This window comes from Schistocerca nitens, chromosome 6 (genome assembly GCF_023898315.1).
Source record: "Schistocerca nitens isolate TAMUIC-IGC-003100 chromosome 6, iqSchNite1.1, whole genome shotgun sequence".
NCBI lineage: Eukaryota > Metazoa > Arthropoda > Insecta > Orthoptera > Acrididae > Schistocerca > Schistocerca nitens.
This window is the reverse complement of record NC_064619.1, coordinates 340,753,882-341,882,337: the sequence shown is the minus strand read 5'-3', so window position 1 is coordinate 341,882,337 and position 1,128,456 is coordinate 340,753,882. Positions and strand designations below refer to the sequence as shown.

Here is a 1,128,456-nt window from a genome sequence, read left to right as displayed (position 1 = left end):
GGGGAGAAGAGGGGTTTGTGGCTCAACTTGACTAGAAGAATGGATCGGTTGATAGGGCATATAGTGAGGCATCAAGGGATCACCAATTTGGTATTGGAGGGCAGCGTGGAGGGTAAAAATCGTAGAGGGAGACCAAGAGATGAATACACTAAGCAAATTCAGAAGGATGTACCGGTAGGTTGCAGTAGGTACTGGGAGATGAAGAAGCTTGCACAGGATAGAGTAGCATGGAGAACTGCATCAAACCAGTCTTCGGACTGAAGACAACAACAACAACAACAACAACAAATATTCATGTAAAAATCACCACATGCACATATTATTTTTCATCTTTCAACACCTAGTACCATTAATAAGTTCTGATTTTTGATACTTGGAAAATATTAACTTTTTAATTGTTAACAAAATTGTGTAAACCAGGGACATCATTAAATCTTTGTTTTAAATCTAGTTCTGAAAATGAAGCAAATACAAATATACGTAAAACTACCTACTTCCTTTTGAACCACAAGTTGTGCAACATTCAGATGTGATTATTTTAAATCACTTCTTATGCATGGTGAACTTCTTAACATCATTGAAGTTTCTTTGTGATAGTATTTTTTTTTTTTTCATTTACTTATTGAAATGTCCACACATTTCATTTGTGGACTGAGTATGGGACAAAGAAATTATTATACTTTTTGTTATGTCATAATTATTCTAGTACTGTTTACATAAAGTCATCCTTATGCTTTTTTTAAAGAGTTTCTACACATTCACAGACTATTGGTTTACATAAGTTATTTGTAGGGTTTGTACACTACAAAGTTTTCATGCACCACAGGAGAGATTTACAGAATTAATAGTGTAATGCATGCCATACAAAATTGAGACTTCTTGATCCCAATCATGTGTAAAAATTATGCTAACATCTTAAACAATTTAATTGGAAACAAAAGTTTATGAAACGTTATAAAAGTGAATTACATCAGTTGCCAATGGACAGTGAAAAACTTCTAGAGATCAATGTAAGTCAACGTGCCCGGACTATGTCCTTGACAATGGTAATGGTGTTAAATTAGAGACAGGTCCAAGAGAAGATACAATTGTGAAAAACAGGAAAAGTTTACAAAATATAGACATTTTGTCTAAGAACACTAGTTTAAATGAAGCATAGGAAAATGGAGGAAATCAGCTAGGTCAACACAAAGGAGTCCATTTCAGGAATAAAAGGATTTTAATCTACCTGGTCATCCTGGCTTATTGTTTACCCTACCTCATTCCAGACAAATGTTGCAATGGCTCATTCAGCTGGGTTGTTACTGATATCATATTACACTTCTGTCCAACTGGGCAACAGTGTTTTTCCCGAAAGAAACAAGACTTTTACAGCATGAAGGTAGTTAAATGTATGCACAAGAGAGAATAGTCATTGTAATTTGTAAATAGTACTGCCAATTTAACTGTTTGGAGGTACTTCTGGATATTTACTTATATAGGTTGTCATTGGTGGGAGTGCCTGTGCCCAATAGAAATATAGGGCTTTCAAAGAGATTCTTAAGATTTCACAAGGCTCGAGCTTCTATGTGAATGAAAATAAAAATTCTGTGTAAGTTTGACCAATGAAACTAAATATAATCTGGGCACCAACTGTGGCAGGGATATCCCAGGTACATGTGGCTCGCTCATCATTCATTACCCAGTGTGCATTGAGCTGAGATGGCAAAAACATAGCAACAAACAGCATTTTGTGTTCACTGTCACAATGGGTGCAGTTTAGTTGCAAGTGCACACCATGTCCATAGTTAAGAGTACAGCACTGCACCTATGACTAGCTCAAAGCATTTGATAATACTAGTAGTTTCACACTTACGTAATGGGAAATTTACAGCTTCTATTTTAGTGCTCATTCAAGATGGAGAGTATATTGATCAAAGTTTTGCACATAGTTCACTGAAGTCTACTTACCATGCCAGCTAAGAGTTAGCCATTCCTTCTCTCTCTCTCTCTCTCTCTCTCTCTCTCTCTCTGTGTGTGTGTGTGTGTGTGTGTGTGTGTGTGTGTGTGTGTGTGTGTGTGTGTGTGTGTGTGTGTGTGGGGCATGTTTAATGGAGCTGTTTGTTTCAAATCATACATTCATTTGGTACAATAAACTGATGATAAACAATGTGAATTCATTTTGGGCATGGATATAGTATTTCTTCTGAATGGTTGGTATTCAGTAACGAGGCTTCATTCCATTTAAGTGGAAAATTGAGCCACCCTAACATAACAATGAGAAAAACAGCTACATACCACAGAAGAGTATGATAGAGATTTTCCAAAGCTTGTTATTTGCACCGTTTCCCTAGTGAAGATTTACAGCAACTTAGTTCTTGCAGAAAAAGCTCTTAAAGGACTCACATGCCTGGATGTGTTGAAGACCTGGTATACCTGCCATTGTAGGAACAAGCTGAAAATTTCATATTTTCAACAGGATGAAGCACCACTGCACTGGCACCTCCATGTAGTGGTTCCAAACATTTGGCAGTAGTCTCAAATGCATTGTTTGCTGCAGAGCTGCTGATCTTTTCATCTTCATCCTTCTCTTGCTCAATGCTATACTGTTACAAAACAAGATCACTAATATGATCATCATCAAGGTCTTCATCGGTTACAGCAGTTTCACCACCACCTTCTTCTAGTCAGTAGTTGTACAACATCAGAAGGCCAGATATAATTCTGAAGAGTTTGCTACTGTAAAGCTTTTTCTTTGATTGTAAAGCTTGAAAGTGCCGATCCCTTTGCTTCTCCTAACAAAACCAAATCCACAGTGTGTCATCCAAGAGCTCTCTCTCTCTCTCTCTCTCTCTCTCTCTCTCTCTCTCTCTCTCTCTCTCTCTCTCTCTCTCTCTCTTTTTTTTTTTTTTTTTTTTTTTTTTTTTTTTTTTTTTTTTTTTTTTTTTCACCAACTACAGTTACCAATAAAGTTAAAGATCCTTTGGTTCTTTTTCCGGTCTTAAATGGTTCTCAGTCCAACCCCCATTTCAGAGGCTAGTTTAGTAACTGACTCACCTTTGTTAGAACACTTAGTTTCTATTCAGCTGTGCACACAACACGTTTCCTTTTCCGATTAGTAGCAATTTTTAGTCTTTCATAATCCCTTGCACTATATAGTCACAACTTAATACCAAGTAAACTCTCTAAAACTAAATTGAAACTTTAAAATTAAAAGAAATACAGTAATAGACTTAAAAAGCACACAGGTAAACAGTAGACTGTAGAGTACAGTACAGTAACGTGAACAGCCTCGCAGTACAGTAGTCTGTTGTGTGACACAACCGGACACTTGTGACAGGAGTAAGACTGATCAACAATTCTGGCATGCTGTTTGGTTTTAAGTACAGAAAGATGGTTGAACATGTGGTCAGATAATCCGAGGACTCAGTTAATCGAAGGTGGGGTAATCAATCTTCTACTGTATGTGCATTTTACCCTAACAACTTTGGGTCAAGTGTGATGCTGCATAGCAACATCAGTGAATGGAGTAACACTAGTCATGCTTGCAACAATACATACTAAAGAGCCAAAGAAACTGGTACATGTGCCTAATATTATGTAGGGCCTCTGCAAGGATGCAGAAGTGCTGCAACATGATGTGGCATGGACTCGACTAATGTCTGAACTGGCACCATGAATCTTGCAGGGCTCTCCATAAATCCCTAAGAGTATGAGGGGCTGGAGATCTCTTCTGAACAGCATGTTGCAAGGCATCCAGATGTGCTGAGTTTTCATGTCTGGGGAGTTTGGTGGCTAGCGGAAGTATTTAAACTCGGAAGAGTGTTCCTGGAGTCACTCTGTAGCAGTTCTGGACATGTGGGGTGTCACATTGTCCTGTTGGAATTACCCAAGTCCATCGGAATGCACAATGGACATGAATAGATGTAGATGATGAGACAGGATGCTTATGTACGTGTCACCTGTCAGTTGTATCTGGACGCATCAGGGGTCCCGTATCACTCCAAATGCACACACCCCACACCATTGCAGAGCCTCCACCAGCTGGAGCAGTACCGTGCTGACATGCAGGATCCATGGATTCATGAGTTTGTCTCCATACTAGTACACATCCATCTGCCCTATACAATTTGAAACACGACTCATCCGACCAGGCACATGGTTTGTCATCAACAGTCCAGCGTTGGTGTTGATGGGCCCAGACGAGGCGTAAAACTTTGTGTCGTGCAGTCATCAAGACTACATGAGTGGGCCTTTGGCTCCAAAAGTCCATATTGATGATGTTTCATCGAATGGTTCACATACTGACACATGTTGATGGCCCAGCATTGAAATCTGCAGCAATTTGCAGAAGGGTTGCACTTCTACACGGTAAATGATTCTCTTCAATTGTGTTCGTCCCATTCTAGCAGGATCTTTTTCTGGTCGCAGCAGTGTTGGAGATTCGATGTTTTACTGGATTCCTGATATAGTACACTTATGACATGGCCATCTGGGAAAATCCCCACTTCATTGCTGCCTCAGAGATGCTATGTCCTGTCACTCGTTTGCTGACTATAACACAACGTTCAAACTCACTTCAATCTTGATAACCTGGCTTTGTAGCAGCATTAACCAATCTAACAACTGCGCCAGACACTTGTCTTATATAGGCACTGCCGACCACAGTGCCATATTCTGCATGTTTACATATCTCTGTATTTGAATATGCGTGCCTATACCAGTTTCTTTGGCACTTCAGTGTAGTATGGGTTTGACTATCGTCTAGATGTTTGTTGGGCATCTGATGGAGGGTACATTGAACATTTGTGAAAGGAACATCAAAATACTGATACTAAATGTAACTAAAAAGTACCCCAAGGTTGTATTTGCACTCGTGTAATTCCCCCGTTCCCAGTCAGTGGTATGACTGGTTTTGATGTAGCCCACCATCAGTTTCTCTGTTGTACCAACAGCTTCATCTGGTAGCAGCATTTGCACCCTATTGCCTCAGTTTTTTTAATAGATTCCAATTTCTGACTTTACCTACAGTTTTTACCCTCTACAGCTCCCTCTAATACCATGGAACTTATTCCCTGATGTCTTAACTCATATCCTATCATTGTGTCCCTTCTTCTTGTCAGTGTTTTTCACATGCTCCTCCTCATTGATTCTATGGGGAACCAGCTCATTTCTTATCACATCAGGCCACCTGATTTTCAGCATCCTTCTATAGCATCAAATGCTTGGAATGAGTGTGAGGTGGTGCAGTGGTTAGCATACGGGATTCGCATTTGAGATGACGATGATTCAAATCCACATCTGGCCATCCAGATTTAGGGTTTCCATGATTTCCCTAAAGCTCTCCATGGAAAGGATGGTTTCTTTTGTTTCTTTTAAAGGGCATGGCTGATTTTTTCCAGTGCTTCCCTAATCTGAGCTTGTGCTCCATTTCTAAAGGCCTTGCTATTGATGGAATGTTAAGCTCTAAATTCCTTTCAAATGCTTAGATTCTCTTTTCCAGTCTTCCCACAGTCTGTGACATTTCCATACAATGCTGTGCTCCAAATGAACATTAATGTAAATTTCTTCCAAAAATTAAGGCATATGTTTTGGTAGTGGTAGACTTCTTTTGACAAGTGACACCCTCTTTGCCTGTCTTAGTCTTTTTTTATGATCTCCTTGCTTCATCTCTCATGCATTGTTTTATTTCTAAGTTAACAGAATTCCTTTGTCTACACCTTGTGAAAGATGTGTTCTTGTAAAATCTGTTGGAAACAAAAGACTTTTAGCCCAACATATAACTTAAAATTCACCTCAAGTTTCTTATGATTGACACAGAAAGAAAGCACAGTCTAATTTAAAAAAATGAAACACAATGGCTTAAGAGCAAAGTAGAGGAAGAGTGTGAATTTTTAAGTCCAGCTGTAAGCAAGTACAGTCCATTGCATGCAGACATTGTTTATGCACAATTGGCCTAATGTGTTCTATGCTCTGCATTTCATTAGGCTGAAGTGTTTTACACAGTCACGTATTCAGGGACTGAGTGCAGGGGGGCAGATGTAGGAATCCTACATTGCTGTCCTGGACAGGGTCTTAGTGGATGCAGTTAGCCATTACCTGCCTCTGACCTGTTAAAAAGTGTCAACTGTGTGCCTGTGTCATATGGATGACTGTAATGAGTGCTTCCACATTGTAGTGTTAAGTTTATGTTGTTGTAGATGAAGGGAAAGGTGAGTGTGAAACTGGTACCAGCACAAGGCCTAATCCTTTTGAACAGCACCAAAAGGGCCGCCATCTGACTGGTCACTGTAAACAGTGTCACATGCCCTCACGTCATGAGGCACTGTGGAGAGGTTTAGAATCTATTCCAAGACATTGGCGTAAAGACTGATGATCAGGAACTTCACACCACCACCTCTCCATGTGCTGGCCAAATATTGACAGTAAAAATATTCCACAACGAGGATTCAGATATGCTTACCTCAGAATCAAGCGAAAGTGTGTCAAACACAAGTGTATGTTAATGACAACATAAAATATATGGAGGTAGGTTGAAGTGTTTGTTTGTTGTATTTGTGAATTTTGTACTCCATTTTGCCTGCTGTTGTGTATGGCATTTAACTTTGCAGCAAGAATTGCGTTACCCAGCAGGTGCAATTTTAAGGCCTGCGTCATTACCCTTGGCATCTAGAGTCATACCTACCTGCTACCCCTTGTGCCTGCTTTTGTGAACTATGTAGATGGGAGATTTTTTTACCTACGTATGTTATTTATATAGTCAGTAATCTTACTATTTACATAACTGAAATGTTGCAGTTGTTTTTCAGGTTCTTAAGAATCAATTTCTGTTTCATTTTCTTCAAATAACATTTTTATTGTAAGGGATCAGTCACCTGTCTGTGTCCAGAAAAATAAACCTACCTACCTACCTACCACCCTCCCTCCCTCCCTCCCTCCCTCCCTCCCTCCCTCCCTCCCTCCCTCCCTCCCTCCCTCCCTCCCTCCCTCTCTCTCTCTCTCTCTCTCTCCCTCTCTCTCTCTCTCTCTCTCTCTCTCTCTCTCTCTCTCTCCCCCCCCTGTTTGCGAACATGTTTTTCTTCATGTAAGAAATTCAGCATATCATCAATAATTGGTCTGCTGCAGTAGAAATAAGTTTTCTACATGTTGAGTGTTTTTTTCACTTAGTGAAGTGATCCTACATCGTGTGACAGTCACGTCTGCGTAAAGACAGATAAGCAGATCTGTCAGCTAGGAAAAAAGAGGTAGCACAATAACACGTGGAAAAATTCCTGTAGTCACTGGTACATGATTGGCTCCATTTTTAGGTTAACTTCTTCATCCAGGCTGGCAATACTTGAAGATGTTAGAATAAATAAAGATCTGAATACTGCAAGAATGCAGGAATTGTGGAATAAATTTAATTCCATGCACCAAAGTATTAGAATCTTGAAACACAAAAGCAGTCATGTTGTGTACCAGCTCTGCTGCAATTTCTGCACAACATTTTATATGAGCACAACCAGATCCTAACTGTGGCAAGGAGCAGAGTTGACCATGCTGCTCAGCATAACATATTTGATTTTAAGGGTTGCGTCAATACCCTTGGCATCTAGAGTCGTACCTACCTCCTACCCCTTGTGCCTGCTTTTGCGATCTACATAGATGGAAGATTTTTTTACCTATGTATGTTATTTATATAGTCAGTAATCTTACTATTTACATAAATGAAATGTTGCAGTTGTCTTCAGTCAGAAATTTAGTCTGGTGGAGCTCTCCATGCTATACAATCCTGTGCCTTCATTTTTCTACATAACTACTGCCACTTACTTATCAAATTGATGATTGCTTTATGGTTCAGGGTGTGTCCACTTGAGCAATCCCTTGTGCCATAAATTTCCTTTTCCCTATTTTGATACAGTGCCTCCTCGTCATTTATTCACCCTCCCCAACTCATCTCTAGCATTTCTCTATAGCACCATGTTTCAATCCCGCGTCCGGCCATCCTGATTTAGGTTTTCCGTGATTTCCCTAAATCGCTCCAGGCAAATGCCGGGATGGTTCCTTTGAAAGGGTACGGCCGACTTCCTTCCCCATCCTTCCCTAATCCTATGAGACCGATAACCTCGCTGTTTGGTCTCTTCCCCCAACCAACCATGTTCCAAAAGCTTTTATTCTCATCTAGTTTGGACAGTTTATTGTCTATCTTTCACCTCTGTGCAAGGCTACATTCCAGATAAATACCTTCAGAACTTGCACTTCAATTTATATAAAATGTTAACAAAATAATCTTTTTCAGAAATGGTTTTCTTGTCAAGTCCAGTCCACAATTTGTACAATCTCTACTGTAGCCATCATCAGTTATTTTGCTGTTCAGATAACAAAACTCGTCTACTACTTTCAGAGTCTATTTCCTAATCTATCTTTCTCATAATGTGCTTGGTTTAATTTGTCTGCATTCCATTACCCTTGTTTTACATTTGTTATTGATTATCCTATAACTTTTTTGCAGGACAATTCATGCCATTCAATTGCTCTTCATAGTCCTTTGCCATCTGACAAAATTGTTAGCTCATCAGCAAAGATTGTATTTCTTCCCCTGAACTTTAATTCCCTTTCCAAATTTCTTGTTGGATTCCTTCACAGCTTGCTTAGCGTACAAGTCGCTTTTACCTTCAGTATTTCAAAGCCTGTATTTCAGTCAACATTATTAAAAGCTTTCTCAAAATCTATGAGTGCTACCATTCATCTTCTGTTGTATTCATTTCCCCTGTTCAATCCAATGTAACCTAATGCTCCCTCTGTAACATCCAGCTCTTTCAATTTATCCAGGTCTCATCTCCTTGATTTCCTACCATTTTTGCGATGTTTTCAGTTTTAGTCTCCCTCTATCCTGTGGAAATGTCTTACAGTTTAATTGACATCCTCCTCGGTAGTCCCCACCCAGAGCTCTAAATGGGGACTCTTGTACCTCTGGAATACTTCACCCCATCTGGAAGCATGCACTGTCTGGCACACTCAATGGTGAAAGGGTTAAACGTGTTATCAGACTACGGTGGCAACTTAACCATAATAGACAAAACAACACTACATCATGATGTAACTAGGGAAACCATTAGAATTATTAATGAACTCAGTACACCTTTAGAAGGGAACTGCAGAATGTCTGTTGGAAAGATGTATATGAGGCAGAGGATGTAAATTATAAATTTCTTTTTTCCCAGTTAAATGTGTGAAATATAGCACCATTGGTAAATGATAACAAAAGACATTAACATGACTGCCACAAAGTCACAACAGAGCCTCACACTTGATGGTCTGGCTTTGAAACATCCATCACTATGCATGTGGCAGTCTATGTGTTGAATTTGGTAGGGGAAGTAGAGAACTATACCTAATGAGCAGGATAAGCATGAAAGTGCAACTATCACATTATGGAAGGTATTGCTTTTTATTGAAAATGTTGTATAAAAATCCAAAAGCTTGTATGTCATGTCGGAAGTTAATACATCTTAAAATAAAATCAAAACAGTGTGTACCAGTTAGTAAGGAAACAAGATGATCTAGTAGTAAAAGACAGAAACAAAAGTGGTTCACAATATCAAATATGTAACAAGATTTTTTTACCAATCACCTTATAAACATTCCAAGAAATTTGGTTCAATCAGCTCAAAAGAAAAAAATATTGCAGTATTTACATCTATACCTGCACTCCACAAGCCTTCTTACAGTGTGTGGTGGAGGGTACTTTGTGTACCACTGTCACTTCCCCCTTTTCCAGCTCCAGTTGCATACAGGTCATGGTGCAATGCAATCAAGCTAATGATTCAATAAGGATACTATGATACCAGAGGCTATCAATATCATCAGTTATGTAATGATAACCTTGTATAAATACATCTCATAAAAACTAGTTATTTTGTACTTGAATATTTGTATTCTACATATTTGAATTTATGTGGAAACATTTTATTTAAAATTTTGTAAATTTATTTAATTGATTTTTAAAGATGTAGTGACAGTTATAGTCTAAAATGTGAAATCTTTGGTTTGTGTTATATCTCTGATCTTCAGTCTTGGCAGGAGTACCATTGAAAATGTATTGAGTTCTTGGAAAGTAGTTGAAAATGTAGGTCAAGTGCTTCTGTAGGCAGAAATGTGTGTTAATTTTTTTAAGTGTGTGAAATGTTTCTGAATGTAAATGTTTTAAAGTTCAGAAACTTTACCTTGTTCAATAATTTTTTATAACTCACCTGAATTCCTCAATGATTTCGTTAGTTTATTTTACTTCATATCTGAAGAGGATTCATGAACAGCATGCTCCTACAGAAGACGAGGCCATCAAGAAGAAACTCAGCTAAGTAGTATTGCCTAACTTTTTATGTGGATGTGTCCTCTGATGCAACTTACTCCAAGATAATGACTAGTGTCTGGTTTGGAGACAAGTCATGGAATATGCAGCATTAATATTTTGCATTAATGCAGAATGAATGATTGCTGGTAAGCCTCCATGTTGGCTCAAATCTCTCTAATTCATAGTGTTTTCACAATTTATACACATAGGAGAAAGCAATATATTGGTTGACTCTTCTAGGAATGTACACTCTTGGAATTTTAACTGCAGAATGCCTCTCTTGAAGTGTCCACCACTGCCGAGGACACCTATACAATAGTTTTTTGGAAGGGGGGGAAGGGGTGGGGGGGGCGGAATTCTGCTATGGGAGTGTGGGCCCACCAGCCACCATTGCCCATAGATATGTGCGCACTTCACCACTGGAGGTGACCAAATATTCTTTGTGATGCTTTTGTGCTTATTAAATGAACCTCTAACAAAACATGCTGTTCTTGTCGTATTTCATCTCTCAATCTTATGTGGTGCAGATCCCATACTGGAAAGCAATATAAACAAGTGTTTTGTAAGCTATTTTCTTTATTGTTGGACTAAATTTTATGATGATTCTTTCAGTGAATCAGTCTGGCATTTGCCTTACCCGTGATTAATTTTATGCAGTTGTTCCACTTCAAATCACTCCATATGCATACTCCTAGATATTCTATGGAAGTACTGCTTCCAGTGATTGTTCTGCAGTTGCATAATCACACAGTAAGGGGTATTTGACAATCATGGCCCTAAGCACTCAGTCAGTTTGAGAGCACTCCAATTTCTTCCACAGTAGACAGGAAAATAACCAAACAAAACATTTTTCGGGTTGATAAGATTTCAAGCAAAATATTAAAATCATGTTACTGTGGTAAAACTACTGTGCTCAGCCTTTTCTTACTCAATTATTTCCACACCGTGTCTTTCCAGGCAGACTAATGTATGCCATTGTTAATTCTCACTGGGGAACACCCATTGTACCATGGGATGGACCTGATCAGTGATAATTGTCACAATTCGTGGCAGTAATGCAACCTTGCAGAGTAACCATGGGGCCCATGGAATACCACAATATAGCTGCCCAAATCATCACTGAACCTTTGCCATATTTCATTTGTGGGATGTAACTCTGCAAGAACTTGGAAACGTGTGAAACAAGATACGTCTGACCAAATGGTTTCCTTCCGTATTTCAAGTTTTGTGGCTTCAGCACCACATTTTTCTGTTATGGGCACTTGCATCACTGCAGTTGCCTGCGTGTAGAGCTCCCTTCATGTTCTTTTGGTGCTGACAGAGCTCACAAATGCAATATTCAGTGACTTTTGCAGCTGTCGTCATCTTACTTTTCGTGCCAGGCTTCTTCAGTGACAGTCCACAATCAGTCAACTCTCACTTTCATCTGCATTATGACTTAGCGGTTCATTATTTTCTCCTTCCCTTGTATGTAGCACAAATTGATATGGTGTCTCTTGAGACACTAAGCATTTCAGATCTCTTGATTGATTTTTTGAATGGGGACAAATGATTACTGAAATTAAATTGTGGAAGCACTCATAAACAAACTTCCATCTCACACTCGTGAAGCAGAAATATTACATTTTGCTGACCACACAATCAATCAATAAGCTAATTAAACAATGGAAAATGCAGGGTGAAATAAAATATATAGCAGTGATGCTGAGTCTCAGATAGGCACAACAAAAAAGACTATCACAAATAAAGCTTTCGACCAGTAAGGCCTTCATCAAAAAACATGTACGTGCGCGCGCGACTTCAGTCTCAGGCAACTGAGGCCACACTGCGAGCAGTAACACCACTGAATAATGGGAGTGGTGACTGGGCGATGATAGGGAAGAGGCTAGGGTGGGAAGGGGGAGGGATAGTAGGTTAGAGGTGGTGGCAGTGAATTGCTGCAGGTTAGATGGAGGGCAGGCAAGAGGTGGGGAGGGGCGGGGGTAGTGGAAGAGGAGAGAATTAAGAAGACTGGGTGTGATGGTGGAATTAGGGCTGTGTAGTGCTGGAATAGGAACAGGGAAAGGGCTGGATGGGTGAGGACAATGACTAATGAAGGTTGAGGCCAGGAGGGTTATGGGAATGTAGGATATATTGCAGGGGAAGTTCCCACCTGCAAAATTCAGAAAAGTTGTTGGTGGTGGGAAGGATCCATATGGCACAGGCTGTGAAGCAGTCATTGAAATGAAGGATGTCATGTTGGGCACAGTGCTCAGCAAGGGCACCGTGCTAAGCAACAAGATGGTCCACTTGTTTCTTAGCCACAGTTTGTCAGTGGCCATTCATGCAGACAGCCTGCTTGTTGGTTGTCATGCCCACATAGAATGCAGCACAGTGGTTGCACCTTAGCTTGTAGATCACATTACTTATTTCAAAGGTAGTCCTGCCATTGATAGGATGGGTGATGTTTATGACTGGACTGGAGTAAGTGGTGGTGGTGGTGGTGGTGGTGGTGGTGGTGGTAGGATGAATGGACAGGTCTTGCATCTAGGTCTATTACAGGAGTACAAGCCATGAGGTAAGAGGTTGCAAGCAGAGGTTGTGGTTGTGTAGGTTCTGTGGACGGTAGAATACTAATGTGGAAGGGGTGGGAAGGATAGTGGGCAGGGCATTTCTCATTTGAGGGCATGAAAAGAGGTAGTCGAAACCCTGGCGGAGAATGTAATTCAGTTGCTCCAGTCCCGGGCGGTGCTGAGTTATGAGAGGAATGCTCCTCTGTGGCTGGACAGTGGGACTTTCAGGAGATGGTGGGAGACTGGAAAGATAAGGCATGGGACATTTGTTTTTGTACAAGATTGGGAGGATAATTGCATTTTGTGAAGGCTTCAGTGAGACCCTCAGTATTTTTCGAGAGGGGCCACTCATCACTGCAGATGTGATGACCATGGGTGGCTAGGCTGTATGGAAGGGACTTCTTGGTATGGAACAGGTGGCAGCTGTCAAAGTGGAGCTATTGCTGGTGGTTAGTAGGTTTGATATGGACTGGGATACTGATGTAGCCATCTTTGAGGTGGAGGTAAGCATCTTAGGAAGGTGGCTTGTTAGGGTGAGTAGGATCAGATGAAGCAAATAGGGGAGAAGTAGTTGAGGTTCTGGAGGAATGTGGATAGGGTGTCCTCACCCTCGATCCAGATTGCAAAGGTGTCATCAGTGACTCTCAACCAGGTCAGGAGTTTAGGATTCTGGGTCTTTAGGAAAGGGTTCCTCTACATGGCTCATGAATAGGTTGGTGTAGGATGGTGCCATGCGGGTGCCCATAGCTGTACCCCGGATTTCTTTGTAAGTAATGCCTTCAAAGGAGAAGTAACTGCGGGTGAGGATATAGTTGGTCATAGTGTGTAGGAAGGAGGTTGTTGGTTTGTAAGGTAATGTTCAATAGCAGTAATGCCATGAGCATTGGGGATATCAGTGTACAGGGAGATGGCATCAATAGTGACGAGCAGGGCACCATACGGTAAAGGGACAGGAGCTGTGGAGAGTCGGTGAAGGAAATGGTTGGTATCTTTTATACAGGAGGGTAGGTTCCATGGTAGGCTGAAGATGTTGGTCTACAAGAGCAGAGATTCTCTCAGTGGGGGCACAGTAACCGGACACAATGGGGCATTCTGAGTGGTTGGGTTTATAGACTTTAGGAAGCATGTAGAAGGTAGCAATGTGGGAAGGAGTAGGGGTGAGCTGAGAGATGGACTCTGGGGAGAGGTTCTGTGATGGCTCAGAGGATTTGAGGAGTGACTGGAGATCCTGCTGGATTTCTGAAATGGAATCATTGTGGCAAGGTTTGTAAGTGGAAGAACCTGACAGCTGACGGAGTTCTTCCGCCAGGTAATCATTGCGGTTCACAACAACAGTGGTGAAGCCTTTGTTCACAGGTAGTATTATAAGATCGGGATCAGTTTTTAGATGGTGGACTGCTGTTCTTTCTGTGAATGTAAGGGTAGTTTGCATGTTGAAGGATTTGGGGAATGATTGTGAGGCAAGGTTCGAGGTTATGAAATTCTGGAAAGTTAACGGGGATATTTGGGGGGCAGTGGGTGTGGATCACGGTTGGATGGAGGAATGAACTGAGTCAGGCAGGGTTCGACATTGGCCTTTGGTTGAGTCTGATTGGTAGATTTGGTGGCAAAAAAGTGTTTCCACTGTAGAGACCGGGAGAAGGAGAGAAGGTCTTTAACAAGTCCTGCAGGACTGAATTTGGGAGTGGGGCAAAATATGAGGCCTTTGGAAATGACTGATATTTCTGTGGGGGCTAAGGCTTCTGAAGGAAAAGTTTATTACTGTATTATGGGTCTGTTTATATTCTGGATTCTGTGTGGTGGTGGGAGGGAGTTGTGGAGGGTGGGGTAAGTGTAGTAGGTCTGTGAGACAGGGTTTGTCATCTATGAGGGGATGTGGGGGAGGTTTGAAGGTTGTTGTAGAGGTGGAGAGTTTTTTGAGGTGGTGTTGTGCATGTTGCTCTAGTTCTTTGATGGCAAAAGTTTCAATGTGTGTTGTGGGTTCCAGGGGTTTGGGATTGCATAGCAGAAGAACTTTGTGGATGGAGAGAAGGTACTGCAAGGAGGTTTGGGCTTGGTTAATATGGCTTTGAAGGACTGTGTTGGTGAGGGCTAAGGATTGGCGGAATCTGAATAGGTGGAGCTCATTGTGGAAGGATGGGTGGCAGACAGCGATGGATAATTTGATGGCAAAGCCATTTGGAGGGGATTTCATGAGCCGGGCAACAACACAGGAACAGTATGTGGGACTGGGATCTAGCTAGGGATAAGGAAACTTTTCTGTATTGATGCAGATGGAAGGAGCAAGGATCCATGGTGGTGGAGAAAATGCAAAAAATTAAATAAATAATTAATAACTACATCAGAAAAATTCGCAAAAATACACTCAAATACCCATGAAAAATCACAAGAAGGATGAAACAGATGCAAAAGGGGGAAACAAGATGAAATCAGAGGGAATCAATGATAGTGAAAGGCGAAAAACTTTAAAATTGGCATGAAGTCACAATGAGATTAAAGAAAAGATATAAATTATAAAAGAAGGGGGACAGCAGATGTGACTGGATGAGGTGGAATTAAAGGGTGTGAACTGTTATAGAATGGAGAAAGAGCAGGGGGTGGGGGTTGGGGAGGGGTTCGTAGGATGAGATGCGAGGTTATGTGGCACCGGAAAGGTGCAGGAAATACAGGAGAGTGATCAATTTGAAGGTATAGGATTAATGATATCGGCGGGTGTAACGTGGGACATAGGCTGCTGCACTAACAGTCAGCGTGGTCTTGTAGCTGTCTGAAGTGCACAGCCAAGACGCTTAGCTTCCATCCTGGATTTTACATTGCAGGATGAAATAAAACAATGTTACGAAAAGAAAGGATAGTTTGCTATTCACCTTATAGAGGAGATGTTGAGCCACAGACAGATACAACAAAAAGACTGCTAAACCTGAGATTTTGGCCACAGGGTCTTCTTCTGAAGTTGATAGGACACGCACACTCACTTGAGCACAACTCGCAATACTTGACTACTGTCTCTGGCCACTGAAGCCTTACTGCGTGCAACTGTGGATGACAGGAGAACCAGTCTGGGTGGTGAGAGTAAGGAGGTGGCTAGAGTGGGGAGGGAAAGGGATAGCATGATGGGATGGTGAACAGTAAAGTGCTGCTTTGGGGAGCATGCAGGGACCTGGTGGGTACAGGGTGGGAAGCTAGATGCAGTTGGTGGGTTAGATAGGGGGAGGTGGGAGCAGAAGAGGAGAGAAGTAGAGAAGGGGGCGAAAAACAGGTGCATTAATGGAAGGGTGGCTGAAGGACAAGGACTAACGAAGACTGAGGCCAGGGGAGTAGTGGGAAGATAGGATATATTGCAGGGAGAGTTCCCACCTGCACAATTCAGAAAAGCTGGTGTTGGTAGGCTATGAAACAATCATTGAAGTGAAGAAACGTAGTGTTGGGCAGCATAATTACCATTTAGGTGATCCAGCTGTCTCTTGGTTACAGTTTTTCAGTGGCCATTCATGTGGACAGACATCTTGTTGGCATGCCAAGAGGTAGTAGACACCCTGGAAGAGAATGGGAGTCAGTAGCTCCTGTCCTGGGTGGTACTGAGTCATGAGGGGAATGCTCCACAATGGCCAGATGATCGGACTCAGGGAGGTAGTGGGTGGACTGGAGAGATAAGGGAGGGTAATTTTGGTCTGTGAAGGGCACAGTGAGCCTTGGTATATTTGGAGAGAGAATGCTCGTCACTACAGAAATGACGGCCACGGGTGGCCGAGTAGTTCTAGGCGCTTCAGTCCGGAACCATGTTGCTGCTACGGTCGCAGGTTCAAATCCTGCCTCGGGCATGGATGTGTGTGATGTCCTTAGGTGTTAAGTCCCATAGTGCTTAGAGCCATTTGAACCACTTTTTTGCCAACAACTCTGCAAATCAGACTCAACCCAAAGTCAATGTTGTACCCAGCCTGACTCAGTTCACTTCTCCATCAAATGGTGACACACCCCCCACTGCCCCTCCAAATCCTTCTCTGTTAACATTCCAATTTTTTTAACCAGGAGCCTTGTCTCACCATACTTCCCTATATCCCTCAACATGGAACCTAACCAAACACCTGTAGGAAGAACTGCAATCCACCACCTAAAAACTGATCCCGACCTTATAATTCTACCTGTTGACAAAGGCTCCACCAGCTGTCAGATTCTGCCACAGTGATCCCATTCCAGAAATCCTACAAGATTTTCTGTCTCTCTTCAAATCCTTAGAACAACCCCCGAGTCTCTCTCTTCCCTCACCTCTACTTCCCACACTCCTACCTTCTACATGCTTCCTAAAGTTCTAAACCAAACCACCATAGACATCCCATTGTGACTGGTTACTGTGCTCCCACTGAGAGAATCTCTGCTCTTGTAGACTAGCACCTTCAGCCTCCAACCCCCACGTATGAAAGACCCCAACCATTCCTCCCACTGACTCTCCACAGTTCCTATTCCTTCACCATACGGCACCCTGCTGACACACTTAATGCCCATGGCCTTGCCACAGCTGAAAGCAATCTGACAGATTCCAAACCTACAACTTCCTTCTTGGTCACCATGACCAAGTATATCCTCATTTCATGGCTCTTATCCCTGTAACGGACTTATTGGAAGATGTGTCCCATTCAACATACCACCACCATCATCTGTCCTGTCAAAGGCAGGGGTATGTGGGAAAGCATTCATGTGACCTACAAACTAAGCTGCAATGACTGTGCTGCATTCTGTGTGGGCATGACAATCAATAAGTTGTCTGCATGAACAGCCACCAGCAAACTGTGCCCAAGAGACAACTGGGCTACCTAGTTGCTGAGTGTGTAGCTCAATACAATGGTTTGTGCTTCAGTGACTGCTTCACAGCCTGCACCATGTAAATCCTTCCTACCAACACCGCCTTTTCTGAACAGCACAGATGGGAGCTCTTCCTGCAATACGTCCTACATTCCTGTAACTTCCCTGGCCTCAACATTTGTTAGTCCCCATCCTTCACGCAACTATCCTCTTCCTGCTCCCACTCCAGCATTACAGATCCTTTATCCCACGGACATATACCTACAGTCTCCTTTTCCCCCTCCTCTCCTGCCCCAGCCCCTCCCTGACCTAACCTCCTGACAGTGCCTAGCTGCCCTGTCCTGTCCTCACCATGTCCTTGCATACCCCCACATGCAGTACTACACCCCCTCCCCTGCCACCACCACAACCACAACCACGATTGCTGCTCATCCCATTGAGCTTGCAGTATGGCATCAGTGGCCATTTGTGTGTGAATTGTACTTGCATGACTGTGTGTGTGGTCTGCTTTAGAAGGAGGCCTTTTGGCTGAAAGCTAACATTCAGCAGTATTTTTGTTTTACAAAGAAGAGTTATTATGGGAAAGCTACAATTACAGAAGTTCATTTTGTTAAATAAAGAAACCGCACAACTATTAGATTCCCAGTATTATTTTACATATAGACATCTGCACCAGATCCATTTTACAAGACGGAATACATGTTTTATTTGCAGTAGTTCACACTAAAATTAACAGAAATTTTAAAAGTATATTAGCAGCTTATAAGACCAGTTTAGGGTGCTTCAAAAATTTGACAGCAGTAAGTATTCAAAAAATGCTGCTTGAATCATGTGTCATTTGAAACCCTTTGTATAAAGGCTGCATCCAGACTTCACCATTCATTAGTCTTCAGGTATGTACCATAATCTTGCTCCGATATATTTTCTAAGGTCATCCACACTCCTCCACTAGTTTGTCTTGTCTCTTCATATCTTGTAGTTCAGCAAAGAACTTCCTTAGTGCATAAAGTATCCATTTATGTGATTATTGATCATATGCACCATAATTTCATTTGCACAACACTAATAATAGAACAACAAATGTGTGGTTCCTGAAGATGGGTAGCAGTCTTTTTAATAGCTGCAGGGGCAACAGTCTGGATGGTTGACTGAACTGGCCTTATAATATCAACCAAATCAGCATTGCTGTGTTAGTGCTGTGCACGGCTGAAAGCAAGGGGAACTACAGCTGTAATTTTTCACTGACGGCATGCAGCTTTAATGCATTGTTAAATGATGATAGCATCCTCTTGCGTAAAATATTTCAAACATATAATAGTCCCCCATTCATATCTCCTGGTGGGGACTACCCAGGATGATGTAATTATCAGGAGAAACAAAACTGGCATTATACGGATGGGAGTGTGGAATGTCAGATTCCTTAATCAGGCAGGTCGGTTAGACAATTTCAAAAGGGAATGAATAGTTTAAAGTTAGATGTATTGGAAATTAGTGAAGTTCGGTGGCAGGAAGAACAAGACTTCTGTTCAGGTGAATACATGGTTATAAATATAAAATCAAATATGAGTAATTTGGGAGTAGGTTTAATTAGAAATAAAACAATAGGAAACTGGATAAGCTACTACGAACTGCATAGTGAATGCATTATTGTAGCCAAGATAGACACAAAACCCATGCCTACCACAGTAGTAAAAGTTCATATGCCAACTAGCTCTGCAGATTATGAAGAAATGTATGATGAGATAAAAGAAATTATTCAGACAGTTAACGGAGACAAAAATTTAATAGTCGTGGTGGAATGGAATAGGACAGTAGGAAAAGGAAGAGAAGGAAAAGTAGCAGGTGAACGTGGAATGGGGAAAGGAATGAAAGAGAAAGCTGCCTGGTAGAATTTTGCACAGAGCATAACTTCTGACACTTGGTATAGAATCATGAAAGAAGGTTGTATACATTGAAGAGATCTGGAGACTCTGGAAAGTTTCAGATTGATTATATAATGGTAAGAGACTTTAGAACCAAGTTTTAAATTGTAAGACATTTCCAGGGACAGATAACTGATCACAATTTATTGGTTAGGAACTGTAGATTAAAACTTAAGAAATTGTAAGAAAGTTAGGAATTTAAGGAGACGGAACATGGATCAACTAAAATAACCAGAGGTTGTAGAGAGTTTCAGAGGGAGCATTAGAGAACGATGGACAAGAACAGGGGAAAGGAACACAGTAGAAGAATTGAGAGATTACATAGTGAAGGGAGCAGCGGATCAAGCAGGTAAAAAGAAGAGGGCTAGTAGAAATCATTGGGTAACAAGAGATATTGAAAGTAATATATGAAAGGAGAACATTTAAAAATCTAGTAAATGAAGCAGTCAAAAAGGAAATCAAACATCTCAATAATGAGATCAACAGGAAGTGCAAAATGGCTAAGCAGGAATAGCTAGAGGACAAATGTAAGGCTGTACAAACACACATCCCTAGTGGTAAGGTAGATGCAGCCTACAGGAAAATTAAAGAGATCTTTGCAGAAAAGACAACCACCTGTATGGGTATCAATAGCTCAGATGGAAAACCAGTCCTAAGCAAAGAAGAGAAAAAGCACAGAAGTGGAAGAAGTACATAGAGGGTCTACCCAACAACGATGTACTTTGTGACTAAGCACGGGATATTTTTACTTCCCCTCTTGTTTTGCCATCTGCCTCCTTAAAATTCGTTTTTTTTTTTTTTTTTTTTTTTTTTTTCAATTTTAACTAATTTCCGTTAACATATGTAAATATTATCTGCATTTCCATAAAAGAGAAAGGTTGGCCCTCAGTTTTAAAGAATATATCACCAGATCTAATTTCATGCTTAGTTTTGTGTGTGTAATTGATTTTTTTAATTTATTTTGACTATTCCTAGTTAGTATCTTTCATTGTAGGGAGAAATCAGTAATTGTTTTGTAACTTAAATTCTATTGTTGACATATAAACATTTGAAGGAACATCTAATTGTATTCCTAAATGATCTACGAAGCGTGTTTTTCAAGTAAGTACCATTTTGAAATTAAAAAAAGACGTGGTAAGATATCTCAATAATTTTATTTTTACATGAAAGCCTGTACCTTAATCTACTTTTCTACATAATTTCCGCCAGTATTGAGGCACCTGTCAAAATGTTGTACCAGTTTCTGAATACTCTCCTCATAGAAGTCTACCGCCTGACTTATTAACCACTGCATCACCACTGTTTTGACTTCATCGTCGTCTTGAAGATGCTGACTGCCCAAGTGTTTCTTCAAGTGCAGGAACAGACGGTAGTCACTGAGCGCAAGATCGGGGCTGTACAGAGGATGATCTAGTTTCCCATTGAAAAGATGTGATGAGATCTTTGGTCTGATTTGCCACATGCGGGTGGGCATTGTCTTGCAGCAAAACGATGCCCTTGCTCAACTTCCATGGACTGTTGCTTTCATTCTGGTGTGACATAGGCCACCCATGTTTCATCGCCCATAACAATTTGGCTTAAGAAATCATCACTGTCGTGGCACCGCTCAAGGAGAGTCAATGCACTGTCTAAATGTTTAGTTTTGTGCACATCCGTCAACATTTACGGTACCCAACGTGCCCACAATTTTCGGTAATTCAAGTGCTCTGTCACAATGCCATACAAAACACTACAAGAAACATTAGGAAAGTCATCCCGCAAGGAAGAAATCGTAAAGCGTCTGTTTCCTCTCACCTTATTGTCCACTTCCTACACCAAACTTTCATTAACTACCGAAGGACGCCCACTACGTAGCTCATCATGCACTTTTGTGCAGCAATCTTTAAATGCTCTCACCCACTTTCTTACCATTTCATCACACATAATGTTTTCTCTATAAACCTCACAGATCTCATAATGAATATCGATCGCTTTTAGGCCTTTAGCACTAAGAAATCTTATAACAGCCCATATTTCACAGTCGGCGGGACTCACGATTATCGGAGGCATCTTAAACACTCAGTATGCAACGTAAACAGGGAAGAATCAGGCTGCAATGGCGTCAGTGTGTAGATTAAGGTACAGGCTTCCATGTAAAAACAAAATTATTGAGATATCTTAGCACATCTTGTTTTAATTTTATAACGATACTTACTTAAAAAACGTGCCTCATATTTGGCTCTATTTGAAGACATGTTAGCAAAACCAGCCCTTAATTAATTCCAAAGTAATTAACCATTTTGTCAAAAGTATTGTTTACATAACTATATTGGTTAATTTCACAATTTAAACAAATAATTCAGCCTAACTCTCACAGTAAAAGAAACTGTCAAAAAGAACCAATTTTTTGATGTGTTCAGTTAATTTAATGACTTAAGTTTTAAATGTAATTGCTGTAAATTCAACATCAAACAATGTGAAGTTTTAGTAGGGGAGAGTGGGGCACTCTGAACCACAGGGCACTCACGACAGTGAAATAATTTTTGGAGATGTAGATAGATTAAATTTTGTTCAAATTTTTTGTCACCAAATTTTAGAGAAAGTAAGTCACTGTAGCAGTATCCCTACTGTATTTTAATGATATAGATCTTCAAATATTAACAATGTTCATACATAACCTCACATGAGCTTTGTTTGAAAAATGTACTGTTGGGGCACATTGAACCAAGCTCTTGTGGGGCACAATGAGCCATGGTTCATTGTGCCCCAGGAATCTTTTTAATTGTCCAATACAAGCACTCTGTTCTTTGTTTCCTTAGCATGGGTAAAAACATATGTGTAGGTATTTAAGGCTTTTAAATTACAGATGTTCAGCAGTCCTGTTTTATATTATCAGGTTTGAAGATGGTTCATTCATACCATGGGAAGATGGACAGAGGTAAAACTGACCACGATGTTATGCAAGAAGCTGTACAGGATGTTCTTAATAAGGGCATGGCAGTTCACCAAGCAGCTAAATCTCATTCAATACCTTACCCTACTCTTCGACGATATGTTCAAAACATTAAATGTGGTTCCAGTGACAGATTGACACCAAACTATGACAATCGTAAGGTATTTTCTGTGGAGTATTTGTTGCATTCTTCTAAGATATGCTTTGGTGTTGACATTAGAACATGCAGGCGCTTAGCAAGTGAGTGGTCTGAAATGTCCTGAGAAATGGATGGAGGGAATGGCTGGTGTAGACTGGTTCTATGGGTTCATGAAACGAAACCCCAGTTTAAGTATCCGAACCCCAGAGGGCTGCAGCTTATCCAGAGCAATGTCCTTTTGTTGGTATGCTGTTTCGAATTTCTTCTTTACCGGAGATACCCTACTTTCACTGATGGTACAAGCGTTTTCAGTCTGATGAAACTAGTACCTCAACTGTACCAGATAGGCTTCCAAAGGTAGTGGCACAGAAGGGAAGTAAACAGATTTCTCATGCTACTAGTGGAGAACGTGGTGTCTTAGTGACCACCTGATGCATAATCAGTGCAGGTGGCACTTTCCTACCTCCAGCAGTGATATTTCCTCAAGTACATTTTAAACAACATATGATAAGTAATGCACCAACAGGAACCCTGGGGTTAGCAACAAAGACTGGCTGGATGACTAGCGAACTTTTTGTGGATGTCATGAAACATTTCATCCACAAATCCAGTAGCAGCAAAGACAATCCTGCACTTCTAATTTTAGACAAGCATGCAAGCCATCTGTCAATTGAGGTAATAGATGTAGCAAAAGCCAATGGGGTGGTTATGCTAACTATACCCTCACATACCTCAAATAAACTGCAGCCTCTACATGTGGGAGTGTTCTCTTCATTCAGGGGGACTTATTATTCAGAATTAAATTCAAAACCCCTACACAGGAAAGGCACTCCTCTCACTATTTATGATGCAGCTGATGTGTCAAACTTCCTCAGAGCAATGACACCCACTAACATATGTTTGGCTTTCAAGAAATGTGGAATATTTCCATTTGATGAAGCCATCTTCACTGACGAAGACTTTATGGTCAGCAAAGTAACAGACAGGGTCGTGGAGGCAAAGAGAACAACTTCAGATGTTAATTCTCTCCATCATATCAAGGATGCACAATCTGCAGGACAAGCCTCAGTCGATGTTAGCCAGTCACAAGATCTGCAGTGCTTAACACTCAAACAGCTTTTCCTAATGGAGTTTCTCCTGAAATAATTTGAGAATATCCAAAAGCAGAGAACAGAAAGAAGAGCAATAAACATAAGAGGACAATGTTTAATTGCAACTGATACACTGGAGAAAGATTTGTTGTAAGCCACAAATCATACCAATAAGAAGGTCAACCAGAAGCTTTATGAGAGGGAATCAGATGATGACATTAGTGAGGTGCATTATGAAGAGAGCGATGCCAACGTGGATGTGTCTGGTGAATCTGAGTACAACTTTGAAGACTTGGACAAATTACCAGAAACAGATGATTTTGTTTCAACCAAATTTGAACTGAAAAACAAAACACTGGTTTACTGTGTGGGGAAGATTCTGAAACCGAAGGATGAGCAGGAGACTATCAAGTATCATTTTCAAGAAAAAGTGAAAAAATGGGAGGGAAGTTTTATTTTCCTCAGGTAAAGGATGAAGCTTTTGTTCCAGCTATTAACATACTTTACGTACTCCCACAACCTGCTACTGATGGTGTGACAAAGAGAGAAAAATCATATTTCAATGTATTAATGAGGCTTATCGAAAGTTAAACAATAGTGCACTGGCCATACAACTGTGTGATATTGGGGGGGTTGTGAACAGTGAGAGTAAAAGACTGTGAAATGCAACTGTGCATCTTTTGGTGACATTATTTTAAGCAGTCAGTGTTGTAGTTCCACAACCCATTTTGCAGCCAGTGTAGAAACGCAGTACGTCAAAACCGAGGACAACAACTGAAGAGTTAAAGCAGCCCAACATTGTTAAAACTTGAGGGCAGTATTATGGAAATGGAAGAGGATATACATGAAGATGAGATGGGAGATACGATACTGTGTGGAGAATTTGACAGAGCACTGGAACAAAGCTCTGGGAGTATACGACGTTCTGTCAGAACTCCTGATAGCCTGGAGAGAGCCAGGCATGACAAAACTTTTCAGTCTGGCGTACAAGGTGTATATGACATGCAAAATCTCCTCAGATTTCAAGAATAATGTAATAATTCCAATTACAGATAAAGCAGGTGCTGACAGGTATGTAATAAGTCATGTTTGCAAAACACTAACATGAATTCTTTACAGAAGAATGGAAAAACTGGTAGAAGCCGACCTGGGGAAGATCAGTTTAGATTCTGGAGAAATGTAGGAACATATGAGGCAATGCTGACTATGACTTCTCATAGAAGGTAGGTTATGGAAAGGCAAACCTACGTTTCTAGCATCTGTAAACATAAAGAAATCTTTTGACAATGTTCAGTGGAAGACTCATTTTCAAATTCTGAGGGTAGCAGGGGTAAAATATGGGGGGGGGGGGGCAGCGCAAAAGGTTATTTACAACTTATACAGAAACCAGATGGCAGTTATAAGAGTTGAGGGGCATGAAAGGGAAGCAATTGTTGAGAAGGGAGTGAGACAGGATTGTAACCATCCCCAGTGTCATTTAATCTGTACATTGTGCAAACAAAAGAAGAATTTTGAGTGAGAATTAAAGTCCAGGGAGAAGAAATAAAAACTTTGAGGACTTAGCCAATGAAATTGTAATTCTGTCAGAGACAGCAAAGAACTTAGAAGAGCAATTGAACGGAATGGATAGGGTCTTGAAAGGAGGATACAAGATGAACATTCAACAAAACCAGAATGAGGATAAATGAATGTAGTGGAAATAAATCAGATGATGCTGAGGAAACTAGATTAGGGAATGAGACACTGAAAGAAGTAGATGAGTTTTGCTATCTGGGCAGCAAAATAAGTGATTATGGTAGAAGTAGAGAGGATATTAAATATAGACCAGCAATGGCAAGAAAAGCGTTTCTGAAGAGGAGAAATTTGTTAACATGAAATATATACTTAAGTGATAGGGAGTCTTTTCTGAAAGTAATGGTATAGAGTGTAGCCATGCATGGAAGTGAAACATGGACAATAAACAGTTTAGACCAAAAGAAAATAGAAGTTTTGGAAATGGGATGCTACAGAAGAATGCTGACGATTAGATGGGTAGACCACATAACTGATTAGTAGGTATTCAATAGAACTGGGCAGAAAAGAAATTTATGGCACAACCTGAGACATTAAGGGATGACCAGTTTGGTATGGAGAGAAGTGTGACGTGTAAAAACCAGAGGGAGACCAAGAGATATAAGCAGATTCGGAAATGATGAGGCTTGCATGGAATATAGCATCATGGATAGCTGCATCGTATCAATCTTCATTCCGAAGACACCACCAACAACAACAACAACAGTAATTATTAGGGACAGAAATGTATCACCTCAAAACCTTGTAAAGCATTTGATAAGTGAACTGTGCTGCCCTGCTTTGATTGGGTTTGCAAATCACTCTGCGGCCATCAAGACACGGATGTTACGCACACAGAACAAAGTCACCTGTAACAGCCCCGCATATAGGTATGCAGCTTATAGTGACTGCATTTCAAGAGATCTGCTCTGTTATTATGGAAACAAGTTTTGTTAACAAAAGAAGTAACAGTGATCCAGTTTGGATTACACTTGGAAACAAAACTTTTATTGTATTCTGTTGTATATATATATAAACATTCCACGTGGGAAAAATATATCTAAAAAGAAAGATATGTGACTTACCAAACGAAAGCGCTGGCAGGTTGATAGACACACAAAATTCTAGCTTTCGCAACAAACGGTTGCTTCGTCAGGAAAGAGGGAAGGAGAGGAAAAGACGAAAGGATGTGGGTTTCCGGGAGAGACTTGGTCTTTGAATATGTCTGCTCGTGTGTGTGTGTGTGTGTGTGTGTGTGTGTGTGTGTGTGTGTGTGTACCCGTCCTTTTTTCCCCCTAAGGTAAGTCTTTCCGCTCCCGGGATTGGAATGACTCCTTACCCTCTCCCTTAAAACCCACATCCTTTCGTCTTTCCCTCTCCTTCCCTCTTTCCTGACGAAGCAACCGTTGGTTGCGAAAGCTAGACTTTTGTGTGTATGTTTGTGTGTCTATCGACCTGCCAGCGCTTTCGTTTGGTAAGTCACATCATCTTTGTTTTTATATATATAATCTCCATTAAATTATTGTATTTTCTTTATTCTAAATTTTTTGCTCATAATCGTAAATGCTTAATTGAAAAGGATCAGTTTTTCCCAAACGTCTGCAAGACCAATAAAATAAACACTACTTACTGGGCTCTTCATGAAAAAATTTTTTTTTTTTTGCCCCCCCCCCCCCCCCCCCCTGCATCCAAGTTATGTAGTTCGCTAATTTCCCCTGTATTGTTGTTGCCTCCACACCTAACATTTATCAAGATGTGTCAATTCTGGCTTGGAGAGGTGTACTAAATAAGTAGAGGCTGAATTCTGAAATTTCATTTTCTTGAAAGGAATAATGGGCACCACAGTGTACTGACAAATTGAAGGCAAATGTGCTAGAGTGCAAAAAATATAGCTATGAATTTGAAACAGTGGTACATTACATACAATGTACCATACTATTTTGTAGCTTATTCAGTAATAATCTAGAAGTAAACAATTTTATCTTCCAATGAGACAGTTGTACTAATGTAAGCCTACTGTCAATTATTCACTGATGGAAAATGTTACATCGTGAACACCTAGGCCAAAGGCCCCAAACTGACAGTTTCCATGCCTGTGGGATTTGTTTGTTATAGTTTCAACCCCATGTGTGCATATTTTCATAAGAGGGAAAATAAAAAACCATTGCCACAGATGAAGTGTGATGCTGGTACATGGTGGCTGTATGGCACATCTGTTATCCAAACTTTTTGGGTGGAGATTGCAACACAGGGTGCCTAGAGAACAAACGTATAGATCTTCCAGACACTGAATAAGGTCATCACTGGCTTGAGGGACATGGGAGCATCACGCTGACAGACCGCACAGGCAGTGGCTACAATGCAATAACTACTCCACTAGATGAATGACTGACTGTCTCTGAGAAATATATGAATTCTGCATAGCATGTCACAATGAGTCGCTGGGAACAGATTACTGATAGGTAGGTAGACATCTGGAGTTGCCTTTACTGTTCATTGCTGATATATCATACACTTGCATGGTATAGAACCAGACAACTGTAACATAATGGCATTCTCCAGTGTCTGTTGCAAGTCTTGTATCTGTTTGATGGGCAGATCGAGCCCGACCTCTCCGTCAACAACCTGATGGAAAATAACAGGAAGCAACAATCGCCGATATCCAAACCACTCAGTCTCCTGGAATCATGTTGTATGGATCCATTTGATATCACAAAGACTGATTTGGTATTTGCAGAAGTGATGTTGAACGCATTCCAGTATGTAAATATTACTTTCATGACAAGGGTACCAAATAATGTATTCTTGCAGGGCAAAGCTGGGCACCATACTGCCGTCTCAAGGAATGTACAGATACCTGACTGGCCTGCTTGATAGCCTAATTTGTCACCCACTATACAAGTCAGAGATGTGATGGAAAGATGTGTACTTTCATAGCAGCTTCCAGGCAACCTTTCATGAGCTGTCACAGTGTTTCAGGCTGCGCAATAAATTATTCAAGATGACAGAGTGCATCTGCTTCCATTCCCCAACAAATAAGTGTGTATTTATGCCCATGATATCATACAGATGGACATCAGTTCCAAATGGAATGAAAGTTACACCAACTGTCAGGCCTGTATTCAGTGCACGATGACCCTGGACAAAAAATATCTGCTGACACCCTGCCTGCCCTGACTTGAAATACATATATCTATTGAAGTTTGCCTAACATGTGGGCATGTTTTTTGTCAAGTTATAAGACTACAGCCATGCTTTTTATAAAAATTACAAATAGAAAAACAAATGTAAATGGAAACACACTAATTGTGAAATAAAAACAGTACAAACAATTTGAATTTCGTTCAGAAAGGTACCAGAGGGCAAAACAGATTTAAATAACAGGGAGGTTTTTCCTTGCTCTGTCATTTGCAAACGAGTTTGGTTTCTTCATAGTCCAGTTTCAGGACTCAAAAGATAAACGAAATTGTTTTTGATGTCTCTGAATAATTATTATTGCATTTTATGCAGAAAATTACCTTTGTTGAGTAATTGGAAGCAGGAGTAAAAGTATTTTTGTAGAGCTATGTTCAAATTTGGATAAAAATTCTCTAAGTTGCTACGTTTTAGCACCTTGTTCAGTTCTGGAAGTGACTCGCTTTTATTCTTTACACGAGAGATGTAGCTTTTGAAGTATGAACATTCAAGTATAAATTCCGAATCTTCAAGATCTGAACTGTAGACTTGCTGAAGCCTGGCTGATGCTTCCTGGATTGCTAGTGGACTTAGCTTCTTCACGTCTGAAAAAAAGCAGATGGTTCACTGAAGTCCTTAAAAGAACTTTTTCAGTCCTCATATCAAAACAATGGACAGTTGCAGCTCATCTGATTCATTCATATTTTCAGAGAGTGAATCACATTCATTAATTTTTTTATCCTTAACTTCACATTGTTGAATTTTAGCAATATTACAAAGGTACTATTTTCTTCTGATCTGGGTTCTTGAAATTTTGTATCCGATCTTCATTTCTTCCAAAAACCAACTAAGAAACTGTACAACTTTAACAGTGGCTATGCCCATGTCTACTGCTTGCTATTACTGACTACAATGAATCTTTTTAAAGTTGAATCCCAAATTTGTCTCAAACTCTTTCCCAAAACCACACATTTCTTCTTTATGCCTCTAGCTCCAGATTTAAACAAAGACTTCTCACTTTCATTCCCAATGATTGACAACAGTGCTCTGATGATTGCCTGGCAATCTCTGTTCAAGCATCTGCAAGCTACATCTTTAGCAAACAATCACATTATAGAGAGATTTACCAGTCAAGTTGTCTCCATTGAATATGCTTAAATGAACCCATCCCTGACTAGAACCATTGAAAAAGTAAATGTTTCTTGCAAAATGCCAAAAGAATTTGCACAGTTACAACATTTTGCTTCACATGAATCCACCAAATTCAGTCTGTGCTCTCAACAAAGAATACGGTAAGCATAAGGGGAGAGAGCTTTAATTCTAGCTTGCAAGCCTGAGTAAGTAACTGACACATTTGGTGCATTGTCTTAATTCTGTCTTCTACATTTCCATTATGCCCAATTCAAATCTCCAAAGTAAGTGGAGTACTGCAACTGTCAGGTCCTAGTCACCATGTTCTGGATTGAATTAAATTCAAGAAATCAGTCTTCTGATAATCCCAGTTTGACATAACTCAAGAGACAGCTTAACTGATAACTGTGTGCAATATCAGAACTTCAGTCAACAATGACAGTATTTAGCTGCAATAATTTCTGCCACATTTCTAACTACTCTCTTCCTTGTGCTTTTGATAATTCCCCATATGTAGCAAAACACAGCTTTCCCCATGATTTTGGTTACTTTGTTGTGTGCAGCAAAAGACCAGTATGATGGTTTTCCCTTTCCAGGACCTTATATTGGGACATGTGGGTACCAAACAAAGCGTAAGTCAGCAATAAGTTCCATGCCCATTAAAAAGTTACCGTAATGAACACTTACAAGTGCTTTGTCATCACCATGGAAATGTACCTGTGAAGAAAGTTTCTCCATAACAGCAACAACTCTGAAACATTATGCTTCTAGTCGTGTGAACAATTTGCCATCTATCTTGGTCAGAGCCAATCTTCTGTTTTTAAAACTAAGAACACCATCTCAGTGCCTTGAACTGTTTTCATGAGCTGCAATTAACTCTGGACGCTTCCAGTCTGAGATACCACAATATCCTGCCAAGTCTGATGTTCTCTCAGAATACATGGTGCACAAAATAATTTTCCCTATATTTCTGAATACACTAAATGATCTCAATTTCATTGTGTGCCAGCTGTCTCCAGACAAAAAGTGCTAGTACAGCATTTTGTAGTACCATCTTTGAACTAATGCTCTGAGTTTGAAAAATCAGTTTCTACATTTTGTTTTATTCCCTTTGTGGTGGCAATAGCAATAGCCCATGTGACAGACAATCTAACAGCATCTATGTTTTACTCCTGATTCTGAGAGAGCTCTGGTTTTCTCATGAGTATTTTCTTCCTTGATATTCACATTTGATTAAAGTAATAAAAGTGTGTAAAACACCATCTGCATTCGATTTTGGATAACACTGTGCAACAATGAAAATTTAAGTTGAATGAAAATAGCCAGTTCCTAACAATTCTAATATTCCTGGTCTTTCTTGTGTGCAATATTTTGGATATAAACATTTTGATTCCAATTTTAGTGATCTTTTTGTCTCCCTTCACTTCAACTTCAGTGACTTTATTAATGCATGTGATAATTTTTGCACATTTGTTTCCAGATTAACCACCAGTTTTTCAAGTTGACTGCTACTAAAGTGAACAAAAATGCCACGAGTTTGTGTTGTCGTGCTGACATTTTGCTGTGTGTGTTTGTGTGTGTGTGTGTGTGTGTGTGTGTGTAGAAGTGACATTTGCTTCACAAAAACAGCAAATAACTCCATTAATTAAAAAGCTTACAGTTGTTATTTTGGGTGCAAAATAGGTGATCAGGATGAACCCTGGGCTCCACATGTGATCTGCAACACTTGTGCCAGCAACCTCAGGAATTGGGTGCATGGGAAAGGATGTTCAATACCCTTTGCAGTGCCCATGATCTGGCGTGAGCCAACTAACCTAGTCAGTGACTGCTACTTTTGTATGGTTCCTCCTATCAAGAAGGGAATATTGACCCATCCTAACATTTCATTTGCCGTATATCCAGTTCTACATGGGGAAGGATTGCCAATACCTGAACCACCGACAGAGTACTAGATTACTTCTGGTGGAGATTCTGAATGTCCTGAACCATGTACATCACAAGATTCACAGTTTCTTCCAAATATATCATCAACTGATGATCCACAAAAATCCTCTCATTAGAGATTTGGAGCTCTCTAAAGCTAAGGCTGAGGTTTTAGCATCACAATTGCAGCAGTGCAATTTTCTGGAAAGCAATATAAATGTTTCATTCTACTGCAGAAGAGTGCAACAATTCACTCCTTTTTTAAACATGAAAGATAGTTGTGTGGCATGTGTAGACATAAATGGTCTTATGAAGACTCAGAATTAATTACAACCCTGATACGTGGAGACACTATTTATTTGTCAAAGTTGAGCTTAAAAGCAGTGCTTTTATATATTGGTAATGAGCTACCTTCTATTCCATTGGGCATTGTGTGCATATGAAACAGTCATACCAAAACATGAAAATTTTACTAGAAGCCATTAGGTATGACTCAATGGCAGATTTGTGGTGACTTGAAAGTGGTTGCACTGCTATTAGGTATGCATTTAGGGTATACTAAATATTGCTGCTTTCTCTGTGAATGGGATAGCAGAGCTCATGCATCTCATTACAGTACACATGAATGGCCCACCAGAAAATCTCTTCAACCAGGTATAAAGAACATTAAGAGCAAACCTCTAGTAGACCCTAAAAAGATTCTGCTCCCACCCTTGCACATCAAGTTCGGTCTCATGAAAAACTTTGTTAGCGGAATGAACAAAGATGGTGACACGTTTAAGTACTTACGGGAATGTTTGCCTTAAGTGATGCCAAAGTAAAGGACAGAGTCTTTATAAGCCCAAGAGACTCGAGGCTTTTTAGATACCATACTTTTGATAGAATCATACAATGCATGCATGGGAATGTTTTAATACAGTCCGTTTACAGTTCTTAGGGAACAAACGAGCAAGGAGATTGTAGATAACATGCTGTCATCTTATGAAAAACTTGGTTGCAACATGTCATTGAAAATGCATTTCTTGACTTCTTCCCCAAGATTGTGGTGCAGTAAGTGATGAACATGGGGAGTGATTTCAAGATATTGCCACATTTGAGAAGAGGTATGCCAGAAAGTGGAGCCCTACTATTTTAGCAGATTACTGCTGGACTGTCATAAGGGATGCTCCCGAGTATGTGTATAAACGTCAAGCCAAGCGAAAACTGCTATCATCTGAATTTATCTCTGAACAAAATATATAATTGTATATACTGTACATATGGACATTTAACATTTGTAATCCTTTATATACATTTGTGACCAGTTAATTTATATATTTTCTTTTGTGCTTAACATAGTTATGGTACAAAGTATTTTCATTCGTGTAATATTATCTTCATTTTTTACTTTTGTACTTACAGAATGGCACTGAAATTTATCAATGCATAACTCTCAACGTAATTCAAGCAATTATTCACTTAAAATTTGTTATGCTGAATCTTGGAACATGGATGGATATTTAGTGAGTCATTTATACAAAAATATAGATTACTTTTTTAAAAAACTAGAGCTACATATTTATGAAGATGATGATGATTATGATTTTGTATCATTTTACACTGAAATAAACACAACTAACTCAAAAACACACTTTCACTTCAAATTTGTTGTTCAGTGTTATAGTTCCCACATGCGGTGACCCTGATAAGCTCATCAAGACAGATCACATACTAACAAGGACACTACAGCTCCAAGATACTTGCTTGTCAGGTGTTTCAGAAGACTAAGAGTATTTCACAACTGGTGTTACCTTCCAGCTAAGTGTTGAGGCACTTCACACCTTATGCAGCTCACAACCAAGCTGCATCGTACCACCCGCACTGTTTATTAAATTATTGCAGCGTTGTACATGGCGCAACAGCCTGATTTTTGGTTGCAGTTTCTTGAGCTTTGCTTTGAAGCATATCGGTATGGCATTTCAGAGTTAATATCCAATTCGTCCTCCCTATTGGAGCATTTGACTTATGAACTTTATGGTTACTGACAGATGTAACACATAGCATACCTCCTTGAGGGTAAACACACACACACACACACACACACACACACACACACACACACACACACACACACACACACACACAGTACGCTACACCAAGCCCGCAAACTGACAAACATCCACATTCAACAACGTCCCTTCTGCATTATCGCATCACCTACAGTCACTGGTTTCCCCAGTCAAGTTTTCTGGTTCCACACTGATCTGTATGGGGCAGTTACTTTTCAGGTTGAAAAGCACAGTGATTTCCAGTACACCCTGACCTTTCAACTGACAGTTACTGATTGTGGATCAACTTTATCAGGTTCTATCATTTAATGACACAAATTTGCCACCACAAACTGGACAACATGGTGTCATGGGCACAGTTATGGATGCCGCTGCTAAAGAACGGCAGCTTCCACTTGTAGAACAAGTGTGCGCACTACGCTGTAGCATCAACACTAGGGAGCTCCAGCAACTTCCAGCAGCCCTCAGCCTACCAGATACTGCACTCAAAACTGTCGGTATCATTCACATTTCTGACAGCTGGCCCACAAATGGATCCAGCCATGCGATTATCCAAATGGGAGCTGCGACTGAAGTTAGGCACAACTACTTGCACCAGTGTACAGCGCCTACCTACCACTGCGAACAGTTCTACCCCTATTAGATGAAGATATGCCACCCATACTCCACCATACGATAGGTGTATTCCCCCATATTGGTTACGTATCTACCTGAAAAAGCTAACAGGCACACTGTTCTTCAGTGTTCCAATGTCACATCAGCTGTACATCAGACACATGGAATGTGCTAGTTTATTTAACTGACAGATGCTCAGACTTCAGTAAGTATCCTCCCTGCAACATTAAGAAACTATTCATACATAAAATCGTGGCTCACAGCAAAATGCCTACGTTCAGTCACTGAGATGCAGTCATGAATTTATCATTCTCAAAGAATTTCTGAAGGGCTTTTCTGATCTATAACATCACTGAGCCCACACTTGGTGTGGATTTTCTCCACTGTTCGAACAGAACTGTGTCCATATGGGAGGTTGATCTTCACATAAGCAATGAAATTTTACATGGTCATTTGATAATGGCCACAATACTGTAAGTAAAATTATTCCTGTGTATTCTTTGCATCCCTGTTTGGGTTTCAGAATGTTGTTTTATATACTGATGCCTCAGTATGTAACATATCAGTAGATATCAGGAAAATTAAAGTACCACATACTCAGAAACAAAGTAAAGCAGTACCTCATACCACTGCTCCTACAATTTACCAAAATATTTAGACGTACATACGTGTGTGTGTGTGTGTGTGTGTGTGTGTGTGTGTGTGTGTGTTTTTATAAACTGGCATACTTATCAAACAAGCAATTTTCAGAAAGGAAGTGATTTTGTATGCGAAAAATTCAAATAGCGCTTACACAGAACAGATATGCATATCCATTTTAAATGTATTCCTAAATAGGCACACTATTTAGAGAAATTTTTAATTACTTTGTAAAAAATTTGAAATGCTTTGTTAGAAATATTGCTTTCAACTTAGATTTCCTCCATTATTACTGAACAACAGCACCCAAAGAATTATTTTTATTTATGTGGATAAAGAAGTTCATCTGTATATACATAGTTGGTCCACGATGCTCAACATGTCGTAATAGAAAACAGAAAGTAGTAAGGTGACTGAATTATTAACAAAAATAGCTAAATTAATTATAACATACATGTAGCAAACATTTGAGCCATTTTTCTGAATGTTAAGGGAACTGGTGGTGAAAGCACGTTTCCTTTTTTTTCTGAAGTCATAGCAACATCAGTGTCAAACATTCAGTTCAGTAATGTCACGCCAACATTCATTTTATATATGTATAAAGGGAGAATCTTTGTGCTGTAGCTCGACTTACAATGAAATGGATAGAGAACCACTCACTGTAGAGTTGAGGTACCTATCTGCAGTAATGGCACCATATACCTTAGCCATGTGCATGCACACACTCTGTGGGTGTTTTCTTGTTTCACTAATTCTACCCCAGATTTAGTACTGAATACAGGCAGTGGTGTAGAATATCTACATAATGTCTTATGCACAGAACTTATCTTGACAACCATCATGCACAGACACTGGCAGAAGCAACTGGGATGTTGTTCATTTCTGAAACAAGGTATTCTGATCACAAACATCTTATGTTCTTTTGCCATCTAAAATCCTTAAAAATCTTTCAATACAATGTTTTGGTGCTAAGTACAAGTTGATGATAATGAATTCTTTTGCCTTGATAGTAGTTGAATTTTCGGGTTGACTATATCTCTGTCTAGCCAAACACATCAGGTTAGACATTGTCTAATGTCCAGTTGTTAACATTACAGTACAATGATTTGTTTTAAGAATCTCAGTTACACAGCAGCAGTATTGAAACAAGAAGTGATGACTGTGAAATGTAACAATGAGAGTAGTGACAGCAACAAATCATGATATAGGCAGTTAAGACTGGAAATATTGCGAAGCTTTTTGATGATCTCCTCCAGAACAGTACAGAACACACACATGCATGGCTACATTATTCTGGACATTTACTTAATCATTATCTTAAGGAGATAATGATTTACAACTTTCAAATATTTTTGAAAAATCATGATTTGGCACAATAGCTGTACGTCTTTTTTAATAAAATGACATCTATTATAACAAATCATAATTTTTTGTTAATTGTTTAAGTTAGGGATGAATTTTCAAATGACAATTCTGAAGACACCACTTTTTAACTTGACGACTATTCAATAAGTGAGAAAAATGGCACACACTCTACCAGAAACTTTTATATTTAGAACACAATGGAGTTCATGGAAATAAAAACTAAAATAGACTTTTTATCTGTTCTGGAAATACCTGAATCAATCACTTCTACCCAGTTTAATTTTCAAGTACATGAATTTACTGGACTTACACTCTATCAAATGTAAAATTTACAAATTCTCCCTGCAAGCTCAAACATTGTTTTAAAAAGTTAGTTTGATTAATCTCAGTGATATTGATCTGTATCCTATTAGTTTCTCTCTCTCCAGAATAAAGACATAACAGATCATGAGTTATATCCACACCAGTATACTGCAGCACCCTTCGGTGTACATGGTTGTTTTGAAAGAGAGGATGAATTCTATTCATGTTGCTTTTGAAAGGCATAAAATTTATTCAATACTATTGGTGCTCCTGTGGTCAGGAATGTCAGTCTATAAACAGTGTGTGATGACTTGTGTTTTCTGATTTTACATAAATATATACATTACAGACATAAATAATACACCAGATAAGACAATGTCTAAAACAGTACAAAAAATAAATAAAAGGATATAAAAGAAAAATATATTGCAATTAGATGTTTTAAATACAATATAAATTGCAACAAAAGTTTCTGGAATGAAATTGCATTTGTTCAGACTTTAATCTCAATTTATTTACATAATTTAAGTAATTCAGTTTTTGAACAGTGACTGTATTCTCCAGCTTCCTATTTTCTTTAAGCCACCAGTCTGCTTCTTGCTACCTTCTTTACGTATTGGATCTACTGTGCTGCTCACATTACTTGTCCTTTCTAATGAATCTGGAGTTGCATGACTACTGCCATCACCATTCTGCACTGTTTGTGTTGATGTCACTGTATGACTAGAACCATTGCCCTTTCTACTACTGTACCACTCCCAGTTGTCAGACTTCAATTTAGCCTGCAATGTCGGACTCTGCTCTGAGCTACGACGACCACTTCTTGCAGCCATTGCAGTCTTCATAAACAAAGGAGCTGACAGATTGCGAATCTTTGGACTCAGACCCTGATGTTTCACTGAACCATTATTGTGTCCTAATACTGGTACAGACTCACTTAGGTTAGCCTTATCATTCACTTGTTTGTTGGAATACAGAACTTCGAGCTGTAATAACCCTCGCCCCCTATTGTGTAAAGATGAATCTGAGGAGTCAGAGTATTGGACTGCAGAACCTGTAGTTTTCAATAGTGATTCTGCACTTGAGTACTGTATATTGTCTGATGATGTGCACTGAACCACATTTGATAACTGCTCTGCTTCAGATTTAAGTTCTTGATGGTCAGATGAATGAAAACCATTTATAATTGATGGATTATTAGCTTCATGAGATTTCTCCTGAAACAGAGGATCACTCTGTGTATCTGTTGGCTTCTGTAGTTCAGTGGTGTAGTCTGATCTTGGCAATGAATCTTTTTTCTTCCGTCTTCTTCGTTTATTCTCCAACCTCAATACACTGCGGACACCTCCATCAACTTCTGATGCCTGATTATCTGGGATGAGTAACTCATAATAGCTACCTGAAATATGAAAATTTATTTAGACAGTTTCTGGAGTATCGGATATTTTCTTTATAATAAAATAATAAACTTTCAACACTTACCTGAAACTAAAGTATCTTCACTTGGACGCCGCTTCTTTAATCTATGTATTTCATGCCCAGTAACTCCTTCAACAGATCTCCTCCTCTTTTCAAATCTATTTAACTTTCTGCTTCTATATCCAATGCTAAATCTTCGTTGATTATCTTCATTCAGCTGTAGATTTGTGTGATTTGCATGATGCTTCAAGTACTGAAGCATTACTGCAAACACCACTATGAAGAAAAGAGGCTGCATCAGGGCCTATAACAAACAAACTCCTTCAAATTACTTTATTCTAGCCAGCATATCTTTGCAATTATACAGTGCACTTTAGGAACTAAGGAACTCTTTTTATTTGTGTTAGTGAGCAGTAATATAAATACAAACTGAGAAAATTTGTGTTTGTAACTTCACTGCCTGCAAGAATAACAACACACTTGCCAATTACTTCAGTAGTGATAAGATGAAATTAGATTTGAATCATGCAGTATTAACTGTAATCACTAATTCACCAACACATTCAATTCAATGTACTTCAACGTTCATTCATAAAGCTAAGTTTAAGGCGCAGGTCACCATTAACAGTGTCCATGACTACATTGCACAACTCTGCAGCATTGACACAAAGTCTGGAGATAAGCTATTTCACAGCACCTGCACCTCTCCCTCTCCTCCACCCCCCCCCCCAACCCCCATTAGGCAAATACTGGTGATTAAAACTTTTTCTGCGACCTGGGACCTACAGTGTCTCGTGCCTCGTTACAGAGAATAACGTTATTACAATTCATTCACAATTTGTTCACACAGTCACCCACATTTCTGTGAAAATTACTTCACAACATGAAGAAGCCTGTAATATGAAACAAACAAAATGTACAACACACAATAATGCACATACCATATAATGAAACACACACATTTTTATAAAAGTGTGTTCAGTCTATTCTGTCAGTGTACAGTACAGCAGCATGTAGCAAATGCAGAACTGTTCCATTACCAGTTTGTTCAAAATTCTGATAACCTTGATCGCAGTAGTGTGTACAATAATGCACCCTCAACTGTCTTACAGGCTCAAGAATTCCAAGAGATTAGAGTACTATTTCCGTAAGTGCAAAATCCTAGCAACCAGGCCCACATCATTATCGACCAGTCTCTTCACATGCCCCAGGAAAAGAAATCCTTTCATGCCACGTCTGGTGACCAAGCTGGCCATGGAACATGACCACTTTGACCAATTCACTATCGTCCAGGCTAAAGGCAATAACTTCATATTGAGTTGCCAGAGACTGTGTGCCTTATATCAAAATACACAGTAGCTGTCCGCAGTATTCCTCACCTACCTCTGAAGGTTCATATCTCTAGTCCTGCTTCATCCTGTAATACAAAAGTACATGGATACTTTGTAACCACTAAAGAAAGAACCAGCTGCAGACTTCAGACTGTGCATGGATGAATGAAGTGACCAACTATTTGCAATGCTTTGTTCTATATACCAGTATATTTGTGCACTGAATGACTTACAATAATTCAAAATTGTACAGAATTATTTACTTACATAACCTGTGGCAGCCCAACTAGTTCTTTCATTAACTATAGTTTCAACTGTTGCTGAAAGGATCGCAAGTTGTTGTTTTAGCTCAACAATCTCTTCTAGTCTTCTTTTCTCTCGTTCTTCTGCTTTACGATTTTGATCCAGAACGACTGACAATGTACGATTGAAAGACTTTTGCATATCCTCCACTTGTTTCTTGTACCTCTTACTAAGTTCTTCGAGGTACTGGCCACTCAGGGACATATTGCGCTCCAGAGCCTGAAATGAATTTTTTTTTTAAATTGTAAGTTGCCTTTCAATTTATACAGCTTGAAACAGTTACGCACAAGCAATATCTTTACACTGAATCCGTGACTCAGGGGATATTTCCAGCCCGTTTTTAACATGGTATACCAACACTCACGTATAAAGTTGGAGATAAAGCAGACAACCTAATTACAGACCTATTTCACTCCTTCCAGTCTTTCCAAAAGTCTTCAAAAAAACTTTTTTATGTAAAAATACTGACTCATTAACCAAGCAGAACTTGTTAACTGCCTCTCAGTTTGGCTTCCCTACAGAATTCTCGACAGAGAAAGCAACACCTGTTGAGGACAAAATTCGTGTTGGCAAACTGAAATGTTATGGAATCTTTGGTGATTGTATAGAGTCTTACAACATAAGGTGTAGGGTATCAGTAACAGACTGTATCACAAGGCTGAAATTAACCTCAGAATGGGGAAACAATTTCTGGAATCCTGCAAGGATTGGCACTGGTTCCACTCTTGTTCCTAACCCAACGACTTTAAAGAGCAGTTCAGAAACTCTAATGTTTTGATGATAAGATGGTGTCCAAACTCAATTTTACTACACACAGTTCAGATCCAAACCAAACAGGCCTCCAATGGGTTCACAGCGAACTGCTTAAAAGCTGAATCTTATGAAGACACATTATGCAATTTGGAACAAGCGAAAGTGACCTGCTAGCACCAAAAGTTGACAATGGCCTTGCATGAAATGAAACACTATGTAAAATTCCTAGGAGTGGATAATAATTTAATATTCAGTCAACACACACAAACTAATCAAGAAGCTCAGCTAAGCACGATTACCTTAGACGCCCCACTCATCGTGTCAAACTATTTTAATTCTTCACTGCCTTACTGTATTATCTTCTAAAAGTAAATAAACTGTGTGTTCAGTAAAAGCAAGCACTAAGAATATTGCAAAAATTATGTAAATGTACATTTTACAGATGCTTTTTTAAGGATCTTTGAATTCTTACACTCCTCCAAATACACCTACACCTTAATCATTTTTGTTGCTGAAAATAAAAATCAGTTTCAGATTGACTATGATTTCACAAGAGAAGACTCATAAATAATATTAATGTAGATTTTTGCCTCTTTGTCTAGGGTTCGAAGTAGTGTTACATACTCTGGTATAAAGGTATTCAAACAAGCTCCTATCAAATAAAGTGAGGAATTTGAAATCCCAATAAGTTCAAAACAAAATCCAGCTCATGAGTCACTCTTTTCATGAAGTATTTTAATATCTATGGTGAACATCTGGTTAGCAACATGGCAAGTAGTAGTGTTCACTGTAAAGCTGCATGAAAAGTAGCAATGTACCATATATGTGACTGTGTTTAAAGATGATTTTATCTAAAGAAAAATTCGCTCAAAAAAGTAAAACTAGGAGACTGCTGCCCAATATTCACATTCATGAAGCAAATACTGCCAAATGAGTCGATAAAATGTGTAGCACTAAATTACTGTTCAGAACTATTAGTATCTTACTCATGGAGAAGAGAGGGTAAATGGATCCTGGGACCTGAGTAACTTTAATTTTCTTTTCATCCCCCCCCCCCCCCCTCTTCCTCCTCTCCCCTCCCCCCAAAGGAAGAAGTAATAGTTTCAAAATCTAACATAGTGCAATGTACTTGCATGTGTCTCCACAGCAAGTATTAATCAATATTTAATGATGTTTGTAATTATTTTCTTTGAAAAATCCCAATGTAATTAAATGAATATTAATATGACTACAGAGGCATCAGCATTTTTCAAAGCAGCAGCTTCTAATTTTCTCAATTGACTATAGCTGACTTAAGTATGAATAGCATTAAACAGCATAGGATTAGTTTATTGTTAATACAGTGTACAGCTTAAGATTTTATAATCAGTTTGTCTTCTGTTAAAGTGTGCCTCGAGTGCTTTCACACCCCTCACAGTTTCTCCTCCATGGAATCCATAACTGATAAATTAATTAACGAACAGGGTGCAGGGCAATGCATTTAAAACCAAGAGTCTCGTTCATAATGGTTTAGTGTTTCCATGTGAAGAACAGTTTAAAAGCAGTGACATTTAAAAATTAAATGATAAATGTGAACTCATCTGAATTAGCTACACAAAATGTCAATTACAAGACATGCAACACACTCATTACAATAATGAGTTTGTAATGTAATAGTCATTGCACCTAAACACAAGTAATCTCAATTCAGAAACAAATCAGTTTCATCTTGGTTCAAGTGGCATTATCTCTACACATAATACTTTAACAATAATAGGATGTTGCCCCTCATCTCCGTTCAACTTCTCTAGTTTGTAACAGTGGAAATAACTACATAAACATTTTAAATACGTGTGGTGTTGGGAGACGCTGGTGCTCTATTTATTCATAATGCTGTTAATGGCAATTGTGAAACCCGTGAAAAGCAGATTTTCAAATGTAATGACCTTTGAACTTTTTAACGTTTAAGTATAAATAGCAGAAGATAGGAAGTCAACAGCCATGAAGCTCAGTTATTATAATGCACGAATTATTCAGCGAGAGAGCGAGCGAGCGAGCGAGCGAGCGAGCGAAAGCGCAAGCATTCTGTCAATAACAGAATCCTGAAATCATTTGAAGACATTTACCTTGATCTTGTTTGCAAGCCTGACAAAAACTGATTCTTTCTGGACTTGCTGTGTCGGTAAACTCGGTGGTGCCATAGTTGTAGCTACAGCTGGAGCAGTGCTGGTGTCAACAACTCGCTCCAGGTCCTTCAATTCATTAAGCAAGCTGTCCAGTGAAAGATTATCTTGCACTGGTTCCTCTGCTGTAACTGGCATGGTGACACTCTCTTCCAACACCAGGCCAAAATCTTCTACTTGTGATGTACTCGAGTCTACTAACTGTTCCTTAGTTTCAACAGCCTTTGTCTGAGCACTTCCATTTGCACTGTCTATTGCTTGTATCACTGAAGATGCTTGTAACACTGTATCTGGTGCAGGTGGCAGCTCTGTAACTACAGTTTCTGAACTGGGCAGTACTTTACTAGCTGTGAGAAGAGAAGGTGCTACATCTTCCTCATCAACCCTCTCCAGTGTTTTAGTTGGCTTAATTTGTGCAGCAACTGATGAGTCAATATGAGATACTGTTACAGGCACAACATGAGAGTCTATGTTCTCTGCAGTGCTACTAATATTACAGGGATCGGTACTTAAACTAGTAGTCATTGTACATGTTGGAACAGGTTTCAGGACGTTTTCCAAATTATCTTCCACGATGTGAGATTCTGTGTCTTCTTTTTCTGTACTTTCCAAAACAGGACTAGCATTCAGTTCTTCACTAACATTTAAGGCCACTCGTTTTTCAAATACTGCTAACATATTACACAGAGCTGCTATATATTTTGGGGGGAACAGTGCCATAATGTAGCCTCCTGGATCCACTTGCCTAATGCCAAACATTTTTCCAGGTTTAAGAGGGAATGGAGCCCCCAACTTGCGACTTGGGAAATCTAATCCATATGGAGCACACAACTTTGAGTCCCTGATGGTGTCCGAAACGAAAGGCGATTCTATTAGTGCATGCAGATTCTCTTCTTCACAACTAAGTAACTTAAATACATCACCATACAGTGAATCACTACAGTTGTCACACACAACAATATGCCTAGGACTCCTACAAGGTTCTGCACTGGGGACTTGCGAATGAAAACTTTCTGTTGTGTTGCTCTGAATGTCTGTATTATTTCGAGAGTCTCCACTTTTCCCTAATGCTTCTGCTGCTTTTGTGACAATACTTAATATTGCATAACGAGCATTATCAAATATGGTTGATGGTTCTCCTTTACCAATATCAAGTGGTTCATCATCATCTTCAACATCATCATCATCATCTATATTTTCATCTGGTTCTAAAACTTGATCCACTGTTTTCAAAACTTCGAACTCGCTAGTTCCGTATGCACGAAACAGTGACACTGGGCAGAAATGTTCTGAGCCATAATGGGAGTGAAATTCTACTTTTATAAATTTTCCAAACAAGTGGGGATGTAAGTTAAAGCTCTGGATTGTTCTTTCATCTTCTGCAACAAAATTGCCTACATTTTGCCAGTCTCTAGTTGGAAACCTGTCACTAACATACACAGAGAACTCTCGTGGTGGTGATGAAAATAATTCGAAGTTGGCAATCTCAATCTGAAACAAAGGTGAAGTAGTAGTTAATAATTTTGAGGACCCATAATCAATTTACAAATACTATTTTTTAAAGTTAAAACAGATACTGGGTGGTTATAATTTAAGTACAGCTACTCATGGAGGTCCAGTGTGGTCTGCATCATCATATGGCAGCATAAATTCGAAGCTATACAAATGCATTAATGCAAAATCTATTAATGTTGCAATTTTTTTTCAAATTGTGGTCACCAGGTGCAAATCTGGCACTGTACAGGATCTTCACAATGTCCCTGGTGCACATTTTGAACAAATTGTGTAAGTAGTAGTTAATAGTAAAATCAACATTATGCCTTTCTTACTTGTGTAATCTTTTCTGCCCACATCCCTTTCCTAACCATTAAAATGGAAACATTTCTATACATTTTTTCCTTGCATTCATAGTGCCAGATTTGCACTTGGTGGTCAAAATTGGAAGCAATATTTTTCCAGCATAAATTGGTTCTGCATTAATACATTAGAATATCTATCTAGTTTTGTTCGCGTAAGATAATTACAGCACACACTACACCTCAGAGTGACACTTTGATCATAACAATCTTTTATTAGTTATCATAACTTTATAAATCTACAACCATAATTAATTACTTCAACACTAACAGATAAATGAGGCTATAAAGAAATATACTATCAGAGAGGTGTCACAACCATATTTGATGTCTGTGTGTCAAAAATTTCAGATATTTTGCTGTAGCTACCTATAAACTTGACAAAAGAATGGTAGTTTTCTATTTTTACATTAATTTTGAAGTTGTTTTGATTAAAATTTAAAGTAATTTAGTTCAATATAAAGTAATTGGAGAGAGAAAGAAATCTACCTACTAAGTGGTAGCAGGAGAACAAACACAGAAAAGGTATTACAGTTAACAAGATTTCAGAGTCAAGGGCTCCCTCTCTTGACAGAAAGATTGAAGCGGAAGGAAAAGGACTTGTGAGATTTAGGAAAATGGGTAGAGTTTGGGGAAGTTGGACAGAAACCCGGGTCAAGGAAGATTTGGCAGAAGGGATGAGAAAGAACTACCTCTCCAGTCCTTTTCCTTCACCTCTCTTTCTTCGCCTTCAACCTTTCTGCCAGAGGAGAGAGAGACACTGGATCCAAAAGTTTGCAAACTGTATTATGTGTATTCTCCTACCACTGCCTGGATAATAGATTTCTTTATCTATTCAATTACCCTATATTTTAAAACACTGATTTTTTCATTGATATTAGTTCAATATCAGAGTGATAACAACAGCAGTTTTACAGGGAAATTCTTGGTAGCAACACACAAAAAAACTCTCTCTCTCTCTCTCTCTCTCTCTCTCTCTCTCCCCCCCCCCCCCCCCCAAATCAATAGCACACGTACAGAGTGTGTGTGTGTGTGTGTGTGTGTGTGTGTGTGTGTGTGTGTGTGTGTGTGTGTGTGTGTGTGAGAGAGAGAGAGAGAGAGAGAGAGAGAGAGAGAGAGAGAGAGAGAGACATCAAGCTAGTGGGTAAGCCTGTTTTGCATTATTTTGTGTTTCTATGCTCCACACATTGACCCACTGTAGGTGAGTTGTTGCCTTTCCCTTATTTCACGCAATGCAACCTAAGATTTAATACTTTCAAGCTCACCTTTTTTGCCTGTATAGCTTCACACAATTCAACCACAAACCAAATTCGACTGGTGCAAGTGTTCAGAAGGTACTCATCTCGAGATGGAGATAATACTGAACTGGCACTTGTAGCTTCAGGATTAGCTGCAACTATTTTTGCACCACAGTCTGGAGATGCGTAATTTTTTGAATGCAGTTTAGAACTTCCAGCTGGCCGACTCTGGGTGACAGGAGGAGATGTTGCATTATTCTGATCTACAATGAAGAGAAATTTATGTAATAAATCATTATCTATTACACCAATTGTCATTATTTTGCTAAAGTTTGATGACATTCATAATGGGTAGGACAAACAGATGAGTTCAAAAAGAAACATTTTTAAATAATTTTATTTTGTTGCATATAATAAGCTTTATAGCAGGGGAGTTCTCTATCATTATGCAACACAACTCTGGATAAAAGAGGTGGTTAAAGTCCTTTGTATCAGCACACTTGCCATGTTCTTAGCTTGGTCTGATTAGAATAATTAATACAGAACAAAAAAATTGTAGCCTACACCTATGATATCACTTGGCAGCAGCCAAGGGCTTCCCGTCACATTCAGTATTACAACACGCTTATCACCATTCAACTTACCATAGACGAAACTGTCTGCGCTCACTACAGTGCACATTTTACTTTGGTGTCATTCTCGTTTCAGAAACACACTAATTAAAAATGTAGCCATAGTATTTTTTTTTCACTTTTCTTCTTTCTCATCAATAGTGAGTGTGATTGTATAGTTGCTTCATCTAGCACTCCCTTGTAATGCATCGGGACCTAGACGATTGGACACAGTAGTAAGGCTACACCAGCACACAGTACTGAACACGGTAATAAGCGTATGTAATTGCTTTTCTGGTGACAAGGCAACTAACTGGTTTTAGCAATCAATTGGTCAGTCAATTCTTTTTGTCAGTTTTTCCAATAAAATGACATAATCAAATGAAACTAGTCTCCGTGGGTATGTCAGATATACGCAGGTTTCATTCTGCAGGTTTGAGTGGTTTCACTCGTGTGAGACAACTAACTGACAAGTCTCTGACTATTATGTCATTTATATGAACCTTTTCACTCAGTCTCCATGTTTGAGTTAGTTTACATACTTTGTCATTTATACACATACCATAACTTGAGTTCACATGTTATTTGTCTGTAAGTAAGTTATTTTATTTCACAGAGAAGTAAATAAAAAGTACTTCTAAAATGAAATATTTTCAAAATTTCTGTGTTTATTTCTTAATTGCATTCTTCTCATACTTCTGGTGCTAAATGTACAGTTTTGGTTAGTATTAAACAGTTAATAACTGGTGGTACATTATGAATTTACTTTGTTTAACTTTATAAGAGCTCTTCCTGTTGTTTTGTGTCCATCACCGATGTATTCTCTCTCTCTCTCTCTCTCTCTCTCTCTCTCTCTCTCTCTCTCTCTCTCTCTCTCTCTCAATTATTTGTAATTTGTTAATTTTCTTTGCATTTCTTTAATACAGTTTCAGCATGTGACTCAGCCTTGCGTATACTGTATAATGCATTGAATTAACGCTGAGGATCACTATTTATCAAGCCATATGGGTTCTTTCATTCCCACACCATTGCGTGCTTCAGTATTTTGATCCAGGCACAAAGTCCACCATCAAATAGAGTGCTATTCATAAATATGGATGAAAAACTGAACTAAAAGTTACTTATTAGCACTTAACAAAAAGCAAATATTGGAACAACAACAGTGACAACAGATGTTAAAAGTGCAGTCAATACTAATGATTTATCTGTGTCAAAACAGTCAAATGTTTCCATTCAGAAATGAATCTGCTGGGTATCAGGCGACTGTGTCTACTGTTTTCATTCGATTGCTCCCAGAGACTGGTTTCACTCAGAATTACAACTGACACAATCAGTTCATTCAATTTCTCCCTTATACTGCACTCAAAACAATGAACGAATAATTCAACCCACAACCAAATGAACCTATTGTTTTTCAACAACCAACTGATTGAATTCTTTTCATTCTGTATTTCCCTTCACTACCTTTATCTGGTAATTTTCAATATTTTATTCCAGAACCGCCCTTAATCTCATGTAGTCCACATGGAGTCAAATTCAGTAAATTTTACCTAGAATCATTCAGTTGAATACCAGAACAAATATTCAGTAATGGATTATATAAGCTTACTGAGACACTGAACTTGGGCCACAAAAATTAAACCACATAAAAAATATTTTCTTTGATAATGGTTACGCTTCTGATGGATATTGAAAAGCCATTATATAGAGCACTCTTAAGCAGAATACTGATTAACAGAATAAAAAGTTTGTATTCTTAACAATGTCACAGCCACAAAATTGCAACTCTACCTGTGAGTGGCAAAATTCATGTAGGTAGTGCAAACTATGGAGCAAAAGTGGATAGAATATGAGATGTTTGTGCCTGTGCTACCACAGGAAATCTAATTTAGCAAAACATGCACTGGAAATGGGACTCAACTGTTTACACACACTAGATAACACTAGGAAACAGTGTCTTAACTTTTTTAAATTAGATATTTCAAGCCTCAGGTCATAGCATCTATAAAGATGGAGGGTGGTGAGTACAGTTTGGGATCCAGCCATCATAAGAATTCAAGCAGACACGTGGCCTTACGTGGGATGGACAACCACTGATGACACACCCAGTTGCATGGCTTTATAACTACGAGACCGTCACCAACATAGAAGTCTGTTAACGGTAATGCTTGATTCAAAACCTTATAGAAAATTAACTGGAAGCTCAGACAAATTTGATTAAATTATGTTGTACGTATCAAAAGGCAAATTCACTTGAGAAAAATATAAAATTAGAGAGAGGCAGAATGCCAGGCCAACAACTGATACCTTCAGGTGGTGAAATTCCAGTACCACCATATACACATTTTAAAGTGAACAGAACTACTCCTATATTTTGGAGCTATCAGGTCCTTCCTCTGGAAGAAAGAGTGTTTAGATTGTGAAAATTTAGAAACAGGGCGGGAGGCAGCTGATGAGGAGAACCCACCGATTATTACAATTTTTTCTCTTTTTTTTTACTTTTTTTAATTATTACACGATGTGCAGGAAGGAATCAAACTTTCTATTCAGATTATTAATGTGAACTGCATTCACAGTACACACAGATATATTAACTACAAAACTAGGAAACAAAACTAATCACATGTAAAAAATGAAAGCTAGACCTTTCACTGCTTATCTATACTTATCTCTATCTCAATGCTGATAAGCAGACAGAAATACCTGCCAACAAAATTGTTCACAGTACTGGGACAATTGTTGCGAAATGAACACTCGATAACATTGCTGCATTCAAAAACAGACGTGCATTAATAGAAAAATATCAACATACATGTCGATTTGCTGTTGCTGCTACTGGACACAAAAATTAAAGTATTATCCCTAATAACATGAACTACTTACAGCAGCTTTGCATGAACCCTAAACAGTGGTAATTTGTCCCTTGAACAATAAAAACAAAAAAGAAAAAATTAAACCAGATATTTCTCAAGTTCCCACAATATTAATGTAGGAGTAGATTCAAGTATTGGTCAGATTTACCAAAACCCATGTGACATCACATCAATATTAATGTCATAGCAATTATAATCACTTTGTAAATTGTGTGGCTGAATAGGCATGAACAGTTTGCTACCACCTCTAAAGCAACGAAGGTAGTGTGGTCAGTATAGCATCATGTTACGATGGAGTGGACAATTAGCAAGATGAAGCTTCTCCTACGTTTGACATTAAACAGTACCAAAATATCACTTTCAAGAATACCTGTGGATCATGTTTTTACTTCTGCAACAGTAGATCTACAGTGCCATTTTAGTAAGGCTACAACAAAATCACTCAGAAACAATCACAAAAAGATTCCTAAAAGGGTAATGAGGGTATCTGAAGAGAAAGTCTGAAGAATGAAACAAGAAAACCCCTGTTTATTCTGACTAATCTTAATACCTAAATGATCATGATGGCAGATAGCTCTATTACAACATACAGCCTGTCATATCCGAGAATGACAGAATATTATATTAAATGGATTTATAATGTAACTGGATAGAGAGAAGATCTATTCACAAAGCAGCAGCAGAAAATATACATGTAAAAGTTAAGGAACTTTGCAAGCTTTCAGAGCCAGCAACTTTCTTCTGGCAGAAGGGTTGACAAGGTTTAGGAAATGGGGCGTGTTTGGAAAAGTAGTCCAGAACCCTGGGGCAGAGATTGAGAAGAGAACAGAAGGAAACACTGATTGTTGGAGACTGCATTGTTTGAGATTTGAAAACAGGGTTACTTAGAGGTGGATGACTTAATACTGACAAAACACCATGGGGGTAGTTATTAACTCCTGTTATTAAGAGCATAAATCTATGAGCAATGTATGTGATAAACGTACAGTGGAGAAAAATAGACAGGTCAGAAAATAAAACATACTGGAAACTAAAAGAGACTAAAGAAAGGAACAGCTACTGAGAAGAAATGCTGAGACAAAAGAAATTAGCATGAATTAAGGCCAGTTGGATAGCAAGACCAAGGACATTGTGTAATGACAGTTCCCACCTTAAGTGAGAGGCTATTGTATGGGAGAAGAATCCAGATAGCAGATGTGGTGAAACAGGCACCAAGGTCATGACTGTCATGCTGTAGAGCATGCTCTCCAACAGGATATTGTCTGTTGCCAATGTACGCCCTTTGTCTATGTCCATTCATCTTGACTGATAATTCGGTGGTAGTCAAGCCAAGTAAAGGCCAAAAATTGTTTGCATAACAACCGGGTCATGCCAAGTGTCATTTCATTTCACAGGTGTGTCTCCCCTTGATAGTGTACGATTTGCCACTTACAGGGTGATATAGATGGTGGAAATAGAGTGCACAGTGCAAGTCTTACAGTTGGGATGGTCACAGGGATGGGAACCATATGGGTGGAGGAGGAGTATAGGATCTGATCAGGATATTGCGGACATTTGGGGGTGACGAAAAGCTATTTGTGGTGCAGTGGGCAAAAAGTTGGGCAGAATGGACGTCATTTCAGGGCATTATTTTAAGAAATCATACCCTTGTCAAAGTAGCTGACTGATAAATTCAACACCAGGATAAAACTTGGTACAGGTGAACTCCTGAGATGTTTTTGTGGAGGGCTCAGGAGTACCAGGATTGGATGTGACAGCCCAGCAAATCTGCTTTTGAACTAGGCTGCTGTGGTAAATATGTCTAGTGAAGGCTGAGGTGAAAGCGGCATACTCCTGTAAAGAGTCCACATCTGAGTTAATACATTCACCTCTAATGCCAAGGTTGAAGGGAGGAAACATTCGACATGTAAAGGATGCCAACTGTCAAAATGTAAGTGCTGTTGTTTGTTAGTAGTTTTAATGTGAACTGAAGTGTTGTTGACCCTTGGTGAGAGAATAGGACATATGAAATCTAATTGGGTGAATGTATTTAGAGGTTTCAAAATTTTGAACAGGTTAGCCTTACTATGGGACCATATGTGAAAAATGTCTTAAGTGTATCAGAAGGCTTATGGACTCCAAGAACCACCCCTCCAAGTGACCCATGAAAAGGTTGGCTTAAGAAGGAGGCTTCCTTTCCTACAGCCTTACTTTTGATCTGTTTGTTTGTCTATCCCTCAAAGGTAAAGTATGGCTGGGAAGTGTAAAGTTCATGGAGGTGAGCATGAAGGATGTCTTAGCTTTGGGAATTAGGTGGGCACTTTTTGAGAAATGGTCAGCAGCAGAAACCCCATGTACACTATGGGCATGAGGGATGTTGGTATAGTGAGAGGTGGCAAAATGGGAACAAGCAAGGTGGAGTGGGACAGGCGCACATTTCAGACTACTCTGCCAATCTTCTGCCAGGAGGAGGAGGAGCCATTGAGGGGGGAGGGGGGATGCCTTGTTAGGGGAAGGAGACCAGACAGCGAGGTCATCGGTCTCATCTGATTAGGGAAAGACGGGGGAAGGAAGTAGGCCGTACCCTTTCAAAGGAACCATTCTGACATTTGCCTGGGGCGATTTAGAGAAATCACAGAACACCTAAATCAGGATGGCCAGACGCTGGATTGAACCGTCGTCATCCTGAAAGCGAGTCTAGTGTGCTAGCCAATGTGCCACCTTGCTCGGTAGGAGTCACTGGCTCTGAAAGCTTGCAAATATTCCAAATCTTTAAGTGTATCTACTTAGTGGCATTGTATTTTCACAAATTTAAAACTGATTATTTTTGTTGGTATACAAAATGGATGGTAAGACAAGATGTTTTAATAGTGTAAACTTCAGCTCTGTAAACAATTATTTAAGATGGTCAGAACAGATTAGACTTACTTTCATTCCAAATGATCTGTGATGAGCTGGTCCTCCAGGGTGTAGGACATGTCAGATAAACAATAATACATGACAAATATTTACAACTAAAACAAATAAGCCAATGTACCTTCCACATGTCCCAAGTGGAATGATAGTCTTTTTTGTTGCAAACACTGCACTGACTTGATTATAGCACAGGTGTGCAGCCAATGGCCCCTGGGCCAGATCCAGACTGGTGATTGGTTTCGTTCTGGCCCACAGAAGAATTTCATGGGAGAGTGAACAAGGCACTGCAGAATTTTGCAACAATTTTTTTTAAAATAGCTATTGTAAAATGTCATTAAGTAAAGAAATAATGTTCACTATGCAGAAGTAAATATTTTAAGATGGGGTGAACATAAAATGAATGTACTCTTAAAAATGTGTATTTTGAGGCATGGAGTTTCTGGAAAGGGGTGCCATTCATATTGGTGCACTACATCATAAACATTAACATCACGCACGCTACTGTATCAATTCTCTGCACTAAGTGCACTGCCGTTGCGTCCCGTGACGAGGTGGCCTGCAAGCTTAAACAATTATGTGGATCAGGCCCAAGAGTCACCAGTGGTTGCCTATACATTAATTGGAGAGTGTGAAGGTACATGTTACATGTGCTACATGTGTAACACTGAAGCAAGGAGTTAGTGGAGGCAGTATGAAAGAAAGCTACAGCATTTGAAATGCAAATGACATAATTTTACTAACAAATCTGTAAATGTATTAATCTAGTTGAACATTGGCAAAAATTCAAAATAGCTCTTCGCATAACTTAAGTTCAAAAAATAAGATGATTTCTGCATTTTTTATTTACTTTATCAGAGCAGTTTCCTTCAGCCTTTGATATTTTTAGGTTGCTGACATTGAGATAAGAAACAGGCATCAACACATTTTACCTAAAATACCTTCATCTGGGAGCAACACTGCTTTCATTGTTTTCATCTGCAAATGAGCTAATGCGAAGAATAAGCAAATAAGTGGATATGGCGGAACGTTAATCACATCAAGACCAAAATGATTTGCAATTAGAATGCCAAAGAGAAAGACTAAAGATTACAGTAGAGTTTGTATTGAAAACTGATTACTATATTCAAAATTAAACTTCCCACGAGTCTGAAGTACAAAATTTGTAATCAATGTGTACAAACATTTCTAACCTACAACAATGACATGTCTTTCTTGGAACAACAACCACCCATGAATTAAAACTGCTCGGTAAAAAATTTTAATCAGGAAGAAAGAAGGTGAGTGTTTCAGAGACTTATGGAAGAAATAATCTCATGATTAATCAGAAAAACTGGCAGAAGATAGGCTAAAAACTTAGTCTGTCAGATTTATTGTTGTAAATAAAGCAAGCAATGATCTTAAGGGAAAACTGGTAGCCATCAGGAGCTGTGGATGTATTTAGCTGAAAACATAAGGTTGGACAGGAGTCTGGGAAAGGGCATTGCCTAGCCACTCAACTGCAGCCACTCGACAAGAAGCCAATCAGGAGCAATGTAACTGGTATGCTAGAACAGGATAAAACAAGAACAGCAGCTACTTCATGTCTGACGTGTGCCATGTCATCTACAGGCTCACATCCAAAACCAAATAATTCATTATAAACCAATGTACAGTTTGTGCCATTAACATGTATTTAATTCATCTCTATGCTATCCATTATACATTTTGCTGCACACAATCTATCACATTCCTTGCTTGCATACCATAAGATACTGAAGACCAAACCAATGCAGCATTGAAAGATTACAAAATTTGATGTCTTTACCTCTCTTTTTCTGCTCATCTTCTGCAAGATGTTTTAGCCTCCACTCGCTAAAGGATGGTATGTCCTCTGGTAGTGAGTGTTCAGTCTCTGCCTTGCTGGGGTCAGGTGGACCTTGATCCTCTGTAGTCCTGGATGCTTGCACTTCTTCAAGACTGTCATTGACAAAAGGTCCAGAGTCTTCCTTTGCAGCAGCCTGTGGTGGTGGCTGAGAAGCTTGCCCCTGCGGCCTCTGCTCCACCACTTTTGGTTCTGCCCGCACTACATACTTCTGGTGCTGTTTATCTTCCTCAGTTTCTGTAAGATTGGTGACATCTGCCGACAGAGTGGGTGTTGTCACCTCAGAGGCAGCAGGGCTGTCAGCTGCAGACTTGCCGACGGTGAGGTTGTCAGTACGAGACGGCTCATCAGGTGCATCCACAGAGCCCGCCCGCTGCTGGAGCTCAGCTGCCGCCGAGTCGACGAGCGTAAACACTACAGCTTGACTAGTCTCCGACAATCTGTGAAGCAAAGCACTAAGTCAAGTCGGGTCATCACTGTGTATTGAAGGAGCTCGCCACATGCGTATCTGGGAGTAAGAATTACGTGACAATTCTGACATGTCACTGTCAGTTCTGCCTTTTGACATAGATAGTCACAATATCTAACCCTCTTACCTGTACCTACAAATGGATGGGAACACCTTAATAATGTGAAGTTAATGTGAGTTACCTGTAACTTTGAAAAGGTGTACAAAATGTTCATTCGGCACCACCTGCTGGCAGTGATGAGACTGATCTCTCTGCATTTTAAGTCTGACTGACAACCAAAGTGATCCCTTTACCAACACACTAACTAGTGCCGAGGAAGAAATTTTAGGAACACTCCACAACAAGTTCGCTTGTTATTCCTGACAGTGTTAATTGAGCACTGATAAAAACCCCACATTACATCCGTCTAAGGTAGGCTACATCAAAACACTCAGCAACCAGTTGCATAAAAGAAATTTCACTTCCTCAACCGCTTCCAAGCTTTAGTTCCCTTCTCCTGAAGGTTGTAACTATCGCATTATGAAACTAATTAAGGGAAGAAAATTTCTCTTGTGCAACTGGTTGCTGATTATTTCGATACATACAACTACAGTTGCTGAAGATGGACAAAATACTAGTCCGTCCAAGATACTAACTCCAATTCTCTGGCTAGAAACTACCACGTTAAAATTGTTCTGTTTCACTATAAAGCGACAACCAATTACATCCTCTTCACTGGCGTAATGTATTAGAAATGAGTATAAAGATAATGTAGCTTTATGCCTCCAATACCTGGTATTCTTGCCTGAAATCATACCAGTTATCTCACAAAGCCAATCAAAGCTTTCGTAAAAGCATTACAACAGTGCAAGGGGAAACTCAATCTCGTCATTCTCTGATATAACATTACATGCTCCCAGTCATGCAGGTGGCGAGGACCATTTAGAAGAACAGCAACAACGGAGAACGAAACAAAAATAAATATGAATGTATGCTGAAAAAGGAAAGTTAGATCCCTTTACACCGGTCAAATGCATGCTACTCAACACCGCAGAGATGTGCACCATCGTGGCAAGACTGGGGGCTTACCGGTGGTACACCGGAGGGAAGGCCCAGATGATGCAGATGACGGCGACGTAGAGGAGGGCCATCTGCAGCAGGCGGAAGGACGCGCGGCACCCCCAGTAGCAGGGCCCGTGGCCATCGCACGCGGCCGAGGACACAATGACGCACGCCGAGGCGGTCGCAGACGGGGAGCCGGCCAGCCGCCTGAAGCCGCACACCGGCGCCTCCATCAGCAGCAGCAGCTCTGTTCAACCAACACGCGCCGCCGCCTCAGCACTCGCGCACGTCCGCGCCCGCCACTTAAAGCTCTACTGCACATGCGCGTGCACTGACAGGACAAACGCCACAGCACGGTCTACAGGTGGCCTCCTAACACGTGTACGCTGACCAACTCATTTGTCCCAACCAATACTACACATTCTTTGACAACTTTATGATATTGAAATTCGTAACTAGACTTACGTGTGTGCTCTAGAATTTCAGTTCCCGAATTTGCCGGGGTGTTACACATTTCTCAGTTATCTCGACGCAAGACGTCATGTACCGTTCGTCAAACTTCTCTCGATCGCTCTGCTCCCGATATGTGAAACGGCGGACGTGTGAAAAGTTTGGGCCGCTGTGTGTTGTGTAAGGACACTGCAGGGCTGGATTTACGGACGGTGGCGCTCTTATTGCCCAAAAAATTACTATTTCATATTATAAAAAACGTACGTAGCGATGAAATTGAAAGAAACCTACGATTGACTCCCCATGAAACGGGTAATCAAAAAGTCAGTACAAATTTGAAAACTGAATAAATCACGGAATAATGTAGATAGAGAGGTACAAATTGACACACATGCTTGGAATGATATGGTGTTTTATTATAACCAAACAAATACCAAAGTTCAAACAATGTCCGACGGATGGCGCTTCTCATCTGATCAGAATAGCAATAATTAGCATAACAAAGTAAGACAAAGCAAAGATGATCTTTACAGGAAATGCTCAATATGTCCACCATCATTCCTCAACAATAGCTGTAGTCGAGGAATAATGTTGTGAACAGCACTGTAAAGCATGTCCGAAGTTATGGTGAGGCACTGGCGTCAGATGTTGTCTTTCAGCATCCCTAGAGATATCGGTCCATCACGATACACTTGCGACTTGAGGTAACCCCCAAACCCAATAATCGCACGGACTGAGGTCTGGGGACGTGGGAGGCCAAGCATGACGAAAGTGGCGAGTGAGCACACGATCACCAAACGACGCGCGCAAGAGATCTTTCACGCGTCTAGCAATATAGGTTTTTTTGTTCTAATAAAACCCCATGTCATTCCAAGCATGTGTGTCAATTTTTACCTCTCTATCTTCACTATTCCGTGGTTTATTAAGTTTTCAAATTTATACTGGAATGTAGTCAAATTAAATCGGGTGATGCTGAGGGAATTAGATTAGGAAATGAGACACTTAAAGTAGTAAAGGAGTTTTGCTATTTAGGGAGTAAAATTACCGATGATGGTCGAAGTAGAGAGGATATAAAATGTAGACTGGCAATGGCAAGGAAAGCGTTTCTCAAGAAGAGAAACTTGTTAACATCGAGTATAGATTTAGGTGTCAGGAAGTCGTTTCTGAAAGTATTTGTATGGAGTGTAGCCATGTATGGAAGTGAGACATGGACGATAACTAGTTTGGACAAGAAGAGAATAGAAGCTTTCGAAATGTGGTGCTACAGAAGAATGCTGAAGATAAGGTGGGTGGATCACGTAACTAATGAGGAGGTATTGAATAGGATTGGGGAGAAGAGAAGTTTGTGGCACAATTTGACTAGAAGAAGGGATCGGTTGGTAGGACATGTTTTGAGGTATCAAGGGATCACAAATTTAGCATTGGAGGGCAGCGTGGAGGGTAAAAATCGTAGAGGGAGACCAAGAGATCAATACACTAAGCAGATTCAGAAGGATGTAGGTTGCAGTAGGTACTGGGAGATGAAGAAGCTTGCACAGGATAGAGTAGCATGGAGAGCTGCATCAAACCAGTCTCAGGACTGAAGACCACAACAACAACAACAACAACTGACTTTTTGATCACCCGGTATATTCGTCAAAGTTTTAGCTTGAATCCCATCTTCCTTTTTGTTTACTAGTTCGTTACCTATTCGTGAAACACATGGCTTTCTCATACCGCTAATCGTGTAGGACAGACTACTTTTTGAAAGGCAGTAATAGGTAAGATGCACGGTGATGACAGCTGACAAGTAAATCGGTCCCAAGTTTACACGAATCGATGCGCCTATGTATAAAGTGCGTCACTAACAAATGTCTTGTACAATTTCATTGTCAGTTTATAACTGCGAGCCCATACTGCTTCAGCTAACACGGTGATACGTTGGGTTGTCACTTGTCCAAGTGAGCAGCAGTAATATAATAAAATGAACAGCAAGCTAGGGGAGGAAATTTTACGATTTGTGCAAAAAGAAAGAATGAGACCCAGATTTCGAGCTACCGGTACAGTTCCACCGTCAGGCAGTTATCTAAGAGCTAATTAGCAATCGAATAAGCGGATGCCTGGGATCTGATGCAACTGCACTGTTTAATGCTTTGAGTGCGTCATTACTGTACACTTGTACGCGGCAACAGAGTGATATAATGAAAGTTTATTTCATTATTGGTTAATTAAACAGTGATTTAGCTAATATAATGTAACTTTATTTTATCGCTGTTTAACTGAACTAAGACTAAACTGTGATGTTGCCCATGCATGTTTACCTTGGTACGTAACAAAGACAGCTATTCTTTACATGTGTATAAAGTACGCCATGCGCTCTGCTCGTGTCTTAAAAAATGGCGCACCCACTCTTAAGATTAACAACCGCCCTCAAATTGATGTCAACAACTACCCAACGACAGTGTTACTTACTTGTCTTCCATGCATTCAAATTAAATGCATTCTTTCAATGCCCAAGGACTATTGAAACGCGCACATGGATGTCTCCGGCGTTCTATGCCGGAGACTGTCTTGCCTATGCGCATATATCGGCCTTTAACTACTGCCTACTTCAGTAGGTGCACGGTATCACATTACATTCAGTAATTCTCTCTGCTCCCCCGTCTTCTCAGTACCCCATTTTCCACTCTATCTACCCACCTTGAAGTCTCTATGCATTTTACTTCCCACCGCTGATGTGGACAGTGAGATTCCTTTCTCATACAGTCTCAGGAAGCACACGCGATAAGCCAGCAGCTACTTCCTCATTTATTCTACTAGCAACACAGCACACTGAAATGGAACGTTTCGACAACGGTTACAACACGATTACACATTTTTTCATGTGAGGTTGGCAGGAGTGGTCCGAAGGCGCCCTACTCTTAACTATTACGAACGAGGGAGCCTAGCGCTCAACGAGAATTTACACTGCGAAGGGACTATTTCAATGACGGTATTGTCATCTTCAACACGGTAACTGGCTAGTCGATGGTGGTCGCTGCAAATGCTGCGTTGGGACCACGAATCAGGAATTTATACACACTCGAAAAACGTGATATTGAAGTCGAAGCAGAAAGAAGTACCCCCGACATTAATGATAATACAAAATATTGGTGTGGCCACTATGTTCTCTCAACTTGAACTCAACGTGCAAGCTAGTTATAAGACCTGTTGTGAGAGGGAGTGTACCGGAAGGGATCTTGGGTAATACCGTCGTGCGTCATGCTGTGACGTTTATCCTGTCAGTGCACAATGAAAAGGATGGCAAACACTGTAATTTTCAAGAGCTGTAGTTTCTGTTCCAGTGTCACTGATCATTGATTTTTTTTATTATGGAGGGGGGGGGATGGGGGGTTACTGTACGCTTTCTAAATATATTTTCATCCTGCAAAACCTGATGGTAATAAGCTACTGTTACTGTTTGGCCTTAACTGTTACTTCAGAATAACCGAAACAGGACCCTGATAATACACAGACGATGCAGTCTTTCCCGCAAACTAATGTACACCTTGATCCACTTCGACCACAAAAACTATCCTTACTGTTGATTGCAGCCTTAATTCTCATAGTTTAAATTGTCAACACAGATAGTATTTGTAGTGTAAGCTGGATCTAAGTAGCCACTAACCACAGAACATTATGATGCTGGTACACGCCGTTTTTTCCCCACAATCTGCGGATGTTTTAATTTTTTCGTGTTTGTGTTTTAAATTGCGGATTCCCGTCTCCACTCCGCTATCTGTACCTTCACGTATCTCTGTCAGCGTGGGAAGTGCAACTCGAGCGCCTACGTCCATGTTTATGTCCACATTTGCAGTACGCACAAACTTGTGTGACATAGGGTACTACACAGTCTCACGTGAGTTCCTCTCCGCTCACAGATCGATTGCCGAGATGGCTCCCGACACGCCTCTTCACTTCTTCCGTCATTTCTGGTGTATTTAGGAAGATGAACAAGAAAGGCTCACGAAATTGACAGGTTTTCGCTCACGAACGATGCCACCATTGCAGACCCGTCATTAGCAGTAAAACTTGGAAGTTAAAGAGTTTGGTATTTCATGTGTGTGTAACTGTGATCCCAAGAGGCCACTGTCGCCCAAGATCAGGTCGCAAATGTTTTTCTAATATTTCTTTCGGCCGAATTTGAATTGAACGTTGCCAATTGCCTTTACATTTATTTATTTAAAAATATTACTACTATAATTTTAATTGTTTATACACTTTTAAGCAGAAAACAAGAATTGTATATGCACCCTAACTCTAGTGCGTATTTTGAGTTGTAACATAATGACGCAGTCAGAACAAAAGTATCACCTCCACTGCAAGCTGCGGGCATTTAAAAAAATGTCTATCGCATAAAGCTCCACACACACGCATCCTAACGGTTCACGCTAATGAAATGGATTTAGTGTTTCTAAACTTTCAGAAGTTTTCCGATTCAGCACCACACTAACGGTTACTAATCAAGTATTTTCGCGCAAGATAATCTGGACTTAGAATCTCTTCACAGGCATAGTTGATCCAGCATCCAAAATAACGTGCAGACACCCAAGCAATACTGTTCGTGTTGCGAGAACGTGTGACAGAGCCCTTGTTCATGTTACACATTAATGATTTAGAGAGAAGTATAAATTCCAATTTCAGTTTCCGCACTATTCACCAAAGTTGCGCTAATACCCAATCAGATCATGGTCAAATATCAGCTTGGTCCAAAGAGTGATAACTCGTATTAAAAGTAGAAATACGTAAGCGTTTTGAGCCTAACAAACGCAGAACTGAAATAATCCTTGAACTATGTGAAACAGTCACACTCAACAACCTTCATGTCACGTTGTCATATGTCGTAAATATATCCGAGACTAATAATACTCGGGAATATTAAGTGCAACAATTACAGCCTCTGTTGTACATGAAGCAGACGCCAGGAATCGTTCCACTGATAGGGTATCAGAAATCTTACGTTGCTCTTATCTAGGAAACTTAAGTCATCCAGTAAAAAAGGGTGGTCAGTAAAAAAAGGCGCACAGCGCACAACTAGTTGTTGCCGTAGACTTGCAAGCAGCATGTTGAAGAAATACAAATTACTTACGTACTGTGTATCGTACAGCGAAATACGTAGCTGCACAAAGCAATGTACAAGAGTGAAGTATTACTGGTCATCAGCAGCAAGCATCCACGTAAACGCAAGCAGTTGGCTGTGTAAGTGGACAGCCCAGCGGCTCAAGGTCAGCATGCGCCCCGCCTGACATGCAAGCACCAGACCACTGCACTCTGCGCCACAGAGTTGAGCTGTTTCATATACGAAATGCATGTGTAAATTATATATATAAAAAAGGGGACTGCAACACATCCTCCTCAAGAAGTGCTCGCAACAGTTGCGAACGCCTGTGTGAGCAACGGGTATCAGACATGATCCAGCTCCACAGCGTGGCAGCTTTCTGAATGATTGTTTCTTGTTTATAATTATACCTAGCGTAAATTTCGGGTTCTGTTGTGCGGAGGGGAGGAGGTAACTTTGGCCAGCCAATGTTCTGGGCCTGCAGCGAATTCCAAAACATCTGTGGACATGCACCTTTTCCGTTACATGCAGAACGAATACGCTTTATTGAAACAAGAATACCAATGATATACTCCATTTCTGGGCTAAGATTTTATGCCATCTAATAGTTCGTTATAAAATCAGTTTAATTTCCTTAACTGGAGTATCGTATTTCAGTTTCTTTTCTGTAAGATTATCTTATTTCAGATTTGTTCTCTTTATGCAATTAAATACCCCCTAATAAGAGAGTTTGTTCTCCTTTGATATCTGTTCGCGTTTTAGCTGGCATATCTTAACGCGAAACAGTCTCTAGCTCTTAACTGTATTTGGTGTAGCATCTCACGAATGTCCAGCCAAGCCGATAGAATCCGTGTTACGAATTGTATGCTCAAGTTTCTTCAAACTAAGTTTTCGAATAAAACGCACACTTACGAGTCGCCTCGTGTCAAGAGAGACGCATTTGTCGTGCGGATGATTCCGAGATGTTGCAGTCCGACGTATATTCACATGAATCCTCTTTTACCCTGAGAACACACTGCTGACAGCGTTTACGTTCCATTATTAAGAGCTGAACCTGACTGTCGGCATCCCTGCGAGAGAGGTTCCACAGTCGCGATCTACCGCCTTTAATGAAGCAAGCACAAGTTTATGAAATGCCGAATTCCTTCAGCTGTTTGCCGTTACCGATACTTGCTAACCTGCTAATACGCTGGAGGAGTACGAATAGCTTAAGAAATGCTAAGAATGTAAAGGCATTAATATCCGTTCTACAAACGGCAATGGAGGTGTGAAGCCTGAACTACTGTTCAGTACATGCGAGCGGACGAGCCCGCTGCTAGCTCGTCGCTATGTTGATAAGACTGTGCTGTCTGTGGTAACATCGCCCTTGCAACATGCCCCAGTCAGCATTTTTCAATAGGGCAATGCCCTGTTAATACAAATCTCGCACAAATCTGAAAACTTCTCGAGTTGCGCAGATATTTGTTTCTTAGGTCCGAGTGAGCCCTCCTATTGCCGTCCATGTATAACAGGCGATCATCTGCCCACACGTAAAGAAAGTGCGATGAACCGTGTACCAAGCGAGATGGAGTATATGCACTTATTTTCAGGAGCTGGACCCATTCTCTCCAGGTATTGGGTTCAAATACCAGTCCGGTCATCCTGATAAAGGTTTAGCAAGGCTTCCCTGAATTCCTTCGTGCAACGCCTGGATGGTGTCTCTCAACACGCCATGGCCGATTTCCGTCGCAGCCTTCTCTAATTGAGCCAATGTGATCCATAAAGTGAACAGTGTGTGTCAAGGGTACAAAGCACTGGGATGACTTCCTCCATGGCGATGACCGAATACCAGTAGCTAAAGCCATTATCTCAGTGCACCAACTGCACGTCAGATTCACCCATCTATTGCCATTCTGAGTCGGGTGTGCTCGATAACACGAGTCTATACTGCTTGCATAAATTTAATTGCAACTGAGACGTTTCTGGGCTTATGTATGGTGCGCTTATGGAATTTTATGCGTGTGCGTCTAGCAGCACATGTTTTGTATCCCAGTGTCTTATCGTAAGCCTTATGCCAGTTGTGTTCTCGTTTGCCGCAGGAATTAACAAAACCTGATGACATAAGCTTGCAAAACAGCCAAAGTCTCCGAGGGGAGTTTTAGGGAAGCCTGATTCTTCCGAAAGTACAGCGAGAACTTATTGCCTGTACGTCATCGACGACGGAAGACTACTACTCTGCATCCATTTAGCGCATTCTCATGCACGTGAGCGTATCTCGACGCCCGGCAGGGCTTCGCGGGTCACGCCAGCCCGCACGCGAAACCAAAGCCTCTTACTGCATTCCGGCAGCTTCTAGCACCTCCTAACAAGTGGAAACTGCCTTGTGCAAGGTCAGCCAAGCTGTCGCCTTCGTAAAAATAAAGCAACTAATACATCAGTACCCGGGCTGTGCTAGGTTCTGATCCATCCTACATCTAAGCTGCATCGTGTACTGACATTTGTAGTCGTATATTGGCCAACACCGGAGCTAATGACGAAATGACATTATCAAACGGAAGTATGCGATCTTATAAATGTTTATACAATAATTTATTACGTCTAGATCATCTAATAACTAAAATTTTCACATTACCGGTTTCGGCAATTTATTGCCGTCTTCAGATATTAATTTATTAGAAGGTTCGTTATGATATATAACAATACAAGTTATGCACTCTGAACATCACGAAGTCGCATAAAAAGTCACTGAATTACACGTCGTGTCGTGACATCGTGGAAGTGCATAAACCGACCGGCAGCTACTCATCAGCTAATCCAAAAAACACTTCGTGAATGCAGCAAACGTTATGAAACATTTATCGTCTCCATGCCAGACTGCACGCAGCAGTCAAATGAAAACGAGACAGATTGAAAACATTAAATATATTTTTTATTATTTCAAAAATAATCGTAACCATTAACACAGTCATCGCACTGTGAGACAAGACGCTAAATGCCTTCGTGGAAAAATGTTTGGACTGCCTATGGAACGGTAGTTGCACCCTGGCGTACACCTCTTCGTCCGAAACAAATCGATAGCCAAGAACGCCTTTCTCCAGGACTACAAGAATACGAAAATCGTCTGGGGAGATATCGGCACTGTATGGAGGACATATACGGACTTCCCAGAGAAGCTTCTGCAGAATACTCTAAACAATCTGGCAACATTTTGGTGGGCCCACATGTTGCCAAAGTTGTTCAGAGTACGCTGCAGAGGTTACACTGGAAAGCCCTTACACATTATCGATTCTGTTCCGATCTCTCCCCACGAGATTTCCGTATTTTTTGGAGCCCTGAAGAAAAGCATTCGTAGCCAGCTATTTGCTTCGGATGAAGAGGTGCACGTGTGGGTACAATCCTAGTTCGTAGGCAAGCGCAGAAATTTTTCCATTAAAGCATTGACCGTCTTGTCTCATAGGGGGATGAATGTTAACAATTCTGGCGACTACTTTCGAAAAACGTTTACTTGCTTTTTCCATATGTCTCTTATTTGACTACCCCTTATACGTTTGCTAGTGAATACTAATATGTAATGTACATACACAGTAACCAACTGCCACTATAGTTAGCGTTAACTCTATGAAGTTAACACGTAATGACCATTTGGCTAATACACAAACGTCTTGATTTTGTGGAAAACAACTTGTAAGGGGGGCAACAATCAAGCTCCGTTTGTCTGCTTTGAAGTTATTGGAATCATCAAAAGTCCTTGCCAGTAACTTCGACGCTTAACCCAATTGATATTTGTACTGAATCTACCTAGGAAAGTCTTTCTGAAATATGAGAAGTGTTGTTAAGAGTTAGCTTGTACGTCACCAAGGGGGACCCCGCTGGATGGTTAACTGTACGTGAAAACTTAATGCTACATGTTTATTACTACTACTGCGCCAAAATGCGAAACATACTACGTTTTGATGTGAAGACCGCAATAATAGATAGAATGCCATGTGATGCACGCAGAATACATGTGGTGTAAGTCTATAAAAATAATTGTTTTTAGAAAAGAGGCGTATCGGATCTTTTCAGAGGAATAGCGAACGATGTCCCTAGCTGAGCTGTTTGTTGCCAAATGGCAGCACTTCACCTGGCAACTGAAACAGTTGATAATTATTTCAGAATACAACTGAAGCAAGATCACACTCCGTGCTGTGTTTCGCTGTTTTGCTGTATTACAGCGGATAATCATGACTATCGTCAGAAGTGTGTTTAAAAAAAGCTAAAATAGCATTTTAAAAGAACTGTGAAACAAAATTAATTTTCTGCCATTTATATAATTTGTATGTGCTGTTTTAAAACAACCTGTTTTGAAACCTACAGTAAAACGTAACTTATTTATTTTTCACTAATTTAACTTCGTGTTTTAATATTTTTTTGTATTATGTATTTTCGTTATAGGGCTGCGAGAGGAAATCGGAGAAACCAGTGAGTCGTCATTAAATCACAGAGGAAGAAACGAACACGAAATACGCAGCTCGGGGAAGACCAATAACAAGAAATGTCTCCGAAATAATGGTCAAGATTACACAACCAGAAAAGGAAAACTGACTATAAGTAAAGTTTTTATTCTGAGAATCTGCTCACGCCGATTAAAATGCTCCTCAAGATTAACTGAACGGAAGTCCATGAAGTGTTTTAGTCTCTGGAAGCTACGTGACTATTCACAAAATGTTTATCTTCTAGGACCATTGCAATCTTTCAATCAAAGAAATGGCCGTAAATGGTTCTGTAAAAGAAAAATCAACGTCATTTAGGTGTTTCCTAGAGACGGCAAACCAAAGCATACAGGTTTACAAATAATTTTTATCTTAGCGCTTTCATATATCTGATGGATGACAGTACCACTGCATAACAAAGCCACAAGCTTTTGCAATAGTTAAACCGCGTGGCAAGACCAGCCTAGACAAAAGTTAATGATATTGATCATATAAAATAATTTCCTGCCTATTAGTCATTACACAAGAAATAAAAATCACACAAGGAAATATTTAAACGCAGATTTATATACTTCCAAAACGTACAGTATGCACAGATAGAAACATAATGAAGGGCATAAAATAAGAGTAAAGGAGAAAAGCTATTACAATGGCTTTTCAACTAAATTGAATCTCTTTTTAAAGCTACCATCAAAAGACATGCAGCTTCTGTCATGAGATTAACAAGAAGATTTCAGTTAAACACAATGAAGCTAAACTGTTGTACATGAAAGATGAAGAGAAGTGAACTTAAAAGCTGCTCCGGCTACGGAGGATCTGAAATTTCATGCAACAAGTATTTCAGATGACATTAGATCTATGCAGGCACTCCTGTTTCCGAAACTGTCCACATAATTAACATACAAGTGCAACCTGTATGTGAACGACTTTGGGACACATTCATTTAACAGAACAATGGAAGATGTGGGGTGAAACGGAAGCAGGAAGAGGATCAGAAGACCTTTCATCTTTCCTTAGTGGAGTATATGAAGAAACATGTAAAACATTTCAAGCAAGTGATTTTATATCCAGCCGGCTGCAATCGACAGAATCTGAGCACAAAAATAACAGATCAAATTTCTTGTGTCAGGGCATTCTTACCTACCAAATGACATCGACTAACTTGATAGAAGTAAAGAATTGGAAATCAGCCGCAATGACTCGCCACCTGACTGGGTAATCAGTGTGAAATAAAGAAAACTCGTTTTAAAGTAGTTCAACTGAAGCTTACTGACATAACTAGCAATAAATTGGAAAAAGCATTGTAAATCGAAAGAAATGTTGTTGATAAAGTTCATTAGCTGGAAATCCAATGGCAGAAATAGTAAAAAGGATGTGGATTTGCACTAAAACCTGAATCCTGACAAAAATTTGATGAATTCTTTTTTTAAAAAAAAGAAAGATCAGCACGACAGCCACCAGAAGAACATATTCCTTGCATTTCAAACACCAGTCAAATTGCTCAGAATGACGCTGATGCGGAAAACAATGATAAATGTGTGTGAATATGTAAATAAAAGTTATCAGTAAAAGAATAGAGATGGCAACATTAGAAATGAAAATGTTACGTTGTGCATTAATTATTTTGTAATAATTTTTAGCAGACTACTGAAGCAAGTCCATAATTTTCGTGTAAAAAATATTGTCTTAAATGTTTATTCTATGTATTCCATTCCGTATGGAGCAAGTGCAGCAGTTTCCTGTTTGCCAACAAGTTACTCTTAGGTTTGTTAAGTTTATGCTTTTTTATTCTCATACATCTTTCACTTCCAAGATCTGAAACCGTTTCTTTGGACTTGCACCACTTGTATTCTGAATGCCTCGTATCTTTCTAACATTCATCGATAATGACGGTAAGAATTCAAGTCATTGAGTATTACGTTCCAAAATACGTTTCGATCATCAGGCTCCGACTAACCTTAGCATTTTAAAGGGGAAACCAAAGCACCACACTAAACTGTTAAACTGTCCAGCGTTAGTTACTAGAACCTTCGCCAGAAAATCTTATTAAATAGTTTTCTTCTCATTGTGGTAGACGCAGGAGTACAAGTGATGGCACTGGATAACTTTCCAGTAATTGCAAGCACAGCCGGACATTTCAGTTCCCAAATGAGCAGAAAAACTTATTTTACTCGAAATGGGTCTAACATGGGTAACAAGCTGCTGGAGAAAAACTGACAGAAGAAAATTGTCGAAAACACCACTCATATGAACAATGCAACATCCTGGGAGATACGTTTTTGATTTACTCTCCTTTTCATCAATTTTCTTTGCGTAACTTTTCAGTAAGTGGATTCCTCAAATGCAGCGTAATTCCGGAGGGTCTGCTGAACATCCTTCTACGGCAACCACACCCTCTTCATTGCACTCAAATAGTTCTGTAGATGTATGAAATTAAGTGGAAGGTAGAGTACCACATTAGGCGAGTAGGATGGATGTTTAAACAATTTGTGCATCAAATCCTTGTTTCCACACTGCTACACCATCTTTGTGAGAAACTCCACTGACACGAAGACATCCTTTGTAGTTAAGGCCTTTTACTTTTTCATCCAGTGGGTACAGAAGGCATGGGTATTTCTCAGCTTTGGTAGTAATCTTTAAAAGGGCACTATTATTTAGTGGCGTCTGGAGGCTAAATCGTTCAAATGGCTCTGAGCACTATGGGACTTAACTTCTGAGGTCATCAGTCGCCTAGAACTTAGAACTACTTAAACCTAACTAACGTAAGGACATCACACACATCCACGCCCGAGGCAGGATTCGAACCTGCGACCGTAGCGGTCGTGCGGTTCCAGACTGTAGCGCCTAGAACCGCTCGGCCACCCCGGCCGGCGTCTGGAGGCTACATTCGGATCGGAAACTTAATACGAGTAACCACTTGACTATAATCAATCTGGAAGAACAAAATATCTTCTGGTGCATGTCTACTTGCATCAATCCCCATTATTGATTGCTTAGCAGCCTTGAGTAAATGGATTTCTTCATATCTCTCTCTCTCTCTCTCTCTCTCTCTCTCTCTCTCTCTGTCTGTCTGTCTGTCTGTCTGTGTGTGTGTGTGTGTGTGTGTGTGTGTGTGTGTCGGTTCACTGGAATTAATGGGGGCGGCGAGATTTTTACAGACGCTTCCTTCCGCGATTCTGCATGACAATATTATGTCAAACAGCTGCTGTGCGTCATAAAAGCGCAGACGGCAAAGCGCACTCTTACTTGGTATCATATCTCAAACTGAAGTGCAATTGCACGTGCGATCTGCTAGAGACAAAAGCATGGCTGCGAACTGTGCGCCGAACAACATCCAGGTGCTACTTACTGAGAAAGCACTCCAGTTGTGGCGGCAGATTGCGCGAGAAGAAAATATCCGATTCCAGTACGACGCCAGCTGATCTTTTGTACGAGAACTCATTTCTCTGTGGTAAGGATTCGTTACAACGGCGCCGGAGTTCACACATGGTGGTCGAAGCAGACGGAACAGCTGAGAGCGCGAGCGGCGTGAGTTCGCCGCCGCACCTGCATCGGAGGTTACGTGTCGCGACACCATGGGCCGGCGGCGGCCTGCCCCAAGGTTACGAGTGCTAACAGGATTGGAGGCCCCGCGCCGATACGGCACAGCTGATGGGGGCCGGGCTGGGGACGCGTGCGAAATCTGACGCAAGTCATGCGCCGCGCGCTGCAACTTTGTGACGACGGTACTTGGGACGGAATAAACCGACCGGTTAAAATCGATCAGTGCTTTATTTCTGAATAATCGGTATTTATTTGGTCTCTGTTATAATACGTATTTCTTTTTTACTGCTAACCAGGTATAAAACCGATGTATCGGTTTGCCATAGCAAATATAATAAATTTTTTGTTTTCGAAAATAGCTTTTTAAAAAAGAATTTTGTGGGGAGATTCTGCGGCTTCTGAATGATTAATATCGTCTTTGCATGATTTTTTTTCTGATGAAAGTAGTCAACTTACAGAACAATACAGCACAGGTGTATTTATGAACAGACTGGTCACCAAGTATTCTCCATTGGATAAAATCATTACTGAAATTTTAAGAGTTAAAAAAAATGGCTCTGAGCACTATGGGACTTAACATCTGAGGTCATCAGTCCCCTAGAACTTATAACTATTTAAACCTAACTAACCTAAGGACATCACACACACATCCATGCCCGAGGCAGGATTCGAACCTGCGACCGTATCAGTCGCGCGGTTCCGGACCGAAGCGCCCGGAACCGCTTGGCCACAACGACCGGCCTTTTAAGTGTTGTCATGTAATTGTTCCTGGCAGATCTTATGTTTTGCCCATTATCCGAACAGTTCATCTGAATTTTTTAAAAGGGCGTTTTTGGTTTTGGTTTTGCCAGCAAAAGTCAATTGTATTCAAATTCCCATTTAAAAAGTAATGATATACACTCCTGGAAATGGAAAAAAGAACACATTGACACCGGTGTGTCAGACCCACCATACTTGCTCCGGACACTGCGAGAGGGCTGTACAAGCAATGATCACACGCACGGCACAGCGGACACACCAGGAACCGCGGTGTTGGCCGTCGAATGGCGCTAGCTGCGCAGCATTTGTGCACCGCCGCCGTCAGTGTCAGCCAGTTTGCCGTGGCATACGGAGCTCCATCGCAGTCTTTAACACTGGTAGCATGCCGCGACAGCGTGGACGTGAACCGTATGTGCAGTTGACGGACTTTGAGCGAGGGCGTATAGTGGGCATGCGGGAGGCCGGGTGGACGTACCGCCGAATTGCTCAACACGTGGGGCGTGAGGTCTCCACCGTACATCGATGTTGTCGCCAGTGGTCGGCGGAAGGTGCACGTGCCCGTCGACCTGGGACCGGACCGCAGCGACGCACGGATGCACGCCAAGACCGTAGGATCCTACACAGTGCCGTAGGGGACCGCACCGCCACTTCCCAGCAAATTAGGGACACTGTTGCTCCTGGGGTATCGGCGAGGACCATTCGCAACCGTCTCCATGAAGCTGGGCTACGGTCCCGCACACCGTTAGGCCGTCTTCCGCTCACGCCCCAACATCGTGCAGCCCGCCTCCAGTGGTGTCGCGACAGGCGTGAATGGAGGGACGAATGGAGACGTGTCGTCTTCAGCGATGAGAGTCGCTTCTGCCTTGGTGCCAATGATGGTCGTATGCGTGTTTGGCGCCGTGCAGGTGAGCGCCACAATCAGGACTGCATACGACCGAGGCACACAGGGCCAACACCCGGCATCATGGTGTGGGGAGCGATCTCCTACACTGGCCGTACACCACTGGTGATCGTCGAGGGGACACTGAATAGTGCACGGTACATCCAAACCGTCATCGAACCCATCGTTCTACCATTCCTAGACCGGCAAGGGAACTTGCTGTTCCAACAGGACAATGCACGTCCGCATGTATCCCGTGCCACCCAACGTGCTCTAGAAGGTGTAAGTCAACTACCCTGGCCAGCAAGATCTCCGGATCTGTCCCCCATTGAGCATGTTTGGGACTGGATGAAGCGTCGTCTCACGCGGTCTGCACGTCCAGCACGAACGCTGGTCCAACTGAGGCGCCAGGTGGAAATGGCATGGCAAGCCGTTCCACAGGACTACATCCAGCATCTCTACGATCGTCTCCATGGGAGAATAGCAGCCTGCATTGCTGCGAAAGGTGGATATACACTGTACTAGTGCCGACATTGTGCATGTTCTGTTGCCTGTGTCTATGTGCCTGTGGTTCTGTCAGTGTGATCATGTGATGTATCTGACCCCAGGAATGTGTCAATAAAGTTTCCCCTTCCTGGGACAATGAATTCACGGTGTTCTTATTTCAATTTCCAGGAGTGTATTTTACTAAAAACGTATTTTTCATTCTAAATAGTTGCAGAAAAAGACGCTAAAAATTTTACACAAAAGTTAACTATGCCGTTTCTATAAAATAAAAAAGAAAATTAAGGCCTGAATAAACTTTACAATTCATTCATAGAACAGAAGTAAGTTCATCTGTTGCTGTGCGTCTACATAATATGCCTTTATCTGCTTGCAGCCCTTACAAATGGATAACTTAACACGAAAAATACAGCTCTCCGACCTTAGTTTTCACCCTTTAGCATTGACTACTCAAAATGGCCAAACAGTGGTATGAGCAACATTTACAACATGATTTTTAACATTTAAAAAAAATCAGGAATAGGAGACTAATTCTTTGTAGTATTCAAACTTATTACTTTTCGAGAACAGCACCGAACGGTGGACAGACCATGTTTTCTTTTATGTACCTATTTTGATTCTATGCAACTTGAAACGTAAGGACCAGAAGGAGTCTTCGTCTTTTTTTTCTCAATCTTTGTGCCATGTCTACGTTTATTGTTTGAAATAATAGCAATAAAAACAGAAAATCTTATTTCACAAACCGGTTGTTTTGAGCGATTTGAACAGACACGTTAAACTGAAGATGACAACCGGTTTTACTGAAAACCGGTTGTTTCAGCAATAACCGCCATCACTAGCCGGCACCTACAGTGGGAGCTGGGACTGTAGCGGAAATCAAAGTCTGAGACTGAGCGATTGGTTTGTTGCATGGGAGATTTATTTACCCTTTAAGGCAAACTGAAAATCTTGCCAAGGTGGGCAGCGTGCAATCTCAAGTGGAGCACTGTCACACGCTACACGGAATTAATTACCAACTGGAACACAACAGAAACAGGGCGTACAGAGAATTTCTTACCCTTGTTGCCTATGTCGCTTCGCTAGTTATATCCGTACAACTAAAGGATCCTTCAAAGACTGCGCCGGTTTTGAATCGCGTTGCTTATATTTGTTCTACATGAAATTTATTCGTAGTTGCTAGTATAGACAACAATCAGCTGTATAACGGAATGACAATGAAAATTTGTGCCGTAACGCAAGCGCTTATCATTAGGCTATACGAGCACGCCCCACAGCCGGACCCAAACTTACATATACACAGTCAACCATGTGTAGACACTCTGTACTCGAACATTCATTATGTCTATTACCGTATAGATGAGACGTTTTAATTGAAAGTAGATTGCCCATTGTCGGCTGGTAAATACAATATTGCAGTGCCTATGTTGTTCGGAAGTACGATACAATTCCCTCGGGCATGCAGTACTGCGGCGACCACAGCCAGTATGAAATACATGATGTGTTCGCAGTTGCGAATACAAAGAACCATCATTTGTATAAGAGAATGACGACAGTGAAAATTTGTGCTGGACTGGGATTCGAACCCAGCTCTTTACGGTAGCAGTTGCCGTAATCGCTTTGGCTACTCGTGCACGAGTCATGGCCAGATCCAAACTTCCACATGTCGTCCTTCCTGCGTCTCAATCAGCTGACGGTTGTTCGTTTACCAACTGCGAACACATTTCATATGTTTCACAACAGTCGCTGTAGTGCCTTTTCCTTTGGACATGCATCGTGAATGCATGTCCGTACAAACACTGCATCGCACTTCTGAACAAAGGTAGTGTAACACAGTATATTTTATTTGTCGGTTGAGCACATTGTTGTGTACCATTTCAGTGTCCATAAAAATTCTCATGTCGCTTCGGTCTTAATTTCTCGCATTTCTTCGTTGTGTACCGAACCAAAGAGGAGAAGCTGACTACAGCACTGCAACTGCTAATAGCGGAAACATTTTATCAAAACTGACAGTTATGCAGCAACTGCCGGATGTCTTCGCGCACTGGTAGTCTGCAATTAAGCACCTAATGAACTAACAGTTCGCAGACTTACTGCCAAGTTCAATGAACGGGGTTCAACACTGAACACTAAGAGTTCTGGGCCCCTTCGCTCTGGACGATCTGCGCAAAACATTTTGTTTGTGGCAGCCGTTTGCAAGGGCGCCCACAGGATAGTAGTTGCTGGTGGTGGGCCAGACCTGGGAATATGGAATATTTTTAATATTTTGGAAGAGGAATAAACTTTTAAGTTACAGGTCCGACGCTCTTAAAAGCCTGCGTAATATCAGACTTCCATATATTTTCTGGAAGTCCGCCTCCGTAGCGCAGCGGTAGCGATACCGCCGAAGTGGCGTCAACTAAATAGACTTGCAATACGGCGGCCGGAAGCCCGAAGGGGATATCCCGGCCAATAAATGCCATACGATCATTTCATTTCCGATTTTCTTGAAAGAAAACGATCTGCCTACACTATTTTTTTTTTCCTTTACCTGAGAGCCCCATCCCTTGACCTTGCCCGCGCGTATGGGTGCCCTTGGCTGTTAGAACAGTGAAGTCGGTTCTTCGCCATTCACAAGAATTGGGAATGACTAGGGTTGCCATGTCCAAGACTAGGAAAGCCAAACTATGCCGCACATTTTGCCCTACAAGCCAGAAAACCTATTTATAGAGTGTCAGTTGGGTTTTCAATAATCAAACATGATGAAAGACCTCAAGTTTTGACAAAATTTCAAGTTCACAAAACAGAAGAAAATGCTACTAAAGTCAAAAACATCAGAAAAATCCCTCAAATTATCAGAAATACAAAGCGGCAATATCAAAAGGATCTATTGAGTTCCACTGAAGAGAACTTCTACAAAACTAATACCAGATAGCATTTCAAAGCCTCTGATAAACATTATGTAATTACAACCCTCCCACACTATTGCTGATAAAGATGGAAGAATAGCCCTTAATAACAAGTAAAACGCAGAAATCATGGCAGAAGCATTCAACAAGTTCTTGAACCGTGATTAACATGAAAAGCTTTTAACAATAGACACATGCACCTCTGTAAAAACCAAATCAGAAAATATAAACCCACCTACAGTACAGGAAATAGAAACTGCACTTAAAGGAATGGGAAACTAGACAGCATGTGGGGGAAATCAAGTGTTTGCGGAAATGTGGAAGCGTGATGGTAAAACAACTCAGACATCTTTACATATTATTTTACAAAAAATTGAGCAACAAAAAATTCCAGATGAATGGATCCACTTTGTAAGATAAGAGACAAAATAGATCCAGACAACTGTAGAGGACCCTCGCTCTTGGACTGTACATACAAGATTTTCTCCAAGATTTTACACAATTGGATCAAATAACAGCCGGATAAGGAACTGGGGGAATACCAAGGAGGCTTCAGACCTCTGAAGCTATGCCGAACAAATAATTACTCTGAAATCAATCATGGCTTATTCGCAAACGAAGCAAGCCTCTCTCAATTACATTTACGGCTTTTAAGAAAGCATATGATTTGTTCAGAGACCCGCACTGTTAAAAAATTTTGAGACGTTTCGGACTCCAACGAAAATTAAACTGATACAGCTTCCTAAATAAATAATTCGAAAATTAAGTTCTGAAGGGAACTTACTAAATCATTCTCGGTAAAATCTGGTGCAAGGCAGGCAAATGGCCTGTCACACCTTCTTCTGAATTGTGCCCTTGAATACATAACGAGGGAATGGTACAAGCACAATACAAAGAACATTAAGATAGGAACACAGAAGGACGACATAAAGTTTAACTGCTTAGGATTTGCTGATGACCTCGCTCTTCTCGCCGACAACATTCAAGAAACCAAACAACAAATACAATCATTACAGGAAATAGTCCACAGTATTGGCCTTGAAGTATCTTTTGAAAAAACAGAAATAATGCTAACCGAACCGCCAATGGCAAACAAAATTAGAACTGGAGAAAAACAAAAACTGTTGAAAAGTTTAAATACTCGGGAGAAATAACATACAACCTCAATGTGAAACCATCATGACAGTAGAATAAATCAACTGATTAAAACATCGTATTACCAAGAACACACACAACAAAAAATGCATCTCAATAGTCACAGAACAAATACTACACAAGTCACACAACCGCAAATAACATCTAATAGCGAAACTATATCCAAAACAACTAACACTGTAGTAAAATACCTTACTTAAAACAGAAAACATGCATAAATAATATAAAAAAGACTGAGTTTAGAGTATAGCTTCAAATGAAACAGTTTATAAAGAAATAGAACCAGTGACAGATTACAATGAAAAAGAAATGGATCTCTTTCCTAGGACATTTGATGGGGGCAATAGAAAACAGGACAAGCATGAGAATAATTGCGAAGTCATGGTATAGTAAGAGCGGCATCAGATGGATCGCAGAGAGAAAGAAGGACATGATCAAATTACAGATCACAATGGAGGATTTGAAAGCCAAGACAGACCCATTAATGATACTTCAAGACACACATATCACATTACCAATAAAAATTAACAGAGAATCGGAAGGGTGATTTAGGGGGAGAAGAGCAGAACAACCTAATTCATAATATTAACTACAGTGATCCAATGTAGGACAAAAAAATTAAAAATAATCAAATTTAGTCATTTGTTGTGAGATCAACCTTAAACATGTTTAAACTAGATAAACTGCCAGTAAACAGCCTCTACATTTCCCAATTATAATAGCAACTGGAAGTGCTCAGTCTTCTTCCTGAGGTAATCTTGTAACAAACTAAATAGATAAAATGCCTTCGCATTTGTAAATATTAACAACAATCAACCGTACAATGGAATAACAACAACGAAAAGTTGTGCTGAACCAGGATTCAAAGCCGCTTTACGCGAGCGGTCGCCTTCCAATGGCTATATGAGCACGACTTAATGGCCACAGACGAACTTCGACATGTCATCAACCATGTCTAGAACCTGCACTCATACAATCATTATGTATTAGAGGATGAAATCCGGGATTTGAGTTCCGGTCCGGCACAAATTTTCATTGTTATCCCATCACACAGCTTATGTCCATATTCGCGACTGCGAATACTTTTCATATATTCCATAACGGTTGCACTCGCCGCAGTGCCTGTTTCTTCGGACACGTGCGCATATCCGAAGGAACATTGCATTGTACTTCTGAACAACACATGCACTGGACTATCCTGGGACGGAAAAAGAGATTCAATAACTTTGGCCATTTCAACTAGAGTTATAAAGAAAGAATACTTCTCGTATGAAATCATTTTATCAAGAACGTTACTTTTCTTGGAAATCAATTCGCGGAACTACTGATATGATAGTGTCCCTACAAGGCTACGAGCTACGCGCGAGCGTGATGCAGTGGGACGTGTTAGCATCGGCTAATCGGCACATTCTACCATACTTCGCCTCGCTCGCTCTGGGAGTACATGATTTTGACAGAGTTTGGATCGCTCGATCTACGCGAAAAATGTGGGACACAGTCGTAACTGCAGTGAATGGCATATTTATATATCCTTATGGGGTATCTCCTTATTCCGCCTTATGGTTATTCCTCGCACTAACGTAATTAGCTTGGAACCGACCTTAGTCGTGCGTTCTCTACTACATCGCTAAAAACCCAGACAAGTCGGACTTTCGCATATTTGGCCAGACACGACCGCAAAAAGCTGGACACCTGTCAAGTACGGCGATTTCTCCAGCATAACCTTCAGTACCACTTTTACAGAATTCTGTTAACGCAGCAGCTGAAACAAGCCGCCCGTGAGAAAATGCGACAGTTTGTTGTCTAGTTCCTGAGAAGTCGCTTTTGAGAGGAACATCTTTAGTGACGAGACTTACTTCTATTTGATTTGTGACTAAGTAATACTGGCGTATCTGAAGGTCAGAAAATCCTTGCAATGTCCAAGAGAGGGTAGAAATGCATCCACAGCGAGTGATGGTTTATTGCGGCTTTTGAGTAGGCGGCATAATCGGCCTTTATTTTTTTTCTACAAAATGAGACTGAACAAACTGTGACGTTTCATGGAAGCCTATACCGTATCTAAAGAGATTTTTGTCATCCTCGCTTCAATAAAATGCACGTTCAAGAGTTGCGGTTTCAGCAGGACGGTCTCGCCTGTCACACTTCCGCGAAACAGCCTACTTGCTTCCTGATCGTTTTACCGATCGCCTCATCTCGCATAGTGGTGACCAACAATGGCCAAAGAGGCCATATGCAGTATTTTTCTTTGGGGGTTATTTCCAATCATTGATGGGTCAGTCCCCGAAACATCCGCGAGTTAAAGGAGATTCGACGTGTTGCGGAATTCAAATAGTCTTATCAGGCAGTTATTGAGAATTTCACGGAAGAGGTCTTGCATGCCAACGCAACAGGTGTGGTCATATGCTAGACATTTTCCATTCCTGGAATGGAAAGGTGTGGTGATGAAATTTATGTATTTTGTTAATGCGTTTTGAAAGATGTTCATAATTTGATATTTCAAAACCGGTACACTTTTTGAAGGACCCTATACCTTGCACGGCGATCCTGAAATCTTCAGTCATGTATGTTGATTCATGATCTGTCGTCTCAGACGCGAGCAACAATACCGATGAGACTTATCACGGCTTGCTTGAGCAACAATTAAACGTTGATCGGCACTTTCGTTTGACAAAACTCTGCACACTCTCATGTAAGAAATGTTTATTCCAGTGTAATGTGTGTGCCTACACTTAGTCCAAGCAGTCCACTGGGCGCTTAATCCGGATGCATTATTTTTTCCTAAAAATCGAATGTCTTGTTTGCACTTCCAGGCACCATTTAATAAACTAAAACCTCTTAGACGGAAGAACTTTTCTTAGAGTTTCCTTGCTAGCGTTTAAGTCCATTTCAATGCGAAAAATACTGGGAAGCTTTTTGCAGTGTTGGTATTTCATAGTATTGTTCTAAATATCGCAGAAATTGAGTGATACATTCACCCATATCCAAGAACCGGCTGTCCGCGAAGACATTTAACCGCTATCACTTTTCATGCTCATACGGCGAGGTATCGACGCACACTACTTTGAACTGAAATGTGGCTATACTTAATTACTTGAACAAGCTGGTACTCGCTATGGCCCGATCTACGGTCTGCTATATGGAGTAATAAGTAATTATTTTTTTTAAATAACAGTTACACTTTGCCACTTTATGTACTTTTACAACAATTAGTTTCATAGTCAATTACTGAAATCATTGTTACAAGATGTAATGGTAATACGTGTACTGAAAACAAAAATAAATGACGTCTCAACAGATAGTTAGGCATAACAAACTAACTGCTCTGAACAAAGCGAATCATTTCACCAATCAACTTGGCAATTTCTTTTGTTTTGATAAGAGAATTTTGGATTTATCCTAGTCAGCCTAAGTTACACAATTCTTAGTTTCCTATAGCACTGGTGGAGTTTCATACACTCTTCATAAAAATTTTAAATATCGTTTTACAGAAGTAGTAATAGAATAGCAAAACCTTTTGAATGGCTTTTTTTGCAAATTTTACAATTCGCAATATTTACGTTAACCTCACTGAATTCCAAAGCACATCGCACGCTTCGTTATGATCAGTTTTCTGGCTCAGAAGCGTTGATAAATGCAAAATGGCTCACATCCGGAGTAAATGAAATGCTTATAAAAGAAAGCACTCACAGAATAACATTAAAGACTCGGACTTTTGACTGCCATCTGAAAGTGTGCGTTCCCAGTTTCCATATCCAGCGTATTTTACGCTTGCCTCGTCTACCTCGGACCTCATCGGGTCACACAGATTTATTGAGAACACAATTGGACTACTGGAAAATCAAAACATTTTAGGTGGCCTGGCTTGTCTTCGGCGTCAAAAAACAACTACCTAGTATTTGAGTGAGGTAGAAGAGTCTGACGATTGACATAAACGTATAAGCAGATCTCTTTCAGCATCTCTGTCATTGTGTGTATTGGAAAATTATTTTTATGACGATTATTTCAATGTCTACAGTTAAGTTTCCAGCAGCGCTTGATATAGTACTGTGGAGAATATGGACAGGGCATCCAGTTCCCTCCACATTTTTTCCTAGTAGTTCTTTGATTTGGTAAAACATATTCCGATGACCGCGTCGATGAAGCCCTCCGAAGTTGGCATTGGTACTGTCTCCACAAGTGATTAATTTATCTAATGAAATCTGCGCTTGTCTTAAAGTGTCTAGACAAAACTTCAATTTTGTTTGATGTTTCGTTATTCAGGGAATCAAACTTCAACAGCTTCTGTTGGACTCCGTCAGTTTCAGTGAAGTATTGAACAACTTAAGAAACCTCTTTTCATTCTTGTGGTTCGATGCGTCGGTGCCCATGCCATGAAATGAAACTTCTTGCAATTGTTTTATGCATTAGGACATCCTTAAAAGTAAGCTGTGATAAGTTTATTACACGATAAACAGTCAACAATAACACTTTAGTCATCGGAGTGCTCATTACTATACACTTCAAGTCCTATATACCGGCAGTAAACACTTCAGACATTACTAACTTGCTCTAGTCGTTCGTATTACGTCCAGAAAGAATCGTCTTATCAGACCGCTATTCAAATGGTAACTGCCCGATTCTTCCGCGTGGTGCTGCTTAGATAGTTCCAGCCCTGTACTGCTTGACAAGTCTGATATTTTCTTGAATGATAGCCGCTAGATTTAGAAAATGCTTGCATCGTCGATACAGGATACAAAACATGCAACGCCATCTGCGAGACGACCTAGCCAGCATAAACTTGTTGACAAACGTTAACAGACTACATTTACATGTTGCGCTAACAGATGGCGTTACTTCAGTATTTGTGTTTAGCAAAATCGTGACAAAATTAGGTCCTGCCGGGATGTCGGGACGAGAAGGTATACAACGGTTGGCAACCCTAGCATACTTTTTCGTTGTTTCTGGAGGTCTTGGGAAATTCCACTAATCCGGTCCGCAGCTCGTAGTCTTGCGGTAGCGTTCTCGCTTCCCGCGCACGGGGTCCTGGGTTCGATTCCCGGTGGGGTCAGAGAGAAACTATCTCGTGATGACTGGGTGTTGTGTATTTTCATCATCATTTCATCCTCATCGACGCGCAAGTCGCCGAAGTGGCGTCAAATCGAAAGACTTGCACCAGGCGAGCGGTCTACCCGACGGGAGGCCCTCGTCACACGCCATTTACATTTATTTTTTCCACTAATCCTCCCCACTGTGGACAAAGCTAAAGCTATTTGTAAATACAAGCGGCATTCCTTTGTGGTGGGTGGAGGCAGCTTAGGAGACAGCGTACCTCGGCCGTCCTGAGTATGTGCACAACGATGTTGCTCATTCACGTTTTGAGTTTTGCACTTTTTAACTCAAACTTAGAACCTTTACCTTCAGTATACTCTGTCTCAAAATTATCCGAGGCGGAGTCAGAGGTACAATTTCGACCCGAATTCGCGACCTTTCCGAGCCAAATGCGAAGCTCAGTTAAACCCCTCTTCTGAAGGAAGTCGGAATTGCGACGCAACATTATACGCTACTACTTTTTTTTTAACACCTTAATTCGTCTGCTAGTTGTGTTGCTGTCGGTGCTATGGAAACGACGTACATGAAAGCCATATCCAGTTATAAAACTTTCTCGTACCAATATTAACAGAATCTCAATAATGGGGACTAGGACCAATGTAGTCTTATTGGTGAAGATGTGACTAACATTATGAATGTCCAAAAAAACAATCTTGTTTATTAGTGGCTAGTAAATTTCATTGAGATGCGAGCGTCAAACATGCTCAATAGATTCCTATACATAGTACTATCCGAAGCACTAAAAACCTGTCTCCACAAAACGAAAGATATTGGAGGTATGTATTGAAGTAAACAGGAGCAAAGCTCCTTCCTAGGCAGCATCCCTGGTCGAATTGGAAGCACTATCCGACTAATACCATTTAGTACCTTTTGCATGGTTAGAAAAACAAAGATGAGGAACAGAACTCACTGTTCCTGTGTTTTAAGGCTTCTAATAAGTTAGTTACAAAGCTAACGATAGATCTACGTTACACAGGCTTCTGTTTGTGCGCATTCCAACGAAACTGAACAATACAAATAGCATATAAAAGAAGGTTCTTACACCGAATATTCCCACCTCCGGGAAGTCACATTCTATAAAAATTGTAAGCGTTGTATGTGTAAGCGTTTTAGCTTTAGCAGAAAAGTGTCAAATCATTTAGATCTGCTAATAAAGTTATTGCCATAAAGAAAATAACTTCTTGGTCAGCGCACTTGAATTTTAGCGATTCGGTGAGCTGTCCAATTTTGGCAGTTGGCTTATATCAGTCACTGCTTCCAATTCTCATAATTAAATTAAGATTTCTTCCGAAAAAATCATGTAAACTTGGTCGAACACACATGCTGCTGAACGGATACTTTTCCTAGTTTTCCACTCGTTCAGTGAAACTACCACCTGAACAGTTCATTTCAAGGACGGCATAAAATTAAGATATCAGATAGATAAGACACCTGAAGTGAAAACTAATACAGAATAATGTAACACCTCTAACGAACATGACAATGGGCTTTCACCTATTCTTGCGCCATCTTTCCGCCGTGGAACTTGCCGCATAAACAGGCTAGTGAGACTGCAGTTTCTGTGTGGTCACGTTCGCTGGAGGGCTAATTGCACTAATGCAACACAGTCGCCAGATGCAAACAACAACGTTTACGCTGCTGACCTGTACTCACAATGATAACGCAATAAATATGCCGTGGGGGGATCTAACCGTCCATGATCTGGCATTCAGGACGCTCCACGTACAGAGTCGTTCCGAGGAGCTTTCCCAATCCGGTTTGCCGGGTTCCACGAAAGGAATAGTTCGTGAACCACGCTAATAAGGTAAAATGAGGGAAGAGGATCTGAGAACTACTACGGTCCGATCGGAAACTACAGGAAATTTCAGAGTATTTCACGTGCGACGCATGCGCAATATTGGATGCTGAGGGGAAGCCAATATCGGGGAGGCAAGATCCGTTCGCCGCATATGCTTCCGCCCGCTCCCCGGACTTGGCAGGAGCATATTGGGTTTAGCCGACGCAACTATGCACAACAAGAGGGCGATGTAAAGTATTGTTACTAAAAGTCAGCACAATAATTGGCTGTTGCTGCCATTTTTGAGACTGATAGCTACATTTATCGGGAGTACATGAACAAGCAGAAGAATCAACGTTGGAGTTCTGTAAATCCTCCAATGCTAGAGCAGGCGCTGGGCTTTTCACGTGCCACCATGTCAATAATATACCGTGGGTGACTGTTCGGGGAAACGGCCATCACCGCAATCTCAGATTCTAGCAGCAAGCAGTCTGTTCACATTGCAACAAATGAATCACCGATTCTATGTTTGACAACAATCAATAAGAAAACGAAACATCGAGAATCACCATCCCGAATGACATGAAGGCACAACTGTACTTCTTAAAAGTTTCTGTCAGTGCAAAAGGCTGCCACTGGTCACTAGAAGAATTAAAAAAAAATCATTTGGACTGAAGAGTGATGCTACATGATCATACAAGTGACGTACGAGTGCGGCGAAAACGACATGAGGCGCTGCATCCCACTTATCACATGGTAGAGGGATTCTCATTTGGAAGACATTTAGAAGGGATGAAAGGGATCCCCTCCCCTAATAGTGTATCATGTTATCACTCGCGGGCGACACTCGAAATCTCGTGTCTGATCACGCGCATCCGCTAAGAAAGTTGAAGGTGTTGCCATTTTCCGTAGCGAATATGTAAATACAGGTTTTAGTTTTATAAATTTAAACACTTTTTTCTCGCGGAAGTATAACATTTATAATTACTTTCCAGACGAGTTTCGCCCTTTTAAAGGCAATGTCAGTGGATATTTACGCAGAATATAGATTTTGTTTTTAAAAATGAGTCTCATAGATCCGAAACAGTTCACACCATAACTCATACTCTGTCCTGCCAAAATCTACATTTCTTCTCCTCTCATCTATGGTTAGCGGAGGCACTTCTACAAAAGGATCTACGTATGTGCTGACTTTTTATAACTGAAGTGGGAGTGCGTTATCTAACCTAAGATCAGACGAGAGGAAATACAGATTATGGCAGGGCAAACAAGTAACTAAGTAAAATTTTATTTATATACAAATATGAAAATGTTTCGGATCTATAAATATCATTAAAGCAAAACTGCATTATTCGAGGAAAAATCCACTAAAGATGGCTTCCATGTTTCCTCGAAATAGGTTACCAGTATTCCAGCCCACTTCATACTGCTCTGTGGTAAATTTTGCACACTAAGTCTCTGACTGCGTCAAACTCCGAAATACTAGAAGGGTAAATAAAACAATATCCGCAGAGGCAAAATGCCCCCTCCCCCCCCCCAAAAAAAATATCTTGCAAATTACATATTGTAATGTTGAAATGCTATATAGGGGGTCCAAAAGTCACGACAGGAAATATTTCATTATGTTTTATTGAAACAAGAATCAACTCTAAAGGCAGACAGCAACATGAAACGGCTCCCCTGCTTTAGCAAAAATTTTATTTAAAGGACAGAGATACGTACAAGAATGGAACAACATAGAAACGAATGTTCTTTCTTACTTCTTACACACTTCTTAAATATTTCAAACTCAGAAATTAATCGCATAACGTGTTTTCTTGTGATCAATTCAGTGGGACTGACGGGTAGAAAAGTCGGTAACCTTTCTTCAGCCAACAATGCATGCAGGTTCTGAGAATGAGAATGTTCGTCTCCGCCGACAGCGTTCTTTTCGATTTTGCTCGTGAGCGAAGCAGTGATGTATGCGAGCGTTCAGTGACTTCATTATCGTTGTCCTATTTCTTGCGTTTTCCACCGAGTGGTGCATCTGTCGCAGACCCAGCTGCAAAGGCCTTCTTTCCCGTTTCCGAAGATTAGCCTACGTCGTGGTTTCTTTCTAGAGGCGACTAAAAAAAGTTTTCTCTAATTGCATCATATGTCTCACCGTTCGTTCCTTTTGTTCATCCATACGCTAAGGAGGAGACGTTCTATAATTTATTGTGAATCTGCTTGTATTCGCCTTTGTAAGACAAATATTTACAGGATAATCACTTTGGTAACCGTAGGACACGATCACACGTCGTCGTATTTGCCAGAACCGCAAGCATGACATCACCAGATGCCGTATATTCATAGAGTGATGCCTGCGTTGTTATAATTTGACGTATAGCAATTATCGCCTGCCTGCTTCGGTTACTACAAGGTGTATGCACGCTTTTTTATATAGGGTGGCCCATGGTAAATGATACAGTTTCGTTTGGTTATAATGAGACTTTGCGCCTATTTGCACCAACGTAGCAGATTACCTGAAGGTATTTTCGTTCAGTCGTTACAACTACGAGAAAATGCGTGTTTTTCGCACCATATGCGCTTTGCTTTATCGAGATGAAGCCTCATCAGTGGTCTGTACTCACTCTTACACACTATATAAATACAGAGGAACAAAACTGAACAGAATTACACAGGTAATGACCGACAAAAATATGTCTAACAACACGTGGCAATCGTATGTTGGCAACACTACGACACACAATACACACTTACAAGGGAACCTCCCCATCGCCCCCCCCCCCCCCCCCTCAGATTTAGTTATAATTTGGCACGGTGGATAGGCCTTGAAAAACTGAACACAGATCAATCGAGAAAACAGGAAGAAGTTGTGTGGAACTATGAAAAAATAAGCAACATATACAAACTGAGTAGTCCATGGGCAACATACGCAACATCAAGGATGATGTGTGCACAAGAGCGCCGTGGTCCCGTGGTTAGCGTGAGCAGCTGCGGAGCTATAGGTCCTTGGTTCAAGTCTTCCCTCGAGCGAAAGTTTACTTACTTTATTTTTGCAAAGTTAAGATCTGTCTGTTCGTTCATTGACGTCTCTGTTCACTGTAATAAGTTTAGTGTCTGTGTTTTGCGGCCGCACCGCAAAAACCGTGCGATTAGTAGACGAAAGGACGTGCCTCTCCAATGGGAACCGAAAACATTTGATCGCAAGGTCATAGGTCAACCGATTCCTCCACAGGAAAACACGTCTGATATTTTATATACGACACTGGTGAGGGCATGTGCGTCTCATGACAGGAATATGTTGTCGACCCACCTAACTTGCACACTTGGCGAATGAGTAAGAAGATTCTTCTACCTTGCCCGATTTAGGTTTACTTGTGGATGTGATAATCACTCTCAAGAAAGTGATGAAAACATAATGTGTCACATAAACTGCAACAAATGAATGCAACAGTTTCACAGTCGCACAGTTTTTTCTGTGCTCTGTCAAAACCTATGTTTTTAACGTTTTCAAATTTGTCCGTGTGTAGACCGTCAAATCCTGTATATGTCCAAGCAAATCTGAACATGTCCTGGAATTTTGGAGAGCGAAGTTGATTATGTGTGGGTGCCTGAACTCTGGTAATTGTCTGAAAATAAAAAAAATAAACTTTTCACTCGAGGGAAGACTTGAACCACGGACCTCTCGTTCCGCAGCTGCTCCCGCTAACCACGGGACCACGGTGCTCCTGAGCTCCTGAGCCTATCCACTGTGCCAACTTATAATTAAATCTGAGGGTGGTGCGATGGGGAGGTTCCCTTGTTAGAAGTATAAAAATAAACAGTAAACAGAGGTGTAAAAGCAAGTGTGCTGCGTAAAACGTAACAAACGCACAGTTCTACAGAGCAGAGCAAAATTGGACTAGAAGTATCAGTGTCTAATGAAAAAGACACCAAAGACGTGCTGGCAGACGGCATTTTCTAATGTAGGCGAGAAATAGCAGAAATCACCGAAAGTAAAATCCAACAAACTTAACGAACTGTCTTGCGATCTTAAAAACAAATCAAATTGTAAATATCTTTAACTACAGAGCACTGATGACACTACTTCAATAAAGCGAAACGTGTCTGGTGAGAAAAACGCGCATATTCTTGCAGTTGTAAAGACGGAACGAAAATCCTATCAGGAATTTTACAGCACCTACGGACAATATGGCCACACAAATGAAGAATGTAACATTAGTATTCTACGTACATTTCCATTACTGAATGGAAGTTTATGGCTTCAATCATTGGCGATGCATTGTTAAAACGTTCGCGGTGGCTACTCTTTACGTTCAGTCATTTATTAAGGAATGGTAGGTAGGTCGGTCGGTCTGTCTCCCTCTCCCCCTCCCTGGACAGCGGGTTTCAATTCATCATCAGTATTGTGGAGTTGCCGAGAAGAGACCTTTGTTCTTGAGATGACATGCATGAAAAAAATTAGGGATTGAAATGTCAGGTGATCTCACTGGCCGCGTGTTATCACCAAATAATGAGAGCAATCTGTGTGGAAAGTGGCGCCTCAATGTAGTAATTTCATTATCAGCCTTATGGGCTGCTGAAACCACAGCAATGTCCCTGCAGCTGCAGAATGAAGAAATTGTTAACTAAGGCCGCCTGCCGCTCGAAAGTGACACTGACTGGCCGGTCGTTGTCTTCAAATATAGTTCACTGATTCTATTCCATTAGACTATCAATAGCACATCAGACGACCTTTGAGTTGCCGTGGTCCTTTTCCATGCATTACCTGAAGGATGTGTGTTCGCGTAGTATCGGATATTTTATTGACAAACCAATTTAGATGAAAGTCTGCCCCATCAGATATCACAGGATCTGTAGAAAGTGCGTCATCGTCATCAACTGCGTCTAGGAATGTTGAGCTAAATTCTTACTGTATTCTCGCTGTAACTTCTGAGACGCATGCAGCTTATAAGGTTGAAACTTTTAAATCTTGTTACGCAACCCTCTGCAAAGACGGACGAGGGATTTGCTCTGGAACAGCAACGATCAGATCCTTGTGGGCTTCGCTGCAGATCTGCACGAACTCGACAGATCTTTCCCATCATTCGAATGTCATTTCAGGCTTCACCGTGGCTACAAAACCCGTCTCATGCCATTGCTTTATCCAATTGGAAATTATCCTTCTGTCTGGAACATGGACATCGCAGTGCCTTCCACGGTGCACTTCGCGCTGAACACGACAGAACACTGCCTGAAATTTACTGATTCCAGTGGCCCACTCTGCATTTTCCTTCACACAGTAGCTGACATTTTAACAAATGTTCTGTATATTCACAATATAGTCAGTGGTATGCAGAAGAAACTTTTTCAGATTGACGAAGAATATTCAAGCTGATAAAACAGCTTCAGAATAGCAGTTGCATGTCTAAAAGATAGGAAAGAAACTCGCACCCGCAACAAGAATGTAAGAAACTAACGAATCGCAACGGAATGAAATCGGTGGCGTAACTTTTTTGCTGATGAGCAGTAAGCATTTGTTCGTAAACAAGGTGCACAGAGAATAACTTGCAAGCCTTATTATTGGTGTCGACTGAGATGACATCGAGATCACTGTTGTCTCAACATATAGCACACCGTTTTTAACGAACTATCGAACAGACGCCGATGCAATTATCCATGCAGGGTTCAAGCCAACAATTTCGGAGCTCCGACACTCGTGTATGGTGTTTTGCGGGACAAAGAATAAATTAACATGCTTTGCGTGATCTGATGCTTGTGAGCTGTATTTTGGTTACGGCCGATGAAATTGAACAGGAAGCGGAAATAAATACCGCATTCCAGAGAGCGTTAACGCTGAGTAGGCAAAGGAAACAGCCATCACCATTCTTACTCCAGAATCTCACGATACGAGCGAGTAAACGGATGTCAACAATGGTAGATATCGGATAAGTTATTGTCTGTTGGACCAACAAATTAAGAGCATAAACAAACGCGGATGAGAAACTTATCGGCAATAATTGAAATGTATATAGCAAGGGAGTTCAGAAACTCATTAATGAATATCAACAGACCACTACGACAGAAAAACGGGTGAGCTAGCCTTCCAATACAAGCAACCTATTTGTACTCGCTTCACCTGTAGCAATTTGGGTACAAAATTTCCGTTAAGGTACGTAATGTAGATACCTATTTGTCTCTTAAATATGTACAGCCTGTTTGCTAAGACTAACTGTTGTTCCTCAACAGCTTTAAAAACTTTCCTTTCATACTGTGAATCGGTTAAATACGTCTTGCAACATTGTGCGTGTGCGTGCAAATTTCAGGAAAATTCTCCCGCGCGTCAACGTTTCAGCGAATGTACATGGTTGTAAGAAGGCAGGAAGGTCAGTGTCTGGTGAACGACCACATCATTAGAGATGGAGTATTATGTCTGAATGAAGCAGAATGGAAGACATCGAGAGAGTTTTGTGGAAGTATCTTTCCCGGCGTTCATTTAATGAGTTAGGGAAACCATGGAAACGAAGATCCAATACGCTCGGTACTAGGATCAAAGCGTTGTTCTTCCAGAATATGAGTCCAGTGTCAAAATTATTGCAACACCACACTCAATATGGGCCAGAGAAGCTTTGGACTGACTTCTGATAAGTGTTCAACAAAATTTATTTTTGTTGGTTTCTGGAAATGAGATCGTATAGACTGCAGTTTGAAGTACGTGTTACAAAATGTACTCTAGAGCGTTGTAAATACAGTAAAGTCTTTATCAGGGATATTATGTTAGTGTACTGTAGTGTAAAAGTTTGGCACTTTGCTAGTAGTTTTCTCTCAAAAACTAAACGAGAATAATAAAATACTTTGCCTTCTAATTATTTCCGAGCGCGTGGTCCAGTGGATTCAAATGTTTTTCACTGACTGGCACATACATCAGAGTGTGAAATTTTTGCTGCTGTAAACAAAACGGTATCCAAGGTATATTTATTCAAGACCGCTTAGTGCCAAAAATAATAAATTCACAATCTGAACAGCTTGTACAGAAAACCACAATAATTCCTTGTCCAGTGCTCTCAGATAGTGCCCTTACTGTAATATTCTTTAGAGTGGAGTAGTAGTCTCCCGGAAATTAGAAGTGTAAAACGTTAATGTAAAAACATGTGTGCCATGAACTGTACGATTTTACGTTTATTATCTATCGGTTTCGATTATTGCAATCATCTTCAAGGAGGAAAATATTGTACTTCAATGGATCAACCATACATTTCATTCATGTATGGGCTATACAAATTAAGATACAGAATTGTCGTAATAGCCCGTCTTATCACAATCTATATAAACAAGCTGTGTTGGCGCAATTACGGTAGTGCCGGTACAGAACCAACATAAAATTGTGCAGGTGATGGGACAAATATTCGTCTTTCAGATTAACAACTGTACACAATCACCCTACGAAAAGCTCCATCGAAGTTAAAGGTTTTGCGGGATGTAATGAATACCAGTGAACCAACACGTACGTAATTCGTGAATGAAAAATAGTTCTCACTAACACGAGTACGAATGTCCTCGATCATAGCGTACAGAATTCTTACTTCGAAGTATTCATGTCGGTCAGATGTTATCGTGAAACAGTGAAGTGAAATGGAAGGTGATAAATACCGCTGCTGACGTCGACACCGTTCAAAATGGCTTAGTCGTCATACAGAAACATAAAGTTCTGAATGTAAATAGCAACCAAACTGCTTCAGGTTTAAATCATTTGCGACAGACCGCAGACCAATCCTACCAAATCTACATAGATACTCCGCAAACCACAGTATGGTGCGTGGTGGAGGTGCCCTGTGCCACTATCTGTCACTTTCCTGTACCACTCGCAAATACAGTGAGAGAAAGACGACTATCTATATACCTCTGTACGAGACCAAATCTCTCTCATCTTCGTGGTCCTTACGCGAAATGTACGGTGGCGGCAGTAGAATAGCTCTGCAGTCAGCTTCAAATGCAGGTTCTCTAAATTTTCTCGATAGTGTTCCTCGAATAGAATGTCGCCTTCTCTCCAGTGATTCCCATTTGAATTACATAAGCATCTCCATGATACTTCTGTGTTGCTCGAGTCTACCGGTAGCAACCCCCCCCCCCCCCGGATTGCTTCGATGTCTTCATTTAAAGCGACCTGGTGCGGATGCCGAACACACTAACAGCCGTCAACTATGGGTCGCACTAGTGTCCTGTATGCGGTCTCCTTTACAGATTAACCACACTTTCTTAAAATTCCCCCAATACACCGTAGTCGGACCATTCGCCTTCCTCACTACAGTCCTTACATGTTGTTTCCATTTCAAGTTGGTCTGCAACGTTAAATCTAGGTATTTAATCGACGCGACTGTGTCCGGCAGTACGCTACTAATGCTTTATTCGAACGTTATAGGCTTTTCCCCCTACTCATCCGTATTAACTTACATTTTTCTACTTTTAGAGCTAGCTGTCATACGTAACACCAACTAGAAACTTTTTTCTAAGTCATCTTGTATCCTTCTACAGTCACTCAGCGACGACACCTTACGATATGCCACGCCATCGTCTGCAAACAGAAGCAGATTGCTGGTCACCCTGTCTGCCGGTTCATTTATGTATATAGAAAGTAACAGCGGTCTATCACACTTCCCTGGGTCACTCCTGACGATACCCTTGTCTTTGACGAACACACACTGTTGAGGACAACATACTGGGTTCTGTTACTTAAGAAGTCTGTTTATGCTTGAACCTTCGTTACCAGTGGGCACCGTGGCACTGTACCAAATATGCGGCACGGAAACCTAAGAATATGGAATCCGCCTATAGCCCTTCACCCATGGTTCGCAGGATATCATGCGAGAAAAGAGCAAACAGTTTCACACGAGCGATGTTTTGTAAAACCTTGCCGATTTGCAGACAGAAGCTTTTCCCTCTCCAGGGAATTTATTACATTCGAACTTAGAATATGCTCAGGATTTTGTAGCAAACGGATGTTAAAGATATTGGTTCGTAATTTTGCCCTACGTAAATCTCACGTAAGGTCTGCGGGGGTAAAATAAGATAAATTGGATTCGTAAGTTTTCCTAGCTCCATTTGGGAGACGAACAGGAAAGGGGATGTCCAGTAGTAGTACACTGTACCCTCCGCCGTGTACCGTATTGTGGCGCGCGGAGTATGTATGCAGTTGGCGTGACTACTGGACAAGGATTCCGAACACAAATAGATATGATCCTGGTGAAGACTGGTGCGTAAACACGGCACTTTACTCCAGACACACTTGCTGTCGAGGGACAGATCAGGAGGCACATGTGGGTGGTGGAGACTTACGAACTAGTGGGCCGCTCGAGTCGAAGAGGCGCGAGGTGTCGCGTGGTGGGCGGTGGCGGCAGGTGCACGTGAACGCGGCCGCCGGCTCGTGCACAGCACCGGCAGACGACGACGATGCCGCCGCCTCCGCTGTCACTGCCACCGCGTTGGCGGTCGCGGCCCAACTGGGCTAACCTTGGCGCTCGCCTCGGCGCCGGGCACGCCTGTATGCGGAGCGCGCGCCGGCTCGCCGCTGCTTATAAGAGGCAACTCGCTAGGCGGCGAAGGAGAGAGAGAGAGAGAGAGAGAGAGAAGGCGGCACTGCGAGAGCGGCGCCGGCCTTCACCTTGCACGGCGCTGGGAATCGCTGCAGCCTCCTGGCGGCGAGGTGAAAACCAACCCACCGCTGCTTACTTTTTTACTCCAGTTTTGAATGCACGCCGTTGCGGGTGTTCTAGCTGTACTGGCAGCACCAACACCGACATTAACTGCCTGGATTTAGTGTCACCTTGCACGGCGCTGGGAATCGCTGCAGCCTCCTGGCGGCGAGGTGAAAACCAACCCACCGCTGCTTACTTTTTTACTCCAATTTTGAATGCACGCCGTTGCGGGTGTTCTAGCTGTACTGGCAGCACCAACACCGACATTAACTGCCTGGATTTAGTGAGCGTGTTGTTCAATGTATCAGTCATCCGGGCCATATTTTCACTCACGTGCAACACATTTGTATATTTATACATCTACACATCGGAAATCACCTTACGGTGTATGGTGGTTCCTGTTGTGGTGGTGTGAGGGAAGACGGATTGTTGGTAAGCTCCAGTGTGAGCTCTAATCTCCCTAACAAGTTTTTTGGTCTCTTCTGTCCCTGGTACGAACTTTGCAACTGCGTCCAAACTAACTTCCCGATGAGCTAGATACTTGAAATTTTAAAAATTGCGCAGAACTGGGTGACAACGCAATATTAAGCGCTTTACTATCTGTCTGATCAGTGGGGATGGGGACGAAAAGTCTGGTAACATCTGACATCTCGTCTGCCCTGCAGGACCAGCGTGTTGTGCGGATAGAATGGTACCGCAATGCGTATCAGGAGGTATGTGAGCTGATGGGCATGGCTGAGCAGAGACACACACACACACACACACACACACACACACACACACACACACAGACAGAGACTGACTTAAGATTTATAACGAAACAGGTGGGGCACATGCAGCAGACAATAGTCATGAACTAGTCATGCAACGATATGTATCGCATGTAACCTAAGTTTTTCGTTATAAATCTTACAAGTAGTCTCACAGCTATTAAAAATTCACAAGCACACGTTTTTATTATTATTTGTATGGGGTACGGATTCTGAATGGCGCTAGGAGAAATTATTTTATACTTTAGTCCGATTTAAAAACATATATTAAAATTTTATTTTTATTTAAATAATTATTTTACCTTCATAGTCTTTTTGCAAGATATACATAGGCGGAAGCAATATGTAGGCTCACTCTTCTAGGAATGTGCGCCCTCGGAATTTTAGCAGAGGTATCACACTGCGACATTCGGCACTTCTTGTACAGTCTGCCACTGGAGTTGGATGACCATCTCCATGGCCCTTTGGCTATTACTAAATGAACCTGGGCGGGATGCGGTGGTATTGGATCTTCCCTATCTGACTCTAGCAATCCTGTACGGTGCTTGTCCTAGATTATTCAAAGAGGGTTTGGAAGCTACCCATTTCATAGGTGGACTACACTTCCTGAAGCTCTTCCCAACTGATCTCAGACTGGTATCTGCCCAACCTGAGATTAGTTTAAGGCGATCGTTCCACTTTTAATTGCTCTGTACGCCTTCTCCCAGGTACTTCAGGAGCATGGCTGTTTGGCAACATGTGCAGTAGGATATGTTCGCTGACGGCAACTTCCAACCCCCGCAACAAGCGTCGACCCTTCTGGCATTCTGTAAAAAAATTTCTAGTGCTGTGAACACTAGGTCATTTAGAAATATAGTGAACAGTTATTTTCTCGTAACACTCCATCGTGGCAAGACCGAAGTTGCTGTAACGTCTTTAGGTTTCTCTCCGTTAATAAAGGCATACTGTATTCCCTTTTCTTTGGAGCCCTTGACTCCAATCAGAGAGCTTGTCATATTCCGCACGCTCGTTACCTGTTCGTTAGGCGACAGTGCGGAGCTGTATCACCTCTTGAAGTCAAGGAACACAGCATCAATCTTCATACATGTATATTTGCTGTCTTTTCTTGGGGAGTACAGTATTTGATGACAGTTCGCTAGCAGCCTACGAAATGTGCGTGTAGGCGGTTTGGAAAGATTGCGAGGGATCGTTTATACATGCGTGTAGGCGGTTTGGAAAGATTGCGAGGGATCGTTTATACATTCACAAGACGACCAAAGGTGGGAAGCCACCAAGAGACACGCCTGAATCCATGTACTTTAGGACAGACTGACATTTTGTGCCGACAGTAATTAGTTTTTAATTACTTTCGAACATCAGATGGCTATAATATACGATACATCGCTCACTATATATGTCTACATACTTATTGCCCCCACCCTCTCCCCTGCCCAATGTCTAACGCTTACAATTAACATTTCATGTACTGCAATGTAATATCACGACAGAAAATTCCAATATTCCTTCGCGTATTACAGGAAGTCATTTTTCTTCGTAGTCTGTACTTTCAGTTTGGAATAAGCACTATTTCATTACTGAGCTAATTTTGCCTCCTTGGGTATTCTCAACCTACATAACATTAAAAACTGTGATTCCTGTAGTACATTATAAGCAGAACATCAATATCCCGAAAAAGTGTATGATAACGTCATTAAGGAGTGCTTTGCGTAAACATAGGTTAAGTGAAGTTCATATGCGAAACGGAGAAAGCGCCGCACATATGTGCGTTTTGACGGACTACGAACTTAAATAACGCACAAAAACACGTTAGCGTAACTACTGAAGTGGAAACATACAGGCCTTGGTCAACGTCTCAAAATGAAATCACTGAAGAGTGACCGCACATTTGTCCATAGGTTACACGAAATTTTAAAACTTGTTGGCTTGTTAGATAAAATTAACGGCACATTTCCGGTAAACTGAAAGCTGCCTTCTCTTGCAGGAAATTCAGCTAAATTTCGACATAGCGGGGCATCTATGATTCAGACACTACACACACTGATGTGTCCTTGGACTCGTTACGGTAACGAGTTGCTCATTCCCGAATCAAGAAGACTTCGCTCCTGGAGTTCTGCGGGATGGGTGCCACTAATGGGTGCTTTCACTTTCAGTCAGTCGTGACTCACTGTCCCATGGACATCGGCGAACCAGCACCCAAGTGGTGGTTAAATGTGCAGCGGCACCAAGTCTCGACGGCTGCTATACTTAGTCTGCCCTTCCCTCAGTTCTAAACGCTGTCTGCCCTAATGGCAGGAAAGTATTCCAATCGTCTGGACAGTTATGTTTTGAAGACGTGTACTGGAACAATTTGCACCGTACGTAAGAATCTGCGTAACTTGGGGAATTCGTGTCTGCTTCTGTGTCTTGTTGACTGTACATACTTCATAAAATACCATATCTGATATGCTATTGACCAGAAAAAGAAGTCCCCTTATTAACCACCACCATTACATAAAATAACGTCTCACCTCTTAAGGAGCCATTGCTACGGCTTCCTCCATTCCAAACGAAAAGCTTCAATTCCTTACATACTTGAGAGTCCACACGTAGTGCTTCACGGTATACTCTAATGACAATTATGCTGTCGGAGCAACTCATGGGTGAATGAAATCTGCCAACAGGGAATGACACTTGGAAACGCCACTTCATAATCTACTACGCTTTGATAAAGCTGATATGATCAACATGGATCATTTGTAGCCACTTTAGTTCTGAAGAATCACAAACCCTGCACTAATGCACGCCTTGTGCAAATGCACTGATAGTTTCGATCGCAACTTCTGAGCGCGTGTAAGGTGAGAAAGTGAGAAAGAATTCTCAAAGGACTCCATCGACCTCTTAATCCCTCGAGAGAAGCACTGAAGAAAAGTGACACCCCCGTATAAAAAGGGCAACAGAACGGACCTGAAAAATTACAGACCAATATCCCTAACATCGGTTTGCTGCAGAATTCTTGAACATATTCTTAGTCCGAATATAATAAATTTTCTTGAGACCGAGAAGCTTGTGTCCACAAATCCGTTTGGTTTCAGAAAGCATCCCTCGTGCGAAACTAAGCTTGCCCTTTTCTCGCATGATATACTGAGAACTACGTGCAACAAGCAGATTCCATATTTCTAGATTTCCGGGAAGCGTTTGACAGTGTGCACCATTGCAGTTAATTACAGAAGTTACGACCATACGGAATAGGTTCACAGACATGAGAGGCTCGAAGGCTTAAGTTATACAACCCAATATGTCGTCATCGACGGAGAGTGCTCAGAGAGACACTATGGTCAGGACTGCCCCAGGAAAGTGTGATAGGACCGATGTTATTCTCTACATGTATAAATGATCTGGCGGACAGGATGAGCAGCCGTCTGCGGCTGTTTGATTACGCTGTGGTGTATGGTAAGGTGGCGAAGTTGAGTGACTGTAGGAGGATACAAGACAATTTAAAAATTTCTAGTTGGTGTGATAAATGGCAGCTAGCTCTAAATGTAGAAAAACCTAAGTTGATGCGGATGAGTAGGGAAAATAAACCCGTCCTGTTCTGATACAGCATTAATAGTGTGCTGCAGGACACGTCCTTTAAATATATGGGCGTAACGTTACACAGCAATATGCAATGGAACGAGCATGAGGACCGTGGCAGCAATTGGGAGAATTCTAGGAAACTATGGTTCATCTGTAAAGAAGGTCGCATATAGGACGTTAGTGTGACCTATCTTGAGTACTACTCGAGTGTTTGGGATCCACACCAAGTAGGATTAAAGCAAGACATCGAAACAGTCCAGAAACTGACTGCTAGACTTGTTAGCGGTAGGTTCGAACAACACGCAAATGTTACGGAGATGCCCTGGGAACTCAAATGGGTATCCCTGGAGGGTAGATGAGCTGCTTTTCGAGGAATGCTGCTGAGAAAATTTGGAGAACCGGCATCTGAAGCTGACTCCAGAATGATTCTGTTGCCTTCAACATATATTGCGCGTAAGGACCAAGAAGATAAGATATGAGCAATTAGGGCTCATACTGAGGCATAGCCAGTCGTGGTACGAGCACACTCCGCCAAGCGCCGTAACGTAGATTGCGAAGTATCGATGTAGATGTAAACGAAGAAGAGTATCACAAAAAATCAAACTTTGTGGCAGATTAATGGACAGTGACTTGAAACCGAAAAGTGCCTTCCAGACACGATTCACGTCTCAGTCAGTCGTTAAGTGCAACGCCCTCAAAAGACGAGGTTTCGGATCGAGTACCGCAGTTTTAATCTCACACGAAGTTCCATAATAGCGCATAACACATTGCAGAGTGAAAGATTCATTCCAAAAGCAACGAAATGTTAGTCAAATGCGCAAAACCGGTTAGTACTGTACTACTTAACACCACCATACATTCTGCTATGAGTCCTAGTCAAAAACAAAATCTTGTTCGAAGTATCAAAATTGTCAGCCTTAATCCAGAAACGTATAGTGATCCCTCCTATGCCTGACGTATTATATTTAGAGAGGGTTTTACCCTTAGGTCATCGTTCCATATAATCAGAGGAAGTACTGAAAACCACCTCAAAGCTCCCGCAGTCCCGCGCGAGATCTCACTCGCTCCTGCGGCCAGAATCCACGTACCAGGGCGACGTCCGGCGCGCGCAACAGTTTACGCGGCGTACTGCTCCGCGAGTTTAATCTAAAACTTTTATTGGCGGACCCGGATTAATTTCCTACACTACTGCACGTCTGTAATATGTGTAAGTAAGGGTTGTCAGCATCGCTTTGATCCACGAGACAGGGTTAAGCTCCTCACCGTTCTAAAGTCAATAATTACAAGCCCAGTAGCAATCCAACTACTATCGTAACGAGTCAGATATCCGACCACAGGACTGTGATATATATTCACCCGCTATCAACTATATACTGCCACAAACTGGCTCCTAACAACTCCCATCGATAATCTTCCCACAACACAGCTATACAGTTCAAAGCAGTACGAAACGAAGCACATAAAACGTCACCCTCAGATTTGCGTGGAAACAAATGAACGTCATTAGTACCAGTTCGCGCCACCCAAACCTGTCACTTATCTAACATCATTTCCAGGCAGGTAATGGAACCAGGACCAGTTCTAAGCCCCCCCCCCCCCCCTACCGAAAAGTTCCCGCTCACTAATTCACATATCTCGTTCAGAAGAGCAGGACAGTGCCGAAGTGCAATTCGACGACCGTGCACGGGAACTCACATTCGAATGCTTTTTAGGCTTCCGTACCAGGAAAGCAATCGTGTTTTTATAATGTAGAAACACTCCACAACTCCGAAATAGTACAACATTAACTGCGCCGGTAGGTGGTCCACGACTTGCCACGATAGCTGAGCTGGCCGCTCCCCAAATTGTTTAAACACGTTAAATGCTGTGTGGCCGCCGGTGACCACAGCAGAGCCTCATGCCTATCGCTGTGTGCCTGGCCTGGCGTTGAAATATCCATCACTAATGGGTGATGCAGTCAACGTGTTAACATAGGTTTTTCAGCCAATCAGAATCACGAGCAGACAGTTGCCATGCCCCTGTTTACAGCACTTCAGCTAGCTGCTGCCTCGTGGCAGAGCATCAATAAATCTTTTTGCAGCGTCCGTAATTGGTAAATTTCTTACCGTGTAAGCCGTCATAGTTGCCTCGAACCCGCACTCATTTGGAAGGCTTACGGAAAATCATCTGGAAGGATTACGGAAAATCCAGCCAGTGTGCTTCAGGCCGAACAAATACGCCATTCACCGGCCGCCGGAAATTAGCTGAGGCGACTGGCAGTACAGAATCAGTGCTAGAATAACTGGGTAGCTGGGACACGATGTATTAAAATACTGTCACCTGTCGCTGTCGTTGTCTTCAGTCCGAACAATGGTTTGATGCATCTCTCCACGCTAGTATATCATGTGCAAACCTCAGTTCACTCTCTACAATCTCTCCCCCCCCCCTCCGTCCCTCCCCACACGCACGCACGCACGCACCCACACACCTACCTTCGTTGCCGAACTTTCGATTCCTTGATGATTAACGGACCAGTTCTTTTAACGAGTTTATGCCATAATATTCTTTTTCCGCTAACCTCATTAGTAACTTATTCTATCCATCTAATCTTCAGCATTCTTCTGCAGCACCACATTTCTGAGGCTTCTGTTCTCTTCTTTACTCCAATGGTTACCTTCCACCTTTTACCTCCGTGTAAGTCTACTCTTCAGCCAGATGTCTATACAAAAGGCTTCCTAACACATTTGTCAGATATTAACAAATTCCTATTTTTCAGAAATGCTTTCTTGCTATCGCCAGTCTACATTTTATATCCTCTCTGCCCTGGTTGTCATTAGTCACTTTGGTGCCTAAATAGCGATACCTTTATTACTTTTGATGTCTTCCCTAACTTAATTCCCTCAACAACGACTGATTTAATTCGACAACTTCCCATTGTTATTGTTTCACTTTCTTTAATGTTCATATTATAATCACCCCTTCTATTCAACTAACCTTATGCTAAGACTATTCATGAAGACACGAGGGTATTTCAGAATCGACACACAGCACTGCAGACTAGATTACAGGAGTCTCACACTGCCAGTGATACGGAGTCGGCACTAAGTCGAACGTGGAGAAAGCAGCGGAGACGCATTGGTTGACGAGCGAGACTGTGCGGACAACAGCCGCGCCCGATCTCTCCGCACACTGTTGCTGGCAATTAAAACGGGTGGAAAGCCGCGGAATGCCGATGGAGCAGGAGCCGCCATGCCTCCACTGCGGAACGCATCGTTAACTTGCCGTCTGTTCCCTGGAAGACCTTTCCCCTACATCGGCGCCTGAGTGTCGCCATAAAGCGCAGAGATCGGACCTTTATGGAGGAAGGGGGCGGGAAAAATGATTCCGCTAATGAGGAAACTCAATAGTGCGGTAAGGTGAAAGCTAGCCTTGCTTTCGTTGTAGCTACTAACAAGCAATGACGTCGGACATGGAGCAGAGTGAAGTGTACTAGGTTGTATTACGTTCCAGTCACGTAATAACACTTCGGGAGAAATTTCCACAACGTCGTGACAGCATCGTCGTCACGTATTCGTGTCTGGTTCCTAGCCGGTGAGCTAGTTAACGCCGCAGCACTAGACCCGATACGTGTGATTTCCGATACAAGCCTTTAACGTCTTCCGCATACCTGCCAATTATATGAGTTGGTTAGACGGCTTCTACCAGAATTCGGAAAAAACAAAGCCCAGTTGCTTCCAGTATCACTGTTGCTGATAGCAGGTAAAGCCTAGAAAACGTCTGACGTATTTGTTTACACGGGATTCCGTTTTAAACTACTAAAATCCAGGACGTATAAACGCAATGGCGATAACGTCAACAGCCAATCTAGGGTACAACAAATCGTTTTGAGAGTAACTTCCAACACAGCGCTAGACACGTAATTTCTTATTGTACGTATAGGATGAAAATACCACTGTAAGAGGTCCATGACGAAGGAATTTATTGCTAGCGCACTCGAGCAGATGTAATTTTGATGGATTGCTCACGCGCTGCCTGCGATATGTAAGCTAAGCCTCTCCCCGATGTTATTCAATCTGTATATTGAGCAAGCAGTAAAGGGAACAAAAGAAAAATTCGGAGTAGGTATTAAAATTCATGGAGAAGTAGTAAAAACTGAGGTTCGCCGATGACATTGTAATTCTGTCAGAGACAGCAAAGGACCTGGAAGAGCAGCTGAACGGAATGGACAGTGTCTTGAAAGGAGAATATAAGATGAACATCAACAAAAGCAAAACGAGGATAATGGAATGTAGTCAAATTAAATCAGGTGATGCTGAGGGGATTAGATTAGTAAATGAGATACTTAAAGTAGTAAACCAGTTTTGCTATTTAGGGAGTAAAATAACTGATGATGGTCGAAGTAGAGAGGATATAAAATGTAGACTGGCAATGGCAAGGAAATCGTTTCTGAAGAAGAGAAATTTGTTAACATCGGGTATAGATTTAAGTGTCAGGAAGTCGTTTCTGAAAGTATTTGTATGGAGTGTAGCCATGTATGGAAGTGAAACATGGACGATAACCAGTTTGGACAAGAAGAGAATAGAAGCTTTCGAAATGTGGTGCTACAGAAGAATGCTGAAGATAAGGTGGGTAGATCACGTAACTAATGAGGAGGTATTGAATAGGATTGGGGAGAAGAGAAGTTTGTGGCACAACTTGACTAGAAGAAGGGATCGGTTGGTAGGACATGTTTTGAGGCATCAAGGGATCACAAATTTAGCATTGGAGGGCAGCGTGGAGGGTAAAAATCGTAGGGGGAGACCAAGAGATGAATACACTAAGCAGATTCAGAAGGATGTAGGTTGCAGTAGGTACTGGGAGATGATGAATCTTGCACAGGATGGAGAGCTGCATCAAACCAGTCTCAGGACTGAAGACCACAACAACAAGAGATTCTCAGAACAGAGAGCAGTGTTGTCTGCAGTAGGAACTGTGTGGCAGTAGGAGTAAGTAGTGGCGAACAGTCTGGTGTATAGAGTTGGCTGGGCCGGTCGTGGGGAGCGATGGCGGTGCCTGAGGTAAAAGCAGCCTCGCGCATATGTACTATTGTTATATCAAGTCCCATGTAAATGTTTTTAAAAATCTCTTAATAATAATCTTTCTTAAAAAATTAACGCTTGACGATCATTCATCTCAATTTAAAGAATTTACTAATTTCTCCAATCCATGGTCATCCCGATCATTGTAAAGAAAAATCAGTTGTTTCCTTTTATACATGACAAATCTAGCGGCCAGCATTGCACTGGGCTGTGGCAGAAAATTTTTTTTATAGGAGCAGATATATACGCGTTATCCGGCGACTTCATTCAGGTAAGAATTTTCAATTTATTCAGAATGATCTTTCAGGGCCATGACGCAGCACTGCTGACGTTCAAATTTACCAGTTGATTCACAGTCTTAATTATTGAAAGGTTATAAGTGAACCATATTTTTATTGAGAGATTAGTCACATTTTATTATTGTGAGGTTACCGAATAATAAACTGTTGGGTAGTTACACTGAATGTGAATGTTATACTTACTTTTACTGTTGGAAGGTTACACCACAATTGCGACATGAATAGGTTTGATATAAACAATGCCAAGACAATCTGTTCAATAAATGGTAATGCTCTAGGGAGACAGCAAATTTCATTACTGAACGATGTGAGAAGCAGTCAATTGCAGCTTTACGACTAATCAGTAAGACATTTTCTAAAATGTTCCAATTTGCTGATACTTTTCTTTGCTGCGAAGTATGTGAAGTGACGACAATTCATCTCAAGAGGCACTTTACCGTTCCGATAAAGGCAAGAGCCTCGGCGGCAAAAGGGATAGACTACAATATTACAACTTTGGGGTTCGAACAACCATAGGATTGTTTTGTTTTTCTTCTTGAATTACTACTTTCACTTCTGACAATTATTTGTATACGTATACGTGAAATCGTTAAGCTCCACCGTGGTCGGAAGTCCACGGTAAAATGTAGATCCCTCAAAATCAGACAATGTCAGTATGAAATGCAACCAGGTGTCTGAACAATGCCTGGACCCCTCTTACAGCACGAAAGGTGCCACACGTCTTATCATCGCTCCCTATCAACTTGGTCCTATGCGTATCGGGCACCGCACGCCGTTACCTTGCCTTTAGCGAGTTACGCCGTGGAGACGGATGCGGAGAGATATACGCTTTCCTGAATCTGGATATGAAGAAAATCTAAACAATACTGTTAGATAATCAGTATGAATCATGCGTTCCATAGTATACAGTCTTTCCTACGAGAATAATCACAAACAATGTGAAAGTACTTAGTCATAACTGGCTACACTTCTAGACTGCTCCCATTTGACAGCAGAATCTGAAGGACCAGTAACAACGTGTAGAAAAAAGTTTATCATGCGCAGTATCAGAGTGCAAAGTAATGCGTGTACTTGAGAGCGTCTATACATTGTTCTGACCACCGACAGACGCTACATCAACGAAAGCTGTATGCTCCATTGCCACTTATGCTTGATGTCTAAGGAGCAAGTACTGAGGGCACATTTCAGTAACTGTTTGTGAGTGGCGCCAGACGAGGGCGAGACAACAAATGTCAGTTCGCCTCCTGTCTGCACCTACTTATACGCACACTGGCGCCTCGCCAAGCCGGCATTAGCGCGTAGCCAAAAGAACTCGTGCTGCGAATGCTTCAGACGCACACTACCTAAGTTCTTTCTACGGAACCACACGCCGATCTTAACCAGGAGCGGACTATAAACTGGATACCAAAGTGCCGTAGTTTCGATAGCTTTGCAACACTACGGTTTTGTAGAATTTTGCGAAATAATTGTGTCATTTTTCTATGTTAGCCACAAAAGCCTTTCTAGTCGTCTCTAAGGCGGTGACACGAATGAAATACTAAATGGCAGATCTCAAACTGTCACACGAAGTCTCTCTTTCTATGAATCATACCGCACGTTTCTTCGTACATATTCATTTTAAAATGTTCAACTCGCTTAAGAATTACTTTCAGATGTCAACGCGACGAAGCACGATGAGGTTTGAAATGTAAACAGAGTTGTTGAAAAACGTTATTTTGAAATACTTTATGCTTGAGCCCACAGCTCTTGTAACGAAGAAATTTTCCTGCTCGGGACTGTTTTTATATTAAATTTGAATCCCTTTACTTGTAGCTAATTTCCCCCCCCCCCCCAACCCGCCCTCCTAGGGCACTATCTAGGGACATTACACAAAAATTATGTTGTATGCTTGCAGCTCGTCATTTTCCACACAGGAGTGAGATAAAGCTACAGGCAACGACGTGCGTAATACGAATGCAGTGCAGGTTTGGGCACAACGACCACAGGTGTTGAGTTCTACATACAGAACAAGCATAGTGCAACTTGCATACAGCTTTTGACGCAGTCGACGGACGCTTCATTTTTATGATCAGATGTTTTTAAATTCGTTCAGCGGGCGGGTGGATCACTCTAAAGAAAAGCATTCCATAGTAAAGAAACAAACACAGCTACCTACGAAGTAGATTGATTGGCACAGAAGCGAAGTACGCTGAAGCTAGTGGGCAGCTTAGAGCGTACGGACCTTGTAACTGCAACCTTGCCTCTGCGTCGAGGCAGAAACCTTGAACCGCTATAAAACGCCTTTGCATACTGCCGCTTACTGATCACAAAACCAGAGCTTACGGTTTCAGACAACCCACAACACCAATTCTATCTTGGGTAAATACGAAATCCCACTATTCTGTGGAAACACTGTAAGGGAGATCGATAAAACTATTCGAAAAATTTGAGGATTAAGCGTGATGACACTCCATGTTAAAATATGCCAAAGATTGTTGTGAAGCTATAAACTGACATCAAGGAGACCGTCAATCAAACTACGAGGTGATTTCTCATTGAAGTTAATAAAAATCAACCGGCAAAATTACATACCCTGCTTTAACAAAAACAGCCCTTATCCGCACTGCCCATCAGCAACTGTAAGCATAATGAGTTATACTTTTTTGTAGCTTCGTACTGACCAACTAGATTCACTTGAATTCTTCTTTCTTCTTGTTTCCCTTTTTTATCAGTACTCCGTTTTTTCGCATGTTGTTCCGAAGTTCTTATTTCTTCTGCTTGGAAGCCTGCTGAGTTTAGTATATTATTACTGTTATTTCAGGTTCTTGCTTTTTTAAATGTCATTGCGGTAATCCATGCTACTGTTAACTTTTTCCAGGAATACAGAAATATTTATTTGGTTAGCCTGTACGCATTCAGGTGTTAGAGGGTCCAAAGAGGAGTAGCTTCCAACTTTGCTATTATTTGTGGTATCTTCTTTTTTTGGTACATCTTAGTACTCATTTTCCAACAACCTGCAGTTTGAATTGCACCTATTATTGTTTCCATAATTCGTCTTCCAAGTATTTTTATTCTGTCCAGATTATAGTTCATCTTTAAGCATCCACACGCATATAAACATTCTGGCCTTACCCCTGTGACACAGTGTTTTAATTTTCTGTTCTAGACATGCTTTTATCGCTGGAGATGATAGTCAAACCGTACGATCTTTCCATGGTATGCTTTGTTAATTTTGTTTATTTATTATAAGCACCTTGCGTAGAGTTGTGTGAGCCACAGCTACTTGGTAATGGAACGACTCATTACATAGCCTACAAAATGCGGATTACAATATTTGTAAAGCAAAAGAAACAAAAATGTGGGAGTATACGAATGCATACCACATGATAGAGAAGCTTTAGCAGCTACTGCGAGGAAATCCTTACAAGACAGAGTGTGCCACAAGTAATTCTTTCAACTGAATTTGAATACTTGGGGTTAATCACTTTTTTTCCAATTTTGCTGGAAGCCTATTGACAATTAAACCTGCTGAACAGGGGACACCGTGTACAACGATTCAGGAAGTGTTACCAAAGAGCAAATATTTTTTCAGTCTAGCATTCACTGAATGAATGTTGCAGCTTCTTAAGTCGGCACTGCAAACAACAAATCCCGTGATGGATTATAGATACAGGGCTGGCAGAGTGAATTCCTAGACACATCAACAAGCCCTACACGAAGTTCGAGAAATGACATCACAGATCCGCCTGATTGAACTAGGAATGTTGTTTATGAGTGCACATATTTGCACAAAAATAAGATGCCACAGGAGATAGAATAATGTAAACAAAGTATTAGGTCTGATAAAAAAAATTACATTTTCTTGCTGCGTAACACTTCCGCAATATCAGAATTTTTCAGCAGAGGACAAAAAACTACCGACTTTAATCTTATCTCAGTATCAACAATGAAAAGACATGTAACGAGTAGTGGTGTCTCTCAATGAACTGTTCATATTCGAAAGCCTTGACATCTAACACGTTAAAATAAACGTCATTTATTACATTGGTGCATAAGTTTGTAGCGTTTTTGTTTTGCGTGTTGGTGCTCCAGTTGCTATTGGTTTACTTATCGATTGTTATTTTTCCATTTGTTGTTCACTGTTACTATTTGAGTTTAAATATTGTCTTTTTGTTATTTGGAGATAGTGAATGGAGCTGTGGACGATAGAAAATGGAGTGCCAAGTGGAGACATCTGAACATTTCCGACATATTCTTCCGTTTGAGTTCAATAAAGGGGTGGCATCAATCGGTAGCATCCATGAACATCTGCGCAGTTGTGTAGATAGGGAATAATGTCGTTGGACAGAACACGGTAAGAAAATGGTTTTCTCGTTGCAAGAATGATCTGACACTGGTGACTTCACATACAGTAAGACCTTCGGGTTTGATGAAGATCGCTGAAATGCATTAATCCACTGTGATCCACACCTGTCTACTCGAGAACTAGCAAATGTGATGAACCTGATCATTCCATCATCGTGAGGCATTTGCACACAATGGGGAAGGTCCAAAAATCGTGTGTATGGGCACCGCAAGCTCTATAAGCCAAAATTACAAAAATCTGCAGGTGGCCTTATGTACATATCTCCTTGCTCGTCATCAATTGGCTTGTGAACAATATCGATCATTTCTATCCTGTATCGTTACTACTGACAAGAAATGGTGTATCTACGCTTTCAAAAGGAAAAGAAAGGAACCGCTGAGACTAAACAAAGCAGTAACTCTCCGTACAAAGACAAGCGCACACCCACAAAAGATAATTTTATATATCTGGTGGAACTGTGACTGTGTGGTGTACTGTGAATTGCTTCCCCGAGATGTAACCTTCACAGCTAACAGTCACTGTCAATAACAGACGTCTTGCAATCCCTGTTATTCAAGAGATCAGCTTCTAACTGAACCACTCGCTAGGTCTCCATCGGCCAAATGTGACGCGCACTCCCTCTTGTGGACTTCGGCCACGTCCACGGTTCACGCCCACAAGAGCCGCTCAGCTCCTACTTCACTGCCTACTACGAGCTATCGTCAATCATTTCAGTGTGTGCTGAAGGCGCCATCCGTCCTATTCCGTCAATGTTGCATTCGATCGGTATGAAACGAGATTTCTAATTATTACCTACCCAACATAATTCGTAGTTATACAGTCTCATATAATTATGTAGTTAACAACGTAAGAAGTTTTATTGTACACAATTTTATTGCACAACGAAGGACGATTATAAATTTGACCAGATCGAGGTATACACATAACCGGCCAATAACTGACAATACTCGTCCTTTTAATGGCTAACGTTAGGCAGAATGCATATAAAATGAGCTACTGAGATACCAATTGTATGAGGAATGGTAGACCGGCGTCCGAGATAAACAGACCTCAACAACAGCACATAGAAAATCGGATTTTTTGTTTGCAGACGTATTTATTAGTTTGCAGCGCATCGATAAACCACGTCTCCGATCATTCCCCATTTCAAGAACCAAGTTTTCCTGTAGAGTACCAGATGAACAAGGCGTGAAAGGTGTCATCTATATCACAAAAATTAAGGAAAATTGACAACTTTTTGCGCATATATATTAACTACTTTATACTATCTAGGCAGAAAAGCGCGGAAATAGTGCAATACATTTATGCATCACTAACTTAAAATTTGTGATGCACTAGTCCAGCTTTTTGTTTTATGTTACATCCGCATGGAAACGTGCATATGGAGAACTGCTGCGGGTTTCTATATTGCATCTCGGAAATGTGACATAATCCGCTGAGACGCAGATTTAGGCACTACAACAATTTTCACGAATTAGTCCTACATAATCTGAAGTTTCGGCACACACAACACGGAAAGGAACTTCATTCGCAACGCTTCCAACAAAGACAATAGTTACGTCAGTACATTACCACCAGTATCACAAACAGTTACCTGCGGCAGAATAATTATTTTTACACAGATATTAAGATATATATTTTTTTCTCAGTTTCGTTCTTTACACATGACAGCTGAAACATCACGAAGTGTCCTACGTTTTTCGTAACTTAGTAAATTATTGCAATTTAATAATGCCCGATTGCGTATAATCCAGCCTCCAAAGACCCTCCGAAACTTACCACGTATGTGAAGTCTCCTTCCGAAAAGCTGCTCTTACATTCTCATCCCAGCTCCGTCTGGACCCTGGCAGAGACCTATCTGTTCGTCGGAGGGCGCACTGCGTACGCAGATGACGTCAACGAGATGTTTACGTCGTCTTCCATGTAAGACCTTGCCTAACATAATCCAGCGGGAGCCAGCGACCGTTAACGAAACGAGCAAATAGTTCGCAACAGAGCGCTGAATTGCACAATCGCCAATTCTGCTCGATTTATGCTCATCCAAGTTTAATAGTCCTACTGCAAAGAACACAGCGATCATTAAGTGACATGTCGAGAGCAGAACCATTTGAAAACGCTGTCCTCTACGTACATCAAACTGAAGGAGCAGACTAGTTTTCCACAGATTCAAATGTTACAGATTTGCTATCTTATATTTTTAAAGCTGCTGGCTTCTACTGAGAGACTGAATAACAATGTTAAATATAATGCTGACTTTTCATTAAAAACATTTCTGCGTAGTAAACAAAACAGTTTTATATTAATGATTTTTAGGTCAGGATCCTCTGTAAATTGAATAATGGCAATATACGTTTTGTTAGACGCGTTTGCCTTTATTCGGATGCATAAGACGAATCTAACCAAAAACCCTTAATATCAGTAGGAACTGAGGACTTACTTACTGCTCAATAACATTAAAGATGGAAGAATCTAAAGTAAGGGGACAAAACTTCGGCCTATATATACTCGCAACTGTATCTTTTATTGTAACATCATTTGATGTAGGTGCACTGTATTTGAAGGACACACGTGTCCGAATATTTGATGAGGAAGATAACTAAAAAAAATCATTAACTGAATTGTTGAATTATTAAACAATTACGCTGTTAATAATTTGATAGTGTCGTGTAAATCGATGTAAAATGCAAACAAGTAATGGGGAATAACATTTCGCGGATTATCAACAAAACAGCTAATTCATCAACTTTTGCATGGACGTGTTTTCCCTCAGTTAATGTTTTTCAACTATTCATTTGGGCACGTTAATGATCAGTCTTCTCCAATTTATACATTGTTGTTCTTATTTTATCACATATTCAATGGAAAGGAGTCCTGCAGTTCCACATGCTCTGTCAACTACAGACAGCTGCTAAATAAATAGAGCCTCCCAGTAAAGTCGCGTTAATGATAAAGCGTATCAGACATCAAGAACTATTGTCTAGCTAGTGCGCTGACAGGACTGTTACATGACAAAAATAATGTCGAACTTACGCATGAATTAGTGTCGTTACGTCTGTAAAGAAACAGCGAGCTTATGTTTGACAAAACTAAAAGACAAATTTCATAAAATAACCGATACAAAAGCGATAATCGCTATGGCAGAAAACTCCGTAATTAATGAATATGGAGCAACCTTCTTTAAGATGAGTATGTGGAGGCGCTGTTTAGTTGTTCTGCAACCATAGTGAAAATGTATTTGAACATAGCTACGATTTCTGTTGGAGCGCTTATCGATTCTGTCCCCAGTTGTCAGCTGGGTTAGTTACTATTCACCTCATGATAAAATGTTACCGCATCAGATGGCCTAAACGGCCGGACCGGTGATGGAGATTATCGTCTTGCGATGTGGAATGAATAAAGACAGTACCTATCAATAAGTGTAAATATTGTGCATACTATCAAAATCAACGTTTCTGCACTCTCATCGTACAAGACACAGAAGCGCTCAGTTTATGGCAGGTTAAACAGTAACGAAATAAAAAGCGCCACTTTTCGGTTGAAAAACCTATTTGTTATGAATATAAGGGAATTCAAAACATTCAAAAAAAATTTTGCGGCCGATCTGCCGATGACATTTTCAGTGCGGCCCTTATACTGAGAAAATAAAATATCGGTAACTATTCGTGACAGGAAGATTCAAATACCAGACCTTGTATCACAAACGCTTAACAGAGAAGAGAAGAAAATCAATCCCATTACTTTACGAAAGAGAATAGAAGATTGCAAGATGAGTTACACACGAATGTAGAAACTGTACGAAATTTTTCAGTTTTTTGAACCGACAAAGAAATATAACATATCAACTTAAGTGGGACATTGGTGGTTTTATGGATTGATGTACGAAAACTCTTGAGTGGTGCTGCGTATCAGGATTTCTACGAAATAGGACGCACAGTCAGAAGATAGTATGATTTTAAGTACGTCGTATGTGACCTCTCAGTTTCATCCGTTATCAGCTAAACAATGTATCGCAACAGGTCTACTGTTTCTCTCTTATCACTGGTCCCGTCTTACAAGTCGCTGAAGCATTCGACTCTCTTTTCACTGGAAAATCTAAACTAGCACTGAACAAAGCCCGTCCTTTAGGTCAAACAATTACAAAAATGCAGCAATTTTCAAATACGAAGCCAAATTAATGCCTGATTAATTACCTTCTTAACAAGAAAAAATAGCACGATTCCCGTTTAAATTCTACAAACTTAACTGTCGTTACCCGATGTAAGTATGTAGTTGCGATCTTTATTAATGAATTATTTCTACAAATATCATTTGAAAGTAATTGCTACAGAAAAATGGCCAGCGGTGGATTCAGTCAGGCGGCAACACTCCTATTAAATAGTGAAATACAAAAGATAGTCTAAGAGTCTGTTCACAACGATTACATTACTGACAGCGCTCATGTTTAAATGTAATTCAGTGCGGAACAACATTACAAATGCAACACCTAACTACAATGCATTTTTTCGCTTAAGTGTTCAGATAGTGTGTTTGAAAAAGTACTACAGTAACTGTATTTTCATTCTGTGCCTCTTTGAGTGGCCCTCCCCTTGCTGACAATTTCATCGGCCTTATATTGGTAATATATGCTCTCACAGTCTCCCTTTTCAATCACTCAGGTTCATTCATCATCATGATGCCCTTTTGATTTCTGTTCCTATTGCTATTTATTTATGTAAATTCGTCATATGTGATCTCTACAGTAAACAAGTTTCAAAGCATGTGGCAGTTATTAAGAATGATGGAATTCCACTTCATTAGCTCCTTATATGTAAAAAGACAAATTCACGCAGTATGTGTGTCATTCAATAAAAATATTAAATCTGGAACTCTCGTCTTTCCTTCAGATTCGAGTCAGGAGGCGTTGCGTACTGCAATTTTCCTCTTTCTTTATTACCTGTCGTAGACAAAAATCTCAGTGGAAGACGTATCCAATACTAAAAAGACTATATTCAGCCAACATAATTGGATCGGCGAGGATGAAAGGATGGCGTAGAGCTACAATATGTGCTTCAAGTACTGTCGAATATCTTAGATCACACAGTGAGGATATGATAAGCCTAACTTTACATTCTGTAACTAAGACTACCTCCCGTTAGTATTGGCTGTGATGGTGGTAGCGGATTAGAAATTTAATAAGTACTGCAATTAGAATAGCTGAAATTCACATAGGCCCTAGTCACACTGCTGAACTCCTATATCGCGAGACATAGTAAGGAAAATTTTGGGTAAACGTAGTGTAGAATATTTGGCACTGAGCAAAGGAAACGTCTGCAATGAGAGCTTGACCCAATAAAGGGATCTGGCAGATGAGATTTTCGGTCTGTGCATATCGTCCCTATGCTAATGACTGACACCAGAGTTATCTCAGAACGGACTGAAGAGCCTGCAAGACTTAAAACGGAAACTTTCCGTCGGTTTGTAACTACAGAAGGCAGTTGTGATGAACGGTTGCATAATAGTCCGTAGGGTTCTGGGACAGTGCAGTTAACGGAGACAGGTAAGTATGGAGGTTTCCACGCCCAGTGTCAATTTAAATCTTTTACGGCGATTGGCGGCGTCATTATGAAACACTTGAATAGCTATAAAGTCAAGTCTTAGAAGTACACACCCCACAAATTCACAGCATCCAGATATTGATTGCCCCAGTTATTCATCTATCGATATATTGTCTACACATGGGGTGCATAGGGGGACTCAAGATGGCATTAATCACATGCCGAAACTGGTCGTCTACATAACTTCTCAAAACATACGGGTGATTGGCGATTTTCCTTTGGTAAAAGCTTCAGTTTAGTCGACCTGAAGAGGACCGCTGCAAAGATGATCGAAATGGAATTTTTATAGCCGTTTTACTGTGATGTAATGAGGCGGCCTGACATCCAGAAGCTTTTAATTCAAATTAGTGATAACTTGTTTTAACTGTTAGTATATCAATATCTCAGAAGATGAAACAGTAGCAAATAAACTAGAGCCACTTGAAACTGCGCATCGCACAACGCTTACTGGAAACGAGGTAACCCTCTTGGGTACAACTGCACATTTGTGACGTCTTGCATTTAGATTCCATACGCACTTTAGTTTCTTTCCTGTAACCATGACGCCTTCTTCATTAAGTCCTTTATGCAACATCCTTGATGATACAAATGCTTCCGCTAAGTACCTACGCAAGACTAAAGTGTGCGAAATCCAGCGAACCATTGCATCATGCGATTCCCCAACAGACACATGTTGAATCATCTTCAGCGTCCGGAACAGCGGGTAGAAAACAGTGCACGCTGGACCGCCGCGCTCGGGAGCCAGTAGCCGTATTTCTCAAGTGGGAATCTCGGCCCGGCGAGGCGAGCAGCGTAGCTCAGCGCCGGAGGCGGCGTCCTGGTTTTAATCAGCGACGGCCGAGGCGCAGCGCAGACAGTGCGTCTGCTTCCGGCGGACACCGCCCACGGCTGCAAGCAGTGGCGGTGGCGGCTGGCCGTATAAACACAATGGGCTCGGCCGACGGGAGACCGGTCGCAGGCTGCACCAGCCAACCAGCCAGCCAGCCAGCCGGCCTCTCGCCGCTGCACCCAGGAAGCGGCGAAAGTGCCCGCCAGACGGTATCAGCGCGGCGCGGCGCGGAGATAGCCGCTCCGCCCCGGCCAGGGTGAACGGCCTACTGGTATTGGCAGCGGCATCGGCGGCGGACAGGACACGCCTACCCTCGCCTTTGCCATCCGTCCGGTCACGAAGCGGCTAACCGGCACTAATTGCGAGCCGATGGAAAGTTCTCCCTCTTAGATCGGCGCACCCTCTTATCTGGCGATCAGCGCCTGCTCGCTCTGGCGGAACCGCACCGGAACCGTTAAATTTCGTCTGCAACTTCCCATTACATTTCTTCTGAATAAGGTTCGGCTTGTACCTCCCGATACGGTTTTCAGTAGTGTAAGCTCCTGTTATCAGCGATCTGTTGTTCGGTTACTCATTTCTCAAATTTAAATCGGTCCCTGAAACACACAAACTTTGTACTTCAATGTAAGCAGTAGACTTCTCACTGTGTGATACATTAGGGAATTAAAATAACCCTGCCGCCCAGTTTGTTAATCCTCCTCGAAACGACACTGATCCGGGATTTAATTAACGTTATACCCCCTGGGCATGAATAATTTTGGGCCCGATTAATTTTAAGGCAACGCCAAGCAAACTATAATTATTGGTAGTCACCAGGCGGTTACAGAAGGCCCTTCGTTTCACTGTTTTTTTTTTTTGTTTTTTTTTTTTTGGGGGGGGGGGGGGGGACGGGGACAGGGCGCTCAACGGCGAGGTTACCAGCGCCATTGCAAACATTAAAGGAAACGAATATTGGTAAAATCGCTAAAGAGACATTGTCACACTCATACCTCAGTCGCGTTGACCCACACATTCCCCTTCGTTTGAAGTACGCCAGGAACGCAGTGGGTACATAATTGGCAGCTAGGTGGCGGTTAGGACCAGCTTGGTAATAAACTAACGAATCTATAGTGTTCCTTAGAACTCGCTGGCAAGACAGTCTTTTGTAGGAACGACCTTTTAGAACGGCAATAGCATATACTACCAACCCTGAGAGGCTGCTCTTTTCTTGGTGGGACAGAGCTTTTAAGTAGGACCCAGCAGGCTCACCCGGCCTCACTTTTGTCGGTGTCGTGGAGCAGTGAACACGTAGCGTTCGGTTCCGTCACTCAGGGTCTCAGGGAAATCGCTAGCCGTCGTCCAAACAACTTGGCGAGATGTTACAGCCTACCTAACACGCCATCACACTCCATCATTGCTGCTCATTGTTAGCATTTCTCACAAGCTTGTCTCAATTTACAGGGGATTCGCTGATCACATTTTCATAACTTTACTTTTATTTTAAGTGATGCTTGATAATGCGTGAAGTTTATAATAAGCACTAGTGCCCTCTTTCCTGCCGTATTCGATGGTTGATATTGTCTTCTGATGCCTTCATAATTTTGAATGCTGAATATATTGCGATTATGGGGTCGAATTTGGCCTCTTATTGTTGTGACTTTTTTTTTTGGTGGGGTTTAAGGGCGCTCAACTACTGAGGTCATTTGCGCCCAGTCACAGTTGTTAGAGCACATGGAATCTAGTAAAACTCAAGGGGAGGGGGGGGGGGACACCAGTAAGTCCTGACAAAGATGCAGATAAAATAAGTAAAAAAGTTAGATGTCTTTGGGCAAGCCAGTCAAGGTTATAAAACGCAGAACACGAGCAGCTGCTCGAGCGTCATCAGCTAAAATATCCGGTAAGGTAGATGGCAGGGACAGGACAACACGAGATTGACTAAAGCGGGGACACGACAATAAAACATGGCGCACTGTTAATGCTTGACCACAAGGGCACTGCGGGGTTGGGTCACCGGAGAGCAGGTAGCGGTGGCTAAACCGGCAATGCCCAATCCGCAACCTGGTCAGAAGGACCTCTTCTCGCCGAGATGGTCGGGAGGAGGTTGTCCAAGCAGTTGGGAGCGGTTTTACTGCCCGGAGCTTGTTACCTTGGAGGGATGACCAAACATCCCACCACAACGACACAAGCCTCTTACAAACAACCCCACGAACGTCAGATGACGGGACACAATGGGAGGCTGGCCGAGGCAGGAGGACTGCAGCCTTGGCTGCAGCATCAGCAGCCTCATTCCCAGGCACTCCTACATGTCCGGGAACCCACAGAAAGCTGACAGGGGAACCATTATCAGCGAAAGAATGGAGGGACTGCTGGATCCGTTGCACCAAGGGATGGACCGGATAGGGAGCTCCAAGGCTCTGAAGAGCACTGAGTGAGTCAGAGCAGAGTACATACGATGAATGGCGGTGGCGGCGGGCATACTGAACGGCCTGATGGAGAGCAAAAAGCTCGGCCGTAAAGCTGGAACATTGGTCGAGGAGCCAGTATTTAAAGGTGGCGGCCCCGAAGACAAAGGCACAGCAGACACCGTCAGTTTTGGAGCCATCCGTGTAAATAAAGGTGTGACCGGCAAGTCGAGCACGAAGTTCGACAAACCGTGAGCAATGCACTGCAGCCGGAGTACCCTCCTTCGGGAGTGAGCTGAGGTCGAGATAAATATGAACCGGAGCCTGGAGCCAAGGTGGTGTCGGGCTCTCACCCTCTCTGAAGGTGGTAGGGAGGGCAAAATCCAATTGTCGAAGCAGGCGACGGAAGCGGACTCCAGGGGGCAGCAGGGCAGACACATACAACCCGTACTGACGGTCGAGAGAATCGGCGAAGAAGGACTCTTAAGAGAGGTGGTCGGGCATTGACAACAGCCGGCAGGCATACCGACACAGCAGTACGTCGCGCCTGTAGGTCAATGGTAATTCGGCAGCTTCAGCATAAAGACTCTCGACGGGACTAGTGTAGAAGGCTCCGGTCGCAAGACGTAACCCCCCGATGGTGGATGGAGTTGAGACGGCGTAAGAGGGATGCCCGAGCAGACGAGTAGACGAAGCTCCCATAATCCAGCTTCGACCGGACTATGGACCGATACAAGCGAAGCAGGACACTGCGATCCGTTCCCCAAGATGAACCACTAAGAACTCTGAGGACATTAAGGGAACGTGTACAACGGGCCGCCAAATAAGAGACGTGCGGAGACCAACATAGTTTCCTGTCCAATGTGAGCCCTAGAAACTTAATTGTTTCCACGAATGGGAGAACAGCGGGACCGAGATGTAATGATGGCGGAAGGAACGCTCTATATCGCCAAAAGTTGATACAAACCGTCTTCTCTTCAGAGAACCGGAAGCCATTTGCCACGCTCCATGAGTATAGGCTGTCTAGACAACGCTGAAGGCAGCGCTCCAGGAGGCATGTTCTCTGGGCACTGCAGTAGATCGCGAAGTAATCGACAAAGAGAGAGCCTGAGACATTAGGTGGAATGCAATCCATAATTGGATTGATCGCGATGGCAAAAAGAGCTACGCTCAAGACGGAGCCCTGAGGCACTCCGTTCTCCTGGAGGAAGACGTCGGACAATACGGAACCCACACGTACCCTAAACTTTCGATCCGTTAAAAAGGAATCAATAAAAATGGACAGGCGACCGCGTAGGCCCCACCTGTACATAGTGCGGAGGATACCTCCTCTCCAACAGGTATCATAAGCCTTCTCCAAATCGAGGAACACGGCTACCGTTTGGCGCCTTCGCAAAAAGTTGTTCATGATGAATGTCGACAAGGTCACAAGGTGGTCTACAGCGGAGCGGCGGCGACGAAAGCCACATTGGACACTGGTAAGTAGCCGTCGAGATTCAAGAATCCAGACTAACCGAGCATTAAACATGCGCTCCATCACCTTACAGACACAGCTTGTAAGAGAAATGGGGCGGTAACTAGAAGGAAGGTGTCTATCCTTCCCAGGTTTGGGTAGAGGAACAACGACGGCGTCACGCCAACGCATGGGGACCTGACCTTCGGTCCAGACGCGATTGTAGGTACGAAGAAGGAAGCTTTTGCCCGCCGGAGAAAGGTGTGCCAGCATCTGAACGTGAACGGCATCTGGCCCCGAAGCAGAGGACCGGGACAGTGCAAGCGCACGTTCGAGTTCCCGCATAGTAAAGGGGGCATTATAAGTTTCCAGATTCAGCGAGTGGAAGGAAGGTCGCCGAGCCTCTTCTGCCTCTTTCCTCGGAAGGAAGGCAGGGTGGTAATGGGCGGAGCTTGAAACCTCCGCGAAAAACCGGCCGAAGGCGTTGGAGACAGCCACAGGATCAACGAGGACCTCATTACCTGAGGTCAGGCCAGGTACCGAGGAGTGGGCCTTAATGCCAGACAGCCGGTGCAGGCCACCCCAAACGACAGAAGAGGGAGTAGAACTGTTAAAGGAACTGGTGAAAGAGGCCCAACAAGCTCTTTGCTGTCTTTGATGACTCTACGGCATTGCGCTCGGAGTCGTTTGTATCCAATACAATTCGCCAACGTAGGATGGCGGCGAAAGGTGCGTAAAGCACGTCGTCGAGCACGGATAGCGTCTCTACAAGCCTCATTCCACCAGGGGACGGAAACGCGACGTGAAGAAGAGGTAGAATAAGGCATGGAACGTTCGGCAGCATTGACGATAACAGCCGTGAGGTATTCGACCTGACTGTCACAACTGAGAAAATCGTGGTCCGGAAAGGTCGCCAGGGAGGAGTAAAGTCCCCAGTCAGCTTTCGGTATGTTCCAGCTCGAAGGACGTGGGGATGGGGTGTGGTGCAGGAGACGAACGACACAGGGGAAGTGGTCGCTCGAATAGGTGTCAAAGGACATACCACTCGAACCGACGGGCAAGAGTGTTAGAACAGATCGAAAGGTCCAAGTGCGAGTAGGTATGAGTAGAGTCCGAGAGGAAAGTCGGGGCGCCAGTATTTAGGCAGACAAGATTGAGATGGTTGAAGACATCCGTCAAGAGTGAGCCTCTTTGACAGGATGCAGGAGAGCCCCAAAGGGGATGATGGGCATTGAAGTCGCCAAACAATAAAAACGGCGGAGGAAGCTGAACAATCAGGTGCATCATGTCAGCCCGACTAACTGCGGATGACGATGGAGTGTAGATGGTACAAACTGAAAAAGTAAAAGCAGAAAGAGTAATACGGACAGCTATTGCTTGGAGTGGGGTGGTCAATGGGATGGGATGGTAATAGACATCGTCCCGAACGAGCAACATGACCCCACCATGAGCTGGGATACCGTCCACAGGGGTGAGGTCATACCGCTCCGAGGTATAGTGGGTAAAGGCAATATGGTCAGTTGGGCGCAACTTGGTTTCCTGGAGACCAAGGACGAGCGGACAGTGCAGGCGGAGGAGCAGTTGTAATTCCTCCCGATTAGATCGAATACCTCTTATGTTCCAATGTAACAAGGCCATCGTTAGTCAAAAAAGAGGGGGAACGAGACGGGGGAAGAGCTGGTCACCTCGACGGCCGCGGAGGGCCAGGTTTCGAGGGAACAACGCTACAACCGGCGGGAGGCGGATCCTGTTCCATCGAGTCGTCGCCAGCTGCGGCCGCTGTCCCAGGTTGTGTAGGAGGGGCAGCATCATTTGCCGACGAGAGGCCAGCTGAGCGCCTGGCAGCAGAGCGTCCCGGCGAAACTGAGGACGGCCGGGAGCAGCGACTCACGGATGGACCGTCAGACGAAACGCGCCGGGGTGGAGAGGGGGGTAGAGACTTCTTCTTGGAGGCCTTCTTGGAAGTCCAAGGAGGCACAGGGATGCTGGGCTGGACCCAAAGAAGGTCCTCACGCGCGGGGTCCGTTTTGGAACGCCGGACCTCGGAAGCTGGGGTCCGGAACGTTTCCCAGATGGACGCCTGAGAAGAGGATCGCTTCTCAGGCGGCGGGGGGAGAGAAGGAGGAAGGGTGGCCCCTGGGGCAGAGGGGGCGGGGGCCTCGGGGGAGGAGGATTTGGAAGGGAGGGATTTGAGAGGCGGAGGCAGAGACCCCGGATGGGGGGAGGAGGTGGAGGGGGGACAGGATAGGGGTGAGGAGACCGTGGAAGGAGTGGACACGACTGAGGCAAACGAAGTGGTCAACGTCACGGGATGGAGGCGGTCATACTTCTTCCTGGCCTCAGGATGAGAGAGACGATCCAAAGTTTTGAGTTCTTGAATCTTCTTCTCCTTCTGATAACGCGGGGCAGTCTAAGGATCTAGGCAAGTGGATGCCAGGACAATTAACGCACCGAGGTGGTGGGGTGCATGTATGTTCCTCACGAAGAGGGCGTCCACAATCGCCACAAAGGGGCTCAGCCTCACACCGTGACGACATGTGCCCGAAGTGCAAACACCGAAAACAGCGCATAGGAGGCGGGACGTAAGGTCGCACGTCGCACCGGTAGCACATCACCTTTACCTTCTCCAGGAGAACGTCCCCCTCGAAGGCGAGGATAAAGGCCCCGGTGTCGATGCGACGGTCTTTGGGGCCGCGCTGGACTCGCCGGACGAAATGCACGCCTCGGCGCTCCAGGTTGGCCCTGAGCTCCTCATCAGATTGCAGCAGGAGGTCCCGATGAAAAATAACCCCCTGCGTCCTATTCAGTGCCAGATGTGGGACAATGGGCACTGGGATGTCCCCTAGTCGGTCGCACGCCTGGAGCGCCGCCGACTGTGTGGCGGAGGTGGTCTTTATAAGAACGGATCCCGAACGCATCTTACTGAGAGCCTCGATTGCCCCGAAGATATCCTCGATGTGCTGAACAAAGAACATGGGCATGGAGGTGGCGAACGTCCCCCCATCGGTTCGAGAACAGACCAAATAGCGGGGGAAGTACTTCGCCCCAAGCCGGCGGGCCTGTCCTCCCTCCCAGGGAGTGGCCAAGCGGGAAAGGGCAGGAGAACCAGAACCAGAGACAGTACCTTTCTTTTTAAAAGACTCGGCCGCAGAGCGACCTGATACATGTTGACGTTTCATCTGCGAAACGTCCGCCCCGATACCACCCACTCCGACCAGGGGCTCTCCCCACGGGCGCCACCCAGCCTCAGCAAGGGCCACCTGGCAGGATGACCGTTGCCGGGAGTCCTGATGCCCCAAGGAGACGGGCATCTACTCCTTGGCCAACGTGGGGAGGGTGCAGCTCAGGTATCGGCAGTACGATCCCTGTGTTGTCAGGGGGCTACAACCTAGAGGGTACATGACGACCCCACCACAACGGGCTGGCTACCGTGCTGGATTTCGGGTGCCATGGAAAGTCCATCATGATCGTGGGTGCAGATGGGGACGCACTATGGGCGTAACTTGTACAACCCATCAGGCGTTTAGGCCCAATTTGAGGAATAGTGGGTATGGTTACAACGCCGTTACAATGCTGAGTGCCAACGTCTTAGTGCACTGAGGACTAATGGTACACCACGTAAGGCGTCCTTCCCCAAAAGGCTCGTACTTCCGTAGAATTTTGAAAAATGGAGGTCAGACCCCAAGGGGGACCATCACATGGAAGGCCGAAACGGTTGAAACTCCTTTTAGTCGCCTCTTACGACAGGCAGGAATACCTCGGGCCTATTCTTACCCCGGACCCGCAGGGGGATTGTTGTGACTGTGGTACCGGTACCGCCAATCCTCTTTTCTTACATCCTCGCAATTACTTCAGTTAATCAATGTTCAAAGTGACAGCTCGAGACATTCCTGCAATTAGGATAGACTCAGATGCTTCCAAGAGCATACGGTATGGCATCACCTCCTTTGGGTGCCATTTGTTTGCGGAAGCCGTAGGCAGGTGAGGTAACGCCACAACTGCAGTAACAAGAAAGGGTCCAGGTTCGATCCCAGCGATTGAAGATCAAATATCTTGAGCGATCCCGATGAAGTACTCATCTTACAAACAGCGATCAAAAAAACCTGCCATAGTGGCTGAAGAATTAGCTATCAATAATATGAGGACGCAGAAAACAACTCGAGCCACTGTACAGTACAGAAAAGTACAGCCTCAAGGGATTGTTTTGTTTTAGGGCGCAGAAACCACTGTCATACGCGCCCATGTCAGAACAGTAGAAAACGAAGACGAAAATGTAGTTAAAAACGACTACACGTTAAACCCAGTCGACGGAAGGCAAGACAGCTAAAAACAGGAACGTTCTCTTGGGGAATGGGCCATAAAATACCACAGACTCAACGGAGGTCCTGAAATAAAGATTAAATGTCTTTCGCCACAGTACTACGAAGAATAAAAAGTAAAATGCGGTCGACCTCCCGTGCGTCAATCTGAACAAAAGTGATTAAAAAGGCATTCCGTCAGCAAATGGCGAATCATCAAAGGTTGATGACACTGAGAAAGTGGTGGGGAATCACCACTTCACAAATGGCGATGATTAAAAAGACACTGCCCAATACGCAACCTAGCTAAACCGATCTCCTCGCGGTGAGAGGCCAGCCAAGTCGCTGCGAGAGACTTAATCCCCCGGAGCTTGTTCCCATAAAGTGAAGACCAGCGATGATGCCAATGTACCACCACCTGCTGACAGACGGCAACACAGATATCGGAATGGAAGAACTAGCGGGCTGAGGTACGAGAACTGCAGCCTTGGCAGCAGCGTCAGCGACCTCGTTTCCCGTCAGGCCCCCCACATAAACATCACAGTGGCTCCATAAAGAGTGAGCAAGTGAAAGCTCTCCTGGACCCGATACACTAAGGGATGGACGGTGTACAGCACATAGAGGCTGTGAAGGGCACACAGTGTCAGAACAAATGACAATTGAAAAACGTGTGTCGCCGGATTTACTGCGTGACCTGATACAGGCGAAGAGCTTCGCTGTAAATACTGAACAGTGTTCCGGAAGCCGATACCGGACGTCGTTGGTGCCAATGACGAAGGCAACCCGACACCACTGTCACTCAGAGCGATCAGTGTACACAAGTGTACTATCGCGGAGTTTCGTGTGAAGGTCGAGAAACTTATGGCGATAGGGCAAGTCTGGAGTAGTGTCGTCCTTAGGAAACGAATGAAGTCCAAGGTGAAAAAGGGCCGCCGCATGTAGCCAAGGTGGTCAAGGGTTCACATCCATCGGGAATGTGGCAAGGATCGTGAAGTTAAGCTGTCGGATCAATAGCCGAAAGCGAGCTTCATGAGGTAACAGAAGAGGGACGCGCTCCACACTGGCGGTCAAAGAAGTCATCGAAGGAGGATGCATAGGATGAGTGGCCAGGCATGACAGACAAACGGCACGCGTATTCGCTGTGACCACGTCGGCGTGACAGCGGTAGTTCGGCAGCTTCTGCATACAGACTCAACTGGGCTAGTGTGAAAGGCGCCAGTGGCCAAACGGATGCCACAATGTTGGATTGCATTAAGGCGGCATAAAATGGACAGACATGCAGACGCATAAACGAAACACTCATAGTCTAGCTTCGAACGTAAAACGGATCGGTACAAATTGTGGAGGGTGGTCCGATCTCCTTCCAAGAAAGTACCGTTGAGGACTTGCAGGTCATTAAGGGAGCGTGTACAGCGGGCGGCCGAGTATCCTCAAGGTATATAAACAGATAAAATTGCTATGTTCTTCCTCCAATAAAATAAATGAAAACACACGTTAGTGTCCTAGTTGCCTGTTACGATTTCCCAATTTTTCAGTTCTGCTAACGCAAATGTTATCGAAACACACCCACACACCCCACCCCCACCCCCACAAGAGGCAGGCTTTAAAAAATCCGTTTTTCGATGTCTAAGCACTATGAATTACTTTAAGCATGATGACCACTTTTGAAAAGATGAAGCAACGAAGATCGCGATGGAGTCTCATAACACAGGTCTGCGACATAAAAATTCTTTCAAATTCTTTAAGCGATTTTATAGTGTTTTAAAGCTGATTTCGGGAAAAATGGTGAAAAAAATTCCATCACCTGCAGTTATTTCACAAACTTCTTGTCTAGTTTTAGCTTTTTTCGATGTTTCAGCACTCTAGTGAGATTGAATTTCGATTTTTAGGATCTCCAAAAACTTATTTAGCCGTTTTTGTACTAGATATAAGTAAAATAAAGATTAATTAGGAGAAACCAGCAGTATTTTCATGTCAGTGCGTCTGTCTCGCCGCCCCTTGCCCCTTCCCCCGCCATCACCAAGCAGTGAGTTTCTGCTATTGTCGTTCAGTTCACAGTACCTCTTCACTGTGCTGTTCACGTGTTGTTACTAGTGCTTTAAAGTAGTGACTGTTTTCTTGTGTTGTGAAGTTGTTTTATGGACAATTGAGAATGGCTACCAGAGGATGTATAAATCCGCCAGATTGCTTCTGCTACATTTAACTACACCATTAAAAAGCAACAAAGAAACATTTCCGATTTTGTTGAAAATGTATATTTCGCTTATTCTGGTATAAAGTTAGGCTATCAAGATAAGCCTTGGGCCCCACACAAAATTTGTTCAGTGAGTGCTGAAGAACTGAGGCAATGGTTTCAACGTAAAAAGCAGTCCTTACGCTTTGGAATACCAATGGTTTGGAGGGAGCCCAAAAATCATAGTGATGACTGCTATTTTTGTTCTTGATATGTACGCGGTTTCAATTTGAAAAACAAAAAGGATATTTCTTACCCTAACATTCATTCAGTCATTCGCCCTGTTCCTCATGGACCTGAAGTACCAATAACCTCTCCCCCAGGTTCTTTGGATGATATAGATGCTCACGAGGTGATAGTGAAGAAGACAGATGGCTCTGAGCACTATGGGACTTAACAGCTGTGGTCATCAGTCCCCTAGAACTTAGAACTACTTAAACCTAACTAACCTAAGGACATCACACACATCCATGCCCGAGGCAGGATTCGAACCTGCGACCGTAGCAGTCGCGCGGTTCCGGACTGCGCGCCTAGAACCGCGAGACTACCGCGGCCGGCGAAGAAGACAGATTGTTACGATCCTGGCACAACCGATCCCATTCCATTCTCACAATCTGAACTGAACGATTTAGTTCGGGACCTAGGCCTTTCTAAAGAATTTGCAGAGGTTTTAGGATCTAGAATGATGTTGGCTCCGGGTACATCCTTTCTTGGTATCGATCGATGGAAAAGGAGTTTGTATCTTTCTTCTCTCAAGAAGGTGACCTGGTGATTTGCAGTGTTGCTCCTGATGAGTGGAGAGTTTTTATTGATTCTTCATAAAGAAGCCTTAAAGCAGTACTTCTACACAATGGCAATAAGTATGCTTGCATACCAGTTGGACACTCGGTTCACTTAAAAGAATGTTACAAAAACCTTGAACTGGTTTTAAGCAAACTCTGCTATTCAGACCACAAATGGACACTATGTGGTGATTTAAAAGTGATTTCAATGCTGCTTGGTCAACAACGTGGCTATACAAAGTTCCCTTACTTTCTCTGTGAATGGGACAGTAGAGACAGAAAGCAACACGACACAAAAAAAAAGCTTGGCCCTTAAGGAAACCTTACAGGTAGCGGTTAAAAATGTTGAGAGGAAAAGCCTTGTGGATCCCAAAAAGGTGTTACTTCCACCACTTAACATTATATTGGGGCTGAAGAAACAATTTGTTAATGCATAGCCAAAAGAAGGGTAGTGTTTAAGATCTCTTCGTGGACAGTTTCTTGCTTTATCCGAGGCAAAGCTAAAGGAAGGAATCTTTGTCGCACCGGACATTAGTTTTCTAATGACAGATCCCAACTTTGTGGACAAAATGGAAACAAAAGAAAAGGCAGCATGGACATCTTACAAATTAGTTGTTACCGGTTACCTAGGAAACAAGAGAGATCCAAACTACAAGACAACCGTCGCAGACATGCTCGACAACTTGAAGTTGGGCTGTAACATGAGCATTAAAGTCCATTTTCTCCACTCTCATCTGGACTACTTCCCTGCAAACCTTGGTGATTTAAGTAAAGAGCGCCGCGAAAGATTCCACCAAGACATCAAAGAAATGGAAAGAAGATATCAAGGAAGATGGAACGTCAATATGATAGCGGACTACTGCTGGATGATAAAGAGATATGGCCTTCAACGAGTCCACAGCCGGAAAAGCAATAAAAGAAGCTTCGACAGAAGGTGAAAGCGTTGTTATAAGGACTTATGAACTGAAAGAGAAATGGAAGTGTACTGAAAATGTAGTTTAGAACATGATTTATAAATAAAATTTTATAACGTTGGAAAAAATGTGATACATTGATTAAGTTTTGTTATAACCAAAAATAGTCCCTTTTTGTAAGAAAACCTGACGTGATAGAAAAAATGGATTGCATTTTTGAAATACAAAGTACATACAAACAACTTTCAAAAAATATTTTTTGCATACCTGTGTAACCATTGGTAACACGACTCATCACTATCAGCTACGCAATACAACTTTATTCACGAAAATGGTATCCATCCTCAGTCTAGTATCACTTGAAAATGAACAATGTAAGAATGTTCTCATCCAAAAGCACAAGAAGGCAAAAAGTAACCGCCAGCTTTTAGTGTATTTCGATAGCGAAGTTCAGCAGATAAGCAAAGTCTATGTCCTATTTATTGGTTCAGAATACTGCTAAAAATAACAATCGCATGTCTTCTACCGTCCGTTCACAATCGCTTCACCGAAACGGTTCGGACCTGGAAATAATAGCCACTCTATTTCTTCCTGGAAGCTATACATTCTACGTTAAACAAGACATTCGTATTTTCTATATTTAAGCGGTTTCCCTATCAACCTGGTTATTGTGAACGTATACCGGTCCAAATATAGCTGCTGAAGAATGGATCGCACGTAAAAAAATAATTCTGCGTAATTTAAATCATCTCTTCGCCGTAAACTGGTCCCAACGAGACTGATAACCGGTCAACGTCCTTCAAACTACTGAAAGGACTCTGGAGAAAGTTGCAACTGTATAATACAAAACTAAATAATATGGTTTCCTGTGAGTTATTGAATGACTTAGCTCACGGCCTCCTTGTACTAGCCCAAGTTGTACTGGGAACCAACCATGCCGACATCCATCTACCGCCCATTGGTAAACAGAATCCTAGAAGGGAAAGCTGAAGCTGCAGCACGTTGTGTATAAAAATAAATTGCCCACTATCGAGGACACAACAAAACCGCTGCGTCAAGAGAGAAAGAGTCTTAAAAATAGAAAGGCAGTGAAACAGGTTCAGGTTCCTGGAGAAGCTAGCTGCGATAGGAGGGAGTAATCGGCCGAAAAACACATTCCATAGAAGTTATGGCAGTCTCCAGAACGGGTCTCTGCAACAAAGACGAATATTCAAGATAAATGGTTCAACGCTACGTTCATATGCCATTGAATCTGGGAGTAAAATGCAGTTCACTGAGATCTGGACGTGAATTTCGCTGTTTAGCACGAAATAGCGGAAACTGAAATAAGTCATCCTGTGTAGCGGCAGTCAGGACACGCAAGTTGTCAATTTGCATATGCAACGTGTGCCAGTTGGAGCAGGAAATCACATGTCACAACTCGTGACATACGTGGCATCCAGCTACAGTGCAGCATTCATTTTTTACATCTGCGTCTCATCCTGTTAACAAGTTCGGCGTTCACGTTAAACACACACACACACACACACACACACACACACACACGGAGGAACGGCACTACTCAAATCTATAAGGAGCTGAGAACGACGGCAGCGAAGGAAAATAACTTACGAAAATCCTACACAGTCATAAGATGCATGACGATTCCGGGTTTCTTGCCAACTCTGTCGTGGCCGCTAATTTATTACTGGAGTTGAGCGTTCTCAAAAACAATATACTATCATAAAGGCTCTATAGCAAGCATGTATGAACGTGATACGCCTGCAGTACTCTCTACACTAATTCATCTTACAGTGTTTTACCTGGACTACTTATTTGTTATTTAATCTCAATCTCTCACATTTTGAAGTTCATACCATGAACTATCATAGTCATTATTTATGACTCTACTCATGGAAATTAACTGTAGTACTGCAGGTTTTCCCTTCACACGTTATCTCAACTTTTTTAGCGTAATAATTGCAAATGACAATACATAAGGCGTATCATATATCATCACTCCATTTGACACCCACTTCACGATGATAGCCGCCTGTAGGCGTTTCCATGCATTTTGGTACTAAGCTGTGCTTATCTTACTTTCCAGTCTGTCCCTGATACATTTGTTGTTCTGTCTCTGCTAGTAGCAACAAAAATGTTCACTCAGCAACATCCAGTTTCAAGTTCCCAAGACATAAATTATATTACCAAAACCAACGGGCCATTTTTACTCTTTCGTAAAACACATGAACACACTACAGCGCCACTGTCAATTTGTACCCTTTTATTTTCTGTCTCGATTAAATGTTATTTAACCGTCATGACTGATTTTTAGCATTACTTTCAAGTTTGCTCTATTAAACTCTTCTTTTCGGTTTTAACTACACTATAGACAAACTGTACCACGTCATCCGCCAAACTCAGGTGATTCAGATACGTACCAATGGATCGTATTATTTCTTCTTTTTGCCCTGATTAACGAACCGAAAACTTCCTTAAGGGCTGCTGAGAGTAATTTTGCTATTGGATCTCTCTGCTCCACTTCTCTCAATTCTGAAATTACCACTGACCTCTAAGTCTAATGGACGTGTATATTCTTCTGTAAACCAACATCTGTTGCTTTAATGACTTATTTCTCAGAGGTTACGAGTACAGATTTTGTTGAAACGGAGTCAAAATTTGAAATATCAGTGTCTTATGTATGAAAATAGTGATGACTTATCTTGTGTATTACCGATAATAGACTAATGGGTCCATGGTTTTTCCTTTTCTTTATTTCTCCTTTCTTAAGAAAGGAAATCCATCTTTAAGCAAGTGTCTTCCATCGCAGACATTACGTAAATATGTTGAAGTTATTTTGTGCCAGTTTTCTTCAAACTCTTATTTCTACTACACAAACGTCATCTCCCTGCACATTCGCTTTCTCCATACCTCAAATGGCTTTGTACTCTTCCTCTGTTGACAGCATATTACCAATTCATTCCTTTAACTACACAGAACGTTCCACGAAGTCTACGACGCTTTTACAGTTTTCTTATGTTGTGGCGCCATTAACATACTTAACTGATGAATTACGCCTGACCACCCTCAATATGGTTTACTTTGTTCGTGCCCTTATTGCTCTGTGTTGCACTGACCATGAAAATGAAGTCTGTACCTACCGCATCATCCAAGTCATCTCTCCAAGACCACCGCGGCTGCGACCCTCGAGAATGTTTTGTACACACATCCTCCCTCTCGACCTCATCTGCTGTCCAGAACTGCTGCTTACAAAGTTTATTTTGAAAACTATTAGCTTTGATCTCAATGAAGATGTACAATGCTCTGTGTTCTCCATAAAAGAGAATACAATTTTCATTGACAACAACTTCATGACTATCTCTTCTCTCCGGACTACTCGTCCCCCTGTATGACATGCGAGCCTCTTTGAAGATCGGAAAATCTCGAGAGGAGCAAGCGATAAGTTCAAAAGTTGAGACGGTCGGTGAGAGACTACTTTACAGCCAGTTTGAGATCGAGGTAATTAAAAACAGTAGTTCTCTCTCAATTGCACACGGATGCATCAGGATAGTTACCTGAAGGGGCAGTCACGGATCTGAAAAAAAAAAAAAATAAGATTTAGGGCAACTACCGAAAACCAAAATCGGGATGGCCCAACTGTGGTTCAACCAGAATGCGGTCAGTCCATGAAATGTGTCGGCATGGTTCAGACACAGTGTTGCGTTAAGCATGGTTGGGAGCCTAAATCCGGACAAATTAAACTTTTTCAAAGCAAATTTATTAAAACAAAACAAATTAAAATCCTCTTACATTAAGTAGTAGTATCTTTCAAGAGTAACATTACTCGATATAATCCGCTTCAGTCGCGATGACCACCTACAATCTTGTACGGAAGCGATCGCACGTACTCTTGAAGAGTGGTATCCATATTCGCCAACGCTGTTTCGATAGAGGTGCGTAGAGATGCGACATTAGGGTGCCTCGTCTCATTGGTAACACTTTCGACTACGCTCCAACCATAGTACTCGAGGAGGTTCAAATCCGGGCTATTCGGGATCCGGAACTCCTTTGACCAGAACATGTCAATGTTATGCGAGAGCCAGTTTTGGACTAAATGGCTCGTATGAGGTCCTCTGCCATCCGACGCATTGTTCACTCGCTGACATTCTATACCGACGCCAGTTTCCTCGGCGATTGCGGTCCTCTGAAATCAGCGCCTGAACCTTTTTGACGACTGCGACAGTTCACGACACGCGTTTCCTCGAATGAGATTTCCTCGTCATGTTAGTGGAACCTTCCCCAGACTTCTCCGAAGTATTATACTTGGCCACAATATCGTGAACAGTTGATCTCGGGTACCCGAAGAATCACGCCCAGCGTGAATACTTTCGATGATCGCGGTTTTTCGATCGTACTCTGCGTTTGTCCGTAACATCTCTGCCATTTTGAGGTTCTGACTGTTTACTAGATGCCCGTGGCTTTCATGAACGCCAATCGCGACCTCCGGTGGAACTACGATATGGCGGGAAATTCAAACTGAAATTTGTCTGCATTTAAGCGCCGCACCCTGTAGTTCATGTCCGGCGCACTGCTCCGACGATTGTGTGTGTGAATTCCTTAGGGACCAAACTGTTGAGGTCATCGGTCGACGATTGTGAATGTTTTCAGAGTTCGGTTTCAATGTACTAATGAACGTATTAAAGTTGTGTAATGCAGCGTGACAAAGCCAGAGATATGAGCCCTGAGTTAAGTCGTAGCTCTTCCATACGTGAAAGTAGTTCCCGATTGCGGTGGAAAGTACATCCGAGATACGGGGTGTAAAATGCCCGGCGCTGTAAAGTTAACAGCCATGGCTCCGCGAGGAATAACAATACGTGTGAAAGGCGCCGCGGTACAATTTCCGATGAACGCCGGCTGTCGGAGAAATGCTAGAACGGGTGTCCCGTTCCTACCTTACGTAACGCTCTTACTGCACTAACGGTGACCTGAAGGACGTTGCGCAAACAAACTGTGGCGTCCTCTGTCTCGCCTTTTAGACTATGTCAAACACGCGATTACTGGTTAAAGGGCGAATAATAATGAAGTACTACAGTAATTTAATGTCGTACAGGATTTGACACATTGGAAAGTCACCTCTCAAACAAGAAGTCTAAAACAAGAAGTGGAATTAAACTTTGCTCAAAAATACTAGGAAAATTTGTCTGAAAAACAATTTCTGCTAAAATTCTTCGCCAGGACGTAATTTACTCAGCATTACGCGCAAACAAAAACGTAATTTTGACCATTTCGGTGTGATTGTAATGTGTCAGCCTGAGTCCGCAGAATTCCCACACACCACCAAATTCTTGATATCACCCTCAAATGGAACTTTCACTCTACAGCGATGTCTGTACCGAAACAAACTTCCAGGTCAGGTCAGAGTTCAGAAAGTTGCCCGCTTTAGCCACAATCTCGGTTTCGCGTTACAAGGTGGCCAACAGTTTTCAACTGTCAACAAGGTTATTTTTGTTCTGGAAATTTACAGTTGTCGGGAGCAACTGTAAGGTAGATTTCGGTCTGCGTTGAGACCTCCTGTTTGTTAATTCTGTGTAACTTCGGAAACTAATTTCAGCACGGAGGGAAGGAACGTACCTCAGACACGTAACCAGTAACAGAATGGCAGTCTTACGCCTGCATATAACAATATCATACGTCATTCCCAAAAATTAGAGCCGGGATCATCTTACACGCTGAAGACACTATACTGTGTATCTGCGAATGAGGGTTACTAATTGCGCTTTGAATTAACTCCAACATGAGGGAAATATTTCACATTTCAATTACTCTAAAACGGAAATGTTCCGTAGGAATTACAATAATGTAAACTGCTAATAAGGACAGCCAATGAAGAAACATAATTAATGACTTTTCCCTTAGCGTGAATCAGTAAACCACGTGATTACAAAACTGATGACAGGCTCACATTAGAAGACATCAAAGCTACTGTCACTGACGAAATTTACACGTCTCATGGAAACAAGTTTTCTTCGAATTTAGTCAATTTGACTAACGAGGAACTAATCTTAATGCCTTGTGCAGTGTGGTATCTGCAAGTTATCTTAACAGGAATAATATTGTACACACTATTTTTCCAGTTTTTAGACTACCATAAAGGAAAAAAAAATATCCACTCTGCCCTCAGGTAGAGAACAGCTGCGCAGCATCTCTAAGAGAACCTGTCCTTTCTTCATATACCAACAGTACACTGGTTTATAGTTAATACTGTGTGGCGTGTGCTGCACGAAGTGACAGGAGAAAAATGCTCCGCATGCATACTGCCGTCATATTTGTAACCCAGGACGGAAGCGCTAGTGACATTGCAGATACATTTTGTCGGAATATTTCAGGTCCGAATTATGCACGCTTCTGATTACAGAAACTGCCATTGGTAACGCTCCTGTATGTATTGACAGCGACTTCACGATTTCAAAATGGCTGTTTTCGCTTACCACCGCTAACTGCGTTTTTGTTGATTCTTGCTTAGGTAAGCTGGTTATTTACTATTTAGACGTAACTGTACTACTCATACGTTGTCTAACTGCACTGACACTGCTTGCGATTCTACAATGGAGCACCTTCGCTGTAATACATCAGGTTTCATATTAATATGTCCTGAGTTGTGCTTATTTTGAAGACCGAAGTGAAGTTCCTCCTCGACCTTTAACCTTAGAGCCGCTTGCTTCGTGCTTCTGCAAACCCACACCGGAAGCCCCACAGAGCGTCCAGATTGGATGTGTGACAGCAGAAGATGTCTTTTTACTCAGTTTCATTTTTATCTTAAGGAAACACGTATTCCTCCTGACGTGTCACTGAGCTATCCGCATCCGTATCCGAGGTTGCTAAAGCACACTTATGCATGGCGCTCGACTCAGCTTGTTCGATTTCTGACAGGAAAATGTTATCACCAACAGTTGGTTTGGTTGCAAGGCGAACCGAGGAATGATGAGTGCCCAATTGCTGATAACCTGAATCCGCCAATGTGCTGGGTTACATTTCAAACACCTGTCTCCGTAAATGTGGACAAGTGTCCATCACATGGGGAAGTTAAGCTCTGCAGTCCCCTGGTTGCTACTGGAGTGAGCTGTACGTCGGCGCCATGTTTCACCCTCTCCCTTCTCTGTCCGTCGCCGACGCATTCCCCATACACGCTGATCAGTTACCTACATACAACATATATTTGAAGCTGCCACTGTGACAAAAAATGAAAACCTTTGCAATTAGGAAGCTGAACCTGACAGTCTCCTAACAGTTTTCTATTTCACTTACATCTTGCAAAAGCATATCTCACTATCGCAGTCATACAACAAATTACCTGACAACTATTTCCTAATAACAGAAAAAGGAACCAACCGAATGACTGCTCGTTGTGCTGCATGATACTTATTATTCGAGACACTGTGTGCAGCCAGATTTTCTCCCTTGGCATCCGAAGGTACGCGAGGTTTCTGTGGGAGATAATGCTGCAACGTCTTCAACGACTGGCAGTAAAGGAGCGATAATATTTTTACTGCACGGGCAACCTTTTACCGTGAAGTTCACATTTTACAACTTTATTCCCGGCAACTTTGTGGCAATCTGCCTGGCACCGGTTTGCGGAGGAGGCAACAGAAGATGTGTATCGGCACAGCGGTGAGTACACGAATTATTCACATCGTAGCGTTAACTTCAGAGTTCAACAAAAACAGGGCAGGGATATGGCGCTCCTTAGAACTAATGTCTCCAATAGCTGATAGCACTGCAGACTTGGGGTAAACTTAACATCAGCTGCTTCTTGATGGCTGTTAGATAATCAGAACACTATTGTTGGATACGAGAATTTTCGGTTTTTCATGATGTACCGGTTGGAAATCGGTGTTACTGAAGATAGAACGTTTTAAATAAGTAATATACTGCGTAATTCGCTGATTTTCCGGTTTCACTACTAACTAACCGTGTAGTTCCACTTCACCACAAAGCTTATGAGAGTAAGGAACTAGTTAACGCAGAGTGATGTATGCTTAATCTTGTTCGACAGCACTGTCCAACTAATCTTGTCAAACATTTCTCCCCGATGTTTGTTGATGTAATCGTCTTGAAATATCTATAGTAAACTGCCCGTCCACTGTCACTGAGCTTTACTTAATGGAATTTGTCGCAGTGAAAGAAAACAGTTCAAGGTCTAAGAATGGTAGCGCAATAATACAATACGACATAGTTCGTTAGTAATGCGAGTTTTTTTGTTTTTTGTTGTCACAATGCGCCATCGTCCGTCTTACATCTGTTTTCTGACAACGGAGAACTGTTTTCAAGGGGCAGACTGCAGAGTAGCAAACGCGAGGACATTCCGGGAGAGATCACAACCGCTAGAGGAACACAGCTCTACCGCTGAGTTTCTCGAAGGAAACGTCAGGTGGGCGCAACTCATCCCTTGACAGGTCTACGAAATTATGATAGGATCCGTTGAAATATAGCCTATACTGTCCGAACAAAGTGGTAGACAATTGTCTAATACTGTGTACAACTTCTGACGCCCGGTCAGTGAGAATGATCCGTCAGGAGAAAATTGAGCTGTTTTAAGCGTCGCGCGGGTGTCTTTCAGATAAATAGCAGCGACGACAGGGTGGTGGAAACAATGCCGCCACTGCTTTCTGGACCAGTAAATGACTGTCCGCAAAAGCCAGAACCATTTCGCTGTCGCTGCAGTTGCTATAGCGCCCTAATCAAATCCCAGAAGTTACCCCATTAAACATTCAAGAAGTCAACTAGGGCGTCGATTGCGTGCCGCATCAATTCGTTCATAATACCGGAGACTATTCATCACGCATCTGGATGTATCAGAACTTAACGTAAAGCTTTCCCGGAGATCAAATGGTGGTAGGGTCCTCCACAGGATGTGTTAAAATTTGGTTTCTTCGAAACGAAATACATTTCTAGAGTCTTTGGGCCCCACACCATATGTCAGCGATACACACCACTAACTACCGCACGTGCTATTAAATGCGCACGTCAAATATTAGTGAAGCTCAGCTGGAGATAAAATTTTCTTCAAAACAACTTTACCTATCAGAACCGAAGAAATGAAACCTTCACCAATCTGACCAGACAAGAGGCAAATTTTTTTCATGTTTAATCGAAGTCCTTATAGAATGAACAAGAAATAATTGCTATTTACAAAGGAAACTACGCCTCTTCTCTACTGTAGACTGTCCCACACATACCAACAATTAAAAAAAGATAACTATTTCAAGGGAAGAAATTCGAACTAGTGAGAGTTAGGGAGCAAAGGGGAAACACTATCATGATGGACGGAGGCGGTTTTCAATTAACTCTTTCCAAACTACAGTCCGGGCTCTAACACAATGCTACCTCTCGCTTGACTTAAATGCTTCTAGATGCAGATTATCCAGGGTAAGTGCACATACACTTCTCAAATCTACTGAGATAGGAATTTAGCTGATTCCATGCTCCGCCAAGACATACTAAATTATAGATGAATTTTTGCCCTGAAGTGTCCAGAACGTTCGTGCTTCTATCGTAACAGTACCTCCTACACTTCGCAAATCCACTACGAAAAATACATTGAGCATTAGGAACAGATTTTTCCAGTATGTTATTTGCTTTTATAGTCGCGCTTAAATGAAGTGACACTGTGCTCTTGCGTCAGAAGCTGCTGATATTTTCAACATATATCCAACGTCTACAACCACACATCAGTCAATGTTTCTGTACATGATACAGTTTCTAGGTCACTGTATCCTGTAAGAAGTAACGATTGTATTTCTGCCTCTTGTGTTATTGTAATGCTGAACATGGACTCTCGCCGATATGTTGGTGCCTTGCTGCCTCAACTGACGAACCAAATTACTGTATATAAACGCTACGTCCACACAGTGATTTGGGGCAAATGATAGAAAGTCCGAGTGCCAGTATGGTTTTTGCTAAAATCACGTTACAGTATGTGCCTATCATCAAAAAATGTTCTGAGCATAATTCATGATTTCTCAGTGGCAATGACAACCAAGTAATCACGTAGACTGCAGATGTTTAATACTGCTTGTAGATCGAATGAGTGGTAGTTGTCAACAGAGAAAGCGTTTACCAGTCTTGGTAATACTGTAACAGTTTGCTGTCACAGACAAACAGCGAATAGCGAGATTCATCACTGGACCACGAGCGTACAACAACGACCAATAAAGGTAAGAAAGATATTACTCTAAACTCAAATTGTGATACCTTTCTTTCTCCATGTCTTCAACCCCGTATGTACTCTGTTAGAGTGAACAGCGTGACGGGGACTTGTGGTCGACTAGGCACACCAGGGAGACCACAGGTTTAAAATATGTAGCTTAATATGCTACTACTGATAATATTGATAATATTGTTTGTCCCCCGGAGAAAGAGGTGCATTACATAAGTATACTGTAGGAAAGGCATGGTAGCAAAACAAAATGGCATAACCTTATGCAGTAGAAGTACAAAAAAACATATGTACTATATACTGGTTCCTTTAATAGCTGCCTCGCCATTGTTTACACCCATGACAAAAGACTGAAGTACTTGCCTTTAACACAAGTGAAGGACGTTCTTTGTTAACCTGTACCTATGTGCAAACTCAAAGAAGGCATTGGGTCTGTAAGAACCCGTGATCACTCCGGATGTTGTGGTGGAGGAATGTTTGGAAGATCTTTTGTACCAAGCGAAACCAGCAATCACGAAACAATTGTACCGTTATTCTCACTCCGTATAAATATTGTTAATATCTGCAGTACTAAATATGTCCCCCGCCCCCGCTCCACTCTCTCTCTCTCTCTCTCTCTCTCTCTCTCTCTCTCTCTCTCTCTCTCTCTCTCTAACGCTTCTATATAGTTCCCACTACCATAAGGCGTTAACTATAAGGTCTGCATCGCCTAAGGCGCACTCAACCATGCACCATGCATTTACCCTACATGTTAATGGGCCAATGTTTACGACACTACATGCTGTGTACGTGCTGATAATATAGCCAGGTGCAATAAAGCATTGAATCCCTCATATTATGCAAGCAGTCCACATTTGGAAAGGTGAAAGCCCATTGGAAGCAGATACATAAACGTGAATGACAAGGCATCTCACTGACGATCCAAGACAATCATGACGAATTTGACATAGTCCCACTTCGAAAAATGTTTAGAGTATCAACATTAATTCCACTGTGTCCACTATCATTTAAAGTCTCTTCACTCGTCAGTAACAGCATGCACACGAATCCGCCCAAAACTCAGTTTATGGCAACTTACAAGACCGCTCGTGCCACTCTTCCACTTGGCTTTAGCTCAACTATGCAGAACACTGGAGCAGGCCAGAAATACCGAACTGACCGGTTGTGCTCACCATTTACCTCCACACGCCGCTTGCCGTGGATACGACGCCGGTGACGCTCCTTTCTCGAAGTCTGTGATGCGCTCTCAAAGTCCAAAGCGGACAGTGGTTCGTCGATAAGGGTGTCAATATAGCAAGTGGCGCTAGTAGGAGGCGTGCCTAGAGATGCAGCAAGGTGAAGCGGGGTAGCGTGGGCCGTGGCGGCGAGTACCTGCGCTAGCGCTGCGGCGCGCCGACGTGCCATCGGCAACGGACTGGAAGGGCGAGGGCGGCGCGCGCTCCTGCTCCGCCGGCCGCAGTCGCCCGCCTGGCGCAGAGTGGCGTGGCCCGCCGACGCGCGCGCGCTCTCGCGGCCGGCCCGCCAAGCGCCGCCTGTCATCGATCTCGCACGCGGGCTTGGCCTTCCGCGGATGCGGGCAATGCCGACGCCGACGTCGGCAGAGCGTCGCGACTCGACGGCGCCGCCGCCGCCGCCGCCGCCACAACCTGCCAGGTCCTCTCGCCTTCCTCCCTCGCCCAACCTGTCACATCTGCCCACCAGTACAGGTCTACCACGCGCTGAGTCAATAAATAGAAGCGGGAAGTCGAATTTCCGAAACGATGATCAAACTCTGAACTAAGGTCGCTGCCACGCCTGCAGGAACAATAGTGTGCGGATCTACACACTCTTGGCATCCCACCACAACGCAATACAGTCTAGCCGCCATCCCAGTTTGTGAACATCTACATCTACATCCATACTCCGCAAGACACCTGACGGTATGTGGCGGAGGGTACCTTGAGTACCTCTATCGGTTATCCCTTCTATTCCAGTCTCGAATTGTTCGCGGAAAGGAGGATTGTCGGTATGCCTCTGTGTGGGCTCTAATCTCTCTGATTTTATCCTCATGGTCTCTTCGCGAGATATACGTAGGAGGGACCAATATACTGCTTGACTCCTCGCTGAAGGTATGTTCTCGAAACTTCAACAAAAGCTCGTACCGAGCTACTGAGCGTCTCTCCTGCAGAGTCTTCCACTGGAGTTTATCTATCAATTCCGTAACGCTTTCGCGATTACTAAATGATCCTGTAACGAAGCGCGCTGCTCTCCGTTGGATCTTCTCTATCTCTTCTATCAACCCTATCTGGTACAGATCCCACACTGCTGAGCAGTATTCAAGCAGTGGGCGAACAAGCGTACTGTAACCTACTTTCTTTTTTTTTCGGATTGCATTTCCTTAGGATTCTTCCAATGAATCTCAGTCTGGCATCTGCTTTACCGACGATCAACTTTATATGATCATTCCATTTTAAATCACTCCTAATGCGTACTCCCAGATAATTTATGGAATTAACTGCTTCCAGTTGCTGACCTGCTATATTGTAGCTAAATGATAAGGGATCTTTCTGTCTATGTATTCGCAGCACATTACACTTGTCTACATTTAGATTCAATTGCCATTCCCTGCACCATGTGTCAATTCGCTGCAGATCCTCCTGCATTTCAGTACAATTTTCCATTTTTACAACCTCTCGATATACCACAGCATCATCCGCAAAAAGCCTCAGTGAACTTTCGATGTCATCCACAAGGTCATTTATGTATATTGTGAACAGCAACGGTCCTACGACACTCCCCTGCGTCACACCTGAAATCACTCTTACTTCGGAAGACTTCTCTCCATTGAGAATGACATGCTGCGTTCTGTTATCTAGGAACTCTTCAATCCAATCACACAATTGGTCTGATAGTCCACATGCTTTTACTTTGTTCATTAAACGACTGTGGGGAACTGTATCGAACACCTTACGGAAGTCAAGAAACACAGTCTCGTGGACGAATAACGCGAGCTGGGTTTCACACGATCGTCTTTTTCGAAACCCATGCTGATTCCTACAGAGTAGATTTCTAGTCTCCAGAAAAGTCTTTATACTCGAACATAATACGTGTTCCAAAATTCTACAACTGATCGACGTTAGAGATATAGGTCCATAGTTCTGCACATCTGTTCGACGTTTCCGACCTTAGCAAATCAAATTTAGCCCTTTCCTTCCTCTTCCCTCTTTCTCCTCTGCATCTAGAGCTGCATAAACACTTTGCAAATCTCACAAGGGACGTCTCTCGGTTCGAACAAGGACTCGGTGTTCCAGCTGAATTTAAGAGCTTTCCGTACCACTGTCGTTACGACGGTGAAAGCATTCGATTATGTTACTCTTAGTTTGGCCACTATTGGATTATAAAAATGAAAATGAGGTTCCTCAACAAAATGCATGAAACAAGAATGCAGAATGACAAGAGCCACCCCTGGCGAAAGCAATATCTGGACGATCCTGAGAATCACATTTCTGAACTGCAAAATCAAATGCCACTTGAATTGCGTTCTTGAATTCAGCAACATGTGTGGGGATATTGTACCCAGCCGCTTGCCAGGAATATTGAAGCATAGGCTGAAACACTGGAACAGGCAACCGGTTATGAATAACAAAATGAAGTTTCATAATGAAAATTCCATTTCTTTATTGAGAGTCGAAGTCACTGCAGAGTGTCCATACAGAATTTGTTTACTTCCTGCATACATTTTATATTACCGAAAGAAATATACATCCATAGGCTGTACGTATTTTGTTGTTTTTGGCGGAATGATCAATGCGTTTACCCGCAAATGAATCATTTACTATCGTTGTCTCCTTGTGAGCACTCTGAGAATGACAAAGTAGTATACACACTTCAGTTATTTGTGACACTGTCGTTAACAACATTCATGAAAAAGGATTCTCAATGGTCTTCCGCTTGTGCTGACCTCCAAATGTACAAGATAACAATTTGAACGTCCTAACGGACACCGTTCAGAAGTTATGACGATTTTATTTCATATAGTTCAATAATTTTCACCCTGTGTGTTTGGTGGAAGATTCTCTTTAGTACTGAAAGTACTTCCTGAAGAAACAAATGTACAGTTTTTTTTTTTTTTAATTAGGTATCAACTCAAAGAGTCGCACCAGAAATTAGTTCATGACTAAATCCACTTTGTCCAATGTTCCAAATGCAGTGTGACCGTACCTGGAAACTCGCAGGTTTCCGGTTTACGTCTTCGGCAAAACGGGTCCCACACTGGCGAATATCTTGGTCTTCCCGTACATCTATTGCTGTTATGATAGCAGTGATGTTTCTACGGTACATTCTATATTCTTTCTTGAGACGTGCTAAGAAAGATGCAGAACATTTAAACCTTGTGTGCCCAAGTTCTCTTGCTTTTTGCATTACCCGAAATTTCAGGTACCAATAATGAGCACATTTTCCTTCATTCCTTGCTATGTCAAATTTGGATACAATGAGCCATTTTATCTCGTTCTGTGATTGCCTTGTTTCCTCGGAATGGTTGTTCATTACGCCTTTTTTCTCCACATTATCAAATGTTACTTTGATGTTACATGTGTTTTTTGTAGATGGATGTCTCTTCAATAACGAATTGTAGGTTGTAATGATGTATGATAATCATCATAAATGCATTCAAGATGTTATTCCGAAAATTTTGGATTTCTTTTCTGGTGAACGTTCATAGTCACCAGAACTGCCAATTTCTCTTTGAAGAGTACTGCTTCCGCCACTGCCACCACCACTACGATGTTGAACACTTTTAACCGCGTTATCGTCTGTAAAGTCGTTTTCTTCATCCACTATCCTCTTCAGTGCAACATCAGTTGAGTGGTCAAATCAATATTCATGTTCCCGAATAAAAAGATCCACCAAAAACATCATGAAAGTGTCACCATCCTGTCTTACACCGTCTTCCGTTGGATTACACCTTCTTATCTTGGATGCCACAATACATAAAGCATTCCAAACATTAACGGTTTCGTTCATTTTTTCTGTATATATGTGACAATACTGACACACGCATACTGAACATGTCAACTACTTATTGAGGTAACTCACTGACTGGCGTGTTAAACCACCTTCCTCTGAGATTGTAAGTGCTGTTGTACACACACCAAGAGCAACACAATCACACGTCGTTGCAAGCGTCATTAGAAGTGTGAAATGGGTCTGTGTACAAATGTTTAAATGCAAATTCCTGTTCGAGTCGAGAGACGTTCTTTGTCAATACAGTGCTTGGTGGAGGGTACTTTGTACTGTTACTTGTCGTTTCCTTTCCTACTCTCCTCCTCTCTCCTTCCATTCGTGGACACTGCGCGTGGGAAGTGTCCGCCTGGTTTATCTTCATATGCGCCTCTGCTCTATGTTGAAATGACTCTTGTGTGAAATAAAATCGACGTATTTCACACAACAGATGCAGGTGAAAAAGTCGACTCCGTCTTCTTAGGTTTCCGAAAGGCGTACCACACTGTACCATATCGTCGATTACTAACCAAGTTACGTTCACTTGATGTCCACAAATACACGATTGGCTCGACGATCACTTGAGTGATAGAAACCAGAAGGTTCTTTCGGCCGGTGAATGTTTCACAGAAACAGAAGTAGCTTCGGGTGTGTCCCAAAGAAGCGCAACAGGACCTCTAATGTTATCAGTCTACGTAAAGGATTTATCAGATGGGACCAGCAACACAATAAGACTGTTCACAGACAATGATGCTGCGTATAGAAAAGTATCGTTGTTGGACGATTGTAAGGGAACTGAGAAAGACTTCTGATAAATTTTGCACTTGGTATAATGAATGGCAGCTCTGTTTAAACGTACATCTACATCCATACCCTGCAAACCACTGTGAAGTGCGTAGTAGAGGACACGTCCCATTGCACCAGTTACTAGGGTTTTTCCCGTTCCATTCACGTATGGAGCGTGGGAAGAATCTGTTTAAATGCATCTGTGCGTGCTGCAATAAACCTAATCTTGTACTCACGGTCCATACGGGAGGATACGTAGGGGGTTGTAATTTATTCCCAGAGTCATCCTTTAAAGCTGATTCTAGAAACATTGTTAAGTAGGCTTTCTTGCGATAGTTTCCGTCTATCTTCAAGAGTGAATGATTGCAGTTCCCCAGTCTTCTATCATTAAACCACAGTCTGCTACCTGCTTTATCCACGACTGAGACTGTGTGGTCATTCCATTTCATGTCTCGAAAATATCTGATAACCAGTGAACATACTGACCACACAACAAAGCATTTATATTTATTAGTAATATTAAGAAGCGATATGAAATGGAACGATGACGTAAAATCAATATTATGAAAGGCGAATGGACGATTTAGATTTGTTGCAAAGGTTCTGGGAAAATGTATCTATAAAACAAATCACGTACAACGCGCTAGTGCATCCATTTCTATACCATTATTCCCTTCAAGTCCATATCAGGTAGGCATGACAACAGAGATCGAGCGAATTCTGAGACGTGCAATGCATACGAAATTAAGATAAATGCTTGGGCAACGTCAATGGCAATGCCAACGCGAAGGACGACGTAGTTCTCGCGAAACACTGGCGCGCAAAATTTAGATAACCTGTAATCGAAGAGGGCTGTGCGACCATTCTGCTGCCACCAACGTTTATTTCGCGTAGGGATCATGAGAAAGATGACACAAGTCAGGAAATATACATAGTCATACAGTTATACATTTTTTCTTCACTCAGTACGCGAATGGAAGAGGAAAAAAAAGATAGATAATATTGATATGGTGTTCCATCCTCCAGGCACCGTATAGTAACTTACAGAATACAGAATCTATGTAGATGTAGACCAACGTTGGAGACAGCAGAATCATTCAACAGTTTTAAACGAATATTGGTTCTTTAAAGATTCTGAATACCGTGTGACGAATAGAACGTCGTTCTTCTTTAAATCGCTGGGCATATGAGCAACGCTCTCATTGTGATGGTACGCGTTGGTTCCACAAAACTTAGCACCACACGTCGCCCACGGTCGTCTTTAATCTGACTTGGGAGGATTATACACTCGCGCAGCACTCAAAAGGCACATTCCACAAGCATCGAACAGCCGGCTTCCTTTGTAGCTACACTGTACTTTTCTGGCGTTATCCCCATAAATCTATATTAATTCCCCCTGTTGAATTTACGTTTTCTTTTGACTTCATATAGATTTTTACTGTTTCCGATACATATTTAATCGCTGTTATGGAATGCACCACCAGAAGAATAATGATGAATTTAGAAACTACACATCAAGACTCCCCATCCTCCCTCTTCTCCTACTGCACACCAACGGTTCCCTCTCCTTTCTCTTCTTCTTGAACGACAAGTTCCACCAAAACCATAATCTTGATTGTTCATTCCATGCCCTCTTTCATCTCTAGGAACTCATCTGCATAGTACTCGTACGTTAAACTCTCTTAGCCCACAATTTCCCCACCTGAATCCACCATCAGCACAAACTTCCATAATCCCTAACCTACAGCTTTACATCCCTAATGCAATTTAATCACTAGCGTTTTACCTTCCAGCACCATTGACATTTATCTCATAAGAAGAACCTGCATCAAGAACAAGAATCACCAATATCGTTGTCGCGCACTGTGCTGTATCTGCATCTATACTCCGCAAACCACTGTGAATAGTGTGGCAAAAGGGTACACGTACCACTTGTTAAGACATCATTCCGTTCCCACTGCGTATAGGGCGCGGGAAGAATTACAGGTTAAACAGCTCTTTACGCAATTAGGCTACTCTTGTCTTCCAGGTCACTACAGGAGCGATACGTATCAGGCTGAAAAATCTCGATTTGTCTCTTAAAACTGGTTTTTCTAACTTTGTAAGTAGGCTATAGCGAAATAAAATAAAATGTCGAGTGACTAGGGCCTCCCGTCGGGTAGACCGTTCGCCGGGTGCAAGTCTTTCGATTTGACGCCACTTCGGCGACTTGCGCGTCGATGGGGATGAAAAGATGATGATTAGGAAAACACAACACCCAGTCCCTGAGCGGAGAAAATATCCGACTCAGCCAGGAATCGAACCCGGGCCCTTAGGATTAACATTCTGTCGCGCTGACCACAATTTTTTTTTTCCGATGTAGTTCGTTGCGTTTGGTCTGGGCGGACGTCACAAGACATCCGTTCAAGTTGATCGTTGATTCTTTGACTCAGTTTTTTTTATTACAGAGAGCACGTAGCCCTCTGACCGAACACGCTGAGCTACCGTGCCGGCATCACTCAGCTACCGGAGGCGGACTATAGCGAAATAATTGGTGCTTATCTTCAAGACTCATCCCGCTCTCAGGTTTTTCAGCACTTCCGTGAAGCTCTCCTGTAATTCAAACAAAGCTGTTACAATTCGTGTCGCCCCTCTTTGTATAGGCTGAGTATCCCTGTTAGTCCAATTTCGTGTGGGTTCCACAAGTGAATTGTACACTTACTGCATTTTCTCAGTATTCTGCCAATGAATCGAAGTCTCCAATCTACCTAACCTCCCTCTGAGCCTATGTGATAATTCCATTTCATATCCCTAAAAATTGTTGTATTCAGGTATTTATATAAACTGACTCATGGGATACCGTTTGTCTAAGTTTTGCAAAGTGCACAATTTTACATTTCTCGACCTTTACAAGAAGTTGCCAATTTTAGCACCACTTTCGGATCCGATCAAGATCGGCCTGGATATTTCATACAGTATTTCATTACGTGCAACTGCATCATCCGCAAACAGTATGAGGTTGCTGTTATCATTGTTTGCCTGGTCGTTAACATACTGCATGGACAACAAGGGTCCCAAACGCTTCCCTGGGGCACCCCTTAAATTGCTTCTACTTCTGTCGATGACTCTCCGTCCAAGATAACATGCTCTGTCGTCCCTACTAAGAAATCCTCGATCCAGTTACGAAATTTGCTAATAAACGTTCGTGTGGTACCTAGTGAAATACTTTACGGAAGTCTATATATATTGCATCCTCCTGATTCCCTTGCTCCTAGGCTTTCCTTACGTCATGTGTGTAAAGCGCAAATTGAATTTCGCATGATCGATATTTTCGGAATCCATGCTGGATGCCACGCAGGAGGTCATTCTGTTCCAGATGCCTCATTATGGCTAAGCTCGGAAAATCGTTTATTCGGTATCAACACAAAAGTGTTTGTTCTTTTTTTAGAAAATTTAATAGCCATTTAACTCCACTGCATAGCGATAAAAACGTAGCGGCTGAGAGTCCACTCTCCTCCCTGGTTATTCTTTTCGATGACCTGCCGTTCTTAGCTTCCCAGTAAGTTATTAATAGCACCACGCATTCTCAAGAGAAAGAGAAAATGTCTCCCAGATTATTCGCTCTACTGCGTTTTCTCCCCGATCCCTCCTCCCTGCCAAGCTGCATTTGTGCCCGTCTCCACCTACCTTCGCTTCTCACATCAATTACCACCACTCGAACAGGAAGAGCGCCTTACCTCGTGCTGTTGATGCTGGCTCGCTAATGCAGCCTCCAGCAGAGAGAGACAGTGGCGTGAGTGGCGCTGCCCTGCTCTGACTCGCGATATGCTTACTTACCTGTTCCTTACGCAACATGTTTTTACCATCTGTTACTGCCATGTTAGAAATTTTACAAGTTGCGCCCATTACTGTACTAGCGACAGCAACTCTTGTATGTATGAGATCAGTGATTCGTTTACTCGTAAATCGTGTGGTAAACACTTCATTAAAACGGCTACACACACGTAATCATTGTCGATTCGACATGGTGAAGAATACTGTCCCTCAAATCGGCGAGATGTTTTCCTGTGCCGGCCGCGGTGGCCGTGCGGTTCTGGCGCTGCAGTCCGGAACCGCGGGGCTGCTACGGTCGCAGGTTCGAATCCTGCCTGGGGCATGGGTGTGTGTGATGTCCTTAGGTTAGTTAGGTTTAAGTAGTTCTAAGTTCTAGGGGACTTATGACCTAAGATGTTGAGTCCCATAGTGCTCAGAGCCATTTTTGTTTTCCTGTTTTGGAAATCATACGGGCGACTGTGAATGTGGTTCGGCAACGTATGTAGAGGTACGCTCGCTTTCGGCTAAGGTCAGTTGTTAACTGATGAAATTGCAAGCTAAATTCCGGCGTGAATAGTCAAATCATCGCGGCAGAACTGTTACACTGTGCATATTTTATCCTCCCATATGAAATGGTTCTATTAAAAGTAGACGGATGGCAAGAGCATTTAGATGGCCTTTGCTTGTGAGTTAACGCGTACACAATAACTTTTTCGTAATCTGTGATGCTACTGATCAAAGAGAATTCTCATCGCTCGCCTCTACAATGATTTTTAAGTTGATTTTAAAAAATTCTACATTTCAGTGCTTAGTGTGGTGTCACCGCCAGACACCACACTTGCTAGGTGGTAGCCTTTAAATCGGTCGCGGTCCGTTAGTATACGTCGGACCCGCGTGTCGCCACTATCAGTGATTGCAGACCGAGCGCCGCCACACGGCAGGTCTAGAGAGACTTCCTAGCACTCGCCCCAGTTGTACAGCCGACTTTGCTAGCGATGGTTCACTGACAAATTACGCTCTCATTTGCCGAGACGATAGTTAGCATAGCCTTCAGCTACGTCATTTGCTACGACCTAGCAAGGCGCCATTACCAGTCACTATTGATGCTGTAAAACATGTAGCGTCAAGAGCTATGTTCACCAATTATGGATTAAAGTTAAGTATTCCAGCAGCTACGTACGTTTTTGGCTATTCTAATTTCCGTGTCCTGTTCCAGACCTCACGCCAGCCTGCGTGAGCTTAAACGCGTGCCTTTCGGCTTCCTCCTAGTGGATTGGCTGTCTTGCCAATCCACAACACTTAGTTTTTCTCCTTAGAAGCGCTTCGCTTTATTTTTATCAAAGAGTCTATTTTCTCGTTACTGTTTGGATTTCCTTGTCTATGCCGACAGTTTTCTGGTCGTTGTCTTCGTCTTATTTCTCGCGCACGACATTTAGCGCACCTGTTGTTTGTGTATAAGGCCTTAAATGGCAAAACGTACAAATAAAGGTGTGTAGCGAACGTCGTATGTTACAGGAATAATAAGAGACAACAAAGTTGAAAACAGGCTTGTCATTGCTCACGTGAAGACAACGGCAAAAATGGTAATCTGGTAGGGCGATCAACAAAACTACGACTGTATTATGATACAAATAAAGCAAAAAGTATATAGTGGCAGCAAAGTAAAAATTAAGTAGTTTAACATTGTGTAGATGGTCTTCTTAATCGCAAAATTGTAAGGGGTAACTGCGGACGGGGGTAAGGAGATATGTTCCAGTCTTCATTCGCCTAGAAAGTAGAAGATATTTATACACTCTAGCGAACAAGATAATTATTCTTGAATAACATCCTGTCAGCATTTGATTCATATGAACTACACACTGTAAATGTCTTTCTTATGGTTATTATGAGGTACGACGAACACTGCTGACGCGTATAGTTTCTTTCCTAGAGTGCATCCATCAAAGCCTTGTTCAAGATTCTTCAGCAACTGCGTTTTTACGTCGAAACAGACGATTTTCTTTGTCTTCGAAGCACGTAACGCTACAGGGCAATACTCATGTGACACAGATGCAGACAGTAGGAAACTACCTCCTCACAAGCGGTTGATACTGGGTGCTTTTTCAGCTGGCCCCTGCGCTAGCTCCGTTACCACAGTGTATAACTCGCATCTCTGAACCAATAAACAGAGAGAGTGCGCAAGTAAAATCACTGCAACATTGCCGTTGTACTCCTAACTACCAGGGTTCGCAACCGAAACGAAAATGTTCTTTAGTAACAGTAAAACCGCGACACTGACAAATATGCAACAAAACACAAGACTAATCTGACTGAGTTGGCGGCAACAGAAAACAGGCCTTACGATATGTCCGCCACGTGCCTTTCGTCGCGCCTACCCCAAGCGATTCTTCATCGTAGCTCCCCGTGATCGATTGGAAAACAAAGCGCTGTCACAGCAGCGGCTGTGACGTCCGTCGCATTCCCGCAGCGATCAGCAGAAATCTAGCGCCGCTCCCTGCACAGTAAATTTACGACCACATGCGAACACAGCGTTATCACGATAAAATAACACTGCTATATCGCAGACGCTGCTTCCAAGGAAACGAGTTTCAACAAGATTAACTGTAAATTGAGAGTATGACAAGAACGACGGATTTGTCTTGTGAAGCTAACAGAAAGCTGACGATAATCCGGTGTGGATAGCCGCTTGCCACTTCGTACACATCCATGTGCGAGTATTCAGGAGTAGATCGTACTCTTCACCTTTAAAGCTCCCACTAAGGACGAGAAGGTTAAAGTGTGGGCCCGGAATAACACTATCCGAAAGCTTACTGGTAGCGTTTGGGCTGCGCCTATCGATAACCGCTGAAAGTCAGTCTTTGTTCTTTGTTTCTTCATGGTAAAAAATCTACCTGTTAGGTGGATATGCTACTGCCAAATATTCTGATATTGCTCTGAACGAGAAAGAGTAAGTAATTAACAGAATGCCTATGACTACCTTCAGTTAGACAGATATATGATCTTATGGGAAGAGTACTCCCGGCGTCATAGAACGAACAACAACCGGAGAAGTCGTAAACAAGCAAGAAGAACGCACAGATCACTGATACTATTGGCATAATCACTGCGTCTTCTCCCTCGGCGATACGTGTCGGATACATGGGGAAAACTCAATCTTGAAAGACATCGGGTCCAGCGTTGTTATCTTTTGAAATGTGCCAGTGCCGTTCTGAAGTGCCATCAACTACAAAAACAATATGAGACATTATTTTATGACACACAGTCTCGAAATCTTGGTTGTATTCTCGATGACTACCGCTCCTGGATGTCAGCGGTTTATCAAACTATGTGACTGGAGACTTGTTGGTGGCGGACAATTATCTACAATTACTACTCAACCATCACTTACTGCACTTCGCCGTTATCGGAAACATGCGGTGACTTTGCAGTAAACAATTACAGCCATAACTAAGGAAAAAGCATGGCACTATCAACTCTTTAAGGTTAGTCGTGCATATCCTACCAATCCTGATGATGCCTAACTCAAGGTAAGCCGACAGAATCGCCCTCACTCTCAAGTGCAATAGTATTGCGGTCGACTAGCACTTACTTCGTAAGTCACTGTATAATATGCTATGTTTACCGTACTAATATTAGTGACTTCCAATTCTGTTTCATTCACGAATGAAGCTGTAGAAAAGTGACTAATTCATCTTATTGTATACCCATAACTACTGTGTGAGACCCACGACGGAAACTACATAACTTTTGCGCTGTCTCACTCTAGTACCGGCATTGTAAATGTATTACGAAGGGTTTCGTGACAGCAACATCGCATTTCTTTCAAATATTTCCGTTTAAGTTCCGTGATCATCACAGTTATAATTTCGTGTAGGTTAAACTCACGTGTTCGTTTCATTTCATATCGCTCCGTAAGGTATCTACAAATGTTTGCAAGTGATATAGTAATCGGATACCATCGGGTCCTTTCACTGCTCATTACCCTGCATTTATTCACATTTAAACAGAGTTGCAATTGCATTGATTGAGTGTTTCGTTGCTTCTTGGTAGAATATTTTATACATCATGAATGAAAAAACACACGACACTGCTCTAATATTCTAACACACTGTAGAATGTTACAATAGTGTCCTGTGTTTTTTTCATTCATAATGGTTGCGATTCATTACACCGAGTGGGAATACAGTCTTAAGTCGTACCGCATTTCCCCATACCCATGCGATATCGAGAACGATAGTGGTATTACGATTCCATGTGGCACACACCACGTTGCTTTCATCGTCCCGTAGAATTTAATGAATTCCATCGGCAAACATTTTTCTCAAGACAGTCACATAACTGTGAAGCTACTTCGTGTGATCTTGGTTATCGGTCTACAAAGGGGTATAGGAACCAAGGAAGAAGGAATTCACCGGTTCATACAACTTCCAAGACAGTGGCTACGAGCGCAATGCAAAATGTTCAACGCAATTATTACGTTCTGTATTCTTTCTTTCTGTCCGTCATAAACTGATGGCGTGATGAACAGCAAATAGAGATCAGAAATGAGCTCCGTATACTCGCTTTAAACTCGCCAGAAAGTCCTGTGACGTCATCTCCGAACTCACCGCCTCCGTGCGCCCGCAGACTGGACTCTTAGAAGGGAACCTCCCCATCGCACCCCCCTCAGATTTAGTTATAAGTTGGCACAGTGGATAGGCCTTGAAAAACTGAACACAGATCAATCGAGAAAAAAAGTTGTGTGGAACCATGAAAAAAGTAAGCAAAATATACAAACTGAGTAGTCCATATGCAAGATAGGCAACATCAAGGGTAGTGTGAGATTAGGAGTGCCGTGGTTAGCGTGAGCCGCTGTGGAACCTTAGGTCCTTGGTTCAAGTCTTCCCTCGAATGAAAATTTTACTTTCTTAATTTTCGCAAAGTTATGATCTGTCCGTTCGTTCACTGACGTCTCTGCTCACTGTAATAAGTTTAGTGCTTGTGTTTTGCGACCGCACCGCAAAACCGTGCGATTGTTATTGAAGTCGCAAGCTATATTTGCTGGATTCATATTGCCCACAGAATACATCTCCCGTATTTAATGCACTCTCGTCCAAAGTAGTGAACAGTCAACTGCCAGCCAGGGAGCCTCGTTAGCAGGAATACTCTCTCTTCCGTGCGCTGTGGTCGACTGACGTGTGTTTCGATGTTTGTTTAGGTGTGGCGTCACCATACTACGGCGCAGTTACCTCGCATCGGACGGACAGATAATAATAGTCTGAAAATAAAAAATTAAACTTTTCAGTCGATGGACGACTTGAACCAAGGACCTCTCGTTCCGCAGCCGCTCACGCTAACGACGGGACCACGGCGCTCTTGAGCTCCGATTCTCCTTGATGTTGCCTATGTTACACATTGACTACTCAGTTTGTATATTTTGTTTATTTTTTCATAGTTCCACACAACTTCTTCCTGTTTTCTCGATTGATCTGTATTCAGTTTTTCAATGCCTATCCACTGTGCCAACCTATAGCTAAATCTGAAGGGGGTGCGATGGGGAGGTTCCCTTGTTAGAGTCTCCGTCGCAGTCCACTCGTCACCTGAGTCTGTAGTGTGGTACAAAAAGACTCGACTCGCTCGGAAAGGAGAGCGGGTACACGAGTTCGCAAGTATAACCGCGGACTCGCGGCCTACCGCCACATACGCAACTGCTTTGAAAGAAATTTCCGCCATTAAAATGTAAATTACTACTCATTTATTTTGTACAATCGTGATTAGGGCTTTATATCCTTTCTCAAGTGCAAGTTGAAATATCACAAAATGTCTGACCTGTCTAAATCACAGAAGCAAGTTATACACCTGATCTATAAACAGCGAATTTTGTTATGTTTATACATACGTTTACATAGATATTTTTTTAAATATTTATAATGTATTAACAGAATTCTAACAATTACGTACACACATTTTCGATGAGTTACCGAATATGTAACGACAGTACGAGGAAACGTGACATCAGGATGAAGTGCAATCTCTAAATGGTGATTAATTATTAAAATAAATTACAGGAATGAATGGTAACAGGATGGGTACTCAAATTTGGAAAAAAAACTGAAAATTCCACGCGTGAGGAGGAAGATGGTGCAAAGAACCTCCTGACAAATTAATGGAAATTAATGATGATCGGGGAAGGGAGGGGGCAGCACACGACAATAATGACTTTTCTTTCCTCTCAGCAGAGCTCTGTACCGGCCATAAGCAGTGGTTTAACCGCAGCTTTTAAACATCGATAATTTATATGAAACAACATGAAAATAACGAACACAGTATGAAGTATTTTAAAATTTGTGATTTGTAAAACTCAATAAAATTAAATTTCAATGGTAGGATAAAAACGTAGGATTCTCTGAGATTTTATGGAATTCCTTAAATTCGCTGAGACTTCCCTGATTTTTCGAGGTAAAATGTGATTCCCTGAGAATTCCAGACTTTCCAGGAGGAGGATAAGCTATATAACCCGTTGTTAGTCTATAATCACAAGTTGGCATGAACAAATAAATACAAAAATAGCGTGCTTTTTGTTGTAGGGATATAACAGTGATATTGCTCTATGCCCAGTTTTTGTTTCACACACCACACACTTTTTCTCATGGCGGAGTTGGAATAAACAAGAATACAACAATTTTGTTTGGTTGGGACGAAACTTGTATGTTTTTCGTCTGAAACGTGAACTATAGCGTAAAACTTATTACATATATCACTCCTCCTCTAATTGAATACGTTTGCAGTTGTGTAATTTGCATCAATCAATTTATTTTCGTCTTTTACACAGTCGCACAGAACGCAGGTTCGTTAAAGGCTATCTGATCCCGACAGTCCGTCATTTCGCCTTGTCGGTGCTACTTTACAGCAGCAAGATCGCGTACTCATCTTCCGTACTAACAGTAAGTCACAACTAGTCTTAAACTCCTGCATGCTTCAGTAAGAGGGAACGAGTCGACTAGTATGAAAGGACTGCAGCGCTACAGTTCTCAGACTCCGCATACTCACCAACTACAACGGGAACGAAGGAAGCCCGTGGCCACTGATGTAACAGCGGCGTCTTGATTTGTAAAGTATGCAACCGAACATCAGACTCGTACTAGCCCCGTTTCTGATCTCTAATAGCCAAAAAACTATGTAGCTGTGTATAATTAACAGTAGTGTACATAAAGAGTGTCCTCGATTTAGAAGAGTTACGATGTACACATTAGGTACAGTGTTATTGTTTCAGGAACTATATTGCTACACGGCTAACACGGTTCATGGTGCACGATCCCAGTTGCAGGTTGCCTATCTAACGGTTTCCAGGGGCAACAAAAATTTGCTTTTCATTTTTTCATGAATTTAAGACTATAAATTGTTTTTCATGATCTATGCGTCAGGAGGTATAATTTTGTAGTTAAAGTACACAGTACGACGATTGTTACAGACAGAACCTGCATATACACTCCTGGAAATTGAAATAAGAACACCGTGAATTCATTGTCCCAGGAAGGGGAAACTTTATTGACACATTCCTGGGGTCAGATACATCACATGATCACACTGACAGAACCACAGGCACATAGACACAGGCAACAGAGCATGCACAATGTCGGCACTAGTACAGTGTATATCCACCTTTCGCAGCAATGCAGGCTGCTATTCTCCCATGGAGACGATCGTAGAGATGCTGGATGTAGTCCTGTGGAACGGCTTGCCATGCCATTTCCACCTGGCGCCTCAGTTGGACCAGCGTTCGTGCTGGACGTGCAGACCGCGTGAGACGACGCTTCATCCAGTCCCAAACATGCTCAATGGGGGACAGATCCGGAGATCTTGCTGGCCAGGGTAGTTGACTTACACCTTCTAGAGCACGTTGGGTGGCACGGGATACATGCGGACGTGCATTGTCCTGTTGGAACAGCAAGTTCCCTTGCCGGTCTAGGAATGGTAGAACGATGGGTTCGATGACGGTTTGGATGTACCGTGCACTATTTAGTGTCCCCTCGACGATCACCAGTGGTGTACGGCCAGTGTAGGAGATCGCTCCCCACACCATGATGCCAGGTGTTGGCCCTGTGTGCCTCGGTCGTATGCAGTCCTGATTGTGGCGCTCACCTGCACGGCGCCAAACACGCATACGACCATCATTGGCACCAAGGCAGAAGCGACTCTCATCGCTGAAGACGACACGTCTCCATTCGTCCCTCCATTCACGCCTGTCGCGACACCACTGGAGGCGGGCTGCACGATGTTGGGGCGTGAGCGGAAGACGGCCTAACGGTGTGCGGGACCGTAGCCCAGCTTCATGGAGACGGTTGCGAATGGTCCTCGCCGATACCCCAGGAGCAACAGTGTCCCTAATTTGCTGGGAAGTGGCGGTGCGGTCCCCTACGGCACTGCGTAGGATCCTACGGTCTTGGCGTGCATCCGTGGGTCGCTGCGGTCCGGTCCTAGGTCGACGGGCACGTGCACCTTCCGCCGACCACTGGCGACAACATCGATGTACTGTGGAGACCTCACGCCCCACGTGTTGAGCAATTCGGCGGTACGTCCACCCGGCCTCCCGCATGCCCACTATACGCCCTCGCTCAAAGTCCGTCAACTGCACATACGGTTCACGTCCACGCTGTCGCGTCATGCTACCAGTGTTAAAGACTGCGATGGAGCTCCGTATGCCACGGCAAACTGGCTGACACTGTCGGCGGCGGTGCACAAATGCTGCGCAGCTAGCGCCATTCGACGGCCAACACCGCGGTTCTTGGTGTGTCCGCTGTGCCGTGCGTGTGATCATTGCTTGTACAGCCCTCTCGCAGTGTCCGGAGCAAGTATGGTGGGTCTGACACACCGGTGTCAATGTGTTCTTTTTTCCATTTCCAGGAGTGTACGTCTTGAGGCAGCGTATCTCATGGCGCGGAAATTACCCAGACTATACACTCAGGTGACAGAAGTCATGGGATACCGCCTAATATCGTGTCCAATCTGCTTTTCCCGTGAAGTGCAATAGCTCGACGTGGCATGGACTCAACAAGTCGTCGGAAGTCCCCTACAGAAATGTAGAGCCATTCTGCCTCTATAGCCGTCTATGATTGCGAAGATGTTGCCGGTGCAGTATATTGTGTACTAACTGACCTCTCGAGTCTGTCTCATAAATATTGCACGGGATTCGTCTTGGGCGATGTGGGTGGTCAAGTCATTCGCTCGACCTGTCGCGCATTGCCATCCATAAGCACATGTTGTTTGGGGACATGAAAACCATGAACGGCTGCAAATGGTCCCCAAGTAACCAAACAATCATTTCCAGTCAATGAACTGTTCACTTGGACCAGAAGACCCAATTCATTCCATATAAGCATCGCCCACAACATTACGGAGCCACCACCAGCTTGCGTAGTGCCTTGTTGACAACTTGGGTTCATGACTTCGTAGGCCTGCACCACACTCTAACGCTACCATCATCAGTTCTTGCCAACGGTCTAAGCGCTGCAGTCATGGACTGTGCGGCTGGTCCCGGCGGAGGTTCGAGTCCTCCCTCGGGCATGGGTGTGTGTGTTTGCCCTTAGGATAATTTAGGTTAAGTAGTGTGTAAGCTTAGGGACTGATGACCTGAGCAGTTAAGTTACATAAGATTTCACACACATTTTTTTCTTACCAACTGATATCGGTACTCATCTGGTCAGGTCATGGTTTTCCAGTCTTCTAGGGTCCAACCGATATCGCCACGAGCTCAGGAGGGACGGTGTGGCCTTAACAATAGCCCTCACGTCGGTCGTCGGCTGCCACAGCCAATTCACGCCACATTTGGCCGCAATATCCTAACGGATACGCTCGTCGTTAGTTCCACATTGATTTCTACGATTTTTTTCTTCTTTTTTTCCCGAGCAGCGTTGCTAATCTGTTAGCACTGACTACTCTATGCAAATTGCGTTGCTCTCGGTCGTCAAGTGAAGGTCGTCGGCCACTGCGTTGTCCGTGGTATGAGGTAATGCCTGAAATTTGGTATTCTTGGCTCACTCTTGACATTGCGGATGTTGGAGAATTGAATTTCCTAACGATTTCCGACACTGAATGTGCCATGCTACTAGCACCAACTACCATTACGCGTTGTCTGTTAATTCCCGTCTTGCGGCAGTAATCACGTCGCAGACCATTTCACGTAAACCACCTGAGTACAAATGACAGCTCCGCCAATGCACTGTCCCTTTATACCTTCTGTACGCGATACTACCGACGTCTATACAAGTGCAAATCGCTATCCCATGACTTCGTCACTTCAGTGTATTCATCCAGTGAATGAGAGCACTTACAGCGACTCCAACAAACTGAACACATGATTTCCAACCTTTTCTCGTTTACATGCTTAACGTCAAATATTCAACGCATTAGCTCATTTGTAAAGCTATCAGACTTTAAAGGTGTTTTATACATGGCAGATAGACTCTTTAAAGTAGGGGCGGGGGGGGGGGGGTGTTACTGGTGGGCTAGAAAATGGGAACACTGAGAAGACCGCCGGAGTTCGGAACACCACACGTGGTACAGGCAGAATCCCTGCCTGGGAGTCAGTGGCGAGATTATCTGTTGGTGCTGGCGGCGTGGCATTCCTAGCGACGCACCGGCCGCGCTGGAGTGGAGCGGACCTCCGAAGCACGTGGCGCAGTGCCCATCGCGCGTGCCACGGCTGCCTGCAGGCGTTCCGTCCCCTTCTTTCAGCAGCGGCCGTCTTCAGGCGCGCCTGCTACTTTGTATAACTTACCACAAATCTTGCACGAGCCACCGTAGCTCAGTCGGCCAAGCTTCAGATGAGTACTCCACATGCACACACATTCGATCAAACAAGCCATCTTGCAGTGATTTGCAAAGGTGCACCTGGAGTCGCTATCATTTCCCCCACTTCCTGTTCCATTGGCGAATGACGCTTGGAGGGCCAGTCGTCAATAAGCCCCAAAATTATCTAAAATTTCTCTCATTTTACCGTTCTGCTCTATAGTGAGAAGAACATGGCAAGAAATGCCTAATTCTCATTGCAACGAAAGCTCAGAGAAATCCAGTAGTAAACTTCTCCGTGATGCATAACGGCTCTGTTGTAGCGTCTGCTTCTGGAGTTTGATAAGCCTCTTCCTGATGCTTTCGCGCTTAATAAATGCCGAAATGCGTAGCTCTTCTTTGGATCTCCCGTGTACCCTCTATTAGTGCTGCTTGATAAAGAACACAGAGTGACGAACAATATTCAAGAATCGGTCTAACGAGTGTTTCCTAAACTGTTTCTTTCGTAAGTAAAATACATTTCCTTATTATTCTTCCAATAAATCTTAGTCTGGTATCTGCTTCTGCTACAACTAGTTTTATGTTAATATTCCACATTCAGCTGCTCCGTGGATAAACCTAGAAATGCTTGTTTCTGTATCCAAACAGCAATGGCTCTTTCCACCTATTTATGTGCAATGCATAACACTCATTTGAATTAAAGACATTAGCTACCAGTGGGTACTGATTTATATCACCGAGGAAACTTGAAAATTTGTGCCGGACCGGGATGAACCCGGGTCTTCTGCTTATTAAGGAGATGCGCTGACCACTACGCCATCCAGACACAGTGGTCACCAGAACTGCACGGACTACCCTAGCACGCCTCCGATAAGACCCCAATTTTCAACTTATACCACACACTACTGATGTAATATATATAGCAGACACCACATATACAGAGTGTTCGGAAATTCCCGTAACAAAATTTCCCGAAGAAATTTCAATATCAATCATGGATGTTTTTCGTCTACAAAACGTAAGCAAATCCACATTTGCCTCACCCGTGTAGCTGAAGATGAATACCGAAAGACCGACATAGTTCACAACTTAGAAATACTCCACCTGGCCAACAAAGGAAAAAGTATAAACTTACCTGAAGAAACTGAAATTTATTTTCATAAATGTGCATTCCCGAACGTGCATCCCAAATGACCAACCAAAGCTACCCAAAAAAAATTTCTAAGAAATTTCCAGAATTTACTTTTTACAATAATACACTAATTACACTCGAGAAAAATATAATACTAATAATAAATAAAAGACCACAAATTTCTGTTGTCATATCCTATGTGAGCGCATCCAGTCAATATAGTTGTTCTAAATCATGTAAGTCAGTTGTGCGTTTATTGCTTAAAAATGTCACTCCAACTGTGAATAAAATATTTAATATAAATTCTTTTGTATAAATTGAACTATATTGTTTTCGTAATGTTCGGTGTAGTTTAATTAACCAGTCGCTGCTGCACTTATAAATAACCATACACAGCACTCAGCAAATTCATGCTAGGCAATTTTAATTTTTTTAGTCAGACAGAAGCTTGAACTATAAATAGTATTTTCAGAACCAGTAAATAATATGTAACTTGGACCACAGATATACGAGGGAGTGCTGAAAACTAATGCCTACGAATTTTCATGTAAAAACTCTGAAAGCTTTCTAAATAAAACGTTACTGTATATGTGCAGCCCTCTGGCACTTGAGGGCTCCGAATTGTAGCGTGTAAACGGCGGTGTGTAACGTGAGTGTGTCGGTGCGTGAGAAACAGCTTGTTGTAATCGGAGTTCGAAGAGTTCGTCACTTCTCCTTCAGAACGGCAATGCCGGACCACACACGAGCGCTGCGACATCTGCAACAATCCGACGTCTTGGGTTCGCTGTCATCTATCGTCCTCCATACTGTCCGGACTTGACCCCTTCCTATTTTCATCTGCTTCCAAAACTTAAAGAACACCTTCCAGCACTTCACTTTCATAGAGATGAAGCGGTGCAAGCAGAGGTGAGACTGTGTCTCCATCAACAAAGTCAAACATTCCGCAGTGACGGTATCAAAAAGTCAAACATTCGATAGCGACGGTATCAACAAACTGGTCTCCCGTTAGGAGAAATGCTTTCGTCGGAGAATAAAAATGAAGAATGGTAATAACCTTTGCTTTATTTTAAAAGTTTAAGAGTGTTCACATAAAAACTCGGAGGCATTATGTTTCAGCAAGTCGTCGTAATTTACCGGTGTAAACAAAGATGTCAGTTGGCACCATGGGCGATACTGCGCCGTTTATGTGCAACATACAAGTGTAAAAAGTGTTTGTGCTACGATTATAGATACGCAGAGTAAGAAGTACGTACGTCTAACAAGAAATATATCATGAATATACAACTCGGGATGCACAGTAAGTAAACGAAACTGTTATTTGGCAGAGGTCAATGGAGTGTCCAAATAGCTGTTGATGTTTTAACTATGTACTTAGTGAATACTGATATAAGAAACACGGCAACTGAAGATCGGTGAAAGCCTGAAACGCATCCCAGCATAAATAAAGTATATAAAGTGGTTGGTTGCTGTATTTCTTAAAATAATATAATCCACAGCCAGCTCAAAAACCAATAAAATGGATGTATTATAGCTTGTTGGGAGATAGGGATACTGTTTTCACTTTCGGTTATATTTAGTGGGTTAGTGTGACCGTTCTTCCCCCTACGAATATATGTCCTAAGTGTTCTCTCTGAAACAGATACACTCAAAAACTTTCGAATTTATAAGAGTGTCTAAGTCTCTCTTTAGGATGAAAACTGCAAAAAGTACTTTCTTGCATAACAGAAACTCAGCAGGAGTGAGAAATGCTACGTAACACAAATTTCGTAGCACCTGTATACAGTAATATTATCTCGTGTCAGACGTAATCTCCGAACAAATGAAATCAACATGGACAGTATTTTCACTTCTGGACAGCATCAGTCTTTTAGATGAATCAAATGGATTTTTGCTGTACAAAACAAACATTTACAAAAGAGAGATACATTTCTCATTCTAAACCGGTAAACAAGTAAGTATAATCTTGACATCCTGTGGCACTGTTTTACAGAGTAGAACTGTCACTGTTTTAAAAGAAGAGCTAACAATAAGCCAGTAGACCCATTCCAACGGAATATTCTCGAAAGACCTATATTACTAGAGCATATACTGAAGAGGAATTGAACGGATGTAGAACTACGGTTTTGTTTCAAACGCATCGGTAGCTTAATGCGATGCCAAAGAATGCTAGCATATTTAAAGCAATCTTCACTGGCAGAACTGTAGTTCTACAAACACTGAATCAGATATTACAACATTTCGTTCGCTTTTGTATTTCTTCCTTTTTTAAAGACCGTTACGTTGGCACATTCCGACCAGTAACTACTAATTTAATGGAATGAGCATGTCACCCAGCTGATGAGCCACAGGAACAGATCCACAATGCGCTGGGAGTCCTACACCATCCATTACCGTTACTATCCCGCCGCCAGCAATCGTAGTAATTTTTTTCCTAGTGCCGATTCGGTCGCCAGCAGACACGTGCTGTAGCGTAACATATCAGCCGTATATCCAGGAAATACGCTATCGGAAACTCGCTCAGTTGGGCTTTGCGAACGTTGACACATGCGGCTGTTCACTATCTACGCTTTACGTCCTGGGAACAACAATTTTCTGTTCTGCTGCCCCTGGACATTTCATTTTTTTTCCCTTGAACGATAGAGTAGTCTACTGGAACAACGATTAGATTTCAACGTCCCGTCGGCGACGAGGCCGCAAGCGACAAAGTGGATCGAGACGCGAACAAGGAGGTGGCAATAATCCCATATTCTTCCTGGACAAAATAATAGGAAAAACCCGGTATAAATACTTATTGTCCAGAACAGGTTTTATGATCCATCACCAACCAAGAGCATCAGCAGAAATTTATACTCAGAAGTGGAGGGTAAAGGGGGGGGGGGCGGCCAGAGTTTGCAGGAGACGTCTTGGAAACGATCACTCGCCCCGCTGGAACCGTTCTTTCCCTTTGTATAGACTCCTTCTCCCCTTCCAGCCGGTGCTACGGTGGATCAAAGGCACTACAACAGTTATTCAGGATTATCAAAGGGCCCTCGCAATATTTCAAGCGACGTCCTTCACAGACCACCCTCCTCGCGACTAAGCTTGTGCAGCAACCTTGCCAGCCTGTGGGCGGGCCCACATGTTGTCAAGGTTGTTTCGAGTACGGCGCAGAAGTTTCCCTGGGAACCCGTTACACATCCTCCACTTAGTACCGATCTCTCCTCATGAGATTTCCATATTTTTGGAGCCCTGAAAAAAGACATTTGTGGCGCACGCTTGGTACAGTCATGGTTTCGTAGTCAACTGCAAACATTTTGCCATGAAGCACCAACCGTCTTGTCTCAAATTGGGCTAACTGTATTAACAGTTATGGCGATCAATTTTGAAATAATAAGTAGTTTACTTACTTTTTTCCCATCTGTATCATTTTCATTAAGGAAAGGCAAACCTACGTTTCTAGCATTTGTAGACTTAGAGAAAGCTGATGGTCGAAATAGAGAGGATATAAAATGTAGACTGGCAATGGCAAGGAAAGCGTTTCTGAAGAAGAGAAATTTGTTAACATTGAGTATTGATTTAAGTGTCAGGAAGTCGTTTATGAAAGTATTTGTATGGAGTGTAGCCATGTATGGAAGTGAAACATGGACGATTAATAGTTTAGACAAGAAGAGAATAGAAGCTTTCGAAATGTGATGCTACAGAAGAATGCTGCAGATTAGATGGATAGATCACATAACTAATGAGGAGATATTGCAGAGAATTGGGGAGAAGAGGAATTTGTGGCACAACTTGACTAGAAGAAGGGATCGGTTGGTAGGACTTGTTCTGAGGCATCAAGGGCTCACCAATATAGTATTGGAGGGCAGCGTGGAGAGTAAAAATCGTAGAGGGGGACCAAGAGATGAATACACTAAGCAGATTCAGAAGGATGTAGGTTGCAGTAGGTACTGTGAGATGAAGAAGCTTGCACGGGATGGAGTAGCATGGAGAGGTGCACCAAATCAGTCTCAGGACTGAAGACCACCACAACAACAACAACATTTTCATTTGACTACCCCTTATAATACGGAGTTAGACGAAGGTAACACCGAAGAGGTACACAACGATTGTCAAGGTTGTTCAATTGCGTACAGATGAAAAATGTTGCCTCAAGACAGGAACAGATGAAGGACTGTATTTTGCAAATAGAAAAACCGATGAATATAAATAGGAATTTTTGATTGCAAGATGCATAATAATAGCACCCACATAATCCTTTCCGACGTTTATTACTGTGTCTTGACAGAATGCGCTTCTCTTTGTCTTCACCCTTATGTTCTTGTGTACCGTCTTCAGACATTGTCAATATTTCTGTTCAACTAGCATTCAAGGCGCCGTCGTCTCCACTGCGGTTACACTCCAGGTTTGTACGTAGAGTTTTGAAGAACGTGTTACTCGCGTAAAATTTCGAAGCTCTTCTCATGAAGATTTCTGATCTCTTTTTATTTCCTTTCGCGCTCTGCGACCTAAATCTAGACTTCATAAATAGTACATCTACATCTACACGGTCAATTTATTTCTCATAAGCAACAGTATGATCACACAACCACTAGTCTCGCGTATCCTCTTAGCTGTGAAGTTTGTAACAGACACAATTCGAATAACTAGCGTTTCTTTTAAAACAGATTCATGTACTTTGCGACGTCATAGTGTCAAAACTTGATTCCTTTTGGGAACGGAGTGTCCTTTTACATTTACGTGAACACGAGAAATAAGAGAGTCCTGCACGGCGATAAGCGCAAGAACTGCATTCGTGTTCACGTGTTTCGTAGTTTATCTCTGTCAGGATGACAATATAATGTGTCTAGGAGATAATTAACTATAATTTTACTGGGATGGAAGAAAAAAAGGAGCGATAACGGGCACGAGGCTCGTTGCCGATGTTCTAAATAAATTATTGTAGGTAAGTACTCGGTGGTGGGGCAATTTCGCTGCGCTGACGCCGAGAAGCCATTTGGGCTATCTTTATGGCTGTGCTGAGGCTAACTCTTCTTCACAGCCCGTCTGCCCTGATAACCTGCACAGCATACTGCACCGTCACTAGCGTCGCGACCATCGCCTGATTTCCCGTCACCACCACCACCCACGCCCCCTGCAGCTCCTTCACTTACCGACTGCCACGTTACGTATCTTATACGAGTATGAGATCGCTTGTTCAGCAGGTTGAAAATATTCTGCTATTTGTCGTTCATAAATAAGTAGGGTCGTGGCGAGACAGACAAGGCAGCTGGTGCAGCACTTCCGTCCGAACAACGAACATACAATGAACAGCCAAAACTTATGACCACTGCCAACCGCGACCTTCGATGCCGCCTGGTGGCTTTTCGGGCACGCGGAGCGGTAACAAAAGTTTGTAAGTGGACCAGACACGTAACGGGGGATCACTCTAGTGATGATACGGGCTGCAAATGTGGAAATCCACTGAGATAAGCGACTTTTGACAAAGGGCGGATTATTATTAGGCAGAAACTGTGAACGAGTATTTCGAAAACGGCGAAGCTGGTCGAATGTTCATGTGCTACTGTCGTTAAGCATCTGCGGAAAGAGATAGCATGACAGTGAAACTACCATTACGCGCTAAATGGTTGGAGATCCACCACTCTTCACAGAACGTACGGTTCGGGGCTTGCTTGCTCTGTAAAGTAGGATAGATGGTGATCTGCGGCATCTCTCCCGAAAGAGCACAATACTGTGTACGAATAAGTATTTCGGAGCCCACCGTTCATCGTACATTGTTCAGGGGGTATAAGCGGACAAGGAAAAAAAAAAATCCCGGATTTTCCCGATTAAAAATACACTTTTTACCGGGTGAAAATAAATTTTTTTCCGTATTAAGTGACAATTCCCTCGACTCTGTAAAACTTATCAATCCTTTGAATAGTGAAGGTTTTATATACCGGCATAGAAATTCCCGGCACATTAGGAAATGAAACCCACCAAGAAACAATGCGGCAACAATTACAGTGCATATTTTCGTATTATGAAAGTATAAACACAAATTCACGAAATACAACACGATACCTTCCGAAGCACTGGAATCTAGATTGCGACGCGCTTTTGTCAGCCAATTACAGCTCATGTCACGCGATCTCGGCAGCCAATAACAGCACATATTCAGAGCGATAGGATATGTGATGTAGTCAGCCAATAGTAATATCAATGGTAAGTAGCGCGAACACACAAATGAGAAAAGTTAATGCTTTAAATTAATATTCATACACATAGCTACAAGAAAAGTAAGCTTTCACATATAATATTTGTCAATATGAAAGAATTAAAAGAAATATGACAAACTGACCTTCAAAACTTGGTCTTTTTTAGTGTGTTACCCTGTAAGATAGAAAACACAAATGTGCCAGCAAAATTTTAAGTAATGCCATAAATGGCTGGTCTTTCGGGCCCGAAGTTTTACTCATGCATGGTCCTCAGTGTTAAATTTTGAATGACAGTCTAACACTCCGTGATGTAAGAAATTCACCGCACATTCTCGCATGTAACATAACTCATCTTGCTTAAAAGGAAATTTACTTCGAAAGTAACGCTTCTCAAACCACCATTCGCAATGTTTTCCCGCTACCTGTTTGAAATGTAAACAGCTGTCACGTCACGCTCATCGAAACGAGGCTCACGTGAAAGACGCATCGAAAGCAGTTTGTTGTTACGAAGTATTGCAAAGTCTGTGGAACATTTTGCTGTCGGCAGATGCTTGTGTGTGCACTGTGTTTTGTAGTTGTAAATGGTGCATTTTATTTGCAACTGAAATTTTATTTAGGTGTTACTCTCGTTTTCGTTTTATTGCAGCAGTATTATTTTGCAGGAGCGGGCTTAAGTAAAATTCTTTGTTAGAGTACCAGTTCTTACAAGTCAAAACTACAAAAATTTAACTGAAAACTGAAACAATGAAAAATTCCTGGAAGTCTAAAAAAATCCCGAGTTTTTCCCAGATTTCTCCCGTGCGAAAAAATTCCTGGGTTTTTCCCAGATTTCCCGGTTGTCCTGGGGCGTATAAACCCTGATTGTTGAATATGGAGCTCCGCTGCAGACCCACCCCACGTCTCACCATGATGACCCAAGAACTTCGTCAATTATGATTACAGTGGACACGGGACCATCGGGATTCTACCGTCGATCAATGGTGTCGTGTCGGCTCTTCAGGTGAATCACATTTTTGCTACACCAGGTCGCTGGTCCTCTCCACAAACGCCGTCATCGTGGTGAAGGGCGGCTCAAAACGTGCAGCGCGCCACGAACGCAGGCTGGTGGAAGTAGTATTATGCAATGGGAGACATTCTCCTGCGCTTGCATGGGACCTGTGGTAGTAATCGAAGACATGCTGACAGCTGCGAACCAAGTGCACGTCTTCATGGTTGATGTCTTACCCGACGGCGATGTCATCTTTCAGCAGTAAAATCTTCCAAGTCTCGGAGCCAGAACCGAGCATTACAGTAAACTCACGCTGATGTCACGGCGACCAAATTCGCCCGACGTAAATCCTATGGAGCCCATACGGTCGTTATCGGGTGCAATCACCGCATCACTGCGTACGCCAGTCAGGGGCTCGTTATTTACGCGAATTACATGACCTATGCGTAGACATCTAATGCCACATTCCTCCTCGAACCTACCAACAAACCGTCAGATCCATGATACGCAAATCAGTGATGTATTTCGTTCAAAAGATGGACAAACAAGCTATTAAGCAGGTGGACTTAATGTTTTGGCTCATCAGTGTATTATTGTGTGATAATGTTTTTCTTCGAGGCGATATTTTTGGATAAATGAATCTCTTCAGCTGCAGTCCAGTTGAGCCGCCATTTTTCAAAACAAGACGAAAGCTGGCAATCCCTGAACGTTTTAAAAACGGTTGAGCTGATACACTGGAGTGAAAATCGCTTTTGCAAGAGGAAATCCGGCAGTTAAAATCGGTTTTCCGAAATCAGTATGGAGTGTTTACTTGAAGAAACAAAAGCGGTTCTAGGATATTCGTTTACGAAAACAGGATTTGAGAACCCCGTGTAAATGTAGTACGTGAGTAATTAAATGCAACATGACACAGTCATCATAAAGACAAACATTTGAAAAAACGTTCTCAAAGAAATTTGCTAATTCCGATCAAAATAATGAAGATCAATCCGACATCTATTGCCATATTCAAACTCACTACACAGCAGAGACGAGTCCACTGCCTGTCGGTTTACAAAGTTGTTCACTTGATTTTCAATATTTGGTTACCTATAAAAGTACATCAACGTTAGGAAAACAACTGTTAGAGCTTCGCGTTATAGTTGATCATAATTGACTAGGTTCGCGTTAAAATGTGGCAGCTGAAACATGGACAGGGTTACGGTTTTCTGGGACCGGTTGCGCTAGGTACTGGATTCATCACGGGATCTCCGCGTTCACCGAGTCATTACTGGATGGGACGCAAATGGGGGATCAAGGAGTTGTAATTGCAGCCAGAAGTGTATGTAATTTTAAATTGAGATAATGTCTACTAACGCAGAGTATTGATTCCGTACAGTTAGCATGAGAAACATCTCTCTCTCTCGGAAATGCAGACAGTCTCGATGCTCAAGTTTAATAAATACACAACCTCAATACATGACACATATGCATTTACAGCTATGATGCGATGCGGTAACGCTATCTTATCAACCTGAGATGTGGCAGTTTTTGACAGCGAAATTGAGATATTTTATCTTCGGGGAAGATAGGGTTAACGAATTATCTTCTTTACATTACACAAGGTCGTGACTTTTTACATTCCTCACCGTATCTCATGCTACAGAAGTGAAGAAGGTTTGCACTGGCTGGGAGTCCCGCGAAGTTTATCTCAAGCTGTTAGTCCATTGACAAACTAAACGCTTCAGTTATGATATGCCATGTTCTGAAACGTACCCAACAGAAGTAGCTGTCATTCCTGTGGTGTCGGCTACTTCCTATCATTGATTTCGTTTCAAAAACATCCGTCAGAGTCGAAGTCTAATAATCCTAAGGCACAAGGATCATCTTCGACATGGTCAACTGGACAGCCGACGTGTATCATTTATTACAACGCTGTTTTCTGTTTCTTGTCAACGTGGAATCACAAGTATCTATGAAGCTTAAATGCTGCAAAAAGTTTCGATTTAATATATCTTTTCTTAACCAAGACAGTGGATGGTTCAAATGGTTCAAATGGCTCTGAGCACTATGGGACTTAACTACTGAGGTCATCAGTCCCCTAGAACTTAGAACTACTTAAACCTAACTAACCTAATGACATCACACACATCCATGCCCGAGGCAGGATTCGAACCTGCGACCGTAGCGGTCACGCGGTTCCAAACTGACGCGCTTAGAACCGCACGGCCACACCGGCCGGCAAGACAGTGGAGAATGGATTGTTGGATACGAACGCCTCGTATAGTGTAAACTGTGTTCCGTGCGTTCTTTTACGTTCAGGTTGTTTCCATAATTTGTATTGTGATGAAACTGGAGCGCAAGATCTGGAATCACCTAAACATGACTGCAAAACTCCATCTTCTCACATACAGGTCAACTGTTTTCCATCCAAATAATGTTCCTCGCGTACGTGAAGTTGAGCCACCATCACTGGGTCGCCGCCTGCATTCCTTGAATACACTGCATCATCCGCGATCTCCTTGTTATTCTAAATACAGAACGAAAGCTGTCATCAGTTATTCGCGTAGAACTATGATGAAACTTTGGGCACTTGAAAATCCGAAGAATCTGCAGACTCAGAAGTCATGAGTGAGTATACAGCAGGCGAATGTCTGTCGGTCATTGGGATATCACGCTTACGTTGAAATGGTTAGAATGTTAGACCGTCAGCAGCCGAACAAATGATTTTCTTAGTATTGCTACTCTGTTACTGAACCTAACAAACTCGGTACGTTTCATACAAAATCTTGGGTATAGCGCCTCCCCCCCCCCTCCCCACCACCCCCGTCGTCACATCCCATTGTTTTATTATTATCATTATTATTATTCTCAACGGTGTGGCGCTTAACATCTCCCTGAGAGTTATTATAAATGTAACTTTACTGCAATTAGTTGTGGCCCAGACTGAGGCCATAATGACGCCACACCTAAATTAATTAGGGAAAATAGGAAAACTCTAAATCACAAGCATTCGGCCTACGCTTTTCTTGAGCTGATTTCAGCGTATCAGCCACTGCAGCCCCATACTCAGAAGGAACCTTGGTGTTCCAAGGCGCGCGCGCGCCAAATGGTGTTTACGGAATCTGAGTCGAAGTCTATCTCGCATGTGAGGTATTTGTTGCTAATGGCAACGTTGGACGAACATAAGAGAGGCGATGTGTATCCTGAGGCGACGCAACGTTGTAGAATGGTAATAATGTTATTAATGATGTCCGTTTAACACTCTTAGTTAAGCTGCCCATAATTTTCCTACATCATTTGAGGATAATGCCTTTACTGTTCATACGACATCGCCGCGACAGAGCCCTTCCCTTGTCCTTATCAAAACTGTGCTACTAGTACACCGTCTTTAAAGCCCACAATATTGACGGGATGCTACACTCTCGCCTGCATATCTAGTTTGCGCCGGGTGAAAGACTGCTACAGAACAAACATTGAACGCCAAACCAAAGAAATTTCGATGCTAAACAGAGGTAAAGTTGGAAGGTATTTTTCAGTGCACTTACAAAATTACGAATTCGTGAGGAAGCTCTGGGCGGACCTTCAGAAGAGAGGGATTTATGAAGCTGAGGCAGTGGAGTATCATATAGATACAGTCTGTTTCATCAAAACAACCTACGTTTGGAATACAACGTAGTTCATTAAAAAAAAAGGAGGAACAAGTACCATCGCTAATGAACCAAGTAGATGTAGCGAGTTCTCCCCTGAAAACAGGATAGCAGTAATTTATTACGTGGAGGAACATTTGACGAACATAAAAAGGGAGTTTCATAGTAGCCTATCACTAAGTTCACGGGAAAGGAACGCAGAGCAGACGTGCAGACTTAACGAACTGCAGACAAACGGTAGCTGATTTACAAACTTCTAAGAGATGAGAAGGATAGATCAACTTGAAATTTCTTTAGAAACAACACACGCGTATTAATATCAATAAATGTAACAAATACTGTGCTTTCAATTAATAGCGAAAATTCTTAAATGGAGAGCTATGACCTTGCAATGGAGACGCACAGTCAAGACATGATACCCGCGAGCAGGAGTGAGACAGTTGTGGCATCGGTGGTATGATACATTTGTTCGGATCACAAAAATCAAATGGCCCTAAGCACTATGGGACTTAATATCTGAGGTCATCAGTCCCCTAGACTTACAACTACTTAAACCTAGCTAACCTAAGGACATCACACACATCCAAAAAAATGGTTCAAATGGCTCTGAGCACTATGGGACTCAACTGCCGAGGTCATAAGTCCCCTAGAACTTAGAACTACTTAAACCTAACTAACCTAAGGACAACACACACATCCATGCCCGAGGCAGGATTTGAACATACGACTGTTGCAGCTGCGTGGTTCCGGACTGAAGCGGCTACAACCGCTCGGTCACAGCGGCTGGCCGTTCGGATCACAAAATGGTTTACGGATTATTCACTGTTTTGCGGAAAGTCCGCGGTTTCTTGCCTTGTCTCCCACGTACAGAATATAGAACATACACTAGAGATTGCGTAGTTTTAAATTATAATAAACAAGTAGGAGACAGTGGGATGGTAGGTATCATGTACGTACATTATTTTTGGCCCCTAGCGAGGAAAAATAGCTAACCATATTCTGATTCATGATTCGCACACAAAAACCCTACGGTAGAGGTCATATTACCATGACACAAATTGCCACAACCATCCTCGGTAAGTGTGCTAGTATTTCTTATGTGCAAAGGAACAAAAGTACTCTTCTACCTATAGCTATGTGTTGAGAGTTTGTCACTTTCAAGATAAACAACAGAGACTAGGAAACTTCCTGGAAGATTAAAAAAGTGTGCCGGACCGAGACTCTAACTCGGGACCTTTGCCTTTCGCGGAAAATGCTCTTCCATCTGAGCTACCCAACTCGACTCACGACCCGTCCTCACAGCTTCAGTTCCGCCAGTACCTCGTCTCCAACCTTCCAAGCTTCACAGAAGCTCTCCTTTCTCACAGGAGTGCTAGTTCTGCAAGTTTCGCAGGACAGCTTCTGTGAAGTTTGGAAGATAGGAGACGAGGTACTGGCGGAACTGAAGCTGTGAGGACTCGTCGTGAGTCGTGATTGGGTAACTCAGATAGTAGATCAGTTGCCCGCGAAAAGCAAAGGTCCCGAATTCGAGTCTCGGTGCGGCGCACAGTTTTAATCTGCCAGGAAGTTTCATATCAGCGCACACTCCGCTGCAGTGTGAAAATTTCATTCCAGAAACATAAAAGCAGGAGCTGCACACATCACTTTGCACTGATCTGCTTCATAGAATTATGTGAAACTGACTGTGCGTTATATACGAGTTGATACTTAAGATTGTGATCGCTGTCATAGCGCCAAGGAGTCAGCCTTTGATCTCCCTTATGCAAATTCTGCGAATATTTTGCAGAGTACTTTCTGATTACATGCTGCTTGTGCTAGTTAAAGCATTGTCTGATTGCCGTTGATATCCACTCCGTATAGTGTAATTCACAAAACGTTCCGTTCTGAACATCTTGTGCAGTCATTATGAGCTAAAAGTATCCTGTTCCCATTGCGAGTGATGATTTATTCAAACAATCTTCATTATACTTTACAGCACCCATCTTGAAGTCAGATGGTGACTTGCAAGAGGTTGTTAAGAAAGATGTCTCAGCACTACGACAGCATAATGAGAAACTGCAGGAGAGCTGTTTGTATGTCTGCGCACTCAGATTTAAGAGGAAATTTCATCACCTTCGTAGCGCAGACACGTTTCTAGTCGTCACATCACAGTTACCGCCCTTAAGGACAAAAACTACTGTGGCAAGTTCCTTGATCACTTTATATCAGTCGACACAGGTCGGTACAAGCTTACACCACGCGTTAACGTTCTTTATTTCAATTAAATATTTGTTTTTCACAGCATAAACATCTAAATATCTCTCCCAGAGATTACTAGACAGGTACGCGAGAATCATCGTCTGCATTGGTGGGAGACACACGAATTAACGATTTTTGTAAAACATGGGAATATTGATTAACCTTGCAAAGCGACAAGCACTGGAATTATTGACGCGCTTAAAGTGACCTTTCCACTATCGAACGGTTATGCGAGAGTACAACGCATGTCGACACTAGCACGTAAACTGACCGCCATCTTTCGCTACCTTCTGACTAACACTTGTGTGTATTCTTTTTTCTTTAAAGAAGATGTAATAAACAAAGAACATCTTTAGGGCAGCACCCATTATTTTGGTGACTAATTAATTATTCAATGAAAGCGGATCACGCATTTCGACATGAAGTTTTTGCTTACCTGTATTTCGTTTGTTTTCCCGGAGGTGCCATTTTCCCATATGTAAAGTTTCATATTAAGCGTAAACAAGTATGCAGCAAATTGGCTTTTCAAATCACGAATCTTTGGATTACTAGCCTCACACTCACCAGAGTATCAGGCGGGGTGGCGCAGAGGTTAGCACAATGGAGTCGAATTCAGGAAGAGTGTGGTTCGAACTATGGCGAATTTCGGAAAGGTTCCTTTGAAAATGACACAGCCTATTTTCTTCCCCATCCTTGCCCTACTCGAGCTAATGTTCCGTCTATTGATCACGTCGTCATAGATGTGAGTTTCAGGCGCAATCTTCTTTCTCACTCTAGACACCAAGCAAGGTCATACGACGGTTATTACAATTATATTCCTCTACATATGTAAAGAATTTTAAGTGAGTTTCCACACCGGTTAGAGGTTGTGAGAGGGGATTATTTTTTTCTGCCTAGTATATATAACGCCCTACCTGGATACAAATAACGTTTTTTGCGAGTGTCACACGACCCCTTCCACTACCATCTACCAAACCAGTCTGTATGCAGTGATAAGAGTCAGTCAGATATAGCACCACAAGCTCCAGGAGTTGCAGTCGTAGCCAAATTCGTTAAGAATGAGCTAAATGAACTTGGTTTGCAGTATCGAGAGAAGTACACGTAGTGACGTACGTCCAGCATATGACTCTTTGTTTTTCCAAGACAGCACAAGCCAAATTAATTTAATACCCAGATAGAAAGAGGTGTGAAAGCGCTAAAACCAACACCCAGTCTATGCAGGAAGTTGATAGGTGTGATCTCTCTGTACCAGAAATCTACAGTCTCATTAGACACGGGTCTCCTACAGAAGGTGAAATTAGGCAAGTGTTCGCGAAGTGTGAAATACTGTCGAAATTTAAGATGTATTATATATATTATGGGATATAGAATTAATACTTCACATTTCGCCACTTTAAACTTGATCACACCATCGTAAGAAGACGTGTAATCTTCAAAACGAGGAATGATGAAACTTTCTAATGTCAAGAGAAACTTCTTAGAGATAATGATATACGATATACATCCTCGTATTGCATCTATGAAAAAAGCAAGCCGATGCTGGAACTAGATGATGAAGATTCCAAAATTCTGAGGCACGTTCCAGCCAACTTCGTACTGCTGGATATGCAATTATTTTTTACTGTTTATGCAAACAGTTGGCTGTGCGAAGTTCAAACATCCCCTAAAATCTCTAATATGTCCAAAGTTGTGCTCGGCAAATTGTCTTAACCCGCATCTAGTAGTGGAAAATGGATGTGTGCCGCCTTCACCTAGCTGCAGAATGTCATACACGCTTACAGAACCTCGATATCCGTCTGCGCGGTGCCCCAGAAGTCCACAAACACCTTATAGCTTAATACGTACGTAGACGTACCTTACAACCACTGTGTTCGTTGTTCGCGATCAGATTTCGCCTGTAACGCCTATGTATCAGGTGTATATCTGAAGATCAAATAAGCAGAAGACGACCCCTGGAGGACACAATGTGTCTTCGTTCTTGCACAATGCCAAAAAGACGGAGAAAACCGACAGAGACGATGCGCACTGTAGCCCTGGCTCATTAAGAAGCTAACGGGAGGCTCTTGTCAGATGCAAATGCTGTGAAAGCCTAGAATGTAGACAGTGTCACAGCAAGTACACTTGACTGGACTGACGACATTCGCTATCCGCATTGCATCGTTTATTTATCATGTGAGTTGTACCTATCCGTCTAGTAGTAGTAAAAGGACTTCAGAAGTAATATGACTGGTTGTATGAGCACCCGTATGACGTTTACTCACATCTGACACTGTTAGCCAAGAGGTAATTATGACTTTATTGGAAATGACGACGATACTGGTTTACTGTACAGGCCAGTGAGGGATGAGCCCTTTTTTGAAACCAGCACGCAACGGCAAAATACTTTTGGCATCAGTAATCTAGGTCAAAGCTCAATCACAGCTGTGTGTAATATCTCGATACCTCAGTCGCTAAAAAGAAGTTAATGTGCCCATATTGTCGAGAAATTTCCATTCTGTTACTGAAAGCACACACTTGACTTTGTGCCACACGCATTTAGCTTTTACATTTCTTTCGGAGGATTTTCAGTGATTGCTTTGGCTCTATCTTTTTCTCGTGCTGGCTTGTTGCTGGACGAAACTGCAGGACAAGAAAAGTGCAGCGACACCAATTTCGGTATGAGTTAATCAGCGTAAAAGGATAACTACTAGCATAGCTAGAGCCAATCATTCTTCATTCTATACTCTGGATACGCAGTTACTTCTCCACTGTCCTCTCATGCATACGTACGAAAGCTTCCATTACTCGACATCATTCTCCGGTGAGGTAATCGCGTAATCCACTCTACTCATCGCAGTCTGGTGTAACAGATAAGTTAATCGAATGCCTTATCATATCTAATCTCTGAAAAATTTGTTAAAATAATGGTTTATCTGCTCTTTTAATAACTGTGACATAAACTGTAGCCATCGCGTAATCCACTCTACTCATCGCAGTCTGGTGTAACAGATAAGTTAATCGAATGCCTTATCATATCTAATCTCTGAAAAATTTGTTAAAATAATGGTTTATCTGCTCTTTTAATAACTGTGACATAAACTGTAGCCATCGAATACCTACTTCAGCCAGTTTATCTGGTTTTAATAAAACTCGCTAAAGTAACATTCGTTTGAGTACAACAATAACATTGTTGTTATTGAGATGTGAAGGTTGCGAGCTTTCCCAGTCCATTAGAACCATCAAAAACGTGTGAGCGGTGCCTGTCCATTAGAACCATAATCGGATGCTACACTGGGTTCTGCTCACAAAGGAATGGCATTCGCATTGGCCATTGTAGGTACGAATGACAACTGTTGTCGGTATTCTCAGTCAGTGACTCCCTGGACTTGTTTATCGAGCATCCTTAGCAACATTGGCTGGAATACAAATGAAAGACAAAGCGTGGAGGGACTGAAATTTATAATTACTGATGGTAAATAATAACCATTACAGATTAGTTTTACTTTGGTTGTTTATAATGCTTGGAGCACACACTCCTCTGGTGTGGCATGCCTACTGTCCCTAAGCTGTAGAGGAAAACATGTAAACTCGACCGAGTCACAGTGATTCCGAAGAACGTAACCATGAACCATAAAGTGTCACAACTTTCCAAAGCTCTTTGAAAAGATGATTCCCTCTTTAAGCTTTGAGCAGCTCCGTATAACTTCGCTAGGCAACCATTAATCACTTATTTTTTCAAACGCTATACACTACTAATTTGGATATCGAGAAACAGCGTGTATCCACACAGTCGAAAACCAATACATTCGATGCTGACTATTACGAGTATACGTGTTCTATGGTGTTTTGGCGGGTGCACTGCTCACTTGTCTGCCACAATGCAAGTCAATCCCACTCGGACAACGAGGCTGCCATACAAAGAGGTTCGGGAGGAGCAGTAAATATTTTAGAAGATGGTACGTCTAAAAAAAAAAAAAAAAAACCTCACAGAAGATACTCTGAAGCGCCAAAGTAACTGGTGTATGAATGCGTATTCAAATACAGATATATGTAAACAGGCAAAATACGGTGCTGCTGTCGGCAACGCTTGTATAAAACAACGAGTGTCTGGCGCAGTTGTTAGATCGGTTACTGCTGCTAAAATGGCAGGTTATCAAGATTCAAGTGAGTTTGAACGTGGTGTTATAGTCGGCGCACGAGCTATGGGACACAGCATCTCCGAGGTAATAATGAAGTAGGGATTTTCCCGTACGATCATTTCACGAGTGTACTGTGACTATCAGGAATCCGGTAAAACATCAAATCTCTGACATCGCTGCGGACGGAGAAAGACTCTGCAAGAACTGGACCATCGACGACTGAAGAGAATCGTTCAATGTGACAGAAGTGGAACCCTTCCGCAAATTGCTCCAGATTTAAATGCTGGTCAATCAACAAGTGTCAGAGTGCGAAACATTCAACGAAACATCGACGATATGGGTTTTCGGAGCCGAAGGGCCACTCGTGTAGCCTTAATAACTGCACGACACAAAGCTTTACACCTCGCCTGGGCCCATCAACACCGACATTGGACTGTTCACGACTGGAAACACGCTGTCTGGTCGGAAGAGTCTCGTTTCAAATTGTATCGAGCGGATGGACGTGTGCGGGAATGGAGACAACCTCATGAACCCATGGATCCTGCATGTCAGCAGGGGACTTTTCAAGCTGGAGGAGGATACATATAGGTGTGGGGCGTGTGTAATTGGAGTGATATGGAACCCCTGATACATCTAGACCGATTATGACAAGGTGACACGTACGTAAGAAATCTGTCTAATCACATGCATCCATTCTTGTTCATTGTGCATTCCGACGGACTTGGGCAATTCCAGCAGGGCAATGCGACACCCCACACGTCCAGAATTGCTACAGAGTGGCTCCAGGAACACTCTTCTAAGAATTTCCGCTGGCCACCAAACTCCACAGACATGAACATTATTGAGTATATCTGGGATGCCTTGCAACGTGCTGTGCAGAAGAGATCCCCACCCCCTCGTACTCTTTCGGATTTATGGACAGCCCTGCAGAGGTCATTGTGTCAATTCCCTCCAGCACTATTTCAGACATTAGTCGAGTTGCAGCACTTTTGCGTGCTCGTGGGGGCGTTACACGATATTAGGCAGATGTACGAGTTTCTTTGTCTCTTCGATGTATTAAACAAAGGCAAATGATTAAGTTCAAAGCTGATTTTCATAAATACCACCTCTGACTTCAATGGACTTTCTAGTTCTATTGATACCACCAACTACAGCTCTTCTAGGATAACGTTGAAGTTATTTTATGAGGGCAGCACGATCCATAATCCGTACGATCAATTTGTCTCTTGTGTCCAGGGACCTCGAAAACTAATAATCTTGACTACTTCTGCCGATTAACCTTTCGGGGAGTGTCATGTGTAGAAGGTGTGTCATCTGATGGCTAGAATGTGTGGAACATTTTATCCGTTTTTGCAACCAAAGGATCCTCTTCCAAGACTGCTGGAAGCTTGTTTACACAAAAGTCTAGACAACAGGACCCTGATAGTCGACGTGGTAAGATAATAGACCCCATCAACTGATTATCTCATATACTACACCACACATTTAAGAAGCGTTCCTGAAAATCTGTCTTCACTAAGGTATGTTGGTTTTCGCCGGATTACCTGAGAGAGTTACGAGTGGAAGTGGCTTCATCAATAAACAGTACAGTCCGCAGCTCGTGGTCGTGCGGTAGCGTTCTCGCTCCCCGCGCCTGGGTTCCCGGGTTCGATTCCCGGCGGGGTCAGGGATTTTCTCTGCCTCGTGATGACTGGGTGTTGTGTGCTGTCCTTAGGTTAGTTAGGTTTAAGTAGTTCTAAGGGGACTGATGACCATAGATGTTAAGTCCCATAGTGCTCAGAGCCATTTGAACCATTTTTTTTAAATAAGCAGTACCAGTGGAATTATTCGGCAATTTGCAATTGGTTAACGGCCAAATTCGGATCGTCTACCTTTGTGTCCTACTCAAAAGTGTTGATTCCACTGAAACTGATAAGGACAGAGGCTGTGAATAGGTAATGTCGACCATATTCTTGTATATGAACTACCAAACTTGCAGAAATTCTGCGTGTGTTTGTTGAAGGATTGCGATCTATCAACAAAATAATGTCTTCTATTTGACCAACACACTGTTTATCTGGATCTTCAGATGAGACGTGAGTATTGAGGCCTGCGCCAGTCTCGCGCATTACGGTGAGAACACGAGTGAATACTCTTGAATCCCTTAAATCTCGCACTCTGCTGTTATCAAATCGTCTACGGTACCTCTAAGAGCAGTAGCATAATTTTTATTAAAAAACTTGTACACAAATGTGAGGGGTGTTCACTAAGTAATTCAACGCAGTTTTCTTCTCGGCTAATTTTGCTTGAAAAAATGGAGGATTTGTTGTGGGATATCGTGGACTGTTCCTGCTTCAGCTCCTATAGTTTCATTAAGTTCCGACTGCTGGCGGCGCCAAACGTAGCCTTCAAACTGGAATTTGGAACGGAGGTGCGTTCCAAGCACAGAGCTGTCATTCAGTTTCTTTTACCGGAAAACCAGAGCATCGCAGGTACTCATAGGCGCCTGCAGAATGTCCCGGTAGTGGAAAAACGCACGGTGAGTCGCTGGGCGAGGCGTCTGTCATTATTCCAACAACGTGGCACAAACGTGTCCCATCTCTCGCGTGCCGGCCGGCCGCACACAGCTGTGATTCCTGCAATGCTGGAACGTGCGGACACTCTCATTCGAAGTGATCGACGGATCACAATCAAACACCCCGCTGCGCAACTGGACGTCTCTGTTTGTCGTGCTGACACACTCAAAAATTTTTGTCGAACATCGTGACAGGCAACGAAACATAAATTCATCACTTTGAACCGCAAACAAAACGGCAATCCATGAAGTGGCGACACACTAATTCCCTCCGAAGAAAAAGTTCAAAGCCTCACCGTCTGCCGGTAAAGTAATGGCGACAGTCTTCTGGGACTCTGAAGAGGTTTTACTGTTAGATGTCCTTCCTCATGGTGCAACGATCAACTGTGACGTATATTGTGCTACCCTTAGGAAATTGTTGCCGGCCGAAGTGGCCGTGCGGTTAAAGGCGCTGCAGTCTGGAACCGCAAGACCGCTACGGTCGCAGGTTCGAACCCTGCCTCGGGCATGGATGTTTGTGATGTCCTTAGGTTAGTTAGGTTTAACTAGTTCTAAGTTCTAGGGGACTAATGACCTCAGCAGTTGAGTCCCATAGTGCTCAGAGCCATTTTTGAACGTTAGGAAATTGAAGTAACAAACGAACTTCTCCTTCTCCATGATGAAGTAAGGCCTCACACAAGTCTGTGCATCCGAGAGGAGCTCACAAGACTTCACTGGACTGTTCTTCCTCATCCACCGTACAGCCCGGATCTCGCACCTTCCACCTGTTTGGCCCAAAGAGCGATGCTCTCTGCGGGAAGAAGTACGTGGATTATGGGGAGGTTATTGCAGCAAGACGTTGGCGCCGACGTCGACCAGTGGAGTGGTGCCACCAGATGTACAGACTCTTCCAGTAAAGTGGCAGTCGCACTGAACGGAGAGTATTCTGAAAAATAGGGTTTTGTAGCCAGAAGAGTGGGGAATTATATGGTGTAGTGGAATTCTGATGAAACCAAGCTGCTTTCAGTAAAAAAGTGTTTAATTACTTATAGAATGTCCCTCCTACTACACGGCATACTCAAGCATTTGTTAATAACGTTGAGAACGCTTAAACGGTGCAGTAGAATTGATCCACAAATCACAATCAGAACTCAAATATTCAGTTACGTAAAGTCAAGCACAGCTTCACAACTGGAACTTCAAAACAAAAATGACAGTCGATAAATAAACTCGTAACTGGAATACCTACACGTGAAATGAAAACTCATCTCTGTAGTCTCTAACCATCTGTTTCTCTGTAACTTATAAAAACTAGACACACATTACAAGCAATGTTTTATTCAAATTACGTGTACACAAGCAGCTTCCTAAAATATTCGCTATTCCTTCTATAGCATCCCATACTGCTCACAGCCTGGCCTCTGAGGAAAGATATCTAGATCAGGGGTTCCCCAACTTTTCCTCTGTCGGAACACTTTGAGAATCGTGGTACATTGATGGGGCACCTTATTTATTTTGAAGGTTGATATAATTTAAGAAACGAGAAAAACTTGTTTTATTCGGTGGTTATTTCAGTTTTAAATCGTAACTAATAACACAGAAGTCATAATAAAATTAAAAAAATTATAAACTATATCGTCAAAACCTCGAAACAAGCCGGCCGGTGTGGCCAAGCGGTACTAGGCGCTTAAGTCTGGAACCGCGCGACCGCTACGGTCGCAGGTTCGAATCCTGCCTCGGGCATGGATGTGTGTGATGTCCTTGGGTTAGTTAGGTTTAAGTAGTTCTAAGTTCTAGGGGACTGATGACCTCAGATGTTAAGTCCCATAGTGCTCAGAGCCCTCGAAACAAACGCGCTGTTAGATAGTTTTTTACGGGGCACTTATTCAGTTTCCGCGGAACACCTGTGTTCCTCGGAACACAGTTTGGGAAATCCTGATGTAGACGGTCTCGCAAGGTGATGTATCCGCTAAGTCTGCGAAGATTACGCCCCGCGGGGCGGCTAAAAATTAATCATCGAAAATTAAGAGCGACGTAAACAACAGGAAATAATAATCCCAGCCACGGAGGCCCATAACAAAGTGTTGTAGCGGAGTGCCTGGAGTGATTTATTTAGTAAAATCGTGTTAAATACAATGTGATGCTGATCGAAATGTATCTTTTACACTGGGTATGGGCTGAAATTTTTCTCGTGTTCTAAGGAGCGTCATCCATAACGCACTTGTTGCCGAGGCACGTCAAATCCAAACAGATGAAACAACACGAACACAAAACAATAACAAAACGGCTTTTACACGTAAATGGTGTAAGGGTGCTTTTTTTCCTTTCTTTTGTGCTGACTGTTAGGTTGTCTTACGTAATATTTCCGTTGTCACTAGTGCTTGTTTTCCACAATACAAGTTTTATCAGCTAGTCGCTTCATACATAATTAATGATGATAAGTTTGAGTACATTGGCCTCAGCACCATATACACCAACGTTTTTCTTCAGTTCGCTGTACTAAGAAGCCAAACTTGCCGTCTTGTCCGTGAGAGAAATCTAGATTCAGAATGGTAGTGAGTATTAACGCATTAATACTGAACAGCCTTTCATCAATTTACGTTCATGGCGTAAAAAATGCAGTCGCTTGTCGGTAGAACATACAATATTTATGAGACGTAGTTCATTCTACTGTATACTGCCTTCCGAGGCCATCTCACTTCGCGATTGGCATTCTGTAATCTGACTGCCACCAGCGGAGGGACATGGTATACTGAGGTGCCAACCCGTGCCGGTTTTCCGGCATATTTTACACGCGTTATCAAGTGTGTCACGTGTCACAATGCTGGTAGGGCATCGTCTAGTTCATACACTGACGCCGTGTCTCGTGATTTCTCGGAGGCCTCGAGGATCGCTAAACTTATTGACACTATTGTACAGATGTAGGTAGAAGTCAAGACCATGGGAAACACGAAGAAAACGAGAGTGACAACTACCTCCACCAGCTTTAGAATGAACAACAGGACTTGCATCCCCGTCAGTTGTACTACATCTACGCACACTTCAGCACTCAGAGCTGGACATTCTGACGTGCCACTAAATATCTTTAGAAACAATAACATCGAAAATTGCAGAAAACGGATTTAAATAAAATTTTGTATCGATGTCCGATACGGATCTCTGGGACAATGATATTGTTTAACTTAAAGGACAGTAAGGATAGAAAGTCGTATCTATATTTTTCCCAGCACGTAACAGCAACAATACCTAACACAATCTTGACAAATGAAAAGCACTACATTGCTTATGTTCTATACGATTAATTTACTGAGTTAATCGGTTTTCGGATTATAAGGCCCTCATTAGGCTTTAACTAAATATCGTCGGCAAAGAAGTTACCATGTTTATAAATAACACTGGAAAAGATGTTAATCATCTAGACTGATGAACAAAAACACAGTAAATGTCCTCTTTGATAGTGTGGTGGTAATGCAGTTTAAAAGGTAAAAAGTTGTGCAATAAATAAATACAGTGGAAAAGGAGTAAACAGGAGAAACATTAATACTATACCCGAAAATCGTACCTAGACAACAGTTGACATTAAATAAACAAACGAAATAAAATAATGGAAAATTAGTAATGAACGAGACTATTTCTACTTGTTAAAATTTTCCATTCAGTGCTGGAGGAGAACGGCAGGAGCAATCGCTAGTGGTCTTAATAAAGGAACCGTCCTTGCATTCGCCTTAAAATTTTTGAGAGAGACGTCCACGGGCAGGGAATGTCACTCGGATGGGTAAACTCCCATGGACTTTGAAATCCATGGATTTTACTCCCCACGGAAGAAGACCTCTAGGCAGACCAAAGTAAATGTGGAGAGACGGAATGGATGAGCACTTGATGCGAATCGGCATAGAAGGCGATTGGCGACAGAATGCAGGAAAAAAATCCCGTGGAAGAGAAGCCTTCTAGCTGCGTCCGGTCCTCTGGGTGTGATCGTGTGAAGTAAGTAAGTGTACGCTATTTCTATGTCAACGAATGATACGAAAGTATCCTGCTTTTCTTTTGCTTCCATCATCAAGCGCAACCTAAGGCTTTCCTAAAGCCAAAATAATCGCTATCTAGCAGATCCTCAGTTTTTCTTTTTATTCCTCTACAGATGATCCTTGTTAGCAATTAACATGCACGAGCTATCAAGCTGATTGTAGGATAGTTCCCGCAAAAAAAAAAAAAAAAAAAAAAAAAAAAAAAAAAAAAAAAAAAAAAAAAAAGGGTTCAAATGGCTCTGAGCACTATGGGACTTAACATCTGAGGTCATCAGTCCCCTAGGACTTAGAACTACTTAAACCTAACTAACCTAAGGACATCACACACATCCATGCCCGAGGCAGGATTCGAACCTGCGACCGTAGCGGTCGCGCGGTTCCAGACTGAAGCGCTTAGAACCGCTCGGTCACACTGGCCGGCATAGTTCCCGCATTTATCTCTTCTGGATTGAGTAGATGATATTCCTCCGAATGTCCGATGGCATGTCTCTTGACCATAGATTCTACACAACTTGAATCATCGTTTTGGAGACACTGCTCTCAATGATTTTAGGTTTGCCGAAGGAATGTTACCTGCCCCTTCTGTCTCGTTGTCTTACTGTAATAATGCATCCCGTATGTCTTGAAAATTGATACACATTTATTGTTGTATTGCTTCAGCAGACAGTTCCTCGCCCTCCCAGATATCTTCAATGTACTCTTTCCACCTATCCGTTCTCTCTTCTGTGTATACCAATGCAATGAAACCCTTGCCTTCAATTTCGTCGGATGCTATTTGGACTTTTCTATATGATGAATGTATCTTTTCGAAAACCATTTCGTTTTCGATTTCTTGACAATTTTTCAGCAGCCAATTCGCTTTACCCTCCCTACATTTTTTGCTGATTCTATTTCTACGTGACTTATTTTACTATGTTCCTTTTTTAACTCAACGTTTTGTCTTTCCTTCTATCGTCGATCAGTTGAAGTATTCCTTCTGTTACCCGAGGTTTTTCCTTTCTTGTAACTATGTGTGTCTGTCCGACTTCCGTGATTTAGCATTTTTAGAGAAAACCATTCCTCTCCAACTGAATTACCTGACGTGGCACTCATTACCGTAACATCTAGAGTCAGATACCTGGATACACGTCATCATTCCTCAGTACTTCAGTATCCCGCTTCCTTACACAATGACTCTTCTTGATGACTCTAAAACTTGAGCCTGGTCTTCATCATTAGTCAATTGTGATATGAGTTTACGCCAACTGCTTATTTCACCTTACAGTCCAACATCTGATTTCGGATTCTCTCTCTGACCATAATCTGTTATCTTCCTGTGTCTCCTGGTCTTTACATCTCCTACTCTTATGAGTCTTGAACACTGAATACACTACAATAGATGAAATTTATTGCAGAGTTCAGAGAGATTTTATCGTCTCTACTATCGAACCCATAGTCGCCTGTAGCTCTGTCTATTATGCTTACCCTCCTATACCGTTCCCCAAGATGTTACGATTTTCTTTCCCCTGTACACACTGTTCCCTCGTATACTCATTCTATCTCGTCATCGTTTGCCCGTGTTGTCAGCCTCTATATCTGAACAACAGTCGAAGATGTTTATTTGGTTTCGTTGATATGATGATGACTATTGTGAAGCGGAAGGGAATTAATTACACAGTCTGACGAAAAATGTCAAGTATCCAGGAGGGAAACGAAATGAAACACGACGGATTCAGAGGGTATGTGATGCTATTGCAGTGATAACAAAATCGAGTCAAATTTAGAAAGAATTTGACAGTATGAACCCACTTATCAGTAAAACGCTGTACTCCCCTCTGGCTTTGACACACGCATTTATTCGTTCGGAAAGGGAGTCTCTCCTGAGTTAAGATGGTCCTCGATACCCCTGGGTACTGACACTGGCACGGAGTCGTCCACCCACATTTTAGAATGTGACGCCCTTCAACGCGGCAGTCCATGCTTACCGGTTACATCACTCCATACTCAGCCGTTTGTGTTGTGGTCTTAACAGCAGCCTACGTATGTGACAGTAATTGCCCAATCCGGATGCTGATAGTCTCTGACCAATGTGCAGGATGCCGCAGAGTGTTACAAGGAGTCCATTACTTGTTCTCGGGTGGCAGACACAGGCGTACAGACGTTACGATGTTCTTGGTGAATAATACGGCACGATCCTCCCTTGTGGTGGTCAGACGTGGTCCATTGTATCTTGTTGACGAGTCCGCCTGCCCCCACGTTCCCATTCAGTCCAAAATCAGCCTACTGTCAAGCCGGAATGCCCACACATCTGGATATTGCACGATTCAACCATCGGTCAAATGGTGACTCACCATGAGGCCCCTTTCAAACGCTCTCAGGTGCTGATAATGCTGTCTCATATGAGTACGCGGCGTCTCCTTGTTTCCACAGTAACCACAACATATGACGCTGTTCACGCCCCTTATATATACTACCAGGTGTGGTAATTACACTAAGCACGTGCAACACTAACGCAGTCTGGTGGTAGCTTTATTTGTCACAGAGAACAGCAACTCTAATTATTTACATACCCGCCGATGTCGTATACATGAACGAAATTACATTGACATCGTACAATGCCTTTTGCGTTTTTTTTTTTTCCATGCAGTGTTCACCGTCATTAGTACCCCAGTACCCTGATGACGTTCCATGAGGCAGATCCAAGAATTTTTTTCAATGGCAATGACGATATCGTATGTAACTGATAAAGTAATGGTTAACTAAACTGATAAAATTTAGCTGTCACAGAGGTAAAATTATGATCATTGTGTCAGAAAAGTTAAAATTTGGAGCTAGTAGAGGTAAGTTGCCGTCGATACTGATGCGAGTAACGCTATGGCTGAATTGTTTACGGTAGATCACCCTCTGTGCTACCTTCATATTAATAACCAATCCTAACCTGTTATATCATTTTCTGGTGCTGTTGCTATTTCCCTATATTATGCCGACCAGAACGTGCTGTAGCAGAGCAGTGGGCGTCTCGCTTGATCCACGCTGGAAGTATCCCCCCACAGCGGCTGGGGCGACGTTTCAATTAGCCCAGATTCGCCACAGGACAAGCCTGAGAGCACGTTGGCCGAGCACCCGGCAACTAGCGTGCGCTGCATCACGTACGCAACGCTCGCACCCGTTGGCGCAACTCAGCCGACGTGCGTGGCGTTGGCGACACACCCTCGCAGAGAGGGGGAGCATACTACTATCTAATGTGATAAATTAATTATCTAACAAAGACACGGAACCTCCTTCCTTAAAATTAGAGCTCTTGCGGCAAAAGAATACAAGCATCGCAGAATCCATATCACTCCGGAAATTGCAGACTAAACTACGGATATAAGGAAACGTCTTAGTGGTAAAAACTATGTTCTTTCAACATTTCTCGACGAAACTGAGAACCAAGATTCGTTATAACTTGCCACAAATGTTACTTGTAGCGTGTACTGCGCAAAGGAATAAACATGTGTCATCTCAGAAACATACCTTAGACGGTGGTTAAGTAGAACAATTCCGCCGTATTCTCCCTCCCGTGTGATGTGTCCCACTTCAACGCGAGAAAGGGTCTGTCGAATATGAAATATATCGAAAATGATTTACGTCAAGTTGAACCCTTGAGTAGTTTCGCGAGGCGGGTTGCTAGCGCACTACCCAGAAAATAAAGGTGAAACCCGGGATGGACTCTAGACGCTGCAGACAGTTTTAACTTTTCACAAATGTTCATTACACAATACATTCAGTTCAAACTTAAATAAACTGAGTGGCCAGAAGTCGCGGGAAGTGCTATACCGTTTGAAAATGTGCCGTGTGTGGCACAAGAATGATACGGGTAGATGAGGTGTACGGTGTGATACACTATGTGATCAAAAGTATTCGGACACCACCAAAAACATACGTTTTTCATATTAGGTGCATTGTGCTGTCACTTGCTGCCAGGTACTCCATATTAGCGATCTCAGTAGTCGTTAGACATCGTGAGACAGCAGATTGGGGCGCTCCGCGGAACTCACGGACTTCGAATGTGGTCAGGTGATTGGGTGTCACTTGTGTCATATGTCTGTACGCAAGATTTCCACACTCCTAAACATCCCTAGGATCACTGTTTCCGATGTGATAGTGAAGTAGACACGTTCAAAAATGGTTCAAATGGCTCTAAGCACTATGGGACTTAACATCTGTGGTCATCAGTCCCCTAGAACTTAGAACTACTTAAACCTAACTAACCTAAGGACATCACACACATCCATGCCCGAAGCAGGATTCGAACCTGCGACCGTAGAAGTCGCGCGGTTCCGCACTGAGCGCCTAGAACCGCTAGACCACCGCGGCCGGCAGTAGACACGTGGAGCGACAAGTACAGCACAGAACCGTACAGGCCGACCTCGACTGTCGACTGACATTGACCACAGACAGTTGAGGAGGGTCGTAATATGTAATAGGCAGACATCCAGACCATGCCCACAAGTGTTTGGCGAACGGACGTCACGTCGCCTCCGTAGTCATGCAAGTTGATCGACGGTGTACTCTGAGTCAGATCGCTGGCAGTTTGGATGTGGGGAGTCACGAATCCGTATTTACCTGGGCTGTACGGGGAAAAATTCACCACATAGGCTTCGGCTGTCGAGGAATGATTTGTATATCTCCGTGCCTTCCCCCGACCTTTGGCGACTTGACGTATACCAGTAAACCCCCGATTCTTTGAAGAATCGACTGCCACATATACAACAGCTTCACTTTGCAAGTCAGTTAATGCGTTAAATACAGTGGTGTCCAAAATTAAAGCAACGAACCGCTATTTCCCCTTCCTCTGTCTAATTCACGATATAATCATACAAACTGTCAACAGATTTCCGTACGATCGTGTTCTCCACGGAAAAAGGCATTTCAATTAACGGAAAAGCACGCCAATCATGACGTCAGGGTACCCATCAAACGGAGTAGTGTTTGCTTTGTAGTCCCCCATACACAATTTCTGTGTACACAGTGACTGACAGTGCAGAATGGCACAGAGAAGAAGCCTACCGGACTCTGCGGTGAAGGGCCATAGGAACAATGGAAGCAGAACAGTTGCAAACTTCGCTTTGCAACAAAGCTGATAGACAAGGGGGAATGGCTCATGCCTCCATGAATGCTCTGAGACAGTTGAACTCAAAGCCGTAGCAATACTTGAATGAGGATAGGCTGATCTCATCAGTCTTTACTAGCTTTCTGTGATTTTCTGATTTCGATATTATATGAAAGTCACCCCATGTAGCCTTAGCTATTGGACACAAATCCATGAATAATATGCGTAATATATTCCTAATTGTCATGTACTCAAATTAGCTAATCAAAAATTCCTCGCACAGCATTATCTCACCAAGAATGTCGCCTCGAATCATACGGGTGCATTTAATAACTGTGAACCGGACACAGTTCCAAGTACTTTCATGCTAATAAATGAAAAGCACCAGTTTGCTTTTGTTCTACTTTCATGCTGTTTATTCTTGTAATGTGTCATTTCCTCTCGTTGCATTACACAACCATTTTCATAAATGTTAATCTTCACTTCAATTCATTGAAAGCAGAAAGCCTTTTCGCCCACAAATATCTGTTCTCTATTTTTAATATGATTTTTGTTTTCCTTGTGTTATACATTCTTCATCATTGCTTTTTCCGGCGGCACTTCTCCAAAAATTCAGTTCCATCAACAGTAAAATTCTAGGAGACCGTTAGCTTTTGTACTGCAACTCGTACGTTACCTGTCTATTGACCTGGAAATAAACTTTTCAGAAAACAGCAGTTTCACTTGGCAATTCGCCTTTGACGCTTTCCATTCACCCAACTCGAGCTATAAATAACGTACTACAAGAATCTATTGTTTTATACTCACGAACTGTCACACTTTGGAGGAACTCTTTCATTGCTTCTGCAAAACACAAAGTTGTGATGATGAAAGCATTAATTTCTTATATCGTCCACATCTACGTATTTATACTCTGCCAACCAATGTACAGTGTGTAGCGGAGCAAACTTCGCACCAATTTGTACGTTTGTACGATACGAAATTGTACTCTGAAGCACCAAACAGACGCACAAAATTCTTAAGCTCTATTATCGTCTTCTAGTGTCGCTCTAACCTGTAATATTACGTTGCGTAACTACGTCGAGTGCAGGCTAATACTCATGTGATACAGACTTGTGGACTTACATCACCCGCATCCATGTGACTTCAACATAACACGCCACAAACTGCTTACACAACTGGACTGGCCAATGTCGCGAATCACGTGTTACCAAATTTGCATACTTATCTCTGGGAAACACTGCTGGAACCGCGACTACTAATTGCTTTGGTACTACTGTACCCAGCAGAACTGAGTTATCCCATTTAGCGCCGATTCAGCTGCTGCATTTGCTTCGAGCTCACAACTGTTGTAACGAGAAATTGGATAAAACTACTCTTTTTCTCTTCACCTAATATACCACAAATCCTAATGCAGACACGACTGTTAAAGATGCAGAATAAGTGTCAATTCCTAATAATTATTACAATAAGAATTGCTTAATCAAGTCAGTTTTGTTAGGAGAAATATTAGCAGTTAAGGACAGTCATTGCTGAGCCTCTTTTCAACTGGTGAAGAATCTTATTGTAAAAGAATGTGTTCAACGGCGTTATACGTAATTTACTGCTCACTCCAGGATAGTGCTATCGGAAAAAACAGTAGCGTACTTCAAATAGCATTTTACCGTTCACCTTCATTTCATTATGAGAGTCTGCATTATTCCATGAAGCAGAGAAAAGAATTAGAGATATCAGAAAATCGATGAACCAAAACATCCGTTAAAAGAACTGCTCTCACTCACGATCTGGGACTTTGTGGCAACTGTTTGATGACGTAGGTTTCAATCAAATCATGTGCGGACGCGGGCAGAAAACTTACCAATTTACGTCAACACAATCGATGTAGAATGCAATTACCTGTGGTCTCGTCGACTGTCACAAAACAGGTGGTATTATCAGCTTTGCAGTTTAAGAGCACTCCATGTTCAAAATGGTTCAAATGGCTCTGAGCACTATGGGACTCAACTGCTGAGGTCATTAGTCCCCTAGAACTTAGAACTAGTTAAACCTAACTAACCTAAGGACATCACAAACATCCATGCCCGAGGCAGGATTCGAACCTGCGACCGTAGCGGTCTTGCGGTTCCAGACTGCAGCGCCTTTAACCGCACGGCCACTTCGGCCGGCCTAGCACTCCATGTCAAAATAACGAAAATGACCAAGACTGCCGGATTAAAAGCACCATGAGGCTCAATGGAGGAAATTGAAAACTGATGCCAAAGACAGCGTTGTTCAACAGTGCAACACTTTAAGGAAGAAAATTTCGAAATGGACAATTCTACTATCTTTTGGAGCTATAAAAGACTTACAACAGCATGCAGGTAAAAAGAAGCGAAAAGAGGAAAAATGGGATTACAATAATATGCACTATTGACAACGGGTTGTACTGAAATGTCACAGTAAAAACAACCATACGTAACTACTACATAAGGAACTGATCAGCTATCGGTTAGCTATTAAGAACTCCAGTGGCCAGTAAGAAAATACAGCATGTCCGAAACGTGCAGTATACACGGAGAAAACGATGTAGAAAAAATTCCTCGAAGTGTACGATACAAATAATGTGACGCCTGACAGTTGACAAAGGAAAAAAAAATTAGCTTGATTATGGTATCATTCTTCTTATTTGGAAACAGAGTACGCAAATAACGTAACTTTTACGGACAAATAACTCCAAGCATTTCGGAAACATGGTCTACAATACACTCTCATTTTACTTGGTGTTTAATATATTCAGTTGGAGCTAAAAGCGTGTATTACGGTAACCTACGTTAAAGGATGGAAAATAAATGTTGTGATGCACCAAAGCGAAGCACAAACTGCACTGAGCCAACAATAGCATTATGAGCGACCTATAGAGCTTTGAAATCGACTTCGGAATCTATTACATAACTGAGAAGATATTTCCATAGCCCTTTCAGTATGGGAAGCACACTGCTTTCAATGATGGCCGATCGCCAGACAAGTTCACGTTCTGTTTACCGGCTTCGGAATGTACACAGTACCAGAGAAACGGCGATGCAATGATATACACTCCTGGAAATGGAAAAAAGAACACATTGACACCGGTGTGTCAGACCCACCATACTTGCTCCGGACACTGCGAAAGGGCTGTACAAGCAATGATCACACGCACGGCACAGCGGACACACCAGGAACCGCGGTGTTGGCCGTCGAATGGCGCTAGCTGCGCAGCATTTGTGCACCGCCGCCGTCAGTGTCAGCCAGTTTGCCGTGGCATACGGAGCTCCATCGCAGTCTTTAACACTGGTAGCATGCCGCGACAGCGTGGACGTGAACCGTATGTGCAGTTGACGGACTTTGAGCGAGGGCGTATAGTGGGCATGCGGGAGGCCGGGTGGACGTACCGCCGAATTGCTCAACACGTGGGGTGTGAGGTCTCCACAGTACATCGATGTTGTCGCCAGTGGTCGGCGGAAGGTGCACGTGCCCGTCGACCTGGGACCGGACCGCAGCGACGCACGGATGCACGCCAAGACCGTAGGATCCTACGCAGTGCCGTAGGGGACCGCACCGCCACTTCCCAGCAAATTAGGGACACTGTTGCTCCTGGGGTATCGGCGAGGACCATTCGCAACCGTCTCCATGAAGCTGGGCTTCGGTCCCGCACACCGTTAGGCCGTCTTCCGCTCACGCCCCAACATCGTGCAGACTGCCTCCAGTGGTGTCGCGACAGGCGTGAATGGAGGGACGAATGGAGACGTGTCGTCTTCAGCGATGAGAGTCGCTTCTGCCTTGGTGCCAATGATGGTCGTATGCGTGTTTGGCGCCGTGCAGGTGAGCGCCACAATCAGGACTGCATACGACCGAGGCACACAGGGCCAACACCCGGCATCATGGTGTGGGGAGCGATCTCCTACACTGGCCGTACACCACTGGTGATCGTCGAGGGGACACTGAATAGTGCACGGTACATCCAAACCGTCATCGAACCCATCGTTCTACCATTCCTAGACCGGCAAGGGAACTTGCTGTTCCAACAGGACAATGCACGTCCGCATGTATCCCGTGCCACCCAACGTGCTCTAGAAGGTGTAAGTCAACTACCCTGGCCAGCAAGATCTCCGGATCTGTCCCCCATTGAGCATGTTTGGGACTGGATGAAGCGTCGTCTCACGCGGTCTGCACGTCCAGCACGAACGCTGGTCCAACTGAGGCGCCAGGTGGAAATGGCATGGCAAGCCGTTCCACAGGACTACATCCAGCATCTCTACGATCGTCTCCATGGGAGAATAGCAGCCTGCATTGCTGCGAAAGGTGGATATACACTGTACTAGTGCCGACATTGTGCATGCTCTGTTGCGTGTGTCTATGTCCCTGTGGTTCTGTCAGTGTGATCATGTGATGTATCTGACCCCAGGAATGTGTCAATAAAGTTTCCCCTTCCTGGGACAATGAATTCACGGTGTTCTTATTTCAATTTCCAGGAGTGTATATGAAAACGTCTCTCTCCGGAGCTGTCTTGCACAACTTTCTTTGCTATAATTTACGTGCATTAGACGATGAGAACATAATAACCGCAATATTTACTTGCGAACAACAGATGCGCGGAAGGTACTGTTCCTGCCCCTAATCTTCAGTTGTTATAAGAAGCTCGAAATACAACTGCACAAACTGTAGCAGGAAAACAGCAATTCGATAAGATCGCTTTGAAATAGAAAGAGAGTAAACTTTTTCTGTGTTATATTAAAAAATGGAAAGGCATCTGCACGATATGAGATACCAGTGAGATCTCCCCTTCTAGTATTTCGCTAGAATAACGAAGGTTGGAAAAAATGTGTAGGTGATTCCCGATTTGAAGAAGCGCTCATCGGACAGACGTACATAATTATAGGCCCATATCGCTGACGATCTTCTTTTGTATAATTATGGCCGGACGAAGTGGCCGTGCGGTTAAAGGCGCTGCAGTCTGGAACCGCAAGACCGCTACGGTCGCAGGTTCGAATCCTGCCTCGGGCATGGATGTTTGTGATGTCCTTAGGTTAGTTAGGTTTAACTAGTTCTAAGTTCTAGGGGACTAATGACCTCAGCAGTTGAGTCCCATAGTGCTCAGAGCCATTTGAACCATTTTTTGTATAATTATGGTACATTTTCTGTGTTCACCAATTATAACGGTTCCTCTATGACTGTCAGCATGGATTCCGCAAACATATCTTATGCAACTAAACTCACTCTATTCTTCGATAAGATCCAGAGCGCCGTAGACAACGGAGTCAAAGTTGATGCCGTGTACCTTGACTTCCGGAAGGTATTCAATACAGTTCTGGACTGACGTTCAGTAAACAAAATACGACTTATCCAATATCGGACCCAGATTTGTAATTAGGTGCAGGGCTTCCTTGCAGAATGAACTCAACACGTTGTTTTTAATGGAAAAAAATCGACAGATGAGAAGGTAATTTCGGGAGAAACTCAAAGAAGCATTGTAGCAACGAACTGTTCACAGTGCATACACTGCTGGAAAATACAGATGCAACACACTCACTCAACGACAATGTGATTTTATTGACAAGTAGTTCATCGTTGTAGGAGTGTACGATACGAAAGTCAGATAAAATCAAACACACACGCCACAGGAAAGTGTGCCCAAACAGTCGCATGAATACACAGTGTATCAACCGATGGCGGCCACGCAGGCGTGTATTCTCGCATGAAAACGATCATAAAGCTGCCGAATGGCGTTCTGCGGTAGACTGTCCCAAGCATCTTGCACCTTTTGTTGCAATTCGACATTGGTTCCTGCAGGTTCTGGAGAACGACTGAGTTCCTGACTGAACATGTCCCACACTTATCCTATTAGTTCAATTAGTGAGAGATATGGTGATCTTGCTGGTTATGACACTTATTGTCAGCCAAAAAGAACATGTTGCATCGCAACAGCCTTATGTGAACGTGCACTGTCCTGCTACAAAAAGCACTTCACCCTCCTGCCGAAGAAATGACCGCTAGTTGTAACTGATGGCCCTCCCACATTATGAAGCCTGGGTGGGACCTGTGTGTCGTGGGAGCATGCACTCCGTAATACGCCGTACAAGTGGACGTCCATCACCCACATACAGAAAGAAGCTGCTCTCATCACTGAAGACAACATACTGTCATACCACTCTCCAGTCGGCTCTTTCACGACACCAAAGTAGCCGTGTTCGGCGGTGTCAGCAGTACCGAGCGCGGAGGCACTTTTGATCTTAACCCTGTTACAGGCAGACGGTTCTCAACGGAAATTGCATTGATTTCTTCCCTGGGCGATGTTCGGTCGACCACCTACGCTCGCACAACACGTCGATCTCGACGTGGGTCTGTACTGCGCGAACGTCCATAACGTGTTCTACGGGAGTGGGAATGTCCCACAGACCACTACATCTACATCTACATCTACATCTATACTCCGCGAGCCACCTTACGGTGTGTGGCGGAGGGTACTTATTGTACCACTATCTGATCCCCCCTTCCCTGTTCCATTCACGAATTGTGCGTGGGAAGAACGACTGCTTGTAAGTCTCCGTATTTGCTCTAATTTCTCGGATCTTTTCGTTGTGATCATTACGCGAGATATATGTGGGCGGTAGTAATATGTTGCCCATCTCTTCCCGGAATGTGCTCTCTCGTAATTTCGATAATAAACCTCTCCGTATTGCGTAACGCCTTTCTTGAAGTGTCCGCCATTGGAGCTTGTTCAGCATCTCCGTAACGCTCTCGCGCTGACTAAATGTCCCCATGACGAATCGCGCTGCTTTTCGCTGGATCATGTCTATCTCTTCTATTAATCCAACCTGGTAAGGGTCCCATACTGATGAGCAATACTCAAGAATCGGACGAACAAGCGTTTTGTAAGCTACTTCTTTCGTCGATGAGTCACATTTTCTTAGAATTCTTCCTATGAATCTCAACCTGGCGCCTGCTTTTCCCACTATTTGTTTTATGTGATCATTCCACTTCAGATCGCTCCGGATAGTAACTCCTAAGTATTTTACGGTCGTTACCGCTTCCAATGATTTACCACCTATGGCATAATCGTACTGGAATGAATTTCTGCCCCTATGTATGCGCATTATATTACATTTATCTACGTTTAGGGAAAGCTGCCAGCTGTCGCACCATTCATTAATCCTCTGCAGGTCTTCCTGGAGTACGTACGAGTCTTCTGATGTTGCTACTTTCTTGTAGACAACCGTGTCATCTGCAAATAGCCTCACGGAGCTACCGATGTTGTCAACTAAGTCATTTATGTATATTGTAAACAATAAAGGTCCTATCACGCTTCCTTGCGGTACTCCCGAAATTACCTCTACATCTGCAGATTTTGAACCGTTAAGAATGACATGTTGTGTTCTTTCTTCTAGGAAATCCTGAATCCAATCACAAACCTGGTCCGATATTCCGTAAGCTCGTATTTTTTTCACTAAACGTAAGTGCGGAACCGTATCAAATGCCTTCCTGAAGTCCAGGAATACGGCATCAATCTGCTCGCCAGTGTCTACGGCACTGTGAATTTCTTGGACAAATAGGGCGAGCTGAGTTTCACATGATCTCTGTTTGCGGAATCCATGTTGGTTATGATGAAGGAGATTTGTATTATCTAAGAACGTCATAATACGAGAACATAAAACATGTTCCATTATTCTACAACAGATTGACGTAAGCGAAATAGGCCTATAATTATTCGCATCTGATTTATGCCCCTTCTTGAAAATGGGAACGACCTGCGCTTTCTTCCAGTCGCTAGGTACTTTACGTTCTTTCAGAGATCTACGATAAATTGCTGATAGAAAGGGGGCAAGTTCTTTAGCATAATCACTGTAGAATCTTACGGGTATCTCGTCTGGTCCGGATGCTTTTCCGCTACTAAGTGATAGCAGTTGTTTTTCAATTCCGATATCGTTTATTTCAATATTTTCCATTTTGGCGTCCGTGCGACGGCTGAAGTCAGGGACCGTGTTACGATTTTCCGCAGTGAAACAGTTTCGGAACACTGAATTCAGTATTTCTGCCTTTCTTCGGTCGTCCTCTGTTTCGGTGCCATCGTGGTCAACGAGTGACTGAATAGGGGATTTAGATCCGCTGAAGAAAGAAGCGATACACCACTGATATGCTGTGTCCAACATCAGCGAGTTTGAAGGGTTCAAACAGTGGTCTTCCGAGTGGCGTGGTGGTCCTTTCGGAGAATTGCTACCCAAGATGGACGTTCTGCATCAGTTGTGAGACAACGCTGGTATCAGTGGTGACATGAACATTGTCACATCCGCAGCCGAGGTTCTGGATATCTAGGCAGCACATACGCCCGCCAGGATCGTCGTACTGTAAGGACAGTTGTGGCAGATCGTACAGATACCACAGCGCAGAAAAGAGGGTTTGTGAATTCAGACGTGTCAACACGAACTTCTTTCTGCGAACCTGTTATTAGCAGTGGGACTACGGGGACACACACCTCTAACCCGTCTGCCACTCACACCACAGCATCGATGTGCACGACTCAGAGACTTGTGCCGTCAGAGGATCACTTGCAAGATGGAATGATGCGCCATGAACTTCAGTGATGAAAGCCGATTCTGCAGGCATGCAAGTGATGGTCATTTGCGCGTACCACGTAGACCTGGCGAGTGCTGTAACGTATAGTGCACTCGTACAAGATACACTGGCCCCATCACACTGTAGTTCCAACAGGATAATGCTCGCCACCACATTGCCCGTGAAACTCAACGTGTTCTAAAAAATGTGCAACAACTTCCCTAACCAGCAAGATCTCCGGACTTGTCTCCAATCGAGCAAGGGTGGGATATGATGGGTCGAGAAGTGACTGGTGCGAACTTATCAACCAACAACAACTCTTACAGAACTACGTGAACACGTCAACCAGGTGTGGCATAACGTATCCCAGGACAGTAATCGCCATCTGTACGATCGACTGGATGCCAGAGTCAACGCTTGAACTGCCGCCAGTGGAGGTTACACCAGGTACTAATATGGGTGTTTCTGCATGGGTCGATACCTGGTAGCTCAGAACCGCTTGTGCCGTTGATCTGAAAATGTAATCATATCGTGTACTCCATATGAAGTGTTGCAACAATAAATGTTGAGTGAATTCGAAACCTCTACAAGGGTGTCCTAATACTTTTTACCGGCAGCCGAATCTTATCCAATCTCACGCGGGAGAGAGAGGGCTCTTGGCAAATATCACGTCATTTTCTCCGATAAGAAACGTGTAAAATTGCAAAAAAGCTGGGTTAAATCAAGTAAAACATGTTTCTCCGTGGCCGGTAGATGCACAGAAGGCAGGGTCCAAGTGGGGAGAGTGGTAGGTGGTAGTGGTGGAGGTTACGGAAAGACACTGTAGAGAAAGTGCCGAGCGCTGGAGGGGAAGTGTCGTTCTAAATTGACGCCTATGCTCACTTTTTCTGTAAATATTATGTGGGGGCCCTCCACGCTCACACTTGCGTGGTGGCCATTCAAGAAGATCTACTGTCACATCTGCTTTGGTTAATATCTAAAACGAATTTCGCCGAAAACGCAGCGATTTATTTTCGCCTAGCTTGTTAACGATTTGTAGCTTTTAGAGAAGCGTCATGAGTGGCGAATTTTGAGTAAAAGCTACACATTTCCCTGGGCCCAGAAAAATTTCATTCTTTCATCGAGAAAGTCTGTAGTTAGTGGAATAACACGGTAAATAATGAAGTTTTGCATAATAAATGTATGGCAAAATACTTTGCTCTTTGGGTGCTATCATTTGCCAAAATCTCATTTCGATATCTCAAACGGTTTATGAAATACGAGGAATGTTGTGGATATTTCGCTCTGGCCTTATCGCTGGTGCGGAGCGATCGCAGGTGAGTGTGCTAAATAAGATCAATTTTCTTGAGATTGGTGACTGACACAGGTCTCCACCCAAGTCTAAAGAAAAATTCAATATATTAGCTAAATTTCATACGCTGCAACATATTAGGTAATACGCACCAAACGCAAAATCGTAGCGACATATATTTTTCATTGCAAACTTTTTTGCAATTTCGCGTGGTGTCTTTCTTCCACGTAAATATCACGATAACTATGACCATTAACGAAATTATGGGCACGTCATCATGATCCTGATGCGCATGCCATTATTAACATGACATATAAACCCATAAAAGTGAAGCAAAGTTTTTTATTTATTTTTTGCCAAATAGTTTCTGTGAAATCGTTTGAGAAAGACTGCAGGGCGTGCGCCTCCAATCTGTTATCGCCGACCGGCCGAAAGGTTTCAGACACTGTGGGCCCCCCCTTCTGAACAAACGAATGAACTCGCCCAGCGCTTTGGACGAAATACTAAGCACCTTTCTTTCTATTTATACACAAGACATCTCGAAATCGCAATAGATTAGATTATATTCAGTTTTCGATCCATAGACCCAAAAATGAGATGATTCTCATGGGTGTGGAACATGCCAGAAAGTATAACATAAAAATCATAAAACACTTTAATATAATACTTCTACCTTGCAAAATACCTAATCTTGACTGTTGTGACCAACTGCTGTCAAAACTAAAATGCATCAGACATTTTTACTTAAGCTGGTCTAACAGTCCCTGTTGAGATATTCATCTGTAGAGTAAGAGTTGTCTGTCAATAAGTCTTTCAAACTCTGTTTAAACCGTGCTTTATCTCAAACGAACTTTTTAATGGTCGCTGGCAATTTATTGAAAATGTGTATTCTTGAATATTCGCCCCCTTTCTGGACCAAGGTAAGTAACTTTAGGTTTTCATGTAGATTTTTCATGTTCTTAGTATTGATACTATGTACTGAGCTATTGGTTCGAAATAGAGATGTATTACTTGCAAACATATTTCATTAAGGAATAAATATACTGAGAAGCAGTGGTTAGAAACCAAATTTCCTTGAACAGATGTCAACATAATGTTCTTGAATTTACACCACAAATAGTTCTTATTACATGCTTTTGCAAGCTGAAATTTTTTGCTTGGCTTGATGAGTTACCCCAGAATATGACCCAGTATGACGTAATAGAATGAAAGTAAGCAAAGCATGCAAGTTTTTCATATTTATATCTCCTACATCTGACATCATTCTCACTGCAAATACAGACTTGTTTAGGCGCTTCTGCAATTCTGTGGTATGAACTTCCCAAATGATTTTATTATTGAGTTGTAATCCATAAATTTAATACTGTCCACCTCTTCGATCTGCATGTCTTCATATATTGTACACGTGTTGGAAGGAAATCTCTTGCAGGTTCTGAACTGCATGTAGTGGGCCTTTTCAAAGTTTAATGACAGTGAATCAGCCCTAAACCATTTATTAAAGTCAGTGAAAATTTGATTAGCAGCTATTTCTAAATGTATACTTGACTTGCGACTTATTGCAATGTTTGTACCATCTGCAAACAAAACAAACTTAGTATCTGCCAATGTAACAGGCGATAGGTCATTAATGTACACCAGAAAAAGCAATGGACCCAAGATGGAATCTTGAGGAACACCACATGCGATTAATTCCGAATTACAAACTGCCTATTGGCTTCTGTCTCGGGCTCTGCGCCGACGTTCATCTAATGATTTTACTGACGTTTCGCCAGCACGAGTGGCTGGCATTGTCAAAGCTTCAACCTCCATCGCCGGTGGTGAACTGGATCCGAGCTCGCGGCCGCAGACTGTATGTACCTGGCGCGCCACGTTCAGAGCTTCTCCTCGGTCGTTTCCGGTGCGGTTCTCCTCTTGTTACCTGCGACGGTCGTTTGCTGCAGTACGGGAAGCCAGGATCCGTTTGCCTTGCGGCTTTCCTCTTTCTTGTTGAAACTGTTCGCGTGTTTTGGTATTTCTACAGCTTCTCTGAACAAGCGCGTGTGATAGTGCTTCTCTACAGCCAGAACTTCCGTGTCGGCGAATTTTATTACGTGGTCGGTCTCATTCAGTGCGTGCTCTGCCACGGCCGATTTTTCCACCTACTCAACCTGCAATGTCGCTTATGTTCTTTGATCCTGGTGTTGATTGATCTTCCAGTCATTCCGACATAAACTTTTCCGCATGTGCATGGTATACGGCATATTCCCGAAATTGCAAGTGGGTCCCTTTACTCCTTTGCCGATCTAAGGCACTCTCCGATCTTCCTTCTCGGTTTGAAAATCGTCTTTACGCCGTGTTTGCTAAAGCCTTAACAACTTTGTAATTCCGAATTAGATGAAGACTGACTGCTTACTGCATAGGTATTTCGCAACGACACCTCTTGTTTCCTGTTAGTTAGGTAAGACTCAAACCATTTCATAGCATTGCTGGTGACACCATAATATTCTGACTTACTTAAGACAATGCTTTGGTTCACACAGTCAAAGGCTTTTGACAGGTCACAGAAAATGCCAGTAGCCCCTAATTTAATATCTAATGAATTAAGTACATTTTCACTGTAAGTGTAAATAGCTTTCTCTATATCAGAATCCTTAAGAAACCCAAACTGTGATTTGGAGAATATATTATTTGCAGTCAGATACTTAAGGAGACACTTGAACACAACCTTTTCAAATATTTTTGAAAAAGCCAGCAAAAGTGAAATTGCCTGATAGTTTGATGGTGTCTCTTCATCCTTCTTCTTGTAAAGAGACTTAACTTCAGCCTATTTTAGCCAGTCTGGAAATGTTCCACTGATAAGAGATTGATTACACAAATAACTCGAGACGGAACTCAACTCGCGTGAGCACTCTATGATTAACTGCGTTGATATGTTATCATACCCACTAGAATACGCTGATTTTAAGGATTTTATGATCGATGCTACTTCTATGGGAGACGTGTCATTTCCATATTACTGAAGTTATTTTTAAAGACTGGCCTCAGATACTCCATTGCACTGCTCACCAAACCTGATAACCCTAAGTTGTCAGTAACAGAAATAAAATACTTGTTTAAGAGGTTTGCAACACTACAAGCACTTGTTACCAAAGTCTCACTCATTTTTAGAGCTATCTGTTCCTCTTCCTTTTTGGCCCCACCTGTCTCTGTCTTCACTATATCCCATACGGTTTTTATTTTGCTGTCTGATGTAATTATCTTTTTCAATGCTACGATCTGTGAATTATTTGCTTCAATATTCTGCAGTATTCTTTGTAACGCATTATAATTCTAATATCAGAGCTGTTCCTAGATAATAGCCACAGTCTCCTTTTGGTCCCACATTATATCTTTATTCCTTGTGTAATCCATGGTTTATTTTTTGACTTCTGTTTGATTTGAGTTACCTTTAGGTGGAAGTAATTTTCAAAAGCGGAAGTAACTTTATTAATGAATGCTTTGTATTTTCCATTTGAGTCAGAAGTCTTGTAAACTTCTCTCCAGTTCATGTCTTTGGGCAATCTCCTGAAGTTCTCAATTTTTGACTGATTTATTACCTTTCTGTACGCAGATTTAATAGATCTTTTGTCATGACAAGTTTCAATATTTAACACAAGATGCTGCATGTCATGATCGGACATACCATTTACTATTGGTTTTGTGATATGCTGCCCAGTTCACAGTAGGAACTAAATTGAATGACAGTGTTACTGATTGCAATAATTGTTCACTGACAGAGCTTTTCAATAAATCAACATTAAAATCACCAGTAACCTTTTTTTTCTTTTAACTGTGAGTTCGGGCAGAGCTTCCAGATTTTTTATGAAGAGGTTAAAATTTCCTGAAGGTGCTCTGTATATACTTACTATTAGAAAGGACTTATTATGAAACACTACTTCCGTTGCACAATCTTCTAAGTGCTGCTCTGAGCAAAATTTATTATCATTATTCTCGAAATCAAAACAGTTCCTGACAAATGTGGCAACTCCTCCTTTCTCCATGTTTTCTTTACAGAAGTAAGAAGCTAACTTGAATCCTGTAACATTTAAAATATCTATACCAGTGGTCACATGATGTTCAGAGAGGCAGATCATATCAACTGGTTTGCGCAACTCTAATTCTTCAACACAAATAAGCAACTCATTAAGTTTACCCCTTAGTTCTCAGATATTGTGATGCATTAAGGATAACTGGTTTTGTGCACTGGTTCAATTACAACTGGATGAACCTAATTTTTGTGTCAATTTTTGAGTACCTCTAGTTACAATAAGAGACTATCTGCATGAATTCTGTACATTAAAATTTGCTTTCTGGCTGCCTGTTTTATCAATGTGAATGTCATTTTCAGTCTGCCTCTGAACATATTTTGCTTCTGCCTTGTGATAGTGCCCCCCCCCCCCCCCCTACTTAACGTATTAGCCCAGACAGTTTCCCCTTTCCTTTTCTGTTGAGGTAAAGGTGTCTAGTATAGCCCCACCTGCTGATAGAGTCAACAGGAACCACACTGATACGTGACCCCACACCTGAGCCAAGGAGCCGTTCCATCTCTAAATTAACTTTGCTAACAGAAGAGTTTAAATGAGGTTAGTCATGATGCCTCAGAACAGATACAAGCCCAACACTAGTATGTACAGTCGCTGAGGCGATCTTTACCAAGTCATTCTTAATTGAATAATTAGGGTTCCTGTCTATGCCTTTTCCCGCCCCAACCACTATTACCATGGTGTCTTCCTTTGTGAAATTTTTGCAAAGTGAACCTACATCCTTTATCACCTAACGCAGACTTGCACTAGGTTTAAAAAAGACCTTGTGACCTGGTGATCGGACCATAGTTCATCCTGCAACAGTTGGCCAACTCCTCTAACATGTGAACTACCTAACAACAAAACTTTCTGCTACTTCTTCCAACTTCTTACTTTTCAAACACTTTCTGAAAGTTTGTTGTGTCCTGTCTACTCCTACATATATTTGTGGCTCGTCGGTTTCCAACTGTACAACACATCAAACCTGTTTTGCACATTCACAACAACGCTGTCTTGAGGAAGTTCTATTTCTTCTATAACCTGTTGTCACTTCCCAACTCTCTTTACCCTTCTCCCCCCTTAAACTTTCCAGATCTTGTTATGCTTGATCTAGTTCCGCCTGAAGGGCAGCAATCTTCTCCTCCTGTTCCACAACCTTCCTATCTCTACACCAAATCAACGCAACCAATGAGACTTATTTATTTTCCCAATTCCCACGCCGCTACAGTCACCCACGTGAAAGAATTGCAACAACCCCACACCACACCCTGGAACTAACAACCCTACGGCAAGTCATACACTTCTCACTCATGGCAAACAAATTTTAGCTTTAGTCTAACTTAAACAAGAATAACGTCGTAGACTACTCAACTAATATATTAAGTTTCTTAGAAAGTTTAGGCCTAAAGTTCGGATACTACTTCAAAACTTCTGGAGAAACAAAAACGATTTAACTTGTATTGTTTACGTGATAAAATAAAACGTAGACAAAGAACTGAGCCTACACTAAACAAACTTTTCACTTATTTCAGAACTTTTCATTTCGGCTGCTTACTAGAGAATCAAATGGCTGTCGTGTAAGAATACTCTAACAACACAAACTTTACTTTGTATGTATGTATTGTATGTTGTATTATACGTTAACCAGGGGCCTAGAAACGACTGAGGCTCCGTCCCCGCCGCAGCCGCAGTGGTCCACAACCCCATGACGACTACCGCAGTCCGCTTCACCCCTCCGCCGCCCCACACCGAACCACTCTTTCAGGGTTATTGTGCGGTTCAACCCCCGGTGGACCCCCATACGTTTGCGTGGTAGAGTAATGGTGGTGTACACGTACGTGGAGAACTTGTTTGCGCAACAATCGCTGACATAGTGTAGCTGAGGCGGAATAAAGTGAACCAGCCCGCATTCGCCGAGGCAGATGGAAAACCGCCTAAAAACCATCCACATACTGGCTGGCTCAATGGACCTCGACACAAGCCCGCCGGGCGGATTCGTGCCGCGGACCAGGCGCTCCTTCCCACTGCGGAAAGCCGAGCGTTAGACCGCACGGCTAACCGGGTGGGCAACTATACTCACAGTATACGATAACACAAACAAATCCTGGTCCAAAATTTGCGCCTATGAAATGTTTTCTTTTTCCGGCAAATACGCAACAAATGTGAAACCTTTAATTGATTGCTTACAATAGGTATTAATTTCCTTATTTATGACGTAAGAGTGCCTTATTTATTTGTTATTTTTCAATTAAATACTTATCTTTACGAGAGTTCTTTATGTACGCCATTCGTCCTAGATGTTGCTGTATTTGTCTCGAAGGGGAATACTAAAGTAGCTTTTGTCGATTTTCTCGCTGAAATTCTGTGTTCTGTCTTAAATAATTAAACAAATTATGCTTTTTACTTTTTACATAAATCCAACGCAGTCAAGCACAGATTAATGTATTTACATTAAAAATACGTATTTTGAAAAATCTCACGTGAGATTGGGGGGGGGGGGAGTCGAGCCAAATCTCACATCTCACCAAAAGGAGAGGGGAGGGGTCGAAAAAACGCCAAAATTGCCTCACGTAATTAATGAACGCCCCCTAAGAGTGGCGTCGCTATGAGGATTCAAATCAGATTTCCTTTACATGCTCCCTGTAACGGTCATGAGCGTTAGTTACCTCAGAGAGCGGACTTGGTGAGTTGATGTTAGTCAAGAATGCCTTTAAGGCGACAAAGACGCCATTATCAAGTCTCCACTGAGTTTGAACGAGGTCGCGCAATAGGGCTACGAGAAGCTGGATGTTCCTTCTGCGATACTGCAGGAAGACTTGGCAGAAACGTAGTCACTGTAGGCGGCTGCTAGCGGCAGTGGTCACGAGAATGTACGTTCGCAAGAACACCGGGCTCCGGACGGCCACTTGACACAGCCGAGAAGGAAGACCACTGTGCACGGCGTATGGCGCCGGTTAACCGTACTTCATGTGCAGCAGGAATCTGAGCAGCAGTTGGCACCACTGTGACACGAAGAACTATTAAAAATCGGTTACTTCAAGAACATCTCCGAGCCAGACGCTCTGTAGCGTGAAATCCATTGACCCCAAACCACCGCCATTTCTGACTTCTGTAGTGTCAAGCGAGAGCTCATTTGAGAGCAGGGTGGAGGTCTGTTGTGTTCTCTGATGAAAGCTGGTTCTGCCATGGTGCTAGCGATGGTCGCTTTTTGGTTAGGAGGACGCCAAATGTTTCGACCTGTTGTGCTGCCATTCATGAACCGCATTCCAGGGGGTGTTTCCCAATTGCATAACGCTGCCAACATACCGCTGTTGCAACGCAATAAGCTCTACAGAGTGTCGACGTGTTGTCTTGGACTGCTCGATCATCAGATCTGTCTCCAATCGAATACATACCGGACATCATCGGGCAACCCTAGCGTCATTGACCGACCAAGTGGAACAGACATGGAATTCCATCCCACAAACTATCGTCCGGCATCTGTACAACACAACGCATACACATTTGCATGCTTGCATTCGACATTCTGGCGCTTTAAACCAGTTATTAATGTAATAGCATTTCAGATTTGTAACAGTTTATCTCGCGCTTACATTAACCTGTGATCTTGCAATGTTTATCACTTTAATACGTTACCTAGACAGATATATTCCCGAAATTTCGTTTCTCCACATCAATTTTTTTTGTTTGCGATTTGCGATTTTTTTTCTGTCACTGTAGTTTACGAGACTGTGGTCTGTATTCGCACGGACCTGGTTTCTACTATTATCGGTACCACGGAAGTAGGACGCCAAACTCCTGGAATTCTTGAGAGTGTAAGGCCGTCAACAGTGTGTCGTTATAGACTCTGCCGTCACGTTGGTGGTCGAAATTTGGAATAATACCTTTAACGGAACAGTTCTGCATTTTGCACTGATAGAGCAGACTGAACACACTGTGATAAAAGTGTACGTGTTTCGTTTGAGGGTTGTTGCATTACTCTGTATTGTGTGATGTACGTTTTTGGTTGTTGCATATTACAGATTCTTCCACTGTGTGAAAGTATTTTCACAGAAACAAGAGTGACTGCGGTAACAAAACGAATAAATCATAATTACATTATTGCTCTGTAACGAGCCGCTTGGGACCGTGGGTCACTTGTGCGAAAATATTTAGAAGCAACGCCGGCCGCGGTGGTCTAGCGGTTCTAGGCGCTCAGTCTGGAACCGCGCGACTGCTACGGTCGCAGGTTCGAATCCTGCCTCGGGCATGGATGTGTGTGATGTCCTTAGGTTAGTTAGGTTTAAGTAGTTCTAAGTTCTAGGGGACTGATGACCACAGATGTTAAGTCCCATAGTGCTCAGAGCCATTTAGAAGCAACGCCTGAAAAACCTCTGGAAGTCTGTCGGTGGATATTTGATTCACCCCGTAGATTTATTAATACGATTTTGCGATCGACAGTAAGTTCTGAGGGTTCGCTTTCTTGTACAAGGATCCTATATCGCGGTGACACTGTGTCAAATGTCCCCCCTTCTACTTTCCTCCATAGTAGCGGTGTCACCGCCAAAAACATATGTTTTTATTATCAGCTGCATTGTGCTGCCACCTACTGCCAGGTACTCTGTATCAACGACCTCAGACATCGTGAGAGAGCAGAATGAGGCGCTCCGCGGGACTCACGGACTTCTAACGTGGTCAGGTGATTGGGTGTCACTTGTGTCATACGTCTGTATGCGAGATTTCCACATTCCTAAAAATCCCTAAGTCCACTGTTTCCGATGTGATAGTGAAGAGGAAACGTAAATGGACACGTACAGTACAAAATCGTACAGGCCGACCTCGTCTGTTGACTGACAGAGATCGCCGACCGTTGAAGAGGGTCGTAATGTGTAATAGGCAGACATCTACATCTACATCTACATGATTACTCTGCAATTCACATTTAAGTGCTTGGCAGAGGATTCATCGAACCACAATCATACTATCTCTCCACACATCACACAGGAATTCCAAACTGCATCAGGATCCACTGCAAGTATTATGATATTTAGGCGGGAGGTGAGAGAACTTGGATTTCATGGTGGAGCGGCTGCTCATAAGCCACACATCACGCCGGTAAACACTAAAAGACGCCTCGCTTGGTGCAAGGAGCGTAAACATTGGACGACTGAACAGTGGAAAAACGTTCTGGGCAGTGACGAATCACGGCACACAATGTGGCGATTCGATGGCAAGGTGTGGATATGGCGAATGCCCGGTGAACGTCATCTGCAAACGTGTGTAGTGCCAACAGTAAAATTCCTAGGCCGTGGTGTTATGGTGTGGTCGTGTTTTTCATGGAGGGGGCTTGCACCCCTTGTTGTTTTGCGTGGCACTATCACAGCACAAGCCTACACTGATGTTTGAAGCACCTTCATGCTTCCCACTGTCGAAGAGCAATTCGGGGATGGCGACTGCATTTTTCAACACGATCGAACACCTGTTCATAATGCACGGCCTGCACAGAGACCTGACCTGAAACCTATAGACAACCTTTGGGATGTTTTGGAACACCAACATCGTACCAGGCCTCACCGACCGACATCGATACCTCACCTCAGTGCAGTACTCCGCGAACAATGGGCTGCCATTCCCCGAGAAACCTTCCAGCACCTGACTGAACGGAAGCCTGCGAGAGTGGAAGCTGTCATCAAGATTGGGTTGGGGTTGGGTTGTTTGGGGAAGAAGACCAGACAGCGAGGTCATCGGTATCATCGGATTAGGGAAGGATGGGGAAGGAAGTCGGCCGTGCCCTTTCAAAGGAACCATCCCGGCATTTGCCTGGAGCGATTTAGGGAAATCACGGAAAACCTAAATCAGGATGGCCGGACGCGGGGTTGAAGCGTCGTCCTCCCGAATGCGAGTCCAGCGACTAACCACTGCGCCACCTCGCTCGGTGTCATCAAGGCTAAGGGTAGGCCAATACCATATTAAATTCCAGCTTTACCGATAGAGGGCGCCACGAACTTGTAAGTCATTTTCAGCCACATGGCCGGATACTTTTGATCACACTGTGGACGTTCCTTTCATTATTTATGCAATCAACAACACACAGCATTTCACATGCAAAGACACTTAACTTGGACTATTAGAAATGTAACACTACTTATACAGGTGAGAAAAGGTGACATACTGATGTTTTGCTAACAAACGGGATGCCCGGGTTCGATTCGCGCCACCGGACTTAAAATTTTTGGTGCTCCTCTTTAGCAACTTGTCATTATCCATAGGGTAAACTTTTCAAGAACAGTAGTACATAACAGCTACATTTTTTTGTAGATATTTTAGAGAAATTAAACCATGCGGCCAAAAGTTACCGGAAGGTTTGTTCCATTCGAAGATTGGTCATGTACGACGCCCGACTGTAGTGAATATGGCAACACGGCGCGAGTTAACCGCCTTGGAACGTCGAATTATCATCGAGGGAAGAAGCGTTATTCCTATCATATCACATCAGATGTCAGACAAAAAATGCTATTCCGAAGTCGAAAGTGTCTAGAATGAATGTTTAACATCATGGAGACAACGTTTCCACCAAGCGTATATCGCCGCATAGGACGGCCCCAGTGTTTCACGAACGGACGTCACGTCGCCTCCATAGAGTCATTAGAGTCATACGAGGGCGATCAACGATTTAGTGTCAGATAGCTACCGATTTCAATGTGGGGCGTCAGGAATCCATTGTTACCAGAACTGTACGGAGAAAAACGCCCCGCACCGGCTTCAGTAGCCGACGATCGACGCCACATCCAGCGCCTTTCCATTGCATTTTCTCTCTCTCTCTCTCTCTCTCTCTCTCTCTCTCTCTCTCTCTATGTTTGTCTGCGTGTATAAGGGGGATTAGGGGAACTGTCAATACACACTGCATTTCCTTATAGATTTCACGAGAAAAGAGCTTTCAGTATACAAAATGGTTCAAATGGCTCTGAGCACTATGGGACTTAACTTCTGTGGTCATCAGTCCCCTAGAACTTAGAACTACTTAAACCTAGCTAACCTAAGGACATCACAAACATCCATGCCCGAGGCAGGATTTGAACCTGCGATCGTAGCGGTCGCGCGATTCCACTGTAGCGCCTAGAACCGCTCGGCCACTCCGGCCGGCTTCAGTATGCAGAAGATGAAGTTGGCTCTGAGCACTATGGGAGTTAACATCTGTGGTCATCAGTCCCCTATAACTTAGAACTACTTAAACCTAACTAACCTAAGGACATCACACAACACCCAGTCATCACGAGGCAGAGAAAATCACTGACCCCGCCGGGAATCGAACCCGGGAACCCGGACGCGGGAAGCGAGAACGCTACCGCACGACCACGAGTTGCGGACGAAGATGGAGTTAATCAGTTTTGAATCGTATCAGAGAATGTCTAAATAGCATTGGTACGAGATGATCTCAAAATAAGGCGCACGTTACATTCCTTTTATACATTCTGTACTCAACCAAAAATGTTGTTTGAACATCGCAGTATATTACTAAGCTTGGTTGCTTATACGGGGTTGTACAGTTTAATGTGAACTTCGGAACCAATTATAATTTAGCAGTTTTCAAATACACGAATCACTGTCAAATGTGAAACAACCGATAAGTGACACAAAAAAACTCTAGGAACGACTGAGGACTGAACTAACAATTAGCCAGTTAGTCACCGAGCGGCACTTTCTCAGATTGTTAGTAAGTACGTATTTGACTAGAAGGGGTATAGAACAAGCTGTTTCTTCCCTCTTACCATTGCGGGGCAAATTTAAGGTAGCAACAGTGCTGCAGAGTTAAAGAGAATGCAAGAGTATCGTGTGACTAAGCAAGGCCGTTGAGGTATCTGCTTACAGACAAGGAACAGCCGCATAACACAACACGATCCCCCAAGGTTAGTTCAGCGAAGCGCGAAGTTCAAACCCGGTGCAGTCGCCTTCCGGACCCGAGAAGTACGATTATTTGCAAATTCTTGAAGGCTGACTCACCACTACTCCCCTCGGAGGTTGAGCACACTTTACCAAAAGGAGGCCACAGCACTCCGAAGAACAGCCGTCAAATCTCGCCATAGGTGATAAATCGGCCAGAAATAGCATATCATGTTACATATGTCTCGGTCTATAAAGATGTATACGCAATAAACATCCCTGCGCAGAGATTACATTGAGTAATCCATATATATTTAGTAGCGCAAGCACAAACGTGCATCCAAGCGAAGCTTCTTGTTGCTCAAATTAGCGCATGTACTTCACGTTTTCAACACACCAGGGTGGAATGCATTTCCCGCATGCGTGTTTCGTCGATTATTGAAGACGCGTGTCACAGTCTATAGGTTTCTGACGATGGTACGAAACATCTGTAGTGTTTGACCAACAACAGCATCTGTTTACGAAGTGAACTGCTATATCGTAGCATTGAGTTACGTGTATTTGTCAGCAATTCCTATGAGTTACAGAGAACTAAAAATTCATTCAGGAAGGCCGTTTCATAAGATTATCTTCGCATAAATATTAATGTGGAGAACTGAACAGCCCACAAACTGAGAAATTTAAGTTCCCATAAGGTGAGGATGTTTGCGTTAACTGCAATTTATATGTCAATCTTATGGTACGACAGTGCGTGATTCGTCGTCCGTTTGCCCACTTGTCTACGAAACGTCTTAAGTTTTAATGCTTCATATCAATATAGGTTAATATGTAACGCCGTTCTTTTATTTTTATACATAAGAAAATACTATAGTGAAACAATTTCATCACATATGAACGTAAAAAAATTTAAAAATAATGTATTTTTCAGTTTCAAAAAATACCTCATGAATTACTATGCATAACCGTATCTTGCCTACAGATACGTACGAGGGCCGTTCAGAAAGTAACCTCCGGTTGATTTAAAAAAATACACCAAGTTAAATAAAAATATTTTAATATATACATCTTACAACTACATCTTTGCACTATTTTTCTACATAGTCTCCATAGCGATTGAGGCACTTATCGTATCTCTTCACAAGCTTTGAAATTCCTTCTGCATAAAAATCACCCGCTTGTGCCTGGAGCCAGCCTGTGACCGCATCTTTGAGCTCTTCGTCGTCATCAAACCGCTGTGACCCGAGCCATTTCTTCAAATGCATGAAGAGGTGATAATCACTTGGCGCCAGGTCTGGGCTGTAAGGTGGATGGTTGATAACGTCCCACTTGAAGGACTCAAGAAGGGCCGTTGTTCTGCGAGCAGAGTGAGGACGGGCGTTATCGTGCAAAAAAACGATACCGGAAGTCAGCATACCACGGCGTTTGTTCTGTATAGCCCGTCGTAACTTTTTTATTGTTTCACAGTACACGTCTTGATTAATGGTCGTACCACGTTCCATGAATTCAACCAACAACACCCCTTTGGCATCCCAATACACCGTTGCCATCAGTTTTCTGGCAGAAAAATCTTGCGAGGCTTTTCTTGGTTTGGTAGGCGAATTTGAATGTGCCCACATCTTTGATTGTTCTTTTGTCTCAGGGTTCACGTACTTAATCCAGGTTTCGTCACCGGTCACGATTCTGTTTAACAATGGTTCTCCATCGTCCTCATAACGTGACAGAAAGTCTAATGCAGAGGCCATTCTTTGAGTTTTGTGGTGGTCGGTAAGAATTTTGGGCACCCATCGTGCACAGAACTTACGGTAACCCAATCTTGCTGTCACTATCTCGTACAAGAGAGTCTTAGAAATCTGTGGAAAACCAGTAGACAACTCCGACATTGAGAAACGTCGATTTTCACGAACTTTTGCATCAACTGTCTGAACGAGTTCGTCAGTCACCAATGATGGTCTACCACTCCTCTCTTCATCATGAACGTTTTCTCGTCCACTTTTAAATAAACGTACCCATTCACGGACAACTCCTTCACTCATAACTCTTGGTCCGTACACGGCACAAAGCTCACGATGAATAGCTGCTGCAGAATATCCTTTGGCTGTAAAAAACCTTATGACAGCACGCACTTCACATTTGGCGGGGTTTTCTATTGCAGCAAACATTTCATACTGCCACAAAAACTAAACTAGCGCAGGTACGACGTTCACTCGACCACGGCTTGATGCCGACTGACCTGTTGAGTGCGTGAACGCACAGATGGCGTCGCTACTCCCCCCACAACCCGCACTGTGACCAATCGGAGGTTACTTTCTGAACCGCCCTCGTATTATCAGCTTCACGAGCAGAACTCTAGTCTTACATCACAAGAACGTTGGGCAACATTGTGCTTATGCGTCCACAACATGGCAGTTTTTGCACATGCCATTTTGTTACCACGTGCTGTTTAAAAGAAGCACGACGGCGATTTACACAGGAGCTTTACCTGTACATTACAGGAGCATAATTAAAAATATTGGACTAAATAGCCCGTGAAACTATATAAAAACTCAAAACTCAGATAAGAATATCCAGAAGTAAGAAGCAATTATTCCTCTTGGCATGCCCTGCAGAAAGGTCGAGTGATCCAACAGCTGGGAATGTCTAAAGAACACAGAACTCGCCTGACATGAACTGAACTGGCCTGAGTAACACACCAGTATTCTAGAGTTCACGAAGGGTGTTAACCACAGATGTCTCCTCCTCTTTTTTTTTTTTTTTACTTTGGTTGACTGGTTTATCGATAACGCAAATCAAGTGAGATAGCACCATGGTTAAGACACACTATACAGACTGAACTTTTCTAGTGAGATTACGATATTTGGCTCTTATTCAGGGTTCATATCCCCATCCGACCAATAGAAGTGAGCTTTTAGTGGTTTCACTTTTCGTGGTTTCACTGATTTTTTTAGACTAAACTCACGATAGTGTTTTAAAACAGGGCTACAGCTGATTCTTTCCTCCACCTTTGCCCAGTTCAAGCTTGTGCTCAGTCTCTAAAGTCTCAAATCACGCGAGGCGGCGCAATAATTAGACATCAGTCTCGCATTCGGGAGGACGGAGGTTAAAACCACCATTTGAACATTCTGATTAGAATGTTTTCCTTAATCGCTTAACGCAACGGCAGTAAAGGTTCTTTTAAAAGGACATGGTCGAGATTTGCCTCCCATCCTTGTCTTATCCGAGCTTATGCTCTCTTTCTAATGACCTAATTGTTGGCGGGATGTTCAACACTAACCTTCCTTCTTTCTGCAGACACCGAAGCCGTCAGAACTTTAAACCTTCATTCTCTGTATTCTAACTTTCGGAAGAAACATGATGCAGATTCTCATTGGGTTGTTATTATTTGTGCTTTCTGGAGTTTATTTTTTCCTAATAACTCCACGGGAATTTATTTTTTCCTCAAAACTCAACGGGAGTTTATATCTTCCTAATAACTCCACGGGAATTCACTTTTTCCTAATAACTCCATGGGAATGCGGGCGTAACATCTCGAATAAGACCCCACCGATTCTTTCATCAATCTTGCTCAATCCGAGTCAACACGAGGCAAGCTCTTAACGTAATTACCCCCGTTCTTTGTGTTTCTTTTGAGTCCTTGTGCAGCGTGCGTACCTAGTTAGTAGCCTGAAAGTGTACAAAATGGGCATGAAGGAACGCAAGAATTCTATAGACGAACCTACTACGTACAATTTGTACCACCTGTCAGCCAAATAATCAAGTTATGCGTCTTGATCGACAATGTGTCCTGTTTCATTATGGAATTAGAGACTGTTCGTCTGAACAAGCTTCTGACACCGCGAGCGTTTTTTCCATTAGCGTAAACTAGGACCTTAATGTGTTTATTACTGTATTACGGTCGGCAAGGAACATGCAAGAGCTGCAATCAATACACTTTCGGTTAATGAAATTCCGGCTTCCGGCAGGAATTAACACGCTATCTACTAAATTTATCACGTGTGTGTGTGTGTGTGTGTGTGTGTGTGTGCGAGGAGAAAGGGAGGGGCAGGATCAATAGGAAGACGAGAGGGATAGAGACAGCTCGATAGGTACTGAATTTATGTTTTACATTAATCATATTATCAAGAACTTAACTGTCCGCGGTTATTACAGCATATGACCTCAACGTCCGTTTATAAATTATCTGTTATCTCCTTACGTTTCAAGGTATATATCTAGTCGCATTAATATAGCTTTTACCATCACCTTGGTTCACAGTGGATCAAAACTATCAGTAAACATCTGCGGTAATTATGAATTGGCATTTATACATAACGAACCACGAAATCTTACAAAAACAGGTACAATATTCACTCACACACACACACACACACACACACACACACACACACACACACACACAACAAACGTGCATGTGAAACGGATTTTAGACTGTCTTCCGGAAAATGACTTCTGAACTCTAAACAGAAGCGGCACGGGGACAAAAAAAATTCGATCGAAAATATATCTTCCTTCCTAGTTCGTAGAGATACTAATTTCCATATGGGCGAAATAGCACTATGTAACGCAGATATCACTTTACAAACATTGTTTTACATCAAGTTTGGCTTCATTGCGAACTATATCGTCATTAATGTTTTAATGCAGCTGTTTCCTTTAGTGACTGGTCATCCTACCTGAAAATTGGCATTTCGAATGTAGCAATAGTTTCTTTTAAGCCGGTGATTACAAAATTACTGCAAGGTAAAGTGTTTTTCTCAACCAGAACCGAAATACGGCTGGCTGGACATGGATTTGAACTAATTCTCTTGAATACGAGTCCAGTGTCTTACCAATTCGGCATCTTGGTTGAACTGTACAGAGTTTGGACTGGATGGAGAGAGAAAGTGAAAGGTTGAAGTGTTCGGTCATTGCTCGCGAAAGGCAGGCGTGCGACTCGACGACTGGCACAGAGTTTACTCTTATCGAGTATATAGAACTGAAATGAATTCCTTGCTAAAAGAAAAAGATATTGTTTAAAAATTAAACAAACTGAATATATTTATTCCGTCATAGTAAGTCGGCGTCGCGGACCAGCGTTCGAACCACGAACCTGTCTTTGCGGCCAGTGATTTTTCAATTGAGCCATTCGGACACGCATCACGAACAGGTTAACGAGCGTCATTCCTATCTTCAGTTTAAATCTTTCAGGAAGTTACACACTAGTGGACATTCCGCTGCAATGGGAAATATTCGTACTGATTTCTATCTTCGCGGGCAAAGTGAAATTGCTTTGCCCTGTCAGTGATAGACTGCAGTCATTAGGTAATTAATGTTCTCCACTTTCGACGCAATTCCGAAACTGTGACCTGTGCTTCCCTAGTGAGAAGAAGTCTGATTACAAATGGTCTCCAACATACCTTAATACAGAAACTATGATCTCTTCATTGGACTTTTTTCCAGTCACATACTGCTATAGTTTCGGGAGTGGATAAAAGTCAGAGGGGCGTAAAAACTCTGATAGGGCGGATGTGCACTTATAAAGCAATATAGTGGCACGTACACTTCTTTTTCTCTTTAACCCAGTCCCTTCTTATACCCTTTTGTTCAAGGAAGTTGTGTAATTCGCCACCTAATTATTTATCTCTTGCAAGTAATCAATAAAAATCTATCCTGTGTCTCAGAAAACATTAGCCTATGCTGATCATCCAGCACTATACTGAATAATTCCTAGACCTGCTTAATCTTTGGTTACAGATTGTAATGTCCTTCAAGTAAACTATTTTTGAGAGAATAATAGTCGCACTTGAACCGAGTCATTAATTTATTACGGATTAAAAATAAACGTAAATGAACCACGACTGAATTTATATTGCTGATAACTTGTCAAAAAGGGTGTTTTCTGACGTCATTTGAACGAAAACACACAACTGTTTTAGACAATCGTAATAATATTCCGCAGATCAAGTTGACACTTCAGCTCCATTACTCAGGTAATACCAACATAACAAAAACCAAATTAATTTACTATCAATGCCACCTGTGTGTTAAGCCTATGATGTTTTTCATCTTGCTCTTTTACTGTTCGTATAACAAAATAGCTTCACAAGGCTGCGCCACAGAACACAAGGAAGATAAAGAAACAGGAAAATTATTTTCTCTGAAAACAGGATTACTCAAGGACGCAAATCCAGCTACAAAGGTTTAGTTTTGAAATGAGCAAATAACCAAAATAGATGGTCTCAGAGCTACCGGTACTGGCATCCCCGCTTACGCGAAAATCCTCATAAAGAGTAACTCGCAACTGGGGAATAGCATTTCAAGCATTGTACGCAAACTACAAACTGCAGTAAGCGGGTTTCCTGATTGTTAAGTTTCCTCACAAGAATGATTCTGTGCGGTAATTCTTCAAGAGGTGTCCAGTAAATATTATTTCAAAACTGAGAACATTACAACAAACTTGTAGTGACATTACTGTGTTAAACAAAGATTAATAGTATCACTCAAAACAGAATTTAAGATCTTCGACAAAATTATTAAAGTTTTGCATGTTACAGCTCCAAGAAAGACAAGATTTTTATATTGTATCTGTAAGGAGATATTGCAAGAAATGATCCTGTAGTTCCGTTGACTGACAGTTCTATGAACAATCCGGCGACTGTGGCTAAGAGATATTCATTTATATAAGAGGACACTCAAAAAACTAATTGTTGACTAAAATATAACGTCCGTTATTTTTACATATTGCTGTTGGCAGCATTGTTTTTGCATATTTTGTTATCAGTAATCATTGAGGCCATGGTTTGATACTGTGTTTTCGTTTTCCAGGTATTTATGGAGTATCGGCAAGGAAAGATACAGTATGGAACAGCGCGTGCTGATTGTGAAAACTCACTACAAGAGTGGTAAAAGTATCGAGGAAACTATTTGGAAATTCCTTAGTATTCTTGGATACAAACCAAATGAATCCACTGTTCGTGGATTGCAGAAGAAATTTGAAAAAAATCCGGTTCAACACTAGACATCAAAAGACCTGGGCACCCTCGAAGTGGCCGGAGTGAGGCAAATGTTGTGCGTGATCCCGTCACTGTGTCTCCGGGAAAGTAATGCCGCCGTCGTGCTCAAGGCACTGCCGATCATGGGGATCAGAGATGGCTTTGTATAGGATTTGGAGTGGGAGCTTAATCGATCCTCACTTTTTTCAAGATGGACATGGAAGGGCTGTCACGGTGAAAGTAGTTCGTTATTGTGCGATGCTTTCCTCCGGTCTCATGTGGTTCAAATGAACATCGTCTATTTATGGTTCCAACAAGACGTACAACTTGCCACACTTCAGGAGACACAATCGCTGTTGCGTGAAAAGTTCCCGGACAGACTAATTTCGTTTCGAGGAGATCAATCCCAACCACTTCGATCTTGTGACGTGACACCCTGTGACTTCCTGTGGGGGTACGCTGTCACGAATTTATCAGAACGAACCCCGTACTTCTTAAGTGCTTGTATCAAATAAATACATTCTTTTTATAGTAGCTTCAAATCCGGCGTTCTTTTTGAGACACTCTTTACGACTCGAGTTTGCTGCACCAGTGTCTAGAATGTGTATATATAACCTAGCAGCCACACGCCGCCATGAAGAAAATTAAAAATCCTGTAGTTTCGTAAAGTTTGCTTCACTTATTTTACTAAGTAATTTTCAATGAGGCAGTCCTGAAATAATCTTACTCTAAACCGATATGCAAACGTGTGGAAAAAAAACCTTTGGCTTAAGCCTGGGAGTCTTTTTCAAATATCATGTAATATTTAGAAAGCGATGATGATAACTTTCTTCGATTGTAATTGTTCCCTGAGAGCACCTGGAGTGTCATTCGCCGCACCTTAACGGGGAAAATTATTTATATCTTCAGAGCGAATCTGTATTTCTATCATAAATTATTATTACGCTATCGAATGGAGTAGGCATGACTGGATTTAAAGTCAGACAGACAACGATTCAGATCTATACATTTATATATCATGGCTATTATTCAACGTATTCAGCGGTTTAATCATGTACTGCTTCCGGGTTTAAAGCAGACCTGCCCCGACATCACAGCGCAACTCAGCACTGGCGTGAATACGCGAGTCAAGAGCGGGTTGTTTTAGAAATATCACTGGACCTTAATCATTATTCGATGTTGAGTTGTTAAGTGCCACGAAAAACTGTTAACGACCGCGCTATTGGTTTTACAGCAATAGATTTCTTTGTACTTGTTATCCAGAAAGCGGCTTGTTACTTTGCCGCAATTACCTGCTAAATTAAGGGAGAAATTACTCTCGGATCTGCTGTGCCAGTACCGACAGTATGACTGTACCCAGAAGTAACAACAAACTTTTAGTGACATTGCCTGAGACGCCAGTCTGAGAAGAAATATAAGAATGAAAAGCGGTTCTTTTAGTGATTTCCGGTTAATAGAGCAGGGAATAACGATTTACTCTCCTTACTTTAATTATCCATGTGGCTCAGGTTAATTCTGAACTGGGGGGAGGAGTGGTCTATGAGATATAGACGCTTAAACAAATACGGTTCAGCAGCTGCACAAATAAAGCCAACTAGTGAAAACTGGATATAGTATCAGAATGCGTACATATTATAATTTACACACGAAACTCTTAAAGTGGCTCTGCGATGCGAAACATTATTCATTAATTTAAGTAGTTTAGCGAAGGTGATGAATTAGCATCCTTACTCTTCCGATAACACTTCTTACAGATACCAAAAATTGCAAATGGATCGACAATGGTATAATTTGTCTACATCTAAGTGACAACCATATTAATGGCGCGAATACTTAGTATACAAAACTTGAATTGATTGTTATTGAATGCAATTTATTCGTGTTACTCTTACGCACAGATACAACACTTGTTAGGCATGTTGGCTGCTTCCCACTGAGGCTCACATAATCTTTCGATCTGCCTGATTGTTTTAATTGTTTTCAGCTCTTTATTTTCAGCTCAGAATATCCAAAAGAAAGGAAGCCAGGAAATAAATCAAATACTACCGAGGAACGTAAGGGATACTGAGTTAAGTTTATGAAAATAAATCTGATAGCTGAAATTATTATACGTTTAATGCTCAGCTGGCCTATTTTGCACTACTCCTTGCTCTTTTACCATACTCGTAATCTCCACTTCACTGATGTTGGGTTTGGAGAATTTACTGAGCAGCGTTGCATGACAAATGAGACCACTAACACGCAAATCGCGGATAATTCACGAGTACAGTGTATTCATTAGTGACACTGAACGAATTAGGTTTTTTCTTTTCATCTTTGCGCTGCCGTTACATGAACTGCGTAAAAGGCGGTCACATGAAAACGACACAGATGGAAAAAAGTAAGTAAACTCTCCAGTACTTCAAAAGTAATCGCTGTGACTGTTAAAAAATCATTCCACTGTGAGACTAGATGATCAATGCTTTCAAGGAAAAATGTTTGCGGTTGCTAATGGAACCATGTTTATACCGAGGAGCGCACCTCTTCGTCCGAAGTAAATCGACGGCCACGAATGTCTTCCTTCAGCGACCCAAAAATATGGAAATCGCATCGGGACAGACTGAGACTGTATAGAGGTTGTGTAAGGGCTTCCTGGAGAAATTTCTGCAGTGTAGTCGAAACAGCCGCTCACGTGTTGCCAAGGTTGTTTCGAGTACGCTGCATAAGTTTCTTTGCGAAACCCTTAACACATCCTCCATACAGTCCCGATCTCTCCCCATGTGATTTCCATACTTCTGATACCCTGAAGAAAGAAACATTCGTAGCCATCGATTTGTTCGACAATTCTTATTCCCTACAGGGATAACTAGGATCACTTAATTGCACCATGGGCATGTTAAAGAACGAAATGAAATGAATAGCAGATAATAATGTTCATATTATATACCTACTTTAGACTTGATGGGCTGACTTGTTGCAAATAACACACTAAAATACACTGAGAAATACGAAAGATGTTCATATAAAAAGATTACCGGCTTGTTTATATCATCCACTCATTCTCATCTAGCTTTGCTTTGGTTTTGACTGCTGACAGTCAGCACTGTTCCTACTATTAAATCACGGGCGACTCTTCCCTCTTGCATCATATACTATTCTGTAAAATGCAGTTAATTCTTATGGCGTAGTATTATCATTTTACTCTCATTTTCGAACTGCCTTTTCTTACGTAGCTACGCTCGGTGTGTGTGATGAGGTACTGTACGACATAATTCGTTTCTTTAATTTCAGTCGATAATCATAAAAAATTGCTCAATCGATTTCGGTCTATGATGACCGTCTTTTGTGGTACACGTCCCCCGAATAACTATATCGTCAATTTCAATTCCGAAAGGTGCATTTAGCTACGTGCTATAGCCAGGTGGACTCACATTTGGATGAAGCCTATCCATAGCACCTGCATAAATATACAGGGTGTATCAAAAAGAATCATCCGATTTTGCACGTCTATATTTCTGAAACTAATAAACATATACAATGAATGTTGTTTTTTGATTAACGGGAAACTCAAAGTTTTCTTCATATCTTTTCATAGGAATCCAACGTGCCCCCTTGAGATGCACGGCATATGACATTGCGGTATTCAAATTGTTCCCACATTGCAGCGAGCATGTCTTGAGTTACAGCTTCCACAGCTGCTGTTACGCGATGCCGCAGTACAACTTCATGTGGTTGTTCCGTACCCCATATTCCCACATTGTGACAGTTCACCTTTCCATTTAATTGGAATGTTTCCTCGTCACTAAACACTAAGCGTAGAAGAAGACTGTCATCCTCCATCTTGCCAAAAACGAAATTACCGAACTCCACATGTTGTTGTTTGTCACCCTCACAAACAGCTTCCAGCAACTGAATTTTGTATGGTTTCATGTGTAAACGTCGACACAATACACGCTAGACGGACAGGGGGCATGTTGAGTTGTCGAGCTGCACGGCGAACGGATTTCTGCGGACTCGTGAAACTATGGATGATGAGTTGGACGTCTGTGTCAGACACTCGGGGACTGCCCGTCGATTTGCCTTTACACAGACAACCTGTTTTTCGTAATTGTTCATGCCATCGCCTAATACTCTGTGCTGTACGAGCACCCACGCCATACCTAGTACGAAAGTCGCGCTGAACAGTTATTACTGAGCCGCACTGCGCAAAACGTAGAACACAAAACGCTTTCTGTTGTCCTGGCACCATTTTTATTAGAACTGAAGCGGGTGCAAACTGCAGCTACCTCCCTACATACCTAGCGGGAACCATGTAAAACTCTATTAGTCTGCTCTATCAACAGTACCTTGTTCACGCACATATCTCAAACAACATAATAGTTACGATTTTTTAGACCGGATGATTCTTTTTGATACTCCCTGTAGTTTTTCGGAAATGAAATTAGCCAGTCAGCAATTAGGAAGATACAGATCTGAAGATGTCCATTAGGGACCGAAATTGATAGCCTGACAACAATTTTTATGGTCATCAACTAAAATAAAAGAAACAGTTTCTGTGCTTCTGGATAACTTTCTTTATTCGTGACTACGTCTCAGCTTGTAAATACTGTAGGGCATTCTGAAACAACAACAACAGCCGATTGAATAAAAAACAAATACCTAGAAACAAATAAAATTATTACAGTTAATGTTATTCGATAAACCTATTTCCCAGAAGATGTTGGATAAACTTAAATTACCCATGACATTTTACATGTGATAATGCGAAATACTGTTAGCGAATATTTTCATGTGCGATGCGTCTGAAAGGTGAAAAAGCGAAAACAGCCGTTGTTATATGAACTAGCCTACAACGAAAGATAATGTTGTTAGTTCATGTTTATCATCCTGAGGAGATCTCCATACTTCAGATGTCTTGTTTTCGGCGTTTTCTCGCCTACATTTATACTGGTATGGTGTTTATTACAATACTCGGCAAAGTGAATTTAAGACCTGACCAGCTGTGTACGCCCAAGAAACAAGGAGGGGAAGCAGTAACAGCTTGCACTTCAGTATTTTAACAAGAGGAGGGCTGTTATACGCCAATGCCCTGCAGAGCAGAATATTTAAACATGTGACTGGCAGTTTTATCAGACAATACTTATTGAATATTATTTATTTAAGGTGTAATATGTAGGAATCTACGTTTCGTCAAAGTCAGGCGAGTACAGACTTGCTAGTACCGCGGGCCGCAAACACTGTCCTGTGACTATGTAAGAGCTGCAAGAAGGAAAAAAAAAGTTATGTAATTAGCTATATAAGGAATCGCCGTCTCCTTTCAGGAAAGGAATGAAAGATCAGTAAAAAAATAAAAAATAACAAGACCAAACGGCCCATCAGATCAATGGATGGTCGCATGCGGTACGGAGTGCAGCAGTTTGTGCATCCCTGGTCTAAATAAACAACTGGCCACTTTAATTCAGACGTTTCATTTCTTTCGTAAAAACCTAATGTAATCCTTCTTTCCTGAAACTATGTCGTCTCGCTCGCACACACGGTGAACCTGTACTTTCAAAATTCTACGGAATTTTTTTATGTATATTGTTTCCTTGTTAGCCTTTAAGTCCAGTTTTGTGCAACAAAATTGATGCTGCCTAATAACACTTTTATCCACAACATCAGTGGGATATGGTACCGACGAATATATGACGAGGGAAACATCTGAAATTACTCTCTTAACGATTTAAAGTCACGGACGTCTTTAAAATATCTCAAATCACCGTTATCGTTCTTAAGGACTGCAACGTTTCAAACGACTGGGGAACGAAGACGGAAAAACACCTTTTCGCTTCAGCGAAGACGGTGGACGCTATTTATAACCGGAAGGGTGCAGCGCAGGTAATTTCATCTCCGTGGATGTTTGCCAGGAGCGCACGCGTCGTAGAGTAATACACAGTAACAAGGTGGAAGCTGAAAGCTAGTACATAACGCTGAAATGCATCTAGCAGCGCAACAGACGCCAGAGAACAGCTCAGTGGATCAATATTCTCATTAAAAAAGCCTGCAATTTACGTCATCATTCTTAACAGAATACTAACAATACAGGCATGCTAAAAGACGTACCTGCCGCATAGCATATGTTTCCTTAAGTGTTCTTCGGGGTTTTCTGCGGAGTTGTATCTATTTCGTGCAAAATATTTCGAAGAATCGGCAGAACACCCGGAAGCACACCATCAGTCAACAGCGCCGAGAAAAATCTAAGAGACCATAAATATCGCTTGATTAGCTCGAACCCTCTTTTAGAAACGAACTGCGAATTTACACGTTTCGTGTGATTGTTTTTACAGGATACCTTGCGACACCATCTCTTCCGACGCTATAACAAGCGAAGTAACATTGCATACGAACGATAACGTCTTCGTTTATGTTCAGTGCGGTACCTACGGTAAATTTCCAAACATTATCAGGTTGATTAATGGATCACTTCAGTGGCAACGCGTGCTTCCGAAACGACAAGGGAAAACCAATGCAAAGGCGAGTTATATCACACAGAATACACCGGGTATTGACTTCGAGACATGACGCAACATAGCCCAAGCGGAAATGCGATACTGAAAGCGAGTACACAACTGCGAAACCCTCCCTCAAGGTGCTGTCTATGTTATGGTTTATGGGGCTACGCCGCCTGTTTTCATTACCGACATGTTCCTTTGGGAACTGCACTCGCATGGCGTAATAGGTTACGCTTCGCAGGCTTAATCGACAGTAGGCGACTCGGCTGCATACAATATAAATTAACTGCAAGCAGCAGTACTGCAGACCGAGGACGAAAAAGTGAAACATTGGAGTGGCATTTCCATGTCGACTTTGCCCTTACAAAATCCATCACCTATTCACAACGAATTTAACTCACCAGATACAAAAATATAATCGCGAGCTCTCTTCACGGTCTACTGAAGTGGGATTAACTGAAAATAAGACATCCAAAAGGACCTTGCGAACCTATATAAAAAAATAATTATCCACTAGAATATGTCGACGTGTGAATGATTACCCGCAACGATCCACTGCTCAGATGCTTCACGTGACGACACTCCATCTTGCCGACCGCACAAGGTTATCGACAAACCTACGTCGCTGGCATTTGTTGACATATCAAACACAGTAGCCAAGTGGACTTCGAGAACAAACCTTCTGGCCAAGAGAAGTAGTAACTGGAAGCTAGCTGAAGAAGACTGGTTGCCACCACCGTCGTCAGAGCAGGCACTGGATACACGTACTGTGCAGGAGTTTAGGCAGCTGCTTCAACCCTCTCCCTCATGCAAGCATGTTCGTACCTGCTGAGCTATAAACCCAAGGGTCTGCGTAACCTACCACGCCAAGCACATAAAAGACGCCAGCACCGCTGCTCCACTTAAATTTACCCCGGGCACTGTACATCTACGCCTGTACTGTGCTATTTACTCTGTAGTGCGTGGCAGAGGGCACTTCCAATTTTACCACGTATTAGTGTTTCATCCATCCGATTTGCGTATGCAGCGGGGGGATAATGACTGATTATACGCCTCAATTAGAGTAATCTTGCTTTTCCGGACCTTAAGGGAGCGACACACAGGTGTTTCTCAACCCAGAGACTAGTATGATGCAATTCTCCACGGTAGTCTTTGTTGTGCAACGGGTTGTAACAAAACTCCTAGTTTCCTCACCTAATACTCCGAAGTATGCTTTTGTGGGATAGCGACGTCTATCTTTGTGAACATTCGTTGTGATATCCCCGAAAGGTCCTATTTTGAATGGGTTTCACACTCCTGAGCAATGTTCAAGGCTGCGTCACACAAGTATTTTGCAAGCAGTCTTCTTTGAAGACTGACTGCAAGTTCACACACAAGCACTAAATTACAACTGACTCTTCTTTTGCAGGTGGACAGCTCTAACGCCAATTAAAAATGGCTGTCCTATTCGAAATACAAAGGTATTCAAAGTGATACGTGCACCGCATTTAGTTACGCGTTTGTAGTGTATGGAGGAAAGTGTAAAGATTTCGCATCAAAGCAGGAACGCAGTCCACTTTTCCAATCAGACCAGCGACATTGTTAAAGTACGTTCTACCGTTATCAAACAGCCCTCCCAAAAGAGTAATGCTACGAAACATACAACAAAGAACGTATTTTCTATCAAGGATGATGTGTGAATATTGTTAGTTTTTTAAAAAGGAGACGTTATTAACTTCTTTATATTCTATACTTTTATAAAAAGAACAAACCAACCATATCCGAGCGGCGTGCGAAATGTATTCATTGTCTTGAAATAAGCTTTATATAGCCTGCCTGAAAAGAGAACGCAGATGCGAGATTTTGGATTTGGTTATAAAATAAAGGCAAGTGCAAGAGAAATATTGGCCCATATAATTGAGGCTCATAATGTCTATATTACAAGAGAAGGTTCAGCTCTTCAGAGTACTAACACTAGTTGAAAAGCTCACACATACGATGAACCATTTCCGAATTGTTTTTACACTGAGAAAAAAGGAAAATCACAGGGACAACTCTTACGAATTACAGATCGTGGCAATGTTTACAGCCGTTTCTGGGAGTCGTACCACAGGGTCGATCGAGCAGTCATGCTATATCCTGTCTCTTCTTCTACTTACGAGTGTTGCATTACACTTATTTGTGTACTCACCAGCGTCTCTTGTGAACAGCCTCAGAGAGCTAAAAACATCGTCAGCCAGGATGTTACATGTGTATCGTAAATATTAACGTCCTTCTTACATTTTCCTGATGTACTGCGGACGCTGTTTATGGCATACTGGTGTCATTCCCTATTAAGAACGACATTCTGGATCTTTTTCCTAGTAAGTCGTCAATACAGTCGGATACCAAATTTCTTTATTAGGAGGCAGTGCGGAAATTTTAATAAGTCTTTCGGAAGTCAAGAAACTTGGCAAAAAACCCGGTTTCACCACCTACAGTCGTCGAGATGTGATCGTACAGAGAAAAATCAAGTTTCACACGGTCGGAGCCTGAGGAAACCACGCTCAATCCTGCAGATGAATAAGTTGTTCTGCCCCTAGAATAGTCTTCTTTTCACAATTCTCCTAAATTCCCTGTCCGCCGAGTATTATAACCCACGTGTGGCATGTAGGACTAATGAGATGATACTTCGAAGCTCCAGATACAGTTCTTGCACACCCATAAAGGAGATACAGACGAACAAGGCTAAAATAAAGGGCTACAGTCGAGAAGGAGCAAATAGTTCAAAACATAATTTTTTACAACAAGGTTCGATCTTCAGTTGAGAATAATTAATTTGTTACATATTGATAATTGATTTATACAATACGAAAAACGCACCACGTCGAAAATGTACAGCGAAGCAACGACTCGGTGGAGCGATGATATGAGAAAACATGTCGGGCACCTGGAGCAGGGAGAGTTATCCATTATAAGAGGATGAAACGTTCCCCTTGCGTATGAAGATACTTCAAGGGAAGGAGGGTCCGTCTGCAGATATCAACGGCATCTGACGTGATTCGGATGAATTGGATATTCACACTTAAAAAAAGGAATCCCTAAAAATGCAAACCTATCGGTCCAGGAGGTAAATGAACGCTTTTTCACTTCGGCGGTAAATAGATCTAACAAAATACAATACAGAGTAAGTGTGCAAGCGAACCATCAACTTAGCTTTCTTGGAATTTTGTGAACTTGTACAAATACTTAAATCTAGACCAAATATGTTCTGTAGGACAATCTTTACTGTTATCATATTTTGTGCAGGTGGTGCCTCACAGTTCGTAAGAATCTGAAAAAAAAAAATCGTATTTCGGAACCGCCAAAGAGCTGTTGTGTTGATAACTGATTATTTACTAGAGGTTTTGATCACCTAACAATCTTATCATAAAATTACTTGCGACAGCCTGCATGGCAACGCTCTTACTCTGTCATAAAATAAAATGAAACTCATCCTTCGTCATTGCCGACAACAGTTAAGTGCATGGTGATTATGCAGAATGCACTCCACACAGAAGGGTGAAACCTGATGATGAAAGTCTACTAAGAAAAGTTAACTGTGTCGAAGTATTTTACCCTTAAACTAAATAAAGCAATTTACTACTGACGGCAGTGACACACGATGGTTTTTATTTTATTTGCGTCACAGTAACAATGATGTCGTGATTAATTTTATGAGACCTGAAGAAAGTCTGATGATCGAAGTCGTAAGCCGAAAATATGTATTTATCACTAACACTTGACGTTTTTGAAATACGACATTTTATAAAAAGATTCGTAAAGTCTGTATGAAATCTTATGTCCACATGTGTACGTATCTCAGTAGTGCAGATTAGTGCATGTTGAATGCAATGTAGTGACTGTAAAGGCAGATTTTGACATTACAGTAACGCAAACACCAATCTAAACACCGGGTTTCCACCAATAAAAGGGAATAATAAAAACACCAATAAAGAACTTTTAACATCCCTCTTCTTCATCCTTAACAGCTTATCAGAATTAGACAATAGCCACGTCTGCAGGTATATAAGAAAAAAAGTTTTCTCTTTCAGCAGTAAACAAAAACTCCATGAAGGAGGTCACTTGCAACAGTGACCGAAACGTCGGTAGTTTTACATACTGACAATGCGGTCACAAACCCAGACAAATTTTATTGGTTGTGACAATGGCCGCGAAGACCTACTTTTATATATAACCATTTCCAGTCAGTGATCGGTTCAATTGGACCAGAGGACTCAGTGCATTCCATGTAAACATAGCTCACACCATTATGGAGCCACCACCAACTTGCATAGTGCCTTGTTGACAGCTTCGGTCCATGGCTTCTTGGGGTCTGCGCCACACTCGAGCTCTGCCATCAGCTCATACCAACTGAAATCGGGACTCATCTGACCAACTCAATGTTTTCCAATCGTCTAGGGTCCAATCGATATTATCACGGGCCCAGGAGAGGCGCTGCAGGGGACGTCGTACCTGTTAGCCAAGGCACTCGCGTCAGTCGTCTGTTAGCATAGCCCATTAACGCCGAATTTCACCGCACTGTCCTAAAAGACACGTTCGTCGTACGTCCTTCATTGATTTCTGTGTTTATATCACGTAGTGTTGCTTGTCTGTTAGCACTGACTACGCAAGTGCAGCTGCTCTCGGATGTTTAGTGAAGGTCGTCGGATACTGATTGTCCGCGGTACGAGGTAATGCTTGGAAGCTGGTATTCTCGGCACACTCTTGACACTGTGGATATCAGAATATTCAATTCCCTAACGATTTCCGAAATGGTACGTCTCATGCGTCTGGCTCCAACTACCATTCCGCGTTCAAATTCTGTTAATTCCAGTAAACACGGAGGAAACCTTTTCACATGAATCATCTGAGTACAAATGACAGCTCCGCCATTGCATTGCCCTTTCATATCTTGTGTACGCGTTACTTCCGCCATCTGTGTATGTGCATATCACCTATCCCATGACTTTTGTCACCTCATTGTATATTTTCAAAAGGACAATTACCCCGCCTCCTTGGCTTCCGCAACGCACGTGACGCCCAGTGTTGTCGGCGGCCACCGCCTGCCTGTCTCCAGCAGTGGCCGTCCCCCTCCCTGTTGACACGTCCCGGCGCTGCAGGCTGCTGCATTTTTAGAAAAGCCCATTAACGCCCACTGCGGCACCGACCAAGCGCCGCGACGCGGGGCGCCCGCGCGTAGGCGGCTGCCTGGATGACGACAAAACTGCGCCGCCAAGGCACGTGATCCGGCGCCTCGAAGCCACGCCTGGCCACGTCACGTCGCGAGCCCCGCGGGCGACGACGAATATCGTCCAAAGTGACGCCACATCTTCTGTTTCGCACACTTTAAGGCGGTCCTTTTCTGATCGGTGACAGTCCGCTGAGTTCGTGACGCTACGCAATGTTTACACTGTTTGCCAACCTCAGCTACGTAACAATATTGTGCACCATAGCAATAACTAGCTACTGTGCAAACAGTGTTGATTACTCTGTGGTGCTATGCGTGGTGCCGTAGTGGTTACTACTACTACTACTATTTCTTGCGGCTTGCCATCAACTTTGCTGTCATTTCTGCGACACATTAACTCATTACACGGTCTTTTCTTTTATAAGCTACTAACTTTTCCCGACTACTCGTTGTTGTGGCTCAGTTATATGGGAAAGAAAGAAAACACAAAGGAAACATTTCTAACGTGTATGGGAACTGGATATACGTCCTAATCCCCTTCCTCTCCCTTGTCTCTGTTCATCTCCTCCTCGTTCCCCCTCTCTGTGTCTATCACTTCCTCCCCTCTTTCGCTGTCTCTCTTCTGCTGCTCCCCACCTCTCTCTCTCCATCTACTGCTGCACCCACCCCCCCTCACGCCGCCCCACAATCTCTCAACCTGTCTGTCCACCTCCTCCACTCTTCTTCCTATGTACATTTCCTTCCACCACTCTGTCCATCTCCTGTTCCCCCTCTCTCTCCTCTATCTGAGTTGTGCATTCTTTACTGTTAATTGTTATTCAGACTCTGTAGTACTATTCTAATTATCAACCCATAGGCCATAAGTACAACTTTCCCTTTTGGTAATAATGTTTCATATAATAGCCAATATCCGTCCGAATGTTCGTCCGTAGCGTGTAAAAATCTGTAGTAAATCGGTCAGAACTTTTCGACATTTTTGGTAATAAAATTTAACCTTTATGTACTAAAAATTTACTTTTATATTACATATACCAAAAACGGGTATATAAGGCCACGCACGTATTCGAATGTAACGTTGTGTCATAATTTAAAAGCACTCGGTGAAAAACTTTCGAAAATTCAAGATTTTGCATACACAAACATATATTTTTATTTATATAGATGTAAATGTTCGTTTGTACAAAATCGTAAATATCCGAAAGTTCTCCACCAATTGCTTTGAAATTTTGACCAGACATTGCATTCGAACGTACGTGCGTTTTTATATACGTACTGGAGGGAAGTTGGAAATTTGTGGTAAGGTCTTATAGGACCAAACTGCTGAGGTCATAGGTCCCTAAGCCTACACACTACGTAATCTATTTTAAACTAACTTACACTACGGACAACACACACACACACCAATGCCCGAGGGAGGACTCGAACCTCAGACGTGGGGAGCCCGTACTGGTGGGCCGTAGGTGTATATATATATATATATATATATATATATATATATATATATATATATATATAGAGAGAGAGAGAGAGAGAGAGAGAGAGAGAAAATCTACATTTACTTTATTATTTATATAAAAATAACCTGGCTACCCTGAGAGAAAGAGGCGAGGCTTGTACCAACAGCCAGTGCCCTACGAGCCTATTGCAAGCTTTATCTCGCAGCTTCCTGCGCGAAAAGGGCTACTTTCAAATGTGCGATTATTACTGCCCTTTATCGGAGAGCAACCTTCTTGAAGGAGGTCTCTTGCTACTATTGCTACAACGACACTCAACCCGAGGAAGCTGATCTTAATTGTGGAGGGAAAAATAATTGTCATCCCTGCAGTTTCATCAGTGAAGGGAAAGAAGCGACATATCACAGTAACATAGGCCCTATGCTGTAATCACAGGTTATATCCCTACGCCTCCACACTGGTTTCTGGCGAAGCCCATTATACCATATACAATTATGTAACATACTGATACAAACAGGAAATTTGTCTGACTTGAGGAGTAGGTTATATGTCTAAATTTCATCGTCGAAAAAAGTCAACGTAAAGCGCCTTTACCTACGAAGCAAAATAATCAAAATTAATCTGACTCATATTAAAACTCTAGAATTCTTACAAAGTTTCGCCTTTTTTGTCGATCTGCTATGATATTTACATGAAGACTTATGATTCCATCATTACGACACGCGCTTATCCTCAAAAATTCCAATAACGGAAAAACTTGTAAAAATTGACCTAATGTCTTTGAAGGTAAAATCGCAATCACTGCATTTAAAGCAGATTTATTATCCACCTTGATTGCATTAATTTTTAAAAATGACCGCTTTCGGGTCAACATGAGCCATCCTCAGATCTGATTCCTTCGGTTACATGAAATGATTATTACGTGACGTAGCATGTAAAGTTTTCTGACAGTTGGGCGGGTTATTCTTGTAACCGATACAATCAGATCCGAGGATGGTTCGAGCTGAACCGAAACCGGTCATTTTGAAAAATTAACGCAATCAAAAGGGATAATAAATCTGTTTTACAGAAACTTTTGTATCGTGCGATGTAAACGCTTAGATGATTAGTTCACCTTACCACAGCACATTTCCTCGCCAGCTTCCATAGCTTTGCGCGCAGTGCGCTAGCCTAGCCGGACCCGGACCAAATCCGAGCAACGGTTGGTTGGTTGGTTGGTTGGTTGATTGATTCGGCGGAGGGGACCACACGAGATCATATAGGTCCCATCGTATTAGGGAAGGATGGGGAAGGAAGTCGGCCGTACCATTTCAAAGGAACCATCCCGACATTCGCTGTAGAGATTTAGGGAAATCATGGAAAACCTAAATCAAGATGGCCGGACGCGGGTTTGAACCGCCGTCCTCCCGAATGCGAGTGCAATGTGCTTGCTAACCACTGCGCCACCTCGCTAGGTCCGAGCAGCGGTTTAATGCCTGTTGCTCCAGTAAACAGGTCAGTCTGCGTGTGGTTTCTACGCGGTTTTCTACGCTCGTTTAGGTAAACGGAGGGCTGGTTCCCAGTCTCCGACTCAGGAGACGGGGAACACAGACAGTTAAAATACGATAAAACAGAGAGCAAAGTTCACATGATTCACAAAAGACAGCGCACACGACTTCCCTCCCTTGGGTTTTGACGAATGTGACAACAGAAAGGACATTTTGTCAAGAAATTAAAATAAAATAAATCTGCGAAATACTGAAAAACAGTGGACTCCATACGACGGGATAAATACTAAGAAAGGACAGAGAAGAGATTTTTCTTATTCTCAATTGAGTCTTTAGTTGGTTGCATCATCTTCATGATCAGATATCTGACATAGACAGCCGGATAAAGGTCGCCTCTAGATTATTCCATGCATTACAGTCTTCAGTGGAGCGCATCAATGCCGCTCACGTATGTTTTATGGAATCCATCCACCTTCCACTAAGTTGTTTTCCCATTTTTTCTCATATTTTCGCATGCAGGAAAGACATTTACTCGATTAGTCTGGCTGTATGTCCCGCTTCCCTCCATTTCAGCGTTCATGATTCCGTCTTCAATTACAGTCCGTTCCCTGATATGCACATATTTTGTCTTTTGCCTCTTCTAGTACCTCCCATCACTCGTACTGTCACACCTGCCTGACAAGAAGCCACATTTTTTAATGTTAATTATAGATAAGCCCCAGCAAACAGGAGTGTAATGACTGATCAAGTGTGTGTCTTCATTCCAAGACGGCTGCTCAAGTCTAGCGAACCACAGTATGGGACGAAATGTAAATTTTACATTTAACTGCGCAGATCTGAGGAGTTCTAGGAAATCTACAACACATAAGGAACCTAAATTGTTATTTAATGGATAAAAGATTAGCTTATCACAAAACTACCGAAAGTCATGAGATAATAGCAGACAACAAATAAATTCGCTCTAGTATCTCAGGGAAGCTGTCAGAAGTGTAGCCCTGTAAGGAATTGAAAAGTGGGTCATTAACAGTTGATACAAGAAGAAAAAAGAAGCTTTTAAAATCTGGTGCTACTCGAGAATTCTGAAGATTAGACGGGTAAAGCAGATAACTAACGAGGAGGTACTGAACAGAAGTGGACAAAAAAGAAATCTATGGTACAATTTGACTGAAAATGGACATGGTTCATATCCCATATCCTGGAGTATCAAGGAATAGTCAGTTTGAAAACTAGAGGGAAAATTGTGTGGTGGTGGAGTTACGCAGAGATGAAGAGGTATGGACAGGACAGACTAGAGTGTTGCATCAAAGTAGTCTACGCATTGAAGATCATAACAACACCACATCTAATGTAAAATCATACCAACGGTAAAGCGTTACCACTTATTTAAATCAGACACTGCAACTTGTTTTCTAACAAAATTAAAGTTACTGTTGGGTTAAGGAACAGAAGTTCTATCGCAATTTCACTGTGTCCAGCGAGAAAAATTAGCACCTCGAATGTCATGCCTTTCACCAAATCCAAAGCTGTGAGCGACAACGCCTGTTAACGACAGATATCAGAGGCGACATTTCGTCTTCGATGTCAACATTCAATAAGTGATGCGCGAGTAACGTACCAGTATATCAGCAATATTTAGGGGCGGTGGGATGTGTAAGAGAAGATGCGATGGGTTATTTTCACTGACACCACGCCTCTCTTGAGTATGGAAACACATTAATTGAGCCACAGAACACCGACTAAATTAACTTGGTAAGGTGGTTCAAGACTACAGTCCTCAAAAGCTCGGCTACAGTATAGCGCTTATTTTCATGGGAGTACTTGGGGCGTCCAGATGTTAGGTGAACGCTCTTGCTTCATGCGCCATTTACACTGGAAAAGATAGCTGTTTCTAGGAAGTGACGAGTTGACGTTGGTGAACCAAATTCATTCGCCATTTTGATGAGTTTCTGGTGTATTTCGACATATGGATTGGTTACCCATATAGCTAAGACATAAAACCAATCTAACACATCTGGCAGACAGTTAAACTATCTGTGAATGTACAATACTACCTGTCGATATCGACAAGGCCATGGCGACTATCGAGACGACATGGCTAAATGTATCTGGTCGCGTTTTCCGCCTAAAAGTAGAATACATGTTGCATAGTATCGACGCACATTAACGAGCTACAGGAACGGAGAACACGAGGAAAGTTGGAGTAAATCGTCCCCTAACTCAACTTTGCAACGACTGAAAAAGACATCAGGCATGGTCTACTTAAAGACACCATTTCTGGCCCTTCCCGAAGCAGCGGGCTGAAGGCGACAGTACACAATGTTAGGTGGGTGTCTCCTGACATTTGGTACATCAGTGTATATGTGCCTCTAGAAAGCTAATTATATATTCCACAAACGTAAGCTCTGCAAACATAAACTCTAAAGATAAGGGGAGATATTACTACAGTAACTAATCAAGACCTATTCGGAGACAGGTACGCCAGACGTGCGTCATATAAGATCTCACTGGAATATCTGGCGGCATTGGCGGTGTCCTTACACAATTGACCATTTCGTGGGTCACGCTACCTAACTGTAAATCAAGTTGGCAGTTGGAAATTGGAGAAGTATTCTTTTTAAGTATTAATTATTTTCACTCCTTTTCTTGTAAGTGTAAACATAATCCAGAACTACATAAGCGAGGGATAAAGATAGAGTGGCTGTTTCTCCGGGAATAGTGAAATAAATTACCTAATAGCATATTTCAGTTCTGCTTGCTCACATTGCCTGTGTAAGTTGCGGGTAGGGGTATTCTTCCGCACATCATTTTCCGCGTGCCAGCTAGTAACGATTTTCATTTTTCCCAGCTTCTTTTAGAGATTTAAATTAGAACTTGCGGATGTATTTCTCCCTGATGTAGTACATAAATACTATATTTAATCACCTTGAATTAACTTTTGAAAGGGGATGAAACCAATCTCGGCATCGCTTGGAAAGCAGTCGAAGTTGTAAACAAAGACTTCGCCAATTCGCTCTGTCGTGTACAGAGCCCCCATCGCTGCGGAAGATCAGAATGTCTAGACGTTATTTCTCTCTCCCGGTAGGGCGCAGAATTCTTGGCAAACCATCTGGAGCTGTGCGAAAAGAGGCAGGGAACGGCGATCGGCCTCGTTTGCAGAGACTTGAATCTCTGCCAACGAGGACACGGATCGAGCGCAATATACTTCTAGCTCCACAACGATAACAGGTAGAAAGAAGAAAAAGAACTGCACAATGAAGTTCTCAGACTGAAGGCGATGCAGAAGCTCCTCATTTATTTGTGAATCACTTCAGTTTTGCAGCAGAAGTTATATATGGCTAGTAGTCAAGTACCGATTTTTTCCTATATGAAAGTCGTACATGCGAGAGGGGCTGGGGTTCATGACTTCACATATATGCCAAAAGAGAATTATTGAAGTTGATGTGCATAAGTTACTGATAGCCTTGAGAGATCCAACCATGACAAAACTCTTTTATCTGGTGTGTAAATGCATGAGACAGGCAAAATACCCTCAGACTTCAAGAAGAATGTAATAATTCAAATTCCAAAGAAAGCTGTTGCTGCCAGGTGTGAATATTACCGAACTATCAGTTTAATAAGTCGTGTTTGCAAAATACTACCACGAATTCTATACAGAAGCAAAATACTACCACGAATTCTATACAGAAGAAGAGAAAAGCTGGTAGAAGCTGACCTTGGGGAAGATCAGTTTGGATTTCCGAGAAATGCTGGAACACGCGAGGCAGTACTGACCCTATCACTTATCTTAGAACATAGGTTAAACCTACGTTTATAGTATTTTTAGTATTTGTAGACTTAGACCAAGGTTTTGACAAAGTTGACTAGGATACTCTCTTCGAAACTGTGAAGGTAGCAATGGAAAAATACAGGGCGTGAAAGGTTATTCACAACTTGTATAGAAACCGTACGACAGTTATAAGAGTCCAAGGGCATGAAAAGAAAGCAGCGGTTGAAAAGGGATTGAGACAGGGTTGTAGCCTAACCCCTATGTCATCCAGTCCGTGCAATGAGCAAGCAATAAAGGAAACCAAAGAAATATTTAAAGTTGAAATTACAGCTCAGGGAGAAGAAATAAAAATCTTGAGGTTTGCCCGTGACACTGTCTGTCAGAGACAGCAGAGGGCTTGGAAGAGCAGTTGAACGCAATGGGCAGGGTCTTGAAAGGAGGATATATCATAAATACAAACAAAAGCAAAACAAAGAATAAGAATACAGTCGATTTAAATCAGGTTATGGTGAGGGAATTAGTTTAGTAAACGAGACATTTAAAGAAGTAGATGAATTTTGCTATCTTGGCAGCAAAACAATAGATGATGGGTAAAATAGAGAGTATATAAAATTTAAACTGGCAATAGTTAGTAAAGCATTTCTTAGGAGGATATATTTGTTAACATTGAATACAGACTAAAGAATTAGGAACACTTTGCTGAAGGTATGTGTTTGGAATGTAGCTATGTGTGAAAGGTGAAACATGGACAGTAAACAGTTTAGACAAGAAGAGAATAGAAGCTTTTGAAATGTGGTGCTACAGAAGAATGCTGAATATTAGATGGGTAGATCACGTAACTAATGAGAGGTGCTGAACAGAATTGGGAAGACAAGAAATTTGAGCTACAACTTGACTAAAAGGAATAATTTAGAATTGATTCAACAGTAATGATCCATTTTATGGAGAACTAAATTTATTTATGCCGCAACTACTTCATATTTCATTTGCTTTTACACACCTTTCGTCCTCACCGCTCTTTAGAAACACGCATTTCCTGCCGCGTTCAAATAGAAACGTGATCACCTACTGCAAATTGATTTCCTACACTCTCTCAGGCTTTATACCAAGTGACGAGAGTTTTCTGGTTGTTTGTAAAACTAACTACAATCACAGCGGTTCACGACGTACAGTCCATATTGTGGTAGTGATCCGCGCCTACCGACGACGCAGATAACAAATGAAACGTTTACAAACAGTAGCCTACTCCTTAGTATTATGTAACAGTGTATCAGATGAGTCTTCATGCAGGACGCTGTAGAAATTGGTACGATGTTTGAGAGTGCAGGTAGCGTGTTTGCTTCAGGAATAACACACACTCCATGCGCGAATCAGGAGAAGTCAGAATTTGGAAAATCGTAGTAAGTTCCTATGGGACCAAACTGCTGAGGTCATCGGTCCCTATGCTTACACACTATTTAATCAAACTTAAAATAACTTACGCTAAGGAAAACACACACACCCATGCCCAAGGAGGAATCGAACCTCCGACGGGAGTATGGAGAGGGGGGGGGGGGGGGGGTGCCGCGCGAAATGTGGCAGGGCGCCCGAGACCGCGTGGATACCCCGCGCGGCAGGAGAAGTCATTAGTGAGTACTGTCGATTGATAAAATGAACTTTGTTGTTAATTAGTTTGCAATCGTATATTGACCTGCCTTATTTATTGAGGTCAATGACTTGGGCTATAGACCAAAGAACCAGCAAAAGTGAAAATGAATAAAGACTGCCTGAAACAAACATTCTAATTTTACATATTTAAGTTTTTGCCTGGAAGTTCAAATGCAGCCTTAGTACTACATCCATAATGTCTAAACTACCTTAGACACTACAGAACTGTTGGTCAAACATATGGAAGCAACGTGCGAAATGCATGCTTGAACCTAAATGCAGATGCTAGCCAAGCCTGCACGTTGCGCTGTTGTATTTGACCACAAACGGCACCTGTGCGATGTCTTCAAGATGTTGCAAGTGTCAGTCGTGGTCAGAACAGTGTTCTGTGGAATTGTGGGTGAATTGTGTCGGAGATAAGTGAACTGAAACGTGAACAAATTGGTGGTGCACGTATGTTGGATAATTCCGTAATCAAGGTAGCCCAAGTGTTTTGGTATTTCAATAGACACTGTATCGTACACATGGAAAGCGGGAAAATCATCACGCGCTAAGTCACGTGACGGACTGTGACAAAAAAAAAGGGGACGACAACAGCAAAAGTCACTGCAGAACTGAATGTCGCACTCGCAAACCCTGTGAGCACCAAAAGAACACGAAGACAATTCCTGAAGCAAGGAACTGCAGGGCGAGCTGGAATTCCAAAACAACACCTCAGTGATGCAAATGCCCGTAACAGGAAAACCTGATGCCGAAACCACAAAATCTGGAATACGGAGCATTGGAATAATGTCATTCGCTCGGATGAGTCTTGTTTTACATTGTTTCCAATTACAGGACGAGCTTACGCCACAAGAGTGAAACACAGAGGGGGTTCGGTGATAATTTGGGCAGTCATATCGTGGTATTCCATAGATCCCACGATTTCTCTGCAAGGTCGCATTACAGAGAGGGATTATGCGACCTTTTTGGTTGATCAGGACCATCCGATGCGACAATGCTTGCTCCCCTATGGTGATGATGCGTTTCAAGACGACAGGGTCCCTGTTCACACAGCTCACACCATCCAGGACTGGTTTTGTGAGCGCGAGGATGGAGCGTTGCATCTCCCCTGGCCAGTACAGCCGCTAGACTTCAACATTATCGAGCCTTTGTGGTCTACTTTGGAGAGAAGTGTTCGCGATCGTTATCCACCTCCGTCATCGTTACCTAAATTTGTCACTATTTAGCAGGCAGAATGGTACATGATTCCCTTGCAAACCGCCCATTCCGGGGCAATCGTAATGTGTTGTATTTGTGGCGTTTCCATATTTCAGTCCTCCCCCTGTATTTCAAGAGCCTGCAGCCCAGTTAGATTGACTTGAAAGACAAGGGAGAAAGGTATGGAACATAATGATTCTTTCACACTGCAGCGGAGTTATGCCGTTTTGTTTCGAAACCTCGTGACAGTTTAAATCTGTGCGCTGGACCGACCCTCGAAACCGGAAACTCGCCTTTCACAATAAGTGCTCTGATCGAGGCACGACTGATGATCCGTTCTCAAAACTTATATTTTTCAAGTACCTCTTTCCTATCTCACAAATTTCACAGAAGTTCTCCTACATAGCCACGCCTTAAGAGTTATTTCCAGAGTGAATCTTTCATTCAGCAGCGGAGCGATGTTGTTTTGAAATGTCCTGACAGATTAAAACGGTGTATAGGACCGGGTCTCGAAACAGAACTCTATCTGTCAACTTATAAGTTGCAAAATACAGCGAAGCTGACGGAGCATTTCCGACGACGAGTCGTCAGAGGAAATTGATAGCAAAACACACGAAGTAACAAGAACCTCGAGTCACACTCCCCTTTCCCAGTGGCGACAGTTTCGAATAGCTGTACCTGTTAATAAAAGAACAGAAGTTCATATGCCATTTTATATTCGCAGTGGTATATCTCTTTTAATGTATCCCGTCATACCGAAAAGTTTCGAGACTGTATTAATAAAAAGAAATATTAAGATCGTGTTTCTAATGCTTGAAGTGTTCTACATAGCCCGCCCCCCTCCCCACCTCTGAGTACAACGCATACACCGTTCAAACAACCTCGCAAAACTGTCAGAAAAGTCCTCGTTTGGGATATTCTTCAACTGGCTCGTCCATGATGATTTTCTCCGGAAAGCCATTGTCCCTGGGTTTTTTTTTTTTTTAAATCTGTCTGCTCGCAACCATCTGGTCGAATACACAGCTCTTGTTTACAGCTGTTAGTTCATGCTACCACTACTGCGTACACGTCGCTTATACGTCAGGAATAAAATAAGTGTTGTAACTTCTTGGACGGACGGTGTATGTTTGTGTCTTTAAAAATTCTGTATTTATTCCGAAAAATGAACTCGTATGTTGTTTTCAGTGATATTCCTGTCGACACAGTGCAGCATTTGGCTACTGCTTTTTTCTCTTACACAGTTCTAATATGACACACGCGGAGAATACAGGAAAACAACCTAGCATGTTGTTGTTGTTCAGTTCCATCGTACATTTGTGCACATTATTTACGGATGGCAATGTTAGTAAAAGTAAGATCTATCTGCACTCAGTATTTCTTCCATCTCACATACTTAACGATGCACCACAACGCATAGTGTTACCTTGGCGCGGCGACATCCTACAGGTTATCTCTAAGAACGCTACTTTCATCAGATTTAAGGTAATTTCTGACATAGCACGGTTAAGGCGACTTGCAACATCTTTTACACAAATAACTGAAATACTGAACGTCTGCTAACAAATATGTCAGCACGTCTGTAAAACAATTTGCTGTTAATCTGTTCCAATGCATTATCGAATTGCAGTGTGTTCAAGATGCACCGTAAATCTTGGATGAGAGTATCGGATTCTATATCGCAAAAAGAGCTCAAAAAATGAAAATGTAATCACAGTTGGATATCGCTGTGCAGCACAGCATCCTGATTTGACCGCAGGTACTCCTGCATTTTGCGAACTGACAGTAAGGTTGATGCATGCGATGCGCATTGACCACGAAAGTACCACAATTATCCCTTCTGTTGGCTTGCTCTCAATCAAGCGATGCCGCGTATCACTCCACAGCAAAATTTTCAGAAGCTGGACGTTCGTAAATAATGGAGGTCAGATTAAGAAGCGAACAGGGAGTGTCTTTCTTCAGAAGAAAAGCACTTCTAGAGCAGCGTTGCATGTCTGTGTCGACAGTCAATTTCTTCAGATGATAACGGTAAAGTTATTTCCACTTGCACGTTCATTGCTAAATACGAAACAAACGATACGTACAATGTTATTAACTTCTTCGGCCCTCCTTGTTTTCTTACTTCAACCAAGCATGACATTTCTTGGATGGGTAGCATACGCGGGTAGAGTTTTAAGAGCAAAAATAAACTGTTAGCGGTGCTGGTGACGTAATCTTAACTCACTGTAAAGCTGCACATGGATACGCCGCAAAACCACACGTCCACTGCCCGCTCAAGTTGTTGCCCTTGATGTCGCAGTTTCCACGCAAACAGATTATGCAACTAGTCAAAGCAGGAATTGAGCTGAGCCAAAAATAAGATGTGAAAGGCAGACAACAGGCTACACGTTACCAAACAGTTCGGGAATACACCAGAAAACCACGAAAAAGAAAATTAAAATCAAGATACATGTTTCAGAATTAGCATATGCATACGCTTTCTAGCTTCCCCCATGAATCATGGACCTTGCCGTTGGTGGGGAGGCTTGCGTGCCTCAGCGATACAGATGGTCGTACCGTAGGTGCAACCACAACGGAGGGGTATCTGTTGAGAGGCCAGACAAACATGTGGTTCCTGAAGAGGGGCAGCAGCCTTTTCAGTAGTTGCAGGGGCAACAGTCTGGATGATTGACTGATCTGGCCTTGTAACATTAACCAAAACGGCCTTGCTGTGCTGGTACTGCGAACGGCTGAAAGCAAGGGGAAACTACAGCCGTAATTTTTCCCGAGGACATGCAGCTTTACTGTATGATTAAATGATGATGGCGTCCTCTTGGGTAAAATATTCCGGAGGTAAAATAGTCCCCCATTCGGATCTCCGGGCGGGAACTACTCAAGAGGACGTCGTTATCAGGAGAAAGAAAACTGGCATTCTACGGATCAGAGCGTGGAATGTCAGATCCCTTAATCGGGCAGGTAGGTTAGAAAATTTAAAAAGGGAAATGGATAGGTTAAAGTTAGATATAGTGGGAATTAGTGAAGTTCGGTGGCAGGAGGAACAAGACTTTTGGTCAGGCGATTACAGGGTTATAAATACAAAATCAAATAGGGGTAATGCAGGAGTAGGTTTACGGTAATAATGAATAAAAAAATAGGAGTGCGGGTAAGCTACTACAAACAGCATAGTGAACGCATTATTGTGGCCAAGATAGACACAAAGCCCATGCCTACTACAATAGTACAAGTTTATATGCCAACTAGCTCTGCAGATGATGAAGAAATTGATGAAATGTATGATGAGATAAAAGAAATTATTCAGGTAGTGAAGGGAGACGAAAATTTAATAGTCATGGGTGACTGGAATTCGTCAGTAGGAAAAGGGGGAGAAGGAAACATAGTAGGTGAATATGGATTGGGGAGAAGAAATGAAAGAGGAAGCCGCCTTGTAGAATTTTGCACAGAGCATAACTTAATCATAGCTAACACTTGGTTCAAGAATCATAAAAGAAGGTTGTATACCTGGAAGAATCCTGGAGATACTAAAAGGTATCAGATAGATTATATAATGGTAAGACAGAGATTTAGGAACCAGGTTTTAAATTGTAAGACATTTCCAGGGGCAGATGTGGATTCTGACCACAATCTATTGGTTATGAACTGCAGATTGAAACTGAAGAAACTGCAAAAAGGTGGGAATTTAAGGAGATGGGACCTGGATAAACTGAAAGAACCAGAGGTTGTAGAGAGTTTCAGGGAGAGCATAAGGGAACAACTGACAGGAATGGGGGGAAAGAAATACAGTAGAAGAAGAATGGGTAGCTCTGAGGGATGAAGTAGTGAAGGCAGCAGAGGATCAAGTAGGTAAGACGACGAGGGCTAATAGAAATCCTTGGGTAACAGAAGAAATATTGAATTTAATTGATGAAAGGAGAAAATATAAAAATGCAGTAAATGAAGCAGGCAAAAAGGAATACAAACGTCTCAAAAATGAGATCGACAGGAAGTGCAAAATGGCTAAGCAGGGATGGCTAGAGGACAAATGTAAGGATGTAGAGGCTTGTCTCACTACGGGTAAGATAGATACTGCCTACAGGAAAATTAAAGAGACCTTTGGAGAGAAGAGAACCACTTGTATGAATATCAAGAGCTCAGATGGCAACCCAGTTCTAAGCAAAGAAGGGAAGGCAGAAAGGTGGAAGGAGTATATAGAGGGTTTATACAAGGGCGATGTACTTGAGGACAATATTATGGAAATGGAAGAGGATGTAGATGAAGATGAAATGGGAGATAAGATACTGCGTGAAGAGTTTGACAGAGCACTGAAAGACCTGAGTCGAAACAAGGCCCCGGGAGTAGACAACATTCCATTAGAACTACTGATGGCCTTGGGAGAGCCAGTCATGACAAAACTCTACCATCTGGTGAGCAAGATGTATGAGACAGGCGAAATACCAACAGACTTCAAGAAGAATATAATAATTCCAATCCCAAAGAAAGCAGGTGTTGACAGATGTAAAAATTATCGAACTATCAGTTTAATAAGTCACAGCTGCAAAATACTAACGCGAATTCTTTACAGACGAATGGAAAAACTGGTAGAAGCGGACCTCGGGAAAGATCAGTTTGGATTCCGTAGAAATGTTGGAACACGTGAGGCAATACTAACCTTACGACTTATCTTAGAAGAAAGATTAAGAAAAGGCAAACCTACGTTTCTAGCATTTGTAGACTTAGAGAAAGCTTTTGACAACGTTAACTGGAATACTCTCTTTCAAATTCTGAAGGTGGCAGGGGTAAAATACAAGGAGCGAAAGGCTATTTACAATTTGTACAGAAACCAGATGGCAGTTATAAGAGTCGAGGGGCATGAAAGGGAAGCAGTGGTTGGGAAAGGAGTGAGACAGGGTTGTAGCCTCTCCCCGATGTTATTCAATCTGTATATTGAGCAAACAGTAAAGGAAACAAAAGAAAAATTCGGAGTAGGTATTAAAATTCATGGAGAAGAAGTAAAAACTTTGAGGTTCGCCAATGACATTGTAATTCTGTCAGAGACAGCAAAGGACTTGGAAGAGCAGTTGAACGGAATGGACAGTGTCTTGAAAGGAGGATATAAGATGAACATCAACAAAAGCAAAACGAGGATAATGGAATGTAGTCAAATTAAATCGGGTGATGCTGAGGGGATTAGATTAGGAAATGAGACACTTAAAGTAGTAAAGGAGTTTTGCTATTTAGGGAGTAAAATAACTGATGATGGTCGAAGTAGAGAGGATATAAAATGTAGACTGGCAATGGCAAGGAAATCGTTTCTGAAGAAGAGAAATTTGTTAACATCGAGTATAGATTTAAGTGTCAGGAAGTCGTTTCTGAAAGTATTTGTATGGAGTGTGGCCATGTATGTAAGTGAAACATGGACGATAACCAGTTTGGACAAGAAGAGAATAGAAGCTTTCGAAATGTGGTGCTACAGAAGAATGCTGAAGATAAGGTGGGTAGATCACGTAACTAATGAGGAGGTATTGAATAGGATTGGGGAGAAGAGAAGTTTGTGGCACAACTTGACTAGAAGAAGAGATCGGTTGGTAGGACATGTTTTGAGGCATCAAGGGATCACAAATTTAGCATTGGAGGGCAGCGCGGAGGGTAAAAATCGTAGAGGGAGACCAAGAGATGAATACACTAAGCAGATTCAGAAGGATGTAGGTTGCAGTAGGTACTGGGAGATGAAGAAGCTTGCACAGGATAGAGTAGCATGGAGAGCTGCATCAAACCAGTCTCAGGACTGAAGACCACAACAACAACAACAACACGCTTTCTAGAACAGGGAATTATACACGAAAGACTGGACAGGAGACTGCATATGCTGGTTAGGAATTTAAGCTGCCAGTAACATTTGTCTTATTGAAAGAAACCAACGAATAAAATGTGACATGTCGGTGTTGGACGAAAACACGCGAAACTGCTCAGTGACACAAGAAACTGTTTAAACCATGTGGAAGCAATGAGGCAAAGTCATTCTTGGAACCTCCTTCCAAAACTAACCCCTAAAAGCTTTTCATTTTGGTAACTGATAATTTTGGTATATGAGTTATATTGGAAAAATCAGATAACAACAGTTAGTAATGTCTTACAAAAATAAATTACAAGTTTGATCAAATAATACTACATGACAATAACAAAAGTATGTTTTGCTTAAGGACCACTGTAGGAACATTCGTTCTTCCTTTTTTTCGCTATAAAATATTTTAGGGTTTCATCGAAGTCTATATTCTGTAACACATTGCTTTCAGAGAACTTAATGAGAAGCAAGTTCAGTCGTTCGTGCATCACAGAAGGTCTACAACCTTTGGTTTCGAAAAACTTCGCTCACCTGTAGAGTTTGTGACAATTTCTTTAATTTCGCAGTAAGCCTTTATTGGGAACTCAACGAGGAATCAAAATCGGAGACTTAATACCACGAGAAACTATTGTACATGGCTTATCGAGTATTGGGAAGTTAGAATCTTGAACTTTTTTCTTTTACGAAGCACCGCTTCTTTGACATTATCATCATTGTGATATTTTATACTCATATGGATACAACTAATTTCCAGAACATATAGAATTTCTTCATTTGTCACTTCCTCGTAGTGATCGAACGCTATGATGTTAAAAAAGACAAGTAGCGATTTCAGAAGTCCTGTGGCCGTTCGAAGCTCTACTGTAATGTTTTACGAGGATTTGTTGATATTCTCTATCTGTTCTACGACTACAGTCCAGAAGCCTGTCATACTGACTTTTTTCACGTGTTAGGCACCAAAAGTTTGCACTCATGAACAGTTCAGGTTTCTTATTGCTATTATCAGCAGGTTTTCTCTGGCAATACGAGTCTGTTGTGTTTTGAACACGCATGGACATCCACTTCATGCTGCTTTCTTCCTTTTTGGCTCATAGAAATACGAAATAAGTATCATATCGCAAATATACAAGAAAGTAGGGGGAAGTTATTAACTACCATAAAACATGAGAATTAAAGCTTCCGTTATGAAACGAGAATGACGGGCATTCCCGAGAAGTATGAGTATGCTCTACAGAAAACAGGTTATACATTAATGTTTCGAGACATAAGTCATACATTTCTGATGACAGACGACTGCGCACTTGCTCTTGCTTCGATAGGACTTAACACTTTCCGATAAAACCTAACACTGTCGTGCTTCAGGCGCGAGCGACTTTCTGGTCAAAGTCGACTGCCCAAAGTGCGTGCACCTTTTGTGCCTGCGTGTAAATCAGCAATCAAACACGATGCGAGTGTGTCTATGATGTCAATGATTATAGATTGTGCTGAATGTGGAGTTCTAAATTTCCGAGTGTGCTGCATACATACTGCGCATGCGCAGAAACGGAGCACTATGGCGGCGTCTGCTAACAGCGGAAGTTAACCTATTCTGACCGAGCTCACTCCTATTTTAGAAATGGATTTTGTGATTTCTTGTGTCCTTAATCTTCACTGTATTGTTTGCTTTGTTTTTGTAACGCACTGCAATGTTACACAAGGTTCTGATTTTTTTTTTCCTATTAGTGTTCTCATATCAAAAAGGTATTTACGTATAACAGAGAAAAAGCCGACACTAAGCAGAAATATCAACATAAGCAAATAAACGTGTTTTCATGAAAATTATATCAACCGTGAAAAGGTCAGAGTTATTTGACGATAAAATTAATTTTCGGTGTTATTTGGCAGTTCACAAGAAAACAAGATATAAAGGATAAAGCAAAAAGACCATAAAGGAAAAAGACTCTATATACTGCATTTTGGATATAGTGTCACGCGTTTAAGCAAGTAAAAATTTTCTAGAGCAAACAAATGTCTCCCGATATGTTCTGAAATGTTTGGATGACAGTTTTACTATTCTCTCAGTTTTCAGCAGTTTAAAGAATTTACCGTACGACCTTGACAAGAACTTCCACTATGAATTCTGCCGTTGACATACATAAATTCTATCATCATTGCTTGTTCCCTTGTGCCAATATTTTGCTACTATTTTCTATTTTTTCGTAAAAAGCATAGTCCCTCACAACCTCATTTTCACTGTTAAGATATTTAACTGCAAAGCAAGCAGCTCTTACAACACACGCAATTTTGGCGCTGATGTGTAAACGAAACTGACGGAAAATGACCGCTCGAAAGAGACGATACTCAGTACAGGAATAAAACGCCATGGGCGCTGCCGTAGACTCACTCGTATCGAGCCGCACGGAGTGGCCGCGCGGTTACAGGCGCCATGTCACTAATACTGCGGCCTCTCCCGCCGGAGGTTCGAGTCCTCCCTCGGGCATTGGTGTGAATGTTATCCTTAGCTTTAAATTAGTTTAACTAGTGTGTAAGTCTAGGGACCGATGACCTCAGCAGTTTGGTCCCTTAGGGAATCACACACATTTGAACTTGTATCGAGTAGTCAACTGAAGCAAGGAAGTCTACCGTGTAAAAGGGGTTTTATAGGGCTGATTGTGGGGTGGGCGCCATGTAGGCCGTCACAGTCTCCACAAGCGGCAGGTTTACAATGGTCCTTCTGGTAACACCGCGTGAGATGGAGGGAGGGAGAGGGGGAGGGGTTCACGCTCGATCGTATTTCGTTGGCCTGGCCTATGCCAGTATTATTGCTGTTATGTCAAAGTATGGTTTCAAGCAACTGTAAACACAGCTTTATAACGTGCATGACTATTCACCTCGGTATAACTACTGCAACGAACATCCACTTGAACCTGATTACTGCAGTCAAAAATGTTGGTCTGCCTCTACAGTGTTCAATTTTTATCCCCCCTCCCCCATAAATCTCTCTCTCTCTCTCTCTCCTCTGTTACCCCTGATGCTTCACTGCTGTGTAAAAGGTTAAGGTGGAAGAGCCAAGGGCGAAAAGAGCAGCTTTTTCCAACGAACTTTTTACTTAAAGTGCTAAATTATTATAATTAATCACATTTTTGTGACAGTGAATGGGGGTTCTTAATGGTTTAGAGCCCAAGGGTAGTGTAGAACACACTTGCACGTTCCTGTTTTATGAAGGCCAATAATCACTATGACGTCCTGACGACAACCAAGATAAATCTCAGTACCAAACTGAAGAATTACAATCACAATATGGAAAATACCTGTCACATTACCCAATAAGAAAGTACTGAACCATATATTAACCAACTATCAGAACCTGTTTCTCTTTACAATATCTTACAGAAAAATAATAAATAATTAATAATAATAATAATTTTCTTTTGGGTGGGCGCCACAGCCTCGTTAAATCTGATAAATGATATCATTCTACTTTATTCTACATCTACATTTATACTCCGCAAGCCACCCAACGGTGTGTGGCGGAGGGCACTTTACGTGCCACTGTCATTACCTCCCTTTCCTGTTCCAGTCGCGTATGGTTCGCGGGAAGAACGACTGTCTGAAAGCCTCCGTGCGCGCTCTAATCTCTCTAATTTTACATCCGTGATCTCCTCGGGAGGTATAAGTAGGGGGAAGTAATATATTCGATACCTCATCCAGAAACGCACCCTCTCGAAACCTGGCGAGCAAGCTACACCGCGATGCAGAGCGCCTCTCTTGCAGAGTCTGCCACTTGAGTTTATTAAACATCTCCGTAACGCTATCACGGTTACCAAATAACCCTGTGATGAAACGCGCCGCTCTTCTTTGGATCTTCTCTATCTCCTCCGTCAACCCGATCTGGTACGGATCCCACACTGATGAGCAATACTCAAGTATAGGTCGAACGAGTGTTTTGTAAGCCACCTCCTTTGTCGATGGACTACATTTTCTAAGCACTCTCCCAATGAATCTCAACCTGGTACCCGCCTTACCAACAATTAATTTTATATGATCATTCCACTTCAAATCGTTCCGCACGCATACTCCCAGATATTTTACAGAAGTAACTGCTACCAGTGTTTGTTCCGCTATCATGTAATCATACAATAAAGGATCCTTCTTTCTACGTATTCGCAATGCATTATATTTGTCTATGTTAAGGGACAGTTGCCACTCCCTGCACCAAGTGCCTATCCGCTGCAGATCTTCCTGCATTTCGCTACAATTTTCTAATGCTGCAACTTCTCTGTATACTACAGCATCATCCGCGAAAAGCCGCATGGAACTTCCGACACTATCTACTAGGTCATTTATATATATTGTGAAAAGCAATGGTCCCATAACACTCCCCTGTGGCACGCCAGAGGTTACTTTAACGTCTGTAGACGTCTCTCCATTGATAACAACATGCTGTGTTCTGTTTGCTAAAAACTCTTCAATCCAGCCACACAGCTGGTCTGATATTCCGTAGGCTCTTACTTTGTTTATCAGGCGACAGTGCGGAACTGTATCGAACGCCTTCCGGAAGTCAAGAAAAATAGCATCTACCTGGGAGCCTGTATCTAATATTTTCTGGGTCTCATGAACAAATAACGCGAGTTGGGTCTCACACGATCGCTGTTTCCGGAATCCATGTTGATTCCTACATAGTAGATTCTGGGTTTCCAAAAACGACATGATACTCGAGCAAAAAACATGTTCTAAAATTCTACAACAGATCGACGTCAGAGATATAGGTCTATAGTTTTGCGCATCTGCTCGACGACCCTTCTTGAAGACTGGGACTACCTGTGCTCTTTTCCAATCATTTGGAACCCTCCGTTCCTCTAGAGACTTGCGGTACACGGCTGTTAGAAGGGGGCAAGTTCTTTCGCGTACTCTGTGTAGAATCGAATTGGTATCCCGTCAGGTCCAGTGGACTTTCCTCTGTTGAGTGATTCCAGTTGCTTTTCTATTCCTTGGACACTTATTTCGATGTCAGCCATTTTTTCGTTTGTGCGAGGATTTAGAGAAGGAACTGCAGTGCGGTCTTCCTCTGTGAAACAGCTTTGGAAAAAGGTGTTTAGTATTTCAGCTTTACGCGTGTCATCCTCTGTTTCAATGCCATCATCATCCCGGAGTGTCTGGATATGTTGTTTCGAGCCACTTACTGATTTAACGTAAGACCAGAACTTCCTAGGATTTTCTGTCAAGTCGGTACATAGAATTTTACTTTCGAATTCACTGAACGCTTCTCGCATAGCCCTCCTTACGCTAACTTTGACATCGCTTAGCTTCTGTTTGTCTGAGAGGTTTTGGCTGCGTTTAAACTTGGAGTGAAGCTCTCTTTGCTTTCGCAGTAGTTTCCTAACTTCGTTGTTGTACCACGGTGGGTTTTTCCCGTCCCTCACAGTTTTACTCGGCACGTGCCTGTCTAAAACGCATTTTACGATTGCCTTGAACTTTTTCCATAAACACTCAACATTGTCAGTGTCGGAACAGAAATTTTCGTTTTGATCTGTTAGGTAGTCTGAAATCTGCCTTCTATTACTCTTGCTAAACAGATAAACCTTCCTCCCTTTTTTTATATTCCTATTAACTTCCATATTCAGGGATGCTGCAACGGCCTTATGATCACTGATTCCCTGTTCTGCACTTACAGAGTCGAAAAGTTCGGGTCTGTTTGTTATCAGTAGGTCCAAGATGTTATCTCCACGAGTCGGTTCTCTGTTTAATTGCTCGAGGTAATTTTCGGATAGTGCACTCAGTATAATGTCACTCGATGCTCTGTCCCTACCACCCGTCCTAAACATCTGAGTGTCCCAGTCTATATCTGGTAAATTGAAATCTCCACCTAAGACTATAACATGCTGAGGAAATTTATGTGAAATGTATTCCAAATTTTCTCTCAGTTGTTCTGCCACTAACGCTGCTGAGTCGGGAGGTCGGTAAAAGGAGCCAATTATTAACCTAGCTCGGTTGTTGAGTGTAACCTCCACCCATAATAATTCACAGGAACTATCCACTTCTACTTCACTACAGGATAAACTACTACTAACAGCGACGAACACTCCACCACCGGTTGCATGCAATCTATCCTTCCGAAACACCGTCTGTACCTTTGTAAAAATTTCGGCAGAATTTATCTCTGGCTTAAGCCAGCTTTCTGTACCTATAACGATTTCAGCTTCGGTGCTTTCTATCAGCGCTTGAAGTTCCGGTACTTTACCAACGCAGCTTCGACAGTTGACAATTACAATACCGGTTGCTGCTTGGTCCCCGCATGTCCTGACTTTGCCCCGCACCCGTTGAGGCTGTTGCCCTTTCTGTACTTGCCCAAGGCCATCTAACCTAAAAAACCGCCCAGCCCACGCCACACAACCCCTGCTACCCGTGTAGCCGCTTGTTGCGTGTAGTGGACTCCTGACCTATCCAGCGGAACCCAAAACCCCTATGGCGCAAGCCGAGGAATCTGCAGCCCACATGGTCGCAGAACCGTCTCAGCCTCCGATTCAGACCCTCCACTCGGCTCTGTACCAAAGGTCCGCAGTCAGTCCTGTCAACGATGCTGCAGATGGTGAGCTCTGCTTTCATCCCCCTAGCGAGACTGGCAGTCTTCACCAAATCAGATAGCCGCCGGAAGCCAGAGAGGATTTCCTCCGATCCATAGCGACACACATCATTGGTGCCGACATGAGCGACCACCTGAAGATGGGTGCACCCTGTACCCTTCATGGCATCCGGAAGGACCCTTTCCACATCTGGAATGACTCCCCCCGGTATGCACACGGAGTGCACATTGGTTTTCTTCCCCTCTCTTGCTGCCATTTCCCGAAGGGGCCCCATTACGCGCCTGACGTTGGAGCTCCCAACTACCAGTAAGCCCACCCTCTGCGACCGCCCGTATCTTGCAGACTGAGGGGCAACCTCTGGAACAGGACAAGCAGCCATGTCAGGCCGAAGATCAGTATCAGCCTGAGACAGAGCCTGAAACCGGTTCGTCAGACAAACTGGAGAGGCCTTCCGTTCAGCCCTCCGGAATGTCTTTCGCCCCCTGCCACACCTTGAGACGACCTCCCACTCTACCACAGGTGAGGGATCAGCCTCAATGCGGGCAGTATCCCGGGCAACCACAGTCGTAGTCCGATCGGGGGATGCGTGGGACGAGCTGGCCGTCCCCGACAAACCCCCATCCGGACCCCCACAGTGATGCCCATTGGCAACAGCCTCAAGCTGTGTGACCGAAGCCAACACTGCCTGAAGCTGGGAGCGAAGGGATGCCAACTCAGCCTGCATCCGAACACAGCAGTTGCAGTCCCTATCCATGCTAAAAACTGTTTTGCAAAGAAAGTCTGAACTAATCTACAGAGAGTGCAAACAAATCGACAAAATTTAAACGGTTATTAAAATACAAGATTGTCTAGTAAATGCAATAATGCTGCTACTTGCGCACTGCTGACACACTGCTCGACACCGGAAGGAGACTACGCGATTTTACACTACTCAGGTACTAAAACGCGATGCTACAACTCTCAAATACTATAATACGCCCGAAATTTATGTATCAAACAATGCAAGTACCAAAAACACGCAAAGAAATTAAGAATTAAACTATGTAAGAAATGAGTGAGCTAGGAGTATACGACTTGCTGCTGCAGCTGCTTATTCAACGGCGGCAGGGAGCACTACTATTACCAGGCATGCGCCATTTTCAACTGCATCAAAAAACATAACACACCATAATGAAAAGAAAGCTACAACTTGAAAACCATCCAGCTACACTGGATGTAGTGTTTTCGCAAACGTAGTAATTATCACAGACGTGGGTACGTCGTCCTCGTGTCGTAATACAAAACTAGCATGCCATGAGTAACTACGCACAGCACTGTCGTCAAAGTGCAGGATCTAAAATATAAAGTGCATGCAATGATAGTGGTTTCAGCTATGCATCACGAGGTTTATCTGCCTGTTATCTGTCCTCTTTGCTGCTGTTATCTAAGGGTGTTGCCGTAAGAGCGTGCAAAAATGTAACAGGACATAGAGAATGCTCCACTGAACAATTTGAGTTAGTAAATTTGTCTACCACTTTGTCTTCCAGCTTATTTATAACTAACATGCGTACAAGTTTACATGTACTGTGCTGTTTATGTACGAGTACATTCTTTATTCCTTGCAAGGAAACAAGGAGGACGAGTCTGATTACTAGGAAGTCATGATGCAGGTCTTGTTTATTTTATTTGCCCATAAGTTGGCTCTGTTGTAACGTATTTACATTGTTCCGCGACAGAACGCACTATGAATCAACGACAGATCCATTCATTACCCAGTGCTATTCAGAGACATACAGCACAATACGATGGAACTGCACCGGTACAGTTTCGCAGACCTCACTGACGCGCACCTTATACATGGGGAAGAACACTGCAATGTTCTCGATGCTGAAAGGCTGTACAGGGAACGATTTCCTAACAGGCAGCGTCCATGGTTCAAATGGCTCTGAGCGCTATGGGACTTAACATCTGAGGTCATCAGTCCGCTAGACTTAGAACTACTTAAACCTAACTAACCTAAGGACATCACACACACACGTCCATGCCCGAGGCAGGATTCGAACTTGCGACCGTAGCAGCAGCGCGGTTCCGGACTGAAGCGACTAAAACCGCTCGGCCACAACAGCCGGCGCAGCGTCCGCCACGACGAGTGTTTATTTCTCTCGATAATTGTGGCAATGATAGTATTTGCAGTTAACTGTAACTAATGTAAATAAAGTACACAGCAATATGGTTTTATTCCTAGTATCTCCTTAAGCTGGTTTCTCCGACCCCAGGTTCCCTACCTCAGATTGTTCAGTGGAGCATCCTCTATGTCTAGTTAAATTTTTGCATGCATTTACGGAAACACACTTTACAAGGGTGTGGCCATGTGTCGTGCGGTGGATTGAATCCAGAGGTATAGTATTCATGTCGTTTGAGAGGGTCAGTCTCCTCAGATTGTCTACCTCAAAGATCTCACACTGTGAGACTAGCGAGACAAGGTTGCCTGTAAGGATGATAAAGCACGGATTTTTCTGTAGTTTATAGATTACGTCAATTAAACATTTCTCACTGGATACATTCATTTTGAGAAACAAGAACTCTAATTCTCTTTCATCATCTGCATACGGTGTACCTGATATCTTCGATTTTAGATCAGAGCGAACATACGCATCCGCACAGTTCCCACGAAGAGTTACACGACACCCCTTGTAAGTACTGACGGCAGAACCGAGAACTACACAGTTTCGATTCCAACGAGTTATCTTGTTGTTCTCGAGAACTGACCTCGGTTGTCAGTTTTCAGTTCTCACTTCCAAGTTCTCGGTTTTGGTTCTCGCTTCTTAGTTGGCTCTTTTCAGTTCCCGCTACGTTTTCGCTTCCGTTGACAGAAACGAGACGTAAGTTTTCGGTTTTCATATTTTCACTTGTTTTCATTTTTTGCCTGCTGCCTTCTATTACAGAACTTCGGGCAACGTCATTGATTTCTTCATTTATTATGATGGACATGAGTTTTAATATGTGACGTCGCTGGACACTCCTTTTTATGGGCCGGGATTGCTTGTATCAACTGCCAGATTTTTTAAAAAAAATGGTTCAAATGGCTCTGAGCACTATGGGACTTAACTTCTGAGGACATCAGTCACTTAGAACTACTTAAACCTAACTAACCTAAGGATGTCACACACATTCATGCCCGAGGCAGGATTCGAACCTGCGACCGTAGCGGTCGTGCGGTTCCAGACTATAGCGCCTAGAACCGCTCGGCCACCCGGCCGGCGCCAGATTTAAAAAATTAATTCTAATGGAAATAATGTGTAACACGTGACGTATAATTTAGTAACAATGAGCAGATTAAATGAATTTTCTGATTATTTCTAGAAGGCTTGAAGATATATTAACAAAACTCTTGGTGGTGGTGGTGGTGGTGGTGGTGGTGGTGGTGGCGGTGGCATTAGAAATAGGGTTAATGTATCGAAAACGACTGATATCAGTGTCAACTCCATAATTTTCGGTGTTACTGAACCAACTGCCAAAATACCTCAGTTAAGTCGAATACAATATTCTGAAAATATTTAGATACGGACTCCTTAAAAAACTTCTAAAAGGAACTACAATTTTTCAATACAGTTGTTCTGAGTCATCAATCATCATCGTTCACATACATGTACAAAAATGGGTGAACATAATCTCTATTATCTAGGAACAACTTCCATCCAAATTCCCCATTTATAGTCTTAAACTTGTCTAGGGAATACCTGCGGCGCTACCTTCAATTCATCAAGTAAGAGTGAGAATAAAATGTTAGCTGCAATTTGCTGCATTTAACTGGCAGTGCCTTTCACAATTTTGACCGTGAAGCTGCCGTAATCGCAGTACAAACAAATAATTTTGAACGTGAACACTGCACTTGGATGGTTTACATCCTCCTTTAAGGCGCAGTTATGTGAGAGGATTACTATTTTTTAAGAGGGAGGGGGGTTAATACACCTGTTGAAGTTCTCGGTTCTCGGATATGTATTTGATTCCTTTTGTTCCTGGAGAACAAAGAACTTGATTCCTTGAAGTTCTTGTTTCAGTCCATCTCTGCTTCTCCGAGAACTGAATAGCAGATAGAAACGTTTTTGCTGCACGTTCGCGTGAGGGGCGTGCAGCTCACAGGTTTGTCCATTTGCAGTCGCCTGGAGGCTGACCACGGCTGCCCCACAGACATAGATGCGTTACGCTGTGGCTGCACCTACCTGCCGAACGTCAGGCACACAAACACAAAAGCCTGTATCCGCTGAGCTACACATTCTGCAGAGGTTACCTAATTAACGGTCGTCCCAACCATCCGCAGCTTTCGGTTAATAACAGTCTGACTCATGGAATGTAACGAAAAGGACCGGGTAGTTTAATAACAAGTAGCTCTCAACACGGCGAGATAATACTCGTAGATGCGGCTCTAAGTGCATCTATCTGTCTTCAACAGCAATTGAGAAGTAACAGAGGTAATACACAATCTGTTGCTAATATAATAAATTTAATATTTTGTCTAAATAAGACTTTAATTGCAGTCGTACAAGACAACATATTACCTACATTACTTGTGTAACTGCGACTGCCGAGAAAGGAGGCTATAATCAAAAAAGGCAACAGGTAATTGAGGAGTTTCATAAGGAAACGCATAAATAAAACTGGTTATATTATTCAGAAAGAAAAGAATACTGGAATTCTAGGGTTCTGCCCGTGGATGTAAACAAATCGAAAATACAAATTAACTTGTGATAAATCAACTTACATCCTTTAAGGAGTGAAAAACTGTTAAAGATGTGGACAATTATGGTAGGGAAAATGAAAACTACAGGGTTAAATGGTTCAAATGGCTCTGAGCACTATGGGACTCAACTGCTGAGGTCATTAGTCCCCTAGAACTTAGAACTAGTTAAACCTAACTAACCTAAGGACATCACAAACATCCATGCCCGAGGCAGGATTCGAACCTGCGACCGTAGCGGTCTTGCGGTTCCAGACTGCAGCGCCTTTAACCGCACGGCCACTTCGGCCGGCACTACAGGGTTAAAGAGGCACATTAAGGAGATTGTTGTTAATGTGGTTGTTCGATATATGAGAACTTAGAGAATAACTGGCAATAGTACGAATTAAGGTAGTTGAGGAAACTTAATACAAAGAACACGTGAATCAAAAACAAACGTGTCGGTCTTCGTGTCTTGAGACACTTCACTTCATCACTTACAGTTCAGATATATTTGTTATTGGTTTCTCTCCGACTGCTGTCTCTACTAGGATCATGCCCTGCTGATTTCATACATTTAGTAAACCAAACTCAGCCGAGTTGGTCCGCAGCTCGTGGTCGTGCGGTAGCGTCCTCGCTTCCCGCGCCCGGGTTCCCGGGTTCGATTCCCGGCGGGGTCCGGGATTTTCTCTGCCTCGTGATGACTGGGTGCTGTGTGATGTCCTTAGGTTAGTCAGGTTTAAGTAGTTCTAAGTTCTAGGGGTCTGATGACCATAGATGTTAAGTCCCATAGTGCTCAGAGCCATTTGAACCATTCAGCCGAGTTGGATTTTCAAACGACCAGTAGTATATGTTGAGACGTTTGACCTGCCAATGGACTGTAAACGATGCTTCATCTGTAAAAATCTTGCATACAACCGCTGCATCAGAACGTCGTTGTGGCATGTGCACTGAGTGTTAACACTGCTAAAATGTTAGTTGCTTTCTCTCATTAGTTGCCATTCTGTTTAGTTGACTAATTTCATTCGTCATCCTTTCACTACCTTAATTTTTTTTTTAATAATACTTGCAAAGCTACATCGGGAAGGCTTGGCACTATTAGCATACCTTTCTGCCTACAACCGCACCGCTGCTCTGACAATTTGACGAAATTCACAATAAATAAAAAAAAAAAAGTGTTTCCAACTGGCGTATACCGTCTGAAAGTGTGAACAGGTACACAAGCAAACTGACTGGTCGCTACAACAACAGAGCAAAGTCTGAAGGGATAATATGAACAGGTAAACACACGAACCGTACCTGAGTCATGTTTGCTTACATTTGATAAACTACGGCAAACGTTTGCGGAACCTCTTCTCGTGACGGCATGTCCCATGCATGTGTTGCGTCGTAGAAGTCCCCTTCGAAGACTATTTACAATCCAACACAAAATACGAAGTGTCCTTTAAAAATAACTGTCATAATTCTGCAGTTGCAAACATTTTTGGAAATTTGTGGTAATGTCTTATGGGACCAAACTGCTGAGGTCATCAGTCCCTAAGCTTACGCGCGCGCGTGTCCGAGGGAGGACTTGAATCTCCAACGAGGGGAGCCGCGCGGACCGTGACAAGGTGCCCTAGACCGCTCGGCTACCACGCACAGCTTGCATACATTAAAAATCACTCGAGTGTTCAGGAAATTTGCCACGTTGTCGTCTACAAATGAGTGGAAGCAGCGCCTCCATACAGTGTGTTTCCGTAAGTATGTGAAAAAATTAATAAGGGCATAGAGCATGCTCGACTGAACAATTTAAGGTAGGGAACCCAGGGTCGGAGAAGCCAGCTTAAGGACATAACAGGAAGAAAATCACATTACTGTGTATTTTTTTTATATACATTACCTACAGTTAACTGCAAATACCATCACTGACACAATAAACGTACCATTTGTAGTGTATCTTACAAAATGTGCTGAAACTGACGGCCACCAACCTCAATGCAAGCATGACATCTCCGAACAAGATTCTGATGCACCCTGAAAAATATCCCTGTTGTGTTTCGAATCACATCACTTGCAGCTACAATTCTGGCATCTCCGTATCCACTGGGGTCCCGTACACAAGTGACTTTAGATATCGCAATAAGAAACAATCAAGGTGACCTCGCAAGGCCGGCCGGAGTGGTCGTGCGGTTCTAGGCGCTACAGTCTGGAACCGAGCGACCGCTACGGTCGCAGGTTCGAATCCTGCCTCGGGCATGGATGTGTGTGATGTCCTTAGGTTAGTTAGGTTTAAGTAGTTCTAAGTTCTAGGCGACTGATGACCTCAGAAGTTAAGTCGCATAGTGCTCAGAGCCATTTGAACCATTTTTTTTACCTCGCAGGCCATGGAATAGGACCTCCCCTTCCAATCCAGCGACCAGGAAATTGAGCACTGGGATGTTTGCGGACATCCACACTGAAGTGAGTCGGTGCACCGTCGTGTTGTATCCACGTCCTCTCACGAACAGGCAAGGAGACAATGTAAATACAATATGACAGGGTCACGTTACGGACAAGTAAAGTAAACAAAACCTGCATCATGACTTCCCAGTAATCAGACTCATCCTCTCTGTTTCCTTGCAGGAAATAAAAGAATGTACATATACTCGTAAATAAACAGCACACTACGTGTAAACTTATCCGTATGTTAGCGGTTCTTGGCGCTACAGTCTGGAACCGCGCGACCGCTACGGTCGCAGGTTCGAATCCTGCCTCGGGCATGGATGTGTGTGATGTCCTTAGGTTAGTTAAGTTTAAGTAGTTCTAAGTTCTAGGGGACTGATGACCTCAGAAGTTAAGTCCCATAGTGCTCACAGCCATTTGAACCATTTGAACGTATGTTAGTTGTAAATAAGCTGGAAAACAGTAATGCTAGACAGCGCGGCAGACCTCAAATTCTTCAGTGGACAATTCTCTACGTCCTGTCACATTTTATTCGGGGTGTCCTTTCTTAGATCCTTATCGCCCCACGGAGTGGCCGCGCGGTTAGAGGCGCCATGTCACAGATTGTTCTTAGGATAAATTAGTTTAATTAGTGTGTAAGTCTAAGGATCGATGACCTCAGCAGTTTGGTCGCTTAGGAATTCACACACCTTTGACCATTTGCTTTAGCCCTACATTTGAAAAATGTTCCGAAAACCGACATTAGGGATTACTCTTCCTATGCTGTTAACGTTCTTCCGAACAATTCTGTTCGTAAAGGCCGAGGAAATATTAGTGCACAAGAACACCAAAATTATCGATTAGTCAATATAGTTAAGTTCTATCTACACGAAATACAGAAACATGTCTTGGGGTCCTGTCGACTGACAGCTTTCATCGCCTCTCATTAAAATAACGCCAAAAAAAATTCTCACAAGGATACACAGAAGCGCAGGATTCAGAATATTCACATGTTGCCAAAAAATACCGCGCAATGTCTAAAAAACATGCGTTGGCGTACTTATCTCGTGTGATGCAATGTCAGGCGTTAGTCACAAATCTCGGCTTCAACAGACCGTGGAGGCGTTCGGATAGAACTTCCAAGGGCACATTTTTCGTCGAAAGCTCCACTATCATCATGAAGCTTCGTTGCCTTCCTCGACTATTTGCGCATTTGCACTGCGACTGATTTAAATATGGAGACTAAACCAATAGATAGCAGCCCGCAGAAAATGTGGGCATTTCCTCTGCCTCGTGATGACTGGGTGTTGTGTGATGTCCTTAGGTTAGTTAGGTTTAAGTAGTTCTAAGTTCTAGGGGACTGATGACCATAGATGTTAAGTCCCATAGTGCTCAGAGCCATTTGAACCATTTTGTGGGCATTTCGTTTACCGTACCACGTCCATACAAATTATTAAATTTTTCAAATGCATGCTGGCCCCTGAAAATGAGCTTAAGTACGAAACTACTTACGTAATACATCTACAATAAATGAAATGAAATTACTTGATTCTGATCCATAAATATTTAATCTAGCAAACACTAGAATAAACTAACATTCAGTATCATATTTAATCTGAAGAATACTAAAAGAAATGGTGGTCAGAATTTATCATAAAATATATTGTAATAATACCGGCAAAGTAGATAGCTGAAGATCAATTTTCAAATGAAAATTCCGCTTCTATATCCCATCCTTCTCAACAGCAAGCAGTATAGTTTGCTGTGTCCTTTTTGATGACTCTCAATTCTTAAATGGCAAGACTTCATAAGCGACGGTAATTGACACAGATCATTAGGATATCACACCAACAGCTGCAGTTCGTCGGTGTCGCTACACCAAATAGTTTACCAAGTCCACAGGTTCGTGCTAGAATCTAGGCGCTTTGCTTACGCTAAAGAACTATAATCGATGCAGAACTTCCTGCATAGTATCTGCCTATAGGTAATATCTACAATCGATTAAGGTAAAAAAAAAGATGCCGCGGTGTTATGTGTGTAAGATGAGTAGGATGAGTGGGTATTTGGGACTAGAGATGCACTCGACTGAGGAATTTTAAGCAAGTACGGCAACAACAATGATGCAGCGTGCACGACAGTGTTCAATCGATTGATCTCAAACGTTACGTTGATCAAACGTAGTTACTGCTTCACTAAGTAACCAAATCGTGAGGGTTACATTTTGTAGCTACCTTCCGCGTCTTTAACATAAGCAGTAACAGCAGCCGCTCTTCAATTGCGAAGCCAGAAAATATTTCCACATTTATGCTTGAGGTTTTCGAAGTATCCGACATTTGCATGTTAGGAATGGAAACCGCACCCTCCTTATCACTGCATTATCATGCGTAGTAGTTTTGACACTCATAGAATACACTTCTTTGGAATGAAATCGAATACACTTAAAGAAACAATTACTAGAAAAAAGAGTGAAGGTTAGAGTTTAACGGGCTACTGACGACGAGGACATTTTATATGGCGGACAACCTCGTAAACGGGGGAGGTGATCGGTCATTTTAGTTTAAAAGGCATCATTCCAGCTTTGGCCTTCAATGAGTTAGGAAAACCACGAAAAACGTACATATGGACGGGCAGAAGAGGATCCGAACTGCTATTCTCCGTAATTATCGTCTAGTGATTTACCACTAAGCTATCTCGCTCGGTACAGTTTCTGCAGAAAAGTTATATTCCTAAGAAAAAAGAAAGATAATAATAAAATCCACGTGGGTATATTATAAATAAGATTTTAATTAAAAGCAAACTTGACCTCTTGCGTCCTTGAGAACCCATAATGGCCAAACAGGCCATATGTGAATTAAAATAGAAGTCATACGTCAACATGTCATGTATACAAGGAAACAACAGTAGAATTTAACGCCTGTCTACAATGCACTGTAGTCGCAACGTCAGCTACAAGACGAGGAAGGAACTTGTACGCGTGCAACTCAAATAATAAATGAAAACCACAGAAAATATAAATCAGGATTCTCATACGGAAATTTGAATCCCTTCCCTCCAGAACACGAGTCTAATGTCGCAACCACACCTCAAACGATATTACACCATTAAGTGAAGTAGTCATCAGCAGGCATAATGGCGCTTACCAGCGACGCGCTCGCGTTTACAGACCTGTTAACAGACTCACCTAGCTGAGTATTGGGCTTCCTTCTGTCTAACGTGTAACAGATTCTCTCTGCAACTTGAATTATTACACAGACACGAAAATTGTCACAGGCGGCGGACACATTAAGTGTGGGAAAAAATTCTCCAGGCAATGATGGCTCTAATTCTGTCCCTTTAGATTTGTACTGTGACAGTGTGCCATCAAGTAACACTTCAATTCTGAGAATCCCAGGTGGTCAGTGGTCGCTCAGTGTCATTTTACGTGGGATGGAAAGAGTATTTCAACGAATCCTATAAGCTTGCATATCATGAACGTATTCTCCGAATTCGTAAAGGTATATAATGGGTTCGTCAAATCGTTGGTCATACGAGACCTACAGAAAAGTAACAGCCGTTGGCTTGCATTTATACGTAGGCAGTTTAGAAAAAGGTTGAACGAATGCAGCGCGATCTATTGAATGCTTATGAAGCTACATGAATCATTGCTTTGATTCAGTATTTGCCTGATTATGAAAGGAAGCAAACAATAATTGTTTCGAAAATATTTTCTTCCGCCAGTTACTATGGGCGTGCTGTAATTCGTCGGCTGTGTACAAACAGATCTGCAGATGTTCAAATTCATCAGTTACGCCTGATTTATACGTCTACACACAACTCCCGAACCAAGATAAGATTCAGCATTTCTATTAGGAATTTCCGGCCAACCATCCCACAGTCTCAACCTGTTATCTCTTCTCGAACTGGAAATAACAACTTGGTGTACAGTGATTTGAGGAACTCGAGACCGCCAGTTTCAACCGGTTCACTTTGCAAACGAAGAATTTTTGTGCAGAGCTGTTGAAGAAGCTAGAATAATGTTATCAAAAGTGCTTAGAAGTGAACTGTAATTATTTTTTGGAAATTTATGGTTAAGATCTTATTGGAGAAAACTGCTGAGTTCATCGGTCCCTAAGCTTACCCACTACTTAATCTAACTTAGACTAACTTACGCTAAGGACAACACACACCACCATGCCCGAGGGAGGACTCGAACCTCTGACGGGGGGAGCCGCGCGGACCGTGCAAGGCGCCCTACGACCGCGCGGCTACCCCGCGCGGCGAACTGTAATTGCATGGGGAATTTAAGGAGTCTTTAGGAAATTAAAATACGAATAAAAGCTTCTTCCGAATATATTTTCTAATGTCCAATAGCTCTCACTTTTCGAATACGCCATGTACCTCGCTTGTGGACCCTCAACTGACAAACAAGCACGTCTGGATTTGTCGAAATCACATTTAAGGTACACTGTGTGATCAAAAGTATCCGGACACCTGGCTGAAAATGACTTACAAGTTCGTGGCGCTCTCCATCGGTAATGCTGGAATTCAAAATGGTGTTGGCCCACCCTTACTCTTGATGACAGCTTCCAATCTCGCAGGGGTACGTTCAGTCAGGTGCTGGAAGGTTTCTTGGGGAACGGCAGCCCATTATTCACGGAGTGCTGCACTGAGGAGAGGTATCGATGTCAGTCGGTGAGGCCTGGCACGAAGTCGGCGTTCCAAGGCAGCCTAAAGGCGTTGTATAGGATTCAGGTCAGGACTCTGTACAGGCCATTCCATTACAAGGATGTTATTGTCGTGTAACCGCCACAGGTCGTGCATTATGAACAGGTCCTCGATCGTGTTGAAAGATGCAATCGCCATCCCCGAATTGCTCTTCAACAGTGGGAAGCAAGAAAGTGTTTAAAACATCAATGTAGGACTGTGCTGTGATAGTGCCACGAAAAAAACAAAAAGGGGTACAAGTGCCCTCCATGAAAAACACGACCACACCGTAACAACACTGCCTCCGAATTTTACAGTTGGCACTACACACGCTGGCAGATGACGTTCACCGAGCATTCGCCATACCAATACCCTGCCATCGGATCGCCACATTGTGTACCGTGATTCATTACTCCACACAACGTTTTTCCACTGTTCAATCGTCCAATTGTTACGCTCATTACACCACGCGAGGCGTCGTTTGGCTTATGAGCTAAGCGTGTGGCTTATGAGCAGTCGCTCCACCATGAAGTCCAAGTTTTCTCACCTTCCGCCTAACTGTCATAGTACTTGCAATGGATCCTGATGCAGTTTGGATTTCTTGTGTGATGGTCTGGATAGATGTCTACCTATTACACATTACGAACATCTTCAACTGTCGACGCTCTCTGTAAGTCAACAGACGAGGTCGGCCTGTACGCTTTTGTGCTGTACGTGTGCCTTCACGTTTCCACTGCACTGTCACATCGGAAACAGTGGACCTAGGGATGTTTAGGAGTGTGGAAATCTCGCGTACAGACGTATGACACAAGTGACATCCAATCACCTGACCACGTTCGATGTCCGTATGTTCCGCGGAGGGCCCCACTCTGCTCTCTCACGATGTCAAATGGGTACTGAGGTCGCTGATATGGAGTACTTGACAGTAGGTGGCATCACAATGCACCTAATATGAAAAACGTATGTCTTTTGGGGGCGTCCGGATACTTTTGATCATGTAGTGTATTTTGAACAGGAAGGAGAAGCCTTTCTCTGTCGTATAGTAACTGTTGATCAGACATGAGTACGTCACTACAAACTACAGAGTAACACTGTCGTTTTTTGGGAATGAAAGGTGCACTGCTGACTCATTACGCTCCTACAAGGCAAACAGTGAATAGTTGCAGCTACTGTGAGCTACTGCGAGATCTGCAACCCAAAATAAAATCTAAGAGGAGACGGAAATTTTCAGAAGGTCTGAATTTGCTATACATTAATTCGCGCTGGGAGAACAATACAGATGCTGGAACACTTACCTAACTCCATGTGTTTTTAACATTTTTTTGTCCGATGAAGGATTACTTACGTGAATCCACGTTTTCTTCGGATGACTAAGTGGTGAAGGTAATGCAATGAATCAACTGGATTGTTCACCGAGCGGGCGTTACCATATAGGAGTGTAATAAGCCAGCAGTGGGCCTTTAATTCCTAAAATACTGTCATCGTCAGTTTTCCTATATACATATATATATATATCTAGTTGCGGAAATATACGAACTAAACAGCTTACATGGCTAAAACTGTATTTCGTATGTAACGAGGTGGCGCGATGTGTGGTGAGTGTAAACTACTACGTGCGGCTCAAAGGTGGCGCAGGGCAACGCATGTCTCGTTCGTCGTGTGCGATACGATCCGCATTAGCAATGAGACGAAGTGGTACAAAGGTCCAAGCAGGCGACGAAGTGTTGGATTCTGTAGGTGCATTGCAGTGTACAGTCCAGATTTACTTCCGATATGAAACATACTTTTGCATATTACATTCAAGTCAAAATGGCGACCGGAAGATCACCACGACAAAGCAAGACCGTCGGTGAAGGTCGCGACGTCTCGTGACTAACAATTCATTCCGTACGAGGTAGGGTTTGCTGCAGCCCATTACATGGATATCTGGAGCAGAGTTGCCCCCTACTAACCACTGAAAAGAGGCCAATTGTATTGACTGAAGACGCAAAAACTGATTCGAGTAGGGGATTAAAAAGTACAAGAAACGTATTCACAACGTGTTTGTGACAATGAATATCTATGCTGGTCCACTACTCGAACCCGGATTTCCCGCTTTAAGCGAGTGGTCGCTTTAACCGCATGCATGTATGAAGGACATCGCAGAGTATATTGTAAAAACACAGGCACTGCAATACACATCAGTACGAAAGGCTTAAATAAGTAATGTAACATTTTTTTCTTGGCCAATTTCGGTTGAAAAAATGTGGAATTTGTTATGGGACATTGTAGAACATTCCTGCTTCAGCCCCTATAGTTGCGTGGTTCCGATACGTGGCAGCGATATACGCAACCTTCAAAATGGCGTCTGTAACTCTTTTGGCGGAAAACCAGAGTATCGTGGATATTCATAGGCGCTTGCAGAATGACTACGGCGACCTGGCAGTGAAGAAAAGCACGGTGAGTCGTTGGACGAGGCATCTGCCATCATCGCAACAAGACCGCGCAAAACCTGGACTGTTGGTTGGTTGATGTGGGGGAGGGGACCAAACAGAGAGGTCTCCCATTGGATTAGGAAAGGATGGGGAAGGAAGTCGGCCATGCCCTTTGAACGGAACTATCCCGGCATTTGCCTGAAGCGATTTAGGGAAATCACCCTGGACTGCTCTTCCTCATCCACTCTACAGCCCGGATCTCTCACCTTCTGACTTCCATCTGGCCCAATGCAGGATGCACTCCGCGGGTAGCAGTACGTGGATGATAGGGAAGTTACTGGTGCAGCACGACGTTGGCTTCGACATCGACCAGTAGCATGAGAGCAAACAGACCCTTCCAGTAAGATGACGGCCGTCGCGTTGAACGGGGATTATGTGAAAAAATATGGTTTTGTAACTAAATGACCGGGGAACAATATAGTGTATTGGAATTATGAATAAAACCGACCTGCTTCCAGAAAAAAAAGTGTTGCATTATTTATTGAACACCCCTCGTAGATTAGAAGAGCGTATGTCTAGTCATACGTACCAATCCAGTGGTGTGTGAATTACGAGTATATTGTCAAGTCGATCATAAACGATAGCAAGGATATCAAGGGGTTTGGAAGTAAGTTCTAGAAAAATCTGTCTGTAGCTAAGTGATGTTCTGAGGATATTTAAACTACGAGGAAGCTGGAGATTGGGTTGAGGTTTCATGTAATTTTCAAAACGGCTACAAGTTGTTGGACAACCAGATTTTGCCGTTTCCGTACACCCTAAAAGAAGACCTATCTTCCAATATGATATTCGCATCAGTCTGGTTAAGTCTAAGACTGCATGGCATGAGTAATGTCTCGGTGCACCCACACATCTTGACGGGCTCACAAGTCCCCAAAATCTGACCAAACTGCAGAATCTCTGGGACAGCCTGGAAAAATGCGCCAAACGTCAGGGAAGATAAACACATAACCTGGTCAGCTGCACAGGATCTCGCGGTAGGAATGGTTTGATAGTGATGATGTCTTCCACAGTCAGAAGCTTGTGCAGGCTTCGTTACAGCGAATCGTAACTCTTATCACATCTCATGAAAGTATTACACATTATTAAGAGGAAAGGTGACTACTTTGTACCCGTGAAAGTCATGAAGTTAGTAGATACACTTCGCAGAAAAAGAAATACGATTGTCACGCTACGACTGCCCGTTTCCAAAACTAAAGCATTTGTTATTGGCCTCGTTTTAAGGAGACACGGGCTTGGGGTAGTAAGAGGCCACGTAAGCCAACGAGAAAAGTAATTCGTCACTCTATCTGTAAGTGTGGGCTGGTATACTAAATGAAAATCCATACTTCGATTATGGTGGAATTATGTAAAGAAACACTGTAGACGCAAGCAGAAACTCGCAAATAAGAGCACACTATTATTTCCGCGGGCTTTCAAAACCAAAATCTCTATCGTACGAAATGAATCGTAAGTTGGATGGGGGCTGGGGAGAACTAAAAGACAGGAAGAAAAAGGTCTAGCGTTTAAGATCACATCGAGGTCTTTGGAGAGGCAGAATAAGCTTAAATGTAATACGTCGTGGCTGGGAATCGGACATTGTCGTTTTTTATAACGGAAATATATACACAGGTAATGGTGAAAAACGGCCAAAAGTCAACATCAAGATGGTTGGACGGAAATATCAGCATTGCTTTTCCCAAAGAAGAGAGCGCCTTTCTCGGTGAAGAAAAAACGAAATGGTCACAGAAGTACCACCATCGGTCGAGGAAAAACGGCAAAGATGCAGTTTTTCCTCCGACAGTTTCCTTATTTTGGAAGAAGTCATAAATGAAAGCTGTCATTGCTTTTGATAAATGCTAGATTAGAGGCTGGCCCACATTTAGTTTATACAAACACGACAAACTACTTTAAAAGAATGCTCAAGATAATCTTCGCGGCTTTAATCGGTATCCTCGCAGTTGCTTATTCTGCACGAGTTAAACGCATATTCTTGTTATGTTACATGCGTACGAACCCACGAGTATTCAGTCCGATAGTCCTCTTAAGCACCAAATGAATCATTGCGCTAGAATTAGCACATGCCCGGTACCACACGAGATCGTTGTCAAGGCAATATCCAACCAGTCTAACGACTTTCCCGTTCGTTCTTGGTGCACGGCACAAGCCTTCGGATTGGCTCGCGACCTTCCGATGAGCGTGTTCACCGAGATTCAGAAAGTGGTTCAAGGAAGTGTGGCGGGGGGAGGGGGGGTGGGGACAAATTCTCTGATATAAATGTCGATCTCACTTCAGCCCCTACTGCGAGTGCTTAGGAAACATCATAAGTGAGACGCCGTACTCACGCCTGCCATAGCCGCTCGCCGAGATCACCGGCGACTCGCTGACGTAACAGCAAATGTTGCTCTGGTGCGGGCCGCGCCTGTACTGGGTTGCTGGACGTGCCCGCTCAAGCCAGTGCCACGCTACGCTTTCTGACGTGGCGCGATCTTTGGTGGAATTGCGTCCTTGCGGCTCGTGCCGACCCACACACACAGCCGCTGCGAAACGTCACGGCGCGCGTCAGCGACACGCCTCCGGTCAGAGTTCCGCGTAGTGACGCGACCTGAGTGTGGGACAGCACCTCGGTCGAGAGGGGGATCCCCCGCCACAGGAGCTAAGACAACCTCGCGGAAGATTTTCGTGTATAACGAAGTCCAGAAGTGGTTGTTTACTCTTAGGACGAACCAAGAAATGAGTGTAGTCCTCGGATGCAAAGCCAATTGGCTCGCTAAGGGTCACGCTCTTTCATTTTCTCCACTGCTAGTTGGCGTCTCCACGTTCACGACGCAGAAGAAACACGAATGTCAATATGAACCGATTTTTCTTTCCCTGTTCCCCACAATCTGCTGACATCTACATCTACATGGCTACTCTGTGCCTGGCACAGGGTTCATGGAACCACCTTCACAATAATTCTCAGTTATTCCACTCTTGAAGAGCCAACGGAAAAAAGAATATTTATGTGTGATTTCCCTTATTTTATTATGACGATTGTTTCTCCCTGTGTAGGTCGGCGTCAACAAAATATTTTCAGAAAGTTGGTGATTGAAATTTCGTGAGGCGATCCCACCGCAACGAAAAACGCCTTTGTTTTAATGAAGTCCGCCCCAAATCCTGTATCATGTCAGTGACACTCTCTCCCCTAGTTCTCGATGGTAGAAAACGTGCTGCTCTTCTTTGAATTTTCTCGATGTACTGCGTTAATCCTGTCTGGTAAGGATCCCACACTGCGTAGCAGTACTCCAAGAGGAGACGGACAAGCGTAGTGTAGACAGTCTAGTGGATCTGTTGCATCTTCGAAGTCTTCTGCCAATAAAACGCAGTCTTTGGTTCACCTTCCCCACAACATTTTCTGTGTGTTCTTTACAAATTAAATAGGTCGCAATAGTAATTCTTAGGTATTTACCTGAATTTTCGGCCTACGGATTTGATTGATTTATCGTGTAACCGAAGTTTAACGGATTCTTTTATAACTCATGTGGATGACCACACGCTTTTCATTATTTAGCGTCAATTGCAAATTTTCGCGCAATACACATATTTGTTCTAAATCGTTTTGAAATTTGTTTCGATATTCTCATCACTTTACGGCTGCTCAGGTTGTCTCCTAAATCGTTTATATAGATGAGAAAAACAGAGGGCCTATAACACTCCCTTGGGAAACGCCAAAAACCACTTCTGTTTTACTCAATGACTTTCCGTCGATTAGTTTGCATGAGGATGAAATTTTAACCGATACATCCATAAGATATGGTAGTATCTGAGCACCAGTTTGGCAGAGTTCCGTCAACGTGTCCACGGAGTTACAATTTCCATTTCCCACTGTATTTCGAAATTTTCTCACCTCATCCAACTTCTTGCTTCAAACACATGGTGGAACAAGGAAACAGGAAAACTCTAAATAACTTCCACAAAAGTAAAGGAAACGAATTTGCAAGTTATATTGTTGATGGCAAACAATAAATTACAAAAAAATGTGTGTGAAATCTTATGGGACTTAATTGCTAAGGTCATCAGTCCCTAAGCTTACACACTACTTAACTTAAATTATCCTAAGGACAAACACACACACCCATGCCAGGAGGAGGACTCGAACCTCCGCCGGGATCAGTCGCAATAAATTACAACCATTAACTATCGAACAACAACAAAAAATTATTTCCTAAACATAAGATCGGTTAGATGATGATCATTCAAACGTTTTGCATTCCAGAAGAGACGGCTGAGATTTTGCATGGCGCTTTGAAAAACTTCCACGGAATTGCAGCGTTCTCCTAGAATCCTTGTTTTCAACTCAGCAATAGCCGTTGAGTGAAGTGGCTCCACAACAAAAAAGCACACCGACTATCTTGGTGACCAACGAACGTCTCCAAAGAGTAAAATTACCTAGTTACCAAAACGATGTCGACCGGCTGCCACTGACGCAATGGCAATATGAGGCGTCACTCCATCTTGCAGAAACTAAGGATGATGAAGATTGTGAAAATTTTGAAATTGTTCTGCTAAAAAGCTTCGATCATATCCTCACATTGTTCTGACATTACTATCTCTCCTCAAAAAAGAAAGGCCGCACCACACCTCCCATTCATACGCCACACCCAACAGTAACACGCTGTTAACGGTAGTTCGTGCAATAGATAAGGCTTTTTAGGTGTCCAGTATCTAAAATTCTGGTTGTTTACAAACCCACTAATATGGAAATGGGGCTTCATGCGACATGAAACAACTGTAAAAAAAAAAAAAAAGAAGCTGTTGTCGCGCAATGTGGTCTGATGGTTTCAGTTCCCGTGCAGCTTGAACATTATAAGGGTGCAACTCCAAATTACCGTGGAGAATTCGACGCAGTTCTGTTTAACATTGCCGTGTGTTACGTTACCGATCGCCGTGGAGTCCTTCCGAATGAAGCCCGAAGTTCTTCAGTGTTTTCTGGTATTGGTTGAGTGCATTGTCCCCCTGGTGTAACCTTTTTCTACATCTACATCTACATCTATACTCCGCGAGCCACCTTACGGTGTGTGGCGGAGGGTACTTATTGTACCACTATCTGATCCCCCCTTCCCTGTTCCATTCACGAATTGTGCGTGGGAAGAACGACTGCTTGTAAGTCTCCGTATTTGCTCTAATTTCTCGGATCTTTTCGTTGTGATCATTACGCGAGATATATGTGGGCGGTAGTAATATGTTGCCCATCTCTTCCCGGAATGTGCTCTCTCGTAATTTCGATAATAAACCTCTCCGTATTGCGTAACGCCTTTCTTGAAGTGTCCGCCACTGGAGCTTGTTCAGCATCTCCGTAACGCTCTCGCGCTGACTAAATGTCCCCATGACGAATCGCGCTGCTTTTCGCTGGATCATGTCTATCTCTTCTATTAATCCAACCTGGTAAGGGTCCCATACTGATGAGCAATACTCAAGAATCGGACGAACAAGCGTTTTGTAAGCTACTTCTTTCGTCGATGAGTCACATTTTCTTAGAATTCTTCCTATGAATCTCAACCTGGCGACTGCTTTTCCCACTATTTGTTTTATGTGATCATTCCACTTCAGATCGCTCCGGATAGTAACTCCTAAGTATTTTACGGTCGTTACCGCTTCCAATGATTTACCACCTATGGCATAATCGTACTGGAATGGATTTCTGCCCCTATGTATGCGCATTATATTACATTTATCTACGTTTAGGGAAAGCTGCCAGCTGTCGCACCATGCATTAATCCTCTGCAGGTCCTCCTGGAGTACGTATGAGTCTTCTGATGTTGCTACTTTCTTGTAGACAACCGTGTCATCTGCAAATAGCCTCACGGAGCTACCGATGTTGTCAACTAAGTCATTTATGTAAATTGTAAACAATAAAGGTCCTATCACGCTTCCCTGCGGTACTCCCGAAATTACCTCTACATCTGCAGATTTTGAACCGTTAAGAATGACATGTTGTGTTCTTTCTTCTAGGAAATCCTGAATCCAATCACAAACCTGGTCCGATATTCCGTAAGCTCGTATTTTTTTCACTAAACGTAAGTGCGGAACCGTATCAAATGCCTTCCTGAAGTCCAGGAATACGGCATCAATCTGCTCGCCAGTGTCTACGGCACTGTGAATTTCTTGGGCAAATAGGGCGAGCTGAGTTTCACATGATCTCTGTTTGCGGAAACCATGTTGGTTATGATGAAGGAGATTTGTATTATCTAAGAACGTCATAATACGAGAACACAAAACATGTTCCATTATTCTACAACAGATTGACGTAAGCGAAATAGGCCTATAATTATTCGCATCTGATTTATGACCCTTCTTGAAAATGGGAACGACCTGCGCTTTCTTCCAGTCGCTAGGTACTTTACGTTCTTCCAGAGATCTACGATAAATTGCTGATAGAAAGGGGGCAAGTTCTTTAGCATAATCACTGTAGAATCTTAAGGGTATCTCGTCTGGTCCGGGTGCTTTTCCGCTACTAAGTGATAGCAGTTGTTTTTCAATTCCGATATCGTTTATTTCAATATTTTCCATTTTGGCGTCCGTGCGACGGCTGAAGTCAGGGACCGTGTTACGATTTTCCGCAGTGAAACAGTTTCGGAACACTGAATTCAGTATTTCTGCCTTTCTTCGGTCGTCCTCTGTTTCGGTGCCATCGTGGTCAACGAGTGACTGAATAGGGGATTTAGAGTTGAATCCGTCTCATCGAAATTTTTAACCCTTATCCAGATGGCATGACGATATGGAACGCGACCATGACGTCCTACATCGCAATGACGTAGGAATTCCCATAGAGCAACGTCAGACTGTCAACATTCTTGTAAAATGCCCTTTACGGCAAATTCACGCTGTTAATCGACCACTATTCCTTGCTAACTAAAACGGCAAGGAGCTACACACAGAGATATGCCACTCTCACTTTTCTGTTAACTACTACTTTCAATATTTCCCGTTTCCCCGGACGTTATCTCCTCTTCTAATTCACTCATTTTCTACACTTATACTTCGTCGAAGCAATCGTTCTATGTTATCATCCACTACTCCTTTGATCTCCCCCTAACTTATGTATCGCTCTGCAAGCTTATCAGGCATACTCTAAGTGTTTTACGTAACACTTTCCTTTCTATTGTAGTTACCCCAAAGGTGATGCGTTTAAAGATAAGTCCTATCGGATTCAGACCCCTTATTGTCATTTCTTTTATCAGGCTCCCGTCGTCCGTCACTTATCGTAGTGCTTCTACATTTGTTTTTCTTTCCCTTCACCTTGGTTCGCTCATCTTCCACTATATCAATATTTCTGTTCCCTCCAATCGGGTCTTAAACTGTGTTCCCAGTCACCAACATTCATATTTATACGGAGGTGCACTCCGAACAAACAATTAGGCCTATGCGAAGGATTTCTGTATTCCTACACTGATGTATTTACTTGAAACATCAGTTTTAATAACCACGATTGCCTGTATTGCTAGTAATATTTCTCTCTTGACTTTCACTATTATGCATTATCTTCTGTAACATCGGCGACGTAGCAGAACCGCTTGATTAATTTCAATGCTGTCAGTCCCTATTTCCATGTCGATCTCTTTAATATTTTTTTTCTAACTGCCGTTATTTCAATTTCTTTCTTATTTACTTGTAAATTTTTCTTTTTAGTGAATCAGATGACAATCTCAACATAGTTTATTTCCTTTTTTCGGCATCTGCTACTGTCGCTACATAACCAGTCTGATGTTTTGCATTACTGATCTTAATTTCTTTAATTTTTATTTAATTGTTTACGTAGCTTCTTCAACCCGTATATAAAAGAAATAAGAGGATAAAAACCTGTATTACTCCGTTCCCGATTCAACCCTCCTTCACATCCTATTTATAACAACTTTCGAGCTCTAGTTTTTGTAGAGTTAATTTATTCTTCTAACTTTCCAGTCCACTTCAGTTACCTTCATAAGCTTAACAACCATTTCTCAGTGCACTTTATCAAAAGAACTTTTCAAATCAATGAAGGTAACATACGATCATATGTTTTACAGTAGCATTAGTGTTTGTAATGACTTCGCTTGTTCGCGTACCTATTCTAAACCCAAGCAATTGTTTTCTTTTATTGTGTTTTTAGTAAATTTGGGATAACATTGAGAGCATGTTATTAGGTGTATAAGGTTTTGTAATTTGTGATGCCAACTGCCTTTGGTGTTTTTGGTGTAGATATTGTTTTACTTGAAATTAACTTCTCTAGTTTGGTAGCATTCGTTAATAATATTAAATAGTCATTCTCGCATTTCTTTTTTCAACAATTATGTAGGCAGACCACAATTTACGTTGCTTTTCCGTGTAATCATCTATCGTCCGTTATGCGTTCCTTCTTTCCATCTGTTGCTTTCATAGACTGCCTGAAGAACTTATAACCAGTATGCCCAACACATCTAGGCGACTAAACTAGAAATCACATATCGTGGAGCCAGGTGCATGATCATGGTATAAATCTAGCACAGCCAAAATCTACGGTGCTCTTTTCACATCTTGATACGTTACAATGTTAATGTTTTCATAGGAACATGTCAATAACAGATCTGTTCGAAAATAAAGTGATCTGATATGGCAGCCGATCGCTGACATGGCAAATAGAGGAGGAAGGGAAAGAAGAAACAGGCCTCTCGGGTTTCCTTCTTTTAGTGCAACAGGATGAATTTCTTTTAGAAAAGGGTTGGCTTCTCATTGGACTAGATTGTTTTAACTAGGCAAAGTGAGAAAATACAACTGTGTCGTGCAATAAGACAGATGGATGCTCATGATATAATGTTACGGAGTACACGAAGCGTAAGCTGAGGTACGGCGCGATCACGCGCTCAGTTTCTAGCCTCTTGCTGGAAACTGAATTCAAAACAAATTCCTGGCCTCTACCAGCTGTATCCATCCTTCATGCTCTGCGAGTGGAAATATCTGGGCCTCTGGCGTAAACTTCTACAACTTACGGAATTAGAGGACTCATAATTCTGGATTAGTTCGAAAATGGTTAGCATACGCAAATGAACTCCCAAGTACTCAGGGCATATGGCGGCAGAATATACACGGTCGATTTTTTTTTATTTTTATTGATTTGACCTACTAAGGGCGAGTTGCGTTTTGCAGGAGCGATGATTTCTAAAGCCGTGCTGATGCATGGACAGCAACTTCTCTGTCTCAAGGAAATTCATTATATTCGAACTGAGAATATGTTCGAGAATCCTGCAACAAACCGATGTTGAGGATATTGGTCTGTAATTTTGAGGATCCGTCCTTCTACCCTTCTTATATACAGGCGTCACCTGCCCTTTTTTCCAGTCGCTCGGGACTTTACGTTGGGCAAGAGATTCGCGATAAATGCAACCTAAATAAGAAGCCAATGCTGTACAGTACTCTCTGTAAAGCCGAAATGGAATCTCATCAGGACCTGGCGATTTATTTATTTTCAGCCCATTCAGCTGCTTCACAACCCCAGGGATGTCTTCACTAAGTCCTCCTTACGGGAATCTGTATGTTTGTACGATCCTCCTGCGTGAAAGATTTCTCAAATGCTAAATTTAAAATTTCAGCTTTCGTGTTGCTGTCTTCCGTTGCCAGGCCAGACTGATCAGTGAGTGACTGGATGGAAGCCTTCGTCCCGCTTACCGATTTTACGTAAGACCAGAATTTCCTAGGGTTTTCAGCAAGATCTTTTATTAAGGTATGACGGTGGTAGTGGTTGTATGCTTCGCGCATCGCTCTTTTTACAGCAGCACGAATCTCTACTAACTTTTGCCTGTCCCCATTCTCCCGATCTTTCTTGTACCGCGAGTGCAACTGTCTTTGCTTCCTGAGCATTCTCCGAATTGCGCTGTTAAACCACGGTGGGTCTTCTCCGTCCGTAACCCACTATTTCGGCACATACTTCTCCAATACGTGATTTACTATGTGTTTAAAATTTGCCCATAATTCTTCCACGTCCATCGTACCGGAAGTAAATGAAGATTCATTTACTAAGTGGGATGCTAACAACTGCTTATCTGCTCTTTCTAGTAAGAATACTCTCCTAGCCTTCTTGACCGACTTTTTAACTTTCGTAACCATAGTCGTAATGACAACATCATGATCACTAATCCCTGTCTCAACACTGACACCGTCGATGAGGCCTGGTCTGTTCGTGGCTACCAGATCCAAAATATTTCTATTACGCGTTGGCTGTCGATTTAGCTGCTCAAGACAGTTTTCGGATAATGTGTTCAAAAGTAATTCACACGACGGCTTGTCTGTACCACCTGTAATGAATCCATAGACATCCCAGTCTATACTAGGTAGGTTGAAGTCGCCTCCGGGTACTTCTGCGATACAGAGTGTTGACTTCCTTTGAATGATTCTAGAACTGTCACGGTGGAACCTGGTGGCCGGTAATAACACCCAACAATTAACTTTATTTCTCGTAGCCCTGTTAAACGTGTCCAGATAACTTCACAATCACACTCTACTTCGACCTCAGTAGACACAATATTTTTGTCAATTGCAATGAAGACACCACCTCCTACGGTGTCTGATCTGTCTTTCCGATACACGTTCCAACCCTCACTAAATATTTCAGAACTTATCTCATGGTGCAGCCAGGTCTCACTTGTATATACATTTTGTAGTCTTTTGTATTCTATCATAATCAGTTTCCATATGTTTCGCTTCACATCTGCCACGTACTCTATTTTCTAGTTGTAAATATACGAAATGGGTGAAACATTACTGAGTATACACTTATAGAGTGACAGGGCTAGCGACAAGAGTCAATCGTTATGAGACTGTAAACATATTGGCGAGGAGTTGCTATCGAAGTCCTGCCTGGCTATTACGATTTGCGATTCCCAAAAATCACCAAAGGCGAATGCCGAGATGGTTCCTTAATTATAGCCACGGTAAGCACGTTGTAAATGAGCCAGTGTTCAGTCGACGGAAGTCTAGTTAAACCTAACTTCCGTCCTTCTCTAGCGGTCACCACTGATATAACAATTCGAAAGTAATTGAGCACAATCGAATACAGTGTGCTGGAACAATATTCGCAATTAATGAGCATTAACAGAGCAATCATATGCGACTCGTTTACAAAAAAATAAATAAATATAACGACTCACGCTGGGAGTGTATATGGGCGTATAATTCCACTGTTGTTATTTCACTCTGCATTCATTAGTGGTAGTTGTTTTTAACCCCTGGAAATAATATGTTTACGTGAAAAATGATGTATTGCACTTTGGTTCGGAGAGCACGTTAAATTGTATATTCCACTACAATTCGCTGCATAAGTCAGTACATAGTTTGGACGAACACGACAAACCTCATGCAACAGGACCAAATCCGTAGAAGAGACCTGTGGTGCTGAAACTAACATTCGGGCTGAGTTACGCTTGTAACACTCAATAATGACACCACTATAAAATGTACATACATGGTCACGCCTGCGTAGAACATTTGTTGAGACATGAATAGGTCGACCGAAGTCCGGCAAGACTGAACGCTATTTGAGTTTTAAACTGTGGGATGAGGGGCGCATGGTTGAGGGTGGGTGTAAAAAGGTACTTTACTGCCACTTTAATCCATTACCATGGAAATCTTGAATCTGTCACATTCGAGTGCGGAAGAAACCGCGGTAACGTAAATTAGTATGAACTTAGTCCAGTGTTCAAAACACTACGCCATCTCATTTAGTATACGTATTACTGGCGAAGTGAGTAGATCAATGCTTGGCGAAGACATGAGGCTATTCTGATATAAAACATACTAGTTTTTTTTAAATTGAATCCTGCAGCAATAATCGCTGGAGATAGGTTGTGGCCCAAAAGAAAGAAAAGAAACAGCAAGAAATGAAAATTCACAGTTTTAGTTTTCGTCCATTTGTATGAGAAGCATGGATGCAAACTACAATGTATCAATTAAAAAATTCCGTCACCGGACAGTTAGTAATCTATGTACAAAATTTAAGATTAGTTTGGAACAGACAGTAACGTATCTTCTACAGGACATAATTTCGCTGTAAAGAAGAAAAAAATAGCCCCCGTGGGAAAACGCGCAGTGGGAAGCAGACTATTGGTAAACACTAAAATCCAGACGCGTGCACGGGGCTTAACTCGAAACTGCGTGCTATGGGCACTAAGCATGGCCAACCAGATGACTATTACACATTCAATGCGTTTTCATCCTCTGTGCAGCTACGGAGTCTAAAGAACGGAGAATAACCTTTTTTAAAAATTTCAAATGATTTTGAATTTTTTAAAGTAGATAATGGAACACGGGATGAGGTTGAACGTATCTTGCAGCACACTTGCATTTTCAAACACTGGAAGAGCTATAAAATCTTATCCGCGATGGCTGGAGAACTCAGCGACTGTGTGAACTGACGATGAGAGAAACACTGCATCCATTCACAATCCCGGCAAATGAACTATTTCTTTTGCGCACCGAAATTCATCTTTAGTCTCGTGCAAATTACTTGTTTCACACAGAAAGGCCGATTCCTTCCTCAATACTTGTCGAGACCGAGCTGGTGTTCGGTCTTGTCGACGACGAGAGCACGGTAAATCCATACCATGCTTGATTCATGGACAGTGGAATAACTTCACAGTTACGTATGTACGAACTCACAGAAACTTCTGTTTACCGGTACACGAAACTATCAGTTGTAATGCTAAAGACAATGCAGTAAGCTTCTCCCCTATCAGTACACTGGAACTTGATACTATCTAATATCGGAGGTATACTCCAAGGTAATAGAGAAAGTGTATGAATTAATACGTGATGCTTATATGGTTTCAGTATACAGGGTGACGCAACTACAACAAGCCACTAAATATCTTTCTAGAGCATGTAAATATATCGAGAAGGCTCTCGGAAGAAGTGCCGCAAACATTTGTCCTAGTGCACCAAATTTGAGCAAACACGTGACTCCAGACGGTTCATGTGTTTACGTTTGCGCTTGAAGTATTTGAGGCGCTGAAACGCAAACAAACAAGCAACTTCTTTGAAAAACACAATATCCTATGTAACAATCAGTTTGGCTTTCGAAAGGGGAAGAACACAAAAGGGGCTATCTTGGAAATCATTGACCAAACCTTAACAGCTTTTGAAAATAATAACATGGTATCACTGGTATTATGTGACCTAAGCAAAGCTTTCGATTGCATTCCTGGTGACATACTACTGGGGAAACTAGAGTTTTATGGGGTGAGAGGGAGCACTTTATCTGTGATAAATTCTTATTTAAGTAACCGAAAACAATTCGTTTCAGTCAGAAATTTAAATTCTTCCATCATGGAAATCAGCACAGGTGTACCACAAGGGTCTATCCTTGGACCCTTCTTCTTCATTGTCGCTATTAATGATTTACCTAAAAATATAGCTCACCCAGTTGTGTGTTATGCTGACGATACAACACTACCTACCACACATCAGAACATTTCAGATCTGAATAACCTAACAAAAGAAACACTAGATAAGGCCCTGGACTGGTTTGCAGCCAATAAGCTCCTATGCAACCCTGACAAAACACAACAACTTTTAATGGGAACATCAAATGAAGTAGGCAATAAATCGGTAAAACTCTTAGGTATTCACATTGACTCAAAACTATATTGGGAGGAACATGTCAATCATGTATGTGAAAAAATATCTCGGGTGGCATACCTTCTCTTGAAACTAAGGGAGGTAGTGAGCTTGGAGTACCTCAGGTGACATACTTTGGGCTATTCCAGTCACATATTTCATATGGTCTGATTATATGGGGGCACTCCCCTCACATCAAAAACGTATTGAAATTACAAAAAAAAGTCATACGTATAATATGTAAAAGAGGTTATAGGGAGCACTGTCGTCCTCTTTTTTCCAGACTCAGAATACTTACAATTATAAATCTATACATCTATGTGTCTGTACTCTATATTAAAAATAATATTGCAGAATTTATTGCCAGAAGGGAAATACACGAACACAACACCAGTGTCATAGGGAGCACTGTCGTCCTCTTTTTTCCAGACTCAGGATACTTACAATTATAAATCTATACATCTATGTGTCTGTACTCTATATTAAAAATAATATTTCAGAATTTATTGCCAGAAGGGAAATACACGAACACAACACCAGGGCTAACGGTAATTTAGACATACCGCGCCACAGATTAGCGAGAACAGGAAATTCCCACAAAGTTAACCCACTCAAAATGTTCAATAAACTGCCAGTTCATGTTCAGTCTATGGATACAAATTCTTTTAAAATTAAGTGGTACAGCTGGCTGTCAGATCATCCATTCTATGACATTAAAGAATTCTTTGAGATGCCTGAGGAGAATATAAGCATTTAAAAGTTGTCTGTAGTTAAACATATTATTTTGTGCTGTGGTTAATCGTGTGTAATTACAAAGTTTATACTATAAACAATAAAATACCATATTATATTAGATTATATGATAGCTTGTTGCGTTAACTTTTAAAAGATTCCCTTTGTAATTTGGTACACTGCCATGCTTCAAATGTATTCTATAATGTATTGACAGAAGTTTATTTTATTATTCTGTATGTACTAGTACATCTTGTATGACGAAGCCAATATCATTGTATGATGATCTACGGTCAATAAAATTCTTCATTCTTGATGTTGCTCAGTCTGTGCTCTGCTGCAGTAGCGATCAGGCAACTTGCTCGTGAAGCTATTCAGACTTTTACAATGTAAACGGCAGTATAATAAGTGGATTTGGTTTTCGTTTACGGCGCGTGTTACCAGTCAGAGCGAGACCTACGACTCTCGTGGACATTAAATGCCGTATAACATGGCCCTGCGCTGCGATAAGCTCTGTATATCCGAAGTGCAGCATTATCTCTCCGGAAATGCTTTACAGCGTGGATTAGTGCTCAAGGTATCCTGATAGTGGCAAGTCCTCACGATCTGTCTTTGCAAACATTGCACAAAAAATTAAGAAAGTGGAGATATTAGGAATAAAGGTGCGGCAATGAAAAACAACAGCAATCGAAAAAGAAATTTCAGCGGCTGTAAAACAAAATCCACGTAACGCTACAAGTAATCTCTGGAGTGCCAGTAGGATCAACCACAGCGGTGACATCTGAATTCTGCGTTCAGATGCATGTCAGCCTTTCCACATTTCACTCCATCGGCAATGTCTTCAAAAATCAGTTACACTTTATCTGTATGGTGTTCCTGGAAACTGCAAAATGATGCGGCGTTTTTATACAAAATTTTGTTTACGGATGACTCACTGATTACAAGCCACGGGACAATCATTCTTTGCAGTATGCACTACTGATCAGTAGAAGATTCAAGCCGGTTAAAAAAAAGTGAATAAAGAATGATCTTCGACTGTCAACGTAGGGTCCGCACATGTCAAGAATCGCATCGTTGGTCCCTCTTTTATTTATGGAACCTTAACTACCATAAGCATTAACAATTCCTAACAGATATGCTATCGGAATCATTGGAAGAAATCCCACTGGACATTAAGTGGCAAAATGAATGCCCCTCCCATTCCGCACAGATAATTATGGACCTTGTTAACAAAATACTTTGAGATAGTTGTGTCAATCGTTCGGGAAACACACGTTCGCCAGACTTAAAAGCTCTGCACTTTATCCACGCGGAAAATGAAAACAAGTTTACATGGAAACACCTACGAGTCTCGTGGATATTAAATGCCGTATAACATGGCCCTGTGCTGCGATAAGCCCGGATGATATCCGAAGCGCAGCATTATCTCTCCGTAAATGCTTTACAGCGTGGGTCAGTGCTCAAGGTCAACACTTTGATCATTCCATACTAAAGTCATAACAATAAATACATGAACCGTATCGGAGTTAATGTATTTCCTTAATTGTGGTGCAGTAGGGTAGATGTCTTCGGGGATCCTTTCTACTGACGGCGAGACACTAGTTTCCGGCGTCATTCTCTTGTTACTATTAGTTCAAGCTCCACAAATGTTACCCCTTTGGAGTCCTTTTATAGGCTCTTTCCTGTGCCACGAAAAAATTATTCACAACCACAAAAGAAAGAATGTAGTTGGTGCATAATTCGGGGGCTATAAATGCTGAAAATTTCTTGCATGAGTCAGAAACTTCGCCACACTGTTCGCTACAACTTAGCGAAAAACCGCGTCTCGATGTATTTACTCGTTCGAAGTTTATTTTGAGTGGCCTGTCTTTATTAAGTGTCTCACCTGGTACAAATCTACCCCAAAGAAAAAATATATTCATTTCGTCTTGATCAGGGGTCCCCAAACTTTTCCTCTGACGGCACACTTTGAGAATCCTGGTACTCTGATGGAACACGTGATTTGTTGTGTTCTCCTATCGTCGAAGTGGTGTGATAATTCTACGCCTCTAGCGGAAAAGTGTGAAAGTCTGATTCATACGGGAAACAACTAAGTGTTTGAAGTGCTGGGAAGAAATAGGAAAGTTCAAATTGAATCTTCTAGCCATGTCACGCAAAGCAGATCTTTTTTTTTGGGGGGGGGGATGGGAGAGGGAGAAAAGGGGGGATAGAGAGAGGGAGAAGGAGGAAGGGGAGGAGAGGGAGGAACAGGAAGAGGAAGAGGAAGAGGAAGAGAGAGAGAGAGAGAGAGAGAGAGAGAGAGAGCGCATTGATGTTTAGTTTGGAACTATTTGTATCAACTGCCACACACGATTAGTGAAATTTCTGTTTCTGGAAACACGATCTTTCGGGAACGCTTTGGAAAGAAGACGAAGATGTAAAGGTTATTGGTTTTACTAATAGAAGGGATTTCTGCAAATGAATAATTCTAGAATTCCTATGCCGTGCAAAACTATGCACCGCATATTACTGTTCTTTTGCGTGCTCTCTAATTCTAAAAAGACACACTTTGATTTTTACGAGTGGAAACAATTTATGACATCTCGGAAAAAAAATCTTATGTAATTGGCCAAATCACCCACTCGCTGTTACATTCGTTTCAAATACTCATCACTCTCATAATAACACCTTAGACGCAGTCATAATTTTATCGTACTGACAATTTATTTAGCAGCAAGTACTTTTGGGCGCCAGTTTTTTCTTCAAACTGAGGCACACAATTCCATTGTACCTAATGCAATGCACTATTTCCCCCCCCCCCCCCTCCCACCGCCCGCTTCTTACCGGGAGGCATGTAGGTCACTACAGACTGAGCAACTAGAAAAGAACGAGAATACAGTAACGTATTGGCAATGGCCTGGCTTAATGAATTCTGGTATCCCAATCTGGCAGCTCGTCTATTGTTGCAAATATCCGTCCATTGAACGAGGTTTTCAACTTTGGAAATAAAAAATAAGTTCGCAGGGGACAGGTCTGGAGAGTATGGAGCATAAGGCAGCACACTGATTTCGTTTTCTGTGCAACAGTCACGCAACAACAGGGATGAATGCATTATCGTGATGCAAGAGTCATGAATTGTCTCGCTGCATTAAGGGGCCGTTTCCTTCTCACATTTACTCGCAGGGGTCGTAACACGTCCCGATAGTACCACCGATTAACAGTTTGTCCCTGTGTTACGAATGCTTCAAAGTCAAAGAAATCTATCAGCATGGTTTGACATTTGACCTGACTTGATAGGCTTTTTTTTGTATTGGAGAACCTTCCCCAACCCATTGTGAAGATTAAACCTTGGACTCTAAATCATAACTGTAGACCCACGTCTCATCACCAGTTATGATTCTCTTAAGGAACATCTCGTTCACATTTGCGGGATCCAACAGCTCTTCTCAGATCGCGAGGCGAAGGTCTCACTGATCTTGATTCATGAGCCGTGGGGCGAACTTGGCAGCAACATAATGTATTCCACGATGCCGTTAGGATTTCATGACATGATCCAACTGAAATGTTACATTTTCCTGCAATCTCTCGGACAGTCAGTCTTCGATTGGCACGCACAATTCCGTTGACGTCCCTCACATGAGCGATGCTGGTAGACGGCGAAGGCGTCCTGAACGAGGTCATCTTTAACTTCCGTCCGGCCATTTTTAAACCGTGTGAACCATTCGAAACACCGAATATTGCTTAAGCACTCGTCACCGTAGGCTTCCTGCATCATTTCGTGTGTCTCTGTAAAGGTTACATTCACAAACTGTGCGACACAATGTTCTACTCCATACTCCGGCACTGCCACATTAAACGCAGGCTTGTGCAGGGATACCAACCGCATTTCGCTCCAATACACCACTGGCTCGAAATTACGAATATTCCGGAATTTTTTGAACAGACCTCGTCCATCTCGTTGTTGTTAACTCACCGCTGGTTCTTCGTCCCGGGTACTCTCTCTCCAGATGACTCTTTGGACTTTGTTTATCTGTGGTGCCCTCTCCACTTGTGCGTTTTCTCGTTGTTTGTTTTTCTATTCACACTCGGCGGGCCGCTGTCGACGGTACCAGGCTGGTTGGTCCAACCTCAGTGGGTTACTGTTGAGCTGTTCCTGACATTCGGTCGAATCCCATTCACTATAACTGGCGACGAGGTAAAATGTTAGCAGAGCACCATGGACACAAGACTTGTCAAACTTTTGGAACACCAACAGCTGCTACTGCAGGAGCAATCGCAACATCAGTTCCAATAGCGACAACAGCAACAGTAAAATGAGATACTCCATCAAGAAATTCAGCTTCTGAAGTATCAGTTGCAGATAAAGGATACTTACTCAATATCGAGAGTAGTCAAGTTCCAGGCAGAGAGCTGCCCATCCCTGTTCCCGCCATATAATGACTGTGACACGTTTGGAATGTCTGAAACAGCACTTCACCACCTTTCAACAAGCCACTGATGACAGTTTCAGATGGTCACTCTTTCCATCTTGAGCTTCCCTGGAGGCGTTTTTCTTACTGAAGTTGACTGCACTCTCGAATCCAGTCGTCCTAACATTCAAGGATATGTGCACGTTGCTTTATAATTACTATTTACAACAGTTCTATGTGGCCATAATGCTACTTGGATTCATCAATACCACAAAAACCTAGTCAGCCGGCCGGAGTGGCCGAGCGGTTCTAGGCGCTACAGTCTGGAACCGCGCGACCGCTACGGTCGCAGGTTCGAATCCTGCCTCGGGAATGGATGTGTGTGATGTCCTTAGGTTAGTTAGGTTTAAGTAGCTCTAAGTTCTAGGGGACTTATGACCTCAGCAGTTGAGTCCCATAGTGCTCAGAGCCATTTGAACCATTTGAGCCTAGTCAGCCATATCGCTCATGGATAAACTAACCTTTTACCTCGTCGCCAGTTATAGTGAATGGGATTCGACCGAATGTCAGGAACAGCTCAAAAGTAACACACTGAGGTTGGACCGACCAGCCTGGTGCCGTCAACAGCGGCCCGCCGAGTGTGAATAGAAAAACAAACAACGAGAAAACGCGCAAGTGGAGAGGGCACCACAGATAAACTACCAACTGATTCTTTAATTAGAGACATAATGGTTCATTTCACTCCTAGTCCGGAAGTACATACGTCAACACTCAAACTAGTCAACCTGTAATTCGAAGATACTTGGAAAATTGCACACACTTTCAGAATCCCACAGGCAGAAAATGAGGGCCTCATGGCCTGACTACAAGTAGCAAGAGTCAAGACACCACAGGAATGTGAAATATCCATAAACACACTTCCAAGATGGTTGTGTTGTGATTCATCAATATCGTACATATCACTGACCTCCGAACAACCAGTTATATCCCACTGGTGTGGGCGGTGGGCTTTTCTGTCATTCTCAGATTGCTTTACAGCACATGCATAGGCAGAGTATCTGGATCACTGAGCATACTGTACCCACTGTGGAAAGATGGATACCTCTGAACAAGAGGCTGTAAACTGTCATGACAATGACATTCAGTTCACCGGGTGCATCAAGGAATGGTGCATGAACTCCAAGCAATAGTTGCTCCTGGCAATCCTTTTATTAACAGTTGATTTTTAAACCTCACAGCTGCAAACAAGGACATCCAAGACCTGTGTCCTTGGTAAATCTCAAAATGTATGTTGTTCTAGGTTCCCCAGAGTACACCAAACCCTTCCGTATGTTAGTAGCATAAGGAGACAGTTCCCCTCCAGGCTAAATTCACAATCGGCAAAGCCTACAGGGAGGTCACATGGCTGATAAAGCTGTTTGTTGTAGATAGTCAATCAGTCAGAAACAATTTCAGTCTGGGTTCACTTTAATTCTCCATCAGTGCCAAAATTCAGGCCACCTCTGACATGGTTCCTTTCCAGGAACTTCATGACCTTTGTGCCACATTTGCACCACAGATTTCCTGGCTCAAATCTCCTTACGACCAGATGCAGTGCCCTGTTTCTGCCAGGCATAGCCCATTCTGATCTCCAGACAGCTGTTATATATGAACACTGTTAACTTCATGAGGCTAGGGCGATGAACCAGTTAAAACAAGCACTTGGGCCGCACCCCTATCAGTGATTTATGGTGATTTTAAATCAACAATTAATGTGTAGGCATAAGTAGAAACCTACCCTATATCGCATCCAAAACACCTCCTCACAAAGTTTGTGGGAGGAAACATTTTGGTAAAATCACTCTTGCTGACACGTATTTGAAAATACCTCTGGATGGAGAGTCACAAAATGTTGCAGTTATCAACACTCCCTTCAGCTAAAATAAATATAATTGCTTGCCTTTTGGAATCTCTTCTGCTCCTGCAGTCTTCCACAGATCCCTGGAGTTAATCAGTTACTTGTTCCATAGATGAAATTCATGATAAAAATTATGATGTACAAGGTGTCAAAAGAACAAGCATAGAACACCTATAAACAATTAAGTAAAAAATAAAATAATAATTATATGGCTGCTTGATGGCCTTTTACAGACTTCTTTTCTTTAATGATTAATTATTAAGAATTTCTTTATGATATAGAAGGAGTTGTGGAGGAGAAAGCTCTATAAACTACATTTGAAAACATTGCTGTTATCTGTCAAGACATTTTATTTCCATGTGTACATTTCCAAAGAATTTTATAGCTGCATATTTCACCCTTTACTGTGTCAAAGCTAAATTCATATCAGTGAATGAGGATACGCAGTGTATGTTAACTCACTGACTTCTATATCTACTTGGCAACTATTCTTGTGGCAAAAGTGACAATGTCTCTCCCACTTGCAATGTCCATATCGACAACTTCACTGCCATGGGCATCATATGTCAGTAATGCCTGCAAAAGCTTTGCACACTATTTACTGTGGCTAAAGTGCTGCTTGGACAAGTGCCAGATTTTTGATGAGCAAGGGAAACACCTCAGGCATTTGCTAAACAAGGAATCCAACATACCATGCAACGTCACAGCTCTCGACTCTCTACTCCGCCCCCTAAGCTTACAAGAGCTGTAAGCTTTTTTGGATAAGGTGAATTGTTATTCAAAGCTTTTCCCACAATCACCCAATATTGTGCATCCACTAATCCATTTCTTCACAGTGTTTCAACACGCAACATGAAGTTTCCAGAAGCTTATGTTTTTCATGGGGTGTTAGACTAACTGTGAAACACAAAAATCACAGAGAACATTCAAAGGCTTTTTAATACATCCATGATGAGTTTTATATAATAAGTTTATTATGACTGCAATTTAAGACCTTAAACTTAGTGTTATGTTTGCACAATACTGGGAAGTAATGGGTTAGACCAGTTGTAGAATAAATGCTTTTGGTACATGTGGACAGATGCCTGTGAACCACTCTCAAGCAGTTGAAGTGTATGCGGTAATAAGCACACTGTCTTACACCATTTTGACCATTGTGTCAACTAAGCGTTCTGTTTATGGATGCCTCTCCATAGGGCACTGATCCAGTGCTAGCACTTACAAACAATTATGGTACTGTGTACCCTAACACTTATGCATCAAAGATGATGACATACTCTCAAAGGAACTACTCACACAGGGTGTATACGTGGACAAGGAAAAAAAAATTCCAGGATTTTTCCCGGTTAAAAATACACTTTCTCCGTGTTAAGTGGCAGTATACTCTTATTCGGCACTGTAAAACTCATCTATCCTTTGAATGTTAATGGTTTTACATACCAAAGTAGAATTTCCCGGCACTTTAGACAACGTAACTCAGGGGGGGGGGGGGGGGGAGGAGGAGGAACACGTTTTGAAAGACCTTTGATGTGCTGTAAGATGTACGCTGCATATTTTCGTATTACGAAGGTATAAATTCGAATTCCACCAAACACTGCATGTCACTTTCGGAAGCATTGAAATCGAGATTGCGATGCGCATTTGTGAGCCAGTCATAGCTCGTGTCACGTGATCTCGCCAGCTGATGACAGCATAGGACATGTGATGTAGTCAGCCAATAGCAAGTTCACTCTTAAGTAGTGCGAACACACAAGTAAGAAAAGTTAATTGTTTAAATTAATATACATAGCATTCACCTATACTATTGGTCTCGAAGATTAATATGCTGGAAGAGAAGCTAAGCTTCCACATATAATGTTGATCTTTTTTGCACTTGTTACACTTTAAGATACATCACACAAATGTGCCAGTAAAATTTTTAATAACGACATAAATGTCTGGTCTTCTGGGCTCGAAAGTCTTCTAAATGGTCGTCCTCAATGAGTTGATTTTTAAATGAGAGCCAAACGCTTTGTGATTTAAGAAATTAATCGTGCATTCTCGCACATAGCTCATCTTACGTAAAAGGAAATCTCCTTTGAATGTTACGCTTTTCAAACCACCATTCGCAATATTTTCCTGCGACCTGTTAGAAATAGGTTCGTTTCAGCAGTTGCAAGAGAGCGCCAGACAACAAGCGTCACCGCGCTTGCGCAGCTACGATGACGCAGGAAGCCCATATGGTCATATGTGTAAAACATAAAAACATCTTACATTATGTCATAAAAGAAACAAGACATCAGAGGATACTTCAAGAGCGTCGGAATTTCGTGAACCATACTAAAACGCATAATTCGGCTTAAAATGCACATTCGTATGCAAATTTTCTTGGAGTATCAGTACTCATGTTTGGTTCTTTATTATGGCATAATGCCATACGTGCACTTGAAATGCAGCCCAAAGTTGAAACTAGCCAATAGTGTGAAATTAAACACTTCGTTTCAAATAAATTGACTGCCTCAGCAGAAAAGATTAATGAAAGCCAAATCTCTCTAGCAAACCGGCCAAAATAACTTCATTGTTCTGTAAGGCGATTAATGTTTGACTGTCAGAAAGGTGGAAATAAAATCTAAAACTAATATCATATTTTAGCCTTCCGTAATTACGCCAACGTATTTTAATCCATTTGATAGCTCCCCGCCACAAAAATCCGTTTTGTTGGAAACAACAAAACCACTAAATGTAAACACAGGTCACGTGGAGACGACCCAGCTCCCCACCACAACTCAAACTGCTCTGTGCATCAGCCCCAGATTTACTAATTTCCGAACCGGGGCAATATTAAGGGGAGCCGGAGGTGTCTATGCTTCCCATGTTAAAATCACTAAGTTTGAGGAACATTTATGTATAAACTACCGAATAGAAAAATTTGAATTTTTTTTTTACATATAGAGTGGTTTAGTATTGCAGTTATGACAGAGGGATTTTGGATTATCTTTCCTAGTTTCCTTCCAATTATTTTTTTTATTAATGACCCAAATATTTTTACAAATAATTGCTTTATAATTAAACTGAAATGAAACTACTGAACATATTGCCAAATGTCTGTGTTACAATGTAAGTTTGACCACTAGGAGTGCTGTATAAAAATTTCATCTCTCTAGCTTGAGTGGATTTTGAGAAAATGTTCCTTATATTCGAAAAATTCTAATTTGCGGGAAATGGCTATCAAAGTTTCTCAATACATTCCTGCACTACAGGATGGATTAGCAGGGTCTTCTTCTTCATCCTCCAGAAGCTTCCTCTTCTGTCTTCTTTTCTGGCCTGTTGTTCCATCATACTTCATATGCCTTTCTCTTCTTTCTGCTCCTCTTATCCTTTTCTGTCAATATTTCTTAGTGCTCGTACAGTGTTCACCCCAGCTGTAAATCCTAATGCCTTCAGAACTTCACACTTCACACTGTTCCCTTGGTTGTAGGTTGCTATTGCATCATAAATGCCAAAGTGCAGTGTTTTTATGTTTACAAACACCCTTTTAGGAATCACTTTCCAAATCAAATTGTTTACGCTCTCATTAGGATTCTGCGTCTTTCCGTGAAGACATTTGTGTAACAATTCTGGCTGTGCTAAGTCATGAAAAACTGGTTTTATTGTTCCCTCCTGATTCTTGTACATACTGCATATTACCCGCTTTACACAAGAAGTATAATACTACCAACAACAGGTGCAACACTGAACTAATTCGAAACGGTAAACAGCAAAGAGACGATGTTCCGCGCTCTTATTCATTGTAGTATCGCAACTTGGTATTAGTGTTAATTTTCTTTTCCCTACGTTCTTCCTCTTCTTATATACACGGTTACTAAAACGTGGCATCGTAACCAGAACAAAAGTGTACGACAATATTAAATGGAGCAAGATGTTCGAAATTCTGAGGAAAATAGGAGTAAGCTGTAAGGAAATACGGGTAAATTTTGTCACAGAAAACAATGTAGCCAGCCCTTGCACACTCGCTGTATGCGTAACATAAGGCGCTGTATGCGTAACAGGCCGAGAAAATTCCAAGCAGTTCGCCAGGAAGTCACGAGAGGGTGTTAGATGCATTCAGCGGCCGCCCATTTCCTCTGCAGGCGTGGGGGAAAATGGTAATAACTCCACTTCTAGGGCGAGTAGAACAATAATTCAAAGTTTATATTAAAGAGGAATGTTCCAATTAATTTTCGGTAGCAAAAAAAATCGTAATTTTTTGGATTTGACCCCCTCCGGCTCCCCTTAAGTAGTGGCGCCCAGCCACCCATCTGTAACGAGAAGCGGAAGAAGGTACTCTTCATACGCGACTCAACGGCGCATGCGCAAGAGCCCGCCCGCAACGGCTCAAACGAATTAAACAGTTGTCACGCTACTCTCATCGGAGACAATTTGTTGTTACAAAGCACTGAATAGTCTTCCTAAAGTCTTTGACACACTTTGCTGTTGGCACACGCTTGTATGAGCACTGTTTTGTTGTAGTATAAGGCGCATTTCCTTTGCAACTTTAGTTTTATTTTCTTTCTTTTTTTTCTCCTGTTCATGTTTTGTTGTTGCAGTATTATTCTGCAGTAGCGGGATACAGTAGTATCCTTTGTTAGAGTATTGATTCTTACCAGTCAAAATCACATAAATTTAACTGAAAACTAAAACAATGAAAAATTCCCGGAATTCTAAACAATTCCCGGGTTTTTCCCGGTTTTCTCCCGGATGAAAAAATTCCCGGGTTTTTCCCGGATCTACCGGTTGTCCCGGGTCGTATACACCCTGTCACAGACAGAAAAGAAGGCGTCATCAACTGTGTTTACAATTAGAAAATTCTACATTTACCCATTTGAGATTAAGTTCACTATAATTATGGACAGCAAACACTGATAGCGCTATTTGGGCCATGCTCCAGTCTTCCACAATGGGTAGTGCAATGGCTCCAATGTCAGGAATTTTTCCTCAGTTCCTACAATTACGCCATTAAGTTGAAGCCAACTGCACTACAAGCAAATGCAAATGCTCTATTTCTCCTTCCCGCATAGGCAGACCTGCCTTTGACCAGCAGGAAATCTTGTTTCAACACAGACGCACAGGCATAAAACATCTTTCAAAGATTTCCCATAACACCTCCATGAATCATTGCACACAAATGAAGTGATCTGATCTTGCGACAAGTCATGCGCTATGTGCTCCATGATTGGCCCACGTACATTTCAAAGAAGAAAACTCAAGATCTCCAGACTTGATCCTTCATCTACGACTGTCTGTCAGTTAACAATGATGTTCTCCCACTAGAAGCTGAGAGATGCATACCGAGTCATTACCCTAGCCACCCTGTGGCCTCAAGTTTTACTACTCTGTCAGGGGCCTTGGGAATATCATGGGTGAAAGCTTTAGGAGGTGACATGCTTACTGGCTTGGTCTAAACAAGGCCATGGAAGCCATGGTGCACAACTGTTCAGCTTGTGCCTGGTATCAGGTAGACCATGTCAATTTTTTGTCCCCTGGTCCACTCCCTGTTGACACTGAGACTGCTTTCCTTTGAACTTCTTCAGCTATTTCTGGGCTTTATGTGAATGCATACTCTTAATACTGGTAAGTGGTAAGCATGGTGCCTACCACAACAAAAGCCACAATAAACATGCTAGTGCATGTTCTAGCCATGTAAAGGCTTCCCTAAATTGCAGCATCAGATAATGGGCCCCAATTCATGGTGGCAGCTTTCAACCAACTATATACATAAAAGGCATAAAACAACTTTTTACTCTGCAATTTCACATATTCTCCAAAGGTAAAGCCAAGCATATGGTAAGGACATTTAAGCAGCAAACATTGAAAGCAGTGGGAACCATCACTGCAACGGTATCACTCACAATGTTCCAGAGCAGGACCACTGCCTTTCAAGACTGTAGTCCATCGGAGTTCCTCCATGGGAGACAACTGTGAACTTCATCTCCTGACCCCAAAGCCCTGCAGAATGCTAGACCTGGCACTCAGGGCAATGTATGCCAGGCACTGCAGTGTGGGAATGCTTGTATGGAGCAGAAGATACTCGGACGCTAGCAACAACTGTTAAAGCATATGCACAGTGCCCTACTCCAATTGACACTCTGAAAGGTTTGGAGTGTCCTCATACAAAACCAACTCTCCCTATTCATAGCAACTGCCTCACCACCCACGGTATGCTCTGAATTAGAAAGCTCACCACTGCCAGTCCCACATCCTCAACCACATAAGTTGTGGCCTTGAAAACCAATGGCAATTTTGTTAGGCACAGACTTGGACCTATCCACGCAACCTCCGCCACCACAGCCAATGATGTCCTCATTGCCACATTCTAGCATACTTCCAGACATGCCAGGGTCCTTACAATAGTGGTGGGCTTGAGTGCCTTGCCACCAACCGTGCCACCAGTTCACCTTCGAAAACATCATCCAAGCCATTTCTGGCTATAAGCACCCATTTCATGGGGGAGGAATCTCATATCCTGGCCTGATGACTCTAAAAGCCCAACAGAGAATACGGAACTGGACCTGTGCCACTAGATGGAGCTGTTGCATCTGCAAGTGCTAGCAATGCCCACTATGGCATGACATATCATTCTGCTGGCCAATAAGAACTCACAGTCGCGCGAAGTTTCACTGTGCACTGGCACCAGACTCAGCAGTGTATTTGCTTCACTATCATCTTGTTGTCATAATGAATCACTGGATTTCACCACACCTCAGGTTTTCTCTCTCCAGATTACTCATTAGACTTCGTTCATCTGTAGTGACATCTTCAACTGTCCATTTCTTTGTTGTTCGTCTTTCTGTTCACACTCTGCGGTCCACTGTGAAGAAGATCTGATAGAGTTACCCAGAGCCCACTGTAGCCAGAGATCATTATTACTCCTTTCCAAGAGATAGTCAGAAATGGTGCCTGTTACAAATCAACTGCAGCAAGCCTTTCACACAGAACAGAATGCAGAATATCAACCCATAACTTTCCACAACATCCTTAAAGAAAGTTCGCACTACACACAAAGTGCTTTGGTGGTTTTCCTTGTAACAAGATTGCATGGCAGTGCCTGAAAACTGAGCAACACAGCAGGTACAAGTACACCAAGTGGATCCTGTTCTATCCTCTGATGAGCTGTGTGATTAAGTGTAGAGTCTGACAACCAATGCATTTCATAACCAATTGTTTATGAGATATGGATACAGACTGGTCATGTGGACATAAATCAACACTGGAAGATGAATTAGAATCTGTATCAACCAAAATGGTTCTTTGAAACTCAAAGATGCTGTCACTGGAGTCGTCAAACTGTTTTTCTGTCGTGAGTATCACTTCCTTTATTTTTATAATAAATAAATGGTTGACTCCAGACTGTCAACGGCATACAAGTTATAAGGGAAGAGCACCACTGAAAAGAAGGGCATGGAAGCTCTTGGAAGTTAGTCACACTGACAATATCTAGGTTCGCTTGGATGACATACTGCATAATTGTGCAAAACACACAACACCTGTCCACCCCCACCTTCACCACACACACATTCTTTTGTAAAAAACCAGCTGATTCTATTAAATTTCATAATCAAATTTTGTGGGAGCAAAACTGGTATCTGCCTAAAAGTATTGATGTAAAAATATTTCAGTACTACTTTAAAACACTAGGGGTTCGATGATGTGACATAGTCAAAAACACAGAATGTGATCCAGGAAGTACACAACTGACCTTTTTTTTTTCTTTTCGAAAGGAATTTAAGGATTTCACATCTTCAAGAAATATGGCAGAGTGCCCATCAGGTTGATTAATGACATAGTTTTTAATTTACTAGAAGCAGAATACTGTTCTCAAACCAATTTTCAAAGAGTGTGTTCAAATGAGTTTTTAATTCACGAGAATATGAAACAGCATTTTCGATTTGTCTTTCCAATACTAAGCAGAAAGTAATTAAGCAGAATCTAATGCAATGTTTAATAGAAACAAAACAACTGTATATGTCATGTTAGATACATTATTAATCACAACGCTATTCTACAATAGTTTTACTATCCCACGGACAGAATTAACAAAACCAAGCTCCAAAAGCATTAACCAGCAGAAAATTTGTCTGAAAATTTAAAACGGGTACCTAACATATGATGAGTAAATACAGCATTACATTAGTGAGACGTTTTACAAATGTATCCATTAAAACTGAAGAAAAAGGTCAATTTAATTTAGATTTTTGAATAGACATTAACAGTATAAGATGCAGCCAACAGTAAACACTACCATATAGGACAACACTGTACATTCAAAATTTAAATGACACATTTGCAGGGGAAAAATGACATAGATCAGAAAATGGCAAAGGAACAGTGAAACCAAGCTGCAGTCACACGTAATTCATGTATAAAATTCCCCCACCCCGTGTCGTACCACATTTGAGTAGAGATTTAAGCTTTCAAAGATTTACACCATCTTCAGCGTCAGGATATGATCGGCTGCCTAACTTAATATGTGCCTGTTTCAAATGTGATGTATCTGGAATGTAGAGAGAATTTTATACTAGAGAACCACTGGAAAAAAGCAAGAGAGGTTATACACATTTCAAGTTTCTCCTAAGTAAATTAGCAAGAAAACAGTCACCCATACCATCTTCTTCTCATTTTGTGGTATGATGCTTTTGTTAAAACAAAATACTTTTTCGACATGATGATGCACATCTCTTACAGTGTGTAATGTATCACAAATATCAACATTGCTGTCATAACTTTCTGATTTACACATGAGTATTTCAGAAAATAAATTGAATTCAACATATATCTGGCATAAAATCCTGAAATAACACAGACCATAGGTTCTGTCTGATCAAAATCTACTCATAGTATGGTTACAAAATGAACATTCATTAAATCTGTACATCCGCGGAATAGTGAAAAATGTTGAATAGCTCATAAAGTTAATTGACTAAGAAAATGCATCAGGTGACAGTACTTACCTTCAAGAGATGAAATACAAGTACTGCTGATGATGCACATCTCTTACAGTGTGTAATGTATCACAAATATCAACATTGCTGTCATAACTTTCTGATTTACACATGAGTATTTCAGAAAATAAATTCAAAGTATTGTATAAGGAAATTATAGCTTTCAGAACTGTTATTTTGTACATCACAGAGGAAAGCTGGATATGTTGGGGTACGTTGGAAAGGAGGGCATGGTCAGTAGGACACCAGGTTAGGAGAGACCCAATCTTTCTGAGGACAAGAGGAGATATACTTTTATCTGCAGTACTTGGAATTTAACTTGTAAGGTAAGTATTGGACACCCACACTGTAGCTTTATAGGCTAATTTTATAGGAAAAAGTATAAAATTACAAAGAGGCAAAATGGCTGGCTTTCTGGAGGCAAAATTCCAGTATAGACAAAATACACATTAAAAATCGAGGTAAGTACTACCCAGACATTCTGTCTTTTTGTAATTTTCTAATTTTCTCACAGGAATTGTTCTTCTGAGTATATATAGTAATCATAAAAAAGAATGTACTCACTCTTTGGCTACATCTCCAATTTTAACATCTTCTTCTTGTTTAATCTGAGTGGGCAAGTGGACATCTTGTGCTTGACTAGGAACTGCTTCTTCAAAGCTCGAGTGTATTTCTGCAGTAGTAATCTCCTCTTTCTGAAATCAAATGAAAAGAAAATACTGTTTACCTAGCTAACACAAATTATTAAATAAATAATGAAAAGAAACAAAATACCTTTTCATTTCTTTTCAGTGTCACCTTCTCAAGACCAATTCTGGGCAAATCTCTGGTATCCTGAAAATCTGAGTTTTGTTCTCTAAGAGGAACTTCTTTTTCAATCTCATTGTGGTTAAACTGTTGGCCTTTACTATGTTCTGTTTTTCCTATCACTCTATGTGGCTTTGGAGCAGCTTTTTCAGGATTTTCCACAAGTAAAACTAGACAACTGAAACAGAGAAAAACACAGCTTATAATATTAATAAAATCATTTTTTTCAAAAATCAGCAGCATTTAAAAGTATTTATCTCTGAAAGATATGAGGAAATTACTCTCAGGTGGAATCCTTTTGCAGAATTAAATGTCATTAATTCGGAAAAAGAAGAAGCCAGACTTCCATCAAGCTGTAACTACCAGATTAGTGTGTGTTCCGCTTCCTAGTTCACACATGAAGTTTGGCGTGATTTGGCCACTAGAAGCCGCCGAACCTGCTAGCGCGACAGCAGTTGCTTGTGCAACCTGCTGGCTCTTAGAACTAATGACAATAAAGGCCAGAGTGAAAGGCTCTGCCAGCCGTTTGTGATGCATATGGTGGTGGTGGTCGTGGTGGTGGTGATGCTTGATTTGTGGGGCACTCAACAGCGCGGCCATCAGTGCCCATACAAAGTCCCAATTTTCACATAGTCCAATTTTCATACACAGTCCAATCTAGCCACTATCACATTGATGATGATGATGATGATGATGATGAAATGATGAAGACAACATAAACACCCAGTCCCTGAGCAGAGAAAGTCCCCAACCCGGCCAGGAATTGAACCCATGACCCCGTGAACCAGAGGCAGCAACACTAGGCACTAGACCACGAGCTGCGGACAGGTGGTGGTGGTGGTGGTGGTGGTGGTGGTGGTGGTGGTGGTGGTGGTGGTATGTATAGAGCACTCAACAGTGAGGTCATCAGCAGCTGTACTCAACTAAAAGAGTAGAAGTGTGGTTATCAGTTGGGGGAAGCCTGCAACAAAATGTAAATTAAAAAATGGGATCCACAGCCAACCTGGGACTCTCTCACGCACACTGTCACACACAAGATGGATGTCTCAGGGCAGTGTGTAAATAAAGAACACAAATGAAACTACACAACATCTAACATGCTGGAACAAGTAGCTGTGCCTACACGATCCACTGGAAAATAAAGGATGAAGCAACCACCCCCAAAAACACATTAAAACCTTCTATCTAAGCCACTATTAATAAGACCAGACATCACACAGAATCTTAGAACACGCACCACATTGGATTCATCACCACCTACAATGGACAGCAGGTCAATTGGTAAGCAGCCCTCATGGTTTGGTCTAAAGGGCATTTGGTTAAAATATGGTGTGCAGAAACCTGTACACCACAAGCACTGCAAACTGATGGTTCTTCATGCTCTAGGAGGAATTCACGCATCAGAGGACAGTGTCCTGTCTGGAGGTGCATTAAAAGTACTTGTTCCAATCACAGTGGCCGGAAGGAGGAACACCACGGTTGTCACTGGTTTCACAGGCCTTAGCTTGTTGTTTATGAATCCTAACTGCTCCTCCTCCCACAGACACATGATGTTGTTTCTCAATAGTGCAGTAGCTGCATGAATAGGGGCAGCACATTGAGAAACTCTTACTTCTGAACATGCATCCTTAGCTACTGCATCTGCTACTTCATCACCCTGAATGCGAACGTGGCCTGGTACCCAGCAGAATGATTCCTAGTCATCCCTCTGTAAGAGGGAAAGAGTGTCATAAATCTGAAGATATTTTTCAGCTGGGTACATTTAATCGATAGCCTGAAAGGCACTTAGGGGGTTGGTGCAGATGGCAGAATTTGGTATCAGAAAGGTACCTCATTGTCTCCAGTGCCCTCTAGATCACATATAATTCAGCATCATACACTGTAAATGTACCAGGTGTGCAAATCTGGATGACACACACTGAAAATAACACAGAACAACTTCAGGTCACTTGTGTGTAGTCATCGTATGTACTTTGCCTCTCATGTGTTTACACTTTTTCATGTAATAAAGTTACAGGGTCCTTGGGTTATAACGCTTTGATGCTGAGGATGGGATTCGACTCCGCATGTTTCACTTCAGTCATTGTTCCTTTGAGTTTAATTTCCATGGAGGCAGTGCTTATATTGCTTCTCGAGCAACAGCAGGCACTGGCAGTTGCTATTTCCAGTTTAACAACTACAGTGGCACAACGTGCAGGCCCCAAGAATGACATGTATCCACCGCCATTCCCTGCATACGACGATGCAGTATAAGATTGAGATGCTTACAAAAAATGACTGCAACAACATTTCCAGACATTTAGGGTAACAGACGCAAGCTTGTGCAAGACTCATCTTTTGTGATGGATCTTACCTCGCGTGTATCAGTTGTTGTGTCAGCTTGCTCACTTACAGGAACCTTCAAGTCTTTCTTTTGGTAAGATGTGTAAGTTACTTTCTACCTATCACTGTAAACACACTCACATTACTGCTGCTAGTGTGCAGTTCTGCCGTCGCCAAAAGCCACCAAAACAATCATACAGAGCATGGGCAACAGAACTACATGGACTTAATCGTTGTGTGACAAATGTTCATACGGAATCCCATGCAGAACAGGCGGTTTTAGATGCAGTCATACACCTTGCTCCTGATAGGGAAGTTCTAGAGCGAGCTCTGCAGTGTGAAAATCCTACACTTACGGAAGCATTAACATAGCTCAGTCATTTGAAGTTTCACATACTGCAGGTAGTCAAATAGAAGCCTGGTCCGAAGTTTCACAGATCAGTTCCTCCAAGCCTTCAGTCAGTTTGCAAGGGAACAGAGAAGTTACTACAGCAGTTTAATATACCTTTTAGCATCATATAGGTAATTGTCATTCATGACAACAATAGTCCACATCATAACAGCATCAGACCCGTGCTTCAACATGAACGGACTGTGTGTCCCAAGCACTGGGTAATGTGTAATAGGTGCCAAAAAAAAAGGACACACTGCTTCTGTGTGTAATTTTCTTCTGAACCTAAGTGAGGATGAGCAAACATGGATGTGAACAATGTGTCAGCATTGATCGTATCTCCAAGCAAGTTGTACATTGAAGTCCATGCATTCAATAAACCAATGAGAATGCAGATGGACATGGGTGCAGAACCAACGTTGACGAATTCTCAAACTTATGTAGAAATTGGTTCTTGCCCTCTGGCTCCAATGTCATGGTGGCTGTTGAGTTATAACAAACAACAGATTCTCATTCTTGGACAGTTTTCTGCACCTGTGACTAACAAGGCTGTGGTTCGTTCAGTAACATTCATACTTATGGACAATGTTTACACTGAAAATCCTTTTGGTTTGGACATTTTTAAACTTTTCAGATTCTCCACTGATGCCGAATCACGAATTGCATCTGGTTTCTAATCAAGTTCCATATCAACAGTTAGATGCTCTCTGTGTCCAATTTTCCTCTTTATTTTCCCCAGGACTGGGTTTTGCAACAGAATTTCAGGCTCATATTACAATGAAACAGTCTGCCTGCTCCCGTTACTTCAGGGTCCACCCAGTATCAGTAACTTTATGGGATCACATAAAAGCAGAATTAGATCGTGTACAATCCCTTGACATTATTCAACCTATTTCTCCCAGTGATTGGTCAATGCTGCTGTTGATAGTAAAAAAAAAATCTACAGGTAAATTACACCTCTGTGGTCATTAAAAAATCAATTAATGCAGAAGCAATCATTAATACCTACCCTTTACCATGCCCTGATGAGCTGTTCACAAAACTATTGAGGGGCCATTATTTTTCAAAGATTGACTTGGCAGATGCATATTAACAGCTGCCACTAGACAAGGAATCTAAAAGCCCTCTAGTTATCAATACACCATTTGGGCTTTATCAATACCAGCATTTGACTTTCAGTGTGGCAAGTGCACCAGCTATTTTTCAGTGCTTTTTAGTGCAACTTTTTAGTGCATCAGTTTCATGCAACATCAACTATTTAGATGACACAGTAGTGTCTGGTGCCTCTACAGAAGGAAATTTGCCGAAACTTCATTCTCTATTTACTGTTTTACAGACAGCAGGGTTAAAGTGCAATTTGGACAAGACAGTTTTTCCAACCATCTATTATTTATTTGGGCCTTGAAGTGTCAAGTGCTGGCATTAAATCATTGCGTCAGCATATGTATGCTACTGCCACGTTGCCATACCACCCATCCGTCAAGCAATTTCAGGCATTTTTAAACAAAACAGCGTACTACAAAAAATTCATTCCGGATGCTGCTACTGAGGCACAACCACTCCATGTGGTATTACATAAAGATGTTCCTTTCCAATGGTCCCGGCTTGTGCGCAGGCATTCAAGATGTTGAAATCTAAGCTACAGTTGGCCCCTTATTTGGTCACTTTTCAGCCAGGACAACACCTTGTGTTAGCCACAGGCACCTCTCAGTTTGGTCTTTGCACCGTCCTTGCTCATAAGTATGTGGACAGATAGAACACCCTACTGCACACGCCTCAAAAAACTTAAATTCAGTGCAACAGCATTATTCTCAGATAGGGAAAGATTATTAGTAACATTGTACGCTCTAATGAAATTTCATGTTTTTCTGTACGGGCCTAAGTTTCACCTGATCACAGACCACAAATCTCTGGAGTATCTTTTTAATCCTTCAGCATCCTTGCTGGACAAAGCCTCACATCACTTACAGTGGTGGGCTGCCTTCCCGTCACAATAAAATTATGAAATACATTTTTGACCTTCAGCGTTATTGCATTTTGCGAATGGTCTGGATCCAGAGTTTGATACAGAGGAGTTGCTTTCTTTTCTTTTAGATGTGGAAGCTCAAAATGTTGTTGATGATTTTCCTATCATTAGTACTAAAACTGCAGTCCTAGTAGCCAAGGATCCTGTTTTACGTAACGTTGTTTCTTTTGTGCATCATGTCTAGCCAAACAAACATCCGGGCTATGCTTCTGATCCTTTATGAAATTATCATCATTCTGTTTGGAATTGAGTTCAGCTGTTAGTTACAGAGGACACCACTCCCAGGGCTGTAGTCCCATCCACCCTTTGGCATGATGTTATGCGTTTATTACACGTGGACTACTGGGGCGTGTCACATACAACAGCATTAGCATGCAGAAATTCTTTTTGGCCAGGCACTGATTGGGAAATAGTGCGAGTTGTTGCAGCCTCCCCACAGTGTGCCACCCATCATCAGGTGCGCCCCCCCCCCCCCCCCATCTGCCACAGTGGCGAGCACCTCAGCAGCTTTAGGGACAAATTCATGCAGATTTTGGGGGCCTCTTTGGAATTTCTATTGGCTTCCTGTAACTCACACTTATTCTGAGTTTCCATATGTGGTGCATTCTCCGTCTACTTCCGTATACAATGGTTACAGGTAACAGCCCTCAGTTCATATTTCCAGAATCTGAAGATTTTTTGTAAAAAAGTGGTATTCACCATATCACGGCTCCTCCTTTCCACCATCAATCGAACGAAAAAACAGAATGACTAGTACAAACATTTAAGACTCAGATGAAAAAACACGTTTTGGAAGTGTCACCGGAAGAGTTTCTTGACCAATTCCTCAGTTCTTATTGGTTTATCCTGATTGGATGTAAAAGTCCAGCAGCGTTGTTGCTCAGCTGCCAGACCTGGACTCTGCTATATCTGCTTCAACCTATGCTAGGGCATCCGCCAACACTGGCGTCACAAAGCTTCCAGCCTGGCATAGCTGTTTGGACTTTTCGGTTTTGGTCATGGAGTGAAATGGGTGCTGGCAGTCATCGAGTGTCATTGTGGCTGATGTCTCCGCATTGTCTGCACTGCTGAGGGGAGGGCATCGTGATACTTCAACCAGCTATGATCCTGCGTAGACAGCTGTGCACCGGAAATGCCTCTGCCACTCTTGCATCCTCTATCTGCCAGGCCACCTCCAACATCACAGCCGGTCTCCTCGCCTCCTAAGCTGCCACTTCCAATGCCTTCATAACTGTCTCCTCTGCTGTGGGTGCACCCTTCAGCTCTCAGGGGGCCAAGGTGGGACACCAGCTCCAGTGCTGCCGCAGCCGACGCCTCCCCCGCTGCTGCCTCCCTCGCAGCTGGCGCCACCTGTTCAGCCACCTTCGCTGTAGCCTTCTTCACCAGCTTAGACTTGGACATGGAAAAAGAAACCATGCCAATGTCACTTCTCCTACCATATGGTCTCTCACAGGGAGAGAGGACTCAAACCTGTCCGCACTCATGCCACTTCCAACCATTCGCAACAGTGGCAGTGCCTCACATGACTCAATAACCAATGGCAACAGCAGAAGAAATGGCTATGAACAGAGTGCTCCCTACTTTGCAAAGGAAGAGGAGTGCTATAACTACCACACTTGTATGCATGCCATTTCATAGTTTGCACATGAAGTATGTGCTTGATTCAGCCAACAGAGGCCAACCAGCCTGCTAATATGACAGTAGTTGTGTGCGCAGCTTGCCAGCTGCACTCGTTGTTGGATCTAATGACTATACAGGCCAGAGTGCAAGGCTCCAACAGCCACTTTGTGTGTGGTCTGTTGTATGCACTTTGTCTCTCTTGTCTTTATGCCTTTTCATGTAATAAAGTTACAATGCTGTTGCAGAATATGAATTCAAGTAATGGGCGCAAATGGTCTCCAAGTAGCTGAATGTAACCATTTCCAGTCAATGATTAGTTCAGTTGGACCAGAGGACACAGCCAGTTCCATCAAAACACACCCCAAACCATTAAGGTGCCACAAGCAGCTTGCACCCGTGCTTTGTTGACAATTTGGGTCCATGGCTTTGTGGTACCTGTGCCACACTCAAACCCTACCATCAGGTCTTCCCAACTGAAATCGACACTCATCTGACCAGGGAACAGTTTTCAGCCATCTAGGGTTCAACCGTTATGGCCATAAGCTCAGGAGAGGCGCTGCAGGTGATGTCACGCTGTTAGTGAAGGTATCTGCATCGGTCGTCTGCTACCACAGCCCATTAATGACAAATTGTGCTCCACTGTCCTAACAGATACATTGGTCATACATACCACATTGATTTTTGTGTTTATTTCACACAATATTGCTTATCTGTTAGCACTGACAACTCTACACAAAAGCTACTGCTCTTGATGATTTAGGGAAGGTCATTGGCCATTGTGTTGTCTGTGGTGAGAGTTAATGCCTGAAATTTGGTATTCTCAGCACATTTTTGATAACAGTGGATCTCAGCATATTGAATTCCCTAACAATTTCCAGAACAGAATGCCTCATGCATCTAGCTCTAACTACCATTCTGTGTTGAAAGTCTGTTAATTCCCATAGTGCGGCCATAACCACACCAGAAACCCTTTGATATGAATAACCAGAGTACAACTGACACCCAATGCATTGCCCTTTTATACCTTGTGTATGCAATACTACCACAACTTGTATATGTACATATTGCTATCCCATGAGTTGTTAGCTCAATGTAGACTCCATTTCCCTATAGTGTATTGAGTGACAGTTCTCTTTAAGTATAGAGTGCTGCAAGAAAAATAATCATAAATAAGAATAACCATTTACATGCGTCAGTTTACAATATTAGAGATCATGCCATATCAGTGCCTGGGAAACAATATGAAATTGGGTGAACATATGTAAATAGTAAACAAGCAAATGAGACACTTACAGTTGTTAGGAGGATTGTCAAACACTTACTCTCTTACAAATACCATTTAAGTCTATTAAATAGATTCCACGAAAGACATTGGTTTCACCTATACTAGAGTACTGCTCCAGTAGTTGGAATACTTATCAAGCAGGTCTGACAGCATATGTTCAAGGACTTCAGAGATATATTGATACAACTGTAATAAGTTGGAATGGCTCTGACAGGGTGTACCAGGAGGACTGGTCATTTTTCACGGATATGACATGAACAATCACTCAAAGCAAAACAGCCTAGTAAACATGGGCTCTGACATGCATACCTTAAGAGCTACGAGCACTTGTTCAACTGAAGAAATGTGTTTCACAGTAACAAAGAAGAACAAGTAATGGACATTGGAGACTATACATTGCAGAGGGAGCTCAATGTTAGACAACAACATGTGCATGTAGGCTGCAGCAGCTGTTCAGAGATGAAGAGAGTTGGGGCACTATCAATCAGAATAAAATCTTTTTGGGGTATTATGATATACTAAAATGACATAAAACCAATGCTTCGTCTGTCTTTGCAGTGATCCTCTTCAGATGATTAAACTGCTGGGTTCTGGGTATGGTCTTCCCTATACAAGCAGTCTTATTTCAGTTATCAGACAGCAACTAATGTCAAATTCTGGCATGTCACTGGATAGTTTGAAGTCAATATGTCTGTGTACAAGTGACTGTATGGTAGAATACTGCCTGTCTACTCTAACAGGTGAGTGACAGTCTTCAGCGAATCGGCAGCCTGTATTCAGGGGCAGCATTTTCCTGTGTCAAGATGCTCATTCTCTTGTGGCTGGTTGTGAACCTGAGTTCTGTGGAGCAGCAAACTCTACATTGATGAATACAATTAGCAGTCACATGGCATGGTATGAATACCGCATACAAATGGGCAACACAGACAATAAGCAATAACCAAACACCACTATGGATGCGGCTAATCTATCAATTTCCAAGAAGCTCGTGTCCTTTCCTGGCAGCAGTGGATGCTGCACCAAAACATAAGGGAGCCTCCTGAAATTATTAAATGCCCCAACAGCATGAAGAGGATGGATGACTATAAGCTGCTCAAGGTCTGAGAGCGTCGAGCTGCATGTACTCACCAGCCAGCAGCTCCAAAAGATCTGGGTTGACTAGAATAAACAAGTGCCACAACAGAACTGCCAAGAGGAATTGACATTTTACTGCAAGAAAACACTGCCTAGGATGACAAGCTGTGAGCAACAGCAATTTTCATCCTCCAATGCAAATCTGGGAATCTACTGCAGTTGTTAATTTCTATTCTTCATTTCTGCATTATGTCTATCACCAAAATATTTTATAACCTGTTCCAAATAAATCTAGTTTGTAGCTTTTGTTGTATATCTACATCTACATCCATACTCCACTAGCCACCTGACGGTGTGTGGCGGAGGGTACCTTGAGTACCTCTATCGGTTCTCCCTCCTATTCCAGTATCGTATTGTTCGTGGAAAGAATGATTGTAGGTATGCTTCTGTGTGGGCTCTAATCTCTCTGATTTTATCCCCATGGTCTCTTCACGAGATATACGTAGGAGGGAGCAATATACTGCTTGACTCTTCGGTGAAGGTATGTTCTCCAAACTTCAACAAAAGCCCGTACCGAGCTACTGAGCGTCTCTCCTGCAGAGCCTTCCACTGGAGTTTATCTATCATCTCCGTAACGCTTTTGCGATTACTAAATGATCCTGTAATGAAGCGCACTGCTCTCCGTTGGATCTTCTCTATCTCTTCTATCAACCCTATCTGGTACGGATCCCACACTGCTGAGCAGTATTCAAGCAGTGGGTGAACAAGCGTACTGTAACCTACTTCCTTTGTTTTCAGATTGCATTTCCTTAGGATTCTTCCAATGAATCTCAGTCTGGCATCTGCTTTACCAACGATTAACTTTATATGATCATTCCATTATAAATCACTCCTAATGCGTACTCCCAGATAATTTATGGAATTAACTGCCTCCAGTTGCTGACCTGATAATCAGATAATTTGTATAAATAGTGGCTAGCAAGGTATGTTTGTTACTTTGTTTTGAATTCAGAGGGATTCCAGATTGACTCTGATGGGAGCTTGTCGAAGGTCCTCACATCAGAACATAAAACGCCAGTCTAAACTCTAGGCAAAGAGTCAAAGTCTATTTTATATCTTTTTTGTGACTGTGTAAATCACATTCAACTCAAACTGATTTTATTACCAGGAAGAGGAGGAGAAGATTGGTGTTTAATGTCCTGCCAACAACAAGATCATTAGAGACAGAGCAGGAAGTATGGGGAAGGAAATCGGCTATGCCCTCTCAAAGAAACCAACCCAGCATTTGCCTGAAGCGATTTAGGGATATCACGAAAAACCCAAATCAGGATGGCCAGATGCGGGTTTCAACCATCGTCCTCCGAAATGCAAGTCCAGTGGCTAAGTACTGTGCCACATCGCTCGGTTTTTATTATTATTGCCAGCAAACAACAATATGGAGTAAAATAATGTTGTAGTAAGTGAGTATAAGAATTCCCAGATTACTGAAGAGGCCTCTGCTAGATGAATGGTTATTATATAACACAATATACTTGCTGCTTATTTTCATTGAATTAATACTTTCTCTATGTTAGCAACATTTTGTCAGAAGGTAATTCAGTAAAACAACAAAGAGTGAAATTATGCAAAATAAACTATCATCCTGTCCTTCAAGTCAACCAAGTTAGTGACACTATGGAGTGCAAAACAGGCTGTGGTGTGCTTCTTGATTATTTCATCTATGCACTGACTCAATTTTAATATGATAATGGAGTGTCCTAGGTAGAATACAAATAATGGCAAAATGAAGGGTAATTACTCACAATATATGGGGGTACTGAGCAGCCAAAAGGCATATGATCAACACTAAAATCTCCATGAAGAGAAAAATGTGGGTGAATACTAAGGGAGTGAAGCGGGGACAGCAATTGAGATATGTGTGGGCCAGCCACTAGCAGAGACTGATGCCTGACGAAATGTAGGGCAGGATCCGTTGTATAGACGATTCCCATCTACTGTTACTGGAGAGGAAGATCTAGATGGCTGAGTTTGTGAAACAGCCAATAAAGTTGAGCATATTGCACTCATCAGTATGCTCATCAGTATGCTCTGTTCTTGGCAGGTACACTTTGTTCCTCTTACTCACTCATATCAACATAACCCAAGAATGCAGTTGGGCTGCAATGACAGGACAATGTAGCCATGCATATGCATGAGTATGTTTTGATAACCTGTTAGTTTCAAGGAATGGCACAGTCTGAAAGTTTTAGTAATTGATTTTAATTTTATTTATGTGTTTGTTTGACAATTAAATATTTCAGTGGTCATGTGAAACTCAACTCATGCTTTTCTCACATGAAATCCTGAAAACCCTGGATCAGTCAGTCAGGTAAGCTTTCCTTATTTCCAAAAAGCACACAACTCAGCACTACAGTAAGACTTACTAACAACATTACAATCAGATAGTATCAAATGAATTTGTGACTGGACTGAGGATCTTTTGGCAGGGAGGATACAGCCTGTCATCTTGGATGTGGAGTCATAAACAGATATGGAAGTGAAACTTCCTGGCAGATTAAAACTGTGTACCGGACCGAGACTCAAACTCAGGACCTTTGCCTTTCGCGGGCAAGTGCTCTACCGACTGAGCTACCCAAGCACGACTCATGCCCCGTCCTCCCAGCTTTACTTCTGCCAGTACCTCGTCTCCTACTTTCCAAACTTAACAGAAGGCAATGGTCCCGAGTTCAAGTCTCGGTCCGGCACACAGTTTTAATCTGCCAAGAAGTTTCATATCAGCGCACACTCCGCTACAGAGTGAAAATCTCATTCTGGAAACATCCCCCGGGCTGTGGCTAAGCCATGTCTCCGCAATATCCTTTCTTTCAGGAGTGCTAGTTCTGCAAGGTTCGCAGGAGAGCTTCTGTTAAGTTTGGAAGGTAGGAGACGAGGTACTGGCAGAAGTAAAGCAGGGAAGACGGGGCGTGAGTCGTGCTTGGGTAGCTCAGTCGGTAGAGCACTTGCCCGCGAAAGGCAAAGGTCCCGAGTTCGAGTCTCGGTCCGGCACACAGTTTTAATCTGCCAGAAAGTTTCATATCAGCGCACACTCCGCTGCAGAGTGAAAATCTCATTCTGGAGATATGGAAGTAACTGCAAATGTTCCCCAGGGAAGTGTGCTGGGACACATGCTGTTCATGTTGTATGTTAATGACATAAAAGTAAACTAAACTCCGCCCGAACAGGTCATGAAGACCCAACGGTACCGACCAGCCGCCATGTCATCCTCAGCCAGCAGGTGTCACTGGATACAGATATTGAGAGGGAACCGGCGTTACCACTGCGGCAAGGCCATTGGCTATGTTAATGACATGGCACACAATATTAACGATAAAATCAAACTATGGAAAATTCAGGATGAAATAATGACAATATTATGAAAGGATAGTTGCTACCCACCATATAGCAGAGATGCTGAGTCAGATAGGCACAACAAAAAGACTGTCAAACAAAGCTTCCATCTGAATTAGACAAATCACACACACACACACACACACACACACACACACACACACACACACACACACACACAATTGACCACAGTCACTGGGTGCTAAGGCCAGACAATGAATAACAGCACATTACAGGAGAAGCAAACTCGGTGGTCAGAGTAAGGAGGAGGCTGGGGCAGAAAGGGGGACAGATAGCAGGGTAGGGATGGAGGACAGTAGAGTGCTGCTTGTGGGAGCATACATGGACGAGGTGGGGAGCAGGTAGTGCAGCTAAGTAAAAAGACTGTGGGTACATTGGTGGAACAGAGGGCTCGGTAGTGCTGGAATGGGAACAGGGAAGGGGACAGGTGGGTAAAGGACAACGAGTAACAAAGGTTGATGACAGGACTGTTACAAGAACATAGGATATATTGTAGGGAGAGTTCCCACCTGCATGATTCAGAAAAGCTGGTGGTGGTGGGGAATATCCAGATGGCAAAGGCTGTGAAGCAGTCATTGAAATGAAGAACATCATGTTGACTGTGTGCTCAGCAACTGGGTGGTCCAGATGTTTCTTGGCCACAAATTGTTGGTGGCCACTCAAGAGGACAGACAGCTTGTTGGTTGTCATGCCCACATAGAATGCAGCACAGTGGTTGCAGCTTAACTTGTAGATCACATGACTGTTCTCACACAAAGCCTTGCCTTTGATGGAATAGGTGATTCCCAAGACTGGACTGGAGTAGGTGATGGTGGGAGGACATATGGGACAGGTCTCGCATCTATGTCTATTACAGGGATAAGACCTGTCCCATACATCCTCGCACTGCTAGCTATTCCAGTCCGGTCACAAACATCACCTATCCCAACAAAGGCAGGGCTACCTGTGAAAATAGTCATGCGATCTACAAGCTAAGCTGCAATCACTGTGCTGCATTCTACACGGGCATAACAACCAACAAGCCATCTGTCCGCATGAATGTCCACTGACAAATTATGGACAAGAAACAGCTGTATTATACAGTTGCTGAGCATGCTGCCCAACATGACATGCTTCATTTCTATGACTGCTTTACAGCCTTTGCCATCTGGAACCTTCTGACCAACACCAGCTTTTCTGAATTGTGTAGGTGGGAATTCTCCCTACAATATATCCTACATTCCTGTAATCCTACAGGACTCAACCTATGTTACTCGTTGTCCTTTACCAACCAATCCCCTTTCCTGTTCCCATTCCAGCACTACACTGCCCTCTATTCCACCAATGCACCCATAGTCTTTTTACTTCTCCCCCCCCCCCCCCCCCCTCTCTGTCTAACCTACAGACTGCACCTAGCTGGCCTAACCTCTCCCCACCTCATACCTGTATGCTCCCACAAGCAGCACTTTATAATCCCCCCACCCAGAGATTGTGGTTATGTGTGTGTGTGTGTGTGTGTGTGTGTGTGTGTGTGTGTGTGTGTGGGTGGGTGTGTGATCTAATTCTCACGAACACCTGTTTGACCGAAAGCTTTGTTTGATAGTCTTTTTATTGTGCTTATCTGCAACTCAGCACCTCCACTATATGGTGAGTAGCAATTATCCTTTCATGATATTGTCAATATTAATGGTAACTTAAGACTTAGAAAGTACATTTCTCAATGTTGTTTCTCAATACAGAGCACTGTCGGAGGCACCAACTTGGACATGGAAAGTACAGAGCGATAGGAAATTTTGTATAAAAATTGGGAGCGGGCCCTGAAGGCCCCACTCATACAATGTGGCGCCAGGTCGTGTCGTAAGCTTTTCATAAATGAAAAGAGACGGCAAGCAGGTGCTGGTGCCTGGAAAAGGTTGTTCGGATGACAGACTCGAGGGAAACTAGATTATCAATGGTAGAGTGACCCTGCCAGAAACCTCCCTGGCATGGAAGCACTAGGCCACATGACTTCAGCACCCAACACAACTGCCGACTTACCATATGTTCTAACAGCTTACAAAGGACGTTGGTGAAGCTGATGGCTGATAGCTATCCACATCAAACGGGTATTTGCTTGGTTTGAGCACCAGAATGATGGTGCTCTCTCACCAATGTGATGGAAAAACGTCATCACACTAGATCCGGTTGAAGTTGATGGGGAGATGTCACTTGTAGTCGGACGAGAGATGTTTGATCATCTGACTAAATCTAATATGGCCCAGGAGCTGTGTCGAGGCAATGAGCAAGGATGCTGAGGAGCTTCCACTTTGTAAATGGAGCATTAAAGGGTTCATTGTGACGTTCAGTGAACGAGAGGGCTTTCCTTTCCATCCGCCATTTGTGGGTGCGAAATGCTGGGGGATAATTCTCCGGTGTGGAGGCTCAAGCATAGTGCTTGGCAATTGCATTTGCATTGGTAGATAACACACCATTGATGTTAATGCCAGTGACACCTGTCAGTGTCTGGTACCCACAAACACGTCTGATCTTCGTCCAGACTTGGGAAGGTGACGTATGGCACCCAATGGTCCAGATGTAGCTCTCCCAACATTCCTGTTTCTGTCTTTTTATAAGCTGGTGAACATGGGCATGGATCTGTTTAAAAGCTATTAGGTGCTCTAGGGAAGGATGTTGCCTAGGTAGCTGTAGAGCTCGCTGATGCTCTTTAATGGCCTCAGTGATTTCTGGCAACCACCAAGGTACTGACTTTCACCAGGGGCACCCTACAGAACAAGGGATCGTGTTTTCCACCACAGAAACAATCGTTCTAGTGAACCGCTCAACTACCACACCTATGGTACCATGTGGGGGAGATCCAATGGTGACAGCAGAAGTGAAAGCTTCCCAGTCTGCCTTGTTTAAAGCCCATCTTGGTAGACATCTGGGGAATGGCAATGGGGAATGACAGGAAGATGGGAAAGTGGCCACTACCACAGAAGTCATCTTGGCTCTCCAATGGACAGATGGGAGAAGACCTGAGCTGCAGAGGAATAAATCAATGGTCAAGTAAGTGCCATGAGCCACACTGAAATGTGTGGGGGCCCTAGTATTCAAGAGGCAGAGGTCGAGTTGAGACAGGAAAGTTTCGACATCTCTACCTCGGCCAGTAAGCACGGTGCCACCCCACAAGGGGTTATGGGCGTTAAAATCTCCCAAATGTAGGAAAGGTTTAGGCAGTCGATCAATCAGTGCAGCCAATGCGTTCAGGGATACTGCACAAGCTGGAGGAAGATATAAGTTGCAGACAGTTATTTCCTGTGTCGTCCTTTTCCTGACAGTCACAGCTTCAAAAGGGGTTTGAAGGGGCGCAGGTTCACTGCATACTGAGTTCAGGACATAGACACAAACTCAAACTGACACTCTACTATAGTCGCTACGGTTCTTGTAGTATCCCCTACAGCTGCGGAGGGCAGGGGTCCGCATTGCTGGGAACCCGGAGGGCAATGCATAGGCCAAAGCAGGTGTAAAGCTTAACAGTTGCCGTAGCTCAGCCAGATGGTGAAAAACACCGCAGCAATTCCACTGGAGGATGATGTTATTGTGGGCCTGGGAAGGCATGAAGCATGCAAGGAGACAGGTTTCACCTCAGGGTGACCTGCTGCCACCGATTGAGTATTTGTATCCATTCCTATTGTGGATGAGGCATCAGTGAGATCTAGGTCCTCAGGGGACGCTCAGATCTCATCCTCAGGTGCAGAATTGGTAGGGAGTGGTGGTGTTGGGGCCACTGGAGGGTCCTTTTTCTTAGCAGACTTCTTTGTTTGCTTTCCCTCTCGCTTCTCTTTAGGGGCTTGCTGGGAGAACTTCTCTGAAGTAGCTTCAGGCACAGAGGAACACCGTGAAGCTCTTCGTCCAGCAGCTTTTGGCTCCTATAGCCACTAGCGACTGTCAGCTGTGGCACTAGTGGGACCCCTTCCACACAAGAGGAGCTGGAGGAGGCTGTTGCTTCTCTGGCTGGGGAGAGGGGACCGAAGTCCTCTGCATTTGGGTGGGGGGGGGGGGGGAGCTTGCTCCCAAAGTAGGTACTTTGGGAGTAATGGAAGGAGATTTTCCCCCTACCAACAAGGGGGTGCACGTATTCTGGAGGCCCACAGGGCCCACTGTTCGTGGCACAGAGTGCAGTACAACTGGTATTTATGACAGCGATGGTAATGTAGCTACAGCATATGTGGATGTAAACCAAACGAGGTGTAATCGTTCAAATTTATGTTTAGCCCCTTGGAAGTCAACCAGTCCAGGGTATTGTATTCCATAATCTTCTGCTCCTTTTGGAGTACTGTGCAGTCTGCAAGCAGAGGGAGTACTGCTATCCACAGCTGATACAAGTGGGAGGAGGCGCACATGGGGTATCTGGATGCAGTGGACGTTCGCAGTCTCGACATGTGGTACTAGAAGTGTAGCGGGAAGACATGTGCCTGAATTTCCAGTACTTAAAGCACCGCATAGGGGGAGGTATGTATGGTTTCGTGTCAGAGTGGTAAACCATCACCTTGACCTTCTCACGCAATGAATCACCCTCAAAGGCCAAGATGAAGGCACCCGTAGCAACGCTGTTGTCTTTGGGTCATCTGTAAACGCGCTGGATTAAATGAACATCTTGCCGTTCTAGATTGGCATGGAGCTCATCATCAGACTGCAAGAGGTGGTCACAATTGAAAATAATTCCCTGAACCATGTTGAGGTTTTATGGGGAGTGACGGAAAGAGGAATATCACCCAGCTGGTCACAAGTGAGTAACACCCGGGATTGGGCTGGGGATGCTATCGGAATCAAGACTGCACCGCTTCTCATCTCAGACAGCGCTGTCACTTCCCCAAACTTATACTCAAGATGTTCAACAAAAAATTGAGGCCTCATAGCTAGAAAGAAGTCCCCGCTAATTCTGCTACAGACTAAATATGGAGCAAATATGGCTCTCTTCTTTCTGTAGCCCTACGTTCCTCCATTGGTCTAACGAGGGAGAAAACAATTTACGGTCATATGTGTCAGCATTGTACTTGATCCTGCCCTTCTTAGAGACTGTTGGCGCCGTACGGTCACCAGCAAGAGATGACTTAGTCCGCTTCATTGCGGATCATCCGCCCTGATGCCACCCACTCCAATCAGGGACTCTCCCCACGGGCGCCACACAGCCACAGCAAAGACCACCTGCCATGATGGCCGTTGCCAGGAGTCCTGATGCGCCAGGAAGACAGGCATCTACTCCTTGGCACACACGGAGAGTTAACAGCTCAGGTATCAGCAGTGCGAGCCCTGTACCCAAATGTGTACATGACGGCCCCACCTCAACGGACTGGCTACCATGCTGGATATTGGGTGCAGAGAAATCCAATATTGTCATGGGGGTGAAAGAGGACAGGAGACAACGGAAGAAGATGACACACCCCAGAAAGTGTCCTCACCCAAATAGTTGAATTGCAGTTGCCAGGAGTCCTGATGCGCCAGGAAGACAGGCATCTACTCCTTGGCACACACGGAGAGTTTACAGCTCAGGTATCAGCAGTGCGAGCCCTGTACCCAAATGTGTACAAGACGGCCCCACCTCAACGGACTGGCTACCATGCTGGATATTGGGTGCAGAGAAATCCAATATTGTCATGGGGGTGAAACAGGACAGGAGACAACACCCCAGAAAGTGTCCTCACCCAAATAGTTGAATTGCAGGTGGAGATGCAAATCTATGACAAAAGGTTCAGGAGATCGAAGGGCACTACGGATTACTCATGCACCATGTAAGGCATCCTTCCCCATATGGCCCACACTTATGTATAATTTGGAAGGTGACAGGTCAAACCATAAAATGGGGCCTGAACTTATAGGGCTGGAAAGTGAGAGACTCCATTTAGTCGCCTCTTATGACAGGCAGTGATACCTCAGGTCTATTCTAACCCCTGGACCAGCAGGGACGGTGGTGGTGAGTTGGAGGGCGGGGACGGAGTCTCCAAGACTTGACCCCTAGAGTAAGAATAGTTTGATCCCCATAATAAATTATGGGCATTTCAATCACCCAGTACGAGAAATGGCTGGGAGAGTTGTGCAGTAAGAGCTGTGAGAGCCTCAGAGTCTATCGCATTTTGCAGAAGCAAACACAGTAATCAGATAGAGAGCTTCTGACCCACATGAACTGCAATGGATACCGATTTTAGGTCAGTTACCAAGGAGAGAGCAGGGTAGTTGTGTGTATTATGAACAAACACAGCAACCTCTCCCTTGGCTCTTCCCTCAGTCAGGTCATCCTTTCGGATTACGGTACAGCACCATAGCAAAGGGCATCAGTGACTTTGAAATGTGTTTACTGTAAACACAAACACAATGGGTGTGCCTGTGCCAGGAGTTTCAGTTCCTACATGTGAGTCATGAACCTATTTATGTTCCACTGTGGTATGGGAGCCATTTATCACTGGGGTTGCACTTTCACTCTTTCTTTCTGCCATGATGGGGAGGTACTGGAATACCGGGAGCATCACAATGGTGAGAACTGTGGCTTTATTTGATGTTCTAGGAATGGCAGTGGGCTCTGAAGCAACTGCAGCTTTACAAGTGCACTGACAAATGCAGGTACTAGTACTAAAACTAGAACCACCTTTTGTACAGACGCATTGGCTGAGGAACTAGGCTTTTTAACGATTCTCAAGTGGCTTCACTCTTACATCCTAATATGGCGGCCCAAAGTGCTGGCATTTAGAACAGCATGTTGGGTTGGGGACATTAAGCCATACACTTAGGCAAAGGAAATCTGCTTGATATGCTATGGGAGTTTCGTGCTACTAAACATAAGGATGGGGCAAGACAGATTTTACTAGATCCCCATCCACCCTTTTCCATATATTTTGCACATCAATGATCTCTTTTTGAGTCCACTCATCTTTCAAAAAATGGTTCAAATGGCTCTGAGCACTATGGGACTCAACATCTGAGGTCATCAGTCCCCTAGACCTTAGAACTACTTAAACCTAACTAACCTAAGGACATCACACACATCCATGCCCGAGGCAGGATTCGAACCTGCGACCGTAACAGTCGCGCGGTTCCAGACTGAAGCACCTAGAACCACTCGGCCACCGACTCATCTTTCAAGTTCCCCCTTGGGAATGTTTACTAGATCTCTCCATGACACAACACCTTTGCTATAGTTCGAGGTGTGTGAAGCTCCATTTCTAGGCTTTATTTCCCAAGGCATTTAGCTTTTAGGTGGTTGGTTGCTAGTCAGGAACTAACAGTTCAACCAACAGTGTGCCATTATGCAATTGCTTTACTGATTTTAATGTACTTGTGAAGCCATTTAAATCTTTTTGAATGCAAAAAGGCAAAACCTTTTCAAAGCTGCCCACTTTCCATTTCACAATCAACAACACATTCTGAGCAACTGTATGCATTCTGTTACTACTGCATGAAGAACTCTGTGTAAACCCAAAATCTGGAGGACTTGCTCCATGAGTCCTCTTGTTTGCTTGGGTGTTGGTACCTACCAGTGAGCCAACCATTCTGCTGGGAGGAGAATTTTGAGGGCTTCATCTTGGTCCCATGACCAGTTTGGAAAATAAAAGTAAACCTAGACAAAGCCCTATTTGGCTAAGTAAGCCTTATACAAGTGAGGTGTGGCAGGTTCTCCAGAGGTTGCCCATTAACGACCGTTCCACCTCAGCATCCGTGCATCTCACCAGTGCACAGCACTGCTTGACATTGAGGTTTTTTTTGTAGAGGTCTTTACCATCCTTGCGATCTGGGTGTTCAACCCAAGATCCCTGTTCCCCGTGACACACAATGTTCCACCGTTGTGCCACACAGTGGTCGCTGAAGCATGCCCAGAGATTACAATGACGGAGGATTGGGGCGCTTACCAGTTCCCAGCTCAGGAATCCTGGCGTCACCAATCCTGTACCCAGCCAGTGAATGTTTAGCCACTGAGGGCAACTGTAATTATCATGTGATGTGTGACATTACTAAATAAGAGTGCTGCACTTTAAAGTTGGCATGTGAAAGGAAGGTGTTTCATTTTGAGGCAGTAGTTTCACACGAGGTGGCACTTCCACGTGGTAAATATTGATGTCAGAAAAGTTGTTGGGTTTGTTGGATGTGTAATGAACACAACAGTGAATTTTAACAGTCGTATGTTTATCAAGAAGGTGCATTACATGCCAAGCATGATAGCTTTTCCTTAAGAATGCACTGGTAAAACATGTTAAACTTAAAAAAATTGGAAAGCTCTATGAAAATTGTTAAAATGGCTCCTTTCCATAGCAGTGATGGTTTTATGTGATGCTGTTAGGAAAACCAATTGCGACAATTCACCAGGGACAGGTGATCTCTAGTATCATCTGACTTTTTATTTTATTACTTGGCTGTGTGATTTTGTGCCCATATGAAGTGATCCCTCAGTTATCGAATGCTGGGAAGGACAGTAATGCAAAGAAATGCTAAAAACCCTGAAATAGCAGATGCCTGAAGAAAGGTACTAATTACTACACAGAAGCCTACTTACAATGTTTCAAGAACCAATATTAAATGAGAAATCTAAGAACATACACCTCTTATGGAAAAAACACAGAAGTTTTGCTAATCATAGTGCCACTGAGGCATTTAAGCAGTCTTTGTTCCCATACTCCATTGATGAATGGAAAGGGAAAGTATCATCTACTATGGGCTTCACAGTGGTTCTCAGAGTATGGATGTAGATGTAGAGTACAGCTTGTCCACTGAATTAGCAACTGTTCTCCCTCTAATCCCATGCATTATCCCACCCTTATCCCTCCTCATGCTTAATCTGATCCTAATTTGTTTCAATGGTAGAAATACTTCAGAATGCCAACACAATATGTTTCAGAGAGTGTTAAGTCTTTCATCCATGGTAACTTCCTTGTAAATCTATTCCACATCCTCTCCACATTATGTCTCTAAACATTGAAACTGGGTCTTTAGTTATGATTAGGTGCAAACAAATTTTGGGCTTGAGGCTGATTGTCGTTCAATACAGTCCATAGTATTTGAAGTGGGCACTACCAGTCATCCTTTGGGGAGCCAATGGAGACTGACAAAGATGTCTGTGAGTATTCCGTGTCTGAGTCAAAATCAATTTGACATGTGGACCTCACTAACTGGTAGCACCACCCTCACAGAATTGCCGAACTCAGGAAGGAAAGGAAGAAAGATAGGGTTTAATGTGTCACCAATATCAAGGTCATTACAGGCGGAGCTTAAGCTTGGATTGTGTCAAGGATGCGAAAGTAAGTCAGCAGCCACCCTCTTTCAAAGGAGCCATCCCAACATTTGCCTGGATTAATTTAGGGCAATCATGAAAAACCGAAATTTGGATGGCTGGACAAAGGTTTGAATTGATGTCCTCCTCAATGGGAGTCCAGTGTGCTAACCACTGCACCACCTTGCTTGATGCAGACATCAGCTGTCCTCTGAATTACCGCTCACTGTGGCCTCAGGGAACACACTGTCATCTTCGCTTGGAGAAAATCATGGAGATCATAGGATTTCATGCACTGACCAACTGATAGCAACTGTCGCGGTTCATCAGATTTTCCACCATGGTATATTTCCACAGATTCTTTAATAATAGGATCTCAAGAAGGCATTGCTTTGGTCAGAATAATTGTTTTATCATGCACTTTTGAACGCCCAGTGGGAACACAAAGTTTAACAACAGTGGACTAGCTTAGCTGCAAAAGGAGAGTGCAGTGTTGATGATCAGTGCAGCATTCTTTCATGGTGCCCGTAGTCTAATCAATGTAAGCCATACCACACTGCAAGGAGTTTTGAAAATTCTGGCCTTCCACAGTAAAAAGCGTCCTCCACTGATCCCAGAAGGCCTGCAGTCTTTTGGATGAAAGTGGTTTGCCACCCACCATCAAGATAGTTTCCTGTTCCCATCAAGATGCTTGATATTGGTGACTCCTCTTGCCTCTCACCTTTATTTCAGTAGGTATCCATGAGAGGTGCTCGAGTCACTATCACTTGATGGAGATTTTACATTATTACAATTATTGTGGTCTGTGTTCTGTTGGTGGCCGCATAGCGCCCACCAAGAGAGTGATGGTGCTTGGATGGAAACAAACAGCCTGATGCCAGGCTTCAAGGGCAGCCACTGAAATCAAGCATTTTGGTGGTTTGCGGACACACTAAAATCAACCCCATAGAGAACAGAAAACTACATACCATAAAGTAGCCTATTTGACAGAAATGTCAATTCTAGCCATATTATTTGTACTGTATCATCACATTGGCAACATTGTCAGAACACAAAGGTTTACATCCATTTCACAAAAATGATAGGTAGAATCAAATGCATCAGTTCTTCAGTGCAAAAACAGGTACATTTTATATTTGTCAATTAGAGCACAACCTACCACATATGGGAAACAATAGTTTGAGTAAACCAACATATTTTTTGCTGTACAATCTGAATAAGCAATAAAAATGGAATGTTCCCATTTTAAAATACAAAGTTGACCTTGCCTGTGCAGGTGGTGTAGTAAGGAGGTATCCAGTTGGTTATAGACAGATGTCACCTTTCCTAGTATTAACTCTGCACCAAGAATTTATTTTTCAAGAATTTAGTTGTCTCAAGTTAAAACAAAATACCCTGCGTATTGTGGAAGAGGTCACTGTCAATCTTCAATGGCTCTGCTGAGAATGACTGGTAGGTGCCCAGTTGAAATATCGTGGAATGTATTGAACAACAACGAACAACCAGCTGAAAGCCCTAAATTTATCTGAATATTCCACTCATCTTTTTTATGTTAGACATTGTTAGATAAAACAAGATTTAATAATTTTTTCACATGCAACTCATGAAAGTTGGGTTTCTATAAACAAGCTGCAAAATGACCTATTTATTTATTGTTTTTCCGAGGGTCACCTCACAATGATATAAGATTTTTCATCATCCCCTTCAGGGACTCACACCTAGTGAGTACGTGGCTGGCGACCACGGGGTACCGAGCTGAGTCCTGGCATTGCTTCCACTTACTTATGCCAGGCTCCTCACTTTTATCTTTCCTATTTGACCACCCTCGGCCAACTCTTATTTTTTTTCCGACCCTGACGCTATTAGGTTTCGAGGGCTAGGGGTCTTCCATTTCCAACCTATACTTCTACTGAGCCAAATATCTCCCGGGATAAGGAGATTACCTTCTATCAAGTGCCAAAGGCCTTCTAGGAGGGCGGATGAGCGGCTAGAAGGAAGGGCACTCTCTTGCCCTTGGGGTGGGAAACTGCTCCTAAAGGCGGAGGAGCCACAAGGTGGCCAACGGCATAGAATGGAGAAGGCAACGGGAAACCACTCCATTAAAGACCCGAGCGGGTATCCCAAGTATCAACAGTTTATGATGGAAAGCTCTTTGGTTAAATTCTCCGGAGGTAAAATAGTCCCCCATTCGGATCTCCGGGCGGGGACAACTAAAGAAATACCAAAATCCAAAAGCATTAATGTAAGAAGGATAGCAACATGGAACGTCAACTCACTTCTTAAATGTGGTAAACTGGAAAACTTGAAAATGGAAATGAAACGAATGGATATTGATGTACTGGGAGTCTCAGAAATGAGATGGCCAAATGCTGGTGACTTTTGGTCAGGGGATTACAGAATCATACACACTGGAACAGCACAAGACAGTCCCGGGATTGCAGGAGTGGGAATTATCCTCAATAAAGAGATGGGGTTAAGAGTAAAAGGATTTGTTCAACATAGTGAGAGGATAATTTATGTCCGATTGGAAACTAAACCAAGAGACACAATCATAATCCAAGTATACATGCCAACTACCAAGTATACATGCCAACTACGAGGCACGAGGATGATGAAATCGACATGATGTATGACCACCTTGAAGAAGTAATTGGCAGAATTAAAGGAGCTGAAAACCTTGTCATCATGGGAGATATGAATGCCGTTGTTGGGGAAGGTAAAGAAGAGGATGTGGCAGGGAATTTTGGATTAGGATTAAGAAATGAAAGAGGGGATAAACTTGTAGAATTCTGCCAAAGAAATAAACTTTGCATTACAAATACCTTCTTTAATCATCATCCAAGAAGAAGATATACTTGGAAAATGCCTGGTGACATTAACAGATACCAAATTGACTTCATATTAGTGAAGCAAAGATTTAAAAACCAAGTTAAGGACAGCAGATCATATCCAGGCTGTGATGTGGAAAGTGACCACATACTCGTTATGATGACGACTGAACTAAAATTCAAGAACATTAAAAGAAGAAGTACATGTAAATGGGATTTGACAAACCTGAGAAACGAAAATACACTGAAGCACTATCAACTAGAAACAGACAAGAAAACAAATACACAGGGCTGCAATGACATCCAAAGCAGCTGGGAAAAAATAAAAACTGGTATTTTAGAAGCAGCAGAAGAAGTAATAGGAAAAGAAAGGACAGAGAAAAGGAAGGAATGGATCACTAATGACCTACTAAATATGATGGAAGAAAGAAGGAAATTAAAAAATTCTGTGAAGAAGGAAGACCAAGAGAAATACAAGAGTCTGAAAAACAGAATCAACAGAGAGGCAAAACAAGCAAGAGAAAAATACCTTGATGATCTCTGTATTTCAGTTGAGGACAACATGAGCAAGGGAAATATCGACAAGGCCTATAAATGTGTGAGACATTGCTTTGGAGACAGAAGAAACAAGTGTAGGGCTGTGATGGATGAAAATGGCAATATGTTGGATGACGATGATGAAGTTGCAAGAAGATGGAAACAATATATAGGAAAACTGTACAGCGGACCAGACCTGTCTGAAAGCATCATGGAAGAAGAAACAGAAGTAGATGCACATAACATAGGTGAACCTATATTAAAGGTAGAGTTTGAACTAGCTCTGAAAAAATTGAAAAACAACAAATCGCCTGGTATAGACAATATCCCAGCCGAACTTCTGAAATCTGGAGGAGCAAAACTGAATCAGGAGTTGTATAATCTTGTTTTCAACATGTACGAGCAGGGTAAAATTCCTACAGACTTTGAGAAAAACATTATGATCCCCATTCCAAAGAAGGCAAATGCTACAAGATGTGAAAATTATAGGACACTCAGCCTAGTTACTCACGCCTCTAAAATATTAACCTCAATTATCCTAAAACGCATAGAACAAAAAGTCGAAGCTACACTCTCTGAAGACCAGTTTGGATTCCGGAAAGATAGAGGAACCAGAGAAGCAATATTTGCTCTAAAACTAATAATAGAGAAACGACTAGATAAGAACCTGAAAACATACATAGCTTTCGTAGATGTAGAGAAAGCCTTTGATAATGTTAAATGGGATAAGATGTTTGAGGTACTCAAAAAAGTAGGAATAGACCATAAAGATAGAAAAATGATATGGAACCTGTACAAAAACGAGACAACAGTTATCCGTGGACGGACAAAACAAGAAGAGGTGCAGATACGGAAAGGTGTCCGACAAGGTTGCGCACTATCCCCTGTTATCTTTAACGTATACATTGAAGAGGCGCTGAAAAAAGTAAGGGAAAATTCACAGACAGGTGTAGTAATTCATGGCCAACGAATAGATATGATAAGATATGCTGATGATATAGCTGTCCTGGCTGAAAGTGAAGAAGATCTTGTAGTCCTACTGAATAGAATGGATAAAGTTATGGGTGAAGAATATAATATGAGAATTAATAAAGCAAAAACAAAAGTAATGGCATGCGACAAAGAAGATCAAGTGAAAGTCCAAGTTCATGTAGGCAATGAACTGCTTGAACAAGTTGATAAATTTACTTATCTGGGCAGTAATATTACCAGGGATGGAAGGAGCACGGCAGAAGTGAGAAGTAGAATAGCTCAAGCAAAGGCTGCTTTTAACAAGAAGAAAAACATATTAACATCTAAGAGCATCAGCCTTGAAACCAGGAAAAGATTTTTGAAATCATGTGTGTGGAGTGTGGCATGCTATGGGTGTGAAACATGGACTCTCGGGACAGAGGAACAGCAGAAGCTAAATTCTTTTCAAATGTGGTGCTATAGACGCATGCTCAAAATAAAATGGATCGACAAGGTCACAAACGAAGTGGTTCTGGAAAGAGCAGGTGAGAAGAGAAGCTTCTGGAGTTTCATTGTTAAAAGAAGAGTGCAATTTACAGGCCATCTATTAAGACATAAAGGACTCCTGAACACAATCATAGAGGGATATGTCGAGGGAAAAAGACCAAGAGGAAGACCACGACTGAGGTACATGGATCAAATCGTGAAAGATGTGGGATGTAACACCTATAAAGAAATGAAGAGAAAAGCTGAAAGACGCACAGAATGGAGACAAGCTGCCATTGTAGCTGTTGCAAACCAATCCTTGGACTGACCACTACAGAAGAAGAAGAAGAAGAAAAGGTAGCTACAAATAAATTATATAAGTAAGGTTTTATGTCTAAAACCAAAGATGATGTGACTTACCAAATGAAAGTGCTGGCAGGTCGACAGACACACAAACAAACACAAACATACACACAAAATTCAAGCTTTTGCAACAAACTGTTGCCTCATCAGGAAAGAGGGAAGGAGAGGGAAAGACGAAAGGATGTGGGTTTTAAGGGAGAGGGTAAGGAGTCATTCCAATCCCGGGAACGGAAAGACTTACCTTAGGGGGAAAAAAGGACGGGTATACACTCGCGCGCACACACACACACATATCCATCCACACATATACAGACACAAGCAGACATATTTGTCTGTATATGTGTGGATGGATATGTGTGTGTGTGTGTGTGTGTGTGTGTGTGCGCGAGTGTATACCCGTCCTTTTTTCCCCCTAAGGTAAGTCTTTCCGCTCCCGGGATTGGAATGACTCCTTACCCTCTCCCTTAAAACCCACATCCTTTCGTCTTTCCCTCTCCTTCCCTCTTTCCTGATGAGGCAACAGTTTGTTGCGAAAGCTTGAATTTTGTGTGTATGTTTGTGTTTGTTTGTGTGTCTGTCGACCTGCCAGCACTTTCATTTGGTAAGTCACATCATCTTTGTTTTTAGATATATTTTTCCTACGTGGAATGTTTCCCTCTATTATAACTAAAACCTTACTTATATGGTTATAATAGAGGGAAACATTCCACGTAGGAAAAATATATCTAAAAACAAAGATGATGTGACTTACCAAATGAAAGTGCTGGCAGGTCGACAGACACACAAACAAACACAAACATACACACAAAATTCAAGCTTTCGCAACAAACTGTTGCCTCATCAAGAAAGAGGGAAGGAGAGGGAAAGACGAAAGGATGTGGGTTTTAAGGGAGAGGGTAAGGAGTCATTCCAATCCCGGGAGCGGAAAGACTTACCTTAGGGGGAAAAAAGGACGGGTACACACACACACACACACACACACACACACACACACACACACACATCCATCCACACATATACAGACACAAGCAGACATATTTAAAGACAAAGAGTTTGAATCCTCCCCACTCCACCAAGAGTGTCTTTCCGCCGTCCACCTAACCTTCGTAACCTCTTAGTTCATCCCTATGAAATCCCCAAACCACCTTCCCTACCCTCTGGCTCCTACCCTTGTAACTGCCCCCAGTGTAAAACCTGTCCCATGCACCCTCCCACCACCACCTACTCCAGTCCTGTAACCCAGAAGGTGTACACGATCAAAGGCAGAGCCACGTGTGAAAACACCCACGTGATCTACCAACTGACCTGCCTACACTGTGACGCATTCTATGTGGGAATGACCAGCAACAAACTGTCCATTCGCATGAATGGACACAGGCAGACAATGTTTGTTGGCAATGAGGATCACCCTGTGGCTAAACATGCCTTGGTGCACGGCCAGCACATCTTGGCACAGTGTTACACTGTCCGGGTTATCTGGATACTTCCCACTAACACCAACCTATCCGAACTCCGGAGATGGGAACTTGCTCTTCAATATATCCTCTCTTCCCGTTATCCACCAGGCCTCAATCTCCACTAATTTCAAGTTGCCGCCACTCATACCTCACCTGTCATTCAACAACATCTTTGCCTCTGCACTTCTGCCTCGACTGACATCTCTGCCCAAACTCTTTGTCTTTAAATATGTCTGCTTGTGTCTGTATGTGTGTGTGTGTGTGTGTGTGTGTGTGTGTGTGTGTGTGTGTGCGCGCGAGTGTATACCCGTCCTTTTTTCCCCCTAAGGTAAGTCTTTCCGCTCCCGGGATTGGAATGACTCCTTACCCTCTCCCTTAAAACCCACATCCTTTCGTCTTTCCCTCTCCTTCCCTCTTTCCTGATGAGGCAACAGTTTGTTGCGAAAGCTTGAATTTTGTGTGTATGTTTGTGTTTGTTTGTGTGTCTGTCGACCTGCTAGCACTTTCATAAGTAAGGTTTTATGATGATAGGGCCAGCCACCGACTGTGGTCTTCTGAAGAAACCACCCCACCATTTTCCTGAACTGATTCACGAAAGCCACAAAAATCTTAAATAATTATTGGGAACTATATTGTGCAAATAATATAGTGATGAATATAAACAATTCTCATGGTTCTTGATTACTACTATTGGACAGAAAATCATCCAAAGTATCCACAAACAATGATTCTCCATACCCTTAGCTCGTGGTCGTGCGGTAGCGTTCTCGCTTCCCACGCCCGGGTTCGATTCCCGGCGGGGTCAGGGATTTTCTCTGCCTCGTGATGGCTGGGTGTTGTGTGATGTCCTTAGATTAGTTAGGTTTAAGTAGTTCTAAGTTCTAGGGGACTGATGACCATAGATGTTAAGTCCCATAGTGCTCAGAACCATTTGAACCATTTTTTTCCATACCCTTACTCTTTTATGAAATTTAAGGTATTTCCTGCTGTCGACCTGAAAACTGTTATGTACAACTATAGCAGAGTCACTGAAAGAGGGTCCCTGACAGCTGCTGTTAGGTTTCAACTGTGAACTGGATGAAGGATGGGAAAGACCCACCATGGTTTAATAATGAAATTTGGCGGATGCTGAAGATGCGAAGGTGTTGCAATCTCGGTTCAAAAGGGAATGTGCAAATAACGACAAGTGAAGGTTGGTAGAGATTCATGTGTCTGTGAAAAGATCTATGTGTGAAGCATAGAATAACTACCACCGTTATATCTTATAAAAAGATCTGGCAAAGAACATGAGAAAATTCTGGTCATATGTAAAATTCTTAAGCACATATAATGCTTCTATTCAGGCCCTTGTTGACCAGTCTGGTGTGGTAATTAAAGATAACAAAATGAAAACCAAAGTTTTAAATCTAACATTCAGGAAATCATTCACAAAGGAGAACCGCACAAACATTCCGTCATTTGACCGTCACACAGACTCCCATAGAGATGACACAGTAACAAGTATACCTGATGTAGAGAAACAACTGAAAGATTCGAAAGCAAAGTCACCAAGTCTGTATGGAATCGCACTTTGATTTTACAATGAGTACTCTATGGCTTGCACTTATCGTGAATCTCTTGCCCAGCAGAAAGTCCCAAGCAACTGGAGAAAAGTGCAGGTGACTCTAGTATATAATATGGATAAGAGAATGAACCAGCAAAATTACAGACCAATATCGCTAACTTCTGCCTGCTGCAGAACCATTGAACATATTCTCAGTTTGAATACAATAAAATTTCTTGAGCTTGAGAGGCTTATATCCATGATTTAGCATGGTTTTAGAAAACATCGCTCGTGAGAAAGTCAGCTTGCCCTTTTCTCACAAGATATACTGAGAACTATGGATGAAGGGCAACAGGCAGATTCCATATTTCTATATTTCTGGAAAGCTTCTGATATGGTGCTCCATTGCAGGCTGTTAATGAAGGAATGTGCAAATGGAATAAGTTGACAGGTATGTGAGTGGCTCAAAGACTTTTTAAATAACAGAACTCAGTATGTTGTACTCAACAGCGAGTGTTCATCAGGGACAAGGGTACCATCAGGAGCGCCCCACGAAAGTGTGGTAGAATTGAGAACTGTTGTTCTCTATATACATAAATCATTTTGCAGTCAGGTTGGGCAGCAATCTGTGGTTGTCTGCTGATGATGCCGTGGTGTACGGTAAGGTGTCAAAGTTGAGTGACTGTAGGAACATACAAGACGAATTAGACAAAATTCCCAGTTAATGTGATGAATGGCAGCTAGCCCTAAATTTGGAAAAATCTGAGTTAATGCAGATGAGTAGGAAGATCAAATATGTAGTGTTCAGTTACACTATTACTAGTATCCCGTTTGACACAGTCAAGTCATTTAGGTATCCGGGCACAATGCTGCAAAGCAATATGAGGTGGAAAAAGCATGTGAAAACTGTGGTAGGGAAGGCAATCAGTCAGCTTCAATTTATTGGGAGAATTTTAGGTGAGGGTAGTTCACCTGCATATAGGATGCTGGTGCGACCTATTCTTGAGTACTGCTCAAGTGTTTGGGATCTGTACCAGGTTGGATTGAAGGAAGATGTCATACCAACCCAGAGGCGGGTGCTAGATTTGTTACCAGTAGGTTCGAACAACAGGTAAGTGTTACAGAGATGCTTTGGGAACTCAAATGGGAATCCCTAAAAGGAAGGCAGCATTCTTTTCAAAAAACACTACTAAGAAAATTTAGAGAACTGGCATTTGAAGCTGACTGCTGAATGATTCAGCTGCTGCCAACACACACTGTGTGTAAGGACCAGGAAGATAACATACAAGAAACCTATTTGTGAATGGGACAGGAAAGGAAATGACAAGTAGTGGCACAGGGGTACCCTCTGCCGTGCACTGTACGTTGGCTTGCGGAGTACCTACGTAGATGCAGATGTGCAAATGGCTGTAGGCAATAAATAGTTGACTACAGAGCTGTGATGACAATGTGCTGTTGGCATAGAGACATATACAAAATTATGTTACATGACAGGTTGATGCAGGTGTGAGAAGCAGCCAAGGGCACTGCAACTGTCAGAAATCTTCTTTCACTAACTCTACTACAGCATGCACATTTTGAAATCTAGCATTATGACACATTATGACACAGCATGCAAAATGCTGTCCAACAAAATATTCATTAATTTTTGGGGCCTTCGATGTTTCACACAAAATAACATTCACACATCTCTTTGAATACAACATGTAATGTTAAGATCAATTTCTTCAATTTTTTTTAGAGAGTTAAAAATCAACCTGATATGAGTAAATTATGTACACTCATAAATATCATCTTTTTCTGATAAATGTGCATCACCTGTTGTCTCATTATAACTGTTGTGCACAATCTGTTCTCATCTGATTCTCTACTATTTAATGTTATCAAAGAGCAATCACGACCTAACTGAAGCCTTTGATACAGCTTTGGCAACTCTCACAACTAAACTGTCAGCTTTCCACCTAACCTAGACTACTTTAATGCAACAGGTCAGCCTGTCACAACAACCTACATCCTAAAAAATAATATACACTCAAAATATATTGTGTCAGTGTTCCATTCTTTTTCTGTTTGTGCACTACAACATCACATACCACACATCACCATTTACATCACAGATCATAGAAAATGAAAAGCATCAGTAAGTTCATTTGACCTGCAATGAGCACAACACTTTGAACCACTCATTTTTTTCTAAGTACAAATCTCCTATTAAATCCTAATCTACAAATGTACAACTAAAAAAAGAAAGACAGAAAGAAACCTTCCATTATAAATGTCTGCGTATTGTATCATCTTTCTGATGCAAATGCTGAATTGTGTTAAAAAAAGCACGTTGTAAGCAGATATTTATTGGTGTGTTAATAGGTGCATGAGGAATAATCTAATCTTCCAGCTTTGTTCATAATTTACTAAAATTCCTCTTTCTGCAAATAGTTTTTATTCTTCATTCCTGCTTTTTTCTTCTTCTCCCTAGTATTTGTCCCATTTAGTGTAAAGTCCAGTTTGCCACGATTTGGCAAATTTTATTTTATTTCTTAACTTTGGACTGGATGTCCTCACAGTCATCAAGATAACCTAAGGGAGGGGAATCGTATGTGCTGAGTCTGTTAATTGTGTAAATTTTGTTCTATGTGTTATCATATCTTAACTGGTTGCTTATTGTATTCTCTGAAGTAGAATTTGGGAACGAGAATAGCATCTTCCTAAACGAGTGAGGGGAACCACTTAAAAACTGCATGCAGGTTGGCCAGAGTACCAGCCAACGAACAGTTATCCAGGTCTGGCTCATATCTCTTTGTCTCTTAATTTAACACACTGCACATTATGTTATACTAACATGTCATTCAGGTTCCTGCTTCTAAAATACTGAAATTTAACAGTACATCATACCAACAGTCTAGGCTTCAGCAGCACTGTCATTTAAGTTAAAAAGTTGCTTAGTTTACAGAACAGCCTTATGTTCAATACCCTCCTTGCCAATATTTTTTCAGTCTCGTAGAGGAATGTTAAAACTATGGCACTGAAATGTTGGGAAAAAAAAAGAGTACTCATGAATACAAAGTACTACAACATCAGAACTTTTAATGTACATACTACACTAAATCACATACGCCTACATTAAGCAATATTAATAAAGCTGAAAACTTAAATCACATATCATCCTGATGCCTACACAATATCATATCATGTGCAACTAAGTGCATCAGAAATAAAATTCATAATGAATTAATTAATAAAATGGTAAAAAGAAAGTATGCTGTTTTTGTTGAGCTGCCTAATTAAAAAATTACATCACTTCAAAAGCAAACCATTTTATTTTCAAGAGGTTGATGGTGAATTTAAATCTCACTGAAAGACAATATCAAATTTATCAAAACTTCTCTTTTTTCATGGTATGTATATGCTAAATATCATAATTCTGCACTGGACCATTGCGAGATATATGCAAATACTACGAATCAAAATATTCACCTGAGGAATGTCCATTATTTAATATAGGTTTTCTGATTTTACTTTGTAGTTTTTATGAAGAAATGTGTTTTAAATATGGCCAAGTGCATTAAATATGATATGAATGTAAATAACTGGCTAAGCATCAGGATAGTCTGTTACCACAACCTTCATATTTGTTGGTTTCACTGACCTTATGTAGACCTTGGTATATGCTACAGTGCAGCCTGTCACCACAAATAGGATTTCAAGAGTGGGGATGGAGGTGGGGAAAGTTTGGGGGATCCTACACTACACACTAACAGAATGATTATATTACTGAGAACTTGCTGTTGTTAACTTTTATCTCATTAACCTGAATACATGGGAAGCATAGGCCCTATGTATGGAGCTGGGAGATTTTGATCAGTGTCCTAATTGAAATTACAGTTTTCCAATAAATCTGTAAGTTTTTCCGAAGTAAGGGTGATAAGTATTTCAGTACCACTGCTCATTTTCTAAAACACAAATTATGAACAAAGGTGAAAGATTGGATTATTCCTCATGTACATATTAACACACCAATAAATATCTGCTTATTTAACACCATTCAGCATTTGCAACAGAAAGGTGGCACACACGTGCATGCAGAATGACCAGCACATTTAATAACAAATTATGGACAGCAAGAGCAGCATCTATGTTCTAATTTTGTATTTTCTTTTTTTTAAAAAAAAAAAAAATTGGACAACCATTGTATTAGAGCATTTTGTTTCTGAACGGCTTCAACACTGTCATGAATGTCATTTTTTGAACACACTGAATACAAAATCTCAGATGCAAGATTATTTTACACAATAAAAGACTGAATGTCAAAATAAATGTAGACTGGGAAAACCTGGGATCCACTGATTCAAGAAGGGCAATAGTATTTTAAACACAAAGGAAATCCTGGATCTTAACCGTTTTTCCTGTCTTCAAATATCAGAAGTAAAAACAGGTAGGCCCTCAAGTTAATTATGCTGTCATCATAGAGGGGAAATGTTATTCTCCAGAATGTAGGCGAATGCAAACCAACTTCATCAGCCAATAAAGGTAAATAACGTTTAGTAGCTGGGGGGCAGACAGGGGTGCAGAATACAATGAACGCGACATTGGTTTTACAAGATTAATATAATTTGGATTAGAATGCGGACACACATAGAATCCATAGAAATAATTTCGTGGCAATGATGATGATATGGGAGAAAACAGCATTTATTTTCTGGCTCTACAAAATAATCCTTCAGGCTTTCGTTCTAAAATTGTATTTACTAACATACAGCTTATGACAGAGGAAAAAAACTGACCTTGGCATAAGCAGAATGCAGTACAAACATAAACAGATGAAAGAAACACTATTCTTCATTTTATGAAACTTTTACTAATTTCCTGCAAATTCATTTTTCGTAAGCGTTTGCAAGTCAAAGTAACAAACTTGTTACCACCATAACAACTTGACGTGTACTGTATTATCTCCGGTTTAAATAAGTCAAAACGGAGCTTTTTAAATATTACCATTGTTTATGCTTATGAACTGCATACATTTCTGTGAACTCAACATGCAAAAAGTTTTAAATTTTTTTTGTTTATTTTTTTTGTTTGTTTGGAATAGTGCACTGATTCGTATGGTTTTTTCAGTTGGGAGAGTTACTGATATGTGCACTGACAACGAACTTTCTTCCTCTCAGATTACAATTTCATGGCGCTGTTGCCTACGTCACGTTAACAGTAGTGACTTACAAATCTATTTTAACGAATCTAGTGACTATTTACGAACTTATCGTAATTTTTTAATCATTTGGGTGCGTTCATTCAATTAGTGACATTAAGAGTGTACAAGAAAAACAATATCAAGACCGTTTTTAAGAATAATAGATCACTAAATGAATAACTAAAATAATTTTGATTTCGTAAAATATCATTGGCGTCTCCTCTATTTTACATCTTTGACTATTTTGACAGCTCATGAACCAAAGATTAATGTTGTAGCTACGTTTGATTTTATGATGTACCTCGAGATTGCTCATAAAATGTCCAGTTTCTGGATTGATGCGAAAGAATATACTGGAGCGAAGTGTTTAAGATATAAAGTGGGCTGAGTACCAAAATATGGATGGAGAAAGGAAAGGAATTTCACATTGCAACGACCTGTTTGATTCACCAAATACGCCCCAGGCAAGCTCTGTTTGTAGTACAGAGGTAAGGTAGGCAAAAGCTATTCATAGGAAAGATGATAGTGAAGTTAAAAGAAGTACAAAACTACAAACATTCTTCGGACATGCTTGACAGGAGCATGATATTATATGTTGTGACGTAATAACGGAGTAAATATAACTTATTCCAGGAGAGTCGTTTGTACGTCAGCCCAATTGTGATTCAGTTGCAACAAAGTGAACCAAGAAGTACAGGAAATGTGTCGAAATCGCTCCATTCAACTTCTTCAAGCTCGAGTGTCGTATGCAGAATTTGTCACGATGGTATGCCCTAACTTAATCGTTTATAAGCAAAACTAAATTTAACAAATATGTCTGTTATATTGACGTATCTGCTCTATTCTTTTTAAATGTGTTGATGATTAGACTGCGCCGGCCGCGGTGGTCTCGCGGTTCTAGGCGCGCAGTCCGGAACCGTGGGACTGCTACGGTCGCAGGTTCGAATCCTGCCTCGGGCATGGATGTGTGTGATGTCCTTAGGTTAGTTAGGTTTAAGTAGTTCTGAGTTCTAGGGGACTGATAACCACAGCAGTTGAGTCCCATAGTGCTCAGAGCCATTTGAACCATTTGATTAGACTGCAGGAGCAAATAGAAATTTGGCCAAAGCTGTACGTATTTTTAGTAAAATTATGCTCCATTTCTTTAGCCTTCTTTTCTCGCAGTTTACTTGGAACGAAAATTATCAGTACATTTTAATATCTTGTGGTGAAGATGCACTGTTTTGAAAGGAAAACAGAAGTTTCTTCGGAGCGGAAACTATATTTCGTTATGCATGTCAGCAGCTGCAGTAAATTTTTCAATAGTAGTCTTCAATTTGCAGGAGGCCATTTTTTTTTAAATTAATTCTTAATTACTTTATCGAATAGCTAAGTTTGCCCTCTAAGGCATTATCAAGTAACCTGGTGGTAAGAATAGTAACAAAAACGGTAGGCAGCTTACAACAAAAAAGAATTTACAAAATCGTACAAAAAATACTTTATAGGTGTGGGTGCTTCCATGATGACAAAAGGCAGGCTTGAAAGAGATTTCAAATAATGTATTTTCATGTCCTCGTCAGAGTTTTTTACGTATTTCGTTTGTATGCATAGTATTTTGTTGAGAAATCCTTCCCACATTTTGCAGGCGCTATGAGTTGTTACACATGCACGCTGCCTAGACTCTGACCCAAATGGAATCAACAACTTAGCTGCACACCAGAAAGTATGGCATTAAAAATGCCAAGAAAACTTAGAGATATCAGATGCCAGCTATTTGTACTCTGTATTGGTGTACATTCATTAATATGATATTTTAGGTGACGTAAACCAGTGTTTTATAGAGCACGTTCTCTTTGCATATGTGCCTTATGATGAAAACACACTGGAAATTATTGAAATATTTCAGATCTCATGGAAATTTCAATAACAAACTTTCTCCTCCGAATGTGCAATATTTTGTTGACACCAACCTACATTGGGAGAAATGATCATCATAATAAAGTAAGGTAAATCAGAGCTCACACAAAAAGATACAGGTGTTCATTTTTTCTGTGCACTGTTTGAGATTGGAATAATACAGAATTATTGTGAAGATGGTTCAATGAACCTTCTGCCAGGCACTTAAGTTGATTCGCAGAGTATCCATGTAGATGTAGATGATAGGTCATGTAGCATTGAAGGGATTGCTGTGGTTGAGGGGCCAGTCTAGGGGGTTGACAGGATGGGTGGTATGATTGAGATTTACTGTGTTGTATGTAAATCTGAAAAGAAACATGGAATGCATATGGCAGGAGTAGGAAAGTAGAAGTGTTGCAAATAGGTGGTAATGTGCTTAAGAAGTGGCAGACAATGCAGATGATGTATGAGAAGTCTGAGCAGTGTAGTAGACAACACAATTTATAGCAGGATGGGTTGTTGTACAGAGAAACAAAATTAGTGCCCCAAGTAATAGTACCAGCAAAACTGAGGGCTAGGGTGCTAAAAGGGAACACATGATCACATTTTAGCTGGTCATGCAGGACATAGGGCTACCAACAGGAGAGCAGTGGAGAGTTATTGATGGAAGAATAGGACGACAGGTGTGAACCAGTATGTGCAGAGAATCTTAGTGTGGATTTGAGCTGAACGGGAATACCATTGCAGAGGTTCCTTGAAGCATTAACACTGTTTGAAATTCTTGGGATGTATGTCTTGGGTCCTTTCAGTGAAGTACGTGCAGAGAATAAATAAGTACCCATATTATAGATCATTTTTTGAGATATATGGAAATAGTAGCAATGCCAAACTAACTGGCAGCAGCAGTGGCTCCTGGACTCATAAATAACTGAATACTGAAGTTCGAGGTAACTGAAATGATAATACTGAAATAGGGAACCAACTTTCTTTGATTTGTTCAAGGAATTGTGTAAACTGTTTTTTGAAGAAATTGAGAACTCTACGTCCCCAAGCTACAGAACAGAAAGAGTGCACAGAAGTATAGGGAAGATGCTAGGCCATTGTGTGGGTGCACACACTACCAATTGGGATATATATTTCAGGTATGTGGCCTCTGCGTGCAACTCAGTGGCCCAAGAATACAGTGTTGTCACCATGGTCGTAAAATGTTACCACCATTTGTCATGTTCAAAACTGAGAAGGGGAAGTCAGAAGTAGTAGTTAACAAGTTTGCAAGGGTGATACGAGAAATATGGAACAGGTTGCACATGGCAAATACATAGGCAATGGAAAAGCAAGAGGAAGCATTGTCCATACAGCAAGAATGCTGCAATACAAGATTTGTTAGTGGGTGATTCTGTTGACTTCTTACCCTACAAATGGAAGACAAATCTTTTACAAAGTTGTGGAAGCAATGTGACAAGTGAACAGCAAAATTCAGTTGTCAACAAGAATGATAATTGCGCCCTTAGGATGTCTGAAACATTTTCAGTGCTGTCCAATGGGAATTGGAGGGCCACACTGGAAAGAGAAAAGATAAAAGAAGGCACAGAATAACAAGTGAGAGGTTGTAGGCAGAGCAGCAATAGATATGGGTGTAGTGTAATGTTTACTATAGGCAAATTGAACTGCAGCAGGCACTTTAGGAGGAAGAAAGGTTAGTAGGTATACCTGTCCTCAGGTGAGATAAATCAGAGACAGGATGATGCAGGTCAACCAGATTACTGGTCATTATCAGAGTGGTAGCCTTGTGGAACCAGTGCCTTAAATGGAAAGTGCATAAAGAGATACTACCAGAGTTAGGGTTGGTCTTTGAACATAATCATAAAAATGTACCCTTTTATTTTAACCTAGCCACATTAGAAGCAAGGGTATATGTTTACAGTTCTGTTCTAGGAGGAGAGAGGCAGGCAGGCAGGCATGGTAACAATGTTATGTAGTACACCCACAGCCTATTAAGTGGGGAGTGCTGTAGTTTGTCAGAGTAGAGGTTGTAATTGGTTGTGGAAGATAAGAGCAGAAATGAAAGGAGCAGAGTTACAGAAGTGAGATTAGTTTGTCCAAACAGGGTAGTGAGAGAGTCAGAATTCGGGCGCATTGAAGCTACTGTTTGGTCAGAAAGGGCAGGATGATTCCAAGGAGGTCATTAGGCCCGAGTTGTACTTCCAGCAGGTTGTGGCATGTCGGTTGTACTCTACTTTTGACAAAGAAATAGTCGTAGCCAGTTTTTTTGAGCAGGGAAAACTCAAGATATCAGGGTGGTTTGAGTTGGATGGGAGTGGATTATTAACAAATGGATCATCATGTGAAATAATGGAACTTACTTTCTATCTACCTGCCACAATTTCAGGAATAACCCATCTAAGCATTTTGCAGTCTCTCGCAGTCTCTGTTGTATTGGCCAGAGGAACCCTGTGGGAATGTTACCAGCTATGAATCTGTGTTAAACCGTATGTTGGCATCAGAGTTAATACAGTCCATGTACAGACGCATTGCTGGTCAGGGGGCTGGAATCTCTGTGGAGACACTGATGCAGCATGTGAATTGTATAGGGAGAATGAATACTGGAGGGGAATGACGTTGACCATTTCCATATCAGTTACTGCAGCAACAGTTACTCTTCTAAGTGTAATCCTTTTTCACATGCACAAAAAGTGGAGAAAAAGATAATGTTCAGCCTGAGCCATTGTTCAAATTCTGGTAGACTGGATTCCCAAGTCTTAAGAGGCACTAGAGAGAATTGTAACAATAAATTAAGTTGAGCAGAAAACTAAGGGGCTGGGGTTAAGTGGTGCTTAAGGGAAACACCAGGGTATTTCAAATTAAAGGTAGTTTAGTTACGGTGGCATGAGGAGCTGGGTCATGTTAAGAGGGAGGGCAATGTAGCACACCGACCAAATTCGGTCAAATGCACGAAATAAGCAGCAGGTTACAGCAGACTCAGCCACAGGTAAGCGCAGATGTTACGCCTTGCAAAACACAACACAGCCTTCACATGTGAGGCAAGCCAGCCAGCCAGCCGGACGAGATGTGGCAATAGTTGACACAGCAGCACCCAGGCAGAAGAAGATGAAAGCCTTTTCACACAAGCAACTGCTGAGGTGTTGAATAAATATGCCACAGGGCATACCAAAGCCCAAGCAAGTGCTGGCCATGAGCAAGCAAATACCTAGCCACTTTTGTACTGAAGTCACCTTGTGTTGGTATTGTAGCACTACCATGGTGGTGAGCAACAGCTGTGACATTTAGAGCACCATCCGGAATGCTGTACTGGGTCTGCAGTTCCACCTCACATCAGGGGGTAGTTCGCCCCGACACCAAGAGACACAGAACCGCTGCAGGGCCAGCCAAGTCCTGGAACATAATGCACCAACCACAGCACTACTGCCCTGGGTCACTGTCGCTGCATAACCCATTGTTGCCAGATGGGCAGTGCTGCAGGCAACAGCCACATGTTGGCCATCACTGTCTTAGCTGCCGAGTGTGGGGGGACATTGCTGACAGAAGCAGTGACATTAGGCCACCACTCGGTCGCACCGTGCTCTATCAGCATTGCAGAACATTGTGCATACACGTGCAGTAGGCAACTGGATGTCTAGACTGCACTGCTGCTGCTGCTGCTGCTGCTGCTGCTGCTTTTAATGAAACGTGGTAGAGAGCTGTAATAAAGAAATTTGAAAAGAATGGAACAATCTCTCTGACTCTGGTCATTTTCACTTAGTTTCTCAAACAGTTTCTGAAGGAATATCATCAAAATTTGTCCCAAACTGATATCTTTGTGGTCTGGAAGACCTCGGCTATTGTCTCGACCAGCAGTGTTGCCAACGTCCAAACAGCTATCTTCGGCACAATCTCCTAAAGACAGTTTACTTTTCCTATTCCCTCCCAGACAAAAAGTAAAGCACCTTAGTCCAGGGAGACTCTCCTGAATTTGGGGCCTGGATTTGTGCCCTCACAAGTCTTTTCAGAGAGAGCCATCAGAACAAGCTCCATCTGTTGTAAGGTAATGTGGATCAGTGGATACCGCTGTTGGATAACCTCCATCCTTAAAACCAAGAGTGCAGTACTAAGGGTATGTTTTCCTATATTTGGCTCAACTTTTTGTGGTTCTGAGTATTGTAAGAATTGGGAATATTGGGCTCTTCCCTTATTCCCTGTCTTGGAGATAGAAGATATCTGTTAGGAAGTCATTCTTCGCCTTCTCTTTCTGTCCTTCGAGAAGTTTTCTCCTGTGGTCCAGACAAGGATTTGATCTTGAACCATTCCAACTTAAGTGGTGATTTCCACGTCTTTGTTTTGTTTTGTTCTTTTCTGTTTTCCATTTTGATCCTACAAGAATTGGGGATTTATTCGCTCAACACCACAGAGCCACACGAAGTGCAAGGCTAATTACTCAGGTGGCTTGCCTGGTATCCCTGAGTCACCATCAATGATACAACTTCACGACTGCCATGCAGCCCTTGGCATGGATTGCATCACACCTTGGAGTGGGTGTCTTGGAAATTGGGGAAGGGTTATGGAATTGGATATGGGAGAGATGGTTGTTGTGAGACACAGTGTCTGGTTCATCCACTGAGGCATGTCTGGCATGGGAGGCCCCACTAGTAGCTGCACTAGTCAGCATAGCCCTCAGCTTAGAGATCCTGCAAGCATCTCCACCAACATAACCAGTATTTCAAGGTGGTGCCCCCAGAAAGGTTATCTTTAGTTTTGTTGAGTTGGTTATGAGTGTGTTGGCTGCATTCCCGTAAGACAATCACTACAATATTTATTTTTCATGACAGTCCAGCACACAGTAGCAGCAGCTATCTGTGGCTTGCCAGCTGCTTGAAAAACACTAACTTCTGATGGCTATGTGTTCGTACAATTGAAGCAACCAGCTTCCATTCCTACATTGTGGTAGTTGAGCTTCCATGAGAATCAACTGATCTTGAATAAGAAGGGCTATTAAACCCATCTTTCTGATTACCTGCAAAATATGGAATTTTAATGTTCTGTAGAATATCTGAAAAAGATATGAAGACTTAACGGAAAAGCTGCACTTAGTGCCATAAACTATGAAGTTTGTGGTGCCTATTGACCTCCTTGGTGTAACATATTTAAGGAAACAGTAGAAATCTGCTTTTGAACTTCAGTAACTGAAATAAAGCATTTGCTATATGCAGCTTGACAGTCTATTTTGAAAGGCATTTGGTGAAAATATTACACTCTACTTGATTTGGCAACCACAGTTGGCACCCCTAAGCTTCCAAGCATGCTATTTGAATTCAGCAGTTGTATATGCCCACCACAACTGCTGCCAGTATAAGGAGACTGAGCTGTTTCTCAAAGCGTCACGGACATTCTGTGAACCAATTAATTTGGAAAGCAAAGAGGCTATGATAGTATTAGTGCAACATATTGCAAAATTCTACATCAGCTCATGGACGGTTGTTGGAATTTGTCTTCCTCATGTTGTAAGCTATGGAGTATATTTTTCTTGTGTCAATGGAATAAATTTAGTGAAAGATGGAAAATACAGATTCTCAAAGCTTTGTCTGCCTCTGTAATGCGGTGGTCAGAATTTCTGGTTATTATGCAGTTGCCAGTGCTGGTAGGGGTTTTTCCTTTGTAGGACGACTGGAACATGGCCCACTCAGTCTAGTGATACCAACTGAGGAGTGACTTCAGTGAGTGTAGTGACTCAAACATCAAGAAATCTGATAACGGCTGAGATAGTGGTGTGCTGACCACAAAGCCACTCCATACATGTCCAGAGACAGTTGGCATAGAATGACAAAGTGGTCGGTCAGTCCCATTTGGTCTGTCAGGGCCAAAATACAGAGCTTTGTTATTGCTTTGCTTCAAAGTATTTTGTACATTTGTTTGCTACGAAACTGATCATACATCACCATACTGGTAGCAATGTTAAGTTTGCTTTTGTTTCTAATGACAGAGAAAATGGATGTAGCATACTGCAATCTATACAGACTGTGTTAAGTCTAGGCTTAAATATGAGGACACATTTGTCTCGACATGTTCCTTACCCATGGGAATTGTATACAGACAAAGACTGGTAAGTGGCATTCTCCTGATCAATACTGCTACAGCCGGTAAGTGATAAACTTTCTGAAATCCAAGAAATTTTGTGGATCCTGTAGTGTCAGAGCCACATGATACTCTTAATTTAAATGATGGAATAGCGTAGTGCAGAGACACATTGCATGTAGATGCAGTGGAAAACAAAATGTTGCTGACATTATGTGTGTCATAAATAGTAATATGAAGTATAGATAACTAACTTTCTTGTTCTTCCAAAACTTTCTAAAGCTGTGTGCAGTCATCTGAGAGTATGTTGGTTATTGTTATGTTCTGTATTCTTTACACTGCTTTAAGTGTTAGAAATTAGACAGAATATTCACTGCCTCATTTGTGGAGCCCCAAAGAAGCTAGTCATCAAAGTTAACACATTTCTGCAGAAACAGATGACTAGCAACGTTATCACTGCCTGCCCATTTATTGCTTTTGCAAAGTATGCAGTACAAGCACTGATGCCCAGCAGTCAAGGCTGCTGCTGCTCCGTTGAGTGACAAACATTCAAAATAATAAACTAAAGCCAATCACTATTTCCCACTCTGTTCCAGCCAATGAAGTATCCATCTTTGTACCTTCAGGTCCACGGAGATAGGGGAATCAGCTGAAATCACACTTTCTTTAGCTTCTGATGATGGTGAACAAATTGTGTATTATAATTATACAGAAAGATGTTAAAGCCCATTTATCCCCCATCTACCTTTCAGGAGAAAATGGGGGATGGATGGATGGATGTGAAATTATTACATGCTGCACTTCATTTGTCTTCCTTACGATACTGTAATACTTGGTTAGTGTAATAAGTTAGCGGGACCCACCTCCTCTTCCTCAAAATCACCCTCTCCAAACCTTCCAGGAATTTCTGACTTCCAGCCTTGCATCTCAATCCTTCTTAAAAAACCTTAATCCTACTCCAAACATCACCACTGCTGAAGCCCAGGCTATCCGTGATCTGAAGGCTGACCGATCCATCGTCATTCTTCCGGCGGACAAGGGTTCCACGACCGTGGTACTTGATCGTCGGTAGTTTGCGGCTGAGGGACTGCGTCAGCTTTCAGACAACACCACATACAAAGTTTGCCAAGGTAACCCCATTCCCGATGTCCAGGCGGAGCTTCAAGGAATCCTCCGAACCTTAGGCCCCCTGCAAAACCTTTCACCTGACTCCATCAACCTCCTGACACCACCGACACCCCTACCTTCTACCTTCTTCCTAAAATCCACAAACCCAATCATCCCGGCCGCCCCATTGTAGCTGGTTACCAAGCCCCCACAGAACGTATCTCTGCCTACGTAGATCAACACCTTCAACCCATTACATGCAGTCTCCCATCCTTCATCAAAGACACCAACCACTTTCTCGAACGCCTGGAATCCTTACCCAATCTGTTACCCCAGAAACCATCCTTGTAACCATCGATGCCACTTCCTTATACACAAATATTCCGCACGTCCAGGGCCTCGCTGCGATGGAGCATTTCCTTTCACGCCGATCACCTGCCACCCTACCTAAAACCTCTTTCCTCATCACCTTAGCCAGCTTCATCCTGACCCACAACTTCTTCACTTTTGAAGGCCAGACATACCAACAATTAAAGGGAACAGCCATGGGTACCAGGATGGCCCCCTCGTACGCCAACCTATTCATGGGTCGCTTAGAGGAAGCCTTCTTGGTTACCCAGGCCTGCCAACCCAAAGTGTGGTACAGATTTATTGATGACATCTTCATGATCAGGACTCACAGTGAAGAAGAACTCCAGAATTTCCTCTCCAACCTCAACTCCTTTGGTTCCATCAGATTCACCTGGTCCTACTCCAAATCTCATGCCACTTTCCTTGACGTTGACCTCCACCTGTCCAATGGCCAGCTTCACATGTCCGTCCACATCAAACCCACCAACAAGCAACAGTACCTCCATTATGACAGCTGCCACCCATTCCACATTAAACGGTCCCTTCCCTACAGCCTAGGTCTTTGTGGCAAACGAATCTGCTCCAGTCCAGAATCCCTGAACCATTACACCCACAGCCTGACAACAGCTTTCGCATCTCGCAACTGCCCTCCCGACCTGGTACAGAAGCAAATAACCAGAGCCACTTCCTCATCCCCTCGAACCCAGAATCCCCCACAGAAGAACCACAAAAGTGCCCCACTTGTGACAGGATACTTTCCGGGACTGGACCAGACTCTGAATGTGGCTCTCCAGCAGGGATACGACTTCCTCAAATCCTGCCCTGAAATGAGATCCATCCTTAATGAAATCCTCCCCACTCCACCAAGAGTGTCTTTCCGCCGTCCACCTAACCTTCGTAACCTGTTAGTTCATCCCTATGAAATCCCCAAACCACCTTCCCTACCCTCTGGCTCCTATCCTTGTAACCGCCCCCGGTGTAAAACCTGTCCCATGCACCCTCCCACCACCACCTACTCCAGTCCTGTAACCCGGAAGGTGTACACGATCAAAGGCAGAGCCACATGTGAAAACACCCACGTGATTTACCAACTGACCTGCCTACACTGTGATGCATTCTATGTGGGAATGACCAGCAACAAACTGTCCATTCGCATGGATGGACACAGGCAGACAGTGTTCGTTGGCAATGAGGATCACCCTGTGGCTAAACATGCCTTGGTGCACGGCCAGCACATCTTGGCACAGTGTTACACCGTCCGGGTTATCTGGATACTTCCCACAAACACCAACCTATCCGAACTCCGGAGATGGGAACTTGCTCTTCAATATATCCTCTCTTCCCATTACCCACCAGGCCTCAATCTCAACTAATTTCAAGTTGCCGCCACTCATACCTCACCTGTCATTCAACATCATCTTTGCCTCTTCACTTCCGCCTCGACTGACATCTCTGCCCAAACTCTTTGTCTTTAAATATGTGTGCTTATGAGATGTCTGTGTGTGTGTGTGTGTGTGTGTGTGTGTGTGTGTGTGTGTGTGTGTGCGCGCGCGCGCGCGCACATTAAACGGTCCCTTCCCTACAGCCTAGGTCTTCGTGGCAAACGAATCTGCTCCAGTCCAGAATCCCTGAACCATTACACCCACAGCCTGACAACAGGCGCGCGCGAGTGTATTCCTGTCCTTTTACCCCCCTAAGGTAAGTCTTTCCGCTCCCGGGATTGGAATGACTCCTTACCCTCTCCCTTAAAACCCACATCCTTTCGTCTTTCCCTCTCCTTCCCTCTTTCCTGATGAGGCAACAGTTTGTTGCGAAAGCTTGAATTTTGTGTGTGTGTTTGTTTGTGTGTCTATCGACCTGCCAGCGCTTTCGTTCCGTAAGTCACATCATCTTTGTTTTTAGATAAGTTACTTATTTTGCATGATACAGAATACACTGATAGCCTGAATGACCAATCCATGTCTTGTAAACATTGTAGGTTGTCAGTCAAAAGATCCACAAAGTAAATTTGCAATTCTGCGAGAGTAAAAATGGTCACCAAATATAACAGAATAAATCACAAGTAGATTGTATCAAGGTACCAGCAAGAGTTGTCAGTAAAAGCTCAGGACAGTCTGAAGTGATTGTGCTCTGCTAGGCAGTGACAACAGTATGTGAGGTAGACAATGTTGGTGATTCTGTCCATGTGCTAACCATGCTATGCTATCTTGGAGCAGTTGATAAAGTCTGTGGTTGCAGTGATCTTAGGTTACTGAACTTGCTGTCTGAAGATAGATGTATAACGTTTCCCCCCCACCCCCCCCCTCCAAATCACCGTAATTAACGTATAGGGTTAAAAGTGTCCCTACCAACAATGGGACTGACACAATAAGAAGGGCAGGAAGTGTGTGTGTGTGTGTGTGTGTGTGTGTGTGTGTGTGTGTGTGTGTGTGTGTGTGTGTCGGCCAGTGATGTGTTGGCGGAGCCAGCTTGACGTAGGGCAATGTCGGTGGTAGAGGCTCCATGATCTCAGTGTCAGCTGCATGTAGCAGTGGTGGTATCTCATAACTGGAGTCAGATGTTGGCATCCAGATGACTGCCTTCTCACTGAAAGCAAACTGTTCAGATAATGAGCTGTTGCCTTTGTTACAAACATTTTTTGGTTGTGGGTGGCTATGATGATGTTGCTGGGGAGCCAGACTGGAACCCAGCCAAAAGAGTGGACATGAACTCACAGAGTAACATGTGCTGTTGCTGTGCTTGTGTGGCAGAGGTGTTAGTTAAATAAAGTTACCAGTGTCCAAAGATGGCAATCGCACAGCAGCCATGGGATCAGTGTGGTCCTATATGAAGCCAGGAACTGAGTTGCAAGCTCTGAGACTGTGTTTTTATGCATCATTATTTTGAACAAATAAAAGAAGTTCTCAGGTTCCCCATTGAAGGCTGGATGGAGTGACATTGTTGTAAGGTGGGTTACGCGATTCCGCGCGCATAAGACCGAAAATGACTTGAGGACTGTTGACTGTCACAATGGTACCCAAGGGCGCGGTATGTGGCAAAGATATTCCGTAAGGCTCTTATAATTACTTGTGTATATGGTGCTGTTCACACCAGATAAAAGAATTTAGAGATTGGGATATGTAGTTCATCCTAGACATAGAGGAATTGGTTGGCAAAGTTAACACGTATACTCTCCCACCTGGCACGGAGTGTTGACCATCTGCCAGTGGTCAGAATGCAAAAGGCTGGTAATATGGTGAGATAGTGACAGCAAGATGACTACCTCACAGCCATTTTGCGTTAGGCAATGTACAAGGGGACAACAGCAAGTGTCATAACCTGATTTCAGAGGAATTTCGCTTAGTGGATGAGGGGGCAAAATAAATAAATAAAAGGGGAGGGAGGAGAAGAAGAAGAAGATTGTCATAGTTTTTGAGGTATTCCTGAGGTACTTTGTGCCTTTTACTGCTTGGTATCACCAGACGAAATGGTGGCTTTTAGTGGTTAGCATAATGACTTTTTAATTTTGTACTCTATAGTCTCAACCCAATTATTACTTCTTTCATTTGTGTACCGAGGTTTTAGGTGACCATATGAATGTTTTACAATGTATATTGATACAAGGTTGTCCGTAATCATCTATTAACAGAGTGAGGTGGTGCAGTGGTTAGCACACTGGATTCGCTTTCGGGAGAACAATGGTTGAAGCCCACATCCAGTCATCCTGATATAGATTTTCTGCGATTTCCCTAAATTGCTTCAGGCAGATACCAGGATGGTGCCATTGAAAGGGCACGGCAGACTTCCTTCCCTAATCTGATGGGACCGATGACCTTGCTGTTTGGTCCCCTCCCCCCCCCACCCCCCCCCCCCACTCCAACCAACTCGTCAACTAATTGTCAGATGAATGAATTAAAAAACAAAAAAAGAATGAGAAAATTATTTGAAACTGTTTCCGGTTACTGTTGTATACCTTGATTCATAGTCAATTGCAAGTGCCAGGTTTTGAAGGAGTAATCAGTTGTGCATGATTTGCTGTGGAATTATTGCCAACACGTGCAGGTGTTGACAGATGTGAAAATTACCGAACTATCAGTTTAATAAGGCACGGCTGCAAAATTCTAACACTAATTCTTTACAGACGAATGGAAAAACTGGTAGAAGCTGACCTCGGGGAAGATCAGTTTGGATTCCGTAGAAATGTTGGAACACGTGAGGCAATACTGACTCTACGACTTACCTTAGAAAATAGATTAAGGAAAGGCAAACCTATGTTTCTAGCATTTGTGTTGTTGTTGCTGTGGTCTTCAGTCCTGAGACTGGTTTGATGCAGCTCTCCATGCTACCCTATCCTGTGCAAGCTTCATCTCCCAGTACTTACTGCAACCCACATCCTTCTGAATCTGCTTAGTGTATTCATCTCTTGGTCTCCCTCTACGATTTTTACCCTCCACGCTGCCCTCCAATGCTAAATTTGTGATCCCTTGATGCCTCAGAACATGTCCTACCAACCGGTCCCTTCTTCTTGTCAAGTTGTGCCACAAACTCATCTTCTCCTCAATTCTACTCAATACCTCCTGATTAGTTATGTGATCTACCCATCTAATCTTCAGCATTCTTCTGTTGCACCACATTTCGAAAGTTTCTATTCTCTTCTTGTCTAAACTATTTATCGTCCATGTTTCACTTCCATACATGGCTACACTCCATACAAATACTTTCAGAAACGACTTCCTGACACTTAAATCTATACTAGATGTTAACAAATTTCTCTTCTTCAGAAACTCTTTCCTTGCCATTGCCAGTCTACATTTTATATCTTCTCTACTTCAGCCATCATCAGTTATTTTGCTCCCCAAATAGCAAAACTCCTTTACTACTTTAAGTGTCTCATTTCCTAATCTAATTCCCTCAGCATCACCCAACTTAATTCGACTACATTCCATTATCCTCGTTTTGCTTTTGTTGATGTTCATCTTATATCCTCCTTTCAAGACACTGCCCATTCCGTTCAACTGCTCTTCCAAGTCCTTTGCTGTCTCTGACAGAATTACAATGTCATTGGCGAACCTCAAAATTTTTATTTCTCCTCCCTGGATTTTAGTACCTACTCCAAATTTTTGTTTTGTTTCCTTCACTGCTTGCTCAATATACAGATTGAATAACATCGGGGATAGGCTACAACCCTGTCTCACTCCCTTCCCAACCACTGCTTCCCTTTCATGCCCCTCGATTCTTATAACTGCCATCTGGTTTCTGTACAAATTGTAAATAGCCTTTCGCTCCCTGTATTTTACCCCTGCCACCTTCAGAATTTGAGAGAGTATTCCAGTCAACATTATCAATAGCTTTCTCTAAGTCTACAAATGCTAGAAACGTAGGTTTGCCTTTCCTTAATCTTTCTTCTAAGATAAGTCATAAGGTCAGTATTGCCTCACGTGTTCCAATATTTCTACGGAATCCAAACTGATCTTCCCCAAGGTCAGCTTCTACCAGTTTTTCCATTCGTCTGTAAAGAATTTGCGGTAGTGTCTTGCAGCTGTGACTTATTAAACTGATAGTTCGGTAATTTTTACATCTGTCAACATCTGCTTTCTTTGGGATTGGAATTATTATATTCTTCTTGAAGTCTGAGGGTATTTCGCCTGTCTCATACATCTTGCTCACTAGATGGTAGAGTTTTGTCAGGACTGGCTCTCCCAAGGCCATCAGTATTTCCAATGGAATGTTGTCTACTCCGGGGGCCTTGTTTCGACTCAGGTCTTTCAGTGCTCTGTCAAACTCTTCACGCAGTATCATATCTTCCATTTCATCTTCACCTACATCCTCTCCCATTTCCATAATATTGTCCTCAAGTACATCGCCCTTGTATAGACCATCTATATACTCCTTCCACATTTCTGCTTTCTCTTCTTTGCTTAGAACTGGGTTTCCATCTGAGCTCTTGATATTCATACAAGTGGTTCTCTTTTCTCCAAAGGTCTCTTTAATTTTCCTGTAGGCAGTATCTATCTTACCCCTAGTGAGATAAGCCTCTACATCCTTAAATTTGTCGTCTAGCCATTCCTGCTTAGCCATTCTGCACTTCCTGTGGATCTCATTTTTGAGACGTCTGTATTCCTTTTTGCCTGCTTCACTTGCTGCATTTTTGTATTTTCTCCTTTCATCAATTAAGTTCAATATTTCTTCTGTTACCTGAGGAGTTCTACTAGCCCTCGTCTTTTTACCTACTTGATCCTCTGCTGCCTTCACTACCTCATCCCTCAGAGCTACCAATTCTTCTTCTACTGTACTTCTTTCCCCCATTCCTGTCAATTGTTCTTTTATGATCTCCCTGAAACTCTGTACAACCTCTGCTTCTTTCAGTTTATCCAGGTCCCATCTCCTTAAATTCCCACCTTTTTGCAGTTTCTTCGGTTTTTATCTACAGTTCATAACCAACAGATTGTGGTCAGAGTCCACATCTGCCCCTGCAAATGTTCTACAATTTAAAACCTGGTTCCTAAATCTCTGTCTTACCATTATATAATCTATCTGATACCTTCTAGTATCTCCAGGATTCTTCCATGTATACAACCTTCTTTCATGATTCTTGAACCAAGTGTTAGCTATGATTAAGTTATGCTCTGTGCAAAACTCTACCAGGTGGCTTCCTCTTTCATTTCTTAGCCCCAGTCCATATTCACCTACTATGTTTCCTTCTCTCCCTTTTCCTACTCTTGAATTCTAGTCACCCTTGACTATTAAATTTTCGTCTCCCTTACCCGCACTCCTATTTTTTTATTCATTATTAAACCTACTCCTGCATTACCCCTATTTGATTTTGTGTTTATAACCCTGTATTCACCTGACCAAAAGTCTTGTTCCTCCTGCCAATGAACTTCACTAATAGCACTTGTAGACCTAGAGAAAGCTTATGACAATGTTGACTGGAATACTCTCCTTCAAATTCTGAAGGTGGCAGGGGTAAAATACAGGGAGCAAAAGGCTATTTACAATTTGTACAGAAACCAGATGGCAGTTATAAGAGTCGAGGGGCATGAAAGGGAAGCAGTGGTTGGGAAGGGAGTGAGACAGGGTTGTAGCCTATCCCCGATGTTATTCAATCTGTATATTGAGCAAGCAGTAAAGGAAACAAAACAAAAATTTGGAGTAGGTATTAAAATCCAGGGAGAAGAAATAAAAACTTTGAGGTTCACCAATGACATTGTAATTCTGTCAGAGACAGCAAAGGACTTGGAAGAGCAGTTGAACGGAATGGGCAGTGTCTTGAAAGAAGGATATAAGATGAACATCAACAAAAGCAAAACGAGGATAATGGAATGTAGTCGAATTAAGTTGAGTGATGCTGAGGGAATTAGATTAGGAAATGAGACACTTAAAGTAGTAAAGGAGTTTTGCTATTTGGGGAGCAAAATAACTGATGATGGCCGAAGTAGAGAAGATATAAAATGTAGACTGGCAATGGCAAGGAAAGAGTTTCTGAAGAAGAGAAATTTGTTAACATCGAGTATAGATTTGTCAGGAAGTCATTTCTGAAAGTATTTGTATGGAGTGTAGCCATGTATGGAAGTGAAACATGGACGATAAATAGTTTGGACAAGAAGAGAATAGAAACCTTTCGAAATGTGGTGCAACAGAAGAATGCTGAAGATTAGATGGGTAGATCACATAACTAATCAGGAGGTATTGAATAGAATTGGGGAGAAGATGAGTTTGTGGCACAACTTGACAAGAAGAATGGACCGGTTGGTAGGACATGGTCTGAGGCATCAAGGGAACACAAATTTAGCATTGGAGGGCAGCGTGGAGGGTAAAAATCATAGAGGGAGACGAAGAGATGAATACACTAAGCAGATTAAGAAGGATGTAGGCTGCAATAGGTACTGGGGGATGAAGAAGCTTGCACAGGATAGAGTAGCATGGAGAGCTGCATCAAACCCGTCTCAGGACTGAAGACAACAACAACAACAACAACAACAACAACAACAGCATGAAATATTCACCAGTGTTAACCATATTTCTTTCCTGAGTGAGATTAATACAAAGAAGTGTTGCTGTGGCAAATCTGCCTTTGCCCAATGCTTGTGGTATTCAGAAATCTGTGTTTCGAATTTTCCTACGATTGGTATTGTCCAAGTGAATGCACCAAATCATTCTTGAAGAATGAACGTACGAATAAAATATAAGAACTGATATGAGAATGAAAAAGGATTGTAACCCCTCAACATACCATCACATGTATAGTATAATAAATGCGTGAAACTTATTGTGAAGTCCAGTTGTAACATTACAATTAATATAACCCCCTTGTATCCCCTAATTTGATAAGAGACATGAAAGTAGTAATCTTCTATGGTAGGTAAATGAAAACAATAAAAATAAAATAAAAACAATTATCAGGTTTTAAATGCGGGCACAAAATTAAGAAGCCGTGATGCTAACCACTTGGCCACCATTTCATCTAAGATTATCGTGCAGAAAAGGCACATACAGTACTTCAAAAAGATGTGTTTCCTTTTTTGTGTCTCTTCCACTGAGTGAAGTTCTTGAGAAATTGGGTGATTCACAAATATTAAACTGTTGTGGGTAGTGTGAAAGGACATTCCATTTAATGTTTCTACAGTAAATTGTCTTTAGACAAGTGAACATTATTTCACCGCCAATACCTGCTCGTTTATTAAACGTGCAACAGAGTTCATTTGGGTTAATGTGACATGCATTGTTTGGATCTTGGACAGAAGTGTAGTCAATATTTTAAAATGGAACCACCCATTAGGAGGCTGTACAAACTGGGCTGTTCTTGCATTACTCAATTTTTCATTTGTGCAGGTGTACATGGGTGCTAAAGTCAAACTTTGGTGGAAACTGGTTAACTTCAACATTAGTCATTTACTTTTTTGATAGCAAAGAGCAGTACGAACATTGCATTAATGTATTTCACATTACCAAAAAATTTACGTACTGTAGCTAAGCAAATTCTTGAGTCTGAAAAAGGAAATTAAAGGTTTGATATGGGTGATTAGGTGGAATTTAGGACTGTAGAGACATGAGTGAAATTTTTGATTCCCAAAACAGATTGCAGGAAATTTTTCCGTGTGTGAATAAAGTATCTGAAATGAAAACAGTTTTGGAGGCATATGAGACAGGTTGTTCATACACAGTCAGTTCTGTGGGAGAGTACTGCCCCCATGCTGTGCTTTGAGGCATCAGTACCCAAGATAAGTAACATAAACAGATGATTGATAGACAGGAATCATACATATGACTCAGTTTTAATTTTTGATAATTGTTGTGGGGCTATGGGGTCATACATATTTTACTCCATTCCTCTAAGTTATTGAGTGGTCTGGCAATCTGGGCACCACTTGATATAAATTTGGCATAATTAATTTTTTCCAATAATTGTTGGAGGTATTTTTAGCTTGTAGGTACTTGATTTTTGTCTATGGCTTCTACATATGGTGTGGTTGGTTTTAACCTCTGTACTTCAAGATATGACCTAGACATTCAACTTGTATTAAAAAAAAATGCTTATTTACACTGATGTCCCAAAGAAACTGGTATAGACATGCTTATTCAAATACAGAGGCAGAATAAGGCACTGCAGTTGTTAGATCAGTTACTGCTTCTGCAGTGACATTTTATCAAGATTTAAGTGAGTTTGAAAGTGGTGTTATAGTTGGTGTGTGAGCGATGGACACAGCATCTCAGAGGTAGCGATGAAGTGGGGTTTTCCCCTACAACCCTTTCACAAGTGTACTGTGAATATTAGGAATCCAGTAAAACATCCGGCATCACTGTGGACAGAAAAAAAATCCTGCAAGAACAGGTCTGATGACAACTGGGAGAATCATTCAACATGACAGAAGTGCAACCCTTCTGCAAACTGCTGCAGATTTCAACGTTGGGCCATCAGCAAGTGTTGGCGTGTAAACCATTCAATGAATCATCATTGATACGGGCTTTTGGAGCCAGAGGCCCACTCGTGTATCCTTGATGAGTGCACGACATAAAGCTTTACTCCTCGCCTGAGCGTGTCAACGCTGACATTGGACTACTGATGACTGGAAACATGTTGCCTGGTTGGAAGATCCTTGTTTCAAATTGTATTGAGCAGAGGGATGTGTAGGGGTATGGGGACAGTCTCTTGAATCAATAGACCCTGCAAGTCAGTAGGGGACTGTTCAAGCTGGTGGAGTCTCTGTAATGGTTTGGGGCGTGTGCAGTTGGAGTGATATGGGGCCCCTGATGTGTCTAGATATGACTCTGACAGGTGACACCTACGTAAGCATCCTATCTGATCACCTGGATCCATTCTGATGGGCTTGAGCAATTCCAGCAGGACAATGCGACACCTCACAGGTGCAGAATTGCTGCAGAGTGGCTCCAGGAACACTCTGCGGAGTTTAAACACATCCGCTGACCACCAAACTCCCCAGACATGAACATTATTGAGCATATCTGGGATGCCTTGTAACATGCTGATCAGAAAATGTCTCCACCCCGTTGTACTCTTACAGATTTATGGACAGACCTGCAGGATTCCAGGTGTCATTTCTCTCCAGCACTACTTCAGATATTAGTAGAGTCCACGCCACTTGGTGTTGTGGCTTCTGTGTGCTTGCAGGGACCCTACATGACATCAGCCAGGTGTACCAGTTTCTTTGGCTCTCAGTGTAGATTACACTTCTATCCCTTGCCGTAACATGTGGAAGAGCATACATGGGTTTTTCTGGGTGGTGTCCCCTTGTACCAGTGACAATTACATCTAAGAGTAGTTAACTGTGTTAAGACTCATTTGAATTGGTATTGCAAGTAATGTTGCAAAAATTGCAGTGTGCTACAGATTCTGAAAGGTAGTCTGTTAAATCTGTGTGATCTGACTGACATTTTAATTACCATTACAGGTTCTATGTTTGTTTATCTAGCTGCAATTACCAGTATGCTGCAGCTGGCTTTATCTTGGAAAAGTAGGCACTTCTGGCAAGAGTTCTTTTGGCTTTGTAATGGGGTACACATCAGTGTTAATGTGTTCAGTTGCTTTGAAACCACTGCAAATATGGAGGGAACCATTCGGTTTTCATAAAACTATTAAGAGTTGCCCATTGACTAGATGTGATATGTGTGAGGACATCGTGTTTCACTAAACAGTTTTACTGTGTTTTGAGGTGTTCTTGTTATGTTACTGGGGCTGGTCGGGTTTAGAAATAATGAAGTGTTGCAAAAGTTATTAACTGAATGTGTGCCACATAATTGTTGAGACATCATAAACCTGGAGAACAGAGATCAGAAAATCCAATGCTTGACGTTCAGAGATCATCATATGATACCATAGCACATAAAATGTTGAGGTCATCTACTATTAGAAACCTGAAAGCGATGGAAGCTTCAATTTCAGTTAAAGTTTGTGCTCTTACTGAAGGCACAACAAAAATCGCAACTGAACGGCTGGATTCTTGTACAAATTTCTTACTGTATGTTCACCACCAAATATGATGTAATGTTTGCTATAGGACTTCAGTCTTGCTGAAGTAGGATGAAATGCCAGTGAACCAGTCTGTACTCAGGCTTCTTCATTTGTGGTAGACCGCCGTGCCAATATCGGCAAGAAAATTCATTAGCTGTGTATTATTAATGAAAGACCGAATTTCTGTGGTCGTGCCATAAAAGGATTCAGCTCTGACTGAAGTATGTGTTCTGCTATGTTGGTGTGCTTAGGGCTTTGTTGATGGGGTGCACTCAATATGGCCTAGCAATTTTCCTTTCTGTATCTGTGTTTGTAACAGTGCACACAGTTCATTTCCTTGTATGTCCACTTAGTGCAAGGGTGCTTTCAATAACAGTGTGGCTGCTATAGATTTTTCATTACTTGGATGTCAGGGTCTGAACTGAGACACCTGCAAAGATGATGAACCTCGTGTACTAATCATGCGTAGTGCGCCATGAATGGGAACAGTTTCATCTAAAGATTGCTGGCTGCAGCAGAGATTTCAGAAGTTTCTTGCATTTGTTAACACTTCGTTGGTGCAGTTTGCTAGTTCAGGTGGTTTTGAACAAAATTCTTTATTTGGTGCATACCTAATTATTATGTCTTGCGCAAATGATCAAGCATAGCATAGTTTACAACTCTCATTTTCACACTTGAACTGACATTGTTAATAGACTTTCTCAGGATAGTTTACATCTGTCTTAAAGATTCTGCCAATTAAGTTTCTTCAGCATCTCTGTATACCTCTCCCAAGTGTAAGACATGTCCTTCCCTGTATACATTCAACATCCCCATTAGTCCAATTTGGTACCATACCCACATGTTTAAGTAGTATTACACACACACACACACACACACACACAATATTTGCATCACCTTGGTTCCAAAAGTTCTGGAACCTGTACAGAAAATCGGAATAGAGATCAACATAAAAATCATTTCAGCCCTTTTTATTGCTCCTGAAAACCACACATTGCATGTTGTACCACCATACAGACCTTCAGAAGTGGTGGTCCAGATTGCTGTACACACCAGTACCTCTTATACCCAGTAGCACGTCCTCTTGCACTGAGGCATGCCTGTATTCATTAAGGCATACTATCCACAAGTTCATCAAGGCACTGTTGGTCCAGATTGTCCCACTCCTCAACAGCGACACGGTGTAGCTCACTCAGTGTGGTTGGTGAGTCATGTCATCCATAAACAGCCCTTTTAATCTATCCCAGGCATGTCTGGAGAACATGCTGGCCACTCTAGTGAAGAAAACATGAAGCCAATCCCGAGTGGTCGATTGGGCACATTGTTGGGCCTATCTGTACCATGCTGCATGGTGTCATGGTTGTGAAGATGGACCTCGCCATGGATGTCGGGGGTGAAGTTGCACATCATGCAGTCTATTGTGCACAGTTTGAGTCATAACATAATGTCCTGTGACTGCATGAAAAGCATTATTCAACATGGTCGCTTTGCTGTTCGGGTTCCTACGAGCCATAATCTATAGGTAGCAGTCATCCACTGCAGCAGTAGCCCTTGGGTGGACTGAGCGAGGCGTCGACATTTCCTGTCTCTATGTATCTCCTACATGTAAGAACAATATCGCCCAGGTTCATTCTGAGACACCTGGACACTTCCCTTGTTGAGAGCTCTCTTCCTGGCACAGAGTAACAATGCGGACATGATCAAACCACGGTACTGACCTTCTAGGCATGGTTGAACTACAGACAACACAAGCTGTGTACCTCCTTCCTGGTGGAATGACTGGAACTGAATGGCTGTCGGATCCCCTCCACCTAATAGGCACTGCTCATGCATTGTTGTTTACATCTTTGGGTGGGTTTAGTGACATCTCTGAATAGTCAAAGGGACTGTGTCTGTGATAAAATATCCACAGTCAACGTCTATGTTCAGGAGTTCTGGGAAGCAGGGTGATGCAAAACTTTTTTTGATGTGTGTAGTATGTGTTGCTTGCGCAAGTGACTTGTACAAGACTCCTTTGTAAACTGAATGCGTTGCCTCAGTAGTCTACTAATAGATCAAAGTCTGGCACCTGCTATACTGATGATAATCATGTGATCATTCAATTTCATATCCATACAAAGTGTTGCACCCAGTTATTTGTATCAGTTGAATGAGTCCAGCTGTGACTCATTGATATTACAGTTGTAGGATACTTTCCTTTTATGTAGTGCACAATTTTACATTTGTGAACATTCAAAGCAAGTAGCCAGTCATTGTACTGGTCTGAAATCTTATCAAGGTCTGACTAAATATTTATGCAGCTTGTTTCAGATAGTTAGTGAAAGTAAAACACACAAATTCCAAACTGTATGTGGTACTGTTAGCAGTACATTGGGCCATAAAGTACAAAAAGAAACCATCATGAAATTCTGTATAGTAATGGCAGTTCCGATGTTATCCTACAGAAGCAAAAGCTGGGTTACCACAAAGGAAAGAAAATAAAATGCAAACAGCAGAGATGAGGTTTCTAAAAAAGACAAAAGGCTGCACAAGAAAAGAGATGACTAGAAACAAAGGTATTAAAACAGAATAAAGTATTTTCAGCATGAATGAAAAAATTCAAGAAAGTCATAAATATTGAAAATAACACCTCATGAGAATTCCACATCACAGAATTCCTCTGAAGATCCTGAACTAAAAGCTGAATGGGAAATGAGATATTGGAAGACTTAGAAAACGATGGGAATGATTTTGTTTGTGAGTTCGGAACAGGCAACAGCCTAATCCTTGAAAGAAAGACGATGTTTCAGATGGTACTTTGTTATAGATAACTGCATCATCTGTGAAAAGTCTGAGGTTACAGTTACTGTTGTCCACAAGATAATTAGTATAAAACATGACTAGCAAGGGTCCTGACCCACTTCTGTGGGCATGCCTGAGGTTTCTTTTACATCTGTTAATGACACTCCATCTGAGATAGCTTTAGATGCAGCCTACCCACAAAAAAAAAAGGTCAGTCCAGTTACAAATTTCCCTTTATACCCCATACAATCATACTTTTGACAATAGGTGTAGCTGTGGTACTGAGTCAAATGCTTTTTGGAAATTGAGTTATACTGCATCTATGTGAGTGCCTTGATCCTAGACTTGCAGTATGTTGTGTATGAAAAGTGCTAGTTTGGTCACACATGATGTTTTTGAAATTCATTCCAGTTCATGTGCAGAAGGTCATTCTGTTAGAGGTACCTCATTATGTTTGAGCTCAGAATATGTTCTGAGATTCTAAAACTAATTGATTTAAAGGGTGTTGGATGGCAGTTTTATGGGCCATTTCTCCTACTCTTCTTGATAGATGGGTATGACCTGCTTTCTTCCTGCTACTGGACATGGATCGGATAAGGTGATGTAGTGCACACTGCACTCTCATTTGGGAGGATGAGGGTTCAGACCCACATCAGGTCATTCTGATTTCAGTTTTCCATGATTTCTTAAATTGCTTCAGGCAAATGCTGGTATAGTTCCTTTGCAAGGGCATGGCTGTCATCGCTTCTCATCCTTCCCTAATCCAATGGGACCGATGACTTCACTGTTTGGTCCCCTCCCCCAAATCAGTCAACCAATCCACCAACTGCACATGGTTTTTTGTTTGAGGGATCTATGATAGATTGTAGTTAAGAGGTGTTAACTCAGCTGCAGATGCAGTAGAGTGTCTGATAGGGGTGCCATCAGGCCATGGAGTTTTTTGCAATTTGAATGGTTTCAGCTGTTTCTCACTGCTCATTTTCCTCACTTTGTCATTCATACTTTGGTAATAATTTTTGCCATAAGTGCCTCTGTTCAGTCATATCAGTATTGATATTGACATCGTCAAAGAGGTCAGGTTTTTCTGTTGCTATTAGATCTAATATTTTTCCATCCTGATAGTGGTTCCAAACTATCTGTTGTAAGTAGTTGTCAGAGAGGGTGTTTTATTATTACTAGTCTGGAAGCAAACCTACAGACATCTGTAGTAAGAATCCTAGTCTCCACCTTCTGGCTGCAATGTTGTGAATGGTGGCAGTGGTTGCTGTGTTGGCATGATGAGCCACTGTAGTGGAGTGCTCTAGTGCAGCCTCCTTCTCTTGTTGTTCCAGGATTGCCTACAGTTAAGTGTGCTGCTACTCACATTGCTGCGATGTTTGTGCTTGTTGTGCCTGTTGTTGCTTTCGAAGTGTCTACTGTCTAAACACTCACACTAAATTATAGCCCTCATTGCCTTTGATACACCTAATTGTTGTAGCAAGTTATTTCACTGCTTTGTACACAGCACAAAATATAGTGACAACTTGCAGAACAAACCCATTCCTTGACGTTGTAAATGGAATAGGCAGTCTATTATTAAAATGCATGGTCACTTCAATCAGCTACCAAGTATAACAATCCAAATGCAGATAAGAGCAAGAGTGTCTTGGTACAGAAAATTCAACACTATAAAGTGGTTGTGCTCTGCTAGATGTTGAGGTATATTGGCCATTTTATGTCGGTGATCCTGTCAATGTGATAGCCTTCTTATGATGTCTTGTGATGGTTGGTGATGTCTGTGACAACAGTAACCTTGAGGTATTGACCTCACTGTTTGGAGGTAATGCCAAAGACTACTACTAGCTTGCATGCAGTAACCATTGCCATCCATGTGCCACTTATTAACTAGATAATGTATGTCCTGGCTCATCTCCACTCGATAAAGTATGTCGAATTGCACCTCTTTTCTAATCGTGACCTACGTTGGCTGTTCATCCCTGGCTAAGATTGAAAGGCACACCGTGGGCTTTGAGACTGGAATGGTTGCCCGGGGGCTGAGTTTTTTAGTTGCGTTTTACCAGAAGAGATCTGCCTTTCGAACAGAGGTCACTTAAGTTTTGCTCAGCAGCATTATTCCTTGTCATTGACCTTCCCTTCTGATCACCACATTGTTGAGCAGGGAGTGGACAGTGAACTTCATTCTAGCCACCGCAACTTTATTTTGATACTAATTTAATCAGATGACCTGAAAAGAGGCTACAGTTAAAAGTGCTAAGAAAATTTTCTGCTGCACAGCCATCTAGTTCAATTCAAATACAGCCAGACTCCAGGACTGGGTGGTTCACATTACAATCAGGCTCTGTCTGCTCCCTGATGAAAAAACAAATATTGCTCTACACTCAGGGACAGCGATTAACTGAAGACAGCAAGTGAAGGTAATGGCAAGAGTTCATGAATTCTTTTATTCTTGCCACACAAGCCACCTATGATTGGCAGGCTATCATTAGGATCTTGGATATCAATAGATAAAAATATATCCCCGCCAGACAGAATGAAGGGGTTCTTAAAACCTCATCACTTGATACAGGAGAGGCAGTTAGTATTTCTATGAAAATTCTTATGGCAATAAAGACCTTATGCTGTTCCAAAAGAAGCTGCAAAAAAGGGACAGCTGGGTTTTAGATGAATTGTACCCCCTGCGGGTCCGGGGTAAGAATAGGCCCGAGGTATTCCTGCCTGTCGTAAGAGGCGACTAAAAGGAGTTTCAACCGTTTCGGCCTTCCATGTGATGGTCCCCCTTGGGGTTTGACCTCCATTTTTCAAAATTCTACAGAAGTACGAGCCTTTTGGGGAAGGACGCCTTACGTGGTGTACCACTGGTCCTCAGTGCACTAAGACCTTGGCACTCAGCATTGTACCGGCGTTGTAACCATACCCACTATTCCTCAAATTGGGCCTCAACGCCTGATGGGTTGTACAAGTTACGCCCATAGTGCGTCCCCATCTGCACCTACGATCATGATGGACTTTCCATGGCACCAGAAATCCAGCACGTAGCCAGCCCGTTGTGGTGGGGTCGTCATGTACCCTCTAGGTTGTTAGCCCCCTGACAACACAGGGATCGTACTGCCGATACCTGAGCTGCACCCTCCCCACGTCGGCCAAGGAGTAGATGCCCGTCTCCTTGGGGCATCAGGACTCCCGGCAACGGTCATCCTACCAGGTGGCCCTTGCTGAGGCTGGGTGGCACCCGTGGGGAGAGCCCCTGGTCGGAGTGGGTGGTATCGGGGCGGACGTTTCGCAGATGAAACGTCAACACGTATCAGGTCGCTCTGCGGCCGAGTCTTTCAAACGGAAAGGTACTGTCTCTAGTTCTGGTTCTCCTGCCCTTTCCCCCTTGGCCACTCCTTGGAAGGAGGGACAGGCCCGCCGGCTTGGGGCGAAGTACTTCCCCCGCTATTTGGTCTGTTCTCGAACCGATGGGGAACGTTCGCCACCTCCAAGCCCATGTTCTTTGTTCAGCACATTGAGGACATCTTCGGGGAAATCGAGGCTCTCAGTAAGATGCGTTTGGGGTCCATTCTTATAAAGACCACCTCCGCCACACAGTCGGCGGCGCTCCAGGCGTGCGACCACCTAGGGGATATCCCAGTGTCCATTGTCCCACATCTGGCACTAAATAGGACGCAGGGGGTTATTTTTCATCGGGACCTCCTGCTGCAATCTGATGAGGAGCTCAGGGCCAATCTGGAGCGCCGAGGCGTGCATTTCGTCCGGCGAGTCCAGCGCGGCCCCAAAGGCCGTAGCATCGACACCGGGGCCTTTATCCTCGCCTTCGAGGGGGACGTTCTCCCGGAGAAGGTAAAGGTGATGTGCTACTGGTGCGACGTGCGACCTTACGTCCCGCCTCCTATGCGCTGTTTTCGGTGTTTGCGCTTTGGGCACATCTCGTCACGGTGTGAGGCTGAGCCCCTTTGTGGCGATTGTGGACGTCCTCTTCGTGACGAACATACATGCACCCCACCACCTCGGTGCGTTAATTGTCCTGGCATCCACTCGCCTATATCCTCAGACTGCCCCGCATATCAGAAGGAGAAGAAGATACAAGAGCTCAAAACTTTGGATCGTCTCTCTTATTCTGAGGCCAGGAAGAAGTATGACCGCCTCCATCCCATGCCGTTGACCACTTCGTTTGCCTCAGTTGTGTCCCCTCCTTCCGTGGTATCCTCACCCCTATCCTGTCCCCCTCCGCCTCCTCCCCCCATCCGGGGTCTCTGCCTCCGCCTCCCAAATCCCTCCCTTCCAAATCCTCCTCCCCCGTGGCCCCCGCCCCCTCTGCCCCAGGGGCCACCCTTCCCCCCCCCCCCGCCCCCCCGCCCCCCCGCCGCCGCCTGAGAAGCGATCCTCTTCTCAGGCGTCCATCGGGGAAATGTTCCGGACCCCAGCTTCCGAGGTCCGGCGTTACAAAACGGACCCCGCGCGTGAGGACCTTCTTCGGGTCCAGCCCACCACCCCTCCTGTGCCTCCTCGGACTTCCAAGAAGGCCCCCAAGAAGAAGTCTCTATCCCCCTCTCCACCCCGGCGTGTTTCGTCTGGCGCTCCATCCGTGAGTCGCTGCTCCCGGCCGTCCTCAGTTTCGCCGGGATGCTCTGCTGCCAGGCGCTCAGCTGGCCTCTCATCGGCAAATGAAGCTGCCCCTCCTACACCACCAGGGACAGCGGCCGCAGCTGGCGACGACTCGATGGAACAGGATCCGCCTCCCGCCGGTTGTAGCGTTGTTCCCTCGAAACCTGGTCCTCTGCGGCCGTCGAGGTGACCAGCTCTTCCCCCGTCTCGTTCCCCCCTTTTCTTTTGACTAGCGATGGCCTTGTTACATTGGAACATAAGAGGTATTTGATCTAATCGGGAGGAATTACAACTGCTCCTCCGCCTGCACTGCCCGCTCGTCCTTGGTCTCCAGGAAACCAAGTTGCGCCCAACTGACTGTATTGCCTTTACACACTATACCTCGGAGCGGTATGACCTCACCCCTGTGGACGGTATCCCAGCTCATGGTGGGGTCATGTTGCTCGTTCGGGACGATGTCTATTACCATCCCATCCCATTGACCACCCCACTCCAAGCAATAGCTGTCCGTATTACTTTTTCTGCTTTTACTTTTTCAGTTTGTACCATCTACACTCCATCGTCATCCGCAGTTAGTCAGGCTGAATTGATGCACCTGATTGTTCAGCTTCCTCCGCCATTTTTATTGTTTGGCGACTTCAATGCCCATCATCCCCTTTGGGGCTCTCCTGCATCCTGTCAAAGAGGCTCCCTCTTGGCGGATGTCTTCAACCATCTCAGTCTTGTCTGCCTCAATACTGGCGCCCCGGCTTTCCTCTCGGACTCTACTCATACCTACTCCCACTTGGACCTCTCGATCTGTTCTACCACTCTTGCCCGTCGGTTCGAGTGGTATGTCCTTTCTGACACCTATTCGAGCGACCACTTCTCCTGTGTCGTTCGTCTCCTGCACCACACCCCATCCCCACGTCCTTCGAGCTGGAACATACCGAAAGCTGAATGGGGCCTTTACTCCTCCCTGGCGACCTTTCCGGACCACGATTTTCTCAGTTGTGACAGTCAGGTCGAATACCTCACGGCTGTTATCATCAATGCTGCCGAACGTTCCATTCCTCGTACTACCTCTTCTTCACGTCGCGTTTCTGTCCCCTGGTGGAACGAGGCTTGTAGAGACGCTATCCGTGCTCGACATGCTTTACGCACCTTTCGCCGCCATCCTACGTTGGCGAATTGTATTGGATACAAACGACTCCGAGCGCAATGCCGTAGCGTCATCAAAGACAGCAAAAAAGCTTGTTGGGCCTCTTTCACCAGCTCCTTTAACAGTTTTACTCCCTCTTCTGTCGTATGGGGTGGCCTGCGCCGGCTGTCGGGCATTAAGGCCCACTCCTCAGTACCTGGCCTGACCTTAGGTAATGAGGTCCTCGTTGATCCTGTGGCTGTCTCCAAAGCCTTCGGCCGGTTTTTCGCGGAGGTTTCAAGCTCCGCCCATTACCACCCTGCCTTCCTTCCACTTGCTGAATCTGGAAACTTATAATGCCCCCTTTACTATGCGGGAACTCGAACGTGCGCTTGCACTGTCCCGGTCCTCTGCTCCGGGGCCAGATGCCATTCACGTTCAGATGCTGGCACACCTTTCTCCGGCGGGCAAAAGCTTCCTTCTTCGTACCTACAATCGTGTCTGGACCGAAGGTCAGGTCCCCATGCATTGGCGTGATGCCGTCGTTGTCCCTATACCCAAACCCGGGAAGGATAGACACCTTCATTCTAGTTACCGCCCCATTTCTCTTACAAGCTGTGTCTGTAAGGTGATGGAGCGCATGGTTCATGCTCGCTTAGTCTGGATTCTTGAATCTCGACGGCTACTTACCAATGTCCAATGCGGCTTTCGTCGCCGCCGCTCCGCTGTTGACCACTTTGTGACCTTGTCGACATTCGTCATGAACAACTTTTTGCGAAGGCGCCAAACGGTAGCCGTGTTCTCGATTTGGAGAAGGCTTATGATACCTGTTGGAGAGGAGGTATCCTCCGCACTATGCATAGGTGGGGCCTACGCGGTCGCCTGCCCCTTTTTATTGATTCCTCTTTAACAGATCGAAAGTTTAGGGTACGTGTGGGTTCCGTATTCTCCTCCAGGAGAACGGAGTGCCTCAGGGCTCCGTCTTGAGCGTAGCCCTTTTTGCCATCACGATCAATCCAATTGTGGATTGCATTCCACCTAATGTCTCAGGCTCTCTCTTTGTCGATGACTTCGCGATCTACTGCAGTGCCCAGAGAACATGCCTCCTGGAGCGCTGCCTTCAGCGTTGTCTAGACAGCCTATACTCGTGGAGCGTGGCAAATGGCTTCCGGTTCTCTGAAGAGAAGACAGTTTGTATCAACTTTTGGTGATATAAAGCGTTCCTTCCGCCATCCTTACATCTCGGTCCCGTTGTTCTCCCATTCGTGGAAACAACTAAGTTTCTAGGGCTCACGTTGGACAGGAAACTGTGTTGGTCTCCGCATGTCTCTTATTTGGCGGCCTGTTGTACACGTTCCCTTAATGTCCTCAGAGTTCTTAGTGGTTCATCTTGGGGAGCGGATCGCACTGTCCTGCTTCGCTTGTATCGGTCCATAGTCCGATCGAAGCTGGATTATGGGAGCTTCGTCTACTCGTCTGCTCGGCCATCCCTCTTACGCCATCTCAACTCCATCCACCATCGGGGGTTACGTCTTGCGACCGGAGCCTTCTACACTAGTCCTGTCGAGAGTCCTTATGCTGAAGCTGCCGAATTACCATTGACCTACCGGCGCGACGTACTGCTGTGTCGGTATGCCTGCCGGCTGTTGTCTATGCCCGACCACCTCTCTTAAGAGTCCTTCTTCGCCGATTCTCTCGACCGTCAGTACGGGTTGTATGTCTCTGCCCTGCTGCCCCCTGGAGTCCGCTTCCGTCGCCTGCTTCGACAATTGGATTTTGCCCTCCCTACCACCTTCAGAGAGGGTGAGAGCCCGACACCACCTTGGCTCCAGGCTCCGGTTCATATTTATCTCGACCTCAGCTCGCTCCCGAAGGAGGGTACTCCGGCTGCAGTGTATTGCTCACGGTTTGTCGAACTTCGTGCTCGACTTGCCGGTCACACCTTTATTTACACCGATGGCTCCAAAACTGTTGATGGTGTCGGCTGTGCCTTTGTCGTTGGGGCCGCCACCTTTAAATACCGGCTCCTCGACCACTGTTCCAGCTTTACGGCCGAGCTTTTTGCTCTCCATCAGGCCGTTCAGTATGCCCGCCGCCACCGCCATTCATCGTATGTACTCTGCTCTGACTCACTCAGTGCTCTTCAGAGCCTTGGAGCTCCCTATCCGGTCCATCCCTTGGCTCAATGGATACAGCAGTCCCTCCATTCTTTCGCTGATAATGGTTCTCCTGTCAGCTTTCTGTGGGTTCCCGGACATGTAGGAGTGCCTGGGAATGAGGCTGCGGATGCTGCAGTCCTCCTGCCTCGGCCAGCCTCCCATTGTGTCCCGTCACCTGACGTTCGTGGGGATGTTTGTAAGAGGCTTGTGTCGTTGTGGTGGGATGCTTGGTCATCCCTCCAAGGAAACAAGCTCTGGGCAGTAAAACCGCTCCCAACTGCCTGGACAACCTCCTCCCGACCATCTCGGCGAGAGGAGGTTGCGGATTGGGCATTGCCGGTTTAGCCACCGCTACCTGCTCTCCGGTGACCCAGCCCCGCAGTGCCCTTGTGGTCAGGCATTAACAGTGCGCCATGTTTTATTGTCGTGTCCCCGCTTTAGTCAATCTCGTGTTGTCCTGTCCCTGCCATCTACTTTACCGGGTATTTTAGCTGATGACGCTCGAGCAGCTGCTCGTGTTCTGCGTTTTATAACTTTGACTGGCTTGTCCAAAGACATCTAACCTTTTTACTTATTTTATCTACATCTTTGTTAGGTCTTTCTGGTGTCCCCCCCCCCCCTCCCCTTGAGTTTTACTAGATTCCCTGTGCTCTAACAACAGTGACTGGGCGCTGATGACCTCAGTAGTTGAGCGCCCTTAAACCCCACCACAAAAAAAAAATTGTAAAGAGCAATACAACAGTCACTTGTTGATGTGGGAATTGAATAGTGCCATGTCTGTCCGTAGAGCTCAAGTTGACATTGCATGGGGTATAGTGTACCAAGAGAACTCCATAGCTGGTGCTTTTCTGGAAGTTTGCCAGTTTTCCTCCCTTGTAGTGTGGCCATTTCCCCCCCCCCCCTGCCCACAAGCATTTAGCAAATTACTCTATCGATTGTGGCTTTAACTTTGACGGCATATCCTTTGTTCATCTCGTCGTTAACGTACCTGGAAATGTTAGAAAAAGTACTTGTACAGCTGGTATAAGAGACATGTAATAATCTTTTATCAATATCTGAAGATGGTAACTGTGCTTACTGAAACTGATAATCAACAATAAAAGTTCCAGAATGAAATTCTCACTTTGCAGCGGAGTGTGTGCTAATATGAAGCTTCCTGGCAGATTAAAACCATGTGCCGGACCAAGACTAACTCAGTATTTTTGCCTATCGTGGGCATCTGCTCTACCAACTGAACTACCCAAGCAAGACTCCTGACCTGTCCTCACAGCTTCAGTTGGTAGGCCACTTGCCCGTGAAAGGCAAAGGTCCTGAGTTAGTCTTGGTCTGGCACACTGTTTTAATCTGCCAGGAAGATTCAACAATAAAAGTTGTTTACAAGTGATATTGGCTAAGTAGTTCACATTCTCCCAAGTAACTATTATTGTATGTACAAGCAGTTTAGAGAAGACTTCAGAGAATACCAAATAAGACTTCATATGGGTTCCTACCTTACTGAAACTGATCTGTCTCTCCCTGAGTTCAGTGGGTATTGATGGCCTCCTTGACAGTCTGACACTACTTTAAGTTGCTGTTCAAAAATGTTGTTGCATATATAGCTCTCTTATCGCTGTCTCTCTCATGCCATGCAAAGCAGTTGCTCATTTTTTTGGCTACAAATATGGTGCAAGAGAAAGGTCTCAAAGCTATGTTGTTCTGTTGGTGTAAAACTGTGTAACCAGGCTAGTCAGATGTCCAGTGAGGAACTATTTGTTTATCTCCCCCCCCCCCCCCCTCCCCAGCTAAACAGCTCGTCAGTTGCACTTAAGTACTGAAGTTGGAGGAAAGCGCAACAAGAACAAGCTTTAAATTTTTGAAGAGAAAGTGTAGTCATTTCAGTCATACTCAGTCAGTATTTAATTTATCTTAGTTATGACTTCAGGGTGCTAGCCACTACATCAGCACATATTCGCAGTTTCTGTTTCTCCTATTTGATGAAAGCTTTCTTGGTTTCCAGATGTGCAAAACATAAGTGTGAGAGCATTGAACACTGAGAATATTCTGAAGTGCTTAAACAAAAGGGACTGTGCAGCTGATAGGTGATAACTTCATAATAGGGTATGGATCAGTTTGTTTTATCGGAAAATTTTCATTCCAGAACTTGTGACAATTAAACTTACACAGAACTACCCAGTTTCTAACAATTCAGTTGCAGTTCCTCAGTATGAAATTTGCATTAAGGACAGTCAGCCATGGTGTCTTAAGTATTTGGCATCATTGTTCACTGATCAACAGAGTGACTATTCATTAATCAGCCAGTAGTCAAAGTAATTAGAGGAAATAGTGAAGTCATGATGTGGTAGACACTGTCTTCCTGCTAAGTTGGAACAAGCAGCTTCTGTGTTTGATCTGTAGAATAATTACAATTTTAAAGACACTTGGATACAAAAAGATGTTTAATGCAAGTTATATCTTTTCATAAATTTCAAAATATTTTAACATGTTAAGTTTTAGCAGTGACAAACCCATGCAGTTGTGTTAGTTGTTCCCCTGTCTTCACAGAATAAGTTTCAAATATACATACATAAGGAAAAACTGTCACTGGCACACAGTTGGACAGGATCTCTATAACTCTCAAAGAAGATGTGCCCCTAAATTGAAATATCTCACATGTTCCAATTTTCTGGTTGTTCTATAGGCTATCCAGTGAACGCAGCAAACAGTGAAGTTTGTTTAGGGTTCCAAGATACCCCATTTTCCCCTCAGAAATCCGGGTAAGAGGAAATACTAGGGCGTACCTGGTCCTATCAGAATAAATGGTAGCAGTAAAATAAAAGTTTATCCATTACGGATGTAGAAAACAGCGATTGTGGCTAATAAGGGTTTTCAGAAATAACTGACCACGTGCCTTTTATGATCCCTTAATTTTCATTTATCATGTCTGGTTTCAAATCATTCTCGTGGTACACACTTTAATAAAAGTTTTGGTAGCATTGTAAGGGGTGTGTAGCTCTGGCAAGACAGAAAAAAAAGTATCAAGTTAAGCATCAGATGTGATGAGTTAACAGGAGTTATCATAAGTCGATCTTATGATGAAAATATTTCTTGATATCTCAGCAAATTCAGCATTTCTTTTTCTACCATGCCACAGACACAAGACCCCTGCAATGCTACAGACATTCATTAAAAGTATGTACTGTCTGAAAATAGGTTGGTAGGCAATTTGAAACTGGTCCTTGTAAATAAAAATTGAAACAGCACAAAGGGCAATTCTTTGCAGTTACCTCTGAAAAATATAAAACAGTGTCAGTGTTACACATGTAGCAGCCAAATAGGCTAATGTGGAAACTGTTGAATACAGCAACCAGTTATGTTCACTAATATCATTCTTTAGAGACAGTCATAGAAAGGTGACAAAGAAAATGGCTGTAAATGGTGCACTGGCAGCACAGCCAGTCTCAAAATTTTGTAAGCACACAAATGTTATGTCTAAACTCATGATGGAAGATGTAATGCCTACATACACTGGTTTTGTGTTTCAGATATCTATATTTTTTATATTCTGTTGTGAAATAACTTTCTCTCTCTTTAGCTTTTAACCTCAGTTTTACTATAGTATTCTATTTTCATTTTTATTTTATTTCCTATATTAGAGCAGTTTTAATGATCTCAAGGAAGCCTGTAATGCTGTAACATAAAGAGTCCTGTAAGCAGTAACAAAACAATAATATTATGAACTTTTATCAGAAATGGCAGTATTATGAAAAGAATAGTTGCTACTCACCATATAGTGGAGATGCTGAGTCGTAGATGCAAACAACAAAAACCCTGTCAGAAAATAAGCTTTCAGCCAACAATATATATATATATATATATATATATATATATATATATATATATATATATATATATATACCAACCAACAATTAAAGGGAACAGCCATGGGTACCAGGATGGCCCCTTCGTACGCCAACCTATTCATGGGTCGCTTAGAGGAAGCCTTCTTGATTACCCAGGCCTGCCAACCCAAAGTTTGGTACAGATTTATTGATGACATCTTCATGATCTGGACTCACAGTGAAGAAGAACTCCAGAATTTCCTCTCCAACCTCAACTCCTTTGGTTCCATCAGATTCACCTGGTCCTACTCCAAATCCCATGCCACTTTCCTTGATGTTGACCTCCACCTGTCCAACGGCCAGCTTCACACGTCCGTCCACATCAAACCCACCAACAAGCAACAGTACCTCCATTACGACAGCTGCCACCCATTCCACATTAAACGGTCCCTTCCCTACAGCCTAGGTCTTCGTGGCAAACGAATCTGCTCCAGTCCGGAATCCCTGAAGCATTACACCGACATCCTGACAACAGCTTTCGCATCCCGCAACTACCCTCCCAACATGGTACAGAACCAAATAACTAGAGCCACTTCCTCATCCTCTCAAACCCAGAACCTCCCACAGAAGAACCACAAAAGTGCCCCACTTGTGACAGGATACTTTCTGGGACTGGATCAGATTCTGAATGTGGCTCTCCAGCAGGGATACGACTTCCTCAAATCCTGCCCTGAAATGAGATCCATCCTTCATGAAATCCTCCCCACTCCACCAAGAGTGTCTTTCCGCCGTCCACCTAACCTTCGTAACCTGTTAGTTCATCCCTATGAAATCCCCAAACCACCTTCCCTACCCTCTGGCTCCTACCCTTGTAACCGCCCCCGGTGTAAAACCTGTCCCATGCACCCTCCCACCACCACCTACTCCAGTCCTGTAACCCGGAAGGTGTACACGATCAAAGGCAGAGCCACGTGTGAAAGCACCCATGTGATCTACCAACTGACCTGCCTACACTGTGACACATTCTATGTGGGAATGACCAGCAACAAACTCTCCATTCACATGAATGGACACAGGCAGACAGTGTTTGTTGGTAATGAGGATCACCCTGTGGCTAAACATGCCTTGGTGCACGGCCAGCACATCTTGGCACAGTGTTACACCGTCCGGGTTATCTGGATACTTCCCACTAACACCAACCTATCCAAACTCCGGAGATGGGAACTTGCTCTTCAATATATCCTCTCTTCCCGTTATCCACCAGGCCTCAATCTCCGCTAATTTCAAGTCACCGCCACTCATACCTCACCTGTCATTCAACAACATCTTTGCCTCTGCACTTCTGCCTCGACTGACATTTCTGCCCAAACTCTTTGTCTTTAAATATGTCTGCTTGTGTCTGTATATGTGTGGATGGATATGTGTGTGTGTATGCGAGTGTATACCCGTTCTTTTTTCCCCCTAAGGTAAGTCTTTCCGCTCCCGGGATTGGAATGACTCCTTACCCTCTCCCTTAAAACCCACATCCTTTCGTCTTTCACTCTCCTTCCCTCTTTCCTGATGAGGCAACAGTTTGTTGCGAAAGCTTGAATTTTGTGTGTTTGTTTGTGTGTCTATCGACCTGCCAGCGCTTTCGTTCGGTAAGTCACATCATCTTTGTTTTTAGATATATTTTTCCCACGTGGAATGTTTCCCTCTAAAATATATATATATATATATATATATATATATATATATATATATATATATATATATATATATATATATATATATATATAATCAGCCAGAGATTTCCCCTCCTCCTCCTGATGAAGGCCTTGTTGGATGAAAGCTTACTTTCGGAAAGTCTTTTTGAAGTGCATATCTGCGACTCAACATCTCTGCTATATTGAGAGTAGTAACCTGTTCTTTTCTTAATATTGTCCTCTTTTTCTTCAATTATAGTGTTGGCTTTGTTTTCTTGGTGGATTGAGAAGCTTTCCCCCTCCTCAGCAGTGCTAGTTTGTGCCGAGTCATTGAGCTGTTCCTTGGAAGACATTCAGTATCTCACCCCCTTCTATAACAGATTGCAAAATTTCATCTTCATTTCCTTGAGAGGTAAAAAACCTATAGGAAACACCTCGTGCATTATTACTATTTAGCTGCAGAAGAAGCTGATACACACAGCTTCCTCTGTCCTTTATCTGAAAAATTTGTCATGAAAGATTCAATATACAGTTGTTGAAACAGGTCTTGACCTACCTGTGATACTCTATAGTTTCACTCATCACTTAGCTGTTCTCTTCAGTAATAGATATGTTATCAACCATCTCATCTATTAGCTGCCCATCACTTAGATGAGCTTGAATATAGGCAACTTCCCCCCCCCCCCCCCCCCCCCTCTAGGTTGATGTATGGTACTTCATGTGAAAATGCGTTTCCCAGTAAACAGTATTGTCATTCATTGATTGCTTTTGCAGAAAGTACATATTTAGGGAGAAATCTGTACACAGGACAGCACTAAGTTTTAAGACATGTGTGTCCTCATGTGCATGATTGAGCCTGCCTGCCTTTAGTGAACGGAGACAGATAAAATTTCAATGAGTGGCTGTATTCTTTGTGCAGTTGGCATTGTACAAAAGTTATTATTTAATTCACCTGAATTGATAATTCTCCTCCTCCTCCTCCTCCTCCCATGTAAGGCTGGCAACATACCATAACTATGTTCTTGAGTTACATACAGAAGTTACAGCAAGACCACATTCTTGCCAGTTACGTAATTGTGACCTGCAAACAAGACTGTAAGATTGGTTTTGTTACACCTTGGTTACCTTATGTATCCACCATCCAAGAAATATTCTTGACATCTTAGTTAACATTACCTTTATTTCTTTATTTTGCAGATGACAAGACTGGCATGTTAATTTGTCCATGTGACTGTTTAGGGGCGCTAGGACTGATTCATATTAGTTGCCTTGAAAAATGGCTGTCAACTTCAAACACAGATAAATGTGAAATATGCCAATTTAGATTCAAAATTGTACGGAAACCTGGGTCATTTTTGCAGGTGAGCAATATTTTGTGTCATTATGTACTTTGAATGTGATAGTTTTATCACAGACAACAAAAGGTACTGTTTTACATGCTCAGTAATCATTATGTGAGGCCAGCATAATCTGAATGATAGCTTAAAAGTTCTACTCTTTGATAGGGAAGGGTGTAACAGCTTTAGAAAAATAAATTAGATAAAAATTAGTTTGTTTTTTGCACTTTTAACAAGGAACCCATTCTGGAGTTAAAGGGTAGAGGAGACATCAAAGAAAGTGACATAGATGATAAAACTGATAAAAACAAATTGTCCTATAATATATGTGCATCCACTGAGGGTATAAAATTTAACAGTTTTTAACTGCACTGAGACAGGTAGTCTTGCAGTTTGGGAAATTTTGGAGTGCAAACAGCAGCAACAGATTGCAAGAGTTGAACAGGAGTAATAAATAAGTGGTAGCAGATTTTGGAATATCTGGTAGCAGATTTTAGAATATCTGTTACAAACATAATCTAACTGTACACTTCACATGGGGATGTTGTGAGCTGTGGAATAGGCAGGATCCCTTAGATCACTTGCAGTGACCCTTTTGTAGAGTGTCAAACTAGGCTGATTGTCCAGTAATGATGTACTGTGTCAGTGTAAATGTATCCATCTGGTCACTAATGTATTACTATTTATAAGTGTAGGTTACATTACAGAAAATCTGAAATTTCTATTCCAGTGGTTGAAGAGCAATGACAAAATGGGAGCAAAAACAGTGTTGGGGGATCTCCTGTGTCTTGCTTTACTTACACCATTAAGTCTTGCCTCCGTCTATATATGCAGTTTTGGCGCCTTTATATATATGAGCCATGGAGCATGGGAAGGGGTAGGTCTTGCTGTGGTTGGTTGTTTCCTGCTGATGGTATTCCTCCTGTGGTGTGGTGTGACAGCAAGGTATGTGAATCTTTGTGGCAGTTGATGCAAGACTTCTGTAGTAGATATAATTATTGTATATTCTACTTGTACTATTAATTTCCTTTTTTTTCTTGAATGTCATGCCAGTGGTCAATTAGAAGTAAAGCAGATGACCTGCTGATAAATCTCAACTATATTACATTATTCATATCTGAGAACATAAGTTATGTTAAAGAAGAAATGGTTGCACTTCCTGTAATTGGTTATATCCAATAGGAATTTTATGCAAAGCATTATTGGCAGATGGTGCCAGTCGCCATTTATGCCACATCTCATGTTTGTCAAAAGTACTGATATTTAAAACATTGCACAGTTAAAGTACTTGAGAATTGTACAGGAATGTTCGAATGTGCATCTAAGTAATAAATAATTATGACAATGATGAACCAATAATGGCAAAAAGCCAAAATGAGCTCACCATGTAACTTCTATCGCCGGCTGCTGTGGCCGAGCGGTTCTAGGCATTTCAGTCCGGATCCACGCTGCTGCTACAGTCGCAGGTTCGAATCCTGCCTTGCGCATGGATGTGCATGATGACCTTAGGTTAGTTAGGTTTAAGTAGTTCTAAGTTTAGGGGACTGATGACCTCAGATGTTAAGTCCCATAGTGCTTAGAGACATTTGAACCATAACTTTTATCACAAAGAGTAAATATATAAATAGTGCGGCAAAAACTTGTTTTTAAAGCAAAATAAATAATTTTTGCTGCACTAGGTAATGTGACAAACTTGGCTCATCAGGAAAAGTGAAGTTCATCCTGTGGTGTTTTGAGAGTATTATTGTCCTTGTAGGTAACAATGTTAATGAAACCAATGTGGTCCTACTTCCCAATTAGGCTACAGAGAAGCAGTAGTTCAGTAACATACATCTTCATAATTTTTCCTGTAGGGGAACAACACATTGAGAGAAAATTAGTAATGGTCTGTCAAATCATGACAAAACGGACATTAATACTGAAAGGAATTTAGGAAGTCATATTCCAATGTAGTAAACATAAGGCTGAAACAGTGGACCATTTGCAAATAGGAGTTCTGCACCAGTAAGTAAATAGTTTTTGTTGTTGTCCTCAGTCAGAAGACCGGTTTGATGCTGCTGTCCAGTCTAGTCAATCGTATGCAAGCCTCTTCATCTCCAAATAACTGGTGTGACCTATGTTCATTTCAACCTGCTTATTGTATTCATCCGTTAGTCTCCCTCTGCTTGAATTCATTGATGCCTCAGTCTCCTACCAACTGATGGCTTCTTTTGGTCAAGTTAAGCCATAAATTTGTTTCCCCAATTCAGTTCAATACCTTCTCATTAATTATGCACTCTACCCATCTAATCTTCCCTATTTCTTCTGTAGCACACCATTTCACAAGCTTCTGTTCTCTGAACTGCTTATTATTCATGTTTCACTTCTGTACAAAGCGACTCTCCAGAAAAGACTGTGTAACACTTAAATTGATATTAGATGTTAATAAATTCCTCATTTTCATAAATGAGTTCCTTGCTGTAGCCAGTCTTCATTTCACGTACGCTCTATTTTGGCCATTTCAGAATTTTGCTGCCCAAATAACAAACCTTATTTACTTCTGTTAGTGTCTCACTTCCTAAGCTAATTCACTCGGTGACCTGATGCAGACTATATTATGTTACAGCTGTTTAACCTTTGTTAATGTTAAGCTGATATCTGTTACACTATTCATTGTGTTAAACTGCTCTTCCAATCCTTTTTTGCGTCTGCCAGAATGACAACGTTGTCAGCAAATGTCAGTTTTTCTCTCTTCTCCCAGAACTTTTTCTTTCCAAAGCTCTCCTCTGTTTCCTTCACAGCTTGCTCAATTCACAGAGTGAATGACATCAGAGATAGGCTTGAACTCTGTCTCACTCCCTTCTCTACTACTGCTTTCATTTAACAACTTGCAGACTGATTTCTGTATGAGTTATTAACAACCTTTTCCTCCCTGTATTTTGTCTCGTAACACCTTCAAAATTGCAATGCATGTAGTCCAGTCAGTATAGTCAAATGCTCTTTCTAAATCAACTGCTAAATCATGGGTTTGTCAACTTCCTATGATAATTGCTTGCCTTGCATGTTCCTACATTTCTCCAGAACCCAGACAGGTATTCCCTTAGGTTGGTTTCTACCAGTTTTTCATTCTTTTGTAAATAATTTGTCAGAAATTTGTGACGGTGACCTAAGAAACTGATAGTTCCATACTGTTACAAAAACTATACGTACTATAACTTTTTGTACTGTGTCTGACGACACATTACACAGACTAAATAACATCCCACTCAGCAAAGAAAAATACAAAAAAGAATTACAAACAATACAACTCATAGCCTCAAACAATGGTTAAAACAGATATATTACAAAAACTCGACCAAAAAATTAAAATGCAAATAAGGAAAAATGAAAACAAGTAGAGAACACAAACACCAAAGGACCCCACACACACCACAGCCCACATGGGAACACAAAACAGCAACACTCGTGACACGAGTAACAGAAAAAAATGGAACACTCTTAAATACAAACACAAAGCAACACACAAGATAGCAAATATATTAGGGAAACAGGGTTTTACACATAGCTTACAGAACAAGAAACACAGTCCAATCACATTTACAACAGACAAACCAGATAAATCACAGTATGAAGGCTTTCATGACCGGATGACATATCTTCTGGTAAACCTTCCGGGATGTAAGGTCGTGGTCCATGAAACTCTTCAGCTACTAACGTTTCGTCCAGAGCTGCACTGGACATCTTCAGAGGGGTGTTTCTCCTCCAGTGAGTCTTGCCGACTGACGGGTCGGACGTCTGAGAGCGACTTATATATCGTAGAAAGTGGGCGTGACCAGAGTTACACGCGATATGCAGAGATAATCTTTGTCAAAGGTAAAACTTAACTATCAATCGTAATCTTGTCACGGATAAAACTGTCTAGCAATTCTGTAGTGCTACTGTCCAAATGTCAGTAAGTTTCATGGTCTCTTCTTTCCGATTAAAATTATCCCTATGTTTATATATTTCAATTGCTTCTCTACAAAGCCGTGGGTAATAGTTCGTCATCGTAGATAAAATTTTTGTTTCGGAAAACCTCACTTGATGATTTCCTGACTGAAAAGCGTGTTCTGCTACAGCCAATTTATCTGTTTTTCCCTAATCGGCAAATACTTCTGTGTTCTTTTAACCGTGTATTTACGCTTCTTTTTGTTGTTCCAATATAAACTTTTCCACATGTACACGGAATTTTATATACGCCACTGGCTGATAGAGGAGTGCGTTTATCTTTTACAGATCGGAGAACATGACAAATTTTCTTCGTTGGTCTAAAAACAGGTCTAATATCATGTTTACTTAAAATATCATTTTCTCTCTCCATGGTAAACTGGATTCTTGGATTTATACTATTAAGGTAATCAAAAAATTTGTCTAAGGCTTCTCTACCATTTAGACAAATTTTTTGATTACGTTAATAGTATAAATCCAAGAATCCAGTTTACCATGGAGAGAGAAAATAACAAAATACCGTTTTTGGATGTTTTAGTTATGAGACAGACAGATGGAAGATTGAAACAACAGATTTTTAGAAAAATAATGCACACAGACAGATACTTACATAAAAACTCTAACCACCATCCACAACAAAAGAGAGATGTGATTAAAAGTCTTGTTGACAGAGCCAGACGTATTTGCACGCCGGAGTATCTAGACGTCGAATTAAAACATCTGAAGCATGCTTTTGAGAAAAATGGCAACTCAAAGAAAGAAGTAAGCAGACTTCTGCACCCAAACAACAAAAATCCTAAGGACAAGCCCGAAAAACGATGGAAGAATGCAGTCTCTCTCCCTTTCATAAAGAAAGTAACGGATCGGATTGGAAAGATTTTAAGTAAACATGATATTAGACCTGTTTTTAGACCAACGAAGAAAATTTGTCATGTTCTCCGGTCTGTAAAAGATAAACGCGCTCCTCTATCAGCCAGTGGCGTGTATAAAATTCCGTGTACATGTGGAAAAGTTTATATTGGAACAACAAAAAGAAGTGTAAATACACGGTTAAAAGAACACAGAAGTCTTTGCCGATTAGGAAAACAGATAAATCGGCTGTAGTAGAACACGCTTTTCAGTCAGGAAATCATCAAGCAAGGTTTTCCGAAACAAAAATTTTATCTACGACGACGAACTATTACCCACAGCTTTGTAGAGAAGCAATTGAAATATATAAACATAGGGATAATTTTAATCGGAAAGAAGAGACCATGAAACTTGCTGATATTTGGACAGTAGCACTACAGAATTGCTAGACAGTTTTATCCATGACAAGATTACGATTGATAGTTAAGTTTTATCTTTGACAAAGATTATCTCTGCATATCGCGTGTAACTCTGGTCACGCCCACTTTCTACGATATATAACTCGCTCTCAGACGTCCGACCCGTCAGTCGGCAAGACTCACTGGAGGAGAAACACCCCTCTGAAGATGTCCAGCGCAGCTCTGGACGAAACGTTAGTAGCTGAAGAGTTTCATGGACCACGACCCTACATCCCGGAAGGTTTACCAGAAGATAAACCAGATAAATACCAATGAGCAGTTATATACCAGCTAGAGTGCCCGAATGTAAATCACTGTATCTGGGGATGACAAGCAGGAACTTCAAAACTAGATATAAAGAACATATAAGAAGATGGAAATATGAACATAGCCTTTTACCTTCACTGAACACCTGATAAAACATACACAAACCATCCAACATGGAATGTGAAATGGCAGCTATCAGAGTGAATAATCACAACAAAAAGCTCCTGACACTGCAACAAAACTTTCACATTAAAGAACCATTGCCATGGAAAAGGCACTCAGTGACCAAATCCATATAAACAATATCTCTGATCATGCTAGCCACCAAAACAATAACAGAGATCCAAAATGTAACCAGAATAAATAAGTAATGCATCTTCCTCTCTCTCTCTCTCTCTCTCTCTCTCTCTCTCTCTCTCTCTCTCTCTCGCGCGCGCGCGCTCTCGCTCTCTCATGCACACACAATGAAAAATATCAAACGATACACACAACAATAACAAAAGATGGCTGATAAACACACAATGACAGTTGGCAATACTACACATCAAAAACACCTGTTGATCGCAAAATGGAAAGTGCAAGTGATTTAAGCGATGTGTTGAATCAAATGTAGGTGTAAGATTGTTTGAAATTGGCCAATTGGAGCCTGAAAACTAACAAATACATCTCCAGGGCCACACGCATGAGCAAACAGCACTGGAAATCATAAGTAACACTCACAATAATGTTACGTCACAAAATTTGTGCTACAAAAGTTAATACTCACATAAAAAAGAGAAAAACAGGACAAAATGGAACATAGCAACATATTGCAACTACCACATAATACATTCATTATATGTATAAAAAGAAACATGTATTACAGGCCACTGAAGATACTTCACAAATAAAAAAAGCAAAACGCACATGGCAATAAACAAACTGCCTTAAATTAGTTGCATAGACGGGACATACCTCCCTGAATTTTTAAGCAACGAATTAGACAGAAAAAAGGATGAGGATGAGAAAATGATAGAGAACAGTATTCCTTCCTTTTTGTATTTCTGATTGTTTGTGACCTTTCATTATGAATTTCATCAGCGCAACATAAGCAACATTCTGGTATGATGTTTGAAGATTGGTTTGCATCTAATGTTCTGATTCAATCTTGTACAACCATATTTTAAAGAAACACCTTAATATATTGAATACTCAGATATGTTGTCACTATTCCTGCTTCTTAAAGTGGCATGTCTTTCTCATCATTTGCTTAATAGTAGTAGTATCAAAACTGTTCATCTAGTTATATGCTGTTTGCCATCTCTTCTTTTGTTATACTTCTCCTTCGTATGTACTTAAACAACCAACATAATTGAAACTTCTTGGCAGATTAAAACTGTGTGCCCGACCGAGACTCGAACTCGGGACCTTTGCCTTTCACGGGCAAGTGCTCTACCAACTGAGCTACCGATGCACGACTCACGCCCGGTCTTCACAGCTTTACTTCTGCCAGTATCTCGTCTCCTACCTTCCAAACTTTACAGAAGCTCTCCTGCGAACCTTGCAGAACCAGCACTTCTGAAAGAAAGGATACTGCGGAGACATGGCTTAGCCACAGCCTGGGGGATGTTTCCAGAATGAGATTTTCACTCTGCAACCAGTAATGAATATAATCACATATTGATCAAATTCTGCATACTTCATCTGAGAGCTGATCAACATTAAAATTTACTATTATCAACCAAAATTATCAGAAAAAATTCCTTCCCTTTTGCAATACTTGTTAAATTTTCATATGATGATCAGCACATGCAAGTTCTTGTCTGATCGATTACGAAGCCATTCATACAGTATGCAAAATATCTTACTGTACACCTGAATTAATGCAGTATTAGAAAAGATACTACAAGATTTCATTAATGTGCGCACCCAGTGCAAGCTTATCATAAATGTACAGAATCAAGCAAGTACAGTGTACACGTTTTTAATACAACATTGCCAGTGACACTACTGAATAAGCAGGGGGAAAATGAATGTCAGACTAATGAAGGTGAACCTAATGGTACATGAACAAATAGTAGTCAACACAGCATACATAGACTTCAAACAGTGGAAAATCTAGGATAGAATGATGACAGTGTTATGAAAAGGATAGATTGCTACACACAATGTATTGGAGATGCTGAACTGCAGAAAGGCAAAACAGGAGGACTGCTAAACAATTTGCTTTACGGCTCATATCCCTGTAGTAGAGCCAGCCGCGGTGGTCTCGCGGTTCTAGGCGCGCAGTCCGGAACCGTGCGACTGCTACGGTCGCAGGTTCGAATCCTGCCTCGGGCATGGATGTGTGTGACATCCTTAGGTTAGTTAGGTTTAAGTAGTTCTAAGTTCTAGGGGACTGATAACCACAGCAGTTGAGTCCCATAGTGCTCAGAGCCATTTGAACCTGTAGTAGACATAGATGAAAGACCTGCCCCATAAATTCACCCACAACAACCACCTACCCCAGCCTGGTTACAAGCATCACTTATCCCATCAAATGCAGGGCTACCTGTGAAACCACAATCTACAAGCTAAGCTGCAGCCACTGTTCTGTAGTCTACTTGGGTGTGACAACCAACAAGCTGTCTGTCCCCTTGAGTGACCAACCAACAAACTGTCTGTCCCCTTGAGTGACCAACCAACAAACTATGGCCAAGAAACAGCTTCACCACCCAGTTGCTGAGCACTCTGCCCAACAAGCCATCCTTCATTTCAATGGCTGCTTCACAGCCTGTGCCATGTGGATCCTTCCTACAAACACCAGCTTTTCTGAATTGTGCAGGTGGGGTGCTCTCCCTGCAATATATTCAACTTACCCATAACCCTCCTGGCTTCAGCCTTCATTAGTTACTGTTCTTCACCCACCTATCCTCTTCACTATTCTCATACCAGCACTACACAGCCTTCTATTCCAATGCACTCAGTCTTTTTACATCACTCCTCTTTTCCACCTACCCCCCATCCCCTCCGACCTGCCCTCTGTCAATCCTCCTGACTGCACCTAGTTATCCTACCATCCCCCTACCTCATCATTGCATGCTCCCACAAACAACATTTTACCATCCCCCACCCAAACCCCACCCCAACCCTACTAATCCTCCCTCTCTCTGCCCCAGCCTCCTCTGTATTCCCACCATTCAGTAGCTTCTCCCATCAAGTGCCCGAGCTCACAATCTGGCTTCAGCAGCCAGAGAAAATGAATCTTGTGTGTGTCAAAAGCTTACTTGATTAGCAGTCTTTTTATTCTGCCTGCCTGCCTGCAACTCAGTATCTCCCCTGTATGCTAAGCAGCAGTCTCTCCTTTCCATAATATTGTACATAAACTTCACTCAGATTAGTAATACACATTGATGGTGGCTATGCCTAGAGCACATGAAGTAAAAGAAAGCATCTGCAATCAAAGTATACAATGAACAATTACAGTTGTACTTGACAGCAAGAAAAGATAACCTGAGATACAATGATTGTTACACAGCCCTAAAAATACTGAGCCTCCAATATCATAGACAATTTATACATGTCTTATTCATTCAGGAACTTCAGTGCTCAGTATACTTGACCAATATACACAATGACAACATCCATTAAAACAGAGTACAGTGCCTTCCATCTAGAGCCAAATAACCAAGTTGTCTGCACTGACTGTGCATACATAGAGATGTGCACTTGTTCTTACTTGCAGCCACTGTAAAGAGTCACTGCTGCTCTTCTACTGCCACACTGGCACATATAAAGCCTCACTTCACTCAGAGGTCACCTCAGCACAGTAGTGTGCATAGCCAATGTAACTATAGTGCCGAACATAGCACATTTTTAATTTTTTTTTTTTCACTACAGTGCTCCTATCGGCTATTTTTTGATTCTGTAGCAAAAGTTTTGCTAAACTTTTTCTCCAGTTAGTGTGAATTTTTCATAAGCTTCTTGCCTTACATATTATCAATTTCCCTTTCTCGACAATAGAAAAGAAAACTAATAATGGATGTGGAATAAGATTGCTCTTGAGAGGTGGTGTGTGAATTGGGGCAGATGTTTGTTTCCTTTTACTGTGCATATCACAGCTGAGTAAATTAAAAATGTATCTTAACATAAATTTTATAGCATACTGAACAATAAGCATGGCCTAACTTATGATTCTTCAGTTTCTCCTTGCATATTTGTTGTTAAAGAGTCAACAGTTGTCCTGCCGGTCCACAGTGTCCAACATGCACAATATTTTGGTGTTCAGACAAGTTGCCGTCGTCAAGTGTGCTGAGGGCGCATAGTGGACTTATATCCCCTCCCACTGGAAGCCATTTCCTCTGTGGTCCTCACCCAAGGGCATGTGTCAGCAGTCACAGAGATGCTTGTGTCGGCATCTGTAGTAGTGTCAATGTAGTTGCTTTGTCCGAACTAGTTGCCAGATTGTTGTTTGCTGAGCGTCTTCATAAGTAGACAGTGATGGTTCCCAAGCCTTGCTATGAACATACAACAATTTTAGTGCAAACTTAGAAATACTGGGACAGTGTCATTACAGAAGCCTTTCAGCATTTACGTTTTAATGTATGTTTGCCATCTGAATTATCAGATATTTTAGCAGATACAGCACAAGCTGTAGATTGTACTTTACTTTTTATTCATTGTCGTAATATGGTGAAAGAAATTTAATTTTCAACTATTTGAGCAACCTCCTCAAAGGGAAAGTGATCATAATGCTCTGAGCCTAATCGACCACAGTACAGGGGTAGCTAAAAATGAACTTCAATTTCATTTGGTAACTGACCATTTTAAGTAATGACACAGGCATTTATGACCTAAACTGTATTGCATCCTGAAGAAGAAGAAGAAGAAGAAGAAGAAGAAGCAGCACTACCACAGATGCCACTGCAAATGTCTCTGCGATTGCTAACTTGTACCCCCAAGTGTAGATTGCGGAGGGAACGGCTTGTAGTGGAAGGGGATATAAGCTGGCCATGTGCCCTCAGCAGCTCAGTTCATCATTGCACATGATGATGGTGATATGTCTGCTTCCCAAAATATTGTGCCTGTTGGATATGATGGACCAGCAGCACACACGTAGACTGTTCAATCGTGACATATTATATCAGTTAAAAGTCAATAAGACACACATTATCAGTCAAAGATGCTAGGTGTAGTAAGTTCGAATTTGACAAATGTAAAGGTCCTGAGTTATTGGTGGGTCAGTTCTAATGATACAAGCTTTTAGGATACATCGTAACCTAGACCTATATCACAATTTTACAGTTTTCTCGGGTAAATTTTCTGTAGAACATTTGTAAAATTGATGCCGAAAGTAGAAGGCAATTCTGGCAAAAGAAACCAACAGTTTCTACCAAAGTAATTTCAGACTTCAAGAACTTTACAAAAAGCTTATTGAGAACAATATTTGGTCTTGTTTTATAGAAGAAAGATGGACTTGTGTGCCAGCACTGCTGCAATATTTGTTGCAGTCAGACATTGCGAACTGCATTTGCAGAAACTAGACCCACAGTGTCTGCTTATTTTCTAAAATAGGATCATTTCTTAGTATAACTTTCCAGTCTAAGTGGACAAAGTGAAGTATGAAAGAGTACCATACTCACCAAAGTTCATTATGGTCTCAAAGTGTTGATGCAAAATATCAAAAACGCACAGCTGTGAGTTGGAAAGTTCTTAAATTTCCCAGTTATTTTAAAATTACACTATATATATTTTGCTGCAGTCATAGTACAAATATAATTACAGACATCAGTCCCAAATAATTGAGAAGAATGTGCCTTTGTGTGATACTGAAAACATTGGGCCCTGACCCAAAACTCACTAACTATACATCTAAGAATACAGTCTTTGTAAGTATCCTTCAGACAACTCAGGTGGCAGTGATGAACCTGGTTCATGAATGGATGTGGTTCTTGTTGCTGATGACAGCGCAATAGAGATAGATCCAACCACATGAGGCCCACTTGGCATACTTAAAATGACAGCAGGGTCCCATTCCACAAACATAAGTGTACATAATCATCACAGCTGTGAGTTGGAAAGTTCTTAAATTTCCCAGTTATTTTAAAATTACACTATATATATTTTGCTGCAGTCATAGTACAAATATAATTACAGACATCAGTCCCAAATACATTGAGAAGAATGTGCCTTTGTGTGATACTGAAAACATTGGGCCCTGACCCAAAACTCACTAACTATACATCTAAGAATACAGTCTTTGTAAGTATCCTTCAGACAACTCAGGTGGCAGTGATGAACCTGGTTCATGAATGGATGTGGTTCTTGTTGCTGATGACAGCGCAATAGAGATAGATCCAACCACATGAGGCCCACTTGGCATACTTAAAATGACAGCAGGGTCCCATTCCACAAACATAAGTGTACATAATCATCACATTATTACTTCATTTTTGTCCAAATAAAGGGACATCTGCTTTCATTATTAACATATGTGACAGTGTTTTTGTGTAATCTTTTCCTTTCATGCTGAATTAACTCTTTGAGTCCCAACAATATGAAAAACAATATAATTTTAAAATTTTTCATGACGTTAAATATTATCATAATAATAATCAATGATTATAAGAAGAAATTTGCAAAAAGTAAACTAATTTTAAGGAGGTGGTTTTAGTTTGGAGCCACTGGAATGTACAGTTTTCAACCACGAGCATGTCGTGTTACATTTGAAAGCAAATTCATATTTTCTATGGACACAATCCCCATCTCGAAATTTCTATGAGCTCATAATTCCTAAAACAACTCAAGTCTTAATAACAACAAAAAATGGGCATAAAATTTAATAAATGTTGTGTAAGGGTCTGTGGGTTGCACGCAGCTGTACGGTACGTAAGGAGTGCTCACCAGCCGACCCGTCTGGAATGCAGACAATTTGCGTGGTCAGTACATGCGTATCCAGCCGCAGTGTGAGGTTACACCGAGTACGCCACTGGTCGACGTGCGCGGTATTAACTAGCGTGGCCTCGGGTGCGAATATCTCTCTTTTTCTTAGAGCACCATAGAGCCTTTCGATATGACTGTAATTAGGGTGTCAGACACACTGATGATGGGTGCATGTAGCGTGTGTGTTTTATAACCTGCCTTTGTCAATAAAACTGTTTAAACTTACTTCTCGTGTTTGCGTATTGCCGTACCTCGAGGACCTACCACCTTACAAATCCTGACAAAACATTCGTGTAATCATCATCCGGGGCACAACACAAGCAACCCCCTTATAGTTGTATACTGCTCCAGTGGTTTCGTTTCAAAGCAACTCATAAAAACAGTAGCCCAATTCAGATTTATGTTGCAATAACTTTAGATATACTTACATATCACTGTCAGTGATCTCAGTATGGCCACTATAAAAAGTCAAACATGCCACAATCTCCTATAATTGTGTAGCACAGTTACTGCACTGACTGTTGGTTTGAATGCTGTGAGTGCTACAATGCACAACATTCCTAAAAGTATCTCAGTGTACCTTTAGATGTATTTGTCTTGCAACAGCAGCTGTTGTCGTTTCATGCTAAAGGCACTGATACTTCAAAACAAAATTAATAAACTGGCGGTTTCAGACAAAAATCACTGGTACACAAAGTGTTAATTATCAAGTGAATGGATCTTTCTCCGGAAAAGATGCATGCAATATATTTGATTTAGTGTTCTACATTAATATTAGTGGTTCACATTTTAGTAAATTCCATGATTATTTCATGTGTCAAATTACTCACACAGTATGGTTTATAGTCATCTCCGTCTTGTTAAAAAAACCTATCTAAATGCAAGCTGCCACTAAATTAACACTGCAAGAATGACATCGCGGAACCACTAAAAGCTGCTGTCATCACAAGTCTTTGTGCTCAGTGCCGATTGTTGTGACCCCACGAACCTAGAGCCTGCTAAAGAGGTAGACAGAAGATCTTGATTTGATCAAGCCACCTGCTTGCTGGTCTTCCCTTTGGTCTCTTGTCCTCGATCTCCTCTTCAAAGATTATTTTAAAGAGTTTTCTCCATCTTATATCACAGTATGGCCAGAGAACTGGAGAATTTTGTTGTTGACATGAAGAGAGAATTGCTGAAGATATTGAGTTGTTGAATAATGTACACATTTAGCCTTCGTTCGTTCCATTTTATGCGCAACTTCCAGCACCAAAGCTGAAATGCAGAAATGCACTAGTATGCTGCTTGTCTCAGGCCTTAGGGTCCATGTTTTGCAACCATTAAAGAAGGCAGAAAACAGTAGTTTCAACAAGCTGCATCTTTCTAGTGTCAGTTATCGATCTGCTCTGCCAGGTCTTGGTGAGTTTCTTCATAGCCACTCAATGCAGCATGATCCATCTTCATAGCTTCTCGTGTCTCAGCCTGTGAGTTGAACCTGTGCACTTGTCAGCCAGTCATCATGAGTCTGGATTTACTGAGATTGATGACTAAGCCATGTAAAAGACTGTCATTTACTTTTGTTAGTAGCACAGCAAGTTCATGTTTGCTGCTGGCTAAAAGCATGGTGTCATCAGCAAACTGGAGGTTGTTAAATTTTACCACAGATTGAGATGGCTTTAGTCGAACGATCAAGATCATTCTTAATGACATGTTCTTCATAGATGTTGTACACTTTGTGGGAACAGAACACAACCCCCTCTGACAACTTTTGGTACACCAAAGAAATCAGACTTGCCAGGACTTGGCTCCACAGCTGTTAAGTGATTATTGTACAGAATTCTGATCAGTGCTGTCAAATGTGATGGGACACAAACTCTGCAAGCACCTGCCACAATTTTTCCCCGATAACACAGTCAAAGGCTTTCCTGTATTCAAGGAAGCAGATGGAAGACAGGATCTCAGAATTCTTGCAATTTTTCATTTTTCATATTTTGAGAATCTGTGCAAGAGTTCCTTTTCCTGCTATGAAACCTGGATGTCCTGAGGGTATATGATATTGAATGTATGGCTTCAAATGCTGGTTCAAGAGTCAGAGCAAAATTTTGCTTGTATGGGTTGTGGGAGCAATAGTTATAGTGGAGCAGTGCCTCATTCCACTTTGCTTGTGTAACGGGATGAAGAGAGACTTCAACAAGTATTGTGACCACTTCCTATTTTCCTATATTCATGTACACGATGAATGCAGCACACCACCACCACCTTCCTGCCGCATTTCTTCAATCATCTCCTCAGACGTACTGTCTTAGAGCAGAGGATTTATAGCCCTTCAGATGTTGAATTGTTTATTTTGCTGCACAAGATTGTAGTTTCTGGTGTAAGTTGCTCAACTACTTGATGGTTCACTTTTGCTAATTCCATAATAAAACTTTTCGTACTACTGTTTCCACTTAACAACGGTGTCTTCCGTGTGTCTGATGGGGTTGCCATTTTCATAGTCTACCACCACCGTACAAGAATTAAATTCAGCTACTGTAAAATGTTTGTGTATTTATCAACAACCAGTTCAGGCCAACAATCTCCAAATTCTGAACATAATTACGTCAGGGTAAGGGAAGGTTCCTTGAGGGCCAACAATCTCCAAATTCTGAACATAATTACGTCAGGGTAAGGGAAGGTTCCTTGAGATATATATAAACAAAGATGATGTGACTTACCAAATGAAAGTGCTGGCAGGTCGACAGACACACAAACATACACAAACATACACACAAAATTCAAGCTTTCGCAACAAACTGTTGCCTCATGAGGAAAGAGGGAAGGAGAGGGAAAGACGAAAGGATGTGGGTTTTAGGGGAGAGGGTAAGGAGTCATTCCAATCCCGGGAGCGGAAAGACTTACCTTAGGGGGAAAAAAGGACGGGTATGCGCGCGCGCGCGCGCAGACATATTTAAAGACCTTATATATTGGTCTTTAAATATGTCTGCTTGTGTGAGATGTCTGCTTGTGTGAGATGTCTGCTTGTGTGAGATGTCTGCTTGTGTCTGTATATGTGTGGATGGAGATGTGTGGATGGAGATGTGTGTGTGTGTGTGTGTGTGTGTGTGTGTGTGTGTGTGTGTGTGCATACCCGTCCTTTTTTTTCCCCCTAAGGTAAGTCTTTCCGCTCCCGGGATTGGAATGACTCCTTACCCTCTCCCTTAAAACCCACATCCTTTCGTCTTTCCCTCTCCTTCCCTCTTTCCTCATGAGGCAACAGTTTGTTGCGAAAGCTTGAATTTTGTGTGTATGTTTGTGTTCGTTTGTGTGTCTGTCGACCTGCCAGCACTTTCATTTGGTAAGTCACATCATCTTTGTTTTTAGATATATTTTTCCTACATATATACTCCTCTCTCTAACACAAGCAAGAAGTTGTATGGATCAACTGAAAAATACTGCAGTTTGTTGAAGAAGTTTAGTGAGGATAATGTGAACGAAATAATTAACATTTCATTGCTATCAAAGTTGACTGAGAGTTCAGTACTGTGTAAGGAATGTTGCAAATTGAGTATGTCAGTAAATGTCAAGCGACACATAGGACTTGCAGCAGAAATCTGTCTCCATTGTACTAGTTGTCACTACAGTGTTTCATTTTGGAACTCAGAATACGTCGAAATAGGCCAAGGTGAAACTGATAGTGAGAAAAGCAAGTACTATGGTGTATAAATAAACACACAAAGGTGGTCCATTGGTCGTGACCAGACCAAATATTTCATGAAATAAGCGTCAAACGAAAAAACTACAAAGAATGAAACTTGTCTAGCTTGAAGGGGGAAACCAGATGGCGCTGTGGTTGGCCCGCTAGATGGCGCTGCCATAGGTCAAACGGATGTAAATCGGGTTTTTTTAAAATAGGAACCCCCATTTTTATTACATATTCATGTAGTACGTAAAGAAATATGAATGTTTTATTTGGACCACTTTTTTCGCTTTGTGGTGGATGGCACTGTAATAGTCACAAACATATGGCTCACAATTTTAGACAAACAGTTGGTAACAGGTAGGTTTTTAAATTAAAATACAGAATGTAGGTACGTTAGAACATTTTATTTCAGTTGTTCCAATGTGATACATGTACCTTTCTGAACTTATCATTTCTAAGAACACATGCTGTTACAGCACGATTACCTGTAAATACCACATCAATACAATAAATGCTCAAAATGATGTCCATCAACCTCAATGCATTTAGCAATATGTGTAACGACATTCCTCTCAACAGCGAGTGGTTCACCTTCCGTAATGTTCGCACTTGAATTGACAATGCTCTGACGCATGTTGTCAGGCGTTCTCGGTGGATCACGATAGCAAATATCCTTCAGCTTTCTCCACAGAAAGACATCTGGGGACATCAGATCTGGTGAACGTGCGGGCCATGGTATGGTGCTTGGACAACCAATCCACCTGTCATGAAATATGCTATTCAATACCGCTTCAACCGCACGCGAGCTATGTGCCGGACATCCATCATGTCGGAAGTACATCGCCATTCTGTCATGCAGTGAAACATCTTATAGTAACATGAGTAGAATATTATGCAGGAAATCAGCATACATTGCACCATTTAGATTGCCATCGATAGAATGGGCGCCAATTATCCTTCCTCCCATAATGCCGCACCATACATTAACCCGCCATGGTCGCTGATGTTCCACTTGTCGCAGATATCGTGGATTTTCCATTGCCCAATAGTGCATATTATGCAGGTTTACATTACCGCTGTTGGTGAATGATGCTTCGTCGCTAAATAGAATGCATGCAAAAAATCTGTCATCGTCCCATAATTTCTCTTGTGCCCAGTGGCAGAACTGTACATGATGTTCAGAGTCGTTGCCATGCAATTCCTGGTGCACAGACATATGGTACGGGTGCATTCGATGTTGATGTAGCATTCTCAACACAGACGTTTTTGAGATTCGCGATTCCCACACAATTTGTCTGCTACTGAAATGCGGATTAGCCACGACAGCAGCTAAAACACCTACTTGCGCATCATCATTTGTTGCAGGTTGTGGTTGATGTTTCACATGTGGCTGAACACTTCCTGTTTCCTTAAATAAGGAAGCTATCTGGTGAACGATCCGGACACTTGGATGATGTCATCCAGGATACCAAGCAGCATACATATCACACGTCCGTTGGGCATTTTGATCACAATAGCCATACATCAACACGATATCGATCTTTTTCGCAATTGGCAAACAGTCCATTTTAAGGGAACCTGGAACCTAAAAATGATGAAATTTTGGGTTTTCAGTTTATTGTGAAATAAAATACTACAGATCTTCCTCTTTAAAATGGCATATTAATCTTACCTGTAGCTCAACTCCAAGTATTGAAAATATTGTTTTCAATAATGTGCTGTAGAGGGCGTGTCGCAACATTGAATTTCCATGGATACATGCTCATTGAAAATATCGTTTTTCAAAACTTCCGGTCTTTCCAAAGACTTCATATTATGTTGGCAACATGATTTGATAGGCAATTGTTTTGTCTGCGTATTGTAGTCTTTGGATACTGTTGTTTACATTGAGCATTTGGTGGTTATTGCACGATTTGTGTTGTATTTCTATTGTGTAACTGGAACTTATCGAATATGCCTCAATTTAGTAACAGAGTTTACATGAGGAAGAAGCCTCCTCCGAGGTACACTAGTGGAACTGTGACAATTTCTCTGACCTTGGGAAATGATTCTGAAAATAGTGAGGTTATTCATGAAGTGAAATCTACTCCTGTCTCTAACACAAGCAAGAAGTTGTATGGATCAACTGAAAAATACTGCAGTTTGTTGGAGAAGTGTAGTGAGGATAATGTGAACGAAATAATTAACATTTCATTGCTATCAAAGTTGACTGAGAGTTCAGTACTGTGTAAGGAATGTTGCAAATTGAGTATGTCAGTAAATGTCAAGCGACACGTAGGACTTGCAGCAGAAATCTGTCTCCATTGTACTAGTTGTCACTACAGTGTTTCATTTTGGAACTCAGAATACGTCGAAATAGGCCAAGGTGAAACTGATAGTGAGAAAAGCAAGTACTATGGTGTAAATATTGGATGTGTTTATGCTCTAAGGTCAATCGGTAAGGGATACTCTGCTGGTCAAATGTTTTGTGGTGTAATGAATCTACCACCACCACCAACGAAATTCTCAAAATATAACTCGGTTGTTGGATCCTGTGTTGAAGATATTGCCCAAGAATCCATGAAAGAAACAGCGCAGGAGGCTGTGGCGGTGAATGAAGAAATTCCAAATGTTCAGAATCCTCGGGACCTGACTGTCGCACTAGATGGTACGTGGCAGAAGTGCGGGCACACTTCACACAATGGGGTAATAACGGCAACAAGTGCTGATACTACAAAAGTTATAGATGTTGTAATTAAATCCAAGCACTGTAGGTGTCCTAAAAGAGTGAAGGATGAGCGTGCAGAAAACTGTCGAAGGAATTACAGTGGGTCTAGTGGGGCCATGGAAGTTTTCGGTGTGAAAGACATTTTCAGTCGCTCTCTTCTGTGGTACAAGGTCAGATACCTACAGTTCCTGGGTGATGGTGATTCGAAGTTGTTTGCTGCTGTATCTGAGCTGAAATCTTGTGGAAATGATGTTACCATTACTAAGCAGGAGTGCATAGGTCATGTTCAGAAATGTATGGGAACAAGGCTGCGTCGACTGAAGACCACAATGAAAGGCCACCTTTGGGTGGAGGTAAAAGATTGACAGACGAGGTAATCAACAGATTGCAGAGAGACTATGGACTGGCAATAAGACAAAATACTCAATGTTGATGCAATGGAAAACGCTGTAATGGCACTGTACTGCCACACCTTATCGACTGACGAGGAACCTTTACATGGACTATGCCCTCAGGGACCCAATTCCTGGTGCAAGTACAACAAATATCAGGGATCTGAACATGTATACAAGCGTCATCACAGTCTACCAGAAACTGTCATGAAGGCTATAAAACAAATTTTCAGAGATCTTTCTGCAACTGAACTTTTGAAGAAATGTATCCATGGACGTACACAAAATCAAAATGAGTGTGAATAATGTAATTTGGACCATAATCCCAAAAAATGTGTTTGTGGAAATTCATACTCTTCATTTTGGAGTATATGATGCCATTGCTACGTACAACAAAGGTAAGATTATAAAGTGCAATGTGCTGAAGAAGCTGGATGTGATGCCCGGAAAGTACATGGTGAGTGCAATGATGATGTTGATAGACAATGAGAGGAAACTGGATGCTGAAAGGAAAGAAAAGGAGTGTGAGAGGCAAGCCAGACAAAGAAGGAAAGGTGTGAAAAGAAGGCTAGATGGGGAGATGTCAAGTGACAGTGAAATCCCCTCTTACGGTGCTGGACTCCACTAAAATGTTAGTGAAACTTTGAAACTCGTTTTCCACAAGTCCACTTTTTTGCCATATAAGGAACATTTTCTGCTAAACTATTAGAGATAAAGACTTAAAATTTTCAAGGAATGTAAACAGTGCCAATATACACCTTGTATCATAGCTTTTTTGTGATACATAATTGATAACAGATTTTATTTCAAAGATACTATGCCAAAAAGTGTCAATTATTTTCAGTAACAAAATAATTAATATCTTCCCCAAAAACACCAATAAATTAAAATCCATATGGTACATGGTATTAAATATATGTAATATACTGTAAAAGTTTCATCATTCTGGTGTTAATAGTTCATAAGAAAATGTTCCTTACATTTAACATTGGAGGTATAGGACGTTCCGGGTCCCCTTAACACAGGTAATGTATCACGAAGCAAATACAGTCCACACTGGCGGAATGTTAAGTGATACCACATACTTACACGTTTGTGACTATTACAGCGCCATCTATCACAAAGCGAAAAAAGTGGTCCAACTAAAACATTCCTATTTCTTTACGTACTACACGAATATGTAATAAAAAATGGGGCTTCCTATTTTAAAAACGCGGTTGATATCCGTTCGACCTATGGCAGTGCCATCTAGCGGGCCAACCATACCGCCATCTGGTTTCCCCTTTAAGCTAGACTAGTTTTGTTCTTTGTTTGATGCGTATTTCGTGAGATATTTGGCCCGGTCAGTGCGTGCGTGCGTGCGTGCGTGCGTGCGTTGACATTCCATTACACTATTCTGCATATAGGACACCAAAGGCATATAGTAAACTCTGTGTATATTCATTTCAAAATGTATGTAGTTAGATAAATGTATTTAAATGCACTGAAGTAGTAATGAAATGTTCACATTTTTTGTACCATAAGTAGGAATTATGAAGGGAATCCTGATGTCATTATTGCTTTTGATTTCCAGGTATCATTGGAAGCTGCTGAAGGAATGGCAGAGGAAGTATCAAACAGTTCATGTTTTAACTGGAAAGAAAACTCTCAGTGAATGTATTGAAAAGCAACATGCACCATCAAACAGAAATGCTACTCATCATGAAGATATCGAAATGAGTGTCTTCGTATGATGGATACTCTTTTGTAATGTTATTTATTTGCTACTGCTCGATATTTTTAAATATGTATATTTTTAATTATGTATATGGAAGTTACTAATGTAACACTAGTTGTCTGTTTTGAAGCATTCCACTGCCACCAAATTTTGTTGGAGGGTGGCAGATTGTTTCAAATAGTGACATGAGGGATCCAAGAGATGTAAGAGCTCTTAAGGCAGCCATTGCGTATTGTTAAACTGAGCTCCAGTTCTTCTAATATTCAGTGCCTTGTGTTACACGGTTAACGATTTTATACATTAATATACATGTTATATTTTATGAAGTGCCTTGGCTGTTGGTATAAACAACAGCAGATCACAGTTGTGTGTTATTATAGGTGATGTCTGTTTTTAGACTGATTAATGTAAGTGAAATGACCAGTATTAATGACAGCTTTAGAAGGTGTAAACAACTATTTTAACTCTATTTATTTAACTTTCTAATCAGTAATTTTAAGTGCCTTTTTAACAGTACAGATTTGTCATTCATGTCTTATGTAATTATTATTACCAATGTTGAAGTACAAAATGTTATAAATGTCACTTACCTTCTCTAAAAAGTACTAACATTATGAACAGCCAGGAATTTTCAAAGTTACGATAAGAGCACAAAGAAGTGTAACAGTATTGCATGCAAATACTGTAATAATATTCACCCACATTATTTTTAGTGTTTCATCATGTTGTGATAAATGTACACTAATTTTCTTTTGTAAATCTTTGAAAGAATAGTGATTTTATGAACTATGTTGTATATTTTTTGTGTATCAGCTTCAAACCTGCATTCTGTGTTGAGTGAGAATTCCCTTTGTTTCCATTTTCAGGGAATTTTTAGTCTTGTATTTCTGGAAGTTTCTGGTGTGGCTGCTGCTGCTTGTTGCTTTACTTTATAAACTACATGACATAATCACTAATAAATGAAAAAGTCCATGTCCGAAACTGTGAGAAGAGTGCCTGATCTTATGTTAATGCCTCTTCCATGCATTCTTTCCTGAATCTGAAGGAAAGCACATGAAATTAAAGTTACTCATGCTGGTGTAGTGTGGCAGTGGGAGTGGAGTACAATCTTTGATTCTGGGATATGTGGAATTCCTCTCATAGTAGTAGCATTAACAGAAAAGTTCTCATGTTGTGTCACTTGACCTGTACCTAGACTGTCAGTGCATGTTTTTGTAGTTCACTATTACATCTCTGTATATGAGGCAATGTCCTGACTGATTCATCATCCAGCCCAAAATTGCTAAGGATAGAAACAGGAAGTTTTGGAGAGGGTGTGGCTCGTATACTGTAGGCATCATTTGCAAAGGAATTGTCCAAAATTCCACTCCTAAGGGAATGAAATAGGGGATGAAAGGCTTTATGAAAGTGTCACTATTAAGGGAATTTTGAAGCTAGAACTACGAAAACTGGTATTCGGTTTCTTGATTAGAAAATAAAAAATACGTGTTTCAACATTTTTGGAAATTCAAGCACTAATGTGGTAAAATAGAGGGTGACAGTTTTCTTCGAAAGTAATAACTAAAATACTTCTAAAGATTTTTAAGGCTACATCTGACAATTGGTATTTGTATTTGGTTAGAAATAAAAAAATAAATGTTCCTGGAAAGTCAACCCCTAAGGGAGTGCAACAGGGATGAAAATTTTTAAGAATTATTTTGTTACATTAAAAGATTTTTAAAGATGAAATTATGAAAATTGGCTTTAAACGTCTTGGTTAGATATGAAGAAATATTTGTCACGTGTTGAAAGGTTGCTAAGGAAATATCTCCACAAGAATGCAAAAGGTACAATTAACAAAATCTTTGGACTCCAGCTACCAGAATCGCTTCTTCGCCAGAAGTACATTCAGAAAAGACCAAGCTTATATGGCCTTAATTATCATGAAAAGCTTAGGTGTTGCAATTTATGACCAATGTAAAAAGTTGATTAAATAAAAGCAAAAAAGGCTCTGCAGTCAATAGTCTGTGAACGAAGCAGCAGGCAGTTGCCCATTACACTTGCAACACAGATAAACTCTTAATTACAAAACTTCATTTCTCTACACCTTTTTAAAGGTGTGGAATAGAATAGGTATACGGGGGCTTTCCTGGAGAGTACTCCATACAAGTAGGTATTTTGACTCCTGAAATTTGCCATTTTTGGCATTGCAACACCAAGTGTGTGACCAGGCATTGCTGCAACAGCATTTTATGCCCTCTAATCTTGCCCATTTCTGCTTAATCTTGCCCATTTCTGCTTAATCTTGCCCATTTCTGCTTAATCTTGCCCATTTCTGCTTAATCTTGCCCATTTCTGCTTAATCTTGCCCATTTCTGCTTAATCTTGCCATGGAAATTGTCCAGTAAAAATCTGTAAAAAGAAAGTCTTGGTTGTGATTTGTATGTTTTTACAAACAGCCAGCCTCATATTCTCCACTGATACAATAATTTCACTTTTTATATGCACTTACACCTTCGCCACGGTTATGAGTGGAGTTTAACTTCATAATATCATAGTGGTTTCACATTTAGTCTGCAGTTTCATAAAATGGGTGTCCTTCAGGAACGCTTCACAATGATTTTAAACATAATTTCAAGGTATAGTCAGAAGCAACCAATGTTCTTTTAAGTAATGGTTACTTTCTTCCTGCTGATGCTGATATGTTAAAAAGAAAGAGAAAAGCTGTGTTCTGTGAGTAGCCTAATCAGACTTTGACAATTTTGTGTCATGTGAAAATTTGGAGATTGTTGTTATATTCATTGGAGTTACTGTCTCCATGCAGGGAAAAAATTTAATGTTGACAAAATTTGTTAGTGGCGAAGAAAGTGTTTCAGAGCACCTTATATTTTAAAAAGCTGTATTCCTAGAACCCTGACATGACTATTACATAATGACGTTGACGACCTTCATTTTATAATTCAGTTCCTCTAATTCTAGTTTTCAAATCCCATTTCTCTGATCATTTTTTTGTCTGGAGACAAACAAATTACTACCCATAATGCACTTACCATCTTTGTATATAGAATTTCATTCAAGATTGTATTTACCCATTCATATAAAACCTAGAATTTGATCAGTCGTCATTTAACATTCTTTGAATTTTGCGAATCTTTTCTTCAGAAGAAACTTGGAATAGGTATCAGGCACATGCGAAACATGCCATGTTTGTACAGGTACTTCAGATTCCCTGTGCTGTATGTATGTGGTACTCCACAGCCACCTACATTTGTCAAAGAATACATGACAACTGGGAAGTTGCAGTATGACTAATTATTACATGTAATGTAGCAGCTACTGTCCTAGTACCCATTAAAAGGTGGATGTACACAAATTTATTCAGTGGTTACTTTGGATGTATTATCATTTGGTGGTATATACTTATGGTGGGCTGGCTAAACTATGATAAACCATAGTCATCATGTGTCACAAATGATTAAACGTTGTGAGCTTTGTGTATGTACCTGCATTGTTGTTGTTGTGGTGGTCTTCAGTCCTGACACCGGTTTGATGCAGCTCTCCATGATGTACCTGCATAAATACTTCTAATGTTTAATGATTCATTGCACATAACAAATGCTCCCCATTATTATTCAATATGCCTCAATTATGTTTAACCATGTGGTGGTGGCACCACTGAAACTAATTGTTGTATAAAGTTGTCATATTGGACTTTACCAGCAGACATGTCTTCCTTTTTTTAAAACGTTTTCAATTTGATTTATACTTCAATAAACCGGATGTTTTTAGTGCTTTGTTCTGCCATCACTGTCCCCCTGAAAAAAGTACTCATCCTTCCATCACTAAATTCCTATCCCTTTTGATACAAAACACTATATTAACAACATACTTTACTTATTTACTGCATGGCAAGTATTGTGACATAAAAGTTGTTATTCCAGAGAAGAGTGTGACACAGATATGAGTGAGTGTTGGGATGGCAATAATAAAACAGGCCTGGAACAGGCTCATGTCGGCACCAATGATGTGTGTCGCTATGGATCGGAGGAAACCCTCTCTGGCTTCCGGCGGCTATCTGATTTGGTGAAGACTGCCAGTCTCGCTAGCGGGATGAAAGCAGAGCTCACCATCTGCAGCATCGTCGACAGGACTGACTGCGGACCTTTGGTACAGAGCCGAGTGGAGGGTCTGAATCAGAGGCTGAGACGGTTCTGCGACCATGTGGGCTGCAGATTCCTCGACTTGCGCCATAGGGTGGTGGGGTTTCGGGTTCCGCTGGATAGGTCAGGAGTCCACTACACGCAACAAGCGGCTACACGGGTAGCAGGGGTTGTGTGGCGTGGGCTGGGCGGTTTTTTTAGGTTCGATGGCCTTGGGCAAGTACAGAAAGGGCAACAGCCTCAAAGGGTGCGGGGCAAAGTCAGGACATGCGGGGACCAAGCAGCAATCGGTATTGTAATTGTCAACTGTCGAAGCTGCGTTGGTAAAGTACCGGAACATCAAGCGCTGATTGAAAGCACCGAAGCTGAAATCGTTATAGGTACAGAAAGCTGGCTGAAGCCAGAGATAAATTCTGCCGAAATTTTTACAAAGGTACAGACGGTGTTTAGAAAGGATAGATTGCATGCAACCGGTGGTGGAGTGTTCGTCGCTGTTAGTAGTAGTTTATCCTGTAGTGAAGTAGAAGTGGATAGTTCCTGTGAATTATTATGGGTGGAGGTTACACTCAACAACCGAGCTAGGTTAATAATTGGCTCCTTTTACCGACCTCCCGACTCAGCAGCATTAGTGGCAGAAGAACTGAGAGAAAATTTGGAATACATTTCACATAAATTTTCTCAGCATGTTATAGTCTTAGGTGGAGATTTCAATTTACCAGATATAGACTGGGACACTCAGATGTTTAGGACGGGTGGTAGGGACAGAGCATCGAGTGACATTATACTGAGTGCACTATCCAAAAATTACCTCGAGCAATTAAACAGAGAACCGACTCGTGGAGATAACATCTTGGACCTACTGATAACAAACAGACCCGAACTTTTCGACTCTGTATGTGCAGAACAGGGAATCAGTGATCATAAGGCCATTGCAGCATCCCTGAATATAGAAGTTAATAGGAATATAAAAAAAAGGGAGGAAGGTTTATCTGTTTAGCAAGAGTAATAGAAGGCAGATTTCAGACTACCTAACAGATCAAAACGAAAATTTCTGTTCCGACACTGACAATGTTGAGTGTTTATGGAAAAAGTTCAAGGCAATCGTAAAATGCGTTTTAGACAGGTACGTGCCGAGTAAAACTGTGAGGGACGGGAAAAACCCACCGTGGTACAGCAACAAAGTTGGGAAACTACTGCGAAAGCAAAGAGAGCTTCACTCCAAGTTTAAACGCAGCCAAAACCTCTCAGACAAACAGAAGCTAAACAATGTCAAAGTTAGCGTAAGGAGGGCTATGCGTGAAGTGTTCGGTGAATTCGAAAGTAAAATTCTATGTACCGACTTGACAGAAAATCCTAGGAAGTTCTGGTCTTATGTTAAATCAGTAAGTGGCTCGAAACAGCATATCCAGACACTCCGGGATGATGATGGCATTGAAACAGAGGATGACACACGTAAAGCTGAAATACTAAACACCTTTTTCCAAAGCTGTTTCACAGAGGAAGACCGCACTGCAGTTCCTTCTCTAAATCCTCGCACAAACGAAAAAATGGCTGACATCGAAATAAGTGTCCAAGGAACAGAAAAGCAACTGGAATCACTCAACAGAGGAAAGTCCACTGGACCTGACGGGATACCAATTCGATTCTACACAGAGTACGCGAAAGAACTTGCCCCCCTTCTAACAGCCGTGTACCGCAAGTCTCTAGAGGAACGGAGGGTTCCAAATGATTGGAAAAGAGCACAGGTAGTCCCAGTCTTCAAGATGGGTCGTCGAGCAGATGCGCAAAACTATAGACCTATATCTCTGACGTCGATCTGTTGTAGAATTTTAGAACATGTTTTTTGCTCGAGTATCATGTCGTTTTTGGAAACCCAGAATCTACTATGTAGGAATCAACATGGATTCCGGAAACAGTGATCGTGTGAGACCCAACTCGCTTTATTTGTTCATGAGACCCAGAAAATATTAGATACAGGCTCCCAGGTAGATGCTATTTTTCTTGACTTCCGGAAGGCGTTCGATACAGTTCCGCACTGTCGCCTGATAAACAAAGTAAGAGCCTACGGAATATCAGACCAGCTGTGTGGCTGGATTGAAGAGTTTTAAGCAAACAGAACACAGCATGTTGTTATCAATGGAGAGACGTCTACAGACGTTAAAGTAACCTCTGGCGTGTCACAGGGTAGTGTTATGGGACCATTGCTTTTCACAATATATATAAATGACCTAGTAGATAGTGTCGGAAGTTCCATGCGGTTTTTCGCGGATGATGCTGTAGTATACAGAGAAGTTGCAGCATTAGAAAATTGTAGCGAAATGCAGGAAGATCTGCAGCGGATAGGCACTTGGTGCAGGGAGTGGCAACTGTCCCTTAACATAGACAAATATAATGTATTGCGAATACATAGAAAGAAGGATCCTTTATTGTATGATTATATGATAGCGGAACAAACACTGGTAGCAGTTACTTCTGTAAAATATCTGGGAGTATGCGTGCGGAACGATTTGAAGTGGAATGATCATATAAAATTAATTGTTGGTAAGGCGGGTACCAGGTTGAGATTCATTGGGAGAGTGCTTAGAAAATGGAGTCCATCAACAAAGGAGGTGGCTTACAAAATACTCGTTCGACCTATACTTGAGTATTGCTCATCAGTGTGGGATCCGTACCAGATCAGGTTGACGGAGGAGGTAGAGAAGATCCAAAGAAGAGCGGCGCGTTTCGTCACAGGGTTATTTGGTGACCGTGATAGCGTTACGGAGATGTTTAATAAACTCAAGTGGCAGACTGCAAGAGAGGCGCTCTGCATCGCGGTGTAGCTTGCTCGCCAGGTTTCGAGAGGGTGCGTTTCTGGATGAGGTATCGAATATATTGCTTCCCCCTACTTATACCTCCCGAGGAGATCACGGATGTAAAATTAGAGAGATTAGAGCGCGCACGGAGGCTTTCAGACAGTCGTTCTTCCCGCGAACCATACGCGACTGGAACAGGAAAGGGAGGTAATGACAGTGGCACGTAAAGTGCCCTCTGCCACACACCGTTGGGTGGCTTGCGGAGTATAAATGTAGATGTAGATGTAGTCATGAAATTTCAGTCACCAACTTTCTCCACCAAATGTGAAAATATTTTGTCTTCCACCTGCATAAAGAGAGAGGACTATAGTAAAATAAGAGAAACTGGACCTCATGTGGAAATATTTAAGTGTTCGCTTTTGCCACATGCTATTGGAGAGAGGAACAGTAGGGGGAGAGAGTGAAAGTGTTTCTATGAACCCCCTGCCAAGCTGTGAAGTGTGAACAGTAGTCATGTTGATAATATTGGTAGATTAAAAGTCCATGTCAACTATACTTGCAGTAAATGTTGCAATTCAGTTTAATTGAGACATTATCTGAAATGATTAGGTTTGGTCTCATAAATTGTGACCATATAGAGTGCATAGCTAGCTCGTTACATATAACAGAACTTATTACAATATCCAAGCACACAGAAAAGAATCTTGAAACATGGACAACACAGGTTGTCCCCCACCCTCCCATCCAGGTGGCCCAAAACTCGTTAGTGAGTACATGCTCATCTACCACGAGGAGCTAGCCATTTGCAGCACTACTTCCCTAGAAGAGTTCCACCGCACATTTCCTCCTCCACCTTTCCACTGATGGTCTTCCTGTTGCAGACCCCACTTGAACCTGGTACATGATTTAATACTCTAACTGTCCACTTCACACCAGCGCACTCTACACCTTTTCATTAGTAAGTGACCCACCACTTCACATATTTTTCAGAAATACGGTTCATCTAGGGAAGGTTGGCCAGTGAGGTGTATGCCCCCCCCCCCCCCGCACCTTTCGCTCCCACCCCCGCATCTTTCGCTCCCCCCCCGCACCTTTCGCCCCCCCCCGCACCTTTCGCCCCCCCCGCACCTTTCGCTCCCCCCCCCGCACCTTTCGCTCCCCCCCCCCGCACCTTTCGCTCCCCCCCCCGCACCTTTCGCTCCCACCCCCGCATCTTTCGCTCTTTCGCTCCCCCCCCCCCCCCCCCCCCGCACCTTTCGCCCCCCGCACCGCACCTTTCGCTCTGCCCCCCGCACCGCACCTTTCGCTCTGCCCCCCGCACCGCACCTTTCGCTCCCCCCCCGCACCGCACCTTTCGCTCCCCCCCCGCACCGCACCTTTCGCTCCCCCCCCACACCGCACCTTTCGCTCCCCCCCCCGCACCGCACCTTTCGCTCCCCCCCCCGCACCGCACCTTTCGCTCCCCCCCCGCACCGCACCTTTCGCTCCCCCCCCCGCACCGCACCTTTCGCTCCCCCCCGCACCGCACCTTTCGCTCCCCCCCCCCCCGCACCGCACCGCACCTTTCGCTCCCCCCCCCCCCCGCACCGCACCGCACCTTTCGCTCCCCCCCCCCCCGCACCGCACCGCACCTTTCGCTCCCCCCCCCCCCCGCACCGCACCGCACCTTTCGCTCCCCCCCCCCCCCGCACCGCACCTTTCGCTCCCCCCCCTCCGCACCGCACCTTTCGCTCCCCCCCCGCACCGCACCTTCCGCTCCCCCCCCCGCACCGCACCTTCCGCTCCCCCCCCCCCCCCCGCACCGCACCTTCCGCTCCCCCCCCCCCCTCGCACCGCACCTTTCGCTCCCCCCCCCACCGCACCTTCCGCTCCCCCCCACCGCACCGTCCGCCCCCCCCCACCGTACTTTCCGCTCCCCCCTCTGTCGCTCCCCCCGCACCTGTCACCCCCCGCACCTGTCAGCCCCCCCCTTCCGCACCTGCCGCCCCCCCTTCCGCACCTGTCGCCCCCCCCTTCCGCACCCGTCACCCCCCCCCCTTTCCGCACCCGTCGCCCCCCCCCTCGCGCACCCGTCGCCCCCCCCCTCGCGCACCCGTCGCCCCCCCCCCTCGCGCACCCGTCGCCCCCCCCCATACCGCACCCGTCGCCCCCCCCCATACCGCACACGTCGCCCCCCCCATACCGCACCCGTCGCCCCCCCCATACCGCACCCGTCGCCCCCCCTCCCGCCCCCCCCTCCCGCAACCGTCGCCCCCCACCCTCCCGCACCCGTCGCCCCCCCCCCTCCCGCACCCGTCGCCCCCCCCCCTCCCGCACCCGGCGCCCCCCCCCTCCCGCACCCGGCGCCCCCCCCTCCCGCAATCGTCGCCCCCCCCTCCCGCACCCGTCGCCCCCCCTCCCGCACCCGTCGCCCCCCCTCCCGCACCCGTCGCCCCCCCTCCCGCACCCGTCGCCCCCCCTCCCGCACCCGTCGCCCCCCCTATCGCACACGTCGCCCCCCCTCCCCCTCCCCCCCCCGCACCCGTCGCCCCACCATGCACCTGTCGCCCCACCACGCACCTGTCGCCCCCCCCGCACCCGGCGCCCCCGCACCCGTCGCCCCCCCCCCCCCGCACCCGCCGCACTCTCCACGCACCCGTCGCCCCCCCCCTCCCGCACCCGTCGCCCCCCCCCCTCCCGCACCCGTCGCCACCCCCCTCCCGCACCCGTCGCCCCCCCCCTCCCGCTCCCGTCGCCCCCCCTCCCGCACCCGTCGCCCCCCCTCCCGCACCCGTCGCCCCCCCTCCCGCACCCGTCGCCCCCCCTCCCGCACCCGTCGCCCCCCCTCCCGCACCCGTCGCCCCCCCTCCCGCACCCGTCGCCCCCCCTCCCGCACCCGTCGCCCCCCCTCCCGCACCCGTCGCCCCCCCTCCCGCACCCGTCGCCCCCCCCTCCCGCACCCGTCGCCGCCCCCTCCCGCACCCGTCGCCCCCCCCTCTCCCGCACCGGTCGCCCACCCACTCCCGCACCGGTAGCCCCCCCCCCACTCCCGCACCTGTCGCCCCCCCGCACCTGTCGCCACCCCCGCACCTGTCGCCCCCCCGCACCTGTCGCCCCCCCGCACCTGTCGCCCCCCCGCACCTGTCGCCCCCCCGCACCTGTCGCCCCCCCGCACCTGTCGCCCCCCCGCACCTGTCGCCCCCCCGCACCTGTCGCCCCCCCCGCACCTGTCGCCCCCCCCGCACCTGTCGCCCCCCCCCGCACCTGTCGCCCCCCCCCGCACCTGTCGCCCCCCCCCGCACCTGTCGCCCTCCCCGCACCTGTCGCCCCCCCCGCACCTGTCGCCCTCCCCCGCACCTGTCGCCCTCCCCCGATCCTGTCGCCCCCCCCCCCGCACCTGTCGCCCCCCCGCACCTGTCGCCCCCCCACCCCGCACCTGTCGCCCCCCCCCCGCACCTGTCGCCCCCCCCCCCCCGCACCTGTCGCCCCCCCCCCCCGCACCTGTCGGCACCCCCCCCCCGCTCCTGTCGGCACCCCCCCCCGCTCCTGTCGGCACCCCCCCCCGCTCCTGTCGGCACCCCCCCCCGCTCCTGTCGGCACCCCCCCCCGCTCCTGTCGGCACCCCCCCCCGCTCCTGTCGGCACCCCCCCCGCTCCTGTCGGCACCCCCCCCCCCCGCTCCTGTCGGCACCCCCCCCGCTCCTGTCGGCACCCCCCCCCGCTCCTGTCGGCACCCCCCCCGCTCCTGTCGGCACCCCCCCCCGCTCCTGTCGGCACCCTCCCCCCCCCCCGCACCTGTCGCCCCCCCCGCACCTGTCGCCCCCCCCCCACCTTTCGCTCCCCCCCCCACACCGCACCTTTCGCTCCCGCTCCCCCCCCACCGCACCTTTCGCTCCCCCCCCCCCCCACCGCACCTTTCGCTCCCGCTCCCCCCCCACCGCACCTTTCGCTCCCGCTCCCCCCCCACCGCACCTTTCGCTCCCGTCCCCCCCCCCCACCGCACCTTTTGCTCCCGCTCCCCCCCCCCCCACCGCACCTTTCGCTCCCGCTCCCCCCCCCCCCACCGCACCTTTCGCTCCCGCTCCCCCCCCCCCCCACCGCACCTTTCGCTCCCGCTCCCCCCCCCCCCCCACCGCACCTTTCGCTCCCGCTCCCCCCCCCCCCCCCCACCGCACCTTTCGCTCCCGCTCCCCCCCCCCCCCCCCACCGCACCTTTCCCTGTAGTCTGCATGGTTGTTAGGGAGTAGATAAGATGCCTTTCTAAGGATACACCAGTCCCCTGCAGGAGTAACTGATGTTTCCTTGAACGGTGCTGTCTCTAATGACCCAGAAATTGTCACTGAAAATTTTGTTCTGCATTATGTATGAGCCTCTGAATCTAAGAACTATCAACTTGCCTTTCATGTCCTCAAACAGTGGTGGAGTGAATGCACTTACCTTTCACTACACTCCACCTGGAGCCCTATAATGCTCAATTCAGTGAGTCTGAATTTTTCAGTGCCATAGCCCTTTGCCCTGATACAGCCCTGGAGCCAGACTGCATCTACAACCAAATGCTCAAAAATCTGTCGGTGGGTTAGGTCAGTGTCACCTCCTTACCATGTTCAACCATATCTTGAGCGAAGGTAAGTTCCTATCTCAGTGGTGAGAAAGCATCATTATCCCAGTACTGAAACAGGCAAACTTGTCCCCCATATATGGACAGCTGTTATCCAATTAGTCTCACCAATGTTCTCTGTAAGTTGCTCAAATGCATGATGAGCCAGCAACTTTGTTGGCCCCTTGAGTCTTGTGGCCCTTGTGGCTCTGTCTTCAGATGTTTTCGCAAATGTTGTTCCACTTCTGATAATTAATTTGGTTTGTCTGGAATCTGCCATCCTGACAGACTTCGACAGACATCAGCACCTTATTGTTGTCTTATTCGACCTACAAAAGGCTTATGACATCACAAGGCAACACACATTGTTGTTACCTTACATGAGTGAGGGGGCTTCAGGGCTTTCTTCAGATTTTTGTCCAGAACTTCTTGCTGCACTGTACTTTTCAGGTTCACGTTGGTGCTTCCCACAGTTACCCCTCCGTATCGCAGAGAATGAGGTCCCACAGGGCTCTGTATTGAGTGTCCCTCTCTTTCTAGTGGTTATCAACAATAGCAGCAGTTGTGATGTCTTTTTAATCACCCTCTTTGTATGCTGACGGGTTTGGCTTTTACTATTGCTGCTCTAGTGTGGACGTTGCTGAACATTGACTGCAGGGTGCTGCTTGAAAGACACAGTCATGGGCCTTCACCCACAGCTTTCAGTTTTCAGTTGCCAAGATTCGTCACACTCTTCTGTGAACGCTATACTGTTCATCCACAACCAAAACTTTTCTTTGACAACCAATTACTCACTGTGGTGGAGACTTATCACTTTTTGGGACTGCCCCTTCTATGCCAAGTTGACGTGGCTTCTCCGTCTCCGTCAAATTAAGCAAAACTTCTGACTACACGTCAAATACACTTCACCACCTCAGTAACATCAGCTGGGGTGCAGACAGCACTATGCAAGCTAACATCCCAAAGATGTTCAGGCTCACATGCAGTTGCTCTTCATTGAAATGTCTTGGCTCAAACTCGTTTAGGGGTCAACCGCACATGTCGCATTACATGCCCTAAATTAGACACTTGTGGCCCTTTGATCAAATTGTCTGGCTGATGGCAAGTTTGTGAAATACAAAGTTAATATAACATATAATAACAGTAATAACTAAATTAATGACCCATAAATGATGCAGGCCACACAGTTGGGATTTGGTTAGAATAATGTTTATTCAGAAAGCAAACTAATAGCGAAAGTGGTCGTATTTAGAGTTACTGTTACACTTGAGCACATATCCACTTCACACAGTTCGATCGTTTGCAATCTCGTCACAAAATAAAAGTTATCTATGCGAAAATTTAGAGTTCACACCAGGCCCGCAGCTGCTCACCACTCAGAGACTAAGTCCCGCGATACAACACAATGTGAAATTTTCTAAGTCGTTTCACTTCCTAGCTACCTAAAAACCGACCATACACTTTCACCTCTCTACCAGCACTATACCCTTTGGTGTCTAGACCAGAACACTATCTCTGGCCACATACACTGCATGCCAAACATCGTTGCGTAACTGACAAGGGCAGTTCCCTTTCCTGAAGCCGTCCATCTAATTGGCTACAGCTTATTCTACATTATTTTACATTTTAACATGTTTAAATGATCAAAGCTTGACCACTTTCATGTTCAAAATAAAGTAACAATAATATCCATTACATAATAAACGTTAAATTCTTTTACATAAATCAATACAATTTCCCTATTAACTTTCAATGTCACAGCCAGTAGCCTTGTACCAATGTTCTTTCTGATAAATAAATAAAGAACAAAAGTAACTATAATGCACTAAACTTTGTTGTACGAATATTCTGTTACCTAATGATTTAATAAGGTGTCATGCTGTCATCGTTCAGTGTGTTTTGTGTGGAGGAAATGATGATCTGATGCTTAACTGAAAGTACTGATAATTTAAATTCATTATATCTTTTAAACAAATAAAGTTACAGAGTTGATACGTACAACATTTGTCATTTTAATTATGTGCTTCTATATGAAATGTCGATCTTTAGGATTGACCAAAGCGTTCAGAGTTTAGCATTCAGGTCTTCATTGCAAAACTTGTTAATTTCACTGTAACAGTAAGTCCTAAACTATTACAGATATGATCAATATTCAAGTTTTATTGGGATCACCATGAAAATTTATGAAGGATGGTAGACTAAAATTACTGTAGCTTAATTCCCTGAATTACTACAGAATTAAATAGTTTTCATAAATGTTTCCCTTTATGCCTGATCTTAGATCCGCCATATTTAACACTGCTACATCTCCCTGGCCACAAATGGCTGCTACGGGATTTCCCTATGATGTTGGTTCCTGTCTGTCTCACTCGCACACTGCAGCACTTAGGCCTCATTCAGCACAATAGACGTCTGTGAATTTCCCCTGTGCTCTTTGTGGCACACGGTCCTGGACGACAGGGATCGTTTTACAATTCCTGAAGGCTGACTCTTTCGGCTATATATTTAAATGAGAGCAAAATGCTCATTAACTCACAACTACCCCTCTAAGTTTACAGACACCAGATCCAGTACCATTGTAATTATGAGTCTGGCATATGGTTTGGCATTTCCCTTGGCATTGTGGTCATTGGACCCAATACACCAACTCTGGGATCCAACTTGCCACAGGAGCCTTTCAAACTAGCCCTGTGAACAGCCAATTCGTGGAGGCTGGGGTCCCTACAGTATGGATCAGGCGCCAACAACAGCTACTGAGTTACGCCATACATGTTTGCAGTCCCCTAAGCGACTCTTTTTAAATTCCACCCCCAACAACACAGACCCAGAACTTGGGTCACAATTGCAGTTAGACTACAGTGTCTCTGCTCTGAACTCAAACTTCCATGACTCTCATCTCTTGTCAGGGAGCAATTGTGTGTGTGCACCCGCATGACATGTAACTTTTTCTCAGATCTGTCTTGATTTATTCTTTGGACCAAAAGATTCAGTAGACCTGGTTTTTGTCGTCTGTCCCTGGCTGTCCTCGACACATTTTCAGATTTTGAAGTGGTGTACACTGATGGCTCAGTGGTTGGTGGACGAACCAGTTTTGCATACACATATGCAAGTTGCAATGAAATACGCTCCCTGCCGAATGGATCTGGTGTCTTCACTGCTGAATTGGTGGCCATCAAATGAGACCTTAGTCATGCCCGTTTTTGCACCAGCAAGATGCTTGTAACCTGCAGCAACCACCTGAGCAGCCTTTAGGTTATAGACCAGTGCTACCCTTGTCGGCCATTAATCATGACAATCCAGGATCTTTTTTCTGTCCTCCATCAAGTTGGATGGAGGAGGAGGAGTGTGCCCCACAGGCACAGTGATGGCAAATTGTGACCAGCCATCAAATAAGTGGTGCCTTGTGGGAGCATTCACCTGGTGTCAGCTACAGTAGCAGTCCATGTGACTTGAAAGTTTTCATTGTATGGGATGTGTGATGCTGGCACTGTCTGGACTTAGCAAATCTTCAAATGTTTAAGTGTTCCATTGGAGTCATCGTCTTATGGTCAATTATTAGCCACCTCCCATATGTTGCAGGCACATAGGGACAGAATTTTCTTGTGTGTGTTTAATTTGTGAGCTCCTAAATCCAGTAGTATACGTGTCAATTTCACAGATTTAGTGCTTTGTTCATATGACTTCAGAATACCATAAAAGAGTGCTGTTTTTAGATTGTAAAATGCATAAGGATGGCGAGTAATCCCCCTTGCCTGCTTCTGAGCTCTTCACACGTTTCACCATCACCTAGCATATTGGTTTTGTGACCACAGACATATTTATATGTACAGTAAGAGCTCTTTGTCACTATGACGATAAAGGCAGTTCAACTACAATAAACAATTCAGTCATAATTTAAATAAAATTGTATTAGCAGTCAGGTGTGACAATGGTGCAGATTAAGCCAGTTACTTCTCCCCTGTGGGTCCTGGGGGTTAGAATAGGTCCGAGGTATTCCTGCTTGTTGTAAGAGGCCCTGTTGTTCCTGCACAACTTACTTCTGGAGCAACCCCCCACCCACACTCATCGGGGTCGTCAGTCCCCACTTCTCAGCCGGAGAAGTTGTTGTGCGCCCTAAAACATTAATCATCATCATCATCATCAGCCGGAGAACCGCAAGTCTTCTTCGGCTCCTCTTGCTAGGAAGGGATTCTTTTGGTCACTCCCTTCCCAGCTTCCTACCAGTGGCAAAGATGACAACTGCAAGTGGGTGAAGCAATCATAGGTTGCTGGTCGTAGGGCATCACGGTCCTCCTCAGTCCCTGAAACTGAATCAGTGAAGCCTTCCCAGCTGGAAAAACCGAAGGAGCAGCAAGAGAAACCTAAAAAGAAAAAGACACCCAAGAACCAAGGCACTGCAGTGGCACCCACACCACCATTATTTACAAGCTCTGTGTCTGAGGCTGAGATGGAAATCCTGGCGTCTGCTGGTGACGTAGATCTCGCTGGGTCCTCAGACACAATGGATGTCGATCGCACAGTTAATCATCTGGTGGCAGCAGGTGAGCCTGAGGCATAGACTGCCTCGTTGAGTGTTTCATGCCTTTCCAGTCTCACGATCACGTAATACTCCAGTGGAATTGTGGCGGTTTTTTCCACCACCTGCCTGAGCTGTGGCAACTGTTAAGCTTTACAACTGCTTTCCGTATTGCCCTCCAGTAAACCTGATTCCTGCAATGCGGACCCCTGCCCTCCGTGGCTGTAAGGGATATTACAGGAATCGTAGCGACTATAATAGTCTCAGTTGGAGTTCGCGGCTATGTCCTGAACTCAGTATGTAGTGAACCTGTGCCCCTTCAAACCCCTCTTGAAGTTGTGGCAGTCAGGATAAGGACGGCGCAGGAAATAACTGCAACGTATATCTTCCTCCAAATGGTGCAGTACCCCTGAATGTATTGGTTGCACTGATTGATCAACTGCCTAAACCTTTCCTACTTTTGGGAGATTTAATGTGCATAACCCCCTTGTGGGGTGGCACCATGCTTGCTGGCCGAGGTATGGAAGTTGAAAATTTACTGTCACATCTCGACCTCGGCCTCTTAAATACAGGTGCCCCCACACATTTCAGTGTGGCACATGGCACATACTCAGCCATTGATCTCTTGGTTTGCAGTCCAGGCCTTCTCCTATCTGTTCACTGGAAAACACATGACGACCTGTGTGATAGTGACCACTTCCCCATCTTCCTGTCACTTCCCTGGTGTCATGCCAATGAATGCCTACCCAGATGGGCTTTAAACATGGCAGACTGGGAACCCTTCACCTCTGCTGTCACCACTGAATTTACCCCACACTGTGCCATCGATGTTGTCATTGAGCAGGTCACTACAACGATCGTTTCTGCAGTGGAAAACACGATCCCTTGTTCTTTAGGGTGCCCCCCCCTCCCCCCCCCCCCTCCCCCCCCCCCAGTGAAAGATAGTCACTTGGTAGTCGCCGGTAGTCTCTGAGGCAATTAAAGAGCGTTGGCGAGCTCTATAGCGACATAAGCAGCACCCCTCCCTAGAGCACCTAATAGCTTTTAAGCAGCTCTGTGGCCACATTCGTCAGCTTATAAAGTGACAGAAACAGGAGTCTTCAGAGAGGTACATGTTGACCATTGGGTGCCATACGTCACCTTCCCAAGTATGGATGAAGATCAAATGTCTTTTTGGGTACCAGATTCCAACAGGTGTCCCTGACATTAACACCAATGGCAGGTTATCTACCGACGTAAATGCAATTGCCAAGCACTTTGCTGAGCACTATGCTTGAACCTCTGCATCGAAGAACTACTCCCCACCCTTTCACATCCTCAAACGGCGCATGGAAAGGAAAGTCCTCTCGTTCACTACACACCACAGTGAACCCTATAACACCCCATTTACAGAGTGGGAGCTCCTCAGTGTCCTTGGACACTGCCCCAACATAGCTCCTGGGCCAGATTGGATCCACAGTCAGATGATTAAAGGTATGTTGTCTGACTACAAGCGACATCTCCTTGCCATCTTCAACTGGATCTGGTGCAATGACATATTTCCTTCGCAATGGTGGGAGAGTACCATCATACTGGTGCTCAAACCTGGTCAAAACTCGCTTGATGTTGATAGCTACCGGCCCATCAGCTTCACCAACTTTCTTTCTAAGCTGCTGGAACGTATGGTATGTTGGTGGTTGGGCATGTCAGGGCAGCTTCTGCTAGGGTTCCTCTGCCACTGATGATCTTGTGTCCCTCAAGTCTGCCATACAAGCAGCCTTTTCCGGACGCCAACATATGGTTGCCGTCTTTTTTTGACTTACGTAAAGCATACGACACGACCTGGCAACATGATATCCTTACCACATTGTATGAGTGGGATCTTCAGGGCCCGCTCCTGAGTTTTATCCTAAACTTCCTGTGGATCTGCACTTTCCATGTCCAAGTCAGTGCCTTCCATTGTTCCCCCCATATTCAGGAGAACTGTGTTCCGCAGGGTCAATATTGAGTGTTTTTCTATTTTTTTTTTGTGGCTATTAACTGTCTAGCGGCAACTGTAGGGCTGTCCGTCTCACCTTCTCTGTATGCAGACAACTTCTGCATTTCATACTGCTCCTCCAATACTGGTGTTGCTGAGCGACATCTACAGGCAACCATCCACAAGTTGCAGTCATGGGCTCTAGCCCACCACTTCCAGTTTTCAGCTGCGAAGTCGTGCTTGTGCATTTCTGTCACTGTCACACCTTTAATCCAGAACCAGAACTTTACCTTAATGATGATCCACTCACTATAGTGGAGACATATCGATTCTTAGGACTGGTTTTCGACACCCGATTGACTTGACTACCTCTCCTTCATCAGCTTAAGCGGAAGTGCTGTCAGCACCTCAATGCGCTCTGCCGTCTGAGCAACACCAACTAGGGTGCAGACTGCTTTACACTGTTGCAACTCTACAGAGCCCTTGTTCAATCACGCCTTGCCTATGGGAGTGTGGTTTACAGTTTGGCAGCGACCTCAGTGTTGTTTACTCAACCCAGTGCACCACTGTGGCGTTCGCCTAGTGACGGGAGCTTTTAGAACAAGTCCGGTGACCAGTGTCCTGGTGGAGGCCAGAGTCCCTTAATTGAAGGTTAGGGGTGCACAACTGCTCACCAGTTACGTTGCACACGTCCATAGTTCTGCGTATCCAAATTACCATCTCCTTTTCCCAACCACGGCAGTTCATCTTGTGTATCGGTGGCCCAGGCCAGGGCAGGGCTTACGAGCCGGCCGGAGTGGCCGTGCGATTCTAGGCGCTACAGTCTGGAACTGAGCGATCGCTACGGTCGCAGGTTCGAATCCTGCCTCGGGCATGGATGTGTGTGATGTCCTTAGGTTAGTTAGGTTTAATTAGTTCTAAGTTCTAGGCGACTGATGACCTCAGAAGGTAAGTCGCTTAGTGCTCAGAGCCATTTGAACCAGGGCTTACGATTGTAGTTTGCGTGCAGTTACCACCTCTCATCGAGGTCCATTCATGTACACCTCCATGGTGTACACCTAGGTCTTCTGGACCTTTCTCATGGCCCTAAGGACTCTGTTAACCCTGTGGCTCTCTGCTACCACTTCCTCTTGATTCTCGACATGCACCGGGGCCATGAAGTGGTTTACACCAATGGCTCGATGGTTGATGGTCACGTAGGCCTTCTGCATGTTCATGGAGGATATATTGAACAGCACTCCTTGCCAGATGGCTGCAGTGTTTTCACTGCAGAGCTGGCAGCCATATCTCGTGTTCTTGAGCACATCTGCTCATGCCCTGGCGAGTCATTTCTCCTGTGTACTGACTCCTTGAGCAGCTTACAAGCTATCAACCAGTGCTACCCTCACTATGCTTTGGTAGTGTCCATTCAGGAGTACATCTATGCCCTAGAATGGTCCCGTCATTCAGTGGTGTTCGTGTGGACCCCAGGACACATCAGAATCCCAGGCAACGACCTTGCCGACAGGCTGGCCAAACAGGCTACGCAGAAACAACTTCTGGAGATGGGCATCTCTGAAACTGTTCTGTCTTATGTCACAGGGTTTTTCGGCTTTGGGATATGGAATAGCATAACAATATGCACAACAAACTGCGTGTCATTCAGGAAACTAAGAATGTGTGGAAGCCTTCTATGCGGTCCTTTTGCAGGGAATCAGTTGTCCTCTACTGGCTCCGCATTGGCCATAAGTGCCTAATGCATGGTTACCTCTTGCGTAGCAAGGACCCACCTCGGTGTTGCTGTGGCTCACAAATGACAGTTGCTCACTTCTTGCTGGACTGCCCACTTTTAGCCACTTTGCAGACTTTTAACTTTCCCAGCACCCTACCTTCAGTGTTGGGTGACAATATTTCAACAGCTACTTTAGTTTTATGTTTTATTCATGAGTGTGGGTTTTATCATTTGATCTATGTTTTAGCACATGTCCTCCACCCTAGTGCTTTTACTGTGGAGGTTTAATGTGTTGCAGAGTGGCTGGCTTCTCCTTTTCATTCTCATGGTCAGCCAGCCATAGTAATCTGCTCTCTTGTTTTGATCTATTCTACATGTTTCTTGCGTCTCTCTCTGGTTTTCTTCTCCGATTTTGTCCATTTTAGTGTTTGTTGACCTTCTGTCATTCTTGTGGTTTTCTCCATTCTTCTAGCTGTTTTTGTATGTCTCGATTATTTTACTCCCACCCTTGTGGAATTATTTTAATTGGAACGAGGGACCGATGACCTAGCAGTTTGCTCCCCCCCCCCTTTTCCCCTCTTTTAAACCAACTAACCAGTTACTTAAAGGTGCTAGAATGGGATACCAAATTTATTGGCTTTTATGGTTGTTAATGGTGAATGTACAAACTAGACCATGTTTGAATGTGACATGCACCGTAAAGACTTTAAATTGCTTGATAAATGAAATGTTCCAGTTGGTTGGCAGATGACAGATGACTATCAAGGACTCTCTTAACTGATCACATGATATGCACTCCCCACCCCACAAACACAATCAAGCAAATGGGTGCCCTTGGTGGAGATCCTAGGCTTTCTAACAATTTGTAAATGTTCTGTGTACAGCTTTTATAATTGTGAAACCTAGTGCAAAGAATGTGTATGGACTTTCCACTCCAGTTACAAAGCAAGGTTCTTCTGTCTTTACCTGTTTGTCATGTTGTAATTACAGGCTTGGTAGAAAATTACTCTAATTATAACAGTTAATAAAGGAAAAACTAAAAATGTTAGAAAACATTCATTCATTACCTCAATAAAATGCAGTTGGAAGTTCAGTTTTATTAAGTTTTGAACATCAAATGCTGCAAGTGATGTCCAGTGTCAATACACAGCTGGCTTCTAAAGTTCAGCATCACCTTCTGGAGCATATTTTGTGGAATAGTGCCTATTTCAAAGCATATAGCATCTTTGAAGAGTCATTGAACAACGTTTATAAACTTAAGTTTTGAGATAACTTCAAAGAAAGAAGTCACATGGACTTCAGTCAGTTGAGGGTGCAGGTCATGGAATGTCACCATATTGTGAAATCAGACAACAAAAATTTTCCTTAAAACACTCATCGAATGTGTAGCAGTGTAGGCCATGGCACCATCCTGCTGAAACCAGACAATCTTCATATGCATTTGTTGATGTGACTCAAAAAAGTTTTGGATCATGTTGAAATACCATCCGCTATTAATGGTAACCGTGTGGTTGTTCTCCAACAAAGCGTCTGATGATTTCCTTGGCACTGATTGCACACCAAGCTGTGGAGAGGTCTCTCATGAATTTCCCCAGGATTCACACAATTCCAATAATGAATATCCTGTTTATTAAAACATCCAGAAATGTGCATGTGAACTTCATAACTGAAGAAAATGTGCACTTCTTGAGGGACTTTTTCAATCAAGTCTTCACAGGTTTGTCATTGATTTTGCTGGTCCTATTGTGACAGTTAAAGAGCACTCACCATTTTATACAGATGAAATTGAAGGTCTTTGTGGAAAATTGAATGCACTGTATGACTAGACAGTGCTAGCAATGGCACATGTGGAGTCCTCTTTGCTCTAACACTCTTTTTCGTAACACTGCCACATTGATGAAAGTTCTCTACCCACAAGAGAACAGATTTATGATCGGGAAGACTGTTTCAAGGGGGGATTTGACAATGAGTAAGCATAGTTGTGCTGTACTGCAATTATAGACCAGTTTTTGGAAAAATTGGTTTCCACAGCAAAAGCACATTGTTTGTTCAACCATGCCATATTGACGACTAACACCAGTACCAACATAAATGTCCACTACTGCTGTGACCTTGAAGTCCATCCCCACTATTCCCTTGCCCTGGCACACGCAGAGAGCTAGGGCAGAAGACATGGTGAACTAGGGATGACTGCCATCGATGCTTTGTGTTTGTCATCAGTTATTAGAAATGACTAGTCATTGAACCAAGGACAATATCATTTAGTTGGAGAACTGTGTACAAGAATGCAAGAAGCACTAACCCACAGATTGCTAAAGATGAATTATTGACATATTTAGATACTATTGTGCTGTATTATTATCCCAAAAATATCAAAAATTATCCTCTTATACTCTGCCAATATGCGAAAGAAATATGTTGGCATGTTTCTGAATCACAGTTTTGCAATGTGAGGGGAAACGAAGCCAAGTTGTACCATTCTGTCAGCTTGGTTTACCCAATAGTGCACCCACTTGCAGTCACGTGTTTGTTTTGACAACATGGCTGATAGTGAAAATTATTATGTGCCTAGCAGTTCTGAGAAATATAGAAAAGTGCAAGAAATGAAGATAACTACTCATAGAAGGAAAAGAAATGCAAAAAGTATGGAGAAACTTGGGGCTAGACTAACAAGGAGAGGTCCCTCAGTAGCGGGATTGAGGTTTTGAAGCCATTTATACAGTGATGATGTAGCTTACGGTCCTATGTATCATAAACTGCAGCCATTCACCCTGGTGGGTTATCATATCTGAGTAATTAATGAAAATTTTTCTTTTTGGAATTTCACATGCTGTACTGTCACTTTAAAATTACTACTAAACTGGCTGGTTGTGTAGCATAATGATTGAGGTACAGTCCTGACATGCGAAAGCTTGTGGTGTCATGTCTCACCAGGTGCTTTGAATTAAAAGACAGGTAGGTTGTCAAAATTAATTTGATCATTATTTTGATTCAGTTAATTGGTTAAAATGTAACTTTTTAATATGTATTCCTGTTATCCTTTTTCCACATGGAATCTTTTTTTTTTCTTTTTCTTTTTCTTTTTTTTTCCCCTGTGATTTTAAAATTTCATGTATTAATTGTGATTCAATTTCTTCCATTTTATCATAAAAATGTTTTCATCCTTGTTATTGCATTCATTATTTCTGTTCTTTATTTTGCTTTAGTTTCATTTTACTTACAATCCCTTCTTTTGTTTAAATCTTCGTTTGCATTATTTTGTCCACAATGCAGTAAGAATTTGTGTTTTAAATATTTGTATGATATTTACCATCAAAAAAAAACATACATCTTGAAATGAAAAACACTTTTTTGACACCATTGAGCAGAAACTATAGATAATTATTTCATCTTATATTTTTCATTTGGTTCACCTTCCCAGGACATTATTTCTTATCCATATATTTACAGTAGATAACTTTCATTTAGCTAACCCTGTCAGGATATTTAGTTTCTCACCACATTTTTTAAGTAGTGTTGCAGTCTTAGCCATCTCCACAGTGACTAGTCCTCAATGAAGATTGTGGTCTGCTTACAATTTTGGCTGGTGATTTAATCTCCTGCACCATAACACCCATTGCAGCAGTAAGCTAAATGAATTGTGCGACAGTTTCTAACATTCTTCATGGTTTTGCCAAAAACTAAATTATTCATAACTTTATAAAAATCTTTTTCAAAACCACATGTCACGAGAGCCCTCTCTTCAGTGTTTACATCAATGCTATCCTTCAGCCAGCAATGCTGCTTGAATCAGATGCCGCAGCTGATTCTACCAAGCTCCACCCCTAACTTGGGATATTCATGGAGGTTTCTGTAGTGCAGAATATCTCGCTGCTTATTCCCAAGTGTTCTCGACAGCTTAGGCATGTAAACATTTCGTGCAACTAGGTGCTCTTAACACAGCGGCAAGTCAATGTGCGCCTCATGAAAACAGGTGGAATATCCCAGTTCTTCCTAAAGACATATCTCTCGCCAGCATTCCTTCAATCTGATGAGTTTGCCATCAAAACTGTCCAAATGTTAGAGTTTGTTGCATGGCATACCTGTAGAGGTTGTTTACACCCATGTAGAGAATGTAACTTAAATCGTCAGATGACCTTCACTTTTCCTCACTCATTTACGTTTCATTTTCCTTGATGTACCTGTGCATGCATTGGCAAAACCCTTGTGAATCTCACATTCGAAAAGGAGCATCATGTTAACATCAGTCAACAGTCTGATTGAAACACATGTTCTTCTTAACATTATGTACGACAAAAGTTCTGGTGCTGTGGAATAGCAATCAGGATCCAGAAAGTGTGTTCTCAGGGATATACTCTGGAAATTCTCGAAAATGTCCATAAGTTGGTGTACATCTGTGTTCATGTGTAATCTAGTGCATTCTTCTAAATCAGGTATGTTGAAACCCTGCCAAACATTCACTGCAGTCTTATACTCTGTATCTCTTATGGCAGTGCCTTTACATTCACTAGAGAAGGCAGTTTCGGACAATGTGGTTTATTGGAATCTTTCCATCAAATCCTAATACTTATATGGAAAGACCCACTTCTTCGTCACAAGCTGAAAATTTACATCATTGGGATATATGGCTCTGGTGATATGCATATCGTCCTGCCACATCATCTCGGCACGTTTCTGAAGAGATGTATGTGTGAATCGAAGTGAATCCAGGAAGTGGATGTGTGCGATTCTCTTGGAAAATGACATGTATTTCTCAATGGCTCAGTGGTGTCAGGAATGACACTGACTTTACAATCCTTAAAAAGGAAATCACGCAAGTGTTCACTGAGAAAATGTTTGTGTGTATTAAATTGGGGATGCAGGGGAGGGTAGAGATCTGTGCTATTCAGGAATCCATTTGAGCAGTGTATGTGGTTAGACAATAGCTGTAGAGCAGGTATAGACAGAGCCACTTTGGCATGCTGGTCCTCGGGCTGAGTGGACGGCTGTTTAGATGGACAGATATGTGGTTTTGACATGGCGCCGGCGGCGCTGGGATGCTCGCTTTGTAAGGTGCTATGGGATTAGTTCGACCATTTAGTAACTTGTTTTGGTGGTTATTGGATTAAGAACTGTAATATTGAAGGTCATGTCCTCAGTGGGAACGCTGTGTAATTGAGTAAGAGTGTTTACGTATCTGAAGATATGTTTCGCGATTGGTGATGTTAAGTTGATGGCACAATTTAGCTAACACTATAAAAAAAATAGCTGTCTGCTGCTGAAAGAAAGAAAGAAAGAAAGAAAGGGGTTACCTCGCCTCCCAGACCTGATGGATGAGTTATTAGATAAGAGCAAGTGGTAGTTGTTGAATGATGCTATGTGTTCGGATATTGGAGTCTCTAAACGGCAAGCGCGAGATTTTTTTATGTGGAAATTTATGCACTCTATAGAAGGTGATATTCGACCGCTAGTGACAACAGTTAAGAGCGGAAAAATAGGTCCAAATCGAGCTCTGGCAGAATGTTGCAGCAATGGTAATAATATTTAATTCAAGTTGGAGGTGGTAAATATGGACCAGGCTTTGAATATTGGTGTGAGTGTCGTATGTGCTTGATGCTCTGTATAAAAGTTTGACTCTTTAATTGCGTTTGGTATTTCGGGGTGTGTGTAAAATTAATTTTACTCTTGAAAGTGCGAGAAATATGAGTTGATTGTTGTTTAGACAGAGGCTACATTTGTAATTCGAAAAGAGGGGATGAGAATGGTAAATTGATTGATGGACGTGGTTTGTAGGGTGATATATGAGCCTCAAGATAGGGTTGAGGACATTTGCCTATGTCGATGGTGGGACGGGTGTGAGGTTAGGTGCGGTGGGAGGAGTAAATTCGATCTTATTTTTTAAAAAATGTTGTAAAGTAAGAATAATATTGAGAAGGTTTCAGATGGCTGGTCACGCGACGAGGCGAGAGCAGGGATGTGTAGTTACGCTTAGTTAAAGGGCCGTGTAATGTCGTGTCAGGAGCAATGCGCAATGTGCTACTGTGTCATAGGAGGTAAGGACATGGGCTGCTGCTATGATGTGTCTAGCGTATGGAGGCTGCGCTTTGGAATTATGCTACGTTGATATAAAGTTGACTTTCACCCGCGTTCGGTGGTCTCGGCTCGGGGTTGTGACGGATCACGGTCCTGGACGGATGTCGGTGTGTGCTTTGACAGCTGACGAGCGCGTCGACCACGCCAACTCACGCTTGCGGAAGCCGAGCAGGGGCTGTGCGAAGTCTGAAATCAGACGGATACATGACTTCACGATCCTGTGAACAGGGTGCGGTGGGGGGTCCTTCGCATGTCTGCTGAGTTATTTTGCGAGCGGATCTGCAGGCTCTGCTATGCGTTACTTATATAGTTTATGAGTACTGAGCGTATCTACACATCAGTGTGAAGAATTTTTTAATAGCAGTTTGCTATTGTGTGTACTGAAATTATGATTGGGTGCATGTCTGCGGGCTGTGCAACATGGCCCTAGGCACATCAGGGTGGGTGTTTTGTGACAGTGTGATAGATATACTGTATAGTTAAATAAGTTGCTTGAAAAAATAAATAGTGTTCTCAGTCATTACACGCCCCTGCAGCGCAGATCAGAGTGATTGGTTTTCCGTCACCATCTCGGTTGCATGCAAGTAGTAAATGTTTTCGCGGCGGCGTTAATCGTGTGTGTCAACGATCTATGGGCTATTCTGACAATAGACGTGAAGGCAGGTCCAGAACTGAGACGCCGGCGATATACACGAGAAGAACAATGCAGCTTTCACATGTGTCAGAGGAGAGTGCCCTTTCTGGTCGGCTGTCACGAGCACGAGGAAGCTGAACTTGGCTGGAGGCTCTGGAACCCCCCTCTCCCACAGACCACACGCGCGTGCGGTCTGCCTTGGAGCGTAATTTAAGGCCCATAGGTGATATCAATTTCTCCAGTGTTAGGCGCGAATGCGACTGTGTTGAGGTCATGTTCCGGGGATGCCGAGCAGAGACTTTTGGTCGGTTTGGCAGCTGGGGGTGTTTGGGCGCGTCTGTTGCACTATTTTGCGAGCATGTCTGTGCACTGTGCTGTGCTTTATTTGGAGAGTTTAAGAGTACAGAGCTCGTCTGCGGATATTGTGTACTGCATTATTTAAGAGCAGTTTGCTATTGTGTGGTGAAATTAGGAGTTGTTTACGTGTTTGTGGCCTATGTCAGATGACCACAGTTGGATCAGTGCGGGTGTTTTGTGACAAATATACTCCACGACTAAGTAAAAGGGCTTGAAATAAATAGAGTGCAGTCCTTCCTTACTCCTCCGAAAAGCACAATGTAGTCTGAGCAGTTTTTGCGCAAAAACGGCAATCTGGTCAGACTGTGAGTGAGTCGACAAATAACTGGACAAATTTATCTGTAGAGGAGTTACAGTTCTGGATTGGAATGAATATCTTGATGGGTGTGGTTGTGTTGCCAAGTGTAGTGCACTACTGGAGTTCAGAACCTGCCTTAGGTCAGCCTTACATATCGAAACCTATGAGATGGAAAAGTTTCAAAAAGATATTTCCCAAAGAAATAAAGTACACTCCTTCCACCAGCCTATGCACTGAAATTATTTCCGAAATTTAGGAGTAGTTTGGCTATTTGGACGATTATTTGCGAGCGGTTTGCATGTCTGTAGGCTGTGCCATGGGTTATTTTTAACTGTTTACAATTAGCAAGCGTGTGTCTAGAGCATTATAAATGAGTTATGTAGGAGTGGTTTTCAGGTCTGTATGGTGTGGGACATGTCGGTGTGATACATATAGTCCATTCCTAAATAAAGTAAATTCGTTCCTCCATCCATGGGCCTAGTGCAGGGCGAGTCCTTTTACCTGAAACACGTAGGAAGAGGTTGAGTCCTGGTGGCTTAGTTTAGTGGTGATGAGCTTCGTTTGCAACAATTTTCTTAGGTTTGTGGCGGAAGTGCAGGTGACCTTTCTTTACTGCCAGAATTCAAACTCGGCACTGGTTCCTAGGAAGAGGTGGCGGTTTGGTCCTCGAAAAGTAGTTGAAATTAGGTAGTTGAACACGTTTGCATACGTATATGAAATTGTAAATTGAATTATTTAATATGATCAAAATTGAAATGGAATTAAGTACTTAGGTAATTGATAGGTTAGATGGGCGATGTGGGAGTTAGCATATTTACAGAAGACTATGTCCATCGCGTGTATGGAGGGTGTGTGACGTAAGCGGGGCGGCGAGTGTCCAGTTATAACGCGCGCGCGAGAGAGAGTCAATTAGCGAGCATTCTCGTGGCAACCAAATGTGCTGTTATACAGTCATGGCGGATTCCACTGTCGAGCAAACTCTGGCGCGAAACGTATCCTTTGTCCGGTACGTGGTCGACAGGTTCCATCCTGTCCGGCGTTAAGTGCTCGCGGCCGTCCTCCGCGAAAACATGTTTACGTAGGTGGACTCTGCGGCACCGGCGGGGGAGCGCACGCCGGCCCGGCGACTGCACCCCCAGGCTCCCGGGAGCAGCCGCGGGCTAACAGTGATCGGGGCAGCCTCCTCCACAGGTGACGATATGAACTAAGTCAGTCGGAGCATGGACGTCGTGCCGAGTGCACAGGATGTTGCCGCGATCTCGAGGATGTGTAGTAAGTCAGTTGCGGCACACCTGGATGAACGTAATACCTGAAATGGAGTCCTTTTCCCACCTTGTGACTTAGCTTAGTACAAGTGACGTGATTTTAATAATGTAGTGGTGGAAGCATAAGTGACCGCGAAAATTCAAACTTCGTGGACTTATGTTAGTGGACGTGGCCCAATTGGCCGATTTTCGGGCCATCTTTAATCACGTAATGGCGGTGGAGATAAGAAATAACCCAGTTGGATATGTACATGATATAAATAATAATAACTATAAATAATAATGTATGTCCAGGTGCTGATTTAGAAATACATGGCCAGATTCGACTGTCCAACAATGCAGGTTGCAACTGGCCTATCGAGTGGTGTGGCATCAGAGCAGTTTCCACTTTCGAGCAAACATCTTTGGTGACAAACGTGTGGCAGGGAGTTGCTTGTCCCACAAAACTGCATGGTGGATTGCGAACCAACCGACCGATGTTTACGCCGGCTGAGTGGCGCGCGTTGGCTACCGCTGACCATTGGAGCCGGGGTGTAGGTCCCTCTGCTGGCGACAATGTGAACTAAACCATTTGGGCTCTGAGTTCGTGGTGTGACCATCTCGAAGATGTGTACTAAGTCAGTTGGAGCAGACCTGCAAGACCATAATGCTTCAAATAGAGAGTCCTTTTCGTAATTTGTGACTTAGGTTAGTACAAGTGGTGCGATTTTAATAATTAAGCAGTGAAAACATATGTGACCAGGAAAATTCAAATTTGGTGGATGTGGCCCAATTGGCTTTCTGCCCGCCATCTTAAATGACGTCACGGCGACGTCCTTGGGTGGCTGAGATACGAACTAACACACAGTTGGACTCCAGACCTCGTCGCGAACACGGTGGATGCTGCTGCGATCTCGAAGATGTGTACTAAGTATGTTGGAGAACAAGTGATGACCGTATTGTTAGAAATAAAGACTTGAGTCCATTTCCCACGAATTCACAGGAGGTGACTTAGATTAGTGGAAGTGCAGTTTATTATTATTTGACGCGATTTTGATAGCTTACGAGTGAAACAGTAAGTGACCGTGAAAAAATTCAAACTTAGTAGGATGAGGTGGCCTATTTCATATGTGTGACTGATTATCATGTTGGAATTTGAACTTGTGAGCGATTTTTTGTTATGGTTGTAATGGAAATGTTGGAATTTGAACTTGTGAGCGATTTTTTGTTATGGTTGTAATGGAAATGGCTTTCTTGCCACCAGGAGCAGGCGTATTGAATAAATAATAATAAATGATGGAACTTGGCGCGTTTTTCTGTTAGTGGAGGTAGACCAATAATAATAATAATAATAATAATAATAATAATAATAATAATAATAATAATGTGAAGCCCGCCATTGTCCTGTTGGGATTCAAATTTGCTGCCATTTTTTCTCGAGGCTTAGGTTACTGGACGTAGCCCAATTGGTCTATTTTCCCGCCAAAATTCCCGCAATTTTTTATGGAGGTTAGGTTAGTGGACACAGCACAATTGGCCTATTTTCTCGCCAAAAGCCGCCATATTGGATGACGTCATGCGCTGTTGCCAAGTCTACATGCCGCCATCTTGGATGACGTCATCGCCGCCATCTTGAATAAATTTGGCAACTATGGAAAGTGGGGTGGCACTCTTAGTCCCACTACTCAGGAGCAATGTCTTTTAGTCATATACGCCTGCTACAAGTGCCCCCTAGATTCTACTGCCTCCCACATTACCTTCAGAGAAGGGCAAGTACCATATGTGGCAGTGTATCAAGTTGTATACTGGTATGAATTCAGTCACGACCAATTCAAATCATACATACGAGATTATCCAGCGAGCTTATGCTCGCTGAGCTCAAAAAACTTTGGGTAACTGATGGGATTTATTGCAACAACATTCCCAAGACTGACTGTCAGGAAAACGATGTCTTGTGTGAGCAGGCAGTTGATTGTCATATTTGTGAGCATCGGTTGGCTAGAGATGCGGAAACTTCACGTAATGAGCACTGTAATGTAATAGTGAAACCCTGTGGTGCGGCTCATAATTTATGCAATTCAAAGTACCAACGGCCACGGCATGTACCTATCTTCTTGCCCGCCCGGCTAGCCTCCCGATCTCACACACTGCTTCCCGAGAGGGAAGGCGTGCTGATCTCTGGCACGACGTGCCGGCCAGCCTGTGGATGGTTTTTAAGGCGGTTTTCCATCTACCTCAGCGAATGCAGGCTGGTTCCCCTTATTCTGCCTCAGTTACACTACTTTGGCGATTGCTGCGCAAACACTGTCTCCACATACACGTACACCATAATTCCATGATTACTCTACCACAAAAATTATTTGGGGTACACTTGTCTGGTATGAGACCTTCCCGGCAGGGGGGAGGGGGGTTTACACTGGGAACCGTATCGCATAAGCAGCCTGGGTTCGGTGTGGGTGTGGGTGGACTGCTTGGACCTGTTGTGGGGTTTTGAACCAATGAGGGCTACTCTGGGACTAAAGACTCTCTGTTGTTTCTAGGTCCCCAGTTTAATGCACACAAACATTTTCTCAGTGAACACTTGCGTGATTTCCTTTTTAAGGATTGTAAAGTCAGTGTCGTTCCTGACACCACTGAGCCATTGAGAAATACATGTCATTTTCCAAGAGAATCCCATTCCAATAAACCACATTGTCCGAAACTGCCTTCTCCAGTGAATGTAAAGGCACTGCCATAAGAGATGCAGAGTATAAGAATGCAGTGAATGTTTGGCAGGGTTTCAGCATACCTGACTTAGAAGAATGCACTAGATTATACACGAACACAGATGTACATCAACTTATGGGCATTTTCGAGAATTTCCAGAGTATATGACTGGGAACACACTTTCTGGGTCCTGATTGCTATTCTACAGCACCTGAACTTTTGTCGTACATAATGTTAAGAAGAACATGTGTTTCAATCAGACTGTTGACTGATGTTAACATGCTGCCCCTCTTCGAATATGAGATTCACAAGGGTTTTGCCAGTGCACGCACAGGTACATCAAGGAAAATGAAACGTAAATGAGTGAGGAAAAGTGAAGGTCATCTGACGATTTAAGTTACATTCTCTACATGGGTGTAGACAACATCTACAGGTATGCCATGCAACAAACTCTAACATTTGGACAGTTTTGATGGCTAACTCATCAGTTTGTAGGAATGCTGGCGAGAGATATGTCTTTAGGAAGAACTGGGATATCCCACCTGTTTTCATGAGGCGCACATTGACTTGCCGCTGTGTTAAGAGCACCTAGTTGCACGAAATGTTTACATGCCTAAGCTGTCGAGATCACTTGGGAATAAGCAGCGAGATATTCTGCACTACAGAAACCTCCATGAATATCCCAAGTTAGGGGTGGAGCTTGGTAGAATCAGCTGCGGCATCTGATTCAAGCAGCATTGCTGACTGAAGGATAGAATTGATGTTAACACTGAAGAGAGGGCTCTTGTGACATGTGGTTTTGAAAAAGATTTTTATAAAGTTATGAATAATTTAGTTTTTGGCAAAACCATGAAGAATGTTAGAAACTGTCGCACAATTCATTTAGCTTACTGCTGCGATGGACGTTATGATGCAGGAGATTACATCGCCAGCCAAAATTGTAAGCAGACCACAATCTTCATTGAGGATTAGTCACTGTGGAGATGGCTAAGACTGAAACACTATTTAAAAAATGTGGTGAGAAACTAAATATCCTGACAGTGTTAGCTAAATGAAAGTTATCTACTGTAAATATATGGATAAGAAATAATGTCCTGGCAAGGTGAACCAAATGAAAAATATCTATTATTATGTGGGGGACTACGCATCCTGCTGTTGATTCTACTAATGACTCAATGCAATGGTAGCTGGATGCCTGAGCATCAATGATTTTTACAAAATAGAGGAATATATCCTGTGGCCTGCGATTAGAAACTGTCTGATATTTAGAAGATTATTTGCACCACCGAATTGTCATAAGGAACAACGACCCTCACATATAAGTACGGCTAATGGTCTTGGTTAATATGTTTTCAAGTGAATGGGATTAACTAACTGTTGGCCGTTGTGGCCGAGCGGTTCTAGGCGCTACAGTCTGGAACCGCGCGACCGCGGGCATGGGTGTGTGTGATGTCCTTAGGTTAGTTAGGTTTAAGTAGTTCTAAGTTCTAGGGGACTGATGACCTCTGAAGTTAAGTCCCATAGTGCTCAGAGCCATTTGATTAACTAACTACCGAAATTATAACTAGAGCAATCTGATTACTGCATATATATTTTACATAAATCCACACACATGGAAAAAGCTAAACATGGTGAATATCTTCATTAAAAATAACAACAAATACGTGAAGTATTAAGTTAGCTCAGTTAAAAGTACTACTTGTATAATGGCTCCGCACGGTTCTGGGAACACTGTGTAAAAAGAGGCGTTGCTTCCAGAGATTGCGACTGAATCGACTTTAAATTATGTGGCAGAAATAATTGCGTTACCTACTGCAGTGAGGAGAGGTTAGACAGGCACCAGAATAAGTGCACAGGGCGTGTTAACGAGCAAATGGTGGTAACTGAAGATTCAGTGTAACAAACGTTGAGTCCATAATCACGAAATAACTGAAATTAAAAACATTAAAAATCGTGAATACGGCTGCGAAACGACGTTAACTTGATCACGAGGTTCCTAAACTACACACAATGCCAATCTCATTTAAACACTCATCATTCTGTCTGCCGCCTCGGATCTCGAAGAAACACCATCTGCTCTCCATCGATCTGAGAACCAGAAAGCCGCTGTTCTCTACCAACCTCCAATGCTCTCTGTTCCGATCTCTGAAACCGAATGTTCTCTCTGCTGCTCTCCCAAACCAAATTCCCTACACACATTTTGTCTCTCCAACACTGACGTCTCACCAAAAATTATTCTCCCAAAAATCCGCGTCGGCCAATCAAATCTCATTATTATTTGCTGACCTAGTGGAATAGAGAAAATTTTTCACACGACTCCCCTCCTCCCGCCTTAAGAGCCTCAGAAACCTCCGTGCTACGAGGGGCGTTTGAAAAGTCCGTGCAAAGTCCGAGAGATGGCACCACCAGCACGTATAGAGGTCATGTTTAGTTAGTAGCATCTTTGGAAAGGATGCACACGAAGTTTCAGCCATATTGGTCTATTTATTTGTGTTTGGCATTCGTGTGAATCAAGGAAGTCGAGTGATCGTCAAAAACTGGACGAAGAAGAATTTCGTGTGATGATTAAACATTACTTTATGAAAGGCAAAACGCCTCAGGAGGCTAAAGAGAAGCTTGATAAACATTACAGTGATTCTGCACCTTCGATTAGAACAGTTTATAAGTGGTTTCAAAATTTCGGAGTGGCCTATGGGCACAAGTGAGGCTGAACGTCCTGGACGCCCTGTGGAGGTTACAACTCCAGAAATCATTGATAAAATCCATGATATGGTGATGGATGACGGAAGAGTTAAGTTGCATGAGATTGCTAGTGCTGTGGGCATCTCGAATGAATGGGTACATAATATTTTGCATAAACATTTGGACATGAGAATGCTATCCGCAAGATGGGTTCCGAGATTGCTCATGCTTGACCAAAAACGGAATCGTGTGAAGTGTTGCAAGGATGGTTGTTTGCAGCTGTTCAGGAAGAATCCGCAGGATTTTAAGCGTCGTTTCGTCACTGAGGATGAAACATGGATACATTACTACCTTCCTGAGACCAAACAACAATGGGTTACCAAGGGAGAATCTGCACCAAAAAAGGCGAAGACCAGTCCTTTCGCCGGAAAGGTTATGGCGACTGTCCTTTGGAATTCACAAGGGATAATCCTCATCAACTATCTGGAAAAGGGTAAAACTATTACAGGTGCATATTATTCATCGTTACTGGACCGTTTGAAAAACCAAGTTGCAAGAAAAACGCCGGCGATTGGACCACAAAACAGTTCTTTTGCATCACGACAGTGCACCAGCACACACCTCAGCAGCTGTGATCGCAAAATTAATGAAAATAGGATTCCAACTCGTTTCACATCCCCCCTATTCTCCAGACTTGGCTCCATCGGACTACTATTTGTTCCCCAGTTTGAAGAAATGGCTGGCGGGACAAAGATTTTATTCAAACGAGGAGGTGATTGCAGCAACTAATAGCTATTTTGCATTCTTGGACACTTCGTATTATTCGTAAGGGATCAACAAATTAGAACAGCTTTGGACGAAGTGTATAAGTCTAAAAGGAGACTATGTCGAAAAATTATAAAGGTTTACCCCAAACACGTAAGTAGTTTTTATTTTTGCACGGACTTTCCAAACGCCCCTCTTACATATTAGCGGCCAATGAGAGCTCCAGTCTTGGAGTTAGCTCATGAGATACGGGCAAATGTTTGTTTCTTCCTCCTACATTCTGAATATTTTCGAAAGAGTCTTAACTCTTTCCATGCGTCTGGTAAACACTTTTGGCATCAGTAGGCCTATGCCTGTTAGGGGCTTAGCTTCATCATCAATTAGTGGACATTCAAATCTCAGGTGGCACTGGTATGTGAGTTGTGAACGTCATCCCCTTCAATCTTTAAGCTGTCTTTTCGAGACGGGTGCCAGGGCGTCTGCAAGAGGCGTGTCTCCACTGTTAATAAGTGAAGCGTCCTCCCTGGCGCCTACCACTTTGAACGAACCATGGCGAATCACTGCTGGGCTTGTAAGATGCCTGCCCAGGACAGATGTTCTGCTGTATGCATTTCTTGAGCTTTGTCTTGTCCACAGGGCACACGGGCTGCCTTGCTTGAGGAGGTGCGCGACTTGCGTGTCACTTGGCCATCCAAAACATTACCTTATACCAATGAAACTCTGTTATTTCAATAAGATCTGACTTGCTTGTTCCTTGACCATTTACGAGGAGTGTCGAATTATCTATCAAGATTCTGTTAAAAGAAGCTAATAGCGAGAGTGACTGCCATGTGTGCACGTACACTGAGGTGGGAAAGTCATGGGGTAGCGATAGCCATGTATACATATGGCGGTAGTATCACGCACACAATGTTAAATAGGGCAATGCATTGGCGGAGCTGACATTTGCACCCAGGTGATTTATGTGAAAAAGTTTCCGACGTGATTGTGGCTGTACGACGGGAATCAACCGACTTTGAACGCGGAATGGTATTTGGAGCTAGTCGCACAGGACATTCCATTTCGAAAATCGTAGGGGAATTCAATACTCCGAGATCCACAGTATTCAGAGTGTGCCGAAACACCTAATTCCAGGCAGTACCTCTCATCACGGGCAATGCAGTGGCCGACGGCCTCCACGTAAAGACCAAGAGCAGAAGCATTTGCGAAGAGTTGTCAGTGCTAAAAGATAAGCAATACTGCGTCAAATAATCGCAGAAATCAATGTGGGACGTACAACAAACTTATCCGTTACGACTGCGTCGCGAGATTTGATGTTAACGGGCTTTGGCAGCAGATGATCGGCGCGAATGTCTTTGCTAAAAGCACAAGACCGCCTGTAGCACTTGTCCTGGGCCCGTGACTGTATCAGTTGACCCTTAGACGACTAGGAAATCGGGGTCTGGTCAGATGAGTTCTGATTTCAGCTGGTAAGTGCTGATGATAGGGCTCGAGTATAGCGCAGACCCCACGAAGTCATGGACCCAGGTTGTCAAAAAGGCAGTGTGCAAGCTTGTGGTGACTCCAAATGGTTTGGACTGTGTTTACGTGGAACGGACTGGGTCCTCTGGTCCAACTGAACTTATCATTGACTGGAAATGGTTATGTTTTGCTTCTTGGAGACTATTTGTAGCTATTCCTGAACTTCATGTTCCCACGCAACGATGGAATTTTTATGGATGACAATACGCCATGTCACTGGGCCACAATTGTTCACGACTGGTTTGAAGAACATTCTGGACGTGTGTGTGTGTGTGTGTGTGTGTGTGTGTGTGTGTGTGTGTGTGTGTGTGTGTGTGTGTTTTCACTTGCTTCTATTTCTTCTTGTTTCCACTATAGAAAGATATTATTAAAATGTAAATACTGTGTACAGAATAATCGAAAGAAAACGAGTAAAATGTAAATATTATATAAAAGAGTAACAAGTGTAGTAGAAACAAAATCGGAAATGTTTTAGTGTAAAGAACTGTGCCAGTTAGACATAAGTTTCAGAAAAAATTATAAAAAGCAGCTTTGTAAAAAAAAAACCTGTGTAAGTACGTAACAAAAAATTACAGGTTGCATTTGTAAATAAAACCATAAATATTGCTAATAAACAGCAAAAAATATTGTAAAAAGTTGTACTGCAAAAAATAAATTGTTGATAATAAACCATTAGTTAATCTGTTGTGTCACTTATTATTTCAAGACCCTTTCACTACAGGATTATTGTTAATATTAATTTATTTATAACACACCTGAACCTCTCCCCATGATGCGTAGACTTCGAATGAGGAGGCCCCTTGCAGATAAACTAGTTGTAAAGATGTTAAGGAGGAGAGGGAGCTGAAATCTTATTGGTCATAGGAGTTTTGTACCATTTTAATGTGCTCCCATTGGTCTAAGGGTTTCCCACCAATTTGATATCATGTTACCAATATCGAGTTGCGTCATAACTTGAAGATATCTCGCACAATTTTCTAACGTGCGTGGGTAGTTCGGGGGTCCACCAGGTGACCTTGAATTTAATTCGCTGAATTGCTTAAATTTCGTGAGTAGGACAGGAGTTCTCGTGGACGATCTTGATCAATTGCCTGTGATTCCCAGGAGGGGAGGGGGGGGCGGCGTACTGGGTATGAATTTGAATATAACTAGCACGCTTTTGTAACCTGACACTGAAAGTCCTTATCAGTGACCTTGAGGTAAGATCATTATATGTCCCAACTACTGATGCTTGTATTATTTCGAAAGATGCAAAATCGTGACTCATCGGATCACACTGCTCGCCTTCAATTAGCTTCTAATAGAGTGTTACCTGTATTCGTTGAAACCAACAATCCACGTCGTTTTTTGAAACCGACTGTCATTGGAAAAGTGTGACAATCACCTCTGGACCTTGTCGATTACAACCTTTTATTTTGGACTATGTTTCTTGCGCCATGTTACCTGGCCGCTAGTGATACACCACTCCTTGCTGATGTGTTGGACAGTCTGTGTTGATAAACCAACAATGGGCCACTTCACTCATGATGTGGTCGTGGGGATGTCCAAACCTGATGGTTTTTTTCTGACATTTTGTTACGTTTATACCGACCAGTCTTACTGCGCTGAATCCATATAACCAATTGGCACTCACACATCACCCCGTTTTATTACTTACGTCCGTGGTAGGTCACACAACCGCTTGGTCCAAGTCCTACACCATCTACAGCGTTTCAAAGTAAACAATGTGCTCTTTTAAGGGGTTACTGATACTTTTTTCTTACTACATTCTGTTCGAAATTATTATGGGTTGACAGTTTATCAGCAACACTGCAGAGTTTATCAGCAGCACGCAGAGGTGCAGAACAAAGTCGCCACATTGCACAAGGAACATATGCGTAATATTACACTTTATCCCACCACTCAGTATACCCTGCCGGAAAAACACCACCCTCAACGACAAGGCTATTTTACTGACAAATTAGGTGACAGGTAGTTCATCATCGGAGGAGTATATAGAAACCAATTCAGGCCACATGAAACACACATGTCACAGTAAAGGGTGTCCAACAGTCGCACATAGAGTATCTTCCTCTGGCAGCAACACAGGCGTGTATTCTCTCATGAAAACGATCATAAACGTGCCAAATAGCATCCTGCGTTAGACTGTATTAAGCATCTTGCGCCTTTTGTTGTAATTCGGATATGGTTCTTGCAGGACCTGGAGAACGAGAAAGTTCCCATATGTGTTCATTCAGTGAGAGTTTGGGGATCTTGCTGGCCAGAGCATTTATGTACACTACGAAGAGCATGTTGCGACGCAGCAGCCGTATGCGAACATACACTGTCCTATTGAAAGAGCACACCACCTTCCCGTTGAAGAAATGGCAGTAGCATGGGGATGCCAGTCTGTGCAGTATAGCGGGCTCTGTTTTCACTACCCTGCGGCAACACCATGTGAGATGTAACTAATGGCTCCCCTTTGGGATGGGACCTGTGTGTCGTGGATGAATGCACTCTGAAACAGGCAGCTCATCAAGTCGACACCATACATATGTACTTCCATCATTCTGATCACTAAAGACAACAGGGCACTATCTCACTCTCCCATCAAGTCTTTTACGGCAGCATATTTGCTTGACAGTGTCGTAATATTAGTGATAGTCTGGCCAGAGGCAGACGTGATCTTAATCACGCCATGTTCCCAGTGGCTCCTGATGACACAAAATGTGCTTGGATTTTGTACCTGGATAATGTTCGGTCGGCCACTGCTGCGCGCACATTGCTTCGATCTTGACGTGTGTCTGTACTACACGGACGTCCAGAATCTGGTCTAAGGGTGTAGCAATGTTCCACAGACCACTGTTGAAAGCAGTGGCATACCCAAGATACATTGTGCCCAACATGTGCAGCAATCCGTCGATACATCCACCCAGCTTCTCACAGTCCCACTGCTCAGATGGCTGAAGCTATTTAACGGGAGTGCTTACTCATCGATGTGCCATGGTTGTAGCTTTAGAATGAATATTGCAAAAACTGTTCACCTCTAACCGCAGCACAGTTACTCTTGCATAGTCAAAACAGAGGGTGCACAGACAGGGAGTTGAATTTTTTTTCTGGCTGTGTATAATGATGATATTCACGTTGTAAGACGTATGCTTTGCCGGCGATGGGCGAGGCATGACAGAATCTCTGACCAGAGAGTAGTTTATCGTTAGTTGTTGCTTGTCGCTAGTCTGCGCTTGTATGCGCGAGTCGACAGTAGTAGTCTGGTGTAGTCTGTGGGAGTCGGCATGCGTCGGCGGTGTGCTCTGCTCGCGACACTGGTCAGGACTCTGGACGATGAGTATTGTTGTAGAAGGTAAAGAAGCAGCCTTGCGCATAATTAATAATGTACGTTAATTGTAATTTAATTTGTTCAAAAAAATGCCCCAATAATAAATGTTATAATATAAAGTAACTCTTTTAAAGAAAAGCATTCATTTCAATTTAAAGAATTTTTCCAATGCATAATCATTGCTTCCAAGAATCAAAAAAAAATATACGGCAGCATTGCACGAAGCTGTGCCGAAAAATGACTAATTAAGAGCAGATATAATTGCAGTTTTATTGAGGTAAGAATTTTTGTTTGTTTTATTCAGAATACAGGGCCGAAGGTCAGCGCTGCTGTCCTTATAAATTTAACAGGTTGGAAAACTTCTTTTTTATTTTGGTGTTTAGAAATTTTTCTATTTCGAACTTGACCTTAAATGAGAATAAAATTTTGTGGGAACATTAAGTGTGAATGCATTTCTGCGCACAGACTATAAATGGGAGCCAATTTTGTTCAGAGGTTACAATACCAAAAAAAATATTCATTTAAATTATTATTCTTTTTTGTGGCGAGGCTACGCTTGGCACATTTCCATTTAAGAATATTTTGTGGGGAGTTTACGCTTGGCTCCATTTTTCATTTTTATTTAACAATTGTGTGGGGAGGTTACACTTGGCGACATCCGGCCAGGATCGTATTTCTTTGTGAATCTTCTGAGAAGTAGTCAGACGAGGTGTGGCTAGAAAAAAACCGGACTAGTACTGGTGAAACAATAAAACGAATGCAATAAGGCTGAAAGTCGCGTGGCCTGTCACGTGACTCTCGCTCCGCCTACTGCTCGAGTTTCATCTGCCTCCTGCACTCAGTCTACCCGTGGCGTCTGTTTTAAGTAGTTGACGTTTTGTCTGTGCGTCGGAAAATATTGAGTGTACAGAAAGAACAGCGTGTTAACATCAAATTTTGTTTCAAACTAGGAAAATCTGCAAGTGAAACGTTTGTAATGTTACAACAAGTGTACGGCGATGATTGTTTATCGCGAACACAAGTGTTTGAGTGGTTTAAACGATTTAAAGATGGCCGCGAAGACACCAGTGATGACACTCGCACTGGCAGACCATTGTCAGCAAAAACTGATGCAAACATTGAAAAAATCGGTAAACTTGTTCGACAAGATCGCCGTTTAACAATCAGAGCAGTGTCTGAGTTAACAGGAGTTGACAAGGAAAGTGTTAGGCAGATTCTTCATGAAAGTTTCAACATGAACAAAGTGTGTTCAAAAATGGTTCCAAAGTGTCTCACAATTGAACAGAAGGAACGCCGAAGAATGATTTGTTCTGACATCCTGGAAAACATTGAAAGTGATCCCACCTTCTTACAAAATGTTATTACTTGCGATGAATCGTGGTTTCTTACTTACGATCCCGAAACTAAATGCCAATCGATGCATTGGAAAACTCCTGGTTCTCCGCGACAAAAAAAAGCACGAATGTCAAAATCGAAATTCAAGGCAATGATGATTGTTTTTTTTTTTTTTTGACATCAAAGGGATTGTGCACATTGATTGGGTACCAGAGGGACAAACAGTGAATCAGCATTACTACATTAGCGTCCTGGCTACCCTACGTGAGCGAGTACGGAGAAAACGGAACGATTTGTGGAGAAAAAAGTCATGGATCCTTCACCAAGACAATGCCCCAGCTCACAGTGCGTTGTCAGTGAAGACGTTTTTGGCAAAACACAACATTCCCACCTTAGATCATCCACCCTACTCACCTGATTTGGCCCCCTGTGACTTTTTTCTTTTCCCTAAAGTCAAGTCAGCTTTGAAAGGAACTAGATTTGAGACTGTTGAAGCAGTAAAAGAAAAAGCGACGGAAGTAATGTATGGACTTACCGAAAATGATCTGCAGCATTGCTGTGAACAGTGGAAAATTCGTATGGAGCGGTGTAGAGACCGAGGAGGAGAGTACATTGAAGAAGATAACATGAAATTGTAAATAATTGTAAATAAATGTTTTTCCAGCATCAGTCCGGTTTTTTTCTAGCCGCACCTCGTATATCTGCTCTTATTTAGTTAAACGTAGTTTGCTTCTGGCGCAACGCATTTACTAATTTGTCACTCTTTCTTTCACAGATCATCGGCAATTTGTTGCTCTTTGTTGTATTTGTGTTTGTTGCATTTTGCATTGTATTTGTTTCATTTGTGAATAATTTTGATTTGTGAAAAATGCCGCGAAAAACTGTTAGCAGTACATCGCGATGTACAATGAGTGAAATAACCGATTCGAATAATTTGACCGATAGTACTTGCGACACGCAGTGTAATAATGACAGTTCCTCATTTACAGACAGTCAGTGCGTATTGATCACCGGTAATGATTTTATTGCTAATGATGAACAAACGAATTCAATTGTGTCCTCTGTTAATTTAACGACAATTGATGACGCGGGACGTTCTGTTACAATGAACGCTGCTCAGCTTGACACATCCGGTTTGCAAAATTTACGTAATGAACAGATAATTTTTTCTAACGACTATGAACAGTGTACTCAAAGTACGACAGATTTATTTGATTCCGAGGTAGTGACTAACAGTGCACATCCGATCAGCAAACATTTTCAAGAATCACAGAATAACCAAATGGATACACAAAACGCGACAAAAGCAGATACACCATCACACAGCACAGAGAATACAGAAGGTAATATTGGCTGGGATCAAGTTATGGCATTATTGCTAGAAATTAATGAATCGTGCAAACAACTCAATGAAAATTATGAGAGGCAGATCAAACTAATTAGTGAAAGTTTCAAACAGTCAAATGAAAAACACGACAACCTTAACGATCAGAACAAACAACTTAGTGAACAGGTTACATCTGTTACCGTGCAACGTCATGATACTAAAGAACAATTACGTGAGGATACTAAGACTTGTGCTACGAACAATAGTGAAGAAACTAGATCTGTTGCACAAGAATTAAGGGATATGCAAACAGCCACAACAGAATCACATAGAGACGAAATTAATGCAGTCACTGAACAATGTTCCGAAAACGCAATACAGATACGCGACGAGTTTAATTTAAAGTCACCAGAACTTTCACACACTTTGGATACGGAAGTCGATAAGAAATGTGAACAACAGAACAACCAAATTGAGGAACGTATTAAAGTAACAGAAATGAAAAATATTTCACTCAATAACACGGCACAGCATACGCGTCATTCCGAACATTTCTCACACTCGTACAGCCAGTATAACTTAAGTAATTTACAGAGACTACGGGAGTTAAAATCCGAAAAGATACAGACAAACAGATTCTTATGTAATCGTGAACCTGTTCACACATTCAGAGACGATAACGTTGATTACAAGCAATTTTTATCCGTAAGAAAATGTAAGATATTTGAAAATGACAGAGCACAGGTACACGCTTTGAACTGGATACGTCGATTTATTTTTGTACTTTCACCGTCATTACCTGTAATGCAGAAACTAGCTTTGGACTGGATACAACAACTTGTTTTTGAATTTTCACCACCATTGCCTGTAACGCAGAAGCTAAAATTTATTTGCAGCGTGTAATTGACCTCAGGGGATTCATTACGCTTTAATGAATATGTGCCGTAGCGTGCACAGGGCCCCGAGCCATAGTAGTGCTGTTTCATCTTTAGTTTTCTGCACTGCTGCCTTCTCTTCTCCTATCCTTTATATCTATCAAAACGGCTCTTTAACTATCGCTCTATCTAGGATTAAGAAAAGAGTAAAGAAAACCCGATATGACAAATTTTACCGAAATTGACAGTTCTCTTTAGACACTCCCGAAATGACAACTATCGCCGTAATTTTAATAACAGATAGAATTGTAATCATCAGTATGTATAGCATTTCAGCAATCGTCAAAATTATCAGCAACAGCAAACGCATTTTAGTAACAATAGACGTTTTTCACCGCAACAGCATGAAAGCCAGCCGGTTAGCATACCTAACCAACAAGGTCAACCAAGCTTTAATGTTTCGCCGCGTACGCGTATAGCGTCGGCCTCAACAAATAGTAACGCACAGCAACAAGGGAATCAGTACGTACAGAAAACACACTATTTCAATTCCTATCGCAATGCGCCGTATAGAAATGACTATCATGAGAGACGTAAAAGTAATGAGCACAATTTTCAGAATACATTTAATAACAGTCTATCTTATCAGCAGCAAGAACATCAGCAACAACATATTATCATGAATGAACCAGACAATAGGTATCATCCAGAACGTAAGACGTCAGGAAGAAATAACAGAACAGTACAAATAGTGGAAATGCCACAGCATCCTCCCGAAAATAATGACACGTCAGATGGAATTTGACTAGATACAGTACAGGTTGCATATTCCAGTAACGCAAGCAATAATTTTGACACGCAGAATCTTGTTCACGAGAATGTTATTTGAAACATGCTTTGTTGAATGCACCACTGTTATCGCACCCAGATCTTACCAGAAATTTTTCCATTGCCACCGACAGTTCTAACACCGCTTTGGGCGTACATATTTTTCAGGAAATTGAAGAAGATGGTTGTACAGTAATTAAAAACATCGCCTTTGCAAGTCGCATTCTGTCACCTGCTGAACGAAATTATTATGTTACAGAACTTGAAACATTATGTGTTGTATGGGCTTTTACCAGATTTAGGCATTTTCTTTATGAAAGACACACTACCGTTTACACAAATCATAGAGCGATACAATTTTTACTTTCCGCTAAATTTACACACGACAGATTAAGCAGATGGAAACTTTATCTACAGGAATTTAATTTTACAATTGCTCACATTCCCGGTACACAAAATATTGTAGCAGACGCACTATCCCGTTCTCTCAGCAACAATCAGCAAGACATCGCAACCAACTTCTGCAAAGCAAATTTCAGCGTCATGTACATTCAACAAGTTGCATTTGAAAATTTCATTTCGTCGTCATTACGAGACATAGCACAAGAGCAGAGTAAAGACAACGTATGGAGATTAAACACCTTTGGCAAGATAGGAATAATGTTACCATTAGACACCATTACACTGTACGCAATGACATTCTGTTTCGCCGCTCTCATCCTGACAGCAACAATTGGTTATTATGCATTCCTGACGAACTTGTTAACAAATTAATCTGGTATACTCATTTAAGTTACGCACATTACCGAGCTAGAAAATGTTTTCTTATACTGAGACAGAACTGTTATTTTACCAACATGGAGAAACGTATACGACGAGTTTTATCGTCATGTAAAATCTGCCAGAAAGCTAAATCAGACACGACGTCACATATACCTCCATTGCATCCCATTGTACCTGTTAAATTAAGACATATGGCCGCTGTAGACATTTTTGATCCGATTCCCAGAACTAATAGAGGTTTTTGCTACATCTTCGTCGCTGTTGAACTCACTTCAAAATTTGTTACCTTCACTCCGTTACGCAAAGCTACTGCTAAAACTGTATCGAAAGCATTTGTAAAACAATTTCTATTTCATGTAGGGCATGTGTTGAAAGTAATTTCCGACAATGGACCACAGTTTCGATCTGCTATATGGACACGTATGTTACGAGCTAGAAACATTTCTCCGATATACACTCCTGGAAATTGAAATATGAACACCGTGAATTCATTGTCCCAGGAAGGGGAAACTTTATTGACACATTCCTGGGGTCAGATACATCACATGATCACACTGACAGAATCACAGGCACATAGACACAGGCAACAGAGCATGCACAATGTCGGCACTAGTACAGTGTATATCCACCTTTCGCAGCAATGCAGGCTGCTATTCTCCCATGGAGACGATCGTAGAGATGCTGGATGTAGTCCTGTGGAACGGCTTGCCATGCCATTTCCACCTGGCGCCTCAGTTGGACCAGCGTTCGTTCTGGACGTGCAGACCGCGTGAGACGACGCTTCATCCAGTCCCAAACATGCTCAATGGGGGACAGATCCGGAGATCTTGCTGGCCAGGGTAGTTGACTTACACCTTCTAGAGCACGTTGGGTGGCACGGGATACATGCGGACGTGCATTGTCCTGTTGGAACAGCAAGTTCCCTTGCCGGTCTAGGAATGGTAGAACGATGGGTTCGATGACGGTTTGGATGTACCGTGCACTATTCAGTGTCTCCTCGACGATCACCAGTGGTGTACGGCCAGTGTAGGAGATCGCTCCCCACACCATGATGCCGGGTGTTGGCCCTGTGTGCCTCGGTCGTATGCATTCCTGATTGTGGCGCTCACCTGCACGGCGCCAAACACGCATACGACCATCATTGGCACCAAGGCAGAAGCGACTCTCATCGCTGAAGACGACACGTCTCCATTCGTCCCTCCATTCACGCCTGTCGCGACACCACTGGAGGCGGGCTGCACGATGTTGGGGCGTGAGCGGAAGACGGCCTAACGGTGTGCGGGACCGTAGCCCAGCTTCATGGAGACGGTTGCGAATGGTCCTCGCCGATACCCCAGGAGCAACAGTGTCCCTAATTTGCTGGGAAGTGGCGGTGCGGTCCCCTACGGCACTGCGTAGGATCCTACGGTCTTGGCGTGCATCCGTGCGTCACTGCGGTCCGGTCCCAGGTCGACGGGCACGTGCACCTTCCGCCGACCACTGGCGACAACATCGATGTACTGTGGAGACCTCACGCCCCACGTGTTGAGCAATTCGGCAGTACGTCCACCCGGCCTCCCGCATGCCCACTATACGCCCTCGCTCAAAGTCCGTCAACTGCACATACGGTTCACGTCCACGCTGTCGCGGCATGCTACCAGTGTTAAAGACTGCGATGGAGCTCCGTATGCCACGGCAAACTGGCTGACACTGACGGCGGCGGTGCACAAATGCTGCGCAGCTAGCGCCATTCGACGGCCAACACCGCGGTTCCTGGTGTGTCCGCTGTGCCGTGCGTGTGATCATTGCTTGTACAGCCCTCTCGCAGTGTCCGGAGCAAGTATGGTGGGTCTGACACACCGGTGTCAATGTGTTCTTTTTTCCATTTCCAGGAGTGTATATATCCAGGTATCATGCTTCTTCGAACCCTCGTGAACGATTAATGAAAGAAATTGGTAAACTGTGTAGAATATACAGCCATAAAAACATATTGATTGGGACACACACATACCCTCATTCCAAGATGTAATTAATTCCATACCAAATGAATCTACTATGCTATCTCCGTCTATTATACTGAAAAATGTTGAACTACCTAACAAAATTAAATAATTAGTAACCTTTCCTACATCTTGTCGACTACGACACCATGAAATAATTGACATTGCGCTGAACAACATCAAAAGTGCCGCAGAGCGCCGGAGAAGACAGCAAAAACAGGTTTGTATACGCCGTGAGTTTCACATTGGACAGAAGATATTAGTACGTACACACTATTTATCCAATAGAGGAAAAGGTAGGTGTAGTAAATTTGAGCTTCTATACGCAGGTCCATATCGGATTCGCAGCATTTCTCACCCCAATGTAGTACACGTCGAAACTTTGAGAACCAGAAAAACCAAACGGAACCACCACATATCCAACATCAAACCTTTTATTGAATGAACATACTTTATGATTTATCACACTGTAATGCCATTTCCTAATTTTTTATGACCACTTATGCAATTATATCCACATGACTACTTACTGATGATTATCATATATTTTCTTGGCAAGTGCCCGGCAAGGTAAGGTTAGCAGGTCTTTCTTCTTGTCGTTACACATCAGACTGTGCATATTTTTCCAGATGAACTTACACATTTTTTGACCACTTATGCAATTATATTTATGTGACTACTTACTGATGATTGTCGTATTTTTTCTTGACAAGTGCCCGGCAAGGTAAGGTTAGCAAGTCGCTTTTCTTGTCGTTACACATCAGACTGTGCATATTTTTCCATTTTTTTATGTATGTATGATTGTTTTCCTGTTTTGTTTGTATGCACTATGAAATAGTTAAGATATAACAAACACCAGTTGACTTTAACATTTTTGCCATATGATATCTCAACATCGTGACTACTTTACCTTTTTTTTTGCTGCTACATTGTGATACACTGTGTACATTTTTGCTTCTGAACACTGTCGATGTTTTTGACATATTACGTTTTCTGTCATGCTATGCTTATGCTCAATTATGTTACTATAAACCAGCTTTTATTTAATGGGTATATGATTTAAATGCAAGACATTAATCTTTGTTCATCATTTTCAGAAAGAAATAACGTGTAAACGAAATAAATTAAACAGAAATGGGAATTTTACCTTCGGAATGAACGAAAGAGAATGCAATACCTCGTGACGAAGAGTAAATGGATCAGAATTAACAAGCATTAACAAGAATATACTATACACATCGTAGAATAGCAGTCTTAACTAATTTTTTCTTTCAGAATACGAGGCGATTGATGCAGGCTGTCAGACAGAACTACACATCTTAGCTTTAGTGATGAAATATGCTAGAAATAACGAATAATTGTATAATGAATAATGAAGTGACTTTTTTGCAGATGATAATGAATGATGATGAATAATGATTAAGAATATCCTACTATGGATAATGAAGTTTTTCTTTACAGGTGATGATAATAATGGAGTTATGATAATATGGACAATGAAGTTTTTTTTCTTTACAGATGAGGATAATGATGAAGTTTATATATTTACTGTTAGTTAAGAGATGCTATGTAGTTATTTAAGTATTTGTTGCAGTTCGTTTTGACAGTATGTCTTATATCGCATGGTATGATGACTGAAGGTTTTGGAAAAGACAGCTAGAGAACATATATATCTTTTTATACACATTTCACTACCTGTTAATTCGAAGTTCACTACTTTTCAGCATAATATGCGTTTCTTCTTTCAGTTTAATATATTTTGCAGGAGAAATTATTCACGAAATTAATGTGCTATAAGCAGTTGTTCATTAAACCTATGTCATTTATGAATGTGATCACATATACTCTACTTGTTTCATAACCTTGCTACAGCTGACTCATGACGAATGACGTTACACATCTTCATTTGTAGCAATAACTCAAAAGCAAATATTGTTATGCCCCAGTGATTAATTATCGATCCCAACGCAATGCATTGCTAGCACAAAAAAAAAGGCTTTGTAACTGGCTAATGAATGCCACTGTTTATTGTAATGAGATGACCTATGATGCCAATGATTACTATAATTAGATTAATTATGTATAAATGCTATGCCAATAATTAACTCATTTTGAATGATCACTTCTGAATAATGCATAAAACAATGTTTTGTATCTGGCCAATGAGTGCCAATGACTACTATAACTAAGTGAATTATGTTAATACTATACTATTCATTAGCTCCTATTTTGAATGATGACTTCTGAATAATGCATAAAACAATGCTTTGTATCTGGCCAATGAGTGCCAATAATTACTATATTCAGATAATTTATGAACATTATTCTGTAATACTACATACATGGTACAGAAATTTTCAGTAACTGGGCGATAAGTGCCACCTATTACTCAAATCAGTTGTTAGACTAGTGTAATTCTCAATGAAGACTACTATGTGACTTAATGTCCTTCACCTTCTGACCTAATTACCAGAAATTACTGCAATATCCGTTTGTCCTGTCGATCCTCATGATCATGGAGCACTATATTTGGTTTTTGCACTAATTCTACGTTGGTGTACTTTACAAGAACATGGTGTTGACACGACATGCTGTCCATCACCTTGAGCGATGGAGATGTTATTATGGTCCCACTGTTTGGTGAACCTAGTGTACTACCAAAATGATAGCATGGAATATTATTACGACATTTCAGTGTCTTGGCTACACTGATTAAAACTTAAAGGAAAAGAACTTCAGATTGTCTCACTTGGTGTTGTGCTTCTATAGAAAGATATGGACTTTCAGTGCAGCTGCGTGCAACCTAAAGTGCTACAACCATGACGCAATCCTTCCCATTCCTTTCCTAGTTCTTGTAAAATGGTAAACACTTACACAATGCGTTTAAATTGTTTTAAAAATGATAAAGACATATATAGTGCGTGTGCACTTCATTTCATTTGTTAACAAGATCAGTTGTCCTAAATATGCTAAAGACTTATACAGTGCGTGTGCACTTTATTTCATTCCATGATATGTTATGTAAGAATGGTAAAGACTTCTACAGTGCGTCTGCACTTTATTTTACTCCATGATATGTAAAAATGCTAAAGACTTATACAGTGCGTGTGCACTTTATTTCACTCCATGATATGTTATCTAAAAATGCTAAAGACTTATACAGTGCGTGTGCACTTTATTTCACTCCATGATATGTTTGTAAAAATGCTAAAGACTTCTACAGTGCGTGTGCACTGTATTTCACTCCTTGATATGTTTATTTGTTGTAAAAATGCTAGAGAGTTTTACAGTGCGTGTGCACTTTATGCCATTTGTACTCATTACGTATACATTTTGTGATTCCCAGGTATGTTCTGTACTACAGTGGGGGTGCACTTTATGTCATTTGATTTGTACTCATTGTGTATACATTTTGTCTTTGCTTGATATGTTCTAAACTCAGTGCGTGACACTATATTTTATTTCATGTTCTGCACTTATATATATGTAAATATTCTGTGATTGTAAACTTAGTTAATTAAGAAAAATTTGTTGCTCATGGCAAGTCCAATTGACTCACCATCGCTGCCAAATTTTTGCCCCCCCCCCCCACCCCCAGTGGAGGGTTATGTAAGACGTATGCTTTGCCGGCGATGGGCGAGGCATGACAGAATCTCTGACCAGAGAGTAGTTTATCGTTAGTTGTTGCTTGTCGCTAGTCTGCGCTTGTATGCGCGAGTCGACAGTAGTAGTCTGGTGTAGTCTGTGGGAGTCGGCATGCGTCGGCGGTGTGCTCTGCTCGTGACTCTGGTCAGGACTCTGGACGATGAGTATTGTTGTAGAAGGTAAAGAAGCAGCCTTGCGCATAATTAATAATGTACGTTAATTGTAATTTAATTTGTTCAAAAAAATGCCCCAATAATAATTGTTATAATATAAAGTAACTCTTTTAAAGAAAAGCATTCATTTCAATTTAAAGAATTTTTCCAATGCATTATCATTGCTTCCAAGCATAAAAAAAAATATACGCCAGCATTGCACGAAGCTGTGTCGAAAAATGACTAATTAAGAGCAGATATAATTGCAGTTTTATTGAGGTAAGAATTTTTGTTTGTTTTATTCAGAATACAGGGCCGAAGGTCAGCGCTGCTGTCCTTATAAATTTAACAGGTTACAAAAAACTTTTTTTATTTTGGTGTTTAGGAATTTTTCTATTTCGAACTTGACATTAAATGAGAATAAAATTTTGTGGGAACATGAAGTGTTTCTGCGGACAGACTATAAATGGGAGCCAATTTTGTTCAGAGGTTACAATATAAAAAAAAAATCGTTTTAATTATTATTCTTTTTTGTGGCGAGGCTACGCTTGGCACATTTCCATTTAAGAATATTTTGTGGGGAGTTTACGCTTGGCTCCATTTTTCATTTTTATTTAACATTTTCGGTGGGGAGGTTACAACGTTTACATTTTAGATTTAAGATGGTATAAGGAGAGTTCACAAAAATATAAGGAACGTTCACGAAAATGCATTTTCTGATGACGTTATTGAATTTCCAACAAACAAGAGTCCTGTTTTTATTGAAGATAGGTGGACATGTTACATGAACGAAATCGTAAGAATAAGTCAAGTTTTCATCTGCTCTAAAATGGAACTCAGAGTTCACTGACATGAGATAATTTGAGTAAACGTGATACATAACAATCCATTTGTACATTAAAGAGTTACTTGAAGAAAGTTACCTTTTTTAAAGATAAAAAATATTTCGAAGTGATTTTCTTGCACGAATGTACGCTATTTTCTTAAGGAAATGTTTCATGTTGACTATAAAAAATGTAATGAAACGTGTGTGAACATTGAATTCTGATCAACGATATCAGATAAATCAGCCTGTTGCTGAAACGAATCTGAGGAATTGTATTTTCAAACGTTTATAACATACGCAAGCGAAGTTTCTCTCAGCAGACTGTTCTCTTTTCTCTGCCTCCTTTGAAATGAGCAGACGTATTTTATGTAAGTCTCTCTGTAGTAGACTACGTTTTGATTTATTATTAAATAAGTTATACAGGTTAATTTTTGTTTCATTTAAAAGGAAATGTACTCCCTGCAGTTATATCGTGGTACACAATTTATAATTTTTTGTAATATTTGTTTCAGATAAGCGGGGTGGATCTGCGACCTCAGCAGACGAAATGTGCCGAATGCGATTCGCATTCAGGCATTGATTTCATTCTGCTATAAGCAAAGCGCGTCCCTGAAATAATTTGCGGATTCCAGAATGAGATTTTCACTCTGCAGCGGAGTGTGCGCTGATATGAAACTTCCTGGCAGATTAAAACTGCCAGTAAGTTTCATATCAGCGCACACTCCGCTGCAGAGTGAAAATCTCATCTGGAAACGTCCCCCAGGCTGTGGCTAAGCCATGTCTCCGCAATATCCTTTCTTTCAGGAGTGCTAGTTCTGCAGGGTTCGCAGGAGAGCTTCTGTAAAGTTTGGAAGGTAGGAGACGAGATACTGGCAGAAGTAAAGCTGTGAGGATGGGGCGTGAGTCGTGCTTGGGTAGCTCAGTTGGTAGAGTTCTTGCCCGCGAAAGGCAAAGGTCACGAGTTCGAGTCTCGGTCCGGCACACAGTTTTAATCTTCCAGGAAGTTTCAATTTGCGGATTATTTAACAGCGACTTGCGATCATTTTGAGCAAGAACAAATTACATATGAATCTGCTGCTCTCGCCTCTGTCAGATATAAGCCCCATAAAACTGACGGTGGTTTTAAATTACTGCAGCTCTTAAATGATAAAAACTTCAAGAGACAACTTTATTATGAAATTATTGTGTTCATTTTAGATGTGTATGAGATGCAGCAGGAAGAATCCCCGCCATCATCAACAATGACATACAAGAAATGTATTCGCAGTTGCGAATATCGACAACCATCAGCTGTATAATGGATTGACGACAATGAATTTTATACCATACAAGGACTCGAGCCCAGATTTCCTGCTCATAGTGAGCGGTTGCCTTACAATTCATTCATTCTTTTTTTTTGTTGACATTTTGTTCGTGATTGTCATTCTATTTGTTCCGGGCGGACATCCCATGCGGCTTGTTCAAGTTCATCGTCGTTCCATTAACTCAGTCTTTTCTTGCACCGGACGGCTAACCTTCTGACCAAACACGCTGAGCTACCGTGCCGGCACTGGGCTATCCGAGCAAGACTCATGTCCAGAACCAAACTCCCATATGTCATCAACCAACTGCACTCGTACATCCATTATGTATATTCCCGTACAGGAAAGACATTTTACTTGAAAGTCACTTACCCCATGTCAGTGGATATATACCTGTATGAGGCGTGGCAATAAAGTAATGAGACTGATTTTATTTGCAAGATGTGGCAACCCTGCAGGATTGCGTAGGCACAATATCTTTGACCTTGGTCTATAAGCTGCTTCTTATCCAAGAGGCACATCAATGGAACTGCTCAGTCGTGAGCTGTGCTGTAATAACTTAACACGTCGTTGTGTCTCTCGTCACGAAATGGAATCGCATAATATTGCGCAATGGTATGCCATTTCTTTTTGTGTTAAATTGGGTGAAAACGCAACGAAAACTTATGGTACGCTTCAGAAGGCTTTTGGAGAGGAAATTATGTCAGGAGCTCAAGTTTTTCGTTGACATAAAATGTTTAGTGAAGGCAGAACGAATGTTGAAGATGAAGACCGCAATGGACGACCATCAACCTCACGGACACATGTCAACTTGGCCAGGGTGCGTGAACTCATACAATCCGATTGAAGATTATCCATGAAAATGATTGCAGAAGAACTGACCATCAATCGAGAAACGGTTCATCTAATAATAAGTGAAAATCTTGGTATGAGAAAGATTTGTACAAATATTGTCCCCAAAAATCTCACACCACAACATCGAGAAACACGGCAGCCGATCTGTTAGAGCAAATGGAAATCAATCCAGAATTGTTGAGCTGTGTTATCACTGGTGATGAAAGCTGGTTTTTTCAGTGCGATCCAGAGTTCGCAATGGTGCTCAAAGGGATCACCCAGACCAAGAAAAGCTCTCATGTCAAAGTCAAAAGTGAAATGCATGCTTCTGTGCTTCTTTGATTCCAAGGGAATTGTTCATAAAGAGTGAGTGCCCCCTGGACAAACAGTTAACCAATATTATTACAAAGAAATTTTAGAAAGACTTCATGAAAGAGTTCTTCGTGTTGGTGCCAACATTGCTGAAATTTGGATTCTGCTCTGTCAGTACAGCAATTTTTAACCTCAAAACAAATTTCCGTACTATCACAGGCACCTTATTCACCAGATATCACTCCGTGCGACTTATCTCTATTTCCAAGAGTCAAAACGGTGGTCAAGGGACACTATTTTCAAACAACACAAGATGTCCAAAAAGCTGTAACGAGGGTCTTGGAGGATATTACAGAAGGTGAGTTCCATAAATGTTACCATCAATGGCAGAAGCGCTGGAAAAAGTGTGTGCAATCAGAAGGGAACTACTTTGAAGGAGACAACACTGAACTTGACTAAAACGGTAAGCAAGATTTTTTTACACAACAGTATCATTGCTTTATTGTCGCACCTCGTACGATATTTCATTGCGGTCAATCCAGTATACAGCTGATGATTGCCCATATTCGTAACTGCGTATCTATTTCTTGTATGTCATAATGGCTATAGTCGACACAGTGCAGTGGAGTCGCATGTATGCATGTCCGAAGAAACTTTGCGTCGTATTCGGAATAACACAGACACTGCAATATCGTATCAACAATGACCGTATTGCTCTGTGAGAAAGAATGTACACTCGTTTACTAACTTGATTTTCACAAATTCTGTTATTTCATTCATATAAAAAAATAAAGAACATCGTCCGAACAGGCCTTAAAGGCCCAACAGTACGACCGGGTGCCGTGTCATTCTCGTCCCTTTAGTGTCACCGAAAGCAGATACGGAGAGGTATGTGGTCAGCACACTGCTCTCCTGGCCGTTGTCAGTTTTCGTGACTGGTGGCGCCAGTTCCAATCAAGTAGCTCCTCAACTGACCTGACAAGGCTGAGTGTACCTCACTTACCAACAGCACTCGACAAACCGGGACGGTGACAAATCCAGGTGCTATCCAAGCCCGACAGCACTTAACTTTGGTGATCTGACGGAACGGGTGTTATCAGTGTGGCAAGTCGTTGGCCTTTTAATTTAATTACCGGAGCCAATAACACGTCAACGTGGGGCGTTGGATATAAAATTCCGTATGTCTAAAGTAAGTTGTATTTTTATTTTTATGTATGCAACCTGCGGGAACACAAATCTAATGTGAAGATATTTTTGTCCATTAATGTTAGACGGACAAAAATCTAAGAGGAAAATTTATTGTCGACACGACAACGATATGTAAAGAAAGGTAAGGGGAGCCAGAACAGCTAGCCAGCCTTAGCATATTCGACAACTTCTCAAAATTGGAGTAGTTAATCTATGGCTAATATTTTAAAATTTATGAATATCAGTTTATTACCTTGTAATTTTGAATTTTACAACGCATTGTTAAATTGAAGTTGTCCAACAGGGCCGCTATAAAGGAAAGCATAGGAAAGATGGACAGCTGGCCATTCTTCAGTCTTTTAAATGAGCGACCATCTTGTCGTAATTTGCGTACCGTGGATTCAGTCATTAGCCATTTTTTTCCATTTTGCAAATAATATTCAAATTCAGCTATTCATTTTAATAAGATGACAAAATTGAGGAAACCGGAGAAAATGGAGATGGATCCAGACCAACAAAAACAAATTCCACCCGATGGCGGCAGTATAGTCGAACTGACTAAAGAAACGGCAGATTCCGACACTGAAGCATCAGAATCTGGTGTCGCGAATGAAAGCGACTTATTTGACGAAGTGAGCATACAACCGCAAATTTGCGCGGAAGTTTTGCCACCAACGCAATCATAAACATCATTCGATGAATTAATTACGCGAATAACTGCGAGTTTTACTCGCATTGTAAAAGAACAAAATGAAACAACTGCAAAAGAACAATCAGGTAAAATGAAAGAAAATTTTGCCGAAATTTCCAAGCAATAGCCAGTTAAAATGAAAGTAAATTATGTTCAATTTTCCAAGGAACAATCGGTAAGAATGGATAACAATTTCGACACTGTGGTAAAAGCTGTTAACACTCAGATACCTACGACATTAGCCGAGAGCAAAACAGACTTCCAGTTTAACTGACACGCACTGTAAAATACTAGTTATTGTCAGTCAGTTATAGGATTATGTGAAAAAATTCAAAACCATACAAATAGAAATAGAATCTAACTTCTAAAATCTTACTCATCAAGTTAACGAACTGTTACTTGAGCAAACTCAGACAGTATTTCAGATACTGACTGCACAAGGAAAAAGTTTTAGTAAGATCTTTGATGAGTAGATTTCTGAGAAAAACAAAGAATTAAGGACAAAGCGATACGTGCTGCGTTCCAGGCAGTGAGTGATGAAGCAGTATCAGAACCAAGACCTGGAGGCGAAAATGTTCGTACAGGACTTGGTCATAAAAGACAGATTTTGTCAGATTAACTACCTGATTGGTGCACAGAGGCTGACACCCAGGAAACAGAACTAAAACAACAGGTCGAGCAAATAAGAAACGCACCGCGTGAAACAAGATATACGCCGACACACATGATACAAACGTATGGAAATGTTGCACCGTACAACCAACACATTTCGAACGACTTAGCATGTAGATTTGACTGTGCGGCAGCTGCACCCACGTTGACAGCCACACTTCTAAAAGAGAGCCTTCTGAAGCACTGGCACGTTTATATATCTGAGAAGAAATTCCCTTACCCAGCAATTTTCATTCGTAGTTTTAAAGGAATATTGCCTAAGACACGGAATGACAGGAAAAAAGTTTCAATTCGCAGCCTCATACGTGCAAGGCAGCAGCTTCATCTGAATCCTGTTCAACATTTTGAACAATTTAAACAGGTATTCTTGAACAGATATTGGTCGCCTCATACTCAGGCGCGCTTGGGGAGAGAAGTATAGAATCCTGAGGCTTGTAATTTAAAATAAGGGATTCTCAGGAAATACTTCAAAAAAATTTAAAAGAAAAACACACTATTGGGGTAATTTCATAGCACACAAAGATGTAATCGGAATACTAAAAAGAAAACTGCCGATTAGTATTCGAGGAAAACTCATCCAAGCACCTGAAGACCCTGTGAAAATTTTCTATCAGTTGCAGATTCTCTTGATCTCATCCAAGAAGACGCAAAACATTTAAATAGCAACTGTGGCGAGGGCACACAGTGTCGCGCAAGATAACACAACAATGAACGGAATCATGCTGGGAGCAGCGGCGGTGCCACGCCTCCTCCGGACCACAGAAACGATAAAGCGCTAAATCATCATCAAACCGGTTCTGGATTTGCACATAGGAACAAAAACAATCATAACCGGAATCGCTCTGGATATCAGAATAACAGAAATATCTATAATCAGGGATATTGGAAGCAACAACACAGTCACAGAAATAAGTGGCAGCCAAATTTTCGGGGGCCACCGCCGACAGACTGTTCTTAGCTTGATTGAGGCAACGGAAGAGCGACCCCAGTCCACGAATGAGGCATTAAACTAGGGCGGTACTATCCTGCTCCTGGATATCGGGCGCGGAATGGAATAGAGGCGAAATGAATAATGCTGTAACGAACATGGTTCCTCCCAACGGTTGGATGGACGTAAGAGACGAACCATACAATGATCCTAGTGTAGAATGTTATGAAGAACAAGTGTATGCAGCAGTAAACGCTGTAATGGGAGGTATACTAACCACTACAGTTTCTGACACGAGGGCGAAATTGAATTTCCTTGTTTCATATTTTTTCTGTAACATATGTGATCTGAAAAAGGGCCCCACTTTGCCAGTGGAAAATTGTTTGAAAGTTAAGTGATAGAGTGCACGTTTTCCATAGTTAGGGATTGTTTGTGTCCTATCTACTAGGTATGCGATTTATACGAAGATGAAATACAAAAATGTGGTGCAAAAATTAGCGACTGACCCTAAATAACGAAAAGTGTGAGGTCATCCACATGAGTGCTAAGAGGAATCCGTTAAACTTCGGTTACACGATAAATCACTCAAATATAAAGGCTGTAAATTCAACTAAATACCTAGGAATTACAATTATGAACAACTAAAATTGGAAGGAACGCATAGAAAATGTTGTGGGGAAGGCTAACTAAAGACTGAGTTTTATTGGCAGGACACTTAGAAAATAAAACAGACCTACTAAAGAGCAGATGTGAAAATTACCGAACTATCAGTTTAATAAGTCACAGCTGCAAAATACTAACGCGAATTCTTTACAGACGAATGGAAAAACTGGTAGAAGCGGACCTCGGGGAAGATCAGTTTGGATTCCGTAGAAATGTTGGAACACGTGAGGCAATACTAACCTTACGACTAATCTTAGAAGAAAGATTAAGAAAAGGCAAACCTACGTTTCTAGCATTTGTAGACTTAGAGAAAGCTTTTGACAATGTTAACTGGAATACTCTCTTTCAAATTCTGAAGGTGGCAGGGGTAAAATACAGGGAGCGAAAGGCTATTTACAATTTGTACAGAAACCAGATGGCAGTTGTAAGAGTCGAGGGGCATGAAATGGAAAAAGTGGTTGGGAAAGGAGTGAGACAGGGTTGTAGCCTCTCCCCCATGTTATTCAATCTGTACATTGAGCAAGCAGTAAAGGAAACAAAAGAAAAATTCGGAGTAGGTATTAAAATTCATGGAGAAGAAGTAAAAACTTTGAGGTTCGCCGATGACATTGTAATTCTCTCAGAGACAGCAAAGGACTTGGAAGAGCAGTTGAATGGAAAGGACAGTGTCTTGAAAGGAGGATATAAGATGAACATCAACAAAAGCAAAACGAGGATAATGGAATGCAGTCAAATCGGGTGATGCTGAGGGAATTAGATTAGGAAATGAGACACTTAAAGTAGTAAAGGAGTTTTGCTATTTAGGGAGTAAAATAACTGATGATGGTCGAAGTAGAGAGGATATAAAATGTAGACTGGCAATGGCAAGGAAATCGTTTCTGAAGAAGAGAAATCTGTTAACATCGAGTATAGATTTAAGTGTCAGGAAGTCGTTTCTGAAAGTATTTGTATGGAGTGTAGCCATGTATGGAAGTGAAACATGGACGATAACTAGTGTGGACAAGAAGAGAATAGAAGCTTTCGAAATGTGGTGCTACAGAAGAATGCTGAAGATAAGGTGGGTAGATCACGTAACTAATGAGGAGGTATTGAACAGGATTGGGGAGAAGAGAAGTTTGTGGCACAACTTGACTAGAATAAGGGATCGGTTGGTAGGACATGTTTTGAGGCATCAAGGGATCACAAATTTAGCATTGGAGGGCAGCGTGGAGGGTAAAAATCTTAGAGGGAGACCAAGAGATGAATACACTAAGCAGATTCAGAAGGATGTAGGTTGCAGTAGGTACTGGGAGATGAAGAAGCTTGCACAGGATAGAGTAGCATGGAGAGCTGCATCAAACCAGTCTCAGGACTGAAGACCACAACTACTAAAGAGACTGCCTACACCATGCTTGTCCGTCCTCTTTTAGAATACTACTGCGCGGTGTGGGATCCTTACCAGATAGGACTGACGGAGTACATCGAGAAAGATCAAAGAAAGGCAGCACATTTTGTATCATCGCGAAATAGGGGTGAGATTGTCACTGAAACGATACGGGATTTGGTGTGGACAGAATTGAAAAAAAAGGCGTTTTCAGTTGCGGCGAATCTTCTCACGAAATTTCAATTACCAACTTTCTCCTCCGAATGCGAAAATATTTTGTTGACTCCGACCTACATAGGGAGAAACGATCACCATAATAACATAAGGGAAATCAGAGCTCGCATGGAAAGATATAGGTGCTCGTTTTTTCCGCACGTTGTACGAGATTGGAATAATACAGATTTATTGTGAAGGTGGTTCAATGAACCCTCTGCCAGGCACTTAAACGTGATTTGCAGAGTATCCATGTAGATGTAGAGAAGTCAACCTCTGGAGTGGAATATGCCATTTAAATGTTGCACGGAAAGAAGTGATTTTGAATCTGACACACACTAAGGCACGTAAGGCAAATTTTACCAGAACCTGAATTTAATGACAAAAACCAGCAAAACGAAGTGGGCAGACGGAGATCTTGTTGACTATGGTAAAGGCCAACTCTTTCAGATGATGTAAACTCGGATTCACCTGATGCGAGTAAAGTTCTCAAAAGGCACAAGAACCTCAGTACCGTAGCGAACGGCAGAAAATTCAACTATCTGACCTGTCATTTGTAAATGTATTTTACTGTAGATTGGAAATCATCAAAAGTTTGTACACAAGATGAATGTCGTTTCCCGTGAGACTTTTACTCGACATAACTATTCCATTCCACGGATGAAGCAGGATGCAGTCAAACAAGAAATACGCAAAATTCCAGCATGGAACAACATAGAAACCTGAATGTTATCGTACATTAGTCCACAGCTAGCAATCAGTAAGGCAAGAGGAGGTGTGCGTTTGGTTCTGGATGCTCACAACATAAATAAGATCATAATATCTGTTACTACCAGGCCAGAGGTGTTCAAACAACAACTTCAGAGATTCCTTGAAGTAAAATACCTATCCATAATCGATTTAAGATCGTCGTTTTGGCAGCTTGCATTGTCAGAAGAGTAACGAAAGTATATGGGGTTCATTTTATCCAGACGTTCATATCATTTCAAATACTCCCTTTTGGATCAGACACTAACTCTTGTGTATTTATTACACCCCTTCACACAGTTTTAGGCGCTGATTTTTGTAGACAAGGTCACAGTACATGTTGATGATTTATTGATTGCTGCATCTACATCGGAACAGCATATTTTATTGCTGAAGATAGTACTTATGTAATTTTCGGAATCAGGTGTCACAGCTAACTTTGACAAATCCAAATTTGCCAAGGAAGAAATTAAATTTTTAGGGAATGTCATATCTTGTTCTGGTATTGTACCTGATCCAGACAAAGTATGTGCGGTAAAAACTTTTCTCCTTCTACCACAAAAAAAGAGATTTTGCAGCCTTGCATCATTTTTCATAAAATTTGTTTCTAACCAACTGCTGAGCAGTCAGGGACTATCAAACCTGCTGAAGAAAACTGCTCTCTGGTTATGTTCACAAAATCTCAGGAAGTTTTTGATAACATAAAGAAAGCATTAGTATCTTCCAATGTTCTTCACCATTACCCAGTGATGTGGTGCAGTGGTTAGAACACTAGACTCTGATTCTGGAGGACGACAGTTCAAACCCGCGTCCGGCTATTCTGATATAGGTTTTCCGTGGATTCCCTAGAATGCTTCAGGCAAATGCTCCTTCCCCATTCTTCCCTAATCCGAGCTTGTTCTGTGTCTCTAATGGGACGTTAAACACTACCTCCTCCTCTTCCACTTCTCCATCCAGATATGAGTAAGGACTTTTGTACGGTGTCAGACACTTCCTGTTCAGGACTCGGTTCATGTCTCTTTCAAGTAATAGAGAATGAAGAGAAGACTGCAATACATATAATTAGCTTTGCGAGTAGAGTTGACTGAAAAAAGAAATACGAACCTTATACGTGTAATGAAAATACGCGACTCGAACTTATCAAAGTAGTATTATAGAGAAAATATTTATTTATGTCGTAAATAATAGCCTAGATTTTTAGTTATTCTTGCAAGACAAAAGAACTTTCACAACAACGAAGGGTTGGAACCTGTAACATGTCAAATGTTGACAATTTTCGTATTGTGCAAAGACGTAGCGGTACGCACTTTACAAAATTAGTAGTCTTCTGCACGACAATGCATCGATTTATATATAGCTTTATGGTTTAGTTCGAGTAACTAATAAAAGCAAACTAATATTTAGCTTAGAGAAATATGATATTAAGTTTGCCAATTTTACTAAAACATGTTAGACATAAGACTGACTTGTTCCTTTTTCTACAATTTCCTTGCGTTTATTTCTGTGTGCATTTGTATCCATGGTATCATAGACAAAGGAGAGTCAAGCGTCACTTACGCTAAAGTTGAGATCGTAATGGATACAGCTTTTCATTCCTGTTCAAGAGACATTTAGATTTTTGCATTTATTTCTGGTAGGGACCTTGTATGACGCTACTGGTGAATCTGCAGAACCTGGTGTCCTAACCTTTTCCATAACAGTAATTCTATGTCGCGCCAAGACAAGAGCGTCTGACTGAAATGTTCCACACTTGTTTTCCACATAGGAACACCGCCATCACTTTTCGTCAGAGGAAAGTAGTCCGTGAATAACACGTTTCGCCAGTGTCGAAGTTGCCAGTTGACATGGAACGGTAGAACGGAAACCGACTTGCAGGATGTTGTCGTGTCAAGCGGGGTACTCGAACAGGACGTCTTGGTCGTGAGGTCCTTTCTCGTAACCTGTCCATTCCAGTCTAATCGGACACAGAATCTCCATTGGCCCATCTGAGATCGCCTTGCAGTGCTCTGGCGGTATGTGTGCGGTGCCGCAACGCAGAGATAACCAGATATCGGTCATCACATGGGGTTGTAATGCGTCGACGACCTTGTCCAACTCGCTTTGTATACTGACCTGTCTCCCTGTGTCCAGAACCTATGGATGACACAGAAGAGGCATGAGCATCATGACAGGAAATCCATTCTTTTTGGGGCAAAGAAGGGTTCAAAGGAATGTGAAATCTTACGGGATTTAACTGCTAAGGTTATCAGTCCCTAACCTTACACACTACTTAACCTAAATTATCCTAAGGACAAACACACACACCCATGCCCGAGGGAGGAATCGAACCTCCGCCGGGACCAGCCGCACAGTCCATGACTCCAGCTTTTTGGAGCAAAAAGACCGCTCTTGCAACTTACATTGCATTAGGATGTCGCATTGCACGTACTTGATTGATTGTCCACAAGTGACAACCGCCATCTGTGTACCTTATTAGAAAACACTAGGACACTGGTACACCAGTACTCATTTCCTTTTGAGGTGTCATCTGACACTGTCGTGCATCACACATAGATGGCGGCCGATTTGAACTGTTAAGGGCACTGGAAGCGAAGATCTCAATGCACGCAATAAAGCCACAGGTACCGCCTGTATCAAAATAGATTTAACAGAAACATAAATAATTCTTATTGCATAGGCCAACGACTGGAATGTTTCCCCAAGTGGCCAGAAATCTCAACGTGACTGCCAGTCTGCACTATGTGATCAAAAGTATCCGGACGCCCCCAAAACACACGTTTTTCATATTAGGTACATTGTGCTGCCACCTACTGCCAGGTACTCCATATCAGCGACCTCAGAAGTCATTAGACATCGTGAGAGAGCAGACTGGGGTGCTCCGTGGAAATCACGGCCTTCGAAAGTGGTCAGGTGACTGGGTGTCGCTTGTGTCATAAGTCTGTAGGCGAGATTTCCACACTCCTAAACATCCCTAGGTCCACTGTTTCCGATGTGATAGTGAAGTGGAAACCTGAAAAGACACATACAGCACAAAAGCGTACAGGCCGACCTTGCCTGTTGACTGACAGAGACCGCCGACCGTTGAAAAGGGTCCTAATGTGTAATATGCAGACATCTGTCCAGACCATCACACAGTAATTCCAAACTGCATCAGTATCCACTGAAAGGTCTATGACAGTGTGACGGGAGGTGAAAAAACTTGGATTTCATGGTCGAGCGGCTGCTCATAAGGAGCGTAAACATTGGACCATTGAACAGTGGAAAAACGTTGTATGGAGTGACGAATCACGGTACATAATGTGGCGGTCCGATGGCAGGGTGTGGATATGGCGGATGCCCGGTGAACGTCATCTGCCAGCGTGTGTAGTGCCAACAGTAAAATTCGGAGGCGGTGGTGTTATGGTGTGGTCGCGTTTTTCATGGAGGGGGCTTGCATCCCTTGTTGTTTTGCGTGGTTGCGTGGCACTATCACAGCACAGGCCTAAATTGGTGTTTTAAGCACTTTCTTGCTTCCCACTGTTGAAGAGCAATTCGGGGATGGCGATCGCGTCTTTCAACACGATCGAGTAGCTGTTCATAATTCACGGCCTGTAGCGGAGTGGTTACACGACAATAACATCCCTGTAATGGAGTGGTCTGCACGGAGTCCTGACCTGAATCCTATAGAACACCATTGGGATGTGTTGGAACTCCGACTTCGTGCCAAGCCTCACCGACCGACATATATCTCTCCTCAATGCAGCCTCCGTGAAGAATGGGCTGCCATTCCCCAAGAAACCTTCCAGCAACTGACTGAACGTATGCCTGCGAGAGTGGAAACTGTCATCAAGGCAAGGGTGGGCCAATACCCCTACTGAATTTCAGCATTACCGATGGAGGGCGCCACGAACTTGTAAGTCATTTTCAGCCAGGTGTGCGGATACTTTTGACCACATAGTGTATGTAAGAAAGTAAACACAAGTTTCACACTGGAAGTTTTTCCTATTATAAATCTTTGTGTAAAATATATATACGTATCTCGTGGTTTTATGGACTGCCTCATGTTTGTTTCTTGCTGCTAAATATCTTTTTCAGTGATGGTGAGCAGCTTAGAAAAATACTCCTCTTTCATTCGAATGAAACTACGAAAAGAATGTCCATCGTGAAATCTATGTGATAAAATAGATTGACGTAAAAAAAAAGATAAATCGCCCCACCGAGTTGAGTTGTGCGACACAAACCAAAGTTGGTAGACTTTTTTATGCATCTGGGAGAGGATGTCTATCAGATGTCGCACCAGTCGCTTGACAGTGGCGCTCGTAGCGCCACTATGATGACTTGAATAAGATATGCTGCCCCCGTCGGAGGTTCGAGTCCTCCCGCGGGCATGGGTGTGTGTGTTGTCCTTAGCGCAAGGTAGTTAAGTCAGATTAAGTAGTGTGTAAGCTTAGGGACCGATGACCTCAGCAGTTTGGTCCCATAAGACCGTACCACAAATTTAAAATTTGCTTTAAATACACGTTGAAACGGTCGTGAGTGTTAATTACCTTTGAGTTTGGACGCGACGAGTTGTTGTTAGTCACGAACGTCATTAAGGTGAAAAAGACGCCATTATCAACATCTCACTGAGTTTGAATGAGGTCGTATATTAGGGCTACGAGAAGTTTTGCAGAAAGACTTGGCAGGAATGTAGCCACTGTGCTGGCAGAGCGGTGGTCACGAGAATGTACGTACGGTCGGAAGAAGACGGGTCTCTCGAGAGACACCTGGCACTACTGAAGGGAAGATCATTGTGTTCGGCGTATGGTTTTGGCTCATCGTACTGTATCTGCAGCAGCAATATGAGCAGCAGTTGGCACCACAGTGACACAATGACCTGTTACGAATCTGTTACTTCAAGCACAGCTCCAAGCCAGACGCCCTGTAGCTTACATTCCCCTGACCCCAAACCATCACGATTTACGACTTCAGTGGTGTCAAGCGAGAGCTCATCGGAGGGTAGGGTAGAGGTCTGTTGTGTTTTCTGATAAAAGCTGATTCTGCTTCGGTGCCAGCGAAGGCCGTAAGTTGGTTAGAAAGAGGCCAGTTGAGGGCCTGCAAGCAACCTGTCTACATTCTGGATACAATGGGCGTACACTTGCAGTTATTGTCTGGAGTACGATTCCTTACGACAGCAGGAGCACACATGTTGTTTTCCCACACACACTGATTGCGAAATTGTACGTCAGTCTGGTGATTCGATCTGTCGTGCTGCCATTAATGAACAGCATTCAAGAGCCTGTTTTCCAACAGGATAACGCTCGCCCACATGCCGCTTGTAACCCAACGTGCTCCACAAATAGACGACATGCTGCCTTGGCCTGCTCGATCACCAGATCTGTCTTCAGTCGAGCACATGTGGGACATCATCAGACGACAACTCCAGCGTCATCCACAAACAGCCGGCCGTGGTGGTGACCGAGCGGTTCTAGGCGCTTCAGTCCGGAACCGCACGGCTGCTACGTCGCAGCTTCGAATCCTGCCTCGGGCATGGATGTGTGTGATGTCCTTAGGTTAGTTAGGTTTAAGTAGTTCTAAGGGACTGATGCCCGCAGAATTTAAGTCCCATTGTGCTCAGAGCCATTTGAACCATTTGAACCATCTACCGCAATGGGACATTATCGGACGACAACTTCAGCGTCATCCACAAACAGCGTGAACCGTCCCTATATTGACCGATCAGGTGCAACAGACATGGAACTGCATCCCACAAACTGACACCAGGTACCTTTACAACACAAAGCATGCACATTTGCGTGCTTGCATTCAACATTCCGGCGTTTGAACCGGTTATTAATTGTCAGCATTTCACATTTGCAAAGGCTTTTGTCGCGCTCATATTAACGTGTGCGATGCAGTGTTTATCATTTAAATATATTACCTAGACAAACGTATTCCCGAAATTTTATTACTCTATATTAATTATTATTTGGTGTTGTGATTTTTTCCGTCAGTTTATGTTACTTCAGAGTGAGGATAATCAATACAATGTGTAGAATATGGATATCATGGATGCGCAACTGAGATTGGACAATCTACTTTAACTATACTCAATTTAAAACCGAAAATGAGGTAGAGATGCAATTGAGTTAGCACAGCTTCATGTAGTGTTCATCTAATGGCAATATGCCCGCCCGGTTGGCCGTGCGGTCTAACGCACGGCTTTCTGGGCGGGAAGGAGCGTTTGGTTCAAATGGCTCTGAGCACTATGGGACTTAACTTCTGAGGTCATCAGTCCCCTAGAACTAAGTACTACTTAAACCTAACTAACCTAAGGACATCACACACATCCATGCCCGAGGCAGGATTCGAACCTGCGACCGTAACGGTCGCGCGGTACCGGACTGTAGCGCCTAGAACCGCTCGACCACTCAAGCCGGCAGGAGCGCCTGGTCCCCGGCACGAATCCGCCCGGCGGATTTGTGTCGAGGTCCAGTGAGCCGGCCAGTCTGTGGATGGTTTTTAGGCGGTTTTTCATCTGCCTCGGCGAATGCGGGCTGGTTCCCCTTATGCCGCCTCAGTTACACTATGTCGGCGATTGCTGCGCAAACAAGTTCTCCACGTACGCGTACACCACCGTTACTCTACCACGAAAACATAGGGGTTACACTCGTCTGGTGTGAGACGTTCCCTGGGAGGTCCACCGGGGACCGAACCGCACAATAACCCTTGGTTCGGCGTGGGGCGGCGGGGGGGGGGGGGGTGAGGTGGACTGCGGTAGTCATCGTGGGGTTGCGGACCACTGCGGCTGCGGCGGGAACGGAGCCTCTCCGTCGTTTCTAGGTCCCCAGTTAACAATATGTTGTGTACATAGTTCCGCGTAGTCAGCGCGTACACAACTTTCCCAATAGAGCGCGCCCCGCTAAGCACAACAGCGCAGGCACAGCGCTCGTCCGTCTCCGCACTATGAGATGGCGCTGTCTTAGAGACGGACCAAATTCTGCTTCCGCCGATCCGCGTATTAATATGTAACGCAGCCAATGAGATCGCTGCTAACGTAGAACCTTTTCTCCTCGCGGATCACACTCGCGCAGTGATACCTGAATGCGCGAGGTATTATAACGAGTGTACAGACCTCCGATTAGTCAGTCTGCATTTGTCTGCACAGTCTGTACCAGTCTGCATTTGTCTGTACCAGTCTATAGTCAAGTTTCAGTCTGCGCCTAATAAGATTATCGTATTCCTGTACGTAACCATGAAGAGAAATGTATAGACACTTTGTCAAGTATCAGAGATATATGTGAAAATAAGACTAACGTACCAATTCCAAAGGAACTTCAGATTGGCAATTGTAAATAGGATCCAGAACCAAGTTAAGTAGTTTTTAGGCTCGTTATTATTTTAATAAATGTGTGTGAAAATTAATCAAGTTCTGTTTAAAGTTGGTCACCGTCAATCTGCTACTCTAAGCGTGCAAGTGGCAATTCTATCGTCTGACCTAACGGCAGAAGATAAACACGCCACGATAAGACCACAAGACATATTGCTGACACTCGCCTACTTCGTTAGAGCGACAAGACAAATAATCTAATGGTGTGTGTACCGAACGACTTACAGTACGCACACCACACAATACAATACAATACCAGCAATATACTGTCCAAGGCATCGAAAAGTTCATAATCTTCTTCGCGATTTTCTCTGCTCTTTCGACAATCGCTGGAAGAGCTACCGCAGCTATTTTACCCGCGGTAAAGAAACTGTGTGGTTTGCGCGCCAAATGCAGCCGACAACTGCTGCTGTAGAGCGCTGCTGTCACAGATAACGATGAGGAGCATATTCTGTGAGACGTGGCAAGTTCCGAGAGTGCAGTAACCATAACGGACACCACGTCGTCCAGTGTGAAGACGGCTCCAGGCTTCGATGCCTTCCTCAGGCTCTGACGCCTTCCCCGTCCGCCGCTGGAGCGTCCAGACGAAGCGCCGACCTGACCACCGACTCGCGGCGTGGCGTGGCGCTGCCGGCGCATGCGCAGGGCGCGTGTCCGCGCCGCCCCGGCCCGAAGGCCGGCATCAATTATGCAAAGGGCGGCGTCCAGTGCAGTCCCTAGTACAGTTAGCGCGCTCCCTCGGCCAGGGCAGTCACTCAGCGGCCGGAGTCAGCGATCCAGCACTCAGTCTGCGCTACGGGGGCCCCTGCCGGCAAGTTTAGCGTAGGTGCCGGGGGGAGGTGGAATGTCCGCTCGGCTCCTGCAGCAGGTGCTACGTCGGCCGCGAGCATGAAGACGCGTGTGCCCTGAAGGCTGGCGCCTTGGCACCGGCTCTTCTGCTGGAGGCGTGCATGGCGTCATGGGCATCTGCCTCGACACAGGTGAGCGTCTGCCTAATATAGACCAGTGGTCGTCACACTGCGGCCCGAATCGTGTGTTCGGGAGGCCCACGGTTCTTTGCCGTATTCTGTGACAATATTCGTTCTAACAAGTGACAGCGAATCCAGAAAGCCACTTAATGTTAGGAGCTTCTTAAGAGTATTTTTATTGCTCTCATGGGGACCGTACAAACTTCCCCTCGCCGATTTGATTCGTATTTTCGAGAAAAACGAGTTTGAAAATTTTACCCGCGCTTATATACTTCGTACAGTCGCTAGTAATAAAGAATTCCACAACCAAGAGAATAAGAGCTTAATTTCATAAGCGCGAGGTCTGTGTACCGAAACTCGCATTTGGTACTTCTCTTTTATTTCATTCCCACCTAATTCTAACAAGATATATGCGTACTACCCCGCGAAATTGTGTGATGCCCGAGCACAGCTTACGAATGTAGCCGAAGCTTGTTTTACAACAGACACATTGATAAAACCATGCACATGCAAATATTCGGCGTTCGTTACAAGTGCCGTATGATGCAATAATTATTGTTCCCCTTGTTTCTGTGATGAGTGTCATCCTGATTCATACAGCTCTCCGTAAGTCACACATTATACTTGCCACACTTCTAGATAAAATACTATAAATAAAATGACTATGCCGATTTAATTGAAAGTTCTTGTGCATCTATTTTTTCCAATCTCGTTCTTGAAAGTTATCTTATTAATAATAATATGATTGTTGTTATTCACTAAAAGTTTTTGCTAGTGGCAGTGTAAGCTGTCTGTGACCTTACACAAACTTTCAACACAGAATTTCGTAAACTTCGAACGTATGAATTCGTTTGCGAGAATGTGTTGCAAAATTTGACTGCGAGAAAGTAAATTGAAAATGCCCATCTGGTTTCCTATCTCTTTAAACGTTCGTAATGGACGAGTGGCAAGAATACTGTCTGAATTCAGCACTATGGATCACTAAACTTTTTAACTGATAAACTGGCCCTGGAAAAACTCGTTGATCCATATTTTTATTATTTAATTTTGGCTTACCTGTTCTCCAGTGGAAACGCCATGGCACTGCTCATATTTTGGCATGGAGTTTGGATGCGACAATCACTTGGGATAAATTATAACATCAATTAGTTTTGTGATTAGAAATACTGAAAAATTATCTCGTTCTTTGCATCACAAACATTAATACACAAAAAATTACAGTTCTTGAGTGGACAAACGTAAGTAGTCTTTAACATCAAACGAGACTTTTTCAAAACTGCAACTCGTAGAAATGACGTTAAATATTCAACAGTTATTCCTACCCCCAAATTCAGATTGAAAATTATGCATGACTGTTTGTCTTTCCCTATACACAAGTCTCTGGATCTCTGAACGAAGAATGCAATACCACAAGCTGCCACAATAAAGTACAAGATCTTAAATCAGTTACCTTAAATTAAATCCTCTTCTATAACTCATCAAAATAATCGTAATGAAATATTCGTCTCAAAATGCTTCAATCTCTTTCCTCACCTCAAATCATTAATTAGTAAAAAAAAAAAAAAAAAAGGTTCAAATGGCTCTAAGCACTATGGGACTTATCATCTGAGGTCATCAGTCCCCTAGACTCAGAACTACTTAAACCTAACTAACCTAAAGTCATTACACACGTCCATGCCTGAGGTAGGATTCGAACCTGCGACCGTAGCAGCAGCGCGGTTCCAGACTGAAGCACCTAGAACCGCTCGGCCACAGCAGCCTGCTTAATCAGTAAATCAGCACGTTCCACTTCCTCACAATATAACTGCAACCGTACCACTCGGCCTGTGCTGTACCACTACTCATAACACACCACTGCCACTACTGTCTCTCCTCATTTCATGATTAATAGTGCGCACCATCTCCCGCGCATCTTGCGAAACAGAGAAGCTCCAAGGGAGCCTCCAAGCGGCACAGCATCTCTGATGGAACTACGCGCTTGTAATTTCAAACAGTACAAAAGCGTTACGGGTTTATGGCATCCAAATACTAGAGAAATGGCCAGAAACTATGTACAGCCCCCTATCACTACGGAAACAATTTTCTCCTTTTTCAGGGTAAAGATCATGAAAATAAAAAATGAATCGTTCAATAATGAGTTTACACAGTCATAAAATTTACGTGAGAAGCAAAAAAAAAAAAAAAATGCTGTAAGGAATATTCGAGCCCAGGACTTCGCACTCCTGTGACTAACCACTTAACAAGCTCGGCTGCGGACTCTTTGAGTACTAGCGACCATACAAAATAGATAAATACGTGTAAAACTTTTATCTCTGTTCTCCAGAAATTGGTTAAGAGTTGTGTCTTCCTGTTTGTATTCTCTGCCTCGTGATGACTGGGTGTTGTGTGATGTCCTTAGGTTAGTTAGGTTTAAGTAGTTCTAAGTTCTAGGGGACTGATGACCATAGATGTTAAGTCCCATAGTGCTCAGAGCCATTTGAATCATTTGAATTCTTCCTGTTTGTATTATCGAGTGATTTCCTGTCAGGAAGGTCGCAGTTCGTAGTAATGGACGGCAAATCATCGAGTAAAACTGAAGTGATATCAGGTGTTCCCCAGAGAAGCGTCCTGGGACCTCTGCTGTTCCTGATCTATATAAACGACCTGGGTGACAACCTGAGCGGTTCTCTTAGGTTGTTCGCAGGTGATGCTGTAATTTACCTTCTAGTAAGGTCATCGGAAGACCAGTATCAGTTGCAAAGCGATTTAGAAAAGTTTGCTGTATGGTGTGGCAGGTGGCAGTTGACGCTAAATAGCGAAAAGTGTGAGGTGATCCACATGAGTTCCAAAAGAAATCCGTTGGAATTCGATTACTCGATAAATAGCAAAATTCTCAAGGCTGTCAATTCAACTAAGTACCTGGGTGTTAAAATTACGAACAACTTCAGTTGGAAAGATCACAAAGATTATATTGTGGGGAAGGCGAGCCAAAGGTTGCGTTTCATAAGCAGGACACTTAGAAGATGCAACAAGTCCACTAAAGAGACAGCTTACACTACACTCGTTCGTCCTCTGTTAGAATATTGCTGCGCGGTGTGGGATCCTTACCAGGTGGGATTGACGGAGGGCATCGAAAGGGTGCAAGAAAGGACAGCTCGTTTTGTATTATCACGTAATAGGGGAGAGAGTGTGGCAGACATGATACGCGAGTTGGGATGGAAGTCATTAAAGCAAAGACGTTTTTCGTCGCGGCGAGATCTATTTACGAAATTTCAGTCACCAACTTTCTCTTCCGAATGCGAAAATATTTTGTTGAGCCCAACCTACATAGGTATGAATGATCATCAAAATAAAATAAGAGAAATCAGAGCTCTAACAGAAAGGTTTAGGTGTTCGTTTTCCCCGCGCGATGTTCGGGAGTGGAATGGTAGGGAGTATGATTGTGGTTCGATGAACCCTCTGCCAAGCACTTAAATGTGAATTGCAGAGTAATCATGTAGATGTAGTCGTACCCTACAAGTCTTGTCAATTTGAATCAAATCGGTGAGGGAAAGTTTACGCGGTCCCCTTCTCAGTATAAAATAAAAAAAGACAGAGATGGTAATATTTTAAGATGCCATTAATTTTAACTGACGTTGGTGAATTCGGCCATGAGCTAAGTAGTTTCGCGCTTATGTTAGGTGCAGAGTGGAATGTAGTGCGGCCACTACTGGGTTAATAGAAGTGAAAGGGGGAGTTTTCTATTGCTTGTCTTCCAATGATGACAAGCCACAAGCGTGCGCCACTAGCACCGATCAGCTGCTATGGTATAAATGTCAGCGGAAGTAATATGAATTCATGAGCGTGCGTTATAGAGACGGTCGGCTTCAAATGTGGTACATGTTCGTAGCAAGTAATATGAAACCAAATTAAGGCTGTTGTAGTACTATGCAATGAGCAAGAGAAAAGTGACAAACATTTGTCATCGTGTCTCCCTTTTGCAATGATTTACTAATTAACTTAACATACTAATTTATGTATGTTACCAATTAATAGCAAGATCGGTAAGGGAAGGTGTGGTAAAGCGGTCAGGACGGGAAATTGAACGTTGTACATTTTTTGTCATGAACAGCGCTGCTGCCTGGTGAGAAGTGGTCAGACTAGTTCTTATACTAAATCGCTATTGTTATTAGTGACGTTGACTGACGAAGTTTTTTCCGTTTCACTCTCGTAAAAAATTTTTTTGTTTTCATGTCTCTGGTGTAAGATAAGTCATTTATGTTATTCTTGTTACCCCACTTGTACGAGAGTAATAATTTTAAAGCCTCAATGTTCAAAAACGTCCTTTGGTCTACAGATGTAATTCATCGTTATGTGTTTCAGTCTGGTAGATTCTTCTGTGGATCACTAATGCCGACATGGCGTCCGATCGGGAAAAGTGACTAAACTACTCACCGAGAAAACTGGTCAAGGTGTTCACCCAAAAATATGAATTAGTTACTTCCAAAAAACACTCACAATACAACAGATAAAACTTACTTATAAACTCTTTTATATACATAGCTATCATCTAAGATTCCTTCCCTCTGTGACAATTTTGAATTAATGAAGTTATATTACGTACAACCGTTCCCCGTCTGTTATATTTGGCCCAATAAAAAAGTCCTATTGAAAACCGTCTGCTCCAGGTGCTTGGCATTGTTTCAAATACTAGGGCATGAAGATGCCTGGAAAATTTGCCCAGAAATCAGAAAAACGAGCATGGGATCTTGTTGCGATGGCACTCGCTTCGGTACGGAAAACTGGTCACTATATAAGCCTTCATAAAAAAAATGCCTGTAGTTGGAAAATATTCTTTTTCTTTTTGCTTTAAAATGTTGGCTGTGATAGCTTACAATATGTAGATTCAAAATTTGTAAGTGGTAAGCTTATATCAGTATCAGTGGTTTGGTGAAAACTGAATTTCTCTAGGGTTAACCAACCTCCTCTCTTTCCGTTCTATGTGACCCGAGTTGTTGCCCTATATTGTCAATATTAGCTCGTGAGCAACGACCACTGATCTAGACGTAAGGTTTGCAGGTGAAAAAATGTGACCAAATAGGTACGACGATACAGGCAAAAACTGTGTCAATAACAAATTCTAAAATGTATTATGAAATGCTTATATTAATCATCAAGTCACAAACAAATCACTGAACATACAGCTCTAGTTCAGTCACTCATTCAGAAAACTGTTGAAACAGATAACATTCAACATTTCAGCGCCAACATTTTCATTTATTTTTTAGTGATACTATCACAGCAAATATAAATAGACAAAGGAATGAAATTTGCAACGACCACCTCTTCTTTTGCGTCTCCCCTGCACCTGGGAGATGGGCTCCACAGTAGTGACGTGGGACACTTCCCCGTAGCTCCATTTGCAGCTAAAGTCTAATAACTTAATAACTACTAATCTGAAACATTTTATTTTACTACCAGCTACCAAGGGCGCCCATAGCTGCTGGTAGGGGGGGGGGGGGGGGGGAGACCGTGGCATTCTACTAGCTATCAAGGAAAGGAAAGAATTTAGTATATTCAGGTTTTTTCTTTCAAGAAACGACTTAAAAGTCAGTATCACACAGGTTTTTAACATGGTCGGATTTGAAAAAATGTTAATGGCTGTTTGCATATCGCCATTCGTGTTCCAAAATACGTCCTACCCCCCAAATTATCGTATGGGCTCCCTTGCCATTTACGATTACAAACGACCATCTCCAGGCACAGGATTCTTCACCTTAGCATCAAATGATGACGTTGGTTCAAATGGTTCAAATGGCTCTGAGCACTATGGGACTTAACTTCTGAGGTCTTCAGTCCCCTAGAACTTAGGACTACTTAAATCTAACTAACCTAAGGACATCACACACATCCATGCCCGAGGCAGGATTCGAACCTCCGACCGTAGCGGTCGCGCGGTTCCAGACTGTAGCGCCTAGAACCGCTCGGCCACCCCGGATGGCGATGACGTTGGAAATGAAAGTTATGTAGCGAATCAGTTACTTTAAGGTCAAGTCTGATTGAAGAAATTTTATCCTCGAAAAAATATTTGTTGCAATTAAGTCGTTACTGTAATTAATTTCTTCCTCATTACAAAAGACAATTCTCATACCAAATGTTTCTGTAATCGGTAATGAACAATTTTCATCAGAGAAAGAGGATGAAAATTTACACATAGAACGGATTCATAGCATTCAGTTCTTGTGAAACACAACACGAAGTAATGATTGCTATCGACAGACGATCTCAAGATAGTTCCATATTTCTCGATTTCCAGAAGGCTTTTGACATCGGTCCTCACAAGCTACTTCTAATCAAATTGCCTGTGGAGTACCGTCTCTCTTGTGTGACTGAATTCGTGATTTCCTGTGAGAAGATCACAGTTCGCAGTAACTGACAAGAGGTCAGCGAGCGAAACAAAAATTATATCAGGAGTTCTCCAGGCAAGTGTTACAGGCTCTCTGCTGTTTCTAATGTATATACATGATTTTTGAGAAAATGTGAACAGTCCCCTTAGGTTGTTTGCAGATGATGCCGTCGTTTACCATATGGTAAAGTCATCAGAAGCTCAATACGAAGTACAAAATCATTTAGATAAGATATCTTGTAGAGTGAAAAGTGGTAACTGACCATGAACAATAAGCAGTGTGATATATTCCATAAGAGTACTACAACAAATCCGTTAAATTTCGGTTATGCGAAAAATCACGGAAATTTAAAGGTTGTCGGTTCAATTAAATGGCTAGAGATTGCAATTATGAACAACTTGAATTGGAACAATCGTACAGAAAATGTTGTGGGGAAGGCGATACTAAAGGATTGTAATTAACTGTAACATTTGGGCTGCATTCAAAAAGTATGGACATTAATCAGTCAACCTGCGTTCTTTTTGCCAGAACACATACAAGATGCAACAAATTTGCTAGAGGGATGCGCACACTACTATTGTCCGTCCTCTGCTGGAGTATTGCTGCGCGGCATCGTATCCTTATCAGGTAGGGTTGATGGAGCACATCGCAAAAGTTTAAAGAAGGGCAGCTCGTTTTGTACTATCGGGAAATGGTGGATGTATTACGATCTGAGGTAGCAATCGTTAGAACAAAGACGTTTTTCGTTGTGGCAAGATCTTTCTAGAAAATTTCAATCTACAGCTTTTTCCTACGAACGCGAAAATAGTAGGTTGACACCCTGTAACATAGGGAGAAGTGATCATCGTAATAAAATAAGAGAAATCAGAGCTCGCACGGAAAGATTTAAGTGATCCTTTTTCCCCTGTGCTATTCAAGAGTGGAACGGTCGGAAAATAGTTCTAAAATTCGTTCTGTGAACCCCCTGCCAGGCACTAAGATGTGTATTGCAGAGCAGCGATGTAGATCTAGAGGAGGAGACAGTAGTATAAACTATTTTGTTCAAATCTATTCCAAAATGCTATCGGACCACGCACCTCGAGTTCTAAGAAATCTGACACAGTAGTTCTGGAGGGTACTCCTGGTGGAAAATTGGCTCTAATTTCTGCTGCATTACCAGGGAGTCGCAGACGGCAGTGCGTCCTCGAATCGGCCTATGACGTCCACGATCAGGAAGCACAGCCGACGCTGTAAACACCTCTAAGACGATATGGGTGCTGTTCCGTTTGAATATTCAGCCGTGTAGTCTGTACCCATTACGAATTGGAAGTTGTGTGGAGTGCTAATACGTTCGTTAATGTCTAGCCTTTCACAACACGAAGTTTATATCATCAATTAATCTAAGTATTCGATTGTGTGTATGTTGCAGTTACCACGCGCACCGCAACAGGTCATATCTGAAGCTGTGAACTACATAAGCAGAAGGGCGATTTTTCAGAAATAGTTTCACTTAATTTAGATACACAATCGAGTATGTAAAAATAATTACACATTGTCAGCAGGAGAGCGAACTCTGAATCTGAATAATGTAGTTTTCTTTCTAGAGAAGTTTATTTCTCCAGATCTAAATATGGGTAAATAAACTTCTCTAGTGAGAAGATTACATTGTTCAGAAATGATTATAGTTACAGCAAACAGTTAATCACACCAACGAGACCATTATTGAATACGTAAATTCGGAATGTTTTTCGTCCTAGTCCGGAAATGCAGTTTAGGAATAGTATAACGTTTTTGAAGAACGAACGTTTCCTTTATGAAAATCAGCATGGACTCCAAAGACAAGAAATCCGAAATTCACATCGACTTGTTTGTCTAGGACATTCAGAGTATTCTCGAGTTGATGCCGTGTTCCTTGACTTTAGGAAGACTTTCGATATAATTCCAAACTGTTGTTTGGTGAACAGAATACGAACCTATCGAGTATTGGGCCAGATTTTTTTATTTTTTTTATTTTTTTTTATTCAGGGCTTCCCTGGAGGTAGAGCTCAACGTGTTGGTTTTAACTGGAAGAAATCTACAGCCGTAAAGTTAATTTCGGGAATATCCCAAGAGAGTGTTACAGCGCCGTTGTTATCTATCAAGTTTGTGAAAGATGCAGTGGACAATATGAAAAGCGCCATGAAGGTTTTCACGGACGATGCTGTTGTCTGAAGGAGGATTGCAACGGCAGAAGGCTGTAGCAGAATAACAGGAAATCCTACAGGGGGGTAGACGATTCGTGTAGCGACTGATGGTTGGACCAAAACATAAATAAATGTAGCACATTGCGGATAAATAAACGAAGAAAATAATATTTGTAACCGAACCACAAGGCCGTTTCTACCATTACATCACTTCTGTCATTATTTCTGTCTCATAAAAGACATTCCCCAACCCAAATGTTTCTACATTCGATAATGTACAGTTCTTGTCGGAAAAAGATGAAATTCTATCAAGGAATTATTACTATAAAGTATTTTTTCAATCTATTGCAGAATGCTAACGAACAAGTCATATTACATTCTAAGAAATCTGTTGGCTTGAGATCACTGCATCCAGTAACCATGGTAAAATACCTAGGAGTAACCATCTGGCTCGAGCTGAAGTGGAGTGACCAAGTAAAGTAAACTGCATTAAAAGTAATGACGGGCTGCGATCCATTGGAAAGATCTTAAGGAAATGTAATTCATCCACAAAAGTCATGGCTTACAAAGCACTTGTAACACCGATACTTGCTGATCAGTTTGGGTGCCTTACTAAGTAGGTTCAAATGGCTCTGAGCACTATGGGACTTAACTTCTAAGGTCATCAGTCCCCTAGAACTTAGAACTACTTAAACCTAACTAACCTAAGGACATCACACACATCCATGCCCGAGGCAGGATTCGAACCTGCGATCGTAGCGGTCGCGCGGTTCCAGACTGTAGCGCCTAGAACCGCTCGGCCACCCCGGCCGGCCTTACTAAGTAGGATTACTAGAAGGGACAGAGAAGATGCAGCGAAGAACAGTAATTTTCGTCCAGGTGTTCGGTTAGTACGCGCAAGAGCGATTCGGGGAAGCTCAACAAATTTCGGTGTCAGACGCCAAAAGAGAGGCATTGTGCATCACAGAGAATTTCCTTGTTGAAATTCCGAGGAGCGTATTTTTCAAGAAGATGCGGGGAACATATTACTTCCACCAGATACTTCTCCCAAAATGATTACGACGAGAAAATCTCATAAATTAGAGCTCATACTAAATTTTATCGGTAGTCATTCTTTCCATCCGTCTTTTTCAGGACGAACATAGAAGGGAGGAGAGAGAGAGAGAGAGAGAGAGAGAGAGAGAGAGAGAGAGAGAGAGAGAGAGAGAGAGTGATGCCAGAAGTACCCTCCGCCGTACACCGTAAGGTGCTTTGCGGAATATAGGTGTAGATGAAGCTTCAGAGGCCTTCTGTCAGTTACGGAAGCACCATTCAGTTCGTCAATATTACTGAAGTTCATTAATAATACCGGTAAAGCTCTCGTTAACGATTCATGATCGCGAACACATTATCATTATAAACGATAGTACTCTCCAAAAGTTAAAGAATCCACCACGCTTTTATAAAGTAGTCTCACGCTTTGTCATAGTATTTAACTGACATCGCACAATGTGTTTTGCATTTGTATCCGACACTACCTCGCGGCATTCCCGCTCACGCTGCGGTGAGTTACGCATAGCTGATTGTCGCTGTTGCTACTCGAGATGTCGGGACGCGGAAGGGGACGCAAAGCTGCTGCCTTGGCGGAGTTGCTGCTCACGCTAGCAGGAACATCCGGCAAGAAGAAGAGGAAGACTGCAGCGCAGTGCTTTCGCTGCCAAAAGCTTGGCACTGCAGCGGAGCAGTTGCGTGCTTGAAGTGTGCGCAAGCACACGACACACGCGACTGCAAGAAGCAGAAGGACGCCCCCTGTACCTGCGCCAACTGCGGTGGCGCACACGCGGCCAACGCCCGCTCCTGCGCCTACAGAAAAAATTGGCGCGGACCGGAGAAGAAGACGCAGAAGCAAGTGACCACCACACACGAAGAGGTGGTCACTTGTACAGAAGACGTCGTCACCAGGCGCCTTAACGACGCCGTACAAGAAGCCATGTCCGCCTTCAAATCCGCCATGGTGGAAGAGAGGGCGGCCATGCTGGCGGAACTGGGCGAGGCTCGGCGTCAGATTGCTGTGCTGACGCAGGAGCTTCGCTCAGCCAAGGAAGCTTCCGCCACAACAGACACCGCCACCCAGACGACTCCTCCATGTGAGAAGGAGTTCGCGACGGTGGCCACGCAGACCGACGTGCCTGCCGAAGGGGAGGCAACACAGCACAAGACGGACACCGAAGCAGCAGCGCAAGATGAAGAGTGGGAAGAAGTCCAATTCCTCCCGCTTCCAGACATGTACAGCGCAAGCGCTGTATTGAAGAAGATCGCTGGCTCGCTTCGCGATGGTACCTACCCCCACCACGACCACCCTTATCCTTTCGTTCCACCTAACCATCCTATACCTCCACTCCCACATCACCCACTTGGGTATCCAGAAGGCCTTATTGGTCTTTCTAGGGAGGAGTTCAATCTGATTGACTCCTACCCTATCTTCACAGAGTTGCAAATGCGTTGTATCATCATCGCTCTGGTCAACGGAGAATATGATAAATTAGGAATCCGAATGCACGGTATCCCAGCCGAGGAAGAGACCTCAGCAACAAGTAAGAAGAAAAAGAAAAATCGTCATATCGACAAGCTCAAGAAATAGGTCATCGGCACTCCTTGCCAGTCCAGAAATACCTACCAGTACAGAAAGAAGATTCGACAAGATCCCAGGGGAGTAAAGGCCAACAGGCCACAAACTTCCAATCGAACATCCTCACAGTGAGGAAGTCAAAATAGGAGCAGCAAGCAAGCAACCTCGCGGCAGACCCAAACCAGTGCTGCAAACCCATTTTCGACCACGTCCTTACACGACATATGAAAAGTCCCGTCGTTCATCTTGAAAGTCCCTACGAATGCAAAAAATTCTAGACTGATCAAAATAAAATAAAATAGTTAATCACGTATTGGGTGGTAGTATTTCTCCTATCTTAACAAATTTGTGTGCTAAACGGTCACTGTTTTCAAACAAAATATTCATAATGTTATTTGGGAAGCTTGCTACTGTTAGTGTTTTGGGCAGTTTTAGAATGGACGAAAATACTTTTATGAGTTAATCTATATGACCTGCTGTTGACAAGGATAGTGAGTGTTCAGCAAATGATGTTGCCAGTCTTATTTCATCAGCTGTGATGTCCTCTTCGAGCTTAAGACTTGCGTTGCTTGTAGTTTGTTGATGCACCTACGATGAAAGCACTGACAGTTTATCGAATTATGACACTAGACTTCTGTGCGAATAGCGATTTGTGTGTTTCGATAGTTTGCTTCTTCCAGCACCTAAACTAATATCACGTGCCTTGCAACGAGCACGATAACTGTTCTTGGTATCTGCAGTTAACCACCCTTTAAACTGTTCTTCCTCTTGCCACACTTACGTATATTTCAGATTTTGGCGTTTACTCTCACTGTTTTTTAACACTCTTTTCTTTTTCGGTGCTGAAGCCATAATAAAAAAAATTCTAATGCACAATCCCCGCGCCCAAGAAAAGAAGCTTCAGAAGCTTGTTTTTAACAAAAGGAACTGAACGTATCTATGAGAGCTGTTCGTCCTTTATTTTCAACATGTGAACACACAACAAAGACAGCAACACAATCGCCACCGCGGAATTTAACCTTCGAGCGGGGGCGCTCATGCATCAAGTGCTCCAGTCGCAAGTAACATTGTTTTGTACGGTTCGACTATTGTTTTACAATTGCGAGTCCGTGCCTATTCCTTTATTAATGCTTCAGATAGCACAGTAATAAGTTGTGTTGTCATACGTCCAAATGAGTAGCTGTTATATAAATTAAACTGCAAGTTATGTGAGAAAAAATTTACGATCCCTGCAAGAAAATGACCCAGATTCCGAGCTAGGACTGCAATACCACAATGAGGCTGTTATCTACGAGATAATTAGTGTCTAAATAAGCGATTGCCGGGGTCTGATGCAGCTGTACTGTTGAATGCTTCGAATGGATAATTATTGTGGGGTAACACTTTTATGCGTCAACAGTGACATGATGAAAGGTTTATTTTATTATTGTTTAAATAAACAGTGATTTAGCGCATATGATTAAGTTTATTTTATCGCTGTTTAATTAACCTTCGATTAAATTGTGATTTTGCTCATACATGTTTGCCTTGGTAACATAAAGATAGCTACTCTTTACGTGTGTACAAAGTGCTCTGTACGCCCGATCGAGGGGAATGTAACTGTGGAAGTAACCGTGGTGCAGAGATTACAGTAGACGCTCTAAAAGTTGCCTGCTGGCTGCTGGGCCCCTGGTTTCGGTCGTCGCATATCGGCCCCTTTCGGAGCATTTTTCGTTAATTGTTTTCAGTTCGCGAATGTTGCTAGCGTTAGTATTTCTTCAACATTGGCCATTTTTCTTCTAATCACTGCCACAAATAAGTACTATATTTGAAAATGATTGTCTCGCAATGCGCATTTCCGAATCTGTTACTTCTCTTTGAAATTTGTGCCTTAGGAGGCAGCGTGCGCTATACGACGAATTGGTCAGTATTTCCCCTGTGGCGTACCCTCTCCAGGCAGTGATTAAAATACTTTTCTTCTGCTCCTAGTTTCGTCCTAAGGTGGACCCTTATAGGTAACTTTTGGTACGCATTGGTGACAGACGTATGCGATGTCTAAGGTTTGTATAATTTGGCAATTTTTTCTCTTTTATTAATTTTTCTTTCACGAACAAAAGGTCCCTACTTCCTAATGTTCCGCAAAATTGTACGAGGGCAATCCCAAAAGCAAAGTCTCCTTTTTTTTGTAAGTACATAACTCTGTTTGTGTGGCAGTTGGTCACACTGTTATAAGAGTGCTTCACGCGCTGTGTGTACTGCGAACGGCTGAAAGCAAGGGGAAACTACGGCCGTAATTTTTCCCGAGGGCATGCAGCTTTACTGTATGATTAAATGATGATGGCGTCCTCTTGGGTAAAATATTCCGGAGGTAAAATAGTCCCCCATTCGGATCTCCGGGCGGGGACTACTCAAGAGGATGTCGTTATCAGGAGAAAGAAAACTGGCGTTCTACGGATCGGAGCGTGGAATGTCAGGTCCCTTAATCGGGCAGGTAGGTTAGAAAATTTGAAAAGGGAAATGGATAGGTTAAAGTTAGATATAGTGGGAATTAGTGAAGTTCGGTGGAAGGAGGAACAAGACTTCTGGTCAGGTGACTACAGGGTTATAAACACAAAGTCAAATAGGGGTAATGCAGCAGTAGGTTTAATAATGAATAGGAAAATAGGAACGCGGGTAAGCTACTACAAACAGCTTAGTGAACGCATTATTGTGGCCAAGATAGATACGAAGCCCACACCTACTACAGTAGTACAAGTTTATATGCCAACTAGCTCTGCAGATGACGAAGAAATTGAAGAAATGTATGATGAAATAAAAGAAATTATTCAGATAGTGAAGGGAGACGAAAATTTAATAGTCATGGGTGACTGGAATTCGAGTGTAGGGAAAGGGAGAGAAGGAAACGTAGTAGGTGAATATGGATTGGGGCTAAGAAATGAAAGAGGAAGCCGCCTGGTAGAATTTTGCACAGAGCACAACTTAATCATAGCTAATACTTGGTTTAAGAATCATGATAGAAGGTTGTATACATGGAAGAACCCTGGAGATACTAAAAGGTATCAGATAGATTATATAATGGTAAGACAGAGATTTAGGAACCAGGTTTTAAATTGTAAGACATTTCCAGGGGCAGATGTGGACTCTGACCACAATCTATTGGTTATGACCTGTAGATTAAAACTGAAGAAACTGCTAAAAGGTGGGAATTTAAGGAGATGGGACCTGGATAAACTGAAAGAACCAGAGGTTGTACAGAGTTTCAGGGAGAGCATAAGGGAACAATTGACAGGAATGGGGGAAAGAAATACAGTAGAAGAAGAATGGGTAGCTTTGAGGGATGAAGTAGTGAAGGCAGCAGAGGATCAAGTAGGTAAAAAGACGAGGGCTAGTAGAAATCCTTGGGTAACAGAAGAAATATTGAATTTAATTGATGAAAGGAGAAAATATAAAAATGCAGTAAATGAAGCAGGCAAAAAGGAATACAAACGTCTCAAAAATGAGATCGACAGGAAGTGCAAAATGGCTAAGCAGGGATGGCTAGAGGACAAATGTAAGGATGTAGAGGCTTATCTCACTAGGGGTAAGATAGATACTGCCTACAGGAAAATTAAAGAGACCTTTGGAGATAAGAGAACCACTTGTATGAACATCAAGAGCTCAGATGGAAACCCAGTTCTAAGCAAAGAAGGGAAAGCAGAAAGGTGGAAGGAGTATATAGAGGGTCTATACAAGGGCGATGTACTTGAGGACAATATTATGGAAATGGAAGAGGATGTAGATGAAGATGAAATGGGAGATACGATACTGCGTGAAGAATGTGACAGAGCACTGAAAGAACTGAGTCGAAACAAGGCCCCCGGAGTAGACAACATTCCATTGGAACTACTGACGGCTTTGGGAGAAACTCTACCATCTGGTAAGCAAGATGTATGAAACAGGCGAAATACCCTCAGACTTCAAGAAGAATATAATAATTCCAATTCCAAAGAAAGCAGGTGTTGACAGGTGTGAGAATTACCGGACAATCAGTTTAATAAGCCACAGCTGCAAAATACTAACACGAATTCTTTACAGACGAATGGAAAAACTAGTAGAAGCCGACCTCGGGGAAGATCAGTTTGGATTCCGTAGAAATACTGGAACACGTGAGGCAATACTGACCTTACGACTTACCTTAGAAGAAAGATTAAGGAAAGGCAAACCTACGTTTCTAGCATTTGTAGACTTAGAGAAAGCTTTTGACAATGTTGACTGGAATACTCTCTTTCAAATTCTAAAGGAGGCAGGGGTAAAATACAGGGAGCGAAAGGCTATTTACAATTTGTACAGAAACCAGATGGCAGTTATAAGAGTCGAGGGGCATGAAAGGGAAGCAGTGGTTGGGAAGGGAGTAAGACAGGGTTGTAGCCTCTCCCCGATGTTATTCAATCTGTATATTGAGCAAGCAGTAAAGGAAACAGAAGAAAAATTCGGAGTAGGTATTAAAATTCATGGAGAAGAAGTAAAAACTTTGAGGTTCGCCGATGACATTATAATTCTGTCAGACAGCAAAGGACTTGGAAGAGCAGTTGAACGGAATGAACAGTGTCTTGAAAGGAGGATATAAGATGAACATCAACAAAAGCAAAACGAGGATAATGGAATGTAGTCAAATTAAATCGGGTGATGCTGAGGGGATTAGATTAGGAAATGAGACACTTAAAGTAGTAAAGGAGTTTTGCTATTTAGGGAGTAAAATAACTGATGATGGTCGAAGTAGAGAGGATATAAAATGTAGACTGGCAATGGCAAGGAAATCGTTTCTGAAGAAGAGAAATTTGTTAACATCGAGTATAGATTTAAGTGTCAGGAAGTCGTTTCTGAAAGTATTTGTATGGAGTGTAGCCATGTATGGAAGTGAAACATGGACGATAAATAGTTTGGACAAGAAGAGAATAGAAGCTTTCGAAATGTGGTGCTACAGAAGAATGCTGAAGATTAGATGGGTAGATCACATAACTAATGAGGAGGTACTGAATTGGATTGGGGAGAAGAGGAGTTTGTGGCACAACTTGACCAGAAGAAGGGATCGGTTGGTAGGACATGTTCTGAGGCATCAAGGGATCACCAATTTAGTATTGGAGGGCAGCGTGGAGGGTAAAAATCGTAGGGGGAGACCAAGAGATGCATACACTAAGCAGATTCAGAAGGATGTAGGTTGCAGTAGGTACTGGGAGATGAAGAAGCTTGCACAGGATAGAGTAGCATGGAGAGCTGCATCAAACCAGTCTCAGGACTGAAGACCACAACAACAACAACGTGTAAACATGCACACGCCGCGCTGAGGCGCTGTCTTGGCTTGGCAGCCGTTGAGAATGGAGCTCCCGTTGGATGTTACCGCCAAGTGCGAATTGCGTGCAGTTATTCGGTTTTTGAACGCAAAGAGCACTGCGCCGATTGAAATCCATCGCCAATTGACGGAAGTGTGTGGTGAGTCGTACATGGATGTCAAAAATGTTAGTAAGTGGTGTAGTGAGTTTGCAGCTGGTCGGACCGAAATTCACAACGAACAAAGGAGCGGGAAACCGTCAATTTTTGAGGAGACAGCGTAGAAAATGGCTCTGAGCACTATGCGACTAACTTCTGAGGTCATCAGTCGCCAGAACTTAGAACTAATTAAACCTAACTAACCTAAGGACATCACACACATCCATGCCCGAGGCAGGATTCGAACCTGCGACCATAGCGGTCGCTCGGCTGCAGACTGTAGCGCCTAGAACCGCACGGCCAGTCGAGCCGGCGACAGTGTAGAAGGTTGAGCAAAGCGTGCGCGGAGATCGGCAGATCACCCTGGATGATCTCTGCACGTTGGTTCCTGGGGTTTCCCGAAGCACCGCTCACAGAATTTTAACGGAAACATTGAACTACGGGAAGGTGTGCGCAAGATGGGTGCCACGCATGCTGACTGAGGACCACATGCGGCAACGAGTTGATGATTCCCGCGCATTTCTTCACCGCCTTGCAACCGAACAGGACAACTTTCTGGAGTCAATTGTCACGAGTGACGAAACCTGGGTATACCACTTTACACCTGAGACCAAGCAACAATCACGCCAGTGGCGGCATCCTTCTTCAGCATGGCGGCGAGGTGGTATGACATGGGTATGCAAAAACTGCCACAGCGTCTACAAAAATGCATCGACAGAAATGGTGATTATGTCGAAAAATAGCTAAGTGTTCAAGCTGTAAACTGATGTACACCATTGTAGAAATAAACAGGTCTATGTACTTATAAAAAAATAGGAGACCTTACTTTTGGGTTTACCCTCGTATTTATTTTCTCACGAACCGGCTTTCGGCTTCTCAGGCCATCTTTAGGTGGGAGCTGCATGTCACAAATATTATTTGCATAGAAAATACATGTGACAAAGTGTTTGCATAGGATACATAAGAATAATATTATAATAATTACAGTAACTAGAAAGGGAGTAAACAAAGAAAGTTTTTATGTGGAGATACGTATAACAAATGTTATACACGAACTTCCAGCATGCTGGAACATCTTGAGTAGGCAACTTTTGTTAAGCAATAGAACTAAAAACAAGTCGAAGTTGCAACTTGGACTGGTTTTTCGTTATATTAAATGTTATACATGTAACAAATGTTATATGTATGTCCACATAAAAACTTTCTTTGTTTATCTGAGCCGGAGCCATATCGGACGAATGATCAGAAGCCAGTCATTTACACCACTGCGCTTTGTCAGAATGGAGTCAGCTATGGGACATCAGTCAGTGAAACCGAAGTCAGTCATGTAGAATGGAATACACATTGAGTTAAAACTTCAAAATTACGGGGGAAGGTCGGAAAGTAGCGCACAATAATTGTATTACGAGAAAGTTTGATAGGTAAAAAAAAAAAAAAAAAAAAAAAAACCACAAATGAACTTAAATCTTTTACCTAATTTTCTGTATAGTCACCAACGTTCTCAACACATTTCTCTTATCATGGTACCAATTTCAATAAGCTCTGTTCGTAGAAGCTCTTTCGGTTGGAGTATAGCCATCTGTGGACTGCTGATTACACTTCCGCATGTCGCAAAACCTTGGCTGGTCAGAGATTTCTTCATGGGACCAAACAGATGAAATTCCGACGGTGCAAGATCCGGACTGTGTGGTGAAGCTGGCACACCTCCCACCAAAATTTAGCGATTTTCTCATGAACAGGAACAGCAACATGCGGGTGACCATTATCGCGAAGAAGTTTGACAACGTCAGCATTAATGTTGCGGTGCTTGTCACGAAGGGCACGATACAAGTTTAATGTAGGCTGCAACATTCACAGTGGTCCCGTGTTCTAAAAATTCCACCAATAACACACCGTGCATATCCCAGAATACTGTCACTTTCCTAGGTGATTGAGATATTCTGAATTTTTTTCGTACTGAGGGACCACATAGTTTTCACTCAGTATAACCCTGCTTGGTTTCGGGCGTGTAATGGTACGCCCACGAATCATCACCAGTGAAAATTCCTTTCAGAAGGTCACTATCTTCTGCGGCGTAACGCGAAAAGTGATCCAAGATTGTCATCACTGGCCGGCCGTTGTGGCCGAGCGGTTCTAGGCGCTTCAGTCTGGAATCGCGCGACAGCTACGGTCTCAGGTTCGAATCTTGCCTCGGCCATGAATGTGTGTGATGTCCTTAGGTTAGTTAGGTTTAAGTAGTTCTAAGTTCTAGGGGACTCATGACTTCAGATGTTGAGTCCCATAGTGGTCAGAGCCATTTGAACCATTTGATTGTCATCATTCGCTGGCCCTTGTGGTTGTCTGTCAGGTTCTTAGCGAGCACTAACTTAACAAAATTTCAGCGTCTTATGCACCATATCGTACACTGAAATATAGACAATTTTGAACTGTTGCGACAAGGTTTGCAGCTGCACACGCCTGTCGTTCAAAATTGCTGCCTTAATTGCTCCGACATGCTGCAGAGTTGCAGCTGTTACCGGCCGCCCGGAGCGTGACGTGTCACTGAGGTTCACATGGCCCTCTTGGAAGAATGCGTACCACCTGCATACATTGCTACTATCCATACAGTCGTCCCCATACACGCCACGCATGTGCCTCTGAATTTCACTCGGTTTATGCTCTTTGGCCCACAAATATCGAAATACACTTCGCTGCTCTTCACAAGTTGACGACAAAAACATACTACGCGGCCGGCCGCAGTGGCCGTGCGGTTCTAGGCGCTGCAGTCTGGAGCCGCGAGACCGCTACGGTCGCAGGTTCGAAACCTACCTCGGGCATGGATGTGTGTGATGTCCTTAGGTTAGTTAGGTTTAACTAGTTCTAAGTTCTAGGGGACTAATGACCTCAGAAGTTGAGTCCCATAGCGCTCAGAGTCATACTACGATCCTTTTACGTAATTATGTCAACCAAAATTAAGTTGTGTCACTTTTTTCGCTTTCCGAGCATAGCTGAACGTACGGTGCCGAGAGAGGAGCACCATAAACGCCGCGAGGAGAGCAACAAGTGGCGAGTAGAGTTATTGCAGTAATTTTTACTAAGACTGTTGATAAAAAATATCGGAAATCCGATATATCAATATTAAAAAATATCATTATCGACGCTCGATACATCAAAAAAATTATCGATGTATGGGCGGAGAAAATATAGATGTACTGAAAAAAAAAAGAACAAGGTCGGCTGCACTGCGTAAATATACTGCCAGTTTTAGAGCTGTATATTTAAGTATTGATTTATTACTAGCAGCTTGCTTATCCTCCTTGTATTGTGTGTGTGTGTGTGTGTGTGTGTGTGTGTATTAAACCCGGGACCTAGAAACGAAGGAGAGGCTTCGTCCCGCCGTAGTCCTCAGTGGCTGACAACCCCACAAGAGACCACAGCAATCCACCCATCCCACCGCCGCCCCACACCGAACCAGGGATATCGTGCGGACGTCGACACTCATCCGCCGGGCGGTTTCTTGCCGAGGACCGGCACGCCTTCCTGCTCAGCAAGCTCGCGGATAGCCGGGCGGGCGTTTATTCCCCTTAGAGAAATAACTGAAAGGAAAACGATGCTCGTTCAATGGTAACTGCAGGTAAACAGCACGACAAAAGGTGTCCGATGGGTCCGTCGTTCGGTTTCGTCACTTTCGGGATTTGTCTGGAAAACTTCATTTCGACTTCCCTGTTTTTTTCATTCACACCAAAGTCAGCGACCTGGCAGCTGTAGTGTCAAAATTGCGTGGCTAAGTTGAACGTTGCACTTCCTGTTCGTAGCGCCGAGCGCCGATTACGTCATCATTTCCCCTCACACGTCTGCGCCCACTGCAATGACCAATATTGTCATTTAGATTTTTATGAGCAACTGTTTTTGAAGAATACCGATGTGAAGAAATAGCACACTAGTTGTGTTAAAAATTGTTTTTTTTTCACATCGGATATCTTGTTATTTCATTACACCGCGCCCCCCTCCCTCTGCCCCTCCCCCGCCCCTTCCTCCGGTGCAGTCGGACTTCGTGGCATCTATAGTTCTTTTACACAGTCAAAGAGAAAGACTGGATGTGATGAAAGTTCAAAAAGTCGTAATTACTTCACATAGTGGAAGTCAAATTATGTTCTACTACTATTTCAAAAGAACAGCTTCACATATTTATCGAAAATTGGCGAAAAAAAATATTGGAGCTCAATACCGCTATTTCAATATCGATATATCGTTGAAAAAATATCTCTAGTATGTATCAGTACTTTTTGGAAGAAGTATCAATATTTTATCAACAGCCCTCCTTTTGACACTTGGTACCGAATGCTTGTTCTGGGTGTAGATGACGTGTGGGAGGAAGAGGTTTCGTGAAAACGCATATGTACATCATATTTCTTCACATATGCTTTGGGTTAACATACGTCCCGATATATCGAGACCGTCACCATTATGGATCTACTTGTCCCGACATCCCGATAAGACCCAATTTTTTCCCGATTTTGGAAAATACTTTTTCGAGCTTAGCTCAAGCACTGACGTAACGCCATCTGTTAGTGCAACATGTAAATGCAGACTCAGTTTTATTACGTCAAAGTTTATGTTGACAGATTCGTCTCACAGATGGCGTTGCATGTGCTGTATCGTGTATCGACGATTCAAGCACCACCTAGATCCAGCGCAACCATTCCAGATAATACCAGACTTCTCTAGCAGTTCGAGGCTGCAACTATTTAAGCAGCACCACGGACAGTTTCCATTTGAATAGCCATATGATAAGACGAGTCTTTCTAAACGTGAAACTAACAATAAATGCAAGTTAGTAATGTTTGCATTGGAACAAGATAAAATGTTTCAAAAATTTAGTTCAAAAGTGGCTCTGAGCACTTGACATCTACGGTCATCAGTCCCCTAGAACTTAGAACTACTTAAACCTAACTAACCTAAGGACATCACACAACACCCAGTCATCACGAGGCATAGAAAATCCCTGACCCCGCCGGGAATCGAACCCGGGAACCCGGGCGCGGGAAGCGAGAACGCTACCGCACGACCACGAGCTACAGACCTAAAAAGTTAGTGATGTTTGAAGTGTTTACTGGGGGTATTTGGGCGTCAAGTGTGTAGTGACGTGTGCTTCGATGACCGAAGTGTTATTGTCGGCTGTTTATATAAAATATATGTATTACATTAAATAAATTTTTTACTTCGTTTCTGCACCCCCATCTCAGAGTGTCCCACCGCGGTCCCAGCTAGATATATTAGCCCTAAATTTGCTACACATTCATAGAACACCACAAAGGCAAAGAAACAAACGCACATCTGTCCACTGTGCACTGAACTACTGTCCACTAGAGGGCTGAAGAATGATACATCGCATACGTTGTCTGAGGTTGCCAAAAGCTGAAACATTCCGAATTACGCTAGCAAGTTCCGAGCAGAAATATGGATTTCAGAGAACAAGAAACAGAAGCAGTACGTCCAACTATCGGTTTTCACAGGCGGGTGACGATTGACAATGTATTTCGGCGTTAGATAAAACAAATAGACGTCTAATCTAAAACAATATTTTATTAAGCAAATGACATAAAAAATACGTAGATAAATAACTGAAAACTAAAATTAATGACGCCTGCTCGAGCATTTCTTCCACGGCCAGATGAACATTGAAAAATGAGTAGGTCGAATGCAGGTGTAGGAGTGAATAGAAGTGCTGCGAAGCCCAAAAGAAGTTCAGTATCACAACAAAAGTATGCGCGAGGACGCATGGAAAATTATTAGTAAAGGAATGCAGATGCCAAAGGAAACTGGGTATTTTTTGTCTTTACGACTGGTTCGATTATTCGGTTCGAAATCACGTAATGACATTCCTGTAAAGTTATGACGGAATCTTGCACTGTCTCAAATGGCGTATCACGCATTAATCTGTTTCCACTTTGCAGTACGCAAACGGAAACGGCTGTAGTCGGCTATCGAGAAGGCGTGCTTTACAAAAAGTTGCGACTAATATTTATGGTTACTGAATAAAGCAATTTCGAAACCACTGTAATTTCCTGTAGCAAAAATAAACAATTAAATCGTAAATAAATCTGTTGAAACGCAAACAATGTGACAAACGAGGAAACTGGACAACATTACGTGCAGTACAGTATAGTCCCCCCCCCCCCCCGCCCCCACCCCATGAACCATGGACCTTGCCGTTGGTGGGGAGGCTTGCGTGTCTCAACGATACAGATAGCCGTACCGTAGGTGCAACCACAACGGAGGGGTATCTGTTGAGAGGCCAGACAAACGTGTGGTTTTTGAAGAGGGGCAGCAGACTTTTCAGTAGTTTCAGGGGCAACAGTATGGATGATTGACTAATCTGGCCTTGTAACACTAACCAAAATGGCCTTGCTGTTCTGGTACAGCGAACGGCTGAAAGCAAGGGGAAACTACAGCCGTAATTTTTCCCGAGGGCATGCAGCTTTACTGTTCATGGAGAGCTGCATCAAACCAGTCCCAGGACTGAAGACCACAAAAACAACAACAGTATAGTTGCTTTGGCTCCAGAATAAAATTTGATAGGTTTTTGTTTCGTATGATCTTAATATTAATATGTATTGACCATGGATTCAACATCGTGAAAGAAAAGGTATTGAGAGAAAACTTAAAATAAGTTACAGACAAGGCACAAAAAAAAAAAATTAATTTTGAGGAGCGTGGCAAGAAGATTAGCAATGTAAATGGTATTAATGACAGACCCAAAGAAAAGAGTCAGTTGGCAGTTGATGGTTGGAGGTTGAAACCAAAGTTTTCAGGTATTCTGCGTATCCAGCTACGCTGGCCACTGATGCGATATACATAGGGATCGTGTCAACCTCTTCAACATCAACTACAGGCTGAAGGTGGCGCATTGAAGCACCGAAACTGGTTGCAACAGAAACAAAGTCATAAGGACGGCTGTAGGCGCTTCATTTTCTCACCAAAGAAAAGGGGCTGGTGGATGAAGGATACCACGTATCTTCCCACGTGTAAACCCCGCGTAATCACAATCATTCAAGCGACTACGGTACGTGACGGGCAACGCATGTTTGTTTGATCTGTATTTATTTATTATAATGCGTTTTTCTCAGCTATACTGCTCTCAGGCGTTGAGGTTGCTGTGTAGGAACTGTTAGGCCCTCATAAAGCTGACATTTTTCTTTGTTTCTTTCTCATAATTTTTTACGGCTCTGTAGGAGCTTTGCAATTTGGTGACCAATTCCAACCTGCGTTTGCCGTCTGCTTCACGATACCGTGGATAATTTGCAGTGAGACGCCAGATTTTATGAATGATTTCTATTCCCAACTTACCCTTTTGGAACTATATTAAAATTTATAATGTTTGACGCCATAGTAATCTGCCACCCTCGTTTGATGAAAGAAAAAAAAAAATATATAAATTATGTAAAATGAATGGATGAAAATGGGGAAGAAATGGCTTTAAATATTTTTGTTATTTACTCTTTCAGTACGAACTTTGTTGTAGAACCCCTTTTTTTTACGTGTGATGATAAAAATTCATTTAGACAGAATTAAGCACATTTAAAATTACGTGAACTTTCGCAACCCTCTCATGCTGATAAATTCAAACTAACTGATTAATAACATTTATGACTTTGAAAATGATTTAAATTGAATTTTTTTTACGTATTTCGGCCTTGGCACACATTTTCTAGATGCAGTGGTTTTCTTAAAATATTTACTGAATTCTTTCACGGCGTTACCTATGGAACACAAGACTGTCTCTGTTAGCATAAAAAGGTTAAATATTGCCAAGCCGACCTGAACGTTTAATTATCATTGACAAAACACACTTAACTATACGTTTAAGTTATTTGCTTTAGAAATTGAAAGAACCAACAGATTAACAACTTCAACGTTAATTATCCGCCTATGAATGCACAAATGTAAAACCAGTAATAAATTCAGTCAGCCTCAGGATCGCTGTAAAAGAAAAATATTTCGTAATTCACTGCTAATTTTACCTGTTCCCGATTTACGGGTTTGGTTAATTTTATAGCGGAACAATTTTTTAAATGTGGCGCCGCTGCAAATCGTTCGGTCGCGGCGCAGCCCAGCAACACCAACGATAATCGCTAAAAGTGCTGAAAATTCTTTAAAGAAATATTATAGATGACATGGGCAAGCTAATTTACTTTAGTAATACACAATTTTGATAAATTATAATGTATTTAGACCATAACAATAATCAAAATTACACACCTTTATAATTTCTCCTCTAATGGCGGCTAAAGATAGATACAGACAAAAGAAGTCTAATGGTTCAAAATGGTTCAAATGGCTCTGAGTTTTATGGGACTTAACATCTGTGGTCATCAGTCCCCCAGAACTTAGAACTACTTAAACCTAACTAACCTAAGGACATCACACACATGCATGCCCGAGGCAGGATTCGAACCTGCGACCGTTGCAGTCGCGCGGTTCCGGACTGAGCGCCTAGAGCCGCAAAAGAAGTCTACTCATTCATATAATGCTACGTCACAGGTTCCTCTCTCTCTCAGCTCTCGAGGGAGGCGACAAAGAATGCACATTATGTAGTGCTATTTATACTATTGCTGATTATAAATATCTCTTTGTAATCTTACAACATTATTTTCCTCTGTGGCTATATTTTACATTTTTTTCATCGCAGATATTAACATATTTCGTAATTACATTATGAGTATAGAAATATTATAATCATAAATACATCGAGAATATTATTACAGAAAATATTACAATAATAACGAACGTCCTTTATACAAAATTAAATAATATTTTTTGTTAAACAATTACAGTACATACGAATTGCTTCATAGCGGCGTACATAGTACAATTAAACGTCATTTCAGTTGATTAACAGTGTGTGTGCTGCCAGGGAACGTTACACTCGGTGGTGGTATAGTTAACTCCTCAGCCCCAACCCCCTCTAGAACCGGCTCTGAAAAGCAATTAACTAAGCAATAAAGTGTGTGTAATTGAAAATGTATTCATCTTTTGTAGTCATTGAGCACGATTCCAGTGTTGAAATTCCAATATACACCGAAACGCCAAAGAAAGTGGTATACGCATGCGATTTCAAATACAGAGATATGTAAACAGGCAGAATACGGCGCTGCGATCGGCAACGTCTGTAAAAGACAAGTCTCTGGCGTAGTTGTTAGATCGGTTAGTGCTGTTACAATGGCCGATTATCAATATTTCAGTGGTGTTTCGCTGGTGTTACAGTCAGCGCACGAGCGATGGCACACAGCATCTCCGATGTAGCGATGAAGTGGGAATTTTCCCGTACGACCATCTGACGATTGCAGAGTGAATATCAGGAATCCGATAAAACATCAAATCTCCGACATCGCTGCGGCCGGTATCAGATCCAGCCAGAACGGGATCAACGACGACTGAGGAGAATCGTTCAAAGTGACAGAAGTGCAACCCATCCGCAAACTGCTGCAGATTTTAATGTTGGTCCATCAACAAGTGTCAGCGTGCGAACCATTCACCTAAACATCATCGAAATGGGCTTTCGGAGCTGAAGGACTACTCGTGTACCCTTGATGACTACACAACGCACCTTGCCTGGGCCCATCAACGCAGACATTGGACTGTTGATGACCGGTAACATGTTGCCTGGTCGGACGAGTCTCTTTTCAAATTGAATCGAGCGGATGGACGTGTACGGGTATGGAGACAACCTCACGAATCCTTGGACGCTGCATGTCAGTAGGGGACTGTTGAAACTGGTGGACGTTCTCTAATGGCGTGGGGCATGTACAGTTGGAGTGATGTGGGACCCCTGACACTTCTTGAAACGACTCTGACAGGCGACGCGGACGTCAGCGTCCTGTCTGATCACCTGCATCCGTTCATATCCATTGTGCATTCCAACGGACTCGGGCAATTCCAGCAAGACAGAATTGCTACAGAGTGGCTCCAAGAACACTCTTCTGATTTTAAAAACTTCCCTGGCCACCAGTCTCGCCAGATAAGAACGTTATTCAGCATAGGTGGAAGGCCTTGCAAGTGCTCTTCAGAAGAGATCTCTACCCCTGTAACCTCCCCGCAAAAATAAAAGAAAATAATTAAATGTGAATGGTCATCGTACTAAACGTAACCTCCCAGCAGAAATAAAAGAAAAGTCTATGATAATGAAAACGACCCAAATGTTTGCTCTCCACAAAAATTATAGAATAATAATGACCCAAATGCAAACTCGACACAAAAATTAAGAAATCAAGATTAATCATTAAACCCACAATAATAGGACAGCATCGCTGACCTTAGGCCCTGTGCAATAATTAATCGGATAAATTGATTCAGGGAGGAAAGGCATAGGAAATATTGTTTCAATTGGAATGATTCTTTTTTCTTTTTTTTTTTTTTTAAACGATTGCTTTGAAAACAAAATTATTATTGGGGCATTTCTTGAACAAATTAATTACAATTAACATACATTACATTATCAGATGTGCGCAATGCTGCTTCATTACCTTATTTAACAATATACCTCGTTCCGAACCTTGACCAGAGACCCATGTCGACGCCTGCTGACTCCACACACACCACTACTTCTGACTGAGTACAACTCGCAACTGAACTGTTCCTGCCGACTCGCTACACGCAACTCCTACTCGCAACTGTTCCTCGCGCAGTCAAGCGCAGACAAGACACGATAAATAACTCTCTGGTCAGAGATTCTGTCATGCCTCGCCATCGCTGTACTGAATACATACATGTTTCATAACCCTCCACTGGGGGGGGCAAAAATTTGGCAGCGATGGTGAGTCATTTGGACTTGCCATGAGCAACAAATTTTTTCTTAACTAATTGACTTTACAAACAGAGAATATACAGATGTAGAACATGAAGTAAATATGGTGCACATGCACCGAGTACAAAACATATTAGGCAATAACAAAGATATATATACAATGAGTACAGAACTTATCAGCAAATCACAAAAAATGTATATACAAATCATATTGATAAATGACAAAAGTGCACACTTACTGAAGTAGTGAACATACCAGGAAATCACAAATGTCTAGGCAATGAGGACAAATCATATTGAGAAATGACATAAGTGCACATGTACTGTAGTTCAGAACATATCAGCAAATCAAAATGCACATCATGTTAGAAAAATGACAAAAGTGCACACACACTGAAAAACTCTTTAGCATTTTCACAATAAATAAACGTAATGGCAAAAAAATCATGTTGACAAGTGACATAAGTGCACACGCACTGTAGTTCAGAATATATCAGCAAATCACAAAATGTATATACAATAAGTAGAAATCATGTTAGAAAAATGACAAAAGTGCACACGCACTGTAGTTCAGAATATATCAGCAAATCGAAAAAATGTATAGGCCATGAATATTAATCATGTTAGCAAAAATGATTTTCACTATGTTACAAGAATTAGGATAGGAAAGGGAAGGATTGCATCATGGTTGTAGCACTTTAGGTTGCACGCAGCTGCACTGAAAGTCCATATCTTTCCACAGAAGTACACCACCATGTGAGACAATCTGAAGTTCTTTTCCCAGAAGTATTTATCAGCGTAGCCAAGACACTGAAATGTCGTAGTAATATTCCATGTTATCATTTTGGCAGTACATCAGGTACACCAAACAGTGGGACCATAATAACGTCTCCATCGCTCACGGTGGTGGACAGCATGTCGTGTCAACACCACGCTCTTACAAGGCACACCAACGTAGAATTAGTGCAAAAACCAAATATAGTGCTCCATGATCAAGAGGATATACAGGACAAATGGATATTGCAGTAATTCAGGGTAGTTAGGTCAGAAGGTGAAGGACATTAAGTCACATACTAGTCTTCATTGGGAATTACATTAGTAGTTCGCGGCATTCATAGCCCAGTTATTGAACATTTCTGTACCATGTATGTAGTATTACAGAAAAATGTTCATTAATTGTTTTACAGAGAACATTGGCACTCATTGCCTAATTACAAATCATCAGTAGTCATTCGTTTTACAGAGAACATTGAAATTCATTGCCTAATTACAAATCATCAGAAGTCACTCGTTTTACAGAGAACATTTTACAGAGAACATTGGCATTCATTCCCTAATTACAAATCATAGAAGTCATTCGTTTTACAGAGAACATTGAAATTCGTTGCCTAATTACAAATCATCAGAAGTCATTACTTAAAACAGGAGGGAGTCAATAACATAGTATTACAGAATAATGTTGATAATTAATCATTGGTCATCCCAATACAGTAATCAGTAGCATTCATTTCCCAGTTACAAAGCATTATTAATTAATCATTGGTCATCCCAATACAGTAATCAGTAACATTCATTTCCCAGTTACAAAGCATTATTAATTAATCATTAGTCATCTCAATACAGTAATTAGTAGCATTCATTTCCCAGTTACAAAACATTATTAATTAATCATTGGTCATCTCAATACAGTAATAAGTAGCATTAGCATTCATTTCTCAGTTACAAAGCATTATTAATTAATCATTGGTCATCTCAATACAGTAATCAGTAGCATTCATTTCCCAGTTACAAAGCATTATTGATTAATCATTGGTCATCTCAATACAGTAATCAGTAGCATTCATTTCCCAGTTACAAAGCATTATTAATTGATCATTGGTCATCCCAATACAGTAATGAAATTATGTGCATAGTATTTATGCATTCATTATTCAAGTGACATACTATTCAGAGCTAATCAGTATTACTCAGAACTCTCTTAAACCAGTAGCATTATTTGGGACTGGTAATAAAATTTTTGTTAGCAATGCATTGCTTTGGGTATTTATAAGGGAAAGCAAGAAGAGAAGAAGAAAAAATTTGCTTCTGGGTTGTTCCTGTAAATGAAAATGTGTAACGTCATTCGTCATGAGTCAGCTGTAGCAAGGTTATGAAACAAGTAGAGTATATGTAATCACATTCATAAATGACATAGATTTAATGAGCAACTGCTTATAGCACATTAATTTCATAAATAATTTCTCCTACAAAAATATATAAAAAAATGGATTATTAAGCTGAAAGAAGAAACGCATTTTATGCTGAAAAGTAGTGAACTTCGAATTAACAGGTAGTGAAATGTGTATAAAAATGTGTTCCATAGCTGTCCTTTCCAAAACCTTCAGTCATTATACTATGCAATATAACACATACTGCCAAAGCGAACTGCAACAAATACTTAAATAACTACATACCATGAGTACATTACTTCTACACTATCCTCATCTGTAAAGAAAAAAAAACTTCATTATCCATCACTTCATTATCTATATTATCATAACTCCATTATTATCATCACCTGTAAAGAAAAACTTCATTATCCATAGTAGCATATTCTTCATCATTATTCATCAGCATTCATTATAATCTGCAAAAAAAAATCACTTCATTACTCATTACATAACTATTCCTTATCTCTAGCATATTCCATCAGTAAAACTAAGATGTGTAGTTCTGTCTGACAGCCTGCATCAATCGCCTTGTATTCTGAAAGAAAAAAATTAGTTAAGACTGCTATTCTACGATGTGTATAGTATATTCTTGTTAATACTTGTTAATCCTGATCCATTTACTCTTCCTCACGAGGTTTGCATCTTCTTTCGATCATTCCGCAGGTAAAATTCCCATTTCTGTTTAATTTATTTCTTTCACGCATCATTTCTTTCTGAAATTGATGAACAGAGATTAATGTCTTGCATTTAAATCATATACTCATTAAATAATGACTGGTTTATGGTAACATAATTAAGCATACGGCATAACATGACAGAAAACGTAATATGTGAAAAACTTATATAGTGTTCAGAGGCAAAAATGTACTCAGTGTATCACAATGTAACAGTAAAGTAGTCACGATGTTGAGATATGATAAGGCAAAATGTCAAAGTCAACTGGTGTTTGCTATATCTTAACTCTTTCATAGTGCATACAAACAAAACATGAAACAATCGTATATACCTAAGAAAGACAAAAAAATGTGACATTCGTTGTGTTCAGCTTGTATGTTGTGTAGTTAATAGAGGCGAGAATTAAAGACTTTAATGGAGGGAAAATTTAATAAAATTAATATGTCACTAGATAACATTGCATAATTATTCATAAGATACGTAAGTTTCTCTGGAAAAAAATGTGCACAGTCTGATATGTAACGACAAGAAGAGCGACCTGCTAACCTTACCTTGCCGGGCACTTGACAAGAAAAAATGCGATAATCATTGGTAATTAGTCATGTGAATATAATTGCATAAGTGATCATAAAATTAGCAAAATGGCATTATAGCATGTTAAATCATAAAGTGTCTTCATTCAATAAAAGGTTTGATGTTTGACCAATGGTGGTTGCCTTTGGATTTTCTGGTTCTCAAAGTTTCGACGTGTACAACATTGGGGTGAGGAATGCAAGGAATCCGATATGGACCTGCGTATAGAAGTTCAAATTTACTGCACCTACCTTTTCCTTTGTTGGATAAATAGTGTGTACGTACTAATATTTTCTGTCCAGTGTGAAAGTCACGGCGTGTACAAACCTGTTTTTGCTGTCTTCTCCGGCGCTCTGCGGCACGTTTGATGTTGTTCAGCGCAATGTCGATTATTTCGTGGTGTCGTAATCGACGAGATGTAGGAAAGTTTACTAATTCTGTAATTTTGTTAGGAGGTTCAACATTTTTCAGTATAACAGACGGAGATAGAATAGTGGATTCATTTGGTATGGAATTAATTACATCTTGGAATGAGAATATGTGTGTGTCCCAATCAATATGTCTTTTGTGGCAGTATATTCTACACAGTTTACCAATTTCTTTCATTAATCGTTCACAAGGGTTCGAAGAAGCATGGTACTTGGATATATAGATCGGAGAAACGTTTCTATCTCGTAACATGCGTGTCCATATAGCAGAACGAAATTGTGATCCATTATCGGAAATTACTTTCAACACATGCCCTACATGAAATAGAAAATGTTTTACAAATGCTTTCGAAACGGTTTTAGCAGTAGCTTTGCGTAACGGAGTGAAAGTAACAAATTTTGAAGTGAGTTCAACAGCGACAAAGATGTAGAAAAAACCTCTATTAGTTCTCGGAATTGGACAAAAATGTCTACAGCGGCCATATGTCTCAATTTAACAGGTACAATGGGATATAATGGAGGAATATGTGAAGTTGTGTCTGACATAGCTTTCTGGCAGATTTTACATGACGCTAAAACTCGTCGTATACGTTTCTCCATGTTGGCAAAATAACAGTTTTGTCTCAGTATAAGAAAACATTTTCTGGCTCCGTAATGCGCGTAACTTAAATGAGTATACCAGATTAATTTGCTAACCAGTTCGTCAGGAATGCATAATAACCAATTGTTGCTGTCAGGATGAGAGCGGCGAAACAGAATGTCATTGCGTACAGTGTAATGGTTTCTAATCGTAACATTATTCCTATCCTGCCAGAGGTGTTTAATCTCTTTCCACACGCTGTCTTTATTCTGCTCTTGTGCTATGTCCTGTAATAACGACGAAACGAAATTTTCAAATGCAACTTGTTGAATGTACATGACGGTGAAATTTGCTTTACAGAAGTTGGTTGCGATGTCTTGCTGATTGTTGCTGAGAGAACGAGATATTGCGTCTGCTATAACATTTTGTGTTTCGGGAATGTGAACAATTGTGAAATTAAATTCTTGTAAATAAAGTTTCCATCTACTTAACCTGTCGTGTGAAAATTTAGCTGAAAGTAAAAATTGTATTGCTCTGTGGTCTGTGTAAACGGTAGTATGTCTTCCATAAAGAAAGTGCCAAAATCTCGTAAAAGCCCAAACAACACATAATGTTTCAAGTTCTGTAACAGAATAATTTCGTTCTGCAGGTGATAGAATGCGACTTGCAAATGCGATGTTTTTAATTACTGTTGAGCCATCTTCTTCAATTTCCTGGAGAATATGTACGCCTAAAGCGGTGTTAGAACTGTCGGTGGCAATGGAAAAAATTTTTGGTAAGATCTAGGTGTGATACAAGTAGTGCATTCAACAAAGCATGTTTCAGATAACGTTTTCGTGAACAAGATTCTGCGTGTCAAAATTATTGCTTACGTTACTGGTATATGCAATCTGTACTGTATTTAATCAAATTCTATTTGACGTGTTATTATTTCGGGAGGATACTGTTTCAACTATTTGTACTGTTCTATTATTTCTTCATGACGTCTTACGTTCTGGATGATACCTACTGTCTGGTACATTCATGATTATTTGTTGTGGCGGATGTTCTTGCTGCTGATAAGACAGACTGTTATTAAATGTACGCTGAAAAATTATGCTCATTATTTTTACGTCTGTCGTAATAGTCATTTTTATACGGTGCATTGCGATAGGAATTGAAATACTGTGTTTTCTGTACGTAGTTGTTTCCTTGCTGCCGTGCGTTACTATTTGTTGGAGCTGAGACTATACGTGCACGCGGCGAAACATTAAAGCTTGGTTGACCTTGTAGACTACATTGTTGGTTAGGTATGCTAACCGGCTGAGTTTCATGCTGTTGTGGTGAAAAACGTGTATTGTTACCAAAAATGTGGTTGCGACTGCTGAAATTTTGTACACACTGATGATTAAAATTTTATCAGTTCTTAAAGTTCTGGTGATTGTCGTTCCTGGGGCGTCTAATGAAAAATTGTCACTTTCGGTAAAATTTGTCACATCGGGTTTTCAGTACATATTCTTAATCCTAGATAGGGCAATAGTTAAAGAGCTTTTTTGATAGATATACAGGATAGTAGAAGAGAAGGCAGCAGTGCAGAAAACTAAAGATGAAACAAGCACTACTACAGCTGGGGACCCTATGCACGCTACGGCACATATTCATTAAAGCGTAATGAATCCCCTGAGGTGAATTACGCGCTGCAAATACCTTTTAGCTTTTGTGTTGCAGGCAATGGCGTTAAAAATTCAGAAATAAATTGCTGTATCCATGCTAATTGTTGTTTCTTCATTACAGGCAATGCTATTGAAAGTACAAAAATAAATTGTCGTATACAGTTCAAATCGTGTATTTGTGCTCCGTCATTAAATTCCTTAGATTTTCTTATAGATAAAAATTGCTCGTAATCTACGTTCTCGTCTCTGAATTTGAGAACACGTTCAGGTTTGTGTGAGAATCTGTTTGTCTGTGACATTTCGGATTTCAAGTTGCGTAGCTTTTCAGATTTTAAGTCGCGCAGCTTTTCGGATTTTAAGTCGCGTAGTCTTTGTAAATTGCTTAAGTTACACTGGCTGTACGAGTGTGAGAAATGTTCGGAATGGCGCGTATTCTGTGACGTGTTATTAACTGAAAAAATTTTCATTTCTGTTACTTTAATACTTTCGTCAATTTGACTGATCTGTTGTGCAAATTTCTTGTTGTTTTCCGTATCCAGCGTGTGTGACAGTTCTGGTGATTTTAAATTAAACTCGTCGTGTTCCTGTGCTCTGCCATTTTCAAATACTTTAGATTTTCTTACGGATAGGAATTGCTCGTGATCGCAACGTGGCGTATTCTGTGACGTATTAGTGACTGAAACACTTTTCATTTCTGTCACTTTAATACGTTCGTCAATTTGGTTGTTCTGTTGTTCACATTTATTATCGACTTCCGTATTCAGAGTGTGTGAAACTTCCAGTGACTCTAAATTAAACTCGTCGCGTATCTGTACTGCGTTTTTAGGGCATTGTTCAGTGACTGCATTAATTTCGTGTATCTGTGTTGCGTTTGCTGAACATTGTTCAGTGACTGCATTAATTTCGTCTTTATGTGATTCTGTTGTGCCTACACGTGTACTACTTAATTCTTGTGCAACAGTGCCAACTTCTTCATTACTGTTATTAGCACAAGCCTTAGTATCCTCACGTAATTGTCTTTTAGTATCATAATATTGCGCGGCAATGGCTTTAATGTGTTCATCAAGCTGTTCATTCCGTTCACCAAGTTGTTTGATTTTTTTTATTGATGTTGTCTTGTTCTTCATTCGACTGTTTATACCTTTCATTAATTAGATCATGTTGTTTGAGACTGTTTTTCTGCATTTCATTTATTAGTCGTAATATTTCCACAATGTGATCCCAGCCAAAATTATCGGCTCTATTCTCTGTGCAGTTTAATGGTGGATCTGGAATTGTCTCGCTTTCTGTAACCATTTGGTTATTCTGAGATTTACAAAAAGGTTTGCCAGTCAAATGTACACTGTCAGTCACTATTTCGGAATTAAATGAATCCGTCGTATTTTCAGTACACTGTCCATATTCATTAGAAAAATTTGTCTGTACGTTACTGGAATTTAGTAAACCGGTTGTGTTAAGCTGGGCAGCGCTCATTGCAACAGAACGCCCCGCGTCATCAATTGTCGTCAAACTAACAGAGGACACAATTGAGTTCGCTTGTTCATCATTAAGATGATTGTCAGTAAATGGTGGATTGTCATCATTATATTGCGTGTCGCAAGTACTATCAGTGAAGTTATTTAATTCGGTTATTTCATTCATAATACCTCGCGATGCACTATTAATAGTCTTTCGCGGCATTTTTACACTAATCACAATTATTCACAAATGAAATAAGCACAATGCAAAAAGCAACAAACACAAATACAACAGAGAGCAACGAATTGCCGATGATCTGTGGAAGAAAGTCACAAAATTAGTAAAAGCGTTGCGCCAAATCCTAGTTATATTTAAGTAAATAAGAGCAGATATCTGACTGTTTCTTAGAAGATTCACAAAGAAATACGATCCTGACAGGGTCGCCAAGTGTAACCTCCCCGCAAAAATAAAAGAAAATAATTAAATGTGAATGGTCATCATACTAAACGTAACCTCCCAGCAGAAATAAAAGAAAAGTCTATGATAATGAAAACGACCCAAATGTTTGCTCCCCACAAAAATTATAGAATAATAATGACCCAAATGTAAACTCGACACAAAAATTAAGAAATCAAGATTAATCATTAAACCCACAATAATAGGACAGCATCGCTGACCTTAGGCCCTGTGCAATAATTAATCTGATAAATTGATTCAGGGAGGAAAAGCATAGGAAATATTGTTTCAATTGGAATGATTCTTTTTTTTTTAAACGATTGCTTTGAAAACAAAATTATTATTGGGGCATTTCTTGAACAAATTAATTACAATTAACATACATTACATTATCAGATGTGCGCAATGCTGCTTCATTACCTTATTTAACAATATTCCTCGTCCCGAACCTTGACCAGAGACCCATGTCGACGCCTGCCAACTCCACACACACCACTACTTCTGACTGAGTACAACTCGCAACTGAACTGTTCCTGCCGACTCGCTACACGCAACTCCTACTCGCAACTGTTCCTCGCGCAGTCAAGCGCAGACAAGACACGATAAATAACTCTCTGGTCAGAGATTCTGTCATGCCTCGCCATCGCTGTACTGAATACATACATGTTTCACCCCCACGTACTCTTACGGATTTGTGGACAGCCCTGCAGAATTCATGGTGTCAATTCGCTGGAGCACTACTTCACACATCAGTCGAGACTATGCCACGTCATGTTGCGCCACTTCTGAGTTCTCGCGGGGGCCCACGCGATATTAGGCAGTACCAGTTTCTTTGGCTCTTCATTGTAATTCGTTCCCAGATTCTTGACATGCAATTTTGAGTTTGATTTCTGATCACTGATATTGCAAAAATAATTTTGATCCAATATATTTCTGTCAAAGAGAGTCCTTTTTCTCATGGAAATCAAACACCTTATGTGTTATACAAGAATCAGTCTGTTTTCCAGACTGCATCCTCACGCCACGAATTCTAACTCAACTGACGTAACAAAGCTTGCCTCTGCCAAACGCAGCACGAAAGTAAAACATAATGAAAAATAATACACTCCTGGAAATGGAAAAAAGAACACATTGACACCGGTGAGTCAGACCCACCATACTTGCTCCGGACACTGCGAGAGGGCTGTACAAGCAATGATCACACGCACGGCACAGCGGACACACCAGGAACCGCGGTGTTGGCCGTCGAATGGCGCTAGCTGCGCAGCATTTGTGCACCGCCGCCGTCAGTGTCAGCCAGTTTGCCGTGGCATACGGAGCTCCATCGCAGTCTTTAACACTGGTAGCATGCCGCGACAGCGTGGACGTGAACCGTATGTGCAGTTGACGGACTTTGAGCGAGGGCGTATAGTGGGCATGCGGGAGGCCAGGTGGACGTACCGCCGAATTGCTCAACACGTGGGGCGTGAGGTCTCCACAGTACATCGATGTTGTCGCCAGTGGTCGGCGGAAGGTGCACGTGCCCGTCGACCTGGGACCGGACCGCAGCGACGCACGGATGCACGCCAAGACCGTAGGATCCTACGCAGTGCCGTAGGGGACCGCACCGCCACTTCCCAGCAAATTAGGGACACTGTTGCTCCTGGGGTATCGGCGAGGACCATTCGCAACCGTCTCCATGAAGCTGGGCTACGGTCCCGCACACCGTTAGGCCGTCTTCCGCTCACGCCCCAACATCGTGCAGCCCGCCTCCAGTGGTGTCGCGACAGGCGTGAATGGAGGGACGAATGGAGACGTGTCGTCTTCAGCGATGAGAGTCGCTTCTGCCTTGGTGCCAATGATGGTCGTATACGTGTTTGGCGCCGTGCAGGTGAGCGCCACAATCAGGACTGCATACGACCGAGGCACACAGGGCCAACACCCGGCATCATGGTGTGGGGAGCGATCTCCTACACTGGCCGTACACCACTGGTGATCGTCGAGGGGACACTGAATAGTGCACGGTACATCCAAACCGTCATCGAACCCATCGTTCTACCATTCCTAGACCGGCAAGGGAACTTGCTGTTCCAACAGGACAATGCACGTCCGCATGTATCCCGTGCCACCCAACGTGCTCTAGAAGGTGTAAGTCAACTACCCTGGCCAGCAAGATCTCCGGATCTGTCCCCCATTGAGCATGTTTGGGACTGGATGAAGCGTCGTCTCACGCGGTCTGCACGTCCAGCACGAACGCTGGTCCAACTGAGGCGCCAGGTGGAAATGGCATGGCAAGCCGTTCCACAGGACTACATCCAGCATCTCTACGATCGTCTCCATGGGAGAATAGCAGCCTGCATTGCTGCGAAAGGTGGATATACACTGTACTAGTGCCGACATTGTGCATGCTCTGTTGCCTGTGTCTATGTGCCTGTGGTTCTGTCAGTGTGATCATGTGATGTATCTGACCCCAGGAATGTGTCAATAAAGTTTCCCCTTCCTGGGACAATAAATTCACGGAGTTCTTATTTCAATTTCCAGGAGTGTAGATACAGCTCAAGTGATCTACTAAATGAATTATGAACTCAAAGTAATAACTGGTAATACTCAAATTAAATATTTAATTTTGTAAAACGAATTAGTTAATTAACGTCACGATTTTTTAAAATGAGAAATAGAACAATTACGATTCGATTGGAATTTATGATATTACCAAACTTAATTGGATTGACAGAACGACACCCAACACGAGGTACGCAATAGCTCGTCTCTACAAAATACAATGAACTAACGGATACGGCCTCGTAACCCTCTCAAAAATAATAATTGAATAGATTTCAGGTTGTTGTTCCACGTTTTGACGACTGCACTGCCCTGACAGGTATCCCTGATAACTTTATAAGACTCTGTGTATGACATCTCTGTAATTCGCACGTAGACGCTGTCCTGGGTGTACCCCATTCACAATCGCCGAGATGCTCCTACAACAGACCAGTATTTCAGCATGTCGATTACAGTTGGTTCAGTGGTTTCCTGCGCCGTATGCGATCCCACTCCATCCATAGCACGCATTTTACACTACAGGATATAGATGCCGTAGGGGAGCTGTATCAACCTAGAGAATAATAACGTCACTTGTGTCAGTCCTTACCTGTATGTCAGTATTAACGCCGAAAACTAAAAATACGGACAGTTTTTTTATTAGAATCTTAGACGATTTGAGAATGAAACTGAATTTTAAAAGAGAGCCTTCAGCACGAATGATAAATACAGGTACACTGAGGTGACAGAAGTCATGGGAGGCCTCCTAATATCGTGCGTTTCAGTGTCGCATTCCCCTGTACATACACCACAGAAGCGCGCGAAAAAGAAGGGATGAAAAAGCATAGTTACGCTTTTTTGTTTTGGATCACTTTCAAGTTTCGTCGAATCATTTTGAATGGTCCCTAATGGTTCCACTCTGTACCCAAAAGTAAAACTTGCGGTCACGCTGCACTGCAAAGGGGTGAGACCACGTTCAGTGATTTTGCAGCCCCATCATGTCCTTAGAAAAACATTGAAACTTCCGGGGGTTATCAGCAGTGGCAAAATTTGAGAACAACACCGTCCTACTGTACACTGCACTGCAAACTGTCATTTTCGAGCGCGAAATGTATGTAAACGAACAGCCCTAGGAGAGAGGTGGTTCCATTGACACCTTTCATGCTACCTAGTGATGCTTTTTTAGTCAATTCTGAGCGGTGGCTTGTCTGAAAAGTTTTTTCCGGCCACCTGTAAGAAAGCCGCGTGATTTCAACGTTAGGCGTCTCCGTTCTGACCTCCATCGCAGAGGCGTCAAAAGAAGAGGTGAAATGTGGGTGAGAGGGGTTATCGTGACACGAACGAGGTGGCGCAGGCCGGAATCGTGGTGAAATTTGGTGCCAATATGGCGCCATGAACCCACCTTACAGCTAACTGAACATTTGAGCTCTGGCCTTTTTTCCGCATGTTTCAACACCTTGCTGTTTGGTTCAAATGGCTCTGAGCACTATGGGACTCAACATCTTAGGTCATAAGTCCCCTAGAACTTAGAACTACTTAAACCTAACTAACCTAAGGACATCACACACACCCATGCCCGAGGCAGGATTCGAACCTGCGACCGTAGCAGTCCCGCGGACCTTGCTGTTTAGAACGTCGCCGAGCCAGAGGGTGACGTCGAAGGGTGCTATGCTTTTGCACAGTTACAAGGTTGTAGCGACCTTTAAGCCACATTTCAAACTTTTGCATCGCTATTGGAGGTAATTAAGGGGTTTCAAAAAAGTGAATCTTCAATTACGTTGCACATCTTATTGTTAGTAGAATCATCTTACGTGAGACGCGTAGGAAAGGACTTCCTAAAATGTTATTTCCATTTAAAATTCATCTTTCGCGTGTTAACTGCATTGTATCGTGAGCTGGGGTAGTTTCACGTTAAGATAAAGAGTAAATATTTAAGAAACTCGTGTGCATATATTTCATTGCTCCAGTCTTTTTATCAGACTTCACATAACTTTTTGTTCTAAATGTACAACTATACTCTGCAAACCCTGTGAAGTGCATGGCAGAAAGTAATTTTCATTAGAACAGGACAAGAGAGATGTGACCACATCTTGAAGAAGTGGGGCTATCGTAAAAGTGCTGCAAGTGGCTGTTAAGGGGAGGAGCAGACAATAAAACGTCTTGTAGAGAATTCCCACTCCATGTTTTTAAATGTGGGCTGAAAGACTTGCACAGATTGTCAATAAGTATTGCGGTCTGGTTGTCAAATTTGAGCACTGACCTGTAAATACATTGTATATGTTTATTAGGGTGTTTCAGAATTACACCGACGTACTTCGAGAGGATGTAAAAAATATCTTGAGGAATAAAACGAGGATAGTAACCTGTGTGCAGAAATGTCATCCAACGACGCTACAGAGCAACGAAGTTAATAGACGCCCGAACCTGTATATGTATGTATATACAGGGTGATCCCGAGATAATGCTACAAACTTTCAGGGATGATGAGGAAGAATAAATGTATTAATTTCTCTACATCTACATCTACATCTACATCCATACTCCGCAAGCCACCTGACGGTGTGTGACGGAGGGTACCTTGAGTACCTCTATCGGTTCTCCCTTCTATTCCAGTCTCGTATTGTTCGTGGAAAGAAGGAGTGTCGGTATGCTTCTGTGTGGGCTCTAATCTCTCTGATTTTATCCTCATGGTCTCTTCGCGAGATATACGTAGGAGGGAGCAATATACTGCTTGACTCTTCGGTGAAGGTATGTTCTCGAAACTTTAACAAAAGCCCGTACCGAGCTACTGAGCGTCTCTCCCGCAGAGTCTTCCACTGGAGTTTATCTATCATCTCCGTAACGCTTTCGCGATTACTAGATGATCCTGTAACGAAGCGCGCTGCTGTCCGTTGGATCTTCTCTATCTCTTCTATCAACCCTATCTGGTACGGATCCCACACTGCTGAGCAGTATTCAAGCAGTGGGCGAACAAGTGTACTGTAACCTACTTCCTTTGTTTTCGGACTGCATTTCCTTAGGATTCTTCCAATAAATCTCAGCCTGGCATCTGCTTTACCGACGATCAACTTTATATGATAATTCAATTTTAAATCACTCCTAATGCGTTCTCCCAGATAATTTATGGAATTAACTGCTTCCAGGTGCTGACCTGCTATTTTGTAGCTAAATGATAAGGGATCTATCTTTCTATGAATTCGCAGCACATTACACTTGTCTACATTGAGATTCAATTGCTATTCCCTGCACCATGCGTCAATTCGCTGCAGATCCTCCTGCATTTCAGTACAATTTTCCATTGTTACAACCTCTCGATACACCACAGCATTTGAGGTGAGGGACCGTGGTCTGGAAATGAACGAGTAGAAAGTCATAAGCGAAAATAGTTCTGATATCTATGACAGTGGAATACATGTTCCGGTACTATTGTTGCTAAGATTGTATGGAAGGTAATTATCAGAGGTGGTAATATGGACCAAAACAAGAAAAAAAGTCTAGCATGGGCTCTAAAATAGTTACTTTACGAGCTTTGAGCACTTGCTCAACAGAGGAGTTGGGTTTCACAGAAGAGAAGATGAACAAGTGGTCGTTGCTCCTCAGGTAGGCATTTTAGAGCACACGTTTACTGGACATTTTTTCTTGCTTTGGGCCGTACTTCCACCTCCAAAGTTGCCTACCCTATAATCTTAGCAACAAAAGTGACGGTAAATGTACTCGTATTCCACTGTCAGAGGTATAAGAATTATTTTCGCTTAGAACTTGCGACTAGTTCATTTCTGGATCAGGGTAGATAACTTCAAATTAATTCATTTATCCTTCTTCACCACCCCTGAAAGTGTTTGTAACATCATAACGGAATCATCCTGTGTATACATACACGGAAGAGTCAAAGAAATAAACACCTGCCTAATGTCGTATAGGGCCTCCGCGAACACACACAAGTGCCGCAGCACGGCGTGGCATGGACTCGACTAATATCTGAAGTAGTGCCAGAGGGAACTGACAATATGAATCCTGCAGGGCTGGCCATAAATCCGTAAGAGTACGAGGGGGTGGAGATCTCTTCTGAACAGCACGTTGCAAGGCATCTCAGATATGCTCAATAATGTTCATGTTCATGGAGTTTGGTAGCCAGCGGAAGTGTTTTTAACTCAGAAGAGTGTTGCTGGAGCTACTCTTCAGCGATTATGGACGTGGGGTGTCGCATTGTCCAGCTGGAATTGTTGAAGTCTGTCGGAATGCACAATGGACGTGAAACGATTCAGGTGATCAGACAGGATGTTTGTCACCTGTCAGAGTCGTATCTAGACGTATCAGGAGTCCCATATCACTCCAACTTCACACACCCCACACCATTAGAGAACGTCCACCAGTTTCATCAGTCCCCTATTGACATGCAGCGTCCCTGGATTTATGAGGTTGTGTCCATGCCCGTACACGTCCACCTCCTCGATACAATTTGAAACGAGACTCATCCGAGGAGGCATCATATTTCCAGTTATCAACAGTCAAATGCATGTGTTGACGGGCCCAGGCGAGGCGTAAAGCTTTGTGTCGTGCACTCATCAAGGGTACACGAGTGGGCCTTCAGCTCCAAAAGCCCGTATCGATCATGTTTCGTTGAATGGTTCGCACACTGACACTTCTTGATGGCCCAGCATTGAAATCTGCAGCAATTTGCGGAAGGATTGCACTTCTATCATGTTGGACGATTCTCTTCAGTCGTCGTTGGTCCCGTTCTTGCAGGATCCTTTTCCGGTTGCAGCAATGTCGGAGATTTGATGTTTAACTGTATTCCTGATGTGATTCTTGAGTTTCTCCCGGCGTATTTGATAATCAAAATATCCACGGATGTACTGCCGGTCTACAGTGTCCAACGGGCACAATATTTCGGCGATCATACATGTCGCCATTATCAGGTGAACTGACGGACTGAGCTCCTGTGAACGTGCCGGCACGGAGATCCGTACACTATGGCTGCAAAGGGGGAACTGGGTTCGGTCGCGGCGGCGGCCGATTTAAATACCGTCCGCCCGCGGCGCGCTCACCCCGCCGTCCGCGCCCCGCGCCACGGTCGCGCGGTGGAACAGATTGCGACGTCGGTGTGATGGCTCTGTCCGCCGTGGTCGTCACAACTATACATTTGCTCGATTTACTCTTGATTAACCCAATCGCTGGTTCCCAAGCCTTGCTAAGATATTGCTAAGATATTGTGCCCGTTGGACACTGTAGACCGGCAGTACACCCGTGGATATTTTGATTGTATTCGTGATATTCACTCTACATTCGTGAAATGGTCGTACGGGAAAATCCCTACTTCATCGCTACCTTGGTGATGTTGTGTCCTATCACACGTGCGCCGAGTATAACACCACGTTCAGACTGACTTAAATCTGGATAATCTGCCATCGTAGCAGCAGTAACCGATCTAACAACTGCGCCAGACACTTGTCTTATATAGGCGCTGCCGACCGCAGCGCCGTATTCTGCTTGTTTACATATATCTGTATTTGAAGACCTATGACTATACCAGTTTCTTTGGCGCTTCAATGTATATATAAATATGCAGGCGTCGGCACCTATAACTTTAACGGTCTATAGCGTAGCTGGATAGCGTTTCCGCACACGGATTCCTGTTCTCATTTTTTTCCTGAATACACTTTCTACGCCCCCTCGATGTTTGTTGGTGTAATATTGAAGCACCCTGTATATATATTAAGCAATGGTATGTGGTAATGATCAAATTAGTAATAACAGTCATAGTTTAGGTAAAATTTTGTGCGAAGGTTCGGTGTCTAAAGAATATAGCACCAGACGGCCATGTGCTACGACATCAGCATATACGAGTACTATATTTTCTGCTATACAGTTGTAGTAATAGGTCTATTATTTTACTAAAAGAAGCTGAAAAATACTGAAATTCTTACAGCGGCATGCGTAACAGTAAACGAGTTTTCTGAAAAATGAATGAATTTTTTACTATAGATAACTTTAGTTTGCAGTAAACAAACGAACTCAGAGACTGTATGCCTATCTTTGATTTGATTGACTTGTAATTTATTAAAACAGTAACATGTAGACACTGAAGAGTTTTGTACCGTAAGCAAGCAAGGGAGAGGATGTTGTTATGGGTGGCCAGTATCCTCTTTCTACAACACAAATGCACACGTGGATTAACACGGTTCTTTATTTACTTGAACTGGATACTTAGCTTTAATAGAGTTCGTGTTTTGTGGCACAAGCTCTTCAGTAATAGTCCTCTTGCAGACAATATCGGTAGTCTTGCTATTACAAACTTTAGCCTCGCTTCTTGTCGCGATCTGGTCGCTATGTACTGTCGTAGTCTGTGATGTGAACTGAGCCCACACTGCAACTAACTGACAGGTGTCAAACTGGAGTGTGAGTGAGTGCGGCCCTGTGATCAGTGGCGAAAGCCTAAATACTTACTGTCGAGAGGGCGTTGGCCGCTGAAAATAGTTCAGAAAATTCTTTAAGCAAGCTAGCTACATTGTCTTTTGGTGTCAGAGCAGACACTGAAAATACATTTCCTTAGATGCTAAGTCCAAAAAATCAAATGCATCTAAACACAGTAAAATTCATAGTCCTAGTGTGAGATTCGTGGAAGGCAAACTACACTGTTCAAGCACTGGAATTTCCTGCCCGTGAGTGCTTGCTAGGTTTAGAAAGGCGTGGTGAGCCGAACTGTTCGTACATGACACGATTAAGCAAAGTTACTGAGGCACCTGTGTCTAACTGAAAGTTCACACGACGGCCAGCAATTCGTAATGAGACAAATAGTTTGTAAGAATCTTGTTGCACAGCACTAGGGCGAGAAGGATGCACAACCTTAATCTTACTTTTGTCAGACCCTGTTGTAGATTTTGAAAACGCAACGTCCACTGCATGTGCACGAGCCTATTATTTCTGGGAGCGGGCAAAATTGGCATTTTTGTGCCGTTGCAAACGAACTGCTTGGACATGGCCTTTCTTACCCACACGTGTAACACGTTGCGCTACGTGATGAGCAATACTGTTTTTCATGGCGAGCAAAACATCTAGAGCAGGACTTCACTAAATTCACAGGCCTGTTTACCTGTCTAAGTGGCTGTACGCGCGGCTGTGTACGCGCTCGTTGTTGCGGCTGCTTGGGGTGGTCGCGAGCAGGGGCGACTCGACCCGACAAATGTGGGCCTGGTCAAACTTATCGGCCGCTATGGCACCCGAATCATATTGCTCTAAGATCCGCAACACTTGGAGAAGCGAGGGATCAGAGTACTTTAAGATATTTTCCCGTACTCTGCTATCTGGCACATTGAATGTTTTGCATCGCGGATCATTAGATTACTGTTAAAGTTGCCACAACTACACTTAAATTTACAATCCCTAGTCATGCCCGTTAATTCTGTGTACCACTGACGGTATGCCTGTTCCGGCTTTTTCTTCAAGGGAAAGAACTGACATCTAGCTGCAGCTACTTGGATCTGCTGATCATAATATTGAGTTAATGCAGAGATTACTTGGTCATAGCTGTGCCGCGCGGGATTAGCCGAGCGGTCTCAGGCGCTACAGTCATGGACTGCCGGCGGAGGTTCGAGTCCTCCCTCGGGCATGGGTGTGTGTGTTTGTCCTTAGAATAATTTAGTTTAAGTAGTGTGTAAGCTTAGGGACTGATGACCTTAGCAGTTAAGTCCCATAAGATTTCACACACCCGGTTATAGCTGAGTTCGTCGGGAGACGCAGTTGGGAATAGTTTTTGTATTAACCTGAACACTGAGGACCCCGCAATCGAAAGGAAGTATTGCAACTTTACAGTACCTTGAACATGATGAACTTGGCAATGTGCTTGGAACTGAGCCAGGTATTCAATCTATTCCTCTTCTGTGTCCTTAAATTTCCAGAACGGTGGTATTCTGGTCGGCAGCACTTGTTGAGCTGGGTGGTTGGTCGGTTGTGGTTGTACAGCCGACGCAGTTTGTGCAGCCAGTAGTTGTTGTACCATCGTCAGTAAGGCAGCAGTTTGTTAGTTCTGAAACTGAAAAACTTGTGTTAGTTCCATCACATTGGCCGTCTGCGGCTGAGGCGCGGAGGCAAGGGATCAAGGGAGCAGGGTAGCCACGGCTTACACAAATACGCCATATCAAAAAGCAAGCAAAGCCTCTTAAAAGAGAAATTTGATTAGTTCTGCTGGAGTACATGCAAGAAAACGATAGCAAATTTGCAAATAGAAACACTTGAACATGGTATGTCCTGCAAGCTAAAACACAGGAGGAGCAAGCAAAATCTTCGGCCAACTTGATTTTTCAGAATGAGATTTTCACTCTGCAGCGGAGTGTGCGCTGATATGAAAATTCCTGGCAGGTTAAAACTGTGTGCTGGAACGAGACTCGAACTCGGGAGCTTTGCCTTTCGTGGGCAAGTACTCTACGACAGAGCTTGGAAGGTAGGAGACGAGGTACTGGCAGAAGTAAAGCTGTGAGGACGGGGCGTGAGTCGTGCTTGGGTAGCTCAGTGGTAGAGCAATTGCCGGCGAAAGGCAAAGGTCCCGAGTTCGAGGCTCGGTCCGGCACACAGTTTTAATCTGCCAGGAAGTTTAAACTTGATTTTCTTCGATTGCCACTGAATTATCCTATCCTCATCGCCACTGTTGAGTCTTGTATCATAAGGAAGCAAGGGAGAGGATGTTGTTACGGATGGTCAGTATCTTCTTTCTACAACACAAATGCACACGTGGATTAACACGGTTCTTTGATTACATGGACTGGATACTTAACGTTAATAGGGTCCATGTTTTGTGGTACAAGCTCTACAGGAATAGTCCTCTTGCAGACGATATCGGTAACTTGCTATTTCAGACTTTAGTCTCGCTACTAGTCCCGATCCGGTCGTTATGTACTGTCGTAGCCTGCAACTAATTGACAGACGCCAAAGTGGAGTATGAGTGAGTCAGTGCGGCCCTTCGGTCAGCGGCGGCGGCTTAAATACATGCTGTCGAGAGGGTGTTGGCAGCGTGTTGCTTGTCGGTGTGTCTTTGGCCTCTCTCGTGATAGGCCCGCTTGATACAGCGCCTACTATCGATCTTCGTGCTACATCTTTGCCGGTGTGCTGGCGACAGATCACATGAACACAGACACAACTGAACGACCCTTCATTCCAGCTCACAGTTTTCAGTCATCATATCATGAATTTAAGTCACGGGTGAGCTGCATCCGGCCCGCTATTGTTTATAGTGCGCCGCAAAATGTCATGGCCCCTAGATGTGTAGTTGGCTGGGGAAGTGTGGGGAGAGCAGCAATGCCGCGCGGGATTAGCCGAGCGATCTCAGGCGCTGCAGTCATGGACTGTGCGGCTGGTCCCGGCGGAGGTTCGAGTCCTCCCTCGGGCATGGGTGTGTGTGTTTGTCCTTAGGATAATTTAGGTTAAGTAGTGTTTAAGCTTAGGGACTGATGACCTTAGCAGTTAAGTCCCGTAAGATTTCACACACATTTGAACATTTTAGAGAGCAGCAATGGCGAGGGGTCACTCAGGAGAACTGTCGAGTGCTGCAGGGGAACAAATCGTTCTAGACAGAAGCCTACTCTCACATTTTTGTAAATAGTAAGTGGGGTCCCTCTACGCCCCCATTTGCACGGTGACTGTCACCTCTACTTTCGTTAGTACCTAAAAAGAATTCCGCTGAAAATGCAGCGATTTATTTTCGCCTGGCTCGTTAACCATTTGTAACTTTCAGAAAAGCGTCATGAGTTGCGAATTTTGAGTAAAACCTATACATATCTCTGGTTTACTACCTCAGAATTTGCTTATTTTGCCAAAACACAGAACTACACTGCCTCACCACACTAACATGTTCTGCAGACATAACTGTGAGAGAATTCTGAAACAGTGGTTTAATAAGTTTATTAAGTGAGGAAATGAGGAAAAGTAAGGTCAGTACCACATGAAAAAGCGCATCTTCAGCACAAAATAAACATGTTATATCTTCACTTACGTTCTACCAAAACCCACAGCATTTCTCGTTTCAGCAGCCACGGATGGCCCTTAAAAATAACGTGCTTTTACCGAAAATATCTGTAATTGTTGGAATAACACGGTAGATAATGAAGTTTTACATAATATAACCATGTGGTAAAATATTCTCCTCTTTGCGTGCAATCATTTGTCTAAATCTCATTTCGATATCTGAAACCGTTTATGAAATATGAGAAATGTTGTGGGTATTTCACTCTGGCTTTATCGCTGGCGCGGCGCGATCGCAAATGAGTGTAGCAACATCAGATCAACTATCTCGAGATTGCTGACTGGTAGATACCTCTACCCAAATCTAAAGAAAAATTCGACATGTCGGTGAATTTCATACACAACAACATATTATGTTATATGCACCAAACACGAAATCATAGCGACCTTCGTTTTTCATTGCACGTTTTTCCGAAATCCGCGTAGTTTCTTACTTTCACATAAATATCACAATAACTAAGACGATTAACGAAATGATGGGCACATCATCATGAGCCTGACGTATACAGCTATAAGTAAAGCAAAAATGATTTATTTACCGAATAGTTTCTGTAAAATACTATGAGAAGTATTGAATGATGCGTACCTCGATTCTGTCATCGCTGACCGGCCGAAAGGTGGAAAACACATATCGGCTTCCCCTTCCAAATAACCGAATGGACTGGCCCAGCGCTTTGGACGAAGACTTGTCACTGCGCATCGGCCACCGTATTCTGCGGGAGCTGTACTATGCGCTCAGCAGAAGAAATCGTGGGAGAGAGAAAGTGAAGCGTTCGCATTGTACTCCACCCATGACGTATTTTCGAATATCCGTCATGCTGTTGTTTGCATTATTTTGTTTGGCTTATGTGTAATACAACCGATATATGCTAAATTCAAGCGATTTCCACTTTTTATACTTTGTAAAATGAACAAAGAAATGATGGTTTAATTTATTTGGTGGTACATAAACAGCTCATGCCTACGCCAGCCATCAAAAGTATTTTTCGATCAATATTTAAAAAATGCTTGCTAATAATGTTTGTTGATATTAACATAGATTTGTTCAAAAAATTAAAATGATCTGCCTGTGACCAAAACTCGCGAAGTTATTCCTTTTTTTGTTAACTGGAATTGCCTGTCTTACTTTGTATTTTATTTTTCTATTCTTTCTCCTATCCACAGTAGTAAATAATACTTGTCCACTGTGGACGTATTACAACACTGCAACCGTTGAAACTGAAGGTCTTTTATAATGAATTAGCTGCAGCCTGTTGGTTTTATAGGCGCTTATTTTTCCACGATGACATTTCAAGATACCTTACATCCGTCTTCAGATGTTTACATTTATTCGTGTCATGAACGTTGTTTCTTTGTAAAAGGCGTTGCAGAATTTTTCAACGGTAGTTTTTAAGATAGCTGTTTCAAAACATCGCAAGTAAAGAAGCAATAATCACGACGCGTAAATAAATGTAAACATCTGGAGACAAGGTCAACATAAAATGAATGTACCTGTTTTAAGGCAAATTTTGTTGTCGTGACATGTTGGGAAACGAGTGCCATTCATATCGGTGCGTAGCACCATAACCATTAACGTCATAGTAGGGAGAGCTGTTATCGCTGAGACAACCGGTTTTCAACTAGACTCCTGGAAATGGAAAAAAGAACACATTGACACCAGTGTGTCAGACCCACCATACTTGCTCCGGACACTGCGAGAGGGCTGTACAAGCAATGATCACACGCACGGCACAGCGGACACACCAGGACCCGCGGTGTTGGCCGTCGAATGGCGCTAGCTGCGCAGCATTTGTGCACCGCCGCCGTCAGTGTCAGCCAGTTTGCCGTGGCATACGGAGCTCCATCGCAGTCTTTAACACTAGTAGCATGCCGCGACAGCGTGGACGTGAACCGTATGTGCAGTTACGGACTTTGAGCGAGGGCGTATAGTGGGCATGCGGGAGGCCGGGTGGACGTACCGCCGAATTGCTCAACACGTGGGGCGTGAGGTCTCCACAGTACATCGATGTTGTCGCCAGTGGTCGGCGGAAGGTGCACGTGCCCGTCGACCTGGGACCGGACCGCAGCGACGCACGGATGCACGCCAAGACCGTAGGATCCTACGCAGTGCCGTAGGGGACCGCACCGCCACTTCCCAGCAAATTAGGGACACTGTTGCTCCTGGGGTATCGGCGAGGACCATTCGCAACCGTCTCCATGAAGCTGGGCTACGGTCCCGCACACCGTTAGGCCGTCTTCCGCTCACGCCCCAACATCGTGCAGCCCGCCTCCAGTGGTGTCGCGACAGGCGTGAATGGAGGGACGAATGGAGACGTGTCGTCTTCAGCGATGAGAGTCGCTTCTGCCTTGGTGCCAATGATGGTCGTATGCGTGTTTGGCGCCGTGCAGGTGAGCGCCACAATCAGGTCTGCATACGACCGAGGCACACAGGGCCAACACCCGGCATCATGGTGTGGGGAGCGATCTCCTACACTGGCCGTACACCACTGGTGATCGTCGAGGGGACACTGAATAGTGCACGGTACATCCAAACCGTCATCGAACCCATCGTTCTACCATTCCTAGACCGGCAAGGGAACTTGCTGTTCCAACAGGACAATGCACGTCCGCATGTATCCCGTGCCACCCAACGTGCTCTAGAAGGTGTAAGTCAACTACCCTGGCCAGCAAGATCTCCGGATCTGTCCCCCATTGAGCATGTTTGGGACTGGATGAAGCGTCGTCTCACGCGGTCTGCACGTCCAGCACGAACGCTGGTCCAACTGAGGCGCCAGGTGGAAATGGCATGGCAAGCCGTTCCACAGGACTACATCCAGCATCTCTACGATCGTCTCCATGGGAGAATAGCAGCCTGCATTGCTGCGAAAGGTGGATATACACTGTACTAGTGCCGACATTGTGCATGCTCTGTTGCCTGTGTCTATGTGCCTGTGGTTCTGTCAGTGTGATCATGTGATGTATCTGACCCCAGGAATGTGTCAATAAAGTTTCCCCTTCCTGGGACAATGAATTCACGGTGTTCTTATTTCAATTTCCAGGAGTGTATATAGTTTTTTTGTCAACGCCATTTTAACCAGGCTGTTCCCAAAATATCCGGTTTCTGAAATAACCGATTTTCAATTTTTTATCCCTATTTTTTACTGTAATGAACATATAAATCAACTAAAAATTGAAAAATTTTGACTCTCTCACTTTCGGGATACACGGAATAAAACCAACAAATCAATTAAGCAAATAAAAGAAAACTTTTCTCGAAAAGTGATAAATGGCTCACTACTACAAAAAATCACTAATATTCTATTGGTCCTAATTTTTTGAAACTCGGCTCAAATACACACATCAAAACAAGTTTTGCATCACCCCAGTTCCCAGAACTCCTGAAGACAGATGTTGACTGTAGATATTATATCACAGACACAGTCCCTTTGTCTGTTCAGAGACGTCACTAAACCCGCCCAAAGATGTAAACAACCAAGCATGAGCAGCGCTTATTAGAGGGATGGGGTCCGACAGCCGATCAGTTCCAGTCATTTCACCAGGAAGGAGGTACACGGCTCCTGTTGTCTGTTGTTCAACCATGCCTAGAAGGTCAATACCGCGGTTCGATCACGTCCGCATTGTCACTTTGTGCCAGGAAGGGCTCTCAACAAGGGAAGTGTACAGGTGTCTCGGAGTGAACCACACCGATGTTGTTCGGACGTGGAGGAGATACAGAGAGACAGGAACTGTCGATGACATGCCTCGCTAGGGCCGCCCAACGGCTACTACTACAGTGGTTGACCGCTACTTATGTTTTTATTTTATTTTATTTTATTTTTTTTGGCTCGTAGGAACCCTGACAGCAACGGCACCATGTTGAATAATGCTTTTCGTGAAGCCACAGGCCGTCGTGTTACGACTCAAACTGTGCGAAATAGGCTGCATGATGCGCAACTTCACTCCCGACGTCCATCTTTGCAACTACGACACCATGCAGTGCGGTACAGATGGGCCCAACAACATGCCGAATGGATCGCGCACGACTGGCATCACGTTTTCTTCACCGATGGGTATCGCATTTGCCTTCAACCAGACAAACGTCGGAGACGTGTTTGGAGGCAACCCGGTCAGGCTGAACAACTTACAAACACTGTCCAGCGAGTGCAGCAAGGTGGAGGTTCCCTGCTATTTTGGGGTGGCATTATGTGGTGCTGACGTATTCGGTTGGTCGTCGTGGAAGGCGTCGTAACTGCTGTACGATAAGAGAATGCCATCCTCCGACCGATAGTGCAACCATATCGGCAGCATATTGACAAAGCATTCGTCTTCATGCACGACAATTCGCGCTCCCATCGTGCACATGTTGTGAATGACTTCCTTCAGGATAACGACATCGCTCGACTGGAGTGGCCAGCATGTTCTCCAGACATGAACCCCAACGAACATGCCTGGGATAGAGTGAAAAGGGCTGTTTATGGACGACGTGACGCATCAACCACTCTGAGGAATCTACGCCGAATCGCCGTTGAAGAGTGAGACAATCTGGACCAACAATGCCTTGATGAACTTGTGGATAGTATACCACAACGAATACAGGCATGCATCAATGTAAGAGGGCGTGCTACTGGGTATTAGAGATACCGGGGTGTGTACAGTAGTCTGGACCACCACCTCTGAAGGTCTCGGTGTAAGGTGGTACAGCGTGCAATGTGTGGTTTTCATGAGCAATAAGAAGGGCGGAAATGATGTTTATGTTGATCTCTATTCCAATTTTCTGTACAGGTTCCGGAACTCTTGGAACCGGGGTGATTCAAAACGTTTTTTGATGTGTGTATAATGTTGTAATCAGGGATAATATCACTAATAACACGAATATTTAGAGTAAAGGGTGAAAACTGAGACTGAACAGCTCTGTTTTCCATGTTAAGTTGTCCGTTTCCAAGGGCTACGAGTAGAGGCATGTTTTGTAGACAAAGGCATCAGATCAGCTGCTTTTTATTTTTATTGTAACTATGAATAATCTGTCAAATTTGAAGTTTTTACCTTATATTACGTCAGAAGTTTGCTGTGGCTTCACCCGTTTTTAATCTTTTAAAAGCAAAAGGAGAGTTGAACTTCACTGATACCGCACTTGGCAAAAAACTTCCACCCTAGGGGTGATGCCATTCTGTTATACAACCGATGTTCGACGACAGCAGTGAGAAACTACCATAAGGTCAGATGAGGCACGTGTTGCGTATTGCATGTACACGCGTACCATCTAATAGACCAAGCCACATGGTAACAGGTACGTTATTGTCTCAGCAATGCTGTAGCAATCCTTATGCCGTGTGCTTGTTGCACTTTTCTATCTTTATTGTCATTAAATAGCACTGATCGCTTTTCCGGTTTTCTATTGTAACGCAATATTTCAAAGCAGTTGGAGTTCTACGAATGACAGTTACTCGTTTTTTAAGAAAGATTTATTTAAAAACGAAACATTTTAGCACTGCTGCTATGGCTAAGCGTTGTTTCGGTTTTTTTTACCTAGTTATTATAAAAACACCTGTTATAACCGAGACCAAGCAAATACCGGAAAATACCGGTTGTATGAACTAAAATACCGGTATCGGTTTTAACCGGCCCGTTTTTGTCATCCCTACGTCACAGGCGATACGGTTTTGACTTTATTCATTAAGAGCTCTGCAGTCACGTCACGCGACGAACTGGCCGGAAGTATGTGGGTCAGGCCCGTATATCACCAAAGATTGCCCATGCCTGATCTAGGTCATAATCTCTACGTAGAATTTATACAGCACAGATTGACCTTGGATAGTCGACTGCAAAGCCCGGGGAAAGTTGCTAATGCGCAGTTTTCTCTGCGCCCCTACAGCTATCGTTGTAGAGAACCTTGCATGCAATTTCGCTACTTACGTGCTGTAGTAGTTAGCACGTGTCTGATTTATCCAAAGTTTTATTTACAAGGCGCTCGAAAGCACGAGGGAATTACGCTAATATAAGTAATTAATACATTTGTTTTTATTTATGCATAGTGCCTCAATTTCCTGTGACTTCCCGTTGCGACTGAATTACTGAAATGAGTGACACACACACAGTTGAAAAAAAAAAAAAAAAACATGAAATCGATATCGCATATACCATGACTGGTATATCTAAAATATTAGCATTTCATAATAGAGCCACGAAATTTCTTTAAAAAAGTACCTCAATCTGTGAAGCTTAAAAAAGGAATCTCAGAAAGACAGAATTGCAGAGACATGTGTCATGTTTCTACTTTCGAATCTACTCGATACCAGTCTACATTTTATGGTATCGATAGCTTTTAGCAGCTGTTATAATAAACAGTAAATCGTGTCGCTTGTTGTTTGACAAGAATAAATTTCCCAAAAGTGTGCCGGCATATGAACCCCCCCTGCCCCCCCCCCCCCCCCCCCCGCTCCAACCATTTGTGCCGCTGACGACAAAGGGAGAGTGAATACAACGAATGGCTTAGAAGCTGACAAAAGGTCGCATTTTCGGAGAATTTTCGCTTATCGTGGCTGAAAGCGATGTCCTAATACGTACTAGGTTGACGCTGTCTTCTTGCATATATATTGGGGCGTCTTTTTGTGTGTGTGGCTGACGTGATAGCGTTATACTATTTGCAAATGGTCCACTAGCCAGATTACTTCAAATAGTCTACATTCTCAACACCGAGTTATTCGTCTGGAAGCTGCAGATAGCAAACTCACTGGCATTTCAGTACAGCAAGCTGCAGCAGTGTTTAAAATAAGTAGTATGGCCCTGCTAAATCTCTTCAGGCGAAGACAGGGTCGTTTCCCAAGGCAAGAGAGAGCCATACGCATTCACGCCTTGTTTTGTTTGCGAAGGTAAGTATTTTCAAATTTTCCTAGATCTTGATGGCTCATTTTCGTGTTTGGCTGTTTAGTACAGCTCTCCACTTTTCAGTTGACAAACTCATAAACACAATTATGAACAAATTGTACTGTGTCCTCAAGAAACTTACTCTTGTGGTAGTTAAACCGTATACCTCGTAGACAACTCCAGTGTTAGTCTGTGGTAACTCCATCTATAAGTTTGGGTAAAACGTGCAGTATACATACGAGTATATACTCTGGGAATCACTATCACATAAGTAGCAGAGATTACTTAGCATTTAAAATATCGCTGTAACTGACTGTAATTAACTCTGTGTCAACTCAATGAAAATTTATTAAAAAAGTCTAAAGAAATTATCACTGTGAAATCTCAAAATCTTAGTACTAATAATCAGTATAGAAAATCAAAAGAATTCAGCCTTAGAAAAGTCCTAGACATAAAGCCTGAGACTAATTATGATGAGCATAGAGATGTTTTTTCCCTGTATTAACAGCACACGTTGATTTAAGTCATCACCATCATCTTTCTTTCAAGGATTAGGCTGTTGACTGTTCCGAACTCACAAACAAGATCACTCCCATCTTTTTCTAGGTCTTCCAATATCTCTTTTTCCCTTTCGGCTTGTGGTTCAGGATCTTCTGAGGAATTCTGTGATCTGGCATTCTCATGAGGTGTTATTTCCAATCTTCACGATATATTTGATTTTCTTCGTTCATGCTGAAAATATTCAATTCTGTTCTAAAATTTTCGTCTCTAACCATATCTCTTCTTGTGCAGCCCTTCGTCTTTCTTAGGAACTTCATCTGTTCTGTTTGAATTTTATTTTCTTGTTTTTCTCTTGAGGTACCCCAGCTTTCGCTTCCGTAGGGTAACACAGAAATTTCCATTAATTTATAGAATTTCGTGATGGTTTCTTTTTGTACTTTATAGCCCAATGTTCTGCTAACGGTACCACAGACAGCTTGGAATTTGTGTATTTTATTTTCAATATCGGGGTCAAAATCAAAAGTGATAGCAACGCCTAAATAAGAGATTTGAGACACTTGTTCTAAAACTGAATTATCCGAAACAATTTTTGATCTGACTGTTTCCTCAAAATGCCCTTGTTTTTGTTTTGTTGCTATAAGTTTTAAAGTCGTGCTTCTTGCAAATTTCGTTCAGCTGGTATACTGATCTTTGGAGATCATCTTCATTCTTTTGAATAATTGCAATGTCATCAGCAGACAAAAGTACATTTAGGTAAACCTCATTTGTTATTTTAATTCCTTTGTTTACTTTCCATTTCCATTTATGAAGAATGAAGTGAATGTGAATATTAAAAAGGATCGGTCATAGTCCTCACCCTTGTCTAACGCCTTGGTTAATAATTATTTCTTCTAATCTATTCCTACCTGTGTTTATTACATACAATGTGTGTAGTTGTGTACAGACTTTTCACTACCTCTACTAGGTGATAAGGATATCCACATTCAGAAATAATCTTCCATAGGCTATCACGCCTCACACGGTCAAAAGCCTTCTCAATTTCAATAAAGGCCATATGGGTTGCTGCTATATTGAAGTCTTTGTGTTTTTCTGTGACGTTTTTAATTACAAATACATTTTCTGTGTATGAACGACTTGATCTAAATCAAATCTCCAGAAATAATAGCTTCTGTGATATTCTTCATGTGGTTATTAATTATCTTTGAGCATAGGTTGTAGCCAGTGTTAGAAGACTGATGCCACGATAGTTTTTACAGCCATTACCTTTCCCTTTTGTGAAAAGAGAGATTACTTCTGCTGTACACCAAGGGTCTGGGATATTGCAGTTCGAGCAACACCATTTATTAATTGTAAAAGTCTTTTACCTAGTGGTAACCTTCCACATTTAATTAGCTCTGCATTCATTCCAGTTATTCCAGTAGCTTTTCTGTTCTTCATACTTTTCAAAGCCTCTTTTAGTTCGTGTATAGTAACTGGATCTACTGTTTCACTGTACACTCCAGTGTCATTTTCGGCCTTCTTTGTACACCACATGTCTGTATAATGATTTGTCCATGGTTCATTGGGTACAGTGTTTAGTGAGGCAGTGTCTTTTTCTTCCTTGTTGAGGGCTTTCATGACCTTGTATGCATACTGCGTTCTACCGGGTACATCGTGTTCTAAGACGCTTATACTATGAGTTCCACGACGCTTGGCGTGCTTTGCTCACTATTTGTTTCGCGCTATTTCTTTTTATTTTGTATGTTCCAGCTCTCTGACGTTACGTCTATAGAAACTTCAAATACGCTACTTGTTTTTCTTTAATAGCTTCTTTAATTTCTGTGTTCCAAATTCTGAGTCGTTATTTCCCATCTGTTTTCTTCTATTTGCCAAGTGGTTCTGAGGCTGCTTCAGTGATGCAGGTTTTGAAATTATTCCATTGTATATCCATGTCTTCATTCACCTTTTCTTGAAGTCTGTACTGATAAAGTTTCCTAATACTATACTCCGACAGGAGATGTACTTTGAACAACTGATGTAGTAGTTTCTTTTGGAGTTTCTTTGTATTCTTCCATTCTGATAGTAATTTTGATTTAAGTTACTGGCGTTATTCCATTTAGCATTAGGTCTACTATTAGTTTGCTGGTTTTGTCGGACAGCTGTCTGAACAACCTGGTGGTCTGCTCGGCGACGGTGCTGCAAGTAATTCCTGAAGCTGGAATCTATAAGGAAGTCATTAATCGATCTCCTTACAAGGGAAACTCCCCATCGCCTCCCATCCCCCCCTCCCCCTTTAGATTTAGAGGTAAGATGACCCAGTGGTTAGCCCGTCAAAAACTGAACACTGATCAAATATGAAAACAGGAAGGAGGTGTACTGAACTATGAAAAAAAAAAGCAAAATAGAAACAGTGAACGCTCCAAGCTTAAAACGTGCAACATCGAGTGAAGGGAAAGAGCCACGGCATCGTGGCAAATACTACGAATGAAGAACTAAAAGTTGTAATAACAGGTTCACCTCGTAACAAAGCGACAGGATTAGATGGTCACCCCGTGGAATTTTATTCACGCTTCTGGGAACTTATTGGCAATGAATTAACAGTTACGTATAATGAATTGCTGCAAGGTGACCCCTTTCCAACAGAATTTACTGAAGGCTTCGTAGTATCGATTCCCAAAAAAGCGCGCCGCAGCTCTTTGCATGACTTTAGACCAATTACGTTGTTGAACGCCGATTTTAAAATATTGACTCGTTTATTAAATCACAAGCTGAAACCCATTCTCATGAAAGTACGGGCCCATACCAGACGAGCGTCGGCACAGGTCGATCCATGACGAGTGGTGGTGGTTAGTGTTTAACGTCCCGTCGACAACGAGGTCATTAGAGACGGAGCGCAAGCTCGGGTTAGGGAAGGATTGGGAAGGAAATCGGCCGTGCCCTTTCAAAGGAACCATCCCGGCATTTGCCTGAAACGATTTAGGGAAATCACGGAAAACCTAAATCAGGATGGCCGGAGACGGGATTGAACCGTCGTCCTCCCGAATGCGAGTCCAGTGTGCTAACCACTGCGCCACCTCGCTCGGTTCCATGACGAGTGTTTTATGTGCATACAGGAACGTGTTACATTTGGCTTGGATCTGTAAATGCAAACTTGGGATAACGGTTTTAGATTTCGACAAGGCCTTTGATGGAATTAACCACAAGTTTTTAACAAACGTTATGCACAGAATGGGATTTAATAATCAGTTCCTTCAGCTTTTTCAAAAATGCATTGTTGGAGCAACGTCTAGAAGAATGGTTAACGGTCAGCTGCCCTCTATCGATGTCGTTGTGTGCCATCGCAGTTGAACCGCTACTGTTCAATCTGCATGCGCAACTGCTAGGCCTAAAGGTATTTGATGCCAAAACAGTTTGCCATGCATATGCCGATGACATTAACGTCGTCATTGTAAATACGAAGAATGATATTGAAAAGGTACGGTGCATGACCACAATGTATGCACAGTCCTCAGGTGCGATGATAAATGAACAGAAATCTAAATTTCTTCCTCTCGAACCACTTGACGAACGCATGGTATTTTCTTGGTTGCAACGTGTTGACAAGATTAAGTAACTAGGAATGAGTTTGCTACCGGACCCGCGTGAGATGACCAAGACGAATTGGCAACTTACACTCAACGCAGTCAGAGTAACACTCCAAGAACACAAGACTAGATCCCTCAACCGCTACCAAAGACTGCTGTTTATAAATATGTATGTTCTTAGTAGAATCCATCATATCGCCGTCGTGTCACCGATACTCACTGACATTGCTCACAAGCTTCTTGTTACCATATAATGGTTTGTTTGGAGAGGAAATATCTTCAAAACTCCAGCTCACACGATAACACTAGCTTACCATGCAGGCGGGTTAGGTATAAAGGATGTACGCACTCAGTGTCTGGCGATCTTCTTAAATAGAACATCCAAAATAATCAGCAGCAACCAGACTGGGATATCCAAGAGTCTATTCACCTCCTTATTACCTCGGGATGTGAGGCCTCAAATTGACGTTGGGCACATCAACCAGCAACTGGAATACGTCCGCGTCAACTTCATGGTAGTCAGCTACCTGCACCAGCCGCCTCAACATTTTAGTACCTCTACACTTTACTTGGAACTGGCAAAGACACAGCAACGAAACCCGATCGAAAAGAAACATTCGCATAAAACATGGAAACGTGTATGGGCGAACATCAGCAGTCAGCAACCCCACTCTTATGTTGGACATAGCTGCTGTATGATATGACATTGTAAATGAAAAGATGAGCGCAGGTGAAAATATGCATAAAATTAAACTACGCCCTACACCATACTGTAACCATCGTCACGTTATAGACACACTGGCTCACACCCTCGTTTGTAAAGAGAACATCGTGGTATGGAACTGGACGAGGGAAAAGCTGTCGATTAGTAATAGGACAACAGATAATGCCATCAATGTGGACTATGTGTTACACCTGGACTGGCACTTGTTCTCTGCAGCGAAGAACTATAGTTATACCTCGCTCCACGGACAATGTGCGTACTATATCCTCAAGCAACAGACCTCAAAGCACTCATTTTGTGTATTCAGGAATAACATCACAATTTCAAAAAAAAATCCTAGGTATAAGCAGATGTTCCAAAACTTTCTTATTAGCTCTTTATCTCAAAACTGACAAGGGAATGGTCCAAAAAGACATGTCGAGACTTACCCTGAAGTTTTTCACACATGAAGAAGACAACGAAAGAAATGCACTGTCAAAATTTTTGCTGCTAAGAGGCACTTAAGTATTTTGTAAAAAATGTTACACGTTTTTGCCGCCCGAAGAACAGCTTATAACAGCGGTTTGTACAGCCTTGCCAGCCAAGCGCCATTCGGCAATCACTCACGCAGTGCCACGTAGCGGAATTATCTTGAGTTCACAGACACCAATTTTAAGCACCTAAAGCCTGATTTACAATGGAGCGAATGGTTGGGTTGGGTTGGTTTGGGGGGGAGGAGACCAAACTGTGAGGTCATTGGTCTCATCGGATTAGGGAAGGATGGCGAAGGAAGTCGGCCGTGCCCTTTCAAAGGAACCATCCCGGCATTTTCCTTAAGCGATTTAGGGAAATCACGGAAAACCTAAATCAGAATGGCCGGACGAGGGACTGAACGGAGTGAATGGAAGCGAACAAGTGCGAATGAGCATTTGCGGAAAATTCACTACGATTCGCTTGTATATGGGTAGAATCGTTTATACTAGAGGGAACGGAAGAGAACTCGAGGTGGCGAACATTGCCTATGAACGCTGTGTTATTAGTTTTTGGAGCTAATATTCGGCATACAGGATACAACTCTACCTTGTTAGAGCCACAGTGCGAAACTTTGCTATTCAGTGAGGATTATTTTGCATGGTGAGCGCACTGTTAGTCACAGAGTATGCAAAGTGGCACAGAGAAGGCAGAATTTAAGTGTCTCAATTTGTACGTAAGCGTGAAAAGCGTGGAGATCGTGCACTTTACACGGAATTGCATCTCCATCTCTCCTAAGCACTGGTCTAAAATTTTCCTTGTATGTCGGCTGCCATTTTTCCCTGGCTTCTCTTTACCACTGAGGGGACATTTATAAACAGAACACTAATTACCGACGCCGAGCATCATCTCAAGAGGTGACACAGCAAGCGTTTCCACTACGCGTGTAAGGTCTAATGGTCATATTCTTTCTTGGTTTCTTTTTCTTTTTTTTTTTCTTCCTAAAACAAAAATGGTCCAGTGGCAAAGTACGCGCTTAATGATCTAGATAGCTCTGGATCAAATCCTGTTCAGACCACAACTTTTCCACTATGATTTTTAACCGAGCATTCACTTCTCATAGATCTTGGAGTGGCCACGAAAGACATGTGGTTCGGAGTCCACGTTAAGCTGCAGGTCTTCATTTTCCGATTAGGTAACTGGGGAAGGTTAGGGATACGTAAGTAGCTGTAGTGGGGTCCAGCTGAAAGACGTTCAAGAGGCCTAACGGGTTCACCAGCCAGAGTTCTTCTTTGCTCGTGCTTGTTTGCTCCGGTGAAAACCTGGCTTAAACTTTACAAACTTTTATTGAGTAACTTCATATCGACAGTTCAGTTTTTGCACATGTAATTCTGATAAAAGTGGCTAGCAGAGGAAAAAAAATCATGTTAGTGTTTGATGTCACAGACGACTTCCATCAATGAGGACTTGTCCGCAGTTCATGGTCTAGTGGCTAGCGTTGCTGCCTCTGGATCACGGGGTCCCGGGTTCGATTCCCGGCCGTGTTGGAGATATTCTCTGCCCGGGCAGTGGGTGTTTGTGTTGTCCTCATTATATCATCATCATCATTCGTGACAGTGGCTAGATTGGACTGTGTAAAAAGAAACTGGACTGTGTAAAAATTGGGATTTGTACGAGTGCTGATGACCGCGCAGATGTGCGCCCCCAAAGCCAAACATCATCATCATCAACGAGGACTTGTAATTCGTGGAAATGAAATGTGTCTTGCAGTACGACATTTTATAACAATTCCTGGATGCCATTCCTTATAATAATTTCTGAATGTTATACATTTGACTATCAGTGAAACAGTTCATTGTTTATTCGCTGTAGTCGTCACCAAAATTTGAAGTGTCTATTGAACGACAAAAACAAACACTTTTCTTGCACCAGGCACACCGACCAAAGGAAAAATTGATGCAGTCAGGCACTTCGCAGTAACCACTAGTTTTATTTCGACAGAACTGGGATAGAGTCAGAAATGGTCCCGGCCTTTGTTCTGCATATTGCGCTGCATACCAGGCATACTTGATCGAATTCGTAAAGCATGGCGAAGAAAACTGGTAATGCACAAATGACTGGAGCGTAAGAATACTGTTCCGCTGATAAACTTGAAATGAGAGAGAGGTATCAGAAATTATGTTGTGTGATAGTTTCCTGGAACATGCTTCCCACTGTCGAAAAAAATTTTTATCGAGAGGTTGAATCGCCGTAGTAGTTCCAGGCGGAATCCACATTACATCTACAGTTATTCGTCGTCCTCCACAAAAAACAGAGGCTTCATTATGTCCAGACCATGAATCCAACAGAAGTAATGAATTAGTTTCTGCAGGTGGTAGGAATACGTTTCGAAGGAAATGTTGCAAATTATTTTTCCAGATTTTGATACGTCGATTACAAGTTTTTGCAACTAAACAGTCCTTTTTTTTAGTTTTGGTCCTAGTTTGCCTTGCAGGTCTTGAAGACAGATATACAGCTGCGGAAACAGTAAACCACTCATACCTATCACTGGCTCTATCGGATATGAATATGTCATTGCATTCATTGATTGGGCAACCGACTCCGTCGTTTTTTCACCCCAAAATGATAAAGTGCGGTGTGCACGCAGTTCTTTCACGAAATCTGACTAATCAGCGTTGTAAACAGCAATTGCGGGCATAACAGCAAGGTTTGTCTTTACATTAGCTACGAATTTCTCTATAGCGTTGACTATCAGTGGCAGCTGCTCTTACGTTTGCGTGACATGAACTTGGTACTTTTGCGACTTCTTATTCAGTACGATTTCTTGAGCCTGCGTAGCCACGTCGACGAACTCTGGAAATTAGCATTGTTCATGTCAGATGCAATTCGGAGGGCCTAGTGTTGTAGATCTCCATCGCTAACGGTGCATAGTCTCTCAGGAGCAGTTCTAAATCTTTCGAACAGTTTTTCATTCAGATGGTTTCCGTTTGGCGCATATTTCTTATTTCATTTAATTCATTCTTCCATTTGTGCAGTTCACGCTCTGATTTTACGAAACGAAAACACCTTTGCACACTGCGTGTAACTTCAAGCGTTTTTCCCTCCTTCGTTTAACCAGTATTTCACTGCCTTTTCTTTGTCGCTGAAAGCTGTTGCAGTACGTGTTTTTTCTTTTTTTTTGGGTTGGAAGGTATTCTTCTTCAGAAATGTTACTGGCACAACTGATGTCGTCCGAACCACAATTCATAGAATCGTTACAGTTATTTCCTATGCGCGCGCGCGTACGTGCATCGGGAGCGCGCGCAACTAGTTGCGCATGCTACAGCGGCAGTAGGGGTGTACATTTCTACGAATTTGGCAATTTTCAACTATTTTTACATACTTGCAGTGTCTCTTATCAGCTAAAATTTTGGAACTGCATTTCTTCCGTTGTCTTCTTCCTGTGTAAAAAATTGCAGGGTAGGTTTCGACATGTCTTATTGGACCATTCCCTTGTGACAGTAATTCCACATCGTATTACTTCATGTTAAGTAAAGCAACATACAGGTACTTGAAGAGCGCAAGCACGACAAAGCCACATGTACACATGCGAGTCAAGAAAACCGTTAATAGTCAAAGCAGAAATGTTATGTAATTTGTTGGAGAAATCTTTTCTTTGCTTTTATTATCTTTAATTTAAACTGACGGTTACATATTGCTGCGAAGTAAATTTCGTTACCGAATGGTGAGAAGCTACCACCACAGCAGAAGCAACTTTCCTTCCCTTCTTTACGTTTATTTGTTGTGAATAGCATTCATGCGCAACGTTCATTAAAAGAAGACACCCACTACATGATTGTGATACTCTCCTCATATTCTGAGTCGCCCGAGCTGGAGAAAGGATCTTTCAGATCGTGACGATGAGAGTTCAGAGAAGATAAACTGGGAAACCCAAACGAGGGGAAACCAGAGTGTGGATACATACCTGACACGAAACGGCAAACCAAGAAACTACCCTTCCAGAAGAACAACTGGAAGTAGTCACAGAGCTTGGATTTCTCTTCGGAGCGAAGGCAAGTATAGACGGCTGTGGCTACACTTCACGCGAATGCAATACCCACCTGATCGACGACCGTCCTCCGGAAGCAGCAGCTTGAAGCTGTGCATCTGCTGCAGCGATTACGCATCTCACAATGAAATAATGGGATGAGTAATGAATGTCATGTACATCTTTAAAAGTGTAGTTCAGTCGCAGTTGGGCACTCTCCAACGACTTTCACTTTAATGGTATGAGCTGTAATATTTTTAACGTGGTCAAGCTCTGTAATATCGTTGGTGTGAATTGACCAAGTATTAAAAATAAAAAAAAGAGCGGTCGCTATGGTGCATTGCAAAGTGAGCGAGATGGGTTCAAAACTCCCTTGTGCTTCTTTTTTAAATTTTTTCCTCCAACATAATGAACTGTCCGTCCGGTCATTGAAATGTATGTCTCTTTCTGTAGTTTTGGCAGTTGTCAGACTACGCATTGGTTATAGAATATTAGTCATGTGGAAAGCATACATTACCGACGCAAGTAAATTGATGAATAGTAATAGCAGGCGAGATAACACATAGACCTCTCACAGAAATGAAAACAGCAAATAAAAGGGTTTGAACTATGAATTCAAGAGTCAAGACTTCCAAAACGGAATGCAACTTCAAAAACGTTAAAAACTTGTTTTGACAGAGCACAGAGAAACTGTGTGTTTTTGTGAAACTGTTGCGTTCATTTTTTGCAACTTATGTGACAAACTATTATGTTTTAATCATTTCCTTGGGAGTGATCACATTCACAGTGATACGAACACCTAAACCGGACAAGGAGGCATATCTGACTCACTCACCAGTCGTACAAATTAGGTGTGTCGATAGGAGATTCCAATCATATGATACACGTACTGTCACTAATACCGTTTATGACACACCAGACGTATTTTACGGCAGCAGATTCGTTTCACTTGTCAACATGTCATTAAAGGTCTGCGGTTCCCATTCGAAAGCCACTTCCTTCTGGCTGATAATAGAGTAGTTGTGCAGAATCAACTTTCCTTATAGGTCCCTTCCTTACACCTCGCTGTTACAAACGGGCGTTATATCACGACACGGATCAGATACAAGTTTGAAAACAGCGAACAGAAAAAAAAAAGCTTGGCAGTCCTACACTGTGACCACTCTACCACGACGCCATCTACATGTACACCTACATCTACATAGATACTCTGCAAATCACATTCAAGTGCGTGGCAGAGGGTTCATTGAACCACCTTCACAATTCTCTATTATTCCAATCTCGTATAAGGCGCGGAAAGAATGGACACCTATATCTTTCCGTACGAGCTCTGATTTCCCTTATTTTATCGTGGTGATCGTTCCTCGCTATGTACGTCGGTGTCAACAAAATATTTTCGCATTCCGAGGTGATTGGAATTTCGCGGGAAGATCCCGTCGCAACGAAAAGCGCCTTTCTTTTAATGATTTCCAGCCCAAATCCTGTATCATTTCTGTGACACTCTCTCCCATATTTCGCGATAATACAAAACGTGCTGCCTTTCTTTGAACTTTTTCGATGTGCGATACTCCGTCAGTCCTATCTGGTAAGGATCCCACAACGCTCATCAGTATTCTAAAAGAGGACGGACAAGCGTAGTGTAGGCAGTCTCCTTAGTAAGTCTGTTACATTTTCTAAAGTGTCCTGCCAATAAAACGCAGTCTTTGGTTAGCCTTCCCCATAACATTTTCTGTGTCTTCCTTCCAATTTAAGTTGTTCGTAATTTTAATTAGACTGATTTATTGTGTAACTGAAGTTTAACGAATTTCTTTTAGCACTCATGTGGATGACTTCACACTTTTATTTATTAAGGGTCAACTGACACTTTTCGCACCATTCAGTATCTTTTCTAAATCGTTTTGCAGTTTGTTTTGGTCTTCTGATGACTTTATTAGCCGATAAACGACAGCGTCATCTGCAAACAACCGAAGATGGTTGCTCAGAGTATCTCCCAAATCGTTTATATAGATAAGGACCACCAAAGGGCCTATAACACTACATTGGGGAATGCCTGAAATTACTTCTGTTTTACTCGATGACTTTCCGTCAATTACTACGAACTGTGACCTCTCTGACAGGAAATCGCGAATCCAGTCACATAACTGAGACGATATTCCATAAGCGCGCAATTTTACTACGTCCCGCTTGTGTGGTACAGTGTCAAAAGCCTTCCGGAAATCCATAAATACGGAATCGATCTGAAATCCCTTGTCAATAGCACTCAACACTTCATGTGAATAAAGAGCTAGTTGTGTTTCACAGGAACGATGTTTCCAAACCCATGTTGACTGTGTGTCAATAGACCGTTTCCTTCGAGGTAATTAATAATGTTCGAACACAATATATTTTCCAAAATCCTGCTGCATATCGAAGTTAACGATATGGGCCTGTAATTTAGTGGATTACTCCTACCATCTTTCTTGAATATTGGTGTGACCTGTACAACTTTCCAGTCTTTGGGTACGGATCTTTCGTCGAGCGAACGGTTGTATATGATTAAGTATGGAGCTAATGCATCAGCATACTCCGAAAGGAACCTAATTGGTATACAGTCTGGACCAGAAGATTTGCTTTTATTAAGTGATTTAAGTTGTAAAATGCTCTAAGTTGCAGTTATTTAGTTGGACCATTCACTGTTTCAATTTTGCTTCTTTTTTCACAGTTCAGTACACTTTCTTCCTGTTTTCACGCTTGATCTGTGTTCAGTTTTTGACGGTCTGTCCACTGAGCCCTATTAGCACTAGATGTGAGGGGGCTGCGGTGGAGAGTTTCCCTTGTTAGATCGCCCGGAATCCATCCTTTTGCAAGTACGACTTTATCGATGAAAACTGGATGATAGTTGTCCAACACTGAAGTTTAAAAAAACGTAAAAAGATAGTAGTATTTTCCGTAGGAAATATGACACCCATTCTGCGTCGGTCCACGTGGGACGTCGTAATGACGAACCTGTATTCCTTGAAATAAAACCATTATGTATCTTTTAAACATTAATCAGAATGCGTTAGGGAATGAGGAGTACACTTTCCTTAATTGCGATGCTAACTGAGTCGTAATATTTCATGTAACTTTACTTGGACTGAAATTCAGCACTGGCGGTTATCAGCAATGTGTCTGTTACACAAAGCAGCATGTGCGCGGTACATCGACTTATTTTCAAGATTCCGCCGACATACAATAAGTGAAGTTACGTTGCACTAATAACGTTGAACATGGTCTGCTCACGGTGTAATGCTGCGTTCCAAAGAGCACTGACTCTCTCGCAGCCATATGGATATTGTTCGTAGTACAGTTTTTATAGCGATAAGTACTCCAGCAGATTCATGTTGGGAGTTCGCACAGGGAGCGTGACGTTATAGACCTTGAATAAAACCGACTCGTTGTATGTGTCTGTAAAGAAGTGTTGACGTATCACAAGAATTCGCTGGCTTTTATAGATCATGAATAAAACCGACTCGCTATATGTGTATTTAGATTAAAATTGATACATCGCACGGTGTGCTCTTTATTGAAATATCTTCGCGTTCCGTTTCACGACCTGATTGTCATAGAATGAGTGTTTTTCCGTGCCAGTGCGTTGCCATCTGCGAAGACTTTAATTCACGATACGTACAAGGGTTAGAATTAACTTTTTACTTATCCCCTGGAAAAAAATTAAACTGTGAGCATGAAACTTCAGTGTCTCATTCATCCTCATGAATAATTTGTCGGAGATCTTACATCTTTGGCTCGTTTGGGTGACGTGGGGCGTTATATGGTGGTAATAAATTGCCATATAAGCGAGGGCTGTCGTTCGAGATGAACTGCACCAGGTCCATCTCGCAGTATTTACTTATTTCTTTTACCTGACTCATTTGAAGATTTGTCCCTCAAGCTGCAGGAGATGACACTCGACCGTGCATTGTTGATGAGTCTAGATGTTATTTAATTATACATGTTCTGTTCCTTCATATGTATTTACAAGAAAAACTAATATGTTGACGAATTACAGTGAAAGCACGCTTATTTCAAAGTTTTAAATTACATATTTTTACATATTTTGAGGTTAAAGTGTCATCCTAGCTTTTATAGGTGTCACTGAACCATCAGCTGTCGGCTCAGCCTTAATACAACAAATGGTAACGCGTTTGAGACAACAGGCCCGGGCTGGGTACTAGAAGGTGTAATACGTGTTTCACACTGTACTACATAATTGTAAATATTTTAATATTATGGCGAAATTGTGATACATTTTCGTATGGGCTCGGGCTTGGATGTTATAAGATATAACACACATTTTACACTACACTAAATAATTTTACATATTTTAGTATCATTGTGGATTTACTGCACATTTTCGTAAGGCCCATACACTTTCGTTACAAAGCAAGAAACGAAAAAGAAATTAAGTTATATTACTGTGTTTCTCATACTGTTGTCAATCCGATTGCACTCAAAGCTATATTGTACAAGTTCGATGCTATCAACAATGACCCGTTTTAAGCGCTTTCCTTTCTTGTTCTCAAATGCTTCACAATTTATAACAGTTGGCTGCATTTAGATTAACCACGGCACCAGTTGCGTCTTCGTTGTCATCGAAGTTGAAAACATGGACTTGTATTGACAGTGGTTTAACTATTGAGGGTGAAGTAGTCCTCTGCCAAACTTGTGACAAACGTATAGGACGTTCGAATAAATCTCAAATTGAGCAACATTTACAAAACATCCTGTTTATTGAGAGTAAACAACGGTTTTTTCAAAGACACTTAGTTCTACTTACTCAGTTACAGGCTGAGCCTATATGATCTAATGTGAATTTTACAAAGAACTGTCTTACGTTGTACACCGGAACGAACTTCAGATAGCTGCATTTAAACATTTCTAACAAAATTACGGCAACCGAAAAGTTCCCGGGAGTCCACTCCCGGGAAGAGTTACCTGGATTCTTTCTATGTTGACACATGAGAAAAAAATCAGGATTGTCATCGGCAGATCACCTATATGGATTTCTGCTGTTGCGACGACGGATGCTGTAGGGTGTTTCACCGTTAATCTAATTATGGCAAGTTGGCCTCTGAGGCAACCAATAGTTCAGCAATTGCTAGGTTCATTAACGATGAACTTAAGGTACTATGGCCAGGTGGCGTAAAAGAAGAGAGAGTAGTACTGATGTACACAGATGCAACTCCATACATGTTGAAAACTAGGACATTGGTTAAAATATTTTATCCAAATTTAGTGCAGTCATAGTGCATGTAACATGCACAGCTCATGCGCTGCAAGGAGTGGCAGAGACATTTACGACATAAGTTACTAGAAGTAAATACACTGACATCAGCAACGAAGAAGGTTTTTTTGAAATCTCTTTATCATGTACAATGCTACAATCAGCAGCTACCTGATGGACCTTTGCCTTCGGATCCAGTGATAACAAGGTGGGCATGAAGTTGTGGTTTTCTACAGTAAGCACTTCGAAGCTGTGAAGTGAGTGATGGAAAACTTTCCTTCTGATACTGCAGTGTCTGTGAGTGAATCCTCGTCAGCATTCAACAGTTCTGAAGTGTTCAATTCAGTTTCATACATCGCAAGTGACTTCAGTTGGCTTAGATAGTATCAAGACACTGGAGACTTCAAGTATGCCTTTCCCGGAGGCTATGGGAAAAATGGAAGATGCAGTTCTGAAGGCCAGTGTTGTACCGTGTGAAGTGGGTGGTGTAGTTTACAGTAAATTGCAATCTGTGCTGAATAAGAACCTAGACGCTCAAATCTTGTTATCTTGCCTTGCTTATTTAATGATGAAATTGTAGAAACCACTGAGAATATTATTTCTAGCACAATCCCTCTGTATAAATATGTATCGTGGACGATCTTTCTTTGTTTATAAAAACATACTCGTATTGTCAGACAGAAGACTGTACTTGGCAAAAGAAAATTTGGAAAAGTATATTTTAATTAATTGTGCAACCCGTTCCAGCGTAACATAAATGCTTGAATAGGAGACGCTTGTACTTTCTAGCAGAAGTGAAATGATTAAGAATTAACTTATCGCTTAGATAGGAACGTCGTTTTACAGTGTGTTCAGATGACATACACCTGGGAGGCAAATAGGGAGTTTGAACATCCGCCTGTGGAGCGAATATAGCTTTTTTCTGACATTATGCCGCTGTTGAATAATGGGATTCAACTGAAAATTTAAAATGAACGAGGGAATGTTGAAATTCGAAGATTTTTAATTTTTTATTCAGTCTCAGAAAAAAAATTCTTCAGTCTCAGACAAAGTTTTGTCACTCTTGTACAATATTTTACTAATACAGAAATAACGAACAGTCACTTCGGTAGTCCTGAGATAAACTAACAGAAGTATGTGGAACACGTGGTGAATCTGGAGAGTCGCATTCCGTGTTTATTGCAATCGGCACATTATCATTAGAATTGAGATTGCTCTCTTTTTGACTTGGGTGATGATAATCGGGTTTAGTAGTAATACTTGCGTTTCTTCAAACAAAATATTCTGACCCAGTTAATTTTTGGATATGCCTGAGCCTGTGCCGTCTTCTACCGTTGACAGATCGTTTTTGTCAGGAACATATGAATCACGAGAGTTAACTTCAGAGTACATTTCCTGCATCATTTGCATAATTCGTCCGCTTCTGCAAGACACATTTGCAGGTATTTTTCCAGCTATTGCACTGTAGAAAGACAGCCTGAGCCACGAACCAATATGTGCTAGGACTTACTTGCTGAGTATAATTAAAGAAAAGAGTTGTAAAAAAGAGTAGCCACCGACCTTCAAAAACTAGCAAATAACCAAGAAACAATGGTAAAATGAATGAGTCGTAATAAATCAAACCAAAATTGGTACTGTATGAACTTCATACCTATGTACAGAAAATATTTTGAACTAGTGAAACTGCATTTTAAAAAGAAGAAGAACCACAAAAAACAAACTGAAAACTCGCTTAAAATTTAGTAGTTGGTAGTTGTGATTTAATGAACAAAGTTACTCGCTTCAAATTGCTTTAAGCAAGCTGACTAAAACATAAATTAAGATTGGTGTATTCAGGTAACTAAAAACGTCGTGTAAAAGAATTTAAACAGTAAGTTGGATTATACGCCTGTGAGACACAACAGTACGAGCTCAGCAATATCAATCTATTAGGAGGGTGAACATTTACTCGTACTCTTAGCTGGAATATCCACTTGTAAAGCGACGTGGGCCTGGAATGAAGGAAGTTTTGTTGGGCAAATCGACAAGACGAGGCACATGGCTTTCAGTGTAATACGACTAAATACCAAATGTGACTCTTGTAGCCAGCCAGAACACTAGGGCGATTTTTAGCGCCTCTCAGATAGAAAGGCTTGTCAGATGGAGGTTCCGTTCTAAGCGTTACGTTTTCTAGCAAAAAAATAATATTTTGTATTTTACATATAATTGCTTCATTACATATTTATTTAGATATTTCACCAATTTTGGTTACATACTTATGTACATATTACTTAATTTGATGTTACATAAAATGATAGCTGTAATTATAGCCTTGGTTGTACAAATGTGCATTTTTAATGCTCAGGAACCGTTCGACTTCGAAAATCACTCCGTCGTCTTTGTGTAAATGTTTGCTACGCAGTGTTTTCTTGTTCTGAGGAAACAAGGAGAAGTCACACTTTGAGTACAGGAGTGAGACAAAATCTGAAAATCTATAAAAGCACCAAGTGTGACTGTGCCTTCTTCAGAATGAGCTGGAGCGTTTGTCGTGGAGCGAAAGTACTCCCTCGGAGGATAAAATCCCGCGACCTTCCACCTTGACAGCCTCCGTACCCTCTTCAGAAGATGGCAGCAGTAGGCCCCCGTGACGGTTTGGCACGTAGAGCACAATCTGTCAGCACCACACCGCGACGGTCCAAAAACGCTCAACTTTATCTTTCCCGACGTTGAGTGGATTTCCGCCTAGTTTTGTTGCGGTGAATCCACATGTTTCCACTATTTGCCTCACTCCTTTATCTCGATTTTTAGTGATACAACCATCCCTGTCCGTGGTGACTGACCAGCTAAGAAAATCACCTGACCCGGACCGACACAGCCTCAACGCTTCTGATGCTTATTCGATTCGGCAGCCTTTTTGGATGGGTGCGGGTAGTGGCAGAAATCATGAACGACGAACTTTCTAATGTTCAAATTAACGTGAAAGATGTTTGCAAACTGCTCCATGAACATAGAGCGTCAACACCGCGACCAGAGTGAAGCAAATAGAACAAGCCTCCGCCATGTTTTCGGAATTCACAAGAAGGGGGCGTGGCAAGTGACAGAGCCTAAGGAAATTACGAAATTGTAACTATTAACCTTTATTAACAAGAAATTATCTCTAAGTATATCACACTAACGCTTCGTATAAACAGTCTCATGACAGTGTCAGTAGTTTTCATTTGCATACTGTAACCTCAAATGATCACTAACAGAGCATTCACAAGTAAAAGATATGGCCCGTAAAATTTAGTTTAGGATCCATATTCGCGTGTCTTAGTAAACCCTTTTCAACAGAAAACTTTCGAAGAATACCCATCATTTCAGAGACGAACGTTCTACTGAAATATTACGTTAATTTCGATTGTATGTATCATTCATTTCACATTCGAAGAAAAAACTGTGTTGCACTAAGGAAGGAGACACCACCCCAAAAAAGCAGGTATGTTACAATGTAAACCACGCAGACAGACGAATAAGCAATGGAGTTTTTGGCTAATCATAAATTTATTAAAATAATAGCCAATAACCTATCTTTCTTACGAATCAGATTGCTCTGCTTACATATAGGGCCAATTTTTTCAAAGTTATATAGTAGACCCTCTTACATTTTTCGTAGTTTATTTACGATGTACAGGGTGATTTCTTCCACCGTATACAAACCCTTGAGATTGATCGATGAGAGGATATGGAACAAAAATGGTCTAATGAACTTATGTCCGGAAATGCATTGTTTCCATGCTAGAGACCATTTATTCAATCATACATTGTTACAGAGACAGGTCTAATAAGCGCTGTACCATGAAGCCACAGTTACAGTATGTGTTGAAAATGGTTTGCATTTGCCTCAGCACATGCGGGTGCGCGTAGTAGCATGTTGTGTCTCAGATATTCACATCAGCCAGGCTGCATCAAAAACAGTGTTAAGGCAGTAAGAATACACTGCTGCGGTGTCTCTTATCTGGAATGGGCTCTCCATACACGATACTATGGCTCCATAACCAGAAATCGCACGGTTTGAGATCTGGTGTACTGTAGAGGAAGACAGAGATTGGAATACATCGAGCATATAATTGAGGATGTAGGTTGCAGCAGATGCTACTTTGAGATGAAATGGTTGTCACAAGAGAGGAATTCGTGGTGGGCCGCATGAAACCAGTCAGAGGACTGGCGACTCAAGAAACGTTACTTGATTAACGGTTTTCCTCGTAACGTGCTATCAAAGTATCTTAGAACAGATTAGACGTACTTTTTGTTCCATAGATGCATAGAACTTGTTACGTAACAAGAATAGATATAGAGTTTTTTTTAAAGAAATTGAGTTACGCTTGTGTAGCTGTCACGGATCCGAAGGGAAACGATCCTCGTGGACATATTTTCATTTAAGAGGTAATAACGAGCTTTTCACAAAACATGTAAATTTACAAAACAATGAGGTGCATGTTTCAATTCTTATTCTGTTGTAGTCACACATCACAAAACGGGAAGTCAGTTTAAAACACTTGTTTACACTGACGACATTACTGCACTGAAGATGTGCAGAAATCAGATTTCGCTTGAAGCTCAAGTTACTTGATGTTATTACAGATGTATACATCTGAATCGGCTCTACTAATCTTCAGTGGAGTAAAAAGGGCTGGCCACCAAAAAATCTTCTAGGTTCGTATGAAACTGAACTTTACTAGTAGTTAAATTTTTTATGGCTGCTGGCAAGTTATTGAAAATGTGTGTTCCTGTAAATGACTTTAAATATTTGTAAAGTTTATTCTTATTTCTGGTATTGATTCTGTAAACTGAGCTGTTGATTTGAGCCGGCCGCTGTGACCGAGCGGTTCTAGGCGCTTCAGTCCGGAACCGCGCTGATGCTACGGTCGCAAGTTCGAATTCTGCCTCGGACATGAGTGTGTGTGACGTCCTTAGGTTAGTTAGGTTTAAGTTGTCCTAGGTCTAGGGTACTGATGACCTCCTATGTTAAGTCCCATAGTGCTTAGAGCCATTTGAACCATTTTTTTGTTGATTTGAATAAGACAGATATTGTTCATGACAAATTTCGCTAACGAATAAGCGCATTTGGAAACAGTAGGTAGTGTTCAGAGTTCCCGGAACAGACATCTGCCGGACGTTATTGAGTTCATTCCACAAATAACAAGTATTACACACTTTTGAAGTTGGAGAACATTACCTTGACTTTACGAGTTAACCGAAAAATGATACTATGTGACATTATGGAACGGAAATATGCCAAACATGCTAATTTCCTTTGATTTTTATATCATCCTCATCTGACAACATCCGAATTGCAAATGAAGATCTGTCTAACCGCTTCAGCAGTTCCGTGTCATGCTGCTCCCAAATAAATTTATTATGAAGCTGCAAGTCCAAGAATTTAACACTTGAACCTCATCTGTCTGCTTGTCGTATTATTTTAGACATAATGGGATGGCGGGCCTCTTACAAGTTGTGAACTGCGTATATTGTGTCTTTTCAAAATTTAGCGACGACGAATCCGCTGGGAACCATTTATTAATCTCCATGAAAATTTAACTATTCGACCTTTCTAAAATTATATTTGATTTACTGTTTTTTTCATTGTTGGTATCATTTGTAAAAAACAGTAAATCAAATATAATTTTAGAAAGGTCGGATAATTAATTTTTTTTTGCATTGTTGGTATCATTTGCTTCCCCATGAACCATGGACCTTGCCGTTGGTGGGGAGGCTTGCATGCCACAGCGATACAGATAGCCGTACCGTAGGTGCAACCACAATGGAGGGGTATCTGTTGAGAGGCCAGACAAACGTGTGGTTCCTGAAGAGGGGCAGCAGCCTTTACAGTAGTTGCAGTGGCCACAGTCTGGATGATTGACTGATCTGGCCTTGTAACACTAACCAAAACGGCCTTGCTGTGCTGGTACTGTGAACGGCTGAAAGCAAGGGGAAACTACAGCCGTAATTTTTCCCAAGGGCATGCAGCTTTACTGTATGGTTAAATGATGATGGCGTCCTCTTGGGTAAAATATTCCGGAGGTAAAGTAGTCCCCCATTCGGATCTCCGGGTGGGGACTACTCAGGAGGACGTTGTTATCAGGAGAAAGAAAACTGACGTTCTACGGATCGGAGCGTGGAATGTCAAATCCTTTAATCGGACAGGTAGGTTAGAAAATTTAAGAAGGGAAATGGATAGGTTAAAGTTAGATATAGTGAGAATTAGTGAAGTTCGGTAGCAGGAGGAACAAGACTTCTGGTCAGGTGACTACAGGGTTATAAACACAAAATCAAATAGGGGTAATGGAGGAGTAGGTTTAATAATGAATAGGAAAATAGGAATGCGGGTAAGCTACTACAAACAGCATAGTAAACGCATTATTGTGGCCAAGACCGATACGAAGACCATGCCTACCACAGTAGTACAAATATGGTATCATTTGAAAACAAAACTAGCTAGGTTGTAATAAGAATCACAACGTATTCATTTTCCACATTTTTGAGGTTAATCAGCGATCGTCTCGATTCTCTATAAAATAAAGTGTCTATCTTGAATACGATTTAATCAAATTTGGTCGTAGACCTTCTAAAGAACACTGGTTATTTAACGTGATCAGTGACGAAGCTTCCTTCATCCTGACTGTTTCCGGTGTCGTGAGCATAGATAGTTTGCCGTATTTCCACGTTGTGCGCTTTGGCGTTGGTGTAAATAACGTACGACAGCGGAAATTGCTATGAGGTAATCAGCCTGTCTAACTACCCGTTCTACTCTTTCTACCTTTAAATGCCAGGGTGAAACTTCCATTTCGTGATTTCGTGAAATCATCTTGCTGACGTTCCACAGATGAGCGGTACCAGTAATACTGTTATTCTTAACCTTGACTTGTGTTTAACCGGGTCATATGTTGCACGATTGTCTATAAATGCTGTATAAGAAATTATTTTATATTCTTAATGATTGAATAAAATACACCATTAGACAAAAAAAAGTTGCTCCACGAAAGAATTAACTGAAATGGACAGAAATCGGTAGATGTGATGTACACTTGCAGAGAAACAAATGATTACGGTTTGAGAATGTCGTTGGGCTGTAAGGATGCCGCCGATGACAACCAAAGGCGTCCTGCTATGAAAACAAATGGCACCCCAGACCATTATTCCGGGTTGTCGGGTCATGTGACGGGCGGCAAATGGTTCAAATGGCTCTGAGCACTATGGGACTCAACATCTAAGGTCATCAGTCCCCTAGAACTTAGACCTACTTAAACCTAACTAACCTAAGGACATCACACACATCCATGCCCGAGGCAGGATTCGAACCTGCGACCGTAGCGGTCGTGCGTTTCCAGACTGTAGCGCCTAGAACCGCTCGGCCACCCCGGCCGGCTGACGGGCGACAGTCAGGTTGTTATCCCACCGTTGTCCGAGCCCTCTCCAGACACGTCTTCGCTGGTAATCGGGGATCAGATCGAAGCAGGACCCGTCTCTGAAGACGATTCTACTCCAGTCAATGAGATTCCAGCCGAAGACGTGTCTCGAGACGCCCAGGACAGTGGTAGGATACCAATATGACGGTCGCTCGTCATATTGCCCAACAGCCAGGTGTGATGGTCTGAGGTGCCATTTCTTTTCATAGCAAGACGCTTTGGTAGTAATGTGTGGCACCCTTGCAGCACAGCGGTACCGGGACGATATTCTACGCCCAGTTTTGTTACCCTCCATAGCAAGCCATCCTGGATTTACATTTCAGCAACAAAATGCCCGTCCACAAACGCCGAAAGTTTTTGCTGCTTGTCTTCGTGCATGCCAAACCCTACTTCGGCCAGCAAGGTGGCTGGATCTCTCTCCAGTCAGGTCGGCATTTTGACGATCTGACGCTTCAGTTGGACGGAATTTGGCACGATATCAATCAGGAGAATATCCAACAACTCCGTCAATCATCGCCAAGCCGAATAACTACTTCCATCAGCACCAGAGGTGGACCAACGCATTACTGACCTGCTCATTTTGTTGACCTCTTTCGCTTGAATAAATGATCCAATATTTCTAAGCTTATAATCATTTGCTTGCCCGTGCATGTACATCACATCTCAAATCTACCGATTTCTGTCCCATTCGCGGAATTCTTCGAGGTGTTTTTTTTTTTTTTTTTCGTCTTATAGTGTAACATATGATATCGTCCGCAGGTGGGCACTGAGATGAACTCGAACCCGGATTTCCAGTTTTACGCAAACGGTCGCCTTAACGGTTTCACCTATCCGAGCACGTTTTCCATCCGATCCCAATCCAGTTTGATGCAGCGAGCAATGAGTATGGTGGACAGGGGGTGCCACGTAAGTAGACGCGACAAGTTGGGAATTTGGCTCGGACGGAAAGTGTGCACAGATAGCCGACAGGTTAAGGTGGCCGCTCGCGTGAAATCTGTGTTCGAGTCTTGGCCTGGAACGAGTTTTCACTTGTCGCCATCGAATTCATTTCAACACCCACTTGCGGCTGATGTCATAATTTATTTCATTTCATCATTAAGAATATGACTAAATTTCTGATACCATGTTTATAGACATTCAGGCTACATAGGATCAGTCTTAGGACCACTTTTGTTTTCTTTATATGTCAACGATATTTCGTCGGTTCTGTCCTCCTGTAAATATCATTTCTATGCCGACGACCTCCAGCTCTACCTAAGCGTCAGACCTGAAGATGTAAACACTGCAATCGCTCAGATGAATGATGATCTGTCTTCAGTAGTGACATGGGCGAAAAACCTGGGGCTTAAATTAAATGCAAAAAAGACGCAAGTAATCTTAATAGCCCATCAGAAATTAATAAGTTCAGATTTCCGCGAACGGCTACCTCCTATTCTGCTCGACGGTACTCCAATACCATATCAGAAAACAGTGAAGAATTTGGGTGTAACTTTGGATGAGCATCTCAACTGGGCGGAGAATACAGTCGCAGTGTGCCGAAAGACGTCTGCTTGTCTCTATGCTCTCAAAAAGTTTCGGAACATATTTCCACAGGACTTGAAACGCCAGCTCGTGCAAGCACTCGTTCTACAGAACCTCCACTATTGTGATGTGATTCAACAAGGCATGAGTAGTGAAAACAAAAGACGGCTAGAGCTAACCATGAATGCCTGTGTGCGTTACACCTGCAACATTCGCCGATACGATCATGTTAGTGCTTCATACTCCGAGCTAGGGTGGCTGCGGCCGGACAAATTGCGTGACTACCACACTCTATGTCTACTCCACCGACTCCTCGTCGCGCAAGCACCCCAGTACCTTGTTTCAGAGATTAAAAACCTGTCATGTCATCATAATCGAAACACGAGGTCACTCTTATTTGGTATCCTAACTGTGCCCACTCACAAAACAAAAACTTTTGCAAACTCCTTCTCAGTTGCCGCTGTGCGCCTCTGGAACAAACTGCCCCTTACCTTGCGCAAAATTCAATCTCCTGCTGCTTTTAAGAAGAAGTTGAAGCATTTCCTACTATCATCCTCATAAAGTTCTCCACAAAATTAATGTACAAGGGCAATCCCCTCATCTGTCAAATAGCAAAGCTAGCGTCTCCTATCTTGCTCCTGAGATGCCTTCCTCTTCATCTATCTCTATTAGCCACGCAATATTCTTTTCCTTTATATTTCCTTAATTATGTTTCATCATGTCTCTTTATTCTTCTCCTCCCTTCACCATGAGTCTCCCTCATACTCCCTGCTGCCAGCACTCCTACCTCAAATCTGTCTGTTCAATAATGTATAATTATAACAGTACTTGTGATATAAGAATATAAACTCTATATGTATGTATTTTTCCAGGTGTACCTTTCAAATTGTTTATTTCACTTTTTGTACTAGATGTAGTTTAACATGCCTACTAAAACATATGAATGTAAAATAAGTAGAATGCCTGGTTAGATGTAAGAGAGGGCCTGATGGCCCTAATCTTGCCAGGTTAAATAAATCAATAAATAAATAAAATAAATAAATAAATATGAGACGTTTACACAGAAGTCTCGGTTAAGAATAACGACCAACACCACTCAAGCCCGCCCGGTTAGACCGCACGGCTTTCCGGGCGGGAAGGAGCGCCTGGTCCCCGGCACGAATCCACCCGGCGGATTTGTGTCGAGGTCCGGTGAACCGGCCAGTCTGTAGATGGTTTTTAGGCGGTTTTCCATCTGCCTCGGCGAATGCGGGCTGGTTCTCCTTATTCCTCCTCAGTTACACTATGTCGCCGATTACTGCGCAAACAAGTTCTCCACGTACGCGTACACCACCATTACTCTACCACGCACGCATTGGGGTTACACCAGTCTGGTGTGAGACGTTCCCTGGGGGGTCCACCGGGGGCCGAACCGCACAATAACCCTGCGTTCGGTGTGGGGTGGCGGAGGGGTGAAGTGGACTGCGGTAGTCGTCGTGGGGTTGTGGACCACTGCGGCTGCGGCGGGGACGGAGCCTCTCCGTCGTTTCTAGGTCCACGGTTAACATACAATACAATACAACACCACTCAACTGTCGAACATCAGCAGCAAGATTTCACGGAATCATGAAAGGTGGAAAAGTCGATCGGCTAGTTCGATAGGTGGATTGCCTCATAGCAATTTCCGCTGCTGTACACTATAGGTACGAACGCCTAACCGCACAAGGCGGAAGTAAGATAAACTATCTATGCTCGTGACATCGGAAACAAATTTATTCAACAGGCTTTCGCGACAACTACGCTGTCTTTCTTCCAACGATTCCCATTTAAGGGAAGGAGGAGGGCAGATTGAGTTTAACGTCCCGTCGGCATCGAGGTCATTGGGGGCGGTGTACAAGCTCGGATTGTGGTAAGAATGAGGAAGGAAATAGGCCGTTTCCTTTCGAGGGAACCATCCTGGTATTTGTCTGAAGCGACTTAGGGAAATGGCGGAAAATCTAATTCTGGAAGGCCGGACGTTGGTTTGAATCAGTGTCCTCCCGCATGCGTGTTCAGTGTGCTAACCACTGCCCCACCTGGCTCGGTGATTCCCATATAAGTGTCCCAAACATTTCTAATACACATTTTTATGGGCTGTGGCGTGCAGTGGTATATCAGTGTTTTGCAATTTTGGACAGGACTACAACTAAACCAGTTACTTATTATTAGCGTAACATAAGGTTTTATTTAATCACTGCCTCTCCCGGCTAATGGTCTTCATTTTGTTAAAGAAATCTCCACCTGGGAACGTGTAGCAATGTTGTCTGTCAAGCAGTTTAAATGGCACTAAGTTCATGCACAAAACAGATCTTATACAATTTACCGCTAATGTTATTCGAGGTGGCAACACTTTTCTTTAAGCAAAATGAACAGTTTTTACACACAATACCACACGCGCACGACACTAATGTATTATTTCCTGTCAAAAATATTTCATTAAAGATCTTACGAAATAATCAGGCTTCATACATTAGCAGAGAACAATTTTTGTCATGTAAGATGCTGTTTGCACTATATTTAAAAATTATTCATAATTTAAGTGATATTCATTACCTCTGAATGGTTTCTGGGCCACCAGTACACAATTATACTCGCAATAACTGACCATCAAGATTTATGTCTGTTTAAAAATTTAATTTAAAACTGCCGCTGGAAATTTTCACTAAGATGGCGGCTAACATATGACAATCACTTATCTGGTTCAGGCATTGTTTTGCTATTAACAAATAATATATATTAAATCTTTTCTGTACCTTTACTGTATGCATTTCACCAGTAAACCGCTCTGTAGATCAATAGCGCTAATGGCTGCGTTCCATTGTAGCTGAATAGAAAACTTAACATTTATATAGGACGAGAATCACATCAAAATAAAAATTCAAACACACATATTGATTTCAATTACACAGAAATTCTATTTTTCAGATATTACTTAACAACATAATACAGTTTTTACAGACCTCAGTACTACAAGACATCAATCACGTCCGATCAGTACAACAGCTCGAACGAGGATGATTCTAGAACGATCACAGATAACAAAAGATGGAGATATTCACTATCTTGTTCCATAGGTATTGTCTGAGATACAGGTTTTTACAGAATATTAATTATGTCATTGACAATAATAATTTATTACTTTAGTAACAATGTAGTCCTTTTTCTTAATATCACGAGAATGTTCATTCAGATTCCCTGCACAATGATGTAAATAATTTTCTGGATAAATATATGCGTGGATGTTACAGGGCTAAACTATGACACAAGGTCTATCAACTTCCTAGACTATCTTTGACCTTCCGACTACTTCATTCTAGAAGATCAGTTAAATATAGGAAAATCGTTAATTGAGCAAAAACAGCTACAACAACACATTTACTTTCACATAAAGCGACCGAGAGTATTAATAAACTGCTGAGGGCAAAAGTGCAAAGGAAACTATATATATTCAATGAAATGGATTTCGTATCCAATCAGTAAAGAACAGGTAACCAAGCTTTCACATTCCAGAATGAAATTTTCACGCTGCAGCGGAGTGTGCGCTGATATGAAACTTCTTGGCAGATTAAAACTGTGTGCCGGACCGAGACCCGAACTCGGGACCTTTTTTTTTTTAATCTCATTTTGTTCGTTTTTTTAGTTCGTTGCAATTGTTCGTGGCGGACGTCCCCTGGCGCCCATTGAAGTTCGTTATTGATCCATTCACTCAGTTTTTTTTATTACAGAGGGCAGCTAACCCTCTAACCGAACACGCTGAGCTACCGTGCCGGCATGAAACGGAGCTACCCAAGCACGACCCACGCCCCGTCCTCACAGCTTTACTTCTGCCAGTACCTCGTCTCCTGCCTTCCAAACTTAACAGAAGCTCTCTTGCGAATATCAGCGCACACTCCGTTGCAGGGTGAAAATCTCATTCTGGAAACATCCCTCAGGCTGTGGCTAAGCCATGTCTCCGCAATATCCTTTCTTTCAGGAGTGCTAGTTCTGCAAGGTTCGCAGGAGAGCTTCTGTTAAGTTTGGAAGGTAGGAGAAGAGATAATGGCAGAAGTAAAGCTGTGAAGACGGGGCGTGAGTCGTGCTTGGGTAGCTCAGTTGGTAGAGCACTTGCTTGCGAAAGGCAAAGGTCTCGAGTTCGAGTCTCGGTCCGGCACACAGTTTTAATCTGCCAGGAAGTTTCATATAAGCTTTCGCATTGTTTACGAATGCTGCCCCAGCAATTGAAATACTAGTATATTTAAGTGATTGAGCACCCTTCACCAGTGTATAACTCTCTTACTAAATTTAATTTAGTTTGCTTTTACCTAAATAACAGAAAATACTGTCTCTATGTTGCCACGTATAACTCTCTTACTAAATGTAGTTTAGTTTCCAGTACAGTTACCCTTTTTACAGGCTTTGACGGTGTGTCGTGTCTAATGGATAAGTAAATCAGACTGTTCAATTCTTTTCCTAAGATCTTACCCAGCGGTTACAAAGAAACGCAGTATGAATAGTGCTATATTGAAGCTAGAACAACTCAGTTACAAGTTCATTTAGTTGTTTAAAATATGTACTAACGGTCGCCAACCTATCCAGGCAATGAAACCGTGAAGTATTGGAAAAGCAGAAGTATTAATTATGCCTACTTTCTTGCTGCTGTTTAAGTTGCTTCTTCAAATAATTATCACTCCACGTAAACAATGTTGGTGCAGACTGGTATTTTCTCCGCCCAGGGACTGGGTGTTGTGTTGTCTTCATCATCATCATCATCATCATCTCATCCAACAGGTGGCGACAGGAAGGGCATCCGTCCACCCCTTAAATTAACCATGCCAAATCCGACCATATCCACGCCGACCCTGCGACAATGCTGGACAAAGGCACAAGAAAAAGAAGAAGATACAGAAAATATAGTATCAATATGCGAAAATTTTAAAGCAAAACATTATAAAAAATTTAGATGAAGCATAAACTAATAGTGTTATAAGTGGGCCTTTTCCACTTAGTTATTCCAACAGTCATTCCATCACATTATTTTAATGTCGTACCATCTCGTCGAGCATATGGCTGCTCTCTGGCGGAGCGTGCTCTCGTTCTCCGTTGTACCCGAGCATTCTTTTGTTCTTTCTTACACCTCAGGCCACTGCTACTCTCCGTGTGTTTCATATAAGTTTGTCCCTCATCTCTCGATCCTTTCTTTGTAGAAGCGTGTCCTTACCTCCAGTAAACCCTCCCAATAGGCTGCTTAGTAACTTGCAATGACAATATTCTTCGATTGCCGAAGATGTTCTCCATCTTCGCAAAATTTTGAAGACACCTGTCTTCCGTCACGCCTTGTGAGTCATCTTATATGCCAACCTCTTCATCTCAGAGCAGCACGTTCTCTATTTGTTAGGTGCATTCCAGTCACTGTCTTCCTCCAGTTTCTATCTTTTACAATCCCTTCTAGTACCATGTAAGTTACTTCCTGATGTCTCAACACATGTCCTATATCCATCCCTTTTTCTTGTCGACGGTTTCGACATGTTCCTCTCCTTGACGATTCTGCAGAGAACCTTATTTCTTATCTTGTCAGTGCACCTAACTTTCAACATCCATCTTTAGCACTACTTCTCAAACGCTTCGATTCTCTTCTCTTCCAATATTCCCGCAGTCCATGATTTACAACCATACAATGCTATTCTCCAAAGGTACATTCTCAGAAATTTCCTTCTGGAATTAATGATTGTGTTTGACAGTGGTAGGTTTCTTTTGGCCAGGAATGTACTCCTTGCCTGTGCTTATCTGCTTTTTAGGTAAACCTAGCTTCGTTCGTCATTTGCTATTTTGAGTCCAAGTTAACAGAATTTCTTAACTTTGTCTATTTCGTAACAACAAAGTTTGATGTTAAGTTTCTCGGTAATCCATCTTCTGATACTCCTTGTTATTCTCGTCCTTTTTTGGTTTGCTCTCAATGCGTAGAGTGTGCTCACTAGACCGTTCATTCCGTTCAACATAGGCATTCTTCCTCACTTTGACAAATGCAATGTCATTGACTTACTCTCGATCCGAATTTCAATCCCACTCTTCCTAGTGGCGGTTAAATTCACTTTCCGCCGCTGCCTTGTTATATAAACTGAAGAGCCAAAAAAAAAAAAAAAAAAAAACGAAAAAAACTGGTGCACCTACATCGTGTAGGATCCCCGTGAGCACACTGAAGTGCCGCAACACGACGCAGCATGGACTCGACTAATGCCTGGAGTTGTGCTGGAGGGAAACGCCACCATGAATCCTGGAGGGCTGTCCATAAATCCGTAAGAGTACTAGAGGGTGTAGATCTCTCCTGAACATCACGTTGCAAGACATGCCAGATATGTTCAATAATGTTCATGTCTGGAGAGTTTGGCGGCCAGCAGAAGTGTTTAAACTCAGTAGAGTGTTTCTGGAGCCAATCTGTAGCATTTCTGGACATGTGGAGTGTCACATTGTCCGGCTGGAATTGGTCAAGTCCGTCGGAATGCCCAATGGACATGAGTGGATGCAGGTGACTAGACAGCATGCTTACCTACGTGTCGCCTGTCTGAGTCGTATCTAGACGTATCATGGGTCACAGATCACTCCAACTGCACACGACCCACACCATTACAGAGCCTCCACCAGTTTGAACAGTCCGCTGCTGACATTTGGATCCATGGATTCATGAGGTTTTCACCGTACCCGTAGACGCCCATCCGCTCGAAACAATTTGAAACGAGACTCGTCCGACTAGGCAACAGGTTTCCACTCATCAACAGTCCAGTATCGGTGTTGATGGGCCCAGGCGAGGCGCAAAGCTTTGTGTTGTGCAATCATCAAGGATACACGAGTAAGCCTTTGGTTCCAAAAGGCCATATCGATGATGTTTCGTCGAATGTGTCGCACGTTGACACTTGTTTATGGCCCAGCATTAAAATCTGCAGCAATTTGCGGAAGGCTTGCACTTCTGTCATGCTGAACGATTCTCTTCAGTCGTCGTTGGTCCCGTTCTTTCAGGATCTTTCTCCAGCAGCACTGATGTCGGAGATTTGCTGTTTTACTGGATTCCTGATATTCACAGTACACTTGTGAAATGACCGTACGGGAAAATCCCACTTCATCACTACCTCGGAGATGCTGTGTCCCATCGATCGTGTGCCGACTATAAGACCACGTTCAAACTCACTTAAATCTTGATAACCTGCCAATGTAGCAGCAGTAACCGATGTAGCAACTGCGCCAGACACTTGTTGTCTTGTACAAGCGTTGCCGACCGCAGCGTCGTATTCTACCTGTTAATATATCTCTGTATTTGAATACGCACGCCTATACTAGTTTCTTTGGCGCTTCAGTGTATTACTTCCTGGCCATCGGTTAAACAATACTTGAGCCTCCCAACTCGTAAAGCGGCTACACAAACTCAGCTATAGCCTCAGCAAAGACTCCCAGCCCAGCTTATCTGCGACTATGTGAGGATGCTCTCGAGACCGATGTTACCTGCAGGAAGTATCCATTTTACTTCGTTGCCAGTTTTCACCGTTCGGAAAGAATATTAGAGTTTAACGTCCCGTCGACAGGGTGGTCGTTAGAGACGGAAAACAAACTGGGATAAGGAAAGGATGGGAAAGGAAATCGGTCGCGCCCTTTGAATGCAACCGTAGTGGCATTTGCCTTGAATGAATTAGAGAAGTCACGAAGAACCTAAATCTCGACGGCCGGTCGGGATTTGAACCGTCGTCCTCCAGAATGCGAGTCCTGTGTGCTAACCACTGCGCCACCTGTCTCAGTCGATTTGACTGTCTTTTCTTCGATGACTGTGACATCTGAAACATGTAATACTTCTAACTTTACTAGTACATTTTAATGTAAATGGAATAAACAACGCATAGAATTGTTTATTATAATTTCGAGTGTTAAATTATTTTCTCTTATTTTCACATCTTCTGAACTTCGTGTTTCTGTTTGGAACGTGTCGTTACTGATCTAAAAAGGTGCGAGAGCGGGAATTGAACCGAGATTTCCTCCTTTTTCCCAAGCTTTCGCTTTGGCAGTTTTTTTATAATTATTTTACCGAATGTCCACAACAGCAACAAATGTTTCTGGCGTGTATTGATGCAGTAACTGTTTACGAATTAGGCAACACTTTCCCAGATTAATACTGAATCATACAGGTTTGTTCCTTTTTACAACTCTTCTGCCATGTATTTACTATGACCAAAATTACTACATACACAAAATCAAGTATGCAAGAGAATAAAGGCTCACGAATTGCCACACTATAAGCAAGAATTGTATTTTGAGTGTATCGTATATGTTTGCTCTCTATTGACATAGTTGTTTCTCGGTGACCCCTGTCTCCCATGCTGATCAAGATACCAAAAAAATACGGGGACCCAGAGTTTATGCTTGTCTCCATAGCACCTCGTTAACTACAAGAATTCCGAAAGTAACTTGTAAAATTATACTGGTCATCAAGGGGTCGCTAATGCCGCTATTACACAGTCGTTTACACACATTATGCCTTACCTGCTGATGTTGAGAAACGACAAGTTTCACACAGGATCATTCTTTATTAAGAAATGTAGCCTTTTTAACTCAATGTAATGTCTTTCGGCTAGAAAGTAGTTAACATATAATGAAACCGTCAGAAGGGGACAAAGTGTTGAATACACTTGCCTAGTCGCAGAAAGTGCAGGTCGGGGGTTTGTTCACTCTGTAAAGCTGGATGGGCGGCGATCTAAGAGAGACAGACAGAATGTAGTGCTGCTTCAGGCACAAGTGGTTCGGAGCACACAGTTCACAGCACATTGTTGAACATGGGGCTCCCCTGCAGACAATCGCTACAAGTTCTCACGTTGACCCAGCGGCATCGTCAGTTACGACCTCAGTGGGTACGGGATCATCGATATTGTACCACTCAAAAATGAAAACTTGTAACCAGGCCAGCTGAATCACGTATCTTGTCGATGGCCGTGGCCAAATTACCTCGCCATCCAGGGGAATGACTGCACAAAACATGCTTCGCGCCACTGGTTCAGGCCAGTTTGTATTCTGCTATTGCGGACATTCATCTTGGATACGTCTGATAAGATCACACGGCACGCTATCAGGCGTACGCTACACGCCCACAGACCGCTGGGCCGTAGTTTACGGGAACTGTGTGAGCCGTGCGTAGCCTCTGGATACCTCCCAAGGGCTTGTGTGATCCTCACCTCGCAGAATCGATGCTATGTTGCTTTCTGTAGGTCGACAAAAACGCTGTTAAGCAGGTGACGATGACGATGTTTGGATTGTGGGGCGCTCAACTGCGTGGCCATCAGAGCCTGTAGAAAGCCCCAATTTTTTCACAGTCCGATCTAACCACTGTCACGGATGATGATGATGATGATGATGATGATGATGATGATGAAGAAGAAGTGATGAAACTACACAAACACCCAGTCCACGGGCAGAGAAAAACTTCAACACGGGCGAGAATCGAACCAGGGACCCCGTGATCCAGGCCGGCCGGGGTGGCCGAACGGTTCTAGGCGCTACAGTCTGGAACCGCGCTACCGCTACGGTGTGTGATGTCCTTAGGTTAGTTAGGTTTAAGTAGTTCTAAGTTCTAGGGGACTGATGACCTCAGAAGTTAAGTCCCATAGTGCTCAGAGCCATTTGTACCATTTGAACCCGTGATCCAGTGGCAGCAACGCTAGCCACTAGATCAGTGCGGACGTTAAGCAGGTGAACATAATGCTTTGGCCCATCAGTGTATATTACATACATATGTGGAAGAAGTATATCTAACAAAATAAATAATAAAATTTCTCATACTATAAGTTAAAAATTTTAAAAGATAAACATGCTGAATATAAGGGGCATTCAAATAAAAACGAGACAAATGGAAGAAGTAAGAAAACTGTTTATTATTTCAAAAGTAATCACCATAACGTTAAAACATTTATCTCACTGTGAGACAAGACAGTCAGTGCCTTCACTGAAAAACGTTTGCGGTTGTCTAAGGAACCACGATTTTACCCAGCCATCTGTCTCTTCATCCGAAGCAAATCGACGGCCACGGCGTGTAAGGACTTTCCAGCGGAACTTTTGCAGCGTGGTTCACACAATAACCGCGCCAATTCCGGGGAAGTCAGGAGCACATATTTCTTTGACTGCATGGGCCCGCTGCTAATTGACTTTCTGGAACACAGCGCCACAGTTAACGCACAGAGAATCTTGGACACTTTGCAAGAAGTGAAGCACGCCATCGAATCCAGACGCCCAGGAATATTGACGGACGGCGTTATTCTGTTGCAGGGTAAAATCCGCTCACATGTTTCGACCAGGCTCCAGAAGTTTCGTCGGGAAGCCCTTACACATTCTGTATGGAGTCCTGGCCTCTCCCAATGCGATTTCCATTTTTTGGAGCCATGAAGAAAGACATTCATGGTCGTCGATTTGCTTCCGACGAAGAGATGCACACCTGGGTACAATCATGGTTCCGTAGGCAACAGCAAACATTTTTTCATGAAGGCATTGATCGTCTTGTCTCACAGTAGGATAAATGTATACACATATGTGGCGATTATTTTTCAAATAGTAAACAGTAACTTTACTTTTTTCTTCTGTCTCATTTTCATTTAATCGCTCCTTGTATGTTACTGGAGTTCGAGACGAGATTTACTGTGTCATTACATAAACTGGTGCAACGAATGACAGATTTGCAGTCGATCGATGTCATAGTGACGTCATCTGCAGGAAGATACCAGGCTGAACAATGAAGTATACACCGCCTGACAAAAGAAGTGATGGGCCCAAAAGACATGTTCGTATGTCAATGAAACTTCATACATTTAGACACCATCGGCGGGTTTGGAAATGATGAGAGTTGCAATTCTCTGTGAAAGTCAGAACGATCAGCTAAGTGCATTTGTGGTTTTCGTATCTAGCTTTGCTACCAAGCCTGGCAGGGTATATAAGGGCCGTGAACAGACTCAAATGTTGTGTCATCACTGTGAAATACACGGACATGTGGCTTACTAGTGTGAGGCAGCATTATCAGCACCTGGCAGAGTTGGGACAGGTCTCCATTTGGCCAGCTGGTCGAATCCTGCAATATCCAGATTTATAGGGCGTTCAGATGAGACAATGGCCCGATGTTCGTCTGCATGGGAACGTGAGGGCAGGCATAGTCGTCGTCAAGCCTCTGTTCGACCACGTCCAACCATCACAGTGGATAGTGCGAGGCAGCATTATCAGCACCTGGCAGAGTTTGGCCAGCTGGTCGAATCCTACAATATCCAGATTTGTAGGAGGTTTGGATGAGACAATGGCCCGATGTTCGCCTGCTTGGGAACGTGAGGGCAGGCATAATCGTCATCAAGCTTCTGTTCGACCACGTCTGACCATCACAATGGATGGCAGAGTTGGGAGGGGTCCTACCATTTGGCCAGCTGGTCGAAACCTGAAATATCCACATTTGTGGGATATTCGGATTAGACAATGGCCCAATGTTCGCCTGCATGGGAACGTGAGGGCAGGCATAATCTTCATCAAGCTTCTGTTCGACCACGTCTGACTACCACAGTGGAGGATGGCTGTATTGCTCACCAAACATATCGTGACCCCTTAACAACCACTCCTGCCATACGAGGACAAGTAAAGGACATCCTGCACCAATCTGTGTCGTCTCGCACCATTGGTCGGAGACTAGCAGCCGCCGGAGTACGGAATTACCGTCACATGTGTACGCTGCCGTTAACACCACAACACAAACGACATTTTTTGAAGTGGTGCCATGAGTGGGAGGCGTGGGCTGTTGATGAATGGCGTCACATTGTGTTCAGTGACGAATCGCGGTTGTGAACTACTCTGTATGGCCATCGTCGGTGAGTATAGCTGCGAGTTGGCAAGAGGTATCATTCTTCGAATGTACAGCTGTGTTACATCTGGCGTCACGGTGTGGGGAGCCATCGGCCGTCACTTCAGGTAGCGGCTGGTGGAGACTGAGGAAACTCTCTTGTCAGAACGGTACGTCAGGGACATCCTGCGTCCTCAGATTATCCCTGTTGAGACTCTGTCTTGGTGTCATTTTTCAAGAGAACAGTAATCTCCCCCCCCCCCCCCCCCCCCTATGCGCTTGTCTCTATGAACAGTCGTTGAGGTACTCGCGTGGCCAACGAGATCTCCAGAAATCTCCCTGACAAAATGTCTGGGACCAACTCGGACGTCACCTCTGTCCTAATTCTAGTATCCACGATGTCAAGGGCGCGTATGAACCTAGTTGGTTTTGCGTCCTAAAACAAAACAAGCGATGTGAAGGACCAGTTACAATAGTTGTGGGCCACATTGTCTCAGGGGAGGATACAACGGCTTTATGACACTCTTGCTCACTGACAATGTGTATGCTTATAGGTCAGATGCGGTGCGACGTCATACTGATAAATCTGTTCGTGCTCTCAAGTCGTTTGTAAATTTGACTCTATATCAGGGCTTCACAACATACGTGCTCGCGGAGCAAGCTGTGAGCAGCAAGGCGCGAGCACGGAGCAGCGCGAGCACGCTACCCCCACTACCGGACCAGAGCGGAGAGTGGGGAGAGTCACGTGGGGTACACAACAGCTGCCGCCAGTCGATGTAAATCCGCGGCCACCTGCAGGGATATCACTCACGAATTATTACTGCGACAAATGAAACAAATAAAGGAGAATGTACACGTGTCTCATAATTTTATTAGCTTAGTGTATGCCTCTACCATCTGTAGACACTGAAACTAAAGAATTCCACGACAATCCTATATTTTCAACACTTTCTTCAACACTACTTAAAATATCACCTCCGGTTGTAGTGTTCTTCATGGCTACTACATCGAGGAGCTCCTCCCTCACCTGAAGATCTCTATTAACACCTCTAATAAATATGGCAAGCTGCGCTGTTCCAGTGATATCAACACTTTCGTCCAGAGCTAGAGAATACGCCATAAAATCTTTACAGATATTTGCAAACTGGCTCTGGACGTCGTCTGCCATGTCCTGTATGCGACGCATAATGTTCATGTTAGATAATGGCACAATCAGAAACTGTTCAACTTGAGATGGACACAAATGTTCCGCTGCAGCTACCAAACATTCTTTTATTAAATCGCCATCAGTTAAGGGGCGCAGGGATTTTGCTAAAAGCAAAGCAATTTTGTAACCCACTCTGAGAGCTGCCTCAGTTGATTTTTCTTCGTCGTCCAGATCTTCTTCGGATAGCTTCCTTTTAAGTTTAATAACTTCCTGTGCACGATCTGGTCAATCACATTTTCCACGTCCGTAGTCTTTCGCGTGGTACGACATATAATGTCGCTGCAAATTAAATTTCGTAAAAGAATTCAGCGTTTTGTGACATACTAATCATTTTGCAACACCATCTTTTTCAGTAAACAGATACAATTCCTCCCAATGGGGGTTGAACTGCGAAAGCATGGTTGGGGTTACACAACGGCGACTTCACATGATTCTTAACCAGCGAAGTGACTGTTACGAGCTGATCGTAGTACTTTAAACGTTACACAGTTGGCGCGAATTCAATAGGCACGCTGCGGCCGTATTCAAACGTGAGCGCGCATTTCCCCTCCCTCCCCACTCCGCGACCTTGCAGCTGCTCGCGAGCACTTGCCTGAGCAGACGCGAGTACTCGTGCTCAAAACCTGCCAGTTGTTAAGCCCTGCTCTATATGGTAATCACTGAAGTGACATCACATAACGTCTCAGCTCTTGTTACCTCCTCCTGTTCTGGATACTTCCCTAATCAGGCAGAGTAAATAGGTATGTTATGTATAAAAAACGTGCTAATAAATGTGTCACCCTAGCCACCACCTCGGAAGTCGTCGTATATTCCCAGAAAAGTGCCAAATAAGTGGCACAGTGATCATTGCAAAAATCATAGACTCTCGTTTCATTCCTAAGTCGCGCCTTAGCTACCTCTGAAATTTCGGCACATTCTGGAAAAAGAGACAAACAAGTGGGACAGTGATGGATGTAAAACCACAGAATACTCTGTAAAAGCGCCATGCATTTGGGACAGTAATGAATCCTTACTCTGTTCCATTCCCTTCAAGCTTCAGACCGTATATAAACTTTAAATCAGCTAACGGTTGCTCCGTACTGATCGAACTCACAGAAAACAAGACAGATATTCACTTTCCAAGAAGAAGTAACGCACAAAAAGCCTCAAAAATTACCATCATGTATATATCATCGTCTTGCCTTTGGAAAGGGGAGAAACAGCACGGTAGTTACAATTGCATGAAATCTGCAAAGGCTTAAATAAAATTAAATCCGACCAATACCCAGAATAAGGTTCAAAAGAAAAAAATAAGTAGATTTAAACAAAATAAACATAACTGTTTTAATTGTATTCCACCACTGTTCGTTTTCGAAAATCCGCTCTCTTCGAAGTTAAAGCGCATCGTAAATCGATAAACTGATTAGCTCGTACATAATCCGTCCTCAGTAAACGTGCCAACTTTCCTTCCGTCCAGACTAATACTAAGGTTTAGTCAGGTACAGTGACTAATCAGTCATTTAGTAACATCAATAACTTAACAGAGGATTGTGTGATACTCAAGGAGGGGTAGTCGTACTGGATGCAGCTTCAGCGAACAAAACGATTGCACTTGCAGTGTCAGCCTCCATCGGAGAGGGATAGCTTCATTAGATATAATTTCGAGCATCGAAAAACATTGACAGCGTTCAGCAGATAACAAGTATTAATACTTAGAGTCAACAAGCAGTTTAAACACATCCTTCTCTTATTCAAACAAAATTGTTCAAATGACTCTGAGCACTATGGGACTTAACTTCTGAGGTCATCAGTCGCACAGAACGTAGAACTACTTAAACCTAACTAACCTAAGGACATCACACACATCCATGCCCGAGACAGGATGCGAACCTGCGACCGTAGCGGTCGCGCGGTTCCAGACTGAAGCGCCTAGAACCGCTCGGCCAAAACGGCTGGCGTTTAAACAAGCATGATATTTATTTAGAAGCATTCTCTTGGGTAAAATTATACCACCTTTTCTTATATTTGATTGATTCTTGTAGAACGGGTGTGTGTATGTCAAGAGTTAGAATCTGATGTGAAGTGCAGTTACTATACATAATATCAGAGCTAGTTATAATTGAACGATGATAACATAGCAAGCAACAATAAACTCGTTGATGAGGTGTGGTATTACATTTTAGCTAGCAGAAGCTATTTTATATTATTAAAATTTACATGTGCCAGTGTTGTGTATTTGGATAGATTTTTGCATGCAAATTTCATTCTACGACAGAGTAAAGAATACCAGTGGGAGGACTATAGTATCAGCATTAAAGAACTAGCAATGGTAGTAGTTGAATTTGTTACTGGGCAATATGAAATTAATAATGGATGTTCGTAACAATGATCACACAGTAAAATTTACTCAGTTGCTGGCAACTGAAATAACAGGTAAAGCGTCGTAAAAAAAAATTGAAAAGAAAAACGTAGTCACTCGGGAATATATATATATAAAAGATTACTTTTTCTTCGTCAATCACGGTGATTGATTGACATTTGAAACAATTTACAATTAAAAAAACTTTCCAAGACTCACTTACCTTCACAGTTCCACACAGTGAAGAGTTCGTTTGTTTATGAATTGTAAAACTTAAATTGTAGGCTCAATTCAGTTTCAGCTAACAAATCATTGCCACAGTGGAACAAAATATAGTTCTCATACCAACTTCGCTTAGTGTCACGAAACCAAATTAAGCAATAAAATAATGATTTAGAAGACTCAACAAAAAGTTCCACTTCATGTGCCTCCATAGAGAGCATACTTATTTGTCAAATTTGCTCTTGTCGATCCACGGATCTGTCGAACAAATCTGTACACGATCCAACGAGTTTGTCAGCTTAACCTTGCTTATAAAGCAGGCGCTGTTCACGCACGAAGTATTTTGACACTAGTGGGAATGGCTTCAAACGCAGATAAAGCATTTCTAACACCGGCTGTGCCACTGTGTTTAAAGAAGATGAAGGTCCAGGGAATGGTTTAAAATGAGAGAGAAACATACACATGAAAAACTATGAAATATTATACGTGGAACCTAATGATTACATCAAGTTTCTTCGAATGGATAAAGAAACTTCAACTTGTTTGGAGTTACTTCGTCCTCATACAGAATAAGAAGTTACAAGTACGATAAAATTTATTCCCTTCTGCTTGGTCCCCTAAAGGCAGTTCATTATAATAGCACAACGTGGGAACATATATCAATATCGAACGTGGAAGCACTGAACAACTCCGATTATTTTTATTTTATTGCACTCCCGCTTATGTATTGTGTATACAGTATTGATTTTCTTCTTAATTTCTTCCTGGATGACATATGGCTGGCCTCTGTCAGTTTGGTAATTGCCAGTGCTACAGCTAGATAAATTGTAATAAAAGTCTTTTTCGCTAAATACATGCGGCGAAACATCAACACAAGCGACGTCCGCCATCTTGTCAAATTTTCCGTCAATCAAAATTTCTCTCAAATACTTTCTCTGTGTGACAAAAGTGTTAAGTATTTGGCAAGCACAGTAAAGATTGACAAATTGTTTGACCGTGTAGGAGATCACAGTTATCGCTGAAATAACAGGTTTTCGGTTATACCGGTTCTTTTCATCTGCAGTTTACGCTGACTGTTAAAACCGTTCAGTATAACCGGCTCCTGAAATATTTTCGGTTTTCTGTTGCTGTTAGTTCCTGTAATAACGTAGACTTTAAAGAAAGATTGAAAAATTCTAATGAAGGTGAAGAGTAGGAGATTTTGATCGATATGTGGTTGTGTCCGAAATCGTGCTCTTTATTGCCAGCAAAGATTACTCGGCGATGAGTGGAAGGTTACAATTTTGTAGCTTCCCTGCATCGTCACCTTGCGATGGCATCAGTTTTTCACCCTGAAGCAACCGCAAAATGAGGGGCTGAGTTGTAACCCTAATTTCGCAGCGCTTCAATGAAATTATAGATGTATCAATCAAATGTAGCGTCTTCTCCAAGGAACGTTGCGAACTTTTTCTCCTTACATGATGTCAAAAGTTTGTCGAGCCTCCTCCAGTTTTTAATCTTTTAAAGCAAATGGAGCGTTGTACTTCATTGCTACCGCACTTCATAAAATACTTCCAAACTAGGAATAATACCATTCTCCAATACAAATGACGTCAGAGGACGACACACTGCTGACCACATCGGAGCAAGTTTTGTGCACTGGACGTATAAGCATACCGTCTAATAGGCCACGCCGCAAGGCAAAAGTTGCATTACTGCCTCTGCATTGCTGTACCCATTCTTACATCATTTGTTTGTTGCTCGTCTTTAGCTCTAGGCGTTGTTATGAAAATAATGCTGATCGCTTTTCCCAATTTCTATATGTGCTCCATCTTCAGGCCACAAGTGGCCCATCGGGGCTATCCGACCGCCGAGTCATCTTCGGCTGAGGATGCGGGTAGGAGGGGCATGGGGTCAGCACACCGCTCTCCCGTCGTTATGATGGTTTTCTTTGACCGGAACCGCTACTATTCGGTCGAGTAGCTCCTCAATTGGCATCACGAGGCTGAGTGCACCCCGAAAAATGACAACAGCACATGGCGGCCCGGATGGTCACCCATCCAAGTGCCGGCCACGCCCGACAGCGCTTCAGTGATCTGACGGGAACTGGTGTATCCACTGCTGCAAGGCCATTGCCCCCAATTTCTATAATAACCCACTATTTCGAAGCTATGGAAATTTTATGAGTAAACAGTACTCGTTTTTAAAAAATAGTTTTATTTGAACAATAAAAATTTTAGGACTGCTGCTGTGGCATGTTGCTATGACGGTTATATACCGAGTTACTAGTCAAAAATGAAGAAAAAAGATCTGTTGTAACCGAGACCAAACAAATACCGAAAAATACCATTTATTTTGTAAGGTGGCTATAATTTCGCACCTTACAAGCACTCATCCACATACTTTCCCGTGATCTACAATGACATTAGGTATTATTTGATAGGTAGTACATCGTATATATGAATATTTAAAGGAGACTGACATAGTCATGTACTTCACTGGCGACTGTACTCGGTGTAGATAACACCATTCCCCGTTTATTTTAACAAAAATGGTTCAAATGGCTCTGAGCACTATGGGACTTAACTTCTGAGGTCATCAATCCCCTAGAACTTAGAACTACTTAAACCTACCTAACCTAAGGACATCACACACATCCATGCCCGAGGCAGGATTCGAACCTGCGACCGTAGCGGCCGTTCGGTTCCAGACTGAAGCGCTTAGAACCGCTCGGCCACTGCGGCCGGCCCAGCGGAGGAGAGACGAGATCTTTAGTTGTGAGCGCCCATGTGTGACGGTCGCTCGATATCAGCTTTGTTGGTACAGACGGACTTGCTGTCTTTGCTCTCAGGAGAGTTTATAGTTAGAACAGTTAGGCACTGTACTGTTGCGAACCTATACGATTCTGGATTTCACCTCCGGGTTGGAAGTCGTCGTTGAGTACGCAGTGTTCAGTAACTGAGAGCACTTCCTCTGCCTATAATTACGTTGAGACATAATCTGAGCTCCGTCTTTGTGGCTGGAAGTTCGCGTTTCTCGTCTGTTGAACACAGACAGGAGAAGACAGTATTATAGTATACAAGTCAGAGGACCGTCTTCTGCAGTCCTAGTGTTTGATAGCGTTTATTTGTGGCTGGAGTTCTTCCATCGTCGCAGACGAGTACGAGAACCATCACTTTGACACACCGGCTGCAATACATACGGTGATATCTCAAATTGCCTCGGCTTATTAGGGCTATAAAAGCTAAACATCTGTGATCACGTGAGTTTATTTCGACTGAGGTTAAAGACCACGGTAGATCATCATTCAAGTAGTGTCTTCTAGTGTTTGGTACGTGGATGATACCAGTCATTTCGCGTTATTGATATTAAATCGCGCAGTCATAATAAGGGGCAGAGTTGGGCAATTGATTAGTAATTTTACTTGGGAAATGTAAACTTTGTAATATAAAGGTTTTTTTCTACAATTAATATATAAGCAGGAACAACGTTTATCATTAATTTATGTTTAGATTGTAATGTATAGAATTAAGAGAACCTAAGATCTGCTTCAGGGGGTAGTAAGACAGGGCCAAATCTTCATTTTAGCGTTTATTATTTTCCGTTGCCCACATTCATTTTACACCCGCCTGGAGTAGCATCTTCGTATTTAAAACTAAAACATCGTTTTCGGTTTTTAACCGGTCGGTTTTTCCCATCCCTAGTAGAAGGGCCTTTGACATGGGTAAGCGCAGTGGGATCAGGCTAACTACAGATAGTAGTAGGCGACGCTACCGCCGCGCGGAGTGGCCGCGTGGTTTGAGGCGCCATATCACGGATTGCGCTGCCTCTCCCGCCGGAGGTTTGAGTCGTCCCTCGGACTTGGGTGTGTATTGTTTTAGCGTAAGTTAGTTTAAGGACTGTGAAAGTCTAGGGTCCGATAACCTGAGCAGTTGGGCCCCTTAGGAATTCACACATATATTCACACATATATTTTTGAACGACGTTACCGTCCCCTCAGCGCCAAATTTCCGTTCAGAGAATCCTTGAAGGTGACACACGGTGCCGTTTCGTTCCGTCTACGGTCGGCCAGAAAAGCACCATTTGAAATAAACTGTGGGTTGTTTCGACGTGCCACTGTGACGTCCAGAGTGACCTAGCTTTACCTCGGAAATTGTTTTGTTTCCTCCGCGATGAGTGAAGCGTCTACATCTACATCTACATCTGCATCCATACTCCGCAAGCCACCTGGCGGTGTGTGGCGGAGGGTTCCTTGAGTGCCTCTATCGGTTCTCCCTTCTATTCCAGTCTCGTATTGTTCGTGGAAAGAAGGAGTGTCGGTATGCCACTGTGTGGGCTCTAATCTCTCTGATATTATCCTCATGGTCCCTTCACGAGATATACGTAGGAGGGAGCAATATACTGCTTGATTCCTCGCTGAAGGTGTGTTCTCGAAACTTCAACAAAAGCCCGTACCGAGCTACTGAGCGTCTCTCTTGCAGAGTCTTCCACTGGAGTTTATCTATCATCTCCGTAACGCTTTCGCCATTACTAAATGATCGTGTAACGAAGCGCGCTGCTCTCCGTTGGATCTTCTCTACCTGTTCTATCAACCCTATCTGGTACGGTTCCCTCACTGCTGAGCAGTATTCAAGCAGTGGGCGAAAAAGTGTACTGTAACCTACTTCCTTTGTTTTCGGATTGCAATTCCTTAGGATTCTTCCAATAAATCTCAGCCTGGCATCTGCGTTCTCCCAGATAATTTATGGAATTAACTGCTTCCAGTTGCTGCCTGCTATGGTGTAGCTAAATGATAAGGGATCATTTCTTTCTATGTATTCGCAGCACATCACACTTGTCTACATTGAGATTCAATTGCCATTCCCTGCACCATGCGTCAATTCGTTGCAGATCGTCCTGCATTTCAGTACAATTTTCCATTATTACAACCTCTCGATATACTACAGCATCATCCGCAAAAAGCTTCAGTGAACTTACGATGTCATCCACAAGGTCATTTATGTATATTGTGAATAGCAACGGTCGTACGGCACTCCCCTGCAGCACACCTGAAATCACTCTTACTTCGGAAGACTTCTCTCCAGTGAGAATGACATGCTGCTTCCTGTTATCTAGGAACTTTTCAATCCAATCACACAATTGGTCTGATAGTCCATATGCTCTTACTTTGTTCATTAAACGACTGTGGGGAACAGTATCGAACACCTTGCGGAAGTCAAGAAACACGATATCTACCTGGGAACCCGTGTCTATGGCCCTCTGAGTCTTGTGCACAAATAGAGCGAGCTGGGTTTCACACGACCGTCTTTGTCGAAACCCATGCTGATTCCTACAGAGTAGATTTCTAGTCTCCAGAAAAGGCATTATACTCGAACATAATACGTGTTCCAAAATTCTACAACTGATCGACGTTAGAGATATAGGTCTATAGTTCTGCACATCTGTTCGACGTCCCTTCTTGAAAACGGGGATGACCTGTGCCCTTTTCCAATCCTTTGGAACGCTACGATCTTCTAGAGACCTACGGTACTCCGCTGCAAAAAGGGGGGCAAGTTCCATCGGGTCAGACGCAGTCGCAGAGCGCGGCTACAGCCTCGGCGCCCTGGGCGTGTTGCAGAGCAGCAGCGGAGCTCGGCTGCGCGGCAGGCGGAGGAGAGCGGGCGCGGGCCTCGAGAGGCTTGGACGTACGACGGGCCGCCGCGCACCCCGGAGCCCGAGGGCCGCGCCTCGCCGCTGCACAACGGAGCGCACGTCAAGTTCGAGGTGCCCAAGGTGCCCGTCATATTCGTCCTCGGTGAGTCTGCCTCTCTCATTTACTCCTCTCTCTTTTAAAATTATCCTCTATAACCGCAATAGCTGTACTCAGTGAAGCAGGGGAAGGTCGAGCAGTATCGACCGCGAAAGCTTTTTCGAAATTCCAGAAAAAATATAAACATGCAGTAAATGAAGCAGGCAAAAAGGAATACAAACGTCTCAAAAATGAGATCGACAGGAAGTGCAAAATGGCTAAGCAAGGATGGCTAGAGGACAAATGTAAGGATGTAGAGACTTATCTCACTAGGGTAAGATAGATACTGCCTACAGGAAAATTAAAGAGACCTTTGGAGAAAAGAGAACCACTTGTATAAATATCAAGAGCTCCGATGGAAACCCAGTTCTAAGCAACGAAGGGAAAGCATAAAGCTGGAAGGAGTATATAGAGGGTCTGTACAAGGGCGATGTACTTAAGGACAATATTATGGAAATGAAAGAGGATGTAGATGAAGATGAAATGGGAGATATAACACTGCGTGAAGAGTTTGACAGAGCACTGAAAGACCTGAGTCAAAACAAGGCCCCGGGAGTATACAACATTCCATTACAACTGCTGACAGCATTGGGAGAGACAGTCCTGACAAAACTCTACCATCTGGTGAGCAACATGTACGAGACAGGCGAAATACCCTGAGACTTCAAGAAGAATATAATAATTCCAATCCCAAAGAAAACAGGTGTTGACAGATGTGAAAATTACCGAACTATCAGTTTAATAAGTCACGGTTGCAAAATACTAACGCGAATTCTTTACAGACGAATGGAAAAACTAGTAGATGCCGACCTCGGGGAAGATCAGTTTGTATTCCGTAGAAATATTGGAACACGTGAGGCAATACTGACCCTACGACTTATTTTAGAAGATGGATTAAGGAAAGGCAAAACTACATTTCTAGCATTTCTAGACTTAGAGAAAGCTTTTTACAATGTTGACTGGAGTACTCTCTTTCAAATTCTGAAGGTGGCAGGGGTAAAGTACAGGGAGCGAGAGGCTATTTACAATTTGTACAGAAACCAGATGGCAGTTATAAGAGTCGAGGGGCATGAAAGGGAAGCAGTGGTTGGGAAAGGAGTGAGACAGGGTTGTAGCCTGTCCCCGATGTTATTCAATCTGTATATTGAGCAAGCAGTAAAGGAAACAAAAGAAAAATTCGGAGTAGGTATTAAAATCCATGGAGAAGAAATAAAAACTTTGAGGTTCGCCGATGACATTGTAATTCTGTCAGAGATAGCAAAGGACTTGGAAGAGCAGTTGAACGGAATGGATAGTGTCCTGAAAGGAGGGTATAAGATGAACATCAACAAAAGCAAAACGAGGATAATGGAATGTAGTCGAATTAAGTTGGGTGATGCTGAGGGAATTAGATTAGGAAATGAGACACTTACGTAGTAAAGGAGTTTTGCTATTTGGGGAGCAAAATAACTGATGATGGTCGAAGTGGAGAGGATATAAAATGTAGACTGGCAATGGCAAGGAAAGAGTTTCTGAAGAAGAAAAATTTGTTAACATTGAGTATAGATTTAAGTGCCATGAAGTCGTTTCTGAAAGTGTAGCCATGTATGGAACTGAAACATGGACTATAAATAGTTTGGACAAGAAAAGAATAGAAGCTTTCGAAATGTGGTGCTACAGAAGAATGCTGAAGATAAGGTGGGTAGATCATGTAACTAATGAGGATGTATTGAACAGAATTGGGGAGAAGAGGAGTTTGTGGCACAACTTGACAAGAAGGAGGTACTGGTTGGTAGGACATGTTCTGAGGCATCAAGGGATCACAAATTTATTACTGGAGGGCAGCGTGGAGGGTAAAAATCGTAGAGGGAGACCAAGAGATGAATACACTAAGCAGATTCAGAAGGATTTAGGTTGCAGTAGGTACTGGGAGATGAAGAAGCTTGCACAGGATAGAGTAGCATGGAGAGCTGCATCAAACCAGTCTCAGGACTGAAGACCACAACAACAACAACTACTAAAGAGACTGCCTACACCATGCTTGTCCGTCCTCTTTTAGAATACTACTGCGCAGTGTGGGATCCTTACCAGATAGGACTGACGGAGTACATCGAGAAAGATCAAAGAAAGGCAGCACATTTTGTATTATCGCGAAATAGGGGTGAGATTGTCACTGAAACGATACAGGATTTGGTGTGGACAGAATTGAAACAAAGGCGTTTTCCGTTGCGGCGAATCTTCTCACGAAATTTCAATTACCAACTTTCTCCTCCGAATGCGAAAATATTTTGTTGACTCCGACCTACATAGGGAGAAACGATCACCATAATAACATAAGGGAACTTAGAGACGTTCACACCATCAGCTGGTATGTACACTCATGCTCATAAATTATGGATAACTGCAAAATGTGGTACAAAACAACGTGGCACGATACAAAACTGGCGCTAATAGCATAGGCACATAGGGAACACACACGACACAGATCTGTAAGTCCACGGTATTGGTGATAAGTTGAGAAAACCGTCCCGAAACACATGTGTTACAAAACGCAACTGTTTCCTGCGCATGTACCCCGACATCAATACGGGATATGTTCATCATACACACTTACACAAGCCGCACAACGGGTTGGCATAGTCTGGATCAGGTGGTCGAGCAGCTGCTGGAGTATAGCCTCCCACTCTTGCACCAGTGCCTTTCGGAGCTCCTGAAGTGTCGTAGGGGTTTGAAGAAGTGCAGCGATGCGTCGACCGAGAGCATCCCAGACGTGCTCGGTGGGGTTATGGTCTGGAGAACAGGCAGGCCACTCCATGCGCCTGATATCTTCTGTTTCAAGGTACTCCTCCACGATGGCAGCTTTGTGGGGCCGTGCGTTATGATCCATCAGGAAGAAGGTCGGACCCACTTCACCCCTGAAAAGGCGGACATACTGGTGCAAAATGACATCCCGATACGCCTGACCTGTTACAGTTCCTCTGTCAAAGACATGTAGGGGTGTACGTGCACCAATCATAATACAGGTCCCTTCCACGGACATTAAGGGATTAGTATCTGGTTCCTGGTTCACGCCAGATGAAAACCCGGCGAGAATCACTGTTCAGACTATACCTGGACTCATCCGTGAACATAACCTGAGACCACTGTTCCAATGGCCATGTACTCTGTTCTTGACACCAGGCTTTACTGGCTCTCCTAGGACTAGTGGCCAGTAGAATGCACCTTGCAGGTCTCTGGGCGAATAAACCAGGTCTGTTCAGTCGTCTGTAGACTGTGTGTCTGCAGACAAATGTTCCAATGGCTGCGGTAAGGTCCCGAGCAAGGCTACCTGCAGTACTCTGTGGCCATCTGCAGGCACTGATGGTGAGATATCAGTCTTCTGTGGACGTCCCGTACTGTAGCGCCTGGACACGTTTCCTGTCTGCTGGAATCGTTGCCATAATCTTGAGATCACGCTTTGTGGCACAAGGAGGCCCCGTGCTACAACCTGCTGTGTTTGACCAGCCTCCAGTCGCGCTAGTATTCTACCCCTCATAATGTCATTAATATGTGTTCTATGAGCCATTTTCAACACACAATCACCATTAGCACGTCTGAAGACGTCTGCACACTTAGTAGCTGCACCGTACTCTGACATGTACCAACACACCTCTGCGTATGTGGACTGTTGCCAGCGCCACCGTGTAACGACCGCAGGTCAAATGCACCGCGTGGTCATACCCCAAGGTGATTTAAACCCGCAAACTGCCCACCAGAGCGTTGTTTCACCATGTATCAGCATTATCCTTAATGTATGAGCATAAGTGTAGTTTGCCTACTTGTTCCTTGCTGGTACCTGTTGTTCGCTGCAAACTCGCGAATTCAGCAGCCCTCAGACGTGCGTCCTCACGTCTTTACATAAAATCGTAGTAAATTTACCCGCTTTCATTTTTGTCTTATTCAACCGATGCTTGGTTTCAGTAGCTCTGCAAGTTTGTTCGCTTGATTTAAGAACTCGTCTTACTGAAAGGCCAAACTTCAAACATTATCGTCCGGTATTGTTTCCTTAATGTTCTCGGAAATAAACTTGTTGCTTTCTAAAAAAGGTTCATGTCCACCTTTTTATACTTCCCCTAAAGCTTTGTCTGCCGTTCAATGCATTTTTGGAACCGAATGTTCCTCACTCGCTTTTCTGATTGTCATTGCGAGAAGTTTGACTTTTTCGTACGGTTTCCTTCATGTTATTTACATTCCATTTATATTCTGACGTGTCCAAGTTTGACTGTTAAGGAAAAAAAACCAGCCTACAGTACAGAAAATAATATTAGTTGTTCATCTTCATATTTTAATATTAGTAGTATGTAAAAACATAATAAAATGTTATATTACTTAGCTGGAAACAAAACACAACACTCCGTAGCTCATATACCGATTAACTTACTTGGCGCAGATAACTTGTTTCCACTCCGAAACGCACTGTTATTTTGAGTCGCGTTCATCATTTGTTCACACTGCAGTGTGGTGACAGATGCCGTTACTAGCACTGTACTCTCGTTTCGTTCCTAGAAATATTTTTAATGAAACTGAAGGGCGCAGACTTCGATCTCACATAAACGTAGATACAGATAGAAACAAAAATATACAATAATATTGCATTTGCCTAGGACTGATTCTGGTGCACTGCATAGAATCTAGATCACGTATGAAAAAATAAAAATATAAATTGAGTAGGCTTTCACTTGACGTTTTCTTTTAAATACCTTGTCACCCAACGTACAATTCAGCTTAACTGTCTGGTCAATGCCAAGAATGCATTATGTGTTACTGAAATGCGCTATGTTGGAAGCAAAGCATGGAACACTTACTTCCACAAAGTAGTCGTCAGTTTGTTGTATATCAGAGCTTCTTGGTGCAATGAACATTGCGAATTAGCTCTGTAATTGCCACACTGATCTGCACTTGGAGCAGTGACATAGTACTAATTTCATTTCGGAATGCAACTGTTTATAGTAGTCAGGATTTGCGAAAATATCTTGGACGCAACTCATAATGTGAAAAATGAATGAATAAATGAATAGGAAGGAAATTAACCATTTATTTATGAAAAATTAATTACTGTTATATTTAGCCTCAGAAGGTTTGATAAAAGTTGACTGATGTACTTGAAATGACTTAACTTTCGGAAAATTGTGGATGTCTAACCATGTAATAAATTATATGCCCTAGAACAGCGTTCGCAAAATAGAGCAAATGAATTTGTTTTTGGATGGTACCCACTTTGAGAAAACACAATTTTGTCTTCTTCTACCCAAACATGTTTCGCTGAAGATACAGCACCATCAGTGCTTTTCTTTCTCTGAAACAACAAGTAAAATGTCCTTCACTAACTGTAATTTGAGTTTTTAAGACACTATTCACAAATAAAAAACAGACAAAATTTTTATATGTATCTTGTTACTACTATATACTGTGGTTTCTATGGTTTCTACATTTTGCGTTACATTAGTTATTCTTTCACAGTTTGTCATCTGCAGCCAGAGAGAACTTAATGTAGAAAATTATTTGTATCAGAGATTTACGGCTGGGATTTTCCATCCTGCACCTTATATGTGACTGCTCGCTATGTTAAAAGGTGATTCCGAAGTTGCAATACAAAACACTCCATTAACTGCACAAATTCCCAGTGGCGTTTGTCCCAAAAACAACTTAAAGAACGTTCGCGATTACTTGAAATAACAAACACACAGTTTACTGGCGTGGCACCAGGTCTGCGGAAAGCCTCATTCTGCATGGCTGTAGGGCAGCGTCTGTGAGGGATCGCGCTGTGTGGAGTAACATAGGCAGGACAACAGTTCGAAGCAGAGGGGAGCGTCCTGGCGCGTCTTGGGATTTCCCTTTGATGGACGCCGTTTTTATGTTGCACTCCCTGCGTGAAATCTTAGCTGGTACTCGTGATGGAGGCTGCAACAAACTGCGTATGAACATACACTGTCGTGGCATGTGGTGCCCAGTATGAATACACAATCGCCGGAGGGGAGACACTTGTGGGCGAAGCGTAGGCAACCCCGCATGACAGACACGTCGGACTGGCAGCGGACATAGGCGGCCTACGGCCCGTATGTAAAGCGGATGTTATAGTTAACATTACTTTGCCCTATGTGGAAAATTGTGTGTGTGTTTTTAGTTTGTGTATACAATAGTTTTCCTTTTTCTTATTTTCCAGTAACTGTCAGCGTAAAGAACCAGAACTTTTAAAGTTTCACTCTCGCTGTTTACAAACCTACAGGAACAAGATGGCGGACAACAGAAGAGTTGAACGTGTTCTGAGCCGGAGATTTTAATCTTTGAGAGGCCCATCTTACACTGTGTATTTGTGTCTGTTATCTGACAGTTTTTGAGGGAAGCGAACAGTATTCCATTGCCGAGAGATGTGTATTCGTTTATTACTTTTTTCCTTGAACTGTGGCTTTTTTTTTTTTTTTTTTGGGCATGTTCCTTATTTATTAGTTTCTGTGGGGGAAGCTGTTGGTACGCTTGAGAATTTTTAAGACTGTATTGACGTCTGTTGCTTGTGTTTCGTATGCGTAAGGTGTTCTGCGATTATAGAATGACAGCTGTCACTTTATAGGGATCTTCTGTGTTCTGTGTACCTAATATTGAAATCTGTGCTTGTCTGTTTAATATAAAACGCACTGCAGTTAAGATATGTCAGTAAGTACCAGATGTGTTGTGTTTGTCTGTGTTGTTGCTGGATGTCCTTAGCTTACTCTTTATTGAGATATCTGTTCTGTAGGTAATATTTGTCCTTGTTTTTTTGATGGCTATTTTGTGGGCCGCTTTGTTGTTTTATTGATGGTGTACCACTTACTTGTTGCTGTGGGTTTCTTGTTCATGTGTGCTTGTGTGTGTGTTACTTGTGTTCATGTTCTATACGCCTGTGTTTGTCTATCGGCGACGACCTGTTTGTTTGTTAAGTGTCGCTTGAATTCTTGTTTCAATTTTGTGACTCAGTTTGTGCGTAATGAATGTGTTGTGTCCATTCTCCATGGCTATTTTTTCGATTATCTGTAGTTCATTTTTGTATTTGTCTTCATTAAGTGGAGTTTTATTGTCTATACAGCACGTGTTAGAGACCAGCTTGTTTGTGTGTTATCACGTGGTTTGAGTTTATGTGTGTGGCTGTGCTGATGGTGGTGATTTTCCTGAATATGGAGATTTGGTGTTGGTGGTTGTTATGTGCGTGTATTGTGAGTTCAAGAAAGTTTAACTGTTTACCATTTTCTCCTTTCTTGGTGAATTTTATTTTTGGATGGATAGTGTTTGTCATTGCCAAGTTGATGTGTTCGGATTTTACTATGATTTCAATGTATTTTTTTCTGAGTGTGATGGGCTTACTAGCCAGTGGATTTCTGTCAACATGTTCCTTAATCACAATGAGCACAAAATATTTGCAACCATTGCAAACCCAGACAACACAAGGTTGTGTGCCAAGGGCCATGTCCCAGTGCTGACTCCAGTTCCTGCCAGATGTCAAAGTTAAACACCATCAGGGCATGGCCAGTATTTGGGTGGGAGATCGCCCAGTTATGGTGCGTGCTGTTCGCAATTTTCGCTTTACCTTCACAGCAGAGAGGGCAGAGGATGTGGTGGGGTCAGGCCCGTGATTACCAGTCTTGGCACCAATGTCCTGGATTAAATTAAAAACCCTCCACAGTAACACATAAAGTGATGGCATGTGACACTGTTGATAGCCATCTGACTATCAGACGGGCACATTAAACTTGGCGGACCTCTTTGTGCCAGCACTGGGTTTCAGCTTCTCCTTTCTCTCATTATCATCCAACATTCACACTCATTACAGTCACCTACACTTAAGTTACACTTACACAACACAAAATGCTCACCTTTTGTGAGAAAAATGGTTCAAATGGCTCTGAGCACTATGGGACTCAACTGCTGTGGTCATAAGTCCCCTAGAACTTAGAACTACTTAAACCTAACTAACCTAAGGACAGCACACAACACCCAGCCATCACGAGGCAGAGAAACTCCCTGAACCCGCCGGGAATCGAACCCGGGAACCCGGGCGTGGGAAGCGAGAACGCTACCGCACGACCACGAGATGCGGGCTTTTGTGAGAAAAGATGCCTTTGTGTGTGAACAGTAGAAAACACCTTTGTAATTCAGATGGTTGAACATGCCATTCAGTTTATTTATTGTTCCGTTGGACCAAATTAAGGAGAAGTCTCCGTGGTCATGGAACGAGTCAATACATGAAATTATAACACGATATTAGAAACAGATAAAATGAAATATAAAAAAAACATATTCAGGTGACAAGTCGTAAGTTTAAATAAAGAAAATCAACAATGTAACGCTGGAATTTGCTTAATTTTTTAGCTCTTCCAGGAGCTCCTCGACAGAATAGAAGGAGTGAGCCATGAGGAAACTCTTCAGTTTAGACTTAAAAGAGTTTGGGCTACTGCTAAGATTTTTGAGTTCTTGTGGTAGCTTATTTGAAATGGATGCAGCAGAATACTGCACTCCTTTCTGCACAAGAGTCAAGGAAGTGCATTCCACATGCAGATTGGATTTCTGCCTAGTATTAACTGAGTGAAAGCTGCTAACTCTTCGGAATAGGCTAATATTGCTAACAACAAACGACATTAAAGAAAATATATACTGTGAGGGCAATGTCAGAATTCCCAGACTATTGAATAGGGGTCGACAAGAGGTTCTCGAACTTACACCACATATAGCTCAAACAGCCCGTTTTTGAGCCAAAAATACCCTTTTTGAATCAGAAGAATTACCCCAAAAAATAATACCATACGACATAAGCGTATGAAAATATGCGAAGTAGACTACTTTTCGTGTTGAAGTGTCACTTATTTCAGATACTGTTCTAATGGTGAATAAAGCAGCATTTAGTTCCTGAACAAGATCCTGGACATGGGCTTTCCACAACAGCTTACTATCTATCCGAACGCCTAGGAACTTGAACTGTTCCGTCTCGCTTATAATATGCCCATTCTGTCTGATCAAAATATCGGTTCTTGTTGAATTGTGAGTTAGAAACTGTGAAAACTGAGTCTTACTGTGATTTAGCATTAAATTATTTTCTACAAGCCACAAACTTATTTCATGAACTATATTATTTGATACTGTTTCAATATTACACACAAGATCCTTCACTATCAAGCTGGTGTCATCAGCAAACAGAAATATTTTTGAATCACCTGTAATACTAGAAGGCATATCATTTATATAAATAAGATACAGCAGTGGCCCCAGCACCGACCCTTGGGGAACACCCCACTTAACACTGCCCCATTGGGACTGAACATCACTACCACTCCCAATATTGTGGAGAATTACCTTCTGTTTTCTGTTCTTAAAGTAAGAGGCGAACCAATTGTAAGCTACTCCCCTTACTCCATAATGGTCCAACTTCTGCAGTAATATTTTGTGGTCAACACAGTCAAAAGCCTTCGTTAAATCAAAGAAAACACCTAGCGTTCGCAACCTCTTATTTAATCCGTCCAAAACGTCACAGAGAAAAGAGAATATAGTATTTTCAGTTGTTAAACCATTTCTAAAACGAAACTGAACATTTGACAGCAAATTATGTGAATTTAAATGCTCCAGTAACCTTGTATATACAACCTTCTCGATAACTTTAGCAAACACCGATGGCATAGAAATAGGTCTAAAATTGTCAACATTATCAATGTCTCCCCTTTTATAAAGTGGCTTCACTACCGAGTTCTTTAATCGGTGAGGAAACCGACCACTCCTAAAGGAAAAGTTACAGATATGGCTAAGTACTGGGCTAACATACATAGAACAATCCTTCAGTATTCTGCTAGATACCCCGTCATATCCATGAGAGTTCTTGGTCTTTAGTAATTTAATTATTAACTCAATCTCCCTCTTGTCAGTATCATGGAGGAGCATTTCAGGTAACAGTCTCGGAACACTTTTTTCTAAGAGCGCTATATGATTCCCTGTTGGGACTAGGTTTCTATTTAGTTCACCTGCTATATTCAGAAAGGGATTATTAAATACTGTACATATATGCGACTTATCAGTAACACGGACATTCCCACTACGCACTGATTCTATATCCTCGATCTGTCTCTGCGGACCAGCCACTTCCTTTATGACTGACCATATGGTTTTAATTTTATCCTGAGACTTAGCTATTCTAAAAATGGTTCAAATGGCTCTGAGCTCTATGGGACTTAACATCTGTGGTCATCAGTCCCCTAGAACTTAGAACTACTTAAACCTAACTAACCTAAGGGCATCACACACATCCATGCCCGAGGCAGGATTCGAACCTGCGACCGTAGCAGTCGCGCGGTACCGGACTGAGCGCCTAGAACCGCATGACCACCGCGGCCGGCACTTAGCTATTCTATCTGCATACCACATACTTTTTGCCTTCCTAATAACATTTTTAAGCACCTTAAATACTGTTTGTAATGGGCTGCTGCATTTAGATTTTGACTGTTTCTAACGTTTTGATGTAATTACCACTTTGTTCTACAAGATATTCTTATCCCTCTAGTCAGCCACCAAGGCTGCCTGTTTGTACTAGTACCCTATTTTGAACTTTCTAACGGAAAGCAGCTTTCAAAGCGTACGAGAAAAGTCTTGAGAAAAGCATTATATTTATCGTCTACTGTATCAGCGCTATAAACATCTTGCCACTCTTGTTACTTGATAAGGTTTACAATGTCTCTTCAGCAACTGGATCAGCTTTCCTAAACAGCCGATGACTATATTTAACATGTGTTGCATCACAAAAATCTTTTAGAGTTAAAATTTGTGCATCATGATCTTAAAGGGTATTCACCTTTTTGCTAACAGAAGGCCCTTCTAGTAATGAGGAATGAACAAAAATGTTGTCTATGGTTGTTCTACTGTTCCCTTGCACTCTCGTTGGAAAGAATACGGTTTGCATAAGATTATATGAATTAAGGAGGTCTACCCGCATCCTCTTCCTTGCACAATCACTTATACAATTAATATTGAAGTCACCACACATAACTAACTTTTTGTATTTCCTATAAAGTGAACCAAGAACCTCCTCTAGCTTTAGCAAAAATGTTGTGAAATCGGAGTCTGGGGATCTATAAATAACAACAGTTAGAAGTTTAGCTCCATTAAATTTAACCACACCTGCACAACATTCAAACACCTTTTCAGTGCAGTACTTTGAAACATCAATTGACTCAAATGGGATGCCGTTTTTCACATACATGGCTACTCCCCCGCACCCCAAAGAGCTCCTCGAAAAGCTGCCAGCCAACCTGTATCCTGGTAAAGGAAGCCTCTGAATTATCTCCTTATTTAAGAAGTGTTCAGATATACCAATAATTTCAGAGTCAACATCTATAAGCAGTTCACTAACTTTATCTCTAATACCTTGTATATTTTGATGAAATATACTAATTCCCTCATTACTCGGATACCTAAGCTTTCTCAAAAGTGGTTCCTCTGTTAGAGAGACTTCCCTTAAGCAGGAATAACTATCAGCTGACTACAATAAAAAAGGCGCAGCTCTAACACCCACTACTGCAGGAATTTTCCCATGAGTGATGCCACCAACCCGACCTATACTGTCACCTATACGCTTTACCAACCTTCCCTTCCCATACCTGTTGAGGTGCAGGCCATGTCTAGTGAAACCCGTCCTGCTGATAGACTCCACCGACACCACTGAAATGTGACCCATGCTTTCTGTCATCAGCGCACCCCCAAGTCTCATGTTATTACGACTGACGGCTGTATTAAGATGAGGCCGATCGTGACGCTGAAACAGTTCCACGAAATGCACATTCGTGTTGCCAGTCTGAGTGGCTATCTTTTCAAGGTCACCATCTATGTCATACTCCCCATCCCTATCAATACCATTACCAGCCCCACCCACAATCACTACCTGATCCTCTTTAGTAAAATCCCTACATAACCCCCCTATGTTAACAGTCACCTGAGCCAATCCTGCATTAGGCTTCACAATGCTGGTGACCTGGTACTCACTTACCAGCCCTTCCTGCAACTGCTGGCCTACACGTCTGCCGTGAGAACTACCTAACAGCAGAACCTTCTTCTTCGTCTTCGACTTTGCAACTGTTCTAGCCACCGTAACTACTGAGGTCTGCTGCATACTTCCTACATCTACAGCTACTAGAGATTCCTCTCCACTAGACTCTGGCAGTTGGCCATATCTATTGTAAACACCAATAGTAAAACTATCTGAAAATCTTCTTCTCCTAGCAGATCTCTTGCCAACAGCCAGCTCCCATTCCCCAACCCCCTTCTCCCTCCTCATCCTATCTAGCTCCTCCTGTGCGGTTTTCAAATGCACCTGAAGGGCACAGATCTTACGCTCCTGCTCGTCTATCAACTTACTCTTGCTACATAACTTGCAGTTCCAGGAGAGGATCTCACCAGAATGCCCACTGGCTTCCCCACTGCATTCCCCCCCAGTGAAAATACTTCGAACAAGTCTCACACCGCAATCCACTACTCGCGAACCTACGGCAAAGCCCACACTTCTCACTCATGGTAAAATTTTACAGTTATTGAAACAAGAAAACTACTTTATCTAAGTTCCGCTACTACAATAAGAAGATGTTAAAAACCTGACTACAATAATCACAAACTTACTCTACAAGGGAAGTAACTACTATTATTAACAGTATTAATAAACAACAAATGTGAATATAACAAAAGACTAATACAGAAAGAGAATCAAACGTCTAATGACACAGTAACGAAGCTGAAAACAGTTCCCAAAAGGTTCTTCTGAAATTATTTCACCAGAAAACACAAAAAACTCCGGTTGAAGACTACTAAAGTTCCTAAATAAACCACTATACACAAACAATTAATTAGTACTTAGCTTTCGATGCGCCGCTACAGCTGCAACTGGTCAGCGCGGAATGTAAACACAGATAAGAGGTTACGTTTCTCGATACGAAACACTCACAAATATCAGGTCACAACACAAGAAAGGCAGAGGTGAATGAAGAAACCAGTAATAAGTCACTTATATAGTAAATATTATCACAAAAACCGTTAAAATATGTATCTGAAATCTAAAAATATATAAAAACATGGAGAGCGATCTCACATGCAGTCACTCACTTATGACGTCACACCAAAGATAGTCTCCCAGTCATTCATGACATACGAGTTTACCTTACTTTACTTTAATATCAAGCAGTTTGCTGACATCGCTATGTACATGACATCATATTGCCTTCTGGATGAAACATGCAGTTGCCTCGAAAATGTCCACAATGACATGAACTCCGTTCATCCATAAATAAAATTAACTGTATAAAAAGAAAATGAAACTGTTAAATTTCCATGACTTCACAATACACACACAACCACCAACAGCAATTCTCCTTATTCAGGAACGCAACCATATACAAAACTCAACTACCTGAAAGCTCACAAACGAGCGGTTTCCAGTACATGCTGCATAGACTGAATAAAACTCCACTCATTGAGTGCTACAAAAATGAGCTACTGAAAATCAAACAAGTAGCTGTGGAGAAGGGATATGACACAAACATTATAGACAAACTAAATGTAAAAAATAAAACAAAAATAAAAGACACCAATCAGACAGACAGACCATCATCAACAGACAAACAGAAAGGCACAGAACATAAACACATGCAACACACACACAAGCATACATCAACAAGAAACATGCACAGCAACAAGAAAATGGTACGTACACTCTTATTTACAACAACAACGCAGCCCGCAAGGTAGGCAACATAAAAAACGACTAAAAATATCCTATAGAACAGATAGCTCAATACAGAGAAAGCCAAGGACAGCCAATACCAATACAGACAAGCAAAACACATCTGGTATTCACTAAGTGACATATCGTGACTGCAGATTATTTTATACTGAACAGATAACCAGAAATTTCAGTATTAGATACACGGAACAAGGAAGAGCACTAAAAAGTAACAGCTGTCGCTCTATATTCGCAGAACACCTTTTGGTTTGAAACCAGGGCAACAGACATCAACACAGGTTTAAAAATTCTCAAGCGTGGCAACAGCTCCCCCACAAAAACTGATAACTGTGAAGACTGCCAAATAAAGCCACAGTTCAAGGAAAAGAAGTAGTAAACGAATACACAGTTCTATCCCTCAAATAAATGTCAGACAACACTAATCCATAAACACAACACAAAAATATCCCTCCCCTCCCCCCTCCCTCCACACACACACACACACACACACACACACACACACACACACACACCATCTTCATAAAGAACGAGATAAGGTTAAGCATAACATTCGCAGTTGTGAATTTCCGATGCAGTTAATTTTCTACAGTGAGTTCTCTGTGACTACAGATGAAAAACTGTGAAAGAATAACTACTGTAATGCAAATCACGGAAAACCACAAAAGTCGCTGTGCGCGGTAACAAGGTATATACTGTAGAAATAAATTTGTCTGTTTCCATATTTTTGTGTTTGCTAAAGGCGGATCCAATCCACGAACCACTTTATTTGTCAGCGAACATGGACGCAAGAGCTTCGACCTAAATATGAATATAGAGCAAATGAATCTATTTCATGTAGTGAAACTTTTCTCTAAACAATTTTTGAAACTTCTTTTTGATTATTTGTTACAGCTGGGAATAACTGAACTTGCCAACCTCTTAAACTGGCTGTTACTGGTGCCAAGCTGAAATATCATGACAAAAATCAGCAAGAAATAATAAAACGACTTTAAAAGTATTAATTGTTAGTGTTTGTTAAATAATGTTTTTATGCTGATTCTGAACATTAATAAACTGTATTTCAAAATGGAATGGAATATCCCTAGGTTGCTGCCTCTAAAATTATTTAAATATTCATGAACCATGTTTACATTTAAAGACGATTGCAAAAGATCGCACACAACCCGTATTCGAAAGTATTCTTCCCAGTATAAAAACTTCAAAAATAATGGCTAATGCTTGCGTATGAATAATGAAGTCTCTAACTTCACTCATCAGTATCTCAAAAAATGACTAAGAGTATATATAAATCGGTGTACGTTTTCAGAACCGGCCTTGGGAAGAAAACGAAAGTAAATAAGGTGAAATTAAGCTTCTTTCTGTACATATAAAATACTTCTTGTTGTCACTTGCGACAATGTCTTTCGCCTTACAAAGCAACACATGTTAGATGCGTGAATTTATTTTTCATTTCGCTGTTCTTTAACAATCATAGTCTGTTAAATGGTGTGCGTATGAGATGGTACTTCGCACTCATAGTAGCTCTTGGAAGAATGATCTAACTTATTGGCCTTTAGGCGTCTCTTACATAGCGTATAAACTTGTCAGTTCAGAAAGGCATTTTTCTGGTAGTGAATATGAATGATGGTACCAAGAAAAGAGAAAACAAATCATTAGAAATTTTCTTATTGGCTGATCGAAACGTTATGATATTACCCAAATATATCAATAAAATCGTTGTTAGGTACCCACTGAAATGTAATCGCCAGCACTCGAAGTAATAACGGGGCGATAGTGTAAAAATCCACATACACGAGCAAGCTTATTTGTGAAATTAACTCTTACGCACTCATAGATATATCACACAAGTCCGTACACGATTCAACTAGTTTGTCAATTTAGCTTCACTTTTGTAGCAAACGCCGTTCGTGTATGCTGCATTTCGACACCAATGTGAATGCCTACAAATGCAGATAAAGTATTTCTAGCAATTACTCTGGCACCGTGTTCAAAGAAGCAGAAGTAGGAAACTAGATGATGGTCCAGGAAATGATTTAAAATGAGAGAGAAATGGACACATGAAAACCTGTTAAAGTAAATGTTACACTTGGAGCCTGATGACTGCATCAACTTTCTTCTAATGAGCAGTGAAACTTTCGATAACTTGTTTGGAGTTATTTCGTCCCCTCATTGTAAAACAGGACAAGTACACAAGACCATATTCTTCTCTATTTGGTTCTCTAACGGCAGTTTATTAAAATACCACAGTGCGGGAACATACAATCTACATCGACCGTGGAAGAACCGGAGAGCTTGGAATTTGAAACGTCCCCTTTTGAACAATTATACAAGACTGTGCTTAACCTGACACACAATATTTTTAGCGAAACGCAATCTGACTTTCAAAAAATCCCTACGAAAGGATGGCCCTGACTAACATTAAACTATACCTTTCACAAATCACTTACCTCACAAAAATCTTCGTTACTGGAACTACTCCAATACAGCGAGCGCCACTACTGCCAGCTAAATAAAAGATTCAAACTACGGAAGGCACTAACTACTGATAGGCATAGTTAGCAAATGAAAGATTTTGATAGAGAACAAACAATGTATTTACCTCAATAGTCATAATATATATAGCAGTTCATGACAAATTTCAAAATTCCGCCATCTCTCTCCCCACATCCACCACTGCTGGCGGCTCACCTCCAACTGCGCAACGCTACGCGCTGTTCACAGCCAGCTGCCTAACACTACAATGGCGAGTATTACAACAATGCAAAGCAGCCACAGACTGCACACAGCACAGCCAGTGATTTTCATACAGAGGTGGCGTTACTAATAAAAAAACCTAAACAGCCTACTTACAAATTTTTTCTATTTTATTGCACCTCCCACTTGTATGATGTGCGTAAAATATTAATTTCCTTCTTAAATTCTTGCTGCGTAATATACGGTTGGGAAGGATGACACCGCTGCCATTTTGGTAATTTCCTATGTTGTTTTTATCCTATATCGTAGCTTCCGTAGTTGAGGAAACTCCAGGTACAATGAAAAAATTTAATAAAATTCTGTTCCACATAACATGTACGATGAAACATCAATACAGACAACATCTATCTACATATACATCCACATGGATACTCTGCAGATCACTTAAGTGCCTGGCAGAGGGTTCATCGAACCACCTTCACAATTCTGTATTATTCCAATCTCGTATAGCGCGCGGAAAGAACGAACACCTATATCTTTCCGAACGAGCTCTGATTTCCCTTATTTTATCGTGGTGAGCGTTTCTCCCAATGTAGGTCGGTGTCAACAAAATATTTTCGCATTCGGAGGAGAAAGTTGGTGATTATAATTTCGCGAGAAGTCCCGTGGCAACGAGAAACGCCTTTCTTTTAATGATGTCCATCCTAAATCCTGAATCATTTCTGTGGCACTCTCTCCCATATTTCGCGATAATACAAAACGTGATGCCCTTCTTTGAACTTTTTCGATGTATTCCATCAGTCCCATCTGGTAAGGATCCCAAACCGCGCTGCAGTATTCTAAAAGAGGACGGACAAGCGTAGTGTAGGCAGTCATCTTAGTAGGCCTGTTACATTTTCTAAGTGTCCTGCAATGAAACGCAGTCTTAGGTTAGCCTTCCCCACAACATTTTCTATGTGTTCCTTCCAATTTAAATTGTTCGCAAGTGTAATTCCTAGGTATGTAGTTGAATTAACGCGTTCTTTATAGCACTCACGTGGATGACCTCACACTTTTCGTTATTTAAGGTCAACTGCCACTTTTCGCACTATTTCGATATTTCTCCTATATCGTTTTGCAGTTTGTTTTGATCTTCTGATGACTTTATTAGTCGATAAACGACAGCGCCATCTACAAACAATCGAAGACGGCTGGTCAGATAGTCTCCCAAATCGTTTATATAGATAAGGAACAGCAAAGGGCCTATAACACTACCATGGGGAACGCCAGAAATCACTTCTGTTTTACTCGATGACTTTCCGTCAATTACAACGAACTGTGATCTCTCTGACAGTAAATCACAGATCCAGTCACATAACTGACACGATATTCCATAAGCACGCAATTTCACTACGAGCCGCTTGTGTGGTACAGTGTCAAAAGCCTTCCGGAAATTCAGAAATACGGAATCGATCTGAAATCCCTTGTCAATAGCACTCAGCACTTCATGTGAATAAAGAGGTAGTTGTGTTTCACAAGAACGATGTTCTCTAAACCCATCTTGACTGTGTGTCAATAGACCATTTTCTTCGAGGTAATTCATTACCTTCGAACACAATATATGTTCTAAAATCCTGCTGCATATCGACGTTAACGATATGGGCCTGTAATTTAGTGGATTACTCCTACTACCTTTCTTGAATATTGGTGTGACCTGTGCCACTTTCCAGTCTTTGGGTACGGATCTTTCGTCAAGCGAACGGTTGTATATGATTGTTAAGTATGGAGCTAATGCATCAGCATCTCCGAAAGGAACCTAATTGGTATACAGTCTGGACAGAAGACTTGCTTTTATTAAGTGATTTAAGTTGCTTCACTACTCCGAGGATATTTACTTCTACGTTACTCATGTTAGCAGCTGTTCTCCATTCCAATTCTGGAATAGACTCCTGGAAATTGAAATAAGAACACCGTGAATTCATTGTCCCAGGAAGGGGAAACTTTATTGACACATTCCTGGGGTCAGATACATCATATGATCACACTGACAGAACCACAGGCACATAGACACAGGCAACAGAGCATGCACAATGTCGGCACTAGTACAGTGTATATCCACCTTTCGCAGCAATGCAGGCTGATATTCTCCCATGGAGACGATCGTAGAGATGCTGGATGTAGTCCTGTGGAACGGCTTGCCATGCCATTTCCACCTGGCGCCTCAGTTGGACCAGCGTTCGTGCTGGACGTGCAGACCGCGTGAGACGACGCTTCATCCAGTCCCAAACATGCTCAATGGGGGACAGATCCGGAGATATTGCTGGCCAGGGTAGTTGACTTACACCTTCTAGAGCACGTTGGGTGGCACGGGATACATGCGGACGTGCATTGTCCTGTTGGAACAGCAAGTTCCCTTGCCGGTCTAGGAATGGTAGAACGATGGGTTCGATGACGGTTTGGATGTACCGTGCACTATTCAGTGTCCCCTCGACGATCACCAGTGGTGTACGGCCAGTGTAGGAGATCGCTCCCCACACCATGATGCCGGGTGTTGGCCCTGTGTGCCTCGGTCGTATGCAGTCCTGATTGTGGCGCTCACCTGCACGGCGCCAAACACGCATACGACCATCATTGGCACCAAGGCAGAAGCGACTCTCATCGCTGAAGACGACACGTCTCCATTCGTCCCTCCATCCACGCCTGTCGCGACACCACTGGAGGCGGGCTGCACGATGTTGGGGCGTGAGCGGAAGACGGCCTAACGGTGTGCGGGACCGTAGCCCAGCTTCATGGAGACGGTTGCGAATGGTCCTCGCCGATACCCCAGGAGCAACAGTTTCCCTAATTTGCTGGGAAGTGGCGGTGCGGTCCCCTACGGCACTGCGTAGGATCCTACGGTCTTGGCGTGCATCCGTGCGTCGCTGCGGTCCGGTCCCAGGTCAACGGGCACGTGCACCTTCCGCCGACCACTGGCGACAACATCGATGTACTGTGGAGACCTCACGCCTCACGCCACGTGTTGAGCAATTCGGCGGTACGTCCACCCGGCCTCCCGCATGCCCACTATACGCCCTCGCTCAAAGTCCGTCAACTGCACATACGGTTCACGTCCACGCTGTCGCGGCATTCTACCAGTGTTATAGACTGCGATGGAGCTCCGTATGCCACGGCAAACTGGCTGACACTGACGGCGGCGGTGCACAAATGCTGCGCAGCTAGCGCCATTCGACGGCCAACACCACGGTTCCTGGTGTGTCCGCTGTGCCGTGCGTGTGATCATTGCTTGTACAGCCCTCTCGCAGTGTCCGGAGCAAGTATGGTGGGTCTGACACACCGGTGTCAATGTGTTCTTTTTTCCATTTCCAGGAGTGTATTTACTTTGTCTTCTTTTGTGAAGGGATTTCGGTAGGCTGTGTTCAGTAACTCTGTTTTGGCAGCTCTGTCTTCGATAGTATCTCCATTGCTATCGCGCAGAGAAGGCATTGATTGCTTCTTGCCGCTAACATACTTCACATACGACTAGAATCTCTTTGGATTTTCTGCCAGGTTTCGAGGCAAAGTTTCGTTGTGGAAACTGTTATAAGCATCTCGCATAGAAGTCCGCGCTAAATTTCGAGCATCTGCAAAAGATCGCCAATCTTGGGGATTTTGCGTCTGTTTAAATTTGGCATGTTTATTTTATTGTTTCTGCAACAGTGTTCTAACCCGTTTTGTGTACGAAGGAGGATCAGCTCCGTTGTTTGTTAATTTATTTGGTATAAATCTCGCTTGCTGTCTTGTCAGATTTGCCGTCAGATTTCTCTCAAACATTTCAAAAAGGGCATATATTTGACAAATACGTCAAGCAGTGCCACACACGGTGAAATTTTTGGAAAACTTAGTAGATCTTACGATATTGCAGTGCCTGTGTTATTAAGAAGTACGATTCAATGTTCCTTCGGACATGCACTGCATGGTACTTCTTAACACCACAGGCACTACAGTATCGTATTTACCCAACGACGCCAGGCCCCAAATTTCAATTAAAATGCCTCTCCACCTGTACGGGAATTACATATTGTGTACGAGTGCAGGTCGTTACGCACGAACGACGACGTTTGGAAGTTTGGGTCTGGCCGTGAGTCGTGCATGGATAACCAAAGCAGTTAAGCGGGGTTCTGGGATCGAGTCCCGGTCCGGCAGGAATTTTCATTGTCTACCTTCCATTATACAGCTGATGGTTGTCCGTACCCGCAACTGCGAATCTATTTTATGTACGACTGTAGTTTGGCAACTTGTTTGATCTTAATGATCGACAGTAAGTAAATAACTGCACATACCGATGAAAACGTAGAGGCAAATTTTAAAAATGTCCCAAACTACGTTAAAAATACGCTTTCTCTACTGACATTAGAGCAGTTCATTACAATCACTGGTGCATCATCCTAGCCACACCGTGTCGTTGTTGGCTCACTACACTTTAACTGTGCCAATTAAATTTCTTCTCAATCTCCTTTCGCTATCCATTGTAGTGGCTTGCCTTCAATACATTCCCTTCTTTTTTGTTTCTTTGCCTTGTTCTTCTTCTTTTGACTGACCACTGACAGATTAGCTGTTTCTAGGGAGCTGAACGCCGCATGTACTGTTATTTCAAGCTTCTGCAGAAGAATGCAGGAGGGAGGGAAAAGACGACAGTCTGCGTAAGGTCATCCGTATGTTGCAACTGAGCACCAAGACATGTCTTCAGTGCTCGAAGTTATCCATTGGCCAAAACACCTTAACTGCGTAGAGACTTAGCGGGACCGAAACAGTGACAACTGTGTTTGCTTATGGGACGGCAGCACGTTAGGTGTACGTAAGTCACTGTATGTCTTTCTTAAGACTGGTGTGATGATTGCGGTCTATGAGGAGAAGTGTGCGTCTTTTTCGTTGTTAATTTGGACCTAGGTCCCATTTAATGGACGATAACGGCCGCCTGTACAGGACTGACGGGCGAGTTCTTAAAATGATGACTACATGCCTGCTTCCAGGAATTAAATCCAACAGAAAATGCATTTAACGCTTCAGAATGAAGAACCACAGTCCTGATACCGCTCCCTTTCGCCATTGGTGACCTCCACAGGGTGCTTGTCCACTAATGGGAGAGGTCTATGTCGGCGATTGCTGCGCAAACACTGTCTCCACGTACGCGTACACCATAATTATCACGCAAACATTTGGGGTACACTCGTCTGGTATGAGACGTTCCCGGCGGGGCCCACTGGAGGCCGAACTGCACAGTAACCCTGGGTTTGGTGTGGGCGGCGGTGGGGTGTGTGGACTGCTGTGACCTGTTGTGGGGTTGTGAAGCACTGAGGGCTACGGCGGGACGAAGCCTCTCCGTCGTTTCTAGGTCCCCGGTTTAGTACGCAATACACAATACAATACACAATGAGAGAGGTTACCGCAAGGCATGTTAGACGGTTGTAAACACAATACAATTAGTGCTGTGCAAAAATATGTAAGGCAAGGGCGCCGAATCCCATATTGCCATTGTATGTTAATGGGGGATGAATTGTCTGTTTGAGCCAGTATCATCCAGGCTGTATCCGTGTCACTATGTCAGGTGTCATAAATGTTGCCAAAGCCCCTAATAGTTAACAAATTATCGAAAGTGCCTAATGTTTCGTGGATCTCGGATATTCCTTAAGAACATAAGAGTATTATTGAAGAAAGGTTTGTAGACAATTTCAAAATTATCGACTACGAGGAATGAAAATTGGAAGATAATACCGCCTTTCTTCAATATTGCAGTTTAAAATCGAAATTAAACCATGTCAGCAACTAATGGTGCGTGTTCAGTCTCGAGCATGTACTGATCAACAGATAACTTGGACTCTGTGATAAAATAATCAGAAACGAAAACTAGTAGTAGCTGAATGAAAACAATGGAGAGAGATCTTTGCCCCTATAAGAGATGTAGAAACTCAAGAAGATTACTCAGGAAAGAAGTGATGGTACGGCTTATATAACTCATGATGGGAATTTACATGTGATTCAGCGTATAGAATAAAATGATATTGAGAAAATTTAGAAGAACAGGTGACAGAAGATGAAAATGTCTCTAGGGCTCCAAAGTGCGACGATGCATTTCATTACATAAGAAGGCGAAATTTATGAAAGTAAATGTTTTACTAAAGTTTTTAATGTAAGCACGAACAACGCAAATGATACTGCAATTTTCTCAAGTTTATATGAATGTGATAGAATGTAAGAAACTGTTGCAGTAATCATGAACTGGATGGCGCTTGTAAAGCAAAAGGAAATTACAGAGCGTCACAAACCAGCCTTGAAAATGATATTAATTCACTCATTTTTTGAATATGTGGACTTCAGACTAACAAATTCTTAACAATAAGTGTAACTGTTTGTCGCATTTGCTTCTGCGATTAACGCAATCTAACCGCACACTGCACGGAAATTAAGCTAACAATTTACTTCATCAGTTGAAACCACAAATTATCGTAACTCCCTTTCCCAGTTATTGTATTGTATTGTGCATTGTGTATGTGAACCGGGTACATAGAAACGACGGAGAGGCTTCGTCTCGCCTTAGCCCTCAGTGGTTCACAACCCACAGGGCGGATTCGTGCCGGGGACACCTTCCCAAATGGTTCAAATGGCTCTGAGCACTATGGGACTTAACATCTGTGGTCATCAGTCCCCTAGAACTTACAACTACTTAAACCTAACTAACCTAAGGACATCAGACACATCCATGCCCGAGGCAGGATTCGAACTTGCGACCGTAGCGGTCACGCGGTTCCAGACTGAAGCGCCTAGAACCGCTCGGCCACACCGGCCGGCGACACCTTCCCTCTTGGCAGCAACTTTTGGCTAGCCGGGCGGACTTCCCAGTTATTGATAAAAATGAAAATATCTGTACATTACTGAATTTCAAATGAGTTCATAAGTAATAACTTGATTAAAAGCTGTTCAGCAGTTGCTGTACGAGACACGTAAGAATAAAGTGCAGGCAAAGGACAGTTTGCGACGGAAAAGATTGAACTTGTATTGTCTATTGCAAGTACAGAATTCACTCGACTTACCTTTGCAATATCATTAATTTACCGATGTATTAATTTTACAGTTTTATTGTATGAGTAGATACGAGTGCTATGAACACTATTCACTGTAACTAGGATAGCATCTATTCACAAGGGGAGGCTATGACATTCGGATCACGGATTTACTTCAAGCTCTGTACAGTTTTAGCAGTCCATTAAGACAACATAACGTGCAAGCAGGTGGGCGTACTACTTAGGCGATTTCGAGACTATCGCTGGAGAAGTTTTAGGCGTCAATGATGTACAGGTCCGTTGCGACCCTCAGCATGAGATGACAGGGGTCATGTGGTTAGCGTGCGAGCTCCGTAATCGGTGGATCGAGTCGGGCTCATGCTTTCTTTATTTATGTTTTTTATGACACTGGTCATATTATTTCACACGTACTACATTTGAAAAGTAAAATAGTGAAAAGACAGATGTATTTACATGAACTTTTATTGAACTTCCTTTGTTATTTGATTGTTTGATAATTTTTAATATCACAGAAAATAATAAATTTTAGCTATCGACAAGTAAACGATCAAACACATAAAGTTTTACTGAAAAGGTATGCCTGTCGTGATTTACAAAATCCCTTATACCTGCAATCGGGTAAGGTACCTAGAACTGCTTTGTGCCTGGACGCATCGATCTGCGGGCAAAGGTTTCAAGGACGAGGGACAGTCTTGGAAATCCCAAGTCAAACATCGATGAATAAGGTTGTCAATAAATTTACTGAATAAAACAGGGAGTTACAATATGCCAGAATATGAGGGTAATGTACGATAAATGTCGGATATGCTTTCGACATTACTGGTTACAAGATGATATTTTTCATATAGATGTGGAAAACGTAAATTAAAATGGCAATTACTACATCGAATGAATGCAATTTTCCCGCATGCACAAGTAACCTCCAGAGTGTTTAAGGAGAAACAAAGCTCGCTGACATTTTAAAAAATTTGTCTTTCTTCCGATAGTTGGGATGCAAACCATGCGGTTCCGAAAATTGACGATGTACGACAAGATATATTTCAGTATCATCTTCACGAGAAGTAATTTCTCGTTGGTTGTCAATCAAATATGAACAAGTTTGAAGGCGCTTGATAAAGTTTTTAACTTGGGTATAGAAATAAAAGTCGCATAATATTTGCTGTAATAATAAGAATTAGCAAATAACCAAACAACATCAATAAAAGTTCATGTAAATACACATGTCTTCATCATATTACATTTCAAATGTAACATGTACGAAATGATATGACTAGTTTTGGAAAAAAGTATAAATAAAAAAAAGGGCAGGACTCGATCCAGTAATCCACCGATTACGGAGACTGAACGCTAAGCACGTGCCCGCCGCAATCGTGCTGAGGGTAGCAACGCACCATCACATCACTGACACGTAAAAGTTCTCTAGCGATATTCTCGAAATCACCTAAGTAGTAGCCACATTAATTACACATTATGTTATCCTAATGGACTACTGACAGTGTACGAAGTTAGAGGTAAATCAGTGGTCCAAACATCGTTGCCTCCCCTTGTCAGATAAATATTAAAAATGTTGGACTATTTTGTGTATAAAAGTCGGCTTTGTGGACATAAAGTATTGCGTTAACGAGGTCACGAGTGGAAAGGTTCCCGCGTTGCATTTGTCGGTCAGCCAGACGCCACACAGGACTTTTACGCTCTCTTTTCCCCCCGTGTTGATATCCTGCATGTTGTATAGGCGCAGTAGAGTAGTATATGCAAGCAGAAATCCTCGACAATCGTTCTTGGCTTCGACGTTCCTATTGTAAATGCCACGATTTCTTCAGCGGACAGACAAGAACAAACATCATTTGCGCGTCTCCTGCGCCGGCGATGGCCGTGCTTATCTCCCCTTCTTTCTTGTTGACTGACATACTTTCTGTGTAACTATTCTCTCAAGAGCAATTTTCCCTAATACAAGATAAGATATTTTTTACATGTAATTATCAATATTTAATATGTATATGGCTTCAATTTGACTTTTAAGTTGTCTTACGACAGATATAAAATATCTGTTACTCTCACCAGTTGGAAAAAAAGAAATGTAAGTCACTTATAAAACATTATTTTGAAGTTTTAAGTTATTACTTTCGTCACGCACTGCACAGTCTCACGTGAATACGTAGATAAACAATTCCTTACTTACGCTGTATGACACTCTTAAATATTTTTTATTACCTGCGGCATGAGGGTAATCTTCCAATACATATTAGTCTCTGCATATTTATCGGCAGTAAAACAACGCTGGCCGAACTGAGACGGAATAACACCAGAGCAGTCGAGAACATTGCACCAGGTCATTGGCTTCTACAATCTTGAGACAAATGGTCGTTGCTTATCAGACGTTTCTGACTATGATATGTTGGGGTTGGTATCAAGATGGTTCACCACTGTTTACAACGATAAAAACCGGCCTCATTGGTGAAGAAGTGATCAAAGGAAGACGATAATTCAGAGAAAATACGGGACAGTAACGGAGTTTTTCGAGACGTGGAAGACTTATCGAATCTGGGTGTCAGGAATGCACCTGCTCGGTTTCCTCTAGAGTGATACGACAGCTAAATCCCTGGAACATATCGGATTACGACGGAGAAGTTGGTGTTCCCGGAATGTGTTTTCACTCTGCAGCGGCATGATTTGAAACTTTTTGGTGGATTAAAACTGAGTGCCGGACCTGGACTCGTACCCAAAATGTTTATCCGTCATGAGAAATGCTTTACCGATCCAGGCACGACTGACGACACACCCCCTAAGCACTACTTCCACCAATACGTCTTCCTAGTTTTAGAAATTCTCCTGCGTACATTGCAGGACTAGTACTCCTGGAAGAAAGGAAATCACGGAGAAATCACTTGGCGAACGTTTCCTAAAAGAATTTTCACTTTGCACCGGAGTGTTCGTTGGTTTGAAATTTTCTGGCTCATTAAATTCTATGCGGGTTGAGACTCGAATCCGAAGCCTCTGCCCTTCGTGGCAAATGCGTTACCGTGTCATCTACTCTGACACGACCAACAACAGTCCCTCAGAGCTCTACTTCCGTCAGTACCTGCGTATTAGTTCTTGGAAACTAGGAGAGAGGTATTAGGGGGGAATAAAGCTGTGAAGGCAGCTCGTGATTCTTGCTTGAATAGCTCAGCCGATAGACCATTTACCCAAGAAAGGCAAAAGTTCTGGTTTAGAGACACTGTCCAGCAAACAGTTTTAATCTACTAGGAAGCTGAAGTTGTCTGAGACGTGACAGGAGAGACAATGCGTTGCGACCAAAGATTATGGTAGGCACAGGCAGTTTACCGGCGGAATGGAAGTGGAAGTTAGGATGTGAGGATCTGATGATTAGATAATCCCTACAAGATATGAGTTTGGGTATACAGGGTTTGTATAAAAAGTAATGAGACTGATTTTTTGCTGACACGAGTGTACTTCGCAGCGCCCGCTCCCCTGGGGGGATTGGTGGTGGGGGGTGTCTGACCGAAAACACGCGGCGTGCCAGTCGCTTGCGGGCTCTTGTCTCGGCAGCATCGTGCGTTGAGTGGACACGTCGCAATGTCGTCGGTCGTGGCGCAACATGCAGCAAACGATCGAGCAACGTCACATTTTGTGTGAAACTAGGAAAATCGGGTACCAAAACGTTAGATACGTGTCAGCAAGCCTACGGCGATGATTGCCTGTCACAAGCCCAGGTTTTCAGGTGGGTGAAGAGCTTTAAAGAGGGCCAGGACACCATTGAGGACGAGTACCGCTCCGGAAGCCCGTGAACCAGCAAAACTGACGAAAACATCGACAGTGTGCGCGTTTTATTGAACACCGACCGTCGGATGAGTGTCAAGATGATAGCAGATGGCCTCAGGCTTGATAAAATGACAGTGCACAGCATAATCACCAAAGAATTGTCGATGAGGAAGATCTGCGCCGAAATGGTCCTGAAGATCTTACCAGACATTCAAAAGCAACCACGTGTGGACACCTGCCAAGACTATCTCCAGAGCCTTGAAGCTGATCTGGAAATTTTAGATAACGTTATCACCAGACACGGAACCTGGGTGTTTCAGTACGACCCAGAGACAAAGCACATGAGTGGCGAATGGCACACAGCATCATCCCCACGTCCAAAAAGAGGCTCGAATGAGCAAATCGAAGGTGAAAGCCATGCTGATTGTGTTTTTCGACGTCAGCGGCGTGGTTCATCATGAGTTTGTGCCCCAAGGCCAAACTGTCAGCGGTGATTTTTATTGAGAAGTGCTCAAGAGACTGAAAGCCAGGGTCCATCGCATGAGGCAGGCCATCGCCGATGATTGGAAGCTGCATCATGACAACATGCCGAGTAGTCACATCTACTTCATGGTGGCCGGCTACCTGGCCAAGAAAGGGATTCCAATGATTCCCCATCCCCCCTACAGTCCCATTGTGGTCCTACCAGACATTTTTTTGTTCCCTACACTAAAAACTTCCCTGAAAGGACACTGTCATGGGACCCTGGAGGGGGTCCAAGCCGCCACGACGACGGATTTGAAGCTCATTCCGGACTCAGCGTTTGTGGCAGCGTTTGAAGCGTGGAAATCTCGCATGCAGCGGGTTGTTGACTCTCAAGGGTGATACATTGAAGAATACTAAGTGGTTGTAACTATATCTACAGTAAATTTTGATTCACAAGCTCAGTCTTATTACATTTTATACAAACCCTGTATTTAGGTGAGGGAGATTATAGGCTTCAGGGTTGGATGAAGCGTCAGTGCTAAATAATTGGTTGCGATTTTTTGGGATGGATATTGTGAGGATGATGACATGTTAGTAAGATGCGGTTTATTGCAGCAGGATTTCTTAGCTGGACCAGGCAGATTAGGCTAATGCTGATGTAATGGCTGATCCTGGTGAGGCTGCTGCATATGCGTCTCCTGCAGCTGTGGTTGGCGCAGTTGCGAGTGATGACAATGAGGCCGTTGTTTTGTTATGAGGTGGTTGTACGAGGAGCATTCAATAAGTAACGCAAGGAATTTTTTTCTCGGCCAATTTCGATTGAAAAAAATGCAGAAGTTGTTGTGTAGCATCGTGGAATATTCCCGCTTTTGGCCCTATATGTAGCCTTCAATGGCGTCTATAACGAGTTGCCTTCCAAAAGACAGCAGTTATTGAATTTACTTTGGCAGAGGTCCAGAGCATTGTAGATGTTCATAGGCGCTTGCAGAATATCTACGGAGGTCTGGCAGAAACAAAAGCACAGTCAGTCGTTGAGCGAGGCGTCTGTCATAATCGCAACAAGGTCGCGCAAATCTGTTCGGTCTTCCACGTGCTGGCCGGTTGCATACAGCTGTGAATACTGCAGTGGTGCCAGTGATAGAGGTGTTTTTATAATCGTAAATATTACGGTAATAACTGGCCATGTTAGTACAGAAGCCGCTGTGAAGCAATTTTGGCGAATCAAACGTAGTAATCGGATGCTTGCAATAGGCTGCTTCTATAGATCCTCTGCCTCAGGAACAGTAGTGGCGAAACATTCCAGGGAAAATCTGGAGAAGATGGGTCAAAAATATCTTGGTCATGGAGTACTCTTAGGAGAGATTTTAATTTACCACCTCTAGAGAGGCTCAAGTGATTACGGCGGGTTGTAGCAACAGGGAGTCGTGAGAATTTATTCTACATGCTTTATCCGAAAATTATCTTTATCAGTTAGAGAACCGACTTGTGAGGGGAAATATCTTAGATTTCCTGGTTACAAACAGGCTGGAACTTCTCGACTCAGTGTAGATCAGTGAATCAGTGATAATAAGGACGCTATAGCAACACTATAAGCGTAAATACCAGAAGAAATATAGGAATACATTTATGCTTACTGTTATAAGTGACAGATTTCAGATTACCTGAAAATCCACCACCAAACATTCCTCTCTGAAGCTGAAAATGTTGAGTATAAATGATCAAAGCTCAAGAATAGTATACAGTAGACCTTAGACTAGTACGTGCCGAGCAAAGTTGTGAGGGACAGGAAAAACCGTCCGTGGTTCGGCATCCACGTTAGAAAGCTTCACTGCAGATTTAAACGTAGGCAAAAACCGAACGAAGCCAAAATTAGCCTAAAGGGAACCATGCATGAAGCGTTCGAGCTAGAAAGTAAAATTATATCTTTTGATCGGACGAAAAATTCTGAGAGTTTTGGTCTTATGTTAAATCAGTAAACGGATCAAAGCCACTCAGAGACCTTAATGGCACCAAAATGGAGGATGACAGAGAGAAGGCAGAAATTTTTCCAAAATTTTTCTCTGAGAAGTGTCGTACTGAGTTTTCACCTACAAGTTGCAAGAACTCCTAAATGATACACACACACAGTAAGGTGGCTTACGGAGTGTAGCTGTAGCTGTAGGTGTAGGTATAGAAATATACACGTATCAAAACTGAACTTTTTGTAGTTACTCAGTATTTTGCTTTATTCACAGTACACTCTAACTCATCGAAAATGTTCCCAGAAGCAGTTCTCCACTCAATGAACGTAATAATCTTCAATTAGTAATCAGCCTGGTAACCCAGGCATCTTCTCCTTGGGAAAATTGAGGTGAACTTAATTTTTATATCGAAGGAAAGAAAATTTTGCAATATGAATAATTGTGCAACAGGATGGCATTTAAATAATGAGATGGCTTGTGAGATTGTCTGCACCTTGTATTTGCACAGCGAGTGGACTAATGTGTGCAAACTTAGCTTACCATTTAGAGTGCAAATGGACAAAACATCTGAACTGTCTCCTGAAGCCCAGTGTGTTAAACAGACATTCTATATAAATATGAACCTGGCCCTGTAGTCAGCTAATACCATGTGCAAATCGTAACAAAAATCATTAGAAATGCTGCGTTTTTGTTATAAGTAACGTGAACGGTGTTCTTAGCTATGTCGTGGTTACTGAATTCGAAAATGAAATCCGCTTTTACCTTCCAGGCTCAGTTTTCATGTACGGCGTCCTATCTTAAAAAAAATAGCCTTTAAAATGCAGTGTATCTGTTACTTTGGTATTACTTAATTAATTTGCTTTTACTTATTTTTTCGGTTGTAATTGTTGGAAAACAATCGATATATATATACAAGGAATTCCATACACGATCCTCAGTTCCGGCATTCACTGCCAGGACACGGAGGAGGCCGATGAGTCCCGCTCACGCTGCGTCGCGTCGCGTTTGATCGCTGCTTCACTCTCAGTAGTGGAAGAACGCTGACCCTGTGAAGTGCGTTGCTGTATGTTCGTGAAGGTTTGTGTTTTGTGTGGTTTAAGAGGAAAAAAATGCTTCATACGTATATAAATAACCGAAATTATTTTTCTTATGTCTGTGGTGAGTTAACTCTGTAATAGCAAGGACGAAAACTTAATCTTCTTGAAAAAAAAAAAAGTTATGAACTTTATTTTGGGAGCAAGGTTGGCGACCAAGACAAAAAATGCCCATCCCCCTCCCCCATATACACTATTTGACGTGTGTTGCACTCCTGACGGGCTGGTTAAGAATAACACGACACGACCTTTGGTTATCCCATGATTTGGATTTTTGGATTGTTTGGGGGAGGAGACCAGACAGCGAGGTCATCGGTCTCATCGGATTAGGGAAGGACGGGGAAGGAAATCGGCTGTGCCCTTTCAAAGGAACCATCCCGGCATTTGCCTGGAGCGATTTAGGGAAATCACGGAAAACCTAAATCAGGATGGCTGGACGCGGGATTGAACCGTCGTCCTCTCGAATACGAGTCCAGTGTGCTACCCACTGCACCACCTCGTTCGGTATGATTTGGAGGGAACCAGCGGATCACAAAGCAGACTGTTATTTCCGTGTGCCAAAAATAGCTGGAATCACCTCTAAAACAAGGAAAACTGTGCAATTTTTGCTAATTTATCATGTGCTTCAAGGCCTACAAGTCAAAGTGAAGAACTGCCAGTATCAGTGCATTCCGAGAATGTGACGGTGAGTGAAGATGAATATGGAGACGAACGTCTAGAAGAAAGCGAAGGGTATACGGATGCCGACCCAACATTTCACGCCCATTGTGAATCAAATGAACCACTTTTTTTTTCTCCAGGAGATCTCAACGATTTTATTCGTCATTTAAATTTGTCGAAGCAACAGGTTGAGCTTCTAGTTTCACGATTAAAAGAAAGTGATCTTCTTCTTCCTGATACGAAAATGAGTGTTTATCGTGACCAACAAGCTATTTTCTGAATATTTCTCCAAGGAAGGCCACTTGGGTTTTTGTAATGGCATCCAATTCGTTATGGAGACTCTTGGCCATGATTTCAGGTAAGCCATTGACGCTTGTTCATAGATTCTAGCAAACTTAGTCTGAAAGCGGCACTTCTTCACGATGAGTACAAATTTCCTTCCTTTCATGTTGCTCATGCAGGTAACATGAAGGAGACATACAAGAACTTTCCACTGCTGTTCACACATAGCCAACATGAGAAATACAAATGGTATATATGTGGGGAGGTTACTGCAATTCTCCTCGGTTTGCAGTCGGGTACACAAAGTACTGCTGCTTTGTACTGGAGTAGGACAGCAGAGACAGAAAATTCCTCTATTCTAGGAAAAAATGGCCTGCTTGGAAAGAACTGCTGCGTGCAAAGAAGGTCTAAACCAGAGGCTCAGACGACTCTGCCACACTATCGGATGCAAATTTCTCGACCTCCGTTACAGGGTGCAGAACTGTAGGGTTCCCCTTAATAGGCCAGGCGTGCACTACGCGCAGGAAACGGCTACTAGGGTAGCGGAGTACGTGTGGCGTGCACATGGCACTTTTTTATGTTAGAGAACTCCTCCCTTGGGAGTAAAGGCTATTTGCCTGTTAAATCAGCCACAGTGACCTCAGAGAATCTTGTCCCTCGCAGTTCAGAGATAGAAAAGATTAATATGATTTTAGTAAACTGCAGAAGCATCAAAAGAAAGGTCCCAGAATTAGTATATCTTACTGAAGGTTATAATGCACAGATAGTATTAGGAACAGAAAGCTGGTTGAAACCAGACGTCAATGACAGCGAAATCCTAAGTTCAGTTTAGAATGTTTATCGTAAGAATAGGTTAGTCGCCAATGGTGGCGGCATGTCTATTGCAGTAAAAAATTCGATAAAATCTAGCGAGGTTATTACGGATTCCGAATGTGAATTAATCTGGGTGAAATTGAGTGTCAAGGAACGGCAAAAAATGGTGATGGAATGCTTTTATCAGTATCTGTAGCTGTAGGACGCTTCTGACAGAACTTGCAGAATATCATTAGTAATTTTCCTGATCATGCCGCTGTAATAAGGGGTGACTTCAACTTGCCGGGTATAGATTGGGAGTGTTACGCCATCAAAACTGGTGCCAGAGACAGGAAATCGTGTGGCATTGTTCTGGATATCTTGTCCGAAAATTACCTTGAGCAGATAGTTAGAGATGGTAACACCGGTTCCCGTCAGATCACCGCAATTAAGTGCTGTCGGTCTCGGATTTGTAACCACCCGGTCTGCCGAGCGCTGTTGGCAAGCGGAGTGCACTCAGCCCTTGTGAGGCAAACCGAGGAGTTACTTGATTGAGAAGTAGCAGCTCCGGTCTCATAAACTCACTTACGGCCGGGAGAGCGGTGTGCTGACCACATGTTCCTCCAGATCCGCATCCAATGACGCCTGGGGGTGAGGGTGACACGGCGGCCGGTCGGTACCGTTGGGCCTTCATGGCCTGTTCGGACGGAGTTTAGTTTAGTTTAGTTTAGATAGTTAGAGAACCAACTCGTGAGGGTAACGCCTTAGATCTCCTGGCACCAAACAGACATGAACTTATCGAATCAGTTTACGTGGAGGAAGGCATCAGTGATCATATGGCTGCGGTAGCATCTACGACGATGGGTCCTACAACGAATGTGAAAAAAAAGGTAGAAAGATCTATTTGCTCAGCAGTCGTGACAGGATACCAATTTCAGAATAACTTAGCAGTCAGCATCAAATATTCGGTGACGAGGACGAAGATATGGAGAACAAATAGAAAAATTCAAAGGCATTGTTCAGTATGCCCAAGACAAGTATGTTCCGAGTAAGATTTTAAGGGATGAGAAAGATCCACCATTCAAAAGTAAAAACATAGCTGACAAACAAAAACTGAACGAAGCGAAAATGAGCGTAAGGAGACCAATGAGAGAAGCGTTCAATGATTTTGAAAGTAAGACGTTGTCAACCGACCTGAGTAAAAACCCTAAGCGATTTTGGTCGTATGTAAAATCAGTAAGTGGGTCAAAATCATCTATTTATTCTCTCAGCTACTACAAAAAATGGTTCAAATGGCTCTGAGCACTATGGGACTTAACATCTGAGGTCCTCAGTCCCCTAGAACTTAGAACTACTTAAACCTAACTAACCTAAGGACATCACACACATCCATTCCCGAGGCAGGATTCGAACCTGCGACCGTAGCAGTCGCGCGGTTCCGGACTGAAGCGCCTAGAACCGTTCGTCCACAGCGGCCGGCTCAGCTACTACACCGGCACCAAATGGAAGATAACAGAGAGAAGGCCGAAATACTGAATTCGGTCTTCCGAAGTTGCTTCACCCCGGAAGATCGTAGCACTGTCCCTTCTTTCAATCATCGTACGAACATCGAAATAGCAGATATTGAGATAACCTATCGCGGATTTGAAAAGCAGCTACAATAGCTTAGTACTGGAAAGGCTTCAGGACCAGATGAGATACCTATGAGGTTCTATGAAGATTATGCAAAAGAACTTGCTCCCCTTCTGGCAGTAATTGATCGTAGATCGCTTGAGCAACGAAAAGTACCTAACGACTGTAAAAAAAGCGCAGGTCATTCCCGTTTCTAAGAAAGGCCTTAAGACAGATTCATACAGTTATAGACCTATATCGTTGACGTCAATCTGTTGTGGGATTATGCTCAAGAATTATGCCGTTTTTGGAAAATGAACATCCGTTCTATAAAAATCAACATGGATTCCGCAAACAGAGATCCTGCGAAACTCAGCCCGCTCTGTTCCTGCATTGAGATCCACAGCGCAGTGGACAACGGCACTCAGGTTAATGCCGTGTTCCTTGATTTCAGTAACGCATTTGACACTGTCCCGCATTGCCGTTTAATGAAAAAAAAAAAAAAAAACGAACTTACGGAGTATTGAAGTAGACGTGCGATTGGATCAATACTTTCTTACAGACGGAACCCAACACGTCACTCTTAAAAGAACTAAATCGACAGATGTAAATGTAATATCCGGAGTACCACAGAGAAGTGTGATAGGTCCGTTGCTGTTTACAATATGTAGAAACGATCTAACAGAAAGCGTCAGATGCTCTTTAAATCTATTCGCAGGTAATGCATTTGTCTGTACCAAAGTAGCAACGTCAGAAGACAGTAAGAATTTGCAGAACGACCTGCAGAGAATTGATGAATGGTGCAGACTGTGGCAGTTGACTCTGAACGTAAATAAATTTAAAATATTGCGCATACATAGGAAAAGAAATCCACTACTGTGCAGCTACACTATTGATGAAAAACAACTGGAGACAGCGTCTGCCGTAAAATATCTACGCGTAACTATCCAGAGCGACCTTAAGTGGAATGACCACATAAAACAAATAGTGGGAAAAGTAGATACCAGACTCAGATTCATCGGAAGAAACTTAAGGAAATGTAACTCACCCACGAAAGAAGTGGCTTATAAAGCGCTTGTTCGCCAGATTCTTGAGTACCGTTCATCTATCTGGGATCCCTATCAGGTAGGACTGATAGAGGAGATAGAGAAGATGCAACGAAGAGCGGCGCGTTTCGTAACGGGATCGTTCACCTGGCGAGAGAGTGTTACGGAGATGTTAAACAAACTCCACTGTCAGACGTTACAAAAGAGGCGTTTTGCATCACGGAGAGATTTGCTATTGAAATTTCGGGACTGTAATTTTCAGGAGTCGGACAACATATTATTTCCCCCCATATTCATCTCGTGTGTTGAATACGAGGAGAAAATTCGAGAAATTAGAGCCAATACAGAGGCTTACCGACAATCATTCTTTTCCCACACTATTCGCGAGTGGAACAGGGTTGGAGGGATCAGAGAGTGGTACCGAAAGTACCCTCCGCCACACACCATTAGCTTGCTTGCGGAGTATGATGTAGATGTAGTAAAGACTCCTCTTGTTGGCGCGAAAAATGGGTATCTACGTCCACTGCATATTAAATTGGGTCTTATGAAAACTTTGTGAAAGGTATAGACGGAACATTACATGGATTCAAGTATTTACAAACTAAGTTCCCAAAGACAGTGAAAGGGAAAAATTGAGAATAGAACATCTGTAATGCCGCAAATAAGAGAATTAGTGGCTGATGAACATTTCCGTGATATGATGAGTGACGTTGAAAAAATGGCATGGCTGTCTTTCATAAGTGTTTGTAAACACGTTTTAGGCAACCGTAAGGCACAAAACTATAGCTATATTGTAGAGGAACTAGTGAGATCATACCGCCATACGGGACGTACCGTGTCACTTTAGATACGTTTCTTGAACGGCCATTTGGATTTTTTCCCGGATAATCTTGGTGCTATTAGTGACGAACAAACAGAATGGTCCCACCAGGACATTTCTCTAATGGAAGAGCGTTATCAAGGTAACTGGAGTATTGCAGTGTTGTCCAACTACTGTTCGACCTTACGAAGAGATGTTCCTGAGGCAAAATATGGCAGGAAATCTGGATGAAAACTTTTCTTAGGTATGTTTATTCACTTTTATTTACTCTTATGTTTTTCATTTTTTGAATAACTGCTGATGCAGGTCTTTTCGCCTTTTGCGAGAAACATGTAAGGCTATGATACATAGGTTGACATAAGCGTTTACAGAAACCAGTATTACATGGAAACTGAGGCCGGCACAGAAATTTTGAAATTAGATCTGCATTCAGGAATGAATTGTCTTCCAGAAACGGCGTGTTTTGTTTTCTTAATCGAATTTTTTGTAGACCAGTGTAATTTGTGTCCCCTTCATAAGAAAACCATTTTTCAAATAGTTCAAATGGCTCCGAGCACTATGGGACTTAACATCTGAGGCCATCAGTCCTCTAGAACATAAAACTACTTAAAACTAACTAACCTAAGGACATCACACACATCCATGCGCGATGCAGGATTCGAACCTTATTTTTCACATATGTTAATGTTTATAACGTCATTGAATTTAATTCTTAAAATTCCCACACTCCACCATATTTATGGCATCATGGTTCAGGGCCATTGGTGACGACTTACGTGCACGTATCAAGCAAGGTCACTGATGACGGCATACATTCGAGGTAAATGACCTCACATTATGTCACCACGGGTATGTGGCTTGTGAAGCCACAAACGTAAACAAATGAAAACTTTGGGCTAGGTGCACCAACAGTTGGTAGCCCTACTGAAACTGGAACTTGGTGATTGTTTGATCCGTTTAGTATATTTACTGGCCACTAATTTTATAGGTCGTAAGTGCCTCTAATTCAGTAGTTGATACTTAGGCTCAAAGGAAGCCGTTTGTGCTTAAAGAACGGATCTTTGGGCGTGCATACACCAAACAGGAGCCAGAGAAGCGATCCTGACCGTTAGAGGAAGACAGCTCTAATTAGCAAAATAACTTTGTGCAAATGACCAGTGTTAGGTTGGTTCTGAAAAGTAGAATCTTCCTCGTAGTCGACCGTTTTCTGCAAAACCCGGGGAGTTAAATTAGCCCCCACAGTAAGACCTCTGACTCAGTTCGTACCCGACTTCTTCTATAGTCTAGACGCGTTTCCGTGACTGGCGCAGGCAGGCTCCAGACCACACTGTCGTTTCACTAAAGTGCCATGTGGGGTGCTACAGGCACCAGAAGGTCGGTCTAGTACTACCAGTTAGTCAGAAAATCAATAGATGGTTTTGTTGCCTACTAGTTGCGACAACCTGACAATCTGCAATTTCGATGGCCACCCGTAATTGCAATCTCAGCCGGACCAACGACGTCTCCATGCTGCCATTAATGTAGTTTATCTCGTTCTACTGCCGTAAGCAGTCCGTAGATGGCATCTTTCTCGCTCGCCCTCAATTACGGGTTTTACTTCTTGTCTTTGTAGGTATTCTCTAATAATTCGTGTGTGCAATTTTGTCTCCATTGATCGAGCATTGTTTTCCCGTCCTCTAATCGCAGTTCTTCGATCCACGCACTTTAGCCAACCATTTCAGCGCCATTTTACCTTGCGTCAGCCCGTAACTGTGGTCTTTCCTTTCCAAATTACACCTGTTTATAATAGTCTATTGTCGACTATTACTTCAGTTGAGTTGTGCTACCCTCTTCCGTTCTTAATACATCATTACGCCAGATCTACTCCCCAATGATCGTGTAGACAAGGTGGAATCAGCCTGCAGTAATAAATTTGGATGCCTTAGACTCGATCAGGATAGAGAAGAAGGTGATGGAGTTTGTATCTAACGCACACAGCTGCAAACGCGTTTCTGCCTTCTCACGTTTAATGGAAACTTTCGTTGATTCATTACTTAAGTATTTTCAGATACATGGCTATGAGAACTTTTTCTTGTTTCGGGGTAAGGAATCAGCCGCTGCCAAATTAAATTTTAGGCTTTAGCTCTCACCACGGACAGAAATATTTCTGCTACACCCTCTATAAGCATATTTTCAGATTTAACTAGCCTAGTACCTTTCTGTATATTGCAGTTCTGAAATTTCATTTACTTTAGCCTGTAGAATGAAGTTTACTGAAAGACTGGTCCACACTGAGGTGACAAAGTCAAGGGATAGCGATATGCACAGATAGAAATGGAGTATAAAAGGACAGTGCATTGGCGGAACTGTGATTTGTACTTAGGTGATTCACGTGAGAATGTTTCCGAAGTGATTGTGGTCGCAGGACGGGAATTAACAGGCTTTGAAAGTGATAGTTGAAGCTAGTCGCATGGGATATTGCATTTCGGAAATCACTGGAAATTCAATATTTCGAGATCCACAGCGTCAAGTGCGTTCCGACAATACCAAATTAAATTTGAGGCATTACCTATCACCACGTTCAACGTAGTGGCCGACGGCCTTCACTTAACGACCGAGCTGCGTTTGCGTAGAGTTGTCAGTGCTAACAGACGAGCAACACTGCGTCAAATAACAGCAAAAATAAATGTGGGAAGTACGAGGAACGTATCGTTTAGGACAGTGCGGCGAAATTTGGTGTTAATGGGCTGTGGCAGCAGACGATCGACGCGATTGCCTTTGCTAACAGCAGCACATGCCTGCAGCGTCTCTCCTGGGCTCGTGGTCATATCGGTTGGACCCTAGACGACTGGAAAACCCTGGCTTGGTCAAATGAGGCGCTATTTCAGTTGGTAAGAGCTGATGGTAGGGTTCGAATGTAGTGCAAACCCCACAAAGCCATGGATCCAAATTATCAAGGCACTGTGCAAGCTGGTGGTGGCTCCATAATGGCGTGGACTGTGTTTACATGGAGCGGAATTGGTCTTCTCGTCCAGCTGAACCGATCATTGACTGGAACTGGTTATGTTCTGCTACTTGGAGCCCTTTTACAGCCATTCAGGGATTTCATGTTTCCAAACAACGATGGAATTTTTGTGGATGACAATGCGCCACGTCACCAGACCACAGTTGTTCGGGATTGGTTTGAAGAACATTCTGGACATTTCGAGCGGAAGATTTGGCCGCCGAGACGGCCGGACATGAAACCAACTGAATATTTCTGAGACGTAATCGAGAGGTCAATTCGTGCACAAAATCCTGCATCGGCAGCATGTTAGCAATTATGGTCGGCTGTAGAGGCAGCATGACTCAGTATTTCTGTAGGCGACTTCCAACGACGTTTTGAATCCATGCTACGTTGAGTTGCCGCACTACGCCGGGTAAAAGAAGGTCCGACTCGATATTAGGAGGTACCACCTCAGTCTAAACGGCCATAGTAGAGAACAGCACCTGTTGTGTAGAATTTTCAACGAGATGAGACGTGCAGTGTTGATTATCCTCGGGTATTCGGTCACTGCTTTCGCACTAGAGACCTGCAATTAATCACTTCCTTATCGCAGGTTGGAGCGGCCCCTGTTGCACGCGGCAGCTGGTGTTGCGAACGGTCGATGCAGGAAGTCCCTGGCGCTGCTGCCGCGATAACGACTGCGGCCAGGCCGTTTCGGCGATGAGATCGCTCCTGACGGTCACTTCTTTCCCAAACAAGGAACGTCGTGAGGGCACAGTCGTTGTTAGTTCGTCAGCAAGCGTATTTCCGCGTGAAAGGAACGAGGTGCGGTGCTACTATTTTTGAAACACTTCTAGTCGTCAGAATATGCTTTTAGAAGGTCGTTAGTCTTTTTAAACTGTTTGTAGTTACACGATAGTCGAGCCTGTAAGAGAAGATACTCTAAATAGACTTGGACATTCGGTTACATGGCACCAGCCATGGATGTCCGCAGAAATTTTCCCAAGAGGGGGCAGGATTCTAAACTTGCCAGTCTCGATCCTGATTTGGTGAGTCGTGCCCCAAGAACTGTATTTGACAAATATGACAAGAAATAAACAAAAGTTATTGTAGCTCAAAATACCGGTAGGTATCTACTTAGCGTTTTTAAAGTATTAGGTTGGTGCTTAAGGGGAGGTTTACTATCTTTTGGTTCAAAAAAATCGATTTTTTTAAATCGCATTTTTGGATCCATGAAAGTGTTTAGAATCCACCCCTGAAACTATTTTTCCGAATACGGAACGGAAATGTTTGTTATTCGCGATTGAACAAAAAAGTGCACCTGCCTGAAATCGGCCTTTTTCACGCACCAGTTTTTTTTTTTCTTTCGGAGGACGAGTTATTGTACTGGTGCTTGGGAGGAAACACACAAAATTCAAATGAAAGTTTCAACGCGTCTGTTTGGAAGTCAGCCCCCAAGCATTTTCATTCTGGTGCGAAGACTGCGGAGATTGCGACTTTCCTGGCAGTGAGCAGCTTCAATGAAGGGTATTGAGCAATTCTGAAGGCCATGACAACGATGGACGTTACCCTGGGACTCTATTCGATGCAGTTCGCCAAGCATTCGGACGACCACCGGATTCAAGCGGCCGAAAACCGCTTGTTACCGGCCGTAAGAGAGGCGCTGGAGCAGCGCAGGAGATGGCCCAGATCGAGCAGAACGCCCTCTGTGAGGAAGAGAAAGTTCTAGTTTATGGACCCTGAATAGCAGATTGAACGTACGTTGCATAATATTGCATTTATATGTAGTCAAAACTTCAAACGCGTTTTTCTCAAAATGACTTTTTTTTTTAATCGCGTGGTATGGTAACTTCAAATCTACTGAACCGATTGGCGTGATTCTTTGTTTCCGACGAAACTAACTAAATTGTCTAGGAGTTGTACCACTTTTATTCCGATCCATCAATTATAAATATTTGTACTTGGTCGACGAAGTCGAAAAATCGATGAAAAAATCCTATTTTTTTCAAATGGCCGCCATTTTGTTTCCTATGGTCCAAATAACTGAAGTGAGGTACAACTCCTAAGGAATATTATATACTTCGCTAACGTCAACTCAATTTTGATTTCAGACGAGCCGGTTGACCTGTGACATTTCACGCGTGGATGTCTACATCGAAATTTTGTTTCGTTACGACGGCACTTCCACCTTCGCTCTTCGACATTTCCGGTCAAAAAATTTTAGTTTGTAGAGGAAATACAATAAACATTTTGACCAAATTTGACATTGATATCTATAACACATCCCGACAAATTAATTCTCAAAGAACATGCTTTTTTTCGGGCCAAAGATAGTAAACCTTCCCTTAAGTTCGTAGCAATCTACAATAAGTTTAATGAACACTACACAGATATATACCAGAGACTTTCGTCATTAATAGTGTATTCTCCTTCACTAATTACACCAGTCTGCGAACTGGGATAACTTTTCGATCCCGCGGCTGTAGAAATAATGTGGACTTCTGGCGAAGAACGCGTCGAGCCATTTTCGGAGTGCATGTGAATCCGGCAAGGAAGTTCCTTGGTGGTTGTCGGACAGAGAGCGGAAAATGTAGAAATCTGAGGGTGCCACGTCAGATGAACAAAGTGGTGCGGAATGACTTCCCAACCCAACTCCTGTGTAGCGTTTTTTGTCAGTCTAGCAGAATCCGGGCAGGCGTTATCGTGGAGTTGCATCACTTCAAGCGGTATTCCTGCTCGTTGTTTTTGGATTCTGTAACATGTCTCAGTTGTTGACAATAAATGTCAGCAGTGATGGTTATTCCTCGGGGAATCAATTCCTAATGCAGCACACCATCACTGTTCCACCAGACGCATAAAATCACCTTTTGTGGGTGCGAGCAGGTCTTTGTACGGTGACTTGCTGCTTTGTTCGAGTTCAACCATTCCTTTATTTTCCTTATGTTAGCGCGAAGAAATCAAAAAATGGTTCAAATGGCTCTGAGCACTATGCGACTTAACTTCTGAGGTCATCAGTCGCCTAGAACTTAGAACTAATTAAACCTAACTAACCTAAGGACATCACACACATCCATGCCCGAGGCAGGATTCGAACCTGCGACCGTAGCGGTCACGCGGTTCCAGACTGAAGCGCCTTTAACCGCACGGCCACACCGGCCGGCTTAGCGTGAAGACACCATTTCTCGTCACAAATAACGATACAGGATAGGATTGTTCACGAACCAATTGATAACCAAGCAGAGATGCACATATGGCCACCCGCTGATTTTTTATTTTTTTTTATTTTGGATTAGAGCCTGCGGTACCCATACACTCGATCTTTGGACCTTCCCCACTGCATGTAAACGTCGCACGACCGTGTTATGGTCACGTTTCATCACATTCGCCAGTTCTCGAGTACAATGACATGGATCATTGTGGATTAATGCGCTTAAACGATCTTCATCAAGCCCCGAACGTCTTGCTGAACGTTGAGAGTCACCAACGTCAAAACGATCTTCCATAAAACGAGAAAACCATTTTCTTGCCGTGCTCTGACCAGTCACATTATCCTCATACACCTCGCAAATCTTTCTGGCTGTATCCGCTATTGTCACCCCTCCACTGAACTCAAACAGAAGAATATGTTACGATTTCTCCGCTTAGCACTCCATTTTATGGCGTCCACAGCTTCACTTAGCATCTCCAAATTACAAAATCACAACATGTAAACTCAAACAGCAACAGTGTACTACACATAAAAAGTGATAGTCGATAAATAAATCCATAGCAACCGCATTATCAACATGCAGAAGAAAAACGCAACGAACTTATGCACCATCCTAATGGAGTATGTTGGTACCTAAACAGAACCATATTTCAGTAGTATTAGCAAAGTACATTTTTACGCGTTATTAGGAATGTGGATGCCAACTTTTTCGTTCTAAGATCTGAAATTACATTGCCATATAATTAAATCCAGAGTTTCCAACGAGTTATGAAATAAAGCTAAAAACACTAATGAAATAATTTATTTACTCTCCCATAATGTTAAGCTGCAACTGAAAATTAAAGATCTGAAATAGGGAAAAGCCAGGATGATTGAGAAAATCTTGCTGAATATCGACAAAAACGTAACATTAATAGCTCTCGGAGTAAATAAACAGGACAAATTTCTATGAAGTCTTATTCAATTTCGATGCCATCTACAACACCTTGTATGCTTATAAAACTTCACAGGTGCTCACATTAATGGATTTAGTGCATTACTCTCATTACAGTATCAATTGGCATAGACGAAGCTCAAAAAAGGTACAATGTAGTGCAGGGCCAATGTACGACTAGATGAATGTGGCAAAACCACCCAGAACCATCCCAATCTGGCCGGTAGAAACTACTTTTAACAGAACCACACCAAAGAAATCATCGTCTCTCCAGTTTGCGACATTATTGTGTAACGTGCCAAATGGAATGCCGAATTCGTATTTCTGTGATTGCATGTGGTGCTATGTTGCACCCACAGATTGTAAGAAGTTCCCAGTACTGGAAAGCGTATTTTTCTGACATCGAAATTTCACACTGTCTTCCCTTTATCTAGCGCAGAAAATAGTATTTTCTTTTTTCGACTCATGTAAATGAAAAAAATTATAGACGTACACACCTACAGTATTATGGGTGGTTATAATTAAAGTGGAGCTACTCACAGATATGTAGTGTAGGCTGTACTCATCTAATGGCGGGGAAAATTGGTATATATTCTAATGCGGGACGGATTTACACTGGAAAAGAATTAGTTCAAAGTTTATCCGCCTGGTTCCGATCTGGCGCTGTGGATGCAAGAGAGACGTATAGAAATGTTTCCATATGTAACGGATTATGAACGACACGTGAACGGAAAAGGTCAAACAAGCGAAAAAGGCAAATTGTTAATAATGAAATTAACTCCCTCATACACATTTAGTTCAATATGAGCACTGGAGACGTCGACGAGAAACTGCATCCGTAAAACGATGTGATCAACGATTGCTCCCATTAGTTCTGGCGGATTATGAGCATCATACTCCTGTGCACTGGCCTTCTGATCAGGTAGAGACGGAGCGTGTCCCTGGTAAATGCGTTTTTTAAAGACATCTCTACAGCCAAAAGCCACGTGGATTCAGATTAGGTTATCTTGCAGACCATGCATCTTGGAAACCTGTGAAGATAACACGTTCGTGGAAGGTTACATTAAACATATCGACCACTGGGCGAGCGACATGAGGTGTTAACCCATTCTACATGAAAACAATGGTTTCCACACAGTTGCACTCTTCCAACGCGGGAATCACACGCTATACAAGGAAGTCTCGATAACTTGCAGACGTCGCGGTAAACCGGACAGGCTTCGTGAATGTATTCTCTTTAAGCAAGAACGAACCGTGAATAAAGGTGCTTATGAATCCACGCCACACAGTCACATAGGGCTCTTCGCGCGCAATGTGCGGTTTAACAGTACCACATATTCGTCTGCTCTGTGTATTCATTGCACCCTGCAATGTAAAATGTGCACGTCATTGCATAGACTACTGCATGTGCATACGTCATCAACTTCGATTCGTTCCAGGAACCACCCCCGCCTCCCACTCCCGCCCTCCGCCACCTTGCGAACGCCTGCGATCCGCGGGGGACAGCACTGGGTCGCCTCAAGTGCGTCTCCCGGCTGCTGAACCGAGCGTTAACTTTAATCTACATCTGCATAAATAAGCCCCAAGCCACCGCACGGTGCGTGGCGGAGGGTACCCTGCACCACTACTAATTACTTCCTTTCCTGTACCACCCGCAGATAGAGAGACGGAAAAACGACTATCTATATACCTAATGCTATTTTGTCTAAAACTGACATGGTGAGACCGTGGCTGTGTACAATTAATGTAGGTTGATTCTTAGAAAGAAGAAGACAGTAACCAACCACTACTAATACTGCTATTTATTCAAGTAAATAGCGCCGTAACCGGTTTCGAACTGACAAGTTCATCATCAGACGGCTGTTCACAAGATTTACGAGATGCACTTCACATAATCGTCAGTTTTTGATTTTTATTCTTCCACTGTAGCGAAATATTCTTGGTGTGTTGGTGCCCTATGGTAGAAAACAGTGTTAGAAGCGCCCTATGTGAACATAACTAACCTCCAAACGATGAAATACAGAAGTGGTTATGGTACATGGAAAATTCCGCGCAATTTTGTTGAGAAGTTGCAGGAGTGTATTTTTCAAATATTGGAAAACATATGCAGCACTTATATGATTTGAACATCACCATATTGTGCGCCATCTGATGTTAATATAATTGTTACTGTCATATTATTCATTTTATATCACCTCTATGTTGCTCCCTGTATATAGCACAGTATTTACATAATACCAAGTAAGTAGCATTCACACAAGCTGGTTACTACATCTGTCGACTTAATCTGTATTATTATATGCTCATAATGTGAGGTTTATCTTTGTGTTTTAATTTTCGTTATGTTATGTCCGTTCTTTAAAAACAGTCATACTGTGAAATCAAAGCAATCTGTATATTGTAATATCTCTGAGAGAGAACATCTCTGTCACTGTTGTATTTGTAAAACTGCAATCTTTGTGTCAACTTCACATGTGGCAAATACTTTTTGGTGTGTGTGGTGTTTTTTTCACAATATGGTGATGTGCATATCATATAAGTGCTGCATATATTTTCCAATATTTGAAAAATACAATCCTGCAACTTCGCAACAAAATTGCGCGGAATTTTCGATGTAAGTACCATAACCACTTAACCTCACATATTTGTTTTCTCTGTATTTCATCGTCTGGAGGTTAGTTATGTTCACACTGTTTTCTACCATATGGCACCAACAAACCAAGAATATTTCGCTACAATGGAAGAATAAAAATCGAAAACTGACAATTATGTAAAGTGCATCTCGTAAATCTTGTGAACAGCCGTCTGATGATGAACTCGTCAGTTCGAAACCGGTTACGGCACTGTTTACGTAAATAAATAGCAGTTTTAATAGTGGCTGGTTGCTGTCTTTTTTGTAAGAATCAACTTACATTAATGATCTGTATACCTCCGTAAGAGCCCTAATTTCTCGTATCTTATGTTCGTGGTCTTTACGCGAAATGTATGTTGGGGGCTGTAAGATCGTTCTGTAGTCACCTTCAAATGCCGGTTCTATAAATTTTCTCAATAGTGTTCCACGTAGAGAACGTCGCCTTCCCTCCAGGGATTCCCATTTGAGTTCCCGAAGCATCTCTGTAACACTTTAGCAGCCCGTATCAGAGTTGCTTCAATGTCCTCCTTTTCGCCCTATATGCAGTTTTCTTTTCCGATGGGCCACACTTTCCTGAAATTCTTCCCATGAACAGAAGTCGACCTTTCGCCTTCCCTACCAGAATCCTCACCGGCCCGTTCCATTTCATATCGCTTTGCGTCGTTAAACCCAGATACCTAAACGACGTGACTGTGTGTAGCAGGACACTACTTATGCTGTATCCAAACATTACGGGCTTGTTTTTGCTACTCATCCGCATTTACTTACATTTTTCTACATTCATCACACCAACTAGAAACTTTGTCTACGTCATCTTGTATCGTCCTACAGTCACTTAACTTCGACACCTTCCCGTGTACCACAGCATCATCAGAAAAGAACTATATTTTGCTGCCCACCCTGCCCGCCAGATCGTTTATGATGAAGAAAATAATAGCGGTCCTCTCACACGACCCTGGCGCCTCCCGGTGATACACTTGTCTCTGATGAATACTCACCGTCGAGAACAACACGCTAGGTTCTGTTACTTAAGAAGTCTGATCCACTCTCACATATCTGGGAACCTATTCAGTATGCTCATACCTTAGTTAACAATCTGCAATGGGGAACCGTGTCAAATGCTTTTCGGAAGTATAGAAATAAGGAATCTGCCTGTTGCCCTTCATCCACAGTTGGCAGTTTATCACGTGTGAAAACGGCAAGCTGAGTTTCACACGAGCGATGCTCTCTGAAACCGTACTGTTTCGTGGACTTAAGCTTTTCGGTCTCTAGGAAATGTACTATATTCGAACTCGGAATATGTTCTAGAATTCTGCATCAACCGATGTTAAATACCGGGTGATCACAAAGCCAGAATAAATTTGAAAACTGAATAAATCACGGAACAATGTAGACAGAGAGGTAAAAATTGACACACGTGCTTGGAATGGCATGGGGTTTTATTAGAACCAAAAAAATACAAAAGTTCAAAAGATGTCCGACAGATGGCGCTTCATCTGATCAGAATAGCAATAATTAGTATAACAAAGTAAGACAAAGCAAAGATGATGTTCTTTACAGGAAATGCTCAATATGTCCACCATAATTCCTCAAAAATAGCTGTAGTCGAGGAATAATGTTGTGAACAGCACTGTAAAGCATGTCCGAAGTTATGGTGAAGCATTGGCGTCGGATGTTGTCTTTTAGCATCCCTAGAGATGTCGGTCGATCACGATACACCTGCGACTTCAGGTAACCCGAAAGCCAATAATCGTACGGGCTGAGGTCTGGGGACCTGGGAGGCCAAGCATGACGAAATTGGCGGCTGAGCACACGATCATCACCAAACGACGCGCGCAAGAGATCTTTCACGCGTCTAACAATATGGGGTGGAGCGCCATCCTGCATAAACATCGGACGGTCCAGCAGGTGTTTATCAGCCAGGCTGGGGATGATGCGATTCTGTAACATATCGGCGTACGTCTCACCCGTCACGGTAGCAGTGACAAAACCAGAATCACGCATTTTCTCGAAGAAAAAAGGCCCGATAACGGTAGATGTAGTAAATCCAACCCATACAGTGACTTTCTCGTCGTGCAATGGAGTTTCTACGACAGTTCTAGGATTTTCGGTAGCCCAGATTCTGCAGTTCTGGGCGTTGACAGACCCTCGGAGCGTGAAATGAGCTTCGTCGGTTCACAACACGTTACTCAACCAATTGTCATCTTCCACCATCTTTTGAAACGCCCACACCGCAAATACCCTTCGCTTCACTAACTGGCCAGGTAACAGTTCATGATGCCGATGGATTTTATACGGATAGCATCGGAGGGTACGCCTCAGTACCAACCAAACAGTAGTGTATGGAATGCCGGTGTGACGTGCGCTGACTTCCCCGTGCATAGACGAACCCGCTACAGTCTCCATTTCTTCCTGAACTGTCTCAGCAGCATTGCGCCTTGTGCTCGGTAGGCCACTATGGGGTCTATCGTTTAAACAATCCGTGGCTTCGAACTTCGAAATCATTCTCGCCACAGCTGCATTTTTCAACGGATCTTTACCCGTTCGAATCCCCTTCCTATGGCGATAGGATCGTAACGCTGAACTAGCACATTCCCCATTCTGATAATACAGCTTCACTAAAAGCGCCTTTTCAGGTAACGTCAACATGCTGCGACTGCTGCTGCATCTGATTCTCTCTCTCTCTCATTACAGGTCCTTTTATATACGATTGTCATTCGCAGTCACTGACGTTTTGCTGTCCAGCGCCATCTGTCGGACATTTTTTAAACTTTGTTTTTTGGTTCTAATAAAATCCCATGTCATTCCAAGCATGTGTGTCAATTTTTACCTCTCTATCTACATTATTCCGTGGTTTATTAAGTTTTCAAATTTATACTGACTTTTTGATCAACCGGTATATTTGTCTGTAATTCTGCGGGTATGTTATTTTATCCATCTTATACACAAGAGACACCTGCAATTTTTTCCAGTCGCTTGAGACTTTGCGCTGGGGAGAGATTCGCAATAAGCGCAAGCTAAGTAACAGGCCAATGCCATAGAGTACTCTTTGTAAAACCGAATTGGGACTCCATCTCGACATGGTGGCATATTTATCTTGAACTCTTTTACTTGTTCCTTTACCCCAGGGATGCTTATTACTATGTCGGGCGCACGGGATTCTGTGCGATGGTCAAACGTCGGTATGTTTGTACGATTCTCCTGCGTTACATCCTCTCCTCAGCGTCATACGTTCAAGTGACTGTGGAATACATTGCCGTAATGAGGGTAACGCATATATTTCGTACACTCCATAAATCTTGGGGTTAATGTTTCCACAACTGTCGCTTCCTTCCCTCCTCTCAAATAAGCTGATTCTTACCTCCAGAGAAATTCTCCTGTCACCATGAAAGTTCCAGCGTCGGATTTCTAGTACTGCAGGTGTTTGACCCGAAAGCTGCCCAATGTGTATAGTGGAACAGGCTAGAAACATTTAACGTAATTTAGCTATACGGTATTCTTCAGCACAGATGAAAGTTGAAGCAAACTTTCCTTTGTGGAAGTCACTAATATGCATTGCCAAATTAGCCCTGTTACACAGATGCCTGTCCCGGCTCCTGAACTCAGATGAAACTGAAAAATCGGCCAGATACGAGTGGTACTCGTACACCGAGGGTTTTGTACATACTTTCTTTATCGTTATAGACAGTTCATCTGTTCAGGGAATCTAGAATCTCGATGACATTTGCCTGTTATCGGGACTGATACTGGTGATACATCGATCCCAAGGATTAATTTCAAGTTTGACTTCGGATTACAAATGACAAATGAATTTTTTTTGTATGACATAATTACAAATTCTTAGTCTTTTCCCTTTATTTGTACACTGAAACCTTGTTTCTTCTGAAATTTAATGTTTCTAGACCACGGAAAGTACCGTATATGTTTTGATAAGAGGGTTTGCGATTGTCAAAGTATGTGACATAAATGGGCACACCTTTTCATTACACTGACAAAGAAACTTCAATTTTTTACACTGTCAGGGGATTACAGATCTTAGTATGTGACAAATTTCGACTTGATACATCTACCAGTTCCTTGGACGAAGCGTTATCAAAAGTTGGGCAGACAGACAGACAGTCCGACCGCCCCCATAATGGGTTAGTTTTTAGATTAGATTAGTTTTTCGTTCCATAGATCCGTGCTGAGGAGATCCTCGTTGATGTGGAACATGTCCATTTTTTTAAAGCTGAAATAACAATACTAATAGTATGAATATATACAATACATCATTTGTTTCTATTAAAAAATTTGTCAATGGAGTAGAAGGAGTTGGCCACTAGTAAGACTTTCAGGCTCCTTTTAAACTGATCTTTATTTGTAACTAAATTGTTTATGTTTGCTGGCAAATTATTGAAGATGAGTGTTCCTGAGTAGTGGACCCCTTTTTGAACTAAAGTAAGTGCTTTTAAGTTCTTGTGCAGATCATTTTTGTTCCCGGTATTGTATGTAAGAACTGAGCTGTTTGTTGGAAAAAGAGATATATTATTTAGGACAAATTTCATTAAGGTTACTGAGAGGCAGTAGTTAGTATACCCAGTTCTTTGAAGAGGTTTCTACAGGACGTCCGTGAATTTACTCCACAAATAATACGTATTACACGCTTTTGCACTCTGAAAACTTTTGTTTGACTTGAAGAGTTACCGCAAAATATTATACCATATGAAATTATGGAATAAAAGTAGGCAAGGTATGCAAGCTTTTTCATTTTTATGTCGCCTATGTCAGCTAACACTCGAATTGCAAATATAGATTTATTAAGGCGTTTCAGCAGTTCTGTGGTGTGCTCCTCCCAACTGAATTTATTATCAAGTTGTAATCCCAGGAATTTAAGACTGTCAACCTCTTCTATCTGCTCTTCTTCACACTTTATGCATATGCTGGGTGTAAACCTCTTACAGGTTCAGAATTGCATATAGTGAGTCTTCTCGAAGTTTAATGTCAGTGAGTTGGCTTTAAACCATTTATTAATATCCATGAAAATATGATTAGTAGATCTTTCTAGAACTACACTCGACATACTATTTATTGCAACACTTGTGTCATCTGCAAACAAAACGAACTCTGCTTCTGGCAGTGTAACTGATGAGAGATCATTAATGTACACAAGAAAAACCAAAGGCCCTAAGATGGATCCTTGTGGGACACCACATGTAATTTCTTCCCAGTCTGATGATGACTAATGACTTAATTCACTAGTCCATTGCACTGACACCCTTTGTTTCCTGTTAGCGAGGTATGACTTGAACCATTTTGCAGCACTGCCGGTGACACCATAGAATTCTAATTTATTTAAAAGGTTGTTGTGGTTCACACAATCAAATGCCTTTGACAAATCACAGAAAATACCTGCTGCTTGTAGTTTGTTATTTAATGAATTAAGTACATTTTCACTGTAGGTGTAAATAGCCTTCTCGATACCAGAACCCTTCAGAAATCCAAACTGTGTTCTTGATAAAATGTTATTTGTGGTCAGATGGTTGAGAAGCTGCCTGTACATTACTTTTTCTAAAATTTTTGAGAATGCTCCGACTGAGGTACGGAGACGTAAAAGGTATTAAAGAGATAGACAAGTTAGCTTACTCCATCCTGTAGCATGTTAAAACGGAGCGACAAGAAGGCAGCAGATAAAGTAACTACCATGTTTGCATAGGAAACAAGGAAATTGGTACGTATTCGAAATGCTCTAGAGGGAAAACCTTACAGAGAGAGAGAAGGTGTTGTTATTTAGCCATGACAGCTCTAGAGATAAATTGCAAGGGACGCATAGACCGTAACGCTTTCCACCGTGTCGATAACAGGTATGTAGGCAGGTCGTAGCGTGGGGCCCAAGCGTTCGTGACCTCGTCTCTGGTATGCGAGGAATAAACTGGGGCCATACTCCTGGATTTTCCTTTGTAAATGAACATTTGAAAAAGGAGATCACTTGTTTTTTCTTCACTGTTCTCAGTCTCCGCTCCTCTGTTATCCACGAGTGTCTGGACAATAACCGATGCCACAGGCAGCCTTTACATACGGTCACAATGTCTTCAGGTTTTGTGAGAGATAGTTCAGTAAGATACCGCTACGAGTGTCATTAAAGACTTCACGGATTACCCTTACGTTTTATTCGGCGTTTCTGTGTCTACAGTCCTATGCTTTGTTGAAAAGCTGTCGTGAGCAGCTGCTGCTTCTTTAAAGTTTCTTCAGAGACAGTATACCGCAGAGAGTCCCTCCAATCACGAACTGTTGATCGAGGTACATAACCTGTCAGGGCAGGATCAACGATTCTTTTAAATTAGAGCTACAGTCGTTTTACGTACTCCAGTCCAGAGCAAAATATTTCGGTTTCTCCGTGGAGGTATGACACTACTGCTTCTGCTTCTAGTTTGCTGAACATATAAATCTTTTTAGTAATCTTAGCTGGTCTTTGCACTGCAGTAATCTATCTTGCTGTAACTGGCTCATGATCACTGATACCAGATGCAATGACATGCTCAGAGAGGCCTGGCCTATTTTCTGCCATTAGATCTAAAATATTTCTATCATAAGTTAGCCTCTGAACTATTTGTTCTGAGTAGCAGAGGGAGAAAGCACTTGCTATCATTTTGCGGGAAGTCACGTCACGTGGACGAAGTGCAAAATCGTAATTACTCCAATCGATTCTTGATTGGTACTGAGTCTTGCTCAAACATTCCCACTTGCAGTTTCAATTTCTATCTCGATAGTTTTCAATTTCTTATCTTTCGTAATAAATACACCGCGCCCAATTCACAATAGTCTGTTCTTTCGATATTACAGATCGATTTATATCGAAATTATTTATGTAGTCGTCCCATGTTAAATCGCACTTTGTACATACCCTCAGATATTTAATGGATGTCATTGCTTCCAGTGATTGGATAAATTGTATGAGTCTATGGTGTCTGTTCTTTCGGACATGTACCAAAGCATAGACACCATGCGAAATCTGCAGCTGGTTTCCTGCGGCTCGCCACGAATTCCTTTCCTGTGCCAGCTTTTTGATCTCAGAGTAGCACTTACAGCCTACTCCCTCAATTATTTGCTAGATGTATTACAGTCTCTGTTCTGTCTAGTTTTTACTCTCCACAGCTCCCTCTAGTACCGTAGCCGTTATTCCCTGACGCCTTAATACCTCTTATTATCCTGACCCTTCTTCTAGTCAGTGTATTGTACATGTTCCTTTCTTCGTCAATCCTATGGAGAAACACCTCATTCCTTACCGTATCAGTCCACCTAATTTTCAACATTCTTCTGTAGCATCACATCTGAAATGCCCTGATTCTCTTCTGTTCAGGTTTTCTCAAACCCCATGTTCCACTGCTCCAAACGTAAATTCTCAGAAATTTCTTCCTAAAATTAAGGCCTATGTTTGACACCGGTAATTTCTCTTGGGTAGGAATACCGTTTTTACCAGTACTAGTGTGTTTCTCATGTCTTCCTTGCTCTATCGGTCACGGGTTTCTTTAATGCCTAGGAGACAAAATCCCTTGACTTTATCTATTTTGTGACCAGCAATCCTGATGTTAAGTTCCTCGCTGTTCTCATTTCTGATACTTCGCATTACTTTCGTATTTCTTCGACTTACTTTAAATCCATATTCTGTACTCATCAGATTGTCCACTCCATTCAATAGATCCTATAATTCTTCTTCACTTTCACTGAATATAGCAATGTCATCAGTAAATCTTATCATTTATTTCCTGTGACACTGAATTTTAATCCCAATCTTGAACCTTTCTGTTATATCCGTCATCGTTTTTCGATGTATAGACTGAACAGTAGTGGTGAAAGACTACATCCCTGTCATACACCTTTTTCAATCCGAGCACTTCGTTCTTGGTCATCCACTTTTATTGTTCCCTCGTGGTTCTTGTATGTTTATATATCACTTTATCTTTCCATATAGTTTACTTCTATTTTTCTCAGAATTTCGAGTGTCTTGCACCATTTTACGTTGTCGAACGCTTTTTTCCAGGTCGACGAATCCTTGACTGTGTCTTGATTTTTATCCAATCTTGCTTACATTATCAAGCGCAACGTCTGAATTGCTTCTGGTGCCTTTTACTTTCCTACAGCCAAACTGATCGTCATCTAGCAAATCGCCAATTTTCTTTTCCATTCTTTGTATATTATTCTTGTTAGCAACTTGGATGCATGAGCTGTTAAGCTGGCTGTGCAATATCTCTCGCACTTGTCGGCTATAACAATCTTGGGAAATGTGTGGATGATGTTTTTCCGAAAGTCTGATGGTGTAGCGCCAGCCACATACATTCTACACACCAACGTAAATAGTGATTTTGTTGCCGCTTCCCCCAATGATTTTCGAATTTCCGGAGGAATGTCATCATCCCATCCGCCTTATTTGATTTTAAGTCTTCAACGCTCATTTAAATTCTCATTCTAATACTGTATCCCCTATCTCTTCCCTATCGACTCCTGTTTCTTCTTCTATCACATCATCGGACAAATACTCCCCCTCACAAAGGCCTTCAGGGTATTCTTTCCACCTGTCCACTTTCTCCTCTGCATTCAACAGTGGAATTCCCAATGCAATCTTGCTGTTCAGACTATAAGATGGGGCTACTGGTAACTTATCTATTTAAACCACGCCGCTCCATTCTTCAGTGTTCTAAAAATGGTTCAAATGGCTCTGAGCACTATGGAACTTAACATCTGAGGTCATCAGTCCCCTAGAACTTAGAACTACTTAAATCTAACTAACCTAACGACTTCACACACATCCATGCCCGAGGCAGGATTCGAACCTGCGACCGTAGCGGTCGCGCGGTTCCAGACTAACGCGCCTAGAACCGCTCGGCCACACCGGCCGGACTTCAGTGTTCTAAATAACTGTACAACAAAACCACAGGAAGAATGATTATCCTGTGACCTATAGCCTTATCAGTGTAATTTTATGTGTAAAACTTTCCTCTATCCCATGAAGAAAAATGATTGAGAACTGTAATGCTGAATACGCATCTGATAGCAGGTAATTTGAATTACGATGGGACACATACGAAAGTACATTCTAGATAACTTTGGACTTTTGTTTTCCGTGCCGCTGAGCAGCCATGTCCGTCTGCCTTATAAAAGGGCTGGGTAAGATCACCGAGAATGTCAAAGATTTTTTCTTTTGAGGAGGAGTGGAGAAGTCTACACTTTATGTGAGAACATATGCCGAACTGCTTGTGTTGTGGCGTAACAAGCTAGTCACGCCACACTGAGGAGGAAGCCGAAAGGCACGCGTACACACACGCCGACTGGCGTCAAGTCTGGAACAGGATATGTATTGAATACTATAAAGAAAATACGTATCTTTGGAATATACTTAACTTTTAATCAATCCTTGTGATACATCTCTCTTGACTATACAAATGAGACTCGTCAGATACATGCACTGATACAATTGGCGCCTTGCTAAGTCGTAGCCATTAACTTAGCTGAAGGCTATTCTAACTGTCTCTCGGCAAATGAGAGCAAAGGCTTCGTCCGTATAGTCGCTAACAACGTCGTCGTACAACTGGGGCGAGTTCTCGTACGTCTCTCGATACCTGCCGTGTGGTGGCGCTCGGTCTGCGATCACACAGTGGTGACACGCGGGTCCGACATGTACTAATGGACCGCGGCCGATTTAAGCTACCACCTAGCAAGTGTGGTGTCTGGCAGTGACACCACAGCTTGAAGGAGAAGTTACGACACAGATTTCATAAACTGAGAGACTGCTGGACTCTTGAAGTAGTTCTGAGTCGTCGTCGCTCGGTACCTTGGCTGTTGGGGAGAAAATTTTTTGTTACTTGTCAGATATAACCATTATCAATTATCACTGAGCTATCAATACATCATTCCTGGCAACATTTAACATTATGGTCTGGGGAGTATATAGTAGATGTACAATATCAAAGATGGCACGTGTCAGCCGTATACCACCCTCTACGCTATCGTCTTCCTACGGGCCAGTGAAATGGACAGCCCCCAAATGACATGTCTGCGACCAAGTACTGCATGGTGGGAAGTTAATATTTCAAACTCAAATTCCTTTTTCTGACGAGCAAGCTGTATTTCTCAGAGCAGCGCGTAAGATGCGATAACATTGCCAGTGGACTGTTGCATTATTGGTGAGCAGAGAACGAAATGGCAGTCACTCGATCTGCTGCGACGTTTACTATCTGATAACCCGTCATATCCTGCCTACAGAAAGGCTACCCCTGTCTCCGAAGACTGTTACGTCACCGCGAGTCACGCCATGTCATGTCACGTTCGACAGGGCCTCACCTGTAGGAAGAGGAAGCGTGCAACTGATTCTCAAAGCAGGTTGAGAACTGATGAAAAATTCAGCGGAATCACTTTTCATCGTGGACAGCGCCTGAAGATCTTGTCAGGCGCTTTGTGGTGGAAGATATTCTTGTATTGATCGAGGCGCTCTTCCGATAACTTCTAACAAATAAACCATGACAATAATTCGTAGAGATTTCTGCATTTTTGGGTGAGTGACGGTATCTGATGTTATATATATATATATATATATATATATATATATATATATATATATATATATATTCTGTGAAAGTCGCTCAACGAAGACTACAACTCAAAGCTTAACGTACGCACGTCAAGCAAAGTCTGACAAGAAAGGGTAAGTAAACCTGATGTACAACAGTGAGTTACCTCAAGTAATTCAGTGGATTGAAATAAATCTAGATCTTCATGGCCAGACAGAAATTTTAACCCACTCCTTTCGATGATGAGTCCTTATTTTAACCTCTCCGCTACGTCACTTTCTTACTACAGAAATACAAGTGCATTTTTGAGACTCATCTGAACGCGAAAAGAAAGTATCGACTTGAACGTCTTCACAGAGAGTATGCAAAGAAGAAGTTAATTAAGATAGGGCATTCCAACTAGTTTCTGTACGGTTAGAAAAGATAATTTGTAGGTGCTCAATTTGTACAGTAAATGGGTTGCTGCACTTATTCCAGGCGTGAAATTTTTGTTTCTACGAAACAGATACCGTACCGGCGGTCAGTTTCTCTGACAGTAACCATGGCCCTGGTTTAGAAAAATAATTCGGCAGTCATTAGAAATATATGTACCCAGTGGTGACAGCGATCGCTGCGCAGCGTGCTTAATGCAAAGCATAGGGCTATAGATAGAGAGATGATGAATGAAATGCGTTTGGATGTCGAAGGGGCACTGCGTGAGGCCTTCAACGGTTACCAGAACAGACTCTTATCGAAACACATGTTATACAGGATGATGTTTTCCACCGTGTACGAACCCTTAGGGATTAATCGAAGAGAAGATACGAAACAAAAAGGTCTAATGAACTTGTGTCCGGATATGCATGGTTTCCATACTTGAGACAATTTATTCAATCATACATTGTTACAGAGACTGCGGTCTAATAAGCCCTGTACCGTGCAGTCACAGTTACAGTATGCGTTGAAAATGGTTTCCGTCTTCCTCACCGCATGCGTGTACGAGCCGTAGCATGTTCTGTCAAACACGTTCACGCCAAGCTGCAACCGAACAGAGTCAAAGGCAGCACGAATACACTGCTCCAGTGTCTCCACATCTGGAATGGGCTCTGCTTACACGATACTTTTGAGATGGCTCCATAACCAGAAATCGCACGGGTTGAGATCCAGTGAACGAGCAGGCCATGCAACTGAACTCTCTCGTCCGATCCATCGACCAGAAAAGACACGACTGAGATGAGTTCGGACGTTAAAGACGAAGTGGGCTGGAGCACCATCATGAAGCAGTCATATAACCCTTCGAATCATTAACTGTACTTCTTCTAGCAGGGGAGGCAGAGTCACCCGCAAGAAACGCTGATAGTTCCGCCTGTTAGGCGGCGTGGAAGGAAGACTGGTCCCAAAATAAGGTCGCCAGTTATTCCGGCCCACACATTCCGGCTGCACCGATGCTGATGATTTGTTGTCGCCTTTTCATGGAGGTTCCTCATATCATCCCACGGATGACTGTTATGAAAGTTGAAGATACCACTCCTCTTAAAGGTGGCCTCATCAGTGAATAGGATGGAAGACACAAATCCTGTAATAGTGGTTGCCTGGTGAAGAAACCAGTGACAAAACTGCTCCAGATGTGGAAAGTCTGCTGCTAGTAAGCCCTGCACACGCAGTAAGTGATAAGGATAGTATCAGTCGTCATGGAGAATGTTCCACACGGCCGTGTGGCTTACCCTGTATTGGCGGACCAGCTGCCTGGTACTGACACGGCGGTCGTCGTCCACAGCGTTGATCACACTTTCCTCTACGTCCGGTGTCCGAGCATTGCGGGATACGTCCTTCATGATTTCCTGCTTCCTGTAAATGACCCTGTCTCAGACAAACGGCGAAGCACTGTAACAAACATCGAATGCTGTAGTGGTTGTCTGCGGGGATAGGTCTCCTTATACAACCTTGCTGACCGCCCCCGTTGCCATTTGCGTTTCCCTAAGTAAATACCACGTCGGCAAGCTCTCGATTCGAATACGAAACCGTGGTGTACAACACTGTATCACATCTACTACAAGGTGAGTCGGCAAGAGAAATGAATCGGACACAACATTACCAACTACTATGGCAGGAGAGGGCGCTAGGGCATGACGTATGAGGAACAGTACCATCCTCTAGGAGGGAACCATGGATACTGTAACTGTAGCTGTAGCTGTATGGTACAGCGCGTATTAGACTGCAGTCTCTATAACAAAGGATGATTGCATAAATGGTCTCTAGCATGGAAACCGTGCATTTCCTAGCAGAAGTCCATTAGACCTTTTTTGTTCCGTATCCCCTCATCGATCAATCCACAGAGTTTGTATACGTTGGGAAAAATCACCCTGTAAAAGCCAAAGAAATTCTGGTCCCATGTAAGGGCTGTCAGTGACATCAAGGTTAGTGTGCAGACGCTCATGCAGGGCTGCAGAACCGAAATTGAGGGTGGCAAAGCAAAAGCAGTAACGCTGCACTCGCTGTTCAAATGTTTCTTTCCATAGGAAATTCAAGTTAAATTCTCGCAACTGTAAAGATAAGTGATTGAGAACCTATGGGACTACCTCGATCGGGCTGCACACGCCATGGATCCTCAACCGAGAAATCTAGCGCAGCTGGCAAGGGCACTGGGGTCGTCATGGCTTCACATCCCTGTCAGCACCTTCCAGAACCTCAGTGACACTATTCATGCACGTCTCGTAGCGGTCCCCACTGCAGAAGGTGGTTATTCAGGCCTTTAATAGGTGCTCACGTTAATGGGACTGGACAGTGGTTCAAATGGCTCTGAGCACTATGGGACTTCACTTCTAAGGTCATCAGTCCCCTAGAACTTAGAACTACTTAAACCTAACTAACCTAAGGACCTCACACACATCCATACCCGAGGCAGGATTCGAACCTGCGACCGTAGCGGTCGTGCGGTTCCAGACTGTAGCGCCTTTAACCGCTTGGCCACCACGGCCGGCGGACTGGACAGTGTACAGCTAACAGTGCACTGTAGATGGATATCTTTTTAGGGTCAGTGGCGTTGCGAAACAACTGAAATCGCTGAAACTGAAATAGCTCCAGGGCCCGATGGAATCCCTGTCGGATTCTGTACATAATTTGCGGCTGCATTAGCCTCTCTTTTAACCATAATATTTCGTCGAACCATCGAACAACAAGCTGTGGCCGGCTACGGTGGCCGAGCGGTTCTAGGCGCTTCAGTCCGGAGCCACGTGGCTGCTAAGGTCCCAGGTTCGAATCCTGCTTCGGACATGAATATGTATGATGTCATTAGGTTAGTTAGGTTTTAGTAGTTCTAAGTCTAGGGGACTGATGACCTCGGTTGTTAAGTCCTATAGCGCTTAGAGCAATTTGAACCATTTGAACAAACTGTGCCTAGTAGTTGGATGAAGCCAACGGCATTGCCGGTGCCCGTCAGATCACCGAAGTTAAGCGCCTTCGGGCTGGGCTAGCACTTGGATGGGTGACCATCCGGTCTGCCGAGCGCTATTGACAAGCGGGGTGCACTCAGTCCTTGTGAGGCAAACTAAGGGGCTACTTGACTGAGAAGTAGCTGCTTCGGTCTAGTAAAATGACATACGGCTGGGAGAGCTATGTGCTGACCACATGCCCCTCCATATCCTCATCCAGTGACGCCTGTGAGCTGAGGGTGACACGGCGGCCGGTCGGTATCGTTGGGCCTTCCAATGCCTGTTCGGACGGAGAGTAGTTGGGTGACAGTACACATCACACCCGTCTACAAGAAGGATAGCATAAATGATTCACGAAACTTCTGTCCAATAACCTTGACATTCATCTGTTGTATAATCTTTGAGCATATTCTGAGCTCAAATATAATGTATCTCGAATGGAATGACCTCCATACCAGTTATAAAGAATTTGGGAAATATGATCAATTTAAACCCAACTTACTCTTTGTTCTCTTGAGATGAAAACCATCAGGGAGTTAGATAGATCCAGTATTTCCTAATTTCCGAAAAGCTTTTGCTTTTATCACAGCAACGCATGTTATCGAATCGACGATCGAGTAGGGTATCAACTTATGATTTGTGATTGGATTAAAGACTGCTTCGCAGAGAACACGCTGTATGTTACTTTGGATGGAAGCAACTTCAGGCGTGCTCCGGGGAAGTCTTTTGAGACCTTTGTTGCTCATGTTGGATATTAATAACTAACATACAATGTTCATACTAACCTCAGAATTTTCAAATATGTAGGCGTAATCCATAACGATAGCCTGTCTTTAAGAAAACTGCACACATATTGTCAGATCTTGATAAGACTTTATAGTGGTGCAAAGTTTGTTGACTTATTAGAATGGGAGGCAGGAGACGAGGTACAGGCGAACATAAAGCCGTGAGGGCGGGTCGTGAGTCGTGCGTGGGTAGATCAGTCGGTGGAGCACCTGCCCGCGAAAGGCTGAGGTCTTAGTGTCCTGTGTCTGGCACACAGTTTTAATCTGTCAGGAAGTTTGAGAACTTGCTTTAAATTTTCAGAAATGTAAAAACTGTGCAGTTGACAAAGCGTATAAATATAGTATCGTATGACTTCAATATCAGTGAGTTACATCTGGAATCGATCAGCTCATACAAATAGTCTTTAGTAACAATTTGTGGGGATATTAAAAGGATTGATTTCAGCTGCAGGTATAGCAGGTGACATAATTCGGTCATAAGTGACAAATGGGAAAGTGCAATCAGTTTATGAAGGAAATTACAGAACGCTCGTGCGATCTGTCCTAGGATATCGCTCACGTTTGTCGTACCCGTACCAAATAGGCCTAACAAGGAATATTTTACGTATACAAAGAAGAGCAGCACGAATGGCCACAGGTTCGTTTGACCCGTTGAGGAGCCAATCGTGAGAGCTCTGCTTGGCAGTGCTTACTCCACAATAGCCAAGTCGGTGCGTGTTGCCTTTCAGTATTAGTACATTTATCGGATACTTTTGGGAATAATTTCAACGCCAACATTAGCATACCCTATATCACTTTCGGATGCCGTTACGAAGGAATGTCATTGTTGTGGTCTTCAGCCTGAAGACTGCTTCGATAAAACTCTCTTCGCTAGTCCATTCTGTTCACGCCTCATCATTTCCTAACAACTACTGCAGCCTACATCCTCGAGAACGTTATTACTATATTCATCTTGCGATCTCTCTCTACAATTTTTACCTTCCACCCTTCCCTCCAGTACCAAATCGACGATTCCTTAATCCCTCATATTGTGTCCTATCAACTTATCAAAATGGTTCAAATGGCTCTGAGCACTATGGGAATTAACATCTGAGGTCATCAGTCCCCTAGAACTTAGAAGTACTTAAACCTAACTAACGTAAGGACGTCACCCACAGCCCTGCCCGAGGCAGGATTCGAACCTGCGACCGTAGGGGTCGCGCGGTTCCAGGCTGAGGCGCCATTTCGAATCAGTATCTCCTTATTGTTTAAGCGATCAACCAATATAATCTTGATAATTCTTGTATATCACCACATCTGAAAGGTTTTGTTCTCTTTCTGTCTGAACTGCTTATCGTCTTCGTTTCAGTTCCGTACAACACCACACTCAAGACAAATATCTTCAGAAAACACTTCCTAACAAATTGTGATCGATTTTCACAAATTCCAATTTCTGAAAAACGCTGTTGCTAGTTTGCAATTTATATCTCCGCTATTTAGGCAATCATCAGTTATTTTGCTGCCCAAATAGCAAAACTCACCTACTACTTTTAGTGTTCCATTTCCTAATGTAACTCTCTGCGCATCACCCGATTTAATTTGATTACATTCCGTTACTCTTGTTTTACTTTTGTTGACAGTCATTTTATAAAATCTTTTCAAGACGCTATCCATTCCATTGAATTGCTCCTCCAAGTTGTTTACTGTCTCTGACAGAGCTACAATGCCGTAAACAAACTTCAGAAATTTTATTTTAATTCTTTATTTTTGAAAACATTGCTGGAGAAATTATTTACAATTAATTATGAAACAGTCTAGATCGTAAGGTACGTTAATTGAACGGTGACCGGTTTCGATCCTCAGATGATCATCTTCAGACCTTGTACCACACTGATGGACAATGGCTGTGCATGGAGCAGTAACAGCTGGATCACGACGCGACTGCTCCATGCACAGCTATCATCCATCAATATAGTTGAAGATCTGAAGATGATCATGTTGATCATGTGATGATCGAAACCAGTCACCGTTTAATATACACGCCTTGCGATCTATGCAGTTTTATAATTAATTTTAAATCTTAATTCCTTCTTTAATCTTTGGTTTCCTACACTGATTACTCAGTATACAATTGCACAACATCGGGAATAGGCTACAACCATGTCCCATTTCTATCTCCACAGCTGGTTCCCTCTCATATCCTTCGATTCTTACAGTTGCAGTCAGATTTCTGCACAAGCTTCACTCCCTGTATTTTATCCCTGATGGCTTCAGAATTTCAAAGAGTATATGCCAGTCAACATTTTCGAACGCTTTCTCCAAATCCACAAAAGCTGTAAACGTAGATTTGCATTTCCTTAACCTATTTTCCAAGCTAAGTCCTGTGGTCGTTATTGACCGGAGTGCTCCAGATTTTTCCGGAACCCAAACTGATATTCCTCGAGGTTGGCCTTTACCAGTTTCTTCATTCTTCTCTAAATAATGCATGTCAATATTTTGCAACCATGACTTATTGAACGGACATTATTCACAGCCGTCAGCACCAGCTCTATTTGGATTTGGGGACTTGTTACTTAGGTGTGATTTTAATAAGTTAGCCACTCCATGGGAAATGATCATCGCAAACTGGGAAGATAAACTTAATACATTCACACCCGCACCCCATGAGCATAAAAATAAAACGTTGTCCTGGCTACAGTGAGCTCTATTGATTAACAGTTACACCCTCAGCCAAATATATGAGGGGCATTCAACACATTTTTTCTCGGCCAGTTTTGGTTGAAAAAATTCGGAATTTGTTGTGGGACATCGTAGAATATTCCCACTTCACCCCCCACCATTCCCATTGCACCCCACCCTCATTCCCACTTCTTCCCCCCCCCCCCCCTCAATAGTTTCATGAGGTTCCGACAGCTGGCGGCTCTAGACGTACCCTTCGAAATGGCATCTGTAATGGAGGTGCATTCCAAGCAAGGAGCTGTCATTGAGTTTTTTTTGGCGCAAAACCAGAGCATCACAGGTATTTATAGGCGTCTGCAGAATGTCTACGGAGACCCGGGAGTGAACAAAAGCACGGTGAGTCGTTGGGCGAGACGTCTGTCATCATCTCAACAAGGTTGCGTAAACTGTCCGATCTCCCGGGTGCCGGCCAGCCGCACACACCTGTGATTCCTTCAATGTTGGAACGTTCGGACACTCAATCGAGGTGATCGACCCATCACAAAGAAACACCTCGCTGCAGCAACACCTGTCTTCCGACGTCTACAGGTAGAGTGGTACCATGCGGGCACACAGGCCCTCCCAGTAAGGTGGCGTAACATCGTCGCATTGAACGGAGATTTTGTTGAAAAAATGGGATTTTGTAGCTAAAAGAGTGGGGAATAATATGGTATAGTGAAATACTGAATAAAACCAACCTGCTTTGAGAAAAAAGAGTGTTGCATTACTTAGTGGCGAACTACTCTTCTTTCTCGCTTCTTTATTAATCCTATCTGATAATAGTCCCTAATTGACTAACAATAACAATTTCCAAATGTCTTGACCACACTTTTTATTATTTCCAAAATCACCTTACACGTTTCGAAATTCGGTCATTTTCAAAGGCCACCAGCAATGGAGGGTGAAGCTTTTCCAGCCGCAGGTTCTAGCAAAACATCAGAGAAATCGGCAAAGGTCAGCTGAAGAACACAAGACAGAAGCCAACAGGCAACATGTCAACAAGTAGCCACTTAAATCTCAATAAGTTTGTTCATTTAAAATTCTTTGGAAATTATCTAGTTGGTGACGAAGGAGTTGCATTCAGGTGCACAACTAAAGATTAAGAGCTGTGACCGTCTAGTTCTTACGAATACCATATCCTGTACTATCACTTGAAGCGTTTGAAATTAAAATTATTACTAGACAATAGTTTCAACCCAATGATACTTCGCACTCACGCTCGTCAGTTCCTTTACAAACTTAGACATTCAGTGCGGCCTGCCGCACACAGCTGTTGCTCCTGCAGTGCTGGAACGTGCGGACACTCATTCGAGGTGATCGACGGATCACAAAGAAACACTTCGCGGCACAACTGCACGTCTCTGTTTGTAGTGCTGACACACTCGTCCACCATTTGGGGCACTCAGAAAGGTGTGTACCCGATGGGTTCCTCGCCGCCTAATAGAAGACCATAAAGAACAGTGAAGGACTATCTGTGTGGAACTGCTTACGTGTTACGAGGCTGATCATGACAATTTTTTGTCGAAAATCGCCACAGTCGATGACACATGGGTTCATCAATTCGAACCAGCAACAAAACAGAAATCCATGGAGTGATACCACAACACCTCTCACCGAGTGAGGTGGCGCAGTGGTTAGACATTGGACTCACATTCGGGAGGACGACGGTTCAATCCCGCGTCCGGTCATCTTGATTTAGGTTTTCCGTGATTTCCCTAAATCGCTCCAGGCAAATTCCGGGACGGTTCCTTTCCAAGGGCATGGCCGACTTCCTTCCCCGTCCTTCCCTAATCCGATGAGACCGATGACCTCGCTGTCTGGTCTCCTTCCCCAACCAACCCAACCCCCCACAAAACCTCTCCTCCGAAGAAAAAGTTCAAAGCCACACCCTAAGCCGGTACATCTCGCAAGCCATTTTGTTATTATTATTATTGCGTAAGAGCCGTTTAGGACTAAGCAAAGTACTTAGAGATGGGCATTTGCCTTCCTTTGTGCCCATATTCTTTCATTCTCTTCCTTGGGCTTGCTTTCTCTCTTCAGGTTACGTTGTTGCAGTCTTCTTCTTTGGTTCTCTTCTTGGTCAGTTTTGCATTTGCGAATTTTGGATCAGAAAATTTCACGGTTTTGGACAGCTTTCGGAGTAATTTATGCTGATTTCATATCAGTTTTCATTTCGCCAACCCATTTCATCTTATGCATTTTGCCTTGCTCCTACTATAAAAAATCTAATATTTTATTGTAAGTCTGTAGCGGTTAATTCTTTTAATATGTCCATTTAATCATAACCTGCGTTATGTCAATAAGGATATTTGTGCAAGTTGTTGTTTGATTTCCTAACTGCTTCTGAGTCAGTACTTTTCGTCTACACGTTTTGGTTCTAGAATTTTTTTGCGATTTAAATATTTTCAGTGTCTTTTTTCTTGTTCAAAATAAGTGTATCTGTTCCGTTGAGGAGTTCTGCTTAAATTTAAATATTTTTAGTGTCTGTTTTCTTGTTCAAAATAAGTGTTTCTGACCCAATGAGGAATTCTGGTTAAATTACTGTATTGCAATCTCTTAGTTTTATGTGCTTGGAGATACATTTCTCGTTGTAGGTATTCTAGATAAGCCGATATACAGTTTTCGTCTTTTGCCATCGAATTTCGTTTGCTTTTGTTTCGATTCCATTTTTCTGAATGGTTTCAACAAGATATTTAAATTGCAGAACTTGTTTAATTTTGTCGTATTTCACCTCTATGAATTTTGGCGCTACTTTATTGCAGGTTTTGTACTCTGTCTGTTGAAAAAAAAATATTTGGAGACATACCTTTTCTGCAGTTTCTTTCAAGAGTTCAATTTGATTTTGGCATCCTTTTTTTTTAATCTTATAGGACTTAACTGCAAGGTCATCAGTCCCTAAGCTTACACACTACCTAACCTAAATTATCCTAAGGACAAACACACTCACCTATGCCCGAGGGAGGACTCGAACCTCCGCCGGGACCAGCCGCACAGTCCATGACTGCAGCGCCTAGACCGCTCGGCCAATCCGCGCGGCTTTGGTCTGATGATATGTCACAAGTTAATATTGATAAATCATCCACAAATGCTAGGAAATCTATATACAATTTGCCTCTGTCTAAAGTGACTGGTTGGTCGCTTTTAAAGAATGGTTTCTGTTGGCGCCATTCTTGTATCACTATATCAAGGGCATATTAGGAAAGAGATCGACACAGCCAATTTCCTTGTTTCACTCCCATTTTGATTTCCATAGGAACTCAGAATTCAAATGGTTCAAAAGGCTCTGAGCACTATGGGACTTAACATCTGAGTTCAACAGTCCCCTAGACGTGGAACTACTTAAACCTAACTAATATAAGGACATCACACACATCCGTGCCCGAGGGGGGATTAGAACCTGCGACCGTAGCAGCAGCGCGGTTCCGGACTGAAGCGCCTAGAACCGCACGGCCACAACGGCCGGCATCTGAGCATTCCCACACAAATTAAATCTTGGACTTAGTATCTGTCAGTGTCTGTTTTATAATTGCAAATGTTTTCAGATCTAGACCCTATTATTATAACTTTTGGAAGAGTGATTCGCGGTCAAGTGTAAGCTTTTTTGAGATCAGCAAATTAACAGACTAAATTTTTGTTACTCAGTCTCTGATGTCAAAGCATTAGCTTTAGGTTCAAGATTTGATCTGATCACGAACTGCCTGGTCTGAATCCTACCTAATAATCCGCGGTTTCTGATTCAAATTGTTTCTGTGCTCTATCGAGAAGACAAAGAGATAGAATTTTTTATTCAGCTGATGTCAGTGAGATCCCTCTGTATTATTTACATCTTTTCTGTCTTCTTTCCTGGGTAGCGGGTGATTTAACGTATTTTTCCAATCATGTGGAATGTGTTCTCATTGCCAAATGCCATGCACAATTTTGATGATTTCTTTTATGATGTTAGAGCCTACTCATTTGAGGATTTCTGCTATGATTCCACTTCTACCCTTGCTTCATTGTTTTTGAGTCCTTTGATGTTTAAAAGTACAGGAAGTTCCTAACTCGAGACATCTGAACTAATTCTCATCCAAAACCACTACCTAAGTCCTCACGGAAGTGGCACATCAGACTCTCCACTCACCATCTCAGCGACTCATCTGCGACAGCTAACCCTGTGAAAAGACCGTTTAGTCTCGCCTCCATGCCCAGAGATCGAAAAACTTGAAGTGGACGAACTGACCAATCAGTAAGACAAATTTTTTTAGTGGTGCCAGGGCCTCCTCCAATCAGAAGACAGGAGAGAAAACACTTATTTCCTGTTGATCAAAGTATCCCATCGGTTCAACATCTAAAGTACGAACAAACGTGTCCCTTACGCGTGTGTTTGACGGAAGCAATCATTAGGTCATCCTATAAGAAAGCTCACACAGATAACATTCCACCCGAGTGGCGCCTCAAACTAGTTTCGAAAATTAAACTCAGCTGCCTTTATCAGGCCTCTGGGGCAAAGCTGAACCAAGCTGCACGCTTTTGTAACTAGACCCACATTCATTCAGTCCAGCGATCACCCATGTTTAGGAAAGGTGGTTACGGGTACATAGGGTGCTGAATGTCAAACGTAATAAAAACTAAAAATAAAACACATTTTCGGTTCCAAGCATGATCTACCTTCGTAGCATGCAAAAGTTATGAGAAAATACAGGCAAAGAATGGACACTCTGCAGAACTCGAGAAAATCGCAAAATTTCGCATTAAAGGTGGTGTTTTTTTTCTTATTTATTGTGAATTCATTACCCTGCCTCATATGGGCAGGGGAGGGCTGTCAGCGGCACAATCCGCTGCTCTTCAGCCGAGTGACAAGACAACTAATACAAGAATAAAATGTTACATATAAGGCGATAAAAAAGGGGGACGTAAAACAGAGTAAGGGGAGACAATGGAGGTAAAAATACACTGACATGGAGACGTTCATGGGGGGACAATTAAAAAAGTCGACATAAAGTTAAAAAACACAGCTGGCGATTCTTAAAACACAAAGAAGACACTGAGGGCACACACACAGGTTAAAGGTCGGCCACAGTATTAAAAACACTCGAGAACAGCACACTTTAAACCCACTTGGAGCACACACGATGAAGAATAAAACTGCCGGGTGGGACCTGCCCAGGGAGAGGCCAGAGAGGATGGAAAAGGAGGGGAGAGCAAGGTGCAGCAGGGGAGGGGGCAGGAAGAAAAGAGGAGGGGCATCAGCAGGTACACTAAGAGGCAGGAGACTGGTGGGGCAGGAGATTAAGAGGGAAGACAAGGCAGGAGGGAGTGCAGAGACACTGAAGGGAAGCAAAAGAGAGGGAGGGGGAGTAGGAGGGGAAAGCGACTCAGGAGAAGGGAGGGAAAGGAGAGGGAGCCCTGAGGAGGAGGCAGGAGGAAGATGGGGTTAGAGTTGGTAGGAAGGGTAGATGTATTAAAGGTGGACTGACTGCCGTGTTTTAAGAGACATTCTAATCATTTTTCAAAATTAGAGGACTAAGGTCACAGAGGATGATTTAGAGCGCATAGAATCACACTATGAATTTGTGAGTGCATTTATATATACGAGGAGCGTTCAACAAATAATGCAACATATTTTTTTCTCAGCAGTTTCGGTTGAAAAAATTCGGAATTTGTTGTGGAACACCGTGGAATATTCTGGCTTCAGTCGGTACAGTTTCTCGAAGTTCGGATGGGTGGCCGTGCTCTATGTAGCCTTCAAAATGGCGTTTGTAATGAAGGTGTTTTCCAACCAGAGAGCTGTCATTGAGTTCTGGCGGAAAAGCAGAGCGTCGTTAATATTTATAGGCGCTTGCAGAATGTCTATGGAGATCTGGCGGTGAACAAAAGCACGGCGCACGTCGGGCAAGGCGTCTGTCATCATCGCAACAAGGTCGCACAAACCTGTCCGATTTCCCGCGTGTCGGCAGGCCACACACATCCTGCAATGTTGGCATGTGTGGACACTCATTCGATGTGATCGAGGGTTCACAATAGAACACCTCGCTGTTCAGCTGGATGTCAGGGTCTGATGTCCTCCATCGTAGTGCAATGATCAGCTCTGAAGTGTATTGTGCTACCCTCAGGAAATTGAAGAGACCACTTCAGTGTGTTCGTTGTCACAAAAATACAGACGAACTTCTCCCTCTCCATGACGACGCAAGGCCTCATACGTGGCTGCCCACTCGACAGGAACTCACAGAACTTCATTCGACTGTTCTTCCTCATCCGTCCTACAGCCCGAATCTCGCACCTTCCATCTGTTTGGCCCAAGGAAGGTTGCACTCCGCGAGAAGCAGAGCTTGGGTGATGGGGAGGTTATCGATGTAGCAAGTCGTTGGCTCCGACGGAATGGTACGATGCGAGCATACAGGCCCTTCCAGTAACGTAGCGTAAGGTCGTCGAATTGAACGGAGATTGTGTTGAAAAATAGGGTTTTGTGGCCAAAAGAGTAGAAAATAATGTCATATGTTGGAATTCAGAATTAAACCATCCTGCTTTCGGAAAAAATGTGTCGCATTACTTATTGAATGCCTCTCGTAAATACAAGGACTATTCGGAAAGTAAGTTCCTATCGCTCGCGGAATGGAAACCGCTGTGAAAACCCAGTGAAGTTTTGACAGATGTGTTGCGTAAGGTAGCGTAGCCCTCCCAGTTGGCAGTGCGGTCTAACGCACGGCTTTCCGGAGTGGGAAGGAGCGCCTGGTCCCCGGCACGAATCTGCCCGGCGCATTTGTGTCGAGGTCCGGTGAGCCGGCCAGTCTGTGGATGGTTTTTAGGCGGTTTTCCATCTGCCTCGGCGATTGGGGGCTGGTTCCCCTTATTCCGCCTCAGTTACACCATGTCGGCGATTGCGGCGCAGACAAGTTCTCCACGTACACGTACAAAACCATTACTCTACCACGCAAACATAGGGGTTACACTCGTCTGGTGTGAGACGTTCCCTGAGAGGTCCACCGGAGACCAAACCGCACAATATCCCCGGGTTCGGTGTGGGGCAGCGGACGGGTGAAGTGGACTGCGGTAGTCGTCGTGGGGTTGCGGGCCACTGCGGCTGCGGCGGGGATGGAAGCCTCTCCGTCGTTTCTAGGTCCGAGGTTAACATAACATAAGGTAGCGTAAGGTCGTCGAATTGAACGGAGATTGTGTTGAAAAATAGGGTTTTGTAACCAAAAGAAGAGAAAATAGTGTAATATGTTGGGATCCTGAATCAAACCATCCTGCTTTAGGAAAAAAATGTGCTGCATTACTTACTGAACGCCACTCGTAAATACAAGAGCTATTCGGAAAGTAAGTTCCTATCGCTCGCGAAATGGAAACCACTGGGAAAACCCAGTGACGTTTTGCACAGATGCGTTGCGTAGTGTCTCTAGTATGCCTATCGATCGTTGCAAGTCGCTCTTTTCAATTCTGAGCGCACAGTGAGCACCTAAAGATGTCTAGAAAATAGTGTCTCCCGTGAAGTATGATTGCGTGGTGAGAGATTTCGCCTCCCGTCAAGTATGAGGGCGTGGTGAGAGATTTCGCCTCCCGTCAAGTATGAGGGCGTGGTGAGAGATTTCGCCTCCCGTCAAGTGTGAGGGCGTGGTGAGAGATTTCGCCTCCCGTCAAGTATGAGGGCGTGGTGAGAGATTTCGCCTCCCGTCAAGTGTGAGGGCGTGGTGAGAGATTTCGCCTCCTGTCAAGTATGAGGGCGTGGTGAGAGATTTCGCCTCCCGTCAAGTGTGAGGGCGTGGTGAGAGATTTCGCCTCCCGTCAAGTATGAGGGCGTGGTGAGAGATTTCGCCTGAGGTCGTGCAGCCAACATAAGTGTCATGTGTTTCGTTCTTCATACTAATTCTCAGCCGCACTCTACAGGGGCAGTGAGGATGCTTCTGTGGCGTTTTCGATGGAAAGTGTTTGGTCACTCACAACACAGCCCGTAATTATCTCGCCCTGAGCTCCATCTCTGCTTCCATGAACCGCTGACTATGAAGACATCATTTGGGCATAGAGAACGAACTGTACACGACCGTAGAGAATTTTCGGAAAGCACTGGCGGCTGTCTTCTTTGATGAGGGTATTGGATAGTTGGTACAACGCTACGAAAAATGTCTAACTCGGAGCGACGACTCTGTAGAAAAGTAGCTGTAAGATGTAGCTAACTACTGCCAATAAAACGGTTTTGAATTTCACAGGGGTTTTCCTTTCAAGACAGATCGGAACTTACTTTCGGAATAGCCCTCGTACATGGTCTGGGATGGCGTCAGAATACATTACTGCTCTATGTCTGCTGTAATCATCGTTACTTTTGTGGGCTAGAAAATGGTCTCTCTAGATCGTTTACTATTCCGCAGTTGGTTACTTAATAGTATAAAATATAGAAGCGTCTGTTCTATCATCGGTGACTGCTGGCGGCAGGGCATTTAACTACAGAAGAGATGCAGCGGTTCTCCTGGGTTCTTGATACCCTCTACTGTCACCCTTTGCCGTCCACCTCGCAGCGGCATCGCACGCAGTAATACTTCCAGCCTCGTGACAGGCTGCGTGCTGAGTATCTGTCGCCACAGATCGCCTGGACTCATTTACATAGCCACCTGACCGGCGCCAGCTGTCGCGTCCCGCCTGCTTTGTGAGCCTTGGCAGCCGTCAAGCGCATGCTCGCTGGGGGTTCGCGATTGTAGGCGACTAACGGCTTCTGGAGACTGAAGGCAAAGGTCACCGCGAATTAGTACGAAGGGGCTTACACAAACAGCAGACACGAATCTGCATCTAGAATTGCTACTGCGAAGTGGACGCAAATTACTTCAGCGACAGGTTTATCGCACAACTGCCCTGTCGCATTTCTGGTTACTAAATGAAGGTAGACTTAATCCCGGACTGAAAACTTCATTCGTTAAAATCCGAATCGGTTACTCTTTGATCCATTTCTCTCTTCTTGATTCATTCAGTTTTCGCATCAGATAAGTCAAGTAGCTTAACAGAGGAAAGATGATTCTAAATAGTTTCTGGGAAAGACCCTAACTTGCTCCCCTTGGAGCAGATCGCAGAACATCGAACCGACTATAAAAATTGTACGTTATTCTCATTTTCAAAAAGGATTTTCGAACATACACTGAGGAGCCAAAATATTATGACCACCTACGTAAAAACATGTTGGTCCAGTCCTGGAACGGAAATTCCGCAGTGATTCTGTTTGCCATGGGTTCGACATGCACTTGATAAGTTTCCAGAGGTTTGTGGCACCAGATGCCTGTGATAAGTTCGCACACTTCCTGGTTGATCTGTGGGCACGGAGTTGGCGCCCAATAGCGCCCCATTTGGGTTTCATCGGACTCGGGTAAGTCGAATTTGATGGTCAAGACATCAACTTGAGTTCACTATCATGCTCCTCAAACCATTGCATTACGATTCTGGCCTTACGACGAGCACAGTTATCCTGCTGGGAGATGCCGTCGCTGTTGAGCAAGACAACAAGCGCAAGGGGTTACAGGTGGACCCTAATAAAGTTTATGCAGTCCACAGCTGACGTGGTGCCTTCGATTCCACCGTAGTTCTCATGAAAGCTCAGGTGAATGTCCTCCATAACATAATACTGCTGCAACCGGCCCGCGTCCGTGACGCGCTGCATGTTTCGAACAGCTGAAACTTCCTGGCAGATTAAAACGGTGTGCCGGACCTAGACTCGAACTCGGGACCTTTGCCTTTCGCGGGCAAGTGCTCTACCATCTGAGCTACTCAAGCACGACTCACGACCTGTCCTCACAGCTTCAGTTCTGCCAGTACCTCGTCTCCTACCTTCCAAACTTCACAGGTACGAGACGAGGTACTGGTAGAATTGAAGCTGTGAGGACGGGTCGTGAGTCGTACTTGGGTAGCTCAGACGGTAGAGCACTTGCCCGTGAAAGACAAAGGTCTCGAGTTCGAGTCTCGGTCCGGCACACGGTTTTAATCTGCCAGGAAGTTTCATATCAGCGTACACTCCGCTGCAGAGTGAAAATCTCATTCTGGAGCCGTTCAGCTGGCATATCTGGACACGGCCATCGACCTTGTTTGACAATAAACGGGATTCATCTGACCAGGCGACACGATTCTGTTGGTCCGCGGGCCAATGTCGATGATCCGGTGCCCTCTCTGTAATCATAACTGACGATTTTGTTGGGTCATCGTGGGAACACAGACACTGGGCCACAACAATCTGGCTTTGTCAAAGTCGCTTACGTCGGCGGATTTCTGCATTTGCGAATCGTGTCTTAGCTAGAATGATTCCCCATTCGTCTCTGATCGCTCATATGCTTCTTTTAGCACGTCACGTACCCTAATCGGCACCGGGCAGCATACGAACTCGCGGTGGGCAGGGTGTTGGACCCTTGCTTCCAATCCACCGATCCGGACATTACTCCCCTCTCCAGACATTACGCCCCTTGACTTATTTTCTGGGGCTATATCGAGGACAGATTCTTCGTCACACCAGTTGGTGACGTCGACGAACTGAAGGCTAGGACACACGCTGCTGTGGGTACTGTGACAGAACACATGTTACGGATCACCTGGTGGGAACTGGAATACCGCCTCGACATTCTCCGAGCTACCAAGTGAGCACAAGTTGAGGTTTACTAAAGTAAGTGGTCTTAAAAAAACTAGTAACACTTACCTATGTAACGGCATCAAATGTAAATTATTATGTCAAATGGTTATTCTATAATAAATTGTTATAATCAGGGCAAGGCTTTGTGCTCACCCTGTATATCTACATCTACATCTATTCGCCGTAAGCCACTTTACGGATGTTTTGCTGCTGTTGGTAAAGGCCTTGACGGATTGATCCAGCACTGTCACGTTTATAATAGATTTTTGCTGTTCTGTTCCTGAAGAAAGATGCCTATGGTGCAGCATCTTGGAGATAGTCTACACGTAATACCTCAAGTTGTCTCCACGACGTGCCTCATTCAAGGTGTAGCGGTGAATTTGTTAAACATACGTTTGAAATCACGGAAGCCAATAGGGAGCATCAGCTACGAGGCCGTGAAATGTAACACCTCTGAATTTTTTAGGAAAATTCATAATGCTTTTTAAATAAAATAATCGTTATTAACATCCCACATCTTTATTCTTCATGTCTACATATTTGCAGACTTCTGCCGCCGGAGGGCTCTGAATTGTAGTGTTTAACATGGCGGTGTGTAACGTAACTACGTCGATGCGTAAGAAACAACGTCCTGTAATCTAGTTTCGAGTTTGAAGAGTTCGTCCACACACAAAGCACCCTCTCCTTCAGCTTGACAATACCAAACCACACACGAATGCTGCGACAACTGCAACAATCCGTCGTCTTGAGTTCAGTGTCATTGATCGCCCTCCATACAGTCCCGACTTGGCCCTATCCGATTTTCATCGGTTTCTAAAACTTGGCTTGTAGGAATTCACTTCGACAGTGATGAAGCGGTGCAATCAGAGGTGAGGTTGTGACTCTGTCAACAAAGTCCAGCAATCTACAGTGACGATATCAACAAACTGGTCTCTCGTTGAGGGAGATATGTTCGTCGCCAGCGTGACAACTTTGAGAAATAAATATACAGACATAATGTTAATAACGTTTGTTTTATTTAAAAATCTGTAAGAGTTTTCATGTAGAAAATTCGGAGGTCTTATTTCCAGCACACCCTCGTATATGAGAGTTCAGAACACTTTTAACCTAAAGGACTGGGGGAATCATAAGTGGACAATCGAACACACTGCAAGGGTTCAGCTTCCCAAGAGCAGATTGGATTAAACTCAATCACATCCGAAGCGGCCACACAAGACGCTGTTAAAGAGAGACTTGTGAACAGTCCAAGTTGTGACTGTGGATCCCCTAAACAGAATCTAAATCGTATGATAAAGGTTCACCCTGCAAGAAAATGTGATAGATAAGCTGAGAACTTTACAGAAGCCACTTCTCACGCTATCGAGTGGATACAAGAACGGGACATCGGTGTATAGTCAACCATTAGTCCCGCGAGGCACTTGTTTTAATGCTGTGTGTTTCTTATGTGATACTTATTACATCCATAGCTTTCTTAAATGTTTCAGACATTTGTATTCTTGTTTTTTATTGTTTTTATAGGAGGTGTTCAAAAAGTCTCTCCGCAGTGCCGTAAGATTGTTAGCCGCGCGTGCCGTATGATTGTTCGCCTGCCTGGGTTTTTCAACGGAACAATAAACGCATAACGACACTGCAGTGATACTCTGTACCCATTCATAGGAGAACTTGGGTTAAGTGAAATACTGAACGGTTATTTTCAACAAGATGGTGCAACCGCGCATACAGCTCTCGTCTCAATGTCACTGCTTGCTGTGAGGGTCAGGAAAACCCACCGTGGTTCAACAACAAAGTTAGGAAACTACTGCGCAAGCAAAGAGAGCTTCACTGCAAGTTTAAACCTAGCCAAAACCTCTCAGACAAACAGAAGCTAAACGATGTCAAAGTTAGCGTAAGGAGGGCTATGCGTGAAGCGTTCAATGAATTCGAAAGTAAAATTCTATGTACCGACTTGACAGAAAATCCTAGGAAGTTCTGGTCTTACGTTAAATCAGTAAGTGGCTCGAAACAGCATATCCAGACATTCCGGGATGATGATGACATTGAAACAGAGGATGACACGCGTAAAGCTGAAATACTAGACACCTTTTTCCAAAGCTTTTTCACAGAGGAAGACCGCAGTGCAGTTCCTTCTGTAAATCCTCGCACAAACGAAAAAATGGCTTACATCGAAATAAGTGTCCAAGGAATAGAAAAGCAACTGGAATCACTCAACAGAGGAAAGTCCACTGGACCTGACGGGATACCAATTCGATTCTACGCAGAGTACGCGAAAGAACTGGCCCCCTTCTAACAGCCGTGTAGCGCAAGTCTCTAGAGGAACGGAAGGTTCCAAATGATTGGAAAAGAACACAGGTAGTCCCAGTCTTCAAGAAGGGTCGTCGAGCAGATGCGCAAAAGTATAGACCTATATCTCTGACGTCGATCTGTTGTTAAACCTTAGAACATGTTTTTTGCTCGCGTATCTTGTCGTTTCTGGAAACCCAGAATCTACTCTGTAGGAGTCAACATGAATTCCGGAAACAGCGATCGTGTGAGACCCAACTCGCTTTATTGTTCATGAGACCCAGAAATTGTTAGATACAGGGTCCCAGGTAGATGCTATTTTCCTTGACTTCCGGAAGGCGTTCGATACAGTTCCGCACTGTCGCCTGATAAACAAAGTAAGAGCCTACGGAATATCAGACCAGCTGTGTGGCTGGATTGAAGAGTTTTTAGCAAACAGAAAACAGCATGTTGTTCTCAATGGAGAGACGTCTACAGACGTTAAAGTAACCTCTGGCGTGCCACAGGGGAGTGTTATGGGACCTTTGCTTTTCACAATATATATAAATGACCTAGTAGATAGTTTCGGAAGTTCCATGAGGCTTTTCGCGGATGATGCTGTAGTATACAGAGAAGTTTCAGCATTAGAAAATTGCAGCGAAATGCAGGAAGATCTGCAGCGGATAGGCACTTGAGCTGGGAGTGGCAAATGACCCTTAACATAGACAAATGTAATGTATCGAGAATACATAGAAAGAAAGAACCTTTATTGTATGATTGTATGATAGCGGAAGAAACACTGGTAGCACTTACTTCTGTAAAATATCTGGGAGTATGCGTACGGAACGATTTGAAGTGGAATGATCATATAAAATTAATTCCTGGTAAGGCGGGCGCCAAGTTGAGATTCATTGGGAGAGTCCTTAGAAAATGTAGTCCATCAACAAAGCAGGTGGCTTACAAAACACTCGTTCGACCTATACTTGAGTATTGCTCATCAGTGTGGGATCCGTACCAGGTCGGATTGACAGAGGAGATAGAGAAGATCCAAAGAAGAGCGGCGCGTTTCGTCACAGGGTTATTTGGTAGGCGTGATAGCGTTACGGAGATGTTTAGCAAACTCAAGTGGGAGACTCTGCAAGAGAGGCGCTCTGTATCGCGGTGTAGCTTGCTGTCCAGGTTTCGAGAGGGTGCGTCTCTGGATGAGGCATCGAATATATTGCTTCCCCCTACTTATACCTCCCGAGGAGATCACGAATGTAAAATTAGAGAGATTCGAGCGCGCAGTCGTTCTTCCCGCAAACCATACGCGACTGGAACAGGAAAGGGAGGTAATGACAGTGGCACGTAAAGTGCCCTCCGCCACACACCGTTAAGTGGCTTGCGGAGTATAAATGTAGATGTAGATGTTTTTGGTGATCGCATAATTTCACAGGGACTTTGGCCTCCACAATCGCCTGACCTAACACCACCTGAGTTTTTCTCCTGGGGTGCAACGAAAGCAACTGTCTATAAAAACTGTCCAAAATCCATTGGTGAATTTAAAACTGCTATATCCAATTTCACTACTTCTGTTACGGAAGAAATGTGACAGCTTGTGATTGGGAACATGATTAGACGAACTCAATTGTTTATTCAACAACAGGGGGGACACTTTCAACATTTAATGTGAAAATTTGTAAAAATTTGTATTTCATTGACTTTCATTTCGGTATATTCACTGCGGCATACGGCACACGTGGCTAACAATCATACGGCAGTGCGGAGTGACTTTTTGAACATCCCGTATTTGGTATGTGCTGCTGCTATGTGCCACAAGATAAATAAATAAACCGTATGGTGTGTGGCGGAGGGTACTACTGGTACCACAGTCTGTTCCCCCCTGTAACTGTTCCAGTCGGATTTTTTCGTTGTCATTTCGCGAGACGCCTGTGGGAGAAAGTAAAATATTGCCTGATTCTTCCCGGAACGAACTCTCTCGGAATTCCACTGGCAAAACTCTCCATGACGTTCAACGTCTCTATTGTAGTGGCTGCCACTGGAGTTTGTTGTGGTTCTCCGTAATGCTCTCCCATCGACTAAACGACTCCGTGACTAAAGGCAATGGTTTTCATTGGACCTTCGGTCTCTTCTATTAATCCTACTTGCTAACGATCTCAGACTGATGAACAATCCTCAGGAATCGGTCGAACACACGTTTTGTTATCAAAAATGGTTCAAATGGCTCTGAGCACTATGGGACTAAACATCTTAGGTCATCAGTCCCCTAGAACTTAGAACTATTTAAACCTAACTAACCTAAGGACATCACACACATCCATGCCTGAGGCAGGATTCGAACCTGCGACCGTAGCGATCGCGCGGTTCCAGACTGTATCACCTACAACCACACGGCAACTCCGGCCGGCGTCTGTCAATGCAAGGGTGGTTAATGCTGTTCGTCGATGACGCTAGAATTGTCGTCCTATGTTGTCCCATATGTGCTCGGTTGGAGAGAGATCTAGTGATCGACCAGGCCAAGACAACGCAGAGCATGTCGGGTTACAGCAGCGATACGTGGGCAAACGTTATCCTGTTAGAAAACACCCACTAGAATGCTGTTCATAAATGGCAGCAAAACGGGTTCAGTCTCCAGATTGACGTACAAATTCATACTAGGAGGTGAGGGATAACCAGGAGAGTGTTCATGCTGTCATACGAAGTCGCACCCCAGACCATAACTGTACGTGCAGGTACAGTGTCCTAGCACACGGACAGATCGGTTGCAGGCCGTCAACTGGCCTCCTCCTAACCAAGACACCTCCATCATTGGCACCGAGACAGAACCAGATTTCATCAAAAAACACAACAGTTCTTCTTCCTGCCCTCCAGTGAACTCTAGCTTGACACCACTGAAGTCGCAAATGGCAGTAGTTTGGGGTCAGTGGAATGCACGCCACAGGGCGTCTGGCTCGGAGCTGTCCTTGAAGTAAACGATTTGTAACAGCTGGTTGGTTCACTGCAGTGCCAACTGCTGCTCACATCGCTGCTGCAGATTCAGTACTTTCTCCATAGCCATGCGCCGAATGCGATGGTCTTTCCTCTCGGCAGTGTCACGTGGCCTCCAGCAGCCCCGGTCTTCTTGCGTCCGTACATTCTCTAACAAGCGCTGCCAGCAGTCATGTACCGTGGCTACTTTCCTGCCAAGTCTTTCTGCAGTATCGCAGAAGCAACTTCCACCTTCTCGTAGCCCTATTTCACAACCTCGTTAAGCTCAGTGAGGTGCTGATAATGGCGTCTTTGTCGCTTTAAAGGCATTCTTGACTAACATAAATTGGACCAAGCCCAATTTCAAAGGTAGCTAGCGCTCAAAACCTTTACAGCGTGTATTTAAGGCAAACCTGATTTGCACACTCGTAGTGGCGCTACTAGTTCCGCTCTAATGCAACTGGAGCGAAACTTGGACACAAATCGTCTTTCAGATTTAGAAACACGCCTCTCAAGTTTCATTTATGTTGCGTAACTCCTTCTTTGTGCGATTTTTTCCCGTCAGTGTATAAGCGGATATTTACATTAAATCAACATGTACAGCACTATTTTTACATCAAATAGTGATGAGGAAACTAATATTAATTTTTTTGAAAACACCTTTTTCAGAACACCTCCAGGAATGCTGTCCATTTCGTCTTTTATCTTCATCTTCTATGACACACGAATTGACCGTGGTACTATGCAGATGAAATGCTCGCTCTTGGCTCCAGTAGCAATAACACAGTAATTAATATCCCCTCCATCCACCAACATAATTCAAATTATCGTATTTTATTTGTTTTATACTTTCTAAACGTTTCCTAGGATTCCTTATGTGGTTCGCGTTCTAATGTAAATAAATGGAATGTAGGATAGTACCGGGAACGGTGTGAGGATATTCACGGATCGCGCTGTCGTAAATAGAAAATTTGCAAGCCACAAAGTTGTAAGGAGTTGCAGAAAGACCACCAGAGGTTTGTCGCTTGGTGCAGGGTGTAGCAATTGACTTTCAACGACACTGAAGAGCCAAAGAAACTGGTATACCTGCCTAATATCGTGCCGGCCGGAGTGGCCGAGCGGTTCTAGGCGCTACAGTCTGGAACCGCGCGACCGCTACGGTCGCAGGTTCGAATCCTGCCTCGGTCATGGAAGTGTGTGATGTCCTTAGGTTAGTTAGGTTTAAGTAGTTCTAAGTTCTACGGGACTTATGACCTCAGCAATTGAGTCCCATAGCGCTCAGAGCCTAATATCGTGTAGGGCCCCCGCGAGCGCGCAGAAGTGCCGCAACACGACGTGGCATGGACGCGACTAATGTCTGAAGTGGTGCTGGAGCGAACTGACACGATGAATCCTGCAGGGCTGTTCTAAATGTGTAAAAGTACGAGGGGGTGGAGATCTCTTCTGAACTGCAAGTTGCAAGGCATCCCAGATATGCTCAATAATGCTCATGTCTGGGGAGTTTGGTGGCCACCGAAAGTATTTGAACCGAGAACAGTGCTCCTGGAGCCACTCTGTACTAATTATGGACATGTGGCGTGTCGCATCGCCCTGCTGGAATTGCCCAATTCCGTCGGATTGCACAATGGTCATGAATGGATGCAGGCGATCAGACGGGATTCCTACGTACGTGTTACCTGTCAGAGTCGTATCTAGACGTATCAGGGGTCCCATATCACTCTAACTGCGCACGTCCCACACCATTAAAGAGCCTCCATCAGCTTGAACAGTCCCCTGCTGACATGCAGGGTCCATGGATTCGTGAGGTTGTCTCCATACCCGTATACGTCCATCCGCTCGATACAATTTTAAACGAGACTCGTTCCACCAGGCAATATGTTTCTCATCATCAACAGCCCAATGTCGGTGTTGACGGGCCCAGGCGAGGCGTAACGTTTTGTGTCGTGCAGTCGTCGAGAGTATACGAGTGGGCCTTCGGCTCCGAAAGCCCATATCGATGATGTTTCGTTGAATGGTTCGCACGCTGACACTTGTCGATGGCACAGCATTGAAATCTGCAGCCAATTGCGGAAGTGTTTTAGTTCTGTCACGTTGAACGATTATCTTCAGTCGTCGTAGGTCCCATTCTTGCAAGATCTTTTTACGACCGCAGTCATGTCGGAGATTTGATGTTTTAGCGGATTCCTAATATTCACGGTACACTCGTGAAATGTTCGTAAGGGAAAATCCACACTTCATCGCTACCTCGGAGATGCTGCTTCCGATCGCTCGTGCGGCCACTATAACACCACGTTCAAACTCACTTAAATCTTGATAACCTGCCATTGTAGCAGCAGTAACAGATCTGACAAATGCTCCAGACACTTATCGCCTTATACAAGCATTGTCGACCGCAGCACCGTATTCTGCCTGTTTACATATTTCTGTATTTTATTGTGCATGCCTATGCCAGTTTCTTTGGCCGTTCAGTGTATAATAAATGACGGGGAGATAAGAGAAAGTCTAGCCTTCATGGAGGCTTACTGAGAATGGATCTTCAAGTCCTCCCTTACCCCCATCCCCCCCTTTCCAGCCACCATGCTTACTAGAGCGGGGTAAATCCTAGTGCTATCAGAAGTAACATCGGCCGCACAAAAGTGGCGATGTAGTTGGTATTATTGTAGATACTACCTGCCTACGAAATTGTCATATCACTGAAATTGTCTAATCGGGCTTACAGCTAGCCATAAAACAGTGTTCGTCTCCAGATTGAATTTTCATTCTGGGCGGAGTGTGCTCTCATTTGAAGCTTCCTGGCAGATTAAAATGTGTGACGGACCGGGACTCGAATCTGGCACCTTAGCCTTTCACGGACGAGTGCTCCACCGACTGAACTATCCAAACACGACTCAAGACACGCCCTCACGGCTGTACTTCCGCCAGTGCCTCATCTCCTCCTTGTGAGGACGGGGTACTGAGTCGTGCTGCGATAGCTTAGTCGCCTAGAGCACTTGCCTTCGAAAGGCAAAGGTTGCAGATTAGAGTCCCCATACAGCACACAGTATTCTTCTATTTGAAAGAGAAGAAAAGACCCAAGTAATCTGACGTTTTATGTCGTCACCTGATAATGTTACGAAAAACGTTTGTTATCATTTTGTAAGTCCATCGCATTAATACATGTAGAGGAAAATATGTAACTGGCGTCTTTAACGTGTCCAAATAAGACTGAATTGAAAAAGGTTCGTTATGTCCTCTTGTGCACGTAACGACGATATGTAAAATAGACCTATTTCGCTGGGAATACGGCTGAAACTAGATACTGTATCGCTGAACGAAGGTCAGAGATGTGATGCTAATTAAATGAGCCCATTAAACCGGAATTAACAACAATCACCTGTTTTTATGTACTTAATTCTTGAATCTAAATATTACGAATACACTTTGTGTGTATAATAACAATCAACTTATAGCATTTAATAAAATTTTCCTGGGTTTGTGACCGCATTGACAATATGTAACACTACCGACGTTTCCGTCAGTGTTGCAAGTGACCTTCTTCAGGTCGTTCTTCACTCCAAGGAAGGTCACTTGCAGCAGTGATCGAAACGTCGGTAGTTTTACATATTGACAAATTGGTCATAAACCCAGAAAAATGTAATTGACTGTGATAGTGGCCGCGGAAGCCTTCGTTTAGATTTCAACAACTTAAATGTTTATGGATCAACTTTCTGACAAGAATAATTTACAGAAGACTAGAAACAATTGAGAATCTGTTACGCGAGCATCTGTTGAACGCTATGACAGATAAAGGCACGAAAGAGGCAGTTCTGACTTTGTGATTGACGATGGAAACAAGGTTTAATGAAAACTCAAGACATGTTCGTAGGATTTGTCGACGTGGAAGCAGCGTTCGACAGTGCAAAATGGTGCAAGATGTTCGAAATTCCGTGAAATATAGGAGTAACCTATAGGGAAAGACTGGTAATGTATAATATGTTCAAGAACCAGGAGGGAACAGTAAGTATGGAAGGCAAAGAACGAAATGCTCGGATTAAAAAAGATGTAAGATAGAGATTCAGTCTTCCGCCCCCATTGTTCATTCAGTACATCGAAGAAGTAATGACGGAAATAAAAGAACGATTCAAGGATGGGATTCAAGCTCAGGGTGAAAGCATAACAATGGAAAGATTCGCTGATAACATTCCTGTTGACAGTGAAGGTGAAGGAGAGTTACAGGACATGTTGAGTGCAATGAACTGCCTAATGACTGAAAATTGCGGAGCGAGAGTAAATCGAAGAAAGATGAAAATAATGAGGAGTACCAGAAGCGAAATTAGCGACATACTTAACATTAAAATAGTGGACAACGAGGTAAACAAAGTTAAGGTATTCTGCTACCTTGGAAACAAAGTAGCACATAGCAGACGAAGCAAGGAAGTCGTAAAAAAGCACTCCAGAATAGGTTAAGAGGGCATTCCTAGCCAAAAGAAGTCTACTAGTCTCAAACATCAGAGTACTTCTATAAAACATCCACTTTAATCTGAGGGAGAACTTCCTGAGAATTTCGAGCATACTTCATCGTAGGGAATTCTGAACTGCGGGAAAACTGCAAAAGAGATTCGAAGCGTTTGTGATGTGCTGCTATAGAAGGATTTTCAAAATTAGTTACCCCGTCAATTGGAGAAGAAAGGAACATATGGAAAACTGGAAAGAAGAAGGGATGGGGTGATATGACATGGATTAAGGTATCAGGGAATAACTTCCATCTACATCTACATGGATACTCTTCAAATCACATTTAAGTGCCTGGCAGAGGGTTCTTCGAACCACCTTCACAATTCTCTATTATTCCAATCTCGTATAGTGCGCGGGAAGAATGAACACCTATATCTTTCCGTTCGAGCTCTGATTTCCCTTATTTTATCTCTGTGATCGTTCTTCCCTATGTATGTCGGTGTCAATAAAATATTTTCGCGTTCGGAGGAGAAAGTTGGTGATTGGAATTCCGTGAGAAGATTCCGTCGCAACGAAAAACGCCTTTCTTTTAATGATGTCCATCCCAAATCCTGTATCATTTCTGTGACACTCTCTCCCATATTTAGCGATAATACAAAGCGTGCTGCCTTTCTTTGAGCTTTTTCGATGTACTCAGTCAGTCCTATCCGGTAAAGATCCCACACCGCGCAACAGTATTCTAAAAGAGGACGGACAAGCGTAGTGTAGGCAGTCTCCTTAGTAGGTCTGTTGCATTTTCTAAGTCTCCTGCAATGAAACGCAGTCTTTGGTTAGCCTTCCCCACAACATTTTCTATGTGTTCCTTCCAATTTAAATTGTTCGTAAGTGTAATTCCTAGGAATTTAGTTGAATTTACGGATTTTAATTTGACTGATTTATCGTGTAACCGAAGTTTAATGCGTTATTTTTAGCACTCATATGGATGACGTCACACTTTTCGTTATTTAATGTCAGCTGCCACTTTTCACACCATTTCGATATTTCTTCTAAATCGTTTTGAATTTTGTTTTGGCCTTCTGATGACTTTATTAGTCGATAAACGACAGCGTCATCTGCAAACAACCGAAGACGGCTGCTCAGATTGTCTCCCAAATCGTTTATATAGATAAGGAACAGCAAAGGGCCTATAGCACTACCTTGGAGAACGCCAGAAATCACTTTTGTTTTACTCGATGATTTTCCGTCAATTACAACGAACTGTGACCTCTCTGACAGGAAATCACAAATCCAGTCACATAACTGAGACGATATTCCATTGTTGTTGTTGTTGTTGTTGTTGTGGTCTTCAGTCCTGGGACTGGTTTGATGCAGCTCTCCATGCTACTCTATCCTGTGCAAGCTTCTTCATCTCCCAGTACTTACTGCAACCTACATCCTTCTGAATCTACTTAGTGTATTCATCTCTTGGTCTCCCTCTACAATTTTTTCCGTCCACGTTGCCCTCCAATGCTAAATTTGTGATCCCTTGATGCCTCAGAACATGTCCTACCAACCGGTCCCTTCTTCTTGTCAAGTTGTGCCACAAACTCCTCTTCTCCAAAATTCTGTTCAATATCTTCTCATTAGTTATGTGATCTACCCATCTAATCTTCAGCATTCTTCTCTAGCACCACATTTCGAAAGCTTCTATTCTCTTCTTGTCCAAACTATTTATCATCCATGTTTCACTTCCATACATGGCTACACTCCATACAAATACTTTCAGAAACGACTTCCTGACACTTAAATCTATACTCGATGTTAACAAATTTCTCTTCTTCAGAAACGATTTCCTTGCCATTGCCAGTCTACATTTTATATCCTCTCTACTTCGACCATCATCAGTTATTTTACTCTCTAAATAGCAAAACTCCTTTACTACTTTAAGTGTTTCATTTCCTAATCTAATTCCCTCAGCATCACTCGACTTAATTCGACTACATTCCATTATCCTCGTTTTGCTTTTGTTGATGTTCATCTTATATCCTCATTTCAAGACACTGTCCATTCCATTCAACTGCTCTTCCAAGTCCTTTGCTGTCTCTGACAGAATTACAATGTCATCGGCAAATCTCAACGTTTTTATTTCTTCTCCATGGATTTTAATACCTACTCCGAATTTTTTTGTTTCCTTTACTGCTTGCTCTATATACAGATTGAATAACATTGGGGAGAGGCTACAACCCTGTCTCACTCCTTTCCCAACCGCTGCTTCCCTTTCATGCCCCTCGACTCTTATAACTGCCATCTGGATTCTGTACAAATTGTAAATAGCCTTTCGCTCCCTGTATTTTACCCCTGCCACCTTTAGAATTTGAAAGAGAGTATTCCAGTCAACATCGTCAAAAGCTTTCCATAAGCACGCTATTTCACTGCGAGCCGCTTGTGTGGTACAGTGTCAAAAGCCTTCCGGAAATTCAGAAATACGGAATCGATCTGAAATCCCTTGTCAATAGCACTCAGCACTTCATATGAATAAAGAGCTAGTTGTGTTTCACAAGAACGATGTTTTCTAAACTCATCTTGACTGGGTGTCAATAGACCGTTTTCTTCGAGGTAATTCATTACGTTCGAACACAATATATGTTCTAAAATCCTGCTGCATATCGACGTTAACGATATGGGCCTGTAATTTAGTGGATTACTCCTACTACCTTTCTTGAATATTGGTGTGACCTATGCAACTTTCCAGTCTTTGGGTACGGATCCTTCGTCAAGCGAACGGTTGTATATGATTGTTAAGTATGGAGCTAATGCATCAGCATCTCCGAAAGGAACCTAATTGGTATACAGTCTGAAGCAGAAGACTTGCTTTTATTAAGTGATTTAAGTTGCTTCACTACTCCGAGGATATTTGCTTCTACGTTATACATGTTGGCAGCTGTTCTCGATTTGATTTCTGGAATATTTACTTTGTTTTCTTTTGTGAAGGCATTTCGGAAGGCTGTGTTTAGTAACTCTGCTTTGGCTGTGTGTCATTAGACCGTTTTCGTCGAGGTAATTCATTACGTTCGAACACAATATATGTTCTAAAATCCTGCTGCATATCGACGTTAACGATATGGGCCTGTAATTTAGTGGATTACTCCTACTACCTTTCTTGAATATTGGTGTGACCTATGCAACTTTCCAGTCTTTGGGTACGGATCCTTCGTCAAGCGAACGGTTGTATATGATTGTTAAGTATGGAGCTAATGCATCAGCATCTCCGAAAGGAACCTAATTGGTATACAGTCTGAAGCAGAAGACTTGCTTTTATTAAGTGATTTAAGTTGCTTCACTACTCCGAGGATATTTGCTTCTACGTTATACATGTTGGCAGATGTTCTCGATTTGATTTCTGGAATATTTACTTCGTTTTCTTTTGTGAAGGCATTTCGGAAGGCTGTGTTTAGTAACTCTGCTTTGGCAGTACTGTCTTCGATAGTATCTCCATTGCTATCGCGCAAAGAAGGCAATGATTGTTTCTTGCCGCTAACATACTTCACATACGACCAGAATCGCTTTGGATTTTCTGCCAGGTTTCGAGACAAAGTTTTGTTGTGGAAACTGGTAGAGGCATCTCGCATTGAAGTCCGCGCTATATTTCGAGTTTCTTTGAAAGATCGCCAATCTTGGGGATTTTGATTCTGTTTAAATTTGGCATGTTTGTTTCGTTGTTTTTGAAACAGTGTTCTACCCGTTTTGTGTACCAAGGAGGATCAGCTCCGTCGTTTGTTAATTTATTTGGTATAAATTGCTGCCGATACTATTTCTTTGTATTTAAGCCACATCTGGTCTACACTTATATTATTAATTTGGAATGAATGGAGATTGTCTCTCAGGAAGGCTTCAAGTGAATTTTTATCTGCTTTTTTGTATAGGTATGTTTTTCGCTTATTTTTCGAGGATTTGGGGATCACAATACTCAATCTTGCTACTACAGCCCTGTGTTCATAAATCCCTGAATCGGTTTTGATGCTCGTTTTTAACTCAGGATTATTTGTTACTAAGAGGTCAAGTGTGTTTTCACAACCGTTTACTATTCGCGTGGGCTCATGAACTAATTGCTCGAGATAATTTTCAGAGAATGCGTTTAGCACAATTTCGAATATTTTATGCGTACCTCAGGAATTAAACATGTACTTTCGAGGGTAAATTAAAGTCACCACCAACTATTCTCGTACGATTCGGGTACGTGTTTGAAATCAAACTCAAGTTTTCTTTGAACCTTTCAGCAACTGTGTCATCTGGATTGGGAGGTCGGTAAAGGGATCCAATTATTATTTTATTCCGGTTGCGAACAATGACCTCTGCCCATATTAACTCACAGGAAGTATCTACTTCAATTTCGCGACAAGTTAAACTACTTCTGATACCAACAAACAAGCCTCCGCCAACCGTGTTTAGCCTATCCTTTCGGAACATCGTTAGGTTCTTCGCAAAAATTTCGGCTGAGCTTATAGCCGGCTTTAGCCAGCTTTTCTTGGTACTAGAGGGAGCTCTAGAGGATAAAAACTGTAGGGGAAGACAGAAATTTGAATCCATCCAACGAATAACTGAGCACATAGGGCGCAAGTGCTACTCTGAGACGAAGTAGTTAGTACGAAAGAGGAATTCGTGCCGTGTCGCATCGAACTATTCTGACTCTTGACGACAAAAAAAAGTAATTCGTTTCGAGATTTCCATTAGACTTTTGCTACAGTCTACAAAAAGCTCACCAAGACAAACCGTGCCCTTCTCTACACTGTTAAAATAGAATTCGGGTAATCACTCCAATTTTCTGATTTACCGTTCTTATAGTGAGACCTGAAGTAATGAGATACATATAATGCAGGAATAAACAACATTCTGAAAGTTCAACTACTGCCAACGAAAGGAAGAGTCTGGAAACCCAAATACGAATGATAGTTGACACATAATGCTATATGTCTCCTCTAACAATGTGCAAATATATCGTTCGCCTCGCATTATTCGTGCGCGTCGCTTCAGGTAAGGCAGTATGTCCGGCTCTTTGTGTTTGACTGACATCGATTCAGCCGGCTCTAAACAGCAGAATGAAGGACAGCTCGTGACCTGCCACAGTTATCGACGATCCGATGGTCAGCATAGCAAGAGCGAACGCACCTGCAACAACTCACATGCACGTCCTCGGGACCAGGCACTAGCGGTGCGTGAGTCACGTGACCACCTCTCGTGGGAAGGTTGGTGCGTCATCAGCACACGTAGTGACCCAGTTATTCTCTGACGAAACCCCCACACAAATTGTTCGCTCTGTCTAGAAAGTGCGATCGCTCAATTCTGTCCCCTTTTAGAAAACGAGTGGGCCCTGCATCACATCTTATGTGCTAGTGATACCAGACAACAGGGCTGTGATAAAATATGAGCAGCGTTCTTGCAACGTGGTTAGCCGCGCTATGAGCAGTGTGCCCAGAGGTACTCAGTAGGCAGCTGATAAGAATGTCTGCTTGAGTTGAGGAGGGTAAAAAGTCCTTCACCTCGTTTTTTTTTGCGGCCATCTTGTGCCCATGATCTGTGTTGTTGACTAGTTAAAAGTACTGACCTACCAGTAGGCTCCATTGTCAGTCTAGTTGTATTTCGTTGTTCACCGTTATGGTTTTCCTATTTCTTTAACTTTCTTATATATTTTCTGATCAGAAGTATCCCGACATCCCTATTTAGTGCGGAATTGACCGCTAGATGTCACGAGAGGCGAACCCGCCAGTGGCAGCTATTGAGGAGCAGTAGGTAAAGTGGCACTATAACAATATTTTTATCTTGCCACACTTTAAAAAAAGTTTATTAATCTTGACAGTGTATGCTGAATTTTACTCCATGTGTATTTCCACATTTTGTACTGCGCGGAACACACTTAAAGCAGCAAGCGTGTGGTTCTGACCAGACGAAGTGAAGAAGCCTTTCTGTCTCGCAGTTCAGCCTCATGATCGGAGCCACAGCCCTCGCATAACTATATGGTTGTTATAGCAATGGTGTCGTCACGAAAACCTGTTCTTCAGATGAACCAGAGAGGCCCTTGGACGGCCTCCTGGAAATTTTTTCGCCGCCTGACACACCTCGACCATGGGTGAGGAATCAAGTTTGCTGTGGGCCGTACGCTGGGCGGTCACAGTAATGGCCTGATCAGGGGACACATGGGACATGCTGGACGCCCCAAGGATCCCCACGTCTGGCCCTTCACAGTGCAGCCCAAGGGGAACAGCCTCAAGCTGTGTGACCGAAGCCAACACCACCTGGAGCTGTGCTTGAAGGGTTACAAACTCAGCTCGCATCTGAACACAGCAATCATAGTCCATATCCGTACCAAAGTCTGCAAAACTGTATACGACACAGTTATGAGAAAGGAAGACTGTGACTAATAAGCACACGAACACACGAGACATTAAAAAAGTTAACTAGTATCCACACAGGTAACTGAAAATAAGTCACACCTGTTTGTTGGTGTATGGACATGTACTATTCAATGTATCTACAAGGAATGGTGTACCACTCGAAGCCATGTGCTCATAAAAAGGCTCTAACTGTAGGAGACAGGAGAAATGTGTCACTCTTCATCAATGTCAATCGGTTTCAAACCTGATGGGAATTGCTGCTGTCAGTGAATGAAGATGTATTCCAACAAGTTAACGTGTGAGCGTAGGGAGCAGCATGTAATGGACATTTGGAATCGTGTACCTCACCTCCAAGTGACTATAAACTGCCAGACAACGTGGAAAGCGGACAGCAGCTGAATTGAGGCGATTAGTCTTGTCCACGAGTCACGGTGAAGTCTCTTTACAAATGATAGAAGGGCCCGAGTGCAAGGTCGGCCCAGTGAGACATTTAAGCTGCAGTTCTTGGAGGATTCATTTCTGACTGGAGGTAGATCTGTAATGTTTTGGGAGTATTTTTCGTTCCATGACTAGAGACGTCTCATCCATGATATCGTGGACATGATATGGTGTATTTTTTTCAACATTCTCAGTGATCAAAAGTTGTTCTTTTTTCCCCTGGTTCTGAGTCAAATGGAAACCTTGAACCAGAGACTGCGAATGTTCTGTGAGAAGCTAGGCCGTAACTTCCTGGACCTGGGACATAGTTTGAGAACAGTAGGATCTCACTAAATGGGTCGGTGTTCACTACACATCAAAGGCTGCTACTCAGGTAGCTGATTCGTGTGTGAGGTTCACACAAGGAAGTATATATGCAGATTGAAGCGACGAATGAAAATGTGTACCAAGGCTAGGATTCGAACCCTGGTCTCCTGCTCATTAGACAGTTGTACTAACCACTACGCCGCCCTGGCACAGTGCCTTTGCGCAAGTGCACAGGTTACCCTACCATGCCTCCCTCCTCAATCCTAATTCTGATTCATGCTTCAGCCCATTTGATATTCCCCCTAAACTCGTACGTCATTGCAGGGGCTCTCCAACCGTACTGAAATACCATCTTAGCATCGAACGAAACGGGTGATCTTGCCTCAAACCCAGGCATAGGTGCTCTAATCAAATAAAACTTCGTCTCTTCATTCTGCATATACACATCATAGATGTTTGAGACTCTAAAAGGTTTCTGAAACCATATAATTTCATTAATTCAGACACGCGTTCTTTTAGATTAGGCGACCCTCTATCCAGTCCAGATAATAATGGTTCTGGGAGACGTGGAAGTATCAATGTAAGATCCAAAGAAATAAATCCTAGTGGTTAACTGCCGAAGCATTCGCAACGAAGTGCCAGAGTTTCAAGTAGTCCTAAAAAAGCAGTGGAGCTCACGTAATACTAAGTTCAGAAAGCTGGTCAAAACCCGAAATTAAAAGTAGGGGGATCTTTTTGGGAAAAATTTAAGCCTATATCGAAAGCATAGGCTAATGGAAAATGCGGATTATGTATTTGTCGCAGTAGACAAGAAACTAAAATCCACGAGGATGAAAACTGAAGCAGCATGCGGGATTGTTTGGCCAAGACACAGTATCAGGGGTGGTCATGAAATTGTAGCTGGATCTTTCTATCGGCCTCTAAACTCACCTTCTGATGTAAGCGAAAATTTTGAAGAAAGCTCACTTCGCTAGTACTTAAGTTTCCCAGTCATATAGTAACCATCAGACGAGACTGTAATCATCTAACAGACAAATGGGATAGCTACAGTTTTTTCAGCGCTAGGCGTTACAAGGGGTATTGTGAAACATAACTAAATGCCTTCTCTGGAAACTCCGTAGGACACATGGTTCGGAATCCTATTCATGATGGATATATATTTGATGTAATGACAACACAAAGACCGGACCTCTTTCAGGATGTTCACATCGAAATTGGCATCAATGACCATGACGTAGCTGTGGCAAGAATGATTAGGAAAATACAATGGCTAACTAAAACAAGTAGAAAGACTTACAAGTTCAGCAACGGTGATGTCATATCTTAACGAGGAACTTAAAACTTTTAGTTCAGGACAGGAGCATGTGGAGGAGATATAGCTCACTTCCAAAAGAATAGTTGACCATGCACCGAATAGATATGTAACTAGGAGAACAGTTAGCCATGGGAGGTACCCCCCCCCCCCCTATAGTATACGGTCACTGTGAAGAAACTCGTAAACAAAAGGAGACTACTGCATAATAGGTGTATTGGGCTATAGATAGAGAGATGCTGAATGAAACGCTTTTAGCTATCAAAAGAGTAATGCTTGAAAAATGGTTCAAATGGCTCTGACCACTATGGGACTTAACAGCTATGGTCATCAAGCCCCTAGAACTTAGAACTACTTAAACCTAACTAACCTAAGGACAGCACACAACACCCAGTCATCACGAGGCAGAGAAAATCCCTGAGCCCGCCGGGAATCGGCAATGCTTGAAGTCTTTAGTGACTACCGTAGCAGAATATTGTCAAATGATCTTTTACCATTCCCAAATAAATTGTGGTCATATGTAAGGGTTGTTTGTGGCACAAAAATTAGCATCCAATCGCTTGTGGATGATGCAGGAACCGAAACTGAGGGTAACAAAGCATTAACATATGTTGTTGTTGTTGTGGTCTTCAGTCCTGAGACTATATCTACAGATTACGCTGCAATTCACAACTCAACACCTGGCAGAGGGTTCATCGAACCACTTATAAGCTACTTCTCTGTCGTTGCACTCTCGAACAGCGCGCCAGAAAAACGAACACACAAATCTTCGCCAGTGAACTTTGATGTGACTTATTTTATTTTGATGATCTGTTCTCCCGATGTAGGTGGGTGCTGAAAAATATCTTCACTCTCTGAGGAGAAAGTTGTTGATTGAAATTTCATGATAAAGTCCTGTTGCAGCGAGAAAAGCTTTCGTTTTACGACTGCCATCCCAACTCGTGTATCATATCCATAGCACTCTCTCCTATTTCACATTAATACAAAGCGTGTTGCCGTTCTTTGAATTTATTCGATGTGCTCCGCCAGTCCTGTCTAATGCGGATCCCATACCCCACAGCAATGCTCCAGAAGAGGGCGGATAAGCATAGTGTAAGCAGTCTCTTTAGTAGACATGTTACATTTTCTAAGTGTTGTTCCCATAAATCGCAATCTTTGGTTTGCTTCACCCACAACATTATCTATGTGACTGTTCCAGTTTAAGTTGTGTAGTTGAGTTTACAAAAAAAATGGTTCTAATGGCTCTGAGCACTAAGGGACTTAACATCTAGGGTCATCAGTCCCCTAGAACTTAGAACTACTTAAACCTAACTAACCTAAGGATATCACACAACATCCATGCCCGAAGCAGGATTCGAACCTGCGACCGTAGCGGTCGCGCGGCTCCAGACTGTAACGCCTAGAACCGCTCGGCCACTCCGGCTGGCAGTTGAGTTTACAGCCTGTACATTTGTCTGATTTGTCGTGTGAGTGAAATCTAGTTGCTTCCTTTTAGTTCTTATGTGGATGACATCACACATTTAATTATTTGAAGTCAGTTGCCAATTTTTGCAGAATACGGATATCCTAAATAATTTTGAAATTCGTTTTGTTCATCTCATGACTTTACAAGACGGTAAATTACAGCATCATCTGGAAATAACCTGAGAGGACTGCGCAGATTGTCTCCTAAATCGTATATGTAGATCAGGAACAGCAGAGAACCTATAACACTACCTTGGGGAACGCCAGATCTTCTATTATACTGGATGACTTTCTGTCAGTTACTACGACCTGTGACCTTTCTGACAGGAAATCACGAATACATCACACAACTGAGACGATACTCCACAGGTACGCAATTTAGTTAGAAGCTGCTTGTGAGGAACGGTGTCAAAATCTTCTGGAACTCAGTTCCCCCATCGTAATCAAAATTTCATCAGACCTAATCACAGTCAGCATACATTTAAGCATATTTTTGAAAACCAGTACTGCAACCAAGAAATGCTAGTCAGAGAGTAAAATAGGTAATCTTTGTTTACAAAACAACTTAATTTAACGACAGAAATGCTATGGAAAGAAGAAAAAATCGATAATATCATATCAGGCTTTAAAAAGTTTTGAGAAACAACGTAACGAAACAATGATAAACGCTTATTAATTGCAGATGACTTAATGAAAGACAATAACTGTAGCTGTGCTGCAAATACCAGATAGGCTTGTGAACACCAGTATGTAATAGTAAGGTATATATTTATTCTTCATGTTAGTATCTCTGGCAATACTTGTACTGATGTAAATATTATTATCTCAAAAAGCTGATAATGTCATAACTCATAAATTTGTAGTATGTTGTTCAACAGATAATAAATAAAACCCACTGAAAATGGAGAATGTTCTCGAAACACATATGGGAGTAAAATAAGAAACATAAGGCAGAACCACATTTCCGTATGACTTATTAGGAAACAAATGCGACCAAGGAAAGAGCTTCGACCACAAAATGATTATCATAAAGAGCTAGTTGTGTTTCACAAAAACGATATATTCTGTATTCATGTTGGCTATTTGTCAATAAATCGATTTCTACGAGGTTATTCATAATGTTCGATTACAGTATATGTTCCAAAGTATTATTGCAAATCGACATTAGTGATATGGATCTGTAATTTAGCGGAAATCTCCTTTTTCCTTTTTTCGGTTCTGGTGTGACTTTTGCAACATTCCAGTCTTTGGGTACGGATCTTTCTTCGAGAGAGCGGTTATGTATAATGGCTAAGTATGAAGCTATTGCATCACCATACTCTGAAAGGAACCTGACTTGTATACAATTTGGATTGGAGGCCTTGCCTGTCTTAAGTATTTTAAGCTGCTTCACTGCGACGAGGATATCTAGTTCTAAGTTCCTCGTGTTGGCAGCTGTTCTTGATTCGAATTATGGAATATTTACTTCGTCGTATGTTCAGAAGGAATTCTGGAAAACCGTATTTACTAACTCTGCCTTAGTGACACAGTCATCAATAACATCACCAGTGTCATCGCACAGTGGAGGTATCGATTGCGTCATGCCACTGGTGTGCTTTACATACAACCAGAATCTCTTTGGGTTTTCTGCCAGATTTCGAGACAGAGTTTCGTAGTGCTAACTGTTAAAAGCATTTCACATTGAAGTTCACACTAAACTTTGAGCTTCTGTAAAGCTTCGCCAATCTTCGGGATTTTGCGTTCTTTTAAATGTGGCATATTTTTTTCATTGCCTCTGCAACAGTGTTATGACAAGTTTTATGTACCATGGGAAATCACAACCATCTCTTATTAATTTATTTGGTATATATCTCTCAACTGCAGTCGATAATATTTCTTTGAATTTAAACACGTGTGTTCTCCGCTTTCATGGTCAGATTGGATGGAGTGGAGACTGTCTTTTAGGACGGCATCGACTGAATTTTTATCTCCTTTTTTTAAAAATAGATGTGTTTTGCGTTTACTTTTGGTGTGTTTGGATGTCACGTTATTTAGTCCAGCTGCAACAACCGTGTGGTCACTGATCCCTGTATCTGTCATGATGCTCTCTATTTGGTCACGGTTACAGTCGCTAAGAGGTCAAGTATGTTTTCGTAACCATTTAAAGCAAAAGAAAAAGTGCTTAACTTCTGTATCAGATTTCCCGTTACAAAGGAAAACACAGGAGTATTGTCCCAATTTAATTATTGCACCAGTGAAAAGATGACTGAAACAGATATTAGTGTCAATGTCGTCGAGAAAGAGCTGAAATCATTAATACTGAACAAAGTGCCAGGGCAGATGGAAAGTCTGTCAGATTTTATACTGAATTTGTGGCTGAGGTAGCCGTTCTTTTAATTGTAATGTATCATAGATCCCTCGAACAAATAACTGTGCCCAGTAGTTGGAAGAAAGCACATGTCACATCCGTCTACAAGAATTGAACAGAAGTGAGCCACAAAACCACCGTTCAGTATCTCTGACATCCATTTGTTGTAGAATCTTAGAACATATTCTGTGCTGAAAGCTAATGGGGTATCTCGAACATATAGACCTCCCCCATGCCAACCAACATGGATTCCGAAAACATCAGTCATATGAATCCCAGCTCGAAATTTTCTCATATGAATAAATACGGGAAGCCATGGATCAAGACAGTCAGTTAGATGCAGTATTTACCGATTTCCGAAAGCATATGATTCGGTAACCCATCTACGGTTATTATCAGAGTACGATCGTGTGGGGTATAAGCGAAATTTGTGTCTGGATTAAGGATTTTTTTGGTAGGGAGGGCGCAGAAAGTTATCTAGAATGGGGTGTACCTCACGGAAGCGTTGTTTTGGTCGAGTGTTAATGACCTAGCGGACAATTTTAATAGTAAACTCAGAATTTTGATAGATTATGTAGTTATCTGTAATGAAGTACTGTCTGAAACAAGCTGCACGAGTATACAGTTAGACCTTGATAAGTGGTGCAAAGATTGGCGACTTACGTTAAGTGTTCAGAAAATGTTAACTTGGGCACTTCACAGAAAAAAGTTGTATCCTATGAATATAATATCAGTGAATCACAGCTGGAATCGGTAAACTAACAGAGGTACCTGAGAGTCAACACTTAATATGGACGTGAAATGGAATGAACAAATAGGCTTGGCTATGGGTAAAGCTAGTATCATACTTCAATTTATTGTTGGAATGCTAAGGAAATGCTAAGGAGATTGCTTACAAATCACTTTTTGACCCATCTTACAATACTGCTCAAATGTGTGGGACCCGTACCAAATAGGACTAACAGAGCATATTGTATGTATACAGAGAAGGTCAGCACGAATGGTCACAGTTTTGTTTGACATGCAGGAAAGAGTAACAGAGATGCTGAAGGAAATGAATTGGTAGACACTTGAATATAGACGCAAAGTATCCGGAGAAAGCCTACTTACAAAGTTTCAAGAACAGGCTTTAAGTGATGACTCTAGGAACATACTAAAAAAACTACGTATCACTCCCGTAGGGATCGCGAAAGCAAGATCAGATTAACTGCAGTGCGTCAAGGAGACATTTACGCAATCTGAAATGAAAATTAAAACACCTACAGCCGTCCCTCTTGCAAGTAATTTATTTACGCAACCAATTTCGGTGTTCCATTGCACCATTTTTAGGCTCCTTAACCAAAGTAAAGTGGGGGGAGTCCAATTTCTTGTGCGGTCAAAAGAGAAGCCAGTATTAAGTAACCGGTGAGCAAATATTAAGTAACCGGTGACCGCAGATCTCTGGTTTACACGACACTATTCCTTCACTGATTTAGCGACGACTGCCTGGACAACATTCATTTCATTCAGTTCACTGAGTTGACTTTCATCTTTGGACGTTCTGTTCTGAATGTTGTCCTCGCAATCGTCGGTTGATGAGCGAAGGGCTAGTGTCGTGTAAACCAGAGATCTACGGATACCGGTTACTTAATAATGACTCCTCACAATTTACGTTTGTCAAGAGGCGTGAAGACGGTGTAATGGAACACCGGGACTGGTTGCATAAATAAATTAAGTGCAAATGAAATGGCAGCAAATACCTTAATTTCATTGTAACCACCTATTACAAGGATGGACACATAAGGACTTAAGCAATCATTCTTCCTGCTATTCGGACTTGAATGGAACGGGAATAGCCCTAATAACCAGTACAATGGGACGTAGTTTCTGGAGTGCAGTGATTCGCAGAGTGAGGATGTACACTACGTGATCAAAAGTATCCGGTTACTCACAAAAACATAGATTTTTCATATTAGGTGCATTGCGCTGCCTCTTACTGCCAGGTACTCCATATCAGCGACCTGTGGTAGTTAGACATCGTGAGAGAACAGAATGGGGCGCTCCGCGGAACTCACGGACTTCTAACGTGGTCAGGTGAATGGGGGGTCACTTGTGTCATACGTGTGTACGAGAGATTTTCACATCCTAAACATCCCTAGTCCCACTGTTTCCGATGCGATAGTGAAGTGGAAACGTGAAGGGACACGTACACCACAAAAGCGTACAGGCCGACCTCGTCTGTTGACTGACAGGACCGCCGACAGTGGAAGAGGGTCGTACTGTGTAATAGGCAGACATCTATCCAGACCATTACACAGGAATTCCAAACTGCATCAGGATCCACTGCAAGTACCATGACAGTTAGGCGGAGGTGAGAAAACCTGGATTTCATGGTCGAGCGGCTGTTCATAAGCTACACATAACGCCGGTAAATGTCAAACGACGCCTCGCTTGGGCCGGCCGTTGGTGGCCGAGCGGTTCTAGGCGCTTCAGTCTGGAACCGCGCGTCCGCTACGGTCGCAGGTTCGAATCCTGCCTCGGGCATGGATGTTTGTGATTTCCTTAGGTTAGTTAGGTTTAAGTAGTTCTATGGGACTGATGACCTGAGATGTTAAGTCCCATAGTGCTCAGAGCCATTTGAACCATTTTTGAACGCCTCGCTTAGTGTAAGGAACGTACACATTGGACGATTGAACAGTGGATAAACGTTGTGTGGAGTGACGAATCACGGTGCGCAATGTGGCGATCCGATGGCAGGGTGTGGTTTTGGCGAATGCCCGGTGAACGTCCTCTGCCAGCGTGTGTAGTGCCAACAGTAAAATTCGGAGGCGGCGGTTTAATGGTGTGGTCGTGTTTTTCATGGAGGCGGCTTGCACCCCTTGTTGTTTTGCGTAGCACTATCACAGCACAGGCTTACATTGCTGTTGTAAGCACATTCTTGCTTCCCACTTTTGAAGAGCAATTCGGGGGTGGCGATTGCATCTTTCAACGCGATCGAGCACCTTGTCATAATGCACGGACTGTGGCGGAGTGGTTACACGACAATAACATCCCTGTAATGGAATGACCTGCACAAAGTCCTGACCCGAATCCTATAGAACACCTCTGGAATGTTTTGGAACGCCGACTTCATGCCAGGCCTAAATGACTGACGTCGATACCTCTCCTCAATGCAGCACTCCTTGAACAATGGGCTGCCATTCCCCAAGAAACCTTCTAGCACCTAACTGAACGTATGCCTGCGAGAGTGGAGGCTGTCATCAAGGTTAAGGGTGGGCCAACACCATACTCAATTCTAGCATTACCGATGGAGGGCGCCACGAACTTGTAAGTCATTTTCAGCCAGGTGTCCGGATACTTTTGGTCACAATGGAGATGTTGATGTACATCTTCATGACGTGTGTGATCTGGGCACTCCCGTCACTGAAAGTAACCGCAGTGTTCACGGGGTTGCACACATAATTTCGTCGTGTGACGAAAACTCAGGTACCCTATGGCACCTCGGCTCACTTGGTAAATCACGCAGTTTAAACCCTTAGAAAATACCTGGGCCAATTTGGAACAGCAGGTGAAACTTAGCAATCAACATCCCCGCAATTTGGTAGCTGTATGGGATGTAATCGTGAGTGAGTTGATGTTGTATCTTCCTTAGCGAATTAATGCCATTATCAAGGCTACACGTTTTAGCGTGATTTCTCCTGAAGTTGACAAATTTTTGTGCTGCGTTATTACATATTTAAAAGATTCAACGATTTGCTATGTCGTGAAACCAAAATCCCTGTAGAGCTGCTCCAGCAAACAGTAGGGTATCCGATACAGCTCGTTTAGTGAACGTGTGACGTGTCTTTTTGCTGCGTAACATACCCTGGCAACGGGAAAATCTATACAAGGCGTTCGATGAATACGCGACCTGTTTGTTCGCCAAGTAATATATCCAGGCAACGGCAAAATGTGTACATGCGTGACAGAAACGCATGCCATATGTTAGATACATGTAACACGGAATCGTACGATACTTGTAGGCCATTAATTACGCTTTTTACATATTGGAGCCTACCCAAATCCCCTGCGTATATTGGTGTGTAGTAAGTATAATTGTGAATAAATTCTGGCCTACCGTTACTGTTTATGTCTTTGTTTCCCTCTTTTGTGTCTCCATTTGATTAGGAGATTTAATAAAGTGCAGTGTAAGTCAGCAGTAATATACAAGCCATTCAGATGCAATGTTTGTATCAGTCTTGTATCAATGACGGCCACAGTCGTTAGTTGTGTTAGTTTTCCCTTTGCTTCAACCCTAAAAGTATTATCTTAAGGATCTATTAAACGAAGTAATACTACATAATGTCTGTAACGGAATGAAATTCTTAACTTACCTGTATCAAGAAATGGCAACGTGTTCTTACATTTGGAAGCTTCGGAGTACCTGCTATAGTTATGACTGACTTGATCGTTGCTTTTTGGCGAAACAGCGTGACAGTACGATCATTTAACAGAAGCCATTACATATTATGCTCGTTCTAGTGTTATACGGTTAAAGGCGCAGGTGGAAATGGACGAACAATTAGAACAATCAGTATTCATTGTTGCTACAGCCTGTGGTTTCAGTAGTGAAATTTCTGCAATTGCAGAACTCTGGTGTTACACTGAAAACCAGTGTCAAATTTGCGTAATGAGTCATTAACTGTGCGTTGCAGGTGATGAAACTGCTGTTTTGGAACTTCTTGACTGTTTTAAAATTTCTCACGTTTAACATAATTAGAGACGATTTGCAGCGTGCTGTCTGTGAGGTCCTGCGCAGTTTCATTGTCGTACTTACGGTTCTCGACCTGCAGATTCGTCAGTGGTATACACCACTCAGCGACTTATTTGTGATTGATACTGAAAAAACGATACTGATACGCTAAAATTACTAATTCTTACCAAAAAGTATCGGTAATAGTATAATCCGAACTTAATGAAAGTGTATTTCGTACTGTGTGATAAATATGACAGCTCATGTTGTTGCTACTTTATTGATAAATCCACGACTGATTCCAGCCTCATCTGAGTCCATTATGGAGTGAAAAATGTATATTATTCAATGCAGCGAAATGTGTGAATTGAGGCTGAAACAGACAATAGGTTTCTCCTCAGATCAATTGAAGCCGGAGCCGTCATGTTCATAGTTTGTTAGATTACACTTGTTTGACAAATCGTCATTTTTTTCCATGGAGCAACCTCCTAAATTACGCCTGTTCGCCTTTTTTTCATACGTTAAACTGTCACAATGATATTGTTGTCCTATAGGTTTACAATTCCTCTAAATTGCCGACTAATTTAACAATAAATTTTCTTCAGAATTCTGTGTTAAAGTACGCAAAGGCGTCAGCATCTAACCTGGAAGTGGTTCCGTGGAATCTTCGTAGTCGAAAATACTTGTATCACCATTATATGGTTGGCAAGATTGAGATAAGATGTAACTCATGATAACCAGACATGCCGCAGTGATCAGATTTTAATTCCAGAAAGCTCTTTATTGTTTCAAGGAGGGAGGGCATGCGACTTTGTATTGGTGCACCTTCCTCTGGATGGGACTAGGAAACGTCACGCAAGATATGAGACTGACTCGAAGACATATGAACTTGCAGAACTTAGTTCGATATACGACCGTTGGAACTTTAGTAGTGGCAACTATTTATTGACAGCTCGTACAAAATAGATACATATTTCAAAGTTTTACTGACCTTCAAAGTAGTCACCAGCATTGTGTGTAACCCGTTGCCAGCGATGTGGAAGTTGTAGGATACTCTTAGCAGTGCCAGTTGTGTTGACAGTTCGAGCGGAGCGGTTTATTGTCCCACGAATTTGTAGCAGCTCTGAAGCGAATGCCGTGAAGTGTTTCCTTCAGTTTAGAAATCGAGTTGAACTCACCAGGGCTTAAATTAGGGGAGTGCAGTAGGTGGTATAGCACTTAGCAGCCCCATCAGTCAAACCAATCAGTAAGAGCTTGCTCTGTACGTGCTTGACCATTGTCCTGCAAAATGATGGTCAGGTCCTGCAGAAAGTGTCATCACTTCTGTCTCTATGCTATTCAGTTTTGGAACACAACCTACGACCAGCTTAGTGACAGAAGTGATGAAGTGCAAGAAAAAGTTTCAAGACCCAACCGTCCGCAGGAAAACTGATATTTACTGTTTTTAAGACGCACAAGGCCCAGTACTGGAACATTATTGGGAGAGGGACACAACAATAAACAGTGTACGTTACAGTGAGATGCTTACTGTCAGGCTAAAGCCTGCAATTCGAAGCAAACGCCAAGGATTGCTGTCAAAATGTATTGTGTTGTTGTACGACAACGCCCGTCCGCATACTGATGCCTAAACTGCTGAAACGCTCCAGAAACTCAAATTTGAAGTACTGGATCATCCTCCATATAGTACCGATCTTTCCCCTTCTGACTATCACTTGTTTGGTCCACTCAAACAGGCTTTAAGGGGCCGTCGATTTGCCTAGGACGAAGCAGTGAAAGAAGCGGTGCATTCCTGGCTCGCAGCTCAACCGAGAACCTTCTCTTGTGAGGGCATCAGGGAGCTTGTACAACGATGGACCAAATGCGTTGAAAAGCAGGAGACTATGTCGAAAAATGATGTTCTTTTAAGTTCCCTGTTTGATTACAATAAAATTTTAGCCGCGCTGGATTAGCCGAGTAATATGTGGGAGAACATAATACAGTAATGGAAATCAGTATAAAGACATAGATATTTGCAGGATATTTGTCTGTCGGAATAGTGGCGCACGGTATATATACAACAGTATCGGATCCAGTATACTAACAAATACAATCAAATGATATCACATTTGATGTTAGGAGTACATTATACAACAAGACGTCAACGACTCAGGTGGTAGAGGCTGGGACTCCGTATAAAGGCAGTCGGCTCTTTGCGGTGTTAGTGTGTGTCTGTGTGCCTTTCCTGCTGATAGGAAAGAGACACCATTAGTGATAGTGCGTATTGTGTATATTAACCACGATTGTAACATAGCCACGCGGAAAAAGGTTATCATGTGATGAAAACCAAAAAATTTGTACGTAGAAGGAAATGGGGCTCTAATAGTCAAATCGCCAAAAAGTTGAACGCTTCAAGTATAGTGATTTCTATTTTCGTGAGCTTCGGCGCACGACATGTACAGAACGGAAAATAGGGGCAAAGTAGAAAATTATCTCAGTCATCGAAACGGTTACTTTTGCGCAAAGCAGTGGCCACAAATCGCTGTTCTTCTCAACCTGTTGCTAATTTACAGTTGCTAATAACTACCAGACGTGTACGACAAATTTTGACGAATGAAAACATCATGCATTCAAGAAACCAGTCCGCAAACTTGTGCTAAGACCCAAACATAAACAGACTAGACCGGAATTTGCAGAGAAACATATGTCATGCACTTGAGAATGGGATGAAGTGATCTTCAGTGATGAGAAGAAGTTTAATTTAGATGGGCCGGATGGATTTCAATACGACTGGCATGACCTGAGAACAGAGCAGCAGGTAAGAATGAGCAGAAACTTTATTGCAGGAAGAGTGATGATTTGGGCAGCATTCTACAGTAAATCACGCATTTTCTCTGGTGAACACTAGAATGAGCTCTGTTATGTGCATTGAGATGTTAGAGACAGATTGGATTAGAATGTATGAGGACCTAGGGGACGAAAGTCTAATGTTTCAACACGATAACGCGTCTGCGCAGGTTACTGCAAGAAAAGAAAAGAAAAAGAAAAAAGTTTGGTTAGAGACGTTCATGTTCAAACGTTGTACTCATCCGCAGTAAGGAATATGAACGTAAATGAAGTCCGTTTTAATACAGCTCAAAGAGTAGGAAGAAAATGACATTTAAAATGCCAGGCGGGCGGGCCGACTTTGAGGTATATGCGACCACCAATTGTTGGCGGCTTATCTTTGCCCCCGTAAAGGAGTATGGAAAGTATAGAGTGCTGCAGAATGATCTTTACAACTTTGATGACATGTATTTCAGAAATGGGGAGAAGTAAAAATGTGCGGTTGGTGGCATAATATTCGTATACATCCAAGTTTCTAGTAACCCCTTGATAGATTTCAGTGTGTTAAGGTGAGCGTATTTTCTACACCAAAATTCGGGCCACATTATACGATTCTGATATTGCGCAAGAAAGTCATAATTAAATGTATTAAATGTAAACTATCGCTTCAATTTATTACAAAAAGTACATGAATATATGTTTTATTAGTACCTTTTAAGATGGAATGCGAGCAGATATACAGTATTTACATGTACTGCAAATTTTCTTCAGCATGTACATATTCTTCAACAGCATATGAAAACATTCATCTGAAGTTTCATCATAATTCATCCTAGTCACTAACATTGGCTTCGTCGTTTCTGCCGCGCGGGATTAGTCGAGCGCTCTAAGGCGCTTCAGTCATGGACTGTGCGGCTGGTCTCGGCGGAGGTTCGAGTCCTCCCTCGGGTATGGGTATGTGTTTTTGTCCTTAGGATAATTTAGGTTAAGTAGTGTGAAAGCTTAGGGACTGATGACCTTAGCAGTTAAGTCCCATAAGATTCCACACACATTTGAACATTTTTTTCGTCGTTTCTACAATAAACTGTGTTTTTCCGCTGCTCCACACATTACTCATTGGGGAAAATAACCTTTCAGTACCAGCATACTGATACAGGTGAAATGAACGTCTAATTCGTTTCATAGTTCTTAAATCAGGAAGAAATAGGTGTCCCGAAGTACTTTTGAAAAAAAATTGGGAGAGAGCTAGAAAAATTGCGACTGTCACGAAAAGAAAGGGGAGAGGTGACGGAAGGGTGGTCACCTTAAATGTGTGCGCCATCTGTAGCACATCGGATATGTAAGCTATATTCCAGTCCCATGTTCGGCCTAACGTGTCCTCGTTAACGTGTGCTGTTGCTGCTCTGATGCGAGCTCACAGTTCCTGCATGTTCCGCCCAAAGAAAAAAAAAGTGGGGTTCCACAGGAGTTGGGTGCTAGATCTGGTGTGTACCAACCATTCCGTACACTGAGCAAATGTGCTGGACGGGGGTCGTGAGTGGGGGGAGGGGGGGGGGGGAAGGTCAATAACTAGCACGAAAAAATAAAAAAGTTTGGGTGTGTGTGGAGATTATGCCGCTAACTGCACCTTTCTGCCTATTCCCATTTCTGAAACATACGGGATCAAAGTTGTAAAGATCATTTTGGAACATCCTGTATGTGTACAGGAGAGCGTCTAAGCGTGCTAACCGCTGGGTTTTTAATAGATTAATACGAAGAAAGTATCTATGGGCCGGTCCTCAAGTAATGAATTTTAACTAACATGTATTACGGTGTATTTATTTCCAGTCAATAGAATTTTCACCAGACGTGGAGAAATGTCCGGGTTTGCCCCAGACAGTTGTATAAAAGTCCGTCCGCAGCGTCCGCAGCTCGTGGTCGTGCGGTAGCGTTCTCGCTTCCCACGCCCGGGTTCCCGGGTTCGATTCCCGGCGGGGTCACGGATTTTCTCTGCCTCGTGATTACTGGGTGTTGTGTGATGTCCTCAGGTTAGTTAGGTTTAAGTAGTTCTAAGTTCTAGGGGACTGATGACCTCAGATGTTAAGTCCAATAGTGCTCAGAGCCATTTGAAGCATTTTTGGATAAAGTCCCTCCAGCACGCCTCTGGACGTCCCCTTCAAAACTAGAACCAATCTGGGGAAACTTGGACGTATTAGAGACCTGGTTGGGGGTATAAAGGTGTAAGGGCATATAAAGAAGAAAGGAACCTTGCCTCGTTTTAGCTACAGTTTCCATTCCATTTTATAGAATGTGTGATGATTTCCACAAATGAAAAATAATTTGAATCTAGCCCATAATCACTTATTCAGCAATTTATTTGTGTCGAAGGTAAATATTTTGTACAGAAAATTATGTCAGCGGCTACATGCGTACAAATTACACCAATGCACACAATGCTGTTTACGTAGCACAGTCTGTAAAAAGTAGCTTGTGTAGTATTACACGGGTATGAAGAAGCCCTACTCAGATTCATACACTGGTACTTAAATTTCACAGTTCAGCCTATCTCAATGGAGCATTGTAAACAGTCTGTATCAGTGTAGCCACGTTCACACCCTTCTATCAGCCTGGGAGCGACAATTGGACTTCGCCTGACCTCTAGTGCATTCAGTTCTCGGCGGAAACAATAGATCGTTTTGGTGCTGGTCCAAATGGCTCTGAGCACTATGTGACTTAACTTCTGAGGTCATCAGTCGCCTAAACTTAGAGCTACTTAAACCTAACTAACCTAAGGACATCACACACATCCATGCCAGAGGCAGGATTCGAACCTGCGACCGCAGCGGTCGCTCGGCTCCAGACTGCAGCGCCTAGAACCGCACGGCCACTCAGGCCGGCCTCGTTTTGGTGCTGTTAAATCATTATTGTTGACTGCGCCTGTCGTCAGTAATACTGTTGTTGCGACATTTACCGTAGCTTTTAGTTCAGGTATTCGTCCGTGTTTACTAATAGTGTGTTCACGTTGTAGTGAATGAGTTTTGTGTTTGCTGTCTGGACCAAACTGCCGAAACGCTGATATTCTTGGGAACTTTACACAAAAACTGAAAGAGATGTTGCGGTCTGTACGATCTGTAAAAAGGAAACACATGTTCACGGTTAATCCAGTAATCTACTAGACCACTTTAAAAGGAAGTACCATCAGTTCTCAAGCATTGCGACTCTTGGTAATTTGTTAGGAGATACAACAGGCAGGCAACTCACCCCATCCGCTGCTGGCACCATGGCTACTTCTTCTATCTCTGGCTCCATGATGTGCGCCGCCTCTTCCTCTGTTGGCTCTGAGGTATAAACCAACACTCTAATCGTCCAAATACTGAAGCCCCATGAGCACCAAGAAAAGTATCAAGACAGGTGACGATTTTTAGTACCGTAAAGGTAAAAGAACTACCTAGTAGCAAAATTAAAGAGATTCACAACCATCTCGTTGATACTGTAGTTGATTGCTACCTTCAATTTTCGTTGTTGTTGATAATATCAAATTTATGGAACTAATTAAGACACTAGAAAAGTGGTATTTTTTTCTTCCATGAAGACCCTGACAAACAGAGTGTTAAATGATCGTTGTTTCGAAATTAAGAGTGTATATACTGACAATATACTGACTGAAGCCAAATATGTCGCACTGACTGCGGAAATCAGGACCAGAATAAATACACATGGGCTTTTGACAGTGACAGCACACCTTGTTGAGCAGTACAAGCTGCAGTCTGCTGTTCTGGGCACTGTGCACATCGCTGATTGGCACAGTTCTGAAAACATTATCGAAAGCATTAAAAAATTGTATCTGATTGGGGAATAAGTGACAGTGTTTTCTCTTGTTACTGACACCACTATGGTTATGGTGGATGTAGCAAGGAAAATGAACGTTCATTTGGGATGCGCTGTTCACACAGTTAATATAGTAGTGTCGGATGCGTTCAACTATCCTGAATTACCAACACGAAGCTCCTTGAGACAGAAACGTCGCAAAATCATCGGGTTTTTCAAAAGGAGTACAATAGACACTGCGAAACTGGGTGACTGACAAGTTCGGCTGAAACTGACAGTTCGGCTGAACAAAAATCAGGTAAAACTGAAACAGGAGATGCCCAGCAGATGGAACTCTACGTTTCATATGATGCAGTGCGCAGTGTTGGCCAAAGACGCCCTCAAAATGACATTCCCATATGTCAACTGTGACGTTTTGTCGGCAGATGAGTGGAGCATGTTGGAGGACTGCCGTCCTTTACTGGAGCCTCTGTTCGAGTTAACAGAAGAACTGTCTGAGGAACAGTTCACAACAGTTCCACTGTAGTCCGATTAGTTCAAGGACAGAGACAAACCCAACGACTAATGTAGCAAAAAAATCTACTGAAGGTCGTTTCGAAACGGATGACGCTTTATGAAGAAGACAGCACCGGAATTTGTCATAAAGCTACTGCTTTGGACCCTCGGTTCAAAAACTGTGGTTTTACAGCAGCTGAAAGCGCTGAAAACGTCATGAGTGAGCTGATAGCGGAGCTTAGCCAAACTACAAACAATGGCAGAGTTGCAGCTGATAGTTTGGTGACTCAAGTAGAAGATGGTGAAACACATGTTAAAAAGACTATGATGATCTGGACCCTTTTTTATGGAACAGAAAACCAAAAATGAATCAGCATCAGCGGAACTTACAAATGTGCAGGAGGACATACGGCTCTTATTGTCAAAAAAGCTTCTACACATACATGATGAACCTGATCCACTAAGGTTTGGAAGAAACATCACGGATCCGTGCCTTAAGGTATTTGGGCATGCCGGCCACTTGGACCTCCTCGGAACGAGTTTTTTCGAAGACCGTACAGAAAACAGGAACCGGTTGAAATCGAAGAACGTGGAAAAGATTCTGTTTTTAAATGCTAATCAAAAGTACGCTGTTAAATAAACAATCTGTTGCACCACCATCTGATAGCTAAGGTTTGGTTAAAATTGTTAAGATTTCTATTGTACCTGAAATCCATTTAAATAATATGTTACGCTTTCATTAAAAATCAATACATGCTTATGCTTTTTGATTTTATGAAATCAATCAGAAGTACATAAAAACCCGATGTTGCAAAATTATAACCTTCCCCTAAGCCAGGTAACTAAAAAAATGGCTCTCAGCACTATGGGACTTAACATCTGAGGTCATCAGTACCCTAGAACGTAGAACTACTTAAACCTAACTAATCTAAGGACATCACACACTTCCATGCCCGAGACAGGATTCGAATCTGCGACCGTAGCAGTCGCACGGTTCCGGACTGAAGTGTCTAGAACCGCTCGACCACCTCGGCCGGCTCCAGGTAACTGAAGTATATTTGTGGTCATAGTAACAATGAGCAAGTACGTTCACAGCTTACTAGAACATGGGTACAAGATGTTATACTGTGATTGAATTGAGTAATTTTAAGGCATTTTTTAAAAAAATCTGTGTGCTCGCTGTGTGCTCTGCTTGGGAAGGCGAGATCCATCTCAGTTTGATTACCGTCACTTCGAGTTGGTTTTACCAGCCATCCTAAGTGTGGTTTTCAATTAAGTTTCTTCACAATCGTCTAGGGGAATGCTGGTCTGGTTAACCATTTCACCCTCATTTACACGAACACAAAAGCTTACAACACGAAAAACATATCTACATATTAACACTATTTGACTACACAACCACATTTCAGCACTGCCTTTAGAGGTAACCTGGGTTGCATCGTCAAGATTATTGTGTTTCGATTGTTGTAAGAAGCTGCAAAGCTTGAAATGTATAAATTATTTTGTTTTTTTTTCTGTACCGCTTAAATGGAAACAAATAATGTTGCAAGTGATTCTAATGTACCAATAAGGTTGATGAAAACAAAGAAGCCTTAACTATTATATAAATAGAAGTATATATGAATCAGAGTTATATATATGAATGAAATAAATCATGTGACTGAGGAAGACGTGATCCCCAAGATAAACTGAATGCGATATACAGTATCTGCAAGGATGATTCATGTTATGATACTATATTAATTAAAGAAAACTAACAAATGATGAAAAATATTTTTCGAGAGAAAATGCTTCCTTCAAGTGCAGTAGTTGCTTAAAATGCAACTGATCAAGGCATCAATAAAAAAAGTATCGTATGAGGTTAATGTTCAGGTCACCTCGGCATTTACGGAAACAGGAATTGTCGATGATGGGTGCTAACCGGCTGGAAGAGAGAGACAGACCATCAATAAATTTAAATTAAAAATAATGAAGCAAAAACTTTTTAATATAAAACGTTTTACAATGGTCTAAAGCGTATTAAATAATTTCTGCTACCCAATACGTATTCCTAATGCCATACAGGTAGTCCTGAAAAAATGTGCTTGTGAATTTTAACAGCTATGGCAATACTTGCAAAATTTTAAACGAGAAAAGTGGGACGCATGCAATAATAAATAAGTAATTGATGCATGACTAGTTCACCTAAGTCGCTAATTGCTTTATTGCACTTCAAATGATATGAAATGTTGCGTGATTTTTCTCAACGACAGCTACTCTCTACACTTCTTACTGTCATCTATTGCATGCACCCCACGTTTTCCGTTTTCAATTTTACAAGTATTATCATAACTACTAAAAAATTCTCAAGTACAAATATTTTAAACTCTCTGTATGGCGTTGGGAATTTGTATGAGGATAGGAGATATTATTAAGTACTTTTTAGTCCGTTTTAAAAACGCATTATATTAAAAAGATTTTACTTAAACAGTTATTTACTGCTTTTTAGTCTTGTGTTTGTGTGAAATTTTTCAACTGATTTCAAATGTTTTGATGAGATTACAAGAGAGACACGTGGTTGATTTCACATTTATTTCAGTTTCTCTTCAATCAATATGTTGCTCCCTCCTAGGTATATTTCACGAAAAGATCACGAATCTAAAAATCAGAGCGAATCGAGCTCACATGGAAGCTTAACAGCAATCGTTCCTAACTGCGAAACATTCCCGAGTGGAACAGGGAAACAGTGAAATGACAGCGGTACAGTAAGTACTCTTCGCACCCACCAGAGAAGAAAGAGAATTAATACGAACTGTCGTCCAAGTCTTTAGCTTATGGAGGAGTTAGTTTAAAATCAATTGCAAAATTCGTACCGAACAGACAGACAGACCGGGAAACATAGTTTCCTCCGCCACACAACAGGCTAGAAAGGTAGTTAATATTGCAGTGTCATCCAGTTTTAAGCTATGTTGAAAGTTTCAAGTCTCTCGCTTAACTGGAAGAACGTTCAAAATAAACTGCAAAATTTGTACCAAGCAAACAGACAAGTAACCGACCTAATTAAAGTGTTAAAAAGTTATGGTTCATTTATCATACTCAAATTTACAGTGCAGAAATAGATATTAAATTTTTAAAACCAACCAAAAATTGATGTTTAACTTCAGAGGTACGAAAATTCATATTTAAGTGTGTAAATACATACATTCTGAAAATATTTTCGGAACTACACCACTTATTCACAATTCCATGAAATAAGATAGTTTGCCTGTAAAAAGCTGTGAACCCTAGTCGTGGTTCATTTATAACCGGAAAGGCTGAAAAAGTATGTAAATAAAATCACTCAAACCCGGAGACTGGGTGAAACCATTCATATAACAGACGCAACTCTCTGTCAGTATCTGCTTTTAGTATTTGTCTGTGGTGACGGTCCACCAACAGCAGCCGGAAGATTTTACCCGGTAGCCCCACTTCTGTGAAAAGCACTGTAAAATGCTCTTTTATTAGTGAATGCGGCAAACTTTGGACAATGTTCCGCCATCCAGGGACACCAGTGCAATCCTGAAGAAGATCCCATCACAGGGATGGAAACTTCGAGGAGTGAAGAAGCTTTAACAGGAATGTGACGTGGCCTGACGACCCTCCAAGGTAGCTGAGAACACTAACGCGCTGCTTCCTGTACTACGGTAGGCGCGCCAGCCCTGGATAGAATCCGTCTGGCGGATTAACGACGAGGGCCGATGTGCCGGCCAGTCTGGATGTGGTTTTTAGGCGGTTTTCCACATCCCGCTAGGTGGATACTGGGCTGGTCCCCATGTTCCGCCTCAGAACACGGCTCGCAGGCATCTGAACGCTTTCGCACTATTCCATGGATTACTCTCGACGCAGAGAATTGGGGTACACTAATTCTGTCCCGGGGGGGGGGGGGGAGGGGCATGGGTTGGCGGCAGGAAGGGCATCCAGCCATCTCTTAACCATTAACATGCCATCCGATTAACGATGGCTGACCCTGCGTCACTGCGCGACAAGGCTCAAGCGAGAGATAGAATTGATGCAGCCTGACAACCCAGAAGATTTTATCATCAACGTACCTGTCACCAGCTCCTGGTCCAGTGGTTAGCATTGCTGTCTCTCGATGGCGAGGTTCTGTGTTTGATTCCCGGCCTGCTCGGGCATTTTCTTCCCTCGGGTATGGGTATGCGAGCGTGTGTGTGTGTGTGTGTGTGTGTGTGTGTGTGTGTCTTCACCATTGTGTCATCACAATCGGCGCCCAAGTCCCCGAAATGAAGTCTCATAAATATACCTGCAGCAGGTAGGCGAACATCCTGGTACGACGTCCGGCCAATAATGCGCTACGCACGTTTCATTTCACTGACATCATTTCAAGCTGAATTTTTATCTTACTCCCGGCCCTTTCTTTTATTTCCGTCATTGAGTCTTAGATGTACAGACTGAACAGCAGTGGCGAAAGAGTATATCTCTGTCTTACATCTTTTCTAATCCGAACACTTCGTACCTGGTGTTCCCTTCTTACTTCCTTCTGTTAGGGCTTATAATATTGCATATTACTCTTTTTCTCCTATAGCATACACCGATTTTCCTGAGAGTTTAGAAAATCTTGCACCATGTCACACTATCGAATGCATTTCATAGTTCCTCAAATCCTTTGAACACGTCGTGATGTTTCTGAAATCTGGCTTCCAGTGTCAAGAGCGACGTCAGCACTCGCACTCTGATGATTTTACCTCTCCTAAAGCCAAACTGATCATCATCTGACAAGTCTTCATATCTGTTTCGCATTCTTCCATTGTTATGCAGATATACACTGATGTGACAAAGTCATGGGATAGGGATATGCACATACGCAGATGGCGATAGTATAGCGTACACAAGGTATAAAAGGGCAGTGCGTTGGCGGAGCTGTCATTTGTCTGCAGGTGATTCATGTGAAAAGGTTTCCGACTTGATTATGGCCGCACGACGGGAATCAACAGACTTTGAACGCGGAATGGTAGTTGGACCTAGACACATGGAACATTCTGTTTCGGGAGTCATTAGGGAATTCTGTAACCCGAGATTGACTGTGTCAAGGGTGTGCCGAGTATACCGAATTTCAGGCATTGCCTCTCACCACGGACAACGCAGTGGCCGATGGCCTTCACTTAACGACCGTGAGCAGCGGCTTATGTGTGGAGTTGTCAGTGCTAACAGAGAAGCAACACTACGTGAAATAACAGCAGAAAGCAATGTGGGACGTACGACGAACGTATCCGTTAGGACAATGCGGCCAAATCCGACGTTAATGGGCTATGGCAGCGGTGCAAGCTGATGGTGGCTCTGTAATTGTGTAGAATGTGTTCATATGGAATTGACCGGGTCCTCTGGTGCAACTGAAACAATCATTGACTGTAACTGGTTACATTCGGCTACTTGGATACTATTTGCAGCCATTCATGGACTTTATGATCCCAGACAGCGATGGACTTTTTATGGGTGACAATGCACCATGTTACGGTGCCACAGTTGTTCGCGATTGCTAACAGGCAGATTGTCCTTGATATCTGTGTGGATTTTCTGTTGATGTGTGTAAATGTGACTGGAATGTGTTCCTTGTTCTTTGCGCAGTGTATAATCCTTTTTCTTGTTTATGAAGACTTTTCCGGAAAACTAACAACTTGTATATTCGAACCAACATGGTTTCCAAAGCACAATCGTGTGAAACTCAGCTTTCTCTGTTCGTTAAGAGATGCAGAAGGCAACATATAACGGAGTTCAAGTTAGTCCCTTGTTTCTTGACTTCCAGAAAGCATTCTACACAATTCCACACCCAGTAAAAAAATCGTCTATACCAAATATGTGAATAGATATTCGTAAATGTCAGATTTACATACAAGGGAAACTCAAGAATGTCGTTTTAAACGAAAAGGTATCGTTGGAAGTTGGCGTGTGCCGGATCTAACTTTATGTTCGTCGTGTTTTCATTCGTTCAAAGATCGAACGTAGGATGTGCACTGTGATCTACTTTAGTGTACTAGTTTCGGAATAATTTAGCGTTTCAGTCCTTATTTTATGATCTTCTGTTTAGGTGCCATAACGGCAACGATTACTTGGACAAACGATTTTGTTCCTTTAACGGATATTGCGTTGGGCCTTTGACAACTCAGCTGATAAGTTCTTGTTTTCGAATCCATTAAATGCTTCTCTTCGAGATATCTTCGCGCTTGTTTTAACTTCGTTCAGCTTTCAAGTGGCAGCAAGCATTCATCTTTGTTCAAATCTGCTATCCAAATTTCTCTGCTTTTACTGAAGATTCCTAATATTATTATATAGCAGCGCGGTTTGAGGCGTCATGTCATGGACTTCGCGGCCCCTCCCGCCGGAAGTTTGAGTCCTCGCTCGGGCATGGGTGTGTGTGTCGTTCTTAGCGTAGGTTAGTTTAAGTTAGATTAAGTAGTGTGTAAGGCTGGGGAATGATCACCTAAGCAGTTTGGTCCCTTAGAAATTCATACACATTTCAGCATTTGCACATTATAATTGAATCAAGAGGGTGATTAGCCTGTTACGTTGCAGAAATAGGGTCTAATTGTTGGCACCGAGTAGTTTAAACTAACTGAAGAACTGATAACTAGCTTTTAGAACTTAGAAAATAACTGACGAATACGAATTACAAAAATGAGACATATTTGCTGATAAACAGCTTAGAGAGAGAAATACTGAAGACTGTGTTCACTGTGCCTTTGATTTTGTCGCTTCTGTGTGAACACTGGGTTTGCAGCGGAGGTCATTACGCACAGTATAATGGCCATTCGTTACAAAGGTACTCTCTACATGCAGTCGTTCCAGTAAGCTGCACGTAACTATTGTACGACACTCGCACTTCGCTAGAAGGTGGTAATGAACATGTAGTCAAACTACCATCCCATTTATCAGACAATAATGTAATACGGCTCGAGCTTTGAGTTTTGCTGAGTACTACGCGAGTAAACAGCGAGAGCGCTTGTTTTAGTAATACATATAAACAAACTATTGGCCATTAAAACTGCGCCGCGCGGGGTAGCCGCGCCGTCTTGGGCGCCTTGCCACGGTTCGCGCGGCTACCTCCGTCAGAGGTTCGAGTCCTCCCTTGGGCATGAGTGTGTGTGTTGCTCTTAGCGTTAAGTTAGTCTAAGTTAGATTAAGTAGTGTGCAAGCCTAGAGACCCATAACCTCAGCAGTTTGTTACCATAGAACTTACCACAAATTTCAGTTTTTTTTCCATTAAAATTGCACTCAATCAAGAAAACATACAACAGGTGTCAAACTGGCATGAAACATACTAATGCTTGGTTAACCAATTTCAACATAGCCGCACGAAGTAGTGGGAACAACGTCGTCTACGTTGTGTAAATAAGGAAAGATCATTATGTAAATGATGGCCACATACCAGGCACAACTAGCTCCATGACTTGGCGCTTACAATCTACCGTTAATAGACGTTAGATACATTACGCGGCCCGCTGTCGCAGCCAACACGCTGCATGGCGCAGTTATTGTTTACTATTCTGCAATATGCCTGTTCACCCGAAGCCTATCCACACACTGATTTTTTCCATGATTTGATAAGTGTGACAGCCTAATAACTCCCGGTTAGGTTCTTTGAGCCCATAGATACAGAAAATCTGTTCTTCTTCTTTCGAATAACCCATTTGGAGGATACGATGAATCAACTTTGGCTACTCTTCGTTGTATTAAATTTCCTTAGTTTCCATATTTCCTTCATCCTTTTAGAGTGTTGTTCCTTTTTTCTGGAGTCCACTTTCGTCTAATTGTTTTCTTTCTCTCCTGAATTTCTGCGTTTTGAAGTGCCTTTCTGATGCGTGTTCTGTTTTCTATTGTGTTTATTGTAATTCCATGGTTTTCCATGTCCTTTTCAGTCTGTATGAACCATGCGGGCTTGGATTTGTAGCTATTGAGTAATGCGAATATCCGCTTGATTAGTCTATTGTTATCCATTCTGAATACATGTCCAAACAACTGTAATCTTCTCTTCCTCATTACATCAGTTTTTCAGTTTTCAACTACTGCCCTCTGTTTGGTCTTAACATGTATTCTGCATTATCGTTTCTTTTAGCTCCCAAAATTTAATTAAAAGTTATTCTTTCGACCTTCTCTAGTTTGTTAAGATCTCCATTTCTTGTTAGTTTGACTGTTTCTGCCGCATACGGAGCTTCAGGTCTGCCCACTGTTTGGTAGTGTCTCAACTTCGTGTTCCAGGACAAGATTTTTTTTATTATAAACTTTTTTGGTCATATGAAACACTCTTTCCATTTTGTACACTCTAGTTTCTATAGCTGTTTTTTCTTTTGCACTGTGTGTAGTCCACTCTCCTAGGTATTTAAAGGCATCTGTTTTGTGTATTGTATTGTTGTCAACTGCAATATTTTGAGGAGCATCACAGATGTTTGTCATGAACTTTGTTTTTTCAAAGGATATTTGTAGTCCTACTTTGGCTGCTTGTTTCTGCAAAAAATGGCTCTGAGAACTATGGGACTCAACTGCTGAGGTCATTAGTCCCCTAGAACTTAGAACTAGTTAAACCTAACTAACCTAAGGACATCACAAACATCCATACCCGAGGCAGGATTCGAACCTGCGACCGTAGCGGTCTTGCGGTTCCAGACTGCAGCGCCTTTAACCGCACGGCCACTTCGGCCGGCTTGTTTTTGCAGTTCTCATACTTGTTCTCGAGCGATATCTAGCGAACTGTAATCAATGCCATGTCATCTGCGAAGGCTAAACAGTCGACAGTGATCTTGTTTGGATCTCTTCCCAGTTGAATGACTTCAGTATTGATGGCCTTCCTTCATTCTCGAACTACCTTCTCTGACACACAATTGAAAACCAGAGGTGACAAACTATCTCCTAGTCGGACACCTGACTTTGTTTCAAACGATTTTGAGAGCTCTCCCTAAATTTTACTTTAGATTTTGTACTTGTCAAAGTTGCTTAAATTATTTCAGTTGTTTTAGTATAGAGTCCCAATTATTTTAAGATATCAAGCAGTGTATTTCTGTCAGTTGAATCACAGGCTTTTTTAAAATCCATAAAAGTAATTACATATTTTAAGTTCCTCATTTTTCTCATTTCTATTATGTTCTTTAAGTTTAATATTTGTTCTGCACATGACCTTCCCTTCCTAAATCCAGCATGCTACTCTCTTAGTTGTTTGTCAAGTATTTTTCCTGCTCTTTTTAAAAGCACCTTAGACAAGCTCTTATAGGTCACTGGTAAGAGGGAGATTCCCCTACAATTGCCAGGGTCTGTTTTCTTCCGCCGGCCGCGGTGGTCTCGCGGTTCTAGGCGCGCAGTCCGGAACCGTGCGACTGCTACGGTCGCAGGTTCGAATCCTGCCTCGGGCATGGATGTGTGTGATGTCCTTAGGTTAGTTAGGTTTAAGTAGTTCTAAGTTCTAGGGGACTAATGACCACAGCAGTTGAGTCCCATAGTGCTCAGAGCCATTTGAACCATTTTTTTGTTTTCTTCCCTTTTTTATGTAGTGGATGTATTAGTGCAGATGTCCATTCTGGTGGTAAGCTGTGTGTTGTCCAGATTTCTTTCAGTATTTCTGATAGACATTGTATCATGTTGTCACTAGAGGACTTCCATAGTTCAGCAACTATATTATCCTCTCCAGGTACTTTATTATTTTTAAGGTATTTTATGATTTCTTTTATTTCTTCTGCGGTTGGCGGCTTCGAGTACTGTTGGATTTACAATATCGAAATTAAATTTTTCTTTCGGTGGATCAGAGTTATGTAGTTCTTCAAAGTATTCGGCAAGTATTCTATAGTTCTCTGTGCTATTATATGCAGTTTTCAGCGTCTTTGGGTCCGTGAAAAATAGTCTAGGTGGAGTCTATTTCTGTAAGCTACTTTTGAAAGTTTTGTAAAAGTCCCTAGCATTGGTCTGTTTGAAGTTGGAGTCTATTGATGCTAGTAGGTCTTTCATGTGTTGTACTTTGATCTTTCTACGGCATTTTGATGCTTGCTTCCGGGCTTCTTTTAGGGAGTTCTGTTCTATCTATTTTAGAAAGAACTTTTATAAAAATTTATTAACTTTTTTAGGCTCCCCGTTTCATATTTGACGATTCAGTGTTTACTTTTTGAGTAGTGCCGTTTACGCTGTCTAAGGCAAGTTATTTCTATAAGGTACTTACGGTAATAGTTATTCAGAAGGGTTTAGATACGCCCGTGGTCAAAACTTAACGTAATACATACAGCATTGTTAATTTACATAAAACCCCTTTTTATTTGAAAATTGGTTATTGTTGCTGAAGCAGGCCGGAAATGGAGTGGAGAAACGTGTTTACAGATGGTTTCTCATTCAGTAATGTTGTTTGCGAGGAGGAGGAACATCTGCCAACGCATGTAGGAATTCAACGTTGGCAGTATAGTGACCTAATGTGACTGCAGTTTATTATTACGCGGTATTATTTTTCTGGTTGGTCGGCATACGACCACTGTCATGTGAAGCGGCATCAGTAGGCTCAGGGCCAGCCATACGCCATGTAGGGTCACAATGACCCGGCGCGACTGGCACCTGAGAGGACAGACGTATTGGTTGCCTGTCCATGCTCGGTCTCACAGTCACATCTGGTATCAGGATGGTTTGTGGAGAGTTTTCACATGGACACTGTGACGACATCTGGAGCACTACTGACTGCAGTCACGGTGACTATTACATGAATGATTGGGATGAAAGGAACGGAAACGGAACGGATTGGGAAAGATTAGGAAGGAAATAACTTCCAGCCGCACAGGGAACTGCGGCAATGCAAAAACAAGAGTTGAAAATTTGTGCTGGACCGGTACTCGAACCCAGATGCTTCTCAGGAACTGTTGCGTTAAACGCCTTGGCCATCTAGAAACGCTCTCCGTCAGAAACTCCCAGCTTCCCGCTCGCCGCACCACAACGACCCAGCTGCTTCATCGCGGGTCGTGTCTGTTACGTCGCACATGTGCCACAGAACAGTCTCCACTCATGGTTCAAATGGCTCTGAGCACTATGCGACTTAACTTCTGAGGTCATCAGTCGCCTAGAACTTAGAACTAATTAAACCTAACTAACCTAAGGACATCACACACAGCCATGCCCGAGGCAGGATTCGAACCTGCGACCGTAGCGGTCGCTCGGCTCCAGACTGTAGCGCCTAGACTCAACTCATACCTATAATTCTTGGAGATTACATGTTTTTGCGGCTTCCATTAACGTAGCACTAGAGAGAGTTGCACCGATCGTGGTACGTCCAATGAAAACACTGGACACAAGAGCGGCACCACATAGTCGTTTCAGACGAATTGCGATTCTGCACAAGACGTCATGATGGATGAGTCTGTGAGTGGTGACTCCGAGGAGAATAAAAGTTGCCAGAGTGTGTCTGCCATCACCACACAGGACTAGTACCTGGCGTGTGGATATAATGTGCTATTGGGTACACTACGCAACCACCTCTGGTTTGTACAGTCGGAAATTTTAACAGCAGACATTAACATTTCTGACGTGTTAAGATCGGTGGCTTTTCTCCATCTTCGAGGTCATTATGACATTACCTTTCAACAATAAAAAGCAAGACTGCATTTTGTTCGGGCTTTTTCTGACCTAACTTGATGAAGAGGTTTCTCAACTGTTGCCTTGGCCAGCACGTTCTCCATATCTCTCACCCACTGAAAACATCTGGTCATGGGCCGCCGAAAGTCTGGCACATCACCATTTGCCAGCCATTACAACGGATGAAGTCTTGCTTAGAGCTGAAGCAGCGTGGAGTGGTGTACCTACGAGGGCAGCTCCGAAAGTAAGGTCCGATAGGTCTCTAAAAGGAAACGTCACTGAAAATCCGGTGAAGCTTCGCACAGATGTGTTGGGCAGTGTCTTTAGTATACCTGTCGATGGCATCACGTCGCTCTTTTTAGTTTTGAGCACACAGTAAGAACGTAAAGACGCCTAGAACAATAGTGTTTCCCACCAAGTATGGGTGTCGACTGCTACGTCTCGCCTGATTTCATGCAACCCACATACTGTACATGCCATGCATTTCCTTCTTCTTGACAGTCCTCGGTCGCACAATGCAAGGACACTGAGGACGTCGCTGCAGCGTTTTCGACAGGAGATATTTCATCAACCGCCATAAAATCTGGACTTGGCTTGCTCTGATATTCATCGCCATTCACATGAATCGCTGACTATGAGGACAACACTCTGGCACAGACAACGAACTGCAGATCAGCTTAGGGAAGTTGCAGAAAGCACAGGCGGTTGCCTCCTATGACGAAGGTATTGGAAAAGTTGGTACAACGCTACGAGAAATGTGTAAGTCGGAGCGGCGATTATGTAGAGAAGTAGCTGGAAGGCGCAGCAAATTCTTGCAGATAAAACATATTTGATTTTCACTGTGGTTTCCATTTCGCGATCGATCGTACTTTACTTCCGAATAGCCTTGGCCAAGCTCAGTTTGACTTTATGCCCAAACAGATGTCCCAGCTACATCTACTACATTTCTGACCCCTGTATACCCTAAATCACCTGCAAATTTAATAAGTTAAATCTGTTTATTTACTATCCTTCCTGTTGTTGCAATTTCAATAGCAGCAGTGTACTTTACCAAGCATGATGAAGACTATTTCATTCTACTGCGTATAACGAAGAATTTCTTTCGAAGTTATCTTTCTACATCTGCATCACTATTCCGCAACCCATTTGACGGTGTATGGCGGAGGGTACGTCTGGTACCATTACTGATCCTCTTTCCCTATTCCATTCGCGAATGGCGCGTGGGAAGAATGACTGCCGGTAAACCTTTGACTTAGTGCTAATTTCTCGGATTTTCTCGTTGTGGTAGTTTCGTGAGACGTATGGGGGAGGAAATAATTCGTTATCCGACTCTTCCCGGAACGTAATGTCACCGAATTTCGATAGTAAACCACTCCGTGATGCACAATGCCTCTCTTGTAGCGTCTAAAACAAGAGTTTGTCAAGAACCTCTTTACAATAGCTGCGCACTAAACATAGAAGCTGATTACTGTTTGAAAAGAAGTTAATGCTGCCGGTAACAATACATAATATTAATTATCATAAGCTACATATGTCACGATAGAGAACTTACATCAAACGACGGTAATGGGAAACTAACAGTTGCTAGGACAGTGATAGGATGCACCGAAAACCGATCTCAGAGTTAGCTCATATGATTTCAGAAAAACAGCCAACCTTAAGAACATTGTCCTCATTATCCTATTTGACTGCAGATACAATTTTTCGGACTACGTTTTCTGTTTTGCAGCCGCTACTATCACATTAGCCTAGTCTATAAAATCGACAAAAGAAAATTAACAGGTACAATTTTCAATCTTCTTCACAATACCGGGACAGTAAAAATGCAAGCGAAACAAGACTGTCGTTAAAGTGGAATAGAAATCACATAAATGATCAACGCTCATAGGCAGGCGTCTGTCAGAAATTATACAAACTTCAGGGGCGAATTTTTCATGTCACGCCGGCCGGAGTGGCCGAGCGGTTCTAGGCGCTACAGTCTGGAGCCACGCGACCGCTACGGTCGCAGGTTCGAATCCTGCCTCGGGCAGTCTAGGGGACTGATGACCTCAGAAGTTAAGTCCCATAGTGCTCAGAGCCATTTGAACCATTTTTTCATGTCAAAACAATAATTAAAGTCCCTATACAGATATACGAAAATCCGCCTGTTCCGTAATATAAGGAAAAGTACATTTATAAATTCTTCATCTCATTAACTCACAACAAAGATTGAAACTGTCCTATGCCCGCTTCTGCACACTCATACACTCGTCGGATCGTGAACTTCCTCATATTTTCAGTACCCCAGACGCTCTCCAGGTGTTTTTCAGGCTTCCAAGGGACACTGACGTGTTAAAAACTTCTGCTACACGAAAAAATTTGACTAAGTGGACTCAACGAAAGTTATGAGGTCGGAAGAACTTGCAGGCCATGGAAATGGTTGTACCCATCTAATTTCTCTCGTGTGTGTACCTCGTTTAATATATAAAGGATATGAAAACGGAGAAAATGTTCTGCTTACTTGTCGCATCAAACCTGCGTCAAACGTCGATCTTTCGACGAGATCCTCCATCATCTTCGTCAGGCTGTTGTCGTGGTGACCATTTATAGCTCGCAGGCGGCTTGCGATCACTCAAAGTACGTCTTCATTATGTCAAGCTTTGTCCATGTCTGCACCGGTGGGGAACGTAGACAATCCAACGCGTTACTCGCGTGTATTCTGAAAGTTGTAGCCGCTGTTCAATTTGAAGTTGTTCTCTCACATTCTAATTTTCATTGGTTCATTAATAATAGAACCCCAGTTTGTAGAAGCGTGGGGCAAAATTTTAGTTGCATCAAACATTCTTCTGAGATTCTTTGTGAAACTGTGATCAACAACTGCTGATTTCTCAAGTTTTCTGTTTTTAATTTACCTTTAGCATTCTGCACAGCGGTCGCTAACGGTGCGGATAGACTGACCGATGTAGCTACTTCCGACCTCACAAGGAACCTTGCAAATTTCAGGGACTCTGAGAGGCAGACTGTCGTTAAGCGCGAGCGACATCTCCAGCATCTCTATGTGTGGTCGGAAAATAGGTCTATATGCCTCCTCTTCCCAGGACATGCCTATTTTGCTAGATGTAGCATCGCAGAAAGGAAGAAGCGCAAGAGGCATATCATCACGTGACAGTTCAACATTTTCGCGTTTTAGTTTCTTGGAGCTGGCTAATTTTATATCCTGAACAACATAGCCATTCTTTCGAAACACGTTTTTTAGATTATTAATTTCGGAATCCGGGTAGCCTTCGCCATAAAGTGTTGTATCTCAATGCATGAACGTTTTTAAAACAGTCCTCTTCTGGACAGGGTGCGCTGAGAGAATACAAAGGAATGCACTGAATTGTTTACGTTCCTAAGACACCTCTGGCATCATCGCACACACATACACAATCTCTGGCAGCATGACATAATGATGAGTACGCCGACCAATCACAAGCCTTCTACATGTTATAAATGTTCACCACAGAATCAGCCACAAAAGCCAATTGTTCGTGACGAAGACGATGAAGGATTTCGCCAATAGCTCGAGGTTTTGCCCAGGTTCGACGTGGCAAGTAAACTGAGAATGTTTTATAGGGGGATGTCATCCCAAGAAAAGTGAGTCTCATGTGACTGACATGCGTTGCAGCTCCATCATGCATTTATTATAATCTTACACATATTTGCAGGGTCGCTTCCCGTAACAAGTTTAGAAGAGTGTTTTCATACAGTGCTGAAAGAACATATTGACCTACCAGACAGCCACCTGCCATAACAGCGCATTCATTGACCTTAAACGGCTGTCTAATGTGAATTTTACCATAAAACCCAGCATCCTTCTACAGATATTACGTGTATAATTTTGCTGCATCATTTGTCCCAAATGTTGACTCGTCTGTAGAAAAAACAGAATGTACAAACAGATTGGCAGTTTGTAAAATGAACCATCAGAACTTCTTTCTCGGTCGGTTTAGCAAGCATAGGACACTAGATACAGCGATAATAAATGGAAATGTGAACTGCTTGTGAAGTATTCCCCAGCGTGCCAGCAAGAGATGTATGAATGGTGCCTAGCATCACTAAGTCAGCCTGCTTCCATTATGATCAGCTGTTAGAGCAAATCTATGCCTTCCTTGATCCACCATTTACCATGTTATGGGTCCTGTCAGCAATGCGACGATAACAATAGCGTAGATTGGATGACTTGGCTCTCTTAACGACCAGTACTATTCGTGCGGCCGCATTACTGTTACAAAGATGAAACGACCAAGGCGGATCCAAATGAAATGTTTATAAATAAATTAAAAACATTTATCTGTCCCTAAAATCTGTGAAACCACCTGTCACGGAATATCGAATCCTGCTCTCATGTTCTCCGGTTGACGGCTTTACAAGTGTTCTCAGCTTAGACCATGTCTCTGCTTCGATTCGAAAATCGGTAGAAAGCTAGCAGTGATTTATTTATCCGGTCACTTACATACCTAAACAGTCAGACCGTGGAAACTATACGGGCTGAAATAGAATCCGGGGACCTTTGATCTCTGAACGTCAAAGCGACAGTAACTACGCAGAGTCACGAAATTTACAGAACGCGCCGGTCTCTTATTTTCCTCTTCGACTGAATACGGAATTGCAGGTGATGCAGGAGAAAGTATCCGAAGGTCAGTGACAAAGGAGACACAGAGCGAAGGTGTGGGCAGAAACTGATAGCGCAATTCTACAAATTTTGAAAATTTTAGCGTTGTGGCGAAACAGAATACGATTTTTTTTATAAAACACCAAAAACTGCTACAAAACTTTATCTATCTGCAGAAGTTCCCACTATTTCGTCATCACGCGTTTGAACAGATATGTCCTACACGTAAATTACTTGTAAATGTGTTATACATGTTGTTAATGGAGCATAATATATTTTACAATACTGGACATGTGGTACATATCATTTTATGCCACATGACGGCGAAAGAGCCGGAACTAAGAGCCGGAACTATATGCAGCAAAATAAAATTGTATTGCAGCTTTTTGGTGGTACATATAATAACCTTTTTCAAAGACGTGGAAGACACATAAAGAAGAATATGTTTTTTTATGTTTAATGCGTTGGAGAACCTGAAAATGAAGTTTAAATTTATTGATTGGATATTTATGGTATAAAACTTACAACAAAACCTAAAAATAAGTAATACTTTAAGAGGGTCTCTCTCTGGCTCGTCTTTGGTACTATGTTAATTTTCACCGTCCAGAAAGTATCGCTTAATATGACAACGCTCCTTTCCCTCACGTTCAGTTGCTGTTGCTCTAGAATTCAAATATCCTAGTGAAAACGCTTACCATGTTAAGAAAAAAACTTGTAAGTGGTCATCACGTAGTCATATTTACGTGTGAGTACGAAATAACTCGTTCCGTATCATTACGATTATCGTACAAAAGATTCATGGAACATAAAACTAACCAACTAACAAAATAATTAACTAACCAAGCACCCATGACAACATCACAGTTTCGCAGGATGAAATCCAGGTGTGATTAGAAGCAGAGCATTTATAGTGGGATCTATTGCTTTTTTTCCTTCATCTCGACTCCTTTATTTATAGACAGAACCTTGCAGAAGTAACAGTCCTTAGTATAATCGGGTGTCTGCCTCCACATTATCGACAGTTTCGATGGCATACTACTACTTTTTCGTTTATCCATATATTGGGGAAGGACGAACACACAATACAGGATAAATGTAGTGTACCCATTTTTTTATCCTGGACACTTATCTTACAGCCAAAAGCCAAGAAATGGCGTTTCATTTTTAATAGAAGGCATTAACTGAACACATTCTGAAAGCAAATGTCTTCTCACCGCAAATTTAGCAGACGTTATCTGCAGCATTAAGACATTTTTTTTGCGAAGCGTACAAGCATCACTACTTTATCACAACAGTTCTTAAAAACAGAAACCTTTAGCTCAAAATCACTAATCACTTGCTGAACACGTGCAGAGAATGTACCCGATCTAGTCATGATGCTGTGCTGTGAGATATACGCTTCTGGAAATTGAAATAAGAACACCGTGAATTCATTGTCCCAGGAAGGGGAAACTTTATTGACACATTCCTGGGGTCAGATACATCACATGATCACACTGACAGAACCACAGGCACATAGACACAGGCAACAGAGCATGCACAATGTCGGCACTAGTACAGTGTATATCCACCTTTCGCAGCAATGCAGGCTGCTATTCTCCCATGGAGACGATCGTAGAGATGCTGGATGTAGTCCTGTGGAACGGCTTGCCATGCCATTTCCACCTGGCGCCTCAGTTGGACCAGCGTTCGTGCTGGACGTGCAGACCGCGTGAGACGACGCTTCATCCAGTCCCAAACATGCTCAATGGGGGACAGATCCGGAGATCTTGCTGGCCAGGGTAGTTGACTTACACCTTCTAGAGCACGTTGGGTGGCACGGGATACATGCGGACGTGCATTGTCCTGTTGGAACAGCAAGTTCCCTTGCCGGTCTAGGAATGGTAGAACGATGGGTTCGATGACGGTTTGGATGTACCGTGCACTATTCAGTGTCCCCTCGACGATCACCAGTGGTGTACGGCCAGTGTAGGAGATCGCTCCCCACACCATGATGCCGGGTGTTGGCCCTGTGTGCCTCGGTCGTATGCAGTCCTTATTGTGGCGCTCACCTGCACGGCGCCAAACACGCATACGACCATCATTGGCACCAAGGCAGAAGCGACTCTCATCTCTGAAGACGACACGTCTCCATTCGTCCCTCCATTCACGCCTGTCGCGACACCACTGGAGGCGGGCTGCACGATGTTGGGGCGTGAGCGGAAGACGGCCTAACGGTGTGCGGGACCGTAGCCCAGCTTCATGGAGACGGTTGCGAATGGTCCTCGCCGATACCCCAGGAGCAACAGTGTCCCTAATTTGCTGGGAAGTGGCGGTGCGGTCCCCTACGGCACTGCGTAGGATCCTACGGTCTTGGCGTGCATCCGTGCGTCGCTGCGGTCCGGTCCCAGGTCGACGGGCACGTGCACCTTCCGCCGACCACTGGCGACAACATCGATGTACTGTGGAGACCTCACGCCCCACGTGTTGAGCAATTCGGCGGTACGTCCACCCGGCCTCCCGCATGCCCACTATACGCCCTCGCTCAAAGTCCGTCAACTGCACATACGGTTCACGTCCACGCTGTCGCGGCATGCTACCAGTGTTAAAGACTGCGATGGAGCTCCGTATGCCACGGCAAACTGGCTGACACTGACGGCGGCGGTGCACAAATGCTGCGCAGCTAGCGCCATTCGACGGCCAACACCGCGGTTCCTGGTGTGTCCGCTGTGCCGTGCGTGTGATCATTGCTTGTACAGCCCTCTCGCAGTGTCCGGAGCAAGTATGGTGGGTCTGACACACCGGTGTCAATGTGTTCTTTTTTCCATTTCCAGGAGTGTATATTCTAGTAGTGCTGCCAAAGGAGGATTTGCGAAGCCCGAAATTTAGTGAAATAAAAGTAGCCCTAATTATACGTAACCATTGTGATTCGAAAATTTTACCTAATGGTTAAATTTTAGTGTCGGTTTAGAATTCAGTGGTGCCAAATTAACAATGTAACAATGTAACTCATTTCATGACATAACATGTTGCGTGTTGAACACCGTAATCGTTCTAATTCAGTATGTAGCCATTCAGCCAGATATATGGAATACGAGAATAATACACGCACTAAAACGGAAACAGAATATTTCATATTACTGAACTTTATTAGAAGTAATAGAAGGCATATTTTGTTTGAAATGAGGATATAATTAAGGAGAAGCTGGGAATTATAAGCAATCAGTTCTTGTCCAGTCGAAAATATGTTCATGACAGACAGGATCCATGTAAGTAACAACTACAAAAAGTAGAAGAAAGTATTGAGACATCTTCCTAAAGTAGTTTCAAAGTACACTGGAGAAGCTTAACACTATTCCGCTAAAATGAGTCTCTTCTACATCTTGGCAGCCAAAAAGTTAATGAAGGGGACAATGGAACATCGTGTTTATATCTTTTAGAAAGAATCGAATGGCTCTAAGCACTATGGGACTTAACATCTGAGGTCATCAGTCCCCTAGACTTAGAACTACTTAAACCTAACTAACCTAAGGGCATCACACACATCCATGCCCCAGGCAGGATTCTAGCCTGCGACCGTAGCAGCAGCGCCGTTCCGGACTGAATAGCCTAGAACCGCGCTGCCACAGCGGCCAGCTAGAAAGATTCGGCTTAGATATCAATTTAATTCTGAATTTTCCTATGTTCAGCAGTATTCTGTATAATGAAATAATTTCTCAGTGTTCTTTGTCCACACACTGAGGTTCTAATTAGAAAGCAGTCACTAGGTGAATTGAGAGAGAATGAGAAAAGAAAAGGTTTCCTTGAGCTTTCTATGGTGTAAATCGGTTTTCTATATGATTTAATGCAAATTTAGTAGTTTAGCTCAGTTATTTAGGTGGAAAAGCAGTAATCGATCATTTCGAAGAGCGAAATTTGGTGGTCTGACTTTCTTTTTCTTTTTTAATGCCCTGTTATGCTTACTCTCTCTGACGTTAGTACGAGTATGTGAAAAATTCTCAAGCCTCTCTGCGTTACGGATTTATAACACGATTACAGCAAACGTGATTCAACTGACCAGGCAACACGTTACCATTGATCCATGGTCCAAAGTCGATGATCCCGTGCACGTGCCAGTTATAATTGACGATGACGTTGGGTGAACATATGAACCCGTAGGGGTCTTCTGCTGCGAAGCTCCACGTTCAACAGTGTGTAGTAAACTGTGTGCTCCGAAACGCTTGTGCTTACATCAGCACTGTACTCTGTCGTCACATCTGACTCTTAATCGCCGACTACCCCGCTTTACAGACCGGGCAGCCCTCCGACCTCCACGTTCTAAGATGTGGACGTTCTGCACCTTGTCATCTACTCGTGGTTTCACCGTTCTTCAAGCACGACCCATAGATGCTCAGAACAGCAGTACGCCATTTCCGAGCTGCTACATCCGAGACGTTAGGCTGTGACAAAGTGCTCTTTGTGAAAGCCGCTTACGCCACGGGATTTCCCCATTTGCGTCCCATGTCGCTGCTACAATGATTCCGTGTTAGTCTCCGTTCCAGTTACGAGATGTGTGGGACAAGTAATGAGACGGACAACACTGCGAGCGACCTGGCAAAGCTGTGTTGTTCCGTAGAGCGGTGTGTTCATCCCTAACAGATGCTCAGTCCGAGTTTCAGGTATGTATAGCCGTCACATGATTTTTGACAGTGCCATCAGTAAGTTGTGGTTTTCTTGTGTGGCACCAAAATGGAACTGGGGAATTTACATCAACGTTATGCAACCAAGTTTTGTGTAGAGTTTGGGGGATCCGAGAGTGTGACCTTCGAAAAGTTGAAACTGGCCTGTGAGGAACATTCCTTATCAAGGGTACGAGTTTTTCGCTGGCACAAATCATTTTTGGAAGCCCGAAAACATGTTGAAGATGAAACTCGCTCAGGGAGACCAACTTCAAAAACCGAAAAAGACGTCGAGCGTGTGCATGCTCTTATGAGTAAGGACCGTGGTTGACCTGTTAAACACTCACCGTACATGAAATTTTGACCAAACTTTTGCACAGGCGAATGGTTTGTGCCAAAATGGTGCCGAAAAACCTTAACACTGAGCTGAAGGAGAACCGAAGAAACGTTTGCGTCGATCTTCTTGAGAGGTTTGCCAGCAACCACGAATGATTCAGTTGTGTGATCACAGATGATGAATCCTAGATTTTTGAATATGATCCTGAGACGGCAAAGCGGCGAAGTGAGAGGTTGCACACTGAGACACCTCTTCGACCGAAAGAAGCTCGAATAAGCAATCAAAGATCAAAGCAATGCTGATTTACTTTTTCGGCAGTAGGGGTATCGTGCATAAAGAATTTGTTGCTACAGGACAAACTGTGAACCAAGTGTTTTACAAAGATGTCCTTGAAAGGCGCAGGAAAAGAGTGACACTGCAGATAACCGGATGCTGCGTCACGACAACGCCCCATTTCTCACGGCCACTTCCATAAGGGAATTTTTCACCTCAAAAGGCATTCCTGTTGTTCTCGAGCCCCCATATTAACCTGGTGTGAGTCCTTGTGAATTTCTTCTTTTCCCGAAACTTAAAAATGTCTTAAAACGATGTCATTTTGCAGCTCTCAAGAACATTCAAAAGAACGTGACCGATACGTTAAAGGCCCCACCGTCCGAAGACTTTCGGCGCTGCTGCTAAGACTGAAAACGACTTCGCCGGTGTACAGGAGCCGAAAGGAACTGCTTTGAAGGGGACAGTATTCTTGTACGTAAACAATAAAAACTTTGGTAGATAAAAAATAAAAGCTTTCGTAGATAAAAATGTCTCATTACTTTTCTCACACACCTCGCGTGCACTTTCCTTACAGAGTAACGCGTCCACCACGCGTCATTCAATCTTGCGACCGATCGAGCTAGCGCAGCGGTCAGCACACTGGACTCGCATTCGGGAAGACGACGGTTCAAATCCTCATCCGGCCATCCTGTTTTAGGTTTTCCGTTATTTCCCGAAATTTCTCCAGTCGGAATGTTTCCTTGGACGGGGCACGGACAGTTTCTTCTCTTTCCTTGAAACAATCCGATATTCTCTTTCCCTGAAACAATCCGATATTGTACTCCACCTCTATGTGTAGGTTAGTTACGATCAACAGCGAGGTTATCAGCGCTACATCTGTAATGGTCTCTATATCGATAAGACGTTAAACCCTATTCTCCTTCCCTACCTTCATTCAATCTTCCGGTGGTCATTGATCAAAATGTTTTGGCTCCTCAGTGTACATCTGCACACATATATTCACTTTCCAATGAATATGAAGCAGACGTGTAGTGCAAAGCGATCCACTTTTCCCAATTGTTACAATGGAAAGAAATATACAACTTTCACGATTCTCTTTCAGTCAGCCTCTTATGCATAGCCTCTAGACAACTGTCAGTTAATGTCATTATAAAATAAACTTTCATAATTGCAAAACTTCAGAAATAACTACTTCAGCTACAGTTTTATAACTACTATAGTTCCATCAACGTCAAAGGCGCAAACTTATGCCGTAGTGACAGCAACGAAGCGATATCATATGGACATCAGAGCCACGTGATGTAACCTGACGATGGCAATAAAATCGAAACAGGCCTATTGTAATAGAAAATATAAGCGAACACAGCAGCGTCTTTGTCTCATAGCATAATACATGATGTCCTTATATGAAATATGCGACTCAGCGGACCCAGACGTTCACAGAATTCCTAAATAAATAAAAAGTATTAAATGTGAACGGTGAGCAATTACTTAACTCATTAAAGTAAACATTACTAATTTTGAAAAATTGTCTAGCAAATTAATCAACTTAATGTACCAACCTGGAGTCTCGCTACTTAATCAGAGTACAGTCATCTTTCAATATGCAATTCAGTATTTAGCAGCAGATGTTACATTTCCCATGTGGTATAGTGCTATTAACAGAGACAGAATGACGCCTACCATTCTACGGAGCTATCAGTCACTGCGCGCAAACGAGGATATACATCTTCATAACTTCTGCTGCTACGCGGATCCATTACACTCCGTTGCTCACATTACGGCTACCACTTCAACTACCAAGGCATAGCAACCACAGGCGGCTTCCCTGTCTGACCGCCAAGAACCGGGTGGGAGAGGGTCGAACCCAGATGTTGCACATAGCGTGCTTTTGAGGAATACCATGAAGGAATGCCTCGAATTTTTTCTTTCATAACAGTTACAGGGCTATCACTGACAGTCACTGCATTCCTTGTCCGCCCCGATAGCTGCGTGGTCAGCGTGACGGATTTCCGTCCTACGGGCCCGGTTTCGATTCCCGGCTGGGTCGGAGATTTTCTCCGCTCAGGGACTGGCTGTTGTCTTCATCATTTCATCCCCTTCCGGCGTGCAGGTCGCCCAATGTGGCGTCGAATGTAATAAGACCTGCACCAAGGCGGCCGGACCTGCCCCGCAAGAGGCCTCCCGGCCAATGACACCAAACGCTCATTTCCATTTCCACTGCATTCCTTGGACGCTTGCCTTAATTGTGACTTTTGATCTAACACGGGATATTAGCCCATGGCGTGCCTATGGAATATGTCTGGCGCTAACGTTCCTTCCGTTACCTGCCAGATGCCTGCTTTGGAAACTTTTCCATTAACAGACCGAGCGAGGTGGCGCAGTCGTTAGCACACTGGACTCGCATTCGGGAGGACGACGGTTCAGTCCCGCGTCCGGCCATCCTGATTTAGGTTTTCCGTGATGTCCCTAAATCGCTTCAGGCAAATGCCGGGATGGTTCCTTAGAAAGGGCACGGCCGATTTCCTTCTCCATCCTTCCCTAATCCGAGCTTGTGCTCCGTCTCTAATGACCTCGTTGTCGACGGGACGTTAAACAGTAATCTCCTCCTCCTCCTCCATTAACAGTATGAACCGATTATCTCTGCGTAGACTGTAACTACACACATACACACACACTCTGATCGGAATTTTATTACGCCTTAGTGTCACTATCACTTCATTTCTGGAACTTGTATGCCCATTTCAGTTGCCAAGAATGGTGTGACACAGGTTAGCTGGGGAGGGGAGTGGTAAGGTACTGGCTACTGGTCGATAAATAGCAATCGCATTGTATAAATAATATCTATCAAACAATGAAAAATTTCTCTTATGAAGACAATCACACTAACCCGTGGAAACAATACTGACTAGGGGCAGACCATCGACCTTGAAGTCCATCAAAGACTACAATGCATGAATATTCCAAAGCCACCATGGAGAAAGACACGACTTTACTTAGACTGAATCAAAGATATAATATAACTAAACGTGATGTATGGCACCTTTAAGAAAAAAGAAACCGAAGTTCACTTAAACAGAATCCCAAGATATAATATTGCTTAGACCTGCTAATTAAAAAAAAAACAGAAAATTACGCCATTTTACTGCATAGCTTCTTATCTTTGAAGTGGACATCTTATTTTGTGCTTAGGCTATTAGCTAATTTTACCCCTTGGGCATTTTCAAGTTACCTCTGTGACAATGAAAACCTGTAGCCACGTAACATCTTGAAACTTCCTGGCAGATTAAAACTGTGTGCCCGACCGAGACTCGAACTCGGGACCTTTGCCTTTCGCGGGAAAGTGCTCTGCCATCTGAGCTACCGAAGCACGACTCACGCCCGGTCCTCACAGCTTTACGAGATACTGACAGAAGTAAAGCTGTGAGGACCGGGCGTGAGTCGTGCTTCGGTAGCTCAGATGGTAGAGCACTTGCCCGCGAAAGGCAAAGGTCCCGAGTTCGAGTCTCGGTCGGGCACACAGTTTTAATCTGCCAGGAAGTGTCATATCAGCGCACACTCCGCTGCAGAGTGAAAATTTCATTACGTAACATCTTACTATAGTGAATCATGGACAATGGGAAAACAGGAACAAAAGAGAATCTGAGCCTTTCAGATATGGTGCTGCAGAAGTGTTGAAAATCAGGTGAATTATACTGTAGGAAATGAGAAGGTTCTTCAGAGAATCGCCGAAGAAAGAACATACAGAAACACTGACAAGGAGGAGGGACAGGATGATAGGATGTATTAAGGCATCAGGGAATAAATTCCACGGTAGTAGAGGAGCTGTAGAGGAAAACAGAGATTGTAATACATTCAGCAAATACTTGAGAGCATAGGTTGCAAGTTCTACTCTGAGATGGAAAGCTGACAACAGGAAAAAAGTTAGTGGCTGGCCGTGTCAAACCACTCAGAAGACTGATGATTCAGGGAAGACAAAAAAAAAATCTTGGTGGTTCATGCATAACTATTAGATTTGTGAATTCCCCATGTGAAATGAGAAAATACAACCCTGATATGAGTTTTGTTACTGTGCCATTGTACACAACATAAAAATACTTTAGTTGCTCATCTGAAGTAAAACTACATATGGTAAGATCTTACAATCAATTAAAGTGAACCTTCTCGTAAAAAGACGTCTCCTTGCTACATGCTTATTTGGTTTCTGTGTACCAACGTGTACAGCTTTAATTAATTCACTATTAAAGGACCATGAAACAAACGTTAAGCTCACAAAATCGGAACGAGTGGCTTCAACGGGAGGGAGCAAACTTGATAGCGGAAGAATAATACGATAAAGTCTGCAAGTCATCGCGAAGCCGTTATCAGCACAGCAATGAATGGGTCGCGGCTTATAAAGGCATTTTGGCAGCTAGGTGGCAGGCTAGATGAATCGTTAGAAGCGCCGCCTATCCTGAATTGCCTTGCCCCGCAACATCTTTGACTCGATAAGTTATCGTCGCTGGTGGATCGACGTCGTTATCGAGACGAATTATGAGTTGCGTATCAGATTGTGATGCTATTAGTGAAATGGAGTTGGTTTTTAATAAAAGTCACGGATTTGGCGAGGTGCAGTTGAAGGTAATAAAGTGTAGTTTTTTCTGTGGAAACTGTAGGTGTGATGTTCTCATGTATCTTTGGCTGTATTGACATTTAATGGTTATCCTGTTTTGATTTAGTGTAGGTTGTTGGCGTAAGTACATAAGAACCAGCTGGAAGTGGTACGTTGACTGTTAGCAGGCCAATCATTGGATCTACGAATCTTCCTGAATAGTTAGGTATCTCCAGGACATAAACCATATTTTTGAGACCAGTGACAAGATTAACCCTCTCCAGCACTTCAAAGCGATAATGGAGACCTTTATTTAAACTGGTTTTGATACTGCAGCAGTGCAGAAAACTGATTTCATTCCTCCAGTAAATGTTTCTAGTTAATCTATTGAGCAATACATAGCTTAATTTGCATGGCGCGACATACCTCACTAAGAGTCCGTGAATTCTGTCCGTGTCCGCGAGTGAGATTTCACAAGCCACCGTGATCTTCTCTGAGGATGACTTAGGGACTCTCCTGCGTTATTGTCCATTCACTTAACCTAGTGACAGTCTGTATCATCTTGTGCCAATACTGTTTTGTTCTGTTGACTGAAAAGTAAAAAACTTAATCTCACAGTGAAGTCAGTGGGACGCGTACTAGTGTTCTCTTTTCTACAAGTGTTGTAGCGGTACACCAGTTGCACTAATATCTTCTGTTATCCGCCTAATAATTTATAATTGACATTTAAGTAAGCCGCATCAGCTTCTGCTGTGTAAAAGAAAATGTGATTAAGTAACAAATGATAGTTTAAAAAATGCGAGTGGTTGCTTTAGGAGGAATACCCGAATGAGTACCATGAGCGCACCCATGGCAACATGACCTTCGATAGGCAAAGAGAGATTTCTTAGAATCTTTGGTCCTGACTCCTCCTCAACTACCATCCGTCTTACACACACACACACACACACACACACATGCGCGCGCGCAACACTAAACATCTACAAGACACTTCACGCATTTCGTGCTTTGATATGTCACGCCCTTCATCGTTGCTGACGAGTGTACCATGTGTTGTGGTGTTGCAGGCGGCCCTGGCAGCGGTAAGGTGACGCACTGTGACACGCTGATGCAGGAGAAGCGCGGCATCACGCACATCAACATGACGGACCTGCTGCAGCAGTACGCCATTGGTAACGGTGAGACGCACGCGGCCTAGCCCTACTCTACTGTAACGTCCCCTGCACCGTGTCCGTGTTACAGACCTGTCACAGCAGCACGCCATTGATAATGGTGAGACACCTGTTGCTTAGCCCTACTCTGTTGCACGCCTCCATCTGTAACGCCCTCTACACTGGTCACGGATGTACTACTGCTGTATTTAATTGGGAATGGTGAGACATATTTGTCCCAGTCCTACTATACAACGTCCGTGCTCTGTAACATGCCCTGCCTGTGTTACAGACTTACCACATGTGTAAGACAATGATTACCGGAAGTCAAACGTGCCCTATCCCTACTCCAATGCATCCCTGTCTGACTAGTGTCGCTTGCAATACGTTACGGATATGCTACAGTTGTACGCCGTCGGTAGTGGTGAGACACACTCAGCCTACCCGTATTATAATGCAGCCACGTCTCTGTAGTGCCTTCTGTACTGGTTCCGGACCTATTACAGAACTATGACATCGGTTATAGTGAGACACATGCAGGCTAGCCTTACTCACTACATCCCTACTCCTATAACAACCCCTGCACTGTGTTATGGACATGCTACAGCATACACCATTGCGAACGGTGTGACGTACGTGATCTAGCGCTGTTCTACACTATGTCACTATAACTTCCCGAACATCGCGTTACAGACCTGCTACAACCGTACACCATTGGTAACGATGAAATGCACATGGCTTAGCCATAATCTACTGATGCTTTGTTTCCCTAGCATCCACTGCGCTGTGTTACAGAACTAGTACAGGAGGATGGTATTGGTAACTGTAAGAGTCACGTGTCCTAGGCCTCCTACAGTGCACCCCTCTCTCTACAGCGTTCCCTGCACTGTGTTATAGACCTGCTGTAGCATTGGTAATGATGAGACACATATACATTAGTCCTAATGTACCTCACCTCTGTCTCTGTAACGTTCCCTGAACTGTGTTACAGACCAGATACCATAGTACGCCATTGTTAACGGTGCGAAACACATGGCCTAGTCCCATTGTGCTGTACTCTCGCCTCTGTAACGTCCTCAGCAATGCGTCATGTTGCAGCTGTAAGACGTAGCTTAACCTTACTCCATTGTACCCCTGTCTCTGTAATGTCCTCTCATTGTGTTACATATCTAATACAGCAATACGTCACTGCTAATGGTAAGACACACACGCCCTCGCCCTATTCTACTGCACCCTGTCTGTGTTGCGTGCCCTACGCTTTTTATGCTCCTGCCACAGCAGCACGCCATTGGTAACAGTGAGACACACACAGCCAAGCCCTATGTACTGCACCTCCGCCTCTAGAACTTACCCATACTGTGTTGCGGGCTCAAAACTGATGTAACACAGCGAAGGATGGACTCTACAAAGTGTTGGACTTGTTCTGGAGAGATAATATTGCATAAATCTTTCAGTGTTATCTACAATTTTTCTTGTGCAGTTGATGCTGAGCCCACCAAGCATGCATAGGTATTGACGACATGCGAGATGCGAGATCAAACTGTAGTCGTGAATTCACAGGAGTGTTCGTGGAAACACGTGCGTGCTGCAGCAACATGTGACATTATCCTCTTGAAACATGGATTCTCCATTGGGATTCTCTAATGCTAGAAAAGGGTGCAGGTGGTCTGCAAGAATGTTCACATCTGTGAATGGTCCTTCCAGCGAGACATTTGGGCCTTATTATGACCATGTTAACACAGCCCAGTTCCTAAATGAGCCATCTTCTAAGTGGGCGCATCTTGTTGGCATACAGGATCCGTATGCCACACTCTTACATACTTATCAGCTCGATACAATTGAAAATGTTTTACATAGAACTATTTTATACAGCGCCCCTGACCATGACCCAGTGAAGATGTTCGCGGGACCTGCCATACGTTGAGTTCTGTGTCGAGGTCTCAACGAGACGGTGTTGACTGCTGAAGCATATGTCTCTGTACAGTCCTGCTAGAAATGGGTTTCTCACGCACCACATTAAAATCGATGGCGATGTAACTCAGAATGAACCATTACCGGCCTCGTGTGGCTCTGTGGAATCGACGTGACGTCTGTTCGCTTGTACGGTATTTCAGAAGTGTGGAAACATTTATTCTGTAGTAATGGAGCAGGATCCTGGACACAGTTGACCTCGGAAACCGGAATGTTTGTGTAATCTCCGATATGCTATGACCCATATGACTTGCCTCGATCGTCACTCCACGTAATAAGTAAGCTATTTCGCGACATGCTGCCATTTTCTATAAGCTGACAGCAGTGACTCAACGATGACATGCCCTAAACTCAGTTTTGTTCTTGTGCTTTCCCTTTATTGGTTCAGTATCCGTTGTCCGTATTATACATCAAGAAAGAAGTGAGGAGTTTATTTCGTGTTCTGTATTCTGAAAGGATTGAAGCCGCGGAGATAATTCACAGAAAGCAGCTGCAATATGGTGGCAGCTATCTCAATAAACGAAAAAAATTACGAGCGGGAAGATTGCTTTAAAAGTTTATGTGTATGTTTGGTGAGGAACTTTAGGGTTGGCCATTCTCTCTGGAAACGGACAGGAAGATTGATACAGCTGGGCGAATGATTTGCAGTGATGAGCACGCCAGAAATGATGCTCTTACGCACGAGATGAACATCAGCTGTGTTTCAGTATTTGTAATCGTCCATGGATCTCTAAACTATCACAAAGTTTGTGCTCGTTTGGTACAACGTCAACTGACAACCGCAAACAGGAACGTCTGGAAATGTCGAAATCGCATTAAAGGGGTTTCTAAGAGGAATTTGAAGACTTTCTCAGCTGCAAAGCAATCGTTGATGAGACGTAGGTCCATCATTTCGAATCAGAAAGGAAGTGGCGGAATACTCGTAATACTGTCTGGAAACAACAATCCTCGCCTTCAGCAGCAAAGTTCAAAAACCAAGCTTCTGCAAGAGAGTTGACGTGAGGAGTGTTTTGGAATATGAAATATTCGTTATCGATTTATAACCCCCCTAAATCTCAAATAATGAACACTGATAGCTACTGCGAGGCACTACGAGATATGATACCCATGATCAAAACGAAGAGGGGAGATGTGATTGATTAATGAGAAGCACGCCCTTATGCAGATGGGAATGGAATCCAGGACATCCAGAATCTAGGTTCTGAGCTGCCTGAGCACTCAGCGTATAGTCCTGAACAGCCATAACTGATTCTCGCCGTTTTGATATGATGAAAAACAGCAGCTTAATGAATCAAAATTGTCATCGGATGACAAAGTTGTGGAGGCGGTGCACGCCAGAAAGCTTCTTGCAGGACAGAATTAATTTTTGCTCGTTAGGAACTACGCCGAATGACGGCCAAACACAAACGACACCCTTTGCAAAAGTCGAAATCACATTCAGGGCGTCTCTCTATCGTTGGGAAATATGCAAGGTGTACTAGAAATGTTGCGACAACCTTCGATGGCTTGTAGAAGGTATCTTGAGGAACAAATCGAAGATAGGAACCCGTGTCGGGTAACGTCATCCATCGAGGCTAGAGGCGCCGGCCACTGCCCACTAGGCCACCCCTTCGGCAGTAATTGCGACTTTCTACGCTGACGGACAACAGGCAGAACGTCGCGCAAGTTTGTTTGTTTTTCAGTGATCGTGATTGATTGTCACGATCGCCAGTGGAGAAGATGGGGCTAGCTGCTGCGCAGAGGGGCCTAGTCTCTTATAAATGCGATGCTCTGTTGCCTCGGTGGGTGACGGTTTCTGACATGGGTTACCATCTGCAGTTTATCTTACTCCAAGAGCCCTTTAAAATCTCCAGTATATTTCGGTATACAGGAGAAAAATGAACTGTAAATCGAAACCTGTATCCAAAAGCATCATCTATAAACGCAACAGAGCATCGCATTCCTAGGAGTCAATGCCTAACTAAAAACCAAACTCCTCCCGAACAGGACATGAAGGCGCAAAGTTACCGACCGACCGCCGTGTCATCCTCAGACCACAGGCGTCACTGGATGCGGATTGGAGGGGCATGTGGTCAGCCCGCCGCGCTCTCGGCCATATGCCGGTTTCCGAGACCAGAGCCGCTACTTCTCAGTCAAGTAGCTCCTCAGTTTGCCTCACAAGGGCTGAGCGCACCCCGAAAGCACTTAACTTGTGTGATCTGACGGGAACCGGTGTTACCACTGCGGCAAGGCCGTTGGCACAATTCCTGTCTACGCAGCAGGTAGCTCCATCTTTTCCACTGGCGATCGTGGCAATCAGTCGCGATCACTGAATAACAAACAATAGCCGGCCGAAGTGGCCGTGCGGTTAAAGGCGCTGCAGTCTGGAACCGCAAGACCGCTACGGTCGCAGGTTCGAATCCTGCCTCGGGCATGGATGTTTGTGTTGTCCTTAGGTTAGTTAGGTTTAACTAGTTCTAAGTTCTAGGGGACTAATGACCACGGCAGTTGAGTCCCATAGTGCTCAGAGCCATTTTTGAACAAACAACAAAGAGAGACATTCCACCCACGATCCGTGAGCGTACAGAGTCACACTCGCTGCCTAAGGGGTGGCCTAGCGACAGGGGCCGGCTCCTATAACTTCAACGCTGTGTAGCGTCGTCGGATGACGTTATCGGATCCGGGTTCCTGTCCTTGATTTGTTCCTCAAGACACCCCCTACAACCCCTCGAAGTTTGTCGCAACATTTCTGGGCCACTCTGTGATGCGCGATTGGTGGAGCAAATACAAAGATATTGAAGGAAACTATGTAGAGAAACGATGTTACTTGCAACGTACCTTTTCCAATGAATAGTTTCTTTTTAAACATCCTGTGATTTACAGCGATAAATAAGCACTTTTACAATTACATTATGGACTGCTTATTAAACGTAAATACAATCTAAAATACCAGATCATTGTATACGAAAATAAAGTCCTTAGCAAAGTAGACGAAGCAGAAGTAACTGACACTTGAAGTTCCAGAAGTTCACAGTCTACCAAAGATTGGCCGCACGATTAGTGACATGGCGAGATACACCTGATATGACGCGAACAACTCCCACTAGCGCTCCTCACGACCTATGCCACTGCACCCCAAATACACAGAGAAATGTTTACGTATTTTAATATTTTTTGTGGGATCTGAAATTTAAAAACCTCTCTCACACCGGCCTGATTTAGCTTCACTGATGAGGATAGTAAAAAACATGCGTATATTAAGGGAATTTTCATTCACAAAGCAGGCTTATCACATTCACACTCAATACTGTTCTATCCTGATTAAATTGAGCTTAACTTAAATTCCATAAGGCAGTGAAGCAATTTCGAAATCTCGATGCGACGAAAATTGTCAGTCGATCTCCTGAAAACATTTGTAATAATTATTAACTTTCGGTGATCACATGGGGAAGACCGGAGATCTGCTGGTAAGACTGTGTTAGCCTATTTATTGAAAGTAATGAACTGGATATCTTGAGCATACAAAACGGCAGGTTCGTCCAATGTAAATCAGACGTTCCCCACTGATCCCGTGCAACACAGCGTAGTAAGCAGACACTGTCAATAATAATCAGTTAAATAATACGCGAATACACTTACTTTAGTTTAGTTCATGTATTAAATTCCTTCTCATTCAGAATCTCATCAAGATGACGACTAGCTCAACAATACATACATATACGTCTTCGTTCTTTCACGGCTAATCCGCAAGATCTCAATCATTCTTTTCATAAGAGAAAACATAGATAGCAGAGAAGCTATTCCATGGAGTAAATGCACGCTCCAAGGAATAATAGGGCTTGAAATTACTTTGCATTGATCATCATCGTATATTAAAGTTTAGGAATCGGTAAGATAAGAGATATTTCGAGATATGTACTGAGTTATATAATTTATAAAAATTTCTGAAAATATCTCGGAGAGACCGCTGCAAGAGACATTACAGTATGATAACCTGTAATGCAGCTCTGCTCTTGAGGTCATCCTGTGGCAGTAGAGCAGGGCGATACGACGTGTTCAGCAGAGCCCAACAGAACGGGATCATGTCTTAAACAGAGACCAGTGTCGGTGGCAGTGAGAAGCAGCTGCCACAGTGACGACGTGGGTGTCCAACAGAACTCACTTTCGTTGTCTTTCCGGCCGTTTTTATTGCATTTTTTGTACTATTCAGCCGACCGATTCGCGCGGCAGCAATTACGTGGTACTTCACGACACTTGTGGCGGAGCTTCTAAACCTACAATATCCAAGATCTCTGCAATCTTTGTGTCTTTGTACATCTATGACAAAGAAAACGGTCAAGATATGCGTAGAGGTTCAAGGAGATTATGTAGATAGATTATGACATCTTGGGTTGTCGGGTGTTCTGCCGGATATCAGCGTCGTACTTGCACGATATTTCGGTCACGTAGCTCGTAACCTTCATCAGGTGCGACCTGAGACTGCTCCTCGAGTGGACCTGGTCCAGTATTTATGCCTATGGCCTTCCCCCTCCACCAACGGCTGCAGGCGCTTCCTCTGTGATCCGCGCCAATTCCCTGCGACCTGCTGGAGCGTTGCTGCTCCGTTTTCCGTCCGCTGCGGTTCTAGGTGTTCCCTCTGCGGTCCACGCCCACTAAACCCGCTCCTGGGGGTTTCATCTACGGTCTGGGGTCGTAGCAAAGTTGAGACCCTTGCTGAGTACCTTTAAGGTTGTATCATCAAACTGTATGCCACTCAGATTCGTCACAGTTTATGGAGAGTTTTGAGGAGAGGGCATTGGAGACAGCCACATTTAAACCCACATCCTTCTTTAGGTATGTGGATGACACCTTCGTGATCTGGCCACATGGGATGGACAGGCTCAATGAGTTTCTTGAACATCTTAACTCATGCCGCCCTAATATCAAGTTCACCATGGAACTGGAGAAGAATGGCCAGCTGCCATTTCTGGATGTACTAGTCCAGAGGAAAGCAGATGGATCAATTGGCCACAGTGTGTACCGAAAACCAACACACACTGATTTATATCTGCAGGCCAGCAGCTGTCACCACCCTGCACAGAAGAATGGGGTTCTGAAGACTTTGGTCCACAGAGCACGTGCCCTGTCAGACCAAGAGAATCTACCTATAGAGATAGAACGTCTCAAAACAGTTTTCTCCAAGAATGGATACACGGACAGACAAATTGAGAGGGCACTCCAACCAGCCACTATACCACAAGTTCCTGAAGAAGACCAAGATGAAGCAAAGAAGGTGGCATATCTGCCCTATGCTGGCTCTATTTCTGCCAGAATCAGTAGGATCCTCCGTAAACACAATATCAAGTGTGTTTTCTGTCCATCCAACAAGATCGGGGGACTGCTGGGGAGTGTCAAAGACGACCTGGGGTTACGAAAACCAGGGATTTACAATATATCTTGTCAATCTGGCATGTCCTACATTGGCCAGACGACAAGAACTGTGGAGATCAGGTGCAAAGAACATCAGAGGCACACTAGATTAAGACAAGTGACTAAGTCAGCCATTGCTGAACACGGTCTAGAACTAGATCATGCCATGAAGTATGAGGATACCAACATTCTAGCACAAACACCCAGATTTTGGGACAGTGTTATAAGAGAATCGATAGAAATTAAAATGGCTGACGATCTTATGAACCGTGACACAGGGTACCAGCTAAGCAGAGCCTGGGATCTGGCTCTGGAATTGTTAAAGGAGCAACGGGCCCAGCTGCAACACTACACAAACAGAAGAACCAGCGACATGGAGATGGAAAACGAGCCCCTGACGGACTGCCAGGCGCACCAGACCGAAGATGGAACACCCAGAAGTGGGACTGGTGGGCGCGGACCGCAGAGGGAACATCCAGAGCCGCAGCGGACGAAAAACGGAGCGGCAACTCTCCAACAGGTCGTGGTGAGCGGGCGCGGACCGTAGGGGGGACGCTTGGTACCCCAGACCGTAGATGAAACCCCCAGGAGCGGGTTTGGTGGGCGCGGACCGCAGAGGGAACACCTAGAACCGCAGCGGACGGAAAACGGAGCAGCAACGCTCCAGCAGGTCGCAGGGAATGGGTGCGGACCACAGAGGAAGCGCCTGCAGCCGTTGGTGGAGGGGGAAGGCCATAGGCATAAATACTGGACCAGGTCCACTCGAGGAGCAGTCTCAGGTCGCACCTGATGAAGGTTACGAGCTACGTGACCGAAATATTGTGCAAGTACGACGCTGATATCCGGCAGAACACCCGACAACCTAAGATGTCATTAGATCGCCGGGAAAGCCTGAAGAGATAGATAGTTTATGTTGCTTGTAATGTTGCTTTCCTAACTGAAACTTTCTTTTTAAGAAATTGACTTTACTTTTCGACTGTCTCTGTTTCATGTCCTTCGACTTTTTGAACTGCCATGGTTACTGTGTAAGCTGTATATAACTCTATGCTCCGTTTGTTTTCATCCCCGCTACCTTCAGATTTTCAGAGAGCATATACCAGTAAAAACTGTCAAAGATATTGCCAATATATCCGCATCGACCACGATGCTTAGAATATAGGGAGACGCCCATACGCCAAAATAGTGAAGCCTGCCTCCACCATATTGGTGAGTTTGGTAAAGTGTTCGTACTGTGGTGCTGCACTTCGATATCACTTGAAACAGGAGTAAAACGTTGGCCTGTGTTGCCGCGATGTTCACCATGTAAGACAAGCTAGAATTAGCGTTCAAGAAATAAGCTTGCAAATGTCTCATGGTGAGTATTCATCCACGGAAGTATTATGCTTCAAAGCTCTTACTTAGAACTGACTGTCAAGTCAACGCAAACGCATTAAAGGTAAAAAGATAAGTTAAACACAGGACTTTAAAGGGAGAACAGTCTTCTAAGATTCCCCAAGATGGTTGACAGGTTTCACTGGCGTCTGTACTCGTTGTAGAGAACACCATCCCCCCTTTATTTTAACAAAAATCGTTCAAATGGCTCTGAGCCTTATGGGACTTAACATCTGAGGTCATCAGCCCCCTATAACTTAGAACAAATTAAACCGAACTAACCTAAGGACATCACACACATCCATGCCCGAGGCACGATTCGAACCTGCGACCGTAGCGGTCGCGCGGTTCCAGACTGTAGCACCTAGAACCGCTCGGCCACTCCGGCCGGCTTTATTTTAACACCTTGGCATCTCTAAGTGGACATCAAGAACTTGTCCTCTCTGGAATCAGTAGGGTCCGGAATGATGACATGATGGTAGCTCAACACAACCAACAAGAATCGTAGATGCACTGGTTGTTCAGATAAATTCTAGAGACATTACTGATTATAGGCAAAAGAGAAGACCATGATAATTAGATATGGGTTAGTCAGAAGATAAGCTCATCTGGTATTTTTACCAAAGACATCATATTATTCTGCAGTAGTTTGAGGTTTGTAGGGAATATTAAATAAATTTAATTTTTTTTAGTTCACCAATTTTCAGATATTTTGCAATGGAAAGTAGTTTCATGCTTGGGCAAGACGACTAATGTACTGCAGCCCATTGCGAAAAAAAAAAAAAGATATGGCAGTAGCGATAGGAGACTCAAAGTGAACATCAGCTGCGAACTGTACATCGCATTCTATAGTCTGTGAATGCACAGACCACTCATAATTCTTTGTTTACGTCCTCTGAAGGTGATTAAGATACTCATGTCAGGACGGAGAAAATTTGAATTATTTTAACGAACTAGCGGTGCTTTACACCCAATGAGTACATTCAATGTATGAAGACATACAGACCATAAACATGCTTATATCCACGGTTGGGAGTGACTGGTGTGCAGGTAATATGGTGTTTCTGGCAGAGGTGAACAGGGCAGAAGTGGATCATAATTAAGTTATGACAGTGAGCAGTGACGACTATAAAGAATTTCCTGAAATAATACGCAATGGCAAGTTTTTAAGAACAAACTTTTTATTTATATATATGACGGTAGTATCTGTTCCCGAAAGAACAGTTACCGTGGATGACCACGCAGCTCATTTGATAATTAAATGGACACCCTAGCTGCAAACAGGAGTTGATGTACTTCATTGGGGACATGTTGAAAATGTGTGCCCCGACCGTGACTCGAACCCGGGATCTCCTGCTTACATGGCAGACGCTCTATCCATCTGAGCCACCGCGGGCACAGAGGATAGTGCGTCTGCAAGGACTTATCCCTTGACGTCCTTGACGTCCTAACGGGCGTGGTCATTAGCTTTCGGGCCATGGGCTGGCCCCTGTGACTGAGCGGTTCTAGGCGCTTCAGTCCGGAACCGCGCTGTTGCTACGGTTGCAGGTTCAAATCCTGCCTCGGGCATAGATGTGTGTGATGTCCTTAGGTTAGTTAGGTTTAAGTAGTTCTAAGTCTAGGGGACTGATGACCTCAGATGTTAAGTCCCATAGTGCTTAGACCCATTTGAACTAATTTTTCGGGTCATGGGTGGAAGCATTTCCGAAACGCCTAAGTTTGAAAACTGTTCGCGTGCCGTCGTGGTTGAGGTATACCGCGCATGGCAAACTGGCGCTATCTAAAATCAAACGCCGACGCAACTGTGGTGTACCCCAGGCCATAGGTGACAGGGTTGAGCCGGCCGCGGTGGTCTAGCGGTTCTAGGCGCTCAGTCCGGAACCGCGCGACTGCTACGGTCCCAGGTTCGAATCCTGCCTCGGGCATGGATGTGTGTGATGTCCTTAGGTTAGTTAGGTTTAAGTAGTTCTAAGTTCTAGGGGACTGATGACCACAGATGTTAAGTCCCATAGTGCTCAGAGCCATTTGAACCATTTGACAGGGTTGAACGACGGTTGTACGGACGAATAGACGTGTAAATGTTGAGCAACTGACCGTCCAGATGGACCAAGGGGCTAACAAAAGAGTGTCCCAAAGATCATTCAGCAAAAAGATTGCTGCGTGTGGGTCTCTGCAGAAGGCGCCCTGGTCAAGCAGCCACGCTGACTGCTGTTTATCCGCGAAGAAGGTTGGAATATGTACGCCAACTGGGCATCCACTGAGTGAGGCCGGTGACCTTTTCAGATGAATCACGTTTTATGTTCCATGGTTGTTGGTGTGTATGGCATGAATCGTCTGAAAGCAAAGCGTCTAGGACGCAGAAGGGAACATTTTTGTCTGGCGAATGTTTTCATGGCGTTCCCTGGATGATCTTGTCATTATGGAAGGCACACTGGATTAACACAAGTATGCGTCTATTGTTGGGGACCATGCACACCCATAGACGCAATTTTTTTTTCATCGGCACGACGGCATCTACCAGCAGGACAATTCAGCGCGTCACGCATACCGCAGTGTACGAGCACGATTCAAACAGCACGAGAATGAGTTTATCGTATTCCGTGGCCACCAAAATTCCCAGTTTAAAACTCAATGGAAAATCTGTGGGACCTTTTCGATCATGCTGTTCGCGGCATGGACCCTCAACCGAGAGCCCTAGCCCAGCTGACCACGGTGCTGGAGTCGGCAAGGCTCCACATCCCCGTCCGTACCTTCCGTGACCTCAAAGACTCGTCTCGCAGCGTTCCGCGCTGCAGAAAGTGGTTATTCAGGCTATTGAATGATGGTCACATTACTGTGACTCGAGAGTGTATCTTAGCTGTTGACTGACAAAGTCGCATTGTTGGCAGAGACCATGGGCGAGTAGATTTAGCTGCCCTGCCACAACCTGTGCTAACTATACCACGTGTCCGCCGCTTAGAAAGTGGGGGGCCTGGGGACCTTCAGAGATGGCAGTACAATAGCAGGCGGTTGTCGGTTCTCTTCGAGCTATGCCACCGTTCTTTAAATACGTTGAAGTTCTGCAGCACTGTTTACAGAGAATGTTCTGACCTTTGTTTCGAAGGTCTTCTGTCAACACACCCTGGTATTTTTAACAAAGTTTACCTATATCGTAACAGAACTGAAGCTCTGTTTCCGTGCTTGCAGAAAATTATAATGAAAAAAAAAGTGTGCGTCTTCTTGCAAGAACACATTTCTGTTGTATTTCTCAAACCAATTTCTCCACAGCTGTTGTATTTCTCAAACCAATTTCTCCACAGCTGCAGCATGTAAAGAGTGTTTTCCTTTTATCCTTAATTTTTATGCTCTATACCTTATGTATGCCCTATAGCTGTCAAATGAAATCAGCCACAAGTCTATATTGGTAAAATATGTCACGTGTAAAACAGGCAAAGTTTGTACGAAATCTTTTGTTGTTGTAGTTGTTTAGAATACAGCCTGTTCTGGGTTAAGTCCAGAGGAATATAGCCTACAGTTTTTACCTCGCTCCAATTGAGAGCGACACAGGGATGGGAATAACTGATAATGGCACACAGAACTTTTCGTCATTCACTGTACAGCGGCGTATGGGCTACGTAAGTATCTGTAGCTCAGTCACCATACGAATGCCTTGCTGACAAATATTGCTATAAATAATCACAACATAGAAAATCGACTGATTTAAGTTTTCCGCGATTTCGTTAAATCACGTCAAGCAAATTACAGCATGATTCCCATGCTCGCTAGACTAGTCATGTAAGTAAGCTCACCGGACAAAAAAAAAAAAAAAAAAATTGTCATCTCAGTGCGCACGCGCAGATGAATAGTTAAGCTGACGCGCAGCGATCGAATCACATGCTCAACTGTATGTGCACTTCATCTACGTGAGACTTTTTTGTTTCAATCGGACACTGTACATAAACATGGTTTAATCTAAGGACGTGACAGAGTGTCAAAGAAACATTCGTGTTTGGCCGTCCCCTTGACAATGAAGTGTGTGAAGCTGCTGGATTTGCTGTTAACTTCGATGTCGACGGAAACCCTACCGAAATAGAAATAAAAGAGGTTTGCTGGTGTTTCGCGTTGGACTGTATACAAGCAGTGGTGTAACACGCGTGAGTAAGAAACACTTCGACAGAACTGTGGGCGGAAGAAGTCCTGAACGAGAGCGACAGGAGATGCGTTTCACGGCTTGTGAGTCAAAATAGTTTTCAAACGTGACAAAAACTGCCGCAGGCAGTGAATGAATGTCCATCACAATCTTTTAGCGGAAGCACGTTGCGTCGAAAACTGCATGCAATCAATATTAGGAGTTTGTAACCTCGCAAGATGCCGTTGCTTATGCGGGCACATAAAGACGACAGCAGCAAAGTTTATCGGGTTAGAAGAATGTGAGACTGATTTTCTGAGCACTCCCCCATCGTACAACATCTCGACTAGCCTGCAAAATCACATCACCGCATATAAAGTCGGCGGAAAATGCTATAACAGCGGGTGTGTGTGTGTGAAATCTTATGGGACTTAACTGCTAAGGTCATCAGTCCCTAAGCTTACACACTACTTAACCTAAATTATCCTAAGGACAAACACACACACCCATGCCCGAGGGAGGACTCGAACCTCCGCCGGGACCAGCCGTACCGTCCATGACTGCAGCGCCCTTGACCGCTCGGCTAATCCCGCGCGGCAACAGGGGGTAAAACGGCGACTCCAACATCCCAGGAATTTGGTGGAAATGCTCGATCAGATCCTCAGAGAGTGGCTGAAACTGGATGCTACGTATCTGCCAACCTTGTGGGCTCACTTCCTAACCGAATCCATGAGGCTGTCAATTACGGGGACTGAATAACACGGTATTAATTGATGGTTGTAATGATTTCTCTAGAGGCGACTAATTTTTTGTCCGGTGAGCTTATATAAATGGCTGTATACATTGTTTTTCTCTTAAGCTACAATATCAACCGAGTGAAATGGTTCAAATGGCTCTCAGCACTATGGGACTTACATCTGAGGTCATCAGTCCCCTGGAACTTAGAACTACTTAAACCTAACTAACCTAAGGAAATCACACACATCCATGCCCGAGGCAGGATTCGAACCTGCGACCGTAGCGGTCACGCGGTTCCAGACTGAAGCGCCTAGAACCGCACGGCCACACCGGCCGGCTCAACCGAGTGAGGTGGCGCAATGGTTAGGACACTGAACCCGCATTCGGGAGGACGACGGTTGAAATCCACGTCCGGCCATCCTGATTTATGTTATCTGTGATTTTCCTAAATCGCTTCGGGCAAATGTCGTGATAGTTCCTTTGAAAGGGCAAGGCCCACTTCCTTCTCTAATGTAATGGGACCGATAACCTCGTTGTTTGGTCCCCTCCACAAAAAAAATCAACCAACCAGCCAACCAGTCTCATGGCATGTGCATGTGCAAGATCCATTGATAGATAAAACTACTACTGCTACTACTACCACTATTACAGTAGCTCAATGTGAGAAAGACAGCTGAATCCGATGAGGTTCCTGAGCGATACTGCATAGATTTTGCGGAAGAACTTGCTCCCATTCTCTCAGCAGTTTGTCGTATGGTTGTAGACCTATCCCTTCAGTCCACTTAGTTTCTAACTGGACTGAGAAAAACAATAGAGAAAAGAGGAGGGGTGATTTTAATGCCTTAGATGTTCAACATAGTCTTCCTTTACTGGAGTGAAACACATAGAACGGCCAAATAACCATCTGAAACTGTCACAAAAATCCTTCTTTGTGATGCTCAACTCGTGCGTCACATTCGCACATTCTTCGGTCTCGGCAAACCATCAGTGACCCATTCTGCACTTTGTGGTATTGTAGTTGTTTCGTATTGATTGCACCAAGTCTTATCACCCGTTATGACATTTTTCAGAAAAATATTGTCCCCGTTTTTTCATTTCAACAAGTCGCTCCAGGCATCCCTGCATCGTGTTTTTTATGCAGGAATCAAGGTGTGCCCAAAGAAATTCGCACACACTTCTCTCTTCTACAAAACATCCTGGAGAATATTGAAGACTTTGAGAGGCACCCACATGCCTTGCTCACACTGTGGCATCAAGCAGTCAGGCCTGCAAGATGAGTGGTCTGCCAAGCGAGTGGATTCATTCTTATTTATCGAGTAACATGAACTCTAGTATTCACAATTAAGTTACAAGTTATTCTCCTGTTTGAATATTATGCAACGGAAACGGAAACGCACATCTCACTATTAGTAATTTACACAACTCTGACTGTTCACTACGCACTGGAAATACCACATTTTCTTTCTTATTTAACGGCTTTGATCAACACGTGGCCATCGCACTGAATATGAATGGCGCACACATTATAAATCCTGGGTATCATGACAACATACTATTCGAAGGAAAAGGCCACCAATCTTTTTCTTTTCACTATCTTATTTATTCCGATAAATTCTATAACCTAAACACACAAATTCTATAACCTACAACAATAACACATGAGAAATTCCGCCCAGTGGGCATGGCTTTACATTGGTGATTCTCTATCTTATGGTCTCGTAATTACTTAACGCTACAGTGCACTTACTGGATAGGATGGTGGATCTTTTGCTATATCTCACACTTCGACTCTCACACCCATCATCACGAAAATTTCCTCCAGACCGAGTGGTACAAAAAGGAACATGCATAACCCACTCCCTCTGAAACTATCTTGTTACTCTCCCATGCCAACCACACATACTTAAATTTCATGAAATACATCACACTGGCAACATACAATACAAAGAATAGTCACAACGTTATAATCACATCACTTTCAGCTTTCCCACTTCAATTAGTATTTATCCCAGTTTCACACGGCACTGCCCCACTTCGTAACTTTTCTTTCCTACTATGGACTCTGGAGGTTATATGCACGTCTTCCTGTGCAATGCAATCCAAGTGGCGTTGCTGGATAGACGGCTGACTCACCTTGCTTCTCTCTCAGAGTATTATAGTTTGAATCAAGCGTCACACGGAAACATAACACGCAAAGTAATATTACGAACATATTCATCACACACGCGAGTCCTCAACTGATACCACGGACGAGTACTTCTCTTTATCCTTTGTCTCATACACAGATTGAGACTCACACAGTACTCACCACGTGGAAGTACTCGTCTCTAATTTCAAGTCCTGCACACGCCATTTCTTAAATATTTCCAACTTATAGTACACACGCTAGTAATTCAGCTTAACTTAAGCACTCGGAAGTATTTCAACTTATTGCTACACGTGGTTTCGTTGTGACCGTTGGTCACTTCCGAAGATTACTACGATCCCCTTAATATTACCTGCCTGACATTTAATTCTCCCCACAAAAGTTCCTTAAATAGAGAAATTATTATTCCAAACTACTCTTAAATATTTCACATGCATACCATGTCTCCACTCTTTTGTCTTTACGGAGCACACCTAAGACAGGTCTTACCAACACAAGATACAGCGGCAGAGTGCTGAAACATAGCCGTTCTTCAGGTCAGCTCGCACCTCCGTCGAGGTGGGGGAAGACCATGCTACCCATTGGTTAGCCACATTTTAGGCGCTCAAAGCTCCGGTAAATTTCATCTCTTTGGTTCCACCAAAGGTGACCAAAGGATCGTCTCAAAGATGATCATATATTCACATTCACTATCTGCGGTTAGCAGACGACCATACATTCATTCATTTCGCAGATCTCACCAAATTGGATGTAGGGATTTATTTTGTGGGAGTGCACATGTGATCAATTAAATAAATAGTCGTCCTTTCCTACACTGGTATCCGGCTTCGGTGTATTAAGTACAAATTATTTGTACTTATTTATTTTGTATTATTACAAAAAATATGTTGTTGTTGTACCTATTTTCAATGTCGGGTGGTACTGTACCCTTTCAACTTTATTTAGTGAAGTTAATTTCGTTGCTCGACTGTGATTCATAACACAACCCAAGAGCATTTTTTAACACTGCGCACAAGCATGTCACTGGTCGAAAGCGCGTCTGTTGTTCACAGTTCTTTGTTCAAACTGCCGCCGTGGTTACTGTGCTAACGTCGCTCATATGCCTGGATTACAATCAGTCTCTGAGGTTTCCAGAATGAGATTTTCACTCTGCAGCGGAGTGTTCGCTGATATGAAACTTCCTGGCAGATTAAAACTGTGTGCCGGACCGGGACCCAAACTCGGGACCTTTGCCTTTCGCGGGCAAGTGCTCTACCAACTGAGCTACCCAAGCACCACTCACGCCCCGTCCTCACAGCTTTACTTCTGCCAGTATCATCTCATTCTGGAAACACCCCCCACGCTGTGGCTAAGCCATGTCTCCACAATATCCTTTCTTTCAGGAGTGCTAGTTCTGCAAGGTTCGCAGGAGAGCTTCTGTAAAGTTTGGAAGGTAGGAGACGAGATACTGGCAGAAGTAAAGCTGTGAGGACGGGGCGTGAGTCGTGCTTAGGTAGCTCAGTCGGTAAAGCACTTGCCCGCGAAAGGCAAAGGTCCCGAGTTCGAGTCTCGGTCCGGCTCACAGTTTTAATCTGCCAGGAAGTTTCAGTCTCGGATGTTTTTGGACAGATGATGTATACCTCTGACATTAGTCTGATGTAGAGCTTTGGAAAACGTTTCATTCTCACGTGGTATGACGTCTTTGAAGACCGAAAATCTCTTCTGTTAGAATCAATACAGAGTCCACAAATAGCGATCTTTTGAACTCAGCGCGCTCTTTTTGGGATGAGGTCCAGAGGGCAGTACTTTATGCACAACATAACTTGGCTCTTTTCAGGGAGTAAAGTTGCAGATGGAAGTTTCCTGCCCCTTGCCAACCTTATCTGCAGAAGAATGCAACACGCTTAACATTGCAGTAATCACCGTGAATGCGATGTCGATTACGCTGCGAGAAAAACGGAACTTGCTTCCTCTACTAAACCTCTCGTCACTCCTTCCCCCCCCCCCTCCCCCCCACTCCCGCGCAACAGCCAATAAGCTAGGCGCAGATCGCGTGCTTACTGTCGGAGCATGCTCTGCAAAAGGGACAAGTTATGAGGTACGTTAGACAAAGTTGTATGTCGCCCTTCCGACTTCCGGATGGTGTTCGACACAGTTTCTCAATGTAATGTTCGACACAGTTCCTCAGTATTACCCAGCGAACGAAAAAAATGTCTTATATAACACAGGATGGATATTATGAATTGTTTCTGGAATTACTAGCACTCAACACAGCGTGTCTAACGAGGTGAAATCATCAACTGTAAAAGTAACTCTCGGGAGATATGGTTACTGCTCACGATGTATACTGGCTGATTATACACTCCTGGAAATTGAAATAAGAACACCGTGAATTCATTGTCCCAGGAAGGGGAAACTTTATTGACACATTCCTGGGGTCAGATACATCACATGATCACACTGACAGAACCACAGGCACATAGACACAGGCAACAGAGCATGCACAATGTCGGCACTAGTACAGTGTATATCCACCTTTCGCAGCAATGCAGGCTGCTATTCTCCCATGGAGACGATCGTAGAGATGCTGGATGTAGTCCTGTGGAACGGCTTGCCATGCCATTTCCACCTGGCGCCTCAGTTGGAACAGGGTTCGTGCTGGACGTGCAGACCGCGTGAGACGACGCTTCATCCAGTCACAAACATGCTCAATGGGGGACAGATCCGGAGATCTTGCTGGCCAGGGTAGTTGACTTACACCTTCTAGAGCACGTTGGGTGGCACGGGATACATGCGGACGTGCATTGTCCTGTTGGAACAGCAAGTTCCCTTGCCGGTCTAGGAATGGTAGTACGATGGGTTCGATGACGGTCTGGATGTACCGTGCACTATTCAGTGTCCCCTCGACGATCACCAGTGGTGTACGGCCAGTGTAGGAGATCGCTCCCCACACCATGATGCCGGGTGTTGGCCCTGTGTGCCTCGGTCGTATGCAGTCCTGATTGTGGCGCTCACCTGCACGGCGCCAAACACGCATACGACCATCATTGGCACCAAGGCAGAAGCGACTCTCATCGCTGAAGACGACACGTCTCCATTCGTCCCTCCATTCACGCCTGTCGCGACACCACTGGAGGCGGGCTGCACGATGTTGGGGCGTGAGCGGAAGACGGCCTAACGGTGTGCGGGACCGTAGCCCAGCTTCATGGAGACGGTTGCGAATGGTCCTCGCCGATACCCCAGGAGCAACAGTGTCCCTAATTTGCTGGGAAGTGGCGGTGCGGTCCCCTACGGCACTGCGTAGGATCCTACGGTCTTGGCGTGCATCCGTGCGTCGCTGCGGTCCGGTCCCAGGTCGACGGGCACGTGCACCTTCCGCCGACCACTGGCGACAACATCGATGTACTGTGGAGACCTCACGCCCCACGTGTTGAGCAATTCGGCGGTACGTCCACCCGGCCTCCCGCATGCCCACTATACGCCCTCGCTCAAAGTCCGTCAACTGCACATACGGTTCACGTCCACGCTGTCGCGGCATGCTACCAGTGTTAAAGACTGCGATGGAGCTCCGTATGCCACGGCAAACTGGCTGACACTGACGGCGGCGGTGCACAAATGCTGCGCAGCTAGCGCCATTCGACGGCCAACACCGCGGTTCCTGGTGTGTCCGCTGTGCCGTGCGTGTGATCATTGCTTGTACAGCCCTCTCGCAGTATCCGGAGCAAGTATGGTGGGTCTGACACACCGGTGTCAATGTGTTCTTTTTTCCATTTCCAGGAGTGTATTAAAACTGCAGCTACTCACAAAGGTCCAGTGTGGGCTATAATTCTCGTATGGAAGCGAAACTTGGTAGATATTCTAACGTGTTAAGGCACAACCGACTGATACTAGAAAAAAAATTGGTTCCAGTTTTGATCACTAGGTGCCAGTCTGGCGCTGCGAATGCAAGAAAGACGTATATAAATGTTTTCATTTGTAATGGAGTAGGAACGAGTTGTGCGTGGAAGAGGTAAAACAATGTTGATTTTATTATTGACTACCACTTATACAAGTTGTTCAATATGAGCATCGGAGACAACGATGCTGAATCTGTAAAACGACGTGATCACCAGTTGCTCACAGCAGTTCCAAGGGAGCTGAGCAACGTGTTCCTCTATACGGGCCTTCACATCAGGTGATCTTGCAGGCCATTCATCTTGAAATTCTTTGGAGATAATGTGTTCCTGGAAGGTTAAATTAAGCAGATCTTTCACTGAGCGAGCGACATGATCTGTTGCCATATCTTGCATGAAAACAGTGGTTTCCACACTGTTGCGTCCTCCCAAAACAGGTATCACATGTACAAGGAGGTTCGACAAAATGCAGACCTTACGGTAGACCTGACAGGCCCTCTGGGTGTATTCTCTAGAAAGAAGAAAGAACTGAGAGTAAAAGTGCTTGTGAATCCACACAACTCCTCGTGCAACACACGCTGTTTAACAGTAGCCTAAAATTCGATAGTTTTGTATATTCACTGCAGCTTGTAGTGTAAAATGTGTCCCGTCACTCCAGAGAATATTGCCCGATCACATGCCATCAACTTCGAGCGATGCCAGAAACTGAAGAGCAAATTCAGAACGTTCCTGCGGCTCTTGAGATTTCAGTTGCTGCACCGTCTGGATATTCTACTGGTACTAGTGTAAAATAGACGAAAAAACTTCCCGTAGTGTTGACCATGGGGTGGACAATTCTCATGACACTATACGAGCACTAACAGTAGCCTGGTCACTTACTCTGTGGTCACTTACAGCGACTGCAGCTTCGTACACCGGGATAGGATGTCTTCCTCTTCAAAGTATAGGAATGTTTTCATTTGTAATGGATTCACAAGCACTTTTACTCACCTGTATTTAGTGACATCTCCTCAGGCCAGTCAGTCGGAGATATTGTCTCAATGTTGCACTGTAATTGCTGCCTTTGTTCAAATGTGTGTGAAATCGTATGTGACTTAACTGCTGAGGTCATCAGTCCGTAAGCTTACACACTACTTAACCTAAATTATCCTAAGTACAAACACACACACCCATGCCCAAGGGAGGACTCGAACCTCCGCTGGGACCAGCCGCACAGTCCATGACTGCAGCGCCCGAGACCGCTCGGCTAATCCCGCGCGGCAATTGCTTGCTGCCTTTCACATAAACAGTTTCACTAACAACGCACCGTCTCTCTTCTCGAAAGCCACACTTTTCACTCACGTCATGGTTTGTCAAATGGCAGTGTGGATATCATATCGTCATACAAACAGTGTACGAGTACAGCGCCAGATTTGCACCTGGTGCTCACAATGGGAACTAATTTATTTTCCAGCGTGAATCGGTTCCTCATTAACGTTTAGCATAACTAGTAAGTTTTGCTGCCATACCATACTTACAGTCCACACTAAAACCCCGTGAGTAGCTGCACTTTAATTATAACCACCCGGTACATAACTGTCCGAATCATACTTTCGACGTCTGCTTGCACAGCTCACCGTATGCGGAACACAACATATTCTGGCCATGTGTGTCTGGTAAGGACGTGTGTGTTTACACCAGTGAGTGACACGAAACTAAGCGTACGTAAAGTAGCTGACTGCCTGTCGCGTAGCAAGCGGCAACAAGGCCGTTCTGTTGCCAGGACGCCAGAGCAGAGTCGATTTCCCAATAAACTCGCTTCATCAAGGGACACTGAACTGTAGCTTGCCTTCCTTGTCGTTAGTGCTTTAGTACTCGAAACTTTCTAGTAAACGACATGCGACGTTAATTAATTAAATTGTTCCTACTTCCTTGCAAGAACACAAATCTTATTTTATTAGTCAAGCATGTTTCTCCACAGTTGTAGCATTTTCAGTGGGTTTTTCTTACATAGCTCCTTTTATTATATAATGTGTACCATTTGGCTATCGAATGAAGTCCGTCACAAGTCTATTTTAATACGGTATGTCGTCTGCAACATGAAATGTTAAGGCAATGTCTTTAGTAAATTTTTTGCGTAGAATAAGTTATATTCTAGAAAATGAAATAATAATAAAAATAAATAGTAATTATCAATCCGGACGTTGCCTCAACATCTTTCAGTTGTAGATGACATGATGTATTAATGTAGACTTGTGACTTCTTTTGTTTGACAGCCACAGAGCACATATACTGTAACAAAAGAAGCTATAGAAGGAATACCCTCTAACGATGTCACAACTATTGCGAAACCAGTTTAACTGGTGAAACAAAACTGTGTTTTGGAAAGAAGGCAGACTACGGAAATATATGTAAACCGCATGGGGAGAGATCGGGATCGTATGGTGGATGTGTAGTGGCTTCCCAGCGAAACTTCTGCAGCGTAGTCGAAACTGCTTTGCCAGCAGTTGTATGGGCCATGCGATCTTCATATTTTTGGAAACCTTACGAAAGACATTCGTGGTCGTAGATTAGCTTCGGACGAAGAAGTGCTTGATTGGGTACAATCTTGGTTCCCCTGAAGGGATTGATCGTCTTGTCTTACAGTGGGAAAAATGTATTAACAGTTGTAGTGATTACATTTGTATTAATAAAAAGTTTATTTACTTTATTCCATCTGTCTTGTTTTCAGTTGACTGCCCCGATTATTTTCTGCTAGCACGGGAACTAAGATTAAATTCCATTATGGTAGAGGTAAAATGTGTTAAACAGATCGTGTCTTGTTGACAGATGAAACTGGATACAAAGAAAAGTGCAAAATATTTTACGTAAACAGCCCTGCACGGCTTCAAGGTATTTGTTGAGTGCATAAAATCGTGCCATTTGTACAAAGTCATTTTTATTTCATTAGTATTTAAATACACTACATTACAATATAGTGCACAATGACAAGACGAATACGCTGCTTGGTACAGCAATCTCCATCTTTAAAAATATCCTCGTGGTAGAGTTCAGGTCGGAATCCTATGCCGAAGAAATTATTAGCCAGTTGCTAAGAAAAGCATCATGAAACACTTGCCCCTGATTGCCGCTGTGATCAGCGGTTCTAGGCGCTTCAGTCCGGAACGACGCAGCTGCTACGGTCGCTGGTTCGAATCCTGCCTCGGGCATGGACGTGTCTGATGTCCTTGGGTTAGTTAGATTTAAGTAGTTCTCAGTTCTAGGGGACTGATGACCTCAAATTTTAAGTCCCATAGTGCTCAGAGCCATTTTTTTTCTTGATAGTCGTCACTGCTCACTGTCACAACTTAATCATGATCCTCTACTGCCCTGTTCACCTCGGCCAGAAACACCATCTTACCTGCACACCAGTCACTCTCAACGTGGATCCACATATGTTTATGTACTCATTGCCTGTAAAGCACCGTTAGTGCGTTAAAATAATTCAAGTTTTCCCTGTCCTCAGATGAGTATCTTTATCACCTTCAGAGGACGTAAACAAACATTTATGAGTGGTCTGTGTATTCACAGGCTATGGAAGGCGATATACAGTTCGCAACTAATGTTCACTTTGGGTCTCCTATCGCTACTGCCCTGTCTTTTTTTCGTAATGGGCTGCAGTGCATTAGCCGCCTTGCCCAAGCATGAATCTACTTTCCATCTCAAAAATCTGAAAATTGGGCAACTAAAAAAATTTAAGTTTATTTAATATTCGCTACAAACCTCAAACTACTGTGATCAGAATAATATGATGTCTTTGGTAAAAACACCAGATGAGCTTATCTTCTGACTAACCCATTTCTAATTATAATGGTCTTTTGTTTTGCCTATGATCAATAATATCTCTAGAATTGATCTGACCAACCAGTGCATCTGCGATTGTTGTTGGTTGTATTGATCTACCCTCATGTCATCATGCCGGACCTTACTGATTCCAGAGAGGACAAGATCTTGATGCCCACTTTGAGGTGCCAAGGTGTTAAAATAAAGTGGGGATGGTGTTATCTACACCAAGTACAGACGCCAGTGAAGGCTGTCCGCCATCTTGGGGAGCCTTAGAAGACTGTTCCCCCTTTAAAGTCTTGTGTTAAACTTACCCTTTTACCTTGTGATGTGTGTGATGTCCTTGGATTAGTTATATTTAAGTAGTTATAAGTTCTAGGGGACTGATGATCTCAGATGTTAAGTCCCATAGTGCTTAGAGCCATTTGAACCATTTTTTTTGCTCCTGATGGTTGTTAGAGACCAGAAAAGTTGTTAATTAGAGGGGACCGATCTGGTGAATATGTAGTGTGAGGAAGCGGTTCCCAACCAAGGTCAACAATCGTATCTGTGATGATTCTGGCCGTACACGGGAGTGCATGATCGTGCGGATGAGTACTGAGAATATGGACAAAAGCGTTAGTTATAAAACGTGTAACGCTTTCACATGTTAATATTGAGATTTAGAACTGGTTTAACTGCGTAGGACGAAGACGCATTCTTTGTGTTGTTGCAGTATATCACATCGTGGTCAGGCACATTGCGAACAGCTTGTAACGATTTGTAGGGTAAGTTGTGCTGAAAAATAATTAAGAAACAAATTCGATACGTTGCGCCGTTTCCGATTTACTTCGCACTGAAATTAGCCAATTAAGCCGTTGCACCCGCAAATTCGAGCTGCCCGCCAGATACAATTAGCGTCAGTTGTTCTCATAGCGTTGATGAAAGCGCAACAGAGTGCTCACCGAGCCGGTGTGGCCGAACGGTTCTAGTTGCTTCAGTCTGGAACCGCGCGACCCTACGGTCGCAGGTTCGAATCCTGCCTCGGGCATGGATGTGTGTGATGTCCTTAGGTTAGTTAGGTTTAAGTAGTTCTAAGTTTAGGGGACTGATGACCTCAGCAGTTAAGTCTCATAGTGCTCAGAGCCATTTGAACCATTTTTGAAGAGAGTGCTCAGCCTGTCGCTCGATCCTTACTACCGTCCCACGTCCAATTTTTGTATCGCTCTCTTGTTCGGTTTTAGGAAACCGAACGAACAAAACGTTTGGCGACACCGTCTGTGGTGAGCCGCTTGAATTTGATGCACGAAGCCGTCTGATTGTCTAACTTCAGTACTAATTAGCACGGAAACGGCCCAAAGTATCGAATTTTTTTATCAACAATTATTTCTCGGCACAACCTATCCTCCAACACCCTTACAAGCTTTTCAACCTTTTTATGATCGCAGTGGACTCGCATTCGTGAGGACGACGGTTCATACCCGCGTCCGGCCATCCTGATTCAGGTTTTCCGTGATTTCCATAAATCGCTTCAGGCAAATACTGGGATGGTCCCTTGGAAAGGGCACGGCTGACTTCCTTCTCCATTCTTCCCTCATCCGATGGGACTGATCACCTCTCTGTTTGGTTCCCTCCCCTGAACCAACCAACCAATCATCTGACCGCACTGTATAACCTTTGTGTCCAACACTGCGAGCTGCATGCATTCCAAAGCAAGTATCAGTGCGACCCAAGAAGTAAGAGTCTGTCACAGGATCTGTAAAAAAAAGCCGTTGATATAAATTTGTGATAAAATGAATTTTTAAATTGGAACTCTCGCCACACCTCCACCATAACTGCGACCGGCCCTTTCTCTCCTCTCTCTCTCTCTCTCTCTCGGTGTGTGGCTCTGTTTTATTAGTGTTTTAGTGTTAAGTATATTATGTATGGTCCAAAAATACTCGTCTTCCTCCAGTGTGGCCCAAGGAAGCTAAAAGGTTGGACACGACTGCTGTAAAGAGAGATAACACTGTAATGAGCAAATCATTAAGTGTTTACAAAAGACTTGTATTAACAATGAGGTACTTGACAACTGGTACAAGCTACACTGATCCGATCTTCTCTACTGTTTTATCAGCTTAATCATTGAGCCACGTCATTCCGGAAACATGTCGTGCCATAAAATTACGTTGTACTTAAGCACGGCATCCGGTTTGCACATCTGGTATGTGTCAGTTCAAGCGCCACTAGAATTCGCATCTTTGATTTTCTTCAGATCGTTATTAATTTACTTTTTTTACAGAACGTGCTCAAAATTTACATATTTATAAGCCTTTTCCCCAGTTCTAGGTGCGTAATTGATGTGAGACAGCTGTTTTTAATAACGAAAGCTTTTATGTCGAATGATGTCCCTCTTTTAATTTAGTCTTCGCTTCGACCGTCGTATCTAGTTTTACAGCACAAACAATAGCATTTCAAGCTCCTTCCATCTATTATTCAGCAGTCAGAATGGTTGCCGTATTCCCTGTGCTTTCCTTAAATTACTTAAGGCAAAAGCCTGGGCGATATAATTTAAAACTACACGACCAGTTTCCGCGACTAGTAGCATAAGCTGAAAAAAATGACAATGTTTTTAAGAGCTACCCTAACTTCAAACTTCAATCGTATTTTATTGAAACTTTCCGAACACAATGCTTGAGGCAAAGGTAGTTCAACAGCTTCCCAAGCATATATATTCACTGAAAGTGTTTATCCTTCGAAACTGAGCTCTTCATAAAGGAAAGCAACACAACTCTTTTTGTCATTTACTTGAGTCAAGTCGCCTTCTAGCCGACGTCTTCATTTGCTAAATGAGTACTTACCTTAATAGATTTTCTGATTTCCTTGTTGCTGTGTGTTCTTTGCGCGTATTGTAAACCACTCACAGAGACCTGCATGCTCCAGTAATTAGAGCTCAGTAAAAAATTAATTAAAATTATTCTGTGTTAATATCGCGTCAATGTATACAATACTTGAAATGCTAAAACAATCAACACATGTATTCAGCACACCGCTAACAAAACTGTGGGTTTTGTATTTCTTGCAGATGAAGTAAAATATTGTAGCCAGATGACATTAGACAAATGTCGGGCCAGTTGATGTAGTGGCAAAGCGCTCGCCTGGAAACCTCGAGGTTGCAGGGTTGAATCTCGGCAACACTGTAAAAATGTTGTATGCACGGGCATGGGCCTTCAGCTCTGCACGATGTGAGGAGTCGCCACAAACAGCCCTTGGCTTGAATTCCACGTTAAACTGTAGGTCCCCCTTTCCCCCGTTGTATAACTATGGTAGACTAGCGACACGCAAGTAGACGAAATAGCGTCCAATTGAAAACCTTGCGCTCGCCCATTGAGCCACACAAAATAATAATAAAAACAATGGTGATAATAGTAATTATTATTATTATTATTAAGTTAAATACTTTCTTTTCTCCAGAACTTACAGTTTACTGTGTACTTCGACGCAGAGAGCACAAATGCCTCTGATTATTTTATCGTTAAAGGATTGACACTGTAGAACTGGAGCGGAATACATTTGACCTGTCATCACTTTTCCCTTCTCGCCACTCACTCACATTGGTATACTACGCATTCTCCACTTTTTACACTTTATCATAATCATATTGTCAAAGATAATTGTAAATTTCACTTGCAGTCTCAAACTACGTACACTATGTGATCAAAATGACTGAAAATGACTTACAAGTTCATGGCGCCCTCCATCGGTAATGCTGGAATTCAGTATGGTGTTAACCCACCCTTAGCCTTGATGAGAGCTTCCACTCTTGCAGGCATACGTTCAGTCAGGTGCTGGAACGTTTCTTGGGCAATGGCAGTGCAGTCTTCACGGAGTGCTGCACTGAGGAGAGGTATCGATGTCGGGCGGTGAGGCCTGGCACGAAGTCGGTGTTCCAAAGAATACCAAAGGTGTTCTACAGGATTCAGGTCAGGACTCTGTGCAGGTCAGTCCATTACAGGGATGTTATTGTCGTGTAACCACTCCGCCACAGGCCGTGCATTATGAACAGGTGCTCGATCGTGTTGAAAGATGCAATCACCATCCCCGAAATGCTGTTCGACAGTGGGAAGCAAGAAGGTGCTTAAAACATCAATGTAGGACTGTGCTGTGATAGTGCCACGCAAAACAGCAAGGGGTGTAAGGCCCCTCAATGAAAAACACGACCACACCATAACACCACCGCCTCCGGATTTTACTGTTGGCACTACACACACTGGCGGATGGCGTTCACCGGACATTCGCCATACCCACACCCTGCCGTCGGATCGCCACATTGTGTACCATGATTGTCACTCCACACAACGTTTTTCCATCGTTCAATCGTCCATTGTTTACGCTCCTTACACAAAGAGAGGCGTCGTTTGGCATTTACCGGCGTGATCTGTGGCTTATGAGCAGCCTCTCGACCATGAAATCCACGTTTTCTCACCTCCCGCCTTTCATAGACCTCGCAGTAGGCCATGATGCAGCTTGGAATTCCCGTGTGATGCTCTGGATAGATTTCTGCCTATTACACATTACGGCCCTCTTCAACTGTCGTCGGTCTCTGTCAGTCAACAAACGAGGTCGACCTGTTCGCTTTTGTGCTGTAGGTGTCCCTTCACGTTTTCAGTTCACTATCACATCGGAAACAATGGACCTAGGGATGTTTAGGAGTGTGGAAATCTCGCATACAGACGTATGACACAAGTGACACCCAATCACCTGACCACGTTCTGAGTCCGTGAGTTCCACAGAGCGTCCCATTCTGCCCTTTCACGATGTCTAATGACTACTGAGGTCGCTGATATGGAGTACTTGACAGTAGGTGGCAGCACAATGCACCTAATACAAAAAAAAGTATGTTTTTGGGGGTGTCTGGATACTTTTTATCATATAGTGTATATCGTTTATGCTACCTGTTGAAGGGCTTTTGATTATTCAGTCACAGTCATTTCGTATCGGAAAGTGACAGAATGTGGTGCTTTAGTCGTTGACCAGTGGCCAATAACCAGCAGCAGGAGCAGTATCTAACTTATAAACAGCATTAGTTTAGTCATTTTTTGATCTGCATCCTTCTAGTAGTGAACTGTAACTGTTTATTCGTCGGTGCACACTGAGGTGACAAAAGTCATGGAATAGCGATATACTTATCTATAGATAGCGGTAGCGTCGTGTACACAAGGTAGAAAAGGGCAGTGCATTGGGGGAGCTGTCAAATGTACTCAGGCGACTCATGTGAAACGGTTTCCGAAGTGATTGTGTCTGCACGACGGGTATTAACAGATAGATGGTAGCTGGAGTTAGATGCATTTCCATTTCCGTAATTTGCCCGGAATTCAATATTCCGAGATCCTAAATGTCAAGAGCTTGCCGAGAATACCAAATTTCAGGCATTACCTCTCTCCATGGACAACGCAACCGACGCTGTCCAGTTAACGAAAGAGAGCAGCGGCGTTTGCGTAGAGTTGTCATTTTTAACAGACTAGCAACACGGCGTCTAGAAAACTGTGGCTTGGTCAGATGAGTCCCGATTTTAGTTGGTAAGAGCTGATAATAGAATTCGAGTGTGGCGCAGATCCTACGAAGCCATGGACCCAGTTTGTCAACAAGGGCCGGCCGGTGTGGCCGAACGGGTCTAGGCGCTTGAGTCTGGAACCGAGCGACCGCTACGGTAGCAGGTTCGAATCCTGGATGTGTGTGATGTCGTTAGGTTGGTTAGGTTTAAGTAGTTCTAAGTTGTAGGGGACTGATGACCTCAGTTCTAAAACGTGTAACGCTTTCGCATGTTAATATTGAGAATTAGAACTGGTTTAACTGCGTAGGACGAAGACGCATTCTTTGTGTTGTTGCAGTATATCACATAGTGCTCAGAGCCATTTGAACCATTTGTCAACAACGCACTGAGCGAGCTGATGGTGGCTCAATAATATTGTGGGCTGTGTTTACATGGTTTGGACTGTGTCCTCTGGTTTAATTGAGCAGATCACTGACTGGAAATGGTTATGTTCGGCTACTTTGGAACCATTTGCAGCCTTTCATGAGCTACCTGTTGCCAAACAATGATCGAATGTTTATGGATGACATTGTGCCATGTCACTGGGCCACAGCTGTTCGCAGTTGGGTTGAATAACATTCTGGACAATTCGAGCGATTGATTTAGCCACCCAGATTGCCCAACATGAATCCCATCCGACATTTATGGAACATAATCGAGAGGTCAGTTCGTGCACAAAATCCTGCACTGGCAACACTTTCGGCATTGTGTATGGCTTCAGAGGCAGCTTGGCTCAATGTTTCTACAGGGGACCTTCAACGACTTGTTGGATCCATACCACGCCGAGTTGCTGTACTACACCGGGCAAAAGGAGGTTTGACTCTGTATTAGGAGGTATCCAATGACTTTTCTCACCTCAGCCTACAGGAATGCTAATTTATTTTTACAGATGCTTACGTATTTTACGAGCGTTAGCATCCCGTAAGCTGACTTTGTAGTCAAGTTTCTCTTCATATGCGCCAATATCGCCCTATTCAATTTGAATTTGCGAATGTTGCAAATCTTAGCCGTTGACCAGTGAGCAGCACAAGTACTTAGTTTTTAATCTACCACAGCTTTGGTTGGTACATATTTTCGTGAAACGTAGTTTTGCAAAGAAGATAGTGTGTAGGGGCTGTGGTTGCTGTTTGCGGACACAATATGAATTGGCCGCGGTCGGGTAACAGCTAGAGGTTGCGCTGGCCAAGCTTCAGGCTGCTGGCCTGAGCTCCGGCGACGGAGGGTAACTTAGCTAAGGCTGTCGTACCTTTGGTGCCATTGGACTCCCATGGAAACCACGTTGTCACCGCGTCATCTAATAAGCAACATCTGGTCGATTTGTCTTCGGCCATGGGTGAGTGGCTGAAAGTGATGGGTTCGCGTCTTTCAGAATTGGTACCGGCCACAGGGCTATCCCTTACGTCTTCGCAATTGGTATGAGATGGTACCTAACAGCACATCTGAGACAGCAGTAATCTGTTGAACTAGTTCAAAATGGTTCAAATGGCTCTGAGGACTATGGGACTTAACTGCTGAGGTCATCAATTCCCTAGAACTTAGAACTACTTAAACCTAACTAACCTAAGGACATCACACACATTCATGCCCGAGGCAGGATTCGAACCTGCGACCATAGAGGTCGCGCGGTTCCAGACTGTAGTGCCTAGAACCGCTCGGCCACACCGGCCGGCTTGTTGAGCTAGTGATGGTGTTCCCTGCCAAGTCCGGGCAATAACCGAGGAAGACATTTTTCTCGTTGGAAGCTACGACTATGGGCAGCTAATGGATACCGTCAGGGAAACAGCAGGCAGGTCGTAGAGAAGATGTACTCTCGTTAAGCTCGCTGTTGAGGTCCCTTCCAAGCTGTAGAAAAGGCTCTGCCAACACCTGGTCAACTTACTGTATGCAACCGGCTGTAAATCTTTTGTCGGCGCGAATGACACATGCCTAATTGATTCTGAGGAGGTCCTCGATTTCCTTAGATCCCTGCCTGCTATAGTGAATACCTGCAATATATCTTTGCGTAGAGTATCACAGAGCCAGGGGGCGGACTGGTAAGGCACTGTATGGAAACCCACGAGCCTGTCTGTCCACTGCAGCTGCAATATCAGACCGCTCCTCAGGGGCGGAATAAAGTGGCAGAACAGAGTTTGAAGAACGCCATAAGTTATAGAGCGGGGCGCTCAAAGCACTGTATTCTGAGAGGGTCTCATTTAATTTTCTATTAATTGTGCATAGTGATGGACAGGGGTTCGTTAACTATGAAAGATGAAATCAAGGCATACAGTACACTAATGTTTCATTTTGTCAATGACATAGCAAAAATTAAAGAAACCTTGCATTAATTAAAAACAGCCGGCCGAAGTGGCCGTGCGGTTAAAGGCGCTGCAGTCTGGAACCGCAAGACCGCTACGGTCGCAGGTTCGAATCCTGCCTCGGGCGTGGATGTTTGTGATGTCCTTAGGTTAGTTAGGTTTAACTAGTTCTAAGTTCTAGGGGACTAATAACCTCAGCAGTTGAGTCCCATAGCGCTCAGAGCCATTTGAACCATTTGAATTAAAAACAGTTCATTGAGAACAAGTAGTGCCGTAGCTGATCAAGACTGGTTATGATCACTAATTTTTGGGAAGTTTCTGACGGGGATGGATGTAATGAGCTGATCACGCCTATTTTTGATCATCGTTACCCTGTCACTGAGTTGAACAATGAGTATGCAGTGACTGAAAGGCGAAAGAATGGCTGCAGGTAAAATCAGGCATAATTCTAATTATTCTAGGGCAAAGCGACAGGTCGAAGTTTCGTCAATTCCACAAATTCATCGAGTTAACGCACCTATCCTGCCCAACAATGCTGCTGCTGCGACGAATTCTTATCCAAGTCAGAAGGCGCCCTACATGTGTCCTCAGAGTCTGGATCCTGGTAGTGGAGGCCACTCCAAAGTATGCAGCCAAGATCTTCTGCCCAAAGCCCAAGTGTTCTCTCTCTCTCTCTCTCTCTCTCTCTCTCTCTCTCTCTCTCTCTCTCTCCCTCCCTCTCTCCCTTTCCAGAAGCCACCGTCGAAGTCTCCTTCTCTTCCGTGAACCAAGCCAGAGTCCTTAAAAACACTAGTTCCCTCGTTCTAGCGGCTGTTTCCTGTGCGTCTAAAGTTTTTCGACCAGTCTTTAAACTTACCGCCCATACTGGCAAATGGTATACATTTGTAATGACTGCATTTCTCCATAAAAATATGCCCCCAAACCACTGACTTACCGTCCACCTCAGTCTCAGGGCACGGCATCCACCAATGCATGCTAGCGTTTTCACCACCGTGGCAAAACTGAAAGCAAAAAAATCATCTTACTTGTCTTGGCATCAGATTGGCGGGCTACCAGCCATGCAATAACAATTCCAACTAGGTTGTGTTTTGGTACGTTTTCTAAAGATGTTATCTGTGTCCGGAGCCTCTGGTTTCGCAACCTAAGACAGACCCCTACAGCATTTGTACGAAATCTCCCACTCCATTAGGAGTGTTTTTCACGTCACCCTGTGGTGTGGTTGGCATCCTCACTCGAGCGTCCGCGCGCGCCGTAAGACCACTTGTCTGTCTCAATAGACAATCACTACAGTGTGCAGGAAATCGAATCAGTGTGTAAAAAGTACAGAGTTAGTTGTGTCCGTGCAATCAGCGACACATCACTCCTATGAATTCCAAGTGTGAATATCAAGTCTATTTGTCATTAACGTGGTAATGCATTCCATCATCTCATAAATGAATGAGATGTTGCTAGCCAGAGTAACTAGCCACGTTTTCGAGAGGATGACGGTTTAAATCTTCGTCTGGACATCAAGATGTAGGTTACCCTTTGGTTTCTTAACTCGCTAATGGCAAATGCTGTGATGGTACCTACAGAACGAAACGACTGGTTTCCTATATCATCATTCCCCAATCCGAGATTGTGGTCTCTAATGATGTTGTCACCTATAGGACATTTTACCTCACATTTCTTCATTCCCTACATTATCCAAATACGTTTCTCCCAATTTTGTTAAATAATTTTTAAACTATCATTACTTTGACGTTTCTGAAAATGCTGTCTCTTCCACATCCTGTTCAGTTGCCTTTGTGCTCGTAACATTTTTCGGTCACTTCACCACTAATAACTTGGCCACAGTCCACTTTTTTCCCGATTAGTCTCACATATAATTCATATAATTTCATGATTGCTTGTTTACTGGCCTGTAACTTACAATTCTCCTTGCATTTTCTTTAGAATTTGTCTATGAGAGGAGATTCTTCCATGATTACCCCGATTATTTGTTTTATATTGCGAAAAGTACATTCTTAGCGAGTTTCTTATCTTGTTTGTATATGTCTGAGAATATTTTGTGATTTATCGGTTGTCTCGAGTATTTCGTGGTGTGATGTGAAAATTTCAAAGTTTTTAAGTTTGAGACTAGCCGTATGATACATTAAAGCTGTGTGCTGGACTGTAACTCGAACCGAGAACCTTGCCTTTTGTGCGCAGTGTTCTTACGGACTGAGCTATCCAGGCACGACTCACGATCCACCCTCACAGCTTCAGTCCTGCCTGTACCTCCATGCAAGGTGTGGGTATACTCTGGTGGAGGATGGTGGGTCGGGGTGAGTCAAAAGCCACTCGATAACGGCAGAATCAATTTAATACACTACTGGCCATTAAAATTGCTACACCAAGAAGAAATGCAGACGATAAACGGGTATTCATTGCACAAATATGTTATACTAGAACTGACATGTGATTACATTTTCATGCAATTTGGATGCATAGATCCTGAGAAATCAGTACCCAGAACAACCACCTCTGGCCCTAATAACGGCTTTGATACGCCTGGGCATTGAGTCAAACAGAGCTTGGATGGCGTGTACAAGTACAGCTGCCCATGCAGCTTCAACGCGATACCACAGTTCATCAAGACTAGTGACTGGCGTATTGTGACGAGCCAGTTGCTCGGCCACCATTGACCAGACGTTTTCAATTGGTGCCAGGGCAGTAGTCGAACATTTTCTGTATCCAGAAAAGGCCCGTACAGGACCTGCAACATGCGGTCGTGCATTATCCTGCTGAAATGTAGGGTTTCGCAGGGATCGAATGAAGGGTAGAGCCACGGGTCGTAACACATCTGAAATGTAACGTCCACTGTTCAAAGTGCCGTCAATGCGAACAAGAGGTGACCGAGACGTGTAACCAATGGCACCCCATACCATCACGCCGGGTGATACGCCAGTATGACGATGACGAATACACGCTTCCAATGTGCGTTCACCGCGATGTCGCCAAACACGGATGCGACCATCATGATGCTGTAAACAGAACCTGGATTCATTCGATAAAATGACGTTTTGCCATTCGTGCACCCAGGTTCGTCGTTGAGTACACCATCACAGGCGCTCCTGTCTGTGATGCAGCGCCAAGGGTAACCGCAGCCACGGTCTCCGAGCTGATAGTCTATGCTGCTGTAAACGTCGTCGAACTGTTCGTGCAGGTGGTTGTTGTCTTGCAAACGTCCCCATCTGATGACTCAGGATCGAGACGTGGCTGCACGATCCGTGACAGCCATCCGGATAAGATGCCTGTCATATCGACTGCTAGTGATATGAGGCCGTTGGGATCCCAGCAAGGCGTTCCGTATTACCCTCCTGAACCCACCGATTCCATATTGTGCTAACAGTCATTGGATCTCGACCAACGCGAGCAGCAATGTCGCGATACGATAAACCGCAATCACGATAGACTACAATCCGACGTTCGAAGTCGGAAACGTGATGGTACGCATTTGTCCTCCTTACACGAGGCATCACAACAACGTTTCACCAGGCAACGCCGGTCAACTGCTGTTGTGTGTATGAGAAATCGGTTGGAAACTTTCCTCATGTCAGCACGTTGTAGGTGTCGCCACCGGCGCCATCCTTGTGTGAATGCACTGAAAAGCTAATCATTTGAATATCACAGCATCTTCTTCCTGTCGGTTAAATTTCGCGTCTGTAGCACGTCATCTTCGTGGTGTAGCAATTTTAATGGCCAACGGAATGGACAACGGAATTAAGGGAGCATATTTTTCGAAACGCCGTAATAGCCTCACATTGCGACGCATAAGTTTGAAATTCGACTCAAAGGTGCCTACAATCTTCCTCTGTAATGGTGTAAAAGCGTGACTCCCTACAACGTCAACCTCGGACTCGACCACGCTTCAAACACCGTGGTGTCGATACGTGAGAAAAAAGGCTACAATGCGGAAGTTTGTGTGAGAGTTAATTATGTCAAACTGGCGTTAAATTTCACCAAAACTCTGCCCAACCGTACCTTGGACGTGTCACACGATGGGAAGGTCGTCACGGCCCCTCTTACCAACATTTCACCCCCTTTTTGACGTCTCAGCGATAGAGGTCAGAACCACTATACCCAGCGTTGAAATCAATCGGTTTTCTTATGGGTGGCCGAGGAAAACAAAAAAATGTTCAAATGTGTGTGAAGTCCTAAGGGACCAAACTGCTTATGTCATCGCTCCCTAGACTTACACAGTACTTAAACTAACTTAAACTAACTTATACTAAGAACAACACAAACACCCATACCCGAGGGAGGACTCGAACCTCTGGGGGGAGGGGCCGCGTAGTCCGTGACATAACGCCTCAAACCGCGCGGCTACTCCGCGCTGCCGAGGGAAAAATATCAGACACACCGCCGGTCAGAATCGATACGAAAAGGCCCGAAGGGGCGACATAAAGGGCGTCAATGAAAGCACTCCATTCCGTGGAGTGTTGATTTCCACACATATCGCGATCGAAAATAATTCGTAGTGCGACGAGCAACAGCAAGTAGTTATTGACAACCACTAACACTGCTGACACCCTAGGGCGTTTAAACCCTTGTCTAAGGACATTGTTGCGTTGCATCCCCACTGAGTGCGATCGCACCCCTCTAGAGCGCAACGCGACTGGAATTTTTACTCTCGTTTACAGGTTGGAACCACTTGGGTCCATTCAAAACCATTCAACGAAATTTGAATGTGAAGTAGCAAAGGACAAATTCAAATGGCTCTGAGCACTATGGGACTTGACTGCTGTGGTCATCAGTCCCCTAGAACTTAGAACTACTTAAACCTAACTAACCTAAGGACATCACACACGTCCATGCCCGAGGCAGGATTCGAACCTGCGACCGTAGCGGTCTTGCGGTTCCAGACTGAAGCGCCTAGAACCGCTCGGCCACACCGGCCGGCTGCAAAGGACACTTACGATTTTTCAGCCCACCTCTTTTGCGCCCTCCTGTAGCGTTAAGAAAACGGCAAAGCGTCATTTTAAGACTCCTTAGTTCGGCAACATCCTCGGTGCCACCCATACAACTTCGTTGAGCACGTTATAAATGTACCTGTCGGAAATTCTGACACCAGTTCAGACTCGTGGCTGCTATAACTCCTGTCGGTAAGCAAATCCTTAGATACCCCTTAGATACCGTTTCCCTGCCTTCAAGCGCTAAAACAGCCACCGGATAAATTGGTGTCAAAGTTTCCGACCGGTACATTTGTAACGTGAACAACTAAGTTGGGTGGATGGCACAGAGAGTGTTGCCGAACTCTGGCTGGAGGGTGGGGGGGGGGGAGGGTCTTAGAGGGAGGATTGTCGTTTTTGTCCTCGCACATACTTACGTTTCACTTTCGCGGGGGAATCAAAGCCCCAGAGAACGGGGAGGTTTCATTGAAGCCCTTTATGCCGCCCCCTGTGGCCTTTCGTTTCAAATGCTGTCCTCGGCTAACAACAATAAAACCCTGTTTCAAAGCTGGGTTCTGACTTCTATCGCAGAGATGCCAAAAAAGGGGTGAAATGTTGGTAAGAGGGACTGTGACGACCTTCCCATCATGTGACATTCCACGGTAGCGTTGGGTAGAATTTTGGTGAAATTTGATGCCAATTTGACATAATTAACCCACCTCAACCTCACATAAACTTCCGCACGGTGGCCTTTTTTCCTCATGTGTCGACACCTTGGTGTTTGAAGCGTGGTTAAATCCGAGGGTGACGTCGCAGGGCGCCACGATTTTGTACCACTAGAGGGTGATTGTGGACACCTCTGAACTAAATTTCAGACTTACGCGTCACAATGGAAGACAATATGGGGTTTCGAAGAAGGGATCCTATAATTTTGTTGCGATGTGTAGTACCTCAAACAAACTGCTGGTGGGGCTTGGAAGGTGGGCATCAGCACACGGACCTCAGTTACGAATCGTTGTCCTGAAGACACAGACGTCAGTGGAGAAACTTGCCATGAAGACACCTGCAGCTGTTACTTCCAGTGCAGCCCGGGGGCGGAGTGAACTGGCGTGGCAAACGTTCCTGGTTGCTGTTATGGCCATGCCAACTGCTGGAAGGGCTGTGACAGCCTGCCCCAGCTGCTAATGACGACGCGAGTACAGATATCCGGCAGCAGACTGGGTGTGGCCGGCAGCATCTTCCAGTGGCGGACGGCTAGTGGCTCGCTGGCTAGGAGGGCCTCTCTTCAACCCTTAACCACTCAGTGTTGTGGCTGGACTCTCCAGCAGGCGGTCCTGTCAGGAAGAAGGTGGAGCGGTACCGATGTCACGGTGGTAGCCGGTACTGCGATGGACACGAACCCAATGACTCACCGATTCGATCCCATGACCAGCCTAGCTGGACGGCCAGTATTTATACACGCCAAGGCGGGTTTACTGTGGTGATGCTGCCACAAATGTCATGTACGACGCGAGCTAAAGTGTCATTTCTGTCAGTAAGTGGTTGGGCACTGGCAGACGGCCGACGATGCACAGTGGGTGCTGTAGTGTAATGCTGCACCAGCATATTGCGGCAAGTGGCATTTCCATGGCATACATCCTTCTTGCCTAGGCTTGCGCAATTACACCTACCTCATAGATTTCAAACTTCACAGAAGCTGTCTTGCGTTTTTTCAGATTCACATTTTATATTGCATGTGCAGATGTTAGTAGTATTTAATAAGCTCAGGCGGTACTGCAGAACGCATGACAGGGAGTAAGATTTCAGTTCCCGCGCTTGCTGAAGCAGTCGCTGGTCCACCTGGCGTTGCCAGTAGGCGGTGGGGCGAGGTGCTGTGGCCAGCTGTGAGAAAGACAGTTACATTGGCGAACGATACACAGGGAAACCACAGCCATTCTGGTGCAAAGCAAGTGGTTTTTTAAATAAATATTTATTAATAAAAGCCACTTTTTCTGCTATAGATACTGGGAGAAGCCTACAGGTCATAAGCACTTTCTTCCAACAGTACTGAGATGCAAGAAAGCAGTCGTTTCAATAAACAAATGAATAATATTTGATATACCGAAGTTATACGAACAGCTACGATATATCACGATTGTAAGTACGACATCCAGACTGTACGCCATTGTCACCAGTTGCCGATAAGACACCTTCCGAACTAGCTCTGTCTGTTGTTTTTTCGTAAATTAACACATCACAAGGGCAACCACAAACATTGTTTCAAGTAATATAGCTTCCCTCATAATCACTTAGAAATTACAGGACATTATACAATTGCCTTTTCCAGAGAATCCGATAGCGCTAGTAATGATTTTGCGAGGGACATCAACTACGAGAGCTTTGCAGCAAAATAGGTAGGAGGAAATCCTGGGCGACGACTCACTAAGATAATTCAAGGATGCGTTGTCTTAATCTCTGTAAATTTCAGATGGAGAAACACGACCATTGATGCTGTACGCCCCTTATGCCATCTTCTGCGGACTCACTAACTGAACTGAGACACTTCAGGAGGTTTAGTAAAGCGGGGACATCTTACAGACTATAATCCGTGAAATAGACGATGTCATGCATAAACGGCTAAGCCACAGGCTTGGGCATTATTTGTAGAATGGATCTTTCAATCTGAAACAGTGTGTGTGCACACTCCACTTCAGAGTGAAAGACTCATTCTAGTTCTCATGTACTTAACCTTAGGTGAGTGTTTGGATTTGACCTCTGTATACTCGTACAGTCGTTTGCAGTTTTTTAGAGTAAAAAGTTAGCTTTCTACTATCCTCATGTTAAATGCAAAGAACAATAATAACAATGATTTTGGCCAGTCATTTGAATTCTGATTTACACCGTTGTTCCCCGTTGACTGCGCAGACATGAAGGACTTCGGCCACCTGTCGAGCAAGACGGTGACGGAGGTGCTGATGCTGGAGATGAAGATGGCGCCCGCCGCCAAGACTTACCTGGTGTCCGGATACCCCAGGAGCATGCGTGACGTCGTCGAGTACACCGAGAAGGTAAGGCCGCAGCTCGTGCCTTTACCGGTCATGTTTCTACCAGCCCAGGATGCTCGAGGGCTGTGTGCTTCTCTGGGGATATTTCTGTAGAAACGTCTACACAAAGTTTAAGGTAGCAGGTATACAGGGCGAAGAAAAATTAGCGCACTCGGACTTCGTAGCGCGATTCCTCACATGCTGTGCATATTTTAGGCTGTAAATGGACTTAAAAGATTGGCAATCTGGCACCACTGTAATCACGTGTACAGTAACTACTTCTGTCAGTATATGGCAATAGTGCTGTGTAGTTGGTGCAGTGTAGAGCGTTTTGGGTTAGCATGCAGGAAGTCGAGGGTTCGAGTATCGGTCGAAGCTTATTTGTTTTCATTCGCTAAAAGTAGTCTGCGTAGTACAGTATCTGGCATCTTAACGTCATAAAGCGATTACAGAACATTTGGAGTTACATACTGCGAACACAGAAACGACAATACAGTCATCTTCATTGGTCAGCTTTTTAAAAAAAAAAAAAAAAAAAAAAAAAAAAAAAAAAAACTTTCGCACATCGTAGATGCGAATTGTTTCTCACCACTGTATCTACTAAGTTCCAGACCTGTTTTGTGTTACCCTCCCCCAATGTTCCCATCATTAATACCAACTATGCTATGTTCACAGATCCACTAGATTTCGTAAGTGCCTTAGGTCACCAGCAGGGTTTGCAAATAATTTAGATGGGACCACCGGTGGAGTTTACACTCAAAACAGGTTTGGAATTTAGTAGATGCAGTGGCATGAAACAATTCGCAGCCGCGAGGTGCAAAAGGTTTCTTTAAAAGGTGACCAATGGAAAAGATTTCATTTCCATTTCTGTGTTCGTAGCACGTAATTGCAAATTTTTTGCGGAAGACCCACTGCAATGGCTGTATGACGATTGAGATGCGCCGGCCGTTGAGCCGAGCTGTTCTAGGCGCTTCAGTCTGGAACCGCGCGACCGCTACGGTCGCAGGTTTGAATCCTGCCTCGGGCATGGATGTGTGTGATGTCCTTAGGTTAGTTAGGTTTAAGTAGTTCTAAGTCTAGGGGACTGATGACCTCAGATGCTAAGTCCCATATTACTCAGAGCCATTTGAAACTTTTTTTTTTTTGAGACGCCAGGAAGCGTACCACGGAAACTACTGCTAGCAAATAAAAACAAATAAGCCTCGACCCAGAATCGAACCCTGACTTCTTGCATGCTAACCCAAAATACTATCCACTGCACCAACTGCACAGCACTACTTCTATGTGCTGACAGGGGTAGTTACTGCATACGTGATTAAAATGTTGCCAGATTGCCATTCTTAAACATCCATTTACTGCCCGAAATATGCGCAGGACGAAAATTTGTGAGAGACATTTTCGTATTACTAGTACGTGAGGAAGCGCGCTGCGAAGTCCAAGTAAGCGAATTTTTCTTCGTCCGGTGTAGCAGGGAAAGAGTACAGACAGTGGGTGCTTCCGGAATCAAATGCATTGCGTTTTGATTGTAATTTTACTGATGTTCACTAAATAAATCAACACTTTCGTTTCCTAGTCGGAAAAACATGAAACAAAGTTTGTGACCACTCGCACAGACATTGCTGATGCGGAAATCAGTGGAGCAAATAGACAGTTCTGCGTGGCCGGTCACAACAGAGTTCACTTAGTCAAGTGTTGGCCAGTAGCAAAGTTCAGGAACAGCGAAGGTAGTCTAAAGTGTGAGGTGTCCGCCCAAAGAGTGGTCCGAATCGGGGAAATGTAAACAGATCAGGCTGAGATGAGTATAATCGTGTGGCACTTAGATAACGTTCTGGACTGAACGAGAGAGACAGAAGCGACCGGCTGTGGTATTTACCAGCGGTATCGCATCAGACCTACCCCCATGAAACATGGACCTTGCCGTTGGTGGGGAGGCTTGCGTGCCTCAGCGATACAGATGGCCGTACCGTAGGTGCAACCACAACGGAGGGGTATCTGTTGAGAGGCAAGACAAACGTGTGGTTCCTGAAGAGGGGCAGCAGCCTTTTCAGTAGTTGCAGGGGCAACAGTCTGGATGATTGACTGATCTGGCCTTGTAACACTAACCAAAACGGCCTTGCTGTGCTGGTACTGCGAACGGCTGAAAGCAAGGGGAAACTACAGCCGTAATTTTTCCCGAGGGCATGCAGCTTTACTGTATGGTTAAATGATGATGGCGTCCTCTTGGGTAAAATATTCCGGAGACAAAATAGTCTCCCATTCGGATCTCCGGGCGGGGACTACTGAGGAAGACGTCGTTATCAGGAGAAAGAAAACTGGCGTTCTACGGGTCGGAGCGTGGAATGTCAGATCCCTTAATCGGGCACGTAGGTTAGAAAATTTAAAAAGGGAAATGGATAGGTTGAAGTTAGATATAGTGGGAATTAGTGAAGTTCGGTGGCAGGAGGAACAAGACTTTTGGTCAGGTGAATACAGGGTTACAAATACAAAATCAAATAGGGGTAATGCAGGAGTAGGTTTAACTATTAATTAAAAAATTAGAGTGCGGGTAAGCTACTACCAGCAGCATAGTGAACGCATTATTGTGGCCAAGATAGACACGAAGCCCATGCCTACTACAGTAGTACAAGTTTATATGCCAACTAGCTCTGCAGATCAGACGAGTATGGATTTAAGTGTCAGGAAGTCGTTTCTGAAAGTATTTGTATGGAGTGTAGCCATGTATGGAAGTGAAACATGTACAATAAATAGTTTGGACAAGAAGAGAATAGAAGCTTCTGAAATGTGGTGCTACAGAAGAATGCTGAAGATTAGATGGGTAGATCACATAACTAATGCGGAGGTATTGAATAGAACTGGGGAGAAGAGGAGTTTGTGGCACAACTTGACAAGAAGAAGAGATCGGTTGGTAGGACATGTTCTGAGGCATCAAGGGATCACAAATTTAGCATTGGAGGGCATCGTGGAGGGTAAAAATCGTAGAGGGAGACCAAGAGATGAATACACTAAGCAGATTCAGCAGGATGTAGGTTGCAGTAAGTACTGGGAGATGAAGAAGCTTGCACAGGATAGAGTAGCATGGAGAGCTGCATCAAACCAGTCTCAGGACTGTAGACAACAACAACAACATCGCAAAAATGGTTCAAATGGCTCTGAGCACTATGGGATTTAACATCTGTGGTCATTAGTCCCCTAGAACTTAGAACTACTTAAACCTAACTAACCTAAGGACATCACACACATCCATGCCCAAGGCAGGATTCGAACCTGCGACCGTAGCGGTCGCGCGGCTCCGGACTGAGCGCCTAGAACCGCTAGACCACCGCGGCCGGCAACAACATCGCATCAGAAGACATGAGCACCTCACATGATGGTTGCATCCTCCACAGGACCATGCATCAACCCAGCCACAGAATCTATGAACACCTGACTGCATCGATATTCGTTCTGGGCATTGTAAAGCGTCCACGGAAAGTTCCGCATGTTTCTCCATAGGACTCAGTTACATTATTAAATGGTTCAAATGGCTCTGAGCACTATGGGACTCAACATCTTAGGTCATAAGTCCCCTAGAACTTAGAACTACTTAAACCTAACTAACCTAAGGACATCACACACACCCATGCCCGAGGCAGGATTCGAACCTGCGACCGTAGCAGTCCCGCGGTTCCGGACTGCAGCGCCAGAACCGCTAGACCACCGCGGCCGGCAGTTACGTTATTATATGTGTGGACTGCGGCCAGTAGCTCGAGCTCCTATAATTAATTTTTTATCTATAGCAGTTCATAAGTAACTGTCAGGAGTTACCACAAAAGAAGAAAAGTGGGCAGTGTTGTGGAAAATTTTTTCTCGTGAATTGATGGTAGAGGAGTGCCTCAGCACAATGCTTCCTGTGATGGTAGACAACTGTCAGATCACTTTACAATATATCCCAGACAATGGCCTCCGCTAGGGCGCTTTCTGCTCAAGTGAATGTTGTTGCATTGCCAAACCTTTTGAAGAATAATCAGTTGACACCATGACAGTCATAAGGGGCCTATCAACATTAGTGGGTCATACAATTCAACCAGACCATGTCGAAGTCAGGAAGCTTGATTTTATTCGTGATGGTTACGAGATCGTAGTTGTTAAACACAGCGTTAAAATGTAGGCTCAACCACCTTTCACAATGCATATGCGTTAAAATTGATGCTTTTCGAAGGAGCAAGCCGTCCTTATCAGAAATACTCTATAAGAATCTTATAAAAGGGATGCATTTTTATTTTTATCCCCTTTATGAATTTCTTGTAGAGTAATGATGGAAACATGCATCTTCAAAACGCGCCAGTTCAGGTGTTCTAGCCTACTGAAAGGTGACTGAGCCTAAATTTTAATATTAGAGCTAGGAAATTTTGTTCTTTTTGGGTATCATATTTTGTGTCACTGTGCCTTTGAATTAAAGGAATACTCAAGTAATTAGAAAGTGACGCAAGCAGGTATTCGAACAGTATAGCTAAGGATAACGAAATCTAGGGTTATCTCACGGGCCGGCCGGAGTGGCCCAGCGGTTCTAGGCACTACAGTCTGGAACTGTGTCGCCGTTACGGTCGCAGGTTCGAATCCTGCCTCGGACATGGATGTGTGTGATGTCCTTAGGTTAGTTAGATTTAAGTAGTTCTAAGTTCTAGGGAAATGATGACCTCAGCAGTTAAGTCCCATAGTGCTCAGAGCCATTGAAACATTTTTTTATCACACGGATGTACCAGTTAAGATGCAATTAGAATATTGTGTTTGAAGATGAACTGGTCAGGTCAGAAAATTCCCTCTGTCAAGAATGCTGAAAGCATTTTTCGCCCTAAGATGGTGTCCGATTTTCATTAACGGTACAGATAAGTCGTAAACGAAGAAGTGAGTGTGTTGTGACGGGTTGTCACAAATGAACTAGGTTCTACAGGTGATAAGTAACACAACTGTTGCATGCATAAAATGTAAGCACTGAAATACATTTACAATGAAAATGAACACTTGTCTTTTGTTATGAACTTCTTCATTGCTGTGACTGTGAGTCAGAGCGTAGGCACATGTATATACATTGAGAGGATCACTCTAACACCTGTGATGAAATAAATTGTCGTCGGTAATGCAATTCGAAGCACTGTTCTGTAGAAACTCTTGGAACGTAACCTGGCGTAGAACTGCCCTCGTTTCAAGACAGGGCGCCGGCGGTGGCGCGGAGGACTTCCTTGGGCGTGTCTTGCTATTTCCCTCTCATTGGTGTTGCTAGTGATGCTCTGATACCAAGGAGCATCTTTGGTGTGTCGATATCTGGCACCAGTACTCGGGTATCGACTGCACCACAGATTGCATCAAGGCGCTTAAAACAAACCAAATACTCTCAAGCCCTATTGTTTCGTCGCGAAAAAAAAAAAAAACGGAAAGATAACGACGCCGTTAGAATAGAAAAATTTCTCAGTTGGCGATGGGTGCATGGAAGAAATCTCTCTTGTCCTCGTTATTTCGTCAAACCACGGGAAGGCTTAAATTAAAATGGTCGGACGGGAGCTCCAATCAACTAGACAGCGACTCCAGAATCTTAGTTCTCCTCAACGCCACTTGCTTTTCGTTAGAACTATGTTAGATCATGTCGGTCATACATTTTAAGCTCATGGGTGATAGGCAGTACATACTATGACATACAAATTTCGAATTCATGAGAAGGTATCAATGAATTCATTTATAGTGCAAGTATTACCTTTCTCTTTTGTTTCCTAAAGCCATATTTAGTGCATTTTCCTCCTTTTATCATCTTCTGTACTCAAATGGTTGGTTTCACGTTCCGTGCTCCTGTATTTCACAGTATTAATTAAATATAGCACCATGTGCTTGTTTGTCATTTATGTTAGACCAAAGATAAAATCCTTTGTCGCAATTTTGTGTATTGACTTCGGAGCACATTGATTCTCTCTGTAAGCTGAGATTACAGCGTGTAACTGTTTTTTTTATTATTATTATAAAGGGGGACCCCCCTTCTCCCCTCACAGCTCATCCAAAGATGCCTTCGTCGGCGAGCTTCAATGGTTTGGTTAAATTTAAACTTAAAGGTTGTGTCCCGACAAAGGGTGATTCATAATTTTCTGACGTTTACAGCAATAAAGAACGTAATCAAGAAATAAATGGCATGAAATAAAACTGTAAATCTTTCTAAGAGTCCACGTGCCGTGACGAGAATTCCTTTTTGGGAACTGAAAAGTTTATGGTGTACAGCAAGAGCTAAAAGTGTATTTCTTCATAATGAAAATTAATTTACGAATATCTTGGCGTACTGTTCGTGTTAAAGCAAAATAACAGAACGAAGGACAAACACAATTAGCAGCAGAGGGTCGAATTGACAGCCCGTCTTAAGAGTTTAGTAGCCTGCGTCGTTACTTGGCTGTCAGACGGAAAAATGAAATATTCACTAGTCGCTGTACAAAAATAATAATCGTTATCGAAGCACTTTGTCGAAATTGTTCTTCTGGGGGTAACAAATTAATCATCTTCTAAATCAAAAGACCCTGAGGGAAATAATAAATTAAAATAAATAAATAAATAAACTGGCAGCAGACATTCTCTCTGATACCCCAAGTAAATGTTCACCTCCAGAGTTTACTTCCTGTTTGGGTATAAAATGTACCTCAAATAAAGGAAATTTAAATATAGATGGCTAACGAATGTTTTCAAATGTTCAAAAATGTTCAAATGTGTGTGAAATCTTATGGGACTTAACTGCTAAGTTCATCAGTCCCTAAGCACAGCGGAGTTAGTCGGCGAGAAATGCAAAACTAGGACACGCCCACTCCTTAAATGAGGATAGTCACTGGCCTTCTGTCTTGTGGAAAAATCTACGAGGCCAGGAATAGGCAAACCTCAATGTGCAGGTCATCCTGTTGAGGATGTAAATGAGTATTTCGCCACGCCTACATCTCTACTTGACCAAAGCACAAGGACGAAAACCATCGAATCCTTTTCAGTGTCTGTTGTCGGTACAAAGGAAAATTTTTTTCTGCAGCTGGTAACACAGTCAGGAAGTCAGTTACGGGAATTCGTTCTACAGCTGCATGACAGGATAATATTACAATACAAATGTTCAGTTTCCTCTTCGAGCCGTTACTGTCTATTATAATGTATGTTTTTAACCATTCTTTGTCCTCCAGTTTGTTCCTAATGGCCTGAAAAAGGGACTCGACCCTAAAAGGAATCTGCCAAAGAGCCTTCTGACTAAAGGTCCATTTGTACTTTACCAGCATTATTCAAGACTTTAGAGTACATATCTCGCAATCAGCTTACCGATTACTTAACAGAAAATAACCTTTCGGATGAATACCAATGTGATTTCCGAAAAAATCGCAGCCTGACGATTTCTCTTATAAAAGTCACTGACGAACTGAAAGAAGCTATGGGCCAACAAGAGGCGCTTATTATGTGCATTATGAATTTCAGGAAAGCTTTCGATACAGTCAACTTTGATATTCTACTATACAATGGTACCACTCATATCTTACATACCGTCATCAGTGTGTAATGATCAGTGCAAAGAAGTCACAATGGGAGAATGTAGAGTCAGGTGCTCCACAAGAATCAGTATTGGAGCCCCTCTTTTTGTCATTGTGTTAACGATGTATCGTCTATTATCGCCCACTGCAAACATCATTCATACGCTGATGACCTTCACTTATACTTACGTGGAAGCCCAACAAGTCTGCACAGCCATTCAGAACGTAAATGCTGACTTACTTGCTTTTCAGAATGGGCACAGAACATAGATTTGAAACGTAACCCATCTAAAACGCTAACAACCTTCGTCGCTCACAAAATACTTATTGCAACTCAATTCAGAGAATCTCTCCCACCCTTAATCCTACACAGCACAGAAATAACCTTTCCTACTTCTGCGAAGAATGTGGGGATAATTCTGGACCATCGTCTAGAATGAACTGAACACACAACTGCAGTCTGTAAGAAGGTGTCAGCATCACTTCATTCGCTGCAGAAGTATAAAAGAGTATCACCTCTCGCGCTTAAAAAAAAGCCATTAGAGTCATTATTATTCCCTATCCTTGATTCAGAAGGATGTAGGTTGCAGTAGGTGCTGGGAGATGAAGAAGCTTGCACAGGATAGAGTAGCATGGAGAGCTGCATCAAACCAGTCTCAGGACTGAAGACCACAACAACAACAACATCCTTGATTATGATAATCTCATAAATAAGAGAGCTGACATCAGCTTCGATTGGCGATGAATGCTTGTGTGCGATACATTTGTGATATGCATTATTTACACCGTATCACTCCTGTCTTAGAACATTTATCATGGCTACGTGCCGATAAACACATTGATTATCATTCACTGTGTTTGTTGTATCGTCTTCGCAATCACTACACTCCTTCCTATTCATCTTCAACCAATACGCTACTATCTACAGACATAACAGAAATACTCGGTCTTAACAAATTAAAATCCTCCCTGTGCCACTACACAACACTGTCATGTTCTCTAAATCATTTTCTGTGTCCAGAACCCGACTATGGAACCATCTTCCTCAAAATATTAAAGAAATTAAAATAATTTCAAACTTCAAAACATGGCTAATGGCTCACCTTCTCTCACAACAGCTATCTCTTCTTGCAGCTCACCCTCATCAAGCATCCCTCTCCCATCACTTTTCCTCTCCTTCTCTACAGAGTTCTCTATTGAAATTCTCTTCCTTTCTAGCAGCCATTGTCACTTTGATTTCAGTCCTTTCCTCTTTCATTGGCTCTTCGCTTCTTCTGATACCAAACAAGATTTCAAAAGTAATCAACATCATGCTTAATGCCTCCATTATTCTATCATTATCGTTATCATTATTATTATTATTAGTTGTTACTTTTAATAACAATGCAAATTATTATTACTGTAACTGTTATGTAATATTTTTCAAAGTTGCTCCTGGTCAGATGTAAGATAGGGCCTGAAGGTTCTTATGTGGTCAGGCTAAATAAGCAATAATCAAATAAAAAAGTAAATAAATAAAATCGTAGAGGCTTATCTAATTGTGACAATGGGCGAAAACATTCAGTCTTGCTTCCGTGAAGCGTCTGTGAGTAGATGTTCTGGAATATCTCGTTCCCTACAGCCCTATTGTGTTAATAAAAACTCAATTTTGCAATATTTTTTTTTCCTAGCCAGTATTAGCAGAAAGCCCGTGTCCCGCGACATCTAATGAACGAAACTCCGTATACAGCGGCATCTAATTAATATTAAAAAAATATATATCTAACAGCTTTTACCACGTCTTCTTTTATAAGCTTCTATTAGGTTCACAGAATAGTATCTGTGGCAATGTTTACGGCTGATATACTGCAGATCAGCCGTAAACATGGCCGCAGATACTATTCTGTGAACCTAATAGAAGCTTATAAAAGAAGACGTGGTATTCAGCTATCTTGTTTTTTAACTTTTCTGTCAAACGTGCAACGCTAAGCATACCTTTTTGGATAATTGTCAAACGGAGATAAGAGTGACATACGTATTTGCGAGACGTAGAAGCGTTTAGATACAGGGAAGTTTCGTCGTAGCTATATGACGCAAGTGAGATATTGATCCGCCACTATCCGGGAGAGTTGTCGTTGCTCATGATATTTCGAGGTGTATCTTCACTCATCCTGCTTCGTGTGCGTGTCTCGTGTTTGCCCTCGTCTTAAACTTGTATGATCGATATCTGCTCGTTGGGACACTTTCCGTTAGTCGATGGCGGCAGTTAGCAGGGATCCCAATGCTTCCGTTAGGCAGGTAGCGTTCACAAAAAACGCCGATGCCCGTAGCCATTAGCACCATGCTTATAAATCAACTGCTCATCACGGTAGATTTGTATCTGGGGTTACTAATTGAGAATAATGCATGTGTGCTGCTAAAAAAAAGCCAATTCACATTTTCCACAGCAATCGTTGGTGAAGTGCTAGCTGATAGAATTCCTTATTCCACAGCATTCAAGAAAACGTTACCGAAATTTGTGGTTGTCTTAGTTCAATGTTAACTGTATAAGAATGTACAAAGTATCAATTGTGACATTAAAATTTTGTAAATGAAAGAATTATAGTTCTTGTAACACAATGAACAAGATGTTGCACCTAAACCTTTTGCTAAAGAGCATGAAAAAAGAAAATTCAAATATCAGTAACTAGAGATACACTTTCCTTCAGAGAAAGATCAGCTTGTACAGAATTTTGGAAACTTCAGGGTTATGAGACAATTTAGTAAAAACGTACACTTTATTTCTTTTACAGTACAAAAACAGTTCGAATGTAGTTAATGCAGGTATAGAATAAATTTCTTTATTTCCGTCTACGATCACAAAATGTTAGGTCCACAGACTATAGGTTTCGGGTAGCAATGTCCATCTTCAAACTACTGAAGCCGGTAGTCTAAGGATCGAACAATTTGTGGTAGGACCTAACATTTTGTGATCATACACGGAAATAAAGAAATTTATTCTACATTTTGTGGATCACTGTTCGATTCGAGACCATCTCGCAGCTTGTGAAAGTTAATGCAACTAGTAACACACGTACCACTGAATAATTATATCACACAAACTGAGTGTAGTTAAAAGGAACAGACAGTGTCAGTGTTGATACTATACATGTTAGACAAGAAAAGGGAATGAATCTTTAGTATCTAAAATCAGTTCCACTATGTAATACAGCACTCGCCTATAAGTGCTGCAAATGGAATCAGATGGACCTGTTCCTATTACTAACAATGAGCTAATTCTCGGTTAACATTGACGTTAAGTCTTGCGTTTACATGATTTTTTACATTCATTAACAGCATTTAATTTATGTAATTTCAAGTATACACACACACACACACACACACACACACACACACATATATATATATATATATATATATATATATATATATATATATATATATATATATATATATATATATATTCTTTCTCTCTTAAAACACCTTGCCTAAGTAGTTCTCACACACTTCTTCAACATGCACTACTTTAAAGGCTGATTCCCTCCGTCAGCTATGTCAAAGTTATTAAGCAGTGGTCTAACTAATCTAAATAACTGTTTTAGTAAATAGAAACAAAACACACCATGTATTCAACGGAGAGACTAATATGTGGATAAACTTAATTGCAATTTGCCAACCCAACTGTATCCATTTGGCAGATCCATCCCGGGCAAAATTTCGTACAAATACTTAGGAGATACGGCGTTTAACATTTGCCAAAAAATGTATTCAGAGCCGTTGTTTGGCGCCATACTACCACAAGTGAATTTTAACTTCGCTCTAGTTCTTCCTTTGGGCACATACGAACAATTTAATTTGTAGGACAGTGGACACTAAAAGGCCGATGCCATTCGAATTTGACAGCAGAAAGGGGATTACAAATAATCATGTTGAGTGTTTTAATGTTTCATAACAGTTCTGATGTTGTAGAATTGTTGAGGCCCTAGCGAGAGACACATCTAAGTAATTTAGGAAACGTTTGAGAAATGACGTCAAAATTATTTCCTATGGAAGAATGTGGTTCAAATGGCTCTGAGCATTATGGGACTTAACATCAATGGTCATCAGTCCCCTAGAACTTAGAACTACTTAAACCTAACTAACCTAAGGACAGCACACAACACCCAGCCATCACGAGGCAGAGAAAATCCCTGACCCCGCCGGGAATCGAACCCGGGAACCCGGGCGTGGGAAGCGAGAACGCTACCGCACGACCACGAGATGCGGGCTGGAAGAATGTGATATAATTTTATTTCGACAAGAAATTTGTTGGACACGGTATGGGGAGCAATCGGATATGACTTCAGGTCACGCCTGTTGGTGATTCAGGGAACACTGACGGCACAACAGAACGTCACTAAGCCGGCCGCGGTGGTCTAGCGGTTCTAGGCGCCCAGTCCGGAACCGAGCGACTGCTACGGTCGCAGGTTCGAATCCTGCCTCGGGAATGGATGTGTGTGATGTCCTTAGGTTAGTTAGGTTTAAGTAGTTGTAAGTTCTAGGGGACTGATGACCACAGATGTTAAGTCCCATAGCGCTCAGAGCCATTTCAACGTCACTAACATCCCGCGTCCTCATGTGTTACCTGTCATGCTGCACTTCGTGGTGCATTTCTCAATAGGAAAATATTCGTTCGCACATGGCACGTGTCTGTATGAACTACACTACTGGCCATTAAAATTGCTACACTACGAATATGACGTGCTGCAGACGTGAAATTTAACCGACAGGAAGAAGATGCTGTGATATTCAAATGATTAGCTTTTCAGTGCATTCACACAAGGTTGGCGCCGGTGGCGACACCTACAACGTGCTGACATGAGGAAAGTTTCCAACCGATTTCTCATACACAAATAGCAGTTGACCGGCGTTGCCTGGTGAAAAGTTGTTGTGATGCCTCGTATAAGGAAGAGAAATGCGTACCATCACGTTTCCGACTTTGATAAAGGTCGGATTGCAGCCTGTCGCGATTGCGGTTTATTGTATCGCGACATTGCTGCTCGCGTTGGTCGAGATCCAATGACTGTTAGCAGAATATGGAATCGGTGAGTTCAGGAGGGTAATACGGAACGCCGTGCTGGTATCCCAACGGCCTCATATCACTAGCAGTCGAGATGACAGGCATCTTATCCGCATGGCTGTAGCGGATCCTGCAGCCACGTCTCGATCCCTGAGTCAACAGATGAGGACGTTTGCAAGACAACAACCATCTGCACGAACAGCAGCATGCAGCAGCATGGACTATCAGCTCGGTGACCGCGGCTGGGGTTACCCTTGACGCTGCATCACAGACAGGAGCGCCTGTGATGGTGTACGCAAAGACGAACCCGGATGCACGAATGGCAAAACGTCATTTTTTCGGATGAATGCAGGTTCTGTTTACAGCATCATGATGGTCGCATCCGCGTTTGGCGACATCACGGTGAACGCACAATGGAAGCGTGTTCTCGTCATCGCCATATTGGCGTATCACCCGTTGTGATGGTATGGAGTGCCATTGGTTACACGTCTCGGTCACCTCTTGTTCGCACTGACGGCACTTTGAACAGTGGACGTTACATTTCAAATGTGTTACGACCCGTGGCTCTACCCTTCATTCGATCCCTGCGAAACCCTACATTTCAGCAGGGTAATGCACGACCGCATGTTATAGGTCCTGAACGGGCCTTTCTGGATACAGAAAATGTTCGACTGCTGCCCTTGCCAGCACATTCTCCAGATCTCTCACCAATTGAAAACGTCTGGTCAATGGTGGCCGAGCAACTCGCTCGTCACTACACGCAAGTCACTACTCTTAATGAATGTGGTATCGTGCTGAAGCTGCATGGGCAGCTGTACCTGTACACCCCATCCGAGCTCTGTTTGACTCAATTCCCAGGCGTATCAAGGCCGTTATTACGGCCAGAGGTGGTTGGTTCAAATGGTTCAGATGGCTCTGAGCACTATGGGACTTAACATCTGAGGTCATCAGTCCCCTAGAACGTAGAACTACTTAAACCTAACTAACCTAAGGACATCATACACATCCTTGCCCGAGGCAGGATTCGAACCTGCGACCGTAGCAATCGCGCTGTGATGTGAATTAATGCGATTTTCTTCCTACGATAAAGTGTAATGGTTCCTGCGCAGAATGTTACTGCTTAACGTATAGACCACGATAATTGAATGGCATACCAAAGTGAGAAATTCGCTCCTGTTTCCTTTCCCTTAATCAACTGACCAACGCTACGCCGTGAGGTTGGCCGAGGCAATGATTTATCGGAAGGATGGTCGGTTTCCTGGCGACTCCAGTAAACAGCTGTCGAACGACGCGGCCGAGTGAATGGGCCACAGACCTGCATTATTCAGCGGCTTCCGGCCACGCGAACCTCCCACTGCGCCACCTACACCCCTTACGTCCCACCCCTACCCCTACCCCTACGGGCCCAGAAAAATTGCAGCCAGTCGGTGTAGAGGAAACCTGGGCATTGCACAAGGGAAGCAATTTAGATCTCTTTTCTGCACCATACCCCAATACACTACGAGCTTTATTTCTGTTAATCGCCACCGCTATTTTACGTATAATGTGTTAAAGTACAGGGCGCTTCATAAAGATTCACCGATTTCACAAGAATTTGTCTTCTACATAAATAAAGAAAGAAACTTGTTGTTCATTTCAGCTTATGGCTCGAAACTGAATGTTTATTTTGGAACCCAGTTATAAGTTTCCCGTCCATATGGGTGGGGATCTTCGAGGTACGCTCACTCGCTCCGTCATTACGTGGGATCGAGATGGACACAACACGATAACAAAAGGCGTTGCGCTCTCCGTTTATGCAAGTGAAAATCAAATGCAGCTGAGCGACAAGAGTTTCGTTTCGTCGAATATGCGGCACTGTACTTCGTAAAGCTCAAAACACTCGACTATGGCAGGAGAAGTTTCAAGACCCTAACTGTTTATGTCTAGGGAAACCGACAGGTTATTCCCCAGTGCTCATCCAATACATAGAAGGCATTCAACGTAATTTTACACTTAGACCACAAAAGCCTATGCTTCGGGCCATTGGAGAGTTAGCAGTTCCTCAGCTGTCTGTTTCGCGTATTTTATGGCCACGTTTGTATTTCAAACCATACAAGATTTATTTTAGGTTAGGCTTTACCCCGTGACTGTTATTGACATTAAATGAAACCACAAGTTTACTGTTACCAGTCACCGTTTTATTTACTTCCACGACTCGTTTCAATGGTTTAAACCTCCATCATCGGGTGGATTTACATTAGTTAGTATGACATTTGTGTGTGTGTTGTGTTACGATTTTTTGTAGGAACTTGTGACACTGTCTAGTGGAGAAACAATATACTATTTCGGAACATGGTTTTGGGTTTCTTCTGACAAAAATTAAACTGATATCTAACGGTAAACATAGAATAAGTAAAATAGAATAAGTAAAATAGAATAAAATATACAAACACCAAATAAAACAACCTGAATCCATCTTAAATGACAAAAATGACAATATTTACAATAGTATCATCTCTGTTTTCAGCAACTGCCTACACCATTAAAATACACACACACACACACACACACACACCCTTAATATTTACCATAAATATTGACAGCCGCCAAGAGTACAAGAGATTGACCTCATTTACAGATAATTCATCACACAATCAGCTTGTACCCCTTGTCAGCTTGAAACTATATGTACATCAACTACTGGCAGAAATTGTATATCGATCTGCATATTTTAAAGCATTAACCAATGTATTACCCCAACCTTTAGGCAGATAATATATGTAGCATGTAATCGTAAGACCCCTTGCCATGTAAAGTTTGCTCTCATACAATCACTCTTTCCACCCTCTCTCTATCTCCCTGTCTCTCTCTCTCTCTCTCTCTCTCTCACACACACACACACTTCCTCTCCCTCTTTCTCTCCTTCTGCCTGCAACCTGTCACATCTGTCTATTAGTCCCAATCAAATATTGTCATTTAGATATAATTTTACTGCTGTAGCCAATATGATTATTGTACTCAAAGTCTGTAACATTTCACCTGACTGCCATCAACAAGTATGAAGTTTAAGCCATTTTAACATTTCATCTGATTGTATAAACGAGTATGAAGTTTAAGCTGTTTTAACTTGTCAAAATCGGATTTATGCGCCACCCGAAGTACACACACATCTATTCGACACCTCAAACACCTCCAAATCCTTTAAATAACTATTCTGGAATAATGTTGTTACAATGTATATTCTTTCTACTTTGCGATTATGTCTTCTCTTCTGCTATACGGACGTTGCACCCAACAGATTCCAGACGCCACATTTGTTTACAAATATGACAGAATACATGTGATGTGTTACGACAGCGAAAGGAACCTGTGACTACTGGAGGTACTCTATTTTACTTATTCTATGTTTACCGTTAGGTATCAGTTTAATTTTTGTCAGAAGAAACACAAAACCATGTTCTGAAATAGTGTCTTGTTTCTCCACTAGACAGTGCCACAAGATCCTACAAAAAATCGTAACAGAACAAACACACAAATGTCATACTAACTAATGTAAATCCACCCGATGATGCAGGTTTAAACCTTTGAAACGCGTCGTGGAAATAAATAAAACGGCGACTGGTAACAGTAAACTTGTGGTTTCATTTAATACGACATTCAGTTACTACACGCCGTTGATAACGGCTATGAACAACAACGTGTAGAGTTTTGTGTGCGCGTTCTGGACGTGGAAATGGTAGGTAATTTCCTTTCACATCTATTGCTCAGCGGTAAGTCTGCTTTCCATTTAAATGAAAAATCGTGAGAATATGGGCAACACAGCGACCGCATGCAATGGCCGAGCACGGAGATTCTCTACTAAGCCTCATGTGTCTAGTGCCGTTTCTCGACGGAAGATTTATGGTATGTTCTGTTTTGTGGAAAGGAATGACCTACCTGGATAAGCTGGCGTTCTGGCTCTTTCCACAGTTGCGAGAACATTCCGGAAATCTTATTTCTCAACAGGACGGAGCACCACCGCAGTGACACTTGCATGTAAGAGCATTCTTTAACATTGAGCTGCTACGAAGTTACGTATATCGCGCTGCACCATTGGCTTCCAAGAACATCGGATGTCACGGCACGTGATTTTCTTTTTGTGTGGGGCTTTGTGAAAGACTCCAGCTGCGTGCCTTCCTTTTTGTTGAACTGCGATGCCCCAAAACAGGGACGAGTTGGGCGCGACACATCGAGTGTAGACGTTTTTAAGCTGGAGGGTACACTGAACATTTGTGAAGCATAAATAAACACTTCGATGCTAAACGAAAACAGTACAGCAACGCTGTAGGTGAATGCACGACACTAAAGTTCTTTCGAAAATAAAAATTTCTTAGTCCTATTCACAAATTAAAATTCACCCCAAATTTTTGCTTTCTTTCAGGTCTTTTGAAATCGGATGTATATTTTCGAAACACTTAGTACTTATCAAATTAAGCCCGCCCGGTTATCCGTGCGGTCTAACGCACGGCTTTCCGGACTGGGAAGGAGCGCCTGGTCCCCGGCACGAATCCGTCCGGCAGACTTGTGTCGAGGTCCGGTGAGCCGGCCAGTCTGTGGATGGTTTTTTGGCGGTTTTCCATCCGCCTCGGCAAATGCGTGCTGGTTCCCCTGATTCCGTCTCAGCTACACTATGTCGGCGATTGCTGCGCAAACAAGTTCTCCACGTACGCGTACGCCACCATAACTCTACCACGCAAACATAGGGTTTACACTCGTTCGGTGTGAGACGTTCCCTGAGTGGGTCCACCGGGGCCGAACTGCACAATAACCCTGAAAGAGTGGTTCAGTGTGAGGCGGCGGAGGGCTGAAGTGGACTGCGGTAGTCGTCGTGGGGTTGTGGACCACTGCGGCTGTGGCGGGGACGGAGCCTCTCCCTCGTTTCTAGGCCCGCGGTTAACATACAATACAATACAGCACAATACCTATCAAATTTGGTAGCGACATATTTATTGCCGTCTACGTGGGTCCACCCCGAACAGCTTAAGTTGAACTACGGCTGCGCATTGCAACAGCAGTGAAAGCAGACATATTCTTGAAAAAGGGCTGGTACGAATTTGACTACGGTCTCTATGTCTGTCGTACATCCGACGAAGGACACACTGTACATTTGAGAAAGTAAATGAAAACATTGATTCTAAACGTGATTGTGAAAAGGGCCTCCAGGTTTTAAGCGTAGTCATATAAAAATACGTAAAATAGAACTATTCTTTTGAAAAATACTTCAAGTTTACATTTTCTTTCACATAGAGCAGGCAGCCTTGTGAAAGCAGATGATTCTTTTTGAAATACTCTATATTTTACTTCTCTCTACAAAATAGACTACCTATTTAAAGTGAGGGGCTATTCTGGAGGTTATTTTTTGAGAGCTGTCAAACATTGCTCTAGCGATAGCAAAGAACAGATAAATATTAGAAAATTGTAGACCTGGACATGAGAAAGACTCGTGAATGAAGAGAGTCTTCTAAACGCGAGCACGGTAGTGCAGCCGCTCCTGCAGCGTTCCGTGCCGAACGACACGTGGCGCTTGCCGCGCGCCGTAACGTGCGACGTCACTGCTATTCAGGGATCGCCCTTTGCGCGGCGGCTCACGTACCTCGCAGCCTCGTTACAGGGTTGACGTTTCACCCACCTAACGATGAATGCTCGTGTAGCCTCATGTCTTGTTATCGCACGTCATGTCGTAAACTACAACAACGACAGACAACTATACACTAGTCACGTATTGTGGAGTAACGACGACGTCAGTTAAGTCTAGAGCGTAAGCATATAAAAAACTAATATAACAAAAATGAATGAAATTACTCAGTTCAGTTAATAATAATCACCACCATTGTATCTGCATTGTGTTTTGGAATCTATCTCGCTTTCTCATTGATCCCTCCACTTCACTGGAGAGTGTAAGACTCTTTGCTATTCGTCGGTTCGTGTAGTCTACCTGTGTCGACTGCCAAAGACAAGAACTTCTGGGTTGTTTGGCTCCATCATGTTATTCTTCGAACTGCTTCTTCGATAGTGACGTTTCGACTCATCTGCTGGGATCTTCTTCAGGACCCTGCTGATGAATCCGGTTGGATAAACACTCGAGTTTAAAGAGGAACAGCAGTAAAGCCTGTAGACTTGTAGGTGTCTACTTTTGTTTTGTTTATTGAGTTTCGATTCCCCCCGAAGGGGGCGGGCTGGCAACAGCTTAGGGTGCCGCTCTTCAGCCTACAGAATTTGTTTTTAGAGGATGAAGATAATAAATAATACAAGCAGGCGATAAAATCGGTGACTTAAATGGTAAAATGGCGGAAAATCGTGGAACTTAAAACATAAAATGCTAATAAAATGATGATGCTAATAAAATATACAGGAAGCAGGAAATAATAGAGAAACAATTAAAAAAAACACGGCGACAGTCTGGTTTCTGTTCGCAAGAGATATAAAATTCACATCCAGTGACAGATTGATTTCTGTTCGCAACACTTTGGCTCTGAGCACTATGGGACTCAACATCTGAGGTCATCAGTCCCCTAGAACTTAGAACTACTTAAACCTAACAAACCTAAGGACATCACACACATCCATGCCCGAGGCAGGATTCGAACCTGCAACCGTAGCGGTCGCGCGGTTCCAGACTGAAGCGCCTTTAACCGCGTGGCCACACCAGTTGGCCGCAACACTTTGGAAAGGCGCACAACACTGAACACTCACTTGAACACTGCACTAAAAAGTTGACACAAATATGACATACCACAGCCAAGGGCAGACGGAGGGAACCTGGACAGATGATGGGAAAGAAAATGGGGGAAGGAGAGGAAAAAACGAAGTGAGGGGAGGGGGGAAGGAGCCAATGGAGGACGAGGACCAATAAGAACGGGGGGGGGGGGGACTGGGCAGATGCGACAGGGAGTGGGGAAAGGCAGAGGAGGGGAATGCAAAAGGACTCGGAGGGGGGGGGGACTGGAGGCAGAGAGAGGTTGGGGGGGAGAAAACAGGATATAAGGGGGGGGAGGGAGCCCGGGGAAAGGACAGAGGACTGGAGGGGAAGATGAGGATCAGAGTTGATAGGAGGAATAAGGAATAAATGGAGGGAGAGAGCGCATTATCTGGGAGGGGGAATTCATGGAAGCCACCTTGGGAAATGAGTTGAAGGATGTAGAGATTGAGGGTAGGGGTGACACAACAGTGAAGGCGAGGCAGAGGGCGGGGTAGGTGTCTACTTTTTTTTTCTTTATTGTAATTTGAACACCTTTACAAAAGGTGGGCTGTCAGCAGCATCCTACGCCGCTCTTCAGCCACAGGTTGACAATGAAAAACATAAAGAAGACACAGAAAAGACTGAACAAAATGGCGGGGAAAAGACAGTAGACACAGAATACAAAAAATACAAAGCCGTTCACACTCGACAAAAAACACACTAAAAACTGTCAGCACGATGCACAAACACTGACGACTTCGATGGCACAGGTGAACGTATGGGACGTGACGGCGAACACTAAACACAAAAACGATGGCACACACACGAGAAACTGATGGCGATGATCTCCGGTGCGCGAATGTCCACGTAACGTGTGCGAGTCCAGGGACCTGCCAAGAGGGGACAAGGAGGAGGGGGAGGGAGAGGGGAGAGCAAAGATGGCAATGGCAGAGGAGATGGTAGGAGGAGTGGAGGTATGGGGGTAGGGGAAGCTCGAGGGAGGAGTGGGGAGAGAGGGAGGAGGGAGGGAAGGGGGAGAGAAGGGAGAGAGGGTGCCCATAGGAACAAACACAGGAAGGGGGAGTGAGATCAAAGTTGGTAGGAGGGGTAGATGGAGGGGAGGAGGGCATCATCAGGGAGGGGGAGCTGGTGGAAGCCACCTTGGGAGAGGGTATGAAGAGTGGAGAGATGGAGAGCAGGTGGGACATGGAAATACAGGTGCGGCAGTGGACTGGGGCGGGAGGGGATGGGAGAGACCAGCGGGTGCAGAGGATCGAGTTTATGGGAGGTGTAGAGGATCCGTATCCGTTCGAGGAAATGGAGGAGGTGGGGGAACGGAATAAGGTCCTACAGCATCCGCGTGGTGGATGGGAGATGGATGCGATAGGCGAGGCGAAGAGCATGGCGTTCTAGGATCTGAAGGGATTTGTAAAAGGTAGGGGGAGCAGAGATCAGATCCAGGCAGGGTGGGTGTAGCAAAGGATAGGGCGAATGAGGGATTTATAGGTATGGAGAATGGTGGAGGGGTCCAGACCCCAGGTACGGCCGGAAAGGAGCTTGAGGAGACAAGAGTCGGGAGCGTGCCTTGGCTTGGAACGTCCGGAGGTGGGGGGTAGGTGTCTACTGTCCTTTGTTCAGTTACGTATGGAAAGTACCGAAAGAAATAGCTAGCTTATACACAGTCGGTAGTCGTGTGTCTAGCCTGCCGAAAAGCTTGATGTTTAAGTTCAATAAGTGATGCAACACGATTCTTTCTCAGCCTGTTTCAGTTGACAAACTGCAGAATTTGTTGTGGGACATCGTGGAATGTTCTTGCTTCGGTCCCTCTAGTTTCATGAAGTTCCAATAGGTGGCGGCGCTATACTTAGCCTTCAAAGTGGCGTCCGTAACGGAGGTGCATTCCAAGCCCGGAGCTGTCATCGAGCTTCTGTTGGAGGAAAATCAGAGCGTCGCAGATATTCACAGGTGCATGCAGAATGTCTACGTAGATCTCACAGTGAACGGAAGCGCGATGAGTCGTTGTGCGAGGCGTCTGTCATCGTCGTAACAAGGTCGCGCAAACCCGTCCATCTCCTGCGTGCCGGTCGGTAGCAGTCAGGTGTAACTCCTGCTACACTATTCTCAGGAGATCTAAGACAAGTAAGTCTTCAACGTGTTCGTCGCCACAAAAATGCAAACGGCCTTGTCCTTCTCCATGACAACGCAAGGCATCATACAAGTCTGCGCATCCGAGACAAGCACTCGAAAATTTTTTGGATTACTCTTCCCCATCCACCCTAAAGCCACCTTCCGACTTTCATTTCTTTGGCGCAATGAAAGACGCCCTCATCGAGAAGCGCTACGTGGATGGTGGGAGGGTTATTGATGCAGCAAGGCGTTGGCTCCGTCGTCGACCAGTAGAGTGGTACCATACAGGCCCCCCCAGTAGGGTAGCGTAAAACCGTCGCATTGAACGGAGATTATGTTGAAAAATAGGATTTTGTAGCCAGAAGAGTGGGGAATGATATGGTCTATTGGAATACTGAAAAAAAAAAACCAACCTGCTTTCAGGAAAAAATGTGTTGCATTATTTATTGCACGCCCCTCGTATTGAGCATTGCACTTTATGACTCCCCCCCCCCTCCCCCGCACCTACCCCGTGCCCACTGCCCCTCCATCCCCTCTCCCCGTAGCACAAGCTCCGAAGGAGTGCTCTGTGTGCGTGATTCTAATACTCGCAGCAACTATGTTTTCATATTTATTTCTTTTTCACGTTAAACTTGATTAACGAGCTAGATATTTGTTCAGTTCAGTCGCATACTATTTTAAATGAGTATTTATTGGGTAGAAATTAGGGGCCAGTTTTGGCTTCTGGCCTTACAATAGCTTAGTTCGACTGAAATAATGTTTCTCTTCGTCCTTTTAACATTGTAATCATGAAGCAGCTAAGTTTGTAACGTTAGCAGCTGGAGTCTTCTGATTATTTAGGTTGTGTTGTAACCGGACGTAAGTAATTGCCATAACTTGTTCAATAATTAATTTTTATCACCTATAGTTACACATATTTTAATACAGATTTGTTCATGATGAAGAGATCAGCCTCCGTCTCCATAGCTTCGTCACAAAAAAAGTACAGACCTAAACAGAGCACAGGAGGAGCGTAATTCAAGATCCCGTCCGAACATACACACTTATTTTTCTAAATATCATCCGGCATAAACGATGTTTTTCGAAAGCCTACAGCTGTGTTAAGTACTGTAACAGTAACGTTTTTTTTTCACCAGTAGCACAACGTGTTTCAGTAATGTATTCCCAATTTCAAATGAAATGATGCGTTGGTTTACATACGTATTGTACTTAAATATCTGAGTGTGCGCTGTTATGCCTCTATTTCGGTGCAGTCATCTTTTTATGGTCTTCAGGCATGGTGCCTCCTTCAACACTCAGAAATTCGTTGTTTTGTCGTGATTTCCCCAAATTCCTCGATATGGATCCTGGAACGCTGTTTGATTCGTCTCTAATGGCCTCGGAAATACACTGCTAGCAGAAAAGGGAGGACTATCGCGTATGCAGACAGGAAATATCGTAATTTTGTGTTCCACTTGCACTGTGTATTTATGTTGCGTACCGTGAAACTTCCCCTTAGAGAAATTATGAATTACTGTGCTGGTAAACCTCTACGTTATTTGATTTTCAAACAGCTGAGCAAAACTGAACGTACTCAGACATTTCTCTCTTTACTTATTCTGATCAACACTAAACTGTAACACAATATTTTTAGCGCAATGCAATCTGACTTTCAATAATCCCTACAAAAGAATGGCCCTGACTAGCAGTAACCTATACCTTTCATGAATCACTTATCTCACAAAAATCTTCGTTACTCGAACTACTGCAATACAGCGAGCGCCAATACTGCCAGCTAAATAAAGATTCTAACTACTGAAGGCACTAACTACTGATAGGCATAGTTAGCAAATGAAAGATTTTGATAGAGAACAAACAATGTATTTATCTTAATAGTGTTCAAAAGTCATAATATATACATCAGTTCGTGACATCTAGTCTTACAAATTTATTGTCTCTGATGGACACACGTCCAGATCATCCGCTCTCAAAGCTCCGCCATCTCTCTCCCCACATCCACCACTACTGGCGGCTCACTTCCAACTGCGCAACGCTACGCGCTGTTCACATCCAACTGCCCAACACTACAAGAGAGATTATTCCAACAATGCAAACCAGCCACAAACTGCACACAGCACAGTCAATGATTTTCATACAGAGCGCTACGTGGCGTTACCAACATAAAAACCTAAACAGCCTACTTACAGCCGGAACAGTAGCAGCTGGTGCATAATATAATATTTCTACTTTCAACTATTTTTTACTGCTTATGATGAATGTATCACATTATCTTTATGGTAATTGGAATATAGTAATTTTCCGTACGCAATTACAAGAAGTTTGTCAACATTACAATTTTTATTTCATATATGTACCAAGAACGGTGCATAATCGTGGATTCTAAATAAATTAGATTGATCTTTTACCAAGGCTTTGCGGAGCTATTTGTTTTTGTTGAACTTCCAGTAGAAGATTTTGCACTGTCGTTGCGATTACGTTTAGGATCTTTTATAATTAGCCGGCCGCGGTGGTCTAGCGGTTCTAGGCGCTCAGTCAGGAACCGCGCGACTGCTACGGTCGCAGGTTCGAATCCTGCCTCGGGCATGGATGTGTGTGATGTCCTTAGGTTAGTTAGGTTTAAGTAGTTCTAAGTTCTAGGGGACTTATGACCACAGATGTTGAGTCCCATAGTGCTCAGAGCCATTTGAACCATTTTATAATTATTCCACTGGTATTAAGTTCAAAGCCATATCCAGATAAACCCTTACCAGGAAGCCTACCAATTTATTGAGTAATTTTAAGTCAGCGTTAGCGACTTACATGTAGTTTAGCAATATTATTTTTCTCGTCGAATTTATATTCAATAGGAAACCGAACCACGTCAATTTCATTTAGTGTAGTAACTACAATACGCGCTGCTCCACTGACGCCTGTTGGTTGTATCTGGGGGCTTTCATCTTCAGCGGTGTCCTTCACCGTTGTAACAGGCCGTAACACCAGCAGACAATGCTTTGTTCTTCAACAATCGGTTAACTATCGAGGTTCCTCCCATCGTTTACTACCTGTGCCGTTCACAGACGACATTCGCACTACGTGACGGAAGCATGACTGAGTTATGCTCGTAAATCTGCATCTACCTTAAGCAAGACGAGAAACAAACGAGAAATAAATAGGGACATATTTCGTAGCTATACAGTTACAGAGAGATTCGATTATCTGAACGGTGATCACCTGAAACAATAGCTGATGTTTCGCTAGGCTGGTCAGATCGTGCTGTTGTGACGTTTGAAATAGCGGCTAAGCGATAGCGTGTTGTTCTTAATGTTTTCGATAAACCTAAAATAATAGAGCAGTTGAAGACATGTGCTATTGGGTCCGGATCAACTCGGAAATATGGAGTGGGAAACGCAAAAATATCAGACGTTAACACTTCAGAGTGCCAACACCGAAGACAGAGTAATATTACGGGTATGGCAATCTGTGTTAAAAAGTACAGTGCTGCCATTACAAACTATGTGAGTGTACGTCACCGTGAAGATGGAAGCACGCAAAGAAAAACGATAAAAATGGCAGAAAACCACGAGGTAGGCACTGAGCAACGCGCCTTGCTGCAGATGAATTGTTGCACCTGGAGAGCCACCAATCAACCGATTTCTGTCCGAACTTGCTGAGCTGATTAACGAATCTTCAGCATTTGAAACATGTGATCAGGAAAATATCCAAGACTGGCTCTAAAGCAATGTTGATACTTCCGGCTACTAAGTACTGACGGACGATGTAATAACTGCAAGTGTCATGATCTCTGTGACGATGAACAGGAACGTAGCGATGACAACCGAGCTGAAAAGGCGGTCATGATGTGGTAATAACAAGAAAAATGTGGTGCTGCCAATTACTGTCTAGAATAAAAACAAGTCTCAACTCTGAAGGGAAAAGAGAGATTTGGGCTTATTTTCCTACTTTAATGGTCTTTTTAAACTGTCCAATCTAGGCTATATAATCAACTCTCCGTATTGTTTGTAACAGGTATATTACAAAAAATATATTTATGGTGCTGTATTTATTCAGCGTTTCTTATTTTCATTCTCATATTACCACCAGCGCAATATTTTTCAGTAAATTGTCTACTAACGTATCCCAAAAATCAGCTATCCAAACATCTTCTCATTTCCAGTAATTTTAGATAATCGACGGTCCTCTGTAAACTAAACACTGTCAGTAAAACAGATGAACAGCAATACTATTAATAAAAAAAATGGAAGCGTTCTAAGAAACTGCACACTCGACACAGTGTACACAGGAGCAGACGAACAAACACAGGGAGTTTTCGATAGGACCTTGCCATGGGAATATAGAGGGTGTTTCTTCTTTTTCACAACGTAGGGTCAATGAAATAAAGTCATGTTTGCACTATCGCGTTAAGCATGGCAAATTTCTGCACATATGCAAAAGTAATTTCCTATAAGCCATTCACAACAATACGTAACTGAACTGCTGGATAATTAATAGTCGAGTACAATATATTAGCAGGGATAGCAACTGTTGATCAAGACAGAAACTTCTTAGCATGGTTTTACACTCTGCATAAAAATATCCTCTTCCGTATTCATGAAATCTGCATTGGGAGCAGAAAATATGCCTTAGCGTGAGGGCGAGACTAGCCAAGACAGGGATGTTTATCTGCAAATGTTTCGTGCCGAGAGCGGATTTTGTTTTGGTTACACGCTATATTTTTTATCTTTGCCGCAGCGCTGCCCTATCTGCAAGAACAGCTGAACCAAAGACATTCGATAGTCCATGCAGCGCAGTAGGGCATGATAAACTATAAACTATGCATACAATATTCGTTAGTCTCTTTGCTGAAATACTGCAAGACATAGCTGAGTCTATAAAGACTAAATACCTTCGGATTATTAGAAACTATAAGTTCGTTTCACGGAAATAACGAATAGCATTTTCAGTTAAGTTACACGTTAAAAAAATGCGGGTTTCGTCTGATTTTTCGGAAGCGTCTTTGTGTTTAAAACTGTAGCTCAGTCATACGGTTCTGACAACGTTGCATTTATTATCTTATACTGTTCGTTCCTCAGACCAATAGTGTGGAGGTTCTTGACAATACAGAACATGTCAGATAAACAAAAGTTCATAATTCAGATTTAGAAAAGAACAACTACGCCAATATCCTGAATACATATTCTAAGTGAGATGAAGCGCAAGGATGTAAGAAATATATATATTAATTAAAACACTTAGCACTAAAATACCCTTACATGTTTATGCTTTTCAGCGAGTTAATTACAAGGCTACCGTAGCTAAATATCATACAAAACAAGAGTTTCAAAAAAATGTTAAAATGTGTGTGAAATCTTATGGGACTTAAACTGCTAAGGTCACCAGTCCCTAAGCTTACACACTACGTAACCTAAATTATCCTAAGGACAAACACACACACGCCCATGCCCGCGGGAGGACTCGAACCTCCGCCGGGACCAGCCGCGCAGTCCACGGCTGCAGCGCCTTAGACCGCACAAGAGTTTCCAAGGCTTACTTAAACTGAATGGGTTACTGCAATGAAGTTGTGACGAAGTCAAGTATTAGATACGATTTTTGTTATGCCACATGTTTAACAAGAGGTACAAAAACTGTTTTTGCTATGAAATTCATCAGTGGAATAGAAACAGTTAACCAACAATAAATTAGTTTGGATGGTCTTGTAGTTGAGTAGCAGCTAAACTTTTTATGGACTTATGGTTCGCAGCCTACGTTAAACTGTGGATCACCCTATAACTGGCTCGGTAGCTCAGTTCGACAATCAAAGAAAGTCAGTGACATGCCACCTCCAATAGGACAATGCTTAGTAAAGCACTGTAACGTTCAAACCAACCTTCTAATATTGATAGCAGTTTTAGTTTTATTTATTGAAAACATGTGTTTTTTTATAATGGATACCATTCTGGACCGAAGTAAGTAACTAAGATTTTCAAATGGTTCAAATGGCTCTGAGCACTATGGGACTCAACTGCTGTGGTCATAAGTCCCCTAGAACTTAGAACTACTTAAACCTAACTAACCTAAGGACAGCACACAACACTCAGCCATCACGAGGCAGAGAAAAGAGATTTTATGTATGAGGTTGTCAATAAGTATCCGCAATCACTTTTTATAATTTATTGCAACAAGAGTACACAATCTTTAATAACGTAAGTTTTCAACACAGTGATCTGCTTTTAAATGCACTTGGCCCACCGTTGCACAAACTGTTGGATATCTTCTGGAAAAAAGATTTTTGGTTGCGCAGCAAGCTACGCGCGGACCAATTACTTCATCCAGTGATCGGAGCCAAATCGTCGGCCTCTTAAGCATTTTTATGTGGATAACACAGACGTGGCGGGATCGGGACTGTATGAAGGATGCTCCAACACCTCGAAACGCAGAGTCTGAAGAGTTTGAGTGGTGTGGCGTGCGGCATGCGGACGTGCATTGCCACACAACAAAGGAACTCCTTTCGACAAGCGACCTCTGTGTTTATTGCGAATTGCAGGTTTTTTAACAGCACATCCCTGTAACGTAAACATTTTACTGTTGACCCCTTTCCCAGACAATGTTCCACAGTTGGCCCTTGTGAGTCCCAAAGAACTGTGAGCATCACTTTTCCTGCGGAAGTTGACTCGTGAATTTCTTTTTGACTGTAGATTTTGGTGCATTCATTCCATGCTCTGGCGTTTCCTCTGGTTCGAAGTGACGAATCCATTGTTGACGTTTGGTTTCAGAAACGTTTCACCTGTTTAGTATGACTGAAAGAATTTCACCCGGTTACGCTCGTGCTCATTATCGAGTTGTTTTGCAATCCACCTCGCACAGAATTTGTGAAAGTTAAACCTGTTATGCATGATTTCAGATGCAGAACGATGACCAGTCTGCATATTGTTTTCTACATAATCAGCAGTCACTCGTCTGTTATTCGGAATCAGGGCACGGACTTGTTCGATATTAGGATCAGTTGTGGCTGTAACTGGATGCCCCACTCTTTCCTCATCCTTCACTCTCGTTCGAACACTTTTGAACTGTTCAGTCCACTGGTATAAACTGCGCTGTGACAAAAAATTGTCCCCGTATTGTGCCGAAAGTCGTCTATGAATTGCAGCTTCAGGTGGTCACCTGGCGACAGCGGTGCCAGCTGGCGGCTGGTGGGCACACAAAGTCGTAAAGGCAACGTGAAGACAATTAGAGCAAAATTGCAGATATTTATTGACTTACTTAGTCTGTTGTTCTTATTCGTAATACTAATTCTGTGAGTTGAGCTGCTCGTTTGAACGAGATATATTACGTATGACAAATTTCATTAAGATGTAAATACACTGAGAAGCCGCAATCGTTTACCCAGTTCTCTGAAGGTTTATACAAGATGTTATTTGGATGATTACACAGTTGCAGCAAAGATGGTGCTCCACAGCGACCTCAACATTACAAGACAAAGCACAGGGTGCTGGTCACTAAAAATGGAACGCCACGAAAGATAGCAAACGACGAAATTTAACGTTTTCGGTGTTGGTAGTATAGTGTGAAAAATGGACAGTTAAATTTTAAGGCGATTCTGCTGTATAAAAGGTGTAGAAATCAGTACACGAAGCTGCCGCTTTTAGCAGCAGCGACAGCTACCACCCAGTTAGGTATAGAGCCAAACTATCTTCGATAGCAGATATGGGTGCGTCATTCCATACTACTTTAACTTTGTGCCAGAGTTCATCAATCGTACTGGCTGGCGAGAGGGGCCAGCCAGTCTCTCGGCAAACCACGTCTATTGGCTTTGAACCATGTCTACTTCTTTTCAATTGGTGAGAGATCAGGATAATTTACTTGCCAGGGAAATTGTTCGATACAGTTCCCCACAGTCGTTTAATGAACAAAGTAAGAGCATATGGGCTATCAGACCAATTGTGTGATTGGATTGAAGATTTCCTAGATAACAGAACGCAGCTTGTCATTCTCAATGGAGAGAAGTCTTCCGAAGTAAGAGTGATTTCAGGTGTGCCGCAGGGGAGTGTCGTAGGACCGTTGCTATTCACAATATACATAAATGACCTTGTGGATAACATCGGAAGGTCACTGAGGCTTTTTGCGGATGATGCTGTGGTATATCGAGAGGTTGTAACAATGCAAAATTGTACTGAAATGCAGGAGGATCTGCTGCGAATTGACACATGGTGCAGGGAATGGCAATTGAATCTCAATGTAGACAAGTGTAATGTGCTGCGAATACATAGAAAGAAAGATCCCTTATCATTTAGCTACAATATAGCAGGTCAGAAACTGGAAGCAGTTAATTCCATAAATTATCTGGGAGTAGGCATTAGGAGTGATTTAAATTGGAATCACCATATAAAGTTGATCGTCGGTAAAGCAGATGCCAGACAGATTCATTCGAAGAATCCTAAGGAAAAGCAATCCGAAAACAAAGGAAGTAGTTACAGTACACTTGTTTGCCCACTGCTTGAATACTGCTTAGCAGTGTGGGATCCGTACCAGATAGGGTTGATAGAAGAGATAGAGAAGATCCAACGGTTACGGAGATGAAAGATAAACTCCAGTGGAAGACTCTGCAGGAGAGACGCTCAGTAGCTCGAAACGGGCTTTTGTTGAAGTTTCGAGAACATACCTTCACCGAGGAATCAAGGAGTATATTGCTCCCTCCTACGTATATCTCGCGAAGAGATCTAGAGGATAAAATGAGAGAGATTAGAGCCCACACAGAGGCATACCGACAATCTCTCTTTCCACGAACAATACGAGACTGGAATAGAAGGGAGAACCGATAGAGGCACTCAAGGAACCCTCCGCGACCCACCGTCAGGTGGCTTGCGGAGTATGGATGTAGATGTAGATGTAGATAGTCGAACACATTCCGAATCGAGGTAACTCTGGTCTTGCGTTATCTTGTTGAAAGCTAATGTCATGGAGACATCGAAGACAAGAGGCAGCCTCTGGCCGTAACACTTCCGAAATGTAATGGCTACTGTCCAAATTACCAGCGACGTACACTAGAGGTGATCATATTGTGGGCCCCTTGTCAGCATGCCTTACTCCTCTTTCGTGTCAAGGCAAGCCGCAGTAATGGTGGCCATGCTGACAGTCCTTGGTACTCTAGACACTACACACTGTCACACTGTCCATGTGGAGGATGTCTTACTGTTAACAAATCCATTTCCAGACATACACGATATAAGCGTACGACCCTGCACAGCTGAACGAACAATATGCACGGGTTGGACAAAAATATGGAAACACCGCGAGAAAAGCATGCTTCAACATAAATGCAGATGCTAGCCAAGCCTGCAGGTTGCGCGCTATTCTATTGGACACCCGACAGGCTCCTGTGCGATGTCCTCAGTATGTTGCAAGTGTCAGTCGCGGTTCAAATGGCTCTGAGCACTATGCGACTTAACTTCTGAGGTCATCAGTCGCCTAGAACTTAGAACTACTTAAACCTAAGTAACCTACGGACATCACACACTTCCATGCCCGAGATAGGATTCGAACCTGCGACCGTAGCGGTGGCGCGGTTCCAGAGTGTAGCGCCTAGAACCGCTCGGCCACTGCGGCCGGCGAGAAATTCGAACACGGGAAAATTATTGGGGACCTAATGGTGCGTTCTTCCTTAACCAATTCAGTTGAAGGGTTTGGTGTTTCAAGAGGCATCACACCGTAGACTTATGCCATGTACAGGGAAAGCGGGAAAACATCATCCGCTAATTCACAACGGTGACGAAAGTGTGTGTTGAGTGATCGTGAAAGACGAAAATTGAAGACTGTGAAGGAAAACAGCCGACCGGTGTGGCCGTGCGGTTCTAGGCGCTTCAGTCTGGAACCGCGAGACCGCTACGGTCGCAGGTTTGAATCCCAGAAGCATAAAAGTATTAATTTCAAGAGAAGAAAAAAGTATAGGTAGTTTATTAGTCAAGAAGCCAAACAATCTACAACCAGAATGAGAGTTTCACTCTGCAGCGGAGTGTGCGCTGATATGAAACTTCCTGGCAGATTAAAATTGTGTGCTGGACCGAGACTTGAACTCTGGACCTTTGCCTTTCGCGAAAGGCAAAGGTCTCAGTTCGAGTCTCGGTCCGGCACACAGTTTTAATCTGGCAGGAAGTTTCAGTCTACAACCAGCCTCCAATAAAAAAGCATAGTCCTGTGGCAGCATAAGACAATGCACAAACTTTGAGTTGGGTATGATATCTGCACCTAGCCAACCACTGGTCATATACACCGTTTTATCAGATGAACTACAAAAAGTTTTTACAGTGGTAGATTTGCTACTATGATAACGATGTGGCTTTATTTGTTATTTTTTTCTCTCTAAAATTGAATAGTTTTGTCGCCCCTCGTGGCCTTGGCATCAGCTTCCTATTTTTATTCTATCTGTTTACCACTGTGATCACGACTTTCCGTGACTTCTACTATATAAGATTCTACGCTCTTTTTACCAGTCCTCTTAAACGGGTTGCAATTTTCTGCTCCTACTCGTTTGGTTCCGCTGTACTTCAGAGTGACAGGATGCCTGGACCGAGATTTGGTTGTCTTTGAAAGGCTTGGCACTTAGTTAAAGTCTGTGAGGTGGAACCATCCCGAAAGATACAGTAAAATATATTTTTCAGTCTGTATTAGAAAATTTCAATTGTTAGGGAGCATTTCGAGTATTTTCATCACTGGTTTAAATAAACTTTTAGAAGTGTTAATAACGTGAGACGTTTTTCAAACAGGTATTTGCTAGTCTTAAGGCTGCGCCTTAAAATGACGGTTTGCTCCATTTAGCAGTGGTTTATGGGGCGTAATTAACAATGTATCTGAACCTTCACTCTCGAAACACCGTCTTTGTATTTATGCTTTGATAGTCAGTAACTGACTTCTGATATTGCTTTTATAGCGTCAAAGACACTCTGTTGTTTCTGGCAATGGAATTTGTATCCACTGTAGCGAAGGCATGCTAAGTTTGTAAATGTTTCCCTAAGTACACTTGGAAAGCGTAATAGGTCACCAGCTAGTGAGGGTTTCATGAACGATTATACGAAATATGAGCGCGAAACATGTGGCCTTACTTTCAGTTGGGTTGGGTTCTTTGGGGAAAGAGACCAAACAGCGAGGTCATCGGTCTCATCGGATTATGGAAGGACGGGAAAGGAAGTCGGCCGTGCCCTTTCAAAGGAACCATCCCGGCATTTGCCTGGAGTGATTTAGGGAAATCACGGAAAACCTAAATCAGGATGGTCGGACGCGGGATTGAACCGTCGTCCTCCCGAATGCGAGTCCAGTGTCTAACCACTGCGCCACCTCGCTCGCTTTACTTTCAGTTGCTGACACCTTTCTTGCTTGTTAACGGGTTTCCTTGCGAAAGTGCATTATCTACAAGGTTTTTTGTGCATTCTGACGTATTTCGCAATCTGCGCGTTGAACATAACTGCCAAAAAAATATATTTATATATTTTCAGGCATAATGGAAGGGGACAAAATGTTGGTAGGACTCTGAGGCACTCGAGAATTTGACCACACTGATAACCATTTCACCACCCTCCCCAGAATGGAAATCACGAATCTTGACTGAGCTTGAATAACGACTTGTTAACGCATTCAGACCTAGTAATCGATGTTATGGACGGAACGTCTGTGCGTCACCTTTAGGCGTTGCGAGCGGTGAACACCTGTCTGCTGTAAGGTTAATGCTGACGCCGAGGTGTCTGTATGTTCCGTGGTAAGCACAGCTGCATTATACTTCGCTAACTAAGGGAAATTTGTGAAAAAGGGAAAATCACAAGGAAAAAACATTGAAGTTTACTAGTTATATATATTTTTTGTCTTTGAGCATAGACAACTGTACAAGAAGTTCGTAGGTGCTGCACAGGGACTGCACAGAATATCCAAGTCCGGCAGGACGTAAAATGCTACCAGTGCTACCAAAGGAGAGGGAAAGGCGAAAATGTAAAATTCAACATCAGAGAAATCTACCACCACAGGTTCGACGCCTCTAGGACGAACGGCTAATGTCGTGTGGGTGATTACCAAGAGCAGCATGAAATTATCCGATGCGTGCTCGTTTCCCTACATATGTCGCCGCGAGGGAGGGTTCCTTGCCCTTTTTTGTGTAAATAGTATTAACACTTGTCGCCTGTACGGCATTTGACGGGAGTTGAGCTGAATGTTGTTACTTATCCTTTGCCGGAGTGGGGACGCCATGACTGAATACCTTTCTCACCATTACGAAGTCTAGAAGACTGCCTGTTTGTGAGTTCTTACGAGGGGAGTGGTTTCAACAGGCCAGATACATCTGTGTCAATGTACACCTCGATGTCAAAATTACATCCCTCAAATGGCGGTCTTCTTTATCGAATGAAGGAGTCTTTCCCAGCACAGTTAATTACGGGAGTCATTCATGTTGCATCCTGTATGAAAGAGATCCAATTATTGGTTGCGGCGCTACAGCCCCGGCTACCATCATGATGCTCCACTCTTTTTTAATCACTGGGAATTGCAAAGGATGTATCATTCATCGCAGTGTCATGGCGGATAGTTTTTTTAAAAACCATTCAAAAGCAAAGATCGCACAAAATATTTTTTATTCAAGACAACCGGTTTCAAGAGTCTTAGCTGTCATCTTCAGGTCTTAAAAATTTCTGGTAGTAAAACATGTTCATTTTATGCTGAACCTCATGTACAAAAGACCATGTTTTGCTATCAAGAAATGTTTAAGGCCTCAAGATGACAGCTAAGACTGTTCAAAGCGGTTGTCTTGAATAAAAAATATTTTGTGCGATCTTATCTTTTGAATGGTTTTTAATATTAAAACCTACATCTACATCTACATTTATACTCCGCAAGCCACCCAACGGTGTGTGGCGGAGGGCACTTTACGTGCCACTGTCATTACCTCCCTTTCCTGTTCCAGTCGCGTATGGTTCGCGGGAAGAACGACTGTCTGAAAGCCTCCGTGCGCGCTCTAATCTCTCTAATTTTACATTCGTGATCTCCTCGGGAGGTATAAGTAGGGGGAAGCAATATATTCCTCATCCAGAAACGCACCCTCTCGAAACGTGGCGAGCAGGCTACACCGCGATGCAGAGCGCCTCTCTTGCAGAGTCTGCCACTTGAGTTTATTAAATATCTCCGTAACGCTATCACGGTTACCAAATAACCCTGTGACGAAACGCGCCGCTCTTCTTTGGATCTTCTCTATCTCCTCCGTCAACCCGATCTGGTACGGATCCCACACTGATGAGCAATACTCAAGTATAGGTCGAACGAGTGTTTTGTAAGCCACCTCCTTTGTTGACGGACTACATTTTCTAAGCACTCTCCCAATGAATCTCAACCTGGTACCCGCCTTACCAACAATTAATTTTATATGATCATTCCACTTCAAATCGTTCCGCACGCATACACCCAGATATTTTACAGAAGTAACTGCTACCAGTGTTTGTTCCGCTATCATATAATCATACAATAAAGGATCCTTCTTTCTATGTATTCGCAATACATTACATTTGTCTATGTTAAGGGACAGTTGCCACTCCCTGCACCAAGTGCCTATCCGCTGCAGATCTTCCTGCATTTTGCAACAATTTTCTAATGCTGCAACTTCTCTGTATACTACAGCATCATCCGCGAAAAGCCGCATGGAACTTCCGACACTATCTACTAGGTCATTTATACATATTGTGAAAAGTAATAGTCCCATAACACTCCCCTGTGGCACGCCAGAGGTTACTTTAACGTCTGTAGTCGTCTCTCCATTGATAACAACATGCTGTGTTCTGTTTGCTAAAAACTCTTCAATCCAGCCACACAGCTGGTCTGATATTCCGTAGGCTCTTACTTTGTTTATCAGGCGACAGTGCGGAACCGTATCGAACGGCCGGCCGAAGTGGCCGTGCGGTTAAAGGCGCTGCAGTCTGGAACCGCAAGACCGCTACGGTCGCAGGTTCGAATCCTGCCTCGGGCATGGATGTTTGTGATGTCCTTAGGTTAGTTAGGTTTAACTAGTTCTAAGTTCTAGGGGACTAATGACCTCAGCAGTTGAGTCCCATAGTGCTCAGAGCCATTTGAACCATTTTTGTATCGAACGCCTTCCGGAAGTCAAGAAAAATAGCATCTACCTGGGAGCCTGTATCTAATATTTTCTGGGTCTCATGAACAAATAAGGCGAGTTGGGTCTCACACGATCGCTGTTTCCGGAATCCATGTTGATTCCTACATAGTAGATTCTGGGTTTCCAAAAACGACATGATACTCGAGCAAAAAACATGTTCTAAAATTCTACAACAAATCGACGTCAGAGATATAGGTCTATAGTTTTGCGCATCTGCTCGACGACCCTTCTTGAAGACTGGGACTACCTGTGCTCTTTTCCAATCATTTGGAACCCTCCGTTCCTCTAGAGACTTGCGGTACACGGCTGTTAGAAGGGGGGCAAGTTCTTTCGCGTACTCTGTGTAGAATCGAATTGGTATCCCGTTAGGTCCAGTGGACTTTCCTCTGTTGGGTGATTCCAGTTGCTTTTCTATTCCTTGGACACTTATTTCGATGTCAGCCATTTTTTCGTTTGTGCGAGGATTTAGAGAAGGAACTGCAGTGCGGTCTTCCTCTGTGAAACAGCTTTGGAAAAAGGTGTTTAGTATTTCAGCTTTACGCGTGTCGTCCTCTATTTCAATGCCATCATCATCCCGGAGTGTCTGGATATGCTGTTTCGAGCCACTTACTGATTTAACGTAAGACCAGAACTTCCTAGGATTTTCTGTCAAGTCGGTGCATAGAATTTTACTTTCGAATTCACTGAACGCTTCACGCATAGCCCTCCTTACGCTAACTTTGACATCGTTTAGCTTCTGTTTGTCTGAGAGGTTTTGGCTGCGTTGAAACTAGGAGTGAAGCTCTCTTTGCTTTCGCAGTAGTTTCCTAACTTTGTTGTTGTACCACGGTGGGTTTTTCCCGCCCCTCACAGTTTTACTCGGCACGTACCTGTCTAAAACGCATTTTACGATTGCCTTGAACTTTTTCCATAAACACTCAACATTGTCAGTGTCGGAACAGAAATTTCCGTTTTGATATGTTAGGTAGTCTGAAATCTGCCTTCTATTACTCTTGCTAAACAGATAAACCTTCCTCCCTTTTTTTGTATTCCTATTAACTTCCATATTCAGGGATGTTGCAACGGCCTTATGATCACTGATTCCCTGTTCTGCACATACATAATCGAAAAGTTCGGGTCTGTTTGTTATCAGTAGGTCCAAGATGTTATCTCCACGAGTCGGTTCTCTGTTTAATTGCTCGAGGTAAATTTCGGATAGTGCACTCAGTATAATGTCACTCGATGCTCTGTCCCTACCACCCGTCCTAAACATCTGAGTGTCCCAGTCTATATCTGGTAAATTGAAATCTCCACCTAAGACTATAACATGCTGAGAAAATTTATGTGAAATGTATTCCAAGTTTTCTCTCAGTTGTTCTGCCACTAATGCTGCTGAGTCGGGAGGTCGGTAAAAGGAGCCAATTATTAACCTAGCTCGGTTGTTGAGTGTAACCTCCACCCATAATAATTCACAGGAACTATCCACTTCTACTTCACTACAGGATAAACTACTACTAACAGCGACAAACACGCCACCACCGGTTGCATGCAATCTATCCTTTCTAAACACCTCTGTACGTTTGTAAAAAATTCGGCAGAATTTATCTCTGGCTTCAGCCAGCTTTCTGTACCTATAACGATTTCAGCTTCGGTGCTTTCTATCAGCGCTTGAAGTTCCGGTACTTTACCAACGCAGCTTCGACAGTTGACAATTACAATACCGATTGCTGCTTGGTCCCCGCATGTCCTGACTTTGCCCCGCACCCGTTGAGGCTGTTGCCCTTTCTGTATTTGCCCAAGGCCATCTAATCTAAAAAACCGCCCTGCCCACGCCACACAACCCCTGCTACCCGTGTAGCCGCTTGTTGCGTGTAGTGGACTCCTGACCTATCCAGCGGAACCCGAAACCCCACCACCCTATGGCGCAAGTCGAGGAATCTGCAGCCCACATGGTCGCAGAACCGTCTCAGCCTCTGATTCAGACCCTCCACTCGGCTCTGTACCAAAGGTCCGCAGTCAGTCCTGTCGACGATGCTGCAGATGGTGAGCTCTGCTTTCATCCCGCTAGCGAGACTGGCAGTCTTCACCAAATCAGATAGCCGCCGGAAGCCAGAGAGGATTTCCTCCGATCCATAGCGACACCCATCATTGGTGCCGACATGAGCGACCACCTGCAGATGGGTGCACCCTGTACCCTACATGGCATCCGGAAGGACCCTTTCCACATCTGGAGCCGGCCGCGGTGGTCTAGCGGTTCTGGCGCTGCAGTCCGGAACCGCGGGACTGCTACGGTCGCAGGTTCGAATCCTGCCTCGGGCATGGGTGTGTGTGATGTCCTTAGGTTAGTTAGGTTTAAGTAGTTCTAAGTTCTAGGGGACTTATGACCTAAGATGTTGAGTCCCATAGTGCTCAGAGCCATTTGAACCACATCTGGAATGACTCCCCCCGGTATGCACACGGAGTGCACATTGGTTTTCTTCCCCTGTCTTGCTGCCATTTCCCTAAGGGGCCCCATTACGCGCCTGACGTTGGAGCTCCCAACTACCAGTAAGTAAAACCGATCGCCCTTATAGCTCTCATATTGAGGAAATTCAACGGACAATTTTTGATGGGTATACAGTACTATAAATTTTAGGTGGAAGCCTGAATGAGAAACCGAAGGAGCAGACATCGATGCTTGTTACTTAGCTGCCGGTAGTTCTGCTAACGGTCGAAATATAAAGCAATTCGCTCATTGATCACTCCACATTTGAGTACTCTAGTGGTCGGAATTTTCTTTGGTTTTCGTAAAGCCTTTGGTAACGATATAAATATTAAAAAAGTAGTATCAGCAACATGCTGACATCACTCGTCGGAGAATACTATGTTCCTACAATGACGCATAATTACATAATGGTCTCTAGAATTAACAAAAACCATGTGAAAATGAGTATTGAAAGTGTTAATTATTCGTAATAATTATCTTTCAAAGTATCAAACGAAAAGAGCAAAATTATTCGAGACGTGAGAGAATACAGTGTTCTGCAATCTTAAATGTGGATATAGCGCTTTCTTTATATACACTGAAGTGATAAGAGTCGTGGGGTACCTCCTAATATCGTGTCGGACGTGCTTTTGCCCGTCGTAATGCAGCGACTCGACGTGACATGGATTCAACATGTTGTTGGAAGTCCGCTGCAGAAATACTGAGCCATGCATCTATAGCCGTCCACAACTGCGAGGGTGTTGCCGGTGTAAGATTTTGTGCATGAACTGACCTCTCGATTATGTCCCATAAATGTTCGATGGGATGGCGGTCGATCTGGGTGGATATATCATTCATTCAAAATGTCTGGAATGTTCTTCAAACCAATCGCGAACAGTTGTAGCCTGGTGACATGGCGCACTGTCATCCATAAAAATGCCACCGATGTTTGGGAATATGAAGCCCATGAATGGGTGTAAATGGTCTGCAAGTAGCCGACATAACCGTTTCCAGTGAATGATCGGTTAAGTTGGACCAGAGGACCCAGTGCACTCCATCTAAACATAGCCCAATCCATTATACAGGCACCACTAGGTTGCACAGTGCCTTTTTTACAAATGGTTCAAATGGCTCTGAGCACTATGGGACTTAACTTCTGAGGTCATTAGTCCCCTAGAACTTAGAACCACTTAAACCTAACTAACCTAAGGACATCACAAACATCCATACCCGAGGCAGGATTCGAACCTGCGACCGTAGCGGTCGCGCGGTTACAGACTGTAGCGCCTAGAACCGCTCGGCCACCCCGGCCGGGCCTTTTTTACAACTTGGGTCCATGGCTTCGTGGGGGCTGCGCCACACTTGAACCCTACCATCAGCTCTGACCAACTGAAATCGGGACTCATCTGGTCATGGTCACAGTTTTCCAGTCGTCTAGGGTACAACCGGTATCGTCTCGAGCCCAGGAGAGGCGCTGCAGGCGATGTTATGCTGTTAGCAAGGCACTCGCGTTGGTCATCTGCTGCCATAGCCCGTTAACGCCAAATTTCACCGCACTGTTCTAACGGATACGTTCGTCCTACGTCCTACATTGATTTCGATGGTTATTTCACGCAGTGTTGCGTGTCTGTTAGCACTGAATACTCTATGCAAACGGCGCTGCTCTCGGTCGTTAAGTGAAGGCCATCGGCCACTGCGTTGTCCGTGGTGAGAGGTAATGCCTGAAATTTGGTATTCTCGGCAAACTCTTGACACTGTGTATCTCGGAATATTGAATTCCCTAACGATTTTCGAAACTGAGTGCCCCATGCGTCTAGCTCCAGCTACCATTCCATGTTCAAAGTCCGATAATTCACGTTTAGCGGCTATATTCACATCGAGAACCTTTTCAGACGAATAACCTGACTACAAATGACAGCTCTGTCAGTGTAGTGCCCTTTTATACCTTGTGTATGCGATACTACCGCCATCTGTATTTGTGCATATCATCCCATGACTTTTGTCAGCTCAGTGTAAGTACTTATACTTACGTGGATCAAATGTAATCTGTTGTTCCACAAACAAAAATGTGTTCACATATTTCGTAGTATCCTTTTTACTGAGTACAAAAAGCATTCCAAACAATAATGGTACACACTGCCTGACTCCACGAAGACACAAAGTGAATGAACAACAAAAGGCGTTAGTCCACGATTAGCTTCTACCATAGCCAATGTTCCTGTCTAGTTAGTTGAAATGTACTACAGGTCCCTCCCCTCTCTCAAGGCCAAGTCTTGCAGATCTCAAAATGTGTTGCGCTGGTATGCTAGAAAGTATTCAGAAAAAGTTTCATTTAATTGGCGAAGTAAGCAATTGACAACAGTGGCAAGTAGCCCAGTTTTTTTATCAACGCCAGAGATCGATATTCTGTTTCTCACATGGATCTTACTATGTTGCGACGAGTTCACTGGCGATGTTTCAAACTGCCAACACAGATATTTAGTAAATATCGGTGATCATCGAACGTCCATATCTTCCACACTGATTCAAGAAGGATGGTGTAGACACAGCGATATTCTAGTGTACTCATCACCATTTGCGTGAAGAATTTAAAATGAGTTCTTTTTTTTAGTATCACATATTGTATCGTCGGAGAATACAAATTGTAGGTTAGGGTTTCACCAGAAATAAGGTAAATAACATGCAATTTTATCATTTGATGACATGGTTGGAGATCGTGGCTCTTATTTGATGACAGATATTGATGTTGTTGAGGCTTCAACCAGCCACAAATTTATTTTAAGTATCTTTATTCAAAATGTACCGTTACAGGTTTCGAATCATTAAAATTCATCGTCAGACGGCTTTCATGCTTTCATTAGAATATGTGGTGCATTTTTTACTGATTAGTTGTCCTAAAATATAAATAATACACAATTATAAGCACGTCACACAGATGGTTGCGTTACAGATTTTCTTTGGGATGTGACTCACGTGAAATGTTGGTTTGGAGTACTTGTTTTCATAGTTTTCATCCAACAGACGGCGTTCGTAGTTTTCGGTACATTCCCATCATTGCACACTTTAACTTGTATAATTGAGCGCTTCAGATTTGTCACTGAATATCTTTATGATTAGTGTAGCAGTATTCGCTCTAATATTCACAAAATGAATGTCTCTCTGTAATGGTGTAAAAGGCGTTTCAGTTACGTAAGTGAATACATGATATTTTTCCAAACATGGGGCATCTTTATAATGTTACGATATATCATAGCATCTTTGACACTCATATAATTGTAAACACTTTGTATCTATCAAAACATGCGATGCATATTAGAAATCTGTTCTGTGACTAATATGAAGTGCTCAGTGATACAAATTTACTTGCGCAACGGTAGGAATGTCGTGGAAACGTATTTAGTGACAAGTGTGAAGCTCTCATATATACAAGTTTACGTGTGCAATGATGGGAATGTAGTGAAAACTACGAACGCCGTCTGCTGGATGAAAACTGTGAAAACAAGTACTCCAAACCGGCATTTCACGTGAGTCACATCCCAATGCAAATCTGTAACGCAACCATTTGTGTGAAGTGCTTGTAATTATGTATTATTTATATTTAACGACAACTAATCAGTAGAAAATGCACCACATGTTCTAATGAAAGCATGAAAGCCGTCTGTCGATGAACTGTAATGATTCGAAACCGGTAACGGTACCTTTTGAATAAAGGAACTTAAATTTGTGGCTGGTTGCTGTCTCAACACCATCAACATTGGGCAGGTAAATAAGTTATACGTCCGCCTAATCCGAATCAACGTGGAGGATAAAAGGAGGCTTGAAAAGTACAGTTAATATGAAAAAATCACAATAGTGAAGAAAGCGTTAAAGGTGTGTCTGTGACGGCCATTGTTTCCGACATAACGGGACATTCCAAACAAAGGCTATAATAGTAAAACCAGTATGCTTTTGGTTGGAATGTGCTTTGAAAAGGGACGATGGACTGACTACACACAGGTGGGTGCCGCGGAGACACCTTAGTAGTGCGGAGAGTGGCCGACGGAGACTTATCGATAGTCGATAGTCATAACAAATAACCTCGTCATGGAAACAACGGCGGGTCGCGCTACAGCTCCCTGGAGGGCTCTAATTACTGCGTGGCGTGCGGCCTGCACTCCTTTCCCGGTAATACTATTAGCTCTGAAACATTCACGCTGGCCACGGGCTGACGCCTGCCGATGGGTTGGGGCGGCATCGGAATTCACCCTCAGCCCCATACTTGTGCCCTGGAGGGCAGTTAGCAGTAACCAACCACCGCGGTGTCCTACTTACACACTACCCGCGTGACCGAGATTGCTAAATTACGTGAAACGGAACCAATCTATCTAGGTAGCTATAGTGACATCATTTTTCCTATCAATTATGGGTGGATAGGTAACGGCGTACAGACCACGATCACTGGGGTACGAGCTGAATTAGATGTCCCTGCTGCTCGCAATTTCTCATACGTTAAGCTCTTTCCGTGGCGAATCGCTCTGAGATGTTGGGCCGCACACGTTGTGTGGTATCCATTACGTAGTAGCTGTGAACATCCCAGTCGAACGTATGTGGTGCGCTAGTACCAGAAATGTCCTACAGAGGTAACAATTAAACATCGCCGACGACAATCATCAAAACCAAGGTGAGAAATTTTGCCGATGGAAATTAGCAGAAACCTGGGGTGATGTTAGCTCCGACAATCGGCAGGTAGAACCAGCTCGAACCTCGGGACCGATGTGGATCCAGGGATCGGTTCGGGTGTGGAGGGAGATAGTTCGTTCCTTCTCCGTTCCGCCAAATATAACGTGCCGTCATCCCCAGTTTTAACGAAGCATAGATGCCTAAGATTTTAATAATAATTGTACACTGAACACCGAAAACATTATGATCACTGGGCAACATGACGTCGAATGCCGCCTTCTGGCGCTGGGGGCACGTGACTCTGTAACAAAAGTATGTAAGCGGAGCAGACATGACAGGGGATCAGCCTATTGAAAATATGGGATGCAAACGGGGAAATCAATTGAAATAAGCGACTACTGACAAAGGGCAGGTTATTATTACGCAGAGCCTGTGAAAGAGTATCACGAAAATGGCGAAGCTGGCCGAATGTTCACGTGCTACTGTCGTTAGCATCTACGGAAAGAGGTAGGACAGTAAAACTACGACTAGACGCTAAATGGTTGGAGTCTACGACTCTTCAGAGAACGAGGGTTTCGGAGGCTTCTCTGATCTGTAAAGTAGTTGTAAGAAAACTAAGAAAGAAAGAAAGAAAAGTGCTTCCTCATAACTTTACTCTGCGTGCTAAAGTGGTACAGAAGAATACCATTTATTTGCTATCTATGCGTCGACGTATTTGATTTATTTAACTGAATCAAAAAAATTGTTCAAATGGCTCTGAGCACTATGGGACTTAACATCTGAGGTCATCAGTCCCCTAGAACTTAGAACTACTTAAACCTAACCAACCTAAGGACATCACACACATCCATGCCCGAGGCAGGATTCGAACCTGCGACCGTAGCGGTCACGCGGTTCCAGACTGAAGCGCCTAGAGTCGCTCGGCCACAGCGGCCGGCAGAATGGAGGAGCCTGCCCAGGGAGGAGTGACGGAAGCTGTAGCAGAATTTTGAATGGGAGTCTTAGTCCAAATTTGTGATAACTTTAGGTTTGGGACAGTATTCATTTAGCGTTTGGATAACATATACTTAAATACAGGTAGGAAGTTGCGTATACTCTGTCCTAACTGACCAAGACAGAAGTAGATTCAAGCATCTGGAAGTAACGATACGAAATGGATGTAATTACGTACGTGTGTATACCATGTTCTGGTGGATAAATGAAAAAAATTACAACGATCTATGACGAACGAATGGCCACCAGAGTCCATTAACGCTGTTACCATGCATGTGATTGGTAATGATTTTAGAACATTATCCGTAGAGACTGATAAAAGTATTATTTTTTATATCTTATCTGTCGTGCTTGTGATGCAAAAAAACTGCAGCATTAGGATTGCTTCGTACACCTCATATGACCTTACCTCCGGAATGTTTTTTGTTTCATTATTTACTAACTGTGGTTCTCAAGCGCTTCTTAAACTATAAAACATTTACTGAAATCTTCGAACAGTTGTACAATTTTCTCTCTCTCTGTTATTAATTACTGTATAGTCTGCTCTCATATCTGATGACATCTCAAGACTAGTTTTTTCATGCACATATTATTTTTAGTCGTTTTTCTTATCAAAGTGACATTGTTTCCGACAACATTCTCTGTTACAGTAACAAATGGTTTTACTTCTACACGAACCATGGACCTTGCCGTTGGTGGGGAAGCTTGCGTCTCTCAGCGATACAGATGGCCGTACCGTAGGTGCAACCACAACGGAGAGGTATCTGTTGAGAGGCCAGACAAACATGTGGTTCCTGAAGAGGGGCAGCAGCCTTTTCAGTAGTTGCAGGGGCAACAGTCTGGATGATTGACTGATCTGGCCTTGTAACATTAACCAAAACGGCCTTGCTGTGCTAGTACTGCGAACGGCTGAAAGCAAGGGGAAACTACAGCCGTAATTTTTCCCGAGGACATGCAGCTTTACTGTATGATTAAATGATGATGGAGTCCTCTTGGGTAAAATATTCCGGAGGTAAAATAGTCCCCCATTCGGATCTCCGGGCGGGGACTACTCAAGAGGACGTCGTTATCAGGAGAAAGAAAACTGGCATTCTACGGATCGAAGCGTGGAATGTCAGATCCCTTAATCGGGCAGGTAGGTTAGAAAATCTAAAAAGGGAAATGGATAGGTTAAAGTTAGATATAGTGGGAATTAGTGACGTTCGGTGGCAGGAGGAACAAGACTTTTGGTCAGGTGATTACAGGGTTATAAATACAAAATCAAATAGGGGTAATGCAGGAGTAGGTTTAATAATGAATAAAAAAATAGGAGTGCGGGTTAGCTACTACAAACAGCATAGTGAACGCATTATTGTGGCCAAGATAGACACAAAGCCCATGCCTACTACAGTAGTACAAGTTTATATGCCAACTAGCTCTGCAGATGATGAAGAAATTGATGAAATGTATGACGAGATAAAAGAAATTATTCAGGTAGTGAAGGGAGACGAAAATTTAATAGTCATGGGTGACTGGAATTCGTCAGTAGGAAAAGGGAGAGAAGGAAACGTAGTAGGTGAATATGGATTGGGGCTAAGAAATGAAAGAGGAAGCCGCCTGGTAGAATTTTGCACAGAGCATAACTTAATCATAGCTAACACTTGGTTCAAGAATCATAAAAGAAGGTTGTATACCTGGAAGAATCCTGGAGATACTAAAAGGTATCAGATAGATTATATAATGGTAAGACAGAGATTTAGGAACCGGGTTTTAAATTGTAAGACATTTCCAGGGACAGATGTGGCTTCTGACCACAATCTATTGGTTATGAACTGCAGATTGCAACTGAAGAAACTGCAAAAAGGTGGGAATTTAAGGAGATGGGACCTGGATAAACTGAAAGAACCAGAGGTTGTAGAGAGTTTCAGGGAAAGCATAAGGGAACAATTGACAAGAATGGGGGAAAGAAATATAGTAGAAGAAGAATGGGTAGCTCTGAGGGATGAAGTAGTGAAGGCAGCAGACGATCAAGTAGGTAAAAAGACGAGGGCTAATAGAAATCCTTGGGTAACAGAAGAAATATTGAATTTAATTGATGAAAGGAGAAAATATAAAAATGCAGTAAATCAAGCAGGCAAAAAGGAATACAAACGTCTCAAAAATGAGATCGACAGGAAATGCAAAATGGCTAAGCATGGATGGCTAGAGGACAAATGTAAGGATGTAAAGGCTTGTCTCACTAGGGATAAGATAGATACTGCCTACAGGAAAATTAAAGAGACCTTTGGAGAGAAGAGAACCACTTGTATGAATATCAAGAGCTCAGATGGCAACCCAGTTCTAAGCAAAGAAGGGAAGGCAGAAAGGTGGAAGGAGTATATACACTCCTGGAAATTGAAATAAGAACACCGTGAATTCATTGTCCCAGGAAGGGGAAACTTTATTGACACATTCCTGGGGTCAGATACATCATATGATCACACTGACAGAACCACAGGCACATAGACACAGGCAACAGAGCATGCACAATGTCGGCACTAGTACAGTGTATATCCACCTTTCGCAGCAATGCAGGCTGCTATTCTCCCATGGAGACGATCGTAGAGATGCTGGATGTAGTCCTGTGGAACGGCTTGCCATGCCATTTCCACCTGGCGCCTCAGTTGGACCAGCGTTCGTGCTGGACGTGCAGACCGCGTGAGACGACGCTTCATCCAGTCCCAAACATGCTCAATGGGGGACAGATCCGGAGATCTTGCTCGCCAGGGTAGTTGACTTACACCTTCTAGAGCACGTTGGGTGGCACGGGATACATGCGGACGTGCATTGTCCTGTTGGAACAGCAAGTTCCCTTGCCGGTCTAGGAATGGTAGAACGATGGGTTCGATGACGGTTTGGATGTACCGTGCACTATTCAGTGTCCCCTCGACGATCACCAGTGGTGTACGGCCAGTGTAGGAGATCGCTCCCCACACCATGATGCCGGGTGTTGGCCCTGTGTGCCTCGGTCGTATGCAGTCCTGATTGTGGCGCTCACCTGCACGGCGCCAAACACGCATACGACCATCATTGGCACCAAGGCAGAAGCGACTCTCATCACTGAAGACGACACGTCTCCATTCGTCCCTCCATTCACGCCTGTCGCGACACCACTGGAGGCGGGCTGCACGACGTTGGGGCGTGAGCGGAAGACGGCCTAACGGTGTGCGGGACCGTAGCCCAGCTTCATGGAGACGGTTGCGAATGGTCCTCGCCGATACCCCAGGAGCAACAGTGTCCCTAATTTGCTGGGAAGTGGCGGTGCGGTCCCCTACGGCACTGCGTAGGATCCTACGGTCTTGGCGTGCATCCGTGCGTCGCTGCGGTCCGGTCCCAGGTCGACGGGCACGTGCACCTTCCGCCGACCACTGGCGACAACATCGATGTACTGTGGAGACCTCACGCCCCACGTGTTGAGCAATTCGGCGGTACGTCCACCCGGCCTCCCGCATGCCCACTATACGCCCTCGCTCAAAGTCCGTCAACTGCACATACGGTTCACGTCCACGCTGTCGCGGCATGCTACCAGTGTTAAAGACTGCGATGGAGCTCCGTATGCCACGGCAAACTGGCTGACACTGACGGCGGCGGTGCACAAATGCTGCGCAGCTAGCGCCATTCGACGGCCAACACCGCGGTTCCTGGTGTGTCCGCTGTGCCGTGCGTGTGATCATTGCTTGTACAGCCCTCTCGCAGTGTCCGGAGCAAGTATGGTGGGTCTGACACACCGGTGTCAATGTGTTCTTTTTTCCATTTCCAGGAGTGTAGATGGTTTATACAAGGGCGATGTACTTGAGGACAACATTATGGAAATGGAAGAGGATGTAGATGAAGATGAAATGGGTGATAAGATACTGCGTGAAGAGTTTGACAGAGCACTGAAAGACCTGAGTCGAAACACGGCCCCGGGAGTAGACAACATTCCATTAGAACTACTGATGGCCTTGGGAGAGCCAGTCATGACAAAACTCTACCATCTGGTGAGAAAGATGTATGAGAAAGGCGAAATACCCTCAGACTTCAAGAAGAATATAATAATTCCAATCCCAAAGAAAGCAGGTGTTGACAGATGTGAAAATTACCGAACTATCAGTTTAATCAGTCACAGCTGCAAAATACTAACGCGAATTCTTTACAGACGAATGGAAAAACTGGTAGAAGCGGACCTCGGGGAAGATCAGTTTGGATTCCGTAGAAATGTTGGAACACGTGAGGCAATACTAACCTTACGACTTATCTTAGAAGAAAGATTAAGAAAAGGCAAAACATACGTTTCTAGCATTTGTAGACTTAGAGAAAGCTTTTGACAACGTTAACTGGAATACTCTCTTTCAAATTCTGAAGGTGGCAGGGGTAAAATACAGGGAGCGAAAGGCTATTTACAATTTGTACAGAAACCAGATGGCAGTTATAAGAGTCGAGGGGCATGAAAGGGAAGTAGTGGTTGGGAAAGGAGTGAGACAGGGTTATAGTCTCTCCCCGATGTTATTCAATCTGTATATTGAACAAGCAGTAAAGGAAACAAAAGAAAAATTCGGAGTAGGTATTAAAATTCATGAAGAAGAAATAAAAACTTTGAGGTTCGCCGATGACATTGTAATTCTGTCAGAGACAGCAAAGGACTTGGAAGAGCAGTTGAACGGAATGGACAGTGTCTTGAAAGGAGGATATAAGATGAACATCAACAAAAGCAAAACGAGGATAATGGAGTGTAGTCAAATTAAATCGGGTGAAGCTGAGGGGATTAGATTAAGAAATGAGACACTTAAAGTAGTAAAGGAGTTTTGCTATTTAGGGAGCAAAATAACTGATGATGGTCGAAGTAGAGAGGATATAAAATGTAGACTGGCAGTGGCAAGGAAATCGTTTCTGAAAAAGAGAAATTTGTTAACATCGAGTATAGATTTAAGTGTCAGGAAGTCGTTTCTGAAAGTATTTGTATGGAGTGTAGCCATGTATGGAAGTGAAACATGGACGATAACCAGTTTGGACAAGAAGAGAATAGAAGCTTTCGAAATGTGGTGCTACAGAAGAATGCTGAAGATAAGGTGGGTAGATCACGTAACTAATGAGGAGGTATTGAATAGGATTGGGGAGAGAAGTTTGTGGCACAACTTGACTAGAAGAAGGGATCGGTTGGTAGGACATGTTTTAAGGCATCAAGGGATCACAAATTTAGCATTGGAGGGCAGCGTGGAGGGTAAAAATCGTAGAGGGAGACCAAGAGATGAATACACTAAGCAGATTCAGAAGGATGTAGGTTGCAGTAGGTACTGGGAGATTCAGAAGCTTGCACAGGATAGAGTAGCATGGAGAGCTGCATCAAACCAGTCTCATAACTGAAGACCACAACAACAACAACATCCTATTATGTTCCTATTATCGTTAGCTTGAAGCTCTTGCCTTCTCTTTAAAAGCTTATTTGTTCCACTATGGAGTTTTTCACTTTCTTTGTAGTTGCAACAGCTTTTGCTGTTTTCTTAAGTACCTTTGTTAAATACATGCCGTTTCGGTCTTTATACGTATAGATTTCATTTTTTAAGATCGTTACCTTGTTGCATAATTTAAAGTGGAATACCTACATTCACTTAAAAAAATTCTTTTCATCTACCGTTTTGACTGCATATCTGATGAGTCTGTTTTTCTAATTTCATTTCAAGCTTTACTCTGCATGTTACGTCCGTGTGGTACTTGCAGTTCTAAAGTGATTTAGGACTTGTACATTTAGTTAGAATAATACAGTTAACTTCTTTTGAATTGGTGCTTTGTATTTATTACATTCTTGAGGAAAGTGTTAAGGACAAATATGTCCTTATGGGTAAGTTCTAGTAATGTATGTCCTCTGGCATTTCTGGTATATTAAAGCTTTCCACTGGAAAATAATTCTGTAGTTTCTCACCTATTCACTCATCATTCATCAGTCAATCGGTCATATTTCTGTGCGACTTTCTGCAGTTAATCAGCTGCTGTAGCTTCTCGCAGAGATCTTCTACCACCTCATTAGAATGTGAAGAGGTTGGTGTGATATAAAAGGGACACCGCGGAAAATCTGTTACCAAACAGAACTAAAATCATAGCGTATGTTTTATGCAGAGGGACATAGTGAGGAGGAAATTCAGTTAAAAACCATATTGCAGGTATCAACGGAATCCGTTTCGAAAACAAAATAAAATGTATTGTGCTGATAAAAATGCCAAAAGTATTAGTTCATCTTCTAAGGGATCCAATGGTAAGGTCAAAAGATTATTAAATTTGTAAGGCCGTAATGGAGCTAAACATGGAAGAAGCGTTATCGAGTAGCAAAAGATTCGTGACCTGGCTGCCAGAAAAAGATGATACGTTACCTGGAATTGGGCATAAATGTGCCGAAGTGCCTACTGAGGTTACACGTGGGCAGATATAAGACACTTCGTACCATCCCGTCCCTTCCTGATGTCAGCGGCAGACTTCTGATGTGGAGATTTAGAGAAAGCAATATCGTACACGTTTTGATTGGATTCCGAAAGTCGAATTGGAGGGAAGACAGAGTAAATTTTTAAAGAAAATTTTAACAGTTACTGCACTGATGTTTTACTCTATTTTTTAAAAGTATGAACAATGTTCCGTCATATAGAAGCAGCGAAGTTTAATTGCGTGCTGACTACAGTAAGAATTGAAATTTTCTGGCAGATTAAAAGTGTGCAGTGGTCCGAAACTAGAACCGAAGATCTCGCACGAGATATCGAGGTATGACTCATTCCGCCCTCGCAGCTTTATCTCTGGCAATACCTTTTCTCTACATTCCAAAAAGCAAAGTTCCGGCTTCGAGTCCCGGTCTCGTACACAGTTTTAATTTGCGTGGAGTTTCATAACAGTGCAGACGACATAGTGAAAGTTCCCTTCTAGAGTAACAATTGTATGTATTAACTCACAAGTCAACAATTCATACCAAATACAAAAATACAGGTACCACTCTTCTTTATCTTTAAATTGCATTGTTAGAAAAATATGCAGTAAATATTAAATAATAATTAAGTAGGATAACAGATTAAGATGAACTGGATAATTCGAGACAATTTCTTATCTAAAAAATTGTTGAAATAAAATCTTTCTATTACTTTTTTAAATTTTTTTATTTGTTTGTAGTGTGTGGTTGATTCACTTTGTTTCAACACTTTGGTATTAATGTCCGTGAGCATTTAAACAATAGATACGGTCATCGGTGAACAGAAAGGGAAAGACTTACCCCCTGACTGACGCGATCGCTACCCTCACTTCGACGTATTTGTACCTTTGATATTACACGAAGTTTTTGGCGTGCGAAAACTCAATAGAAACTGGTTTGTAGCGTCCTGTCCTCATGTCTCACTGTGCAAGAAAAAGAAGGGGATTATTTAACAGAGAGCGGCAAATTTTATGCGCCTTTATAATGCGTTTGTTGGGCCTGCCGATCCTCCCTTCAAACATTTGCTATGATGTCAGTTTGTTGATATGTGATGTTAGTTGTTCATACCGATTAAAGTAGTAAATATATGTTTCCTACCATCAGTTTCTTCTCTGAGTGTATTCGATTTAAGGATCTTCTGCCACCTGTACAATTTAGACCTATACTGGGATACGGTATGAATGGCGTTCCAAAGTCTTTTCATCAAACAGCTAGGGGTGATAGATCACGTGACAGCACACAACTTTTGTCAGAAACGCTAGGCGTTGCCTTTTGCATTGTTTGTTGCTCTGAGAAGCGGCAGGGCGTAGGCATTCTGCGGCGTTGCCTGTAAGCCAGTCAGCTACTCTGTATGACAGAGGGTAGGTCCAGCAAAATTAAAATTCCTAATTCGCTTCTAAAATATCTATCTCCGCTTAGAGACACTCATTCTTAACATTTTTTTTTTCAAATCATTTTAGCGATTTACTTGGGTAGGGAGTATGCTGATAAGGCAGACATGGTTAGTAGACCCTGCTAGTTCGCGAAATGCCATCCCAGAGCCAGCGAAATCAATAAAAGACGCCTGTAGTCGCTGGAAAACCACAGCGAACATTTTCTCTCTAAGAAAAGTTGTTCCCCACGACCTGATCTGTCACCCCTAGGCATTTGATGCAAAGACTTGAAACAGATTGCATATGCTATACTGCTACGCATAAAACAGTGACGGAAAAAGAAGTAATCTGCTATAATTAGTCCTATACCAGTGTCCTGCCCCAACTTCGCACGGGTGGCATTAAGTGCCTACAGCCCGACGATTGTGAGGTATAAATGTAACAAATTATGTACGCAAACCATCCTCGAGATTCACTCGTGTATTAATGAAAACCGTATCGAAATTCCTGCAGTAGTTCCTGAAAGTTGAACGCACAGAGTAAGAGTTAGAAAATGTGCAGTAAGTAGAAAGATGGGGAAATAGGAATGAATAAGGAAAGATATTGCTGAAATTCTGCAAGAGAATTGGTTGTGACAGGTAACTCATGGTTTTGGAAGCTAGAGAGCTATAAAGTCACGCGTTACACCAGAAATATAGCACATAAATCGTTGTTGGATTACATGCCCTATGACTGAGAAACAAAGACGAATATAATGGTTATAAAGCTACTTCCACTCGAGGCATTGGCTAGTCACCACTGGCTACTAGTTATGACCATGAGGATCATGAAGGAATGAAAGAAGATAGACAACCAGGAAAGGAAAAAAAAATGGTTCAAATGGCTCTGAGCACTATGGGACTCAACATCTTAGGTCATAAGTCCCCTAGAACTTAGAACTACTTAAACCTAACTAACCTAAGGACATCACACACACCCATGCCCGAGGCAGGATTCGAACCTGCGACCGTAGCAGTCCCGCGGTTCCGGACTGCAGCGCCAGAACCGCTAGACCACCGCGGCCGGCCCCAGGAAAGGAGAATTATAGTATGGAAACTGAGGGAAAAGGGAGCCAAGGAGGAATATCAGTACACTGTAAGGAAAAGGTAATCAAATGATGAATCCAAAACAGGAGAAGAGGAATGGGGACAATTTAGAAGTGGTAGTGTGGATGGAGTACTTTCAGCTCTTGCTACATCCGAACGACTTAAAGATAAAGATAATAGGCTGAAGGAGGTAGAACTAAAGTTGGAGGGGGGGGGAGGGAGGGAGGACCTGACATGCAAAGAAATGGTAATGACACTGGTCAAGATGAAACGAGGAAAGACACCAGGTGTGGACGAAGTAAGTGTCGAAATGGTGAAGGCAGCAGCAGACCTTGGAAAAAAGAGGCTGTACCATGTGATAAGGGTGGTGAGAAATGAAAGAAAGACTGCAGAAGAGGTGAAGAGGGCACTACGGTAATTGTCCTCATATTCAAGAGAGGGAGTAGGGAGAGTTGTAGAAACTACAAGGGAGTCACACACTGATACTGCACTGTGCCAAGGTATATGAAAAGATCCTGGAAAGCCTAACAAGGATCGAGAACAAATTGAGAGAGGAACAGCATGTGTTCAGACCCGGGAGGTCAGCTGTTGACCTCATATTTGCAGTGAGGCAGCTCCAGGAGCACCACATTGAAATTGGGGAAGACCTTGTGATGGCCTTTCTCGATATAGAAAAGGCATTTTATAGCGTCTGTAGAAGAAAGGTGTGGGAAGCACTATAAAAGAAAGTAGTGGAAAAACTGACAAGTACAGTGGAGGAGATATACTGTGGAAGTCTGAGTTGTGTGAAAGTGGGAAATGAAAGGACTGACTGGTTCCAGCAAACAAGTTGTGTGAAACAGGGCAGTGTATTGTCAGCTCTCCTCTGTGGTCTTGAATGAGACAGTGAATAAGTTGACAGACAGAACTGGAGAAGGCAAAATCAGTGGTGTTTGCGGATGACTGATGATCTGGGGAAATATGGAGGAGGAGAGGCAGGAACAGCAGGATGCTTGGGAAGAAACTGCGAGACAGTATGGAATGAAAGTCAATGTAAGCAAATGTGAGATCCTGGTTACATTTAGAAAGAAAGATTGACCAATTAGCAGAGTAAGAATTGGAAGTGGTTAGTTGAGGAAGGTGGAAAGCGTGAAGTACATCGGAAGTGTGACTGAGAAAACTAAAAGAAATGAGAAGGAGATCAGGGAACGTGAAAGACAGGCAGCAGCATTTCTGCAAAGTTTTAGGAGCCTGGTTTGGTACAAAGACGTCCCACACAAAAGCAAAGAAGTAATTTATAGAAATTACTATATCCAAATACTGACCTATGCTACTGAAACATTGGTAATGAATGTGAGAGATGTAAGTAGATTACGGGCATGTGAAATGAACTTCTTCAGAAGTAGGACAGCAGCAACAAGTAGAGATAGGATGAGGATTTCTAGGGCAATGGAAACAGCGAAAGAGGAACACTTGCAGGGCAGGATAGAAACATGTAGGCTAACATGGTATGTTACTTACAGAGAAATAAAAAGTACAGGATGCCCAAGGAGATGCGTGAAATGGAGATGCAGAGGAAACGACCAAGAGGAAGACCAAGGGATAGATGACTGAAAAATGTGGAGGAGTGTGTTGAAAAAAAGAGTCGAGGATTGGGCCAGAGTGAACACAGGTAGATGGTTGGAAAAGAGGACTATATGGCGAGGCTTATGTTCCGAGTAGACCCAGCCTGGTGCTGGAAACTGTTCAAGATGATGCGTTCCTGAGATTAGCCTTCACATACAGGTAGAAAAACACGGCGAGGGACTTTATGATATGTATAGATTCCTCTGAGTATCCAAACCCTCTCGTTTCCTCCAATCACAATAAGTTTCCTTGGTGATTTAAACCTCACGCATACTTCACTTTGTCAGACAGTTGCGTAATACATGGGATACACTATGTTTAACACCGGCCGACTCCTTTATGTTGTAGTTTTTCCGTGTGAATAAAAGGTTGCAGAATATGGCTTTTAAGAAAGTTTGAAACGAAATCCAATCTCTCTTTTATTAACCCCAAGCATATTAATAAAAATTTTTTTTTAACAAATTATCCATTAAAGCATAACTACGTTTCTTGAACAGACGTCACAGGTAACAGAGTTCACTGAATTCATTTTAGAAACTAATCTTCTCAATGGAAATCTTATGCACCGATTTCATCAGGACAAGGAGAAAATTGGCCCGGTAGGGAAATGATTTACATATCAATACAGTTTGGTTTTTATTTTCTTTGTTCATGTTGAGATATCAAGTTGCGTCAGGTTAGTATAAGGAATATATTTGTTTATATGGTTTATCGTATATTTCTCATGTCAACATCACATTTTATCAACACAATTTAATGGTACAGGGATGAATGACATATAGTTAGAAAGGTTTTCTTAACCAGCTTCTGACATTGCATTCAAATTTTGCATCATGGATGCCCAGCTTTATATCTACAGTTTACGAAGCTAACTTATTAATTACGAGTGAGAGACCCCATATTCATATTATCTTATTACAAATACCATTTCATTTGTTTTAAAGAACTTAGTAAACGGATAAGTTGTACACGGCGTTCTCATAGATAATAACCGTGACCACAGCGGTAATCCATTGTCTCTAACCGACGTACAAGTTGACTTTTCTAAACGAATATACTTTCCGAAACGACTATCATATTTGTCATTGTCGCATTCAATTGTGATTTACCGGTTGCTACTACGGCCTAACGCGCTTACTTGAAGTACGAAGTGCAATTAAAATCTCAAAATACAGTTAGAGGTTATTGTGGTCTTAGTGATATGCACTACTGGCCATTAAAATTGCTACACCACGAAGATGACGTGCTACAGACGCGAAATTTAACCGACAGGAAGAAGATGCTGGGATATGCAAATCATTAGCTTTTCAGAGCATTCACACAAAGTTGGTGCCGGTGGCGACACCTACAACGTGCTGACATGAGGAAAGTTTCCAACCGATTTCTCATACACAAACATCAGTTGACCGGCGTTGCCTACTGAAACGCTGTTGTGATGCCTCGTGTAAGGAGAAGAAATGCGTACCATTACGTTTCCGACTTTGATAAAGGTCGCGATTGCGGTTTATCGTATCGCGACATTGCTGCTCGCGTTGGTCGAGATCCAATGACTGCTAACAGAATATGGAATCGGTGGGTTCAGGAGGGTAATACGGAACGCCATGCTGGATCCCAACGGCCTCGCATCACTAGCAGTCGAGATGACAGGCATCTTATCCGCATGGCCGTAATGAATCGTGCAGCCACGTCTCGATCCCTGAGTCAACAGATGGGGACGTTTGCAAGACAACAACCATCTGCACGAACAGTTCGACGACGTTTGCAGCAGCATGGACTATCAGCTTGGAGACCATGGCTACGGTTACCCTTGACGCTGCATCACAGACAGGAGCGCCTGCGATGGTGTACTCAACGACGAACCTGGGTGCACGAATGGCAGAACGTCATTTTTTCGGATGAATCCAGGTTCTGTTTACAGCATCATGATGGTCGCATCCGTGTTTGGCGACATCGCGGTGTACGCACATTGGAAGCGTGTATTCGTCATCGCCATACTGGCGTATCACCCGACGTGATGGTATGGAGTGCCATTGGTTACACGTCTCGGTCACCTCTTGTTCGCACTGACGGCACTTTGAACAGTGGACGTTACATTTCAAATGTGTTACGACCCGTGGCTCTACCTTCATTCGATCCCTGCGAAACCCTACATTTCAGCAGGACCGAATCTTGCAGGTCCTGTACAGGCCTTTCTGGATACAGAAAATGTTCGACTGCTGCCCTGGCCAGCACATTCTCCAGATCTCTCACCAATTGAAAACGTCTTGTCAATGGTGGCCGAGCAACTGGCTCGTCACAATACGCCAGTCAGTACTCTTGATGAACTGTGGTATCGTGTTGAAGCTGCATGGGCAGCTGTACCTGTACACGTCATCCAAGCTCTGTTTGACACAATGCCCAGGCGTATCAAGGCCGTTATTACGGCCGGAGGTGGTTGTTCTGGGTAGTGATTTCTCAGGATCTATGCACCAAAACTGCGTGAAAATGTAATCACATGTCAGTTCTAGTATAATATATTTGTCCAATGAATACCCGTTTAGCATGTGGATTTCTTCTTGGTGTAGCAATTTTAATGCCCAGTAGTGTAGCAGGTAAGAAGCGAACACTACGTTGTAACCAGTACATTTCGCATTTATTTACTTCTTTGTATTTTATATTTGTATTTCTTATTAACCTTCTCTTCAGCAATAGGTAAATGCAAATATTACTGTTAATTACAAGCAATAATGCATGGAAACATATGTACAAATATGTATCATAAATTCATTATTATTATTTCACATCGTTCGGTTCATTTTTAAAAATGTTTCCTCTTCATTCCACAACTACTCTTATCCCAACGACTACACTTACTCCAAATACTGTCATTACTTAAAACTAGCCGGCCGAAGTGGCCGTGCGGTTAAAGGCGCTGCAGTCTGGAACCGCAAGACCGCTACGGTCGCAGGTTCGAATCCTGCCTCGGGCATGGATGTTTGTGATGTCCTTAGGTTAGTTAGGTTTAACTAGTTCTAAGTTCTAGGGGACTAATGACCTCAGCAGTTGAGTCCCATAGTGCTCAGAGCCATTTGAACCATTTTTGAACTTAAAACTAGAAAGGTGCGAAAGTTTCGCACGGGTCTGCTGATGTTGTGTTTCGTCGGTGAAAATTCTGCTAAATTCGCGATGATTTATGAGTTCGGTTCTTCATTTTCAACAGGTAAGAAATAGGTAGCTGATTCCTAATATGAGTGTTTTTCTCTTGAAAATGATCTATGTGGGAACTTCCCAAGTGCAACTACAGACGAAAAAAGAGGAATATTTACAGTATAGTCTAGGACACTCGGCGATTCAAAGTGTAGGTAACAGCGGATGTCATCAACTCATCTCCGGAAAGATTGCAGTACGTCTTACACGAAGAAATAATTATGAGGAAGATATGTACTCCCATCGTTAGTAGATCACTCGACAAAATAGAAAACGAAATTCTGAGTAATGTTTGGACCATTGTAAAAGGAGTTCATCTGAACTTTTGCGCCGATTTGTGGGTTGGATAGATATGGGTCCACTACTTCACACCAGAAACGAAAGAGAAATCACAGCGGTGACTAAAAAAATGGTAATATTATGAGTCTGAGCTGCCAAAAGAGTCACGGCCGGTAACCTAGATTAGACTGTAGATCAGCTCGATGAAAAACCATGTGAAAAGAGACGCAGATTTCTAAAGAGAACGCCAGGTTTGGTCAGATCATTACAACAGCCTACAAACATGCTTTGGCAGTGGAGAAAGTGACAGATTGAAAATACTAACTGTTGCAATATTCACCCTTTCACCCATATTTGCCAGTCTTTAACTGCCACCCCTTCACTCCACTAAAGAAATTTACGGCTACAAAACTCTTTGGAGTCCAACGACCAGGTTATGATAAATGTAGATGGTTGTTTTACTAAACTTCCTTAATCGCATCTCAGCGATGGATTTTACGTGCTGAAAAAACGTTGGACGAAGTGCATTGATCTAAAAAAAAGACTACATTGAAAAGCAAGTGCTTTTTTTATTTGAAAAATATAAGCTTTCATTGCCAAGTCGGTACTTTCCTCCATGCTCTTCTAGTGGTAAAGAATGTCGTGGCTAGTGATGATGGTAGTAGCTTTTGTATAAGCGAACTATTGTCAGTTAGTACACTTCTGAAACAGAGATCTGTGAATGAGATACTTGCCATCTACAAGGTGAATCACTTAAAACTTCCATTTCAGATATTTCGATAAAGGAAGAAGCTATTGATATCCGGATTTAAAGGTAGGAAGCGGCCCGCCTTTGCATTCCATATGCAGAGTGTCATGATTTTCAATTGTCTATTTATTTACAAAAGGTACAAATATTTAATTGAAACAGTGCCTATTGACAGTATCGCAATGAAAATATACTAAATTACAATGTCAGTGGTGGTTGTTGCAGGGGTCTAGTGGAAGTAGTTGACGAGATATCTTAGTGTGAACATTTTAAACACTGACAGTTGTTTGTTCAATGTAGTAACACAAACGAATGTGAGTTCACATGGGTGCTTACGTGCAGCACTGCACAGATTTTAATACGTCTCCGGCAGTGATGTGTTATTAAACGCTGTTACGTTGTCTAGGCCAAACAAAAGACAAACAAAAGTGAATGCAGTAATCCAGTGCAGTCTGACAAGCAAAGAACCAATGCACCCTCAAAGCTTGCGCTCAAAATGACCATCACCATTGTCAGTACAAGTTTGCAGTGTGCCATGAAACGATTCCGTCACGCGTTCTAGCATTTCAGCGGAAATTGCAGCCCAGACAGTAGTAATACGCCGTTTGATATCACCTGTATTGTTTGAAGAGGTAGACGTCTATTAGAATATTTTTCGGCGTAAAGGGTACACAAATGATCGGCATACTTGTTACATGCATCATAAACCATGAGAAAATCCACTTTATTCGCACTGGGGAAATGCCATCCTCCAAGCACGTTCTAGTACGTGCACCATCGCACAATAAGTGGCGGGACCGTCGCAATGCAATCGCAGAATACACATAACACAATGTAAACAAACATAACTTCGTCGCCTAGCATTTAAGAAACAGGATGGAACAAATAGCTGTTGGTGTTAACGATGTTCACAGTAAGATAACTTGTAAACTACGTTCGCTAGCTTCCTACAACAAACACCACTGACATCTGATTTACAATAGTTTTAGGATTTTAGTGTCAGCTGGCATTGCCCCACTTAAAAAATTGTAATAGTTGTAAAAAATGCACTTTAGTCATCTCAAAATCTGTGCCTTGGCTGCAAATATGCGCCCTTGCCTAAAATTCAGTTCTTGTGAAAACCGCGTATCGATAGTGCCTTCTATGTCCAAAATATTTGCGGTGTAGGTTTTAGGCGATTCATCCTGTATAGGCCCACTGTTTTAATTATACCTTAGTGATGAACGCCATCTGTAGCAGTTAATTGTGCCTTATGAGTACGTGTCTGTTGTATCGTGCATCAGCTGCACAAGTAGCAGAATTTAGAGGATGGCGGTGTGTGTTTCCGCGTGCGCAGATCCAGATCGTGAACGGCGTGATCCTGGTGAGCTGGCGGCAGAAGGTGCTGGAGCGCCAGATCGAGTACGGCGCCAAACTGGGCCACGTGGTGCTCAGTCTGGCGCGCATGGAGCTCAACAACTTCTACAAGCACGTCATGCCCGTCGCCGACTACTTCGACCAGCGCGGCATGCTCTACGCGGTGAGTAGCCGACCACACTTAACTCCAAGTCTTCTGCTACTCATTCATGACACCTCAGTGGTTGCGATGTTCACAGCTCGTGGTCTAGTGGTTAGTGTCACTGCTTACAGGTCGCGGTGTCCCGGGTTCGTTTCCCGGTGGACGCGGAGTTGGGCGGTTGTGTAAATATTGTGTTGCACTAAACATTTCATCTCAGTCGAGGCGCAAGTTGTCCAAGTGGCATCATACAGAAAGACGCACCAGACTGTCGAACAGTTCTGGATGGGGTCTCCCACTCAATAATTCTATACAGTCTTTTCATTTCAGCGCTTGCGGAGGGAGAGTTATGCGTGTAACTAAAACGTCTTATTACCATAAACGCTGGATAAAAACAACACCATAATAAGGTAGGTGCTATAATCGAGTGAAATTTTCCACACAACCATATTTCGGAAATGTGGGCTGGGCAGGAACGCTGGGTCACACGTTTAGTTATTTTTCAGGTACTTCGGATGCGATATCATCATTGAAATTTTTCCATGAATTCTACTAATAAATAAAAAATTAATTGAAAACTGACATTTCCAGTCAATTTCATGAACGCTCCCCTTAGCAGAAATGCTTTATTTATTAATTGTACTCTTTTGCACACCATTGTCGTGTGTATCTACAAAAGTTGCACTTCTGCAATTTCGGCATTCATTTCGATTTCCTTTGACAAAAGTTGCATTTCTGCAATTTCGGCATTCATTTCGATTTCCTTTTTTGGAGATGTTATGACAATGGCATATTTCCATTCAACTATTATTTTTAATTTGAATAGCATATTCAATAGAAATACAGTATTCTAAACTACAGAAGCGTCTCACCATATTTTATAAGCTCTGCATTATTTAAGTCCTCCCTTGTTTGTTTTCGTTGTTTTGTTTTGAAATGTGCTTCGTCGTGTTCTTGAGCTATAAATAAGTCTGTATAAGCTTCTTCTGTTATTTCGTTAGCTTCGACCTCTTATTTCTGTATACTTTCATCGTACCACAGAGTTTTGTAGTTTGTTATCTGTTCCTTTACTGATATGCTGTTTATATTCCCAGTATCCATTTCTGCTTTGTTAACGAAAATAAGTAAATATTGAAAATAAATGCAGAAGATCCTAAAATCGGTGAATGAACGTACTCGCTAGCAACAGCAATATGATGTACTAATAGGTGATTTTTATCTTGCGACGTGTCTGCACCGTGCAACACATGTAAGGAGAACGAAGAGTTAAAAGAGTCGAGTTCGCAGTTGGGACAGGTCATGTTAGAAGCACGTGAGCTTACGTCACGCGAACGTCGTATTCTCAGGTGAAACAGAGGACGTTGACCCAAAATTGTGCCACGCGACGCACACGACGCACACGACGCGAGATCGCAGAGATTAATCTGTTTGACTGGGAATTTAAAATGTCGGCGTATTCAAAACATTTAATCACAGGTATTGGTTCAAGAATAAAAGTTTCTCCTCACATTAACAGCACTGTCACCACGAAAATGTGTGAAATTTGTTCTCGTGATCCGTTAAATTAAACTGACCAGTCAAGACACTATGCCTGACAAAATTAGTGAACATCCAGAAGAGAAGGAAACGATGTGAAACTTCCTAGGTTGAGGGAGTATGTGATGTTATTTCAGTGATTACAATATCGAGTAAAATTTACAAAGAACTTGACAATACGAACCCACTTTTGGCGTTGTATCCTGTCTTACCTGGGTGCTGCACTGTTTCGGATGGGAAGGGTGTCGTAAAGCTGTTGTATACTGTCCTGAGGTAAGCGGGCCTACAGATGTTGTAACCGGTCGTTGATATCCTGGAAACTGACACAGAGACAAAGTTCTACATCTACATATACACTCCGCTAGCCACCAAGCGGTGTGTGGCGGAGTAATACTGCTGTGCCTCTCCAAAATATTGGAAGAATGGGACGTTTCCCGACGTTGGTAGCTTACTCGCCGACGATGATCACCCAAAGTAGTGCAGAACGATGATCTTCGCTGAACACATCCGACGCCATTCACCAGCAGTCCACGCTTTCCGCTCACGACACCACTCTAAACGCAGCTGTTTGTGTTGTGCTGTTATCTGCAACCTATGCATGGAACGGTAAATCCCTAGACGTTTCAGAGCAATGGTGCGGAATGGCACTGAAGGGAGTCGATTACTTGCAATCGGATGGCAGGTGCAGACGAAGGGTTACGATGTGCCTGGTGCACTGTACGGCGATCTTCCCTTGTCGTGGTCAGACTTGGCCGACTAGAACCTTGACGATGAGTAAGCCTGCCGCCACGTTCCCATATAGGCTAACATTGGCCACTGTCACATCCGAATACCCCACAAATCCGGAATTTTCACAATTCTACCAGCTGGCCAAATGGAGACCAACAAAGAAGCCCAAATCAAACTCTGCCAGGTGTTGTTAACGTTGTGTCACACAAGTATGCAGCATGTGAGCGCCCTTCACTGTGATCACTCAACACCTGACGCTGTCCGTGCTGTTTATGCAGGGTGTCTCACCTAACTCTGCCACCTCAAATGTCTCTGGAACAACAATAGATATTCAAAAACGGTTTTCACCAACAGGAACTTACGGCAGGGCCTTAGCAAACTTTGCGCTGGACGTGTAACTTGTTTATTTTTGTGGATTGTGCATACCTTCCCATTGTGTGAGCCCCTGACACAGGCAGCGTGAGGTGAACGCTTGAGTCAGGACGTGCGCTTGCTGTGCACTTCATTTATATCAAGCGTCAACTTCGCTTCGCAATTTCTCGGTATGTAATTGACGTATTGTGATGAAACCAACGTCTTTATTTTTTTTTTATTTTTCATGCTATTGATTGCATACGAAATAATAGGGGTGCCCATTCAAAAATACACAAGTTTGTGTAGAAAATATTATTTGTTTACGTTTTAAAATTTCGCATAGTATTTGGTTTCCTAATCCCCTGCCGTATGTTCATACTGGTGAAAACCGTTTTTGAATATCTATTGTTGTTCCAGAGGTTTGAGGTGGCAGAGTTATGTGAGACATCCTATATAGTGTTCCACTCCTGGCAACAATACTAAACATGAACAACCCTATTGCACTCTCATAGTCACAGAGAATAGAGACTCTAGTCATTTACATACCCTCCGATGCTGTGAATGTGTACGAAATGACACCCACATCCGCTAGTGTCTGCTGGGTGTTTTAATTTTTTGTCAGGCAGTGTAGGATATGAATCTAATAGCAAGTAGACGTCCGTACACTGTCTCGTAGTTCATAAACACAGAATGACAAGGAATTATCTACAGAATTCTCTCAACTTTTCTTAGAAGGCGTCAAAATCATTGTTATCTAGCATACAACTTCAGTCGTGGGTGTGTGATGTGAAGATTAAAGCGACCGCTGTCATATTGTACCAGAGTGCAAGACTGTCTGCCAGCTTTCCGTCTGTCTCAAAGTTACAACTTACGTGGAAGCGATCCTTACATTAGCATTAACAGACCGGACATTTTTATAGTCTTGTATACGGTGAAAACATTGTTGCCGCCCGGGATTAGCCGAGCGGTCTATGGCGCTGCAGTCATGGACTGTGCGGTTGGTCCCGGCGGAGGTTCGAGCCCTCCCTCGGGCATGGATGTGTGTGTTTGTCCTTAGGATAATTTAGGTTAAGTAGTGCGTAAGCTTAGGGACTGATGACCTTAGCAGTTAAGTCCCATAAGATTTCACACACATTTGAAAGCATTGTTTTGCATTACAAATTTCTGAGTAAGTTATTAACGATTTAGTCGATGGCCAAAATAAGTTATATTTATAAAAATAAAAAAAAACAATTGTTAGTGATTAAATTTAATTTTTAATTAACAAATGGAATCGGCGTAAATTTGCTTCCAAGGCTGGCGTTTGATATTTGCTATTACAGTGTACCTTTTTTGGTATTGCTTTCGTAAGTCTGACACTGAGGAACTATGTGGTGCTAAATATAGTTATCGTGTCCAGGCTGTGTACGTTACCACTGTCTGCAGTAGACATAACATCTACTCTTAACTTAATGTTATGCAAGCCGCCAATTGATCTATATTGCAGGGCAGTACTTTTGAATGTCGTAGTAAATCTCTGCGATCGAGCATCCACCTTATTGTCTGCCACTTACTTAGTGTTTCCTGCAGGAAAGGTACACAGATTTAAAATTTGCAGTGTAATGAGGTTCAGTGCCTCGGTTGGTTTTAAAACAACTTGAATTCTCCTCGCGGTAGGCCATATAGATAATAATAGTGGTTAATAGAATTTTATCACATTCTCGTACGTAACACCTTCAGAGCTTTATTTTCTCACACGCATAGAACCAATGTTGGACGTATCTGTTGTGTTAATGGTATTGTTATCATCGTGTAAAGATGCAAAATCCCTACCATTGTGCAGAATCGGAAGACAGCAGTTTGTATCGGACAGTTTCCTCCGTATCTCCACATCCATCCGCAGCTATTTGCTGGGACAGTAAACTCTTTGAACCACAGGTTTCCATAGATCACCAGTTGAGGAAACTGGAAATTTGTGGTAAGTCCCTGTGGGACCAAACTGTTGAGGTCATAGGTCCCTAGGCTTACTCACTACTTAATCTGATTTAAACTAACTTACTCTAAGGACAACACAAATACACATGCCCGAGGGAGGACTCGAACCTCCGACGGGGGCAGCCGTGCGAACCGAGACAAGGCGCCTAGACCGCGCGGCTAAACCCCGCGCAGCACTAGTTTAGGTTCACTGCTACTTTGAATCACTGAAATCTTCTATCTATTCTTAGTTTGTTTACAAAAATCTAGGCAATAGCATCAGTACATTGACGTTTTATTTACACATCTAAAGTTGCAGTGTCTTCTTTGGAATTGTCCTCTCTAGACGCTCGTTGAGCATTCTTATTAAAGGTAACACTGCCTTGAATGACTTTTGGTGTCCGCAGCTCGTGGTCGTGGGGTAGCGTTCTCGCTTCCCACGCCCGGGTTCCCGGGTTCGATTCCCGGCGGGGTCAGGGATTTTCTCTGCCTCGTAATGACTGGGTGTTGTGTGGTGTCGTTAGGTTTAAGTAGTTCTAAGTTCTAGGGGACTGATGACCATAGATTTTAAGTCCCATAGTGCTCAGAGCCATTTGAACCATTTGACTTTTGGTCTCTATAAACAAGTTCAGGTTTCATATCATTGTTGTTTTTAGCAAATGAAACTTACATGAATGAGTAGTCTCAATGTTCTAATGACACTGGACATAGTAGCCCAAGATAAACGTGCCAGATTTTCATTTGTAGTCGCAGATTTACCAACTAAGCTTGTATCCCAAACTTTTCCAGCGTTGGAAGCCTGTGGAGCCTGATTCGAAGGCAAATTGAAGCCGGAACCTTTGCCTTTCGCTCTACCGACTGAGTAATTAATATCCGACTCACGGTCCGCCCTCGCAGCTCTGATTCTGCCAGTACCTCTCTCATACTTCTGTGAAGTTTCAAAAGTAGGAAGTAAAGCTGTGAAGGTGGGTCCTGAATCGGATATTAAATGCTTAGTCGGTGGGGCATTTTCCTACGAAATGGAAAGGTCCTGCCTGTGCAAGGGTCCCTGTTCGGCGTGCGTTTATAATTTGCCAAAAAGTTTCAGATCAGCACATACTTCACTGTAAATTGAAAATTCATTATGCAATTTATTAATTTATAATTAAAAAAAGTAATTAAATTGAAAGGTTAACTGGAGAGCCACCATTAACAATTGCCACATTTGTCGCATTAAATGGAATTTTCTACTACCTGTCGGCCGTCCAGAGCTATAAATTGAGTGTTTGGCAACCGAGAGGCTCCGGGTTCGAATACCGTCGGGCCGTAGAAATTTTCAGTCTGTCGGCGTCCAATTGAAAGACCTGCACCAGGCCATCGAGTCACGCGGCAGAGGGATTTTACTAACTGCAACCAGAAACAAACGCAGATACGGCGTTGCGCTATCGAGCCGAGAAATAACTGAGGAAACAGAGGCGAATATAACGATGGACAGAATCCTGCAATTAAATAGCTCACGTGACCAAGAATTTAGCACCTGACGAATTTCCAAGAGAACTACCTATTTAACTTGATCTGAGCTTCGACTGTGTATTGACCACTACAAATGGCAATCACTTACGTGTAATGAGCGTATCATAACTCATCCAAGTGCTACGGTAAGATAAACTGTAATTTCCGCTTTGACATTTGAATGGCCAGGCAGAAGAAAGTGTCACTTGAAAAATTTATTTGGCATTCCAGGGACAGTCTTTCGTCCAGGAGTCCTGCTGAACGGCGCAGGTTGGCTCATCCGGTTCCCTGGATGGCATATATTATTCACAGCCGTAACTTTTCATTGACGTGGACTAATCTCAGGGTGTAAGTAGCAGCCTGGCACGCAACGCACAACTTCGTATTTTGTCGTTGCCTTTCTCAGAACTATCGATCATACATATCGAAACGGTGCTACGGGAATTGAATTTAATCGTTCTGAAAGACCACCACCGCACTGGATGGCAGAGCCGTAGCGAGATGCTCCTGCGCCTCCGCCAAAACTGACTAAGATGTGGTCTGCCTTAAACTGGCTTCCCGCAATTTTCTCTACGCAGTTTATGCAAGCTTTACAAATCTGTAAGAACGTTTAATAACAACTAATCACCATTGAAAATATTGTATAAACTTTCTAAAAAATTGGAAGTGAAATAAACTGTATGTTATTGTTTACGGCAGCTACTGAAAAATGGTTTTGGTATGATGGTGTAATAAAGGACAGATTATATTTGGTCTTCATAAATTGTTAATAGTGCTTAGATTATTAATTAGAAATTAAAGAAAAGGGACTGTAAATAACTATAAGAAAATATTACTTTCCAGGAATTACGTTTCAGTATAATTTTACTTTGTATTTGCTTGATTTGAGCCAGACAAGCTCATTGATTACGTGATTGATTGATGCCAATTTTAGCAGCTGTGTCATTCTCTGTCGACGAGATGGCTAATTTTAAGACCAAACAACTCCCCTAATGTTACTAATTAGGCAAAAAAGATATTTCTTGACGTATTTTGTATTTGAACAGCAGATCGTAGCAACCGAACTTGGAGGGGGGGGGGCGGGAAGCGGGGAAGGGGGGGGGGAGAAGGGGGGAAGGGGGGAGTGAGCAAAAATACTGGTGGTGGTGGTTAGTGTTTAACGTCCCATCGACAACGAGGTCATTAGAGACGGAGCGCAAGCTCGGGTTAGGGAAGGATTGGGAAAGAAATCGGCCGTGCCCTTTCAAAGGAACCATCCCGGCATTTGCCTGAAACGATTTAGGGAAATCACGGAAAACCTAAATCAGGATGGCCGGAGACGGGATTGAACCGTCGTCCTCCCGAATGCGAGTCCAGTGTGCTAACCACTGCGCCACCTCGCTCGGTAGCAAAAATACTGTGCCAGTAAATTACACAGCACCTCCACCTTTCTGCTTGCCTCTCCACCGTCCCGCTTCCATCAAATTAGCATATTTGATTCAGCAGCCGTTCGCTGGCCTTTGAGATCCTACAATATCGTTGCGAAGCAGTATTAAGAACATAACTGATGAACATGTGCTAGATGTTTGCCGGAACTTGTATAAAGCAAACGTACATAAACCATGTAAGTGATAGAAGTCTTTTCGGTAGTAGAAGTTATTTCTTTACGAAGCTACTCGGACAAAATGACAATGTGACAACCGAATGCACTTATAGTTGCGGGCCGACGGAAGGGCTTCTTCTCGTAGGCATAAGTCAACAGACTGTTGGAGGCTGTTATTGGTATGACGTACGAAAAATCGCAGGAGGTTTTTCGGTAACAAGAAGAGAGTTAGTGTTAATTTCTCTCCAACAGGCATCGAATCTCACGACCGCAAATGTCATTCTTATTAAAGTATATGCCGTGGTCGAATGAATGTCTTAGAGAAAGCCCAAGTTCCGTCCCCATCTGTAGAACTCATTTGAAGGAGGCTGCAGTTTCTATGAGGGTTCGATTCACAGTCTGATTCGCTATTGAGTGCGTTGAAATTGCAATTTCATCTGCTCCTGCGCAGTGGCGTGACACACGTATTTAAAACTTGCGCATAATTGACTGATGTCGCTCGCTGCCTATAAAATTTCATTGTTTCGTTGTCCTTTTCTTTCTATCTTTCTTTCCTTCTTTTATGGTCCTCTAGAGACGAAGTGCCTATACATATTTTCACTTTTTTCTGTTCATGGACCACTTCATATCTATTCTCTTTCCGCTTCTACCTCGGAATCCGAATTAAAACACAGTTGAGATTTCTGTAGCTCATTATCGAAATGCTATCGTAAGGTACATATGTGAAGCTCGACACATAAAACTGTTGATATAAGCTGCTGCTTCTGGCGTATGTATCTCGAATTATCAATTCATAATGGCAGTAAACGAAAAGTTCTAAAAACCTCAGACTAAATTTTATTTGTAAATCGCTTCCTTTAAACCAGGAGTTCCCAAACTTTTTTCGTTGCACCCCCGTACTGAAACATATATTATTTTGCCGCCCTCTCCCTTCCCTTCCATTTTTCTTCCCTTCCTCCGCACTTCTCACACTATGCACAAAAACGGCCCGCGGTATGTATTTCTTTCTAATTATTGCAACTAACAGTTACAAGAATAACGATTATTCGAGGACATGAGAGTTAAACATTTTTTTTTAATTTTCATACTTTTGTATTAACCGAAGGTGGTGAAAGTTAACAATTACATCTAGTTTATAAATAATCAAGGCCGGGTCTGCAGTCATTGGAACTGAGCAAGCATGTGTACTTCACCATGTACATATTTCTTTAAAAATTAGTTCACAAATTAGTTAGTTGAAATGTAACTCTTTCCATCTATATTCCTTTTAATTTATTTGGCACGTGATAATATCTGAAAGATCACGATGTACAAATGACAACAGAACAGTAGTCGACAATTAGATGCCCATTTAAAAACAGTAATTGCCAAACTGATCAACCAAAACAGAAATAAACAAGAGTAAAATGCATGTGGCTCAAAATTCAGAAATCCTCTGACAATTACACATTTAGTGTTGTGTGTGCTTGCATTTGTGAAGGAAGCACGTCCAGTGTTGGTCGGAACTTTGGAACAGCATGTTGCAGAGCTCCTTCCAGCTGCAGTCGAGGCCGATGTGGAAAATGTTGACTCACACAAGTAAGTTGATGCGAAGGGTAATAACACGTCCACTGCTCTTCTTGCTAAATTAGGATATTCATTTTGAGCCTGTACGAAAAATTTTCAAGAGACTTCAATTAGAGTGTACTATCACTTGAGAGTTATATTAGCTCTTCGTATTCTACCGTCGACAATGGTCTGTTATGGTCTTATCAAAACGATTGTGAATCCAGCCATATTCAGATGTAGGTTCTGGAAATTTATCCTTGAATTGTTGATTAAGGTTTTAGAGATAGACTACGCCAATTCTACTAACTGTAGCTATAAAAACAAACGAGCCGGAGGTTTAATTACAGAAACCAGTACCTGTATGTTAGAAGTCTTGACCCTGGCTGTTGAGACACTTGTCACACTGTGACACAAGACGGTGAATGGCTTGTAACCTCCCCCTCACTTATCGCCCTCAATGACAGTGATAAATTAAACCGGGTGCACCTAATGGAAATTTGGGAAAAGCAACCGTCACCGAAGTTAACTTGTCGATAAAGAGGGAGGAAAGGGTTACATCTAAATGAAAGGAAAAATACAAATGAAATTGGTGGAAATTAATTTTGAGAAAAGGGTAAAATTAATAAAGAAAGTAAATGTGCGGTCGTTATGTTAACAATTAATTGGCGTTAATTAGATATTTGAGATTTGGAGAAAATTACGGTCGCCAGTCCTATGGAAAACTACTATAATAACTGAAAATGAAAGATTAATGCACATATAATTAGCACTTAAAGCGTGGCAACTGAAGGTTGACACGTGCTGTGTGAAAACTGAATGTTTGTCAGAAATAATAAATTTCGCTACACTCTGACTTAATTTAGCAAAAGAATTAATAAAACCGGAAAACTGAAAGTTAATTTAGTGACTGGAATTAATAGTGAACTTTGTTTCTCAAGCACTACGAAATTCAATAAAATAAGGTTAGTCTTGGGCTACCTCCACAGTTATTTCAAAAGCTACTTGAATCTACGCAATTTAGAAATAAGAGATTTAACTTTGAACTTGAATTAAATGATTCTGAACAATTAACAATAGTAAAATTTAGTACGTACCAAGCTGAGCTGCAGTCATAGGTAAGCTAAAATATGGTAACAAAACTCGCACTCTTAATTTGTGCTTGTGTAATGTAAATATTGTAGCCAGCTATGAATACCTTTACTGAACATTGAAATTAAAGCAGTGAAATCGAATGATATTACTTTAATGCTGGCGTTTGAATTTCAACGACACACGGGTTCATTTTGGAAAAGGAAGGGACCCTGCTTGGTAATACAATTGGGACAATGAGCAACAAAGGTTCATGCTAAGTTGCTGTAATTTTGTGAGGCAAATGGAACAATTTTAAAAGCTGAGGTCTGCCATACAGTTCTAAAACTTTACGTCCTTCCAGTCTTCCTTGTTGGTTGATTGAAGGTTTGAAGTCGTCGGTCGAGGAGGTGGCGACAGTCACTTATTGTCGGCCATCGCTGTTGCAGAAGCCGGATGTTGGCGCGCCTTCTTCTCGACACGGTCACCAGGCGAAACGGGCTCTTGATGTGCGCCAGCTAATGCTTCACGTCCGCGACACCGTGTCAGAAACTATCATGGCAAGTCGAGCGCAATTACATGCTGCCAAACCCCGAAAGCGCGGCAACTCGCGGGAGCGTCGCACAACACACCTGCTCCACCGCCCTACTCCAGCCAGACTCTGCTCTGACCGCGCCCCACGCGGCAGAGTTAACACTACCAAAGATCCTACACACTTTGGTTCTCCACAAGGCCTATCGATGTAATTGTCCGATAGCATAGTTTTCCCTAGGCAAGACCCAGCCTAAAAATACAAATAATATTTAGAAAACAAACCAATTATACATCGACATAAAAATTACAATATATAAAGACACAGAAATGTCGTATCTTCAGGTAACAAAATAAGGAAAAAAATTAATAGTACAATAGATGGATTTAGGAGGATATACATTTCCGGCGTTACAGGCTGTCTCATAAAATTCCCGGGTCTGCGATGTTAACCAGTTCCGCCCGTACATCTGGACGTCGTCGTCCGAGTTGAATCGTTTGCCTCACAGAGCCTTTTTAAGGGGACCAAAAATGGCGTAATCACAGGCAGAGAGGTCCGGACTGTATGGAGGGTGGCCGACAACCTTCTATTTGAATTTCTGCAGGAGTGCCGTGACTGCGTTCGCCGTATGGGGCTTTGCATTGTCGTGGAGAAGAATGACCCCAAGGGTGCGACTGCCTGGTCGTTTTAATTTGATCGCTTGGCGAAGGGTGGTCAAGGTTTGGGAGTAACGCTGGGCATTCACTGTTGCCCCTTGCTGCAGGTAGTGAATCAGAAGAGGGCCATTTTTGGTCTCCTTAAAAAGGCTCTGAGGGGCAGACGATTCACTTCGGACGACGACGTCCAGCTGTACGTGCAGAACTGGTGAATATCGCAGCCCTGGGAATTTTATGAAACAGCCATTCACTGCCTTGTGTCACAGTGTGACAAGTGCCTTAACAGCCAGGGTCAATACTTCTAACATGCAGGTACTGGTTTCTGTAATTATCCCTCCGGCTCGTTTCTTTTTGAGCGCCCCTTATACATCCAACTCATTTTTCTTCAAGGAATCATTCACAGCAGGAAACACCTTGCAGTTACACTTCTTCATCTGGGTTTTGTAAAGCCCAAGTTTTCTCTTAAACGCAAATATTTTCTCATTTAGAAAGACTATATTTCGGCTTGAAGTGATGCGCTGAGTTGTTAAGATCAGTCAGTTTCTCAGAGAAGTCGTCCAAGTAGCAAAATATCAGATGCCATTTTTCATTCAGAAACAGAACCGCGAATGTATAGGACTGCTGTTCAGTAGGAAAATACTGAGTTCATTCTTCAGTTCCACAATAGAACGAAGAATTTTGCCACGAGACAACCAAGGTACTTCCGTATGCAGAAGCGACTCATGAGTAGAACCCATGTATTTACAAAGAATAGAAAGTAGCCTACTATTTAAAGCTCGTACTTTCACAAAATTTACAACACTGGCTGCATCGTTCAGCACTTGCTTGACTTTCGGTTGCACTGCTTTAGAAGCCAATGCCTCGGTGTGTACCATACAAAGTGTGAATATTACAGAAGGAGAAACAGCACACACTCGTGCTATAAACCACCTCTTAGTTACAGAAAAAAAGGGGTTCACAAGAAAGAGAATATCTTGGCCTGTAGTCCTCCCTTCCGGAGATTTACAAAATAGACAGCTCTCGTGCATTTCATTTTCATAACAGTAGAATACAAAAACATGAATCTGGAAATGTTTTCACGTATAAGTATTATCATCTAGTTGCTGGATCAGTTTTGGGCTATCATGAGGACGTGGTAGCAATTGATCTGTCATCATCTCAGAGTGGTATAGACTTCAGACTCTCGCCAAATCTTTCTCCATGCATGACTTCGCATGTTTTGTCGGCTACAGGAAGAATTAATTATCACCAATAATGTCTGGTCATTTATATTTTGCAATTTAGTGGGATACCTCTAGGCATGCCCTTAGGGCTTTCTTAGAAAGTGATATTCGTTTCTTGAGGAATCTGACAAAGTTTAATGTCAATCAGCTTGATATTTCGGGTTTGCATGTAGCACTAAAGTTGCTGGTCGGAACAGAGGAAGATGCTATAGGAGAGTGTATTTTGATTTAATTCGAATGTGTTTCTGTATTAGAAGTGCATACTTTCGAAGGAGAAGAGACACTAGGTGAATCACTTCCATGGGATCTCTTGTTGCCTCTACGAATCAGGCACTTACACATGGTAATGGCGCACCTTATATTACTTTCTTTTTAAACTCTGTTAAATAGTTCCATTGAATACGCACTAGAATTAAAGTTCTACGTAACTCACTATCCTTGAACTGACTCCGAAAGCTTGGCAAAAATGGAGTGGTCAGTTAACAATCAGTTCTTGTACTCAGTCTTGCAAGGAACTGGTTGTCGCATTGTCAAGCGGCTTATAGTCATTAATGGTTGTTAATTGTTTGGTAAGTACCTAACCCTTCGACTGATCGGTGACGGGGGCTGGGTGATGAAAAATTACTCGCGACTTTCCTCAGCTTTCCTGCTGACAGGATCTGCTGGTCAGTTCTTGTGAAATAAGAGAGCAAATTAACGATGGGAGAGCTTCCTTGGTTCGTGGAAATGAAATTCTGACGCTAGAAATAGTTGATCACCGGAAGCATTTTTCTTTCGTAGTATGAAAAACAAATATTTCGATAAAAGCTGAGCCCCCCCCCCCCCCCCCAATTACTCTCTGCACCATTCCTCCCCTCAGGGCGGGGCGCCCTTCGCTTTGAGGACGATTTTAAACCGATGTCTGTCGTTATTGGAGAAATGTGATTATTGGACTGATGGACGTGGAGCTAACTTCAGTTTATTACTAAATTATATTGCGAAATTTATTCGCTGGCTGCGAATTTTTTGGCAACAGTTGTATTTGGTATTGAGAAACGACCTATTAGAGACAAACGAAAATTTGTCCCCGACCGGAAATGGGATCCGTCATTACTGCTTATCGCGAGCAGTTGCTTTAACGACTTATTTTTTTAGATGTTGTTCATGGGGCTTACTCCTATCACCGTACAAAAACTGGGAAATGCGCGAATTATTACTCATATTCGACCTCTTTAGCCCTCGCCGAGTAAACTATTATGCCACCGGCTTAGTCAACTATTTCGTTAACATTATTAATTAATCTTTCGCATGAGGGTAATGAAACAAAGAAAACTTTTGTCAATGTTACACAAAAGCTAATTACAATTCCATTAAACTTTACCCTTACAAATCCAAAGAAAGCCAGAAAAAAAAAACAAAACAGTTTAAACGCCAGTTTATGCCGATAAAATTAAAAAAACTTGAGATAGCTAAAATTTATGCAGATGTCAGTTTTACAATTTTTAAATGCAGCGTAACCGATGGCCTAATAGCCCAATGAATTACGGCTGAAAAATGTCGAGCATGTTGGAAGTGAACGAGGAAGTAAGCAAACGATCGTTGACCCAATTCTACTATGTTTGCCCCCTCCCCGGACCGATCCAAACCTCCACATACCACGTAGCTTGGTTCCCCTTCTGCTCTCAACGTTACTAGGGTTCCCGCAATACCGAGAAAGAGACAACGATGGGATCAAAGTTATTATGATGGTCATTTTGTCCATCTAGGTACGTTTTACGGAGTTTAATTTTACAATATGTGTTCCCTCAGAAGTGCATGTGTGTCTGAAGTAACAGACATTGTAAAAGTATGCAGTGTGCGAAATTATATGTCTATACATCATATTCACTAAGAAAGCTAAGAGACAGGAGGCAGCGATTTGCAATAATTTATACAACAATAATGTACATCTTATTAAAATAATGCACTCATGAGCACAACATTATGACCGCTGCCCACCCCGAAATTTAGTGCCGCGTTGCGGACACGTGACGCGGTAAGAAATTTCATAAGCGACGCAAATAGGAAACTCCTCTAACACAGGCGACTGTGACAAAGGACAGACGGTTATGTCTGGCCGCCTAGGAAGGAGCATGTCCGAAGCGGCGAAGCTCGTGGTCGATTCGCGTGCTTCTGTTGTGAGCGTCTATGGAAAGTTACTCAAAAATGGTGAAACCACTAGTAGGTGACAGGATACTGGACATCCACGCCTCATCACAGAATGTAGAGGTCGGACTTTTACCTGCTCATAGGTAGCGATGTATCGGAGATCTGACGATAAAGTACAATGCTGGTGCCAGCAAAAATGTTTCGGAGCGCACTGTTCAGCGCGTTTTTGAACATGGGGCCCCTAGGGAGAAGACCCTGTGTGTTCCCATATTGGCCCACTTTCTATTATTTAGCGAAGGCTTTCTTGCCTCAGTGTAGAATTTTTTGACATTGTACACTACTGGCCATTAAAATTGCTACACCACGAAGATGACGTGCTACAGACGCGAAATTTAACCGACTGGAAGAAGATGCTATGATATTCAAATGATTAGCTTTTCAGAGCATTCACACCTGCATTCACACCTGCAACGTGCTGACACGAGGAAAGTTTCCAACCGATTTATCATACCCAAACAGCAGTTGACCGGCGTTGCCTGGTGAAACGTTGTTGTGATGTCTCGTGTAAGGAGGACAAATGCGTACCATCACGTTTCCGACTTTGATAAAGGTCGGATTGTACCCCATCGCGATTGCGGTTTATCGTATCGCGACATTACTGATCGCGTTGGTCGAGATCCAATGACTGTTAGCAGAATATGGAATCTGTGGGTTCAGGAGGGTAATACGGAACGCCGTGCTGGATCCCAACGACCTCGTATCACTAGCAGTCGAGATGACAGGCATCTTATCCGCATGGCTCTAACGGATCGTGCAGCCACATCTCGAACCCTGAGTCAAGAGATGGGGACGTTTGCAAGACAACAACCATCTGCACGAACAGTTCGACGACGTTTGCAGCAGCATGGACTATCAGCTCGGAGACCGTGGCTGCGGTTACCCTTGACGCTACATCACAGACAGGAGCACCTGCGATGATGTACTCAACGACGAACCTGGTTGCACAAATGGCAAAACGTTATTTTTTCGGATGAATCCAGGTTCTGTTTACAGCATCATGATGGTCGCATCCGTGTTTGGCGACACCGCGGTGAACGCACATTGGAAGCGTGTACTCGTCATCGCCATACTTGCGTAGCACCCGGCGTGATAGTATGGGGTGCCATGGGTTACACGTCTCGGTCACCTCGTGTTCGCATTGACGGCACTCTGAACAGTGGACGTTACATTTCAGATGTGTTACGACCCGTGGCTCTACCTTCATTCGATCCCTGCGAAACCCTACATTTCAGCAGGATAATGCACGACCGAATGTTGCATGTCCTGTACGGACCTTTCTGGATGCAGAAAATGTTCGACTGCTGCCCTGGCCAGCACATTCTCCAGATCTCTCACCAATTGAAAACCTCTGGTCAATGGTCGCCGAGCAACTGGCTCGTTACAATACGCCAGTCGCTACTCTTGATGAACTGTGGTATCGTGTTGAAGCTGCATGGGCAGCTGTACCTGTACACGCCATCCAAGCTCTGTTTGACTCAATGCCCGGGCGTATCAAGGCCGTTATTACGGCCAGAGGTGGTTGTTCTGGGTACTGATCTCTCAGGATCTATGCACCCAAATTGCATGAAAATGTGCTCCCTTTTTCCTTTAAAGCCGATAACAGATCTTTTCGCGGAAAAGGCAGTAAGAAATAGTTTTCTCTGCTAGAGCTTCATCGTTTCGCTTGAACTGAATTCCTTCTATACATTGTTTGAATTACTGGTCATAATTTTATTGAAACTCTTTCCGAAAAAAGGCGAAACACAAGATTCAAAATTTACTGTAAAAACGTAACTGCTCTAACAGAATTTCATTTATCACGCACTCTCTTCGGGTCAGCCACAGACGGAGGCAGCTGATAACGCTTAGCAAACCGAAAAGAAGGTTAAGTAATCAGTAGTATGTAACCAGCTATCTCAGTGGTAGCGCCCTCTGAATTCCATACTGTAAATATCCAAGTATTTCATTACTGCAAACTGTATCACAAAAATTTCAATATCTGTAAAGCAAGTAAACAAATATGATAGCTCTGAATTCCGAAGTGTGTTGTTGTGTTTCTCATAGAAGGGTGTGATATTGGATTTCAATTAGTTTTGATAAATATAATACCCCAATTGAAAAATGTAGAGTTTAGTGACGAGTCAGGTTCGATCTTGGAATACAAAGAAGGTCTCTACACGTTAGAGGCCGGCCGCGGTGGTCTCGCGGTTCTAGGCGCGCAGTCCGGAACCGCGTGACTGCTACGGTCGCAGGTTCGAATCCTGCCTCAGGCATGGATGTGTGTGATGTCCTTAGGTTAGTTAGGTTTAAGTAGTTCTAAGTTCTAGGGGACTGATGACCACAGCTGTTAAGTCCCATAGTGCTCAGAGCCATCTACACGTTAGAAGAGATTCCATTTGGTATTGTGTCCTACGACATACAGGAAAAATATCTTTCTTCCTGTGGTTGTTGTGATAAGTCAAAATTTTACATCTGAAAAATTGCGTTAGTCTACAGGGTGGGCGCTGTTGAATTAATGCAGAGACGAATGACGTAGTGAACGATTTTCCCTGGCAACAACGAATGCACACGCAACCATATGTTGGTATTAGGGTTACAAGATCAGGAAGCTGGTGCAACTGGTTTCCAATACTTTTGTGCTCTTCCGCTGTCACAGAACTCCGAAGGGAACTTCTCAGCAGTCTGTAACGCTAACTATCGCTTTTCACTGAGAAGACAAAAGTCATGGAATACTTCCTAATATAGTGTCGGACCTGCTTTTTCCCGGCGAAGTGCAGCAACTCGACGTGGCATGGGCTCAATAAGTCGTTGGAAGTCACCTGCAGGAATAATGAATCATGCTGTCTCTACAGCCGTCCTTGCGAAAGTGTTGCTGGCGCAGAATTTTCTGCACGAACTGATATCTTGGTTATGCGTCTTAAATGTTCGACGGGATTCATGTCGGGCGATACGGTGGCCAAGTCTTTCGCTCGAATTGGCCAGAATTTTCTTTAAACCAGTTGCGAACAATTCTGGCCCGGTGACATGACCTCGTTGTTTGGGAACATGAAGTCCATGAATGGCTGTAAACGGTCTTAGAGTACCCGAAAATAATCATTCCCGGTCAATTATCGGTTCAGTTGGACGAGAGGACCCGACCCATTGCATGTAAACACAGCCAATACCATCGCGGAGCCACCCAACCCTAGCTTGCACAGTGGCTTGTTGACAACTTGGGTCGATGGCTTTGTAGGGTCCTCACCACACTCGAACCCTAGCATCTGCAAACGAGATTCATCTGACCAGGCTACGGTTCTCCAGTCGTCTCGGGTTCAACCAGTATGATCACGAGCCAAGTAGAGAAGCTGCAGGCGATGTCGTCTGCTGACATAGCCGATTAACTCCGAATTTCGCTTCACTGCCTTAAGGGATACGTTCCTCGTATGTCGCACATTGATTTCTGCAGTTATTTCAAGCACTGTTGCTTCTCTGTTAGCATTAACAACTATACGCAAATAACGCTGCTCTCGGTCGTTAAGTGAAGGTCATAGCCCACTGCGTTGTCCGTAGTGAGAGGTGACGCCTGAAGTTTGGTATTCTCGGCTCACTCTTGAGCTTTGGATCTCGGACTATTGAACTCCCAAATGATTTAAAAATGTAATGCCCCATGCATCTAGCTGCAGCTATCATTCCACATTCAGAGTTTATTAATTCCAGTCGAGCGGCCATATTATTTCGCATGAATCACCTGAGTACATATGACAGCTCCACCAATGAACTGTCCTTTTATACCCTGTGTACGCTGTACTACTGTCATCTGTATGTGTGCATATCGCTGTCCCATGACTTTTGGCACCTCAGTGTATTTCTGTATCACTGTCATGAATTAACGACAATAAGTGATATGGGAATGTTGTTACAGTATGAGTAATTTCATCCAGTTAGTAACACAAAGCGTGTCCAAACCATTTTCTTTTAAGTATTTCAATATTATTTCATATATACTGCACTGATTTCTTCAAATTGCTGACTATGCGATGTAACAACTGCCCTCACACGCGTGAAAAATAAAATCGGGGGAAAAATCTAGGATTTACCAGAACATCGTGAATGAATTTTTTATATGGAAAGGTGCCGCATCTGATTACAGAAAATAAATTTTTTTTTCGGTCAAGTTTTAGCCCCCTTTTAAACGTGACTTTACGAAAAAATACCACTAATCAGCAAAAGATATGCTAATCACAGAAGAAATTGCAATAAATTCTATTACACTTTTTGACTCGGCTATTTTAATTGATCAACAGTTACTCGACAGCGCTCTGTTTTGGATACGTTGAATTGGCAAAGAATCACTCTTCCTGTTAATGAAGAACAAAACTGTCAAAGCAGAATGGTCGTTTTTCAGACCAAACAACAGTGTAGCTGTCTTGAGAGTTTCAAAGGGTGTACCAGAATTCCACCGACGAACTTTCAGAGGCGGTAGTATATACCAAAACAAGAAAAAAGATCCAGTTAACATGGGCTTTAAAATGCATACCTTAAGAGCTGTGAGCTCTTTGTTCATGAGAAGTGTGTTTCATAGTGGAGTAGATAAATAAGTGCTTCGCTCTTAAGGAATACATTTTAGAACTGAAGTTTACTATATATTTTTTCCATCCTGTGTATACTGGACAGTAACTGAAATAAGAAGGAAAAAAATGGTACATAAATTAGAAGCATACAACACGAAACAGTTGAGTTCGTTTCTGACTCATAGTTTTTGCGACGACACCACCATTTGACTGGGTTCTGTGGCCGTCTCTCAGCATCAGGGCCACTGTAGAACAAGAGAAGCGTCGGACGCCCACTGCTGCTTTTTAAGTGTCCTTAGCCTGGGCTTTCCGAGACTTGCAAGGTCATCAGTTCTGAAGTATTCTCGATGACGCACTTCAGCGCCGCCTTGATATCCACTTTGCAGCCTCGACTATGCAGAAGGCCTCAGGAGTCTATGGTCCGCAACTCTTATCACTAGAAGGCCAACGGGAGACTTAGACTTAGTCGGGGTGTGTCCGTGATACAGTGGTGAACCTCTTAAGAAAAACGCTTACAAGGCGCTAGTGCGACTAGTTCCAGAATACTGCGCTAGTGTAAACAACATTTATGAAACAGATATGACAACATAAATCGGTGGAATTAAGAGACAGCCTGTTAGTAACCGATCGGTATAGACTATACGAAGGTTTATCGGAGATGCTCATAAAACTTAAATGGTAGGCATGCCATCGTTACTTGTGCAGAACTCTTGGGGGCAGAGATACTGGACGTAGACTGCAACAAGTGTGCTGCTGATAGTGTGGTAAAGACGAGTACGTAGGAATGCAGGAAAATTATATTAACACTAGCACCAAGTTTCACGGTTGCAATTTGATTTTACGAAGTGATAATTAAAACTTTATGACCACTCGTCGCACGGAGGTTGGACAAAAATATGGAAACACCGCGAGAAATGCACGCTTGAACATAATGCAGATGCTGGACAAGCTTGTAGGTTGCGCTGTTGTATCTGACAACACAAACGGCACCAGTACAATGTCCCCAATACGTTGCTGGTGTCAGTCGAAGTCAGAAATGTGTTCTGCGTAGTTGTGAGTCGTAGGTAATTGACCTCGAAGGTGGGCAAATTGTTGGTGCACGTATGGCAGGTGGTGCGGTAAGTAAAGTAGGTGAAGTCAAGCCGGAGAGTTATACCACATACAGGAAAAGCGGAGAATCATCACCCACTGAGTCACAAGGCGTACGAAAATGTGCGGTGCGCGATTGTGACAGACGGTCATTTGAAGAGGGCTGTGACGGAAAATAAAGGCACGACAGCAGTGAAAGTCGCTGCAGAACTGAATGTCGCACTCGCGTACCCTGTCAGCAACAAACCAACACGAATGGAGCTCCACAAGCAGGGCGTTGCAGGGCAATCTGGAATTCCAAAACCATTCATCAGTTATGCAGATGTCCGTTACAGGAAAACGTGGCGCCGAAGCCATGAAACCTGGAGTGTGGAGCAAAGGAAGAAAGTCATTTGGTCGAATGACTCTCGGTTCACACCATTTCCAAGTTCTGGCCACTTTTTCGTCCCAATAGTGAATTATGGCGGGGGTTCGGTGATGATCTGAGCAGCCATATCAATGGCATGGGCAGGGGCCCCACCGTCACGCTGCAAGGTCGATTCACTACCAAGGATTATGTGACGATTCTGACTTATCAGGTCCATCCCACGGTATAATGTTTCTTCCCCAATGGTGATGTCTTGCGAGACGACAGGACCCCTGTTCACAAAGCTCGTATCGTCCTGGACTGGTTTTGTGAGCACGAAGGTGAATTAGTGCATTTCTCCTGACAACCACAGTCACCAGATCTCAGCATTATTGACCCGTTGTGGTCTGCTTTGGAGAGAAGGGTGTGTTATCGCTATCTACCTTCACCATCGTTACCTGAACTTGCCACTACTTTGCAAGAAGAATGACATGTGATTCCCTTGAAAACATTGCAAGTCCTGTATCTATCCAATCCGAGTCGATGTTCCCTTCATGGGAACAAACTCAGAGAAGTCAAACGTCTCGCAACAGCCTGGTCGACTTCGTCCCGGCCGTCTCGCCGTGTGGAAGTAATGTTAGCTCGGTTGCGAATAGGGCACTGCCGCTTTAGTCACCACCACTTGTTGAGTGGCGACCCTGCACCCAGCTGTCCTTCCTGTAGCCAGCCATTACCAGTCAGACATTTCCTGATCCTCTGCCCCTATTTTAGACACTTACGTCTCAGGATCGGGCTGCCGCCCGCTTTGCCGGACATTTTAGCGGATGACGTGCGAGCTGTGGCTCGCGTTTTAAGTTTTCTTTTTAAAAAGCAGTAATATGACAAAAGTGATTTGATTTCTACCTGGTGACTCCGGTGTCTTGTCGACGTCTTTTACTTACTCTTCCCTAACGTCTGGCGTTTTAGATTTGTTTTTTCTTCCTTTCTGTATTGGACCTCGAAACGGTTTTTTACCCTCGCGGTCCCAGCATTCTATGGTTCTGTACTGGACGCTTGTGATCTTAGATGTTTTGCGCCCAAAAACCCCCCAAAAAATTCTGAGTCGACTGGATGCTTTAATGAATGCCAACGGGGTTAATACACCGCGTTAGGCATGCTAAAGTGTTGTGTTTTTGATGTTTCCGTGTATTTGTCCAATCCTTGTATGTAGGACGTGGTAAACGCCATAGGATTACGAGAAGAAATACTGCCGTACATTTTACACGCAAAATGAACCCTCAGAATACCTCGTCCAAGTTGAGACGGGACGTACTGGGAAAGTTTCTCACAGATGTTTAGATCGTTTTAAAAATAACACTAAACAACAAAAGATTTTTTCGCTTCACATATTGGTATGTAGCACTCTTTCTAAGACAATAGGAACTGGCTGCTCAATAATATTCAAACTGCTTGTTCTATTACCCAGCGTTCTTGAAATATGGGACCTCGAGGATCACTGTATCAAGGCAAATGACACATAGGCAATAGTTTTACTAGATCAGTTGTAATTATATGGAGAACTAATGAATATAGATTTACGTTTAATCAACGTAGGAACTATGTACACACTCGTATGGAACTTTTATTCTTAATTTGAGTATGTGTGGTTCAAATTTCTTGGGTGTAGACGTGCATTTGTGCTGAACGTTTGACATATCACGCTTAAGCGTTCAGCAATTGTCAACCGACTCCATCACCCAGATGAGCTAACGAGAATATTCTTCGTGTTCATCGTTGGCTGAACCCAGGTTCTAGGGGAAAAAGCAAAGAAGCCAGTCGAGCAGATGAGACTTGAGGGACACGTTATAAGACAACTATCTGTACGCTCTACTACCTTCTGTACAATATTCACATAGCCAGCAGATGGGTACCACATACAGTATCACTTAAGCATATCTTTCAGTGTTCAGTAACTCTTGGAATCCTATTCTACAGGTGAATCTACGTCTGTTGCTTTTACAGTATTGTTCACGATTTTCAGCTGTATTTGAAGTCACGCTCACAAAGGACGTTTTCACTTCACGCCTTCCTTCCACCTTGCTGTTTCTGATCGAACATTCCCTCTTTATGCGGTGCTTTCTATCCGTGCCGTCCCTTTCGCGGATAAAGCAACAGTACTGGATGTACCTTGTCTGCATTCCCATGAGAGTAGTGATTACTTTCAACTAACCGCAGATATGCCATTTGTATTCGTAAGTTGGTACGTGCTTTCGTATGTCTTCTTCCGGTAGTTACACATATTTGTTTTTGTTGCGTGATAACACTGGCTTCAGAATTAAATGAGTCAATGAATAGTGGCGGTGTTTAAACGCTGTACTCCACCCCAAGGCTTGATATACGATGTGTGTTCAGAAAGTGTCGGGAATTTAGTAGTTTCGCTTGTTGTATTACTCTGATTCGTCTGACTTTTCGTTGTTGTGTTGGTAAACATGTCTGAAGCGTATCTGTACACTGGTATCCATATGAGGCACTTAGTTTGTCGTTAGTTATCAAGAGGGTTACGCATGTTTGCTTACGATTTGTTTTAAAAATAGATCAGAGAATTTGCTATACATTTTGGTATAAATGGAATAAAATGTAACGAACAACTAAATAATTAGAGATTACAGTTACGAAGACCTTAAATTGGAACGTTGTGGGGAAAGCAAAGCAAAGACTGCAGTTCATTGGCATAACACTTAGAAAATGTAACATGTCTACTACAGAGACTGATAACACTACGCTCGTCCGCCCTCTTCTGGAGTGTTGCGTTGCGGTGAGGGACCCGCATCAGATAGGATAGACAGAAGACAGCGAAAAAGTTCATAGAAGGGCAGCTCGATTTGTATTATTGAAAAATAAGGGACAGAGTGCCACGGATATGATATACGAACTGGGGTGGCAGTCATTAAAACAAAGGCGTCTTCACTTGTGGCAGGACCTTCTCGTGAAGTTTCAATCACCAACTCTAAGCTTAGACCATAATTATCAATATGGCATGTGTGGTTATAATGTCTATGAAGTGCATCCGTTACCGATGTAATGATGGAATATTACGTCTACTTTGTATGTGTGAAGGAAAATGTGATAATTACAATATGTAACACGTAATATCACAGTTGTGCTTGAAGATTACAAGTTGTCGAAATTAGCAAATAGAACTATTCAAAAAAAGATCGTTTACATTACAGCCTACTATGGATCAAATTTTCTTTTATTAAATATTTGGAAACTTTGGATCCACACAGAAACAAAATTCTAAAGCTCGAATCATTTGGTCATTGAACAACCCGTTTCTGTAAACATAAATAATACGTTTAAAGCAGTAAACATTACTTCAAATGAGGTATCTCATCTGATCTTAAGAATGAAACACAGTTAGGTAATTAATTCTTAACTTCGTAAAGAGAATGCAAGGAAATTACTTGCTGTCTCTGCAAATATTTGACAGAGAAAGATAAGTGAGTAGTAGAAAAACAATTTAATGTAAAACATTAGGTTAAAAAACAAGATAACTTAGAAGACGGGTAGCCTCTCAGCCTCGACTTATTTAACATATATTGGTGCTTCGGAATCGTTGGAGAGCGGTTTTTTTATTCCATTGACTTTAAATATCCTTTTTTTCAGAAAAATGAACATTTTTGTCACATACTATGATTTTGAGATCAAAAAGTAATACTATAACTGCGATCTGAAACTCCCTAGAATGAGTGCAGTTTCGTAAACTCGGCTTTGCAGTGGTTTCTTTGCTTCGAATCTTGTTGTAATAGCATCACGAGGGTGTACTCCAGTTCAAATGACAGACCGACTGATTCACAAATATTTAATGAGAATAAAATAAGTAAAATTCTCTAAAAATAGGAGTCGGTAAAAAATAAATACTATCAGAAACTAGTAAGGGTGCTCTAATTGTAATAAACGTACGACGGATATTTGTTGTCAAACAATTTAATTTGATTATGACACATAAGTGTGAATCCAAAATATTATACAATTTAACGTCGCGTTTTAAACAAGGCATCCATAAAGATGAATTACCTCAGAGAAATTACTTTTGTCCGTTGCAAGAATCACCATTCAATTTTACTGTAAAAAATCATGTTTTGACACAACAGCTGTACTTGACTTTATTAAAACTTTCAATTTTGGTCAAGCAATAGGTCATCCTCAAGATAAAAAAGAACCATTAATCAGAGGACATGCATGCCTGACATTTTCAGGGAAGGAGAGAGCGAGTTCACGTAATTTGTTGAATTTTTTCCCCAAACTCTTTAAATTGGCTACATCACGTGCATGTACAACAATATGATGACCAGAGTAGTTTCAGTTGTCAGAGCAACCATCCTCAGGTCATGCTCGTGTTAAAAGCAGGCTGGATAAAGACTGGATATAACAGTAATCATGCAGTAACTTGAACTTGTAAAAGAGGAACGTTAAATAAGAAATTCGGTGGTAACAACAACAGCAAAAATGAGACAGGTTTTTGTTTAACCTGCTTCTGATACTAGCTAGATCCTGCATTGAAAGTTGGAACTAATCTAGTCGTCATATTTTAATTTTTACATTTTTATGTGATTCAGACAACCTAAAGTTTTCTTATATTTTAACATAATTGTTTGTACCTATTTTATTGTATTGCATTGTATGTTAACCGGGGGCCTAGAAACGACGGAGAGGCTCCGTCTCCGCCGCAGCCGCAGTGGTCCACAACTCCACGACGACTACCGCAGTCCACTTCACCCCTCCGCCGCCCCACACCGAACCCACGGTTATTGTGCGGTTCGGCCCCCCAGGGAACGTCTCACACCAGACGAGTGTAGCCCGTATGTTAGCGTGGTAGAGTAATGGTGGTGTACGCGTACGTGGAGAACTTGTTTGCGCAGCAATCGCCGACATAGTGTAACTGAGGCGGAATAAGGGGAACCAGCCCGTATTTGCCGAGGCAGATGGAAAACCGCCTAAAAACCATCCACAGATTGGCCGGTTCACCGGACCTCGACACAAATCCGCCGGGCGGATTCGTGCCGGGGACCAGGCGCTCCTTCCCGCTCGGAAAGCAGTGCGTCAGACCGCACGGCCATGTCTGTACCTATGTCAACGTTGTACATTAGCCACGTCAAAATTATGAACTTCCCACTGATTAACTTCTCTCAGTGGGAATAGAGGTGCTGACTTCAGAAGAGCAAAAATGATACTGATTAACAGATGGTTTCTTTATTGAAATCAATGAATTTTACGCCACCTAACAAAGATGCATGCCGTTCCGAATTTATATATTCTATTATGTGAGCGTGTTCTCCACGTCATACACAACCAAAACACTTGTAAATGAGCCGCGGTTGATTCGAAATCTGTCGTGTGGTTAAAACTACAATATAACTGGCAACTGAAGCGTTTGGTGTGAATAAATACGCGGTCAACACTTACGGAAGAACTTCGAGAAGTCGCATCTCAGTCATTCCCTCATGAGCGAGATGTTTATCAAAATAAAGAAAGCATCTGAACAAATGTGACTGGTACATTACTGAACTATGTCCAGCTTGTAACATAACTGGAATCTTCATACACAAATCGCCCAAGGCTTCCAGAGAAGTGCACTCTCCATGTAATCTAATATAACCGGTGGCGATTGGCGAGAGACGCTAGCCAGGATCTGAGATGCATGATTCATGTCTTTTACAGCTCTTCGCGTCAATTTGTCTCATCGTTTGCTTTACCGACCACTAAGAATACTTTTTTGTCCATTTATACTCTTCGTTGATGATGTTTTGATGCTGTCATTGTTGTTTACGACACACGTGGAGCCGTGGAATTTTTCTGTTGGCTTACTCTAGTTACCAGCACAGTATGATCTGGTTACAAATCGAAGAGATCTTTTTGTCTATTTATACTCTTCGCTGATGATGTTTTGATGCTGTCATTGCTGTTCACGACACACATGGAGGCGTGGAATTTTTCTGTTGGCTTACTCTCGTTACCAGCACAGTATGTTCTGGTCACAAGTCGAAGAGATCTTCCATTTTCTCACGCTTAAGTTTGTAAAATTAGGCTGTGGGGAAATGAAGCATCACTTACCATACAGAAAACTAACTTTCTCGTCTACAAACAAGAACTATTAGTGTTAATACGTCTTAAATAATATGCGTTTTGTAACAGAAGCATTTGTATTATTTTGATAATGATTTTTTTGGAAAACATTCAATATTTTCAAAGGCTTAAGAAAAAGAATTCAAACTAGTTTTCATTTGAGTTATGTAGGATAGAAAAAACAGGAGAGAATGAGTAGATAGTAATCAATCTCACGTCGAAGTGTGGAAAATGAAACTCTCTCATAAAACAAAGTAAGGAATCCAAGAAACATTTATGCTTCATAAGGGAGAAATTAGAACGTTAAGGCATTGTGATGATAAAGAAAGCCGTCGACAGTATAAACAGGTATATCACTTTGTAAACTTGAAGACTCTGTTCCCTGGTGAAGGTCTCTGCAACACGACCGTAGCAGTGGTTGTTTTTAGTACTTTAAGCATTGTATACTATGATGCGATGTTACATCGATAATAATTTTAATGAAGTTGATATAACATGGTTTGAAACGCTGACGGATACAGGCTTCGGTTATAGTGGAGTCGTTTCCAACACTCGCAAGGAACGCGTGCCAATAAAGAAAGCAGGAAATTTATTACGACAAGTACTCATCTACCAAATGAAGGCGTCGGGGTGAAGGTGACTTTCAGACTGAAGTAAATGAAAGAAAACGTCATAACAGTAAGGATGCCTGCTTATTTTGACCGAAGAGCCATTTACACGACTTTTGGAAGAATAACCAATGTCGCCGACTGTGTATCTTTGAGAAGATATGGAGCTATCTTTGTCTTTAGCATTTTATTTGGAAACTTTCAATAAAATAAGTTACCAGCAGCTCTAGAAAAAAGCGCTCGCATTTTCTAACTTGTGCCACTAGCCGGTTGTCAATATCGAGCCACTGGTGCAGAAGAATTAATCAAGTAGGGGCGGGAGATTGGACCTTAACGTGCCGTCGACGACGAGGTTATAAGAGGCGAAGTTGAGTATAAGCTAAGGCAGTCGGTCATATTCTTTACAAACTCCCTACATTTGACTTATGTTATTTAGGGACACCTCGAAAAACGGTGACATCCAATCAAACCTTCGAGTAACGGAAGACAAGATAGGAGCAGCAGCAGAAGATTCGTGATCAAAATCACTCAAGTGTAGATTAAATTAAAGCGGAACCTCCTTGACGCATTCCTCATTAGCAATAACAGTCTCTTGTGAAATATTTACCTAGATGAGGAAAAAACGTAGAATTCTATACATTTAGTACAATTACTGTGTAGAAGCAAAGTGAGAAGGGTCAGAAAAATTAAAAATTGAGGAGAGATATATCGAAGAACATAGACAGAGGACAGCATAGTACTGTCTAAGAATCTCCTCCGAAATATGAGAAATTCTGAGAGCCTTCCAGATGATCAATCAAATAAACACAGTGCCGATCGCTCTTTGATTGTTTTTACTTTCTTCTGTCATACAGGTACGACGTACACGGTGTACCTCGTTTACTAAACAGTTGCGAGTACTGAAACAGAGGTAAGCTATAGTGCAGTATCTTCTCACAAAGCGAGCCCAATACCGATAGAGAATTGACTAGGGAATCGATTCTGCTCTGGCGTCCTGGCGAAAGGGTGACTCTGCAGACATTTGCTTCACAACAGACGGAGCTACATATTCTAGTTTCCTCGCATTTGATTTAGACACACAGGTTCTTACCAGTGACACCTGATGAGAATATATTGCGTTCCACTTATGCAAGACGTGTTCAAGGACTCAAAAGAACAGGTCTAACTACGTAAAATTTGAGCCTCTCCCCGCGTGGAACTGAGCCCACTAAGAATGATAATACGGCATATGCAGAATGGCAATACACACACACACATACACACACACACACACACACACACACACACACACACACTGAAAACAACTACCACAACCATACAACCAAAGATGACCAACGTGAGAAGTTATTATCGTGTTTAGTTCACTAAACGACAGTCAATGAACATGGCAGCAAAATACACGTTGTTGATCTCATGGACGAACAAGGCAAGATGTCTTTCCCAAGGTCTCAAACGTTTCTTACATTACTGTCTTTAGCTTCATTTTGGTTTCATTCAGCTTCTGTTTGTCAACAAGACTAAAATCTACTTAACCACATTGGATGCTACCTTAGTCGAAACCGTCTGATAGATAAATGCTTGTTCGCCTGTGCCAATCTGTTCCAGTGTCTCCTTAGCCAAGGACCAACTTGTGAAATATTGTTTCCTGTACAGTGAATGAATCGCCTCTTGTACTGCGGCTTGCTAGAACTCTCTTTATCAAGCCGTTTTTTCCTTTCCTTTAAAAAACGAGCTCTTCGTCCAGGCCGTGAATGCCTAGGGATGCCTACCGTCCACCGTGTCTTCCTCTGCCTTGCGGCATCATGCATATACGATGGGGTGGGACAGGTGGTCAGCACACCGCTCTTCCTGCCGTTTTCCAGACTGTGGAGCCGCTACTACTGGGTCAACAAGGGCCCATCCTCTGCTTTATTGCCGGTCTACAATGCGCTGGCAATTGCAGCGGCGACTTCTCGGCGCTAGTCAGTCTATCTCGACGTGAATGCCGACCGACTGGCGCCAACCAACGTGTCTACACAATGAGACTGCGGAACTCGGTCATCCAAATATGTTTCCACCCAGGCTCCACAGAAAAAACGCGCTTCCCTAGGCTCTCAGTCGCTTTAACTGCAGTCGTTTAAATCAGCACCCTATTCCTTTGAATTCAGGTACAGTGTACCGCTATTCCTTCACTAGCACACAAGCAAGAGCAATAACTACTGCCCACCATTTCATCATGATGTATGAAGTGAGATCGTAATAAAGATCATCTTCCCTAAGAACATGAAGCGGCGTGACACCGAATCAGAAGTGAGAGTGCCCTGCAATCTCTCATGCTTTTACAGTATAGTAGAAAGAATCCATAATTCAATTTGTAGGTGACTTTTGGTGTGCAGGATGCGAAATATAATACAGAGAGCCGCCTCCTCCATGACTCTGACCCGGTTGGGTACCGAGTCAAACTGAGCTCAGATGACAGATACGGTTCTGTTGCTCCATGTTGCTTTCTACTCTCTATGCCAGAGTTCATCAGTCATAGTGACCAGCGAACGCTGGCATGCCAATCTCTTGGAAACCCATCACCAGACGTATCAGAACGTGCTGGCCAGGGCAAAGTAGGTCACCTCCTGTATCCAGAAAGCTCAAGACATCACGGGCAACATGTGGTATTGCTTTATCTTGTCGGAAAATAGCGTTTCAGATAGCTCGAAAGTTGGCACAACCAATGGCGTTAACACATAAGAAACGCAACTGATGCTGTACTTACCACTAGTTGATTGTGTTGTGTGTCCAAGGGCACAAAATACCATCGAAACACGTGTTGGGCCCGTGTGACTATGATGGATGAAATCTGGCACCGTGTGTTCTTCTCACAGCTTCCACTCACAGATACCACCATAGCGATACTGTACATAGAACTGGGGCTCTTCTAAAAACACGATGTGGTGCTGTGGTGGTATTCCTGCGTAGCACCATTCACGAGGGTACTTGTCTTGTCGCAGACAAGCGCATTGCCCACTCAAAGAATATGACGTGGCTGTATGGTCCTGCATGGCCGATCGAACAATGTGTCCGTCCTCTCGAGTGCTAGTCGCGTCGAGCGTTGGACGTCCTCAGCCCGTCGAGTCCATATTGGGGCTGACAGTATGACAACAAACGTGAGCAGCTGTATAGCAGAACGTTGAACCGCAGTCTCATTAGTCCACGGTGATACCGCTGTCGTATTGCTAACCGTGGTGCTAGCGGTTCTTCCTGTTTGCACGAGACACAACACGATCTTCCCACAACCACACAACGTTCAAAAGCAACTTCTGGATGAGAAACCCGCTACGTGATCTTTCCTTATATATAGAACAATACCTATTGTTTGCTGTTACGCTGAACTGCTAATCATTTGCATGCCTAAAGCCTCTGTCGCCACATGGACTGTGTTTTCGATCTTCAATATTGAGCGTGCCAAGTTCAACGTGCCGCTGAACGCTCAGAAACGATGTGACTTGGTCATACGATACGTGTGACTCAATGTGGTATACCGGACCGCATCGAACTCCAGCGGCAGTTGTCGGCTGTATCGGGTTCGCAAATCATAGTGTTTACGCAATGGACAGAAGTAAAATTCCTAAGTTAGCTCTGTTAAAAGCACATTTTCTCCCTCCCCCATATGCTAGTCTAAAGACACTGCCTACACTACGCTTGCTCGTTCTCTGCTAGAGTATTGCTGTGTTGTCATCACCAGATAGGGCTGACAGAGGACGTCGAAAAAGTTCAGACAAGGGCAGCTCGCTTTGTATTACCGCGAAATAGGGAAGAGAGTGTCAGGGATGTGATAAGCGACTTCGGACGGCAGTAGTTATAAAAAAAGGCTTTTTATCATTACTGCGAAATCTTTTCTCGAAATTTGAATCGTCATTTTTCTCCACTGAATATATAAAAAAAAAATTGTTGTCGCCAACCTGCATAGGGAGAAACGACCATCATAATAAAATAAGAGAAATCAGACCTCGTACAGAAAGGTTTAAGTGATCTTTCCTATGCGCTGTGTGAGAGAGTAAAACGGTAGAGAAATGCTCTAAAGGTGGTTCGGAGAGTCCTTTGCCGGACACTTATGTGTGAGCTGCAGAGTAATCACGTAGATGTAGATGTATTCATGTTACTGTCGTTTTCGAATTATTCAAGACAAATGCGCAAAAGTACCTTCAAACGCGTTTTTCTTGAATAACTCGAAAACCGTGGCCTCCAGCAGCGAAAATATATCCCAGTTTAACTATATTAGCCGGCTGGGTGGCCGAGCGGTTCTAGGCGCTACAGTCTGGAACCGCGCGACCGCAGATTCGAATCCTGCCTCGTGCATGGATGTGTGTGTGTCTTTAGGTTAGTTAGGTTTAAGTAGTTCTAAGTTCCAGGGGACCGATGACTACAGCAGTTAAGTCCCATAATGCTCAGAGCCATATGAGCCATTTAACTATATTAAATTATATACAAAAAAGTGCTGTTTACTTTTTCTTTAGTAGCAGTTTGTACCTAGTGAGCGAGAGACTATGAAAACCTTGCGCATGTTTTTTGAATGGGTTTCGGGTTGCATAAAACTCATGGGTGGGGCAGCTGTATCACGCTGTATATTCCAAATTGTGAGAATAATAATGGGAAGGGGAAAATACAATCACAGACGAGAAATTAGCACAGAAGAGAAAAAAATATGTCACTGGATGAATGAGACAGAACCTACCATTGGCATTTCGATCGTGAATACGGCACAGTTAAGTGCTCTTCACGTGAAGGCCTTGCTGAATACGAAATACCGAACGGCCCAGAACACTGGATAACGACAGACCTGGAGCTTGTAATGAGCGGCTCTAGGACCGTACATTTGTATAAGCTCGCCGAACAGACGGATGTGTGTCGGGAGATGTGTGCCAAGGACGGGGGTCGCGTGGTCGCCAGCCGCTGCGCGCCCCATCACTCAGAGGGCCGGCCGGGACAAGCACGGCTCGGCGTGTTCGATTATTCAGTAGCGCCGCGGCACAGCGCAGCCCGGGAAAACGCCCTCTCGGAGGACATCTGTCCCTCCTTACGTAACGACTCTTACATAATTTTGACGTCACGCAATTTACAGCACCTTCTTAGGAAATAAGCGTCTGAAAAGGGTAGGCTCTAGGAAAGCCTCGCTCTACTTCTTACAAATGTCCCTCTTTACTTCACAACTTGGCCTCCATCAGTTTCTGTTTCTTTTTTTTCCTCAGTAGTGATCAGTTCGTTTAATATCCTCTTCATTGCATTCTATCCTCTTCATCCCCGTCCACTGTGGGTAAAGTATCCTCGCACTCCTATGTAGAATGAGGAATTGGCAACTAGATGTTGCGACAGGCGGAACCGCCAGTATAAAAGGGGATGGGGAGCGTTGTGATGTTAGCAGCACACTGGGTCGGTCATGGGGGAGCTCAGTGACTTCGAGCGTCGAGTTGCCACTGGATGTCACCTGAGTGACAAATTCATCGGGGCCATTTAGACCCTTCGCAGCTATTCGACTGTTTGTAATGTGAGTGTCAAGCGGGCACACGGAGGAACAACCACAGCAACAGAAAAACCTAGACCAGACAGACCTCACGTACTGTCCGACAGCGTTGCGGAGACTGGCTAAAAAAAAAAAAAGACTCTCTCATGAGTTCCAGTTCGGAGAAGATGGTTGTATCAGCATGACAATTCATCTTGTCATAAAACAGCACCTTTGAGGCGATGGTTTGAAGACAGCGACATTCCTGAAATGGACTGGCCTGCCCAAAGTCCCGACCTGATGCCAGTGACAACTTCGGGATGAGTTAGGATGTCGACGTTGTGAGTAACGCTAGTGATGTTGTTTCTGCTCTTGAAGAAGAATGAACTGCCATTCTCCTGGAGACATCCAGACACCTCACTGAAAGATATGCGCTCCATATTAATGTCCACTGCTAGATGTCCGGATACTTTTGATCATATAATGTATTTCAGTTCGTAACTTATTTAAGACTTGGGTTAACCGCGATGTCGTTTGGCGTAGCTTGATACAGGGTGACAATTATTGAACTATATGAAATAAAATCGTCATAACTTCTGAAAAGTTTTGGCCGCGCGGGGGTTCGAGTCCTCCTCGGGCATGGGTGTGTGTGTGTCGTCCTTAGCGTAAGTTAGTTTAAGTTAGATTAAGTAGTATGTAAGCTTAGGGACCGATGATCTCAGCAGTTTGTCCCATAAGACCTTACCACAAATTTCCAATCTTTTTCCTGAACGGTTTGCGTTAGGAGTTCAAACTGCACAGTTTACCGCGTGGCATGCTGGGAATTAGAATGCGCAAGCATGGTTTGGTATAGCAATGAAGCTCACTTTCATTTCGGTGGGTTTGTCAATAAGGAAAATTGGCGCATTTGGGGGACTGAGAATCCACATTTCGCGATCGACAAGTCACTTTGCCCTCGACGGGTGGCTGTGTGATTTGCAATGTCCAGTCACGGAATAATCAGTGCGATGCCGGCCGGAGTGGCCGAGCGGTTCTAGGCGCTACAGCCTGGAACCGCGCGACCGCTACGGTCGCAGGTTCGAATTCTGCCTCGGGCATGGATGTGTGTGATGTCCTTAGGTTAGTTAGGTTTAAGTAGTTCTAAGTTCTAGGTGACTGATGACCTCAGAAGTTAAGTCCCATAGTGCTCAGAGCCATTTGAACCATTTTTAATCAGTGCGATGTTCCTTGATGGCACGGTGGTTACCTAACGGTACGTGAAGGTTTTGGAAGATGATTTCAACCCCATTATCCAAAGTGTCCCTGATTTCGACAAGATGTGGTTCATGCAAGACGGAATTCGACCTTATCGAAGCAGGAGAGTGTTTGATGTCCCGGAGGAACACTTTGAGGACCGCATTCTGGCTTTGGGGTGCCCGGAATGCACTGGCACCGGCCTCGATTGGCCGCCCTATTATGCGGATCTGAAGACATGCGACCCCTTTTTTGTGCGGCTGTATTAAAGACAAGGTGTGCAGCAATAAACCCAAAACCATTGCTGAGCTAAATACAGCCATTCAGGAGGTCATCGACAACATCGATGTTCCGGCACTTCAGCGGGTCACGCAGAATTTTGCTATTCGTCTGCGCCACATCATCGCCAATGATGGCAGGCAAATCGAACATGTCATAACCTAAATCCGAATATACACTCCTGGAAATTGAAATAAGAACACCGTGAATTCATTGTCCCAGGAAGGGGAAACTTTATTGACACGTTCCTGGGGTCAGATACATCACATGATCACACTGACAGAACCACAGGCACATAGACACAGGCAACAGAGTATGCACAATGTCGGCACTAGTACAGTGTATATCCACCTTTCGCAGCAATGCAGGCTGCTATTCTCCCATGGAGACGATCGTAGAGATGCTGGATGTAGTCCTGTGGAACGGCTTGCCATGCCATTTCCACCTGGCGCCTCAGTTGGACCAGCGTTCGTGCTGGACGTGCAGACCGCGTGAGACGACGCTTCATCCACTCCCAAACATGCTCAATGGGGGACAGATCCGGAGATCTTGCTGGCCAGGGTAGTTGACTTACACCTTCTAGAGCACGTTGGGTGGCACGGGATACATGCGGACGTGCATTGTCCTGTTGGAACAGCAAGTTCCCTTGCCGGTCTAGGAATGGTAGAACGTTGGGTTCGATGACGGTTTGGATGTACCGTGCACTATTCAGTGTCCCCTCGACGATCACCAGTGGTGTACGGCCAGTGTAGGAGATCGCTCCCCACACCATGATGCCGGGTGTTGGCCCTGTGTGCCTCGGTCGTATGCAGTCCTGATTGTGGCGCTCACCTGCACGGCGCCAAACACGCATACGACCATCATTGGCACCAAGGCAGAAGCGACTCTCATCGCTGAAGACGACACGTCTCCATTCGTCCCTCCATTCACGCCTGTCGCGACACCACTGGAGGCGGGCTGCACGATGTTGGGGCGTGAGCGGAAGACGGCCTAACGGTGTGCGGGACCGTAGCCCAGCTTCATGGAGACGGTTGCGAATGGTCCTCGCCGATACCCCAGGAGCAACAGTGTCCCTAATTTGCTGGGAAGTGGCGGTGCGGTCCCCTACGGCACTGCGTAGGATCCAACGGTCTTGGCGTGCATCCGTGCGTCGCTGCGGTCCGGTCCCAGGTCGACGGGCACGTGCACCTTCCGCCGACCACTGGCGACAACATCGATGTACTGTGGAGACATCACGCCCCACGTGTTGAGCAATTCGGCGGTACGTCCACCCGGCCTCCCGCATGCCCACTATACGCCCTCGCTCAAAGTCCGTCAACTGCACATACGGTTCACGTCCACGCTGTCGCGGCATGCTACCAGTGTTAAAGACTGCGATGGAGCTCCGTATGCCACGGCAAACTGGCTGACACTGACGGCGGCGGTGCACAAATGCTGCGCAGCTAGCGCCATTCGACGGCCAACACCGCGGTTCCTGGTGTGTCCGCTGTGCCGTGCGTGTGATCATTGCTTGTACAGCCCTCTCGCAGTGTCCGGAGCAAGTATGGTGGGTCTGACACACCGGTGTCAATGTGTTCTTTTTTCCATTTCCAGGAGTGTATGTAGTGACGTTTACATGTTGAATAAAGTGTGTGCACGCTGTAGTTTGTAACTAATTTACGTTTTTTTCACATAGTTCAATAATTTTCACCCTGTATAAAGGCTGTTTCAAAAATATTCATCCAGACTTACGAGACCATAATTTCTACATAAATGAAACTAGAAGCTGATGATGAAATACAACTTACGCTTGGACCATATAGTTTATATATTCAAAAGAATCATACAATTTGACAAGGCTATGTGTTTTAAATGCGTGCACTCTGTACCTTGCGATTTTTACATTTACGTTTGGGTTCCAAGTTTTTATTTACCTTTCACAAATATTTAATGTGTCGTCCACCGGGCGCACTACAAACATCTAGAACATACTTTAAGAGCATGCCTGGAGCTATTGCAGTCACCGCTCTTGCTGTGCGACATCGCAGTTCACTCCCAGCTGTAGGAAACGAAGGCACATAGACGCAGTGTTCCACAAACATGCCCACAATGAAAGGTCACATATTGAGAGGTAGGGTTGGTCTTTAGACCAAAAATATGCCCCTTACCGCTCACAGATAAAGCTCACTGTTACAAAATGCTCTTGCATGCAAGTGTCAGTGCAGTGGTGCTCCAACCTGTTGAAATATGAAATTTTCGTCATAGTCTCGTAACTGTTGAAAGGGCCTGATGTCCAACATGTACAGATACGTGTTTCCTGTAATCGTACTTCTCTCTAAAAAGAACAGACTTTAAATACTTCCTCGGGGAACGGAGCAAAACCCATGAAGCTTTAGAGAATGTATCTCGTGCTCGACAACGTTGTTTGACGGTTCTGTTCCCCAAAATCTTACGCTGTAACATATTGCATCACTTTTACACCAGCAAAATCAAGCCATGTCGCAGCTCACTCACAAAAGGTGGATTCCAATGCGTAGTGGTTCAAATGGTTCAAATGGCTCTGAGCGCTTTGGGACTTAACATCTGAGGTCATCAGTCCGCTAGAACTTAGAACTACTTAAACCTAACTAACCTAAGGACATCACACACATCCATGCCCGAGGCAGGATTCGAACCTGCGACCGTAGCGGTCGCGCGGTTCCAGACTGAAGCGCCTAGGGCCGCTCGGCCACACCGGCTGGCAATGCGTAGTGTCCCCACCGTATAGAATGTGACCTTTCAGTACCAGATAGTAGAGCGAGCTTCAGTTTTGCCTGCTTGCCTCCATATTCTTCCATACGAGTTTATTTAAAATTCATATTTGCGTTTTCACTGTTTCGTATCGCTGCAACCGTATGTAGCTGGCTGGGGCTTCGACGATGGATATACGATAGTCACCGCCCTCCCTGTACACTCAAAAGCTCGAAGAGCCAAAAGTGTCAGAATCTCCTTTGTTTCGTGACAGAAGACCACTTTCAAAATATCATGTTGTTTTGCCTCAGGGAGAGATAGGCTTGTACAGAGTTGCAGTAACTTCGTAGTTAAGATACAACATCAGAATATTCCCTTTGCAGTAAACAACAAATAATTAATCTCCATCTACATGATTACTTCTCATGTGACCTTAAGAGTGTGAGGCGGAGGGTACTTCTCGTGCACTGTCACTCTATCCCTTTCTTGTTCCAGTCACGAAAGGTCTGCGGGAAGAACGGTTGCTGGTAAGCCTCCGTGTAAGCTCTAATCTCTCTAATTTTACCTGTGATGTATTCTCCAGATACACTTGGCGTCAAGCATAAAAGTATAGCATGAAGAGAGCCCCCTACCACCGTAGGTATTTGCTGTTACGAAGTGATTTAGTTGGTCGCAGAAATTAACAGCCTCGTCAAAGGGTCTAAGCAACAGAGCAACACAGACTAGCAACAATTTACAATAATCAGCGCATCAAAGAGCTCACCATAGCAATACAACGGCGAAAGAAGCAAAGAAATTTGAGTGACTTACAATCACGCGATTTATGTACCCTAACAAGTCGGCGGTCGCAGAACACTGTTTGTCCGAAAATCACAAAATGGACTACCTACATACCAGGGTCTTGGCATAGACATCTAAATACTGGGACAACGTCGTTAGAGAGGCTATCGAAATTTGTGTCAGGGATGAACTCATCAACCGAGACTGCTGCTGTAACCTCAGCAAGGCATGGGAAGTAGCATTGAGTGTAATTAAAAAGACGCTCAACAAACAAATCGAACGGGCGACCTGGGTGGACTAGGCAATTCCACCGACGCCACCACAGACACCGACGTCAGTGTCCCAGCGACCGCCGACGCGTGGCCGCGGGCACCGACTGCGGAGAGAACGCCTCACAGTGGAATGGGATTTAAGACGCCCGCCCGCCCTCAGGAGCCCAGTTTCAGGAGAGTTGCTCGCTACCGTCCGGAAAGGAGCTCAGAGATGGCGCACCGTGCCGAACGCGACGCTGAAGCGAATGGTGTGGCGGATCGCCTATCGGGAGAGCTTGCTTTGTCGACGGCCCCATCCGGCCCGCGAACCGGGATGAACCGGTTTTGTGACCCAGAAGTCGAGGTGGCTGATTTCCTGGGACTAGATGACGAGCGCAGAGTGGATGATCGCCACCCGGTGGAGCTTACTCCGTCGGCGGCCCCATCCGACTGTCTGCTTACGACGGTTCGGCCAATGAAGATCCAGGGGGAGGAAGGAAGGGAGATGAGACGGCGTTATGCGACCAATGCCTCGGGGGAGGCCGCAAGTAGCGGGGGAACTCGCCGCCCGGATATACCGTCCGCTACCTACGACGTCTCGCTCCGGGAAGACGACGGAAGATGAAGACGCAAAAGCACGAGACAACGCTGATGGATCAGGTAGCTGCTATTCGACTTCGACCTTGAGGAAGCTAGTGGCGGGGGGAGTCGCGACCAGGCGTAACACATTACTAGCGGCCACACCCTGTCCGCAACCTACAGCAACCCGTTCCCAGAAAGGAAACAAGAAGAAGCAGAAGCGCACCGTTACTATCGCAGGAGGCATGCCCTCATACGCAGTAACGCGCGCACTCGACGTGGGAGGGCCAAAGAACGCCACTGCCAAGATCAAGACACCCGAAAGGGTAACATCGTCCACCGAAGACCCAGTCTTCTGCCCTGAAGACGGGTCACTAAAGCAGGTAAAAGACGTCTTCGCGGACACCGTTCAACGGACGGCCCAGTTCATGCTGGGGAACGACGGAGAGGAAGCTGAAGACACGGAGGACATGGAGGTGGAGGAAAGCCGCACTAAGAACTGCCAGGCGGAAACGAGTCTGGAAAGCTACCGGAAACGTGCGACCACCGCCGCTCCCACCACCGCACCGACGCTGCAAACACGAAGAAAAGCGTAGTCGAAAGGGTGCAAAGCCCCTAAGACGACCACTGACGCGGATGGGTTTCAAATACCCAAACGCTAGAAGATCGGAAGAGCTGTACAGATGACCAATGCTGCAGGCATGGTCGTCAAAAACCGGTTTGCTGAGCTCGAAGGGAAGGAGGAGGAGACAGCAGACCAGCAGCAGAGAAGCAAGGGGCCCCGCCACCACCCATCATGGTGAAATGGCCGGGCTCCTTTAAAGAAGCAGAACAGGCGATCCTCGCGGTCGTCAAGAACAACTTTACTACGAAGACAGCAAGTCACGATATGTACAGAATCGTGACGCGAACCGCGGAAGACTACAAAAGCGTTACTGACCTCATTGACAGCCGTGGTCTAAACTGGTTCACGTACTCGTCGGGACCTACAAAGACGCTCAAAGTAGTCTTCCGACGCCTGCCCTTCAGTATGGACCCCCAGGACCTCAAGGAGCTTCTTGAGGTCAAGGGGTACACCATAAGGACAGTATTCCGGATGAAGTCGCCCAAAGACAACCCAGACATACCGCTCTTCCAGGTCTTCCAGCATAGGAGGATCTTTCGAGAGTGGGAAGCGTCAGCGGGATCACAGTTGAAAACCTGAGGAGGCGGAGAGGCCACTTAAACGCTTCAACTGCCAGGGAATCGACCACCTGGCAAAATACTGCAAAATGTCCCCACGCTGCGTAAAGTGTGCTGGGGAGCACCTGAGCCGGGAATGGCCGTTTCCGATCGAGAAGACACCCACGTGCTGCAACTGCAGTGAAGATCACGTCGCCAGCTTGCGCGGCTGCAAAGCCTTCAAAAAAGCAGCTGCAAAAGGGCGGCAGGCACCAGCGAGGACAGTTCAGCCGGGAAGAAACTACGCTACTGCAGCAGCAGTAGCGATCGCGGCAGTCGCCGCAGGGGAAACGCCTGCAAGATGGGCTCAGCAACACGCCGAGCAGCCGCGGCAGGCGGAGTACCCTACCCGCGCAGCGGAAGGCGTTCCCCGACCGCCACGAGAGGAGCACGAGCCGCCGAGCAGGGCCGGCCGGACTCGAGGGCGCGAAGAAGGGAGGCCGCCACCTACGCCCGCCCCACCACCTCCGACCACTGTAACCACCGAGGCCGCAGAACTACGAGAGATGCTGCGGGAGTTCAAACAGCTGCTACTCCAACTACCGCATATGATCGTGTCTGCACTGATTGCGGCCAACCAGGCCAACACCACAAGAGAAGTCAACAACACCCAAGATGCCTAATCACATCATAGGTCTCACCGTCTGCGTATGGAACGCAAACAGCATAAGGCAGCAGGAGGGCGAGTTTAGGCAGTTTTTACTCGACGTGGCCGTGGATGTGTGCCTCGCGTGTGAGACATGGCTGAAGCCTGGTGTAAACGCGAGGGCACCTAACTATGGGTGCTATCACGACGATAGACCAACAGCAGGCGGCGGAACTGCGGTCTAAGTAAGAAGAACGTTGCGACACCACCAGATCCAGCTACCAGAGGTGACGCAACTGGAAGCAACAGGCGTCGCAATCAGCACCTCAGTGGGTCAAGTGACCTTCATCGCCGCGCACCGGAAGCCTAGAGGACTCCTACGACAAAAGAACTTGCGTGGCGTGGCAACATCTTTATAGGCGGCGACTTCAACGCCAAGCACTCGCTGTCCAACTCCAGAGTCACCACAACAAGCGGCAGGAGGCTTCTTAAGGCGGCCACAGATAATGACGCGATAGTGCTGGGCCCTTACGACCATACACACTATCCCAAGAGAGGCCGCCCAGATCTCCTGGACATCGCGATAATCAAAGGGGTGACCCACGACGCAGTCGCAACGACACATGTGGCCTTGTCCTCAGACCACCTGCCAGTGATCTTCGATCTGAGCACGGACGGGCCGCACCACCTCAAGGACGCAAGACCTACACCAACACCGACTGGGAACACTTCCGGTTGCACCTGGCAGAGACGCTCGCCGCGGTGCCGGATCCTGATGTTGATGGCGTCGACGCCACACTCGCAGCGTTCTCGCCTCTCGCGATCAGAGCGGCTGATGCAGCATCGCAGCACACACGTCAGAAGCCGCCGGATTTCTCCGCCAGCTACCGCCAGACTTCCTGCAGATGATCCCGGAGAAGAACCAGCTGGTCCGAGAGTGGTACGTCACCCGCCAGGCTGTGACGAAAAAATCGGATCAACCGAAAGCGCCGCGCCATACAGTACGTGGTCGCGGAACACAGGAGCAGAGACTGAGCTGGGAGAATAACGACCCTGAACATCGCAGACGACACTGCTTAGCAAGCAACCAAGCAGTTCCTTCGCAGGAGGCAACGAGTCCCGCCGCTACACGTCGGACAGCATGCAGTGGCCGAGCCTGACACCAAAGCTGGAGTACTGGCCGATTCTTTCGCGGCCAACTTCACGCTAGTTGAAGAAGATGTAGATAACTACCACATCCGAATAGTGGAAGATAGGCTCCTTGTATACCTCGCAGCAGAAGACCCTGAGGACTCCATCGAACCCACAACGGAAGAAGACGTTCAACGGCAGCTACGGCACCTTGACCCGCGCAAAGCGGGTAGGTGCGAAACCGTCGGCGGCGAAATCCTGAAGGAGGTCCCCCCAGAGGCTGGCAACTGCTCACGAAGATATTCAACGCCATTCTTAGGACCGACCACTACCCCCCCGCCTGGAAACATGCGGAGATGGTGGCGATCCCTAAGGCTGGCAAAGACAACAGGCTGGCGCAAAATTACCGGCCTATCAGCCTACTACCTACAGTTGAGCGAATATATGTCAGGAGACTGCACCGTCACGTCGGAGAAGAAGGCCTGCTTCCCGACGGGGATTTCGGCTTCCGCAGGGGGTACGGGACAACACACCAACTGCTGCGACTCGTGGAGCAGGCGATGGGGGTGCTGGAGAGGAGGGAGTACCTTGGGGCGGTACTGCTGGACGTCTCCCGCGCCTTCAACAGCGTGTGGCACGACGGACTAGTCTACAAGTTACTAGTACAGGGAGTTCCGGTGTCACATGACCGCCTGATCCACTCCTACCTGTTGGGACGTACCTTCCTGGTGAAGATAGAAGACGGGGCCTCAAATGCACGGGAAATAGCCATCGGAGTCCCACAGGGCTCAGTATTGGAGCCCCTCTTGTCATCTGATGCGAGTAAGATTAAAAATAGCCTTCAACGAGCTGGGACCTTGGGTCACCAAGTGGCAGCTCAAGTTCAATGCGACGAAGAGCCAGGCTGTGATCTTCACGAAGAAACTTATACCTGAAGCTCTGCCACCAATCCGCATCATGGGAGGCCCCATCGCATGGACGAACACCGGCCGCTACCTGGGCGTCACACAGGATCGGCGCCTTACGTGGAAGATGCACATCGCCGAAATATGGGGTAAGGCGCGTGGCAGAATGCGCCTCCTTTACCCTTTCCTCAATCCCACGACCACACTGTCTCCACACTGCGGAAAGACGCTGTATCTGGCAGTTATCAGGCCTGTGCTGGAATACGCCACCGTGGTGTGGGGGAATGCCGCCGAGACGCACATCAGCAGTGTCCATAAGATCCAGAATAGGTGCCTGAGACTCGCACTACATCTCCCGCGTGATTTCAGCACGGCCGAACTACATCGGCTAACGGACGTGCCGATGCTGAAGGACCGCTTCAAGCAGTCGGCGAGACACTTCTGTGCGGACACGAGAAGATCCACAAATCCTCTCATCAGCAATCTGGGAAACCAGATTCACTGTTGAGAGACAACAAGATGGCCGGACTTGCTACGAGAGTAGCAATGCTGCTTAGGCAGCAAGAGGAACGAAAAAGAGTGTCAAACCAGAAGAAACAAACCAAGACGCGATGAACCGAAAATCAAAGAAGAAGGAAAAGTTGCCGGACCTGCTAACCCTTCAACCCAACGAAGCTGCAACTTCGAGATGACACAAAGCAAGCAAGGAGCTCAGTTTGTCAGCGCACCTGACGATGGCAGCATGGCTGATCGCCGAAATATCGTGCCCGTTGGACACTACGGGCCCGCTGTACACCCGTAGACTGTTTGAACACGTTCAAGCTATTTTTCTACCGTTCTACTCTCGAACGGCGCACCGGAAAAACGAGCACTTAAATCTTTCTGTGCGAGCTCTGATTTCTCTTATTTTTATTATGATCATCATTTCTGCCCATGTAGATGGGCGACAACACAATAATTGCGCAATCGGAAGAGAAAGATTTTGACGGAAATTACCTGAAAAGATCCTGTTGCAACGGAAAACGCCCTCTTTTAATGATTTACACACCAATTCGAGTGTCGTGTCCGTGGCACTCTCTCCCCTATTTCGTGACAATACAGAACGAGGTGCCCTTCTTTAAACTTTTTCAGTGTCCCCCATCAGCCGCATCTCAGACGGATGCCACACCGCACAGTAATACTGCATAAGAGGACGGACAAGTGAGGTGTAAGCAGTCTCTTTAGTAGCATCTGTGGCCCTTTCTAAGTGTTCTGCGAATCAGTCACAGTCCTTGGTTTGCATTAGGCACATTATTAAGTGATCGTTCTAGTTTAAGTTATTAGTAATTGTAATCCGTAAGTATTTAAAATTGACTTAAGCATCACATAGACTTTTGCCTTTGTTGTTGTTGTGGTCTTCAGTCCTGAGACTGGTTTGATGCAGCTCTCCATGCTACTCTATCCTGTGCAAGCTTCTTCATCTCCCAGTACCTACTGCAGCCTACATCCTTCTGAATCTGCTTAGTGTATTCATCTCTTGGTCTCTGTCTACGATTTTTACCCCCCACGCTGCCCTCTAGAATTAAATCGGTGATCCCTTGGTGCCTCACAACATGTCCTACCTACCGATCCCTTCTTCTAGTCAAGTTGTGCCACAAACTCCACTTCTCCCCAATTCTATTCAATACCTCCTCATTAGTTATGTGATCTACCCATCTAATCTTCAGCATTCTTCTGTAGCACCACATTTCGAAAGCTTCTATTCTCTTCTTGTCTAAACTATATATCGTCCATTTTTCACTTCCATACATGGCGACACTCCATGCAAATACTTTCAGACACGAGACACTTAAATCAGTACTCGATGTTAACAAATTTCTCTCCTTCAGAAACGCTTTCCTTGCCATTGCCAGTCTACATTTTATATCCTCTCTACTTCGTGCATCATCAGTTAGTTTGCTCCCTAAATATCAAATCTCCTTTACTACTTTAAGTGTCTCATTTCATAATCTAATTCCCTCAGCATCACCTGACTTAACTCGACTACATTCCATTATCCTCGTTTTGCTTTTGTTGATATTCATCTTATACCCTCCTTTCAAGACACTGTCCGTTCCGTTCAACTACTCTTCCAAGTCCTTTGCTGTCTCTGACAGAATTACATTGTCATCGGCGAACCTGAAAGCTTTTATTTCTTCTCCATGGATTTTAATACCTACTCCGAACTTTTCTTTTGTTTACTCCCTTCCCAACCACTGCTACCCTTTCATACCCCTCGACTCTTATAACTGCCATATGGTTTCTGTACAAATTGTAAATAGCCTTTCGCTCCCTGTATTTTACCTCTGCCACCTTCAGAATTTGAAAGAGAGTATTCCAGTCAACATTGTCAAAAGCTTTCTCTAAGTCTACAAATGCTAGAAACGTAGGTTTGCCTTTCCTTAATCTTTCTTTTAAGATAAGTCGTAGGGTCAGTATTGCCTCTCGTGTCCCAACATTTCTACGGAATCCAAACTGATCGTCCCCGAGGTCGGCTTCTACTAGTTTTTCCATTCGTCTGTAAAGAATTCGCATTAGTGTTTTGCAGCTGTGACTTATTAAACTGATAGTTCGGTAATTTTCACATCTGTTAACTACTGCTTTCTTTGGGATTGGAATTATTATTTTCTTCTTGAAGTCTGAGGGAATTTCGCCTGTCTCGTACATCTTGCTCACCAGATGGTAGAGTTTTGTCAGGACTGACTCTCCCAAGGCTGTCAGTAATTCTAATGTCTCCTCCCGGGGCCTTGTTTCGACTCAGGTCTTTCAGTGCTCTGTCAAACTCTTCATGCAGTATCATATCTCCCATTTCATCTTCATCTACCTCCTCTTCCATTTCCATAATATTGGCCTCAAGAACATCGCCCCTGTATAGACCCTCTATATACTCCTTCCACCTTTCTGCTTTCCCTTCTTGCCTTATCGAACAAAAATATTTTTATACTGCCGCAGATCAAAAATCATTGCGTATTTGGCGCTCCTTCCCCTCCGCTCCTGCCCTTGAGGGATGCCCGCCTGACCCCTTCGCAAACCCTGCAGGCCGCTTCACCTTGCAGAGCTCCGCGAGCAACGCAGCGAGCACGTGGCGCCCGAAAAACAGCTGCGATTGGCTACCTGAAACGCCCATCACAAAATAATTTTAGCATTATAATCTGCCGTGCTAACTCGATCCTTGTCTGGTTCACTCTTCTGTCTCGCAAGCTAGGGCGTTGCGCTATACGAGCAGAAAATTCAGCATATCCCGTTAAAGTAAAACCTTTTGGTAGTCGTGGTTAGGCAGTGCGGTAAATCCAAAGTTTTAAAAATGCTGTTTATGTTCGTCTTATGAAGAGGAAATGAGGCAGCATAGAAAGCAATTGCGTTGTATTAGCGAATTAGGTAAAGATCTGCTGCTCAGCTATCGCTAAAAAAGATGATGGTCCGTCAATGAACGGGATCCCACCCTGTGTCAGTTTCGCGCTGTAACAACCATCAGTGTAACGCTTCGTGTAGCAAAAATCTGAGCTATCACAACATTATGAATGAAAGGATACTGGTTGTGTATCTTTTGAAGTAAATCTGAGTACCTCATTTCTAATAGGATGTAAAACTGTCCATGTATCTCGTGCAAGAATGAGTTTCACTTTTTTAATCGAAAAAGTGTCACACAAAAACCCTATCAATTTTAGTTTCGCTGATGATTACCGGTCCCCCTATATGATGTTGAAACTTATATATTTAAACGAGTGGGCCTGTACTTAAATTGCAGAATGGCTCAGAAGATGAAACTACTACGTTATTTGATTCTGACACAGCTGAGTAAAACTGAACGTACTGAGTCCACTTTCTCTCTTCTTTTTCTTATCATGTCAACACTGACCCACAATATTCTTGCGCAACGCAATCTGACTGCTCAAAGAAATTTCAGCCGAACTTCAAATAATTAATTCAAAAGAATGACCCTGACTAAAAAGAAATCTTAACAATAACCTCTACATTTCATTAAGCATTTAGCTCACAAAGACCTTCATTACTGCAATACAGCGAGCATCAATACTGCCAGCTAAATAACAGATTACAACTACTAAAGGCTCAAATGGTTCAAATGGCTCTGAGCACTATGGGACTTAACAGCTATGGTCATCAGTCCCCTAGAACTTAGAACTACTTAAACCTAACTAACCTAAGGACATCACACACATCCATGCCCGAGGCAGGATTCGAACCTGCGACCGTAGCAGTCGCGCGGCTCCAGACTGAGCGCCTAGAACCGCTAGACCACCGCGGCCGGCCAACTACTAAAGCCACTAACTACTAATAGGCATGTGATTATCGAAGGAAAGATTTCGTTGTAAACCAAATAATGTATTTTTTACCTTAATAATGTGACATCCAGTTCAAACACGAATGTAAGTCGTCATTGACATTTAGTACAAAGGTATATAATCATGAATGACATTCAACCTCCAAGTCGAACATGTACAGATCGTTAGCCTACGCCAACACTTCAGACCTCTATTCTCCATCAGTGCTAACTTCTCACATCTAGCCTCCATCACTGCTGGCTGTTCACCTCCAACTGCCCAACAGTTCTTCAATCATTGCTGGCGACTAACTTCCAACTGCCCAACACTACTGGCGATTAACTTCCAACAACGAGTCCAACCAGTCACAGAGTCTCTTACAAAGAAAGCGCAATCAGAGATCCAGCGCAAAGCGCTACACAGCGCTGGCAACACAGAAGCAGCCCAGTGACACAGTAACAGTCATCAAACCAATTTCAAGTCCATCTCAATATGCAGGCGGGGAGGAGCTGTTTTGTTACCAAGTGGTATACACCAAAAACTGTACATTCTCTGACGGCACCAACAAAGCGGTTTCGTGCACTGACTCCTCATATGGACTTGAGATTGGTCTGATGATGATTTTTTTATACAATAAATGGTCAAAGATACCCGGACATTTCAGTTTTATAACGGTTGAACTCCGCTGGGGACACTTTCAGTGAGGTGCCTGGAATGTCTGTGGAAGAAAGATAGCCTTTTCTTTCTCAAGAGCCGAAACAGTTGAAGGTAGTGATGTTGGACGCTGGGGTCTGGAGAGAAGTCTATGTTTTACCTGACTCCAAAGGTGTTCCATTGGACTTGTGTCGGGGCTGTTACTGTCCACTAACCATTACCTCCCAGATGATGCTTTGTGAGTGTGCACTGCCATATGTGATGCAAACAGTAAGCGGCTACAAGAAAGAACGCAGTACAACCTAATCACGAGAAACAACCCCATACCATAAGACCACCTACTCTGTCGTTCACCATTGGCACCAAACATGAAGCCTTTACGCTTCACAGTCACATCACCAACAGACTTGGTAAGCTTTAGAAGCGTTGAAATGTCCCTAATGGATTTGTTACTCACGTGGCGTTCAATGACTAGTCCGCGTTCGAAGTCACTGAGCTCTTCTCATCGACCTATTCTGCTGTAACTGTGTCTGCTGACAACACGAGAGTCTTCGACTCCTTTTATACTAGCGAGTCCGCATCTCGTGACACCTAGAAGCCAATCTTGCATTACGTAGATACTTTTCATCAGATCTGATAACCGAAACCGGCAAGACTGAAGCAATTTGAACTGATAGGTTTCATTTACACACACAAGAAAAGGTTTTGCATCACTCCGGTTCCCAGAACTCCTGAAGATAGATGTTTACTGTGGATATTGTATCACAGACACAATCCCTTTGACTGTTAAAAAGACGTCACTAAACCCGCCCAAAGATGTAAACAACCATGCATGAGCAGCGCCTGTTAGACGTAGGGGGTCAGACAGCCGATCAGTTCCAGGAAAGAGGTACAGGGCTCGTGTTGTCTGTAGTTCAACCATGCCTAGACACTCAATACCGCGGTTCCATCGCGTCCGCATTGTTACTTAGTGCCAGAAAGGGCTCTCAACAAGGGAAGTGTCCAGGTATCTCGGAGTGAACCACAGCGATGTTGTTCGGACATTGAGGAGATACAGAGAGACAGGAACTGTCGATGACATGCCTCGCTCAGGCCACCCAAGGGCTACTACTGCAGTGGATGACCGCTTCCTACGGATTACGGCTCGGAGAAACCCTGACAGCAACACCACCACGTTGAATAATGCTTTTCGTGCAGCCACAGGACGTCGTGTTACGACTCAAACTGTGCGCAGTAGGCTGCATAATGGCAATTTCACTCCAGACACCCATGGCGAGGTCCATATTTGCAACCACTACACCATACAGCGCGGTAGAGATGGGTCCAACAACATGCCGAATGGACCGCTCAGGATAGGAATCACGTCGTCTTCACCGATGAGTATCGCATATGCCTTCAACCACACAATCGTCGGAGACATGTCTGGAGGCAACCCGGTCAGGCTGAACGCCTTAGACACTGTCCAGCGAGTGCAGCGAGGTGGAGGTTCCCTGCTGTTTTGGGGTGGCATTATATGGGGCCGAGGTACGCCGCTGGTGGTCGTGGAAGGCGCCGTAATGGCTATACGATAAGTGAATGCCATCCTCTGACCGATAGTGCAACCATATCGGCAGCATATTGGCAAGGCATTCGTCTTCATGGACGACAGTTCGCGCCCCCATCGTGCACATCTTGTGAATGACTTCCTTATGGATAACGACATCGCTCGACTAGAGTAGCCAGCGTTCTCCAGACGTGAACCCTATCGAACATGCCTGGAACAGATTGAAAAGGGCTTTTTATGGACGACGTGACCCACCAACCACTCTGAGGGATCTACACCGAATCGCCGTTGAGGAGTGGGGCAATCTGGACCAACAGTGCCTTGATGAACTTGTGGATAGTATGCAACCACGAATACAGGCATGCATCAATGCAACAGGGCGTTCCACTGCCTATTAGAGGTATCGGTGTGTACAGCAACCAACCATTGCAAAGTAAAATTCAGATTTATGGGGTTTATTCACATAATTGAAGGTGTATTTAGTCTGAATACATTATCCTTCCCGGGACAGCATACTTGGGTTGATCAATAGTGTATCACATTAGATTCGTATTATCAATGTGTTGGTTTTCTTGTGTACAAAATCAAACTTTTGTACTAAATCACCGGTTTATTTTGAATTGAATTTCATTTAAAATAGGTAGTGCTCTCTTCATCTCATTTTCGTTATCAATCTTTTGAAAATATAGTTATTAACTGAATGTATAGCAATTCCCCACCTTAGGATCTCATGGTAGGGTCAAATTTCAGATGGAATATTTTCATTGTATTAAGTCGTTCGCGGCTCGTGGTATTGCGGTAGCGTTTTCGCTTCCCGCGCACGGGGTCCCGGCTTCGATTCCCGGCGGGGTCAGGGATTTTACCTGCCTCGAGATGACTGGGTGTTGTGTGTCTTTCATCATCATTTCATCCTCATTCTCTCGCAAGTCGCCGTAGTGGCATTAAAAAACTTGTGGAGCGGCGGCCGAACCGCCCCGCGAGGGGTCTCCCGACCACCAATGCCATACGCTCATTATTATTATTGTGTTAAGTGCATCAATATTGGTTCTTACGGGGTGTGTCATAGTGCAGATAGAAATCTACACTTCCTGGAGTAAGATACTAAGTTCACACACGCAAGGTATTGCGCAGTCTAGGTGCGGCGGGAATAAAATAAGGAAAATAAGAAGCATAAGAGAGGCGACTCATGTCAATGTAACTGGTGTCCGGTCCTGGTGGACGGCGGAGGTCCTTCGCTGTGACTGGAGCCTAGAACGCAAGAGAGAGAAGCAACTGCTTCCTGCTCTCCAAGTCCCTTCAACAACCACACTCGGAACTCGTTCCCTACTTCCCTATTTGTCATCCACCAACGCGTGTAGCTACTTTATTCAGCAGCACGCCAGGAATTGTGGCGTGAAGTTGATTCAGCAAACAAAAGGAAAGGTGTCTTGTTTTCAGTCACGTTGGCACTGTAGTTACTGGCGCTGGGAGAGTGTTTGAAAGATATGACTGGGGCCTCCGAAATAACATTTTCACAGAATCCATAAAATATGGCCGGCCGCAGTGTCCGTGCGGTTGTAGGCGCTACAGTCTGGAACTGAGCGACCGCTACGGTCGCAGGTTCGAATCCTGCCTCGGGCATGGATGTGTGTGATGTCCTTAGGTTAGTTAAGTTTAATTAGTTCTAAGTTCTAGGCGACTGATGACCTCAGAAGTTAAGTCGCATAGTGCTCAGAGCCATTTGAACCCAAAATATGTTTTGACTGGCCAGCCATTCTGTAAACAAGTTTAGGTTAATATGAGAGGTGCATTTGTAGTCGAGGCCACTACGGCCGGTCCACGTAGCTGAGCGGTTCTAGGCGCTACAGTCTAGAACCGCGCGACCGCTACGGTCGCAGGTTCAAATCCTGCCTCGGGCATTGATGTTTGTGATGTCCTTAGGTTAGGTAGGTTTAAGTAGTCCTAAGTTCTAGGGGACTTATGACCTCAGAAGTTAAGTCCCATAGTGCTCAGAGCCATTTTTTTTTTTTTTTGAGGCCACTACTTTCAGGGCTGCTGATGTGGGAAAAAGGAAGAAACGCAGTGTCAGATCATAGCCTGCTCCCCTCAAATTGCTCCGAGGAGGCCTCTGGGCCTAATACACCATCAGTGTCATGCTGGTCAGTAACATGCTTCACAAGGATTTGGACATAGCTGACCACCACTCGTCTGGAGATCTCATTGTAACGGTGATGTATTAGCTACAAACTAGATCTCATAACGAAGTTTTAATAACACGTCACAAATGAAATACTCACAAAATTTGAGGGAAAGACATTAATAATTACGAATTAAGCTTTGCTTGTGGAGGTACCTCTGGAGTACATTCAGATAACAGGATGCACGCTTCTACCACACTCATTCTCCTGTTGCCCAATTTGACTTTCATCTTTTTGTTTTGTATTTACCACGTTAAAAATAGACAGTGTCCTATAACCCTAAATTGTGACTCGTTTAATTTCTATGTGAATTAGCCAAAAAAAGTAAACTAAGTTCCTTCCGAACAGGCCTCGGAAGGCCCAACGTCACTGACCGACCGCCGTGTCAACCTCTGCCTATAGGGGTCACTGGATGCGGATATGGAGGGGCACGTGGTCAGCACACCGCTCTCTTGACCCTTGTCACTTTACGAGACCGTAGTCGCTACTTCTCAGTCAAGTAGCTCCTCAATTTGCCTCACAATGTCTGAGTGCACCCCGCTTGCCAACAGCGCTCGGCAGACTGAATTATTCTAAAACACATAGCGAAATACAATTTTGTATGACGAAAAGAGTATGTAAAACGAAATTAATGAAAATCGGAAGGGATTTCGAAATGGCTAGCCAATCTCGACAGCGATTAACTTCGGTGATTTGTCGGGAACTGGTTTTACCACTGCGGCAAAGCTGTTGGGCATGTGAACTATCCATACTGTACAGAAGTCTCGAGTACACCATCACCTACTTAAGCAGGTCGTGCAGATATTTTAGATAGCCATAGTTCCGTGCTGGCTTTGGTATTCAAATGGTTCAAATGGCTCTGAGCACTATGGGACTCAACTGCTGAGGTCATAAGTCCCCCAGAACTTAGAACTACTTAAACCTAACTAACCTAAGGACATCACACACATCCATGCCCGAGGCAGGATTCGAACCCGCGACCGTAGCGGTCGCGCGGTTCCGGACTGTAGCGCCTAGAACCGCTTGGCCACTCCGGCCGGCCTTTGGTATTCGCCCTGCTGATTTATTAAGGTGTGTAACAGTCCGTCATTGACCCAAACCAGTCTCACTTGTTACAATGTTTTCAATTGACGCAGGCGCCTGTAGTTACTGCCGACCTTCACATCACGAATACAAGTGAGTTGAGTTCTTTCTCGTTATTCTCGATGTCCTCAATTGTACCTCCCCTTTAGAGTGCTCTGTTTTTTTGTCAACATACATACGTCACCCACGTTTCTCACCCGATATGAAACACTGGTTATAAGCAGAGTACAGCTTAAAAAACGCAAACGGTTCATCGTGACTGATATCATCACGGGATATGACTCTGTGAGTGCAATGTGTGGTTGGACATTATCTACATCTCCACACTCCCGGTAAGGCAGAAAAGGGATCAAGGCTGGTGAGCTGTTGATGTATTTTTAGGTTTCGTTAGAAACACGCGATATATTTTGAATGTTATCTTCCAAACACTTCTTCCGTAAGGTGCATGCGATGAGCAAAGAGCGAACGTTTATGACAGTGAAACTAAGTCACACAAAAACTTTCTACTGGCTGAATTATTCTGAAACGCATAGTGAAATATGACTTTTTTATGATGAAAAGAATATGTAAAACGAAATTAAAGAAAATCGGTTAGGATTTCGTGACGGTTAACAATATGACGGTGCACTGTGTCATTCCTCAAGCAAAATTGAAGAACTAGTATCCAAACGGACTACGTACTGTAATTTTTAATTTTCTATGTACGTTTGATATATATGGTTAAAGTAAAACTAGTTTTGTACAATAACTACTCAGAAGTAAAATTAATTTGGTGATTGGAACTCGTGAATTTCTGTATATAAGGAACTTGACGTAAGTGTGATCAAACTGGGGGACGAGCTGCTACCCGTTTAGCGACGTACGTACTACCAAACACTTGACAAAGGCACTGTATAAAAACACCTGTGTTACCGAGATCACCAACAGGGTAAACAACACGAAGTTTTGGAGGCCTGTACGCAAAAACGACTTGATGCAAAGGTGACAGTGGCGACAGACTCTCTGACAGTGGCGACACACTCTACGAGAATCACTAACACAAGAAAACGCAAGAAACTTTGGTCGTATTTAACACAGGTTAACTGTCACAGATTAACTTTTCATTTGGTTCTCGGTGCTTCTCATGCAAAAGAAGGTAATGCTACAGCAAACAGCAAGCAAAGGGGATGGTAAAAAGCTTATTAACTGCAGTTAATCTAACTGGTCACCTTTTTTTACATAAACTGCAGTTGAGCATGTTACAACTGAGGCTTACATTTCTTTGGTCAAGAAGATGCAACAAACGCATGCATTATCACGTGCAGAAAACACAAATATTATGAGATAACGATAGAGAACTCATTATTTGATCTCATCACATAAAGACGTACGCCCCTAAGAACTATAGTAGGTAGAGCTCGTTCATTGAAATATTGGAAAAAATCCTTATGCAAGATTTAAATAGAATCAAAAAGTAAATTTAAGCAATGCCTACGCAACTAAAATAACTGGTAAATTTTCCACGCAGGTATGCAGAAGAAAAAAAAAATGTACAGAAAATTATCAGAAAACACTGGTATCTGCTGATTTCGTATCTAGGCCTCGTTATAAGACAAAAATAAGTTGACTTGGTTCAGAAGAAGCAAGACAACTATCAGATTACCCAAATACAAAGTCCTGCCTACTGTATCGTAAAAACGTGCAGAATCTACCATTCCGGTTTCTGGAGCATATGAATACATTCAGCTAAAATCCAATATATAGCAATGAATATTTGTTTGTTCGCCTCCTAAGCATTCCTACACCATTAATCCGATTGCGATGATAGTTTGGTGCGTTGTCGTGCGCCCGCCCGCAGTTAGAAGTAGTAAGTGCTGAGCAACTTTCCAAACAAAACGCTGTAGTAGTGCTGAGCAACTTTCCAAACAAAACGCTTACCTTTCAGGAAAAGCTGCCTCCAAACTGAACACATACAGCCGCTCCGCAAAAGTCGTAGACACCATAACCTCGAGCGTCCGTCGGCGCTGCCGCTGACAGAATTGCGCGCAGTTATTCAGAGACCCTCTCTCTAACCGTCACTTTAAACTGATCAGAATAAGCGGAGCTGTAACGCCACAGACTTATATCGCAGTCGTGTCTAGCCCTCTGTTGCCACGGAAACGTCATACCAATAGCAACAACGTATTCCTTCGAACTTCTTCTGTTTAGAGAACGACTGTGATTTGAATAATATAAACGGTGTCGTAATCCGACGTGGGTTACAACAGACTTAATTAGAAGCTCACGCTCAGATCAGAAGTGACACGGGATTTTAGGTCATCCGTTTCTTGGTACACGGGCGGCTGCATGCAGGAATGACACGGTGACGGGGTCAAGCTGAGTTTTTTCAGATCTCTTTGGTGGGAGACAGAACACAATGACTCAGACGTTAGGTTAAGGAGGTAGAATTAGAGATAATAGGAGAAATGAGACACTGTGTTGGCTCACTGGGCTGCTTTTTATTGCTTCTTCAATGTTTGCTACGAACATGCCGAAGAGCATAGACGCTAATGGTTCAAATGGCTCTGAGTACTATGGGACTTAACTTCTGAGGTCATCAGTCCCCTAGAACTTAGAACTACTTAAACCTAACTAACCTAAGGACATCACACATATCCATGCCCGAGGCAGGATTTGAACCTGCGACCGTAGCGGTCGCACGGTTCCAGACTGTAGCGCCTAGAACCGCTCGGCCACATAGACGCTAGTTTTTATGAGAACATAGATGAGGCTTACTAGATTCTCCAGTCAGTTACTAGAACAAATGGCCCATAAATTAGTTAACAATCGAGTATACACAGTAATGCGTGGTACTACAGACCACGAACCATGGATGTGCCAGATGCTACTGTTCTAATCGAACCCTTTACGCTCAAGTACGCGTCACTGTGTAGGTGACATACACTCCTGGAAATTGAAATAAGAACACCGTGAATTCATTGTCCCAGGAAGGGGAAACTTTATTGACACATTCCTGGGGTCAGATACATCACATGATCACACTGACAGAACCACAGGCACATAGACACAGGCAACAGAGCATGCACAATGTCGGCACTAGTACAGTGTATATCCACCTTTCGCAGCAATGCAGGCTGCTAGTCTCCCATGGAGACGATCGTAGAGATGCTGGATGTAGTCCTGTGGAACGGCTTGCCATGCCATTTCCACCTGGCGCCTCAGTTGGACCAGCGTTCGTGCTGGACGTGCAGACCGCGTGAGACGACGCTTCATCCAGTCCCAAACATGCTCAACGGGGGACAGATCCGGAGATCTTGCTGGCCAGGGTAGTTGACTTACACCTTCTAGAGCACGTTGGGTGGCACGGGATACATGCGGACGTGCATTGTCCTGTTGGAACAGCAAGTTCCTTTGCCGGTCTAGGAATGGTAGAACGATGGGTTCGATGACGGTTTGGATGTACCGTGCACTATTCAGTGTCCCCTCGACGATCACCAGTGGTGTACGGCCAGTGTAGGAGATCGCTCCCCACACCATGATGCCGGGTGTTGGCCCTGTGTGCCTCGGTCGTATGCAGTCCTGATTATGGCGCTCACCTGCACGGCGCCAAACACGCATACGACCATCATTGGCACCAAGGCAGAAGCGACTCTCATCGCTGAAGACGACACGTCTCCATTCGTCCCTCCATTCACGCCTGTCGCGACACCACTGGAGGCGGGCTGCACGATGTTGGGGCGTGAGCGGAAGACGGCCTAACGGTGTGCGGGACCGTAGCCCAGCTTCATGGAGACGGTTGCGAATGGTCCTCGCCGATACCCCAGGAGCAACAGTGTCCCTAATTTGCTGGGAAGTGGCGGTGCGGTCCCCTACGGCACTGCGTAGGATCCTACGGTCTTGGCGTGCATCCGTGCGTCGCTGCGGTCCGGTCCCAGGTCGACGGGCACGTGCACCTTCCGCCGACCACTGGCGACAACATCGATGTACTGTGGAGACCTCACGCCCCACGTGTTGAGCAATTCGGCGGTACGTCCACCCGGCCTCCCGCATGCCCACTATACGCCCTCGCTCAAAGTCCGTCAACTGCACATACGGTTCACGTCCACGCTGTCGCGGCATGCTACCAGTGTTAAAGACTGCGATGGAGCTCCGTATGCCACGGCAAACTGGCTGACACTGACGGCGGCGGTGCACAAATTCTGCGCAGCTAGCGCCATTCGACGGCCAACACCGCGGTTCCTGGTGTGTCCGCTGTGCCGTGCGTGTGATCATTGCTTGTACAGCCCTCTCGCAGTGTCCGGAGCAAGTATGGTGGGTCTGACACACCGGTGTCAATGTGTTCTTTTTTCCATTTCCAGGAGTGTACAAACACAGGTAAAAAAAGTTGCTATAGAAACCAAAAACCCTACTCCAGAGGCACACACGGGCAAGGTTTGCAAGTACTTCTTCGTGTAAAAGCTTAACTGAGTATAATACTCAATCACATAGTATCTGCTGCAGGCTCGTTCATCTGAGGCTGGCTGAACTGTCCGTGTGTGGGACTCTTCTGCTCGCGGGAAACCTTCTCGGTCCCGAACTCTGCTTTGTTTGGAGTTTAAGGGCCTCTATATACGGCATTTGAGATTGTTTGCTTACAGATAGTACCTGACTGCCTCGCTTTTTACTTCCAATTCGCAATCAGTGAATGTGAAATCAGCTGTTTCTCAAAGCCTGTGACCCCTTAATGGACTGACGAAAGCGGCTTGACTCTAAATCTCTAAGTTAAAACGCCTACTGCTAATTCTCATATTTAAACGATTTATCTGCTTTTCTTTCTCTCTGTCAACCCTTCATGATTCAGTCATTACAATGGTGAGGGGAAGGAGGGCTGCTTAATCTCTCAAGCGAGTGACTAGTATGCGTTGCAATGCCTCATTTTACTTTTAACTAGGTACACATACACAAAGCAGACACATTTACACATTTATATGTACAAAAAATGAGTCATGCCTATACCTCATTTGATTGAAATTGCTCCAGTCGTTCATGAGTTATGCTTTTGTGCCAACTCTTTTCATCCATACCCTCAGCCGTAGAAATGCTAAGAATATCTTACCGTCACAGTAACTTTTTCCGCATGTACCGAGACCAGTTTGAGAATAAATCGCTGCAGTTGTCCCAGACACATGTTGATACGTCATTGCCTTTGCAAGCCCCATCCCACACACTCCGACTCTTAGGGGTGCAAGTCATCAGGACTGTGAGCAATGAGCCAAGCGACCCCAAAAACTTTTGATTCGATACAAATGTCGGTTGTTACCGATTATTTTTACATCTCACGGTTTCTCACACCCAGCTCTAGGGGTTGTAGTATTCCCACACCAGATACGAAAAACTAACTATACAAATGTTGTACCCTCACAAATGAAACAGCTGGGAATTTTATTAGTTTTTACACAAGACGAAAAGACCAAAAATACTGAATATCGCAAAGCACTTGAATAAACATTTTCAGATTTCATTTCATCAACAAAAAATCATTGTCTATCATATATTTTGTACGTGCAAACAGTCCGCTTTGTACACATTTACCCACTTAGAAAGAAAAAGAGGCACTGCAATGCATGCCGGCTGGTTACAGCTATCTTGTCTTGTGACGCACGCGCTCGGGTTCCCGGGTTCGATTCCCAGCGGGGTCAGAGATTTTCTCTGCCTCGTGATGACTGGGTGTTGTGTGATGTCCTTGGGTTAGTTAGGTTTAAGTAGTTCTAAGTTCTAGGGGACTAATGACCATAGATGTTAAGTCCCATAGTGCTCAGAGCCATTTTCTTGTGACGCACTTTGAAGGAATCTTGCGAATGGGGCGGAAATTGGTAGATTTGTTGTACATGTACAGACAAACCAATATTACAATTTCAGGAAAATTGAATGATTTAATGAGGAGAAAGAGCTTCACGTGTTGAGAGCCAATAACGCGTTGGTCCAACTATGGCTCATATGCAAGCAGCTATTCGGCTTGACACGGACTAACAGGGTTGTTGAATGCTCTTCTGAGAGATAGCGTGCCAGATTCTGTCCAATTCACGCGTTAGAACGTCAAAATGCCGAGATGGTTGAAAGGCCCTGCCCGTAATGTACTAGTCATCGACGCACAGTTTGAAGCGGGACTCATAACTGAAGACAATTCTGCACCAGTCAGTGAGATTCCAGGCCGAAGAAGAAGTGTCTGTAGACGTCACAGAGAGCGACGGGTGACCCACCTCACAGCCGCCTGACATACGGCCCGACAACTAGTGGCGATGGGCTGAGTTGTCACCTCATCCGCGGCACCCTTGCAACACAGCGGTACGTCAACGATATTCCACACCCTGTTTTGTTGCCGTTCATGGCAAACCATCCTGCTCTTATATTTAAGCAAGGCAATGCCCGCCGCACACGGTGAGAGTTTCTAGCGCTTGTCTTCGTGCGTGCCAAACTTTACCTTGGCCAATAAGGTCGCCGAATTTCTCCCCAACAGAAAACGATTGGAGCTATTCGGCAGGGCCATCCAACCAGCTCGGGATTTTGACGATTTAACACGCCAGTTGGACATCCAACAACTCTATCAGTCAATGTCAAGCCGGATAACTGTTTGCATAAGAGCTAGACGTGGACAACGTGTTATTAACTTGCTCACTTTGAAGCTCTTTCTCTTGAAAAAATCACTCATTTGTTCTGAAACTCTAATGAATTTTTGACTGTACATGGAAATTATATTTACCGAGTTTCGTCCCATTCGGTTAATGTCTTCGTAGTGAATCTTCTTTTTTTCTCTCTCTTCTCCTTATAGTGTATATCGCAATTCGCACAGAAGCTTCCAGTTCCGATTCCTTGAGCATATGAATGCATTCGGCTTAAGTTACTTGTGAAAATCTGGCGTTGCACAGCACATGCTCAACACAGGAGGTTTGTTAACGACAAACATAACCATCTGAGGTAGTGGAAACTCATACCAATGTTACGAACATAGATCTCCCAAGACAAATAGAAATATACCACCATAAAGCAAAGAGTCTCGATTTATTGCTAAATGGTATGGTTGATTTAGTTAGCCACATTTATTTAAAAAAATGTTATAAGTGTAATGACGTGTAATATAATGAGACAATGTAGCTACAGTACAAGTGTCAACAATAGGTTAAATCTGTAACCGAATAAGAAGCTACATATGTTGTTAACTTTTATTGTAAGAAATCCGTGAATATTTAGACTTAATCATAAATATATGCGCATAAAGCGATGTTCTGCTGAGAAGTACAATTCTCATATTAAACGCCAACATAATACCAGCTCTACGTACTGGCCCTGACGGGTCATTCAGTGCCGATCGACCGCCGTGTCATCCGCTGCAAGTGGCGTTATTCGGAGGAGCGAGGACCGCTCTCTCGGCCATTCTCAGCTTTGCAGATCTTGCAGCTCCTACTTCACACTGAAGTAGCTCTTCAGTTGGTATCATGAGGCTGAGTGGACGCCACTCGCGTCATCGCACCAAGGAGAAAACTCCTGCTAGCACGGGGAATCTTAACTCCGGTCCTGCGCATAGCAGTCAGGTACCCTGACACTTAGCTACAGAGGCGGACGAATGCCAACACAACGTCAATAAGTGTTCCTCCCAGCATTTCTGGTAGGTTTCTCACGCTTGCTCATTTTAGTTTCCTTTCTTTTTTCCTTGATTTCTGATTTACAAAACGTGACTCATAACCTTCTCTTAACATCTTTTCTAAGACTTCAGTAAGGCAACAGTAATAATAAGCAAACTAAACTCGACTATGTGCCTGGATTGGACCGAAAAGCATTGTGTAAAGGATCGTGTAAAGCACAAATTTTTGTAACTAATGCGTTGTGTGTTGCACTTTCTGTACATTCAATACAGTCACTCCTGTAAATGCAATTCCTCCCCCTCCTCTTCCTCCTCGTCCTTCTACTTCTTCTTCTTTTTTCTCTGTCCGCCTCGATAGCCGAATGGTCAGCGTGTCGGACTGCCGCCCTAAGGGGCCCGGGTTTGATTCCCGGCTTGGTCGGGGACTTTCTCCTCTTCGGCGCGCAGGTCGGCCAATGTTGCGTCGTATGTAACAAGACCTGCACCAAGGCTGCCGGACCTGCCCCGTAAGGGGCCTCCCGGCCAATGACGCCAAACGCTCATTTCCATTTTTTCTTCTTCTTCTGCACTTCAGGGCAAAAAGCATGTTCTGACTTCACATTCAGAGTTGTTCATTTTTTACTAGGCCTTCAAGAGTATTTATTTTCTTGTGGCTTATAAATCCTTATCCGTATTCGCTCTCTATGTTCATTCATTCTGTTCTTTGCATTTTCTTCCGTAAACGTTCACTGTTTCCCAATAGTATAAACACTAAGTTCGGTCCTTAAATCTTCGTTACGTATTTTGTCTTATCTTGAGCAGCTTTTAATCTTTCTTAAAACTCTCATTTCCGCTATTTGGATCTTACTCATGTCCTATGTATCAATGCAATTTATGCATTAAAATAAATATGTCTATCATGACCAGTTTGTGTTACTTATACGTGCAAGTCATAAACAACGTTTTAAGAAGTATGTTCTCTCATTCCTACCTACAAGCTTCGCGGGAAGGTCTTGGGAAAATCTGTGCAGTCTACATATGAATGTGCAAGGTACCTCATCCATACTCAGACTAACAGAAGGCAGGTGCCATTTGAGTGATCATCACATGGCATCGTGTAAAGCAATTTATTGTTCGGAGAAGGTATTAAAATCCATGGAGAAGAAATAAAAAATTTGAGGTTCGCCGATGACAATGTAATTCTGTCAGAGACAGCAAAGGACTTGGAAGAGCAGTTGAACGGAATGGACAGTGTCTTGAAAGGAGGATATAAGATGAACATCAACAAAAGCAAAACGAGGATAATGGAATGTAGTCGAATTAAATCAGGTGATGCTGCGGGAATTAGATTAGGAAATGAGACGCTTAAAGTAGTAAATGAGTATTGCTATTTGGAGAGCAAAATAACTGATTATGGTCGAAGTAGAGAGGATATAAAATGTAGACTGGCAATGGCAAGGAAAGCATTTCTGAAGAAGAGAAATTTGTTAACATCGAGTATAGATGTAGGTCTTAGAAAGTCTTTGCTGAAAGTATTTGTATGGAGTGTAGCCACGCATGGAAGTGAAACATGGACGATAAATAGTTTGGACAAGAAGAGAATAGAAGCTTTCGAAATGTGGTGCTACAGAAGAATGCTGAAGATTAGATGGGTAGATCACATAACTAATGAGGAGGTATTGAATAGAATTGGGGAGAAGAGAAGTTTGTGGCACAACTTGACTAGAAGAAGGGATCGGTTGGTAGGACATGTTGTGAGGCATCAAGGGATCAGCAATTTAGTACTGGAGGGCAGCGTGGAGGATAAAAATCGTAGAGGGAGACCAAGAGATGAATACACTAAGCAGATTCAGAAGGATGTAGGCTGCGGTGGGTACTGGGAGATGAAGAGGCTTACACAGGATAGAGTAGCATTGAGAGCTGCCCCAAACCAGTCTCAGGACTGAAGACCACAAAAACAACAACATTAAAATAAATACGTCTATCATGACCAGTGTGTGTTACTTATACGTGCGAGTCATAAACAACGGGTTAAGAAATATGTGCTCTCTTTCCTACCTCCAAGCTTCGCGGTGAGGGCTTGGGAAAGTTTATACAGTCTACATATGAATGTGCAAGGTATCTGAGCCATACTCAGACTAACAGAAGGCAGGTGCCATTTGAGTGATCATCACATGGCTGACTGAACCATGCAGCAATTGTAGCGTGAGACCCTCGCGTTCAGTGTCACGTGCAGTACAAGTTTTAGGTGTTACTCTGGACGAAGAGCAGGCATGATTTTTGGCCGTGCAGTCGTTTGACACTGACAGTCACGGATGCCGCGATCATACTACACAGGGCTGTAGTTAAGTAATCGGAGGGACGGATTCAGATCATAGTGGCACATTCGGAGTCTATTTTTCCACAGTTCCTCTAAATCTTTTCTAGCAAATGCTTGGCTTCCGTGAGGTTTCGGTATTTCAGTCGGATGACTCTGACCTCTCGCCGTGATATTTCCGCTGACAAATATTCCACCATCTTCACTTGTAAAACACTCACATTAAATGGATGAATGATTGTCAGCCGAAATTTGGTGGCAATTACTTTATGTCACCCCGTTGCAATCCCGAATCCTCATGGAATACACATTACGTCGGGTAATATGCAAGAATCAAATTCTACGATATTTCCTTCAAGAAGGTATTGTCAGAGTGTAGCGCTTTGTGTTGCCAGTGTTTTATTCTATGACTGCGGTGAAATACAGATATTGTCATCTGTACCTACGTTGTATCAATAATATTTGAAGCTTACTTGAAATGCCTTAGAAAACACTTTTTCCTTGGTCTGCTTCCTCATATGTTCGAGCTGGACATGTTTGGTAAACACCAGTCACATTGCAGGCGCTGAGCCAGTACCCTCTAGCAGTCGGTACCGAGTAACTTTAGATGTGATTGAATGTATCATTGCGTGCGGCGAGGCACGAATATCAACTTCAGCTTTGAAATGATTTAATGAAGTACAATTTTTTTCAGTTCATAGGAGATGCAAAAAATACTGATTCAGCCACCTCAAATAAAAAAATTCTAGTGCCACATGATAAGATACTGTATTCTCGATTGAGAGGATAGGTATTCATTGTTTGTTTAAAGCTGTTATGGCAAATGCAGTGATTGTTACTTTGAGATGACTCTACGGAAGTACAGCGACGTATGTTTTGTGAAATCTTGTTAAGTAAATTTAGAGAACCGTTATAGGAGGAAGACCATGCAGTAGTTCTACTGCTATAATAATAAAACAAGACAGACAAGGCTGAGTATGAGGTGTACGAACAGACATTTGATGGTCCCTCAATACGTCAGAAAGGGAAAAAGAAAACTGTAACACTGGTTTGAAGAACGCTTCACCATGCACTGCGCAACGGCTTGCGTAGTGTACATGCCTATGTAAATACTCAGTCATGTAGTTATCCCTTTTGTTGTGTAAATCACACAGAATTATAAGATACAAGTAAACGATTTTATAGTCCATAGAATAAAAATATGAAGTGACCCATTTGCAACCATGATTACACATGGAAGCCACATAACCAACATTATATTTAAAAGTAACCCCTTTTACATAATAGAAATTTAAATGCGTTATTATGTATTGTTAAAGGGAAGCATTAAATTGACACTAAATCTTCATTTTAGTATTACAAGAGCTGACATTTTAAGGTGTGTTGTAACAACTAAAAAAGTAAATGAATTTAATAGTAAACGTTCTGTGATGTAGTGTAAAAAAACTAGGCTTATTCGAGCAGCAGTTTCCAGTCGTCACGCGCATGCGCAGAGTGGAAGTTGAGTTCGAGCTGCGGATTCTCCAGATCCAAACTGATACTATGTGGTATGCAGTACATCGGCCAGACGCAACGATGCATCTCGCAGCGCTATTCGGAACATGGGAAGGGCGTTCACCTTGGCCAAACCGACACTTCTGTATTGGCAGAGCACCTGCGAAGGACCCATGTTTATTTTTTATTAAAAAAAAAACAGGCAAAGGTGATATACCGTGCCAACAGGTTCTGGGATTCGGTTATCGAAGACCAGTGGAACTACGAGCAGGGACCGATGACCTCAGCAGTTTGGTTCCATAAGACCTTACCACAAAACTGAAAGTCTAAGAGTACATTAAGTCACTCGTGACTGTGGATGGATATGGCGTACGCCAGGAACGCTCTGATGTGACAGTGGCGGAGGCAGGGGTCAGAATGTGCAGGCAGCACCAGGACTCGACGCACGGAAATCCCTCACTCCTCAGGCTCGTCCCCCCCACCCTCCGCCACGCCCCTCCCCCACCACCACAACGACAACCACCACCATCAGCACATCACCATTAACATCTCTTCAAGAGCTACAAAGGGCCGAACCAGGAACGAACCCGGCGCTTAACCTGAAGATGACGAGTAGAAAACTTGTCGAAACGTTGCGGCAGCACGACGCCACGACGACTCGGCTAGTAATCTAAGATTTTCTCAGAGAAATTCGCCGAGAAAGCCTACAGTCCCATATAGGTCAAACGAAGCAGAAATCCTTCTGGTCGCAACGCCTCCAAGGCTGCACGCAACGCCTGCTGTTTATGATGCACTGCCAGGAGACGAGGACATTGGAACGGCTCAAGAAACTTTCTTACAGTGTAACAGTTCACTTTTGGCAACCTGTACGTCTTTCCTTGAACTGCTGCTTGTATTTATCGGAAGTCAGACACAATTCTGAGGCCAGTACCAGCCACATAAGTGAGCAGTGCGAAGGCGTTGCAGCCCATTAATGTCTAACAAATTATATGTTTCAGTTTCATTACTTCAAAATATGAGGTCCATCAGGGAAGTATGGTTTTCACTGTAATCGCCATGTTATCGAATGAGTGTTTGATTTTAGATATTGGTTTCTCAAGTAAAAACATTTCTTCAATGAAATGTGCGATGGAAGCGTTTCTTCCTTAGGTTCTTTTTGTTTAGTAGACATTCAGCGTGGATTTGGCCATCAACATTTACACTGTGTAGCTTTCAACAATTATACTGTTCAGCCATCAATAATTTAAAAACTATGGATTATGGCTCACTTTATTATCCCAGTTTACTTACTTACTCCTTGGCGCTACAACCCATATGGGACATTATCGGACGAAAACTCCAGCGTCACCCACAACCAGTATTAACCGCTCCGTACTGACGACCAGTGCAACAGGCATGGACCTCCATCCCGCAAACTGATATCCTGCACCTGTACAACGCAATGCAAGCACGTTTGCATGCGTATATTCAACATTTTGGCGGTTACACCGGTTATTACTGCACCATCATTTCACGTTTGCCGTGGCTTATCTCGCGCTTACATAAACCTGTGATCTTGAAATGTTAACCACTTAAATATGTTACATAGACAAGTGTAGTCCCTAAATTTCATTACTCTGTCTTAATTTTGTCTTGGCGTTGCGATTTTTCCCGTCATTGCGTATGAAAGAAATGTATGGTCGCTGTTGATTGGTAACTTAATCTCTTGGAACATGTTGATATTTGAAGGAATACGAAACGGATTCTATGAGTAGTGACAACCTCTGTAAAGATCCCGTGCCCGAGTCTGATAGCCGCAAAATTAATAAACTAAAATACGTTTAGAAGGATCTTTAACGTACGCAGCGACATAAAATATCTGACAGACAGCAAAGCAAAACTTGAAAAACTGAAAAAGTTTCTCCTTGACAATTCTATTTAGTAGGAGAATTTCTATTTTTCTAAAATGTGAATGGTGGTGGGTAGGAATCACTAATTCACATTAGCATACAAAACCTTGCAAATGGTCAGCATGTAGCCATATTTACAAATGAATGTCTAATACACTCCTGGAAATTGAAATAGGAACACCGTGAATTCATTGTCCCAGGAAGGGGAAACTTTATTGACACATTCCTGGGGTCAGATACATCACATGATCACACTGACAGAACCACAGGCACATAGACACAGGCAACAGAGCATGCACAATGTCGGCACTAGTACAGTGTATATCCACCTTTCGCAGCAATGCAGGCTGCTATTTCCCATGGAGACGATCGTAGAGATGCTGGATGTAGTCCTGTGGAACGGCTTGCCATGCCATTTCCACCTGGCGCCTCAGTTGGACCAGCGTTCGTGCTGGACGTGCAGACCGCGTGAGACGACGCTTCATCCAGTCCCAAACATGCTCAATGGGGACAGATCCGGAGATCTTGCTGGCCAGGGTAGTTGACTTACACCTTCTAGAGCACGTTGGGTGGCACGGGATACATGCGGACGTGCATTGTCCTGCTGGAACAGCAAGTTCCCTTGCCGGTCTAGGAATGGTAGAACGATGGGTTCGATGACGGTTTGGATGTACCGTGCACTATTCAGTGTCCCCTCGACGATCACCAGTGGTGTACGGCCAGTGTAGGAGATCGCTCCCCACACCATGATGCCGGGTGTTGGCCCTGTGTGCCTCGGTCGTATGCAGTCCTGATTGTGGCGCTCACCTGCACGGCGCCAAACACGCATACGACCATCATTGGCACCAAGGCAGAAGCGACTCTCATCGCTGAAGACGACACGTCTCCATTCGTCCCTCCATTCACGCCTGTCGCGACACCACTGGAGGCGGGCTGCACGATGTTGGGGCGTGAGCGGAAGACGGCCTAACGGTGTGCGGGACCGTAGCCCAGCTTCATGGAGACGGTTGCGAATGGTCCTCGCCGATACCCCAGGAGCAACAGTGTCCCTAATTTGCTGGGAAGTGGCGGTGCGGTCCCCTACGGCACTGCGTAGGATCCTACGGTCTTGGCGTGCATCCGTGCGTCGCTGCGGTCCGGTCCCAGGTCGACGGGCACGTGCACCTTCCGCCGACCACTGGCGACAACATCGATGTACTGTGGAGACCTCACGCCCCACGTGTTGAGCAATTCGGCGGTACGTCCACCCGGCCTCCCGCATGCCCACTATACGCCCTCGCTCAAAGTCCGTCAACTGCACATACGGTTCCCGTCCACGCTGTCGCGGCATGCTACCAGTGTTAAAGATTGCGATGGAACTCCGTATGCCACCGCAAACTGGCTGACACTGACGGCGGCGGTGCACAAATGCTGCGCAGCTAGCGCCATTCGACGGCCAACACCGCGGTTCCTGGTGTGTCCGCTGTGCCGTGCGTGTGATCATTGCTTGTACAGCCCTCTCACAGTGTCCGGAGCAAGTATGGTGGGTCTGACACACCGGTGTCAATGTGTTCTTTTTTCCATTTCCAGGAGTGTATGAATGTAAAAGACTCGTTCCACATCATTACGATTAATAGTACAAATGAACCATGGAACATGGAACTAACTACACTGGTGTCCAAAATTAAAGCAAAAAAGCGCTGTGTTCCCCTTCCTGTGTCTAATTCAGGATATAATCATACAAACTATCAACAGATGTTCGTACGATCGTGTTCTGCACGGAAGATGGCATTCCGGTAAAAGGACAACCACGCCAGCGATGACGTCACGGCACCCATCAAACGGAGTAGTATTTGTCGGGCAGTCCCACATCCACACTCGCTATATACACAGTCACATATGGCGCGTTACGGTACAGAGAACACGCCTGCCGAACTCTGCAGTGAAGAGGCTTAGTAAGAATGGAAGCAGGACAGTCGCAAACTGGTGTGGCCCAGTAGCTTAAAGTGAATCGTTCTGTTGTTTCTCGGATGTGGCGACAGTTTATAGAGACCGAAACTGCAGGGCCGACCGTGTGTGACATCAGAAAGAAAAACCATTATTTGGCTGTAAGGGTACAACTGTACCTCCTTAGCACTGCACGGCAACTGGCACCTTATCTCGCAGCGTCCACTGGACGTGTTGTATCGAGGCAAACGCTGTACAGAAGGCTTCGGTAGCGTAGCCTTTGTTGTCGAAGAGTTAATGTAGGTGTACCTCTGACGCGTATTCACAGAAGACAACGTCCAGAGCGGAGGCGTCAACATGTAACCTGGACGGTCGAACAATGGTTGAATGTTGTTATCACAGATGAATCCAGATTTGGTCTGGAGAGTGATTCTTGACGAACTCGCATCTGGAGGGAACGTGGAAAGAGACCGATATTGAGGATGATCCCTAAAGGTGTGTGCAGGGATTATGCTGACCACTCACGAAATTGGACGGGTGAATCGATAAGGTTTAACTGCCGTCAGGTATCGTGAAGAGATCTTGAGACCTCATGTGCGGTTGTTGCAAGAGGTGCTGTGGGCCCAGACATTGTACTGATGGACAATAATGCTCGGTCGGCCTGCGTAGCCGGGCGGTTCTAGGCGCTTCAGTCTGGAACCACGCGACCGCTACGGTCGCAGGTTCTAATCCTGCCTCGGGCGTGGATGTGTGTGATGTCCTTAGGTTAGTTAGGTTTAAGTAGTTCTAAGTTCTAGGAGACTGATGACCTCAGATGTTAAGTCCCATAGTGCTCAGAGCCTTTTGAACCATTTGACAATAATGCTCGACCTCATAGAGCACGGGTGGTTGATGTTTTCTGGGAAACGGAAGATGCTGCACGCATGGCGTAGCCTGCTCGCTCTTCCGACTTGAATCCCATAGCGGATGTCTGGGATGCACTGTGGAGACGGGTTGCATCACGTCAGCATCCACCATACGCTCTCCAAGACTTGCGATCAGCTCTGCAGGAAGGACGGGCGTTATTGCCTCAACATGAGATTATGATACCATTCATTACACGTGCCGTCGTTGTCAGACCTCTGTTGCTTCCAGAGGTTGCCGCACCTCACACTGAGCGGATTAATCAGTTGTCGGAACGGAAAAACGAAGAAAATTTTTGTCTACCGTTGTACCGGGTGATCAGAAAGTCAGTATAAATTTGAAAACTAAATAAATCACGAAGTAATGTAGATAGAGAGGTGACATACGGTTTTATTAGAACCAAAAAAATACAAAAGTTCAAAAAATGTCCGACATTTTCTAAACGAAGGAGAATATTTTCAGGATATAAACAGTGAGATCATGCCATGTATGTACCCATATTAAGTTTAAAAATGGGTAGGAGACTTTCAAAGAGTTGAAGAAAACATAGTCTTATGGGATTAGGTGAATCTCAAACAGTCCTTACTTCAGTAGAAGAGGCCTGTAGGAAAATGGTGGAAAGAGTGATTCTATACCCGACCAGGTGTCTTTTGTTCACTGTGTCAGCGGTGTAGTCGTTACAGATGGGCATAGGTTACATATGTGAAGTACATGGTCCTTGAGTTTGATGCGTTTAAGAGAGGTTGTGTGCCCCCCCCCCCCCAGGTATGCTGGGCCGTTATTGGCAGCTACGAGGGGCGACTGCAGAGTGGGCGACGGCATGCGGCAGACCGGGAGTTGCGAGCCACGCCACGCCATACTAGTGCCGGCAGCACGCGAACACAGCGCCGGCGGTGGCTGCGCGTGGCTTCACATCGCGTCGCGTGAGGCCGCCCCCGTGATAACGCCGCCACTCACACAGCGTCCGCAGACCCCCCATCCCCTCGAACACAGCCGACCGGCTATCGCATGCGACGGCTCTCGATCTACCTGCTTCGCGAAACAGGGATCCTTAAATAGAAGCGTATTACCAAAAGATGACACAATTTTCTCCACGTGCCCGACAAACTGTTATTTGAACGATGTTAGTGAATACCCGAAACCAGCTCGTCATACTTCGCCACTGCTGTTTCCTGTTGGCTCTGCAAAGGATAAAGGGGATGTATCAAAGTAAAAGTCTCTGTAGGGTCGCTTCATAAGACTGCTGCCACATTTGATTCTTACCTCGTGTGTGCTAGAATGTGAGTGAATGGATGTTTTCCTGTAGCTTTTCCCGTATGTTTTGTGTTTTTTTTAGAAACAAAATTCTTTATTTCCAAATCTTAATAATTATACAATTTTAACCCACTACCTTAAATGATTAGTGGGCCCAGGTAGTTATACAATGGTTACAATTGCAGCTAGCCTAAGTTATATTTAAGTAACTAGTTAGTATGTAAGCTACAGGATAAGTGCAATGGGCAAGTTAGTTGATTTAATTAATTATATGTGAATTAGTTAACCTAACTATTGACTATTTACTAATGCCTACAGCGTTACATATGTGTCAGCTAAAAGTATAAACCTACTTATAGAGCCTTGCTCATTGAGCTAAACCCAATGAGCGCGCCCCTAACACTGGACAGGCCAGGATGTTGATCGCTGCAGGTTCCTAGAAATAGTACCTAAAGCTAAGTCCTACGATTAAACCTATCCTAAAGTCAAGTTAGGTGCATTGTCCATGATCGGTGAAACTCATTCTGGTTGAAACTTTGAGGAACTGGTGATATTCCTTCATAACCATGGTCACCCTCATCAGTGTCAGAATTGTCCTGGCAGAGCTCTGCTACCGGCTGACACATTGGGATCGGCACTTCCTCAGAGTGAGGAACCGGGTGTTTTTCAGATACCAAATCAGGACAAGTCCCATTTCTGTGGTTGTTTCGATTGATAGCTGTAATACTTACGACGTAGAAATAAGTCTTCAAACCATCAGTATGCCGGATTTCAAACTTTTTTTTCAGCTGTCGTAAATGTCCTCCACAAGTAGTAACAAAATTTATTCTGATCACCATGCCTAACACCAAAATATCCAAGATAAGTTCCCTTTACACATCCAGTAACAGTGTTTTTTTTTTCCAACGAGTATTCTCCACATAGTAATACAACACATAGGGATGATTTACTCAACTTATTGTACTTGAACTCATTTTGCTTGTTTTCAACAACACAAATATACCGTTCTACAACACAATACTTTTTAAGTTAACTTTATAGCAACTCTTTCCTGAACACAAATATCTGGCGAGGCCAACTTCGTCCTACCTTGTACGGCGGTACCTCACAAACTAGCCGCAACTCTACCGCTAAAGATCACTTAAGCTATCAGATGCTTATTTCATATGGTGAATTCTCTTGGAACTAACTGGACAGCAGACTGGCAGTAGGGCAAGTATACAGCAACTAATCCTTGCATATCTCATTTAGAACTGTATGAAATGTAGTTACAACTCCACATTTCATGCACAACTTTACGTTAAGAATTCTCCATCCGATTCCCCTTAGGTGAGTGGTCAGCCGACTGCCATGCAGCGGGCTCGGATTCCATTTCCGGTCGGAACGGAGATTTTCTCCGCTCGAGTACTGGGTGTTGTGTTGTCCTCATCAACATTTCATCAGCATCGACACGCAAGTCGCCCAGTGTGGCGTCAACTGAAAAGATTTGCATCTTGGCGGCCGAACTTCCCGGGGTGGGAACTCCTGGCCATCAATGGCATACGATTATTTCATTCAGTCTCCATCCGAACAGCCCGCGGAACGCCCAACTGTATCGACCGACCGCCGTGTAATACTCAGTCAGTAGGCATCACTGGATACAGATAAGGGTTTCTTGTAGACCTGCGTAACAGAAACAGAAAAGTTTTAGTAAACATGGATTCGCAAAAGAGATGTTTACGAGATAACTGCGAATGAGTCCTTACTAGCCGCCACTGACTCCAGCATCAAATATTGTCCTAGTTAGTACATATGTATTTGAAAAGTAGTTGAGATGCAACTAACTTTGACTGGGAGTACTGAGTAATAACTTTTCCTAAAGTAAGATTTACAGCCTCTAGTTAGCGGGGCAGCCTCCTTAGTCCTCCTGACTTGCCGTTTTGTACCGCAGGTGTCTCCCCCAGCCGGGGTGCCGAAGTGTCAAGACGTCAGGCTCTCGACTTTCACCCTCTTTCGTTAGCTGCGTTATATATGTTGTACATTTTCCAGGGACCACGACGTGGACGTGGAAGTAGGATTTGATGGCAGAGCTGCTATCTTGTCGCGGGGGCGTTTTCCACTTTTGTTACCACCAGCTGACCTGACAAGAGATGGAGACTTTATCACCCCTTGGCCCTCATCAAATGTAAAACTGACTACATCTGTTTAGAGATGTGGACAATACGAAAACAACAAGAAACGTGTATACAGGCCACTGGAAAAAAATTAAGATATGCACAAAATAGGTTGCAGTTTGAGGGATCAGGTAAGGAATGAAGACGTCAGAACTGAGTTGCTAATTTATTCAATTAACGAATCAATAGGTCTAGGATATATTAATAAGGTACCAGAAGAAAGGGAGACAAAACAAGCATTTAACTACAAACCGTGGTCGGGCCTGTTGTGCTAGCGGTAAAGTGCGCGAAAGACTATGGGATCGAATACTGGTCGGACCACTGGATTTTCAGGGTACCCTTTAACCTAGCTATCACCTCTCAAGGATGTGGATATCCGCCAGAAACTAGACGTGGTTCGGAATCTACCTTCCCCATTTGGATAAATGGGCTACGTTAGGGACACACAAGTTACCAAAGTGGACTCCAGTTGAAAGACTTGCACCTGGCCATTGAGTCACACGAAATTAATTAACTATGAACCACAAGGAAGGAAGGCTCCAGAAGACCATGGAAGTAGTGTCTAGAATGACGTCAAGTAGGGGGGGACCTACTCCTTAAAGTGAACAAATAGTATTTGTATTGTTCACTATGAACGGACCAACAACACTGAGTCATGAATGGTCTCCAGCACTGTTTGTGTTACCTATCAGTTACGCCGTTATTCAAAGCACGGAGTACTCTTTTCCTGTACAGAGTGAACGAGTGAGGTTCGTCGGTAAATATGTTGCGTGATTGGCCAACTTTCCTCTTTTATTTCCGTGTTTTCGCGATTGTGATTAACTTTTGGACAGTTGTGTAGTTTTCATGCTGCACCATGGACTCGGATAACTGCACCGCTTTTCATAATGGCCATCCGTGTGTCATCCATTGGCAGTGTCCATTCTAGCTCTGTACCTTCGCACTGTATCAGTAGGTTAATGTTTCACAAAATGCAAACTAATAACACTCGGAAGTCTGTGCACTGGGAACTTGTTAATGGAAGTTTATCAATCATCAGTTATATTAGAATACAAGTGCCATGATGAAAGACATCCACACACAGGTATATGCTAACACATCCTCCAACTCACCAGCCCAGGCAGCCTATTCCCATGCTTCTCACCATGGTGACAATCTGCTACCTTTGCGTTTTAACCTATTCCTATCAAGGACTTACAACTGGGAGCTGTTTGCATTCGTATTTGCTGAGGAAGACGCGTTGTCTTATTTCCTTCGCGTTTCTTCGTCATTCATGCAGTACAAGTGGTCCATGACAGCAAACATACAGGAAGCCTTTTTAGCAATCACTTCCTTAATTTAACTGGCAAATGGCACAGTCAGAAAAAAATTTCATTACATGCAACAATCTGCACCACAAACATTCAGTCACTTCCGTGTCATTCAAACTTCTTCCAGCAAAACCAAAACAATAATTAATCCTCCTAGAGGGCAAAAGTTATTGCATGGTATACCAATAACCATGTGTCACGTTTTGATTAAGCACAATGTTCTGACCATATGTCTATCTTAGCATCTTTATCACTTCGCCACTGAGCTCTATTTTTTAAGCAAATTTTTCATGAACTGGCATGTCACATATTTTTATGTGTGTGTGTGTGTGTGTGTGTGTGTGTGTGTGTGTTGTGCGCGCGAGCGTATGAGAAATTTCAGTAAAATATTTTATTTCTTCTTTTAGTATAGGTACTGGAACCATAAACCACTTTTAACCACACTAATCTCACGACAAGCCTAAGTAATTCTACATCTACATCTACATCTACATCCATACTCCGCAAGCCACCTGACGGTGTGTGGCGGAGGGTACCTTGAGTACCTCTATCGGTTCTCCCTTCTATTCCAGTCTCGTATTGTTCATGGAAAGAAGGATTGTCGGTATGTCTCTGTGTGGGCTCTAATCTCTCTGATTTTATCCTCATGGTCTCTTCGCGAGATATACGTAGGACGGAGCAATATGCTGCATGACTCTTCGGTGAAGGTATGTTCTCGAAACTTCAACAAAAGTCATCATCATAACGATATACAAACAGTTGGTTGACAAATTTTTGTTAACTACGTCCTTATTTATTGTAACTCTCCAATAGAGATCTGGTAATTTCTTAGGGATCCGCAGATGGTCATATTCGTCGAAACCTGTCATCTTATAACTGTCATGCGTCACCCGTACCAGCCAATAAAGTGCTTTTTAGTTTTTTACCTAAGAGCACAGAATAAAATGCCACTCGTGTCACAGGCCCCCAGATATTAACATGCGTACACTGCACTCTGGTTGCAGCCGTCAGTGCCTGCTACTCTATGCTCCACATTTATTTTTTTACTAGATGACAAACCAAGCATTTCGCGGATATTCATTTCACCACTTTTCTTCTAGAAACGAAACCGAAAAGTGAGCTGTGTTAGTTCTCTGATGTACCGGACAGTTTCTGTACATTGGATGCAGCTGCATCGCTTGTGCACAGCACGATTATGTAAACATCTCTATGGCAACGCCTCTTCATGGCGACTGTTTTCGCTTACAGCCGTCTGTGTTTCACAATTGAAAGCTATCAAAAGCGCTCCCAGGTGTCAGGGATTACCTTAAGTTCTCTCGACAGTAGGAGTACCTTAGTAGTAAAGAGTAAGTTATTAAAACTGTAGGCATGACGCATCATTTTTCCACGCATTTCATTGTTTATTACGACATATCTCTTGAGCTATGTGCTGTACGACAATATATTTGTGTAGGGACATACAGTGGCATATGTGGACAGTATCTGCGAATGCACAGTGCAGTAGTTTTACGCACTTCTCAGTGTTTATGACGGTCTATCTCACCAACTGTGTGTGGTTCCAGATGTAACTTTGTAGGTGGATTTAGCGGCATATGAGGATACTCTCTGTGTTACTTAATGCGAATAGAGTTAGTAGCACAGAAATAATAAATCTTAAACGTCTTGCATGCTGAGGCAGTTTTCGCGCATCTCATTGTTTATGACGCCAGATCTCCTGAACTATGGTAGGTAGGTGGCGCTAACCCCCACAGTCATTGTTCCCTGACAGCAAGGGATTTGTGTGACAAGTTTGGTTGAAACGGTCTAGTGGTGTGGTTTAGATGATGTTACACACACACACACATCTTACTGTTGAACAGTCCCCCCCTTTTCATCAAAAAAATAGAACACGAAAATGTAAAGCATCCTTCAGATTAAGCTGTGCATGTATATTAATATAGTATTGAACTTCACGCAAGTACACTACAGTCGAAGAACATCATAAACAAAAGAAAAAGGAAAAAAAATGTTCTAAGTTGGGAGTGATAGGAACATAGCCCAGACGCAACAAAACTTTAAATTGACAACACTTTATTACGGTATTTTACAATAGTTAAAAAGCTGCAACCGACAACGTTATTAATTACAAAGCTGTTACAGAACGGGCACAACTCGTCCCAGGTTCCATATTATGCCAACAGCGACCGTCTGCAGTATCTTGACCGGTCTGGTTACAGATTGGTACAGGTAACTTCTAAAACAAGAAACGAGTTTACATATGCGAACAAATACCATTGTTTTAAGAGCATACAATCCACCCCGAGCTTGGGAATTCTAATACATTATTATAGCAATTGTTATTATTATTAAAGAATATTTTCACGGACAAGAAAAGCTTTTAAAAACCGAATTTTAAATAAAAATTGCACGGCGTCAGTAAAATGCGCCGCTTAGATTACTCAGCAGTTAATTTAGTAGTAAGAAATGAAACTAGCAGTAGCCGTTTCATAGCAAAATAATATGCGGACGGTTATCGCGATAAGCAATTAGGCCAATGATGGCAATTTCAAGTGATTAAGTTAGAATGTGTTTCAATAAGCTCAGCAGCGCTTAAGATAACTCAGTAATATTTAAACGACACCAACTTTAAGACAACTTTATCAGAACACATAGTAATAAAACCCCTGTCTTTCGAAGGCAGGCAACACATCGGCTGATAAAGATAACATACAATGTTCACATACAACTAATAAAAGTCAGTGCTGTTAGGGACAGTGCGAAACCAGCTAAAACAGGTAAGGAAAGAGCACTGAACAAAGTTTTACAGACTTGCAAATGCTCACCAATATCATGCCGACGTTCAGTTCACCTTGTTCAACCACATAGAATAACTTTCCGTCAGCCACAGCGCCTTTCAAATGTGGCACCAATAAAGGCGATTAGCATCCACCGCATTCGACATTCGCGAGCCACACAATGCTTCTGCCCGGTACTATTACCATAGCCGACTGAACCAGCCGGCCGGAGTGGCCGAGCGGTTCTAGGCGCTTCAGTCTGGAACCGCGAGACCGCTACGGTCGCAGGTTCGAATCCTGCCTCGGGCATGGATGTGTGTGATGTCCAGAGATTAGTTAGGTTTAATTAGTTCTAAGTTCTAGGGGACTGATGACATCAGCAGTTAAGTCCCATAGTGCTCAGAGCCATTTGAACCATTCGACTCTACCTGGTGCATCATACAGCTTCCTTCGTGCCGAGCGCCGTATCTCCATGCAAGCTCGTACGCGACAAGGTTAATAACACTTCACGCCACTGCTCGATCTCCATTGCTGTCTACCACAACTATTAGAGTACACTTCGGCACCACACCACCTAGTGCCTGCCGTAAACTCACATCATAGTAAGTCGTTCGGTGTGTAAAAAGGCACATTCACCTGCCCGTTTCATATCTGACCCCCTACGGTCTGTCTTTAGCTGCTGGGCGCTCCACGCCCGCCACCTTGCGGCGAGCGATACATCGCAGACGGAGAGCGATACTCTCTGATATCGGCTACGGACTGTCTCACTGTATTGGGATTGCTGGTTCCTCTGTACGTCCTGCACCAGGTCGAACATAATGTCAGATCCAGGCCGCACAGTGATTGAACAAAATGCATGTTTTACTGAGAACCACCGATTTTTCTCGTTCTTACCAGGCACACGTGAGCCAACATCCCTCCTTGTTGCATTCAGGATCAAGTTATCGTGGAGCTAAAGGGCACTGTTCTCGTTCTCTCGGAACGTCTAATCGCCTTTCTCGTCTTTAGTGTGCTGTCTGTAAACTACAGTTACGCCATGCTTATGTGAGACAGCATCGGTTATAAGATCCCTTTCACTCCGCAGGTGAACGGGGAGCGGGAGCCGGCGCTGGTGTACCGCGACTTTCGGGCGGCGGCGCTGCGGCTGCTGGGCGTGCACGACACGACCGCCCCCGCCGCCCCCGTGCCGCCCGCGACACCCGGCCTCCTGGGTGGCGGCGCCACCGTCGCACCTGCTCCCGCCCCCGCACCTGCCCAGAACAACCACATCCGCAACGGAGGCCCTCCAGCTGCCGTCGCCAACAAGATGGCCGTGAACAAGATCGCGGCCTCCAAGGCGGTGCTGGCGCAGCCGATGCTGGCCGCGCAGACCAACTCGACGCCTCCCGCCGCCCCCGTCACGCCGCCGGCCGTGGAAGCGGTACCCGTGTACCGCGCGCCTGCCAAGGGCTTTCCACCGGTCATCTGGGTCATAGGTCAGTCTGTGCAACCTACACCACAGTCTATAGACAGGCTCGGCACTTTCCTAGTGTAGATATCAATCTCAGTGGTGCTGATAAACAGCTGAAATCGATAAAACTGAACACAGATACAGCGCCTGATTGAATCTCTATCACATTAGCCAAATTGTTTGGTGCTTCAAGAGGCACCGTATCGAAGATCTATACAGTACAAAGCAAAGCGCAAAAAATTAATCCAATGTCACAATATGCACAAAAGTGTGTGATCGTGACAGACTGTCATTGAAGAGGATTGTGGTGAAAAAAAAAAAAATAAAGGACTTCAGCTGAAAAAGTCACTACTCAATTGAAATTCGCACTCACGAATACTGTCAGCAGTAAAACAACACGAGGGTACCTCCGTAAGCAGTGAAATGCAGGACGAGCTGGAATTTTACCAATTACCTGTGATGCAAATGCCCATAAGAGGAAAACTTGGTGCCGAAGCCATGAAACTTGGACTATGGAGCAATAGGAGAAACTCATTTGGTCGGATGAGTCTTGTTTCACACTGTTTCAGACTTCTGGCAGAGTTTACGTCCCAAGAGTGAAACACGGCGCGGATTCGGTGATGATTCGCGCAGCCATACCGTCGTATACCATGGGTCCCTTGGGTTCTCTGCAAGGTCGCATTAATGCCACAGATTATGTTATTATTTTGGTTGATCAGGTCTATCCCATGGTACAATGTTTCTTCCCAAATAGCGATGCCGTAGGCCAAGATGACAGGGCCCCCGTCCACGTAGCTCGCACCGTCCAGTACTGGTTTTGTGTGTGAATTACTAAGGGACCAAACCGCTGAGGTCATCGGTACCTAGTCTTACACACTACTTACACTAACTTACTCTAAGGACAACACGCACACACGTACACCCATGCCCTAGGGAGGACTAGAACCTCCGGCGGGAGGGGCCGCGCAGTTCGTGACATGGCGCCTCTAACCGCGCGGCCACTCCGCGCGGCGCACTGGATATGTGAGGGCGAGGATGAATTGTCGCATCTCCCCCGATATCACCAGATCTCACTGTTATGGAACCTTTTCGGTATACTTTGTAGAGAAGGGTGCCTGACCGCTACCCACCTTCATCATCGGTAACTTGCCATATTTTGCAGGAAGTATGGTATAAATTCCCTTGAAAACTACACATGACCTATATTTATCCAATCCGAGACCACTGGAAGCTGCTTTGAATGGCAATGCTTTTCCTACACGGTATTAGGCACGGTAATGTGTTGTGTTATTGGTGTTTTCGTATTTTTGTCTACCACCTGTACATTGTCACTGTCAGGTCGCCTGGCTAACGGAAAGGTCGTCGCTAAGGCAAAGATAATAGCCATCGTGAGCGGCTCTTGGAATCTGATTAATGTCGAAACTGCGTGCCTAACCTCGACTCGAACCCAAGACTTTGTATTTCGCGTCAGCTGTTTTACCAACTGAGCTATCTAGGCACAGCCCACTACTCGTTTTCTCAGCTTCAAGTTTAGAACTGAAGCTTGGATTTCGGTTCCTGGATAGATCTTTCGTCAGATGCATTGGCAGCGGAAGCAAAGCTCCGAATTTGAATCCTGTTCAGGCGTACTGCTTAATTGCAGTATTCCAAAGGAAACAACTTCATAATCCTTACATTACTTTCCCCTGTTCATCGTTCAACGCAAGAATTTTGGGAATCGTGACGAGGAACCATCCAGAATAGCTTTATCTTAATTACCCTTTATCTTCATTAACCTAAGCGATATAGATATCTCGTGTTTTTACAACAATTTCGCCATTGGCAGTAATAGGAGATAGCATTTGCATAATTTATTACGAAACGGCTGAGTTCATGGAATGTAGTGGACTTTGGTGTTTCCAAACGACGATGCAGATCTCACGCCAAAACCTATTTAGTCAGGGATAATATCATCATGCAGGTGTGTGTACAAACAGTGACCACACTTCCGCAGTGTTGAATACAGTACTCGAGGTCAACATTTAGCTTTTTGATTGTACGGTTCTTCGTGTGGTTGGAGGTCTGAAAATAATACAGGTAAAACAAGACCTCACGCTACGTTTATTGAACTCTGTCACGGACTGTTGTTCTACAGTCTTCTGGCAGAGGCAGCATTTCTCTTTCGTCCTAACTTACAGAACTCCTCAACCCCTCATCACTGTCTTATGTGCGGTTATATAACTCGTTTTCTTAAACAGCTGTTTTCAGCATCTCAGTTATTATCCACAACTGTTTCAAGAAAGAAACAATTTCAGTGTGTTACAGGGAACATTACATTTTCTCACCTAATTCACTTAATTACATATACACATCTGCTCTACTTTAAAGTAATTACGGAGGAAGAATTAGTTTTTTAACTCCAGAACCTTCCTCAGCGACAGTAAAAGTCGCTCAAATTTTTATGAGAGTGGAGCTCTGAAGAGAGCTTGTTGTTTTCTAGAAGCCACTAGCAATGAATTTCTATTACAGTTGTAACATTGTTACAATGGCATTTTCATTACTATGTTCAACATGCATTTTTTTAAGTCATCAGTCATCTGACTAAGAATGAGAAAAACCGATCGGTCAAAACTGATATCTCTAGAATAACCGAGTTTTTAGATAATTTTTTGGTCTCGGTTATAGCAGGTTTTTTATTAACAACCAAATAAAAAATCGAAATATCAATTAGCAATAGCAGCAGTGCTAAAATTTTTCGTTTTTAAATAAATCTTTTTAAAAAAGGTTTAATTTCTATTCGTAAAATTTACATTGTTTTGAAATATAGCGTTATTGTAAAAAATTAGAAGAATCAATCAGTACCAATTTAATAAGAATGGCGACAGAAACGAGCAACGAACACATGGCATCAGAATTGGTAGAGCATTGTTGACATGATGATGTCCTTGTTGCCGTGTGTCGTGGCTTAAGACACGCAAGTGCGTGCAGTGTGCAAGACCTGCTCCCACCTGTTCTATACGCTAGGTTCTCGTGTCGCCGCCGAACATCAGTTGTATTGTAATATGGCACCAACCCTAGGCTGCATATATTTTTACGAAATGATTTAGCAATGAAGTACAATGTTTAATTTGCTTTAAAAGATTAAAGATTTTTTGTGCGATTTGTATGAAGTGATAAAAGGGAAGGAAATTATGGTGACAGTAATAAATTAGAAACTTAACAACATTTCATTCATAGCATACAAAAAAACAGGAAGTAGCTCATCTGCTTCCTGTGTCTACGCAATATGCCTTTATCTGCTTGTAGTCGTTGAAGACGGACAAACTAACACGAAAAACAGAGTTCATCAACCGAAGTTTTTACCCTTTAGCACTGACTATTCGTAATGCCCAAATAGTGGTATGGTTTTTTAGCAGAGTTCCAAAAAATTAGAATCAATAAGAGAATACTGATGATTTTTTGTAGTATCCAACCACTTATCAATTTCCGAGAAAAGGAGCGAACGGCGGATGGGCCAACTTTTCTTTTATTTGCCTATTCAATGTAATATTTTAATCTACGTAACTTGAAACTGAGAGAGTCAAAATTGTCCAATCTTTGTTAGATTTCTGCGTTTATTATAGGGAATAATAGAAATAAAAAACGGAAAGTCGATTATTTCGTAAACCGGTTATTTTGAACGATTTTAACAGTTATGGTAAACTGGCGTGGGGGAAAACCGATATAACTGAAAACCGGTTCAGCGATAACCGTGGTCCATAGCGCTGAGTAGACTCGACTGCGATGACGGAGAGCGAACGCGCTCCGGGAGCGCAAATCTTGTCCAGGTCTGACTTCGGCCAAAGCACACAGTTGTTTTTACTGTTTTGTATGCAACACGTAGACAACGGAATTCCAGTTGTAACAAAGTTATCTCTTACTGATCGGAAGGTTAAGTTTGCATTACTCTTAGCAATGACCATGTCCTCGTAAAAATAATTACATCATTATTGTTTCTGTTAGGTTGTATTTACTTGAAAGTTTTTACTGATGTTTACAGATTATCGAAGGTAGATTACACTGTAACCAAGTTAGCTGACATGCAGCTTTGTCGTTGATGTCAGAGGAGATTCAATATTTCCCCCAGCTGTTGCATCCTGGGCCAGTACTGTGGCCGTCGTGTTGTCCCAACCTCAGTCCTATTGATTTATTTCTGTGGGAGGGAGTAAGACGTTTGGTGGTCGAGACGCCGATAGACGCTCCATAATAGCTGGTTGCCCGTTTGGTTGATGCTTCAGCTATTATTCGTGAAGCACCTGGCCGTTTTGAGTGTGTTAGACAATCATTAGCACATAGATGCCTGTTGTGTGTTAATGTAATTGGACGACGTTTTCAGGAACACCTCTAATACAATTTTCGTCACACGACAGTGTGATAGCCGGCCGTTGTGGCTGAGCGGTTCTAGGCGCTTCAGTCTGGAACTGCGCGACCGCTACGGTCGCAGGTTCGAATCCTGCCTCGGGCATGGATGTGTGTGGTGTCCTTAGGTTAGTTAGGTTTAAGTAGTTCTAAGTTCTAGGGGACTGATGACCTCAGCTGTTAAGTCCCACAGTGCTCAGAGCCATTTGAACCATTTGACAGTGAGATCACTATCTCTGAACATCACAAACACCTTAATCTTCACGTACCCCTAGCGAGGAGAAGGTGTACCTGTGACATTTCTGTCATTTGAGTAAAGTGTTTCGTTTTATCTTCTCTAAACAGTCTAAAATTTTGTAGCGTAATTTTTTTATATTCTATATAATTGTATACTTTCCTAATGTAACAGTTGTTCTGTAGGATAAAAAAGTTAGGAATTATACTAATGTGGAGAATTTTAAGTAAAATATAAGACACTAAGTTTCCTTTAATTTACGTCTATGGTCACAAACTTTTTTGTTAACAGATTACCGGTTTCGGTCTATAATGACCATCATCAGATCAGCAGCAAAAAATGAAAATTATTGAAAACTAACGTATGCCGACATTAGCGACATCTGGTGAACTTACAATACAAACATCTTGTGCCTACTGTACGAGAGCTTGTTTTGAACAGTAGTTCTATTGAAAACATGATTCGTGCGTATGATGATATTTATATATATTTGACGATGCTGGTGCTGTGCTGCATTTAACATTTGACAATGCCACTATGACTGCAGTACATTAGGACTTTGATTTTATAAAACAGGTATCCCTCTTCATACTTAAAGCGCACAAATGCATATATTTGTCAGCAGTACTTTTCATTATGGTCTATTCATTGTTTTTAAGCTGTAGACAATCTGCGAGTGTATTTATGTTTTTCCCATTTTTTGCTGCAGATTTGATGACGGTCATTATAGACCGAAACCGGTAATCTGTTAACAAGAAAGTTTTTGACCATAGACGTAAATTAAAGGAAACTTACCGTATATACAGGTCACTGTTTTATTCGCGACAGTGTCGCAGCTTGTAATATAAGTCACTAACATGCATTCAGTATTTAGTAGAAATGACTTTACAAAAACTTAAATGTTACAGTAAAAGAAACTATGTAAAATGACTGTGATCTCAGAAAAGACTTGTGAGTCCAACAATAAATTCCAGGATAATGAGTTCCATTTTTTTAAAAATCCAGCTATCGACACAGGTTTAGTATTGTTTCGTCATGATACTAATGTTCACGGTAAATGATGACAGCCAAAACAGTTGCAGGATAAAGATTTACTAAAATTCTTGACCACGGTTTCGGTATATCTAAATATACCTTCATCAGAAGTAAAATATACCAAAATCACATCCTGTAATGGAGATTCGTGAAACAATTGTACCAAAGGCGTTTTATGAATCTCCATTGCAGGATGTGATTTTAGTATATTTTACTTCTGATGAAGGTATATTTAGATATACCGAAACCGTGGTCAAGAATTTTAATAAATCTTTATCCTGCAACTGTTTTGGTTGTCATCATTTACCGTGAAGAATTTCAACAGTTACTGTTTCAGCCATGTTTAAAATCTTGATACTAATGTTTATGATTCGTCGAACATTTCGGCTGTGAGATTATCTCCAATCCATGCGCTTTAGGTTGCATCATATCCTCGATGAGATTTAAGACTGACAGCATTTGTCACATTAGTGAAAAGAAATCAAGTGAGGGTATGTTAATCTGCACCTTATTAGTGGAGACCATTGAGATTATACCTGCCTCCGTAGCCGAGGTCGGTACCGCACGCTTGTGCTCGACTTGGAGGTATGCCGGTTTGCATCTTAGTTGTAGAAAATGTTCACTTCCAGTATGTGGCCGGCAAGGTGCAACGGCGCGATTATTATTGTTCATCCTACAGAAATGTCCACGTCTTCTGCAGTCGTACACACGCCTTCCTTGTTACAAGTGATTCAGTGTTGCTCGCCTGGACAAGCTGTAGTAGAACAAGTGGCACTAATTGTATACATAGCTTGCAATAAAGATATTCGGTTTCAAGTTAACAGAGCTTTTAAACGATAGTTTTCGTGTAAAAACTTCAGTACCTTGTTACTCGTTTGATACAAAATCCCCGCCAAGCCCGTTCTAATCTTAAGTTACAGTTTCAACACCTACACCCAATCTCTACAATCGTAATAGTCAGCTCATGGTTCAAATGGTTCAAATGGCTCTGAGAACTATGGGACTTAACATCTATGGTCATCAGTCCCCTAGAACTTAGAACTACTTAAACCTAACTAACCTAAGGACATCACACAACACCCAGTCATCACGAGGCAGAGAAAATCCCTGACCCCGCCGGGAATCGAACCCGGGACCCCGTGCTCGGGAAGCGAGAACGCTACCGCGAGACCACGAGCTGCGGACCAGCTCATGGTATCTAACCGAACCAGTTACCGAAACGATTACAAAACGGTAATAATCAGCTAATGGTATCTGACCGAACCAGTTACCAAAAAGATTACAAAAAGAATCGACTGTGGCAGAATGCTCGCTCAAATATTACACAATTCAATCCTTTCGAACGTTCAGTTCCCGGCTTCGACTTGCACAGTGCGCCACGCGTATTTTAGTTTGTTCAATAGTCACAGTTTGCATATAAAAATCGGGATTTCAAGTATTCGTCTTTCTCATACGTTCGCGCTCATTTCGCGGCATTCCACGGTCAAGTTTTACTCATTGTTCCCCAAAATTATCACTTCCATTCAGATCTCCTAGCGTACGCATCCAGATATGTTGATGGCTGAGCTCTGAAATTCTGTTAGACCTCACGAAGCAATTCTTTAGCCCACAAAGTACGCGCGGACATACTGTGCTCTAATTGGCTGATATGCATCACAGCCAATCCGATACTGATATTAAACCGTGCAATCCCGCGTCTTTTATATCTGACCAAGCAAAACTTAATAACTTTTATTACTAGTTTATTAAATGAACCAATTTAGAAAATCCAAAAATATCAACTAACTGCGTCTATAAAAAAAACGAATTATCGTAATATGTTTCTAGTTTTCCCAGTACCGTAAACTGGCTAGTTGCACTTCACAAATTTCCTTTGAGTATGATCCACTGTCTCTGTAAAGCCACAGTTCTCACGCCAACGTATACTCAGTTAATAGACATACTACTTGAAATTGCTACTGGATCAGAGTGCATATCTGTCAAGCTAGAACAATGTCTCATTGTCTGTGCTCATGCGCTCGCTACCATCCGACTTACATAGGCGCGGCATAAGGCGCTGCGACTCGAAGGGTAGGAGAGGCGGTGGTGTAACCTTCCTGATCACCAGTCTATGCGCCGAGGTCCTGGATTTCATTGCAGACCTACCGCAGTGTTAAGCTTGGAGGCCCCCCTTGGTGCTATTCGAGAGGAGTAGGCTATGTGCCGGCACAGAGTTTCACCCTCTACCCTTTTTTTTCACCCTTAAGGGGCTCCGGAAAGGCTCAAAATCATGAAAAGTTCAATTTTTACTTTTTTGCGTTTTCTGAATCTGCAGACTATTACCTTTTAATAGATATATAATTTATTCAATTCCGAAGACTACAACTATTTTTAAATTTTTTTTGAAATGTGTTCTACATGGGCGTGACCCACTGTGGCGCTGTTAAACTGCTGTCAAATGGTGTTGTTATTAACGTCCGTGTTCAACAGGTACATTTTAGTGATGTGAGATAAAGTATGTGTTGTGGCTAACCTTGTTTTCAGAGACTTAGCAGCACCTGAACTGTTGAAGAAGTGTATTCACGGAAAAACTCAAAACCCCAATGAAAGTGTAAATAGTGTTATATGGTCGAGAATCCCCAAGACTGTATTTGTTGGAATAGAAACACTTCACTTTGGTGTATATGATGCTGTTGCGACTTTCAATGATGGCAACATTGTAAGGTGCAAGGTATTTAGAAATATGGGAATGAAGATAGGTTCTAACATGGTACGAGCGATGCTTGCTTTAGACAAGGAACGCCTTCGGGCTGCAGACAGGGCTGTAAAGAGTCTAGAAATACAAGCAAGAGTAAACAGGAGGAGGAACAAGAGGAATCTGGAGGAGGAGTTTGCAGAGGATGAAGATAATCCATCCTATGGACCTGGAATGCACTAAAAAGTTAATCCAATCTTTGTCGCTCGATTCCCAAAACTTTTATTTTCTCATACTAATTACATGTTTTCTAAGGATCTTCCAAACATATTTGTTTCAAACTTTCAGTAAATGTTACACAGTACCTTCTGCATAATTTAACACAGCCTTTTTCCAAAAAACTGTATATTTTTGAATATATAAATAAAAAATTGCAAAAAAATGTTGTGAATTTTCATTACAATTGAAAAAAAAAATCATCTTTAATAACTGAACTAAAATTTTGTAAAATCCCTATGTTAAGTTGTAGCCCATATTCCAATAAACAATCTGTAAAAAGTTCAACTTCCTACCTCAAATACTTTGGGAGGAAAGATGTAATTTATAAGCGTTATTTTAACATTGCAAGTATAGGACGTTCCGGAGCCCCTTAACAACTAAAACGCAAGACTACACTGTACAGACACTAATCACCGGCACCTGCACGACACAGATACGCACTTGATACTTCATAACTTGTTGGAAGAAGGCAGTAGTAAAACCCCTCATCAGGGCGTTGCCTAGAACGACGGTGCAGGATTGCTGCATCTGCCGCCCTACACTCATTCCCTGAGCTTGGGACTACTTTGACTTTGATTAAGATTACGAAATATGTCGCTGTAGTCAGCAAATGCCACCCGTATCACTAACCCACTTTTTTTCGACTGTTCTTTTTGTCTCGTGAGGTTGTAAAAACAGTTTTTGGGATTTGGTCTAGTGCCTTTGAGTAATCTACCATAGTGGGCTGCTTCCACTCAACGTCTTCAGCAAGCTGCGTGAGTGACGTCTTGATTTATTAATAATTATTTAAATAAATTTTCTTAACGTAACACGTTTTTAAAATAGACTGGAGTACAAAAAGTTTCTCCTCACCCCGTACGGATTCCTAAAGTCCTGAATATATATGCTTGTGAATTTTTAATAGCTAGCCGCGGGGGGTTGCCGCGCGGTCTCGGGCCCCTTGCCACGGTTTGCGCGGCTCCCCCCGTTGGAGGTTCGAGTCCTCCCTCGGGCATGGGTGCGTGTGTTGTCCTTAGCGTAAGTTAGTTTAAGTTAGAGTAAGTAGTGTGTAAGACTAGGGACCGATGACCTCAGCAGTTTGGTCCCATAGGAACTTACCACCAATTTAAAATCCTTGACAATGCTTGCAAAATCTGAAACGAAAAATATGAGCCACATGCAGTGGTTAATGGTACCTTACCATTAGAGTAGGTCACCATTAGAGTAGCGGTCGTCGAGAAAAATCACACAACGGGTCTTGTCATCTGTAGTGCAATAAAACTGTTAGTGACTTAAGTGAAGTATTCATGCATCAGTACCTATTTCGTGCGCCTCCCATCTTTCGTCTGGAATTTTAACAAGCACTTTTTTTCTAACTCGATTGACGATCCGTGGCACAAACAGTCCGGCCGAGGTGGTCCTACAGATTCTAGAAAGGGTTTAAACCCGGTGACTTTGGTGGCCAGATCGTCAGATATATACAGGGTGATTCAAAAAGAATACCACAACTTTAGGAATTTAAAACTCTGCAACGACAAAAGGCAGAGCTAAGCACTATCTGTCGGCGAATTAAGGGAGCTATAAAGTTTCATTTAGTTGTACATTTGTTCGCTTGAGGCGCTGTTGACTAGGCGTCAGTGTCAGTTGATGCTAAGATGGCGACCGCTCAACAGAAAGCTTTTTGTGTTATTGAGTACGGCAGAAGTGAATCGACGACAGTTGTTCAGCGTGCATTTCGAACGAAGTATGGTGTTAAACCTCCTGATAGGTGGTGTATTAAACGTAGGTATAAACAGTTTACAGAGAATGGGTGTTTGTGCAAAGGGAAAAGTTCTGGACGGCCGAGAACGAGTGATGAAAATGTAGCACGCTTCCAGCAAGCATTTGTTCGCAGCCCAGGAAAATCGACTCGCAGAGCTAGCAGAGAGCTGCAAATTCATATTTCAGCAGGATGGAGCGCCACCACATTGGCACTTATCTGTCCGTAACTACCTGAACGTCAACTACCCGAGGCGATGGATCGGCCGCCAGGCAGCCCGTGACAGAGCACTTCATCACTGGCCTCCAAGAAGCCCTGATCTTACCCCCTGCGATTTTTTCTTATGGGGGTATGTTAAGGATATGGTGTTTCGGCCACCTCTCCCAGCCACCATTGATGATTTGAAACGAGAAATAACAGCAGCTATCCAAACTGTTACGCCTGATATGCTACAGAGAGTGTGGAACGAGTTTGAGTATCGGGTTGATATTGCTCAAGTGTCTGGAGGGGGCCATATTGAAAATCTCTGAACTTGTTTTTGAGTGAAAAAAAAACCTTTTTAAATACTCTTTGTAATGATGTATAACAGAAGGTTATATTATGTTTCTTTCATTAAATACACATTTTTAAAGTTGTGGTATTCTTTTTGAATCACCCTTTAAATAATAGTATATAGAAGAGTCACCTTGTCAGCAGCAGTCCTACTTGCTCCGTTTCTGACAAAGTGACTCATGTATATACTATTATTTATATATATTTGACGATGCTGTCGCTGATTTTGTGTCTACCATTTGACGATGCCACTATGGTTACAGTATATTAGAACATGTTTTTATGAAACAGATCTGAAGATGGTCATTATAGACCGAAACCGGTAGTCTGACGACTAAAAATTTGTGACCATAGACGTATAGTAGAGGAGATTTATTATAGACTCTATTGGTATGTGGCGACGGCGCCGCCAAAGTTTTCAGACTACAGCGGCGATAAAGGAAGCCCGTTAGCACTGATGGAAAAGTGACTTGACTTACGAAGTATGCAACCCGCGACACCGGACTCCTACTCGCTCCGTTTCTTACCTCTAGCTGCAGCCCATTCCACCCAACTCAGTCTCCTAATTAATCAGGTAACCCTTGCGAGTAGATAAGGAGCTGGTTCTTTCCATAGATCACAGTGGGCGCGAAGTTAATTTAAATTCCAGCGATGTGTTAATGTTACTTGCTGTGTAGGCCAGGAGAAGCTCTTTATAAACTGTCGTTTGAGGGTGGCAGTAAACAACGGTCATACTGTGAACAAACCGTCACAAAAAGACAAAAGTAACTGGGATAGGTAACTGAAGAAACTGTAACTATATTTGTAGCGAACCATCAGAAACTGAGGGTTCCTTACACCGAAATAAGGCATACTACTTAAACGAATTCGAGAAAATCACATAAAGTTTTTCTGAAAATACTTGCCTATAGTGATTTCCGAAATCTCTTATACCCGCAAACGGGCAGGAACCGAGTACTGCTGTGCACTTGGACGCTTACGATCTGCATACGTCAGTTCCAAGAACGATGGGCAGGCTTGGGAAGCTCAAGTCAAACGTCGATAAATAAAGGTGTAAATAACGCTATTAATTAACGCAATGGTTTACAATATGCCAGCCTGTGAGGGTAATGTGCGATTAATCGTCGGATGTGATTTCAACATTACAAGTTGAAGGATGATATTTTCCACACAGACATGGAAAACATAAACTGAAACGGTATCTAATACACCGAATGAATTCATTTTTCGTGCATGCACATGCAATCTTCAGAGTTCTCCGTACAGGCTGACTGAGTAACAATGATAAAAGTCTAACGTCAGACTAGTCTGCGAACGGTTGTTTGCCATAGAACTTGCAACGCCGTACCTAAGTGCAGCAATCGCTCCTTGATATCTGATGACAGATAAAATCGGGAACTAGCCATATGGGCAATAAAACAGTAAGGTGCAAATATTTGTGGGTTTACTTATTCTAGGATTGAAAACAACTGTGTAAGTTGAAATGACATGTTTAATGTCGCAATATTAGCACAAAATTACAGGCTTTTACACAGTTTTCAATGAGGCAACAAATAAATCGTTGTCAGGGTAACGCATCTCGTCTACATCAGAAAGTGAAATAATCCTTAACACAACAATATTAAATATTAACTCTCAGAAGGTTAAATTTTCGTAAACACGACAATATTAAAGTTTAACTAGAAGTTTCTTTACAAAATTGTTCCTACACTTACATTATGATGTTGGTCAGTACTACGAAAATCGTCCGATTCCGGTTCAATGCTCGGTACTATTTTTAGGATGACAATCAAGTCAATGGTGGATTTTTAGTTATGTGACAAAAATGAGCAAAAGATTACCCAAGGTCGCTCGAGTTTACGGTGGATGCAAGCTGGTGAACCAACAAGTTTACGCCTCTGCACATGGTATTTACCTTAAGCTGCAATGAGCTGTCGTCTGCTAGGCCGCTTTTTTTCCGCTGAAATTCCTATAAAACTAATTAAACCTTTACTGAATTTTCCAACATAAACTTTCCCTATGTTTCTCGTTGTGCGAGAGAACATGTACTCATCCCTAGTCTTAGAATGTGGCGATATACACGCGCATGGTTGGAGCAGCGTGCATATTATAATGCCCTCTCAGTTCTTGCAAGAACAGTTAACTAATTGGCTGGTACGCTTCTCCACAGTTGGAGCTAAACGATGCTACAGCTAATTTCTAGTTGGATATCAGCCGCTGTGAACACAGTGTTCACACAAATTACTCCTCTGCGTCGTACAGTGCATTATGTGCTCTGTTCTGCACTTGACGTCAGTTCAGAGAAGAGTCCACGAATATTTCCATCTTACTCATAGCCGAATTTCCGTCTTACTCATATCCGAACTGCTCTTCACCTGGGTTCTTTCGTTCTTCAGGTCACAGCTTTTTTCGACCAATAAGAGCGTTCCTCTTATTTTGTGGAAACTGTCTCTACCAATCGCAAGGTCCCTACCATTAAATTGCGTCGAAACTTTGGCTCTTTTCACCTTACTAGCGCGTTTCCGCCAATTGGACGTTTTGTGCCCGTTCAAGATGCCTAAATGCGTACATTGACTCTCTCATGTGTGTACCACTCACTGGACACATGATCGAAAATGCGTCACTGGTCTTGTTTCGTATCCATTTCGAATTCCGAAACGCAGTTTTCTAAAAGCTTTCTTTCCTGTCCTCCCTCAGATGGGCCATTATACTCACTCTCCCCATCAGAGTCAACTGCACGGTCGTTGACTTTCCTCCTGGGACACCCCTTTAAGTGGTTACCGTGGTACCCCCTGTAGTGCAGCCCTGCCTCTGCATCGTCCCTCTGAATTCCAAACTAAAACGCCTCTCGCTGCTTGTTTCACCTTCCGCTCAAACATGGATTATAGGAACGGTGTGTTAATTATCGTCCATTGAATGTCATCTGTTTTTGCATTACACACTGCTAGACAAATTTGGTCATTACCGCCGAATTAAGTTAGGTGCCATATTCTCCTTGTTGTTGCGATGTATAAGGCTCTCATGTAAGATGCGAATCTGACCTTCATTTATTCTGACACCTTACAAACCCATTCCTTGCTTGATGTTTGACTTTTATCATTGCGACTCAGTCAGTCTGAATGCAGAAATACTGACTGTTTTAATTATAAGTTCTTGTCAGGTGAAAACTAGCCAAAGAAATGTTTTCGTATGATATAATTACGAATTAGCAATTTCTGGACTCTTTTTCATGATTCAAGGTCAACGGGAAGTGACATATAAGTTTTGATGAGGGAGTTTGCGAATATCAAAATATGTGACATAAATGGCCATATAGTTTGGCTGCATTACCTTAGAAGTTTACAGTTATTACCCCGCATGGGCCTATAGACGTCTGTATATGACATTAATTTCAACTTGATCATCTGCCCGTTTCTGAGAAAAAGGTGTCTTGACATACAGACGGAAAACAAGAAAGTGATGCTCTAAGGGTTCCATTTTTTACTGAAAGAGATTCGGAACCCTAATAATTAGCAAACAACCAAATAATGTTGAGAATTCAAATGTTATACAGGGTGTGATTCAAAAGTTTCAAGAGATAACTCAGAACTAGAAATTTATTGGACATTGAAGTACAGCGGACTAAAATTATTCAGAATATGATCATTCAGCATCAACAAAGCGCTGCCAGCGCGTCTTCTACTGTTCGTAGCCCTTCTGGAAGGCCTTGGGCGTCATGTTGTCAAGCCTGCTGGATGGCGTCGATGGAGTCGAATCGCTTCCCTGTTAGGCCTGTCTTGATTTATGGGAAGAGGAAAAAGTCACTTGGAGCCAAGTCGGGGCTGTAGGGTGGCTGCGGCAGTGTTGTCACGCTGAACTTGAACAAAACTTCGGCGGCGACGGGCGACGTGTGAGCGGGCGCGTTGTCGTGGTGGAGAATACAATCGCCCTTGATCGCCAGGCGGATGCGGTAAACTCGATCCCTCAACTCGACGGTCATTGTTTAAATGTTTCCGCAATTTCTCCACATTTTGATCCGTTCAGCTTGATGATGGCCTCCCAGAGCGGTCGTCGTCTTCAACATTCCCGCGGCCATATTTAAAACGTTTATGCCACATGGAAACCATTGCACGGGACATGACTTCTTCGTTAAAGGCCTCTTGAATCATACCGAGAGTCTCCCTGGCGGTTTTGTTCAGTCGCACGCAATACTTAATCGCGTAATGCTGCTCCAAGTGCTGCTCCATTTTCACCCCTCCCATTTTTCGACCGAGGTCAATGACACGCACTCACGCTGCAGGCGATGTGCAGTCTCCAGGGTTCCGGAGGCAATTGCCGTAGCGTCAGTTCGTTCCCTGAGACCCCGACTACTTCCCCCACCCGGCGGAACCGGTCCGCGCGTGCTCCCCTACTCAGAAATGAATCAGTCTTGAAACTTCTGAATCGCACCTTGTATGTATGAAATTATGTGAATAGTGCTGAAAAAATATAAAGTAAAGGCCGGCCGGTGTGGCTGAGCGGTTCTAGGTGCTACAGTCTGGAACCGCGCAACCGCTACGGTCGCAGGTTCGAATCCTGCCTCGGGCGTGGATGTGTGTGATGTCCTTAGGTTAGGTTTAAGTAGTTCTAAGTTCTATGGGACTGATGACCTGAGATGTTAAGTCCCATAGTGCTCAGAGCCATATAAAGTAAAAGAAAAACATTAGCGAGACGAGATCCAGGGATCCACCGATTACAGAGCTTGAACGCTAACCACATGACCGCCGCCAACTCGTGATCGAGGTCGCGACGCACCGGTACCTCAATGACACGTAAAGTTATTCTTCGATTTTCTCGAAATCGTCTAAATAGTAAGGTGTACTACTTGCACATTATGTTGCTCTAATGGACTGTTAGAAGTGTGCGAAGTTTGAAGTAAATCAAATCCGTGGTCTGAACCTAGTGGCCTCTCCCTGTCAGAAAATATTCCTACATCTACGTGATTACTCTGCTATTCACACTAAAGTGCCTGGCAGAGGGTTCAATGAATCACCTTCACGCTGTCTCTCTACCGTTCCACTCTCGAACGGCACGCGGGAAAAACGAGCAATTAAATTTTTCTCTGCGAGCCCTGATTTCTCTTATTTTATCGTGATGATCATTTCTCCCTATGTAGGTGGGTGCCAACAGAATGTTTTTGCAATCGGAGGAGAAAACTGGTGATTGAAATTTCATGATAAGATCCCGTCGCATCGAAAAACCCCTTTGTTGCCATTCCAATTCACATGTCATGTCTGTGACACTATCTCCCCTATTCCGCGATAATACAAAACGAGCTGCCCTTCTTTGTACTTTTTCGATGTCATCCGTGAGTCCCAACTGATACGGATCCCACACCGCACAGCAGTACTCCAGAATAGGGCGGACAAGCGTAGTGTAATCAGTCTCTTTGGTAGACCTGTTGCACCTTCTAAGTGTTCTGCCAATTTTGTGTACTGGAGTTGTTTCTCTTGCCTTTATTGTCTCCGTGTGTTTAGTTAGAGTGTGTGTGTGCTACGTGCAGGGGGTCCGGGCAGCAACAAGGCGGCGCTGTGCGACAAGGTGGTGCGCGCGGCGGCGGGCTGGGCGCACTGCAGCGTGGGCCGGCTGCTGCGGGCGGCGGCCGAGGCGCCGGGCAACAGGAACGCCGAGGACGCGCCGCAGCTGCGGCAGGCCATCGCCGCGGGCGACATGGCGCCGCAGGTACGCCGCCCGCCCTTCTTTATCCTGTAAACGAACGCGCTACACACACAATCTGATAAAAAATACGAGGGCAGCCCTAAGTAATGCGGAATTGTCCAACAGATGTCAGAAGAGGCGGATGAGCGAGTGTAAAAGGATGCGGGATGAAGGAGGGGGGGATACTGTGTTGTCATCAGAGAAGCAGTAACAGCAAATGCGTCTCTCAGGAGAGCTCAGTGACTTCGAATTTGGATCAGTTGAGGCGTAGCGCCGTATACCGATCCTACCTTGGAGGCGGTTAAGTGGGAAATGTATCTCAGAGCTGGATAGTGACAGATGGTGACGCGAGACTGGACGCGCACGTATTTTATTTATCAGCCGTTAGAGAACAGTATTGGATAGGGGACAGTGATTTAGTTCCGATTGTGCCCACTAGAGTGCACTAAAGTAATAGAACGTTTTTCATAAACTGTTATTATGTCTTTTTGTGTAGGTAAAATGTTATAAATGTGTTTTAGCAGTATGAATTATGCGTGAGTGTGGTTTAAGGTTAATATGAAGATAATTGTTTAACGAGTTATATAGTGGGAATTAGTGTGGGAACATTTAGAAGAAGTATGCATGTGGACAAATGGGATTTTTGTAGAATAGATTTGTAAACTAAGTTTATGGTAAAGGGAAAGTTAATTCAGGTATAAATAACAATAGAAAATAACTTTAGGCATAAACAAAACTTCAGCATGAACCATGGACCTTGCCGTTGGTGGGGAGGCTTGCGTGCCTCAACGGTACAGATAGCCGTACCGTAGGTGCAACCCCAACGCAGGGGTATCTGTTGAGAGGCAAGACAAACGTGTGGTTCCTGAAGAGGGACAGCAGCCTTTTCAGTAGTTGCAGGGGCAACAGTCTGGGTGATTGACTGATCTGGCCTTGTAACGCTAACCAAAACGGCCTTGCTGTTGTGCTACTGCGAACGGCTAAAAGCAAGGGGAAACTACAGCCGTAATTTTTCCCAAGGGCATGCAGCTTTACTGTATGGTTAAATCATGATGGCGTCCTCTTGGGTAAAATATTCCGGAGGTAAAGTAGTCCCCCATTCGGATCTCCGGGGGGGGGGGGGGGGGGACTACTCAGGAGGACGTTGTTATCAGGAGAAAGAAAACTGGCGTTCTACGGATCGGAGCGTTGAATGTCAGATCCCTTAATCGGGCAGGTAGGTCAGAAAATTTAAAAAGGGAAATGGATAGGTTGAAGTTAGATATAGTGGGAATTAGTGAAGTTCGGTGGCAGCAGGATCAAGACTTTTGGTCAGGTGAATACAGGGTTATAAATACAAAATCAAACAGGGGTAATGCAGGAGTAGGTTTAATAATAAATAAAAAAAATAGGAGGTAAGCTACTAAAAACAGCATAGTGAACGCATTATTGTGGCCAAGATAGACACAAAGCCCACACCTACTATAGTAGTACAAGTTTATATGCCAACTAGCTCTGCAGATGATGAAGAAATTGATGAAATGTATATTGAGATAAAACAAATTATTTAGGTAGTGAAGGGAGACGAAAATTTAATAGTCATGGGTGACTGGAATTCAACAGTAGGAAAAGGAAGAGAAGCAAACGTAGTAGGTGAATATGGATTAGGGCTAAGAAGTGAAAGAGGAAGCTGCCTAGTACAATTTTGCACAGAGCATAACTTAATCATAGCTAACACTTGGTTCAAGAATCATGAAAGAAGGTTGTATACATGGAAGAACCCTGGAGATACTAGAAGGTTTCACATAGATTATATAGTGGAAAGACAGAGATTTAGGAACCAGGTTTTAAATTGTTAGACATTTCCAGGGGCAGATGTGGACTCTGACCACAATCTATTGGTTATAAACTGTAGATTAATACTGAAGACACTGCAAAGAGGTGGGAATTTAAGGAAATGGGACCTGGATAAACTGAAAGAACCAGAGGTTGTACAATGTTTCAGGGAGAGCATAAGGGAACAATTGACAGGAATGGGGGAAAGTAATACAGTAGAAGAAGAATGGGTAGCTTTGAGGGATGAAATAGTGAAGGCAGCAGAGGATCAAGTAGGTAAAAAGACGAGGGCTAGTAGAAATCCTTGGGTAACAGAAGAGATACTGAATTTAGTTGATAAAAGGAGAAAATGCAAAAAGGCAGTAAATGAAGCAGGCAAAAAGGAATACAAACATCTCAAAAATGAAATCGACAGGAAGTGCAAAATGGCTAAGCAGGGATGGCTAGAGGACAAATGTAAGGATGTAGGCTTATCTCACTAGGGGTAAGATAGATAATGCCTACAGGAAAATTAAAGAGAACTTTGAAGAACAGAGAACCACGTGCATGAATATCAAGAGCTCAGATGGAAACCCAGTTCTAAACAAAGAAGGGAAAGCAGAAAGGTGGAAGGAATATATCGAGGGTCTATACAAGGGCGATGTACTTGAGGACAATATTATGGAACTGGAAGAGGATGTAGATGAAGATGAAATGGGAGATATGATACTGCGTGAAGAGTTTGACAGAGCACTGAAAGACCTAAGTCGAAACAAGGCCCTGGGAGTAGACAACATTCCATTAGAACTACTTACAGCCTTGGGAGTGCCAGTCCTGACAAAACTCTACCATCTGGTGAGCAAGATGTATAAGGCAGGCTAAATACCCTCAGACTTCAAGAAGAATATACTAATTCCAATCCCAAAGAAAGCAGGTGTTGACAGATGTGAAAATTACCGAACTATCAGTTTAATAAGTCACAGCCGCAAAATACTAACGCGAATTCTTTACAGACGAATGGAAAAACTGGTAGAAGCCGACCTCGGGGAAGATCAGTTTGGATTCCGTAGAAATATGGGAACACGTGAGGCAATACGACCTATCGTAGAAGAAAGATTAAGGAAAGGCAAACCTATGTTTCTAGCATTTGTAGACTTAGAGAAAGCTTTTGACAATGTTGACTGGAATACTCTCTTTCAAATTCTGAAGGTGGCAGGGGTAAAATACAGACAGCGAAAGGCTATTTACAATTTGTACAGAAACCAGATGGCAGTTATAAGAGTCGAGGGTCATAAAAGGGAAGCAGTGGTTGGGAAGGGGGTGAGACAGGGTTGTAGCCTCTCCCCGATGCTATTCAATCTGTATATTGAGCAAGCAGTAAAGGAATCAAAAGAAAAGTTCAGAGTAGGTATTAAAATCCATGGAGAAGAAATAAAAACTTTGAGGTTCGCCGATGGCATTGTAATTCTGTCAGAAACAGCAAAGAACTTGGAAGAGCAGTTGAACGGAATGGACAGTGTCTTGAAAGGAGGATATAAGATGAACGTCAACAAAACAAAACGAGGATAATGGAATGTCGTCGAATTAAGTCGTGTGATGCTGAGGGAATTAGATTAGGAAATGAGACACTTAAAGTAGTAAAGGAGTTTTGCTATTTGGGGAGCAAAATAACTGATGATTGTCGAAGTGGAGAGGATATAAAATGTAGACTGGCAATGGCAAGGAAAGCTTTTCTGAAGAAGTTTATTAACATTGAGTGTAGGTTTAAGTGTCAGGAAGTCATGTATTTGTCTGGAGTGTAGCCATGTATGGAAGTGAAACGTGGACGATAAGTAGTTTAGACCAAAAGAGAATAGAAGCTTTCGAAATGTGGTGCTACAGAAGAATGCTGAAGATTAGATGGGTAGATGACATAACTAATGAGGAGGTATCGAACAGAATTGGGGAGAAGAGGAGTTTGTGGCACAACTTGACTAGAAGAAGGGATCGGTTGGTAGGACATGTTCTGAGGCATCAAGGGATCACCAATTTAGTACTGGAGTGCAGCGTGGAGGTTAAAAATCGTAGAGGGAGACCAAGAGATGAATACACTAAGCAGATTCAGAAGGATGTAGGCTGCAGTAGGTACTGGGAGATGAAGAAGCTTGCACAGGTTAGAGTAGCATGGAGAGCTGCATCAAACCAGTCTCAGGACTGATGACCACAACAACAACATTAGATAATTACGTCGGTAAAAAGTGCAGTCGTTAGGTTTACTATTTTGCGATTGGTTATTGATGAAAAGCGCGGACTGACGCTATATAGTGTTGTTTTGTTATTGGCTGTTGAGTAAACTGACGAATGGGAAAGCAATATTCTTGGCGCGCCTTTCTGTGGTGGTAGAGGAGACTTAGAGTATTCTAGAGAGGAGTCGGAGCTTAGCCATGAAATAGTTCGGACGTGTGTAGTAGTAGTTCCGATGGAAATGATAAGTTGCCGGATCTAAGAGTGTTTCATACATCAAGAGTGACGGCATAATTATTCCGATGGGTGTGTAGAAATTTCGGAATTTTTTAAGTGAATTTTGTGACGAGAAAAGACATAAATTCCGCGTGGCGTATTGAGCAGGTCGGTGGCTAAAAACTGCGACTGCATTAGGTACCGACAGAATTAATATTTGTCGAGGATTCTCAATCAAAAACAATCCGTATTTTTGTAGCTATTACGTTTTCGGGAAATGCAACACCATTAGCTTGCTAACGTGAGTGAAAGGGATTGTGAGTGACTGTGTTAAGACTAGCACGGGCTTGGCGGTGATAGTTGTTAGTTGTTCACCTAAGTTTCAGAGTATATTAATTAAGGACAACATTTCCAACCTTTCATTTCGTGTGAAAACTTCGTCCCGAAATGTAGATTAGTGACTTTAATTACAGCCTGGTTCACGTCGAAGTGCAGTAGGTTTCGCTCGGCTTCCCTACTGATGATATGCTGAGACAATGTTCATAGGTAGGTGCGGGTTCGTTGTAAAGGGACGGAAGGAACCTGGTAATAAATGCATCTGTGACATTTCAGCCCTTCTGAGGCGACCAAAGTCGACTGTTGCTGATGCGATTATGAAGTGAAAATGAGAAGAAACAATGAGACCTAAACCAACGTCAGGCACACCTCACGTACTGACGAAAAATACAGGAACTTAAGCTCAAGTTACAAGAATAGTTGATTATGCCTCTATCGATATGCACCCAGTAGGACAGTTTCTAATGGGAGAGCGTATCTATGCTACACAGTGAGGTGACAAAAGTCATGGGACAGCGAAATGCAAATATACGGATGGCGGCAGTGTCACACACACAACGTATAAAGGGTCTGGTCATTGACGGAGCTCTCATTTGTACTCAGGTGATTAGTGTGAAAAAGTTTCCTACGTCATTCTGCCCACAGGATAGGAATTAACAGGCTCTGAAGGCGGAATTGTAGTTGCAGCTACACGAATGGTACATTCCATTTCGGAAATCGTTAGGGACACCAATATCCCGAGATCCAGTGTCGAGAGTTACCACAGCCAACGCAGTCGCCGACGGCCTTCACTTAACGACCGAAAGCAGTGGAGTTCGCGTAATCGGTGCTACAGACGGCGACACTGCATGAAATAATCGCAGAAGTCAATGTGACAGGTACGACTAACGTATCCGTTAGGATAGTGCGGCGAAATCTCGTGTTGACGCCAACTGCACGTCATCACCTGCAGAGTCTCTCCTGGGCTCATGACCATTTAGGTTGAACCCTACATGACTAGAAAACCTGGTCTGGTCAGATGATTCCCGATTTCATTTGTTAAGAGCTGATGATGATAGGGTTTGAATGTGACGCAGATCCCGCGAAGCCGTGGACCCAAGCTGTGAACAGGGCACTGTACAAGCTGGTAGTGGCTCCATAATGGTGTGGGCTGTGTTTACATGGAATGGACTGGGTTCTCTGGTCCAGCTGAACCGACCACTGACTGGAAGTGGTTATGTTCGGCTACTTGGAGGCCATCTACAGCCATTCCCAAACAAAGACGGAATTTTTATGGATGACAATGTACCGTGTTACGATGCCACAGTTGTTCGAGATTGGTCTGAAGAACAATCTGGATTTGGCCACCCAGATAGCCGGACATTAATGCCATTTAACTTTTATGCGACACAATCGAGAGCTCAGTTCGTGCACAAAATCCTGCACCGACAACCCTTTCGCAGTTATGGACGGCTATAGAGGCGGCATGGCTCAGTATTTCTGCAGGGGACATACAACGACTATGTGAGTCGAGTTTCTGCATTACTCCGTTCCAAATGAGATGTGACACGATATTGGGAGGTATTCCATTGCTTTTGTCACTATAAAGAAAATTCTAAAGAAACAGGCCACTAATGCATTAATGAATTTGAGACTCGCAAATCAAAACCAGAAATGCTTAATTCTGTCTTCAAATGTTCCTCTGCAAACGAGAACGAATATTTCCACAATTTAGTTCTCACAGCACTGAAAAGATGAGTGAAATATTTATCAGTGTCAGTGGCGTCGAGAAACAGCTGAAATCGTTGAAACAGAAAAAAATCACATGGCCCGATGGAATTCCTGTCTGATTCCATACTCAATTCGCGACTGAGTTAGTCCCTGTCTTAACTCTAATCTATCGCAGATCCCTTGAACAAAAAACTGTAAGCATCAGTTGGAAGAAGGCATAGGTGACACCCTTCTATCACGACGGATAGAAAAAGTGACCCACAAAATTACCGTGCAATATCCTTTACTTCAGTTAGTTGTAGAATGTTTGGAAATATTGAGCTCAAACATAATAAGGTATCTCGAAGTCAACGACCTCCTCCTTGGCAATCACCTTGGATTTCGGAAATATAGATCATGTGGAACCTAACTCGCCCTTTTCTCACGTGACATCCTGACAGCCATGGCTCAAGCCTGTCAGGAAGATTCAATATTACTTGATCACTGAAAGGCATTTGACGCTTTATTACACCTATGCTTATTATCAAATGTGCGATCATAAGAGGTATCAGACGGAATATGTAACTGGATTAAGAATTTCTTGGTACGGAGGACGCAGTATGTTGTCTTCGATAAAAAGTCATCCACAGCTGTGGAAGTAACTTCGTGTGTATACCAGGGAAGTGTGTTGGGACCCCTGCTTTTCAATTTGTGTATTAATGACCTTTCAGATAACATTAATAGCAAACTCAGACTTTTCGCAGATGATGCAGTTATCTACAGTGAAGTACAGTCTGAACGAAGCTGTACAAATAGGCACTCAGACTTGACAAGATTTCAGATTGGTGCAATGATTGACAGCTTGCTTTAAATGGTCAAAAATCTAAAACTGCGCGCTTCAAAAATCGAAAAAACGTATTATCCTACGAACATAATCTGTAAACTCATATAAATACTTGGGCGTTACAGTAGGAACGTGAAGTTGAACGATCAAATAGGCACAGTCATGGGTAAACCAGGTAGCAGACTTTGGTTCATTGGTAGAATACTGGGGAAATGCAATCACTCTACAAAGGAGAATGCTTACAGATCAGTCGTACGACCAATCCTAGAATACTGCTCAAGTGTGTGGAACCCACACCAAACAGTGCTAACGGGGGATGTTGAACGTTCGCAGAGAAGGGCAACACAAATGGTTACAGGTCTGTCTAAATCGCGGGAGGATGTCACTGATGTTCAAAGTACTGAATGGACACTCTTGAAGATAGGCGGCAGATATCACGAGAAAATCTACAAACAAAATTTCAAGAACCGGCTTTAAGGGGCTCCGGAACGCCCTATACTTGCAATGTTAAAATAACGCTTATAAATTACATCTTTCCTCACAAAGTATTTGAGGTAGGAAGTTGAACTTTTTACAGATTATTTATTGGAATATGGGCTACAACTTAACACAGGGATTTTACAAAATTTTAGTTCAGTTATTAAAGATGATTTTTTTTCAATTGTAACGAAAATTCACAAAATTTTTTTGCAATTTTTATTTATATATTCAAAAATATACAGTTTTTTGGAAAAAGGCTGTGTTAAATTATGCAGAAGGTACTGTGTAACATTTACTGAAAGTTTGAAACAAATATGTTTGGAAGATCCTTAGAAAACATGTAATTAGTATGAGAAAATAAAAGTTTTGGGAATCGAGCGACAAAGATTGGATTAACTTTTTAGTGCATTCCAGGTCCATAGGATGGATTATCTTCATCCTCTGCAAACTCCTCCTCCAGCTTCCTCTTGTTCCTCCTCCTGTTTACTCTTGCTTGTATTTCTAGACTCTTTACAGCCCTGTCTGCAGCCCGAAGGCGTTCCTTGTCTAAAGCAAGCATCGCTCGTACCATGTTAGAACCTATCTTCATTCCCATATTTCTAAATACCTTGCACCTTACAATGTTGCCATCATTGAAAGTCGCAACAGCATCATACACACCAAAGTGAAGTGTTTCTGTTCCAACAAATACGGTCTTGGGGATTCTCGACCATATAACACTATTTACACTTTCATTGGGGTTTTGAGTTTTTCCGTGAATACACTTTTTCAACAGTTCAGGTGCTGCTAAGTCTCTGAAAATAGGTTTTATCACCTCCATTATTGCATGAGGCAGACTATGCTTATGAGTGTACACTTCACCAGTTAGCAATCCTTTGTTATATTTACACCAACTGTCTTCTTCTTTGGGACACAAGCTATGTTGGGGATTTTCATCGGTTGAAGAAGTATGAAAAAAAAGAGCCCAAACAGCCTTCTTCATTTCGTCGACACTTTGTGTATTTTGCCTAATAGCCATTCCATAATAGTTCTGTATTTTGTCAATTACACTGTCAGTTAACCTTCCCTTCCCATCCAACCCTTTACCATCACTGAGTTTTTGTTTTTTGTACGAAGCTTTCAGTCGCCGAAGTCTTGTTCCCATTCGCTTCTGTACGTGTCCAATACACTCAAATTTCTGCACTACAACATCATCACTATAGGGCTTCAGTCCTTGAACATGTTTGAAACTTTTAGAATCACCGTCACCAAGGTAATTAACATATCGCACTTTATCACACGCCTCAGAACGCTGGAATATACTGGCAAGACCAGCCACTTCCATTCCTCCACTACTGCCACTATAGTTAGCTTTGCAATTATTTTCATGTGTACCTTTATATTTTTGTGGACATCTACAATACTTTGATATTACTGCTACATCTAAAACTTTCCCTGTATACATACTGGTGGCAGATACTACACCATGAAGAGATGTGTGTCCCCGTTTATGCCAGGTACCATCGAACGCTGCAGTCAAATCTCTGTTACCATTATTTTCCATTACTGCCTCTTCCACAGCGTTCTTCATAGATTCTATACAGACATCTTCTACTTTAGACCCTATTAATTTATTATAGGTCGTAAACTTGGTTGGGGGATTTGGAAGATTCATGATGCCACAGAAAATTGCACCTGCAGTAGCACCCTTACCAAATGAACGCAAGGAATAAACAAATCTAATGTTGTGTTCGTAGATTTTGCTACCATTTTCTTCAGTTGCAGTTACTGCAACACTGTTCCAAAAGGTGGTCATGTATGAACACTTATCACATTTCAGTTGTATTTCACTAGCAAGTCCTACGTGCTTTATTATGGAGAGTTCCAGACCAACTTCACTACAATGAATACATCTTACACAGTTTGAAAAAATTCCTTTGAGAACCGACATATCAAATATTTCATTCACATCCGATTCGCCCATAAAATATTCATAGTTTTTACTCATTGAACCAAGCTTCTTCTGTGAAGTATTTTCTTTCCCACTTTGACTGCTATGGGCATGTGTACTTGAGAGGTTAGGTTCACTCACTTGGTTATCGTCTTTATTGTTTACAGTAATAACACATACCTTTGGCTTTCCAACATTTCTCCTTTTCTTAAAAGCCTTCAGAGGATTTCTAATAACTTTACTTTTACTCATTATTATACTTCAACAAAACAGAGACTCAAGAAACAGAATTAATTACGAATATTTTCGAGATAACGACAGAGAAAATAAACATGAAACAATCGACAATCACACCAGCGATATACAGGGTGAGTCACCACACGGAAAATAATTTTCCGTCTACAAGGGCTCACTTGCCTAAAGTTTAATTATAACCAACCTGTACTTTACTGTTTGCACTACAAATGAAGCCAGGTAAGGTTCTCCTGGTATTCGCCAATCCCAAACAGTTACATCAGATTCAGACAGGGTACAACGTGATTCATCACTCCAAATCCCTCATTTCCAGCATCTACTGCTCAGTGGTGTCGTTCTTTACATAATCTCCAACGACGTTTAGCATTACCTACAGAAATGTGCTGCTTATGAGAAGCTGTGAGACCGCTGTACCCCATTCCTCTTGACACACTACGCACAGTTATTGTTCTAACTGGACTGCTAGTGGGGCTTTGGAACTCGCGAGTTATCCCTTCCACAGATTTCATGTGATTTTTCGTTACCATTCTTTCTAACGCTCCCTTTCTACATCTACATGCACATTTGTACCCTGCGAACCACTGTGAAGTGAATGGCAGAGGGTACAGCGTACGTCCCACTGTACCAGTTATTAAGGCTTTTTCCCGTCCCATTCGTGTATGGGGCGCGGGAAAATTGACAGTTTAATTGTTTCTGTGCAGACTGCAATTAATCTAGTCTTATCCTCACGATCCCTATGGGGGCGATATGTATGAGGTTTTAGTATATTCCTCGAGTCATCGTTTAAGGGGCTCCGGAAAGGCTGAAAATCATGAAAAGTTCAATTTTTACTTTTTTGCGTTTTCTGAACCTGCAGACTATTACCTTTTAATAGATATATAATTTATTCAATTCCGAAGACTACAACTATTTTTAAATATTTTTGAAATGTGTTCTACATGGGCGTGACCCACTGTGGCGCTGTTAAACTGCTGTCAAATGGTGTTATTATTAACGTCCGTGTTCATCAGGTACATTTTAGTGATGTGAGATAAAGTATGTGTTGTGGCTAACCTGTGATGGTTCAATATACAGGGTGAGTCAACTAACATTACCGCTGGATATATCTCGTAAACCACATCAAATACTGACGAATCGATTCCACAGACCGAACGTGAGGAGAGGGGCTAGTGTAATTGGTTAATACAAACCATACAAAAATGCACGGAAGTATGTTTTTTAACACAAACCTACGTTTTTTTTAAATGGAACCCCGTTAGTTTTGTTAGCACATCCGAACATATAAACAAATACGTAATCAGTGCCGTTTATTGCATTGTAAAATGTTAATTACATCCGGAGATATTGTAACCTAAAGTTGACACTTGAAACCTCCGACGTTCAGTTGCGTGTTGTAACAAACACGGGCCACGGTCGGCGAGCAGCATCTGCAGGGACATGTTTATGATGACGACCGTGTTTACGAGTGTGGCTGTAATGCGCTGTTGTGGTTTGGTCTAACTGTCGCAGTGTCCGCATGTAGCGCTTGCTGCTATTGTTATTCTGCATTCGTCTCCGCACGCAGACCAACTGTAGTACATCTTGTTACCAGACGTCTGTGATAGTGTAGTGTTGTAGGAACTGTGACCATGGTGTATTCGAACTCTGAAAAGGCGGAGATGATACTCATCTATGGCGAGTGTCGACGAAATGCAGCTGAAGTCTGCAGGGTGTATGCAGAACGGTACCCGGACAGAGAGCATCCAACGTGCCGCACATTGCAAAACATCTACCGCCAACTGTATGCAACAGGTATGGTCGTAGCACGCAAACGGGTCCGTAACAGGCCCGTCGCAGGAGAAGCGAGTGCAGTTGGTGTGTTAGCCGCTGTTGCCATGAACCCACACATGAGTACACGGGACATTGCGAGAGTCGGTGGACTGAGTCAAAGTAGTGTCTTGCGCATACTGCATCGTCACCGCTTTCACCCGTTTCATGTGTCGCTACTTCAGCAATTACATGGTGATGACTTTAATCATCTAGTGCAATTCTGTCAATGGGCATTAACAGAGAATGCGATGCAGTTCTACCTGTTTACCGATGAAGCGGGTTTCACAAACCACGGGGCAGTGAATCTACGGAACATGCATTACTGGTCCGTGGACAATCCTCCCTGGCTCAGACAGGTAGAGCGACGGCGACCGTGGACTAAATGTATGGTGCGGAATCATTGGCGACCACCTCATTGGTCCTCACTTCATTGCAGGGGCCCAAACAGCTGCAACATACATCGCGTTTCTACAGATTGATCTACCAACGTTGCTCGAAAATGTCCCACTGGAAACGCGTCGACGTACGTGGTGTCAGCATGATGGTGCACCTGCACATTACGCAATTAACACCAGGCTGACCCTTGACAGGATGTTCGACGGGCGTTTCATAGGACGTGGAGGACGCATAAATTGGCCAGCCCGTTCTCCTGATCTTACACCTCTGGACTTCTTTCTGTGGGGTACGTTAAAGGAGAATGTGTACCGTGATGTGCCTACAACCCCAGAGGATATGAAACAACGTATTGTGTTAGCCTGCGGCGACATTACACCAGATGTACTGCGGCGTCTACGACATTCATTACGCCAGAGATTGCAATTGTGTGCAGCAAATGAAGGCCACCACATTGAACATCTATTGGCCTGACGTGTCGGGACACACTCTATTCCACTCCGTAATTGAAAACGGAAACTACGTGCGTACGTGTACCTCACCCCTCATGGTAATGTACATGTGCGTCAGTGAAAAAGACCAATAAAAAGGTGTTAGCATGTGGACGTAATGTGCTGTTCCAGTCTCTTCTGTACCTAAGGTCCATCACCGTTCCCCTTGGATCCCTACGTAATTCGGTGCTCTCCGATACACACGATCGAACAGTGGAGGAGTGGTACTAAAGTGTCAACTTTAGGTTACAATATCTCCGGATGTAATTAACATTTTACAATGCAATAAACGGCACTGATTACGTATTTGTTTATATGTTCGGATGTGCTAACAAAACTAACGGGGTTCCATTTAAAAAAACGTAGGTTTGTGTTAAAAAACATACTTCCGTGCATTTTTGTATGGTTTGTATTAACCAATTACACTAGCCCCTCTCCTCACGTTCGGTCTGTGGAATCGATTCGTCAGTATTTGATGTGGTTTACGAGATATATCCAGCGGTAATGTTAGTTGACTCACCCTGTATATTGAACCATCACAGGTTAGCCACAACACATACTTTATCTCACATCACTAAAATGTACCTGATGAACACGGACGTTAATAATAACACCATTTGACAGCAGTTTAACAGCGCCACAGTGGGTCACGCCCATGTAGAACACATTTCAAAAATATTTAAAAATAGTTGTAGTCTTCGGAATTGAATAAATTATATATCTATTAAAAGGTAATAGTCTGCAGGTTCAGAAAACGCAAAAAAGTAAAAATTGAACTTTTCATGATTTTCAGCCTTTCCGGAGCCCCTTAAACGATGACTCGAGGAATATACTAAAACCTCATACATATCGCCCCCATAGGGATCGTGAGGATAAGACTAGATTAATTGCAGTCTGCACAGAAACAATTAAACTGTCAATTTTCCCGCGCCCCATACACGAATGGGACGGGAAAAAGCCTTAATAACTGGTACAGTGGGACGTACGCTGTACCCTCTGCCATTCACTTCACAGTGGTTCGCAGGGTACAAATGTGCATGTAGATGTAGAAAGGGAGCGTTAGAAAGAATGGTAACGAAAAATCACATGAAATCTGTGGAAGGGATAACTCGCGAGTTCCAAAGCCCCACTAGCAGTCCAGTTAGAACAATAACTGTGCGTAGTGTGTCAAGAGGAATGGGGTACAGCGGTCTCACAGCTTCTCATAAGCAGCACATTTCTGTAGGTAATGTTAAACGTCGTTGGAGATTATGTAAAGAACGACACCACTGAGCAGTAGATGCTGGAAATGAGGGATTTGGAGTGATGAATCACGTTGTACCCTGTCTGAATCTGATGTAACTGTTTGGGATTGGCGAATACCAGGAGAACCTTACCTGGCTTCATTTGTAGTGCAAACAGTAAAGTACAGGTTGGTTATAATTAAACTTTAGGCAAGTGAGCCCTTGTAGACGGAAAATTATTTTCCGTGTGGGTACCAAACTTTATAGGAATGATGTTCAGATTGTGAGCTGCAGGATTTATGTTATTAGTAGTGTTAGTATCATTACTTGTCATTAGGCACGGTTACTGGTATAGCGACAAAGGATTGAAACGCAAGAACGAGTGTGCAATACAGTGTGAAATACAGTTACAGAGAGTCAGCAGCGGTCCGGACGAGGTGGGTTGGACTTTACTCATAAAGCTGTTTCATCAAAACATCGGTAGTGCTGCTGCTCTTCGCTAGTATCGACGCGTTGAAGGAATTTGGAGAGGTCCTCGTCCCACGCCGGGATTGAAGATCGTGATTCAGAAGTTAGAATTAACGACCAATTTGGGAATTACTCCTGGCAGAGGCCGGCGGCCAGTTGCGTCACAAATTGTCGAAGAAGTTATTGTTGCCATGATTGGGAATGCTGCATTCAACGCGCGATCTTCAAGTAGTGTGCGATCTGTGCAGCATTGTGAACAACGTACTGTAGAGGAATAGATTGGAGGCGATGGTAGTTTGTGTCAGTATACAGTGCATCCTGGCGTAAAGCAGCGTGGACAGTAACAATCCTTATGGACATGCCTGCCCAGTTTTCCGTCCTGAATCCAGTGGAGCACTTTTGCGCTGAGTTAGAACGTCGATTCTCACCAAACCCCAGCGTCCAACATCGTTACCTCCGCTGGTCACCCATTCCGTCACAGACGTCGAGACACATCACTGGAAGTGTCCTTAACAGAGCTAAAACCGTCATACAGGAGAAGAGTGGACAGACACCATAGTAATGTCAACTAATACGTGACCAGGTGCTTTTGATCATGTGGTGCATATGAGACAGGCTTTAAGTACAATCTAGTAACCACACTTCCAAAGTTTAGGTGAGACTGATAATACAGAAAATGTGGTCCTTCTTCATTTAACACTTCCAGGCTGAGAGGCTGTTCTCGATGCATAGAACTATTCGCTGAGTTTTCGTCCCCATCTGCGATAGACATCTCTAGACATGAATCTGCAACTGTGTCGATTGCGTAAAGGGACGCCCGATTCATACAATTGTGTCGAGAGCACCAAGAAAAAGAGTTTGACTATGCAAAATGGTGCAAGATATTCTAAATTCTCAAGAAAATATATGTAAGCTCTGGGGATAGAGGGGTATTTGACATTACGTATTAGAACCAAGAGAGAAAAATAAGTGTGAAATGTTCTGATTTGAAAGTGTATATAATGTAGACATTCCCCTCTACTATCACTCTGTTCGTTGAAGAAACAATGATGGAAATAAAAGTAAGGTTCAAGAGTTGGAGTATCTATAGAACGAAGTTAAAACCACACACAGCGGATTAAGAGTAACCATACGAGAGACGCATGTAATGAGGAGTAGCAGAAACGAAAATAGCGATAAAGTTAAGATCAAAATTATTAGCCACGAAGAAGAAGCAATGGAGGAATTCTGCTACCTCGGAAACAAAATTACACATGACGGACGAAACAAGAAAGACACAAAAAAAGGTAAAAAAGAAAAACAGACGAGCACAGCCAAGAAGGACATTCATGCCTGAAAGAAGTCTACTCGTATCTACCATCGGCGTTAAATGACGAAGAAATTTCTATATATATAGTTAAGACTCACTGGCCATTTGACCATCTTCTTCTACGCTGATGCACAAACAATGCCCGAACTCTTACGCGAATCGGCGGAAAAGCCGCGAATAATGATGGGCAAGGGCACTATGAATATAGTGTTTGACAATAAGTTGCGAATGTGGGTTCACGGGAGATGTGCCAGAGGTAAGTCCCTGTAGTCGCACTATCCTCTGTGTCCTCGGTGGCTCAGAAGGATACAGCGTCTGCCATATAAGCAGGAGATCCCGGGTTCGAGTTACGGTCGGGGCACACTTTTTCAACTGTCCCCGTTGACTTATATCAACGCCTGTATGCAGCTAAGGGTATTCATTTCATTGAAGAAATTTCTGAGGCTGTACACACACACACAAGCGCGCGCGCGCTCAAAAAGACGACCCACGATGGAATTACTCGAATGGAACTAAAATCGGAAGATCTGATGTACATGTTCAGACAAACAAATGATTACAAAAAATCAAACTGGATGATTTATTCAAGAGAAAGCGCCTCAGAACTGAACAAACCAGTACCGCGCTGATCCACCCCAGGCCCTTTTGGAAGCATTTTTCCGGCTTGGCATTGACTGATAGAATTGTTGGATGTCCACTTGAAGGATATAATGCCAGATTCAGTCCAATTGGCGCGTTAGATCGTGAAAATCTTGAGCTCGTCGGAGGGCCCTGCCCATAATGCTACAAACGTTCTCTGTTGGGAAGAGATCCGGCGAACTTGCTGGCCGAAGTAGAGTTTGATAAGCACGAAGACAAACAGTAGAAACTCTTGCCGCCGTGTACGTGCCGGCATTATCTTTCTGAAATATAAGTCCAGGATGGCTTACCAAGAAGGGCAACAAAACGAGGCGTAGAATATTGTCGACGCACCGCTGTGCTGTAAGAGTACTGCGGATGACAACCGAAGTGGTCGTGCTATGAAAAGACATCGCACCCGAGACCATCATCCCTACTTGTCGGGCCGTATGTCAGGCGACGCTCAAATTGGTATCCCAGAGCTGTCGGGGACATCTTCAGACACGTCTTCGCTGGCCATCGGAGCACACGTTGAAGCAGGACTCATCACTGAAGACCTACTCCAGTCAATGAGATTTTTTGTTGACGAGGTGTCTGGAGATATCCTGAGCAGTGGTAGGATACTGATTGTCGACCGCCATACGGCCCGTCAACCAGAGCGATTGTCTAGGGTGCCATTTCTTTTCACAGCAGGACGCCTTTGGTTGTCATCCACGTCACGCTTATAGCACAGTGGTTCGTTAACGGTATTCTGCGCCCTGTTTTGCTGCCCATCACGGCAAGCCATTCTGGACTTACATCTGAGCAAAATAATGGTTCAAATGGCTCTGAGGACTATGGGACTTAACTGCTGAGGTCATCAGTCCCCTAGAACTTAGAACTACTTAAACCTAACTAACCTAAGGACGTCACACACATACATGCCCGAGGCAGGATTCGAACCTGCGACCGTAGCGGTCGCGCGGTTCCAGACTGTAGCGCCTAGAACCGCTCGGCCGCCCCAGCCATTTAGCAAAATAATGCCCACCCAAACACGAGGAGAGTTTCTACTTCTTTTCTTCGGGTTTGCAAACCCTACCGTGGCCATCAAGGTCGCCAGATCTCTCCCTAGTTGAGAAGGTTTGGAGAATTATGGGAAGGGACCTCTGACCATTTCGGATTTTGACGATATATCGAGCCAACTGGACAGAAATTGTCACGATCTCTGATGAGGACATGCAAAAACTGTATCACCCAATGCCTAGCCGATTAACTGTTTGCGTAAGGGCCAAACGAATTATTGACTTGCTCAATTTGTGAAGCTCTTTCTCTTGAATAAATGATCTAACCTTTCTGAAAGTATAGTCATTTGTTTGCCTGTACACGTAAATGAGTGTACTGATTTCCGTGCCATTCGGATAATTCCTTCGTGGTCCGTCATTTTCTTATTTTTTTTCTTTCTTAAATTGTATGTCTGAAGCACAAGATTATATGGCAGTGACTCTTACACTGTGGGAAAACTGAAACACTAGAGACTATCAGCGTTTGAGATGCCATGTTGTAGAAAGATGTTGAAAATTATCAAGTTCTCCGCCGAATCGGTGAGAAGTGGAAAATGTGGGAACATTGACAAGAAAAAGGGGCAGAATAATTACTGGTGTTAATACAACAGAAATAACAAGAAATGGTATGTCTTGCTGTTTAATGTTAGAATGTACTTATCAGAAAGTTTATGTTAACTGTGCACATCCAACTTACTCCATTTTATGTATGTCGGTGGCGCTATACACAGCCCGATATTCGTAACGTGTGGACTTCGGCGACGTAATGTAAGTTACTACTTTTTGAATCTGTGAATCTATCTTACTATATAGTGGTGTAAAGCACTTTACAGTAGTTGCACAGTTCTGGAGATGCATTGGTCGAGTGCAACATGTAAAAATAAAAATAAAGACTTACAGACGACCTGTGGCTGCTCTGCAACTTCAATTTTAACAAGAAATAACTTGCACAGAACTAAATAATGTGTAGACGGTAAAAACCGTAGAGGAAACAGAAATTGGAATAAATCCAATAAGTAACTGATAACGTTTGTTGTAAGTGCTACACTGTGAGATGAAGAGGTTAGCACAGCACATTTGTTCGTGGCTGGTCTGTGTGTAGCAATTGCACCCAACGTCCTCATTTATTTATTGGATATTTTCCTACTTCCATCTTCCCCTACAATATTTACCCTTTGCAGCTCCCTGCAGAAACATGGAACATATTCCTTGCCATCATAAGACATCTCCTATCAACCTGCCCTCTAGCTGCACATGTCCGTTTCCTCGCCGGTTCTGATTAGAACCTCCTCATTCCTTACCTTACAGTCTGAACACTCAACGTATTTCTATAGCAGGTCTCAAACGCTTCGAGTCTTTTCTTTTCTGGCTTTCCAACTGCTCAGGATTCACTACCATACAATGCTGTGCTCCAAACGTACACCAAATTTCTTCAATTTAAGGCCTGTATTTGACAACTGAACAATCTAATGAGTACAGAATATTGATTCAGAGTAAATCGACGAAAGATGAAAGTAATGAGGAGTGACAGAAATGATGATACCAAGAAACTTAACGTCAGCATTGGTGATAACGAAGTAGATGAAAGTAAGGGATTCTTCCACCTAGGCAGCAATGTAATCCATGACCAAGGAGGATGTAAAAAGCAGACAACCACCGGCAAAAAGGGCATTGCTACCCAAGATAAACTACTAGTGTCAAACATAGGCCTTAATTTGAGGGAGAAATTTCTGAGAATGTACGTTTAGAGCACAGCATAGTACGGTAGTGAAACGTGGACTGTGGAAAACCGGAACAGAAGAGAATCGAAGCGTTTGAGACGAATTTTGAAAATTAGGTGGACTGATAAGGTAAGGAATGAGAAGGTTCTTCGTGGAAACGGCGGGAAAACGAATATATGGAAAACACCGACAAGCAGAAGGGGCAGGGTGATAGGGCATCTGTTAAGACATCAGGGAATAATTTCTATGATACTAGAGGGAGCTATAGAGGGTAAAACTGTAGAAGGAAGAGAGAGGTTAGAATACTTTCAGCAAATAATGGAGAACGTATGTTGCAAGTGATACTATGAGATGAAAAGTTGGCACAGGTGAGGGATTCGTGTCGGGCCGCATGAACCAATCAGAATACTAAAAAAAAAAAAACATGTATGCTCCGTTCGGATCGAACAAGAAAGGCGCTCGACACACTTTTGCCGGGACACTCTCGCATATTATTTGATAAACTCCCATAACAGACTGATACTTGGGAGTTACTTTAATTGTGTCGTGTGAGCATCGACACTAAGGGTAATACTCCAATCTGTGAACCTCTGCGAATTTAATGACTACTGACAACGCAAAAGAGGTAGTCGAAAGTCTTAACATCCAGACGGCTCATTAACACGGCAGCCGACTGGAAAGGTTTTATGTTTCGAAAACTATTGACGTAGACAGATATGTAGTCACATCATTTAGCATGAGTGATCACCACGCAGTTCTAATTAAAGTGTAAGGATTCCCGAGGCAAATCCGCTACGGCAAGGGCTACTGGAATATAAACATTAGGGTCATGGATAATAAACGTGTTGAAGAAAACTTCAGCGTTCAGTTCACCAACTGGAGAAGAAAGTACCTGTTTTATAGAAATCACAATGGATGGTGGGAGAAAATACCCAAACCAAGTAGTAGAAGGTTTTTTTAAAAATAGTTCGAGTCAGTTGTAGAGGGAAATGCAAGATACCATAGAATTTTATTGCAGCGGCTTACGGAACAGATAGATGATGGCGATGATAAAATAGGGGAACTGAGGACACCCAAACAGAAAACATTCGAATTACAGACGTACTGAAAGGCAGTATTGTCAGGTCCACAGACCACATAAGATGAGAAGTGTAGTCTCCACTATTTAGCACCCGCATCTCGTGGTCGTGCGGTAGCGTTCTCGCTTCCCACGCCCGGGTTCCCGGGTTCGATTCCCGGCGGGGTCAGGGATTTTCTCTGCCTCGTGATGGCTGGGTGTTGTGTGATGTCCTTAGGTTAGTTAGGTTTAAGTAGTTCTAAGTTCTAGGGGACTGATGACCATAGATGTTAAGTCCCATAGTGCTCAGAGCCATTTTTTCCCACTATTTAGCAAGCGAACAAAGAAGAATAAAGGGAAGAATTTTAGGAAACATAACAACTAGCGAACAAGCAACGACGCGCAAGTCACCAAACCTTCTGGCATTAAGAAACCATTTCAACGAGCAAAACAGTTATCACCAAATAGACGAAAATCGCTATGTTCTTAAACAGTTGTGAACGGAATGTAGGCGACAAAAGCAGAACTTCGTTGATGGAACCTGTGACGGAAGACGAATTGGAAATAGTGATCAAAAATTTGCCGAGAAACAGAGGCCCGGGCTTTGATGGGCTCCCATATGAATTTTGCACTAAATATTATCATATCATAGGCGAAGTTAGCAAAGACAAGATGGAAAACAGGAAGCTATACACGGAGACAGATCCAGGAATAATAGTACTTGCACCGAAAAGTCCAACAGCGAGTACAATTACCGATTACCGTCCAGTTACACTACTTTGCACAGATTACAAGATAACAGCAAAATTCTCTCAGTGAGAATACAGAGAGTACTGCGGGGCATTATTGAACCAAGCGTGACATATAGCGTGTCGGTAGAAAAATCCTCAATGGAATCCGGACTTTGATTTAATGGTTTTCACTAGTCTTATTTCTGCCGCTCCTTGTTAATTTCGTCTTTCTTCGGTGTACCCTCAGTTCACATTCTGCGTTATTTAGGTGGAGGAGGAGGAGGATGTTAGTGTTTAACGTCCCGTCGACAACGAGGTCATTAGAGACGGAGCGCAAGCTCGGGTGAGGGAAGGATGGGGGAAGGAAATCGGCCGTGCCCTTTCAAAGGAACCATCCCGGCATTTGCCTGAAGAGATTTAGGGAAATCACGGAAAACCTAAATCAGTATGGCCGGAGACGGGATTGAACCGTCGTCCTCCCGAATTATTTAGGTGGTTCATGTTATTTAGTATGTCCCGTAATTCTTCTTCACTTTCACTGACTGTAGCAATGTCATCGGCGAATATTAGCATTGACATCACCTCGAATTTTAATACCACTCCCGAATCTTTTATTTCCATTATTCATTCATGGATGTGATTGCATATTCAGGGACCTTATTTTTAATTTATTGACTTTCTGAATTTGCTCATACAGCCATCTGAACAGTGGAAGTGTTATAATCTAGTTTGTCTTCACAGTTGAAAGTATACATTAGTTTAAATCGTACCCGGGTACGAAGGTACACTGGCTTAACAAAGCATAGGTTCCGTCATAAAACCAAATTTACACACAGAATATACCTCAGTAAACTTGACGATGCGGTTGTAAATACACCAATGAGCCGAAACATAATGACCACCTGCTTAATAACTTGTTTGTCCGTCTTTGGAACGAAATATGTCACTGATTCTGCGTATCAGGGATCCGGCAGTTTGTTGGTAGGTTTGTGGAGGTATGTGGCATTGGATGTCTATGCACAAGCCATATAATTCGTGTAAATAACGGGCCGCTGATTTGCGTACGTGGTAGTAACGCCCGATAGCAATTCAGATAGGTTCCATAGGATTTACATCAGGGGAATGTGGTCACCGAGACATCAACGTAAGTTCACTATAATGCTCCCCAAAGCACTGTAGCACGGTTCTGGCTCCGAGGCACGGACAATTCTACTGCTGAAAGATGACATCGCCGTGGGGGAAGATGTCAAGCATGAAGGGATGCAGGTGGTTCGCAGCAGTCAGCATGGCTTCGATCACTACCACATGCCCCATGCAAGCGCAGGAGAATGTTACCCACAGCGTAATACTGCTCCCACAAGCCTGCGTCTGTGGAGTGGTGCACATTTCGAGCCGCTGTTCTCCTCGATGACGGTCTTTGTGGAGACGACTATAGACGTAGTGTAGCAAACATGTGATTCACCCAAAGAGCCGTCCAGTTTCCATTGATCGGCGGTCGAATCCCGATGATCCTGTGCCCACTGCAATCGTAATTGACGATGTCATTGGATCAACATGTGAACACGTACGGGTGGTCTGCTGCGGAGATTCGTGTTCAGCAATGTACGATGAACGGTGTGCTCCGAAACACTTTTTCGTGCACCAGCATTGAGCTCTTTCGGTAGAAATGCTACTTTACAGAGCTGACAAGCCTCCAAACCCCACGCTTTATGACGTCCAACCAATCTTCACTAGGGTGATCCCCCACGCGTGTCTTCTGTGCTTACAAATGAAATGATAATTAATTGGACACCCTAGCTGCAAAGTGGCGTTGATATACTTCATTGGGGACATGTTGAAAATGTGTGCCCCGACCGGGACTCGAACCCAGGATCTCCTGCTTACATGGCAGACGCTCTATCCATCTGAGCCACCGACGGCACAGAGGACAGTGCGCCTGCAGGGAGTTATCCCTTGCACGCTCCCCGTGAGACCCACATTCCCTACATGTTCACACCACTACATTCGTAGTGCGCCTAATAGATGTTTGCTTATCATACTCATTACTCGTGGCAGATTAATCTACCAAGTCCCGTAAGAGTGACACAGATGGATAGAGCGTTTGCCATGTAAGCAGGAGATCCCGGGTTCGAGTCCCGGTCGTGGCACACATTTTCAACATGTCCCCAATGATGTTAACAACACCTGTTTTCAGCTAGCGTGTCGATTTAATTATCATTTCATTTCCAGCAAAGCTGCATGGCCATCAACGGTAACTGTTCTTTCGGGAACAGATACTACCGTCATATACAGTTCTATGTTTACTTTCTTTTGTTACCGCGTCGCGTGCCCACAACGCCGGCAGACTGCATCCAACGTCGCGGTGGACAGTAGTCACAACGTTTTGGTTTTTCAGTGTAGACAATGCGCGCTACACGTGTAGTGTGCGACAAGTAGAGAATTTGGGTTGAATGGAAAGCGTGCTCGGATAGCCGAAACTGTTAAGAGGACCGTTCGCATAAAGTGGGAATCCGCATTAGAGTTCCGGCCGCCAAAAATATTTCTTGTCGCCATTGGATTTATTTCAATGACCGATTGCGGCTAAGGTCTGAATTTCTCTTACATCATAATTTTAATTACCTTGTTTCCTGTTGGCATGTTGTTTAGTGGTCGCATATGGACTAAAAAATAACGGTTTCAAGGTAGGTTTGACACTTCGTAGGCGAAGAACATCTCAAACAGTTTTATTACACGCTGGTGGTAGTAATACATTAGCGCCGCGATAGCTGAGTGTATTTCCGCTACTTCGTTTACGGCAGCGAGAACAAAGATTCGTGTTCCGGACTGCAGGCACGAGGATTAGCATAAAGCGGAAGGGTAGCTCTTTTACATGTAAAACGTGAGTACTTCGGCGCCAGGGGTAGTGGGAGGGGCGCGATATAGCGCAGGAAGCCTGTGCCGCATGTTAACGTGGGCCGTGGGCCACGTCACGGGACGGCTGCAGCCTAATGCACCCGGAGTCAGAGTTCACGAACGGCACTACGCTGCGTACAGTGTGTTAACTGTAAGACGGCAGAGTTGTGAGGGAAGTGCGGGGAGAGGAGGAAGCAAGCACTGGCTGGCGAGGGGAGGGGAGTGAACACTTTTTTTTTTGGGGGGGGGGGGGGACAAGGCACACCTACCAGTTGCAGTGCTGGCACTACAATTTGCGCGTCATGCTTACACGAAAGCAGCGAAAGGCTTCTTCTAATCGTAGGGCTATCGGTAGGGGTTGTTGGCGACTCCCGAGATGGGCCAGCAACTGCCTCTTCACTCATTTTGATAATGTTTAGCAGAACTGCACAATAAAAGCACGCAGAACAGTACAGCGCAAAACAATAACGAAGCAGACGACAATGGCTACCTTGTACAACACAGTCAGCTACGTAATGTTGGCAGCAGTCTAAACTGCATGCCTACCGAAGCCTCCCGACGTTTACCGACTTCTACCGATTCAGGACTAGGGAGAGGTCTGCCATCTAAAAGTTTACACAGTGTACCTGGTAGTTCGGTTTGACTTCCTGTTAGGTTCGAGAAGGCCGCGTGCAGAACAGCGGTTGAGGGGGAGGGGGGGGGGATCTTTGTGTTCGTTTAGGAACATAAGGTAAAAAGTTCTTGGTTTATGTTGGACCAATAAGCATTTGCATAGCCATATAGCTTCGTTACAGTATATCAAGCAACGTGTGAACGGCGAACTGGAGCTGGTGCCCAGGCATATCACGCCAATCGATTAATTCCTTTTGCAACAGATGTTAATTGGACTCAAATTAATGCTCAGTTAATGACACCATTTTCATCTGCATCGGTCCGATTATACGGGCAAAAACAAATTTTTCTAGGAGACTTCTAAAACGTGCCACTTCTACACTTCAAACTTGTACGAATCGGTTCAAATTTTTGCAGGAAGGTAGATAAAGACAAAATGAAAGCTTTTATCCCGTAGATATGCAGCAGGATTTTAGAACATATATTGTGTTCGAACATTATGAATTACCTCGATGAAAACGGTATATTGACACACAGTCAAGATGGGTTTAGAGAACATCGTTCTTGTGAAACACAACTAGCTCTTTATTCACATGAAGTGCTGAGTGCTATTGACAAGGGATTTCAGATCGATTCCGTATTTATGGATTTCCGGAACGCTTTTGACACTGTACCACACAAGCGGCTCGTAGTGAAATTGCGTGCTTATGGAATATCGTCTCAGTTATGTGACTGGATCTGTAATTTCCTGTCAGAGGGGTCACATTTCGTTGTAATTGACGGAAAGTCATCGAGTAAAACAGAAGTGATTTCTGGCGTTCTCCAAGGTAGTGTTATAGGCCCTTTGCTGTTCCTTATCTATATAAACGATTTGGGAGACAATATGAGCAGCCGTCTTCGGTTCTTTGCAGATGACGCTGTCGTTTATCGACTAATAAAGTCATCCGAAGATCAATACAAACTGCAAAACGATTTAGAAGAAATATCGAAACGGTGCGAAAAGTGGCATCTGACATTAAATAACGAAAAATGTGAGGTCATCCACACGAGGGCTAAAAAGAACGCGTTAAACTTCGGTTACACGATAAATCAGTCTAATCCAAAAGCCGTAAATTCAACTAAATACCTAGGTATTACAATTACGAACAACTTAAATTGGAAGGAATACGAAGAAAATGTTGTGGGGAAGGCTAACCAAAGATGCGTTTTATTGGCAGGACACTTAGAAAATGTAACAGACCTACTAAGGAGACTGCCTACACTACGCTTGTCCGTCCTCTTTCAGAATACTGCTGTGTGGTGTGGGATCCTTACCAGATAGGACTGACGGAGTACATCGAAAAAGTTCAAAGAAAGGCAGCACGTTTTGTATTATCGCGAAATATGGGAGACGGTGCACAGAAATGATACAGGACTTGGGCTGGAAATTATTTTAAAAAAAAAGGCGCTTTTCGTTGCGACAGAATCTTCTCACGAAATTCCAATCACCAACTTTCTCCTCCGAATGCGAAAATATTTTGTTGACACCGACTTACATAGGGAGGAAGGATCACAAAGATAAAATAATGGAAATCAGAGCTCGACAACGCAAAGATATAGGTGTTCATTCTTCCGGCGTGCTGTACGAGACTGGAATAATAGAGAATTGTGAAGGTGGTTCGATGAACCCTCTGCCAGGAACTTAAATGTGATTTGCAGAGTATTCATGATGATGTGAAGTTCTTTATCCGCTGTCGCGATACAGTGGTATAAAGTCGAGCTAAATGCAGCATATAAAATTCGTTCTTACGTGAACTGAATGCGCGGAAACGGTTTAAACTGATTCAAATAATTAAAAAATGCATTCTTATGATAAAAATTGAACTCTCACTTTCAAAAATTTTGGTTCACTCCGATCGTACGTGTAAAAACATGTTTTCTGTGAGTTGTTTTCTACTCGCTCCACTTCAGTGTTTCAAACTTATGCAAATCGGTTCAAATTTTGTATGAAGGTAGACAAACGCATGTAATTAATGGCCCTCCTTTTGTTCGGTGAAAGATTTATGTGTTGACACGATATAAGCAACATTGTTCGAAAACAAAAAAAAAAAAAAAAAAAAAACAAAAAACACCTACACCGGATCAGTCGTCCCCACTGAGTCAACAAAAATCTACATCAGTCGCCATGCTATGAACGTCTAATATCAAAATTATGGTAATTATTCTAGAGTAAAAGTTGAGATCCAGAAAGAAAACTGCTCCTATCATACCACAAGAAGGCGGTTATGCCCTGGGAAGAGCTACGGGCAGCTTCTGAGATATTTAAATCAAAACATCTTGATATATTATCGCTTTTTTACGAGTTAAACCTACTTCCCTCACTCAGTGAATTCTCTTAGCGCCAGGTGTTGGCAAACCTGCATCTTGCAATTTATAGGCCAAGGTCTCTGATTATGTGCCCAAAATCCAGAAGATTCCCAACCATATATAATATATAATAATATCATATGGCTGAAGAGCATACATGTAAAAGCTAATAAAGTTTTTCTGGGAGGTGGATAATATTTTTGGGGTGGATTTTTTTCTAGGAGCTATAACATTACGTGTCATGTTACTTTACGTAACTCGATGCATTATGTTACATGAGGTGGGTACTAATAGTTAGAACTACAAAAGCGCAAATTTGTCAAGATGTTTTTATTTAATTCGCCTTTTCGCTTTTTCCTTTTTTTTTTTTTTTTTTTTTTTTTTTTAGCGCAATGATAGGAGCATTTCTCATTCTGATAAGATACATCAAGGATGCAAAATAAAATAAGACAAAATGAGATGAAATATAGAAGACAATAAACCAGTAAACAAAACATAATGTCGCAGCAGATTAATTGCGTATATTCATATTCTGACGTCCAGATTGGCAACCCATTCGAGGCAGGAAATAGTGGCATTGAAGTCAGCCGGGTTACCATTATAGGCTCTTAGTTGACACTCCTGGGCGATGTGTCGGACGGTTTGATTTTGAGCCCTATAGTCACAGCTAGGGTTGGCTAGCTCTCCCCGCTTATATATATATATATATATATATATATATATATATATATATATATATATATATATATATTTCGTGTACCGTTCAGAATCTGTTTAGGATTTTGCACATTTGGCGTGCAAGTTCTAAGCCCTTAGTTTTTTTCTACTGGGTTGATATGGTCACGGTTCTCTGGGAAGGCACTGTTACTCCAGGTTTCGTACCATTCAGTAACCCTGCTGAAGTTGGTAGCTAGCACTGGTCGGACCACTCTTAGAGAGGGGGGCGGGGGGGCTGCTAGAGCGACGTCAAGCTTTTTTCAAAATTGGGGCGTTTTCCGGGATGAAAAGTAGGACATTTTCATTATTTTCATATATTCCTTCACCAAAGCTTCTTATTTATTTATTCTTCATAGTTATAGCCTATAATCCAAAAAGCTAAAATAGGCTATACAAATCACATTCCCTTGGACAGTTATAAGTTAAGTGGTAATTAGTTCTAAAACTTAATTTAAGAAAGAGATAAATGAAACTACTACTACATAACTACATTAAAACCCTTAAGCAGTCACCTAGCTACTAATCTACTACAAACACTACAGAATAGATGGTTGTTTCTGCTTCTGTATCCGCCTTCACATCACCCCGGTCAGCAGACAAAGTCTGCTGGATTCCTTGGGCGTCGGGCAGCTCGTCAGCAGCGTTTTCACTGTAGCAAGTAATTCCACCCATAACTCTTCCATCTTCAAGTCCACACTTCCATGATCAATTACAAGAACGCAATGCTTGGTCTTGGGACAGCATTTTCTTCGGTGATCACCGACCTCAGTTATCTTCTCTCCATTTGTAGAGTGTGTTGTCTAGCCTGGATGGCAGCATGATGACTTATGGTTGAATGCCTCGTGAAGTCTTCCTTGGCCTTCCTGGATACTGCGGCTGTAGTATCGTCCAAGGTGCGCCAGGTCGACTCGCTCCTTAGTGTTGGTTTGGGATCCCATACCCTTAATATCTGACGTCTGTTACCCACTGCATCTTCATAGAGCGTGCAGTCCCACAATGTGCGTTATGGTGTGCCCACAATGCCGCAGGCGTAGCTATAATTCATTTGTCTTCTGATTTTGTACAGTCAGTAATGTATCTGTCCACTCGGTGGGTTAATAAAACTCATTTTTAACCTCTCCCTGATGTTAAGGAGAGATACGTATGTTCTCCTGCCAGTGTCTTAAGTGTCCCACAGTTGTAGTATGCGATCTGTTACTGCCTTTTTCGAATTGGCCTCAGTTCCAAGCGCCCTTCGTACTTCCATTTGATTGCCTTTCTTTAACCAGTAAAAGGCTCCTCTTTTCCTAATTTCCAAGTCCAGTGGGCATATTCCTAGAATTGCTAACAAGGCATCATTCGGGGTAGTGCGGTAGGCGCCTATTAGTCTTCGCAGCACGCCTCGTTGAACTCTTCTCACTGTTGAGGCTGGCTTCACTAGCTACAATCTGTGAGCCGGGACACTCGCACGAAGTCATACGACCGATGTTGATATAGACCAGTGGTATACTCTGATTAGGTACATTCTTATTGTCTTCAAGGGAAACCGAAATTTCCTATTTCTAATGGTTATAATTTTATTCATCACTTGGTACCTTTTCTGTCTTCTTCCTCTACAAGACGTGCAAAGTTACGACGTTCATCTAGAAAATATCCCCAAATATCTCGTTGCTGCGCTTCTCCTAATCGTTACACCATTTAATTTTATTTTGATGTTTCTTATTAGGTTCCCTTTCAACAGAAGGTATGTTGTTTTGTGAGGTGCTAATGACAATTTAACACGTCGACACCAGCCATCAAATTCGGGAAGGGTCACATTACATTTGTCCTCTATAATACTTTTGCAGCCACCACCTACAACGAACACCACGTCATCTGCAAATGTCACCAGTCCGCTTATGTTACTGTTGCCATTTAACTTCTGTAGTGTGGGCTCCAGTGCAAAATCCCAAAATTCCGGACGACACACGGATCCCTGCGGACAACCTTTTATTATTATGTTCGTTATTTTGTTTCCTGGGCATATAAAAGAAGCACGTCTTCCGTAACAATAATCTCTCAGGCAATTATACAGCGCTTCTGGGCATTCCAAATCTCTGAGGCGACCGAAGAAAGACGGCCACCATGGGTTATCGAAAGCATCAGCAATATCAATAATCATCGCTAGAGCGTACGTAGAATGAGTATCTGTCGCTAGCGATATAGCCTTATTAATTGCGTCTTCAGTTGACTTGCCTCTTCAAAACCTGTAGTGGTAAGGGCTCATCCTGATAGTCTGTGATCTTGTAATCTTTTGCTTAATTATTTTGAAAATATCTTGCCGAGAACATTCAAAAGACAAATTGGTCTGTAGGATTAGGGTATCACTGGATCCTTATCTTCCCCTTTAATAAGAGGCTTGTCCAGAAAGTAAGTTCCGATCGGTCGCGAAATGTAAACCACTGGGAAAATCCGGTAAAGCTTTGCACGGGTGTGTTGGGCAGTGTCTGTAGTATGCCCGTCGATCGTGTCACGTCGCTCTTTTCAGTTTTGAGTGAACAGTGAGCACGCAAAGATGCGTAAGGAATAGCGTCTCCCGCCAAGTATGAAGGCCTGGTTAGAGGTTTCGCCTGTGTCATGCAGCCCACATAACACAACTGTCGAGCAGTTCCTTCTTCATGCCAATTCCCGGCCGCACACTTCAGCGGCAATGAAGACGCTCCTGCAGCGTTTCCGATGAGAAGTGTTTGATCACCCACAATACAGTCCGTAGTTGGCTCCTCCTGAGTCTCATTTCTGCTCATAAGAACCGCTGGTTATGAAGACAAAATTTTTCCACAGACAACGAGCTGCAGACCAGTGCAAATAACTGGCCGAAAGCGCAGGCGGCTGCTTTCTATGACGAGGATATTGGAAAGTTTTATTGATTGGCGACTCCATCTTGTCTTGTGCACAACGACCAGATAACAGTTATACTTGAAAAAAGAGACAGCATTGGTCGTATATTTTTTTATACTATTGCAAAATCGATTTTCTGTCACTGAGTGACCATCTTCAGTGCTATATTGTATAACTTAAATTGGGATGCACTGTTGTCACTATGCTTACGGCGATCACATCGCCGTAAGCATAGTGACAACAGTGCATCCCAATTTAAGTTATACAATATAGCACTGAAGATGGTCACTCAGTGACAGAAAATCGATTTTGCAATAGTATAAAAAAAATATACGACCAATGCTGTCTCTTTTTTCAAGTATATTGGAAAGTTGATACAACACTACGACAAAACTCGACGTTGGAGCGGCGACTATGTAGAGAAGTAGGTGGAAGGTGTACCTAACTGTTGCAAATAAAACGTTTCTGGTTTTCACTGTGGTTTTCATTGCGCGACCGATCGGAATTTACGTTCTGGACACCCCTCGTAATTGTTACCACTTCAGCGTTCTTCCACGGAGTGGTGGGGACCCTTCCTTGCAAGAGACCATCATTGCACAGATCGAACAAGTAACTATCTAATTGGTCACATAAGGCTTGTTTTACTTCGGCAGGGATCCCGTCCAGTCCTGGAGATGTTTTCTTTTTCAGTTTTAAAATTACATGTCTGATAGGTATTGATGCCTCCATTGCTCTACGTATAGTGACCGTCAGTTGTTGCGCTGTAACATCTACATTTCTGGACACTGAAACACTCTTCTTAGTTCTTCCCAGTCAGCGTGTTTGATCTTGTATTTGGGCATTATACGCGCGTATTCTGTGTCGTCTAAGATTTCCCTTCCAGTGATGGTATAGTGTATGCAATTGTGGTCAGTGGACGTCATTCCACTCGCAGCCTTCCAGCCTTTCACAAGGCGCGCCACTGTCGTTTTTGTTAAAGTGAGGCCGACCGCCGTGGCCGAGCGGTTCTAGGCACTTCGGTCCGGATCCGAGCTGCTGCTACGGTCGCAGGTTCGAATCCTGCCTCGGACATGGACATGTCCTTAGGTTAGTTAGGTTTAAGTAGTTCTAAGTCTAGGGGACTGATGACCTCAGATGTTAAGTCCCATAGTGCTTAGAGCCATTTGAACCATTTGTTTTGTTAAAGTGACGTCAGTATTTGATGTTGTTCCGACCCTTCGTAGGTTGGCGGATTGTGACGTGCATTCAGTACCTGTAGGTTTTGAGTCCCATAATGACTTCTTCTAGTTGTCTTCCACGGTCATCAGTCAGGTGGCTATGCCACAATCCTGAGGAAGCTTCCTATATACCGTGACCGTGGAAGAACACCGAACGTGCAGCCTGTGAGGCAGAACAATAGCTGGCGCCAGACTTAGCTAACCCGCGTCCGGCCATCCTGATTTATGTTTTCGTGATTTCCCTAAATCGATTCAGCAAATGCCGGGATGGTTCCTTTGAAAGGTCACGGCCGGCGACCTCCTTCACTATCTTTCCCTAATCCGATGGGACCGATGACCTCGCTGTTTGGTGCTCTCCCCCAAATCAACCAACTAACCAACTTATCTTCTAGAGAGGATCTACTGGCTTCGCGCACATAGATTCAAACCTACCAGTTAATAAATATTCCTAGCTGACAAAATATATCAATCATTCACGACATGTTTATAATGACCATGCTATGGAACTTGGAACTGAAGAAGATGCTCATCTTTCGTACAATAAATAGAAGTAAGACGTAGATATGACGAGCGCTGCCCTAGCACTGTGCTTTTCTCAAGCATTGTTGAGAAGTATAGGTTCAAAGTTGCCTTCATATTTTCAGTTTTTACCGCAGAAGAGACAGCATTTCGAGTTGCTGTCCAATCTGGTCGACATACAGGGCTGTAGAACTTGCTCTTACAGTACAGACTCAAAATTCATATCTGAATATACTGAAAAATAGAAGCGAGATTATTTAAAGGAATATCCAAATGCTGGAAACTGAACGTCAATCTGCCATTCTCCCATTTCAAATTATGTATAGGAAAACTATTCGAGGAAGAGCAGGCAGACGACTGGTGTCTCTCAGTTTCCCATAAATGTCAATACTAACCAGTGCTTCAAGTAGTTATTAGAAGCTCCCCCTGGTTTCAGAAACCTCAGGCCAGCGGAAGCTGGTAACAACCTTGGTAGTACGATTGTGTATCAGGCATGGGTTAACGCCTACCCATATAAAAAATCTGATTACAAGTATCCGGACATATATTAGTGGACACTAATATGGGATGTGTCGAGTTCAAATCTGTTGCGGACACTGTCAATGAGATGACAATGTCTGTGGATGAATGGCAGGCCATCTTTTCTCATGAGCTGAAACCAGGTAAATGCCGGGATGGTTCTTTTGAAAGGGCATGGCCGACCTCCTTCCCCATCCTTCCCTAATCCGATGGGACTGATGACCTCGCTGTTTGGTCCCCTCCCCCAAGTCAACCAACTAACCAACTTATCTTCTACAGAGGATCTAGTTGCTTCACGCACATGGAATCAAACCTACCAGTTAATAAATATTCCTAGCTGACAAAATATATCAACCATTCACGACATGTTCATTATGATCGTGCTATGGAACTAGGAAGGGAAGCAGACGCTCATCCTTCGTACAATAAATAGAAGCGACACGTAGATATAACGAGCGCTGCCCTATCACTGTGCTTTTCTCAAGCATTATAGAGAAGTAGAGGTTCAAAGTTGCCCTCATATTGTCAGTTTTTACCGCAGAAGAGACAGCATTTCGAGTTGCTCTCCAATTTGGTCGACATACGGGGCTGTAGAACTTTCCCTTACGTACAGACTCCAAAGTTATATCTGAATCTCTTAAAAACTAGAAGCATATCCAAATGCTAGAAACCGAACGTCAATCTGCCATTCTCCCATTTCAAATTATGGATAGGAAAACTAGTCGAGGAAGCACAGGCAGAGGATTGGTGTGTCTCAGTGTGACATAAATGTCAATACGAAGCTGTGATTCAAGGAGTTATTGGAAGGTCCCACTGGTTTCAAAAATTTGAGGCCAGTAGAAGCTGGTAACTACCTTGGTAGTACGAATGTGTGTCAACCATGGCTTAGCGCCTGCCCACATAAAAAATCTGATTACAAGTATCCGGACATATATTAGTGGACATTAATATGGGATGTGTCGAGTTCAAATCTGTTGCGGACACTGTCACTGAGATGGCTGAATGTCTGTGGATGAATGGCAGCCCGTCTTTTCTCATGAGCTGAAACCAGAAAGGGTTGTGACGTTAGGCGCTGGGATGTGGATCGAAGTCGACCTTCTACCTCATCTTAAAGGTATTTCACTCAATCCATGTCAGGACTCTGCGGAAGCCACATCATGTAAGGGATGTTGTCCGCAAACCATTGCCCCATAGATTGTGCTGTATAACATGACACATTGTCATGCTGATACAATCAGTCACGATCGATAAATTGTTCCTCTACATACGAAATACACAAATCTGTAAAATTTGTTTGTATCCTTCTGTATCTAGCGTTGTTTCAAGTGCAATAACGGGACCACACGACAACCACGAAAAACATATCTACGAAGTGCGTCAATAAAGTAATGAGGCTGGTTTTCTTTGCAAGATGTGGTAACCCTTCAGGCTTGCGTAGGCACAATATCTTTGACCTTGGTCTATAAGCTGCTTCTAGTCCAAGCAGCACATTGATGCAACTGCTCAGTCGTGAGTTGTGCTTTAATAAGTTAACACGTGTTTGTGTCTCTCGTCACGGAAATGGACCTGCATAATATTTCGCAACGGTATGCCATTTCTTTTTGCATTAAATTGGGTGAAAACGCGACGACAACTTACGGTAAGCCTCAGAACGCTTTTGGAGAGGAGGTTATGTTAAGAGCTCAAGTTTTTCGTTAGCATAAAATGTTTAGAGAAGGCAGGACGAATGTTGAAAATGAAGACCGAAGTGGATGACCATCAACTTCACAGACGGATGTCAACTTGGCCAGGGTTCATGAACTCGTACGATCTCATCGAAGATTATCCGTGAAAATGATTGCAGAAGAACTGAATATCAATCGAGAAACGGTTCGTCTAATAATAAATGAAGTTCTTGGTATGAGAAGGATTTGTGCAAAAATAGTTCCGAAAAATGTAACACCTCAACAGCGAGAAACACGGACAAATGTGGCAGCTGATCTCTTAGAGCAAACGGAAATCAGTCCATAGTTGTTGAGCCGTGTTATCACTGGTGATAAAAGTTGGTTTTTTCAGTATGATCCAGAGACAAAACGCCAAAGTTCGCAATGTTGCTCAAAGGGATCACTCAGACCAAAACAAGCTCGCATGTCAAAGTCAAAAGTGAAATGCATGCTTATGTGCTTCTTTGACTCCAAGGGAATTGTTCATAAAGAGTGGGTGCCTCCTGGACAAACAGTTAACCAGTATTACTACAAAGAAATTTTAGAAAGACTTCGTAAAAGGGTTCTTCGTGTCCGTGCCAACATTGCTGATAATTGGATTCTGCATCACGATAATGCGCCATCGATACGGCTCTGTCAGTACAGCAATTTTTAACTTCAAAACAAATTTCAGTACTACCACAGCCACCTTATTCACCAGATATCGATCGCTCTGTGCGACTTTTTTTTCTATTTCCAAGATTCAAAACGGCGGTCAAGGGACACCATTTTCAAACAGCACAAGATGTCCAAAAAGCTGAGACGAGGGTCTTGGAGGATATTGCAGAAGATGAGTTCCAGAAATGTTTCCATCAATGGCAGAATCGCTGGAAAAAGTGTGTGCCATCAGAAGGGAACTACTTTGAAGGAGACAACACTAAACTTGACTAAAACGGTAAGCAACATTTTTTTCACATCAGTCTCATGACTTTATTGTCGCACCTTCTCCGATCTTCACTGCTGGCACTACACGTGATGACAGGCAGTTCCATGGGGTTGTCACAGGGCATAGCGAGTATAGCATGATTCGTCACTCCAAATCAGTCGATTCCAGTCATCTACTGTCCAGTACTCTGTCCTCTACTCTGTAAACCACCTAAAGCGTCGCTTGGCATTGGCTGCAGAGGTGTCTGGCCTATGAGAAGCTGTTGACCATCGTACTCCGTTCTTTTTGACACTCTGCGCAGTCATTGATCTAGCTGGACTGCCGGAAGCGCTTTGCGACTCACGAGTGGTTCCTAGCGCTGATTCCGTGGGAGTTTCTACAACGATCCTCCGCGACGCTCGACGATCCCAGTCTGCCAGTACATGATGTCTACCTGTCCTTGGTTCAGCCGCGGTTGTTTCTTAGCGTTTCCCCTTACAACCGTAACACCAAATTCGACTTGGGCAGCTTTAGAGGAGTTTAAATCTCCCTGATGAATATATTATTCAGGTGACATTCATTGACTAGTCCATGTTCGAAGCCACTACGTTCTCACGACCGGCGAATTCTGCTGTTACTGTACGAGGGGCGTTTGAAAAGTCCGTGCAAAGTCCGAGAGATGGCCCCACCGGCGCGTATCAAGGTCATGTTTAGTTAGTAGCATCTTTGGAAAGAACGCACACCTATTTTCAGCCATATTAGTCTATTATTTGTGTTTGGCTTTCGTGTGAAACAAGGAAGTCGAGTGATTGTCAAAAAATGGACGAAAAAGAATTTCGCGTGGTGATTAAACATTACTTTATGAAAGGCGAAACGCCTCAGGAGAAAAAAGAGAAGCTTGATAAACATTACAGTGACTCTGCACCTTCGATTAGAACAGTTTATAAGTGGTTTCAAAATTTTCGGAGTGGCTATATGGGCAGAAGTGAAGCCCAACGTTCTGGACGCCCTGTGGAAGTTACGACTCCAGAAATCCTTGATAAAATCCGTGGTATGGTGATGGATGACAGAAGAGTTAAGGTGCGTGAGATTGCTAATGCTGCGGGCATCTCGAATAAACGGGTACATAATATTTTGCATAAACATTTGGACATGAGAAAGCTAACCGTAAGATGGGTTCCGCGATTGCTCAAGCTTGACCAAAAACGGAATCGTGTAAAGTGTTGCAAGGATGGTTTGCAGCAGTTCAGGGAGAATCCGCAGTACGTTAAGCGTCGTTTCGTCACTGTGGATGAAACATGGATACATTACTATGCTCCTAAGACCAAACAACACTCTAAACAATGGGTTACCAAAGGAGAATATACAACACAAAATGCGAAGACAATTCCTTTGGCCGGAAAGGTTATGGCGACAGTTTTTCGGGATTCGCTAGGGATAATCCTCATCGACTATCTGGAAAAGGGTAAAACTATTAAAGGTGCATATTATTCATCGTTACTGAACCGTCTGAAAACCGAGCTGCAAGAAAAACGACGGCGATTGGACCACAAAAAAGTCCTTTTCCATCACGGCAATGCACCAGCACACACCTCAGCAGTTGTGCTCGAAAAATTAATGAAAATAGGATTCCAACTCCCCCTTTATTCTCCAGACTTGACGCCGAGCGGCTCTTGGCGTTTCAGTCTGGAACCGAGCTACTGCTACAGTCGCAGGTTCGAATCCTGCCCCGGTCATGAATGTGTGTGATGTCCTTAGGTTGGTTAGGTTTAACTTATTCTAAGTTCTAGGGGACTGATGACCTCAGACGTTAAGTCCCATAGTGCTTAGAGCCATTTGAACCATTTTTTTTCTCCAGACTTGGCCCCCTCGGATTACTATTTGTTCCCCAGTTTGAAGAAATGGCTGGCGGGACAAAGATTTTATTCAAACGAGGAGGAGATTGCGACAACTAATAGCTATTTTGCAGACTTGGACAATTCCTAATATTCGGAAGGCATTAACAAATTAGAACAGCGTTGGACGAAGTGTATAAGTCTAAAAGGACACTATGTCGTAAAATAAAAAAATGGTTCACCCCAAACACGTAAGTAGTTTTTACTTTTGCACGGAATTCTCAAACACCCCTCGTATCTCTGTTGACAACACACTACTCTGCGCCTCCTTTACTGCTGGGGGGGGAGGGTGGGGGGTCCGCCTCTAGTGACATCTAGTGTACAAAGGTTTATGACACGGTACACTCTCATACCAAATTGTTTCTCTACAGTATGCAATACACAATTTTGTAAAATGTGTTCATATCCTTCTGCATGTAGCGTTCTTTTAACCGCAGAATGGGGACCACACCAGAAACACCCGTACCGTAACGGCACCTCCTCCGTACTTCGCTGTTGGTACTACGCATGAGAGGCAGGTTGCGTTCCAGACATTCGTCAAATTCAGACCCTTCCCTTGGATTGCTCACAGGATCTTTTTTTCGAATGCTTTGGCAATTTTCACTTTTGTTAATGCTGTGTGTCTTGCAAAGCGACTATTTGCTCCGCAGTTCGCTTTCCTGATTAAATTGCAGTTTCCTCCTATAACGTGTAAAAAACTTGTATAACAAGCTATGTCACAAGAAACTGGGGTATACGAGGGTGTACACACAAAAAAAAGAAAAAAAAACATTTCCGGGGGCGAAGCTTGTGTAGTATGCATTTCTGCTGCTAGGAGTGTATAGCGCAACTCATTGTTACTTCAGTACCGCCTTTGTTGTCGACCAGACTTTTCCCGTTCGTCTACATTGATTCTTTTTGCTAGCGCTGCTTTGTGAGTTTAAGTGAAGAACGTGCAGCTGTGAAATTTTGTTTTCTACTCGGTAAGAATACTGCTGAAACTGTTTTATTGTTGAAAACAGCTTACCAAGATGATGCTATGGAAAAAGTTAAGTGTAAGAGTCGTTCGCTCGATTTAACAATGGCGACACAGCAATTGATGACAAATCTCGTTCTGGGCATCCATCAACCGCCCTAATCGACGAAAATATTAAAAAAATTCGAGAGCTTGTGTTCACAGACCGTTGACAGACAACTGCTCAGCTGTCAAAGATTAGTAGGTTATCATGGTCACGTTTCGAATTTTAACGGAAAACTTGGGACTGGAAAGGGTTGCTGGCAAGTTTGTTCCGCCGGTTCTGATTGACAGTCAACAGAAACGTTGAGTTGAAACATGTGCTTTGAAACAACAGCTTGAAACTGATCCAGATTTTCTGTCAAAGGTCATTTCTGGCGATGAGTCATAGTGCTGCGATTACAAACCAGAAAGGAAGCAACAGACAAGCCAATGGGAGACATCGTCATCACTCCGTCCAAAAAAAGTCGTCACACCAAATCAAATATCAAAACAATGCTTGTTTGCTTTGATGCCAAGAGCGTAGTTCATTCAGAGTGTGCTCCCCCAGGTTAGACCGTCAATCAAACCTTTTATTTGGAAATCTTAAGAAGTTAGCGCAACAGTGCTCGTCAAAAAAGACACGATTTGTCGCAGACAGGAGACTGGTTCTTCCACCACGACAACGCACCTGCACACACAGCCATCTCTGTTACGCAGTTTTTTGGTTAAAAATGGCATGGTTCCGCTGCCTCACGCACCTTACTCGGGTGACATGGCTCCGTGCGAGCTTTCTTATTTCCACGCGTGGAAAGGGGCATGAAAATAAACCAATCTGATAACACTGTAGAAGTCGAGAAAAAAGCGAGGGAGGATCTGTCAGCCATTTCTAAAGAGGACTACAAAAGATATTCCGAACAGTTCAAGCAGCGGCGGGACACATGTATTAATTGTAATGGGGAGCATTTTGAAGGGGATAAGGTTGTTATGTAAACAATTTAAAAATATATAGATTTTAAAAAATAATTCCGGTTTTTTGGGTTCTCTCTCGTACAAATCGCTTATGGTCTTGCCTACTGAAGCGGTGTGCCGCTAGATGGCTGCTGCTTTCGTAAGGTATTCGAGTGGCCCGCCGGAGTGGCCGTGCGATTCTAGGCGCTACAGTCTGGAACCGAGCGACCGCTACGGTCGCAGGTTCGAATTCTGCCTCGGGCATGGATGTGTGTGTTGTCCTTAGGTTGGTTAGGTTTAATTGGTTCTAAGTTCTAGGCGACTGATGACCCCAGAAGTTAAGTCGCATAGTGCTCAGAACCATCTGAACCATTTTTGTATTCGAGTGGCTCGTAAAACTTCCAGCTTCGACTTATTGGAAAAGCTTTATAAGAGCATCTAAGTGTGTGTCACAGTCGTGCCGCAGGTGAGCACAATAAATAACACTTTGTGAGAAAAATGACCATGTATGTCAATTATTGGGGGTAAACATATGTGAATGGCGTGATGCATTAAGTTGCAACGGTGGAGATTTTGCAGTGTGAGCGACTGCACAAGGTACCATTTCACGCACACCGAATACCTTGCTATTTCCCCTTTCACGTCACGAAATGTGTAAGCCGCCAACAGATTAAACATGCAAATACCCGGAAAACCATGATTTAGACACAGGGGCCGCAGAACGCTATACTGTATGACGGAAGATCACAAATTCACCATCGTAGATAGCGACTATGGTTTCTAGCAGGTAACCGTGTTATTGTTCTGCGTCGCGCTATCGATTCCCGCTTTCTCTTACATCTGTCATAGCCAACAGCTCTGTCGCAATAAGGAAATCGATATGTGACACCATGACAACGCATTTCCGTCAACAAGACGCTAGCGGCGCGGCGTGCGAAAATCGCCTCAGTCACGCCATAATTTTGTTTCGGTGCAGAAAGGTCTACGTCATACTTTCAAAAGCATTTCTTGTGCTCATTTATATGTGTCGAACCCAGCAGCGCAGTTCGACTGTCTCTTCGCCTACGATCTAATAGGTAGATATTACTGAAGCGATGTTTTAATTTTGTTTATCGCGATTGAGTAAGAGCTTGAGCGATCCTGTGCGATGTCCGTCGCCTGTGCTATATACTTAATGTGATGCCCTTCTGCCTTCTCGAACAACTTCTGAACTCAAGTCAATTTGTGTAATTAATTTCCTTCTAAATACTTCCTGCCGAGCACCTGCACTGCCATCTGTTGGGTTCACTCCACACTTGCTTATGTCTGACACAGCAATTATCGAACGGACTCATTCATAATGAGTTCCGCTTTCTTGACGGCTTCAGTTTTCCTTTCCTCCTTTTTTTCGGGCTACTTTACAAAAGTTTATGAAGTAAGATCAGAATCTAAAGTCGTGTGACCAAATGCGCATTGTAATGTTAACAATCTTTTTCTGTTCCCTATGACAAGCCGTTCTTTTATAAGTTTTGTACTACTGCATCACTGGAGTAAACATTCGGGCCATTTACTAATTAATGTGTCGTCAGCAACATTCCTGTCTCCTTGTAATTACAATTCAAAAATTAATTAGTCTACAAATCCATCTTATTTTTAAAAGATTTCGTTCTCATGATTACGGATGTGTGTGACTTCCTCAATATGAACGCAATAATCTTTCAGAAAAATGTATGGTATCCTCTACTACTCTCTTGCTGCTGATATGAGACAAAATTTATAAATTAGCTAAATTAGCTACTTATCTTTAATTGATTTTTTAAATCAGAAGACTCGTATGTATCCATATTAACTTAAAAAATAAGTATGTGTTGATGGAACAACTTTAGCGAAACACATTTTTTTGCTCGTCATTATTTGTCATACGTATTTGGGTTACGTTGTACTATCGTCGCTGAATTTCTCTTTATTCTTCCTAACTGCATAGTTGGTATAAATCCCCCGTATTGTACAAGACGTGCAACAACATGAATAAGAAGCAGATGGGTGTGTGATAAACATTGCAAAAAAGCGTTTTTATCCACACAGTATTTAGAGCACTTTTAACCTGAAAAGTACCATAAAAAAATTGCAGGTGACAAACTGTATAAATATAGCACCTGTACGTGAATAACCAAAGTACTGTTAAGTAAAATAAAGAGAAACCAACTGCTAATAGCATAAGATCACCGAAAGATATATGGAAAATAATGAATTGCAAAAAATTATGTTTTGTTGAAGGTGGAATCCTCAAAATACTCTATATTTAACATATAACCAGTGAAAGGCCGATGTTAACTATGTTTCACTATCGAAATAGACTTTATTTCACTTTTGAAGTTAGTATTTATGTTGGGGCACACATTTTGCATTATACTTTGGTATCTTCAGTTTCATCAATGAATTACATTTTTTTTCTAAACGCAGTCACTTGTGATACATGTAAATAGTAAATACGGTATTGTTTTAACCAGCCATATTATGTGCTATTGTAAGTCTACTTAGGATAATCGGCATAATATGTCATAAATATGTTAATACTTGTTTGTTTTACAATGGTAAATCAATGAAAATAGAGAAATTAGGAGAAATTCATAAACTTACGGGTTTAGCTGATCTGAGGAACGCGTGTTACGCCTCAATAAAACAGCGATAGACAACTCCAAAAGTTCAGTCTACCTTGCCGGCCGGAGTGGCCGAGCGGTTAAAGGCGCTACAGTCTGGAACCGCACGACCGCTACGGTCGCAGGTTCGAATCCTGCCTCGGGCATGGATGTGTGTGATGTCCTTAGGTTAGTTAGGTTTAAGTAGTTCTAAGTTCTAGGGGACTTATGACCTCAGCAGTTGAGTCCCATAGTGCTCTGAGCCATTTGAACCATTTTTGTCAGTCTACCTTGAAAATCGTTTGGGATGTTCTATGTTGGGAGGTGTCTGATTCGCACAGTAAAAATAATTGCAATATGACGTCTTATTAACTTGACACCCAGCAAAGCACTAATATGTGTGTCTAGAATAGTAACCGAATGCCATTTCAGCCCCTTTAGTTGAGGACACATTACATGTCGAAAACGTTTATAACAAGTCGAACAATATTTCTTACTGAAGTCAATGGCTCCGCGTAATCACATATGGGCAGTTTGCTCGCAAAGGCCTCGTTTGCGGACTCACGTTTACTCTGACGCTTTTGACTCTGTTGTGCTGTATTTTCACACGTTTCAGTTTCCGCTATTAATTATGACACGCCCTACATATTGGCTACCTGTAACAGTGGAATGTACACTCTAAAACATAAAAACGTGGTACCACAAAGGAATTATCCGAATGGGATAGAAATCGGCAGGTCTGATGTGCATGTACAGACAAATAAATGATTATAATTTCGGAAAAAATTGGATCATTTATTCAAGAGAAAGAGCTTCACAAATTGAGCAGATCAATAAGACGTTGATCATAGAATGAAGGCTTTCACGGCAGGTGTTGTCATCACTTAACATTTCCGGGCTGAGATGCCGTGGTCCATACATAAGACTCTCCCCTGACGTTTCTTTGACTGCGGAAAGCATCCTCCGAGGACAATCAGCGAACTGCAACGAGAGCACTAGTGAGCGCCGTATATATAAGCCATCCAGAGGGCGCCGTCCCGACAACCAAGAGTGACGGTGTGCCGTGCCATTTCTTTTCATAGCAGGATCCGTCTGATCACCACCCGCGACATCCTTAGTGCATAACGGTATGTCGACGATATTCTATGCCCCGTTCCGTTGTCCCTCATGGCAAGCCATCCTGGGCTTGCATTTCAGCGAGATAATTCCCGCTTGCACCCGGTGAGAGTTTCTATTGCTTGTCTTAGTGCTTGCCGAACCCCACTTTGGTCACCAAGGTCGCCGGATCAGTCCCCAGTTGAGTACGTTTGGAGCATTATGGGCAGAGGCCTCCAGTCATTCCGGTATTTTGACGGTCGAAGGCACCAGTCGGACAGAATTTGGCATGATACCCCTCGGGTGGACATGCAACAACACTGTCAACTAATGCCATGCCGAGTAACTGCTTGCGCAAGGGCCATAGGTGGAGACCAACGCGTTATTGATTTGCTCAGTTTGTAAGCTTCTTCTCTAGAGTAAATGTTCCAATTTTTCTGAAATTATAAATATTTGTTTGTCTGTACGTGTGCGTCACATCTAACGATTTCCGTTGCATTCGGATAATTCCTTCACGGTGCGTCGTACTTTTTTATGTTTTAGAGAGTGTCATAGTTTCACAAAGTTGTAGAGGTGTCAGGTATTGTGCGAGCGGCCTCTAACCACAGCTGTGTGGTTTCAGACGTACGTGCTGCAGCTGGTCGAGTCCCAGATGAGGACGCACATGAGCGCGCAGGGCATCATCATGGACGGCTTCCCCCGGGACATGAAGCAAGTGCATGAGTTTGAAAGCAAGGTAAGACTTACGGATCCTGAAACCGCACATCGGCATCCGTACTTTTCTCAGTCTGAGTGAACTATTGTGAAAAATTAAACTTTCTGACGGACAGAAGTTATTTACAGTACTTGAAGTCGAAAATGCACCTCTACCCTTTTCGGGGTCATGTTCTTACCGACTTTTTTTAATTTCATCATCTATGAAAATATAAAGAGTAAGATAAATGTAATAAACTGAATTATGTCTTTTTAAAGGATTAAGTAGAGTATATGTTAATTTAAATCAAATTGAAATTTTAGAAAATTATATTTATTTCGCCCCTTCGCGTTTTTCTGTTTCATTAGACTTGTAATTACTTTCAAATGAAACCGTCATCTTAAGAATTAAATAAGGTTATACGTAAATAATTCTGCTCTTTCGATGTTTATACTAGAGTTGATTCATGATTTGGCAGTGTTTTATCAAGAGATGTATCAAAAGGTTTCGAATGTGTGGGTTGGCAGTAGTGGTTCAGTTGCCCCTACCGATGTCGTTTCATGTAGCCTGCAATGTTATATCTGGCCTTTGAAAACCACGTACGAGATTTTCATATTCTCTTACTCGTTACGCGCAAATCATTAGTCCTACAGAAAAAGTGAACAGTAACTTTTCGTAGGAAATTTAAAGTTTCCAGTGGGATACATACGTTTTAGCTGGAGGCCACGATTATAGAGTTATTCGAGAAAAACGCGTGACATTCAAATGCCCTTCCACCCCACACTCATCCGTCGCCTGTCAGGAGTTCTAGTTCACTACTGGCCATTACAATTGCTACACCACCAAGATGACGTGCTACAGACGCGAAATTTAACTGACAGGACGAAGATGCTGTGATATGCAAATGATTATCTTTTCAGAGCATTCACACGAGGTTGGCGCCGGTGGCGGCACCTACAACGTGCTGACATGAGGAAAGTTTCCAACCGATTTCTCATACACAAACAGCAGTTGACCGCCGTTGCCTGGTGAAACGTTGTTGTGATGCCTCGTGTAAGGAGGAGAAATGCGTACCATCACGTTTCCAACTTTAATAACGGTTGAATTGTAGCCTATCACGATTACGGTTTATCGTATCGCGACATTTCTGCTCGCGTTGGTCGAGATCCAATGACTGTTAGCAGAATATGGAATCGGTGGGTTCAGGAGGGTAAAACGGAACGCCGTGCTGGATCCCAACGGCCTCGTATCACTAGCAGTCGAGATGACAGGCATCTTATCCGCATCGCTGTAACGGATCGTGCAGCCACGTCTCGATCCCTGAGTCAACAGAAGGGGACGTTTGCAAGACTACAACCATCTGCACGAACAGTTCGACGACGTTTGCAGCAGCATGGGCTATCAGCTATGAGACTATGGCTGCGGTTGCCCTTGACGCTGCATCACAGACAGGTGGGCCTGTAATGGTGTACTCAACGAGGAACCTGGGTGCACGAATGGCAAAACGTCATTTTTTCGGATGAATCCAGGTTCTGTTTACAGCATCATGATGGTCGCATCCGTGTTTGGCGACATCGCGGTGAACGCACATTGGAAGCGTGTATTCGTCATCGCCATAGTGGCGTATCACCCAACGTGATGGTATGGGTTACACGTCTCGGTTACCCTTTGTTCGTATTGACGGCACTTTGAACAGTGGACGTTACACTTCAGATGTGTTACGACCCGTGGCTCTACCCTTCATTCGATCCCTGCGAAACCCTACATTTCAGCAGGATAATGCAAGACCGCTTGTTGCAGGTCCTGTACGGGTCTTTCTGGATGCAGAAAATGTTCGACTGCTGCCCTGGCCAGCACATTCTCCAGATCGCTCACCAATTGAAAATGTCTGGTCATTGGTGGTCGAGCAACTGGCTCGTCACAATACGCCATTCACTACTCTTGGTGAACTGTGCTATGGTGTTGAAGCTGCATGGGCAGCTGTACCTGTACACGCGATCCAAGCTCTTTTTGACTCAATGCCCAGGTGTATCAAGGCCGTTATTACGGCCAGAGGTGGTTGTTTTGGGTAATGATTTCTCAGGATCTATGCATCCAAACTGCGTGAAAATGTAATCACATGTCAGTTCAAGTATAATATATTTGTCCAATGAATACCCGTTTATCATTTGCATTTCTTCTTGGTGTAGCAGTTTTAATGGCCAGAACTGTAATTAATTTAAATGGAAACCGTCATCTTAAGGATTAAATAACGTAATATGTAAATAATTCTGCCACGTCTTTCGACGTTTCCAGTTGAGTTGATTAATGATTTGGCAGTGTTTTATCAGGAAATGTATGAAAAGATTTCGGATGTGTGGGTTGGCAGCAGTGAGTAAAAAATATACGGGGTGGTTCAGCTGCCCCTACCTATGTCATTTCATGCAGCATGCAATGTTATATCTGGCCTTTGAAAACCACGTACGAGATTTTCATATTGTCTCTCTCGTTATGCGCAAACTATAACTCCTCCACAAAAAGTGAACAGTAACTTTTCGTAGGAAATTTAAATTTGCTACTGGGATGCATACGTTTTCGCTGGAGGCCACGATTTTAGAGTTATTCGAGAGAAACGCGTGACAGTGAAACGCCCTTCCATCCCACACCCATCCGTCGCCTGTCAGGGTTTCTAATATGTTAATAACTCTATTTGAAATTTACCTTACAAGAACAGTAGTTTCTTAGTAAGAAGGCCTGATGAAGACAATGATGTAAGTGTTTATTGAATGCTGATACAATTCACAAAATTATTAGGTAAAATTTACACAAACGTCAGTTTTACAATTTGTAAGAGTTCGACTAGGCCGGTAGCGTAATAAGATCAGTCAATACCGACCGTAAAAGATCGAATGTGTGAACTAATTCATGCAGTCGCAAATACTGACGCAGTGATATAAGGTAATGCCACGAAGAACGTAACAGAAATCCTGACCTGTGGGAGCTGAATGTGGGAGTGAGAGTGCGTGTGAATGTCACTTTAGTATGGTTTTCTTGAATAATTCCAAAAATACGGCTTCTAACGCAAATTTTATTAAGTACATTAAATTTCCTACAAAAAGATCCTGTTCATTTATTTTCTGAAGGGGTAATAGTTTGCAGGTAGCGAGCACGAGAATATAAAAATCTCACGTGTGGTTTTTAAAGGCCATATGTAATATTACGGGGTGGGTAAAGCGACATTGATAGGGGCAGCTAAGTCACCTCATATAATATGCCTGACAAACCACATGCAACAGCTATGCTTTTTCTCGGGATATGCCGTCAGCATGTTTTTAAAAGTGCAAGATTTCAATCGTGTGTGGTGATGTCTTATTCATGAGCGAAGGTTTCCTCCTTGTCCAGCTCCATATGATTTTCCAGATTTCAGCAGCGTACTTTTGACACAATAAGTCTTTAGTTGTTGCAAAGTGTTCCCAGTGTTTTCTCCTTCATGAAGATAGTTTCCGTAACTACTCGTACATCACACCACCGAGCTCAGAAATTTGTTTTGCTATGCATCTACACACATCAAAAAAGTTTTGCATCACCATTTCCGCTCTTTTTATTGCTCATGAAAACCACACATTCCATGCTGTACCACCATACAGACCTTCAGAGGTGGTGGTCCAGATTGCTGTACACACCGGTGCCTCTAATACCCAGTAGCACGTCCTCTTGCATTGATGCATGCCTGTATCCGTTGTGACGTACTATCCAAAAGTTCATCAAGGCATTGTTAGTCCAGATTGTCCCATTCCTCAACGGCGATTCGGCCTAGATCTCTCAGAGTGGTTGGTGGGTCACGTCGTACATAAACAGCCCTTTTCAATGTATCCCAGGGATGATAGATGGGGTTCATGTCTGGAGAACAATCTGGAACTCTAGTCGAGCGGAGTCGTTATCCTGAAGGAAGTCATTCACAAGATGTGCACGATGGGGGCGCGAATTGGCGTCCCTAAAGAAGAATGCCTCTCCAATACGCTGCCGATATGGTTGCACTGTCGGTCGGAGGATGGCATTCACGTATCGTACAGACATTACGGCGCCTCCATGACCACCAGCGGCGTACGTCGGCCCCACATAATGCCACCCTAAAACACCAGAGTTCCAAAATGGCTCTAAGCACTATGGGACTTAACATCTGAGGTCATCAGTCCCCTAGACGTAGAACTACTTAAACCTAACTAACCTAAGGACATCACACACATCGATACCCGACGCAGGATGCGAACCTGCGACCGTAGCAGCAGCGCGGTTCCGGACTGAAGCGTCTAGAGCCACTCGGCCACAGCGGCCGCAAACACCAGGGAACCTCCACCTTGCTGCACTCGCTGGACAGTGTGTCTAAGGCCTCCAGGCTGACCGGGTTGCCTCCACACACGTCTCCGACGATTGTCTGGTTGGAGGAATATGCTACCCTCATCGGTGAAGAGAACGTGATGCCAGTCCTGAGCGGTCCATTTGGCACGTTGTTGGACCCATCTGTACCGCACAGCATGGTGTCGTGGTTGCAAAGATGAACCTCGCGATGGATGTCGGGAGTGAAGTTGCACATCATACAGCCTATTGCGCGTAGTTTGAGTCGTAATATGACGTCCTTTGGCTGCACGAAAAGCATTATTCAACATGGTGGCGTTGCTGTCAGGGTTCCTCCGAGCCATAATCCGTAGGTAGCGGTCATCCACTGCAGTAGTAGCCCTTGAGCGGCCTGAGCGAGGCATGTCATCGACAGTTCCTGTCTGTCTGTGTCTCCTCCATGTCGGAACAACATCGCTTTGGTTCCATCCGAGACGCCTGGACACTTCCCTTGTTGAGAGCCCTTCCTGGCACAAACTAACAATGCGACACAGTCGAACCGCGGTATTGACCATCCATGGATGGTCGAACTACAGACAAGACGAGCCGTGTACCTTCTTCCTGGTGGAATAACAGGAACTGATCGGAGCTGCTCATGCGTGGTTGTTTATATCTTTGGACGGGTTTAGTGACATCTCTGAACAGTCAAAGGGTCTGTGTCTGTGATACAATATCCACAGTCAACGTCTACCTTCAGGAGTTCTGGGGACTGGGGTGATGCAAAACATTTTTTGATGTGTTTACATCTACATACATACTCCACAACCCACCACATGGTACATGGTGGAGTGTACACTGTACCACTACCACTCATTTCTCTTTCTGCTCCATTCGCAAATAGAGCGAGGGAAAAACGGCTATCTATATGCCTCCGTACTCCGATCTTATCTTCATGGTGCTTAGGCGAAATGTACGTTGGTGGAAATAGATCCGTTCTGCAGTCAGCCTCAAATGCCAGTTCTCTAAATTTTCTCAGAAGTGCTCCTCGAACTTCGCTTTCCCTCCAGTGATTCCCATCTGAGTTCCCGAAGCATATCCGTAATACTTGCCTGCTGTTAGAACCTACCGGTTACAAATGTAGCAACCCCTCTCTGAACTGCTTCGATGTCTTCCTATAATCTGATTTGATGCGGATCCCAAAGGCTCGAACAGCACTCAAAAGTAGATCGCACTAGTGTTCTATATACGGTCTCATTTGCAGATGAATCACACTTTCCTAAAATTCTCCCAATGAACCGGAGTCGACCATTCACCTTCCCTACTACAGCACTGACATGAGCATTCCAGTTCATACTGTTTTGTAACCATACGCCTAGATATTTGATCGACGTAACTGTGTCAGGCAGCACACTATTAATACTGTACTTGAACATATGAATTTGTTTTTCCTACTCATCCGCATTAACTTAGACTTCTCCACATTTAGTGCCAGCTGCCATTCATCGCTGGAACTAGATATTTTGTCGTAGTCATCTTGTATCCATCTACATTCACTCAACGACGATACGTTCCATACACCACAGCATCAGCAGCAAAGATACTTTTACTCTGTAAACTTTGCGCCATTTTGTGCTAACGTGTCACAAAATTATTGAAGTAATGAGTATACTTAAGGTAAATTTAGGCACGCAAGACAGATGCCGTTTACTGTGTCACGAATGCAAACAGCTCATGGTATGCGGCATGAGACAAACATACTTCCTGCCGTCCAAGTGCCGGTCTGGTTCATGTCTGTAGATTTGGAGGAAATAGTTTAGGAGTTGTAAGCCGGGTGTCGATAGTAGTCCAGTTTTTCTGTGCAGCGTTACTACCTAATGAATTTGTAGGTAAAGGCATCAACAGGAATATGTAAACATGTTACTTAGTCCATTGCAAGCTATTGTCAGTTTTTAGAGAAATATTGCCCAACCAGGAAATGCTCCAGATGAGCAGTTTATTTCCACAAGCCACGGTTGTCGTGTAGTCATAATGTTGTGTATCTATTAGTCAGAGGAAGCTACAGAATGCTACAGTTTTTGGAAAAAAATACACGGGAAAACGCACAAAGATTGTAGACAAAAGGTAATACTATCTCAGAGCAAAAACAATGGCACATACTTATCAAAGAACTACAAATATACGCTAGAAAATAATTATTGGCTGCTGCTTTCGAGACAACATCTCCACAGCAACCAAATGAATGTATTGAATGTCAACCATCAGAGAGAGAGTTAATTGCAGCTGATTATCTACTTACTGTGATTGTTACTTATTCATCAAAAATCAGTGCTCAATAGTAAGAAATGATCAAACAGAAGATCTGTTGCATCTTACGTCGTTTATTATCTTCTTACCAATACGACATTTCATGATATGTTTGATTATATCGCTACATTTGTACCACAAAATTATTGTTCATTATCTTCAATTTTATATGATTATATTTTGTGAAGGGCGTATATCATCATCACGTTAAGCAGCTAAGAATAATACGAAGTCTCTATTTCATTCCTGAAACTAGTTCCCAATGCAAATCGCAAAAATCACAGTTCTGGTTAGTTCTGTACTTAGAAAGAGAGTTTTCCAGTTTTAACGCAAGTTTTCTCATGTTAATGGTGACTTGTGCAAGAGATACAATGTGCGTACTAACATCCAGGATGCAGATGGGGGCTTACGCCTGGAAAACCTACAGTTTAACTTTGAGTTTAATGTTTGAGGTTATAGTCATAGTACCGAAATTTTTCCATTCGTGTTAAATATATTTTCGACTACTCGAGTTAGATAATTCTATACTTCCAACATATCATCAACGGAACAGAGGCCAATTCAGTACTAAAAAAGTTTCACTCATTATGAGACATCTTTCACGGTGTGGTATTTTTGTCGTGGTCTTCAGTCCAGGGACTGGCTTGACGCAGCTCTCGACATTATCCTGTACAATTAAACCTCTTCGACTCTGCACAACTATTGCTTGCAGTAGTCAAGCCTTAGTATCCCACTAACATTTGTAGCCCCTCTCCCGCTCCCCAACATTTCCTTCTGTTCCCGCTTAATTTTAAAATTAGGCAGTTGCAATGCTTAAAATTGTTAAGGCTTTCGTAGCCATCTGTTGACAAACTACCTATTGCCTTCTGTTTCGCGTTCTTCGGCCGACGTTTGTTTCTTGATTCTTCTGACGTTTCGCCGGCACGAGAGGCTGGCAATGTCAAAGCTTCACCCTCCACTGCTGATAGTAGACTGCAATCGACCTCGCGGCCGCAGATTACATGTAGCTGGCGCGCCAACGTCCAAAGGCTTTTCCGTGGTCTTTTTCGCTGCGGTTCTACCCCTGCTACCTGCATCGGTCGTTCGCTGTAGCACGGAAATACGGGATCCGTTCACCTTCATGTTTTCTTCTTCCTTGTTGAAGCTGTTGTCATGTTTGTGTATTTCTGTAGCTTCTCCGAACAAGCGGGAGTGATGTTTTCTCTCTACAGCAAGCAATTCGATGCAGGCGGATTTTACTATGTAGTCGGTCTCAAACAGTCTGTGCTTCACCACGGCCAGTTTCTCTACCTGCCGTTTATTTTCGGTGATTCTGGTGTTCATCGATCGTCCAGTCATTCCAAAATAGACTTTTCCGCATGTACATGGTATGCTGTGTACTCCTGACGTGCAAGTGGATCCCTTTTCTCCTTTGCCGATCTGAGACACTCTTTGATCTTCTATGTCGGTTTATAAATAGTCTTTACGCCGTGTTTGCGCAATATACGACAGGTTCCGTCCGTCGCTCTGGGAATGTACGGCAGAAAGGCGATGCGTCACTTTGCCGGGCGTTTGATCCTGTGACACTACTTATGCTATTGGTTGAGTTCCCGTTGCTCCTCAGAACGTGCTCCTCAGCACGTTTTCCAGATGCTGCATCTAGCGTCTGACGTGTTGTCACTCAGACGAGAGATGTGTGGTAGGAATTAAATACTTTCTGTGAGAATAAGATATATTTATTTAACTTTTCCAAGATACATTTTATTGAAACTAGACTAGAAAAAGTCCAAATTATCAGTTCACTAATAGTTTGAACTTGATATCTCTTGCACATGAAAGCGTAGAAATAACTTCAACTTCCAAAGAAAATATTCGGCTTAGTATGCTACAGGTTTCTTACCATTCTGTAATACAGTGTAAGTACAAAACGTGACACATTTACCATCCACAGAGCTCACAGTTAGAAACAAGAGGAGGTTAGCAAGTTGCAAGAATGGTGTTAGACGTGAACGGAGATTATAAGATGTGAAACATGAGTCGTACAGAGTTTGGAAAAAGATGTGAGTGATGAAGGAAAAGTGTGCTCAGGATAATGGAGATTGAAATGAGTAATGGAGAGTAATAGTGGGGTGGGAAAGTAATAGTGAGACTCGCAAGTAATAGTGAGTTGCAGAAGGAATATTGGACTCTGGAAGGAAGATGTGCTGTGGAAAAAATAATGAGGTGTGGATGAGTAGTGCCGGCCGGAGCGGCCGAGCGGTTCCAGGCGCTCCAGTCTGGAACCGCGCGACCGCTACGGTCGCAGGTTAGAATCCTGCCTCGTCCATGGATGTGTGTGCTGTCCTTAGGTTAGTTAGGTTTAAGTAGATGACCTTAGAAGTTAAGCCCCATAGTGCTCAGAGCCATTTGAACCATTTTTTGAAGGTGTAGTGAGGTGAAGAATTAACTGTGGGTTGTGGAAGGAATGGCGGGGAGTCGAAAGAATAATGGGGTGTGGAAGAAACAATAAGGTATGTAATGGTTAGTGGAGTATTGGAGGAATAGTGAGGTGTGTAAGGAAGAGTTGGGTGTGGGTATAGATGGTATGTGCAAGAAATGGGTGCTGTGAAAGGAATAATGAGAGATGGAAGAAATAATGTGGAGTGTGAAAGGCATAGTGTGGTGAGGGCGAATAATGGTGTGGAACGAATAGTGGAGTGTGGAATGAGTACTGGGGTAGTGGTGTGGAAGGAAGAGTGGGGTGTGGATCTGGAAGGAATAACAGGGTGTGGAAAGAATGGGTAGTGTGGAAGGAATTATGACATGTGAAGACAGTGTGTGGACGCTTTGGGTTGCAGAAAGAACATGGTGTGGATGGTTTGGGATGTGGAGGGATCTGGTTACAGGGGGAATGGGAGAAGGGGAGGGACGGGGTCCAGAGGATATTTACATCTACATCTTCATCTACATACATACTCCGCAATCCACCATACAGTGCGTGGCGGAGGGTACCTCGTACCACAACTAGCATCTTGTCTCCCTGTTCCATTCCCAAACAGAACGAGGGAAAAATGACTGCCTATATGCCCTTGTACGAGCCCTAATCTCTCTTATCTTATCTTTGTGGTCTTTCCGCGAAATATAAGTTGGCGGAAGTAAAACTGTACTGCAGTCAGCCTCAAATGCTGGTTCTCTAAATTTCCTCAGTAGCGATTCACGAAAAGAACGCCTCCTTTCCTCTAAAGACTCCCACCCGAGTTCCTGAAGCATTTCCGTAACACTCGCGTGATGATCCAACCTACCAGTAACAAATGTAGCAGCCCGCCTCTGAATTGCTTCTATGTCCTCCCTCAATCCGACCTGATAGGGATCCCAAACGCTCGAGCAGTACTCAATAATAGGTCGTATTAGTGTTTTATAAGCGGTCTCCTTTACAGATGAACCACATCTTCCCAAAATTCTACCAATGAACCGAAGACGACTATCCACCTTCCCCACAAATGCCATTACATGCTTGTCCCACTTCATATCGCTCTGCAATGTTTAATGTGCAGAGTAAGGTTTTTGAGGAGAAAGGCAGTTGGAATCTGAAGAACAGTACACATGACGAGTTTAAGTCGTGTATCGATGCTAGAGGCGTGCTCATGTTCTAGGCATTAAACAGTGTACTGTTTTAAAATGTGATGTACCAGTTACCAATAGAAGAACTCTTATTTCTAGTTCAACCAGCAACCTGAGCTGGTGCTGCTGGACTGCTCAAAGCTGCAGCTGGGCCGCGGCCGGCTGGACGATAGCGTGGCGGCCTTCCGGCGCCGCCTCGAGCTGTTCCGGGAGCACACGCTGCCCGTGCTCAAGACGCTGGACTCGGAGGGCCGGCTGGCCATCGTGGACGGCGACACGGACACGCCGCCGGTGCAGCAGGAGTTCCACAGCCTGCTGATGGCCAAGGTGGAGGCGCTGCGGCGCACCGGCGGCATGATCGTGCCGCAGCTGCAGCCGCAGCAGCAGACCCTGCTCACGGACCTGGAGGCGCAGCCCGAGATCAACTCCGTCAGCCGCATCGTCCACCAGCAGCAGCAGCAGCAGCTCCAGCAGACGCAGCTGCCGCACCAGCCCCACTACCAACCGCACGCCAACGGGGTCGTCCGACCCTCCAGGGACACCATCCGCGACATGTACGCCCACGTGGAGAACTACAACGGAGATGTACACCTGTGAAACACTCTGCGCAGTAGTGGATCAGCAGTTTCTGGTCCCCAGAGAAACTCCAATGCTGTTCACCCTCCCAAGATAATGCTGTCGCCAGATCCTTTAGAAGTACCATTCGTGGCATCAGAACTAACATCGAATCTGGTACATTGATCTTTCAAGACAGGGGAAGCGTGAGTTTTATCTGTGATTAAAGTTATTGGGACTATTGTGCAAGGCATAAAATGTGATACTCGGCGTTCGTTAGATCATTTGTAAGTTTTAGACTATGGATGTTAACTCCGCTGGCGCCACACGATAGTGTCACCGACTGTGGATTGTTCTGGAACTGGACTCACTAGAAGAGACAGTTCTCTTCAAATTCTGACGAATAAGCTCCATGTTTCGCATGCAGCAACATGTTTACGTCTGAAGTACAGCTAGTGTCAATGCTTTTCCTACGCTCTCTCGTGGTAGCTACGTAATATGTCCACATATTTCGAGAAATCTGACAGTAATTGATTGATGTTGGGTGGACTGTTCACTTGTATCGTATTTTAACAAGAGTGGCAACATCACATGTCACATCTTCTGACCATTGACATTCGGAAAACCGTACAGTGAACTAGCTTCGTTCAAGCGCTAGAGCCCCTGAGTCTCCACAGATAGCATCCAGAAACAAATACGCAGAAGCACGATAGACTCCACCAGATCCTATACAACGTGATCCGGCTGATTCAGATTTTATATTTGATACAGTAAACGTTGTTTATAGTAACACGTGAAGTGATAAAGCAAGAATAACAACAATCTGCTACTTACGGAACGGGGTACTAAAATGAATATTCGTATCGGTTGTCTCCAAAATAAAGCGCACAATACGAATGGATCAGAACTTCTGCTTAGTCCAGGTTTCTTGCCGTACCTTTACTACACTTTTTTTACGATATTTGTTTCCGACTATTCCTAAGGGTTTACCGTTCAACAATGACTAAAGACTTAATTCAAGGGGTAACTTCAGCCTCGAAAGTTTGTGAAATCATTGTGGAAATAACAATGTTTCTCGTCGTTGCGATTTTCTGTATTTATTGTACAAATTCAATGAGTTATGTTGTCTCTGCACAGAGAAGGGAATTTGTATTGACTTTAGAGGTACACATCTGTAATATTATTAATTTTGAGTGAGATGCAGCCATTGATAACTGATAACCCAGGTTTTCAAGTGCCTTCAGTAGCATGAAGTCTCTACCTCAATAGTGTCAGTGAACGGAAAAATAGTTCTTATCAAGTCAAAATTTTGCAAATAAATTATACATCCCATATGAAACTCGTCACAACGCGAAAGCATGATCTGAAACTTGCTAGAAATTAATCGAAATAGGACTGCTTGATTCAAGATCTACAACGACAAATTGTTTCTGTGCACGTAGAATACTACTTTCAAGTGAACCTAACGGCCATAAAGAAACAACAAATCAAAATCAAATGGATATACTCATTGATGAGCCTCTGCGAGTCCTTATCAGAGACCCACGAATGTGAACTGATACTGTCAGTGATGTATTTTGCTTACGTTTTTGTGTAATAGTTATATAAGCCATGCGATACTTAAGTGGATCGGACAGCTGTAGCTTTCATTAAAGGACAAATAAAATGATGATGGTGCTGAATGAGAGACTGAAAGAGTTCTAATAGTGATACAAATGTATTACTGCTGGTGCTGAAAGAGATACTGAAAGAGTGTTAGCACGTGAGATCGTCTTGAGCGTTAACTTTAATTTCAGGGGAAATATACGCTAAATTTGACTCGTGTCTGCGGTTGGACAGTAGTGAAGTTTATGTATTTCTTTTTCTCATTACAAATAAGAAATAATTTTTTTCTGTGTGTTCACTTTCTCAGATATTTACAAATGTGTTTGTATTTCTTTGGCTTAAGTCTTACACGTCTGTGTGCTCACATTGAAAAGTAGTTGGCGATACAGATCAAAGTGTCTCCTTCCCTCCGTCTGCTCAAGAACGACCTCCCGCGAAACCTAGAGCGTTCGCCGCTCTCACAAGTCATTCATCGATGATCCCAGGCGAGATCTCGTTACTTCCGAGCACAACGCACAAAATGCATCTTTATTCCCTTGTCTAACGGTCTGAAGCTGGAAAATTAGCACACCTGACTTTTCAGTGTGAAGCTTTGAGACGGTACACTATGCTGTTTGGGAATGATGTTTAGCAATATCATCACAGAATCCAGCGACCATCCCAAGAACCTGTAATGAGATTTTAAAATTAGGTATTGAATGACGTGTTATAGGCTGCTAGATCTGAAATATATACCCAAAACATCAGCTTGAAGCACGATTGTAAAATTTTAAATGTGTATTTTAATTAAAGAAAAATATGTTAGTGTGCTGTACAATGGGATCACAGGAAATATACGTGACAGGGGTACACCAGAATGAGTGGTTTTATAATAGTTATTACATTAAGATTTTATAATTTGTACAAATATCGGACAAAATAAAAGCAATGTTTCCTCTATTTTGCAACATAGATGTAAAGTGTTACAATAAAAATCAAATAACAGTTTGGTTTCCATTTTACTTGTTCCTTCTTCCTCGCGCTGACAACGTGAAACCCATTACACCAGTTTCATTTGTATATGTTACCTTAATATGTAGTTTTGTGACCATGTGTATTTGAGTGCTTAGAAACGAACTTAACGATGCTGCCACCTGTATGTCAGACAGTTTCACTGATCGTAACGTACGAACATAGTATCTCTACCACACAATAATAGACACACTATAATGTTACTCATGTTACTTAGCTACGGCAGAAATTGTGAGCGGTTGAAAATTTTTATTATAAGCTGGTTGTCAATATTTTTGCGATAAATTGCAATATGTAGCGATTGCGTTGTTCATCCCTGGTAAAAGAAAAACCACACGTCGCTCTATTTGTGACATGGAAATACAAAATAAGAGAACAACCAAATATGAAACAAAATAAAGAAAGCTAACTCTAGCTCTGTCTTGTACAAACTATACTAACCATCTGATCAGCAGAAAATCAACTGTCAGAGTAACAAATCGAAATTTGTTTGTATGTGGATAACAAACATTAGGACCGTTATCTGCCTAAAGTATGATTAAACTGTTGCAATTAAGGAATAAACACACCGTCCCTAAAAATTACAATGAAATGAAAAGCAGTATACGGGACTGAATCACATCAATTAACACTTCAAGATCCAAAAACATAAACAAAAATCAACTGTAGAAGTCATACACATAAATATTGAGCAAAATATTGTATATTATACTTCGTGAAAGAGAGCAATGAGTATCTCTGCTATCCAATTGTAAAAGAAATTAGAAATGTTCTGTTTATGGCACAATTATTATTCTTTGGAGGTTGAATAAAAATCTTAATATAAAAAGACGTGACTGTCTCTATAGATCGAAAGAAATCAAATGCCTCAGTTTTCGTCACAGTGATTAATCAAACACCATGCACTATTTGAAGAAGTCTTCCAATAAGAATTCACTTCCTACCTCATTTCAACACATGATCTACCGCCCCTTAGCATACTATTATTTTGTTTTTGGTCATCTGCCGCCATGCATCAGAAAAGAATAATTAATCGGCAAACGGCAACAGAAACAGTAAAATACGCCAAAACAGCTTTATTTATCACAGAACGATTGATTTCGTATCATAGACGAGCGCAGAAGACTAACTGTCCTGTGTGTACTTTGTTGACATGATGTGAAACACCCAACCAGATCACTGTCTATTATATCGACTCAATGTTTTCATGTTACACTCAGTCTCGTACACGACAGACCACAGTGGGCGACGTGCTATCGCTGCTCAGCTAATTGTACACTCCTGGAAATTGAAATAAGAACACCGTGAATTCATTGTCCCAGGAAGGGGAAACTTTATTGACACATTCCTGGGGTCAGATACATCACATGATCACACTGACAGAACCACAGGCACATAGACACAGGCAACAGAGCATGCACAATGTCGGCACTAGTACAGTGTATATCCACCTTTCGCAGCAATGCAGGCTGCTATTCTCCCATGGAGACGATCGTAGAGATGCTGGATGTAGTCCTGTGGAACGGCTTGCCATGCCATTTCCACCTGGCGCCTCAGTTGGACCAGCGTTCGTGCTGGACGTGCAGACCGCGTGAGACGACGCTTCATCCAGTCCCAAACATGCTCAATGGGGGACAGATCCGGAGATCTTGCTGGCCAGGGTAGTTGACTTACACCTTCTAGAGCACGTTGGGTGGCACGGGATACATGCGGACGTGCATTGTCCTGTTGGAACAGCAAGTTCCCTTGCCGGTCTAGGAATGGTAGAACGATGGGTTCGATGACGGTTTGGATGTACCGTGCACTATTCAGTGTCCCCTCGACGATCACCACTGGTGTACGGCCAGTGTACGAGATCGCTCCCCACACCATGATGCCGGGTGTTGGCCCTGTGTGCCTCGGTCGTATGCAGTCCTGATTGTGGCGCTCACCTGCACGGCGCCAAACACGCATACGACCATCATTGGCACCAAGGCAGAAGCGACTCTCATCGCTGAAGACGACACGTCTCCATTCGTCCCTCCATTCACGCCTGTCGCGACACCACTGGAGGCGGGCTGCACGATGTTGGGGCGTGAGCGGAAGACGGCCTAACGGTGTGCGGGACCGTAGCCCAGCTTCATGGAGACGGTTGCGAATGGTCCTCGCCGATACCCCAGGAGCAACAGTGTCCCTAATTTGCTGGGAAGTGGCGGTGCGGTCCCCTACGGCACTGCGTAGGATCCTACGGTCTTGGCGTGCATCCGTGCGTCGCTGCGGTCCGGTCCCAGGTCGACGGGCACGTGCACCTTCCGCCGACCACTGGCGACAACATCGATGTACTGTGGAGACCTCACGCCCCACGTGTTGAGCAATTCGGCGGTACGTCCACCCGGCCTCCCGCATGCCCACTATACGCCCTCGCTCAAAGTCCGTCAACTGCACATACGGTTCACGTCCACGCTGTCGCGGCATGCTACCAGTGTTAAAGACTGCGATGGAGCTCCGTATGCCACGGCAAACTGGCTGACACTGACGGCGGCGGTGCACAAATGCTGCGCAGCTAGCGCCATTCGACGGCCAACACCGCGGTTCCTGGTGTGTCCGCTGTGCCGTGCTTGTGATCATTACTTGTACAGCCCTCTCGCAGTGTCCGGAGCAAGTATGGTGGGTCTGACACACCGGTGTCAATGTGTTCTTTTTTCCATTTCCAGGAGTGTATATTGCTGCATCTGCTCTAGAACGGAGTGCGGCAGTTCTCACACCGTTACTCATCAGCAATGAAATCTTCAAAGATTTTTGTTTTATAGGCAGTAGGCCGTTGTCCAAGGTATATTTCTCTGCGTAGCGTTGCATTTTAAGATGTTGGAACATCTTCAGAGGCTATTCAGATTCAGCAAGTACAAACACAAACAAGCTCCATAAGACACGTCGGTGCGACTGCTAGATTTGAGGCACAGGCCTGATGACGTAACGAACCAGTCACTGCGTGAATACTGGCTTGCTGAGCTTGTTTGAGTGTGTAACTTCTTCCGAATATGAGTAGCTTCTGATGATGTCTTCACCGTTGGAAGAAGAAAACTTTCGCCTTTGAACGTGGTATAAACAAATATCACCAAGGGTGCAAATACACTTGAGAAAGCCTACCACTGTGTGAATAGAATCTTTGTTAGAACTATTATTTTCGTAACATAGGCACACTGAAGCTCATCTGAAAGTAACAAAAACACAAGTGTTTTCTGAAAATTTTATTCGCAACGGTACCCTATACCTGAATCGCACATCCTGCCACTTTGCTACAACATGCCATACCTTAAACGACACTTTTTGTGAATATTTTTAATGCGATGTGTCCTTTAAACTGCATACTTTTGTAATATGCAACGACAAATACGAAATCCACCAAAAACGGCATTTTAGTTTCGCAAGCACTGAAATCGAGATTCCGCTGGGCGATTGGCTTTCTTCAGACAATCAGAGCAGAGGAGACGTGGTCTTATTAGCCAACCACAGCAGAGTTCGAACACATGATAGAAGATCATGTCGGCCAATCTCAGCATCACTGCTTCGCCGCATAAACATACAAACGCAGAAAAAAACATTAAAAATGAAGTACGAATAAAACAGAAACTAGTAACATTGCAAAGTAGAATACAATCAATGTATTAACAAGGCCCAGGAGCAGACAACATTCCGTTAGAACCACTGAAAGCCTTGGGAGAGCCAGCCATTACAAAACTCCTCCACATTGTGAGCAAGGTGAATGAGACAGGCCAAACACCCTCAGACTTCAAGAAGAATATAATAATTCCAGTGCCAAATAAAGCAGGTCCTGACACATGTGAAAATTACCGAACTATCAGTTTAGTTAATCATGGTTGCAAAACAGTAACACTAAGTCTTTACAGAAGAATGGAAAAATTGTGTAGAAGTCGACCTCGGGAAAGATCATTTTGGATTTCGGAGCAATGTAGGAACACTCGAGGCAATACTGACCCTACAACGTCTCTTAGAAGATAGGTTAAGGAAAGGCAACCCTACGTTTATAGCAGCTGTACACTTTTGACAATATTGATTGGAATACATTCTTTGAGATTCTGAGGGTAGCAGGGGTAAAATACAGGGAGTGAAAGGCTATTTACAAATTGTACATCAGCAGCCGAAAGCGAGAACGGCCAGACAGATAAGCCACAATTAGTCATGCGATGTCTTGGTACTTCTTTAAAAGTTCTTCATTTAGTGCTGCAACTACTGAAACACAGTCGGTCGTGTCTGCTCCAAACTGGTTTCCATGAGTTTTGGAAATTGGGGAATATCCCAGAAAGAGCAGTAATTTGATTTCTGCACTGGTATAATTTTTGTTGGAAAGCATCAGTCGTGACTTCCTTATCTGTACTCAAATTTTCCTTCTAATACTGAGAAGTTTAAAAAATTGAAATATTTAATTATGTTGGACATAAAACAGGAGTGAGAAATCCACTGAGGATTAAAAATAAGCTTGACTGTTCACTTTTGCACTCGTCTCTATGGAAGTCGCAAAGTCTTGAATAGTTCATAATGTCATTCTTTTTGGCTGTTACTGCAATGGGGTTCCAAACAGGCTACTTTTTGCTTGAATTAATGTGGCGGCGAATAAGACATTTCTCGTGGCCCTCAAACGATATGAAGAGGTAATGGCAGTGCATTAAACGATGAGGCTTCTCTACTACCTTGACAAAGTATACCTAGAAAGGTGCATGTTAAATGACCTCTTTCGAATCCTCAGTCACATTATTTGTTTATCCCGCGGGGCTATCTTTGCCGATATTTTGTAAAGATGTTTTCAGTAACCAACGTCGATTACAGACAATTATGAGCTTTAGGGTGTCTCTATCTGCGATGTTTGCTGAAACTTTGGTCAGGCGCTGCCGGGAAACTAGCCAGTCAGCGCTTAGGCTGTTTGGAAGCACGCTGGCTAAATGCTTTTCAAATTTACTTGTTCCAGTGCTTCGCGGAGACTGCTCATTGGTGTTAAATCTGGTTGCCGCGAGATCGATCCATTTATTGCTACATTCTTAGATTTTGTTTATATGCAGTGGTACACAGCATGGCCATAACCAAACTTTCGCAACTTGAGCCAGTGTAGAGGAAACACTATTTATCGTATGGGCAGCCATCTTTACAGGGCTGATGTTCAGACTGCGCGCTGCAGGATCAGGGTCGCTTGTAGTATTAGTGTAATGACTTGCCGGGTTAACCGCCGGTACTGGTACGGCGACAGAGGGCGGACTCGTAGCCCAAGGGCATGCAGCGTGAACGGCACACGTTACTTTGATCTCCTTCGCCAACATGAGCTCCCTCGTCTACGGGAGGCAGATGATTCGGACACATCTGTTTTGATGCAGTTTGGAGCTCCATCTCATATCTCCAGAGTTTACTCGGTTACTTCGTAATACGTGTGGAGGAAACAGAATCATTGGCCGATCGTTCCAAACTGCGTGGCCACAGAGATTATTGCATTTGAAGCCGGCCGGAGTGGCCGTGCGGTTCTAGGCGCTACAGTCTGGAACCGAGCGAAAGCTACGGTCGCAGGTTCGAATCCTGCCTCGGGCATGGATGTGTGTGATGTCCTTAGGTTAGTTACGTTTAAGTAGTTCTAAGTTCTAGGCGACTTATGACCTCAGAAGTTAAGTCGCATAGTGCTCCGAGCCATATTGCATTTGAATCCGTGTGATTTCTGGCTGTGGGATTACCTGACGGGCAGAGTTTGTCTACGAGACATTAACACATCTTGGAGACTGAAGATGAGCACAGCGAGGAAGGTAGCCAACAGGCCATCTGAGATGTTTCGGGTGGCATTACAGCAGTCTCTAGTGCGGTTCCAGACTGTCGTGGATGTATATGATCATCCGTTGAGCAACGTTTGTAACCTTGAAGTAAATATGGAAAGCAATTAACAAATGTTAACGTCTCACTTGGAAATTACACTGAAGACCCAAAGAAACTGGTACATCTGTGTAATATCGCGTAGCGACCCCGCGATCACTCAGAAGGGCCGCAACACTATGTGTCATGGCCTCAACTAATATCTGAAGTAGTGCTGGAGGGAACTGACACCATGAATCCTGTAGGGCTGTCCATAAGTCCGTAAAAGTACGAGGGGGTGGAGATCTGTTCTGAATAGCACGTTGCAAGGCATCCCAAATGTTCTCAATAATGTTGGTGGCCAGCGGAAGAGTTTACACTCAGAAGAGTGTTTCTGCAGCCACTCTGTAGCAATTCTGGACGTGAGGGGTGTCGCATTCTCTTGCTGGAATTGCCCATGTTCGTCGGAATGCAAAATGGACATGAACCGATGCAGGTGATCAGACAGGATGCTTACGTACGTGTCACCTGTCAGAGTCGTGTCTAGACGTATCAGGGGTCCCATATCACTCCAACTGCACACGCCCCACTCCATTACAGAGCCTCCACCAGCTTGAACAGTTCCCTGCTGACATGCAGCGCCCATGGATTTATGAGGTTGTCTCCGTACCCCTACACGTCCATCCACTCGATACAACTTGAAACGAGACTCGTCCGACCTGGCGACATGTTTTCAGTCATCAACAGTACAATGTCGGTGTTGACTGGCCCAGGCAAGGCGTAAAGCTTAGTGTTGTTCAGTCGTCGAGAGTATACGAGTGGGCCTTCGGCTCCGAATTCCCATATCGATGAGGTTTCGTTGAATGGTTCACACGCTGACTCTTGTTGATGGCCCAGCATTGGAATCTACAGCAATTTGCGGAGGTGTTGCACTTCTGTCACACTGAACAATTTTCTTCAGTCGTCGTTGGTCCCATTCTTGCACGATCTTTTTCCGGCCGCGGTGATGTCGGAGATTTGATGTTTTACTAGATTCCTGATATTCATGGAACACTCGCGAAATGTTCGTACAGAAAAGTCCCCGCTTCATCGCTGCCTCGGGGATACTGTGTCCCATGGCTCGTGCGCCGACTAAAAGACCACGTTCAAACTCTCTTAAATCTTGATAGCCTGCCGTTGTAGTAGCAGTAACCGATCAAACAATCGCGCCAGACACTTGTTGTCATATAGGCGCCGTATTCTGTCTGTTTACATATCTCTGCATTTGAATATGCATGCCTATACCAGTTTTTTTGGCGCTTAAGTGTAGAACGTGTTTCTTTCAATGGTTTATTCCTTATTTCCCCGCCTTATGTCCTGACAAGTGTTACCACAAACTTTCATTGTTCTATGATCACTCGTCTTTCATGCTGTCCCTCCCAAGTGGTGAAACTTTAATATAGCCATCCTGTGCTGTTAAGTCACTCGAAAGATGCTCATAGTCTACAGCTAGGTCTGAATTGATTTCATTCTCTTCAACTTGCAATGAATTACGAGAGCGATGATGTATTCATACGATTTCCGCCTTTGTGAAGTCAGCAGATACGAAACGTGTGATAGAATCGAGCTTCTGTCACTTAATCCGAAACATTATACAGACTTTCTATCATATTTCCCCTCAGTTTGTTAATGTTGTGATTTATTGTGAGTCGAGTCGTGTGTGGAATTAATTTCTTTTAATGGTGCTAAATTCCACCTTTCGGTTTGCCTGTCTTTGTGATACCAAGAAGTCAAGTGTTACGATGTTCATTCAATTCTATATCAATTATACAACTTAAATTTAACTACCGTTTTTTTCATTCGACCTTTCTGATCCATTTGTTGAATATTTAAATGCGCACTGGAACAATCGTCGTCCGCCTCCATTTAGTGATCGCTGTTGCGTTTGACGAGTTTCATTAAATATTTCATTTTTCAGATATTTCCCCAACTTTTAGGAATAAATATCCCGTTCAAATGCGCACAGTTCCAGCTGACAAAATGGGTCCTCACGACGGACGCTGGTTTGAGTGGGAGTGACGCTATAGCTGTAGTATATGTATTCTTGTCTCACAAGCTATAGAGATTTGTATGAAGGTGTTTAGCACGACTTGGAAAACGATGCATATTCAAATCTTTCGACGTGAAAGATAATTTAACCGACTTTCAGTGGCAATGCTAGCTGTTATTGTAATAATAATAATGATGAGCTGTCAGGTCAGAGGGGTGTTCTGAACACAATTTCGGCACAAAGCAGCTCAATAGGCTGTGGAGTGGAAGGGGTAGGCTAGAACAGAACAGTGCATCACCATTGACTAGACACTCATTTATTGAACACATAAGTCAGGTGTTACTCAAAAGGAACAATCAGTACAAATTACAAAATAATATTCTTTTCCTTTAAGTCACTCAAACATTTAAACAGGCCAATAGCAATCATTTAACTGAAAGCCTTTTAAGAAAACAAGACTAGAAAATTTGAATGATGAGTTAAAAATCATATTTAAATAGGCTCTGACCAAGCACATATTTTAAAACGAAATACTTCCTTTAAGGAACCAGCGATCAAAATTAATTACATAATCCTCAACAACCATATTACATCCAAGACATTTAAGATTAAACAGTAATATATAACATCAGAGAGATGCAGTCACAAGTTTTAAGCAGCACGTTTCAGACGGACTGCACTGCAACAGTACAATACAAGTCCCTCAGAGGATCTCCCCGCACGGTGAGTTATGGCCGCAATCGACAAAATATCAACATCATTGCATGTACAGACCTAAAACAAACTAAAAGCTCTCTTAAGTTTGGTACAGTTAATTCCCTTTCAACAAAACATACATCACAAGTCTAGCCCTAGGACGGCACCGACACGCCGCAATTTAGCACGCGAAAAACTACAGCGATGCACTCATCACGTATCCTTACAAAATCCAAGAACAGAGAGCCGGCTCCCCAATAGCGGAACATTTAACCACGTGCAGCGTGCGGGTTTGCGGGATGCTGATCTCGCCCTTAACCTCAACACCAGTTCAGATACTAGTGAGCCTACAATCTTGAACCACCATACACATTCCTTCAGTTACTGCATAGCAAGCCAATGTGATAGGCAAACAGACCAGCATATGATAAAAACTTAAGCAATTTCCTTACTAGACAACGCTTATGAACAGTAGCCGTAATTTTCTTTCTTTTTAAAACGTGAGCACACCCACAATCAAAAGACAAACAACGCCAATCATAAGGACAGCAGCACATAAGCAAGTAGCAATGGTAAATACTGCTCAGACTGGCTACAAATCAGCGCGTGATTTAACACACCAGAGAACAGTCTTTACAACATAACCATCAATACAACAGCAAATTACTCACACGTGTACTCCCCCACGATTTCGATTCTCAAAGTCATAGACAAAAGGTGGAGAACGTATCACTTAGACCAACATTATGGTGCTCCCTCAGTTACCCCAAATAACTGCCTCCCTTAGTCGCACAGCAAAGAACCAGACCTAATGAAACCACCACAGTTTTCGCCTCTAAGTTGTCACAGTACAAGTGAGACTCAATCACAAATGTAATTTTACATCACCAGTTCCCGTGTAGACAATACAAGTGCCTGATTTTCACCCGTTTATAACGACAGGCAGCAACATCGTACGGAAAAGAGCGTAGACACAAGCTCTTACCAATTCTCTTCTCCGAAAGCAGCCACCGCAACTCTCGGGAACCACTGGGACATCCAGTGCAAAAATCGTTACTCCTTCACACAAATTACAGGACGCTCGCTTCCCGCTGCTTGCTAGGGCGCCTTCCGTTCAGAGCCAACTTGTATATCTTCATGCGATAGGTCCGGTCCCACACTCGCTGCGTCAACCCGACAACCGTCTTCCACCACGTCCCGGAGCACACCCCCAGGACCTCGCCTCGTTACTCCACGCGTAGGCCCCAGAGGGCGCTGCTTACCGCCCTGACCGTGGCAGGAAAGATAAACCACCAGAGTGGCACTATCGATATGAGCCGCTCCGGCTCAAATGATAATTATTATAATTATAATAATAATAATAATTTCGTGTGGCCTTAGGGGCTTGGTGCGAGTCTTTCAATTGGACAACATTGTGCACCATCCCACAACGGTGGTTTTCGACAGACATGCTGGCTCGTAAACATTTTTCATTCTCACGTGGATGTCTATCAGTGTTGGTCCTCCGGCAGGCAAGAAAAAGAATAACAGCATGTTGGTCCTGTATGTTCGCGTTTGGTAATAACGTCGCTATAGTTCACCTTTCTGCACTTACCGCACGCACACTGGAAAGACACGAATGCAAAGCTAATCTCTTGGCAACATGTCGGTGCTTATCCACCCATATCGGAGTCGCGCTACATTACATATGCACTACAGCAACTACCTCAAACCGAAACATTTTGATCGCCTCTTATACAATCGGGGATAGGAGACGTACAGTTCAACGTGAAATCCAAATCATGTGACGTTACAAGGTTGAGAGGTGAAGGCTAAGTTAAAACACAGACTGAAAAATCAGTTGTCCGCATTGGATTCGACTCTGCGACCTCACAGTTTGCAGGAAGTCGCTCTATCGCTGGGCTACCAGGCGTTATGGTATGGGGTCTACATCGCACAACACAGTTTGGAACAGTCTGTAAGTTTCGCCAGTTGCCTGACTGCCTAAATTAAACTGGAATACTGCTCCATCACCTTGTACATAGGAAGTACGCTTGAACACTGTTATTTCGCTAACACAGGGATGAAGTAATGACTAAAGGATTGCTAACTGTCACTGTCGGTGGCCAACACTAGAAGTACTGCCTCCACACTCGCTGCTGCTGTCAGAGTAAATCAGATTCGAATAAACGCCTTCGCTGAACATTTACCTGGCTAAGACACTTCTGCCCTTGCAATTAACAGATGGCCTAAGTTCACTCACATACACACTGTCACACATATACAAACAGACACAAATATAAAATTACAACAGTATTTATATAATTATTTAAGGAGATACGTTATGTCACGGTTTAGACGGAGCTGCTGTTTCACTGAAGTTGCTAGTGTGAATTTTCTTCTGTAAAATTAGTGGTGTTTAACCTGTTATCAATTTTTTTTAACCTACTGAACAATCTGTACAACAGTTTACCAGGACTATGAAGCATTTCTTGCAATTTTGTCCATTTCGTCTACAGTGATCGTAGATACTGACTTTCAGATTACTTCTCTTTTCTCTAAAGTATTCAGTGAAATGAAACAGCCTTCATTATTATTTCAGTTTTTAATTTAAAGTATTGTTAAAGCAGATATTAATTATTAAAAACTGGAACATAGTTAGAAAATTATGCTCTGACTATGCTCCATTTCACGTATCTTATCGTGAATTATAGTTATTTATCCGTTCATGTCAGGAGGAACTGAAAGAAAGACATTATTTATAGTATTTTTATTTTATAATTTATGAAGTTTAAGTACCAATATATAGTAAAATAAGGGGCACAGTTCTTCATTTGCCCAATACGCCTTAGGGTTCTTTTACAGAACGTAATTCGTTTATTGCACACCTTAACTTGCAGTTGGATTTTGCAAATTACATTAGATTCTTTGCACGTAAGATTCCTTTCATTAGGTCAAATCCACATTATACGCTACTTGCCACGCAACTCGTTTTAGCCCCAGTTCTGCACATTTAGTTTCTCTACATAGCCAGACTTCATCCTCATATTTGACAATGACAACAATCTTTAATTTTAGAAATATAGTCTGTCTTGTGAAAATTTCCGTGAAACGTTAGTCTATCGTGTCTGTGACATAAGGGTGATATCGCCTACCATCTATTTTCTTTTGATACTAATTTTTTGTAATTTTCTGATTTAGGTTTTCGGTGATATCCCTAAAGCGCTTCAGGAACATGGTTCCTTTGAAAGGGCACAGGCAACTTCCTTCCTCATCCTTCCCTAATCCGATGGGACCGATGACTTCGCCGTTTGGTCTCCTCCCCCACATCAATCAATCAACCCTCGTTATTTGCTTTAGTATAACTTGCAGTTCTATTAAAAAGAGCCTATTTAATCTCGGGTATTTAGAAACCGCACCAGGAAAGTAAAATATTTAAAATGAACACCATGTAGTTTAAAATTTAGGACCATAGTTGTATCTCAAGTTTATATTTTTTTTATAAAATACTATATAATACAATTTAAGAAAAAAATTGTGACAGAACACTGCTAATAACGAGAAATAAGAATAATACACAGAATTATTTAAATTTCCTTATGTGTTTGTGATCGCACACAAAACTTTTCAACAAAATGAAAACCATTCACTCCTCAACGTAGTTCAACAACAATCAACGGTTTCCATGTATACCAATATAGTAATTTGGCAGCTTCATAGAGTGCAATACCTATGGGACTTCAAAATGCAACACAGAAGAATGCAGGCAACAATCGTACAGGTCTAAACTACAATGTAACTCGAGACTGACAGCCTGGACCAAAGTTTCGTGGCCAGACCACAGTCATGAGAAATTATAGTACACAAATAGTGCTAACGAGGCAGAAGCTGTAAGGTGAAAGGCTGTTGCAAGATTACTATTTCTGTGTGTGCATTTGGATGTGCCGAGTGGTGCTATTGTTAATGTATATTCACGCATATACCGCAATTAAATTAATCTCCATAAAAGCAAGGTTACATTACCAACAAATGAGAATTCTATTGGGGATTTAAGCACATTTCAGACGGCATTTTAAAAGTCACTCGCTGAGTTGATTCACAAACTATATAGTTTTCGATTACAACGATGGATGCCTGTACAATAATATATTTAACTTGAATGGCGTCAAATTATTTTAAACTCTCACTTTCCAAATAACGTTTTCTTTGATCTTCTAGAAAATGTATGGCCAATAGTTAATCCGTTCACAGTCCATCTTCTCAAAACACAATATATTGATGAAGAGACACTGTCTTATTCATGGTCACACGTCCGCTATAGCCCAGTCTGTCCCCTTTTTAGTCAAAATAAAGCTATTATCTACCTCGCACCTCTCACATTATCCACCTCGCACACACTGTCTGTTAATGGACCAAATACTTCTGTTTTTGTGACAAAAACTGCTCACAATTCTCGTTTTCCTTATGTCTTGAAGTCTTGGTCTTCCTATAGTTTTTGTACAGATCTTTCTAAATCTTCGGCTTTTGTGTCTTCTTTCCTGCATCTTCCCTCTTGTATCTTCTCCGTTGAGAATTTCAAATCTCGGTGTCGTCTTAAAATTCATTGCAACAATGAAATCATGGTAGGTTTCTGGCAACTTCTTAATTCTGCTCATCTCTGAACTCAAGAAAAAGAAAAAAAAGAACTTTCTTCTAATGTCTCAGTATTTCAGTTTTCGTCTCCACAATACACCATCGAACCATTACGACAAAGAAGTTACTTCCCTCCAAAAAATTCCACTAGTTCTCCACTAACAATCTGCCATATCTACCCAGTCTCTCTTTACATCTCAGCCACCTGTTATCAGTTGTCCCATTCATCGCGATAAAACTTTCTAGTACATTAGCATTACACAAAAATTACACAAAATATGGCAAACATACATTTATATTACATTTTCTTCATCGTCAACTACAAGATGATTGCAATTTCATGCTCATTGCTATTGAATTTCGTACACTATGCCTGATATCTTTCTGTTGCGATACCAATGTAAGCGTGTACTGCTCGTGTAACTTTTTTATCTCATACTGAAGATAGATTGTGTTAATAGATACGTTACTTGGGTCGTTACAGGGTTGTTATAAGGCATAGATTTTTCATAGCGGAGCAAATTATGTTTACTTGGAAAACTTAAGCCATTTTCGTAAGAGAGTATACTACTCAAAGGCTGAAGCAGAGCGTAAATATTTTGGAAAAGAGCCTGTAGTACGCGCAGAGTGGTGGGGTTGGAACAAAACCGAGATAGTTTGATGTGGGCAATGTACTTCTCTATTGGTGCCCGTCTGAAAACTTGATTTTCCTCCTCAGCTCTCTGTCACACTTTCCTTTACGGCGTAGAGCTACAATATGCAGGAGTACAGGCGGACGACACGTGAACGCGGAGACTGGTCGAAAAGAATGTCAGTTCCATCTGAATAGTTGCTTCTGGCTGAACGTATATACACAACGATTCCGTACACTATATTCAGCATTAAGTAATTACTAAAACTGACAATGTTTTTTGGCCACGTAACATCCCCGACATATCATTGGGCAATCTCTTAATGACTGTGAAGAGATAGTGGATGTTACAGTGTGGGGACCGAAAGTACGGGGCGTCTATCAGTTAACTTTACAACTTTACGCCATAATAACTCCGAAACTATACTTGATAGTGACACGTGACAAGGTGACCCATAAAGTTTTGTTTGCTCAATTACACGTCAAGGTGTGTGCCCCTGGGGGTATGAACAACGTCCAATAATTATTCGATCTCCCCCCTGTATACACCAAAAGCACCACGGTGACATGTTCAAATGTTTTGCGGATGCATATCTTCAGATCATGTACGTCTTTATGAAACATTCGTTCGATGCATCTCATCCTTAATGAAATCCCATATGAAGAGGCCTGGTGGTATGAGGTCAGGTGATATCGAAAGAATCGAATCGGGGCATTTCACTCAATCCATCTATGCGGAAAGTTGTCAATGATTTATTGACGGGACCGGTGAAGTGGTGCCGCATCATCACAGGATATCACGTCAATTAAGGCACAGCAGACTCATGTAACATGGCCATGTAAACACCACTATTGACGGTAGACTCGCTGAGAAATAATGGAACGGTTATACAGTTGTGAGTGTCAGACCCATACATGGACCTTAGGACAGTTTTTTTTCCATTTCACGTGTAACATGAGGACACTCATATACGAATGTTACGATATCTTTGTAAAACGTAACATTCCTGTACTCGTGAAAAGTTCATACATCGCAGAAAGAAGTCATTAAAAAAGAGTCATTGTTTGATTCAATCGTGGCTAGCACGTGCTCTGCAAATTCTTCGCACTGAAGTTCGCCAATCGACTTTTGTGCCTCATGCAGCTACACCTTCAAGGCCTAAAGTGGTTACTTCTTATGCAATATTTTAAATTCTTGTGGGCCGGCAGCGTGGTAGATGTCTTGTAAGGACATTATATGTGTAGTAAGCCAAAACGCTGCTGTCTTTGGCGTACTATGCATATAATGTTGTTATGCAAGGGTCTGTGCTGTCCTGTTTGTAAAATTTCCAATTCTATGGTCGTCCTACACACTGACTTGTCGTACTTCTAGCAGATGTGTGCCGTACCGTCACCCCATTCCATACTGCATTCGAATGTTTCGTTGCACTCGGGTATCGGACTTCGCCTCTATGAACCAGGCTAAACACTGAGCTTTCTCCAATGGCATCAACATTTTTGTCGAATCTGCATCACCTGAAAGAAGAAGGTTTGTGATTTACCTTGTCAGATGTTGTAAACCGTAAAAGTATGGTTTTAAAGTCTAAGGTATAACTGATGGATACATTGTGTAGTGTCTTATCATCAATACATTGCTTAAACGCCGAGGATTTGTTCTTCGATTATGCTGATGTTCAAATCTAATACCGTAGTTGAAATGGACACGAAAAGTAGTCGACGCAGCTGTGGAGGACAACCAGGAGCAGCCTCAAAATGAGGTACCGCAGTACCATGGCAACACTTCTCGGTAAGCGAAGGTTTCTATAGAACGAAGATCATGTTATATTTCATTTAAGAGTAAGTTAATTTGTATTTCGCTGCCACTGCAACAAATGAGCGCTCATAAGTCATTCTGACGACAGGATGTTTTCTACGTTTCCAGGAGCCCCCTCGGTCGTCACTCAAGCACAAGCACAGTGACTAAAATTTTGATATTCTGCCTGGAGAATCAGTTGTCTTGGAGACACTGCCCTGATGGAGGCAAATTCAGAGCCGCATCTGACTAAACTTTGCGTTCGTCGGTGAAATGATCACGCATTCGTTGTGATTCACGCCTTTTGTGGATCCACGTTAATGTTGCTTATTGCGGAATTATCAACGTTTATCGAACAGTTCAGCTCGCAACTCAATCGCTGTAGCAATTTTTAGTGTGGATCTGTTGTCTGTTCTGCAGTTATTCAGATGTTTACTTTTACCTACAAAAAGAGCTTGAGTGAATTATTGTTATGAATTTTCGGATCATTGAGCTATTGTAAACCGCATTTTTATGTTACCGTCTGAAGACATGCTGGATGTGAAGGAAGTCGATTGTCACACATCTGACTTAATAATAAATTATATGTTGGCATGTGTTTTTTGAATGGCAGCTACTGTTACTTTTATTGTTGTTGTAACTGCAGTTGTGCATAAGTTTCTGAAGAAAATCTTCCGTTGATGTTAGCAGTGAGATATGGGTAAATATGCTTTCTTTTTAATAATGGTTATTTGTAATGTAATTTAGATTTTGAAATTCCCGCCAGATTAATGCCGAGTGCTGTCCGATGATTCGAACTCAGACTCCTGCTTTACCGACTGAGCTATCCAAACAGAACTCACGAAGCTCCCTCTCAGCTTTATTTCCGTCAGTACCTTCCTCCTACCTTCCAAACTTGGCAAGTGTGTTTGTTTTCATTCATGTGGATGTTTGCATGGACTTTTATTTCTAGCTTCTGCCTTTTTAATTTTCAACGTATTTGGTGTACGCATTGGAGATAGCGAGAACGTTAAAAGTACGCATGTGAATTTTTACTGCTCTTAAAAGGACGCAAGAATAGTTTCCGGTGGTGTTAGGTTCCTATGGGACCAAACTGCTGAGGTCATCGGTCCCTAGGCTTACATACTACTTAATATACTTATACTAACTTACGCTAAGGACAACACACACACCCATACCCGAGGGAGAACTCGAACCTCCGACGGGGGCAGCCGTGCGAACCGTGGCAAGTCGCCTCATACCGCAAGGCTACCCCGCGCGGCTGTGTAGTTTCCCGTATCCCATCACTCGATTTTTTCCACTCTTCCGTACAGGCAATGATGGAAAAACTGTATCACAAAAAATACTACACCATACTTCAATAATTATACAGATATACCTTATGAAAACTGCTACGCTGGAGTGCAGTTCTCCGGAAGACGAAAGCGGTGGATCTAAACTGCAATATGTATGAGCTTATAACTCATTTACCAAACAATTTACACTATGTGAGACACAATTAAATACTCGTTTGACTATTTTCCAGCACTGATGTTTGCTGATACGGAAATGAGTCCAGGGGATTATAAGTACCGTAGCTTTGCACATAATTGAAATTGCCTGAAAAATCTGCGTGATTGCCATTGGATTCTAGGTCGACTTCGTACATTATTGCCATTAGCTGAAGAATTAACGTGATTGTCATATGATTCTAGATCGGATTGGTACATAATTGACACTGCCTGAAAAATTATCGTATGTTTGTAGGTATGTACCAATGTTTTACTAACTAATGATGCTCTTATTGGATATTGCTGTATAGAGAAAGGTTTATAAGGTCTGCTGTCCCGTTGACAAGATCTAGGTAAGAATGGAAAGTTCAGATTCGACTTGTAATGGTACTGCCGAATTGAAAAGGGGATTTTCTCTTAAGAATCAAAGGCGCGAAGTTGTCTGTACCCTCATCATCTACAAACGAGTAAAGGTCTTTTTAATTAAAGTTGTGTTAAATCGAATTGTTAAAAAAAGTACTCTTCCGTCTCATACTTTTGCACATGATAATATATGATAGTAGAAATATTTGTTTGTATCGTATTATTATTTGTTTGTCAGTCCCGATAGCTGAGTGGTCGACGTGACGGATTGCCGTCCTACGGGCCGGGTTCGATTCCCAGCTGGGTCGGGGATTTTCTCCGCTCACGGACTGGGTGTTCTGTTGTCTTCGTGATCATTTCATCCCCATCCGGCTCGTAGGTCGCCCAATGTGGCGTCTAACGTAATAAGACCTGCACCAAGGCGGCTGGGCCTACCCTGCAAGGGGGCTCCCGGCCGATGACGCCAAACGCTCATTTCCATTTCCATTATTTGCTTGAGGTAATCCTTGGGCGGCTTGCGGCGGTTGGAGTTTACCAGCAGACGCCTTCAGGTCACAACAAGTAAGTCAAGGAGCTTCCAGCACCGCACGGGGAGATTAGGAGGAGCCTCAGGGTGGGCAAAGTTAAGCTTCTTCTCTGAAAATATTATCCAACATAATACAATTGCGAAGACTTGTGAAAAATATTTGCGAATCGTTTTAGTATTAAGAATGTTACCACACTGAAAACATATGTATGTACATGTTCCTGTAATGAACGTTCGTGGTTAGACAATCCAGTGGAAACTTATTTATAAAGTGGAAATGAAGGGGAAGAAAAAGCAAAAAACTAATACTGAAATGAAAATCTACATCAGAACAATTGGAAAATTGTGCTCTCAGACTAGGAAAGTTGAAGGCACCGCAAGCGCTTCGCCAGCTCTTGACTTCTACACAGTTCAGTCAGATTAATGTCACCACCTGCTATGTTCGACGTCAACGTGCAGTAACCACTTACAGGCGGCAGGTGGAAGCACTAGCAGTGGAGGATGTATATAGCGCGTCGGGGGAACGGGGAAAAATGCAGTCGTCGTAAAGAGGAAATGCAGCGATTTATCTGACGTCCTGACGGGCGTGGTCATTGGCTTTCGGGCAATGGGCCGGCCTCTGTGGCCGATCGGTTCTAGGCGCTTCAGTCCGGAACCGCGCTGTTGCTACGGTCGCAGGTTCGAATCCTGCATCGGCCATGGATGTGTGTGATGTCCTTAGGTTTAAGTAGTTCTAGGTGTTGGGGACTGGTGACAGATGTTAAGTCCCATAGTGCTCAGAGCCATTTGCGGAGGTGCTTCTTTCTATGGAACTATTGAGGCATCGGCCTTGCGGTACGGTTAAACAGGCCCACAAGAGCGAGATATCACCCTCTGCCTGACTCGGTTTTACACTGTCTAAGTCGAACCCAACACAGTGTCACGCGCTTGACTACCCTCAACCGTGACAAGGGAGGAAGAAAGATCAGGGTTTGGCGTCCAGTCAGCGACGAGATCAATAAAGACGAAGTATAAACTCTCATTGACGAAGCACGGAGAAGGAGATTAGCCGTGTGCTTTTCGAAGAAATCATCCCGGTATTTGAGTTTAGATAACTAGGGAAACAATGGAAAACCTAAATGTAGATTACTGGTCTGGGATTTGAACTGCTATCCTCTTGCACGCAAGTACGCTGCCCCAATTACTATACCCTGATGCGCGTATATGCGGTGGCGCTAGACTCGGAGGTAAGCCAGTTTTAATTCTGCTGGTGAATGAATTTTCACTGCCAGCATTTAGGCGGCAAGGGCAGAAGAGGTAATGGTGTGAAGTTCCTGACTACCAGTTTCCGCATGAAAGTCCGGGATTAAATTTCAGACATCCCTATGGTTACATGAAGTGTGGTCGTGTGACACAGAAAGCTATCAGGCATAGCGCATGAAATTCACTAGCAAAGAGCATGAAATAATGATCATGAGATTGTAACACCGAAAATGCAGATAAAATACTTTCTGAACCATCCAAAATTTTTCTTCGTTTAATAGTCTATCCGTTAACAACTTTTACTGTACTTATAATTCTGAATCTGTAACATTTATTACAGAAATTATATTTAATGTGTAATAGAAATAATAGTGTATTTATTTGTGAATGTACATAACTGATAGCAAATGTGGTAAAATAAAATACCGTGTGGCTAGGGCCTCCCGTCGAGTAGACCGTTCGCCTGGTGCGTCTTTCGAATTGACGCCACTTCGGTGACTTGCGTGTCGATGTGGGTGAAATGATGATGATAAGGACAACACAACGCCCAGTCCCTTAGCGGAGGAAATCTCCGACCCAGCCGGGAATCGAACGCGGGCCTTTAGGCATGACATTCCGTCGCGTTGCCCACTCACTACCAGAGGCGGAAAGTAAATATGGTGTAAATATTGTAATTTGCTGGGTAATAGCCAATGGAACTATATCTAAATGCATCAGTAGCAACGAAGAAATGGCAGTAGGTGTGCTGTAGTTTATCTGTGCGTATGGAGAGTCTGTCACACTGCTAGCAAAGAGGAAGCGGAGCAGCTTTTCTTATGAAAGCGTACGGAAGTGTTCGTTGGGTGCTTCCACAGACGCGGTGTGCAGCTATGATCGCGCTAGTGCAGGAGCACCTAATTCGTTAACCTCCGAGTATTGAGAGCACGGCAGGAGTTAACAGGCGGAGGAAGCTGCAGTTCTAAGTTTTGCCTGTCCCGTGGCTCTGGAGACGACTCGGGGTTCTCATTCAGCAGCAGCAGCAACAGCAGCAGCGACATCGGCAGCTCAGAATTGTTGTCGGCTACATTCTTCGTCGTCCGCACATCTACAACGTCGTAAGACTGTTAACTAATATTGTACAGGCTTAGCCAGCGGCATTTCTTTCACAAACTTTGCATGGGGGCTTAATTAAAAGAATAAGATGCAATAATTTTAGTAGCTGTGTGACCGGTTACGAAGTCTCGTTGGCCCTGACTAGTATTAGCACGCAATCTGACTGCATAAAATAAAAATAAAGAATGACAAGGAGTTTCCATTAACACAATTGATTAATTAAGTCCCCTGCAACTATAAAAACTACAAAACAACAAAGCACAAGTGTAACTGTTCTGTGTGTGGTAGTGTGACTCAACGTACATGTATCTGGCCCGGTTCTTTCTCAAAACGACAAAATATTTTAAACACCATTTACAATGAACTAATTGAAAAACGAGAAATACTATAATTGCACATAGAAACCAGAATTACAAGTCTAATACATGAACACGAGCCAGATGCTTTCTTGACGGTACCTCTGACCAAGAGGCACTGTCATTAAAGAAATCTGTAATACCTTTTAACCTCATTATACACTCCTGGAAATTGAAATAAGAACACCGTGAATTCATTTTCCCAGGAAGGGGAAACTTTATTGACACATTCCTGGGGTCAGATACATCACATGATCACACTGACAGAACCACAGGCACATAGACACAGGCAACAGAGCATGCACAATGTCGGCACTAGTACAGTGTATATCCAACTTTCGCAGCAATGCAGGCTGCTATTCTCCCATGGAGACGATCGTAGAGATGCTGGATGTAGTCCTGTGGAACGGCTTGCCATGCCATTTCCACCTGGCGCCTCAGTTAGACCAGCGTTCGTGCTGGACGTGCAGACCGCGTGAGACGACGCTTCATCCAGTCCCAAACATGCTCAATGGGGGACAGATCCGGAGATCTTGCTGGCCAGGGTAGTTGACTTACACCTTCTAGAGCACGTTGGGTGGCACGGGATACATGCGGACGTGCATTGTCCTGTTGGAACAGCAAGTTCCCTTGCCGGTCTAGGAATGGTAGAACGATGGGTTCGATGACGGTTTGGATGTACCGTGCACTATTCAGTGTCCCCTCGACGATCACCAGTGGTGTACGGCCAGTGTAGGAGATCGCTCCCCACACCATGATGCCGGGTGTTGGCCCTGTGTGCCTCGGTCGTATGCAGTCCTGATTGTGGCGCTCACCTGCACGGCGCCAAACACGCATACGACCATCATTGGCACCAAGGCAGAAGCGACTCTCATCGCTGAAGACGACACGTCTCCATTCGTCCCTCCATTCACGCCTGTCGCGACACCACTGGAGGCGGGCTGCACGATGTTGGGGCGTGAGCGGAAGACGGCCTAACGGTGTGCGGGACCGTAGCCCAGCTTCATGGAGACGGTTGCGAATGGTCCTCGCCGATACCCCAGGAGCAACAGTGTCCCTAATTTGCTGGGAAGTGGCGGTGCGGTCCCCTACGGCACTGCGTAGGATCCTACGGTCTTGGCGTGCATCCGTGCGTCGCTGCGGTCCGGTCCCAGGTCGACGGGCACGTGCACCTTCCGCCGACCACTGGCGACAACATCGATGTACTGTGGAGACCTCACGCCCCACGTGTTGAGCAATTCGGCGGTACGTCCACCCGGCCTCCCGCATGCCCACTATACGCCCTCGCTCAGAGTCCGTCAACTGCACATGCGGTTCACGTCCACGCCTTCGCGGCATGCTACCAGTGTTAAAGACTGCGATGGAGCTCCGTATGCCACGGCAAACTGGCTGACACTGACAGCGGCGGTGCACAAATGCTGCGCAGCTAGCGCCATTCGACGGCCAACACCGCGGTTCCTGGTGTGTCCGCTGTGCCGTGCTTGTGATCATTGCTTGTACAGCCCTCTCGCAGTGTCCGGAGCAAGTATGGTGGGTCTGACACACCGGTGTCAATGTGTTCTTTTTTCCATTTCCAGGAGTGTATATTGACGAAAATTTTCCATTACACCAGCATCATAAATCAAAGCCCATCTCCTTTCTCAAATACACTGTGATAATTACAACATCTTCCATTTATACATTACACCAACCGAACAGCATCTACTGTCTCGCGCAACAGAACAACAACTGCACTCTACATCCTCTGAACTACTACTGCACCAGTGGAGGCGGCGGAATAATAACCTTTGGCGCAATCTCTGGCGCTGTGACTCAGTGTAGCCCCCTTTCAACTTTAATAATTTTCTTCAATAATAAACTGCAATAGTTAAAACGCTTAGGTCACTGCGTTGTCATTGTCCCCTGACACTATTACTAATAGGGTCCCTATCCTTTCCCTGCAGTCACCGAGTGTGGAAAAAATATGAAAATTAACTACTTACTGTCAGTTTCGTTTGTTTGATAATGACCAGTTTCAGACTAAATTTTGTTACCTCCGTAACTGTTCATTATAGTATTGCACAACAGAACCTTAACTAATTTGCAGTATTGAGTATTAATATCGCTCACTTAAAGTAAAATTTCACTAGCAAAACTAATAACTAAAGATGCAGCACAAATTAAGAGTGTGCAATTTCTTTTATTCTGTATTTAGCTTAGCGAGAGATTTCTGCTGGTTTACTACGTACCTTATTGTTATGTTACAAGCGAAGCAGTTGCTCATTTGCTTAAAGTAAATTCATTTCAGTCTTTCAATAATTAAAGCCAAATTGTTTCCGTTTGTCTAAATTTTGCATTACGTTACGCTGAGGTTAATGAAAGTAATTTTTTACGTAACAACGTTCAGTTACAGCCAGTCATTTAATTAACCAGGAACTTCATTTAACTTTACTTTCAAAATTCAGTATCTCAGAATAAGTAACTAGGAACTCAATGCTTTCTGATTCATTTATTTGCTCGTGAACTTTTGTGTTATGGAAAAGCGTGACAACCTTCTATTGTAAAGGTAGTGATAATTTGCTTAATTACCTTTGCCATTTCCTTTCTTAAAATTCTGGATATTCATCGCCCTGGTGGACTGGCGACCGTTTAATTACCCATTTTCTGTTAATCAGCATTTTTTGTATTATCAATATTTTTTTAATTACAAATATTATGTAGTACCCTTTTCTTCCCATGTGGCTCGTGAGCGATGGCGCTATATGCCACCCATTTCAGAATTATTATCCACATTTAGATTAGCCCTCCCATGAACCATGGACCTTGCCGTTGGTGGGGAGACTTGCGTACCTCAGCGATACAGATAACCGTACCGTAGGTGCATCCACAACGGAGAGGTATCTTTTGAGAGGCCAGACAAACGTGTGGTTCCTGAAGAGCGGCAGCAGCCTTTTCAGTAGTTGCAGGGGCATCAGTCTGGATGATTGACTGATCGGGCTTGTAACACTAACCAAAACGGCCTTGCTGTTGTGGTACTGCGAACGGCTGAAAGCAAGAGGAAACTACAGCCGTAATTTTTCCCGAGGGCATGCAGCTTTACTGTATGGTTAAATCATGATGACGTCCTCTTGGGTAAAATATTCCGGAGGTAAAATAGTCCTCCACTCGGATCTCCGGGCGGGGACTACTCAGGAGGATGTTGTTATCAGGAGAAAGAAAACTGGCGTTCTACGGGTCAGAGCGTGGAGTGTCAGACCCCTTAATCGGGCAGGTAGATTAGAAAATTTAAAAAGGGAAATGGACAGGTTAAAGTTAGATATAGTGGGAATTAGTTGAAGCTCGGTTGCAGGATGAACAAGACTTCTGGTCAAGCGAATACAGGGTTATAAATACAAAATCAAATAGGGGTAATGCAGGAGTAGGTTTAATAATGAATAAAAAAGTAGGAATGCGGGTAAGTTACTACAAACAGCATAGTGAACGCATTATTGTGACCAAGATAGATACGAAGCCCATGCCTACCACAGTAGTACAAGTTTATATGTCTACTAGCACCGTAGATTATGAAGATAATGATGAAATGTATGATGAGATAAAAGAAATTTTTCAGATAGTGAAGCGAGACGAAAATTTAATAGTAATGGGTGACTGGAATTCGATGGTAGGAAAAGGAAGAGAAGGACACATAGTAGGTGAATATCTAATGGGGTTAAGGAATGAAAGAGGAAGCCGCCTAGTAGAATTTTGCACAGAGCATAACTTAATCATAGCTAACACTTGGTTAAGGAATCATAAAAGAAGGTTGTATACATGGAAGAAGCCTGGAGATACTGGAAGGTGTCAGATAGATTATATAATGGTAAGACAGAGATTTAGGAACCAGGTTTTAAATTGTAAGACATTTCCAGGGGCAGATGTGGACTCTGACCACAATCTATTGGTTATGAACTGTAGATTAAAACTGAAGAAACTACAAAAAGGTGGTAATTTAAGGAGATGGGACCTGGATAAATTGAAAGAACCAGAGGTCGTAGAGAGTTTCAGGGAGAGCATTACGGAACGATTGACAAGAATGCAGGAAAGAAAGACAGTAGAAGAAGAATGGGTAGCTTTGAGAGATGAAATAGTGAAAGCAGCAGAGGATCAAGTAGATAAAAACACAAGGGCTAATAGAAATCCTTGGGGAACAGAAGAGATATTGAGTTTCATTGATGAAAGGAGAAAATACAAAAATGCAGTAAATGAAGCAGGCAAAAAGGAATACAAACGTCTCAAAAATGAGCTCGACAGAAAGTGCAAAATAGCTAAGCAGAGTTGGCTAGAGGACAAATGTAAGGATGTAGAAGCATGTATCACTAGGGGTAAGAAAGATACTGCCTACAGGAAAATTAAAGAGACCTTTGGAGAAAAAGAACCACTTGCATGAAAATGAAGAGCTCATATGGAAATCCAGTTCTAAGCAAAGAAGGGAAAGCAGAAAGGTGGAAGGATGTTCTTGAGGACAATATTATGGAAATGGATGAGGAGATAGAAGAAAATTAAATGGGAGATATGATACTGCGTGAAAAATTTGACAGAGCACTGAAAGACCGAAGTCGAAACAAGGCCCCAGGAGTAGACAACATTCCATTAGAACTACTGATAGCCTTGGGTGAGCCAGCCCTACAAAGCTCTATCATCTGGTGAGCAAGATGTACAAGACAGGCGAAATACCCTCAGACTTCAAGAAGAATATAATATTTCCAATCCCAAAGAAAGCAGGTGCTGACAGATGTGAAAATTACCGAACTATCAGTTTAATAAGTCACGGCTGCAAAATACTAACACGAATTCTTTACAGACGAATGGAAAAACTGGTAGAAGCCGACCTCGACGAAGATCACTTTGGATTCCGTAGAAATGTTGGAACACGTGAGGCAATACTGACCCTACCCCTTATCTTAGAGAATAGATTAAGGAAAGGCAAACCTACATTTCTAGCATTTTTAGACTTAGAGAAAGCTTTTGAAAAAGTTGATTGGAATATTCTCTTTCAAATTCTGAAGGCGGCAGGTGTAAAATACAGGGAGCGAAAGGCTATTTACAATTTGTACAGAAACCAGATGGCAGTTATAAGAGTCGAGGGACATGAAAGGGAAGCAGCGGTTGGGAAGGGAGTGAGACAGGGTTATAGCCTCTCCGCAATGTTATTCAATCTGTATATCGAGCAAGCAGTAAAGGAAACAAAAAAAAGAAAAAAAAAAACAAAAAAAATTCGGAGTAGGAATTAAAATCCATGGAGAAGAAATAAAAACTTTCAGGTTCGCCGATGACATTCTAATTATGTCAGAGACAACAAAGGACCTGGAAGAGCAGCTCGACGGAATGGACAGTGTCTTGAAAGGAGGATATAAGATGAACATCAACAAAAGCAAAACGAGGATAATGGAATGCAGTCGAATTAAATCGGGTGATACTGAGGGAATTAGATTAGGAAATGAGACGCTTAAAGTAGTAAATGAGTTTTGCTATTTGGGGAGCAAAATACCTGATGATGGTCGAAGTAGAGAGGATATAAAATGTAGACTAGCAGTGGCAGGGAAAGCGCTTCTGAAGAAGAGAAATTTGTTAACATCGAGTATAGATTGAAGTGTCAGGGGGTCGTTTCTGAAAGTATTTGTATGGAGTGCAGCCATGTAAGGAAGTGAAACGTGGACGATAAATAGTTTAGACAAGAAGAGAATAGAAGCTTTCGAAATGTGGTGCTACAGAAGAATGCTGAAGATTAGATGGGTAGATCACATAACTACTGAGGAGGTGTTGAATAGAATTGGGGAGGGGTTTGTGGCACAACTTGACTAGAAGAAGGAATCGGTTGGTAGGACATATTCTGAGGGGTCAACGGATTACCAATTTAGTATTGGAGGGCAACGTGGAGGGTAAAAATCGTAGAGGGAGACCAAGAGATGAATACACCAAATAGATTCAGAAGGATGTAGGTTGCAGTAGGTACTGGGAGATGAAAAAACTTGCACAGGATAGAGTAGCATGGAGAGCTGCATCAAACCAGTCTCTGGACTGAAGACCACAACAACAACAACATTTAGATTAGGTTTAGAATAGATTCTTCCTTCAGAATTGTCTGCTGTACACTTTCCTCCTACCCACCGGTATTATTTTCCATCGTTTAAATGGTTTAAATGGCTCTGAGAACTATGGGACTTAACTACCGAGGTCATCAGTCCCCTAGAACTTAGAACTACTTAAACCTAACTAACCTAAGGACATCACACACATCCATGGCCGAGGCAGGATTCGAACCTGCGACCATAGCAGTCGCGCGGTTGCAGACTGTAGCGCCTAGAACCGCTCGGCCAACCCGGCCAGCTTTCCATCGTTTAACAATAGCCTTATTCACCGTAAAATTTCATTAGGTATACGCGATAACGGTCAATTATATCGCAATCCTGTAGGTCGATTAGGAAGGGAAAGTTACGTGATCCTTACAATTTTTATAGTGTCATAGAGAGCAACATATCGACGTATCGACGAAAGAAGGATGTACAAACATGTCTAGAGAATGACAGCAATTGTATTGTACTGTATGAAACTAGGGACCTAGAAACGACGGAGAGGCTTCGTCCCCGCCGTAGCCCTCAGTGCTTCACAATCCCACAACAGCTCACAGCGGTCCACCCACCCCACCGCCACCCCACACCGAACCCAGGGTTAGTGTGCGTTTCGGCCCCGAGTGGACCGCCCCGGGAACATCTCACACCAGACGACTGTAACCCCAATGTTTGCGTGGTAGAGAAATTATGGTGTACGCGTACGTGGAGAAAGTGTTGCGCAGCAGTCGCCGACATAGCGTAATGGGGACGAAATAAGGGGAACCAGCCCGCATTCGCCGCGTGAGATGGAAAACCGCCTAAAAACCACCTACAGACTGGCCGGCACACCGGACCTTGAAACTAACCCAGTGGCACGCCTTCCCGCCCGGAAAGCAGTGCGTTAGATCACACGGTTAACAGGGCGGGCTAAGACAGCAATATAATTCACACAGTAACGAAATAAAATGGAAGTGCGGGGAAGCCAAGGTGAAATGGTTTCAAGAAAAATGTGAAGAAATCTGAAAAGCGATGTTCGTTGGAAGAACAAATTCAGCATATACAAAATTCAAAACAGTCTTCAGTGAAATTAAAAGAATAGTGTCGACACTAAGACAGTGTTGAGAATGGCTGTTACGTATGGTCTGAGTAGGCCACGGTCAATGTGTTGAGAGGGGGGACGGGGGGGTGCCCCAGGGATCAGTGCTGCGGCCACTCCTGTTCCTTATTTATATAAATGATATGTCTTCTAGTACTACAGATAATTCCAAAATATTTCTGTATTCTGATATCACTAGCTTGGTAGTAAAGGAAGCTGTGTGCAACATCAGCTCTGTTTCAAATAGTGCAATTCATGACATGAGTTCATGGCTTGTAGAAAATAAACTAACGTTAAATCACAGTAAGACTCAGTTTTTACAGTTTCTAACACACAATTCAACAAAACCTACGTTTTAATCTCACAAAATGGGCATATGATTAGTGAAACTGAACAGTTAAAATTTCCAGGTGTTCAGATAGGTAGTAAACTGTCGTGGGAAGCCCTCATTCAGGATCTTGTTCAAAGAGTTAATGCTGCCATTTTACTATTCGAACAGTATCTGAAGTAAGTGATAGTTCGGCATGAAAGGTAGTCTGCTTTGCTTATTTTCATTCCCTTATGTCTTATGGTATTATATTTTGGGGTGAAAGTTATCTGAATAAATAAAAATATGAACTGAATTACTCTGTTTATGATTGCTCGCCTGAGCTGTAGTAATAATTAAATTGTCGTAATGAGACTTGTTCTGTCGTAATGTGAAAGAAAAGCTGCGCTGTAAAAGTAGCTAATCGTTGTAATGAAAAGGGAAGTGTTACATACTGTAAAAGTTACCATCTGACTGCAAGAATTTTGGCCTGTATAAACTGCCTGAATAATTAACTTGGACATGCAACCTGGAGTAACTGGCTCTGCAAAATTTAGTTACAAAAACTGTCTGAATAACATAAGTTGGCCCTGAATGAATAAATGAAACAATCAAAATATTTTCTCCTTACCTCTAATCTGCGCAAATGTGGATAACGCGTTGCAGTACTGCTCTGTCTTGCACGTCACTATACTAAAGCTGCAAATTACTGTATCAAAATAGAGAAACACGAGCGGTGCAATGAATCCTCTGTTAATTGCAAATCGAATTGTTTTTCGAACAGACTTGGTAAGAAAATGAAATATGCACAAAAATGACAACACTATGACTTTTCGTTAGTTGAGAAAAAGTGCTCAAGGTGGATTTTAAATTTAATAAACTTCTCAACATCCAAACAATACTCTTTCCTATTTCTCAAATCTAACAACTTTCAGTACAATAACCAAGTTAGTTCGATGGCGCAGCAATAGTGAAAGAAAAGTAACATCATTATTGTATTTATCTGACATTCCATTAGATTTCTTCCATCACAAATCACTTTCATAATCATGTCGATTGAACAAAATGATAAACTGAGACATTAAATTCGAATCATAATATTTCTATAGTTTCCTCACTAACACTGCTTAATATTATCAGCCTAACTCTAACACACCTGAACTTCGACAACTCTCTCCACCAAAGCTAAACATTGTCTGCGCCCTCGTGCAGCTCAAAGATGTTAGCTTAAATTCTGCGATACAGCTTACAACGTCGCTGCTCGCTCACAGTCGATTCAGATACCAAAATTATACATGACACCTATCAGGCGTAACTCTTCCCATTCTCAATGGATGTTTTTGGCTGAGAAATGGGCAATTCGGGCAATAAGTGGTGTAAATTCGCGAACCTCTTGGCGATCCATGTTCACTAGACTCGGTATTCTGACATTGGCCTCTCAATATATAGTCCGCAGCTTGTCGTCTCGCAGTCGCGTTCTCGTTTCCCGAGGACGGGGTACCGGGTTCGATTCCCGTCGGGGTCAGGGATTTTCACCTGCCTCGAGATGACTGGGTGTTTGTATTGTCCTCATCATTCCATAAAAAAAAATGGTTCAAATGGCTCTGAGCGCAATGGGACTTAACATCTGAGGTAATCAGTCCCCTAGAACTTAGAACTACTTAAACCTAACTAACCTAAGGACATCACACACATCCATACCAGAGGCAGGATTCGAACCTGCGACCGTAGCAGTCGCGCGCTTCCGGACTGAAGCGCCTAGAACTGCTCGGCCACCGCGGCCGACTCATTCCATCCTCATTCATGAAAGTGACGAGGTTGGGAATTTGTACGGGCTCTGATAACCGTACAGTTGAGCGCTCCACAAACCAAACATCATCACCTCAATATATATATATATATATATATATATATATATATATATATATATATATATATATATTATTGTCGTTTCTTGTTAACAATATCAGCTTATTCCCAAGAATTAGCAGCTTTCACTCAGTTAATATTAGGCAGAAATCCAATCTGCATTTTGATCGCACTTCCTTGACTCTTGCGCAGAAAGGTGTGCAGTGTACTGCTGCATTCATTTTTAATAACCTACCATAAGAATTCAAAAATCTTAGCAATAACCCATGCGCTTTCAATTCGAAACGAAGAGTTTCCTCATGGGTCACTCCCTGTATTCTGTAGAGAATTCCTTGAAAAATTAAGCTGATTTCTGTGTTATATTGTTGACTGCTTTTACATAAACTTACGGGTTGTCATTTTGGGTTCATAAACACTTTATTGTAACTGTTACTGCTTTTATGTTGTTATGTCATGTACTGACATGTTCCATGACCTTGTAGATTTGCTCCTCAGTTTGGTCCTATGGAATTAGACGCGTAAAAAAAAAAAAAAAAAAAAGGAGGAATTTCGTTGTTGAATGTTAAGGCGACTGTGCATATGTAGGAAGAATCATAATGAAGGCCTCTACTAGAGGGAGGAACTCTCTGCTGTTACAAAAGAAGGAATGATAGGGCATCCAGTATTGTCGTCATTTTGATAGAGTTGTGGACGACTTGAACACAAATAAGTCAGAAAGCATAGATAACATTCCTTCGGAATCTTTAAAGTCACTGGAGGAAGTGGCAACCAAAACTTTATCAAGTTGGTGTGTTGAATCTATGAGCCTGGAGACATACCATCACACTTTCGGAAAAATATTTCTACATAATCACGAAGAAAGAAAGGGTGGGTAAGTGTGAGAACTACGTCACCATTAGTTTAACAGGCCATGCATCCGAGTTGCTGACAAGAATAATATACAGAAGAATGGAAAAGATAAATGGGGATCTGTTGGATGACGATCAATTTGGCTTTAGGGTAGGAAAAGGCTTCAGAGAGGCGCTTGTTAATGGAAGCAAGACTCATTAACAATCGAAACAACTTCACAGGATTTGTTTGATAGGTTAAAATGGTGTAAAATTCACAAAGAGTGTAAGAGTGTAAGACTGGTGAACCTGTAAAAAGAAGTAGCAATGACGGAAATAAATGATGAATTTAGGAGTGGGATTAAACTCCGAGGCGGAAGAATATGAGTGATGTGACATTGCTACCCTCAGTGAAAGCAAGAAACAGTGTTATACATCATACTGAATGGAACGAGCAGTTTGATAAGCACCAAATATGGACTTAAATTAAACAGTAAAGTAAGGAGCAGTAGCAGTTAGTGACAAACTTAACATCAAAATTGGTGACCACGAAGTAGACGAAGCAAAGGGGTCTGTTTCCTTGGAAACTAAACAACACGTGAGGAATGAACCAAAGAGGACATACAAAGCAGACTAGCACAGGCAAAAAAGGAATTCATGGCCAAGAGTATTCTACCAGTCTCAGACATTGGCTTTAATTTGAGGAAGACATGTTTGTGTTTGTACGATTGGACTACGGGATTGTATGGAAACGAATCATGGGCTGTGGGAAAAACGGAGGAGAAGAGAATCGAAGCGTTTGAAGTGTAGTGCTATAGAAGGGCGCTGAAAATTAGGTGGACTGGTGAGGTAAGGATTTGTGAGTCCTCCGCAGGATTGATGAAGAAAGGAACATGTGGTAAACATGCGCAATAAGACGATGCAGGATGGCAGACTATGTGTTAAGACATCAAGGAATAACTTCCATGATACTAGAAGGAACTACAAGGCGCAAAAACTGTAGAGGAAGACAGATATCGGAATACACCGAACAAATAATTGAGGACGCCATGCGCATGCGCTGCTCTGAGATAAACAGGTTGACGAAAGACAGGAATTGGTGGCGGGCCACATAAAACCAGTAAGAAGACTGGCGACTTAAATAAAGTGAAAAATAAAGCCAAACAGTGCCGAAGGCTGACTGCATTTGTGTCGTATTGTGGTTTTCGTAACACAGGAAGAGGGATATTGTCGAGGATAAAATACGATTACTGAGACGGAAAAAATAGCGGAAAAATGCCCCTATAGGAGCATAAAAATGTTTAATATGTTCCTCTTTAAAAGACTGATTAAAAAGTGAGGAACCACCTGCCTCAGTCCTGATTCAGCCTTCCTCACCAAAAATTTTGGCAAGTGAACATACTCGCACTCTTTTAAAGCAGAACATTCTAAATGCTTTTATTCAGTCTCTCTTTGTAGTTAATGCTTCATACTCAGCACCTCCCTCTCACTATCACTTGTCTGTATGTGTATCTCTTCCACTGTCTCCTTTTTCTAATAATGATTTGGGTATAACCTACTGCTACTGGTTCAAATGGCTCTGAGCACTATGGGACTCAACTGCTGAGGTCATTAGTCCCCTAGAACTTAGAACTACTTAAACCTAACTAACCTAAGGACATCACACACATCCATGCCCGAGGCAGGATTCGAACCTGCGACCATAGCGGTCTCGCGGTTCCAGACTGTAGCGCCAGAACCGCTCGGCCACCAGCGGCCGGCCCTACTGCTACTGTCTCCTTTCTTACCCTCCCTCCTTTTGTCTTTCTTTCCCACTACCACCGTCTCCATCATACCTGAACAGCACAAAAATTCTGGGGGAGGGAGGGGGGGGGCAATTTACTTTTCCCCCTATACCCAAGCGTTTAAAATTTCCGTCCAAAATGCGTCCTCCATTATCCCTAGGTGTTAAAGTTCGACAGTCGGAGTGATTCCAGACTCCCCACCCTCAACCCTATGTACAGTGTCCACTCATCTGTATTTTTTATTTCCACTTTTTCCTCTCTCTTTTGCTCACATTGTTTACCACAATTATTTCACGTTGGCTTCCCTGCACTTCCGTTTTATTTCATTCCGACGTCATTTATATTGCTGTATTGCAGTCTTTCCCTAAACATCTTTGTACTTCCTTCTTTCGTCGATCCGTCGAAGGATATTTTCCATTAAGCCGTCGTCCGCCATTTTAGTTGCCCAACACTTTACCTTCAGGTGTTTTTATTCACTCCTAAACAGGAATCATGGAATACACTGAGTTCATGCACACAGTCAGGTAAAATTTCTGAACAGAAATACCTCATCGTTTAACAAACTTCATCAGGTCCTTTGTTGGGAAGTGTTTCGTAAAGTATATAAAATACATATTGCCCATAAGAAACTGAACGAATATTGAACGAATAAAATGGTAGCTGCCTGCAGCAATATACTTCATTGGTTGAAATATTATGAAGCACTGCTCAACTTACCGAGAAAGAATCTTACTCCAACCTACTCTGGCTGCACAATGTGACGCAATTTTATATCGATCTTTCCCTTATTCCCAAACAGTTTAACAATTCGAGCTTCATTTACATTGTATGAATGAGTGGAAAGTGTTGTTGGAAAGCCAGTAATATGAAGCTACAGCATTGTAAGATGAAACATAAAAGGAGAGGAAAAAAGTTCTAAATAGCAAATGAATCTTCATCGTTCTCCCTCGGCACCGCGCAAACCTTGATCGTTTCTCTTAAGTGCATCAGAACTTTAGACAGATTTTGGAGTACCTTGGTCGTTACTACAAAGGGCAAACCTTGCCACATGATAGTATTTCCTTTCCTCTATAAGATGGCGTTATGAACTGAACTTTGAAATTTGATGAACCTTGATCATGAGTGCCATGTACCCATCATATATACAGAATATTTATTATTATGCACAATTATGTTCATAACTGTATCTGACAAGTACATTGTACTAAGTTTGATCTTCTATGTGATGGCTGAATGAATAAATAAAAACGGTAGTTGCATGGCAACCTAACATCGTTAATGGCTTATTACAAATCCTGGTGTACGCTTAAGTACTCTGAAAATCCGAAAATGAAATTCAAAAGTAAAATCAAGAAGGCTGTTCCTGAAAAACTGTTTCAGAGAGGTCCTGGCAAGAAACATTCTGGGAAAGGAAACAAATAGGTTACTGCTAAAAAGATGAAATAATTTGCTGTGAAAACCAATGTGAAACTACATGCTATTAATTAAATCTATATTCAAATTATTTGAACCACCTGTTTAAGAAACATGTACATGTTATTGAGGTTAGACTGTCATTACTAAAAAATTTGTTACATACTTGTTGAAACAAAATATCCATTTTACAGGTTTTTGGTTATTGAGACCATTCCCATATTTACAGCGAGGTCTTTTCCATTAAGTAATATAGGAGGTATTAGTTTAAATAATCATTAATAGCCTCAAAACTGCCTACTGGTGGCATTTATTGAATGCAAATTGCTAGAAAATGCTTTCAAAAATGAATGTACGGTTTTTTGCTATTATTAGTCACTTCGTAGGTACATTTCTGAAAATGAGAAGATGTGTATATTACAATGACAATAACGCTCTGATGACCTAATAAAAAGGAACAGCATGGAGATATATCTACATGCAGTTCTGTTCCTTCGACATTTCAACAATCTTTCACTTTGCGAAAATCCACAAGTCATGATATCATGCCTTGCTTACTTCTTTCCTCATTTCACACGTTTATGAGCTAACAAAGAAAACGTAGTTAAGTTTTTTTCCGAATGTGAACATTAAACATGTTGTGCATGTGAAGTGAAATCTGAAAATGTAGCGAATACGAATCAGTACCAGTAAGCAAGCAAGCATTGTTCTCGGAGTTCTGGCTTCATCAGCTATCGACGTAATGCAGTAAAAGACGATTTAAATGGATAACGAATGCGTCCTTTTCACTTCACACAATTCTCTTCTTGAGATGATACACTGCTGGCCATTAAAATTCCTACACCACGAAAATGACGTGCTACAGACGCGAAATTTAACTGACAGGACGAAGATGCGATGATATGCAAATGATTAACTTTTCAGAGCATTCACACAAGTTCGGCGCCGGTGGCGACAGCTACAACGTGTTGACATGAGGAAAGTTTCCAACCGATTTCTCATACACAAACAGCTGTTGACCGGTGTTGCCTGGTTAAACGTTGTTGTGATGCCTCGTATAAGGAGGAGAAATTCATACCATCGCGTTTCCGACTTTGATAGAGGTCGGATTGTAGTCTATTGCGATTGCGGTTTATCGTATCGCGACATTGCTGCTCGCGTTGGTCGAGATCCAATGACTGTTAGCAAAATATGGAATCGGTGGGTTCAGGAAGGGAATACGGAACGCCGTGCTGGATCCCAATGGCCTCGTACCACTAGCAGTCGAGATGACAGGCATCTTATCCGTATGACTGTAAAGGATCGTGCAGCCACGTCTCGATCCCTGAGTCAACAGATGGGGACGTTAGCAAGATAACAGTAATCTGCACGAACAGTTCGACGACGTTTGCAGCAGCATGGACTATCAGCTCGGAGACCATGGCTGCGGTTACCCTTGACGCTGCATCACAGGCAAGAGCGCCTGCGATGGTGTACTCAACGACGAACCTGGGTGCACGAATGGCAAAATGTCATTTTTTTGGATGAATCCAGGTTCTGTTTACAGCATCATGATGGTCGCATCCGTGTTTGGCGATATCGCGGTGAACGCACATTATTCGTCATCGCCATACTGGCGTATCAGCCGGCGTGATGGTATGGGGTGCCATTGGTTACACGTCTCGGTCACCTCTTGTTTGCATTGACGGCAGTTTGAACAGTTGACGTTACATTTCAGATGTGTTACAACCCATGGCTCTACCCTTCATTCGACCCCTGCGAAACCCTACATTTCAGCAGGATGTTGCACGACTGCATGTTGCAGGTCCTGTACGGGCCTTTCTGGATACAGAAAATGTTCGACTGCTCCCTGGCCAGCACATTATCCAGATCTCTCACCAATTGAAAACGTCTGGTCAATGGTGGCCGAGCAACTGGCTCGTCACAATACGCCAGTCACTACTCTTGATGAACTGTGGTATCGTGTTGAAGCTGTACACGCCATCCAAGCTCTGTTTGACTCAATGCACAGACGTATCAAGGCCGTTATTATGGCCAGAGGTGGTTGTTCTGGGTACTGATTTCTCAGGATCTATGCACCCAAATTTCGTGAAAATGTAATCACATGTCAGTTCTAGTATATTTGTCCAATGAATACCCGTTTATCATCTGCATTTCTTCTTGGTGTAGAAATTTTAATGGCCAGTAGTGTATTCAGCAAAATTCTAGCAGTATCGCATGCTTCTTAGAGAACCAGACGGAAAGCATAAGATGCTCTCTTTCTTAGCCAACATAGTATTGTAATTAAAAACAACAGTAATGCGAATTCCTAAATGAAACAAAGGGTAATTTTCTATGTGAGCTGTGTGCGACTCAAAAGCATATTGCAGGGATTCCATTAAATATCGAGCCACAGTCAGTCGTCTGGTAATTCTGAACTCCTTCCTTATCCGAATCCTAGGATTGCATTTCATGGCGCTATTGGACTGTCATCTGCTACATTTATAAAGAGTCACCCAACAATAGAATCCACTTCTCAGTCCAAGCGTGACATATTCTCCTTTTATGACGTGCCCTTCTGAATAACCCCCCCCCCTCCACCCCTCCCCCGACGTGTAACAAAGCTCCGTGCATTAGTTCCAGTTCGTCTCCATCTTAAATGTCTTGTTATTTCTCGCGACAAATCCAGTAACTTGTCCCCATATCAGTTCTGGTGGGTTCATGTTGCAGTGCAAAAGTGCAGCATTTGAATGGTGTGCTCGATTCGTGAAAATTATTGGTTTCCATGTTTCTACGACGCTTATAACTCTGGCTCATGGAAATTCTCATCTCTGGCATTAAAAAATAGGTAGAGTCCAAATTAGGAGTATTTGATTTTTCAATTTTGTCCTAAAAATTTAATTTGTTACGTTGTCTTGATTTAAACAATTTTGGGTAATCAAAAATTTATACTCGGGTTTTGCGTGCAGTGTGTAATTAGAAACAAGAATATAAGTATTTTTCATAAAATATGATCATCAGATAAGTGTTAACAAGGGAAACTCCCTATCGCACCCCCCTCAGATTTAGTGGTAAGATGACCCGTTTGATAGCCCGCCAAAAACTGAACACAGATCAAAGATGGAAACAGGAAGAAGGTGTACTAAACTGTGGGAAAAAGAAGCAAAAAAGAAACAGTGAACGGTCCAAGATCAACATGTGGAACATAGAGAGAATTTCAAGCAAGGTGGAGTCGTGGTCATTTGGTCACTGTGCCAGCCGGTGTGGCCGAGCGGTCCTAGGCGCTTTAGTCTGGAACCGCGCGACCGCTACGGTCGCAGGTTCGAATCCTGCCTCGGGCATGGATGTGTGTGATGTCCTTAGGTTAGTTAGGTTTAAGTAGTTCTAGGGTCTGATGCCCTTAGCAGTTAAGTCCCATAGTGCTCAGAGCCATTTGAACCATTTTTTTGGTAACGGTGTTTGAAGTCGACGGGCCATATCCGGGTTGAAAACTCCCTCATGCCCCACTTCTTTATTCACGAAATTATGAACTGTCCGTCCGGTCACTGACGTGTTTGATCGTTATATTCAAATGTCCGTTTGCAGCAGCTACATGTAGCAAGGTACGTCCGGACGTACGTACCTGCAATTTGTTCTCCACAGGTTGCACATGTTATGCCTCTTGCGTTCCGTTTTGGAAGTTTTGACTCTTCATTTCCTTCGTCGTAACATAGTTCTCACACGATTATTTGTTGCTTTCATTTCTGCGAGAGGTCTACGAGGCATCTCGCACTATTCATCACATTTACTTGCGACGGTAATATATTCTCACCACGTGACTCATATTCTACAGTCAGTGTATACGACAATTGCCAAGACCACAGAAGGAGAACAGACACGTCAATGACCGGATGGACAGTTCATAAATTTGCGAAAAAATGGGGCACGAGAGAGATTTGAACACGAATCTCCCAAATTGCCGTTCAACACCGTGACCACAGAACCACGACATCGTGGTTATTGTATGTCGCTCGTTTTTGCCCATCTTGAACTTGGACCGTTCTTTGTTTCTATTTCCCTGTTTTCATGCTTGATCTGCGTTCAGTTTTTTGCCGGTCTATCCACTGGGCCATTTTACCACTAAATCTGAAGGGGAGGGATGGGGACTTATCCTTGTAAGTAGTATATATTTGTTCATTTTTACACTCCAAAGGATGAGGTATTCCAAACTGAACGAAAAATAAAGAACACAGCGAGATGCAACTTCCTGGCAGATTAAAACTGTGTGCCGGATCAAGACTCGAACTCGGGACCTTTGCCTTTCGCGGGCAAGTGGTCTACCTGCTTTCTTCCAGGAGTGCTAGTTCTGCAAGGTTCGCAGAAGAGCTTCTGTGAAGTTTGGAAAGTAGGAGACGAGGTACTGGCGGAAGTAAAGCTGTGAGGACAGGTGGTAGAGCAATTGCCCGCGAAAGGCAAAGGTCCCGAGTTCAAGTCTCGGTCCGGCACACAGTTTTAATCTGTCAGGAAGTTTCATATCAGCGCACACTCCGCTACAGAGTGAAAATCTCATTCTGGAAACACAACGAGAGTTGAACTGGCGATCTATGGACTACCCCAGCTTACGATTCTACAATGTTAACGACTTAGCCATACAGCCAGATTACAAAACCGTCTTCAGTTTAGTAGATGAAGCCCTCGGAAACCTTCAAAGGCCTTTTTCCCCCTGTCAAATTGTGAAAAACTTCGAGAACAGTCTGTTTCTCGCCAGTTTTTAACTATGTTGCGCGCTTGTGTTTCACTTCGAAGCAGGAAACAGCGTCAGCCATTTTTACGCTACGTATCAACAGCGCGACAATCAGAATACAACAGTACAGAGACTGCGACTCCATAGATTGTTCAAATAAAAACTACGTGAATAAATTATGATTAAGAAAACCGTTAATGGCTGTTAATACTTTAGGACACCTTAAGTTTCATTTACGAGTAACACGATGTCTAATACGTAAATAGGACCTACTTCCAACAGTAAGAGCCTGAACATACCTGTGGTTGATTGTTATGATGAACGAAGTATAGGTGACGCGGATCGCCTAGCCGTTAGAGTACCCTCATAGCACGCTCCTCAGTCTCGCAAGCAGTTTCCACGGGCGCCGCCAGAGCGCGGGCCGCTCGCTCGGCACCCCGTCGCTCAGCTGGCCGCGACCGGCCGGCGTCCGGCGTCAGACACAGGCTGGCACAGTGCTGGCGATGCGCCCCCCAGCGCCGCATGCGTCCGCGCTCCCTGCTGCTCGTCTCCCTGCTGGCGCTCGGATCCAGCCCGGCGCCCTTCTTCGCGCCTAACCCCCGCACCGGGCAGCAGGTCTGTCGCCTACCGTAGCCAGCGTCGCCGCAGCAGCCGAGCTCGCCCTCTCCCTGGTAAAACCCGCCATTCGCACCTCTTCTTCTGTAACTCTGTCCGAAATAGACTCCTTGCTCTCGACAAAAGTTGTTAATGTTAGAGCAATAACTAGTAATACTTATCTTCATTTGCTATTCCATTTTGTAGAAGTATTTAGATTCATAACAAGCCTAAAAACTCATAGAACTGTAAAGTGTTCCTGACTAAATGCTGAAGCTCTGTACTTTCTTTTAACGTATACGTAACAACTTTAAGATATTTTTTACTGTACAGACGTCTTGGAGCCAGTTCGTCTTATGCTCGTAAGTACAGTCCCATAAGAAATATCTTTGTTAATTATTTTTGTGTGCTTTACACTCTAATACAATTTCAGATCGAGTCATAATGACACCTACTGTGCCCATCACTAAATGTTTCTGGTGAATCTTATGGCGAAGCTACTTCTTGCTCACTGTAAATCGAACATTACCATTGGAAGAAACCTAATTATTAAATCACGAACGTGGAGAATAGGATCGCTCTCCTACGCTGAACTGTGATTTCGTAAGCGCTTTCAGTGCGCATCCTCCCTTTTGAATAAATTTTATGTCTGCATAGTTAATGGAAACAATAGCTTCCCTCATAACATGAGAATTAGATACTTCTTTCAGGTATTAATTTAGCTGAGTCATATCAAAAATGACCTAGCGACGGCGTTTTAATTCTGATCAGGCGGAATATGACAGTTGTGATGCTGACTGGATTACATAGAGCTTCAATCACACTTTTCATTTTAAAGCATATAACATTTGAAGTAAATGTTTATTAAAGTCAGCACTATTTTACACCGTTTAGATGCTTCGATGTATTTCGTTTACTTTAAGTGCAGTAGGAGAACATTTGGACGTACCAGCTTCATTTACAAGTCAACTAGGTGAGTTATTTGCTCCTGCATTTATAGTTTTCCAAAGAGAACATGTAAGCTACGACAAATCTCTATTTTTCAAACGGTGTTAGTCTTAAGACTACACTGTTCGCCTTCTGAGCTAGTGACTGCGAAGGTCTTGAGGCGGAAGAGAAAATTAGTTTATCTTTACAGCGCAGAAGATGCTCTGACGGATAGGCGACAGTTTACCGATGACACAATTGTGCACGGGAAAGTGTCGCCTGTGCGTGACTCTAGAGGGGCTACAGGATGACTTGGACGGAATTTCTGTTTGATGTGTTCAATGGCAGATTGCTTTAAAAGAAGAAAAATGCTAGTTAATGCTGATATGTAGGAAAAACTATGATGCAATGTTCGCAAACAATGTTAGTGGTGTTCTGCTTAACACGGTCGCAAATGCACAAAGTTACAGACAGACAGGAAATGGAACGAGCATTTAAGGTCCGTTTTAGGGAAGACGAATGGTTGACTTAGATTTGTTGCTAGAATTCTAGAAAAGTGTTGCTCATCTTTAAAGGAAACACCGTGTAGAACACTGGTGTGGCCGACTCTTGAGTACTGCTCTAGTGTTTGGGACTCACACCAGGTCGGACTACAGGAAGACATCGAAGCAGTTCATAGGCATTGGTTGCCAGTAGGTTCAATCAATACGCGATATTAAGGAAATGCTCCTTGAACTCAAGTGGAAATAACTGGAGGGAAGAAAGCATTATTTTCACAATTCACTATTGGGGAAGTTTAGAGAACTGGTATTTGCGACAGACTTTAGAACGATCCTACTGTCACCACACAAACATTTATAACAAGGTTTGGGAAGATAGCCAACGGCCTTGCCGCAGTGGTAACACCGGTTCCCATCAGATCACTGAAGTTAAGCGCTGTCGGGCTGGGCTAGCACTTGGATGGATGACCATCCGGTCTGCCGAGCGCTGTTGGCAGCGAGGTGCACTCAGCCCTTGTGAGGCAAACTGAGCAGCTACTTGACTGGGAAGCAGCGGCTCCGAACTCGGAAACTGGCACACGGCCGGGAGAGCGTGTGCTAACCACATGCCCCTCCATACCCGCATCCAGTGACGCCCATGGGCTGAGGATGACACGGCGGCGGGTCAGTACCGTTGGGCCTTCACGTCCTGTGCGGGAGTAGTTTAGTTTATCGGGAGTATAAGAGAAATAGGGGCTCGTACGATGCTTATAGGCTGTCGTTTTTTCCTCGCTCCCTTTTCGAGTGGTACAGGAAAGGGAATGAGTAGTAGTAGCTCAAGGTGCCCTTAGCCACGCACCGTATGCTGGCTTGAAGAGTAAGGACGCAGATGCAGATGTTTATCTAATAGTTTACACATCTATGCATCTCCTCCCTGCACTGCACAACGGAATATTCCAGATACCTTCTCTTCTGCTACATTTCAAATTACATGTAGTACTGTTTGCTTGGCGACGCTTCTGTTATACAGGCTGGGCTAAGATAGGCCACAACATACATCCAGAATGAGTAAATACAATGACTGGCAAAAAAAGTGAAGAACATAGAACGGGAGGAGCAAACGAAATGAAACTTTATGGTTGTAAGAGAATATGTGATGTTATTTCAGTGTTTACAAGATCGAGTCTAATTTGCAAACAACTTTACAGAATAAGCGCACTTATCGCTATGACATTGCATGTTTGTGCTCTGGATGCATCCAGGTTGGGAGGCATGTCATAATCCCGTTGTAACCTCACTGAGGCAAGGTTTTTTTCCCACGGCACGAGCCATGGCACTTTTTTCCCTCTGCTCTTCAAATCGCTACCCTCACTCGCGTTTCGTCCACTATCTATCACCTGATGGACAGTGTTAATGCGTAGTCCTACCCAGACGCACGGACAACATCACAGCCCAGCATCCTGTATCCACTTACTAGATAACTAACATGTTTACGGAGGTGACAGTAGAACTTTTGGTTTGGTCACCACGTTGGTGCGGGCGTGGAGGGGCCCCATCTCTTATTACTGAGGCAAGCTGGTCACAAATGTCGTAACTGTGTGCTCCCTGCCGCCGTTGGATAAGCAGCTGCAGCAGCAAGTCGTATACTCCTAGCTCACTCATTTGTTACATAGTTTAATTCTTAATTTCTTTGCGTGTTTTTGGTACTTGCATTGTTTAATTCATAAATTTCGGGCGTATTATAGTATTTGAGAGTTGTAGCATCGCGTTTTAGTACCTGAATAGTGTAAAATCGCGTAGTCTCCTTCCGCCGCCGAGCTGTGTGTCAGCAGTGCGCAAGTAGCAGCATTACTGCATTTACTAGGCAATCTTGTATTTTAATAACCGTTTAAATTTTGTGTCGATTTGTTTGCGCCCTCTGTAGATTAGTTCAGAAGTTCTTTGCACAACAGTTTTTAACATGGATAAGGACTGCAACTGCTGTGTTCGTCTGCAGGCTGAGTTGGCACCCCTTCGCTCCCAGCTTCAGGCAGTGTTGGCTTCGGTCACACAGCTTGAGGCTGTTGCCAATGGGCATCACTGTGGGGCTCCGGATGGGGGTTTGTCGGGGACGGCCAGCTCGTCCCACGCATCCCCCGATCGGACTACGACTGTGGTTGCCCGGGATACTGCCCGCATTGAGGCTGATCCCTCACCTGTGGTAGAGTGGGAGGTCGCCTCAAGGTGTGGCAGGGAGCAAAAGACATTCCGGAGGGCTGAACGGAAGGCCTCTCCAGTTTGTCTGACGAACCGGTTTCAGGCTCTGTCTCAGTCTGATACTGACCATCGGCCTGACATGGCTGCTTGTCCTGTTCCAGAGCTTGCCCCTCAGTCTGCAAGATCCGGGCGGTCGCAGAGGGTGGGCTTATTGGTAGTTGGGAGCTCCAACGTCAGGCGCGTAATGGGGCCCCTTAGGGAAATGGCAGCAAGAGAGGGGAAGAAAACCAATGTGCACTCCGTGTGCATACCGGGGGGAGTCACTCCAGATGTGGAAAGGGTCCTTCCGGATGCCATGAAGGGTACAGGGTGCACCCATCTGCAGGTGGTCGCTCATGTCGGCACCAATGATGTGTGTCGCTATGGATCGGAGGAAATCCTCTCTGGCTTCCGGCGGCTATCTGATTTGGTGAAGACTGCCAGTCTCGCTAGCGGGATGAAAGCAGAGCTCACCATCTGCAGCATCGTCGACAGGACTGACTGCGGACCTTTGGTACAGAGCCGAGTGCAGGGTCTCAATCAGAGGCTGAGACGGTTCTGCGACCATGTGGGCTGCAGATTCCTCGACTTGCACCATAGGGTGGTGGGGTTTCGGGTTCCGCTGGATAGGTCAGGAGTCCACTACACGCAACAAGCGGCTACACGGGTAGCAGGGGTTGTGTGGCGTGGGCTGGGCGATTTTTTAGGTTAGATGGCCTTGGGCAAGTACAGAAAGGGCAACAGCCTCAACGGGTGCGGGGCAAACTCAGGACATGCGGGGACCAAGCAGCAATCGGTATTGTAATTGTCAACTGTCGAAGCTGCGTTGGTAAAGTACCGGAACTTCAAGCGCTGATAGAAAGCACCGAAGCTGAAATCGTTATAGGTACAGAAAGTTGGCTGAAGCCAGAGATAAATTCAGCCGAAATTTTTACAAAGGCACAGACGGGTTTAGAAAGGATAGATTGCATGCAACCGGTGGTGGCGTGTTTGTCGCTGTTAGTAGTAGTTTATCCTGTAGTGTAGTAGAAGTGGATAGTTCCTGTGAAATATTATGGGTGGAGGTTACACTCAACAACCGAGCTAAGTTAATAATTGGCTCCTTTTACCGACCTCCCGACTCAGCAGCATTAGTGGCAGAACAACTGAGAGAAAATTTGGAATACATTTCACATAAATTTTCTCAGCATGTTATAGTCTTAGGTGGAGATTTCAATTTACCAGATATAGACTGGGACACTCAGATGTTTAGGACGGGTGGCAGGGACAGAGCATCGAGTGACATTATACTGAGTGCACTATCCGAAAATTATCTCGAGCAATTAAACAGAGAACTGACTCGTGGAGATAACATCTTGGACCTACTGATAACAAACAGACCCAAACTTTTCGACTCTGTATGTGCAGAACAGGGAATCAGTGATCATAAGGCCGTTGCAGCATCCCTGAATATGGAAGTTAATAGGAATATAAAAAAAAGGGAGGAAGGTTTATCTGTTTAGCAAGAGTAATAGAAGGCAGATTTCAGACTACCTAACAGATCAAAACGAAAATTTCTGTTCCGACACACAATGTTGAGTGTTTATGGAAAAAGTTCAAGGCAATCGTAAAATGCGTTTTAGACAGGTACGTGCCGAGTAAAACTGTGAGGGACGGGAAAAACCCACCGTGGTACAACAACAAAGTTAGGAAACTACTGCGAAAGCAAAGAGAGCTTCACTCCAAGTTTAAACGCAGCCAAAACCTCTCAGACAAACAGAAGCTAAACGATGCCAAAGTTAGCGTAAGGAGGGCTATGCGTGAAGCGTTCAGTGAATTCGAAAGTAAAATTCTATGTACCGACTTGACAGAAAATCCTAGGAAGTTCTGGTCTTACGTTAAATCAGTAAGTGGCTCGAAACAGCATATCCAGATACTCCAGGATGATGATGGCATTGAAACAGAGGATGACACGCGTAAAGCTGAAATACTAAACACCTTTTTCCAAAGCTGTTTCACAGAGGAAGACCGCACTGCAGTTCCTTCTCTAAATCCTCGCACAAACGAAAAAATGGCTGATATCGAAATAAGTGTCCAAGGAATAGGAAAGCAACTGGAATCACTCAACAGAGGAAAGTCCACTGGACCTGACGGGATACCAATTCGATTCTACACAGAGTACGCGAAAGAACTTGCCCCCCTTCTAACAGCCGTGTACCGCAAGTCTCTAGAGGAACGGAAGGTTCCAAATGATTGGAAAAGAGCACAGGTAGTCCCAGTCTTCAAGAAGGGTCGTCGAGCAGATGCGCAAAACTATAGACCTATATCTCTGACGTCGATCTGTTGTAGAATTTTAGAACATGTTTTTTGCTCGAGTATCATGTCGTTTTTGGAAACCCAGAATCTACTATGTAGGAATCAACATGGTTCCGGAAACAGCGATCATGTGAGACCCAACTCGCTTTATTTGTTCATGAGACCCAGAAAATATTAAATACAGGCTCCCAGGTAGATGCTATTTTTCTTGACTTCCGGAAGGCGTTCGATACAGTTCCGCACTGTCGCCTGATAAACAAAGTAAGAGCCTACGGAATATCAGACCAGCTGTGTGGCTGGATTGAAGAGTTTTTAGCAAACAGAACACAGCATGTTGTTATCAATGGAGAGACGTCTACAGACGTTAAAGTAACCTCTGGCGTGCCACAGGGGAGTGTTATGGGATCATTGCTTTTCACAATATATATAAATGACCAAGTAGATAGTGTCGGAAGTTCCATACGGCTTTTCGCGGATGATGCTGTGGTATACACAGGAGTTGCAGCATTAGAAAATTGTAGCGAAATGCAGGAAGATCTGCAGCGGATAGGCACTTGGTGCAGGGAGTGGCAACTGTCCCTTAACATAGACATATGTAATGTATTGCGAATACATAGAAAGAAGGATCCTTTATTGTACGATTATATGATAGCGGAACAAACACTGGTAGCAGTTACTTCTGTAAAATATCTGGGAGTATGCGTGCGGAACGATTTGAAGTGGAATGATCACATAAAATTAATTGTTGGTAAGGCGGGTACCAGGTTGAGATTCATTGGGAGAGTGCTTAGAAAATGTAGTCCATCAACAAAGGAGGTGGCTTACAAAACACTCGTTCGACCTATACTTGAGTATTGCTCATCAGTGTGGGATCCGTACCAGATCGGGTTGACGGAGGAGATAGAGAAGATCCAAAGAAGAGCGGCGCGTTTCGTCACAGGGTTATTTGGTAACCGTGATAGCGTTACGGAGATGTTTAATAAACTCAAGTGGCAGACTCTGCAAGAGAGGCGCTCTGCATCGCGGTGTAGCTTGCTCACCAGGTTTGGAGAGGGTGCGTTTCTGGATGAGGTATCGAATATATTGCTTCCCCCTACTTATACCTCCCGAGGAGATCACGACTGTAAAATTAGAGAGATTACAGCGCGCACGGAGGCTTTCAGACAGTCGTTCTTCCCGCGAACCATACGCGACTGGAACAGGAAAGGGAGGTAATGACAGTGGCACGTAAAGTGCCCTCCGCCACACACCGTTGGGTGGATTGCGGAGTATAAATGTAGATGTAGATGTAGAACTGGTCGTTAATATCCTGGATACTGACAGTGGCACAGTGTTGATGTTCCAGCTGGTCCCAATCATGTTTTGTCTGGGACAGATCTGGGAATCTCACTGGTCACGGGAGTAACTCAAGTTGACAGAGACACGTGACATATGCGGTCGAGCTTTGTCCTGCTGAAAAACGACACTACGATACGGTCGCGGGAAAGGTGACACGTGACGACATAGGATCTCCGTCTACATCGCTGTGCCGTAACAGTTCCCTCAGTCACTACCCGCCTTGACCTAAAGTCACAGGCGATGGCTCTCCTCACCCTAGCGCCAGAAATAACACCGCTGTGCCTCGCGAAAACATTGGAAGAACGGGACCTGTTCCCAGGTTATCGTCATATTCACTGACGGTGGTCATCCGTTGTATGCAGAACCGCGATTCATCGCTGAATGCAATGGGATGTCATTCATCAACAGTCCATGCTTCCTGGTCAAGGCACCACCCCAGACGCAGCCGTTTGTATTGCGGTGTTGACGGCACAGTACGCACGGGACTGGCTTCTGCTAGTGTCGACCAATGATGCGGGATATAGTAGATTTCGTGTTCTCGGATGGCAGGCACTGTTGTGAATGGATTGCAGTACAATACGACGATCCTCCCTTGGGGTGAACACACATGATCGAGCAGAACCTTTACAACAAGTATGCCTGCCCTCACATTCCCATGCAGTCCAACATCGCACCATTGTAACATCCAAATGCCCCTCAAATGTGGGTACTGTACGATATGACCAGCTTCTAAATGGATACCCACATTGACGCCACTTTCAAACTCAGTCAGGTGTTGATAGTGTTGTCTCACAGGAGTACGCGGCAGCTCCGTATTTTTCACAGTGATCACTCAACATGTGACTCTATATATTCTACGAGGCCTGGTAACAACACTAAACTTGAACAACACTACTGCACTCTGGTAGCCGTTCTACCTGTCACAGAACTGCAACTCTATAATCATTTACATACTCGCTGTTGGTGTGGACTAGTACGAAGCTACATCGACATCCGACCATGTCTTCTGGTTGCTCTACTTTTTTTGTTAAACAGTGTATATAGAGGCATATTTCCGCCAAGATACAAAGAATAACAACAGTATTTTTCTGCGGTACGAAAGAGGTGTGGTAGTTCGGCAAGTTTCGCAGAAGAGCTTCCGTGAAGTTTGGAAGTTAGGGGACGAGGTACTGTCGGAAGTGAAGCTGTGAGGAGGGGGCGTGTGTTGTTCTTGGATAGGTCAGTTGGTTGCCGGCACGGTAGGTCAGCGTGTTTGCTCAGAGGGTTAGCCGCCCTGTGAAATAAAAAAAAAAATAATGGCTCTGAGCGCTATGGGACTTAACATCTATGGTCATCAGTCCCCTAGAACTTAGAATTACCCCGAGTTATGAAACCGAAGCAGAGTCAAACAACACCCAGGCTGTGGCAAAGCAATGTCTCCGTAATATCCTTTCTTCCAAGTGTGCAAGTTCTGCAAGTTTAGCAGAAGAGTTTCCGTGAAGTTTGGAAGGTAGGGGACGAGGTACTGGCGGAAGTAAAGCTATGAGGAGGGGGGCGTGTGTCGTGGTTGGATAGCTAAGTTGGTAGACCACTTGACTGCGAAAGACAAAGGTCCCAAGTTCGATTCTCGGTCCGGCACACAGTTTTAATCTGCCAGGAAGTTTCATATCAGCGCACACTCCGCTGCAGAGTGAAAATTTCATTCATGAAACCGATGTGTTTTTTATTTTGCGATATATTTTTTCAGTAACAAATGGAAACGACATTCTACGAGGACTTCTACTACATGCATCCTACTGATCTAAAATTAATATACAAACAACCATCGCGCCGCCAAGAGAAAATGTCTATCAAACGTCTGCTGTGCTGTACCAATTGTCAGGCACGATTCGTGTCTTTATTATGGCGATTATAATAAAGTCGTCAAAATATTTACCTTAACTATTGATACCTGCTATAATCCGATTGTCAACAGACAATACTGCAATCTGAATTCCATCTTCAGTTACTACAGGCCCGTTTTATAAGCCATTACATGTCTTAAGGGAGTGGAGGGTGTTTCATTGCAGGCCTCATGCTTTGTTTTTTCCCGCAGATAAAAGTCCAAGTTGTTAAGTCCGGTGAATGTACAGACCTCTTTGTGTTTCCCAACCGACTGATTCAAAGTTCTCCAAATGTTCTGGTGACAGTGAGTGTAATTATCGGTGCGAAATGGTGCAGCATGGCAGAAGTTTTTGGCACCCCTACTGCAGATAGCGGGACTATGGATTGCAGATGCGCTACCTTATTACTTTTTCATCAACTAAGACATAATTTATGACTTTGAAGACTTCTTAGAGGGCTCTTCCCAATGCTGCAATTCTTAAAAAAAAATATATCACAATTTAGCACTTACACAGGATGATTTTCTTCCACCGATACACGAGACAAAAAAGGTCTAATGAAATATGTCCGGGAATGGATGGTTTCCTTGCTAGAGATCATTTATCCAGTCATACTTTGTTACAGAGACTGCGGTCTAATAAGCGCTGTACTATGAAGCCACAGTTACAGTATGTATGGTTTCCTCCTGTTCCTCATACGTCATGACCTAGCGCCCTCTCCTGCCATAGTAATTGATAATATTGTGCCCGATTCATTTCTCTTGCTGACTCACCTTGTAGGGATGAGGTACAGCGTTTACACAGTGGTTCCGTATTCGATTCGAGCCGGCCGTGGTGGCCGTGCGGTTCTAGGCGCTTCAGTCCGGAACCGCGTGACTGCTACGGTCGCAGGTTCGAATCCTGCCTCGGGCATGGATGTATGTGATGTGCTTAGGTTAGTTAGGTTTAAGTAGTTCTAAATTCTAGGGGACTGATGACCTAAGATGTTAAGTCCCATAGTCTTCAGAGCCATTTGAACCATTTGAACCATTCGATTCGAGAGCTTGCCGACATGGTGTTTACTTACGGAAAGGCAAATGACAGCAGGCGGTGGTAAGCAACGTTGTATCAGGAGATCAATCTTCGCCGACAACAACCACAGCAGTCAATGTTTGCAACAGTGTTTTTCCATTTGTATGAGACAGGGTCATTTCAGGAAGCAGAAAATCATGATGGATGTACCCGAAATATTCGGAGACCAGACTCGTAGGAAAATGTGATTAGCACTGAGGAAGGCGATGGCCGTGTCAGTACCAGGCAGTTGGTCCGCCAGTACACTGTAAGCAGACGACCATCCGGACATTCTCCATGGCAATTGTTGCTACCCTGTGTTGGGGTACATGGAAACTATTTTGAACACAAACTGTAACTGTGGTTGCATGGTGCAGCGTGTATTAGATCGCAGTCTCTGTAACAATGTGGATTGAATAAATGGTCCTTAGCACGGAAACCATGCATTTCCGGACATAAGTTCATTAGACCTCCTTTGTGCCGTATCCTCTCAACGATCAGTCCCTGGAATCTGTACAGTAGAAAAAAAATCTCCCTGAATACGTTAAAAATTAGTTTCGAACTTCGTAAAATTGGAAATCTGTGGTAAGGTCGTATGGGACCAAACTGCTAAGGTCGTCGGTCCCTAAGCTTACACAATGTGTAATCTAAGTTAAACTAACTTACGCTAAAGACGACAAACACACCCATGCCCGAGGGAGGACTCGAACCTCCGACGGAGGGGTGGGGGGGTGGGGTGGGGAGGGTGGGGGGGGGGGAGCCGCGCGGACCGTTCAAGACGCCTTGAACCTCGCGGCTACCCCGCGTAGCGTAAAATTCGGGTTATTGTCCACAATAACTTAGCGAAACCTTCACATTAATATACATTGTCTGATTGAAAGTATCCGGACTTCCCTGTGTAAAGCGGAAATCAACACTAGATGTCACGAGAGGATGACATACCAGTATAAAAGGAGGCGGATGTGTCGTGCGTTGTCAATAGAGAAGCAATAACAGCAGTCAGGAGAGCTTAGTGACTTCGAACGTGGAATAGTCACTGAGGAGCACTTCAATCCTTCTAATGTGGCTCATGTCGACTGCTGGTGATGTGATTGTGAAGTGGAAACGCAAAGAAACAGCCATAGATAAACAAAGAACAAGAAGACTTCTTGTACTGACGAACACGGACCATCGAGCATTGCGTAGAGTGGTTGTAAAAAATCACATGAAGACAGCGGAAATAACTACTCGTGAGTTTCAAAGTGTCACCACCAGTCCATCTAGCACAATTAGTGTGCGTAATGAATTACAACAATGAGGCAAAATACTCAGGCAGTTCTTCATAAGCCACACACACTTTTCTGTAGGGAATACTAAGCGACGATGGAGGTGGTGTAAAGAGGGACGTCATTGGTCAGTGGATGACTGGAAATGAGTGGTTTGGAGTGGTGAATCATGTTACACTCGTGCGCTGTGGCAATCCGATGGAAGGGTCCGAGCTTGGTGACTGCCTGGAGCACGTTACCTGTCGTCACGTGTAATGCCCACATTGAAGTACGCAGGATATGCTGTTACAATTTGAAGATGTTGTCCGTGTTCAGGGTGCGGTCCCCTTATTGTACTTAAGGAGAAGCATTTTACAGCTTCGTGTACATCGTGCAGCAGAGGAACAGTTATGAGACGATGACTTTACCAGCATGACCATGTAGTCTGTCCGCCCCGATAGCTGAATGGTCAGCGTGACGGACTGCCGTCCTAAGGGACCCGGGTTCGATTCCCAGCTGGGTCGGGGATTTTCTCCGCTCAGAGACTGGGTATTGTCTTCATCATCATCCCCATCTGCCGCGCAGGTCGCCCTATGTGGCGTCGAATGTAATAAGACCTGCACCAAGGCGAACCTCTCGGCCAATGTCGCCAAACGCTCATTTCCATTTACCATGCAGTCTGTCACAGAGCAGCATCTGTAGGGCAATAGTTTGTGAACAACAACATTCCTGAAACGGACTGGCCTGCCCCAAAGTCCCGATACTAACTCAATTAAACACCTATGGAACTTCACTCCAGATCTCAGCAACCAATATCACTCTCACAAAAAGGTTCGGAACACTGCTGCAGAAACAACGAAAAAAATATGACAAATTTAAACGTACGCAAAATCTTCAAGATTGGCGATATTTTACAGAAGCTCGAAATTTATCGCGGACTTCAATGTGAGATGCTTATAATAGTTTCCAAAACGCAACATTGTCTCGCAACCTGGCAGAAAACCCAAAGAGACTGTGGCCGCATATGAAGTAGGTTAGCGGCAATAGCAATAGAAGTAGCAATGGAGATATTATTGAAGACAGTGCTGCCAAAGCAGAGTTACTGAACACATAATTCCGAAATGCCTTCACCAAAGAAGACAAAATAAATATTGCAGAATTCGAATCAAGAACAGCTACCAACATGAATAACGTAGAAGCAGATATCCTCGGTGGCTAAATCACTTAATAAAAGCACGTCTTCCGGTCCAGACTGTATACCAGTTAAGTTCCTTTCAGAGTACGCTGATACAATAGCTCCATACTTAACAATCATACACAACCGTTCGCCCGACGAAACATCAGTACCCAAAGACCGGAAAATTGCACAGATCACACTAATATTCAAGAATGGTAGTAGGAGTAACCCACTAAATTACAGGCTCATATCGTTAATGTCGATATACACAAGGATTTTTTAATATATAATGTGTTCGAACATTATGAATTACCTCGAAGAGAACGGTCTATTGACACACAGTCAACACGGATTTAGGAAACATCATTCTTGTGAAACACTTTACTCACATGAAGTGTTCAGCGCTATTGACAAGGGATTTCAAATTTATTTCATGTTTCTAGATTTCCAGGAGGCTTTTGACGCTGTACTACACAAGGGACTTGTAGTGAAATTGCGTGCTTATGGAATATGCTCTCAGTTATGTGACAGATTCGTGATTTCCTGTGAGAGAGGTCACAGTTCGTAGTAATTGACCGAAAGTTATCCAGTAAAACAGATGTGATCTCTGCCGTTCGCCAAGGTAGTGTTATAGACCTTAAACGATTTAGGAGGCAATCTGAGCAGCCGTCTTAGATTGTTTGCAGATGATGCTGTCGTTTATCGTCTAGTATAATCAACAGAAGATCAAACCAAATTGTAAAACGACTTAGAAAAGTTATCTATATGGTGCAAAAATTGACTAGAGGCTGCTGTGCGGCATTTTGCCGCGAAGTATTGCGTTTCAGACTTTGCTGGAGCTTTTGCCAAAACACTTCCAGTTTTCAACTCTTACGCAAACAGTTTCTGTCCCCTGACACCAGGATGATCTCAATACGTTCGGACTGTGTTAACAACGTCAGCTCCAAGATCACCTGTAAGGGGGAAAAGCTACGCTCAAGTGAAAGGGCCATTGTTTGTCTCGAATGATTCTGTATTATCTCTATTATTAGATATTGAGCATAAGCTCCATTTGACAGGAACGGAAAAAGAAATGAATCTTGACCATAGGCGTCGTAAAAGTTGTTTAAGTCTGTATGTATTAAAAGCATGAGTAGGGGCAGACTGGGATTGAAGCTTGATGATCCCGAAATATCTTAACCACTCTCGACATTGGAGTTACCACGCAGCAGAAATAAAAAAAAATTAAAAGCTCCGCACCGCATAATGTCAGCATTTGCTATCTGTTGGTGGAATACTCGCATTCTGATAATTCTTCAGTTTTACCAATAACATATGTGTTTGCCGATGCAGCTGTGCTTTACCAAAAGAAAACAATTTCCAATTTAAAGTAAATCACACAATTAAAAGAAACCAATATTGCATTCAGCGAATATGTATTTCCTCCCTTCGCGATAGTATTTAGTCTCACTCGATATACAATGAAAGTAAATGAAACTTAATGTAGTTCCTTGTAGTGTTGTTAATTTCCGGAACTTAGGAACAAATCGAACTTCGCATTTCCGGTACAGTGACCAACGAGTTTACTTTTCACGACAATCAGAGATATTCTTTTAGAAGGAGCAAACACCACAGAGGAAGAATAAGGAATGATGGCGCTGCAGACCAAAGCGCACCATAGACGGTCAATAATTTTGGGCAGTATTTCCTGATGCGTCATAATCCGTAGGCGGAACCCATGAAAAATACGGGGGGGGGGGGGGGGGGGGGTGTTGTAACGAGTGTTGCCTTGCCCGATGTAATCGTATATCACAAATGCTCGGCTACGTCCGGGGCCAGGCGGGAAATCGTTATATCAGTGAAAAGGTGCCTAATAAGGTTCTTATCTTCGTCATATATTATCGAGGGGGTGAATCTATTTAAACACGCAGCTACGAAAGATTAATGTTGTTTCGAATTGTAACTCACTCCTGCTGGAGACGATAGCTGCAACTTCTAAGACACGTACTGTCATGTGCTGTGATATATACCACTGGGTCTGTATATCTCGTTGACCCCGACTAAGTTTCTCACTATACGTAAAGATATGTTGCAGAGTGCCGGCCGAAGTGGCCGTGCGGGTAAGGCGCTGCAGTCTGGAACCGCAAGACCGCTACGGTCGCAGGTTCGAATCCTGCCTCGGGCATGGATGTGTGTGATGTCCTTAGGTTAGTTAGGTTTAAGTAGTTCTAAGTTCTAGGGGACTGATAACCACAGCAGTTGAGTCCCATAGTGCTCAGAGCCATTTGAACCATTTGAGTACTTAGCCTTATACCGATGAGGGGAAAGGAGCGTTCCTGCCGGGCATACTTTTAGTTGATGTGCAATTTGACTGTAACTAATTGCTGGCGTAAAAAAAAACTAAGCTTACACACTATTTAACCTAGATTATCCTAAGGACAAACACACACACCCTTGCCCGTGGGAGGATTCGAACCTCCGCCGCGACCAGCCTCACAGTTCATGACTGCAACGCCTACGACCGCTCGGCTAATCCCGCGCGGCTGCTGGCGTAAGCTCGGGACGCTAAACCTAATCTTCCTTCCTTCCTTCCTTAATGGCCTAAGATCTTAGCAATCATATACAACCGCTCACTTGACGAAAGGTCTGTTCCTAAAGACAGGAAAGTAGCACAGGTCACACCAGTATTCAAGAAAGGAAATATGAGTAACCCATTGAATTACAGACCCATGTCACTGACCTCAATTTGCAGTAGGATTTTGGAGCATATACTGTACTTTAACATTATGAATCACATTGAAGAAAATGACTTATTGATACATAACCAACACGGATTCAGATAATATCGTTCTTGTTCAACACGGCTAGTTCTTTATTCCCATGAAGTAACGAGTGCTATCGACAGGGGGTCTCAGATCGATTCCATATTCCTAGATTTCCAGAAGGCTTTTCATACCGTTCCTCACAAGCGACTATTAATCAAATTGCGTGCATATGGAGTATCGTCTCGGTTATGTCACTGGCTTCGTGATTTCCTCTCAGAGAGGTCACAGTTTGTAATGATAGACGGTAAATCATCGAGTAGAACAGAAGTGATACCTGGCGTTCCGCAAGGTAGTGTCATAGGCCCTCTGCTGTTTCTGATTTACATAAATGATCTAGGTGATAATCTGAACAGCCCTCTTAGATTGTTTGCAGATGAAGCTGTAATTTACCGTCTAGTAAAATCATCAATCGATGAATTCCAATTACAAAATGATCAAGAGAGAGTTTCTCTATGGTGCGAAAAGTGGCAATTGGCACTAAATAAAGAAAAGTGTAAAGTCATCCACATGGGATTGACGGAGGACATTGAAAAAGTGCAAAGAAGGGCAGCTCGTTTCGTGTTATCGCGGAGTAGGAGTGACAGTGTCACTGATATGATACGCGAGTTGGAGTGGCAGTCACTGAAACAAAGGCGGTTTTCTTTGCGGCGACATTTATGAAATTTCAATCGCCAACTTTATCTTCCAAATGCGAAAATATTTTGTTGACACCCACCTACGTAGGGAGAAAAAATGGTTCAAATGGCTCTGAGCACACTTCTGAGGTCATCAGTCCCCTAGAACTTAGAACTACTTAAACCTAACTAACCTAAGGACATCACACACATCCATGCTCGAGGCAGGATTCGAACCTGCGACCGTAGCGGTCGCGCGGTTCCAGACTGTAGCGCCTTTAACCGCTCGGCCACTCCGGCCGGCAGGGAGAAATGATCATCATAATAAAATAAGAGAAATCAGAGCTCGAACGGAAAGATTTAGGTGTTCCTTTTTCCCACGCGCCATTCTAGAGTGGAATGGTAGAGAAGTAGTATGAAAATGGTTCTACGAGCCCTCTGCCAGGCACTTAAGAGTGAATTGCAGAGTATCCATGTAGATGTAGAGGTAGACCTTCAGACCCGTCTGTGTAAATTTTACATTTTCTTCTGCAAGCATCAACGCACTTCACTTTTTCCATATTACAGAAGAAAAATATAAAATTCTCGCAAGATGCGTATGCAGTGGTCTGGATATGGGCTTAGGAACAAAATTAGTTGCAGAAAATAAATTTTATATTCAATAAAAAGTGTGACTGCTGCAGCGTTTTTCTCGACTGATGTTAGATCGATGTACACTACGAACAAAATTAAAAATGTATCCACATGCCACATTTTTACATCGTTGTAATGGGACTTAAGGCCCCATAAAAATATATGTAGTATCTTTCATCCCTGTTGATACTAGCTAGTGTCTACCTCTATACAGGGTGTTTCCGAAAGAGCGTGCAAGAATGTAACAGGACATAGAGAACGCTCCACTGAACAACTTTATGTAGGGAACCTGAGGTCGGATAAGCCAGCTTAAGGGGATATGGAACTAAACTTGTCCTCCGCTTTGTCCAGCGTTACTGTTTTCCAGCTCATTTACAACTAATATGCGTACAAATTTACATGTAGTCTGCTGTTTATTTACATGTACATTCTTTATTTATTACAAGGAAACATGGAGGACGAGCTTCATTACTAAGAAGTATTTCCTGGTCGCTGGATTGGAAGAGGGTCCTATTCCGTGGACTGAGAGGTCACCTGACCTGAATCCCCTTGATTATTTTTTTACTTTTGTATGAGGCCCCAATGGATACAGAAACGGAATCACTTGCAGAATAATTGTAGCTGCATGCGATGTGATTTGAAACACACCAGGAATATTTGTCAGGGTGCGTCAGAATCCTGTTCACCGATGTCATGTTTGCATTGAGGTTGATAGCCGACAGTTTCAGCATATTGTGTAAGACACAGTACACATGGTACGTTCATTGTATCAGTGATGGTATTTGCAGCTGACTGTAACTAATGTAAGTAAGAGAATACACAGTACTGTGATTTTACTCCTATTGTCTCATTAAGCTGGCTTCTCCACTCCACGTTCCCTACCTCAAATTCCCCTGTTAACTTTTTGCACGCTGTTACGGAAACACCCTACATACTGGTGTTTTCAGCGTAAGGCAGATATATCATTTTGGATAACAGGACAGAGGTGGAAGTGCTCGGGAGACTGTTGCTAAGCGCATCTCTGCATCGACGCGACTGCATCAGCCGGCGGCCATGTGGATCAATATCATCCGTTTATAGGTCAGGGCTTCTGTCTGGGACACCAGCCGTCTGCCAAAAAAACCCCCATCCCCTTATTTATACAACCACTAAAAGCATGTATATTCTTCTGTTATTTAAATTAGAAACTTTGTGACTGAATTGAAAGATGTTTAGTCGATAAATTACTGTGCTCCAGAAGTTCTAGGAATAGGTATCTGACAACATAAAACAGAACGTCAGAATTTTTGTAGTCTTTCTAGTACTGTCTTGTCACAGGTTCTGACCATACAACAGTGTTGCTACGCGGGTGCATTGATTGTGTCGTGGCAACTAAGTAAAGGAGCCGTTAAAAGGGCGACTCTTAAGTAACTGTTTCCGCCTGCGAAGCAAATGCTGCCGGAAGGGGCTACCTTTATTTGTAGGTCAGAGGTCGCGCATCGATTCTTGCCCGGGAACTCGACTCTGGGCGTCTGCAGAAGTGACCTTCTCAAGAAACAGCGGGCTGCAGCCAAAGGAGCAGGGCGCGGCGGGCTCCTTCTGTCCGCCCACTTCTCTGGTTCAAAAGAAGTTCTTGAAATGCGTCCGCAGTACTGCCACGCCACTTTTAACGTCATACATTTCCATCGAGCTATTTACAATTTGTGTGTGGTGAATGTTCTGCTGATATAAAGCTGGGGTTTTAGTTCTTCATTCAGTACAGTACCAGTAAACTTCCGATTCTTTAAAGAATCGAATTGCCACTTTCAAAACAGATTCAAATGTCCGATTACCTTACTAATGAGTTAATGTGTTAAGTATTTGTCGTTAAGCATGTAACCTAGAAAATGCTTAGAACAGGTTTGAAACTATGCTTAAAGTTTGTTGGAAGTCGTTAAATGCTCTCATTATGAAACACTGGACGAATATAGTTTGCGTAATTTGCGCTCCATTTTCAGCAAAAGTAGCTTTTCACGCATATTAATGATTATGACGTCACACTATCAGAACTATGTGCCATAAAATTATATAATTTTGCAGGTACGCCATCGATATATATAGATACTGTCTGCAAAGTGTGTAGCAAATAGTTAGTACTACAGAAGTACACAATTTAAACGCGGTAACTTATGCTCAAGTTTCACTGCGTGCCATTTTAAGCAGAAGCTAGTTTTTCTCACATCTAATTGTTCAAGACGTCACATGTCCTGATCTATGTATCGTACAACGATATAATTTTGCAAGTACATTCGATGGTTATGTGGATACTGTGCTGCGAATAGAGTCGTTAATAAAGAAGTAATAAATTAAAGCATCATGTCTGATGCTGAAGGTTTACAGAATGAATGACGAAAATGTAGTACGCTCTAAAATTTCTTCCTCTCATCATTTTGCTGGGAGTGTTAACGAGAAGAAGTTTCGTAAAGGTTTGAGATTATGTGTCGAGTTTGTTGAAAGTCGCTAAATGCTCTCATTCTCAAATACTAATTGAATAAAGTTACACTGCCTCAATTCAGACATACAGTTTCTAACTATAACATTCATCTTATTGTGCTAAACTTTTAACATATGTGTATGCTTCGTAATGAATAGATTATGACAGCATTTTCAATTTTTAAATTCGCGAATTACAGAACATCTCATTTTCGTTGCCCCTGGAAACCGTTAGCTATGCGACTTGGAACTAGTTCTTGGTTGCGGGACAGTCCCTTAGTAATATACATGTTATAAGCACCTTCTGTCTTGTGGTAAGCTAGTGATAATTCTTAGTAAAATCGTAATATCCCCGCCATGTCCTTTTTTCACAAACTGTTTTTTGCTCTCTTGAAAACAGGATTTTTTTTAAAGTCTAAACAAGTCCAACACTCAGCTCCCAGTTTCGAGGGTAGGACAGGAACGTCTCTCTGTTTTCTTTGGAAGGTCCTTATAAAAAAAAGAAAAAACATTTTCCATTGTCTTCATTTGAGTTGTCAGTGAAGAGTCAAAGATGAATTTGTACGTATGTATGTGTGTCCCACTGTGACCAATAGGGGAAGGTGTTGTACCTCGAAACACCTCCCAGACTTGAGTTTGAAAATGTCTTCTTATTCCATTTTGAAATGATAGCATTGACTTCATATGTGCTGCAGTAGTTTTCTGACATTAGCGGAATTACTCCGGAAATGTAAAGTTTTTCGAAATATGAAAAACTGTTCCAGGGTACAAGACAGCCATGCACACAGGAACAAATTTTCTATTCAAATTTGAAAGTGTTGCAGCCGAGAAAATCTTGTCTATACCGTATTTAATATACTTTGTCTTACGTAATAATCAGTATGTGAAATGAACTTAAGAGGTAGTATTATCAAAACCCAGTTAAAAGTTTAAAACATTTTTAAATAGCAGCAGCATTTTACTGCACATGAAACTCTGTGACGGAAGAATTAACAATATCCTCAAAATATGTTTAATATACTATACTACACTTAAACGTGTAGAACTTGTAAAGTTTACAAACGCTGCACAGAAAACAACTTCATGTCCACAACAATAAAAACAGTGCAAAATGACGGAAACTGCTTACGGCGATCTCTGGCGCGCGGTAGGTTTCAAGTGGCTATAGAATAGGTCACTCGACTGAAACATCGACTACGAAACATTATGTGTTCCTAGACACACTATGATCCAGGTACAAAATTCTGCCCCGCTTTTGTTATAACTACCATTTGCCGAGCCGTCGAAGTTGTAATGAGAAATATCCTTTATTAGCGGTGACTAATTTCCCATATTTGTCCCATTTAATGCCAAATTGACTTATTAACAAGTCGTCGCGGAATATAAAAACCAATGATATTTCTTATTGAAGGACACTTGGAAAATTTGGAAACTTGTGGTAAGGTCTTAAGGGACCAAACTGCTGAGGTCATCAGTCCCTAAGCTTACACACTACTTAACCTAACTTACACTAAGGACAACACACACACACACACACATGCCCGACGTGACAAGGCACCTAAGACCGCGCGGCGGCGGAGGACACTTGATTGAATATCTGTGCCACTGAAATATACAGTGATGAGCCAAAACGTTATGACCACTGCCCACCGTTTGACTGGTGACGTTCAGGTCACGCGAAGGGCCAAAGAAAGGGAGGCGTGGGGAAAAATTCCGGCGACGATACGGGCCGCAAATGGGGAAATCCGTTGACGTAAGCGACCTTGAAAAAGGGCAGATTATTATGGACCGTCTATTGGGGACGAGCGTCTCGGAAGCGGCGACGTTTGTCAGCTGCTCCTTGAGTATCTATGGAAAGTACACTGGTCTGGAAATCTTAAGAACGAAAATAAATTTCGCATAGTTGTGTCACTACGTGGTGGGATGAACATTAATGACACTTTTATTCAAGCCCGACAATTATACTGAAGTCACCGGGTTCATGATGGTCCCCTGGTAATCACAAAAGGCGTGAACTGCCCACGGGACATCTTGTGGCAGGGCGTTACGTCCTCCACCAGCGCGGTTGACAACTGTTCGATCGTCGTTGATGCGAGAGAACGTGCAGCAATACGTCTCCCGAATGCATCCCACACGTGATAGATGGGATTTATGTCGGGGTAACGGGCAAACAACTCCATTCGCCGAATATCCCCTCTTTCCAGGAGCTCTAGCACATGTGTAGTTGGTAGCAGTCGCTCACTGTCATCCATGAAAATGAAGTCAGGGCCGAAGGTATCCCTGAAAAGACGCACATGGAGAAGGAGTACAGTGTGACAGTAACATTTACCGGTGAGTGTACCGTGTTAAACATTTGGAAGTCAGTACGCCCATGCAGCATATACCTCCTAACGCCCCAACACTCGGACTACCAAAACGATCACGCTCAAAAAAAATTCCTCGGTGTATTACATACCGTCATATTGTGGAAGGTGGCGTCGCATAATGCACCCAGGAAAATCCCTGTTGGTTGCTACGTTTCCTGTGGTGTAAATGGGGTGATCTAGAAGGCCAATCGAGGTGAGGCAGTATGAGTATTTATCAAACTAGGTGCGTACACGTCCAAGCATCTAGGGAGAAGGGAGTGTCTACAGCATACTCAGCATTAAGGTGGAGGAGAAAGGGTATATTTTTGGTCCCCGAGAATTCTGAAACAAATCCTGGTATGTGTCAACGCTAACCTGATTGAGACTCCTAGGTCACGGTACGAAAAACACCCACAGAAAGTTACAGAACTACCTTCGGCCAGAACTACACTCTCACACATCGTGGCTTAAGGGGAGGTTTACTATCGTTGGCCCGAAAAAAGCATGTTGCTTGAGAATTTTTTTCTCGGGTTGTGTTATAGATATCAATTTCAAATTTGGTCAAAATGTGTATTGATATTTCCTCTACAAACTAGATTGTTTTTCGACCGGAAATTTGGAAGAGCAAAGGCGGAAGTGCTGTCGGAACGAAACAAAATTTCTATGTAGACCTCCACGCGCGGTATGTCACAGGTCAGCCGGCTCGTCTGAAATCAAAATTGAGCTGACGTTAGCGAAGTATATAAGATTCTTTAGGAGTTGTACCTCACTTAAGTTATTTGTACCATAGGAAACAAAATGGCGGCCATTTGAAAAAATAGGGTTTTTTCCATTGATTTTTCGAATTCGTCGACCAAGTAAACATACTTATGGTTGACGGATGGGAATAAAAGTGGTACAACTCCTAGACAATTTAGTTAGCTTCGTCGGAAAAACAAAGAATCGTGCCAATCGTTTCAGTAGATTTGAAGTTACGTCATTTCGAGAAAAACGCGTTTGAAGTTTTGACTACATATAAATGCAATATTATGCAACGTACGTTCAATCTGATATTCCGGGTCCATAAACTAGTACTTTCTCTTCCTCACAGAGGGCGTTCTGCTCGATCTGGGCCATCCTGCGCTGCTCCAGAGCCGCTCGTACGGCTGTTTTCGGCCGCTTGAATCCGGTGGTCGTCCGAATGCTTGTCAAACTGCCTCGAATAGAGTCCCAGGGTGATGTCCACCGTTGTCATGGTCTTCAGAATTGCTGAATACTCTTCGTTCAGCTCTCTGCCGGGAAAGTCGCAATCTCCACAGTCTTTGCACCAGAATGCAAATGCTTGGGGGCTAACTTCCAAAAACACGCGTTCAAACTTTCATTTGAATTTGTGTGTTTCCTCCCAAGCAGCGGTACAATAACTTGACCTCCGAAAGAAAAAAACTGGTGCGTGAGAAAGGCCGATTTCAGGCAGGTGCATTTTGTTGTTCAAGCGCGAATAACAAACATTTCCGTTCCGTATTCGGAAAAACCGTTTCAGGGTTGGATTCTAAACTCTTTTATGGATCCAAAAATGCAATTTAACAAAAAAATCGATTTTTTGAACCAAAAGATAGTAAATCTCCCCTTAAACGCCTTATAGAATCATCATTGCGCTCTATGGCTTGAATCGTTCGAAAAGATCCAAAAATCGGGAAAGTTTGACCACACTGCACACTTCTTCGTTAGCTACTGTCCAGTTTCCATATTGTTTACGCCTCTGAAGTAGTTCAGTTTTATGAGTCACTGTGGACAAGGTAATTTGGCATGGTACTCGATTCCCAGTGTCGACTGATTGCGTGTAGTTACCTACGTAAAATTCGCTCGGAATCTGGGAGGTGACAAACAAATGGATAGCGATATGCTCATATACAGGTGGCGGTAATGTCGCGTACACAAGGTATAAAAGGACAGTGCATTGGCGGAGCTGTCAGTTGCACTCAGGTGATTCATGTGAAAAGGTTTCCGATGTGATTATGGCCGCACGACGGTAATCAACAGACTTTGAACGCGGAATGGTAGTTTGAGCTAGAAGCATGGAACATTCTATTTCGGAAATCGTTAGGGAATTCAATATTCCGAGATCCACAGTGTCATGAGTGTGCCGAGAATACCAAATTTCAGGCATTACCTCTCACCATAGACAACGCAATGACGTCTTCACTTAACGACCGAGAGCAACGGCGTTTACATAGAGGCATCAGTGCTAAAATACAAGCAACACTGCTTGAAATAACAGCAGAAATCAATGTCGGACGTACGACGAACGCATCCGTTAGAAGAGTGCGGCGAAAATTGGCGTTACTGGGCTATGACAGCAGACCACCGACGCTAGCGCGTTTGTTAAAGGAATGACATCGCCTGCAGCGGCCCTCCTGGGCTCGTGATCATATCGGCACACTTGCCAAAATGACACTCTTGGACACGCATGTTCCAGATAACCACGCTCCAACAATACAGTCTCTTGCCCTCTTTAGTAGTTCTGAGAGGTTTCTCTCTCGGTCTACAGTGTGCCTGACCAAGTGTACTGTGGATTAACTAACTTCTGATTAATCTGCTAACAGCCTGTATAACCTCAAGCAGTTACGTCCATACATCATTTAAAGCATAAAATGTTGTACTGTGGAAAATAACGTGTAAATTTAGAGTTCAGTTTTACTATCGCAGCCACACCGACAATTTGTATCAATGGGTGATCCACAGCTGCCCGATACTTATAAAAAGCTACGTAATGTATGCGACGGCTGTTATCATTTTGTATTCTCCATAATGGACACGGAGTCCACGCCACTTTACAAGCCGGTCATTTTCGTCTTCTGACGACAGGAAAACTGTGGCCTGGTCAGATGAGTCCCGATTTCAGTTGGAAGGCTGACGGTAAGGTTCAAGTGTGACGTACGCCCGACGAAGCCGTGTACCTATGTTGTCAAAAGGTATTGTGTAAGGCTGTTGGTGGCTCCATACATGTCTGGGCAGTGTTTACTTGGAATGAACTGGGTTCTTTGGTCCAACTGGACCAATGATTGACAGGAAATGGCTGTGTTCGGCTACTTGGAGACCATTTGCAGCCATTAATGGACTTCGTGTTCCCAAACAACAATAGAATTTTTATGGATGACAATGCGCCATGTAACCGGGCGACCCTTATTCGCGATTGGTTTGAAGAACATTCTAGACAATTCTAGCGAATGACTTTGCCACCCAGATGACCCTACACGGCCGGCCGGTGTGGCCGAGCGGTTCTAGGCGCTACAGTCTGGAGCCGCGCGACCGCTACGGTCGCAGGTTCGAATCCTGCCTCGGACATGGAGGTTTGTGACGTCCTTAGGTTAGTTAGGTTTAAGTAGTTCTAAGTTCTAGGGGACTGATGACCTCAGAAGTGTGCTCAGAGCCATTTGAACCATTTTTTTGGCCCTACACGAATCCCGTCGAACATTTATGCACAAAGTCCTGCACCAGCAGCACTTCCGTAATTATGGACGGCTATAGAGACAGCCAAATTCTTAAGGTGGCAGGGGTAAAATACAGGGAGCGAAGGGCGATTTACAATTTATACAGAAACCAGATGGCAGTTATAAGAGTCGAGGGACATGAAAGGGAAGCAGTGGTTGGGAAAGGAGTAAGACAGGGTTGTAGCCTCTTCCCGATGTTATTCAATCTGTATATTGAGCAAGCAGTAAAGGAAACAAAAGAAAAATTTGGAGTAGGTATTAAAATCCATGGAGAAGATATAAATACTTTAAGGTTCGCCGATGACATTGTGATTCTGTCAGGGACATCAAAGGACTTGGAAGAGCAGTTGAACGGAATGGATAGTGTCTTGAAGGGAGGATATAAGATGAACATCAACAAAAGCAAAACGAGGGTAATGGAATGTAGTCGAATTAAATCGGGTGATGCTGAGGGAATTAGATTAGGAAATGAGACACTTAAAGCAGTAAAGGAGTTTTGCTATTTGGGGAGCAAAATAGACTGGAAATGGCAAGGAAAGCATTTCTGAAGAAGAGAAATTTGTTAACATCGAGTATAGATTTAAGTGTCAGGAAGTCGTTTCTGAAAGTATTTGTATGAAGTGTAGCCATGTATGGAAGTGAAACATGAACAGTAGATGGTTTGGACAAGAAGAGAATAGAAGCTTTTGAAATGTGGTACTACAGAAGAATGCTGAAGATTAGATGGGTAGATCACATAACTAATGAGGAGGTATTGAATAGAATTGGGGAGAAGAGGAGTTTGTGGCACAACTTGACTAGAAGAAGGGACCGGTTGGTAGGACGTGTTCTGAGGCATCAAGGGATCACCAATTTAGTATTGGAGGGCAGCGTGGAGTGTAAAAATCGTAGAGGGAGACCGAGAGATGAATACACTAAACAGATTCAGAAGGATGTAGACTGCAGTACGTATTGGGAGATGAAGAAGCTTGCACAGGATAGAGTAGCGTGGAGAGCTGCATCAAACCAGTCTCAGGACTGAAGACCACAACAACAACAACAACAACAACAACAACATAGAGGCAGCATGGCTCAATATTTTTGCAGGGCACTTCCAATAACTTGTTGAGTCAATGCCTCGTCGAGTGGCTGCACTACGCCGGACAAAAGAAGGTCCTAAACGATATCAGGAGGTCTCCCATGACTTTTGTCACCTCTATGTACTTGCATTGACTGAGAGCAGGAATTCCTGCCGGGTTTGAAGCCGAATGTCACTGACAAGGCCTGATTCTAGTCTCCTGTACCTGTCGGTTAGCGTCTTTCTACAACCGCTCTTCCTACGCAGTGCTACGTCATTGCGAGAGGTATACCATTCGTTATAGACACGTTGGGAATCCGCCTTGATACACCAACAAGTTGGGCAACTTTATTCACGATGTGGTCACGGACACCTCGGATCACGATAGTTCCTTCTGTCATCCTGTCACGTATTCACGTCGACCCATCCTAGTGCTCTGATTCCATAAAACCGACTGGCACATACACATCCATACACTGACATGATTTACGACATCGGTGAGGCGTCTTATGACCGCCTGGAACCAAATTCACCAGCGTGCTCTTTTAAGAGTATGATCAATATTTTTTGCTACGAATTTATTCTCTCTTCGGATTACTTTCAGATATAGAACGATTCATTAATCTTTCAACTCTGTATTCATAAGTTATCCCATTGTGAAGTTCTGTCTTTCATCTGATAAGGCTGAACTCTTTTACGATTTGATCCCTGTTGTGTAGGTCAACGAATTACAGCACGCTGTTTCCTTTCTCTTGAGTCGAGAAATTGTGATGAAGAACCGAATATAAACTCTCACAAAAACAAGACGCATCTCTGATTTTTGTAAATGACAGAGTAGGCGACGTTTTCGCCTTTGGCAATTCCACGTGAGGTTCCCAGTCGTCTGCTGACCACGAGACATCGCATTTACGAGGCTTCCTCTCGCACGTGCTTACATGTAACACACAATCCACTTAGCATAACTATTCGGATTGCAGCAACCGTACGAGCTATGCCAATGTTTCAGATTACTGCTAAGAGTTTACAATCCTGTCGCTGTTGTTGACATTAACGCCAAACTTGATAAGAGGAGTGTCACATAATAGACTGCAAAAATCCTTAATCATCCACTATTTTTAGACAGTAAGATTCTGCAAACATAACAGCATCCTCTCCATACTAAGATGACAAAGGACACGAATTTGTTGTATCAAGGCTCCCACACTACGGTAATGAACAATTTCTGAATGTTTGTTGGTCAGCTTCGGTTCCAGATTGTATTTCGTGCGTAAAATATAGCGCTCTACACCACACAAGGTAATACAGTCATATATTTGTAGTGTTGTGCCTCTGAACACTAATAGGTGTATTTTTTGCATTCCGCACCTCACTCGGTAAAAACGGAACCCTCATCACTTAGTCGTCCGCCCATGTATCTGTCTTTCTGTCCGACTGTTCAAAACCCTCTTTCTCAGGGACGGGCAGACATATCGAGTTGAAATTTGTTTCACATATTAGGGTCTACGGTTTCTCGGCGGTGCAAAAAACTGAAATTATAAACCAAAGCAATCAAAAGATATGGCTATTTTTGACACAAATTTTGATATTCACAAGCTCACTCCTCAAAACCTATATGGGACTTCCCGTTGACCTAGAGTCATGAAATTTGGCAAGAAGCAAGGTTTCACAGGATAACCAAAGTAAAAAATCCAAAAATTGTTAATTTTAAATTATATCACCAGAAAAAAATTGGTATCAGGCTGTCAGCCCCTTTATTTCAGGAACGCGTGGATGCATCAGGTTGAAATCTATGTCACGTACTGAGGTCTATGTTCCCTTGGTTGTACATTAAATGTTAACTTCTGAGTCAATGAAATGTACGGGTACGGTCATTTATGTCACATACGTTGATACTCGCAAACCCACTCATCAAATGCTATGTGGTACCTCCAATTGATCTATATTCATGAAATTTCGCAACAAGCAAGGTTTCAGAATACAACTAAAGGAAAAAACAAAAAATTGTAAATTTGTAATTATATCACACGAAAAGTTTTTTTTTATCGTCTGTCTGCCTGTCCATCCGTACGTTAAGCCCCCTGTTTCTCAGGAACAGGTAGACGTGTCATTTTGAAATTTGTGTCACATACTAAGTTCTATAATTCCTTTGCGGTGTAGTAAATGAAGCCAAAAGATATGTCCATTCATGTCACATGTTTTGATAGTCGCAAACTCATCCATCAAAACTTGTAGGGTGCTTCCCGTTAACCTAGAACCAGGAAACTTGGCAAGAGGTAAGATTGCACAGCAAAACTGAAGGAGATCTGAAAATTGTTAATTTGTTAATGTATCACACGAAAAAAGATTTCGTCACTTGTTATCAGACTGTTTGTCTGTCCGTCCGTCTGTTAAGATCCTTTTTGTCAGGAAAGGGTATACATATCAAGTTGAAATTTATGTCACATGGAGGTCTTTGTTCCCCTGTTGGTAAAATAAACGTAAGCTTCTGAGTTAATGGATGCGGCCATTTATGTCACATATTTTGATACTTGCAAACTCACTCATCAAATCCTATAGGATACTTCCCATTGGTCTAGAATCATGAAATTTGGCAAGAAGAAAGGTTTTACAGTACAAGTACACAGAAAAATCCGAAGCTTATTGATCTGTAATTATATGAGATGAATTTTTTTTTTTATTCGAGTGTCCGTCTGATCCTCCGTCTATTAAGACCTCTTTTTCTCAGGAATGGATGGATTACCAAGTTCAAATTTATATCATATACTTACGTCTACGGACCTCTGATGCTGTAAAAAATTGAAGCTTCTGTCAGTGCAGTCAAAAGATACGCACTCATTAAAACCTATAGGGTACTTCCAGTTGCTCTATAATCATGAAATTTGGCAAGAACAAGATTTCTTTGTACAAGTAAAGGAAAAAATAGGAAAATTGTTAATTTTTAATTATATCACGGTAACAAATGTTTCTTTGGTAAATTGTTATCCGGTTTGAAACTTGAAATTAGAACATTATCGAAAGTGTTGGAATCCCTGGGACGGGTATCTTGCCAGTATCAATGTCGATAACAGGCAAAAGTCGTCGAGAGTCTCGATTCCGGGAATGAATGAACTGTCGATACACGGAATTAAGTTTGTACAGAAGCCTCAGTGCGCGAGCCCTACTAGCACCTGTCCAGTTTTTTCGGAAAAGACGTGCTTCACACCCAGTGTTGGTGTCCACGGAATTAACAGCACGAAGGCCCATCGCTATAGTTGTAGGCTGTTTTTCTTCTGAAAAAGCGACTGCTGTTTTTTTATCTTCGAACGGCGTTCAACAGTTTACATCTGCATGTACAAGTCTGTTTGAACAACACGAGCAGTGTTTGGAACGAAGAGTAAAGTACAGTAAAAACATATCCGGCCGCCGCCGGCGGCGCTTCGTGACGTCCCAGCAGGTGTTTACAACGTCCCCCTCTCCGAGCAAGCAGCTGTCTGCATGAGGAACAGGCAGGCGAGCGCACGGAGCGAGGGCCTTCATTTTTACAGGACCTGGAGGCAGTTTAACTACCCTATGAAGTAAACACGGGAGGTTCCCCGGTCAGTGTGACAAGAATTTTAACACCCTATGAGTCTCGTAGCATGATCTTTGGGCAGTAGTAAGTATCTTCCAATATAAATATAGTGTGTGCTGCAAGTTGCACATTACCCCAAAAAACGAAAACCTGGCCGGGCTGCCGAAAAACAGGGAGGGGAAGTAGTAGTATTGTACACTTCAGTAATATTACAACTGGAGCGCTGTAACATCATACACGTATACCGGGTGTTCAAAAATGGCTCTGAGCACTATGGGACTTAACATCTGAGATCATCAGTCCCCTAGACTTAGAACTACTTAAACCTAACTAACCTAATCACATCACACACATCCATGCCCAAGGCAGGATTCGAACCTGCGACCGTAGCGGTCGCGCGGTTCCAGACTGAAGAGCCTAGAACCGCTTGGCCACAACGGCCGGCTGTCTCTCTTAAGAGTCGTCAGGTGAGTTTTCACTGGTGTATCCGTAGTTTTTTGCAATTTCGTTTTTGCAATTTATAGCTGCAGTCGGCCCGAATCAATGCTCTTCATCCCGCCTTTCATGCTAAGCCGTGTCAACGAAAAATATTGGTTTGTTTCCCGTTAAATACAAAATGATTTTTAAAGCAGGATTTTGCGTGCCAGTTGGATAGAGCGGCCCCATGTCAGTCCAGTACGATATTCGTACCATCGATGCGTGTCAAGAGCGACAGTAAAACGCGAAGAACTTGTCCTGCTTCATGTACCGCCCTGCCCTGTGGTCTGTGCTAACGCCATGCAGCAGCGCTACTCAGTCGCCGCTGAAGTACTGATTAGCCTTCGTGTTTTACAGTCTTGTTGACACATATCGCTAAAGCGAATGTCACACTAGACTAATTCTGGATCGCTATATCGAAGAGGCACATAAAATTTCACTTGAAAAATGATTTTATTTGTAACGGGAAAGAAATCGGTGTTTTCCTTTGACGCTGGGCGCCGCATAAAAGACAGTATGAGCAGTATTTTTTTGGCTAGACTCCAGCTACAGACTGCAAAAGCTAAAGTATAAATATCTGCCGTAATACCAGAGAAAATGGGCAGAACGTCTCTTAGCAGAGACACACTATACACGCAAGTGCTCCGCAAAGCACAACAATTAAACATTGTCCGCCACTATTCTTTGATAGTAGTCCTGCCACAGTTTGACAAAATTTATTTACGGTGTAAAGTGCAAGAAACCACTTTTCGTCTGAATGAGCCACTGACTGATTTAATTCTGGTGCTTAACTCTTACGTAAAAATTTAATATAGAATGCCTACCTTTAAGTTGTATCGTCTCGTTTGCGCAAACGACAACTCGTTTATAATTACTCCAAATCCCAGAGAGCGACTAATTTTCCTCACAGTTTCCTAGGTAGCCTTGAAGTCCAGTCCTGCTAAATGAAAACCGTGTGAAGGTTCGCAAAGTTGGTACTTCCTTTTTACTGTTCATAAAATGGCAGAAATTTCTACCTAATAACATATCTCTCGATATCGTCAGTGGGTTATTTAGTGTGTGTGTGTAGCTTGCCTCTAAATACTCCGTTCAGTGTCGTTCCCTCCCACGCCAATTTGCAGAATACCATCTTCACAATTTAGCTTGTATGCTTCGTCATCTTTTCCGTCAAGTCTGCTATCCATTCTGCTTTTCATGATCAGTAAATTAATGACGTTAACAACAAGCCCTTGACGCTGCCATCAGACGCATATTTCGCGAACAGTTTCCATGTTAGCAATGCGAGGTTACAGCCTAGCTGTAGCTAGTCATGCAACCAAATTAATTCCTGCTACAGCCGGGCCTACGTTTCGCTTTTTCGAGAGTAGGGACTGATTGTATCGGCAAATAGGATATCGTCGTGCGGCATGAAGTGCACGGAGGTGACGAGTCTTGGGATAGCGATGTGGCCGGCCGCTGTGGTCGAGCGGTTCTAGGCGCTTCAGTCGGGAACCGCGCTGCTGCTACGGTCGCAGGTTCGAATCCTGCCTTGGGCGTGGATGTGTGTGATGTCCTTAGGTTAGTTAGGTTTAAGTAGTTCTAAGTCTAGGGGACTGCTGACCTCAGATGTTAAGTCCCATAGTTCTTAGAACCATTTGAAACATTTGATATCGATGTGCACATATACAGATGGCGGTGATATCGCGCACGCAAGGTATCATGGGGCGGTGCATTGGCGCTGCTGTCATTTGTACTCAGATGGTACATGTGAAAAGATGCACGACGTGAGTACGACCGCTGGACGAGAACTAACGCACTTTGGACATGGAATGGTAGTTGGAGGTAGACGCATGGGACATACCATTACGGAAATAGTTGGGGAATTTAATATTCCGAGATCCACAGTGTCAACAGTGAGCCCAGAATACCAAATTTCAGGCTTGTCTCTCACCACGGACAACGCAATGGCCGACGGCATTCACTTAACGACTGCAAATGGTACAAATGGCTCTGAGCACTATGGGACTTAACTTCTGAGGTCATCAGTCCCGTATAACTTAGAACTACTTAAAACTAACTAACCTAAGGACATCACACACATCCATGCCCGAGGCGGGATTCGAACCTGCGACCGTAGCGGCCACGCGGGTCCAGACTGTAGCGCCTAGAACCGCTCGGCCACCCCGGCCGACCTTCTTGAGTATCTCAAGGCGAATCTGACACAGAGTGTATGGAATGCAGGTATATGGAAGTGAATGACTGACAAAAACACAACGCACAAAACGAATATTCATAGCAGTGTGAAATTTATCTCACTTAGAAATAATATAAAAGGAAACGAACGATTACAGTTTGATACTAGTGCAGTTAAATCGGTCATGGAATCGATAATTTAGGAGCATCTGGTTGACAATAGTGCCGAGCAGAGCTCTAAATCTTTAACGTGTAGAATGGTGTGGGTTCGGGTTTTCAAACGAGCTGTCGATGACCGACGAAGTCGTCTTCTGTGCTTTCTGTGCTGTTATACGTATTCGCTGTCTGGACTGTGAAGTTTCACTGGTGCCGCAGCGCTAGTTTATAGCGCAGTTCGACTCCCGGCACCCCTGCGTCTTTCCATGCTTCTCTGTTTTCGAAAGCACACACTGTTACTACGTGAAACTCTTTTCCAGCAATATAAACAGCGGCGTGACACCTGCTATTGTCCACAGTTTGGCTAGAGTCCAGTCAAATATCAATGACAACCATCTATTATGGAGTCTTAGAACATAATCTGAGCTCAAACATAATAAGATATTGATAGCAAAATCTTCTGGGGTGTTAAGACGCTTCATATTTCTTCTGTATGAGCGACGCGTCGACCCTCTGCTCGGGTCTTGTTCAGGATCTCGTGGTGTCCACGACTGACTGAAGATTGTCAAAGATCAGTGTCACATTCTTTATAAAAGAGAAACGAAGTAGAGTAACTGGGTAAAATGCCTGTGGCTACCATTGGTGGCCCATCATCATTGGACAGAAGAGAAACGGGCAGAGCAAGAGGTGTGGAATGTTTATAAAAAATATTATTATCCGCAGAAGTGTTTTCCTGGGTGCTGTTGTATTGCTCGCGCACCGCGGCCGTGTGTTCACACCCTGGATGACGGGAAGCCACGAAGCAGGAAGCCTACAGTCGAACCCTCTATTGACGCTTCTTTCGTTGTCAGATGTCTCAATTGCTTCCCGGGATTTTCTTCCATAAATATTGGTTTCCTTAGCCACCAGCCACATGCACTTTATTGAAATCAATGTCATGGCCGCAGTTCTCCTGATTTCCGCCACCGCGGATTCCACACTTTGTTCTAGCCACGTGTGGCGTTCTTGTTACTTGATACGTTCTTTAACAGTATTTATTGTCTCGGCTTTATAGAGTGACTCAAGACAGAACGTATATGCTTTGACCGGTGGCAGTATTAGTGATTCGGAAAAAAAATTCAAATGAACAGATGCCCTCTTTTTAACCGTATCCGACAAACAGTAGTTCGAAAATGCGTACGGGCAGTGACACAGTGCCTCACTGAAAAGTATCCCGGCTGTTGGCTCGGTGGCCGTCGAATCATTTCTTGGCCACCGAGGAAACCCGCTGTCTGTAGGATTGGCTTCAGAGCGAGGTCTACGAGCGCAGACTGGACACAATGAAGGAAAGTCTCGCTCATATTCTACATGCATCCGTCGTCCCGTGCGCAAGTGAAGTTCGATTTGATTGGTCTGTAAAGACAACGCTGCGTAGGCTAATGTCGCTTTGGTTGTATTAGCTTGTGACTGTTGATGAAGGATACGCGACGCACGCCCGAGTGCTCAAGTGTAGGAGCGTACGAATGAACTCAGATCAGCAACACAGCAACTGTCTACAAGAGCTGCAAAATGCATTACAGTTGACCATGGACATTTTGAACATCTTTTGCGAGGAAATGTACACAATTAAACAAAACATTAGATCGCAATGTTTCATTTACTATCACCTGCATTTATCCCTTTCCCCTATGTTTTCATTAGTTTCCTCGGAAACTGTCAAGAACTGGACATTTGTTCGTGTGACGATTTGTGTTCGTATGACGACTTTTGTTCACAATCACTAATACTATCACCCCTCAAAGCATATACCTTTCCTTCTGACACACTCTGTGTACACTTTTCCACAGTCACACGTCATCTCATAGTCTCGCGCAAAGTGGAGCTAATCAGATGTGTCTGTTTTGCATCGGAAAAGTTTATCATGTTTTGACTGAAGAAAGACGTCTGTATACCATTTTTCTGTAGAATTCTGCTTATGCGGTCGTGCCCCAGGAACAATCGTTAGCTTAAAAGAGTGCGAAGGCTCGTCCTTATCATTCCCATTCACATAATTAAAATTTCGTTCAAAAGCCCTGTCAGCTCCCTTTTATAAGCAACGCGATACTGGACTTTGACAGTGTTCAGTCAGTCGTGGGCACCACAGGATCCCGAAGGAGATCGCAGCAGATGGATCAAAGCGTCGGTCATGCAGAAGAAGTATGACGCGATCTGACAACCCAGATGGTTTTATTTTCTATGAAAACGGCCACGAAACGCTGCAGATCTTTGTAATGAGGCATCTGAGACATAATGACCTCCTTTTCGAGTAGCATGGCAGTCACTGCAAAATCCAGCTCGAGCTTTCCCCACATAACATCCTGAAAGCCGTGGATGACGGCAATCAGGTGGGTGCAATATATTTTGTATCCCAAAAATCGTTAGTAACACACTAACGCTTATTAACAAAATTGCAGACTTATCAGATAAAATTTGTGGATCGATTTAGGTTTGCTTGGTAGAGATGGAGAGTCATCAACAGATGTAGAGGAAACTTCAGGCGTGCCCCAGGGCGGTGTGTTGGAACCTTTACTGTTCACATTGTGTCCAGAGAAGTGTCTTGGGACCATTATAGCTCATGTTGTATGTTTTGGACCTGGCAGATAAAATTGGTACTAATACTAAACACTTTGCATATGCTGCTATTATCTGTAATGACACGCTGTTTGAAAACAGATGCACAAGAATCTAGTAAGATACCGAAAGACTTCGAAGGGATGCAGTATTTGTTAAGTTGCTTTACATGTTCAGAAATATAAAGTTGTTCACATCAAACTCGTAGAAACGCAGACTGCAATACTAGTGTGTCGCAAATGGAATCAGTCACCTCATACAAATACGTGGTAAAGAAGGTGATAGGTTCGTTGGAAGGGTAGTCGAAAAATGTAGTCTACGTGATGTTTCCAATACACTTAGTTCGTAATTCTAGTCAGTAGGCATTTAGTTGACTCAGCAACCTTTAAATTTCTGTGACTTGTCGTGTAACGGAAATTTAACGAATCTTTTATTATTAGTGTGGTGGGCCTCACACATTTTATTGTTTAGGGTCAATTTCCACTTTTAGCACGTTAAAGGTATCGTGCTTAAATTACTTTTCAGTTAGTTTAGATCTTCTGTTGATTTTATTACTCGGTAAACGACAGCATTGTCTGCAGACAGTCAGAGAGCTGCTTAGATTGTTACCTAAATGAGGGGATATGTATACACAGAAGGGTAGCACAAATGCTCACAGGTATGTTTGATCTATGCAAGAGTATCACAATGATAAAAAATCACAATTAAGCGAGGAATATAGGAATATAGTGCAGCCTTGTATATTTCGCTCCCGCAAAGCAACAGAAGACTAATTACATTGCACCAATAGTCATTACTTTCGCGCTCTATGCGCGTATGGAACTGGAAAAAACGTTTATATGGTGTACAACTGGAAGTAACTGCAGCCACTGACTCCACAGTGGCTTGCAGGATACGGATGCTAACAATGAAAAAAGAAATCAAATGGGGATCAGATCCGGAGAACATTCAGGCCAAGGAAGAGGCGGCTTTGGTATATGCGCCTGTGTATTGATCGGGTTTGCCTGCCTTACGTACAATGTTAAAATCATGTATGATAAAACAGTTTATTGTGTCATATAAACAACGACTGATTGTTTCTCATATTCCACCTGTCAGTTTACCTGACAACGTGTTAGCTTCGTTTCTTTCGACTCGGTCATTTCTGAAACATAGTTTTAATCTCAAATTGGTATCATTCGTTTTGTCCATTTTCCATGAAAATTTGTAGCGTCTTCAAAGATACGCCCTGTAAATCTGATTTTTTTCGGGGAAAGGGAGTGCAATTTACGGAAAAGAGTAAAAAGAATAACGTTTTAGGAACGGATTACTTTTATTTTAATTTGCAATGTACTTTTGAATTTAGAAATACTTGATAAATACTTAGTCGGGCATAATGGTCAAAACCCGCACTTTGTGCTCACGGGTCAGATACATTATATCTATGAAACACAATCGGTGAACAGTTTCAGTTGATACTATATGTCAGGAGCTAGTACGTAAAATACTCCTTTCCGTGCTCGCTGAAGTGTAAACAATTGTACTTCTGTTGGTTCTTTGCATGCCAAGCACACGGCAAGAATTATTTCCAAAACAAATTATAGCACATTTCGCATGCCAAGCACACGGCAAGAATTATTTCCAAAACAAATTATAGCACATTTCGCATTTACATTCCTTAAAATACTCAACTGCGTATCACTCGCTTTGGAAACACAGACAGAATGACTAATAAATAAAGGCAGCTATCAACACGATGAACACTGCAAGTAGCCGGCCCTTGTGGTTCAAATGGCTCTGAGCACTATGGGACTCAACATCTTAGGTCATAAGTCCCCTAGAACTTAGAACTACTTAAACCTAACTAACCTAAGGACATCACACACACCCATGCCCGAGGCAGGATTCGAACCTGCGACCGTAGCAGTCCCGCGGTTCCGGACTGCAGCGCCAGAACCGCTAGACCACCGCGGCCGGCCGGCCCTTGTGGCCGAGCGGTTCTAGGCACTTCAGTCTAGAACCGCGCGACCGCAACGGTCGCAGGTTCGAATCCTGCCTCGGGCATGGATGTGTGTGATGTCCTTAGGTTAGTTAGGTTTAAGTAGTTCTAAGTTCTAGGGGACTGATGACCTCAGATGTTAAGTCCCATAGTGCTCAGAGCTATTTTTTTGAACACTGCAAGTCACTGCACATGGCGGGCGAGTCATTGGCTTTATTATCTTACACACTCACTGAGACAAACACATACTTAAGTTCATATTTTTGACTGGGACATATTATCCCAGAAATACGAGGGCAGTTCAATAAGTAATGCAACACATTTTTTTTCTCGGCCAATTTTGGTTGAAAAAACCGGAAATTTCTTGTGGAATATTTTCAAACATTCCCGCTTCGTCTCGTATAGTTTCATTGACTTCCGACAGGTGGCAGCGCTGTACGGAGCTGTTAAAATGGCGTCTGTAACGGATGTGCGTTGCAAACAACGGGCAGTGATCGAGTTTCTTTTGGCGGAAAACCAGGGCATCTCAGATATTCATAGGCGCTTGCAGAATGTCTACGGTGATCTGGCAGTGGACAAAAGCACGGTGAGTCGTTGGGCAAAGCGTGTGTCATCATCGCCGCTAGGTCAAGCAAGACTGTCTGATCTCCCGCGTGCGGGCCGGCCGTGCACAGCTGTGACTCCTGCAATGGCGGAGCGTGAGAACACACTCGTTCGAGATGATCGACGGATCACCATCAAACAACTCAGTGCTCAACTTGACATCTCTGTTGGTAGTGCTGTCACAATTGTTCACCAGTTGGGATATTCAAAGGTTTGTTCCCGCTGGGTCCCTCGTTGTCTAACCGAACACCATAAAGAGCAAAGGAGAACCATCTGTGCGGAATTGCTTGCTCGTCATGTGGCTGAGGGTGACAATTTCTTGTCAAAGATTGTTACAGGCGATGAAACATGGGTTCATCACTTCGAACCTGAAACAAAACGGCAATCAATGGAGTGGCGCCACACCCACTCCCCTACCAAGAAAAAGTTTAAAGCCATACCCTCAGCCGGTAAAGTCATGGTTACAGTCTTCTGGGACGCTGAAGGGGTTATTCTGTTCGATGTCCTTCCCCATGGTCAAACGATCAACTCTGAAGTGTATTGTGCTACTCTTCAGAAATTGAAGAAACGACTTCAGCGTGTTCGTAGGCACAAAAATCTGAACGAACTTCTCCTTCTTCATGACAACGCAAGACCTCACACAAGTCTTCGCACCCGAGAGGAGCTCACAAAACTTCAGTGGACTGTTCTTCCTCATGCACCCTACAGCCCCGATCTCACACCGTCGGATTTCCATATGTTTGGCCCAATGAAGGACGCAATCCGTGGGAGGCACTACGCGGATGATGAAGAAGTTATTGATGCAGTACGACGTTGGCTCCGACATCGACCAGTGGAATGGTACCGTGCAGGCATACAGGCCCTCATTTCAAGGTGGCGTAAGGCCGTAGCATTGAATGGAGATTACGTTGAAAAATAGTGTTGTGTAGCTAAAAGATTGGGGAATAACCTGGTGTATTTCAATGCTGAATAAAACAACCTCTGTTTCAGATAAAAATGTATTGCATTACTTATTGAACTGCCCTCGTAAATATAGCTCCAACCGCAGCTTCTGATAGAGCTCTTTTGAGAGTATTTCCTTAGCTATAAGACAAACACCACAACTGGTTATCCGTTGCCCAATATTGCCAATCGGGAAACCCTCTACACTTCTGCTAGCTCGTTGAGATTTGGCTGAAAAGAGAAGAACTGTATAAGGGCCGGATCTCATATAGCCAGCTACACCTGTTGGGTCAGATACTGAAACATGTCTAATAAAATAAGACGGTACGGAATGCCACAACACTAAATAGCGTGTTTGCTCCTGTCTAGGTATTCTAGTTCTGTGATTTAACCACGCATCTCCGGGATGCAAAGAAGGCACCCCAGCTGTGGAGCGATTATCAGTCAGCCAGGACAGCCAGTAGTGAGCTGCCTCTTACTTCACAGCGTTTGCTATGGGTGTTCATCCTAGCAAGCGGATCATACCAAGTCGACTGTTTGCGTTGAAACGGTGAATCATAACTGACAAACAGAATGCAAAAGATTGTGTTGAATAATTCAGTCAGTTTCGGAAGGGCAGAAAATTTTAGTGTGTGTGAATTCCTAAGGGACCAAACTGCTTAGGTCATCGGTCCGTAGACTTACACACTTCTTTAACTTATGCTATCAACAACACACACCCATGCCCGATGGAGGACTCGAAGCTCCGGCGAGAGGGTCCGCGCAGTCCGTGACATGACACCTCAAACCGCGCGGCCACTCCGCGCGGCAAAATTTTAGTGACTGGGGTAAAACCACAAGGGGAATCCCATCGGATTAAATTTTGGAACCACTCCGGTTTCTTGTATATGTAAATGACCTTCCACTTAACATTCAGCTAGCAAGATTGGTTCTTTTTGCAGACGATACAAGTGTTATAATAAATATATAATAAATAAAATTAGAGTGAAAGCAACAGAAGAGTTAGTAAATGATATTTTCCAGAGAATTATTAAGTGGTTCTCTAAAAATGGACTCTCCCTAATTTATGAAAAAACACACTACATTCAGTTCTGTACAACAAATAGTCATACCAACGACTGATGTAGCACATGAGCAGGAGTCAGTAAGTAGGATAGAATGCTGCAAACTTTTGGGTGTACATAATGACGAAAATTTGAACTGGAAGAATCATATTACTGAACTTCTCAAACAATTAAGTTCAGCTATTTTTGCTCTTCGTTTAATTGCTAATCTTGGAAACAAACGTATCAACTTCCTGAAATATTTTGCATATTTCCACTCAACAATGTCGCCCTGAATAATTTTTTGGGGTAACTCATCACTTAGAAAGAAAGTATGATAGCACAAAAGCGAGCAGTAAGAATAATATTTGGTGTTCACACACAGACGTCATGTAGGTACCTCTTCGAGGAGCTAGGCACTTTAGCTGCGTCGTCACAATACATATTTCCGCTAGTGAAAATCCTCATAAATAATCTATCACAATTTGAGAAGAACAGTAATGCTTATTCCTACCTCACTAGAGGGAAAAATAATCTTTATTACCCATTTTTAAAACTGTCAGTGGATCACAGAGGAATTAAGTATGGAGTAATAAAATGTTTTGGTGATTTGCTCAATAACATAAAATGTCTGACAGGTAGCGAATCAAATTTTAAATCGATTTAAAATCATTTTTCCTGGACAGCTCCTTCCATTCCATTGATGAATTTTCACTTAAAAATGGCAGGGAAAAAGCAAAAAATAAATAATAATTTAATTGTAGTTCCATGGGTAGGAATAAAATGATAATGTGTTTATTAATGTTAACACTAATCATATGCATCCATCTCGTGTAAACTAACTCGATCAACATCATTTCGATAAAACAGTTGTTCAAATGATACATTGAACATGTAACTAAATAACTGATTTTAAAACTCATCAAGGGCGTTATTTTGAACAGGGAGACACCAATCAGTTCTTTCCTTAAACGTCTGAGTTCATCTATAACTGAGACAGGAACAAGTAGTGTTAGGCTGACTAAAATATGGAGGGGCTAATCGTTCGGTCGTCCTAAGAGTGCTTTCGTGGATGCGGACCAGGTATGTATGGCCTCTTTCAACACGTCACCAAGTGTCATGTCAAATAATCGAGATTAACCACGAGCTCATCAAACTTGCTTCTCCGTCCTCTGAAGGTAATCACGGAAATAACGACCCTTTGGGCTCAAACAAGTTCAAGGAATGCTTTTTAATAACAAGCAACACTTTACTCACATAACTGAAGGTTACGTGATTTCTCTACGTGATCACTTTCGTTATTTAAGTATTAGTCATATTTTCCCACGAGCTGTACAGTATCTTGGTCGTACTCGGCTGCACAATCCATAAAGTCAGTTGCTCATCTCATTCTTCACACAGGCTTCAGTTCCTGTACGTTTCCCACTCAGGGGTTTTTGTGTTTCCTGAAATGGTGTCGTCCAAGATTTCCTTCTTACGATAATCTATGATGATTGACGGACTTCCGGGACGAGTTTTTTTGTGCACCTTTTATAGTCCACTGCTGAACACTTCGCACCACTTTCTGTCCACTAGAAATACAGGGTGTTTCAAAAAGGGCTTTAGAACTTTGAAATCCATATAAATTAATTCATAAATCCTACAGAGGTGATTGTCGTGTCAATTTGCAGAGAAATACATCAAGTTTTGTCTCGCTTAGTTCGCTAGTGCCGAATCGCACCGTAAGGAGCGCTAGCGGTAATTGCGTTAAAGATGCCTGCCTTCAAATGTTTGTGAATTCCTAAGAGACCAAACTGCTGAGGTCATCGGTCCCTAGACATACACACTACTGAAACTAGCTTAAACTAACTTATGCTAAGAACAACACACACACACATCAATACCCGAGGAAGGACTCGAACCTCCGGGTGGAGGGGCCGCGCAATCCGTGACATGGAGCCTCAAACCGCGTGGCCACTCCGCGCGGCATGGCTGCTTTCACTGGACCCGAGCGTGCTAGTTGTGTGTTTTGGTTTGAAGAATCGAAGTCGGTGACAACAATTCTGCGTAATTTCCGTGACAAGTACGCTAAAGATCCTCCTAGTAGACCTACAGCTTATGAGTGTCATAAATATTGTGTAGAAACAGGGTGCTCGTTGGACATGGGAAATCATTAGGTTGTCCAAGCACATCTGATGACGTCGTTGAGCAAGTGAGACAACGTTTTCTCAACAGCCTTACGAAATCGAGCCGGCGTGCATCTCGCGAACTGCAAATCCGACACACGACTGTTTGGCGTGTGTTGAGAAACAGTTTGCATTTGAAACCGTACAGACTGACGATCGTACAAGCAATAAAGGACACTGATAAAATTGCTCGCAAGAACTTCTGTGCGGATATGTTAAATTGATTACTTGAGGATGAACATTTCTTGGACAAACTCATCTTTTCTGACGAGTCGATTTTTCACTACAGTGGCAAGGTTAACACACATAACTGTAGGATATGGGGCAGTGGAAATCTACATCAAACATTGCAACATGTTCGTGATATCCCTAAACCGAGGGTTTTTTGTGCATTGAGCAAGAACAAAGGTACGACCCCTTTTCTTTCCGTGAAAGAACCGTCAACGGGATAGTATACCTGGTATGTTACAGCAATTTTCGATACCCCAGATCGATGAGGATGACCAAGAACGAAACGTTTACTTCACGCAAGGTGGTGCACCACCCCACTACTTGGCTGACGTCCGGGATTTTCTTAGTGACCGCTTTCCAGCTCAATAGATTGGCCGTGATTCGCCAATTGCATAGCCTCCACGTTCCCTAGACCTAACACCATTCGATTTTTTTAATGGGGATTCATCGAGGATATCGTGTTTGTACCTACTGTGCCGGCTTCTCTACCTGAACTTAGAGCAAGAATTTACGCCACCACTGAGCAAGTTACACCTGCAATGCTACAGCGAGTTTTGGGAGGAACTGACTTCCGATGGGATGTGTGCTGGATAACCAACGGAAGCCACATACAATATCTTTAGTTTAAGGTAAAAAAACTGTGTTTCCCTACAAAATAATACTACACCCAACTCTATAGCTTCTTTCAATAGATTTATATGAATTTTTAAAGTTGTAAAGTCATTTCTGAAACACCCTGTAGAGCTGTCTGTAAATTCCATTGTATGCATTTCACCACCGGAAGATGTAGTGCAAGACGTTCTCGAAAGCAGCTATTTCCACCGGGATGCCTCTTGGTACGTCGTGATTCATCACAAACAAAGCTGTTACTCTAGTGATTCACGCCTCTGCGACGCAGCTCCACTTATCGCACGATGTGTTTGTCGCAACGGCGTGTAACACGGCTTTCGACAGTGATGAAAACCGAATGTTTGTCCAGCTTGGCAGTGAATGCTGCCTCGTGTTCAGTCTTCCCTATGAAATCCAAACAATCTGAGGAACCATTGTAGTTTTCTCATTACGTCATCTGGTCGTTGCAGAATCGTTCCTTTCCACTACACAGTGTGTTAAGTCGTCGAGTATGCAGCATTTATCTCAGTAGGCATCCGGAATCCTGTAGCTGAAGTAACAGGACGAAAATGTTCGGGCGCACCACGCCTCCAATTGTTGCCTCTCCACTGTGCTGTAAATAAGTACTCGTATATCGCCGAACGCACTTAATGTTTCCATTAGAGTCCACGTCAGTTATATCAAGATGACATTTTAAAAAATTAAACCAGCACCACCTTTGTTTTACATGCAAGCACCATTTCCATTTCAATCACACTGCTTTTCTCATCATCCTATCTGTTAACTTTTCATTATTCAAGGATAGTATATGGAAAACCGTACGCTCTATCAGTTAAGAATCGCTTCCCTAAACCAAAAAATGAGAAACGTTCATAAACATTTCATTACAACTATTATTGAGGTAAATATTTTAAAGTTCTATGTCAGATGCTTGTTAATAATAAGCTCAATAAAGCAGCAATAATAAGTTAACTGTATTCATTCTTAAAACCTATAAGTGGTTGCCAGATTCTTAAATTAGAATATTGTAACAAACAAATGATCTAAGGTGATTTCAGTATTTCACCCACAGTGTCACTTCCAGACAGCATTACGCAAACGTCGGGGGAATTCTGGTGATACGCGCTAGAAAGCGCTTTCACTAAATTGACCACACCTCGCTCTCATTTAATTATTGATATATTCCTTTTATACTGTGTTGTCTCTAATAAATTACATGAAAGAGACGAAAATGTCTCTACTGTCAAAAACTGTTATATGTGCTTCTGCTGCGGTAGTGATCCCCTCGTGTGTTTACACGAGCCATCTCAGAAATATAAAAAAAATAAAACCGGCGCGAGGTCTGAAAAGATTAGTAACACTAGCTTATCACCATAGATATACCAAGATCCCAAAATGCACTTCGCTGTAAAAAATAAATATTTCTTGTAATAGTTCTTGTCGTCACGCTGAGTAAACAGTTCAGCGTTTCGTCTTGCTACTGCTTTTGCATGTGATTCGACATGTTACTAGGACGCTCATAAATTGCTGATTATGACAAATAGCTTTTTGACGCATTTTAGAAAATCGGAAATAACAAAGACTGTATTCCTTGATGCGAATATTGTTTTTAAACACTAAGACGCACGCAAAACATGTTCTACGCTTAAAATGACAAAGTAGGATATTTGTTGCTACAGAGTCTAGGTTGTCCTTGTTTCATCAGTACATTCCACATTACATGCTTTTAATCTCTGTTGTCTTACCCCATATCTGGCGATAGTTCCAGTCTCAATTTGTCGACGAAATTAGATTTGATGTGTTAGAAACTATTGCAAAATCTTCAGTTCCTCATTGGACGGCCCTTTTTCAGATCGGCGAGTGTTTCCTGCTGCTCTCTACGTCATATGCCCCACGAGGCCTTCATCGATAGTAATAATTACGTAAATGCACGGTAGGTATTGAAGTGGTTGTCTCCTCTGTTACCTTTACTTGCTTCAGAGCTTGTCAGAATGCTGCACATCCGGTTGTACACGTTATGCAATCAACATGAAAGCACAGGCGGCACATGAGGATAATTAATTAAACTGTTTGTGTTTATATACATAATTACTGCACATACACTAATGAGATAGTGAAATAGCCATAGCTGTCTTGCTAGCTAGACAGCCCTTTTGTTTCTTGATGGACGGAGTAGCTGAGTTTAGCATATGACAGTGATCACATCACATCCCACACAATGTTCGCGTGAGTTGATCGATAGATTATCGAGAACAGGCGTATTTGTCTCACCGTCTCTCGAAATTTCGGCTTTTCACAGCTAATAGCTAGGCGCAAGATGGAGTCCTTGTTAGGTTCTATACCCAAGAAGCGAGTGAATTAGTCCCACCCCTACCCATAATTTAGCAGAGATGTCTATAGCAGATACTGTTCACGGCAATTGGAAAGAATCTCACTCAAAAAGGAAACATCACTATCTTGACTTGATATGTCAAGGAGAAAAAAGCACAATAGCAAGATATCAGCCCCGGCAGTCGATCCTGCTCGAAAATTTGGTTAGTACTTCTGACAGAACGCTGTTATGACATTCTGAATGTACAGCTTGTCTTCGTGCGTGCCTGTTTTTTGTCACTCACTCCGCCCTCTGCAGCCACCTACTGCCCGAGCGCCAAGCACGGTACAGCAGGGCGAGAAACATCGTCCTCCTGTTCACATGGAGCTGAAGGCGAGGGAAGCTTAGTGGGGAGGAGAACACATCTGCTGAAAGTGTTTTGAAACATTGTTCGAGAACACGAAGTTCCGTTTATCGTGAAAAAAGATTACGTAATGTGTCAACCTGACGTCCACTCACATTAATATGACCACCTGTTAAAAGCATGAATATCCTCGTTTTGTACCGCGGAGAGAATCAGTGAGGTTCTGGAAGGTGCCGACAGGGTTGGGGAGTGATGCCGAGTCCAGAGCCGCGGCAAGCTGCGTCAGGTTTCGCGGCTAAGGATCCACGGCGCGAACAGCCCGATCGAGGTGGTCACACAGATTCTCGATTGGGTTTAAATCCCGAGAGTTTGGTGAGCAGGGTAATACGGTAAACTCATCCTTGATATCTTCGAACGACCCACATGCACTGCGAGCTGCGTGACACATTGCACTGTCTTGCTGGTGGAAGCCATTCTGCTGAGGAATACCAAACGGCATGAAGGTGTGGACTTGGTCCTCAAGGATAAGTGCGCACACGTGTTGATCCATTGTGTATTCCAGAATGTCGAGATCACCCAGAGAATGCCACTAACACATTCCCCAGAACATAACGCTCAGCCCTCCGGCCTGGATACTTCCGACGGCTGTTGCAGAATGTTTGCTTTCAGAGAATTAGCGCCCGATGGGGCATAAAACGTGATTCATCTAAAAAGGCCATCTGTTACCACTCAGTGAAACTTCATTTTCGGTACTGGCATGCAAACTCCAGCCTTCGTCGTCAATAAACAGCAGTCAGCATGGGGGCACGACCCAGACGCGTGCTGCGGAGGCCCATATAAAGCAACGTTCGTTAAACAGACGTTGAGGAGACTGTTGGTAGCCCCTTAGTGCACCCGGCGGTCAGTCGCTCAATAGTTCCACGTCTTTTCGCCCGTACACATCTCTGCTGCCGTCGTTCTCCTCTGTCATCTATGGCCCCTGGTGAACCACAGTTGTCTCAGAGTCACTATCGTATAGCACCATTTTGCCATGCACGATATGCTTTAACAACGGCAGCAGGCGAACAGTTTACAAACTTAGCATTTTCGGAAATGCTACCGCCCTTTGCACGAAATCCAATGATCCTTTTGGATGTCAGATAAATCTCTCCGTTTCCGCACTACGACAACGACTGCAATTTATACTGGGTCCCCCCCACTTCCAACACACTTTATATATCCTCTACTACTAATACTGCCACCTGCCGCCTGTGAGTGATTATTGCAGGCTGACGTCGAATATAGGAGACGATCTCATTAATGCGACTGGAAGTGTATATGTTCAATTTTTTCAAAATTTTTATTTATTTATTTACTTTTTCAGTCATCAGTCTTCTTACTGGTTTGATGTAGCCCTCCACAAATTCCTCTCATGTGCGAATCTTTTCATCTCAGAGTAGCACTTGCAACCTAAGTCCTCCTTTATTATCTGGATGTATTCCAACCTCTGTCTTTCCTAGAACGTGCCTACGACTGTGTTTGGCATTCCAGTCTCCTATTCAAGCTCCAAACCTTCGCCCTTCCCATTAATTACGTTCGCCTGATCGCCTCCTTCTTCACTCATCATCCTTCCTATGTTACCGTCCACAATACAGTCTCCTACACCCTCTGCCCTTCCGCCGGCGTGCCCCGAAGCTCCGTCCTCTCCCCTCTTCTCTAATTCATCAGTCATGCCGTCACCCCAAACCCCCATCCACCTCCTCCAATATGCCGATGACACTGCATTCCTTGCCCTCGCCCCCACCCTTCAACAGTCCCATCGCCTTCTCCAATCCCATCTTGACCAGTTCACCACTTGGTGCAACCAGGGGCAGCTCAAGGTCAATCCTTCCAAAACCCAGGTAATCATCGTAGGCAACACCGCCCCTTCCTTCAGTCATCTGGATTTTTACCTTACTGTCTATGGCCGCCCCATTAACCTAACCTCCACCCTCAAGTACCTTGGCGTCATCCTCGACCGCCATCTTTCCTGGACCCCCCATCTCCGGACAGTCCAAGCCAAGGTACATACCCAACTCCGCCTACTTAAACTCCTATTTGGCCGTACATGAGGTCTGGACCCCTGCACCATCCTCCAAACTTATAAATCCCTCATCCAACACATCCTTTGCTACATCCTCCCCACCTGGATTTCCGCCCCTCCCACCTCGTACAAGTCCCTCCAAATCCTGGAACGCCATGCGCTCCACCTCGCCTATTTCACCTGCCTCTCTTCCCCTACACGGATACTATATGACTTGATTCCCTTCCCACACCTCCTCCTTTTCCTCAAACGGATACGGATCCTTTACACTTCCCGCAAGCTTGATCCTCCCCACCTGATTGTCTCTCCCATCCTCTCCCACCCCACCCCACTGCCTCACCTGTACCATTACATCCCACCTGCTCTCCATCTTCACACTCTTCATACCCTTGCCCAAGGTGGCTTCCGCCAACTCCCCCTCCCTGATGATGTCCTCATTCCTTCCATATACCCCTCCTACCAGATCTAATCCTCCCCTTCCCCTACCCCTTCTCCCCCTTCCCCCCTTTCCTCCAGGGCTCCCTCTCTCTCCTTTCTCACCATCCTTTCTCCCCCCCTCCACTCTCCCATTTTCCCACTTCCTCCCACCTCCCCGGGCTTCCACACCTAACCCAACCCTCTCTCCTCCCCTCTCCCTTCTTTTCTCCCACTGGATTCTTCCCCCTCCCTCCTTACCCCCCCCCCCCCTGCCTGTACCCTATACCCAGTGGCAGTGCCGGCCGAAGTGGCCGTGCGGTTAAAGGCGCTGCAGTCTGGAACTGCAAGACCTCTACGGTCGCAGGTTCGAATCCTGCCTCGGGCATGGATGTTTGTGATGTCCTTAGGTTAGTTAGGTTTAACTAGTTCTAAGTTCTAGGGGACTAATAACCTCAGCAGTAGAGTCCCATAGTGCTCAGAGCCATTTGAACCATTTGCACCAGTAGCAGTCCCCCCCCCCCCCCATTTCATCAAGTGTGTTCAGTGTTTTCTGTGCCGATGATCGCCACCATTTTAGTGCCACAGTGTTTTCTTTTTTTATGTGTATCAGTGTTATCTTCGGTATGCTCCTTTGTTCGTGTGTCAAACTGATTGTCTTCGTTTGTGTTCACTGTTGAACTTGTTTATGAAACCGGTGCCTTCTGATGAAAACCTTCCTTACTATTCTTGTGTGTGTCTTCTGTTTGCAACACACATGTATATTTATTTATCTGTCTCCATGTTCACTATGTGTTTTTCTGTTGGCCGAAGAATGGCATCTGTAAGCTGCTGCCGGAGCACCTTTATATAAAGGGAAAGTACAACAAAAAAATTTCTGTCTTCCTCTACAATTCTTGCTCTCTACAGCTTTTGCTAGTACCATGGTAGTCATTCCCTGTTGTCTTAACATATGTCCTATCATCCTGTCCCTTCTCCTTGTCAGTGTTTACCACATATTCCTTTCCTCTCCGATTCTGTGCAGAACCTCCTCATTCTTTACCTTATCAGTCCACCTAATTTTCAACATTCGTTTGTACCACCACATCTCAGAATCTTCGATCCTCTTCTTTACCGGTTTTCCCACAGTCTATGTTTCATACCATACAATGCTGTCCTCCAAACATACATTCGCAGAAATTTTTTTCTCAAATTAAGACCTATGTTTACTACTGGCAGATTTCTCTGTGCCAGGAATGCCCTTTTTGCCAGAGCTAGTCTGCTTTTGATGTCCTCTTTGCTCCGTACGTCACTGGTTATTTTGCTACCTAGGTAGTAGGCTTCCTTAACTTCATCTACTTCGAGACCATCAATCATACATTATGCCTTAAAATCTAAATGAATTAACATAAGCAACTGAAGAAATATTATGATATGGAGTTAATGATTTTCGATTTAAAATATAATCAGGCCACTCACGTTGAAGAATAACACAGCTCCTTCACGTTAACGGTGTCAGCTTTACAATCCAAATAAAATGACACACAACAGCGATTTAATAATTAAATAGCGTTGCGCAAGTTCTTTAATCACACATTCATTTCCATTAATTCGCAATGAATTTGTGAAGAGCAACGTAAAAGAGTTCAAAATAAAGAGATTTGTGAAACCAGTTACGGCCGGCCAGAGTGGCCGAGCGGTTCTAGGCGCTACAGTCTGGAACCGCGCGACTGCTACGGTCGCAGGTTCGAATCCTGCCTCGGGCATGGATGTGTGTGATGTCCTTAGGTTAGTTAGGTTTAAGTAGTTCTAAGTTCTAGGGGACTCATGACCTGAGAAGTTAAGTCCCATAGTGCTCAGAGCCATTTGAGCCAAACCAGTTACAGGGTGGACGCCGCTTCGCTTGACACAGTGGACAAAGCAATATCGCTTGTTGGTTCAGCAACATTATGAACACGAATGTCTTGCTCCGCTAAACAGTACTATGCGCTCTGAGATTAAGAAGGTGAAGTGGGGCAGTGCGAGTGATCAGCGCACGTGAAGTTCAAAAGCGGTACACTGAGAATATGATAACTGCGTATTATCAGAATTATGCCTCAAATTTTCGCGCAGGCTCGGTTGCTGAGGCTGATATTTTGCTAGCAGATTTTTTTTCTCCTTAAAGTATAAAGTCAAGGTTGTGATGTTTTCTTGTCAGCTACGAAAACAGCAGCAAAATTAAGAGAACTACACTGAAGCGCCAAAGAAAATGGTACAAGCATGCGTATTCAAATAAAGATATATGTAAACAGGCAGAATACAGCGCTGCGGTCAGCAACGCCTATATAAGACAGCAAGTGTCTGGCGCAGTTGTTAAATCGGTTACTGCTGCTACAGTGGCAGGTTATCAAGATTTAAGAGAGTCTGAACGTGGTATTATATACGGCCCCCGAGCGATGGGACACAGCATCTCCGAGGTAGCGATGAAGTGGGGATTTTCCCGTACGACCATTTCACGAGTGTACCGTGAACATCAGGAATCCTGTAAAGCATCAAATCTCCGACATCGCTGCGGCCGGAAAAATATCCTGCAAAAACGGGACCAACGACGACTGAAGAGAATCTTTCATCGTGACAGAGGTGCAACCCTTCCGCAAATTGCTGCAGATTTCAATGCTGGTCCATCAACAAGTATCAGCGTGCGAAACATTTAACGAAACATCATCGATATGGGCTTTCGGAGCCGATGGCCCACTCATGTACCCTTATGATTGCACGATACGAAGCCTTTACCTCTCTCCTTGGCCCGTCGACACCGATAATGTACTATTGATGACTGGAAACCAGTTGCCTGGTCTGAAGAGTCTCGTTTCAATTTGTATCGAGCGGATGGACGTGTACGGTTATGGAGACAACATCTTGAATCCAAGGACCCTACATGCAGCAGGGAACTATTCATGCTGGTGGAGGTCTTGTAATGGTGAGGGGCATGTGTAGTTGGAATGATATGGGACCCCTGACACGTCTAGATAGGACTCTGACAGGTTACACGTACGTAAGTATCCCGTCTGATCACCTGCATCCATTCATGTCCATTCTACATTCCGACGGACTTAGGCAATTCCAACAGGACAATGCGACACCCCACACGTCCATAATTGCTACAGAGTGGCTCCAGGACTACTCTTTTGAGTTTAAATTCTTCCACTGGCCACCAAACTACCAGACGTGAACATTATTGAGCATATCTTGGATGTCTTGCAACGTGCTCTTCAGAAGAGATCTCCACCCCCTCATACTCTTACAGATTTATGGACAGCACTTCAGGATTCATGAAGTCAGTTCCCTCCAGCATTACTTCAGACATTTGTCGAGTCCATACCACGTCGTGTTGCAGCACTTCTGCGTGCTCGACGGGGCCTACACGATATTAGGCAGGTGTACCAGTTTCTTTGCCCCTGCAATGTATGTCCTGGTTCGCTCACCTCAGCTTATAACAGAAGTCTGAGACATATTCTGAGTCAAACATAATGACTTATCTGAAAAAGAATACAAACAACTTAGGTTCCAGAAAAATCAACCGCGTGAAAAAAAAAACTCGCGCTCTTCACACTTGACAGTTGTAAGAGCCATGGATTCTGTACTTCTAGATTTTCGAAAAGCTTTCGATTCCATATCTCAGCGATGCCTATCAGACAATACGTCCGCTTGTGACCGGATTGAAAATTTTACACAAAGATCGCAAAACACTGCTCTCCTTGGAGAATAATCTACAAACACAGAAATAATATCTGGTGTTTACTAGGGTAGTATAATAGGATCTTCACTGCGACTGTAATATATAACTGACGTTGAGAACAGTATTACGTAGAGCAACATATTTTTCACGGAAGTAGTAGTTCTCTACAAGGAAGGGTTTTCCAATGAAAACTTTAGTAAAACTCTACCAAATCTTGAGAAAATGTCACGTTACTACAACGACTGGACATTACTTCTTACTGTAGAACATCATAAAGCTGTAACATTCATAAAGGTCGGTAGCTAGTATCCTTTGATCGCCGGGATGAGTCAGAACTGGACTCAGTTACATTATAAAAATCTAAGGCATTGAACTTTGGTTTCTTTGAAAGCCAACTTTTCTTCATTGTTTATGAGTGGAGTTACTTACGCTTTTTCACCCAAAGAGCATCGCGTCTTTTTCTTGGTTGCTCGTCTCGGTTCAAAAATTGCTGTGAGCACTATGGAACTTAACATCCAGGTCAGTCCCCTAGAACTACTTAAACCTAACTAACCTAAGGACATCACACACATCCATACCCGAGGCAGGATTTTAATCTGCGCCCGTAGCGGTCGTGCGGTTCCAGACTGAAGCACCTAGTACCACTCGGCCACACCGGCCGGCGGTTCGTCTCAGTGTAGTCCGTTCGTCACCATCTTTATGGGGAGTAGATCCCTGTCACAGGCGATTTCTGGTATAATTTGCAGGAGCTAGGGTTCCTGTTTAATGTTTTTAAAGTAGGGCAATGTGGATTTGACGACTGAGTCAAGAAACTGAAAAATCTTCTTGGTCAATCTGTTCTCGTACATTCGTTTGAGGTGAGCGTAAAATCGGACAGTCTTTTGCAGACTGTGTCTGTAATTTTTTCTATTTTGCCATAGACTTCTGTGTTGGATATTTTTTTGCAGCCGTTGTAAATGGATCTAATGATTGCCATAACGATGCTGCATTCTCTTTTTCTCTAGTTCTTCGAGAAGACTTATTTGTCTTTAGGTGTAGGGCTGTGGCTGCAGAAGACTTTATTTGAATTCAGAGTCAATGTTTTAGCTGCATATATAGCTATTGACTTTAGAACCATTTCATAGTGTTGTACCTACGTGTTTTGTGATTGGCATTTTTGTTGTAGCTCGTGCGCGATATTTGGTGGATTATTTCAAATCAAGCAAAGCAAAGCTTAACGTTCTGGCCCTCATGGGGCAGTCGGGACTCCTTATTTCGTCTGGAGTTTTAGGCGTCTGATTCAAGTAAATCCTTATCTTTTTTTTTTCAAATGATATGACGTCTGCATGCAAGATTGTTCGGCGGTTTCCTTTAACTGTAGAATTTGACTAGCATTTTCTACGTCGTTTGACAGAAAGGCAATATCATCTGCAAAATCTAGACAGTCTACCATAATTCCCTCGGATTTAGCCGGCCGGTGTAGCCGAGCGGTTCTAGGCGCTTCAGTCTGGAACCGCGCGACCGCTACGGTCGCAGGTGCCAATACTGCCTCGGGCATGGATGTGTGTGATGTCCTTAGGTTAGTTAGATTTAAGTAGTTCTAAGTTCTTGGGTACTGATGACCTCAGATGTTAAGTCTCATAGTGCTCAGAGCCATTTGAACCATTTAAACCTTGGATTTAGCTCCCTTTCTCATCGGGATATGGTCGGTTTCCATCAATCTCGTTCGCCAGGTCCTGATGATTTTTCCAAGGACACAGCTAAAAACCATTGAAAACAGACCACCGCTTTGTCTGATTTCTTTTTCGATTCCAAATGAATGAGTTTGTATCCGGCAGTCTAATTACTGCCAGCAGTTTAAGGTCAATCCCGAATTCATTAAGGACATCTAATAACACTTTGTGGTCTATTGAATCGCAGACTTTCTTGAAGTCCACAAAGACCAACACGCACCTTTCAGACCTACGTTATGATGCTTTTGAGGTCATGGATCTGTTAGACTGCTCAACTATGGTACCATTCCTGAACTACCCGTGGTATTCCCGTATTTGATGCTCGACTTGGACGTCTAAACGCTCCGGGAAGGTATGCAGAGAATTTTGTAGGTTACCGGTAGTACGCATATTCCTCCGTAGTAGTAGATGTTTTTCACGCTGCATTTCTGGTCCAATGGCTGGTTAGGGCTACTTTCCCGTCTTCGGGTAGTGTTTCCTCCATCCACGATTTTTTTTTAATTTGCTGTTGCAATATTTGAACTGATTCCTCGGAGGCATATTTCCACAGTTCTGCAACTACTCAGCCTTATTATTATATAAAACATTTTTATATTTTATTCAAATTATAATAATCGTAGTCATTTGTCATATTTTAAAAGAGATGTTGACGGCAAGTTAGGTTTGGGGGCTGGGAGTACAGAAAAAACTGTTACCCCTTAGCACCCCTCTCCTCCCTCACCCTCAGCTCCCCACCCGAGAACCGAACACTGGATCAACGCCTGACAAAGTTCTGCCTTTGAACATGGCAGTAGGAAATCTGTGAGGTGCAGCATTTGATAGGAACCGCTGAATTAGGTGATACTCTAACACCAGCGCGGGAGTACAAGTGTTTCAGAAAGCGTTACTTCCGCTGACTGCCTCTCGGCCGCCAGCTGCCTGGGTGGCGGCTGTAACCGGCTGAATTGGAATGTAATGCGTACATCCTGTGCGTCACACCCCGCCGTCACGCATTCAGTCACGGCACGGCAATGTCACTTCTCTGCAGTGTTTTTCAGCTCCCGGCAGGGCAAACAGCACAGCCGATCGCTACGGAAATTCCTCATAAGGAGTTAACAGTAAGAATGCAGAATACAGGAATCCTAATCTCCATGCTCTCGACCGTTTAAGCCAAGGATCGCAAGGAATCTTCGTGATTTTGTTTTACATGCCAGATTCTTTCTTCATCTCCCTGCTTCATCTCTTGAATGGGACGGTGTAACGATAGCACACCATTAGTACCAACGGAGAGGACAGCTAAGCGAATGTTGCCGAAGTTTCAATGCACTAAAGCAGCCAACACAGGAGGCAGTATAATGGTTCTGTCAGATTTTTTGTGTTGAAAATTATGTATTATACTTCGTCGTACCAACAACATTCAGACATATCTTAGCAAAAGCGATATCACGTGCCGCACATGTAATCGTATTGATTGTTATGTTGTTGTTGTTGTCTTCAGTCCTGAGACTGGTTTGATGCAGCTCTCCATGCTACTCTATCCTGTGCAAGCTTCTTCATCTCCCAGTACTTACTGCAACCTACATCCTTTTGAATCTGCTTAGTGTATTCATCTCTTGGTCTCCCTCTATGATTTTTACCCTCCACGCTGCCCTCCAATACTAAACTTGTGATCCCTTGATGCCTCAGAACATGTCCTACCAACCGATTCCTTCTTCTTGTCAAGTTGTGCCACAAACTGCTCTTCTCCCCAATTCCATTCAATACCTTCTCATTAGTTACGTGATCTACCCATCTAATCTTCAGCATTCTTCTGTAGCACCACATTTCAAAAGCTTCTATTCTTTTCTTGTCCAAACTATTTATCGTCCATGTTTCACTTCCATACATGGCTACACTCCATACAAATACTTTCAGAATTGATTGTTATAAGTTCCTTTAATTGACGTGTATGGTCACAATCTTACAAAAAGATTGTGACCATAGACGTAAATTAAAGGAACTTATTACATATACGGGCCACTGTGTTTTTTTGCGACGATGTCGCAGCTTGTATTCATTGTTATTGTCTTATCAAGATATTTAGTATTACTCCAGAATCTGATTCAGTTGTTCTCACTAGTGAGGGAGTCTAGACACTGACACTTCTTGGGAGTTTAAAACTGTTAACCAGACTGGTACGTGAACATGAAAACTTACCTTTCACGGATCAGGTTCCGGATTCAAATCCCAGCACGGCACACAGTTTTAATCCACCACAAAGTTCCGAAACAGGTCAGAGTGAAAATATCATTCTGAAAAATCTACATATTATCGCAGGAGTCAGTTCCATAGCAGTTGGTAGATAACAGATATGTACAGAAAACTTTTTTAACTTTGCATTTAACATTTTTGCAGCTTGTTTGCTCTTCCTTTGGCATTTCATGTACTCAACAGTGTCATATTCCGACACTCTCAGAAGCTATATCAAAATGTTATCGAATACAATGTGATTCCATCAAATCACGAACCTTAGTTTGTAAAATATCGGCATACTTCACGTGTAAGACTACTTCACGTAGGAGTTCACAGTTTATTAGTTTTTTTGTCATTGCTACTCTCGTTCGAAAATAAGGAACAGTGAATTCTGTCCTTGTCTGACCATCCGGCGTCAGATTTTACGTAGTTTTCCTAAATCACTTCAGACAAATTGTTGAGCTGAGCTGGTGATCCTTTTCTAATGACATCTTAGTTGACGAGACGAGAAATTGCAAACTCCTTTCGAGACTCTGATAGAACAAGAAAAGCATTGCCTGCCAGTAACGTTCAATATTTTCTGTGTTGCAGCATTCATCCTGCCTTTGGAAAACTGTTTTGCACTCCATTTCTCCGATATCATACACCCTTCAGTCCTTCCATACAAGAGCGACCTGCAAGCCACCGTACGGTGTGTGGTGGTGGATGTATGGTAGGCTTACATTGCAAATGTCTCTCCTTAACTGTTACTTTTATGGATGGTGAGCGTTAAGAAATGTTGTCAGTATCCCGAGTATGCACCAACTGATCATTAATATCCGTAAAGTCCCATGTATGTGTAACTGACCACTAGATGTCACGAGACACAGGCCAGCTATTATAAATAGCGGAAGGGAGTTTTGTGTTGTCGGCAGAGAAACAGTAACTGCAGAATGGGTCGGTCACTGGAGCTCAGTGACTTCGACCTTGGACTAGTCATGGGATGTCATCTGAGAGTCAGATCCATCAGGGTCATTTAACCCTTCTAAAGCTGTCCAGGTCGACTGTTGGTGATGTGATTGTGAAGTGGAAGCGCGAAGGAACAACCATATCTAAATCAAGAACAGGCAGACCTAATGTACAGGGACCGTCGACAACTGCGGAAGGTGGTTGTAAAATAATAATAATAATAATAATAATATCGCATGAAACCAGCAGAGGCAGTCACTCGTGTGCTCCAAAGCGTTGCCAGCAGTCGAAGTAACACATTAACACATTGTCTGAGCGTAGGGAGTGGACTACAATGGTCGATGATGTTCGGTTTTGTTGGGCGCTCAACTCCGCGGTCATCAGCGCCCATACAAACTCCCAGTTTTTGACACAGTCCAGTTTCTTTACTCAGTCCAATTTAGCCACTGCCACGAATGATGATGATGAGGAAATGATGAGGAAAACACCAACACCCGGTCCAAAAAATGGTTCAAATGGTTCTAAGCACTATGGGAGTTAACATCTAAGGTCATCGGTCCCCTAGACTTAGAACTACTTAAACCTAACTAACCTGAGGACATCACACACATCCATGCCCAAGGCAGGATTCGAACCTGCGACCGTAGCACCAGTGCGGCTCCGGACTGAAGCGCCTAGAACCGCTCGGTCACAGAGGCCGGCACACCCAGTCCCCGGGCAGACAATGGTCGAGCAGTTCCCCTTAAGCCACACATTTCTATATTCAGTGCTAAGCGACGATTGAGGCAGCGTAAGGAGTGACGTCACTGAACAGTGGATGACTTGAAACGAGCGATTTGGAGAGATGAATACGGTACAACCTGTGGTAGTCCGATGTAAAGCTTTGGATAACTCCGTGGTTACGGCCAAGAGCTGCTGACAAAATTTATTTATTTAACAACCAGTTTCGGTGCACGGATCATTAAGTTCCTGTATACCATTTGAAAGAACGTAGCCGTATAAGGCTAAATTGACACAATACTGTCAATTGATGTAGCTAATAAAATGTCACATACTAAATTAAAAGCATTTAGAACAACATATTAATCTGGCGCTGCAGTCTGGAACCGCGAGACCACTACGGTCGCAGGTTCGAATCCTGCCTCGGGCATGGATGTGTGTGATGTCCTTAGGTTAGTTAGGTTTAACTAGTTCTAAGTTCTAGGGGACTAATGACCTCAGCAGTTGAGTCCCATAGTGCTCAGAGCCATTTGAACCATTTTTGAACAACATATTAAGCGATACAAAATTATTGTCGTCAGACAATAAAATTCATGAATTTGTCACTGAAAATGAAAGTACTTTAGTATTAAAGTTGAATAGAAGAGCTAATAAGCTATAGCTGCGTGTCCAACTTTTTAATGTAGGCTTCCGTGCTCCTCGAGAGTCATTTTTCCAGACGTGTTAAGTAATTATCCTAGCTCTCTTTACTTCTTTCTTGTTCTCTTCATAGCTGCGTGCATCTTGTACAAATTTAAAGTGTATGGTTTTCTCTATACCCACAACTATAATCAAGGTACCTCATTTTTCTTTATTATCCATTCCGCAAGTTACTGTAAAACCAAAAGTGTATCTGAGGTATCTTTATCTTACTTTAATGCTAAAAGATGGTCTCCATGAATTCCTCAAAATGGATAACAACTTTTTCGACTTTAGAACTATGTCTGCCATGTTATAAAATTTTGATAATAATATCGGATAACCTTATGGTACTTTTATATGATAATGGATTCAATACTTCCGAAAATATGAGCACTTGCTGTATTGTTTGAAGTCTGCTTTTAAGCGCACCATCATAAGTTATTTAGTTCAAAGTGAATTGCTTCAGGCGTATTTTCAAGTGTCCAATGAAATTCAGTCCTAAGCAATGAATAATTGATTTGATCCAAATAATTCATCTCCCCCTCTACCAAATTGATATTCGCTTCCTCCTGGTAGATGCACTAGGCGTGTTCTTGTCATCTATCTACTCTTTTGAATACACAAGATTCCTAGAAAAAGATTTATTTTCATTTTTTAAAATTTCAACTATTGATTATTGCTATGGTCTGGTCAGCGTACTCGTCTGTAATTGGAGATTTTTGGTACCCATTATTTGGTTCAAATGGTTCAAATGGTTCTGAGCACTATGGGACTTAACATCTGTGGTCATCAGTCCCCTAGAACTTAGAACTACTTAAACCTAACTAACCTAAGGACATCACACACATCCATGCCCGAGGCAGGATTCGAACCTGGGACCGTAGCAGTCGCGCGGTTCCGGACTGCGCGCCTAGAACCGCTAGACCACCGCGGCCGGCCATTATTTGGTACCTGATTTGTTTCTAATTCTAATACACACATCAAAAAAGTTTTGCATCACCCCGGTTCCCAGAACTCCTGAAGATAGATGTTGACGGTGGATAATACATCACAGACACAGTCCCTTTGACTGTTCAGAGATGTCACTAAACCCGCGCAAAGATGTAAACAACCATGCATGAGCAGCGCCTATAAGATGGAGGGGGTCCGACAGCCGATCAGTTTCAGTCATTCCACCAGGAAAGAGATACATTGCTCGTGTTGTCTGTAGTTCAACCATACCTAGACGGTCAATGCCGCGGTTCGATCGCATCCGCATTGTTACTTTGTGCCAGGAAGGGCTCTCAACAAGGGAAGTGTCCAGGAGTCTCGGAGTGAACCAAAGCGATGTTGTTCGGACATGGAGCAGATACAGAGACATAGGAATCGTCGATGACATTCCTCGCTCAGGCCGTCCAAGGGCTACTACTGCAGTGGATGACCGCTACCTATGGATTATGGCTCGGAGGAACCCTGACAGCAACGCCACCATGTTGAATAATGCTTTTCGAGCAGCCATAGGACGTCGTGTTACGACTCAAACTGTGCGCATTAGGCTGCATGATGCGCAACTGCTCTCCCGACGTCCATGGCGAAGTCCATCTTTGCATCCACGACACCATGCAGCGCGGTACAGATGGGCCCAACAACATGGCGAATGGACCGCTCAGGATTGGTTCAAATGGTTCAAATGGTTCTGAGCACTATGGGACTTAACATCTATGGTCATCAGTCCCCTAGAACTTAGAACTACTTACACCTAACTAACCTAAGGACATCACACAACACCCAGTCATCACGAGGCAGAGAAAATCCCTGACCACTCAGGATTGGCATCACGTTCTCTTTGCCAATGAGTGTCGCATATGCCTTCAACCACAAAATCGTCGGAGACGTATTTGGAGGCAACCTGGTCAGGCTGAACGCCTTAGAAGCACTCTCCAGCGAGTGCAGCAAGGTGGAGGTTCCCTGCTGTTTTGAGGTGGCATTATGTGGGGTCGACGTACGCCGCTGGTGGTCATGAAATGCGCCGTAACGGCTGTATGATACTTTAATGTCATCCTCCGACCGATACTGCAACCATATCGGCAGCATATTGGCAAGGCATTCGTCTTCACGGACGACAATTCGCGCCCCCATCGTGCACATCTTGTAAATGACTTCCTTCAGGATGACGATATCGGTATAGATTGAAAAGGTCTCTTTGTGGACGACGTGACCCACCAACCACGCCGTCCGCTTTGGCCGAGGGGCTCTAGGCGCTTCAGTCCGGAACCGCGCTGCAGCAACGGTCGCAGGTTCGAATCCTGCCTGGGGCATGGATGTGTGTGATGTCCTTAGGTTAGTAAGGTTTAAGTAGTTCTAAGTATAGGGGACTGATGACCTCAGAAGTTAAGTCCCATAGTGCTCAGAGCCATTTGAACCATTTTTCTGTCACAAAGGAACTCGAAGTTGGCGAGACGTTCACACGAAACTTCCCAGCTTCCTAATGGGGATTAACGAGGAAACTGAAATTACGACTGTCGTGGGTTGCACTACATCACTCTTTTTATCTAAGCTTCACAAGAAATCTAATGAAAATCGATAATGTTTCGGAACAGGCATGCCAGACTTTGAGCGGCATCCTCGAGTTTCACAATTAAGTTTCCAACGGTGGGTATTTATAATTCCCGTGGCCCGAAAACGTTAGAAATGTTGCGCTATGGCTCCCGTTGGAAAAGTTTCAAGACCTGAAAGAGACCACTGTAGAGATAGCCCATAGGCAGTTGTGCAACACTCAGCCCGAAAAATAGTAACCGTTTCCTAAATTTAGTTTTAATAGGTCAAGCCAGCCAAATTGCTTACTTCGCTTACAAGCACCTAGAGGAAACATTTTCCTCGTTTTTCATATTGAGAAAGGCTGCTAATTCAGGTCTCGTATGACAACATTTGCTTCTAGACAGAGTACTTCATCGATTGCTCCAAGAGATGACATCATCGAGCTAATAAAACTTTCTCGAAGAGTCCAGTGTCGGCTTCAGCAAGTTACTCTGCTCGTTGCAGAAGCCGAGTGAAGTAACTCAGTGATTAAGACGCTGGATGCGTAACCAGTAAGAGCATAGTTCAAATCCCTAGTCTCTGATTGGTCATTCATTTGTTTTGCAGTTTACATGAACAACTTCAGGTGAAAGCAGGAGTGTTTTCTTCATAAAAGATGCGTGCTATTGTAAGTTCCTTTTTTTTGTTCACCTCTGATCCGTCCCTGGTAAACGAACCGTGGACTAAAACTTAAATTTCAACAGTCCTTCGATTTCATGACGAACCCACAGAAACAATTCGTCACAGTAACAATTCTTCAGAAAAGAACGAAGCTCTTTTGCTTTCCATGTTTAATTTTTTTTCATTTTGCACTTAACTTTTTTTAACTTGTATGTATTAATTGTCACTCTACATCAAAATCTGTGACTTAATTTCTACATTTAAAGCTTTTCTTGATTGCCCCCTGTGTTCGCGAACCCCTTGGGTGTGACAGGCACTTTAACTTATACGAGAACAGAGAAGAAGTAAGACTTTTAGCTTATACGAGTACAAAGAAGAAGTATTTAGTAAATGAGATACGAGCTTACCGAGATTCGGGCCTGATTTGGGACTGAATTCAGAACTTACTAACATGCAGAACTTTGACGTTCTTTTTTAACTGGAAAAATCAACAGATTTTAAGGTAATATTGGCAGCACTCCAAGTGACAATTATTTAAAAAAAACAAGGTGTTTCGAAATGGATATATGGCTTTGAAAGTATTGCAGCATATATTACATTCAACTTATAGTTACAAATAATACATCAAACGAAAGAACAAGTCAAACAATTTTGTTTGTATGTCTGTGGGCAAAAGAAAGAGTATGGAACGACCAAGAGTGACTGAAGAACACGTTGAATGATTGAGAGTATTTCACGCGGGAGGCTAGTGAATTAGCAAGTCCAGTGACGTCTGTGTGGAAACTTTTAAGGAGATGCTTACAACTACGTTACAAGCTCTCAAGTGTACAGATTAAGGTGTTCGTACCAATTTTCAAACGAAATTTTGCTGCATGATGGAGAGGATCTTCTAGATCGTGTCGTCTTCGGTGATAAATCGAAGTTTCACCTAAGTGGAAGTGTGAACACATATAATGTGTGCATGTGGAAGTCAGCAAAACCTCATGGGATGGCAAAGCAGCAACGAGACTCTCCTAAATTGAATGTTTTTTGTGCCATATACCGACGGAAAGTTTATGGTCCTTTTCTCCGGTAAAGCACTGTAACTGCTCTTACCTCAATTGAAGGAAGCTGAACAACAGAACTTTATTTGGCAGCAAGATGGTGCACCGCCTCACTGGCGTAACGCAGTACGCGATTGGTTAAACGACGTTGTATCCAGCCGCTGGATAGGCTTCAAGGGGCCGGATGGCAAAGCTTGTTTTGTATGACACACTTCCCCCCCCCCCCTCCCTTTGCCCCTTTACACACGATGTGACACCATACGAGTTTTACCTTTGGAAGTTCGTAAAGTATCATGTCTGTGTGTCTCCGCTACCAGCTGATCTACCTGACTTTATAAACAGCGTTATTGCAACAATTACTCCAGACACAATGATCAAATTTTGGGAAGATCTCGCGTACTGATTCGATGTCCGACGAATGTTGCTCACAATGAACACTTATAAGAGAAACTTTTTAAGTTGCCTTTTCATTTGCTCTATTATTTATAATTTCAAATTGAATGTAATAAATGCTACAAAGACTTAGAACCCACATATTCATTCTGAAACAGCCATTATACAAGTGACTCAGTCGATAACATCAGATGCTCCATGAGACAGTTCGCAGACGATGCTGCTGCAACGCTAGGAGACTGTGGTGAGATGGGGAAGATTGACGATTGATGCAAGATCTGGCTGGCAGTTGACCCTGAACATAAATGTAGGATATGTCTTGTGCTTAAATAGGCGAAGAAATACATTACTGTTTGATTACTTTATTGATAATAGCCGGCCGCGGTGGCCGAGCGGTTCTAGGCGCTTCAGTCCGGGACCGCGCGACTGCTACGGTCGCAGGTTCGAATCCTGCCTCGGGCATGGATGTGTGTGATGTCCTTAGGTTAGTTAGGTTTAAGTAGTTCTACGTTCTAGGGGACTAATGACCTCAGATGTTAAGTCCCATAGTGCTCAGAGCCATTTGAACCATTTTTTTTATTGATGATAAATCATAGGAAATACCAACTATCACAAAATATCCTGGATTAACCGTCTGGAGTGACCTAAAGTGGGATGATACAGGACTATTAAGGGATCCGAAATACTATACAATGTAATAGGTGGGACTAGAGTGCAATTTTACAGAAGCCTCATAACAAATCTTTTTCCAGTCTCATTATTTTCAACTGATCGCATATTTTCTTTCTGTTTCATACTACTTCGTTGCACTCGGTGACCAAAATAAAACTTGTCTTGGCGTTGTCGACCACAAATTAGTCTTAAGATTTACAACGGGTGTTCAGTGTAATGAAGAGAATTTTTGATGTGGGATGACATGTATTATGGCAATTCACACTCTTGGACAGACTGGATGGGACCTAGCCTGAAGAATAAAAAACAACGGATCGAAAAGCCACAATGCCGCTTCATTCTGAGACTTTCGGCAGCACTGAATACCTACAGATTGATCAAAAGTTCTAAGGGATTTTTTTGTCGTCAGTTTTCTAACTGGTTTGATGCAGCCCGTCATGAATTCCGCTTCTGTGCCAACCTTTTCATCTCAGAGTACAGCTTGCACCCTACGTCCTCAACTAGGCTGGATGTATTCCTATCTCTGTCTTTCTCTACAGTTTCTGACCTCTACAGCTCCCTGCAGCACCCTGGAAGTTATTCTCTGATGACTCAACACATGTCCTATCATCCTGTCCCTTCTTACTGTCAGTGTTTCCCATACGTCCCTTTCTTGGCCGATTACGCAGATAACCTTCTCATTTCTTACCTTATCCGTCCACCTGACTTTCAACAGTCTTGTTTAACATCACATCTCAAACGCTTCGATTCTCTTCTGTTCCAGTTTTTCAACGGTCCCTGGTTCACTACAATATAATCCTGTGCTCCAAACGTACATTCTCAGAAAATTCTTCCTTAAATTAAGGCCTATGTTCTCTTGGCCAGGAGAGCCCTTTTTTTCCATACTGGTCTTACGTCCTCCATGCTTCGTTGCTACTCTCATTCTTGCTATTTTTCACTACCTTTCTCGTTTTCAGGTTTACTCTCATTCAGTAGTCTGCACTCATTAGATTGATCATTCCATTCAACAGATCCTGTAATTCTTCTTCATTTTCACTGAGGATAGCAGTGTCACCAGCGAATCTTATCACTGATATCCTTTCATACTTAATTTTAGTCCCACTCTTGAACCTTCTTATTTCCGTCATTATTTCCATGACGTATAGATTGAACAGTAGAGGCAAAGACTACATCCCTGTCTTATACATTTTTAAACTGAGCACTTCATTCTTCTTCTTCTTCCAACCTTATTGTTTTCTCTTTGTTCTTGTACATATTGTATATAACCCGTCTCCCCCTATAGCTTAGTCACATTTTTCTCAGAATTTCTAACACATTGCACCATTTTTTACTGTCATACGCTTTTTCCTGGTTGATAAATCCCGTGACTGTGTCTTAATTTTTCTTCACTCTTGCTTCCTTTACCAGTACGTGAGAACAGCCTATCTGGTGCCCTTACCTTCCCGAAAGTCAAACTGATTTTCCACATATCAGGTCTCTAATTTTCTTTTCCATTCGTCTGTATATTGTTGTTGTCAGCAAGTTGGGCGCACGGGCTGTTAAGCTCTTGTGCGATAGTTCTTGCACTTATGTGCTCTTGCTATCTTCGGAATCGGGTGGATAATATTTTTGGTAAGTCTGATGATGTTTCGACAGCCTCATTGGCTGTGCACACCACGTTGAATGGTAATTTTGTGGCCCCTTCCCCAAGTGAGTGTAGCAATTTTGATGGAATGTTATAGATCCTTTTTGCCTCATTTGATCTTATGTCTTCCGTAAGTCTTATTCATAAAGGAACAAATACAATAAGATTCATAACCTTTTTTTACAATGTTCTGCCACGACGATCTTTCAATTCCCACTTGTACTGATAACCGGCGTCGTTATCTTATCTGACTTTCCTGTGGGCTATCTCTCACATGACCGAGGCTTTCTCATTTCGGACCGATTTTTGACAGATTTCTAATGATCTCTTTGCTATTTAGAATAATCTGTCCCGGAGTGTAAGAGACTTTCCGCATCAGTTGTATTTTGTTGACTCTGTTATGGGGCGTGACAGGCTTCAGAGATTTACCCTAATATTGTATCTGATACTATGTACCTCTGTCTCTTCTTCATTGTGTTTATCTTAATTTATCACTGTTTAAAGAGAGTTGCCACTAAGACAGATGATGATAGTACTGTGTGAGTTGTTTTCCATTTTCTTCCACTGATGCTGCGGATAATTTTTCCAGAGCGTAACTGGTATTTTTATTTCACGCGTGTAATGCTCTTATCAGTTTTGGCTTTCTAGCACTAAATCTAGAAAAATGTAAGTTTATGCCGACGAGTAAGAAAAACAAATCCGTAATGTTCGGATACAACATTAGTAGTGTCCTGCTTGACACAATTCAAATATCTGTGTGTAACGAAATGGAACGAGGGTGTGAGGATTGTGGTAGGAAAGGCGATTGGTCGATTTCGGTTTATTGGGACAATTCTACGAAATTGTGGTTTATCTGTAAATGAGGACGTATATAGGACGCCAGTGCTGCCAGTTCTTGAGTGCTGCTCGAGTGTTTGAAATCCGTGCCAGGTCGGACTGAAGTAAGACATTAAAGCAATTCAGAGGCGGGCTGCTAGATTCGTTACTGGTAGGTCCGAACAACACTCAAGTGCTACGGAGATGCTTCGGGAACTCAAAGAGGAACCCCCGGAAGAAAGACGACGTTCTTTTCGAGGGACACTATTTGAAAAAATTAGGTGCAGAACGGTTTAGTTGCCTCCAACATACATTGCTCGTAATGACCACGAAGATAAGATACGAGAAATTAGGGCTCATATGGAGGCATAAAGACAGTCGTTTCTGCCTCGTTCTACTTGCGAGTGGAACAGGAAAGGAAATAGCTAGTAGTGGTATGGGGTATTCTCCGCCAAGCGCCGTGAAGTTGATGTAGATATATATGCAGGTGTAGAACCTCAGGTTCAAATGGTTCTGAGCACTATGGGACTTAACATCTGTGGTCATCAGTCCCCTAGAACTTAGAACGACCTAAACCTAACTAACCTAAGGACATCACACACATCCATGCTCGAGGCAGGATTCGAACCTGCGAGTAGAACCTCAGGGCTCTACGTCTACATCTACATCTACGTGATTACTCTGCTATTCACAATAAAGTGCCTAGCAGAGGGTTCAATGAACCACCTTCAAACTGTCTACCGTTCCACTCTCGAACGGCAGGCGGGAAAAACGAGCACTTAAATTTTTCTGTGCGAGCCCTGATTTCTCTTATTTTATCGTGATGATCATTTCTCCCTATGTAGATGGGTGCCAAGAGAATGTTTTCGCAATCTGAGGAGAAAACTGGTGATTGAAATTTCATGAGAAGATACCGTCGCAACGAAAAACGCCTTTGTTTTAATGATTGCCACTCCAATTCACGTATCATGTCTGTGACACTATCTCTCTTATTTCGCGATAATACAAAACGAGCTGCCCTTCTTTGTTCTTTTTCGATTTCATCCGTCAGTCCCACCTTATGTGGATCCCACACCGCACAGCAATACTCCAGAATAGGGCGAACAAACGTAGTGTAAGCAGTCTCTTTAGTAGACCTGTTGCACCTACTAAGTGTTCTGCGAATGAATCGGTCTTTGGTTTGCTCTACCCTCAATATTATCCATGTGTTAGTTCCAATTTAGGTTATTTGTAATTGTAATCCCTAAGTATTTAGTTGAATTTACAGCCTTCAGATTTGTGTGACTTATCGCGTAATCGAAATTTGTCTGATTTCTTTTAGTACTCATGTGAATAACTTCACAGTTTTCCTTATTCAGGGTCAAGTGCCACTTTTCGCACCATACAAATATCTTATCTAAATCATTTTGCAAGTCGTTTTGATCATCTGACGACTTTACAAGACGGTAAATGACAGCATCATCTGCAAAAAATCTAAGACGGCTACTCAGACTGTCTCCTATGTCGTTAATATAGATCAGGAACAATGTATGTATGTACTATACTCGATTTCGAGGCCGTTTCTTTACCGCGCACTCTAGTGAACGTAGGCTGCAGCGTGTTCCAAAGAGAAGCACCACACGCAGTTGCAGTTATTTTGACAGGACTTATGTCAAAAATAACTTGTGAAAATTTCGCGAGCGGGAAACGAATGTGAGTTTCTAAAGTTGCTGCACGTAATAAGGCCGATGCAATCCCTTGGAGTGCTGCCTGCATCCTTCGCGCATTAGCGCGTTAGTGGTGTCGCAAACTGGATTATCGCAGTCACGTGCTCCGAGCCCGTCCCTAAAGGGCGTGAACGAGGAGCGGTCGGCAACAACTGAGTTTGCCGTCAGGCAGCGAAGCCCGCCGGCTGGCATTTGTCCAGGGTCGGCGTGTGACGTCACACTGCGGCTGCGGCGACCTGCGCAACACGCGCAGCGGCTGGCGAGGAAGCGCGCTGTGTTACACCGCGCTGCGGGTCACGCCCCCCAAAATCTGGAAACTTATCTTCCTTTCAAGTTATTTGTGATGAGGAAGATAGCGGACTGCGAAAAACAACCAATAATAAGACGTTCAGAAATATTTCCAAAATAAGGTGACTTGGAAACACTTTAGGAGATCACTGATGGACTAATTCGAGTTGAAGCGTTCGTTACAATACATGACCAATGTCCCTCTATAGCGGTGAGGAGTGAATATTCGGTTTTAAGGTCCTGCGACGACGAGAAATTGAATACAATATCAGAACGGCGACGGAAGCGGAACTGTACCGCTTTATCATTCTATTACATTCTCAGTTTTTTTTTTTTTTCATACATATCCTCGTTGCTTCTCGATTTCCAAATCCCATTTCATACTTATAAGCCAAATTTTTTCGAATAATTCTTCCTTCACTCTTCTCGAAGTCACTTAATTGTTTGGTTATGTTTATGCAAGGCGTTCTGAGGGACTCGAACGCGTCATCTGTCTGCTGCACTCAGTCTTGTTGAAAAAGGTGATATGCAAGCTTCAAAAGAAGGGCAAAGCAGTGTACTGCATTTTCTGACAGGAGTGCGGGAAACAGAAATTCATCGAAGACTGGCACAAGCGAACAGACACAAGGCGTGTGTGTTGCAATTCTGATGCTCAATCAGACCTCCGCGGCATCTGCTGCTATCGTAAATCGCCGGTCATAAATAATGACGGCATACACCAGCTGGACAATGGCATCGTTATTGCCGTTTGGCTTTCCATGCCGGGTATCATCGACCGACAACGTTCGTCATTCCCTGTACTGCTTGTGCCACGTCTTTACACTTGTGCCATTTTTCGATGACTTTCCGTTCACTACACTTCTTCCGCTGTCATCAAACGCGCCACACCCCTTTGCTCTTCTTTTGAAGCCTCCACTTCACTTATTCACCACGACTCAGTGCAGTGGACGGTTGACGAGTGCACGTGCTATTTCTGTCGTCACGTATGTGCGTATCTGTGTCGCTCTATGGCGGTGAGTTTGGGATCTCAGCTCTCTTATATGGATCAAATCTTCTTCCGCGGGCAATGAAATTACGATTATTTCAGCGGTTTTCATTTTGCTTCTTATAATCACCCTCTTAAGACTGTACCCTAGATGTTTTGGAGCGCTGTAGATGGTGTACTGGTACCAGACGGGCATATGACTCTCCATCTACAACTCTATCTACATCTACATCTACGAGTACGTAATTGCTCTTCAGTTCACAATTAAGTGTCTGGCAGAGGATTCATCGAACCACCTTTAAGCTACTTCCCTACCATTCCACTCTCGAACAGCGCGCGGGAAAAATGAACACTTAAATCTTTCCATGCGAGCTCTGACTTCCCTTATTTTATTATGATGATCATTTTCCCCTGCATAGGTGGACGCGAACAGAATATTTTAACAATCTGGCGAGAAAGTTTGTGATTGAAATTTCATCAGAAGTTACGACCGCAGTTTAATCAGAAGTCGCTTATGAGGAACGGTGTCAATAGTCTTCTGAAAAATCTCAGAATATGGATCAATTTGACGTCCACTGTCGATAGCGCCCATTATTTTCTGAGAAAAAAGAGCTAGTTGTGTTTCACAATAACTATATTTTCTGAACCAATGTTGGCTATTTCTCAATAAATCGTTTTCTTCGAGTGATTCATAATGTTCCAACACGCCGGATATGTTTCAAAATCCTACTGCAAATCGACATTGGTGATACCGGTCTGTAATTCAGCGGATTACTCCTATTACGTTTCTTGACTATGCTGACATAAGGCATTGCAATGAAGTGGTGCGTATGTGCCAGACGATTGTTTGGAATCAGCGCAGTAAGATAGCTTGATGTTGATGTCCCGACAGAACGGCACAGGAAAGCTTGGATGTGTCCATGACCACACCGTGAGTGACACTGCCCGATTTGTTTACGCATCAACCCAGACTGACCAGTGTATCCCCAAGGAATGGTGTACCACTCCCAGCCACGTAACACGGCCTATGATTAGTGTTAGCCAGAAGATCCTAACCGACTGGGTCCGGAAACGAGTGTCACATTTGTCAATGACTGTCGGTTTCAAATCCGAAAAAGTAACTGCTGCGCTCTGTGATTGGAAGTCCACCTCATTCAGTTTCCTAGCCAGCACTGCGAAGGGAACTGCTTGCACTGCACAGTTGGACCAAGTGTAACTTTTTCTCCTACTTCTTCACCATGAGTATGCTGTGGACGCTCTCCGCTCTCGTCTTCCAAAACGACAGCTTCCGTGTTCACTGGGCTGCACGCGTAAGTTTCTCGTTTGACGAACACTCACCGAGGGAGGTGGCGCAGTGGTTAAAGTACTGGGCTTGCATTCTGGAGGACGACGGTTCATATCCCCGTCCGGCTATTCACATTTAGGTTGCCTGAGATTTCCCTACATCGCTTAAACCAAATGACTGGGTGGATCCTTTTCAAGGGCACGGCTGATTTCCTTCCCTAATCCGAGCTTGTTCTCCGTCTGTAATAACCTCGTTGTCGCCTTCACGTAAGCACTAGTCTTTCTTCCTTTTTGACGAACGACTCAAGAACCCTATCGTACCTCGACTGGTCCGACAACTCGTGATAGAAAGTATCTGGGACAGCTGCGATAGCGGGTGAAACATAGCAGTCAGCACCTCTGCAGTTCGTTAGGACTACGGTATTTAATCATCTATGAGTGACTTCAGCAGAGTATTGCATACCTGAAAGAACTTATGGCATCTTTTTCTTGCCAGATTAAAGTCATTATAAAAACTAGATGCTATGTTAGAAAGTATTAACGTGATGTCTCCTGGGGGTCAAATGTGAGTAGTTTAACACCCAGTCCATAGCGAGTTCATTAGAAACGGAAGCAACAGTTCAGCATTGTTGTAAAGCAAAAAGTTGCATTTTTTACTTTAGTATAAGAGATTAAAATTTAATGCTTTTTTCGAGAACTGATACGTCGAGACGGAGACTGTGTGAAAAATAAATGTTAATTTTTACAATAAAGTAAAAAACAGCAACCAGCCACTTTTATAATGTTAGTTATAAGTAATCAATAGGGCCGTTATCGGTTTCGAACCGACAGGTTCATCTTCAGATGATTATTCATATTTAAAATTACATTACTCAGATTGTGGCTCAGGTTACTTTGGATGCTGGTGTCCTTCATCGAAAAACAACGTAAGAAAATGACTGTTTCATTGTCAACGGACCTATTAAAGAATTATAGTAGAATAAACAACTTCCTAAAATAAGAAGCGAATTAGGTTTGTGTTACTTACGTTAACTGCACCATCTTTTTATTGAACTGCTGACCAAGAAATATTTAACAATTTCTCGGACTTTGAACATACAAGCAGTTCCATTGATAGGCCGTTTTATAATAAAATAGTCCTTTTACTTCCTTCGTTTTTTTCTGTAGGGCGCCCTCACCCAGGAGCATTTGCCACAATCACCGAACATCACGTGTACAGAGTAATGTAATTTTCAATGTGAGAAGTCAGCTATAGAAACTGTCGCTTTGAAACTAGGTAAAATGCCCGCACTGTACTATACCACATAAGAGTCTCAGTTAGGCGCGATTTTCTAGAAAGTGATATAGGTAACATGCAATATAATTTGTCATGCCTTCCCAACCGAGACTACGGTGTTTCAGCTAACCATTTCGAGGATAATCTTAATGAATCGACGCGTAGGATTACCTCCTACAAGTTTTCTGCAAGTCTCTCGTAGATGTCCCTCGAACGAGTTCTTGTAGCGCAGTGGATTCTTTAGAAGTTGCAAGCAGGCTACCTGTGATTGTAAGTGGACATGCGGATAGTTATTTTACTTGAACTAATAAGACAGCAATAACGCAGTAGTCTGAAACGATTCATCTCAAGAAGATGATGAATTTCGAGAGCATGGGAAAACCGACTACCACATGAGAACAGGCTTTGAGTACATCGTCGTCGAGTAGGTAGATTGGCACGAGGCGGAAATCTCTTGCTCACGTCGTAAAACTTCGTAGCTCTTCGTACATCTTCGGTAATTTAACAATATTCACTTGTCTACTGAATTAACTGAATTACTGCGTCGCGACGTTATGGTGTTAAAGGCCTGATGACGCGTAGGCTCCTGCTATTATATGCTATGTCAAAAGTGGACTCCAGTAACAAATATTTAGTAAAGAAAATTCCGAGTTTCGCGCCAAAACACTTGTCGTTCCCTTACGTATTGACCTTTCGTCACTGCCATGATTCACTACCGCGCTATCTGGTTCAATCGTCCTTTGTGGAAACCAGATACTTACCCGCTGCTGTCATATTCCGCAGCTCTGCTTAAGGCAGCGAATTACTCTTGATATCTGCCGAGTTCTCGTAAACGTAAAATTTAGAAGATAAATAATTCCAATACAGGAGGAGCCTGACAAACGTTATCTGCCCTATTTGTACCTAATAAATAGCATTATAAAATGCCTGGTTCCCATTGTAAGAATTATCCTGTATGTGTCTTTAATTTGTTTACTTGTTAGTCAGACGGTGACCTTCAACGTTGTCAGTTCAGGGCTGAGTACAAGAATAATAGTTATTATTGAGGTTACAGCAGCAGACCTAGCGAGTGGAGATGACGTCGTAGCAACTTCGCGTGACGTGGTTACAGGTAAGCTGCAGCACAACTAAACAGTCATAGGTGTGAGGGACACGAGCGGTCACGGACCGCCAAAGAACGCCGTCCCCAGGTCCGAAAGCAGAGCACAACTGAGGCAGCTGACGCCGGCCAAGGCTGCGGCCGACACCGCTGCAAATATAGCAGGCGCTGTTTTTATTTAAGCCGGGCCCGGAGCGGAGCAGAGAGTGCGGACCTGCCGCACCGCAGAACGCAGCACGGCACACCAGTCCGCCAAGAGCCGCAGTGAGCAGTCGCTGTCGCACAGCCACCAGCAGAGCGCACGCTAGCCCCAGCAGCCCGCAGCCATGGTGAGTACCGGCCGCCGACGCGACCGCCACAGCTCGGCTGGTGGTGTCGACATCGCACCGCACTGGTACGCAACAGACAACACGCCTACTCTGCCTAAACACTAATACTTTGGAATCCCCATCACCGGTCAAGCTTAACCCTACATCCGCTCTGTGTCGCGACTACCACCCGCCTGTGTAATGCTCACTGTGGATCTGTTCGACAGTTTTCCTGCGTTGCCACCTTGCCAGTAGATGCCCTCTAACTACTACACAGATCTGTAGAACTCATTCTTAGATTAATTTTCTTGCAAGTTATTGGTAATTAGTACATAGAACGCCCACAAACCAAGTCTTTCAAATTTTATAATAACTGTTTCAACAGACCTGATAACATATAATAGCTAGCTGTATGATCTGTTTCCATCTTAGACCATCTTCAGTTCATGCCGCTGATATAACTACATAAGTAATTCTTCTGAGTCATATTTACATGAGATTAAGACGGCTGAAAATATCAACAATTATGTCTTATTTTGATCTCAAAAGTGCAAAACCCAACATACAGCTTATTATTGCATGTGTTCAGTGTCACTAAATTCTATACTGAAAACATTTTCAAGTTGAATTTGATAAAAAAAAGTTGTTGATAAATATCGCCATGCACTGGTTTAGCTGCAGACAGCAAGAATTATTTCACACATACATGTACAGTCGGTGCCAGATGTACCCGAACATACATCTCTAATTGGATATGCGTTGAAATTCTTGGTGCAGGAAAATAAAGTTAATATGGTCCAAAATAATACGTTTCTGTACGTTATAGGAAACTGTCGTTCAATGTTACATCCTTCCTACGAAAATAAGGCATTAACACAACGAAAGTTGCTGGTTCTTGTGTAAAGCTTCACGAAACTTAGTCTAGTATCTGACATTACACAAATATTAAATAATTTCACTTGTCTTAATTGCCCTACTTCGGAAACTATTATAATAATTACATTGACTCTTTTTAGCCTTATGTCCCACAAAACTTTTGTTTTAAATTTACGTTTCGGCTAGTAGCTTATTTCACAGTATCAGTAAAATAACTTCATGCTTACGTCGTGTGAAAATAAAGTTTTTTGTGGCGTATGCAAAGGAAATTATTTGTTAATACCATCTTTGCATAATTTATTCAACCTTCTTTTACTAAATAACCGCTCTTTTCCCTTAATTTTATAGCCTGTTTTATGCCTAAAGTTAAGTGCTTAGAACAGAAAAATTTTGTTTTAAAGAACACAAATAATACTCGATCGAAATCGAATTCTCACAGCACATCATTCCAGCGCGATGAAAAATACGATTAAACTGTGCGCAAATTGAGGACCAGTGAAGTTTAAAATGGTTCCAAGATCGCAATTATGTCCATATGTGTGACTGCCTGCCTTTATGTTTATAAAATTAAAACTACGTTACTTTCCAAGCTGCCGTTCTTTTGACGCTGATTAACTACCTAACCATTTCCGAATAATGGCCAGCATTATCGCTAGTGTTTCTTTTTATTTCGCTCAAAAATAAAATAAACAAAATATCCAAACACTAAACATTTGTCTCACATAGAAAAACAATAACTCTCAGCCAGTCGGTTGAACCAATCAGAGATATATTGAAGTAATAGCAGGTATGCAGGAATCTCAGAGCATTCGCATTTTAGCACCTGCAAATTTTTCGATCGCTGTGTTAGACTGAACTCGCCACGACCCCTACGACCTTTGGTGTTTAGTTTCCCACGTAGCGGCGCTGCCGTGCCAGTTGCGGAGGACGGAAATAACGCTGACTCTACGTCTGTTTCTCCTGTCTTCTGTAAACTGTTACCTTATCATCCGATAAGCGTGATGAGTCTGTTACCGAGTAATTTGCGACACACTTACCAGTATAATCAGTAAACAAGCGTGACACGTGATTTTTATGTGTACTGTATTCATGAGACAAAACAGGCACTCAGTCTGGCTTCAAAAGAAGACAAAAGAGAGGAAAGAATTATTTCAATCAATTGCAAATAAATAATTACTCTTAATTTAATACTAGAAGTCGATCTATTGACACTAAGAACTAAACGCACTGGACGGGAAACTGCATTTTTTATGTTTAAAGAAAAACAATATGTTGGTATCTTCTATGTGATCGAAGATAAAATACGAACAGCAACTTTGTAACGCCAATTTAATTGTTAAAATAAATGATAAATGACAAGATTCTACTTTTACCTCCTATTACAACAAAAAATAGTAGATCCGTGTAATTCAGGATTCCAGTACTTGGACAGTCACTTGTAGGATGCACACCAAACCAAATAAATTAAAAACGTTGTATTTCTTCGAAATTTCTCTCATTTCTGTAGTAAGTTTAAATGGTGATCAATATGAAATTCATAAACTGTGATTTAAATGAGACTCGACGGAATTAAATTAACTCTTTTTCATAAATTTTAGCAATTTGATCTTGTCGTGTTAGGAAATACAGACAAAGCTAGTTAATAGAAGCTAATAACGTGAATAATTACACAGGAATATGCCTTTTGGCAGTACGGCGTTCACAAAGACAATCGACAGTTTCTTCTTCAGTCAGTAGTTTGATGAACTGTTAAACAAGTCATTGACGCAGAAACTACTTTTACTATTGTGTCTTAGGAAATGTATCTCTCCAAGTCTGTGGAATTAAAACATTAAATATTTTTACTGTTTAAATGTGTATCTAACAAATGACTGTGGCGTATAGACAACAATAACTGATTTCCATTGACAGATGTACTTTTCCTTCGCTATAGTAAACTGTAAAAGTTATTTCTCTATCGCGCAGTCAAACAATTAAACAAAGAAACTTATAAGTGTTGACGTTATTCCAATGGAAGTCAGTTTCCTTGCGGCTGCATTTTTGTGTTATTGTGATATCATATAAGTATTTCTTGCAGTTCCGTAAGTCAATCGGTAAGAACGAACCCTTACAGGATCACTTTGTTCTCCGTCTGTCCGTCCGACTGTTAAAAACCCTTTTCCTCAGGAGCGGTTAGAAGTATAAAGTTCACATACCAAGGCCTATGGTCCCTTGGCGGTGTAAAAACAAGCTTCTACGTCAATACAGTCAAAAGTCCGACCGTTTATGTCACATATTTTAATACTCGCAGACACTCATCAAAACCTGTAGCATACTTCCCTTTGGCCTAAACTCGTGAAATTTGGCAAGAAACGAGGTTTCACAGTACAACCAAAGGAAAAAAACCGAAAACTGTAAATATGTAATTATATCACAGGAAAATATGTTTTGTCATTTGTTATGTGACTTTATGTCTGTTCGTCTGTTAAGACCCCTTTTTCGCACGAAAACTTTCATGTTTTAAGGTAAAATTTGAACCACACACTCAGATCTATGGTGTAAAAAATTGAAGGTTCTAAGTCAATGCACTCAAAAGATACGTCCATTTATGTCACATATTTTGATACTTGCAAAATCACTCATCAAGACCTATAGGCTACTTCCCGTTAGCCTACAATCATGACATTTGGCAAGAAGCAAAGTTTCACAGTCAAACTAAAAGAAATAAAAATCCTTAATTACATTACACGAAAAAATATTTCTTTTGTCATTTGTAATCCGACGTCAAACCTGGAAATTTAAACATTCTCGAAAATCTTGGAATCACTGGGATCGATATTTTACCACTATCAACGTCGATAACAAGCAGAAATGGTCGAGATCCTAGATTTCCGGAGTGGATGAACTGTCTATACACATAATTGAGTTTGTGCGGAACCTTCAGTGAGAATGTCTTACTCGCACCTGGCCAATTTTTTGTATTTTAGTTTGCGTTTTATCACACATATAGGGCACTTAAAAAGTTCCACATATTACTCCATAAGGCAGTATTAATCATAATCAGAAGAAAAGATCTTATATGTCCGGAAGCTAATAGCTGTTGAGATATACTTGAGAAGAGCACTGTGTAATATTGGGTGGTGTAGGCCATCTTACTTTTGCAGTTCTTTGCGCACATCTGGATGGTTGTTATTTTCAGGAAAGCTCAGACCACCCTGCCCGGTTACAGTTCTGCTAATGGCTATCTTCTACAGACTGCTGATGATCCGCAGTTCACAGGTTGCATTTTATTTGGAAATAAGATAGGAATCACAAGAAAAGTCATACAAAAGTACCACAATGCGCGCGTATGATCATACGCAAATCCTAGAGCAATAATAGAGGTGAGGCATCAGGAATGCTTCAGTACTACTGTATGGGCAGGAATAGTCGGTGACAGACTCACAGAGCCATACATTTTACCAGATGAACAGGAGCTATGTATCATCCATTTCTGCACGATGAATTACCAGCGCTGTTGGAGAAAGTTACCCTTCCAGAAAGACATCTACTGTGGTTTATACACTATGGGACACCAGTCTTTACTACGGATCGTGCGATAATACCTCACCGAAAAGCGTAGTGGGCGATGGATTGGCCGAGAAGGTCCGGTAGCCTGGCCTCCCTATTCACCATACTTGACTCCATTGGATTTCTGCTTATGTGGACATTTAAAGGCATTCGTGTAAACCCAATCCGTCTGCAGTGTGTAGACGTTACAGGAGCGTGTGACGAATGCATCTGACACAGCCCAAATGGAGCCAGTTGTATTTGAAAGGGTGGGAAGAAGGACTGAAGGATGTCTCAGCATTGGTGATAACCGTCTGCAGCACTGCCTATAGTGTCTACGTAATAGAAAGATGGGAATGAGAGAACAGATAGGCCCATATCGGAAGACGAGTCGGTTTCTGATCATATTGTTATCGGAACTTTTCTTTTAGTTTTGACCAATACTACCTCCTGTAGGAATATGTGATACTTTTTAAACACTTAGTATGTAAAAAAAATCAAAATAAAATAAAAATATATTTGCAATGGAATTTATATTCATATAGAACTCACATACAACGTAAATATCAAAATAAAATTACAGTGCAACCGCAAGGAATCTGTCTTTGGAAGTTGTGGACTCGAAAAAAAATCTTTATTAGTCAAGATAGCAAGTTTTTTTTATATAACTAGTTTCGGCTAAATTAACGAATTAGCTATTTCCAGATTCCTTTCTTTAGTGTTCATCACGAACTGGCGGGACACATCGTCATCATTTTGTTTAAGATGAATTACTTACAAAGTTTTTTATAGTTTCCATTCGCCTGACTTGCACATTTCACTAAGGATTTTTTTGTGAATCTACGACTTTCAATAAACGCAGATCGCTTATCTCCAATTTGTCTCTGTCAAATAGCAACAGAATCTAGCTTTCATTGGAATAAATATATAACAGCTAATTTCCTATGGATGTTCAGTACGTAGCCTACCCAACGGAAACGTTCACGTTACTCGAACGACTCTAGGGTAACTGCCACTTTCGTGCAGTTGCAGCTCGAATGATCGTTAAATAATACGACGTGAATTACAAATTTTCTTTTTACATCGGGTCGGCCACTGTATATTTTAGCAATCTGCGTGTACCGTATTTAGAAACAAGACACTGAGAAGTTCACTGCAATCGACCCTTGGTTGTTACTTGTTAGAGAAATTTGGAAGTAACTAGATGAGTCCGAAATTAAGAATCCGTAGGTCTCAAATAAAAAATAATGATGATTTTGTGTAGCATGTTATATATATAAGTGCCAGTCTTACTTCGATATAAACACCTTCGTGAGTAAAGTACTTAGTCTCATACTTCATTGGCTCGACCACGTATTTAATTGCTCCTTTGCACATGCTGGCTGCACTAAATGAACTACGCTTCTCACAAGTACCCCGGTAATGCAGAAGAAATTTTTTTTTACTACAGGTGCTGAGCACAGTAGTGATCTATGTGCCACACTTGGCATTTCTTCCAGCGCCAAAGGGCAATTTGCCAGCACACTCACACACACAGACACCAAAAGAATCGAATTATCCGGTCTACGGCTCGTAATCACGTTTCGTTCCCCCATGTTCTGGGAACAGTCCCACGACAATAGGAGCCGTATGTTGCAATATAACCTTGACGTTCAGCAACAGCCTTGGCGAATGTTATCTTTACTTTCGCAGATCCGTAACCCTGAACCTTCCAAGTTTCGTTTCAAGTCACCCTGAAAGATATCGAAACTTTACTGTCGGTGACATAACATGTGCAGTTTCGATCCCGCCACTAACTGAAATCTTATTCTTAGAGCAGTTCTTGCCATCTACTTTTACGGAGGGCTTTAAATACCATTAACATAAATTAATTCCTATTATGGTCTCATACAATATATGTAAGTACAAAAAGAATATTGCTAATGGACAGATTACCGAACTCAGGAATTCAGTTTCGCAAATCTTCTTATAAGAAAACGTAGTGTAACTCGAGCATCAAAAAATATTTAAAAACAAAATAATGCAATAAAGTGAAACAAAAAATCACGAACACGTGTCCGAAATAATCCAAAACAAAGCACAACAAAAACGAAGGTAAAGAAATGCCCAATACAAGCTAGGTGAAAAATAGCTGATAATTTCGGTAACATGTCTTGCAACAGAACTGACAACGTGAAGTACATCACTGCGAGTTGATGACATGAGTTATCGAAACAATCAGCAACCAGTTATATAAAGTAAATTTAATATCTTAACCGGTTTCGGGCGCTTGGTGCCCTTTTTCAGAAGGCTGTACAGTAATCACAAAAAAAACCACAAATAAGTAGAAGTCAGATAAAAATTTGAATATTAAGGACGAAAAGTTTAAAAATTTTAAAATTTTAAAAATTAAAGATAAAAATGGTACATATTTTATACCTATCACGTTATATGCGAGTGTCAAAAATGAGATGCATGCAGCAAAATGCCATAGTTCTAAAAAATACAGGAGCAATAAACAATCATCCTCACCCTGAGACCAACTTCAAGAAATGCATGTCATTAACTGATTATCTCCCTTTCTAGCATTATGTCTGCACTTGTTGTTGCACTTCTTTATACCATTTTTGTGCAGACACTATGAGCCACATGGAAGATCTATGAGCTCATATTGTATTAATGGATTCAGTGTTGTATTACTTATTACTCCTGTATTTTCTTAGGATCACGGCAATTTGCTGAATGCATCTTATTGCTCACACTCTTAAACAATGCGTTAGCTGTATCTTTTTACCTTTAGTTTTTAAAGTTCTTAAACTTTTCTTCCTCAATTTTATAATTATCTGACGTCTACTTATTTGTGATGTATTTTCCTGTATTGGCTTATGAAGAAGGGCACTAAGTGCCCGAAACTAGTTAATAAATTAAATTTCCTGTTTACTTTGATATATACAACTAGAAGCGCTGAGGGTGGATAAAGTACTAAACATAACACGACTTGCGACAATCATTTCGTGTACGTAAGAATATCACACATTTTCAAGACTAGGAGATTTATAAAATACACACACACGAATCTCCTTAGCCCCCCAGCTTAGAAGAATGTTTCATTGGCTCAGATAACGAATTTTCAATAGTAATTACATAAAATATAAACATTACTTTACAGATTACTAGAACTGATCTAAGACGCATATCCTAGTTTATGAAGCAAAATGATACAAATATATTGTAAAATTTTACCACTGATAAACAATTTTTGACATCTTCCACAGGCACTTAATGGCTGAAACGTTTCTTGGTATGTTAAATCATGCAATAGAACACTGTAGCATTAGTGCAAAGAATAATATCAATGTTTTTCTTAGTTTGTTTTATTCTGTATACACACGCTTTTGTTCAATTCAGATTAGTGAATCATAAGGAATTCACATAGATTTAAAATATCTCTGTAGTGAGCATTCAGATGCGCAGAATAGATTTTGAGTTGCCAGCACACAGTGCTATCGTGGTCAAGCGATCTGGTAGTGGCGTAGAACGGGCGTCACGTCACTGCACCGTCACATCAGCGTGTATTTACACTTTACGTCACGTCAGTTTGCTTAGCCCAGTACCGGACAGCTGTACAAAAAGTCATAGCATCGGAACTGAGTAACTAACAACAACAAAGTTTACTAGCGGTAAATGCATACTTCATAACGTATGTTCTTGATCAGTTATGTTTAATAATGTACTGAGAAGTGAAACATCATTTCAAACCATCGACATTTATTTACTAGGGAAAATAATATTTTACGTTCAAACACATGAAACAATGGCCACAAAGGAATAAACGGATCCTTTTTACTCTATTCATTAAGGTTTTTCTTATGTAACTAATAACATCGTAAACAGCTATTTTTCTCCTTTGATAAAGCTGACCGTTTCAGTTAAAATGTAATGGAAATTGCTTCGTCAACATATATTCTTATTTACATACATTGTGGGGGTGACTCTGCTCCATATTGCAAAACGTAAATAATTTTTCGCTTTCAGATATCTGACCTCGCCTGTGTAAGAACACTCAACGGAGAAAAATATCCAAGTTGTCATGATACATTGCAATTTGCCACGAAAGCAAATGATAATGATAAAAATAAAGATAACGAAAACACAAACGCATGAAATCCACAACCATAACACGAGTTAGCGAGGCAAAAATACGTTAACTTACGATGTTAGCAGGACGGTGCCATCAAAGTTTTCTTCCCGTGAAACGATGACGTGCCGTGATGGCCAATATGAACTGCCTTAAGCAAACAATGTCAACCCGAGATAATGTGAAAATTTCAGCTTAATGTCGACAACATGCGCAGAACACAATGCTCACTCCAGAGATATTTCTACGCTGTGGGAATTCGCCCAGATAACTATGGTGCTTACGCCAGAGACAGTGAAAATCTTGTAACACAAGAAACGTAATATCTCTGGCCCTGTGCCCACTTCTGTAAACAATGTACTGCAGCTGTTGCTGTGCGTCTCAAGTACTGTATTCCATTGCCCTCCATTTCTCATCCTGAGTTTTTCTTTACTACGAAAGAGGGGATTTCATCATGTCTTGCTAAATATGATCTTCCCATGTCTTGCTAAATATGATCTTCCCTTATTGCAGGCAGACACAATCGAGAGGAAGGAGTATGATCTGACACCGCTGAAGAATGCAAAGCTTCCCATTATATGGGTCCTTGGTAAGTATTAATATTACAGTTTTTAAACATTGCAGCAGACATCTTTATTTTGTAACTCATGTATAAAGGTTTCCCTATTCAAACATATTCAGTGAACACTGTCAACACACTAAACTACAACAACTTCCAGTTACGTAATTTTAGAGTCATGATGTCGCTATTTTGTGGCTGCTAGATATGAGACCTAAACTGTTGTCATTGGTTTTGTGTCTGCACTAAAAGTTTGAGATAGCCTCCACCGCTACCAACATTGTTTTCGTGTTCCGAATGTTTTCTTTGAATAAATTACTGTTTGGAAAAAATGACTCTGAGCACTATGGGACTTAACTTCTGAGGTCATTAGTCCCCTAGGACTTAGAACTACTTAAACCTAACTAACCTAAGGACATCACACACATCCATGCCCGAGGCAGGATTCGAACCTGCGACCGTAGCAGTCACGCGGTTTCAGACTGAAGCGCCTAGAACCGCAACGCCACTACGGCCGGCTACTGTATGGAAGATTAGATACAAATTTGTGTGAGTACTTTAGTACCGAGTGTACTGTGTCTTTTTAACGGTGATACTAGCCTATTGGCCATATACGTAAATTCCATCAGTATGATATTAGTTTTTGCACTACTTTCACACAATTTAGTAAAACAGGCAAGTAGATCTCCAGTTTTGCCTCGGTGTTAGAACACAATAAGCGTTAAATTAAGGAGACACAGACGAGATGGCATGGTTCTTAAATGGATGAACATTGTCTGATCTCTTACGTTCTTGTTGAAATAGGCAAATCTCTAAAATAAAAACGGTCTGCTGACGGAACAACTAATCCTATTTTTACTGGTAAGCCTTGTTAAATTGCACACCTTCTGTAGATACTAGATCTGATCTCTCGAAATAAACAATTCTGCTAAGATAATGCTGTGTTTGGACAAACCTTTTCGAAATATCTTCATAAAAACTTTCAAAGTCTACTTCTATCGATATTTCTCTGGAACACAGGTACGTAATATTATTGTTACGCTAACAGAAATTTTGGTCGAACAGTGTGAGAAAGTGACAGAACTAAATAACTATGTGAAAAAAAATTCTACTCAAAAATGAATGCTGTGTCTATTATTTCCTATGCATCTTTCAGTTGTTCTTTTCGTATTTAGTACTGTACCAGAAAATGTAATTACTGGCTTCATTAAAACGAGTACAAAAGATGAAACTAGTTTCAAGAGCCTAACGAGGATTTGAGGCAAAGGATTGTGCTGTTATTGTCAGACTGATTATGTTTACGACATTTCTGGTGAACGCTCCACGTTTTCGTTTTCCCCCCATTCGGTAGACCTATTTTAATAGTATTGGACCTGTTGCAATAGTAGCCTCTGTAGATTTTCTCTGATTATTTCACTCAATATGTTTGACGAAAAGTAAGTCGTCTATTGAGGCTACTATTAAAATAGGTCTACTGAATGGGAGTAAAATGAAAATGTGGCGCGCTCACCAGAAATGTCGTCGACGTAAACAATCTAACAATAGCAGCACAAAACTTTGTCCCAAAGCCTCGTAAGGTTCCTGAAAGTAGTTTCATCTTTTATACTCGTATTAAAGAGGCCAGTAATTTCGTTTATATATATATACCCCAAAAGTGGATGCAGCAGTTGAACCTATCTGTATTTCGCACCTGATCATCCCAACCCAAGTCGAGCATTTACGTCGGTGTGGCTCTGAGTTCACGTGCACGATTTTAGCGCGTGGGGATCAGGGATCGAGTTTTGCGTCTGGCAGGATATACATCTTTGTTGTGTTAGACGACTATGTGTTCACATTCAGGGTAGGTTTATTATTTTATTTACTTGTCTCGCAATCTCCGCAGGTTTATAGCAAAATACAGTAAAACCAACCTCCCGTATTGTGCCACAAGTAAATAAGCATAAGCTTCCGAATAGTGTCGTTATTACATGTCTGTAAATAAAAAATGAGGAGACAAAAGGAAAGAAACTCAAAGTAAGAACTGTTTTTACCTTGTTACAATGAGGACAATAATTCTGTAAGTTCGACGTTTACAACAGATCACATTTACCAAAGGTGTTCGAAATTTGCACCGTTTGCTCGAATGCAAGTATTGCATTGCTCAGTCATCCCTTCACGCCCAAGCTCAGCCGCTTCATGTGTGCCGAGGTACGCGATCTTGTGATGTCACGTGTTCAACATTTCTCATCCTTTTTTGGGGTTTTTCCTGACATTTGCGACCCACTGTGTTTTATGTTAAATTTATTGTCTCAGTGTCTACGTCGCTACAGGGTTTTTTAAACGACAGAGTCTGTGGATCAAACTTGTCGGGATGATAGATGACGTCATGGAGATCAACTTTTAGTAGTGACAAAATGTTTGTTGACGCTTCCTAATGGCATGGTGTAGCACTCTGTGGCGTTGGTATGTAGTGTATGTCACTTATGATCCAGTCATCTGCTCCACGTGGAAAGGGTAGACGGAGCTTCTAAAATACCTTTCTCCGCTTGGAGACACTCATTCTTAATGGCTCAAATGGTTCAAATGGCTCTGAGCACTATGCGGCTTAACTTCTGAGGTCATCAGTCGCCTAGAACTTAGAACTAATTAAACCTAAGGACATCACACACATCCATGCCCGAGGCAGGATTCGAACCTGCGACCGTAGCGGTCACGCGGTTCCAGACTGCAGCGCCTAGAACCGCACGGCCACACCGGCCGGCACTCATTCTTAATGTTTTCTTGTTGAAATTCACTGTCTCAATGTACTGAGGTAGATAGTACGCAACAGACCATCCTAGTTTGGTGAAATCTCATCGTCCCAGGGCTGTAGAATTCAATAACAAGACGCCTGGCATCACTAGGAACTGTCAGCGAACATTTTCCTTCTAACAAAAATCCTTCCCCATGAAGTGATATATCACTCCTCCACGTTTCATGCAAAGATTTTGGAATACTTTGTATATAAAGACAAAAAATATTTGTATGAATACATGTAGGACATTTACAGGTTTTCAGCAACAGTAACAATTTCTACTGACTGATGACCTTAGCAGTTAAGTCCCATAAGATTTCACACACACAATTTCTACTCCAGAATTCTTCTGTATTACAGGAATTGCTAGGGAGAAACATCTTTAAACACTTCTGTTATCTGTCATCTAATTTATCTAAATGGGTGAATTGTGAAAGGATTTTATAGCTGTAATTTCACCCCTTTCTCCCTTTTTATGCCAAAGCTAGATTTATTAAAGAGTAATACAGGTAATATTTCCTTCAGGTATTGTATTTGTGAATATTTCTGTTACTCTCAAACTCAGATGGGTCGATGATAACAAATTTGATAAGTGAGTAAATGACTGTGAGGCTGTGGTTAGTGTTCCCCAACTGCTTAAAGAGACGCCTACATGATGAAACTGTGTGAACCCCACACAAAATTCTAATTACCTGTTTTAGTGAGGTTAATGCTTTTTGCCTAAATGAAATGTTACCCCACAATATTATGGCATAAGGCACCAGAGAATGAACATATACAAAATATGTTAACTGCTTCTATATCCGCAAACTTGGCAATTATTCTTATGAAAAAAGTACCCGAACTAAAATGTTTTAGCAGGTGTAAGGTACGGTTCTTCCAGTTTGTTTTCATCAACATGCACACCTAACAACTTGGAACTTTCTACTCTGTTTATTGCTAGTTGGTGTACTAGGTTGACAGGAGGTGAGATAATTCTGATACTACAAAACTAGATGAGCAGTGCTTTTGCAAAGTTTAGAGCTAGCCCATTTGTGCAAAACGAGTCGATGACTTTCACAAATTTATCATTTCCTAGTTTCTCTGTTAATACTTTTCAGCTCAGCTTCATGACAGTCATCAGCAAACAGGACTAATTCTGCCTCCTAACATCAAATAAACGTGGCAGAGGATGTAATTTCTCCCCATGCAGATGTGTGCTCACGCACTGTATTACCAGAACAGCTTAGGGTAATGTTCGTCATTCTGTTTCTTAAATGAAAACAAGAACAGTCGTGCCGAATTACGTTTGCTATAAAAACTTAACTTCTCTAACAGATTATTTTGATTTATGCAATCAAACGCCTTCAGTAAGTCACAGAAGATTCCCACTGGAGAAATTTTATCATTTAAAGAGTTTATTACGTCCACAGAAAATGAATAAATAGCTGACTCCGTAGAGCGGCTCTTTTGAAATCCAAACTGTGATTGGCTAATTATTCCATAAGTACATAGGAGAACATTATCTTCTCAGAATTTGTAGAAACTGACCTAAGAATGACACTAAGCAGCAGTACTCTCTCACTCATCTCAGAGAGGTCTAACAATGGTATATTTCAACCTATCTGAGTATATACCTTGGATGAATGATGCATTACATAAACATCTATGAACAATACATATTAGAGGACCACAACCTTTTAGTGTCTTATTGGAGACATTATCCACCCCATATTAATAGTTATTTTTTAGTCATGATGATCTTCGTTAATTGAGACTGGGATGTAAGGTTTAATTTTCATTTCACTAAACGTCCTTTGAATTTAGTCTTCGGTGTATTGACTCCATATCTCTCCTAAAGTATGAGCACAAATTTCCTCATCTATTTTTAAAAACCATTTGTTAAAAGTAGCTGCTACACGTGAGTTGTCTTTCACAATGTTCCCATTCTGTTTAGGTAGTAGCTGAGAGGAAAATGAGACAGGATTGCAGCCTGTTCCCCAAGTTATTCGATTTGTACTTTGAACAAGCTGAATAGCAAGCCAAGCAAAAATTTGGAAGAAGATCAAAGTTCAGGAGCATGAAATAAAAACTTTAAGGTTCGCCAATGATTAAGTAATTCTACCAAAAATAGCAAAGGACTCGAAAGAATCACCTGAGCAGAATGGATTGACTCTTGGAAAGTGGTTTGAAGAGAAACGTCAGCAAAAGTGAAACAAGGGCAATGGATTGTAGTGGAATTAAATCAGGTGATGCTGAGGGAATTAGATTAGGACAAGTAGACAAGTTATCCTATTTGGACGGGGGTATAACAGACGATAACAGAGGATATAAAATACAGTCTGATAATAGCAAGCAATATTTTGAAAAATAGAAATATTTAAATGCCAGGAACTCTTTTCTGAAAGTAATTGTCTGGAGTGTAGCCTTACACAGAAGCGAAACATTTCTAGCAAACAGTAAAGACAAGAAGAGAATAGAAACTGTTGAAATGAGGCGCTGGAGAAGGATTCTGAAGATTAAGTTGGTATATAAAATGAATAATGCAGAAGTGCTTAATTGAGTGAAGGAGAAAAGACATTTTCGGCAGAACTTGAATAGAAGGAGGGATGCAATCCTGAATCGTCAAGAAATAGTTGATTTGTTAGTAGGGGTAGTGTGGAGGTAGACCAAGGGGTACTGGGGGCAGTTGGAGATGTGCCCCAATATGATTCCTAGATTGTTCTTACCGAAATACAGAACGAACTAGAAGCGGGCCAGAATGTCTGCCTGAATAGGAATAGATTGGAGATTATTATCAGCTCTGACGTCTGTCTTGGAGCCAAGGGAAAAGTATCGAAAACCTTGATCGGGAACAGAGAGATCTGGACAATTTCCAATTTATTTCTGGGACAAATATATCTGTGTGTGTGTGTGTTTTAAGCTGTATTCGAGTGGATGTTGTTGAGTTGTTGATGAGGAAACTTGCACAGAGTAGACTAGCAAGTAGAGCTGCATCAGACAACGACAACAAAAACAACATGGGGAAGGAAGTACGCTCCAGAAATTTCAAGGATAAGCATTTTGTGATGCGCATAGCATCTTCAGTTGGCGTTAGCAAACATGTTTGTGTCTCTCTCGCAGCTACTAAGCGAACTCGGGGGACGAAACAACGCTTTCTTTGGGTCGCTCAATTAATTCTACCTCATTGAGGTCACGTAGGAGCAATACGTAAGAAGTCGATCAGTAGAGAGTTTTGTAAGCTACGTATTTCATAGTTGAACTACATTTCTTTAGTTTTCTTCCATACTTCCGGGCCTCGCATCGAGGTCTGCAGCATTAAGCGAGTGGTAATCACGAAGTTTTATTAATCATATCGAAAATAATTAAGCTAGGTAAATAATTTTTTGCTTGTTTGCACCTACGATCTGCAGTCGTAATATATATTTAAATCCCAGCATCACGTACCATATGACGGCACTAGAGGACCCAACTAGTCTCCGTTACCAGTGAACTACGTATTTTGTTTTGGCTCCTCTAGCGGCCTGCTTGATCCTGTGGATGGGAGCTTTTGGTATGTATTAAGACTGCAGACATTTAGCTGCAAAGAAACCAAAATTATTTACCTAACTTAATTATTTCCGACGTGATAAAAAGCTTTATGGCTATCCCTCTTTTATCGCTGCATAAGTCGAGGCGAGTCCCGAAAGTAAGAAAGAATATTGCAGACATGTGCCTGACATCAACAAAAAGTTAATTGCGTAACTTTTTTTTTGTTTCGATGTGATGACTGGAACTTTTTGACTGCCCCTCGTTCCTACCGAAGTCGAATAGAGCTGCTTGGAATGAGCGAGCGCCTTATCAGTATGTAGACTTGCGTGTTGTGTTGCAGGGGGCCCCGGCTCTGGCAAGGGCACGCAGTGCGACCGCATCGTGCAGAAGTACGGCTTCACCCACCTCTCGACAGGGGACCTCCTGCGCGACGAGGTCAAGTCCGGCTCCAAGCGCGGACAACAGCTCACCGCCGTCATGGAGCGCGGAGAACTCGTGCCCCTGGTAAGTCCCGAACCTCTACTATCGTCACCGTTTGTGGAAAAGAGAGACCATAACCGCTTGTAGGCTCTGCTAAATAACAGACGTAGTCAAAATTGAGGATCTGTTATATGATGCCCAGTTTGGGTTTAGGAAAGGTAAAGAAAGGCACCAGGGAGGCAGTTCTGACGTTGTGGTTGATAATGAAAATTAAACTTAACGGAAATCAAGACACGTTCGTAGGATCTGTCGGCCCAGAAAAAGGGTTGGAAAATGTAAAATGCTTCAGAGGTTCGAAATTCACAGGCATATAGGTCTAAACCCATATACAACATGTACAAGAAACTAGAGGGAACATTAAGTTTTAAGACCAAGAACGAATCGTCCGGATTAGAAAGTTTGTAAGTTTGTAATGTAATCCTTCTCCCTTACTGTTCAATGAACATCGAAGGAGCAGCAACGGAAACTGAAGAAACGTTCAAGAAAGAGATTAAAATTTAGAATCAAAGGATATCAGTCATAAGAACTAGCACTCCTGAAAGAAAGCATATAGCGGAGACATGGCTTAGCCACAGCCTTGGGGATGTTTCCAGACAGCCTTGGGGATGTTTCCCGAGTTCGAGTCTCGGTCAGGCACACAGTTTTAATCTGCCAGGAAGTTTCATATCAGCGCACACTCCACTGCAGAGTGAAAATCTCATTCTGGAAACATCCCCAAGGCTGTGGCTAAGCCATGTCTCCGCTATATGCTTTCTTTCAGGAGTGCTAGTTCTGCAAGGTTCGCAGAAGAGCTTCTTTAAAGTTTGGAAGGTAGGAGACGAGATACTGGCAGAATTAAAGCTGTGAGTACCGGGCGTGAGTCATGCTTCGGTAGCTCAGTTGCTAGAGCACTTGCACGCGAAAGGCAAAGGTCCCGAGTTCGAGTCTCGGTCGGGCACACAGTTTTAATCTGCCAGGAAGTTTCATATCAGCGCACACTCCGCTGCAGAGTGAAAATCTCATTCTGGAAACATAATCTATGACGGACGAAGCAAGGAAAACGTACAAAGCAAACTAGCACAGGAAAAGAGAGCATTCCTGGCCAAAAGAAGTCTATTAGTATTAAAAATTTGCCTTAAATTAAGGAAGAAAATTCCGTAATGTACGACTTGAGCGCAGCATTGTATGGAAGTGAATCATGAATTGTGAGAAAAACGGGAAGAAAGAGAATCGAAACATTTTTGATGTAGTGCTATAGAAGAATGTTTGAATATTTCGAGGACTGATAAGGTATGAAATCTGAAGATTTTCCACAGAATCGGCTAGAAAAGAAATACGTGGAAAACACTGACAACAAGAAGGGCCGTGTTTACAGAACACGTGTTAAAACATGAGAGTACGAGTATAGCTTTATTGGTACTAGAGGACGCTGTAGAGGGTAAAAATTGTAGGGAAAGACAGAGATTGGAATACACCCAACAAATAATTGAGGGCATTGGGTTAAGAGATAATCTGAGATGCAGAGGTTGGCACAGGAGAGGTAGTTGCGGCGGCCCTTGGCGAACCAATCAGAGGACCGAAAAAAAGTCAGCTGATGTGATCCTTTGTGATCTGCAGCTACCAGTTTCCACCAGTCTCGTCATTTTAGGTTGGAAAGCTGCTAAAACACCTGTAATGGCAGTGAGAACCTACGGTTCGACGACAAACCACTGCATACGTCGATGATGCGGGTTTAACTTTTGGCAGTTAACCTACACAGTCCACACAAGATACAGTGAAGCCTCATCATGTTTATAATCACCAAAGACCCGTTACAGTGCGATATTTATTGTTACCAGTGTGTGATGAGACACTTAGGTCGCCATCGCAAGATAACTGTTTTCCAGGGACAAATGAAAACTGCAAACATGGAACGTGACCTTCATAAATCCATCGCGCCGCAACACTAAATAAACTTGTAATTGTTGATCTAGTAATTCAAGACGATCACCATAGTGTTATTGATAAACCCATTATAATAAGAAATTGTAGTGAAACCTAGTCTCAAATCTGGTTCAAATGGCTCTGAGCACTATGGGACTTAACTTCTGAGGTCATCAGTCCCGTAGAACTTAGAAGTACTTAAACCTAACTAACCTAAGTAAATCACACACACCCATGTCTGAGGCAGGATTCGAACCTGCGACCGTATCGGTAGCGCGGTTCCAGACCGTAGCGCCCTAGAACCGCTCGGCCACCCCGGCCGGCTCTCTAATCTGGAACTGTGTCTTTCGCCGATAGGGCAATTACTAAATAAGCTATTCAAGCATGACTTAACAAACTATCCATAAAATTGCAATTCTGCCAGTATACAAGGTGTTCGTTTTAACTTGAGACAAATAAATATTTTGAAAACGACAGATAGAAACAAATGATCGACGTGAAAAGTTAACACTCGTAAAGGGGACATCTGTCTGTGTTACAACTTGCCACTCCCTAACAATCCCTCTTGCGTGGGCGGGTTGAACTTTGTATTTTCAGAAGGGGAGCCCCCATTTTTATTTCATATTCGGATTCCACGCAAAATAGTGTTTTCCATTCGCGGTAGATGGCGCTGTAATCGACAAATATCAAGAGTGCCTGTTTTTGCAATTAAGAACCGTCACATTTGATTCTACATTTCGTTTATGACGCAGATGTGAACTTTTGTGTTATAACGACTGATATTCATGCTCAAAACGTTTTTCAGTGTTGTAAACTTGTTTGTACAGCACAATACGGTTATCTGTCTCAATGTCTGATTAGAAAATACGTTTAGCACGGTATAGGAACAACGACGCGGAAGTAATAGTTTTCTGTTCCCATCGGGATGCTTGACTTAGGTGAGTCACCTTGCCTCTCTCCATTGGGGTGCTTGATTTGGGTGAGCATCCATGGCAGGTGTGTCTGTAACTATCACTTCATGGACATTTTTACCTTTTTACGATGGTTCTTGTCTGTATTCCGCCTGTAGCCGCTTGGTGGCCAGCATGAGATTAACGGCGGTTGGATGGAAACTCATCCCCAAATCTGTCACCCTTGTGGCGGAGTTCGAGGGTGGCCACCAAAATAAAGCATAGGGAACATAAAACTACATTACCGTACACTTAGCTTATTTGCCAGAAATATCAATGTCTAACTATATTATCTGAACTGTACAGTCACATTTGAAATGTCAAGTAACTCTTGAATATTAGTATCAACCGTTAGAACACAAATGTTTACACTTACATCCTAAATGAAACGTAGAATGTATGCGTCGGTTCTTAATTGCAAAAACATGCACACTTGATGTTTCTCGATTACAGTACTATCTACCACAATGGAAAACAATGGTTTGAGTAAACCGTATGTATTTTTGGCATAGAATCCGAATATGGAATAAAAATTGGGCGTTCCGATTTGAAAATACAAAATCGACCTCACCCACGCTGAGGGGTGGTTAGGAGGTGGCTAGTTGTAGCACAGATAGATGTTCCCTTTTTTATTTATATTATTATTTTTTTACTTTATGGCCGTTATTGGACTACTTTAGTCAGTTATACAAAGGTCGTTGTTATTCATTAATGTAATTCAGTCCAACAATATTCAATAAGACATTAAATACTAGAGTGGTTATACAAGGATTATTATAATTCATTATTATATGAAGTATGTTTTGCTCTTCTGTTTGCCCAATACTTTTTCATTTTTTCAGATATTTTCTTTCTTTTTTCGTCTGAGATCACTCTTCTTAGTCTTTTTGTTTATCTTCGTTTATAGTGTCTAGTCATGTGTCTTGCATTACTCAGATTTTTTTTAATTTTTTATTTTGATTTTTTTTTGTCATCTATAGATATTTGGAATTCTTTTATATCTCCCTTAATTTCAGAGATCCATTTAATGTTGCTCTTACTATTCCGCAGTTTTTCTATTATTCTCTTACTAATTCTGTTTTCTGGTGTTCTCATTAGATGTCCAAAGAATGAGATATGTTTCTTCCTGATCGTACTCATTACTGGTTCTATTTTCTAGTACTGTTTCATTTGAAGCTATTCTCCAGTACTAATTTACTTGATATTGTTTATTTATGCATGTCCTAATTATTCTTCTTTCCATCTATAGTATTTTGTCAATTTCCTCTGTTTTAGTTGTTTCGAAGATCGTTTCAGCTGCTTATGTTACTTCTGTTTGTGTAACTGTTTTACACTGTAGCGCCGTCGGCCGCGGTGGCCTTGCGGTTCTAGGCGCTTCAGTCTGGAACCGCGTGACTGCTACGGTCGCAGGTTCGAATCCTGCCTCGGGCATGGATGTGTGTGATGTCCTTAGGTTAGTTAGGTTTAAGTAGTTCTAAGTTCTAGGGGATTTATTACCTCAGATGTTGAGTCCCATAGTGCTGAGAGCCATTTGAACCACTTGAAGTGAAGCGCCGAAGAAACGGGTATAGGGATATGTATTCACAAACAGAAACATGTAAATATGCAGAATACGACGCTGCAGTGGGCAGTGACTATATAAGACAACAAGTGTCTGGCGCAGTTTTTAGATCGCTACAGTGCCAGGTTATCAAGACTTAAGTGGGTCTGAACGTGGTGTTATAGCTGGCGCACGAGCGATGGGACACAGCATCTCCGAGGTAGCGATGAACTAGAGTCCATTTCACGAGTGAATATCAGGAATCTTGTAAAACATCAGGTCTCCGACATCGCTGCGGCCGGGAAAAGATAATGCAAGAACGGGACCAATGACGACTGAAGAGAATCATTCATCGCGACAGAAGTGCAACCCTTACGCAAGTTGCCGCAGACTTCAATGCTGGGCCATCAACAAGTATCAGCGTGCGAACCATTCAACGAAACATAATTGATACGGGCTTTCGAAGCCGAAGGCCCACTCGTGTACCCTTGATGGCTGCACGACACAAAGCTTAACGCCTCACCTGGGCCCATCAACACGGACATTGGACTGTTCATGAATGGAAGCATTTCGCCTCGTCGGACGTGTCTCGTTTCACATTGTGTCGAGCTGATGGACGTGTACAGGTATGGAGACAACTTCATGAACCCATGGATCCTGCATGTCTGCAGGGGACTGTTCAAGGTGGTGGATGCTCTGTAATGTTGTGGAGCGTTTCAGGTGGAGTGATATGGGACGCCTGATATGTTTAGATACGACTCTGACGATGACAAGTACGTAAGCATCCTGTCTGATCAGCTGCATCCATTCATGTCCATTGTGCACTCCGACTGACTAGGACAATTTCAGCAGGACAATGCGACACCCCAATAAGTCCAGAATTGCTACAGAGTGGATGATGAGACAGAGAACAAGGTTTACACGAATAACAGACAGATGGTCAACGACTTGCCTGACACGGTGGCGACAGGAAGAATATCCGGCCACAAAGTTAAAATAAAAATAAATTTGCCAAATCTTGAAAGACAGTGGACTCTGAACGATGGAATAAACTCTAGAAAAGAGAGTGGCATTCATCTTCGAGGATTGTTAGTCCCCCCAGATATGCAGGAGCACTTACGAGAAGTCTGAAGTCTGACGTGTGAGAAAGAGGTACTGGCGGAAGTAATGTATAGCTCGCAAATTAGACGGGCCAGTCGGGCTCAATGCTGTCGTCCTCTGCAAATTGCGTCATCGGATTCGATATGGAGAAGCATGCCGTCAGCACACCGCTCTCCCAGTCGTTGTTGGCTTTCGTGACCTTGGAACAGCACCGATCTACCCTGATGACCAAATTTAAAGCAACAAATGGATATTTTGCAAAGTTGCGTTTATTTTGCCACAGAACAGTAGAAACAGGCGATAGTAAATTAGAAACAATGTAAAGAATACAGAACGTAAACAACTCCAACATGCATATGTTCTGCAGATTATTCGAACGATTCTTCTATTAAGATGATACGGAACGAGTCAGTTAACAAGATATACACCGGGTGATTCAGCTGTCCTTACTTATGGATTTTATGCAACCCACAACGCCTTCAAATACCATGAGTAAGGCTTTCATATTCTCTGTCTCATATGCGCAAATTTTTAGTCCTACCGAAAAAATTAGCAGGACATTTTTTGAAGTAAATTTGATGTTAAATTTTGTACCAGTATACGTTGCCACTAGAGGTCCTAGTTTTATTCAAGAATAACGTACAAAAGTGACCTTCAAATGCTCCCAGCAAAAACGGATTCCAGTACAAAATTTAGCGACATTAGATTTATTACAAAGAGGTCCTGTTCATTTTTTTAAATGTAGAATTACTAGTTTGAGTGCGGTCGGCGAGAGAATATGAAAATCTCGTTTATGGTATTGATGGTGTCTTGGACTGCATAAAATCCATTGCAGGGGCAGATGAATCATTTTGTATACATGACTAGTGTTAACATCAATCAACATAATATTCCTTAGTCCTACTCATCTACTACGCCTAATAATAGGTTCTTTTACACGCTACCAGTTTTTAAAATTAAAATCGGTCCACTGAATAGGAGTCTTCTAGTAGAAATGATTTTAGGTTAGATTTTTAAATTTTCTTTGGAACCTGTCAGACATTTTGTTATTGGGCAAATGATCAAAAATTTTTTGTTGCTACGTATTGAACGGTCTGTCAAGCATTTTATGTTATTGGGAAAGCGACAGATTTTTTGTTACTGCTTATTAACGCCCTTCTGAGCCACTAAAAGTTTTAATAATGGGTGATAAATGTATTTTTTTTCCTGCTGTGTCGTAGGTATGAACCTGTGACTTACCATCAGGATCTGTAGCCGAAATAAGTGACTCTTTCTCTCCGAATAAAGTAGTAGTGACACTGGTGAGTGGAACATTTGTGTCCCAGTGTTTGACTACAAACAACAATAAGCACATGCTCAGAGTTCCTGCACTTACACAGTCTAATGTCCTAAATTTCAAACAAAGGTTTGGCACGTCAGAGACCAACACATTTTAGAGCCTTTGGCTGGCATACTAAGGCATCTGGTCTCCAAGAATTTAGAATTGCACCTCTCCGCCATCAACATTGTGCATCACCATAATATCCAAATATTGTATGTGGACAAACTGTGACAAAATTTCTCACCAGGTCACACAAGGCCAATTAAAACAGTTTTTACTGTTCTACTTATTATTTCCATAAATGTCTTCTGGGTGCATGAATGTGTCACATTGTTAATCGTTCCAAAGCTTCCATCACTGTTGCAGGTAGTATTCTTCAGGGTGATAATGTATACTGTCGGTCTAGCATACCTGCTGCTCCATTCATATTACTGCTTCTCCCTCCCCTTGTTATATCATAACAAAGATGCCATGGCGTTACGTTACGTGACGGTATTCTTTTTGCAGGAAGTGGTGCTAGACCTTCTGAAAGAGGCGATGCTTCAGAAGGTGGGCACCTCAAAGGGATTCCTGATCGACGGCTACCCCCGTGAACTGTCGCAGGGCAAGACGTTTGAGGAACAGGTGAGTAGCATCACGCTACTAATTCGTAGTTAATGCACAATGAGCGTCCCTTCCAGTAAAACATGTCTAAAACCACTAGACAACCCTTAGAAGAAAGCAATCTTTGAGGACCTCCTAGAGATTGCGTAGGATTATCTAATTATATGTGGTCTGAGGCTTTTCCGTAACAGACAACCTCGTCAAGCAGGGACACTGGTTAAAACTTCAGTAAGGCCTGGGAACCAATCCTAAGCTCTATCAAGGAGCAACGGTGCAAGCGGACACGAGATCATTCTGCAATGGCCACCGAAGAGATACTGCGCTCCTCTCCCACCATCGCCACCTACCTCAACACCGCTTCCCCCACCAACGAACACGTCGCGCGCCGTCGGTGCACGGAATCACACCAGGACCCTCGAGGGATAAATAATAACGGCAGAGAGTGGACGGCCGTTGCATCAGCACCACCTGACAATGGCCGAACGGCTATTCGCCGAAATATCTTGAGCATTTGACGATCGTATCCGGCTGGAAACCCGGGCAACCTTCAATCATTATTTAATTATATTAAAGCATTTTGTTGTTGACTGTGTTCGTGCTTTTTACCGTTTACTATAGCTTCAGTGACTTCAGATTCTTTTTTATTTTGCTGTTTGACTTTGCACTAAGAATGTTAACCAGTTGTATGATAACCCATGATGCCTGATCGATACTGGTAATCAATACAGATTTATTTCATCAGAAGTTTTTGGAGGTTCTTAAATATTATTTTCTTCAAATATTTACCACCTGGACAAAATACAGGGTGTATCAAAAAGAATCATAGTTATGAAACTAATAAACATATACAATGGTGAATGGGAAACTCAAAATACCTTTTTATAGATGTTCAATATCAATATGCCCCCCCCCCCCCCCCGAGATGCACGGCATATGTCCGTGCGGTATTCATATTGTTCCCACACTGCAGCGAGTATGTCTTCAGTTACAGGTTATACAGCTGCTGTTATGCGACATTTCAGTTTATTTATAGTTGTTGGTAAAGGAGGCACATAAACAGAGTCTTTTATAAACTTCCACAAGAAATAATCACATACAGTCCGATCCGGTGACATTGGAAGCTAGTAAACTAAGGCTGAATCATTTGGTCCAGTGCGACCGATCCATCGTTCAGAAATCCTTTGATTTAAAAATTCCCACACTTCCAGAAGCCAGTGTGGCGGTGCCCCACTCTGTTGGTAAATGAAGTCGTTCGAATCAATCTCCTATTGTGGGAAAACAAAGTTCTGACGCATATCGAGATATGTCTTCCTGTAACAGTGTTCTGGGCAAAGAAAAATGGACGATATACCTTTTCCTGTGAAACTGCACAAAACACATTACATTCTGGAGAGTCCCTCTCTTGTACAACTTCATGCGGTTGTTCCGTATCCCATATTCTCATGTTACGACGGTTCACTTTTCCATTTAAATGGAATGGTGGCTCGTCATTAAACACTAAGCGTGGAAGAAAACGGTCATCCTCCACCTTGTCAATAACGAAATTACAGGACTCCACACGTTGTTGTTTGTTATCTTCACGAAGAGCTTGCAGCAGATGGTTTTGCATGGTTTCATGTGTAAACGTCGACGCAACACATGGCAGATGGACATCGGGGGCTAGTTGAGCTGTCGAACTGCATGGCGAACGGATTTCTACAGACATCTTATGAAACTATGGCGAATGCGTTCGACATCTGTGTCAGACAGACGAGGATGGTCCGGCGATTTGCTTTTACACAAACAATCTGTTTCTCGGAACTGTTCATGCCATCGTCTGATGCTCTGTGCTGTAGGAGGATCCACACCATACCTAGTCCGAAAGTCACGCGGAACAGTTATTACTAACCCGCATTCCGGTTTCTGCTGTCCCGACCCCACTTTTACTAGAAATGAAGTGGGCGCATACTGCTACTTCCTAACGAGAGTTTGCTCTTTGTAACAGTACGTTATTCACGCACATATCTCAAATAACATAATAGTCATGACTTTATTTTTAAAAATAGGATGATTTTTTTTGATACTCAGTGTATATTACTAATTTACAAATTGCCGTATTTATCAATTATACTTGGTGTCGAATATAAAACTCTGGCAGGAAAATAACCCCCTACCACAGAAAGTAGAAACTGTTATGAGGTGGCTTGCTTGTGCGCAGCTACTACACAGCACTGGGACGGAGTTGACGTTGGAGCTGGTGGCTGCTACTAGTCTTCAACCAATGCTGCAGGATGATACAGAAAATTGTAGTGACTCCATTACTTGTTCTCAGGTGGCAGTCCAGATGCGAAGGGGTTTCTATGTGCTTGGTACGCAATATGGCGATCCTCCCTTGTGTTGGTCAAAGGTGGTCGACCGGAACCTTGCCCTGGCGTTCCCCTGTTGTCCAACATCGGGACACAGTCACAGTCCAATGCCACGCAGATTGGGATATTTCACGATTCGACCAGCCGTCAAAATGGAGACCCCCAATGATGCCCCTCTCAATCTCTGTACGGTGCTGACAACCTTATCTCGCACGCTTACGCGGCATCTCCGCGTCCTTCACAGTGATCACTCCGTGCCTAACGCTACTGACGCCCTTTACATCCTCTATCAGGCCTGGTAACAACACCAAACATGGACAACAATAACACAGTCTGGTGGCCATTCTATCAGCCACAGATCATCACCATATCCACCGTTGGTGAGTGTGTTGTACGAATTTATATTGACATCCGACGATGTCTTATGGGTTGCTTCACTTCTTTTGTTAGGCAGTTCGTACAATAAAAAATTTTTTGTAATGTCCAGTCTGTTTAAATTTACGTGTTACACTGATAACTATGTTTAATGATCAAGGAAGAGCACAGGAAGGAGCGGAGTGCGAGGGGTGACGGCCACACTGCAGTATGATTCTTCTGAAAATAAGAATACTTTTTGTACCAAGCGTCCACTGAACTCAACTGTACACTTCAGGTCCCCGATGCCTATGTCCTATTCGTACATAGTACCCCTCCTCTGAACTACTCACGTCTGTGTAAATATAACATAACATTTACAATACGAATGTGTCCATTTCTTAATCTTTTATGTCTGTATCCTGTTTGTGGCCGTGAAAGAAGAATGTGTTACAGTGGTTCGAAAGTGTGTTTCATGGGCGCATGGCCAACCGTTGCATGGCACAGGATACACAAATTTCGGGTAAGCACGTTTTACACTTACGTCCCACACAAGCATGTCGTGCCACATATGACTGGCCTCCCGATAACCGTGTACCGGTGCTGGGTTCGCGGACGCCACATAGCTTGTCCATACATACTCAGCTGTGTGCGCGAAGCGCTCTCACAGGGGCATGGTTGCCCCCCACCCCCACGGTGCAGTGTGCATACCCTCTCACAGGGACACGTTGAAACACGTATGTTGTGCGGCAGCGATGCTGAGACATTGTAGAATCTCTGACCAGAGCAGTTGCGCTCGACTCGCAGTAGCGAGCAGTCAGTCAGTCTGTCTGCAGTAGTCAGTGCTCAGTTGTGCTTGGAGTCTGTCGCTAGCAGTAGCGGAGAGCAGTCGGCGGGCGTGGGCACCGCAATGGTCGAGATTCAGGACGAGGTATAATTTATTTAAATAATTAATCATGCAGCTTTGCGCTCATCAGATAATGTAAGGCCCACTCATTGTAATTTAACTTTCAAAAATCGCCCCCAATAATAATTTTGATTTGAAAGCAATTTTACAAAAAAAAATCATTCAAATTTCCTTCCATTTCCTTTTAACAAAAATTTTAAAAAGGTACTTCTATTGCATTGCTCCAAGCCGCAGCCTACAATAAGAGCAGAATTTTGACATGCAGTTTAATAAGGTAAGAAATTTATTCCGAATTCGCACAGGGCAAACACCGACATTTCGGTTTAATTGAGTTTTGGTTATTACTGCAGTTTCATTGTCATGGGATTAGCGTTCATTATTGTATGGGAACTTGTACTTGAGTCAGATAGCGAGCTGTCATTTAATTGTCTTTGCCATTAATATTCCTGTGGGGAGCTTACACTTGGCTCTGGGCCCATTTCTAATAATTATTGTCCTTTTTCATTTTTCTTGTGGGGAGGTTACACTTGGCGACACCCAGTCCAGGATCGTATTTCGTTGAGAATCTTTTGAAAAACAGTCAGATATCTGCTCTTATTTGCTTAGATACAATTAGAATTTGGCGCAACGCTTTTATTAATTTGTGACTTTCTTTCTACAGGTCAACGGCAATTCGTTGCTCTGTTGTATTTGTGTGTTGATTTTGCATTGTGCTTATTTGTTTTGTGATTAATTGTGACTATTGTAAAAATGCCGCGAAAGACTGTGAATAGTGTATCGCGAGGTATTTTGAATGAAATTTCCGACTTAAACAACATGACCGATAGCAATTGTGACGCGCAGAGTAGTGATGACAATGCTGTGTTCACTAACAGTCAGTGCGTTCCAACCGCTAATGACGACTTTTACCTTAATGATGAACAAGAGAACTCAATTGTCTCCTCTGTTAATTTGACGACAATTGATGATGCGGGGCGTTCCGTTGGAATGAGCGCTGCCCAGCTTAACACACCCGGTTTGGAAAATTCAAATAAAGTACAGACAAATTTCTCTAATGAAAATGGACAGGATACTGAAAGTACAACGGATTTATTTAGTTCCGAAATAATGTCTGACAGTGTACATCCGACTGACAAACCTTTTTGTGAATCTCAGAATAACCAAATGGTTACGGAAAATGAGACAATTCCAGATCCACCATTAATTAGCACAGAGAATAGAAATGTTAATTTGGGCTCGGATCAAATTATGGCACTATTGCTGCAACGAGTTAACCAAATTATTGAAACCCAAGACGACCTTAAAGAAGACAACAAACAACTTAGAGAACAGAACAAACAAGATATCGAAAATCTCAAACAACACTTCAATGAAAAATTAGATAACAATTCCAGACAGTTAAATGAAAAATTAGATAACAATTCCAGACAGTTAAGTGAACAAATTAGAGCCGTTGCCGCGCAGTGCCATGACACTAAGGAACAGTTACGCGAAGAAATTGAGGCTTGTTCACGAAAAAGTAGCGAAGAAATTAGGTCTGTTGCTCAAGAATTAAGGGAAATGCAAACAGCCACAACAGAAACACTCAGAGACGAAATTAGCGGAGTCGCTAAACAATGCTCTGAAAAAACTACACAATTACGCGACGAGTTTAAAGCAATGACGGTAGAACTTTCGCGCAAAATGGATGAAAAGATTGATGCGAAATTCGAGCAACAGAACTCTCAAATTAACGAACGTCTTAGTCTTCACATAGAAAACAGTGATACGCGTTTCCGCAAATTTATTCAGGATCAAAATAAAGTGAAACGACAAGTAATGGAAACAATCACAGCTCAGAGACAAGAAGACAAACGTAAAATGTTTGCAAAAGCAAAAACATACGTAGACAATAATATTGCCACAGTGTCCGAGGAAATTAATTCCATCAAACAGTTGAACGCGGAATTACGTGATGAAATTTCTGATCTTAAATCAAAAACAGATACACACGCAGTAGATATTCAGGCAGTGACAGACAGATTTGAAGAATTAGAAATAACACAGGATTCCGATGTCGTCAAAGTTGACGTTAAAAAACTGAACGAAATTACACGTAAGTTGCAAAAACAGATTAATGCGTCCGATTCTAAAAACGATGATCAGGCAAAAACACTGACTGAAAAATATGATGAATTGGCCAGTCGTATTGATGCTATTGAAAGTACTAATGACAGCAAATCAGACGACATTTCACCGATTTCATTTAGTCAAACAACTGAATTTCAAAATTTACAGCAAACAATTAATGAAATCGATTCGTCTAATAACACGTTGCGTAGAAAACTGTCAAGTTTACAGCAGGAAGTAACAGAGATGAAAAATATTTCGGTTAATAACGCATCACGGCAGACGCCACTTTGCGAACATTTGTCAAATTCGCGCAACGCGTGTAATTTGGGTAATCTACAAAGAGCACCCGACTTTGATTCCGAACAATCACAGTTCAACAGATTCTCTTACAACCATGAACCTCTTCCATCACACAGAGACGATAATTTCGATTACAAACATTTTCTGTCAGTGAGAAAGTTTAAAGTATTTAAAAACGACAGAGCACAGATTCACCCGCTAGATTGGATACAACAATTTAGCTTTGCTTTTCCACCGACTTGGCCTGTAACACACAAACTTGAATTTATTTGCAGCTTTTTGGAAGGCGAACCGGCAACTCGTATGAGGCCGATCGCGAGACAATGTTATTCAGTAGAGGAATTTCAGAATGCTTTTCTGTCAGCGTACTGGTCGAAGACGACACAGCGCGGAATTAAAGATCAGCTAATTAGTTTGCCAAATTATGAGAACACAAATTTTCCCAGTGTCACGCAATTTTTTGAGCACATGGTGCAACAGAACCAGTATTTAAGCGAGCCTTATAGTGAATCTGCACTTATACAATTATGCATTTCTAAGTTACCACGGTCATTAAGAGTTTCACTTCTAACGGGTCAGCAAAAGGAAAATATTTCAGCATTCAGAGATCTGTTACAGCTCTTAGAAGTACAACAATCTGATTATTCTTTTGTAAATAAAAACTTTTCGTATAATAACCAAGGTCAACAAACTTACAGTAATTATGATCAGGGACGTAATTTCAATAGGAAAAATAACAGACGCTTTAGGAACGACAACTACCAGAACTTTAACAGCAGACAAAATTCTCATTATCAACATCATCAAAACTTTCAGCAACAGGAACCACCTTTTAGTAACAATAGACGTTTTCCACCACAACAGCATGAAAGTCAGCCGGTTGGAATACATAACCAACAATGTAATGCACAAGGTCAACCCAACTACAATGTTTCGCCGCGTGCACGTATAGTCCCAGATCCAACAAATAGTGACGCACAACAGCAAGGAAATAACTACGTGCAGAGAAGACAGTATTTCAATTCCTATCGCAATGCACCGTATAGGAATGACTATCACGACAGACGTAAAAATGACGAGCACAATTATCAACGTACATATAATAACAGTCGATCTTACCAACAGCAAAATCATCCGCAAGAACATATTCTAATGAATGAACCCGATAGTAGGTATCATCCGGAGCGTAACACGTGTGGAAGAAGTAATAGAACTGTTCAAATTGTAGAAATGCCACAACATCCTCGTGATGATAATAATAACACGTCAGATAGAATCTGACTAGATACTGTACAGGACGCATCTTCCAATAACACAAGCACTAGTTTTGACACGCAAAATGTTGTTCACGAGAATGTAATTACGTTTGACGACATCCGAGACACTCTTTTACAGGAAAGACCAGTTGTTCAGAAAACTATTTCACATCCTGTCATCGAAATTAAAATTGGTTCATCGAAATTTTCAGCAGTAATCGATTCCGGATCACCTATGTCAGTCATTAATGAGGAAACTTTTAACGAGTGTAACAAAGAGAATACTTATCCCACATTACCATTAGGCAAAACGAAAGTAAAAGGAGCAGTATCGAGTAAAGGAGTAGACGTTAAATTACAGACGCATTTATCATTTTGTATTGGAGGTCATACTTTTCATTCAAATTTTTGGATTGTTCCTTTATTGACAACAGACGTAATTTTAGGTACTAATTTTCTCGTACAACACGACGCAGTGGTTGATTTTCAGAATTCTTATTTAATGTTGAAGGATGAAAATGTCCAATTGGCTTTAGAATTTCAGCATTCTTTATCTGCAGAAGAACAAACAATTAACCGCACAGAGGTCATTTCCGCAACACGTAACATAGACTGTAATCCCACATTGTTTACGGATACGTACGTACACAACTATAACACTCCAGACGAAACTGACTACGACGTAATGCAGATGATTTCTGATAAAGTTAAACAAAGCAGTGCAAATACAGACGACGAACGAGCGCAGTTACATAAAATTCTTTTGCAGCGGGCTCCAGTTTTCGACAACATTCCTGGTACTATGTCCGGTTTTATGTATGAATTTCAGGTGAAACAGCACGACACATTTAAAGCAAAGCATTATCCCATTCCATATATTCACAGAGAACAGGTTAAAAAAGAATTGCAGGATATGCTCGATCAAGGAATTATTGAACCAGCAGTTAGTCCGTACATAAACCCGCTGCATATTGTTAAGAAGAAAGATGGCTCACTTCGCCTTGTACTTGATTCACGTCACATTGGTGACATTGTTATTAATGAAACCGATCGACCACAGACACTGGAAGAACTACTACAGAAATTTCATGGTACAGCTGTTTGTTCTGCATTGGATTTGAAATCGGGATTTTGGCAAATTCAACTTCATCCGAATTGCAGAAAGTATACAGCTTTTCTCTGTTTTGGTGACTGTTATCAATTTTGTAAATTACCGTTCGGCCTAACTATTTCTTCTGCTGCTTTTATTCGCGGTTTGAACACAATACTTCCGACAGAACTTAAAGACAGAATTACGACGTACGTAGACGACATTCTTATTGCAGAAGCTAACTGGTCTGAACATAATCTGATTTTAGAACGACTATTGCAAACTTTCCATGCACAAGGACTCACAGTTAACCTCAGTAAATCACATTTTGGTAAAACTTCTATAAAATTTCTTGGACACGTAATTTCAGCAGAAGGTATTGCGCCTGATCCGGAAAAACTTCAAGCTTTACGTGACATTACTGTTCCTACAACGAAGAAGCAATTACGCAGTTTTTTGGGCTTAATTAACTTTTTTCGCAAATTTATTCATCACTCTGCTTTAGACACGCCTAGATTATGCCAATTAACAGGTAAAAACACTATTTGGTCATGGGATAAGCAAGCACACTCTGAATTCGTGAACCTAAAACATGCTTTGTTGAATGCTCCACTTTTATCGCACCCAGATCTTACCAGAAATTTTTCCATTGCCACCGACAGTTCCAACACAGCTTTAGGCGTACATATTTTTCAGGAAATTGAAGAAGATGGTTCTACAGTAATTAAAAACATCGCATTTGCAAGCCGCATTCTGTCACCTGCTGAACGAAATTATTCCGTCACAGAATTGGAAACGTTGTGTGTTGTATGGGCTTTTACGAGATTTAGACACTTTCTTTATGGCAGACATACGACTGTTTACACGGATCACAGAGCTATACAATTCTTACTTTCGGCTAAATTTACTCATGATAGATTAAGCAGATGGAAACTGTATTTACAGGAATTTAATTTTACGATAGTTCACATTCCCGGCACACAAAATGTTATAGCGGACGCACTTTCGCGTTCTCTCAGCAACAATCAGCAAGACGTAGCAACCAACTTCTGCAAAGCAAATTTCAGTATCATGTACATTCAGCAAGTTGCATTTGAAAATTTTATTTCGTCGTCATTACAGGACATAGCAAAAGAGCAAAGCAAAGACAATGTATGGAAAGAAATTAAGCACCTTTGGCAAGATAAGAATAATGTTACGATTAGGAACCACTACACTGTACGCAATGACATTCTGTTTCGCCGCTCTCATCCTGACAGCAACAATTGGTTACTATGCATTCCTGACGAACTGATTAACAAATTAATATGGTACACGCATTTAAGTTACGCACATTACGGAACAAGAAAATGTTTTCTTATATTGAGACAGAACTGTTATTTTACAAACATGGAAAAACGTATACGACGAGTTTTAGCGTCATGTAAAATTTGCCAGAAAGCTAAGTCTGACACAACTTCACATATTCCTCCATTATATCCCATTATACCAGTTAAATTAAGACATATGGCCGCAGTAGACATTTTTGGTCCAATTCCGAGAACTAATAGAGGTTTTTGCTACATCTTTGTCGCTGTTGAACTCACTTCAAAATTTGTTACTTTCACTCCGTTACGTAAAGCTACTGCCAAAACTGTTTCGAAAGCATTTGTAAAGCATTTCTTATTTCATGTAGGGCATGTGATGAAAGTAATTTCTGACAATGGATCACAATTTCGTTCTGCTACATGGATACGCATGTTACGAGCTAGAAACATTTCTCCGATCTATATATCCAAGTACCATGCTTCTTCGAACCCTTGTGAACGACTAATGAAAGAAATTGGTAAACTGTGTAGAATATACTGCCACAAAAGACATGTTAATTGGGACACACACATACACTCATTCCAAGATGTAATTAATTCCATTCCAAATGAATCCACTATGCTATCTCCGTCTGTTATACTGAAAAACGTTGAACCACCAAACAAAATCAAAGAGTTAGTAAATTTTCCTAGATCACGTCGACTAAGACACCACGAAATAATTGACATTGCGCTGAACAACATCAAACGTGCCGCAGAGCGCCGGAGAAGACAGCAAAAACAGGTTTGTAGACGCCGAGACTTTCGCATTGGACAGAAGATATTAGTACGTACACACTATTTATCTAGCAAATTAAAAGGTAAGTGCAGTAAATTTGAACTTCTATACGCAGGTCCATATCGGATTCGCAGCATTCCTCACCCCAATGTTGTACACGTCGAAACTCTGAGAACCAGAAAATCGAAAGGCAACCATCATGTGTCAAACATTAAACCCTTTATCGAATGAAACCACTTTACGATGTAACATGCTATGAGGCCGTTTACACATTTTATGACCACTTATGCAATTATATTCACATGACTAATTACTGATGATTATCGTATTTTTTTCTTGGCAAGTGCCCGGCAAGGTAAGGTTAGCAGGTCGCTTTTCTTGTCGTTACACATCAGACCGTGCACATTTTTTCAGATGAACTTACACATTTTATGACCACTTATGCAATTATATTGACATTACTAATTACTGATCATTATCGTATTTTTTTCTTGGCAAGTGCCCGGCAAGGTAAGGTTAGCAGGTCGCTCTTCTTGTCGTTACACACTAGACCGTACATTTTTTCAGATGAACTTACGCATTTTATGAATAATTATGCAATTCTCTATAATGACGCATTAATTTTATCAAATTCTCTCTCCATTGAAGTCTTTAATTATCGCATCTATTAACTACACTACATATAAGCTGAACACAACGAATGTCACATTTTGTCTTTCTTATGTATGTACGATTGTTTTCATGTTTTGTTTGTATGCACTGTGAACTAGTTAAGGTATAACACACACCATTTGACTTTGACATTTTGCCTTGTGATATCTCAACATCGTGACTGTTTTACATTTTCCTTTTTTGCTGCTGCATTACGATATTCTCTGTACACTTTTTGCCTTTAAACACTGTCTGTGTTTTGAGATATTACGTTTTCTGTCATGTTATGTTGTATGCTTAATTGAGTCACCATTAACCAGTCACTATTTAATGGGTATATGATTTAAATGCAAGACATTAATCTTTGTTCATCAATTTCAGAAATAAATGATGCGTACAGGAAATGAATTAAACAGAAGTGGGAATTTCACCTACGGAATAAATGAAAGAAGATGCAATAAGCTAATGAGGACGAGTAAATGGATCAGAATTAACAAGCATTAACCAGAATATATTATACACATCGCAGAATAGCAGTCTTAACTAATTTTTTCTTTCAGAATATAAGGCGATTGATGCAAGCTGTCAGACAGAACTACACATTTTAGTTTTAAGTGATGAAATATGCTAGGGATTAGGAATAGTTGTGTGATGAATAATGAAATGATTTTTGCAGATGATAATGAATGCTGATAATGAACAATGATGAAGAATATGGTACTATGAATAATGAAGTTTTTGTTTACAGGTGATGATAATGATGGAGTTATGATGATATGAATAATGAAGTTTTTCTTTACAGATGAGGATAATGTTGAAGTTATGTATTTATGCTATGTAGTTATTTAAGTATTTGTTGCAGTTTACTTTGACAGCAGGTGTTATATTGCGTAGTAGGATGACTGAAGGTTTTGGAAAGGACAGCTATGGAACACATTTTTTATACACATTTCACTACCTGTTAATTCGAAGTTCACTACTTTTCAGCATAGTCTGCGTTTCTTCTTTCAGTTCAATAATCCATCTTGTATTTTTCTTTCAGGAGAAGCTTTTTATGATAGTTACTAAACTTGTTACTTATTATACCTGTTCTAGTACTTGCATTTTTCTTACCCACTTGTGTCTATTATTTATAAATGTGATAACCTTGCTACAGCTGACTCATGACGAATGACGTTACACAATCTTTTCATTTATAGGAACAACCTAGAAGCAATTTTTTTCTCTTATTTCTTCTTGCTTTCCCTTATAATTACCCAAAGCAATGCATTGCTAGCAGAAAAAACAAAATGTATTAACAGTCCCAGATAATGTCACTAGTTTATGATAATTCTGAATAACACTGATCAGCTCTGAATAGTATGTCACTTGAATAATGACTTCTTAATGATACCAAAACATAATTGCCACTATCTATTGTAATGAGAGTACTTATTATGCCCATGCTTATTAATGCTACTAATGTTTTGTACTATTCAATACTTGCTGGCCACTGAGTGCCCATAATTAATGTAACTTATTATGCCCATGCTTATTAATGCTACTAATGTTTTGTACTATTCAATACTTGCTGGCCACTGAGTGCCCATAATTAATGTAACTTATAATGCCCATGCTTATTAATGCTACTAATGTTTTGTACTATTCAATACTTGCTGGCCACTGAGTGCCCATAATTAATGTAACTTATAATGCCCATGCTTATTAATGCTATGACTGTAATTAACTGATTTTTCTAATAATGATTTCTTAATGATATGAATAATACTGAATGATGAATAATGTTTTGTACTATTCAATACTTGCTGGCCACTGAGTGCCCATAATTAATGTAATTACTTATTATGCCCATGATTATTAAGGCTATGACTGTAATTAACTGATTTTTCTAATAATGATTTCTTAATGATATGAATAATACTGAATGATGAATAATGTTTTATACTATTCAATACTTGCTGGCCACTGAGTGCCCATAATTAATGTAATTACTTATTATGCCCATGATTATTAAGGCTATGACTGTAATTAACTGATTTTTCTAATAATGATTTCTTAATGATATGAATAATACTGAATGATGAATAATGTTTTATACTATTCAATACTTGCTGGCCACTGAGTGCCCATAATTAATGTAATTACTTATTATGCCCATGATTATTAAGGCTATGACTGTAATTAACTGATTTTTAATAATGATTTCTTAATGATATGAAGAATACTGAATGATGAATAATGTTTTATACTATTCAATACTTGCTGGCCACTGAGTGCCCATAATTAATGTAACTTATAATGCCCATGCTTATTAATGCTATGACTGTAATTAACTGATTTTTCTAATAATGATTTCTTAATGATATGAAGAATACTGAATGATGAATAATGTTTTATACTATTCAATACTTGCTGGCCACTGAGTGCCAATAATTAATGTAACTTAACGTTTTGTTAGTGTTTTCAATGATGACTTCCCATATTAATACTGAATGATGATAAATATTTAGTACTAATCGAAAGTTGCTAGGCCACTGAGTGTTAATAGTTACTTGTAAATATGTCATTTGAATGAGGAAAAATGTTTTGTAATACTCAATACTTGATGGCGATTGATTACCACTCTTGTCTTTAAATTAATTAATGAACATTTTTCTGTAATACTACATTCATGGTACAGAAATGTTCAATGACTAGAGTATGGATACCGCAAACTACTTATGTAATCACTAATCAAGACTTGTGTGTTAGTTAATGTACTTCACCTTCTGACCTAACTACCTGAAATTATTGTAACATCCATTTGTCTTGTCCATCCTCATTATCATGGAGCACTATATTTGGTTTTTGCACTAATTCTACGTTGGTGTGCCGCCTCTTAAAAGCGTGGTGTTGACACGACATGCTGTCCACCACTGTAGGCGAAGAAACTACTTATGTAATCACTAATCAAGACTTTGTTATGGAGCACTGTGTGCCGCCTCTTAAGAGCGTGGTGTTGACACGACATGCTGTCCACCACCGTAACCGATGAAGACGTTATTCTGGTCCCACTGTTTGGTGTACCTGGTATACTGCCAAATGATAGTATGGAATACTACTACGACGTTTCACTGTCTTGATAAGCTGATAAATACTTCTGGGAACGGAACTGCAGATTGTATCACTTAGTTGTGATTCTGTGGAAAGATATGGACTTTCAGTGCAGCTATGTGCAAACTAAAGTGCTACAACCATGATGCAATCCTTCCTTTCCTATCCTAATAGTGAAAATCATTTTTTACTAACACCATTTATGTTCATGGCATATACATTTTTTCTCGATTTGTTGAACTCTAGTGCGAGTACACTTGTGTCACTTGTCGACATGATTTTTGCCATTTGTTGTCAAAATACTAAAGACATTTTCGATTTGTTTTGAAGTGCAGTATGTGTGCACTCTTGTCATCTATATTGTATATACTTTTTGTGATTTGATGATTTTTTCTACTCTTGCGTTTATTTGTTATAAAAATGTTCAAAAGTTTTCAGTGCATGTGCACTTATGTGAATATGTTTTCAACTGAACTACAGTGCCTGTGCACTCTTCTCAATTTTTCGATATGATTTGTGTTCATTCTGTATACCTTTTATGATTTATGTCATTTGTTACTCTTGTATATACATTTCGTCTTTTACTGATATGTTCTCCACTGCAGTGCATGTGCACTCATGACACTTGTCAACATGATTTTTTTTTTTGCCTGTTATGAAACTGCTAAAGAATTTTTCAGTGTGTGTACATTTTGTTATCTGTCAAATAATTTGTATATACATCTTTCCTGATTTGTTTTGTACTTATATTTTGTCTTGTCTGTAATGTTTTGTAATCGGTGCATGCGCACAACATTTAATTCATGTGATACATCTAAATATTTTGTTAATTAAAGGAAAAATTTGTTACGATGGCAAGTCCAAATGACTCACCATCGCTGCCAAATTTTTGCCCCCCCAGTGGAGGGTTATGAAACACGTATGTTGTGCGGCAGCGATGCTGAGACATTGTAGAATCTCTGACCAGAGCAGTTGCGCTCGACTCGCAGTAGCGAGCAGTCAGTCAGTCTGTCTGCAGTAGTCAGTGCTCAGTTGTGCTTGGAGTCTGTCGCTAGCAGTAGCGGAGAGCAGTCGGCGGGCGTGGGCACCGCAATGGTCGAGATTCAGGACGAGGTATAATTTATTTAAATAATTAATCATGCAGCTTTGCGCTCATCAGATAATGTAAGGCCCACTCATTGTAATTTAACTTTCAAAAATCGCCCCCAATAATAATTTTGATTTGAAAGCAATTTTACAAAAAAAAATCATTCAAATTTCCTTCCATTTCCTTTTAACAAAAATTTTAAAAAGGTACTTCTATTGCATTGCTCCAAGCCGCAGCCTACAATAAGAGCAGAATTTTGACATGCAGTTTAATAAGGTAAGAAATTTATTCCGAATTCGCACAGGGCAAACACCGACATTTCGGTTTAATTGAGTTTTGGTTATTACTGCAGTTTCATTGTCATGGGATTAGCGTTCATTATTGTATGGGAACTTGTACTTGAGTCAGATAGCGAGCTGTCATTTAATTGTCTTTGCCATTAATATTCCTGTGGGGAGCTTACACTTGGCTCTGGGCCCATTTCTAATAATTATTGTCCTTTTTCATTTTTCTTGTGGGGAGGTTACAACGTATACCAATTAGGTTCCTTTCGGAGTATGCTGATGCAGTAGCTCCATTCTTAACAATCGTATACAACCGTTCGCTCGACGAAAGATCCGTACCCAAAGACTGGAAAGTTGCACAGGTCACACCAATATTCAAGAAAGGTAGTAGGAGTAATCCATTAAATTACAGGCCCATATCGTTAACGACACTATGCAGCAGGATTTTAGAACATATATTGTTTTCGAACATTATGAATTACCTCGAAGGAAACGGTCTATTGACACGCAATCAACATGGGTTTAGAAAACATCGTTCCTGTGAAACACAACTAGTCCTTATTCACATGAAAAAAAAATGGTTCAAATGGCTCTGAGCGCTATGGGACTTAACTTCTGAGGTCATCAGTCCCCTAGAACTTAGAACAACTTAATCCTAACTAACCTAAGGACATCACACACATCCATGCCCGAGGCAGGATTCGAACCTGCGACAGTAGCGGTCACGCGGTTCCACACTGTAGCGCTTAGAACTGCACGGCCACCCCGGCCGGCTATTCACATGAAGTGCTGAGTGCTATTGACAAGGGATTTCAGATCGATTCTGTATTTATGGATTTCTGGAAGGCTTTTGACACTGTATCACACAAGCGGCTGGTAGTAAAATTGCGTGTTTATGGAATATCGTCTCAGTAATGTGACTGGATTTGCGATTTGCTGTCAGAGTTCGTAGTAACTGACGGAAAGTCATCGAGTAAAACAGAAGTGATTTCAGGCGTTCCCCAAGGTAGTGTTATAGGCCCTTTGTTGTCCCTTATCTATATAAACGATTTGGGAGACAATCTGAGCAGCCGTCTTCGGTTCTTTGCAGATCACGCTGTCGTTTATCGACTAATAAAGTCATCAGAAGATCAAAACAAACTGGACAACGATTTAGAAAAAATATCTGAATTGTGCGAATAGTGGCAGTTGACCCTAAATAACGAAAAGTGTGAGGTCATCCACATGAGTGCTGAAACGAACTCGTTAAACTTCGGCTACACGATAAATCAGTCTAATCTAAAACTCGTAAAGTCAACTAAATACCTAGGTATTACAATTACGAACAACTTAAATTGGAAAGAACACACAGAAAATGTTGTGGGGAAAGCTAACCAAAGGCTGCGTTTTATTGGCAGGAGACTTAGAAAATGTAACAGACCTACTAAGGAGACTGCCTACACTACGCTTGTCCGTTCTCTTTTAGAATACTGCTGCGCGGTGTGGGATCTTTACCAGATAGGACTGACGGAGTACTTCGAAAAAGTTCAAAGAAAGGCAGCACGTTTTGTATTATCGCGAAATATGGGAGAGATTGTCACCGAAATGATACAGGATTTGGGCTGGACATCATTAAAAGAAAGGCGTTTTTCGTTGCGACGGAATCCTTTCACGAAATTACAATCACCAACTTTCTCCTCTGAATGCGAAAATATTTTGTTGATACCGACCTACATAGTGAGGAACGATCACCACTATAAAATAAGGGAAATCAGAGCTCGTACGGAAAGATATAGGTGTTCATTCTTTCCGCGCGCTATACGAGATTGGAATAATAGAGAATTGTGAAGGTGATTCGATGAACCCTCTGCCAGGCACTTAAATGTGATTTGCAGAGTATCCATGTAGATGTAGATGTAGATGGTTGCCCCCCCCCCCCCCCCCTTCAGTGTGCATACCCATGCGGCCAGCCACATCGCTCAGCCGTGCTACCCGCATACTTGCCCTCCGCATTTGCCCAGCGTTGCCGTCGCGGCTCACGGTGCCCGCGGGGCAACCATACGGGCAGCTCTCGTGCCCACCCGTGGTTTACACGATCGACTAGAAGTGATACTGCGAAATCGATTTACGAAAACATGTTAACTTAATAGAAGAAAATGTAAAAGACATGTCCAAAAGAACAGACACCACATATACAGGGTGTTACAAAAAGGTTCGGCCAAACTTTCAGGAAACATTCCTCACACACATAGAAAGAAAATATGTTATGTGGACATGTGTCTAGAAACGCTTACATTCCATGTTAGAGCTAATTTTATTACTTCTCTTCAAATGACATTAATCATGGAATGGAAACACACAACAACAGAACGCACCAGCGTGACTTCAAGCACTTTGTTACAGGAAATGTTCAAAATGTCCTCCGTTAGCGAGGATACATGCATCCGCCCTCTGTCGCATGAAATCCCTGATGCGCTGATGCAGCCCTGGAGAATGGTGCGTTGTATCACAGCCGTTCACAATACGAGCACGAAGAGTCTCTACATTTGGTACCGGGGTTGCGTAGACAACAGCTTTCAAATGCCCCCATAAATGAAAGTCAAGAGGGTTGAGGTCAGGAGAGCGTGGAGGCCATGGAATTGGTCCGCCTCTACCAATCCATCGGTCACCGAATCTGTTGTTGAGAAGCGTACGAACACTTCGACTGAAATGTGCAGGAGCTCCGTCGCGTATGAACCACAGTTGTGTCGTACTTGTAAAGGCACATGTTCTAGCAGCACAGGTAGAGTATCCCGTATGAAATCATGATAATGTGCTCCATTGAGCGTAGGTGGAAGAACATGGGGCCCAATCAAGACATCACCGACAATGCCTGCCCAAACGTTCACAGAAAATCTGTGTTGATGACGTGATTGCACAATTGCGTGCGGATTCTCGTCAGCCCACACATATTGATTGTGAAAATTTACAATTTGATCACGTTGGAATGAAGCCTCATCCGTAAAGAGAACATTTGCACTGAAATGAGGATTGGAACATTGTTGGATGAACCACTCGCAGAAGTGTACCCGTGGAAGCCAATCAGCTGCTGATAGTGCCTGCACACGCTGTACATGATACGGAAACAACTGGTTCTCCCGTAGCATTCTCCATACAGTGACGTGGTCAACGTTACCTTGTACAGCAGCATCTTCTCTGACGCTGACATTAGGGCTATCGTCAACTGCACGAAGAATTGCCTCGTCGTTCTAGGTCTTCCCCAGTCGCGAGTTATAGGCTGGAATGTTCCGTGCTCCCTAAGACGCCGATCAATTGCTTCGAACGTCTTCCTGTCGGGACACCTTCGTTCTGGAAATCTGTCTCGATACAAACGTACCGCGCCACGGCTATTGCCCCGTGCTAATCCATACATCAAACGGGCATCTGCCAACTACGCATTTGTAAACATTGCACTAACTGCAAAACCACGTTCGTGAAGAACAGTAACCTGTTGATGCTACGTACTGATGTGCTTGATGCTAGTACTGTAGAGCAATGAGTCGCATGTCAACACAAGCACCGAAGTCAACATTACCTTCCTTCAATTGGGCCAACTGGCGGTGAATCGAGGAAGTAGAGTACGTACTGACGAAACTAAAATGAGCTCTAACATGGAAATTAAGCGTTTCCGGACACATATCCACATAACATCTTTTCTTTATTTGTGTGTGAGGAATGTTTCCTGAAAGTTTGGCCGTACCTTTTTTGTAACACCCTGTATATAATTAAGGCAAATACAACTCTTACGGGAATCGGTGAAATGCCGCAAGTAATGACGATAATGGGCAAGGGGCACTACATCAGTAGTGTGTGGATAATCTGAGAATTTGGGTCTAACGGGAGGCGTACTCGGGTGGTGGCAGTTAGTGTTTAACATCCAGTCGACAACGAGGTCATTAGAGACGGAGCGTAAGCTCGGGTTAGGGAAGGATTGGGAAGGAAATCGGCCGTGCCCTTTCAAAGGAACCATCCCGGCATTTGCCTGAAACGATTTAGGGAAATCACGGAAAACCTAAATCAGGATGGCCGGAGACGGGATTGAACCGTCGTCCTCCCGAATGCGAGTCCAGTGTGCTAACCACTGCGCCACCTCGCTCGGCATACTTGAGTAGTCCGTGGATTTGCGATTGCCATTGTGTCCGGATGACGCAGTGGTCACAGCAGTTTCCTAGTAAGCAGACGGCCCGGGTTCGAATACCGATCTGGTACAAATTTTCAAATTTCCCCATTGACTTATATCAATGCCCACTAGCAGACAATATCCGTAATTCATTGTGTCTTCTAATCTACCTTCTCCGTTGCTATTCTACCGCGGCACAGTGTCCATGGTTACGTATCTGTTTATGTTCACATGTATGTTTCTGAAGGAATAATCTCAGAATCCATTCGTTTACAATTTTTCTTGTTGCTTTCTTCAATAACTATTTACTTGAGTTTGTATCAAGTTTCATTTGCTTTCAGCACATAGATGTCACCCGGAAAACTGAGGTTTCTAAAAGGACTTATAATTTTAAAATTTCGTAAATATTTATTCATACCGCTTACAGACATGGCTTTTGTGTCATTTTTTCGCATAGTACATCACGTTTTCTAGCTTGTAGCTGATTGGGTTGAATGCAACTTACATTGTTTATGTGGTAAAATCTCATTTGAAGTCGATTTATTACGAAAATCGCTGCAACGTGTCTGGCATGTTGTTCGACTGCGGCATAGACTCTTGCTCTGAGATCTGCTAGCCAAACCGGCAGGGATGGTACAAACACGGTATCCTTGATGAATGCTCACAGGAAAAAAATCAAATAGGTGTCAGGTCTTGCCGACGCGGGGCCATGGAATCGGTGCAACTCATTCAATCCATTTACATGGAAATCGGTTGCTGAGGAATTCCCGAACGTTGACGAGGTGGTGCGTCAGCGCGCCATCTTGCATGATGTTTACGATATGTTCTGGGATAACGTACTCAGTCAGCGAAATAAAAACGTTTCCCAGTTTCATCTAGGGAAAAGAAAGGATCGTAACTTTATCCTTGCTCAATACGCAAAGGCGTTATCTTTTGGGCTATCACGACCATGTTCCATGGTTCGTCGTGGAATTTTACCTTCGATATCCTAAAGTCGTATTTATTAGCTTTACCATTTAAGTGAAAAGTCGACCCGTCTCTGAAGATAATGTTTCCAATGAAATCTTCTTTACTCAATCGAGGTAACATTTCCACAGAAAATTAACCTTTTCAATGTCTTCTACTTCTTGCACCGTTGTTAATTTGTTCTTTTTGAGATGGCAATGTCTTCTTAACACACACCGGTCATATGTGGGACACCCATCTTGCGAGAAGCACGCCGCCTCGATTCTCTGACAGTTAACAAAGCTTTGCCCTACTTCCCCTAAGACGTTGTCGAACTCCCGCACACCTGAGGAATTTTTTTATGGCTTACTGAGCACCCATTGTCAATAAAACACTTATGTCACTCATAAATAGAATGCTTACCTGGAGATCTCTACCGTGAACGGTACGGAAATTATGCTACACAATCGTCATCAAACCAAAACACTCAGCGAGCTCCCTCGGGGTCAGTGAAGGTAGCCATCTTTGCTACAACTGTCGTTAGTGCTTGTCATTCGGAACTAGAAATTGTGTGAGTCAAAAGTTGAACTACTTTCTTACAAAATTACGCTACAACTGCCGCCAGCGCTTGCAGTGATGAGATTCGGTACAAATATACTACAAAATTACGCCTAGTCTAGATCTGTAAGTCTCATGAATAGGTTTGTACGACTTAAAACTTCGGTCTGATAGGCCGTGGTCGAAGTATAAAACTCTCCCCTGACGTTTCGTCTCCGACTGCGGGAGACATCCTCCGAGGCAAAGCGGCACCTTGGAGGATGTCTTCCGCAGACGGAGACGAAACGTCAGGGGAGAGTTTTATACATCGACCACGGCCTATCAGACCGAAGTTTTAAGTGAAGACAATATCGGCCGTGAAAGACCTCATTGTAAGATTTGTACGAACTTTCAAAACTGTTAAGTGCTTTTAGGAACACCCTCTATTGACATACTGATAACTTGTTTATTTCTGCACTAACTAGAGCAAGTTGTTAAAATAAATAAGTTCGCATGTCTCAGCCCCCTGGAATATGCCAGTAAATATATGCGCATGCCCCAGACTGTTGGCCATTAGCAGGAGCAACGAATGACCATCTGTCACGATGTGTACAGATCAGCCCGTGCACGCTGGTCCTGAACTTCGACGCGAGCCCCGAGACGATGACGAAGCGGCTGCTGCACCGCGCCCAGACGTCGGGCCGCGTCGACGACAACGAGGAGACCATCAAGAAGCGCCTGCAGACGTTCCTCACGCACAGCAAGCCCGTCGTCGAACACTACGCGGACAAGTGCCGGACGGTGAGTGTACCCAGGGGTGTTGGCACCAGTTACCGCTACCGAATGAGAGCGTAAATATACATATTTTGAAAGTTATCTGCACTGAGTAAACAAACCTCCTTCATTTTCCACTCATACATGTTTCGGTCATGTTTCACCATCATCAGTGAGTTTCCCTTATTTTTCTTAACAGCACATACAGTTGTTCATGTAGCTGTCTGTCATGTGCAATATATCTAATATTTTGCCACAGTTTTTCGTCTGCACCTAAGTAATGATTTATCTACAGTCCGCATTATCGTCATCAGTTTCCTGCTTTTTTTGAGCCCCATTTCTCTGGTCCTGCTGTGTGCACGACCATTGTTCGCGATTTCAAATCTTTTCCTTTCTCGTCTCCTCTTTCCTTCCACATAGCCTCTGTTTTATAATCCCATCATGACTTGTATAGTTTTCCTTCTTCTTTTCTGTATAGTCCATTGCGTTATATTTTATCTTTATCTACACCTGTACTCCACAATGCACCTGACGGTGTGTAATGGAGAGAGTTGTTATCTGATGCCCCATTGCCTGTTCCATTCGCGAGTGGCGCTCGGGAAGAATGATTGTCGATCTATCTCCGTATTACCTCTAATTTCTCGTTGGCTCGTTGTGGTTATCTCGCCAGATGTATTTGGGAGGAAATTACATGTTTTCCGATTCTTCCCGAAACTAAGCCTCTCGGAATTGCGATTGTAAACCACTGTGATGCACAACGCCTCTCTTGCAGCGTCTGCCACTACAGTTTGTTGAGTATCTCCGTAACGCTCTTGCTCCGTCTGAACGATCACGTGACGGAATGCGCTGCTATTTATTGGATCTTGTCCATCTCCGCTTTAAATTCAACTTCGTTAGGATACCAGACTTATCAGAAATACTCAAGAATCGATGGAATTAATGTTTAGCGATGAATTATTTTTTAAAGATTCTATGATCTCAGTCTAGCACCTACTTTTCCTACTATTTGTTTTATGTGATCATTCCACTTTACGTAGCTCCCGATAGTAAGTCGTAACTATGCTACGGTAGTTACTGTTTCTAGCAATTTGTCGCCCAACCCTGTCAAATGAAGCTACTGGTGTGGTGGTTATTTTTGCAGTTTGTTGATGTTATTTATCGCTAATAAGTAATGCTAAATTAGCACAAAACAACCCATATTCTAATAATGTCATTTTAGAACAAAATTTTTCGTCTTCATGGAAAGGAATTTACCATCCAGAAATCCCGCAATAGAGCGTGCTATTAAGCCATACGTTTTGTTAAAATGTTTTGAACATAATGACCATAATTCCAAAGCTATATACAGGTATATCATTGTGTAGCGTTTTAGTTGTTATTCAGGAGAAAAGTAAGGAGAAAAAGATAGCGAAACTTCATTAAAGATGTATGGATAAAAAAAGAATAAAGCTGTTTTCATCAATGTAGAATCGTTTCAAAACACTTGTTGAAACAAACATTGACACCTGAAGATGAATATGTCTGTAACTTCTGGTGTAGCTTTTGAAAATCCTGTACGATTACCACGAAACGCAAGAGCGCGTGCTTGTGTGCGTGCGTGTGTGTGTGTGTGTGTGTGTGTGTGTGTGTGTGTGTGTGTGTGGTGCGTAAATGGACTGTTTGATCAGTGATGAGTAAATAAAGTAGACATCTCCCCAGCAGCTGCCAACGCTCTTTTGTCCAAAAGAAGGAGCGACTCCTCGCGACATGTTTTGGACATGTGAGCTTGAGTGTTAGATGTGACCTCAACAGCTGGCCACATCCCTTAGACACTGGTCTCGGTGACGTCAACTGTATGCTATGCGTGGCCAACTGACCTGAATGCAGGCATTTTTTGGCGCTGGGTAAGTACTCGTATGCCACCGCAGTGACACCGCCTCGGATGGCACAACCATGGCGCGCAGTTAAGCGAATGAAAATCTCTCTCTGTTCCAACCCCCTCCCTAGGCGACATCTTTTATTTCCGCTAGAAAAGCTACCGGCACCTGTATATGCCGAAGGATTGGCCGAAGAGTATTTTGATGGCGTAATACGGGAAATCACCGAATCCGCTCGACCGAGACATGCTGTTCGTGTTTTAAGCAGATATCTAAATAGACGTGTACCTCACTATCCCAAAATGTTAATTACTGGAGTACCTCGCTTTCAAACTATCGCTAACGAAAATTAATTCTTCCTCTTCTTTGGTCGCTCTGCACTTCCCCTGTCCTGTGTTTTTTTTTAATCTAGTGGTACGTAACTTCGTCTATTTTTTATCTGATCCAGGTTTCGATCCCGTCTTCTTCTCCCTATCTTTCCTTCAGTCTTCCCTTCGATGAATCTTCATTGCAAGCACTTTCTTCGCAGTGTGGCCGATATCTTTCCCATGTTCTTACTATTCGCACTAATCTTTTTAATATTGTAATCCTATTTAATTATGTTTCTATGTATGTATATACTGTGTAATAGTAGGGAAGGAGTGGTGATGGAGGAATTTTGTTATTTTTTATTTTAAAAATTTTTTTCAGCATAGGGGAGGGAGAAACCATGTTGAATGGACATAAGTATATAGCAGTGTGATGGAGTGTGAGTTACAGGAGAAGGTGTCGGGCAAGAAGTGAAATGAAATTGTGAGTGGGGGGGGGGTGGTAGGGAGGGAGGGGAGAGTGGGAGGAGGTGAAGGATGGAAAAGACTCTTCTCTTTTTCATATAATTTCGTCAATCATTTTATATAGAGTTTGATTTCCAGTATTTATTTGGTCATTGAGCAACTATTTATTTTGTGTTAATGCTTTTTGTATGTGGAAATTTTCTTGGAAAGGGAGGAGGTGTCTGCCTTTACTGATTTCTATGATATTCATATCTGTTTCAATATTGCTTGGTCTATGGTGTTCTTTTTTTAGATGATCTGCAAATGTTGAATAGTTTGTACCGTATTTAAATGCTCTGATGTGTTCTTTATATCTTATGTCGAATGTCCTGCCAGTCATTCCATTGTATAGCTTTCCACAATCTTTGTAATTGAGCTGATGGATACCAGATTGTTGGTATCTGTCTGGTTTTCAGTTCTGTTTTGGGATGTGCTTCGGTATTGAGTTGTTTGTTTTGTAAGCAATGTTTATGATTTGTTTTTTGAATATGTTACCTGTTTTGTGTGTATCTTTTTTGTTGTAGTGCAAGTTGTATGAGTTGGTGTGGTTCTGTTAGTTTTTTTCCTTTATTTGTAGCTTTATTTTTTTGTTCAGTTTGTCTACCATTGTTTCTTTGTGTCCGTTTTTAATCTGTTCGTTTTACAACGGCTAGCTCTTTCTGGTAAACAGAAGTGTTCAGGGGGATTCTGTTCAGCCTGTTTAACATGTGCCCGCATCTCGTGGTCGTGCGGTAGCGTTCTCGCTTCCCACGCCCGGGTTCCCGGGTTCGATTCCCGGCGGGGTCAGGGATTTTCTCTGCCTCGTGATGGCTGGGTGTTGTGTGCTGTCCTTAGGTTAGTTAGGTTTAAGTAGTTCTAAGTTCTAGGGGACTTATGACCACAGCAGTTGAGTCCCATAGTGCTCAGAGCCATTTTTTTGTTTAACATGTACCTGACTACTGCTTGTTTGTGGCTTTGTTGGTGCTTTGACTTTGCATTTAAGATAATGTCACTTGCATTGGGTTTTCTGTATATGTCAAATGTGTGTTTATTATTGTCTTTCATTATGGTTATATGCAGAAAGTTGAGTGAGTTTTCTTGTTCTTCTTCTGTTGTGAAATTTGTCTTTGTGCACAGAATTTAAGTCTTTGTGCAGTTGCTGTGTTCTCTTTCTTAGGTTCATCTGCTTTGCATATTACGTCATCCATCTATCTGTACTAGTAGATGACACTGTAGCTTTTCTTTGTTATTATGTCTTCAAATATTAATTTTTCTATATGATTCATGACAATGTTGGCTAATGTTCCTGAAATAGGTGGAACCATGGGTAAACCTTCTTCTTGTATGTTGTATTCTTGATTGAATTCAAAATAATTGTTTTGTTTTATTAACTGTCGTAATTTTATTGTTTCATCTGTTTGTTCGCAAGATAGCTGGTTGTATGTTTTCAGGTTTCCTTCAATTATTTTTTATAGTTTCATTAACGGGATTCAACTGTACATACTTTCTAAATGAAAGGAGAGCAGTGTTGCTGTGCTATGGATTTTAGTGGCAATTATATGTTCTAGCAGTTGAGAGGTATTTATGATTGTTCTATCATATTCTAGTTTATAATACTGGGTGAGCTGTGACTGCACTTCCTTTGCTAGTAGGTATGTTGGAGTTACCCTGAAATTTACTATTGGATGGCCTAGATAATTTTCTTTGTGGACCTTTGGTTGACATCTCATGTCGGGGCTTGAGGGTTTGTTTGTACAAGTCTCTGTTTCTCTGTCTGTAATTGTATGCTCTATGTTTTTGGGTGTGTTTTTAACATGTGTTTGAAATTGTAAAGCAACTAAGGACACTATGGCCACACAAATGAAGAATTTAATAAACAGTTTATTTATTTTTTGCCCATCTGTCTGGTTTTCATTTGACTGCACCTTATGTAGCGAGTCAGCGTGCCGTCGCTTGCCCCCTGATGTCACACCATCATGCTAACAGCCAGGCTTCGCATGTAGTCGCCTCGATGTGTAACGGAGCAGGGTTCAAACTACTACTCTCGTCTCGTGTAGCCTGTACGTATACCACTGCCGAGGTGGCGCTAGGTGTAGACACCTCCAGTTCCCTCGCGGGTTTTCAGGACGCATAGGCTGTGCTGCGTTCTTCACAATACAGCAGTAGGCCCTATGGGTTGTTAAAATAGCTCACCACTGAAGGCTACGAGGAAGTTTCAGTGCCCTGATCTGTGGTGGTCACCTTCGAACGAAATTCAGCGTGGGTAGTCGCCCACAGAACGTTACGTGGGCCTGTAAGGATGTTGGAGGCCGTTACGTTCCCCTAAAGAAAGGTAGCCTATGTCACAAGGGACATCTCACTTCCATTTCCTCTTTGCGCGTATACCAACATCAGCCAGACGGGCACCCGGCTTCACAACGACGTAGTTTAAGGCCCCACGTGTTCCAACATGTGCCACGATTACAACTCATGGATTGAACCTCTAGCCATTGTGTTCCTACATGCACTGACATGTCTGTGTAACGTCGCGTGCGCTTATCTGTTACGTATTTCTAAAGACTGAGGTCTACGCTGATAATCAAAGTCATTTGCGCATCTCCTGATCCAAATCTGCAGCTTCATGCTCATCTGGGAATAACAAAATTTGGTACAGCGTTTCAGCTCGCCTCCTAGCTCAGTAGTCGGTGTGTCAGTCTGCTATGTGGAGAACCTCATTTCGATTTCGGAGACTGCCAGAGATTTTTCCATGGTAGGAGGGCTGGAGCGCGGTACAATCAGCCATGTGATGCCAATTGAGGAGCTACTTGAAAGCGAAGTAGCGGCTCCAAGATCAAGAAAGCCAACAGCAACCGGCAGGGTGGTGTGCTGACCCCACGTCCCTCTACACTGCATCCGATGGCGCCATTGGCAGAGGATGATGCGGTGATCGGTCGGTCGCGACTGGCCCATGAGGGTCAGAAGATGGAGCTTTGCTTTCTTTTACATCACTTTCATCATATTTTGGCAGCAAAACCTTGTTTTTCAGCATCATCTCCGTTCAGTGGCACAATCTTCCGCCACAGCTCGGGGAAAATCTGTATGCCCGCATCGTAGTAATCTACTGGTCGACGTCGGAGCCTGCGTCAGGGTGCATCAGTAACTTCCCCATCATCAACATATTGCCTCCCGCGGGGTGCATCCTTTATCGGGCCAAACGTGTATATATATATATATATATATATATATATATATATATATATATATATATATATATATTTTGCATTTTTGTGGAGACGAAAACGGTGAAGTCGTTTTTTCAATTTCCTGAGGGTAGCACAATACACTTCAGAGTTGATCGGTACACCATGAGGGAGGACATCAAATGGAATAACCACTTAAGAGTCCCAGAAGCTCGTCGCCATCACTCTAACGGCTGAGAGTTTGGCTTTGAACTTTTTCTTCAGAGGAGAGCTGGTGAGGCCGTTTTTTTCGGTTCGAAGTGATGAGTGAACCAATTTTTCATGACCTGTGACGATGTTCGATAAAAACATGTCACAATGACCCTCGTAATGCGCCAGCAATTCCGCACAGACGGTCCATCGTTGCTCTTTGTGGTCTCCTATTAGGCGGCGAGGAACGCAGCGGGCGTGCATCTTTGAGTACCCCCAAGTGGTGGGCAAGTGTATCAGCACTACAAACAGAGACGTCCAGCTATGCAACAGGGTGTTTTACTGTAAACTGTCGATTACCTCGAATGAGAGTGTCCGCACGTTCTAACATCGCAGGAGTCACAGCTGTGAACAGTAGGCCGGCACGCGGGACATCGGACAGGTGCACGATCCTGTTGCGTTTATGACAGACGCTTCGCCCAACGACCCACCGTACCCTTGTTCACTGCCAGGTCTCCATAGACATTCTACAAACGCCTATGAATATCTGCGATGCTCTCGTTTTCCGCCAAAGGAAACTAAGTGACAGCTATCTGCTTGGAATGCATCTCTATTTCAATGCCATTTTGTAGGCTACGTATAGCGCCGCCATCTATCGTAATTTCGTGAAACTATATGGGCTGAAGCGGGAACAACAAAGTCAGCATTTTTTCAACCAAAATTGGACGAGAAGAAATGTATTGCAATTTTTTTTGAACGCCCCTCGTACTTTCCAGAGACTTACAGCAACGAGTAATATTTTTTTAAATAGAACGTTATTTTCTCTGTCATGTATTTGATTTATTTAAACCAACTGTATACGAGTCAGTTACAATCAAATCTCGATCAGTTTTAATTATTGAGATAGAAACGGTCTGAGTTTTTAGGATGAATTCAGCATATTCTACATAACTCGCTGTATTCATATGGTTGTACTGGTGGGGAAACTTTCATTTAAGAGAACGCCCATTTTACTGAATGTACAATTCAGTGGGCCTTCCAAACGACCTATCTGCATCCGCGTACCTGCACGACGGTAGGCTGATAACCACTTGAAAGTGGCGTTGGTGGCCGAAACTGGTCATGATATCAGAAAATAAAATAGCTACAGGTGCTGTAATTTGTTTTCAGTTATTTATTACAGTTGCGGATACACCGAATCACCATGCTGGATAACAAAAAAGGCAGAAATATTGTTCACTCGACCATACAGGCACGTCACGCGTCTTGAATCAGAAAATGGGCTTGTTCCCAGGAAAACAAGTATCCATAAAATGTTCAAATGTGTGTGAAATCTTATGGAACTTAACTGCTAAGGTCATCAGTCCCTAAGCTTACACACTACTTAACCTAAATTATCCTAAGGACACACACACACACCCATGCCCGAGGGAAAACTCGAACCTCCGCCGGGATCAGCCGCAAGTATCCATACGCACAGCAAAACGAAGTGTAGAGCAGCACGCATTGTCAGCACAGCTACCATTGTTGCGGCTTCCACTGACGCGGCAAAAGAGAGACACACAATGGGAATCGTACGCCCAAACACACCACTGGACACAGGAACGGAACCACGTCCCCTTTTCGAACGCGTCCCAGGACTGCGTACAGCACTGAGCTGGATATTTCTGCTTGACAAGGCTCCGAGGAGATTGCTTTCGTCATTATCGCACGGGCCCAGAACATAGCGTGATGGTATAAGGCGCCGCTGCGTTCATCTCTGGTTCACAGGAGCTGTAATTTGGGCAGTAGTTACATTTCTGACATATTAAGGCCGATGCCTATGTCCATCTCCGAGGTCTTCGTTATGTTATCTTTGAAAAAGTACTACATGTTGTCCATGCTATCCTGTCCCAGTTCGACACACAGTGTTGACCTTGGCCCCAACCAGAGAATTCTCCACCTATTGGAAACATTTGACATCCTTGCTGAGTGACGCACGCGCCACCGCGCCCCCTCCACTACGCTACGACTGATGAGCTCTGTTACAGAGATGACGTTGCTTGCAGGGCTTCGAAGCGCACGAGAGAAACAGGCCGTGGCGCATCACGAGGGTAGTAGACCTGAGCTCGCTCGCTCTCTCAGCTCAGCAGACGTACTGTGTTTCAACAACTGTTAATTCGTAATTGGGCATTCATGTACAAACGAGAATAGCATCTTCTCCTGGAATGCTGTTTAGTAGTCAGTAGCCCTTGTACTAAATTATTACAACTGCAGTGCGTATAATAAAATTAAAATCATACCAAAATGATTATCTGTTACATGTGGCGCTACTCCTTGTATGAAATATGAAGAAGAAACTTAATGGCACAAACAAGCCGTTATGCCACTTATGTCGAGCACAGATCTTTAATTACAACTTACTCCAAAGTATGGCTAAATGGCTCTGAGCACTGTGGGACTTAACTTCTGAGGTCACCAGTCCCCTAGAACTTAGAACTACTTAAACCTAACTAACCCTAGGACATCACGCACATCCATGCCCGGGGCAGGATTCGAACCTGCGACCGTAGCGGTCGCGCGGTTCCTGACTGAAGTGCCTAGAACCTCTCGGCCACTCCGGCCGGCTTATTCCAAAGTAGTGTGTTCCGTCGTAGTACTAGTAATCAGTAAAACTCCATAACGGCGCACTGCAGTAGAAGATGTAATTCTCGTTTGTACATAAATACCCAGTTACGAGGCGTAGAAACGCAGTTCGTTTGCTGACAAGAGCTAGTGAGTGAGCTTAGGTCTACCCTCGTGACGTACACGCCCCAGCCTGTCTTCCTCGTGGACCTCAGCAGGACTTGGAATGATCGATGTCTGATATGCAAGACTTTTCCACTCGATGTTCGCCAGGGGGGAGTCACTGTTGCGGTCAAGAGGCACCAGCTGTGTGAACTAAATTTCGCACCCTCTCTACCGCCAAATCACACACAAATTTAATCATTCAGTCTTCCTATTATATTGTAAGCGCACAATAATTGAAATTTCGCCGGTAGCGGTGGTCTAGCGGTTCTAGGCGCTCAGTCCGAAGCCGCGCGACTGCTACTGTCGCAGGTTCGAATCCTGCCTCGGGCATGGATGTGTGTGATGTCCTCAGGTTAGTTAGGTTTAAGTAGTTCTAAGTTCTAGGGGACTGATGACCATAAATGTTAAGTCCCATAGTGCTCAGAGCCATTTGAAATTTCATCGTCGTTTTATCCTTACTGGTGTTTCAATTTTAATGGTCAGAAGTGTTCTTGATACGTGTATACAAACAATATATTGTTTTTCCTCTTCTCCGTACAGTATCCATTTCAATTACACTCAAGACTTCACTAGAATATAAACTTCTCAGGTTTCCAGCCGTTTGATAACCTCACTATTTCAGCACAATACTTCCGTTGCTTCAGTGGATGCTGCAGTAGATCTATTGCAAGTTTAAGTTCGTGAACAGAAACTAGACCTTTTTTTTTTTTTTTAGTGGGAGACCGGTATAAAATACTAGTTGTGCCCACGGGTTTACGGGTGATTCTAAAGCGCTGATATGTCTTTCTCTATGCTCTTGTTTCAGATCAGCGCTGAAAATGACCCGGACGTGATCTTCAACGAGGTTCAGCAGTGCTTGGACAAAGTGGTGGCCAGCGCGTAGAGCGCCGCTCTCCACGGAAGTTCTGACTGTTTCGTCTTTACACAGCAACATCGTCACTCATATCCAGCAACAACGTAGAAACTTACATTGCCTTCGTTGTGCCGAAAACGGATCGTATATCCTTTCACGCCGAAAAATGTCTATTGCTGATCTGTTGTATGACTTATATCGGCACAAAGCTTATGGTGCAAATGTAGGACCTTACTGTGTAAGTTGGGGCGTTCTGCTACATCGAAGACTGTTTGATTTTCACAACTAGTGTAAGCATGCATCAGTTTGACTGTAGTTTTGGGTAAATTTCCCATGTACCAGCACGCTACAGGAGGAGAAGCTAGGTAAGCTCTGCTGCAGGTTCTTCTACGGCGTTGTAATGTATGATGGCAGTGACTGTTATACGACCCCGCCAGTACCATTAACACGAACTTTGTTGCTTCTCTAAAATCAATCACATTGACTTCTTACTTCATTAGCAATAAAATCATTACACATTTCACTTCCATTCACAACTTGTTCCTTGCTCTATTGTACATTCGTCAATAAAGAATGAGGGACATACGTTTGTTTGTTTTTTTAACTGTAATTCTTTCTCTGTTTCCTGTGCAATTCGAATAAAGTATCTTCCGACTAATTAACTGAAGTGCTACTCATAAGTAAAACAATTTTTCTTTTCCTTTTTTGTTTGTCTCGTACTAGGGAAGTTTATCTTCGTATGCGTTAGAACATACTTTGATATTTTAATGCTGATAAATTGAGGTGTTTATTGCGTAATAAATCTGCTCCAACCAACGGAGCTCCATTGAATGGAACGGTCTACGGACTCAAAAATATTAATAAGAATTTCAACGCCATGAAAAAGTCGTTAGAAATAAATGAGATTCATCTAGATCTGTTGCTATCGAACAATGCTACATATTTAATTAATACATCGGATACAAGATGAAAAGAAATTATATGCGACAAATGAAATAATTCTACGAAAAACTGTCAGTAGACTGTATTAGATGGCAAGACTAACTGGAAGCATCCGTGAATAGTTCGTCTGGAGATGGGGAGTGACGATGGGGGAAATGGTAGATGTTGAAGATTTGGGTATGCAACAGAAGTCATCAATACTGGATAGATAATGAAGCTGTCGGAAGATGAGACAAAAAAGAAATATAAGGACATACTAAGCAAAATACTGATCTGTAACAAATTTTTTTCTATACAATTTAGTATCAAAAAATTTTATTGCATTATGATTTGTAGAATGCTGTGATGCAAACAAATAAAAAGATTTTGCGCAAAATAGACTCCATAAACAGTAGTTACGAATTACATTGTTAACAAGTCGTCTCTGTTTCTGTTTCGTACTGAAACCTAAACGAGTAACACGAACAAGTCATGACACATACAGGGTAATTAAGTGTTAAGGGAAGGATGTGGTTATAACAGCAGTTTTAGAGAAAACTAAATGGAAATCAATTGCTTGTCAAACTCTTTGTTTTTCCCTCAATCGATGAAAAGCAAAACGAAATATTGGTTACCTGTAACCTTCCGCTATACAAAAACACGCCATAAGTTTCCAAAATTATTTTTCAATCATTTATTTCCGTTTCCTCCATAATTTTGATATGTAGCTACACTGTTATTACATAATGTATGCTAAAAATAATACAATAACATATTCAGGTTGTTATCTTCTCGTCAACACAATGTGAGGAAACAACGATGGATGAAATCAACAAAAATGTATTGATAAGGCTGTATAAACAAAAATGCAAATGTTCGTTTGTTCAAAGTCGTGTACCTCTGAAAATCCATAATTAAGTGCCTTGAAATTTTGACACAACGTTCAAATTTAATTCAGGCCTGTTTTTAGGTAGCTAATTCATTAATACATGATGTATAATACATGTGTATGTAATTTTTGAGGTTTTTGTAACAAAGTATCCGTATTACTAAATTTATATGCATTTGTTTATGACATATGTTTAAAATAGACACGTGAATACACGCGCATATAGTAGTGGAACGTTGTGTCAAACTTTCAAAGCAATCGGTCAAAAACTTCGTGAGATTTGCGATTAAGAACATCTACTTTTTCTATACAAGTACAAACGTAGGTGTTCGTTGCTTCAAAATCTCAAACCTGCGAATGTTCTTCATGGACTGCTTTGTAATTTTGAAGCAATGTTGCATTCGAATACTCAAATGTTTTTATATACCTCCGGGACGTCATTTGATATACATGGAACATATATGGAATAAAAGGGGAAACATAAATGTTAATCTCCGAAAGTTCTTGACCATTTGTTTTGAAATTTTGACACGTCTCATCGGTATACGGATGTGTTTTTATTTACCTTTTTTTAAATGTATATAAGATATAAATTCATAATAGTAGGGAAACGCTGTAAAATATAAAATAGTGGAACGTTGTTAGCAAACAGGAAAGTTATATTTATGGCTTATTAACTTATGATTAGACTACTACCACCGAATCCGAATTTAAAATAACAATAAACAAGGCTGAAGGTTAGAGAGGGCGGGGTGTGGGGGTGGGGATGTGTGGAAGGGCAGACGGGCTGAGGGGTGGGAAGACATGGAAATAGAAAATGGGAAGGAGAAGATGGACAGAAAGAGGGGGCAGGAGGAGATGGAGTGAGAGGGGAGGAGAAGATGGACAGAGAAAGAGAGGAGCAGATGATGGACTGAGGAAGAGTGAGAGAGACAGGAGAGATGGAAATGGAGAGTGAGAGAGGGGGAGAGAAGAAGACGGACAGAGAGATGTGGACGGAGGAGATGGACAAATATAGGGAGAGGGGGAGATGGACAGACAGAGGAGAGGAGGAGATTAGGACGTACATCCAATTCCCGTACATATCAGAAACGTGATCTTTCTCTTTTTTCTTTCTTTTCCATTTAAGCAGACTGAGCCACAGCAAAGCGCGGCCAGGTACAGCTAATACAGGAAACAAGGTGTCAATAGATGCCTAAACAAGTCCAACAGTGCATCGTCAGATTTCTATGCAATCAGTTCCGAAGAGTCTTCCAGTGGCACCCTACTTGTTCGTAAACTACTTCTTGGTAGTTGACTATATTGAATTGTAAAATGTCATACATGTAACACAAATTTTGATGAAGGACACTTGCTGTAAAGGCCGGAACGTTGGGTCACTATTTTAATTTGGCTTGACACCTAAGTCAGAAGAATTTTTGTAAATTAAGTCGGTCCGCGCAAGGCTACAAACATAAGCAAACAGGTCAACACAACCCGATGTCGCTTTGAACGCTGTAGCTCAGGGGTGACCAAACTTTTCGGCAGGTGGGCCAAATTTTTGAGAGGGCATTTCTCCGCAGACCGCATTACCTATTTTTGTTTTGTGGACCAAAACAAACAAATAATTATTTTTTTAAGAAATTAAATCAGATCTGAGGATAGAACGTTTATTATACAATTTAATGAAGTACAATCTTAGTGGGATGTCTGGCTTTGTTTAACTTGACTAAATGAGACAATGTTGATGTCATCTGAAATTGTTGCCACACGCAAAGAGTTTCTAGGTGACCACCAGTAATTCGTGTTCTGTTTGTGATTTGATGTAATTCATCCAACTAAAAAGTTGTTCATACATGTAAGTGTATATAAATAATGAAATAATTTTTGAAGAGTGTTTTAAAACCCTGGATATTTCTTCTTGTCCAAATATGTTTTATAGAACTCTTCCATACCAACCTGATTAAATTTATCTTTTAACTGTGCGTCACATTGCTTTTCGCAGAATTCCGTTTGTAGTGAACTCATGTCTAGAATGGCGCAGCGAATACAGAAAAAAGCGGACGATGTTTCTTAAAATCTTTAAATCGGTTTTCAAGTTCGTATTTCAAGTCAGATATTAAAGTAGCGCATTTAATCGCTGCTGGCTGTGTAACGTCCAATTGCTTTGACAGTGTAGGAACTTTTTTGCACATAACTGTTGTTCCCAAAGCCCAAGTTTCATCTGGAATGCGGAAATATGATCATGCATGATGTTAATCAGCTGATCTTTTCCTTGGAGTCGAGTATTAACGTCATTTAGGTGGCTGCTTATTTCGACTAAGAACGCAAAGTGGGCAAGCCATTCCTTATCTTCGAACTCCAGGAGTTTCTTTGACTTACTTTCAAAGAATGATTGTATTTCTTGCTTCAAATCAAATACTCTTTCCAACATTTTCGCAATATTTTAGGCATCTTACTTCCGTATAATACAAAATGTTACCAAGCACTGAATTCAAAGATTTCATAAATTCTTGGAACTGACAGTGAGTCAGTCCTTTCGAATTAATAAAATTCACAGTTTTGACAACTACCCTCATGACATCGTCCATTTTGAGGGACATGACATATAAATTCTCTTGATGGATAATACAATGAAAGTTTAGCATCGACGTATTGTCCACTTTGTGGGCCTCGTTTCCAGTCAACTAAACTAAACAGTCGTTTTCCCAGCCATTGCTGGAGCACCACAGGTTGTTAAGTTTTAACGAAAAGCTCCTTAATGTCGATATAACTGCTTCCAACAAATCTCTTGAGTTCATGGTATCCTTAAGAGGGTACAACACCGCTAATTCTTCTGTTTTATTAAAATTGGCATCAACAACTCAGACAAATCGCCACTTGAATGATAGCCGCCATATCTGTTCATTCATCCAAAGCTAGAGAATAAAATATAAATTCAGATGCAGTATCTTTTAAATTATCTTAAATTTGTTTTCTAATGTCATCCACATGTCAGTAATAGTTGACGAGACAGGCTTATTTTTGAGAAATCCTTTTTCTTTTCTGGACACACAGTTTGAACGACAGTCTCTAAGCATACCTTAAAAATCTTGCAATCTGAATATGGCTTTGTGTTTTTGCCAGTATAGCTACTGCAGAACTCGCTTTCACATTGCGTGTTGACTCTGAATTCGCCCTTGTAAATATTTGCTGTTGCCCAGAAAGTTTCCTTTTTAAGTCGTTTACCTGCTGTTGTCGAAATTGTCCCATATACTTTATTTTCTTAATGCTGTTTGATGTTATATTCTTTTGGAAACGAGACAGATTCATTGCATATAAGACATATAGGTTGTGTTTTACGTTATGCAAAAACAAATAATTTACAGTCCGCTTGTCTTGAAAAGTTCTCAACTCCTTCGTAACTTTTCTCTTCTTAGGGCCTCTTTGTTTACTAGCTGACGCCATAACAAGTTTACGTCTTGAACTGAAACAAATATTTTATTTATCATAAGTCGGAAACCAACAAAGGGACCACATGGTAATTGGAGTTTTGTATATATATATATATATATATATATATATATATATATATATATATATATATATATATATATATAGTACGTGAAGTTCAGAATAAATATCAGTTGCCTAAAGTAGTTCGATGCAACTCTCAAAAATTCCCTACAAAATGTATTTTAAAGTTTCCCTAAGTTGTTTAACACCGTAAAGCAAGTTGACTGTTTTGATGGGCTGAGTGGCTCTGTGGTAAGATGCCCAACTGCCACATGGGTGGCCTTCGATTCCCAGTTGTAGTATATTTTTAAACAAAGTTTCATGTTCCACGAACATTGCCGTGAAGCGTAGGGTACATGAAGATGGAAAAAATAAATGTGCAACGTTTTTCTTTTTGTAAAACTACCTTATATGTAGAGAGGATCGTTGAATAGGGATTTTTATCTGCAATGAAAACTGGATTTTTGTGTGTGTTGTGTAATTTCAAATAAAGAGACATGCATTTTTCATAAGACTGACAATTAAATATGTGCTAATTAGTATATATTTATATGACGAAGGTATTCGAACTGAAGGGAAAAAAGCTAAAAAAAAATGATCGAAACTAGACTCGATCAACCAATCCAGCAATTACCAGTCTCAAGCGCTGGTTTTCTCAGTCTTTATGTACTTCGCTCTTCACGAAAATGCTTGTAGAAGAAGCAGCTATGTTTAAAAAATGCATATCACCTATTTTCCGCCTGGGAATCGAATCCCGCTTCTCCACATGGAAGGCTGGCATCATGACACAGAGCTAAACTGCTCGTCGAGTTATCAGTCTTTCGTTTGAGTGGTATGTCGTTTGGGAAATTTCATAGACAGTTCTGTCGAAAATTTTTGAGAGTAGTATTTAAGTGCTGTAGGAAATTGATATTTTTGTTCAGAACGTCATCTATCATAAATATAAGAAATTACATATGCTTCACTTACCCTAGCAGCCTTACTTTAAAATTTCGACCCCCATTTCGACTTCTGTTATGATTATTTCTTAAAACTGTTCTACGTTCAGAGTCGATAACATTATTAGTTCCAGTAAATAAGAGAGCAAGACAGGTGCATGAAGTTGCACTAGGAGGATCCCTTTTCTATCTTTCTTTAAATGTTACCAATAAAAACACAGTATTACAATTAAATATTTATTTACTTAGTACTACTAAAATTAAAAGAAGATACCCAGGCAGAAACCATTGCTAATACCTATTGGTATACCTACTCACCATAAATGAATACATAAAATAAATGCAAATCTACTAAAATTAAAGATACGCATCACAGAGTAAATGTAAAAAGATAAAACCTGCGATCGAATGTCCACCACGTATGCACACGAATTGCAGTAACTTTACGGCCGATGGTGTTGTGAGTTTACAGTAAAATTAAATGCGAAATCTATTGTCTATGTCTACATCTACATCTACATTTATACTCCGCAAGCCACCCAACGGTGTGGGGCGGAGGGCACTTTACGTGCCACTGTCATTACCTCCCTTTTCTGTTCCAGTCGCGTATGGTTCGCGGGAAGAACCACTGCCTGAAAGCCTCCGTGCGCGCTCGAATCTCTCTAATTTTACATTCGTGATCTCTTCGGGAGGTATAAGTAGGGGGAAGCAATATATTTGATACCTCATCCAGAAACGCACCCTGTCGAAACCTGGCGAGCAAGCTACACCGCGATGCAGAGCGCCTCTCTTGCAGAGTCTGCCACTTGAGTTTGCTAAACATCTCCGTAACGCTATCACGGTTACCAAATAACCCTGTGACGAAACGCGCCGCTCTTCTTTGGATCTTCTCTCTCTCTTCCGTCAACCCGATTTGGTACGGATCCCACACTGATGAGCAATACTCAAGTATAGGTCGAACGAGTGTTTTGTAAGCCACCTCCTTTGTTGATGAACTACATTTTCTAAGTACATTGTCTGGCACTTGTCTCACTTGCGCAGCGCGACAAACGCATCTGGTTGCGCAATTCACGCTGTTGCTGATTGTTGGTTACATATCAAGGCGAACTGTATTTTCCTCAAGATTGCGCGGGGGGTTTTCAAAATAAATCCAACATAGCGATTGTTTTCAAACGGGAATGTAGACGAAAATCTAACGATATTTGAATCAATGAACTGAGATAATCCTGTAGTAGGGAGCACATTGTGCTCATGTGGGAGCGATCTAGATTCTTGTAACACAATAAACTGATAGCCAAGATCGCAGGAATTTTTTTTATTCCATGATTACCGGTTTCGGCGAAATTAAACCGCCATCATCGGATCTTAGGACACATACAGGTTACAACATCAAGGCAAACAATGATGACATTAACTGTTGCCTGTAGTGTAAGAACAGAGCCGGAGTTGCGATAGTACCACGCGTGTGCTTGTATGTGATGGAGATACTTAACATTTATAATGTCATCTCTCTTGGACGTCTATGTGCTACTCACAACAATTTTGTAAAGCCTGCGTGTTATAGGCAACTATTAATATCATCACTGTTTGCCTTGATGTAACCGGTATGTGTCCTAAGATCCGATGATAGCGGCTTTAGTTTGGCCGAAACCGGTAATCATTGAATAAAAAGAATTCCTGCCATCTTGGCTACCAGTTTATTGTATTATGAGATAATCCTGTTGTAATTGGATATTATACGAAAGACTCTTGATGGAATGCTCTTTGGGGGCTTTTACCTGAAATAAAAGCTAAGTTTTACTTTCATATGAAACAGCTGCACGAACCGCGGGTTGGCCACCCCTCGTTTAGATGATAGCTACTGCAGTTTTTATAAGAAATGATTTAACAATTTTTCAGGCAGACAGTCGTAGCTGCGTCTAGGAATAGGTTGTGCCCAATGGCAATGTCGTTGGCTTAGTTACGCCAGATGGGCACGTGCCAGCCAAGGACTCGGGCAAGGGCGCCGCGTTGTGAAAATAACACGTGTAAGCGCGCTAAAACCGCCGCGGCTGTTGCGTGAATAGGCGGCCACGAGATAGTGCGGGAACTTAAAAAAAACCTGTTCTCTCTGATGACGATGAAGGAATACTGTTCTCGGGCGACGCAAAGACCGTACCTCCAATCTCACTTCATCAAAGCAAAACCTCTGTACCAGAGATTGCGATAACTACTGTTATGTCAAGACAACCGGAACCCTATTGCTTTCCCACGTTTTATCGCTCTCAATGGGAAATTCGTATACAGTTCTAGATAAACTGCTGGCGACTAAAACTGTAGTCCCATCACGTCAAATTGGCATGAAGTGTGCTGCATGGATGCTCGAGTATACGCAAATGATGATCATTTCAGCACAATTGCTCATAGTAGGTAGGACTAACAGAATCTACGCTGAGGCAATGGAAGTCACAAGATACCTCCTAATATCGCTGTCGGACCTCCTTCCACCTGGCGTAGTGCAGCAACTCGTCGTCGTATTGACTCAACAACTTGTTGGAACTCCCCTGCATAAATATTGAGCCATGCTACCTCCATAGCCGTCCATAACCGCGAAAATGTTGCCAGCGCAGGTTTTGTACACGACCTGACCTCTCGATTACACCCAATAAATGTTTGATGGCATTCATGTTAGGCGATCTGGGTGGCCAAACCATTCACTAGAATTGTCCACAATGTTCTTCAAACCAATCACGAACAACTGTGGCCAGCTGACATGGCGCATTGCCATCCAAAAACACTGAAGTGTTGTTTGGAAAAATTACTCCATGAATGGCTGCAAGTGGTCTCCCAGAGGACCCAGTCCAGTCCTTGTAACAATAGCCCACACCATTATGGGGCCACCACCAGCATGCAGAGTGCCTTGTTGAGAACTTGGGTCCATGACTTCTAACCCTACCATCAGCTCTTACCAAATGAAACCGGGACTCATCTGACCAGTCGTCCAGGGTCCAACAGATATGATCACGAGCCCAGGAGAGGCGCTGCAGGCACTCGAGGAGAGATGTCTACAGCCATGGTCTAATAACACCAAATTTCGCCGAACTCTCCTAGCGGATACATTCTCACATTGATTTCTGTGGTAACTTCACGCAGTGGTGCTTGTCTGTTACCAATTAGAACTCTACGCAAACGTCGCTGCTCGCGGTCGTTAGGCGAAGACCGTCGGCTACTGCGTTGTCCATGGTGAGATGTAATGCCTGAAATTTGATATTCTAGGAACGCTATTGATACTGGCGATCTCGGAATACTGAATTCCCTGACGATTTGTGAAATGAACTGCCCCTTGCGTCTAGCTCCAACTATCATTCCGAGTTCAAAATTTGTTAATCGTCGTCGTGCGTCCATAGTCACATCGGAACCTTTTCACATGAATTACCTGAGTACAAATGACAGCTCCGTCAATGCACTGCCCTTTTATACCTTATGTACCCGATACTACCGCCATCTGTATATGAGCATATCACTATCCCTTAACCTTTATCATCTCAGTGTATAACATGTGTAGAAAAAAAGGTTGCAATGTGGATTTCTCATTCAGAATTCGCATTTGAAAATTGTTTGTTTGTGAGAAGATAGTGTAATGCGTAGTGTAAGATAGAGAAACAGACACCAACACTTGTCGCAATTCATCAGCGACAGACTGCTGGTCTATCGAGACTGTGATTTACAAGTCTTCAAAACCGATTCTCGCGTTGCTCGGCATCCCAGAACTATCATGTGAATGGGTAAACGAACAGTCCAAGAACCATACTCAATACGATATAGGATCTCAATCAACACACGCGACTAGCGCGCGAGAGGTCGGCCATACTGTACACCCGTTGCACAGAGTCGTACAAACACATCACGTACTTTGAGTCAGGCAGTGGGTGTGTTTACAGTAATACAAGTATCAACATGGACCATTGCGACGATATCTGGAGCACCACGCACTGACAGCACAGCGACCAGGCTTGCAGCAGCCCCTGACGCTGCAGCAGCGAGAATTGTGGCGAAATTTGTGAGTCAGACGATGAAGCTGGACACAGGAGTGACACCACGTCATCTATTCAAACGAGTCCCGATTCTGCATATAGCATTACAATATTTAATGCAATCGTGGATGCAGACTCCGAGGAGACCTTACGTTGTCATATTCCTTTCGTCATCGTCTTATCGGGTACAGTACGTGGCCTGTATAAAATAATAAAAAAATATATAAATAAAAAATTTAAAGGTAAAAGGAATGAAAGAAATTGATTGGTAATTGTCCTTTCGATTGAAATGAAGAGAGAATATTAGCACATCTGCATTATTATGAAGTGTTCTGCGTGTACAAAATTGTGCTATTGTTCATTCACTTTACCTTGCGTCGTTTCTTTTTCTGTGTCCATCCCTATACAAATATTAATTATATATTTCTCGTCTTCTGAAAGCTTCTCCTTCTGTTAATTTCACGAAAATATGACCGTGGACTTCTTTTCCTCCATTTCAATTGTAGATGAAGGCAGCCGACTTCAGGAAACCCAGTGACTCTCAAGATGATGCAAAATATGAATGAATTTTTCTTGACTTGATTCAGTTTCACTTTAATAAAAATGCTTAACTAAGTTTTCGCATATTCGGAAACACATATGATACAAAAGACTCGTAGCCCGTCGTACTCCGAGCAGTACAGCGTAATAAAACTTCTACATACCATGGAGCCTGACTGAGACAGTCTAAAACAAAATCATATAAAAATAATTGAACGAAAGTCCCTTCATTTGTCTGTGCCCCACTTCGCATTCACAATTAACGTCTTTGCCAATGCTTACATTCAATCGATGTTTCATTTTTGTTTTGTTCTTAAATAAATATTAACTTTACACTACCCTGGGGGGGTCTTTCATCATGTACCCAAACAATTGCCCCCACAGTGCACGTTGACATAGTATGGAGACGTACAGTATTTCTAATGTTTTTGCTTGTTTGTCTTTATATTTGTCGATAGGGGTCGATGCCCTTTATTGTCGGCTTCTTTTTTTATTTAATTAAATGGATATGTTAGCTTATCATATTAAAATACAGGGTGATTCAAAAAGAATACCACAACTTTAAAAATGTGTATTTAATGAAAGAAACATAATATAACCTTCTGTTATACATCATTACAAAGAGTATTTAAAAAGGTTTTTTTTCACTCAAAAACAAGTTCATAGATGTTCAATATGGCCCCCTCCAGACACTCGAGCAATATCAACCCGATACTCCAACTCGTTCCACACTCTCTGTAGCATATCAGGCGTAACAGTTTGGATAGCTGCTGTTATTTCTCGTTTCAAATCATCAATGGTGGCTGGGAGAGGTGGCCGAAACACCATATCCTTAACATACCCCCATAAGAAAAAATCGCAGGGGGTAAAATCAGGGCTTCTTGGAGGCCAGTGATGAAGTGCTCTGTCACGGGCTGCCTGGCGGCCGATCCATTGCCTCGGGTAGTTGACGTTCAGGTAGTTACGGACAGATAAGTGCCAATGTGGTGGCGCTCCATCCTGCTGAAATATGAATTGTTGTGCTTCTTGTTCGAGCTGAGGGAACAGCCAATTCTCTAACATCTCCAGATACTGTAGTCCAGTTACAGTAGCACCTTCGAAGAAAAAGGGACCAAAAACTTTATTGGTTGAAATGGCACAGAAAACGTTCTCCTTAGGCGAGTCACGTTCATACTGAGTTGTTTCCCGCGGATTCTCAGTGCCCCATATACAGACATTGTGACAGTTGACTTTCCCGTTAGTGTGGAAAGTTGCTTCATCACTAAACACAATCTTTGAAGCGAAAGATTCATATGTTTCCATTTGAGCAAGGATAAAATCGCAGAAATCGATTCTTTTAATCTTATCAGCTGCAGGCAGTGCTTGAACCAATGTCAGACGATGTTTCATAACTAACCTTTTTCGTAGGACTCTCCATACAGTTGATTGTGGAATTTGCAGCTCTCTGCTAGCTCTGCGAGTCGATTTTCCTGGGCTGCGAACAAATGCTTGCTGGATGCGTGCTACATTTTCATCACTAGTTCTCGGCCGTCCAGAACTTTTCCCTTTGCACAAACACCCATTCTCTGTAAACTGTTTATACCAACGTTTAATACACCACCTATCAGGAGGTTTAACACCATACTTCGTTCGAAATGCACGCTGAACAACTGTCGTCGATTCACTTCTGCCGTACTCAATAACACAAAAAGCTTTCTGTTGAGCAGTCGCCATCTTAGCATCAACTGACGCTGACGCCTAGTCAACAGCGCCTCAAGCGAACAAATGTACAACTAAATGAAATTTTATAGCTCCCTTAATTCGCCGACAGAGAGTGCTTAGCTCTGCCTTTTGTCGTTGCAGAGTTTTAAATTCCTAAAGTTATGGTATTCTTTTTGAATCACCCTGTATTATATACATATTATGTGAGTCTATTACAGATTTAAATTTGGCGCGTTAACAATTAATGTCCAGTTTGCTCCATTCTCCCTGCCGAGTTTCGATATGGCGCACTGGCTGATTTGGCGGCAAGAACTAGTTGCCAACGATCAACATGCTATATGCTGTCATTGCACGCGGGTGCACTCGTTTTCTTGGTGTTGGCGTCACATTGAGTGTCACACTTTCACTTGAGTGCCACGTATCGAAGAACTGCGGTGGCGTTTGTCTTCATTCTGGGTGCAGTGAGTGTGTGCTTATTGTTCCAAAATCCGACGCTGTGGCAGAAGATCTCCATTTTTACGACCGGGGCGTCATTACTACACATCGTACTCGCATTTTCAGCGGAGAGAACCCTGACCAACAGCATCCGTCGATGAGGTGAGTACCTGCTCGAACTACTATATTTCACTTGTCCCTGTGTCAAGCGTTGTGTGCCACAATATTAATAACATATTTCGTTGCACACGCATGCTCATGTCACCACACATGACCGTGCACTTGTTGAAAAACACATATAGCCGTACAAACCATTGTATAAATTGCTTGTCTTTGAAGTTCATTTCTTCATACAGAGATTGGTTTCCAATAAAAATTCATACAAGTATTGAGTTACAACAATATACACAAACCTTATACCTACGGCTGATGTTCCAGCCATTGGTTATACTACGAACATAAATTTCTTAAGTTTTAAAACGTCATAAAAATGTTCATTAACGGGGTTCTGTTACTACACTTTGTTTGTTTTCTTCGACTTATCTTCATTCACATCACATATACAAATTAATTACGTATCACATTTTTATGACGCAATACAAGCATATGATACATTTTTGATTCATTTTATAGACAGCCTTTTATCACTTATGGGAGCTCAACTCTTTCTTAAGTAGAGGAGGGAGAAAAAAAATACATTGGAAACAGGACTAAAACATCGCGCATTGCTTGCGTAAGCTGGCCGCTGTGGACGAGCGGTTCTAGGCGCTTCAGTCCCGAAACGCGCTGCAGCTACGAATCCTGCCTCGGGCATGGATGTGTGTGATGTCCTTAGGTTAGTTAGGTTTAAGTAGTTCTAAGTCTAGGGGACTGATGACCTCAGATGTTCTAGACACTTCAGTCCCGAACCGCGCTGCAGCTACGAATCCTGCCTCGGGCATGGATGTGTGTGATGTCCTTAGGTTGGTTAGGTTTAAGTAGTTCTAAGTCTAGGGGACTGATGACCTCAGATGTTAAGTCCCGTAGTGCTTAGAGCCATTTGAACCATTTTGCTGGCCTAACTACGCTTGGCGCCGCCTCCTTTGTGTGGAAGGGATGAAAGGAAGTACTCATCTACTGGTTCAAGGATTTATGTGGAAATGTTATTCGTACAATCATGGGCTAGTTGCGATGAAACTTTTGCTTCATTTAAATAATATGTATCGACTAATCATTGACGAAGTGTCAGGTTGTTTCTTCATATACTAGGGCTGTTCACTTCACGTATAGCCTAGAGTGAAATCTAATGTTTTAACAATCGTGTACTTATCTTTCTCAAATAGCTGTAAATGTCATTATTCAAGCTTGCATGTGTGACGATAAAAAATTAGTTGGTTTTTGTAAAATCTCATGCTTAAATGTTAATATGTACTCTGCAGCGGATAGGTAGTGATAATTGTCACGTAGACACACTGTGACAATGCACATTTCATTTGTCATTTGCCTTATGACCTTTATTCTAAATATCCTTATAACTAAATTGTTTACTCGGGGTGCGGCCCGTTTCTTCATTTGGTACCTGCTACTCTCGACGTAATTCTCTTCCTCTGCGCCGTGACGATGCACTGGTCGCTGAAAGAAAAAAAAAAAAACTTAAAACTAACTTGAAAGTAATTGCATTTCGTAGCTTCGTGGCCATTGATACTTTTGGTCATTGCATATGTCCGCAGATATTTCCATATTTTGACTAAATTCATAGACATTTGTTAATCCTTTACCTTTAATGATCATTTATTCTTCAAAGAAAATTATTTGACATCTCTCACGGTATTTTGTCGTTAGTCCTTAGCTTACACGTCTCGTTTTTATAATACTTCCTTTCGGTTGTAAATATGTTGTATATAGCTTAGTATTTAGTTACATCTGTGTGTACATATATCAATCGGTTCCTTAGTTCTTAGACAGTAAATGTATTTGCGTAGTATTTCCGTTTACTTTGTATTTAGGTTAAGTTCACATTGCATCCCTATTTTGGCTGCGCCTTCAGCCAGTCTGTCACGTATGCGCATAGGTCAATGCCTCCTCTCCTGCTACTGACGTCAGCGCGTATTGTTGAGAGCGTGACAGCTGAGCCATAAGCTAATTACGTTTATACGAGTACTTTCGCTTCGCATGAAGCGATGTGTTACCTCGTATTGCTGTTAATTTTTATGCCTACATGTACAAATCAAGAGTAGTACTTATGCCTATACACATTACTTTATCTTAAAATACACTCCAGAAGAAAATTGCACTTAGAATTACGGACACTATGTACAATTATCTTGTGATAAAAAAATTGTTACCAAGCTTCGTCATTCTATAAAGGCTTTTGTATCTTTGTGAGGATAGAGACTCTTGTCTCTTCGTGTTTTCTCATAGGCTAATTTGTACGTCCCAGTATACGGTATTTTGGAAATTACATATGGCCTGAATAGAGTAATTGCCTCTTCTTATTCAGTTTGCCAAATTTTGTCGATTTAGGGTGAATCTGTAAGAGAACTCTTTGCCCTTCAAAAAATTGTGTAACACGTTTCAGTTTCTTGTTATAAATTTTCTTTCTACACTCGGCACTGTTTTCTAGTGTAGTCATTGCTTGTTTGATTTTGTCTTGTAGTGTCATTTCTGTAGTGGGTACCTTTGGTATGGGCGACTCCCTCGTTTCCTTTGTATGGAACATCAATTCATTAGGTGTGAAACCTGTTGAAGAATGTGGAAGGTTATTGACAACTTGCATGAAAGGAGTTACGTATTCTAACCATTGGGTATGTTTGTGACGGGTGTATATCCTAATAAACCGATTACATTCTTTAAAGACTCGTTCAACTGGGCTTACTTCTCGATGAAAAAAGCTTACTAATATGGGCTTTATGCCCTGTGAGGTCATAAATTGTTTCCACTAGCGCCCAACGAAATATGAAGCATTATTGGTTAGTAGTACCTTTGGTTTACTTCTCTTCTCAAATAGTCTCCCTCAATTCTTTTTCTAATATTTGTGCCTGTTGCATTTTTAATGGCATACATTTTGATGTGTTCCGAGAAAATGTCATATAGTACTACTGCGTATTTTACTCTTCCTTTACTTTTTGGATATTGACCAGCTGTGTCCAGGGATACGATATCTAGAGGTTTTTTTTTTAGTATTAGGTGTAGCTCAGTATATTTTGACACATTGGACTGTTTTGATTTTTGACATATTGTACGCTTTCTTAATACCTGTAGACCTCCCCTTCTCAAATTCGGAAAACAACAAAGTGTTGCAATTTTTGCAGTACATTTGCTAACTCCATAATGTCTCCATACTTCATGTGTGCGCCTTATAAATTCGTCTATGTAATCTTCAGGAATACGCACACACCACTGATCAGATTTTTCATGTTTTCTATGAAACAAAACGCCCTTGTACTCCTGATACCATTTACTTACCTTTCCACCTTCATCTTGCTTAAGGTTTTGCATGACTTTACTCCATCTGCGATCTTGCTGTTGTATAATTTTCATCTGCTTACAAATCTTATGATAATCAGACTGATGTGTTGTACATTGCATTAATAATGTTTTGATTTCTGCATAGTGCTCCGTTAACTCACAAAATTCCTATAAAACTAGTGGCAGCCTACACAAGGCGTCTACAATCATGTTCTGCCTTCCCTTAATATAAAATATCTCAAAATTGAATTTTTGTAAATCTAGACACCACCTAGCTAATCTGTGGTTAAAAGAAATGACAGTGACTGGTTGTCACAGTAAACTTTAGTATTCTTGCCCCACAAAAAATATTCAAACTTTTTAAATGCCCATATTACCGCTAAACTTTAGAATTCTGACACTGAGTAAGAAATTTCTGCTTCTGAAACCGTACGACTAGCAAAACTGATGACCTTGGGTACTTCCTTACCTTCTTCCTCTCGCATCTGGAATAAGCATGCCCCCAGCCCCTGAGCTGAGGCATCTGTGCATAGACAAAAATCCTTGGACATGTCAGGGTGGCTAAGAATGTTTGCGTTGACTAATGAGTGCTTAATGTTATTAAAGTCCTCTTGACATTTATCATCCAACAAGCAAAGCCCATTTTTTCTTAACAAGTTGAGCAACGCATCACTGTTCATCAGTTGTTGTGGTACGAATTTACGAAAAAACGAAGCTAGTCCCAAAAAGGCTTTTAGTTGTTTTTTATTCCTTGGAGCTGGACAATTGCGTATGGCATCAAGTTTTTTTTCGGATCAGGTAATATACCTTGACCTGACACAACATAACCTAAAAGTTTGACTTGCTCCTTGCCAAAACTAGACTTTTTTAAGTTGGCTGTTACTCTGTAATATGCAAATCGTTGAAGCACCTGTTCAATGAGCCTTATATGTTCTAACCAAGTGGGTGCGGCCATTAGCAGGTCGTCTACATAGGCAGTGACTTTGCTAAGCAATCCTGGTCCTAAAATCTTGTCCAATGCAGATATAAACACTCCTGCGCTAATGTTCAGTCCAAAAGGTAGAACTTCTGCCCCCACAAACAAATGCAGTATGTTTTCGACTTTCTTCGTGGAGCTTTATTTGCCAGTAGAACATTTTGAGATCAAGTATGCTGAAATATTTTGTATTGTAAAACCTTAGAAGCTGTTCGTCCAAATTGTCTGGTCTTATTCGTACTGGTACTATAATCTTATTGATACCTCTAGCAGCGAGAACTAATCTTACAGAACCATCTGGTATGCTTACTGGTAATATTGCACAACAATAGGGTGAAAATGAAGGTTGTATAATTCCCCATTTAATCATACGATCGCTCTCTTCCATTACTGCCTCTCGCTTTGCCCATGGAATAGGATATGACATTACACAAACTGTCTCATGTGGATGGACTTCAAATTTATATTCATAGTCTCTGATTACTCCTGGCTCCTTACTGAAAACACTGGCATACTTAAATAACAAGTTAGAAAGTTCTTGTCGTTGCATCACATTTATAGTCTGATTTAAAGTAGTTGTCACTTGACGTTTGCGCTGCGAAGTTGCGGCGTTGTCACGTCAAGCACTGGCTGGAGGCAGCCGCCTCAGCGCATCGCTACCCCCGCCGGTAGAAAATCTTTTTAAAGCCTGTATATTCTACAAAAAGTAAGTAAAAAATTTCAAACCCACATATGATGTATATCTCTACAATTTCTCTCAATCTGTCAAATATCTATTCTTAATTTTAATTAGGACAAGAGTTACGTTAATTTGTTTGAAACCATTCAAATTGTCGATTTCGCAAACAGCTTCTAACTTATCACGTCATTACTGAAAAACTATAGGTGTCACAGCAAAATATTTTTTTCCATTCATTACCAAAATAATGCACTCAGCATGGAATCCTTAAAAGTTTTCGTAGTGCATTACGTTTCCTGTATATAAATTTCTGAAAACAGCGTTTTTAGCAACCCTATCAGTACTGAACTCGAAACAAGTATGACGTTTAAAATCTCTATCTCTATAAATATTGTGTAAGTATTTTGAAATTTACGTACAGTATCGGCCTAAGTGGTATCTACAAGCATATCAGATATCTTAATTTTAATTAGGGACGTTGTTACATTAACTATTGAAGAGTGAGAAATTTTCGCGTCTGGAAAAGTTTTCTTCCCTAGATTGCAAATCTCGAAAACTATTACACACACTGAATAATATCTTGGTGTACATAGAAAATGAAATAGAATTAAAATTAAGTCTAACTTACCGTAAGGAGATGACGAGAGCTGTCCAAACAGTATTTCTTAGTCTCACAACAAGAATAAGAATTAATCGAAATAAATTCACAAACTCAATATTTAATGGCAGTAAGTACACTACACACTAATCAGACAATGCGAAAACACCGCTTAATTCAGAGTCAGAGTAAGTGAAACTATCCGTGTCGATGCTCGTATTGACAGATATAATAAAGTCTTCGACACTTAGTTGTAAGATACCTTCATTGTTCCATGCGTCCTGTATCACTCCTTTCATGTGATGCACTACCTTCTGCCAGTCTTCCGATGTCACAATTTCAACTGCTTCTTTCAAAAGGCGTTCCACTTCGGTTACTATTGAGTGATAAGGAGTGTTATCCATAACAATGATAGAGTTTTTTGTTAAGTTATGGAGCACACAGTCTTCAAACCATTTCACAAAAGTATTGTGGTTCATCTCTTCGTGTTAGTCGGAGGTCTTATTTGAACTGAATAGCAGCAGACAATTTGGACTGGAACCTTTTGAAAGTCCGGCATGTGCTACAATTATCCTTTCTCCTCTGCCGATCGGAGCTGCCATACTACCGCTGCTGGTAGCGTCTGTCCATCCTTTTTTTTAAAAACTTAGTCGTGCATGCACCCACGTTTCATCAAGCCAAACGATATCATTAAAATTTGTCCCCACCAATTCTCTAAGAAAGCGGCATCGCCAGGCTGCAATATCTTGGCGTTCTATTAGTAACTCTCTGCCAGAGATGGATTTATGCCGGAATCCTAACATTTTCACGACTCGCAACAAAGATGATTTATTACCCTGAAGCAGGTCAGTCGCTGTGAGGGTAGCATGTAGTTTTTTGAGTGTTGAATACTCCTTCCTCGAATAAAATGCGTATATTTGACGACGAATGGCATCTTCCTGAAAAGAGTCAAGTTTTGAGACCCTCTTCTCTAGTCGCCACTTTTTCCCAGGTGTCTCCAATTTAGATGATTCACTTGAGCCTTCTTTTGTGAATTTCTCCTTGCAGATTCTTATTACTGAACGTTCGTTAACTTGCAGAGCAGCTGCAGTTCGCTCCACCACCTTATCCAAAGGAACGAGAGGCCCTCCTGCATCCCCCTCTCTCTCAAAATACTCCCTTAAGGAACAGACGTATTCACGCGCCTGACTGCGTATAACGACGCCATGTCCGCCACTTTTTGGAGGTTTCCGAGGAGTGTGCAGCCTCGGCCTCCCTCTCTTGCGACTGCTTTCATCAGACATCGTAAACACGCGAAGCTACAAGTCATTCAAATATCTCACCGGCACGTCTACAACGGCTCGCTGAGGACTGGCTGGCTGGCAGCTCAGCAGAGCGAAGTGGCACCGCAGTGGCAGCCGACAGCGCCGGCTGCCATTGGTTTATTGGTGGCGGGAGCCCTACAGCCCGTTGCCTGTCAAGTGACAACTACTTTAAATCAGACTATAGTGCCTGTGATTCACTTAATTTCTGTTCTACCATTTCGTAACTAACGTCAGTGTTCGCTTGTTGTTCAGTATCAAATTTATTTGTGGAATACACAGCTGGAAAGGAATAGTCTACTACGACATTTAACCCTGGTTTGTTTTTCTTACTTTCATCAGGTGTTTTGACTTGACTAAATCAATAGAAAATATCTGATCCTTTACATAAAAATGGCATTTACCATTACCTATGTCAATCTGTGTTTTGTACGTCCTAAACGTGCCCATGCCAATAAGACAATTAACAATAAGTTTGTCAATTATAAGAAAGTTGCACTCCTATCTAAAATGTTCAATTTGTACTGGAGTAAGTGCCTGATGCTTAACTAATTTAGTCTTACTGCCTGTCGCAGTTTGCACCTTGCAATTTTGTACAGGAAATGTTGGAAACTTGCCTCTCTTCTTCAATTCACAAAAACTGCATTTGACATTAGGTTGGTAGTTGAACTTGTATCTAAAATTAACTGTGTATCAATGTTAAATATTTTGACCTTAATGATTGCTTGTAATTGTTCTTCCTTGACTTTATCTACTATATCTAACTCATGCTGATACAAATCAACCTTGATGTCCCCTCGTTTGTCAAATCTTATAAAACATGTTTGTAGTTCTACTTTGCCCCCACTCCCTGAGAGGTCAATAGCCGGGTGCTTAACTACGACCAGTTGGTGTTTTCCGACGGCGTAGTGAGACTTAGTTCATTACCTGGAGGAGTTTCAGTGAGTTGCACTGTGTGTGTACTTCGCCAATTTGTGTCGTTAGCTGATGTGTAGTTGCTCATATTTTGCTGCCGAAAGGCCGGCTGCGATACAGCGTAAGGTATGGCAATGTTGCCGGGCGTCGGCCACTGCTGAGGCGGCATTGGGCCTTGTGATGTTGAATTGTAACTCACTCGTGCGTTGAAATTACCCCTGTTGTTTTGGAAATTTCTTTTAATTTTTTCTGTTCCCGTTGCCGTACTCATTACTCCTGGGTATGTAATTTTGCTGTTGTGTGTACCAATCTTGCTGTGTGTTTAAACCACGTTTTACTGACTGCTTTACATAATTATATTGTTGTTGTGCCTGGTTTTCTGTTGCTCTATGGGTTACAGATCTTTCCTCATAGATCAAGTCGATAGAATCGAGCACTGACAGAAAATATTCAGTGTCGTGCTCGGGCGTTGTGACTAATTTTTCTCTAATGTGCGATGGTAAACGACTTTTCAAAATGTTTAACACGTCTACCTGTGATATTGGGATTGTCCAGTAGCGAGTCTTGTTCAGGTGTTTTTCAAAGTATCCACGTAGACTAGTGTATTTGCCATTGAATGGTGCAGGGTTCAAAACCTCGCATCTGAGTGTTTCTTGCACTGCCTCAGACCAGTATTTGTAGAGGAAAGCTCGTTCACATTGGGTATAAGTGCTGCAACGTTCGGCCACTTCAGTTGCCCAAAGAGGACATCGCCTTGTGTATATCCCACGACAAATCTGATTTTCTGTGCTTCTGCCCAGTTGCGTGGAAATACACGACGAAAAGCTCTAATAAATGCTACGGGATTCATTATTTTACCTTCGGTAGTAAATGTAGGAAATTGTCGATGTATCAAAAAACCTTCGTCTGCAAAAATTGTTGACAGACTCGTGGCATTTTCGATCGTATTTATGTTGTTATTGTAGTTACCTGTAATTCCGGCTGGTAATTGTTCAGGTATTGGAGTTGTGAGTATGTTTACACTTTGCAGTCTACAACTGTCACTGGCACCTGCTGTGGGACTCGTGACAATTTGTGAATAGATACCAACAGGTTGTGGTTTGTTTACTGCAGCCTGTGTGTTATTTACATTCATATTTCGAGATACGGTAATATTTTCTTCTAAAAGATTGCGGGTCGTATTTTCCGCAGCTTGTATGTTAATGTTTACCGTGTTCACGATTTCATTTTTCTTTTTCTGAATTGCCTTTTCTACTACATCTCTGTATAACTTACAATTGGTTACTAACTTCTCTGCAATGGTGTTACCCTTATCTAGCGTACCTGCTTCAGCTTGACTAATGATATCACTCAGATTTTCATTAATCTTCTCTCTCTCCTTCTTAGCACGTGCTGAGTCAACTTCTAATGTTGCTACCCTTAAAGTAAGCTCTTCTGCAGCTAGAGGTGCAACTTCATTGTCTCTTTTTATTTTGTTGACGATAGTGGTTACCTTTTTTACTGTCGAAACCAATTGGTTTTGTGTGGCTTCAGTGTTTGTGTTTGCTCCTACGATTTTCTTTATCTGTTGCTCTATTCGATCGTGATGGTCATAATCTGCCTTCCGTTTTACCTCCGTAATGTTACTGTTAACTTCAGAAAGTACTTCACGTTTTACCTGTGTTTTCATATCATTCAATTTTTCCTCGATTTCAGTGCGAAAGTTTTTGGCTAAGTCATCGATTTCTGTGAGACCGTATCTTGCAAATCCTTGAATACTTGTTTTTGTTCTTGCTTCACTGTATTTAGATCTTGTGTAACAGTGTTTTGTTGCTGTTTTACCATGTTCATATCTTGTGTCAAATTACTGAAATTGGTGTTTACAGTGTGTTTCATATCATCAAATTTCGCATTTATATTATATAGTAGCTGCCATAGAAGTGCTTCAGTTGTACTGCTGTGGTTGTTGTCAGCTGTACTTCCCAAGTTAATGTTTGTGTCGTGACCAAGTGGTGTTTGTAACGTGTTGTCGAGATTCATATTTAGATCGCCCTCCGTCGTTCCATTCATGAGCAGTATGTCGCTCTGGGAGATGAGTGACATTGTCTCGTCAATTGTAAACATTGTGTCGTCAAGGTTATTCTGTTGTGGAGCGTCGCTATCATTTGTCACTCCTGCGACACTCATCTCTGATCTACTTAAACTTTCTGCAGTAGGCATGCTTGGCGCCTGAACTTCGATCTCGCAATTCTACCCCATCTTGGCTGCTTGCGTTTTCGCTATCGCTATCAACAATGGGCATATATTTTTCGGCGATGTTATATAGATATGTAAAAATGGAAATTTCACAAAAATGTTAAAAATTTCATACACTAATTATTACACTTGATGAATGTCAATTACGTAATGTCAAAGCCTGTTTTACGTCTGTTATGATGCTCAAACTATCGAGTCACAGAATGAGATTTTCACTCTGCAGCGGAGTGTGCGCTGATATGAAACTTCCTGGAAGATTAAAACTGTGTGCCCGACCGAGACTCGAACTCGGGACCTTTGCCTTTCGCGGGCAAGTGCTCTACCATCTGAGCTACCGAAGCACGACTCACGCCCGGTCCTCACAGCTGTATTTCTGCCACGTCTCCTACCTTCCAAACTTTACAGAAGTTCTTCTGCGAACCTTGCACAACTAGCACTCCTGAAAGAAAGGATATTGCGGAGACATGGTTTAGCCACAGCCTGGGGGATGTTTCCAGAATGAGATTTTCACTCTGCAGCGGAGTGTGCGCTGATATGGTAGAGCACTTGCCCGCGAAAGGCAAAGGTCCCGAGTTCGAGTCTCGGTCGGGCACACAGTTTTAATCTGCCAGGAAGTTTCATATCGTGTCACAGATCTTTGTTTTACTGACAATGTGTATCACACTGAAAAATTTCTGTAAATTTTTCGCCACTAAAATTCAAGGAAGGAAATAATGAGGGAAAGGTTTCTATCTACATCAAAAGAGGCGCTACCAAGCGCAACCATGCAAGCAACTTGCGTAGCCGTCCTACCTTTTCTGCCCAGAATAAAACAGCTTACTATGGAAAATTTTACGTGACCTGGGCCCAATTCTTATTCCTTTCAAAATTTTTCTCCTCAACTTTAGCCTTTTTGTAATACTTGCTCCCCGTTGTGATTCATGCATAGAGAAAATACAGACAATTAGTTTTATGACTAATAACAATGTCATAGAAATTTCTTATGATGACAATAGTTAAGAACATTTCTGACATGGTAAGGCCGTGGGTTGTGCCCTACCTTCGACAACTCATGACATTATCTTTTGGTAACGTAACGTAAGAGGGCAAGTTGCCCGTTCTGTCCTTATCTAACTCGATGTAGGGGGGATTTCCGATCTTAGCAGTAACTAGCACGTTCTCCAGATCTTTCACTCACTGTATACATCTGGTCACACATTGTTGAGAGACTGGGTTCCCGAGGCTCGTCAGCCACAACGATTGATGAAGCAACAAGTGATACAACATCAAATCAACTCGATGTACAGCCGGGTTGGAGGTATTCTTAACTAGTGTACTAAATTAAAGCATGATTTCTACCTACTATGTCGCATATACATATTAAGTAAAAAATCGCTGTTTGGTGTCCTTCCTGGTGTAACAATTTCAATGGCTAGCAGTGCAAATATTTCCGATGTAGATTCCTGTTTTTAATCTCTGTTGTCAATCCTGTACAGACACCAAACACTTTAACATTGTGGATATAAATCTGACAGCCGCTCTTAGGAATCTGTCAGGGTATTATAATGCGAACCAGATAAGATTAAACTTTTCTAACAGAAA

General features: G+C 42.8%; 4 protein-coding genes and 1 pseudogene across 10 annotated transcripts; 4 read left to right on the top strand and 1 right to left on the bottom strand.

Annotated features, from left to right (window-relative positions):
• Positions 1-36,898: 36,898 nt before the first annotated feature.
• Positions 36,899-325,829, bottom strand: LOC126262227 (SUN domain-containing ossification factor). 5 transcript variants are annotated; one of them, XM_049958676.1, is made up of 9 exons: positions 325,688-325,829; positions 291,369-291,579; positions 291,159-291,289; positions 53,743-54,239; positions 45,587-45,822; positions 42,409-43,956; positions 39,515-39,769; positions 37,980-38,220; positions 36,899-37,896 (listed from the first exon to the last, which is right to left on the bottom strand). In XM_049958676.1, exons 1-9 carry the CDS (start codon positions 325,744-325,746, stop codon positions 37,031-37,033), a joined length of 4,044 nt encoding a protein of 1,347 aa, XP_049814633.1. In that variant the 5' UTR covers positions 325,747-325,829; the 3' UTR covers positions 36,899-37,030. The 5 variants fall into 5 exon arrangements, with proteins under 5 accessions (XP_049814633.1, XP_049814635.1, XP_049814636.1 ...); XM_049958678.1 differs by lacking the exons at positions 291,159-291,289; positions 291,369-291,579; positions 325,688-325,829 and adding exons at positions 55,338-55,557; positions 263,364-263,467; XM_049958679.1 differs by lacking the exons at positions 291,159-291,289; positions 291,369-291,579; positions 325,688-325,829 and adding exons at positions 55,338-55,557; positions 135,612-135,698.
• Positions 325,830-326,322: 493 nt separating this feature from the next.
• Positions 326,323-386,147, top strand: LOC126262500 (E3 ubiquitin-protein ligase MARCHF3-like). 2 transcript variants are annotated; one of them, XM_049959169.1, is made up of 5 exons: positions 326,324-326,579; positions 326,725-326,857; positions 364,305-364,468; positions 365,175-365,389; positions 385,215-386,147. In XM_049959169.1, exons 1-5 carry the CDS (start codon positions 326,490-326,492, stop codon positions 385,372-385,374), a joined length of 762 nt encoding a protein of 253 aa, XP_049815126.1. In that variant the 5' UTR covers positions 326,324-326,489; the 3' UTR covers positions 385,375-386,147. The 2 variants fall into 2 exon arrangements, with proteins under 2 accessions (XP_049815127.1, XP_049815126.1); XM_049959170.1 differs by lacking the exon at positions 365,175-365,389 and having other exon boundaries at positions 326,323-326,579.
• Positions 386,148-453,408: 67,261 nt separating this feature from the next.
• On the top strand, positions 453,409-937,268 carry LOC126262334 (adenylate kinase isoenzyme 5). Its single transcript, XM_049958893.1, has 10 exons — positions 453,409-453,636; positions 553,051-553,227; positions 687,754-687,864; positions 726,895-727,037; positions 786,646-786,828; positions 863,923-864,021; positions 864,208-864,313; positions 880,700-880,878; positions 923,921-924,034; positions 934,289-937,268. The coding sequence occupies exons 1-10, from the start codon at positions 453,615-453,617 to the stop codon at positions 934,784-934,786; spliced, it is 1,632 nt and encodes a 543-aa protein (XP_049814850.1). The 5' UTR covers positions 453,409-453,614; the 3' UTR covers positions 934,787-937,268.
• A 39,274-nt stretch (positions 937,269-976,542) lies between these two features.
• LOC126262333 (adenylate kinase isoenzyme 1) lies at positions 976,543-1,104,398 on the top strand. 2 transcript variants are annotated; one of them, XM_049958892.1, is made up of 7 exons: positions 976,620-976,748; positions 1,048,834-1,048,979; positions 1,057,993-1,058,068; positions 1,064,662-1,064,825; positions 1,072,123-1,072,239; positions 1,094,018-1,094,203; positions 1,103,766-1,104,398. In XM_049958892.1, exons 2-7 carry the CDS (start codon positions 1,048,977-1,048,979, stop codon positions 1,103,841-1,103,843), a joined length of 624 nt encoding a protein of 207 aa, XP_049814849.1. In that variant the 5' UTR covers positions 976,620-976,748; positions 1,048,834-1,048,976; the 3' UTR covers positions 1,103,844-1,104,398. The 2 variants fall into 2 exon arrangements, with proteins under 2 accessions (XP_049814848.1, XP_049814849.1); XM_049958891.1 differs by lacking the exon at positions 1,048,834-1,048,979 and having other exon boundaries at positions 976,543-976,692.
• LOC126263824 (5S ribosomal RNA) lies at positions 978,477-978,594 on the top strand (annotated as a pseudogene).
• Positions 1,104,399-1,128,456: the final 24,058 nt, after the last annotated feature.

What these genes read in the sequence shown, in the direction of transcription:
- LOC126262227 (XM_049958676.1), bottom strand. Translation starts at nt 325,746, where the DNA reads ATGAAGAATAGTGTTTCTTTCATCTGTTTATGTTTGTACTGCATTCTG. An exon ending in ATTGGAGATGTAGCCAAAGA is followed by an intron (nt 54,240 to 291,158) that starts GTGAGTACATTC and finishes TTTGCTTCACAG; the next exon opens with ATTGTCGGAGACTAGTCAAG. An exon ending in AAGCTATACAGGCAAAAAAG is followed by an intron (nt 43,957 to 45,586) that starts GTGAGCTTGAAA and finishes CCTTTGTTTCAG; the next exon opens with ATTGAGATTGCCAACTTCGA.
- LOC126262500 (XM_049959169.1), top strand. Translation starts at nt 326,490, where the DNA reads ATGGATGGAGAAAGGAAAGGAATTTCACATTGCAACGACCTGTTTGAT. An exon ending in GCTCTGTTTGTAGTACAGAG is followed by an intron (nt 326,580 to 326,724) that starts GTAAGGTAGGCA and finishes AACTTATTCCAG; the next exon opens with GAGAGTCGTTTGTACGTCAG. An exon ending in TGGTGTGGTGTGACAGCAAG is followed by an intron (nt 365,390 to 385,214) that starts GTATGTGAATCT and finishes TTTGATTTCCAG; the next exon opens with GTATCATTGGAAGCTGCTGA.
- LOC126262334 (XM_049958893.1), top strand. Translation starts at nt 453,615, where the DNA reads ATGGGCATCTGCCTCGACACAG. An exon ending in CGGGCGACATGGCGCCGCAG is followed by an intron (nt 880,879 to 923,920) that starts GTACGCCGCCCG and finishes GTGTGGTTTCAG; the next exon opens with ACGTACGTGCTGCAGCTGGT. An exon ending in TGCATGAGTTTGAAAGCAAG is followed by an intron (nt 924,035 to 934,288) that starts GTAAGACTTACG and finishes TCTTATTTCTAG; the next exon opens with TTCAACCAGCAACCTGAGCT.
- LOC126262333 (XM_049958891.1), top strand. Translation starts at nt 976,600, where the DNA reads ATGCGTCCGCGCTCCCTGCTGCTCGTCTCCCTGCTGGCGCTCGGATCC. An exon ending in TCCCATTATATGGGTCCTTG is followed by an intron (nt 1,058,069 to 1,064,661) that starts GTAAGTATTAAT and finishes GTTGTGTTGCAG; the next exon opens with GGGGCCCCGGCTCTGGCAAG. An exon ending in GCGGAGAACTCGTGCCCCTG is followed by an intron (nt 1,064,826 to 1,072,122) that starts GTAAGTCCCGAA and finishes TTCTTTTTGCAG; the next exon opens with GAAGTGGTGCTAGACCTTCT.